Below are 1,067,552 nucleotides of genomic sequence, written 5' to 3'. Positions count from 1 at the left end.
CCAAACATGTGAAATGATCCCACTGTAATAGTAGATCCCCTCAAATTCTGATTTCATTAGAATAATTTTATGTACATAACAATGAGGTGATAAAATATATAACTTTTTTTGTAATGCTTATTTATTTTTTGAGAAAAAGAGACACAGGCAGGGAAGGGGCAGAGAGAGGGAGACACAGAATCCAAAGCAGGCTCCAGGCTCTGAGCTGTCAGCACAGAGCCTGACGTGGGATTTGAACCTACGGACCATGAGATCTTGACCTGAGCTGAAATCAGATGCTTAACCAACTGAGCCACCCAGGCGCCCCTAAAATATAAAACTTCTAATATATGGTTTTGGGGTCAAGACATTTTCAGGAAAATCTCTTATTTTTATGGTCCTAAGTCCTGGATGTTGAAAATTTATCTTTAGCATGATGACCTGAAGATCATTCTTGTGTCCTACAGAATGTTCAGTCATCATTAACAAATGTGACCAGTCATGTTCACTCTGACAGACTAAAGCAGAGAGATATACTCAAAAAATTATAATTATCAACCATAAAACCTTTGATAATTATCACCCAGTTTCCTAGCAGCTTCGTTCATTGAAGTTTCTATATTAGGCACCTCAGAAAATAACACTGGAAAGGGCTGGAAAGAATACTCATAATTGTCCATGAAAAACAGGTAACCTGTATTGCATGCTTCTGCTTACTATTTGATGGGACACTACATTAAGCATTTTACAGATGAGGAAATAAGCTCAGACCAAGGGAAAGTGGTGGCCGTGGAGTATGAACTGAGACCTGTCTGATTCCAGAACCCACACTCCTAAGCATAGGTCACACTGCCACTCAGAGGACATATTATATCATTAGTAAGGCAGAAAAACTTCCCATGGTTTGTTTCATGTCCCTCGGGAGTGAAAAAAAAAAAAAAAAGCCATCTAGCTAGCCTGTGAAAGGGCTTATTTCCATGAGATTGTAAGTGCTGATCTTTATAAAAGTTCCTCCTCCACAAGTTTATCGGTGATGTGCCCCAAGGTAGAGTCACCAGAAAGAAGGAATGTGAGTCCCTGCTCCTAACACCTGGAATAGACTGAGTCTTCCACCTCCTAGGACCTACATGAGGAGGCAGTGAGAAGAGACAGGAAGCAGAACGGCAGCAAGAGAACAGGAACAAAAGTGGTGCTAGGGCAGCAGTGGAGAGCCTGTGTCCTGTATTCTTCCAGCATATACTAATCTCCCTGGAAAGAAGAAAGTATTGCCGGTTCATCATATGTATGGTAAGGACTGCTTATGTTTGACTTGCAACTATTCATTCAATGCATACCTTATAGGTCCGGTACAATGCCAGAAAACATAACGTCACAGCATCAGTGTCTCTTAAAAAGGTAAAGATGCTTGCCCTCCTGGAGTTTACATTAAGGGGTAGGAGGAAAATGATAACAATAATTATAATAAATTACCTTACACAGTCATAAGTGCCATAGATAAAGGAAAAGGGGAACGATAAGGGGGTACTAGAAGTGCCAAGATCATATTTTGCTCATTCACTCAAGAAATAGTTATCGAACATCTGTGTGCCTGGAGGGTGTGGCAGTAAACAGGTCCCTACTCTGTAGGAGCTCATGGTTTAAATCTCCACTGAAACAAGTAAGTCAAGGGACTAGGTTAATCAATAGTGGACTAAGACAAGCCATGACAATTCAAGTGGTAGGTACCACCAGGAGTTGAACTGAAACAATTACAGTCATAGGGAATACCAGACAACACTTACCAGTGATGTTGAATTGAGTGAAAAAAAAAATTTTTTTTTCTTGAATTTGCCACCATCTGTAATTATGTATCTGTTGAAAAAGCATATTCCAGGGGTGCTTGGGTGGCTCAGTCAGTTAAGGATCTGACTGTCTTGATTTCAGCTCAGGATCTCACAGTTTGTGAGTTGGAGCCATGCTTTGGGATCTATGCTGACAGTGCAGTACAGAGCCTGCTTGGGAATCTCTCTCCTCCCTCTCTCTGCTCCTCCCTGGCTTGCTTTCTCTTTCTCTTAAGAATAAATAAACTTTAAAAATCCTGGGAGTTAAAAAAACAAAAACATATTCTGGGGCAAGTGGAAACATGCCCATGTAAGAACACCACATCCCCCTCCAATTTTAATGGAGTAATGGATTTTGTCAAAGAAAGGATAAGGTATAAAAAATATATTTTTATTCTAGTTTGCCATAGTTTGGCATAGTCGCATGCAAGTCTTTTCCACTGATTACAACTAAAAACTAGACCAAATACAAAAGAAACTATCTGAGGACCCTAGGGGGAAAAAAAAAGCATGTAGATTGTGGAAGAGTCACCTAGACAGAGGAATGAAGGTAAAATAAAATCATCCTCAGATGAAGAAAAATTAAGAGAATTTATTGTCAGCAGGCCTACTCTACAAGAAATGCTAAAGGAAGTTCCTCATAGTGAAGGAAAATGATACCAGAAGGAAAAACTTGGATCTCTGGGAACGAAGGAAGAATAACAAATGATAAAAATCTAGATAAATAAAAGACTTTTTCCCATCCTACATTCTTTAAAATATATATATATATATTTGAAAGCAAAAATTTTAACATCATCTACGGAGGGTTTTGATGTATGTAAATGCAATTCATGTGACAACTATAACAAAATTTGGGGGTCAAGGACCCATATGGTTGCCATGCTTCTACTTATTACGTGAAGCTTATACTTGTTACAAAATGAAGAATTTTGTATTCTTCTTCTAAGCAGATTATGAAAAATTAGGTATGTATATTGTAATTCCTGGAGTAACTACCAAAAACAAAAAGAAAACCTAAAGAGGCATAACAGTCCAAATTCCAATAGGTAAAATATTCAAATAATCCAAAAGAAGGCTATAAAAAGAGGAGCAAACAGAAAACATAACAGGGTCAACCTAAATCCCACCATTAGCAGGAATTACATTAAATATTAGCAGTCTACGGGGTGCCTGGGTGGCTCAGTCAGTTAAGCAGCCATCTCTTGATCTCGGCTCAGGTCATGATCTCACGGTTCATGAGTTTGAGCCTCACATTAGGCTCTGCACTGATGGAGTGGAGCCTGCTTGGGATTCTCTATGTCTCCCTCTCTCTCTGTCTCTCCCCTGCTTGTGTGTTCTCTCTCAAAATAAACTTAAAAATATATATATTAACGGTCTCTAAATAATCCAGTTAAAATTGACAGAGTGAATTTTTAAAAGGACTATATGCTATCTATAAGAGACAAACTAAATATTAAAGACACAGATAAGGTGAAACTAAATGATTGGGCCCTGGAGTCTTGTTTTTTGGAAGATTTTTGATTACCAATTCTATTTCTTTACTGGTTATGGGTCTGTTCAACTTTTCTTGTTTCAGTTTTGGCAGTTTAAATGTTTCTAGGAATTTGCCCATTCTTCCAGATTGTCATTTTATTGGTGTATAATTGCTCATAATATTCTCTTATTATTGTTTGTATTTCTGCTGTGTTGGTTGTGACCTTTCCTCTTTCATTCTTGATTTTATTTATTTGGTTCCTTTCCTTTTTCTTTTTGATCAAACTGGTGAGGGATTTATCAGTTTTGTTAATTCTTTCAAAGAACAAGCTCCTGGTTTCATTGATCTGTTCTACTGGTTTTTTGTTGTTGTTGTTTGGTTGGTTGGTTTCGATTTCTGCTCACTTTCTGCCTTTATGCTGGCTTTGTGTTTTATTTGCTGTTATTTTTCCAGTTCTTTAAGGTGTAAGGTTAGGTTGTGTATCTGAGACCTTTCTTCCTTCTTTAGGAAGGCCTGGATTGCCTTTGCTGTGTCCTAGAGGCGTCGGGCTGTGATGTTATCATTTTCATGGACTTCCATGTACTTTTTAATTTCCTCTAAAAACTGAGAGCTTTCCCCCTAAGCTCAAGAACATGACAGGGATGTTCACTCTCACCAGTTATTCAACATAGTCTTAGCCTCCAGTCAGACAACACAAAGGAATAAAAGGCATCCAAATTGGCAAGGAGGAAGTCAGACTTTCACTCTTTGCAGATGACATGATACTCTATATGGAAAACCCAAAAGATTCCACCAAAAAACTGCTAGAACTGATCCATGATTTCAGCAAAGTCGCAGGATATAAAATCAATGCACAGAAATCAGTTGCATTCCTATATACCAATAATGAAGCCACCGAAAGAGAAATCAAGGAATCAATCCCACTTACAATTGCACCAAAAACCATAAAATACCTAGGAATAAACCTAACCAAAGAGATGAAAAATCTGTACACTGAAAACTATAGAAAGCTTATGAAATAAATTGAAGAAGACACAAAAAAATAGAAAAAGATTCTCTGCTCCTGGACAGGAAGAACAAATATTGTTAAAATTACCCAAAGCAATCTACATATTCAATGCAATCCCTATCAAAATAACACCAGCATTCCTCACAGAGCTAGAACAAACAACCCTAAAATTTGTATGGAACCAGAAAAGACCCCAAATAGTTAAAGCAATCCTGAAAAAGAAAAACAAAGCTAGAGGCATCACAATCCCGGACTTCAAGATGTATTACAAAGCTATAATCATCAAGACAGTATGGTACTGGCACAAGAACAGACACTCAGATCAATGGAACAGAATAGAGAACCCAGAAATGGACCCACAAACATATGGCCAACTAATCTTTGACAAAGCAGGAAAGAATATCCAATGGAATCAAGACAGTCTCTTCAGCAAGTGGTGCTGGGAAAACTGGACATTGGCATGCAGAAGAATGAACCTGGACCACTTCCTTACACCATACACAAAAATAAACTCAAAATGGATGAAAGACCTAAATGTAAGACAGGAGGCCATCAAAATCCTAGGGGAGAAAGCAGGCAAAAACCTCTTTGACCTCGGCCACAGCAATTTCTTACTCAGCACATCTCCGGAGGAAAGGGAAACAAAAGCAAAAATGAACTATTGGGACCTCATCAAAACAAAAATCTTCTGCACAGCGAAGGAAACAATCAGTGAAACTAAAAGGCAACGGATGGAATGGGACAAGATATTTGCAAATGACATATCAGATAAAGGGTTAGTATCCAAAATCTATAGAGAACTTATGAAACTCAACACCCAAAAAACAAATAATCTAGTGAAGAAATGGGCAAAAGACATGAATAGACACTTCTCCAAAGAAGACATCCAGATGGCTGACAGACACGTTAAAAAATGCTCAACATCAGTCATCATCAGGGAAATACAAGTAAAACCACATGAGATACCACCTCACACCTGTCAGAATGGCTAACATTAACAATTCAGGCAATGACAGATGTTGGTGAGGATGCAGAGAAAGAGGATCTCTTTTGCATTGTTGGTGGGAATGCAAACTGGTGCAGCCACTCTGGAAAACAGTATGGAGGTTCCTCAAAAAATTAAAAATAGACCTACCCTATGACCCAGCAGTAGCACTGCTAGGAATTTACCCAAGGGATACAGGAGTACTGATGCCTAGGGGCACTTGTACCCCAATGTTTATAGTAGCACTCTCAACAATAGCCAAATTATGGAAAGAGCCTAAATGTCCATCAACTGATGAATGGATAAAGAAATTATGGTTTATATACACAATGGAGTACTACATGGCAATGAGAAAGAATGAAATATGGCCCTTTGTAGCAACGTGGATGGAACTGGAGAGCGTGATGCTAAGTGAAATAAGCCATACAGAGATACCATATGTTTTCACTCTTATGTGGATCCTGAGAAACTTAACAGAAACCCATGGGGGAGGGGAAGGAAAAAAAAAAAGAGGTTAGAGTGGGAGAGAGAGCCAAAGCATAAGAGACTCTTAAAAACTGAGAACAAACTGAGGGTTGATGGGGGGTGGGAGGGAGGAGAGGGTGAGTGATGGGTATTGAAGAGGGAATCTTTTGGGATGAGCACTGGGTGTTATATGGAAACCAATTTGACAATAAATTTCATATATTAAATAAAAAATAAATAAATGAAATAGAGGATAAGCAACAAAGAAACCATCCAAGCCAAAAGCTTATTCTTTGAAAAGAGCAACCAAATTGACAAATTCCTGGCTAGACTTACCAAGAAAAAACAAATTGCCAGTATCAGGGGTGAATAGGGGAGTTATCATCACAGATCCTACAGATATGAAAAGGATAATGAGAGAAAACTATGAATAACTTCATAGCAACAAATTTGACAACCTGAATGAAATACACTTATTTCTTAAAAAACCAACTTAACCAAAATTGACACAAGTAGAAATAGAAACTTAATAGCCCTATATCTTTAAATTTTTTGAATTTGTCATAAAAGTTTCTCCAAGAAAAAACTTCAATTCCAGACAGTTTCACTAGTGAATCCTATCAACATTCAAGGAAGAAGTAACACAAACCTTACACAATTTTTTTCAAGACATAAAGAAAACAGGATCACTACCCAACTTGTTGTGTGTATATGTAATATCAAAACCTGACAAAGAAGGGGAGAGGGACAGACAAAATAGGTGAAGGGGATTAAAAGGTACAAACTTCCAGTTATAAGTAAGTCATGGAGATGAAAAGTACAGCATAGGAAACACAACAGATGGTGACTACACTTGTGGTAAGCACTGAGTAATGTATAGAATTGTAGAATCACGTACACCTAAACCTAATATGACATTGTATATCAACTATACTTCAATAATAAAAAATCTGGAAAGACTTTATAAAAAAAAAGCAAAATATAAATGAATGTACCTTATAAATATGGATATAAGATTGCTTAATAAAATATTAGCAGATGGAAACTAGCAATATTTTAATTTTTTTTTAATTTTTTTTTTAACATTTATTTATTTTTGAGACAGAGAGAGACAGAGCATGAATGGGGGAGGGTCAGAGAGAGAGGGAGACACAGAATCTGAAACAGGCTCCAGGCTCTGAGCAGTCAGCACAGAGCCCGACGCGGGGCTCAAACTCACGGACCGCGAGATCATGACCTGAGCTGAAGTCGGATGCTTAACCGACGGAGCCACCCAGGCGCCCCGAAAACTAGCAATATTTTAAAAGATTTGTATTACAGGATGCCTGGGTGGCTCAGTCAGTTGAGATTCTGACTCTTGGTTTCGGCTCAGGTCATGATCTCATGGTTCATGGGTTTGAACCCTGCGTAGGGCTCCGTGCTGACAGTGCAGAGCCTGCTTTGTATTGTCTCCCCCTCTCTCTGTCCCTCCCCCACTCACGTACTCTCTCTTCCTCTCTCTCTCAAAAATAAACATTAAAAAAAAAAGGTTGGTAGTACACAATGAACAAGAAAGGTTTATCTCATAAATACAAAGTTGATTTAACACTTGAAAATCAATGTAATCACTATATTAACAAAATAAGTGGGAAATTCATGAAATCATTTCAGTAGAAGCAGAAAAAGCATTTGGAAAAAGTTCTACATCCATTCATTAAAAAGATAAAAACCAAGAACTCCTAGCAAATTAAGAATAGCAGGAGGGGCGCCTGGGTGGCTCAGTCAGGTGAGTTTCCGACTTCAGCTCATGTCATGATCACTGGTCCATGATTTAGAGCCCCACATCAGGCTCTGTGCTGACAGCTCAGAGCCTGGAGTCTGCTTCAGAATCTGTGTCTCCCTCTCTCTCTGCCCCTCCCCCACTCATGCTCTATCTCTCTCTGTCTCTTTCAAAATAAATAAATATTAAAAACAGACTGAGGGAGGCTATCCCCCTATTTCTAAGCTTATAATATCTTTTCCTATGTATTCTTTTCATGTGATCTTCTTGCGCATACACGTGACCTTCTTTGGTTGGGTTGTTGACCTTTTTCTGAATCATTTTTGAGTCTATACCTGTCCTAGACCAGGAAACTAACATACTACCATAATTCCTCATTGATTTTTCAGTCTCTATGAGTGAGAAAGTACTGTGGTTAGCAGAGAAGTCTCAAAGAAAACAGGAGTTTAGAGAGAAAAGAGTAAATTATTAAAACAAAATTTTTTAAACACTTATTTATTTTTGAGAGACTGAAAGAGACAGAGCATGAGCAGGGGAAGGGCCCAGAGAGAGGAAGACACAGAATGTGAAGCAGGCTCCAGGTTCCAAGCTGTCAGCTCAGAGTCTGACATGGGGCTTGAACCCTCAAACCGTGAAATAATGACCTGATCCGAAGTCAGACGCTTAACAGACTGAGCCACCCAGGCTCCCCTCATCTTAAATACACATAAATACCAAATTATTAAAATGTTTAAAGTTTGAGAAAATCAGTTAAGGGCACGGGGAGAAAAAGGTACTTTCATGTACCATTGACGTTGAGTATAAGCATGACATTTTTGGAGGGTGGTTTGTCAGGATCGGGACTAAAAATGTATATACCCTTTGACCTATTTATATGGTAGAAATTTACTAAATTACTTGCAAAAGCATTTATACATCTAGAAAAATGTTTGTGGACACACCGTTTATAATAGCAAACTACCAGAAATAATCTAATCACAGTAGGGGAACTGGACTGGTTCTTTACAGAACTCCCATAACAATAGAATATTTGTTCAAAATATAGATGTGAATTGTAGGCACCTTTTAACTAAAGATATACTGCACATGGGTGCATTAGTTGGGGAAGAAACAGTGCCTAACAATGTATGCTAACATGGGTAGAAAGACCCTAATTTTTAAAGAGGAGATATGTAGATATATGGCTTACCTGGAGATTTAGGTTTCTGAAGAAAGCACAAACTGCTAACTGCTCCTGAAGAACCAGGAAGGCGGAAGGCACTTCTTCCCACGCTGTGTTCCTCGTCTAACCATGGGTGTGCGTTATTTTGCATATTTATTTTTAAGGTCAACAGGATAGTTGTTTTCTTTATAGGACTTTTGTTTTGCAAATTATTTATATATTTTTTAATTTTTTAAACGTTTATTTTTGAGAGAGAGAGAGTTTGCGAGCATGAGTGGGGGAGGGGCAGAGAGAGGGAGACACAAATCTGAAGCCGGCTCCAGGTTCTGAGCCATCAGCACAGAGACCAACCCAGGGCTCAAACCAATGAACCCTAAGATTATGACCTGAGCCTAAGTTGGATGCTTAACTGACTGAGCCACCCAGGTGCCCCTTATTTATATATTTTTAAAAGCTTATTTATTTTGAGAGACGGGGGTTGTGGAAGGACAGAGAGAGAGGGAGATTGAGAATCTCAAGCAGGCTCCACACTATCAAGCACAGAGACTGCTGCGGGGCTCAAACCTACGAACCGTGAGATCATGCATGACCTGAGCCGAAACCAAGAGTTGGACACTTAATCGACTGAGCCACCTAGGTGCCCGTTTTGCAATTTAAAAATTGAATTTTAAAACCCTGAAGTTAGAAAATAATTACCTTCTTCCTTCCCCCACCCCTCCAGAGAGGACACAAAGCAGCATTTCCAAGTTTTTTCAGAGAAGGAACTGCAGCAAAAGGTGGGGGAAAGACCCAGCCTCGCTTAGCACATGCCAGGCCCAATCACAACCCCTTCTCCATCACAAACCAGGTCAGTGATGTGGACCTTCAAATATCTCCTTTCCTTTCTTTTTGGTACATTAAGTGGTGTCCAAGTACAGGTGACCCTTGAACAAATGGGTTTCAAAACTGCGTGGGTCCACTTACATGTGGACTTTTTTCAAGACGGTATGGTACCATAAATCTATTTTCTCTTCCTTATCATTTTCTTAAGGACATTCTTTTCTCTAGCTTCGTTCATTGTAATAATATGGTATATAGTGCATAGAAGACACAAAATGTGTTAAGCAATTATTTATGTTATTGGTAAGGCTTCCAGTCAACAGCGGACTATTAGTAGTTAAGGTTATGGAGACTGAAAAGTTATACACAGATTTTTAACCACGGGGTGGGGTGGGGTGCTGCAAACCCTGAATTGTTCAAGGGTCAACTGTAACCACCCCCCAACCCACCCTCCCACCTTTTGGGTACAGATTCCGTATGGATCACAAGTCAGAACAGTGAGAGGTGTAGCCTATTTTTTGGTCATTGTTCCTGTGCCCAACAGTAACAAGGGAGAAGGTGTGCCACTGGTTTCACTCAGGTGGAGAGAAGTCCTTTTGAAAAACAAAGGTACTTTTTGGGCAAGAGTTGGCCTAAAGCTTTGTGATTTATTTTTTTTTAAACCCTCAAGTTGGAATGGTTATTTTTTTTTTTAATGTTTATTTATTTTTGAGAGGAAGAGACAGTGTGAGCAGGGGAGGGGCAGAGAGAGGGGGGAGACACTGAATCCGAAGCAGGCTCCAGGCTCTGAGCTGTCAGCACAGAGCCCGATGTGGGGCTCGAACTCACAAACCGTGAGATCATGACCTGAGCCAAAGTTCGACACTTAACCAACTGAGCCACCCAGGAGCCCATGCCCATGGAATGGTTACTTCTGCTGTAGTCTGATGGCACATATACAGCGTGGATTCTCTGTATGGTCCCTGAATCAAGTTCCGGTCATCATTGCTGGTGAGGGAAAGGGGCTGTCTCTTGACTTCCCACATTTATGAAACCCCATACCCAAAAGGGCAAAATATCTAGAGACCTGATTCATCCACACAATGTTTTTACTTTTATTCAACTATAAGCAAACAGCATAATTAACACAATAGTCCGCAACCCCAGATCGGCTTTTCTTACACAGACGAAGAGTGACCAGTTCAACAGGTAGACAACTTAGGGATTTTTGACAAACTCACTCAGCCCTGTAGTTCATCTAAATGGCAGTGCCTTAACCGCAAAGCAACTCTGCCTATTGCTTTTTCCAATACTGCTATTTCAAGGAGGCAGAGCAGGACACTTACTCCTAGTAAATAGTCTGAGATGTTGGGGGTTAGTGGACACACCAGCCTCTGGCTTTCTTGGTGAGAGACATGGCCGTGGAAACATGACCCAGAAGTGCCATCATGCACAATTCCAGACTCAGCTCACAAAGGCAGAGGCAATGAATCTTTTTCTTTTTTTTTTTTAAACCTCCCTTCAAGAGTCTTTGATGCTCTGCTCTATTACTAGAAGACCTGGTCTTTTTACCTGAATTTTTTCTTTCTTAAATTCTGGGTTGCTACTCTCATATTAACAATGTGATGACCCCATCCTGGTACCAATATATCCCTCACAAAGGAGTTCAAATTTGATCAAAACATAAACTGGGATGTGACTCTCTGAAATTATAAAAGGACAGGCAGAAGGAAAAGTCACTCTAAACCACTATCTGATTGCTCAGGCCTCACCTGTGAGGATGGGACATGGGAAAGCAGAGAAATCTACATGCAACACTGAACTTGAGAACACTGCTCCAGACCTCCAGCATGCTTTCTGTCTCCTAGCATTTCCCTACTTCCCAGACAGCTGCTCATAGAGTTTGGGCACATAGTCATCCCATTCAGCCTGGTAACATGTACCGGCCACCGGGGGCCCAAGCTCGTACTTTTTGCGGAAAGATGCCACTTTGAATTTGCCACGGTGGTCTCCAGATCGGTTGCTGAGAATGGGCTCGTCACACTTCAGCGGCCCGTTCTGCTCGTAAACCAGCCAGACGTAGCGGTGAAGGCCTGGAGGGAACATGCATACACAGCTAGGCATCAAGGATGGAGAGGTCACCCATGTTCATGTTCAACATGCCAACTGGGAGGGACCCAGCCACCCCACTGACAAGAGGGACACTGAGGACCCGCAGAGGTAGGAGTCAGGACACTCACCTGCTGAAAACCCACTGCAATTGGCATGAAGTCCACAGCTGGCAGCAGGGCCTGGGCCTGGCCCTTGCTCACCCCTCCTACCACCTCTGCCCCCCACTCATCTCATTCTGGGCTCCCAGCCCATCTCCACTGGGACCCGATTGCAAGTCATCTTCCACCACCCCCATCTGAACACCCACTTCACTTCTGCCGTACTAACACTCCTCTAAGAGTCTTACTTTTCAGTTTAGTCTCCTCACTAGAAAAGAGCTCCATAAAGCTATGCTGTTTGTCTAGTTGACCGTCTTCACCGCAGGACCTACCCTAGTGCCTGGTAAAACTCACTGCAACCAACTAAGTAGCAAAGATGCTGAAAAACAACTAGTGTTCAAAGGTGCTTACAGGGTCACCTTCATCTGTCAGTCAATATTCATGGACTAAAGCAACTATGGTCTGGGCATTTTTTGCTATGCATATTGTACTTTACTAAAAGAATATTTTTTAAAAAGCAAAAGGGGAAAAAAAAGTCAGTCACTGAAGCTTTTTTTGCTAATGAGAACACAGCTCCTACTCGAGAGAATTGCTTTATTCTCCTGTGTGTACTTCCCATAATTAAACTGCCTAATTATATAACTGCCCTAGAGAACTTAATCGATCCCTGGAAAAGATGTACCTTTACTTTCCTCTTATGAATACATGAGAGGGCCTGAAGCCATCTGAAGCTTCAGGGTCTACAGATAAAGCATGAGCCTATGGCCAACTGTTCTTGTCGGGAACCTTCCTGTACCTCTTCAGACTAACATGGCTGGACAGTGTTTCCAACCACCTGACTTCCTTACTCCAGCAAATGAAAGCACCCTGTAATGCACAACAGGTGTAACATCTGACTTGGGGAAGTTTCAGTATAGTCTTCTCCCTCTCTTCGTAACACAGCACATGTAATCTGTAACATAACACCACACAACATATGTGCGTATCTTTAGTATACTTCTTGCTTCCAAGTCTTTTCAAGAGGATACCACCCTACACTTGCAACAGAAAGGAGCTATAAAGAGATAAAGAAGCCAGTTCTTTATAACAAATTTGGAAACTATGGTAACTTCTGAGGTCTTCCATGGGAACCGGCGAAGGCTGAATGTAGAACTCAGATGGGTTAACTGTGTTCCATCCACGTGCAGCGGCATGGCACTGCCACCCCCACCGCCCACCCCCGGAAACTGTTCCAAGCTTTCTGCAACACTGCTTCCTCGGAATGCTCTCACCAACTTCTCTGCATATGATGGCCTAGTGGCTGAGAGGCAATCATTAACAGAGGTGCCATCTGACCAGAACCCAAGGTTCTAGCCACCTGACGTCACTGCAGGTCTCAATGTCCCTGGCAGGCAACTGCCTTGGAGGTTGAACTGCACTGCCTGAAAGCCCCACTAGGCTAAGGGATCTCTGAGAACCAAACTAAAACTTGCAGCCCTTTGGGCCACTCCTAATGTGCACCCACTACCCCCGCCTGCCTCACCCCCCAAAGCAGCTTTTACTGACCTGTGCCCTTGGGAGGCCCAGAGCCGACGTAATCAGAGAGGACTGTGCCACTGCTAATGTCGTTGCCCTTCATGTTGACCACCAGAAAATGGTGCCATTCCCTATAATGAGGAACACAGGACAGTCAACACACAGGAAATTAGTACACACTCACTGCACAGTCAGCAAGTGTGCACGAAGCACAGGCTCTGGGCCAGGATGCAGCGATGACACAGACAGACAGTCCTGCTTTCTTGGCCAGCACAAACCTCACCACTCTGCACAAGAGAGGGCCCAATACCTCCCTCTGAGATTTTCTAGGCAGTATCTGCAAACACTTTCTGGAAAGGGCCAGACAGTAAATGTTTAGGCTTTGCCGTTCATACTGTCTCTGTCACTATCCAATTCTGTGGCGATAGTGTGAAAGCTGCCATTAACAAGACATAAATAAGTTATCGTGGCCGTGTCCCAACAAAACTTACTATGTGAACACTGAAATTTGAATTTCTTGTAGCTTTCACATGTTACAAAGCATTATTCTTTCAATTTCAATCACTTAAAAATGTAAAAACCATTCTTGGCTCATGGGGCTATACAAAAATACGTATGAGACAGATGTGGCTCTGGGCTACAGTTTCTAGACTGCTGCACTAGGGACTGAGAGGTAGGAAATGCACACTCTGGCTTAAGCATGGGTGTGGACATCCCAAACTGGGTCTATTCTCCTGGCACAGCATGCCAGAAAGCACTAGGTCATATTTGGATGACCTGGTGTTCCTGGTGTTCCCCGTCTTTCCCCAACTTGCCTGTATTTGGGGTCCTTCCTGCTGGGAGCATCTGGGTCTGTCATGACCAAGGTGTAGAGTTTACCTGGATCAAGGCCATCCCATGCAATACTGGTGGGCCGGTTTTTAACCTGCAGGAAGGAAGCAGTGTGGAATTAAAAAGTCAGAAATGCAGAAGCCAACACTCTTTGATTTCAGGTTCCTCAAAGGTAACACACAGTAGATTATTAATAAAATCTAAAGTTTTTTGATTCTGCTGAGAGCCAGGAGCTTACTAATATACATTATTTATTTTAGTCCCAACCACACTACAGGGCTGTTACCCTAGCATGTTATTAACAGAAAGAGGTGGGGTCTGAATTTAAACCCTGCCGCTGACTGAGTCCTCTAAACTGCAACCTCACATGGTCTGGAATGACAGGTCCTCTAGATTCTGTGACCAGGAGCTTAGCTGGGGCTTACTAAAGTGCAATCTGAATTAACTGGACACTTAAAAGTGCACAGAAAATGAGAAAGTCCAGGTGGCCCAACTGCATAGTGAGTCTGGGAAAACGTGGGCTGCAGAGAGGCACTTTATTTAAAACAATAAGCTCTGTAAACATCCAACACAGTTCGCTGTCAAAACAGTTTATTCACACCATTGCCCCGGAGCTTCATGACCGATAACTAGCAAGTGTCTGGCACTCGTTTCTCCGCTTGCAGCAGCCAGGGCCTGGTCGGGTCTCAGGCCGGGGCGTTGGAGGCCAAACGGTAGAACACTGCATGCTGTTGCCCTCGAGCATTCCAGATGCAGAACGAACTTAGAACTTACCTTCGGGTGGCTTCTTGCTCTTGCCCACTAAGACAAACGGAGGAATCCGGGGGCGATACCGGTCACCGGTTACATAATGCGTCACATGGCCTCGGGTGGGGCCTCTGCCACCCAAACTGTGGCCTAAAATTCTGGGACCCGAGGGGAGGCTCTGGGGCGGCCGGGGCGACCTCGGCCATCACTTCCCGGGCACCGCCCCCTCCCCGCCCCTGCCCCCAAGGCCCAAGCAATTTCTGGGCCTAGGCCCGGGCCAACACCACGAAGTAAGTCCCTGCAAAGTAGATCACTTTCTCCTGCAGGCGGAGCCCCGCCCGCCACGTGCTGCGGTCCTGGGGCCCGCAGGTGTCTGCAGGCCTGCAGCGTGGGCACCGCGACCCCCTTCCCTCTGAGGATCCGGCGCACAGAGGCCGGAACATCCTTCCCATCTCCGCCGGGTCCCCTCCCCGGAGGCCTCCAGGCCTGGAGCAGAGACACGCCCGCCGCCCTCGGGTACCTGGGTGGGCGTCAGCACTTTGCCCAGCTCGTCGACCTCCGCCCCCGTGTATTTGACCTGCAGCGGATGCTGCGGCCGCTCGTCCACTTCCTGCAGGCTCAAAGGCCCGGACCACTTGCTGAGGTCAACCGGCATCGCTGAGCCGAGGTGGGCAGACGGCGGAGAAGAGTCGCGGGAGGTAAGGGCACAGGCCTACAACAGCAACTCCCAGCAGTCGGCGAGCTGGCGGGAGGAGGCGCGGGACCAGCAGCCGTGGAGACGCATGCGTCGGAGCCACAGCCTTGCCCTTCCCCTATCCTCCAATCACAGGCGAGGCCCGGCCTACTCTGCTCTCTAATTGGTCAAAACCGGTAGCACGGGGCGTCTCGCAGTCCCAGGTCAATGCAGTAGGTTTTGCATTTCTTTTTGCACTGAGGGTAGTTGCTAACCCGCTGCAGTAGCAGATTTCCAAGTTGCTGTGCCTCGATTTGCAAGACTGTTGTATCAAGAAATGCAATTAAACTAGCTTATATATATACATATATATACATATATATACGTATATATATGTATATATATATGTATATATATGTATATATATGTATATATATATTTTTTTACCATTTTGCATGATTCTTGCTCTATTTTTTAAATACAGAAATGATAAGTCCTTGCTTCTTTTCCCACTTCTTACAGCAAACCTGGTTGCCCTCACCGCCCTGTACTTTTTGCGCATGCTCACGTTTTGGTGACTGCCAAGTGAGAGGGCCTGAGATCGAACTAATGTGCATTTCTCTAAACGGACAAATATATTTGCACATGTATTTGATTCCCCTGTACCCACTTGGTGCAAACAAGATTCCTGGGAAGTGATTTTCTTTTTTAACTTTTTAAACCATAATGATTCCTGTGTTGCTGACAATGGGCTCTGCCTCTGCCAGAACTGCTTTCATGGTGGCCACCAAATGCTTTCTTTTTACTAAATGTAATGGGCACTATTTAACAGTCCTTAACCAATTTGACCTTAGGACAGTTTTTTACATTGATTACCACCTCTCTCCTCGCCCCCAGGTAATTAAAAATTGTCTGTTGTTTTCTTAATGGTGAGAATACAAGTTCATTGTAGAAAATTCGGAGGAAAAAAACCCTAATGAATTAAATTAAAATCATTTCTATTACACTACATGGATATAAGCATCAGTTAACAATAATTTCGTTCTGTTTATTCATTAATATAAAAATTGCATTAACCTCCAACATTATGGAATATATCAAAAAGGTATCAAAGTATATATCAAAAATATCAAATCAAAAATAAATCATTATTTAATGGCTTATTTGGTTCTAGATGCACCATAATTATTCAACAATCCTCTTGATGTTGGACATTTATGTTTTTTGTTGTTTTTTCCTTTTACAAACATCAAGGAAATGAACATCTTTATACACATATATTAATGAGGGGCGCCTGGGTGGCTTAGTTGGTTAAGCGTTGGACTTCGGCTCAGGTCATGATCTCACTGCTCGTGAGTTTGAGCCCCACATCGGTCTCTGTGCTGACAGCTCAGAGCCTGGAGCCTGCTTTGGCTTCTGTGTACCCCTCTGTCTCTCTGCCCCTCCCCTGCTCAAATTCTGTGTGGCTCTCAAAAATAAACATTAAAAAAAAAAAACTTGGTAGGTAGTTTCAGGAAAATTTTATTAGGGATGTACTAGGCCAAAGAGTACTCCAATGAGGACTGTCATTTACTGACGGTCAGCACTACCCTATGCCAGGCCCTAACTGAAGGGAGGCCTTGAAACTCAGAGTCTCATTACATCATCACACCAAACCAAAGTGGAAGGCACTGCTGTTACCCCATTCCATAGATAAATAAACTGAGGCTTGGAAAGGTGTAAGCCTGCCTGGCTACAAAAGCCAGACACAAAGCCCTTAGGCACACCCTAGCTGGGAGTGCAAGGGTCAGGGGGGAGGGGGGTTGTAGAGGTGAGGCGGTCATGATCTGGCCTCCAGAAAGCTTCCTCTAGGAAAGGTGTCACCACGAAGAGCCCACTTGGCAACCATGAGAATGCGCCTCTTAGATCTGACTGGTAGGAGAGAATTTGGGTCCCAGCTGCTATGCTCTCTCTGCTTTTAAGCCAAGGCCGGGCTTTGGCAGACTTCCCCCACTGGCAATGACCGAGCTCTGCAGAGATACTATGGCAGAGCCTGGAGATGGGCTCCTCTGTAGTCAGGATGGACTTGCCTGCTTTCTTTGAAACTGCACCTCAGGTAGACGCTTCCTGCACAGGTCAGACAGCTCTCCCAGCCTCTTCACTCCCTCCCACTTATTTGCACAGCCATTTCCCCTAATAAGTTTTTTGCACAGCTTCTCAGATGACCAAGAGTGACACTCCCAAGTTTAAAAGACAGTATGAGGACAACCTGAAGTGGAAGTGAACTTGGAGTGTTAGGTCTTGGAACAGTGGGCAGATGGATTTTGCTGGAATGGGGCATTTGGGTAGGGGCAGGTGGATGGCATAGCAATAAGGCTGAATAAGGCTGAAGAGACACAAAAAGGAATATCCTTTTATTTTTTAACCTAGGAAAAGTTTAAAATTTTCTTCAGTACACAAATACCCAGCCACATAGCATAATCTAAGAGCATGGGTATAGGAAACAGAATGAGTTCATATTCCAAATCACTCACCCAATACCTATGAAACCTTGTGCATGTGTGACAGGCAGAAAAATGGCCTGTCAAAGATGTCCACATCCTAACCTCAGAATCTGTGAATATTGCATGGCAAAGGGGAATTATGGTTGCAAATGGAATTAAGGTTGCTAATCAGATGCCCTTAAAATCAGGAGATTATCCTGGATTATCTGGGTGGGCCCAAGGTAATTTCAAAGGTCCTTAAATCGGAGGGGGAAGGCAGGATTGTCAAAACCAGAGTGATGCCATGTGAGAAAGACTCAACCAGCCATTGCTGGCCTTGAAGATGGAGGAAGGGACCATGAGAAAAGAGTGCCGGTAACCTCTAGAAGCTAGAGAAGACAAGGAAACCGATTCTCCCCTAGAGCCTCCAGAGTGTACATAGCTGTGCTGACACTTTTGATTTTTAGCTCGGTGAGACTTCAGACTTCTAGCATCCAGAACTATAAGATAATACATCTGTGTTGTCTTAAGCCACTAAGTTTGTGGTCATTTGAGTAGCAACAGGAAACTCATACAGCATGTGACTTATCCTCACGAGGCCTTAGTTTCTCCCTCTCTAAACTGGGTTTACCAACACCCCTGAAATGATCATTGTGAGGATTCCATGCAACTCATCTGATGTGCTTCACACACAGCCTGGCACCTCCAAGTAGGAAGCTATTACTTTATTAGACATTCACTGCATAAAATTCATATATAAAAATAAGCAAACATAAAATTAATTAGTTAAGTAATGTCCTTTAGTAATCCTACCACCCAAGTCAATGAACATGTTGCTGTATTTCCTTCCAGACTTCTTTCTATGCATATAAATGTGAATATGCATATATGAAAATATGATTTCAATATGACATACATGCTGTTGTGTAATTTGCCTCTTTTTGGCTTTCTCCGGTCATGTCTATAAATAAATACAGCCACACTTTTTTTAACCTGGCTTTATTTTATTTTATTTTATTTTATTTTATTTTATTTTATTTTATTTTATTTTTTGAGAGAGACAGAGAGCATAAGTGAGCAAGGGGCAGACTCACCCAGGGCTTTAGTGGGACTCGAGCTCACCTGATGTGGGACTGGAACTCACAAACTGTAAGATCATGACCTGAGCCAAAGTCAGAGACTTAACCGACTGAGCCACCCAGGTGCCCCTACAGCAACATTTTTAATAGCTGCACAAGATTCCATTGTATGGATTGTCACTTGTTTATAAACACAACCCCCCCCTTTGGAAACATGGAAGGCATTCTCACTATTATGCTCTAGAAACATCTCTGCAATACTTACCCTTTTGCATGAGGCCCTTATTAGGTTGGTTGTTTTCTCTTGAGGATAAAAAAAATGCTAAAAGTGGGTCAAAGAAAATTTACATTTTAAGTTTGAGATACTATGTTCCAGATTGGGTTGGGCCTCTGTGGTCAATTTTTAAGTGAAAAGGGTACCTAACGCTTTTATTACCCTGTCATTTATTTCAAATGTTTCAACCTCCACGAAGTTCTATATTCATGCTTTTAACAATATATGCAGAGTATGTGATCCACATAAGAATACATACATAATTCTGCATTAGCCCTCTTTTAATATTTTATTTTGAACATTTCCTGATGTTAAATACATTTCCAAAAATGTTTTCTTTAAAATGGCTGACACAGGGGCGCCTGGGTGGCTCAGTTGGTTGGGCGTCCGACTTCGGCTCAGGTCATGATCTCGCGGTCCGTGAGTTCGAGCCCCGCGTCGGGCTCTGTGCTGACAGCTCAGAGCCTGGAGCCTGTTTCGGATTCTGTGTCTCCCTCTCTCTCTCTGACCCTCCCCCATTCATGCTCTATCTCTCTCTGTCTCAAAAATAAACGTTAAAAAATTTTTTTTAATAAAATAAAATAAAATAAAATAAAATGGCTAACACAATGGGGTCATGAATTACTTAATCATGCAATCATGGCTTTTCATTTTCTCCCTTGTCAGACAACTGAGGAAAGTGGAAGTTCAGAAATTTCAGGGACTTGCTGAAGGCTGACAACCAGCTGAGAAGAAAGCCACTTCATCTGTGCTAAGTGGTCTGCAGAGTCCAAAGCAGGTCTGGGCAGAGAGGCAGTTCTGCCAGCCAGAGCGGAAGGAGCCAAGCACTCCTGCAAATGTCCACAGTAAGTGTTTGTTTTCACCCAGAAACCAAGAAGTGCCCCAGAAATCCAGGTTAAAACCCCAGCCCTGGAGAAGTACAGAGGCTCCTGGCATACAGCAGAGGTGCTCAATATTTACTGATTACTCAGAGCACTGTTCACGTATTAAAGGAGGTGGGGAAAGCAATTTTTAAAAAGGAAGAAAAGAAAAACAAATGTTATATTTATTGACACACATCCGCTATATACTTGCCTTTCTGGATTGTAGTGTGTGTGTGTGTGTGTGTGTGTGTGTGTGTGTGTGTGCGTGCGTCTGTGTGTGTGTGTCTGTGTGAGTGTGTGTGTGTGTCTGTGTGTGTGTGTCTATGTGTGTGTGTGTGTCTATGTTTGTGTGTGTGTGTGTGTGTCTAGGCAGGGAGTTTCCGTAGGTGCTGTCCTTGGGTAGCCTCAAATGAATGAGTCTGAGAAACTGCAGGTTGTTTTTGTTTGTTGAGTGAGGGGAGGAAATTCACTGATGTGGTTATTTGGTGGAGTGGCTTCATTCCAGTTTACTCATTGTGCTTCTGCTAGAGAAAGAGTTTCACCAGGCAGGCCTAAGGCAAAAAAAAACAAAAAACAACCCTCTGTCCTGTGGCCGTGATTCAGAAACTGTTGTTGAGGCCATGCTTGATTTGGGATTGTGACATCAGAGGATCCAGGCACAGGCTGTTGGCCATGGAAGCTGGGCTGAGACATTGTTCTGGAAGTTGACCGAGATCTTGGTCTCCAGCATGCCACTTGTTAGGTTTTTTATACTGAGATTTTTGCTTTTCTGCTATGAGAATTTCAAAGCATTTTATTTTATTTTTAAAGATTTTGTTTTGAAGTAATCTCTACACCCAACATGGAGCTCGACCTTAAAACCCCGAGATCAAGAGTCAAGTCACCTGCTTTACCAACTGAGCCAGCCAGGTGTCTCAAAGCATTTTAAGATACTCTTTACGTTCACGCTGTCATCTTCTACGTAAAATATCTTTAGGAAAAAATTAGACAGAAAATTAATTTTAAAAACGAGCAAGTCTTGGGGCTCATGGGTGGCTCAGTCAGTTAAGCATCTGACTTCAGCTCAGGTCATGATCTCACGGTTTGTGAGTTCGAGCCCCGCATCGGGCTCTCTGCTGACAGCTCGGAGCCTGGAGCCTGCTTGAGATTCTGTGTCTCCCTCTCTCTGCCCCTCCCCTGCTCATACTTTGTCTCTCTCTGTTGCAAACATAAATAAAAACATTTAAAAAAAATTTTTTAAATAAAAAAAAGCAAGTCTATTTCCTCTAAAAATTGAAAGTAGGCTTACTATATGACCCAGCAATCCTACTTTTGAGTCTGTATCCAAAAGAACTGAAAGCAGGATCTTGAAGAGATATTTGCACATCATTTTCACAGCAGCATTATTCACAGTAGCCAAGAGGTGGAAACAACCCCAAATGTGCACTCATGAATGAATGGATAAGCAAAATGTGGTGTATCCCTACCTGCAATATTATTCAGCCTTTAAAAAGGAGGAAGCCTTTGGTGCCTGAGTGGCTTAGTCGGTTGAGCATCTAAGTTCAGCTCAGGTCATGATCTCATGGTTTATGAGTTCAAGCCCTGCGTAGGGCTCTGTGCTGACAGCTCAGAGCCTGGAGTCTGCTTCACATTCTGTGTCTCCCTCTCTCTCTGCCCCTCCCCTGATCAAGCTCTGTCTCTCTTTCTCAAAAATAAACAAACATTTAAAAAAATTTTTTTAAGTTAAAAAAAAAGAAGGAAACCCTGTCACAAGCTATAACATGGATGATCTCAAGCACATCATGCCAAATGAAATAAGTCAGTCTCAAAAGGACAACTACTGTATGATGCCATTTACATGAAGTATCTAAAGAAGTCAGATTCCTAGAGACGGGAACTAGAATGGTGCTGCCAGGGCCAGGGGAGGGGGCAGGGGAGAGAATGAGGAAAGTTCTAGAGATGGATGATGGCAGTGGTTACCCAACAGTGCAAATGTATTTAATGCCACATAGCTGTGCTTAAAAATGGTTAAGATGGCAAATTTTATGTGATGTGTGTTTTACCACAATTAAGCATAAAAAAATAAGATAAAATAAGAACTAAGCAAATTCTGGATATACACACAATGGAATATTACTCAGCCCATAAAAAGGAGTGAAGCACCCATACTTTGCTACAATGTAGATGAACCTTGAAAACATTATGCTCAGGGCATTGGGTGTGTGTCAGTCGGTTAAGCATCCAACTCTCGATTTCAGCTCAGGTCATGATCTCGTGGTTTGTGAGATCAAGCCCTGCGTCAGGCTCTGTGCTGACAGCACGGACCTTGCTTAGGATTCTCTCTCTCCTTCTCTCTGCCTCTCTCAAAATAAATAAAAAACATTATTTAAAAAAAAATCTTTGAAAACATTATGCTAAGTGAAAGAAGCCACACACCAAACAAAGGCCATATATTTTATGACTCCATTTATACGAAACACCCAGAATAGGTAGACACAGAATGCAGACTGGTGGTCACCAGGAGTGCAAGGAGGAAGGACTGAGGAGCAACTGTTTAATGGGCATGGGGCTTTATTTTGAGAGGATGAAAAATGTTCTGGAACTAGACAGAGGTGGTAGTTGCACACTGAGTGCCACCACTTTGTTGACTCTAAAATGGTAAATTTTAGGTTATGTGAAGCTCACTTCAATTAAAAAAAGAAAGAGCAAGTTCTAGAAGTCACCTGCAAACATGTTGGTAGGCTCAGAGGATGTTAGCAGGATCCGTTCACAAACAACACACGCTTTTAAAGACTGGGAGGCAGAAACAGATTATCAGGTGTAGACACTAGTGTTGTTTTTGCTAGCATTCATTTCTCTTTCAAGTACTACTAACAGCCCACTCCTATGTCACTCTCATTGCTTACGGTTTAGGTGGCAGGCACAGGGATGGTCATGTGACCAGAGACTGGCCAATCAAAGCATTGCATCCCTCTCCTCTAGCCATTGGTTCTGGGATGCACAGGTGACCAAGCCAGGCCAATGAGACTCTATTTGGGAACCTTGGGTAGGACCACTGGGAAGAAGGAATCTCTCTTCCAGCCAGTGCTGCCGAGGAGAGAGGATGTCAGCCTGGGGCTGCTGGGGATCATCTTGTCCCCAAGACAAAAGAGGCTGCTTGAGAATGAGCCAACACAGAGGAAGGTAGCTCCTAGAGAGAGAGAGAGAGAGACATCATGGACATGATGACATTGACACTGTTTGACCTCTGGATGGCACGAAGCCTGAAGTAAGAACTACCCTTGGACTTTGCAGATACATGAGCCAGCAAATTCCATGTTGGATCTGTGCCTGTTTAAATTGGATGTTGTTCATTTGCAACAGAAAGAGTCCTTAGTTAATGCAGATAATCTCCTTATTAAAAAGGAGCTAGAAATAGAAACCAGTTCTCCCAAATCATGCTAAAACTCAGTGAAGCCTCATTCATTCAGGTTTTAGTGCTATCAAATTAGTGATTATTCAAACTGGAACCTCGACCATCTTCATGAAAAACAGCTTGCTTTGTGTCTTTGTGCCTGCCATGCCCACAGATCCTAGGAAGCCCCAGGAGTCCAACCCAACCCACCTGACCACCAGTCCACAAACTTGTCAAACAAATCACCTATGGAACAGACTTGCTCCACAGGATGACCTGGACCAATCAGATTTGACCTCTTAAATCTGCACTGGTATATAAGGAGAAACAGGCAGGTGTAAATGGCAGAGCTAATACAGAAAGAAGCTGTACAGAGGGTGTAAAGGGGCCATTGAGAGTCTTGCACAGGCTGAAAATCAGAGGCAGCAGGGAGTTTGGGTAAAAACATACAGAGAATAGAGGAGAAATGGCTCATCACCAGTGCAAAAACAACAGATTCACAGAGAGAAAGAGGCACCTGGAGAGACAGAGACCTCTGAGCTCCAAAACTGACCTACTCCACAACAGGGCTCCAGGTGGGTGCCGGACCACCAGCATCCCTTCAGCAAACACTTTGTCCTTGACGTGACCTCAGCACATCTCTATCCCAAGACACCCAAAGAATCTGGCCGACTTATTTTTATGTTAATCAGGAAAACATAAAACTGAAAAGTCTTTTCAAGTCTCAAGACTCAAGCGACTAAAACTGGAATCAAGTGCAAACTGGAATCTTTAGGGGCGCCTGGGTGGCTCAGTCGGTTAAGCGTCAGACGCGGCTCAGGTCATGACCTCATAGTTGGTGAATCCGAGCCCCACATCGGGCTCTCTGCTGTCAGCACAGAGCCCACTTCAGATCCTCTGTCCCCCTCACCAATAGGTGCTTGGCTTCGGAAGTGTCTGGATCCAGGGGCTTAAGTGATGCCATAAGTACCTGTCTCCCTCCTATTTCTCAGCTTTGTTTGCCTCTGGGCTTGTTTCAATCTCAAGTAGACTCTCCCTTTATGTTGCCAGAAAGCCATTGTGATGGCAGCTTCTAAGAAGGCCCTGGAGAGTCCCACCTCCTGGTATTCATGGCCTTGTATAGTCCCTTCCCCTTGAGTAACCCAAGCTTAACCAATAGCATACAGCAATGTTAATGGAATGGCACTTCTGTGATCAGGTTACATGAGATTGTGACTTACGGCTTGCTAGCACACTTTCTATATTGCCTTCTCAGCTTGCAGGCTTTCATGAAATAAACTGCCACATGGAAAGGCATATGGCAAGGAACTGAAGGCAGCCTCTGGCCAACAGCCAGCGAGGAGCTGAGGTCCTCTGTCCAACAGCCCACAAGGAACTGACTCCTACCAACAACCACCAAGAGAGATTGGATGCCAATGATTCTCCAGTCAAGGCTTCTGATGAATAGGGTGTCCAGCTCCTGGTTAAAAACCTACGTGTGACTTCTCAGGCCTGCCCAGAGGCAGTGACAAAGGCTTCACCTGGCAGGTCTCACAGGGGAAAGCTGCCCTCCCCACACCAGCCCTGGTGCACAGCAGGCACACGGCAGTCTCTGAAGGGAGACGCATCAAGGACCACACCCCTCTGACCAGTCATGCTCTTGCACATGTCTGCAGTCATTCCTAGGCCTGGTGCCTTCATTCCTAGGTCTCTTCATCTGAGTTCTTGGGCAGAGGTCCTTTTCAGATACCTGTGCCAAGACCTCCTTCTGGAGGGAGGACAGGACCTTGCAGACACTTCCTCCGCCGTGAGTCAGTACCAGTAATTTTCCACCTCCAGCCCTGCTCTCTCACCCTCTGCACTCCCACCTCCCAATCTCTAAGATCCATAAAACAACTGGAGCGTTTCATTCAGGTTCTTTCAACAGCAAGATGACCCCCACGTCTGTGCTGATCCCCCTGTGGCATTCCATGGGGGAAAATGCAACAGGGAGACAAGGTACTTTCGCCAGGTTCAGCCTCTTGCTTACACCATCACGCCAAGAGTAGCGGCTTGATGCTTTCGTTTTTGGCCTGACACTTCAGCGCTTGACTGAGCTCCTGAAAACGAGACCCAGCCTTGTCTGACACCTTGAGACACCCTGATTCACAGTTCCCAGCTCAGTCACACCCAAGCCCCTAATCCACAGAAATTGCGAGATAATAAATGTACGTTGTTTTATTTATTTTTCTTTTTTAAATGTGTATTTATTTGGGGAGGTAAGGGGCAGAGAGAGAGGGAGACGCAGAATCTGAAACAGGTTCCAGGCTCCGAGCTGTCAGCACAGAGCCTGATGCGGGGCTTGAACTCATGAACCATGAGATCATGACCTGAGCTAAAGCCGGACGGTTAACCGACTGAGCCACCCAGGCGCCCCTATGTATACTGTTTTATGCCACAAAGTTAGTGGCCATTTGTTCTGCAGGAATGGATAACCAGTAATAGCCACAAACAGCTTCAGGCTCACACTGACTCGGGTTAGCAACCCCAGCAGAAAGGAGGCTTCCATTGCTCAGCACCTCTAGCAATATCCAGGGACTGCTTCTCACCAATCCAGACAAGGTTGTGCACCCAACCCTCATCAACTCAACTCCCACCATGCCTGGGTTCTCACCCATATCCATAGCTCGATCCCAATCATGCTTTCTTAGGGTTAGGGCAGCTCTCCAAAGGAAAACAATTGTGCTGATACCAGCAAGAAGAGAAATAGAGACAAGAAAAGCAAAAGCAAGAGACATCCTCTATGAGGAGCAAATGAGTATTGTTCACACCTGCACAGAGATTTTGGTCACCAGGTCAACAGAGCCACAGAAGGCCCTGTGTTAGCAAGTGCCTTGCATGAATACACGTCTAATACTAATTACATATAATTTTGGTCACTTTAGTCGACTCCATCCCTACTTACTGACATCTTATGAGCTTACTAGAACTTTCTGCCTGCTCCAGAAATGAATACATTTATTATCACACACGAGCCTAGAATTTATTTTGACTTCCTCAACCCATTTGAATTAGTTTTTGCTGTCTAGAGGTCCAAGGAAAGTGAACAGAGAGAATAGATAACAAAAGGGTCCTAAACCACTTCCCTGTGGTTGAGTCAAAGTCCCAGAAGGGCAAATGCCACATGCATAGAAATGTATCTGTGTATCTATCTTTCATCGTCATCTGTTTTACCATTAGATGAATCCAGTCAGGGACACTAGCTGCTTTGAACACTAGGGTGTTGATGACTTGGGAGTTTATTTGCACTTTTTGTGGTGGGAGGGGTTGAGTGTGAGAAATGGAAGACATTTCAGTGAAATATAGCATCTTACTTGCCTTTGTAGTGACTTGAGATATAAATTCACAGTCAAGGGGGGGCGCCTGGGTGGCTCAGTCAGTTAAGCGTCCAACTTTGGCTCGGGTCAGGATCTCAAGGTTCATGAGTTCAAGCCCCATGTTGGGCTCTGTGCTGACAGCTCGGAGCCTGGTGCCTGCTTCTGGTTTTGTCTCTCCCTCTCTCTGCTCCTCCCCCACTCGCACATGCATTCTCTCGCTCTCTCTCCCAAAAATAAATAAACATTTAAAAAATTAAGTAAAAGCACAGTCACGGAATCTCATAGGCATCTGAGAACAGTGCACCGTATCTTACATAGAAGTTAGGATCCAATGTCCGTGCATAAGGCCAATAGCAGGTGGAGCTCCCCTAACCTGTTTAAATTGTAGTCAATGTACATTTGAAAAGCACATTTCTGTTTAAGTAAACTTAAATTTCTCTCTCTTTTCTAAGTGAATATAGTGGAATTCACCTAAGTTATATATGTAGATGATGTATCTCCATTGCACAGTAAACAGTACCCAAAATAGGGGCACCGGCTGGCTCAGTCGGCAGAGCGTGTGACTTTTGATCTCGGGGGTTGTGAGTTCGAGCCCCATGATGGGTGTGGAGATTACTTAAAAATAGTAACAAATCTTTAAAAACTATCGAAAATAGACTGCAGATGGGATAGGGTTAGCATATGGAACATTTCTCAGGCAAAGAAAGGTCTCTCTAGTTTCAAAACTCAGAGGGGCACCTGGGTGGCTCAGCTGGTTAAGCAGCTGACTCTTGATTTCAGCTTAGGTCATGATCTCACGGTTCATGGGTTTGAGCCCCACATCGGGCTCTGCACTCACTGCGTGGAGCCTGCTTCAGATCCTCTGTCTCCCTCTCTTCACCTCTCCTCTGCATACTGTCTCTCAAAAATAAATAAAAAACATTAAAAAATAAAAATAAAACTCAGATATCTCAGATATTAAAAATCCAATTTAGAATCATATCAGTCACATGGGCATACTGAACTAATGCAGGCCTTCTCCTGCTTCAAACACATAGAAATAGTAAAAAATTAATTAATTAATCAATTAACAGAAAATAATTAAATTAACTGTGGTAAAAAACATATAACACCATCTTAACTGTTTCAACTGTACAGTTCAGGAGTGTTAAGTATATTCACATTGTGGGTGCCTGGCTGGCTCAGTCAAAGGAGCATGCAGCCCTTGGTCTTGGGGTCGTGAGTTCAAGACCCATGTTGGGTGTAGAGATTACTAAAAACACAAATAAATAAAAACTTTCAAAAATGTATATTCCCATTGTTCAACCAATCTCTGTGGAACTTTTTCATTCTTGCAGAACTAAAACTCTATACCCATTAAACACTAACTCCCGTCTCCCTCTCCCTGCAGCCCCTGGTGACCACCACCATTCTACATTCTGTTCCTGTGAGTTTGACTACTTTATTTTATTTTATTTAAAAAAAAATTTTTTAACATTTATTTATTATTGAGAGACAGAGCATGAGCATGGGAGGGGCAGAGAGAGGAGGAGACAGAATCGGAAGCAGACTCCAGGCTTGGAGCTGTCAGCACAGAGCTCGACAGGGGGCTCGAACTCACAAACCATGAGATCATGACCTGAGCCAAAGTCAGATGTTTAACTGACTGAGCCACGCAGGCGCTCCGAGTTTGACTACTTTAGATACCTCTTGGAAGTGGAAGCATACAGTATTCGTCTTTTTATGACTAGCATATTTTACTTAGCATAATGTCCTCCAGGCTCACTCACGTGGTAGCATGTGACAGAACTTCCTTCCTTTCTAAAGCTGAATACTAGTCCACTGTATGTATATACTGCATTGTCAGTGGACATTTGGGGGGGTTTCCCACCTCTTGGCTACTGTGAATAACCCTTCTATGGACATGGGTGTGCAAATATCTTCTCGAGACCATGCTTTCAATTGTTGTGGATATATACCCAGAAGTAGGGTTACTGGTTCACATGGTAGTTCTACTATTTTTTTTGTTAAGTAGGCTCCATGCCCAACATGGGGCTTGAACACATGACCCTGGGATCAAGGGTCTGATGCTCTACCAGCTGAGCCAGCCAGGATCCCCAATAGTTCTACTATTTTTAATTGCTGGATGAACTGCCAAATTGTTTTTCATAGCAATGTTATACAGTTCCAGCAACACTGTATGGGGGTTTCAATTTCTCCACAGCATCACCACTACTTGGCTATTTTTGGTGGGGGGGGGGGGGTTGGAATAGCCATCCTAATGGGCGAGGTGATACCGCATTGTGATTTTGATTTGCATTTCCCTGATGATTTGTGATGGTAAGCTTCTTTTAGTGTGCATGACAATGTGAATATGCCTAACTACTACTGAACCATGCACTTAAAAAACAGTTAAAATGGTAAATTTTATATGTTTTTTACTACAATTAAAAAATATTTTAGGGGCACCTGGGTGGCCCAGGCAGTTGAGTGTGTGACTTTGGCTCAGGTCATGATCTCACAGCTCATGGGTTCGAGCCCCACATCAGACTCTGTGCTGACGGCTCAGAGCCTGGAGCCTGCTTCAGATTCTGTGTCTCCCTCTCTCTGTCCCTCCCCCACTCACACTCTGTCTCTCTCTCAAAAATAAATACACATTAAAAATTTTTTAAAATATTTTTACATGAACAACAAAAAAAGGAATGAGGTACTGATACATGCTACGAGGTGGATGAATCTTGAAAATGTTAAGGGAAAGAAGCCAGATGCAAAAGGCCAATGCTGTATGATTCCACGTATATGACACGTCCAGAAGAGGCAGATCCATAGAGACAGGAAATGGTTGCTAGGGGTTGGGGTGTATGAGGAGGGGAATTGGGAGGTGACTATCAATGGGTATGGGGTTCTTCTTGAGGGGATAAAAATAATCTGGAATTGGCTAGTGGTGATGAGTGCACAATATACCAAAACCCTCTGTGAATATACCAAAACCCACTGAACTGTACAGTTTATGCAAAAGCATTTTTTTAAGCAAGTAACTTAAAAATATATAGTGTTAAAAATACATAGCTTTTTTAAAGTTGTATCTTTATATGCCGTCTATAATGCATACGTATGTAAATGCATAGCTGAAAGGATAAACAACAAATGGTTTACTGTGGTTTTCTTTAGGGAGGAATACAGAATTTAAGAAGACTTGTTACAGGGACTTTCACTTCCCACAAATGGACTCAATTGTTTTAAATTATATTTTCACAAATATTCCTTTGAAAACAACGAACTTAACTTCTTCTAACTTGACTAGCAGAAAGGGTTTTAAAAGGTAGGAGACTAGGGGCACCTGGTGGCTCAGTTGGTTAAGCATCTCACTCTTGCTCAGGTCACGATCTCATGGTTGTGAGACCGAGCCTGGTATCAGGCTCCTCACAGAACATGGAGACTGCTTGGCATCCTCTCTCTCTCTCTTTCTTTGTCTCTGCCCCTTCTTCATTCACACACACTCTCTCTCTCAAAATAAATAACAATAAAAGCTAGGAGACTAAAGTAAGCCAGATAATTAGCATGGCTAATTGATTATTTGATATATCAAGTGTAGAGAAATTATAATTTTTATAATTATAATCATAAAAGACTATACATTATAACGAGCTATAATATAATTTATATAATATAATTAGTACATTATATTGTATTAATATATTTTCATATGATTATAATATAATAAATCATAAAATAAAATAATATGGATACATATTCTGCATTTCCAGATGGCATGATGGTATTTATCCGGTTTTCTTCTTTGCCAGCTTCCATGCTAAGAGGTAAGGGCAACAGTTATTCCCATTTAAAAATGGAGGAAACTGAGGCTCAGAGAGATCTTGTAGCTTAGAAGCAGTGGGCTAGCTATAAATCCAAGTGCGTTTGATACGAGAACCCAGGGCTTTCTCCTGTAGTCAGTCAGAAAAGAGTGGAATGTGGTGTGGGAAACAGAGAGCATGAGAAAATGAAGATGTCACTAAGGAGGTAGATGTTGAGGACAAGAGCAGTGAAATTGGTGACTTGATATATACTTAGGTGAAGATGCCCAGGAAAGATGGCCGCTGGGGCGCCTGGGTGGCTGGCTCAGTTGGTTAAGCTTTCGACTTTGGCTCAGGTCATGGTCTCTCACTGTTCATGAGTTCGAGCCCCATGATGGGCTCTGTGCTGACAGCTCAGAGCCTGGAGCCCGCTTCGGATTCTGTGTCTCCCTCTCTCTCTGCCCCTCTCCCAGTTGCACTCTGTCTCTCTCTCTCTCTCTCTCTCTCTCTCTCTCTCTCTCTCTTTCTCTCCAAAATAAATAAACATTAAAAAAAAGATGGCTCCCAAAAGACAGAGTGTACCCTGAAGTAGAGAAGATAAGCAACTGAAGGGAGACCAGATGTCCCCTGGAAAGAGAAAGTAAATTGATTACCAAGAAGATAGTTTCTCTCAAATAAGAACCATCTGCAAGATTCGAGAGTTGTTTTGTTTTTTTACATTTATTTATTTTTGAGAGACAAAGTGAGACAGAGCACGAGCGGAAGAGGGGCAGAGAGAGAAGGAGACACAGAATCTGAAACAAGCTCCAGGCTCTGAGCAAGCATTCAGCACAGAGCCGGATGTGGGGCTCAAACCCATGAACCGTGAGATCATGACCTGAGCCGAAGCCAGTCACTTAGCCGACTGAGCCACCCAGGTGCCCCAAGATTCGAGAGTTTTGTGAGCAAGAGTTGCCAAAACAAATCCTCTCCCAGTACTACATTCCGTGTCCTCTTGGGCTGGGGCCAGCTTTCAATTTGTTCACTTGCCATTTACTGACCATCTATTATGTGCCAAGTCTTGTGCTAGATTCTGGGGATGCAGGAATAGATGAGACACTGTCCATACCTTCAAGGAAGCCTCAGGCTGGAGCAGGAAGACAGACATGGAAAGCAATGATTACAATTCAGATATAAATTTCTGCAGGGTGCTAGGGGAATGCAGGGGAAGGGTACCTGCCTCTCCTGTATACACCACGGAACACTTCCAGGAAGAGGTGACCCTGTGAGCTTGAAGAATTGCTGGTAACTATCCAGATGAAGAAGGGAGCAAAGGGCATCCCTTGTAGTGGATAGAGCAAGAACAAGGTCGGGGGCTAGGGAGATGAGAGAAAACATGGTTTGGTTGAAACAGCTGTTGTCTGATGTGGCTGGAGTTTGGGGATAAGGAGGAGCTCCGCGAAACAGAGGCCACGCTGTGTTTGTTCCCCAGTATCCAGCACAGTGCCTGGTATCCGGTCAAGGTCAGAATTCCAGTAAAGACAGGGAACAGAGGGGAGGGGATGGCCTCCAGGGCTGGAGTGTGTGTCCCTGAAGGGCATGCATCTCTAAAAGAACGAACAAATCTGCTGAAAGGTGAAATGTCACATTCCTTGGGGTTTTGCCTTTTGGTGGTCTCATTTTATTTTTTTATTTTGTTAAGTTTATTTATTTATTTTCAGAGATAGAGAGAGGTGGGGAGAGCTGGGGAAGGGCAGAGAGAGAAGGAGAGAGAGAGAATCCCAAGCAGGCTCCACACTGTCAGCAGAGAGCCCCATGAGGGGATAGAACTCACAAACCATGAAATCATGACCTGAGTTGAAACCAAGAGTCAGGAGCTTAAACGACTGAGCCACCCAGGCACCCCGGAGGTTTCATATTTGTAAAAATACAATGTCACTACTATTTTACCGTTGGAACGGGCAGAAATACATGTTGAAAAGAAAAAGGGGATCTAGGGATATTGAACCTCAGGGCAACTTACTTTTCCAAGAGTCTAATGTTCCATCTCCCTTCTGTTTCCACAAATGCCCTCTATCCTTTGAAAGCACCCAGCTGGCACCCTGCCTCTCCAGAACCCAGCTGAGAGCCAGGACTGCCAAGTCACAGAACCACTGTCCCAGAGCCCATGAAGGGATGGGCACTTTTCTCTTTCAGTGCCTATGTGTTCTGGTTTTACAGAGTGTTGTAACAAATTTAGTCATCTGGGTTCCAAGGAAGATTGTACATAAGTAGCAATTAAAGTAGCATATTGACTGGAGAAAGAAGCACGATCATATTAATAGTTACCAATAATCGGATATCTACTACATGCTGGGGGCTTTACATGCCTCATGAAATCCGCCCAGTAACTTCCGGAAACTGAGGCTCAGAAAGGAGAGGATAGGGACACATAGAAACATCAGCAAATCTGATGCATAGGAAGACTGAAATCTGTATTCAGTGCCTCACCCACAAGCAGCATAAACAGAGAAACAGCAGTCTGGTGGGGTGCATTGGGTGGCTCAGTCAGTTAAACGTCCGGCTCTTGATTACGGCTCAGGTCATTATCTCACAGTTTGTGAGTTCGAGCTCCGAGTGTGCTGTCAGCACAGAGCCTGCTTGGGACTTTTTCTCTCTCTCTCCGCCCCTCCCGTGCTCACATGCTCTCTCTCAAAATAAATAAATACACATTTAAAAAAAAAAAAAAAAAGCAAGCAATCTGGGGCCATTTTGGTGGGTGATAAGTCCCTCTAGTTTTTACAGATAGCACAGGACAGGACCCAGTGTTCAGAATGTCCACACACACAAAAGCTCATTGCTTGAACCATCATGAGAAAATACTGCATTGTGTCCACTGGGCCCTGTTCAGAGTAAGGGAACTATGTGATACATTTCAGAAATATGTGAACTTGGATAAGTGGGTGAGTCCTGGCTTTGTCCATGAGCTGTGACCTTGAGCAAGCTCCTTGACAACGCTGGGCCTCCTCTCCTCCTCTAGATGGTGAGGGTTATTGTTGGAACCAATAATCTCTGAAATTCTTTGAGTTCCACGCAGCTTGGACCTACTCTTATCTTTTAGAAGACGTTGGCTGTGGGACCCAAAGTCCATTCAGGGCTGAGAGCGCCACCTGGTGATTCAAGTTCCTAAGTGAGATTTTCCCCTTCCTCCTGGCCCAGCCAACAATTCCAGGTTAAAACTAAGAGATATTGTGTTTTGCTCTTTTCCTAACCCCTTGCATTTGCTTTTAAATGTTGGAAACATGTGCATTTTCCTAGGAAGAAGGTACAAAGTATTCACCACAAGGTTCTTTTTGTTCTTTTTTTAAAAAGATTTTATTTTGGGGGCACCTGGATGGCTCAGTTGTTTGAACATCCGACTTCGGCTCAGGTCATGATCTCGCGGTCCATGAGTTCGAGCCCAGCGTCGGGCTCTGAGCTGTCAGAGCCTGTTTCAGATTCTGTGTCTCCCTCTCTCTCTGACCCTCCCCCGTTCATGCTCTGTCTCTCTCTGTCTCAAATATAAATAAACGTTTAAAAAATTTAAAAAAAAAAGATTTTATTTTTAAATAATCTCTACACCCAGTGTGGGGCTCGAACTCACAACCCCAATGTCAAAAGTTGCATGCTCTTCTGACTGAGCCAGCCAGGCACCCCTCATCACAAATTTCTTAATCCTTGAAGCATTCCCCCCCACCCAATCCAAGTTTTTACTACTCTGAGTAAATGTGAGGCCCAGAACAGAAGTGATTCATTTTATAAATATGGGTTTGAGGCCGTGACTTTATTTGGAAAGTTATTTCACCTCTCCGAGCCTTAGCTTGCTCACTAGTAAAATGTAGGTAAGAATAGTACCCACTTCAGAAGTCTGTGCAGAGGATGGAAGGAGACATTCCAATGAAGATTGGGCATGGCAGGAGCAAATAGTATATATTATGAGGGAACTTTCTGGAAATCTGACAGGAAGTCAGCCATCCACTGGGAAAGAAAGGATGTGAGAGGTGACCATGTATTTACCAGTTTAGCAAGACTAAGTTCTCCTGGACATGGAATGCAAGAATCTTAAGGTTGAATTAAGGTTAACATATTTGGTGTCGAGAAATGGGATGGGACGTTTGCAGGTTGGGGAGACAGACCTGACACAAACAATACTCAGATGCTGGAACCCTAAAAAGTTGGGAATTTCTGCTTCTATACCCCCAAAGGAGTTTGACTGAAATCTTAAGGAAAAGGAAAAATAATGGCATGAAATTCTGCCTGATCGAATTCGCATTCAGGTGCTTTGGCAAATGCAGAGACCAAACTAAGTAAAGAGACACAGGCTTTTGTAAAGGCCAGTCTGCTCACAGTAGAGCAGCGAGGGAAGGAAGAACATTTTCTTTCCAGAAGACATACATGGAGTGATGGATAAGTAAGATAGAGAAGAAACTAGGAAAGAGGTGCCCCGAGTTCTCTGAGTCACTTAGTAGCTTAAATGTTTATTGAATGTCCAACACCTGTTGAATGGATAAATAAAAATGTGGTATCTCCACACTTCTCACGGGAAGGAGACTGGGAACGGGGGAAGGTGGGCAGCAGACTTACTCTTAAGATACAATTTCACTATAAAATTGTTTGGATTTTTTGGGTAATTCACAAATAACCAATGAAATATCTCTGTTCTCTATCCCATGTGTATATTATTTTTTTCTTATCGTTCTCCCACTTTCCCATTTTTTCCTGCATTAAATTTCTTTTATGTTTGTTTATTGAGAGACAGAGAGAGAGAGAGAGAGAGAGAGAGCAAGCAGGGGTGGGGCAGACAGAGAGGGAGACAGGATCTGAAGGGGGCTCCGAGTTGTCAGCGCAGAGCCTGATGCTGGGCTTGAATTCACGAACTCCGAGATCATGATCTGAGCTGAAGTCAGATGCTTAACTGACTGAGCCACCCTGCATTTAAACATTTTTTAAATTGTGGTACAATATACATAACATAAAACTTACCATCTTAACCTATTTAAGTATGCAGTTCACTGGCATTAAGTACATTTCACCCTGTCAGGCAACCATCACCACCATCTGTCTCCAGAATGCTTTTCATCTTGCAAAACTGAAACCCATACCCAGTGAACACTAACCCCCACTTCCTTCCCCAACCCCTGGCAACCACCTTTCTAACTCTTTCTTAGGAATGTGAGTGCACTAGGCACCTCAGGTAAGTGGAAACAGTATTTGTTTTTTTGTGACTGGCTTATTTCATTTAGCACAATGTCAGCAAGGTTCATTTGAATTTTCTTTTTTGTACCATTAATGTTTTATTACTTTTCCAGTTAAAAAGACTACTAATTACTTGTCAAAAAAAATCACAATGTCGACTTATAAGACTAAAGGAAAAAGCAGAAATCAAAACTTAGTGTAAAATGTCATCACAGCTTTGTGGGGGAAAAAAAATCACACACGTTGGAACTCAGCAGAAACAACTGGACGTTTCTAGTGACGTTAGTGACTATTTATAGATGGGTCATAGTTACATTTTATTTCCTATTTTTCTGTTTTTCATTGTTCCATGATGAGACCGACAGGCTTATAATCAGGAAAAAGCAAATGCCTTCTAAGAAACAGGTATGTCAACTTTGGAAAAATGTTTCGTCCAAGTTTTCTCAGGAAACCCTGAATTTACTAAGTTCTTCTATTGCCACAAATTAAATATACTTGCAGCCATGAATCTACATGTCCCAATTGGAAGTTAGGAACATCACATTGATTTTGGCCAACAAATGGCATTCAATCGGTGAGTGTGAGATCAAAGAACAAGAGACCAATCAGAGAGTCTTTTCTACACGAGTCATCTGTTTGGCTCCTGGGAAATCCAGCCAGAAGTCTGACGTTGTGTCACTGGGGGAAAGTGGCGTCTTCCAGGGGTACTGGCTCTCGGCAGAGCTGATTGTAGATACAGTGTAGTGACGTCACAGTGACAGCCTGGAATTGGTTACGGCAGAGGTATTTGCATCATGGAAACTGGCAAACACTACAAGTCAACCCTCGCCCCTGCCCCGGCCTCCCCTCCCCAAGTGACTACCAGCTAGAGAATCTGTGGTGAAATATTTGCCAGGTACTGCTAGGTGCAAACACACCTGTCTCAGGTGGGTGAGCCATTCCCCTTCCCTTCAGTCCCTGGCTGCTTGTTTCTCAGGGCACCAGATGGCCATTTCCTTGATCCGTCTGTTAGCACCATTTTGCTTTCTGTGTTTGGATCAGGCTTCCACGTTCTGTGGTTCTTTGCCTCTCAGAGACACCAAGCTTCACCCTCCTGTCTCGAGTCCAGAGAGGAGAGGCTGGGCTCCGTCAAAAATAGTACACTCTAGGGCGCCAGGGGGACTCAGTCGGTTAAGTGTCTGACTTCGGCTCGGGTCAGGATCACACAGTCCATGGGTTCGAGCCCCGCGTCGGGCTCTGTGCTGACAGCTCAGAGCCTGGAGCCTGCTCTGCTTTGGATTCTGTGTCTCCCTCTCTCTCTGCCCCTCCCTGACTCACACTCTGTCTCTCTCTTTCTGTCTCTGTCTCTCTGTCTCTGTCTCTCTCAAAAATAAACATTAAAAAAAAATAGACTCATCAGGGTGCTTGGGTGGCTCAGTCAGTTAAAGGGGCTAACTCTTGATTTCAGCTCAGGTCATGATGTCACAGTTTGTGAGTTCGAGCCCCGTGTCGGGCTCCACACTGACAGTGCAGAGTCAGCTTGGGATTCTCTCTCTCTCTCTCTCTCTCTCTCTCTCTCTCTCCCTTTCTCTCTGCCCCTCCCCTACTCATGCTCTCTCTCCCTCTCTCTCTCAAAATAAATAAACTGGAAAAAAAAAAAAAAACCATAGTAGACTCATTTGACGCCATGTTTTCATTTTCTCATTTCATCCTGCCAGCCTCTTCTTAGAACTTCTCCAGGTTTCAGGAACTTTCTTGCTACTTCAGGCTCTGTGTTCCAGTTCTTTTCTTCTGGGCAGAAGGCAAGAGGGGGAATGGGAGGAGGGAGTGTCTGGGGAAGGTTTATCAGGCTTTCTGTCCCGGAGAACAAGCCGGGTTGCTTTTGTTGTTCCTTTTCCCCTGAGGTGCCAGCCTGTGGGTCCCAGGCCCATCCAAGTGGGTGTGGGTGGGATTCTGTCATCCACCTGTTTCTACCTGTTGAAGTGAGGGGTGCCCAGCTGACTGAAGGGCCAGGCTGCTGAGCTGCTCCCTCCCGACTGGCCTGCCCTCTCTGAAGCCCCCAGGAGAATATGTCGAGGTGGAGCAGAGAAGCAGATTGTTGCTAAGAAACCTTTCAGCATTGCCTCCAGGGAGAGGACAGAGGAGGAGTACTGAGGCAGAAATAATAGGTAACCTGATGGCTTCAGAGACCCAGGCTGCAGGAGGGCTGGCTATGGAGTCAGGCATCCTGTCTGTCCCTCAGACACCAAACAAGACAACTGTGCCTCAGACCCGGGTTCAAATCAGCCCCCCTCCATTCATTTGTTAGGCTACCTGGCCTCGCTGAGCCTTCTGTGTAAATCCTGAGTGAGAATGCCTACCTCTCAGCGTTGTGCTAAGGAGTCAATGAATTAACGTAAGTAAAGCGCTTAGCCACAGTAACTTTTCAATTCACAGGAGGTGAAAAGGAAACGAAACAAAACCAGCCATGTGTAGCAGCCTGAGCAGAGAGGTGTTTGAGTCTCATGTTTAATATGTGATTGTGGGATTTAGGATTAACCTGTGACTGTAGATGGGGGTCGGTGCCTTAACGACACTTCATTGAGTCCCTTCCTACAAGTCGACTCTATCTTTCCAATGACCCACGAGATGCAGATCATAAAACTAAGGCTCTGAAAGGTCCCTACCTTGTTAAGGACCCCACAGTGAACCCCCACGTCACTGGTCACTGTTCTAGACAGGGAGCTTTCTCCCGTCCAGAGCCACCTGAAATGCTATGGGACACCAGGGCAGGGCATTTCCTGACAGCTCCTGTCTCAGGGTTGGCCACAACCTGTACCCAGACCAGGGAGGGTGGGGGGTTTCCTGGGCTACAGAGCTGTCTTGAGACCCGTTCAGGGACGTGCCCATGTCGGCTGGCCCGGTAACACCCAAAGCATCTGGACCATGGCAGCTCATGCATAAGTGACAAAATTGAATTTTGCTTGGCAGGACTTGGTGTGGGACAAAGATGGGCTCCAGTCCTGGCTTTGCCACCAACCAGCTTTGTGACTTGGAGCTTACCCTCCTGGATCTCTAGGTATCTCATCTATTAAGTGGGATTGCTTGTACAAGGGTTGTAGGGAGGGCCCAATGAGATTAAGTTTCTAAAGTAGCTTTGGAAAAAGTCCCCAGCCATGCAAACTACTCAGCATTGTCAACCATCCTGAAGGAAGTTGATCCTTGTGGGGGTGGAGAACTAACTGGTCAGGAGAACCTCACCTTCGACTCAGCAAATATATCAGGAGGGCCGGCTCTGTGCAATTCCTCTCTTGAGGTACCACCAGGGTCACCGAAAATTCCAGAGCCTCAGCTGGAAACTTGCCAGCTATTGATTTTACCTCTATCTTGTTAGCTTCAGGTCGGGAATGTGAGGTCAGGAGTTTGTCCGAAAAGCCTGCAGAGCTCCAAGACCAAAACCAATGAACCTCTCCTTTGTTTATTTAACAAATACGTAGTGGGTGGTTAAGAGGTGCCAGGCACTGAGGAAACAGGAAGAGGTCAATGAGGATGAAATTTACTTTCCATCACAAGGTAGAAGATGAACCAACAAAACGGAAGGGAAAGGAAGAAAACTGTCAGGAGCTGGCTGAAGAGTTAAATCACTGCGGGGAAAGAGGGGAAAGGGAAGAGCCATACAACTTTATGGCTCAGTTCATCAGGCAAAGCACACGTTTCATTAGTTTCAAGAGGATTTCATCATGGAAGAAGTATTTCAGTAAGGGGCCTTTGGGCAACAGAACAAATGATTTTTGTCAATAGGAACTCGTGGGTTTTGTCCCAATATTTTATGATGAACATTTTCAAACACAGAAAAGTTGCAGGAAGGCAGGCACCCATATACCCCCCTCCTAGAGTCTAGAGTAATATTTTACTGTACTAATTGCAATTAAAAAAAATTGTGTTTATTTAGAAAGAGAGAGAGCAAGCCAGGGAGGGGCAGAGAAAGAGGGGGAGAGAAATCCCATGTAGGCTCAGAGCTGTCAGTGCAGAGCCCCAGGCGGGGCTGGAACTCACCAACTGTGAGATCATGACCTGAGCCAGAACCAAGAGTCCACGCTTAACCCATTGAGCCACCCAGGCACCCCACAATTTTTTTTAAAGGGGCTTCCTCCTAGGGCAGTTTCAAGTGTCAGCTCTTCCTGAGGATATAGAAACCTTGGTTTTCCTAGGACGGGATGGGATGAGGATGTGGCAGGGAAGAGGGATTTCAGCTCTCTGGGAATCACACTGGATGCGGTTGAGCGTGGTGGGGGGCGGAGGGCAGGGGGGCAGAAAGCTTCCGAGAACAAGTTCTGCTGACCCCAGCTCTCGCTGTGTGGTCTCAGCTAGTTAAGAGGAGAACAGGAGTCTCGTGGCCGCTTTTGGCTGGAGGTCTAAGGGATCATCTTTCTCCTGCTGTAGACTTGCCTTCGTTCTGCAAAGGGTAGGCGGGGACAGCCATGGCGGTCCTGGCGTCCGCCCGGAGCACAGGAGAGCACGGGAGCACCCTGGAAGAGCTAAGCTGGGACGCCGAGGGGACCCTGAATCCTGCAGCCGGGCGGCCCGCCTCTCCGGGTGCTGCAGCCGGAGCGCCCGGCGGGCCGGGGGCCGGAGACCGGGGTGCCGTCCTGCGGCAGCCGCAGGGCTCTGCACGGCCCAGCGGTCCCCGCGACTCCAGGCTGCCGTCCCGGGCGCAGTGGGCTCGGGGAGGGACCGGCCTCCGCGCTCCACCCCCGACCGGGCCGGACTCGGCTCGGCGCGCCCGGGCGCGCGCCCTTTGCATAAAGCCCTCCTCCCCGGCCAAGGTAGAGGAAGTTGGGCTCCCGCCTGGAAGGGAGGCGGGAGGGAGTCCGGCTCCTGTTGTTTTCCGCGAGCGGGAGTGGGTGGCGGGCGCAGAGGGCGGGGTGCGCCCTCCCACCCCGGGCCGGGCGCTCCGGGGCCAGAACCGCGCCGGGAGCCCGGCGCAGCTCCCAGCCCCGGACTTCGGGCTCAGCCCAAGCATCCTTCCTGGGGGCTGCGGAAAGCGGAGCTACTCGGTCGTTCCGAGGACTCGGGAGGAGCGCTGAGTACCCCGGGGGCCGGGGCCCTAGGGGCGGGGGCGCACGTCCACCCAGCCGGCGCCTGCGCTTCCTGAGGAGCCCCCGGCCGGCATCGGGGGCGAGATGGCCGCGGGCGTCCGGGCGTCCCGGCCGCAGGTCCTCGTCTGCCTCGGGGTGCTGCTGGCCCGCTGGGTCGCCGCAGGTAAGGGGCCGCGATCCCGAGGGAGAAGTTGAGCTTCGCCGGGCCACGGGAGGGGAGGGGAAGGGAGAGCCGGAGACCCAATTCCCTCCGACTCCGCGGGAGCCCGTTGTGGCCGCGGCCCCGCAGCCGCCCCGGGAGGGTCTTGAGTTTCCTGCTCGCTGCTCGGCTCTCTTTGCAGGAAGGAATTTTCCCGGGCGCCTGATGGAGGGCAAGATAGCCCCAGTCCCTTGGAGTAGGCAGCCAGCGAGGCTGCGGAGGGCCTGCGGAGAGGTGATGGGAAAATTGGGGAATTTGAAGAGGGAAATTTTGAAGATAGGAAAATTGAAGAGACACGTGTAGGGGGCAGAGTGGTGTTTTGTTTTGGGGTTTTTGTTTGTTTGTTTGTTTGTTTGTTTAAGGCGTCGGATGTAAATTTGCGTTCTGGTTTTACCTGCTGTGTTGGGGCTCAAACTCTAGGCTCCTTTATTTTTCTCTCCTTCCTCTGCCCAAGGTTGAACTCGCCTTACACTTGTAACCTGTGGCTTTCCCTACACACCCCTGCAAGCCGACCTGTGCAGACTAGCACATTCAGAACCCTGCCTTCCTCCTTCACCTAAAAAACAAACAAAACTGTTTTATTTTGACGTAATTTCGCTTACAAAAAACTTGCCCTTGCACTTGACATGACCTCTTCCACTTGACACGATTGGCAGAAAGTCTTAAATGCTCCATCTGTGCTCTCCCTTGTAATAATAAGATCAGAGTGTTGCTTGAGAAAATATATAGGGTAAAAAAACATTAAAAAAGCATTTTTGAATTAATTCACCAGTGAATGCATGTCTTTTGTGTGCAGGGCAGGGTGATGAGCAGTGAGAGTGAGGGCTCAGGTAGAGGGAAAGGAGATGGGCCCAGGAGGTGATGTAATTTGCCAGAATACTTGGAGCCTTATTTTCTGTGTTGCCCAGTGCAGCTCACACTGCTGATCTCCTCTTGTAGGTTCTTAGAGGAATTGCACTTTGAGCTTCCTAGCAGCAAGTGCCAAAAGTTCCTAATGGTCAGGCTCTCATAAGATTTTTTGTTTTGGGGCGCTTGGGTGATTCAGTCGGTTGAGCATCCAACTTCAGCTCAGGTCACAATCTCACGGTTCATGAGTTGGAGTCCTGCGTCGGGCTCTGTGCTGACAGCTCAGAGCCTGGAGCCTGCTTCAGATTCTGTGTCTCCCTCTCTCTCTGCCCCTCCCCACTCATGCTCTCACAGTCTCTCTCTCTGTCTCTCTCAAAAATAAATAAACATTTAAAAAGATTTTATTTTGTTTTGTTTTCAGCGTTCATTTAAAAGCAGTAAAATTTCCCATAGTCTAGGTTTCTGGTTTATCTGGAAAAATCAGATGATCTGGCAGCACAGGGCCTACTTTTCCACCTGGAACTGAGCAGTGGTCACCCCTTCTCTCTAGGGCATGTGACCCCAAATTTGTCCCATCTCTTGTTGTAGTTACCCCTAACCCCCTTCAGTGATGGACCTTATGTGCTGACCCCTGCAGGCTTTGGACTTAATGGCCACTGTGCTAATGGAGAAAAGGAGAGGCCAGACAGTCTCCAACTGGTTGTGTCCAGAAGTTAAAGGTGATTGTTCCCTTTTCTCTGGCTGTCTGCGGTGTTTACTGCTCTGTGAATATCAGGGACCTGGGGACATCAGACCTCTGCGTTGATATCATCGCACTGGAATGAACCAGCTTCTAGGCTGTCTGCCGCTCACCACACAGGGACACTTTCTCTACCGCCATGCCCAGTCATTTTGATACCCAGGCTACGTTCACCTTCGTGTGTAGTGCTAGGAGGGCTTCCGTAGCTTGGTGTATTTTTGTTGTTTATCTTTCAAATCGGGAGTTATCTTAGGGGGAAAAAAAAACCAACTTTCTCCTGTCACCTAACTCTAGACAGTCTTCATGCCTGCACTGTCACCTGAGCTTATCAATCCCAGGTCATTCTTGGGGAGAAGTTGGTAGGAAAATAAGTGGGTACAATCCCCCAACTCTGTAAAGGATGATAATATGAGGGCAGCACTGGGAAGTGGTTGCTCATGTTGCTTTTGGGTCCATATTCTGAATTTAAGGTTGGTGGCCTGGGGCGGGGAGGGGGGGCATTCGAGGACCCTCTAGATACCGTGGGGACAGCTTCTAGTGACACAAACAGTTGTCTCATTGTCTCATCTTGTCTGGTTGGGTGACCAGACGTATGAAGACCTCAGTGGCAGTCCCAGCTCTCCCAGTGACTTGTGTGGGCCCTTAAGTAAATCACAGAAGCTTTGTGAACCTCAGTTTTCTCATCTGTAAAATGAGGACTTGGCCCGCCTCATCTTGACCCCAGCACTCAGGACTGCCGCATGTCAGGATTGAGATGACCTCCAAGGTCACCTTCAGCTTCAGTGGTTAAAAAGAACGGAGTGAGCGAAGCCAGGAGAAGGGGAATGCTTCCAAATGGTCTCTTTTGTGATTGTGTCATTCTGCTCCTTGGAGGAGAAGACCATGTTAGCTCAAGTTCCGAGATTCAAGTTTTGCCGGGGTTTTTCCAAGTTCTTTCTTTCTTCCTTTGCCAGGGAGCCCAGGAAGGGGCAGGTCTGCAGATCTCATGAACACCTACTGCGTCTGTAATGCTACAGCCCGTCTTCTCTCCTCTGTGGGGATTGCCACTGAGGACCTGGGTCCTCAGGCCTAATCACTTAAACTAATTCTTACCTGCCTTTCCAAGTGATCTTTCAGAAAGATTTCTTGCTGTTTTGGCACCTCTATCATTAGACGACATTCTCCGCCTTCCAGCGACTGCCTTAGAGTTTTTTTTGTTTTGTTTTGTTTATTTTTTCCGTGCTGTCCCGGCATGTGGGAGTGGTGCAGCTAGGATGAGGGAGAGTTGGAACGTCCCGTGGCTCCAGGCTGGCTTCCAGTCTTTCAAAGGGAGCCCCTTCTAACCATACAAAGGGCCAAAGACAAATCACTGTTACTCTTTCTTTTATAATCGGGAAGGGTTGTCAGAGGCAGGTGGCAGTTTATTTATTTTTCTACCACTTTATTGAGATATAACTTACCTATGATAAAATGCACCCTTTTAAACTATGTCAGTCAGTGGTTTTGAGTATATTCACAAGATTATGCAACCATCACCACTAATTAAGTCCAGAATGTTTTCATCACTCTAAGAAGAAGTGTCAGGCTTGAGTGTTAGCAGTTAACGCCTCACTACCTCCTTCTTCCCCCCACTCCCCCACCCCCGCCAGGCCACTTTCCTCAGCCCTAGACACCTGCTACCCTACTTTTTATCTTTGTAGACTTGCTCATTTCAGACATTTCATATAAACGGACTCACGATATGTAGTCTTTTATGACTGCGTTCTTTCACTTACTATAATGTTTTCAGGATCCATCCATGCCATTCATTCATCCCTTTTTATGGCCAAATAATGTTCCCACCATATGGATATACCATTTATCTACTCATCAGCTGATGGGCATTTGATGGACATTTCCATCTTTTGGCCATTATGAATAATACTGCTGTGAACGTACGTGTGAAGTCTTTGTGTGGACACGTATTCCCAGGAGTCGCATTGCTGAGTCATCCTGTTACTTTAACCTTGTCAGGAAATGCCAACCTGTTTTCCAAAGTCGCCACACCGTTTAAGAACCCTACCGACATTGCAGAAGGGTTCCAGTCGCTGCATCTTTTCCAGTATTTGTTAATTTGCTATTCTCTTTGATTCCAGCCATTCTAGTAGGTATACCGTGGTAGGTCCCTTACTGTGGTTCTGATTTGCATTTCTTTAGTGACTTATGATGAGCATCTTCTCATGTGCTTACTGGCCTTTTGTAGATCTTTTTGGAGACATGTGTTCAGATCCTTTGCCCATTTTTAAGCTGTATTATTTATCTTTTTATTGTTGAATTCTGAGAGTTCTTTATATGTTCTGGGTACAAACCCCTCATCAGATAAGTGATTTGCAGGTATTTTCTCCCAGTCTGTACATTGTCTTTTCACTTTCTTGATGGTGTCATTGGATGCACAGAAGTGTTTAATTCTGACAAAGTCCAACTTATCTGTTTTTCTTTCCTCGCTTGTGCTTTTGGTGTCCTGAGAAACCATTGCTTAACCCAAAGTGACAAAGATTTATTCTTTTATTTTTTTTCCTAAGCACTGTATAGTTTTAGCTCTTACATTTAGATCTGTGGTCCAGTTGAGTTAATTTCTCACATATGGTGTGAGGTAAGGGGTCCACCTTCATTCAGTTGTCCCAGTACTGTTGTCAAAGGCAATTTATTTTGTGATGAAATACCACCTTTCGCAAATCCCGTAGATTCACATACTTTGGAAGCTTCTGAGGTGGCGGAAAGAGAACGTGCTGGAGGATGGCAAGAAGTCTAGCTTCTGGTCCCACCCTGCTGCCTTCTCACTGCAGGACTTGGAGTTAGCCCACTCTCCTTCTTGCCATCACACTTTTCTCCTCTACTGAGTGTGACAGCATGAGTCAAAGACTCCTCACAGGTTCTGCCGATTATTCCTGTGCCTGTGGCCTCTTTGTATTTGGTTGTTGACTGTGGGGGGCAGGCCGGGGCGGGGGGGGGCTGGAAAATTTCCACACTTCTCAGCAAAATGGGCTGCGTTTGCTTCTTGTTACCTGGTGACAGTCTGTGCCAGATCAGTGGCCCTTAGCCAACTGTCAGTGGTGAGTGAGCATCAGAATCACCTGGAGGGTTTGTTAAAATGCAGCCTACCTTCCACTGCCACGCCCAGATGGGTGATTTATCTGATTTAAATGTTCTGGGGTGGGACCTGATCATTTGCATTTCTAACAGAGCCACCGCCCTGCGGCTGCTGCTGCTGGTCTGGGTTTATGAACTTGCTGTTCCCTCTACCTGGCTAATTCCTACTTGTCCATCAGATCTCAGTGTGGCCTCCTGGAGGAAACCTTCCCTGGCGGTCACCCCAGCTGGACCTTAGGAGCCTCTTCTCGGAGGCCCTGTCATAGTACTTATCACACTGTATTGTAATTGCCAGTTTATTGTCTGTTTTCCCCACTAGCCTGGGAGATCCCAGACGTCTCCCTCTGTATTGCTTATCCTTGGCTCCCCCTGTTTTGCCCATCCTTGGCTCCCCAGTACCTAGCATAGGGCATGCCCAAAGTCGGAGCTGCAAGAGAGCTTTGACTCCAGGATCATTCGCACCTCAGATGGAGAAAGGACTGTGGGAACAAAGCCCAGGCCCTCTTCCTTTCATCCCTTCTGGATTTCTAGGCAAATAAAACCACTTGGGTTCTGTATCGGTTATTTATTGCCACAAAGGTGCTGCATAATAATCACAAAATGACAGTAAGTGCTTATTGCTTAAGGGCTGGGGTTAATCAGCTCTGCTGATCTTGCCTGGGCTCACTGGCATGTTGGGGCATCGACTCAGCAGCTGAAGGCTGATCTGGAATGGCCTCAGCTCAGGTGATTGGGACCACTGGGGTCTGCACACCTAGCTTCCATCTTCCTCCTGGGATCTAACCTGGGCACCTCCTTCTCAAGGTGACGGCAGGAGTGACAGTGAGCAAGCCCAATTACACAAGTGCTTTTTAAGCCTGTGTTTGCATCACATTTGCTAACATCTTATTGGCCAGAGCAAGCGTCAGGGTGGGAGGGCAGTGCGGTCAGGCAGTGAAGGGCGGGAAGGGGCCTGGGTAGTGGGGGAGGGGGACATTGGGGCTGTCTCTGCAATTGCCATTTACCACACGTTCATTAAAATCAGCACTGGCCAGTAATCCCCCCCCAGAGTGGAGGCTCTTAAAAACACACACCTGATTTTTTAAAAATCCTAATGCAGAGACATTGTGCACAAGGGAGGGTGTTCCGAGATGAAGAAATGTAGTAACGGCCTGACCTTTCCTTGTGCAGGATTAGAGGCTCCAGTCATCGGAGAGGTTCACGAGAACGTTACTCTGCACTGTGGCAACATCTCGGGACCAAGGGGCCTCGTGACCTGGTACCGGAATGACTCGGAGCCTGTCTTCCTCCTGTCCTCCAATTCCAGCTTCCGGCCGGATGAGCCGCGCTTCTCTCTGGCCAATGCCAGCTCGCTGCACATCAAGGCACTGAGGCTGCAGGATGAGGGGAACTACACCTGCCGGGAGGTCCTGAATGAGACGCGGTGGTTCCGAGTGTGGCTGCGGGTGGCCCGTAAGTGCGGTGGCGGGACACTGGGGTCGGCTGGCCAGGCGCTCGGAGCCTTGGACTGGAGGGAGGAGGGCTTTGGAGTTGATGCCTGGGTTTCATCCCTGGCTCTGCTTCCTGCTCACCGAGTGACCTCTCACACCTGAATTTCCTTATCCATAAAATGGGGACAGAAGGAATTCTTGCGTCCTAGAATTCCTGTGAAAACTAGATTCTGGTTTATCTAGATAAATTGCCATTAATGGCTCTTGGCAGAGTAGTTAGCGATTACTTTCGGCTAGTTAGTATCATCCTTGCTGTTTAATATCGTTTGATTGTGCATCAGAGTCAGAGTGTAACATGATGGAGTCAGTCTTGCCTGAGTTCCAATCCTAAAGTTATGTCACCTTGAGGAAGTAGCTTAATATCTCTGAGCATTAGTTTTTCTTTGTTAATTGGGGATAATGCATTACGTACCTTGTAAGGCCTGGTGCTCTTATGCTATAGTGCTGACCACGGGGCTTGACATGAGCTGCTATTATATTACATAGTGCACGTTCCAAAAACACCGTCTTACCTGTTGATATACACGCATGAATTTAGAATGGGGGTGGCAAACTATAGCCATATCTGTGGGCCATATCTGGCCTGTAGGCTGTGAATATTTTTTACGTTTTTCAATGGTTGGGGAAAACAAAACCAAAAGAAGAATATTTGTGACATGTAAAAATTATATGAAATTCCAGTGGCCATAAATGGAGTTTTATTTGAACACAGCCACACTCATCCATGTACATCTTATCTCTGACTGCCTCTGGTGCTGCCACGGCAGACTTGAGTGGCAGCGATGCAGACCGTATGGTCTGCAGAGCCTGAAATACGTGCTCGATAGCCCTTTACAAAGACAGTGTGCTGCTTACTGGTTTCGACTGGTATCCGTGTAGAAATATACGTGTGATCACTGCTCCCTCGTTTCCTCATCTGTAAAATGATTTACTTATTTCTTTAGTCAACACAGATTGATTGAAAGCCCAATGCCAGGTACTGTTCAAGGCCCCGGCCACAGGAGTGAATAGGACAGACAAGGCCCCTGCCCTCGTGGAGCTGACACTCTGGTGGGGGAAGAAAGGTAGACAATAAGCAAGTACATAAATGCATCAGGAGATATCACAGTGATGAGGGCTATGCAGAGCATTGAGTCTGGGTGATTCTCCAAAACATTTTATTTTTATCTATCTACTTATTTTTTAATGTTTATTTTTTTGAGAGAGGAGAGAGAGAGACAGAGTGCGAGTGGGAGAGGGGCAGAGAGAGGGGGAGACACAGATCCCGAAGCAGGATCCAGGCTCTGAGCTGTCAGCACAAAGGGGCTTGAACTTGTGAACCGCAAAATCATGACCTGAGCTGAAGCTGGCCGCTTAACTGACTGAGCCACTCAGGCACCCCCGAAACACTTTAAATTAGGGGGTCAGGGCTCTAGGGTGGCTCAGTTGGTTAAGCGACCAACTTCGGCTCAGGTCATGATCTTGCAGATCATGGGTTCGAGCTCCACGTCGGGCGCTGTGCTGACAGCTCGGGGCCTGGAGCCCGCTTCAGATTCTGTGTCTCCCCCTCTCTGTGCCCCTCCCCCACTCACACTGCATCTCTCTGTGTCTGTCTCTCTCTCAAAAATAAACAAAACATTAAAAAAAAATTAGGGGGGTCAGAGAGAACCTTTTAGAGGAAATGACATTTAAGCTGAATGATAAGTAGGAACCAGTCATGCAAAGATAAGAGCGATCCAGGCAGAACGATATCCAGTGCAAGGTGAGTTGAGTGTGGTGTGTGTGCTCACGAGACAAGGCGGTGTGGTGCGAGCCCAGTGTGTGAGGGCGTGGGACGTGTGAGGTAGGGCCCAGTAGGACTTGTGTTATGGGTTGAATTATATCCTTGTCCTTCCCCCCTTGCCACCCCCCCCCCCCCATATTGAAGTCCTAACTCCTGGTATCTGTGAACATGGTCTTATTTGGAAATAGGGTCTTTGCAGACGAAATCGTGTTGAGATGAAGTCATTGGGGTGGGCCCTAATCCAAACTGACTGGTATCATCCTAAGGAGAGGAAAATGCTGGGGCGCCTGGGTGGCCGAGTTGGTTAAGTGTCCAACTTCCGCTCAGGTCATGATCTCACTGTTTGTAAGTTCAAGCCCCATGTCGGGCTCTGTGCTGACAGCTCAGAGCCTGGAGCCTGCTTTGGATTCTGTGCCTCCCTCTTTCTCTGCTCTTCCCCCACTTGTGCCCTGTCTCAAAAATAAATAGATGTAAAAAAAAGTTGTTGTTTTTTTTAAAGAGGAAAATGCAGAGACACACAAGGAGAACATCATCTGATGACAGAGGCAGGAAGTGGGGGATGCAGCTGGAAGGAATGCCAGGGACCCATGGTCAGCTCCCTGGAAAAAAGCAAGGAAGGAGTCTCTCTTGGTCCCCTGGGCCCTTTGGAGCAAGAGTTGCCCTCCTGACTCCTCAATTTCAGACTTCTGTGAGAGAACTCACTTGTATGGTTTTAAGCCACCAAGTTCATGGCACTTGGTAAGGCGGCCCCAAGAAACTAATATACCTGGCAAGGAATTGAGATTTTTGTTGTTGTGGTTGTTCTGGATGCCAGAGGAAACTCCTGGAACTTTAAGCATGTGTGTGGCATTATTTCACTAACACATGCAGAATGTCTGTGTGTGATCTCAAGAAGGACTGATGCAAATAGGGAAGCCACTTGGAGGCACACAAGATGTTGGTGGCCAGAACCACGGTGGTGGCAGTGTCCTTGTTGACAATGCACAGCTTCAGACTATTTTGGAGGTAGGCCAGTAAGACCTGTTGGGGGGGATTGGAAGTGGAGGATGAGGAAAAGCAAGGCTTCAAGGACACTTCTAGGTTTTTCGATGGTCTCCAAGGTTGCCCCCAACCCTTGAGGCTTATAGGATTTTGGAGTACAGTGTTTTCGTGTCTGGAGATGCCATAGTTGAACTGCTGAATTGCCTGGGATGAATGTGGGTGTATTAAAAATGTCGCCCACCTTGGCCCAGCTCTATTCAGTGCTCACTGTGCTCCCATGGGCAGGTCACTCCAACTGCCGGTCATTAATAACTCCTCATGTCAGTCTGCTCAATACATATCTTCTCTTCTGACCCCCGAGTAAGATGGCAATACAGCTTGTTACTTTTTAAAAAATTATCATCACTCCCTCCAGTTTATGATGACTTTATCTGACATTGATTAATCATTGGCTAAGTTTACTGGAGGGTGGATTAGTTTCATTATTGCCCTGTAGGGAGATAAACGCAAGGCCTTTTTATGATGAATGTGAACTTAATTTTAAAAGAATCCCTAAAGGCGCGCCTGGGTGGCTCAGTCGGTTAAGCATCTGACTTCAGCTCAGGTCATGATCTCAGTGTTCGTGAGTTCGAGCCCTGCGTCTGGGCTGCTGACAGAGCCTGGAGGCTGCTTCGGATTCTGTGTCTCCCTCTCTCTCTGTCCCTCCCCTGTTTGCGCTGTGTCTCTGTCTCTAAAACCTGAATAAAAATTAAAAAAAAAAAAAAAAAAGAATCCCTAAATGCAAATAGCTTTTGGGGCTTCCTGAGTTACTGTGATGTGATTCATAGTATGGACACTTATTCAGTGTCCTCAACTGGTGTAGGCTCGTTTGTGAAAACAGGACACCGACTGTCTTAGTTTGGGCTGCTGTAACAAAAGTAACCTAGGCTGGATGGTTTCAACAACAAATACTTCTGGCAATTCCGGAGGCTGGGAATCGAAGATCAAGGTGCCGGCAGACCCAGTGTCCGGTGAGGCTTGCTTCTTGGTTTGTAGATAAAGTCTTCTCATTGTGTCCTCACTTGGCAGAGGGTAGAGAGAGAGGAAGCAATCTCTCCGGGGTCTCTCCTCAGAAGGCGCCAGTCCCATTCATGAGGACTTGACTCTTAGGGCCTTATCACCTCCCCCAAAGGCCCCACCTCCAAAAACCATCATACTGAGGATTAGGTTTCAGCATGAATCTTGGAAGGGTTACAAACATTCGGTCTGTAGCACAGATGTCCTCTGGTTCCACGTATACCGGAGCCCTCCAGAATCTCAGGTCTTGCTCCTGTTCTAGGAGAAGCCCAGACAAACACCAGACCCCTCCGGGCATCAGGGAGCCTCTCCCTGCTCCTCCTCAGACAGTGGCTGAAGGAGAAGCCTTGACATCTCAGATTGGACTCAGCCCTCATTCTGCATGGAAGATTTTGGAATATGGATTAGGTCTGATCCAATCACTATTTCTGGGAGGGCCATGGTATTGCTGAGTGGCTACGAGCATACACTGAGGTCCAGCTGCCTAAGTTCAAATCCAGGTGCTGCTGGCTATTGTCCTTGTGACCTTGGGGAAATCACTTGAACATCTTTCACTTCAGTTTTGTCATGTGTGAATCAGGGATAACGGTGGAACCGAGGCACAGATTCACTGCGCACATTCGCGACATTAACATGCACAGCCCTCAGCACAGAACTGGGCACGCTATACGCACTTGGTTTATGTTATCTTGACCAACTGGTCAAGCAGGTGATGGGATTCCTGTGGGAAAACTGCATCTCAGGTTCCCTGGAATCCGTTCATATCGAAGCCTTTTGAACAGGACCTTCTGTGGGTCAGGGACTCCGTGTGTCCAGATCTTGCTTTTCCCGTCTTTTCACTGACATGGCTGATAACTTAGTCTCTTAAGAGAGAAGTTTGGAAACATTTCAACATGGCCTTGGAAGCTAGGAAAACAAATTCTGAGATGTGACAAGTTGTTATCTGTGAGTTTGAGTGCGTGAACGGACAGAGATGCTGTAGAGACATAAGCTGACTATGAAGCCAGTAGCCTCTCCCTCCTTACTGTTGGGACGTCTGTCTATTGATCAGGGGCGTTTTGTACCTCTGCCTTCCAGGGAGTCAGGTTTTTTACAAGCCTGGAGTGATTTAATGTGCCAGGAATGGGGATTGCAACGTGATTTTGTCGTTTGCTTCAGAATGAAAGACTGTACTATTACTTGTTAATTTAATGGTGCAGTTGAAAAGCCTTGCCCTCCAGATTGGGACTGGCGCTCCCGAAAATACAGAAATCCCTTAGTCCGGAGTAGTTCAGGGCTGCCAAGGCTGTTTATTTCATTGACTTACCCATCCTCTTCTGCCTCCAAATTGGGGTGGGTATGAGGGTAGAACTCCTGTGTGTTCCCTGCTGGAGGGATGGGCAAGGTAGCAGAGACCTTAACACATTCCACTAGACTGTTCTTCTTTAAAGATATCATCTCTCACGCACGGGGGAGCTGAGCAATCAGATAAGCCCATGAAAGCCACAGTCAGATCTCATGGCACATGGTGCCAAACTCCCTGTGTCTGTTTTTCTCAGGCCAAGCAAGTGTTGAGGGAACATTTGAGCCGGATGGCACACGGACAGCGAGGAAGCTGGTTTGTATCAACCTCCAAGACTCTCTTTGGAATCAGCTGGGGTTTGGGAGATGGGGAGCACTTTTGTCTAGCAAGTGATATGGCCACCATTCCAGACTTCCAGGAAAGGGGCCTCAGGAAAGTCCCATGTTCCCTGGCTAATTGAGCTAATCTATTTGCACTCATTCTATGATGCTGGCGGTGACACTCTGCCTCATGATAACATAAGGTCCTAGGGAAAGAGTGTGTTGGGCAAGTTGACGAAGCATTGTTGGCCCCTTTCAGAAAATGGAGGATCCTTGCCCAGAGCGCGATTAATTTGAGTCTCGCCAAACTCATCTGAAGCAGAGATGCGTCCCTATAAGAAGCTGAAGATCTCTGGGTTCCGGCTTTGTGGATGGGATTGGCTATCACTAGGGAAATCGGGAGGCAGTGGGGTTGTCACATATGTCTCTATATTCAGTCTCTAAAAGTGGTATCAGAACAGTTTCTGTGAATTTTCCCAAGGATTTTATCTCACTCTAGAATCATAGGTATGCCCACTGATTAGCAGAGACTACCTGATATATTCTTAGGTCATTTTTTTTTAATGTTTTTTATTATTTTTGAGAGAGAGAGAGAGAGAGAGAGAAAGAGACCGAGAGGGAGCAGGGGAGGGGCAGAGACAGGGAGACACAGAATCCGAAGTAGGCTCCAGGCTCTGAGCTGTCAGTACAGAGCCTGACGCAGGGCTCGAACCCACAAACTGTGAGATCATGACCTGAGCTGGAGTCAGTTGCTTAGCCAACTGAGCCACCAAGGCGCCCCTATTCTTAGGTCATTTTTAAATCAAAATGCTGGTATAAAGAGAAATCCCTAAAGATAACTCTTCTAATTGGCAGGGAACCCAAGATACTGAGGTGGAAATCTCCCATTTTGTGGGTCCCTGAGTCGTAAGGGACTGGCCAAACTATGGTTATAGGGGTCGGGGGGTGGGGAAGGAAAGAAGTGAGTTCCAACATCAAGAATGTTGGCAGAGGGGCATCTGGGTGGCTCAGTTAGTTGAGCGTCCGACTTCGGCTCGGGTCATGATCTCACGGTTCGTGAGTTTGAGCCCCACGTCAGGCTCACTGCTATCAGTGCAGAGCCCACGACAGATCCTCTGTCCCCTTTTCTCTGACCCTCCCCCACTCACACTCTTTCGCTCTCTCTCTCTCAAAAATAAACATTAAAAAAAAATGGGTGTTAGCAGAGAAGAGGAAGGCAGTGGCACTGGTACGTTGTTCTAGAACAGGAATCGAACTTTTTCTGTAGAGGGCCAGATGATAAATATTTCCGATGTTCTGGCCCAACTGATAAGGTTAAAAACGTCCAAAACAAGAGTGTAAACGCATTACCACATTTTTTTAATTGACAAAATTCAAAGTATAATAATAAATGAATACTTTTTTTTTTTAACCTTTATTTATTTTTGAGACAGAGAGAGACAGAGCATGAACGGGGGAGGGTCAGAGAGAGAGGGAGACACAGAATCCGAAACAGGCTCCAGGCTCTGAGCCATCAGCACAGAGCCCGACGCAGGGCTTGAACTCACGAACCGCGAGATCATGACCTGAGCCGAAGTCGGACGCTCAACCGACTGAGCCACCCAGGCGCCCCGAATACTTTTTTTATAGTATAGTGTAATGAGAAAAATAGAATTCCTTTTTTGGGGGGATAACATTTCACTTAATTGTGATTCAAAGTTAGCGTTCTCTCTCATCAAATCGATTGCGAATATTCATCTGTGAAAACCATTTTTAGCCTGTGAGCTGTACAAAAACAGATAGTAGGCCACGGTTTGCTGATGCCTATTGAATCAATCAACAAGGATACTACCGATAATAATGTCAGGTAACATTTATAGAACATTGACCAAGGTCAAACACCAGGCTAAGTGTGCTGCTTGTATTTTCTCATTGGGTCCTTCAATAACCTGGTGATAGATGTTTTTACTGTTCTTTTCGTTTCTTAGGAAAGGCAGGAGAGAATGAGAAGGATGGGCACTTACCCAAGGTTGTCTATCTGTAAGTGGCAGTAGGATTTACACCCAGGTCTCTGAATTCAGAGGACAAGCTCATGGCCCCCAGGCAAAGGCACCCATCCAAGATAGAGCTGAGAACTCAAACTCCAATAACCAAGGCCTCAGTAAGACGCCAAGCCTTTGTAACCACTTTATATTTTTTATTTATTGGCTGTTTTATTTTTGTTCCCCATCTCTCTTTCTCTTTGAGTGATTGTCACCATCACCCTGCAGGCAAAAAGGGCTGGTAGTTTCTGTTTGGGAATAAATTATCAAGCGGGTGGAGAGAGCAGTGGAAGGGAAGGAAGTGGGCACCTTCTCCTGTGTAGTAAAGTCAGAGCAAGGGAAGAACCCCAAGGACTCAAGATGGCGTCAGCTTTAATTAAGAAAGCAGACTCGGGGCACCTGGGTGGCTCAGTGGGTTGAGTGTCCAACTTCGGCTTAGGTCATGATCTCATGGTTTTGGGTTCGAGCCCCGTGTTGGGCTCTGTGCTGACAGCTTGGAGCCTGGAGCCTGCTTCGGATTCTGTGTCTCCCTCTCTCTCTGCCCCTCCCCTGCCCACGCTTTGTCTCTCTCTCTCTCTCTCTCTCTCTCTCCTTCAAAAATAAATAAACATTAAAAAATTTAAAAAAAAAAGAAAGCAGACTCAACCCAAGGGCTTTATAGATGAGATGTAACCTCTGAACACTTCATTCAGGAGGCCTCTCAGGTTCTTTCATTTGATTTCTTTTTCTAATCCTTCCACCTGTTCCTTCTCATCCATTCCCTGTATCCAACCCTGTTTCTTGATGAGAATTGTACTGGTCAGAAGCCCCTCCCACCCAGTTTCTGGGGGTCCACAGTATCCATTCTAGGCCACTAATGGCCCTCCAGACCACAAGTCGGAAGACTCAGGCTGGCCAATCTAACACACTACCTCTTTGCTGGCCTGGGCTTTGGCTGTCAGTGCTGCAGAGGTACCCTCTGTTTAACTGGATACCCGCCAACTGTGGGCATGCCCTATTACCTGTTGGTCTGCATACCTAACCAGCTAGCCAGCAACAGTAAGTGGTACCTCCCATACTAATGGCATCATTTTAAAAACAGACCCTCTATGGCAGGTGACATGGTTCCAGCAGATCAATGCAACTGTTGGGAACCAGCCCCAACCTGAGAAGGATATGTCAAGAATTCTGACCTGGGAAATGCACAATTTCTTTTTTTTTTTTCTTTCTTTTTTAAAATGTTTATTTTTGAGAGAGATAGAGCGTGAGTGGGGAGGGACAGAGAGAGAGAGAGAGAGAGGGAGACACAGAATCTGAAGCAGGCTCCAGGCTCTGAGCTGTCAGCACAGAGTTCAACACGGGGCTCAAACCTGCGATCTGCGAGATCATGACCTGAGCCGAAGTCGGACACCCAAAAGAGCGAGCCACCCAGGTGCCCCGGAAACGCACAATTTCTAGAGTCCTACAAATAGCTTCAGACATAGGTGAAATAGATGCTGTACTTTGAGGGGCTCTGGGAAAGCCTTTTCCTCCCCGGAATAATTTTTCCCACTGGCCTATTTCTGTTCAAATTCTACAGTCACAGATTTATTCCTTTGGCTAAGTGTTGCCCTTCCCGGATTCTTCTTTCTGAAAGGGCAGAGGTAACACACTAAATGACTTTGGTATAAATAGGTGTTAAATATATTCTTTTCATCAAAAGAGATGCCTCAGCTTGGATGCACTGGCCACCAGCCATGGGATGGCATTCCTGGGGATAAGAAAGAAGTTCAGAAACGTAAGGGGGATCCGGAGAAGACCCAGCACTTACCATGCTTCCAACCTGACCAGCACTGTTCTGCTGTACTACTTGAGTATCACCATAGCTCCTTGCAATGGGTTCTAGCTTTGCCCCCATTTTACAGATGTGGAAGTGGAGGCTAAGAGAGGTTAAGTAATTTTCCCAAGGTCACACAGCTAGTGAATAGAGGCCATAGTTGGGCCTGGAACCAATGTTTCTTGTGTTTCAGTGTGAAGTTGTGCTAGGAGTCCCCCAGCCCACCCCCAGGCTCAGTGATTTCTCTGGGAGAACTCACAGGACTCAGCATTTGTAATTTGATTTCTTACAGCGAAAGGATACAAAGCAAAATCAGCAAAGGGCAAAAGGCACATGGGGTTAAGTCCGAGGAAAACCAGGAGCAAGCCTCCAAGACTCCTTTTCCAGGGGAGTCCCATGGAACACTCTTAATTCCTCCAGAAACGAGTTGTGGCAACATGGGTGAAATGTGTCAGGAAGCCCACGAGACACCCAGCACCCTGGATTTTTACTGGGGGCTAATCATGTGGGCACCCTCGCCTAGCACGTACCCAAATTCTAGACTCTCAGGGGAAGCAGCTGTACCGCGTAAACCACACTGTTTGTGCAAATGGTTCAGGCCCATGAGCCTCCCTCTTGTCAGGTCTAGAAATGGCGAAACCCTCCTGAAATCCAAGTTCCAGTCGCCAGCCAAGGCCAACCTTACAAGCAGGCCTTTTTAAGGAAAGCACTTGGGCCTGCCATGTTAGCTCTAATGCACAGGTAGCCTATCCCCTCACCAGTGTTTCTGAAAAGGAGCGGTTTGCAGTTTCCCCTTTCCTATAAGGATTGAACCCCTCCCCCAATAAATCAACGTTTATCTCAGGATTAGAACGCATAAGGGCATTTAAGCATAGCATTTGTCATATAGTAAGTATTCGATAGATACTGACATCCTCATTGTTGCTTCCTGATCGTTTCTGCGTCTGTTAGATCTGGTAAGGAGCTCAAGTTAACTCTTAAGTAATGAAGAGTTTCCCCATTCCCCCTGTCATTCTCAGGCGGTCCCTATGAGGTTGAGGTCAACATCTCCAGCACCGGCACGCTCCCCAATGGCACCCTCTATGCAGCCAAAGGCTCCCAGGTGGACTTCAGCTGCAGCAGTCGCTCTTGGCCTCCGCCAGTGGTTGAGTGGCAGTTCCGGGCCCCCGATTCCAGCACTGAGCCCTTCGGAAACAACCTGACGGTCAGCAGCTTCATTCTGCTGCTCATGTCACAAAACCTCCAAGGGAACTACACGTGTTTGGCCACGAACACGCTCAGTGGGAGACAGCGGAAGGTGACCACCGAGCTCCTGGTCTACTGTGCGTAAGAGGCGCTCCCCTCCCCCGTGTCCTCACCTCGACCCTTCGTGAGCTGCATGTTTGTGCCTCTTCCTCCTGTCTACAAAGGCATGCCTGCTGCACGGGCCCGAACGTGCTTCTGCGGTTCCCTCAACACACGTACACACCCAGGGCTCTGTGTCAGGGAGGAGTCACTTCTAGGAGCTTGCTGCTAAGTGGGGGACACAGGAGAGTCCCTGTGAGCCACAGAAGGAAATTAATGCCGAGCCTAATGCTTGCTTTTCTTTTTTTTAATTGAGGTGAAAGTACAGAACAGCCATTTAAAGATGTACAACTCCGTGGCATTTGATACATTCACAGCGTTGTGCGACCATCACATCACCTCTGTATAGTTTCAAACATTTTCATCACCCCAAATGGAAATCCCATCCCCATCGAGCAGTCACTACCTCCTGTCTTCTCCACCCCCTGGCAACCACCAGTCTGTGTTCTATCTCTATGCACTTGCTTATTCTGGATGTGTCCTATCAATGGACTCCTACCAATGTGGCCTTTCATGACCAGCTTCTTCTGCTGGGCATTACGTTTTCAAGGTTCCTCCATTTTGTGATGGAGTTAATATCCCACTGCATGGAAAGACCAAAATTTGTGTATGCATTTGACCATCTGCATTCTATGCATGAACTTGGGCCCTTTAGCACCATTAGAAACCAGCAGTTTGTGAACCTTTCTTGCAGGAGTGAGAAAACAAATTCCTTGGGTGAAAACCACTGTAGACACATAGAGTGTGCTCATAACCCATGCTAACGACAGGAGGCATCCGAACAGCAAATTACTGAACAGGATAATAACACCTTACTTAATTCATACGTTATTCAGAGCCTTTATAAGTCTCTGTGTTCTCTCATAAAATGGCATTTATTGTAGACGAAGTCATATGTGCTTATTAGAGGAAACATGAGTGGAAAGAAAAGAATATTCTCACCGTCATTTTGGCATATTATTGATAATTTTTCTTGTAGATGACTTGTACCTACCCATCCATGTAAGATCCAAATTCTATTTGTGTGTATTATATAAAATCTATAAAGCATGTACAATACGTTTAATACATACATAATATACATATAGAACATATGCACAATATACATATGTATGTGAATTTTCACATATAGCTGTTAACACATGGGTTACATAGGATTTACAGGTTTGTAACTTGTTAAATGTCTGTGTGTTCTTAGTAATGCCTGCACAGAGTAAAAAGGAAGTATATGTTAAGGGTGGGGGCGAATCCCACCTGTCACCCCCCCTGGGGACCAGCACTGTCCAGTAGAGCTTTTAATGATGATCGAAATGTTCTATTCTTTGTGGTCCAATACAGTAGCCACCCACCGCATATAGTCACTGAGCCCTTAAATAGCCACATGTAAAGGTCATCGTGGCTAGTGAGAATTGCAAAGACGAATGAGGCCCACGTCCTTGGAGACTGGACACTCCGCAGAGGAAACCCGGACTACTGTCATGCACTAATTTGTGCTAAGGAGCTATTTCAGGGCACACTAACTGAGCATGACTGTTTCTCTGATACACTGGTTCTGTAATCCTTAGGGCCAGCTCAGTGGCTGATTTTGGAGTCTCTGATTAAGCCCGCATCCTCTGTTGTTTTGCAGCACCCCCTCCGTCAGCCCCTCAGTGCCGGGCAGAGATGTCACAAGGACAGCTCACACTGCAGCTCACCTGTCGCTGGGATGGGGGATACCCAGACCCGGACTTCCTATGGACAGAAGAGCCAGGAGGTGTGGCCGTGGGGACGTCCAAGCTGGGGGTGGAGATGCTGAACCAGTCCCAGCTGTCAGATGGCAAGAAGTTCAAGTGTGTCGGGAGCCACATAGTGGGACCGGAGTTGGGAGCCAGCTGTGTGGTGCAGATCAGTGAGTCTGGCCTGCCTTGTCCCGGGTTGGGGTCCACCCATCTTCCTTTATTCCAAGAGCACCTTCTGCAAGAAGGTCTGGGAAAGAAATCCCAAGATGTCGTAGTGAACCGAGTTCTGTTTCTTCCTTTCTTTTGCTTTGTATCTCCTTCCTTTCAAACTTTAAAGATGCTTCACCAACCTTCTTGGTTCTCATCCAAACCGTTTTCTACTTGATGCATCCTAACTAAGCACCTGTTGTGTGCCAGGCACAGTTTCTAGGTACTGGAGGTGGAACAGTGAACAAGAAGTACGTGGTTCATTTATTAGCTATCTCCTGTTATGTAACAAACACCCCCCGACTTAATGGCTTAAAACAACAAATCATTTATTTATCTTATGATTTCTGTGGGCCAGGAATTCGGACAGGGCACGGTGGGGGTGGTCTGTCTTGGCTCCGTGATACCTGGGTCTCAGCTGCAAGACTTCGTTGGGAGGGCTGAATTGTCTGAAGAATCTACTTCCAAGGTGCTCACCCATATGCTTGGCAGGTTTGCTTCCTCTCCATGGGGGCCTCTCTACAGAGCCCCTTGACTGTCTTTGCAACATGGCACTGGCTTTCCCCAGAGCAAGTGATGCAAGAGGGAGCAAGCCAGACAATTGCAATCCTTCCTCTGACCTACCTAGCCTCAGAAGTCGCACGGCATCCCTTCTGCCATATTCTGTTCATTAGAAGTGAGTCACTCAGTCTGGCTCCACTTTCACGGGGGGAGTGGGTGGAATTAGGTTCCACTTTTTGAAGGGAAGAGTGTCAAATGATTTCTGGTAACATCTTTGAAATCACGACCATTCCTCTTTCCTAGGGCTTAAATTTTTCTGTGTGGGGGTGGGGGTCAGAGAAAGATAGAAAACCCAAAAACAAGTAAGATAGGTTCAGATAGGGATAATAATAATTTTTTTTTTAATGTTTGTATTTTAATTTTGAGAGAGAGTACGCATGCGCTCATGAGCAGGGGAGAGGCAGAGAGAGGGAAACACAGAATCTGAAGCGGCTCCAGGCTCTGAGCTGTCAGTACGAGCCTGACGCAGGGCTCGAACCCACACACTGCGAGATCATGACCTGAGTTGAAGTCGGATGCTTAATCAACTGAGCCACCCAAGCACCCCAGTGATAATAGCTATGAAGAGAATAAAATAGCTATGAAGAGAATAGCTATGAAGAGAATAAAAGAGACTTTTAAAGAGTCTATCATAGGAAGAAGGCTACTCTTCCTAGGAAGTAGGGAGGTCTCCTGTGGTAGTAGTATTTTGAGCAAAGACCTGTAGGATGAGGAGCTAGCTAGGTGGGCTGAGTATTCCTGGCAGAGGGAATAGCAAATGCTAAGGCCCTGAGGTGGAAACTTATCTGGCACTTGAGGAACTGAGAGTAGACCACTGTGCGTGAGGCAGTGACTAGGCTAGATGGCTATTGTGGGTTGAATTGTGTCTCCCAAAAAAGATATGTTCAAGTCCTAATCCTGGGTCCCAGTGGATGTGACCATATTTGGGCTAAGAGCCTTTGTGGGTGTGATTAAGTTAAGATAAGGCCATGCTGGAGTAGGGCGGGCTCTATTCCAGTGACCAGTATCCTTACAAGAAGAGGGACATTTGGACACAGACACGCGAGGAGAATGTCACGTGATGATGGAGGCAGGGACTGTAGTGGTCCATCTACAAGCTGAGAATGTCCATGGTTGCCGGTGACCGCCAGAAGCTAAGAGAGAGGCACGGGATGGTTTCTCCCTGGGGATCCTCCAGAGGCCTCAAGCCTGCTGACACCTGAATTTCAGACCTCTGAGTTTCTACACTGTGAGAGAAAGGATCTCTGTTGTTTTAGGCTACCCACTTTGTGGTACTTTGTGAGAGCAGCCCCAGGAAACGAATACCACTGGAAGCAAGGACCTGAGGGTGTTGGGCTTTGTTGGCCATGGTGAGGATTTTCCTCCTAGTGTGTCAGGACGATCCTCAGAGGTGCGGCCACGGAGGGCTGACCTGCTGAGAAGTGAGCGCTGTTATGCCAGGAGATGCGTGTTTTCCCAGGCAAGTGGCATTCCCATGGTTGACCCTTCCCCAGTGACTCATTCAGCAAACATGCCCCGAGTGGCTCATCTGTGTCCGGTACCTGGCTGGCCCCGGGCAACAGAAGGGACCAAGACTCACTTTCTACATTAGAACAGGGGTTGGCAAACGATGGCCCGTGGGATACACCCGGCCCCACTGGTTTTTTGCAATTTTATTAAAAAAAATTTTTTTTTAGTGTTTATTTATTTTTGAGAGAGACAGAGCATGAGCAGGGGAGGGGCAGAGAGAGAGGGAGACACAGAATCAGAAGCAGGCTCCAGGCTCTGAGCTGTCAGCACAGAGCCTGTCGCCTGGCTTGAACCCACAGACCGTGGGATCATGACCTGAGCCGAAGTCGGACACTCAACTGACTAAGCCACCTAGGCGCCTCACAATTTTATTTTTAATGAGATATAATTCACACAGCATAAACTTCATTATTTTAAAGCGTATAATGGTGGTTTTTAGTATATTCACAATGTTGTACTATCATCAGCACTGTCTACTTCCAGAACATTTCCATCGTTCCACAAAGAAACCCTGTACCCACTGGCAAGTCCCCTCTAGGAAGACTGTGCCACTGACATTGAGTGTTATCTTTAATTTTTTAGACTTTTCCTATTTGTTAAGACATGGCGTAATTTTTAATTTGAGTTTCTTTGATCCTAGGAGAGTTGACAATTTTTATATACTAATTGGTACATAATACTATGTACTAATTGGTTCCTATATATTTTCTGCGAATTGTCTGTTCATATCTTGTCCATTTGTCTTTCTTTTTTTTTGTTAATACGAAATTTATTGTCAAATTTGTTTCCATACGACACCCACTGTCTTGTCCATTTTTCTGCTGGGTTCATCTTTTCTTATTATTCCCTGAGAGTATGTTATATTCACCTAGTCAGTTAATTTCAGAGAACTGTCATTGCATGCCATGGATATTTCTCTGTCCTACTTGGCTCCTAAACTGCATTTGTGCTTCATTTCTGCTAGTTATCAGCAGTTTCTGATTGTGAAGGGGTCACCTACCTGTGTCAGCCCTGTACTTTTAGGTTTCTGGGCTCAGAAGTTCTTTTCCTGTTTCCAAATTGCTGACACGACGTTTGAACCCTCACAGTAGCCCGCAGATTAGACACGACAGTTTGTAAGTTGCAGAGGGGACATCGTGTGAACTAACTTACCCACGATCACCCAGCTCGTAAGTGACTGAGCTGGCACCTGGCCCAGGCTGATCTGACTCCAGAACCCTTGCCTCCCTCAGGAACCCCTTCCGCACTTAACCCAGCAAGTCCTTTCGGGGAAGAGTTACATACTCAGCATGGTATCAGGCACTGTAGGAGTACCGAGTCCTTAACCTTCAAAGGACTTAAAATTTCCTCGGAAAAGATAAGTCATAGAAACGTGAAGTAGGGAACTGGCAATATCGCAGTAGTGACCTCGATATTTGTTGAGCGCAAACCGTGTACAAGGTGCTGTGCTGGGTGTTTTCCACACAGTACCTTGCTTAGTGCTCACGATCACCCTGGGAGCTAGGTGTTCATGTTATCCTCATACATTCATTTCTTGGGGCTGCCATAACAAAGCACCTCAAACTTGGTGTTTTAAAGCAACAGATATTGGGGCGCCTGGGTGGTTCAGTCGGTTGAGCGTTCGACTTTGGCTCAGGTCCTGAACTCGCAGTTTGTGAGTTCGAGCCCCGCGTCGGGCTCTGTGCTGACAGCTCAGAGCCTGGGGCCTGCTTCCGATTCTGTGTCCCCCCCTCTCTCTGCCCCTCACCTTTTCGCGCTCTGTCTCTCTCTGTCTCAAAAATAAATAAACGTTAAGAAAAACAAAAGATAAATAAATAAAACAGAAATGTATTCTCTCCTAGCTCTGGAGGCTGGAAGTTTGAAATTGAGGGATTGGTGTGTCGTGTTCCCGTCGAAGGCTCCAGGGGAGTGTCCTTCCGTGCCTCTCCCGGCTTCTAGTGCTGCCAGGCATTCCTTGGCTTGTGGCTACGTTCCTCCAGTCTCTGCCTCTGTCTTCATGTCTTCTCTGTGTCCGTGTCTCTCTGGGACCACTCCTCTTGTAAGACACCTGCTGGTGGGCTTAGGGCCCACCCTGAATCCAGGATGATTACATCTTGAGATCCTGAACTAGTTACATCTGCAAAGATCCTGTTTCCAAATAAGGTCACGTTCTGGGGTCCCACGTGAATTTTGGGCGGATGCTATTCAATCCACTGCACTCCCCGTTATGGATGATAAAGCAGAAGCAATGGGCTTGACCCGATTCCTACAGCCGGAAGCAGGGCACGCCTTCCGAATGGCGGGTAATGAAGACTCCCAAAGTGTGCCGTGGACGGCAACTCCCAGGAAGTGGCTAAATTATGGACTGACCCTGAGACAGGGTGAAAATGGCAGAGGCAGCTGACAGGTTTGGTGTTGTTTTTCCCCCACCCCTTCGTATTTTTCCTGCAGATCTTGTCTGACTCATCATTCTTGTGGCCCCTGAGTCCTGGCCAGTAATTTGAGTCTAAATATGTGCTCAGGATTAAGAAATGTGTCTGGAGAAGAGAACTGGGTGGACGTTTTCCCAATTCCAGGAGCATAGGGAAGCAGGCACAAGGACCTAGAACCTTCCTGACTGACTCTGACATTGTCCAATTCTCCCCTCTTTCCTCTTGGTCATTTGAGCCCAGAGCTTCTCAGCCTTGATGTCCTTACAGGTCACCTGCGGGTCTGGTTAAAAGGCAAATTCTGTCTCTCTGGGCTTGGGGTGGGCCCAAGACTCTGCATTTCTAACCAGATCCTAGAAAGTGCTGTTGCTGCTGGTCCTGAGAACATACTTTGAATAGCAGTGCCCTTGGGGGAGAAGAAGTCTCTGGATCATTGCCCTTGGGAGGACTAGTAAGTCATTGAAAAGTAATGTTAATGCTCACCTTTTGGGTACAGAACAGCATAGCTCCCCAAATGATGAAAAGTGATACTTTTGGGGATTCCTGCTGCCCACATCTCTTTAAATTGCTTGTAGGCCCCTACACGGAAGAAATCCACTCAAATCGTGATAAGCTGAAGCACTAACCAGCCCATTATGTGAAGGCCCTGGTGTCTATTCCATCTCTCGCAGATCTCTGAGGGCCCTGCATCCCCTCACCCCCACCCCTGACCCCACCCCTGCACACAGCATCCTCTTAGGTGAAAAAAACTCTGAATTTATAGGTGCCACACTCACTGTTTGGGTGGCTCAGCTTTTTGAGGGGCAAATGCTGTTTGGCAGAAGCGGATTTACGTACATGACCTCTGTTTGCTGGGGAAAGGGGCACTAGGGGGACTGTTTGCTTTGCTTTTTATGCAGGATGAGGAGGCTGTGTCTCAACTTAGGTTTGGGGGCCCCTGAATTGCAACATACAGATGAGGCATGTCACTGCTGCTGGCTTTGTGACCCCAAAGGACACAGGAGTTAACCACAGAGAAGGGGAAGGCACAATTTGGCAACATGGCAGGAACCTGACAATTGATCCAGAAGGGGGTGGAGCACCTGAGTTTCCTGAGGAAACCTACGTTTGGGTCTCTTTTGCTGACCTAATTTAGAGGGAGAGCCTTTGGGCTGCTCTATACCCCCACCCTGTCCCCCGTGTACATTGCCCCTTCCATCTCCCCAGGGCGCCAGCACTGAAGCCCTAGATTCTCTCTTGGGACAACCGCCTGTGGGAAGCATGTGGTTTCACTCTCCCAGGCAGGAACCCAGTGTGCCAGGCTGTGCCCTTCAGCTGCTGAAAATAAGGGCTTAATATATCACCCAAGATGAATTTGCCACCCTTTCCAGGATAGTGTGCATTTTGGGAAAGGCTTTCTGCTGCAAAGAAAATAAATGGATCGGGGGCACCTGGGTGGCTCAATCAGTTAAGACTTCGGCTCAGGTCATGGTCTCGCAGTCCGTGAGTTTGAGCCCTGCGTCGGGTTCTGTGCTGACAGATCAATGCCTGGAGCCCGCTTCGGATTCTGTGTCTCCCTCTCTTTCTGCCCCTCCCCTGCTCACACTGTGTCTCTCTGTCTCAAAAAAATTTTACAAAAGGAAAGAAATGGATTGCTAGGGTGCACCTTAGAGTTCCCCATGGCCCACTCAAGTCAGACCCTGAGGCCACAGGGACGCCACATTCTGAGTTGTCTACGACACACTTGTGATAGACTGATGCTCCCCCCAAGATGTCCGTGTCCTCATCCCTGTGACTGTTACCTTACATGGCAAGAGAGACTTTGAAGCTGTGATTTAAGATCTTGGGATGGGGAGATTATCCTGGATTATCGGGGTGGGGCCGTTGTGATGACACGGACCTTCTGAAAAGGAGACAAGGAGGGTCAGAGTCAGCAGCAGGAGATGTGACGACAGGTGTAAGAGCGGGTCAAGGAGGGGCCACGAGCCACGGAATGCAGATGGCTTCAAAAAGCTGAAAAGGACGTGGATTTGGCCCCCAGAGCCTCCAGAAGGAATGTGCTCAGCCAACGGCTTGATTTGAACCTCATAAGATCATTTCCAACTTCTGGCCTCCAGAACTATAAAAGAACCAATTTGTGGTGTTTTAAACCATGCAGTTTGTAGCAATTTGTTAACCGCGGCAATAGGAAATGACAGCTGCTTTACCGTCCCCTCAAACACTCTTGGCAGGCTGCGTGCCCATTTTTCATATGAGCAATCTGGTTATTACGCATAGAAGCCTATAGCATAGACATAAGGAGCATGGGCTACAAAAGCCTGGCAACTTGGCTGGTTTGCCCAACTCATCCTGGTTTGCCCAAGACTTTCCCCTTTTTCTCCCTGAAAGCCCCATGTCCTAGGAACCCCCTCAGTCGAGCAAACCAGGACTCTTGTTCATCCTAATCCTAGCTGCACCACTTAACTCATTGTGTGACTTTGAGCAAGTTACTTAACCTTCTCTGGGCCTCCATTTCCTCATCTGCAAAATGGGGATAAGGACAGGGTTTTTGTGAGAACTAATTGGGTTAATAAGCGTAACCGTGCCTATCCCATAGTAGATGCTAAATAAATGTTAGCTTTTATTATCACACGAGACCAAGTGTGGTACAGAACTTCCTGTAGTTGTTTCATTAGGAAGGTAATAATATTCTTGAAAATCTCAGGCCACTGCTTGAGTCTCCTTGAACATTTGTCTTTTTTCTTTACCTTCTGTTCGCCAGGGAGTGCCTCCCTTGTCTCTGAGCCCATGAAGACTTGCTTCGTGGGGGGCAATGTGACGCTCACCTGCCAAGTGTCTGGAGCCTACCCCCCTGCCAAGATCCTGTGGCTGAGGAACCTCACCCAGCCCGAGGTGGTCATCCAGCCCAATGGCCACTATCTCATCACCCAGAATGGCCAGAGCTCCACACTCACCATCCGCAACTGCTCCCAGGTCCTGGATGAGGGCTACTACGTCTGTCAGGCCAAGAACCCCGTGGGGGTGCGGGAGGTGGACATCTGGCTGAGTGTGAAAGGTGAGTGGCCCCAAAGGAGGATGGTTGAGAGCTTCAGAGGACCTTCCACTAGCATGAGGACAGTTCGGTGCTTCCATATATGACCAGGTGGTCACTGCCATCTGGGAGAAGGCCTATCTGCTTGCCTACGACTTGACAAGGTGGAAAAATTATTATCCAGTCCTACATTTCCAACATTGCATGGGGAGAAAAAAGTAATTTATGTTGAGGCACGTGGCAGGCTCATTTGGAAGAGCACGTGACTCTTGATCTCGGGGTTGTGAGTTCAAGCCCCACGTTGGCATAGAGATTAGTAAAGAAAATATAAAATAAAGCTTAAAAAAATAATCTGTTACATCCCTAAGAATATATATTATAAAATATATTTTAAAAATACAAAAAGTGTAAGTTGTGACGCATAAGAGCAAAATGAACACCCAAGAAACTACCAGCCTGTTTAAGATACAGCGCCAACAATGCGGAAGTTACTTGTAGGTAGTGTGGCTAGATTTAGGAAATTAGAACAAAGCTAAAAAACCTAGGATGCCCTCTTAAATTTGCATGTCAGAAAAACAGAATTTTTTTAGCGTAAGCGTGTCCCACATTTTGCATGGGAGATGCCTATTCTAAAACATGATTCATTTTTTACCTGAAATCCAAATTTAAGTGGGCATGCTGTATTTTATCAGGCGACTCTACCTGTAGACTCCTTTCCAGTCTCATCCTGGGCCTCCTGAAAAATGTAATCACTATTCAAGAAAAATTTTACTGCATACGTGAAACGCCTGCTTTTTTCACTCCACATTTTTGTTCCTAGGATTTATTCATGCCAATATGTGTAATTATACTTCATACCTCCTCACTGCTGTAGGATTTTCTGTTGTGTCACAATTACACAACTAAGTCACTAATTTTCCTGCGATGGACCTTTGTATTGTTTCTGATTTTTTGTTGTTGTGATGAACAGAAGTGTTACTATGACAATCTTTTACCCAGTTTCTCCTGTACTTTTACAGCAGGTACCCAGGCAAATACTTCTCTGGGATATATGTAGAAGGAATAGAAATGAAGGGTTATAGGGCATGTGCATTTGTATCTTTATTGGATAATACCAAATTATTTTCCAAAGTGGTTGTACTGATTTCCATTCACAACAGCAGTATGTAGGAGTATTGAGTTGTTCTACATTTTCGCTATCAGGCTTTGTGATTTTTGCCCATCAAGTATGTGTGGGGTGGAATCTCACTGTTATTCTAATTTGCCTTTCTCTGGTTTCTAAGAAGATTGAGCATTATTTCATATGTTTATTTGCTATTTGTGTTTCTTCTGCGAAATACATGTGTGTCTTTTGACATTTCCTCCTTTCTTATAGATATGTACAAGTTCTTTAGAAATTCTGTTTACTAATCCTTATTAGTTTTACATGTTACAAATATCTCCTTTTAGTTTGTCTTTTTTTTTCTTTCTTTATGCTATCCTTTCATGAGCGTTCTTTTAGTAGTTAATTTTATGAGTCTTGTATCATTAGCAATTTTTTATGTCTTAAGACATCCTGTCTCCTCCATGGCTGCAAAAGTCCTATCCTATATTTTCTTCTAAAAAGTTTTAATGTTTTGCCTTTCACAGTTAAATATTTAATCCATCTAGAATTGATTTTTGTGAATGGTGTGAGGTAAGGGTCCAGTTTCTCCCCCACCCAACACCACCCAAATTTGGATAGCCATTTATTCCAGCACCATTCTTGAATAATTCCTCTTTTACCCACTAATCTGTCATAAATCAAATTTTCTTTTATGTGTAGGTCTGTTCTTAGATTCTTGATTCTGTTCCATTCATCACTGTTTATGACAGCACTAATAACTCATACTCTTAATTTCTGTGACGTTATAAACAGTCTTGATGTCTGGTAGACGGAGATGTTAACTTTCCAGTGTTTGTTTTTTTTTTTTTTTTTTTAATGTTTATTTATTTTTGAGGGAGAAAGAGCACGAGTGGGTAAGGGTCAGACAGACAGGGAGACACAGAATCCAAAGCAGGCTTCAGGCTCTAAGCTGTCAGCATGGAGCCCGACACAGGGCTCAAACTCATGAAACTCGAGATCATGACCTGAGTCGAAGTTGGACGCCTAACTGACTGAGCCACCCAGGCGCCCCAACTTTCCAGTGTTCTTTTGTATCACGTGCTTCATTTGATTCCCACAAATTGAGGAAATGAGATATTTATCTTGCCTTATGGAGAGGTCACATGCTTTGCCCAAGCTTATGGAACCAAAGGAAGACTAGGACCCAGGCAGAGGAAGGGCGATGTCGCTCTTTCACCTGCCTGTGTATCAATTTTAATACATGCTGCCCAAGCGAGCACTACCTACGGGTGTATCCAGTGGAAGACTCAACAGTGTGATTTGTCTTTGTAGAACCTTGGAATATTGGTGGGATTGTGGGCACCATCGTGAGCCTCCTTCTGCTGGGACTGGCCATTATCTCAGGGCTTATGTTGTATTATAGCCCTGTGTTCTGCTGGAAAGGTAAGGATTTCTTGGGTCTTTTTGCTTACCTTTTAGGCTTCTCGAAAGGGTGTGGGTGGTGGTCACCTGGGTGGCTCAGTTGGTTAAACATCTGACTCTTGGTATCTGCTCGGGTCATGATCTCATGGCTTGCCAGGAACAGCTCTGCCCTGACAGCGTGAAGCCTACCTGGGATTCTCTCTCTCCCTCCCTCTCTTCCCACTCTCCTGCTTACGTGCATGCATTCTCTCTCTCTCTCTGTCTCTCTCTCTTTCTCTCAAAATAAAGAAACTTAAAAAAAAAAAAAAAAGGGTGTGGGTGGGGGAAGGAGGCCCTAACTGTGCTCCCACCTGAGGTCCCATTCTATAGGCTTCTTCCTTGGGTCCAGATGATGTGCAATAATGAATATCCTAAGTACCATTCCTGAATACCCTGTCACCTCTCACGTTGGGTCAGTCTTCTCATTTCTCTGTCCTTTGGTAAATGTTAGATCAAAAACATTTTTTGAAAGACAGATACCATATGTTTTCAATCTTATGCGGATCCTGAGAAACTTAACAGAAGACCATGGGGGAGGGGAAGGAAAAAAAAGTTAGAGAGGGAGAGAGCCAAAGCATAAGAGACTCTTAAAAACTGAGAACAAACTGAGGGTTGATGGGGGGTGGGAGGGAGGGGAGGGTGGGTGATGGGTATTGAGGAGGGCATCTTTTGGGATGAGCACTCGGTGTTGTATGGAAACCAATTTGACAATAAATTTCATATTAAAAAAAGATTATACAAATATTTTTAAAAAAACGTTTTTTGAGGCCGAAGTAGATGTTATTGGATATTAATTTTTTTCCTTTCTCCCTTCAGTAGGAAACACTTTCAGGTGAGTGTTCCTAGCATTGAATCAAAAAGCCATTTCTGTGATCTGTCTTCACTGCAGTTTTTGTTTTCTCTCGTAAGAGCAATAATAGCAGCCACGGTTGAGGACCCGCCATGTGCCGGACACTGGGTGAGGGGCTTCATTAGGCGTGATTATAAACTCTGTCGTAAACTCTTCTGGATGGTGGTGGCATCGCCATCGTCCAGATAAGGAGATGGACCCTCGGTGAAGTAATGTCTGCAAGCTCATCCAGGAAACGGAGGGCTGCGCCTGCATTCAGATCCCGGTCTGACCGATTCCAAAGTCTGTGCTCGTTTTACAAGGCCCGGTCTCAGGGTGGGGCACATTGCTGGGCTGTTACTGAAGCGTAAAGATGGTGTGTATGCATGAAGCCCGGCCGTTTGTGCATTTATTTCATGTCATTTTCTAAAAAGAGCTAAAAGGAAGCCTAAGTCCTGGTCTTACAGCATGTTTTGGGAGACTGGTCTGAGCTTGCCCAGAAGCCCCTCCCAAAAGGAAACCTCATTCGGGACAAAGCAACTAAATGGAACTTGGGTATTTCATTTCCTAAGGAGATTCTGGGTGGGAGCAAAGAACTCTTCTCTTTGTTCCTCTCAACTGGTGGTATTACTGTTCTGGGGTGATCTTTCCTGGGGAAACGTCACCTTTACTGCCCTATATCTGAGGGCCGTGAAAGACTCACTTTCATTCCCTGGGCTTATTTTCTCATAGGAGGAGACAGCAAGGCATAGCGGCAAAACGCTTTGGAATTAGTGGGCCTGGGTTCAAATTGCAACTCTGCCGTTCTCAATCCCTGTGCTCATGGAAAATCCTTGACCTTCTCTGAGCCTCTGTCTCCTCATCTGTTTCCCAGAGGGAGACTGAAAAGATCGGATGACAATGTAATGCTCCTAGCACTGTGACTGGCCCATGGCACGAATGAGAAACATAGAGTCCAGCTGGGTAGGCAGAGTCAGTAACGAATCAGACAATAAGACAATAATTAAATGCCAAACCGCTGGGCATTCCCAAGTGCAGTCGTGGTTCAGGGCTTCCAGGGAGGAAGAGGACTTTACCTGGGCCTTGAATAACGAGTAGGAGGAGAAATTTCAGGAAGTAGAGCAGAAATAAAGGGCATTTCAGGAAAGGAACGTAGTAGCATTCGTGTATGTGCTGTGAGAGGTACTTGGATGGTAGGTTCCTGGGACAAAGAGTCACCTACCCAAGGAGCAGGGGGAGATAATAAAACCCACCCAGGAATATGTGATTGTCTGTAGGAATCTATGGCAGCATCGCTTTGAGAGATTCGTGTGTGGAACGCACAAAGATTTTTCCACATTACAAAAGAGGTTGCGATAAATCTAGTGTTTTGTATTTGGTAAGGGCTGATATTGGAAAAAGGTATCTTCTTGATTATTTCTCCCCCTTTGGAAATTAGGGGGCAAGACATGGGTGATGTCATGGTTTTGGTGGATTCAGAAGAAGAGGAAGCAGAGGAGGAAGATGTGGCCGAAGAGGAGGAAGAAGAGGAGGAGGAAGCAGATGAGAGGGAGGAGTCGCCAAAAGAAATACATAAGCATGGCCACATCCATAGAGTGACCGCACTGGTGAATGGGAACGTAGACTGGATGGGGAATGGACTCCAGGCTCTGCAAGGTAAGCTCTTTTTCCTTAAAACCACCCTGCTAGGTTGCAGTGAGATTCCCAGTAAGAATCTTTGAGTGTGGGTTTTTCCAAGGGTGGGGAAGACAGTTAAAGTTTAATCTAGCATCTGCTATCAACTCCTGACACCACAATTAAACTGCCAAACATTTATCAAAGACCTACTCTGGGGAGGGTGCGATATCGGCCCTGTTTAGAGGAATACAAAGCACCGATGATAACTGTAAGCTGGGAGCTTTGCAAGACCAGTTAGGGTGCACAGAGTGAAAGCTGGGGAAGATTTAAAATGGAAGCAAGATTTTTTTTTTTTTTTTAACATTGATTTATTCTGAGAGAGAGAAAGAGAGCATGCACAATTGGGGGAAAGGCAGAGAGAGAGGGAGAGAGAATCCCAAGCAGGCTCTGAGCTGTCAGCACAGAGTCTGACATGGGGCTCGATCTTACGAACTGTGAGATCATGATCTGAGCCCCAATCGAGAGTCAGTTGCTTAACTGACTGAGCCACCCCAGGCACCCAAAAATGGAAGCAAGATTTAACCATCATTTTGAGAGAGTAGCAGAGGAGGAATTGGGTTAATTTTGCCAGATGGATGATAGGTTTAAAAATAACAGGACCTCAGAGAGAGTTGAGTGCCTTGAGCGGCACATTAGTTAGGAAGAGCTTAATGGCACAAGTAGGATATGAGGCAAGTCTTTCAGGGCAGTGTTTGAATAAGCAGAAAGGAGAGAGTATTCCGGGTGAAGAGAACAAGTTTATGCAGGTTAGACAGCATACCCAAGTTTATGCAGGGTAGACAGTGAAAAGAACGGGAGAGGGCGCCTGGGTGGCTCAGTTGGTTGAGCGTCTGACTCTTGATGTTGACTCAGGTCATGATCTCACGGTTCGTGAGATCAAGCCCCACATCAAGAGAGATTCTCTCTCTCTCCTCTCTCTCTGCCCCTCCTCAGGATTCTTTCTCTCCTCTCTCTCTGCCCCTCCTCTCTTCTCTAAATACATAAATAAAAGCATTTAAAAAAACAAAAGAACAGGAGAAAAAGGGGAACATATACCCTGCCCCACCTGCTCCCCCATGAAATCCAGTTCTGAGGCTCTCCAGTAAAGGACTAGAAATTGCAATGACTGAAACCTGATGGTGGAAATGGAGTCCCCTCTTGTCGACCTCACTCAGACTCAGATTGGCTTTTCCCTCCTGTACAGATGACAGCAGCGAGGAGCAGAGTGACATCGTTCAAGAAGATAGGCCAGTTTGAAGAAGAGAACTGTCCTTCATTATCCTGTCTTGAAAGCTTTGACTTGACTCACACCCCTGCCTGAGGACTTAAAATGGTTTGGGACTCTCAGCAAAAAAGAAAAACACACACACATATATTTCCTGCCCCCCTCCCTTTTTTTCCCTAAATCGGTTGACTTGCTGTAAGTTTTCTCATTGATGTTAAAAAGTATCAGGAACGGGCAGTATGGGGGGGAAAGTTGCATTCGGCATCTGAGGTGCCCCTTTTCACTGTGACTTCTGGCTTTATCCAGCTTGACTGATGCTGATCTGGGGGGAGGCACTTGAGCTCTGTGCTCAGGGCTCTCAGTGCACCATGAAAGGTCAGTGATCAGCTTGCCCCAACACACAAGGGAATAATGTGGGGTCATGTCCCAGGTAAGCTGGAGATCCAGGTGGACGTCACCTCCCTGGAAAAGGTGAGGAGATGTCAGTTGCCGATGCTAGTCAGAGGGAGGCAGTTTGGCTCAGGTTTTGGAGGCTTGAATCTGGGCCCTGTTTCTTGTTTCATGGGCTCGGGCACGTTGCTTTACCTCTCCCCGGGACCTCAGTTTTCCTCATCTACCAAATAGGTGGAATCATACCGGCCGTACAGGGTACGGTGGGTCCTAAATGAGGTACTTGTGGGTGTGAAAGTGCCCAGGAGGTGTTCAGTAGATGTTGGTTATCTTCTCTTTTGCCCTCCCTGGTGGAAGAAACAAGGTCAACTGTAAATTACAAGCTGCCACCTTGGCCTCCCGTTCTTTGTTGAATGGTTTCAGATGAGAGCTCTCCTGATGGTATTTGCTTCCCCGGAGGTATAGTTCTTTTCAAAAGAGGTAGGGGCCCATAAGAGGAAGTGCCTTTCACTAGAACCTCTCATTTTGCAGAGCTTCATATTTATACAAAAGCCTCTTAGGTGACACCCTATTGGTTTTCAGAATTTCCCATTCTTCCTTTCTCCTGTGGCTTTGAAAGAAGGCAGGAGAAATGTTTTGCAGGGGAGTATCTGGTGAGAAGTACTCCTTGGGCACACAAGTTCATCCGGCCTCAGTTTCTAGATCTTGGAAATGGGAATGAGAAAACTTGCTTCCTTCCCACTTCCTAAGGAAATAGATTATGAGGCTACGTTGATCAATAATGCGAAGTTTGGACTGAAAATAACATATGATGAGTTTAAGCTGCTGTTTCCAGATCCCTGGACAGTTCAGAGATTTTTGTTTCTCTGGTTTCATCCAAATCTCTTAAACATCAGGGACCTACTAAGGGTGCAAAAGATGTGTGCTAAACCTGAAAATCTGATGACTTGAGTTTGCACTCTTTACTGTTCATATCCTGCCTAATGGGCAAGACATGGGGCTTCATGGAGAACTTCCTTTCTCCAGCAATAGGGACTGGGACTCCTGTGAGACGAGAAGCTGGTTATCTGCAGGATTACCCTGGAGGTGTGGTTGGGACAGGTCTACTTTCTTGGATGAAAAGACTGAACTGAGAAAATCACTAGAAGTGAGCCCTGTTCCCAGCTCAGAGCCCTGGCAATCACAGGAGCTGGCTGCAATTTCTACCCCTCAGGAATAGCTGCGACCTGCTAACAGTTCTTGTGTGCTGGGTCTTTTGCTGCATTGTATTTCAGTACTTAACCACTCTGGCCAGCCTGAGTTAGCATGGTTTCAGAACAGGAGACTTGAGTTGCCACTAAAGTCACTGAACACTGAGCTTGTCTCCCTTTAGAGTCTTCCGTCATTAAATTCCTGAGGAGCCCACTCTGCAGAGGCAACCATGTTTAACAAGAGAATAAGAAAAGAAACAGGAAAAAAAAATCCTTAGGTAGGAACACAGAGAATGATTTGTAAGATCACTGAGATGCTTTCCAGAACTTCCCTCTTCTCTTGCACACGCACTTGATGATCGAAAATCTTCGGGGAGGGGTTGTTCCACTATCAATAGGGGGCTTCAAACACTATAAAGCCTAGATTAGCTGACCCATGACTTCTGTCACTTATATCTGAGCCCTATGTGCACATTAATATAGCTGGGTCAATTAAGAGCGCAGGTACTGGGGTTCTTCAAGCTTTAAGGATTTTTACAGAATTAGGGCTTGCTTTTATTTTAAGTCGACCCCCACCCCCCAAATTACAAGCATGTTAACAGTGGGTTACAAAATCTGTGTGGCAAAGTCCAAGTTGTTACGTTGCGCTGTTACACAATCTTAACTGAATGTATTGTGAACTCCAAGATCTCCTTATCAGAAGCAGGAAGATAAAAACTGAAGGGCTATCACAACTGACATTTCAGCAGGGGACACTGGGGAAGGGCTCTGGCAATCCTGTGGCTTTGATATTAGTCCTAATTCTCACAAGTACACGCAGGCCCTATTACTGCAGAAAGCCCGTGATGGAAAACTCCAGAACCCATGCACCAACACCTGGAAAATCATTCCTGCCGGGTAAAGTCTATCCTGATGCAGTAAGTGCCATGGGACTGACCAGGAACTGCTGCAAAGAAAAATTAGCAGATCCCTCTGCGCTATTTACATTTTAATATTTGGTGTGTGGGGGGGGGAGGAATGGGTAAGAGAAATTTATTCTGAGGTTATAATGTGGATTTTTTAAAAAAGATTATGGAATAAAGTTATTTTTAAATAAATATTTTAATGGTCTTGATTTAGACCTGATTAATAAAACTGAGAGATTTGGAGGAATGGGTTTAACCTCCCCCAGTTTTTTTGTTTTATTTATTTATTTTTTTACTAGCTTTCCCATATTGGTAACAATAGCGGTCTCTTTGCCATTTTATTCCTTTCCTTATAGGTATTCTCTTATGCTTACTGAGACACCATCACCTTTCCCACCCTCCCTGAGAAACTTGTTCTTCCATTATTTTTTTTTTTTTCTCCCTGCATACACCTCTGTTTCGGTCAGACTGCATGCACCCTAACATGAGCGGAGCAATCATCGTGGAGACCACAGATCTGCTGGACTGTCTGAAAAGATGACTTGTATCAGCTGTCCCTGTAGTTGTGGCTGGTCTTGGGTTTCTTCACCAGGCTCAGCTCACTGGAGCCCCCATAGTGTCTCACTTTACCTCACACTTGAGGTGGCACCACTCACACCCCTTTCCTATTCTAGGCCCAGACTACCCCCCCCCCCCCCCCCCCCCCCCCGCAGTTCTTAGAGGAAGCTTCAGGTCAGTCTCCTTCTTAGGTCCCCTCCTCCAACCCCTCACACTCCCTTTCTTCACTGCCCCCCAGGCTCCCTCCCCATTGGCCAGCTCTTTATCACAGCTGTCCCACCTTAACTTCCTTCCTTGCTAACCCAACCCATGCTTCCTACCTTAACCCCAGTATCCCCATGTTCCTTCCAACCCAGCCCCTCCCCCCCTTTTTTTTTTTTTTTTTTTTAACGTTTACTTGTTTTTGAGAGAGAGAACACAAGCAGAGAGGCAGAGCGCAGGGAGACAGAATTTGAAACAGGTCCCAGGCTCTGAGCTGTCAGCACAGCCCAATGTGGGGCTCGGGGCTCGATCTCACCAACTTACATCATGACCTGAGCCAAAGTCGCATGCTTCACTAATGGACTGAGCCACCCAGGCATCCCCAGCCACTCCATTTTAATATGTATGGGTTTAATCAGAGCTGATTTCTGAGCCCCCCACTTGGACTTCTGGCTGTTTGACTTCTCTCCTGCTGCTCCTGAGCACCCCCTTTCATGACCTTCAGTCCTCCTAGGTCACAGCCATTTTTACCCAGCTTGTCCATTTTCGGACCCCCACTCTTCTTGGATCCCCCCTTTTTTTCTGGCCGGCTGTCCCTTTCTCACCGCCCATTTTAATCTTGACCTGGTCGTTTTCACACACACACCCCGCCCCAACTGTCCACTGGGCTTGTCTTTGATTCCCATTTTTAAAAACCTGCGGCTTACGCCTTCCTCTGGCCCTCGGCTTTCCTCCCGCCCCCTGGGCTCAGCTCCTCTACCTGGGCTCTCATTTAAGCTTTGAGCTCCGGGCCTCAGCGCCCCCACTTTATTCTCCAGGCTCGTTCCTTCCCTGCCACCTTCTTAACCGCCCGGGAGTTCCCGGACCCCCTCCCCCAATTCTGTCCTAGGCCTTCGCTTTTTGTCTCCCTTCCCCCCAGTATCCCTGATCCCCGGTGTCTTCAGGTCCTCGTTTTCACGCGACAGTCTCCTGTCCATTCGCTCCCCCTTCCTCTTCACCTGGTTCCCACCCCCTCCGGTTTTCTTCCCGCCCCATCTCCTTGCCGCACCCCCTTTTCTACCCACACCTCCTGTAACCCCTTCACTATCCCCCCGCCCTCCCCCCCCCCATTGTCACCAGCCACATTCCTTCCGCTCCCGGTTTCCCTTCCGCCCCATTCCTTCCCACTCCGTTCCTACCCCTCCCTCTCTTCTCTTCATCCCCGCTGCCCCCCCGGTTTTAGCCTGCTCCGCTCACCTGCCCCCCCCAACTTTCCCTCAACCCCGCCCCCCGGTTTGTATCCGGTCAGCGTTCACCTGCCCGGTCCCCCCTCCCCGCTTTCCCTCAGGCCCCGCCCCCCCCGTTTTGTCCTGTCTGCGCCCCACCTCGCTTTCCTCTCAGCCGCGTAACCCTCCCCTCTGTTTTATCTTGCACCCTGGTTTCCTTTAGGTCCCCCTTCGGTTTTATCTTGCCCCCACTCCACAGTTTTCCCCCAGGCCCCGCCTCCCGTCGCCCCGCCCCCCGCGCGTCCCCGCCCGCGCCCGCCGCCATGTGACGGGAAGCAGCTGATGGCCTCTCCGGGCGGCGGCGGCGGCGGGCGCGGCGGCGGCGGCGGCGGCGGCGGCGGGGCCGGGGCCGGGGCCGGGGCCGGGGCCGGGGCGGGCGGCGTGGGGGCGGTATGAGGGCCGGCGGCCCGGGGGGCTGAGGCGCCCGCCGCCTGCCGCGGGGCCGCACGCGTCCTCCATGGAGGCCGGAGGTGAGCGGGATTGGGGTGCGCGGCTTCCCGCCGGGCGGGGCCGGGGCCGTTCTCCCCGGGGGCGGGCGGGGGCGCGGGCTCGGCCGTGGGAGGGGCGCGGCGGGGGGCGCGGGGCCTGGGCGGTCCGCGCGGGCAGGCGGCTGGGGGCGCGCCCGTCTTCCAGCTTTGTTTCACTTTCGCTGTCAGCGGCCGCCACCCGGTCTCCCGCCCGCCGCCGAAGCGACCCGAGGAGCACGGGCCATTGCGTGCCGGGGATCCCCGTTCCCCAGGACAGAGGCCCGACGCCTACGCCCAGGGAGAACGCGGGGGTTCGCCAGGCCCTGGGGGGGGGTTGATACCCAGGGGGGGTGGGTGCCCAGGTGCCAGGTGACGCAGGTCTGGATGGGAGTCCGCTCTGCCCCTTACTACGAGCAGTGTGCTCTTGGACGGACCGCATAACTCGAGTCTGTTTTGTATCTGCAAAATGGGGTAATAATAGCACGTGCCCCAGCGGGTGGTTGGGAGCTTCCCAAACTTGCATAGTCATAAGAATGGGGTCTGGGGTCCCTATTAAGAAAATTTATTGCGAGCCTCTCCCGGTGGAGACTGATTGGTAGAGGTGGGGTGGGGCTGGGGATGTTGATCCTTGCTGGCGTGTTTAATAGGGCAAGTGTAGGAAATACTGATGGGTGAGGTTCATGCTTCTACCCTTGTTAACAGCTGTCATCAGAAGACGGTGTGGAAGTCTGAGAATATCAGATACACTTGGAGAGTCAGTCCAAATGAACATGTAATCTCGGAGTGCTTGTTATGTGTGCTTGTTACGCGAAGGCAAAACCTCCAGGTTATCCCTCCATCTCCTCCCTTCCACCCACCTTGCCTTTAAACCCCACCTGTACAGAAATTTGGGGTGGGCTTGGGGTTTATTCTGGGACTTCCAACTCTTGAATATATACCCCCGTGCTTAAAGGCAGTGTCTTTAGAGAAAATTCTCAGAAGGGGTCAAGGCCTAGGGTTCAGAATTTGTTCCAGAACCTCTTGGTATTCTTCCAGTGAAGTTCACACTTCTTGGTCTGGAGAATTCTGATTGTTGATGTTTGTGTTTCCCAGGCTTGTTTGATGGAGCCAGGGATTGTGGGTGGGTAGGTTCAAATCAGGGTATTCCCTGGGGTGGTGTAACTTTTTTTAATTTGGGAAATGACATTTCTTTGTTTGCCGCAGTCAGGCATTCAGTAAAAGGTGTAGAGGCAGCTCTCTCTGCCTTCCCATCCAGATAAGGGCTTTCTTTTCAGTGAGTGTGTTACCACTTTTTAAATGGCCCCTACTGTTTGTCTGAATCTTATGTGAATCTTTTTATAGCTTCCGCTGTTGTTTCCATTGACTCCTTATACTTAAAACTGAAAGCGATCTGTAGTTAGTCTCCCTTTTTAGCTGGAATCTGTTTCCAGTTCTGAGTTTTTCCTGATGATTGACGACTGTGTTTTGGGGTGTGGGCAGAGCTGTTGAGAGCTGCCAAGTTACTGTTAAAAAAAAAAAAAAAGGCCAGAGAGTTTTATGTTCTTTTGAAACTGAATAAAGCCCATTGTAATGGGATTACAATGGACAACAGTAGATATCTTCAGAGCAGTGGTTAGAATTCACTTATTCTTTCGACAAATATTTATTGAGTATCTACTGTGTGCCAGGCATTCTCTAGGCCAGCCCTGACCGATAGAAATATAATGCCACATCTGTAATTTAGAATGTTCTAGTAGCTGCGTGAAAAAAAAGTGAAACCAATTTTAAAATTGTATGTGTCAATCCAGCATATCTAAAATATATCATGTCAACATGATTATTGATTTAGTTTAGGTTTTTTTTTTTTTTTTTTGGTACTAAGTTCAAAATCTGGTGTATGTTATATACTTAACAGCCCATCTTAATTCGGACTTGGCATATTTCAGATGGTCAGTGGTCAACTGTGGCTAGTAGTTACTGTATTGGACAGTACGGCTCAATAGTGAGCAGATAGGCAAGTTTGGGGTGTGGGTGGGGAAGAGAGAGGCAGTGAATACATGAAAACAAGTAAACAATCAAGAAAAGATGAGTGAGTGGTGCCCATAAAATTAAATGGGGTGAACGGAAAGAGACTGACCGATAGTAAGACCAGGAAGGTCTCAGAATGTGACATTGACACTGAGCCCCTGAATGGTAGGATGCAGCAAGCAAAGATCTGGGGCCTGCCAGGCTTTTTCCAGGCCCAGGGAACAGCTAATGTCAAGATCGCAAGGCTGGACAAACCAGCAAGCTTCCCGCTGGCTGGAGTCCTAGCTTTCTTGTCTGTGCTCAGGTGAATCTCCTTGCACAGAAGCAGCCCATAATAAGCATCTTTCCATTCAGTCTGTTTGTCCAAGTACATCCCAATGATGGGATGTACAAAAACCCTGATCCGTGGGCCTTTTCACTAAGAAGGGCCACGGCAGGTGCAATCCCGGATGAGAGCTGGATCCTCTCGGCTCTGTTTTTTGTTTTTGTGGGGGTCTTTTTGTTTTGTTTTGCTTTTTAAGTTCTCCACTAATTATGGCTTTTTCCCCCCAGCAGCCAAGTTTAGTTTGGGTTCAGACTCCCCTTCAGAATTTCTTTAACTCTAGAAACGAAGAGATAGGAGTCAGTGAGTTCTTTTCTTCTTTTGGCTCCTGGATTCCTGAGCCTGAAATAGCAGGAGATTAAATCTCCATATCACAGAAATAGAGTGTGAAATCTGGGTATGGCTCATGTTTAAGAAGCATTTCGTATGAAATGTTTGGCATAAGCGTCATAATACTTTAAGGGGCTTCATTTTGTTTATATTTAAAGAGGTATACCACATATATTTTTTTCAGCAAATACTGACTGCCTGCTCTCTGCCAGGAACTCCGCTACGCACTGAAGAGAAAGATACAAGGTCCCTTTTAGCATGGAGTTGGTGTCCTGGTTGAGGGGAGACAGATACTCCTCATCGTGGTGATTGTGCTATAAAGAACGCGATGTTGAGGAGTTGTGAAGGAGATTGACTTGGGGCAGAGAAGAGCACTCTAAGGAGTTGTTATTTGAGCCAAGACTGAATGAAGAGAAGGGCCAGTCATGGAAGGGCATTCCAGGCGAAGAGACCAGCTGGTGCAAAGGCCCTGAGTTCGGAACTAATTGGGCACTGTGAAGGGGTGAGTGAAGGCTGGAGTCAGGGGCAGGGAGAGGAGAGTCATAAGCCCAGGTGGGGTTGAAGGCAAGGGGCCAGGTTATGTAGGACTTTAAGGGCACAGTAAGGAGTTTGAATTTTTAAGAGTGGCTAAAACTGATCACTCTAGGAAGTGAGGAGAATGGATGGCGGGGGCCAGAGTGGAAGCTAGGAGAGCAGTTGGAAGACTGCTCGGAGAGAGGTGATGTTGATGAAATGGTTTGCATAGATTAGAATAGTAGCCATGGAGATAGAGAAGTTAGGTTTGCCAAGTGTTTTGGAAACAGCCCTGATAAAACTAGTTAATGGATTTGGTTTGGGAAGGAAAGAAAAGGAGTCAAGGGGGACCCCTTTTTATATCGTGCAAAGCCTCCACAGTGCAGGTTGTGGGAGAAGTGACCCAAGTGTGAATATTATCAGGGTGGGATAGAGACGTTTCCGTCTAACAGGAAAGAATGTGCCTCCGCATCAGTCGATGACATCCAAGTTGCTCCACCTTCGCTCTCCCGACGTTTTAAGCGAGATAGTCCTTAGTTGTGGGGCTGTCTTGTGCACCGTAGGATGCTTGGCAGCCTCCGCAGCTTCTGTTCATTAGATACCAGTAGCACCACCCCCAATCATGACAGCCAAAATGTCTCCAGACAGCGCCACGTGTCCCCAGGGGGCAAAATCCGTCGAGAACCACTGGATTACGGGAAGGAAGCATTGACAGAGATTAGGGCCAGGCCACCACAAGAAAATATCCAGGAATAACGAGAATGAAGACAACACCACAGGGGGTGGCTGGGTAACATTGAGAGACTGGTTTTGGATTTAAAATATAAAGTAACTTCTTACCATGCAGATAGTCCCATCCAAGGGAATATGCTCCCGTAGACCAGTACTTGTGTAGATGAAAAGATCTCACGTACAGATTTCTAGGAGGAATTACCTATACAAATAACAGTTTAGACAGACCCAATGTATTAAAACCTAGATTTATACATAGAACCTCAGGAAATGACTATTCTCTTTGCAAAGGAAACTTCTTAAATTTTCTTTAAATAGCAAAGCCACCAAAGGCTTGATATGATTAAAATGCTATTTAAAGAGAGAATCTTCAGCAGCACATTTATTTTATAACACAAGATCATACCCACATCTATAATGCATATACCAGGAGATATTCTATGTATACAGACATGCATCTCTCTATGTATACGTTTACCACCCGTTTCATTGAACACAAGATACCAAGGTTCATATGTATCACTGAGAAAAAATGCTGCCTATTTAGCTATAAAAATTCACCGTTTGTAGGATATATCCTGATTTCAGTGGTCATATATGTGAAAAGACCTATAAAGATGTCTCCTAAAATATATGAAATAGGGGCGGTTTAAATCAGTATCTATCTGGTAACAGGTATAAAAAGGGTCAAGGTCTTGAAACTAGTGAAGTGGAACATAGACATCAGGAAATGACCTCATTCGGAGTGGAAGCCAGTTTTTATATTAGTGTATATCATAATCATAATTAGTAGTCAGAAAATCAATTCTGAATGCCTTTAGCTTACGAGCTTCCATTGAGAACCTTCCTCTGGAGTAGAGGCTTGAACTAGGAAATGCCCTTCAGGTGGAGGAAGAAACACCAGCGCAGCATGTGCTGTTCACAAGGCACTGTGCTGGGGCCCTGAGAGAAATGAAAATGAACTTCTTTTGGTGTTTGAACAAGGGTGCTTAAATCCTGGTGGAGGGTGGACCAGAAGGAAATTAGTAAACTATAGGAGAGAATGAAGTCGGCAGGGTGGGACTCACTTCCTCTTTAGTAGAGATCATAGAGATAGGGATGTGTGCTAGGGATTCTCAGAAGCTCAGGTGTGCATACCAGTGAGCTGTGTGGGGCCTGGCCAGGTGAGACTCGTGTGGCCAGAGGTCATGGAAAGGAGGCGGGGCCGGTGGTCTGGGGTTCAAGGCCCAGGCTCCACTGCTGTTCTGTGTACACAGGTGGGAGCCTGGAATGTGTTTGAGAGAAATGTCCTGATGTGATGTGTGTTTCAGCTTTAGCTGAGTTCCCTGGGGCGGGGAGGAAAATCAGGAGAGTCTTGTAAAAGATCTGGGCAAGATGGGATGAAGGTTTAAAACCAGAACAGACTGGAGATGGAAATGGAAGGCCAGATCAAGAGGTCTGAGCGGCAGGAAGCTGGACAAGCGCTGAACATTTTAGCCTCTGCGATGGGGAGGATGCTGGTGAATGAGAGGGAACCTTCTCGTGTCGGATATTCCTTCTTTCACCTGCTTCCCAGTGGCAGGTTCTTTTAAGGAGACTTTAAATAAATACATTTGAAGGCCTCCTGATCTGCACTGTCTAGCTAGCGTGGTCCAGCCTGGTCCATCTCTCCTCTTTCTTCCTCTTCGAGCATTCATAGGAAAACGAGGCCTCCATTCACTGGGTTCACTGGCACAAAGGTTACTGTGAGTCACGGTTAACCAGCGGTGGCCAGTGCCAGAACTGAGTAACCGCACTGGAATGTGGCCTGTGGCTACTGCTGTTGCCACAGGTCATTTAAATGACAACTCCCTCCCGGAATCCAGAATATCACCCATTGCCTTGGGGAGACCGCGGCTTTCCTGGGTCTGAGTCAGCGGGACGGTCCGGAGCCCGGCTCCCCACTTTCCTGGGGAAGTGAGGGTGTTTGTCTGAAGCATGCTGTCTCCCGTCTCAGAGGAACCGCTGCTGCTGGCTGAGCTCAAGCCCGGGCGTCCCCACCAGTTCGATTGGAAGTCGAGCTGCGAAACCTGGAGCGTGGCCTTCTCCCCAGATGGTTCGTGGTTCGCGTGGTCTCAAGGACACTGCATCGTCAAGCTGATCCCCTGGCCGCTGGAGGAGCACTTGTAAGTTCTGTCGTACCCAGACCCAGAGGAGCGAAGGAGTCCTCACGGTGGGGAACTTGAGAGTGCTTTCCCAGATGACTCCCTACCCTTTGTGGGTCTCCCTGCCCAGGAGCAGGAGAGAGGGAGTGGCTGAAAACCAGGAATTGATCACTGGGGTTTCTGGAGCCCCCTCACGTTTGGTATGTGTGAAAATCAATCCAGTGGAGATGATGTTATCCATACTGTCATTTTTTAACAGCTTTAGTGAGCTGTAATTTACCCAGCATACAATCTGCCCATCTAAAGAGTACAGTTCAGTGGCTTCCAGTAGATTGACGGAGTTGTGCAACCATCACCACTATCAATCTCAAAACCACTGTCCTTGCCCCAGAGAGAGAGCCCACATCCCTTAGTTGTCGTCCTCCAGTCTCACTCTGTTCTCCAGCCCCGAGCAGCCGCTAATCCACTTTCTGTCTTTACACGTTTGCTTCTCCTGGACATCTCACATAAATTGAATTGTACACCGTGTAGTCTTTTCTGACTGCTTTCTCGCATTTAGGATCTTGTTTTCAGTTATCCGTGTTACAGCACGTATCCGTACTTCCTTTCCTTTTATTGCCAGATAAATGGCATAAAGATAAATGCCACATTTATTGCCAGATAAATGGCATAATGTGGAGACGGCACATTTTGTGTATAATCTGTCCATTGGTAGACACTTAGGTGGCTTTCGCTTTCTGGCTATTAGGAATGATGCTGCTGTGAACATTTATGTGTAGGTTTTGGCGTGGACGTATCTTTCAGTGTTTCGCTGCATGAGAAACAGTCAGACTGTTGAGCAGGGGGGCTGTAGCATTCTGCAGTCCCACCAGCAATGTGTTATTTCCCCATCCTCACCAACACTTGTTGTCTGTCTTTCTGATTGTGGCATAGCCGTCCTGGCGGGGCAGGAAGTGGCAACTCATTGTTTGGATTTGCAGTTCCCGATGGCTTCTGACGCCACGCACCTTTACTTATGCTTTTTTTTTTTTTTTTCCTTATGCTTCTTGATCCATCGCAAATCTTCTTTGGAGAAATGTCCATACACATTCTTTGCCCATTTTGCTTTGAGATGTTTGTTTATTTTTGAGAGAGTGCAAGTGGGGGAGGGGCAGACAAAGGGGGACAGAGAATCTGAAGCAGGCTTTGTGCCGACAGCAGTGAGCCCGATGTGGGGCTCGAACTCATGACTCTGGGATCATGACTTGAGCTGAAGTCTGTTGCTCAAGCGAGTGAGCCACCCAGGTGCCCCTGCCCATTTTTAAATTGGGTGTTTGGTTTTTTTCCTGATGTTAACTAGTTTCTTTCTGTGGGGTTGGACAGGTCCCAGCATCCGAATGCTGTGAGCGCCTGGTCAAAGGGCCCAGCATCTGCATTTTCTCATTTGTGGCAGGGCAGTTCCATGTCTGCCTTTATTTATTCAGCCAGTATTGTTGGAAATCTTTTTTGGCCTCACACCGAGCCAGGGTCTGAGAATCCTGAAAGAAACCCAGCAAGGCCCCTGCCCTTGAGGGTCTCATTTGTTTTGTATAAGGCGTTTCTTCACATCACGCATTTGATTTAACGTTTAATGTTTCCTAAGTGGAGTCTGAAGCTCCTTGCCTTGATGACAGGCACCGCCGAAGAGAACTCGCTGAGATGGTCCTCTGCACGCTGCTGGGTTTGAGGGATGTCCATTTGGCTGTTTGACAGGATGCATCAAGGACCTTAAAACTGTTCTCCAGCTACCAGGGATCTGGGATATGGGGTCATCTATTTTTATTTACATACGCTGATTTTTGTCACGGAGTTGGTTCTGTAGTAGTGACAAAACAGAAATCCCTTAAAATCCAGTGATGAGAGGATGGTACAGGAACTTACGGCATTGCTATAGGGTATTTTTTGCAGCCATGAGAGATTTTCTTGCTTTAATCATGATATTCGGTTTCTTCTGTGTAGTCAGTTTCATGAGAATGCCAAAGCCATTCTTTTTTCTTATTGAGCTCCTACTGTAAATGTAAGAGACTCCACTGTATATCCAGTCTGGTACGAATTTAGTCAGAAAAAGAATTTTTAAAAAAAACATAAAAATGGAAACTTTTTCCAAAAATCACTCCTATCCAAACATCTACATTACCACAGGTAAATATATCCTTCTAGTATGAACTTAGGAAAACGGAAATCGGAGTATTAATCCTTCTTGTGTCTCTGTTCTTTAAATATAATGAGAGAAATGTTATTATTTAGTATGTTAAATGAGAAGTTACTTGTTTTAGGGAAAAATCACACATTGTGAAGAATAGTAACTTATGATAATGCTTAATAATATAAGGAAGGTTTACTGAAAAAAGTAAGCTATAAAACCATATATGTAATATGGTCCCAAATTTGTCTTTAAAAAATGTGGGGGTGCCTGGGTGGCTCAGTCGGTTAAGCGGCCAACTTCGGCTCAGGTCGTGATCTCGCAGTTTGTGAGTTCGAGCCCCGTGTCGGGCTCTGTGCTGACAGCTCAGAGCCGGAGCCTGCTTTGGATTCCGTGTCTCCCTCTCCCTCTCTCTGTCCCTCCCCCCACTCACACTCTGTCTCTCTCTGTCAAAAATGAATAAACGTTAAAGAAAAAAAAATTTTTTAATGTATGTACATACACGTAAATAAACACTGATCTGAAATGTTTACTCTGGTTAGAGTGGTGTTAGGATTATAGGTAATTTTTATTTTATTTGTCTCCCTTCCAAATTTTTCCCATAGTTCTCTATTATTTTTATAATTTAAAATAATTGATATTCTTAAAGTCCTTTAAAAGGGGAACTCTGAGGTCTTTATATTCTTGTTTGGATTGTTACACATTAAAAAAAATTAATAGCACCTTTGGTATTGAGCAAATAATCGATACTAACCAGAGAATTGTATTTTAATAATTTTAGAAATAAAGTTTTTAGAAGCTTAAATTGCAGTGAAGTTAAATTCCCCCTATGACCCTCCCTTGCCGCTAGCCATCCCCTCCCTATGCATGCACCACCTCCACCCCCCCCACCCCCCCCCCATGTAACTCAAGGGAGTTGATTCAGTGGCAAACTCCAAAGTCCAGGGGATCTGTTGAGTAGTAGGCTTGGATACCCAAGACTTAAGTTCTAGTTCTGCCCCAGATTTTGTGACCCCATGATAGAGGTCTTAGTATCTCTTTCTAATTTTTTTTTTTAACATTTTATTTTTTTATTTAAAAAAAAATTTTTTTTTAACGTTTATTTATTTTTGAGACAGAGAGAGACAGAGCATGAACGGGGGAGGGTCAGAGAGAGGGAGACACAGAATCTGAAACAGGCTCCAGGCTCTGAGCTGTCAGCACAGAGCCCGACGCGGGGCTCGAACTCACCGACTGCGAGATCATGACCTGAGCCGAAGTCGGCCGCTTAACCAACTGAGCCACCCAGGTACCCCAACATTTTATTTATTATTAAGAGACAGAGCATGAGCATCGGAGAGGCAGAGAGAGGAAGAGACACAGAATCTGAAGCAGGCTCCAGGCTCTGAGCTGTCAGCACAGAGCCTGATGCGGGGCTCGAACTCACAAACTGCACAATCATGACCTGGGCCAAAGTCGGTCGCCCAACTGACTAAGCCACCCAGGCACCCCGAGTGTCCAACTCTTAATTTCAGCTCAGGTCATGAGCCAAGGGTTGTAGGATATTGCCCCGTGTCGATCTCAGTGCTGACCATGGAGCCTGCTTAAGATTCCCTCCCTCTCTCTTTCCCCCTCCCTCCTTCTGCCACTCACCCATGTGCATGTGCTCTCTTAAAAAAATTTTTTTTTGAATGATAAAGCTCTAAGCCAGGCCCGGTTTAGGACTTTTTAGCTCTGTTTCCTGTCTCCCCCATCCCTGAGGGTACTTCCTCCTTGTTCCTGACTTTAGCCTCTGCCCATACCCAGGATTAAGCCCCCTTTTATTTACTCAGCAATTCATTCTTCTATCCTGGCCTTTTTCTCTTGTACCTCTCAAAATCTGACATATGCCGTATGTGTGCGTGTGTGTATGTATGTGTGTATACATACACATGCACACACACATATATACACACATACATGTGTATATACATAATTTTTTTTTCATTCTCTCTCAACTAAAATGTCAGGTCCTTGAGGGCATGGTTCCCTGCTGTTCCCACGGGACTCCAGAACAGGTCTGGCAGATGAATGGTCTCTCCCTGTCTTCAGCTCTCCTCCTCCATTCTTCTCAAACACAGGTCTGATTAGGTCCCGTAGCTGCTTACACAATTCCAGTGGGTCCTCATGGTAGTGGGATGAGAGTCAAACAATGCGGCCAGGCACTGACAGGGATGCACAGGAGAGTGCTTGCTCTCCACTGTGCGGCCCACCTCTCAGCACCACTGTGTTCCTTCCTGTTCTCCACAGAAGGCCCTGTCCCAAGCTCCTTTACCTGGAAAATCTATCCTCATTCTTTTTTTAATGTAAAAAAAATTTTTTTAACGTTTTATTTATTATTGAGAGACAGAGACAGAGCATGAGCATGGGAGAGGGAGAGAGAGGAGGAGACACAGAATCCGAAGCAAGCTCCAGGCTCCGAGCTGTTAGCACAAAGCCTGAGGTGGGGTTCGAACACACAAACTGCGATATCATGACCTGAGCCAAGTCAGACGCTTAACCAACTGAGCCATCCAAGCGCCCCAGTATCTCTTTCTAGAGAAAGTACATTTAAAAAAAAAGAGAGAGAAAGTAAATTTATGATACTTAAATGAATTAATCTGTAGATATGCCTTGGGGCGCCTGGGTGACTCAGTCAGTTAAGTGTCCGACTTCGGCTCAGGTTATGATCTCATGGTCCTGAGTTTGAGCCCTGGATCCGCTTTGGATTTTATGTCTCCCTCTCTCTCTGACCCTCCCCTGTTCACACTCTGTTTTCCTCTCTCTCAAAAAATAAACATTTTTTTAAAAATGTGCAGATATGCCTTAATTCCTTTGGAATAAAATAGCTACTACAGATTATTCCTTAATTCAAAGGCAAAAATTAGGATTCTGTAAAAAAATAAAACAAATGGAACTTCGGAGGTTCCCGGGTGTCCTATAAAGCTTTTTCTGCGTCTTGCCTTTTCTGTGCTTCTTCCCTGGATGGCAGACTCAGGCTCCTGTGCCTGGGCCAGGCAGGTCTACAAAGCGTGTGGGTTGAGCAGGGTCAGTCGAAAAGACATTATCACATTCAGATGTTTGTCAGGACGACAGGTTTTCAAACTGCATTGGCCATTGAGACCTGGGGTCAGCAGACGTTTACTGTGAAGGCGCGGATGTTAAATATTTTTGGCTTTGGGGGCCATACGGACTCTGTCGAGACCACTCAGCTCTGCCGTTAACAGCGGAAAGCAGCCATTGATGCTATGTGAAGGAATGAATGTGGTGGTTTCCGATAAAACTTCGTCTCTGAAAGCAGATTGCTGGCCTGGACAGTTTGCCAACCTCTGATTTCAACTAATAGAGTTTTAGAGCTGGAGGAGCCTATGTTTGCCTCAATTCCATCTCCTCCCTTCTAATTTTACAGGTGAGCTTAGTGAAAATTTTGTAATAGATTTCAACCACACACTTGGCAAAAATATGATTTGCTTACAGCTCTGGGGGAACAAATCTAATACATAAAGACGTCCTGTTATGTATACGCTGAGTATGGGATTTTTCATGGAATGGAGTTCCAGCTTCCTCATCTCCATTTCCCCCAGTTTGGTATGCCCGGAGTATGGTCAGGGCCACCCAGAAAGGTAGGACTTAACACTTGCACTGATAAAGTATACTGCAGATGGGAAACTTTGATGTTGGGGGCTGAACCCCCAGGGCTGTCCAACTTCTCAAGCCCGTGAGGTGGTGTCTACTGGGGGGAATGGTGGGTGGGGCCTGCATCTTCTGTGACTCATCTGGGCCTGTGTTTTACCGTCAAGTAGAAGGTAAAAGCAGGGGGTCCGGCCACGGGATCTTTGAGGTCAGTGCAGTTCTGCACAATTCGGTGGGCTCTTTCTCTCTTTGATCACCTCACTGGTCGGTTCCTGTGCTGGACATACCGTCAGAGAGGTAAGCGAAAGAGCCTCACTGATTGGTTGGAACACAAAGCGAGTGAAGGTGGAAATCAGCGTGTACCAAGCAAACCGTGTTGGTCGAAGAGGGTTTATTTTCCCGCTCCTTGGGGCTTTCTAAGCTCGAGATAAAGGGGCTCATCAGGCAGGGGAGCAGCAGATGGGTATTCAAGTTCTAAGATCTGTCCTAGTTCCAAAGCTATGGCATGCCTTCTTCCTCATGGGAAACACTGAGTGCATCTTTCCTTCCATGCACCAAACCCGAGAGAACTTTCTGAGGAAGCATATGGCTCCCTGGGGCTTCTGTGATCTAGTTATCCCACAAGGCGGGTCACCCCGTTGCAGGGTTATCACAAATGGGATGAACCAAGGCTAATGACGTCTCTGTTACATGGATTCTAAAAAGAAATGAAAAGTCATGCCAGAATTCACGGAAGGCCAATTTGTTTCTAGAACTTTAATGTCTCAGATACCCTAAAATGAGAAGTTGGTTGGTTGCCTTGGTGACAATTTTAGACTCATGAAGGGATCTCTGCTTCCTCCAGCATCCCTAAAGGGTTTGAAGCCAAAAGCCGGAGCAGCAAAAATGACACAAAAGGGCGAGGCAGCCCAAAGGAGAAGACTCTGGACTGTGGGCAGATTGTCTGGGGTTTGGCCTTCAGCCCGTGGCCTTCTCCACCCAGCAGGAAGCTCTGGGCACGCCACCATCCCCAGGTGCCAGACATCTCTTGCCTGATCCTCGCTACAGGACTCAATGATGGGCAGATCAAGATTTGGGAGGTGCAGACAGGTAGGTCATTTCTGCCTGCGACAGGGGGCAGGGTCTGCCCAGACAGGGTCCGGGTGTGCATGTTCTCATCAGGGATCACAGGGGCCGCCAGGCCCCCAGCCGGCTGAGGGGTGTGGCTGTGACCAGCAGACCGGGGCCTCCTCTTTCCCACTGACTGACTACTCCTGCTCCCACGCCAGGGCTCCTGCTTTTGAATCTTTCCGGCCACCAAGATGTTGTGAGAGATCTAAGCTTCACGCCCAGCGGCAGTTTGATTTTGGTGTCAGCATCTCGGGATAAGACTCTTCGCATCTGGGACCTGAACAAACATGGTATGGAGGTGATGGCACCACCGAGCGGCTCCACAGATAACCATATTTGCTCCTTTCTCCACGTGACCCATGTCACCTTTATCTAGAACAGTGTTTCTCAACCAGTTTTCCTAAGGGGTCTTTTAAGACATTTTTTCCTAACCTTCCTCATCCCCATGAAATACTAGTATTGAGAATATACCATTTACTTAGGCACTGAGTGCGTACCTGTGCACATAAAAAAAGTAAGACTCCACCCCTATTGAAAATACATGATAGAGCATAGGTTTTCTCAACCATGGCATCGTTGACATTTTGGGCACAGTAATTCTTTCGTTTTTGTTTTTTTTTTTAATGTTTATTTCTGAGAGAGAGAGAGAGAGAGAGCACAAGCAGGAGAGGGGCAGAGAGGAAGAGAGAGAGGGAGACACAGAATCCAAAGCAGGCTGCAGGCTCCAGGCTCTGAGCTGTCAGCACAGAGCCTGACTTAGGGCTTGAACCCATGAACTGCGAGATCATGACCTGAGCCTAAGTTGGACGCTTAACTGACTTAGCCACCCAGGCGCCCCTGTGCATGATAATTCTTTGTTCCAGGCCGTCCTGTGCATTCTGGGAGTTGAGCAGCACCCCTGACCCCTACCCATTAGATACCAGGTGCACCTTTTCTTGTTCTGACAACCAAAATGTCTCCAGACACCACGCCCTGTCCATGTGAAGGGCAGAGTCTCCCCAGGTTAGGAACCACAGATCTAGAAGTCCTCCGTGTAGGATACTTCCTGTCAGAAATCATGTTTCTCTGTGAAGCAGAATCTTTGCCTAGAAGAAATCTCTTAGACTTGAGAGGGTCAACTTTTGTGGAATTTTGCTGTGAGCAGAACCGCATACAGAGGTGGCCCAGCAAAGAATTCCATACATCTCCAGTATTGAGCTTTAACTGGAAAGGTGACATAGGGAAGGGGAATTTATCTCCAGGCCACTTCTTCCCCACATGGGCAGGGACTCGGGGGCTGGAGGGAGGAAATGGCGATGTGGACAGTTGATGAAGAGGGCGTTCATCCCTGATAACGCAGAGGGACCGGTATTCCTGCCTCAGCCGTGACGGGGCCAGCTCCCCACAACCATGAGCTACTCCTGCCCTCTTAGAAACAAGCCTGCTGGGGGCGCCTCGGTGGCTTAGTCGGTTGAGCGTCCGACTTCAGCTCAGATCATGATCTCGCAGTCTGTGAGTTCGAGCCCCGCGGAGCTTGTTTCAGATTCTGTGTCTCCCTCTCTCTCTGCCCCTCCCCTGCTCATGCTCTGTTTCTCTCTCTCTGTCAAAAATAAATAAAAACATTAAAGAAAAGAAACGAGCCCACTGACTTGTCAAACAGCCAAGGAGGTGCTTGTGGTGTCCTTATCCAGGGGCATCTGGTCACCAAGAGAACTCTGGCAGTTTCTGCCCTTGGCTGTGGAACGTGAAGTCATAAGATAGGTCTGCTGCCTGGGAAGGCTCCTCCAAGTTGGCGCCATTTTTAGTGCATCCTGAGGCAGCTTGTTGCCACCATGTAAGGAAGGTTCTTGAAGCGACTTGAAAGTCTTTCGGTGGTTAGGGGCTCCTGGGTGGCTTTGTGGGTTGAGCATCCGACTTCGGCTCAGGTCATGATCTCGCAGTTTGTGAGTTCGAGCCCCGCCTCGGGCTCTGTGCTCAGAGCCTGGAGCCTGCTTCGGATTCTGTGTCTCCCTCTCTTTCTCTGCCCCTCCCCTGCTCACATTCTGTCTCTCTCTCTCAAAAATAAAAAAAAATTAGAAAAAGAATTTCTTTTAAATAATAAAACCTTTCAGTGGTTGGAAGGCAGGACTAGCTGAAGGGGACTGGGAGCAGGCCAGTGCACTAGGGCATTCCCAGGAGGGGAGGGGATGAAGTCGTGTTCCCAGGTCTGGGCCTGGCCCTACCCTTATGCCTGAATTTGTTCAACACTCACAGCCACCCTGGGGATAGGTGCTGCTCTGATATGACAGCTGAAGAAACCATGACTTACCTAAAAAAAAAAAATTGTATGGACCCACATACATATATGTAAACTCTTCAATGCATGACTCTATGTGTTCATGTAAACTTTTTTTCCCCCTTTTCCCCCTTTCAAACCCAAGTTCGTCTTGGTACCTCCTCCTACCCCGTCTCTTTCCCTGTCTCATCCTCCCCTCCCATTGCATCCTTCCCTGTATTCCCCCAGCAACCTCCTGGCCCATGCTCGCAGCCTTCCGCATTCCCCTGTATACTTACTTGCATATTCCTGCTTGGAATCAGGGGTCAGTTATGGATTTGGGAGTCATCGTTCCACAAAAAGATTCATGTTATTCGCATATTTTCTGCAAAATAGTACTCCATGGAAATTCTAATTTTTTTCTTAACGTTTGTCTTTGAGAGAGAAACAGAGCGTGAGCAGGGGAGGGGTAGAGGGAGAGGGACACACAGAATCCGAAGCAGGCTTCAGGCCCTGAGCTGCCAGCACAGAGCCTGACATGGGGCTCGAATTCATGAACCGCAAGATCATGTGACCTGAGCCGAAGTCAGACGCTCAACTGACTGAGCCACCCAGGCACCCCTTCCGTGGAAATTCTAGGTCCCTAATGCCATCTGAATTAACGGGGTAGATGTATTCCATATATTTACCCATTCTCTTATGCTTATGGATGGACATTTTAGTTTTTCCCCAAAACAGAACTGGAGGGGTTATGTAAGTGGCCCTTATGTGCTGAGGAAACCGTGGAGTCAGGGTTCAGACCCAAGTTCACCTGACAGCAGAGCACGTGGCCCTCATTACTCTGCACCATTGCTCATCCAGACACTCTGGGGAGGGTGAGAGAGCAGGAGAGGGGGAAGCCATTACAGAGTGTAAATGACAGAAGTACAGATAAAACAGTCTCAAATTTGGGAGGATGCTTCAAAGTTCTAGAGGTGGTTGAGGGACCTAAAAAGAATGTTCTCTCATGTCAAAGGGATCTGTCAGATCTGATCTATGTATATAGCCTTTCTCCCATTGATCTGGTGGGTTTTGGTGAAACAGAAAGTAGTGATTTCCTTGGGGATCAGAATATCGTATGAATCGGTTTCAGTGTTTAATGACAAATCCTGTCTTCTTCCTCTGCGTGAAAAAAGTGGGCCTTTGGGCTCAGCTGACAGAGAACCAGATGGGTGTACTGGGCAGGTGGGTGACCACCAGCTCTCCGGTCTTCTGACTTTGTGGTTTCGGGAACTGGCTCACCATTCGCTCCTTTTCTGTGCCAGGTAAACAGATCCAGGTGTTATCGGGCCACCTGCAGTGGGTTTACTGCTGCTCTGTCTCCCCGGACTGCAGCATGCTGTGCTCTGCAGCTGGAGAGAAGTCGGTAAGTCTCAAACGTTGGGTACCATTTTCTCTGCTGCCTGAGTTCTGCGAGACCTGGAGGTCTGAATGGGCCTCGCGTGAGAGGGAAAGTAGGCCCAGTGCCTCAAGATTCATGTGCAAACCAGCCCCAACAGAAGGCATGCTTGTGGGCCGTGACCTCCTCTTGCACACCTCTCTTCTGATACGCACTTTGACACAAACCAGAAGAGAGGAGATGCTTGAAGTGGGTGGTTGCTCTCACCACTGGATGAGGGCTGTCTGCCTTCACAAAATGGTAAAGGTGTGCTTTTTAAATTTCTTTCCCCTCCCCAGAGTCTTAAGAATTTAAAAGTTGCAGCCCGTGTATGGGTCTAATTTCCTTTGAACCATTTAACTTGAATCTACAGAATTGGGAATGCCATTTCAAGTCAGAATGGACAGTTACATGTGGAACTTTGTCCTGAAATCCTGTCCGTTATTTCAGAAAGTATTAGAAACCCAAGAACAGTTTGGGAACATTTTGTTTGAAGTTTAGATCTGTATTGAGCTATTTGCTATGATCAACCAAAAGTTAAGAGTTTACTATATGGTACAGCCCAGGTGGTTAATCATTCGTTTGGGGTTTGGAACTACGTGAAACCGAGTTTTCTTAAAGGGAAGAAAATAAAATCCCATTTTTAACGATTGAAGGTTTAAAGTGATGAACTGTGTCAGACGTACGCACGATTGTGGGGCAGATTTCCACCATTCTGTGAACTCATGGTGTAAAATGGCTCGACAGGGTCCGATCGCTTTGTTGGGAGCCCTGGCGTTCACCTCGGACCCTGCTGTTTGGTTTTAAGTGAAAGGACAAGATAATTCTTGGCTTAGGTCTGCATTAGCATATACTGTGATCTTGCAGACAGGGTTCAGAAGCAGAACTCAGAGAACATTTAGCTAGTGGTCTTCCTGAGCTTGGCTGGGTTTATTCTCCCTTACAGTAAGCTCCTCGAACATGTACGTTGGTTGAGTGCCTCCAGAATTCAGACCTGTTTCTTTACTTAAACCTTTACGATGCGTTCTGGAAGAGCTGTACAAAGCGGGAGTGGAGAGCTTGGCTTCACCTGGCCACGGGGCCTGACGTGGGCATCGCTGTGTCGCTCGCTCACCGTTCACATTCTAAGCAGTTTGCTGCCACCCCTGACCAGGCACCTGTTCCTTTCCACAGGTCTTTCTGTGGAGCATGCGGTCCTACACGTTAATCCGGAAGCTAGAGGGCCACCAAAGCAGTGTTGTCTCTTGTGACTTCTCACCTGACTCCGCCTTGCTCGTCACGGCTTCTTACGATACCAACGTGATCATGTGGGACCCCTATACTGGCGAGAGGCTGAGGTCACTCCAGTAAGGACGGACTCCCTGCTTAGGACTTTCTTGGCGGGGGTGGTGACTGATGAGAAAGCTGCCTTGGGTTAGGCATGTCCCTCGCAGAGTCCAGGGCATGGGAGGGGACAGTCTGGGTAAAAGGCACAGTGGGTTCGGTGTTTCTCAGGCGTTGGCTTGCAGGGGCACCTCGCCGTCAGTTACGTTCTCAAATTAGACCCGAGGGCTTCAGGGCTCCTGATACAGGAGGCGGTGTGTACTCTGGATTCAGCGTTAACGAAACCTCAAAATGACTCTTTCTTTCCATTTACTAATAACTGTAGTAGCAAATTCGGAACAGTCTTCTTACTGAAACTGGTATTTCCAAAATGAATTTTCATGTTCTCACAAACTTGGTCTTTTTCTCTTTGTCTCTGTTGTTTTCTGAAGCAAATAATAGGCAGTCCTATAATTATCATGTATCTTAACCTAAAAAAGGCTTTCAGTTTGTACTGTGGTATTAAAGTGAGGGCTGACCTACTTTGCATAAGGAAATCAGCGCAGGGAGCGCGACTAACCCTTCAGCCCCTTCCACAAGGCACCTGGAGCCTTAGGAAATGCGCTTTTTCCCCCCAGTCTGCTTATCCTGAGGTTTTCCAGATGGGGTACAAGATGGGTCTTGAGCCTTTCCTAGTCGCACCATTTTGGCCTCCTGCCTGGGAAAGAAGATGAAGGGTGGAGAGTGGCCCATCACTCCAGGCCTGTCATCCTGTTCCTTTCTCCTCAGCCACACCCAGCTTGACCCCCCCATGGACGACAGCGATGTCCACATTAGCTCCCTGAGGTCCGTGTGCTTCTCTCCCGAAGGCTTGTACCTCGCCACGGTGGCGGATGACAGGTAACGAAGAGACACCTCTGCACGGGGCCTCGGAGCAAGTCCCTGCGAGTAATTGTAGCATTACCCTCTGGCCTGGCCTCAGGTCTGCTGATGCGCAAACGTGTCTTTTCTCTCTCCGTCCAGACTCCTCAGGATCTGGGCCCTGGAACTGAAAACTCCAATCGCATTTGCTCCTATGACCAATGGTCTTTGCTGCACATTTTTTCCACATGGTGGAGTTATTGCCACAGGGTATGTATCTGATAGCTGAACAGATGGGTAGCAGTTTCTGCTGAGTGTACTATGCAGCTTTTTAAGGGAAGAAAGCCTCTAGAATTTTCTTGCCTACGGTGAAGCCTTTAAAGAAATCCAAGAGGACACAAAATTCTAATATTCTGTTCTGCCAATACAGGTTATCATTTACTCTTAATGTTCAATTTAAATGTAATTAAAGAGCTGTGATTCATGCCACTTAATGGGCCAAGTTCACAAGGAAGCAGAAATTGAGATGATGCAGAAATTTATATGGGAAACCATTTAGGGCAGAGACCACCTTACAGGGAACGTCCATAATTCAGGAGGTGGCGCTCTTCCCTTCGTTACATTTGAACTCACCGTGTGATCTAGAAGGGCTGTGCTCCCAGATAGCCCTTTGGTACCCCACCTTTGGTACCAAAGGTACCAAAGGTACCCCTTTGGTAGCTCACCTTTGGTACCAAAGGTGTCTTGAGTTCTTCTAATCCTCCCCGAAGCCTTAATTATTCAGCATTACAGCCTTCACATCGATTCCAACCATCAGGGTTGCACTTAAGCGTTGCAGTTCACTTTCTGGGTGTCTCCTGCTGATGCAAGTCAGAGTAGGAAGGTGAATACCCGTCACAGTGAAAACATATATTTCTGAGGTCGGCCTTAAAGCGTCCGTCTCTGTTTTGTTTCAGGACAAGAGATGGCCACGTCCAGTTCTGGACAGCTCCGAGGGTCCTGTCCTCACTGAAGCACTTATGCCGGAAAGCCCTTCGAAGTTTCCTAACCACCTACCAAGTGCTAGCACTGCCGATCCCCAAGAAAATGAAAGAGTTCCTCACATACAGGACTTTTTAAGCCACGCCCCATAGTCTTATACTTGTTTTCTTGGTAGCAGGATAAACCTCCCTGGCAGGGGAGCAGCTGGAACCAGGGGCCAGTTATCAGGTCTTGGCTCCGAAGATCATTTCTTTTTGGGACTGTGAACAGAATGTAGGGAAACCAGATACCAGTGGACTAGTCACCAGGGATTTTCTCCGTGACATGGGGAGGTCAGTCACAGAGGGGGACTCCGGCTCCGCAACAGCTGAGCCTTCCCTTAAACCCTGAGTCCACTTACAGACGGCAGTGCCCAACACCTTTTAAAGTCATGGTTTTGATTCAAGCGCAGTTACTCATGTTGATTCGTTAAGAAGGGTCAGCAGGCCTCAGGAGCCTCTGTGTCGGGCGGAGTTGGGTCCCTCGACTGGCAAGCGTGGCTTCTGCCCCGCACTTAAGCGTTGTCGTGTTTCACACACAGTGGTGACACTGTTCTGAAGTTCTCTCCTGCTGTGTCAGAGTGGCTTTGATGTTGGCAAGTGCCGTCCTTCCTCTGGCTCCCCTCTGACCGGCAGGACAAAATGCAGGACAAAGTTTTCACGGAGCCATGTGCCATGAGGTATTGACTAAACTGCAGCTGACTCAGAGGCCGTGCTCCCGACTGATACACTATAAATGGCTTTCTTTTTTTTTTTTTTATAAACAGTGGTGTGCATGTGCAGGCGATGACAGATGTGTATGTCCGGTCCCACACAGATGTCCCCCTAAACTGCATGACTGTTCAGATGGCCACCGCGTTGGCAGGTGTTTGCCATTTGTAGCATATTTATTTGTATTTTCTCAGCAGATGTTAAGGTACAACTGTGTTTCCCTCCACAGTATCTAAAAACCATAGTTGTTAAGCCGACCAGTTGTGAAGATGTCTCTTCTTGATTGTGTAGAGAATTGGTGTGGCCGCCCCTTCGGCTGATTCTCGTGTACGCGGTCTTCCTCTGCTGCGTCACCTCATCGGACTCCTCAGCCGGTGTCACCTCCGCCCCTTCACAGAAATAGCTCCTTGAAAGTACTGTTCTCCTTCCTTCAGTGGCGTGTCATTATCTGATCAAGACACCTCATTCCAATGAAATCTGCCTTTGGAAAATTTAATATATTTTAAATTATTTTAAAAGAAACACAACACCTTATCCTTTGGCTTTCTTACTAGGTGCTTTTTGGAGGCCAGTGTAACATTATAAAACTTGTTGCAAAAGTACGAGAATCCCCCCTACCACCTTTGTTGCCGAAGAAAAACATTTCTTTTCAAGATGAGAGGCTTCCATCGAAGGGAAAGTTAAAAAGCTTTTGGCTCACCGTTTCATTTTTTCCACTAAGAAAAAAATACCACCTCTCAAACCAAGTGAGTACAGCAGGACAGCGGGGAATGGCTGGGGCCAATTTTCAATTTTGTGGTTATCTTGAAATGTCACAGCGTAGTCTGAGAGGCTCTGGGCGGCTTCCCCGAGGCCCCACTTTGCCATTAGCTGCAAACTTTGCTTGGTGTCCTCGGGGAGTGGGTTGAACGCGAGTGATGGAAGTAACCAACTTCTCCCTTTTGAATAGTATAAGAACCTGACACCTTTGTAAAGAATAGCCTCCGAGGAGAGCTTATTCTGTGATACCAGAGATGGGGGAGGCTTTTCACATAGGTGCAAGTTGAATGACCGCGTGTTTATAATCGGCGAAGGAGTCACTCGTAACACAGCCAACATGCAAGCTGCTTTATTTTTATTGAGAAGAACACTATCATAAATGCAGCCTGTTTGCTCTAAAATAAACTGCCACACTGCACAGGGCCTCGTCCTTGCGGCTTCGAGTCCAGCCCACGTTTGCCTGCCCTCCTTGCATTAAGGAGGGAGTCCTAGGCCTGGCCCCCATGGGCACAAAGTGACTCTTCACTGTCCACACCGCAGTTAGGAACCTACTTTAAGAGGAGAAATAGACACTTTTCAAGTAAGGGAACCTGAGGCCCTGTGCCTCAGGTTAATGGGCCAGAAATCCATTAACACCTATTTTTTTCTTCATTAACACCTTTATAAAGTAGATATGGAGATGGTGCCACAGATTAGATTTACACACTTGATTCTGGAGATGTTCAGTTTACCTTGAGTAATCAAAGACACTGGTACCACATGAGATTTGGAAGCCTTTTGTTCTAGACCAAAATGGGGTAGGCCAATTTCCTGCCATCTAAGCAATCGAATGGTAAAAAGCCTTAAGGCTAAAAGAAAGCATTTTACTCTTTTCCTGTAAAACAAATGGGCAGTGCAATAAGAGAGCTGTATATTAAAACTGTTTGGTATATACCTGCTCCAAACACAAACATGGTACTTTTTAAACCTTTGCCCACCCGTGTCTGGAACAGTTTTCCAAAATGTGGGGTGACTGTGGCTTCATCCCCCAGCCCGCACAGCAGTTCATCCTGTGTCAGAGTCCCCTCTTCTCCAGTCACTGTGGGGCCCGCGAGTGGTGGCGAATGGTCCTCAGCATTTAGGCCTCTGTGACGATCAGGTCCCTGGTGACCTGGAAAGCGGCTATGAGGGAACTCAGCTGAATCTTCTCGTTGGTGCCAACAGAAAGTCTGTACCTAAAAGAAATCAAACAAGGTAAGAATAGAGAATATCACGGACAGCTACCTTTTGACAAGAGAACAGTAGAGATCAAAGACGGAACATCTGCTGAAGGAGGAAAGGAGGCAGTAAAACTTCATCGTGAACAGTCCTCTTGAATGTGTCCCCTAACATTTTCTTCTCTGCCCTGAACACTCATTTATAATTCGATCCAAACTGGTGAGGAAAAGTTAAATAAAAAAATTGTTAGTTGTCAACAGCAGCGTCCTGAACTTAACTTTGTTCTAGCTGTACAGGGGTATGCAGAATTTACATGACTAAGGATTACTTCTTCACTCGCAAAATGAATTGAGAGAAATTATCATTCAGATTCCCTTCCTCTTAATTCACTGGGAAGTATGGCTGACTGTGGTTCTGTGCTCTAGTAAAAGGTAAAGCAGGACACCGGTAGTCTATCTTGCCACCTTTCAGGCGCCCAGCCAGCGAGGGCAAAAATCACGACATTCACAGCATGGGGCTAAGGGACCTAAAGTGCGCATGTGGAAAGCCAGAGATAGCAAATTAGAGCTGGCCCTGTGTTGGCCTCTGTTTTGAACCCAATGCTTTTGTCTACTTAAATGATAGCTGCCAGCTTCACTGGGGGCTAATAACTGTGTTTATGGAGCCAGGCAAAGTGGAAAATTGAGTTTATGTTTACTTTTCCCCCCAATATGCTTTGCTATGCCAAAGTGCTTTAATAACAGCTGGATAGCCGCTTGTCCCCAAGTGACCTGGATGTCAGAACCGAAGCAGGCCTTCCAAATAACAGCATTTCTAGAACCGACGTGGACCAGGCCTCTGAGGCCTAAGGAGAAGCCTTTATCTCAAATATGTAACTGAGCTGAACCTGTCCTTATGTTTATTCATATGTTCTTTAGATACGCAAATCATGCCCTTCCCCATGTTTCTTTCAGCAATCTCACCACAAACGAGATTGTGCTATTTATGAATGATGTAGACAAAATTGCAACCACGCAGGTAGGAGGGAAAAAAAACACTACAGGGTAAAAAAAAGGAAAAGAAAATTGGGAAATACTCACTCAATGTCTGCCATTTTGGTCAATAAATGTACTCGAACTGAAGATGGAAAGTCAACTGGGGGAAAAAACAAAATCAACTGAGTGAGGTCTGCCACTCGCTGCTACCAAAAAAAAAAAAAAAAAAATCACACCATGATTAGGAATTTAAACATCAGGGGACACTAAACTTGTCTGGAGGCCTCAGATCACCAGGGACCGCACTTCTGAAGAAGTGAACACTACAGGTTTTCAGTTTTTACCCATTTTGTGAGCAGGTTCCAAAGTGGTCACAAGGACACAAGATCAGCAGCACTGCTTTAGCAAGGGGGCAGCTCTAGAAGGGAACTGGAAAGCCCACTTCTCACTTGCTGTCCCAGTTTTACAAACAAATGTAAATCAACTGAATTTTAAACGTCTATTCACACTCATTTCCCACAAAGTGCAGAGCTGGGCTTGAGTGGACCATGTTCTCGGGCAGCGGTCGTACCGGTTGGCCCGGTGAGGCCTGGAGAGGCCCCGGCAGGACGATGGCGGACCGGCAGGACGAGTGTCTGTAGTTGGCTGTCGCGGAAGGAAGGGTTTGCCCGCAAAGGCCACACAGCAGATCGCCTGGAGCGCCTGAGAAAATCCTGATGCCCAGCCCCCTCCAAAAGGCCAACTGAATTGGTCTGGGGGGCTTCCTATACACTGCCAAGGAGGAGAACCACTTCTCTGTACAGAAGTTACGACCAAGTGTGGAACTTCGCGTGGTTCGCTTCAGACTGCTTTGGTTTACACTGAAGACAGATGTTCCTCCTCCTCTCCTTTTGGGGGAAGATACCCTTAGAAATGACAGCGTGAATTACAGCATACTATTTGCTGCTATAAAGTACAAACCCTTGGAGGAATGAAAGTTGGCCCTCAAGAGTTTCTTTCCCCAGCAGTTTTAGAGGTTGAGAGAGTAGCTGGGGAACAAAGTTTCAAATAGCAACAAGACAAAACTAAAACTGAGGGGTCAGGTTCATACTTCATTCCTGTTTCTTCGCTTCCAAAGTGGAGCCTCGTGTTCCCTCCCCACCACCCTTAAAGCCCGCCACACGCCTCCCCCTCAGCTTCTCAGCTAGGAAGAGCCTGACTTACCTCTGTGCACAAACAAGTGTATCTCTGTCAGGATGTCCTGTAACGCCAACCCCTTCAGCGTTTTCAACTCTGTAATATCTAGAGAGGAATGGTTACGGCAAAAGGCACAAATTCCAGTAGAAACCCGCTGCACGCAATTTTGAAGCCAGACTCTGGTCAGAGTGACTGGGAAGTAGGGTTTTTAATCCTGACACGGCTGTTTCTTTCGATTTGAACCTGCATGCGTTGGACCCCAATTCTTATCTTTATTTTATTGTAGAGTGAGAGTGTGTAAAGGAGAAGGGCAGAAGGAGACGGAGAGAGAATCCCAAGCAGGCCACCTGCTCAGCTCAGAGCCTGACACGGGGCTTGATCCCATGACCCTGGAGTCATGACCTGAACCGAAATCAAGAGTCAGACGCTCCAGCGACTGAGCCACCCAGATGCCCCTCCCCCCCTTCTAAAAAATTGTTTTTATCTTCAACAAGAGCTTCCTTCTGTCTCGTAGAGAACAGAGCTAAATGCATCTCCCAGAGGGCTACCCCTAGCTTTCCATTTCACCGCAAAATGAGAATAACAGTGGCCACTTGAAAATGATCACATCTGCCACCCCAAAGTCTAACTGCTTCTCTCATCCGTGAGGAAAGTGGCTTCAAGCCATACCCAGGTCAGAGCCCTTCAGGAGGAAGGGCTTTAAAGGCAGGGAGCCACTCCACCCAGAGACCTGTTGTTCCCACTGAAAGCTGACCAGATACATACACAGCCAACTGCCTTTTGCCAGTAGGGTGTAGACACCGACTGCAGCCTGGGCTCCTGGGCCAAGTTCTGGCCTGAGGTACCTAATGTGCCATCGGCAGGACGTGAGAAAGGATACTTCTGTAGGCTGTCGTGAAGTCTTGATTCAACATCCAGTCCAGAATGTTGGCGATGTCTGACTTGAGTGGGTGCCCAGTGCAGGTGTAGACGGTCTCCTCTGTCACCTTCCCAAAGGCCATATTGGTGCTCTGTGCAGATAGACGGGAAGAATCATGGTGCCCGTCACCGCGGCGGGTCAGGAGGACACCGGAGGCAGCAATACAGGTAGGCAGTAATGTTATGTGGGTGCAGGGCAGCTCGAACCCCGCACGGTGTACCCTGGGAAGACCTGGCCTCGTGAGAGGATGCCACTGTGGTGTTACAGCTGCAGCGTCCTTCCCTAGCTTTCCCTTGTCTCCAGCAAATTATTCTTGCAATTTTTCAAAACACAAAGGTCAGGGGGAAATCTTTGGTACGTTGTGAGACAGAGATCTTACCAGGTGTGGATTTCTGAATTTCTAGGTTGGCTGTGCTGCTGCTTCTTTCTTGAGAAACTATTCCAAAGCAGTGCCTAAAGATTTGCTAGGAGTAGTACCATACCTGCAGAATGTTCAGAGCCCTTCGCATATCTCCGCTGGAAAGAGTCACAAGTGCTTTCATCCCGTCCTCACTTATGTCCACCCTGAAAGGAGAGAGGCGGGAGGACCTCAGGGGCCTGGACAGCGCCAAGCGTTCACCAAGGGAATGAGATGGCCTGGAATGATTAAGGCTTTGAAGTAACGAAAGAAAGGGAAGGACGGAGGGAGCAGAACTCTCCTGATCTATAGGACCCAGAATTCACTCTGGTTTTAAGGAGTGTGGGCTTCGCATTAGCAGTCACAGCCCACTCAGAGTCTAGAAAGACCCTTATTTAGGACCAGGCATCGCCATGCTGAGCGACGGGCTTTGAGTTCTGTTCTGAGAGGAAAGAGCACTGGCGAGGCCCGGAGCACGAAGCCAGAGCACCCCCTTCAACAGGCAGCAGCTGGGGTTGGCTACTTGGCAACCGATTGATTCTACAGAAGGCAAAGTCTCGGTACCTTCCCTTCTAGTCAAAAAAGGCTAGAGGCATCTTAGCAGAAGGGACCTGGCAGCATGCAGTCTCCAATGACAAAAGGAGAGTAGGAGGAAATCGGGACAGCTTCCACGGGGGAGGAGGATGGAATCAGGAGAAGAACCAAGTGCCGTTTACGAAGAAAGTCCAGGAGATACCAGAGAGGATGACGACAGCTGACAGCCCGATGCTTCCTCTGTGCCCGGCACCCTACTTCGTTGTCTACACACATGATCACCTGTAAATGTCAACCGGCCAGCCATCCCAGAACCCGGCCTACGCTGCTCAGTCCCCAGGGCCCTCACATTTCCTGCTTTCCGATGTACTTACTTCTCTTCTTCTACAACATGTTCCAGGCGGGGAACCATGAGTTCAGGAGTCAGAGGACCGAATCGGAACCTCGTACAGCGGGACTGCAAGGCGGGGATGATCTTTGACAGATAGTTACAGATGAGGCAAAAGCGGGTATTTTCGGTAAATTTCTCAATCACTGGCAGGGGAAAAGAAAACAACCTCATGTCCATTCGGATTCTTCAAAAGACCTGGAAACCCTGAACTCTTCCATGGTCACGTGAAGGGTACAGAAAACGAGGTGCAGATTGCAAGCATGGAGGGGATGCTACTGTAACAAGAGAGGCGGTCCCTGTGGTCCGGATGGGGGCACCGGCCACTCTCTTCCCAAAAGCTGGTGAACCGGTCATCTCTACAGGATTTTATAAAATGCTTCCTTTTTGATGACTTGCCCTGATTCTGGCACCCCCCCATCCCCCTCCATAGCACCCCTGCCCCTGCCACCCCCCTCCATAGCACCCTGCACCTGCCATCGCCCTCCCCAGCACCCCTGCCATCCCCCTCTATAGCAACCCCGTCCCTGCCATCCCCCTCCATAGCACCCTGCCCCTGCCATCCCCCTCCATAGCACCCCTGTCCTTTTGCATAAAATTCTATGGCAGGTTGGTGATGCCCCACCTTCTAATGGCGGGGCCGGGGGTACCTCCATGTGGACTGTCCGGTGCACTTTGTCTCGAAGCCTTAGAGCATTCGAGAGAGTGATGAATTCAGAGAAGCTTATGAAACACCAGTTTCACTCTGCCGTTTCCCAGTGCTCTCGCATGGGGATCTGCCCAGACTGACAGCCATTCCACGGAGCAAATGCTGAAGAAAGGCTGCCAAGGCTTTTAAGATCAGAAGATACTCTAACTGTCCTCCTCCTCCTCCCAAACATGGCTGCAATCCACTCCTTCTCCCCCAGAACTCCAAAAGATTGTTCTTCTCTCCTAGTTGGTTACCTCAGAATCTTTTTTTTTTTTTTACATTTATTTATTTTTGAGAGACAGAGTGAGACAGAGAGGGAGAAGGGGAAGGGCAGAGAGGGAAGGAGACACAGAATCTGAAGCAGCCTCCAGGCTCTGAGCAAACAGTCAACACAGAGCCTGATGTGGGGCTCGAACCCACGAACCGGGAGATCATGACCTGAGCCGAAGCCAGACACTCAACAGACTGAGCCATCCAGGTGCCCCAGTTACCTCAGAATCTTAATGCCAGAGATTACCAATGTCCTTTCAGAGAAATCAACTGCACCAGGCCCCTTAAGACAGACAACTAGCGTGATACTCTCCTTCCCTGCCAAATCATTCCCTTGGCAAGTAGGTAAGTCACGTCAGCTTTCTGAGTGCGACATTTCCAGTATTATTTTCTTGTCTACTGTGTATCTCGGGGTATTGAGAGCAGAAAGGTCTACCTAGCAGCTGAGGAATACACGACGTTCCGTACCCCCTCTCCTCATCAAAGAATGCAAATTCTCAGCCCCAAAATGAACCCAGTGGAAAAGGAGGATGCAACACCTGTGTCTGGTCGGACTTGAAAGTCCCAACAGGGCTTCTCCCTTTAAGCTGCTGCAAGGGGAAACCCCCAATACAGGGAGATTTTGTTCTAGACCGTCGGGTGGGATACACAGAGAAAGGGAAACCGATTTCTCTGGGCCAGAAGATGAACAAAAATTGTCAACAGCCCATGTCATTATCTCATGTCCAAAGTGCCTAATTCTCCTTCTAACGCACTCATGAGCCAACACACTATACCCGACAGGTCTTCCTACCTCTCCTCAAGGCGTTCTGGGCGTCTTGAGTCATGGCGTCAGCTTCATCCAAGATCACTAGTTTGAAGCCTTTCCTAGGAAAACAAATGGTACCATATGAAGATTTATTATTATTTTTTTATTTTAGACAGAGACTGTGTGCACCTGTGCAAGTGGAGGAGGGGGTGGAGGGAGAGAGAGAATCCCAGGCAGGCTCCACACTCGGCACTGAGCCCGACACGGGGCTCGACCCCACGACTCTGGGATCATGATCTGAGCAAAAATGAAGAATCAGACGCTCAACCAACAGAACCACCCAGGCGCCCCCGAAGATGTCTTTAATCTCCCTTCAATCTCCAGGCCGAAACCTACATGTTCACATTTGTGCCATCAGGCCGGGCCTCAGAGAGTCCACTCCTCCTTGACCTCTGAGTGAAGCAAACAAGTGTGGCTGTGCAGAGGACATGCCCATCACTCTTTCAACTCTTAAAGGGAACTGAGGTCTGACTTTTGCATTTTTTGTTACGCTGCTGCCTCTGGCACCTTCACCTTTGTCTCCACTCCGTGTCCTGTTGCTCTGGCCTTGCTTTTTTCCACCACCTCCACTCCTGCCTGCCTTCACCTTTCCCTTTTTATCCATCCTTATCACAATTTATTTTTGTTTAAATTCAAACTAGCTTAGGGGCACCTGGGTGGCTTAGTCGGGTAAGCATCTGACTTCGGCTCAGGTCATGATCTCACGGTTCGTGAGTTCAAGCCCCACGTCGGGCTCTGTGCTGACAGCTCGGAGCCTGGAGCCTGCTTCGGATTCTGTGTCTCCCCCTCTCTCTCTGACCCTCCCCTGCTTGTCCTCTCTCTCTCAAAAAGAAATAAATTAAATAAAAAAATAATAATAAATTCGAACTAGCTCACCTGGTCCTAGGATGTAATCAGTCTTCAGTTAACTACTAAAACAAAGGTAACGCTTCCCCAAGGAACTTGCTAATGTAGCAAGTTCTGAGATGATGTTTTATTTTCACATTTGCATTATATCTTACCACCATCCTTGTACTTTATCTCTTTTTAATGGCTACTTTTGACAAAGGCATTGTTTACCTTTATAGACTGGCAAAGGGGGAGGATTTAAAACATTAAGCTCTGTCATCTCACTGATCAAAACCTCTAGGGAGAGAAATTATACAAATAATTCTTACTTAAATATTGTCCTTGTGCTGGCAAAGCTCAGGATTGGTCCCCGAACGATATCTATTCCTCGGTCGTCTGAAGCATTCAGCTGAATGTGGAAGAGAGAAGCCGAAATAAATTAGACACATGTTGGTGAATTATCTATGAATTAATTTATCTTTTCATCAGTCCAGCTCGGCAAGCTAGGTCTCTAGGTCTAACAACAGCTAAGAGATAAACACTATTAAAAAACCCAAGATCACAATTGTATGTAAAACTCACAACTCACTAGATTGGTACATTACATTCTGAAAGGCCAACAACTGTGTTTCCTCCCCCTTTTGAGGACAATCACCGACATACTCTGGAGGAATAACTACTTGGCCTGGTCACAGTGAACACCTCTCGCATGAGCAGAATCGTGTTCAGTTTTAGCTACCGCAATCCAGAGCAACCCCGAAGTTACCAAGTCTTTAATGCATGGAATTAAGAACACTGGTGGCAGCAAGGTTCTAAGATCTCTGACAACAAAAAAAGTTAAACATTTTTTTTTTTGGAATAGACAATATTTAGAATTCTGTGATCTAAGTCTATCAGTCAAATCTCAGCAGCAGACAGATGGCAGACTCAAAACTCAGTGGTTTGAAGAGAATTCCGTGAAGAGAGATTTTAAAAGGTATTGGTGGGGTGTGGGGAAACCACGAGGGCTACGCAATCTCTCTGGGACTATCAGGGCCCGTTACCAGCCCCGGGTCCTCAGAAATGAGTTGGGGTGTGGTGTTGGCATCTGGAGAAAGCCGTGTGACTTGCTCTGTGGTTCAGGATGCTGTCAGCCTGTGGTGGCCCCCAGGGCAGAACCAGGCATCGTTCTCCTCTGACTCCAGCCAGGACCCCTATCAGCCAAACCTAACCAGAAGCCCGAGGACCAGGCAGCCTGCAGTCAATATAGCTTGGCCTTCCAGGGCAAGAACAGGGTGGAACAACATGAAGAACAAATCTGGACAGCAAGCTACTGAGCGACCACTCCCTGAGTGACCACTGAGTGTTTGAGTAGAAGTTGGCAATGGCAGAGATATTTATCTAGCCCTACAGCTGCCCCTATCTAATGACAATCCAGACCGAAACATCAATTCCAGGAAAAGTGACTCGAAATATTTTATGTCCAGCAAAGCAACTTACTTGTAAAGTAAAACAAATCTAAGAGAAAAACAAACAAACAACAAATCTAAGAGAAGTAAGAGACTCTCCTTTGTAGACTAAGAATAATCCTATTTACCTCCAAGACCATGGAGCCAAATTCCTTATCTTTGTATAGCTGTTTAGCACAGGCTAGGATGGTAGAGGTCTTTCCTGTCCCTGGAGGACCATAGAGAAGCAGGTGCGGCAGTCGGTCTTCGCTAATAAATTTCTGAACTGAGGATTGGGAGGAAAGAGAGACCCCATCAGTTTCCGGGAGTTGCCTCATTCGCTGTGGGCCCTTGAGTTGGGCTGAATGCACATCAACCTCACATCCAACTCAGAGGCAGATGCAGGAATGAAAAATGGGAAGGACTCAGCTCTTAGAGCAACACTCCATAAAGCTCAATCAGATCTTTCAAGGTTATTACTCAGCAGAGACATCACCAAGAAATTCATACAGGTCCTCCAACCAGACTAACAGCAAATGACACATGGATGCTTACTGGTACTCAAAATGTCCTGATGAGAAATCAGATCATTCAGTGTCTGTGGCCGGTATTTTTCAACCCTGAAATACAATTTAGCATGGATTATAACATATACAAATGCAAGGACATGCTGTTACGTGCAAAAGAATCCTTTCATATCCTAACAAAAAGAGGAAGAGAAGCAAAATCCTTTAAGTTTGAATACAGACCCCTGGTTCTCAACCAGGGGCAATTTTGTCCTCCAGGAAACACTCGGTGATATCTGGAGACATTTTCAGTTGTCACAACTGCGTAGAGGGTGCTACGGGCCTCCAATGGACAGGCCCCGGGGATGTCACTAAACATCCTACGATGCACAGGATAGTCACCATGCGCACACCCACCAAATATCTAGCCCAAAATACCAATAGTGCTGAGGTTGATAAACCCTGCTCTGATTTCCCCTCTCCAGCTGTCTGCCTATAAATAATCTCAACCTGGATGGGCACCTATCATTTCAAAGTAAATTAAAAACTGAACTCGTTCCCAAATACACATCAAAGATGAATGGATAGATAAATGGCGGTCTATCCATACAAGGGAAGGCTATTCAGCCATAAAAACGACTGATGCACTGATACCTGCGACAACATGGATGAACCTTGAAAACGTGCTAAGGGAAAGCAGCCAGTCACAAAAGGCCACAGATTGAGTCTATTTATATGAATATCCACAATAAGCAAATTCAGAGAGAGAAAGTGGATCAGTGGCTGCCAGGGGTGCAAGGGGATGGGGTGGTAATGGGGGAGTCACTGCCAACAGGTATGGAGTTTCCATTTGGGGTGATGAAAAGTTTTGGAACCAGGCAGTGAGATGGTAGCACGACATCCTCAGTGTACTTAATGTCACTGAACTATACACTTTAAAATGTTCACAACTGCAAACTGTATGTTGTGTGTTTTTTCCACGATAGAAACAAACTGAACTCCTTACTAGACAAGACCAACTTGGAGCTTTCCGAAATCAAGCCAAATCCTATCAGTTTCTAAACCATCATTCAGATGCAGCTGTGAAAGTAAGACGGTTTGGAGTGCAAGCTCTGAATTTACCTGGGTTCAAATCCAAACCTATTTTCAAGCTCTAGACCTTAGGCAAGTCATTTAACCTTGCAGTATTACAACTGGAATAATAACAGTACATACCTCCTAGGGTCCTTGTAAAGATCAAACATCTAACAGGGTCCTTGGTGATCTAACAGGAAGCCATTTAAATACCACTTAACTGGGGAGCGTTATCCGTTATCATCATCATCATTTCAGTTTAGAATTCGAACAATAACTGCACTGAAGATTACGCAAGAGTAGAGGGCATTTTGGCACGGAAGCCGATGCAAAGTCGGAAGGGACTGAACCGCTACGCTGTCACCCACCGCCTAAAAGGGATGGGGGCGGTGGGATTAGGGCAGCGGAAGACATGACAAAAGTCCTAAAAGAACGGAGGGGGCCGGGGAGTTGCGGATGCCAAGGCGAACTTCTGGGGCTCCGTTCGGCTGCAGGTCGGGGGCGGTGGAGCGAAGTCGGGCTGCGGCCGCTCCACTTGACCACCCAAGCCACCGATCCCCTTCCCCGCGGCAGCCGGGCCTCCTCCTACCAGGGCAGGTTTCTGATCTTGGCCTCCGCGGGCTGCTGCTGCTCCTTCTTCGCTGAGGTCTCCATGGCGGGGTGAAGAAGGTGTCCGGGTCCGCTGGAGTCGTCGCGTCCCCCGGGGGCCTGCACAGCCACTAGCCACAAGCGGACCCCGGGACCCTGGGACTTAGAGTTCGCGCGCAAAAGCAACTCTCGCGAGATTTAGCCGCCAGCTTCCGACTTCCTCCGTGAGTCCCGCCCCCTCTCCGTTGCCAAGGCGCCGGTTACCACGTTACCGGTAGGCGCCGGCTGCCAGCCTCCCTCCGGGTCCGCCCTTTTAGACCCGCGCTGCCCTCTAGCCGGTGCGGCTGGGCTTCCTGAGCCCCGGGATGTGGGGGAGCTGGAGAGGCAGGGCCACCCCTTGCAGCCGCCAGTCATCGTTTCAAACTAAAGTCTCACGGTCAGTGCCAATTCCAGCCACCACCAAAGTTCAAACACCTACCGTTCAAAGGAACAGAAAGCCGCCAGCGCTAAAAAAAAAAAAAAAAAAAAAAAAAATCCGGAGGAAAAAACGACCCCAAATGATGGGGCCAGTTCTTGAATATAGATGCTCTAGGAAAAAAGGCTTGAAATACCTTTTGGCCCCCAAACTGGGAGGTGAGTACTTTGAATTGATAAACGATTCCAAACACATACATTTCCAATCTACCGCCCAAATCCATGTCCCTCGCCCAACAAAATCTAGAGAACCAAGCTCCAGAAACAAGTCCACAGTGAAAACAAAAAATAAACTTCCAGCTAGGTGAATATGTGTAACTGGAAAGGGCTAGTTATTAAGCACAGAGGGCAGGGTCCCTGATCTGAAGATCAGAGAATCAGTACTAAAATTTTAGTTGGGGGGGGAGGGTGTTTGTTTTTTTGTTTTTGTTTTTTCTGAGATGAGGTGATTATAGATCACTTTTATTTTCTTCTCTCCTGCTGATCTGTATTTCCCAGCAATGAGTATGTATTACATCCATAATAAAGTGGTTTTGTTTGTTTGTTTTATTAACGTTTGAGAAAGACAATATGGAGACAAGATGAGGCTGGTCTGGAGTCAGAAGTGTTCTTTTTTTTTTTTTTTAATTTATTTATTTTTATTGTTTATTCTTGAGAGAGAGTGAGAGCGTGAGCGGGGGAGGGCCAGAAAGAGGGAGACACAGAATCAGAAGCAGCCTCCAGGCTCTGAGCTGTCAGCCCAGAGCCCACCAGGGGCTTGAACCACGAATCACGAATCGTAAGAACATGACCTGAGCGGAAGCGGAACGCCCAACCGACTGAGCGACTCAGGGGCCCCAGAAGTGTTCTGATTCAGAAGTAGCCACTCCTTCCACCTTATTACATCACTGACACCTGCTCTAGGAACACAGTAGAGGGACACTGGGGCAAATACATGATGGCAGTTATGCTTTACTCTAGCGCCTGCCTGGGGATTCATCTGAATCTGGTCAGATGTGGCTTGTGATATGGCAGTGCCCATATTCTCTGCTTCGTCCCCAGCCAACTCTTAACTTTGTTCAGTTCCTTCGTGTTCACTCCGCCACTGAGCTTTGGCCAGCTTGCTTCTCTCCTTGTCCAATAATCTCTACTCCAAAGGTGTGTGTGAGGATTAAGGAACACATGTAAAGCATCCAGTACATTGCCACCTTACTCTCTCCTTCCCTTCTAGCACACTCTCCACCCACCCTGTTCTTGTTTCAAAAGCTTCCTCTCAAGCCAAACCTCCTCAAGAATTGGCTGGTCTGAGTATGCCTGTGAGGGTTCATTTTATGGGTTACGTGACTGGAGTCTGGATGCCCAGAAAGGTGGTAAAATACTATTTTGGGGGGTGTGTCTCTGAGGGCATTTCTGAAAGACATTGGCATTTGAACGGGTGGACTGAGTAAAGAAGATCACCTCACCAGTGGGGGTGGGTATCCTGCAATCCAGTGGGGCCCTGAATGGAACAAAAAGGCAGAGGAAGGGTGAATTTGCTCTCTTTTGAGCTGAGACATCCATCTTCTCTAGCCCTCAGACATCGGCGCTCTTGATTCTCAGGCCTTTGGATTCAGACTGAATTATACCACCAGCTTTCCTGGGTTTTCAGCTGGAAGACAGCAGATCGTGGGACTTCTTGGCCTCCAGAATCACGTAAGCCTATCCCTGTGGTATATAAAATATAAATAGGAATATAAAAATATGAAACATAAAAACATAAAAATATATAATATTGACTCAATAAATGTTATCGATGTAATATATAATATATAAATAGTACCTATGATGTCATATGTTTTTTAAATCTACATAAATATAGATATAAATTACACATAGATAGCCATTCTGCTAAGGGGCCTTTGCATTAGAAACATGATGCTACCATCTCCTTGAGCTGGAAGACATGAATGAGACTGGACCGAGTTCTCATAAAACGCTGTGTGCACTGTTGTTCAGTTTGCTTGGAATGCAGAGTTCTTCTGAGTAATATTATATAGTTATGAGGTCAAGTATTGTGTGCCTCCCCGGTGGATCGTAAGCTCATTGGGAGGCAACACTTTGATTTATTCAGCACTGTATTCCTGGTGCCTAGAATTGTGCATGGCTCAAAGGAAGCACTCAATCATTGTTCCATGAATGAATGAATGAATGAATGATAATAGCTACTATTCATTAGACAGTTACTATGGGCCAGACAGTGTTATAAGTGCTTTACATTTATCATACCCACTCAGTTGTTGTGATAAGCCAAAGCAACTACCGTTGGCCCCATTTCATAGACGTGTTGAGTCACTTGCCCAAAAGTTTAGTAGGTTTTGTGGCTCGGTATAAGGGGCACAACTGGATCTTGCCAGGACAGTGTGATTCTATAGCCCGAACTCTTAGCTGCTAAGCTTGTATGGTCCTGGGACCAGCAGCAGCATCCCCCTGGGAACTTGTTAGAAATGGTAATTATTCTTCTCCCCACCCAAACCCACTGAATGTGCAACTCTGGGGGTGGGCCCAGCCATCTGTGTTGTAACAGGCCCTCCAGGGAATTCTGATGCACTCAAGTTTGAGAACCACTGCCCTACCCTCTACTGCTTTTCAGTTCCTGAACATCTGATCACTTCACTTTCTAAGAAAGAGAATGCCACTCACGTGCGTACGCTGGAAGAACAAAGGTGTCCATTTAATGCTGTGAGTGTGTTTGTGTTTGTTTTTGTTATTAATTGAACTTTGGGCAAGTTACTTAATGCCTTTGGACCTCAGTCTTGGCATTTGTAAAATGGGCAGGGGTAGGGGGCTGGACTAGAGACAAGGATGGCATTAAAAGCATCTGAAGATTTTACAAAATTCCAGTACCTGAAGTCCAGCCAGACCCATTAAAGTTGGCCTCGGGGTGGGGTGGGACCAGGGACTGGCATTTTAAAAAGCTTCCGAGGTGGTTCTAACAGCCAAAGTTGAACTAGGGCCTATCCTAAACCAATCACAGCAATCTTCGTCCCCTGATTGGCGTAAAGGTGAGCATGTGACCCAGTTCTGCCCAATGAGATGTAAGGGAAAATGGCAGGGTGGCAGGGGGTGGGGGTGGGAAGAGGTCCCTGTGGGAAAATTTTCCCCGTTTGAACCCTGTGGATCCTTGCCCTGGGTGATCTTTAGCTTTAAAGAGAAAGAGATAAAGACCAAAATTACAAACTCACATGTCTCTAAGCAGCCTGGGAGTTACCTACGGCCTGCGTCTAGGGTGGCGGAGTTTGTAGATGAAAGATTTAAGCAGGAAAGGACTGTAGGAAGGAAGTACTCACCATCAGTCACAAGACTGGAGACCCCGACTTCGCAAATGGGGCAAAGACGGCCCAAGGAACTGAAACCAAGGTCAAAAGTAGGCCACGGAACCAAGCCAGTAAGGAAAGTGCAGCTACTGCGGACCTTCGGAGGCTACTACCCCCGCTGCCGCTAGAAACTGGATGTCGCTTTCACCAATTCTGCTGTCAGGGAGAATTCACCAATTGTCTCCTGCACTGGATGCTAACTAAAGCTAGCGCCCCATTAAAAGCCTGGGGGAGACATGCGTAATTGTCCAGGCCCAGGTCACATGCTAGTGAATCTCTGGTATGTAGCTTGAATGTCGGGAAATGACCCCGCCTCCCACCAGGACTTGTAAACTGAGGACATCCTTGAATGTAGGGGAAGGGTGCAGATACCGGTGGCCAAAAGATCATAAACGTCCACACAAACGTCCACTCTGCCAGTATTTGGCCACGAGGGACGGCCTCCAAATGTTGCCAGCACTTCTGATTTTTTAAAGGAAATCAGAAATTTAGATGTTTATGTGAAATTACTGTAAACATGGGCAACTAATTAAATTTCTTTTTTTTTTTTTAACGTTTATTTATTATTGAGAGACAAGAGAGACAGAGCATGGGCATGGGAGGGGCAGAAAGAGAGGGACACACAGAATCGGAAGCAGGCTCCAGGCTCTGAGCTGTCAGCACAGAGCGGGTCGCGGGGCTCCCACTCACAAATGGGGAGATCATGACCTGAGCCGAAGTCGGACGCTTAACGGCTTAACCAACTGAGCCACCCAGGCGCCCAGGCAACTAATTAAAAAAAAAAAAAAAAAAGACACCTGGTCAAGCAAAAATGTTGGATTACTTTATGACTTTTTATTTCCTGTGGACAGATGATCAGGCAAAAGATGCAGTCACTCCTTACGCTATGCCTAGATTGTAGACGTTCTGGGAGGATTAAGGGTAAGTCATACTGGTATCTCCTTGTGAATTATGACATTGATGAGCATAGCCACAAACTTTTCTTAGGTAGGGACACCTGGGTGGCTCAGTCAGTTGCGTGTCCGACTTCGGCTCAGGTCATGATCTTGAGGTTGGTGCGTTCGGTCGAGCCCCTGGTGGGGCTCTGTGCTGCCAGCTGGGAGCCTGGAGCCTGCTTCTGATACTGTGTCTATCTCTCTCTGCCCCTCCCCCGCTTGTGCTCTGTCTGTCTCTGTCTCTGTCTCTCTCCCTCTCAAAAATAAATAAGTATTTAAAAAATAAAAGACAAAACAAACAACAACAACAGAACCCTTTTCTTATGTAATCAGAACCAGATGTGGGAGTGCTTTGTAAAAGAGCAGCTCCTCGAGATGGCAGGATCAGAAGTTACAAACAAAATTAGCAACGAAAGGCATTTGCTCTTAAAATTGAATTAGGGAAAGGGAGCCCTGGATTTTATGACTCTCAGCTTTGGAACAAACTTGGCTTTGGGCACAGTACTTACTGCCTTAGTTTATTTTTAAGATTTGTTCTTATGAGAGAATGGGCTGCGAGGCTATCTTTGGAAGATGCTGGCAGAAGAAAATCAAACTGGGTCTTTCTTCTGAACATGTTTATACTGGTGAAATCATGTTTAAATGAAGAGCAAGGACTTGAAGGAGGGAAAGATCTCCCAAGGGCTATTGAAGAGTGTGTGTAGAGGAAGGGCCATCTTCTTTGGTGACCACGGCAAAATCATCGACTGATAAGGAATGTGAATCCTCAGATCTTTTGGGGCACTTGTTCCCTTCAATGAGTTTCTCTTGTCAGAAGCCCCCAAACGCCCCACATCAGGGTTTAGGAAAACCACTCATCACCCCCTAACGTGTTAATTGAGTAACTAAGGAATGGTTATTTATCGATTCCTAAATCTGATTCTCTTTGAGATTGAAAGGGTGATTCATATGAGTTTGCTCCATGGGCTCAAAAAATTTCACGTTTCTGAATTTTTTCTAAATTAAATATAACCTGGCACAAGTTCCTCCACTGTTTCTGCCTCAAGTCAAGGGAGTTTGGAAACGCATTCGGTTGGAGTTGTTGGGTACCTTGACTTTCCTGGGATCATTCTAAAAGCCTAGGAGGTTGTGGGGGAAAGAGGCCAGGAAATTTGAGTGAGGGCTTTCTAGTGTTTATTTTTTTCTGCAGTCTATCGGAATAGATGCTCCTTGCCACAGATTTGAGGTTCAGGCTTCCCTGTACCCCTCCTTCAAAATTCTTCCACCTTCTCCTCCTCGCCTACTAACTCAAAGCGAGGTCCCGGAACCAACAGTAGCAACACTCTTTGGGAATTTGTTAGAAATGCAGGGTCTCTGGACCCACTCCAGAGCTCCTGAATCAGAGTTGCATTTTAACCAGGTCTCCAAGCAGCTGGTGTGCAGATTTTCGCCGAGAAGCCCCAGATACCACATAATGTATCTCTGTCCCACCATTGTGCTCCTCACTGCCACCGTTCTGCATCTCTAGCGTGGAATTCAGGGAGTCAGACCTCTGCTCTCTCAAGTAATACTCCCACCTCCTCACATTTTGATAATTCAACTCCCAATCCCAAAGTTCCTAGGCATCCAAGCTCCCCTGAGCCAGGCAAACCCAAAACCTAACCCCCAGGACTCTGAGGCTTAACTGCTCGGGGGGGGGGGGGGGGGGGGGGGGGGGAAGAAAAAAACAAAAACAAAAACGCTTAGTCTTCTGTGATGAGTCTACAGTAGAAAGTTAAGTCCAGTTAATTTCTCAGTCACATTATTTTGTCACATACATTATTCTGTAACAGGCCCTCCAGGCTGGTGAAGTTTTAAAAATATTTCTTCTTCTGGAGTCTTTCCTGATTCTCTCGAGTTTGAGACCCGCCTAATTGCCCTGGGCTAGAATCTCTGGGGTCATCATGATTACAAAAAGAGGAACAGGCGTTAGTTAATAAGGAGGGGCTGGCAGTGTAGTTACATTATGCTGGCTCTGTTTGGTGCTGGTCCGCCCATGGACCACACCGCCTTTGGGTCTATGAGATGGAAACGCAGAGGCCAAAAGCAGTTGGTGCGTACCTGTCGCACAATCTGTGTGCAGAATGAGGGGACTGTTTATCTCCCCTCTCTCGTCATAGCAGGGACCCTGGGGGATGTAAGGATGTGAGAAATAGACCTTAATATTGGCAAAAGACCGTAGATTCAATTCGAGGATGAATAATAATAAGAAAATGCAAATTACTATCATTACTTACGTTGCATGGCAGAGTTACACAACACTTTATTATACAGTAGATGCTACACAAAGAACTGCTATTTATAGACATTTTGTCCTGTTCCTCCAATCCCCCTAAACCCACTCTTTCAAAGCATTTGGCCCAAGTTCAATGGCAATGTGATAAGACAAATGCATTTACTTCAAATACATGCAGTGCCGAAAAATCAAACGAGAGAGCAGTACTGAAAATTGAAGAGCCAGGCTTGCCCCAAGTCAACGTGGAGAAGTTTTAAGCCTGAAGATATTTTAAGTGTTTCGAAGATAGAGGTTCAAAATATATTTTAAAAACTTCTTTCAACTTAAGAGAAAGTGTATTTTTTTTAAAGGGAGGCACCTTAGAATTCAGTCGTGTTCCAAACTGAAAATACTTGGCAGATGTGCAGGAAATTAAAATATCTGCATGTTCATTAATATGAGGATTGGACAGTCGTGTCTTGAAAAAGTCATAACATTTAAAGGCCATTTAAAGGTACAGATTTTAAAAAAATTTAAGGAAAGCAAATTTCTTTCTTAAATGGGGTATCTAATTAAATTTTCATGAATCTCATGGGAGTAAATGATTTTGTGCCCTCTGCTTTAATTTTGTTCTTAAATTTAAGGGATGTTGGACAAAAACAACATGCTCGGTATGTCATATTTTGGCAAATGTCAACCAGAACTGGCTTGTTAAACATGGGTTATCTTCAGTTTGTGCCAATTAATTAATTTAAAATGTTTTCTTAATGCTAAATTCAAATAAGTTCTTGGTTTTGATACAACGTCTAATTTTCTTCTGTTTCTCAGGTGATTTAAAATTATAATTGAGAATAAATTTCACAAAATTAACACATAAAAGGGCATCACTGGAAACATTTTCCATTGCATAATTCCAAATGCCATGGAAATGGTTGGCGTATTTGGATAGTCATGGAACTTAATTCCATACGTACATATTTCAAAATTATCCATCTGCTCAACACCAGGAAGGGTTTCAATGGTAAGATCTTGGTGTACCCAATTGTGGAGAACTTGGTGTGATAAAATTTGCAAAATCAAAATCGTGTTATTTCTTTAAAAAACAATTAGTGGGATTAGAAAGTTGGTCCAAGCCTGCAATATGGTGTTATGAGAACAAGAAAACAAGATCCTTTATTCACGTCTCCCTGTACTCCTGTGTGACCGCCAGGGAGAAGGTGCACACAGAAGTTATGAACTAAAGGTAACCCCCCAGATTCTGAGGACTAGGTGACGTTAGCTTAAGTTTTACTGCTAACCAAATGAGACCTTCTCACCTGAAATTGTAAGCGCTGAAAAAATAACAGTGACATTCACACCGTGCCCTAAGTATATTTATATTGGAAAAATACCTTGACATCTTTAGTCCAAGTACTATAAGCTATCCCAATACTAGTATTGAGCTATAGTTAATTCACTTCTCCTTTGATTTGTAGCAACTGTATAAACAGAATGGGTGCCAATTATTTATAAACACATAAATAAAGTGACCGTGGTAGATTGTCTGCAAAGATGGTTGCTGGCCATTCCTCCCATCCCTATGGGTGCATGAAGCTCCTCCTCTCAAGAGATGGAGTCTATTTCCTCACTTCTCGAAGACTGGCCTTTGACTTGCTTTGACCACGAGAACATGGTGGCAATACTATCCCGGAACTTCCAAGCTGAGGCCTGGAAGTTTACACTTTAGCTAGAGGGAATACCATCTGCTGTGTCAAGAAGTCCAGGGATTCCTGCTGGAGAAAGAAGCCAATGGGAGGGGACTCCAGGAACTCAGCTGACAGCCAGAAGGCCCCGGAGACATGAGGGAGTCCAGCCAACACCACAAGAAAAGAGGCCCAGCTGTCCTATGCAGTCCCCAGTTGTTCAAGCCATTTCGGCTAAAGCACCAGCCCTGTGAGTGAGGCCATCGTGGGTCTTTCAGCCCCTCGTGAACCCACCCCAGCTAACACCACATGGAACACGGAAGAACTGTCCCTCTGTGCCCGGCCCTAATTCCTGACCCACACACTCATGAGCAAATAAAATGGTTGTTATTTTAAGCCATCACATTTAGATGTGGTCTGTCTGTTACATCCCAGTAGATAACCTCACAGCGACAATTTCTAAATCCTTAAAATTGGGGTTTACTAAATCTTAAAACATTTCGGAGGCTGAAAGGAAAAGGCTAGTAGAATATTCATTAGCCAAAGCTGTCATAACTAAGGGAATTTTTTAAAAGTCCTTTTGAAAAAGTTTGTGGCTGTGTTTATAAACTATCTCAGTTGCTAATATTTCTGTCACCGAGAGGGATTTGTTTGTAAGTTAGCTAATGTGTAACCTTGACCATAGCAATGACAAGAGTAGTTACTTCGATACTCACTTCACTTTCACTTGGTGTTATGTAAATGCAAAATTCCAAGGAAGGTGGGAATAATGAAAAACAGCATTACAAACTGGGCCCTCTGCTAAGCACTCTGAGGCTGCAAATGTTATCTCTATAGAGCACACCCGACACACACGTATATTAATAGAAATACTTGTGTGCATGTATACCTGGACCTAAGACCAAAAGCAATTTATCTAGGGCTAGAACATGCTTTTAGCGAGTCAGAATTGTTATTCAAATTATAAATATGACTTGCAATACTAGTACTGAATTTTTAAAAACTTGGCCACCTCACGTTACCAAATTTGCCAGCCTTTTGACAATGGTGTGTGTGGAAACATTGCTAGCAGTTTTGTCGACCTCGAGATTTTTTTTTTATCTGCAAAATTGGGATAGATTTTTTTTTTTAAGAAAAGAACATTTAAATTAGCAGGTGACATATGGATCAGATACTAGCTATATTTGGTGCCTGTTCACTAGAAAATTACATAAAAGGATAGTTAGGAAAGGAGGTGAAAAAGAACCAGTAAAAGGAGCCAAATACTAAAGGGAAGAAAAGTCTAGTTTATACATAAGACATTATTAGCATAAGGCATTTTGTTCTGTAATGTAACTGTTGTAAATGTAGGAAGAGGATAGGAGAAAAGTGGTAAATATACAGAAAATAAGAGAACAAAGTGAGTTTTTAGAAAACCAGACACATGCACACAGAATGAAGGAAAGATCTATAAACTAGTCTACTGGGTTTCCATTTTTGGTTAATATTTTGGATTAGATCATGTAAAAACTTTTCCCACATTTGATAGTCGTCTAGATAATGCTGGATAAAATATAATGACACCAGAAAAAAGGGGATAATCTTTAGGAGTCAGCAAAACAGAGGGTGAAAACCAAACTGGTAAGGATTATCTTCATGGAGCTGGGGAGGGGTTTCAGTTGTAAAAGTCCCAAAGGACAGGGGACAAGACTGGGGGGATGGAACTGTGGCCTCCACATAGACAAGGACCCTCAAAGAGCTACACCTTTAGGGAAAGGGTGGAGGGACTAGAAAAACTCATCCAGCCAACATAGATAATAAGGAAGCTTATCTCTTTTTTTTCTGGACCCTGAGTAGGAAAGAAATGCCCCCTCTGAATTCGTCACAACAGGACTATACTAACATAGGTTTAGAGTTCAAATTTATACAAGGGGGAAATGAGCTAAACAAACTCTGAAAGGACAAACCTTCAGCCTAGATGTACCAGATGCCCACAAACAAAGATCTATTTGTTCAAAAGTACAAAACACACAAGGAAACAGTCCACCATGAGCGAGAGTCAACAGAAACAACCAACAACAAGATCAGATCCCAAACAGTTCAGATAATTGGTTTATTAAAGACCCATTTAAAATACATTGGTTGACAATGATTAAAGCCACAAATAAATGAATAAACACAAGAAAAGAACGACTCTTACAGTAGTTTTGAAAAAGAAACTAGGGTGCATTCACCTTGGTAAGCGATTTTTCCCTTTATCATTGTCAGTGGAACCAAATATTCAACATGAGACTGCACCTACGCATTGTATATTAACCAGAAGCAGTAAAGTTTCCCCATGAGTCATCATTGTCACTCATTTAGCAAACATTTATCAATATCTGCAATGTGCCACCAATTGTGCAGGGCCTGGAATGGGGGCGTGGGGAGTGTTCAGCAGGTGAAGGAGACAGACTCTCCGGAGGGGCAGAGAGAATTGCAGGCAAAACAGACATTTAAATTAATTCCTAGCGTGATGCATGTACCCAGGATGAAGGGAAGAAAACAAAGCCCAGGCTAGGAGGGGCCTAGGAAAACCCTAAGGAAATGATGCTTCAGCAGAAATCCAAAGGATGAGTAGAATTTATCCTGATGGAGGGAGTAGAGGAAGCTGTCCAAGCAGAGAGGAGAGGATGTTGGAAGGCCTGGATTCAAGATAGGCTGGTGCCTTTGAGAGTCTGCAAGAAGGCCACTAAGGTGGAATGAAAAAACCAGTGGGGGCGTAAGGTGTATGTGTAGAGTCACCATGTGAGGCTGAATAGCTCTAGGGGCCATATTCTGAATATCATTATATGCTAGGCCAACCAGTTCAGATTTGGATTTATCCTGCAGGCACTGGGGAAATTTGGGAGAGAAAAGACCCGTCAAATTTAGGCTTTGGAAAAGACCTTTCTGGGGATGAGGGGCTAGATGGTTTAGAAAAAGGTAGACCCGTCATTCCTCAAGGTTGTTGTAACCACAACAAAAGGAAGTTCTTATCCTCCAAGTTTTGGGGGAAAATACTTGAACTATTTTGATAAGCATCAGTGGGGGAATAAAACAGTTAAGAGGATGTAAGCTTGGAAATACATCCACTGTGCATTCCTAAATGCAAAGACAAGCATAAGAATAATATATAGAACACACTTCCATTTTTACAAAGAGAAATAAAACCTAAAGTCATCCTTGCATACATGTGTGTGCACAGTAAAAAATATATATTAATATGAAAGAAAAGCTCAAAAACTTCCAGCCCCCTCTTCTTATTCTTCAGGCTCCTATTGTGGATAGGTGTTGAAAACAATAACAATGATGCTTCCTGTTTTCAAATTCACTGCTGATTGTCTAAAGGAATGAAAAAGGAGAAAAACTCAAAATTGCTCCAAGGTCAAAATCATGACTCCCTCACTAGAAAGTGAGCTTCCCGGAAATAAGCCACATGTTTTATTCATCTTTGAATTTCCCCAGTCCCTGGCATGTAAATGCCCAATAAAAGTTTATTGGATGTGAGAATAAGAATATGGGAATTTGGGAATGCCCTAAAGGTTATGCAGAAACTGGCCAGAGATTACATTTTGGGGAGTTCATTTCAACACATATTTATCAAGCCTTTGTCGTGTGCCACCCTGAGCTGGCATGTAGGGTGAGGGGAGGCGGTTGTGTCTAGCAGCTTAAAGTCCTAACCTTAGCATCAAGCAAAGGAGGATTAGAAAGACATGGTCAAGGGTACCTACCAGCTTTGGAGTTAGGCAGACTGGGGTTTAAATTAGGATTCTTCCACTGACCAGCAGTTTGACCAAACATAAACAGCTTAACCTCTTTGGTCCTCCACTTCCTTATCTGCAAAATAAAGATTATGATAATAGTGCCCACCTCAGAATGTTGAGAGACAGAAATGAGATATTCATGTTGTGCACTTAGCACAGTCCTTGGGACAGAGTAAGCTCTCGGTTCACATGAGATATTACTGTAGACAAATGTAGGGCTCAGATGAGTGTATCTGCTTGGTGCTACTCTTGCCAGTTACTCTAGAATATCTCTTTGGTAACTTTGGTAGGGAGAATAATGGTCCCCCAAAGATGTTCATAGCCTAATCCCTGGATCCTAAGAATATGTTACTTTCCATGGCAAAAGAGTCTTTGCAGATGGGATTAAGTTAAGGATCTTGAGATGCAGAGATTATCCTGGGTTATCCAGTGGGTCCTGTGTCATCATGAGAGTCTTTATAAGTGAAAGAGGGAGGCAGGGAAATCAGAGAAAGGTATGGCGGTGGAAGCAGAGGTTGGAGTGCTGTGTTGCTGGCCGGAGGTCACAGGTCAAGAATTGTGAACAGTCTTTAGAAGATGGGAAAGGCAAAGCAATGGATTCTCCCCTAGAGCCTATACCTTGACTTTAGCCCAACAAGATGATTTTGGACTCCTGATCTCCAGAATTGTAAGATAATAAATTTGTGTTGCTTTGAGCCACTATCTTTATGCTAATTTGTTACAGCAGCCATAGGAGACTCATACAGTAATGATGGACAAAGAGATGGGCTGCCCAGACCGTATTCAAGGAAAGACTTACTGTCCTGTTGCCGGGAACACAATCAACAGATGGCCTCTGCTGTCGGCTCCTTTGGCTTCCGCCTTAGCTGCGGAGAGCTGTTCATCCAAGGTCATGTCCTTTTTGGGGCAGCTCACACCGGGTGACTGAGGGAGGCAAGAGTGGGATGGGGCTGTGCAAGCCTGTTACTTTGGCTCAACTCAGAAACTCTGACAGGCAATCATTGCCACAGAGCTTCCTGTGGGTTTGGCGGAGGCTTTGTTGGACGTGCACCATGGTTGGGCTTTTCTCTCTGCCCAGTTCTGCTTTGTTTAGAAAAAAAAAAAAAAAAAACCAGTTCTCCCTCCTGTGTTTCTCCTTTATTCTCATACTACCACACTCACAACACTTCTGACACCAGATACATGGGGGTTTTCCCCGCACCAAGCAATTCTGCAACACCAGCTGGGTGTCCTACAATTCAACTCAATTCTGACACTATATGCAGATAGCATCACATCCCACGGGTTCAGCGCTCAGTCTTGCCAGACTGCCCCCTCAACCGCCACCCAAGATGCCTGCTACAAGTCCAGCTCATCACCTATACTTCTGACTGACTGGCTATAAATCAGAGTTCTTGCAGTCCCCTTCTCAGGTTCAATTAATTTGCTAGAGCATCTCACAGAACTCAGGAAAATAGTTACTTACATTTACCAGCTTATGAAAGGACGTGATAAAGGATACAGATGAGCAGGCAGATGGAGAGATACATAGGGCGAGGTCTGGGAGTGTCCTGAGTGCAGGAGCTTCTGTCCTTGAGGAGCTGGGGTGTGTCAGCCTCCCAGCATGTGGATGTGCACACCAAGCTGTAAGCTTTCCAAACCCCAGAATAGTGGGATTTTATGGACGCTTCCTCATGTAGCATGCTTAATTATTAACTCCATTTCTAGCCCCTCTGCCCTCTCTAGAGAACAGGGAGTGGGGCTGAAAATTCCAAGCTTCTAATCCTGGCTTGGTCTTTCTAGTGACCAGCCCCCATCCAGGAACCCATCCGGGAGGCTACACAGAGTCACCTCTTTGGATCAAAAGATGCTCCCGGAGCTCTTATAGCTTAGGAATTTACAAGGGTTTCAGGAGCCCTGTGTCAGGAGCTAGGGAAGAGACCAGCTTTTATATTTCCAATTATCCCACATGCTTCCTTCCTCTTGTTTTCACAGATGTTGAGTCCTAACTGTTGTACTTCAAACTCTGTTTCGGTATTCTACTTCCAGGAAAATCAACCTGTATCAGAAACCCATCTGACAGGGAAGAACTATATCTTTGAGATTGTAGGTCACTATTTAACTGTCTGGATTTTTTAAAACTTTTAAATTTCTTTAAAAATAGAGAATAGTAGTATTTTATCCATAATTCTTTCACCAGTGTGTTTCACTGCTCTTCTGTCCCTTTCTTAAAACATAAAATAACATAACGTAGCATAATGTAACATAACATAACATAACATAACATAACATAACATAACATGACATGACATAACATGACATAACATAACATAAGGTAATGTAACATAACATAAATAAAATAGAAATAAAAGCAAAAATCTGATTTAGAGGGGCACCTGGGTGGTTCAGTTAAGTGTCTGACTTTGGCTCAGGTCATGATCTTGCAGTTTGTTAGTTCAAGTCCCATGTCAGACTCTGTGCTGACAGCTCAGAGCCTGGAACCTGCTTCGGATTCTGTGTTTCCCTCTCTCTGCTCCTCCCTGACTTGGACTCTCTCTCTTTCTCTCTCTCTCTCTCTCTCTCTCTCTCAAAAATAAGTAAACATTAAAAAAATTTTATTTAGATCTGGGGATAACATAACCTGCTCATGTTGTAAATAGGAAAGCCAAGTATAATTGCATTTGTAATTTTATGTGTGCAGGAAGTAATTTGCAGTGTTTAGGTGCTAGCCAAGTTGAGCTGAGGAGTAGAGATCTCATAGGAAAGTATAAAGTGGTCTTGTCTCCTCAGATGCAAAAGAGGGCACAAAATTCATCCTTTGGAGGGCTCACCCTCTGTTCATATGTATGGATATTTTATTACCTGATTCAAGACATTTGAGTTTTATTTAATAAACCATTGTGAAATTTCCAATTAAAGCCAGTATATTGGGAGACACCTTTATTTCCTCTTCCTCCCAAAATCTGACTGAAAGACAATAAAGGGATGAGAAAGTACTAACTCACAAGGACAAAGAGAGTGGGAGAAGAGACAATAGTGGATAAGAGATTTCAACAAATACTGGAAGACAAAAAGTTGTTGGGGGGATTTCTGGTAAACATGGTAAACTAATACTCTACATTTGTCTTTGCTTCTTCCAGAAACCCCACTAAAATAACAAGAAGGAGGGGCACTTTGCTGGCTCAGTCAGTTGAGCACATTGCTCTTGATCTTGGGGTCATGAGTTCAGGCTCCACATTGGGCATAGAACTTACTTAAAAAATATATTGGGGCATCTTGCCAGCCCCATCAGTAGAACATACAACTCTTGATCTCAAGGTTGTAAGTTTGAGTCCCACATTGGGTGTAGAGATTACTTAAAAAAATTTTTTTTAATTAAAAAAAATAAAACAACATAAAGGAATAAAAAATCTATGTATTAGATATAGATGTGCCACACCTGAGGGGAGAGCAGTCATCAGCTTTCCATCTAGAATTTTATACCCAGCCAAGCTGTCACCAGAGTAACAGAGCAAAGATATTTTCAGACATGCAAGGACGTAAAAAAACTATCTCCCATTTACCCTCTTTCAATAAACTTTTGGAAATGTACTCCAACAAAATGTGAGTAAAATAAGAAAGAGTGAGATAAGACTCTAAGGAAGAAGAGATTCAAAGTGAGGAAGAGGCAAAGGAAATTCAGAGGACAATGGCAAAGGGATGATTCAAAATGACAGCTGTGCAGTAGGCCCTAGAGAATAACGTGTCCTGATTGGAGTAAGAAAACAAAATCTGAGAGATCTTGGAAAAACACGGAACTGATTCTTTGAATGTAGAGAACATATTGTTGATAAACCTATGACAGAAATGTTGGAGCCCTTGGAAAATTACTTAGAAACAATACTTAGAAAACCAGAGAAATAAAAAAACCAAGTCAATAATTAACTCTAGGAAAAGCAAAGGGTTTTATAAGAGAGGAAGCATGGTCATAGAGCATCTACTTGGTTTGGTAGAAAACAATATTTATATGGTCATAATATAAACATTTCCTACCCCCAAATTGCTGTGTAATGATGTTGGAGAGATAGGAGAGGCCAAGTAAGGAGTGGTGTTAGTGTGGGGGAAATGAACGAATAGACATTCTAAAGTTGATAAATCAAGAAATAGTAGTTTAAGTTTCTTATTTAGAAGGATGGTAATAAGTACCAGGGAAAAATGTATAAGGTTTGGGGATGGTTGCCTCTGGAGAATAGGACATGAAAACTAAGATGGGGAAGGGTAGGATAGAGGGGTTCTTTTAAATTATGTGCTTTTCAACTATATTATTTTGAATAAATCATTAGATATTGAAGATAGCAATATATACTATATTAGACTATAATAATAAGTCAGTCAGAGAAAGACAGATATATGTTTTCACTCACATTTGGAACTTGAGAAACTTAACAGAAGACCATGGGGGAAGGGAAGGGGAAAAATAGTTTCAAACAGAGAGGGAGGCAAACCATAAGAGACTCTTTAAATATAGAGAACAAACTGAGGGTTGATGGGTGGCGGGGGGGTGGGGGGGGGAGAGGGGAAGATGGGCATTGAGGAGGGTACTTGATGGGATGAGCACTGAGTGTTGTATATAAGTGATGAATCACGGGAATCTACCCCCAAAACCAAGAGCACACTGTATACACTGTATGTTAGCCAACTTGACAATAAGTTATATTAAAAAAAAAGATCTTTTGAAATTTAAAACATTAATTAAAACTTGCTTTGGTGCACTTTTAGAAACAGAATCTTCTCATGAAAATGAAGACTTGAGAAAATATTCTCAGAATAGTGGTCAAGAACATAGACTTTGGGGTCTGACAGTTTGCTTTTTAACCTTAACTCTGCCATGTGCTATGTGACCTTAGATAAATCACTTAACTTCTCTGAACCTTGATTTTTATTGCCATACAATGTGGTTATCAATAATACCTATGTCATAGGAATGATTTGAGAATTAAATGAGATAAAAATCAGAACAATAACAATTAAGGAACTGTGCTGAGCATTTTGTACATATTATCTTACTGAATCTTCATAATCTGTAAATTTTGTGAAGAGTAGACATCACAATGCCTAATTGTTTAATTACTAATTATTTAATAAACATCAGCGGTTTTCTATTAGTATTTTTATGGGCATGAAGATGAATAGGAGAAAGAGAATGAAAAAAGAAAAGACAAACTCAGTAACATTCTGCTTACTTTGAGGCCAGATCTGTGATATCCTCTGTCCCCCTATTACACATAGTCTTGAATGTGAAATAAGAAGAAGGAAGTCGCCAGGACATCAAAGTTCTGTTCACAAGTGACACTTTTTTTGTTTAGCTCTGCATTGTTTCATTTAACCGTGGTAGGTGTGTCTGACTTGCTCAGTCAGTAGAGCATGGGACTCTTGATCTCAGGGTTGGGAGTTTGAGCCCCAGGTTGGATATAGAGATTACTTACAAAAAATAAAATTGTGGTAAAATATACTTAACATAAGATTTACCATTTTAACCATGTTTAGTTGAGTAGCATGTAGCACATTCCCATTGCTGTGTGACCATCACCATCCTTCTCCAGAACTTTTCATCTTCCCACACTGAGACTCCATCCCCCTTAAACACTAACTCCCCATGGCCCACTCCCCCAGCCATGGGCAGCCACAATTCTACTTTCTGCTTCTATGAATTTGACTGTGATGGGTATATCATATAAGTGGTGTTTGTCATTTTATGTCTAAGTTCAATAAACTTAGCATGTTTTCACCCATGTTGTAGCATCTCTCCAAACTTTATTCTTTTTCACGGCCGAATAACACTTCATCGCACTATACGCCACATTTTGTTATTCGTCCATCAGCGGACACTTGGGTTATTTCCCCTCTTGGCTATCATGCATAATGTTGCTATGATACATGCAGGTACAGATGTCTGTTTGAGTCCTTGCTTTCAATTCTTTTGGGTGTATAACCAAAAGTGAAATTGCTGGATTGCGTGGTAATTCTACGTTTAATTTTTTGAGGAGCCGCAATACTGTTTTCTGCAGCAGTGCACCGGGGTTATAACTTCTCCCCATCCTCACCACCACTAGGGGTTTTGCACATCCAATCCTGGGTCCATAAGGAAGAGATTCTGTTGCACAGATTTTTAGAAATAGAATTGCCAGGCCAAAGAATGTATGCCCTCCAGAAGAGTTGTAACCATTGACATCACCACTCTTGGTATATGAAAGTGCTTATCTGCCATATTCTCACCAACCTTAGATAACTGCACTCTTAAAATTTGTTATGCTGATGGACCAAAAATATCTCGTTGCATAAATTTGTATTTTTCTGATTACCATTAGAGTATCTTTTTTGCATTTTTATTGGCTACCCATGTAATTTCGCTGTGTTTTAATCAGGTCTCTGTCTGAGGACCTTTGGCTTGTCAACCCACCGCATATGTGGAATGGCCATACAAGAAGATGAATATGGGAAAGTGTTAGAAATGCATCCAATGACAATAAAATGACTGCAGAGACATTCAAGATGATCACCTTGAGTCATCAAGTTACACTGCATTTAGGAAGTAGAATAGTGTTCTACAAAGAGTTCTATCAAAAATGGTTAAAAATATGAAGTCTTAGTAATTTTTAAAAGCTGCCATTTATTGAACATCAACCATGTGTCATCCTCTGTGTTAAGGCTTTTCAAACATCATTTTATTTCATCTTGGCTCGAACAAGTATCGTGTCATTTTATGTTGTAGAAAGGAAGGTTTCTGGAGACTTGCCCAAGGTCACAAACCGCAGTGAGTGGGTAGTTGGGTCCTAATCCAAATTGGTGACACCCTCACCCTTTGAGAGTGACATCTGAGGGAGGTCCTGGAGACTCATGGACCACGTGTACTATGCTTACCAGTGTCCCAAATAGTACAGGCCTTTGCTTTTGTTTTTGTTCTTGTGTGTGTTTGTTTTTTTGTTTTGTTTTGTTTTTGCAAATCCAGAGTCAGTAGACTTTCGGGAGAGGACTTTATTGCAGTTCTGCTAAAGTGTGTGCCGTGATTCACTGGGAAATGACTTTAGGTGGTGCTTAGGCAACATTCAATGGGATTGAATCACTCAGTGAGGAAGTTATTCTCCGTTCCGTCCCTCTCAATCATCTCATCAAGGAGAGAGTCTCCACGTGGTGCTTCCAAGTCTGTAACACCTCTTTGGCATTTGCTGATGTTGTCTTTTCACCAAATGCTGCCACAGATTCAGTGCTTCAGCAGGTACTAATGTCTAGGTAGAATTTCATAGCATTTTTTAAAAAATGATATTTACTTTTACATTCATCATCTCATTGTGGCAAGATGTCTGTTTCTCATTTGAACTAATAAAGCAAATTTCTCTTTTATTTATTTATTTATTTTTAATTTTTTTTTTCAACGTTTATTTATTTTTGGGACAGAGAGAGACAGAGCATGAACGGGGGAGGGGCAGAGAGAGAGGGAGACACAGAACCGGAAACAGGCTCCAGGCTCTGAGCCATCAGCCCAGAGCCCGACGCGGGGCTCGAACTCACGGACCGCGAGATCGTGACCTGGCTGAAGTCGGACGCTTAACCGACTGCACCACCCAGGCGCCCCAGCAAATTTCTCTTTTAAAATGAATTTACTTTTGTAAAGATAGTGACTCACTTTACAGAAAATTGTAAGCATACACTGTTACCAATTATGAAATAACTGGACAAAATTGTGAATAAAGGTAACACTTGAGTGAAGTTTTGGAGACACTGCTCCCTGGGTTCATAAGGGCAATATCTAAGCTCCATGGGTGTCACTATTTGTTAACTCTATTCATACTTGCCTGACTGGATACATTATATCACATGGGATGCTTGTTATAAACTTTTTTTTTTAAGTTTTTTAATGTTTATTTATTTTTAAGAGAGAGAGAAAGAGATAGAGCATGAGCAGAGGAGGGACAGAGAGAGAGAGAGAGAGAGGGGGAGACAGAGAATCTGAAGCAGGCTCCAGGCTCTGAGCTGTCAGCACAGAGCCTGACGCGTGGCTTGAACCACGAACTGTGAGATCATGACCTGAGCCGAAGTCAGATGCTCAACCGACTGAGCCACCCAGGTGCTCCTGGGACGCTTGCTATAAATGCGGATTCCCAGGACTTTAACGAAGGAGCCTTGGTAGGTAGATCTGAGATGGGCTGAGGACTACTGTCATTCCAGCTCAGTTGAAATGGTGGACTAGGCCTGTCTTCAAAAACTAAAAGCCAACCTCTGTACTTCCTATGATGAAAATAAAAAGTGTTCTCAATTTACCAGGTAAACTAAACTGGTACTGATTTATCTGATTCTGTGCACAGAAGCACAAGACAGGGGAAAACCTGTGATCTGTCCCACTCAGCATTTCTAATTTTTTCCCCATTTCTTCAAAGGAAAGGAAAGTCTTAAAAATTACAGAAGAGACTTGTAAAGGACCATCCGTTCCATCTTTCAGACTCAAATGCAAAAAGAGGTTCAATAACCTCAGGGTCTGGCCTTTCAGAAGGCAATCAAATTGTGGATGATTTGAGGCTCATCCGGGACAACGTGGGCAATTTTGCTCACTCACCACATGAATTTCTTTTTTCTTTTTCTTTTCTTCCTCCCCCTCCTCGCCAAGTCACAGATGGGTGCTGGAAGCCGAGCCAACACCGTGCCCTGAGGTGCAGACAGCTGTGGTGGGGTATGGAGAGGAGGCACAGAATGTGCCTGATGAAACTGACCAGACAGACGTTCCGATCGTGAGCCGGAAGGCAGGTGTGGGCTTCGTTTCTGACCTGGGCTGTCTGTGGGGAAGGTATGCGCCAGGGTATGATAGCGTGCCTTGAATATGCCCCGGACTGTGGAACAGGTTTTGTTTTTTCTGCCAGCAGATGCTTTTTTGTAGTGTTGAAGGGCTTGGTGGAAGAACCAGCACATAGGAGCACATGGAAAATACACGGCCAGGATGTCAGCAATCACGTCACGGTTGCACTCTGGAAAGGGGTGATCACTTTGAACAACGCACATGCATTCACATGACAATCCATTAAGACTCCAGCCTGGGTAAACAGCGGGTGTTCTTTATCAGATGGCCTCCTTAGTGTATGGCATGCTACAGGCTAGGGCCCTTCACGCCAATTGAACAAACACGGGGTTAACTTTTCAGTTTTCTATGAGGTGCTTTCGATGCTGTTTTTGGTAATGAAGCAGTGGACTCCCCTACAAAAAACAGATTTTTTATTCCTGTGTTTCTTGTATCTGTCAAGATACCTGTTGAGCAGCTGAAGATAGCATATGTTTGTAGGGATAGTTACCAAGAACAACAAAAGATATTGACTTTAAAAACTTTAAAGATTCTCAACGTGTGTGCAGTTTGATCTGTGTGACATCTGAGGCCAGAAGAAGGCATGTCTCTAAAGGGAAAATGTAAAGCAGGAGTTCTCAACTTTGGCTCCACACCAGAATTACCCAGGGGGCCACACTCCAGACCAAACAAATCAGAATCTCCAAGGTGGGGGGTAGGACCTAGGCAGCAATAGTTCTAAAAGTTTCCCAGCAGATTCTCATGAGCAGTTGAGGTTATGAATCATTGCTTTAAGGGGACATTTCCTTACTGTTTTGAAAGTGGAGTAACACTTTTGGGGAAAACAGTATCCATTGACATCTCATTTACAAGGGAATGAAAACAGAAATCACCATACCATTTGCCTAATTTCCGCATTTTATTTTCTGCCTCGGTTCTAATTGTTTTATGCGAGTATTGGAAATCCTGCACTTTAGTGCCAATGGGGAGCAAACAGAGCAGATGAAGATCCCAAGGGAAGATTGGGGGAAAGGGGACTGGAGGGGATCAGACAGTGTGAGCCCCAAAGTTGAGTAGCAGCCCTGCTCTCCTCCTGACGTGGGGGGGGGGCGGGGTGGGGGGGGGCAGACACAGCTCAAGTGGGGCCAGGGTTTTTGATTTCCAAATAAATTGCTCATCAGAATTTTTGTATGTGAAATATCCCATTTTAGATATGTTAGCCACAGATTAAAAAAATTTTTTTTTAAACTCCATGCAGCCCAATAAAACTCATGTACAAGCCAAATTTGGCTGCCTTCCAATTCACCTGGTTTATACGCCTTTTAGGGAGCCGGGATTCTTCTTCTTTATATTACTGTGGTAAAATACACTTGCCATCAGATTTAACGTCTTAACCATTTTATTTTATTTTATTATTTATTATTATTTTTTTTAACGTTTATTTTATTTTGAAAGACAGAGAGAGACAGAGCATGAAAGGGGGAGTGTCAGAGAGAGGGAGACACAGAATCCGAAACAGGCTCCAGGCTCCGAGCTGTCAGCACAGAGCCCAACGCGGGGCTTGAACCCACGGACCGCGAGGTCATGACCTGAGCCAAAGTCGGACGCCCAACCGACTGAGCTACCCAGGCGCCCCTTATTTTATTATTTTTTAATGTTTATTTTTATTTTTGAGAGAGAGAGAGAGAGGGAGGGAGAGACCATGAGCGGGGGAGGGGCAGAGAGAGAGAGAGGGACCGAGGGTCAGAAGCGGACTTTGTGCTGATAGAAAGACCCCTACTCGGGCTCAAACCCACGAACCGTGAGATCATGACCTGAGCTGAAGTCGGACACCTAACCGACCGAGCCGCCCAGGCACCCCTATTTTAAACCATTTTCACGTGTACAATTCATTGGCAGTAAGTACATTCATGGTGTTTTGCACCCGTCACCTCTGTCTAGTTCTAGAACTTTTCCATTACCCCAGTTGGAAACCCCACACGTATTAATCCCCTCCTCTGGCCCCCTGGCAACCACCAATCTGCTTTCCATCTCTATGGATTTGCCTATTCTGGATATTTCTTATCGATGGAATCCTACAGACCATGGCCTTTTATGTCTGGCTTCTTTCCTTTGCATAATGTTTTCAAGCTCATCCATGTCGGAGCCGGAGCGGGAGCACGCCTCAGTGCTTCATTCCTTTTTAAGGCTGAATACAATTCCATTGTATGGATATGCCACATTTTGTTTATCCACTCATTAGATGATGGGTAGTTGGGTGGTTTCCACCTTTTGGCTGTTGTGAATAGTGCTGCTGTGAACCTTTTTGTGGGCACAGTTTTGTTTCAACAGAGGGATCATCCTTACATAACAGATGCCCCCATACCACTTGTCCCAACTCTGTGCACACTAAAAGGTACTCACGAGTCGGGGACTTAACTATAGGGGGACCGAATTGTCCCGCTTTGCCTTAGATTGTCCCGGTTTTGGCACTGAAAGCCTCACATCCAGTAAATCAGTAGAGGGAGGTCTGGCAGTGCCTCAAATTGTCCACCAGTAAAAGTCTTCTCAAGGCAAGGCCTAATGGTTTTCATATTTTGACTGTGACTTCAGAAATCATTGTGACAAGTATGGGTTTCTTGCAGGTGTCTGCAATCACAATGATTTCAGGACGCTGTGCTTTGGTACAAGCCAGTTCCTTTACGTGCACCTGGAGGATTCCATTCCTTTAGTCTCAGCTTCAGAATTACGTCCTCAGTAGAGCCTTCCCAGAGCCCCTTCCCTTGCACGGGAGTGAAGAACTCCTCTTCTTTACTCCCAGAGCATAGTTATAGTTACCGGATGCATGTGCATGGGTCTCCCCATTAGACCAGGACTCCCTCAAGGATGGTGGAATGTTGCTGATGGTTTGGTCGGCCCAACATCCAACTCCTCTTCTGACAACAGCATTCCCCCTTTCCTTTGGGAGTTCCCAAAGGAATTCCCCTTCCCGAGGGGAAAGCCCTCCCCTAATCTCCTACAACACAGTTTGGGTAGAGTTGATACCACTTCCCCACAACCTAGACCTCGCCTGTCCTCATATTCCATCCCCTTGGCTCACACAACTGGCTCAGGAACAGGCGGCCTACACCAGGTTAGTGCGAAACCAACTCTGCAGCTTATGCTGGAGCTGGTCGGAACTACATTGGAACTAAGCAGGAAGGAACTCTATTTGTGATAGGGTTGCTAAAGCTCTCTGTGGCCACCTTTGCCACATCCTAGGGGAAAGCCACCTAAAAGTGCAGCCAGCACAGAAGAAAGCAGAACAGAGGGACAGAGAGAGAAAGGGATGGTGCCGGGCTGCTGTGAGTTTCCTCCCTTGGGCTTCCTGGCTTTATGAATCACTTTTTTTGCTTAAACTGGCTTGCTGTGGGTTTTCATCTCTCGCAGTGAAAAGAAAACTGAAGAATGCACTGTGTTGTATTAATGTTTAAGTCCCATACTATAGCATCGTCCTAGCACATCATAGGCACTCAAGAAATGTGCGTGTCAATGCAGACTTTCGGAAGTATACCGTCACTAGGTTGTTTTCGTAATGAAATAATATCGATGCAAGAAGAGTCAGGAAGGGGGGTCGTGGAGAAGGTGGAGGCCTCCCACATGGCTGGCGGGAACATTAAATGGGGCAAACAGCTATGGAAAGCAGTTTGGCAGTTTCTCGAAAAGTTAAACAGAATTATCGTATGATCCTTGAATCCCACTCCCGGATGTACAGGCATACCTCGTTTTATTGCACTTCCCTTTACCGAGCTTTGCAGATACTGTGTTTTTAACAAATTGATGGTTTGTGGCAACCCTACATCAAGCAAGTCTGCGGGTGCCATTTTTCCAACGTTTGCTCACTTTGTGTCTCTGTGTCACATCTGGGTAATTCTTGCAATATTTTCGACTCTTTCATTATTATTATATTTGTCATGGGGAATGTGATCAGTGATTACACCACACTGAAAGCTCAGATGATGGCTGGCATGTTTTAGCAAGAAAGTAGTTTTTAATTAAAGTATGTCCATTGCTTTTTTTTAAGACACAATGCTATTGCACACTTAATACACCACAGTATTGTGTAAACATAACTTTTATATGCACTGGGAAACCACAAAATTCATTTGACTTGCTTTATTGCAATACTTGCTGGTCTGGAACCAAAACTGCAATGCCCCCAAGGTACACTTGTATGCCTTAAAGAATAGATAACAGGTGTTGAAACAACCCATCATACACAAATGTCCACAGCAGCACTATTCCCAATAGCCAAGCATATTTGGGTGGAAAAACTCAAATATGTACCAGCAGATGAACGGGTAACCAATGCGGTTTATCTACACAATGGAATATTACTCAGCCATAAAAAGGAATGAAGAACTGACACCTGCTATGACATGGACGACCCTCAAACACATTATGCTACAGCGAAAGAAGCCAGACACAGAAGGGCAGGTACTGTAAGGTTCCACTTGTATGGAACATCCAGAACAGGTAAATCTGTAGAGACAAAAAGTAGATTAGTGGTCGTGAGAGGCTGGGAGAAGGAGGGAATGTGGAGTAGTTGCTAAATATGTACGGGACTTCCCTCTGGGGTGATGAAAAAATTCTGGGACTCTATAGAGCGGTGATGATCCCATGGCGCTGTGAGTGTAATAGATGTCACTTAGTGGTCAACCTTATGTGCATTGTACTGCAGTCAAAACAAAACAGAAGAATCAGGACCTTCATCCAGGCTGCCACAGATGAATGCCATGTGGGGTGTGTCCTTTATCAGGTGCCCAGACTGTGCTCTGCCCCACGAGCCATGACCCCTGGGACCTGTGCAGGGCAGATGCCTTTCTTCTCCTTACCATTCAGCCTAATGCAGAGCTTCCTAGACCAGATGGTATAAGAAGGAAGCCAGTTTGGTTGATGGCACGACTTCACTGCAATTTTTGACGCTGCTCCTTCACCGTGCCCGAAGTAGTCAGTGCGTGCCACAGCACACATCCTCTCCCATCCTGAGGGTGCTGCTGTAACTGAAAATTCACAGTGCGGCGTTGAGTGCTTACTGTGTAAAGCTGGCATAAATCACTGGACTAAAATGTCCGTTATCGTGAGCCGAAGTTATCTTGCCATCACAAGAGTGATCTGGTTGCTTCGCTTGCAGTGGAAAATTAAGAGACAAAGAGGCAAAAGGCCAAAAGGAGAACTCTAGAAAAGTCAGTTTTCTGATGTTGGAAAAACTTCACAAGGTTAAAGCTAGGAGAGTTCTGCCTGTACTCATAAAAGGTATTTTTTTTAAAGCCATTTATGTTTTGGGGATCAATGAGAACAGAACAGTAATACTCCTCTCACAACTAGAAGATTTGGTTGTGTCCTGGGGGCTCGCATTCTGAGATTTCTTCCCCACCTCAGAATCAGTAGGAAAAAGAAAAAAGAAAAAAAAAAAAAAGCAATGCCCTGGGAACACAGTGTGTTGAGCTCTTCAAGAAGTCAGTGTTAGTTTTGTTCAGTGCCAGGGGTATCGGTCACCCCTCTACTTTCCAGTTTGGGTCCCTATTCACAAGGCAACTTAGAAAATATTGGGGACAGCTTATCATCAATATAACAAGATGTGGAACAAGACTTTTCCTGTTGACCCAGAACTTCAGCTAAAGCTTCAAAGCTAAGGGCAGTGGGTAACAATACTTCCTCCTGTCAAAAGGTGGCCAGACTGGTCCCCTGACCATCAATAACCATCAGCCTCCAGCCAATATAAAACAAGGTCAGATTTTATCCAGGGCAGATTTTATCCAGGTTTCTCTGACAGGTCTTTGTAGGGGGTTTTCTTCTCCCCTCTGATCTCTAAGCCAAGAGAGAAGAGCTCAAAGAATCACTTGTGAGACTGGGGGCAGCAAGCAGGGGGTGGCTGGCATCTCACTGCCAGCTGAAGGCTGCCTGGGGCTGTCCATGACAGCAGGGCGAGGAGCGAGGGCAAAGGGCAAAGGTGTATCCTATTTCCCATGGGCCAGGGTGTATGTCTGGAGGTCTGAGTCATCCTGAAAAGACTCACCCAAGAGGGTGGCCTCCAGGACCTCAAAAGAGAATGTGGGGTACTTCCTGGGGTATGAATGAAAAAGAGGGTGTGCAAGAGGTCACCCAGTATGCACACTGAGTCCCCACAAGGTCCCCACAGAGGTCTCCAGTGATCCCCCAGTGTGCCTGAGTAAAAGAACCATGTGAGTGCTTGCCAGGACATGGTGGTGGTGGTGGTGGTGGTGGGGTCATCTAACACCAGAGCGAACTATCCCTGAAGTCACCTGTTCTCAGCAGAGAATGCTTTCCCTTTTCCACACGCTCCCCTGCTCCCATACTCCGGCAGAGCCAGGAAAGGGCAGGAGAGGACACACCTGCCCTAGTCCCTGTTGCAGATTCCCGAGCCATCTTTGGGTCAGACCAGGGCAGGTGGGGAAGAGGTATTAAACTGGATATGAGAATAGAGTTTTGATTGGACTGGACTTCTAATATGAGACTATTCTTACAGTTGAAACTAGTTGGAATTGGTGGGATTCCTATGGATCCAAGGTGCAAACTACCTTAAGCTATCCCAGGGGCAGCACATGCAAATGCCTTCAGGGGCTAGGCAAGAAATATAAATAATGAATGAAGGGGCTTAGTGGAGGTCATGGTGAACTGGAGTGAGCTGTGTCCCATCTGAAAGGGGTTGCTGTCTCTCACATCCAGCCAGTTGTTGCCCAATGAGGCCAGATCTTCCTGATTTCCTAGAAATGCCAGAAATCTCCATTTTTGGTAGTGTCTCCTGATTTTGGAATTTTTGGTAAGATTATCAGTCAAGGTTCTTTGTGACAATGATACAATTTACTCCAGGTAGTTCAAGCAAAAGTGCTTTAACAGAGTGGTGCTATGGACTGAATTGCATCCCCACCCCCCACCACGCCCAAATTCATGTTTCAGCTCTTCTCCTTAATGTGCCTTTGCGATGTTTAGGAGGTAATCAGGGCTAGGGGAAGCCAAAGGGTGAGGTCCTAATTCAAAAGGGGGATAGCCTAATAAGAAGAGAAAGCCATGTGAACCATGCCTGTATGTGAGGACACAGCAAGAAGACGCCCTCTGAATCCAGGAAGAGGTCTCTCACCAGAACCTGAACATGCTGGCACTGTGATCTCCAGCCTCCAGAACTGTGAGAAAAACACATATCTGTGTTTTTTAAAAGGTTTTTTAAATTACTTATTTTGAGAGAGAGAGAGAGAGAGAGAGAGAGAGAGAGAGAATGCATGACAGCGGAGGGAGGGGCAGAAAAAGAAGGAGAGAGGGGATCCAAAGCAGGCTCCGTGCTGTCAGCACAGAGCCCGACACAGGGCTCGAAACCACGAACTGAGAGATCATGACCTGAGCCGAAATCAAGAGTCGAATGCTCAATCGACTGAGTCACCCAGAAGCCCCAATTTATTTTGTTGAAGCCACCCATCAGTGGAATTTTGTTATGTCAGCCAAGACAGACTAAGACAGGTAGAAAGCCTGTAGAATCTCCAGAAGGACAAGAGTTGTAGGCTCGGGCTGCACAGCTAGGAATGATGCCCAAACCACCCCTGTGAATACCGTGCCGTGCCTTTCAGCACAGACCCCAAGCTTACACAGGGGCAGGACACCTGGAAGCAAGGTGCACTGGCTGTCATGCTTATATCAGATAGACTCCTCTTTGTTGCTCATTTCCAAGTATAAATCTCATGTGACATGTTTAATAGAAGTGCTTAGGTCACATGAAACTCAGTTGCAAAGAAGGTTCTGGAAAAGTGCTTTGGTTTCTCTTGAGAAGGGCTGGATGGATGCAAAGTATAACAAATGTCCACTATAACAATTAATTGCAAAGGAGGGGTGGTGGTTGTGTGTGGGGGGATGTCAAACAACGCATTTGTGTGCTGCTTACAGCCCTGCCAGTGGATGACTTCTGAACTATGGGCTACTTTCATTTTTTGCAATTTCTACTTGCTCTGAGAACAACTAGAAAAGCCAAATCAAATCATCATCATCATCATCATCATCATCATCACCTATTTAAAGGCATTCACATTGCTGCTGCAGCCACCGGGACTAGAGGGGCCAAGATTCTGAAACAATGTTGAGGTGAGCTGATGTATACTGCAGCCACTTTTCCCCTTGCGGAATTTGCAAATTGGGGGACTTGGAATCTAGACTTTTCCCAGGTAAGGCTGCTGCTGCTGGGGGACAGAGAAACCAGCAGAATTTTGGCAGTGTCCTAGGGCTGGAGAGACAAAATTAGGGACTATCCTAGAGCAAAGGGAAGGGTAGTAAAGTGAGCTTGATAGATGGTGGTTTTCCCCTTAAGACATTTGGCAAATTCTGAAACTGTGCAGGCCAAGAGGCTAGAAGCCAAACAGAAAGCCCCTGAAAAACAGAGGAGAGTGTCCAGCAGTCTTGCCATGTTATGGCTATAAGGTTAGAACACAGGGCTGGGGGGGGGGGGCGGGAAGGGCCTCGGTGAACACCTAAAGACCTTAGTTGGAATCTCTAAAAGGCAAAGCCTTAGACGCAGGAGCCAAAGTTAGATGATATCTTATCAAAACCACAACTCAGCCTCCACCCAGCTTAGCTAAGATGCTTAGTCCCCTTGCCATCTGCTTCCAGAGGGTGGGGAGCCCTCTCCAGAGTTAGATATTACCTGCAGACTTTATATATATATTTTTCATACACAGATGTTGTATGGCATTCAACAAAAATTACAAGGCCTGACAAGAGACAGGACCAAATGACTGAAAACAAATAGAAAAACAGGCAATAGAAACAGACTCTGCAGGTGACTAAAGTACTGGAAGTAAACCAGGGCTTTAAAATAACCATGATTAATATATTTAAGAGAAACAAAGCAAGAGAAGGAGAAAATAGATGAAAAGAGAATTTTACTAGAGAATTGGAATCCATGAACTTCATAGTCCAAGAGACTGAGAATATAGAGAACGCATTTGAGCTCCTCACCAGCAGAGGGATTTTGAAAATGCTGATTCAGATCTGTATGAGCTGGAAAACCTTATGGCCCAGAGTCTGAGGGCAAAAAAAAAAGTCTGCCATCACTGGCTGTCATTCTCTGTACCTCTCAAGTGGCTTCCTTTAAGGGACACGTATTGTACAATGTGTTCTGAGTCACTCTGCTCCATAAACTCAGTTGACTGGCAGGGAGCTCTGTTTACCTGGAGAAAGAGGAGCCTTTTGCTAATTATCCTAAATACATCCTTCGAGCAATGTGTGTTGGGAATACTAGTAGTTAAGATGTTCAAGAAGTTGAAGCCTCTCTGGGATGACATTTGAGTTGACACCAAGTGACAAGGAACCAACCAGGAGAGAACTAGGAAATGTGGTCTGGGCAGAGCTGACAGAGAGAGTAAAGAACTCTGAGGCAAGAATATGTTTGGTGATCAATCAGGGGTGGACAAGCTTTTCTGGAAAGGGCCAGATAGCACGTATTTTAGGCTTTCAAGTCACACAGTTCCTCCTGCAACTACTCACTTTTGCTGTTACAACAGTAAACACCGACATGAAAGGAATGGGTGGCAGTTGTCCAATAAAACTTTATGGGCACTGAAATGTAGAATTTCTTCTAATTTTCACATGTCACAAAACCTTCTTTTGATTTTTTTCCCCCAACCATTTAAAAATATAAAAACCATTCTTAGCTCTGGGGCCATAGTTTGCTGGTATAAGGTCGTTTAGGTAGGCTGGTATCAGATCGTGGAGGACATTTCAGACATGGTAACAATCAGGTTAACGCCAAGCCCCTTTCCCCCTCCAAATGGAAAGCCACTCGTCAGGGTAACTGCAGGCCAGGGTACCAAAGCGGGGATGCAGCTTCCTACAGCTCATGGAAGATGATCAGGTTTGTTTTATTTTTTCCCATTAACGAGAAAGAACAAACGAACAAAAAGACAGGCAGACAGACGCACACAAGGCTCAAGGACGACAATCAGTTTGTTTCAACACACACACACACACACACACACACACACACACACACACACACACACACACACACATCCCGAGCCAGAAAGCCAGAGAGGACGTGAACAGGTTCACGCTGACGTTTCTCCGGCACGCACTAAAGGTTTCAAAGTTGGGTGCACACCTGCTCCCAGCCCCAGCGCACCTGCTGAGCGGTACTCCGGCCTCGTCTCGCGAGAGCGTGCCGTAGTAGTGGCCTCCACCCCCGCCCCTCCCCCTCCCCCTCCCGCCCCGCGCCCAGCCCCCGAGGCCGGGGGCACTCCCCGCCGGCTCCCCCGCCGCGCGCTCCTCCCCCGCGTCCCCGCCCGCCGGCCCGCACGCACGCACGTACGGTAGTAATTTCCACGCGAGCTCCGCAGCCCCGCGAAGTCCGCCCCCAGCCCCACCGCGCCCCGGCCCGCGCCGGGAGCCGGCCCCTCCGCGGGCAGGTGCGCGAGCCTGCGCGCGCCGCGGCCGCCTCCTCCCGCGGGTCCCTGGCGCGCCGGGCCGGGGCGGCTGCGCGCACGGCGCCGCTCCACCAACCCGCTCCCCGCAGGTCCCTCGCTCGCTCTCCATCCCTCGCCGGCGCTCGCTCCCCCCCCCCCCCCCGCCCTTTGATTGACAGGCAAGATGTCGGTGTGGAGCGAGGCAGGAGCGAATGCAGCAGCCGTCACCCCCGGAGCCCGGCGGCGGCAGCAGCAGCAGCAGCAGCAGCAGCAGCAGCAGCAGCAGCGCGAGGAGGAGACAGCAGCCAGCCGCAGTCGCCGCCGCAGCCGCGGGAGCAATGCAGACAGCATCTTGAGGACGCGCTAAAGCACCCCAAACGGTGGACAATGCCGTGTCACTGCAACTGGGAGGGGGGCAAAGCAGATTTTTTTTGACATAAAAGCCAGCCAGCCAAAAATATATAAATTTGCCCTTCACGGAGCCGGTGTGTAAAGAGTGAGCGCTGTTTTCCTTCGCCTCCTCCTCTCCTCCTCCTCTCCTCCCCCCCCTTCTCCTCTTTTTCCTCCTCCTCCTCCTCCTCCCCCTCCTCCCTAAGTGTACAGACAGCATCACATCACCTGGTTTGCTTCTGAGAAACAGCATCTCTCCTTTTCAGGGACCAGAGACTCAGAGAGAGGAGACATTCTAATGGAGTCTGCTTGATACCCCAAAATAAAATAATAAATTTTGGCTCTTGTCCCCTCCTCCCACCCCACCCCCTCAGCCCTGTGTGAGATGTTGGGTTTCTTCTTCATGAGACACTGTTGAGAAGTCGCAGTGGTTGGAGAGCGTAGGGGGTAGACTACCTCTACTCCCCCCCCCCTCTTTTTTCTCTCTGGGAGGAGGAGGAGGGGAAGGGGGCTTGCCGAGCAAGCGATGGATGAGGAAAACATGACGAAAAGCGAGGAGCAGCAGCCTCTGAGTTTGCAAAAAGCCTTACAGCAGTGCGAGTTGGTCCAAAACATGATAGACCTGAGCATCTCCAACCTGGAAGGGCTTAGGACCAAATGTGCCACCTCCAACGACCTCACACAAAAAGAGATCCGGACCCTGGAGGTAGGTGTCGCCTATGGGGGGAAAAGGCAATCTTTCCTTCCCGTTCCTTGCTCCCCACCACCCCCTTTCCTTTGATTCTGTTTGTTTGGTGGGGGGGAGGGTGTGGGAGGGTGGCAGGGCGGCACGATTTGGTTTTCTGTGATTTATCTTTTTTGCAAAGCCTGCACTGGATGTCCCTTGACTGTGCCGCTGTCATCTACGCTTGGCTGGATGTTGGTAGTAGTAGTAGTAATTGTTATTCTTTATGTATTATTATTCCTGCGGCTGTTATTATCATTTGTTTCCTCTCCGAGGAGTGAGTTCTCTCTTTTTTTCCGCTTGTGGATTTGTTTATATGCCACGGGGGCTTGTGTGCTGGGTAAGACATTAAGGCGCTGCAGAGAACCCACGTGACCTTGCGCATTCTGCAGGTGGTCAAAAGGTGCTTTTTGCTCCCAGAACGGGGCTGCCTATAAATATAGACCTCTTCTGCTCTGGGCCTCCTTCACAACTCCGCGATTGCTCCTTGGAATTTGTTTTTGTTTTTGTTTTATTTCAGTGATATACATGTCAGGAGGCAAGATGCATTAAAAAAAAAAAAAATCCCCTTTGAGCTACCCGTTTCCAAATCAAATCGTTTGATGCAGGGAGCTGTTGCAGGCCTGAAACGTGTAAAAAGATAACAAAAAAATATGCCTGGATCAGCACACACAAGTGGTGTAGGAAAATACTCTTGAATCTCCATAGGATGGTGAGGAGAGGGGTCGGAGGAGGAGTCATCGCTGGCGAGTTGTAACATTGTCTCCAACAGAACTTGAGGGGGAGTTTGAAGCAGTTTGGGGGGTGGGGTTCGATGCAAAGTTACTCAGAAAGAAGATGGCAGAATTTATTTCTTCCGAAGGCCATTTGGTCAAAGGAGGAAGGTTTCAAGAGCCGTAGAAAATGTCTGGTGTGCACGTAATCACTGGGCATCCACGTTTGTTGGAAACATCCGAAGGGTTCCACTCACTTCTCCTTCAAACCAGCTGTACACATGGCTTGATTAAATTTGGGAACTCCTATTAGCCGGCATTTGCTGAGGGTGGTGGCTGTGGGGCTGGAAGCAAAGTAAAGGGGTTCTCCCTCTGGCGAAGCAGGCATGTGCAGTGCTGGGGAGGTTCCCTGTTTCCAGCCCAGGAGTTTCCAAGGCCTGAACTCTTCAGCCCCTACTGAATCTTGGAGCCCTGTGCCTGGGTTCCAGCACGGATGAGCACCGCTGTCTGATTTACTTTTAAGTCTTTTTTTTTTTCCTCCATGATTTTAACTTTGGTTGTCAGCACACAGAAAGGTCATCAGTTTGAAAGTGGAGTGTGTGTGTGTGTGTGTGTGTGTGTGTAATATGCTGTTTGCTACCCTAGAATGCATGTCTGTGTGCCCCTGTCATCTGGGAAAATTTATGTCTTGGTGTGAGCAGTGCCCAGGATATGATTCTGTTCAGAACTGCGGGTGGTGAGTAACTAAATAACTCAAAAGGGCCACCTGAGTTCTCTTCTGGCCCTTGGCGTCAGGAGTCCCAGGTGCTAGTTCAGGTATTACTGTGCGCGTTTCTCCTGTTTTCTTTTCCTCTTTTCAACATGCCCCATTCTCTGATTACTCCTTGATGATGGTGATGGTTACAGCGTATCCTGGACTCCATGGCTTCTTTTCTGCATAGAGGTTTTCTTTGCAAACTGGGGGACGGAGTTGCCGGAGGTTAGAGTTATTGGGAGTGCATCTGGGTGTCAGTTTCCTGGTTCCGGGATGCCACAGATCCCTGGTTTCCAGATTGCTCAGGGAAGGGTCTTCAGCAGTCAGGCCAGCTTCTTGCTCCTCAGGTCTCTGGCGCCGGGGTGGGGACACTGAGGAGGGGCTGAAGATCCCAGGTGCAGCCAAGTCCTGCCAAACCTCATCTAGGCTTTGGACCCGAGGGGTTTTTTTTTATCCCCCAAACTGTCACATTTTGCATGTTAAAACCATCTGAGGGAGCTCATTGAAAATGCACATTCTCAGCCTCTAACCCCAGAGACTCTAATTCAGGTGGGACTGGCAGGAGGCCCAGGAATCTGCATTTCATAAACAGTCCAGGTGTTTCTGATGCATGTTTTCACATCGACACTTTGAAAAATACGAACATAATAGGAGATAGGTGGCATATTTCTGCTCTTTGATGGTAAGGACTCCCTGCTCACAAACACTGGAGTAAGTAGTGAATTGAACAGACCATGCTGAAAACCGTGATAATCAAAATTTAGTAGCGTGCATATCACCCCATATACAGCATGGACTTAGCCTTCAAGATGTGTACTGCATGGTTAGGGAGACAAGGCTAATAATAATATATGTGTGAAATAATGATGAAATCCAAACAGCAAATAATATGGGAGACAGCATGTAGGTCCATTAGGAATGTGTTCAAGCTACACGAAATGGAAAATCCAAGCGCAGTTTTAAAGCAAATGATGGCTTCTTTTTCTTGTATCGCAAGAGGTATGGAGGTATATGGCTGCTTGAGTTGGGTCAGCAAGTTAGTAAGCTCGGGACCGTTGTCTCTTTGAGTTCTCAATGGCCTCTTCCTTTTGGTTGCAAGATGTCTTCTAAAGCTTTAGCTGTCTCACTCAGGTTCAAGGCAGGGAGGAGGGGGACTGGGCGAGGAGCAAGCAGGGATAAAGGGTTCATGTCTTTGTTTCGCTACCTACCCCACAGATGATGTTGAATTATGTCTTCTTGGCCAAAACTTGGTCAGATGGCCAGTCCTTGCCTCAATGCTGGGAGGTGGGGACGTGGGGACACCATGGTAAGTGGTTTAGATGAGTCATGGTCCATTGCCTGGGTTGACTGGTTGCCACCCCATACATGCTGGCATGGAAGAAAGCATGAAGGGATATTGGGTGGATAGCCAACAACAAGGGCCATGGCATGTTATCAGGAGGTAGTCTAGCAGAGAAGAAAGACCATGACCTTTGGAGTTACACAAGTAAAGTTGTAAACTGTAGCTTTTCTACTTACTTTATCTTGGGCTAGTGATTTAAATTTTCTGACCCATGGTTTAATTTTTGGCAAAGTGGCAATAAAAGAATAACATTACCTATTTCAGTAGTTATGAAGATCGAAAGGGAGGACATTTTCAAGGGCCTGGTGCCATTTGTAACACAGCTGCAGGAGCTGAATAATTGATAGTCATGATGATGATGGTGGTATGATTAACATTACGTGGTGTGGAATAGATGACATGGAAGGGAACAGCTCAGATCAGGGGTAGAAAGGGAAGAGTTTGAACAGCGTTTCCGAAGTGTGTTCTGTGGGTCCTTTGGTCTGAAAAATTAGCATTTTTCATTCTTGCGGAGAGTACTGAAATCCGGGCCCTGTACTACATGCTGGTGGTCAACAAGTACTCTGTAGACAAAACGAATTCCTTGGAGAATTTGGCAAAGGTTGAGCTAAACAAAGGGAAACAGGCATCTTGACTGCAGAGACTTCTCAGAGCCGTTAACGATATCATCTATGTGCACGGTGACTCCGAGAGAGCGTGGAGTCTGCGGTGTTTCCTTTTTCCAAGGATATCCCTTGGGATTGATGTTCCATAGAATACACCCAGGGAAACATTTGGCAAAGCAGTTAGGGTAGCTCTCTTGGTTGGGGAGCTGGGGACCCTGAGCGCAGAGAAGGATTGGGAGAGCTGGCAGGTGGAGAGAGCTCGCTCAGCAAGAACAGCTAACCAGATAAAGGTATTTCATACCAGTTCATGCCTTCGTGGGGCAGCTGAGAGACCAGTTGGTCTAGAATGGAGAGTACCTGATAGAATGCCATAGGAAATGAATTTAGGTCACAGACTCTTGAGATCTGACTAAGGACAAGGGAGCCAGACTGACAAAGTTTCACTCCTTTGAGGAAGGAGATAGAAGTCTTCAAAGGTTTTGGAGTGAACACAATAAAAAGTTGTTTAAAGGTTAGCCTGCCAGCAGCCTGCAGCAAGGGCCAGCAAACTCTTTCTGTAAAGGGACAGGTAGTAAATAGTTTAGGCTTTGTGGGTCATACAGACTCCATCACAGCCTCTCAGCTCTGCCGTTGTAGCACGTAGCAGCCGCAGATGGACAGTTTTCCACTGCAGCTTCATTTATGGCCCCTGAAATTGAAATGCGATGTAATTTTCACATGTCACGAAATACTATTACCCCCCCACCCCCCTTTTTTTACGTTTAAAAATGTAAAAACTATTCTTAGGTTGTGGGGCCTTATGAAAACAGGTGGTGGGTCAGATTTGGCCCAAGGGCTAGCTTCCTGATCTCTGACCTCTAGGGTGGATGATGCGGTTCTGCTGATCTTGCCCACATCACTCATGTGGTTGTGTGATCATCAGATGGCTCAGCTGGGCTGGATGGCCCAAGGTGGCCTAGCTCACATGGCTAGTGGTTGGTGGGGGGATGTCAGTTTTTCTGTACATGGCTTTCCAACAGGACAGCTGGATTCCTTACCTCGTGGAAGCAGCCATGTTCCAAGAGAACAATCCCCTTTGCACAGCCCCTCTGAGGCCTCTGCTTCTGTAACCTTTGCCAGTGTCCCATATGCCAAAGCACATTAAGTGGATAAGCCCAAAATCAATGTGGAAATGACTGTCTGAGGGTATGGATTCTAGGAGGTGTGGTTCATCGGAAGCCAATGAACAATCTTCTATAATAATGTAACAGCTATGGAAGAAAAAAAAACCCCAAACCCCAAAATAAAACCAAAAGAGCATGGAAAAGAAGGAGGGTCATGGGATGGTCAGCAGAGGCCCCCTTGAGGTTTTACTGACTTGAGGAAGCAAACCAAGACGTATCTGGGGAAGGGACCAGGCAGAGGGAAGAGCAAATTTCTTGGGTGGGAACGTCCTTGGAGTGTCGTTAGAACAGCAAGCAGACCACTGTGGTTGGAGTTGAGTGGGTGGACGGGCAAGGGGTGAGGGACACAGTGGGAGACAGAATCAGGGCCCTGGTGATAGAGAGCTTTGATAAGATACTTGGATTTTGTCCTGAGTGTGAACGGGGAGGTGACTGACTTAGATTTTTAAAAGATCCTTCTGATTGCTTCAGGGAAAATAGACTGCAGGGATTAAGAATGGGGGCAGGGAGACAGTTTGGGAGATTGGTGTGGAAACCAAAACCAGGAGTCACTGTGCTTGGGACTATTAAGGTGGTTGGCGGGATGGGGCCGGCGGCTGGATTCAGAAGGTCAGGTGTGCACGAGGCGTTCATGAATCAGATATGGGGAAAATAAAGAAGGGAGGGTTATCCCTGGGTGTTTGGCTTAAGAACTGAGCGAATGGTGGTGCCTTTATTTGAAACATGAGGACTAGAAGTGGGATAGGTTGGGCTTGATGGTCAGGTCCTGTTTGGACATGTTCCATTTGTCAAGTAGGCAGTTGGATATTCCATCCTACAACTCTTGAGGAATGCTGGAGATACAAAATGCACTTAAAATGTCAGGAACAGCATTTCATATTATTAAATATTATTAGTGGCTGCATGCTATTCTATGGACGTACCATAATTTAACAAATTCTATTGTCAGATCGTGTACATTTACAACTTTCTGTCATTATAAATAATGCCACAGTAGATATCCTTGTGGTTTGTAGCGGTCCTTTGATTCCAGCCCAATTGCTGAATCCAAGGCTATGCCAAATTTCAGGACTTTTGGTAGGTGTTGCCAAATTACCTTCCCCAGCCGTGTGAAAAGGGCCTGTTCCCCCCCGCCCCATCCTCAGTATGGGTTTATGCTTTCTTTTTTTGGTTGCCTATGTTTTGATGACTGAGAGCTCAGGGTTTAAGGAGGCAGTTGCTTCAGGTTAGAATCTCATTCTTCCTGTTTCTAGTTGGGGAGGAGCTGGGGACCTGTGGACATAAGAGGAATTCTTGGTTTTCCATACAAAGTGGCCCAGCCTTACCCCCTTCTGCCTTGTTCTCATAAAGATATGGCAGGAGGTGGTCTCACAGCTCCGAGTTAGTGGCAGAAGTTATTTCGGAAGGGTTCACTATCCCATCTGGGTTTTTGGAACGGATCCCGTTAGGGAGCTTGTGATTTTTTGTCCTCGAATGGGCAGAATACTGAGGAGTCTTCCTCCTCCCTCCAGAGAATCGGTCATTTTCTGGGCTCCCGCCCTCTGGGCCCCAAGTCTTGGGACCTGGCCTTCCTCCTTGCCCTCAGAGTGCTGCTTTGGAGCTGGGGAATGGGGAGGTGTCCAGAAGCTGAGGAAGACAAGGGACACAGGGCAGCTGCGACAGAGGATGGAGAAGCTGAGGGATGGGGAGGAGAAAGTCAAAGCAGGGACCCATTGTCTGCAGGGTTTCTGTGACCCTTGCAACATCTCTCCAGTGGGCAGTGACTGCAACAGTGGTTGTTCCTGTTTTACAAGTGAGTTTACTGAGGTTTAGAGTCACTGATGTGACCCAGGGTGACCCAGTGTGGAGGTTAAGACAGCCCCAGATACAGGAAGAGGTTTACTGCTCTACTGTGGACTCCCCAAAGGTGGCATGGCCTGGAAGGGAAGACGAGAGCAAACAGAGGGCCAAGGGGAAGTGCTGGTGATCGAGTTAATGAGAATCATCATGGTGGCTCCCTCTGCTGCTCATATACTTTGAGTTCATGGGTGACTTTATAGATGAAAACTATTGGAGAGAAACATAGAACCAATGGAGACAGAGTAGGGCATCCACAGAGACAAGGAGGAATGAGAAAAAGAGAGGGAAACAGACCTGAGATGTCCAGTACAGTAGCCACTTGCCACTTGGCTTTTGACCAGTTGAAATGTGGTGACTTCTGACTGAAATGGTATAAATGGTGTGATTATATTGGTATAAAATACACACCAAGTTCTGACCTCTTAGTAGGAAGAAAAGAGTGTGGAAGATCTCATTAATAATGTTTTTAAGTTTCTTTATTAATTTTGAGAGAGACAGAGAGAGTGAGCAGGGGAGGGGCAGAGAGAGAGGGGGGGGAGAGAGGATCTGAAGCAGGCTCCGTGCCCAGAGCAGAGAGCCTGATGTGGGGCTTGAACTCGTGAACTGCAAGAGCATGACCTGAGCTGAAGTTGGATGTTCCACTGACTGAGCCACTCAGGAGCTTCACCATTAATAATTTTTTATATTGACGACATGTTGCCATGATATTATTTCAGAGAGATTGGGTTAAGTAAAATTTCTTAAAATGAATTTCGACTGTATCTTATCCCTCTTTTTTCCCCTGAGGCTACTACAAAATTTTAAATTACACAGGTGGCTCACTGTATATTTCAGCTGGACAGTGCTGCTTTTGGCCATTGAGGTGGTTTCTCTGTTTTGCTGTAGTAGAAATCTTGTTCTTGATAAAGACTGAGAACATGGCCTCCCCCCCCCCCCCCAGGGTTACTAGTCAGCCATTGATTAGAGCGTGGATGCATTCCAAAGACACATGCCCTGAGTTTCCCTGGATCAGTAGGAAAGTGATATGAAGGCTCAGAAATAATAACTTAATTGAGTCTCTAGAAATTTTCATGGATTCTTGAAGTAGTATAACTTATCGGTTAGGACGGCTTGGGATCCACAGTAAGATTGTTTGGATTCCAGCCTGAGTTCAAGGTACACTAGCTAAGTAACCTTGGGCAAATGAGCTCTCCTTTCTGAGCTTCAGTTTCCTGGCTTATAAAATTGGGATCACTTTGCATAGGATTGTTCTGATTACATGGGATCTTGCATTAAGGAGTTGAGCGGAGCGCCTGGCACAAGGCAAATGCTTAAAGGTTGTTAACTTTGATGGGTTTCATGATCATCCCCCCATCCCCGCCAATAGATTGGCTTGGGGAGGTTAGGGGATCTCAGGTATCCAGGGAGGTGCCACCCTTGAGTGTATCCTTCATTTATTCAGTGGATCTAACTGAACTCCCAATGTGTGAGAGCAAGGAGTGAGAAGAAACCCGTAGAAGCCTTCCATCCTTCCATGGGATGACGGCACACCTGCTGGGCTGCAGGTGACGTAAGGGAACAACATTCTGATACTAGGTATGGATCTTTGAATTCGCCCACAGATGACTCACTCCCCATCAGTGCCTGGCAGGCTTTAGTCTTTAAACCGTGTGCTCAGCTCACCTCCAAGCTGGATAACAGTTACGGGGTTGGGCCTTGTAGCTCCTGAACTTCTCTTAAGCTTATGAGGTGAAGAGAACGATGGTATCCAATTGCTCAAAAAATCATATTCTCTATATTCTCTCAAGATAGAAGGATGCTTAAGGGGTTGGCTAGGCTTACCTTTTGGCCAGTGTCCAGCGTGGTGATTTGGGGTGAGCACTACCTCCTACGGTGGCCTCTTAACTAATTTTTTAATGGCGGTAAAATATACATAGCATAAAATTTACCATCGTAACCATTTTAAAGTGTGCAACTTGGTGGCACAAAATACATTTACAGTGTCGTGCAACCATCATCGCTATTTATCTGCAGAACCTTTTCATCATCGCAGATAGAAATCCTGTGCCACTGAGCAATGAATGACTCTCCCCAGCTGCATGGTAACCCTGCTTTCCTGTCTGTACGAATTTGACTATTGGGTATCTCGTGTGAGTTGAATCGTATGCCCTGTACCTTTTGTGTCTGGCTTCTTTCCCCTGGCATTATGTTTCTAAGGTTCATCCACATTGTAGTAGGTGTCAGTTCTTCATTTCTTTATATGGTTGACTAATATTCCATTGTATGTATAGTCCATATTCTGTTTATCCAGTCATCTGTTGATAGACACTTTTGAGTTGCTTTCACCTTTTGACTATTGTGAATAATGCTGCTTAGAAACTTTGATGTACAAGTATCTGTTTGAGTCCCCGCTTTGAATTCTTTTGGGTCTATATCTAGGAGTGGAATTGTTGGGTCATACGGTGAATCTCTGTTTCATTTTTTGAGGAACTGCCGTACTATTTTCCACAGTGGCTACACCATTTTACATTTCCATTGGCAAGGTACCAGGGTTCCAATTTCCCTACATCGTTGCCAACACCTCCTATTTCTGATTATTTTTTCATTAATTTTTTAAAAATTATAGCTTTCCTACTGGGTATGAAGTGGTATCTCATTGTGGTTTTGATTTATAGTTTCCTGATGACTAATGATGTTAGGCATCTTTTCATGTGCATATTGGCCATTTGTATGTCTTCTTGGGAAAAATTCAAATTCTTTCACAAGGGCAGCCTTTTGATTGGGGTGAGTTATAGTGGTTAGAATTATTCTCCGTCTTTTGAGTTGAGTCTGCTCTCTGATGACTTAGATCCTTTGGCTCTAGTCTCTGGAGCAGAGAGAATGAGGCCACTCCTTCTTTTCGCTGAGAAAACAGCCTCAAGAAGAGTCTGCATCTAAGATCTGGAACCCACCAGGTAGAGACAAGAGATAGCTGTGCGCACAGACTCCTGACAAGTCTCTGGCCCAAATTCTGCAGCCACCACCTCTCTGCTGTATCCTCTGTTAGTTCCATTACAAAATTCCAGAATCTGGAGTCATTGACAATGGCGAATTTCCCCCTTTGCGTGTGCACCTCTCCTAGCCAGAGAATCATGCTTCTAGGAAGTAGTTGTGAATGTTTCTCTGTGTGCTCATCCTCAAAGGCACTGGCGTGGTGCTTGGGCGGGGTTGGGTGGCTTGGACTCCAGCAGTAAGGGAAATAGGTATAGAAAAGAACTCATCAATCAAGTGAGGGCATTCTGGGACTTTATTAGTTAGGAGGCAGAGCACATTTAGATGCCCCTTTTTGTATTTTTACCTTTATCTGGCTTGGAGAAACAGAGCTTTGTGATAAACCCTAAAAGCAATATTACTCTTTTAATATGTTGCTGGATTTAAGCCATTAATATTTTGTTGAGGGTTTTTGTGTCCATGTTTATGAAGGATGTTGCTGTGGTTTCCTTTTTTTGTACCATGTTTGTTTAGTTTCTGTATCGGGTAACACTGGCCTCATAAAATGAATTGGGAAGCGTTCCCTATACTTTTGTCTTCTGGAAGACATTGTGTACAATTGGTTTTATTTCATCTTAACATATTTTAAATGCTGGTAGAATTCAGCAGTGAAACGATATGGACCTAGAGATTATCCTCGCTATTTTGGGGGGTGTGGAAGTTTTTGAACTATAAATTAAATTAAAAAAATTTATTCTTGGGGCGCCTGGGTGGCTCAGTCGGTTAAGCATTTGACTTTCGCTCAGGTTATGATCTCATGGTTCGTGGGTTTGAACCCCATGCTGGGCTCTGTGCTGACAGCTCGGAGCCTGGAGCCTGCATCGGATTCTGTTGCCTCCCTCTCTCTCTGCCCCTCCCCCACTTGCGCTCTGTCTCTCTGTCTCTGTCAAAAATAAATAAACATGAAACATTTAAAAAAAAATTTCCAATTTCCCTACATTTATTCTTGGGTGAATTTCAGAAGTTTGTGGCTCTTAAGGAATTGGCACATTTTATCTAAATTGGTGAATTTACATGCCTAGAGTTGCTCCTAGTATTCCCTTATTATCCTTTTAGTGTCTGTGGGATCTTTCATTGCTGATGTCAGTAATGTGTGTTTTTTCTCTTTTATTCTTTGCCAGTCTGGTTTATCAGTTTTAGTCACCTTTTCAGAAAACCAGGTTTTGGCTTTATTTATTGTCTCTGTTGTTCTGCATTCAATTTGATTAATTTTTGTTTTCATTATTATTGCCTTCTGCCTGTTTTGGCTTTATTTTGCTTTTCTTTTTCTGTTTTCCTGAGATGCTTAGACTGTTGATGTGAGACCTTTCTCCTTCTCTGAGTATTTATTGCCACCACTTTCCCTTGAAGGACTGCTTTAACCACATCCCACAAATTTTGATACGTTATGTTTTCATTTCTTCCTCTCCGATGCATGTATATTTTTCAGACGCGTGTTGTTCAGTTTTCAAGGGTTGTGGATATTTTCTGTTCTTGACTTCTGGTGTTTAATTCACTTACGGTCCATGAGGACATTTTATGTGGTTTCAGTTATTTTAAAATGCTTAGGGTTTATTTTATGGCCCAGAATATCTTCTGTCTTGGTGAATGTAACGTGTGCCCTTGCAAAGAATGTGCATCCTGCTGTTGAGGGGTTTAGTGTTGTAGAACCACCAATTGGATCCAGTTGGTTGATGGTATTGTTGAGATCCTCTATATCCTTGTTGATTTTCTCTCAAGTTGTTTTACCGATTACACTGAGAGGAGAGTTGATGGCTCCTCCCGTCATGGTGGATTTGTCCTAATTCTTCTTGCAGATCCATCAGTTTTCGCTTCATGTATTTTGAGCTGTTTTGTTCAGTGTATACACTTGTTTTCTTAGTGACTTGCCCCTTTTCATTGTGTAAAGTTACATTTATTCCTAGTACTTTTTCTTGCTCTGGAAACTATTTTCTCTGATAATAATATAACCACCCTAGCTTTTATTTTTTTAGGTTTTTAAAAATTGAGGGAAGGGGTGCCTGGGTGGCTCAGTCGGTTGAGCATTTGACTCTTGATCTCGGCTCAGGTCATGATCTCACGGTTTGTGGGTTCGAGTCCTGCATCGGGCTCTGTGCCGACAGCATTGCGCCTGCTTGGAATTCTCTCTGTCGCCCTCTCTCTCTGCCTCTCCCCAGCTCATGCGCGCTCTCTCTCTCTCTCTCTCTCTCTCTGAAAATAAATACATAAATAAATAAACAAACTTTAAAAATTAAAAAAAATAAAAATTAATGTAAAATTCATATAACATCAAATTCAACATGTTAACTACTTTATGGTATACAATGGAATGTTTTTTAGTATATGCTAACTGTTGTACAGCCATCACCCCTAATTAATTCTAGGACATTTCCATCACCACATACACACACACTCCTTACCTTATACAGGTACACCTCAGACATATTGTGGGTTTCAGTTCCAGACCACTGCAATAAAGTGAATATTGCAATAAAGTGGGTCAAATGATTTTTTGGGTTTTCCAGTGCACATAAAAGTTATGTTTACACTACACTACAGTTTAAGCATGCAATAGCATTATGTCTAAGCGAGCAATGTATATGCCCCTTAATTAAAAAATAGTTTATTGTCCGGGCACCTGAGTGGCTCAGTCGGTTGAGTGTCCGACTGTTGATTTCGGCTCAGGTCATGATCTCGAGGTTCATGAGCTCAAGCCCCACATCGGGCTCTGTGCTGAAGGTGTGGGGCCTGCTTTAGATCCTTTGTCCCCCCCACACCCCCTGCTCCTCCCCAGCTAATGCCCTCTCTCTCTCACTGTCTGTCTCTCTCTCAAAATAAATCAACTTAAAAAAATCAAAATAAAGAGTTTATTGCTAAAAAATGCTGATGCTCATCTGAGCTTTCGGCAGCCTCTTTGCTGGAGGAGGGTCTTGCCTCGATGGTGGTGGCTGCTGACTGATCGGGGTGGGGGTCGCTGAAGGTTGGCATGGCTGTGGCAGTTTCTTAAAACAAGACAACACATCGTGTGCCACATCAATTGACTCTCCCTTTCATGAGCAGTTTCTCTGCAGCAGGTGATGCTGCTTGATAGCATTTTAGCCACAGTGGAACCTCTTTCAGAATTGGAGTCCGTGCTCCCAAACCCCACCGCTGCTTTCTCACTTCAGTGTACAGAACGTTCTGAGTGCTTCGTTGTCATGTCAGCAGTCTTCACGGCACCTTCACCAGGAGCAGATTCCATCTCCAGGAGCCACTCTCTTTCCATGAGAAGCAACTCCTCCTCTGCTCAAATTTACCACGAGTTTCTAGCAATTCAGTCCCATCTTCAGGCTCCACGTCCAATCCCAGCTCACCCGCTGTCTCCACCCCATCTGCAGCTCCTTCCCCCACTCGAGTCTAGAACCCTCCCCACTCCTCCATGAAGGTTGGAATCCGCTTTTCCCACACTCCTGTTTACGTCACTATCTTGACCTCTCCCGTGAATCAGGAATGTTCTCAGTGTTCTCTAGAATGGTGAAGGTTTCCAGTTGACTTGGCCCAGATCCATCCGACGACTCCCTGTCTACGGCAGCTCATCTAGCCAGATGTATTTCTTCAATAATAAGACCTGAATGTGGAAATGACTCCTTGGTCCACGGGCTGCAGAGTGGACGTTATGAAAACAGCATTCCTCTCGTCGTACATCTCCACGCCATCAGAGCTCTTGGGTGACCAGGTGCACTGCCAGTGAGCACTAATGTTTTGAAAGGGATCTTTTTTTTCTGAGCAGTGGGTCTCCACAGCTGGCTTCAGATATTCAACAAACCATGTTGTAAACAGATGTGCTGTCATCCAGGCTTTGTTGTTCCATCTGCAGAGCACGGGCAGAGTAGGCTTAGCATAACTCCTAGGGACCCTCGGATTTTCAGAACAGTAAATGAGCAGTGGCTTCCACTCAAAGACACCAGCTGCACTAGCCCCTAACAAGGGAGTCAGCCTGTCCCTTGAAGCTTCGAGGTCAGGCACTGACTTCTCCTCTCTGGCTACCAAAGCCCTACACGGCATCTTCCCCCGACCGGCGCTTCCACCTGGACTGAACATCTGCGGTTTAGTGTAGCCACCTTCATGAATGACCTGAGCTAGATCTTCTGGATAACTTGCTGCAGCTTCTACACGAGCACCTGCCGCTTCACCCTGCACTTCTGTGTTATGGACATGGCTTCTTTCCTTCAGCCCCGTGAACCAACCTCTGCTAGTGCCACACGTTTCTTCTGCGGCTTCCTCACCTCTCTCAGCCTTCACGGAACTGAAGACAGTTCGGGCCTTGCTCTGGATTAGCTTTGGCTTAAGGGAGTGTTGTGCCAGGTGTGTTCTGCCATCCAGACCGCTGAAACTTTCTCCAGATCAGCAATAAGGCCGTTTCTTTCCTTATCATTCGTGTGTTCACTGGAGTCGCACTTGTCATTTCCTTCAAGATCTCTTCCTCTGAATCCACCCCTTGGCTGATGGTTGGTGCAAGAGGCCTAGCTTTTGGCCTTGTTCAGCTTTTGATGTGCCTTCCTGACTACGCTTAATCATTTCTAGCTTTTGATTTAAAGTGAGAGATGTGCAGCTCTTCCTTTTACTTGAACACTTAGAGGCCACTGTAGGGTTATTAATTGGCCTAATTTCAGTATTGTGGTGTCTCAGGGAATAGGCAGGCCTGAGGAGAGGGAGAGAGACGGGGGGAATGGCCATCAGTGGGGCAGTCAGAACATACTCATTTACCAATTATTTTGCCATCTTATGTGGGTACGTTTTGTGGCACACCAAAACAATTACACTAGTAACATCAAAGATCACTGAGCACAGATCATCATAACAAATATAATAATCATGAAAAACTTTGAAATATCGTGAGAGTTTCCAAAATGTGACACAGAGACACCAAGTGGGCAAATGCTGTTGGAAAAATGGCGCCGATAGACTTCCTCAGTACAGGATGGCTACACCTTTAATTTGTAACAAACAAACAAACAAACACAACTACATACAACATCTGTGGAGCGCAACAAAATGAAGTGTGCTCATACCTATTTGTTAGCAATCAACCACAGTTTCCTTGCCCTCCATCCCCTGGCAACCATTCATCTATTTTCTGTCGCTACATTTTTCTTCTTTTCTGGGTATTTCACATATATGGAATTATACAATATGTGACCTTCTCTGTCTGGCTTTTTTTCACTTAGCATAATATCTTCGTAGTTCATCCATTTGAATCGTGTATTGGTACTTCATCCCTTTTTGTGGCTGAATAAAATCCCATTGTATGGGTTTATCCACCCATCAGTGGACATTTGGGTTGTTTCCATCTTGTAGCTAATGTGAATAGTGGTGCTGTGAACATTTGTTTGGCCAGGGGCATGGGGCACTTTGGGAGTGAACTGTTTTGCCTCTGCCAGAAATTAAAGAAATGTTCCCAGGTTCAGGCTGGAATGCAGGAAGGAACTCCAGAGTCAGAAGTTCCTACTTTTTTGTGATTGTACGACACTTTCCTGGACACTTTATAGGTTCTTGGTTGGCTATTTAGGTTCTATATACCAGGTTATGAATTGTTTACATAGACTTCAGAAAAAGAAGTCATTAAACAAAAATGTCATTTTAAAGACTTTTATAGACATGAAAGCAAATCATGTTCATTATAGGAAAAATAGAATCTGTGCTTAATTAAAAAGAAAAATGAACTCGCTCCTCCCACCACCCATAGATGAACATTTGTTAACATCTTGTTATGGAGTCTTATAGACTTTACCTCACACAAACTTGTGTTTTTATGTTTTAGTTAAGAATAACTATACTTTACATATTTCATAGTCTCCTCTTTTCATCTTAAAGTGGGTTTAAGACATGAACGTCTTTCCCTGTCAAAAGCATTTCAAGTGACTCGTAATATTCCAGCATAAAGATAGAGCATAATTGAGTTGACTGCCCACCTTTGGTGACTTATTTGGGGATTTTGTTTGTTTGTTTGTTTGTTTGTTTTTACTGTCATAAACACAGCCTTAATGACTACTTTTGAAATGAAATCTTTGTGAAGCTCTTTCATTGGTTTCCCTAACAAGTATACGTAAGGTAGAATTACTGTGTGCTTATAAGGCTTTTTTTTCCTCTTGGGCCCAATGGTCCTTTAGAAGGATACCTGTTTATATAGCCTACTTATAAGAGTTGAGGAGAGTAGCCTGTAGCTTTGTATCTTCAGGGATGACAACGGCGAGAGGGAAGTGTTTCCAGCAAATCTTCAACTTAATAAAACACATATAAAGTCACTTTACTGCATCTGTGAGTCAACTTGTAATGAGCCGAGAGGCTTGAGGTGGGCCTGGTTTTTAAAAATGCACACTTTCCTTTGAAATAAATACGGTTAGAATCATGTCAATGACAAGGAAGCCTCATGCAAGATGAGATTTTTCTGGAACGACATCATGAAGGGATGCAGGTTTTATAGAGGAGACTTCTGATTTCCAGGGATCACACAGTCGGTCAGTTTCTGGGACCGGGCAGGAAAGGAAAATAGGCCGGGGGTAGGATATTTGGGAGGTGACATATAAGGGCCATGGTTAACTGGAGAGCCTGTGTCACATCTACATATGTCAACATTGCCAATGGATAGTATTTAGACCTAATATTTTGGGGTGTTTCCATTTTCCTATGGAACCCCAGAATCAAAACTATGAATAAAAAGCAGACATTGCCTCGTTGTTACCTGATCGAGACCGTCACCATTCCCGTCTTTAATTCACATGTGTGTGTATACGTTTAAATAATAGTGAGGAAGAGGGAGGTACAGATAATCAACACTACTGAAATAATTTGTGAACACCAATGGTTTGTTAATTGCTATTTCAGATGTTTTTCTCCCAGTCCCACCCATTCATGGTTTGAAAAAAATTAAGGTTATACCGCTTAGCCTGGAGAAGGTGGGATGACCAGTTACCTGTTGATTTGATGATGTTTGCTTATTTTCAGTCTATAATGATGGCAGAGTAAGAGAGGTGACTGGGGCCACACATACACACACTTCACACCTGTACAAAAGTAGGGAGAAGAGCATAATGGACCCTTATGTACGCATCACACAAACTCAATAATATCAAATTATAGCCAATAACTCCTCCCCCCATCATGCCTAGATTACTTTGAAGCAATTCCTAAACCATCACAGCATTGCATCCTCAAATATTTCAATGTGTATTTCTTTTTCTTTTAAGCCTATTTATTCATTTTGAGAGAGAGAGGGTGTAGGAGGGGCAGAGAGAGAGATTGAGAGAGAGAATCCCAAGCAGACTCTGCACCATCAGCACAGAGCCTAATGCAGGGCTTGAACTCACAAACCATGAGATATGACCTGAGCTGAAACCAAGAGTCAGCCGCTGAACTGACTGAGCCTCCAGGCACCCTCGATGTATATTTCTAATAAATACCAAGTACTCTGTTTTAAACATAACCGTATAACTATTATTGCATTAATAATTCCTTAGTCACTTATTTTCCTAAGCCACAGATCAAAATACTTATACACAAAAGAGAGGTGTACTTTAAAAAAAATTTTGTTAATCTTTATTCATTTTTTGAGAGAGAGAGAGAGAGAGCACACGCACAAGTGGGAGAGGGGTGAGAGAGAGGGAGACATAGAATCTGAAGCAGGCTCCAGGCTGTCAGCACAGAACATGATGTGGGGCTCGAACCCACGAACCGTGAGATCATGACTTGAGCCAAAGTTGGACGCTTAACCCACTGAGCCACCCAAGTGCCCCAAGAGGGCTGCACTTTTGAAGCAGACACAGTGGAAGGCATTGCCTTGTCCTAATTCTGCTGGCATTCCTTAAAGACATCCTTGAAAGTCATCTTTCGAGTCACTTTACAAGAAAGCAAGTCTCTTGATTTTTTCTTTATCCCCAGTAGTGGCCTTGATGGTGGCTGTTTGATTCCCAATGACTTTTGTGTGTTTAAAACATGAAAATATTCAAACCTGCTCTCCACGAACAAGATGTGTTGCCATGGCATCTGCAGTCATGACAATGTCCTGGGCACGGTGTCTGAAGGGAAACTCCAAGAGGAGAGTCATGGCTTTGGCCCTGGGGTACGTCTTCAGCCATTTCTAGTGTCTGCTCCAAAAGGGCACCTGGTCGGTTAGCTCCAGCACACATCCACTCTCGTCTTCAATCATCCCGCTTTGCGTTACATGTGTTAGACCTACAAAGCCATCCTGCCCACGTGGGGCTTACAATGTACAAATACGTGTTTCGCGTGTCAGGCGCTGTGCTAGGTGCTGAGTACTAGGTACTGTGCTAGGTACGGGGACACAGCATTTGCTCAAGGTTCCAGGGATGTGAGAGTAAAGATAAGACTTGAAGGATGATGGAATTAACTGGAGATGAGGACAGGCTGTTCCAGGCAGAAGGATGGTGTGTGCAAAAGCCAAGGGGTAGAAAGATCACGGGGTGCTTGAAGGACCACGTAAGTCCAGCGTGGCTGGATTATAGAGTAATTCAGGCCCATTTGTAGGCGAGGGAATGGGACAGCTCTGCTTCCTTTCTCTAAACTGGGTTCCTTTGCATCCTTTCCCTGCCTCCTCTCCTCCTCATTATAGAAAAATGAGGCGGTCTCATTTGCCAAATTGAATAAAAGTCTAATCTATGATCTCCATTTCTGAAATACGATTTGAAAGCATAACATGAATTTATTGGTCCCCCAAGGTGGAGGCAGGTCCTTGAACACCGCAACAACACAAGCCATCCCTTAATAATGGTACATGGGCAAGACCTCCAGCCGGGCAGGGGGGAGGGGGAGGGAGCATACAGCCGGGAGGAAAGAGGTGGCGAAATGGAAATACGTTTAAAACCCCATGCTTTGTGGTTTATTATTAACAGCGGGGCAGAAAATGTCTCTACAGAGTTATGAAAAATTCATTAGTAGCATGCTACAGGTCTGAGATGCTGGTCATTATTTGATCAGATTAACGCTAATGAGAGCAGTCTTAAATTAACTCAGATTAAGAGGAGGACTCTCCCCCTTACTGTTCAGTCATATGTGTATAATCACATTTTCTCACAGCCAGTTGCCCCTAGTTGTCTGCTAAGATGGGAACGAGGGGCTTTTTGCAAAGGTGGAACCGGGCCGGCCAAGGGTGCGCTGAGCCCAGATACCATCTTGAAACCAGGGTCCGATGGAGCAAGAGTCCCTGGGCTCCAGCTTTTGCCTCGTCTCCCTGACACTGCTCTTCTCTTTTCCAGACCCCTTTCCTTCTTCCTGGGTCTGCTTCATCCCAAGTACAATATCCCAGCGCTGAGTACCCACAGCGTGCCATACAGCTTTCTAGGTGCAGGGGATACATCCTTTGAGTAAAACAGGCAGAGTCCTGCTGTTGTGCCTACTCAGGGGAGACAGACAATAAATAGACATAAGAATAAGAAAAACTAATCGAAGGTGGTCAGTCTTATAGCAAAAAAACCCCAAACAAAATAGAGCAGGCTTCATGGAAAAGGTGACATTTGAGCAAAGATTGAAAGGAAGTGAGCAAGCGAAGATATCCAGGGCAGGCAGAAGAACATTCAGAGTAAGGCAACAGCTCATGCAAAGGTCCTGAGGTCTTGGAGGAACAGCCAGGAAGCTTGTGTGACCAGAGTGGAGCATTGAAGATCAGGTCAGAGCAGCGAAGTAAGACCAGCATAGAGAGTTTTACTAAGTGAAATGAGGTGCGTTGAAGGTCTTTGCACAGAGGATAACATGATCTGACTTGAGTTTTAATGTTATCCTTCTAGGGGCGCCTGGATGACTCCGTCGGTTAAACATCTGACTCTTGATTTAGGTTCAGACCATGATCTCACGGTTCGTGGGATCGAGCGCTATGTTGGACTCTGTGCTGACAGTGCAGAGCCTGCTTAGGATTTTCTCTGTCCTTCTTTCTCTGCCACTCCCCTGCTTGTGTGCACGTGAGCTCTCTCTCTCTCTCTCTCTCTCTCTCAAAATAAATAAACTTAAACAAATATTACTTATTTAGCTCATGGTTGAGAATAGATTGTGTAGTAGAAGCAGACAGAGGAGTTAGAAGACTATGTATGTGAGAGATGAAGGTGTCTCACACCAAACTGGTGAGCCATGGTTGGATTTTGGATATATTTCAAAATTACAGCCAACAGGATTTCCAGATTAAAAAAAAATTATATTTGTGTATAGTCGACACCCGACATTACACTAGTTTCAGGTACACAGCACAGCGATTCGTCATTTCTTTATACTTGTCATGTCTTTATACTTGTGCCAACCACAAGTATAGCTGCTGTCTGTCCGCATACGATGCTATTACAATACATTGACTATATTCCCCCTGCTGTAAGGATTTCCAGATGCTTCTTTCACCTTGCCCGTTGATCGATGTGAAAAATGATGGTATTTACTGGTTGCATGAACCCAAACTCTTGGTCGCAAGTAACAGAAACGTACCTCAGATTGCTTTTGCAAAAAGAAGGAATTCTCCTTCCTTATACAATTGAGAAGTTTATGGGTAGCACTCACTTCCACATGGCTGGATCCAGGTACTTAAAGACAGGGATGCTTCTCTCTGTCCCTGAGCTCAGCTCTCTTGCTGTGCTACTTTCATTCGGGTGGTCTTTCCTGGTGGTAGCAGGATGGCCACTGGAAATGTGACTCCTACATCTTATCACCTTAGCTGCTGTGGAGGAAGAGCATGACTATTTTCCTTTTTTGTGTTTAAAATAAATTTTTTTAATGTTTATTTTTGAGAGAGAGAGACAGAGCATGAGCAGGGGAGGGGCAGAGAAAGAGGGAGACACGGTATCCAAAGCAGGCTCCAGGCTCCGAGCTGTCAGCACAGAGCCCGACGCGGGGCTCGAACTCAAGAACTGTGAGATCATGACCTGAGCCCAAGTCAGACGCTTTAACCGACTGAGCCACCCAGGTGCCCTGAGCATGACTATTTTCTGGTGACTCTGATAGATGTCCTTTTTGTCGGTCATGCGTGGTTCATTTCTCTACTCCTGTAGTCAGGAGGGCACTGTGTTCTCCAGTTCAGTTCTGGAGGGAGATCAGCTCTTCCCAAGCTCCTGTGGACTGAGCAGGGAGGTTCTCCAAATAAAAGCTGGGATGTTGTATCCACAAAGTAATCAGCTTGGTCGGAGGAAACAATAATTTTGTCATCCCAGCATAGCTGGAATTCTTCACCCAGAATTCCAGCAAATGCAGGAAAGTCGAAGCAGGGTGTAAGGATCGAAAGTGTAAAGCATATCCCAGGGATGTCTGGAAGTTCAAAGTGGGGGTATTTCGGAGACCTTTCAACTCAGCATTCACAAAGTCAGCTGGATTTACATAATAGACTCACACCACTAGTCCATGCCAGGAGCAAGAAACCTTTGCTTCCAGCGTGTTCTCCTGTCTGGCCTCCCAAGATGGGCCATGTGTCTTTGTTGGGATAGTAATTGGCTGGAGGACTGGGACATGGTGCCCGAGTCCCAGCTCCACCAGCCTCTCGCCACTATCTGGCTTTGCAAGTCACATAACTTTACTGAGTCATAGAGGATACTGGGAGAATCTAGGGAAAGAAGGATTTTTGTTTTTGTTTGTTTAGTTTTGAGAGAGAGAGAGAGAGAGAGAGAGAGAGCGAGCACATGAGTGGTGGAGGAGCAGAGAGAGAGGGAGACACAGAATCCAAAGCAGTCTCCAGGCCCTGAGCTGGCAGCACAGAGCCTGACGGGGGCTCAAACCCATGAACTGTGAGATCATGACCTGAGCCCAAGTCAGAAGCTTAACCAACTGAGCCACACAGGTGCCTGGAAAAAAGTTTTTTTTTTTTTTTTTTTTTTTTAAAAAGCATTTTTAAAAAGTGCTGTGCTTGGGAGGGGCTCCTGGATGGCCCAGCCGGTTAAGCATCGGGTTAAACGTTCAGCTCAGGTCATGATCTCACAGTTCGTGAGTTTGAGCCCCACATCGGGCTCTGTGCTGATGGCTCAGAGCCTGAAGCCTGCTTCAGATTCTGTGTCACCCTCTCTCTGCCCCTCCCTGCTCGTGCTCTTTCTCTCTCAAAAATAAATAAATAAACAAATGTTTTAAGAAAAAAAAAGTGCTTGGGAGACCGTGGACCCACAAGGCAGGGCCTGACTGCGTTGCTTCTGGTTAATGAATGCTTAACATTCGCTAACCAGAGTTAGGGTTTCCAGAGGAGATACAGGATGCTCAGTTAAACTTGAAAACCAGGTAAATAATGAATACTATTTCAATATAGGTATACCCAAATATTGCATAGGACATACTTACACGAAAATATTATTTTTATTTATCTGAAACTCAGATCTACATGAATGCCCTTTATTTCCCAAATCTGGTGGCACAAGATGATCATACCAAGGGAGATGTGTTATTGTTACCAATCACTCATGACTGCTCCGTGATAACCACTTCATGCTAGGTAGGACCAGGAACGATGGGACTCCAGAGTGTAGACATCATTAATGTTTTTTTTTTTAATTTTTTAATGTTTTTTAATTTATTTTTGAGAGAGAGAGACAGAACATGAATGAGGGAGGGGCAGAGAGAGAAGGAGACATAGAATCTGAAGCAGGCTCCAGGCTCTGAGCTGTCAGCACAGAGCCCAACGCGGGGCTCAAACTCACGGACTGTGAGATCATGACCTGAGCCGAAGTCGGATGTTTAACTGACTGAGCCACCCAGGCGCCTGCATCATTAATGTTTTTATATTGGATGTGAATGAATGTCTTGTACTGTCTTTTGACTACAGGTTTATGGCCAAGTCTGGATTCTCAAATTTGGCTGTATACATATGTCAGTCCTATAATATCACATTTAAAAATTTTCCTTTTGAGGGACACGTTGGTGGCTCTCGGTGGCTCAGTCAATTAAGCATCCAACTTGGGCACAGGTCATGATCTCACAGTTGGTGAGTTCGAACACTGCATCAGGCTCTCTCTGCTGTCAGTGCAGAGCCCGCTTCAGATCGTCTATCCCTCTCTCTTTCTCTGCCCCTCCCCTGTGTTCTCTCTCTTTCTCAAAAATAAATAAACATTAAAGAATTTCTTCATTTTGAGATAGGTTTAAGTTTTGGGTAACAGTGTTGGGTCTTCCAGGTTTTTTTTCTTTTATTTTTTCTTTGAATGTTATTTATTTTTGTAGGAGAGAGAGATAGAGTGTGAGCAGGGGAGGAGCAGAGAGAGAGGGAGACACAGAATCCGAAGCAGGCTCCAGGTTCTGAGCTTTCAGCACAGAGCCCGACACGGGGCTCAAAGTCACAAACGGCGAGATCATGACCTGGGCCAAAGTGAGACTCTTAACTGACTGAGCCACCCAGGCACCCCTTGGCTCTTCCAGTTTCGAGCCATAACTTTGGTCTTACTCCTCTCAGCATCTCAGTTTCCCCATCTGTACACATAGGATAATGACAGTGCCTACCTCATAATGTGGTCATGAGGGTTAGCTAATATGTGTAGAGTGCTTAGCTCAGCATCTGGCATATGACTGTGCTCTTAAGTGTTAGCTGCTGCAGGTATAGTAAACCTGTAGAGATGAATCTGGCTGCTCTATAATCGGTGTTCCAAATTAACTTCTCAGCTCTCTTTGGAAGTTTCCTGGTTGAATCGTTCCTATGGTTTGGGCTTGTGCTTAGCAGGTTGAACCCCTAAAGCAGAATAACAGGATGCAGTGTTGAACTTGACACGTATGGGAAACTTTCAGCTCCAGACTTTCAGCACCAAACCTCTAGGTTTGGTGGGCATGATTTTGTCGGTCTTGACTGTACATTCTGCCCCAGGTCCAAACAGGCATGTGGTGGTTAGCAAGGGGGATGGACATCGAAGCCTGCCTTTAAGCCGAGCCATGGACACGTGTCCCCTTTTGAGCCAATGTCTTCAGCCCTGGTCCCTAACTATTTCCATCTATTCCTCCGCACTTGGAGGCCCTGAGCAGATGCTGGGGATAGGTAAAAATGAATGATGTCTAGGGGTTGTCCAAGAACAGGGGTAGACGGGGCTAGCCCAAGGTTCACCCTGTGTGTTACATATGCTTCCTTTTGCTTGAGATCATTTAAAATGGAAATGTTTTTCAAGCTTGGTGTTTTTATCCGGATGCTGCTTAGAGAGAAATGTTTTTAGAGGACTGTGGGAGACATAGCCGCTGAAGTCTCTGTTCTGCAAGACTCTCATAGCTTCTGTAAAAAGAAGGTGCTTGGGGGTTATGAAATTTCAAGAGGCAGGTCAAAATGTGCTGCTTTTTTCTTGAAATGAGCATTTTACCAGTGAAAGACCAAGTTGTTTGAAAAGTCTGAATTGACTTCAGTGTTAATCTTGTAACCATAGCTAGCATTTGCTTGGCTCCTACTGAATCCTGGGCACTTGCCTGCCCTTTCTGTGCATGGCTGCCCAAAGTGTGGTCCGTGAGGGCGTGGCACTGGTGCCACCGGGAGCTGGTGACACACAGAGCCTCAGAACCTGGCTCAGACTCATCGAATCGCATCTTAATACAGCCAGGTGATTTGTGTGCACAGTAAAGTTTGAGGAACACTGATTGAACCCTCCGAACAGCCCAGTGTTACACATTGCATTAAAATTTTTATTTTTATTTATTTTTATTAAAAAAATTGTTTTAATGTTTATTTTTGAGAGAGAGAGACAGAGTGTGAGTGGGGGAGGGGCAGAGAGAGAGGGAGACACAGAATCCGAAGGGGGCTCCAGGCTCTGAGCTGTCGGCACAGAGCCCGACATGGAGCTCGAACTCACAAACCGCGAGATTGTGACCTGAGCTGAAGTCAGACACTTAACTGACTGAGCCACACAGGCGCCTCTCCATTAAAATTTTTATTGTGGTAAAACATACATACTATTTATCATTTTAACCATCGGTAAGTATATGATTCAGTGATGTTAAGTACATTGACAGTGTGGTATAATCATTATCACTGGCTGTAACCAAAGTGTTTTTTAAAATAAATGTTTATTTATTGATTTTGAGAGAGAGCAAGAGAGCGAGAGGGAGAGAGCAGGGTAGGGGCAGAGAGAGAGGGAGAGAGACAGACAGAGAGAATTCTAAGCAGGTTCCATGTTGTCAGCAGTGAGCCCAGTGTGGGGCTCGATCTCACAAACCATGAGATCATGAACTCAGCTGAAATCAATAGTTGGATGCTCAACCGACTGAACCACCCAGGCGCCCCTATACCCAAAACATTTTTATCATCCCCCGCACAAACTCTGTACCTGTGAAATAGCACCCTTCTCCTTCTTCCCCCAGTGCCTGGTGACCTGTACTTTCTGTCTTTATGCGCTTGTATATTCTAGGTACCTTGTATAAGTAGAATCATACAATATTTGTCCTTTCATCTGGCATATTAAACATAGCATGCTGTTTTTTTTTTAAATTTTAATGCTTATTTATTTTTGAGAGAGACAGAGATAGAGTATGAGCCAGGGAGGGGCAGAGAGAAAGGGAGACAGAATCTGGAGCAGGCTCCAGGCTCTGAGCTGTCAGCACAGAGCCCAACGCGGGGCTTGAACTTACCAACCACGAGATCATGACCTGAGCCGAAGTCAGACGCTTCACCGACTGAGCCACCCAGGCGCCCCCGTAACATGCTGTTTTCAAAGTTCAGCTGTGTGGTTCTAGCGTTTATCATCACCTTATTCCCTTTTATGGCTGAATAACATTCCATTGTACGAACAGACCACATTTTGTTTATCCACTCATCTGTTGATGGACATTTGGGTTGGTTCCACTTTCTTGATTTGGGAATAATGCTGTTATGAACATGAGTGTACATGTATCTGTTGAGTCCTTGATTTCAGTTCTTTTGGGTGCACTCCTAGGAGTATTAACTCCCTTTGCCTATGAAGAGATTGAGATGCAAAATGACAAGGACTTGTCTGGAATAACACAGCGGTTTGGTAGCGAGGCTGAGTTTCTGTATTTCCGCGGTCCCTCTTCTTGACCCCCAAGGCCCCAGGCACGTGCACTTTAAAGAGAAGGTTGGATGTTTTTCTTCCTTTCTAGTGGTGACAGCACAGCCTTCTGGGAAATCTTGGGCTTCAGAGTCTTCCAGATCTGAGTTCAGATCCCAGCACTTGCCCTGGCTAAGTTTGGTATCATGCACACATTACCTACCCAATTTCAGGTAGGTCCTGAGGTCCATTTTCTCATCTATAAAATTGAGATAATGTGCCTACGGCAATTTCTGTGAGGATTAAATGAGGGGAAAAATAATCCAAGTGCCTGACTTATAAGTATTCAGCAAGTAGAATAATTCTGCATGTTAGTAGAAATAAGGAAGTTCCTAAAAAAAAAAAAAACAGTTATACACAGAGGTACCATATGATCCAGCAGCTTCACTTCTGGGTATATACCCAAAAGAATTGAAAGCAGGGACTTGAACAGATATTTGTACACAACTGTTTATAGCAGCATTATTTCCAGGAGCCAAAGTGTGAAAACAACCCAAATGTCCATTGATGGACAAATGGATAAATAAAATGTGATACATACACACAGTGGAGTAGTATTCAGCCACGAACAGGAGGAGGCTACAACATGATGACCCAAGAAAATATTAAGCTAAGTTAAATAAGTCAGACACCAAAAGACAAATACGATAGATCCTTGAACAACACAGAGGTTAGGGAAACTGACCCCTCCCCCCCTGCCACGCATTTCAAAACTCACATACAACTTTTGACTCCCCCCAGACTTAACTACTAATAGCCTACTGTTGACCAGAAGCCGTATCGGTAACATAAAAAGTCAATTAATAATATTTTATGTTTTGTGTATTGTATACCACATTCTTATAACAAAGGCTAGAAAAAAACGCTACTGAGAAAATCACAAGGAAGAGAAAATACATTGACAGTACTGTATTTATTGCAAAAAAATCCATGTATCAGCGGACCCACACAGTTCAAAGCCATGTTGTTTTAGGGGCAGCTGTACTATCTTATTCTGCTTACATGAGAAAGCTAGCGTGATCAAAGTCATAGAGGCAACACTGTGGTTTCCCCGGGGCTGCCGGAGGGGGCGATGAGGAGTCCGCGTTTTCCTGGGGACAGAGTTTCAGGTTGGGAAGATGGAAATTTCTGGAGATGCATGGTGGTGATGGTCACGCAACGATGTGAATGTACGTAATGCCACTGAACGGTCCACTTACAAATGGTCAAAACTGTACATTTTATGTTAGGTATCTTTTACTACAGCACAAAAATAAGGAGACTGAAAGAAGGGAAGAATGACTTTTTTCCAGGTACTTATTTTGCATGGGACTGCATTGATTACCTTGCCTTTACTACCAGTGTTTGGTGCCTGAGAAAGGCCTGGTTCTTTTTTTTTTTTTAATAATATAATGGTGACAAAATCATCACCCATAAGTGATCAGTGTTGTTATTTGATGCTGACCATGTGTCGGAGACTGGGTAAAACGCTTCCCGTATGTTACCCTGTTTTCCTCCACACAGTAGCCCGTGAGCTAGGTGCCATCGTGAGCTAGGTGCCACAGTTGAGAGACGAAGTACGTTTTCTGGGTAGTCATTGGTAGGAGCAGGATTTTAGAGCCTTGGGATGTGCTCTCCTGCAGGCCACCCTGTGGTCCCTCCTGGGATGCCTGCCCATGGGCGATTTACCAGGGGCACTCTTTGATCTTAATTATGCCTCCACATTGCCGGGGAAGGGTGGGTGGTGAAGGTCACTGGGCCACCTCTGCCAAAAGCAAGGCCATCTGTGGCTTTCACTGCCAGTGGCTGCTAAGCGATTTTTCTCCTCTGGGTTGGTATAAACACATGATGAAGAGAACGGATGTTCAGGGAAACTTCCTCAGTGCCAGAAAGTGCTCTTGGAAATGGCACCAGTAGGGTCCCTTCTGGGAGAGACCCACCCGTTTCCTCCATCGAAAGCAGCCCTGACATATGCAAATCAAACTCGTAATTCACCTCCAAAGCAGCAGCTTCCAGACTCCTAATTGAGAGATGCTAATTAGGAATTATGGAGTGCTCGTCATCCTTGGGCATGCACTGCACACGATGTTCGGTGCTTATAACACCCCTGTCAACAAGTTATCAAGACTCCTGTTTTTGTTCCAGAAAATATGATGGGCCGGTGAAGCTTTGCGTGGTTCCCTAAGTACGAAACCAAGGCGAGAATGGGGAGAGAGCTGGTTTTTCTTCCCTTTTCTCTGTTGTTCGATTCCACACACACACGAGAAAGATCACCAGGCGGCCATTACTTCGTTTCTGAAAAGGCTGCGTTGGCCCACGTCGCACGGTAGATCAGCGCACACTTTGGAATCGGGCCTGCGTCCGGATCTCAGATTTGTTCTTTATTTGTTGTGTGTCTATGAACAGCCCCGTGTCTCAGTTTTTCCATCTGTAGAATGCAGATAATCACAGGACCTACCTCTGAGGGTTAGGATTTAATGAGATAATACATATAAAATGCTTAGCCCTCTACCAGGCATGGAGGAAGCAATGATATGAATAGCTTATGGCTGCTGCCAGTATTATGTAGTTATTATGTAATATGCCGCTACATTAAAAATTATTAGCATGAACTCTCTTCCCCTTTAAGGAGTAAGGTCAATAGACTATTATTATTATTATTTTAATATTTATTTAAAAATTTTAAAATGTTTATTTTTGAGAGAGAGAGAGAGAGAGAGAGAGAGAGAGAGAGAGAGAGAAAGATACAGAATCCAAAGCAGGCTCCAGGCTCTGAGCTGTCAGCACAGAACCCAATGCGGGGCTTGAACTCACAAACGGGGAGATCATGACCTGAGCCAAAGTTGGACGCTTAACTGACTGAGCCACCCAGGCGCCCCTGTTTATTTGTTTATTTTGAGAGAGAGAGCATGAGCAGGGGGAGGGGCAGAGAGAGAGTGAGACAGAGAATCCCAAGCAGGCTCCACACTATCAGCCCCACGTGGGGATCAGTCTCATGAACTGGGAGATCATGACCTGAGCTGAAATCCAGAGTTGGAGCTTAATGGACTGAGCTACCCAGGCACCCCTACAATTTATTAGTTTTGAAGTCCTTTTTAACAGAAAATTTTAACATAAAAGGAAAAAATAGTAGAATGAGCTTTTGTGTACCACCCAGATTTAACAATACTTAATAGCTGGCAATCTTGTTTCACTTGTCTCCATCGCACTCTGTGTGTGTGTGTGTGTGTGTGTGTGTGTGTGTGTGAGAGAGAGAGAGAGAGAGAGAGAGAGAGAGAGAGGGAGAGAATTTTATTTTTTTTATTTTTGTTTTATTTTTTAAATGTATGTTTATATTTGAGAGAGGTGGGGGAAGGGGCAGAGAGAGACTGAGACAGAATCTGAAGCAGGCTCCAGGCTCTGAGCTGTCAGCACAGAGTCCAACACGGGGCTTGAACTCACGAGCCATGAGATCATGGCCTGAGCCAAAGTGAGATGCTTAACTGACTGAGCCATCAGGCACCCCTATTTTATTTATAAACATATTTTTTAAGTGTATTTATTTTGAGAGAAAGAGAGAGCAAGTGAGTGTGAGAGGGGCAGAGAGAGAGGGAGAGAGAGAAAATCCCAAGCAGGCTCTGCACTGTCAGAGTAGAGCCTGATGCAGGGCTCGGACTCATGAGCCGTGAGATCATGACCTGAGCAGAAACCAAGAGTCAGTCGCTTAACCAACTGAACCACCCAGGCGCCCTAAGAGAGAATTTTAAAGCAAATCCCTACGATTATAGACTTTTATCTGTAAATACTTCAGCCTGCATCTCAGATAAGGACTTTTATATAAACACAAAGCTGTTACCCCAGCTTACAAAATAAAAAAGCCTAACTTCTTAATATAATTTAATACACAACCCATGTCCAAATTTCTCCAGAGATTTTTAAAATGTCTTTTGCAGGTGATTGGTTTAGATGAGGATCCATAAGAGGAGGTCACATTGCATTTGGTTGATATGTCTCTTAAATTCTTAATCTTCACATGTCCCATCTATTTTCCCCACGTCACTTATTTGTTGAAGAAACGGGATCATTTGTCCCACAGCATTTCCATGCCTCCTTGGTCTATGGTTCACCTTGTTCCTGTATCCCCATATTTCCTGCCAAACAATAGCTAAATCTAGAGACGGTTGATTAGGTTCGGGCATATTTATTTATTTTTCTTTTGCAAGAATCCTGGGATTTGTAATGCTTACACCAGAAGGCACACAGATTGCACTTTTGGTGATGCTGAGATTGATCCTACGGGATCAGGTATTGTCAGCCCGATCTACCCATTATAACGTGTCCCTATAGGCTTTTACCCAATGACTGCATCCACTGACAACTGTATCTAAATCTCTTATTCCATTAGGGGTTGCGGTATGATGCTTTCCAAATTCTATCTTTCCTTCTGTATTTTAAGCTATAATTACTTTATAAATAACTTTTGTTTATCACCTTCGTGGTTACCTGTGATTACCCTGAAATCCAGTTTATATGTAAAGGCAGGATACATGCCTATTCTTTCCCTTTACCTACCAAAATTTCAAATATAGAGTTGGTACACCAGCAACATCCAAAGATGACCAGTGATTCTTAAGAGTATTATTATAAGTTAATGGATTGAAAAAAATTGACTTGATATGTTTCGACCCATTACAGACATTACTCTCTTTGAAGCTCAAAATATACATTTTTGGCTACTGGGAACCACTTTAAGTTGCCTCCAAAGTTCTTTGGATATCATCTCAGTTGTCTTGAATGGTTTCCATGCCTTTGGGTACAATAAGTTGTCCCAGGATTATTTTGTTCCCCTTACCTCTGGAATCAGCTGTTTCTTGAAGAAGCCCTGATTCTTTTTAGAGAGAATGGTATTTAGAAACCACAGTTGGGCATCAGTGGTGCTCATTGCTAGTGGGTTATCATTCCAGTAGATAGATAGATATGTAGATAGTAGTAGATATGTCTTTTCCAGACATATTTTTTTAGAAAGAGAAAATTGAATCATAATGATATTTTCAACTTAAATGTAAGATTATTATGATTTTACTTAACTTTTGATTTTATATTTGTATCTCATTTCTCTTAAGCTAAGCATCTTGGTTTCTGACTACATTGACCTGGATACTTACATATGTTTCAAAATAGTAATATTTATACTGTTACTATTTAAATAGGAATACTTAGTAATACCTAATAGAATTAATAATTTTGCAATTTTGTTGGTCATTAGGATACTTCCTGCTAGATACCTGTACACTCAAAACACTGTTTTAAAAGAACACCTTTTTTTCCTCTCTTTAGCTGTGTCACCAACTTGTCATACAGATAGGTTCATTTGCTGAGGTTTTAAATTTTAGTTTTAGCCTTTGTCAACAAAACAAATATATATATTAAAACGTATTAATAGTACCTCTTTCTTACACGAAAACTAGAGTCCATTATGCACTACATACTCTAATAATCTAAAGTAGGGCACCCCTTGCTTACTTCTACTTCACCTTAGTTATTTGCATCATTGCATTTATAGATTTGGGTTGCAGTCGATTCTCGTTATTCATAGTCGTTATGTTCTATAAAGTCATCACTGAATTAATGAGCACTGAACCATTGCTCCAGGGGGTCCAGGGGTGGGTTCCTGCAACAATCTGGTCACGTTTTCACCAACTGATCAACACACAGCGTTGTTTTATGTGTGTTTCTGCTTAAAGACACCTTATTTAATGTACATTAATGTTGAACTCATGGCCAACACTACTGTTACTCATGCTTGAACGAAGCTTCTGTAACACAAGTTTTCTCTGTAAGGCACATCACAGCCTTCTTGTGCTTAGGAACACTAGACAGCACGTCACCACTATGCTTGGGGACCATTTTTAACAGTGAAATCACAAAAAAAGCACAAAAATGTGTCTCTAAATAGACCGTAGAAAGAGAGCTGAAACGGGAGGCCAGATCGTCACTTTCTCTGACCTCAGTGAGCAACTCAAATTGTTTATTTGCTCCGCGTATGTCCCCAAATGACTGAAAACACCACGTGCATTGATTTAGGGGTTACAAACACATTTTAGCAAGTGGGAAAATCTGCAATAGGAAATCCATGAATAACAAGGATGAATTGTATTTTATTTGTTGATCTTCACTTTTTTTTCCCCCCTCCCTCTCCAAAAAATTGTAAGCCCCATGAGGGGAAAGACCATGCTTGTGTGTGTCTGGTAGACGGGGGAGGCTTAATAATGACGGATGAATGACTCCCCAAGTGAGAATGGATATTTTCTACTCTTATAGCTCTAAATACTTGTGTTTAATTTGTGTTTCCATGCTTCTGAAATAGTAGTTCTTTGTCAATAAGACACTGGTCGGGCACAACAGTCATCACATCTATGAACTCTGTTAATTCTGGGTCTTTAGAAATGACGTACACAAAATCAAACTCATGTAAAATTCCCCCAAGTTCTTTATTTGGGACTGTTGTTCACCCTACCACATGATCTGCTTGGATTTTTTTTAACTAGGGAACTCTACTAGTCTGTGCAAACTGTGCTTTCATTCACCCGAAGGTGACTGACGTGTCCTCCTTCAGCCACAGAGACTCTGACCAACAGGCTCGTTCCATCGTCCTCATAGCTGATATTGAGCCATGAACTTTAGCCGGTTCGGGAGAATTTCTCACAGAATTTCTCTGAGCAGAAGTTAAAGCATTTGCATTAGATTGGCTGATGAGATTTTGTAGGATGTTGCTAATTTGAGACTCGCTGGGTTTGCCCTGTCTTCAGATAGGTGGGAACATTTCTGGGTGTGATTAACAGCCTAAATATACCACATCAACATGCCTGCAGAGGAGCTAAGCTTCCAAGGAGCTTGGGAAGGAGCCCTGGCTGCTGTCTGGGGAGTGCTTCTATTAGAGTCTCCATCATACTTTGTTTACATTTAGTGCATCAAATTCTAGGCAAATAAAAGTATACAGCCTCCATAAATAGCTGTCACACAAACATACATTTGCTAAACTCTTCAGGGATTTGCATTCGTATATGTAAGAAGAGCATCTACTATTTACTGATTACTTCTTATTTTCAAAGGTTCAAACTACTTTACTAGCTGTGCATTCCTCTGTGGATGCCGTTACAACATTATTTGTGATGGAAAGGCATAGGGTCAAGTGAGTCCAGTGTATTGACTTAGTGATTGATAATAATTACTGTCACTTAATGAGTATGTGCCACGTGCTAGGCATGGTGCAAACAGCTTAACATTGATTGAATTTAGCCCTCACAGCAGTTCTGAGCAGATCGTATCAACATCTCCATTTTGCAGATGAGTAAGCTGAGGTTCAGAGAGGTGAAGCAACCTACCCAGAGGCACACAGCCTGTTAGTGGCAGAGTCTAGGACTTCCTGACTCTAAAGCCTGTGCGCTAACTGCCTTGGTTAGAAGTGCCTCTAAAAGTTTCTTTGTGATAAGGTCTCACTGTGTGGCCTCAACGACAGCCTCATTCAACTTGCTTAATATTTCTGAGCATTTATCATGTGCCAGACATCACGGGTGGCATTTGTGCAATTGAGAATAGCGGTGGCAGCAGCCAGCACTTAGTATTTAATGTGCCCAGTGCTGTTCTGAAGATTTTACACATATTGGCTCATGTAATCATCACAACCACCATTTGAGGGAGGCCTGATTGTCATACTCATTTTACAGAGGAGGAAACTGAGGCCCAGAGAGGTTAAATCAGAAGTTAAAGTCACACAGTGAATGAATAGCAGCCAGGATTCATACTCAGGCACCGGGGTCTCTGAGCTAGACCACTCCACTGTTAACTGCCTCTCAAAGAGAAATAAAACAGTGGCATCAGGAGTAAGGACAGGACCTAAGTAGCTGTAATTAAATGAGAAGGGTTGTTGTGTGTCTCCCTGCGGTGCATCCACAGTTTCATAAGTTTGCCCTCCTGGCACTTTGCTACCTGTTGTCTGAGAATCCGTTTTGAAGCCAGGTCGGCCCTAAATTCAGAAACTCTGCTTCTATTTTTTTTCCCTCTTTAATATTTAATTTTGGGGGGAATGCAAGTGGGGGAGGGGGAGAGAGATGTGGGACAGAGGATCTGAAGCAGGCTCTGCACTGACAGGCTCACAGCAGCGAGCCCAGTGTGGGGCTTGAACTCATGAACCGTGACATCGTGACCTGAGCCGAAGTCGGACGCTCCCCGGCTGAGCCACCCAGGCTCCCCAGAAACACTGCTGCTCTGTGCTCCAGTCCTTCCTCCCCTCCACCCCGTTCTGTGCTGTGAGCAGCCCCTCTGGGAACTTGCCATGCCCACCCTAAGCACCGAGTTTATTTACTAAAGTTAAGAGACTGCATTATAGGATGTAAGTGTAGGAAAGGCGTTTCACCTCCCTGAGATGCTCTTCCTTTATTTAAAAATTGAAAATCATAACTGCACCTGTCTCAGGAGGCTCTTGTGAGGTTTCAAGTTAAACGCATATGAAGTAGTTGGTTTAGTGCCTGGCCTATAGTAAGTGCTCAGTAAATGGCACCAATGCATTACTATTATTGATCTGTTCTATTTCAGTATAGGCAATGCTCTTATTATTATTATTATTTAATGTTTATTTTTGACAGAGAGAGAGAGACAGAGCATGAGTAGGGGAGGGGCAGAGAGAGAGGGAGACACAGAATCGGAAGCAGGTTCCAGGCTCTGAGCTGTCGGCACAGAGCCTGATGCGGGGCTAGAACTTACAGACCGCGAGATCATGAGCTGAAGTCGGCCGCTCAACCGACTGAGCCACCCAGGCGCCCGTTATTATTCTTGATTCCAGGTCAAATCCACCGTCATAGAACCTCCTTTATTATTTTTTATCATTTAAGTCGTTAAAAAGTACTGATAGAATGCATGACTCATTCTCCTGGTTGAAAATTAGAATATTACAGAAAGCAAGCACTAAAATATCCTTGACCACCCTTCCAATTCTGGGGGCTTACTCTCTGCTCCCCCAAATTAACCAGCATTGCCAGTTTGCTGTGTATCCTTCTAGACTTTCTGTGTATTTGCATATACATCGTTTTGTGTAAAAATACATATTTTACACATTTACTATGTACGTCATTCTGTAATTCTTTTTTCACTTAGTAATATTCCCTATCATTCCTTCTTTTTCAAGAATCTCTGTTTTTGCTGATTTTGTGTATTTTGCTATTGTTTATTGAGAGTGGAATATTAAAGTATTATTAAATATTTAGAGTATAAAGAGTATTCAACTAGTGGGGTGCCTGGGTGGTTCAGTTGGTTGAGCGTCCGACTTCGGCTCAGGTCATGATCTCACGGTTGACGAGTCAAGCCCCGCATCGGGCTCTATGCTGACAGCTCAGAACCTGGAGACTGCTTTGGATTCTGTGACTCCCTCTCTCTCTCTCCCCCTCCCCTGGTCATGTTCTGTCTCTCTCTGTCTCAAAAATACATAAACATAAAGAAAAAGGGCTTTCAACTACTATTATTAAATTGTTTCTCCCACCAGTTATGAGAGTTTTTTATTTCATGTATTTTGGGGCTTTGTTGTTAGGCACGTATATGTTTATAGGTGTTAGTCCCATCTTTAGAGTGCTGCATTATACTCTGTGGAATGTATACCAGTCAGCAGGGGTGAGGGTATGCAGTAACAAACAACCCTCAAGTTTCAGTAGCCTAACACAATAACAGTGTGTTTTCCTCTCATGGTGTATGTTCAGTGCAGGTCAGCAGGGGTCTCTGGTAACAAGAGCTCGTGGGCTTAGGCTGGTGGGGGCTTCAGCCTCTCAGTCACTGAGGCAGAAACTCCCACACTGACTCTTGAAAGCTTCTATTTGGATGTGTTATCTGTCATTTCTACTCTTGTTTCATTGGCTAGAGCAGGTCATATGGCCGTGCCTTACTTTAAAGGACATGGAGAGGTGTATAGTCTTTTATGAGAAATGAACAAGGAATTAGTGAGTAGCACTAATGGCAACCATCATATGGATGTTCAATAGCTTATTTAACCATTTTCCTATTAAAAGTCATTTACGAGGTTTATTTATTTATTTGTTTTTAAGTAGGCTCCACACCCACTGTGAGCCCAATGTGAGGCTTGAACTCACAACCCCGAGATCAAGATCTGAGATCAAGAGTTGGGCACTTAACTGACCGAGCCACCCAGGCGCCCCCATTTAGGACATTTCTAATTGTTTTGTTATTGTACACAGTGCTGCAACAGGTAGCCTGGTACATGCCTACCTGAGGATTTGCCTTCCGCCACATTGCGTTTAAAGCTGATGGGTACCCTGACCCATTCCTTGGAATGTTCCTCTCACCTATTACTCTGTTCAAGGCAGTTGATAGCCAGAAAGAGACACAAAGGCCCTGCAAAGCAATTCTGTGCCTAGGACCAAGGTAGCAATCCCAAATCTCTCTTCACTGTTGGGGGCTGAGCAGCCTGGGCCTCCGGGACTTGTTTACCAATAAGCTACAGTTAGAGCACAGGGGTTGTTCAATGCAGGGGCAGGAGCATGCCTGGTTTGAAGGACCAGAGAAGGTTTATAAGAAACAGTATTTGAAATGCGTATTGAAAGGTCGTTAGGAGATGATAAGGGGGAAGGAATAGAGGTCGCAAACAAGAAACAGGGCAAGGGAGCACAGGGTTTGTAGCTGGATTGCGTGGGAGTTGATCGTCAAGACTGGGGCCCCATTGTCAAGCGCTTTAAATACTTAGTGGGATGGGCATGGGGAGCCACTGAAAGTTCATGAACAGGAGATTGGCATGATCACAAGTGTGTCTTAGGATGCTGCCCAAGGCACCACGTAGGGCTTCTGTTTGCAAAGTCAAATGCTTAGAGGTGCCAAAGAGGCCATGATGATGAACGGGGCAGTGTTGCTGGAGATAAACCTACAGTCTGAATAACAGTAGCTTGCCTGCTAGGCCAGGGCAGCACCAGTCAATTGTCAGTCCTCCTGTTTCAGTCAGGAAGCCATTCCTAATGGAGTTGCCCTGGACTGGGTGTAAGGTGATAAGGAGTGAGGGTGTGGGGAGGAGATGGGACACGCTGGGAGAGGAGGACAGCCACTACCATGTGCCCACTGAGGTTTCTGTGCAGAAATGCAGGCTCCGAATTGCCAGATCTTCTGTTGTCTCTCAAGAGAGGCCAAACGTTCAGATTTTAGGGGATTCCTGCTAATTTTTGTAAGTTTACTTATTTATTTTGAGAGAGAGAGAGAGCATGAGCAGGAGAAGGGCAGAGAGGGAGAGAGATAGAGGGAGAGAGAGAGTCCTAAGCAGGCTCCATGCTCCGTGCAGAGCCTGACACGGGGCTTGAACTCCCCAACCGGGATTCGAACTCTGGAGTGGTGAGATCATGGCCTGAGCCAAAATCAAGAGTCAGGTGCTTAACCGACTGGGCCACCCAGGCACCCCAATTTCTCCCAATTTTTAAAGGTTGCAAACCAATGCAAAATTGAAAGAACACTTTTGTGGGCTGGATGTGGCCTGTGAATGGTCCATTTTCATTCTCTGCTGCTGGGGAGAGAAGGACACAGGCCATATAAGGATATAAGGATTCAGTGTATTGATTATATTTCGGTAGACCCACAGATATGTTCATCCGTGGGTGCTGCTACCGTGTCAGTTGGGGTTTCTCAAACCCAAAGAATATTCCTCTTATAAAGGAAAAAAAAAGACTTTTAGATATGTTATATAGACTTAATTATTTTAGTGCTACTTAAATCTCTTCCAACATCAGACTGGTTCTCAACCAGCAATGAATCTGCTCCTGCTCCCTCCCAGAGGTCATTTGGCAATGTCTGGAGACATTTTTGGTTGTTATGATTTTGGGGACCATGTTGTGCCACCAGCATCTAGAGAGTAAAGGCCAGGGGATGCTGACCAACATCCTGTAATGCATAGGATGGCCCCCACAACGAAGAATTGTCTGGCCCAGGGGCGTGTGGGCGTGTGGGTCAGTTGATGAATGTCTGACTTCGGCTCAGGTCATGATCTTGTGGTTGGTGAGTTCCAGCCCCACATTGGGCTCTGTGCTGACAGCTCAGAGCCTGGAGCCTGCTTTGGATTCTGTGTCTCCTCCTCTCTCTCTCTCTCTGCCCCTCCCCCAATCTCTCTCTCTCTCTCTCAAAAATAAATAAACATTAAAAAATTAAAAAAAAAAAAAAAGAATTGTCTGGCCCCAAATATCAGTAGTGCCCATATGGAGAATCCCTACAGAAACTTATGTATAAAAGCCTTTTGTTTATAGATGTTAAACAGTTATTAAGGCAAAAGAAATTTGCAAAAGTTAAATGCAAACTATTTTGCAAGCCCAGTACATTCCAATGGATAACGTCAGTGATATTTTACTGAAAGTCAGTCGCTCAGTAAAACTTGCACAAGACATCACCTACCCTCACACAGGTTGTTTTGTCTTTGGTGAGCCTTGTGTGTGTGCCCTTGGTGGCTTTGTGCTCCTGTAGTACAAGGAAGGAGGAGCAGTAGGCATGACCTCATTTGGCTTTTACTGGTGGGGGCGGGGGGGGGGGACTCATTATCTGTTTTCGTTAGCTTGTAATAATTAAAGTAAAACAACCCGGCACCAAAGGCTCATAAATTACAGGCATTAAACTTGCCGGGAGGACTGGTTTATAAAGTGGGCCTCCAGATCATCCAGCAGGTGTATATTCTATGTTCCGTTTTTAAAAATTACCTTTGAAGTGAAAACTCAAAAACTTCTTGTATGGAACTTACGGAGAATTCTGAGAACTCACCCGAGGACCCTCAAGTTTCCACGTATCCTAGGTTGAGCAGCACTAACGTGGACAGTATCAGGATACGTGGGGTTGGGGAAAAAAGAAGTGGTAGTGGAATTACTTGCTAATCATTCACCTGGCAAAGTCATAAATTGGCCATTTCCTCAAAGTCTGCTTAGTGATAGGGAAGGTTTTGGTAATTCTGCGGGGGTGGGGGGCGTTTAGATGGTGGGAGGGTGTTCCGGGTGTGTAGGCAAGAGATCGTTGATCTTCTTCAAGTCTTGGAGAAGCTTCAAGGAGGAAGAGATCTTTGAATCAGGTCTCGAAAATAAAAACAGGAAAACTTTTACGGATATATCGCAGGCCAGAGCTTCTAAATTTGTCAGGATCCGTGAACACGCAGATATGACAGTTTTCCTCGGATTCCCTGGGGAAAGTTTAGCCTGTGAGGTCAGCCTCACAGCAGTGGTCACATCAGTGTTGGTTACCACTATTTCCCCCCTGCCTGGCAGGTATGCATACACAATACATGCAAGCAGGTCATTGCATATTGCTTAGAAGAATGAATGTGTGGTCATCTTGGCTCAAAGTTCCCTGCCCTCATGTCTCCTTGAGGGGCTTGTCAGACCCGGAATCTTGGTTCTGGGGGAGGAAAAAATTCACTGCAGACACAGACTATTCCTGGGACAGTAGTGGTTTTGTATGACCTTGTAGCCCAGCTGACATGGGATGTCGCCGATTCTCACCGCATGGTCTTGTCTCTCTGAGATGTTGTGCTGACCCACAGCCCTGCACATGTGGGTCCATCCCTAACTCCACACTGTATTTAGCTTACGCGTATGAACGTGGCTCACCTGCCACTTTCATCGAAGCAGTGTCAGAGCACGACTACTAAATAGCAAAGCACTTGGTATTGCCAGCCACGGAGACAGGCGCAGGGATGGAAGGGGAGAGAAATCAGAGATCTTATAATCTCTTTGTGATATTACAAATCCGACTTGCAAGAAAGCAGAGGAATGGCCATAAACGTTAGTTGAGCGTGAATTCAACAATCTGAGCTTCTGTTTTCTTTATCCATGCGACGGGGGTGAAGGCTTCTACTCCACGAAGTCATGACGAGAATCAAGCAGATCACACAGAGTGGAAGTGGTTTGCAAACTCTAACGTGGGTAACATCTCTGGGATTTGGCATTTAGTACCCGTGAATTTCTCTACATCCTTCCGGGGAGCCCAGAATCCTTCACTGTTCTCTTGGTTCTGCTTTTGTCCACGGCTGTGCAGATGGACCCAGGAGGGAGTGCCGATAAAAGGGCCATAAGCAGCTGAGGAAAAGCACTGCAGATTCCCACAGGTAAAGTCAGTTGAGTGTTTCCCAAGTGTCCAGTGTGCCGAAGTGCTTTGCATGGATTACTTCTTTGACTCCCCGACCCCCCTGCCCGCTCCCCCCCAGTGACAGTGAATGCCAGTATCCCATTCATCCCAGTTTGCAGATGGGACATCTGATGCACCGAGAGTCTGACGTCCAGAGCCACACGGCCAGTAAGTGGCAGGACCGGCTCAGGACCTTTTTGGAGCCGGTGGCCCCACTGAGAGTAAAAAGAGGGACAAAGAAGAAAAGTCACAGGAGATGGTCACAGGTGGTTAAGAGCCAGTTTCAAGAGGCAGGGGCGGAGAACATGGGTGAAGGTAGGTGCATTAGTTTCCTGGGGCTGCCAAAACAAAATTCCACAGGCCAGGTGGTGAATACAATGGAAATGTGTCCTCTCACGGTTCTGGAGGCCAGAAGGCTGATGCCAGCTGTCAGCAGGGCCCGCCTCCTTCCAGAAGCTGTAGAGGGAGGATCCTTCCTTGCCCCTTCCGGCTCCTGGTGGCTCCCGTGGTTGGTGGCCGCATCCCTGTAGTCTCCCTCCCCTCCCCCCTTCCATCTTCATATGGCCTTCTTCCCTCTGTGTGTCCTAGTTTTGTCTTTTATAAGGACACTCTCATCGGATTTAGGGCCCACTCCAATTTAATATGACCTCCTGTCAAGTCTTACCTTAGTTACGTCTGCAGAGATCCTATTTCCAAAGAAGGTCACATCCTGAGGTCCCAGGGGGACGTGAATTTTGGGGAGACACTATTCAACCCACTGCAGTAGGACAGACAGATTTAAGTGGAAGACCCGTGGGGGGCGGCGTGGCACTTGGTGGTGGTGACTGCTTCCTTGGGGGGATTTCGAAGCTCCCCCAACCCCCTGACATGTGAGCGGCTCACAGCAGAAAGAAACCAGGTCCCTGCGTCCTGGTCTAGAAACTCACTGTACGAATCCCAGGGATGTTTCTCCTTTCGGGCCCCCTGGGGATCAAGCACTCTGCTTCTGAAGCTGCCTCAGCGAGGGGTCAAGAGATGCCATTCATTGTCTAGTCAAAGATGTCACAGGCACCCCATCTTTATTCCCGGGCTCGGCTCCCCTGCCCCGGGTAGGGCCTCTCACCTCTGGGCCCGCTGGAGACTCTCATCAAAAGGTTAATTTGGAACAAACTGTTTTCAGAACTGCTGGAAACAGTGTCTGCCCTGAGGGGACGGACTGCCAATGAATTTTTTTTAACTAGGTAAGCCTCCCTAGCTGTCATTTCACTATCTTTACAGGCCCCCGATTGCTCTCTTCCTGAAACACAACATTCAAAGAGCCGTGATCAGAGAAAATTCTGTCCTCTGGAGTGTTGAGCTTTTCTCTCTACTTTGTGTTTTAAAATCTGGCTCCTTGTCGAACATTTAGACAGTATGCAAACGTGTTAAGAAGTACAAAACAGTTCCATAATCCCACCACCCAAAAGCCTTCACTGAACCAGGTTTCGTATTTGTTTTTTCCTCTTTATGTATCGGGGTCATCTACATTCAATGCTTTGTATCTGGTTTTTCTGGCTTGACCTTACCTTATTAGCATTTCTGTATCATCTCAAAACTCTCAGACAGTGGGGCGCCTGGGTGGCTTGGTCAGTTAAGCGTCCTGCTTCGGCTCAGGTCATGATGTCACAGTTCATGGATTTGAGCCCCACGTCGGGCTCTGCGCTGACAGCTCAGAGCCTGGAGCCTGCTTCCGATTCTGTTTCCCTCTCTCTCTGCCCGCCCCTCACTTGTGCTCTCTCTCTGTCTCAAAAATAAATCAACATTAAAAAAACCCTCTCAGACAACTTTAAATCCCTGTGGACAAACGGAACGACAGTTTTCCATAAGGGCATTCATTAGAACGCAATCCTTCTATACTGACAAGGTTTTGCCGTAAGTGTCCAGGGTTCCAAATGGTCTGAAGGCCACAGGTATATTTTTTTGTTTCCCAGAACAATATAATGTACCATCATTTGAATAATATTAATCTCTACTTTTATTTTAACGAGGAAGCCAAGGTACAGGACCAAGCAAGGTTCAAGATCCAAACAGCTAAATACCAGCAAAGTAGCTTTTCCCACTCAACGTGGCTGCTTAATTAGATCTTGGGAGAAGTTAATTTTCATATTCAGTACATAACGGCATCAGAAATCTAAGAGTGTTGTTCATTGCGTCACCTCCCAGGGGTTGAGAGAGGCCTAGCCCACTTCTGTTCTTTTCGTTAGGAAAGGCCCAAACAGAATTATGCAAATTGGATGTATATTTTAAATGTTTTCACTTAGAAAAGCAACATGTTTATCACATACGATACAGTGACTAACGATTCACACGGCCTTTTGAGATGGCATCAGATGTCTGAGCTCATCATTTCTGGCTTCAAGGCTCTGGACAGTTGGTCCTCTTGGTCTAAGAAGCATAAGCCCTAGCTTTTTTTTTTTTTTTTTTTAATGTTTATTTATTTTTGAGGGAGAGACAGAGAGAGAGAGAGAGCAAGCGGGGGAGGGGCAGAAGGAGAGGGAGAGAGGGAATCCCCAGCAGACTCCACGCTGCCCGTGCAGAGCCCAATGTGGGGCTTGAACTTACTAACTGTGGGATCATGACCTGAGCCAAAATCAAGAGTCAGATGCTTAACTGACTGAGCCACCCAGGTGCCCCAAGCCCTGGCTTCTTGCCAAGCAATATGGTGGGTTTTAAAATTTCCTGTGTGCGCTACTTATGGTTGTAGTGATGGAGAGTTTGCGATCGCTGTGAATCGTATTTGTCTGGTCGGTACTACAATGTATTCGGCAAGTGTATTGAATAGCGTATTTCTGGAAGAGCTATGGTTCCTGTCTTCAAGGAATTAACTAGCTCATGAGGACATGGACTTGTAAAGAAAAAAATTTAAAGTGTGATAAGAAGTCCTTGGTTCTCCAACCACGTTCTTGAGAGTTCTACATTCAAGAACTGTGATAAGCAGAGGAGGGAGGTCTTGCTTGGAGAATGTATTAGTTAGCTTTTGCTGCAGAAACAAACAGTCTGCAGTTTCAGCGATTACTGCAACAGACACTCTCATTTCTTGCTCATTAGTCTGTGAGTCAGTACAGCAGCCGTGCTGGAAGGCTGTGGCTTGGGTTCAAGTCCGCTTCATGGGACTCTCCTTCTGGGACCCAGGTTGTATGAACAGCAGCTACCTGGGCATCTTCTCATGACGGATCACAGGGGTACAAGAGGCTGAACCGAGCTAGGTATATGCTCAGTGTGGCAAACATCGTATCAATTCACATTCCATTGGCCAGAGCAAGTCACGTGACCAAGCCCGTCATTCATGGGGTAGGGGGATTGTTCTCGTTTGTGTGTGTAAAAGAGAGAGAGAGTGGAGACAGAGAGAGAGAGAGAGAGAGAATGTCTGCCAATCAGTAATCTACCATAGAGAAGATTTAACAGAGGAGATAGCCTTCAACTGGGTTTTGAAGGGTGCACAGAAGTCCATCAGGCATGACTGATTCATGGAAGTGTAGAAACACATGGCATGTTAAAGACAAAGTCGTGACTGCTACAACCGCTTCGTCTGGTGGGGCCTCTGTGGCAGGAGTGTCGGTAGTCAATTTCAAGCCTGCTCAGTCGTAGGAGGCAGGGTGCCCTCTGGTCTTTGTGAATGATATCCTTCCCTTTGCTAGGGACGAAGCAGCAGAGATGAGCATACAGGTGCCCACCTGTGTTCTTGGGATCACACTGTGGTGTGCTTCCTGCTCAACTCATGCCTGCCTTTTAAACTGACATTTGAAGAAGAAAGATTTCCCAAAGATACACACTTCAGAGCCTCCTTTCAAGAATCCCATGGTGCTATATAACACTGTGTCCCATAATAAGAGGATACAGGCGAAGCTTTGGCCCTGCCCGTGGCACTCAGAGCATTCCTCTAGTTGTCTCTAAGGGATCTTGTAAAATCTTGAAGCTTTCCTAAAAGCGACGGAAGTTTAAATTGTGATAACGTAGAAAATATTGCCATGGCTGGGGTATGCCCTCTGAGGGCAGGAGCATTATTCAAACCTGCCTTCCTGAGCCTTTTGCAGGAATAAGTACAAAGCAACCACTGGGGAGTTGTTAAGGGTATAATAGCACTAAACTGAGGCTTTCTTGGTATAAACTTGATGGAAGGGCAAAAGAATTAGAAAAGGGAGTAACTTTCACACCACGTGATTCGGGATTATTTAATGCCATGTGCACATTCCAGCAACAGTATTCCCTGATATTAACAGGTGCACACATACTACACTTTGGGAAATGGCATCTCAGGTAATTGTGCTGGAGGATAAAGCCAGTTAAAAAAACATAGGAGCCGGGTTTGGGGGCAGTGGAAGGGGACCTGGAGAGGCTTTGCCACTGTCCTTTTGGTAAACGAGGTCAGGTAACTTAGATCTGGTAGGGGGGAAATTTGTTTGATAAATGACAACAGTAGGGGTAGTGATGTCCAGATCTTGTTCAGGCGGTGAAGTCCCTCTTTCTAAGTGAGATCTCACAAAGATTCGAACATAGAAAGTAGGTAAAGTACCACTACTAGGATACTGGAATCCTGCCTTTTAGACTCTGCATGGAACCCCTGAGGGGTCCATGGAACCCAGTTTGAAAACCATGAGTAGAAGGCCGTGCTTCTTGGTCTTGGGAGTCAAAACCACGTTTGAGCCTTGATGCTGAGACTAACTTGCTCCTTGGCTTTGCACGTCATGCCCCTCCTCCACGTCTTACTTTCCTCACCTGCAAAATTGGGTTGGCTCACTTTTCGTTTCGATATTCTAAATATCGAAGGCCACAGTGAATTACATACTGGAATTGAGACGTTTCATTGCTCAACTGCCTCATTGCCTGAACAGCTCGAATGAATAGCCTGCAACTTGGTGTGGAAACCCGAGTGTGACCTATTCAGAGTAGATAGCTTTTCTCTGGGTGGTGTTGGAAGGTTTGTTTGTGTATGGTAGTGTATGACTTAAGACAGTAGGATCCTCCGTTCCTGTGTGAATCAGAGCAGACATCGAAGTCTCTTTGGCCTCAGAATTCTATGAATTCTCTATTCAGATCCCAGAGATTGAGCCTGTCTTTATGTATTTGCGTCATAGTGATACTTAAGAGCTACACCGTAGACATCCTCCAGGTAGGGCAAATTTCATGAATCGTGCTTCCGTTTACGGTTCTACTACTGAGGCTGGGTGCTTGGGAATATTTTGCCTTGATGATTTCCCTTAAAGGTGAAGGTGGGTGTGTATTTCTCATTTGTTCAGATTTTAGAAGCCTTGTTTTTCTCACAAAGCAGCCTCGCTCAGAAAACCTGCCAGTGCATTCGAAAATGTAATCCAGAAGAAAGCTCAACTCGGTAGATAATGAGTCTCGCAAACAAGCGTGAACAGAGCCAAAGTTCACGAGTCTTCTAGTTATTTGTTCCCGATGTTTATTTGGAAATGTGTGTAAATGGATATACGACAAGCTCACGGAAATCTGTTCTGTGCTTCGCTTTTCCATTGATGAATTGCTTTCATTTCCACACGTAATAGAATTGAAGGTTTTGAAGACACGCTGTAGATTGATTGCTGTCAGCCACTGTCTTGCAAATACCCACCCCCGATGTCTTGCTTTTTGTTTTTTTTCTTATTACCTTCTTCTTTCTTGGGAACTAATTGTCACTTCACTTTTACCCAACCTGAATCTTCAGTGTTTTCGGGGTCTCACCAGGAGCTTCCACCTGATTCTTTCTCTCTAGAAGACAAGTAGTATGATTATATTGAATACCTTCTCAGTAAGCCATCAGCTCCCAAAGAGGGTCAGTGAAAGGATGATTATAATGCCAGCGTTATATCGCTTTATAGGAAGACAAAAGGAAACATGCTTTTTTTTTTTTTTTTTAATGCAGGAAAGATGTGGCTAAAATCCGCCCTCCAGATACTTCTGGAAAGCTATCACATTAATTTCTCTTCCTTTGAATTTCATGACGAAACCCTGTGAGGTCAACTTACTTTAACCTTGCCCTCTTAGAGGTAGCTGGTTTGCTTGCAGATTTTTCCATTCACTTTTTCTGATATTTTCTCTCTCTCTCTGTGTTCTGTGTTCTCTTAATCTCTAAACAGGTCAGGGCAGGAGAGCAGTTTCCATTGGGGCTGACGTCAGTCCAGCCCTGCAGATTAGTTAGCAGAGGGTGTTGGGAGAGAGGTGCAGCTGTTGTGCATTTACCTGGAGACCAGATCTCACCTGAGGTGCCTGGCGAGCGCCGTCTTGAGCTCCCAGATCTGGCACATCCAGCTTCACAGGGCGGAGGACTCATTTCTTTGAATTTTAGAAATTCTGGCTAAAGAAAGCACACCTGTTCAGTCTCTGCTGCATCAGTGTGGCAGGGCTCCCCATCCTGAACAAAGACAAATCATGGTGGCTAATCTCATAGATGGAGTCAGAAAGAACCAAGCATGAATCTTGGTGTGGTCACTTCCTGTGTTAAGCTGAGCGGGTAATTTAACCTCTCTGAGCCTCAGTTTCCCTATCTGCCCAACGAGGAAAATAAAAGTACCTGCCTCATAGAATTGTGGAAGGGCAGCGGCTCTCTGAGGGAGGTCCCCGGCCAGCAGCGTGAATTAGTATCAGCTGGGCACTTGTTAGAAACACAGATTTTTCAGATCCCACCCCAGACTTACTGAATCAGCAACTCTAGAGTGGGGCCCGGCGATCCGTGTTTTAACCAGTCCTCCAAGGGATTTGGTCTGCCCTAACCTTTGAGAACCACTGCTGTAAGAGTCAGTGAGATGATCGTGGACACACCCAAAGCTTATCCCTGCCCAACGTAGAAGCTGTGTGAAGGCAAGTGATTTTTAAAAAGTTTAATTCCAGTATAATTAACATACAGTGTTATATTAGTTTCCGGTGGGCGATACAATGATTCAATAATTCTGTAAGTTGAAGGCAATTGATTTTTAAATGTGTATCATCCTGGAACAGTGCCTGGCACATTGTAGGTACTCAGTAAATATTTGTGGAATGAATGAATGAATGTTAATTATGATCATGGTCACCCTATTGCTTTTTTATTACTAATTATGACATACTATCTTCCTACTTTTTAAATCATGGGATCAGATCAGAAAAAGGGAAACTTGGTGTAATTTAGTCCAAATCTCTTCAGAAAGACAAGGGTGTATGGTTTGTCCTTTGTGGTTATTTTATTTAGTATTTTCCTTTCATTATGGCTCCGTGTCTCGTCCCCAGGCATAAGGCAGCGCTGTGATTCCGACCCTTGTCACCTGGCTCTTCCGCATAATGTGTTTTTCTGCTACAAGGTGCTGTCCTTTTTGGGAGGAGAATACATTCACAGTAGTTCTCGGTTCTGCCTAATTTTCCATTGCTCGTGTACCGTAGCTATGGTACGTAGCCTGTGAAGAAGCCTTTTCTCCTTCCTCCTCTGAACACCTGCCCTCCTGCATCGCTCTTGCTGCTTCTGGAGTTCTGAGCGTCCCAGAGTAAGTTGCATTGACCACTGGTGCGCACACGGTGATTTGGGGCTGCGTGTGGCATGTGAGCAAAACATTTTGCATTTTAATAGCTACGTGTTCCATTTTATTTGTGTTAGAAAATACATAACTAGCACATCAAAATTATGGCTCTTCAGATGTAGGATAGCGCTAACATGAGTCGCGATAGCAGGTCTTCATTAGCTTGAATACAAATTTGACAGACGTAAAAATCACTGATTTTATTTATTTAATTTTTTAAAGTTTGTTTATTTATCGGAGAGAGAGAGAGAGAGAGCACAAGCAGGGGAGGGCAGAGAGCGGGAGAGGGAGACACAGAATCTGAAGCAAGCTCCAGGCTCTGTGTGACAGCTCAGAGCCTGAAGTGGGGCTCCAACTCACAAACCATGAGATCATGACCTGAGCTGAAATCGAACACAACCGACTGAGCCACCCAGGCACGCCGAAAATCACTGATTTTAAATAAACAGCAGTGGCTGGGGCAAAGGTCAGAAAGGTGGTAAGCAGGTAGCAAGGTTGGAAAAAACACCGGTCCAGGGCCTGGGAGCATTAATCTTTAGGGTTCAACACAGCTGGGTTTGAGTTCAGGATCTGCCATTTACCAGCTCTGTGACCTTGGCTAAGCCATTTGACATCCTTAAACAACTGTTTTCTCGTTCATAAAATGTGACTAATAATTTTTCCCTCCTCCCAGTATATGGAAGCTCTGTATGTTTAGTAGAGGGAGGGGATTATGATGCCACTAGAGTCTGTTTTCTGTTTTTTAAAAGACAGTCTACAGTTTTTTTTTTTTTTGTAATTCTTTTTAAAAAAAAATTTTTTTTTAACGTTTATTTATTTTTGGGACAGAGAGAGACAGAGCATGAACGGGGGAGGGGCAGAGGGAGGGGGAGACACAGAATCAGAAACAGGCTCCAGGCTCTGAGCCATCAGCCCAGAGCCTGACGCGGGGCTCGAACTCACGGACCGCGAGATCGTGACCCGAGCTGAAGTTGGACGCTTAACCGACTGCGCCACCCAGGCGCCCCTAAAAATTTTTTTTAAATGTTTATTTTTGAGAGAAAGAGAGAGCGTGGCAGAGGGGGACAGAGAGGGAGACAGAGTGCAAGCAGGGGAGGGGCAGAGAGAGGGAGACACAGAATCTGAAGCAGGCTCCAGGCTCTGAGCTGTCCGCACAGAGCCCGACGTGGGGCTCAAACTCACGAGATGTGAGATCATGACCTGAGCCAAAGTCAGACGTTTAACCAACTGAGCCACCCAGGCACCCCTAATTTTTTTTTAAGGTTTATTTATTTATTTTGAGAGCGAGAGAGTGAGAACGAGCAGGGGAGGGGCAGAGAAAGAGGAAGAGAATCCCAAGCAGGTGCTCTGATGTCGTCGTGGGGCTTGACTTGGGGCTCAAACTCACAAACAGTGAGATCACGACCTGAGCCGAAACCAAGAGTTTGACGCTCAACTGACTGAGCCACCCAGGTGCCATGATGAATGATATTTTCTAGTTTAAGGATGTCCCATGCAATATTTGGGACATATGCTAAAAAAAAAAAAAAAAAAAAAACCCGATTCATTTATCCAAAACTCATATTTGACTAGATGTCCTCTATTTTGATTTGCTGTATCTGGCAACTCTGTAGCCCTACAATATTTGCCACTGTGCTTTTGGATAGAAAGCCCACTTTCCTGTACTTTAGCTATCTAAACCAGGGTCAGCTGCTGGCCAGCCTGTTTTATGACCCCAGAGAATCGTAAGATGTAAGTCAAACCCTTATTTTTAGAGATGCTTTATTTATAAATTGTAGCCTTTCTCAACCGTGATTTTGTCCAAAGTGGTGACAAATGTAACTGAAAAGAAAGTCAAAGGGAAAAGTCTTTCTAAATATGTGTTAAGTATGAAGACCAAACTCTTGCCCTTGTCAACACAGCTCACATTTGTCAGGGGCTCGCTCTGTGTTGGGCTCTGTCCTGAGTGCTTCAAGCCTATCTGTTCATTGGGTCCTCCTCATGACAACACTGTGAAGTAGAGATGATGATCATCCTCTGTTTCTCAGCCCAGAAAAGTTAAGGCACTTGCCCAAGGTCACACAGCTCATACGTGGTAGTCAGGGTTTGAATCCAAGCGTTCTGACTGCAGAGACAGTTTTGACCTCTCCGCATTGTTCAGTATATATGTGTGATGAACTTGTAAATAAAACGTGTGGAAACTTTGGAGGAACTTTTTTTTTTTTTTTAATCGGGGCTGGCTTAACAGAGACATTTTATAATGGGAATTTGTTGACCTTTATACTGAAAATCCCCTTTTTCCTTTCCTGGTACATTTCCTGGTACATTACCTTTAGCAAAGTGTAGACATTTGTTACATTGCAGAATTTTCAAATTTTCAAACCAAGCTCAAAATTATGTTCATTATGTTTGGCCATTCAGTGTTTATGAAGATAGAAATTAAAAAAATTTTTTTTCAATGTTTATTTTTGAGAGAGAGAAAGATGGAGTACAAGCAGGGGAGGGGCAGAGAGAGAGAGGGAGACACAGAATTGGAAGCAGGCTCCAGGCTCTGAACTGTCTGCACAGAGCCCGACATGGGGCTCGAACTCACAGACAGCAAGATCATGACCTGAGCCAAAGTCGGATGCTCAACTGACTGAGCCACCCAGGCACCTGGAAGATAGAAGTCTTTGATCACAAATGACATACTGGCCTGGGGAAAAGGTAGTTGTGACAGTTTCTCTTTGCGAGGATCAGAGCCATATCGGAAAAAGGAAAAATGTGTGCCCCTATATGCCCTTCTCAAACTATCTTCCCATATCCTGAGCCAAGTGGGAGACTTAGTAAAAGCTCTGCATTGTCCAGTCTGTTTGCAGGCCATCGTCAACCCTCATTAACCAGCCCGCTGGGGGACGTGATGACCCTGTGGGTGTAGGAACTGCGGGCTGACCAGGAGGGATAATTCCTATTGCACAGTGACACAGGGTCTCGAAATGAACAATCAACCACAGCTTGTTTGTTTTTTTTTTTTTTAATTTGAGTATTTTGTTTACCATGAATTTTTTCACATTGATTTTGGAAAGCATTGCATTAAAATACCGTAATTTTATTTATGTTTTTTGTATATGTTATTGCATTGAATATTTAATGTGTATTTTATTTATGTTTTATTACTTATCTATTCTAGTCCTAAATTTTTTGGCACCCCTTAAACTTTGCACCCAAGGTAACTGCCTCACTTACCTTACCCCAGCCCTGGTACCCCACTTAGCGACCCCCTCACGCGCTCTCTCCTTCTTGAACATTTGTCACAATGATGATCTCCTCAGAAGCTGACTTTTTTGGAAGAGCCCTTCATGTTTCTGAATTTATTATGCCAATAGGTTCTTTGCTGGGAAAGATGAAACCACCTTTTGGTCTCAGTGATTTGATGTGTTGCCATGCTGTTCTAAGCACTTTGAAGAGAAAAGGTGCCTTTGCCAGAATCACTGGTGGTTTGCAGGCATGTGAATTTGTGGTGTCACGTTAGGCATCCGTGCAGCTCAGAGCTCATCCTCCTCTCTGGCCCGTCACATTTGTTTTTCACAGTTAATAGTAGGGTCTAATACCAGTTGACTGAACACCTTATCAGTGTTGGGTGCATTCTTAAATATGAGTTTCAGTCATGATGCCGATGTTCTAATGATATGAAAGATAATAAAATGCAGTGGGTTACAGGGGTGCCTGGGTGGCTCAGTTGGTTAAATATCTGACTTTGGCTCAGGTCACAATCTCATAGTTCGTGGGTTTGAGCCCTGTGGTGGGTTCTGTGCTGACCACTCGGAGTCTGGAGCAGAATCCGCTTTGGATTCTGTGACTCCTTGTCTCTGCCCCTCCCCTGCTCATGCTCTGGCTCTCTCTGTCTCAAAAGTAAATAAACATTAAAAAAAAAAAAGCAGTGGGTTACAAGTTGTAGGTTGGGCTTGCCTATCTGTGATATCTCAAAAACCCAATCAATAATAATGAAAATAACCAGCTTGTTATACCTATAGTGAAGAGGAAACATACATGTATATAAACTCCCTAGCACTGTGCCTGGTGCATGCTGAGTTTTCAATAATGGTAGTCACTATTATTTTGAATTTTATATGTATTTTCTGTTTTTCTCACCTTTTTTTGATGCATCCATTAAATGTTCTTTGAGTACCCACCGTGTGTCAAAGACTAATTATAGCACCTTGCCTACAGGCAGAATCTCTTTCATAGAGGGTCTGTTCTTAATGGGTATGTCTTTTTAGTACTACGTTTCTTACTCGTTGTGTTCCAGAAAAATATACACACAAATTTAGGTATTGAATAAGAACTAATAAGCCTCTGTATTGGATATTAGGTAAGAGTCAGTAAACCTCTGAATAAGTAGTGAAGGACTTTTGTATTACTTTTATATTGCTGCCTACAAATTGTCACAAACTTAGTGGCTTAAAACAATACACATTTACTATCTCAGTTTCCATGGGCTGTAAGTCCAGGCACAGTTTGGCCGAGTTCTGTGCTCAGAATCTCGCGGGGCTGCAGTTACGGTGTTGACTGGGCTGCATTCTCCTCTGAAGGTTGGACTGGAGAAGATTCTGGTCCCGAGCTCATTCACATTGTTGGCAGAATGGATTGCCTTGCATCTTTGGGATGGAGGGCCCCACCTTCTTGCTGACTGTTGCCTGAAGGCCACCCTCACATCCTAGAAGTTGCTCATTGTTCCCTGACCATATGGCTATCTCTGTAGGCAGTTTACAGTATGGCTATTTGCTTCTTCAAGACCAGCAGGGAAGCCTTTCTCTCCAATCTGCTAAGATGCAGATTTATATAATGAGTCCTAATTATGGCAATGACATTCCATCACTTTTGCCCTATTCTTTTGATTAGAAAGCAAGTCACGTGTTCTGCCACCATGTCAACCCATGAAGGGCAAGGCTTGTACCAGATCATAACAGATCATGAGGCCACCTTAGAATTCTGCTTACCATGGCCTCCTTGGAGAAAACACTTTGATGTTAGTGTGTTGGCTTTCTTTAACCTCTCATAAGACTTTATTTACAATTTATTTTGTGATTGTGTCTCAGAGGGGTGGGGAGTTGATGGAAGTGTAGCCTTGGGATAAGTAGAGATCTGTGTTTTTATCACATGCTGAGTGTTCATGATGTACCAATTGCATTCGTGAAATTGTTGAGATAGTCTGTGCTTGCAAGATGCTGGGGATCAATAGTGTCGAGGTCCTGTAAAAGGGAAGGACTTTTTTTTTTAAGTTTTAATTTAAATTCCAGTTAGTTAACCTACAGTGTAATATTAGTTTCAGGTATACAATATAGTGATTCAGCACTCTGTCACATCCAGTGCTCATCAAGACAGGTGCACTCCTTAATCCCCATCAGCTATTTCCCCTGTACCCCCAACCACCTCCCTCGTAACCATCAGTTTATTCTCTGTAGTTGAGTCTGTTTCTTGGTTTGCCCCACTGTCTCTCTTTTTCCCCCTTTGCTCATTTGTTTTGTTTCTTAAATTCCACATACGAGTGTAATCATATGGTTTTTGTCTTTCTCTGACTGACTGACTGCGCTTAGCATTATACTCTTTAGTTCCATCCATGTCATTGCAAATGGCAAGGTTTCATTATTTCTTATGGCTGAGTAATACTCCATTGTGAATATATATCTTCTTTATCCATCCCTCTATTGATGGGCACTTGGGCTGCTTCCATAGTTTGGCTACTGCAAATAATGCTGCTATAAACATAGAGGTACATGTATCCCTTTGAATTCGTGTTTTGGATTCTTTGGGTAAATACCCAGTAGTACAGTTGCTGGATGGTAGGGTAGTTCTGTTCTTAGCTTTCTGAGGAACCTGAAAGGAAGGACTTTTGTAACAAGAGTTTACATAGCCTGGGGTCATCTGATCCTGCTTTCTGCCTCCTAGCGGGGATTTACTTTAGATGGAACTTACCCTTCCCAAACAAAAAGAATCCAGGAGACCAAACAGCCCCTTAAAAACCGCCTACTGTTTTCTTCAAGAAAGGGGAAAAAGAAAAGCTTCACTAACCCCTTCTCAAGCTGGAGGACTTTTGAAGTGTGATTGCATTTGGCTCTCTGCTAAGACAGTTGTGGAGAGGTGGGAGTTTGGCCATCATTGTCTGTGTTCACAATCCGTCACCCTTTTGAAGTGCATTTGAGTCTCCCAACCCTCAAGATGCGGGTGGGGGTGTGGGGGAACAGGTTGCAAGCGGCTGATGTGCAGAAGGGAGGATCCGCAGGAAGCGACCCGGGAGAGGTGTCAGGTTGCTGAGTGGAGTGTAATATATGAGTGTTTGCAAGCGTGAGCGCGCGCGCGCACACACACACACACACACACACACGGTGTGCACAACAGACCGCCAACCTTTTTGTGTGGGTGGACATAGTCTCAAGCCAACTGAAACTTCTGCAGGGGTGTTTTCATAGGAGACTGCAAAATAAAACAGTATTCCCAACAATTTGGGGACTTGAGCCCATTATATTTGTAGGGCATCTGCTTGGTGGTTTCTGCTGCATCAATGATCTGGCATCACTGGGTATCTTTGCACTGCACAAAGCTAGCACCCAAGTCACCTAGCTCGTGTTAAAAAAAAAAATAGGAAAATTGCCAACCGAGGGCTTATTTTTGTACCAAAGGGGATTTCCACGGGGGGAGAATTTTCCTCCCCTCTGAAGGCCGTTCTACCTCAAAGGCATGTCTGTTCAGCCAGGTAATGGGGACGGCATGAAGACAGAAGGAAACCAGAGTGCAGCCCCTTGTATGGGACTCGCAGGAGGTGCCAGCAAGGCTTCGATTGTATTTTTGGACACTGCAAAGCTGGTGTGGTTTCCTGGTCAACCTTTCATGCCAGCTGATAATGGAAACTGCTGGACGGACTGGAGCGCTTTCTTTTTCTCCTAAAAGAAGCCGAGATCCCAGACTTGCTGGGTCAGGGAGAGCAACCGCCTCCCCTTTCTTCTGCGCAGCATGCTGAGTGCCAGAGCTATTCTTAGTTCATGTGTACTTCCTTGGCACCCATACCTTGGTATCTTTTTTTCCCTCCAGATCGTTCCTGCTGTGCATCATGTGGCTTGAAACTGGCATTTGCCACAGCTCGGGAGGTCGATACTAATGAGGCGTTAATTCCTGATAACGAAAGCGTGGGTGCTGGATGCCTTCCGAGCTGAGCACCAATCTCTGTTGACCTGGGCAAAGAGGAACAGGGCAGAGGGGAGGAAACCGCTCCCCTGTGGCACCTCATGGTTCTCTGGGGGAGGTGTCTCAGCCCTGCTTGGCACTGCACCTGCCTTGTCAAGCTCTCTGCGTCTGAACCCTAGCAGAGCCTTGACCTTGCTGACAGGAAGCCAGCTACCAGAGTACCCATTTTGTAGAGATGGAGACCAAATGCCTCGGCTGTGTGTTTGAGTCACGCCTGAGCTTTGTTTTAATTGAGGTAGAATTTGGGACACCTGGGTGGCTCAGTGGGTTAAGTGTCTCTTCCTCTCTTTTTTTTAAGTGTATTTATCTTGAAAGAGAGAGAGAGAGAGAGAGAGAGAGAGAGAGAGAGAGAGAGAACACCCCAAGCAGGCTCTTTGCTGTCAGCATGGAGCCTGACTCAGGGCTCTGACCCATGAACTGTGAGATCATGACCTGAGCCGAGATCAAGAGTTGGTTGCTTAACCGACTGAGCCACTGAGGCACCCCTCAGTGTCTGACTCTTGATCTCAGCTCAGGTCTTGATCTCGAGGTCACGAGTTCAAGCCCCGCATTGGGCTCCACACTGGGTGTCACGCCTACTTTAAGAAAAAATAAATTGAGGTATAGTTTACATCCTATAAAATCCCCCCTTTAAAAGCGTACAGTTCAATGGTTTTAGTATATTCACAGGGTTGTATAACCATCACCGCTATCCAATTCCAGAACTTCCCTCACCCCAGAAGAAACACGCTGCCCATTGGCAGTCGCTCCCCTACCTCCCTCTCACCAGCCCTTGGCAGCCACGAATCAACTTTCTGGCCCTCTCTATTTGCCTATTCTGGATGTCTCGTAAAATGGAATCATATAGTATGTGGCTTTTTGCCTCTGACTCCTCTCACTTGGCATGACATTTTCAAGGTTCATCCATGTGGTAGCACGTATCAGTGCTTCAGTCCTATTTCATGAGCAAATAATACTCCATTGTATGGATGTGCACATTTCATTCATACATTTCGCGGTGGACGGACATTTTGGCTCTTTCTGCTTTTTGGTGATTGCGAGTAGTGCTGCTGTCTGTGTTCATTTGTGTATGAGTTTCTGTATGCACATGCGTTTTCAATTTTCTTAGCATATACCTACGAGTGGCGTTTCTGGGTTGTGCGGTAACTCTATGTTTAGCTTTGGAGGGACTGCCAAGCTGTGTTCTGCCGTGGCTGGTGCCCTATTACTTTCCCGCCGGGAGGGTACGAGGGTTCCGGTTCACCACGTCCTTGCCAGAACTTGTGACTGTCTCTCTTTTTGATTATAGACAACCTAGTGGGTGTGAAGTAGTTTGGAGAACTTTTTAAAAATACCACCATCTCTCTACTTCTGATTAACTGGTTTGGGGATAGGTTGTAGGCATTGCTTTTGTTATTACTATGTTTTTAATTCCCCTGGTTAAGTCTTATGTACAGCCAGGTCTGAGAACCACTGGGCCAATGAGATAGTTAGTAGGCCTCTACCCAGGGCCGGGACTAGGCACCACCCTTGGGTGCAAAGTGTAAGGGGCAGAGGGAAAAAAAAAAAAAGTGAGTGATCAAGGCATATCCTTTTTTAATGCAATATTTAAAAATCAAAATTGGGGCGTCTGGGTAGCCGACTTGGTTAAGCGTCCAACTCTTGATTTTGGCTCAGGTCACGATCTCACAGATGTGAGATCGAGCCCTGCATCGGGCTGCGTGCTGGGCACGGAGCCTGCTTAAGATTCTCTTTCTCTCTGCCCCTCCTTCGCTTGTGCTTGTTGTCTCAAAATTTTTTTAAAAAATTATTGCAAGAAGTCATGATAAATAAGATAACATTTTCTATAAAGACAGCCACGACCCAGCATTTGTATGATTTAATGTCTCTCTCCTTACCCTAGACCTGGCACAGTTTGATCCTGCCTTTATTTAAAATTGTGAAAGTTTGTTCTCCATGGATTTTTGGGGGGAGTATTAATTAAAAAAGGTTTTTTAATGTTTGTTTATTTTTGAGAGAGAGAGAGAGAGAGAGAGAGAGAGAGTGGGGGAGGGGCAGAGAGAGAGAAACACAGAATCCAAAGCAGCTCCAGGCTGTGAGCTGTCACAGGGCTCGAACCCATGAACCGTGAGATCATGACCTGAGCCAAAGCAGGACACTTAACCGACTGAGCCACCCGGGCACCCCAGAGGGGAATATTAATTTTGATTTACAAAATTAATTGCATTAAAATAGAATTCATCTTGATTATTGGTTGATTTTGTGTGTGTGTGTGTGTGTGCTTCGTTCAGTTTTGCACCTGGGGGTGAATTCCTCATTGTTGTCACCTCTTCTACTGGCCCTGCCTTTTCCTGCTTCCAGATACTTAATTAAACACCCACTATGGTTTGGGCACTTTTAGTTATTGTCTGTGATCTCATTGTATTACACCTAATTCTTGTAACAATCCATTTGAATGTAGATGGTAGAATCCTCAGTTTATAGATGAAGATACAAGGTTCAGAGACACCATGTGACATAACCCAAGTCACTCAGCTAGTATGTGGTGAACCTAGATTTGGACCCAGATTTTGAGCCCAGAGATGATGCTTTTCGCACATTATGGGACATGTTCAAGTTCACAAGCCTCAACCAACCCTTCCAAAGGACAAAGATGAGAACACTGAGCCTGAGTCCCTAATTCATTGGACACTTGCTCACTATTTTTGAAAAGGCTTTTTGGTTTACATAGAATCTCATTCCAGTTTTTCCTTAAATTTCATTAGTAATTCATTGACTTGGCTCAGCAAATAATTATTGAGCCCAGCTGTGTGTCCTGTCTTATGTTGATTCTGGGGCAGGGACCAGATAGCCACAGTCCTGCATGTGGAGTTGAGATGTAGTACTATTTGTTAAAATTCACTTTATAAGCAACTTCTCATAAAATTGATGTTTTTTTTTTTGTATGTAGAGCAGGGGTCCCCAAATTCTTCTTCTTTTTTTTTTTTTTTTAGTTTATTTTTTTATTTTGAGAGAGAGAGAGTGTGCACAAGCCAGAGAGGGGCAGAGAGAGGGAGGGAGAGAGAATCCCAAGCAGGCTCTGCACTGTTAGTGTGGAGCCCAGCACAGGGCTTGATCTCATGAACTGTGAGATCATGACCTGAGCTAGAGTCAAGAGTTGGATGTTTAACTGACTGAGCTATCCGGGCGACCCCCTTGCAAACTTTTCTATAAAAAACCAGGTAGTAAATATTTTGAGCTTACCAGGTAGCGCAGTCTCTTATAGCTACTCAACTCTGCAGTTGTAACACAAAAGCAGCCATAGACAGTATGTAAACTAATAGGTGTGCCTGTGTTCCAATAAAACTTTATTTGTAAAAACAGGCTGAGGTCTGAATTTGGCTTTTGGGCAGTAGTTTGCTATCTGTAGAGGAAGATGTATCTTTGAATAGAAGCTAGTGTGGGAGAAAATGCTTGGAAGAGCCTGAAATTGGCCGATGAAGAAGACAGAATCTTGAAAGACAGGAAACAAGATAGGAAAGAAATGGGAGAAGTGGGAATATTGTGTTGTGAGAGTCCTCAGTCTGGGAGGCATGCGGAGGAATGAGAAATCAAAAAAAAAAAAACCCAGCCAATTAAAAAAAATTTTTTGGGGGGGGGTTGTTTTAATTTATTCTTGAATTTTAAATAGAAAAAAAAAACCTGAGTTAGAACAGATATGTTTAGAAGGACATATAGGCTGCTACTTTTCCCCCTTTGACTCTCATCTTCCTTTTTTAATTATTATTTTTAAATTTCACTGTGGTGAGAACATTTGACATGAGATCCACCCTTTTAACAGATATTAAGGGCACAACACAGTGCTGTTAGATATCTGTAGGCACAAGGGTGTGTGTCAGATTCTGGGATGTATTCGTTTTGCATAACTGAAATCTTATGCCTGTTGATTAGCAACTTCTCATTTCCTCATTCCCCCCGACCAATGTTTTAAAGATCGCTTTTGAACAAGACATTGCTAATTTAAAAAGTGAGCTATAGTGATTGAGACCGTAGGGCTGAGAATGTAGGAATCTCCTGTTCCCCTGCTCTACACACTTCTCGTGTGACTTTTGAATGATTTCGCTTTTCTCAAGTGAGAGATGACCGTGCTCAACCACGTAGCAAGGTGACCCAGTGGTAATTCCTCATCAACAAGGGAATCCAGTAGCCCTTCGAGGTAGAAGTTGGGATGTTGCAATATTCCACTTTGAGACCTCCTTTTCCCATCTGTTGGAACTCAAGTCTCCTGGCTCCCGGTCCAGCATTATTTCCATTACACCATTCAAGTGTGATGCAAGGTTTGGCAGAAAAATGTCCCAGGGTGGATCCAAGTGGGAAGAGAAAAAAAAAAAACACAACTATGGTTTATGGGTATATACACAACTTCAAATGCAGTGAAATGGATCTGAATGAAGCACGAGGGGGCGGGGTCTCCATATAAAGTAAATCAGTGAAACCATGGATAAAATATTTTTTATATAAAAAGTTTCTAGAACCTGCAAAGGGCTTTAAGACAGAGAGGACCTTTTTAAATGGTGATCTTACTTGAAAATACTAGATTTATAAGCACTGTTTCCAGGAGAACTAACTCTATTGTGGAATTCTGAAGTTGAGCTCCTTAGCCTGAAACTTACAAGTTCCGTTGACAGGGGATGATCATGGTTGGAGGAAACACATAGCAAAGGTACCATCCTGGGCTCCTAGGACACTTGGCTGAACACTGAAGCCTGTGGGCACCCAAAATGGCTGGATGTTGTACCGATCTGGGTTTGAATACTGGTTCTGCCAGTAACAGCTGGAGTGACTTTGGACAACACTTGTCCCCCTTTGAAGGCTTAGGGACTCGCATCTCTAAGGGAGGATAGGAAGGATAGTGCCAATGCCTCACAACAGACTGTTGTGAGGATAACCCAAGACCTTGTTTCTCACACTGTAGTCCCTGGACCAGGAGCATCAGCATCACCTGGGAACTTGTCAGAAATGTAAAGTTGGGCATCTCCCCAGACCTGCTGAATGACAATTCTGGGGCTGAGGTCGGCAATCTAGTTTTTTTATTATTTTATTTGAGAGAGAGAGAGAGGAGGGGAAGAGAGAGAGAGAGAGAGAGAGAGAGAGAGAGAGAGCCAGAGAATCTTAAGCAGGCTCCATACTCAGCATGGAGCCTGATGCAGGGTTGGATCCCACAACCCTGGGATCATGACCTGAGCTGAAATCAAGAGTAGCTCAACTGACTGAACCACCCAGACACCCCAGTTTTTTTTTTTGAGGGGAAAGATTTTTTTTAAATTTAAGTATAGTTGACACACAATGTTACATTAGCTTCATAGTGTACAACATAGTGATTGGACAGGTGCATCACATGTGTGTCACCAGCTGTCACCACATGACGCTATTAAAATACCATTGACTATATTCTCTATGCTGTACCTCTCATCCCCGTGATGTGTTCATTCCATGGCTGAAAGTCTGTGTCTCCCACTCCCGTTCCCCCGTGTTGTCTGTGCCCCCACCTCCACAGTCTGTATCTTACCAGGCCCTCCAGGGGATTCTAATACACGCTCCAGTTGGAGAACCATTGGCCTAGGAGTGGACTTCTCACCTCAACACCACGGATATTTGGGGCTGGGTAATTCTTTGTTGCAGGGGAAGAGATGCCGTCCTGTGAGCAGCGTGTCGGGCCTCTACTCACCAGATGCCAGTAACAACCTCTCCCCACCAAGCTGTGACAACCAAAAATGTCTCCAGACATGGCCCATTGTCTCCTGGGGACCCAAATCACCCCTAGTCGAGAGCCACAAGTTTAGGATAAAGTGAGTTCCTGGCCTCCGGTAGGCTCAAAGCATTAATTATCTTTACTTTCTTTGGCAGTTTGGCCATTTGAATCGTGATAGGAAAAAAAGAAAAAAAAAAAAGAGGCGAGATGCCAGCCTTCCTACTTCTGTGCGCTGCTGACACGGTGGCCTGATGTCTCATTTAAAAATAGTCACACCCTTTAAACTTTCTAACAACATTTTCCTCTGGGTTGAAGCTAACCACGGAAAATCTCAGCCCTGGGGACTCGTGTTAATTCTCCCCCAAGAGCTAAGTAGCTGCGCGTGGGGATTTTGGTGGAAAGTTTTAGGCCTCCGTGACCACAGGGCTTGCTGCCCAGATGCGCGGGCACACGGTCCATCCACTTCACCTTGGGCTCCTCTCCCATGGAAACCACACAGCTGGTGCCCTCCACAGCCGGCTGCCTCACCTCACTAATAATAACCAGGAGAGATCCGTCTTCCTGTGCCGGTGAACTGTCTCTCGTGCCTGGATTCTCCTTCCACACGAGACCCGGGTTTGAACAGGCATCTGAGGCTGGGAAAGGAGGCAGTGTCCCCGTGGCGTGCCTTGGAGTTGGGTGAGCCGGGTTCTGCTTCTTCCTCTGCTGCCCAAGTTGCACAGGAGATGCCGGCCAAGTCTCTGTGCTTCTGTGTCTACATCTATAAAATGGGCACTGTGACATATCTTTTTTTTTTATTACGGCAAACTATTCTGTTACATACAGTAGCATAAAATTTGCCATTTTAACCATCTTAAGTGCACAGTCCTGTGGCCTTAAGAAGGTTCACAGTGTTGCACAGCGATCACCATCATCCATGTCTAGAACTGTTGCAACATCCTGATCTGAAACTCTGCACCCGACCAACAATCACTCCCCGTCAGCTCAGGCTGCCTTAAAATACCACAGGCTGGGGGTGGGAGGGGTTCAAGCAACAGAAATTTATTCTGTCACGGTTCTGGAGACTGGAAATCTGAGATCAGGGAGCCAGCAGGGCAGGGTTGTGGTGAGAGCCCTCTTCCTGGCTTGCAGAGAATCCCAAGCAGGCTCTTCACTGTCAGCGCAGAGCCTGATGCGGGGCTGATCCCACAGACCATGAGATCATGACCCGAGCCAAAATCAAGAGTCGGATACTCGTCCGACCGAGCCACCCAGGCACGCCTCCTGCTTTAGTTTTATTGAGATAGAATTGACACACAGACCGTATAAATTTAATCTGTACAGCATAATGACTTGTACACAATAAGTTAACATCCATCATCTCATGTAGATACAACAAACAAAAGAAGAAAATGGTTTTTCTTTGTGGTAAGAGCATGTAGGGTTTCCTTCTCGACTCCCCCCTGCCCTTAACCTCTGGTGACCACAAATCAGATCTTTTTTTTCTATGAGTTTTGTTTTGTTTTAAGATTCCACGTATAGGGACGCCTGGGTGGCTCAGTGGGTTAAGTGTCTGACTTCGGCTCCGATCATGATCTTGCAGTTCATGGGTCCGAGTCCCGCGTCTGGCTCTGTGCTAACAACTCGGACCCTGGAGCCTATTTCAGATTCTGTGTCTCCCTCTTCTCTCTGCCCTCCCCAGCTCACACTCTGTCTCCCTCTGTCTCAAAAATAAATAAACGTTAAAAGAAAAAAGATTCCACATTTGAGTGAGATCATATAGTATTTGACTTATTTCACTTGGTATAACACCCTCGAGATCCATCCATGTTGTTGCAAATGGCAGGGTTTCCTTCTTTTTTATGGCTGAATCATATTCCATTTATCCTTATAAGGATGCTTATATCCTTATGTCCTTGTGCTGATCCCATCATGGAGGCCTGGCTCTTGTGACCTCATCTGAATCTAATTACTTCCCAAAGGGCCGCCCTCCAAATAGCATCACACTGAGGATTAGGGCATCAACATATGAATTTAGGGGAGATATAGGCTGTCCATAATACTCCCTACCCCCACCCTCCCCTGGCACTCTCTAAACTACTTTCTGCCTCTGGGAATTTGACTACTCTAGGTACCTTATATTAAGTGGAATCATACAATATCTGTTCTTTTGGGGAGCGTAATTTTGATATGGTGGAAGCTTTTATTTGTAGTATTTGACTCCCTTTGAGTCTTCCCAGGAACCTCCAGGGCTGAGTCTGGCCTGCGGAAAGTTTGGAAGTGATGCACCCTGGGGGAAAAGCCAAAGGTCACATATCTGAATGAAAACTGAAAAAGAGAAAAACAATGCTGGTGTTTTATAATCATCCTCAATAGGGGTTTAGGGCAGAAGTTCTTTGGGGCTGGAACGAGGCTGCAAATGATTCAAAATTTTGGTCCCAAAGATTCAGCCTTCCTTGAGTCAAGCGCTGAGCGGGGCAGACAGTCTTGTTTGCTTTTCCAAAGCCATGCACCTTCCTTCTTGCTTCCCGAATCCTAATCTGATTTTGTTCCTGCTGTCTGAGTAGCATGCCCTAAAACAGCTCACTCAGGAATGGTCTAAGCCAATGATGTCTTCCTTGCAGTGATTGGTTGACCATCTGATGCACAACCAATAGAAATAAAAAGTTGTGTGTTTCCTTGGTCTTGAGGCAGCTTTTTTGATGACATCTCCTCTTCTTTTTTTTTTTTTTTAAGTTTACTTATTTTGATGGGGCACCTGGGTGGCTCAGTTGGTTGAGCACCCAACTTTGGCTCAGGTCATGATCTCACAGTTCGTGGGTTCGAGCCCCACGTCAGGCTCTGTGCTGACAGCGCAGAGCCTGGAGCCTGATTCTGATTCTGTCTCTCCCTCTCTCTCTTCCCCTCCCCTGCTTGCATCTGCCTCTGTCTCTCAAAAATAAACATTAAAAAAATTAAAGTTTGTTTTTGAGAGGGGGGAAGAGAGAGAGGGAGAGAGAATCTCCAGCAGGTTCCAAGCTGTCAGTGCAGTGCCTGATGTGGGGCTCAAACTCACGAACCATGAAATCGTGACCTGAGCTGCCGAAATCCAGAGTCATATGCTTAACCGACTGAGCCAGACATCTCTTCCAATTATCACCTTTTGGTGGAAACCAAATATGTGGGCCTGGCTGGCCATCAGGATTCTGGGATGACTCCTTCCACCCACCAATTCCAAGGTATGGAATTTCAGAAATTTCCCTTTGAGAAGACCATTTTCAGTTCTGGCGGTAGCTGGCATCGTCGAGGGTTTTGCCTCTCTGATACGGAGCTGAAAATGTCCATCCCAGGTCAACAGGCATTTGTTAATGAATGTTGTGCAGAGGCCTTGCTGGAGACAGGATTTCTCCTCCTCCTTGGTCTCAGGCCTTCTTTTCTTCTCTCTTTTGTCATGTTGTTCTGCTGTGGGATTGGGGATTGGGCCGAGGTGTAATCTCTTGGAAGGGCTTCACCATTTAGAGGTGGGAGGAGACCCAGAGGGCCAGCTGGGTGGATTACAGAATTATAGGTCTTGTGAAGGTGGGTCAACTGGTGCTTCTCTCTCTCCCTTTGTAAAATGGGTATGATGACATTGGCCGAGAGCATCTCTCACAAAGTTGCTTTTCAGGACAGATGAGGTTTTTTACTCGTTTTATCAAATATTGTCACTCCACACTTAACAAGGCTTCTGCAGTTCCCCACAGCATAGGCATGAAATCTGCCTCCTTGCCATGACTATAATAGGACCTCCATGATCTAGCCCCTGCTTGTATCTTTGACCTCATCTCCTTTTTCCTTCACCCATGATATTCCAGCCCTTAGTTCTTGAAACATGCCAAGTGCTTTCCCACCTCAGGACCTTTGTACATGCTGTGCTTGGCCTCCAGCCCTCTCTGTAAGGAGATTTCTTTGCCTGGTTCGGGTCACAAACCATCCTTCCCTGTTATGTGCTCGAAGCTCTTTGTTGAAACCATTGCATTTATCACAATCTGTGGTTATCTTTTTTGTTTACTTGTCATCACTTTTTCTCACAAAAATAGAAGTTCCATAAGGACAGGGATCAAGTCGACCTTGTTATCCTAGGGCTTAGCACAGTGGTTGGCAGTTGTGGGAAATCAACTATTATTCATTGTTGTCTATATGACAGTTATTATGAGAAGCACTTGAAAACATTATCTTATTCCACTATGTGTTTGGTTATAAACTAACCTTATTATTAAGAGTAGTAGTGGAAATTTATATCAGTTAGATGTAATAACTACACATAGCCTGATATACCCATTATGATGTCATTGGCTTTTTAAAAAATTTTTAATGTTTATTTATTTTTGAGAGATACAGTCAGAGTGCAAGGGGGGTAGGACAGAGAGAAGGAGACACAAAATCCAAAGTAGGCTTCAGGCTCTGAGCTCTTAGCACAGAGCCTGATGTGGGGCTTGAACCCACAAACCATGAGATCATGACCTGAGCCAAAGTTGGATGCTTAACCGACTGAGCCACCCATGCGCCCCAATGTCATTCGCTTTCAAGATAGGAGTCAATCCTGGCTTACTTGTATATTCACTTTTTGGTGCTAGGCAGGTACCATGCATGAAATGCATATGTGATGGATAGATGGTTGCACGGATGGGTGGATGGACAGATAGTGGGTGGATGGTTGCATGGATGGATGGGTCTGTGGGTAGATGGTGGATGGATTGTTGCGTGGATAGATGGATGGGTGGATGGACAAATGGTGGGTGGATGGTTCCATGGATGGATAGGTGGATAGAAGATAGGTTAGGCCCCAGATGTCTGAAATCATAGGATTCCAGGGTTGAAAGGAACATCAAGACTCATCTAATTCAACCTCCCACCTACACGTGATTCCTGTCTGCTCAAGTAGAAAGAAGCCAGTATGGGTGTGTTCATGGGTGTGTAGGGGGCAATGAATGGTAATTTGGAACACAGGAAATTATAAGTATCTGTCAAGACCTGTTTGGATGTCACTTCCTCCAGGGAATTAGCTCAGATTGTCCCTCCCAGACATCATCTCTCTATCCTTAGAGTACTTTGTGCCTCTACTGCAGTGCCCACTGCCCTCTATAATCAGGTGAAGGAGCTGTGTACGTACCTATTCGCTTCTCTAGGTTCTGAACTCCTTGAGAGGGGGATCTTGTTCGGAGCTGCAAGCTTCTTTCCTCCTTAGGTGGTCTGGCCTCTTACAGCTGCACAGTGTTTTCCTGCTGAGGCCTGTAGCTGCCTTTGAGATTTCAGGGAAACATGTGTCCTCTGTAAACATGCACAGGACACCATGGCATCTTCTTAGAGGGTCCCTGAATAGGATTGTGGTACAGAGGGTGGGGACCCCTAAGCTATTCAGTCTCCTGTTCCCTCTGTTCTCACGAGCTTGAGTGATATGACTTGTTCTAAGATACATAGTCACTAATGGACCATGCTGGACTTGAATCACAACCTTGGCCTCTGGCTCCCTCTTTTACCAGCTCAGCTGGCTGCCATGGCTCATGAAAGGGCTGCAGCTTCGGAGCCAGATGGCCCCGGGGTCAGCTGTGCCACTGTCCGGCCAGACTCGTGCCAAGCAAGTCAGTTGACCTCTTGCTTTTGTCATGTTGACAGTGAGGCCAACCTGGTAGGTTCAAGAGAGTATACACGAAGAGCCTGAAACATGGAGCCTGCTGTTGCCATATTTTAGTTGCTGAGACAGTTGGGAGGCACGGTCCAAGGAGGGGCTGTGGGACGGCAATGTGGTAGCACAGTTACCATATGAAAGGGGGTCACAAGAAGAAAACAACTTCTTTCTCTCTCTCTTTCTCTCTCTCTCTTTCTCTGTGGAAAGTAGCTTTTCACTTCTCTTTGCTGTCAACAACCTCATCGCTAGGTTGGTAGCAGATGGTTGGAGTTGCCAATCTGTTATGTTTGTATCTCTTTTTCACCAAACCCCCGCCGCATCCCCCCAAACAAGCCAAAACAAACAAAACAAAAAAAGTACTCCAGAGTCCAGGCTGGGAATCCAAACCCAGGACCGATTGGGCGGCTGCGGGTTTTGTGCATGGAGAAGGCCTTTCATTCGTTCATTTGGTCATATCCTTCATTCATTCGTGGATCCATTCTGTAGATTAATGGCTTCCCAGCAGGGGGAAACCACTGTGCTCAGAGTGGGGAGAATGCAGAGATGAAAAAAGACAAGGCCCCCTGCCCTTCGATATGTAAAATCTGGTGGAGGAATTAAGACGTGAATATAAATAACTCTAATACAAGGGAATATGTTTTAGGGGGCAGGCGTAAACATTGTGCGTTAGGAGTTGAGGGTGGTAAGATGAGGATTATAGTTCTGGGTAGGGAAGAAAGAGAGCTTCTGGGGAGAGTGAGCATTTGAGCTAGAACTTGAAGGATGAGCAGAAGGTCAAAGGACAGGGACGTCATTTCAGAAGCACAGAAAGTTCTAGAGCAGGACCTCTCAAACCAGCATGTGCATCAGAATCACCTTGTAGAAGACACACTGCTGTGTCACCATCAGAGTTTCATTCAGTGGGTCTTCTTGGGGACTTGGAGTGAGAGGCTGTGGGGTTCATGATGGGGGAGAAGTGGGCAGGGCCCCGCTGGCCAAGGTAAGGCATTGGGATGGTCATCAGCATGCGTTGGGGATCTATGGAATGCATCTTTTGGGGAGAAAGGGAAAGCATGTAGGCCACCGGAAAGCTTCCTTGGGTGACATCCTCAGGACCTTGGGCCTCTGTCCACCACCACAGCAAGTGGGAGAATGCCCCCAGCTTGGCTCGACGGCACCACACTTCTGAAGGGACCTTCTCTCAGCAAATCCTCAGCCCTCTGTAGTCATCCCTTTGTTCAACCCCCAAACACACCTGGAAAGTGGAAAGGAACAGGAACGGCTTTTCGCTGAGGGGGAAGAAACGGGGGTTGGGGGAAGAAATACCTTGGAGAAAGGCTTGCATCTTGCTGTCCAAGATGGTCGCCACTGATTAGTTGCACATGGCTGTTGAAAGCTAAATTAATTAATAGTCAATACAACTTTGAATTCAGCTTCTCAGTTACACACAAAAGCCACATTTCAAGTATTCAACAGCCACATGGGGCCACTGGCTACCATCTTGGACAGCGCAGATACAGAACATTGCCCTCAGCAGAAAAAGTTCTATTGGATGGTGCTGGCTTAAGTGATTTGCTGAGTGAAGTTCTGTCAGCTTGTTCAGGAGAGAGCCAGCTGGGAACCTGGTCTTTGGAACAGCTCTCGGCGTGGCGCTCTTTGTACTCCGACTTCACTTTGCTGATCCGTGGTAGCCACGTGTGTCCAAGTCTCCCTGCTTGGAGCTTTGTGTGCTTGTAGAACAAAACCGGGGGGTCACGCTCCAACCCTGCGCCCCACCCGCCTGGCAAGTATTCTCCTCTGAACACTGACCCTGTTGCCAAGGTCCCAGGTGCAACACAGAGACACAGAAAAATGCTTTTCCTTGCCCAGCAGAGCCGAGACTAGTGTAAACCTACATGGGATACTTTTGCCCTTGCCCCATTGGTGTCACCTATGGGAATGATCGTGGAATTTTTGAACTTGGAGTTACTCTGGAGAGCAGCCATTTTTTAACCTCTCATTTAATAGAAAAACGAGTCCATGAGACGTCCCACAGCCACTTAATTGAAGGACAGGGAGTTGAATTGGGGGGGAGGGGCTGTCTTTTATGTTAGTCTTTTGTCACCTGTGTGTTCAAAAAGCCTAGTGAGGGGTGCCTGGGTGGCTCAGTCCATTAAGCATTGGACTCTTGATTTCAGCTCAGGTCATGATCTCACACTTTGTGGGTTCAAACCCCACATCGGGCTCTGAGCTGGCAGTGCAGAGCCTGCTTGGGATTCTCTCTCCCTCTCTCTCTGCCCCTCCTGTGCTCTCTCTCTCTGTCTCAAAATAAATAAAAAACCTCTTAAAAAACCCCAAAAAGCATAGTGATGTTGTATGGTTCATCTTGGCTGGACCATTTTCTGGCTTATTTGAACATTTCCAGCTGTATTTTGAGGTCAGAATCCTTTTGTGTGTGTGTGAAATTTACCAAGTGGGGAAAAAACATAAAACTCACTTAAACCACTCCCTGATTTCCCATCCAGAGCTGCTCAGTATAAAGCAAGGGTCAGGGTGACAGTAATATTGAGAGTTTGGCAAAAATCCTTATAAAATAAAATGGGAACGAGGTTAGTGGATGCGTTTATAGCCTTTGTGCTTCCTCCTGAGGGATTTCACAGATTCCCCTCATTCTGGGGTAAATTGCACAGCCCCTGCTCTGTTCTCCACCTCTCCCACTCAGATCTGCTCCATGCCTATGCCCCATTTCCTTCAGGAGCCTGCGTTTGCCATAGGGATAATCCTGCAAATCTTGGAAAGAGTTATATTGTGTGTTCAAGGGAAAGGGCTTTGGGGTGTTCATTTCCTAAGAGATCTGCTAAAATTGGGTGTGTGGTTTAGAAGAATCCTCCCCCCTCCCCACCATGAGATGATGGACATATTTTGTATCTGTGGGGTCCAACGCAATAGCCACAGGCCATGTGTGGCTACTGAGTGCTTGAAATGTGGTTAAGGCAGCTGAAGAACTGAATGTTCACTTTTATGTAATTCTTTTCTGGTTTTAAAATTAACAGTTTATTAAAGCCGTACCCTTTATGGAAAAGTTCCATACTCTCACTGTCCTTATGCTTTTAGTTCAGCTTCTATATAGTATTACCCTGTTTGTGTTAAGTCTAGCAAATTCGGTGGTCCTATAGAGGGGATTTTGCATCATCTTTGCTTCCGCTGATAACTGTAGTGAATTTAAGCATTGTCAAACAATTTAAACCATATTTGTAAATTTAATATACAGGATTTGTTTTTTGTTTTTTTTTTTAAACATACTCTAGGGGCACCTGGGTGGCTCAGTTGGTTAAGCATCCCACCTTGGCTCAGGTCATGATCTCATGGTTCGTGAGATTGAGCCCCGCATTGGGCTCTGTGCTGACAGTGTGGAGCCTGCTTGGGAGCCTACATTCAGGTCATGATCTCACGGTTTGTGAGTTCGAGGCCTGGAGCCTGCCTCAGATTCTGTCTCCCTTTCTCTCTGCCCCTCCCTGGCTCATACTCTGTCTCTCTCTCTCTCAAAAATAAAGAAACATTTAAAAAAGAATAAATAATAAAAAAAAAAGCCATGCTCTAATTGTTGACAAACAAGCCTTCCCAACTATTTACATAGCACGTATAAATCTTGAAATATCAAGCTTATAAAAATGTGCTGGGCCTTACTTAAGCCCCTTCCCAATAGTGTACATAAATTGGACACAATTTCAATGTAAAATGCACGTCTAAGTCAGTTATTCAGTTACACATTTCAAACCAGAAAGGTGAAGTCTTATTCTAACTGGCCAAATTATTTAAAACTTAAAGGGAATAGAAAATAAATACTCCAAAGGCTCGAACTCTTTAATTCAAATATTAATACTATGGGTTTAATTATCTCATATGTCTGTTATTCATCCTAGATTTTCCCAGAACTTAAAGATGCCAACCCATTCTGGAAAGTAGTTTATCTCACACAATTCTAAGCTCAAATTCTAAGGACGTTCTTCGGGAATTGAATTCTCTGATTGCCTGATGTCACATAATGACTAGGAGAGGTGCTTTCTGGATTTTTTTTTCTCACTTTCTGGATTTTTGGTCAGGGGTGCCCATAAACTGCCCTGACACTGTTTATTCACTGTGCTAAATATTTATCTACTTTTGTTCATTTTAATTTCCTTGTGTGTAGCCACATATGTTGAGTCGCTGGCTGGACTACTGAGCAGTGCAGCTGTGGACAGAACAGGCTTCCATGGTCAAAGTTAAGCTGTTGCCTAAAAGAGACTACCTTTTAGTGCCCGTGTGTTTTGTGTTTTTCCCCTGATGCCTCTGGTCTTCATTTCTGGGATCTTATTTCTACTTTTCCCGTAGTTTAAGCAGCGGGTAATAAGGCAACATATTGCTTAGGGCAACCCCTCCACGGATATTTTTGGCTACTGATTGCATCTACCTTTGTCTCCCGGCTGTCCATTGATGACAGATATGGCATCTAGAACTTCTGCCTGATTCCTCCCCACCCATGCTTCCTCTAGTGCAATACCTGCTCCTTCCTTCCTTCCTTTCCTTCTTTCTTTCTTTTACATCTATCTTTGTTACCCGGAAGTCTCATGGTTCAAAATGTAGGTGCAGGGGCGCCTGGGTGGCTCGTCGGTTAAGCTTTTGACTTCGGCTCAGGTCATGATCTCACGGTTTGTGAGTTCGAGCCCTGCGTTGGGCCTTTGCTCTCAACATAGAGACTGCTTTGGATCCTCTGTCCCCGCTCTTTTCTCTGTCCCTCCCCTGCTTGCACCATCTCTCTCTCAAAATAAACAATTTTTTAAAAATGTTCCGAGGGTGGGCCCCCACCTTAAGAGCTTATGTTTCTCTGCCCAGCTTGGTCCCTGGTGAATGATTGCAGAGGGCAGAGGGGTGGGCAGTGGGAGGTGATTTAGATGGCTGGCTTTTTGCTCCCCTAAAAAGTCAGCCCTGGACAAAATGTGTGTTATTACTTATCACTCTTCACCCAGGCCCTCCTCGTTCCAGAAAGGTTGGGAGCATTTCCACCTGTCGCCAGCCTAAGATTGCCTTAGGGGGCACTGCACTCCCTTCTTCTTCTCCTTTTTAGGATTGTAGGTACTCCATACATCACTCGAAACTGTCCTCTCTGGAATTTCAGCCCCTCAAGACTCATTAATTTAATCAGATCACCTAATTGGCACTGCAGTGGTAATGAGTGATTTAAAAAAAAAAAAAAGAAACACCCAACAACACAAAAACCCCCGAAGGCAGTGGTTCTAGACTTTTTGCCTTTGTCGGAACTATCTGGGGATCTTGTTTAAAAGAAATGAGAAGCCCCCTGTGGCCCCGAGTGTATTTGATCCTGCATGTGTGGGTCGGGGCAAGCAGGGGCTCAGCATGTGTATTTCTAACACTGTCCCCAGGGGGTTCCACTGGAAGTAAAGCGGGACCATTTTCAAGTGTGTTGTGAAAATCAGGAATGGGATAGGAGGCATGGGGGCCGCTGCGGCCTCTGCTTGTTTGCCAGGGGATTTTTAGGCAAGTTACATTGACACTTTGTGCCTTCAGTTTCTATTTTCATGATGGGAAAAACTGGGCTCTTAGCCCTTAGTGTGTGAATGCAAGAAAATATTAATGAAGCACTTAGTACAATGCCTGGCACATAATAAGTGCTCAGTAAAACTTAGCTATGGTTACGTTTGGGATTTGGGACTCTGTTGTATAGAATAGTGTATTGATAACAGCATCACTATTCGCATAATGATGTAGCAGAACAGTAGGCTCAGGCTGGCATATAAGAAGTATCAGCAAATGTCAGTTTTATCATTCGAAATACATCCTATAAATACTGTTATATTTCTAATTATATATTATAGGTCTATGAATTCCTATCTATGATTTATATACAAATATATATTATATAGTATGTATACTACTGTATTCTGTATTTTAGCATGTTTTGTTATAGCATAAATATTAAAAAAAATTTTTAATGTTTATTTTTGAGGGAGAGAGAGACAGTACAAACGGGGGAGGGGCAGAGAGAGAGGGAGACACAGAATGGAAGCAGGCTCCAGGCTCTAAGCTGTCGGCATAGAGCCTGAGGTGGGGCTCAAACCCACCAACCACGAGATCGTGGCCTGAGCCAAAGTGGGATGCTCAATGACTGAGCCACCCAGGCATCCCGAGTTATAGCATAAATGTTAAAATTATAATAATGATTATGTGAGAAAGTTACCAGTGGGCCTGGCATCTAGTAAGTGCTCATTAAATCCGTGAGCTCTCTTTTCCTCCTATTGTTATAATGTTTGTTAGCAATAATAATGTAAAGAAAAGGAAAAGCCACCAGCAGCAATGAGGGTTTTGACTCCAAGCGGGCATGCAGCGGACATTTTCCGGCAGAAGGAGGTGGCCTGGTCAGCATCCCTGGCCTGGTGGACAGCCTGGACTGGGGGGTCCTGTGTGCTCTGCCTGAGGGATGCTGCCCTCACTGGGAACTGGGGTGGAGAGAGGAGGAAGGGCGCATCCCCCAGGCCTCCAGCCCTCAGCAGGGAATTTGCCTGCGGATGCATATTGGGCGGGTTACTTGAGATGTTATCCAGTGGAATAATTCTCTCCCCTGTCAGCTGGCCCCACCACCGAGAGAGAGCGCTGGGGATGTTATGACAATGGTCGCCCTGGCAACCGCAGGAAGGCGTCGGGTGGCTGAGCCTGCTGCGGGGGCCCTGGGAACCCACAGCCTTGGCCTTAGAGCCAGGGCCGTGGTTCTGAACGTGCAGCGCCCGCTGGAAGAGGGGTTGGGGCTCACTGGGAGAGGCCTGGCCCTCACTCGCAATGAACCACCAAGAAAAATGTCTTGAGTACTGACTGTGTGCCAGGTGTTGCTCTGCCTGCTGGGGGGGATGGGGGGGGGCAAAGCCTGTGGTGCTCTTTTGAGCTGGCATTCTGATGGGTGTGTGTGATGGGGCTGATGGGGGGGCGTAACCATGGAAACCAATCAACAGGATCATTTGTGGGCTAACGATAAGTGCTACCGAGGAAAAAAGCAGGGTGGTGTGATGGTGACATTCGCGGGGGGGGGGGGGGGGAAGGGGTGGCACCCGAAGGGTAGGAAAGTGCCATTTGTGCCTGCAGCTGGAGGAGCTCCGGGCAGCAGGAAGAAGTGCAGAGGTGGGGCGCTGTGGGTTCATGGCTCCAGTGTTCTGCTGCTGGCAGGTGCCTGGTAGCCAGAAGGCAGGAATAGTGGGGTGCTTGCCGACAGGCAGCCCTGAGGGGTGCAGAGCATTCTGGAGCCTGCCTCTCCCTCCGTGTGATTTTAAGGCCTGGGATGCCACATTTCTGAGCCTCAGTTTCCTCGTGTGTAAAATGGGTAGGAGATGAGACCCTTCCCTTGGTGTTGCCGTGAGGTTTATGTGAAGGTGATTTGTGAAAGGTCACTAGAAGATGCTCAATCTTCCCTGCCCTCCCTTCCAGCTTTCACATACTCTGCTTTTGTTATTTTATTTAAAAATTTTTTAAGCATTTATTTATTTTTGAGAGAGGGAGAGAGAGAGAGAGAGAGAGAGCGAGCATGAGTGAGGGAGGGGCAGAGAGATTGGGAGACACAGAGTCTGAAGCAGGCTCCAGGCTCTGAGCTGTCAGCACAAAGCCCAAGGCAGGGCTCGAACCCATGAACTGTGAGATCATGACCAGAGCCGAAGTCTGATGCTTAACCGACTGAGCCACCCAGGGACCCTTGCTTCAGTTATTTTCCAAAAAAAAAAAAAAGAGCCCCTAAGGGGCACCTGGCTGGCTCAGTTGGCAGAGCATGTAACTCTTGATCTCTGGGCTGTGAGTTCAAACCCCACATTGGGTGTAGAGATTACTTAAAAAAATAATAAAACAAAACAAAATAGTACCTAAGCAGTGATGGTTTTGGGCCCCAGCAAACCAAACCCCAGGGGCTTGTCCATGGGTGGTAGTGTTTATCTTGTTTGAGATTCTAAGTGAAAAGTTCCCCATTTCACATTAGAGATTTCAGACATGATTATTTATAGCTCTGTCACATGTCTTGACTTTAAACAATTTTTTTTTTGTTTATGCGGCTAAATTTCCCATCATGCTAATACAGAGTACAGTAATAAGGCACTGACGATGCTCAGATCCAGGAGGGTCTGAAAAAAATTTTTCCATCTGCAGTGGAAGGTGCCAGGCTGCCCCCTGGTGTGCAGATAGAGAACTACATCTCTGCATTCTTCTCTCTTGAGACTCCCCAGGATCCTTAGGACCCCAAGGCCCAGAGACCTTATTTTGCACCCTCCCTGCAAAGGCAGGTGGTGGGCTCGGCATGGATGTGCTATTTCCAGGAGTGCTGTGTTTCTTCACTTGCAGGTGGAATCTTTGGACCTTTTACAGTTCAGCTCTGCATGGACTTGAATTGAGGGTGACCTAAAAATAAATTAGGGCACCTGGCAGGGTGAGGACATACAAAGACCATTTCCTGTTGCGCGTCTCAAACTTGACCTCTAGGCTGTTCGGACCCTCTGCTTCAACACAGAGTTCTTGTGAAGAAGGCACATGACTGGTAATCAGACCCTGAGTTTAAATTCTGACGTGGTGCTTCTTCAGTTGTGTGATCTCGGCAGGATTCCAATGTCTCTGAGCCTCAGTTCCCCATCTGTAGCATGTTAATAACAATCTAACACCTACTTCAGCATTGTTGTGGTGCTCTTATAAGGGAGAATTCTCGAAACCATTGTGGAAAGTAATTTATTTACTGACGTAGAGGGATGAAGCTTTATCACTGAAATCCCCCCTCCCCAACCCCCACTGCCCCCCTCTCATCCCCGAGTGTGGAGGTCAGTGCCCCTCACACCCTCTGGGGCACTGTTTTCCCGATACTTTGTAGCCAACGCTTTTGTAAAATATAAAATGACTTAGGAGAGATGAAAGGGACCGAAATACCCAAACAAAGTACGAGCCTCACTTTGAAAATATTAGATTCAACAGACATAAAAGCACTCTGTCAAATAGCTATCGAAGTAACTAAATGCTCTCAATTTCTGTATTTATCGGCAGGCGGCTGGCCTTGGGGCAGGAGTCCTCAGGCCACAGCTAGAATAGCTGGTGTAGCCTTGCCTTAGGGCAGGGAAGATGTATAATTGATTTTGTATCCCTAGCTCTTGGTATTTAGAAAGCACCTTAAAAAAAAAAAAACACCACCACATACACACACACTGTAAATGAATGAATGACAAGCCTTGCTTCTAGACTAAACATAGAACTCTCATAATTATCATCCTGTGATCGTGGCACGTTGGTCTCTTAATTTTGCTGTTCTCTTAATTTTGCATCCTTGGTACCTAGGCTAAACCCTGGCTGCTCTTCTGTTCTGGCTCCTCTTAGCTGGCCTCAGGATTTGTGTTTGCACATCTGTCTCATCTGCCCCACTGGGAGCTCCTTCAGACCTGCATTGGTCCAGGCTGCTCCTGGGATACCCGGGGCCCTGGACAGGGTCGTGTGCCTCAGTGCTGCTCTGTAAATGCCTGCTGCTCACAGGAACCCACAGCTCTGGAAGGGAACTGCATGGCTAGGGTGCTGCACCGTCTTCCAGAACTCAGTTTGTGCCCTGGTTTTATTGCCTAAGGATCCGGATGCTTAAGCGTATCAGGGAAACAAACTGCTTTCATTACATAATGCAGACGGTAGATGGATGTCTCTTATGCTTGCCTGACCCTCAGAGTCATTGGGATGCTTGTGTTTTTTATGAATTCTTGGCCCTTCCCCAGATTCACTGAATCAGACTTTCTAGGAAATGGGTCTGGAAGGTTGATTTTTGAACAGACACCTCCAGATGATTCTTATGGTCAGGAACTTGGGGAAGGAGGAAGCTAATATGTAAAATCATCTGATACCTTGGAGAGCTGCAGAAACTCTATGGCCCTCAGTCTCCTCATCTGTAAAATGGGATATCACTTTGTAAAGATTCAATGAAATAATGTCTATGAAATGCTTAGTAGATATGTAACCATATATGTTATATATAGTTCTATAGTTACATCTATAGTTCTACATAGTATAAATTATTACATGTATAACAGTTATATATATGAATTTAAAAAAAATTTTTTTTAACGTTTATTTATTTTTGAGACAGAGAGAGAGACAGAGCATGAACGGGGGAGGGTCAGAGAGAAGGAGACACAGAATCTGAAACAGGCTCCAGGCTGTGAGCCGTCAGCACAGAGCCCAACGTGGGGCTCGAACTCACAGACTGTGAGATCATGACCTGAGCCGAAGTCGGCTGCTTAACCGACTGAGCCACCCAGGCGCCCCTATATATGAATTTTTATATATAAATTTTTTTAATGTTTATTTTGAGAGAGGGAGCAAGTGGGGTGGAGCAGAGAGACAGAGAGAGAGAGAATCCCAAGCAGGCTCTGTGTGTCAGCACAGAGCCCGACATGGGGCTCAGTCCCATGAACCGTGAGATCATGACCTGAGCCCAAATCCAGAGTCAGATGCTTAAGTGACTAAGCCACCCAGGCACCCCATAAACGTTTATATGCAAACTTATTTAATGAAATGGTTGACATTTTACCTATCATATATCTATATCTATATCTATATCTATATCTATAGATAGATATCAAGTATTGATACACGTGATTTCATGTAATCTTCAGAAATACAGTAAAAATATAAAACTTAATGAAATGGCTGACAATGCCCGTGTCTCTCTTGTTGGTAAATGTCTGAGTTTCATGAGGTATGCAGCCACTTATCATATAATTAATTCAAGCTTATGGAAAAATTGTAAGATATACATGCACAGAAATAAGCAAATAAATCTCACCTGCGATAACCCAGAGATGCAACGTAACCATTTCTCAACTTTAAACGGGGCATCAATTGGACCTGTATGGCCGTGTCACTGTGAAAATTAAATAGACAATTCATAAGGAGTGTTTATCGCAGCATTTGGCTCGGGGAGAACCCCTGTTGGCTGATCGCTGCTGTTATTCTAACCACCAATCTTGGGGACCTGGTGGGGGCAGCTGCTGATTCCCAGGGTACCCATTTGGGAAGTGTTGTTTGCTCTCTGCCTAGTCCAGCTTCACGCTTAGGGTGGGTTTCTGGGATTTCCCCCTGCTTGGATGAGCTGCACTCTTGCCCTGAAAGGACAAGGAATTCTTGTTCCTCTTTGCCTCAAGGGGAAGCCCTGGTCCTGTGGCTGCCCTCCCTGCCCTTCTTCCCTACTCCGTCTGCTTCCTAAACCCATCTCTCTGCCTCGTTCCTAATGCATCAGAGTGAGGGATGCCCCTGGATTCTTGGTCCTGGGCAGGTGTGGGTCTGGTCTCTGGGTGACTCTGGAAGTACCTCCCAGAATTCAAACATTCCTTCGACAGAGAGTTAGGGCACGGTATTTGTGTCGGGGGAGGGCTCAGCCTGCCTTCTGCACAGACAGTATCTCACGTGATGTCTTGGCAGGCCTGGGAGGAATATGTCCATCTTACCAATGAGAAAGTAGGGGCTCAGGGAGCTGACATGACCTGCCAAAGTCTCGGAACTGGAATTTAGAAACTCACTTCTCCCACAATACGTGGGGACCTTCCCGAGATGCATGAAGGGTCCATGCCCGACTTTGGATTTCCACTTCTGTGGGAAGGACCCATGAGCAACCCCTAGTGCAGCATCCTCGTTCAGGGAGGGAGCTCTAGATCATGCCGTGGCTCCCTTACTTAAATTGTTGTGTGGATCTGGGTAAGTCGTTTAACCTGTGGACACCTCAGTTTTCTTGTTCACACAATGGGCTCAGAACCCCAGCCTCACCGCTAACATTGTTGCATGGGATTAAAAATGAACAAACACACTCAAAGCACTTACCCCACTGCGCCAGGCTCACCGCAACTATTTAGTAAATGGTGGCTGCTCTCCCGGCTATTATTCCTGAAAATGCTTTGTCATAGCCGACAAAGATGCCCCCAGCAGACATCACAGAACTGCTCCCATCATGGGCTTTTGACCCTGCTATCAAAGGAATCCTTCATGCAGAAGATTAAAAAAGAATGAGATAGATCTGTATGAACTAACAGGGAAAGATTCTCGAGGCTTGCTACTGAGAACAAAAAATAAGGTACAATTTACATGAAAAAAAAGAAAAAACAACCCTACACATCCAGTTCTGCTGCAGAGTTTACACACACACACATACACACACACACATGAATGTACATAGAAAAAGGGCTGGACAAACTAGTCTCAGTAGTTACCTCCATTACCTCCAGGGAGAAGACAGCCAGCCTTAGCTGAGTGAGCAAAGGGAGCCTGGCTTGGCCTTACCTGAAATGGTCTAGCTTTTTTTTTTTTAAACAAAAAAATGCTTGTTAAGTAATTAAAGTTAAAATAAAGTTATCCTTTCTGCAATATTGCGGCTTTGGAATCAGACTTGGGTTTGAATCTCAGCTCTCTACTTACTAGCTGTGCGATTATAAACGGATGACTTAACTTCTCTGTGCCTAATTTCTCCACCTGTAAATTGTAGATCTTCACAACATCCACTTCTGGGAATGGGTGGATATCCTGCTAGGGTGCATGTTAGCCCTTCAGCCAGGGCTTGGCACGTGAAAGTGCACAATAATGGGCCTTTTATTTCCACACTCATGCTCATTTGATTTACACTTCCAGATCTAGAAAGGGCTCCTTCACCCTTTAAGATATCCAATGTCTTCATTATTAACCAGTTATTTTTTTAATGCTTATTAATTTATTTTGAGAGAGAGAGAGAGAGAGACAGCACATGAATGGGGAAGGGGCAGAGAGAGAGAATCCCGCACAGGGTCCACACTCACTGTGGCTCAATCTCAGAACAACTGTGAGATCATGACCTGAGCCAAAATTAAGAGTTAGATGCTTAACCGACTGAGCCGCCCAGGTACCCCCATTATCAACTGGTTAAAATGCAAGAGAAACTGGGATAAATTTTATGACAGAATAGGTAAAAGTAAAATGCCAGGGAAGATTTGATAAGGGTTTGCTGAAGAAGGTGACATTTGAGATGGACTCTGGAGAAAAAGTCAGATTTCTATGAGTGGATGGAGCGGTGTCTCAGTTAGCTGTGTATCCCACTAATGCTGTGTAACAAACAACCACAAAGCCTTAGTTGCATACAACGTACACATTCACTGACCATGCTTCAGGGGGTCAACTGCAGACTCCCAGTTCTTCTGATCTTGGCTGCGCTCGCTCACAGCCAACAGCCAGGCAACAGTTGACTGTTGCCTGAGCTGAGATGGCTTTGTCTGGGATGTTTGGGCAGACTTGACTTGGCTCTATGTAGTATCTCCTCCTTCAGCTGGTTCACCGATTAGCCTGGACGCATTCTCTTGGAGATGGCAGGTCTAAGACAGCAAGTAGAACCATGCAACGCCTTTTTCTACCTGCTGAGGCAAGAAGCGTTGCCAACTGATGGAAGAGTTGTGGGCGCAGACTCTGCCTGTCTTGTGAGCTAACTGTAAGGCACATTGCAAAGGTACGGAGGCAGGAGGCATAGAGGAATTGGGGCATCTGTATAATCTTCCACAGGGAGGCATAGAAAGGACTTCCAGATGGGGGAGCCTGAGCAAAATCATAGAGAGGCGACATTTGAGGTGCTATGTTGGGGAATTGGATGGAAATGAAAGAGGTGAGGAAGGAGAAATGGACTGCAGTTGAGCCCCGGATAATGTCTGAATTTGAATGTTACTCTATAGAACAGTATTTCCCAAACTCATTAGTTGGATGCCACCATTGTGCTTTTTGCCATATCTTCGTATGGACTTTAAGCCAACTCAATTTTATTTTACTTTTTGTTAAAAGAAATTTAAGTTTATTTATTTTGAGAGAGAGAAAGAGAGAGAGAGAGAGAGAGAGAGAGAGAGAGAGAGAGAATCGCAAGCGGGCTCCATGCTCATTGTGGTGCCGGATGCGGGGCTCGAGCTCAGGAACCGCGAGATCACGACCTGAGCCAAAACCAGGAGTCGAACGCTTAACTGACCAAGCCACCCAGGCACCCCAAGCCAACTCAATTTTTAAAAACATATATATATTTAAAAATAAAACATTATGCAACTAGCATAATGGAAAACTGGTACCACTTGCCCTAAATGGAAGGCAGTCAAGAAAATAAGCACAATGAAAACAAAAGTGTCATTACTTTGTGCTCACTAGTTACCTGCCCAAGGCAGTGTCCTGCCTGTTCTCTATTGTAAAGAGAGATTAGCAAATGTTAGAGATGCAGTGTCACCGAGTAGAGAATGCTTCCTGGATATATGGTCAGAGGGGTGAGGAGAGATTTGGATAGAGACGGACACTCTTACTATGGGATCCATTGTTACTTAAAGTCACGCCTGGGGAACTCCTCAAGTTATCAGTGGTACCCGCACTTGGGAGGTGCCGCTATTCAAGAATGGGTATTTGAGCAGGGTATTGACATGCCCCCCCCCCCCCCCAGCTCCTGCCATTCAACATCAGGGCTTAGTCTGGTTTTTCAATCTTCTGTGACACTGAATGCTTAATTAAAGGTATAAGAAACCTGGGGCATCTGGCTGTCTCAGAAGAGCGCGCGACTCTTGATCTTGGGGTTGTGATACCGAGCCCCGTGTCGGGCTCTGTGCTGACCATGCAGAGCCTGCTTGGGGTTCTCTCTGTCTCTGTCTTCCCTGTTCATGTGTGTGTGCACTCTCTCCCTCTCTCAAAATAAATAAATAAACTTAAAAAAAAGAAGTTGAGATAGCATTGTTTTTATTTATGTCAAGAAGCCACATTCTTATTTCTTTTGCCATATTTGAAATCCAACACGGGCATATATAGGCATAGAATAATAAACACTAAAACTCTTTATTTAGGAGAAAAGCCTGAGGAAGGCCAGTTAGCAAAAATCCCAACTTTATAGATATTGTTAACAAAGTAAGCATGTATTACTTTTAAGCAATTTCTGTAAGTTGGGTGGACTTAAATCGTATGAATTTCAGAATCAAGATTTAAATGATGAATTAGGAAGGCAGCTTTTTCTTTTTTTAAATGCAACCAAAAGCACATTTTCTTACAGTATAACTTTGTATGTTTTAAGCTTTGGAGAAAGGATACATTTGATCTTTAAAGAATATACATTTTGAAAGGTGCCTGGGTGGCTTAGGTTAAGCATCTGACTTCAGCTCAGGTCACAATCTCACGGCTCAAGCTCTGCATTGGGCTCTGTGCTATCAGCACGGAACCCCTGTCCCCTGCCCTTCTCTGCCCCTCCCCACTCTCTCTCTCTCTCAAATAAATAAACATTAAAAAAAATCTTTTAAAAAAAGAATATACCTTTGAAACAGATTAATTTTAACTTTTTGGAAATGCTTTTGGGGATGGTCGTAGTTAGTAAATTTGGGGCATAACCCCTCCAAGGTAACTGTGGAAGATGCTTGTGACTTATGTAGCACAAAACCAGCACCACAGCTATGATTCGGAGTGGTTCTTCAGTGCCACTTTGCACGAAAAATCCCTTTTAACCCTCCCCACAATCCTGTGAAGTAGGTGCCCTTTAATCTTCATTTTTCAGGTGAAAAAAAACGAGGTTTAGAGCAGTTTTGAAACGTATGTGAGGTTGTGAGCAGTGCAGCAGGGATTGGAGCTCAGGGTAGCCTGGTTCTGGTGCCGAAGGTTCTGGCTCTTCCCTGGAGTAAGACACTGCCTCTTACTCCAACACACTAGCATGAAATGAAAAATGAAAGACTGCACAGGAGCGTCATCTTCCTCTGGTTCTATATTGTGCTCTTCTGGTTTTTCAGTTATTAATGAGCCCTCAAATCAGTGCAAAGGAAGCAAGTCTGCAAGGTGCACTTACTGCCAGTAAAAGCGTGATCTCAGGGTCTGAGAGATCTGCTGTGCTCTTTCTTCTCTCTCTCTGTTTTTTTTAATGTTTATTTTTGAGAGAGAGAGAGAGAGAGAGAGAGAGAGAGAGAGAGACAAGAGTGCAAGCTGGGAAGGGGCAGAGAGAGAAGGAGACACAGAATCCCAAGCAGGCTCCAGGGTCCGAGCTGTCAGCACAGAGCCTGACGCGGGGCTCGAACTCATGAACCGCGAGATCATGACCTGAGTCGAAGTTGGACGTTTAACTGACTGAGCCACCCAGGCACCCCTGTACCTTTTTAAAAAAATGTTTATTTAATTAGAGAGAGAGAGAATGCACGTGCACAAGCCAGGCAGGGGCAGAGAGAGAGAGAGGGAGAGAGAATCCCAAGCAGGCTCTGTGCTGTCAATGTGGAGCCCGACGTGGGGTTCCATCTCACAATCGTGGGATCATGACCTGAGCCAAGATCAAGAGTTGGACGCTTAACCAACCGAGCCACCCAGGCGCACCAATGTACTTTTTAAAACACTGTTTTCAAGTTTTAAAATGACTAACTCTGCTTCAGTAACAAGCCAGCCGTTACCCCATGTGTGCATGTGTAAGTATTTCTGTAGGGTGCATTCCTAGAAGTGCAATCCCTGAATCAAAGTGAGTGACTATTAAAACTGAGACTAAAATCAAATTGCCTTCTTGTGGCATTCTCAATGGTTTGTCCCCCTCTTGCTGGAACTAGATAGCATAGGTGCTAAAAAAACCATTGCTCATTTTAAACATTTTCCCATTAATAAGCAGGTAATACATATACATTGTGTTTTCTTTTTTAGTATTGTCTCATATGACACCAGTTCCTTTGTGTTTTTGTGAATGTTTATTTTTGAAAGAGAGGGAAACACAGAGCATGAGCAAGGGTGGGCAAGGGGCAGAGAGAGAGGGAGACACAGAACCCAAAGCAGGCTCCAGCTCAGCTGTGCTGACAGCTCAGAGCCTGATGTGGGGCTCGAACTCATGAACTGTGAGATCTTGACAAGAGCTGAAGTCGGCTGCTTAACCGACTGAGCCACTCAGGCCCCCCTATACATTGTATTTTCTAATTTTGCTATAGAGAAGCAAATAGAAATCTCTATCAATAATCTTAGAAAAACTTTTTAAATATTTATGTACTTTTGAGAGAGAGACAGACAGACAGAATGTGAGTGGGGGAGGGGCAGAGAGAGCGGGAGACACAGAATCCGAAGCAGGCTCCAGGCTCCGAGCTGTCAGCACAGAGCCCGATGCGGGGCTTGAACTCTGAATGTCAAGATCATGACCTGAGCTGAAGTTGGACACCTAACTGACTGAGCCACCCAGGTGCCCCTCAATCAATAATCTTAATATTTATTAATCTCATTGTTAATAATCTTTACTAATCTTAATTATAATAATTTTACTGATCTTAATACTTATTAGTAATCTCATTATTAATAATCTTGATCTTAATCATAATTGTTATTAATCTTAGTAATCTTAGTCACCTGTCTTTTTCTATTCACCTGTACATGTATAGTTTTATAAAATTCATGCATTATTTATACATTATAAATATTATACATATTTTATATATTGTTTTTAATGATATGCGATCATATGGACACATTGTAATTTATTTACATCATCCCCTATTGTTGAAGAGTTGGATTGTTTCCAGTCTTCCAAGGCTATTATCAACTTAGAGCAAAGCTTCATGAATATACTTACTTATTTCTTTAGTATAAAACCCTACAGCAACACTGTCGTTTAGAAATACATTGAGAGTGCCAGGTGTGTGCCAAGTGTATAATTTTAAATTTCCTAGTAGCCACATTAACAAAGAAACAGATGAGGGGAGCCTGGATGGCTCAATAGGTTAAGCGTCTACTTCGGCTCAGGTCATGACCTCTTGGTCCATGAGTTCGAGCCCCGCGTCGGGCTCTGTGCTGACAGCTCGGACCCTGGAGCCTGCTTCAGATTCTGTGTCTCCCTCTCTCTTTGTCCCTCACCCATTCATGCTTTGTCTCTTTCTCTCTCTCTCTCAAACATAAACATTAAAAAGAAACAGATGAAGTTCATTTTAATAATGTGTTGTATTTAATCTGGTATATGGAAAATACTATCATTTAAACATGTAATCAGTATAAAAATATTAATGGGATATTTTACATTATTTTTTTTTCCTACTAAGTCTTTGAAATGTGGTATGGATTTTACACTTTTGGCACATCTCAATTCAGGTGCTAAAATTTCAATTGTATTTATTTATTTACTTTGTTTTTTGAGAGAGAGCATGTGTGAGCATGTGAGTGGGGGAGGGGTAGAGGGAGAGACACAGAGAGAGAATCCCAAGCAGGCTCCATGCTAACCACGGAGCCTGACACAGGGCTCAATTCCATCATCCTGGGATCATGACCTGAGCCGAAATCAAGAGTTAGACACTCCCCAACTGAGCCACCCAGGCACCCCTAAAATTTCATTTTAAAGTAAAGTGTAGGTCTATTAAAATAGCAGTTATATTTAGCAGAAAAATATTTTATATGGCTTCCATTTTTTTATTAGAAAAAAAAATTTTAATGTTTATTTTTGAGAGAGCACAAGCAGGGAGGGGCAGAGAGAGAGAGAGAGGGAGACACAGAATCCAAATCAGGCTCCAGGCTCTGAGCTGTCAGCACAGAGCCCGATGCGAGGCTTGAACTCACAAACCATGAGATCATGAGCTGAGCCAAAGTCGGACGCTTAACCGACTGAGCCACCCAGGTGCCCCTGGCCTCCATTTTTTAATTTCAGTGAAATAAAATTTAAAATACCATTTTGGACATTTCACACAGACATTAGATCAATTTAATTTTTATAAACCAAAGCAGAGATGGGAGTATGTCTGGGTTTAGGATCTGAGAATCCACTGACATGGGTCAGGATCTGAAAAAACAACTTAATCTCAAAAATGAGGTGACAGAACTCAGGAAAGGATGAGGAAAAAAGGAAATTCTATTCATTAGGGTAAATAGGCAAAAAGTAAGAAAACTTTGTACAAATCAGACATATGTGAAAATCTCCACAAGACAGGCAGTGATGCTTGAGTAAGAAGTCAGTCCAGCAGGAACAGAGGCTTGGATGGGAGCATCCAAGCAGGACAATGGTCCAATGCACTGGGAAGTTAAATTCAGCAGATTGAGCAAATAAATAAAAATACTGAGGATTGTTTTTCTCACTGCCTGAGAAGAGCGATACAGATGTGGGAAGAAAAAAGGATAGAATAAACCCTATGGTGTTGGATTGTGATTGGAGGTATTGATTATCGATGCATATAGATGAAAAAATAAATATAGGCATAAGCTTGTGCATCGACATATACATAGATGCATTTCACATGCACACATCTATTGCCTAGGTTGTCCACTGAGGGGATTGGAGACGATGATACCCCAACATCAGTAAGCACACCAAGCACCCAAATCTTGGCTTCTAAATACCATTTCCCACTTAGAGGAACCAGTCAGTGCTCCCCCTTGGAGAGAGGGCTGATTCCATAGCTGGGGCTGGAAAATTTTTGTGTTGGAAATCAAAGAATGATTGTGTATCCATCAAAATATATTTCTTTCAAGTGTTTTTGGTTTTGTTTTTTTGTACCTGGGTAAAGAAAATGGTTAAAACAAGTCAGAAAATAAAAAGACAGACGGGAGAGTTCTGTAGATATCTTAGTCGAAAGCCTTGCTCTGATGTACTGATAGATCAGACCCTATTCATTCAGAAGTAAGTTAGAGAAAAAACATTCTTTTTGGCATTTTTGATTCTAAAGCTCTAGATTGAGAGGCATCTGGGTGGCTCAGTCAGTTAAATGTTCGACTCTTGATTTTGGCTCAGGTCATGATCTGATGGTTCGTGAGATTAAGCCCCACCTTGAACTCTGTGCTGACAGTGTGGAGCCTGCTTGGGATTCTCTCTCTCCCCCCGCCCCCTCTGTCCCTCCCCTGCTTGTGCACACACTCTCTTTCAAAATAAGTAAACTTAACTCCCAAAACTCTAGATTGAGATCTCAAATGAGACTTGGAACATTGATACATTAGCTTGATGTAACTTTGTGCCACGGTTGCAATGGAACGTAGACTTATCAAGAAGAAGGCAACTTTCATTTTATTAGTAAGATGAATAAAATTAATATTAACTTAAAAATGAGTTTTCAGGGGGCACCTGGGTGACTTACTCGGTTGAGTGTCTGACTTCGGGTCAGGTCATGATCTTGTGGTTTGTGAGTTCTAGCCCCACGTCGGGCTCGCTGCTGGTCAGCCTGTCAGCACAGAGCCCACTTCAGATTCTCTGTCCCCTTCTCTCTGCCCCTTCCCAGCTTGTGCTGTCCCCAAGATAAATAAAAGACTCTTGAAGAAAAATGAGTTTTCTGGTTTCTTCCAATGGGCTTCAGTCTCAGGCAAGCTCTCCCATATGGCAGCAGGGCTGGCCCTGGGCACCTTCTGCTCTGATGATATCCCTTCCCCACCCCCAACTGAAAAGGGAAGTGAGGGCTGTCTCCTGAGCACTTGGGAAGGGTAGCTGGGGAGGGTCCTTGGGGGACCCAGTCTGGCTCACTCGTTATCCTTGATCCGAATGCCGTGGCCAGGCCTGGGTCACTTGCCCACCCTGCAACCCAGGTGAAGTAGGTTGGTGAAACCAGCCTTATGGGAACCATATGGACTGGGATCCCAAGAAGGAAGGTTCCCCCAAAAAAGTTGAAATACTCTTTTCAGCAAGAGGGGAACGCAGACTAGCCGAACAGAAGCAACGGATGCCCACTCCCATCATCCCCCGCTCCGAATTTTGTGGTCTTAGAATTCCAGGATTGCCTCCCTGATAAATGTTGGCTGACAGTGCTTTGAAATGCCAAAGGCATTTACACACCTACGGATTTCATTTTTGTTTCATTTAATGATCTTTATTAAACTTATTTTATTTTTAAATGTTTATTTATCTTGACAGAGAGAGAGAGAGGGAGAGAGCGCACGTGTGCTCACGTGCAGGGGAGGGGCAGAGAGAGAGGGATTGAGAGTTGCTGGGCTGTGCCTCACCAACCGTGAGATCATGACTTGAGCCGAAATCAAGAGTCGGATGCTTAACTGAGCCACCCAGGAGCCTGCAAATATATTTTAAGTTATAAAGATGACAGTAGGCTTTGGGTAACGAGTGAAACCAAGCAAAAATATATTTACGCTTAACCACTTTTCCTCACCCCATCCACAGAGTCTCCTGTGGCTCGTTAGCAGCCGGGGGCGTGTCTTCCGTACCGTTCTCTGCTCACGCGCACGTGGATTGCCTTTCTTTTGTTAATGTTGTTAGTTTTTATATAACTAGTTTTCCTTTCTTGTGTCAAGGCATCTCTCTATAAGCGTGGGTTCACGTCCATCCATTTCTAAAAGAATTTGTGAATTTGTGAATATTTGCATGTGAATTAAGATTCACATAGTGCAAGAGGGTTTAAATGAAACGTTTCTCTGCTGTACTTTTCATCTCCGTGGCTTATTTATTTTATACCTGGAAGTTTGTACCTCTTAATCCCATGAAAAATGCAGCATTGGGAATATAGTTAATAATATTGTGATCACCTTGTATGGTGACAGATGTCACTGCCCTTCCCCACTTATGATAGTGCATAATACATAGAATTGTTGAATCACTGGGTTGTACACTGAAACGAATCCAATACTGTATGTTGATTATACTTCAGTTAAAAACTAAAAAAAAAAAAAAACTAAAAAAAAAAAAAGCAAAAAAATGTTTCTCCCACCCTTCTTTCCCACTCCTCACTCTTCCCTTCCCTGGAATATTAGGAATCCTCCCAGAGAGTGTCTGCAGGTATAAAGGTACGTAGGGACGCCTGGGTGGCTCAGTCGGTTAAGCGTCTGACTTTGGCTCAGGTCATGATCTCACGGTTCGTGGGTTTGAGCCCTGCGTCGGGCGCTGTGCTGACAGCTCAGAGCCTGGAGCCTGCTTCGGATTCTGTGTCTCCCTCTCTGTCTGCCACTTTCCCACTCATGCTCTGTCTCTCTCTCTCTCAAAAATAAATAAACATTAAAAAAGTTTAAAAAAAGATTTAAAGATATGTAAATGTAAACATTTCCCACATGCATGGGAAACTATTTTTATTTATCAATGTATCTCAGAGACTGCTCTGTATGAGTAGGTAGCACGCTTCCTCACTTTATTTTATAGCTGCATAGTTTCCTTGTGTGCATATACCTGCATTTATGAATCTCCTGCTGATGGACCCAGGGTGTTTTCCATCTTTTCCCATTGCAAGTAGAACCGTAAGAAATATTCTTTTTACAGTCACTTTGCACAGGATGGCATCTCTAGGTGAGTTCTTAGAAGTGGAATTGTTGGGTCCCAGGATTTGTGCAGTGGAAATGTGGAAGATTGCAGCCAAAAGGCTCCCCTCAATAAAGTGCTACCAGTGTGTGTCCCTCCTCACTGCTGTGACACCAGTCTTTAAAATAGGAGTTGCAGGGGAGCAGTGTGTGGGTGGCTCAGTGGGTCAAGCAACTGACTCTTGATTTCGACTCAGGTCATGATCTCGCTGTTGGTGAGTTCGAGCCCCACGTAGGACTATGTGCTGACAGTGTGGAGCCCGCTTGGGATTCTCTCTGTCTCTGTCTCTCTTTTTCTGCCCTTCCCCCTGCTTGCTCTCTTTCTCTGTCTGTCAAAGTAAATAAACTAAAAAAAATAGAATGGGAGTTGGATGGGTTTTGGGCAGGGTGAAGGCAATGGGAAGATTCTTGCTTGTTCTCCTATGTGTCCTGAGATGTGTCCTCTGTTCTCCTCTGTCTCCCCAGAGCAAGCTGGTGAAATACTTCAGCCGACAGCTGTCCTGCAAGAAGAAGGTGGCCCTGCAGGAACGCAACGCCGAGCTGGATGGCTTCCCCCAGCTCCGGCACTGGTTCCGGATCGTCGATGTGCGCAAAGAAGTCCTAGAGGTGACTAGAGACCGTCCCCTGCCCCCTGCCCCTTACCGGCTGATGCTGGTCCCTTGGAGAGATGGTTTTTGCCTGTGCCTGGCACACGGTAGGCCCTCCATAAATATGTGTTGGGTGAAGGCACAGAGGATCTTCAATGCTGTCCAGATGGTTAAGAGTGTGGTTCTCCGTTCAACTGGGTCCTCTTCCAGCCCTGCTACTCATTAGCTCAGTCACCATGGCCAAATCACGTTACCTCTTAGACCAGTGCTGCCCAGAAGAACCTTCTGCTATGGTGGAAATGTTTTGTACCTGTGCTGTCCGATATGGTAGCCACGGCCACGTGTTTGCTCTTGAACACTTGAATTGTGATTAGTGCGTGTGTCATTAGTGTGGCCAGTGGCCACCATATTGGGCACCCCAGACTGAGGGCCTTACTTTTCTCATCTGTTAAGTGGGGTAATGATGGTCTCCTCTTCTGAAGTAGCTCGTATGACAAAATGAGATGATCCATCTAAAATGTTACATTCACTCTCTGGCACCTAGTAGCATTCAGCAAGTATCAGCTTGTTGAAAACTTTGATAGTAATAGGAGTGGACCACGTCCTGAAAATCTCGAGGATGGTGAGATTTTGTCCTACCCTCTTGGATCCCAGGTCACGGCTGTTTCCAGTAGCCAGTCCAGCCCGTCCCAGTGAAACCCACTTACATTCGTTGAACACATGGGGCCAGGCATTGTCCTAAGGGTTTTACACCCAGGACCTCAACTGTTGAGGCTGTTCAGACCCTCACAATGACCTTTTGAGGTGGGGACCATTATCCCCATCGTGCCGATCTGGAATCTGAGGCTCAGAGATGAAGCGGCTTCCCTTGCTAGTGGGTGGATGGGTCTGGAAGCTTGGGAGGACTCTGGAGCATGTGGGAGGCACTGTGATTTCTCTCCCTCTTCCTCTGGCCTGGGACTCTCTGAGCTGGGTAGGAGTGAGGGTGCTGGGGGCCCCTGGGTGGCTCAGTCAGTTAAGCTTCTAACTTGGGAAGTTTGGGAAGCTGACTGCTGTCAGCTCAGAGCTGGCTTCAGATCCTCTGTCCCCCTCTCTCTGCCCCTCCCCCTCTCAAAAATGAATAAACATGAATAAAAAGGAGAGCCCTCCTCCCGCCCCCCGCAGGACCAAATGCCATTTCTCTCAGTGCACACTTCTTGCTTGAAACGGCCTTTGTTTTTTCCAGACCTTGACCTCTGTGACAGCTCACCTGAACCCACCGGATCCTGAGCTAGACAGAGGACCCGCACATTGCCCCATCCTTGCCCCCCATTTCACGCATGCGCGCTAGATGGTGTTTGATTCTATGTTATTTCATTCCCAGGATGGAGGTTTCATGTGAATACTCTTTTTTTTTTCTTTTCCAACGTTTTATTATTTATTTTTGGGACAGAGAGAGACAGAGCATGAACGGGGGAGGGGCAGAGAGACAGGGAGACACAGAATCGGAAACAGGCTCCAGGCTCCGAGCCATCAGCCCAGAGCCTGACGCGGGGCTCGAACTCACGGACCGCGAGATCGTGACCCGGCTGAAGTCGGACGCTTAACCGACTGCGCCACCCAGGCGCCCCTCATGTGAATATTCTTAAAATTAAAGGTCACATACAACTACAGGCAGAGCATCTTGTTTTATTTTAAGTTTATTTATTTATTTTGAGAGAGACAAAGCACGAATGGGGGCGGTGGGTGAGAGAGGGAGAGAAGGAGAATCTTAAGCGGGCTCTACGCTGTCCTCAGAGCCGGAGGCGGGGCTTGAACCCATGAAGCCGCGAGATCATGACGCCAGCGAAACCAAGAGTCAGGCGCTTAACCGACTGACTCCCCCCCACCAGGCACCCCCAGATAGTACATCTTACTTGCACGAGCCAGTTCACTTTTGGGAGGCTTTTGGGACCATGTATTTATCAAGTGGGATCAATACAGAAACAGTGTTCTCGTCCAGGGGTTGAAAACTGGTGGCCCCTAAGCTGTATGCGATACACAGACATTTTTTGTTTGTCTGATACAGCATTCTCAAAATTTTTTTTTGAGCTAATATTTAACAGCTAAAGAGTTTGCATTAAAAAACCCAGATCTCTGACTTCTCCTGAAAAAATCCGAATTGCTGAACACACCAACCTAAATTCCCGTCTGGTGGCAATGAGCTGAATTCTGCTGTCCCGTGGATCTTACAGGTCCCTGCTAGTTAGCAGTTTTGCTCATGTACATTTACCTGGCGTGCAGGTGCCCCAGCTCTGGCTCCTACAGTAGTCTGTTCCCGTCCTGGGTCCAAGGCCACTAACCGGGGGGATAGGGAGGGAGCTGGGCTTCCAGCCCTCTGACTGCAGCTCCTGTGTGAGTCCCCCCCTCCCCCACCCAGGTCCCCTTTCTGAGGAGGAACCAGCAGTATGGAAAAGGCTCCCAGGCACCTGCCTGAGTTCCTTTCTTCCTGTGTGACCCTGGGCAAGTGGACTAACCTCTCTGAATTTTAGCATCCTAATTACAGACTAATGGTGATGATCAAAGTACTTACTTTATGTGGTCTTTGTGACAAAAGAAAATCCAGGAAAAGCACTTAAAACGGTGCTCCATCCACTTCATTTTCATTTATTATTATTCTTTTATCAAACAGACGTGCATCTTTGCTTTTAGTCTGGGTTGTTAAGGCTTTGTCCATTTTTGATGTCATTATTATTTCTGTGATTTTTTTCTGTGGCCCCAACTTTTCAGTGAAAATTGGATATTTGGGGGGTAAATTATGGGGTTACAGTGCACAAGTGAGTCCTGCAGCGAAGAGGAGAATTCTTTAATGTTGTGAATGAGTTCTTCTAAATATGACTCATTTTGTACCTTCAGATCCTGGACTATCACTTTTCTTAAGGTGGGGTTTATGTGCACTGCGTCCCTATATGAGAAACCCCAATTACCGTTCTCTCCTGCTCCCTGACCTAGTGCGCTGGAAGGGCACTGATTGGGCTTCGTGGCTTTTGCCCTGCCTCTGTTTTGTTGGGGGGGGGGTGGATTTTTTTTTACTAATGCGGTTTTCCCCCTTCTGGCTGCCAGTTTATGTGTGTGCATTGGGGATGTGTGTGGGGGGGGGGGGGGAAGGGGGGGGCGGGGTAGGTGTCCGATTTTGTTGTAATACACAGGTATGGCCACAAGAGGGCAGAAGTAATCCACAATGTTGTCCTGGAGTCTCTGTCTTTAGGTATTTAAAATTCTTATTTAAATAATAATATATGTAAAAACATTGCATACCATTAACTGCTATAAAACGAAGGCTCTCCATTTGATACACATGTATAGATGTCAATGCATAAATATGCATAAATTCATGAAGATGCATAAGTATTGAAGTTTGACAAATTTAAAGGTATATCTATCTATCTTATGGTGTCCAGGGACACATCATTTTGGGAAAGGGGGTGTGGGAAGGGACACCTGCCCAAGACATTTATAGCTGGCAATCCTACTGGTTCTGTTCCCAGCTGATCTCTCCAGAGGTGTCCCTGTCCCCACCCCGTGCTATACCCCAGCCTTACCATTTTGTCTTAGAATATAGACCCATGCCCTGGGGGGCTCAGTCACCAGTCCAGTTTCATTTCCAGCACATACCCACAGTGTTCCAGATTACTGCCCCTTAGGGTTCCTAAAGCCCCAGTCTGGAATCTCGAATGGGTGGCTGGGGAGGACAGCCACCAAGAGACTTGGGCTATCCAGTTTGCTCTGCTCCAAGTTTGCCCTGCACTGGGGACAAGCCAAGCTGAACAGGAGACACAGAGGGCCATCCAAAGACAAGGAAAGTGGAGCCCTGCCCATAAAGAAGCTACCGAGGGGGACAGATAATTAACTATCACCATCTATGGAGCGCTAGCTATGTGCTAAAGATAGGCGCTACCTTACAAAGTACAAGCACTTAAGACACCCATTGTACAGGTGAGTAAAGTGAGGTTCAGAGAGGGTAAGTGACTTGCCCGAGGCAATGAGTGGCAAAGCTGAGATTCAAACCTCAAACGGAGGCCTGTTGGACTCAGGAGTCAGAGACCCAACCTTCCGCACAGGGCCGGGTGTTCCGCTGGGTACCACTAGAGGGCAGCACGGAGGCTCAGCCCACTTTCCTTCCCTCTGGGTGCTTGAGGTCCCTTCACGTTCACAGAGCTCCTTACTTCCCTCCTGCAGGAAATCACCCCTGGCCAGCTGAGTCTGGAGGACCTCTTGGAGATGACAGATGAGCAGGTGTGTGAGACCGTGGAGAAATACGGAGCCAACCGGGAGGAGTGTGCCCGCCTCAATGCCTCCCTCTCCTGCCTCCGCAACGTCCACATGTCAGGTGAGCGGGCCTTGGGGATGGAGACCCCTCCCCAGCACATCTGCCTCGGTTCCTCCAGATTTCTGTGCCCACTCTGCAGGCCAGGATGAGACGGAGTCAGCTTTGGATGGTAAATTCCACTCATGAGCAGAGGAGAGAGGAGCAGTGGTGGGGTCAACTCTTGGAAGCTCTTGCTCAAGGAAGAGCTGAGGTCAGAGAGCATTTGGATCTGGATAATAAGGGCCCAGATGTGGAAATACAGGGTGTGCATAGGTGATCAGGGTCTTTTTACCAGAGACATTCTTAAATGCCTTTGTATTTGGGTCTGTATCCATCTAGCTTCTTATCTTATTATAATTATTTTTTACCTAAACCATATACATTCATTGTAAAACAAAACAGAAAATAGATCAAAAGAAAATGACTGCCCAAGCTCTACCCCCTAGGGAGCTTACTGTTGTCATTTTGGTAAGTGTTTTGGTGTAATCGTTACAGACAAGTGGGTATGTGCATAACTATTTAAAAATTTTTTTTAATGTTTATTTATTATTAAGAGACAGAGAGAGACAGAGCATGAGCATGGGAGGGGCAGAGAGAGAGGGGGAGACACAGAATCGGAAGCAGGCTCCAGGCTCTGAGCTGTCAGGACAGAGCCTGGTGTGGGGCTCGAGCTCATGATCCGCGAGATCATGATCTGAGTCGAAGTTGGACTCTCAACCGACTGAGCCACCCAGGTGCCCCACATAACTATTTAAAAAAATTTTTTTTAATGCTTTATTTATTTTTGAGAGAAAGAGAGACAGAGCATGAGGGAGGGAGGGGCACAGCGAGAGAGGGACACAGAAAACGAAGCGGGATCCAGGCTCTGAGCTATCAGCACAGAGCCCGATGCGGGGCTCCAACTCACGAGCCGTGAGATCATGACCCGAGCCGAAGTTGGACGCTTAACCAACTGAGCCACCCAGGCGCCCCACATAACTATTTTTAAACAATAGAATTAGGATTATCCATGCACATTTTGAAACCTGTTTTTTTTTTTTTTTTCACCTCATGAAATAACTTCTGTGACTTGTTTCATCCGTTTGGGGTCCAAATTGTTAAGAAATAAAATTCAACTGGAGATCAGTTGCGAATCAGGCGGCATCCTTTCCAGCAAGTAGAGAAGTTGTACAAAATGGAAGGTTTTTATAGGCAGGAGGGAGGGACAACAGAGTTCTTAACAAAACAAAAAGGAAGATTGTTTCAGGAGAGGTTAAAACTAATTAAGTCCGGGTTTGCTATCTTGGTAGAATGACTCAATTTTGGGCGTGTTTTTTTCTTTCTTAACATCCTCTTTCTTTGATCTTTCCCATTAATTGCTCAGACCCCTGTTTGCCTTCATTAGCAGGACATCAGATATCATCCTCTTGAGGCCTCCTGCTTCTCCCTAACCTCATGATTTCCCCACAAATTCTGGGGCCTTTGCAGTCCTAAGGGGTCAGCTGGGCAAACACCAGCCAAAGGGTTATTGGTCCGTCTGCCTGCTTGTTTCTGTTTCGGCCACAAGGTGTCACTGTAGAACTTTAGTCTGGGGCAGTCAGGCAGGTGCTTATTCACAGATGCCTTTGCTGGACTCAACGTGGAGCATTCAACAAGTATTTACTGACTATTCTGTTCCAGCAGGGCTGGAATACAGCAGTGAAGGAAAGAGAACATATATGACACAGGTTATTGGCCCAGATCCCCACGCATGCCCTTTTGTATTCTTTCTTCCTAGCAGATCCTTATCCAAGCTACAGTCAAAGGGACCCTGAGTTGGGGGCTGTCCTGTCATTGAAGGATATGGTAGCATCCCTCGCCTCTACCTGCTAGATACCAGGAACACCCTCTCTTCCCCCAGTCCCGGTCATGACAAACAAAAATGCCTCCAGATAGTCTGGTGAACACTGCCACGTAGCTTTCCAGAAAGTTCGTCTCAATTTATGCCCCTCCCCTGTCCTTCCTCCTTGCCCCCTACAATGCAGGAGAGTGAGGACTGAGGTTAGGTTCTTAATTGCTTCTCAGAGTTCAGTTTGCATCTTCTCACAGAGTTGTGCTACTGAGTTTGGAGAAGCCCTTGTAAGTGGAGCTGCCCTCCGTGGGTTGAACACTCAGCCTTTGTGACATCCTGGGCTGGGTGAAACCTTGAGAGGGCCTCTAATCTGCTGTTTTTCAGTTTTGATCTAGATGCACAGAAATGAGGGGTGCCTGGATGGCTCAGTTGGTTGAGCATCCGACTCGTGATTTTGGCCCAGGTCACGATCCCAGGGTTGTAGGATCGAGCCCTGCGTCGGGCTCTGCACTGAGCGTGGAACCTACTTAAGATTCTCTCTCTTTAAAATAATAATAATAGGGGCACCTGGGTGGTCAGTCGGTTGAGCGTCCAACTTCGGCTCAGGTCATGATCTTGCAGTCTGTGAGTTCGAGCCCCGCCTCAGGCTCTGTGCTGACAGCTTGGAGCCTGGAGCCTGTTTCAGGTTCTGTGTCTCCCTCTCTCTCTCTGCCCGCCCCCCTCGTGTTCTGTCTCTGTCTCAAAAATAAATAGAAAACATTAACGATTAAAAAAGATGATCAGCCTAAAATAACCCTTATGCCGAAGAGACATGCTTTGGGGTGGCTGGTTCAGTTCCCCTTCACCCTCCATGCCTCTACCAACTCTTTCCCAGGCGGCTCAGATTCCGTCTACGGGTCCTGCCTCTGATGCCGGCCTTACGGCCACTGGGGGCCTTGACGGCAGTGGCCAGGTGCTGCGCGTTTGCCCAAACCCTGTGGCGCTTAGCACACAGGTTGGCATGAGGGGCGGCTCCACTCAGTACTGCATGGGGTGCGTCACATTGAATACAACCCAAAGAACTCTTTATTACTTGTTACAAGTAAGGGGAGCCCTCGGAGCATCGCCTCTCCCAACAACAAAACCGGGGGAGTTTGGAGCCGCGGGCACGTGCGTATTCATGGAGGAGCTTGGCAAAGGACATTTCGGTCTAGAATTGGGGCGAAAGACAGAGTCCAGGTCCTGGTTGATGGAAGTCACGGGGCCGGTCGGGGTCGGCATCCTCCGTACTCTGGCTCCAGTGAGTCCCATGTCTGCGTGCTCACAGGGACTGGAATCCTGCAAAAACAACACAAGAGTGGGCATTAGGTCAGTGTTTACTTTCGAAACAGCACTGGGAGTTCTACCACTGATTTATTGTCTCTGCAGCGACTGGACTCTGTCGCAGCTTGGTAGTGGCTGTTTGTTTTGTACATTCTTTCGTTCCCTTAAAGTCATTAACTACTGAGGTATGTTTTTCTGCAATCTTTATGTATCGCAGGGGGTTCTGCAAGAAAGTGCTTGTGCGAAGAGGTGCCTGTCAGGCGTCGATCACAAAATGGCCGGGGTCCTAACCTGGCTTCTCTGATAGTAAGAAAGCTGTATCTCGTCTTCTCTGGGGACCCCTCACTCTGTCTTGTCGACACACTCAACTCCAAGTTCCCTTAATGTCATACTTTATTTCTCCTCTTCCTGTACACAGCAGGGATGCTTGTCACATTTTAATTTAAATTTCAGCCTTTTGGGGGGAGTGAGTTTTTTGAATTTTCTAATTTTTGTAATTTTATCTGTGAGAGAGAAGCAGAGCACAAGTGGGGGCGGGACAGAGAGAGAGGGAGACACAGAATCCGAAGCCGGTTCCAGACTCCGAGCTGTCAGCACAGAGCCCAACGCGGGGCTTGAACCCACGAATCGCGAGATCGTGACCCGAGCCGCAGTCAGACACTTAACCCACTGAGCCACCCAGGTGCCCCGGTTTGTTTTTAATTAAAAAAATGTTTGTTTACTTTTGAGAGAGCACAAGCAGTGGCCTCTGTGCTGACAGGCTGACAGCAGCGAGCCCGATGTGGGGCTTGAACTCAGGAACTGTGAGATCATGACCTGAGCTGAAGTTGGAGGCTCAACCAGGGTGTCCGGGGATGCCTGTCTCCCTCTCCACAGGACAGGGATCGTACCTCTTCTTGGGAACCATTTTACTCCCGGCCAGACGTCAATATCTGTAGGGACTTAGTAAATATTTCTGAATTGCTACCTGAAACCCATGCAGATCACCAGTGGCTTAAAGTGCATGGTCTTTTGCACGGTTTGCAAAGTAGCTCCGGACTTGGCTTCTGTTTGGAGCCCCACCATTCCCATTTCCCCCTCAAGCCTTAAATGTATTGGACAAGTCTACTGGTAACTTAGCGTTTCCCAGGTCATGCACGGATTTCACACCTTGGCACAGGCACCACTACCTGGAATCCCCTTTCTCTTTGTTCTCCCAGTTAATCCCTCCTCAGACCTGACTCCTGCCTCAAAGCCTCTGCACTTTGTTGAATGGGTGAATGAATGAATACTTCTGTCACCAGCTGACCGTGTCTTACGGCGATTGTCAGTCTCCTCTCCTTACTCCCGCATGTGACCGTGATCTTCCCTAGGGCAGGCACCCTGCTAGTCACCCTTTGAATGGGTGTATCAAATCTGAGCCTTGCTCCCGGCTCAGATTGCCCAGGTAGAGGAAAGATCCAGGAAGCTGCTTGATGTGCTTGCTACCGCTGTCCACCAGGGGGAAGCAGTGAGCCATCCTCGACCAGTTCTTTTAAATATTCTCTCAGAGACGATCATCATTCCTTAGAAACTTCTAATGATCTCAGGAGCTGTGTGGTTCCACCATTCCCTGCCCTTCACTTTAACCAAAAATGTTGTCCCAAGTTAGGGAAGAAGCTAGTATCTTTCTCACCAGACTTTTAGACTTAAGCGTCACACCGTATTTATTGGCCTTGGTGGCCCCAGCTCTCAGCCAGAGGACTGGGGTCCTTCACAGTGGTGAAGTCAGATATCTTACATTCTGGTGGGTAGTGGTGACTCAATGCATGTTTGTTAAATGACTGAAGGAATACAGGTCGTATTGAGAAAGTCGTGGAATCCTATGGAAAGCGGGAAGCCTGGCAAAGTGTATAATCTTGGCCCGTCTCTCTCTTAGAGGATCGAGCATCTTTTATTTTAGACTTGGGACTCTAATCTTAGTTTCCTCCTTGGGTGTTGGGGGTTTCTTTATTTCCCAGTGTCCAAGAAGCCTCCAAGTTAGGAAAAAAACTACCCCTTCCTCCCATCTGTGAGCGTGTTAGATCAGCCTGAGCCTGAAACCAAAGAATACCCAATTGTTCTTTCAACAGGTTCAGGGGACCCCAAAGCCATAATGCCTTAATCTTTTCTTGTCATATCAGATGTGGCCTGAAACCAAAAAAACCATCCATAAATCCATTCAAAACGTATTGAATGCCTGCAATATGTCAGGCACTGTTCCGATCTCTGACAGTGCACGCTTCGTGTCTGTCCTCAAGGGGTTTACATGCTACGGGGGGGGGGGGGGGGAGACAGATGACACATTATAATCGTAATGAGAAGTACATTATCAAGTATGTTTGGATGAGTGCTGCGGGGGAAAGAAAAAGTGGAACAGTGTCGGGGGGGTGGCCGTGCCCTCCAGGAACAGGAAGGGGACAGGTTGTCCTATGAAATAGCATGATGAGGGCAAGCCTCCTTCCTCTTCCGTTTTCCTTTCTGCTTCCCCTTCTCAGTCCTTCAGTGTCTGCCAGCAGAATGGAGTCTGGAATCAGACGAACCCGGGTTCTGCTACATTCTGGGTCAGCCCCCTATTAGCTGTACGATTTTGAGTATGGTATCTCGCGGTTCGGAGCTTAGTTTTCTCGGTATGAGGATAAACATGATGAGCATTTTCACCCATGGGTCGTTAGTAGGATTGCATGAGGCGATACGGGCAAAGCGCAGGGCCTGGCTTGGATTCGATACACGGTAAGTCTTACTGTCACCGTTACTGTCATTGTCATACCATCACCCCTGCCCCCGCCCCGCGACTGCCATCACTTCTACCTGTACTGCATTTCCACCAACATGATCGCTGTCCCCATCCGCATCCCCACCACCATCACCAGGGTCCTCTGGCCTTTTTCTGCCTCCAGCTCGTTTCCCTCGACCTTCTTTCCGTCCTTCTCTCTTTTTTTCTCCAAAGGGCCCCTGGCCTTCGGTTTTCTCTAATTCTTTGTTTCTCTGATTTCCCTTCCCTCTGAGCCACTGTCTCCCTCCACATTGCTGCTTCTTTAGAACCTGTTTACCCCCTCTGTTTGACTTGATTGCTCTCTAGAGGTGACCCACCTTTCCCTGGCCAAAAACATTAAACAGAGAAGCCCAAGCAATTTTTTCATGGCACACAGCCCCGTTTTCTCCATCATGGTCGCCACAGAGCTAAGGTCCTAGGGTGAAATTGATTTGTTTCTGGAACAGTGTGTTCCTGCCCTTTGCTCCCCCTGCCCCCTCCAGCCCCAGACCGGAGACCTCAGGCCTGAAGACAACAGGCTCCCTCCTTTCCTTTCTGGGTCACACACACAGCTGCGTATCAAAGAAGGGCCTGGAAGGGACAAGGCTCAGATATCAGAATACAGATGCTGTGCATTTTCTCTCTCTTGTTTCCTCTTTGCCCTTATTCTTCTTGGTCTTTGGGCTGCTTTCAGGCCAATAATGGGCAGTCATTTGCATGTTTGCTTTCCCAAGGAAAAAACCCCAGGTTCCAGATGATGGAAGACCTTGCTTTTCTCCTTCCTTTCTTCCACACTTCCTTATCAAGCACTCAGTGTCTGTCAGGCACTGTGCTAGTTTCCAGCGCTTGGGGACTTTCTCAGGCTTCAGGGTGGAGCTGAGACCCAAAAGCAGGAGGAGGAATTCTCCTGATGACTTGGTGGGGGGGGGGGGGGGCAGTGGGAGCACGCAGAAGTGCCTTGGGGCAGGAGGGAGCAGGTGGCATCCTAGGCTCAGAGAGCCCAGTGGGACAGCACGGAGCTTGCACTGCAGGGTTTTGAGCCGAAGATGCATGATCACCGTCCAGTTCACAGACCAGCACTCTGGCTGCAGAGTAGGTGGGTGGCCTAGACTGAGTTTTTGGGAAGTGCAGGAGGAGGCTGGGGGTGGGGCGTGCTGGTGTTGCAGCATTGTGGTGCGCAAAGGTCAGGAAGGAATTCTTGAGAGGTTGTATGGTGCAACTTTGTAAGCTTATTTGAGTAGCTCGCGGACAGGACCCGTGGGCCGAAAGGGCTGCACTTTTGCTGTACGAAGCTGGTGATTATACGCTTAGTGCTCGAAGGGATTATATGCTGCGTGCAGGGAATAGTAGATCATACATGTCTTCGAATCTCTACTCATAAAACCGCTTTCACAAGATTTTCCCCGTGCTTCTCATTGAGCTTGACGTTAATTATGGGTGAGATGTGCAGGCAGTCACGAGACCCTTGAAGAATGTAGCCACCGGCACGTATCTGATCCTTATCGGAACTGTGCAGGCTGAAGTTCAGCCTGCTGAGCTAAGGGTGAATGTTTTTCTGCTTCTGCCCCTCATCACAGGGAGAGAGAAGAGGCCAGGGTACCCCCATACCCCTGCAGCCTCTCGGAGCTCCCTTTTGTCAGCTCCCCTCCCTGCCAGCTCCTCCTCGGGCACGTCCGGAGGGAGAACTGGCAGCCAGGAGGAAAACAGGATGCAAATGGCCCTGAAATAGGACAGCCTCAGATGCTCTCTTGTTTCTTCCCAGTTCGGGCTTTGAACGGAGGCCACTAGAACCCTGCCTTCACTACAGCCTTCCTTAGACTGGAACAAAGAGCCGTCCTGATTGCCCCATTGTTGCACTTGCTTCTGACTTTGGGCTGGCCCGGCAGCCCAGGGAGAGGGCCCCTCCCGAAGCCTGAAGCGGCTGGTGTGTACCAGACCTGAGTTCCTCTCTTTCCCTCATTGTGCGCTCCCCAGCCCTGATCCGTAGGTTCTCAGGGGCTGCTTACACAGACGTAGCACCGCGCTGGGTCTCTCCACGGCAAGGGAGAGGCACCGAATGCCACCTTACGTGCAAATGGCTCATTCGCTCCCAGGATGCATCCCAGTCTAACTTCCTGTCTGAGTCGCTGTCGGGGACGAGGACATAGTGGTGGCTAAAACCCACCGGCTTCCCGCTCTCATGGACCTCATATTCTAGGCTAGCTAGATTCATGTGATGAGTGAAACTTACATTCATGAAATTGAAATGAAATTAATTTTGTACAGTCAATAAGAAGTGAAAAAAGTTTTCACTTAATAAAAATTTTCACTCAATTTTTCACTTAATCCAAAGTGAACAGATTCACTTTTTCCGTCTCACCAGCCACCTTAAAAATTCTTTTTAATGTCTATTTATTTTTGAGAGAGACACAGAGCATGAGTGGGGGAGGGGCAGAGAGAGAGAGAGAGACAGAATCTGAAGCAGGCTCCAGGCTCTGTGCTGTCCGCACAGAGCACAACGTGGAGCTCGAACTCATGAACCATGAGATCGTGACCTGAGCCCAAGTTGGATGCTTAACCGACTGAGTCACCCAAGCGCCCCTCATCAGCCACCTTTCTAGAGATCCATGGAGCAGCACGGATGTCAGGCATTCCCATCACTGCAGAAGGTTCTACTGGACAGGGCCGCTCTAGAATGTATTGAGAGAAATGATAAAATAGGAAAAATGACAAATGGTGACCAGTTTCACGTGGGGAATTAAAGTGGGGTGATATCATGGGGACCAGGGGCCTGGCTTCGACGGGGTGGTCACAGTGGCTGTGTCAGAACAAACCAGCGAGGCCGAAGCAGTAAGATAAGTACAACGAAGAGATTATCGCAAAGGCTTGGCTTAGGGGATTGTTAGGGCTGGTAGGTTAGACTCTCAGGAAGGACTGGCTGGCATCCACATTGCTGTCCCCCTGTGTTCCCCTCCTTGCGAAGGACTGATTCAGGCCTATCCAGATTATTGAGGATAATCCCCCTTACTTAATAAAGTCAGCTGGCTGCTGACTTTCATCACATCTACAAAACACCTGCACAGCCTCACCCACATTGATGTTGGGCTGAATAAGTGGGGACTACAGCCACGTCGACACAGAGGACTGACCGTCACAGCGAGCCTCTCTGAGAAGGTGCCATTGAAACGAAGTCTCGAATGACCAGAAGTTACCAGGTATGAAAAGCTGGGGAGAAGAGCATTTTGAGAAGAGCGAATGAGTCATGCCAACCTCCAAAGCATTTTTTTTTTTTAACGTTTATTTATTTTTGAGACAGAGAGAGACAGAGCATGAACGGGGGAGGGTCAGAGAGAGGGAGACACAGAATCCGAAACAGGCTCCAGGCTCTGAGCCCTCAGCACAGAGCCCGACGCGGGGCTCGAACCCACAGACCGGGAGATCATGACCTGAGCCGAAGTCGGACGCTCAACCGGCGGAGCCACCCAGGCGTCCCCCAAAGCATTTTTAAGAGGCAGAAAAGAGGCCCTCGTGGCTGAACCATAGGCTGTGCTCCGGTGACTTGTTGCTGTGTGACCGTCGACCCCCAAACTTAGTGACTTAGAACAACACGTGCATTGTTATCTCTTCACGATTCTCTGGGTTGCCTGGGCTCAGCTGGGTAGTTCTGTGGTTCCACGTTTTCTGTTGGCTGGGCTGGAACATTCAAGACGGCTCACGCCCATGGATGGCAGCTGGCAGTGGTAGCTGGTGGGAGTGGAGTTTGGGCTGCCTGCTGGGGCACCCACATGTTGCCTTTCCGCGTGGCTTGGGCTGCTTATAGCGGGAGTAAGCGTTCCAAGAGGGGGCAAGTGGAAGCTGCCAGGTATCTTAGAAGCTAGTTCTGGAACAGGTACGGTGTTGCTTCTGTTGGTAACTGTATCAGTGGGGGGCAGTGGGAGAGCAGGAACGCTGCGAGTGTAATGGAAAAAGGAATTTATCGTGGGACTCCAGACGTCGTACAACTGTAGGAAGAGCTCAGGAAGTAAAAGTTCAGGAGGGGAGACTGAAGATTCAGAGAAAGGTCTCTAACCTGTCCTGATGCGGGTAAGCCCGCCTGGGGACATCTGGAGGGAAACCAAGAAGACGACTGGTGTAGACGCCTCTGGAAGTTTCTTAGCTCTTTGGAGCTGGTGCCTCTGTGAGTTTGCAGGCCAGTGTCTGGTGTTGGATTTGAGGTCACTGTTGGTCCCCAGGGCCCAGTGTCAGGATGAAGAGAGCTGGCCGTGGAGCAGGAAGAAGAGAGGATAAACCAGACCAGCACCCCTGCATCTGTCTCCTGCTGTCCCTGACCCGCACATCAGAGCATCACAGCTTTACTTCACTTCCCAAATTCTGTGCAACTTTGGCCAATTTTAACCCGGAACCATACAGAGAAGGGGAATCTGGAAACGAGAGTGCCAGCATAGCCAAGCTGACAACACGCTAGACTAGTGCAGGGAGCAGGGGCGGCTGGAGAGAAGGTGCGGGGGAGAGACAGGCAGGGACCAGCTCAGGAGCCTCGGAGCCGTGGCAAAAAGCTTGGGTTTCTTCAGAACAGAATGGGAAGCTGTTGGAGAGGTTTTAAGAAGGGGATTGTCTTGGGTGCCTGGGTGGCTCAGTCGGTTACGTGACCGACTTCAGCTCAAGTCGTGATCTCATGGTTCGTGAGTTCAAGCCCTGCGTCGGGCTCTGTGCGGGCAGCTCAGAGCCTGGAGCCTGCTTCGGATTCTGTGTCTCCCTCTCTCTCTGCCCCTCCCCCTCTCATGCTCTCTCTCTCTCTCTCTCTCTCTCTCTGTCAAAAATAAACATTAAAAAAAAAAAAAAGGGAATTGTCTTGACTTGATTCCATTCAACTCCTAAGTCAAGGGCGGATGGAACTTAGGTACGTTTTGTCCATTGGCCAATCTCCCTTTCTCCTCCTTCGTCCCTTAGTTCTGCTTCCCTTGGGCTTGGCCTCAACTTGCCCTGTTTATTTGACTCTACCTTACCTTCCTTATCTGTAAAATGGAGGCGCTGGTTGTATCTTCCATAATTAAGACACTATTGCCAGAAAAGAAACGAGTTAACGTAAATAAACACATAGCCAGATGTCTGGCAAATTGCGTGCTTACTACATAGTTGGCTATGATTATCTCTATTATTATTTTGAAAGTCAGAGTCCCCACCCTGCCCGCCAGCCTTTGTCTTACAGCCAGGGAAGCAGACCCCTCTCTGAGAAACCTGGTCCAGGGCTTAACCTGCCCTTCCCGATATAGCTGCTACTCTCACTTTCTTGCAGGCCACCTTTGACCCTTCTCTTTAGCCCCCTGCCACTTCATGCGGTCTGCTCTGGCTTTTGTGGGAACCCCCCAGTGGGAACAAAGAGGGCCTGGCTCCCGGCTATCATCTCTGATCTGAGCCATGGTCCTCCTTCTCTGTATTCCTTGCACCTGGGAGGTAAAAGAGCGGAAGCATTGGGCACAGAACTTGTACTGTGTAGTCTGCAGGGGCCGAAACGTTTGAGGATCGTGGGTCCCGCGTCCACTAAACCAGATGAACTGAATCAGACCCAAACTGTTAAATCTTAGAATCAGACCCCAGCTCCTTCCCCCAGGCTCCTGGTTGGTCCATCTCCAGATGTCTTCATTAGCTCCTCACACCAGCTACCCTGACCCAATTGCATTTCCTTGAAAAGCCTGCCGCAGGGCCTTTGCACAGGTCATCCTTTCTGCCTGAAGTGTTCTCCCCTCATCTTTCCGTGGCTGGTTCCTTGTCATTTTGTTCTCAGCTCAAATGCCACCTTGCCAGAGAGTCCCACATCCGTCTCAGTCACTCACAGTCCCATTACTCTGTTTTGTTTTCTTCACGGTTCCTATCACATCTGAAACGATTTTGTTTATTTGTTTGTTTCTCTACTCCTCACCAGAGCAGTGGTGCTCAGACCTGAATGTGCATCAGAATCCCCGGTAGGTCTCCCGGGCTTTCTGTTTCAGCTGGTCTGGAGAAGCACCCAGACACCTGCGTTTTGTAACGAGTTCCCTGGGCGCTGCTAGTTTGTGGATGCCACTTTGGGAGCTGCTGTGCCAGAATTGTTCCAGAGCCTGGCTCAGAACTGTCGAGCAAAAAGTAGTCAGTGAGTGATCAGAATGGAGACCCATGAAAATAGTTAAGAGCAGATATTGGTTGGGTCCTTACAGAGACAAGTGATGTGCCAGATAATTGACATGCAGCACGGGCTCATTTAATCCTTTCAACTTTTTAAAATATTTATTTAATTTTGAGAGGCAGAGAGAGACAGAGCGCGAGCAGGGGAGGGGCAGAGAGAGAGAGGGAGACACCGAATCCGAGGCAGGCTCCAGGCTCCGAGCTGGCAGCACAGAGCCCGACGTAGGGCTCGAACTCATGAACCACGGGATCATGTCCCAGGCCGAAGTCGGACGCTCAGCCGACTGAGCCACCCACCCCGGCGCCCCCTCATTTAATCCTTTCAGCAACCTCATGAGGTTCATATGATTATTCTTTCTGTTTACTGGTAAGGAAACTGAGGACCAGAGAGGTAGCCTCCTTGGCCCGGGTCACGTAGCAACTGAGTGAGTGTCAGAGCCCAGGTTGGAGCCCAGGTAGGTCTGGCTGCTGTTAAGCCAAGTCTCCTCCTGTAAGAAAGCCATTAAGAGATGGCTTCTCCTTAACCCTGCGGGCGGGGTTGGTCCGTATATTTCCATTTGCTCAGTTTGAGTGTGCATCCCCCTGGTGGTTATGCAGGGTAAAGCAGCTTAAACCAGAAATGAGATAAAAAGGCCTTATTAGAGCCCCCGTATACATACTGAATAACAATGGCATTGCCCGTCCACAGAACCCTTCAGTTTTAGGAAGCCCCTGCCTGCCGGTGATCTTATTTGATGCTCACAGATGTACCAGTGGTGGGTAGACCAGGATGAGCACCCATTTCACAGGTGGGAAAACTGAGGCCAGCAGAGGGACACTTTGACTTGCTGCAGAGCAGGGGTTGGAACTGCGGAACCCGTTCCTGCTTCTCCGTGCAGAGCCCTTTCTGCTGTGGGCTGTTTGGGGATGCTGGCCGGGACCTCGTTGCCCCTCCAGGTTGAATCCCAGAGCTGCCCAGCTGGGACACTGCCCTGTGGTGGGTGTGGCTGGGAAGGGTCCGACGTCCCTTGAGACTCCTCAGAGCCCTGCGAGGCTCCCCTTTCTCCCAGCAAGGGTCAGTCTCCCTCGGTGAGTATTTCTGCCCTGTTCTTAGCAATGGTTCTGAGAGAGAGTGGGTATGTGATCCTTGGGCATGCGATTATATTTGAAAAGCTGAGTCAATATGCAGGAGGAAGCAGGGAGGGCAGGGAGGATGGAGAGAAGCATTATCGGGTGTTATTTTTAGGAACCATATTCCCTACCCACCCCCACCTCACGCCCCCAGTGTCCCAATATTGGGATGGCATTGCTGGAAATGAGATGGTCTCAGTTTGTTATGGTCAGGCTTTTCACTCAGGTGGCCTTTTAGGGCGTTGTTTAATTATTTCCCTGATTACCGATTTAACAATCTTGCACGAGAAGTAACCCAAAGCTATTGTTTGGGGGAGGGGGAAGACAAGGCAACGTTTGGACCCAGCTCGCGTGTTACTTATTATTTTCAAAACGGATACATAGAAAACAGTTCCAGAAGGAGATACGCTTGGATATTTTAGCATCTTGGATATTGTAGCATCGTTGTTTTGGATTAGGGGTCGTTATGATTTCTCTTCAGGTTGTCTGCATTTTCTATCTTTCTGGGCACGAAGCAACCAGTTGTATAGCTTCCTAGAAAAAAAAAATTTGAAGGAAAAAACTCCTCCTTGAACCCAGTTTGTTTACCTTGTTCTGTCCCCCTTGTCATATGTGCCTCCCCCGGCTGCTGGTGCCTGTTGGGGCTGTTTGCCCAGACCCTGTAGAGTTCAGTGATATTATCTATTCATCAAACATCTCCTCTTTGTGTCTGTTCAAAAGAAAAACTTCCTGGCTGCATGTTCCTGAAGCAAACCTTCCCATGGCTTAGACAACTCCTGATGACGCCTCAAGGTGCCACTTAAATGCCACCGCTGCCAGGAAGCCCGCCTTGATTGCCCCTGCTCTTCTCTTGTTATCAAGTTATCCTGTAGTTGTTTTGATATATAAGTATATAAGTCTCCCATGTCAGATTATAAATTCCCAGACAGCAGGTACCCTCTCTTGGCCACAACAAAAATAATAACAGGAAATGAGTGAGTGCATAGTATGTGTCCGGGATTATCCTGCGCTGATTTTAAGGAAAACTCCACTTACTCTTCCGAACTTCCCCACGAGAGAGGGACTTTTGTTTTGTTTTCCGATGATCGAACGGAGGCACAGTGGGTGAACGAAGGGGTCCAAGGTCACGTGGCCAGTAAACTGCAGGGGCCAGGACTTGAGCTCTGCTGACCACACACTTGAAACACAAACACGGTGCTTCTTTTGTTTTCTAGAAAGTCTTCCTCACGGCAGCAAAGTAGCATTGAATGAATTAACAAGCAAATGAACCGTCACGATTTAATCATGGAAATGATGCCCTTGGAGCAGAAGGTTGAAGCATTTTTAGATTTGCCCCAGGAGAGAGTAGTGAGCGGAAGACAGTTTCTGTCTAGATGTCAGCGGTGGGCTCCCTCAGTAGAGATGAGGAACAGATAATGAGAGAGAATTCTCTCTAAAATAGACGTTGGCAAACAGTCCACCGCCACGTTCTCCCTCTACTTTTGTAAATAAAGCTTTATTGGGACACCACCACACCCACTTGTTGACAACATCTATGGCTGTTTTCACACTATAGCAGCAGAGCTGAGCTATGTGGCAGGGGTGGTAGGGCCCAGAAAACCTGAAACACTGTCTGACTTCTTACAGAAAAAAGTGTGGTACCCTTTGCGATGAAAGGCTAGGCAGGAGAGGACTGTCGGCTCAAACAAATACACACAGGCTTGAAACCGGGAGAGGTCTCGGTCTGATGTAAAGAGGATCTGCCTTTGGGAATAGGGGAGTCAGTAAGCAAAGCGGTCCCCAGGCTAGAGGAGGGACATTGTCCCTGGAGAGCTCTACGGTGAGGATAAATTACGGCTTGCACCGTGGTTCAGCCTTTACGTGGAGCTATCCTTTCTGAATGCCTTACAGTGCTATGTGCTCAGGGGAGGGAAGAAAGGGCGTGAAGGATGGGCATGCTCAGAGAGGTTAAGTAACTTGCCCAGGGTCACACAGCTAGGACCTGTTAGAGCCTGCCTGCACTCGCACTCATGCCAGTCTCACCCAAAGCATGCACTGTCATCACGCAGAGTTTTAAATGCCAACTTTTCTTTCTTTAAAGAAAAAATTTTTAATGTTTATTTATTTTTGAGAGAGAGAGCACGAGCGGGGGAGGAGCAGAGAGGGAGACACAGAATCGGAAGCAGGCTCCAGGCTCCGAGCTGTCAGCACAGAGCCCGAGGTGGGGCTCAAACCCACGAACTGTGAGATCATAACCTGAGCTGAAGTCGGACGCTCAACCGACTGAGCCCCCCAGGCGCCCCAAATGCTGACTTTTCTTGCCTGTCTCTGCCAGACTGTGGGTTCTCTGGGGGTGGGGACCACGGCTCGTTATCTCTGGAGCACCTTCAGACCAGTGCCCCGCGAGGCATCCTGCTGGCCCAATGGGATTCTGAGTGTGGGGCGCCTCACGCTCCAGATCTCCCTCCTGACCTTACCCCTCACTTGGAAGAGGAAGTGCGAAACGGCCTCCCTTCCCGCAGCCACACAGAGGGCGTGTCGACACCTGCACGTCAGCCCCGTCCTTGGGAACAAGCTCAGTTTAGCTCTATCATCTGATCGTTTGCTTTCTTTAGCGCTTTTGTTTTCTCCTCTGTCTGGTGCTTTGTGGAGGAGAAATGAGGCGGGCGGGCTGTGTCACCGGATACAGGGATGCCCTCCAGAAGTGAGGCTGACACTGGTCTTCGAGCTCTCCCTTCTGAGGACCTTCTGCCTTTATTGTCACAGAGGTTGGAGGGCTTGAGACGCACGTGGCTGTGGTTTTGCTTTAAGCCCTAGACTCCTTGCTTGAAAAAGTGAGGGTCAAATAGCTGCTCAGCTGCAGACACTTGGATGCTTTTTCCTCCCAGTGTTTATTGCCCTGGAAACACCATCCCACCCGGACCACCTTGTGATGATTCCCGACGGCCACCAGGGGGTGGTGCCCGCTAATCTTCCTTTTGCCGAGCCGCCAAAGAATTGGCTCAAGTGCCTCTGAAAAGATCTACACTGATGTGCCAACGACGAGGAACCTCGGTCTGATCCTCTCAACTTTCAAATAGGGAAAAACCGAGTCCCCGAGAGGAGAAAGGCGTGGCCCAGCCACGGCAGGGAACAAGTGTGGGCTTAATTCTGTGAATTCTGTGCTACCCACAGAGCATTCTGGGCAGGCTGAACACAGGTGGGTGGGGGACCTTTAGTCTGGACTCGAGAGAGCTGCCCGGTCTCAGCACAGGCTGCTGGTTCCTTCCTGCCTCCCATCGGCTCAGCAGGGGTCTTGCTCCCGCTAACCTTCCTGCAGGGCTCATGTCACTGTCGCTTGTGCTCGCTCTCTCTCTCTCTCTCTCTCTCTCTCTCTCTCTCGTCAGTCTCCCTGCCATGCTGTAAGACCAATTAAGACAAGAAAATGAGCTGTAAAAGAAGAAACCTTGAAAAGCAGGCTCCAAATCATAGCTGCTGGAGATGCAAAGGGAGTTCAAAGAGACAATGGCTTCATTTCCTTGGGAGACATCTCAAAAGAGCTTGGGGCCAGATGTGGGGTGACTCCTGCCGCAGGAAGCTTCCTGGAGACTGTCCATAGAATGGCTATGAAGAGGAACAGTCTGACTTTCACTTTTGCGCGTGCCTGGCCCTGGGGCACATAGATCAAAAAAGACACAGCCATAGTTGGTGTGGGAGACCCCCCGGGCTGTAGTGAACCTGGGCCTGCCCCCTCCCCCCTCCCAGCTTGTCTTTGAAACAGGTGTAAAAATGCTTAACCATTTGGTGTTGTCAGTAGGGGTGAGATGAGGTACACTTTTCCCTGTCTGGGCCTGCCTCCCCGTTCCCCCCCCCCCCCCCCCCCCCCGCCGTGTTTCAGCAGGACCTTACTTTGGGTCTTTTGGCTCGAGTGAATTGGAAATCATATGACCTAAATGAATGGGCTAAGTCAAAGATTTCTCTCCCTGTTCTGTCACCAGCCTGCTTCTGGAAGACAGGTTCCTCAGGAGCTGACTGGCCACGGGGCCCAGGAGCTGGAGCCCTCCTGCTCTGTGATGGGTGTGGGCAGCTGAGGGTTTTGCCAAGACTTTGTTGGGTTAAGCCCCTGAATTTGACAGAGCTGGTGCCCCTTGGGTGGGGGGCATTGTGACCTTCTTAGTATTTTGGAGCAGACAAAAGGTAACGACCAATCACAATCTTCTCTTAACATATTTGGGAGGTTGGAAAAGTTCCCAGAGTCTTTTATAGAACCATGGGACTATATTTATTCCCCCCAAGTGAGCAAGCTTTTAGACTAAGGGGCTTTTAGGCAGGAGATCAGTGGCCATGTGAGGGGTGGGGGAGCCATGCTTAGGAATATGATCCTTGTCTGTTAATGCCATCGGACGTCACCAGATCTCAGGGCCCAGGTAGGAGATCTTGGGGAGCACAGCATGTAAAGGGATAGCACAGGGTTTCTCAGCCTCGGCACCATTGATGCCCTGGGATGGTTAATCCTTTGTGGTGGGGCTGTCCTGTGCATTATAGGGTGTTTGGTGGCATTCCTGGCCTCTACCGCTAGATGTCAGTAGCACCCCCCCCCCCCCCCCCCCCCCCCGGAGTCTTAAGCTGCAAAATCAAAAATGCCTCTAGAAATTGTCAAATGCTCCTGGTTGAGAGCCACTGCCTGGATGATGCTCCGGGTCTGATGATGACAACGTAAGTATTCTGAGGCCAAACGAAAGCCAGGAGATTTTTGTGGACTGAGGTTCTATAAAAGCACAGAAAACCATAATTGAGTTGGGAGCATGATTTTCCCAGGGGTCTTTAGTCACATTTACAGGAACCAGATGAAAGCTAGGAGCTTTGATGTGCCACCCCCACACACACACACACACACACACACACTTACACAATCTCCCCCTCTCTTCCTAGGGACCTTGTTACAACTTCAGTGTTGCAGGTAAACAGCTCCCAAGCATCCTTTTCCTTGAAGAGAGATTCCGTGAAGGGGGACGATTGTGGACATTGCTCAGGGCTGGAGCCCAGATGCTTGGATCAGCCCTGCCCTGCTTTCTCTGGATAGGGGAGTCTGGACGAGCCACATGGCCTAGCTGAGCCTGGTGTCCTGGTCTGTAAAATGCCCCGGGGAGAGGAAGGATGGTCAATGAATCTTTCCCCAGTGACTCCTTCTCTGCGGTTTGACCTTCATGCCAGGCCAGTGAACCGACAGCAGTAACTATGTCCCCATGCTCATAGACAGCTCTCCAGCTCACACTGTGGCCTCCAACTGATATTAGCATTATATTGACCCCTCATATCAACTCCATGGTGCCTCCTTTGGGGCCTTTGAACATAAGAAATTATGTTGCGTTGTTTCTTCTGGGCCCTTTGAACATAAGAAATTATGTTGCATTGTTTCTTCTGCCTGCAACAGAGGCTGTGGGCTGCCCCCTTTCTCACTAGTCTCAGCTCCAATGCCTTAGGAAACGTTCAACACACAGTATGATTACCTTTGCCATCATTATTTGTCATAGACGGGGAAGCATGGGGGCCGAGAGAGCCCAGGGGAAGGCCTGAATGCAGCCAGGTGAGTCCAGGGGACACTTTCTAGAAGAAGGACCCACTACATGTGATGCCAAGGTTGACAGGCTGTTTGGGCTTCCTTCCTTGCTTCCTGCGTTATTTTGATTTACTGCCCACCAGATGCCAAATCTCAAATCTGCCAAGGGTGGATTTGTTTTCTTTCAAATCATCATGGCTCAAAAACTCTTTCTTTACCCCCTGCAATATCTTTTTGTTATTTATTTATCTTTTTGCAATACCTTTTTGGACCATTTTGTGTTGTAAAATCTATCTGCAGACTTTCAGTGCTGAAGTCCTTAACGTGCATGTTCTATGGAAAATGTGCCTTCTTTTCTTTTTTCTTTACTTTTCTTTTCTTTTCTTTTCTTTTCTTTTCCTTTCTTTTCTTTTCCCTTCCCTTCCCTTCTTTTCTTTTCTCTTCTCTTCTCTTCTTTTCTTTTTCTCCCCTTCCCTCCTTTCTCCTTCCCTTCCTTTCCCTTTTCTGGAAAGAAGAAGGTAGTATGTAGGGAAAATGCCAAAAGCTTACCCAACTTGCACTTGATCCTTGTAGCAAAGACCAGAAGGTGAATGAGGAATTCTAAATGGAATCCCTTGTCACCCTGACCATGGGCTTTATTCAGCAGGACGTTTCAGGTTCTTGCTAATTCTATGACAAGACACTGAGCTTTTGGCAAAGGGGCATTATGTCATCATGGTGGGGCCAAGAACGTTGGAGTGGAGGAGATTAGAGGTTTCTTTCTGAAGGAGGGGCTTGGTGTCCAGTGGATTTTTCTAGATATTCATGGCGCCAGTGCACGTGGAAAGAAGGATCTACCCCCTCGTGGTGTCCGCCTTTTGCGAGTCTCTCCCTGTGCCGAAGTCTGGCATTCCTGCTTCGTGCAGGGCATCACTCCATGTTTGCGATGCGCTAGACGTGAGGTGTGCAAGGGCTTTGCACGGGTGGCCCTCCTTCATTCTTTTCACAACTTTGTAAGGTCGGAGCTGCCCTTTAAAAAGGGATGAGGTGGCCCTCGGAGAGGTGGATGAATTTGCCCAGGGCTGCACAGCTTTGACAAGTCGCGAAGCTGGCATCGCATTTGGCACGTGACCGCTGCTTTGCAGCATACCCCGAGGCTCTGAAGGAGAGCTCGGAAGAGGGCGGCATTTATTGAGAACCCAGGGGCTCTACAGAAGTCACCCGAGTGGATTCCGCCAGGTCTGCTGAAAGAAAACCCAGGACTTGGGGAAGAGGCACCATGGCGTAGCAGTGACCTGCTGGCTCACATCCAGGCTAATCCCGGCGGGTAATTTGATGCCCTACGAGTAGACTGGACCAGAGCAGCTCAGCAGTTAGGCCTGGAGGGAGAGGGAGGTGAGGAGCAGGGAGAGGCGAGGTGATGCCAGGAGGAGGTGGGGACAAAGCCTGGAGTCTGAAGGAGAGCCCTGTTCTGCGATTTCAGGCAGCTTCTGGCCTGGGCGTGGCTCTCTGATAGAAACAGAATCAGGGTGCCTGTGTATCTCCCGTAAAAGGCTGATACCGTGAGGTGGTGCATGTGAGAACTTGCGGCTCTGCACCTGTGTGTAGTATGTGCTCAATAAATGATAGATGCCACCTTCACTGTATTACTTCTAGGGCTCCGGCTCAAACAGAAGTTTCCCAGGGGCAGGTATGAGTGGCCACTGCCTGGGAACGTTCCTTTAAATGAAGCATCCGGTGAAGGGAAGACCTGGGGTCCATGCAGCGAGGGGGCATCACCCTTGTCTGCCTGATTGTGACATTTTCCTTTCCCAGTGGGCTGAGTCCAACTTTCAGCCAGTTTTGAGGCCCGAGGGCTCTGTGCCTCAGTGCTGGCAAGCCGATGGGAGCCCAGGTACATGCGGGGGTCTAGGGTGGGCGCCGCTGAGGGGGAGAGCAAAAGGAAGAAGTGTCAGGCGGTCCCATGAGACGGGCAGCACCAACTCTGCCATCACGTGGTCCTGGTCTCAGTGTCTGGGCTCCTGCGAGGGACTTGCTTGTTACCTCGGGGAGTCAGTTTGTCCCTTCAGGCCTCGGTGTCCCCACCTGCACGGTGGGGATGAGGCTGGGCACTTGGGGGAGGCCGTGGAGGAGGGACTGTGTGAGCAGGCGGCACCTGGTGGCTTTGCAAGCTGGAGAGGGCCCAGCAAAGCAGGCAGGGGACACGGGTAACAGTGCCACAAGGTCACGGTGCACAGGGACAAAGGTCAGCATGGATGCCACTCGCCACCTGCTTGCATCTTGTGGCCGCACTGTGGGTTTGACGGCTTCTCGGGGCCACAGAATATCCCTGGATTCTCTGACCACCAGCTGCTTCTCTCTCTGACTCACTGGCGTCCTCTCAGACTTGGGCTGTGGGCAACGGCTTCCCGTGGTGGAAAAACAGCTCCGGGCAGGGCAGAGAACCCTGGATTTGGACCCCAAACCTACCTTGAATCCCTTGTGCCCACTTCCCGGGTCAGGAAAGGAAGTCATGTCACTGTCTTTAAAAAAGAGAACTGGAATTCTCGTTCTCTTTTCCTGCTGGGACCTTGGCGAGGACTAAACAAGGTGAGGTCCCAAAAGTGCTTTGCAAGCTGTCAAGGGCAGGGAGTCGGGAGGCACCGTGCCGAGATGGCTGCTTCTGAAGCCTCAGTGTTCTCCGGGGCCGTTAGTGATGAAGAGGCGGAATCTCTCTGTTGGAATAAAGTCCTTGGACCGCTAGTTGCCGACCCCAAAACATGTGCATGCAGACACGATACAGATTTTATAGACACACACTTGAGTGTCTTTAACGGCATGCCCTTGAAAAGAGCCAGGTTAGCTGTCTACAGAGGTCTTGGCAGTCAAGAGACAATGGTATTTTATTTATTTATTATTTATTTATTTATTTATTTATTTATTTATTCATTCATTTATTTTACTTGTTATTTATTTAAGTACTGTCTACACCCCACCTGGGGCTCGAACTCAAGACCCTGAGATCAAGAGTTGCTTGCCCTCAGGGTGCCTGGGTGGCTCAGTCGGTCGAGTGTCCGACTTCGGCTCAGGTCATGATCTTGCAGTTCGTGGGTTCAAGCCCCGCGTCGGGCTCTGTGCCGACGGCTCAGAGCCTGGAGCCTGCTTCGGATTCTGTGCCTCCCTGTCTCTGTCTGCCCCTCCCCCGCTCATGCTCTGTTTTTTTTTGTCTGTCAAAAATAAACCTAAAAAAAAAAATTAAAAAATAAAAAGAGTCGTACACCCTTCTGACTGAGCCAGCCAGGTGCCCCAAGATACAACGATACTTAAGAGTCAGTTCACTCGCACACTTGGCCGTATCCAGAATTTATTAGATACCTACTGTGTTCCCAGCCATGTGGCCCTGGGTGAGTCATTTCATCTCTTTGAGACATCATTCCTGGCGTGAAAATTCGGCAGTGGTTGTTCCTACTTCTCTGCTCGTTGTGGCGGTGAAATGAGATCAAATATGCACAGCGCAGAGCCTGGCATAGAGTTACAGTAACTGGTCCTTGCTGTTATTATCACGGAGCTCTAATTGTTACCGTTAGGTTTCCGCACCCGTCTGATCTCACTTAGTGCTTCCGGCAGTCCTCCAAGGATGCTCTGACTTCTCTTCCGATGCCACTTCGTTTTCGCACACTGTCTTCTGTGTGAATTAAGTGCCTGGCGTTCACGGCCCCAGTTTATAGACGAAGAGAGAAGGAGAGCTGTCAAAGCAACACCGCCTGATCTCGGAGAGGCAGAGAAGAGGGGTCCCTCGCCTGCCTCTAGGGACACGCACCGGGTTGGAGGATTCTGCCAGTGTGATGCTGGCACAAAACTTATCATCTAAGGAAAGAGACGGCCAAGTGTTGGTGGAGAGAGATTATCAGCCAAAAAGTAGGATAGAAGAGGAAGGAGCTGAGAAATAAACCCAAGCTTTCTTTTCAAGTGTATTTATTGGGAAGGGAAAGAAAGAGCGAAAGAAAACAGGTTCTGTCTGAATGGACGTGATTGAATGCGGCCGGGGAGTATTGACAATACTATCAAGGAGTTTCTTGCTCTGGGGCAAGTATTTGGATTTCTCATGCTCCGCCAGTTCCCCTGGAAACAGGGGCATGGGAGGAAGTCAGATTTGGGGACATGTCACATCTCTTTTCTTTTACAGTCAAGAAATCTATTTATTTAATTAAATTTCCTTTGAGTTTGGTTTTTCCCTGGAGCTAATTTTCTCTTCTGTTTTGTTTCTTTCCTAAGACATCGGTCAGGGCAGAATTTATCAATAGAAATGACAGTATTAGTAATAATAGAAAAAAATGGTAATAAAACCCAAACAGCACCCACATCCTCTGTTACCTTAAGTCTGTGAAGTCGCCTCTGTCTCTTCAGAGGAATTGGTCGTTAGCTCGTAGCTCACTTAGATTTTATTTTCATGTCTGCCTCAAGGGTTTGAAGCTTGAGATCTAAGAGAGTTCTAAGAAAATCTTTTTAATCATCCAGGAATTATTCAGGCTTTCTTAGGAGCTGGCATATCCTCCTTCCTTCCCTCCTCCTTCCTTCCCTTCTTTCTTCCCTCTTCCCTTCCGTCCCTCCTTCTTTCCCTCTTTCCTTCCCTCCCTCTTTCCTTCCCTCCTTCCTTTCCTCCCTCCTTCTTTCCCTCCCTCCAACCTTCCTTCTCTCCCCTTCCTTCCCTCCAACCTTCCTTCCCTCCCTCCAACCTTCCTTCCCTCCATCCCTCCTTCCCTCCATTCCTCCTTCCCTCCATTCCTCCTTTCTTCCCTCCTTCCTTCCTTCCCTCCCTCCCTCTTTCCTTCCCTCTTTCCTTCCCTCCCTCCTTCCTTCCCTCCCTCTCTCCTTCCTTCCCTCCCTCTTTCCTTCCCACCCTCTTTCCTTCCCTCCCCCAACCTTCCTTCCCCCCCTTCCTTCCCTTCAACCTTCCTTCCCTCTAGCCTTCCTTCCTTCCCTCCCTCCAACCTTCCTTCCCTCCCTCCAACCTTCCTTCCCTCCCTCCAACCTTCCTTCCTTCCCTTCTTCCTTCCTTCCTTCCTTCCTTCCTTCCTTCCTTCCTTCCTTCCTTCCCTCTTTCCTTCCTTCCTTCCTTCCCCTATTCTAGCCTGACCAGCTCTCTCTGGGGGGAAATGGAGAATGATTTGGTAAGGATGAGCCTGTCTCCTTTATGCCACTTCGAGATGTATTAAATCATCTAATCCAGGTATTGGCAGACTGTGCCCTGCAGGTCAAATCTGGTCAGCTTCCCACTTTTTAAAATCAAATTTTGTTGGAATACAGCTATACCTATTCATTAATGTATGGTCAGAGGGTGCTTTTGCTCTATAACGGCAGAGTTGAGTTATAACAGAGGCCATGTGGCTCACAAGGTGAAATGATTATTGTCTTGTCCTTTATAGAGAAAGTTTACCAGCCTCTGTTCTAGTCCTTGACTGTTCTAGTCCTTGACTATTGTTTTCCTGCTATGTATGCTTGTAAACAAGTAGGCTCTTTCACTTATTCATTCATCAAGCATTTAGGAAACTCTTTGTGCCAAGCTCCATGTTAGATACAGGGGTTTCTTTTCTTTGAAGAATTATTGCAATGCAGTAGGGCACAGAGGACCATATGGTTGCAGTGGTGACACAAAGGAGGAAACAGGGAATGTTTTGGAGGCTGAGTGCCAGAGAAAGCTGGGAAAGCCTTCATAGAAGAGAGGAGATATTTGAGTTGGGTATAAAAATGGGAAGTTACCAAAAGGCTGGGGGACTATGACCTCCCAGGTATGGGAGTAGCCTGTAGTGAGGCATGTAGTTGTGATAAAATGAGACCAGCTCAGGAAGTGGAGGTCAACCTGGAGGAAGGTTTGGGGGATGAGAAAAGAGATGAGGTTAGTGACATAGGTGAGGAGCCACATGAGGAGCACTCTGTGGACAGGAATGATGACTTCTGTGTAGTTCCATGATGTTTAGCTCTAAGCCACAGCTCATGGGCAATGTGTAGTTGATGGGATTCCTTAGACTGGGGGGCACCCCAAGGTCACTTCATCTGCGGGTAACTGTGTTGCTGACTGATCTGGATCCAGGTTGGCTTTCCACTTTTATACCCATCTCAGATGTCTCAAAGGTCTCCCAGACCTTCAGAATGACTTCATCTTTTTGGAATTTACTCCTCGCCTTCTAAGGCCAATGGAAATGTTAGCACCAGAATTATCCAAGGCACGGTTCCTGTTTTCACAATGGAGTGCAGATGGCAGTTGGGAGACTGGCCAGGGGACAAGGACCTGCAGTCTGGTGTGTTCCATAGAATGTCTGAGCAAGTCCCAGAGGGTCAGCCATGTGTCTGGATACTGGATGCCCTTTGAGGGCCTGAGGTCAGGGCTGAGAGGTCCCAGAGTTGGCAAGATTCAGATTAGTTGACCTCAGATGCTGGCTGCCCTTGTAACTCAGGACAGCTTGGCCACAAGGGCAGGTCCATGGTTTGTACATTTGCTTTGATACTGAGGTTTGGAGATCTGTGCTTCTTCATCTGTGAAATGAGGACAATTAGAATACTCCCTTCTTGTGATTATTGTAAGAATTTAATGAGTTGCAATATATAAACCAAGTGCATGGTATATAGTAAGCTCTTGATAACACGACTAAGTAAATAAATACTGTCCAGGGAAGCATTTTCTAAATGATATTAGGATTTTCACTTAAAAAAAAAAACAAAGCAAACTGGTTTCTTCTCTGCAGGACTCCTTGGTGTCATTTGTATGTTGTTGTGCATGTGATTTTACTTACAACATCATGATTCCACCTGAACTTGGCTACCTAGTATCTCGTGAAGCAGGCTTTGGGAAATGCTGTTTAAGGAAACAGTGGGTATTGGGGTGATATCTACTGAGGATTTCCTCTCTGCCAGGCACCGTGCTGGGCTCTGGGGACACAAGAGTGAACAAAAAGTACACAGTTCTGGCCTCACGGACTTGGGGGATAGTTCCTAGAGCTAACACGAGAGTCCTGAACTGCTCTGCTCCTCAGTGTTAGGGTCTGTAAAATGGGAACAGTAGGAACCCCTGCTGCATTTTATCTCACTAGGGAGTTTGGAAGATCGTATGAGATACTGGCTTGGGAAGGGGGTTAATGAAACTGAACTGTGGAGGGGGCATACATAAGCATCATGCAGGAACTAAGAGCACAGACTCTGGAATCAGTTGGCTGAGGTTGGGGACTGCCATGTGTGACCTTGTGCAAGTACCTTAACCTCGCTGCATCTCTGTCTTTTCTTCTACCAAACGAGGGGCGAATTATGACTACCTCATAGGATTGTTATGAGGGTTCAATGAGTTGTAAGGCACTGACATATACAAAGTGCTTTGTAAGAATTACAATAATATTAATAATGGCCAACACTGACCCACTCTTTACTCTGTGCCAGGCACTTAACATGGATTGTCTAATTTATTCCTCACAATGACTTTATGTGGTATTATTATTATCCCCATTTAACAGATGAGAAAACTGAGGCTTACAGTTAAGCCACTGACAAGGGTATGTAACTAAGAAACAACTAAATGTTAAATCTGGTTAATGTACACTGCCCCGGTTATTTTGGAGGCAGGACATGGCCACCAGGCAGAGGTCACCTTCCAGGTGGGCATGGAGAGGGGAGCCCAGAACTGGTGAGGGGGCTTGCTGCATTCGGTTTAGCATTTATGAGGCCACCCAGGTCCAGCGTTCAGACTTCTGGGAACAGGTACACCTTCTCCTTTCTCTTTTTCAAAGACGCAGACTTGATTCTCTTTCTTCCTCCTTTAGCCTTTGGGATGGCTTTCTGAAGGCAGAAGCAGAGTTCAGGGCTCCTGAGAACAGATCTGTAAAAGAGAGAGCTACTTTCCACAAGAAAATGTGAGCCCAGATGCTTTAATCATTTCCGTGTGTGTGTGTGTGTGTGTGTGTGTGTGTGTGTGTGTGTGTGTGTATCTTTAAAAAGATCTTGCCAAGTACTAATACCTGCCTCTGCTAATGTCAGGCAGTGATTTATCGAGGTCCCTTTACAGTTCATGTGTCTCATGCTTGTCATCTTCTGAATATTTTGAGTGTGGGGTGCCCGACCCTTTCCCCAAGAAACAGCATATTTTAAAAATGCTTCGTTGTTGTTGTTTGCCTGCCTATTAGAGTGTTTTTTTCCTCCTTGTCTCTTAAAAACTCCCTTTCTCCTCCTTCCCAGTGCCTGGTAGCCTGACCCTGCCTTGCTTATCTCAGATAGTAAAACAGGAGCAAGCTAATGTCAACCCCCCAGGGACAGGATGTTGCCGCAGCTGTGGCTGAGTGGCCTTTGCAGAGAGAGAATTTGGTATTTTAGCACCTGGAAGGGTTGTGCCTCTTCTCAGGTGGCTGAACACAGGTTCAGGGTGAGACTAGGTCAAGGGGGTGGTTGTCCTGAGCATAGGTTGTTAGGGAGTGGGGTACATTCATTCATTTATCCATTCACCCATCCATTCTTCCTCCCTCCCCCTCCAACATTCTTTCTTTCTATCCTCTTCTTTGCTCCTTCCATCCATCCATCCATCCATCCATCCATCCACCCATCCATCTGTCCATCCATCTTTCCATCCATATATCCAGCCATTCATTTATCCATCCATCCGTCCATCCATCCATCCATCCCTCCATCTACCACCCATCCATATATCCATCCATCCATATATCCCCCACTCATTCACTCAGCCCACCCACGTATCCATCCAAACATTCATCTATCTATCCATCCATTCCTCCACCTATCAATTCCCTCACCCACCCATCTTCCATCCAGCCACTTATCTGTCTATTACTCACCTATACATTCACTTCCTCCTCCATCCGCCCATCCCTCATCTATTTTATGGGCACAGAGTCCCTCACAGTCCCTTCTATGCACCAGGTGCTCTGCTGAGTGCTGGAGATTTAGAAATTATGAACAAGTCCCTGCTCTTGTGGACCAAACTGTCTAATGAGGGAGACAGACCTTTAAACAAAGAAAGGAGATGATTTGAAAATTTGATAAACACTTTGAAGAAAGTAGTGAGAGAGCCATGTTAGCTAGAGTAGTCAGAGATGGTCTCTCTGAGTAAGCAACACTTGAACTGAGCTTTGGAGAAGGTGAAGGGGAGAGGAAATGGCATAAAAGAATTTTCTAGACTAAGGGAATGGTTGCATGAAGGGGAGAAGTGGTTCCTGCTTGAGGAGCTAACTAGAGTTCTCTGTGGGTGAGGCTATTACATCCATGCTCCATCCATGTACCCATCCAGCCATATGCACATCCGTGGATGTGTGCATCCATACGTTTACCTATACATGTATCCAAGCATGTACCTGGCCATCTGTTCATCTGTCCATTCATCTGTGTGCACAGCCACGCACCCATGCATCCATCCATCGAGTCATCTATCCATCTATGCCCCATCCACCCATGCACAGATCCATGTACCCGCGTACCCATTCATGTATGCATCTGTCCATCCATGTACTCATCCGCCTGTCTATACATCTAACGGACATTCATTGACAACCTATTATATGTCAGACACATCCGTTTTCTCTTACTTGATCTCCTACCAGCATGAACAACTGACCACTTTTCCCTTTTGGAAACATTCTCTTCTCTTGGCTACCAACAACACACTCTCTCCTGGTTTTACTCTTACCTTATCTGTCCCTTACTTCCGTGCCTAACACTGAATGGACTCCTCTTCCCCCAGAATTGCTCTTCCATTCGAGTTTTTTCTTCTTAGTAAGAAGGAGATGGCAGGTCCATCTTTCTAGTTGCTTAAGCTGCAAGTCTGGGCGCCATTGTGATTCCAGCCCTATCCTCCCTCCTCACATGCTTTATGGCCCCAGGTCACGTTAGTTTTGTCCTTAAAATGTGTGTCAAGTCTTTCTGCTTTTCCCCACCAGTACCCTAGTCTTGCTTGAATGACTGTAGCAGCCTCCTCTCTGGTTTCCTTACTTTCAGACTTGCTCCCCTCAGTGCCTTCTCCATGACTCCCCTGCTTAAAACCCTCCGTCTCCCTGTCTACCTCAATGGCCTCATCTCTTTCTATTTTCTCTCTTACTCAAAACTGTTCAGTCACACTGAGATTTTTTTCCCAGTCCTTGGAATGCTTTTCTCACGTCAGGACCTTTGCATATGCTGTGCCCTCTGTCTGGAGCCTTCTCTCCCTTCTTTTTCCCTAGCTGACTCCTAGGGAGTTACATTCTGGCTTAAAACTTTTTCCTCTGGGGGCACCTGGGTGGCTCAGTCGGTTGAGCATCCGACTTTGGCTCAGGTCATGATCTTGTGGTTCGTGGGTTTGAGCCCCACAGCGGGCTCTATGCTGACAGCCCAGAGCCTGGAGTCTGCTTTGGATTCTGTGTCTCTCTCTCTGTCTGCCCCTATCACACTTGCACTCTCTTTCTGTCTCTTTCTCTCTCTCAAAAATAAATAAGGCTTAAAAAAAATTAAAGAAAGTATTTCCTCTGGAGAGTCTTCCTGTCCCCGCCCCCTCCCAGCTCAAAAGAGCACCCCTCTGTTTTCCCTTGGACTACCCCATTCCTTTTCTTTGTAGCACATGCCCCAGTTTTTAATTACATATATATTTGGATGCTTATTTGTTTAAGATCATAGTACTGTAGAACTCCCTGAGGCCAAAAACCATCTCTGTTTTGTTCACCATTGTGTCCCTATCACTTCTTCCAGAGACTGGCTCTCGGTTAACATTTATTAAAATAAGATGAAAATGTTCTCACAGAGCTTATGTCACATAAGGATATGATAAGTTTGCATAAAAATATACTAGGTAGGAAATTCTATAAAGGTAATTCAGACAATAATAGTATCTAACTTGGATTAATTACTCTGTATCTGGTGTTGTGCTAAGCGCTTTGTATGTATTATCTCATTTAATCCCATAGCACTCACTCTGAGATAGGTGCTCATTTTACAGATGAAGAGACTGAGGCACAGGAAGGCTGAGCCTGTTCTGGTCTCACACGCAGTTCATGGCCGAGCTGGGATCTGGACCAGATCTGTCTGAATCTAGAGTTCTTGCCCCTCGGTCTCCGCTTTCTAGGGCTTTAACATAACAGAAGCTCAGTACAGGTTTCCAGACCAGAAACAGGGCGAGGCTCTGTAGGTGGTCTTGGCGGAGAACTTGAGAGCTCTTTTGCTTCAAGACAGGGAGGTAGACCAGATGAACCACACCTGGAAGTCCAGCACTGGCCTTCCTCGGAAGGTCCTACCGAGGCAGGTAGTGCCCAGGTAGATGTGTTTTCCCACCTACTGTGGCTTCTGCCAACTTTGGTCGCAAAATTGAGGGCGGTGTGCAGCTGTTGAACATCTGGTTGGGCCGGGGCGGTGGTAGCATGCTTCTCTGCCCTTGGTGTTGGGTGACCTTGTTCTCCGCCCCAAGCCCTTCCGTTTCTTCCTACTCGTCCTGCCCCCGGGATCTGGAACCAGAGCCTGGTTTTCAAATTGCAAGATAACGATTTGATTTAGCGATTTATCCGATTAGACTTAAATGTATTTATTACATGCTTCAACATATTCCAGTGAGCTCTGAAAATGAACCACAGGACTGTCCTGGGGTGAATTTCCGGGACCCACTGGCGCAAGTTCAAGAAAAGCGTAATCTACTTAGAGGAAAACAGAAGCAGGCCCTAATCCAATCGGCATCTGTTTCAGGCAGCACATCCCCTGCCTCCTGCCCACAACCGCGGTGCTCCCTAGACCTCTGTCTGGAGGTTGGAGAGGATTATAGGGGTTGGTCTTTGGGACATTAGCGGTCCTCTGGATTCTCCCTCCTTGAGAACTGCAGAGAAGACCTTACTTACCCTTTATTTATTGTTTTAAAGTAATATTGATTTCCCTTTTTGATACTGAAATCATTTTTATTCGTAAAAATTCTGGAAAAGAAAAAGTATAAAAAAAACCCAAATCACTCATCATCTTGTCCAGATTCACATTTTATGGTGGGTCCTTTCAGTATTCAAAAATGATTTCAAAATGACCTAAGTAACACAGGATTCCATTTTAATTGCTTTTTTTTTTAAAATGCATTTTTAGGGGCACCTGGGTGGCTCAGTTGGTTAAGCATCCGGCTTTGGCTCAGGTCATGATCTCGCGGTTCGTGGGTGCAAGCCCCGTGTCAGGCTCTGTGCTGACAGCTCGGAGCCTGGAGCCTGCTTCCAATTCTGTGTGTCTCTCTCTCTGCCCCTCCCGGCTCACACACTCTCTCTCTCTCTCTCTCTCTCTCAAAAATAAACATAAAAATTTTTAAATGCATTTTTAACAAAATAGGAACAATATCAAATTATATAGATTCTCCTATATCCTTTTTTCTCCTCCCCCCCTTTTTTTTTTGATGAAGGAGGGTCATGTCATTATTTAGCTTTTGAAAACATCACATTTAATAGCTACACCCTATTTCTTCCTGTGGATGTAGTGAATTTACATAACCATTGGCTTTTGGTTATGGTGTGCTTTGTGGTGATGTTCACCGCCCTGAACATCTTTGTGTCATTTGCTGCTATTCCACTTTTTAAAAAGATAGTCTATTTTGGGGGACGCCTGGATGGCTCAGTCAGTTGAGCATCTGACATTGGCTCAGGTCATGATCTCACAGTTCATGAGTTTGAGCCCCACATTGGACTCTGTGCTGACAGCTCGGAGCCTGGAGCTTGCTTTGGATTCTGTGTCTCCCTCTCTGTCTCTGACCCTCTCCAGCTCGTGCTCTCTCTCTCTCTCAAAAAGAAATAAACTTAAAAAAAGAGATGGTCTATTTTTTTAAGTTTTATTTATTTTTTTTAGTAATCTCTACACCCCAGTCTCACGACTCTGAGATCAAGAGTCGCATGCTCTACTGGCTGAGTCAGCCAGCCATAAAAGATGGTCTTTTTTTAAGAGCTGATATAATCAGCATATAATGAACTGCACAAAGTATACAATTTAATGAGTTTTGACATATGATCCACATGGGGAACCATCATCATGAATCAAGACAGTGAATGCACCTGCCATCTCCAAATTGTCTATGAGTAGTACCTTTGTTCTCGCTGCACTTTAAATGACCTCCTGTGGTCTAGAATGTTCTCGGCAACTCTGGATCCCCCCCAAGGGGCCTGCAACACACCCTAGGGCATGTCCTGCACGTGGAAGATGTCTTGGCGGATGCTTTCTTGGTGAATGTAAGTTAAACTCCTGCTTGGTGTAGGCAGCTGCTGGCCATGAATGCCTTCAGTGACAGGGAGCTCACTCCCACATAAGTCAGCCAGCCCCTTTCTGTGGCTGTGTGCCTGGCCCACCGCTGAGCAGTCTCAAAGTGGTCTCCCAGCACATCTTACGCCCTCTGGAAATTCTGGCCCCCAGAGCCCACGGGGTGTACCCCTGGCCTCCCTCCTGACCACTGCTGCTTTCCTTTTCATCTTTCCCTGGGGCCGATGTGAGTTTGACCAAGGTGATGAGTGGGACACACCCAGTAGAGCTCAGTTTGGTAGGAGGAAAGACATTCAGCAACTAATTATGTAAATAATGATTTAACCCCTGGAGTGAGCTATGAGAGCTTGTAATAGGGATCTGGCCTTTCTTGGGGGGTGGGGTGGGAAATGCCACGGTAGGGAGGACCTCCATGGAAAGTGATGGTTAACTTGCCTTTTGCTTGTTGGAAGATAGCATCGTATATGGTTCTTTTCAGTTCTCTTCTCTGGACGAAACATTTTCAGTTCCTTTGGCCATTTCTCAGTGGGCTGGACCTTCAGACCTCTCAATCCCCTGCCTGTTCTTCATGGTCTTTGTGCCACATGACCGGAGGGCATGGAGAGCCCAGCCTCCAGGGACAAGATTTGCCTAATCATGCGGCCAGTCCTTGCTTTAATGGTTCCTGTTCCAGCCCCAGGACATCTTCAGCAGGATCAAAGGCTAGCTTAGAAGCAACAGTAACCACAAGGAAACAACAACACTCTGGAGTATTTATCACATGCTTCTCTTCCCTGTACTGAGCATTTCCATGCACATGTTCCGATAACACTCCCAATGACCATATAATAAACGCCAGCCCTTTACAGCACGTGCTGTGTGAAGGCTCTGTTGTGAGTGGTTTATGCATCTTCGCTCACTTAATTCTTATAGCAACCTTACGAGGTAGGTATTTTTATTATCCCCTCTTTACAGATGAGGAAGCTGAGGCAGACAGGTTAAGCAACTTGCCCCAGGCCACACAGCTGGGATCAGACCCTCCGGGTCAGTGGTTGGAGCCACTGATGCTCTAGATGGCCTTTGCTGTGGCTCCAGGTGAGGAAATTAAGGCTCGGTGGGGTCCGGAAGCCTCCCAAGGCCAAATGATGACATTGGGAGTTGGCCCCAGCAGTGTGACTCCAGAGGTCACCCTTAATCCCTGTTCTGTTTTACCTCCTCTTTGAAGGAACATTTGGAGGAAAAGGAGGTTGGGTGAGTGAGGTCCCAGCCTCTGTAGGGAGAAGGGAGTCTTTGTTTATCCGTTGCCACAGTCCCCAGGGTCCACTCTGGGCGTCGTGCGCAGCCTCAGTGTTAGCACCCAGACAAGGAAGATTGCGAGAGAGCCATTAGTGAGAACCCCAGTTCAGATCTGGAATGGGGCGCCTTGAAAGAGCAGTGAGCCTGCTGTGGGAAGGGAACTCAGCAGGGGCCAAAATGCGTATTGATGATCTGGAGTGAGTGTTGTGCCAACTTTTCCCCCTTTTCTCTGTTTATTGAGTCATTAATTAGAGCTGTCTAATTTCCCGTGCTGTTCTTATTTGGGAACGCGAGGAGGGTGTTTGAAGGAGATAGAAATCAGATCATTATCTCCCATGCCACGCTCCGAGCCTAATGAAGTTTTGCTAGAATGGTTTAGAAATTCAGATGTGAACGGACAGTTAGGTCTTAAGGGACTTCTCTTTGTCAGCAGACTTTCTTTTCCACAGCAATAGAAACTTCTATGGAAAGACCAAAAGTTCTTCAATGGTTTGTTAAAACTTCCACGAATAGGAACTGAACGTGGTTGAAAGCCGAGTTGGGGGATTCCTGGCAACATTTGGCAAAAGGGCATTCTGCCCTGTGACCCGCCCATTGCGGGAATTTGGCCAGAGCTGTTTGGCCATTCGTTTTTCCCGAGGCTTCCTTGTGCCACGTTGTGCAATGGTTCAGAGTGCGGGGAAATGAGGATGTGAGAAGGTCTGTGATATGAACATTACTTTGAAAAAAAACCAAACATGTTTATTTATGGGGTGCGTGGGTGGCTCAGTTGGTTGAGTGTCGACTTTGGCTCAGGTCATGATCTCGCAGTTTGTGGGTTCGAACCCCGCATCAGGCTCTGTGCTGACAGCTCAGAGCCTGAAACCTGTTTTGGATTCTGTGTCTCCCTCTCTCTCTCTTTGCCTCTCCTCCACTTGTACTCTGTCTCTCTCTCTCTCTCTCTCTCAAAAATAAAATAAAATAAAATTTTTTTTAAATGTTTGTTTATTTTGAGGGGAGGGAGGGGCAGAGAGAGGGAGAGAGAGAATCCCAAGCAGGCTCTGTATTGTTAGTGCAGAGCCCGATGTGAGGCTTGATCTCATGAGCCGTGAGATCATGACCTGAGCCAAAATCAAGAGTTGGATGCTTAACTGTCTGAGCCACCCAGGTGCCCCCTGGACCTTACTTTTAAGGAACACACAGGTTTCTGTAGGAGACATATGTGTATACTATTAAATAGAATGAAGAGTTACACCTGCTGTGGTCCAGGACTTGCCCCCTCAACCATCATGATCTACCAGAGGTCCCATGATGACTAAGAAAAGACAAAGCCAGTTCACAGATCCTTGGAAAATGTAACTGCTCCTTCTGTGTAACAAATCACTCCAAATGTGGTGCAAAACCCTTTTATTGTGTGGATGGATTTTGAGGGTCAGGAACTGGGAGAGGGTACAGTGAGGATGGCTTGTCTCTGCCCCATGATGTCTAGGGGCTGGAAACATCCAAAAGCTGACCCACAGTCGCATGTCTGGAGATTGTTGCTGGCTGTTGACTGAAAGAAAGCTCAGCTCGCTCCTCTGTGGTGTTCCTTATGGCATGCCCACAAACACAGTTCTGCATTTTCTGGTCATCACATTAAAAAAGAATAAAGAAAGAGGCAACAGTTTTTTCTCCCAGCGTTATTGACCTAGAATCGGCATATGACATTGCGTAAGTTTGGGGTGTATGATGTGATGATTTAATCTGCACATGTCTTGCGAAATGATGACCACAGCAAGGTTAGTTAGCACCTCCTTCACCTCACATAGTCACCATTTTGTTGTTGCTGTTGCCATGGTGAGTAAACCACAGCTCTGCTCTCATAGCAACTGGAGGATATAATGGAGTGCTGTAAGCCATAGTCACCAGGCTGTCCGTTAGATGTCAGAAACGTATTCATTTGTAACTGAAAGTTTATACCCTGACCGACGTCTCCCCACTGCCCCCACGTCTCGAGTCCCTGGCAACCACCATTTTTGACTCTCTGTTCCTGAGTCTGATGTGTCCAGATTCCACATAAAAGTGAGCTCATGCAGTATTTAGTGTTAGTCTTTCTCTGACTGGCTTATTTCACTTAGCATAAGGCCCTCAAGGTTCATCCGTGTTGTTGCAAATGACAGGATTTCCTTCCTTTTTTGTGGGTGAATAATATTCCATTTATCTCTATGTCGTCTATCTATCTATCTATCTATCAATCATCAATCACATTTTCTTTATACATTCATTGATGAACACTGAGGTTAACTTGGCTATTACGAATAATGCTGTGGTGCAGGTGGAGGTACAGATACCTGTTTGAGGAAGTGATTTCATCTCCTTTGGATGTACACCTAAAAGTGAGATTGTTGGCTCACGGGGTGGTTCTCTCTTTAATTTTTTGGAGGAACCTTCATACTGTTTTCCATAGTGGCTGCACCAGTTTGCATTCCCACCAACAGTGCACGAGGGCTCCCTTTTCTCCACATGCTCGTTAATACTTGTTATCTCTCTTTTTTGTTTTGTTTTTGTTTTTTTGTTTGTTTTGTTGTTGTTGTTGTTTTTGGTAATATCCACTCTAATAGGTGGGAGGTAATACCTTCATGCAGTTTTGATTTGCAGTTCCCAGATGATGGGTGATGTTGAAACACCCTTTCTTGTACTTATTGGCCCGTTGTACGACTTCTTTGGAAAAATGTCTGAGTCCTCTGCCCATTTTTTAATCAGATTTTTTCCTTTTTGGCCATCAAGTTCATAGGAGTTCCTTACACATTTCGGTTTGGAAATATTTTCTCCTGTTCCATAGCTTGCCTTTTCATTTTGTTGATTGTTTCTTTTGCTGTCTAGAAGATTTTTAGTTTGGTGTCATCCTATTGATTTTTGCCTTTGTTGCTTGTGATTTTGGTGCCATGTCAAAAAAAAATCATTCCCAAGACCAATGTCAAGGGACTTTTTCCTTTATATTTTCTTCTAAGAGTTTTATTGTTTCACATTTTACATTGAGATTTTTTAATGTATATTTATTTTTGAGAGAGAGAGAGAGAGAGAGCGAGCATGAGCAGGAGAGGGGCAGAGAGAGAGGGAGACACAGAATGTGAAGCAGGTTCCAGGCTCTGAGCTGTCAGCACAGAGCCCGACGCGGGGTTCGAACTCATGAACCTTGAGATCATGACCTGAGCCAAAGTTGGACGCTTAACTGACTGAGCCACCCAGGCACCCCTCACATTTTACACTTAAATCCTTTATCCATTTAGTGTTAATTTTTGTGATAGGTGTGAGTTAGGAACTCAATTTCATTCCTTTGTACCATGTATTGAAGAGACTGTTCTTTTTCCGTTGTGTATTCTTGGCTCCCTTGTCAAATATTAGTTGACCACACACGCATGGGTTTATTTCTGGGCTCTCGCTTCTGTTCCATTGGTCTATGTATCTGTTTTTAATGCCATTTTGTAGTATAATTTGAAATCGGGAGACATGATGCCTCCAGCTTTGTTCTTTCTCAAGACTGCTTTGGCTCTTTGGGATCTTTTGTGGTTTCAGATACATTTTAAGATTGTTTTCTTTTTTGTTTCTATTTCTGTGGAAAATGCATTTGAATTTTGATAGGGATTGCGATGGAATCTATGGACAGGTAACATTAATATGTTTTATTTAACCAAAGTTACCTGCAAGATATACTTGTATTATGTCACGAAGACAAAAAATTATTGAGATATTTTACATTCTTTTATTTCTTGCTAAGTCTTTGCAGTCTGGTGTCGATTTATACTTACAGCCCATCTCAGTTCAAGTAGCCACATGTCAAGTCCTCCGTAGTCGTGTGTGGCTGGTGGTTTCCCTAATGGACAGGGAGACTTCAGAGCTTCCAAAGATAAGTAGTTTGTGAAAATGAACAAGAAATTTGTCACGCTGGGGACTTTAACCTATTTCATGCAGAACTCAGTGGTCTGGCCCCCAGCGGCCTGCTGAAGGAGATGAGAATAATGAAGGCCTTTTCCAAGTTCCAGGCGGGGCTGTGAACTGTCCAAGAGATGCTCTCAATTCCCGCAGAATCGCCAAAGCCTCTCCTCTTCTAAACAGGCAAACCTAAGACGCCCTCCGCCACTTTAGGACCCCTCCTCTCTGTGGCTGCTCAGCCTTAGCAAACAGCTGGCGACAATAGCAGTCACGAGAAGCACCTTTTACAGACCTTCTAACCAGGCGCCAGGCGCGGTGTTAACCCCATCATACATACCTTATCACACGGATACTCCCACCACCCTGTGACGTGGATCCTTCTAAGATCCCCATTTCATAGAGAGGAAACTGAGGCAGAGAGAGGTTAAAGTAGCTTGCTAAGAGCTGTCCCGATGTGAAGCAGTGGTTTTCAAACTTGAGCCGCGGGGACGCCTGGATGGCTCAGTCGGTTGAGCATCTGACTCTTGGTTTCAGCTCCGGTCACGATCTCACAGTTCGTGAGTTCGAGCCCCACATCAGGCTCTGCGCTGACAGCACGGAGCCTGCTTGGGATTCTTTCTCTCTCTGTCTCTCTCTGCCTCTTCTCCTCCCCTGCTTGTGCTTTCTCTCTCTCTCTCTCAAAATAAATGAATAAACTTAAAGAAAAAAAAAAAGGAATTCCCAGGAGGGCCTGTAAAAAAACAGACTGCTGGGCTCTACCACAAGAATTCCTGATTCGCTAGTTCTGGGGTGGGGCCTGGGAGCTTGCATTGTTAATGAGTTCCCACATGATGCCGATGCTGCCGGTTTGGGAGCCCCAGTTTGAGAAGCACTGAGCTAAAGTTACCCCTTCCCCCAAGTTGCTTCGCTTGCAGGATGGTTGAAGGAACTCAAGGGCTTTATTCTGAAGCAGAGGTGGGGACACACTCATACTCCATTGTCACAGAGAAGAGGGGCTGTCACAGGGCAGAGGGGGCTGTGCGGTGTGCGTGTAGAGGGCAGAGCAGGGGCAGGAGGGTGGCAGTCACCTTACCTGGAGTTGGGCTTCGTACAGGGAAGAACTTTCTCTTAGCCAGGCCTGCCCTCCACGCGAGGGACCTCTAAAGTACCTGGGGCCAAGAGGGTTTGAGCTGAGACCTGGCATCAGTTGGAGAGCAGGAGAAAAATCCCTTCTTTGGTGGATTCTGTGAGGACTCATCAATTTCTTGAGCTTGACACTCTTTAAAAAAACATCCCAGCGCATCTTAATTTTGATTTAATTTTATTTTGTTTCACAACATTATTTTTTCACCTATTTTTAGCTTCGTTTTTATAAGCTCATTAACTCTGCTTGTTTTGTTTTTTCTTTCTGTTTTCTCTTTTCTAAAAGCAACCAAAAATAATTCCCCACAACCGAAACAAAATGAGGACTTTGCCGAAGGTCTGGGATGATTAAGTGTGGTGTGACCATCCCCATAATGCTGTGACTGCCCTTCCTTCCTTCCATCTGCCCTTCCTTCCTTCCTTCCTTCCTTCCTTCCTTCCTTCCTTCCTTCCTTCTGCCCTTCCTTCCTTCCTTCCTTCCTTCCTTCCTTCCTTCTGCATACTAGCTGGGAATGTTCAGGTGGGTGGGGGGGAAGCTGTGATCGTTGGATTGCCAGTCAGGTATCTCCTCCAAAAAGAGAAATGATTCATTTTATATTAAACCGGTGTTGGGTCGAGACGCTGCAGAGTCTGGATTAATGGAGTCCTAGCTCATGAATGACGTGGACTTTGCTGTTTGACAGGGAGGTTGAAAACCAGGACAGCTGGTTGGGTCCCCTTGGCTAGCCACTCACCGGTGCTCAGTCCCCGAGGGGTCGTGGCCTTGATGGAGAGGCAGTCTGGACACCTTTTCCTTCCAGCGGCTGTGGATAGAGCCACAGGGATTGAACCTCACAAATGCTCCATGGCTGACAAATCAGTGATGCTGATTCTTGCTTCCCAATGACCTGAGTCAACTTGTGCTTCGTGAATCATTGCGTTAACTGGGGTCAAACCATGGGATCTTTCCCCTGAGTTCCAGCCCTGCCGTCCCAGCCCACTGGCCACCTTGACCTCCATTCACCTGTCGTTCCTTCAGCAGATATGTATTGAGTCCCCCCACTGGGTACGGGGTGCTGAGCTAGCGGGAGGGACAAAGTGCAGAACAGGATGGGCAGGGCTCGCACGGGACTCATGTTGGAGCAGGGCAGAGAGTCCACAGACAAGTAAACTAACGAATAGCCTGGTGCCACCCACTGGCACGTTTTATGGACGAACGACAACCAACAGGCAGGGTGAGGGGACGGAGGGGGTGTGGATGAGCTGAGCGGATCACGTTTAGGTTGGGCAGCCAGGGAAGTGCTTTCCTAGAAGTCAGCAGTGCCTCAACTTGGCAATCTCGGGACCCAGTTTTGGTTGTCACAGCTCGGGGATGGGAGAGTTCCCGGTCTCTGGTGGGTACAGGCCCGGGGTGCTGCTGTGCACAGGACAGCCCCCCTCACAAAGCATCACCCAGCCCCAGATGTCAACGGTACTGTAGTTGTATGTTGATGTAGACATGCAACATCTACAGAATCCTGGAAGAAACTTCTGGAAAAGGGAAGAACAACTATAAACCTCTAAGGTGATGTATTAAGGCAATGCTGGCTCTCGGTGAAGGTAAGTCTCAGCAGCTAAACAGAGTAGGAGTTAATTTCTTTATAACGTTTATTTATTTTTGAAAGAGCATGAGCGGGGGAGGGGCAGAGAGAGAGGGAGACACAGAATCCGAAGCAGGCTGCAGGCTCCAGGTTGTCAGCACAGAGCCCGACATGGGACTCAAACCCATGAACTGTGAGATCATGACCTAAGCCGAAGTCGGACGTGTAACCACATGAGCCACCCAGGCGCCCCTTAATTTCTAAGTCATGTAAAATCCAAAATGGTTGCTTGTGCTTTGGAGGTAGGGCCAGTGCCCGGGACCCGGGAGCCACTGTCTTCAACATGTAGCTACCAGGCTGCCCTGGATATTGGCACCCAGAGGGAAGGTGGGCGATGGGGTGGGAGTTGGAGGTTGCAGTGGATGTTTTGAGGGACCAGGTCTCAGTTCTGTCCCTGTTCTGTTGGCCAGAGCGTTAACTGCAAAGGAGTCTGGGAAATGATGTGTAATGTTGGCGTCGGAGGAGAGAGAGGAGTTTTTCTGTGTTTGGCCAGCCAGGGTGGGGATGAGCTGGTGTGTTGGAGGCTCAGCAAGTTGTTCCCCGGAATGGGGGTGGGGGAGAGGGGAGATGGTCAGGGGCCTCAGTTCGAGATGCAATTAGACAGACATGCCCTGTTTTCTTAGTAATAATACTGGCCAGTGAGATCTAGCTGGGATTGGGCCTCAGCTGTGTATCCAGCCCTGGGCTAAGCCTCTTTCAGTGAAAAGCTCACCTGATCCTCATACCAGCCCTCTGAGATTGGTACTATTTGTATCCCCATTTCAGAGATGAGGAAAACTGAGGTTTAGCGACGTTGTTGAACTTGCTCATGGTCACACAACGAATGAAGGTTGGATCCGGGATTTGACCCCAGTCTCTAAGAGGCCATGGTGGAGACCTTAGGCTAGTGGTTCCTGAACTTGAGTGTGCCTCAGAATCATCTGGAAGGCCGGCTAAAATGCAGACGGTGGGGCCCCAGCTCTGTGGTTCTGCAGTGGTAGATCTGAGGGCCCTAGGAGAGGGCCGTATATGTCCTATAGATTCATCATACTCCACGCAGAGAGACTTCCAGAACACCTTCTTTGGACTGCACACAGTGGGGGTCAGGAGGGTGCAAGCAGAGACTACTTTCCTTCCCCAAAAGGAGTTTACAGTGTGACAGAGAAAACAAGACATAAAACAGGGAAACTTAATAACCCGAGAGATTATGAAATCTCAGCATAATTATTAGGGTGCTGTCACAGGCAGAGCACAATTAATTACCTTCTGAATGGTGCAGATCGCAAACATTGTGGGAGATAAAAGAGGGAGGCGTTACCCCTGATTGGAGGAGGCAGGGAAGGTTTGAATAGAGATCTTTCTTTCCCACTGAAAGAGTGGATTTCAGGATTTTCTGGTTTATTGATTTACTTTTTTATTATCCATTTCCACCTACTAGAATGGAAGCTCTTTGGGTGCAGGATTGTAACTACCTTTTCTACCACCACACCCTTAATCCCTCGAATCGTGCCTGGCATATAGTAGCTTCTCAAGAAACATTTGTTGAACAAAGGATTCATTCTGTGTAGGGACTCCTAAGATGCATTTATAGATGAGGGTTCCCTCACGCAGAGAAATATTTCCTTGATCAGATGCATTAAATAAAATGAGTATAATTTCCTTTCTTGCAGGACTTGTCAGAGCCTTTAATTTGCAAACTTGCTTGGAGACTCTCCAGAGTGAGTTGCTGACATACAGTGATACCCAAACTTGTTAGAGCATCGGATCTCTCTTTCCCATGGCACCTGTCGATGCATTGTGGAGGAGTTTTATTTGGCGGAGTCCAGTTTGGGGAATGTTCTACAGTGAGAGTGGTTTTATTGTGCATCTTCTCCCCCGTCTCTCTTTTGTCTACATCACACTCAAGTCCCCACTCTGTGGTTTTCAGGTGGCAAGGGGACATCCTGGTGGTCAGGTGGAATTGGGAGGAGGGTTTCTAAGATACAATGCAGCCGTGAGTTTCCCTGAGAAGCCCAGGAAACATCTGCTTCATTTTCTCCTCCCTTTGTTTCTGGAGCAGGCATGTGAGAATGATCAGCTGTCGGCTTTCATCAGGGCCTCGAAGCCTCCTTGTGGCACTGCGCATTCCCCACCATGAAAAGGAAGTGTCACAGTTGCTCTGTCTGAGTCTGAGTGGGGCTGAGTGGAACAGGTTTGCGTGACCCACATCCCTCTTGTAATGGATCCTGACCGGGGGGGGGGGGGAAGGTAGGTGACAGGAGTGGGGGCACAGTCACTCTGGAAAGCAAGATGCCTGTTCTTGAGGTCCAGCTGATGTCTTGAAGCCTCCACAGGGATTAATTTGAGTTTTGATTCACAGAACACTAGAGTCTGAATGTGATTTAAAAGGAGTGGTGTTTCGACACCTGTTAAAATGTGGGTGAACCTCAAAAACATTAGGCTGAGTGACTGAAGCCAGTCACGAAAGGCCACATATTGTATGATTCCATTTCTGCGAAAAGCCCAGAACAGATAAACCCATAGAGGCAGAAAGCAGATGGTTGCCAGGGGCTGGTTGCCAGGGGCTGGGGAAGGGGGGTTGGGGAGTGACTGCTAATGGGTATGGTCTCTCCTTTGGGGGTGATGGAAATGTTCTGGATCTAGATAGAGGTGTTGGTTGCACAGCATTGTGAATGTAAATACTGCTGAAGTGTGCACGTTAAAATGGTGAATTTTATGTTATGTGAATTTCACCTCAATTTAAAAAAGTCCTTAGTCTGACTCTGTCAGTGTGGACAGCGGGACATAGAACTGAACGGATTTGGGGATCCATTCTGGACTGGAACAGGGAGTCTCACCCCAGGCTACGTTTGCAACGACCTGGGGATCTTTTAAAACCCTGGCTGCCTGAGCTCCACCCCCCAGAGCTGATATAATTGGTCTTCGGTGGGGTCAGGGCAGCAGGAAGCAGGGGTTTAGAACATGTCGGCAGGTGAGCAGCAAAACCAGGGCCAGAGCAAGTGTCTCCTGAATCCCGCCCTCCCATCCCGTGTTCCTTCTTTATACCCACATCTCTCCTGAGTTTCAACGGTCAGGAAATGCCAGACTTTAAAACAGCGCTCATGGGGCGCCTGGGTGGCGCAGTCGGTTAAGCGTCCGACTTCAGCCAGGTCACAATCTCGCGGTCCATGAGTTCGAGCCCCGCGTCGGGCTCTGGGCTGATGGCTCGGAGCCTGGAGCCTGTTTCCGATTCTGTGTCTCCCTCTCTCTCTGCCCCTCCCCCGTTCATGCTCTGTCTCTCTCTGTCCCAAAAATAAATAAAAAACGTTGAAAAAAAAATTAAAAAAAAAAATAAAACAGCGCTCATGTTCTATTGTGCACGTGAATCACTCAGGGAGCATGTTCCAGGGAAGGGGCGGGTTCAGCAGGTTCTGGATGGGGTGTGAGAATTTGCACGCTTAACCAGCTCCTGTGTGATGCTGCTGCCACTGGTCCCGGGACCACATTTAGCTGGGGCCTGAAATGCAAATAAATCAACATAGACACAAATTCGGGTGCAGAGATCTTTTTTAAGCCCACCTAGCGCAAGGTACTGATTGAGAATCAAGCTCTCTTGTATGTCCTCTGGTCATTTTAACTCATTTAATCCTGACACCAGTTCTATGAAATAAGTATTTTGATTGACCCTGTTTTGCAGAGGAGGGCTCTGGGGCTCAGAGGCAGGAGTAACTTGCCCACACTCGTTCAACTAGCAAGTGGAAGTGGTGGGGGGGAGAAGGGGGTTCTGTACTTTCAACTCTTCCCTGTCTCTGCTCCCAGAGTGACGGGGAGGGCCAGACCTGCTCCTCTTGGCCCAAAATGGCTCAGAGGGGGCCCATTGATATTCAGAATTCAAATTGAGCACAGCCCTGCCAGTTCTTACAAAGGTGTGTCTTTGGGGGGGCGGGGAGCAGGGGTGGGGGGGTTTAGGATTCAACAAGTGGGTCCCTTAAATTAAGAGTTTATAATTGGCTTCATTAGAACTTCCAATCTTTCCTCCTTCCTTCCTTCCTTTCTTTTTTTTTTTTTGTTATTTTTGAGAGAGATCAAGAGAGAGCATAAGTGAGGGAGGGGCAGAGAGGGAGAGAGAGGATCCTAAGCAGGTTATGCACTGTCAGCACAGAGCCCAACTTGGGGCTCAAACTCACGAACCATGAGATCATGACCTGAGCTGAAATCAAGAGTTGGACGCTTAACCAACTGAGCCCCCACCTCCACTCCCGCCCCCGCCCCCGCCATGCACCCCAGGGCTTCCCATCTGTTGAGGGTGAGCTCCTGATGTCTCGGGCAGTGGATGACCAACTCCTCCTGGTTTGCCTGGGACTTTCCTGGTTTGAGCAGAGAGAATCCCGCATCCCTAGAGATCATCCCCCAAGTCCTTGACTCCCCGGGATGATCCATCCCCCAGCTCAGGATTCAAGAGTTCTTTCCCAGCTTCCAAGGTGGCTAGGTTGGCCAAGGCCAGCAAGGCAGGACGTCTGAAGATGCCCCTACACTGAGCCATTCCCACCTATGGCCTGCCCCAGTGACTAGCTTTCACCTTTTCTAACTATGTGCCTTTGGGCACCCCTGGCATTGGTCTGCGATGGGAAGGAGAGCCCTGCTCACGCTTTCGGAAGAGCCTCTTGAAGGCCACAGCTGTGGTTTCGATTCCTAGTAAGGACCCAGAAGCAGTGAGCGACTTAAACTATTGCTAACTATGTTGAAGGATCTTCTGATTTACTGCAGGAAACACAACACTTATTATCTTGAAGGCTGGTTACGTGATGGGACGGTCGGAAAGATTTGTCTTCCCCGAGGAGGTAAAGCTAGTGAGAGCAGCACGATGATGACCATGATGACAAAACCACAAAATGGGTAATAACGACAGTGATTATTCTGGCTACTATTTGCTGAGCGGGGGGTGCTCCAAATGGACTGTCCGCGTGCTGGCAGGTGGTATCCCGGCAGGGGTCAGCACGCTTTTCCTTAAAGGACTGGACAGTGATACTGTAGGTTTTCAAAGCCGTGTGGTCTCGGTCGCAGCTCCTCACCTCTGCCGTTGCAGCTTGGTGAAGCCGGCCATACGCAATATGTAAATGAACCAACGTGGCCGTGTTCCGGAAACATCCCCCCCACGAAAATAGGTAGCCTGGTCTCAGGCTGCAGTTTGCCAAACTGCCAGTGTAGTGGAAGGAGCACTGTCTTGGGGAGTCAAACTTGGGTTCCCCCGTACAGCTCTGCTGCTTTCTAGCAGTGGAACCTTGGCTTCCCTGAGCCTCAGTATGCGCATCTGTAAAATGGGGACAGTGATGGGCCCAGTCTCACAGATTAAGCAGTGAGGGTGAATGCGTGTCCAGAAGACCTGCGTCGCAGCAGGTGCTTGTGTATAAGCTCCCCAGGGTGGCACGGGGTACACGGGAGGTAACTGGTACCTCCTTCAGAAGCCGCGGCGACAGGATGATGATCTGTGTTGTCCAAACCGTCTCCCCAACCTGCAGACTCTACCTTTCTGTGCAATGGACGCACCCCCCCCCCCCCCCCGGGAAGGAACGCGGTGTTCCTTCCCCCAGGTTTTGCTTAATGAAGGAGAAGCTCAAGTCCTTCCCTCCTTGTTTTCATGCCCAATAAATCACCCTGACAAGGGTGTGTTATTACTCAACTCTGTACCTTGTTTCGGCAGTTGCTGTAGGAGTGGGAGGGGGAGGCGGGCGGAGAAAAGCATCCTTGGGCCCTGAATTGCTTCGGGAATGGAAATATTTCTTTTTCGTGAATTAATATTCATCAGATAGATCAGGTAAACATCCAGTAATGACAACGCACAGGCGATTTATCAATTCCGGTTTCAGATTGCAATTATCAGTCGAACGGCACCGGGACACTGCAATGAAGGCTGCCTAGAAAATCCCATTTGCTCCCAGATTGGAGGGTGTGAAATCCATTTTTCAGTTTTATATGAAGAATGATACCCTCTTGTCAGAGCTGGGGCTGGGAGTCAGCTGGAACTCCTTCCTGAGCCTCAGACCTGGACAAGAAGGTTGGCAAACGCTGATCTCAGACATGCGACAAGACTCCTGGGGTTTTCTGGTAAAGAGTAGGGGAGGGGGGAGAAAAGAGGAGAGGGACCCCAACTCCCCCCCCCCCCCCATATCTCGTGTTTCAGCTGCTGTGCTCAGAGATCATATCATTCCTGCTGTCCTCACACAAACCCAGACATTGGTGCTATTTATTACTATTATTCGTCGTATCATCCCCATTTTACAGGTGAGAAAACGGAGGCTCAGTGTGGAGAAGGTAGCTGCGTGCTGTGGTAGCAGAACATTGCCCCCCACCCCCACCTCCCAGAGATGTCCACACCCTAATCTCTGGACCCTGAGAATATGTTATCTTCCATGGCCAAAGGGACCTTGCAGACGGGATTAAGTTAAGGATCTTGAGATGCAGAGATTATCCTGGCTCATCCGGTGGGCCCCGTGTCATCTCAAGGGTCCCTACAAGAGGAAGGGGAAGGCAGGAGGGTAAGAGAGAGCCGGCTTGCAAGATGGACGCGGTTGGTTTAGAAGGTGGAGGGGGGTGTGTGGGCGTGAGTCAAGGAACGCAGGGGCCTGCAGAAGCTGGAAACAGCAAGGAAATATTCTTCCCTAGGACCTCCACTCTGGCGACACTTTGACTTTAGGCCAGGAAGACCCAGTCTGGACTTGTGCTGTCCGGAACTCTTAAGATAATGGATGTGTGCTCCGCTGAGCCCCTGAGTCTATGGTGATGTGTTACAGCAGCCGCTGGGGACGGACATGCCTGTCCGAGGTTACCCGGCCGGCAGGTGGCTCTGCTCAGCACCCCTTCTGCAAGCATATCTCATACCCCTTCTGTACTTCTCAGTTACCTTCCTCCAGGGCAATTTCCGTGGTAAGAAACGCAGATTGTGTAACATTCCTCAGCCCCAGGGCCCCTCAGGGGTCCCATGCAGGTGCTTCATGGCCTTTCCTCAGCTGTAGGCACTTCCTGCTCCCCAGACCCTTCCCACCTCTTCTCCATCCAGCTGGATCTGCTTTTGTCCAACTGAGTGGCCAGCGAGGCTTGGCCTCCCCAGCTCCGCAAAGAACATGCACCCAGGCCTCTGTGACTCTTGGGGGTTTATGGTTTGCTAATTAGGAATAGCAGGTGAGGAGGCACCAACAGGAACTCCTTCCTCAGAGGTCCCTGCTCCCCCAGGGCTGGGCACAGGTGAGGGCCCAGTAATGCTTATAGGAGAGCCATCTTGGTTCCTCGTTCTTGTGACCATCTGACGTGGTGTCCAGAAGGCCACTGGAGCCTCTGTTCCCCCCTCCCCTGCTTTTTAATGTTTGCTTATTTTAAGAGAGAGAGATTGAGACAAGAGAGCACACACATGCACGAGCAAGTGAGGGGCAGAGAGAGAGAGGATCCCAAGCAGGCTCCGGGCCGTCAGCACAGAGCCAGACGCGGGTCTCGATCCCACGAACCCCGAAATCACGACCTGAGCCTAAATCAAAAGTTGGATGCTTAGCCGACTGAGCCACCCAGGCACCCCATGGAGCACGTGACTCTTGATCTCAGGGTTGTGAGTTCGAGCCCCACGTTGGGTGTCGAGATGACTTCAAAAGAATGGAATCTAAAAAAAAAATAAATGAACAATAACTGAAGTGAACAATTCAGTGGTATTTAGTACATTCGCGATACTGTGCCACTGCCGCCTCCCTCTAATTCCAGAACATTTTCATTAATCCCAAACAAAACGCCACACCCATTAAGCAGCCGCTCCCCATTTCCTCCCCCACCCAGTCCCTGACAGCTACCAATCTGCTTTCTGTCTCTAGATTTGTCTGTTCTGGATGTTTTGCACAAGTGGAATCCTACAATATTTTCCCTTTTGGGTCTGGCTTCTTTTACTTCGTGTGTTTTCAAGGTACATCCACGTTGTAGCATGAATCAGTGTTTCAGTCCTGTTTATGGCTGAATAAAACCCCATTGTGTGGACGGAGACACATTTGATTTATCCATTCGTCCATCGATGGACATTTGGGTGGTTCCCCCCTTTTAACGACCGTGAACATTGGTGCATAAGGCGTCGTGCGAATACCTGCTTTCAATTTTTGGTGTTTATACCTCACGGCGAAATTGCTGAGGCGTGTGGTAACCCTATGTTTAACTTTCCGAGGAACCCAAATCCAGTCTTTGTGTGACGATTTCTTTCACGATGGCAGTTTGTCCCGCGAGAAGCAGGGGCTGTCTTGTGTCTGCTCTCTAGTGTGTTCCCAGCTTCTGGTTCTGAACTTGACACAGAGACAGCGTTTCGCAAATGCTTGTCCGGTGAGTGAGTGGTGAATAAAGGGACCGTAGGCTGAGCCTCCTGTGCAGAGGGATCCCGGGCACTTCGGGGGCTGAGCAGTGGATCTGTGACCTGTTAGCTCTATTGGCAAATGGGTTGGATTGGAGATCTGTGGAGGGGGTCAAGTTGAGCGAAGGGGGGGGTCATTCCTGGCTCCATTTTACTACTGAGGAAACTGAGGCTTGGAATTAAGGGCACATGCCTGGTAAATGGCAGGGCTTGGATTTGAACTTACATCTGTTTGACTCTGAAGAGCGTGCTGCTTGTCCAACAAAATGTGCTCTTGTGGGTAAACAGCTTCACTGGGCCCTTTCAGGAGTGTAATACGAGTCTGGAAATATGTGGGACAGCTTGTATCTCTTCCACGTTTCGTCGGGAATGATGACGATGGCACCTCGCTCCTTACTATGTGATCCTAGGTGATTTCCTTGCATTATGTCCTTGAGTCCTCACTCACCACCTTACTGGGTAGATATCATTTGCCCTGACTTACAGACAAGTAAACTGAGGCTCACGCGATCTCTTGCTCACAAAAGCTTAACTAGCAAGAAACAGAGCTGGTATTTAAACATGGGCTTTGTGGGGCGCCTGGGTGGCTCAGTCAGTTAAGCATCCCAGTTCAGCTCAGGTCATGATCTCGTAGTTCGTGAGTTCGAGCCCTGCATTGGGCTCTGTGCTGATGGCTCAGAGCCTGGAGCCTGTTTTGGATTCTGTGTCTGCCTCTCTCTCAGCCCCTCCCCGGCTCACATTCTGTCTCTCTTTCTCTCAAAAATAAACATTAAGAAAAAAAAAGCAAGTTGAAGTAAAAATAATATTAAAAAAATAAACACAGGCTTCTGACCCTGACCTCCACTCCTCCTAAACTCATGTTCTCCTGCCAGCAGGCTGGTGTGGCCTCTTCCATGCGTCTTGGAGACTGGTGATTTTCTCTAGGTGCCAGAGGGGATCTGGATCTTTCTGGATCACTCCCAGAAAGTCTCAGTGTCCTGGAAATGCAAACCTTGTCACGTCTCCCCCGTGTTCTAGCCTGTTCCACTTGGCGTGCAGATCTCTGTGTGAAAAGGTGGCAGCGTTTTCCAGAGTGGGTGTTGTAAGGAGGCCAGGAGGGTGGGGGGTGTTGCTGGAAAGATGCCACCCCGACAAGCCGGGCCTCGTCTATTTTCCAGAAAATACTAGAGATTTTACAACTCTGTGCCCATAGCCTCTGCAGTGTGTGGGAGAGAAGCACACAGTCCTGGTTTTCCAGGCTCTTCCAACAGCAAGGGACGGATTTCCAGTGGCTGAAGGATGATGAGTCGGTATCCCTTTGCAGTGCAGGCCAGAAGGATATGTCTGGGGGGCATTTCTCTGCTAAAGCAAGGAAGCCTGACACCAGCTCAGAACAAGGGGCTCTCTTGTGGCAGATGATGTCCAGGGAGGCTGGTAGAGTGGAAGTCAGTGCTTCGCCGCGGCTGGGGGACAGCTGTTTGCCAGCGGTGTTCTCTGATCCCCAGTTAGTTGGGCTGCCTCATTCTGTCCCCGTCCGGCTGCCTTCTGACAAGAGCCCTCTAGTAGAACATCACCATTGTCGACCCAGCGAGCTTGATAAAGGAGGAGAGGACCTTCTGCCCCTTGGTTTCAGTTGGTGTGCCTTCCCAGCCCATTTAGAGCGACCGTTGTGTGTGTGGAGATGTGAGAATTGATGTGTGTGTTATTGACGTGTGTGTTGATGTGAGTGTTATGAGTATGTGTGTGTGTGTGTGTGTGTTGATGTGTGTGTGTGTGTGTGTGTGTGCCTGATGCAACCCAGTGTTTGCCGTGGCGCCTTCACTTCCAGGACACCCGGTTATTTTTAGGGATGACGCGTCCACCATCAAAATAACTGGCTATTTTTACTATTGGGCGCGTCAATCACATCATGACATATCCCGGCTCTGGAGAAATAGCGGCCAACAGCAGTGAAGACAGGGGAAGGACGCGGTGTGAGTCAGACACGGGGGCAAGGGGAGAGGGCGAGGGGCCGCAGGGCCGCGAGTGGCTGTTGATCTGACTCGAGTGACCGGGACCCCTGCTAAGAGCCCCCTTGCTCAAGGGCTTGCTCTGCACCAGGCCCAGCGCCTCACACGCGGCACGTGGGGTCCCAGGGACTCGGCACAAACATCTTCGAGGTAGGGACTCCCATGATCTCTGTTGCGAGTACGGCCACTGGGGCACAGAGTCCGGCAGCCTGCCGACGTGTCGCCTGGAGTGTCACGGGCCGCGTCTGAGCCCAGAGCCTCACTTCTGAAGCATCGCGTCTGCTCACAGGTGTATTGCGGAAACGCCACGTCCTTCCCCTTTGTCAACATCCGCCTGGTTACGAAGCAGTCGCTCGCTGTGGACACCGGGCCGGGCAGCTCATCTCCTGGGGGTGGAGAGAAGTACAGACAGGGACACGGAAAAGGCGTGTCTGGTTCGTCAATAAGGAACAGTTGAGCTAGGACCCAAAGAGCCCACGCCTGGACACGGCGTCCCCATCTGGGCGGTGCGGTGGGATGGCCCGCGGGCCTTCTGATTGGTGAGGCTCCCTTCCCTGCCTCGTCCACGCCCATCCGTCACGCGTTCTGTCCAGATGTCTCTCGAGTTGACGTGCGTCCCTCCTCCCCCACACCCGCGGCTAGTCTGGCCGCCCTCGTCTCTCTGCTGGCTTCCCTGCCAGTCTCCAGAAGGCTCTCCCTGCCATCAAGGGCACCCGCCTTCCACCAGCAGCCCGTTCGACGGGAGATAAGCGTAGATCCGTGTTCCCAGAACTGTGTGCCATAGAATAGGGGTCCGGAAAATACATTTGAGAAAGATGCGTGCTGTACCTCTCCCTCCATTATCAAACAGAGTCCCAGTGTCCCATCAAACAGAGGTGTTTTGTTTTGTTTTTTGTTTTTTTGGCCACTCACTCATTCAGTAGCTGTTTGAGGACCTATTATGTGCCAAGTTCAGTTCTAGGTGGGAGAACAGTAAACAAGATAAAGTTCCTGTTTTTATGGAGCTTATATTCCAGCTGGGGGAGACAGACAGTAAATGAACAAACTAGAAAAAATCAGCGAATGACTCAGTACTTTGAAACAATACAGCTTTGATATAATGGGGGGGGGGGAGTGGGAGGAGAGGGGAGGCCGTCCGGAGAAGGTGACATGGAAGCTAATGAGCTCCAGGACAGGGAGCCAGTTCTTGAAGGATCTGGGGGGAAGAGCTTTCCAGATAGGGATGAGCAAGTGCAAAGGCCCTGAGGTGAGTCAGTATATTGGAAGGAGAGAAAGAAGGCCAGTGTGGCAGGAGGCAAGAGGGTGGGGGAGGAGGCAGGGAGGAGCGGGGAGAGATGCAGACGAGAGAGAAGCTTGTAGGTGCCAGAAGGAACTTGAATTCTAAGCGTAATAGGGAGCCATTGAGGTTTACGGTAGAGGAGTGAGGGAGGGCCTGTTATATGACCCATGCCTGATCAGTTGTTGGACAGTGTGTTGGAGGGGCGTTGGGGGGGAGGCAAGGAGGCCAGCCAGGAGGCATGAGCTGATGGTGCTTTGGACCAGGCAGTGGCAACACTAATGAAGAGAGCAGGATTCAGGATGTGTATGGAGGTAGCATGGACAGGCGTTCTGAGGGATGAGAGGGACAGAGATGCGTCCGGAAGGCTCTCAGATTTTGGCCGCAAGCAGCTGAGTGGATGGCGGTGCTGTGTATGGGGTTGGAGAGTTGTGGGGGAGTTGCAGGGGGCCAGGGGTGACGGTGGAGGGGTCCACCCAGAGCTCCACTGGGAGAGTGAACCCCCGGCTGACTGTCCCTCCCCTCCAAGATTCAGCTGACGCCATCTTCTCTCGGAAACACCGCCTGAGCTGCCAGACAGGCCACGTGTCTGTGCGTGGATGAGGCGTTGCACGCTTTGTGACAGTCGTCTGTCCGCGTGACTTTGCTCTGACCCCAGCGGGGACGGGTGCCTCGTCTGTCTTTCTCACAGCTGTGTCTCCGGGTACCTGACGCTTAGTAACTTTTTGTGGAAGTGAGCAGAACTGATTATGGGAGAAGTCAGTGGAAGGGAGGGGCTTCCCTCAAGAATGCATTCCCGACATAAAGACAGGGATTGGAGCGTAGCCAAGAGGGGGGCATCCTATTGGTGAGAAGAGAGTCAGGTAGTAGCAAGAGTCCCAAACACGGTCTCAAATAGTCTGGGTTCAAACCCCAGTTCCTCATCTTTGTACTGTGTGACCTTAGTCAACCACTCTACCTCCTGAACCTTAGTTTCGCCACTGGCAGGAAGAGAATCATTGCAGCTGTTGGCGTAAATGAGGCAGCGTGAGTGAAAGCATCTACACAGAGTCTGGGGGAACGAGGAAGTATATGACGGCAGTAGAACCTGAGAGGTCTGAGCACAGGCTGGCAGTGATCGGCCTCCCCCTGGGTTTTCTTTTGCCTTCCTTCATGACCTCCCGTATTTGGAATGAATTGTAGGGCTTGGAGTCTAACTGTGAGATGTATGAAGCTTTCTGACTTCAGGTTGGTTGGGACACTAAAAGGTCTTAATCTCGACATCTGGATAAATGATTTCCAAATGGAAGTCCCTGGACCAGCAGCACGGGTACCATCTGGGGACACTCGCTGGAGGTGCAAAATCTCAGACCCTGCCTCAGGCCCAAGGCATCGGGACCTTGGGCGTGGACCCCGTGATAAGTATTTCAACAACCCTCCAGGGAATCCAGATGCACACTCAGGTTTGAGACCCACTGGCCTCGAGCTTCCAGCCTGCAGTATGTCTTTGTCTTTCATGGGGAGAGGATCAGAATGTTCAGGTTGAGGTCAGAGTTATCTTCTAGTCCAGGTTATTTGAAAGTGCTCTGTAGAACATTAGTTTCCCCCACATGTGGTGGAAACTCGGTGACTCGAGTTCCATGATCAAATAAGTTTGAAAGATGCAAAGTGTCACAGAGCTCAAGTCCTCCTCTGTAGGACTTATCAGAGCCTTTAAGATGCTTATATGCTTTCTGAATCTCCAGTGGGAAGGTAGAGCACACGTTCTTTCTCAAACTTACTTTCAAGACTTGTGTTCCATGGCGCACAGTTTGGGAAACGTGGATCTAGCCCAATCTCCCATCCAATGGACAATCTTATCTCTAAATTTATGATTCTGCAAAACCCACAAATAACGCCTTTTGAATTTGTGCTAAGTGGGAAGGCAGGGATGGAGAGTAACAAGGGGTGGAGACCAGCCCCGGTGAGGTGGTCAGGGAAGGATACTTGATGTCGGAACTGAGGGCTGATGGAGCTATAACCCATTGCTTTTGGCTTCTTGATTCTGTTTGATTGTTTGTATCATTATAATCAGACTTAGATTATTAGGACCCAGAGGGTGGGAACCAGTTTTTCATATTGTGCTTAGTATAAAGACATAGGCATCGTGGTTTTTGCTCTCCTTTCTTCATATTATAGCTGTCATATGTATCATATGAATACACATTGGAGTAGTTTTTGGAGTATCTCCTGGGCATTTGGAATATCTGTTGTGAGATTCTGAGTCTCCTTTGGAGAACATTGATTTTTTTAAAATATAATTTATTGTCAAGTTGGCTTACATGCAACACCCGGTGCTCATCCCAACAAGTGCCCTCCTCCATGCCCATCACCCACTTCCCCTCTCCCCCGCCCTCCGATCAACCCTCAGTTTGTTCTCTGTACCTAAGAGTCTCTTAATGGTTTGTAACTATTTTTCTGTAACTATTTTTCCCACTTCCCCTCCCCCATGGTCTTCTGTTAAGTTTCTCAAGACCCACATATGAGTGAAAACATACGGTGTCTGTCTTTCTCTGACTGACTTATTTCACTTAGCACAATACCCTCCAGTTCCATCCACGTTGCTGCAAATGGCCAGATTTCATTCTTTCTCATTGCCAAGTAGTATTCCATTGTATCTATAAACCACAACTTCTTTATCCATTTATCATTTGATAGACATTTGGGCTCTTTCCATAATCTGGCTACTGTTGAAAGTGCTGCCATAAACATTGGGGTACATGTGCCCCTATGCATCGGCACTCCTGTGTCCTTTGGATAAATTCCTAGCCGTGCTATTGCTGGGTCGTAGGGTCGTTCTATTTTTAATTTTTTGAGGAACCTCCACACTGTTTTCCAGAGCGTGGAGAACACTGATTTTTGTTTGTTTGTTTTGTTTTGATTTTCTTAAGTAGTCATTCTGTTAGGTTCAGGCTGCACATTCTGTCTTGCCTTCTGTGGGTGGTGGTCCAATGCCAGATCATTTCTCGAAGTTTTTGCGAGGCTTCTTTGGGTTGGTTCTAAGCACATGGAGTGTTTCTCATACAGAGTCAGGGAGTGCCTTCTCCAGCTCTTGCCTTTTGGGGATCCTTCTTCTGGCCAAAAGCTTTCGCCTCCTGCCCTGTTGCCTGGTTCTAAGAGGCTGACTCTGTCCTTGCGGTGAAGTGTTGAGACAAAAGAGGGCGAGAAAAGCCCTGTGGATTCTCCCTCCCATTATTGGCCCCTATTCCCAGTTCCTCTGTCCAGAGGAATGGGTTTTCTCTTGGGGGCATAGGTGTCTGAGTTGTTTCTGTTTCATGTGGGTGCAGTTTTATGGCTAAGCCGACATGGGGGCAGGGCTGAGAGAGAGGGAATCAAAAAAAAAAAAAGAAGATTCTCTTCACATTCTTCTGCATGCAGGGACTCGTTTTGGGGTACTCTGCGTGGAAGGCAGGGCTGCCCTGGAACATTGACTCCCCACCCCACCCTCGTGCACAGTTCTGCCCGCTTTCAAGGCAGGGGTGACAATTGAAAGGAACGCATCATTTGCCATATAATTGTCATTCTTCACGTTTTTATCTCTGTCCCCTATCACCCTGCTGTTAACTTACATTCTTTGAACCTTCAGGCAGCTGCCTTTGTGTTTTTCCCAGAGTTTTGGGGAGCCCCAGTGGGGACGACAGGGTGCCACCATGGACACACTCCATCAGTGCCAAAACCAGAACCGGGGTGGGTATTTTCTACGTGTTCGCTCACTAGACCCTCATAACAATCCCGTGAGGTAGGTGATGCTATCCCCAGTGTAGAGGTGAGAAAACAGAGGCGCAGAGAGGTGAAGTCAGGATCTAAACCCTCACCTGAGCATCATCACGCTACCTGGGGTCTTGTCTAAAGCATGTACATGGTGTCGAAGCTGCTTCCCTGGGTCCCTTGCCTCCCTCTCCTGCTAGGGGACTCTTGGGTCAGGGGCCACATGCCCCCTGTCCTTCATCTATAGCATGGGGGAAATCTTAGCATCTCCCTTGTGGCACCATTGCAAGGACTGGGTTAGGAAACATAAGCAAGTGTTGAGAGTCGTGTTTGGCATGCAGTGGGAAGCTGTCAGTGAAGGGTGGCTGTGGTCCTTGTCACTGTTATCATTTGTTCCTTGTATACCGAGCGCTGAGCAACACAGCAATCCGCATACAGAAGGCTCTGTAAGTATTTGTTGAAATATTTATGGAGTTCAGTCATTTGTGAGACCATTTTACCCTTTCTTTGAAAGTTTATTTACTTATTTTGAGAGAGACAGAGACAGTGCGAGCAGGGGGGGGGGCAGAGAGAGACGGAGAGACGGAGAATCCCAAGCAGGCTCTGTGCTGTCAGTGCTGAGCCCGATGGGGGGCTCGAGCTCACAAACTGTGAGATCATGACCTGAGCCAAAATGAAGAGTCGGATGAGGTACCCAGGCACCCTGAGAACATTTTACCCTTAAAACACAGTGCATTTTACATTGTCGTTTCTTTTTTCAGAAATATGTTGGCATTTTTTGGCCATTACCCTGTTTCTTTGCCCAGCTGTTGAACTATCCTTGGGTGGCCCTGAGGAGGCTTGCACTGGGGGGCTTGTTCCCATCCATGCTTTTTCCCTGTTTTTATCTTTTTTTTTTTTAATTTTTTGTCAGTTGAACTACTTCTGTGTCCCTCCACCACAAGAGGGATAAGGAGCAGCTCTGGGTTCCTATTTTGGCTTTTTAATTTAGTAGCTGTATAGCTTAGACAAGTAAAACTTAGGACCCCCTCCCCCCCATCTCACCTGTACCTTGTGAATGAATTTCTACCTCATAATGCTATGAGGAGTAAAATGAGATAGTACAGGCAAGGTGTCTGCATAGCTCCTGGTGCATAGTGGGCCCTGAAAAAATGTTTGTTTGTTTCTTTCTTTCTCTCTTTTCTAAATGTTTATTTATTTTTAATGTTTATTTTTAAGAGACAGAGAAAGAGACCGGGGGGGGGGGAGGGGCAGAGAGAGATGGAGACACAGAATCCGAAGCAGGCTCCAGGCTCTGAGCTGTCAGCACAGAGCCCAAGGTGGGGCTTGAACTCCTGAACCATGAGATCATGACCTGAGCTGAAGTCGGATGCTCAACTGACTGAGCCACCCAGGCGCCCCTAAATGTTTATTTATTTATTTTTGAGAGGCAGGTTGGGGGAGAGTACAAGCGGGAGAGGGGCAGACAGAGAAGGAGACACAGAATCCGAAGCAGGCTCCAGGCTCTGGGCTGTCAGCACAGAGCCTGATGCGGGGCTCGAACCCACGAACTTGGAGATCATGACCTGAGCCGAAGTCGGATGCTCAAACGACTGAGCCACCCAGGCGCCCCTGTTAGCGTCTTTATTTACCCTTGATAATATGATAGCCAGGAGTTCCTGCTGCAACGAAAGAGCAGTTACTCCAGATCTGAGCCGGGGGTTCTGGTCTAGATAGAGCTGGCAGGAAGCTGGCTGAGCAAGACCTCAGCACCTGCCCAGTCCTCACTCCCTGGTAAGTGCCCTGCAAATGTTTGTGGGATGAAGTGCCTGGACGGCTCAGACTTGATGCCTTATCTGTCAGCATCAGACTGCCCCCCTGGGGTTAGTAACTGGGGCAGAGCACCCCCATTGCTAATATCTAGACTCGCTTGTTTTCATCTTGGTCTGTGATTTTTATCAATGTAGATGGTTTAATTATTGTTGAGACCTGGGGGGACATCTTTAGTTTTCGCATTTGTTCCTTACCCCTGGGCTTGGCAGCTTCTGGTTTCAGAGATTCCTGTGGAATCATCCTCGACAGGGTGTTTGGGCTCCAGTGACAGGCGGGGTGAGGGGCAAGGTTAGGTGTTAGGGGGATGGGCCCACTTGTGTGGGCCTCTTCCAGATTGAGCCAGCAAATATTTATTGGTGCCAGTGTTGTGCCACAGGCTGAGATGGAGAATGCCAAGACGTGGCCTCCAGGAGTTCACGGTCGAGCTACAGACGTGGACAGATCCGCTACTCAAGTGCAGCGGGTGGTCTGCAGGGTCATGGGAACATCTGTGGTTGTCCTCTGGATAAATCCTCAAATCCCCACCTTGGCCTGTAGGTCCCTGCTGCCCTCTCCTGCCTCAGTTTCCACCCACCCCGGCCCCACTGGCCCCTTGCATTTCCTCCTGTGGGTCCCCTCCTTGCACATGCCGGTTCTGGCTGGGACACCTGCTCTCGTCCTTTACCTGGTTCACGTGACCCCAGCTCAAAGGTTACTCCTTAGGAACCTCTCCCCAGCCCTCAGCTTCTTCTGTTCTCTCGTAACTAAGTAACTGAAGTATGATTCTGCATTTAGTGCCTATGTCCTCTTCTAGACCCGCGCGGGACACTGTATGTCTGAGGGGAAGATAATACCAACCATGTATGTAACTTAAAATTTTCTAGTTAACCACATTTAAAAAACACACAAAGAAATAGGTGACATTAATTTTTTTTTTACTGTGGTAAATGTACACAGCATAAAACTTACCATTTTAACTTATTGTTAAGTGTGCATTCAGTGGCATTAAGTAAGTTCACTGCCCCTCCCCAGATCTTTTCCATCATCTCAAACTGGAACTCTACCCATTCAGCAACCCCAGCCCCTGGTAACCTCTATTCTGCTTCCGTCCGTGAAGTTGTCTGCTGTGGGTACCACGTTTAAGTGGAAAACATAACAATATGTGTCCTTTTTGTTTCTGGCTTATCTCAGCATAATGTTCAATGTTCGTGAATGTCAAGGTTCATCCATGTGGTAGCGTGTATGAAAACGCCCTTCCTTTTATGGCTGAATAATAGTCCACCGTATGGATATATTATGTTTTGTTTATCCGTGCATCGGTCGATGGACACTTGGGTTGTGTCTTTTAGATATTGTGATGAGTGCTGTTTTGAACATGGGTGTACAGGTATCTGTTTGAGTCCCAGCTTTCTATTTTTGTGGAGTATATACCTAGGGATTGCTGGATCATGGGGGTAATTCTGTGTTTAGCCTTTTGAGGAACGAGGCTAAATTTTACGTTATATTTTCTGTAACCCAGTATTTCCAGAAAGGTATCATTTCAATGCGTAATCAATCTAAAAATTATTGATGAGCAATTTTGCTTCATTTTCACGCGAAGTCTTTATGATGTGGTGTGCAGAGGGCGTAAGCTCTGTGTGGCTGGGGAAGCCATCCATCTTGTGGACCCGAGTGCCTTGTACACAGTGGGTGTCTAACCCAAAGATGTATACACATAGCTACCTGCAGGGGGAACTGAATGACGGCTAAACAGCAGCAGCCGTGATAGTAACAAAATGATGGCCTACTGTGTGCAAGGCTCTTTATTTTCATAAATTCTCAAAACAAGCCTATAAAGCAGATACTTTTTTTTTTTTTTAACATTTATTCATCTTTGAGACACAGAAGGAGACAGAGCAGGAGCGGGGGAGGGGCAGAGAGAGAGAGAGAGAGAGAGGGAGACACAGAATCCGAAGCAGGCTCCAGGCTCGGAGCTGTCAGCACAGAGCCCGACGTGGGGCTCGAACCCACGAATCGCGAGATCGTGACCTGAGCCGAAGTCAGACACTTAATCGTCTGAGCCCCCCGGGCGTCTCTAAAGTGCGTACGGTTATTATTCAGTTGTAGATGCGCAAACTGCCGCTCAGAGACATCAAGCGACGTACCTCAGGTCACACAGCTGGGATTCAAAGCTGGCTGGGTTCTGTTGTCCTGGGGCAAGGAGTTATCTCAGGAGGCACTAAATCTAGATGTCTTGGAGAAGCCCCATGGTGCCCATGGGTGGTGTCCGCCTTTGTTAACAGCGGTGGAGGAGGAAACGAAGGTTTACCCAACACCCGTTTCCTGGAGGCATCCGCATTTCTCTTTGCCTCTGGGTCAAGACGGTGAAGGTGACCTCAAAAGATATACCTCCCATCGCGCCAGGCTGCAAAGCCCTCACAAGCACTGTCCCTGTAGAGCGAAATTGGGAGAGAGAGGAAGGCAGCTGCCCGCCCCGCTGGATCCACGTGGCGAGGGAGAAGACGGAAGGATTGGGGAAAGCTGTTCTCCAAGTCAGTTGCCCGGAGATAAAAATAAGGTGCTTTGCAGCGTGCAAGGTGATCTAATGTTGCTTTGAGCTTTCTCGAATTTGCCAACACAGGAGGTTATGGAGTTAACATCATGCCTGTCAATCAAAGGCGGGCCGAGCGCTGGAATTCGAGGAACCTCAGAGGTTATCTTTTCGAATGTGGCCTCTCCTGGTGTGGACGCTCGCTTTCTTTGGTCCCACCAGACCTTTATTTCTTAAGACTTTGTCCACCCAGGGCAACCCCAGGCTTGAAAGGAATTTCGGCTCTGGCAAGGCATTTCCCACCTCCTTTGTTTCCTGCATTCAGGATGGGTGATACCAATAATAGTATCCGTCATGGCTGTTAGGATTTATGGGTGTTCAGCAATTGATTCATGTCACAAATATTCATTGAGGCAACATGTCATTTATGCATCATGACAAAATATCTATATTTATTAATTTTTCCCCAGATTCGTGGAGATGTAATTGACCAATAACAGTGTATAGGTTTAAAGTGTACGATGTGAGGATTTGATATACACATGTGTCGTAAAAAAAAAAATCTGTGTTTGTTTATTGCCAGGCACTGTGTTAGATGCTGGGCAGTACAGTGGTAAGAAAGTCTGGGCCTCTGCCTTCTGAGAACGTGTATTTTAGCAGGGAAGACAGATGGTAAGCAAATAAACAGATAATTCCCATCAATCCTCATCATTCTCGGAGTCCATATTTGCAGATTCTCCTTGTTGCAAATACAATGTATTTGTATCTCCCAAATGCATATTTGTGTGGTGAAAAATTTGAGTCCCGTGCTGCTCACATCCTCAGCTGAGGTCCAAGGAGGCAACACTGTCTGCTTTGCTCTTACAGTGGTTTGCAAACAAGAGTCCTTTCTGAGGTCTTAAATTTAGCACCACTTTTCCCACAGTTCTTGTGGTTTTTTTCTGTTGGGGTTTTCAGTGTTTAAAATGACCCCTGAGCAGAGGACTGATGTGCTGTCTCATGTTCCTGAGCACAAGAAAGCTGCGAAGTGCCTTATGGAGAAAAATACGTTGTTACAGAAGCTTTGCTCAAGCTCCCTATCACAAGCCATGGTGCTGTTGGCCATGAGTTCAGTGTTAACGAATCAACTATCTATACTTAATAAGGTGTCTTTAAACAGAAACCCACATAAAAGGAGATGACATATGGATCAGGTGACAAAAGTGGGGCAGAGGCTTGTGGGAACCTAATCGTGTGTTTCCATGAGGAACAACGGTTCAGTGTTTGCAGCATCCCTGTAGAATAACGAAATTTGACTGTATAACTGCGAATAATGTAAATTGACTGTATAACAAAATAATTTCACTGAGTGGTGAGGGTTTGAGGAAATGGAGGAGGAGGACGACGACGACGACAGACAAGGAGGGTGGAGGTGGTGAATAATGATGATAAGGGCTCAGCACAGTGGGAAGGCAGGCAGGGCCATGCCCGAGGCCGCATGGATCCCAGCAGTCGTGGTGTTGGTCTAGCGCACTGTGCAATCTATTCCGCTCACTGTCCACGTTGGGCTGTTGCGGGCTGCAGTGTGATGCTGACAGTCACTGGGGATCAGAACCATGGTTCCAACAAGACTGCAGTACCCAATGTCAGACCCCATTACTACCAACAGCGTGGATGTTAAAGATGGTGCCCTGAGTGCTGCTTCTATCCTTGAGCCCCTAGATCTGGACTCGTGTGAATTTGGGCTTCTGTCAGTTCTTCCAGGGCTTGCTGCTCATGGCTCTATCAAACGTCCTAACCGCGAGATGCTCTGGGATGTGTTTTATTGCAAAATTCCCTGTATAGATGCTAACTGTGAAATTAACCAGGAAGCCTCGCTTTCAGTTTCAAATGTCCAACAGGTGGTCGCAGTTGTTCTCTTCAATCTGGAGACAGGAAGCAGCCCGGTCACAATTTTAATTGTTCTTGACAATTAAAACACTTAAATATTGTCAAAGAGTATTTACACAGTGGAGGCGAAACACCGTGGGGTTTGGAGCAGGACAGACCTGAAACTTTTTAAATGGGTGGACACGGGGAAGGTCCCTGCTCTTCTCCAAGACTCAGTTTCAACTTCTGAAAAATGGGGCTGGTAACCTGTATCCGCCCAGGGGGCTGTGAGGATCAATTCAGAAACGCCGTATATCATTGTCATGGAGCAGCCAAGGTAACATACTCTGGGGTCAGACTGCCAGAGTTTAGATCTTGGCCTTGGGCAAGCGTTTCAACTTTTCCAAGCTCTGATCTCCTCACCAGCCTCACAGGGTTGTTAACGAGAATTAAATGTAACGAGGCATGAGGTTAAGAGGGTGTGTGGCCACAGTGAGCACTCAGTGAACGTTAGCTATGGGGTCATTATGAAAAGTGCTTTCTTAAATGCTCACTGGGATGGCAATCGTCACCACCATCGTCATCATCATTGAAGACAAATCACAAGTCGGCTAGGATGTGTAGAAGTCAGAACCCTTGGGGCGCCTGGGTGGCTCAGTGGGTTGAGCATCCGACTTCAGCTCAGGTCATGATCTCACAGTTCGTGGGTTCGAGCCCCGCAATGGGCTCTGTGCTGACAGCTCAGAGCCTGGAGTCTGCTTCCGATTCTCTCTTTCTTTCTCTCTCTCTCTCTGTCCCTCCCCTGTTTGTGTGCAGGCTCGCTCGCTCTCAAAAATAAGTAAACATAAAGAAAAAGAAATCAGAACCTTGTAATTGCCGGTGGGAATGTGAAATGGTGCTTGCTGCTATAGAAAAAGTTCAGTGGTTTCTCAGAAGGTTAAAACGTCAAAATACGACAGGACCCAGTAGTTCCACTCCTGGATATATACCCCCAAAGAGTTAAAAACTAGGTGTTTGAACAAATAACTTGTATGCAAACATTCATAGCAGCACTGTTCATAATAGCCACAGGTGGAAACAGCTTAAGTGTCCGTCTGCTGATGACCGGATAAACAGTATGTGGTATAGCCAGACAATGGAGTATTATTCAGCCACGAGAACGAATGGAGATTCTGAGACACCTGCTACACCATGGATGAAAACATTTATTCAAAGTGAAAGAAGCCAGTTACCTAAGACCGCATATTATAGGATTCCATTTACACGAAACATCCAGAATAGGTAAATCCAGAGAGACAGAAAACAGATGGGTGGTGGCCAGGGGCTGGGAAGAGGTGGGGGAAGGAGGAGTGGCTGCTTCATAGGTATGGGAGTCTCTTTTGGGGCGATGAAAATTTTTTTGGAATCGATAGAGGCAACATTGCAAATGTACCAGATGCCGCTGGATTCTACACTTTGAAATGGTTGATGTGAGTTGCACCTCTGTGTTTAAAATTTAGCAAATAGAGAAGAAACTTCATTAGAACGGGAAAGCTTCCCTGAAGTTAGTAACTGAAAGGCTCATCTGTCTGGATGTTTCAGTGGGTAATCAAGTCGCAAATGCTGTATCGAGCAGGGTGTGAGAGGCATTACTGGGTCAGAGTCCAAGCTCCCTGCCCCGTCTGTTCTCCCAGATAACTTGCCCAGACTGGGGTCCGTGCATTTGTTTGCTCCTACGTGGGGACACTGGGGTGCGGGGGTGGGGGGAGGCAAGAGTGCCCAGTGGGACCCACGGCTTGGCTAGACACCGAGCTCTTTAATGAGATCTTAGATTAAGATTCTTGCCAGTGTTGAATTGCTTTGGCAACTGTGTGTTTTTCATTTGTCCTTATTTGCTTCTTTTTGCAATTGCTTCCAGAAACGCAAACATTCTTCCTGGGTTTCAGGTTTCGCTTTTTCAGAAATTGTGGCTAACACGGGTGTCATCTTTGACTTTTGGAGGGTCAGACAGCATTGCTTCTGGTGCTGATCTAGAAGGTGTGTGTAAAACGGTTCAGCCTTTCCAGGGCCTTCTGGATAGTTCTCTCATTTCCAGAGGGTGTCAGGAGGCTCCCTGGAAGGTTGTGATGGTGACGGGTATAGACCTGGACTGGAAACCACACTCCATCACTTACTAGCTGTGTGATCTTGGGTAACTCAGCCTCTCAGATAATTGCCACTTCCTTCACTGTGAAATGGAGACAGTGGCAGAAGTTTCCTCCCAGGGTCTTACGAGGATGATGTGAAGGTATGCATATAAAATACTTAGAACACTATCTGACACATAGCGTTCAATAAATAGTAACTGTCATCAGTGTCAGTAACAACTGTTGTTACTTTTTCTCTTTACCAATGACTCCAGTGAAATATTCTCTTTTTTTAACTTTTTAAAGTATACTTATTTATTTTGAAAGAGACAGAGACAGCGTGAGCAGGGAAGGGGCAGAGAGAGAGGGAGAAAGAGAGAATCCCAAGCAGTCTCCACGCTGTCAGTGACGAGCCCGACGCAGGGCTTGAACTCATGAAACCACGAGATCATGACCTGAGCTGAAACCAAGAGTTGATTGCTTAACCGACTGAGCCACCCAGGCAGCGCCCCTCCAGTGAAACATTTTCAACTACTTCTAAAAGTTCTGTTTCTTGCTGCAAAGTTATGAGGATTAAAGTAAAAACTTTTTTGTTGTTCCTCCAGTGACTTCAATCTAATATTTTCAGCCAACATCTGAAAGCTGTGTTTCTTGTTAGGAAGTTGTAAGGATTAAACTAACAAGTGCTTTGAAATAGTCATGAAAATTACAAGTAGTGTTGAGGCTGGAATAGCAGACTTTTTCCAGTTCTGCTTCTGAAGGGCTAAAGCACATATGCATTCTGATGCCGGCTCTGAAATTCAGACAAGTTCTAAGTCACACGTTTGCCTGTTTATAAAATTTTAATGGGAAGGGACAAAGAAGTTAGACACTTGCCTAGACCTTCTGAAATCATTTTCTCCCTTGAGAATGGCTTTTATTTCTGTTAGTCCCTTATCGGAGAATGTCAAAAGAAAAACCCTTACACCTTGAAATGTCTTTAATCAATCCTCAGACCTTTCATTTCTTAAAACCTATTCCCTTCTCCCCGCCCATTTCAAGACTTGAAATAAAACGATTTTCCAGAAACGGATGACAAGATAGCAAGAGCCACGATTAATAACCCCCGGAGCACCTTGGTACCACACCTTCCCTATTTAAAATGAAAAATTACCTTTTTCCCTCAGACTTTATTAAAAAGAGGATCAAAGGAGAGAGGGGAAGAGCTGATATAATACAGCCCATCAGTGAACACACTTCTGAAGCTGCAGCAGAGAGAAGCTGCATCCCTGTCAATCGAGCAGCTGGCAATTTGGATAATGAAATGAGGCACTTGGCTTCTTCATTCCCAAACTTCTGATTTTGAAATGCAGGGGTGGAGAGGAAGAGTAATTGATGGAGAGGAGAATTTGGTAGGGGTAAAGCTTGCTTGCTCTCTTCTCATCTTTCTGACTTAAAACAACTTTAGGGCAGGGATTCTTGGGGGCAACTCGGTGCTTTCTTGAACCTGGTGAAGTGTGTGTGTGTGTGTGTGTGTGTGTGTGTGTGTGTGTGTGTGTGTTTGGAGGAACTCTTAAGCTTCGGGGGAAGGTGGGTCCCAGCACAATTGCAGGATGCCATGTGACAAAGAGGGAAGAGAAGGTGTAGGTTTATTATCCACTATGGGACATTAGCCACATCCTAGCACTCATCCAGAGCTCATTTATTTTCTTTTCAATTTTTTTTTATTTTTTTATGTTTATTTTTATTTGTGGGGGGGGGGGGAGACAGAACACAAGTGGGGGAGGGGAGACCGAGAGGGAGACACAGAATCTGAGGAAGCAGGCTCCAGGCTCTGAGCTGTCAGCACAGGGCCCGATGCGGGGCTCAGACTCACGAACTGCGAGATCGTGACCTGAGCCAAAGTCAGACGTTTAACCAACTGAGCCCCCCAGGTGCCCCCCGGAGCTCATTTATAAAATGGGTCAATAACACCTACCTTACAGGGCAGGTAAGATGAGCACTGAACCCCCTGAGTCTGGCCGGTGCCCTCCAAATGCTAACTTTGATATCCTAACTCCCCAGCCTATAGTCAGTGAATGTCCCTGGCTCCTGGCTGAGGACTGTATTCATTTCTTAGGGCTGCCATAACAAAGCCACCCAAAGTAGGTGCTTGAAAACAGCAGAAACAAGGGTGCCCTGGTGGCTCAGTCAGTTAAGCATCCGACTCTTAGGTTTGGCTCAAGTCGTGATCTCACCCTTTGTGAGTTCGAGCCCCGCACCAGGCATGGACACTGACAGTGTGGAGCCTGTTTGGGATCCTCTGTCTCCCTCTCTTTCTGCCCCTCCCCCTGCTCATGCTATCTCTGTCTCTCTCAAAATAAATAAATAAGTAACACCAGCAGAAATATATTTCCTCACAGTTCTGGGGGCTCCAAGTTTAAAATCAGGGTATGGGCAGGGTCATGCCCCCTCGGAAGTCTCTGGGGGGAGAATCTGCTCCCCACCCCTCTCCTAGCTTCTGGGGGTTGCTGGTAATCTTTGGCGTTCCTTGGTTTGTATCTTCACCTCTTTAATCTGTGCCTCTGTCTTCACATGGTGTCTCCTTTGTGTCGTTTTCTTTTAAAAAAATTTTTTTTAACGTTTATTTATTTTTGAGAAGAGAGAGAGCATGAGCAGGGGAGGAGGGAGAAAGAGAGAGACACATAATCTGAAGCAGGCTCCAGGCTCCAAGCTGTCAGCACAGAGCCTGATGCAGGGCTCGAACTCACAGACTGTGAGATCATGACCTGAGCTCAAGTCGGACGCTTAACCGACTGAGCCACCCAGGTACCCCTGTGTCCTTTTCGTATAAGGCCAGCAATCATTGCCTTTATGGACCCCCAAGCCAGTGTTACTTCATCTTAACTTAGTTACATCTGCAGAGAACTTATTATCAAAGAAGGTCACACCCACGGGTACTGAGGGTTAGGGCTTCAACGTGTCTTTTTGGTGGCTACAGTTTAACTACCATAAGGACTCATTGGCTTTGGCTTCATGGATTTGTTTTCTGTAGGGCAGGGTCAGGGATATAGTCACCGGATGCAAGTTTATTTATATGCTTATTTTATTTAATCCTCTCCAGCGGCGTCTTGTGAAATGTATGGTTTTACTCCCATTTTACATAAACATTTATGCAACATTGGCTGGGTGCCAGAGATTACGCTGAATGGTCTACTTCGTTGTCTTTATCGTCTTCAGAGCAAGCCTAGGGGAAAAGCTCCGCCGTTATTCCTCTTGTACAGTTGAAGAAGCAGAGTCATGGCAAGGCAAGGTCAGAGCAAGTTAACTTCTAAGCATCGTGTTGCAAAGTTGAGGTGTTCTGCTTCCTTGCTTGGTGTTTGTTTAGAATTAATTCTTGTTCTTTCCGTTCCGAAAGCCAGTCTTCCAAACACAGAGCTGTCTCTCTGTCTTCTGAGGGAGCCACGGAGTGGGGCGATGTGCTCATTACCTCCTGTCCCTGATCTGTAATTCAGGGCCATGGAATGTCTGCTCTGGAGACTCGGGGATCCGGTGGGAGAGGAGACAGAGGGAGAACATGATTCAATCATATCATGTCTTTGTTAAAAAAAAAAATCTAAGATGAGCCTGACTTCTGGACAGACCCAGGAGGTTTTACAATCTCATGATCCATTTTTCTCAGTCTAGAAAAATAACTTCTTCCTGAGGAGCGGTCTTAGGACTCCTAGGGAGCAGAAGCGGTGGCAGGAAGTTCTGTAACATCCCAGGCATCTCCCCTTGATGTCCTGCAGGAACCTTAGGCTCCGCCTGTGTGACCCTGAGCTCGCCACCTCCTTTTTGCAGTTTCCCTCTCCTTTACCTCCTGTCGCTGTGATCAGTGCCACCAGCCATCATGTGTCCCAGGCTGGAAATCAGGAGGCCAGCCTTGATGTAGTGACATGTTTAAAGATGTGGACTCCAACCCCAGCTGTCTTCCTTCTAGCTGTGTGGTCTTGAACAAGTCACTTAACCTCTCTGTGCCTCAGTTTTCTCACCTATAAAATGGAGTGATCTTTGCTTACTACCTAGAGTTGTTGTGTAGCTATATAATTCTTTTACATGTAAATTACACAACAGTGTCAAAAACGCAGTATGTTTCCAATAAAGGTTAGCTATGTTTTTCTCCTCTGCTTGTGCCCATTCAATCCATGTCTCTTCTTCTCCCAACCCTGCCCCAGGTCCTTATCATCTCCCATCTAGATAGATGTCTTCAGTGGCCTCAGGCTGGGCTTGCTGCTACCTCTGATCTGTCCAGTGCTTTCTCCATACTCTGGCCCATATAGCTTTCCTAACGCTCATCTGGTCGTGTCCCTTCCCTCCCCTTCCCCGATCATGTCCTGTTGAGCCGCCAGAATGGATGCCTACACATGAAAAGATGCTCATCATCACTCATCATCAGGGAAATGCAAATCGAAACCACAACGGGATATCACCTCACACTTGTCAGGATGGCTAAAATCAACACACGCAAGAAACAACAGCTGGATGGCGAGGATGTGAAGAAAGGGGAACACTCATGCACTGTTGGTAGGAATGCAAACTGGTGCAGCCACTTTGGAAAACAGTACGGAGGTTCCTCAAAAAGTTAAAAATAGAACTGCCCTACAATGCCGCAGTCACACTACTGGGTATTTATCCAAAGAACACAAAAACACGAATTCAGAGGAATTATATGCGCCCCTCTGTTTATAACAGCATTATTTACAATAGCCAAGATATGGAAGCAGCCCAAGTGTCCAAGGATTGATGAATGGATGAGGGAGATGTGGTATATATACAACGAAATACTCAGCCATAAAAAAAGAATGAAAGCTTGCCATTTGCAGCAACATGGATGGAGCTAGAGAGTATAATGCTAAGTGACATAAGAGAAAGACAAGTACCATGTGATTTCACTCATATGTGGAATTGAAGAAACAAAATAAATGAACAAGGGAAACAGAGAGAGAGAAGCCAAGTAAGAGACTCTAAATTATCTAGAACAAACTGATGGTTACCAGAGGGGAGGTGGGTGGGGGGATGGGGGAACTAGGTGATGGGATTAAGAAGCACACTTGTCATGATGAGCACAGGGTGACGTAGGAACTGCTGAATCACTGTATTGTACACCTGAGCCTAATACAACACCGTGTGTTAACTATACTGGAATTAGAGAAACAAACAATGGATGGCCACACAGCCGTGCCCCCGGGTCTCTGGGACAGCTTTAATCACAGAGGGACAGGACCATCCCACTGGGCTCCAGCAGGACTTGATGGCAAATGGACCCCATTGGGCTATGTGATTTTTAAGCCACATGATCGGGGAAGCACCAGCCCCTGCCGGGGTGTGATCAGGGGCTGGGATAGAACAGTGATATGATGGGCAGAACTTTGACTTCCAGCCCCAGACTACTTCTCAACATGTGTCTGTTGGGAAAGCCAGCCCTTCCCTTGGCATGAGCAGGGATTTGGGGGCCCAGGTCTTGTGGATCTAGCCGAATGGCCAGGAAGGAACTTGGCTTCGATCGTTTATGGCTGGGGGAAGTTCCAGCCCCTCCCTTGGCATGAGCATAGGGCTGAAGTCCGGGCCTTGGGCTCACAGCTGCGTGGTGTGGCGGACCAGAGCGTTAGCCTCCTCTGTTCCCCCAGTTTGACGGCTGCTGCAGGTCTGAAGGAGCTCTGCAGGAGACCACCTTCCTTTGGGAGGCTAGCCGCAGGGGATCCCGTCATGTTGACCCCTCCTTCTCAATAGCCCCCTGCACTTAGGAGAGCAAGTCCCTGCATGGTCCTCCTTAGTCGTTATTTCCAGTCTTGGCTTGAGTTTCTTCCTCCCTCCAGAGAGCTCCAGCCACACTGAGCTGCTTTTCCTCCAAACCCATCATGTTTGACCATCTCCTGGCCTTGACCCTGCTGTTCTGTCTTGACCTTCCTTCCTCCACCCTGAACTCCATTCCTTTCCTAGCAAGTTCTCTTTCAACCTCAAGGTTTGGGTGTAGGTACCACGTCCTCTGGGATGCCTATCTCTACCCTTCCACCAGGAGCTGGGTCGCTCACCTGTGCTCCCACCTGCACTTCCTCTGACGTCAGATTCTCTGCCACATTGTGGGTACTTACTTATGTAATCGAGGTGAAGCTCACAGAACAATGGCCAGTCATAACCTGAGCTGAAGTCAGACGCTTAACTGAGCCACCTAGGCACCCTGAACAATGGCCATTGTAACGTGAATAATTCCATGGCATTTCATGCATTCAACCACCACCTCTCTCCAGTTCCCAAACATTTTTGTCACCCCAGGAGAAACCCTGGACCCATTAAACACTAGCTCCCCATTCCGCCTTCCCTCCAGCCCCTGGCAGCCACCAATCTGCTTTCTGTCTCTATAGATCTATCTGTTCTGGAGACTTCATAAACGGGATCGTATGTAATGTGGCTTCTTACACATAGCATAATGTGTTTGAGGTCCATCCAAACTGTAGCACCTGCCAGTACTTTATTTTTCACGGCTGAATAGCATTCCATTGCATGGGCATACCACATTTTGTGTATCCTTTTGTCAGATCAGTGGACATTTGGGTTGTTTCTACCTTTTTTGCCTGTTGCGCTTCATGCTGCTGTGAACATTCACATACAAGCGTTCAGGTGTCTGCTTTCACTGCCTTTGGGTCTGTACCTGGGCGTGGAATTACAGCGATTATTTCATTATCGGTCTTCCTGCCAGACCATGAGCATCCTGAGGGCAGGGGAAAGACAGACCCCCCACCCCAGGGGCTGGCACAGTGAGTACCCGAGGAGCAAATCGGATGAGTCGTAGGCATCCAGAATAGACGTCTCCAGCACCCTCAACCATCTGCCCATTGGCCTGCCTCATGTGGTGGTCCAGGCTCTGTGCTGATGACGCGACTCATTTTATCTCGTTAACTCACTCCTCACTCACTCTGATACTTGCTTGTGTCCACTGTCCCTCCTCACCCTGGTCTGTCTGAAGTAGTCCCCCAGCACATTTTTGTGGCCGCGCCCACTTTCTTTTCCTCCATAGCACTTATTACCACTGGCTTACAGATGAGATATTTTATATGACATCTTATAGACAATGTATTATATATGTCATTTGTTTGTTCATCCCCCCTTTAATCTGTTTCCCCACTAAGAACATGTGCTCTGTTAGAGGACAGGGATCTTGGTCTTTTTAAATTCATCGGCCTATCACAGTGCCTAGAACAGTGGCTGGTATACGAGAGGCATTCCAATATTTATGAAATAGGGGCGCCTGGGTGGCTCAGTCAGTTAAGCTTCTGACTTTGGCTCAGGTCATGATCTTGTGGTCCATGGGTTCGAGCCCCGCATCAGGCTCTGTGCTGACAGCTCAGAGCCTGGAGCCTGCTTCAGATTCTGTGTCTCCCTCTCTTTCTCTCTCTGCTTCTCCCCCGCTCATACTCTGTCTCTCTCTCAAAAACAAAAATTTAAAAATAAACTTAAAAAAATATTTGTGAAATACTCAGATGAATGAATGCATTTAATCCTTACTGTACAAGGGAACCATGATCATTCTCATTTTACAGACCCCAACACTGAGGCTCAAGGAGGTCACAGAGCTGGTCCTTGGTGGCACCAGAGTTCTAAACCAGATCTCTCAGAGTCCCAGTCCCATATTTTTGTCCATTTCCCTGGAGGCGGGGGAAAGAGCTCTAGCAAGAATGCCCACGGTACTTTTCTGTGGCCTTAGAATGCAGTGTATGATTCAGACAATTTAAAAAATAGATTTATTCTCTTAAACATATTTTATTTAGGTGAATAGGACAATGAGTTTATATTTTCTGAGCAAATACATCAAGCCAGAGCTTTCCGGGTAACAGAGAAGCTGGTCTGGGCTTGACTCTGTCTGCCTCCAGCGCTCAGAGTTCTTCAGCCTCTCTGAGCGTCAGCTTCTGGAAGGTGCACAGGATGGTGGTAACATCTGTGGCACAACACGTCTCCACACAAGTGCACACTCTTTAAAGGGGAGGTAACAACTTAGCACCACGGTGTTGAGAATCACAATACGAGTAGCTGACATTTATGGAGTTCCTGCCATGTGTCAGGTGCTGTCCTGTGCTATCGCATATGTCCTCATACTATTCTCTGGAGGCAGGTCCTACTGTCCCATTTCGCAGGTGATAAAGCTGACTCAGAGAGGTTAGGCGAGTGCCCCAGGGCCGCACAGCCAGACATAGGGCCAAGTCGTAAGACTCCAGAGCTGGCTGTCTTAGTCACTGGGCTAATAGTATTTATGTCTGAATTTCGAGATTTACGCACCACCATAGTGTTGGTGACTTTGGTAGAATGTTCTGGCAAAGTCTGGGAGAAGGGAAAAGGGAGAGCCATGTCAGAAATGAGTCCTTGCTCTGGTATCTATTCCCATCTGGCTCATCCATGATGGCCTAGGGCCTTCGGTGAATGCGGATCCCAGCCCTCTGTGTCGATGCCCCAGGGTCCTGGTTGTTGAGGTGGCCCAGGCCCTGGGTTTGAGTCCCAGCTGCCAGTCCCCATCTCTGGTGTGACCTCGGTACATCTTCGTCTCTGCACATCCATGACCTTATCTACAAAGTAGAGATCAAAATGGCCCTCTGCCCACAGAGTTACGAATATTAAATAAGATGTAAAGCAGTCCTAATATTACAAGTGAAGAAAGCAGAGACGAACCATTAAACAAGATCTTACAGCACTTCTTAAAAAAATATGCACAGCAAACCATCTGGCAGGCTCCACAGCCAAACGTTAATAGGGATGATGGCTGGGCTGTAGACCAACATTGCCTTTTTCCTTATCTGAATTTTCTAATTTTTCTATAATGAATATATAATAACAAAATGGGTAGTTTTAATTAAAAATGGGGCAGTGAGTCAGTCTTCACGAAAGCACTTTGCAAACTGTCAAATGTTCTATAAATCAGCTCTTGTTATGGTCCTTATAGTAATTATTCTCGTTATTGCTAGTTGGCCACGAGCTGGAATTTATTTCTGCCCCTCATCTCTTCCTTGGCCCGTGATGGGGGGCCACTCGATCGCCTTCTGCCAGGTCCTGCTTTTGCATGCAGCGGTCCCCACTGGTTTCTCTTTTTGCAGCCACCACCACCCACGTGGGGACCAGCGACACCTCTCGCCTGGAGCCCTGCAAAACCTTTCATGGGCTCTCCTTGTCCAAGCAGGATCTTCGAGAAAGGAACCTCCCATCAGAACTCTCAATGGCTTCCCACTGAACTTGGCATATAACCCACACTGCATTTTGGTGCACGGTCCTGGTGGTCTGTCCCTCACCTGTCCCTTCAGCCTCTCCTTGAGCCACCCACCCTATTGTTGCCACACCTTGGGCACACTGCCTTCGAGAAGGCACCCCAAAAAGGGACCTAGGAAAGTGCCCGCCCTAACGTAGATAGGAGTCCACTTAGCATGGAGTCTGTGCATATAGACCACATTGATATTTACCCTTTCAGTATGGCGGAGGAGTGAGAAAATGTTAATGCACAATTGGAATTTTTATTTTTATTTATTTATTTAAAAAAATTTTTTTTTCAACGTTTATTTATTTTTGGGACAGAGAGAGACAGAGCATGAATGGGGGAGGAGCAGAGAGAGAGGGAGACACAGAATCGGAGCCATCAGCCCAGAGCCCGATGCGGGGCTCGAACCCACGGACCGCGAGATCGTGACCTGGCTGAAGTCGGATGCTTAACCGACTGCGCCACCCAGGCGCCCCTATTTTTATTTTTTGGTTTAACTTATACCAGGGCTGAAAATCCCAAGCTGCATTCAGACAGTGGGGATTTTTTTTAACGCCTCCATTCTTTCCCTAATAAACGGCTGTAGGACTTAAAAACAAAAAGCTCCTTCCTACCTGTATGCTCTTTTCCTTGGCTGTTGGTGATCCCCTTCTTGTCCTCGATGCCAGCTTAAATGCGGCTTCCTCAGGGAACTGAATGCTCTACCTAAAGCAAGCCCCACCCCCAACCCTTTTACTGTTAGTTTTTTTCAGTTGAAATTTGTATTGAGCTAATTGTAGATTGCCATGCAGTTGTAAAAAATAACACAGAGTGATCCTGATGCTAAAACAAATACCACAGACTGGGTGGCTTAACCAACAGACATTATTTCTTACCGTTCTAGAGGCTGGACGTCCAAGATCGAGGTGCTGGCAGATGTTTTCTTGTGGAGGGTCTTCTTCCTGGCTGATAGACAGCCACTTTTGTGGTCTCACACAGCCCTTCCTTCCTCGGACTTCCTGTCTCTCCATGTCCTTATAAGGGTTCCACCTTCACCACCTCTCTTAACCCAGTTACCTCCCAAAGGCCCCACCTCCAAAGGCCATCACTGTAGGGGGTTAGGATGTCAATGTCAGGGTTTTGGAGGGACACAAACATTCAGCCCGCAACAGATCCCTTGTCGAGTTTGCTCAATTTCTCCCAATTGGTAACTTTTGGTAAAATTGTAGTGCCGTGTCACAGCCAGGTTATTGACATTGATGCAACCTCCTGATCTTGTCCGGGTCTCCCCAGTTTTATGTGTACTCGTGTGTGTGTGTGTGTGTGTGTGTGTGTGTGTGTGTGTGTATTTAGTTCTATGCAACTTTATCACCTGTGTGGGATCACGTGTCCTTCACCACGGTGAAGATACTGGACAGTTCCAATGCTCTAAGGGTCCCTTGTGTGTGTCCCTCCTGCCTGTGTCCTCCAGCCCTAAACCCTGGCAACCACCAGTCTATCCTCCATTTCTAAAATGTGGTCATTTCAAAAATGCAATATGAATGGGATCTTCTGGGATTGGCTTTCTCTGCTCAGCGCAGTTGTCTGGAAAGTCACCCAGGTTGCTGCATGCTCAGTAGTTCATTCCGTTTTGTGGCTGAGTCGTGTTCTGCAGTGGGCAGGAACCACAGCTTGGTAACCATTCGCCATTACTAATTCTCTTATCACATCCATTCTGGTTGTCCCCGCTCCCGGCACTCATCACCCTCTGAAATCCTCTCATGACTGTGTTTTCTGGTCTATTGTGTCTCTCCTTAAGTGGAATATTAAACCTAGGGTACCAGAGAGCCTGGACTGGGTGTGGTCTGCTATGCCTTTCTGGAGCATAGTGCCTGGTGCATTCACAAAGCGTTGGATGATGGGACACCTGGGTGGCTCAGTGGTTAAACGTCCGACTTTGGCTCAGGTCATGATCTCATGGTTTGTGGGTTCGAGCCCTACATCAGGCTCTCTGCTGTCAGCACAGAGCCTGGAGTGTGCTTCAGATTCTGGGTCTCCGTCCCTCTCTGCCCCTCCTCTGCTTGTGCTCTGTGTCTGTCTCTCAAAAATAAACATAAGAAAGGAAGGAAGGAAGGAAGGAAGGAAGGAAGGAAGGAAGGAAGAAAGAAAGTGTTGGATGAGGGTTTGACCGAGCACACAGCCACAGCAGATCTGGGAGAAGTTGGTGCAGTGTCTGAGAAAGAGGTCAGGGCAAATTTGACTTCTGCAGAATTCCTGTATCTCATATAGGGGCTAGCTGTTAAAATTGCTACGTAAGGGAAAGGTTATCCTCGAAAATCCTATCAACCTGAAACTGCTGGAATTAAGATCCTTGGAAATTCAAAAGCGGGAATTCACTCCTTTGCTTTTCTGGATATTTGACTTGTGGGCTCCACAACTACAGGAGAGCAGGTGGGCAAGGCTGTTGAGTGGGGGTTATAGTGAGAGAGTCAGCAAAGGGATTTCATTCTCTGGAGGAGCCAAAGGGGGATGGATTTATGTAAATGGTGTGTGCAGTATAGTATGAACACGGTGTGGTGTTCATACACAGCGCAGTGTATATACGATGTAATGTGCATAGGCTGTAAGGTCTATAAGGCGTAGCATGCACGCACAGTATGGATAGAGCGTGACGCGCACATGGTGTAAAGTGCATTCGCTGTAACGTGCATACGCTGTAACGTGAATACGCCGTATGATATGTTCACGGTAACGTGCATGTGTAAAGTACGTTCTTTGTAACGTGCATACGCCGTAAGGTACGTTCACTGGAACGTGCATACGCTGGAACGTGCATACGCCGGAACGTGCACGTGCTGTAACTTGCCAGGCTTTGTCAAGGCTTATCTGTTGTCTCTCTGCTCCTTTATTCCAACTCAGGAGGCAACCTTTCCAAACAAGACTGGACCATCCAGTGGCCCACCACGGAGACGGGGAAGGAGAACAACCCCGTGTGCCCCCCGGAGCCCACGCCGTGGATCCGCACCCACCTCTCCCAGAGCCCCAGGGTCCAGACCAAGTGCGTCCAGCACTACTGTCACGCCAGCCCCTCGCCCGGGGCCCCCGTGTACACCCATGTGGACAGGCTTACCGTGGACCCCTACCCGGGCCTGTGCCCGCCACCGCCGCTGGAGTCAGGCCACCGTTCCCTGCCCCCGTCGCCCCGGCAGCGGCACGCAGTCCGCACCCCGCCGCGCACCCCTAATATCGTCACCACCGTGACCCCTCCCGGCACACCACCCATGAGGAGGAAGAACAAGCTGAAGCCCCCGGGGACCCCGCCGCCCTCCTCCCGGAAACTGATCCACTTGATTCCAGGTTTCACCGCCCTGCATCGGAGCAAGTCCCACGAATTCCAGCTGGGTCACCGTGTAGACGAGGCCCACACGCCCAAGTAAGTGTGTTTGGTGGGTGCCCTGGGGCTGCTGAGCCCCGGGGCTTCTGGGGCTGCTTCATGGCCCCAGGACCGTGCCAGGTTAGGGGAGCCTCGAATGCGCTTGTGTTTCTCTTCTTCACTTGAATGAAAGGTGGCTTTTCATGGAGGGCCCGTGAGAAGATGAATAGCATTTCCCAGAAGTGACCCTTTAAAAACTTTTTATTTTCATTTAAGGTTTTATTTTGTTTTTGAGAGAGAGCTACGTGGTGGTGCAGGCAGAGGAGGGGTGGGGGGGGGGGGAGAGTCTTAGGCTCCACGCTTGGTGCAGAGCCGGATTCAGGGCTCCATTTCATGACCCTGAGATCATGACCTGGACTGAAATCAAGAGTCTGGGGCTTAACCGACTGAGCCGCCCCGGTGCCCCAGAAATGACCCTTTTTACAGTATGGGTCCTCCTCAGTTGGGGTCAGCAAACTACAGCCTGGGGGCCAAATCTGCATTGATGGCAACACAGCCAGGACCGTTCCGGTGTGTGTGGTCTGTGGCTGGTTTGTGCTGCAAGGCTGAGTTGAGTGTGGTCTGCAAAGCGGAAACTGCCATCTGGCCCTTGACAGGGAAAGCTGGCCGGCCCCTGCGGAGTCTATCCCAATGATGCTCCTAGAAATAGGCTGTGAGCTGCACACCTACCCTTCCATTTTCTAGTATTGCATTAAAAAGAGTAAAAAGAAACAAGTGATGTTTTTTAAAAAAAATTTTTTTTTAAATATTTATTTTTGAGACAGGAAGAGACAGCATGAACGGGGGAGGGTCAGAGAGAGAGGGAGACACAGAATCTGAAACAGGCTCCAGGCTCTGAGCTGTCAGCACAGAGCCCGACACGGGGCTCGACCTCACAGACTGCGAGATCACGATCTGAGCCGAAGTCGGACGCTCAACCGACGGAGCCACCCAGGCGCCCCCAAAGCAAGTGATGTTTTTATAATAGGTGTCATTTAACTCAATATATCAAAATATTACCACGTCAACATAGAATCACTGTAAGATGATAACACGGAAATGTTTTGCATTCTCTTTTCCATGCAAAGTCTTCGACATCCAGTGTGTGTTTTGCACCCACAGCTCCTCTCAGTCCAGACTCCCTGCATTCTAAGTGTGCAATGGCCCCTTAGGGCAAGTGGCTGCCGTGCTGGGCAGCATGTGTACGGGACGCGCTCGGTGCTTATAATGAAAAGGCACGTCCAGGTCGGGGTGGGTCAGAGAGTAGAACCAGACTATCGGAGCAGAGGTCCTGGTACAGAAGCTTAGGGTCAGCCTACAGGCAACCAGGGGAGAAAATCATGAAAGTGGGTACCGTGTGCACCCGGCTCTGGTTTGGGGAGGATCTTGCTGCTGGCAGGGTGACATGGTGTCTATAGCTACATACTGGCTGCTAGGAGGGGATGGGAAGCTCTCTGCAGGGCCCCTCAGAGGCTGACTGTGGCCAGGTGCCTTGCAGTCTTTGGAGGTTCTCAGTGTCTTTTTTTTTTTTTTTTTTTTTAATATTTTTAATGTTTATTTATTTTTGACAAAGAGACAGAATGCGAGTAGGTTAGGTGCAGAGAGAGAGGGAGACACAGAATTGGAAGCAGGCTCCAGGCTCCGAGCTGTCAGCACAGAGCCTGACGCGGGACTCGAACCCACAAACCGTGAGATCATGACCTGAGCCGAAGTCAGACGCTCAACCGACTGAGCCACCCAGGCGCCCCGGTTCTCAGTGTCTTAAAAATGGGAAAACATGCTAAGCAGGCTTACGAAAGTGGGTAGCATGTTTTAAAAATTTACACTGGACAAAATCGCCATGAAGGCATAGAAGATAAAATGATAGTTTGTGATCTTGCCGGGAGATACCATAAGGAGTCTGAATCTGGCACCTGGTGTATGTAAGAGCCCCGCATCCCTGCTCCGGGATCCCTGCAGCTAGGATGTGGGGGGGCAGTGGGGAGAGTTTCCTCGCATTCCTAGTATGTGGAGGCCCATGTGAGGGCTGAGACCAGCCACAGACACTATAGAGTGTCCTGGGAGGAGCCAAAGTCAAGCAGGGCTGGCCCGGACTTCTGTAGGAAGCAAAGTGCAGAGGCCCTGACTGAATCTGACCTTCACTTTGGCTTCTTGTGACATTGCAAGGGCTCTCAGGGATTTCCTGACCCCCACTCCCTAGCTGTGCCCGTTTGCCTTTGACTCAGGCATTTATCCAGGGCTGGCTCTCCAGCCTGGGCAGGTATGCAGAAGGACTCAGGGGGCCTGTCCCAATCTCAGACCCTCTCCCTTCCTCCTGTCTTAAGCAATAGAGAACCCACATGGCTGTGAAGTGTTACTTTTTTGACATGGTCCCAGGACTCTCTTGGACTCCCACCTGACCACTTCTGTTGCCCTCAGCCACCCCTTTGGGGGTTCAGAGCGGCACCTGCCTCTGAGCGTCTTCACCGATTGAGCCAGTGTTTTGTGAGTGCTCATCACCGTATGCAGGTGGATGTAAGACATTGGTTATCAGTTGTATCCTGCTATAAATGTAAAAATACGTGTCTCTTAGAATTAATGAAATGTGGTTTGTTCTAGGCTCTGGGCTAGTCGGTGGGGGTATAATGGGAAGCAAAAAAAAAAACATAGCCTTGGCCTCTTGAAGTCTGACATTAATCAAATAACCGCACAGAAGTATTATGAAATTGTATCCAGTGCTTATGCACAGTGTTACGGGCTATAAAGGTGCAGGGTAGGACACCATCAGAGCTCATGACCAGATAGAGCTGATCGAGTTTGAACTGGCAGGGAGGTGGAGGGGGAGAGGACTAGGGAGGGTCTGGTCAGGGCGAGTTCCCAGAAGTGATAATTTAGACTGAAGGCTAAGACGCAGCTAAGATGGTGAAGGGGTAGAGGTGGAGGGTATTCTAACCGAGAGGCGGGAGGGGGCACGATACATTTGAGGAATTGACAGAAGGTGACAGAAGGCGTCTGTGGCCACGGGACCGAGGCATGTGATGAAGGAGGCGACTCGAGTTAGGCAGGAGGCAGCACTATTCACAACAGCCCCAAGGTGGCAGCAGCCTAGGTGCCCATGGGCGGATGAGTGGAGAAACAAAATGTGGCCTCTCTACCCGGTGGAATATTATTCAGCCGTCAAAAGGAATGAAATTCTGACACATGCTTCGATGTGGATGCATCTCAAACACGGTATGCTAAGTAGGAGAAGCCAGTCACAAAAGGAAAAGTAGAAAGGTGGGTGCCGGGGGCTGGGGGGAGGGGAACAGGGAGTTCGTGTTTACTGGGAGTTTGTGTTTACTGGGAGTTTGTGTTTACTGGGTACAGAGTTGCAGTTTCGGAAATGGAAAGGTTCTGGAGATGGATGGTGATGATGGTCACACAAAATGTGAGTGTACCTAATGCCGCTGAAACTGTAGCCTTAGAAATGGCCAAAATGGTAAATTTTATGTTATATATATTTTACAGTAACAACGACAAAAAATTAGGCAGGAAGCATGCTCTGTCTCTTTCTCTCAATGTAAATAAACATTAAACAAAGTTAAAAAAAAGTCGGGGGGAGGTGCCTGGGTGGTTCAGCCGGTCAACCGTCTGACTTCAGCTGAGGTCATGATCTTACAGCTCGTGGGTTTGAGCCCCTCATTGGGCTGTGTGCTGACAGCTCAGAGCCGGGAGCCTGCTTCGGATTCTGTGTCTCCCTCTCTCTCTGCCCCTCTCCCACTCACGCTCTGTCTGTCTCTCTCTAAAATATAAATAAACATTAAAAAATTAAAATTAGGCAGGAAAGCTAGAGGTTGGCACACTTTTTCTGTAAGGGGCCAGATAGTGAATATTTCAGGCCGTGCGGGCCATGTGGTATGGTGGCAAAAGCAGCCATAGGCAATAGGTAAATACATGGACATGGTGATGTTTCAATAAAACTTTGTCAAAATAGCCGCCTGGCTGGGTTTGGCATCACAGGCTATAGTTTGCCCTGTCAGAAGCCATGCTGTAGACAGTGATTCTTCTCCCTTGATAAGGCACTGGAAGGTCTTTAAGTGATTTTGGTGGAAGGCACGATCATATATGACGGTCACTCGTAGTCTGAAGCTGTGGTTTCTCCCAACTGTGCATCTTCCTCCCCTCTCCCTGTGCTCTTTGGACACGTGATCTTTGCTCTACGTTGATCATGTGTTCCGACACATGATCTTTGCTCTACGTTGAACAGGTGAAGTGAGAGAGGCTGACCTTTGGGGGTTTTCTCCAGCTGTCTTGAGCTTTAGTTGACATATAACATTATGTACATTTAAGGTGTGCAAGGTGATGATCTAACACACATAGGTATTGTGAAATGATACCACAATTAGGTTTTGTTAACACATCCATCACCTCACCTCACATAATTTTTTTTTTGTGATGAGAACATTTAAGATTTGTTCTCTCAACAACTTTCAAGTATATACTACGGTGTTGCTAACTACAGTCACTAGGCTGTGCACTAGGTCCCCAGAACTTACTTACCTTCCAATGAGAAGTTTTTATCCTTTGGCCAGTGTTTCCCCATTTCCGTCACCCCTAACTTCTGGCAGCCACATTCAACTCTGTTTCTATGTTTGATGGTTTTAGATTCTACATGTAAGTGGTATCATGCAGTATTTGTCTTTCTCTGACTTATTTCACTCAGCATAATGCCCCCTCAAGGTCCATCCATGTTGTAATGGCAGGATTTCCTTCCTTCTTCAGGGCTTAATAATATTCCATTGTGCACACACACATGTGGGTATCATTTTCTTTATCCATTCATCTATTGATAGGCACTGAGGTTGCATCCGTGTCTTGGCTCCTGTGAATAATGCTGCTACAAACATGGGGGTGCAGGTATCTTTTCAAGATGGGAATTTCATTTCCTTTGGATACACACCTAGAAGTAGAATTACTGGATCATACTGGTAATTCCATTTTAATTATTTTGAGGAATCTCCATACTGTTTTCCATAGTGGTTGCAACAACTTACATTCCAACCAGCAGTGCATGAGGGTTCCCTTTTCTCCGTATCCCTACCAGAACTTACCATCTCTTGTCTTTTTTGATAATAGCCATTCTAATGGGTGTGAGGGGATGTCTCATTGCAGTTTTGATCTGCATTTCGCTGATGATTACTGACATTGTTGAGCACTTTTCATTAACCTGGTGGCCATTTGTATATCTTCTTTGGAAAAAAAATGTCTATTCAGGTTCTCTGCCCATTTAAAAATCAGGTGATGATGATGATGATGATGATGATTTTTTGCTATTGAGTTGTAAGAGTTTCTTCTTTTATTTATTTTTATTTATTTTTTAAATATGAAACTTATTGTGAAATTGGTTTCCATTCAACACCCATACCCAGTGCTCATCCCAACAGATGCCCTCCTCAATGCCCATCACCCACTTTCCCCTCCCTCCTACCCCCCATCAACCCTAAGTTTATTCTCAGTTTTTAAGAGTCTCTTATGGTTTGCCTCCTTTCCTCTCTGTAACTTTTTTCCCCCTTCCCTTCCCCCATGGTCTTCTGTTAAGTTTCTCAGGATCCACGTAAGACTGAAAACATATGATGAAAAACCACTAGCCAGTTTGATCAAAAAGAAAAAGGAAAGGACCCAAACAAATAAAATCAAGAATGAAAGAGGAAAGATCACAACCAACACAGCAGAAATAAAAACAATAATAAGAGAATATCATGAGCAATTATATGCCAATGAAATGGGCAATCTGGAAGAAATGGACAAATTCCTAGAAACATATACACTACCAAAACTGGGACAGGAAGAAATAAAAAAATTGAACAGACCCATAACCAGTAAGGAAATCGAATTAGTAATCAAAAATCTGCCAAAAAACAATAGTCCAGGGCCACGTGGCTTTCCAGGGGAATTCTACCAAACATTTAAGGAAGAGTTAACACCTATTCTCTTTAAGGTGTTCCAAAAAATAGAAATGGAATGAAAACTTCCAAACTCTTTCTGTGAAGCCAGCATTACCTTGATTCCAAAACCAGACAGAGACCCCACTAGAAAGGAGAACTATAGACCAGTTTCCCTGATGAACATGGATGCAAAAATCCTCAACAAGGTATTAGCCAACTGGATCCAACAATACATTAAAAAAATTATTCACCAGGAGCAAGTGGGATTTATACCTGGGATGCAGGGCTGGTTCAATATCTGCAAAACAACGTGATTTATCACATCAATAAAAGAAAGGACAAGAACCATATGATACTCTCAATAGATGCAGAGAAAGCATTTGACAAAATACAGCATCCTTTCTTGATAAAAACCCTTAAGAAAGTAGGGATAGAAGGAGCATACCTCGAGATCATAAAAGCCATGTATGAATGACCAAACGCTAATATCATCCTCAATGGGGAAAAACTGAGAGCTTTCCCCCTATGGTCAGGAACAAGACAGGGAGGTCCACTCTCACCACTGTTATTCAACATAGTATTGGAAGTCTTAGCCTCTGCAATTAGACAACACAAAGAAATAAAAGGCATCCAAATTGGCCAGGAGAGGTCAAACTTTCACTCTTTGCAGATGACATGATACTCTATATGGAAAACCCAAAAGATTCCACCAAAAAACTTCTAGAATTGATTCATGAATTCAACAAAGTTGCAGGATATAAAATCAATACACAGAAATTGGTTGCATTCCTATACACCAACAATGAAGAGACAGAGAAATCAAGGAATCGATCCCATTTACAGTTGCACCAAAAACCATAAAATACCTAGGAATAAATCTAACCAAAGAGGTGAAAAATCTATACACTGAAGACTATAGAAAGCTTATGAAAGAAATTGAAGGAGACACAAAAAAATGGAAAAAGATTCCATGCCCCTGGATAGGAAGAACAAATATTGTTAACATGTCGATACTACCCAAAGCAGTCTACATATTCAATGCAATCCCTATCAAGATAACACCAGCATTCTTCACAGATCTAGAACAAATAATCCTAAAAATTGTATGGAACCAGAAAAGACCCCGAATAGTGAAAACCAAAGCAGGAGGCATCACAATCCCAGACTTCAACCTATACTACAAAGTTGTAATCATCAAGACAGTATGGTACTGGCACAAGAACAGACACTCAGATCAATGGAACAGAACAGAGAATCCAGAAATGGACCCACAAACATATGGCCAACTAATCTTTGACAAAGCAGGAAAGAATATCCAATGGAATCAAGACAGTCTCTTCAGCAAGTAGTGCTGGGAAAACTGGACAGCGACATGCAGAAGAATGAACCTGGACCACTTTCTTGCACCATACACAAAAATAAACTCAAAATGGGTGAAAGACCTAAATGTAAGACATGAAGCCATCAAAATCCTAGAGAACAAAGCATGCAAAAACCTCTTTGATCTTGGCTGCAGCAACTTCTTACTCAACACGTCTCCAGAGGCAAGGGAAACAAAAGCAGAAATGAACTCCTGGGACCTCATCAAAATAAAAAGCTTCTGCACAGTGAAGGAAACAATCAGCAAAACTAAAAGGCAACTGACAGAATGGGAGGAGATATTTGCAAATGATATATTAGATAAAGGGTTAGTGTCCAAAATCTATAAAGAACTTAGCAAACTCAACAACCAAAAACCAAATAATCCAGTGAAGAAATGGGTAAAAGACATGAATAGACACTTCTCCAAAGAAGACATCCAGATGGCCAACCGACACATGAAAAAGTGCTCAACATCACTCATCATCTGGGAAATACAAACCAAAACCACAATGAGATACCACCTTACACCTGTCAGAATGGCTAACATTAACAACTCAGACAACAACAGATGTTGGCAAGGATGTGGAGAAAGAGGATCTCTTTTGCATTGTTGGTGGGAATGCAAGCTGGTACAGCCAGTCTGGAAAACAGTATGGAGGTTCCTCAAAAAACTAAAAATAGAACTACCCTACAACCCAGCAACTGCACTACTAGGCATTTATCCCACAGGATACAGGTGTGCTGTTTTAAAGGGACACATGCACCCACATGTTTATAGCAGCACTATCAACAATAGCCAAAGTATGGAAAGAGCCCAAATGTCCATCGATGGATGAATGGATAAAGAAGATGTGGTATATATACACAATGGAGTATTACTCGGCAATCAAAAAGAATGAAATCTTTCCATTTGCAACTATGTGGATGGAACTGGAGGGTATTATGCTAAGTGAAATTAGAGAAAGACAAAAATCATATGACTTCACTCCTTTGAGGACTTTAAGAGACAAAACAGATGAACATAAGGGAAGGGAAACAAAAATAATATAAAAACAGGGAGGGGGACAAAACAGAAGAGACTCATAAATATGGAGAACAAACTGAGTGTTGCTGGAGGGGTTGTGGGAGGGGGGATGGGCTAAATGGGTAAGGGGCACTAAGGAATCTACTCCTGAAATCATTGTTGCACTATATGCTAACTAATTTGGATGTAAATTAAAAAAATAAAAAGTGAAAACATATGGTATCTGTCTTTCTCTGTATAACTTATCTCACTTAGCATAACACTCTCAAGTTCCATCCACGTTGCTACAATAGGCCATATTTCATTCTTTCTCATTGCCAAGTAGTATTCCATTGTATATATAAACCACAACTTCTTTATCCATTCATCGGTTGATGGACATTTGGGCTCTTTCCATAATTTGGCTATTGTTGAAAGTGCTGCTATAAACATTGGGGTATAAATGCCCCTGTGCATCAGCACTCCTGTGTCCCTTGGGTAAATTCCTAGCAGTGCTATTCCTGGGTCATAGGGTAGATCTATTTTTAATTTTTTGAGGAACCTCCACACTGTTTTGCAGAGTGGCTGCACCAGTTTGCATTCCCACCAACAGTGCAAGAGGGTTCCCGTTTGTCCACATCCTCTCCAGCATCTATAGCAAAGACATTCCAAACCCAGCAGAAGAAGAGAAATAATAAAGATCAGAGCAGAAATAAACAATATAGAGTCTAAAAAAACAGTAGAGCAGATCAGTTATACCAAGAGTTGTTTTTTTGAAAAAAATAAACAAAATTGATAAACCTTTAGCCAGGCTTCTCAAAAAGAAAAGGGAGAGGACCCAAATAGATAAAATTATGAATGAAAATGGAATTATTACAACCGATCCCTCAGAAATACAATTATCAGGGAATACTATGAAAAATTATATGCCAACAAACTGGACAACCTGGAAGAAATGGGCAAATTCCTAAGCACCCACACACTTCGAAAACTCAAACAGGAAGAAATAGAAAATTTGAACACACCCATAACCAGCAAAGAAATCGAATCAGTTATCAAAAAACTCCCAACAAATAAGAGTCCAGGATGAGTTTTAAGAGTTTCTTACAGGGGCGCCTGGGGGGCTCAGTCGATTGAGTGTCCGACTTCGGCTCAGGTCATGATCTCACGGTCTGTGGGTTCGAGTCCCGCGTCGGGCTCTGTGCTGAGGCTCAGAGCCTGTGCTCAGAGCCTGGAGCCTGGTTCGGATTCTGTGTCTCCCTCTCTCTCTGACCCTCCCCCGTTCATGCTCTGTCTCTCTCTGTCTCAAAAATAAATAAACATAAAAAAAAATTAAAAAAAAAAAAGAGTTTCTTACATAATTTGGATGTTAATGCCTTACCAGATTTGCAAATATTTTCTCCCATTTTTTAGGTTACTTTTTCATTTTTTTAATTGTTTCTTTTGCTGTGCAGAAGCTTTTTAGTTTGATATAATTCCATTTGTTGATTTTTGCTTTTGTTGTTTGTACTTTCGGTATCATATCTAAAGAAGTCAACCAAGGGCTCTTTCCCTATGTTTTCTTCTAGGATTTATAGTTTCAGGTCTTCCATTTAAGTCTTTAATCGATTTCAAGTTAATTTTTTGTGAGCGGTGTAAAATAGGGATCCAGTTTCATTCTACTGCGTGTGAATATTCCATTTCCCCAGGGCCATTTATTGAAGAGATTATCCTTCCTCATTGAGTGTTCTTGGCTCCTTTGTCAAATATTAGTTGACCACATATACTTGGGTTTATTTCTGGACTTTTGATTCTGTTCCATTGGCCTTTGTGTCTATTTTTACGCCAGTACCACACTTTAAATGTGAGCGTTTCCCCAGACTCCTGAGGGATTTACTTTGGATAGAGTTGAATCACCAACTTTTTCGAGACCTTCCAAACCGACTCATCCACCGTTAGTTGTTTTGGAAATTGTCTATCAGGATTCAGGCCAAGTTTAGCCTTGTTCATCAGGGTTCTTTTATCCAGTTTAGCAAGCTCAACACTTGTTGCTGGTGGCTCACCTCAGGAGATTCTGAGATTCATGGTGTGAAGGTGCAGGGTGACCACTTGGCCCGGGACCCTACTATGAAATCTACAGGGATATTAGGGCACTTGGCCTTTGGGAGTTTAAAAAAAAAAATCCAAGCCAGAGACATGGTACCTTGGACTATGTAGGGAGAGGGAATAGGGGAAGAGATTAAATCTAATCAGTGAGATTTAGGAAGAGATTTTAGAGAGACTCTAATTAGTTGAGTTGAGTTCCCCTAAGTAGACTTAACAGCCAAAATTTGCTTTGGTCTCAGCTCCTCCTGGTTCTGCAAGGGAGTAGCCTTGTGACTTTGGATTTAACCTGAGTCTTAGTTTTCTCATCTGTGAACCAAAGGGTTTGGAATATGTGTGTGCTATTTAATCTGTGGTCATGACCCATTTGTGGATGGTGGCACTATTTTAATGGGCTGTGACCAGCATTGAAGTACTGAAATAGGGTAGCCTTAGGTATCAGGACGTATTGCATATGGTGAGCCTAATTATTAGTGTTGTTTTGTGAAACACACATGTATGTATATATGAATATTATACGTACTCTGGGAGCTCTTTCTACTCTGGGCAGCTTTGATTCTAGAATAAACCCCATCAGTGATTAGGTGAGAAGGTTTGAGAAGCCAGCCCTTCATCCTGAATTACTGGGCTCATTCTGGTTTCCATTGTCTGTCTCATATCTGGTTTCTTCTCTCCTTCAACCCTGTACCTCCTGCTGGGCATGGTTTTTTGTTACCAACTTGGCCATCCTAAGTCTACCTTTATTTCTCCTTAATGGGTAAAGAAGAGCTTCAGAAGTGACAGGTCTTTCTTAACAGATCTGAGTCTTTCAAGGCTGTTGATTCTTGTTAAGTTTTCAAGCCCCAGCACCCTGGCAGGTTTCAGTTTGGAGGAAGGCTGGGTTTTAGACACTTTATCCTTGGCACACCCCTGGTGGTGAGTATCAGATGGTCTGTTTGGGTTTGAATCCTGCCCCCAGTAGTATACCATGGGCATTTTTAGAAAAAAGCATAGCAAGAAAAGAAAATATATTTTTTAAGTATTTGTTTATTTTTGAGACAGAGAGAGAGCATGAATGGGGGAGGGGCAGAGAGAGAGGGAGACACAAAATCCGAAGCAGGTTCCAGGCTCTGAGCTGTCAGCACAGAGCCCGATGCGGGGCTTGAACTCATGGACTGTGAGATCATCACCTGAGCCGAAGTCGGACACTCAACCGACTGAGGCACCCAGGCGCCTCAGGGAAAGAAAATATTATCCATAACACATCTCTCACCTCTATTGGGAGCCTTGGTATGTTGGAAAATATCAGAATTGCTGTGATTGGCTTTAATCAAAACCATTTTTCTTACTTAGTATTCATTCTCAAAGTCCTGTTTGCTTTCTTCTTTTCCTTTTTTTTTTTTTTTTTGCATTTAAGTGTGTGGTTTTACTTATGTGGCATTACTAAAACTCACGCATGTACACACGTATGTACATGCAGGGACAAAGAACTACTCTGTTTTTTCCTCCCCTGCTAAAATCAGTACTTGATTATTGTGGAAATTGAGACAACACAGGACGTGTGATGAAGAAAGTGGAAAGTACATGCTGGCCCTTTGTTTTCTATATATGTGTATATGTGTTTATAGAATGTATACACACATACACACACAGAGTGTGTTTTATCAACAGGGCTCAATCGTCCCCAAGGGAGCAAAAATTGTTTCTTGGTGGAGGAAGACAAAATAAAACCCTTGATATTACAATAGATTGTGGCCCTCCAAAGAGCCACTTATGTAAACAGATATATTGTATATCTGTGGTATTACAATTTTCATTGGAGTTAGGGATGACAGTTAGAACAAAAATCCAAAATGTTTCCTTGAAGGTTCATAATGTCAAAAAGATCGAAAAAGACTGACATGGCTCTATGGATGTAATCCTGTAGACACAGTTAGGCTTATACATTGGGAGTTATCAAGGGTCCCCCGTATTCTTATCAGTCTTTTCTCTCTCTGGTTTTGTGGCCACACTTACATGGGTCAGCTGGCATCGATTCCTTATCAGCCGTTTGGAAAATTAAATCCGTGCAATCTCAGGGATTCTTCTGGTCATCTGACCTTCAGCCCAGAGGTGGCATGGCATTGGTGTTGGAAGAAGGAAAAACGTAACAGTTCTTATGTGTGGAATGAGTTGTATGTCTTCACATTCCTCCGTTTGCCCATGATACAAAGGCTTGCTTTCTCTTGTCAGAGCATCTGAAAGGATCAATTGGATTCCTGAAAACTGATCACATTTTAAATGCATGAGAGAAGCTCCGTGTTCCATAGGAATTCTGTTGTGAACCCCTTCCCTTTTTGGCAGATCTTTTTTAAAGGTAATTTTCTTTCTTTGAAAAAAATTTTTGAAATGTTTATTTTTTTGAGAGAGAGAGAGAGAGAGAGAGCAAGCGTGTGAGCAGGGTGGGGGTAGGGCAGAAAGAGAGAGGGAGACACAGGATGTGAAGCCGCCTCCAGGCTCTGAGCTGTCAGACGCGGGGCTCGAATTCACGAACCATGACCTGAACCATAAGTCAGACACTTAGCCAACTGAGCCACCTAGGCACCCCTTTAAAGGTAATTTTCAATGACAATTTTGTTTTAACGACAGAAGTGACTCCCAGATACATCTTTATTTTGAAAATACAAGCAATCGAAGTGTAAGCCATACAAGGCCAAAGTCCCCCTTTCCCTTGCCATAGAGAGAGGCTCCAACTGTTAATACTTTGATAGGAATCCTTGCATAAACACATATATTTGTATTGCATATATAATATATTTAGTTTACTTTCTTCATAATCCGAACCACACTCTATGCAAAACCGTGTGACTTATCTTTGTCAGCCCTGCATGAATATGAATATTCCATTTATGACTTTCTCATGCTTGATCCCTTTGAGAAATTCTGTTTTCCCCCAGGCACATCTGGGAGGTGCCATTGTGCAGGTCTCTGCTCTGAGGCCTCTGTACTGTTTATGGGTGACACATTCCACCGCTGCCCTTCTGAAAACCCTCAGCTGGCCAGTGAGCAAAGGAACCAGGCTGGATGAGACTGACCTTCATCCTCACGCTCCTGGTTGTCGCAAATTCAGATTCTGTGTGTGGCCTGGGCTGGATCATTTATAGCCAGTAAGAGCAGGCTTTGCTCAACAAGTTAATTATGTGCATAGGATTTCAGGAGGGATCTTTTTGTTTATCTTAGAAAACTAATTACATGCAAGCACTCAAACTCCCTGACACGCATCTATAGATCATTGTGCTAATTATTTATTTTTCAGGTTTTTTTTAACTTTATTTATTTATTGAGAGAGAGGAGAAAGAGAGAGAGAGAGAGAGAGAGAGAGAGAGAGAGAGAGGGAGGGGCAGAGAGAGAGAATCCTAAGCAGGCTCCCCGCTGTCAGTGAAGAGTCAGATGTGGGGCTTGGTCCCACAAGCCATGAGATCATGACCTGAGCCAAAATCAAGAGTCAGATGCTTAACTGAGTGAGCCATCCAGGCGCCCCCATCGTAAGGGCAAGAGTGGAGTGATTATTTGTACATAATAGTATATTCCTTTAAAAGGAAGGTTCTGGGGGCACCTGGGTGGCTCGGTCGGTTGGGCGTCTGACTTTGGCTCAGGTCATGATCTTACAGCTTGTGGGTTCGAGCTCCGCGTTGGGCTCTGTGCTGACAGCTCAGAGCATGGAGCCTGCTTCAGATTCTGTGTCCCTCTCTCACTCTGCCCTTCCCCCACTCATGCTCTGTCTCTCTGTCTCTAAGAATAAATAAAACTTAAAAAAAAAAAAGGAAGGTTCTGCCATGCTCCTGCAAAGGGTCCTTTTAGGTCTAATTAAGCATTCAGACAAACGAGATTAATATAAGTCACGAGATTGACCTGGGAAGGTGCAGGGTAGCATCAGGTGTCTCTTCTGTGGGTCCTCAGGGGCTACTCTTCCATGCCTCCCCCTCAAGGGCAAGGTGATGAGACCTACGTTTAAGGAGGTATGGGAGCCATCCCGACTTAGGGGGCAGTAGCTCTTGTAACAGCTCCATCTATGTGGCTTCCAGGGGTCCTGCAGGAGATGTGCCCAGTCGTAACAGTCATGCAGCTCGGAGTCCCTGAGGCTGTGGAGCCCTCCTTAGGTATTTCAAGTTCATGGTGAGAGCTCCCAGGGCACATGCAATCTGCCAACAAGAGGCGATTCTACCGCGAGCAGTGTGGTGTCTTAAAACAGTTGACATTTCCCTTTTAGGGATGTTCAGAGGATCAGAGCTAGAGAATCAGCTCAAGGTCAAATGTCCATTTACAGAAGACAAAGAGGTTACGTTCGCTCTTTTCCGTAGCTTCTCTTTAAAAGTCTTGTAGGGTGTACTTGTCACCAATTCACACTGAATTTCTTCTCGTTTTGAATCAGGGAGGTCTTTAACAAGATCTTTTACAATTTATATACTACCATATGATATAGATATATATATATATGTATTTATTTATATTTATATATTATATAATTATATACAATTTATATTATTAACTTATAATACATTAATTAATATATCAATAAATTATATATTAAATTATATAATATAGATTATAAATATATATGTATATTATATAATTTATAAATATCTCTAGTAAAATCTATGCTTATCAATTTTTTAAAGTGTCGCTATTACTTTGCATAAGAAAGTGACATCCGCAGCCCCGTCTTCCTAATCAGCATTGACACAGGGCCCCCTCTCCCAGAGAGGGAGAGAGAGGATCCTAAGCAGGTTCCGCACTGTCAGCACAGAGCCCAGTGTGGGTCTCGAACCCACGAACCGTGAGATCATGACCTGAGCTAAAATCAAGAGTTGGGCACTCAACCAACCGAGTCACCCAGGTGCCCTTGCCCCCGAGGCTTATGAAAGCACCAGCGAGGCATCATTCATGGCCACATTCCCACTGACGTCGCAGCTCTCAAGTTCCGTCATGAAAAATCAGCTTAGCCGTGTGCTTAGTGTATCGGAAATTATTGTGGTCATGTGTGCTGTGAGCTGGGTAACCTGGCGTTTTGTCGGAAGTACCTGGTTATTTACAAGGAAGATGCTCTTCTGGTGAGATTTGATCCTGTTAAGTTAAGAAGTTTTACTTATCTGGCCCCTGCCTCAGTCTTGTGTTCTACACGCTCTCTTGGAGGGTGTCCAGAGGGACCGAGCCCCAGTTGCCCGTGATGGTACAGCCTGCACCCCCACCCCACCCTCCACGTCACGTCCTTTATGGGCTTTCCTTCCTTCCCTGCCTCACGTCTCGACTTTATCATGCTTCCTGGGATCACCTTCCAAATACACCGTTTGCACCCCCAAAATTCTTCTTGGGGTCTGATTTTGGGGGGACCCAAGCGAAAACAGGTCATTATTAATATACTTGCATTAAGCTCGATACACAGCGCATTTCCACTAAATGAAAAGGTTTATTGATGGAATAATCACTATAATAATATGCATGACGGCCATCACTTATTGAACACTTCTGGCATACCAGCATTTTTTACATGGTTTATTTTATTGACTCCCATTTTGCAGGTGAGGAAATAGGCTTTAAAAGAGAACATGCGTTGTCCAAGCTCATTCAGACTAATTAAGTACTGGAGTTGGAGTTCGTTCTCCCCCAAAGTCCCTGGGGACACTGGAGGATTGGGGGGGGCGGGTAAGGGCATGGGCTCTGGAGCCAGATGGCCTGGGTTTGCATCCGGACTTTACCACTTCCCAGTTGTGTGCCTTTATTCCGATTTCAGTGTCCCAGTCATGCAAAAGAAAAATGGAGACCATGCAGTGAATCCAAATATCACCACCCCTTAGTTTCTCTTGCTGTGGAAATGTCCGTGGGATGTGCTCCATTTTATAGACCGTGTCTCAATTTGGGTTTGTCTGGTGTTTCTTTATGATTATATTCAGCTTATACAATTTTAGCAGCGATGTAGTGGCATCCTCAGTGCATCAGAGCAGGAAACGCTTGTTGATTTGACCCATTACTGGTGGTGCTAATTATGATCATTTGGTGAAGTCGCCCTCTGTGCGATTTCTGCCCTGGACGGTTACCCTTGTACCCATTGAAGTTAATACATATCTTGTGGGGCGATACTTGGAAACCATGTAAATATTTTGTTTACTCTTCAAGGTTTCACCACTGATTTTAACATCCACTGATGATTCTTGCCTGAATTAATTATTACTATGATGGTTTCCAAATGGTCATTATCTAATTCTGTCATTTCTTCCACATTTGCTGGTCAGCTTTATACCGGAAGGATAAAACTTCCCCTTTTTCCTTCCTTGTTTGTATCAGTGTGGTCTCACGGATTCTTATTTGATTCCATAGGTTATAGTCCTTTGTTATTATTATCTATTTTGACGCTCAGTTACTTATCTTCAGTGTGGCCAGTGGAAGCCCCTTTGAGCTGGTTCCTGCATCCTTTAAGACATGTTCTTCTCTTTCTTTGAGCATTGCTTTATTTTCTGGCACAAGAAGGTACGGAATTTCTACCCGAAGGTGGATGTTCTTTATTTTTTTTTCTCATGTATAAGATACTGTTTGTAAAGAGCTTGGCGCTGTGCTTGGTGCAAAGTAAGTGTTGGCTCTTATTAATATCATTACTCTTACGATGATGTGCTAGCCCTTGACAGACCCTCAGACCTCCTGATCTTTTTCTAGGAGCCATGGACGGGCAGGCTCCGCCAGAGCACAGCTGGGTGTCATGAAAACACGCAGTACTGTTTTTTTCTGGTACCCAGACCCTTACCTCACAATGATACAGTCTCCAGGGCTTGTCCCCCGAGAGGTGTAATTTTCTGAGAAATTACCAAGTACGTAGAAAAGTGCAGTGACTAATGGCATGGACCTTTGGGTCCCAACCATTGCTCAGAATGAACGCGTAGGAACATCTTGTTCTTTTTGCTCTGCCATTTCTGCCCCCTACCCTGAAACAACAATGATGAGATTTGTCTGAAATCCATCCATGTTGATACACATGTAGCTTCTTAGTCATTCGCTTTCATCTGCTGTGTAATATCCCATTGTATGAACACACAACTGAGTCCCCTGTGGTTTGCTGAGTCCCCCGTTGATGGATATCTCAGTTGCTCCCACGGCTTTACCATTGTCACCGGAGCTGCAGTGCGTGTTTCCTTGTGCCCAGGTGCAAGTGTTTCTCTAAGAGGCATCCTTCAAAGTGGAATGGCTGGGCCAATGTATTTAATACATTAAAATTGTATTTTAGGGGAGGGAGGATTGCTTTAAGATGGCAGTGCTTTCAAGAATCAAAGGGGCGGCTCCTGGGTGGCTCGGTTGAGTGTCCTACTTCGGCTCAGGTCATGATCTCGCGGGTCGTGGGTTCGAGCCCACATTGGGCTCTGTGGTGACAGCTCAGAGCCTGGAGCCTGCTTCCGATTCTGTGTCTCCCCCTGTCTCTGCCCCTCCCATGCTCATGCTCTGTCTCTCTCTGTCTCCCAATAATAAACGTTAAAAAAAATTTTTTTTTGAACGAATCAAAGGAAGGCTCAGGCACTAAGACTGGGGAGGGGGCAGGCATCTTGGTGGCAGTGGGTTTTTCTGGAGTCCATCAAATGAAATGTCTAAGAAGGCTGGTACTGCACCTGTTGCCCCTTGTTCTCGACCACCAGAGACAGAGGGGGGAAGTATTCAGAGCCAGAGGGGGAAGCGATGTGCTTCTCTCCTCACTCCTTTCTCTTTATCCTAGACGGATGACCAGACTGGAGGTGCTCCGAGAGGGGCTGCCCCAGAGGGCCCCCAGGCACAGTTACTGAGGAGGCCAAGCTTGCTGGGAGACAGTTTGCAAGGAGCTAATGTTGCCTTTCTTACCCTTACCAGTTTCATTATTAGCATCTGTCTGGAATGTGCCAGGTTCTATTAAAAATAGTCAGGAGCGCCCGGGTGGCTCAGTTGGTTGAGTGTCAGACTTCGGCTCAGGTCATGATCTCGTGGTTCATTGAGTTCGAGCCCCAGGTCAGGCTCTGTGCTGACAGCACGGAGCCTGGAGCCTGCTTCGAGTTCTGTGTCTCCCTCTCTCTCTGCCCCTCCCCTGCTCATGCTCTGTCTCTCTCTGTGTCTCAAAAATAAATAAACATTAAAAAAAAAGGCATATCTAAAATATGCCCGTCTAACCATGTGCCTCTCTCCCTCCCTGATCCTGTGTCCTGGGCAGGTTTGGGGGATTGTGTCAGCTCCCAGGTCCCCGAAGGTGGCCTCCCCCATGGCTCACCTCATCTGGTCTCCAGTCGCCCTGTACAGTTGTTTCCCATCTGGCTCATTCCCTAGATTGCCTTTGCCGCCACTCTTAGCTCTGGGAGAGCCCTGCTGGTCTTTTCTCAGCACAAGGTTCTTAGTGAGGATTCAGTAGACACTTGGTGGGCATCTGTTGAATGAATGGATGTTGATAGTAGCAATATCAGCATCAGTGATGTATTGAGTGCCAGTGAGGCCTCAGGCATTTTCTTGTTTAATTCCACAGCACCCCATGTGAGGTGGGCATTGTCATCATCCCCATATTATGCACGAAGAAACAGAGTCTCAGAGAGGGTAGAGAAACTGCTTAGTGTTGCAGCCAGTAAGTGGGAGCCGAGAGATCAGACTCAGCCCTGACTCCAGATCCCTTAACTGCTGCACCTTACTGCTTCCTGGATAGTGTTGACTTCTGCCCAAGAGAGACCTGGGTTCGAATCTCTGGTGTTGGTAGTCCGGATACAACAGGTTGCTAACTTGTATCTGTGTGTTTGTGGAACAATACTTTAGGGCAGTGATTTAGATACTCTGGGACTCCAACCGCTCAGGCGGGGGAGATGACTTCAGGAGGCCCATGGGGCAACTTGAAACCTTTCAAATTATGTCAACATTTAAGGGCTGTTCAAAAAAAGTATGGTTGGCACATCAGATCCAGGATTCGTTAGAAGCTGTTTGTTGCTTAAGATGAGGCTGGCAAGCAAGCAAGCCAATAAATAAATAAATGTCAATTTATTTTTAGTTTATTATTATTATTTTTTTAATGTTTATTTGTTTTTGAGCAAGAGACAGAGTGCAAGCGGGGAAGGGCAGAGAGAGAGGGAGAGCGAATCCCAAGAGGGCTCCACTCTGTCAGCGAGGAGCCCAACGTGGGGCTTAAACTCATGAACTGGGAGATCACAACCTGAGTCGAAATCCAGAGTTTGATGCTTAACCAACTGAGCCACCCAGGCACCCCATAAGAAGTCAGTTTAACGAACCAGTAAAAAACGGTGGTACTTCGATATGGCTTCAGAAAGCAGTTCAGACAGCGAATGAAGTTTGCGGAGCACCACCTCAAAGTTCTCTTCCGACCACAAAGGGTCAGGTTTAACTTTCTAAAGTGGATGAAACACACAAGTTCACAGAGGGAGGAGGCGGTGTCTAGAGTTGTAGATGGAAGGGTTTGGATAACGGGTGGGGGAGGTGTGCAGTTTTACCCTGTGGTTTTCCACTTTGTGTTAATTTCCCTGCTTCCCTCTCTGCTGCAGAGCCTGGTTCTTGGAGGGGGGAAGAAACCTTCCTACTCTGGAGCAAGCTTGTTGGAGTCTCCCTTTTGTGGAAATATATCTGTACCCCTTGTCAGTGTTAAAAATTCTCGGGATGAGACAAAGACGTATGGAATTTGTTCACATGGAATGTGAACCCAGGAAACATTTTCTGGGCCCCGACCGTGGACCAGGCACTAGGGTGAGAATAGGGATACAGCGATGGGTGTAGACGCAGATTCCCCTGGTCAGTGTCAGAAGTGCTGGGGTAGAGGCAGACATAGAGTTTACAGATTTGATCCCTTGTCGTGTCTGAACGATGGAGGGAGTTTATGTCCTCTGAGCAGAAGTGAGGAAGTGACATTTTAACAGGACCTTGTGCAGGTGTGTTAGAGGTGTTGGCCGGGCACGGAGATGGGGAGACATTTTGGCACCCATTTTGACCTGGCTCAGCTGTGGCCACATGTCTGGTAAGTCTAAGGCTGGCTGTTGCCCCTCCAGTTCCACGGGCAGGCATTTTTCACAGACCCTGGTATGACTTCAGAATCCTTAACACATTCCGGGAGAGCTGCTCTTGGTCAGGGGAAGGTGCAATGTTTGACTAATATCTGATTTCCATCCTTTCCCAGGGCCCTTCCATTCTGGAGGTTAGAGCAAATGGTTCTTCTCTCGATGGAGATGTGACTTAGAATGTGAAACTAAGATAGGTAAGAAAGAACTGGAGAGAGAGCGTCCTCCTTAAGCTGGTAAACATCATTTTTTAGCTACGATTTAGGACACCCTGTGGTTTTATGGCACTGTGGTTATGTGATAGATGCACTTATCCCCAAATCATCCAGAAGCATCACCCTCCAGGCCTGTTGTTTATGCAAGCCACAGGCTGCTTAACCACAAGTGAAACGATATGTTTTGCATGGCGCTGGTATCTTGAATGCATAATTATAGTTACTGTTATTATCCTGATCAAAGGAAAAGTATGAGGATTAGATTCGGTTTGAGGTGCCCAGGAATAAACGCCCGTCTCGTGGGCAGGACAGTTCAGGGTTTCCTAAGAGACTTCATTCGTCCGGTAGAATTTATGGTTTCTTTTTATCTCTCCTCGTGGCAATCATGTTGAGTTTTTGCTTCTCCAGCTTTCCTCGGCACTGGCAGGCACCAGCCTTCTGGGAAGCAATGTCATTTGGCTGCCGAATTAAATGCCCCACATCCACTCGCTCTAGAGAGTGGTGCCATTTCTGGAAAGAGAAGGCCCTGCTCTCTATCTTGATATTTGACCTAGTTGATGGAATTTGAAATGAACCTTTTAGTGTGATAAATGGGGAGACATAAAAACTCCTTCCAGGGCCAACTTCTCCACTGTGCTTTGGCTCCTGGATGGCACCTTGAGTCACAGAGGGCATCTGCCCAGCACTTTGATTTAAGATAATGGGGGCCTGGACGGAGGTATGATATCAGCATCACGTGGGGCAGTCACACCGAGGTGGGCAGTATGTGAGGCCTTTGAAAGCCAAGGCAGAGGTTAGGAGCAAGGCCGGGGATGGCTGAGACTGCAGAAATGCATCCAGAACCTGAGGGCCATGAGAGAGAAGCTGTTCAAAGCCAAGGGTGTGGCCTTAGCATGCCAGTTGGAGGGTAGCCACGAACCAGTCATGACCACCCTTACGTAGGCTCTTCTGTGTTCCTTATTGGGTCAGGGGCCAGGCCTGGATCCACCCCAGAGTGAAATCTGGCCCCAGCTGTAACTCTGTACCATTATATGCCAGATGGAAGGCTTTGATAATTGAATTTCATTCATTCATTCATTCATTCATTCATTCATTGGTCATGTATTTTTGCCCACATGTTGCAAAGTCCTGCAGGGACCCTGGTGAGCAAATGACCCCTGCTTTCCAGGAGCTGACAACTGAGCAAAAAAGAGCTATTTATCAGCAGGCTTGTAGTGTGTGTTGTGCCAGAGAAAGAGGACCAGTGGTGGAAGCAACGGTAGGATTTAGAGTTCGGGTCCCGACTTGGAATAATAGTCCAGGCCCCAGCTGTTAGTGAACCTTCCCTCTCTCTTCCTTTGTGTGCTCTGGGAACAGTTCCCCAGGAGATACTCGGGGGCTTTTTTTGTTCTTTGGACACGCGGATGCTCGGGACTTCTCTTTTCTCAGTTCATCCCAAAGAAATACCGCTGCCGTGAGGCTTCCTGATCAGGCATCAATGGTGTGCATCAGTTATACGGTCTTTAGCGGTGTCCTTGGGCTCTCCCGCACCGCATCAAAACCCTCACTCATTTGTCCATTCTTTCATTCTGCAGACTCTGTTTTCAGTGTTTATGATGTGTGAGAGATCTGGGGTGCAGAGTGGCAAAAAACCCAGCCTTCCTCTTGCAGAGCTCAGAATTTGGAGGAGAGACAGACTGGAAGCATCAATTTGTTTATTATTTATTTTTAAGTTTTTATTTAAATTCTAGTTAGTTAACGTGCAGTATGATATTAGTTTCAGGCATACAATAATGTGGCATTTCCATGTAACACCTGGGGCTTATCAGAAGTGCCCTCCTTTTTTTTTAAGTTAATTAATTAATTAATTTTGAGAGAGAGAGAGAGAGAGAGAGAGAGAATGCATGGGGGATGGGGGAGGAGCAGAGAGAGAGAGAGGAAGAGAGAGGGAATCCCAAGCAGGCTCCATACGGCCACTGTGGAGCCCAACGCAGGGCTCGAACCCAAGAAATGTGAGATCACTACCTGAGTGCCACATTTAGGCCTTTAATCCTTTTGGGATTTATTTTTGTGTGTAGTGTAAGAAAGTGGTCCAGTGTCATTCTTTTGCATGTTGCTGTCCAGTTTTCTGAACACCCTTTGTTGAAGAGACGGTCTTTTCCTCATTGGTTATTCTTTCCTGCTTCGTCAAAGATTAATTGCCCATAGAGTTGTAGGTTCATTTCTGGGTTTTCTATTCTGTTCCATTGATCTGTGTCTGTTTTTGTGCCGGTCCCATACTGTTTGATCACTACAGCCAGCTTTCTAATACAACTTGAAGTCTGGGATTGTGTTGCTGCCGGCTTTGTTTTTCTTTTTCAGATTTGCTTTGGCTATCCTGGGTCTTCTGTGGCTCCAAACACATTTGGGGATTGTTTGTTCTAGCTCTGTGAAAAATGCTGGTGATACTTTGATAGGGATTGCATGAAATGTATCAGTTGCTTTGGGTAGTATACACATTTTAACAGTATTTGTTGTTCCAATTCGTGAATGTGGAATGCCTTTCTGCTTCTTGATGTCTTCTGTTTCTTCCATCAGTGTTTTACAGTTTGCAGTGTACGGGTCTTTTACCTCGTTGGTTAGGTTTATTCCTAGGCATCTAATTGTTTTTGGTGCAGTTGTAAGACCGATTCCTTAATTTCTCTTTCTGCTGCTTCATCATTGGTGTATAGAAACGCAACAGATTCTGTGTGTGGATTTTGTATCCCGTGACTTTACTGAATTCACTTATCAGTTCTAGCAGTTTTGGGGTGGCGTCTTTTGGGTTTCCTATATATAGTATCATGTTATCCGCAAATAGTGAAAGCTTTATTTCTTCCTTGCTGATTTGGATGCCTCTTGGGGTTTTTTTTCTTGTTGTTGTTGTCTGATTGCTGTGGCTAGCATGGAAGCATCAATTTCTTTCTTTCTTTCTTTCTTTCTTTCTTTCTTTCTTTCTTTCTTTCTTTCTTTCTATTTCATTTTTTATTTTTTAAATGGAAGCATCAATTTCTAATTCAGTAAGGTAGGTCTAGGGGAGAGGAAGTAACACTAGGGCTGAGGAAGCCGCGATGAGGACCCCCTAAAACATTCGAGGGAGCCAGGGGCAGTTTCCTAGAGGAGCTGTCATCTCAGGCGAGGTGAGAAAACTGTCCCTGGAAGGGCTCAGGTAGTAAATACAGCAGGCTCTGCAGCCCTGTAGTCTGTCTTACACCCACCTAACTCTGCAGCAGTGAAGCAGAAACAGCCATAGGTGGCTTGCCAGTGGATGAGCCTGGTGGTTTTCCAATGAAACTTTGTTTACAAAAACAAGTAGGGGGCCAGATTTGGCCCTGAGGCTATAGTTTGCCAACCCCTGACCTAAGGTGAGACCTGAAGAGTCAGTGGGAGTTGGCTGGGTGAAGAGACGGAAAGTGTCCAGGCAGGACAATAGCAGGTGGAAAGGCCGGGGACTGGTTAGAGAAGTGAAAATAGTTTTGGGGCTAGACTGTGTGTGTGTGTGTGTGTGTGTGTGTGTGTGTGTGCGCGCGCGCGCGTGTATGTGCGTGTTTTTGTGTGTGTGTGCCTGTGTGGGGGGGGGGCATGGGGTAAGGAGGGAGGGGAGGTTTAAGGAAGCGCTCTTGGGCACTTTGGAGTTTGTCCTGGCGGCGTCAGTAGGAACCACTGCAAGGGCTAGGGGCGGCATGACTTGCCGTGTGTCACTTTCAGGGAGGCCCGTTTTGGCCTCAGGGCCTCAGGCCAGTTGCTCGGAGCCCCTTTCTTCCTGTTCCCCATGAATTAATTCTCTCAGGTATGCGGTGTGCCTTCCAGAACACAGGAGAGTGTGGCTCTGGTGACACGGCTGAGCAGAGGTTAACGGGAGACAGCGCCATCTGCTCTGGGTGACTGGTGGCAGATAAGGGAGCCCCTGACCCCCGTCCTAGTGCTGCTTGCTTCCCCACGTGTGTCACCTCCAGTGGCCTCCCAGCCTGTGGCTCCTGATGGGCCCTGCTGGGACTGTGTAATTCAAAATGAACATGGCCAGGGGCTGTCTGGTCGCTAGCAATGAGCTCTCCACCCCCTCCTCCTGTTCCCTTTAGGCTGGAGGTATTTATTAACTTGACTTAATAGAGGAAGAATAAAAATATTAACAACTCTCTAGGCCTCCAGCCGGGGCTCCCTCCGCCATAGCTGGGCTTCCGGAAGCTCCAAGGAGAGCAGGCCAGGTTAGTTTTCTAGAGTGGTGCTTAATGATTTTTAGGAGACAGTCACCGAGGTCGTTCCTTGCAGCCTGGCAGTGCTCCAGGATCATGACGCGTACACTGGGGAGGTGGCCCTTCTGTGTCTGTCAGCTGCATCGGTCACTGGGTTAGCCGTTGCCGCCTCACCACCTTGGGCTTTTAATCACCGAGTTGGGGTGGGATATACCTGGGGGTGAGGCGAGCTGTGTTGGATGTCATCTCATGGGACCTGGGGTTGGTACCAGCTTTGACTGGACTCTCTAAGAGGTTGTGACTTAAAATGTTTAGTTTTCAGGGAAGATGTGGAGACATAGGTAAGAGACATGTTCTTCGCTCAGGGAACGAACGGGTTCATTTCCTTATATCCTCGTGTCGCAGAAACCCTGTGTTTGAGAGCCTGACGGTTTTCCAGTCTTCAGGAAGCTTTTTGAATAGCAATCCAGCCCTGCGGCAAAGTTAGTTGGGCTTTGACCTTGTTCTGACAGGTGAACAGAGAGAGGTTCAGGGCGACACTGTTAGCTGTGGTTTCCCTCACGTCGAGCTGACCCCCCACTCCTCTTTGGCTCTGTCTGAATGCTTCTATTATCATGCAATTAATAATAATAGGAAGAGCTAACATCGATTGTATCTCTACCATGTTACGGGCACTGTGATTTACATGGAGTATCAGCTTGTATCACCCTGTGAGGTAGCTGTTATCAGTCACTCTCCTTTATTGTAAAAGAGACTGAGGTGTAGGCAGATTATAAAACTCACCTAGGATCACGCCTTCTCTCTCAGGGATTGGCAAACAACCACCTGAAGACCCAGTCTGCCCCTCTCCCCCCCGCCGCCTGTTTTTGTAAATAAAGTATTATTAGAACACGGTCACACCCATCCATCGACCTATGGTCTGTGGCTGCTTTCACAGTGCAATGGCACATTTGAGTAGTTACAACCCAGACTGTATGCTCGGCACAGCCTAAAATATATGCTATCTAGCCCTTCCAGAAAATGTTTGCAGACTCCTAGCCTTAGCTGAAGTGGCAAATGGGATATAAATCTGACCCACGGGCTGAACTCATGACGATATGTATGGCAGGCTGTCTCTATCGCTGCCGTGCCCATGCCTGTCGTCTGTTCTTCCAGCAGGTTTTAAGTCCCTGCTGTTTTCCAGACTGCTAGCCTGTGAGTTCTTTCAGTCAGACCCTGTCTTACTCATTTCTGTCACTTCTTTACTTAACACAGCATTGGGTACATAGTTAAAGGGTCAGTGAATGTGGATGGATGGGTGTGTGTATGTATGTATGAGGGAATGAGTGGATGGATGGAAGGGTGGATTGGTAAGTGGATGAATGTACCCACAGCATTGGGTACATAGTTAAAGGCTCAATGAATGTGGATGGATGGATGGGTGGATGGATGGATGGATGGATGGGTGGACGGGTGGTTGCTCACATGGGTGGGTTGGTAAGTGGATGCATGGGTGGATGGATGGACAGATGGATGGATTGGTAAGTGGAGGCATGGGTGGATGGATGGATGGATGAATGTATGAATGGATGAGTGGATGGATGGATGGATGGATGGATGAGTGAATGGGTAGATGGATGGTTGGATGATTGCCAAGTGGATGGATGGATGTGTGGATGGATGGATAGATGGATGACTTTCTCAGCACCGCCCCCCCCCCACTTCATTGGAAGTCATCCCTCCTAACTTAGTCTAGTGTTCTCTCTATTACACAGTGAATATAAGAGAAGCTGTTACAGGGTGGCCCTTTTCCAGTTATGCTCCTTTTTAAAAAAATTTTTTGGGGGCGCCTGGGTGGCTCAGTTGGTTAGATGTCTGACTTTGGCTCAGGTCATGATCTTGCAGTTTATGGGGTCAGGCCCCATGTTGGGCCCTATGCAGATAGCTTGGAGCCTGAAGCCTGCTTTGAATTTTGTGTCTTTCTCTCTGCCCCTCCCCACTCACAGTCTGTCTCTCTCTGTTGAAGATAAATAAACATTTTTTAAAAATTAAAAAAAAATTTTAAGTGTTTATTTATTTTTAAGAGAGACAGAGTGTGAGTGGGGAGGGGCAGAGAGAGAGGGAGACACAGAATCCGAGGCAGGCTCCGGGCTCCGAGCTGTCAGCACAGAGCCTGGTATAGGGCTTGAACCCACGAACCATGAGCTGAAACCAAGAGTTGGATGCTTAACCCACTAAGTCACCCAGGCGCCCCACAGAGGAAGCGTTCTTACTGTTTTTTGACACAAGCCTCTTAGAGTTGTCCTTGCCTGGAATTCAGTTTTCTGAGCATTACTAAAACACCATTGTCTCCAAGCGATACTTACCGAGTCACATGGCAAGCACAGTCCTGAGTGTGAATTCATGGGGTCCCTTCCCTAGAGCTGCTGCAAGACATCTGCACGAGAGGGCTACTCTTTTGCTAAGCCAGCCGGGAAGGAAGTCCAGAGAGAGGCAAAACAGCATCACCTTTTTGAAAGGGCTGCGACGAGCCCAGACTCGGTGATGTGCATAGACGTGTTTTTATCAAATGCCAAGCCTCCAGTAAAGCAAGTCCCCGGCAGGGTACTTTTCTATAAGTGAAGGATATAATTGGTGTGCAGTTTGCAACCTAATGTCAACCACACGACGTTCTCCCCAATTCCCAGCCGAGGAATTGATGGCATAAAGAGCCCAGGGAAGAAACAGTCTCTGCCCTTGAACTCTGAACTGTCTGGAGACAAAGTTAATGATGTTGGCCTCCCCCCACATTTGCAGCGAGCCTCTGGTGTGGTTCTGCTGTGAGTGGGACAGCATGGGAGCCTCTGGCCCCTGGCTGCTACTTCTTACCTGAGCCCTGATGTGCCAGCAGCTTGCTCTGGCCGGGTCTGCATATGCAATGAGAGCCTGGTGCTGTGGGGGGCTTGGGTGGGGCAGGGTGAGAGCTGTAGGACTGTCCTCCCCACTTGGAGTGTTTCATGGCCTGGGGGATACACATGGCACATGCGTTGCTCACCAGGCACTGCATTCCCAGTTTTTCCTCAGTTGTCCATTTAGATTTCAAAGAATACTCCTGAAGTGTGGGGCATCTAGGGGCTCTGTGGGAGCCAGAGGGGCCTCTCAGAAGTTAATGTTGCATTCCAGGTTATAATGGACAGCAGCTGGGATGTCCGCCTGGGCCAATTTGCTGTGAGCGGCTGGGCAAACTTGGCCTCCAGTGGAGAATTTGTGAGTTCATTTAGCCATGGTGGCGAGTGCAGGTGTAACAAAATGATAGAACTTGCTGGAACTGTTCAAAGTTTCCAGGGTTCTGCAATTTGTCTTTTTCTCATGTGACCCCGTGCCTTCTCCCTCTCTTTTCCTTATCTGCCCCTTCTCATTGGGAAAGGGTCACATGCTCCCCCATTTTTTTCCTCTTCTCCTTAGCTTCTTTAAAAAAAATTTTTTTTAATGTTTATTTATTTTTGAAGGAGAAAGAGACAGAGCGTGAACAGGGGAGGGGCAGAGAGAGAGGGAGACACAGAATCCGAAGCAGGCTCCAGGCTCTGAGCTGTCAAGCACAAAGCCCCACGCAGGGCTCAAGCTCACAAGCCGTGAGATCGTGACCTGAGCCAAAGTCAAATGCTTAACCAGTTGAGCCACTCAGGCACCCCTCTTCTTAGCCTCTTGATTTACAGTCTCTAAAATTGAGTATTAGTTTATATACAAATAAAAACAGGCTTTAATTTAAATGAATTTTGGTCTGTGTATATCCCCAGGGACCCACCTCCTCAGTCAACATATAGAACATTTCCTATGCACTCTGGAAAGTTCTCTCATGCCTCTCGTGTCCAGTCATCTCCCCACCTTGAAGGCAACCACCGTTCTGATTTTTATCACATAGTTTAGATCTCGTACAGAACTTCATATAAACGGAATCATGCATCACTTACGCTCTTGCGTCTGGCTTTTCTTCACTCAACAGAATCTTCCTGAGATGAATCCATCTTATTGTATATATGAGTAGTTCATTCCTTTGTATTACTTTATTACTCTATAGCAATAATGTTTCATTGTGTGAATACGCCAGGGTTTAGTTACCCATCCTCCCTGGGATAGTTTCCTGGGATCACTGTAACAACATATCACAAACTTGGTGGCTTAAAAAAACCAGAAATGTATTATCTCACAGTTCTGGAGGCCAGAAGTGCAAAATCAAAGTGTTAACCTTGCTTCTTCTGAGGGATCTGGAGACTGACTTCCTTGCCTTTTCCAGCTCCTGGGGGCTCCCAGCAGCCCTTGTTTTTTTGTTTTTTGTTTTTTTTGTTTTTGACATATAGCTATATTGTTCCAATCTCTGCCTCTTTCTACCTAGGCCTCTTCCCTCTGTACATTCTCTCTTATAAGGATGCCAGTGTTTAGATTTCATGCCCGCCCTAATCCAGGATGAGAGTCTCTTAACTTGATTAGATCTGTAAAGACCCTGTTTGCAAATAAGGTCACATTCACAGGTACTGGGGGGTTAGAACTTCAGGATATCCTTTTGAGGACACAGTTCAGCCCTGTCCACACACATTGATGGACATTTGGAGTGTTTCCAGTCTGGGAGCATTGAGAAGGAATCTGTTACAAACATTCTTTACAAGTTTGTTTGTTTTTCTTTTTTGGTCAGTATACATTTTTCATTTCTCTTGGGTAAATACCTACCGATAGAATTTCTAGGTCATAGTGTGATAATGTGTTTACCTTTATAAGAAACCGGCAAACTATTTTCCAGAGTGCTTGTACATTTTACAAACCTACCAGAGAAGTCCATGGCTCTGCATCTATGGTTCCCAGCACGGAGCAGCTTTGTCTCTCAGACATTTGGCATTGTCCAGAGATGTTTTTGGTTGTCTTAATTTGGGAGAAGGTGCTATTAGCATCTAGCACCTGGGGTAGAGACCAAGGATGCTGATAGACATCCTACAATGCACAGAACAGCCCCCACCTTCAGCCTCCAGGAAAGAATTATCCAACCCAGAGGTGCCTGGCGGGGGGGCATCCGACTTTGGCTTAGGTCATGATCTCACAGTTCATGGGTTTGAACCCCACATCGGGCTCTCTACCGTCAGCACAGAGCCCACTTTGGATTCTCTGTCCTCCGCTCTCTCTCCCCCTCCCCTGCTCATGCTCTCTCTCTCACTCTCCAAAATAAACATGAAAAGATTATCCAATCAGAAATATCAATAGAAAGGGGTATCTCATTGTATTTTAATTTGACTTAATTAATTCATTAATTTGCATTTCCCTGATGACTAAAGATGGTGAATATCTTTTTGTGGACTTACTAGCCATTTCTCTCTCTCTCTTTAATGATCTGTTCATCTTTTGCCTGTTTATAAATCAGGTTGTTTTTCTTAAAAAAAATTTTTTTATGTGTATTTATTTTTGAGAGAGAGAGAGAGAGAGAGAGAGAGAGAGAGACAGAGCGTAAGTGGGGGAGGGGCAGAGAGAGAGAGAGACACAAAATCTGAAGCAGGCTCCAGGCTCCGAGCTGTCCGCACAGAGCCCAGCACGGGGCTCAAACCCACAAACCATGAGATCATGACCTGAGCCGAAGTTGGACACTCAACCCACTGAGCCACCCAGGCCCCCCAGATTGTTTTTCTTTTTAATACCATGTTGTAGGTCCTTTGTCAGTGTATGTATTGTAGCTGTTTCCTCTCGGTCTGGAGCTTCCTTTAACACTTTCTCGTGATTATCTTTCAAAGAGGCAAAGTTTTCCATTTTAAATGGAGTCCAATTTATCACATTTTTTTCTTTTATGCTTAGTGCTTTTTATAGCCTAAGAAATCTTTGCAAATCCCAAAGACACCGAGGTACTCTCTTATTTTCTTCTAGAAGCTTTATAATTTTAGCTTTTATGATGGGCATATTATCCATATCACGTTAGCTTTTGCATATGGTGTGAGGTAAGGGTCAAGGTTCATTATTTTCCATTCAGACATCCAGTAGTTCCCATCCCGTTTGTTGAAAAGACCACCCGCTGCCCATTGAGTTACCTGACACCTTTGTCAGTTATGAATTGGTCATTTACACGTGACTCTATTTCCGGACCCTGTTCTGTTCTAACACCAGCACCACACTGTCTTGATTACTGAAGTCTGCCTGGTCTCTTCTCTCCTTGTCTACCCCTTCTGTTTCTCTCTCAACTTCCCTCCTTCCACTGGGTATTTGGGAGAGAAAAACCAAGCTAATTCCTCTTCTTTCCTGCCTCTTTGCAGTCTGTCTCCCTTTCCATCGTGTGTGTGTGTGTGTGTGTGTGTGTGTGTGTGTGTGTGTAAATTGATTAAGCCAGGAGTAACAAGCTTTAAATGACTGTACCCAGCATCCCTGTTCTTGTTAACCAGTGTTCTTATCTTTCGGTCAGCACCTTAGTTCTCATGGTCCCAAGAACCTCATATCTAAACAGATTGGCCAAGTCTTATTCTTCCCCTTGCCTTTGACTCTGTCGACTTCTTGAAATCTCGTCCCCCCCCCCACCCCCACCCCCAAGTCTTCCTGGAATCAATACGAAAAGGTCAGGTTTCTTCTTTCCTAATGAGTGACTCATCAGGCCAGGGCTGGAGACTCACAGCCATCTCTGTAAGGGATCGAAAATGTTTCTTGTCTCTGTTGATTCTCCCATTTATTCCTGGCATGTCCTTGTGCATCTGGGATGATGCCATTGGCTGTGTCCTGGCATTGCAGCCCCCCTGCCTGCTTGACGTGGATCATGGAGCATCTAGCAGCCCAAAACTGCATGGAGGGGAAGTGGGGGGCCAAGACTATTTTTTTGCTAATGATCCAGAGAAATGATGCTTGTTGGGTAGCTATCAGCAGCAAAACCACCTAAAGTCTCATGACTCTTCAGGACCGAATGGAAAAGTTCTAGTGCTCATCACATCACAATTTAGGAAAAGTCCAGTTTTTGTATATACAAATGATAGATCAGAGCCTGTAGTGATTCCTCGGTATCTGAGGGGTGTTGCTGCTTATGTCCAGGTATAGTTTAAAAGATATACGTTAAATCCTATCCCCAAAACATGCTCTGTTTTAAAGAATACATTGAAACCAATAGTCAGAGCAGGCTTTAGAGACAGCTTACATAGTAAAAATTTAGGATTTCATGGATCTTCAAATGATTAGCTTCCTTAAAGCATATACTAGTATTTCTATGCCAGAAATACGTAATAACCATTCTCTCGTATAACCAGGGAATGAGATAACAGTTGTTCTTTCTTGCAGGCACTCCTGGGGAGCAGGAATGGGCTCTCTTTGCGAATCCTATGCCCTCACAAAGTGGAGACCAAAACCTGACCCATCCCCCTGCCTCTTCTTATATAGACTGGGGAGGAGGGGACCATGAGAGGTGGGGTATAGGGCTGACTCTGCCCCCTCTTATTACCCTTGTGGGAAGGAGTCTGGTCCCAACTCTGGCTCATTGACAGCTCTCTTTAAGAAAGCGGAGTTATTTAGGGGCACCTGTGTGACTCAGCTGGTTAAGTGTCCGTCTTCAACTCAGGTTATGATCTCTCCGTTCCTGAGTTTGAGCCCCGTGTCAGGCTCTGTGGTGACAGCTCAGAGCCTGGAACCTGTTTCAGATTCTGTGTCTCCCTCTCTCTCTCTGTCTCTCTGCCCGTCCCCAACTCATGTTCTGTCTCTCTCTCTCAAAAATAAATAAACATTAAAAATACAATTGACAATAAAAAATAAGTGGAGTTATTTACATCTTTTATTCTTAACTTTGGGCCATACCCATAATTCTGGGATAATAGGAGAAATCCTATCTGCTATCATACTGTTACTAGGAACAGTATCATGCTGACCATATAACCTTTTAGACTTAACCTATATGTATGGAAGGATATTACCTAGTGTTTCTTGTCTGCGTTCATATATAGCCCTCATTTATCATAAACATTTCCCCAAGATGTCTACTTTGACTATAATTTCCATTTATTATTATTATTCTTTTCTAATTATTTAATGCTTATTTATTTTTGAGAGAGAGAGAGAGAGAGAGAGAGAGAGAGAGAGAGAGAGAGACACAGTGTGTTGGGGGGGGAGGGGCAGAGAGAGAGGGAGACACAGAATCCGAAGCAGGCTCCAGGTTCCGAGCTGTCAGCACAGAGCCCAACGCGGGGCTCGAATCCACAGACCGCGAGATCATGACCTGAGCTGAAGTCGGGTGCTTAGTTGACTGAGCCACCCAGGGGCCCCTTTAGTTTCCATTTTTTAGATTGGCACATAGCATTGCATCGTGTGGAGACCCGTGGTTCTCAAATGATTCATCTTTTACTTGGGGGTTTCCACTGATTTCCAGAACTTTAATGTTACATGCAGATAGCAGGTAGCACCGCTGTGAACATCTTGGGCTCATGCATGTAACTCCTTGCTCTCAATGACTTCTTCCCTTTGGAGAAGATTTCCTGGAAGTGGGAGGTGGGGTTGAGTTTGCAAACCTCTTCAGTCTCTGTCAGAGCTTAAATTAGCACCCTCTCGCCCCGCACCCCCTCCCCCTATGAAACGCAGCCAACTTGCAGCTGTGATGGCTCATGGGGACCTATGGGGGGCTATCTGGTCAACACTGCTACATGTCATCTGCACTACATACACCTCTTCTCTTTCCAGCTGCATATCCTGCCCCTCTCCTTCCCCGCCTGTCTGCTCAGGGACTTTTGCCCACATCCTTCCCTCTGTCTGGATGCCTCTTCTCTGTGCCTTTCCCCCTCTTTCGTTCATTCCTGTTTATTCCTTAGATCTCAGATCTGGGTGGAAGTGTCACTTTCTTCGTGAAATCTCTCCTTTCTTCACCACCTTCAAATGTCAGGCTCCCTTATCACGAACAGTTTTTTCCCTGATAGCTTTCATCATGATGTGTGCTCAGACATTTATTTGTGTAATAAGCGGCTGATGTTCGAGTCCCTGGTTAGGACTGACGGTGGAGCTCATCACGGCATGCCCAGTGAGCCTCTGGCACCTGGGCGTTTAGAGTTTGCTGTATGAAGAATTCCATGTGAGGCTGCAGAGCAGGGAGGATGCCAGTCAGGACGTCGGGGATTTTTATCAGTCTTGCCTCTGTCTTGTCTCGCTTTGACTCCTCCTTGGGGATGGAAACAAAATCAGGGCTTTCAAAGTCTGACTTCAACAGTCTCTAAACACCTTGATATTAGATACAGAAGTGTGGTGTGGATAGGGGTGTTCAGGAGGGGGAGGCAGTAGAGGGTCCACAGCCTTCACCAGATTTTATAAAGGGTAATGAACCCTCCAAGTGATAATGACCGTCAGCCTGGATGCTTGTTGGCGTCTTTGGGACACTCACCCTCTAGCGCTCCTTTCCCCACTCTCTGCCTGAGCTCTGAGTTAGTTGAGAAATAGGACTAAAGGGTGATGGAGATGGGGATCGGGCTCAAAATATACCCTTTGCTACTCGGAGAGATTGGACAGTGTGACTTTCGTCTGTGGATGAACAACCTGAGGAGAGGTCACTGCCCGCCCCCCAGAGTGATCAGAGCCACCCAGTCCCTGGCACTGCCCGATCAGGGAAGGCCTCCCTCGGCAGGGGCGAAGCCCGTACTTGTAGAACTTCAGGCCTGGAGGGGGACATGGGCACCTGTATTTCCTGCAGGTGGTTTGCTCCCAATCCGAGCAACGTGGAAGGAGAGGGGTTACGTGTTGCCAGCTCCTCTGCCAGACGTCCAGACTCCATGTCACTCAGTCACCCTCCCTCCGTGGAAGGACTGATTGGGGGTGCAGAGGGACCCCCTTTCACATGGGAAGAAACGTTAAGGGCGGGAGACACCTGTTCCCTGCACACCCCTCAATAGTGGCCTCAGAAGCCCTTATACTTCTTCTATTCTGAATCTGCCTCTTCCTATAATCACACAAGGCTAAAGCTAGAAAGGACCTTAGAAACATCTTCTTAAAAAATTTTTGTTTTACGTTTATTTATTTTTGAGAGGCAGAGACAGAGTGTGAGCAGGGGAGGGGCAGAGAGAGAGGGAGACACAGAATCCGAAGCAGGCTCCAGGCTCCGAGCTGTCAGCACAGAGCCCGACGCGGGACTCAAACTCATGAACCGCGAGATCATGACCTGAACCGAAGTCGGACGCTTAACCGACTGAGCCACCCAGGCACCCCTGGATTTTACTTAGACAGTGTACCATGCAATAAATTCATGTGCGTTTTGCAGAGCTTGCAAACTCCAGCACTTTGTAGGACCAGTCAGGAACCTCAGATGGATGAAGAGGCTCTGGTGTAAGGTGATGAATGGCACTTGACATCCTGCTTCGACTCAAGGAGTCACAATAGGGCACGGTAGAGAGTGGGGCAAATGGGCAAGTTCATGCCCCACCTACAGAAGGCGGTCACTCCTTATCTCCAGTTCACCGTTGCCCTGTAGAATGCAGGTCCTGATTTACTTCCACTTATCACGAGAAGCCAGATTATGGAATTTCTAATGTGGAATTTCTCTATTTGAAAAAAAAATGCTGCCAACAAATCCATACGTAAGCCTCACTAGAGCCAGATAAAATCTGTCTGCTGTCCAGATGTTGACTCTGCAGTTCACCCCTTTGCATACTGCATTCGAGCCCCCACAAACCCATTTAATAAGTGCTTTCCATGAAGTCCACCAAAATACAAAGCCCGCTGGGTCCGTTGTTGGGCCATTGGTCAGGAGGTTAGAAGTCCTCTCTTTTAGGGAGATGGTGACACTGTGTCATTACCTTGGACCTTGTCAGTGTCTCCATATTCAAATTATATATGGCAGAGGGAATACAGCAGAGATCAGCACACACCTGAAAGGCCACGCTTTGCCAAGGCTGCTGTTGACATATGTATTCAAGCCCCATGCCAAAGAGGCTAAAAATAGTCTCAGGAGTATGGGTGGCTGTTTTGTTTTAACTGCCTCCAGGCCCTTGACGACTGCCACCTCATTAATCTTCATGATGGGGAGTCTGGCTTGGAGGGCAAAGTTGGGCTTCGAAGTTCACACACTTAATTCTGCCTGGGCCCGAGTGACCCTTAGTCTCCCCACCTACTCATGAGCCAGCCACTCACTAACCTCGTGGACTGGCTGACCAGGTGACCTGGGGCCAGGATTTCAAGGTAAAGGTGGAGGTTTTCTGGGGAGTTTGCTGACCGGAGGTTTCTCTCAAGTAATAAGAGTAAAACCCTGAAGGCCACATTAATTTAAAGTTTGGTTTGGCCAAGCACGGTGTTTCTTCCATGGACAGCGAATAATCAGATTTTAGTAAAATAGTCCCGGAGAAAGTGCCCTTCTCAAGGACCTCTGTGCATTTCCAGTGACCTGAGAAGAGCCTCTTTATACTTAATTCATAATCTAGTTATAAAAGATTCTTAGCAGCTCCTCCAGACAACACTCTGTTAACCCAGAGGGAGTTACTACCTTAATTAAAAGTCATGAAAGTAAATTTATTTTAAAATGCATTATACTTGAACTCTCTTTGCATTAGACAGGCTTCTTTTGGTCGTAAGTGATTAAGTCTCCGACTGGCTTTCCCCACAGAATGAATTTGTAGGCTTTTGTGACTGCGAACTTCAGAGGGATGACCAGCTTCAGGTATAGTTGGATCTAGGTGCTTAAACAATGTGGAAAGGACTCTGTCTTGATAATTTCTCCGTGAAAGCTTTGCTTTCCTGTGGTGGTCGGCTTCCCCCAGCTCCAGGCCTCAAATAGTTCCAGGCTTCCAGGCTCAGTGGTAAAAGCAAGGTTTTTGAAGGTTCCTACAAAGTCCTGGGATTGGCCTTCACTAAATCAGCTTGGGTTTCATGTCCATCCTTGAAACCACTCCTGTGTCCAGGCAGGTGGAACAAGCTGATTGGTACAGGTACACACACACCTGTCTGCTCCATACAAACCATGTGGGTGGAGACCCAGGAAGGAGTGGGTCCTCAAAAGTGAAATGACCCTGCTTTATGGGAGCCAAAGGAGAGGAGATGGATGGTAGGCAGACTAGACCAATATAGCTTATCTACATTTTTAAAATAATTAAAACCTCAACCCCAGGTCAGCCTAAACTGTAAAAGGCTCTCTTGAAGGCATAGTTGGCAATGTGCAGCTGTAAGATAAGAAGTTGTCTGAATTATCGAGTTTTCCGTGGTGCCATCGTTACTTGAATGATCACCTGAAGTAGAGCGGGAAAGTGGACAATGACTTTGGTCAACTTGAGGAGTCTGACAGTGGGCACGTCTTGCTGAACTCTTCCGTTCTGAAATCCCATCCCGAGGGCTGGGCAGGGAGGGGCAGCGTGTCACTTGAGAGGAAGAACCAATCTTGACTCCAGAAGTCGGACCATGAGGATCCGAAGGCGGGAAAGATAGGAGTTAGGTCCTATCCAAGAGGCAGTGAGGGAGGGGAGAACACACTAGGGGAGGTGGAGACAGAGTCAGAAAATCTCATTACAGAAGAGCTTGTGTTAGTGTAGATTTTTTCCTCTGGGCACTTTCATACCCATTATCTTACTTGAGCTGTACCACAACCCGTGTGGTTGGCAGGTCAGAAATCCTTGTACTCGTTTATTGCATAAAGAAACCAAGACCTATTGAGGTTAATTGACTGGATCAGCGTCAGAGAGCTAATTGGTAAGAAGTCTGGGAATAGAATCCGAGAGGTTCGAGACCAGTGACACTCAACAGACCTATCACGCAAACCACATACACAACTGCGAATACTGTAGTAGCCGCATTAAAAAAAGGAAAAAGAAACAGCTGAAATTGATTTTAGTAATTTCTTTCATTTTACCCATTAAATCCAAAACTTCATTTCAACATATAACCAATATAAAAGCTTGAGGTATTTTATATATATATATTTTTTTCAGATTTCAAAATCTGGCGTGGGTTGTATATTTCTGGCACATCTCAATTCAGAGTAGCCACGTTTTAAGTGCTCACTAGCCACATGTGGCCGACGGCTGCCATATTGGATGATGCAGCCTGAGCTGTGTTAGGTTGAATGGGAGGAAGCCATACTTTGGAACCCGGCCGTTCTGGGTTCAAACTCACTACTTCGGTTTAGTGACTACCTGAGGAACATATGTTTTGTGCCAGCTGCTGAGGTTATAATGACAAATGAGAAAGACTTGGTCTCCACCTTCATGGAATTCATATTCTAATGAGGGAGGCTGCCACAAGACAAATTCAAAATGAAAGACATAAAATGTTTCAAATTGTCCCCAGCGCTAGGAAAGACACACACAGCGTACTGAGACTGAGAACGATAGGGGGGGTCAGGAAGGTCTCTCTGTGCTACTGAAGCTGAGATCAGAAGGATCACAGGAGTGGCCATACAAAGAGTTAGGGGCGGGGAAGATAGAAGAGGGTATTTTAGGGGCATCTGGGTTTTTCCATCATTTGAGCTTCTGACTTTGGCTCGGGTCAGGATCTCATGGTTGGCGAGTTCCAGCCCCACATCGGCTCACTGCTGTCAGCGCGAAGCTCACTTTGGATCCTCTGTTCCCCTCTCTCTGCCTCTCCGCTGCTTGTTTATATAAAAATATATAAACATTAAAAAAAAGAAGAGGGTGTTTTAGTGGGAGAAAAGATATGTGCAAAGGCCCTGAGGCAGGAAAGCAGCTGCATGTTCCGGGAGCTGAATGAAGACCAGTGTGGCCAAAGCTATCTGGAGAATGGCTTGGAGGAGACTCATTTGCCCTGATATCCAGAGTGCTTGACACTTGGTAGATTGTCCATGAATATTTGTTGGTTGGACGGATAGATGGATGGATGAATGGATGGACAGAGGGTACATTCCTTATACGTTGTCTCTGGTTGCTTTGGTGCTAAAATGGCAGAGCTGAGTGGTTGAGTAGAGATTCTATAGCTTACAAAGCCAAAAATATATATCTGGCCCTTTGCTGAAAAAAAGCGTGTTGACTTCTTATAAAATGGGGACAACAGTAAGATTAACTTCTTTTAAGAGTTGTGGGTTTTAAATTAGAGGAGGATGTGCCTTGTCTGCCCCAGAGACTAGTCTCTGTATACTCTCAACAGAGCTGAGTTTTCTTCCCTGAATTCCCCCAAAATCCTTCTCCGAGCTCCTGGTCCAGTGCTCCTGCGGACCTTTCGTGTTTCTAGGCAGCTGAAATGGGAGATCAAGTTTCCCCTTCGGATACCTCAGTTCTTCCTGCATGTTACATTTTACTTGCGCGGGGCGGGTAGGATGGGGTGGCTGTGGCTTGTAGACCCTGCTGCGGTGACCCTCTTTCGTTGGCACGTGGGCCGACTTAGGGGTTTCGTTAATATTAATTTCGGCCACGCTTCACTTCCGAGGAGCCCAAATTCTTACTGCTCTCAGTGGAGAGAAACTTAGACCAGGCCCCTTAATGAGAACGTTGTGCCTCTCTTGCCACCGTGAAGTTGTGAGCGTGAACACGAATTTAGATGAGAATTTATGTATCCAGGGGCAACGCAGAGAGGCAAGAATCCCCCAAATACCTGCTCGCCACCAGGTGAGTGTTGTCCTGGGCGCTGGGCAAAAAGCTGAGTGCTGGGGAGAGTTTCTAGGTTCTCAGGGTGAAAGCCGGAAGCCTGGGATTCATGAGGGTGATGGTAAGTGCCCTCCACACCACTGGCGTTTGGGGACTACATCGTTCTTCTGTGGTGGGTGTTTAACAGCTTCCCCACCGGCTACCCACCAGATGCCAGTACCACGCCCCTCCCCAGGCTGTGACAACAAAAGAGGTCTCCTGACATTGCCCATTGTCCCCCGGAGGGCAAAATCATCCCTTGTTGAGAAGTACCGGTGACGAGGGACCCGTCGGATGTCTGTGTGAGTCCGGAGACAGCTGCTGTAGGGCACGGGGCTTAGAGGTCCCCTTGACCGGGGTGTGCTCAGCCAGCTGTGCGACGTTGGGCAGGTCCCTTAACCGCTCAGAGCATAACTCCCGCCTCAGAGGTTGTTGCAGAGATGAAGTGGGATGGGGTCCGTGAAGTGTGCCCACAAGGTAGATTTGTCTGCAGGTGTCGATTTCCTTCTCTCCTGGCTGCCCTCCTCCCCTCCTCCTCCTTTTCCCCTTCCTCCCTTCTCCCCGTACTCTGAGAATCCTTCACCCTCTGAGCTGGTCGCTAGGGGCCAGTGGGCACACGCCAGCCTCCAGGTTTCTCCCTGCTCCTTCTCTTGCCTTTCTTCATGAGAGTCAGCGTTGGAGGTCACGTGTCAGGGTGAAGAAAAACTTGAGTTTGATTACTTAAAGTTCCCTTCAGAGAATGGCGCGGTCTTATAATTTGCAGCTGCATGAAAGAGTCCCACCTGGGGCTCCAAAAAGAATAATAGATCAGTGAGATCCGAACCTTAAATCCGCTCGTCCTCCTGGATGGGTGACAGGTATGTGGATGAATATTTAACAATACTGGCTTTGATAATGAAGAGCTGCTACTCCCTCCCCCCCCCCCCCCCCCCCCCCGCCAGCCCTGTCCCCAAATCAGGAAAAAGAATTCCTCTTCTTCATTCTGGCCCCGTGGATGAATGCGAGAAGCATCAAGTAAAAGATTGGGGAATAATTTGCCCTCCCCAGCCCCCAAACATCACAAGTAATGCTGTGCCGAACTCATTTAGTTCTGCCTCAGAAGCAGTGGGTTGCTGGCTTCCAAGGAGCTCAGGCACTTGAAATGAAGTCAGCCTCCGGGAGTAATTTGTGTTTTTGCCTCATTCCCTGGGGAGCAGCCCCATCTCGCCCCACTCTAGAAGCCCTTTCTCTGGTACCTGCTCCTCAGGGCTTGCAGAAGATGGGAAGGAAGAGAGAGCAAAGAGTATAAGTGCGGAGGCTGGACGTGCTTCCCTTCCCTTGTCCTGCCCTGTCCTCCTGTTCCTGTCCCTCACCTTCCCCTCTTTTATCTTTTTAAGTTTATTTATTTTGAGAGAGAGCGAGAGAGTGCGTGTGTGCACGTGGGGGAGGGGCAGAGAGAGGAGAGAGAGAATCCCAGGCAGGTTCCTCACTGTCCGTGCAGAGCCCAACGCGGGGCTCGAACTCACGAACCGCGAGATCATGACCTGAGCCAAAGTGGGACGCTTAAGCCTCACTGACTGAGCCACCCTATCAGACGCCCCACCTTCCCCTATTTTAACATAATGTATTTAAATGTAATGAATCTGTGCTGGTGTAACACGTACAAATTATACGAAATGAAAGCCTCCCTTTCCTCCTGCCCTAATTGTAGTCCCTGAGCAACTGCTTTTAACCCTCTGCGGTGCATTTGGAGGGTAACAGGGAACATGCCGAAGTCTGTCAGGGTCCCCTGGAGGAACACACCCAGAGGATGTGTGTGTGTAAATCTCTCGATCCCTGTCTCTCTGTCTTTATTATCGTTATCTCCATCCGAGAGATTTTAGGGAATTGACTCATGCAGTCGTTCAGGCTGGCGAGTCCCAAATCTGCACGGCAAGGCAGCAGGCCGACAGTCTCAGCAGGAGCCGATGTTGCAATCTTGGGTCGGGAGGGAGTCTGGAGGCCGAATTCCCTCCCACGTGGCAGGTGCTGTGTTAAGCCCTTTGCCAGCATTGTATCGCTTACTCTCAAGGGTAGAGGTTAAGCTCATTGCCTCATTTTACGGGTGGAAGGAAGGAAGCCCAGGTGGGAGCCGCTTCTGCCGATTCCAGCCAGTGGTGTCTCTGAGGGTGTCTGCTGTGGAGCCCCTGTCTTGTTCCTGGTGGTGGCCTTTGTGGGCACCTTTGTGGCCCTCCCCCCCTTCCCCCCTCCCCAGTCTCACTCTGAGACCCTGTCCCACAGACTTCATCCTTTCTTAGAAGGAAAAGTTGCCCTCACTTCCCAAGGCCTGTCCCCTGGAGAGGAGCTTGGGAGTCTCTCGTGAGTGGAGACGAGATTTTTTTTTTTTTTTTTTTTTTTTGCCGCCGGGAATGTAAGGAAGGTTTGGGATTCTTCCCCACCGGCTGCCTCTGCCGAGAAGGAGGAGGATCGAGAGCCCTGGTCACTGCCGATGTGGGGATAAGACACTCACAAACCCAACGGCAGCCTTCTTGTGAGCCTGAGAGGGTTAGTGTGGGTGACTTACACCCCGGCAAGCCTCATGGAAAGGGAGGTATGCAGCCTGCATGGAAAGGGAGGTGGGTGGTGGGCTGAGCTCTGCCTGCTCCGTGCCGGGCAGGTGCTGGGAGGAGCAGAGAAAGGGTGTGGGTCAGCCGTCAGTGTCCCTCATCCCCCTGCCCCCTCGCCACAAGGGGCTCCTCGGGCTTTCTTCCTCACCACAGGATTGCCCACTGGTTTGTATATGACGGGAGGCAGCAAAGGGCATCCCTGTAAGAGCTTAAGGTCATGACAAAGCCAACATCTGTCTTGATTCCATCCACCCGTCAGGTGGCTATTCCCGTTGGCTCACTGACTGCCTCCCAGTCATGATTGTCCTCCTCCACGCCATTCTCCAGAGAGTTCCTGGAGCATTAAGTGCTTCCTGCCTCAGGGCCTTTGCACATGCCTTCTCTCTCCCTGGAGTGCCTTCTCCGTCTCTGCCCCCACTCTTTGCAGGGCTGACTCCTTCTAATCCTTCAGCTGCTTAGGTCTTTCTGACCACCTGATCATCCTCAATCAGCACCCTGGGTGCTTCCTTTATAGCACTTGGAAATGATTTTATGTATTTGATTGTCAGCCTGTCGGCCAACCCATATCCCAGCTCTCGCAGAGCACAGAGGCAGCAATAGTCTGTAAACAGGTGATTGCTCATAGAATTCTATAAATCCTAAAATAGTGATATGGGATAGGAAGGGAAATAAAGGGCCCCAGAGGTCAGGAGGATCTGGCTTAGGCGGGAAGTTGAAGAAAGTGTTACAATTGAATGACATTTAAGACAAGCTCTCAAGGACGTGTAGACATTGGCTAAGTACCAGGTGGAGTGGCCTGCCCTACCCAGAGGGGACAGCAGGTGCAGAGGTCTGGAGGCAGGAACAGTGTTCGTGTGTTCATGGAAGGAGGGTTGGCATGAATGAAGCATGGTGAGGGGGGAGATGGGTCATGGCGCTAGGGAGGTAGGCCAGGGACAAATCTTGCGTTTGTTAAAAAATGACCAGTGTGATGGTACATCCCATTTTTTCCGCCCTGTTACGTGTTAGGCCCTGAGCTAAAAGCTCCGTACAGCTCCTCTTCTTACAACCACGGGTATGATTATTCTCAGGGTTGAGATGAAGGAACGGAGTCCTCCAGAGGTTAAGGTAACATGCCCAAAGCCCCACCCTGCCACCTGCAGGGGCAGATCAGTTTTGAACTTGGGACTCCAAGTTCATTTTAAACTTGCTTCTGTCTACGCTGTGTTCCTGTATCAGGTTCCTGTGCCCCAGTCTCCAGGGCCACCTGGGGTACAGGGAAGTGTGAGCACCCCCAGGCTCCCCCGTAATCCACCCCAGGAACCCAGCATCCCGCCCCCCCCACCGCCCCAAAGCCTTCATACATAAGCTTCTTTGTCATGCGCTTGAATGCTCCATTATTTCCATCCCCCCAAATGCTTGGAAACATTCCCATTGCTTGTTAAATAAAAGATGAGAGGCAGATAATGAAATCCAGATGCCCCCGAGGCCCTTGATGTCACCTGCCAGTTTTTCTGTTGGTCATTTTTTTTTTTCTTTAAACAAAACAGAAGCGAGGTTTGATGGTTCGGAGCAAGAGGCCGTATTCAAATGGCATCATTATCTGTCCGGTCTGGCTCTGGTTTATTCTCTTGTTTCTCTCCTTGGATGCGGGGCTGGGATTCAATATTCCACGTGCCTTGCAGATGATTTTTCAGATACCTTTTGGATGCCAAGGTCCTATCCAAACCTGCCCCCTTGAGAGGTGGGAGCAAACCTACTCTGTGACCTTTTATTTTCCCCTGAGGGTGAGAACTTGGTATGAACCTAGACTCTCTACGGTCAGATGAATTTAGTGTCTGTCTCTGCGCCAGGCCAGTGGGCTCTTCATCTGGGTGGTTTGCTCCCAGGAGTCACTGGGCAGTGCCTGCAGTCAATTTTGGTTGTCACGATCGGGAAGGGAAATGCTACCAGCATCTCACGGGTAGAGACCAGAGATGCTGCTTGATGTCCTGTAATGCACAGGACAGCCCTTCACAGCAGACAGTTGTCTGGCCCCAAATGTCAACAGCGCCGAGTCTGAAAGACCGTCAGATCATGATGCCTGTCGGAAGCTGTCCCGTCTGCTGCCTTGTCCCCAGTCTGGTGCCTGCACTCTGTAGAAACTCCATAAAAGTTGGTCGAGTCAGTGATCTCATTTGGCTGCTCTCAGCCAGGAGTTTGGGGATAGCTACATCTGCTTCTGCATCTGTGTGTCCCTTCCTTCCCCATTCCTCTCCAGCAACCCTCAACCACGTGTAATTCCTCGACTTGCTCCTTTCTCTGTGCTCACTCTTGTCCTTTTCCCCTGGCTAACTCCCATTTTATTCTTTAACACTCAAGCCAGATGTCACCTCCTCCGGGAAGCCTTCCTTGACTTCCCTAGGTGTGCTGGCATCCCTCCTCCGAACCCTATCACACTTTCTGCCCACCCAGTCGTAGTGCTCGTCACCATGTGAAATCCATCAGGTTGTGGATAGATGCAGCCCCGTGCCTCCCCAGTGGCCCATCTGTATCGTAACCTGACCCGGCTTCCTATTCCTGATGACCGTCGTCCCCTGACATTCCCTCAGAGTTCTTCCTCAGGGGAAAAAAAAATCACAAAGAGATTCAGAACGGACATTTTAGGAGTTGGGAGCTGTGTTGGCTGCCATAACAAATGCCCACAAAGTGCATGGTTTAAATAACAGACATTGATTCTCTCACAGTTCAGGAGGTTGGGAGTCCAAAAGCAAGATGGCTTCAAGGTTACTTCCTTCTGCAGGCCCTGAGTGAGAATCCATCACATGCCTGTCTCCTGGCTTCTGGTGGTTGCTGGCAATCCTTGACGGCCCTCGGCTTGTAAACACATCACTCACATCTTTCCCTCCACTTTCCCCTGGCTGTGTCCCCTCTGTGTATCTCAGATCTTCCTCTTTATTTTTAACATTTTTAAAAAGTTTATTTATTTTGAAGGAGAGAGAGAGAGAGAGCACGTATGCGCACACGCAAACAGGGGAGGGGCAGAGAGAGAGAGAGGGAGAGAGAGAATCCCAAACAGGCTCTGTCTCAGGGCACAGAGCTTGATGTGGGGGCTCGATCCCATGAACCATGAGATCATGACCTGAGCCGAAATCAAGAGTCAGATACTTAACCGACTGAGCCACCCAGGCACCTCTCTTCCTCTTTAAAGACACCAGTCAGTCATTGGATTTGGGGCCCACCCTAAATCCAGAGTGATCTCCTCTTGAGATCCTTAACTTAATCATATCTGCAAAAAGCTTATTTCCAAATCAGGTCCCATTCACAGGTACTGGGGGTTGGGACCCAGACATATCTTTTTGAGGGACACAGTTCAACCCACTATAGATGCTTGAGGTCAAGTCAACTTGCTACCAACTAGCCTGATGATCTTAGACAAAGTACTTGACCCCTTGGAGTCCCCACTGGGTCACAAGCCGATAAAACATAACGAGCATGTAGCCGAACGATCATTAGATGGGCAGGGGAGGTTCCTTGAGAAACAGCCTCTGAGATGGAAAATAGGGAACATGACATTTATTAGGAAGTGCTCTTGGGATCAACACCTGGGGAAGAAAAGGTTGGAAAGCAAGATGGATGGGGGAGGCAGAATAATGCCCCCGCAAAGATGTCCACATCCTGGAGGGTGTGAATAGGCTACTCTTATGTGGTCAGAGGACTTGGTCAGATGTGATTGAGACTCTTGTGATGGGGAGACTATAAGGACATGGGTCCTTGTAAGAGGAAGGTAGGGGGAGGAGAGTCATAAGTGTGACCACAGAAGCAGAGGCCGGAGCGATGCACTCTGAGGGTGGAGGGAGGGGTCATGAGCCAAGAGACACAGGCAGCCTCTAGAAGCCGGAATTGATTTTAGTCCTGCGAGACCTAAAGCAGACGTCTGACTTCCAGGACTGCACAATAGCACATCTGTGTTGTTTAAAGCCATTAAGGTTGTGGTCATTGTTACAGCAGCAACAGAAACGGGGTGGTGGTGGACAGGAGCGGACAGGAGCCTCAGCAGAGGTCGTAGGCAGCCCTACAGGGAGGTTGGTGCTGGAGTGCACTCCACGTTGGAGCGATCGATCGTCTTCAGGTGTGGCCTGACCCCTGAAGGAGGTTCAAGTTTTAGCACAGCTACTCAGCAGCTGAGCAAGCCCCCTGATCCATAGAAAGGAGGGGAAATCCCAGCCCCTACTTCCCTGTTCTCGAGAGGATCCCGTGAGAGAAGGCACAGAGAGCCGGGCATTGGAATCAATGGGAGAATGGAGTCCTGGCTTGAGTTTTCAATTGCTATTGATTTAACACCCGACAGTAGGTTCACGGAGGTTTGACTGAAGCCGTAGATCACTGTTTCCTAAAGGAATGTTTTGTTTTGTTTTGTTTTGCCAAGGTGTAGTACCACCAGAAGTTCTCAAAATTGGTTTGTGGCCAAGTTAGTTTTGAAAATTCTGGGGGCCATCTCCTTGTGTAACGATTTGGTGCACAAATATGTGGATTAAAGGCCCTGATGAGGCCTGCAAGTAAAGAGGCCCATTTCACTGCACTTAAACTAGGAAGTTCTCAGACTAATTTGCCTTGGGGACCTTTTTATTCATATAATAGCTATCCAGATCTATTGGAACTAGTGTTCTGAGGAGCCTCCTGGGGGAAATACTGCCGGAGATCATTGATCCGGAGTGACTTGGGCTTAGGAACATTTGTGGCCTGTTACCAACCCTCCCCAGATGGTCACTCCTTGTTGCTGGTTTTAGAGCCAGAATCCCAGTTGCAGTTGGTGGGTGACTGTGGGACCAGTCAGGTGACTCTGCTGTCCTCACCTCTTATTATTCATACCATGCTTTTTGTATACGATGCAACCAGGGCTCAGAGAGGCCAAGGCACTAACTAGCTCAGGGTCACATAGCTAGGAGGGGGTACGGCTCAGCTTTGAACCGTGGCTGTCCAAGATTACAAATAACCCTCCTATTCACTTTATTTTATGTTTTTAACAACTTTATTGAAATAATACTCTCATGCCATCCAGTTCACCTGTTTATAAACTGTGCAATTCAGTAGTTTTTGGCATCGTCACAGTGTTGTGTAACCATCGTCACCATCTGATATTAGGACATTTGTGTCACCCTGAAAATAAACTCTGTGCCCGTGAGCAGTTGCTCCTTACCATAGGAGTCCCTGCAGGCTCCCGGCCACCTCCCCAGTGCTGCCCCTGACAACCATTAATCTCCTTTCTGTGTCTATAGATTTGCCTGTTCTGGTCATTTTGTATAAACCAGATCATACACTGTGTGACCCTTGTCTGGCTGCTTTCATTTAGAAAAGTGTTTTGGAGGTTCATCTGCCTAGCAGGTAGTCAGTACTTTTTTTTTTATGGCTAAATAATATTCCAGTGTATGGATAGACCACATTTTGTTTATCCATTCATCAGTAGATAGGCATTTGGGTTGTTTCTACTTTTTGGCGGCTGTCAATAGTGCTGCTCTGGGGGCGCCTGGGTGGCTCAGTCGGTTGAGCGTCCGACTTCAGCTCAGGTCATGATCTTGCAGTTCGTGGGATCGAGCCCCGCGTCGGGCTCTGTGCTGATAGCTCGGAGCCTGGAGCCTGCTTCGGATTCTGTGTTTCCTCCTCTCTCTGTCCCTCCCCTGTTCATGCTCTGTCTCTCTCTCTCTCTCAATAATAAATAAGCATTAAAAAAATTTTTTTTTAAATAGTGCTGCTGTAAACACTGATACACAAGGTTTTGTGTGGTTTTCGTATGCATTTTATTGATTACAATGTCTGTTTCATATCTACAGCCATGACATTGGACCAGGCTGCTTTTTAAAAGCATAATCATATTTGTTTATGTGTTAATTTGCATACAGTGAAATTCACCCATTTTTTAAAATGTTTATTTACTTTTGAGAGAGAGAGAGAGTGCAAATGGGGGAGAGGCAGAGAGAAAGGGAGATACAGAATCTGAAACAGGCTCCAGGCTCTGAGCTGTCAGCACAGAGCCTGACATGGGACTCAAACCCACGAACAGTGAGATCATGACCTGAGCTGAAGTTGGACACTTAACTGACTGAGCCATGCTGGTGCCCCTAAATTCACCCATTTTAAGTACACCTCAAGGCATTTTAGTAAATTTATGGAATATGTACCCTTCGCCATACCCCAGTTTTAGAACATGTCCACCATCCTAAAAAGACCTCTTGTGCCTCTTTGCCATTAATCTCTGCTCCTGTCCCCCTTCCATACGACCACTGATCTGCTTTCTGTCTCTACATATGCAACTGAGACACTTTTAAATCTGTTTTCCAAGCAGAGTGACCACTAGAAGACGTTCCACTTTCTATCTATCCCTTATGGGAATGTGGAGAATGTGGACGAGTGAGCTCACCTCTTTGAGTCTTGTCTCCTTATCTGTGCAGTGGGGTTGATCATTGCAGATGGTTTTACAGGATTAGAAGTCGTAATTGGTGAACGCACTTGAAACACTCACCTTAATGCTGTGCACACGGCGGACGCTCAGTGAATTTTAGACACTGCGGTCACGTTGCAGCAGCTCTGGGAGGCAGGTGTCATCACCCGATTTTATAGATGAATACACTGAGGCTCAGAGCAGCGGGGGGAGGTGCTGGGAATGAATTCCAGATGGGTGGATTCCCCCTGGGCCTGGGCCCTCTCACCTCACCAGCAGCCTAGATTTCCCAGCAAGAGTTCCTGCAAAGGAGGGCAATCCCTGGCCCCAACCTCGCCTGGCGGGGTCTAAGTGCTTTGTTATGGCCCAGTCTATCAGGAACCAATTAGGGCTGAGAGCACTTAGCTGCAAGTGTGGTTTCTGGGGCTGATGGTAATGAAGCAGATGGGAACTGTCACCCAGCAGCAAAAGGCCACATGCAGCTGTTTGCCACAAGCTGAGGCCACACTTGAGGCTGGGGCTTTAGGACCTGAAGTTATCAGGATAAAGACTGGGTTAGGAACCTCTGCTTGGTGTCTCTGGGACCCCATCAGAGCACCTGCCACTGTGCCCAGAGGAGCTAAGAAATGGTTTCCCAGAATCACAGTGTCCTGCGTCCGTGTCCCTAATTCTTGATACAGAAATGGGTTTATTGCCTAACTGGAAAAGCATTGGAATAGATAGACAAAGCTGACGTTTTTCAGTGCAGGGGAGAAATGGCACGTGCGTCTCCCCCTCTAGGGGAGTGTCCTTTGCCCGACTGGTCTCTGCTCCCCCCGCTGGTCTTACCTTCCTCAGGGAGCCTTCATTCTTCCTTCACTGGGGTTCATGGCCCAGACCAGCTCCCACAGCACCCAGGACTGCCCTTCCGTAGGACTTTCTGTAGTTGGAATTAAACATCCTTGAATGAACTCGAAGCCCCTCGAGGGCAGTGCCTGGCTGGTCCGGTTCACAGTCCTCTCGCCAGCATCTGGCCCCAGGTCTGGCACAGACAGAGGAGGCCCATAGGGAGAATCTGTGGGGCTCATCACTAAACAAAAGCCCAGATGCATGAGCCCTTCTGACCATGCCCTACTCTCTAATCTTAGGCTTGGTAGCTTCTGACTAAAATCATTCGAGCTTGGGATTCTTTTCCATTGTGTCCCGAGCTTGGTGTAATGCAGAGGCCGGCAAACTTGTTCTGTGAAGGGCCAGGTAGTAAGTATTTTAGGCTTTGCAAGTCATACGGTCTCTGTTGCAACAAATTCCAGCCTCACCGTGTGAGAGCAGTCCTGGACAATAGGTCAGTGAGCAAATGTGGCTGTGTTCCAAGAGATCTTTATTTATAAAAACAAGTGGTGGCCACATTTGGCGGGAAGCCCACAGTTTGCTGACCTCAGGTGTGGAAGACTGCTGTTGAAAAATTTCAAGATCTGGCATTGCAGAGCCTGGGCTCGGGAAAGGAAGGTGATCCAGGTTGTGTGTGTGGGCTTGGAAAGGGGTTGCTGTGTGTGTGTGTGTGTGTGTGTGTGTGTTTTCAACATAGCAGACCTATCCAGTGACTTCCATCGTTGAGGCCAGAACAAGTGAAATATACCCAGGTTAGATGGCCTCTGGTTAGAAATAAAGAATTCAAGGCTGTAAGGGAATAAGGGCTTAGAGAGCGTTGTGTCTCAGGCAGAGCTCTAATTCATGCAAGGAGCAGAAATCCCGTTGTCAAGAAAATTCATAATTGTGCAAAAAAAAAAAAAAAAAAAAAGGTGAGGTTTGTTGGAATAAGGGAACCTGAGGCTGGAGTTGCACCAGGAACTAAGTAGGGCCAGGAATCCAGGAGACTGTTGCCTCTCTGTGCCTCTTTCTACCCGCTTGCCCCTCTGCAGGTCGGCCTGCCCGGCTCTGCACACAGCAGGAGGAGGGCGCCAGTGTGGCAGCCTCAGCCCCCAAGTTCACACACCTTCGTAGCACAGGGTTTGCAGCCAGCCAACCAGACGCGCTGGGTCCCAGCTCCGGAATCCCAAGAGAGAGACTCTGATTGGCCCATCCTAGGTCAGGCGTCCGCCCTCATCCAATCACCTCTTGCCGAGGGGGCGGGTCCGTTTCGGGCAAGCTCCATTGCAGGTGGTGGATGTCTTCGGACGCCAGAGGATGGGGGCTGTGTAGACGTCTTGAAAGGTGTCTGCTAAACGGAGGTGCCGGGGTCTTCTTCCCGGTGACTGTCAGGATTAGGGAGAGCATGAGTGGTGAGTGGGTTGAGTAGTATCGCCCCACAGCGATGCCCACCCCGAACCTCAGAATATGACCACATTTGGAATACAAGACTTTGCATGTAATCAAGTTAAGAGGAGGTCATTCTGGATTAGGGTCAGCCCTAAATCTGCTGACGGGTGTTTTTAGAAAACAAAGAGAGGTCTTGCACTGTTCGTGGGAATGCAAACTGATGCAGCCGCCCGGGAAAACAGGGTGGAGGGTCCTCAAAAAATTAAAAATAGAACTACCCTACCACCCAGCAATAACACTACTAGGAATTTATCCCAAGGATGCAGGAGTGCTGATTCATAGGGGGGCACATGTACCCCAATGTTCAAGCAGTGCTTTCAACAATAGCCAAATTATGGAAAGAGCCTAAATGTCCATCAACTCATGAATGGATGAAGATGTGGTTTATATATACAATGGAATACTACTTGGCAATGAGAAGGAATGAAATCCTGCCATTTGCAGCAACGTGGATGGAAGTGGAGGGTATTATGCTGAGTGAAATAAGTCAGAGAAAGACAGATACCATATGTTTTCACTCATATGTGGATCTTGAGAAACTTAACAGAAGAGCCTGGGGGAGGGGAAGGGGAAAAAATAGTTACAAACCGAGAGGGAGGGAGGCAAACCATAAGAGACTCTTCAATACAGAGAACAAACTGAGGGTTGATAGAGGGGAGAGGGGAAAATGGGTGATGGGCATTGAGGAGGGCACTTGTTGGGATGAGCACTGGGTGTCATATGTAAGCAACGAATCACGAGAATCTGCCCCCAAAACCAAGAGCACACTTTACACACTGTGTGTTAGCCAATTTGACAATAAATCATATTTAAAAAAATAAGAGACAAGAAAAAAGCGAGGAGAGGGACACTCAGACACAGATGCACCGAGGAGGAGGCTGTGTGAAGACAGAGACAGACACTGGAGTGAGCCGCTACAAGCTGAGAAACACCAGGGATCGCCAGGAGCCATTGGGAGATGCTGGAGGCCAGGAAGGGTTCTTTGGAAGGAGGGTGGCCCCTGTCAACACCTGGATTTTAAGCTTTCAGCCTGCAAAAATGTGAGAAAATAAATACGTGTTGTTTTAAGCCACGTGATTTGTGGGAGTTGGTTACGGTACCCCAAGGAAACTAACAGAGGGGGTTAGGCTATCTGCCGTGCTCAGGAATATCATTAGCTAACGTGGCCGATACACTCAGAGGCACTGAGGGCTTTCCATGCATTATCTCATGTGATCATCACATTGGCCCTGTGACGTGGATACCATTTTCATTCCCATCCTACAGATGCGGAAATCGAGGTCTAGAGAGACTATCTTGTTTAAGTTAGTAAAGAGTGGACCAGGGGTTTGGACCCAAGCATGTGATTCGGGAACCCATGCTTTTTGACAGTCTTGCTTCTTGGCCTTCCAGGGACCCAATTTAGTGTTCCTCGGGGATTCCTTCTCTCCCCAGTGGTCTGGTTGCAAGCAGGGGCCCCATTGTTGAAGAGACACTGAAGTCAGATCCGAGATCGGGGGCAGTTGGATTCTTTTGGCTTTCCCCGTGACCAGTTTCCCCATCCATGCTGGAAATGTGGTTTTCCACTTGACCACTTGGCTGGAGGAAGTGGTGGGTGGGATAGGGTTTTAGTGGCCGTAGTTGTGTGGAAAGCTGAGTTTCCATAACTGAAAACAATTGACACAAAAAGATCGTTCCAGGGGCACCTGCAGCTCAGGAACCATTCACCGTGAAGGTTCGAATGTGAATTTCCTCCACTCAGGAATGTGAACTATCCTCCTCGACATCCAGATAATCCCAAAGATCCTAGGTCTTCTGTTGGAACACCCCCATATGAAGCAGTGCGCAGATCAAATCATACCCCGAAACGAGACTCGGCTTTTACCCAGAAATTGCCCAAACGCCTTCTGTTTATGTGAATACATCCCGGTTGTAGCAATGTGCTGTTTTGTCCTTTTTCTCCACGGTTTCTTTGCAAAGTAAGGAGACTAGCTGATTTCAGCCCGTTTTATTTACACCGCATGGAGTGGAGGTAATTTCAGTGCTCTGCAGTCTAGACCCACCCTCCCCCGCCTTGTGGTTGGAGTGCACCGCGCTCAGATTGGGAGGACGTCCACCCCGGCAGAGCAGATCTGGGAGAGATTGATCTTCATGGGGTCTGTTTGTGTTCATTTCCTTTGGCCTCTAATCCCGCTCTCTGGGAAGATTGCTGGGTAGCTGTGTGTGTTTAATAAATTCAGCCTAGCCTGAGACACACGAGTGGTTTTTCAGCGGGAGGTGGGCCTTTTAAGAACTTCAAGGTGCAGTTTCTTTGCTGTCGTTGTGGCCAGGGGATCAGTGTCACGAGGGGCAGGCAAGTGTCCTCCCATTCGGCTCCGTGGACTTTGTGCAGAACAGCCAAATGGCCTTGTTGGTGGCCGTTGGCGACCCCCAGCAGCTAGCCACCAGGACCAGGGCAAGGTACATGGGAGCATGGAGAGCATGATTCAAGGTGTTCGCTTTGGGGCTGGGCACGTGACTGAGGTTCGTGGTGCCTTCATTCTGTGCTGCAGGCATCCACTGACCTCACCTGGGTCCCGGCCCCACCTGGCACACTGCTGGTACTCCATAAGTATTTGCAGTACTTATGCATTAAACCCTGCTCTATGGGTGAGAGAACGAGAATAAAACAGGTTAAATAACTTGCTCAGGACTTGGCACATGGCAGATCTTGAGTTTGGGACTTGACATAGGCCTGACTCCTGAACCATGTGTGTCTCTCTCTCTCTCTCTCTCTCTCTTCCTGACCTCAGCTCGATCCTGGCTTTCTTCTGTGCCCCTTCGTTTCTGGGTTGGCTTTTTGTAGGGGATTGATGAGTTTGAGCGTGAAGAGAATGCGAAGGAGACAAGGAATGGCTGGAAAACTGCCCTTCCTCCCTGCTTCTCCCCGAGTGCCCCAGCGAGCTGGCTGGTTTCCCTTCCAGTCTATTGTCCAGCTGCGAGCAGAGAAAAATGGCCCCAAACGCGTGCTAATGTAGCTGTGGAAGATCTCCTTTTGAGCTGAACATCCCATTAGCCAGAGAGGAGCTTTTCAAAGGGCCACGGTGTGCTGGCCGCCCACTTCACTGAATGTTTCCATCTTTCTGCAAGTGGCTGAAGCCTTTGACTTGTTCTCTGGGAATATTCCAGTTCGGGGAGGGGAGGGGGGGCGTGCCGGGCAGGGCTGAAAATGATCCTTAATGAGGAAATTAGTTCTGCCAACCCTGGGGAATCTGGAAGACAAGGAGTCTTGGTTTGACGCCATCCATAGGCTCCGGAAGTTGTTTTTGAAAACTGATGTGGTTTTGGGAGAACAAGTTGGGCTAACTTGCCCGCTCACCCCAGAGACCTTTTTTGTTTGTTTGTCTTTCCCTTTTTAGTTTGATGGGTTTATTTGAGATCTGCGTATAGCACCTGTTTTTGAGATTCTCTAAATCACTCTTCCCTTCACTCATTCACGTGTGTGGGTATCCATTATGTGTCAGGCATTGTGTGCATAGCTCTGGAGATAGGAATGAAGGAAGTGAACGTGATCCCCACCCTTGCAGAGCAGTTCTGAAGAGGGAGATGACTGAGTCCCGCGCCTTTGCAACGGCAGCTGGCAGGAGCTACTTGGTATTTGGAGGATCTTTAATGGGGTCTGTAATGGGGAATCCGATGGGGAACGTTTGGCCATTGACATCAGGAAGGGCTTCCTCAGGGGAATGGTAATTGCACTGCTATCTGAAAGTGTAGAAGAAATTAACTGGGAGCGGGTGGGGGCAACAGCATGTGCAGAGGTCCTGGGGTGTGTGGGAAGCATGTCGCATTTGAGTGACTGGAGACGGGCAGTGTGGCAGAGGAGAGAGCAAGTGTGAGGGGCCAGATCACGTGGAGACTTTGGAGGCTGTGTCACCTTCCTGCAGCTGCTGTACCAAACTGGGTGACTTCAAACAATAGAAGTTCGTTCTGGAGAGCAAAAGTCTGCATAAGGCATCACCAAGGCCGTGCTCCCTCCAAAGGCTCTAGGGGAGCATCCTTCCTGGTTTCCCCCAACTTTTGGTGGCTCCAGTGCATTCTCGGCTTGTGGCTACATCACCCCAGTCTCTCCTCCTGTTCTCACAGCCTTCCCCTCTGTGTCTTCTCCTCTTCTGTGTCAAATCTCCCTCTACCTTTCTCTTCTAAGGACAGTTATCATTAGATATAGGGCCCAGCTGGATAATCCAGGATAATTTCACTTAAAGATTCTTAACGTAATTACATCTACACAGACCTTTCCCCTCCCCGCCCCCCCCAATAGGGCAACATTCACAGGTCCTGGCAGATACATATTTGGAGGAAGGTATGTATACCATTCAACCCACCACAGAGACAGTGGTGAAGAATTTGATATTTATCTTTTTTTTTAACATTTATTTATTATTGAGAGACAGAGACAGAGCATGAGCATGGGAGGGGCAGAGAGAGGGGGGCAGACACAGAATCCGAAGCAGGCTCCAGGTTCTGAGCTGTCAGCACAGAGCCCGATGTGGGGACTCGAACTCACAAACCGCGAGATCGTGACCCGAGCCGAAGTCGGACGCGTTACCGACTGAGCCACCCAGGCGCCCCAGAATTTGATATTTATCTTATGAGCCTTGGGAAGGCACTGAGGGGTTTTAAGCAGACATGTGGTGTGATGAGATTTAAACTTTTCAGAAGTCTTCTTAGTGCGGAGAGAGGGTCGGTGAGCAATTCAGGTGCAGCAAAGAGGTGTTTTTCTCAATCACCTGGTGAGAGGTGATGGGGGCTCATCCTGGAGCGGTGGAGGAGATGATGTTGAGGAGTGGATGGAAATAACTGGAAGCTCGTTTTTACCGGCTTGAATCATTTGTTCAGTGTCCCCCTGCGTGATGGCCCCGAGGTTGAGAATCGTACAAAGACCTGGTAAGAGGACGCCTCTGCTGTTTGAACGAGCCATTGTCCCTTATCTGGGAGATGCCGACATTTGCTCCCATGTTGACAATTCCCTCATTATGTGGCTTTCTTGTGAATAAATGTTTTCTTCAGTGCAGTTAATAGCATTCTCATCCACTTAAGTGCACACAGTGACAGGAAGCCAATTAAAGCTCGGGCAGGCTTTCTATATCTCCATATATCTCCATGGCATCCGTGCAGCATCATTATTTTTCAGTGGCTTGTTATTATTATTATTATTATTATTATTATTATTTTTACAACAATCAGGACAGTTCTGTGCAGGAAAAAAGAAACGAGAAGGGCAATCTGGTGCTTGTTGGTTGCATTTAAGGTTTGCATTGCATTCAGGACCTCACTCTCCTCTGATGCTGAGGTCAGATCGCAGCTGGGGAGGCAGGGTGGTAGATGGACAATGGTCACTGTCATGTGGAATGCACAGGAGGTGAGCAGAGAGCAAGGCGTATGGTCTAGCCCACGGGCTTTGGGATGTGACGTCTCGTGGTCGACCCCTAGCACCCCCAGCCTGTAGCTGCATGGCTGGGGGTAGGTCACTTAGCCACTCTGTATCCCACCTGTGGAATGGGAGACGCGTACCTACTTTACTGGGCTCCTGGGACAATTAAACAGGATAACGCATCAACAATACTCAGGAAAAGGGTAGTGATAATTATCGCTGGCGTTTTACGTAGAAGCTACACGCATAACGTTGGGTGGTGCTAACTGCCATAAAGGAAATGAGACCCAAGGTGAGGAGGCCGAGAACTCGGGGAGCAGACTGCCATTTTAGATGCGGTGGTCGGGACGGGCTCTCTGATGAGGGCACACTGGGGCACAGAACTGTGTGAAATAATGGAACAAGCCGTATGGATTTCTGTAGGAAGAATATTTGAGGCTACGGGAATCGTATGTGCAAAGGCCCTGAGGTAGCCAGGAAGGACTGTGATGGCCCCAGTCAGGAGCCAGGTGGAGATCAATAAACAAGAAGTAACATAATGTCAGGTGGTGGTAGGAGAAAACAAGGAGCAAAATAAGGTGGGTGAGGGGACAGGACGTAAGCATGGGTGGCCCCTGGAGGCTTTTGTGGGTGGTGGTCAAGAAAAGGTCTCTCTGAGGATCTTGATATCAAGCTGTGCACATTCTAGACAGCTGGCTATCGGAAACTGCTGTGTGGAGCCCTTCCCGCTCTTCGGTGTTGATGGTGGCTGTGATCTCAGCTCAGGGGTAGGGGAGTGGCTGCTCTCAGCTGTGGGTTGCTGCCCCAGAGGCCCCCGCCAGGGTCCATTCTGTGCAAGGGGGCCCAGAGCTCTGAATCCAGGTGTGCATAACGTCTCACAGCCAACTGTGGACAAAGCTAAGAAGGGGTGACAGACGCACCCAGTGATGAAAACAAACGACACAGGAGGTCATTACAGTGGGGATCTCTCGGGAACTGGACCGAGGATCCGAGGAAGGGACGGGGGAGCGTATTAGTGTCTTTGGGCTGAAACAGGGCAGCGTCAGGGATAGAGATCGGTAGTCCCACAGTTCCAGAGCCAGAAGCCCCCAGTCAGGGCATCTGCAGGTCTGTGTTCCTTCTGAGGGCGCTGCGGGAACCACGCCTCTCGCCTAGCCTCTCGTGGCTTGCTGGCCATCTTTGGTGTTCCTCGGCCTGTGGAAGCATCACCCTGATCTCTGCCTTATCTTCATGTGGCTTCTCCCTGTGTCTCCTCACATCATCTTCCCTCTGTGTGTCTGTGTCCAAGTTTTCCTTTTTCATAAGAGCCGCAAGTCCTGTTAGATTAGGGGCCCACCTACCCTAGCATGACCGCATCTAAATGTAACGAATTACATTTGCAATGACTCTCTTTCCAAAAAAGGTCACATTCTGGGGTGCCTGGGTGGCTCAGTCGGTTAAGCGTCTGACTTTGGCTCAGGTCATGATCTCATGGTTCGTGAGTTCGAGCTCTGCATTGGGCTCTGTGCTGACGGTGTGGAGCCTGCCTGGGATTCTCTCTCTCTCTCCTTCTCTCTCTGCCCCTCCTGAGCTCTCTGTCTCAAAATAAATAAATAAACTTAAAAAAAAAAGAGAGCACAGTGTGTTTAAAAAAAAATAAAGAGTCTTAGCCTGTGGACATCCAGGGAGAAAGAGCTGATACGGATCCCTCCATCACCCGGGAAGGAGAGCTGCTTCCTTTGGTCTCCGTGCTGGGTGCTTTTCAGGGAAGCTTCCCAAGCAGTGTCCCGCAGAGTGGTGAAAGGTACATCCAAGTATCGATCAGCTCAGTCCCCTGGCTGCCCAGGGCAGTTGGAACCCCCTCATCTATTACCCCGGTGCACGCCTTGTATCACTTTCCGTGTCTGGAGGTTTAAAACGGTTGAGGAGTCCAGCCTGACATGGACTATCTCAGGAAACCTTCTCAGCCACCCAGGGGAGCAGGGGTGAAGGCTGAGGCTCTGCAAGGTGACCTCCCAGGTCCAGTTGCTTAGGGGTTGTCTCGGCCATCATCTGGATGGGGCAAGGGGAGGTCACGGATGTCTTTGGATCATCTGGAATCACTCAGTAGTTGACATACTAGTTAGTCGTAGGGAGGATTGGGGCGAGAAGGGTCCTTTTTGGGAAAGGCACTGTCTAACCCAAGCCAGTCTCTTTACAAGAGAGATTAAGCAACCTTGCTACGCTACCATAGCTGGTCTGCTGCAGAGGTGGGTTCTGATTCCCATCCCGACCCCTGAGCCCACACCCCAGATGACTTCGTCAGCTGCCTCCAACAGTGTTAGGATGTAAGTCCTCCCTTCTTGCGGAAGGGAAACCCAGGGTGCAAAGGAGCAAATCCCAGATCTGTCTGAGGCCAAATCCACATTTTTCTTGGCGTCCACCGTGCAACTTGGCTGTAAGGACAACTCAGGTTACGCGAGGACCGTTATCGCCATGATCACTTCTGAAAGTCTGTACAAGTTGTGAGTCTGAGAAATCCACTCTCATTTGGGATTCACTGTCCACTGGTTTTCTTATGATGCAGATAATGTGTTGATCATGGGTGCGGTGGGACCCCAAAGAAGCCCACGCTGGGGCTTGGCAACCTGTCCAGGGTGGCAGGTGGCCCTGCTCTGCACTCAGCCAGCCTGGCTTTTACGGCTCCTTTGTTAATGGTCATAAACTTGGCATTCGCTCTGGTACTCGGGGAGCCCTGACCCTCTAATTAAATTGGATCTGAGCAGGTGGAGAGAGCACTCAGCTGCAGAAGATATTTAACAGCTGCAGGGAAGGTGGAAGGGAACCAGACTCAGCCAGCTGGGCTGGCTGTCAGCATCCTCTCGCACAGGCTTGGCCTCCTTTTCCCAAGGGAGGGCGCCCTGTCCGTACTGGGAGCCTCGTGGCCTTCCTGTGGGTCTTCTCAGAGAAAAGCAGTTACCTCTCCAAGTCTCTCTGTCTCTCTGTCTGTCTGTCTCTCTCTCTCTCTGTCTCCCCCCTCAGGACTCTCCACCCCCGTATCAGCTCTCCATTATCAGAAGATGGGTTAGACACTTATCAACACGTGTTTTTAAATTGTGATAAAATATACATAATGTGGAAGTTGTTTTTAGGTGTTAGTTAGTTTAGTTCAGTGGCATTAGGCACATTCAGCCATCACCACCGTCCGTCCCCAGAACTGTTTGGTCTTCTCAGATTGAAACACTGTAGCCATTACACGCCAGCTCCTCACCCCCTTTGCCTCTCCAGCCCCTGCCAACCATGATTCCACTCTCTGTCCCTATGATTTGGACTGGTCTACGAGCCTCATGTAAGTGGCCTCATAACGAGATTTGTCCTTTTGTGACTTTCTTATTTCACTTGACCTGATACCTTGAAGGCTCATCCATGCTGGGTCAGGTGTCAGAATCCCCTTCCTTTTTTAAGGCTCAGTAATATTCCACGGTGTGGATAGAGCATATTTTGTTTATCTATTCCCCTGTGGGCGAACACTTGGGTGGCTGCTTCTACTTTTCCGCCATTGTGAATAATGCTGATGTGAACGCAGGGGTATAAATATCTTTTTGAGATCTTGCTTTCAGTTCTTTTGGGGTGTATATCTAGAGTCGCATTGCTGGGTCTCATGGCAATTTTGCATTTAATTTTTTGAGAAACTGCCTTAGCTACGTTCTCCAGCAGCTACAGCGCTTACATTTCCACCATCCGTGGGCCAAGGCTCCAATTTCTGCATACCTTCCATGCATTTTTAGGCCCCTTGGTTACCTTTTAATTCCTCCTCTCAGACAAAGTCAAGGGCCGAGTGATGACCCTTCGGCCAGCGGAGCTCAGGGAACATGGAATTGGGGAAAGTAAATAATTCGAGAAGGAAGAGCAGAGTGGTTCAGCCCGAAGGCATCGGAGTCAGAGATGGTGTAGCTGAAGCCTGCATTTATTGCTCACGGGGCAGATGACTTGAACAAATGGCTGTCCTCTGTGAGCCTCAGGTGTCACTTGTCAATGGGGACACTAAGCAGGACCTGCTTCCTGGAGTAGGGAGGACGTGAGGTTGTACCTCTAAAGCATCTAGCCTGGGGCCTCACAGGAGATAAGCGCTCTGCGAATGTCACTGAAGACGGGAGGTATTTATCTACGCAGGATTTATCGGCCACCTGCTTATCACAGGGGCACGGATTGTCTGTTGTGACCTTGCTTCTCAAGACCTGGTCCTTAACGTGCAAGGGTTCTTAGAAGCAGCTACTCATCTTCAGTGACCTGAGCAGAGATGGGGTTGAGGAAGGAAATCTAACTTATTTTTATTAAAAATTAAAAAAAAATTTTTTTTTTGTTTAAGAGAGAAACAGAGCACGAGGGGGGGAGGGGCAGAGAGAGAGGGAGACACAGGATCCAAAGCAGGCTCCAAGCTCTGAGCTGTCAGCACAGAGCCTGACCTGGGGCTCAAACCCATGAACTGTGAGATCATAACCCCAGCTGAAGTCAGATGCTCAACTGACTAAGCCACTCAGGTGCCCCTTAAAAAAATTTGTTTATTTATTTTTGAGAGATAGAGCGTGAGCAGGGGAGGGGCAGAGAGAGAGGGAGACACAGGATCTGAAGCAGGCTCCAGGCTCCGAGCTGTCAGCACAGAGACCAAAACAGGGCTCGAACTCTTGAACCGTGAGATCATGACTTGAGCCGAAGTCAGACGCTTAACCGACTGAGCCACCCAGGTGCCCCCGTTCTGTGTAACTTCTTTGCGGTGGCGGTAGGGGGGACTTTGTCTTGGCTCCTTAACTAGACTGTAAGCAGCTTGAGGGCAGATGTCTTGACATATGTTACTCCATGCCCCTGGACATGTTATTCTGCCCTATCTTTCAGTAAATATTTGCTCAGAGAATGAATAGAAGACTGGATACTGCCTCAGTTTCCTTATCTGTAAAATGGGTTCAACAGCAATAGTACCTACCTTACAGGGTGTTTGGGAGAATTAATTAAGAGCGCACAGTAAATTCTTTTAAGGACAGTGCCAGGCACATAGGAAACCCTGAGTCAGTGTTATTTTCGAGGGCTTACGGTGCTGTCTGCAATATAATATGGGGCTCCGGGGACTGGGGATGGTTTGTAGATAGGGAGGACTTGAAACACTTACAAAGTGCCAGGCACATGCTCTTTACGCACATCCCCAGTTTTACTCCTTAGCCTCGGAGACAGGCGCTATTTCCATCCCCAGTGTAGAGACGAGGAAGTGGAGGGTCGGTGCACTTGGAGTGACTCACCGGAGCCCACCGCTTAGTAAGCGGCAGAGCGGCACCTGGCTGCCTCCCGCATCTGGTAGTGGCTCGCCTTCCCCTTCCCCTTTCCTTTCTCAGCCTTCCCCATCTTCCTCTCCCCGCCGCTTCCTGTCCCCCTGCACTGCGAATCCGAATCCGGAATCCCGTTGGCTCAACTAACGCTTTGCCCTGAAGCCACTTGGGGGGGTGGGGGGAGGCTGCGTGAAGTTGCTTCCTGCCTGCCCGAGGCCCGGACCAGTGGTTATTTGCAGGGATTTCTGACGCAGCTGGTCTCCTTTGGCAGAGTAAAGCCCCAAGAGCCTCCGGACGCAGGCAGAGGAATAGTAAACGGTGTCCCTGCTCCCGGAATCACCTGGGACTGAATGCAGTTCGGCAGGAGCCGTGACCCTCGTGCATGTGGGTCCCCTTCCGGGGCCAGGTCCCTTTGCGGGTCAGGGGCGCCATCCAGCCCGCTGTGCCCATTGGCTTAATCAGAATCAACTCATATGCCTGTTCTCGCTTTTCTCCACATCCTCATTGACACTTGTTTTCTTCCATTTATTTTATTTTATTTTTTATTTTATTTTATTCTATTTATTTTATTTTATTTTATTTTATTTTTTTAAATCCTTTTATCACTTTTGAGAGACAGAGAGTGGGGGGTGGGGGGGGGAGTGGAAAATTCCCCAGTAGGCTCCGCATCCAGAAACCGTGAGATCATGACCTGAACTGAAAGTGAGTTGGACGCTTAACCAACTGAGCCACCCGGGAACCCCTCTTTTCCATTTTTTAAAAAAATGTATAGCTATCCTAGTGGGTGTGAAGGGTTATGTCTGTGGTTTTCATTTGCATTTCACTAAGGATGTGTAACGTCTTTTCGTGGGCTTGTTGGCCACTGTTTGTATATCTTCTTTGAAGAAATGCCCATTCAGGTCTTCTGTACATTAAAAAAATTTTTTTTAATGTTTATTTATTTTTTTGAGAGAGAGAGAGAGAGAGAGAGAGAGAGACAGAGCAGAGTGGGGGGAAGGAGCAAAGAGAGAGGGAGACACAGAATCCGAAGCAGGCTCCAGCCTCTGAGCTGTCAGCACAGAGGCCAACGTGTGAGGCTTGAACTCATGAACCGCAAGATCACGACCTGAACTGAAGTCGGACACTCAACTGACTAAGCCACCCAGGCACCCCAGGTCTTTTGTGCATTTATGTTCATTGGGTAGTTTGTCTGTTTCACATTCATCATCTCTCCTTCCCTTGAACTCCACCAGCCTGATCGTCGCGGTGACATCTGCAGAGGGGAAGAAGTACAGACTCTGGGTAGAATGCCACCTCTGTGTGCCCTTGGGCAAGCCGCTTCCATTCTCTGTGCCTCATTTTCCTAGTCTGTACAATGGGGACATGGTCCTTTACCTCCCACGTTGGAGGAAGATTAGACCTCTGAAGATTGGAGGTCATGTAGGAGACGTGTGTCCTTGCGTTCAGCATGGGGAGGCCCCCAGGAGACAGTAAAGCTTCTTAGTAGCTTGGTTTTTTCGTCCTGCTTCTCAATTTTATTTGTGCTTCATGGCTTGGCCCGTGACGCATCCTGCCTTCCTGGATGCTTTTGGGTCCACAAGAGATCTGGTGTGGACCCGAGAGTGTGAGGGAGAGCCGCACAGCATGGGGATTCTGCACCCCAGCAAACAAGGGGCAGGCAAGGGCCTCCTGGAACACCTCGATGTGATGGCTGTGTCTGCACCCAGCATGGCCTTTGGTGGGCAGCCGTCTGTCTCTGTCAACCTGCGGAACCTCTCTGATGCATAATGCATCTTGATGCTGAAGTCACGCTGAAGGCAGTTAGCACCGGGAGGGCAGGCACATTCAGGGGCAAGACGGGAGCCTCCTGTCCAGCTCCCCAGGTCCCTGTGGCTCAAGGTGAGGACCAGTGACTCGGTGTCCACTGCCGTAGTCTTTCTTTGCAGGCAGTAGGACTCCAGGTTGTATCATCTCCCAACGACTTAAAGACTGCCTTTGACGTTGCTCCTCCGGTCCGCCAGTGGAGACACCAGTTGCCCTTGATTCCCATGAAACAGTGTCCCAAAGTGCAGTGGTTTTCTTTCTACTCTAAAAACCCACTTGCACAGCGTCGCGTTTTTCCTCCCATGCCCTCAAGAATACAGCCCTGATTTCTTTTGAAAGTCTTCTGCAGCATCACCGAGCCATGTCAGGTCCCCCCCGAAGCCCTGTTCCTATTTTCGCGAGAAGGTTTGCAGCTTTTCCTCCGAATCAGAATCTGTTTGCCTGTGGTTGGAAAACACTGCGTGGCATTTCGAGATGTGGTTTCCTTGGAGATGGGAACATCTGCCCCGCAGATCTGGGAACCTGCACGACCACAGACCAGCTTTCGTGCCTGGCGGGATCTAGAAAACAGATCTCTAGGTGCAGAGCAGAAGCCATCAGCCCTCTTCTTCTTGTTTAAGCCTGCCAAGTGCCACAGAATGAGGCCCCTTTGATGCGATAATGTGAGAATGAGAACCGAATTTTTTTTTTGAGATCACTGCCGTTTAATTAACCTGTGTGCTGGCAGCAATTAGTTCAAGATGCTTAAATAAGCAACACACAGCCAAATTCTCTTTATACATGCTTGTGTCAAAAGCATAAGGTAGTAGATGGATTGTGCGTTTTCCAGGTTAGCAGGGAGAGATGAACAAAACTGCCATGACCCTGCCCTCTTGAAGTTGATAGTCTAGATCAGGGATCAGAAACGAGGGCCCGTGGGCCAGGTGTGGCCCCTTGCCTGTTTTGCAAATAAAGTTTTATTGGAACACAGCCTTCCTTCTTCCTTTCCCTCCCTCCCTCCTTCCTGCTTCTCTCCATTCATTCTTCTCTCTCTCCTTTTTGCCTTCCTTCCAAGTTACACACGCATTACACTGATGGTAGGCATTTTATTGTAAAAGGATCACACATAGTCAAATGTGGAAGTTTCCCCAACGCCCTTCCTCCCACTGTTTTTCTCAGTGGAAACCCTTCCAGTTCTTTTTCTGTGGCCTCGTGGAACAAGAAAAGAGGCAGAACTGAAATAAAAGCATTTATGTGAGGTCTTAGAATTGCAATTTGGGGAGCAAGGGATTCAGGTAGCAACCCCAGTTGTGTCCCACTAGGGAACACGAGTCAGGGGTTTTTAAAGGCAGCAAGGAATGCTTGGATGCATTGTTTACAAAGAATTTTGATTCGTGTTGGTGGCAGAAAACTAATTTTGGCTGAACATAATTGGTTGCTAAGGCTTCCACTGAGCGAAGTCTCTTACTGTAGCAAGTTGCAGGTTGTAGCCGAGTCCTTGGACTACTTGCCATTTGGTCCAGTTCACAAGTTCATGGTTCTGCCTGATGATGATGGACCTACGACCCACCTTCTTAATGGCCTCCCGGCTTCGTGTTAAAACCCCTTGCCATTACTGACTCCCATTTATGTCACCTTCCACACCTTAGATACATCATGTGAATATATAGGAAGTACATCCAAACATTTTGTAAGTATATTTATACATATTTATGCTTACGTATTTATGTAAATGAGATCATACTATATGTGTTGCCTGGCAGTTTTCTTCACAAGTCCGTGTGTTGTAGAGTTTTACGTGTCTGCTTGTGGAGAGCAGGAGCTGGCAAACCATGGCCCTTGGGCCAAAGCTGGCCCGCCCCTTGTTTTTGTAAATAAAGTTTTATTGAGCCATAGCCACGCCCACACGTTTATATATTGCCTGGGATGGCTTTGTGCTTCAGTGGCAGAACTGAGTAGTTGTGGTGGAGACTGTACAGACTACAAAGTCCACAATGTTGACCATCTGGCTTTTTTTCAGAAGTTTGCAGTCTCCAGCTGTTGAACCACCTCATACTTTTTAACGACTGCATCATATTCTAAAGTATGGATCCATCGTGTTTTATTCAATCCCTCCCTTTTTAAGATGTCTCCCGCCTTGCTCTCTCTACATATTCCTCTGGGGACCTGCTAGGTGGGACTGGCTCTGGGGCGCCTGGGATTATCATAAACACTACACACTTCTCTGATGCAGAGCGGGGTGGAGCTTGGGTTTCCAGAGCTGGGGGCGGTGATGGATTTCACAGCATATGTGATCGTGTGCCTGTGGCTGTTTCAGAGAATATCCTTTGCTGCTACATTTCCTTTCTGCTTCTGGCGTGCTCCAGCCCTGATTTAGCCTAAGCGCTCAGCCCTGATATCTGGTTTGTGGGGACCCCGAGGAGAGGCTAGCAAAGGGAGGGGTATTTTGTTCCAGAGCATCAGTCTGTGCCAGAGCCGCTGGTAACAGTGCAGGCAGGCGTCATGCATGTAGACTTGCCGAACAGAGCAGTGGTTCTCAGGAGTGGGGAGGCATTTCTGGGGAGCTCGTTAAAGTGCAGATGTCAGGTCCCTGCCCCCAAAGGATTTGAGAGACTCTGGGGCTGAGGGTACTTAGTCTGACCTAGAGAAAAATTGAGCTGTAGACTTTTTGAAAGAGAAATTCAGCTTTAGTGGCCTCGGTGGCCTCAAGGCTGCATTAGGGGTCTTTGGTTGCAAACTGGTTGCTTTAAGCAGAGAATGAATTTCTGTGGAAGATTCCGGGGTAACTCTTGGGAGAGACAGGAAAGTTCAGAAAGGAGCAGGATCCAGAACATCCTAGGGAGTCCAGGTAGCAGGAGTGGCTTGACAAGTTTTGGGGGGAGCCACCAGGAGATGAACTGAGCGTCAGAGATGTTTTCCATCATTGTTACGCCAGTCAGGATTCCTGTTCTTCAGACAGAGTCTGACTGGTCTGACTTGGCACCTGGTGGCTTGGGGATGGTAACCTCTGTCCCTTGGTCGATTCCCCTAACAAGACTGTGCTCAGAGGGGAGAAAATTCCCTCAAAGGGAGGGGCGTGAATGCTGGACGGTCGAATAACCTACTGCAAAGAAACAGGACAGGTCATTGGCCAAGACATTAAATACACGAGCCCTTGGGGCAGGGAGAAGCCCCGGGATTAGAAGGTCAAGTAACAGTTCCCAACGGGGCCCCTCCCCTGTATTACTTCATCCCAAATGAACAAATTTTGCATCATAACGAGTCACTGCTGGGCGCGAAAGTTGAAAGCAGGTCAAAGGCCTTGGTTTGTAAAAGAAAAAAAAAAAACACCCACTGATTTCAGGCAATAATTCTTCAAACTCCTATGGAAAAAAGAGTTTCAGACTTACTTCTTGGAGTCACGGTAGGACAGTCACGAATGACTTATTGGAAATTCCACACTGCTGGGATCACGCTAGCTGAAGTTTTTGTTCAGCTCATGCTGACTCATTTGCCCCCTGCAGCAGCTAGGGGCAGACGGAGGGTCTGGAGAGGTTGTACCCCACTGGATAAACAAGAAGGCTGAAAACCTCACAGATTCTGACCTGCCCAAGGTCACGCTCTAAGTCTGGAGGAGAGGGAGTCGCAAAACAGAATCGTCACAGTGAGGATGGATGAGATTTGGGGGCTGGTCTGCTCTAGGCCCTCATTTTACAAGGAAGGAAGCCGAGATCACAGCAGCTTAAGTGGCTGGCCCGGAGCCCCCAGCTGACCCCTGGTATGGCGCGTCCTTCCCGAGCCATCAGCAGCTGCTGTCGTCTGTGTGTCAGGCTGTGATGGAAGCATTTCAGCGCGGATCTCCTAGAACAACCAGGTTGAACTCTGGGCCTCTTCAGGCCTGTCCATAAAGACTCACTGTCAGTTCGCTTTCCTCGGGGTAAAGGAAGCGTCTTTGAAGTATTCCGTAGGTGGCAAAATACTCAGTTCCCCTGAATAAATATTTCTAGCCGACTCCAGCTTGCCGAGAGAGAAGGCCCTTTGCTGGCTCAACATTTGAGCAGACAGTTGTGAATTCTGCATTTGCTTAGGATGCTGACCCTGGATGACTTTATATGGAGATGGCTGGGGCGTTGAGGATCCAAATGACAGCATGCTTCCTTGCCGAAGCGTCCCAAGCAAATCCAGGTCCTACGGAGGCTGCCTTATGTTTTAGGACTCAGAGCATTGGGGTCAGACAGAACCAAGTTCAGTTCCTGGCTCTGCCTTTTAGATGCTGTGTGACCTTGGGTAAGTTGCTTAGCCTTTCTGACTCTCTGTTTCTTCACCTGGAGATGATCCGCATCTTAAAACATAAAAGGAGCTAATGCATAGAAAATGCTTAGCACATGACCAGGTACAAAGTAAGGGCTCAATGAACGGCAGCTATCACGATCGGAACCAAGATACCATTATACCTAGATTAGAGAATCCTTGTTTTATTTATTTTTTTAATGTTTATTCATTTTTGAGAGGCAGAGATAGAGCGCAAGTAAGGGAGGAACAGAGAGAAAGGAGACACGGAATCTGAAGCCAGCTCCATGCTCCTAGCTGTCAGCACAGAGCCCGATGTTGGGCTCGAACCCACAAACCGTGAGATCATGACCTGCGCCGAAGTCGGAAGCCCAACCAACTGAGCCACCCAGGCGCCCTGAGGATCCTTGCTTTAGCCAAGAGGGGAAACCAGCATCAAAACCCCCCGTGACTTGCTAAGTAACAACAGAGCCAGGTCAGGAACTCAGCCTCCTGCTTTCCTCATCCAGTCATCTTATCAACCCAACACATGGCCTCCCTCGGGGTCACTCAGTAGGGCGGGTGTTACGGGCAGAGGGTAGTGGTGCTGCTGATTCACCCTTCCTGGCCCCTCCCCTCTCAGTCTCCTTTAGGGTTTCTGATTTTAGGGGATGTTTATGAGTCAAACGACTCCCTGCCCATGGGGAGGCCGAGCAAAGGGGGCAGAAGCCAATGTTGGTCATCACTTATTGGGCTGATGGAAGCTGCCCATGTCCCCCTGGCCCCAGGGAGACAGCAAGAGCAGACCTCTCTGCCAATTTGTCTCGGAAATTGTCTTTCTTCAGGCAAGGGGAGGGGGAAGGAAGCCTAAAAGAAAACATCCAGCCACATGCTTGTGAAATCTCTGCCCAAAATCAGTCATCCTTTTTAATAATGAGGGCTGTCAGAGCCCTGGTTCAGTCGGAAATGATGGCCTGTGTAAATATTTGGTCTGTAACTGATTTATGGGTTGGGGAACAAAAAAATAAGATTAGTCGCTAATCACAGGGATGCAGGAAAATCAACGGGCCTGGAAGGCAGAATTGAGGTTGGCTGTCTGGGTGAGCTCAGATGGGGTTAGGGGGAGGCTGGGCCAGGCTGTGCAGTGGTATTCACTTGGAGAGGGGGCTGCGGGCTTCTGGATTATTCCATCATAATGGGCAGAGAGAGGCAGCATTGTCCATGGGCAGGTCAAGAACTGGGTGGGACCAGCTTTGTGGCAAGATGCCCAGTTTGCAAGCCCAAGACTGGCTCTTGCCAGTGAGCCCTCAAGTCAGCCACCCAAACAACCCTAAGCGTGCACAGACATCCCTGTAAGATGGGAATGTATGCAGTCAGCCGTTATAGTGGAATTAATAGAGCAATTCGGAACAGGCTTTGAAGTTGGTGAAATCTGTATTCGCACCCCAGGACTTCATGGAGTTGTGACCTGGGTACTTGATAGAGAACACCGGTTACCTCAACTGCAAAAGGGAGGTTATCCTTGCTCCTACCCCAGATGAGATAGCATGTCCCAGGCAGGTCACCTGCTCCCGGCGTCTCGGCCAGACCCATTGTGTGCTGACATCAGCGGTCCTGCGATTACTGGCATTCACAGCCCCAGGTGGGCTAATACAGGCGCTTCACCTTCAGGTGAACTCCACCTGCAGGTGGACTCCCACTCCCGCCTCAGCCACTGGAGGCAGCACACGCCTCCTATTAGCCCCGATAGCATGGAGGCAAAGCGGATGCGTGGGAGGGCCACCCTCTCCCCAACTCACCTCCTCCAGAAGGCCGCCAGCGTTCATGTGCCGGTGCGATGGAAGCACACGGACTTTTCATGCATTCGTTTACTTAAGTCAACTCCCGCTCTTTGCTGGGTCCTGTCGTGGACTCTGGGGATCCACAGGGAGCAAGTTGCACAGGATCCCTCCGTGGGTGGGAGGGACTCACGCTCATCGAATCATCAGAAAAACGAGGGTGTACTCCAGAATGTGGCCAGACCTTGAAGGAACGTAGAAGGGCCATGGCAGGACCCGGTCTAACCCAGGAGAGGTCGGGATGAGGAAAGGAAAGACCCGGGGTGATGGGACTAGCAGCTCTCGGGGTGAGCCACATGATGGGGAATGGGATTCAGGGGTTGCTTTGGGTGGTTTGCTTTACTTTTCCTGACTTTCAGGTAAGTCCAGGCCCTACTAGAACAGGGCTAGCGGGCTGGAGCCCGCGGGCCAAATTCAGCCCACTGCCTATTTCTGTAGGTAGTTTTGTTGGAACAAGTCACATCCGTTCATCCACACGTGGTCTCGGACTGACTGCATGCTGCGTCGGCAGGACTGAGGCGTTGTGACAGAGAACGTAGGGCTTGCAGAGGCCTTTTACAGAAAAGAATTCACCAACCTCTGCACTAGAATATCTTTCCTTTCCTCTCTCATTCCTTCTTCCTCTCTTGTACTCGTCCTGGCTCTGAAGAAGTGAAGTGGTGTCTTAGTGTGTGTGTATACACACACACACACACACACACACACACACACACACGCACGCTCTTTTCCCAATCAGGTCTCGGTAGATGATCTGTTTGATATTGAGAACTGATCTGTTACTGAGCAAGATTTAATCTTAAAAAAAAAGACATGGGGCACCTGGGTGGCTCAGTCGGTTAAGCATCCGACTTCGACTCAGGTCATGATCTCATGGCTTGTGAGTTCGAGCCCCGCGTCGGGCTCTGCGCTGACAGCTCAGAGCCTGGACCCTGCTTCGGATTCTGTGTCTCCCTCTCTCTCTGCCACTCATGTTCTGTCTCTCTCTCTCAAAAATAAATATTAAAAAAAATAAAATACTGTGTATCTATTTTTAAGAAAACAGTTTTTAAGTATGCATGTGTATATATAACATGTTTAACCACATACTATAATACATATATAAATGTATATATAAATATATATTTTACTATACTGTATATTATACTATTATATGGTATATATATAAATTTGTACGCATAAATATAGTATATACTACATTCTACATTATACATGGATATATAAATTTACATACGTATATGTAGTACTCATACTGTGATATAGTGTATTATATATATTATGTACATGTATTATATGCCATGTACTATAAATATGTAAGTTAATATATAATACGTATTATATATACAATGACACACATATACATATGTTTAATTTCTAGGAATCTATAAACAACCACATTTTTATATCTGTCAACTAAATCTGAGATACCAGTTACTAAGTGACTGATAGAAGCCATTTAGGAAACAAAATCCATCTCAAATTTGATCTTCAATTTAAAACTTATTGAAAAAATAATGAAACATCATTGAAATATTAAATAATGTTTGACCACATTATTCCATGTTTGTTCCTCTGTCTTCTAGAGTTTTTTTTAATAAAACAAAGAGAAAAATTCAAGCCAAAAATACTGTATGCCATTTTACAGTTATGTTTTTTTAATTATTATCAAAGAATACTCTTGTTGCTAAGTTCAAATGGCTACTAAGTTCAAAGCCTCAAAGTAACAAAGTACCTACTCCCCAAATCAGCCTGCCTCCCCTCGCCAGCCTGCCCACACCCTCTTGTAAATTCTTCCAGGAAATGTTTCTCTACATGGGAGACTGTCCAGCTAAGACCGGGCATTCACACGGCACAACTGATTTAGGAGACGTCAGAGGTCTCTTTCTCTCACCCCGCCACACTCTTGGCTGGCAAGTCCCAGAAGAGCTGTGTTCCAGATGCTTCCCTTTCCTCCCCCTCCGATGCCCAGACCTCGGTCCGTGCCGTCATCATCTTTTGCCTGGGTGACTGCCACAGCCTCCCCTCGGGATCCCGTAATCCCATTCTTGCCCACACCACAGTCAACTCTCTACACACTGACAGAGTGGTCTTCCCAGAACAGAATTAGGTTTTGTCCTCTTCCTTCTTAAAACCTGCTGGCAGGTGCCCATTGCTCTCAAATAAACCCCACCTCCCTACAGTGGCAAGCACCCACGTGGCACCCACCGATCGCAGTGATCTGGCCCCATGGCCCCTGCTTGTGCCTTCTGCCTCTCTACTCCTTGCTCACAACGAGTTGACCTGCCCTGGCCTTAGACTCCCCAGCATCGACTTTGCCTCACTGCCTGGTCCCCTCTCCCTCAAGATCTTTGCATCCTGGCTTCTTTTTGACATTCAGTTCTCAGCCTAAATACTGTGTCCCCAGGAAGGCCTTTGGAAACCTTGTTGTAGCTTTCCCTCTTTCAGGAATGTTTCATGTCTGCTCAATCTGGTCATCGCTGAATCCCAGTGATGGGCAGCCTCCCTCCTCAGTCCGTGTGGTCCACAGACCATCGTGTGTTTCCCCTGAGGAAAGAAGTCCAGGGTAAAGAGGAATTCTTTGGTCCTCTTCATGGATGCTTGTCCATTTTCTCTTGATTTTGAGCCTGACTTTCACATCATCTTTGCCCATAAAGAGCCTCAGTCTGTCTAGAGGGAAGGAGGCATCTTGGCCAGGGACCAGTGCAGGAAAGAGGATTTACCTAGCAGGTGCCACACACTCTCTCAGACACTCCAAGCACGTTCTTTCATTAGACCTTCATACAATCTTGTGAAATAGAGGAATTGTTATGCATTTTTACAGGTGAGGACATTGAGGTTCAGAGAGGTTAAATGACTTCTTGAAGGTCACACAGCTAGTAAGAGGGAGAGATCTAGGTCCCGCATTACTATTATACATTTTTCTAACTGTAGGAAAATACTTAGAGCATAAAATTTACCATTTTAACCAGTTTATTTTATTTATTTTTTTGTAACTTTTTAAAAAATGTTTATTTCTTTTTGAGAGAGAAAGAGAGAGACAGAGCATGAGCAGGGGAGGGGCAGAGAGAGAGAGAGAGAGACACACACACACACACACACACACACACACACACACACACACAGAATCTGAAGCAGGCTCCAGGCTCTGAGCTATCAGCGCAGAGCCTGACGTGGGGCTCGAACCCACGAACTGCGAGTTCATGACCTGAGCTGAAGTCGGACGCTTAACCGACTGAGCCACCCAGGCACCCCATTTTAACCAGTTTAAACTGTACAGTTCAGCTGGATCACCACCGTCCAGCTCTAGAACTTCCTCGTCACCCCAAGCGGAAACCCCAAGCCCATTAACCAGTTACTTTTTAAGTCCCCCTCCTGCCCCCTGGACAACCACTAATCTGCTTTCTGTCTCTGTGGATTTGCCTTTTCTGGAGATTTCATATACATGGAGTCATAACGTGTGGTCTTTGGTGTGCATGTGTGTTGCACTAGCTAATGTTTTTGAGGTTTCCCCACAATGTAGCGCGAATCAGTACTTTGCAATACTGGATACTTCCTTCGCATGGGTCGACCACAACTTGAATGTTTATCCATTCATTTGTTGATGGACTTTTGGGTGGTTTATACCTTCTGACTCTTGTGAATGATGGTGCTCTAAACATCGTGCACAGTTTTTTGTTTGAACCTCTGGTTTTGGTTCTCCGGGGTCTGTATCTAGGAGTGGAATTGCCCCATCATATGGTGTTTTTCCCACAGTGGCTGCCCCTCTGGACAATCCCACCAGCAAGGTGCAAGGATTCTGGTTTCGATTCTGGTTTCTTCATATTCTAGGGCACCTGGTGGCTCAGTCGATTAAGTAAGTGTCTGACTTTGGCTCGGGTCGTGATGTCACGGTTTGTGGATTCAAGCCCCACGTCGGGGTCTGCACTGACAGCTTGGAGCCTGGAGCCTGCTGCAGATTCTATGTCTTTCTCTCTCTCTCTCTGCCCCTCCCCCTGCTACCCCCCCCACCCGCCTCAAAAATAAATGAATAAACATTAGAGAATTTTGAAAAATCAACTCTTCTAGCCTCTCCAGCATTGATTAATTTGGCCTGTTCTCGAACATCATGTAAATAGAATCATCATGGAGTCATAATGCAAGCGTTTCTGTGGGTGGTTTTCTTTGCCCGACACTCTATCATTGAGATTCAGCCACGTTATAGTATAAGGTGTAGTTTTCTCTTTTTCATTGCAATGCGGTGATCAATTGTATGAGCACACTGTACTTTGTCCTTTCTGTTATTGATGGACATGGAGACTGTTTCCAGTGTTTGGCCACATGAATATTGTTGCCATGGGCATTCTTTTGTGGACGTGGGCACTCATTTTGGTTGGGTGCATACCCAGGGGGTAAATCTTTTGCTTAGAGGGTATGTTCACTTTAGTTGATAGGTTTTCAAAATGGTTGTACCACGTTACAGTTTTACCAGAATTGGCGGGGGAGGGGGGGGAAAGGGGGGTGGGGGGAGGGGACTTCTGGTTGCTCTCTATCCTGGCCCACTTTTGGTACCGCAGACTCTCTCTTTAGCCATTCTGGCGGGACCCGTTCTGGAATGTACTTCACATGCTTTCCAATCAATGTCTCTTCCTCTCCCTCTTCTCTGCCCCTTTCTCCTTTCTCCTTCTGTTTCACCTGCTTTTTCTTCTTAGTACATTTTACATAAAGCTGTCTACCAGGAAATCATTACTGTGAGATTATGCAGTTGATGTGCAAGTTCATTTTTAAAATTTTAACTGTTAAAAGACAAAAATTTCACTCTTGCCTCGTCTGAAGGCATTTCATATTCATCCACACCTGGGGAAATGCAGCTTACGGTGTTTGATTGACTTACTCATGCTTCCTTTTTCTGAGTGCTCTCGTAGATCAATGTCATGCTTGGGGTGTGTTCGAGCCAGAATTGAGAGTTGTAGTCTGTGGTCAAGAGCATATGCTACCAAACATTCTCCTGGTGTTAGACTTACAGGCCTTTGCTTTTCCAAACTCTCTCCTTCCCTGGGCTCTGTGCACTGCCCCACCCCCTTCCCACCCAAGAACTTGGTGCTATTATTTGGTTTTGAAAAGGGTCTTGCTGGGGCACCTGGGTGGCTCAGTCGGTTAAGCATCTGACTTCGGCTCAGGTCATGATCTCGCAGTCTGTGAGTTTGAGCCCCGAGTCAGGCTCTGAGCTGACAGCTCAGAGCCTGGAGCCTGTTTCAGATTCTGTGTCTCCCTCTCTCTCTCTGACCCTCCCCCATTCATGCTCTGTCTCTCTCTGTCTCAAAAATAAATAAAGGTAAAAAAAAAATTTTTTTTTTTTAAAAAAAGAAAAGGGTCTTGCCTGGAGGCCTCATTTTTGGGTAATCAGATCATGTCAGCTGCAGACGACTTAAATGGCCCCGTCTGGGAAGAAGGGACAGTTCGTGCAGCCCCGTGTAAGACCAGCGGGCATTGTTTTCCTCTCTGGGAAAACGGTTATGGGCAAGTGCTTTGCTGCACAGAGCGGGGTGTGAGAATGTGTGCTGTGCCTGTCCTCCAGCCATGCTTGCGAGGAGCTCGTCCGCCCCCAGCTCGCTCATTTCCTACCAACTGGCCGAGCCGGATGCTCCAGACACCGTTAATGAGACGCCGACGTTTGTAGCTGGGTGAAGGCATCCGAGTTCAAGCGGACACAACCCCACATTCGAGGAAGTGAGGGTAAAGAGACCACAGGAGCCAGCAGCTCTGCTTGACTTGGCACCCATCAAACTTTGGGAATAGAAGGTAGTGCAGAGGCACCTGGGGGGCTCCATCGGTTGGGCGCCCGACTCTTGATTTCGGCTCAGGTCATGATCCCAGAGCTGTAGGATCAAGCCCCTGCATCGGTCGGGCTCTGTGCTGAGTGTGGAGCCTGCTTGGGATTCTCCCTCCCTCGCTCTCTGCCCCTCTCCCCTGCTTGTGTGCTCTCTCCCTCTAATATTAAAAAAAAAAAAAATTTAAACTACCCAAAGCTATCTACACATTCAATGCGATCCCAATCAAAATTGCACCAGCATTCTTCTCGAAACCGGAACAAGCAATCCTAAAATTCATATGGAACCACAAAAGGCCCCGAATAGCCAAAGTAATTTTGAAGAAGAAGACCAAAGCAGGAGGCATCACAATCCCAGACTTTTGCCTCTACTACAAAGCTGTCATCATCAACATAGCCTGGTATTGGCACAAAAACAGACACATAGACCAATGGAATAGAATAGAAACCCCAGAACTAGACCCACAAACGTATGGCCAACTGATCTTTGACAAAGCAGGAAAGAATATCCAATGGAAAAAAAAATTAAAAAAAGTGGACAGACTAATCATCAGTTTGGGACCCCCTCCGTGATCTTTGCAGCCAAGGCTCTGAGGTACTGGCTGACCAGTGGGCACTGATGAAGAGCCTTTGGAGTACAGGGCCGGACCTAGGCCAGGGGTGGCACAAGAAATCAGGTGTGCCTCTGCCCTCAAGGAGCCCACAGCTGGAGTTAATGGAGAAGATGCTGGCAGCGCAGGGCTCCTGACTTGTAGATCGAAACCGGGCTGCATTCCTTTAGAATCCTCCCAAGACAGAAGGTGCCAGGTTGTCTTTGCTCGAGTTGAGGCACGTGAGCTTGGGTGAGAGTCCATAGGCCTGGCTTCTGGTCTTAGCTCTGCAACCGTGGGTTGCCTGCTTTGTGTAAGGTGCTGGGCAACAGGTCCATCCCGTGTTTGGTGGGCACAAACTCGGGGGGGAGGGGGGGGAGACGCACATCCACTCAGTAACCACCTAAGCAGCAGCAGAACTGCAACCGGGATGCACTGTGTGAAGGAAAAGCATTTAGTGCTAGGAGCACATGTGACCTGGAGATCTGACTAGTTCTGAGGGTTGAGGACTGTGTCTCTAAGGAAGGGATGCCTAAAGTGGATCTCCACTGACAGGATGGTCCAGAGGGTGATCCCTGAGGGTCTCTTGAAGCTTTTTGTAAGGAAACCTTTGGAAGTTTTTAAGTACGGGGGCGGGGGTGGGGGTGGGGGCACGGAGGAGTGACATGTTACAATGCGGGCTCTTTAAAACCTCGCTTTGGTGCCTGGGTGGAGAATAGATTATAAAGAATCAAAAGTGGGATAGGATTATTCAACCATGGAAAGGAATGAAGTTTTGATACATTGTTACCACATGGATGAATCTCAGAAACGTTAGGTTCAGTGAAAGAAGCCAGACGCAGAAGTTCACATCTTGTGTAAATCCATTTATACGAAATACCCTGAATCAACAAATCTAAAGGGATAGCAAGCAGGTCGGTAGTTGTCGTGGGCTGGAGGGCAGGGCGCGGAGAGAAACTGCTTAGTGGGTACAGGGTTTTGTTTGGGGGCGATGAAACTATTTTGGAACTGGATAGGGATGGTTGTTGCACAACATTGTGAGTGTGCTTTATGCCACCGGATTGCTCACTTTAAAGTGGTTACTATATATGATGTGAATTTCGCCTCAATATAAATAAAAGGTAAAGACCATAAAAAATAAAATAAAATAAAAAACCAAAACCAGTGGGATTCAGGGTCTGATTCCGACGCAGCAGCAGCAGCTGAGTTGAGGGAGGAGAGTGGCTTGGCCCAGAGCTGTGTGGCCGCAGATGGAGACTAATGAACCAATTCGAAGAGGGAGAGTTTTCTCAGGATCTTTTCGTTTAGTCCATGCAAATTAGGCTCCAGGAAGATCAGAAGAACTTTGCTCGATTCCAGCGCTGGAATGAATAATCCTTTGCGGTACCTGGTGAAACCAGTGCATTTTCCCTAAGCACAGATTATGGCCCCTGAGCTGAATGAGACATGCAGCTTTTGCTCCACCCGGCTCTGGGGCTGCTGTCAGGACAGCCTGCCATGTCAGGGAGCTCTGACTTGCCCGCCTGTGTAGACAGCAGCATGGTCCACCCGGGGCTCATACAGCCCCAAAGGATGGAGCTGCCCTCGCCGAGGCTTTGTGCCATCCCATTTTGCTGCTTTCTCCCAAACTGGCCCTGAGTCCAGGGAAGACATTTATGCAATAGCATATCCTGAGATCTTGGAGAGGATGTTCTTTTTAATTACACCTGCAGGATATACTGCAAAATATGCACTGAATCTTACACAGTCACAGTCATTGGACACAGTCATTTGTGTCTGTTTTCTCCTCTGAGTGTGCTGGGTAATGAGGGCAAATGGTAAAGGTGAGTCCCATATTCTGTCCATGAAGGCTTCCTCGGTGGGTGGGAAGTGATATGTGATTTCCTTCTACCTACTTCGATCAAGTAGCCATTCATTCTCCACGTTCTCTTCCTCCTCCCCTCTCTTCCTCCTGTCTTTCCATCCTCCCATCCTCTCTTCCTTCATTACATCCACCTTTCCATCCATCCATAATCCTTCTGTTCTTCAGCCTTTTCATCCATCCACCTGTCCATCCATCCATCCATCCATCCATCCATCCACCCACGCATCCATCCATCCATCCATCCATCCACCCACCCACCCACCCACCCACCCACCCACGCATCCACCCACCCACCCACCCATCCACCCATCCATCCACCCATCCACCCATCCACCCATCCATCCATCCATCCACGCATCCATCCATCCATCCATCCATCCATCCATCCACCCATCCATCCACCCATCCATCCATCCACCCATGCATCCACCCATCCATCCACCATCCATCCATCCATCCACCCATCCACCCATCCACCCATCTACCCATCCATCCACCCATCCACCCATCCATCCATCCACCCATCCACCCATCCACCAATCCATCCACCCATCCACCATTCCATCCATCCATCCACGCATCCACCCATCCATCCATCCACCCATCCACCCATCCACCCATCCACCCATCCACCCATCCACCCATCCACCCATCCATCCATCCATCCATCCACCCACCCATCCACCCATCCATCCATCCACCCACCCATCCACCCATCCATCCATCCACCCACCCATCCACCCATCCAACCATCCACCCATCCACCCATCCATCCATCCATCCATCCACCCATCCATCCATCCACCCACGCATCCATCCATCCATCCACCCACGCATCCATCCATCCATCCATCCATCCATCCACCCATCCACCCATCCACCCATCCACCCATCCATCCATCCATCCACCCATCCACCCATCCACCCATCCACCCATCCACCCATCCACCCATCCACCCATCCACCCATCCACCATCCACCATCCATCCACCCATCCACCGTTCCATCCACCCATCCACGCATCCACCCATCCATCCATCCACCCATCCACCCATCCACCCATCCACCCATCCACCCATCCATCCATCCATCCACCCATCCATCCACCCATCCACCCATCCATCCATCCACCCATCCACCCATCCATCCATCCACCCACCCATCCACCCATCCACCCATCCACCCATCCACCCATCCACCCATCCACCCATCCACCAATCCATCCACCCATCCACCATTCCATCCATCCATCCACGCATCCACCCACCCACCCACCCACCCATCCACCCATCCACGCATCCACCCATCCACCCATCCACCCATCCACCCATCCACCCATCCATCCATCCACCCATCCACCCATCCACCCATCCACCAATCCACCCATCCACCCACGCATCCATCCATCCATCCATCCATCCATCCATCCATCCACCCATCCACCCATCCACCCATCCACCCATCCACCCATCCATCCACCCATCCATCCACCCATCCACCCATCCACCCATCCACCCATCCACCCATCCACCCATCCACCAATCCATCCACCCATCCATCCATCCACCCATCCACCCATCCACCCATCCACCCATCCACCAATCCATCCACCCATCCACCATTCCATCCATCCATCCACGCATCCACCCATCCACCCACCCACCCACCCACCCACCCACCCACCCATCCACCCATCCACGCATCCACCCATCCACCCATCCACCCATCCACCCATCCACCCATCCATCCATCCACCCATCCACCCATCCACCCATCCACCAATCCATCCATCCACCCACGCATCCATCCATCCATCCACCCATCCACCCATCCATCCATCCACCCATCCATCCATCCACCCATCCATCTATCCACCCATCCACCCATCCATCCATCCACCCATCCACCCATCCACCCATCCACCAATCCATCCATCCACCCACGCATCCATCCATCCATCCATCCATCCATCCACCCATCCACCCATCCACCCATCCACCCATCCATCCATCCACCCATGCATCCATCCATCCATCCATCCATCCATCCACCAATCCATCCATCCACCCATCCACCCATCCACCAATCCATCCATCCATCCACGCATCCATCCATCCATCCACGCATCCATCCATCCATCCATCCATCCATCCATCCATCCATCCACGCATCCATCCATCCATCCATCCATCCATCCATCCACCCACCCACCCATCCATCCATCCACCCATCCATCCATCCACCCATCCACCCATCCACCCATCCATCCATCCATCCACCCATCCACCCATCCACCCATCCATCCATCCATCCACCCATCCATCCATCCACCCATCCTTCTTACATCCCTTCCTTCCTTCCATCTATCCATCTCTTCATCCATCCATCCACCTTTTTATCCATCCATCTACCCAACTAACATTTATTTATATATACCCCTTCTCTGCTCCATCTGTGGCCCTGAGTTGGTAAAGCAAATTGACTCTCTGCAGTCACTGAACTACTGTTAAACTTGGGCTTAGACTTGGTTCTCCTTATACAAGGGATCTGGCTTGTCATTTGGTGGCCCAGTGCCTCAAGGCTCCTGTCAGTGTTTTGTAACTAATGATGGGATCTCTTGCCAGAGGATATGACTGTATCCTATTCACCTGCCAAGAGTAGCGGTGGGCTGAGAGTTGCTGGATGTTTCAGGTGAAAAACACGGCTTGGCTTCAACTTTTGGCTTCTTCAAGGTTAATTCCATGCTATATAGACACCCAGTTTAACATGGTCACAGTGAGGTTCCCAACAGGTAACCTTGCTCTGTGCAGGGCCCTGTGCCAAGCACGTCATCTCGTAGAATTGTCACGACATCCTTCTTAGGTAGGTGCTATTGATTTCCCCATTGTCCAGGTAGGGAAACTGAGGCACAAAAAGAGGAGATCACTTTCCTGAGGTCACGATCAGGACCTGAGCCCCGGTCTCACTGATCCCGAAGCTTGCCGAGTTTAACTCCAAAATTAGATTGCCTCGGTGTAGATGCCTACTCTGTGAATCTCCCCCATTTGGAGACTCTTGGGGAATGAAATGCCTTGTTTCCCTCTCTGGCAGGGAGAGCCAGCTAATGTGTGCTGCTGTAACAGGAAGTACTTCCTGGGCCTTGCTTCAGACCCCCAGGGAGATAATAAGTGGGGCTGCCAGCCCAACGCAGTGAGGGAGAAACTTTGCAGGCGCACTTAGATTCCTTAAAGCTGATGAGCAGCAGACCTCCTGGAGAGGGTGACTTTTAGGCTGCCCATGTGTGGGAGGCCTCCAGCCTTTAATTAAGGCACCTTCCTGGGCTCTCCACCTACAAACAGAGAAAATTTGCAAGGAGGTTTCACTTTGGCCACAAGATGGCGCCCAGCTCTGGGCCCGACCTGAATGGGGCCGTGGGGCGGGGGTGGGGGGAAGGGGAAGGATGGGGGTGGGGGGAGGGCAGAGTGGTTTGTTCCGGATGCTGTGCCAAATCACACCCTCTCAAACTGCTCCTTGGGAAGGGGAGAAATTTTCCAAACCAACCCCAGAGGTTCATTCCATTCAGCTGGTGCCGAGCCAGGGTCTGAGAGATCCAGCAACGAAAACGACAGGGTCCCTGCCTTCAAGGAATTAGAAGGCAGCATGCTCAGTGCCAGTCATAATCCAGATTGGTCATTTCATAAGCTTTAATGAGCACCTACCGTGTGCCAGGTTCTGTGCTAGTTGCCAAGGACAGAGAAACAAACACTACAGAGTCATTGCCCTCAAAGACCCACAGTTCACTTGGGAGACAGACACTAAAAGAACAAATTTGGGAAAATAGGCAAGTACAGCCACAGGGATACATATAGAATATCGTAGAAGAATGGAAGAGGAACACCCGACCCAGGCAAGAAGGGAAGGGGAGTATCAGGGAAGGCTTCCTGGAGGAGAGGACACCAGAGCAGAGTCAGAGAAGACAGATGGGGATTAGCCAGGCAGGGACGGGGAGGGTATTCTGGGCAGTGCGGACAGCACCAGCCAAGGGTGACGGGAGAAACAGCACCCAGCTGGTGACTGGAGCTCAGTGAAGTCTGGATAGGACAGCATCAGGGCCAGGTCAACATGGGAGGTGGACATTGGTACCAGCTGAACAACATGGGGGCCTCTCAGTTCGTGTGCAATGACGGACACATTGCCCTCTCATCTGCTTCTGTCTCCCTTTCAGAGCCAAGAAGAAAAGCAAGCCCTTGAACCTCAAGATTCACAGCAGCGTGGGCAGCTGCGAGAACATTCCATCTCAGCAGCGCTCGCCGCTCCTGTCGGAGCGCTCTCTCCGCTCTTTCTTTGTGGGACATGCACCTTTCCTGCCCTCCACCCCTCCCGTCCACACCGAGGCCAACTTCTCTGCAAGTAAGTCACCCGCCCGCCCGCCGGGGCTGCTGAACCCTCTTGTCTGCCAGGTGTATGCTCCCCGTTCTGAGAAGATGCTCGTAAGATGCTTGGAACTCGAGGCTCATCTCCCTCCCACCTGCACCGTTCACGCCCCTTGGGATGGTTTGAAGGGAAGGGGCGTAATTAGCACTTGGGGGGTTGACTGGCTGTTGTCGTTGGTCCCCCTGTTCCTACTCTTTCTGTCTGCACGTGTGGAGGGATAACAGAGGGAAGCAAGCATGCAGGGCATTAAAGGAGACATCAGCTTTTTCTCTCTGCTTCTCCGCTGCCCGGTCACAGGATTTCTCTTGGGTCACTGTGGATAAGGCATCTATGATTGAATTTTGTAATTTTTTTTTTCCTCCCGCTCGGGTCAACACGTATAACCTTTCATCTCAAAGACGTATTTGGGTTCAAACTAGGCTGAGCACGGCCTGGGGTGTTTTACATTCTGCTCCCACGAATTTCTGCCAGAGACAAAATTGTTATTACTCAGAGTGGAAATGGAACTTTCTGGTGATCAAGGGTGGAGGTTTCAGAAGGCGTTTAATCTTCTCTGCCCAGAGGCCCGTTTTGCTGAACAGGCACAGATGTAGTCAGAGGGGAGCCCCTGAAAAAAGCCCAGCCAGTCCTCCAGCCAAGACATCAACTTTTATTGGCTGGGAGCTGAGGAGGAGGAGAGGGCTGCCAGACTGTGAGGGAAATAAGCCCCCGGCCCCCAGCACAACCACAGGGTGATCGTGTTGCTGGTCTGATAAATGAGCAGCAGTGTTTACTGAGTGCCTGTGCGTCCTTGTCACCCACGTGCCTGACCTCATTTAGTTCTCGCGACAAGCCATGGTGCAGACGAGTTATTCCCATTGTACAAATGAGGAAACTGAGGCTCAGGGGCCTCAAAGAACTTGGCGAAAGCCACACAGCTATTGAGTAGTGGAGCCAGGGTTTGAACCTGGTTCCTTCTTGCTCCAGAGCGGATACGCTTCACCATCACACACGATTTGATCCGGGATCCCCCAAATATTCAGCGGGGGGCCTTTCTCTAAATGTGGGGTTCTATCCTTTACCTTTGCCAGAAGGGTTTTCGGACTTTTTTTAGGGGGGCTATGGACCTCCTGAGAATTTCACGCAATCTGTTGTTTCTCTCCCTGGAAAGTGGCACACGTAACCTCCAACACGGTGCCTTGAGGTCAAGACTTAACACAGTCAACGTAGCACCGCTAGATGGTGGGCCTGGGCAGAACGGTGAGCTCAGTTTACCGTCTGCACATGTGCATCATGCGTCCGCCGCAGGAATCCACTGAGGGTCCAGAGCCAGAAGAGGCCCATGTGGACGTCAGTTAGAAGTTCCAGAACCTGGCTTATTTCAGTGCCCAGGGGTAACAGGCCCTGAATCAGGCAAACTAAAATAGCACCCATGACACATATCAACGCCAGAAGGCCAATTTATTAATTTGTCGAGAGAAATCACGGTCAGAGAGACCGTAAATGCTCCATGGGGGTGAGCCTGTGTGCAGTCAGAGGGTGGCTTGGGAGCTCAGATGAGGAAAAGGGGGTGATGATGTATCAAATGTGTCCTAGCAACAGGGTGAGAGGCCCTGGAGGGAGGCGCCTGGGTGCCAGTCCCAGCTCTGTTTCCTTTTTTTTTTTTAATTTTTTTTTTTAACGTTTATTTATTTTTGAGACAGAGAGAGACAGAGCATGGACGGGGGAGGGGCAGAGAGACAGGGAGACACAGAATCGGAAGCAGGCTCCAGGCTCTGAGCCATCAGCCCAGAGCCCGACGCAGGGCTCGAACTCACAGACCGCGAGATCGTGACCTGAGCTGAAGTCGGAGGCTCAACCGACTGAGCCACCCAGACGCCCCAGCTCTGTTTCCTTTTGAGCAGCGTGCCTGACCTCGAGCAGGGCAGAGCCTTTCTGAGCCTCAGTGTCTCCGTCTGTAAAATGGAAATAATAATAGATTCCCTAGATCAGCTGCTGCATGTCAGGTCATCTGCACGGTGCCTGGCACCCAGTAAGTGCTTAATAAGTGGTAGCTCTCATCATGATGTTTGTTAGCTCCTTTTTCCAGGCAGTGTTGACATCCTCTGGCTTGATGGTTAATCTGAAGGCTGTGGGTAAATGCCTTTCAGTTCCCCCCCCCCCACTTCCCTATGGCCCTAAGAGTGCTTGGAATTTACCTTGGCATGACGCCGGGTGGTTGCATCTGTCTCCGGGCATCGCCATCCCACGAGTGATGTTAGCATGGCCATCTCTGGGGGTTTGACCACAACTCTGCACTTGAGTTCTTTCCAGAATAGAAACATCTTCAGCGTGCTTAAATAACCACAGACTTGCACATTTAGATCCCTCCTCTCCTGCTGGAAAGTTTTGTGAGGATTCCCCATGACTCCCAACTTTTCATGCCTGCCCTGGTCTCCACGTGAGAAGACAGACTTCTCTCCTCTGTGGGCATGAGCAAAGTCCCTAATTAAAATCAGCCCTTAGCACCGAGACCCTAGAAGCACAGTTGCCTGTTTGGACAGTCCTGGTCCTTGTATGCAGAGAGGTCACCCTCTGATCTTCCATAAAGGAAGAAAGTAGCATCTGAGTCTCAGCAGGAGAAGGAGTATGTAACTCAAATATTAGCTGGAATCCCATGGACTGGTCCCATTTCCACTGATGCTAACACATGACAGAGACAGGCAGCCCGGTGGAACAGGCTCCAGGTTAGGAAACACAGTCTCTAGGATGCCACCGGGTGCTCGTGCAACCTCTGTCCCTCCCTGGTTAAGGCTCACCACAAACTTTGAGGCAGGCATTAGAATTCCCATTCTGTAGATAAGGAAATAGAGGCTCAGAAGGGTGAATGGTCTTGCCCATGTCATAGGTTTTGAATCCAGATCCAACCTAAGCCTGTATCCCTGCACTTTGGTAAAGCAAATTCCTCTCTGTCTGGGTCTCAGATTCCCCAGTTGTACAACAAAAGACTCCGTAAGGGTCCATTCCAGAGCTTAGAAACTCTGTGTTTCTGAGGCTTACCCAGTGAGCTTTTCCTGGGCAAATCTTTTGACTCACAATGCTGGTTTGGGGACTCTGGGCTGGGACGGTTGAGAGGACACATTGGTCAGGCACTGGTTCCCCCGGGCTTGTAATAGTCCTGTTCTCCTCCTACTGTGAACTTCAGAAAAGACCTCTCTGCCTTTGGGCCCCAGTGCCAGCCCAACCCCCCTCTGACCCAGCAGAGGGAGCCCCTAGAGCTGCATCTTGTCACTGTCAGTTCTGTCTGTGGCCGCACGGTGAAGGTGACCGTGAAGATGGTGATCCGCCATCTTGTCACCCCTACTGGTGATGCCTGGGGACAGCATTAGGCAGATCTGGCTATAGAGTGGCCGAGACCCAGACCCTCAGAGTGCCCAGCTTCCTCCCGTGGCCTGCGAGGAGGACTTCACCTCCTTGGGGCTTACCCTCCATTTCTGGTTTGGGAGTGACGAGCAGGGGGAGGGAGGGGAACGGCAGGAGCCCCAGCTTGCAGAGGAACCTTTCTCTAAGGCTGACTATGGACAAAACACGAGTTATTAAGCCCTACTGCTCAAAGTGGAAGATGGTGACTCAGGAGTGAATCTACTTCCCAAAGGAGTAGAGAGCAGTGGACTTACCTCTCCGTCCTTGCTGCGTTTATTCGGCATTTCATTTGGGCATGCCATGTTGCCCAGATGGTGTCTGATCGGATGCCCTCCACCCATGGACCAGTTTTGGTCCAACAAGCTGGGTGCTGCTGGCTCCTAGTAGGGTATCTCTGATTCGGGCCGAACTGGGTCAGGCTGCCGCTCTCATCCCCAGTAAAGCATCTTCTTCAGAATGAAAAAATACCGGCTAGATGGGAAGGAGTAATTACTCATCATCGGTCATTACCGGCTGGTGGGAGTGACTTGGGGAGTATAGCCACTAAAGTGGTTGCTGACATATTGTTGGGCAAATCACCGAACCCCCAGTGTCTGTTTCAACCTGGCAAGGATGTAGTGAGGACAAAATGAGGAATGAGTATAGATTTCCCAGCGCAGTCGGGGTGGGGAAGTGCTTAGAGCACTGAGTCTCCACAAAGGGTAGCTTTGGCAGCTATCGGGGCTCGTTAGACGATGGCATAACTTGTAACAATGATGGAAATGGTGATGATAATAGCAGTTGGCATTTATTGTGTGTTGACAGTGGTACAGGCAGCTTCAATTCAGGCAAAGCAGTTTACTTGTACTGTTTCGCCTGAGCCTCACAGTGCTCCATCAGGTAGTTTCTCTTCTTATCCCCATTTGGCAGATGAAGAAACCGAGGCTGAGAGCATTTGAGTAGCTGGCCCAAGATCACAAGGGCAAGCAGGAAGTGGAGTTTGCACCCATTCTGAATGCCTCGTTCTGTAATGCAGAGGAAATGCGGTTGTGACGCCCTTCGCCGAGACCTGTTTGCTCATCAGACAGAGACCTTAACTCGTTCCAGTTCCCTCTCTGGCACCCCCGCCTCCTGGGGGGATTGTGGTGTTGGGGGTCTGCCTTGCTCCAAGGATCATCATGTTTGTGAGCATGCTGTGCTCACTCAGAGAGCAGCACCCACGCTGGCTGACAAACCACTGCCCTGCCAGACTCCGGTGTTGATACTCAGGGGATCCATTGTCCCAGGTGGTAGCTGTCCCTGTGGGGGCCAGGCAGCTGCAGAAAGCGGCCAGGGCATCTCCGGTAGAAGATGAGGAATAACAGGCAACTTTTACCACCTGCAGTTTTCTGGGTGTTTCTTTATTAGCTGTCTGTGGGGGTCTAGCCCTTGAGGGCAGCAGTTACCAAAGGGAACAAGTGACTGATGATTCCCACACTTCCCCCTCTTGGTCCTAATGGCACCAGCTGGAGTTTTACACCGGGTCCCCGTCTTACAAAGTGCTGCCCCGCGCGAGGTGCCTTGAAAGACGGTGTGGCCCTCACCTTGCCCTGTCTCACTGCCCTGTCTCTCCTCCTCTTTTCGCCAAATATCTCCTGCGCTTTTTCTTAGACACAAGGCGGCAGATAGTTGACCCTCCGTTGAGGGCCTGGCCTCATGTGCCTCGAGGCTGAGTCAGAAGCTGATTTGTTGAGGGAGGCAGCAGGTACAAACCGATGAAGCTGAACTGCGTGCTCCCAAGAAACCAGCCTCTGGAAGGGTTGCAAAGAGACTCGGGACGGGGGTGATTATATAATGGGGTTTAATGAGGCTTGAGGCCAAGGTTCATTCCCCCCGGAAGAGGACGAGGGGGAGCTGCGTGTCTTGACACAACTTTGCAGCCTGAACCACGTTCTTGTCTCAGAATCAGGAGAGATTTTTGAGGTATTTGTGCCTGACCTGACTCTGTGGTGGCGGTCTGAAGGGGGGACCCCCGTAGGTCGCATTGGGGCACCCCAAAGGATGTGTCTCCCCCACACTGAGCAGGTCAAAGTGCTGTTCCTTATCCCTTCTTCCCCCCTCCCCAGCAGGTACAGGAAGCACCCCTATTGCCTGGCATCTTTGCTGTATTTTAGAAACTCAAATACCAGCGGGTCCCTGACATGTACTGACCACCTGCTGCTTGCCAGGCAGGTCTTGGTCCGGGTACTTTATAGGCATGAAGCAGTGTATTCCTGGAAACAAAGAAAATGATCCAAAAAGGCTCATGATGGAAAACACTAGTCCCCTGTACCATCCCTCTGTCTATCCTGCCTTTTAAAAACTCCTTCTGTGTTTTGACGGTCACTTTCACCGTTTAAACTAGTGTCCCAGGGCTTCTCAAAGTGTGTCCAAGGCCAGTAGCGTGTGTATCACACGCGAGCGTATTAGAAATGCACATTCTTACTTTCCCCCTTCAGACCTACTGTATCGGAAGCTCTGGGGAGGGGCGCCTGGGTGGCTCAGTCGGTTGCATCCGACTCTTGGTTTCAGCTCAGGTTGTGGGATCAAGCCCTGCGTTGGGCTCAGCGCTGAGTGTGGAGCCTACATGGGATTCTGTCTCTGCCCCTCCCCCCCTCAATAATAAAGAAATAAACATTAAAAAAAGAAGAAGCAGCCGCCCTGAGGGAGGTTCAGCAATCTGAATTTTCACCAAACCTCCAGGGGATTCCGCACACTAACATTTGAGAATTGCTTGGTTATATGACAGTCTTTAAAAAAAAAACAACTTTTAATTTTGAAATAATTTCAAACTTACAGAAAAGTTACAGAACACTGCAAAGGACTCCTGTACCCCCCTTTACTCAGATTCGTCCATTTGTATTTTTATTTACTTACTTTTTAAAATGTTTATTTATTTTTGAAAGAGAGAGAGACAGAGCACGAGTGGGGGAGGGGCAGAGAGGGGGGGAGACACAGAATCCGAAGCAGGCTCCAGGCTCTGAGCCATCAGCACAGAGCCTGATGCGGGGCTCAAACCCATGAACCGTGAGATCATGACCTGAGCCAAAGTCAGACGCATAACTGACTGAGCCTCCCAGGTGCCCCCAGATTCATTCATTTTTAACATCTCCGTGCATTCACTTCCTCTCTTTCATTCTTGTGAGCCATTTGGGAGTGGGTTGCATAACCACACAGAGGTACCAGATTCAGTAAACTTGACATTGACTCGAGACTTTCATCTACCCATATTCCTGTTTCAACAATTGTCTCAATAGTATATTTCATAGCAATTTATTTTTCTGGTGCGGATGCGATCCAGGATCACATATTGCATTAAGTTCTTGTGTCAGGCTTGAATAGTTCATCAGCCTTTCTTCCTTGTTTGCGACTTTGACGCCTTTGAAGAATGGGGGCCGGCTTCTCCACAGAACGCTTCTCAATTGGGGCTTGTCTGTGTGTGTTTCTTTGTGTTAGACCCAGGCTGTGTGGTTTGGGCACAACTGTTACTTATATGCTGGTGTGTCTTTTTCAGTGCATCCGAGCTGCCAGGTGTTTGAATTTTTCTAAAGAAGTCAGCAACTGTGACTTTTATGAGAAATCTCCCAGTTGTAAAATGCTAGCATCCAATGAAAAATCTCTTAACACTGAGTGAGGTGGTATTAAATAATCCCACCGGGTTGTGGGTTGTATTTGGTCTTAGAGCTCCCAGTTTTTAACTTCTGTCCTGAAATCATAGAGGTCAAAAGGCACCTGAGTGGCTCAGTCTGTTAAACTTCTGACTCTTGGTTTCAGCTCAGGTCATGACCTCGTGGTTCATGGGATCAGAACCCCTGCATCAGGCTCCGTGCTGTCCAGCGAGGAGCCAGATTAGAATTCTCTCTCCCCGCCCTTTCTCTGCCCCTTCCCCTCTCATTCTCTCTCTCAAAATAAATAAATAAACTTAAAAAAATTTAAAAACATAAATAAAAGCGTAGAGGTCAGAACTGATAGGGAGCTCAGAAATCACAGAATCCAAGCCCTTATTTTAAAGATGGAGAAACTGAGGCCAGAAAGTAGAAGGAACTTGCCCAGGGTTTCAGAGCTGGGATTTGAACTTGGATCTCCTGATGCCCAGCTGATAGCTCTCTCTGTTATGCCAGGATGGTTGCAAAGTTAGCCCTTCTGCTGCTACTGAACGTGCTCTAGGGGAAGGAAACAGTGCCTTCCTTGAAACGGTGACACCTTTTGTGTGCAAGGAGTGCTGGTGGTGTGTGTGTGTGTGATGCATGTAGTTATGAATGTTGTAGAGGAGGCAGCTTCTGGGTTTTTATCATCAACCCTTTCTTCTCTGTAATTTTGCAGTCCTTGCCTGAGCACAAACAGTTTGGGCTCAGCATGCAATAGACAACCTTAGACCTTTCGTTATGATTGCTCCCACCAGGAATTGTAGCAGCAAAAATTGGTCGGTAAGTGGTTGGCATTAGCAGCCAGGGGGTCATTTATATCTATTGGAGTGAGTCCTGATCCTTGGGCAGGTACACACTGTTGGCGTGGGCAGTCCCGTTCCCTGTCAGAGGACCTGTGTCTGACTGTACCTTTGTCCCAGTAACATCCCCCGCCCCCCAACCCGCCGCCATCCCTGGTGAGTACTTCAACTGATTTCATAGCAACAAGACCAGAAGTAACAAGCAGAGTTGCCCTCGAACGGTGCAGGATACACCAGGCATTCATATTCCTTCCTCGTACCTCTGTATCCCCATTCTGCGGATGAAGAAACTGATGTTCCAGGAGGAGAAATCCATGCATGGCTGCAAGTTACACAACACATCAGAGCTAAGACTAGAACCTTCAGACTCCATCCAGGTTGCATGTGCACTCTGCATATGATTTGGCCAGACTTCATTTCCATTAGGTAGCAGGGACACGGTGGGTTGTTTTCATCAAAGTTGTTTCTTTCCCTGATAAAGCTAATTCGTCTCTAGTGACCCCATCTTGCACATCTCCTCAGTTGAGCAAGCCTGTATTTTATCTAGGTGTGATCTTTGGCCCTTCCTCTCCACGATGCCCCATTTCCAAGTCTTATTGAGTTGATCTTCTAAATCATTCTCCATCGCAACTACTCAGTTCTGCCGGGTAGCATGTAGAGCCATAGACTTTCTTCCAATAGAATGGGTGTGGCTGTGTTCCAATAAAACTTTATTTACAAAAACTGTCAAGGGGGCAGATTTGGCTCATAGGTTGTAGACTGTGAGTTCTCTTCTTCCGGGTTTTTTTTCCATATCCTCCTCCATCACCAACACCCTGGTCCAAACTATTCAGTAGTCTCCACTTGGATCTTTCCATATTCATTTCAGTCTCATATCCAGTCCACCAGAGTGATCTGCTGCAAATGAGAATCTGGCTCCCAAACCAGGGTTAAGATTCTACCACGACCTTAAGTGAACTGTGTTCTCTCCTGCTTTGAACCCGTGGGCTCCTGGACACCCTGCCATTGTCGTCACTTTATCTGAACTTCTACTTCCTTGGGAAAGAATTTCCTAACTCCCCAAGTGGGTGTCAGTGCATCTCGTCTCATCTCTTGCACTTTCCTTCTGAAGCACTTCCCGCAATCCACAGCCATCTGTTTATTTCTATGAGTATTTGCCTAACGCCCTGTTCCCCCATTATCAGTTCCACAAGGGCTGTGAGCGCATTTCTCTTGCTCATTACTCTTTCCACTGTGCCTTGCATGGAGCTGGCACACATCAATATTTTTAAAAGGACAGTAACATTTTTGAGCGTTCACTTTGCAGCCAGCACTGTGAGCCTTCAGCTACTCAGAATCTAGAGGACAAAGGAGAAAGGATTTTGCTTGTTGTCCTCCAGAGCTGCAGAGCCGGCTGAATTTGGCATCGTCGAGGCAGGAACTGAAGTTGCTGGACTTTGATGCAGTCTTTGGGATGTCATGGGTGGTCTGCTACCTTAACTGGCCAAGGAAACAGGCACTCAAACAAAACTCTCAAAAACGATTTTGTTGATTAGAAGCAAGCAGGTCTTTGTCACTGCCTGGTGGTGGCAGGACTAACATAGAACTTGACACAAGTGACAAACAACCCAAGTTGAGTTGTTGTTTTTAGTATGAAGGTCATTTATTAGCACATGTAACTGAAAGGTCCAGGGGCTACTAAAGTAGGCTTCAGGTATGGCTGGATCAGGGGGCTCAGTTCATGTCAAGCCTCAGTCTCTCTGTATGTCTTGACTTTGTTCTTCTCCGGGATGGCTACGCTTTTAGGCTCCATGTGGCAGTAAGATGATCCCAGAAGTCCCTTCCCTGCTCTGCTCCAGAATGGAAGAGTGAGAATGGCTAGGTCTGAGATTCACTGATTCAACCAGCATGACCGTATGCTCGCCTCTAAACCAATCAGTGGGGTCAAACATGTGGGATGCTAACTTACTGGCTTAATGCTAGACTGTGAGCTTTACCTTTGGGCTTAGAAACGGAGGGGTGTGCCTAAGAATGGAGAATGAATGCCAGGGAAGCTGATAACCAGTGTCCTAAAGTAACAGTGAGTAACGGGGGTCTGTCCTCAGGGGCTTTGAGGAGCATCCCCCTGGCCAGATTAGTTCATGAGCCAAATTAGTGGGGACTCATCTCCACATGGTACACAAAGCGCTTGTGGTTCGCCAGACATCTCCCTTGGACTGCATTTCTCTATGATCCCTGGCAAGCAGTTGCTTTGCTATCCCTCCGACATTCCTTGCGAGTCTCTAGGCAGCACACAGCCTGGCAGAGGAGGTTAACCCATGGTACCAGGTAGAGGCTCAGTGCCATTCCCAAGGCAGATAGCATCCCACCATTGGCCAAGCGCCAAGGTGAGAATTGGATAAGCTTGGGTTTGAAATCTTATCTCTGCCATTTTATTACCTAACATCTGTAGCCTCAGTTTTCCCATCTTTAAGATGGGCATAATGTGGCAGTCATCACGATGGTGACCACCATTGTTGTGGCCATCAATACTACTGTATGATGTATGGTGTTTGGGTTTGGGTCAGTTTTGATCTTCATCCGTTTCTGCTGGACATCACCACACCTGCCCCCATATCTGAATGGAGTAATCAGTACCGAGTGAGTTCCTGATATGTAAAGTGTCTTGGTCCACTGGGGCTGCCATAACAGAATTCCACAGACTGGGTGGCTGTGTAAACAACAGACATTTATTTCTCTTAGTTCTGGAGGCTGGGAAGTCCAAGATCAAGGTGCCTCTGTGGCCATCTGGTGAGGACCCTCTCCTGGTTCTTGCTGTATCTTGCATGGTGGAAGAGGGCAAGCAAGCTCTCTGGGTCCCCTTTTGTGTGCACACAATTCCTTCATGAAGGTCTGTCCTCGTGACCCAAGTACCTCCCAAAGACCCCACCTCCTAAGACCACCACACTGGGGGTTAGGATTTCAACATATGAATTGTGGAGGGACACAAACACGCAGACCATAGCACTGAGTATCATGAAAGCATCAAGGAAATGTCTGCTACAGCCCCTGACCTCGGAGAATTTGTAGTCTGGTTGGCTAGGAGCCACATAAGACACAGCCAGAAACTCTGGGCCAGGAGTTGGGAGATCTGGCTTCTTCCCTGAGGGTTGCTACCCCTGGTAACGTGCCCCTTGTCAGATTTTGCTCAACAGTTCGGAGCCCTGGTTTCTTTATCTGGCAAATGGGCATGTCAGTGATATCTGCTCATCTCACAGGAATGTTGATTGTTGGGAGGTCAGTGACCACCGTCTGAAAACTAGGAATTGTTCGGATGGACAAAATGTCATAATCCCTGCCCAGTACAAAGCAATACAGACAGGCAGCTGTTACGCATTTGTAACACTATTTAATCTGATTGTCTGGGCTTCTGCTCTGATTGGTTGGGTGCATGTTCTGATTGGCTGAGCCTGTCTCCTGATTGGCCGGGCCTGTGTTCTGATTGGTTGGACAAGTGCTCTGATTGGCCAGTGCCCATCCCATAACGATTGTTAAATAGTCTCAGACTGCCCCCCCCCACCCCTCCAAACAGAAGCGCCTACTTCACTAAGCATAAGAAAATCCTCAAGCCTCAGTTTCCTGATATGTAAAGCGAGTAGAACCATATTGTCCTCGCAAGGTTGTTGTGAAGGCTATAGGAGATGAAGTGCTGTTGCACTGAGGTCACCTTCCTCCAGCAGGTTGTGTGCTCCATAAAGGCAGTGACTTGTCCATCTTGTTCACCGCTGTATCCTCAAGGTCTGGCACATCGTAGATGCTGAAAAAGTGTGTTTTGAGTGAATAAATTAAGCCCTGTGCCTCATGCTAGGGGCATGGTTGTTACTCAGTAAATCTCGATTGAGGACATCAGGGGTGAAGGATGCACTTGCCGTCAGGCAGTAGAGAGAGGTGAGGACTGTGGAAAAACACAGAGCACCGACCCCTTCTAAAGAAGGCAGCCACCAGTCACTTCCAGCCCCTCTATAAGAAGGGGACAGGGTACCACCAGATTATCCACATTTTCCAAGAGAGGCCAGACACGTGGATTTTCGTGGGCAGTTCCACAGTTTTTAGCCTAGTGGCAACAGAGAAAACGCCTTAACAATTCCGTCATATGTTAAGCAACATTTATACGGGATGCCACCAACTTGTGACCATACCTGCCATACGTGGCATGTCCTTTGCCATTTCTTGTGACAGGAAGTTTTCAAAGAGGTGGGGTCAGGGGCGCCTGGGTGGCTCAGTCGGTTGAGCGTCGGACTTTGGCTCAGGTCATGATCTCGTGGTTTGTGGGTTCAAGCCCCACATCGGGCTCTGTGCTGAAAGCTCAGAACCTGGAGCCTGCTTCGGATTCTGTGTCTCCCTCTCTCTGCCCCTCCCATGCTCATGCTCTGTCTGTTTCTCTCTCTTTCTCAAAAATAAAAATTAAAAAAAAAAAAAGAGGTGGGGTCAGCCTTTCTTTCCACCCTCAGGACTGTGCTCCTGGGCTCCCCTCCTGACCTCCTCTGTCACCCACATGCCACAAATTCTGTCCTCCTCGCCACACCTCTGCTCCTAGGGTGTAGCTTTGGAAACTGATTTTCATGCTGGGCCTTTTACTTATTTGTTTCTCCTTTTGAACGGGGAGAGTCCTCTTCCTGCAAATAACAGGCTGCTTCCCAGCCCTCAGATAGCCTTGTCCCAGCCCCCCACCGATGGTGTCCGGGGTCTGGGCTGATTACCAGCACAGACCCTTGCTCTGAGGCCCGGGCCCCGCCAGCTGCTGGGCAAGATCAGAGAACCTGCTTTTCGTCTCAGGCCGCATTCTCCTTGGCTGGGGATAAAAGTGGCAAGCGTCTCACCAGGCCCCATGCTGCTGTGTTCGGGGCCGGTAAAGCAGTCCTTCCCCCTGTTGAAAGTCAGGGCATCGCCGAGCAGGTGCGGGTGGGCACTTGGCGCCCGCATCCCCCTCCCCCTCCCGTTCTCTCCCCTGTTTATTCTCCCCTGCCCTCCTCCTCTGTCAGTCTTCATGTGTGTCTGCCCCTCCTCTCTGTCTCTCCTTTTGCCTGTCACCATCCCTTTCTCTCTCTCTTCTCCCTCCTGCCTCCAGTGACCCAACTTGCCCAGCCTCCTGAGCTCAGCCAGCCACTGTGAGTGCCACGTTCCTTGGTAGAGAGAATCTGGACAGGTGAAGGGGGGCTGGAGGGAGGGAGGACCACCCCCTGCCCCACCCAGAAACCAGAGCTGTGGGAGGAAGGCCTAGCCTTTAGTGTTAAGTGCTGAACAGAGGGACTGAGGAGCAGGTGGCAAAAGTGTCCTGTCTGTGGCAGGAGCTGGCATGCTCGTTCGGATGAATGCCCTTGCTGATCCCCTCACGACAGTCCCTCGTCATGGGCCCTTAGGTGTTCATCGGCACACCCAGCCTTGCTGCCAGCAGTCTTTATTTTCTGTTTCCCTAGGCCTTCCCAGCAGCCTTTGGGCTCCCTGTTCTCTGGAAGCTCCGGGAGCCGCTGTGAGGGGCACCAGTGCCTCAAGGCCCTGACCTTGCCTCCCACAGTGGCTCTCTCTGGGGCGGGGCGGGGGGGGGGGGGTGGGCGGCTAAGCCGTGTCAGGACCTTCTGGGTTTGGGGGCAGTGTGCTGCAGCCTGGCCCTGAGCAGCCAGGCCACCTTAGGCCGCCACCTCCCCTGTTTTCCTGTCTATGAAATGGGCTAATGACGGTGTAAGTCTCCCTGACCTCACAGATCTGCAGTGGGGATCCAATAAGCCATGGATACGCGTGAGCTGTTCCAGGCCGTAAAACGCTGTGTGAACGTTTAGGCTGGTGCCAGAGGTTGGCTGCTTTTTCTCTAAAGGGCAGCCTTACATAATCGAGTGGGCAGGGCTGTGTTTCAGTAAAGCTTTATTTACAAATACGGGTGGCAGGCCGGATTTGGCTCAGACTTCAGAGCTAAACAAGGCCTGGTTTCAGGTCCCAGTTCTGCCCCCTACAGGCCGTGGGGCCTTGGGTAGGTGATGTCTCTGAGCCTCGGTTTCTCACCTGCAAAGCTAGGAGGATAGTCAGACTTGCCTCGTGGGGTGATTGCAAGATTAAACGAGAGGACGCGGGTACATTTCTAGCGCAATGCCAGGCACGTGGTGAGTCGGGACTGAATCCAGCATTTGTCGTTCACATAACGTTACTAACACACGTGTATGTCAGGTGCATTATACACGTATACACACACAGACGTGTTCATTCAAGGAGATGTGACTGTTTTCAGTGCTGGATGTGGAATTGCAAGAACGGAGGTAGGATGGTTTTTGGCGAGGCTTCTCGTCCCGCCTTATTTAACGCGCCCGCTTCACCGATGGCCCTCGTGAGAAGGTATTCATCCGAGGGCCTGTTTCTTCTGTTAGGGCCACCATGCCCACGGCTCAGCTTATCCGCAGTGGGGTGACTGCTCCATCACAGCCCCTTCCAAATAGTCTGGGATTCTGTTTTTAGGGACAGTGGTTGGAACTATGAAATAGAGGTTTGCTCGAGAAACAGTATAGCCTCTGCACGTGTGTAAACTTAATTCTGAAAGTAGACATACAGTGTGGGGGATCCAGGGGTCTAGAGAGAGGAGGCAGTCTGTCCTTACGCAGTTTCTCTCCCTCTTGGAAACCCCACAGAACCTGGATGGGGAGTGGGGGGGCAGTTATTGGCAAGAAAGGGGTGCCTGGCTTAGAGATCTTCAAGATTGCATTTGTCAGGACTTTTTCTGGTGCAAGTAATAGATACCCATCACATACTGGCTTCAGCAGTAGTGAAGTGGTGAAGTAGGAAGTTGCTAGTTTGCGTACTGAAAAAAAGCAATCTAGATATAAACAAGAGCTTCAGGAATGGCTGGATCCAGGAGCTCAGTATCATCAGGGCATGTTCTTTCTCTGTCTCACAGTCCTGCTTTCTTCCTTGTGGGTTTCGTTCTCAGTTAGGCTCCCCATTCGTGGTGGCCTTTGGTTGTTCCAGATTTCCATCGTTACAGACCTGAGTGCATCAGGAAAAGGAGTTTCACCATTAGATCTGATTGGTCTGATGGGGGCACATACATGTGTGTCCTGAACTGATCCCTCTAGTCAGTTGGAGAGAATACACTTGTGTGGCCTGAATCCATGGAGTGGAATCCAGTTAGGTTGCAATTAAAGGGAATGGATCTTCAAGAAACACCAGGGGGATGGAAGTCCCAGCGTAGGGATATTGCGCAGGCAAGATCAACGACTAACCCTTACAAGAACCCGCTGTGGGCAGCGCACCTGTGATTCATGCTGCTGTCTGCTCCTCTTTGCATTGAGTAGCCAGAGGGAAATGTGAATGATTATTTATTCAGAAGCGGAGTGGGAACCTATGTGATGAGTAGTACCCTTTCTGCTTATTTGAGATTTCTATTTCAGAGAGTGTCAGGAATCTCTTTTTGCCCTTTCCCTGTCGGTTTTCAGCTGGCATGAAAGAAGGAACTGCTTCTAGCCTGGTGGTTCCATTAGTTAGCATTCAGGTCACCTGGGTTGGGGGTGGTAGCTTTTCCAAATTCTGATTCCCAGGCTGCCCCCCCCCCAGTCCAATGATATGAAACCTGCTGGAGGGTGGGGCCCAGGCATCAGTACATTTAACTTATTTATTTATTTTTAATCTTTTTTTAAGTTTGTTTTTTTGAGAGAGAGAATGAGCAGGGGAGGAGCGGGGGGTGGGGGGGGGGGGACAGAGAATCCCAAGCGGGCTCCACGCTGTCAGCACAGAGCCCGACGTGGGGCTCCAACTCACGGACCGTGAGATCACAACCTGAGCTGAAACCAGGAGTCAGAGGCTTAACCGACCGAGCCACCCAGGCGCCCCACCATCAGTACTTTTTAAAGATCCCTGGGTGATTGGAACGTGCAGCCAGGGTCAAGATCCAGCTGAAGTAGCCAGTGTGTTCAGAGCTATCCTAAATGGGTAAAGCCAGGCTCTCGCAGGATTTTCTGAACACCTACGACCTCCGTGCAGGGGATGCAAACTTTCTTTTTCTCACCTCAAGCCCCAGAAATAAGTAGGAGACAGGCTTTGCGCTGAGATGTGATCCCATGTGATTTACAGATGCTGGGGCCCCACAGGGGCCCTATTTCACCGGCACTTGTTTGTGCTTACTGAAACACTGATGGCTGTCAGATTATCTGGTCCCCTTGCTGCCCTCTCCACCCAGCCTGGCATCAGAGCATCTGCTCAAGCCCCAGAAGGCACATTTGCAGAGGTAGAGGAAGCGGGTGGGCGGGCAGGTGTGAGATCCAGACGGAGCTGTGGTTCCTGTGGATGACACACGGATCGGGCCGTGGGGACAGGGCCAATGAGGAGCCTTCAGTAGGCGTCCAGAGGGCCTAGCCTACCTGCCCCTCTCCCCCCAGGGGTCATTCATTCATCGATCAGGTGCTTGTGGAGGACCTACAAAGTCAGGGGCTGTGTGGCAGTGTCCGAATAAAATTGCTGACCCCATACCTAAGGTTTAAAAAAAATTTTTTTTAACGTTTATTTATTTTTGAAAGAGACAGAGCATGAGCAGGGGAAGGGCAGAGAGAGAGAGAGAGGGAGACACAGAATCCCAAGCAGGCTTCTGTGCTGACAGCTCAGAGGCTGACACGGGGCTCAAAGGGGCTCAAATCCACAAACCGTGAGATCATGACCTGAGTTAAAGTCAGACGTTTAACAGACTGAGCCACCCAGGCGCCCCTCCCGTTCCTAAGGTTTAGGACTAGAGAAGGCCCTGCCAGTTCTAAGTGCTGGCTGTATGGGTTATCTGCATCTGAATCCCCGTTCCCACCCCATTCTCTGAGGGTGGGGATTTAACAAAAGCTCCCTTGGAATTAGGACCAGAGACCAGCCCCCAGACCAGGCTGGGGACCTGCTGATGTTTTCAACCAGCTGCCAGCCAGGTGAAAATAAAAAACAGGAAGCAGTGTTTCCATCACGTGTGTTTATGAACTTAAAAAGCCCTTTGGTTGGAGATAATATCCTTCATATCTTTTTGGTGTTAAATGTTCTTTTTAAAATGAAATGACGGGTAATTATATAGATGGTGATTTTTTTTTTTTAATGTAGTTTCTTTCTTTGGAAGTAAACATTGCCAACTTTAGTCCCCTATTTATTACATTTTCTGGTCCATTAAATGCAAGTCAGGAACCTTTTCTCGGGATTGGAGTTCTAGAGGTGGATGATTAATATTATTTAGAAACAAACCCCTTCAAAAGGGATCGTACATAAACCCCCAGTATATGAATCAGCAGATAATAACAGTAGTGTTGTTATGCCCCTGTGCGCAGCAGGGGGCGTGATGTCCTGTCCCTGTCCCTTCATCCTGTCCCCTGACGGTGGGGGCCCTGAAACACTTCCTTGAAACTCAGTTTGGAAACTGCTACCCTAGGCATTTCTGTAAATGTTATGAATGAATGGGGAACCCGGGGCCCTGAGGAGACAGAGTATTTTCCCAAAGTCCTGATTCCTAAGTGGGTTCAATCATTCCGAGGCTGATGTGTCATTGACGAATTAAAGAGACCCATTTCTAACCCCAATATGGATTTAGCACCTGTAGGTGCCAAGGGGTGCAAATCTCCTTGTAACAGCCCTCAGAGGAGGCAGGGTCTGATTTTCTTACTTTGAGAAAGGAGAACATGGTCCAGGGGAGTCATGTGGCTCTCTCAGGGTCACCGAGAGAGAGGAAGGGCTTGGGGTCACATATGTCTACCTTGAGATCCAGGGCTTCTGCACTCTTTTCATTCTGCTACAGGGCCAGCTCTCAAGTCTCGGAGGGAGCTTTGGAAATACAGGCTCTCCTGCTATCCGAAAGTAAAGTGTTCCTGTGACACCTTTCGGGAGCCAAAAGGGTGTAAAGCAAAGAAGCAATGACGATCTTGTAAAAGCAAAAATCCTGTTGGGATTTCTTTTGCCTAGAGCTTTCGGGTAGCAGGAAAATCGGTGTCCAGGAACTCCGGCTCTCCTTACAGTGTCTTGAGTTGATGTCTTCAAGAATCGTCCCTCCATCTATCCATCCAACCGGAAATATTCTTGAGTGCGTACTCCCTGTGTGGGCTCCAAGGGTATGGGGATGACTAGACATTCAAGATCTCCGTCCTCGTGGAACATCCAGCCTGCTAGGGAGACAGATAGAACTGAGCCAGTTATGGTGGTGGTGAGTGCATGTCTGGGATGCTACGAACATTAAAACGGGAGCAGTGATGGTGGGGGAGCTGGGACACCCAACCCCGCCACTCACACTGAGACTCGAAGGGTTGGCCAGATGACAACAGGGGTGGATGTGCATTTAAGGCAGAAGGAACCCCTGTGCTGAAGGCATTGGACAGGTTTGGGGCGCACAAGAGTCTGGATGGAGCAGGGAAGAGAGGGAGAGGGGAGCAGGAGCCAGATCTGGGGATTTAGTTTGGTATCTGGGGGTTAATCGCAGTGCTGGGGGAAACTTCCAAGCCTCAGGCTCAGGTGCTGTACCTTGCCTGTGCGATTCCTGCATTTCCCTCCAGTGGCAAGTTCTACCTGACAGGTGCATCTGTTTCCAGTTGGAATGAGTTCCCCCAACAGATAGGTTGAGTTCCTGACTCCTAGCACCATAGGATGTTCCTATTTGGAAACAGGGTTGTTGCAAATGTAATTGGTGAAGTTAATACGAGGTCATACGGGGATGCCTAGGTGGCTCAGTCAGTTAAAGGTCCGAGTTTTGTTTTCAGCTCAGGTCATGATCTCATGGTTCGTGAGTTCGAGCCCCATGTTGGGTTCAGAGCTGACAGCGTGCAACCTGCTTGGGATTCTCTCTCTCCCTCTCTCTCTGCCCTTCTCCCCGCCCCTCTCTCTACAGAAATAAATAAACTTAAAAGAATTTAAAGATGAGATCATAGAGGAGTAATGTGGGCCCCTGATTATGACTGGTGTCCTTATAAGTACAGGGAAATCTGGACATAGAGACAGAAACACACAAGGAGAATGCCCCGTGATCATGCAGGTGAAGATTGGAGGGATGACGCTGCAAGCCAAGGAACGCCGAGGGCTGACCGGCAGCCAGCGCCAGACCCTGGAAGGGGCGAGGGAGGATTCCACGGAGTCTCCGAGGGAGCCGGCACCTGGATTCCAGACTCCCGACCTCTGTAACAGCGAGAATGCATTTCTGCCGTTTGGAGCCACCTAGATTGTGTTCTGGCGGCCGTAGGAAACTAACAAGCGTCTACACGGGGTACGTCTTCAGCCCCGAAGTGTGCGGCTGCCATGCTGATGAGTCAGTCTCCTGGTGACTGCGTAATCAGTCTGGGAGTAAACTGGGTGCTTTTGTGAAAATGCCATGAGCTCTTCTCAGCTGTGAAATTGCTCATCAGTCATGCGTTCGAGTGATCGCCTCGCAGATGGCCTCCTAGTGACCATAAAGAGTTAAGTGCTGCTTCCCAAAATGCCCCACTGGCTCCCTGGATGGCTGTTTGCCTTGGAAGAGAATCTCGACAGGCAGCCCATGGGGGCTCTTGGTGGAGGAGAGGGTGGGAGGCCATTAGACACAGCTGTTGTCACCCATCCTCAGACACGCGGGTCTATACTGCCTGCCACACTGTGGTAACAGGCTCTGCAGATGAAACCATTTTCCCAGCCTAAAGAGCTTCACCGGCATCCCCTTTGCTACTGTTGTCACCCTGCTTTCTGATTTAATAGTGAACTAGGCAAGGCACTTCTTGATTCAGAAAGGCCACCAGTCAGTTGGCATTTGACGGGATGAGCGTTGAATGGATTCAAAACCCCCAGTATGAGCCAAGGTCTGCCATACCTTGTGTAATGTTTGGCTGGACTAGTTAACGTCTCCGAGACTCAGTTTCCCCATCTGGAAACTGAGGATTCTTCTGCCTCCCTCACAGCAGTAAGATAAAGATTAAATTAAAAAATGGATGGCAAGGGCTGGCTCAGTCGGTTAAGCATCCGACTTCGGCTCAGGTCACGATCTCACGGTTTGTGGGTTCGAGCCCCGCGTCGGGCTCTGCACTGACAGGACAGAGCCTGCTTCAGATCCTCTGTCTCCCTCTCTCTCTGACCCTCCCCTGCTCATGCCCGCGCTCTGTCTCTCAAAAATAAATAAACATTTTTTTTTCAACTTTTATTTATTTTTGGGACAGAGAGAGACAGAGCATGAACGGGGGAGGGGCAGAGAGAGAGGGAGACACAGAATCGGAAACAGGCTCCAGGCTCTGAGCCATCAGCCCAGAGCCTGACGCGGGGCTCGAACTCACGGACCACGAGATCGTGACCTGGCTGAAGTCGGACGCTTAACTGACTGCGCCACCTAGGCGCCCCTTAAATAAACATTTTTTAAAAATGAGTGGCCAAAGGGCTTCTAAACTAGAGTGCTGTCCCAGTGGGGGAGGCTGACTGAGAAGGTTCCTAGGCCAGGCGGGCAGAAAGAAGCTTGAAGCAGGCTCCAGGCCCCCAGCTGTCAGCTCAGAGTCTGGCGGGCCTTGAACTCACAAACCGTGAGATCATGACCTGAGCGGAAGTCGGATACTTAACTGACTTAGCCACCCAGGCGCCCCTCTGCAAAAATTTTTAAAGAAATATATATCAAAAATAAAAAATGGTGTATTTGCATATGTATATGTATGTATATGTGCTGTTATGTGCATGTTTATAATCAACAGCACTTTACCAAATAATAAAATTTTAATGCAATATTTAAAAAAATCCAATGGCAACTATGGCCTGTGGGATGGCTACCTGTTTTTGTTAATAAAGTTTTATTTGTGGTGCCTGGGTGGCTCAGTCAGTTAAGCATCCGACTTCGGCTCAGGTCACGATCTCACGGTCGTGAGTTTGAACCCCGCGTCGGGCTCTGTGCTGACAGCTCAGAGCCTGGAGCCTGCTTCAGATTCTGTGTCTCCCTCTCTCTCTCTGACCTTCCCCCGTTCATGCTCTGTCTCTCTCTGTCCTATAAACGTTTGATATTTTGTTCATCATGGACTTTTTGCATTGATTTAAAAAACAATTGCATTAAAATATTTTTACCTTGATACCTGAGTGTTTGGCCACTCCCTTAACTACCCCAACCCCAGGCTAGCCCCTCCCCTTAGTCCTGGCCCTGATAAAAATACTCAGAAACTGACCTTCGACTTGAGAAATAGAATATCGCAAGTTTCTGAAAGCCCTTTATGTGCACTCCTGATTGCATTTCTTCCTTTCCCCCCCAGAGATGGAGCTGTCCAGTATTTGTTTGACCACGTCTTACTTTTCTTTGTGGGACACCTCCTGTGTCTGTCTGGAAACAATGCATGGTTTAGTTCTGCATGTTTTTGAACTTCATAAAGGTGGGATCATACTGCACGTGGTCTGCTTTTTTAAGTGAATATTCTGGTTGTGAGATTCATTCAAGTCTATGGGAATAATTGCAGTTCATTCATTTTTATGCTGTCTCATGCCGTTTTACCAACTCTGCAACGCATAGATCTCCCCACAGATGAGCCTCTCTGCAGTCGGCTTGTGGATATTTGCAATCTACGGCACCTTACAGTCGCTGTCTGTCTGGCAGGGTCAGGCCATAGCTGTCACTGCTTTTGCCCTTCCAGTGCACACGGATGTGACTTTGGTTATGTCGTCACTTCTGAGCCATGGTGCATTATTGATCTTGTGTGAGTTGAATTTAATTGACGTTTGAAGGGTCTTCAAAAATATTGCACTCTACCTTGGCCTTGAGACAAAAAAAACCCTCTTCTATGTGTATTATCTACACAGAAAGTCATGGGCACGGAGCAGTGTGATACATGATCCAGTATGTCTAAATCAGTCTAAAAGAGATTGGAAAATAACACTAAATTTAAAGATTTAACTGTAAAAAAAGCACCACCTGATAGATTAATTGGCAGCCTCTTTCTTTCTTAGTGGCTCATAAATTGATGACCTTACATTCAATGGCATCTTAAAAGTCCATGAAATATGGTAATATTCCATTGTGGGAAGAGACCACAACTCACGCATGCATTCCTTCGGCTGATGGACATTTGGATTCTTTCCCAGTTTTTTTACCTTGAAGTATTTGCTTTTGGATATTCTCCTGGTGTGCTTGAGCATCTAGGACAGTTTCCCAAACTTCTCTGGGGGTATCGTTTATTTGTGGAGGGTTTATTAAAAAACACTGACTTGTGGGTCTCATCCTGAGTCATCTGAATCTCTCTGGGGAGAAGTCTGGGACTTAGTCCTCGGTACAAGTGCCCTCCTTCATGCTTATCAGGAAAGTGCTGGAAAGTCTGATCAAGGAGACATTCTTGGGAGAACATCTGCTAGGTCAGAGTCTGTATGTCTTCCCTAGACGAGATCAGAGTTTCTCAACGTCAGCACGGTTGGCATTTAGGGCTGATTAATTCTTTGTGGTGGGGACCGTCGTGTGCAATGGAGGATGTGTAGCAGCATCCGTGGCCTCTACCCCTGAGATGCCAGCAGCCTCTCCCTCAACCCCAGAGAAGTCGGAGTATCTCCAGATATGGCCACGTGGTCCCCTGCGGAACGGTATCAGCCCTGGCTGAGAACCACTGGACTAGATGATGCATAATCAGTTGTCAAAATGGTTGCATCAATTTATATGTTCACCAGCAGTACGTAGGTGTCCCAGTTGCTCTATATTTTTGCCAGCTTTCCTATGGCCAGAACTGTTTAACTATTTTGCCCGTCTGGTGAGAAGAAAATGGTGTCTTAGCTCAGGTTCGGTTAGTATTTCCCCGATGGTTGATGAGGTTATAGATTTTGTCCCAAGTATATTGGTGTCTCGTGTTTCATCCTCTGTGAAATGTCCATGTCTTGGCTTTTTTTTTTTTCCTGTTGAGTTGTCTTTCTTTTTTCTTATTGATATGTAGGAACTCAAAAACATTCTGGATTCTAAATCTTCGTTATGTGTGTGGCAAATCTTCTTGTGATGTGTGGCAAATCTTCTCCTTAATGTCTCTTTTGATGAATAGAAGTTTTTAGCATTCATGTAGTCACATATATCATTTCTTCCCTTTATGGTTTTGCTTTAAAAAAATCGTATTTAATCAATTCTTTCTGCCCTGAGGTCATAAACATATTGTCCTAGATATTCCTCTAAAAGTTGTGAAGTCTTGCGTTTCCCATTTAAGTCCTTAATCCACCTGGAATTGATTTTGGTATTCGGTGTAAGGTAGGGCATTATTTTTTTTTCCCCTCTAAACGGATAGCCAGTTTCCCAACACCATTTATCAAACAACCTTCCGTTGCCCGCACTGATCTGCCGCGCCAGCTGATCATTGATCAGGTCGTCTGAGTTCATCAGGACCGTTCTCTGCTTTTTACTCTGTTCCACTGGTTGTCGTTCATGTATGTCCTTTGCTTTTCCTTTTCCATAGATATCTGGGTCGTTTTTTAAATTTTGCATTAATTTTCTTCTAAAAATCGTTTTCTCTTGGCACGCCTGAGCGGCTCAGTCGGTTAAGCGTCCGACTCTTGATTCTGGCTCAGGCCATGTATCTTATGGGTTGTGAGTTTGAGCCCCACGTTGGGCTCCTTGCTGACAGTGTGGAGCCTTCTTGGGATTCTCTGTTTCCCTCTCTCTCTGCCCTCCCACCCCCCAAAATAAATAAATAAACATTAAAAAAACTTTAAAAATACTTCTCTTTTAAATCCGCTGTGGTATCCCAGAACAGAAAAAGGACATTGGTGAAAAACACTAGTGAAATCCAGATAAAATCTGATGTTGGCTTAATGGTCACGTACTAACACTGGGTTCTTGGCTTTGACAGATGCACTGTGTATATGGAAGATGCCCCAGGTGCAGGCACTGGGTGCAAGGTAGATGGGAACTCTCTGGGCTCTGTTTGTGGCTTTTCCATCAATCGAAAAATATTCCCAAGTAAAACCTTGATGTAAAAAGATTTCTCTCGTTTCTTTAAAAAAAAAAAAAAAACTTTTTTGCCTTTTCTGTAATTAACACCTTCTCTTAAATCCTTAAAATTCATCACTTACTTTTACATTGTTAATTTATCATCCCTGGGGTTTAAATCATTTACATTTTATTTCTTTGGCCCATCTTTTACATTTTTGCATCTGCTTGGCAATTTGTAAATAATCTCCTTTCTTTTATCTCACTGTTCAAGGTAAAAATTCTTAATGTCTTCTATGTATTGGAATTCTAACTCATTTTTTAATACATTAAAAATTTTTTTTAACGTTTGTTTATTTTTGAGAGAGAGAGAGAGAGAGAGAGCACAAGTGGGAAAGGGGCAGAGAGAGAGGGAGACACAGAATCCGAAACAGGCTCCAGGCTCTGAGCTGTCAGCACAGAGCCTGATGCGGGGCTTGAACCCACGAACTGTGAGACCGTGACCTGAGCCGAAGTTGGACGCTTAACTGACTGAGCCACCTGGGCGCCCGGGGATTCTAACTCATTTTTAAGTTTTTTTTTAATTATTCATCTTTCATTTGCTCTCAGCTTTATAATGTCTTCATGATCACCTACCCTCCATTATTTAAGATCTGTCATAAGTCATGGAGCTGTAATTTATAGCCTAGGGGACACACTCAATGGTAGTGTAATAACTCCACATGGCAACAGATGCTAACTAGACTTATCATGAGGCTCGTTTCCTAATATATAAAAATATCAAACCACTATGATATATACCTGAAACTAATAGGCTGTCGTATGTCAGGTATACTTTAAAAAAAAAGATATATGATTCTTCCCTCCTCTGCTTCTTTATGAATACATTTTTACGTTTTTGGTCCTGTCTGTAGCAGCAGTAAAAGCTCGGCCATGGGGAGACACTAAGGAGCGATCGCATGAAGGGGGGAGACAGGAGGCTTGCTTCCTTCCAGCCTTGGGTTTTAGCAACCCAGCCTTGGGTTCTGGTGAAGGAGGAGGTCCTGTACCCCTAGAGGATAGGCTGTGGGTTAACTGTCTGCAGACTGAGATGTTTGTTTTGCTGGAGTAGCCACGTCCGTAATGGCGTGGGCAGGCTCTGTGTGTGGCATCCCCTCCTGCAAATCCATGGCCTGGGTGCCTGGAGCTGTTGTATTTGGGCCTCCCTTACCTCCCTCGGATGGGCTCAAGCTCACTGCTCTCACATCCCCTACTTCAGGATGGCCAGAGAATCTGCTTCTGGGCCCCACACCGGTTTTCCAGGAAGATAGGTATCATTTGTCTCCACACTGACAAATGCCATCTACTCAGAGGTAACCCTGGCTGATCGATCACAGATTTCTCAGGGCAGAGGCAGATCATTTCTGGGGTGATGGGTGCTAGGCATGGCTGGTCTCAGGGGACACAGCCCTGAGTTCCTTCCTTCCCTGTGGGCAGTTCACAGGGCAACAGCCGTTTGACTTGAAATAGAAATTCCTCCTTGCTGATGCGTTTGAACGGTAGCCTGTGGGAGAGGTAACTCCCTTGTGACTTTATCGTGAGGGCATCTCCATCTAGCCCCTTTCTCCCTGGAAGGAACTTTCTCCTCCTTTTAATCTTGGCCTGGCAACTCTCTGCATTCATGTTAGGCCTGTGCCGATTTGGTGCCCAAGGAGCACCTGGTGGGAGCAGGGACTCTCAGACTCTACAGGGGCCCTGAGCCTTGTGGGGGCCTTTAAAGCCCCATCTTGCACATCCTGCCTTTCTCCTTCCATCAGAATAAATAAATGTTTTATGAGGGCTTTAATGACTTCCTTTTTTACTTTGGAATTTTGTTTAATGAGCGATAATAACAGCTCACATTTTGTATAGTGCTTTTTGGCTTAAAAGTACTTTTTTTTGTGTATTATCTCATCCGATAAATAATGATAATTATCCCCATCCTACCCCCAAGTAACTTGATTCATTTTCTTCACGAGTACATAGAAAACACTGAGGTTTCATTTGGATTCCGGGTGTTAATAAACACTTAGTATGCTTAGAAAAGGAGCCAGCCAAAGATTATCTAGATTTATTATCACAATATTTAGCATATTGGAATATAGATGAAGAAAAATAATCAAGCATGAAAAATGTAGATAAAAGTCAAGTCTTTTTTTTTCCGATAGAGAAAAACAGGCCTAGATTAATAGTAATCACAAAGCAAAATCTCAAAGTTGTGTTTTGAACATAAAGTTAAGAGTCTAAAATATTTTTCAAACACAAAAATAGAGATAGGAGGTCAGGCTGTAGCATAGGCTTACAGGTTTTGTTTGCTTTTTGTTTTAAAATTTTTTTAATGTTTATTTTTGAGAGCATGCACACGAGAGAGAGAGAGAGAGAGAGAGACACACACACACACACACACACACACACACACACACACAGACTCCGAAGCAGGCTCTAGGCTCCGAGCTGCCAGCTCAGAGCCCGACACAGGGCTCGAACCCACGAACCATGAGATCGTGGCCTGAGCTGAAGTCGGACACTTAACCGACTGAGCCACACGGTGCCCCTAGGCTTACGGTTTTAAAGTGGCATCTCTTGGGCAGCCCCAGGCTCAGCTGTTCTTTCATTCAACAAACATTTACTTGGAGTCTTGTTCTACTGTCAGTCTCCTGTCAGCCCAGGAAGTAATTTTACTTCTCCTGGAGGCCATTGGCTTGGGTTGTAAGTCCCCAGGTCTTAGAATTGACACCAACGGGAAATAGTTCCTTGTCCTTTATCGCAGGATTCCTGCTTTTTGCGGAAGACGCGGTCTCGACCTTCCCTTTCTGCAGCCTGTGGGTACCACCCATCAATACCACCCTCCTCCACCCATTCAGTGACCGCAACTCCCAGAAAACCTTATGTCCCCAACTCCTGCCGATTTCCACTTCCCAGCTAGTCCCCAAATTGCTTCTCTCCAGCCACGTTCCCATTGCTGGGGCAAGGCCATGACTACCACGGCCCCAGCCTCCCGGCTTGCCTTCTCCCAGTTCATTCCCCACACTGCCGCCAAAGGGATCTGTGCAGAAAGGCAGATCTGATCAGTTACTCCCTGCCTGTAACCCTCCTGTGACTCCCCAGAGACAACACTCCTCAGTGTGGCCTCTGAGCTCTGTATGCTCTGGGTTTCATTTCACTCTGTACCTCCCCCAGCCCACCACCTCCTCCCCCTACGCACACAGGCACATATGTTGTCTCTCCCTCCCTTTCTCTTTCTCTTCCAGCGACACTGATTTTCTTTCAGCCCCTCATGCCACCATATTCTCTCCTACCCCAGGACTTTTGAGCATGCTCTTCACTCAGCCTGGAATCAGGTGAACACCCAGAATACGTGTCACCCCTCAGCCTGAAATATGGCAGATTAGTGTTTCCGTAAGGGGATACTGAGAGGTATTACTCATGGGGGTACATTAGGCCTATGTAACACCACTGGCTTAGAATTGTGTAGGTGTTATTTCTGTTCTCCTTCTTAGTTCCACATTTGTTTCCTTCTCCTGTTTCCTTCTGGCCCAGCTTTTTTTTGTTTGTTTGTTAGTTTGTTCAAAAAACTTTATTTCTGGGGCGCCTGGGTGGCTCAGTCAGTTGAATATGCAGCTTCAGCTCAGGTGATGATCTCGTAGTTCATGAGTTCGAGCCCCACATCAGACTCATTGCTGTCCGCATAGAGCCCACTTCGGATCCTCTGCGCCCCCCTCTCTGACTCCCCCGCTTGCGCTCTCTCAAAAGTAAGCATTAAAAAACCCCAACTTTGGGGTGCCTGCGTGGCTCAGTCGGTTGAGCATCCAACTTCGGCTCAGGTCACAATCTCGTGGTCTGTGAGTTCGAGCCCCATGTTGGGCTCTGTGCTGACAGCTCAGAGCCTAGAACCTGCTTCAGATTCTGTGTCTCCCTCTCTCTCTGCCCCTCTCTTCCCCCGTCAAAAATAAATAAACATGAAAAGAATAAAAAAAAAAAGAAAACCAACTTTCTTTCCTCTATAATGTATGAACATAAGTAGTTTTTAATCCTTTTCAGACTAAAGGAAGACATAAATGTACAGGCAAGTGTTAGGTTTCATTACGTGATTCAACCGCGGTTCACCCCTGAGGGCCACTGGGGTGTCTGCTATGTGCCAGGCACTGGGCTACTTGGCCACACTGACACTATGAAATTTTAAAAAAAGGAAAAGGAGGCACGAAGAGGTGGCTTGCCCAGCGTCACAGACCAGCAATTGGCAGAGTCTAGTTTTTTTTTATTGTTTTCAAATAAGGTATATCTTTATTTTTTTATTTTAAATCCAAGTTAGTTAACATATAGCATAATAATGATTTCGGGAATAGAATTCGGTGATCCATCACTTCCATATAATACCCAGGGCTCATCCCTTAATGCCCACCACCCAGTTAGCCCATCCCCCCCACTCAGCACCCCTCCAGCACCCCTCAGTTTGTTCTGTGTATTTAAGAGTCTCTTAGGCTTTGTCTCTCTCTCTCTCTGTCTCTGTTTTTTTTCCTTATTTTTGCTTCCCTTCCCCTATGTTCATCTGTTTTGTGTCTTAAATCCCACACGTGAATAAAATCCTAGGATATTTGTCTTTCTCTGGCTTACCTTGCTTAGCATAATACCCTCCAGTTCCATCCATGTAGTTGCAAATGGCCAGATTTCATTCTTTTTGATTGCCGAGTAATACTCCATCGTATACAGATACCGCATCTTCTCTATCCGTTCATCCATCGATGGACATTTGGGCTCTTTCCATACGTTGGCTACTGTGGATAGTGCTGCTGTAAACGTGGGGGTGCATGTGCTCCTTCGAATCAGCAGTTTTGTATCCTTTGGATAAATACCTAGTAGTGCAATTGCTGGGTCGTAGAGTAGTTCTAATTTTAATTTTTTGAGGAACCTCCACACTGTTTTCCAGAGCGGCTGCACCAGTTTGCCTTCCCACCAGCAGTGCAAGGGGGTTCCCCTCTCTCCGCATCCTTGCCAGCATCTGTTGTTGCACAGAGTCGAGTTTTAATGTCAGCTCTGTTCTTTAAAACCTGTGCTTTGAACCACTGCCTTAAGCTTCCTCTGGAGCACTGGCCTACCTCAGGGCCCTGTAATTATTTGCCGGCTTGGCTTTCTCTGAGACCAGCCTGTGAATTCCGGGAGGGCAGTATCCCTGGCTTGCCTCTTGTATTTCTGGCATGTGGCATGATATTTGAAATATAAAAGAGGTCCCATAAATATTTGTTGAGTGGGTATCAGCTTGGGCTGGGTTTGAGGGCACAGTTTTCTCTTATCCCAAAAAGTGGAGTGAAGAACATTTCTAAACAATTCAGGATTCTGAGAGTTCTATCTAATGGAAGCTTTTCCCAGTATGTAACGTGCTGGACATTTTCTGTGGCGGTGAGAAAACCTCTCCAGCCAGCGTGAGTTCGGCATGCTGTTACCTTTGTCTGAGGCAGGGAAGGGTATTAACATGAGTTTAATTCTGCTTGACCTTTTCTCTCAGGGACAGGGAGAAAAGAATCTTGATAACTAAATTGTACAACCCTCAAATTGCACAAATAGGCTCATTCCGAAGGAGCTGCTAGTTGAATAAAGTAACTTTTGTTGTCTTATCAAAGAGGCTCTCTGCAAGAGAATCTTTCTTTTGCTTCGCAGATGTTTTGGGTGCAGAGGCTGGGAAGGCTGATTGTAACATGTAAAATTAGATGCAGGAAATGATGATTTAATCTTGAGTAAATCACATCCCAAATCCTGGATTCCCAGAGGATTGGGTTCTTTTTCCATCCCCCCCAACCCCACTTTTAAATCAGAAGTGCAGAGAGGTATGGGGACATGCCCAAGGTTGTTGGTGGGAATGGTCTCAGACTCTCCCATCAAATGGTTGAGTTTGGCCCCTGGCATCATCTTGCTTGTGAGGCCAGAGCTGTTATATAACTTTCATGTGCTGAATGAGATCATCCCTGAGTTCCCTAAATTGATAGAATAGGATGCAGATACATCCCCAGGATGTGTGTGGCGTGTCTGTGGTCCCTCATCTGTCTCCCTTTGCAAACTTGTGTTGTGGAGGCTGAAACATAGAGGTATAGGTGACGGGGGAGGGGGCAGTCAGAGGCAGAGGCTGACGAGTGGGGAGAAGGTCCGTATTATGATTATTCTTTTATATTTGGCTGTGGAATTTTAGAAGAAAGCTTTTTCTAAATGTCGACGTACCTTTAGACTCATGGGAAGATGCAAAAACGGTACGGGGTTCCATGGATCCTTCACCCAGCTTCTCCCAGTGACGTAATCTCACATAACCATAGTACATCACTGAAACCAGGAAAATGACACCGGCGTGATACAATGAACCCAGCCACCAGGGAAGGTCTCTGTGTTTACATGCTCATATATGTGGATGCAATAACTGAATTCTTGATCTGTGCCAACCGCTTTACACACTGATATCATTCAAACCCTTTTAACAGTGCTTTTTAGGTGGGTGATGGGCATTGAAGAGGGCATCTTTTGGGATGAGCACTGGGTGTTGTATGGAAACCAATTTGACAATAAATTTCATATATTAAAAATAAAAAATAAAATAAAATAAAATGAAGGTTCCATGAGGGAAAAAAAAGTGCTTTTAGGTGGATACTGTCTTTATCCCCATTCTAGAGATGGGGAGACTGAGGCACAGACAGGGTACATAATCTGCCTAAGTGCATGCAGCTAGGAGGTGGTGCAGCTGTGAGACAAACCTGGAATCTGACTCCAGGGCCTGCGCTCAGAATTTTGTTCTTCTGTGCTGCCTCCTGGAAGCGGGGACTTAGATTGCATTTTCCTAATTTTGCTGCAGTGGTTTGCAGATGGTAGGGACTCACTGTGTGCTTAGGTTTGGCTTGGAAACATAGGTAAGGATGGTGCAGGATGACAAGATCGGCTCCCCCTGCTCTCTCAGAACTTGCTGGTGAGTCTAAGTCACACGAACTAGGAAGGAAGGAGCCTGAAAAGAAGGAGAAGGATGGGAAATACCTACACGTTGTCATGGCCCAGAGAAGTGCCTTGACATGATGCCAGCGTCCTAAGGCTTGTAGGCAGAGAACGGGTCCACCTTTCTGGCCTTTGCTGCTCATATTGGAGCCGGCATCCCATAATGGACCTAACTTATCTCCATCAAGACACAGATACCTGCTCGCCAGGAGCTCTAGAGGGCATAAGCTTCAGCAGTAGTTAATTCACAAGTGCTTTCCACTGTGTGTACCTCAATAATGTCCTCATTTTTTCCCCCTTTGTTTTCCTTTGAGCAGCCATCGCACAAATGCGTGGTCCCTGGGTAAATATCAGTGAATGACAGGTGACCCGAAGTCACACAAAATGGTACCTGGAGGTAGTGAATATGAGTGGGGGCAGAAACCAAGTAGGACAGATTGATTCCAGTTCAACAAATAATGACTGTGCACCCATGATAGGCGAGATATTGCGCGCACCGCTCAGGGTCTAGGGGACCTTAGCTCTGACTCCAGAGCACCTTGCATGTGATGGCTGCAGTTTTGTAAAGGGACAGAGCTCTGAGACGTGGGTTCGAATCCCAGTGCCTATGTCACTGACCAGCTGATCAACTTTGGGCAAGTCTCTTAAGCTCCCTGACCCTCAATTTTCTCATCTGTAAAGTGACGACAATACTTTCATTGAAGATCAGCTGTGATAAATGAAAGAAGACAGACGTAAAAGACCACATAGTATACAGTTTCATTTGTATGAAATGCTCGGAAAAGGTAAATATATAGAGACGGGAAGTAGTAGATTAGCTGTCGCCTGCGGCTGGGGATAGGAGCAGGGAGTGACTGCAAGTGGGCATAAGGTGTCTTCCAGTATGATGGAAATGTTCTAAAACTGGATCGTGACGATGATCCCAGCTCCCAATTTACCAAAAGGCACCGAACTGTACGTTTAAAATGAGTGACTTTTACAATATGTAAATTCTACCTCAATAAAGCTGTTTTAAAAAAGTCTCAATTGTGAGCCTCCAGCGAGATGATGAATTGGCATCACTTAAGACATCATGACATGCTGTCCACACGTGCATTATCATTAGCATTTTCAAAATTGGAAGTAGACTGTTCTCCGCAGCTGACAGCACACAGGAAACGTTTCTGGGAGAGAGCAATTGCACCAGCTTGGTAGCCTGGCAGTCTAGCATACATCACTGTAGTGGGTCAATGAAAATTGAAAGTTGTGAATTTCTTTTTTTTTTAATATGAAATTTATTGTCAAGTTGGTTTCCATACAACACCCAGTGCTCGTCCCAACAGGTGCCCTCCTCCATGCCCATCACCCACTTTCCCCTCCCTCCCACCCCTCGTCAAGAAAGTTGTAAGTTTCTTGAAGGCAGGGGCTGGTTTGGGATCTGTGTCTCCCCAGGGTCGAGCAGAAATTTCTGTGTTCAGCAGTGGTGCCCTGTTCTTTCATGGACCAACCCTCCTCACAAGAATAACTAGAAAAGTTTGACAAAACAGTTTTTAAGATTTGGTTGAAGGCATCAGCATGCTACTCAAGTAGTGAGGGTTCCAGAAAGAAAAGAAGCACAGAGAAGTGAGCCCAACATTTGGCATTGCTTTTCCCCTCCAAGTATGACTGATTTCCAAAATGGCAGCTGAAAGACTGAGAAGCTGAGAACTTCCTGCATCTCATGAAGCCGGGGAGCAAACGTTGGAGCTCAAGATAAGCAGAAGGGGGTGCTGGTAAATACCAGTGTGTCCAGTAGGCATCCTGAGGGGCTGCACTCTAGGAGGAAGGGGAAACTAGAAATGGAAATAGGCCAGTGCTTATAAAAATGAAGCTGAGCTTCAACTCTGCTCGGTCCCTGATTGGATTAATGTGATTTGCCCTCTCTTAACTGCCCGCCAAAAGCAAAATTTCAACCCTCTCTGGAGAAAAATAACATCATCCAGAGACTCAAGTTATCTCAATTTTCATACACAATTTTAGGAATTCAATAAAAGTATAAATTACCAGGCATATTAGGAGGCAAAACCACATGACTTAAAACCAGGAGCAAAAGGCAGACCCAGAGGAGATCCAGATATATGAGTTATCAAACATGGGCTTTATCTTTTAGTTTGCATGAGTTAATTTCTTCATTCATTTTTTACGGGATTTGCTGGAATTAGGAGCTGTCTCCCTAAATGGTCTAGGTCTAATTTAGGTTTTCTAAAGCCAACACTATGGAGGTATAATAATTTGCCCCCATTTAAATTTACCATTGGATGAGTTTTGACAAGTGTATGCACACCTGTGTAAGCACCACCACAATGAAGAAACAGAACATCTTCATCGCCCCAAAAAGTTCTCTCATATACCTTTGCAGTTAGTCCCTCCTTTCCCCATGTCCCATCAACCACTTCTCTTCCCTTTGTTGCCGTACATTATTTTATGTGTTTGAGTTTCATATACATTGACTTATACAGTATGTACTCTTTAGTGTCGGGCTTCTTTTCTTTCGCTCCGCATAATGTTTTGGAAATTCATCTATGTCATTGTAGTTATCAGCTCGTATTTCCTGGTAAGACATGGACTTTAAATAGCTATGATTAAGATACATAAGAAATTCAATGACAAGGTGCAGAATTTCAGCAGAGATCTAGAAACTGTAAACAAATCAAATGGACATTCTAGCACTCAAAAATATTGTGACTGAAATTAATAATTCAACATGGCAGATTTGACAAGTCAGACACACTGGAAGAGAGAATTAATGAACTGGAAGATGAGTCTGAAGAAAATATCCAGACTGAGCCACAAAGGGAACATTAAGATAGAAGATACTGAAGAGAATGCATATGAGATTTATGGACATGTCAGAATTGTCTAACATATTTATAATTGGGATTCCAGAGGGAAAGGAGATGAAGACTGGGACAAAAAGTTTGAAGAACTAATAATGGAGAATTTTCCTAAAATGACAAAAGACATCCAGTTACAGCTTCACGAAGTGCCTTGAATCCCAAGCAGAATGAATACAAAGAAAACTATACCCAAGGACATCTTGCAAAACTGCTAGGCCCGGTGGGCTACATAACCAAATCTTGGTTCATGGAGGGCTCTCAGCCATTGCTCATTACAAGTATGCATGTGGGAGGGGAGGGTAGAGGAGGGGAGGAAGGAAGAAGGAAGGAAAGGAAGGAAAGGAAAGAAGGAAGGAAGAGAAAAAAGAAAGGGAGATGAGTCATGGAGCCTAGCTTTCTTTCCCTGATTTGCCATGTGTTATAGATTGTTCCCTGGGAAGCAGAATCTGAGATGGGAATTAGCATGTAGGAAGTTTCTTAAGGGGCACTCTTGGAATCAGCAGCAGTGAGGGAGTGAAGGATGCAAAATTGGACAGAAGTTGGGCTATGATACAGTCTTGGTAAGGACCGCATTGGATTCACAGAATAGTCAGAGGTTGGGCTGGCAATGCAGACTTGTTCTGAATTGGGCTGAAGAACCCCTTTATGTGACATCACTATGTGACCAGCTTTTAGTGGGCTGTTTCCAGGGATGGAGTATGATTTTGGGCAAGGCTGCTTTCTTTAGCTAAGGGCAGTTGCTGGGAATGGGTATCTGAGTGCTACATCATAGTACTCATTAGCTCACTGGTACCCCTTCCATTCCTTATTCTCATAGACAAAGGCAGGCCTGAGAACCCAGCACCCTAACTTCTTTTTCTTTTTAATGTTTATTTATTTTTGAGACAGAGAGAGACAGAGCATGAACGCGGGAGGGGCAGAGAGAGAGGGAGACACAGAATCAGAAGCAGGTTCTAGACTCTGAGCTGTCAACACATGGGGGGTGGAGGGCCACTTACCTATCTGGATTTTGGTGACTATTTTCTTCCCTTTTTTTTTTCTTGAAATTCACTCATTTAATGATTCATCATTATTGAAATACTTATAAAAATACTTTTGAAGCACTGTACCAGGCCCTGAATTCTTTCTCCTTAAAATCTGTATGTGTTATCTGTTGCATGACACATTATCTCGAAACTTAGTAGCTTGAAACAGCATGGGTTTATTACCTCCCAGTTCTGTAAGGAATTTTGGAGCAGCTGAGCTGAGCAGTCTTGGATAAAGGTCTTTCATGAAAGCGCATTCAAGGTGTTGTTGGGGCTGTGGTCTCACCTGAGTCTTGACCAAAAACAGTCTTCCTCCACTGGGGCTGCCGTCACCAAATGACACAGACTAGGTAGTCTGTAGACAGCAGATACTTACTTCTCCCAGTTTTAGAGGCTGGAAGTCCTGGATCATGGTGTCAGCATAGACAGGTGAAGACCTTCTTCTTGGTTCATAGCCAGCACCTTCTTGCTATGTCCTCACATGGTGGAAGGAGCTAGGGAGCTTCCCAGAGCCTCTTTTTATAAGGCATGAATCCCATTCATCGGTAATACCATCACCTTTGGAAGCTGGGATCTCAACATGTGACCATAGATAGCAGAGGCTGGTAGGCCCGCCTCCAAGATGGTGCACTCATATGGCTGGCAAGCTGGTGCTGGCTTTTGGCAGGACAGCTTTGGTCCTCCCACAGGAATCTTCCATTATGGCTGCTTGAGTGTCCTCGTGCCATGGCGGCTCTAGTTTCACACAAGCTCGTCTCAACCTCTGTACATCGCATTGGTCTTTCCAGTCTGCTTTCTCGAGGTGGACATGGTCATAAGCTGGTGTTTTCCTGAAGACTGGAGGCTTTGGTGGTGGGCAGGTAGTGGAGGAAGAGTAGCAAAGAAGAGCAATGCATTTAATATTGGTTAACAGATACCACTGGGTCATTGAGCAGGATGCAACCCCTGTCCCTGAGCTGCTACAATGTCTTGAAGGCACAGGTTCTTTTAGACCAAAATGGGATATGATGCCTGTGTGGGTGTGTGTAACTGGAGAGAAGGGAACATGCTTCTCTCCTGTTCTCATGCACTCTGGGTGTGTTGCACCAGGAGAAAACAGAGTGGGTGGTCACCTCTGCTGTTACCCCAAGATTCATCCACCTGCCCCCCCCCCATTGCAGGTGGACTGGCGTAGGGAACACCGCAGGAGCCAGCGGTACCCTGGACATCCCCAGTGTGTATTTGGGGTGGGAGGAGAAGAGAACTAAACAGATTTTCTTTTAAGATAAATTGTATCTCACCTGCCACCACTGCTATCAAATTCAGGCCGAGTCTTAGCACATCAAAAAAGATGTCAGGACAGGAGGCAGAGAACAAGTCTATCCATACTCACCTATTAATAGAGAGATAACACTCAGAGAATATCAAAGTAAATTTCAGAGGCAGTGGTGACATTTCCAGAATAAACATTAGTTAAACACTTATGAGCGACCGTCAAAATTATTTCATGGGTGTAAATGAAAAGCCAGCCCTATAATGTTGATTCATTTTCCTCTCCCCAAGTTCCCACAGTTGAACGCACAAAAGGACGGCACAAGATATTAAGAGGCCCTTCTCGCATGGAGATGTCAACAGCTTCCCCTTTTATCTTCTGGTAGCTTCCCTACCAGGATCAATTATTTGCTCCTAATAGCGAGATTAAATTCACATTTTATTAGATAAGGAATCACTGTTCTGAGCAGCCCACCGAGGGAGCTGTGTTCCAGAGTTGCAGAGCATTTTTTGTCGAGCCTGGACAAGTGCAGTCAATTCTCAGTTACCCATTTGTGGTGCTTCCTTCTGTGTGTCTCCTTCTTAGAACAAGTTTGCTCTAGATTTTTAAAGCTTACTTACTTCAGCTGCAAAAGATCATTTATGCTTATTGCAAGAAATTTAAACAATAAACAAGAGTATCAAGTAAAACAATCAAATTCCAATCCCAGAATATGTCCAGTTAAACCAGTTTGAGTGAATTCTGCCTGATTGTTTTTCTATACATGGGTGTTCTACTTTTAAGATTGAGTTAAACATGTGTTATCCTACACCGTGTATATTTTCACTTAATCTATGGAGGACATCTTTTAATATCCATACATATATGTTTATGGCATTAACATACAGTATTTCATACTTTGGATGCATCATAACTTGTTTGCTCCCCTCTTCTACTCGGCTTTTCACTGTGTCAGTGCCACGATGTTTTGTGTCTAGGTCTCTGAGCACAATCCTACTTGTTTTAACCTGCCTCTGAACACAGAGCCTGAGGCAAGGATTAAGTGCTCATGCTTTATTTGGGAGGTACAGTTCCAGGGCATTGAGAGTGAGGGATATGGAAAATGAGGCAGGGCAGAAGGAGAGGCAGTGCAAGGTGATGCATTACCTACCCCCACGCCAGCCACTGATGCATTGTGAGCCACAAAGGGGCATGGCCGTCATTCAGCAGGTGCATCTGTTCTTCCATATGGGATGTCCTAGGACAGGTGTCGCAGAGCAACCATGCCTCCAGAACAGTCCACTAAGAAGGGAAGGGAGAGAAAATGGATCTGCCTAGCTGCTTCTCACCATCCATCTTCAGGGGTCATGGTTCACTCACAGTGCATTAATCTCCTTGTACTTTTAGGTTGTATCATCCAGCCCATTTAACAGGTGCTCATAGAGGCCAGGCCCCGTGCTTTGTGGCTTGGTGTCTCCTCTCTATCCAGAGTGGGAGACTCCAGAGGCTCTGGATGTGCAGTTAATCAGCCTGATGTGGCTAAACCATACCTGACGTGTGGAATCAGCTTGCAGGGTAGCCACTGGGGCAGAGAGAGCAGCTGAGGGTCTGGGAGGCATTGGAGTTGGGAGAATCTGGCCAGTGATGCGTCTGACAAACAACAGTCTCTACTGAAGTAGAACTGTTAAGCCAGAGGGTGTGTGCATATGGAATTTTGATAGATTCCAACAAATTGCTTTCCAATAAGGTCATACTGATTTACAGCCCCACCAAGAAAGCATGAGAGAGTCCTTTCCTATCCCTCCACCAGCCCTGGGAACTATCAGTCTCCATCAACATTTTCCAGCTTGATAGGTGGAAACAGTTTGGTGTTAATGGGCAATTATTTAAGGATTAGTAAGAAGTTAAGCATTTTTTTCATAAACAGATTGGCTGTTGGATTTTCTTCTGTGACTTCCCATTTGTATATCTTAGAACAAATTAAAATTTCTGTTTTCTAGAGAGCTTCTAGAATGCTTTTACTGTGAAGTACAGAGGCATTTAAGTAGTTTCCTGATTGAGCCTAAAGAAAGACAACTTTCTACCAAAAGAATGGTATCATTCCTTCCGATGTCAAACACATTTGTGACCTTTTTAAAAAAATTTTTACCGTGGTAAATTATATATAACACGAAATGTACCATTTTAACCATTTTTAAGTGTGTGGTCCTGTGGTACTGAATGCATTCACATTGTTGTGCAGCTATTATCACTATCTGTCTTGAGAACTTTCTCACCTTCCCCAACTGAAACTCTGTCGCCATTAAATGACTAAGACCACTTTCCCCTCCCTCAGCCCCTGGCAACCACCGTCATAGCTTCTGTCTCTAAGAACGTGGCTACTCTAAATACTTCATATCCGTGGAATCATGTAAGATTTATCCTTTTGTGACTGGCTTCTTTCAGCATAATGTCCTCAAGGTCCACCCATGTTGTAGCCCGTGTCAGAATTTCTTTCCTTTTTAAGGCTGGATACACATGTGATTTTGAATTATTACTGGTTGGAATTACCCATGGTTCTCCAGTAGACCAGGGGTTTAGGAAGTGATTATTAGAAGACATTCCAGCATGTTCTTTGAGCACCGGTTCACCTGTGACTTCTGCTCAGCACCTGCTGCTGGCCAGAGAGTGTCCCTTTCCCTTCTGCTTCCCCCTGAACATAAGCTTTGCGGACGCCTACCCATGCCATGACCCAGCCTCTCGCCAACCTGCTTGCTGATAGCAGGGACCTGCAGTGGATGCACATTGTGTGAGTGTGTGTGTGTGTGTGTAATTTTTCTGATTGCGATACATTTTAATGACCGCATAGTGTCATATCAAAATATGTCCTGTGTTGTATTTACCCATTTCCTTATTGTTTGACGTTTGGATTGTGTTCTATTTGGGGGCATTCGAACTAGTTCTGCAATTTCAAAAGAATCTGCATAGCTCCAGAGCTTGGTATACATCCACGATTATTTCCTTAGGAGGCATTTTTTAGTAGAATAATTTCTGTGTCACAGAGTGTGCCTGTTTATAAAGCTATTGAATTATATTGCCAAATTACCCTATGAAAATTGTATTGATTTATACTCTCTGAAAGCTAAAAATCTTCCTACCCAGGAGGCTGGGTAACACAGTAGAGAGAATGCTCAGAAAAACATACAAAAAGAAGAAAACCACTAAAGCCATCCTGGGTCTCCCACTGTCCAGCTGGGTATGTCTGGGCATGTCTGTACCCGCTCCCCACCCCAGTCACCGTGACTCTTTTCTCCTTTGTGCAACCAGGAAGCTGGGTTAGCTCCAGCTGGCAGACTTTTTCCATAAAGGGCCAGATAGTGAATAGCTTAGGTTTTGCCGGCCGTACGCAGTAGTCTTCAACTGGGGTGATTTTTCTATGTCTTTGGTTATCACAAGTGGGGAAGAAATGCCACAGAGCATCTCATGGGTACAGACCGACATCCTACGATGCACAGGGTGGCTGTCACCACCAAGATTTACCCAGCCCCAGATGTCAGTGGTGCCACAGTTGAGAAACGCTGCCATATGGTTTCTGTCACTACAGTGCAAAGGCAGCCGCAGACGAGGCAGAAGGGAACAGGTGTGACTGTGTTCCAATAAAACTTTATTCGTGGGCACTGAAATTTGGATTTCGTATAATTTTTGCAGGTCACAAAACCTTTAAAAAGTTTGGTTTTTAATTGTTTTTAATGTTTATTTTTGAGAGCGGGAGAGAGCGTGAGCAGGGTTGGGGCAGAGAGAGGAGGAGACACAGAGAGGAAAAAGAGGCTCCAGGCTCCGAGCTGTCAGCCCAGAGCCCGACGCGGGGCTCGAACTGGTGACGTCAGACACTTAACCGACTGAGCCACCCAGGCGTCCCTAAAAGGTTTGCTTTTAACCATGTAAAAGTGTAAGGACTATTCTTAGAAGAAGGCCTTCCAGCCAGGTTGCCAACTGCTGGGTTTGAAGATTGCTCGAAGATTCTTGTCAGACAGAGGGAACAGATACTATGTATTGAACGTTTATTAAATGCCAGCCACTGTACCTGGATTGTCATCTTGTTTAGTCTCGTATCACCCCTGTAGAATGTTCTTATCCCCATTTAATTAATTAATTAATTAGTTTGTTTAAGAGAGAGAGAGAGAGCACAAGCTCAAGCTGGAGAGGGGCAGAAGGAGAGAATCTCAAGCAGGCTTCACGCCCTGTGTGGAGCATGACACGGGGCTCAGTCTCCCGAGTGTGAGATCATGACTTGAACTGACATAAAGAGTCAGACACTTAACCGACTGAGCCACCCAGGCACCCCTTTATACCCATTTTAAAGATGAGCAGCTTGAGGCAGGGGAAGATGAAGTCATTTGCCCGGGCTCTCCCAGTTACAGAGTAGCAGAGCTGGGATTTGAACCCAGGTGCAGCCTCTTCGGGAGCCAGTGCATGAAATCAATAGGCCCCTTGGCTCCAAAATCACATGCCTCTTCCCCAGGCCTAGAGGTGTCTGTTTGAAGTCAGGACCAACGTGAGAAGTGGGGAAAAGAGGGAGAGGGGTGGGGGGTACGGAGTAGTGGGGAAATGCAGGGTGTGGGGGAAATGTCCGGGAAGGCTCTGCTTCCTGCTGTTGGAAGGTAAGAAAGAGGCTCCTAGAATCCCCTGTGCACCTCAGTCCGAGCTATTGGCCCCCAGCCGTGTCCATCCCAGGCCTCACAGTGCTTAGCTCTATGCTCTTTCTCACGGGGGTGTCCCCGCAGAGATCCACACTGTCCAGGGTGGGCCCGAGGCACATTTACTTTCATGAACACTGTCCTCCATTAAAATTGTTTTTTTCTAACTCTAAATTCATTTCTAACTCTAAAAGTGTTTTTTTTGTGACTTTGTTGGCTTCAAGACAGCTGTGATCCATGCTGGATTCATTATTATAGACTCATTATTAGTATACTCCTCTTTCTTCTAATTTAGATGAAAAAGCATTTTTGTGGGTCCCTGACACTGTCCTTCCTGTGCCGACTGGAGTAGCAGCCCTGATGCTATTTTCTCAGAGTTCTGGGATCAGGTCACACCTGCCAGGCTTGCATTCTTGAGCGAGTATCTCTGTTCTCTGAGCTGAGACATCCTTGTCTTGAACATTGTAATTGTGACACCTCATATGTCTGCATCAGGAGGTGACAAAAAAATGACCCAAGGTTTCATTCATTTGTTTGCTCATTCCTTTATTCGGTGGGCATTTTTCCCTTAATTGAGCAGCTACTATGTGCCGGATACCTCTAGGCATGGAGTAAGACACAGCCACGTCTTTGAGGAGCCTGTGGTCCAGGAGAGCTTGTAATGCAACACTGGCAAGCGTGAGCCATCATTAGGCACTTGGTAGGCCCTTAACGAGGCCAGGAAGTAGGCACTGTTTTCAGCTCCATTGTACAGATGAAGAAACTGAGGCTCAGGGAGGTTAGATAATATTCCCTGGGGGGGGGTGCTCCCCTTGCAGGGTTGAGCTGGCCCCACGCGGTGCTGTCCCTGTGGGCTGGGCACCCAGGCTGAGGAACCATTGCTCACGCTTCAAGGGCCTTAGCGACAACCCACAGTGGCAGCCACTGTGCCCAGACTCTGCCCTGCTCTCTCCAGAGGGGCACCAGTGGTGTCAGAAGCCCTGTACCCATCTGTCATACCTGTCGTTTGGCCTCAGATCCACAGAACCCGTGGGTTAGTCTCCTGTCAGCCGAACGCCCGATACTGTCACCCTCTGCCCATCAAGCCTGCCCTTTGCTTCTTTGAAGTTTCCTTTCCAGGGAGGTCTGCTGATGCAAGATGGGTGGTGGAGCATGAGGCCAGGCAGCTCTGAGCTTTGCCTGATCCCCCCGGAGATCCCCTCCACCGGGGGAGAGATCAGGGGGCTCAGAGAGGTGAGCAGAGCCCAGGGCTCTCAGTCCTCACACCAGGAGGGGGCATAAACCCCTCGAGGCTGCCACAGACCCTGCAGTTTGGAACCTTCTGGAAGGGTTCCACCCTGAGTCTCATGCTGGCTCTGCCTTCCGCCAGCTGTGCACCTCTCTGAGCTCAGTTTTGTTGTCTGCAGAAGGGGGATATCCGTGCCCCTTCCCCACGGCCATTGGGAAGACCGAATGGGGTCATACGTACTAAGCTGTTAGTATACTGAGCACATCTCAGTTGTGGTCGTTAGTTAATATTAGAGGGATTTCCTCTGTGCAAACTAACCTAACCCCTACCTTAGTTTAATGCAAATAGACCTTCAGCAGTGACCAGTCTGAGCTACACAGATCCTGGGCCAGCATCTGGGAGGCTGAGGTGAAACAGATACATCTCTCGTTCTTGAGGAGAGTGTGGTCATTGAGCCCGGTGACACAGGACCCATCAGCCTGCAGGTGCCGCCCTGGGACAGGCCTGGCTGCTGCCCAGGGTCCCGTCACCTACACAAGTGCTCGTGGACTCCAGGCTGGTCAGAAGTCTGGGAGGCAAGCAGGGAAGCCGAGTGGGTAGAGAGGGACCTTCTCCCTCCCCAGCTGGGGACTCTGTCTTCCCCTGTCCCCTGTGTTGTTCATTCATCACTACTACATCAGTTTCCCCTTGCTTCCTGGTGGCGAAGACACACGTTCGGAAGGGACTGTTTGCTTCTTAAGGAAAGAGACCTCATATTCCCAGATCCAAGCCCAGTGGCTTAATGGGAATGGGTGGCTTAAATGACATAAATCCATCACTCACGGTTCTGGAGTCTGAGGGTTCAAGATTAAGATGCTGGCAGACATGAGAACTGATGAGAACATGCTTCCTGGTTTACAGATGACCGGCTTCTCCTTGTATCCTCACCTGGCAGAGAGCAGAGAGACAAAGCACCGTCTCGTGTCGTTCTGTAAAGACACTAATCCCATTCGTGACGGCCCCACCCTCACCACCTTGTTGCCTCCCAAAGGCCCTGTCTCCTAAACCCATCACATTCTGGGTTAGGGTTTCAACATATGAATTTAGGGGTGGGGTTGGGGGGGAAGCACATATTCAGCCCATAGCAGAGACCATTGATGTTTTGCTTGGGTACCAAGGATTTGCTGCTTTATTTAAATATTTAACTGTTCAACTTTTATCTGTTCAGCTCTCCTGGGTGCTAGGCTCTGTCCTGACCATTTGCACACATAGTTACCTCGCGGCATCCCACCCCAGCCAGGGCCACCACCCTGGGATGCAGACATTACCATCCACAACAAGGAGACAGAACAAGAGAGAGAAGTAACTTGCTCATCATGCCCCAGCGACATGTGAGCTCTTGCTGTCACCCTTATTAGTGGGTCCATTTGGGGGACTTTTCCCATCCTGCCCTTCCCTAGAGGGAGCCTCTCTGACCCTTCCTCCTTTTCCAGAGATGAGGGTTATGGCTGGAGGGGGGAGCCAGGAGCTGGGGACTAAAGGCAACGCAGGGCAAATGAAAGCTGACTAGAAGCTTCCGGTGGTCACAGGCCAAGTGGACCAGCCACATCCAAGGAGTGGTACTCCTGAGCGTCCCTTGTGTTTGTTGAAGAGTAGTTACATGGGATGTTCATAGGCATCATGGGGAGAAGAGAGAATTCCAGGCTCAAACAAGTTTGAAGATCCTGAGTTCTAAAAAAAATTCCGGGTTTGAACAAGTTAAATGCGGTCTCTTTTCCTACAAGGCTTTACAAAGCTTGTAATATTCTTAACATCCACTATGACTTTTCACAACTTAATGATCATGGATTCACCGTCTTCTTCATGGAGCATCTCTCGGGTCATTGTGGTGTATGTGATAAGTACCAGAAGAAGCTGAATTATATCTCACAACCCCAGATGCTTTCAACTTGCAGTCAGAGAAGCAAGAAGAATGCTTACCATGGTCTCCATTTAACGGCTGAGGAAACTGAGGCACAGGGAGGTGATGTGACTGGCTCTAGTTAGTAGCAGAGCACCCCTAAAGCCCAGCCTGATCCCCAGCCCTGGGCTCTCGCCAACAGGCAAAGCTTCTTTGCAGATGTCCCAATGCCCTCCCTTAACATTTCAGAGCCCTTCTTCCTTTTATGGATGAACCCTCCTCACTTCAGCCTCACTGTTCCTTCTTTGGCTTCTTTTGCTTATTTCTGGAATCTATGTGAGACATAAAATAAACCCACTGTAATTTAGTCCGGTGGACTCCCTGCCTCCAAGCGATGGGGTAAGAAGTTTGAGATCCTTGTCGGCAACACTGGAAGGACCTTGTGGACGTAGGAACCCTGTTGGCTTGCTGAGAGTGTCCTTCAAACGCAAATCAACCAGGTTGCCGTGATAACACGCACTCTAAGTTAGGGTGCATGTGTCTGTCCGCCAACAGACTCTTGGGAGAACCTCGGAACATGCAGAGCCACTGAAATCCCCGCGAATGTGTTTGACTCCTTCTTTAGAAGAAGCCACCAACAATATTAGAAGAAAACACGAGAGATCGGAAGTCTTGAACGTGGCCTGCAGATATGTTTTGCTTGGTCCCTGCAAACGAGTTAGTTTTTCCCTGAATTAATGGTCAGCATTTAAAAGTTAGGAAATTTCATATAAAAGTCTGAATTTCCGGTTTCTCTTGGAAGAATCCAGAAAATCCAGCAAGCAGGACGCATGTTCCTGCTTGGCCACAAAGGACCAGAGGTCAGTGGTTGTCACCCCCCTTTACATTGGCACATGGTCTCCAACTTGCTACAGTTCCTCCCATTCCTGGTGTCTCCCCATTAACGAGGCAGAATGTCAGCTGCCACTTAATACTATATACATACCGTTGTAATATATATTCTGTTCTATTCTATTCTATTCTATTCTAATTCTATTCTATATGATTTTATATTATACATACTGATAATATGTAGCATTAATGTTCATGAACAATTTCCTGCATCCATATCCCTATAAAAATTAGGAAAACGATCGAAAAACCGAGAGGGCCCATGTTTTTTTTCTAACTTGTCTGTCTCACTTGTCTGACTTGCAGACACTGAGATTTCATATCCTTGCTCTAGATGGAGGACTGGCAAACCATGTTTGGCTTGCGGGTCGGATCTGGCCCATCGACAGCAACACAGTGTGCAGCCACCGTGCAAAACGGTTCCTCGGAAGGCGAGACCTTAGAATGACCACACAACCCACTGCTACATATACACCCAGAAGAACTGAAAGCAGGCTTTTGTTTTATTTTTATTGATTTATTTTTTAAGTTTATTTATTTTTGAGACAGAGAGCATGGGCATGAGCAGGGGAGGAGCAGAGACAGAGAGGGAGAGAGAGAGAGAATCCCGAACAGGCTCCACAATGTCAGCACAGGGCCCGACATGGGGCTCGAACCCACGAACCATGAGATCATGACCTGAGCTGAAACCAGGGCCAGGGTCGGATGCTTAACGAACGGAATCACCCAGGCACCCCTGAACACAGGTTTTTAAACAAATACTTGTACACAAATGTTCATAACAGCATTATTCACAGTAGTCGAAAGGTGGAAGCCACTCGTACCCATCAGTGGGTGAACGAATGAATGAAATGCGGTCTTTCCCTACAATGGACTGTTATTCAGTCATCAAAAGGAACGGAGCCCAGACACCTGAAACAACATGGATGTGCTTCAAAAACACCATGCTAGGGGAGACATCTGGGGGGCCCAGTCGGTTAGGCGGCCAACTCTTGATTTCAGCTCAGGTCATGATCTCGCGGTTCGTGAGTTTGAGCCCCACATCAGGCTCTGTGCTGACAAGTGTGGAGCCTGTTTGGGATTCTCTCTCTCTCTCTCTCTCTCTCTCTCTCTCTCTCTCTCTCTCTCCCTCTCTGTGTCCTTCCCCTGCTCTCTCTCTCTCTCTCTCAAAATAAATAAACCTAAAAAAAATGACAACAACACTATTCTAAGAAGCCAGACAAAAATCTACCCAGAGAATGATTCCATTCATATGAAGTGTCCTGAAAATGTGAATCGGTAGAGACAGAAAGCAGATTGGTGGTTGCCAGGGGCTGGGGAAGAAAATGGGGAGCGGCTGCTTGACCAGTCTCCTTTGGGGGTTCTGATTACTGTTTGGACATAGACAGAGCGTGGCGTTTGCACAACACTGTCGAGATACTAAATGCCGCTGAACCGTACACATTAAAATCATTTTCTGTTGTGCTCGCTTCGGCAGCACATATAATAAAATCATTTTCTGTTAACGTGAATTTCACCTCCATTGAAAAACAAAGTCCGGCCCCCTGCCTGTGTTTGCATGGCTGAAAAGCTAAGAATGTAGTTTTACACTTTTAAATACGTGTAAAAATCAAAAGAATAATAATATTTAATGACATGTGAACATTATATGAAATTAATTTTAGCGTCCATAAACAGTTTTATGGGAAAACGGCCAGGCGTATGGTCCGTGGATGCTTCTGCACCACAGCGGTAGAGTTAAGTAGTTGCAACAGAGACTGAACGGCCTACAAAGTCTGAAATATTTCTTTCTGGTGCTTTACTGACCAAGTTTGCTGACCGCTGCTCTAGGTCCCTCTCAACCAGGTGGCTGAAGTAGATGTAAGAATCGAGAGGTGGGCGTGGCCGGTGGGCGTGGTCAGCGGGCTCCCGTGGGCCTGGAGGTACAGGGATGCACAAACGGGCTTCCCTTGGTATTAGGTGTTGCGGTTTCCCGAGGCTGCTGCAACAAAGTGCCACAAACTGGGGCGCTGAAAACAAAAGACATTTATTTATTCTGGTTCCGAGGCTAAAGGTCTGAAGTCAGGTTACCGGCAAGGCGGTGCCCTCTCTCTGATGCGTCTGGAGCAGGATCCTTCCTTGACTCTTCCTATAGCTTTTGGTGCTTGACAGCCCTCTGTGGCATTCCCTGGTTTGTAGATAACACCACTTCAATCTCTGCCTGTCCTTCCAGGCGTTCTCCGTGCCTGTGATACCATGTCCCGCTTCTTCTGTGTATCTCTGTGTTCTGGGTGGACACACATTTACTTGCTGGGGCGGGGAGGGGGGGCACCTCAACCCAGTACAGTTAGACACCCCCAAGACTTTTGATTCCAAATAATGAGCACAGACTATTCATGCCTTATCTGCTGTACTCTGAGGCTGAATGGAATAAGCGGAGAGGGATATTAATTAAGTACTAAATTAAATATTAATTAAGCACCTTCTAAGTGCTAAGCATCATTCTAAGTGCTTGGTTAAGCCTCTGAGGAACCGGTGAGGCACAAAGAGACACAGCAAGAATTTGCCCAAAGTTTTACAGCTGACATGTAGCCGAGCCAGGATGGTAACCAGGCACAGCACAACGGACTCAGGAGCTTTTATTAACTCTGACAGCCCACCTTGCAGGGCTGCTGTTTAAATTCTCATATTGGAAGTAAATAAGGGAACGATCTCAGAGAGGGTAAGAGACTGGCCAGGGGCAAAGCGGAGATGGGAACTCGGGAAGCAGAACCTTGCTCTTTCCCGTGCGTGCCCCTCCCCGCAACCCCCATGCCTTTAACATCCCATTTCTTCCTTACGCAGGTGGAGAAAGTCTTTTTTCCCCTGCCCTCACCGGAGGGTGGTATCTAGAGATGAAAAGAGCCCAACAGATGCAAAAGAAGTCACCTGGAGGCTTTGAGCGGGGACTCTAAAAACCCTGAGCTGGCTCGGAGCGCTCACCCATGAAAACCCCTTTCAGCCTTTAGAGAATCAAGGTCCTATTGACACAAATGCCAAAGATGTTGACATGCGCTTGGAGGCTGTGCTGCCTGCTCCAAGGTAAAAGGCGTAGATCAGGCCAGTGAATGTGCTTCCCCGGAGTTCATCAATCTTGCTTTTGTTTGGTGCATAAGCGAGGATGATCACATTGAACACATCCATCATGAGGCTGTGTTCCTTCCCGCAAGAATAGGAGCACCAGGTAGAGGAGATGAGGGTGTGGTCCAGGGGTGCGTTTGGAGCCCGGCTCCGTGGAGAATGAGGGCAGGTGTCGGAGGGAAGAGGCTCTGAAAATGCATCTGATTGCATCCCCACCCACCCATCAGGCTCAGAGTTTTCAGCACCTCGTCCCTTCCGCACTGACTATCAATCACGTGGCTTTTGAAAAGCCTGAGAAGATTGCACCTTTGGATTTGGTTTGCTGAGCTTGAGAACCGGTGATGGGGGGCCGCCTTTTGAATTTCTGTTTTCCTCTTTGAGATTTGCAGTTAGACCGACTTTGAGCGTTGGCCCTGAGCACCTTCACCGGTTCAGGCTCATTCTTCGGTGATTGGCCAAGATTGGCCTTTCTGTCCTTAATCACTGGGCTGCGTCACTCACCTGGGCGCGGTGGCTTCTCTGAGAACTTGGGGAAACTTTGGGAAGACGGAGAGCCATTTGGCTGGTAGAACATGCGGGTGCCTGACTGACCGCGCACGATGCCTGCAGCAGTGACAGGTGTAGGCAGCCTGTCCCAACCCCCTGCTCACCAGTCAGCCCACATCCTTGATAAATAGTTGGCACTGTGGTCAAGAGCCCTAAGATGTTTGGGGGTCACATTCAGTGACTCTCTTCCTCTTGTGTATTGTTGACATCTCTGATGTGGAGCGGGACATGTGGCATCTCTAATCCAGAGGAGGCACACACCCCCTTGTGGTCCCCAGAGCAGGGGGCCTGGTCCTACAGCCTTGCATCACCTGGGAACTTGTTAAAATGCAGATCCTCAGGTTTCACTGAATCTGACTCCCCGGCAGCAGAGAGCCCAGAAATCTGTATTTTCACAAACTCTAGGTGAATCTGATACACGCTTCAAGTTTTAAAAATAAAGCTGTTATTTTTAAAAAGCTCCAGCAGGCATCAGAGTCCCTGGAGCTTGTTCGTATACTGTAAAACTCACCCTTTTAAAGAATTTTAAACCCTTTTAAAACAATTCACTGGTTTTTAGTATATTCACAGTGTTGTGCAGCCATCCCCCCCTGTCTAACTCCAGAATGTTTTTATCACTCCCCTAAAAAGAAAACCCACACCTATGGGCTGTCACTGCCTATTGTCCCTCCCTCAAGCCCCTGGCAACCACTAATCTACTTTCTGTCTCTTATGGATTTACCTATTCTGGACATCTCATCTAAATGGAATCCTACAGGAGTGGCCTTTTGTGTCTGGCTTCTTTCACTTAACACAATGATTTCAGGACTCATCCGTGTTGCAGCATGAATTGGTACTTCATTCTTTTTTTTTGGCCAAATAATATTCCATTGCAGGGACATGCTACATTTTGTTTCTCCATTCATCAACTGATGGACATTTGGGTCATTTCTACTTTGGGGCTCTTCTAAATAATGCTGCCGTGAATACTCAAGTTTGAGAAACCGCTACAGGGGATTCATCAGCATCCAGACATGTGGGTCTTGCTCTGCCCGTTCAGAAGACAGATTCTCTTAGAGTCCGATTCACATGAACCCGACTTTGGAGACTGATGTATGAAGCTGGAATGTCTGTTTATTAATGTACAGTGAGAACTTGCTATCATGGGTACTGCATTTCCCAAGGACCCGGTGATTGTCCCATTTCGTCTGTAGCCCACCCTTCCTGAACACCAGCTTTTCTTCAGGAGGCTCCCTGGGGAGCATGGAACAGGGAGAAGGGAAGTTTGTTGTAGGGAATATCTGAAGGCCTCAGGCTGGGACTGCCGGCTGTCTCTGGGTGGGCCAACTGAGAGTTCAGGCAAAGGGACCCAAGTTTAGATCCTGGGTTCAACACTTGCTAGCTATGTGACCTAAAGCAGGTTGCTCAGCCTCTCTGAACTGCTTCCCTTTTTGAGATGACGATAACGAAGATGTCGTAGGACTACTGTGCGGAAAAAGCGGGACAATACCTGCAAAGTGTTTGGTACTCTTGCCCAGTACATGGCCCATAAATGGTGGGTACCACCACTGTTAACGATGATTAGCCATCTCATGATCGGGTTGCCTTGGGGACTGTAGATATCAAAAATCTGCTAGTTCCATCTGCCTTCATGACCTTGCATGAGGTCAACATTCTCCTGCTTGTAAGTGAAACAACTTTAAATATTGAAAAATGAGGATCTGATAATGACTGGAGTAGCTCCCGGGGCTCAGATGACAGGGGCTTTGGTTTCTCGCCATCTTTCTACTCTGCTTTTTAAGTGTGTTGGCCTCCCTCTCAGGGAGCCCTTCCCATAGGTGGCCCCTGGACCTCAGGTGTGCAACCCACCAGCTTAGCTACTGCGGACAATAGAGCGTGTCTTAACAGAAAAAGGTGGGGTGGGGGGGGGAGGAGCTGGGAAACCCCCCCAGGGCATTTCACGGTCTCTGATTGGCCCATTTTGGGTCACATACTGACCCCTGAACCAATCGCAGTGCTTTAGATTTACCACGCGCTTGGATTAAGTAAATGCACACTCTCCCAGGAACGGAAGGGACATTCAGCCTGCCCTGCCCTGAGACGCCAGAAAGGGAGTTTCCCACTGGAAAACCAGGCTGCTGTTACTAGAAGGAACGACTCCAGTGCAAGACCCCCGTCTCCCAGATGGGCTGGGAGGGTCAAGCCAACCCCTGCGACTCCCTTTGCTGGTCCTTTCATAGTACACTGAAAGGAGTAGACCCTCCTTCAGTCTGTCCATATATTTACTCCATTTGTATCAGGCTCTGGATCTGGGTTCCTTCTAACTCTTTGGTCAGGGATTCTCAACTGCAAAATGATTGCCATTTGCGGCTGGATAATTCTTGTGGTGGGGGCTATCCTGTACATGGCAGGACGTTTTACAGCATCCCTGGCACCCACCCATTAGATCCCCCCTGAGAAGTTACCGCCCACAATGTCTCCGGATTTTGCCAAATGTCCCCTGGAGGCAACATCACCCACTGTTGAGAACCACAGTTAGTGTTGTTTCTAGGTCCTTCGATCCGTTAGGAGTTAGGCTAGTTTCACTCTCCGAGGTCCAGCTTCTTTCCTTACCTTCAAGTTCTCTCTACCCCCTCTACTGACAGCACTTCTCATTGGTAAACCACAGCCCCCTCTCTCACAACTGCCACATCCGGACCAGGACCTGTCACGTCTCTGGCATTTCAGTCCCATCTAGGGATGCTTTGGACAGTGGGTACCCATCTTGACCTTGGAATGTGATCTGTTACGGGGCTGGCTCCCCCATAGTCTGCCAACCACAGTGTGACACGACTCTGAATGGTGCTTTGAGCGTCAGGGGACTGAGAGAGGGAGGCTGTCTGTTGCCTGGAGTTGAGACCAAAGATGCCTGGTGTTTTGGGTTTCTTGAGGCCGGACTGGGGTCTTTCGCAGCAAGCTCGCCTGGTCTGTCCCTGCTGAGCCCACTCAGGCAGTAAATTCCATGAAATGGCTCTGTGTGGGGAACTTCTCAGCGGCCCTTTGTTCTATGGACAATTAACTTCCACTGAACATTAACTACCGGGCGACTGCATAATTAAAAAACATCACATTTCCACTGGGGGAGAACTTCAGCTCAAGCAACTCAGAATGGCTCTGATTTAAGATCCATAAACTCAGTTCAAGGCAATAAATATGTAAGTAATTGATGATGTAGTGTGCGAGGAACTTAAGACCCATCCATCACACTCGGGCACGCAAGGGCTATGGACACGCTTGGAGAACAGGACGAGAGGAAAGGAATAAATGGCCAGAGGGACCTAGACAGTTCTGCCCTCCCCATAACTCATCGCTGTTCTCCGCAGAGTCATGGCCTCGTTCCCTAAAGAGTCTTGTCCCCGGGTTTTGTCTTCTCAGGCCAAGGGAAAGAGCTGCTAAGCAAAGCTGCAAACAGGCACCTGGGTTGCTCAAGGGGAAAGCCACCTTTTATTGCACACCTACTGTGTGCCAGGCACTTGCTTCGTATCCATGGGTGGCCCTTAGGGAAACTCTACAGGATGGGTTTTATCACTCCCATTTTTCAGAGGAGGAAGTCCGAAGAGGGGAAGACAAAGAATCATAAGGGCAGAATTAGGAATTCGAATCAGGTCTGCCCCTGTAAATTTCATTCCATTTTGTCCCTCTGCCTCGAAGGCAGAAAGAGGGGGTTTGGGCCCCGGGGTTGCCTGCACTGCGGTCCACAAACGTGTCCTGTCATCCGTGTCTGGGTCCGGATGTTAAGCCCAACTTGTAGATTCCAGCCTGTGATCTGCATGTCCCCCGCTTCTCCCCGCCCCACGCCTGTCACTGATCTGCCGTTTCTGTTGGTTTATTTCAACGTGAGACCATTTACAATTGAAATTGATGGAGCACAGGGCTGGCTGTTTTTCTCCCTTCACAGGGACATTTGTGGTGATGGCAGCGTGGGGGCCTCTGTCTGTCAACTCTTGTTTTGTTTCTACTTCTCATTTAAGCCTGAGCCGGGCACAGTAAGCCAGCCTCTTCCAATTAGCATTTTCCTTCAGGTCAAGGAGACAGGTCCTGTATCTGTGTGGTCCGAGCTGGGTTTGGATTGCTAGCCGGGCCCCTAAGCTTCTCCGGGTCTCCAGGCTGTCTGTCCTCATGCTGGGGGCTTCTCTCCCAGGAAGGGTACAGAAGAAGACCCCTTACCAACTTTGCTAGTGGTCTCTCTTCCCGATTGTCTGAAGAGAGACCATGAGGCTCCCAAGTGGGGCTCCGCAGTTAAGGAGATCTAGGTTCAGCTGCTAGAAGAACATTTTTCCTTAGGTGACCCCCAGCCTCAGTTTTCCTGTTTGCAAAATGAGGTCATTGGTACTTAACTCACAGGGCAGGTTGGTCATTCATTCGTTCTTTTATTTAATAAATATTTGTGGAAGTGCCACTCTGTGCCTACCATTGTGCTAGTTAACGAGGCAGGAGGGCATGAAAGAGACCCTGGACACATAAACATGAATCATTGGTGGCTCCCACTCCCATGGTCAAGGGCTGTGGGGAGGACAGATTCGTAAGCAGGGCTCTCCATGTGATGAGGCAGCTGGCCTGGAGGGGTGAGCACGGGATGCTCCGAGAGGGTCACGGCAGGGACGTTGCCCACCTGTGCATTCAGGGAGGGCTTCCTGGAGAAGCCATGCCTGAGCTGGATCTTGGACGGGGAGTTGGCATGAGTCTGGCTAAGAGGAGTGGGGAGGAGAAGCATGTTCTGGGACGAGAGAACAGCATCTTTAAAGGTGGGAGGTACAGAGCTGATCCGTGGTGTGAATGTGACTGGGGGAGGGCTGGGGCGGGGGCTGGGGACAGCCATGGGGCTAAGGGCAATTTGGAGCCCACAACGGGCCCTCACCTTCTGCTGCCTTCCAGGTGCATGGGGCATTTTTGTCCCCTTGGCCACGATCAGCAGATTCTTCCTCTCCATCGGGCCTTTCTCTGTCACTTGAGTGGTAGATATGACCTATGACAAAGGTCCTTGAGGCAGTGATTGTGGATACCCCAAGCCTACTCTCAGGATCATATTTAAGGAACCCACACACACCCCCCCCCCCCAGCACCCACCAAACTCCCACCGCATGCATTTCCTTATTGAAAATTTATTTCCCAAATAAACCAAGGTGGATCCATTATCCTAATGAGACTCTTCTGGATTTCTAGATAAGATTTTATTCCCTTTTTGTATTTTAATTTTATTACCTTTTTCTATAAGCTGCTTTTGACATTTCAGGATGATCCCCCTCTGCCTCTTTCCACACCATAGCAGTAAAATTATATCAAGGGGAAATTCGAGGGGAGAGTTTCGGGTAGGGATACTGGAAGAAGAAAGCTTTCCCAATACATCTTTTTAGAGTTGAGGGAAGATTGATCATTAATGCCACCCCCCCCCCACTCCAATCTGTGGGGTGGTAGCTCACGGAATTAGAGCCCCATTGCCTCACTTTCCCTGTCCTGCCCCCCACGAGCCCCTGCCCCTCCTCCACCCCGCATGCATCCCCGTCCTACTTTTAACATCTTGGGTTCTCCATCCATCATCCCCACAAGGAAGATAATTACTCGTGTGGCACGGGGTCTCCCATTGTTTGGTTACGAGGTTAAAAATCCCTGATACACTTTAATAAATTCAGCAGTGAGCACATTATAAAATGTAATTAAATGCCTCAGCCATTCTCTCTTCCTTTACCGGCAGTGAAATTTAATTGAGGCCACCTGAGGGGCTGGAATAAATCACAGGTGATGACTCCGGGATTCATGTTGCTCCCCGGGAGAGGGAGTGAGGGCATCACCGTCAACTTGTGGGGAATTCAGGGGATCCCCGCTCAGCAGGGACCTGCCAGGACTCAGATACAAGGTGGCAATGGCTTCTTCAAAGGGGGAGAATGATTTTAGTGGGTCCACTGGATCTTGAAGGTGCTTCTGGTTTGGCTTCAATATTTAAAAAAAAAAAAAATCTGTAACCTGGGGCCAGGAGGAATGGGTGTGGAGAACTTTGTGATTCCCTGTCTGCCCCTGTCACCCTGTGTCTGCACTTTCCTGCCTCTTGCCCCGCATATGAGCCCTCTGTCCGCTGTGCTACCATTTGCTCGGTGCCCTGACTGCTCATCTGTCCTGCCAAGGTCGACTTCTACCTGGAGACCCTCTCAAGAAGGCACTTTCTCTGTCTCCTCCCTTTGGCCAAGACTGGCACCACCATGCCTCCAATTATAACTTATGGATCCTCATGGTCTTCTCTCTGTGTTGATGAAGTGACAGCTGGGTAATCTGATTAATTAGCCCAGTCCGAAGCAGTGAGAGGAGAGAGTTAATTTTCCTTCCCCTCTGCTTTCAAGAGCTGACATGGATTTCAGCAGTGGCAGGTAATCAGAGACATTGCCTCCTCATGGATTATTCTACCAGGAGACAGGGAGGGCCAGGAAGAACACAGGCTCAGGGTGAGACCCGAATGGGTTAGATTCTTAGCTGGACTGCTTACTGGTCCTCCTGTGCCTTGCTCCGCTCTTCTGTAAAATGAAACAACCCACAGGATGCTGGGATCAGGTGAGCAGAGGGACGACACCAAGTGGCCATGCACATTTTGGCCTGGAGAATGCAGGTCATTTGTCCAAGGATCCACACCATGTAAGTGGCAGACGTGTGTCTACAATCCAGGTCTTCTGACTTCGGAGTGGGGGGTGAGGGAACCCTCCACAATGGATATGGATATCAAATAATCACATTATATACTTTGGATATCTCACCACTTTACTTGTCAGGTATACCTCAATAAGACTAGAAGGGAAAAAGGGGGGGAAAATCTCTCTGCTAATCAGCTAAGGAAATGAGTTGCACAGCCCTAAAAAAGGGGTTGACACACTTTTTCTGTAAAGGGCCAGGTAATGATTATTTTCGGCTTTGTGGGCCATACCATCTCTGTCACAGCGACTTAACTCTGCTGTCGTAGCGAGGAAGCAGTCACAGACGATGTATTAGATGAGTGGGTGAGGCTGTATGCCAATCAAGCTTTGTGTACAAGAGCAGGTGATGGGCTGGTTTTGGCCTGAGGGTCACAGTTTGCCAAGCCAGGCACTCAGTCATGGTCCTTGGATAGCTTTGTCATGTTCTAACTGGTGCATAAATCCTTGAGGCAGAGCGATGATGACAATGACAAAAACAATAATAACCATAATGTGTCAGGCACTCAGCTCAGGCCTTTTCCAACTACATTACCCCATTCGTCCTCCTAACAAGCCTGGGAGGGAGATATTATGACTCCTTTTCCCCACGAGACAAAACTGAGACCTAGAGGTCGAAGTGCCCCAAATCTCCTAGCTAGTAGTTGGCAGACCGGACCTCTGCAGTGAACCCTTGCCCACTCTCCATGGGGCAACTTGATGACCTAGAGGCCCTTTCCATTCGGAAATGAAGTATGCCACTCTGTCTCCTTGGGAAGCCCACGTTCAGGGCCTTGTCCCTAGTTTAAACCCCAAATACATGTGAATTGATTTGACCCTGATGCCTCCATTCCATCCCAGTCCTCTTATTAGTTCTAAACAGGTAGCTTTGCCATTGCTCTTTGTTTTGAGTCAATGCCATGGGAATCCCTGACTCTCCCCTGAATGGTCTCTTCCATCAGGAACAAATAGCACTCTCCTTGCTCATCCCTCCCATCTCTTACCAATGTCAGCCCCCTCTGTCTTGTTTCTTCCCCTGCGACAAGGCACCCAGGCAGTCTTATGTATATACTGACCAGCACCAGGTGGTTCCCTGGATGCCTCTGTAGCTATCAAGGGCCCTAAGCAATGAAATTTGGACCTTAGGAAATGGGTTGTAGCTGTCTCAGGGAGAAAATAATGCCCAAATACACAAATTAACTCAACTTGGCCTCGAAACACCATGGAACTGTAACCTTTAGAGACAGCACATAATTTAAAAAAAACAACAACAAACTTTTAGATCTCGTATATTTGAATTGTATATTAAAGCAAATAGAGTTGTTCCCTCCTATGTGAATAATAACATGAGCAGCTTTAGCCAAGGATTGGTTGGCCCCTTGGATAAATCAGGAGGATTTTAGCCGGCGACTGGCCTGTGACCCCACAAGAAAAGTTGAACTGCCTCAGTTTTATTAGTTGCTGGTATCTTGGAGCTCAAAGAATTTGCGACTTGATTTGAGCGCAGTGCTGTTGCTAAGAACTCACTCAGTCTGTCGTGTCCCTGGGCTGGAAGCTTAAAGGCAGCTTGGAGCTTCCATTTCATTTGTGGTGGTTTCTGAGGATGTGCTCTCGGATTTGGTGCCCCTGCTCAAGCCCCAGCTGTACCACCCAGAATGGAGTTATGACGAGTAAATGAAATAATACATCTAAAGCACTTAATCTGAGTCCTGCCATGCAGTAGGTGCTCAATAAATGTTAGCCATGATTATTACTAGTTTTCTGTGCCCAGAGGTCTTTATCTCCATGGAAACATTTAAGGATAGTGTAGCTTGCGTCTGAAAGGGTAGAGAGCTTAGAGGCTGCAACAGACAGCTTCTTGTGGTCTTTTCCAGTTCTAGGACTGCATCGCTTAAACAATTTTTACATTTGGCTCAGAAGGAGACACATTATCAGGGATGGATAGCAAGGCTTTAATTTTTTTGGAAACTGAGTTCAATCCTGAAGTACACCAGATACTGGTTGTGGGACTTTGAACAATGAAGTTTTCATTTTCCTTACTTCTAAACTAGGAATACAGCCTCATAGGATTGTTTGGATTAAGTGAAGAAATGGCTCCAAGAGCCATATCCCCACTTGGGATTCATACCAAGCCCGAGCATTACTCCTCTGTGGACTGATTATTCTGCGATGTGGATTTTTTTTTTATTGGGGGCTGCAAGTGGGATCACGACAGCTCAAGTGGGAAAGGCCTGGGCTGGGGAAAAAAATGGCCTTGTAAGGGTCAGGGCTGATGTTTTGAGCCTCGGTGGGGTGGAGAGTTGGAGGAGGGGGGAGGAGAAATTGGAGGGAGTGCCTATTTTTGTCCCAGCCGGACTGGGCTATTCTCCCCTTGGCCACCAGAGGGAGCTCTTAAATGCATGAGACCCGCCCCCCCCCCCCCCTTCCCCCCAGCACAGCATCCGGACTCTGTTCTAATGAACTTCAGGGTTCCTTCCCCTTGCTTTAAAGCAAATCCCAAAGCCCCCACTGCTTTACTTCCCTCATGAAATGCATCGCTGTCTGAAATTACCTTGGGCTTTTATTTATTTACTCACTATCTGACTCCCCCTCTGGACTCCAGGCTCAGATGCTGTATTGGTTTCCTATGGCTGCCGTAACAAATTTCCAGAAACTCAGTGGCTTCGAACAACACCTGTTTATTACCTTACAGTTCTGGGGATTAGACGTCCAAAATCAGACTCACAGGGCTGAAGTCGAGGTGTGTCGGCAGGGCTGGCTCCTTCTGGAAGCTCTAGGGAAGAATCTGTTCTCTTGCCTTTTCTAGCTTCCTTGGCTGTTGTCCTTTCTATCCCCAAAGACAGCAACTGTCACATCTCCTTCTCTAACTTGGGCCCTCCTGCCTCCTCCTTCCATATATAACGACTCTTATGATTACATTGGGCTCACCTGGATAAGCTTTAATTTAATCAATCTGCAAAATCTCTTTTGCTTGTTAGGTGACATACTTACGGGTTCCAGGGATTAGGACATCTTGGGGGAGGGATGTGGGCATAATTCTACTCAACAAAATATTGTTGAAAAACTGCAGGAGTGACGGCTGAAATGAACAACATACTGTTACACCACCTCCCAAGACTCTGCAGCTCTTCCCTGAGCTTATAAGGGTCAGTGTTCACCATTTCCTTTGCTCTTTCCAGACAGAGGGAGGAGGCATGGACATACAGGGTGGGTTGAATTCCGTGTATCTGGAGAGCAGTCTGGACTAGAAACATCCAGTTTGTTCTGTCTGTGGTTCAAATCCTAACTCAGTGACTTCTTAGTTACAGACAATTGCTTATTGCTTCTAAGCCTCAGTGTTCCCGTCTATGAAATGGGGATGAAATTGGCTGTCATTTATCGAACCCAAGCTATGTGACCTGAATTAAAAACCCCAGCCCTGGCCTTTATTTGCTATGTGACCTTGGGCAAATGGCATAGCTTCCTGATTTACTTGGTGAAATGAGGCTAATCATAACAGCTGCTGCATTCTTGCGCGTCATATATCGTAGATGGATTACATGAGATAATATATGTCAAGGGATTATTTGACAATAGTGCTTGGCGTATGATAATGCCCAACAAATAGCATACTTATTTTTATTTTTCTTATTTCTTTTCTTCTTCGTCTTCGTCTCCAGCATGTTTTTCTCCTCCTCTTGCTTTGCTATATCATCACCTGTTTTTACCTGTTAAATGTTTTTAAGTTCTTTTTGTTTCTTTTTAAAGTTTTTAATGTATTTATTTTGAGAGAGAGAGGGAGTGCGAGCAGGGAAGAGGCAGAGAGAGAGGGGGAGAGAGAATCCCAAGCTGGCTCCGCACTGTCAGCACAGAGCCCGACGTGGGGCTCGATCTCTACCTGTTAAATGTTTATGGATGTTTTTTGAACACCTGGCTCTTCTGTTAGCCTGAGTTCCTTCCCACCAGGTCAGAGCCCGAGTTTCTCATTTTAAAGCTCTTCATAATGCGAGTGCTTTATTAATGTCTGTTCCTTGTGTCGAGGCTTCTGTATGTCCGTCTGGCTCCTGAGGGGGTTTCAAAGACTAGGGCTCCTGGTTTATCCCCTTTCTGTATGGAGGAACTTCTGAGAGAGCATAGACAGGTACTTGTAGGAGAGAAGAACCCTCCTTCCCTGCGATACTCCCATTCTGTACGCTAGAAATGGAAACATCTGAGAAGACATTTCTATTATTCTACCCCTGGGACTGAAGGCACCAGGAACGCACACAATTCTGCCTCCACGTCTGCATGGCTTGTTATCAGAAAATTAGAGTAGAAAAGAAGCTTTGTTCAGCTATGGAGACATCTTAATAGGCGCTTTGATTGTTAAACAGAAGTTTCTGTATCAGTTTAATTGCTGTAAATGCTGTTTGCCTTCTCTGTTATGATAAGGCCTGGATTTTCATAGATTTCTCCCCCCTTCCCTTTAAACAGTTTCTCTTTGCTTTAAGGCTTGAGTTGGCAAGTTTAATGAAATCCACACGAAGAAAGGAAAGAGGGGATCTCAAAGTTCACATCTGCACACCCACGGACGAAACCACACGGAGATTATTATTGCTTGAGACTAATGATGCTGTAGCTGCGTAATGTAATTGACAGAATTCACCCCTTCCATCAGATACTGGGAAATGAAACCAAACAACTAAACTTAATTACTTCTACTTCTTGAGAAGGTGCTATAATTGAGAATAACAGCCTAACTGGGATATGAATCTAAAAGTGAGATGTGCTTATAATAGAGGATTTGTTCTCTGCAGACTTGAGCCTCAGAAGTACCGTTTTGGTTTCTTTCGGGGCAGGGGTGGGGGGGCGCGAGGTGGCTAGAGTTGTGGAAGACATCCAGATCAGGGATTCTCAACCTTGGCATTTGCAACACTTGGGGATGGTTGATTCTTTGGTGTAGGGACTGGCTTGTACGTTGCAGGATGTTGGGCAGCATCCCTGGCTGCTATCCACTGGATGTCAATAGCACCTCCCAACCCCAGTGTGACAGCCAGAATTATTTCCAGATATTGCCACTTGTCCCCTGGGTGGGGCAGAAGTCACCTTGGTGGAAGACACTGGTGTAGGGCCTTTGGAGGACTTAGGAGCCATTACAGAATTACTCCTTGAGGTTCTGCTGGTACTGAGCTGTGCGACCTTTAGCAAAGTCACTGCATTTCTCCGAGCCCTTGTGTCTTCCTTGTAGGGAATAACGCAAACACTGACTGCACAGGGGCATGGTTTCCAGGGATAAACTGCACAGCATAATGCCTGATGTATATTGAGCGATCAGCTAACTCAGCACTTCGTTATAATACTCTTGAACTCAGCAAACACATCTGAAGTATTTACTTTGGCTCTGTGATGCAGAGGTGAAGGTGTGGTGCCTGTCCTTGTGGGAGAGACAGATGCACAGAGACTCCTTGGTGCTCCCTTATTCTGCACCCATGGCAGACATTGCTAATCAATCGTGGTGTTCTTTCCTACTGGGCCTCAGGATCTTTCTTAACACGGTTTTCTAGACAGCCACTACCACTGTCCCATGAGATGAAGCCCATTTGGCACCCCTAGTTTTCTAGACTCCCCACGAGGAGGCTGGGTATCTGTGCGCACTACCACTCTCTCTTCAGCACAGCTGTCCCATCTGTACCTGCCCCGGTGCAGGAGAACGCATTTTAGAGAGTTAGCAAGGAGCGTCTGTCTTTCCAGATCAGAGTGAAGTCTCCAAAGGAGGTAGCAATGGGAAGAAAGCTCTCTTTCGCTCTTTTTTAAAATTCATTTTTCTTTCTTGTCTTTTTCGTTTCCCTCAGAAATTGAAACAAATGGTCAAATGGCTCGGACTTGGTGACATTTAATAGTTAGCCCAACTAGAGGAGATTCCACTGGCGATGATGCTGATTGATATATCATGCTGTCTCTCTCGTGGGTTTTCTCTGCCCTTTGGGCTTGGAAAATCATCAGCTCTCCTAGAAATGGTCCCAGTTTCACAAGGGTGGAATTGGGGTTTCTGGGAACAGCTTTCAGAGGACTGTGGGCAGTGTCATTAGACAGAGGAGGGGAGTGAGTGGGTTGGGGTTAAATGCTCCCTGATCGGTTCAGACATGCCGGACTCCCAGCGAGCACACTGCTCCATAGCAATCGCTGTGAAAAATGAGGTGTGTGTTTGCAGCTCTGAAAATAAGAAATGGGCTCCATCTATCTGGCTTGAGAAATGAGAGCTGGTGTGTGGGCCAGCCGGTCATTCCCTATCTTCCTAGCTGGCAAAGATTCCATGGGCAGAATTGCTTCATTTCTGCTTCGTTTCACACCTTCGTGGGGCCTTTGAGGTCTGGGAGGAGGGATGCCAGGGCAGCCAGGTCATGGAGTCAAGGTGGGGGCTGGTGCTCAGCATCTGCGAAAGAAGTCTCAGAACATAGTCAGAGGTGAGGGGATAATAGAGGTTGCTGGGATTTCACCTAAAGCATGAAAGGGAAGACCAGATGAGGGCAAGCACCCAGTCTGAAGTCTGTATGATTTATTGTTTCTTCCTCATTCCCATTCATCCATCAGCCTGTCTATCCATTCATTTATCCATCCATCCATCCATCCATCCATCCATCCACCCACCTACCTATACATACATACATACATACATACATACATACATACATACATCTACCTATCCATCCATCCATTCATCCATCCATCCATCCATCCATCCACCCACCTACCTATCCATCCATCCATCCATCCATCCATCCATCCATCCATCTACCTATCCATCCATCCATCCATCCATACATACATACATACATACATACATCTACCCACCTACCTATCCATCCATCCATCCATCCATCCATCCATCCATCCACCCACCCACCCACTGACTATTCTACCCACCCATCTACCCACCTGTCCATCTACACACTCATCTGTCTGTCCACCTGCCTGTCCAACCATTCATCCACCCAGCTATCCAGATATTCAGCCAGCCAGCCAGCCATTCATTTAGCCAACCACCCACCTACCCATCTGTCCATCTACCCACTCATCTGACCATCCACCCACGTATCCAACCATTCATCCATCCACTCACTTACCAACCCCTCTATCCATCCATCTGTCCATCCACCCCCTCATCCATCCACTCCTCATCAGTCCATCTACCTATTTTAACATGAGTTTATTTAGATGGTACATGTTTGGACATGTTTTAAATAGTTACTGACAATATACAGCAAGTGATACTAGTTTTCTATATAGAGTGTGCTTTTAACATAAGTGTGTTTAAACAAAAAGAGCTAACTTAAAATAGTAATAAAATAATTTTGTGGCTGGACAGGACACGACAAGACTGGGAAAGTGGGACGTGCATGCCTGGCATTTGGAAATCTGCACCGGAACTTTGCACACAAGGGCATATGATCTAGAGTCCCTCAAATCTGGACCCGCATTGCTGTGCAGCCTCCAACATGTATGATCTTGCACAAATGACGTCCTTTCTCCAAGCCTCGGTTTCATTGTCTGGAAGGTGGGGATGCTAACAACCCCCTGTCTTTGGGGTGGTTTTGAGGACGTAACGAACTAAAGCCTGTGAGTCACTTAACACATGCCTGGCACAATCTAAGCACTCTGTAAATGGAAGCAGAGCTCATTTTTATTCTTTCCACAGCTGATTTCTTTCAAGGCATTCCCTGGTTGCCCTGCCCAGGGGACCTTGCTGAAGTCAAGGTGACACGTGTTAAACCAGTGTTCCATTTGGCTTTGGTTTAGCAAGTGATGGTGGTAGGTCACTGTCCTTCCTGAAGCTGGAGAGCCTCCCTCTTCCTTCTCGGGCTTGTCCGGAGCCCGCCCCACTCTGATCCTCTGTGTAACAGGCTCTTCTCCTCTCTTCTCTCCCTGCAGACACACTGTCCGTGCCGCGCTGGTCCCCGCAGATCCCTCGTAGAGACCTCGGCAACTCCATTAAGCACAGGTAGGCTGGATTCCTGTGGGCACCGGTACCCACCTCCGGTAGGTATCTGGCCCCCAGAGTGGGGGAAGGCCAGGCAGATATTTTGCTTCAGTTCCTATGTCATCATGCCTCTCTCTCCTCTGCCAAGCGAGACCTCAGTGTGCCCCCTGGGGACTGAGATGTCGGCTTCTTATTAACCTGGCCCTTATAAAACCAGCACATAATGGTTAAAAACCAGGGATTTGGAGTCAGACTGTCCTGTGTTCGCATCCTGGCTAATAAAGCTTTGCAACCAGAAGGAAGTTACTTAACCTCTCTGAGGCTCGGTTTTCTCATCAGATAATTCTGCCTACCCTTAGGGTGTCATAAGGATCAATGACATAATATATGTAAAGTGCTAAGCAAAGGGCTCATAATAACCACTCGGTAAACGGTATCATTGTCAAGAGAAATGTTGTACAGCCTAATTTTGGGTCTCCCCACCCAGAAGACAGGATTGAATTCTGAACTCAGAGGTACTCTCTGGTGAGCTGTAGGTCAGCCCAGAGCTCCAGCCCTGTTGGGTCCGTGGAATAACCTCACCAGGGGTACACCTGTCCTGTCAGGAAGGACACTTGTATCTACTAGACATCCCTTCTAAGCAGTTCTTTGACTTTCCAGATTTAACTTTCTACGTTTTATGTAATTACCCTCACAGTCTCTTCACAAACTCATTGGGGTAAGTAGCACAAGTGTGATCATATCCATTTGACAGATAGGGAAACTGAGGCCCTGCACGATTGAGGGATGGGTCTACAAGCTAATTGACCTCGGCACTCTGTATTCTTTGGGCACTGCTGCTCAGAGTTTTCTTTCTCTGTACCCAGAGGCGTCTGGGAACTAGCCGAGGGACCCGTTCACTCATTCATGGATTCTTTGCACTAGTATTTGTAGAGAATTTACATGCCTTGGTTTCAGCACTGAGCAAGGCGTCGGGAGCCCTTGGGGAGCTCGCGGTGCAGTCGAGGACTAGATGCTTAACAGACCATGACAGTGTGTGGCATTGGGGCTATAAGGTGGGGGGTGGGGGGGGGCGGTACCAGGGGCAGACATATCGCCATGGGCGGGTGGGCCCGAGGTAGGAATGAGCACACTGTCTCCCGGAATGGCACCTTGTCAACAGGTTTTCAAAGAAATATGTTGACAGAATAGTTGTTAAGACCCAAATGAGAAAACGATGGAAGAAGCAGTGAGAAATACGTGATAGACGCGTCCGTGGTCGGGCCGTGAGCCGCAGAGAAAGGCATCAAAAAGAAGGGCCTTTTTTGTGTGCTTCCCAATACCCCGGGCTCAGTTCTACCCCTGGATCGGTCCCACCCCTGGCTCAGCTCCGCCCCTGGATCGGTCACGCCCCTGGCTCAGCCCCGCCCCTGGACCGGCCACGCCCCCTGCTCAGCTCCGCACCTGGATTGACACCACTTCTGGTTCAGCTCTATGCTGGGTTGGCCACACCCCTGGCTCAGCTCCACCCCTGAATTGGCCTCACCCCTGACTCAGCTCCCCCTCTGGATTGGCTTCACTCCTGATCAGCTCCACCTCCGGATTGGCCACACCCCTGACGAAGCTTCTTCCCTGGATTGACCCTGCCCCTAGCTCCGTCTTGCCCTGGTGGCGCAGCCCCATCCCCCAGCTTTAGCAATTTAGATCTGGTGGTACCTCATATTCCAATGCTGATTCTCAGAGGAAGGATGATGGTCTTGGGCATCAGGAATGTCTTCTTAGTGGAGCCAGGACTGGGGATGCCCTGTTACTCTTTAGTGTGACCCCGGGCCCCATGCCAGGACGGGAGACCTAGACTCACCCCAGCCTTGGTGAAGAAATGAAATTGAAATCCCATTCCATCCACTGTCCTCAGAGTCACCTCAGGCAGAGCTCAGAGAGAGAGCTGGTCCCAGAGATGGGAGAGGACTGGAAAGGAAAGAGAACTCCCGGCTACAAAGCTCACGCCGCCTCCCCTCCATGCCCACACTGCTGGCCAGGGGGGTGGACCACAAGCCCAGTCACCATTCCTAAGAGCTGCCAAATCCCATAAAGTAGACCCTGCCAAACTCACTGGCCCCGTGGAAGGGGCAGAAAAAGGCTTAACCAACCCCCAGTCCAGAACTGGAGAGGGAGTCTTCTTAGCCACAAGAGTCTCCGTTCAGAATGTTGCTATTTGCCTCCATATGGAGGCTTTGAGCTGCGCCTCATTCGGCTTGGAGAGTGACTGACCCAAATCAAGCAAGTCGGTGCAGCAGAGGGCTGCAACCTTGCCCTCAAAATTCTCAAGCACCAAGTTACATAATCACTTCTGATTTTCATTTTGACACTCGGAGGCAGCGGAGATTAGCTACAACTCCTGCTGAAAGTGGCAAAAATTGAAAATGAAAATTAACTCTGACCCGGCAACCTGCAATACTTTTCTCGGGCAGCCCGGCCACTGCCTGGTATCTCTTGGGGGAAGAAAGCGCCCCAGCGGCCGCGGGAGCCCCTGGAAGTTAATCGGAGGCACCTCTGTTCCTGGCTGGCAGCTGTATATCAGGCGCGTCCAAACTGCCTTCTGTTGGCAACAAGTGATGGGGGGGGGGGGCGGGGGGCGGGGAGAGAAGATGAGCCCACGGTCTGAAAAGAGTTTTCACTTTAGAGACTCTTCTGCTACTCACGTTTGAGGCCTCGGCTCTTCGGGGCAGGGGGGAGGCTCCAGCAAAGCTCCCCAGATGGTTTGATTGGCAGGGAGGGGGCACCGGTCTGCCAGCCTCCCAGGAGGCTCCACCTCGCCTTGTGGTCCTCTGAGGGCACTTCTAGCCCCCCACCCGTCACTCTGTCCCAGAACTGAAGTTGGCGTACAGCAGACCACTGGGCAATACCTGTTGAACGAATGCAGGATTGTCATGAATGTCCAGGGGACAGTAGAGTCCCAGCCCAATCGAGTGAGCACTGACTACGTGCCAGGTGCTGTGAAGCCCCTTGACGTGCATAACCTGTTTCGTCCTCCCAGCACCTGTGAGGCTGGTACTGCTTACCATCCCCACTTTACAGAGCGGGAGACTGAGGCTCCAGCGGCCCAAACAACCTGATGAAGTCACGCTCCTCGGAAGAAGCCAGGCTGGACCCCGGGGCCTGTGCACTCACCCTTCACGTGGTTCATCCTAGAGACAGCCGGGAGTCACCGTCACCTTGGCCCTGAACGTTTTCTGTCTCTTTTCCGCAGGTTTTCCACCAAGTACTGGATGTCTCAGACGTGCACAGTCTGTGGAAAAGGAATGCTTTTTGGCCTCAAGTGTAAAAATTGCAAGTAAGTGGCTGCACCAGGAAGTGTTTTCAGGGTGCCTGACGTCAGCTAGAGCCACGCTAGCCTTTGAACTAGCTTGCGGAAGCTTGGTTTCCTAGCTTTCGGGAGAGTCGCTTGCCCTACGTTTCAGAACCGCGTCCTAAGTGAACCTCTGCCTTTGGGCAAGGGGTCAAGCAGCACAATTGTGAATGAAAACCAGAGCTGACGGATGGTGCCGGAGATGTTTACCGGGGTGTGTGGAGCCACGGCGGTACTCTGCATATTCGCAGCATTTAACATGAGGGGTTGGCACAGTTTTTTTCTCTAGGTGACCGCATAGTAAGTATTTTAGACTTGGTGGGCCCAGGGGTCTCTGTTACAGCCACTCAGCCAGGCCTTGTAGCTCAAAAGCAACCGGAGACAATATGTAAACAAACGGGTGTGACCAATGTATTTGTTCTAGTAAAACCTTATTTCCATAACTGCGCGGCCGGCTGGCTTTGGCTTCTCAGCTGTAGTTAGTTTCCCAGTTCCTGAGTTAGAGTTTGTGAAGTCCTTTTCCTCTTTATTTTTTCTCCTCTGCGTTGTTGGGGCGGGGGGGGGGGGGTGGGGGGTGGGCCGTGTTCTGATGCTCCCCATTTTACAGATGTGAACGCTGAGTCTCCGCAAGGGGAAGTCACCTGCCTGCGGGCACACGGCCCCGACCCCGTAACTCCCCTTCCTTCTGTGGCATCATGTCGCTCTCGAGCTCTCACAACCCTCCCCTACTCCACGCACGCATTCCAGGTCACAGCTGGCAAAAGGCAGGGAGGTGACAGAATAAAGCTGATGTCCAGTATGGGCTCTGGAGTCAGAGTAAGATAGGTTCAAATCCCGGCTCTGTGATGCTCTTGCTGTGTGACCTTGGGCAGTTCACCTCACCTTTCTGTTCCTGCCTCTGTGTGTGTGTGTGTGTGTGTGTGTGTGTGTGTGTGCGCGCGCGCGCGCGCGCTTTATCTGCACGAAAGGAATAATTGTCACACCTGGCCGATCCGGTGTAAGCATTCAGTAAATCACGAAAGGACACAGCACGGTGCCAGCCTCTGAGCTCTGTCCTCTGTCAGAGGTCACAAGTGCCTTTTTGCCTGGCCTCCCTCTCTCTCTCCCTAAGCCTGTGTGAAATACCTCCCTGGTCCAATCCCTAGAAAATTGTCAGTAATATTCAGTGCATCTTTCCGTCTGCTTTATAGGAGCCATTTAGTTTCAGAGAATGTAGGAGTCCCTCTGTCCTTGTCCAGCCCAGGCTGGGAACTCCCATTCGGGCTCCTTCAGGCCCCCCAACATCCTGTCCCTTGAGGGAGGGGGGAGGGGACAGCAGCAGCGGCATAAGGTGAGGTGGGAAGACTATTACCATCTGGAGGCCCATGTCCCCACCTTGGTCTTCCTTAGACCCTGGTTCTCAGGTGAGCCCTCAGGATGGTGGCCTCTGGGCTTTCTGACTCCAAGGCCAGGCGGTGGGGTCCAACTTGAAGGCTGTCTGATGCGTCCCATACCCCAGCTGCTCGGGGCGGGGGGGGGGGGGGCTGTCTCATCCATGCGTAGTCACACCGTGTTCTGAGGGGAAGCGGCAGCCCCCCTCACATCCTCACACCTGCGGAGTGGAGGCTTTGAAGTCGGGTAATTAGGTGACAGGGACGCAGCCAGGAGTCCGTGAGGCTGAACACCTCCTGAGCCATTTAATTTTCAGCCCTAGAGGCAGAACTCTGAGGTGGCCTTTGCTCCTGTTCTCTGTTCCAGAAGTAATGAACAAAGACTCAGACCCTGCCAAGGGTTGGGGGAGGCCTCTGGGGAAGGGGTGGCGGCAGTAGGGGGGGGATACCTGGGGGAGAAGCACAGGCTTTGGAAGCAGCCAGACCTGAGTTTGAGCCCCAGCTCAACTGCTGCATTCTCTGTATGAGCTTGAGCGAGAGGCTTGTTGTCCTGTCGCGACTCAGTTTTCTGGTCTGCAAAGTGGGTTGACGCTGGTGCCCTCAATAGAGCTACTGGAAGGAGCCAGTGGAATGTTCTTGCCCTCGATCACGGTGTTTCGTCAGAGAACGTTCTTCCTCACTCCACCTTGCGCAGAGATGGCTAGATAAGAGGCAGCATCCCAGCCACGTTTGGATTTTACCGTCGATCTCACCACTTTGCTCAGCTCTCAGAAAAGCTGCCGGAGCAGTGAAAGCAGAGTCCGGAGTTGCTATGAAGTTCCGACATGCTTCCGGTGTTTTTTTTGACACTTGTGTAACGACAACCATTTTGAACTTGTGTTAACTACAACAGAGCTTAGAGCTATCTCTAGTACGTAATTATGAGCTGGCTTTATTTTTACTGCTGTCACCAGCTGAAGTTTGGATTCACTCTTCCATGAACCAAATCCTGCAGTTTTTGCGTGGTTTTGAAGATGGGCAAAATTTGGGACACACTGATGGGCTGACAGAAGGGTTGGACGGGGGACAGAAACGGGGAACGCACAGACGCCGTCGTCAAGGGGTTTAGGGAAAGACGCACCTACAGAGAAGTGGATTTCGGGGGGACTGAAGTGCATGCATAAAGAGAGTGACAGATGGCATTGCACCGAGGGGGCACGGAGAATGGGGAGGCAGCTTTTTAGAAAAAAATGGGCAGAACTGCTTGTTCGTTTACTCAGCTGTTTATGAGCAGCTACTCCATAAATGTGCCAGGAGCTCTTCTAGGCAGCAGGGAGATCACAGTGAATAAAACGCACAAAATCCCTGCCCTCCTGGACCTTACGTGCTAGGGGAGGGGAGGGACAGTAAGCAACCCAGTAAAATAGATCATCTGTGCAGAGGGTGCCAGAAACTAAAGAGAAGAAGGAAGCAGTGAAGGAAGAGGGGAAGGGCCGGGCTTAGGGCTAAGATTTTAATTAAAGTGCTCAGGGAAGACTTTATACTTGAACCGGAACTTTGGAAAAGCAGTGATCTGTGGCACTGGACATTTCCTGTTCTCCGGAAGCATTCCAGAGCCGTGGATTTGAATCTGCCCTGAAGGCAATGACTTTTTTAGTTTGCTTGTTCTTTTTGTTGTTGTTGTTGTTGTTTGTTTTTTAAACCTAAAGCAATGTTGGTTCTGTTGTTGCTAGAAACTCCCTGGGTGAAAAGGATTGGATTGGACCCTGGTGACTCTACAGTGGTCCCTGGGCCAGCAGCAGCAGCACCTGGGGGCTGTTTAGAAATGCAGACTCTCAGACCGTGCCCAGACCTGCTGCACCAGACTCTGCAATTTAAGAGACTCTGCAATTTAATCACTGTCCTGGTGATTCTTGCACACATTAAGGTCTGAGAAGCACTCCTCTGGGTGATCTCCAAATTCCCTGTTAGAGCTGATTTTCTTTGTCTAGATAACGGGTCTCAAACTCGGGTGTGCATCAGAATCCCCTAGAGGGTGTGTTAAAACACAGATTCCCGGGCCCGCCCCAGAGTCTCCGATGCAGCAGGTCTGGGGTGGAGCCCCAGGATTTGCATTTCGGTAAGTTCCCTGGTGCAGCTGATGCTGCTGGTCCTGGGACCACTGCTCTACAAAAAAGTGGTAGTTTGCCAACATCAAGCTTTCTTTTCCAGCCTGACATTTCAGCACATGAGGTTTGTGTTTGGGGCTTTTGTTGTTTTTTTTGTTTTTTGTTTTTACAGACTGGTCGATCTTTGCTCACTATTTTTCAGGCTTTTGTGCCGTGTTTCATCTCTTGGCCTCAGTCCTATAAACTTGATTCTTCTTCATCATCGTCTCTCCTGTAATATTTGTGTGATAAGCCAAACAGATAAGGCATGACTGGAACCCAGGCTGTAGGTCAGACACACACGCCTGCATTTGAATCCTGACTCTTCCACGAATAGCTGTGTGACCACTTCTGAGCCCCATTTCTTCTCCTGTCCAAAAAATATCTACCTCACTCGACTGTTTAAAAAAACAACAAAAATACAAACAAATAAACAAAACAAAAATTAAGTGAGCTAATACGTAAGGTAAAATGCTCAGTCTGTACCTGGCACGTTATAAGAACTTCATAAACGAAAGCTAATACTGTTACTAACTTTACGGATTAATTTTGGGGTACCCCCCCCCACCCAGGAAGCCAGGATACTTGTGAACGTCTAACCCCCTTTCCTCCTGCCTCGGCTTAATGGCCACTTCCTCCGGAATTATCATCAGCTGTCTTGTTGGCGTTCTGAATAGAGAGATTAGCGAACTAATAGGAAATTATGCTCAGAAAGCAATTTGCAGTTATCTGAATTGAGGACTTTTCATCTAATAGGTTCATGAGCGCGGAATGGAGTTTCGTTCTAAGTGGTCGGATGTCAGCACCATCCACGTATTGTCTGCTGACTACAGATTCAGCTGCAGGAACGTGCTGATGGGTTTCCCAGCCCTCGTTCATGCCTTGTCTGCATCTTTCCTCCTCGGGGTCCTTCCACAGGTTTCCGCAGAGCTGAGTTCTGGTTCCTTGGAAACCCGTCCACCCCTATCTGCGTTTCTTACGGGATAGTGCACAGCGGTGAATTCCGTGGCTTGTGCTCTAGGCAGGGAGAGTTTGAACCGAGGTATTTTTGTGCATATGTGTGTTTTTTGTTTTTTTGTTTTGTTTGCTTTTACTGCATGCGCTGAGTATGGAAGGGAGGGGGACGTCTTTCAAAACTGTCGGTGGAGAAGTAGCATTTGAATTATCTGTCTCTCCTGCGTGTTTTAGCCTCCCCTCTCCCCACTCCTTCTTTTGGGTTGGGTTCAGTTCAGTCAGCATCTCTGGTTCGGTGTGTGCTGTGAGGAGCGTTTCTGTGCTACCTCTTGGGGTTCAAAGGTGAAAGAGACACCGTTGCTGTCCTCCAGATGCTCACGGTCACTGCTAGTGGCTTAAAACTTATAATCATCACATCTGAGTCCCTCCCAAGACTTCTTGGCCCAGACTCTGGCCATAGGGCGTAGAAACCTGCATATTTTTTTTTATTTGTTTATTTATTGACAGAGAGAGAGAGGGAGAGAGCAGGGGAGGAGCAGAGAGAGAGGGAGAGAGAAAATCCCAAGCAGGCTCCACACTGTCACTGCAGAGCCCGATGTGGGGCTCAAACCTATGAACCACGAGGTTGTGACCTGAGTCGAAATCAAGAAGTCAGATTCTTGACTGACTGAGACACCCAGGTGCCCCGAAACCTGCATTTTTAATAAGCTTCCCAGAGGATTCAGATTTGCACTGGGGTGTGAGTGAGGAACATGGTTCTAGAAGGAGGGGTGAAGCAGGTAGGTAATTATTACTGTAGGGGGATGTGCCCAGGCTGCACCAGGCTGGGAAAGGGTGCATACATGATGCACATCAGGGGGGCTGTCCCGGAGGCCTTTGAAGTCTTGAGGGAGGAGGGACACCTGGGTGGCTCAGTGGGTTGAGTGTCTGACTTTGGCTCAGGTCATGATCTCACGGTTTGTGAGTTCGAGCCCCATGTCGGGCTCTGCTGACAGCTCAGAGCCGGAAGCCTGCTTTGGATTCTGTCTCTGTCTCTGTCTCTGTCTCTCTCTCTCTCTCTCTCTCTCTCAAAAATAAATAAACATTAAGAAAACAAAAAAAGAAGCCCTTGAAGTCTTGAGGAAGGAGTGGGAAGTAGCCAGGTGGAGCAGGGGGAAGGGTGTTCTGGGTGAGGTCACAGGCAAGGACACAGGCACGGGCAAAGTCTGGATCAGGACTTAGAAGGACTCGAGCATATTTTTCAGTTGTTTGTCCTGGGCGGGGCCTGGGGGCCGGGGAATACCGATTCTTCTGTGCAGACAGGGCACCAGGCCATGCCGCTGTGACTCGTGGGTGCTACTCCCTGTGGCTCCCAGCCTGGGTAGGGACCGCTCGCTCCCCATCCAGCCCCGTTCCTTGAACCCTGGAGCTGTCATCTTGCTGGAGTGGGTCACTTGCCAAGGGCAAGGCCTTGGGGAGGACAGTGCTGGTATCAGGGTGGCCTTTGCTTCTTGCGGGAAAGTAGGAGCAGGCAGAAGCCAGGAGTTCAGATGCCCGGTCACCTGCTCTTATGGCCTGAGACGCGAGGGGTTTGGGAATCAGAATGTCTGGCAGGTGCTAAGTCTCCTTTTTCTCTAAGACCAGGGAGCAGTCGCTCCTCTGCTTTGAAGACAGAATGATGAAGTTAGCGGTCCCAGAGCACAGTCTTCCCTCACCCACATGTGACTCGATGGTCTGCTTACCTTCCTGGCGACCTCATTTACCGGTTGCTGTGGAGCTGCTGCAAACAGTTCATACCTGAGACCTCCCCGGGGCGGGGGGCGGGGGGGGGGTTGCCCTTGGGTGATTGTGGCTGCCTCACCCCAAGGTGCCCAGGAAGAAGCCTCCCCCTGCTCCGGGTGGCTCAGAGCCAGGTGCAGGGTACAGAAGGCCAGCCTGCTTGCCTCAAGGCAGACACGCTCTGTGGTGCAGTTCGCAGCCCAGAGCCCCGGGGGGGATCAGGCTGAGACTAGAGTCACCTGAAGCCACATCTTTGCTTAGCTTCTCCCCCATTCCTTATCCAGCTTCCCCCGCAAAGGAAACAGCCTCTCTTGGAGAACTCTCTCCACTCACAAGAACACCCATCTCAGGATCTGCTTCTAAGGAACCCAACTTAGCATAATAAAACAACAGCAGGGGGCAGAGAGAGAGCTGTTTAGGTCCTGGCTCTGCCCTATCCTGGCTGTGTGATTCTGGGGAAGTTTCTAAACCTCTCTGAATTGGATGTCATAGGACCTGTGAGTGCACCAATGGCATTAATGACTTGAGGATTCCCTCAAATCAGAATCTTTCAATAAGTTGGTCAGCATGTATTAAGTTGCAGAAACGGCTTTTCTGTTAATGCAAAGAAGGAAGAGAACCCTACTCACTAAATCGCCTGCGTGGGTTGAAGTGAGGGAAAGTTCTGGAAAATGTAGCACATTTCTTCCTTTTCCATAGTTCTTGTTCCCCATTTGTCTTTTAGGATATTCTGAACCATCCTTCTTGGGAGACATGTTCAAGCATTTATAATCGGGTTTCTCAACCTCAGAACCATTGAAATTGGGGGCCTGATAATTCCTTGTTTGGGCAACTGCCCTGTGCATTGCAGGATAATTAGCAGCGTCACTGGCCTCCACCCCCAAATGCCAGGAGCACCCCCAACACACACAGACACACACACACACACACGCACACAGACACATACTCCATCCCAAGTTGTGACAACCAAAAATGTTTCCAGACATTGCCAGATCTTCCCAGGGGGAGCAGAATTGCCCTTGATGGAATTGCCTCTGGTTTATGTAGTGAAACAGTCATTGCCAACCAACGGGACTGTGGTATACTTGTAATTCAGTTCTAGAGTGCCGCTTTAATATTTATTTATTTTTGAGAGAGAGAGTGCATGCATGGGAGAGGGGCAGAGAGAGAGGGAGACACAGAATCCGAAACATGCTCCAGGCTCTGAGCTGTCAGTACAGAGCCCGATGCAGGGCTCGAACCCACAAACCGCAAGATCATGACCTGAGCTGAAGTCAGACGCTCAACCGACTGAGCCACGCAGGCGCCCCTGGAGTGCCAACTTTAGAGTGCCATTACAATATTCAATAATGTGATCAAACATCTCGGTTTGCCTGGGACTTTCCTGGGTTTAGCACTGGAAGTCCCATGTCCCAGGTGACCCATGTTGGTTGGGGCATGTCTGTGCAAATAGAAACATTTCCTGTGTTCTGATTTAGGTCACTGCCCACTTCTGTAGGGGTGAGACCCATAATCCTTTCCCTGGGAAGGTAAAAAGTGAGTTTAGAAAACTGAGTTAACTAGCCCAAGACTTCCAATTTATTCCAGTGTTTGAATGCCCTTTAAACACGTTCCTTCTCCTTCTGCCTTCGGTAGCTTGGCTGGATGTGCTCGCACTTATTTCTTTCCACATAAGCTGGTACTTCACTAATTTTCATTAAAAAAACTTTTTTTTTTTTAATTTTTTTTTTCAACGTTTTTATTTATTTTTGGGACAGAGAGAGACAGAGCATGAACGGGGGAGGGGCAGAGAGAGAGGGAGACACAGAATCGGAAACAGGCTCCAGGCTCCGAGCCATCAGCCCAGAGCCCAACGGACGCGGGGCTCGAACTCACGGACCGCGAGATCGTGACCTGGCTGAAGTCGGACGCTTAACCGACTGCGCCACCCAGGCGCCCCAAAAAAACTTTTTTTTAATGTTCTTATTTATTTTTGAGAGACAGACAGAGCATGAGCAGGGGAGGGGCGAAGAGGGAGGGGGAGACACAGAATCTGAAGCAGTCTCCAGGCTCTGAGCCGTCAGCACAGAGCCCGACATGGGGCTCAAACCTGCGAATCGTGAGATTATGACCTGAGCTGAAGTCGGATGCTCAACCGACTGAGCCACCCCGGCGCCTCTACTGATTTTCATTTCAATGAGCCGTGGCTCTGTTATTGGATCTTTCTATTTGGATTTTGTGTACTTATTGGTTCTTCTCTGGGGCTGTATGTTCTCCTAACCTGTGTTTTTGCATCAAAATACCGTGTTTTATCTGAAAATTTCCTGGTTTTGCACAGTGACTCCAGCCACAGGCGATGAGGTGGAAGTGTGGAGTAAGCCTTGGTTGGTTTGAGCAACGGGGTGCACTCATTTTCCTGGCCCTGGAAAGACTGAGGAGTTGATGAACACGATGCTGCAGCTGCCGTGAAGTTCCTGGAAGCTTCGGGAATTTATACCCCACACAGGATATTGGCAGGATATAATTATAAGCATGCATTTCAGAGATCACCAGCTTGAAGCCTGAACTTACTTTTCCATTAATAGAAACATTTCTGGTTTTGCAACAATCAGAATGGGAATTCACGGTCCCTTATGGGAGTTTTTGCCTAGTACGTGCAAAACTTTGGGTCCAATCACAGTTGTATGTGGAGGATGATTATTTTACTGGAGGGGCACCTGGGTGGCCCAGTAGGTAAGCATCCGACTCTCGATTTCGTCTCAGGTCATGATTTCACGGTTCATGAGATCAAGCCCTGCTTCGGGCTCCGTGCTGACAGTGCAGAGTCTGTTTGGGATTCTCTCTCTCCCTCTCTCTCTGCCCCCACCCCACTCTCTCAAAAAAAAAAAAAAGTAAAGAAAACAACTTAAAAAATAATAATTCTGCTAGACGCTGAGGTGGGCATTGAGTGTGATGGATGGTGCTGATGGGATCATGTATTGAGGGCTTACTAAGTGCTGGACATTTTGCTGAACAGCTCGCATGCATGATCTCATGTAATCCTTGCAACAACCCTGGAAGGTAGGGTCTGTTCCTCCCCGTTTTACAGATGAAGAAACGGAGGCCTTCAGGAGTAAATCCAAAGTCTCCCAGTAGGTAGATCTGCTCACCAAACCACCGGTCTCTCTGACTCAGCATCCCAGACTCTTAGCCACTTTACGTGGGTAAAGGGCCAGCCACACAGTAGGCCAGCAACAAATGCTAGCCCCCTCTCTGCTTCTCCTTGACTGAAACAGGCAGAATGGAAGATGCAAATCTGATCTCAACCTGACCTCAGACCAGAGCTAGTAATCTTTTTCCTCCTCATTCCCCGAGCCTGCTACCCTCTCCTCTATTTCTTGCATTGAAAGATGGCGAAGGTGGGGGGCCGTTCCCGGGGGGGCTCGGTCGGTTAAGCGTCCGACTTCATCTCAGGTCATGATCTCGCAGTTCACGGGTTCGAGCCCTGCGTCGGGCTCTGTGCTGACAGCTCAGAGCGTGGAGCCTGTTTCGGATTCTGTGTCTCCCTTCCTTTCTGCCCCTCCCCCGCTCACGCTCTGTCTTCCTCTCTCTCTCTCTCTCTCTCTGAAAAATAAATAAAAACATTAAAATATATATTAAAAAAAGGAAGATAGCAAACGGGTCTTTGTGTTCTGATGAACACCTGCGGGTCCTAGGAACCAAGAAAACTCTGTGGTCACTCTCTCCTCTCTTGGGGAAGTTGCAGGATGGGGAGGGGGGGGACATCTCCAACAGCTAATAAGTCCACAGCTTTCCTGCAGTATATCCTCTTATGGAGAGAAGTGCTGGGTTTTCCTGATCATGTTTCATTATTTTTTGGAGTCTGCGGTATGATTTATATGTTAACACTCCCCACCAACCTTGTTCATCTCTGTTGTTGGGGTTTTTTGTTGTTGTTGTTGTTGTGGTTGTCGTTTTTTTTGTTTCTTACCCAGTCGCGGGCCAAAGAGCTCAGCCTCACTGAGTTGTCAGCGGGAAGGGGAAGAAGTGTTTTGATATCCTCCGCTGAGAGCATATGGGGCATTTCTCGAAGCATTGGCTTAAATGAGAGACCACAGGGGAACCAAGATGAGACAGAACTGCTCAGCTGGGGGAGTCAGTGAAACAAGCCCCACTATAAAGGGGGCAATGATTTGGTTTTGTGATTTTGCAAGAAGCCTTGAGGAGCACTTAGTGCGGTGACCTGGGAGAAGGAGAGCAGAAAGCAGGAAGTCAGGAATATAATGCGTGAGGGAGCTTTGTGCCCTTTAATTGTACATATTCTGCCCGTAGAAGTGGGCGGGGCGGGGAGGGGGGAAGGGGGTCTTTGCAAAATGCATATCCAGCCTTTGCCTCCCCGCTTAAAATCCTTCCTTGGTTCTCCCTTGCTGTCAGGGTAAATCCAGGCTCCCAGTGATACGCTGTGCCGTCCCTTACTGAGCTGTCCTTTCGCCCCTCTCACTGCCTCCAGCATCACTGAAGTCTCAACCCCTGCAGTAGGCCACCTGCCCACCAATCAACACATGCTCGCACCGCCTTGTGTGGCTTCTGCCTGGATCTCCCTTGCACACTTCGGCCAGCTCCCATTTATCTTTCAGGCTCAGCTCGGTCACCTCTTCCTGCAGGACGCCCTCCTGGACTCCCCTCAGGTCCAAAGTGCCACGCCCGGTCCTTCACCGTCATCCCACGTAATGTAACTACGTTGTCTTCACCCGTGTACCTGCCTGTCTCTCTGACCGGACTTCAAACTAGTTGAGGGTAGGGCTCTGCCCGTGTCCTTCACTCTCTGTGCCCCCAGGGCCGGCACGGCACTTGGCACGTAGAAAGCGCTCAGGAAATGTTTGGTAGTGGAGTAGATCTCAAAAGGAGCTTCTGGAGGGAAAGTGGCTCTTGCCAACCCAAGCCCCCGAGAACCTAGTTCCGATCCACAGGGGATCCTTTCTAGAAAAGGGGCAACTCTGAGGCAGTGGGATGGATGGAAAGATGTTCGTGATCGGAATAGTAAGAGATGGGTTTACATACCTGGATGGCGAGCGGTGTGCTGGATCTTGGCAAGAGAGATGATTAAAGAGAGAATTCTTGCCGTTTTATTACACACACCCTGGGGCCTCACCCCGCACCTGGCACAGAGGAGGAAGGCAATCACATCTTTATGTGCATGAATGAATGAATGACCCTGACTCTGCTCTTTACTGTCTGTGTGAGTGGCCTGCTTCCTGAGCCTCAGTCTTCCTGACTTTGAAATGGGCACGGTGGTTTCCACCCTTCATGGCTGTGTTGTTCAGAATAAACAGGTTACATAAGAGGTAGGCGTTTCTTTAACGTTCCCTCATTCAGATGCTGGGAGCCAGGTTTTCAAAACATTGCTTGTTCTCTGTAAGGAAGGGCTGTGCCCTGCTCATATGGATTGCAAAGCAAGCTGGGGTGGACGAGACAAAGTCAGGGTCAGGGAGTTGGGCTGCAGACTTTGTAAATTGGTTACAACTGCCCAGTGAACCATTTGAAATGGACATGACTGTGTTCACCAGCAGGAATTTTGCCCGCCCCCCTTCGGGGAAGGCTAGCCTTCTGATCCCAGTGCCACACGGGTCTCTGGGCTCTCGTCTGCCCCACAGGAAGGCTGGGGGCCATGACAGATCCATTAAGGAAACAGCAAAGCTGCTCATTTGTCCCCCACCATTCCCGGGCAAGGTCCATGCAAGTCCATGTGCTTCTGGCCCGACCCCTGTCCTGACCTCACTGTGGGGAAGAGGGGACCTCGAGAGAAGAATGCGGAGACGGACACACCTGCATTTCACAAACTGTGAGAGATTCCTTTTATAAGAAATAGGAATCATTTTTCAAGAAGCCTTTTGATAGAGACCATTCACGCCCGCACACCGGGGCGGTCAGTGGCATTCGATGGCTTTCCCTTCTGCCCTTCCTTCCTTGTCTTTCCTTTTCTCTCCTTCTGTGTCTGTAGTGTTTATGCAGCATGGATTATGCACCAGCCCCCAGGCCAGGCACTGAAAGGGGGGAAGGAAGGGGAGGCTACAGGGATGAGGAAGACCCAGATCTTGCCCTCAAGATAAATTCACACATTTAACTGTCAGACGGAGAGGATGTCTCATTTAGCCAGCAGCTCCTTTGGGGAACAAGATATCCCACGAAAGCAACTTTTCTCCTTTCTCTGTAACTGAAGCTTATCCTATTAGCTTTGAAAGTTAAAAAAAAAAAAAAAAAATTAACCTTCTTCAATGAAAAGTCTTAAATAAATCCTTTCCAAGTTTCCAGGCTGCGTGAGGTTCGCGTGGCATTCCCTGTGTCCACTCAAGTTGTTTCAGCCTGTCTAAGGAAACCTTGACCTGTGTGCTGCCTTGGTGGACCCCACTCGGGCATTTTTTGGTGAGATCCTCACTACGGTTTTGCAGACGAGGAACCTGGATCTCAGCAAGGCGGACGGATGTCCCCTTGGTGTGGGGAGGGCAGAACTGTGGTTCAGGCTCATGTTGGCTTGACTCGGAAACCCAAGCTTCTAACTGCTTCGGGATCCCCATATGACCTTTCCCTGGTGCCTGGCGTTGTTCAGAGCCACGATGCTAACTCATGGTGCTCCTCTGGGCCAAGTTTGATAGGGAGCTTTGTCCTGTCAGCTGTGTGGCCCCCCCAGCCCTCCCTTTTCTCTACGTGGAACGAAGCACCTGGAGAAACAAATTCATTAAGGACCGTGGGCCGCAGACCCACAAGGGACAGGGAGTAGAGGCTCGGCTTTGGTGTGAGAGCTTTGGAATGGCTGCATTGGGTTTTGAGCCTCCTTTCATGATCATGGTGTCCTGTTTGGGCTCGCCTCTTTCTCAAGGCCTCAAAACAAGGATTCGAGGGCAAGTGTATTGAAGAGGTGATCCAGACCATGCCAGCGGGGGAGCGGGGGAGTGAGACCAGGAAGGGAAGGAAGGAAGCCAGCACTGGGTGCTTCGCTGGGCAGGTAATGGCTCTGGGTAGCTGGCGTCCAGTCTCACCTCTGACACCTCTGAGCCGTCCCACCCAAGGGGGAGGAGACTGGGATCGTCACCAGCCAGGTCCCACCCGTGGGTGTTTCAAAGCTCCAGGCATTGCAGTCAGCCCACAATTCAGCAAGACAAAGTCCTCCACTGTCTCAGGGGCTTGGGACACAAACTAGCAATAATAAGAATGACTATAACAAAAACAGCAGCACCTGCTACTTCAAGTAATCGTCCTGGGCACCCGCATGTGTCATATCGTTAGTTTTCTCTGCGGCTACGCAACTGCGGATACTACGTTTCTTTGCAGCTACAGATACTATGATTGTCTCCATTTTACAGATGACGAGACTGTGGCTCAGAGCGGGTCGGCGACCTACTCAAGTTGTCACAGCCAGGAAGTGATAATGCCGGACCTTGAACCCAGATCCCTGCTTCATATTTTCCTGACCCCATTTCGCCTTTTTGGAGGGGAGGGTGCTGTATTCTGGAAGATCTAGGCTTCTGGACAGCCCTTGTTTGGGAAGTAGAATGTGTCTTCCTCATTCAGTGGTTTTGGCATTCACTCACTGAACACCCACGTTCCCGGCAAAGACCGAATCAGAGCCTTGGAGGTTGAGCCTTGGGGGTCTGATTTGGAAGCAGGCGGTCGGCCTTAGTTTTCCCTTCTATGGGCAGTGAAAGGAAAAGTCTCATCTGGGTGGAATCCTGTGCATTTCCTTCTCTGGCTCCTTCCTCCCCTGCCCTTGAGGGTCTGTATCATTTCAGCGCTAGGCTAGTCGGCCCACTCAGTTGGTAGATGCCAGTGCTCCACCTACCTCTGTGCAAAGGGTTAAGTGTCTCAGCGTGAAAGTTCTCTGGGCTTTTCTGCAAGAGCAGTGGCTGTGCCCCCCTTGCTAGGGCCGCCCTTTGAAGCGCTGGCCAGAGGGACAAGCGTTCCATCTCCCCTTTTGGCCAGAGATGAAGGAAGGCTTTTCTCTAACTGCAAAAGACAAGCAAGGAGGGATACCGGAGGGGATAGTGCCTGGGGGAGGCAGGGCACGGGCTGAGGTCACAGGAGGCTCTGCCTGCCCGTCCTGGTTCGGGCGCGGTCCAGCGGTGGCATGAGACTGCTCCTGCTTCAGAGTGCTGCCCACAACAGCGACCTGGCTTCTCCACACCTGCACATCACCATTCCAGCTGCGCTCGTTAGAGAAGACTCGTAGGCGGGAGAGGCAGAAAGGAAAAATTTCTTTCTGGAAGCTTCCAGGGCAGAATCAAGCGATTTCAAACAGCAGTGAGTGCAGAAACTTCTCGGTTCCACTCTCATTTGGCATCAGCAGATTCCCCAGCTCAGGGCTTCCCAAGCATCAGTCTGACCTATCCCGGCTGTGATGGCCTCCAGTGGCTTCCCGGGGCCTGCAGAATCAAATACAGACACCTCGCCAGGGTTGCGGGGGGCCCTGTCCGTGTCTTCCTCCCCTTCCTTGTGTCTTTATCGCTTTGTGGTTCTCTTCGGCCTCATCGGCCTTTAACCTCTGACCCCTGAACCCACCAGCTTGTTCCTGCCCCCCACTTCTGCACCAGCCGGAAGCCCTTCCTTCTCACTTCCATACCCTCCATCCGGTTTCCCTGAATGATTTTTTTCTTCCATCTCAACACACCTGCAATGATCTGATATTTGTTTACGTGGTTTTTATCCCTCCCCGTAAGCATAGCGGCTTCATCTGCCCTGTTCCCGGCATGTCCCCAGGACCTGGGGCCCAGTAGGCCCCGTTAAGTGTTTGCAGAATGAATGAAGGGCTAGTTGCACATTCCCTGGAGCTTCGAACTAGGGTTTGGATGCAATACCAATGACCTCCAGGGGAAATGGGACTTGAGAGTCCAGGGAGCTTTAGAAAAGAAAAAGACATGGGGTGCCTGGGGGGCTCAGTCGGTTAAGCATCCAACTTCGGCTCAGGTCATGATCTCGCGGTTTGTGAGTTCGAGCCCCGCGTCGGGCTCTGTGCTGATGGCTCGGAGCCTGGAGCCTGCTTTGGATTCTGTGTCTTCCTCTCTCTGCCCCTCCCCTGCTCATGCTCTTCCTCTTCCTCAAAAATAAACATTCAAAAAATTTAAAAAAAGGAAAGAAAAGAAAAAGACAAATTTGCAGTAAGGTGGGATTTTTATTATCCTTGTGAGGTCAGGCAACTGTAGGGGAAGAGCAAAGTGACATCTTAGGCTTGTCTCAAAGGAGGACATTTTGATTGTGCTGGTTAGAGATCCTAGGGAACTTCCCACTTATTCACCCCACCCCAAGATGTAAAGGAAGAAGAATGAAGGTTTTACAGGCATCTGTGTGGTGGTTAGAGCTGGGCTCGGGACTTCTGTCTGTTACTGGCTATTTGACCTTCAGCAAGTTATCCAAGTTTGCCAAGCCTCAGTTTTTCACTCTGTAAAATGGGGATAACAATAGTTCCTACTTTTTATTCTTTTTTTTTTTTTTTTTTTTTGAGGTGGGGAAGGGCAGAGAGAGAAAGGGAGAGAGAGAATCCCAACCAGGCTCCGTGCATGGAACCCAGTGCAGGGCTCTCTCCCAGGACTGTGAGATCAGGACCTGAGCCAAAATCAAGAGTCAGATGCTTAACTGACTGAGCCACCCTGGTGCCCCTAGTTCCTACTTTTTAGGATTGATATGAGGATTAAATAAATTGCGTAAAGCCCGGGGGCATTTCGTGGCTCATCACAAGCACTTGTTCTCAGAGCTTGTACCTCTTTTTTTCTTTTTTAGTATTTTTTTGGGGGGAGAGCACAGGTTGGGGAGGGGCAGAGGGGGTGGGGACAGAGGAGCTGAAGCAGGCTCTGTACTGACAGTCTGACAGCAGTGAGCCCAACGTGGGGCTCGAACCAGTGAACCGCGAGATCGCGAGATCATGACCTGAGCTGAAGTCAGACACTCAACTGACCGAGCCATCCAGGTGCCCCCCAGTAGCACCTCTTAATGCTTTTCAATCATCTTAGACTTTTAGGGGCCAAGAGCTGCCACTTTTTTTTGACAGTTCTCAATTGTCTAAGCTAATTTGTCCTGAATTGATTCAGTCATTCGCTCACGACCCTGTCGTGATTTTGTCATATGTATGTAGCAGCTTTCCTTTTATTTATTTACTATTTATGGCCTTTTAAATTTCAATACATTTATTTAAGGATGGAAATGTGTCTTATTACCATGGGTGGAAAATCAGCATCACTTCCATTAATATAAGGCAACCAGGAAAAAAAAAACGGACAAATGGCAAAATAAATTTATTTATTTTTTTAATGTTTATTTATTTTTGAGAGAGAAAGAGAGAGAGAGACAGAGCACAAGCAGGGGAGGGGCAGAGAGAGAGACATACACAGAATCCGAAGCAGGCTCCAGGCTCTGAGCTGTCAGCAACAGAGCCTGACGCGGGGCTCGAACTCACAGACCACAAGATCATGACCTCTGAGCCGAAGTCGGACACTTAACTGACTGAGCCACGCAGGCGCCCCAGAAAAATAAATGTATTACATTTCCTGTGGATACTGTCGCCTGTCCAAATCTGGGACTGGGCTTAGCATGTGGTAGAGAGATAGAAAGATGTGTTAGCACCAGAGAGTTCCCCGATGCAGTCAGAGAGGAGATTTGGAGACGGACTAATGTTCTTACGACGTGATCTGGCATTGTTCCATGCTGCCTGCATTCCCCCCCCCCCACCCCCCACCCCCCGCTCCACTTCATCCCTGCACTCCTGGAGGCCTCAGGGCTACCCTTTCCATATGAGAGAGGAATTCAGTGCCCTATTAGGGCCCAAAAGACTGAAGACAAAAAAATAATTGGGCAAATGTGCGTAGACGTTCCAAAACAATCAACTAGACCAGTGGTTCTCACATATGAGCACATATCACGCTCAGGTGGAGGGCTTGTTCCAAACATGTTAACTGCATTTCAGCTCTGGAGTCTCAGATCCATCAATCCGGGGTGGTGGTGGGGGGGGGGGTCCCAGAAATTGGCATTTCTGAAAAGTTCCCGGATGGTGCCGATGTGACTGGTCTCAGGACTCCACTTTGAGAACCACTGAGCTAGACTAATTGGGGGAGTCAAAGTTGAGTCTATGACTGGGTGTTGAGACCATTCTGTTAAAGAGAACTGTCAAATCCCTAGAGAGGAAGAAGGTCGAGGGCAAATCTAAAGCTCCTGTGCCTCTCTGTGTATTTTAATATTAAACCTCTGAGCAGGCTAAGGGTGTCTTCTGGCAAAGATGTTGGCTGTTGGAAGTTAGGCTGGCGTGCACAGAAATGATAAAGGAACCCAAAAGGATGCAGGTGGGGTACCCACAGCATCTGCCACAGCGTATATCTTTCCTACTGACATAAAACTCTAAACGGAAAAGACAAAGCCAGGTCAAAATTACTTGGGGTTTCTATTATCTATTATCCTTTTGAAGTCTGGTAACTCTTTGGGGGAGAGGAAGGTGACATTGTCTCAAAGTAGGACATTTTGACTCTAAACTCTTCATACGTCTAAAACCGAATAGCTGTTACTGATCTCATCCTAAGGGGAAGCCATGGTTAGCTGTGTCCTGTTGCTTGAGGCTTTAAGAAAAACGAGAAACCACCTTTGGCACCACTGACCTGAGGTTTCTGCCAGGAAAGCTCAGTTAATCTGTTTTTCCATCTGTAAAATGGGAACGATAATAATATCCATTGTGTAAGGTTGTTATAAAGGTCCAGTGACATAGTGTATGTAATATGTTTAGTGCCATGGTTGTCAGATGAATTTACAAGAAAACAGTGGAAGATTATTAGGATTGGATGATGACGATGACAGTAAAGATTAAAAATACAGACCAAAAGTGGAAATATCTTTCAAAGCATAAAGTCCAAGTGGACATGGTTGGTGAAAGAGTTGCTACCCACTCTGAACCACCCAGGACTGACCTGTGAGGGGAATGGCAACAGACTCTCTTCAGAGTTGATTTCCTAGGTGCCAAGGAGATACTTTAGCTGCCCTATTTCATCTCAGATTTTTGTATCCACAGCTTCTAGAGATTTCTAAACCACCAAGGCATCACATCCATCTATTCATCCATCTACCTACCCACCCACCCATTCATCCATCCATTCATCTATCCATCCATCCATCCAACCACCATGTGTCCATCCACTCATCCATCTATCCATCCTTCCATCCGTCCATCCACCCACCCATCCATCCACCCATCCACCCACTCACCCAGCCTCCCAGCCACCCATCTTTCCATCCTTCTCTGTCTTTCTCTCTCTCAGGTTAAAGTGCCACAACAAATGCACCAAAGAAGCCCCACCCTGTCATCTCCTGATCATCCACAGAGGAGGTAAGTATTTAACACTTGGTGCCCTAGGGGTAGGGTGGCGCAGGGACTCCTGCAGGCCCTCTGAGATAGCTGTCCCATCCAGGCCATTTCTGTGTACCTCTTAATCCCCCAATGTGTGCCAATTTTTTTTCCTTTCTGATGCTCTTCTTCCTGCCATCTGTCCCCTTCATCCATTCCCTGTGCCTGTTCTCCCTGTTCCTTGCCCCGCTCCTGGTCTCTCTGATACTTTAGCCCCCAGATTCATCTCCCCCTTCCTAACTCTTTTTCTCTCATTCTTGTCTGCTCTCCTAATTTCCACTCTCCTCTCTTTCCCTCCTAATCTCATTGCTTTTCCTTCCCACTTAAAAAGAGTGCTGGCTGAGTGTTTCCTCTCACATGCTCTCCAGACTCGGTCATTTGGCCCTGCAGAGGTGGGCATGGGGAGGGGTCGGGCTTGGGTCTGTTGGTTTTGGGCCATCTGTGTTCTGTCCCCTGGGGCTCTGGGAGTGTCCTGGCCAACCTGTCCAAGCAGCGAGGTAACAGCTGCCCTTGGGAGAGCCGTGGCCAGCCTTGTATCTTGCGCAAAAAGCAAGACCAATTTAGTGCGAAGGAAAGACTAGAAGGAAAGGCTTTTCCCTACCTGCCAGGGACTCAACTGGGGAAACCTTGTAGTCCAGCTTTCAAAATAGTTCCCCTGATTCTTGTCTCATGGGGGAGTTATCTCTGGCTTCTGTTATCTACGTTACAATTCATTCACCAGGGGACTCTCTGGGTCTGTGCTGTTCAATACAGTAGCTGCTAACCACACCTGGCTATTTACATTTAGATTAATTTAAATGAAATAAAAATAAAAATTCCATTATTCTGTCACACCAGCCACGTTTTAAGGGCTCAGTAGCCACAGGTGGTGGCTACCATATTGGATAGTGCAGACAACCAACACTTTCATCATAGAAAGTTCTGTTGGATATCACTGGTTCTGACCTCTGCTATTCAATGTACAGGAGACCTACTGAATCAAAATCTGCATTTTTAACTGAATCTGTGGGCAGTTCCTCTGCCCCTTAAGAGGCAAGACTCTAGGGTACAAGTTGCAAACTCAGGTACCTTCCAGGGCCAAACCAGGATCCTAAATAAGAGAAGGTGGCCAGGTGGGGCCATGCACAGTGGAAGGGGAGCCCAGGAACCATCTAGAGAGGACAGCCACTCCAGCAATGATAGAAACAACGTGGACCTGAATTTTTCTCATGTTTCAAAGAAAAGCCCAAATAGTTGTATTATTTTCAGATATTAGCGACTTATTACAGTTCTAAAATTCTTGCTGGCCAATTCCCTGCCCTCCCACCCTCCCATCTATAGGTTGGCTAGAGCCTTGGAGCCGCTGTTGAGGTACACAACCTGCTGATGTGAGACGAAGTCCCTCCTTGTCCCTGCTATGCCCCTCCCAGCTCCCCTGGCCTTGGTCAATGCACGCTCCAGGGAATCTGCCCCGATTTAGAATGAGCCCAAGGGAAACTCAAAGAAGGAAGCAAATTGCTGCCGAAAGCCTTGGGATGTGTTCCAAAGCCATTGGGCCGTTGGTTTTCGATGATCTTTGCATTGCTTACCTCCACGAGGGGGGGGAAATTGCACGGGAAGGAAAAGTCTTCAGCCCTCCTGCCCCTTCCCACCCATCCTTAATTAAGAACCATCTGTTCCTTGCACAACTGTATATGCTCAGTGGGGCTATTTTTTAAAGCTGAATTCTCACAGCTCTTGACCCCTTGTCTTGCTTGGGTCAGCTTCACTGGGGAAACCACCTCCTAGTGGTCTTTGCCGGAGTCCAACTCCCATGCAGAGACCAGAACCAGCCTGCTGCAAGGTGACCCGCTTCCAGAAACCGACACCTGAAGAAAGGCTCCCTACGTGCTGCCTTCATGGCCGTGCCCCCCTTTGCTCAGAGGCAGCAGGTGCCTGTACATGCAAAGCCAGTGGAACTTGCCAGAAGTCCTCCAGCTTCTTGCTTTCCCCCCATCCCCCACCCTTGTTGGTAGGAAGTTTAAAATATAGTTGGTTTCCATGGAGATGGCAGCTCAGGCTAAGCAGAAAAATTAAATTCCTGGGTCAGTCCAAAGCTTTAACTTCTCCACCAACACCGCCCCCCCTCCCACCGCAACACAAAACAGCTGGCAAGTCACACTGCCAGGCATCAGATTTGAATTTGAGCTCCTCAATTTGCCCCTCCCTGTGGTCCCTATAAGAAGTGATAATACGAGAGGGGTGACGGGAAGAGAAGCTTGGATGACGTCGTTTGGATTTATTTAGCATCAGCTGTGTGCCCAGCTTTTTGTGCGGCTTCAGGGAGGACATTGAGGGGAGGTCTGCAGATACTAAGCCTTCCTTTCAGGGATCCCTGTGGCCTTGTTTAGGACAAACGTGTTTTGACATGCAGCAGGCTGCCCGGGCCTGAGAAATCCCACAAATGACGAAAGAGGATCCCGACACAAAGGTTAGATGGAGGCAAGGACGGGTGGTCATTCTGAGCTTATCCATTGATTGTAGATCTTAAGGAATCAGGAACCTCTTGTATTTCAAAGGAGGGTCACTTCTGAAATGATGCCCACGTGAAACAATTATGGTATCGAAAACAAATGGATAGCTTCGGCTTCATTATCAAGATGTACAGTTGTCAAGTCATTTCTTAACACCATAAACATTCTAGAAAGCACAGAGGACACCCGATCTTAACGCCATGACCTGACAACTATCGTTTTTGGAGGATTCCCTTCCCATCCTGGGGGCAGGCCTTCGAGATGGGGTCTGAGCTAGGCTTTCCTGGCAGAACGGTTTAACACGAAGCGGTACTTAAACTCCCAAATTGCTGTTTTTACCCCTACGGATCCAGCAAGGTTGGTCCGGACAGAGTCCGTCCCGTGTGACATCAACAACCCTCTACGAAAGCCACCCCGGTATTCGGACCTGCACATCAGCCAGACGCTCCCCAAAACCAACAAGATCAGCAAGGTGAGGGCGGGGTCCTGCTGGGTCGGGGTCTGCTGGGGCTGCCCCTGCCTGGGAGGGGCGGGGAGGGGGGCTTGAGCGAATTGCTCTGGAAACCCTCACCTCCCAGCCCACCTGGGCTCTCCTCGCTCCATGTGGTTTGTGTAAGGAAAGCGTAGGGGGCATCCAGCCCTCCGTGGAGAGTGAGTGTGCCAGAAATCTGTCTTAATTTAGAGAGAGGGCACACGGAAATGAGAATGAATGAATGTGTCGAGGAGGGAGCAGTAGGGATTGCGGGAGAGTCTAAGCAGGGTTCCTGAGTGATCCAGACCCAGCTCCCTTTGCTCTGTGAGACGTTTTGCCAACCTGCCGGGATTAACCTTGCAGATGGCTGGGTTGACATATCTGTTGAATCGGACCACCGAGGGACGGAAGACTGTTTTTTGAGCTCCTGCTAGAGACTAGATAGATGGATATGTGGGGGGCGGGGGGGGGGGGAGGCAAGCTCTGAGCCTCAGTCAGTTTGATTGACTTCTGGCTGGTCCTCAGATGGTCAGCCTCTCTATGCACCTGTCCACTGTGGCATGGAAATTTCCAGCGTGATTTCCATGTGTTTGGTCTGTTGGTTGGACGGCACCAGAACCTTCCCAGGGACACTTGCAGCCTTATGGTGGGAGGCAAAGCCTGCACGTGCCAACAGGTGATTTCTCAAACTCCCCAGTGCTTCTGTGCAGTGTGTTGAAGGTGGGTAAAGTGCAAATCAATCCAAGCGTGTGGGAAGTCACCACCTGTGTTCAGGACCCAGATGAGCGTCACGATGGCTCGGGGACCTCTCACTGGCAAGGCTCTGTCTCGCTTCTCTGCATAAGGCTGGAGAGAGTATTGCTTCTCCCCAGTCCATCCTCCAGACAGCAGCCAGAGTGATTCCTAATGAATGCAATTTGAATCCTGCTCCCCTCTGCCTCAAAACCACCCAGTGGCTCTTTACTGCATTGAGAAAACAAATCAAGCTCCTTCTGCAGCCTGCAGGACTGTGCCTAATTTGGTCCCTCGCTCCGTCTCTGACCTCCCCTTGTACGTCTCCCCACCAAAGCCCATATGTTCTTTCTCTCACACACTATCACCCACCGTTTTTACTACTAGCTCTCAGCCGTTCACCATCTGGCTCCTTGTGGCGTCATCTAAGCAGTTGAGAGCTTGGCCTCTGAAGGCAGGCGAACCTTGCAGTCAGCCCTGGCTTCTCCCACTTACTAGCGGTGAGCCTCAGGGCAGGCCACTAATTTCTCTTGGCCTCAGTTTTCCTGTATATGAAATGGGTACGTTCCAGTTATCTACCGCTGCACAGCAAAGCCCCTCAAACTTAGTGGAGCACGACAGCCTTTTAATTATGTTCATGGAAACTGTGGGGACTGAACTGGGAAAACTTACACAGCTAGGGGCTGGAATCTTCTAGAGCAGAGATTGGCACACTATGGCTCACAGGCCAAACCAGCCCAGCACCTGCACCTGTTTTTGTGAATAAAGTTATATTGGCATGAGCTACACCCATATTGTCCACGGCTGCTTTCACACTATGATTGAGAATTGAGTGGTTCCAACGGGGACCACATGGTTCACAAAGCCTAAAATATTTGCTATTTGGCCATGTTAAGAAAAAGCATGCCAGCCTCTGAGCTAGAGTCGTCATCAGTCACCTGTCTAGTGTCTGCCTGTGGTGCATCAGAGACCGGGTTCAGCAGAGACCCAGCGGAAGCATCTACATGCGGACTTGCCTTATGGTTTGGGCTTCCTCACAATATGGCGGCTTCAGGGTGGTTGGGCTTCTCACCTGGCAGCTCAGGGCTTGACGAGCAACTGAGCAACAAGGCAGAAGTTGCCTGGGCTTTTGTAACTTAGCATTACCTTGGTGTGTTGTCTTCACTTGTCACTAGCCAATGATCGGTAGTATCAGTTCTGCTCTGTCATACTGACGGGGGCTGTCGCGTTCCTGCTCAGATTCAAGGGGAAGAGGCATAGAAACCACCTGCCGATGGGAGGAGTCCAAGGAATTTGAGGCCACGTTTTAAAATGTCCATGGTGGCTATAATAAGAGCACCAGCCTCAGAGAGTTGTCTTGGGGATGAAATGAAGTAATCCACATACAAGCATCTAGTATGGTTCATGGCACATGTTAAGCATCCAGAAAATTCTAGATACTGTTTTCAGCTTAAATCTTGGGTTTCCAATCCAGATCTTAGGTCGGGTCCACTTTTTCTTTGTTATTTGCATAAGATACGTATAGGTCTCTAGAAGAAGGGATCCCCACCTCTGGGGGTGCTTAGGAGGCTCAAATGGTACGGTTCCTAAGAAGTAACTGTGCATGTCTAGAGAACCCATCCTTTTCTTTGTGACATCTTAGGGGGCGAGCTGCTGAGAGCATCTCGAGACCTTCCTCTCTGGCTTTGCCAGCATACTGAGCCTCTTGATCAGATGGGACAGAAACACAGGTCAGCTAGATCAGTGACTGTGACATTGTTCTGCTTGTCTGCCAGCGGGAGAATTTGATAAGAGAAATAAATTAACCTCTATTTAGAAAGCAGCTTTGACTTGAAGGTGGACAGGATCTATCACAGGGCCGGGTTATTTTTTCCCCTCTTTCTCTTCTCACTGGCTTCACACAGATTCTTTTTGTCAGGCAATGATGTGGTTAGTGCAATAGATTTCTGAGCCAATTTGGTCTGAAGGCTTCCTTTTCATTGCTCTGTCTCCTCTCCTGTCTGGTTCAGTCAATCCAAGTTCACAAAAGCCCGGCTTTTTCTCCCGACGTAATGGTTAGTTAGAGTGTGCATTTTGGAGTCAGAAGGCCCAGCCTTCGAACTTCGTTCCTTCACTGACTGTGTGGTTATAGCAAGCTCTCTCTACCTTGGTTCCTTCCCCTCCTCCCCCATTAAAGGGGCAGCACAATAGCAGCTATGACTGGGATTGTGGAAAGGAGTAGATGCAGTGATAGGCGTCAAGGATTTAGTCTGACCCTGGATGGTCAGGGCAGGGAATGGCTTGATGGGGTAAAGAGGAACGGAAGGAGGAAGAGAAGGCAGAAAGAGCAAGAGGGAGGAGGGGGAGGGGGAGGAGGCAGAGGAGAAGAAGAAACGGCAGTATCTGCCAGCTCCTTGGGGGACCAGGCTATAGCCCTTGTCCCTCCAGGTCAAGGCATCAGAACCCCATCTGCAGTGGTGTCCAAGGCCGAAGATGCACCTACTGTAGTGACGCTATTCAAAATGGCTGCGTGCCGGCTTGCCCTTTCCAGTTGGCCTTGCACTCGGGCCAGCTCCATGGACCTCCAGCAGGACCGTGGATCACTGTCCTGTTCTTCCATCATGATTGTGACTCAGCTGCTCTTCTTGGGTCTGCTCCAGTCTGTTACTGCTGACTGGTCTTGTCCTCTACCTTCCCCTCTTCTCCATGTCATTGCTTCTGCCTCCATGTATTTCTCATAACCTTGGCTTCTTTGTTTTCTGGCCTGTCGTGGCTCTTCTGTTCTCTTTGAACCTCATCTCGTCTCTGCCTGTGCGCCTGATGCTGTCGGCCAGCTCATCTTTTCATTCCATATCATGGTCATGGGCCAGCTGCCATCTTGTTTGGACCTGTGGTCCTGTGTTGGGGGTGGGCCGTGGAGGTCACAAGACAAGTGTGGTTGTTTAGGACTGTCTGTTCACCACAGTCTATTGGGTTGGAGGGTAGGGACAGTTTCCTTAGGAAAAGTCCATGACAGAGGCCATTACTGTCACCACCATGTCCAGATCAGTGCTCAACTGGGTGGAATGGAATGGGAACATGGGAGATAAGCATGCTTTTGTTCAATTCACAGAGTCAGATGTGAGTTTCTTGTGACTTGGGACAACCTTGTGCTTCTGCTGCTGGGCTGGGGGTAAGGACCCAGGCCACTAACTCTCTGTATGACACCAGTAAGTCACTCCCCCTCTCCGAGTCCCAGTGTCCCCATCTACAGAATAAGGATTTGGACTGGGAGGTCTCTGAAGGATGTTTCTGTATCTTAGCTGTGCTCTGAAAGAGGAATTATGCCACTAGCCCTTCCTGGAATGATCTGATTTGAGTTTGAGTTTCCCTCGATGGAATGCAACCTCCCGTTGCTGGTCCCATTGGGCCATAGATCTCGGTCTGACCCAAAGAAGGAATTTCCCCTCCTGTTGTAGCAATTTGGCCAAGGAATATGGGCACCATATGCAGCTGTCTCTTGAAATGATTCTGTTTATTCACATCAGCCCTGAGCTACAGAGATGAGAAAGACCTAAATCCTTCCCTCAAGGAGGTAGAGATAATTCCTTGCTCCATAAATGCAATTCCTCATTCCAACCCTCCTTCTTTTCTGTTAATTCACTCATTCATATAACACTTATCACTACCTTTTATGTTTTTGTTTCTGTGCTAAGTTCTGCAGATTCCAATATGAATAAGACACCATCTAGTAGGAAGAGATAGACCTTTCCCTCTCTCTCTCCTTCTCTCCATCCCTCCAAGCCTCCCTCCCTTCATTTCTTTCTTGTTTTCCTTCATTTAGCACCCATCTATTTAAGGACCACACTGTGGCTGGGAATAGGGAGCTCCCAGCCTAGAGGGCAAAACAGACAAGTAGGCTGAGAAGCGACTGGGTAGAAGCAACAGCTGAAACTGAGTGAGTGGGAAGAGCCAGCACCAGGAGCGAACGATGTGCTTGACCTGGTGGAGCACGGGGTCAGGGGAACTTCCCAGAGGAGGGGAGCTGTGAACTGTGTCTTCCAGGCAGACTAGGGATGGACAGATATTCCAAGTCAAAATAACAGCATGTCCCAAGCCTTGTAGATGTGAAGTGGCCTGGTTGGTGTTGGGGACTGTGAGCCCCCTCATCCAGCAATAATGTAGCACCCCTACCTGTTGAGGTAGGGTCAGTGGAAGCCTAGTGGAGAGTCAGAACTTTTACCACCACCCAAATAATGAGGCTACTCTGTTGTGCTTGGTGTCAGTGAAAGCTACATGGGGAATGGTAATAGTACCTCTTAGTAGAAATAGTATCTCTCCCAGAAAGTGCGTATCAGTGGAGGCCTAGGAAGGGGCTGGAATTCCCACCCCACCCAGCAATAATTAGGAGCCCCTCCTGTCCTCAGGTGCCGACAGAGGCAGAGGGCCTAGGCATCTGGCCCTACCTGGGAATAACAAGACAGCACACGCCCTCTTCCCTGCTAGGGCAGGGTCACGGGAAGCCAGCTAAAGCCAAAGGTTTAAGTAAGACCCAGAGTCTCACAACTTAATACCCAGATGTCCAGGCTTCAGTGAAAAATCACTTGTCACACCAAGAGCCAGAAAGATCTCAAACTGAATGAAAAAAGACAACCCATAGATGCCAACACTGAGACAAGTGAGATTTCAGAATTATCTGACAGAGATTGTTAGAGCAGTCATAAAACTATTTCAGCAAGCAATTACAAACACTCTTGAAACACACGAAAAAGGTAGGAAATCACTGCAAAGAAATACAAAGTCTCAGCAAATGAATAGAAGATATAAAGAGGAACCATATGAAAATTTCAGAACATATAACTAGGAAATGCAACAATTAAAAGTAAAAACTCAGTGGGGAGACTCGGTGACAGAATGGAGGGACAGAGGAAGGAATATGTGAGCTTGAAGATACAACAGTATAAATTACACGGTCTGGATAACAGAAAGACAATTGACTAAAAAAAAATATGAGTAGGGCCTCAGGGACCCTTGGGACAATAATAAAAGGTCCAACATTGGTGTCATCAGAGTGCTGAAGGAAAGAATAAAGAGGGCAGGGCTGAAAAAATTCTCCCAAGAAATAATGGGCAAAAACTTCTCAAAATGGGCAAAAGACATAAACCCCTGTTCCCGTTTTTCTGATTTAGAAGCTGATACGCATACCATGTTCATGGATTGGAAGATGCAACATAGTTAGGATGTCAGTTCTCCTCAAAATTGATGCCCAATTCCTATCAAAATCCCAGCAAAATATTTTTTTTGTAGATGAAGACAAAATTATTCTAAATGTTATATGAAAAGGCAAAGGAACTTGAATAACTAAAAACAGTTTTGAAAAAGAATAACGTGGGAGGAATCAGTCTGCCCAAATTCAAAGCTTATTATATAGTTAACAGTAATCAAGACCAAAGAGGATATACAGATGGCAAGTAAACTTAACATGAAAAGATGTTCAATATCATTAGCCATTAAAATGCAAATTAAAACTACTGTGAAATGTCACTGTACTATCAGAATGGCTAAAATAAAAAATAGTGACAATACCAAACATTGGCTCGGATGCAGAGAAAATCAGTCACTCATACATTGTTGGTGTAAAATAGTGTACCCATTCTGGAGAATGGTTTTCGCATCTTCTTTAAAAACTAAACATGACTGGGGTGCCTGGGTGGCTTAGTCAGTTGGGCAGTCAACTTCGGCTCAGGTCATGATCTCGCAGTTCATGAGTTCAAGCCTCCTGTCCGGCTCTGTGCTGACAGCTTGGAGCCTGGAGCCTGTTTCGGATTCTGCGTCTCCTCTTCTCTGCCTCTCCCCCCACTCACTCTCTGTCTCTCTCTCAGAAATACATAAACATTAAAATATAAAAATACAAAAATACAAAACTGAAACTAAGCATAGCAGTTAATGTGCTGTCAAGAAATTGCACTCCTGGGCATTTATCCCAGAGAAATAAACATTTGTTCATACAAAACCTATACCTGAATGTTCATAGAAGCTTTATCCACAGTAGCCACAGAGGGGAAACAACCCAGCTGTCCTTCAATGGGCGAATGGTCACACACACTGTGGTACATCCATGTGATGAAATACTACTCAGCCATCAAAAGGAACAAACTATTGATATATTCAACAACTTAGATGCATCTCCAGATAGTTTTTCTGAGTGGGGAAAAAAAAGCGCCAATCCAAAAAGGTTCCATACTGGATGATTCCATGCACAGAGCATTCTTGAAATGACAAAATTATAGAAATGGGGAACAGATTAGTGGTGCCATGGGTTAAAGATGGGAGGGAGGCATGTGAGGAGACAGAGAAGGAAGTGGGGTGGCTATAAAAGCACAACATGAGGGGTCCCTGGGGTGGTGGAAATGTTCTGTATGTGGACTGTATCCGCTCGCCATCTGTGTTGTGATATTGTGCTATCATTTTGCAAGATGCAAACATCAGAGAAAGCTGGTGAAGTCTGCATGAGATCTCCGTTACTTCTTTTTTTGAAAAACAATTTATTTTTTTTTTTAATTTTTTTTTTCAACGTTTTATTTATTTTTGGGACAGAGAGAGACAGAGCATGAACGGGGGAGGGGCAGAGAGAGAGGGAGACACAGAATAGGAAACAGGCTCCAGGCTCTGAGCCACCAACCCAGAGCCTGACGCGGGGCTCGAACTCACGGACCGCGAGATCGTGACCTGGCTGAAGTAGGACGCTTAACCGACTGCGCCACCCAGGCGCCCCAACAATTTATTTATTTTTGAGGGAGACAGAATGCAAGTGGGGGAGAGGCAGAGAGAGGGAGACACAGAATCCAAAGCAGATTCCAGGCTCTGAGCTGTCAGCACAGAGACTGATGCGGGACTCAAACTCACAAACCCCAAGATCAGGACCTGAACTGAAGTTGGACGCTCAACTGACTGAGCCACCCAGGCACCCCAGATCTCTACTACTTCTTAAAACTGCGTATGGGGGCACCTGAGTGGCTCAGTCAAGCGTCCAACTCTTGGTTTTGGCTCAGGTCATGATCTCACGGTTCATGAGATCGAGCCCCACGTTGGGCTCTGTGCTGACAGTGCAGAGGTGGCTTGGGATTCTCTCTCTACCCACCCACCCCCAATAAATAAACTTTAAAGAAACTGCATGTGAATCCACAATTATCCCAAATAAAAAGCTCGATTGCAAATTATGTCGTCAACGTAATCACAACCATTGGTTGACAACAAAGTGCCTCAGCCCAGTGGGAGGGGTGTAGGTACATTCATAACCTCATTGAAACTTCACAGCGGACCCAGCAGGTGGGTGTTCTTACCCCGTGTGAGGGACAAGGAGAGACCGAAATTCCCAGAAGTGAAGTCACTTACTTGGAGGCAGGGGGAGTGAGTGGGCTCTGGGAGGGTGACATCACAGCATAGGCACCCATTGGGCATCTGATGGAGAATGCCCGTTTCCTGTCCCCCTTCTTGCCCTCCTATGCTGGTTGGTGTTTCTCACACTGACTCTGGAGTTTGGCAGGTAAACGTACCTGTTGTAAAATAACCAGGTCCTACAAAACCATCCCCAGGCACCCGGAACCAGTCAGAGTGATGGACCTCTGAGTAATAGAGGGACCAAGTGACCACTGTCTTGTGAGTGGACAGATTAAGGTTCCAGTGATGCTGGGATTGAGAGGCAGGAATCCCTTTTATATGATATTGAGGTTTGCTGGCATTATTCCCACTTTACAGGAGGCAAAACTGAGGGATGGAGAGGTTAAGCGTTTTGTCCAGAATGTATGGGGAAGGGGTGGCTATGGGATTTGAATCTGGGTTTGCCTGACTCGGGCTCCTGCTGGTTTTAGTTTCCTGGGGCTGCCTTAACAAATGACCACAAACTGGGCAGCTTAAACAACAGGCCTTTTTTCCCCCTCGCAGTTCTGGAGGCCGGAAGTCCGAAATCAAGGTGTTAGTGTGGGATTGGTTCCTTTTGGAGGCTCTGAGCGAGGATCCATTCCATGCCTCTTCCCTAACCTCTGGTGGCTCTGGCAATCCTAAGTGTTCCTTGGCTTATAGATGCGACAATCCAGTCTCTATCTCTGTCTTCATGGGGTCTTTTCCTCTGTGTGTGTCTCTCATTTTCCATTTCTTATAAGGGCACCTGGAATGGGATTCAGGACCCACCTGAATCCAGAATGATCTCCTCTTGAGATCTGTACCTTAATGACATCTGCAAAGACCTTTTTTCCCAGATAGGCTCACGTTCTGAGTTTCCCAGGGGGCAGGTCTTTTGAGGGACACCATTCAAGCCACTACCCGGCTCCCGATCCCACCGCCGCCAGGGCCCTTCTGAGGGTGTATGCGGGGGTTCCGTCTTCGGGTTTGCTTAGAGCAGGTTCGGGGCCCAGCAGAGGCCACGCCGGCTCCGCCTGACACGTGAGGGAAGATGCTTTCGCGTTCTCTCTGGAGCGGCCAGGCTGTCGATTCTTTAATAAACACTTGGGAGGAGAGGTGTTAGGATGGAAAGAGCACTCTGGGCACCTCGGCGTGGGACTTTCCAAAATCAAAAAGGCACAGGGAGCTTGGCTGTCACCTCCGTGGCTTTCATTATGTGGTAACCTTTCAGTCCGGAGTCCAAACAGCGGACAGGAAATTGATGCCAGAAACTGTTCCTTCCACAGCTGGATGCAACGCAGCTTGCAGGTGGGGATGATGAAGCAGGTGGGACTTTGGAAGGTTCTGGTGGCTGAGGAAAGGGGGGGACTAAGGATGCCGGGGTGGGGTTCCTTCCTGCTTGCTCACTCTCACTCACGTGTCTCTGCATCTGTGCCTGTCCCTGTCCCCTGCCCTGTTTTCTTTCCGCAGGACCACATCCCTGTCCCTTACCAGCCGGACTCGAGCAGCAACCCCTCATCCACGACATCCTCCACGCCTTCCTCGCCAGCACCCCCCCTCCCTCCCAGTGCCACGCCGCCTTCTCCCCTGCACCCTTCCCCACAGTGCACAAGGCAGAAGAACTTCAACCTGCCAGGTACCTTTGCACTTGGGGAGTCGCGGGGGCCGCGGGAGGGGGAGGTTGGGTTCGAACCAGAGCCATGTCCAGCCGGTCCACGCTTAAAGGTGATGGGTTGAAGAGATGCGGGTGAGTCTTACTATGTTCAGGTCAGTCACCACATATTACTTTATCTGATCTCAGAGGATGAGATGGATGAGAGGATCCAGAAGGTTCTCCCAGCTCATAAATTCCAGAGTACCTAGCTGTGGATCTGAGACTGTGCACCGGGCTATGAGATGCTGGAGAAGCCACTCATGTTTTGGCTTCTTGGCCTCCTTTGTCATTCGACTTAAGAAAGAGATCTTTCTCTGCTCAGGTGCGCCAGACCTAAGAGTCTTCCTACCTCTTCTGAGGTCCTGCCCAGCCCACTTCCTCTTCTAGGGCCCTAAGGATTTTCTAGCTCAGCCATATTTGCAGCACCACAGCTGATGTCAGGAAAGAGGCCGGTGGGATGAGGTCTGACTTGGCCGTGGAACCAGAGTCTAGAACGGCGTTGTTCCCTCTGGTACTCTCTAGCCACCTGTGGCCATTTAAATTGAAATGAATTAAAATTAAATATGGTTAAAATTTTAATTCCTCAGCCACGGTAGCCACATTTTAATTACCCATTAGCCACTGGTGGCTGGTGGCTGCCATATTGGACAGTGCAAGCATAGAACATTTTTATCATCGCTGAAAGTTCCACTGGACAGTGCTGATCTAGGGACTGATTTCCACCTAAGCCTGCAGGTTTCATGCAGAGGGAAAAATCCCCGGTCCTGTGGTCACGGGTCACACTTCCAAGCCTCATCAGCCATGACGGAGTGACCAGTAGGCAGATGAAGGCCCAAACCCACACCTGGCCAAACCCAGATACAACTACCCGTTTCAGGACAAGCTGTCACCTACCCGCACTGTTTTGATCTGGGCTATGTCCATAGGAGGAGGGCACATTTTGAAGTCTTGCAAGATTGGGATTTTTTGGTTACGTTCAAGCCTGAGGAAGTCTTGTATCTGTCTGGTATGAGGACCACTCACTCACTGGGCAGCCAGCAAGGACCATAATGTGAGTCACCAGCTGGAATCATTCCAGCGAGTGCCTCCCAGAGTCAATTAGGCAAAAACCGCCTGCTGTGTCCACGGACTGGGTGCTCCCCCTGCCACCTGCAGGATGGTCCATTTCTGCTTCACTGGAAGGGGGCAAATGCAAGAAGGGCGCTTTGACACTCCATGACCGTCCCTCCGCCCCAAACCTGGGGGGAAGCGGGTCTGGGCACTTTCTTACCCCTGCTCCGTCCCATTCCCAGACACTGACTTCAGGGAATTTCCCCGGAAACTGCTGCACTGCTTCCTTATGGGCCAGGGGCTGGGAGGGGACCTCTGAGGGGAGACCTGTATGTCAGAGTGCCACAGCTCTTTCTGTCCCTAGAGGACTCTGCTGGTGAGAGACCTGGCTAACCCAGGGTGATCACTGTTTCCCTTAGCTCCCTCACTCTTTGGGGCAGGGTCCCCAAGGACGGGTCCTTGCCCGTTTGCTGCTAGCCTGCCAGTGATCCGCACCTACTCCAGAGCATCTCATGACAGTGACGTCATTTGGGGTGTGGGCTGAGGGGTCCTCCGAGGGCAGGGACTTTAGAACAGCAGTTAGGAGTATGGGCTCTGGAGCTGGGCTGCTTGGGTTGAAATCCCAGCTCTACTGCTCAATCTCGGCGTCGTGCTGGAGCAAACCAGTTACCTCTCTGTGCCTCTGTTTCCTCATCTGTAAAATGGGAATAATGATAAAAGCATCTACTCCATAGAATCGTGGAAGGACCACACCTCATCATACATGTACCGAGTTGAGCAGAGCGAGTGTCTCGCTGAAGGTCTTGACACATGCCAGCTGGTTCCATTATTACATAAACATAAGAATAACAAGTTGCCATGGCTACCATTTCTGGCGTTTCTCATCATCACTGCTAATTAATAGGGGCGTAATCCGAATTGTGGAAATCAAGATGAAATCCTCCCATACCCTGGCATTCAGAGCAGGGATCGAATTAATCCTTTTTGAGGAGGTAATTTCACATTGTCCGTCAAAGTTTTATAGGTACATTCCGTGGACCAGTGATATGACTTCTAAGACTTTATATACAGATATGCTCGCATAGGGTACAGGGATCTGTGCGTAAGGATTTCATTGTGATAGTGAAAACTTTGGACTCAACCCAAGTGGGGAATGGTTAAATACAATCAAGAGAGGAATGGTTGAATACACTGTAATATATCTACATAACCAAATATTCAGCCACCCTTAAAAAGAATGGGGTGGTTCTTTGTGGATATCCTGACATGCAAGGTATCTACAATGTCTTGTAAGTGGGAAAACAAGTGATTTGCAAAGCAGTTGGTATAATAAAATCCTATTTATTCTAAAATAATTATATATAGTCGTATGTTTATACGCATGTGTATATATACTTGTCTATTTGTATATGCACAAAAAAGCCTGCAAGAACTTCCTGGCAGCTGTTTCTAAGAAGAAAAATTTTATTTTATGCATTGCTACAGTGTATAGAGTACCAAGGAACGCACCCGTTTTATAATTGAACAATAATCACAAAATGCAATATTGAAGTGGAAAACAAAATGGGACCTTCCAGAAGAGCAGCCAGACCTTCTCCCTTGACTTAGGAGGTTTTAGCAAAATTCCCTCAGAATGACAAGTGCCTGTCTTATTCACACAAGGTCCTAGTCACCCGTCACACCCTTGACTACAAGCCTCTGTTGATGGGAAAGGCAGCTGTGGTTATGGTTCCCTGCCAAATGTTGGGTTTTTGAAGACTATTCTGGCTAATACCTAGGCATCATAATGTTCTCAGCATTGACTGGTACCTAGAACATTCTTTTCCAGAAGGGTCTATGGGGTTAACAGGCATCTGGCTCACATGTTGACCTCAGGACATACAGAAGAAGGGTTTTTAGTTGGAAAACAAAGGTACAGGCTTGGTAGGATTTATGATTGACCTCCTTGTTCTCCGCCACTTGCTTCTGAATCCTGGGGCCATGTTTGACATGGCAGGTGGCTTATGGGTGTGCTTCCTCCCTTTCAGCACCCCCTGCCTCCCTTCACTCTGCCCTGATTCCGTCTTTATGCTCCACAGTGCTCCTTCCCTACCATGATTTTGTTCATTTATTAACTTATTTAGTGTCCGTGTCCTCTGTGACAATCAGAATTATCAGCTTCGTGAGACTGGGAAACATGTCTGCTTCATTCACGCTTCTACACCTGAAGGCCAACACATTGCCTACAGCTTAAGGCACTAATTAAATGGGGTTTTTTTCGAATGAATGAATGAATGAGTGAGTGAGTGAATGACTTGAAATTCATGCACTGCCCAAGGCTGCAGATTTTTCTCTTCAAGTCATTTTCTGGCCCTCAGACTGCATCCATCATAAGACATGTTTATTGAACATCTACTATGTACCCATGGTATACAAGGCACTAGGTATAGAGCCGTATGCACACCAGACGTGCCCTGTTTGAGTTTCCAGTGGCCGCCGTAACAAATCATCACAAGTTTGGTGGCTTAAAAGAGCCCAGAAGTATCTTTTGGGATGAGCACTGGCTGTTGTATGGAAAACAATTTGACAATACATTTCATATATTAAAAAGAAAACCAGCCCAGAAGTGCTGTCTTACAGTGATGGAGGTCCCAAGTCCAAAATCCGTTTCACTGGTGTCCACAGGGCTGGTTGCTCCTGAGGTGCTAGGGGGGAATCCACTTCCTTGCCTTTCCTGAGCCTCCAGTGGCTGCCTGCGTTCCTTTGCACACGGCCCCACCGCACTCCCACCTCTGTTTCCGTGATCGCATCTCTGACTCTAACTCCGACCCGTCTGCCTCCCTCTTGGAAGGACCCTTGTCATGGAAGCGGATGTAGTCGCAGTCTCCAGGGATCAGGTTGTGGACGTCTTGGGCAGAGCGGCCTCACTCGGCCTGCCACAGCCCCTGTTCTCGTGGAGTCTATAGCTTCGCGGGAGAGACGGGTTAACCACACAGATGCACACCTGAAATGAGTTGCACCAAGTGCCATGAAGGGAAAGAACGGCGGTACAGCAGCCATACAGCAAGTTCAAGAGGAGAGCAAGTTGAGGTTGAAGGGTCCGAGGTGTCTGAGTTCTGAAGATGGGGGAGAGTTGGCTGGGCAGAGGGAGGGGAGCATGCGCAAAGGCCCTGCCCCTGGAAAGAGCTGCAAAAATGTCCCCGTGGCCCGAATGCCGTGAATAAGGGAAAAGTGGCACCAGGTAGGACTCAGAGCTACAGGGATGAGGCTTGGCCGGGCCTTGCAGGGCCACGGCAGGAATCCAGATTTTATTTAAAGGGTGTAGGCAGAAGATGACTTACCCTCCATCCTTCCTTCTAGAAGACGATCCAGGCTGCTTTGGGGGGAGGCCTTAGGGAAGGAAGGAGGGAAGGAGGGTTTCGGGGTAGAAGTGAAGTGCCTTCAGAGTGGCCTGTGTATCTCTCTGGCCTCCAGCCACCTGAGGACTCCCAGTTCCCAAGACCTCGTCAATGCCAGGGAGTCAGGAGCCACTCAGATTCATCATCAGGAACGAGCTGTTCTCTGGCACACGGAGGGGTTGAGGAGGGAGGGGGCTGGCTCTGTGCGTGGAGACCTTCGCCAGTGTCCCTGTGCCTGACCCCTGTCCCTTGTCAGAGCGGTTTTTGCTGTCCCTCGCCCAGCTGCCGCTCCATAAAAGAATGTCACTGCTGGCTATCCTTTGCTGCAGACACCGAATCCCCCGTCCCCGCTGGGGAGGGAAGAGATCAGCTAAGCTTCTTGAGAACCCTGGGTAGTTTTCTCTTTTTTAATTTTAGCCTCTTGTTGACTGCGTGCGATGAAAAAACAAAAAACAAAACCTAAGTTATCTAACAGAAGAAAGAAAGGTCCTTGAAGTCCTGGAGGTTGGTTTTGTTTTAAAGCTTTGCTCTGTGACCTTGACTGAGTTGCTTCTCACCCTGGGCACCTCATTTTCCAGAATCAGGAAATGCATCCGTTTGGATCCCAACTATCTGGGATATTTGGGGATCGCTGTGCTAGGAGAGAGTTGATTAATTCAATAAACACGAGTTGTGCACCCACTGGTACCAGGCCCCTCTCTGTCCTGGGGAGTTAATAAATCAGTTCCAGCCTCGGGGGCAGCTAATGACTTCGCTCTTTGAAACCGATTTTCTCTTAATTATAAATCATTCTTGTCTGTTTATTAAGAGAGCTTAGAAAGATATTGGCTTATTCGCTGCAGCGAATGCTTATTCAGCACCACTATGCACTCTTACCTCATGGAATGATGATCTCAGCCCTGCGAGGGAAAGACTGTGATTATCCCGTGGAAACTGAGACTCGGAGAGAGCTGCCCAAGCTTTTACAAACAGCCAAAGGAAGAGTGAGGATTCAGCCCTACAGGATCAGCCTCCTACTCCTGCTGTCCAGCTCATCTTTGCTTTAAACCGGAAGTCAACAAACTTTTTCTATCACGGGCCAGATGGTAATATTTTAGATGTTGTGGGCCATATAGTCTCTGTTGTTGCAAATATTCAGCTCTGACGTCATAGCATGTCGGCAGCCAGAGACAGCATGCAAATGAATGAATGTGACTGTGTTCCAGTAAAACTTTATGGACAAAAGCAGGTGATGGTCCAGATTTGGCCCCTGGGCCATGGCTTGTCAACCCCTGGCCCCAGCCTCTGAACCACTGCAGTAATGCTTGGTGAGTCAGCTTGGTGAGTCCTGTCCCTGCAGGTAATAAAATTGTTTCTGGAAGCACGTTCACCAATTTGGACTCCTATCTGACCCCATTCCTGCTCAGTGTGGCCTCTCCACTGCCCACGATACCCTTGTCCCCCACCCCTGCTCCAGGCCCTCCACCCCACAGGAGTAAGGGGGGGTAACATGAGGAACCTCGGGGATGTCCGGAACTGGGACTGGGAGTAAAATGAATTGTGGGTGAATCAGCAGTGAAGTTGAGGAAATTTCTTTTTTCCCTAAATACAGAAATTAACCCATGCTTGTGGTAGACAGAATAATGGTACCCCCAAACTCACCACGCTCTAACCCCAGAATCTGTGGATATGTGACTTTATAGGTGACTTGACTTTGCAGGGATGATTAAGTTATGGATCCTGAGGTGGGAAGATTACCCTGGATTATCCAGATGGATCCTAAATGTAACCACAAGCGTCCTTATAAGAGGGAGACAAGAAGGTCAGAGACGGTAGGAGGTGATGTCAGGACAAGGGGAGCAGAGACTAGAGTCGGCTCAGAGCCAAGAAGTGCAGGCAGGCTCTAACAGCTGGAAGAGGCAAGGCACGGATTCTCCTCTGGAGCTTCTGGAAAGAACCAGCCCTGGCAACACCTTGCTTTTAGCCCCTTACGACTTATTCCAGCACCTCCGACCTCCAGAACTATAAGAAGATAAATGTGCTATTTTAAGCCACCAAGTGTGTCATAATTTGTTACAGCAGCAACAGGAAAACTAATACAATGCTCAATGTAGAAAATTTGAAAAACACAGGAAATGCATAGTTTCCCAATTTTGTGGAGATGTAATTGACATATAACATTGTATATGCTTAAGGCGCACAAGGTAATGATTTGGTACATATGTGTGCTGGGAAATGATCACCACAGTCCAAGTTTCTATCCGTCACCACCCACAGTTACAAATTTTCCTCCTTGTGATGAGAACTTTTAAGATCTACCCTCAGCAACTTTCAAAGATACAGAACAGTAATTGTGAACTGTAGTCACTATGATGTGCGTTACCTCGCCAGGACTTCATTTGTCTTCTGACTGGAAGTCTGTACCTTTTGACCAGCTTCAGCCTGTTCCCTAACCCATCTGGTTGTTTCTATGAATTTTTTTGTTTTCAAATTCCGCATGTTACGTGATCTCATACAGTATCTTTCTCTGTCTGACTTAATTCACTTAGCACGGTGCCCTCGAGGTCCATCCATGTTGCAAATGGCAGGATTTCCTTCTTTTCTTTAAGACTGAATAGCATTCCATTGTATGTACATGTGTACATGTATTGTGTGTGTGTGTGTGTGTGTGTGTGTGTGTGTGTACGTGTACCATTTGCTTTATCCGTTCACCCATCAGTGGACCCTTGAGTTGCTTCCATGTCTTGGCTCTTGTAAATAATGCTGCAGTGAACACGGGGGTGCAGATTATCGTTCCAGGAATAGTGATTTCATTTCCTTCGGATATATTCCCAGAAGCTGGATCACGTGGTAGTGCTATTTTTTTTGTGGCACCCCCATGCTGTTTTCCCCAATGGCTGTGCCAGTTTGCATTCCTACCCACAGCACCCCACTCTTTCCCCTTTCTCCTTCCCCTCACCACACTTCTCTTTTCTCTTTTTGATAGTAGACATCTTAACAGGTGTGAGATGATATCTCATTGTGTCCTAAAGGATTTTTTGAAAGCGTCTGTAATCAAAGAGGGGAAAAAATGACTATTTTAGATTATGGTTTCACAGACTTTTCTCTGTGTGTATGTATCCCTGTGCAGTTAACAAAAATGGGATTGTGCTCTGGGTGACTCTCTGTTCTCCGGGAGCTGCCCGTGGGAGGGTTGGCTTGGATGTCCAGAGCTCTGCTTCCTTTATACATGCTCTCAGCCCCTTGTCATTCAGAAGGTCTGCAGAAATCTGGAACCCCTCGAGGGTGGGCAGGGAACCCATGTGGTGGCTGTGGGAACCCAATCTGTTACTTGCAGGGACAGCTCGGGGCAGTGCTCACGTTGGTATTTTCATTCTTTTGCCAGCGTCCCACTACTACAAGTACAAACAGCAGTTCATCTTCCCAGGTGAGTCCGTGCACGCTCAGGCCCTTCTGAACGAGCCTGCTGAGTGCGTGGGTTGCTGGAATGGATGAAGGCGGAGGTTGTTGGGATGGGCAAGCTCAAAGAGGATGGCGGTGGGACCAATAGACCCCAGGATAATGGTGGGACGTAGAGTTGGAAAAGGAAAGACTGAGAGGCCCCAAGGGCACAGTGGTACCAAGGAGATCCCAAGGCTCAAGGGCAAGGCCTGAGGAGGTGGTCTGCAATAGAAGGACAGGCCAGGGTAAGGAGGGGTCCAGAGCCCACGTGGCAGGGGAGAGGTGGTCAGAGGTGAGTTGGGCACTGGGAGACGTGAAACCAAGTGGCCTCCCCATCCCAAAGAGAACTCAGGAGTTGGGGGGTGATTTGGAGGTGACCAGTGGATGCTTCGGGTCAGAGGCTTGGAGTTCTGGCAGCCCCTAGTCAAGAGTGGGGCATTTGGTTCAGGATGTCATCTTAGAACACTGGTGCTTCTGAGCAGGAAAAGCGCAAGTGGTTGAGGAAGGGACAGAGGGGACTGGCCAGCCCCAGGGGCACCATGATCTGGTGAGACGTTACTCGCTGCCCCATCTCCCAGCAATTAGGTCTTTGCGGGGAGACTGTGGACTCTATGTTGGATTTCTGACTCTCACGTCTGCCTCTCAGATGTAGTGCCAGTGCCAGAGACGCCGACCCGGGCGCCCCAGGTCATCCTGCATCCGGTGACCTCGAATCCAATGTAAGTGGAACAGAGACCTCCTTCTCCTGTCCTGGGTCTTCAGTCTGCTCAGGGTCACTGTCTTCTGTCTTCCTGGTCCTGGAATTGATGGGGCGGGATACTGAGGGAGAGAGAGACACGGGAATGACTCAAGGAGAGGGACAGGATGACAGCCTCCCTCAGCCTAGGCCCAACAAGTCGTCTGTGCTTTGTGCCCTGACCCTGCTTGTCAAGTGTGATTTCCAGGGGCTGGACCGTTTCTTCAGGGTCCCCAGACTTTTCTATGATCAGAAAGCTACCTTTCTGTAATAGCTAGAACTTAATGAAAGAACGGTTATTCTACGTCATTGTCCCTCCCTTTAAAAAGAATAATTTAGGCTGATACCAGGGGTCAGCAAACTACAGTCTATGGGACAAATCCTGTTTGCCCCTTGTTTTTATAAATAAGGTTTTATTGGGTGGCTCAGTCGGTTGAGTATCTGTCTTCGGCTCAGGTCATGATCTCATGGTGAATTTGAGCCCCGCGTCGGGCTCTGTGCTGACAGCTCGGAGCCTGGAGCCTGCTTCAGATTCTGGGTCTCCCTCTCTCTCTCTGCCCCTCCCTCACTCACACTCTGTCTCTCTCTCTCTCAGAAATAAATAAACATTAAAAAAAATTATAAATAAAGTTTTATCGCAACACAACCATGCCCATTTGTTTACGACATACTGTCTCTGGTGGCTCTCAGACTACAACAGCAGAGTTGAATCGCTCCCAACAGAGACCATACGGCCTGCAAAGTCTAAAAGATTTACTCTCTGGCCCTTTACAGACCAAGTTTTCTGGCCCCTGGTTTATACCATTATAAAAATAATACAAACTAATTTTGGGAAATGTGGACTGTTCTGTAAAAATAAAAAAAAAAAAAAACCAGGGAAACTAATCACTCATAATCATATCACCCTTAGAATTTTGATGTGTGCTCAGAATTTTGATGTGTGCTCTGTCTCTTGTGTTTTTATATACTTGTGACTCATGATATATGCCCTTTCCAGCCTGCTTTGTTATCCCTTTAAAAAGCTATAGCATTGCATTTTTCATATGATCTCAGACTCTTCATAGACCTTGGTCTCCATGGCTGTAAAATACTATTATCGATGTAGAACAATGGCCCTAACCATTTCCCTCTTGCCAGATCTCCTATCTTCCCATAGTTCACTGTTGTAAACAGCACTGCAGTGACTGTCTCTGTACGTGGCACCTTTGGCGTCCTTGGGACACACACTCTCTTTCTAGGTGGGGTATTGTTTGTGCAGCCGCAGTGAAACCACCTTCCTTGACTTAACTTCTTCGGCCGGTGGCCCAAGCGTAGGGCATGCTGGAGACCTAATTTTGATCCGACCGGTTTCCCAACTCACACTTTTGCCCATTTGGTTGTTCCTCTGCCTCCCCGCTAACTGCTGCGCCCTTCCTGCCCCATGTTACGGACTTTGTTAAAGACCCAGGTGGTACATCCGTGAAATCAAGGGGGCAGCAGTTTGCCAGGGAGATGGTGCTGACTTCCAGCTCCGGGTCGTTCCTCTGCTGCACATAAGCCAATTCCACAATGTGTGCAAGACGAACTCCGGGTTATTAACTGGCAGTCGGGGAGCGCCCGCGAAATACGGCGTCGGTAGCTGCTTGCGGTCTGCTTAAAAGTGCATGGAGTGACGGCCACTAACACTTCACAGGAAGAAGTAATTTAATCGCCCAGTGACTGTAATCACGCCTTGATGCAGGCAGAGGAAGGCTCCTGGTTTGTTGTTGGGTGAGGAGGGACTCCAGCTGCCTTGTTCCACCCGGATCTCCCCAAAATGCCAAGTTCCCGGCAGATGTTCCCGGGGCTGGCCGGGCCGTAAATGATTGGTTGATAGGAAGGCAGAGGGCACTTTGTGACCCACCCTTCTCTCCCCCTTTCGTTCTTGCAGCCTCTCAGACTCCCTCTGGCCAAGAGCCCCTCCCGGAAGTGGGTTGGCTCTGTCTGCAGGGTCAGCAGCCTCTTGGGGTCTCAGGGTTAGGAGAGCGGTGGCCCCTCAAGTGAGGGGGTGGGTAGGGGCCCCTGCTAAGCTTCCAGAGGTGTTCATTGTGATTCCTTCCTGCCGCCGGTTCTGTGCCTTCAGCAGCCCAGTTACAGTCTCCCCACTGCACTCCGTAAACACATACACCTCCTCTACTCCGAAAACACACCCCCAGAAACACCTCTAACACACACTGTCCCCCACGTCCCCGTCACATGCCATGTGCTCCAACACTCCCCTCACACCCCAGTACGTACCCAGCTGTCAACACACGGTGAGCCCCCCACATCCCCCACGGGGTACACCCAGCTCACGTGTGCCCAGAACAACCCCTGCACAGAGCACATCCCATAATACCCACGCAGTACCCAGTCTATACTTAGTACTCACACACGCAAACACACTGATCCCTCCCCAGCCCTGCACTCAGCCTGCGCCCACGCTCAGAACAGCTGCAGCTCACGAGCTCAAGACTGCATCACACTCGCGCACGGACCCAAGCATACGCGCGTGCGTGCTCCCACCTGTGTCTTCCAGTCCTTCCAGATACGGTTTTGTTCGTTCTCACTCCACGCATCCCGGTTCACCGTGATTGGCAACATCCAGCCAACTCAAACACTGCGAGTTTTCAAACCACATCCCATAATCTCTCCGGGGAATTTCCATCATGCTCCGTCTATTCAGTTCATGCCTGACTTTTGGCCCGTGTCACTTTCAGCCTTCCTGCACGATATCTCCGTACTTGCTGTCGTCCCTTCGGTAGTAACATAATAGTCCCCAAAGTCAGGAGCCACGCAGGTTTCGACTCTGTATCCCTCGGAGGGCCTTGCCCCGTTCCTGACACATGCAGGTTTCCCCCACTATCCGAAAGTAGAGCATTCCTACAAAACCTTTCATAGGCCAACATGGTGTCATGCGAAGACGCGATTATCATTCATTTATAATGCAAAAATTGGCGGGTGTCCCCAGACCTGAGAACTTTCTCCCTTAGGCTTCTCTGATACCTTAGGACGCATCTTGCTAACGGATGCACAAAATAAATCGAGATAAAGCACAGATGCTCATGGATACTGCTCAAAGGTGTGGAGGCTTGAGGCTGAGATGCTGAGGGTAGTGCCCAGGGAAGGAGCTTGGAGGCATCACTCACACTGCTCAGGGTGCCCGCTGCCTCCGTAATGGCTTGCGGCAAAGCAAAAGCTGAAGGCAACTTTCGCTTGTCACCCTTTTCCACAAAAGCAAAAGTCTTGGAATTTCTTTTGGTCAGCAAAACAGACACCAGTGTAGATCTTTCATAAAAGCAAAGTGGCATGGCGCCGACTTTCAAAAAGCAGGGGGCGTGGGGGGGGGGGGTACCTGTAATCCCTAACGCTAAGGTTCTTCCAGAAGATTCCGAACCCGAGTGAACGTTAGAGGTCTCGTTCATTCTTTCCTAGCACACACCCAGAGTTCTGAGGATTCTTCCACCTGTGGCATTAGGCCAGTTTATAAGGAAGCTGCTAGATTAGTGGAAACCAAAGCAAGAAAGAAAAATGAGCCCTGAGCAGCCCAGAAAGTCTGTTGAAAACAGTGTCCTTGTCCTCGCTTCTTCATGGGGAGGTTATGGATTAGTTTCGACGCAAGTGTTGAAGTGGATTTTGAGATGAAGGCTTGATGGCCAGGGCTTCTCGTTCAAGGACTCTTGATACGCGGCTAAACAATACACAGACCTACCTTTTCACGCGAGGGTCACATCTATTTTTCTTTTCTTTAAAGCTTGGAAGGAAATCCATTACTTCAAATTGAACTGGAGCCAACCTCAGAGGTGAGATTTGGAGAGAGGATGCACCTGTTTCCCTGGAGTTGCCCAGCGCTTGGCAGAGCCGATGGATGTCTTTAGTGACGCGGAGGGCTTGGGGCGGCGGGCGGTGGGGTGGCCCTGTTTTTGATGGACGTTCTAACAAGCGGGGGCCCCTCCCAGCACCAAGCCTAATAGGCCGTTATACAGTGTGCATCACGGAAAAGCTAGCTGTGCAGACGTTGGCAAGAGATTTACATTCTTAGCGGAAAAATCGGCCTAGGGCCAGGTGAGTACCAAGGGGGATGTGCCCCACTGCCTTCCAAAGAACACGTGGGAGGAGGCAGAGTCCTGGGGACACCGAGCCTGGCAGGCTTTTGAGAATGGTCTGGGGCTTCTTCTCATCCGCCAGAACTTCTGGAGGAATAAACGAAGTGTCCTGGGTAAGAACCATGGACTCCTTAGCCCTGCGGGTGTGCCCCGAACTGAAAGGAATAGAGCCAGGGTTTCCAGAGAAAACCAGGTCCTTTCGGCAGGTGTTGTGGTCGTTGAAAAATTATCCCTGGGGAAGCCAGTGTTTCCTGTGTTGTTTCTCCTGAGTGGGCCGCGAGGGGCAAGTTTGCTCAGGTTTGGGCTCAGGAAGACCAGCGGCCAGCCAAAGGGCCACTGCCTCAGGCTGCTTAATCAGCCCCCAAGCCTCTGGGAATCCCCACTGGCTGGGGTGCCTGCTGCTCCCTCACTGGAGCTAAAGAAGCCGTGGGGCAGGACACTCCCAGCCCCCATGCTGGGAAGGTGGGTCCCTGGCCCTTGAGCGGCTAATGACCGTGGTGCTCACGCCTAAGTGTCCGGGGGCCCTGTGGGTGTGCTGGATAAAAATGCGAATTTCTGGCCCTGGCCTGCTGCTTTCTGATTGAGCAGCTCTGGGTGGGGCCCAGGAATCTGCATTTTCCCAGGAAGCCCAGTCGCTGTCGCATACAGGTGGTCAGGTCTGTGCAAGGAACTTAACAGCCTTTCGTGTCATTGGAAACCTCACACCATCCGCAGGGGCAGATTTTATCAGCTCCGCTTTATGACGGGGAAAAAGGAAGTCTCAGAGAAGTCCCGTGGCTTGCCCAAAGTCACACAGAGGCCAGATTTCCACTCATTTCTTCTGATTGTTAAGCCCATCCTATCGGCCAGCCTCTCTGCCCTCGCGGCTGCATAGGAAGCCCAGGTGTCTGGCCTGTGCAGAGTAGCTGTGACCTCTCCCTTTTTCTGACTCATCCATTCCAAATTCCCCGGGGGAAATAAAAAAGGCACTCTCCACTGAGGATCGTCACATGTTGTGTGCAGACAGCTGAGGCACACGTAGTTTAGCCTGTTGCCTTTATCACACACACGTAAGGAGACAAGCCAAAACATCACGGTAGAATAGGAGGGCGTTGGATATTAGGAGTTGAGACACCTGAGGTTTAACCCTAGCTCTGCCTGGCTGTGTGATAGAGAGCCGGGCATCTCCCAGGGTGACCAGTCAACTCTGTTTGCTGGGACTGAAGGACTTCCCAAGGGGACTTTAAGTAATCTCTGCACCCAGTGTGGGGCTCCAGCTTACAACCTTGAGATCAAGAATCACATGCTGTACTGACTGAGCCTGTCAGGTGCCCCCACCAAGGGGACTTTCAGTGCCCAGACCAGGGAAGTCCCAGCAAGCCGGAATGGGTGGCCCCCTAGCATTTCTCTTCCATGAACCTCAGTGTCCCCCTTAGCACAGGAGCGTGGGATTACCACGATCTCCCTTTCAGCCCCTTCATTGTATACGATTCTAGACGAGAGTGGCCTGCACTAATAGGTCTGTGTGCACACCAGCCGAAAATGCACATAGAGACGTGTCCCAGTGGGACCCAGTGGGACCTCGTGGGAAGGCGGGGCAGCGTCAGGAGCCACTCTGACCGCTCTCCCCTTTCCGCCCACAGAATGAAGAGGGCCACGACGAGGCCGAGGAGTCAGAGGACGATTTTGAGGAGATGAACCTGTCCCTGCTCTCAGCCCGGAGCTTCCCACGCAAGGCCAGCCAGACCAGCATCTTCCTGCAGGAGTGGGACATCCCTTTTGAGCAGCTGGAGATTGGCGAGCTCATTGGAAAGGGCCGCTTCGGGCAGGTGTATCACGGCCGCTGGCATGGCGAGGTGGCCATCCGGCTGATCGACATCGAGAGGGATAATGAGGAACAGCTCAAGGCCTTCAAGCGGGAGGTGATGGCCTACAGGCAGACGCGGCATGAGAACGTGGTGCTCTTCATGGGTGCCTGCATGAGCCCACCCCACCTGGCCATCATCACCAGGTCAGTCCTGCCGGGGATCCCCACCCGTGGGTCCGTCCCCAGAGCTGTGCCTCTGGCAGAGTTGAGAAGTGGGGGTTTCCGGTTGACTCGTCGTTCCGGTGAATGGAGCGTCTCCAGCTCTACCGATTCATAATTGTGTGGTTCTAAGACTTGAGAGTCCAGGAAGTGCTTTTGATGGTAAAACTCTTTGGCAGAGCAGGGCCACGGGGAGAGCACTGAATGGAAGTTAGGAAAGTTGGTTCTAGATCCCCCCCCTCCACCCCCGCCGTGCCCCGAGTGTTTGTGAAACGATACCGCCGAGACTCACTGTCTCCACGTGTAAATTGAACGGATTGGGCTAAATCGGAAGTTGGCAGGCTTTTTCTGTAAAGGGCCCAGTAGAGAATAGTTGTGGCTTTATGGGCCAGACCGTTTCTGTAGCAACTGCTCCACTCTGCCACTGTGGTGGGAAAGGAGCCCCAGACAAGATGTAAGTGGATGTACGTGGCCGGGTGCCAATAAAACTTTACTTATAAAAGCTGGATTTGGCCCTCGGTCCCTGCTGTGCCGATTCTGGACTAAGATTCTGACAGCTGTTACTCTGGCTTTCGTTAAGGCAGCAGATGACATGTGGAGAGCTTTACCATTGCTATCTTAAATATCCAGGGTCCGCGGTCGATACCTGCACAGAAGGGGTAATTAACAGAGAACGGACATTAAGAAAACGTCAAATGATAGCAACTTTCCTGAACTTGCTCTCTAACCTCACCCAGTGACATGGGGCATTGGAAAAAAAAAAATAGCTTTGGTTTCAGTCGAACAGTTGTGAAACTATCCTTTGGTGTGTGTTTCACCTCTGGCTTCCGTTCTCCCGTTGCATCAGGACTGGCCTGTGATGCCAGGAGTCACTTAGGAGCTGTCTGCTTCCCATTCTCAGCTCAAGCGATACGATCTCAAACACGCAAGCCTCTCCTCTCGGCAGGTGCGTAGCAGGAGCTGTGAGCTCAGGGAAGAGCTGGTGTGTTTCGGGTCTGTTCCCTTGTGATACAGAGCATCCTTGAGTCCATTTATAAGACCTCAGTGGTCAGAAGAAAATGGGTTATTGTCTGTCATCATTGGTTATGCAGATGATGGATTGACTGGAACCCATGTGTCAGATGGTAAATGTTTTCAAAGGATTGGATTTCAGGAGATGGCTCTTCAGTCCTTAGACCAGGGTAAAAATGGTCGTCCTCCACTCTAAAAAGGACAGAAGAGGCTCTCAAATAACCAGCTCAGATCAGATGTAGGGGCTGAGCTGTTCCCATGAAGTGAGTGCATCAGTAAGCTTTTGCTGAGTAACAAATTACCCCCAACACTCAGAGTTTTCCTCTCTTCTATGGACAGTTCTGTGCTGAGCCAGGCCCAGTAGCTGGGCTCTTGGATATGTCTGTGGTCAGCAGGCAGGTCAGACAGGGGGCTGGTCCTTCTTGGATGGCCTCATTCACATGGCTGCAGGTTGACAGGTTATCAGCCGGCATGCCCCGATTCTCTTCCTGATGGTCTCTTATCCCCCAACAGCTTAGCTTGGGCTCATTCCCATCGTGGTCTCAGGGTTCCAAGTGAAGGAAGAGGTCAGGCCCTGATGGGCAAGGGCCTTTCCCTCCTCTGTCTGTGTTGCATTGGCTGACGCACATTGGCCAAACCAAGTTGCGTGGTCAACCTAGATTCCCAGCACAAAGAAACAGACTCTGCCTCTGCATGGGAGGATTTGCAGTGTCACGTTACAGGGACATAGATGCAGGGAGGGGGACAGTTTGTGGCCACTTCTAAAACCTGTCACCACTCCTTTCCTCCTCTGTGATCTAGAATGTATCATTCTCGTGCAGAGCCCTTTACTTGGGGTGCATGCCGCTGGCCTTCTGCCCCACTGCTCCCACCAGTCCATCACCCCAAATTTCTCTCTGGTCAGCTCCTCACCTTCTGGCTTGTTAACTCCTCTTTTTTACATCCCCAAACGAAAAATTTGAAATCCACTCTCTCCTCTCCTTACCTGGCTCTTCTGAGAACCTGTCGCCTCCCGCCCTCTGACTTGCTTGGTGTTATTGGTGGATCCCAGTTCCCCGAGCCTCCCTCACCCCTTTCCCAGGGGCTGGCTAATTGGAAGTGGACAGATTCAGTTAGCAGCCATCCTTGAAGAACGAGTGGTCATTATGCAAATGTGTCACTCATCCCGTAAGCCAGCTGCGTTTCTGGCCCTTTTCTGTTATGTACAAACTCTGTGCCCCCCCTCCCCCCCTCCCCGAGCGCATAACTGCCTGCAGGTTTCGCAAATAGCGCAGCCTTTTCCTGGCCCCGTGATAAAGACTCTGCAGCTTTGGGACATGTAATTGGTCTCTGAAGTGTTTTGGTATTTTGCGTGAAGAAGCCAGATGAGCCCCCGAGTGGCATTTATACCATATTATTGTGTCATTACATATTTATCTTAGGGAGGGGCCCTGTGCATCCCTCTCTCCCATTTAGTACCGTCCACTTGTTGACCATCAGGTCTCTTCTCTGAACGTTCAGTGTGAAACCTGGTATTCGAGTAATTGGATTAATCACCTGCATCCGCATGATTGGCTGGCGGAGGTTGATGGTTGGACAATAGCCAACCAACTGGAACAATTTTTGGACCCTGGATTTATTTTACAGAGAACATAAGACCAGATAATTACCTGGCATATTCCGGCTAAATTCACAATGGCGTGTTCTAGCCAATTACTTAGTAATTATCATCGAAGTTAACAAGTATTTCTAAGATTAGCTTCCTTGTAATGCGATGTGTATGGCTCTTGGGGAATGAGTAATAACCAACTAGTTACCCAATTGCTATACCCACAAATACAATTAGCCGCAGGATTGCTAAATCGTTCCACGATTGGGTCATTATGAGATTATTGCTAAAGCTATTGGCAGTCTGCGCCATCCCTCATTTTAAAAACTCCAAATGGAATTTGAAAGCCGACAGAGTTGAATGAAGACACCTCCCATCGTTCTGCCTTGCTGCAGCGTTCCCTGGGCCTCAGTGTCCCCATCTGCTAATGAGGAGGTAGACATCGACGCTCGTGGCAGGGTCCCTCCGACTCTGACAAAATGCTTTGGTTCTCGGGGGATGGGCTGGTTTGAGAAGCAGCCTGGAACAGCTCTGGAGCAGGGCTTCTGGAAGTATGGTCCCCCCGGGTCCCCTGCGTCAGAGCCAGCAAAGGGAAGAAGGTCTTTTAAATGCAGAGGCCTGAGTGCTACACCTGTATTAGTTTCCCAGGGACATTGTGATTAGCACATACTTGGTGGCTTAAAATGACACACGTTTAGGGATGCCTGGGTGGCTCAGTGGGTTAAGCATCCTACTCTTGATTTCAGCTGAGGTCATGATCTCACTTTGTGAGTTTGAGCCCCACATTGGACTCTGTGCTGAGCCTGGAGTCTGCTTGGGATTTTCTCTCTCCCTCTGTCTCTGCTCCTCTCTCTTTCTTTCTCTCTCTCTCAAAATCAAATAGGCATTTTTAAAACAACACACACTTATTGTTCTGCAGTTCTGAGATTGGAAATCCAGAGTGGGTCTCTAAAGTGAAGGGCTGTTCTCCTTTCTGGAGGCTCTGGAGTAGAACGTTTCCTTGTCTTTTGCAGCTTCTAGAAACATTCTTTGCATTCTTTGGCTTGTGGCCCCTTCCTCCATCTTCAAAGGCAGCATCGTAGCCTCTTGCTTCCATGGTCACATAGCCTTCTTCATGGTCACAGGTCTCACTCTTACAAGGACACTTGTGATTGCATTTAGGACACAGCCACCCAGAAACACCTCTCATTTCAAGACTCTCAGCTTAAAATTTTGTTAATGTTTATTTATTTTTGAGAAAGAGACCGTGTGTGAGCTGGGGAAGGGACAGAGAGAGAGGGAGACACAGAATCCGAAGCAGGCTCCAGGCTCCCAGCTGTCAGCACAGAGCCTGACGCAGGGCTCAAACCCATGGACCGCGAGATCACGACCTGACCCGAAGTCGGACGCTTAACCAACAGAGCCACTCAGGCACCCCTCAAGACCCTCAATTAAAATCACATCTACAAAGTTCCTTCTGCAATATTGAGGTCACAGTTTCCAGGGATTAGAACCTGGATATCCTCAGGCTCCAGTTTTCAGTCTATCACATCACCTTGGACCTAGTGAATCAAGTCTGTTTGTAGGTTAAGACTTTCTAACCAAGCCCCCCAGCCCATTCTAATCTGACTAATATTTGGGAACCACACCTTAGGGAGTATTACCAGGGAGTACCTACTGTGTACCCAGCATAGTGCAGAGGGAAATGGAAACAGGGAAGTTTTTGAAAAAAAAAACAAAACAAAAATAGACCAGACAAAATTACAAAATAATCAGGATCTCAGTGGGAAGAAATTTATTTATCCGGTGGTGACAGGAACATGGACCAACCTACCTCAGTTGGGTGCCATGGAGACAAAACCAAAGCAAAACGCTACAATTGACGTCGCCGGGAGGGCCTCATTAGGGGGGGCCTGATCCCACTGAACCATCGGGGCCATGTTACAGATGTGGAAACTGAGGCCAAGAGAGGAAAGTGGGACCAGGACAAGAGCACAGGTCTCTGTGAATGCACTGCACTGTCTGACAGCTTGCAAACCCCATTGTCCCCCAAAGCTTGTCCATTCGGTCATTCTTTCATTCACCAGATATTTAGTAAACGCATTACGTAGCAGACACTTCTCTGGATGCGAGGGGATGATGGTGAGCAAGACAGATGTGGCCCTTGTTCTCAGAGTCCTGTCATTCTAGTGGGGGAGACAGACTACTGCTAAGTAGTAATGAGATCGTTTGAGTAGGATCATTTGAGTGTGTTGAAGGAAATAAACCAGAGCTGTGCCGCAGAGGGACGGGGGGACTGGAGTTATCTTAGGCGTGCATTGTGTGTGGGAGGATCCAGGCAGCCTCTCTGAAGAAGTGACATTTGGGCAGGCACCGGAGTGTGAGGAGCCAGCTGTGCAGACAGGGCAGGGCACACCCAGTGGAGGGAACAGCACGTGCAAAGGCCCGGGGGTAGAATGAGCAGGATGAGCTTCAGACTGGAAGCAAGACTGTGGTGGCAGAACATGGTAGAGAAGGACGAGAGGGTAGCTGGTGAGGAAGGAAGCTGGCGGGAGCCAGCCTGGGGCCAGGAGGGGTGCTCAGGCCTGGTTGAGGCGGGCACTTTTTAAAATAATACCAATGCCTGCAACAGTCCCTCAGCCTCAGCTCTGTGACATTTATAGGGGTCTGGCCTGTGCGCTGTAGAATGGTTAGCAGGATCCCTGCCCCCTGCCCATGAGATACAATGGTACCAAGTCCCTAGTTGTGAGAACCGAAAATGTCTTCAGATATTGCCAGGTGTCCCCTGGGGCAAAGTCAGCCCCCAGTTGACAACCAGTGCCTGAGAGTCTCTGATTTAATTAGTCCATATAGGCCTGGGGTTTCTGTACAAAACCTCCCCACATGACTCTTTCTGGCAGCTGGGAGACCCCCCCGAGACCCTCTCCTGTAACGGCCTGGAACATTGGCGAGAGGTCTGGATTTTATGCTCAGGGAACCAGGCGGGTGGTGGGCCGGGGAAGGGGGAGGGGTGGGCAGGAACTGGTGTCTTCAAGGACAAATAAAACCTGAGAAACTCCCAGAATAGAGGGCGGGGGCCCAAGGGGAGTATTTTGACAGCCGCCGAGGCAACAAAAGCTCAAGGAAATGTCAGTGTATCGCCCCGGCTTCCCGCTACGGTCAGAGCAGATGACTTCACCAGGCGCCAGCATTCTTTCCCCGCAGCCCAGCCCGCTGCTGCCGGAGGCCAGACCAGACTGGGAAGCGTTGGGTTGTGAGAAGCCCCGCGTGCATGGTTGCTGTTTTGAAGGTATGCACCAGCAGCGGGGGGAAGCCACCGCTAGGGAGGGAGAAGCCGCCCCCTTCTTCCCAGAAAGGTATCACAACGTCCCAAGGCCCTCATTAGCTCCCGCTGCAGCCCCTCCAGCCCCGTCTCTGGAAAGGAAGAGACGGTGAGCTTCGGGGGGCCGGGCAGAGACTACAGCTCCATCACATGGTTCCTTCCCTTGCACCTGCAGGAGGCACAGCTGATGCTCATGTCTGAAACCATTTCCCTGCTTGAGGGGCATTTATATTTAATGTGGATAAATGCAGAGCACCCAGAGTAAACCAAAAAAAAAAAAAAAAGCAGCAGATTCCACCAGCCTTCAGCAAGCGCTTCGCTTCAGGCCAGGCGCGGCGATCTTCTCCCATTTATGATTGTGCCCACTTAACAAGTGGGAAAACTGAGGTCAGACGGGCACAGGGAGCCCCCTGCCCGGGTCATAGAACAAATAACTGAGAGACCTTGGAACGGAGCAAACGTGTATCTAAACATCAGGCCAGCGTGTTGCTTCTTTGCCCTGCCCTGCATCAGCCAGGGCAAAGGGAGTAGGCAAGAATCTATCGCGGGAGTTCGCCACCGCTGATCACATCACACTTACCTGGGGGACTTGGTAACCGTACGAGAGCGAGGCCCCATCTTAGTTCAACGAGCCAAAGCCTCTGTCTTTTTGATTACGTTCCGGAGGACGAGATACACCACAGTTTGAGAGCCACTGGAGTTTTAAACTGGTTTCATTTCTTGTGGCTTTGATTCTGTGTATGTACTGAAATGTCCTGTAAGTGCTGTGGGGCCAGCACACACACACGCGCACGTCTTGCATATACACTCCATGTTACATACTTTCCCTCTCTTGCTCTTCATCTTACAAAACACAGTTACTCACTTGCTCATTCCCTTCAAAAGACTCATTTTATTAACATCAGCAGTTCACTAAGTTCCCATAGCCCATAAGCCCCCCATCGCCCTCCTCCAATCTTTTTCTAGAATCCCCAAATTGTTTAAAGCCATGCTTCATAGTGTGTGGACCCCTGGCTAGCATCACCTGGGGACTTTTTAGAAAAGCAAATGTAAGGGGCGCCGGGGTGGCTAATGGTTAAGTGTCCCACTCTTGATTTCGGCTCAGGGCACGATCTCATGTTCAAGCCCGGCTTCGGGCTCCTCGCGGAGTATGGAGCTTGCTTGGGATTCTCTCTCTCTCTCTCTCTCTCTCTCTCTCTCTCTCTCTCTCTGCCCCTTTCCTCTGCTTGCTATCTTACTCTGCAAGGGGGGGAAATTTGTTTAAAAAAAAAAGAGAAAGAAAGGCAAATGTAAGATAAAGAATCCCCTCCCTCCCAACCGGAAGCTCTGGGGGTGGGTCCAGCTCTCTGGGTATTAGGAAACCCTTCAGGACCCCCTTCCGTGCACTCGAGCTCAGAGCCATTGCTCTAAAGAAACAGGTTTCCACCTCCTACCCTGAGTGAGCAGACTTTTCTGCTGCCGAGAGCTGCATACCCCGATACCTCCTGCACCCTCACCGAGCGATTCTGCCAGGCGACACTGAGAGGTGAGCAGCTGGGTCCAGAAGAGGTGAGGGCCGGGAATGTCCCAAGGTGAAGACCAGCAGGGGCCTGACAGCCACCGATTAGCTTCAGTGCTAACATGAGTTCACCGCCTTCCGCAGACACGTATGGGACCCTGGCTGAGTGCCAGACCACGTGCTGGGTGCTCAGAACATAGTTCCTAGAGTTCATGCAGAGACTTTCCATTCCAGCTAAGGAGACTGTCAGTAACAAGTGAAACAGACAATGAAGTAAAATAATAAAGCATTGCATTAAGTGCTATGAGGGCCACAAACAGGGAAGGTTCAGAGTGACAGGAGGGGGTCAGAAGAGGTGTCTTAGAGGAGGTGACATTTAACTGAGACCTAATGGTGAGCAGCAGAGAAAGAGCAGTCCAGGCAGTGGTACAGCAGGTGCAAAGGTCCTGAGGTGGGAATGAGATGGGCACGTTTGTGGGCCAGAAGGAAGCAGGATGGTAGGAAAGGGGCTGCGGGGCCTCAAAAGTACGGATAAAGGTGTGGAGTTTATTCTGTTGCATCTGGAAGCCAATGAAAGATTTTAAACCAGAGTCACTCACACCCCCCACCCCCCCTGGAAGTTTCCTGATGGCCTGGCTGCTTGCTGCCTCCTCTTGCACTGAGCAAGTTGGTTGGGTGTATCAGACTCATTTGCTTGAGAGCAGTGACAGCATCAGCCCAGCCCTGAAGGACACACACAGAGGAAACAGGACTCTGGGGTGTCCTGACCGTCAGTGTGGTGTTCCCACCTGTGTGGGACTTCAGGAAAGACGCCTGAGCGGTTGCTCTGCATTTGTGAAGTTGAAGATGCTTTCTCCGGGATGCGAGTAGGAGGGAGCAGGACAACAGGGGCATTACGTAAACATCTTATTGGGATACAGGGCTTGGGATGTGCGCCCCAGGAAAGAGAAGGAAGGACAGGATTCCCCCACTGCTTTCAGGAAGATTTTTTTGTTTTAGTTTCTCATTGGGCTAGTGTCCTCTGTCCCACCCAGTCGCCGGGTGCCCAGAATCTGAGTACAGTTTTGCGGTCACGTGAGGCTGACTGTATCCCCCATACGCACGCGATAACCAGCCGCACCCGTCTCTCGGGGACAAGGTAGTAATGAAATCCCGTGGGGCCTCATTTGCACATCATTCCAAATCTGGTCAATATCAGGAGCTATTTAATAGATGATGTTCAACTCTAGATCAGTTCTTGTTTTTCATGCCTTCAAACCTAATAGCTCCAAGCTGCAGTATTTAACAGACAAATGAAGGGCTCTGCCTTCTGCTAAGACACTAGCCGCTCCGTGCCCGAATGAGATCTTGACTTGCTTTTCCTGTAACTCTGTACTTGTGGGCTTTCTGATGTTTTTTTTCCCTCCAGGCCAGTTTGATTGTCCTAAATATAACATACAGGAGTGGGGGAGGGGGCGCTGAGCACATGGAGACTCTGTCCCCCCTCATCTACTAGAATCGGCTTCCTTTCATGTTCAAAGAGCTGAATTGCTTTCCCTTTATAAAGCACAGCTGAAAAGGTTTTTTGTCTGTGGCTGCCTTTAATTGTGCTAGAATGTAGAGCACCCCGGGACTTTTGTGAAGGAAGCGCTATAAATGCACTGCATCATTATCATTATTATTATTAGCATCATCGCATGTACATTGCATACGCCTGTTGGTAAATGATCACATGACCAGCAGAGGACTTGCCTGGGTGAAGACTTTGCCACTGGCCACCATGTTCCTCGAGTCTCAAAGATCCTAAATTAGCGTGCGTGCCATCTGTCATCACTTAACAAGTAACTTGTGTGTCTTACCGCCCAAGTGAAAACTCGTTTGTTAGTGAGAATGCGGATCAGCAAAAAGAACATGAAATTCACCTGTAATGTCTGCAGCCGGAGGCAGTCACATTAGCATTTCAGTGTATATCCTTCCAGGCAGTTCCCTCAGTGTGCGTGCAAACTCAGTTTGTATTTGTCAGAGTAATGGTAGCTGCTGTAACAAATAAGCCTTAAAGCATTAGGCGGCTTTACACAATAGAAGTCCATTTCTTGCTCACAGAATAGTCCAAGGTGGGTGTTCCTGGGCGGGAGGTGGCTTTTCCTTGTGTGTGGGGGGGATCCAAGACCAATTCCATCTTTTGGACCCATCCTTAAGGCTCAGGGACCTCTGCCTCAGCTGAGGAAAGAAGAAAATACATAGAGGTCACATGCATCCTACCCATGCGTCACGGGCTGGTACCGTCCCTTGACCACACCTGGCTGCAGGGGAGGCTGAGGAAGAGCCAGCCAGCTGTATTCCCAGTAGGAAAATGACATGGGTTTTGGTGACGAGCCAGCAGCTCTGTGACACACATTTGTGGATAGTTCTTCTACCCACTGAAGACAGACTCACCCTGCAGCACTGGTCTATGACTTGCTTGTTTCACCAAATAGATGTATGAACACTCCCTTTTGGGGGGACTTGAGTCTACAGCAAATTTCTTCACCTTTATGGACCTCTGTTTGTTCACCTGTAAAATGGGATGACCTTTTTCTCTCTTGCAAGGGAGTGATAAGAATCAGAGATCAGGCTATAGCCCAATGCCTCCTATAAGCAGAGGTGCTCAATACCTTGTGTCTCCCAGCTGCCATCGTAATAATGATGATATTCTAACAATGATGATGGCGATAAGGATAGCGGCAGAAGCAAGTAAGAGTAGCAGTATTTTTTCTCCTTGGCATCCTACAAGCCCCAGGTGTTTTGCGTTGATTATAATATCAGATGATACGAGGTGATGGCTGTAGTCTGACCTCTGGGCCTCGTAGCCCAGCTCTGCTCCTGGCTTGTACGTTGGCCATGTTACCTAACTTCTGTAAGCTTCGAGCCATCCGTAAGGAGATGTTGAGAAAGGAGCTGGATATACTGCTCTCCAGCTCAGATGGAAGGTTGCGGCTGGAAATAACCGTGTGTGAGTCATCTGCATAGAAGTGGTGATTGAAGCCGTAAGCTCCTGTGGAAGCTGAGGCCATCCAGGGAGGAGCAGGAGGTCGCCCAAGGACGGAGCCTGGAGCATTCCAGCGCTGCGTGTCTTGGTGGGGAAGGGTCCCCGTGCACAGGGGACTGAGGAGGAGCAGGCAGGGCTACAGGAAACCAGAAGAGCCTGGGGTCCTGAAGCCAGTCCCAAGCGGTGCCCCACTGCCCACCCCCACCCCCGACAATCCCCTCGTATGACATCACTGTGTTTTATTTTCATTAGAGCGCTTCTCACCATAAGATGACGTTTTGTTCCTCGGTTTGCCTGCTTGCCTTTCATCTGTTTTCCCTACACCCCTTCGCCCAACTTAGAACATACGCCCCAGGAAAGCAGAATCTCAGCTGTTTGACTCACCTCTGTATCCCCAGCCTCTAAAACACGAGCTCCTCCTTAAATACTTGTTGGATGAATGGATAACTGTTTCCAAAAATACATTCACACATATTATCGCAGCCTGATCCTCTAGGCAAGTATAGCGGCAGACAATGAGTGGTACTATTTATTCAGAATCACCGAGAAATGAGTGGGACATAAGTGAAATGTAGTACAGACCGGGTGGGGGGGTGTGCCTATAGGACGTGGGAGAATTAACAGGGATGAAAAGAAAGAGATGCCAATTATGCGATGTGAATTATAACAATGCAGTACAGAGACTGAGTGATTAGGGGGTATTGGCCCCAAACATTCATCATATACGAGGTCCTTCCTGGGTGTGATGGTGGGAGTAAGGAAGGGAAGGTGCGACCTCTCCCGTGGAGCTCACAGGTCACTGGATGATTCCCAAACAGTGTCATAATCTCTGCAAATGTACCTAGGGGGTTATGGGGACCCAGAGCTGGCCCCATACCCAACCAAGGAACTGGCCAGATGGACAAGAAGGTATTGGCATTCTTGGGGCACCCAGGTGGCTCAGTGGGTTAAGCATCCGACTCTTGATTGTGGCTCAGGTCATGATCTCACGGTTTGTGGGTTCGAACCCCGCGTCGGTCTCCATGCTGGCAGTGCGGAGTCTGTTTGGGATTCCCTCTCTCCCTCTCTCTCAGCCCTTCCCCCACTTGTGTGTACTCACTCTCTCCCTCAAAATAAATGAATAAACTTAAGGATGCCAATACTTTTTTTTTAAACGGTAGGAACCATAATGCAAAGGGCTGGATGTGGGAGGGAACAAGACAGGGAAGGGACAGAGGAGTCAGGAGCTGGGGTATAGGGTCCATACGGGTGCTAGCAAGAGATAAGAAGCTAGAGACAGTCTGAAAGGACCTTGTGAGCCAAACTAAGGAATCCGGACTTTTCTCCCAGAGGCAAGGGGAGCCACCCAGAGTTTTAGCCAGAGGAGGGACACAATCTGGTTTGCATTTCAGAAAGACCACTTTGGGGTAATCCCTTTTCTTAGAGGAGCTTCCGGAAGGATTGTTCTTCTATCCCCCACCCCCACTCCCCTCCAAGAATGGTGTGGACAGTTCGTGTTGATTCTCATCAGGCATCAGTGGGAACAAATGCGTGTTTGAATGCCCTAGGTTCTGAAAGATACTTGGCAGGACTCCCTTAGGGGACAGCAACAGCAAGCTGGCGGTCCTTTGGAAACAAAGGCATTTTCAACAGCTTTCACTATTTACCCAAGTTAAAAATAGCCAGCTGCACTCCCATGTTTTGAAGGCAAGTGTGGGCAACATCAGGTCCTTAACATGTGTTCCAGAAACCAGAGGGACGGTTTGCTCAGCATTGCTGGCAGGCCGTGGTTAAACAGAGATTTGGGAGCACGGGGGTAGCTTCATGGAGGGAGGCGAGGTTGCAATTAAAAGCTAGTTCCCTGCAATCTGATCAGCCTGCGTGCAGATACTGGTTTTTCTGTCTTTTGAATGAGTTTAACAACCCTCTGAAGGAGGAACTCTTCAACTCCTCCGATTATGGACAAGGAAGCAGATGAAGTAGTGTGCCTAAGGTTATAAAGCGGCAGAGAGGCAGGATTTGAACTCAGGACTGTCTGATGCAGACCAAAGTCCATATCGAACCACCCTCTCCTTTTCTTTCCCTTCCCAGCTGTGCCTAAGTCCATCACTCTTTTTTTTTTTTTTTTAAGTTTATTTATTTACTTTGACAGAGAGCGAGCGAGCTGGGGCGTGGCAGAGAGAGGAGAGGAGAGGAGAGAGAGGATATCCCAAGTAGGTTCCACTTCCAGCATGGAGCCCAATGCAGGGCTCAAACTCATGACCCATGAGCTCATGATCTGAGCTGAAATTCAGAGTTGGACGCTTAACTGACTGAGCCACCCAGGAGCCCCTTCATCCTTCTTTTTAATGCCCCACGGTTCCCTTAGAACCCTCCCCTGATGGTCCTCTCCCCCTAGGTGGGGGAAAACGCTGACCACCCTCTGGGCCAGGTTCATTTTCCAAACCACCAAACACGCCTGGCCTATGACTTGTTGAGTTGGCAGGTGCAAATCGAAACCCTGGCATGTGTCCCTTCCCTCTCCTCGTGGCGGCCTCCAGGCTGGCGTGGGTGGGCAGGGAGCGCTAAGTGTCAGACCAGTACGTGTCCACTGCTCTGGGAACTCGCCGGACCCTGGCTTTTGGTCTGATGTATTTCCAAACCGGCCACGGTTGCTTGAGCACTGCTCAGCTTCTGCTTTGTCCCTGCCTGGTTGTGTTTAAGATAATTAAGCCCATAAATCAAATAATAAATAGCTATTGACTCTTTGTCATGGAGTCTATCGGGATTGATTGACCACTGGGAATACTGCTTTCCTCAATCAATGGGGAGCCAGGGGGATGAATAAATCTTGATAATGACTGGCAAGAGGAAAATCAATAGGTAATATTAAAGTACGCATTGGGAGCCTATATCTTTGAATGCAAAATAACAGTTTGTTTTGGCAGAAGAGGGGAAGCAGAGAGGCAGGGAGCACAGACACAGCCAGGGTCCCTGGATACAGCAAGGTACCTGGCACACCTTAGGTGCCCATTCATTTTTTTTTTTAATTTTCTTATTTATTTTTTGGTGAACTGCAGAAATCCAGTGAAAGGTCTGCTTTAAAGGGAAACCGTGTTTAGTGTTTACTTGTTTCCATTCTCTGCATGGCGAGTGCCCGGCAATCCCGTCTGCCTGTGGGCTGCCTTGCTCTGTTCTGGAAGGAAAGGGAGGAGGGAAGGACCGCACGTGATAGAGAACAGAGACCAGGCTGCTTCAAGGCAGGCGGCACCTGTTGAGAAAGAGATGGCCGAACTCCATCAGGGACAGGGAGCAAAATCCCAAGAGTTTGGTCAGCACGTCTGGTGGGAGGTGCCTCTGAGCCTTTTAAGAGGTGATGTCAAGGTGGCAGTTAGATAGATGGCTGTTCAGGGTGCCGTTCTGGACAGGAGATACAGCACTGGCGGCCACCTGTGCTGGGAGAAATGAGGAGCCTTGGGCCTGGGGAGATGGTCTGGGGCAGCGCTTCCCAAAGTGGACCTCCTGGGCGGGGCCTGAATTTGCATGTTTAACTCGTTCCCAGGTGATGCTGATGCTGCAGGTGTGGGAACCCCACTTGGAGAGCCAGTGGTCCCCTGGGGGACAGATGTACGTGCGAAGAAGGCAGAGTGTTCCTGTAAGGAAGCCTGGGAGGGGCCAGGGGTCGAGGAAAACCAGGAGGGGGTGTGATCGTGGAAGCCTAGGGTTCAGCAAGGGAGACTGGTCAGCAGTTTCAGAAGCCGTTATGGAAAGAACAGGCAAGATGCAGCTGGAAAAGTGTCCCCTGGAGCTCTTGTAGCCTTCACATTTCATCGGCCTGGGGTTTTACACTATTTGCAGACTTCCCTGATAACCTGCCGGTGATGTTTGCCAACCCCACCTGTGCTCTTAGGTGTATACCATGTGAGTTTCCAGCTTAGGGCTAGGGTTCAGGTGGAATGGATCTCTTCGCCCTCTGAACCCGGAGGATGGTGACATTTCAGTGATGCCAGTGACAGTCTCAGAGGGGGCTGGGGCACAGCTGGAAGATCCAGTCCCTGGAAGAGTTGCCAGCAGGAAAGAGCTGCCATTCATCAGAATGGCGGTATGGATTTGCTGAGGCTGGAAATGAATCCACTCCTGGGAGGTGTTCTCTCTGGGCACGGCTTAGTATTGTTTTCAGAACCAGTCATTGATGTTCAGCCATTACGGTCCTTTAAAAGGAAGGAAGGGAAGTCGGTTGCTTGGTTGAATCCTTGTTAATAGGAAAGAGGGCTTTGCTATGAAACGGCACTCTCAGAATTAAGGGTAACATACGTGTTAAGCGACTACTGCATGCAGAGTTCTAGGGACTTTAGAGATACTGCTTCATTAAATTCTTGTCCCCATCTTACAGACGAGGAGGCTAGGACTTAGGGAGATGAGATGGCTCATCCAGCTAGTGTGAAGCTGAATCTGGCTATAAAGTTGACCTGTCTGATCCCAGAGCTTGAGCCTTAACCCCACCAGGCTGTACTGTGTCCTCTTAAGAACTGAATTAATTTGTTGTTCGAATATTCTTTGTGGCTGTCTTCCAGGGCTCTCTGGATGAGTTTCATAGATCACTGTCATGGTCTGGTCACTTCTCTTATCCTTGAGTACAGAATAAATTTCATGAGAATTTTTCCTATATAGAAATTTTAAACTGGAAAAACAAAGTTCTTGCATGTCAAAGCCAAGCTTCTGTGTATCTCCCAGGGCCTGGCCTTGTGGCTCATGCGCAAATACAAGCTGGGGGCGCCTGGGTGGGTCAGTCGGTTGAGCATCAGACTCCTGGTTTTGGCTCAGGTCATGATCCTGGGGTCATGGATTTGAGCCCTACATCAGGCTCCGTGTTGAGTGTGGAGCCTGCTTGGGACTCACTCTCCCTCCCTCTGTCCCTCTCCCCTGCTCACTTAGTCTCTCTCTCTCTCTCTCTTAAGAAAAGAAAAGAAGAGAAAAGAAAATACGATAGCTGATGCTCATCAAAATAGCCTCTAGAAAAATTGTTGGTTTACCAGTTGTCTGGATCTGAGTAGTTCTACTTTCATACAGGTTTGTTGATACAAGTTTTTCTTTTGTATTGGTAATTATTTAAAGCCTTTATGAGCCTGGGTTTCTACATCTATACAATGGAGAGAATAATAGTCCCTACCTTGTGGGATTATTGTAAGGATTAAGTAAGTTTCTACATAGGAGGCACTGAGGCTGTTACACATTGTGAAAATTGATAAAGGAAAGCCTCACTAAAGTGGACGCAGGATGCTGGCAGGGGAGGCTGGAAGGGGGAGCTGTACCACTCCATGTCAATGACAGGAAGAATTGTCAATTACCGACCCCTAACAGAAGTATCTCAGCAGGAAAGAATCCTCAATTCCAGGCAGGGAAAAGATGTACATTGCTTCTCCTACAAGATCCACTACCCCTGGAACTCAGCTGATGAGAAACTGTCATCACCCTGAGCTTTTTTTTTCCTGTGAACTTTCCTTTCCAAACAGTCCCTCCCAACTTCCTCTTCCTTCTCCATAAAATAATGTGCCCCTCTCTTGTTTGTTGGACTTGGCCTATGATTTTACCATCGATGCTTATATGGGATTGCAATTCTCTGCTGTTCTCAGATAAACCTGTGTCTGCTCGTAAAATAACATTTTTATTTTTAAGGTTAACATCAAGTGCTATGTAAGTACTGGCAATTCTTGTCATTGTAGTGACTGTTGCTAGTAGCCCAGTATCGTGGGTACCCAAGGGAGGTGATGTAAATACAGTGCTATCCTGTGCTGCAGTAGGAAGAACATTGGATATGGAGTGAGGAGTCCTGGATGAATATTCTAGCTTGGTCACATGCTGGCTGTGTGACTTTGGACAAATCACTTCACCTCTCTGAGCCTCTGTGTCTTCATCTATAAAGTGGGGATAACAGTGTATGTGTCCCTGGGTGGCTAGGAGGAGGAAATGGAATGGCAAGACTGAAAACCCATCATAAAATGACCAGGACTAGAGACATGTGGGATAACTTTTAAAAAAATCACATAATAATAATAGCAGTTTACAAAGCATTGACAGCATGTGTGGCGTTATTCTAAGCACTTTGACCTTTTCCCAGCTACCGGGTGAGGTTGCTACTTTTGAACTGGTGGAGCTGGGATCTGAGCTCCTGTCTGCTGTTGTCAAAGCAGGTATACATAAACACTTTATTGGTGAGGAGAATTTTCTTGTTGAATTGGCAGGTGGCAGGGACCCGAGTTTAAAGTTGGGACTGCAGCTGAGGGATGCGGCAAACAGTTTCCCCTTCTTGGGGCTCCAGCCCTTCAGTGGTCTCCTGGGCAGTGACCGTCCCTGTGCCGTGACCGACTGATGAGAAGCAGGGCCACCTCTCCCCAGCTGTCATCTCCTTTAGGCAAAAACAGAGAGTCTTGTAGCTGAGAAGTTGTTCTTGCCTTTAATCAAAAGGTCTGTCTCCCAGTCCTCTTCAAAAGAGGATTCTGTTTCTTCTAGGTGTTCAAAAGACCCAAAGGAGTGCACCGAGCAGGGAACAGACCAAGTATCTTCAAAGGCAAGGAAGGGGTCCCAGCCATCTTCAGAATTTCCGCAGCTGAGGCCCGTCCCTCCAAGGTAGTTATTAGAGCAGCCTTTCGGGACTTTCCGGGCACAGATCAAGGATTCTCGGTGGACTTGTCTGGAGTGTCTGTAGACCACTGAGACCTGCCCTGGCATCTCAGTCACTGGGTCTGATCTCTCTCTGTGCAACAAGGGCTCCCTTTGACAGGCTCTCAGCACCAGAGATGCTGTGCCTTCACCCAGTGGATTATCATTCTTTCTTGTTAATAAACCTCTGTTTCTCAGGCTCAGCTGGCCTTACAGCCCTTCCTCCTGTAGGAACTCTGCCTTCTGTGGCTGCCCTGCCCTGCTCTTCCTCTCCAGCTTTCAGCTTGGGTGCTGAAAAATCCCTGGAGCTTATCTCTCTGGCTGCAGAATATAGAGGTGGAAAATGGGTGCTGTTTACAGGGCGTCTGGAGGGACGGGCCTTCTATCATCACATGCTGAATGTGACATCGAAAGGACATGGGAAGGAAGGGGCCAGGAGTTCAAGTACTACTTCTGCTGTGACCTTAGACAACCCTTTAATCTGTTTGGCTCTCAGTTTAGTTGTTTGTGGATGATTATAACATTACCTACTTCATCATGATCTGGGTCATTTACTTCCTTGACAGCCTGGTTGGCCTAAACTGAACCCTTAGGAGTGAATGACCACTCGCCCATCCATTTGTTCGTCCATCCACCCACCCATCCATCCATCGTCCATCCATCTTCTCATCAATTCATCATCCATAGCCTACGTCCTACCCCACTTTACAGATGTACCCACACAACATCCACCACCCCACCTTCTCCCCACTCATCTCACGTTCACCTGTCTTTCCCATCCATCCATCCAACATCCACCAGCACAAGTACCCCTCCTCCTACTAACTCATCCTCCCACCTGCCACCCACCCATGTGCCCATCCACCCAGTCACATAAAGATCTAGCCGTCTAGACATTTGGCAAATAGTTGAGACCCCATTAGGCGCTGATAGGTGCTGGAAATGAGCAATGTGGAGCTTTCCTTCTGAGACCTGATGGAGTCAGACAGCGTGTCATAATTAAAGCCAGCTCCTTGCAGCAAAGCGAGATGACAGAGCCGGGTGGGGAAACATCCCTAGATGGGAATTGCCGAAGACTGGACTTCCACGGTGTCACATTCCCAGATATGAAAAGAAAATGGACCGCCCAAACAAACAAACAAACAAACAAAAACAGGCAGCAAGCCTAGAAGTCTCAGAATCATCTCTGCCTCCTGTTTTCTTGCCTTTGGTGCTAATTTTTATGGAATTCTATGCTGATGAGCATGGAAGCTGAGACCCTAGAAATACATGGAGGAAGAGAGGGCGATTTAGGGCAGCGGGGGTTGGGGGAGAAGGTGCCAATTTAGTAGGCTCGGAGGTGGCTTAGTACATTTTCCAAAGGTTGGCGGTGGTGAAGGGAACCAAATGCAGGGCCGTTCCCTGCCTACTTTACACCCCATTAACTCTCAACTTGTAATAATTTATCAGTGGCAGGCTGGAGTTTACTTATTCATTATTTATAGAGAAAGAGTTTGCGAAGCAAATCAGTTCAAACAAGATCACAGGGGGGTAGATTTAACCCACTCAAGAAAACCAACCAGAGGAAATGCCTCAGCACAATCATTGTCTCCAGGCGGAGCTGCTGGGGACAGACGGGTACCCGCTGGCCTTAATGGTTCCTGCCTTGCAATTCCAGAAACGTTCACTTTATCTCTAAGTGGCCTCTCTCTAAGGAACCTATCTCCCCGCGCCTTCCCTGCCCCATCCAGTCCAGATTTGACAGTTGGCTCTGTGTTGCCCTTTCAGTCTGGCAGTAAAAGCCTTCAGTCAACCCTAGTAAGAGAATATCTTTGGGGTCAAGTGTCAAAACCAGGTCCCTTGAGCTCCTTCCCCTTGTGACATGAATGGCCATAGCTCTCTTTAAATGTCTTAAAGATCTCTGGTCCTTTCGTTTAAGGACGGCCTCTTAGACTTGATGTCGGGACACCTGGTTTCCCAGCTGGATGCTGGATGGTGCTGGACCCTCTGCTTCCTCATCTGTAGAATGGGCACGCTGATCCCTATCCCACAGAGATGTTTCACGCAGTCGATTACGCTAGAAAGATGAGAGTGTTTTGTAAACAAAAAAAATTCAAAACAGATGTGAAGGGACAGATAGTTTTTCAGATGGATGTCAGTGACAGTGAGGGTTTTTTTTCCTTTATTGAGTCAAAATGAGGGGTTTCAGTTTTCCTCATAATTCTGAACCTTGGTTAACATTAGGATTACGTGGGAGCTTTATAAAAATTTTTTTTAATGTTTGTTTATTTTGAGAGAGAGAGAGCAAACACACGGGAGTGGGGGAGGGACAGAGAGAGAGAGAGAGAGGAAGAGAGAGAATCCCAAGCAAGCCCCATGCTCTGAGCAGAGCCCAGCATAGGGCTTGATCTCTTGACGGTGAGATCATGACCTGAGCCGAGATCAAAAGTCAGACGTTCAACCGACTAAGCCACCCAGGAGCCCCAAATTGGGGAGCTTTTTTAAATCTAAGTTTTAATGAGTGATGGCAGGACTCCACCCCCAAAAGGTCCTGATCCAAATTTTCTGTGGCGTCATTTCATTCAACCTCTCCAGGTAATTCTGTCATGGACCAGGATTAGGAAGCACTGTACAATTCCCAGATGAGCCACGTCAGACTTCTCCCCCTGTCCCTAAATCAGGAGAGCGTCATGACAGGGACCTTGGAGTCTTGACTTCCTGGCTGCTGTATTCGTTCTCTCAAAAGGGCAGACTATGTCTTAGTTATCAGAGTCACCGAGAAGAATAAATGTGCCAGCACAGGTAAAGTACATTTCTTTGATGGCTACAGCATAGTTTGGGCTTGATAATTGGTAGCTAACATCACTGTTGTTACTTGTTAGGGGTTGGCTAATAAAGTGCCAGCTGCAAGTGGCATTTGGGGTTCCCTGAGACGAAGTTAAGGGACAAAATTCAGTTTCCAAAGAGCAGCCGAAGCTTCTTCCCAGAAGACTGGGGAGAACAATAGTAACGAGAGTTACAATTGGTTGAGCGCTTACTGGGTACCAGAGCTCCTGCTAAACCCTTTACTTGAACGGATGATTTGGGGCCATCTTATAGCTCCCCTGCTGACGTAGGTGTGACTGTCAGTCCCATTTTACAGATGAAAGACCCAAGATGAAGACATCTAAGGAGGAGGCAGGAAGGCTGGGAGTCAAGCGCGCAGCCCGTGCACTGTGAGTTGGGGAGGAGACAGGCAGTGAGCATGGCAGTCCTATGCTGGATGGTTCGGCATGTGCCTGGGATCCTTCAGGTTCTGCCGAAGCAAAGAGACCATTCTCACGCCTTGTCTTTTCAAGAGCATCTGTAGAGACCTGGGTTCTAGTCCAGGCTCCCCGACTTAGTGCCGAATGTGCTCAGGCAGTCTCTTCCCTTCTCTGAGCCTCAGTCTCCTCCCTGTAAAATGGGGCTGATGAGAATACATAGGATCATGCGGAAGATCCAAGGTGGTGATGCCAGTGAAGGTTGTAGAACAGTGCGCGTGGGGAGTGCTAATGAAAGCTGGTGATTATTTCAGCCATACTGTTTTTCGTGGGGATTGCACAGACCCGGAACATCTCTCTACCACTTAGCTGTGCATCCTTGGGCAACTTACCTGCCCTCTCTGTGCCTGTACTTTTCTTCGTCTGTACAACGAAGACAGTATAGGACCCACCTCATCAGACGGCTGTTGAGAATTAAAACATGCAAAATATTCAGATGCTCAGAATGTCATAGGGTGTATCTAGGTTGCCATTGTTGTTCTCGTTAATATATTCCTAATTCATCTGTCTGTTTTTATTTTACACACTGTACTAAAATGTAAGTTCCACGAGGGCAGAGGTGTTGCCTTTTAACCTCTCTACTCCCTAAAACAGCAGCCGACATCATAGTAGGTGCTCAGTAAATACTCGAGTGAATGATTGAATGAATGAATGAATGAATGAATGAATGAATATTAGCTTTCAGGTAGCACACGTATCCCTTAGAATATCCTGGGGGCGCCTGGGTGGCGCCGTCGGTTAAGCATCCGACTTCAGCCAGGTCACGATCTCGCGGTCCGTGAGTTCGAGCCCCGCGTCAGGCTCTGGGCTGATGGCTCAGAGCCTGGAGCCTGTTTCCGATTCTGTGTCTCCCTCTCTCTCTGCCCCTCCCCCGTTCATGCTCTGTCTCTCTCTGTCCCAAAAATAAATAAAAACATTGAAAAAAAAATTTTTTTTTTAAATTGAAAAAAAAAATTTTTTTTTAATTAAAAAAAAAAAATAAAAAAATAAATGGAAAAAAAAGAATATCCTGGGTTTTAGCTGTTCCACCACAGCATCTGTCTGACGGCTTTGACATGGTGTGATGTGACTTTTGGGAACGCAGCACTGGCCGAGACTTTGCCCACCTGTCTGTCTGCCTGTCTTAAGACACAGAGACCTTACTCCCTCCTTTAGAAGAGTTCGCCATTCCCTGAGTCATCCAGATGTGAAATCTGGCAGTTATTTTCCCCTGGATTTAGGCACTGCCCTGGTCATCACTTACCTGTCACTCAGATGATTGCCTCTATGAAGGTGATTGCCTATTTGGGCTCCAGAAGTACCCAAGACGAGTAACTGCCTCATTGCCCCCCTCCCTGCCCCGCCATCTTGGGCTCACTTCCACTGGCGACAAGGGACGAGCGTCGCATTACGAGGCCAGAGTAGCAGTAGGTTGGAGCCAAGTCCCATGGGACAAGGTTTCCTCATTCCGCTATGGATGACTCTAGAAGGACATTTATCGGGACGGTGGCTGGGGCTCATAATGTGATTTCCCTTTTGAATCGGTCACAAAGCTCATTTCACTGCTGTGTGCAGAACAGATTAGAAGGAGGGAAGTGGGGAAGGAGGGAGCCAGTGAGAGAGCGTTGGGGTTCATCATACAAGAAGGACTCTTAGAGCTTCCTGACAGCAGCGGGAGGAGGGGGGTGACTCTCCCTGGGCCCCAACGTCCAGATGATATTGGGACGATGCCCGAATGATGGCTGATGCATTCTCCCTTTGCCTTCTCTACACCTCTTCTGGAAACCCTCTTCCACAGCCGCCCCTTGCCCCACGCAGCAGGCCCTGCTTCCTCCTCTGTGCCCGTCCTCCCATGTGTGGTCTGAGCTTGGGATGGAGGGTGTTTTCACATCTGCCTCCTCCATTAGACCACGAGTTCCAGGAGGTCCTGGATTGTCTCCTTGAGCCCTGTGACCAACCCCAGAGTCTAGCACTCAGCCTGGGACCCAGGAGACCGTCACCCATCTGTTGTATGAATGCATGCCTTGGGTGGTTATCACTTAAAGGGAGAAAGGAAATGAACGTGCCGTTATTGTGTTTAATCCTTATGAGGAAGAGCTGCGTTTTTGTGGGGACTCTCTCTGTGCCAGGCACAGCAGTAAGCTCTTTAGATGAATTGTTTAATTTTCAACACAGTGAGTTCAGTTCATCAAATCCAGCTTAGGGATGAAATAAACGGAGGCTCAGAAAGATAAAGCCACATGTAGTGCTAGAGGCAGGGTTCACATCTGGGCATTTCTTTGACAGCTCATGAGGAAGGTACCATCACCCTTACTTTGCAGATAAGGAAGCAGAGGCTCAGAGAGGTTAAATAATGTGCCTCTGTTATTCAACTGAGAAGCGCCCGAGCCCATCCGTTCCCTCTGAAGTCCGTGAGCTGTCTCTGGGCCTCTGTCCAGCTGCTCCCCTTGCAAGAGAGAACCTGAGGTCTGCTTGTCTGCTTTTCTCCTGGAAGGGCCCCCATACCGGGCTCTCTTCTCCCACCTCCTATGTGGTTTTTGAAGATGCATCAGGAGGTGATAGATAGGCTTGTGGACAACACGGATCTCTTCCGACACCAAGAGAATAGTGTTTCTGAATCTCTGAAGCAAACAGCTCGTGGTAGGCATGCACCAAACAGGGATAGAAATTGCAACCTGAAACTGACAAGTCAGGGAAAACAAACAATGTTTGCTAAGGAGAGGATATTGGCTGAAAAGAGAAATGTCATTTTCAGGCTTCCAAAAAGGTATTAACCTATGATATAGAGAACCAATAAAATCCATAGTCTATTTCTTCTGGGCTGCCTGGTTGAAATAATTCATGAAATTACATCTGAGAGCCTTGACATTTAGTTTCTAATTTTGATAGAGATGATGTCTTGTTGGCCCAATATGGTGGGGTATGTGTGTCAACTTTGAAGGCGCCTTCCCAGTCATAGACATTCAAAACCTATGTCCCCAGTCGAAATTTTCAAAAAGGGCTTTCTTTGTCAATAATTCACGTGTGTGTTCATTCACTCACCTGTCCATCCAGCCGGCCGTCCGGCACAGACAAGAAACTCAGCATTGTTCCAGGAAGGAGCAGTGGAAACACCGGTGTGGGCAGGGTGTGATGAGAGCCTGTGGAGAGGGGAGCTGGACTATTTCCTGATGAGTAAGACGTTTTGGAAGTGGGAGATGGAGGAGAGGGGTGTTCTTGGTGGAGAGGAAGTAGAGGCAAAGGACGGAAAGTAGGAGAGGGAAGATGCCACATTTGGACAAATACCAGTTGTTCAGTTGGATTGGAATGAATGGTGCCCAACAGGGTAGGGGGTGTATGGAACGTCCCAAAGCATACGTATCTTGACCCTCAGGGGTGAGTAAACGTAATAATAAGAGTAGATCGTTACTGAGCCTTAGTGTGTGCCAGGCGGTGTTCCGAACGGATCATCAAATACTACTTTGGGTTAGTGAAGGCTCACAGCCGTCCGTGGAGGTGACTATGATTATTCATCACCTTTTTACGCATCAGGCTCGGTCTTTGTCCATTCGGGCTGCTGTAACAAAATACCGTAGAATGAGTGCCTGGTAAACAGACAGTTATTTCCCACCGTTCTGGAGGCTGGGAAGTCCAAGATCAAAGTGCTGGCAGATTCAGTGTTTAGTGAGAGCCTGCTTCTTGGCTCATAGATGTCTGTCTTACCACTGCTACCCCATACCGTGGAAGAGGCAAGGTCACTCTCTGGGGTCTCTTTTACAAGGGCACCAATTCCATTCACGAGGGCGCCACCATTATAACCTAATCACCTCCCAAAGCTCCTGCCTCCTGCAAATATCATCACCTTGGGGACTAGGTTTCCACAGGAATTTGGGGTGAACACAGACATTCAGTCTGTAAGCAGGCTCCGGGAAGTTTCGTTCTTGTCTGGGGGCTCCCCCAGGGGCAGGGTGGGGTAAGCAACAGAAGCACAACTCTGCTTAAGCAGAAGTCTGGGGAGGGCAGATGAAACTCACAAAGACATGGGCGTAGAATGTCTGGTCTCTGGTTTTAGGGGAAGGGGGCGGCATCACCACGTGCTGGCTCCAGGTTTGAGTTAAACCCTGGACCTCCATTTCCTCACCGTTCGATGGGGCCGGCTATACCCACCCACTCTTGGTGTGTTTACAGTGATGTGATTGATGCCTCCTTCACAAGACGGTGTAGAGACTGGCATGATATCTGAGCTCTGGCCCTGAGCTGTGGAGAGTGAGTGGCCTCGCTGGTCCTTTTTGTATCCATCCCAGCCCCGCCCCCGCCCGGACATCCCCTCCCAACAGCCTCCCCAGAGCTTCCCCAAGTTGAGGTGGCTGGGGGCCCTGGTGCGTTAAAGATCTCTGCCTCTTTGCCCTGGAAGCTTTGTGGATAGAAGCTAGAGATTTAAGCCAGCCTGAGAGGGCAAGATTACCCGGTGAACATTGGGAAGGACTTCTCTTGGTGCCCTGGAGTTAAGAGCTTAAGGGGCGGGGGGGAGGAACCCCAAATGAACTCGAGTGATGATTTTTGCCCATCCCTGAGAAATTGGCACAGACTTACATTTTGTTCGGGCACCTCCTGAACTGGGTTTTGGGGGAACGACAGGACTTTGAATTGAAACAGATTACCAAGGCGAGGCTTGGTGACTAATGGAAATACTGGTAATAGGATTACATGGACTTTTCATCTTTCCCAAGAAGTTGCAACACTGTCACACGGCAGCCTTTTCAGGGCACGGAACCTGTGTTTTTAATCTCTCTGGACATTTATTTTCTGTTCTTAAATGATTGAGAGGTAAGGTCACATCCCGGGGCGACTTGTTTTCTATCTGTGAGAAGCAGGAGAAAAAGCTATTAACAAAAACCTGAAATTGAATCTCCCCGAGCACAGGTTCCCCTTCGCCTCTGCTTCTTTGAAACCACTGCGCTGCCCAGTTACATACAAATGGAGGCGTCTGCGGGCACGTGGAAGAGAGCCATGCTGCTTCAGCACCAAAGGAGACACGGCTCACATCCCAGAGACCGGTTTCCCCAGTGATGTTTACCGTGGAAGCGTGACCCCGGGCAGAGTATCTCATTTTCACGTTGCTATTATCTTCCTCTTTCCTGCGTTTCTTGTGCCCGTACTCGTGGTGTTAGGATGTGATTCCGTGCTATTTGGGGCTGGTGGTACCTACCCTGCGTTCTGGGAAACCCTGATTCATTTAATCCCCACACCTGCACACCTTCCCCTTCTTCCAGTTGTGTATTAACCAGGAGCTGTAGTCAGGAGAGGATAGGCTTGTGCAGCAATCCTGAAATCTTCATGGCTTATTCAGAAAATTTACTGGGGCGCTGCCTGGGCGGCTCAGTCGGTGGAGCGTCCAGCTTCAGCTCACGTCATGAACTCGCAGCCTGTGAGTTCGAGCCCCGCGTCGGGCTCTGTGCTGACGGCTCGGAGACTGGAGCCCGCTTCCGATTCTGTGTCTCCCTCTCTCTCTGTTCCTCCCCCACTAGCACTCTGTCTCTCTGTCCCTCTCAAAAATAAAGATTGAAAAAAATTAGAAAAAAAAGAAAATTTACTTCTCACCACATAGATTTGCTGTAGGCTGGGCAGTGTTCCAGGAGGGCTATCTTCCATTCAGTCACTCAGGGATCCAGGATATTCCAATCTGTGGCTCTGTCCTATTTAAACAGAGATAGGGACACCTGGGTGGCTCAGTTGGTTAAATGTCCAACTCTTGAATTTGGCTCAGGTCATCATCCCAGGGTCATGGGATCCAGCCTTGGGTCGGGCTCTATGCTGAGCATGGGGGCTGCTTGAGATTCTCTCTCTCTCTCTCTCTCTCTCTCTCTCTCTCTCTCTCTCCCTCTCCTCTGCCCCTCTGCACCCCGCCCCCACCCCCTGCTGCTGAGCACACACTCACTCTCCTCTCTCTCTCTCTTTCTCTCTCTCAAAATAAAATATCTTAAAGAGACATTACAGATGGGCTTCTCAGTATCCCAACCGGAAAGTGACAGAGATTACCTGTCATTGGCCGGAGCCAGTCGCCTGGTGCTGTGTAACTGCAAAGAACCTGGGCGGTGTGGTCTCCGGTGGGTCCTAGAGGGAGCAACACGGAACAGAATTGAGTGAACACATGGCTGTTGGCTCTTCCATGCACATTTTCTAACTTAATCCCCCCAGACCCACGAGGCAGATTCTGGTTCGCCCATCTGCATTTATTTTAAGCAACCTGCCGAAAAGCTTAAGGGTACCCGGACTGGATGTGAAACTCAGTTCTGCCCAGCTGCAAGTTCTGAGCTCCTAACCACAGGGTTACTGCTCCTGCCTTTCTGCTACATTCTCTGTCCCCTCCATTCTCTTTTTCTGTCGCCACATGTAAAAGGAACACTTCCTCCCAGTACATCCCCCATCTCTAGTTCTGTCCCCATCCCTCTTGGGGTGACGAAATGGTAGTTCGTTTCCATCCAATGCTGCCCATCCAGCCTGCCCTAGATCCCCTCGGTGTTCTGGATTTATCTAAAAAGCTTCCAATGCAAAGGACACATCTGGCTGGCAGAGGCCTATGGGTTGTGGAAACTGGGCAAAGTTCCTTCCCTGATTGATTGACAAGCCTGAGAAATCAAGGGATTTTCCTGCTTCCCACACCAGGGCTCCTCTGTGCCCTGCAGCAGGAAGAAATGAGTGGGGACTTTTGTAAACTCCCCATTTTCTTCCTTTTGTAAACAACTGTATTGATTTTATTTATATTCTCTCCTAAAGCTTGCTCATTTAAAGTATCCATACAGTTCTGTGGTTTTTAGTATATTTACAAAATTGTGCAACTCTCACCAAATCTAATTGTAGCACCTTTTATCACCTCAAAACAAACAAACAAACAAACAAACCCTGGGGCGCCTGGGTGGATCAGTCGGCTGAGCGTCTGACTCCGGCTCAGGTCATGATCTCACGGTACATGGGTTCGAGCCCCGCATCGGGCTCTGTGCTGACAGCTTAGAGCCTGGGGCCTGCTTCGGATTTTGTGTCTCCCTCTCTCTCTGCCCCTCCCCCACTCATGCTCTGTCTGTCTCTCTCAAAAATGAATAAATATTTTAAAAAACACGAAAAGAAAGAAAACCCCTGTCTCCATTAACCCTGTCACTCCCTACCCCCACTCTTACCAACCCCCAGCCCCTGGCAACTGAGCTTGCCGTTTTCAGACCGAGAAGCCATGTTTCTGTTGGAATGTGTCAAAGGCCAAGGGAATTGCAGACAGAGTGCTTTCTGAGAGGGGAGAGGCTGTGGTCAGTTCTGCAGGGCTCTCCCCACGCCAGTCACAAAAACATACCCAGAGATGGGCATAGACGTGCACACAGATGCAAAGACGCCCCGGACACATGTATGCAAACACAAATGTACACAAACATAAATACGTGCACACGCGTGTACCACCTGCACGCACCCATGCGCACAGATTCACTACGTATGCACACACGTGTTCATGTACACAGAAACATACGCACGCGGAGGGGGCGCTGGCACCCGCAGAAACAAGAGTGTGCACGCACATACGGGTACGCACAGACCTGTGTCGTGCCTGAGGCTTTGGATTCAGCTACGGTGACCCATTGCATGGTGTCAGAGGCTCAGGAATCTCCCCCGTGGTGGCCCTGCGTGAGCCACGGGTCTGTAAGGGAGGTGTTCTGAAGCAATTTGGGATTTGCCTTGCTTGGATGAACATTCTTCCTGCCAGTCTCGTGCCCGGGGGGCTGCCTGGGAAGGCTCTGGTGGGGTGCAGTAGGAGGTTTCGGGCAGGGACTGTGGAGAGGAGGATGCAGGCTTGACGTGGGTGCCCGTGTTTGAGTCACGGCATGGCTGACCCGGGCGTGTCTCTCCCTGGCTCAGTCCGTCACCACTGTTGTGTAACAGAGGCTCGCAGATAAATTCCCGGCTTGCGTTCGTGCTGACCCAGTTCCTCCTCCCTCATCGGCCCAAGTGAAGCCCAAACAGAGCCCTGTCCCTGCACCTGTGACCCCGGCTGACGCTCCTGTGTCGTGTCTGCCTTGCCCTCCAGACTCCGACAGCCCCACACCTGGCTGGGAGCCTCGGCTCACACGCGTGGATGGACGAATGGTTGAACAAGTGGGAGATCCACTTGGCCTTGACCACACCCAGTTCCCAAGGCAAAGGAGAAGGGTTCAAATTCGTTAAGCTCTGTCTAGTTCTGATAGCCCAACTTCTGTTGCCCCACCCCAGTTTCTTAGAACAAGGGTGAGCAAATGTTTTCTGCAAAGAGCCAGACCGTAAATATTTTTAGCTTTGCCATACAATCTGTATCACGAGTACCCAACTCTGCCATTATAGCGCGATGCGTCTATAGAGAATGAGGCTGTGGCTGTGTTCTAATAAAACAGGATTGACTAGGTATTTACTAGGCTGTTGTACCTATGCTCTTCCAAATCCTCGGTGAACCCTGGAACAATGAGCTAGCTGGGTGTATGCTGGGGTGCCCCAGTATCACGGGCTTTGTCAAGAAAGGGAGAGGCTGGGGCGCCGGGGCCGCTCAGTGGGTTGAGTGTCCTGCTTCAGCTGTAATCATGATCACATGGTTTGTGAGTTCCAGCCCCGTGTCGGGCTCCCTGCTGTCAGCCCAGAGCCCGCCTCGGATCCTCTGTCCCTCTCGCTCTCTGCCCGTCCCCTGCTCACGTGCTCTCGCTCAAAACTGAGTAAACATTATCTTTTAAGTGCAAAGAAAGAAAGAAAAGAAAAGAGAGGCAGTGAAAAGGCCAGGGGGTTGGGGCAAACTGGATCCACAACCTGGCCAGGAAGGGTCTTGGGGAAGTCGTTCATTTCCTGGAACCTTTGCTTCCTCATCAGAAAAGTGGGGAGGTGAACAGTTCCCCCACGGAGCTCCAGTGAGCTGAAGTGAGCACACGCTTGTCTCAGGAGCTTGGAAAATGTTGGTGCCCTCAGCCCTCAGCCCTCAGCCCTGTTCTTTGTATTTCCCAAAGAGGCCATGTAGCGTAGTGGTTAAGAGCAAGGGGCTGGTGTCAGACTGGGGGTAGGCAGTTCCGCTTCGTAGGTCTCCTCTGCAGGGGCTTAGCGGATGACTTGACCTCCCTGAGTCTCAGTTTTTCCCACCTGTGAAATAGGAATTCTGCTTTCCTAACAAGGTTGAGGTTGGGAACGCAACTATGGTTGACCCTTGATCAGCACCGGTTTGAACTGCACAGGTTCACTTATATACAGAGGTTTTTTTTCCTTTGGAGAAATACAGTACAGCAAATGTGTTTTCTTTATAATTTTCTTAACATTGTTTCTCTCTAGCTTACCTTTTTGTGAGAATACATATATGGGACACTTAACATAGAAAACATGTGTCCATCGACCGTTTATATTATCAGGAAGGCTTCCAGGCAGCAAGAGGCTGTTAGCAGCTAAGCTTTCAGGGAGTCGGAAGTTATACGCGGATTTTCAACCGTGTGTGGAGTATGTGCAACCCCCACGTTGTTCAAGGGTCAGTGGTAAATAAGATCATTCATGTAAAACCCTTAGCAGGGTGTCATGGGAAGGGTCAGTGAATCGTATTGATGATTCTTAGGAGGCAGCATGGCTCTGTGGCTGCAGACAGAACAGAGCCTCAGGCAGATCTGGGGTTCGAGTCTGGCTGTGGGAAATTCTGTTTCCCTCTGTGTTTTGGCATCCCCATCTCTTCTATGAAGGAGGTGGCCCCAGTGATCTGTAACACCGGTCTACAGCCTGAATTCTAGAAGTTGCTATACATGTTCTCTTACATCATGGCCAGGTAGGTGCCACACTGAGATCCATCTCCTGGGAGGCTAGAATTCTCCCATCCCCCTTCTGTGTCCCCCTCCCCACCTCACCAAGTCCCTCCACCTGCTCGGGACCTGGACCCTGTGGGCAGAAAGGACACGGCCATTTGTTGGGTTATGCACACCACTCATTGTCTTCCCCTCCTTCTCTAACCAGGCACAGTTATTTAAAAAAAAAAAAAAAATCAGATTGTTAACTCTGCCTTCTTCATTAGGGATTGAACTTTTCCAGGGCGAGAATGCTACTGGGGCTTCCAGATAAGAACAGGTCGCTCGCTGTGTGCCCACAACATGCTAAACCCTGTGCAGAAGACAAGGCACAAAAACAGACAAACAAACAAAAAACACCAAGAAAAACAAAACACACACACACACACAACAAAACAAAACAAAACGCTTCCTGCCTTGAAAGAGTCACAGCCAGAGAGGCTTATGGATGTGGTTCACACTGTACTTCATTCCAGTTTGTTACCCGTCCAGTATTTTCCAAACTGTCTATACAATAAACGTGCGTCTGGTTTCATTTCACTCTGACTCAGGGGCGCCTTTTTTTTCCCCCTTTTTCTCTCATTTAACAAAAGTCAATGTGTTTATTGGGAGAAAAATTAGAAAAGAGAGATAAGCAGCAAGGAAAAAAACTTGTAAAGCTCTTAATCCCACTACCTGCAAATAACCCTGCTGACACCTTGGAGCCTGTCCTCTGTGGGTTTTTAATGCATATAAATTAGGGGCTATGCATATACATTTTTAAAATGGTAATTCAGTTTACTGTTCAGCCTTAAAAAAGAAAAATGTGGTTCTGGTCAGGGAGCAACAAGAACTGATACGTTTCGGCATCCAGCCCTGGAAGGGAGGACCGGTGTGGTCTTTCGGTACTCTGCACAGACAGGGAAGAGGCTGAACGCTTTGTCGCTAACTTGCTCTGGCTCGGCTCCTGGTCTGTTTTGCGTGCTAGGCCAGGAAGAAGGATCTGCCTTGGCACAAAACACCGCTATTCCAGCCGCAGTGGATGATGGGAAGAAGGAAGGTGATAGGAGTCGCGTGTTCATTTGCTTGCTCCGGGAGCATTTCTGGAGCCCCTCCCCTGGGCCTGGCCAGCCGTGTGCCTCGAGGGTGCATCCAGAAGCTCTGAGGACCCCTTCACATGGCTGAATCCTCTTCAGCCTGCCCAGCATATCTCTGGGTGGCAGCTGGGAATTCCCAAACAGAAGCGGCAAATGGACAGTGAGGCCAGATATGGGCTGGCCCTGAATTTGGCCTTGAGTTGGGGGGAAGGGTATCTCAGCGGAGCTCAGCGGACAAACTTTTCCAGAAGTCAGGCCATCTTCAGTGGGTTCAGTTCGCTCCTCTTTGCCACACCATCTTTTCCCAAGGGATTTTATAAAATCCTGGAAGGATGTGGTGTTTCAGAGCTGGCCTCAAATCCGGAGCCTGTCACCTACTGAACCGTGGGACCCTGGGCAGGTCACATAACCTTCCTGCACGTGAATTGCCTCATTTGTAGCCTAGTGCCTGCCCTCCTGGGAAGGATGGCCTGAGAAGTGCTCAGCTCAGTGCCTTGTCAGAGGAAGCTCCATAAACGGAGACCGTTGTCCCACCTGGCCCCATTACAAGCGGTGCTGAGTAGTGAGTACTCAAACTGGACACAGAGGCCACATACATATATTGCCAACTCCCTTCCCTCCTCACCCCACCTCACAGATCACAAAGCACTGCGAGTTCCAGAAGTTTCCAATAGCTTGCCTGAGATCACACAGCCAGAAAGGAGCAGAACTTTATCCCAAGTGGTTCTGATTCTGAAGTGTGCTCTATCCAGGCTGACTCACTGCCTCAGTTTCCCATCTGTACGATGGGAATAACCATACCCACTTTAGAGAGAGCTTTGAAGCACTGAATGAGATGATCCCTGGAAACCTTTGCTTCTGCCCTGGTCCCCTGCTCTGCCTTCCAGAGATGGTCATCATCCTGAACAAGACATGCCTGCCCTTCTTGGAGAGATGAGACAAGAGGCACGTGGTGAGAAGTTGCCAGAAATCAATGCAGAGTCTTCGCCCTAAGACAGCATGATGTGGTGGGAAGGGGGCCCCTGGTGTCCCCTCCTGAGAGGACAGCCTGACAATTATTATCGGAGGCACCCACCCCTCTCCCCTTAGTCGCTACCTAACCCATGTTAGTTTCTCCACTGTCCTGCTTGTTACTTGAACTTAGTCTATTTGCTGTTAACTGGTCCTCCACGAGAATGTCAGTTCCATCAGAGTGAGGAAATGGCCCTTTCACTGCACAAACCTGGCCTGTAGTGCTCGGTTGTTGCATAATTGGCAGGAGGGGAGGGTTTGCAGCTTGGAGGGATTACTTGACAGGTTTCCCACAGGGTGGGACAGGTTCCGCTGGCCCCAGATAGCATTGAATTACATAGGGGGCGACCATTCTTTTTTTTCTTCAATCCTTTTTCCCTCCTTCCAGTGACCTTAAGGAGAAAGTCTCCATCCAGTGCTGGTATCTGACACCTTCTTAACCCTGACTTGCTAAATTTTTTTTTAAGTTTATTTATTTTTGAGAGAGAGAGAGAGAGAGAGAGAGAGAGAGAGAGAGCGAGCGAGCATGCAGGTGCAAGTGGAGGAGACAGAGGATCCGGAGCAAGCTCTGTGCTAACATCAGACAGCACAAGGCAGGGCTTGAACTAACGAACTGTGAGATCACGACCTGAGCTGAAACCAGGAGTTGGATGCTTAACCAACTGAGCCACCTAGAAGTTTACCCCTCAACTTCTTTTTTATTAATTAGTTAATTAATTAATTTTTAATGTACATCCAAGTTAGTGAGCATATAGTGCAACAATGATTTCAGGAGTAGATTCCTTTGTGCCCCTTGCCCATTTAGCCCATCCCCCCTCCCACCGCCCCTCCAGTAACCCTGTGTTTGTTCTCCATATTTAAGAGTCTCTTCTGTTTTGTCCCCCTCCCTGTTTTTATACGACTTTTGTTTCCCTTCCCTTGTGTTCATCTGTTCTGTGTCTTAAAGTGCTTATATGAGTGAACTCATATGATTTTTGTCTTTCTCTGACTAATTTCACTTAGCATAATACCCTCCAGTTCCATCCATGTTGCAAATGGCAAGATTTCAGTCTTTTCCATTGCCGAGTAATATTCCATTGTATATATATATACACCACATCTTCTTTATCCATTCATTCATCGATGGACATTTGGGCTCTTTCCATACTTTGGCTATTGTCGATAGCACTGCTGTAAACATTGGGGTGCATGTGCCCCTTCGAAACAGCACACCTGTATCCATTAGATAAATACCTACTAGTGCAATTGCTGGGTCGTAGGGTACTTCTATTTTTAGTTTTTTGAGGAACCTCCATACTGTTTTCCGGAGTGGCTGCACCAGCTTGCATTCCCACCAACAATGCAAAAGAGATCCTTTTTCTCCGCATCCTCGCCAACATCTGTTGTTGCCTGAGTTGTTAATGTTAACCATTCTGACAGGTGTGAGGTGGTATCTCATTGTGGTTTTGATTTGTATTTCCCAGATGATGAGTGGTGTTGAGCTTTTTTCATGTGTAGGTTGGCCATCTGGATGTCTTCTTTGGAGAAGTGTCTATTCATGTCTTTTGCCCATTTCTTCACTGCATTATTTGTTTTTTGGGTGTGGAGTTTGCTAAGTTCTTTATAGATTTTGGATACTAACCCTTTATGTGATATGTCGTTTGTGAATATCTTCTCCCATTCTGTCGATTGCCTTTTAGTTTTGCTGATTGTTTCCTTCACTGTGCAGAAGCTTTTTATTTTGATGAGGTCCCAGGAGTTCATTTTTGCTTTTGTTTCCCTTCCCTCTGGAGACGTGTTGAGTAAGAAGTTGCTGCAACCAAGATCAAAGAGGTTTTTTCCTGCTTTCTCCTTGAGGATTTTGATGGCTTCCTGTCTTACACTTAGGTCTTTCACCCATTTTGAGTTTATTTTTGTGTATGGTGTAAGAAAGTGGGCCAGGTTCATTCTTCTGCATGTCACTCACCAGTTTTCCCAGCACCACTTGCTGAAGAGACTGTCTTGATTCCATTGGATATTCTTTCCTGCTTTGTCAAAGATTAGTTGGCCATATGTTTGTGGGTCCATTTCTGGGTTCTCTATTCTGTTCCATTGATCTGAGTGTCTGTTCTTGTGCCAGTACCATACTGTCTTGATGATTACAGCTTTGTAGTATAGCTTGAAGTCTGGGATTGTGATGCCTCCTGTTTTGGTTTTCTTTTTCAAGATTGCTTTGGCTATTCGGGGTCTTTTCTGGTTCCATACAAATTTTAGGATTATTCTAGCTCTGTAAAGAAAGCTGGTGTTATTTTGATAGGGATTGCATTGAATATGTGGATTGCTTTGGGGAGTGTCAACACTTTAACAATATTTGTTCTTTCAATCCAGGAGCATGGACTATTTTTCTATTCTTTTGTGTCTCCTTCAATTTCTTTAACAAGCTTTCTATAGTTTTCAGTGTATAGATTTTCACCTCTTTGGTTAGGATTATTCCTAGGTACTTTATGGTTTTTGGTGCACTTCTAAATGGGATCGGTTCCTTGATTTCTCTTTGTGTTGTTTCATTATTGGTGGATAGGAATGCAACCGATTTCTGTGCCTTGATTTTATATCTTGTGACTTTGCTGAATTCATGGATCAGTTCTAGCAGTTTTTTGGTGGAATCTTCTGGGTTTTCCATATAGAGTATCATGTCATTTGCAAAGAGTGAAAGTTTGACTTCCTCCTTGCCAATTTGGATGGTTTTTTTTTTCCTTTGTGTTGTCTGATTGCTGAGGCTAGGACCTCCAGTACTATGTTGAATAACAGTGGCGAGAGTGGACATCCCTGTTGTGTTCCTGACCTTAGGGGGAAAGCTCTCAGTTTTTCCCCATTGAGGATTATATTAGTGGTGGGTCTTTCATGTATGGCTTTTATGATCTTGAAGTATGATCCTTCTATCCCTACTTTCTTGAGGGTTTTTATCAAGAAAGGATGCTGTATTTTGTCACATGCTTTCTCTGCATATTAGAGGATCATATTGTTCTTGTCCTTTCTTTTATTGATGAGGTGAATCACATTGATTGTTTTACAGATACTGAACCAGCCCTGAATCCCAGGTATAAATCCCACTTTGTTGTGGTGAATAATTCTTTTAATGTATTGTTGGATCTGGTTGGCTAGTATCTTGTGGAGGATTTTAATATCCATGTTCATCAGGGAAATTGGTCTATAGTTCTCCTTTTTAGTGGGGTCTTTGTCTGGTTTTGGAATCAAGGTGATGCTGGCTTCATAGAATAAGTTTGGAAGTTTTCCTCACATTTCTATTTTTTTGAACAGTTTCAAAAGAATAGGTGTTAACTCTTCTTTAAATGTTTGGTGGAATTCCCCCGGAAAGCCATCCAGCCCTGGACTCTTTGTTGGGAGATTTTTGATTCCTAATTCAATTTCTTTACTGGTTATGGGTCTGTCCAAATTTTCTATTTCTTCCTGTTCCAGTTTTGGTAGTTTATAGGTTTCTAGGAATTTGTCCATTTCTTCCAGATTGCCCATTTTATTGGCGTGTAATTGCTCCTGATATTCTCTTATTATTGTTTTTATTTCTGCGGTGTTGGTTGTGATCTCTCCTCTGTCGTTCTTGATTTTATTTGTTTGGGTCCTTTCCTTTTTCTTTTTGACCAGACTGTCTAGGGGTTTATCCCTTTTGTTAATTCTTTCAAAGAACCAGCTCCTAGTTTCATTGATCTGTTCTACTGGTTTTTTGTTTTTTATTTTTTTTTTTTTTTTGGTTTTGATAACATTGATTTCCGCTCTAATCTTTATTATCTCCCGTCTCCTGCTGGTTTGGGGTTTTATTTGCTGTTCTTTTTCCAGCTCCTTAAGGTGTAAGGTTAGGTTGTGTATCTGAGATCTTTCTTCCTTCTTTAGGAAGGCCTGGACTGCTATATGCTTCCCTCTTATGACTGCCTTTGCTGCGTCCCAGAGGCTTTGGGCTGTGGTGTTACCATTTTCATTGGTTTCCATGTACTTTTTAATTTCCTCTTTAACTTGCATGGTTAGCCCATTCATTCTTTAGTAGGATGTTCTTTAGCCTCCAAGTATTTGTTATCTCTCCAAAGTTTTTCTTGTGGTTGATTTCGAGTTTCATAGCATTGTGGTCTGAAAATATGCATGGTATGATCTCGATCTTTTTGTACTTGTTGAGGGCTGATTTGTCCTAAACTTCTCTTTTAAAACAAAGAGGAGGCCTCAAGATCAGAGCATTTGGCCACAAATGCCAAGCTAGGATTTCATTTTGCTTGACATATGGGCTTTCACTGTACTTATTTTTTACATTTATTTGGGGCTAGAGATTCAGGCTTTCTACCTGGCAATGATAGAAAGTAATGATACAGATTTTTTTTAATACACTCATTTTTGGGGGGAATGCAAGCTGGTGCAGCCACTCTGGAAAAAAGTAGGGAGGTTCCTCAAAAAACTAAAAATAGAACTACCCTACAACCCAGCAATTGCACTACTCGGTATTTACCCAAGGGATACAGGTGTGCTGTTTCTTTTTTTTTTTTTTTTAATGTTTTTTTAATTTATTTTTGACAGAGAGAGAAACAGAGCATGAGCAGGGGAGGGGCAGAGAGAGAGGGAGACACAGAATCCGAAGCAGGCTCCAGGCTCTGAGCTGTCAACACAGAGCCTGACGTGGGGCTCGAACTCACAGACTATGAGATCATGACCTGAGCCGAAGTCGGTCACTTAACCGACTGAGCCACCCAGGTGCCCCAACAGGTGTGCTGTTTCGAAGGGACACATGCACCCCCATGTTTATAGCAGCACTGTCGACAATAGGCAAAGTATGGAAAGAGCCCAAATGTCCATCGACGGATGAATGGATAAAGAAGATGTGTTATACATATACAATGGAGTATTACTCAGCAATCAAAAAGAATGAAATCTTGCCATTTGCAACTATGTGGATGGAACTGGAGGGTATTATGCTAAGTGAAATTAGAGAAAGACAAAAATCATAACTTCACTCATATGAGGACTTTAAGAGACAAAAGAGATGAACATAGGGAAGGGAAACAAAAATAATATAAAACCAGGGAGGGGGACAAAACAGAAGAGACTCATAAATATGGAGAACAAACTGAGGGTTATTGGAGGGGCTGTGGGAGGGGGGACAGGCTAAATGGGTAAGGGGCACAAAGGAATCTATTCCTGAAATCATCGTTGCACTATATGCTAACTAATTTGCATGTAAATTTTTAAAAATTAAAAATAAAATTAAAAAAAATAAACAGAGCCAGAAATTTGACACCGGAGGAATGATCGATGACACAGAGAAGAAGTAAAGTGCCATCTGATGGGTTTAAGGAAGAAATCAAAGGTAGAACCATTGCTTGGAGGCAGTAAATTATCTTAAGTTTTCTCACAGCCCACAAAATAAGCTTCTCCATGTTTAAGACTATACTCTGAATAAATTTCAGAGTATAAATTTCAGTATACTCTGAAATAAATTTTCTTTATGTGGTTAAAAAAATACACTTATTTTTTCAAGGCAATGCATCTAAAGAAAAAGTATTAGTAAGTGATAAATAATGCCAATCTGGCAAAAATCTTAAGGTGATTCTGGAATGATTGCAGTGAGATACACAGTCTGACCCTTAGGAAATGATAACACACATACACAATATACATGATTACATATATATACATATATGTATACATGATTACATATATGTATACATGTATATGTGTATTTATATATGGTGTAGAGTGAGGGAGGAGCATGTCCTGGCATGTCTTTGCACAAGGTCAAGAACAGGTCTCAGATGGCGACCAGACCACACAATGTGACCAGAGGCAGAGGACCAGCCAGGCTACCATTTCCTGGAAGTTCTTCCTGTGGTGAGCTAGAGGCTCCTGCTTCCCTAGCTGATTGCCTGCACCCTTGGAGCATCCTACCTTTGTAAAGCCCAGACCACGGAGGGCAGATGCCCACCAGATGCCCCAAAGCCTGAGGTCACAGTCAGGGACAGAAGCACTCACTGATTATCACAGCCCCATCTCAGAACTTAAAGGGCCCAGAGGAGCCAACCTTTGGCCTCTGGTCTTAGCAAAACTGGATCCAGCCCTGGAGAGAAGAAGCCAGTAAGACAGAGTCTAAGCTTCCTCTTCCCCCCCACCCCCGACTTCTCTGAGCTTTGCAGCAATATCAAAGGCTGGAGGAGGGCAGGAGTGTGCGTTGGGGAAAAGTAAGTCCTGCTCTCGTGGGCAGCTAGGCTCCTGCTTTGCATATTCCGGTGTCTGGCAGGCCACCGTCTTCTTTCTCGTCTGGCTGGGACATGAGCCTTCTGCCACCAACCTCCTACTAAATGGAACTCTATAACTCTTCATTTCCTGGACGCACATCAGGTTAAGCAGGTGGCGAGCAGCTGGCATTTCTCACTTGCTTTCTGGCATTTCCCATTTTTAATAGGAAGCTAACCTGGCATTTTTTATTAGAAAGCCCCAGAGTCCCAAGGTTTAATATCTTCAGTGTTAGATTCATGAACGACTTGGAAGTTAAGAGATTGCCTGCGGCTGGAGTTTGATGGAGTACGCAACTTGTCGCTTGAAGCATGATTTATTTGCTCAAGGGAAGGGGGAAAGAGAGGGGCACTTAAGTGGGTTTTGAGTTTTGAGAGGTGGAGAATGCTTAGAAGTGAGTGAACAACCAAAGAGTTATAAATCCCGTCTGACAGAATAGAGTGTTTTAAAACAACAGCTGACTTTGAAACCAACTGCCTTGGGAACACAAATCAGCCAGAGCTAAGGACTGTTTCCACCCAGCTGTTTCTTTTCTTTGGAAGATCAGCACTTGAGGAAAGCAGGCCCTGGGAGATGTTCTCTAGAGCCCAGCCATATGGCCTTTGCTGTGTTACTCAAGTGTACCAGCCTGGTCCTACCCCAGGGCCTTTGCACTGGCTGGTCCTTCAGCCTGGAACTCTCTTCCTTCAGATTTTCATGTGGCTGCCTTCATTCTTCAGCTCTTGGCATAAGGGTCACCTCCCCTGAGGGACTTACCCTGACTATCCTAGTGAAAGAAGCCCCCAGCCCCACCACTCTCTGTCCAGTAAATCTGTTTATTCTCTTCTTAGCACTTATGCTTCTCCGAACATCTTTCTATTTGCTTAGTTACTTATTTATTGGCTGACATCTCCCCTGGCCGGTCAGCCCCATGAGATTAAGGACTGGGCCTGTCTTGCACACACCTGGAACAGAATACTGCCCTGCCCACAGTGCCACTCTCACTAAATCGATTGTGAACTTAACTGATGATCTCTGGGCCTCAGTAAAATGAGAGTGGTCTTGAGTGGTGCTTCACAGAGTGGGAGTCTCTGGACCACCAGCATTAGCATTACCTGGGAACTTACTAGAAATGCAAATTCTCACAGGCGCCCGTGTGGGTTAGATTAAGCGTTCGACTTGGGCTCAGGTCATGATCTCGCAGTCCATGAGTTCGAGCCCCGCGTCGGGCTCTGTGCTGACAGCTCGGAGCCTGGAGCCTGCTTCGGATTCTGTGTCTCCCTCTCTCTCTCTCTGCCCCTTCTCCGCTCATGCTCCTGTCTCTCTCTGAAAAATAAACATTAAAAAAAAAAAAAAAGAAATGCAAATTCTCTGGACCCAATCCAGACCCTCAGAATCAGAATTTCTTGGGGTAGGACCAGCCATCTTTGTTTTAACAGGCTCTTCCAAGGGACTGTGGTGCCCATGCAGGTTCATCAGCCACTGGACTTGTGCTTGAACACCTCTGAGGTCTAGGCAGGGAGGAGATTATACATGCCCGGTCTAAAGACCTTCCCGTTTAAGACCAGGCTTCCATCACCAAGGGACCATCTGTTACCCTCAGAGAGCCCCAAAATAAAGCCCCCAAGCAAACAAGCCAAGAAAGGTGAAGGCAGACCCCTGAGAGGCAGTTTCTGTTTTATTGGATGTGGAGTTGCAGTGGGGATCTCACTCCCTCTTCTGTATGTTGGGAGCGCAGCTGTGGCCAGGAGCACCTAGACCCAGCCTTCACGGAGAGTAGACTGGAGGAGATAATCTGTCATCAAAGATTCCAGCCAGTGTGTGTACAATTCCAACCAGGACAAGTGCTGCAGGGATGAGGTCCGTGGTGCTGCAGGGACTTACAGGGCACGAGGGAACTAGTTGGGGAGGCCAGGGAAGGCTTTTGAGGACAAATGGGGAGAGTGTTCCAGGCTGAGGAAACAGCACAAGCAAAGGCCCTGAGGTAGGTGTGTGGGACTGGAACTCAGTGAACAAAGGGGAGAGTCCCAACAAGAAGGGGGTGGAACAGCCTGTCGGGACCAGTCTGTATCACACCTATGGGCCCTGGAGGAGTTGGGTCTGTGTCCAGAGACTCCGGGGTGGGGGTGGGAGAGAGGTAGAGGGGGGGCTGTAGCATTTTGAAGTGGCCGCTAGGAGTGCTGGATAGAGACCAAATTAGGGAAGCTGGAGAGGCCGTGAAGGGCACTTGTGGTCACCTAAGCAGGAAAGCATGAGTATCAGCAACGATATCAGCAGTAATATTATTAGCAGTGATATGAGCTGCTGTTGAAGGAGTATAGGTTCTGGCCAGACGCTGGGCCAAGCTGTGCCTGTGCGATCTCATTGCCTCCTCACACCCTCCTGCGATGCAGTACGTCCTGTCCCGCTGGGTTAGTTTCCCAGGGCTGCCGAAACAAAGGACCGCAGACTTCGTGGCCCGAAACAACACAAATGTATCTTAGGATTCTAGAGGTCGGAAGTCTAAAATGCGTCTCACAGGGCTAAAATCAAGGTGTCCACTGCGTTCATCCTGGCTGCTGTAGGGGACAAATCTGTTCTTGCCTTTTCTGGCTTCTAGAAGCTGCCTGCACCCCTTGGCTCATGACGCCCTCCTCATCTTCAAAGCCAGCAAGGGCTGGTTGAGTCTTTTACTCACATCTCCCTCTGCCTCTCTCTTCTGTCTCTCCCTTCACCTTGAGGACCCTTGTGATGACAGCGGACCCACTGAGATAAGCCAGGACAGTCTCCCCACGTCAAAAACCGTAGTTGCCTCTGCAAAGTTCCACGTGCCATATAAGGGGAATAGTCACCGTTTCTGAGGATGAGGACGTGGACAGCTTTGGGGGACCGTTGTTCAGCTGGCCACGCCCACAGTAGCAGATGGGGACCCTGTGCCCCTGATGAGTCTCCAAAGCCATGTGGGCTGAAAGGTGCCAGAACTGAGCTGGGGGCCTGTCTGACAGTCTTCGGAGGAGGGGGCCCCCAGCCCACACTCCCCACCATTCATTCACACTGGCCTGGGTCCCCGGGCTTGTTGCTGAGGGGTTTGGAGGAGGGAAGGGAAGTGGCCACCCCAGGCATCTAGATTTCTCTCCTAGTCACTGTTCTGGCAGAATTAGCCAGTTTGGACGGAGGCCCTTGGAGATGAGCCTTCTAGATGGTTTTATCTCATTGTTTCTGACAATCCTCTTTGGGGCTGGTTTACAACAAGGATCTTCCGCTTACAGTGTCATCCTGGCCAGAAGGCTCACTGTGTCACGCGGGACATGGGGTCAAAGGTCAGAACTGTATGAATGACCTGTCTGGGGTCAGGGCTGAAGAGACCTCTGTATCGGCCTGCAGACAAAGTGAGACATTTCTGGGCCTTGTTCTTCTTGGAGAAATGTGATCTTTTAGCAGAGAGAGATACGGAGGTGTGTGTGTGTGTGTGTGTGTGTGTGTGTGTGTGTGTGCGCGTGTGTGTGCGCGCGTACTGCCCCAGGAGCTAGAGAAGTACTCACTATATCCTGAAGCCACTGAAACACCTCCTGACCTCCAGACTGACTCTGCTACCAAGGCCAGCGGGCCTCATTAATCTTCGTTGCCATAGCAATGACATTATGGCTACCATTTACTGAGGGCATGTGACGTGCTGGGGTCTGAAAGTTATGGAGCCAAAGATGGGGGTCAGGAGCATCAGCTCTGAAGCCAGGCTGCCTGCGTTCAAATCCCAGCCCTACTTAACCTCTCTGAGCCTCAGTTTCCTTATCTGTAAAATGTGGCTGAGCCAAGACTTGATTAAATCCAAGATGCTGTCAGTTACAATATGCACGTTGTATTCACGTACTACAAAGAGAGAAATACAGTGCCAACAGAACTGTTACCTGTCCATCAATCAGACACATTCTGATTTCGGAGATGTTAAACTTCAAGGAAATATGCATCTTGGAATCCATGGAATACAGCAAGGGTACCCACCATTTGGGGGGGGGGCTCTCGTGCTTAGTACCTGTACCTGTGCTTAGTACCCCGGTACCTGGCACATAACAAGGGCTCAGACACATTAACTGGAATTATTACTATTACTCCCATTTTACAGATGAGGAAACTGAGGTTGGAGTCCCTTCCCGAGGTCACCCCGTAAGTAGTAAATGGGAGAGTCGGATTTGGATTCACTTGGCTGCGTGTCTCTTAAATGGCCCCCAAATCATGTCCAGCACCCACACCAAAGAGGAGATGAGAGAAAGATCAGGACTGGGCTGATCCCATGTCTGTGTGTCCGTGAGCAGGTCCTCTGCCCCTCTGGGTCTCCATATCCTCGTCTGTAGAAATGGGGCCACAATATGGCTCCTGCAAGTTGCTGTGAGGGTTGTAACCCTTCATCCTCTCCTTTCCCTTTCCCACCTCCCATGCTGCAAATGGCTTTTGGGCACCAGTGTTAGCCACAGAAGCCCCAAGCTCAGAACAGTTGCCAAAGACACTTGGACTGACTTGTCTGGAGTATCTAAGCCTCTTCCGCCCTGGATACCTGCCTGATGCCTGCTCCTGCTTCGAGCTCAGCCTTCGCCCTGCACCTGCTCTCCAGCTCAGCCCCGGATAAATACCTAATTCCTCTGTAGACTCTGCCCCTTGGGACTGCGTGAAGCGCTTAGAAATGGATACCTGGGGTATCAGTGTTGGTTTAGATTTTCTTTTAAATTTCAACACCATGACAATTTGTTTCCAGCAGACTTTTTTGAGTATAACATCTGGCCAAGTGTCCAGATCCTGAGAGCACAACCTGATGAATTTCCACTCAATTCACACTCATGTGCCAGCCAGCACCCAAATCAAAACATTGCCTGCACCCCGCCCCCCCCCCCTGCCACATTGGACCCCTCACGCCCTTTCCAGCCTCCCCGGCCCCCAAGGGTCACCACTACACTGACTTCTAGCACATGGGTCAGTTTTGTCTGGTTTTGCACTTTGTGTAAATAGAGTCATTCGGTGCGAGTCTTGAGTCGTCTTTGTTTAACACTGTGTTTATGAACGTCACGTTTTTTGCAGTTAGCAGTAATTCGCTGATTATTATCCAGTACGATATGAATATATGCTGTTATCTGGCTCTGTCGCAATCAATCCATCTTTCTGTTGATGAACATTTGGATTGGTTCCAGTGCGGGGCTATTATGAATGGGCTGCTATTAACGTTCTCGTACCTTCTGGCATGTCTGTGGGTGAATGTGAGTACGCATGCCTGTTGGATATATATACTTAGGGAAGGAACCGCTGATCGTGGGGTGTTTGTATATTTCACTTTGGTAGACGTGCCAGGCTGTGGTCGTGCGAATTTACATCCCACCAGTCGATGGATGTACTCCAGCAGCCCCAGAAACCACAGGGTAGCGAGAGAAGCAAAGATTTTCGCAGCTGCTCCCAGAAAGGAAGTTGGGAGCAGGGAAGGAAATGGAATGGGTGTTTGAAGCCTGCGACTTGCACACAGTTACCCCGGGAAGGAGAGTCTGGGAGTCTTGAAGCCTGTTGCAATTATTTGCTCTGCCGTCTGCAGCAGGAACAGTATTTTCTGGGCTCTGGCCTGTAATGAGTGTAGGTGGCTGTTCAAGAACCGAGTATCCAGGGGAGGGGGTCCACCCACGGTCTCCGCCAATCCCCCATATTTAAATGTCAGTGTGACTTAATTGGCTGCACAGCCCGCCTCTCTCCCCCTCTCCTGCAGTAGCCACAGCAAACGTACCCCCCCAGGACAGCAACAACAGGGGACAGACTTGAGTCACCGTGGCTGCCTCCCACCAGCTTACGGGGCGACCTCGGACGGATGAATCAGACCCCCTGGGCGTCAGCTACGCTGAGAATCTCACTAAGAAATGAGTCTTAGTGAAAGGTCACAGGTAGCGTTTTGGACGGGTATGTGGGTGGATGGGTAGATACGTGGCCAGGTAGACAGGTAGGAATACAATGGATGGACAAGCAGATGTCGTATGCGTATGAATATAGAACACATATTTACACAAGTGTGCGTACACATTTGGCATTTTATTGATCACTTACTACCTCGCATAACAGCCAGCGTTTCATGAGTAGGGTACTTACTATGCACTGGGCATGGAGAAATGCCCACACCTTTACACACCTGATTTCATGGGGTTCTCCTAACCACCTCGTAAGGCCGGAACTATTGACTCCATTTTACAGATAGTGAAAGTGAGGCTCAGAGAGGTTAACTCACCTGCCCAGGGTCACACAGCTACTCACTGATGCCACCAGGATTCTAACCCACAAATTCTCACCACGATGCTATACTTCCCACCAGGTGCCAGGCACGGCACTCAGTTCCTTCTCTCAGTCCTCGTAGTGATGCTACAAGGTAGGTATCACTCATTCTCTTTGCTAGTTGAGGAATCCGAGGCCCAGAGGGGTTAAGTAACCCACCCAAAGACACACAGTAAGGAGCAGAGCTGGGATGTAGCTTCCACTGCACAATCTCAGCCAAGTGTAGCACATAACAAGGGCTCAAAAAATACTGAAGGAAGGGCTGAGAGTATTTTAGCAATGAAATCATAGATTAAAAGAAAAATGCAAGCCATCAGTTTTGACAGAAGATGGAACATGAACTTCCCTAATGCCATTCCTTCCTTTTCCAGCTGACACTTGCTCCTCTGAGCTAGATTTGGCGCTAGAGGCAGGGAATGCTGTGGTAAATATAGACTTCATTCATTTATTCATTCACTCATTCATTCTTTCCCTCATTCGGTGAGCACGTATTGAGTGCCTGCTGTGTGTGTGCCGGGAACGGAGCTTACCATAGAAGGGACGGATGGATGAGCAAGCAGGCAACTCAATGAGAAGGTGTCACTGTCGCTGCATTAACGTCCTTTTCTGTCTTGTCATTTATCTTAAACCACTGGTCCTCAATATGAACTCAGTGAGTCTGAACATAGTTTAAAAAACCCTCTAGATGGGCGTCTGGTTTGGGGGACAGGGTATCCGTGTTTACACACAACCGTCTAAGGGCTTGAATGCATCATTGGCTGATGGTCCTTGGTGGATATGAGCCACCATCTTGCTGGTGTTTCATCACTGCCCCCACCGCCCACCTCAGCAGCTTCTGGCGAGTGGGAGCAGCTGGGACAGGTGGCTGGCAGAGTGCTGTCTGAGTGGCGTCTCAGGACCCCAGAAGTTATTGGTTCATGCACAGCTTTCCTTCTATGCAACCCTGGGACGGAGGGAACGTGGCAAGCCTGCCTCTGGACTGGGTTAGGTTCTGCGGGCGTCCTGAGATGCTGGCAGTGGGGGTGTCGGTGAAGACCCCAAAGAACCCCAAAGAACGTGCTCCCAGATCTGCATCCCAGAGCCAGATCTGAGGTCCATTCACAGGCTTGTTCTCCAACAGGCGTCCTAGTGGCACATCCACTATTATTTGTCACATCGGACAACTGCCATGGGTCACTCTCATCTGAACAAGTGCCAATAATGTGTCCTCTCCTTTTGCTTTTCAGCCTGTGTAAGGGACGGACTCTCTACTCTGTGGTGAGGGACGCCAAAATCGTCTTGGATGTCAACAAAACGAGGCAGATTGCCCAAGAAATTGTGAAGGTACCACAGGGAGGGACTCCCTCCCGAGAGATGCAGGGTCTGGCTTCAGACCAGCAGTCTGGATTTAAAAAAAAAAATTAGACTTGCCCTGAAAAATACCACGCTGTGTGTAAGAGTTTTGCCCAGATACCACCATTAGGGATGGTCTCCCGACGTCTGGCTTCTGTCTGGTGCCTCATCATCATGATAATTGGGCACGTAGGGTACCAGGAGAAGCCTGTGTTGTTAGAATCCCTTACCCCTCGGATGCTTGAATTCCCATGAGTGGAAGCCCTCTGTCTCTGTCTCTCTCTGACTCTCTCTCTCTCTGCAGCTGCCGGGGAAACATCCAATTGTTGGGACTTTAGTTTGGGCTTAAAACAAACTGGAACATCCTGTGTTTTCTGGCAGGTGCCTCGTTAGTCAGTTGACTGGGACTTTCATTTCCCATTGGAAGTGTTAGGACTGAGCTGTTAGAAGAGATAAAATGTGACTGCTCATAAAGGCAAAACAAAACACACACACACACACACACACACACACACACACACACACACACACACACACACACACACAAACAAGAATCTCGACACTTACCCTTGAGCTAGCTTCTCCTCCATGGTCTTGATCACTGGATCATGATCTGTCCCTTGAGGAATGTGGTGCCTTCAGCGCTGATATGGGTTAAGTAGCTATAAAACAAATGTCCTGCCGAGGGGTTATTTTTTTCAAAGAGGAAGTGCGGGGAGGTGGTTGATGGCATCCCTCAGCTTACTCTGGGGACCACCTCTCTGGTTCGTCTTCAGTTTTTCTCCCGCTAGGGATGTCTTCCTCTGGGGCTTCTTCCGGAAGCTTCAGAGCCAGGTGGGAACAGTTTGGCCGTAGTCTGAGGGCAGTGGCAGAGGCGTGCCTTGAGGACCCTGCCCAGTCCCGCACAGCCCCACCTGCAAGCCTGTGCGTTTGGGCCCCAAGCAGTGCAGCTGTTCAGGGTGCTCTTGAACCCGAGCCAGGGTAGCGGCGAGCGCTCCGTGTTCCCTGACGACATCCCGTTTCCTGGCTCCTTCCAGGGCATGGGCTACCTGCACGCAAAGGGGATCCTTCACAAGGACCTCAAGTCAAAGAATGTCTTCTACGACAACGGGAAAGTGGTGATCACAGACTTCGGGCTCTTCAGCATTTCCGGGGTGCTGCAGGCCGGCAGGTGAGCGGCGGTGGAAGGGCACAGAGGGGTCCTTGACGGATGACAGTCGGGGAGTGAGAAGTCACCCGAATGGCTTCAGGGGACCTAGACCGGGTGTTGGGCCTGAGGTCGCTTGGCTGAGCGGCGAGGCTGTTGCTAATGCCAGGTCACATTGTGATTCCCTTGGGACCTGTCTTGCGAGCGGTGCCTTTAAGTGCACGTGGGTTACTGGGCACGGAGCACCCCCAAGCCCTGAAAGCCCTTGCCCTTGAGCTTAAAAGGGAGACTCCCCCTTTGCCTGGAAGACCCGCCTGGCAGGCGGCCTCACCCAAGAGCCCTTGCTGCACGTTTTCTTGGGCATTCCTACATGTTAGGACAACATGAGTGTCAGTTAAGGGATTTAGAGTGAGACCCACCTGTGGCCCCACTTGATCGTGACTTCGGTTCCCTGAACTTGAGTTTCCTTGTCTGCAAGAAAAATGATGGGTCTGATCATGCCTACCTCATAGGACTCTTGTGTGGATGAACTAACACAATCAAGCGTCCTGCACCTTGCGGGAGCACAGAAAACACTACGGAGTAGCTGCTGCTGAGCTGTTGTAATTACGATTAATTTGCATATACCTCCCCCCAGGGTCACCCAGGAGAATCATTAACCATCCTTAAGTAATTAACTCTCAGGAGCCACTCACCCGCCCGAGGGCAAGCTGCCTCCAGTTGACCGGGAGAAACAGCTTGATTCCAAATAAACAACCCATGATTCAGAAGGTCTGCCCTCTGTGACTTTTCATTTGGAGCCTGAGCCACACGCTCGCAAACTTAAAAACCCTGTGGTTCTCTCTAATCACCCCTCTTCTATGCAGCTTCACTCACACTCTCCTTTTACTTCCGTTTCGGTGGCTTTGGAGAACCACTGATCTCTTTGAGGGTGACACCCCAGCCCCCCCCCCACGCCCAAAGTGAATTTCGTTCATGCTATATAATACCTATAATATCGAAGAGCATCCCCAAATCAGCAAAACTTGATCTGCCTGCTTCTGTGTGATCTAGAAACAGAGCGCAACAGAAGCCGAAGTTGCTCTTTAGATTTTACTCCGCCCAAAAAGATTCCGTGCAGTCTCCAGAACTATCTATAGCACCTGAGCTAAGAAAAGAAGTAGGTAAATGAGCAAATAGATCAATGGGTAGATAAATGGAGAGTGTCCCTCAAGTTAGAACCCAAGAAGCCAGGAGGGCTGATTCGTGCAAATTCCTTCTTCCCTCTGTCTCCCCAGCAGCGCTCACTTGCGCATTTGCTGGTGGAGGGATTGCATGCACACACACACATATATTCATCCATCACTCCAGGCTGAGGGGCTGAGAAAGCAATTGGTAACATCACTATGCACTCAGGTATTTGTGTCCAGACAAAAAGAGGCCCAGCAGATGTTTTCCTTATCTGACTTCAAGGCTCTTTAAAACCCAGTGCCTGGGGCACCTGGGTGGCTCAGTCGGTTAAGCGCCCAACTTGGGCTCAGGTCATGATCTCGTGGTTTGTGAGTTCGAGCCCCACATCGGGCTCTGTGTTGACAGTGCAGTGCCCATTTCGGATCCCCTCTCTCTCTCTCTCTCTCTCTCTCTCTCTCTCTGCCCCTCCCTCCCCCTCCCTCCTGCTCTCAAAAATAAATAAACATTAAAACAAGAAAACAATTCCTCCCTCCTGGAGGCATGTCCACACTGTCTCTCTTTCTCCTTGCCTGTGTATTCTCTCACCGGTGGAGGAAAAGGGGACAGGGCCTCTGATTTTCTTCCTTTTAATTCTTGGTCTGCTGAAGCCCCAGGGTAACAAGGAAGAAAGGAAATGGAATGACGTGGGCCTCCTTTCCTTTCCCTCATCCTTAGAGGCCCCCTGTCAACCAGGAGGCAAGTTCAAGTCAAGGGCAAGGCGGCGGCTGGCCTGATTGTGTCAACACAAACTGGGTAGTGTTGCGAGAGGCCAGGGGGCCCCCAGCGACCTCTCCCAGAGGAAATCCACATTTCACAGCTGCCCACCTGTCACCACAGGGTTTCTCCTGTGCTTATCTCCCCGTTCCAGTTGTGTGCAGGGCTTAGTTTAGTGCAGGGCTTCAGTTTGCTCCGTAAGGGTGCTATTTCTCCAAGAATTACTGTAAAATTGTGGTTGGGAGTCTCTGGAGTGACTGCGTCCACGGCTTTGGGCAGGTCACTGAAGTGCTTGGAAGCTCTGTGCTCTCATCCACAGAGCAGGGATTTTATTCATCCTGTCGTGGGTTTGCGGGGATTAAGTGGGATGGACAGCCTGGCACACAGTAGGCACTCAGCGGGGTTACTTGCTGTCCCGCCCTCCCTTCAGAGCTTGGGTCGATCACAATGCTGGCTTCCCAGCAGGGGGAGATCTGCCGGGCCTGGGCAGGGGTGGGGGTCACCCAGGGAAGTGAGCATGTCCTGAACATCCAGCCAGACCCCAGGGCTTCCCCCAGACCCGTCCCCAGCGTTGCATGCTTACAGCTGTTCTGCCATCATTGAGAAAAGGTGTCATTTTCGGTGCCAGCCACGATCATGCCGGCCACGTGCAGACAATTATTAATCACTAATAACCATCATGGAGATGACCTGAGTTTGTCACCCGGTGGGCACATCCCCATGGGAACAGGACAGCCTGGAGTGGCTGGGCCAGACCTGGGGTCCAGCCCCCTTCCAGGTGTGTGCCCACGCCCACCCCAAGCTGAGGGTTAGGGAGTGGCCAGCACCCCTCCTCCTGACCCTGCTCGCAGTTCCAAACCTGCACTGAGCCAGTGAGTCTAGAATAGGCAGCAGGGACTGTGGGAAAGAGATCAGAACGGAGACGCTCTCCCTTCTGGAAGCAGCAGCCCACCCCCCCCCCCCCGCACCCCCAGTGGCCTGGTCCTACCTGGAGAGTGTCGGCTGGCCCGGGCCACCGCCCTTCCTTCAAGGGTGATGTTCTTTGTGCTCTAGTCTCAACCCCGTCTCTGAGTCCTCAAGATGGACAAGTTCATTACTTTGAAATGATGTGCCCATTGTGCAGATGGGAGAGTGGAGACTCAGGCCTGCTCAGGGTCACATGGCTAGTCAGCAGCAGGTAGGTCCTTCAGTTACCGCAGGCATCCCCATTTCTGGAAGCAAGAACTCACTGGGACCTGCCAACTCGAGGGCTTGCCAGTGTGTTTCAGTCTTGCTTTCCAGCAGAGGATGTGTTCTAATAGGTCTGCTGTGCAGAGTAAGTCCTGTGTTACTGATGCCAAAAGACTGGAATTTGGACCATCTCCTTATTTTATGTATAAATTAGAGCGGTGACTCTCAACCTGGGGCTCTCCCGCCCCCCTGGGATATTTGTGATGTCTGGAGACATTTTTAGTTATCACAACAGGGGAAGAGATGTACTGGGGAGCGGCCAGGGATCCTCCAGTGCACAGGATAGCCTCCACCACAAAGAATTATCCAGCCCCCAAACTCCTGGAGCCTTGCTTGTCAGGGGTCCTTGTGGACCCCAGTGTGTGGTCCACAAGATAGCTTTAAGGAGGACGTGAATAAGCCTTTTTCATCTTAATTTTCATGCGTACTAAAAAAAAGTGCTAGTCTCCATTTATGGTCATGTTAAGCAGTAAATGAAAACAAAAAACCCATTTGTAGTAAATAATAGTCTAGAGCAGCACTGTCCAATACCCCCCCGGGCCATGTAGAGCAATGGAATTTTAACTTTAATTAAAATTAAATAAAATTAAATGTTCAGTTATTTAGCGTCACTAGCTGAATTTCAAGTGCCCAGTAGCCATGATGGCTAGTGGCTGCCATATTGGATAGCACAGACAGAGAACATTTCCATCATCGTGGAAAGCTCTATTGGGTATGGCTGCTAATAGAAGGTGTTCAGGTAGGGCAAGAATCATGATCATGGGATATGAATGAGTGCAGTCCAGGGAAGTACATCACGCCTGACATAGCTCAGAAGCCACCCTAGAGAACTGTAGAATCCAGCCGGCCCCAGGTCCCCACATCTGGAGGCTCTGGACCGTCACAACCTCACTCTTGATGGTTGGAGACATCCATGCGCCTCTCCCTTCGCTGTCCACTGGCCCTTCCCTGGGAGTCTTGAATCAGTGGAAATCTTGCAGGAGGTCTGTTCAGATTTCAGTCCCAAATGGAAAGGTCTGTACCTACTTACAATGTGAAGAAGGCAGCCAGCATATTTCCTCCTCCAGGAATTTATCTTAAGGAATAATCATAGATCTGAGTGGGAATATATTCACAGTACCTACCTAAAGAGGTTCCTCACAGCATTGCTCATAATGATGGAAGGGGCAGGAGCTACCTAAGGCCCATCAACCAGGGGTTGGCTGTATACATTTTAAGAAACACATAGGATAGCACGATAACGTGCCAGTTACACACACCTTCTTTAAGTTTCTAGAACACCCCAAACAGGGCTTTCCTTACACCTTTGTCCTAACTTCCCCTTCTGCCTAGAATATTCTTCTCCTTATTCATATGGCTGGATCCTTTATGTCCTATCTTAGCTCACATTTTACCTAAAGTAAGTTCCCTCTTATCTTTAACACATTCCCGTTTAATTTTTTTTTTTTTTTTTGCATAATGCTTATCACTATCTGTGTTTTTCCTATTTATTTAATTCATCTGCCATCACCTTCTCCTACCAAAGCGGAGGCTCCAGGAGGGCAGGGACCTTGCTGGACTCCCTCACCGTTATGCTCCCAGTGCCACAAACACAGAATTTAGGCATAGTGGGTTCTCCATAAATACAGTCAATCCTCATCATTTGTGGATTCCAGATTTGCAAATCTGCCCACTCACATCTGTTTGCACCCCAAAAATCAATCTGCACATTTGCAATCATTCATGGGCATGCACAGGGTGGTGAAAATTTGAGTCACCTGATGCATGTGTTCCCAGCTGAGGTCAAACAAGGGGACATTCTGCGATCTCGCCTCAGCTCCCTTACAGAGATGACCAGGGGACAGAGATGGGAGGGGGCTGTGCAGTGCAGGGCAGGAAGCCCCGCCCCCCCCCGGGCCAGTTGGACAGAGCTTTGCAACTCTGGCATCTCCTTGTGGGGCAGCCTCAAACACATCACTCAACGCTTCTGAGCCTTGTTTTCCTCTTCTGTAAGATAATGAAAATTGAACGTACTAGGATGAGTTGCTTTTAGGATTAAAGATTACAATCTGTGTGAGCTGTGCGTGTGAAGACATATTTCCTCTAGGAGCAATGATTCCATATTTGCTAACTCACTATTTGCAGAGACTTTATAAAACATAACTGCCATGGATAACAAGACTCAGCTGTCGTTGTTGAATGAATATGTAGAAGGGGGTGCCTCAGAAGTAGAGGGACCCGATGATGGTTTGGGTGTTGGGTGTCTCTCTCCAGACCAGTCTTCCCTGCCCCTTCCACTGGGTCTCAGCCTCAAGTACAAGGTCGGACAGTGCCCAGCAGTGTGTGGCGGGGGTGGGGGCCAGGACAGAGATGGTCCAGAGACCCAGGGTCAGTGCTGGGGGGCTGGTCCTCCCTGGGCTGTGAAACGGGGCTGACTCTGTGTTTTGCTTCTCCAGGCGAGAGGATAAACTCCGCATCCAGAATGGCTGGCTGTGCCACCTGGCACCAGAGATCATCCGCCAGCTGTCCCCCGACACAGAGGAGGACAAGCTCCCCTTCTCCAAGCACTCAGATGTCTTTGCACTCGGGTAGGTGGCCCACCCAGGCAGAGGGACATTTCCCAAGCCTTTCTTCCATGGCTCTTGGAAGAGACGGGGTACTTATCTTCTGGGGCCAAGGTGGTCAGGTTTCTGGGTGAGTTTGGGGGTATCCAAGTGGGGTGTGGCAGAGGGATGACCCTAGCAAACCTTCATGCCTGGTTTCTAACCATGTGACCGTGGCAAGTTGCTTGACCCATTCATTCATTCGCTGAAGCAATAAATACAGAATATCTACGGAATGCCTACTGTTAACAATTATTCAAAACTTAGGGAATTAAAGAAGTATTTATCATCTCAAGTTTCTGGGGTCAGGATTTAGAGGTGAATTGGTGAATGAAGGAGGTGAATGAAGCTCTACTTTTTTAGAAGGAGGTGAATGAAGCTCTACTTTTTTAGAAAGGGATATCTAAGAATTTGTAGACATAGTTTTAGACCACCAAAGACGACTCCTCTGTCTTATCTAGTAGAAGACTGACAAGGAGGTCGTCGATTTTAGCAGAGTATGATAAATGCTATGCTGAGGATAAACACAGCAGTCCCACAGGACTGTGGAAATAAAAGAGGAACTAAATTCAGCCTGGGAGATCAGAGAGGGCTTCCCAGAGGAGGTGACTCCTGAGCCTAAGTGAGAGGTTGAATATAAGTAGGCCAGATGAGGGTAGGGCAAGATGTCTAGACAGAAGGAACATGTGAACAGGCCCAGAGTAACAGAAAACAACTTGTCCACAATGGAGGAACATGTGGGGAGTGAGAGGGGAGGGAACTGAGAGATAGAGAATCAGGAAAAAAAAAATGAGCTGGGGGTGGTGACACGAGAGACTAGAGAGGGAATCGGGGTCGATCCTGCAGGGACTGAGAGGCTGGGCTGAGGAGTTTTCATCTTCATAGCACTGGGGAGCCATTGATGGTTATTAAGCAGGGGGAGTGACGTAATCATACTTTGAGTTTTGGAACAATCACTCTGCTATGCAGAGAATGGAGAGGAGAAGGACAAGACTGAGGGGCTGGGAGACCAGTTCAGGGGGGATGCTGGCAATCTCTACCAAATCACTTCCAGTGGGTTTGGATGCTGGAAATGGACATAAGAAGCAATGGGGGGGGGGGGGCGGGTGGATGGGATAGGGTTTGATGATGGGTAGAATGTGGGTGGTGCCCAGATCCCTACCTTAGGCAGCTGGGTGGAGACTAATGTCTTTCACCAAGAGAGAGACCCTGGAGGGGAGGCCTGGCCTATGCTGGGAAGGCAAAGAATGCAGATTTGGACACAGTGAGCCTGGGCTACCTTGGAAATGGCCAGTGGAACCAACTAGAAGGCAGCTGTACTACACATCTAGAATTTGGGAAAGAGGGGTGTAGGGCATCTGAGCAAGGAGAGAGAAACCACACCCATGAAAGAGAATGGGATGTCTTTGGAAGCACAGAGAAGGATAGAAGGTGCAGGACAGAGCGCCCTAAGAAGGTGCATCCAGGGAGGCTTCCAGGCTCCCCTCCCTCCAACGGCCATGCTAGTTCTCGCCTTACCTTGTCCACCAAGGTGGTTGCAAAGATTGCTGGTTACAAGCAGAGACGGCACTGGGGAAGCTGTTTGGGAAAGTTGCAGCCCTGCAGATGTGTGCAATTAGACTTAGCAACACCACGAGCTGTCAGACTGTCTTCTGCGGAAAAGCACCCCTACTCTGTCCTCTCTGTACATCTCGGTGGTGGGGGATGGGGGAGGCATTTGCTGGCCCATCAGGATTCTCGACATCTATCACTTGGACCCCTTTAGACGTTGTCATTTGCCCTGATGAGTTTATGCCCAAATCTTTACCTCGTTAGAGACTGTAATCTGAAACCAAACTGCAATAATAAAGTTGGTATATTTTAGTATAAATTTAGCGAAAGGAAAAAGAATGTAATTAACAAAATGTACCAAAGTGGGTAATTGGTTTTCCACTGGAGTTTTAATCTTTAGCAGTTTATTTTTTTCTTCGTGTGAGTTTCTCTTGAAAGTTGGGTTTGAAAGGAAGTTTTAATGAGGCTTTTATTCCTGACACTGCTGAATTCTAAGGGACCTGGTGCTCTTGGTTTCCTGCCAATTAGGTGCTTCTTGTTGCTTGGGAACATCATGCTCAGGCAGGACTTAGAACAAAACTGGACTTTTAAAAGCATATTGAGCATCATGCTAAGGTTCTTGTGGGTGCTGTCTCATGGAATCTTCACAAGCATCCTTTCTGGCAGGGACCATTGCTGTTCCCAAATGACCGGCGAGGAAACAGGCTCCAGGTGGCTCAGTGACTTGCCATGTGGTCAGGGGTGGATCCGGAGTCCAACTTGGGACATCCCAACTTCAGAGTTGGAGCTTTTAGCCACGGGGATTTCAGAGTCATTTTACCATGAAAAGCCCTATTTCCCTTAACTGTGAATCAAAGAGAATAAAACCGGGGAAGCTTTCTGAGGATTGAGCGAGAAAACACCTGTAAGGCATGCAGCACGGGGTCAAGCTCCTAATAGGCTCCCTTCCCCCTTGCACGTGAGCCCTTGCCTGCAATCTGCCTGTGCCTCCTTCCCCAGACCCCAACCATCAGCTGGAGGATTGCCCCCCGCCCACCCTGAATCCTTCACTGCCCCAATCAGGAAAGACTCTGGAACAGGATGGAGGGCAGGTTTCTCATAGCATAATGGCCAATGGTGCAATTCTACAGTCAGATCGACTAGATTCAGCTTCTGGCTTGTACCTCTTATTTGCTGTGTGACCCTGAGTAAGATATATATCCTTCCTGAGTCTCTGTCTCCTCTTCTGTGAAATGGGGATAATGACAGTGCTTCCTGTTTGAACACGTAGGTCTTATTTTTGTTCAGGTGTGTTGATGGCAATAGATGGGGGAAACAACTGTCATTGAAGAGATGGCTTGTTATTCATGGTTTCCAAAGGAGGGGGCACATCAGATCAAGCAGGGCCACACAGGGAAGCACCAGGGTCAGTGAGGAGGAAGATGTGGGCAAGAGCCTTTATTATGATTTACTTGGGGAGGAACTGGTGAGGCAAGGTAAGCAGGCTAGAATTGGCTAGTGTGACTAATTTAGCGGGCCCTGGAGTGCAAGATTGTCCCAGTAGGGCAGGGGAATATTGGCCCTGAGTGGAAGCCTGATGGGGGGGGGGGGGCTTTGGATTGGCTAGTTTGCATATGAAAGGCATACTCACGGGAGAGTCCCTTACCATCTTTAGGAATAAGCTTGCCCTTCCAAGAGCGGCAGTCCCTCCAGGGTCAGGGAGGCCCCCAGATGTCCCATCAGCAAAAGGAAAAGGCATGCTTCCTATACGTCCCCCATAATCATTACAAATGTAGAGGGCTTCGCATAGTGTCTTAACACAAAGTCAAAACTCAGTCAGTGTTATCGATTATTACGACAACAACAGTAATCATCTAGCACCTTAACGTGGCAACTTCCTGACCATCTAACGCAACACCCCAACACCCGGACATCACCGCTCCTTGCCCCGGAGGGATGAGGCTGGCAGGGGGAGAATATGCTGAGAAGTGGGACCCTAGAAATAGCTGGTTTGACACAGTCCTCTGATCAGTAAAGAGGATAGCAGAGTGCTTCGTGTTCTTTAAAGCAAATTTGCATAAATTATCTTAGATTAGAGGAAAGATCATTTCCTAGGATTGTTTCAGATATTTCCTGAGTTGGGAATTTTGTTCCCAGTGAGCTGAGACCTATTCCTATGATACAACTCAGCAATTCCCCAGCACCCAGTGAGTACCCCATGGCATCCGCCAATGTCCTCACTGCCACCCACACCCCCCCCAGCAATTTTTCCCCACTATTCCATGAGCTAGTTTATATTTAGAAAACAAAACTATAAAAAAAAATCCTATCCTATCACCCAGAGTTAGCCGTCGTTAACATTTTACTATTTCTTTTTTTCCTGTCTATACATATATAATTTTTTAAGAGTAGGTACTACCTTATATACAGTCTTGTGTCCTGCTTTTTTTACTTAGAATTATATGTTAAGCATTTTTTTCATGTGAGCAAAATTTCTTTGAAATGTTTTAATAATATCATATTCCATGTTGTTTTATGGAGTTACCATAATACATGCAACCTATTCCTTTTGTTGAACGTTTGTGTCGTTTCTCCTTGATTTGATATTACATATGATGCTATAGAGAATATCTTTGTAAGGGGATTTTTGTATACCTAAGTATTTCCTTACAGTGGTTTCCTGGAAGTGTAAGTCTAGGGTCAGAAATCCTAGCCATGTTCCATTAAACTTCAAGGTGCTAGGTTTTGACTCGTTTTAATTCAGGCACCAGGGAAGGTATCCTGGGATAAGCATGACTTCTAAGACATCAAGGAAGCTTTAGGTGTATCTCTGCTACCAAAACACAAGCCCTGTGAGGAAGAAACTAGGAAATAGAGGGCTGGGTGTGTGTGTGTGTGTGTGTGTGTGTGTGTGTGTGTGTGTGTGTGTGTGTTGAGATACAGGGTCAAGAGCGACATAGCATATCAACACCCCTTAACAACATCTGCCAACAGCACAATTTGGTATGAACTCCACGCCAGGGAGTGGCCTTTCAAGACCCAACCAGCAGAGGCAATCATCTGGCAAATGGGCACCGGCATGAAACCCAACCTCAGCCAGATCGGCATGGGAAAAGAAATCTCGGTAAGTCCTGGGTCAGTGCCAGCTCTTGGGAACAAAGAGAAAGGTAGATACGGTTCTGGACCTTCTTTTTCCTGTGTGTTAAGGTTATGAATGCTTCCCCAGAGGGTGACACAATAGCATGCCCACAGCCTTGTCAGATAGTGGTTTGGAGCTTAGGAAGTGTAGTTTCTGAACTATGCCTGCAATTCAGGTTCCTGCCTCAAGGGTGCAGTAGCACTTGGCCAGATTTTTCCTAGCAGTGAATTGCTGAATCAAGTAGAACCAGTGAATTCCTCTTTTACTGTTACTTTTAAAAGATATCCATTAAAATGCTACCCATATTAATGATTCTAATTTTATTTGTACCTACATAAAAAATTTTAAGGCATTATCCGACTCAGAACACTATACACAGAATCAGAGAAGCCTGAGTATAAATTCATAATCACCCTCTAAAACACAGCAGGAAGAGTCCTGTCTTTTGATCAGAAGGCAGATAAGTCAGGGGAGGAATAATAATCTGGTATGTTTCTAAGGATTACCTGTATCTAGGTTTCTTTTCTGAGGTGAGGTGATTATTAAAAGTAACTTCCTACTCTTTGACTTTGAAGAGCACTTATGGTATGGGGATGTGGATAGAGACCTCAGGATTCACTTTTCTCCCTTCCTTTGAGGAAATAAAAATGCCCAAGAAACTCCTCGGGGAGTATTATTGATTTTAGCATATTCTAGATCTCCTAGAATAGAAAGGACCTGCCTAATTTGCTATATGGGTCATGAGTTGGATGAGTGGAAGAATGGATGGATAAAGAGTTGGATGGATGGAAAGATAGATAGATAGATAGATAGATAGATAGATAGATAGATAGATAGAAAGAAGAAAGAAATGCATGAATTGGGATGAGTGGTCGGATGGATAGATGAGTAGGTGAATGGATGGGTGGATGGTGATGGACGAATATGCAAGTGGGGCAAATGGGTAAACAAATGGACAGACCCAATGAGATGCCAAAGACATCATCGTTTATGTTAAATCACCACATGTTGGTTTCTTTTAGGACATTCTTCTCTTTTGCTGGGCCTTTGAACAAGAAGAAAGACCTACCTTCACTAAGCTCATGGACATGCTGGAGAAACTGCCAAAGCGAAACCGCCGCCTGTCTCACCCCGGACATTTCTGGAAGTCTGCAGAGTAAGTGTTCTCGCTTAGCATCTCTCCCCACTGCCTTTGTCCTCTGGCTTTTGCCACCTTTTTGCTTCTGCCTGCCATCTCCTTCCCATATACCCACCTCCCTCCCCCAGCCAGCACCCTTCCCTACCAGGTTTCCATTCAGGGGAGTCTGCTCTGGGATTCAGGTCCTGGAGGCTGCCCTCCAGGGTCTTGGTCTTTGTGGCTACGTGGCTGCCTCGTTGTCTATGTCCTCCTAATGAAGGTTGATGCCCCAGTGAGTCTGAACATCATGTACAAGGCAATACCCTGAACCCACCCAGCCCCCTGTGTCAGGTACTCAAACATGCTACTCTGGGGGGCCTGGCTTTCAGGAAATCTCCCCCCTGGGCCAGCAGCCGCTCCCCATCACGGCATCTCTCAGCTTCCAGAACTTTCTGTTGCATGAAGACAAGGGTTCTCAGCTTCTCCTTGCTGTAAGTGTCTCTCCGGCTTCCTCATTCGAGGCTCTGTGCCCCTCCCCCTACATGTTCATGGATGGAGATCAGTGGTTCTGAATGAGGCATCTCTCTGGGGGCCTCCTTCCCAGGCCCCAGCCTCAGCGATTTCTCCAGAAGGTGAGGGTGAGGCTGGCCCAGATGAGGCTGCCGAGGGGTCCCTGCTCCCCACTGCCCTGCCGTTCCAGGCACACGTGGTTGCACACACACATACATAGAAACTGAACCTGGAAACACGCCTCCGCACGTGTGCATGCGCACGGGAGCACTCAGGTACACACACACGCCCGACACAGGAACATTACGTGAAAACACACCCAAACACACCCGGTACGCAAGCCCACACATGTGGGCGGACGCAGGCATACACGCATACACGGGTACGTTACGTGACACACGCATGCACACAGCAGCACTTCGCCACCACACGCCTCCGCACCGACGTGCGAATGGAGGTACACGCGTCCCCAAACCCCCAGCTGCGGGCACAGGCACACCAGAGCGCTTGTCGGCATCTCAGCACGGGACTCCACGAGTATCCCCAAGGCAGCAAGCATCCTGTGGAACAGAGGCCCCGGGGGGGGGGGGGCCTCCCCCCACCATTTGAGCCTGCTGTACCTGGAGGACAGGATCTCTTCTTCCCCCAGGGGCTCAGCCTTTTCCCAGACAATGAAGGCAGCACAGACTTGCCATGTCGGACAGACATGGATTGGAACCCTCGCTCCCCCACCTCATCGCTGTGTGGCCTTGGGCATGTTCCTTGGCCTCTCTGAGCTGCAGCGTCAGCCTCCAAAGAAGGAGGGCGGTAAACGGCCTTAGCGGGGGCGCCGTGGCAATGCCGTCAGGTCGTGCGCTGGGGCGTTTGGTGCGGTGCCGCCCACGTTAGCAGGTGTTCTGTATACTTGAGCCGCCTTTGTCTGCCAGGAGCAAGAACAAGCAGCATTCTGCTGGCCTTGCAGGATTGAGTACAGGTTGAACATGAAAACGGAGGGAGGGAGGCTCTAACAAGTGAGGACTCTCTCCAGCTAACGGAGCTCAGGCAAGTCGGAGAACGAATGGCAGAGCTCTGGGTGGGTCCCAGGAGTGACCGGGTGTTACAGAACCCGAGTGTCGTTTGGGCCATCACCAGTGGCCTCTGCTTTCCGGGGGTCAAGGAGGAGAGGGCAGGAGTTAGCTGAACAGAGGGGCTTAAAGCTCCCTGGTTGGAGGGAGAGCAGAGGGCCTTCTTTTCTGTATTTTTCCATGCCGTTGGGCTGAGAAAACAGAGACCCTAGAGACCATGTGGTCTGGCAGGATGGGATTCTAGGATCAGTGAAATTTTCTCTTCACTCGCTTTTTTACTCAGTCTGGGTGTATTGAATACCTACTATGTGCTAGGCTCTATTGTAGAATGCAAATACAGTGGTGAACAAAACTAATAAGCCCCTGGCCTCATAGGGTTTACGTTCTAGAGCAGGCACAAGAAGCAGGTAAACATGTTTTAAAAAGGGTCATCATTTCAGATTGAGTTGTGTTGAAGGGTGGAAGGGAAGGGTCAGGGAATGCCTCTCAGAGGAGGTCCTATTAAAACAAAGCCCATGGGGCGCCTGGGTGGCTCAGTCAGTTGAGGGTCCGACTTCAGCTCAAGTCATGATCTCACGGTTTGTGAGTTTGAGCCCTGCGTCGGGCTCTGTGCTGACAGCTCGGAGCCTGGAGCCTGCTTCGGATTCTGTGTCTCCCTCTCTCTCTGCCCCTCCTCCACTCATGCTCGCTCGCTCTCTCTCTCTCTCTCTCTCTGTCAAAAATAAACATTAAAAAAAAATAATAATAAAAAATAAAGCCCTTGAGGGGAAGCCAGGGCTCCATGTGGAAAATCTGAGCCCTCCAGGCGGGAGTGAGCGTGCAGTGCTGGTAGAACAGAGAGGAAGTGGGTACGACCAGGCCGTGGTGAGTCGGAGGGAGAGAAATAGGAGGTGAGGTCCCAGGAGTGGTCAGAGGCCAGATCGGCATGGTAGGAGCTGGGTTTTTTTTTCAGAGGATGACAGAGCATTCTAGAAACTTCCTCAGAACCAGAAGACCCCCCCCCCCCAAGAGGCCATGTGGTCCCACACCTGCTCCCCCTAGGGTCATCCACTGAGTGAAGGTTGTCGGGGCGGGGGGAGGGGGGATGTGGAGGGCTTTTCCTTTGTGGAATAGCTGGCATTGGGTTTGGGGGTCCAGAGATCTGAGGGCAATTCCCACCTCTGTCCCTACTGACTTTGCTACTCTGTTTATTGCCTAGCGTGGCCATTTTCTTGGCCACATCATAACCCCTCAGGGAGAGGGAATATAAAAAGACACTATGAATCGAGACCTGAAAGGAACAGAAGTCCTCTTTGCTTCTCGCTGTCAAAGTAGAAAAGTCCTGGGGATTACCTCCCCGGTGGATGCAAATGTGTGTGGTGTCTGTGCCCTATTCCTGCACCCGTGGCAGACATGGCTAATCTATCACAGCACAACCACCATCACTCAGCCCTTCTGCTAGCCACTTACTCAGAATCAATGCACGGGATGCTTTCCTTGGCCATTCCAGATTGATCCAACCTACTTTTACGTATGGAGGAACTATGAATCATGAAACTCAACCACATCCGCAGGGGGTGTTGTTAACAAAGTTGGGAACACAAGTCAGGCTCCAGCTCCCTAATCCGGAATTTTCTCTCCCCACAACATCAGCCCTTATGGTTCCCTTGGTCACACTCATCTGGCTTTGAGATGGTCACCCTGGTGGTGTAGTCAATGCTGGAGTCCTTCTAGAAGCCTCCTGGGTCAGCGTCAGATCGGCAGAGGGTTTGGCCAAAGGAGACTCAGGATCTGGGTTCTTTCCAGGCCTTTGTAATCCGTGGAGGGTACCAACCAGGAGGTCCCAGCTGCAGCCAGCATGTTGCGGATACGAGCGGCTAACTCCAGGCTTACCTCTGGGGTCTTGGGTTTGCCCCTCCAGTGGGTCACACTTGAGGAGCGGGGGCTTCCAGAATCCCAGTGTGCATTAGCACATGGGGAACTAGAGGAAAGGCTGGGGACAAGCCTGCATTCCAGAGCGGTGCATCTCGAAATTTAATATGCGTCCACAACATCCAGGGAATTTCTTAAAATGCAGATTCCCATTCTGTATGTCCGCAGTGAGGCCCAAGATCTTGTATTTTCAGCAAGCCCCAAGGTGATGCCGGTGTGGCTGGTCTGCGGACCCACCCTTTGAGTAGCGAGGGTCCAGACCTTTGCTGCGCAATAGTGGCCACTCCCCTCATGTGGCCCTTGAACACTCATAATGTGGCAAGACGGGATGTCCTGTGAGTGTGTAAAATCCACACGAAATCTTGAAGACTCGGGATTAAAAAAAAAAAAGTGTAATTTGTCCCATTACACATACAGGACTGGTGATAACATTGAAATTACAGTGTTTGGGGTATAGTGGGTTCAATAAAATACACTATTAAGTTCACCTTTTTTTTTTAACCTTTTAAAATATGACTAGAAAATTTACAACGACTTGGATGGTATTTCTTTTTTAAAAAACAGCTTTGTTGAGGTAGAGTCCACACATCGTATAATCCTCTCCCCTTAAAATATACAACTCAGTGCGTTTGGGTATATTACATTACTCATTTTTAAAATTGTGGTAGGGTATATATCACATGGATTTGCCATTTTAGCCACTTTTAAGTGTACGATTCAGTGACATTGATTACATCCACAGCGTTGGGTAGCCGCCGCCACCATCCCCAAAACCTTTTGTCCCCCTCCAAGCAGAAACTGTACCCCGTAAACAGTAACCCCCGATCCCTCTTCCTCCCGGCCCCCAGTAACCTCTCCCCTGCACCCTGTGCCTATGAACTCGCCTGCCCTAGGTCGTTCAGACAGGTGGAATCATACAATATTTGTCCTTTTGTGTCTGGGGTCTTCCCTTAGCAATGTCTCCAAGGTTCGTCCACAGTGTGGCGTGTATTGGAACGTCACTCCTTGTTACAGCTCAGCACCGTTCTGTTGGATGCACGGCCCGCGTGTTGTTTCTCTGTTCATCTGTTGGCGGGGACTCGTTTGTTTGCACCCTGGCTACTGTGAATAATGTTGCGGTAACAGTGGCGTGCATGTATCTGTTGGAGTCCCGGCTTCCGATTCTTTTCAGTAATGTTGTAGGTCCATCGCACATCATTGGTCTGGGTCATCACCTTGACCGCCAGCGTGATCTCCATCACCGGGTACCGCTTATAAAACATTAGTAACAGGTACTGTGTTAGGCATTCTGTCTGCCTTATCTTGCTGACTCCTCAGAGCCCCCACCTAGGAGGCAAGCACTGTTACTGTTTTCCTCGTAAGACAACCGAAGCACAGAGAGGCCGAGTGCCTTCCCAGTGGTCACACAGCTAGTAAGGAGGAAAGCAGGCCTTGGAATCCAAGTTGGTCTGAACCCTAAACCCATGATATTAACTCCTCTGCTGCCTTCTAGGCGCAGATTACCTGAGTACCTTCAGGGTCCCTTTCCAGAATCGTGCTGGGAGAGCAGGCATAAACATCTGCCGTGCCTGCCCAGATCCTGGCTCGACAGTGGTCAGCAAAGCCTCTGCCCGTAGCAGAAGTCTGTGGTGTGGATCCTGGTCTCCCCTCCGCTTCCTGGATTTCCAGTCCTTCCCGAGCATGCTACACGTGCCACGAATGCGGGTGTTCCAGCACCACGTGCCCTCAGCCCAGCCCCCACGCTGGTGACCCTCCCTAGTCCAGAGGCTACCTGATCAAGTGGGAAGAGTTCTAGGTTCAAATCCTGACCCTGCGGCTTCCTGGCTGTGCACCCCTGGGCAAAACACTTAGCCTCTCTGGGCCTCCATTGTCTCATCTGTAAGGAGGGTACAAGGCGTGTATCTTGCAGGCTGTTCTCGGGTTTAAATGAGATCAGGTATTTGTGGCGCTTGGCACAGAACCCAGTACATAGTAGGACCTCGGTACAAATGGGTGTCCCTTCAGCTCTTCTTGCAGGGGACAGGAACAGCTCATCTCAGACCCCCTAGCCCGCCGAGAGGGTGCTCATCTACCAAAGATGACACTACTGTGTCCATGTGACCTCTTGCCTCTCTCTCTTCTTCTCTCCCCACTCCAGGCTGTGACCGTTGGACAAAGGGACAGCACTCAGCTGCCTCAGCCCCCGAGCCACCTCTCCTTCCCCGCTCTGCCCTCTGCCAGCTCAGGAGGCCAGAGGCTCACCATCAGAGGGTACCGACCCCGGCCGGCCTGGGAGCAGTGCATGACCGAGGTCGGCAGCTTCCCCACTCCCCAGACCCATGCCCTTTTGCCCGGGCAGGGTCGGGGACCCCTGAGCTAGGACTTACCAGGACCAGCCAGGGAGACGTGGAATTGATCCGTGAGGCCCCAGGGGCCACGTGGAGAAGAGAACTGGAGGCTGAATGCAGAGCGCCCCTGGGCCACGGAGACGAGGGCACGAGGCCTACGCGGGCAGGCTCGCAGGACCGGTCTGTGTGTACATGTGCGTCCCCGTGCACGATGCCGTTCGCTCTAGGTCCCCTGGGACAAGCGAGAGCCAGGCCGCCCCGGCTCTGGAGCGCCCCTCTGCTGACTTGGTCCCTGGGTGGTGGGTTCCAGCTGTGCTGTCTGGAAAGATGGGGTGGGGTGGGGAGCTAAGCACCAGCTTCGTGGAGGCCTTGGGGCCCAGACCTGGGCAGGGGGGCTAAACTGCTCCTGTGTAAACATCTGTTCCCCCAGGCCTGTCATGGGTTTCGGCCTCTTTGCATATAGCTCCGAAGTACACAGAACAGTCTTGTATGTCTTTTGAGCTCTGGGTCTCTCTGGGGTGTGGTTCCCATTTCTGCCGCCTTCGCCTGTTCTGGGAGAGCACCGTCCCTTTTGGCCTCCTTGCCCCCATGCTTCCCCCTGCCATTTGAAAAGCACAGTGGCTTCCTGGCCGAGATGACTTCTGGGGACTCCTTGCAGCTTGCCTTCGCCCACGACACCCCCCTGAAGCCTGGGCCCTGAGAACTGGGGGTCTGGGGAGGAAGTTCTAGGACATTCCTTCTCCCTCCTCCTGTTCTGGCATCTACACCAGCTAAGTTTGTCCACCACGGCGATGGACGTGGGTCCCTAATATATGTATGTTGGATTTCATGGCATATGCATGGCATCCTGTTTGCAAAGGATCCCCCCTTTTCACCCTTAATAAGTCCTGTTGGGGAGGCGGGGAAGGAGGCGGACGTTCATTCTCAGCTCCAGCCTGGTGTGGAGCCCTGAGTGGTTTCCCCATGAGAGGTCTGCCTGCGCTCTCTCAGGGCCCATGCCTTCTATCCCTCTCTGTTGCTCCCTCCTGGGCTGGTGGCTTTTCCCAGCCACTCGGGACCACGTGTTCTATAGGAAGGATCCAGGAAGCAGGTCGGGTGTGCAGAGTCCTGCTGGGGGCCTCGGTCCTATGTTCTTATGTTCCATCCCTTACGAGGGTATGTCTCCTGTTCCCAAAGACCCTCTGACCTGGCACCAAAAGGACATCTGTCCCCCAGCAGGGCAGTGGCAGGGCAGCTGGCCAGCAGGCAGGATACCCAGGGTCAGCCCATAGCCTCTCCACACTCCCCGGGCACTTCCCAGGCTTGGTTTTCTTCTGGTCACTACCTTATCCCGATGGCCCCCTCTCAGAGAGGGGACCAAAGACTTCAAAAACCTTGCCTGAGTATAGATTCAACATCCCACCTGATGTAAGGGGTATGTGCGGGTCTTCCCCACCTTGGGTGATTTCCAGACTGGTTCATGCTTGAGGGGCCAAGCCTGCTTCCAAACTGGGAAAAATGATGAGCTAGCCATGCTTCCCGAGACCCTGGCCAAGGGGAAAACCATGAGCCTCCCAGGGGGCCTTCCTGAATGGACTCCCACCTGCAAAAGACCGGAGACTAAAGGCCCCCGTGTGGGCTGTTCCTAAGTGGATGGTCCTCTTCTTGGGGCTTCTGTATGTAACTCTGTGGCTCTTGGCTCAACATTTGTGTATCTTAGGGTCGTTTTATACACACTGGCACAAATCCCAGCAAGCCACTCGGCAGACCAACCCCAGACATGGGTGTGAACCTGCCTGGGCTCTGCCCAGCGGCCCCTCCAAGGCCTGAAGTCCAACCCTGGCTTCTGTTTAATCCAACCAGGACTTTGGGGTCTGTGCACCCCAGTCTTTGTCATGGACCTGAGCGCAGGAAAGGAAATGAGGAAGGGAGGAAGCGGGCAGGACGCATCTACCCCGAAGCCAAAATGCTCACCAGGACAGCAACTGGCTCCTTCTTTCTGCTCTCATTTCCAGAATTCATTAACATGGTCACCCAGAGCCTTTGGCAAGACCCTGCAGGGTCTCCAAAGACTGCTCTTTCCGTCTGTTCGTGACCACCAGCTTAAGATTGAGGACAATGTGTGAGGAATCCAGGCAGAGACCCCAGCCTTCCCGGTTCCCTAGGACCTTCTCTGCTTAGCGAAACAGGGTTCCCTGGGCCTGTCCTGGGCCCCAAGTCACCTGATCTTGATTTCTCCCTCTTCTCCCACAGTCTTACCTTGCCCCCACCTTCCTCAGTCTCCACAGCAGCCAGGCTGCCCCAGGTTTCCAGCCCCTTCCTGCCGCCCCCCACCCCTCCTCCTGGCGACCACCTTGAATTGTTTAGAGGGCAGTTTTAATTTGCAGACATTTCAATTCAGTGGGAACCAAACCTCTGCTTTCCCTGCTGACCTCAATCTTATTCATGAGTCAAGTATTGGGAGGAGGTCATATTCATTAATCTTTTGCGAGGAAAGAAAAAGGGAGGTGTGTGTATTTTTACATCGTAATTGCTTGACTCGTTCTGTAGAATCCACACAACCAAGAGTTGTGTGTGTGCACCTGTGCTGGTCACAGCTGTGTGCAGGTGTCCCATGCCCAGCCGTGAGCTGTTTATCTCTGTGCCCTGCTTTGAGCAAACCGTGGTACCCACCAGCTTCCCAAGTACATCGGTCCACAGAGTGAAGATTCACAGGGAAGCCTTGACTTTGCCTTCTTTGAAGGGCTTCTGGATTTGCACACTAAATTCCATCCAACTCCCCGGGCCATGTGTATTTCCTAAAATGGGGACTCCTTTCTGGGGGAACCCCCTTGGCCATATGTGGGGATATCCCCATGTCACCTTCCACAGCATGAACTTGAAGACTCGAAGTCTTTACTTAATTCTGTTTTGCCCTGGTTTTCCTTTTGCTGGTCAAAGAGAAAAAAAATCCCATCTTGCCACAAACCATCCCCCTCTTTCTGGATTCTTGATCCATAGAAACCTTGGACTGATCTCTGATGACTAGACTCTTGTATCTAGGATACCTGGTTCTGCCTCTTTCCCACCCCACCCCCTCAAAACCAGACTTTATCACCTCCCATGATTATTGTCCCCCCCACCGCCAGTGGCTGATCATCTCAGGAACGTGAACAAGGTGGCATATGCTCAGCCCAGGCCCAATCCCTGTCTTGAGAAATCTAGAACCAGGGTTGGCAAATTATGGCCCCGGGCCAACCCACCAAATAGTTTTCACCTTCTCTAATTGGGGAAAAACCAGAAGAAGATTTCATGATGCATCAAAACCCCATAGAATGCAAATGTCAATGACAGTCAACAAAATTGTATTGGCACGGGGCCACAGCCATTCATTTACATATGAACCATGGTTTCTTCTGTGCTACAGCGCCACAGTTGACTACTGGTAACGGACACAGTGTGGCCCATAAAGCTGAAAATATTTATAACCTTGACCTTTACAGAAGACTTTTGCCAACCTCTGCCCTAGGGGACTGTCTTCCCGAAGAAGCAGCCAACTTGCATATGGCGCCCAAGAGAAGAACGGGAACCCGGCTGGGAGTTACAGGGGCAGAGAACCTGTTCCAGTGAGGGAAGAACTTTCTAACAGCTTGCCCCAAGATGTAGTGGGCCGCCTGGGGAGGTAGAAAGCTCCCTGTCCCTGGAGAGGGATGCGCAGACATTGAGGCCACTTGGTATACACGATAAAGAGGGAATTCAGGCTTTGGAGGATAGAGGGACAGGTTCTAAGACTGTATTGGGCCCAGCCTGCCATAACAAAATATCTTAGATGGGTGACTTCGGCAACAGAAAGTTCTCTCTCGCAGTTCTGGGGGCTGGAAGTCCAAGACCAAGGTATCAGCAGGAATGGTTTCTCCTAAGACCACCCTCCTTGGCTTTCAGCCTCTAGCTGTGTGCTCATGTGGCCTTTTCTCTGAGCACGCACATCCCCAGTGTGTCTCTCTTCTAGGACACCGGTCTGATTGGGTGGGAGCCCATCCTTACGACTTTTTCATCTTAATCACCTCTTTCAAGGCCGTACCTCCAAGCACAACCACCTTGGTGGTTAGGGCTTCGACATATGAATTCAGGAACATACGGTGAGGTGTGTGCTACGGTGGGGGGAGCGGTTCAGTCCCTAACAAAGACCCTTGATATTGCTAAGACCGTGATGGTAGGGACCTTCTGGGCAATGCTCCTATTCCTGGCTCTCATTCCCATGCTGTTCTCAACCTGGAGTCCCCAGATTTGCCCTCCCTGTCCTCACCCCCGCCAGCCTTCACCCAGCTGCCCCCCAAGGACTGGTCTCGTTCCAAATATTCCACCACCCAGGCCCCTCCTGACTGGGGCCGCCATAACAAAGCCCACACACCAGGCAGCTTAAAATGACTGTCATGGATTCTCTCACGGCTCTGGAGGCTGGAACCCTAAAATCGAGGTGTCAGCAGGACCGCGCTCTGATCCCCCCGCCCTGCAAGGGTGTCCCTTCCTGCCCTCCTCTTGTTAACTTCCGGTGGTTTGCTGGTCGACTTTAGCATTCCTTGGCCCGCAGCTGGATCCCTCCATCGTCTGACTCCACCATCACATGGCCTTGCTGCGCATCTGTCTCGCGTGGCTGTGTCGTAGAAGGACACCATCCCGCTCAAGTTTGACCTCACCTTAACTCATGATACCCTCAACCACCCTGTTTCCAAGGAAGCTCACATTCTGAGGTAACCAGGGCCTAGGACCTCAGCATATCTTTTTTTTTCTTTTTTTGGTGGCAGGGACACGATTCAACCCTAACACCCTCTAAGGAGCTTTCTCCCATGCCTTGACTGGTCACCTTGGTCCCTCCATAGCAGACCCCCTAGGACAAAGGTCCCAGAATCCCTGGGCCATGAGGGTCAGGACACCGAGGTGGCTCTTCTCAAACCCGACACCTTCCTCCCTGGGTCCTGTAGTCCCGGACTTCGTCTCCACAGCTGAGGCCGGGTAGCGTGTCTGTTGTGGGGTGGTCACTTGACCACCGAATGCACTCGTTTCAGCCCAGTCTGAAGGGGTTGCCGGCACGACAACCCCTTTAGTGGATGCTCTTGCCCAGTGGCAAAGGAACAGACTGTGGCGAGCTGTGCACCTGCTGCGGCCTTTTTTGGCCATGCCTGTGAAGGGAGGATGTTTCGAGCAGGCTCAGGCGGATGTGCCCCCTGGGCCCCAGTCGCCCCTAACCCCCCCACTGCGGCCTGCACCTACGCGCACCCACGAGGGAGTAGTCCTGACCTCGGAGGGGAAGGAGAGGCAAATGCAGTCTGGGCTTCAGAACACGGGGACCCGGGGGCTTGAAGATTCTCGTTCTTCCTGACTCTCCCCGCGTCGTGCCAGCTGGACCATGAGCCTCTCCAGTCACTGCTCCTGACGATCAACCCGAATGATTGGCTTCTGTCTTGAGGTCCTACCAGCCACGCCATTCTCTAATGAGGCAGAGCGTCAGTGGGAGGCCTTCACCCTGAGCGCCTCGACTCGCCTATGTGCTAGCACCTGGCCTACTGCCTGGCACATAGTAGACGCTACGGGATGCAGAGAGGGAGAGTTGCTGGGTGAGAGCGAGGCACGGGCACAAGGAGCTAGATGCCCTTCCTTGCAGGGACGGCAGAGCGGATCCACAGACAGGGCCCGGCGCCGATGGGATTCCCACAGCCAGGCCCGTGCTGTGGATCCCACATCATCCCAAGTGGATCTGCCAGGTTCAATGCACTTGACTCCTAGAGACCCATTGATCGGGTGTCCCAGGGCATCTGGGCCCTGAGAGGCAAGAGTGGTGATCCGTCTCTTGGAGCCTCAGTTCACTGAGTACTTACTATGTCCCAGGCCACCTGAATCCCCAAGACGGGACAGTCCTGGGAGCGAGGTACCATTACCCACATTCTGCAGGTGAAGAAACTGTGGGAAATAGATGGAAGCCAGCCTATGAAGTGGTAGAGCCAACATGTTAAACAGGAGTCTTTGGACTCATGCGCGCCCAGCCTAACCCCATCACCATTGTGAGTGGCTTATGCCCAGCTGCCCATCGGGATATTACTGTACCAGCCTCTGACGTCATGTGCAGCTTGTAACCGGGAGAGAGGGAGGGAAAACAGGAAGCGATTGAAGGAAGGTACGGGAGAGGGTGGGGACCCTCGGGGGAGTTTGCACAGAATCTCTCACTTGTGCTCCCAGAATGACAGGCTGCCAGCGGCTGGGTCCCTGGGTCCCTGGGTTCCTGGGTTCCTGGGTCCCTCCAGCTTCCCTGCTGCGAGCAGCCTGTGCCATCAGCCCGGCCCTCTGCCTCTCTTATACTGGACAGTTTTGTGATCCCCTGTCCCAAGAAACTCACCAGTGAGTGCCCCTCCCTCTCAGGGGTGGGAAAAGGTTCTCTTCCTGCTCATTGGGATCACACAGTCCCTTTCCTTAATACCAAGAATACGAAGGATTCATCTCTGTGGGGCTGAGATGGCTGCTGTCCCACTGAGGACTGAGCTGGAGGAAATGGGTTCTACCTGAAGTTTGCCTCATCTAGGTTATGGCCTAGCTTACCAAACATGTTCCATAGACCTTTGATTTCACAGCAAACTAGATGGAAATAATGCTGCATTATCAGAAGGGTCCCGGGACAAATTTGCATTGGAAATGCTTGCGTAAAACAAGATCAAATTTATTTCTTGGTTGCAGGACTTACCAGAGCATTTAACCACACTACTGTATGCTTGAAATCTTTAAAAGGCTGATAGCAGGCTGCTCTTCCCAAGCTCTCCCAGACTGGTTTCTGAATCCAACAGGACTAACCTCTGTGAATTTGCCTTGATTACTTGCATGGTACTTTGAGGGCGAAGGCCAGTGTGCTGGCCCACAGAAAAGAGCACCAGGATTTACCAAGCACCTGTCTAAGAGTTGGCCTCCCCAGGGGCTGGTACTGTGAATGATGAACTGGAAGGTGAATGAGATGTATCTGGGCAGAGAGACGAGGCTGGGGATGGCCACTGGCCACCAGATGTTCCTGTATTTCCCTTCAATGCTGGTGGGAAACGCTGAGTCCCAGAAAACTTTGCCCCTGTCACCTCACATGCTCTGCCCAGGCCTGCTGAGGGCAGACCTCCATTCCATGCATGTGGACGGCGGTTTCATGCACAAGGATGCACGGAGTAGAAAACTCTAGCTGATTGTGTCTTTCACTGGAGGGGGCCGAATTTGCTGTGTGCTGGGGACTGTCCCAACATACCGTGGCTCGGAAACCAATGTGGAAATATTAGAGGATGTCCTGCCTTCAGCAAGGGGAGGAGGAGTGTCAGCTGGGTCTTCAGCAGAATTTTTATCTTCAACTAGGTTATTGGGATGAATGTCTAGAATGATCTAGAAGGGTGATCTAGCCCAAGGAGGGCAAACATGTGCCATTCCTGCCACTGCTGCTCCCTCCTATACCCTTGGCAGACATTACTAATCAATCACGGCATGCCTTTCTGCTGAGCACAGATACAGCCTTAGAGCATCAGAGTAACCATCCCTGATCTCCTGCCACCTCTCCTTTTAGAGACAGAGCTCAGGCCCCGGGAAGAAGGTAAAGCCTCCCAGCCTTGGTCCTTTCTTAGACGCAGAGGTGGGTTTAGTACCGAGGCCTTGGAAGCTTCCAGAAGGGCAATCATTTGAAGTTTTGGCTGTAGCTGGTGACAGTCTGTAAGGCCCTTGCGGACGTTCATTTTTGGTCAGGAAATTTAGGAAATGCAGAAAGAAAGATTCTGTCATTAAGACCCTGTAGTATGATCCTATTGGGTGACCTGCCTGCTTGCGGAGAAATCATTTATCTTCCAGGGAACTGCTTCTCCTCAAGGCCTGAATGTTACCACCTACCACATAACAGCTGGGCTGGAAGGCCCGGGGACCTTAAGGAAATATGGGGTGTGTGTGTGTGTGTGTGTGTGTGTGTGTGTGTGTGTGTGTGCATGGTGCTAGGCAGGGGAGCAGGAAGTGCTGTGCTTGGAGCGGTTTGTCAAAGTTTCTGTGGTTCCATACAGACATCTCTGAAGTTAAGAGATGTTGCATATAGAGGGGAGGAAGAGGAACCGACTCCAATTGCTTTTGGTTTCTTCCCTGCAAGGAAGGCTCAAAATCAAATTGTCACCCCAGTGAAATTCCCTGAGGTCCTAGTGGACCACCAGCTCTACTCCTGAGCTCCTGAAACGGCTGCGATGGCTCGGTGGCTTGAGAGTGCTTTCCGCCCGCTCCCTCTTCATTCCCTTCCTCCTCTTATCCTCCACCACCACCACCCCCTGCTTGATAGCATCTCCCCCCGGACCGTGAGCCGAGGAGAAAGTTACACAATAGTAGAGACGAGAAAATAGCTGCCATGTATTTAGCTTAAATTAGCTCAGAAGAAAGCCTCCCTCCCTCCATTGAGCGGGCAGCAATTGTTTATGCCAACGTGCTATTTGCATCGTGCCTTCTTAGATTTGAAAGTCTAATGATCAAAAACAAATCTTAGTTTTTCTTTTCTCGACACTTAAAAAAAAAAAAAACAAAAAGCAACCCACCAGCTTGGCGAGTTCTTCTCGTTTAAAAATACCCTGACTTCCAGAGCTGGAGTGAGGATTTTGGAAAGCCTGGTGCTAGAATGGCAGGAAGAAACACAGGCAGGCAATAGACAGAGAGGCCTTTTTGGAGTGGTGAGTGATGATCTGGTGAAGGTCAGAGAGGGGTCTTCGCATCTTCACACACATGCCGACGTCCGGGCCAGTTGGGAGTGCCACAGGCCTGTTTCTTCAGCAGTGGGTTCATTGGGTTATTTATTGAGCATCACTACATCTTGGGCCCTGGGCATTCAGTCGTGAGTGAAACAAAGTCATTCTTTTTTTTTTTTTTTATGTTTTTTATTTATTTTTGAGAGAGAGACAGAGTGTGAGCAGGGGAGGGGCAGAGAGAGGGAGACACAGAATCGGAAGCAGGCTCCAGGCTCCGAGCTGTCAGCACAGGGCCCGACGCGGGCCTCGAACCCACGGAGCATGAGATCATGACCTGAGCTGAAGTCAGACACTTAAGTGACTGAGCCACCCGGGCACCCCAAGAGCCACCGTTCTAGACAGAAGAAGCCGCAAGCACGAAGACCACTGGGGCAGGGGGCGGGGGGGACGGAGGCCAGGGCTGGCGAGCGGGGTGGACAGCAGATGAGTGGCACCGGGGACGTGGGGGCCGGAGAGTTGGAACATCCAGGCTGGGGAGGGTCTCCGAAGTCTTCTGAGGGCAGTGGCAAAGCACCGGGGGGGTTTCCGGAACACCGTGTCGCCATCTGATCTTCGCTGGTCTGAGCCGCGGCTGTGCGTCTCCTTGGCCAAATCACTAGGGTCCAGATCAGGCGGCTGCCATCTGCAGCCTCACGGGAGAGAGAAAAGGAACCCTGACAGAGGGAGACGGGAAAACCGGAGGAGGAAGCTCCTTGAGTGACCAAGGCACAGGAGACAAGGCAGGAAAGTGGGTGGTATGGTCGAGAGGCGGCGGCTGGACCCGTCCCCCGTGGCTGACGTGGGCGTGGGCAGGCGGTGGGCGTGGACGAGCCCGGTAGGGCCTGGGGCTCCACCCTAGAAGCGGATCTCACAGACGCCAGCAGACCCGGGACCGGGCAGTGGGGCTGTGGGGCAGCTGGGCGTCACAAAGGACCAGGGCTGGGAAAGCTGCTCTGGGAGCTGGGGATACTCAGCCAAGCACCTTCCAAGAAGGATGCTGAGTCGACTGGGGTCCCGTTCCCAGTCTTGGACAATTAATGCAATGCATTGGTCATCCAAGATTGTAGCCATTTTCCTTTGTTTATTTTTCTATCTGTGTTGCTAAGAATAATAATAATAATAATAATAATAATAATAATTATCAAATGGGTACATATGAACTCGTGTAAGTTCAAGTAACTGCTACGTAGCTACAGTGTAGACACCAGGCTACCCTCATGTACTGGTCCAGCCCCAGCGAGGCTCCCACCCTGGCCCACTGGCCTCCCAACCAGCCTCCTACGGAGCGCTGGCCAGCACCCTGCAAACCCTGGGCAGCCAGCTGGGCCGCGCCTGGCTGGACCGGGCACTAAGGGAGGGGCGGGGCCACCGTGGGCTACCTTGGGCCAGGCCTGAGCACAGCTGTGAGACGCCCAGAGTCTTTTCTGGCTCCTTCCTCCCCCTTCCTAAGCAGCCCTCCCCTGGGTGGGGGGAGGGGGGCCTCTGTGTTCCCTGACCCAGAGAGTGCTTTTCCTCTCCCAGCCCACACGTACCTCCCGACCTTGCTGTCAGGAATAAACCCTCGGAAGGCCCCAGGCCTTGGCACACAGAGGCCGGAAGCCCAAATGGCAGGATGGCGGTCAGGCATTCGGTCACTGAGAGCCTCCGACCCCCCACTGCCAAGCTGTGGTCCAACTGGGAGCTTTTGTTCCCCATGGGCTCCCCCTGTCAGTCCCACATTCCAGAAGGCACTGCCGCCGTGTCCCTCTAGCACCACTGGAGCTCCAACTTTTTGGCCTATTGGTGGATTGTAAATGCCACCATTTGAGCTTCTGAAGGGTTCTAGAACAGTCTTCCCCATATATGCAAGGCTTGTGTCCCCAGCCACACTCATTACACCCTCCACTGACCCCTAGCATCCAGCAACCCTTTTCCCATCAGTCCCTAAGACTGCATGTCATGTACTTGTTCAGTAAATATTTAGTCAGTGCCTCCTGTGTTCCTGGAAAAATGGGGAAGAACAGTGGTAAGAGTGGTAGCTGCCTTCAGGGAACCTGAGTCCAGAGGAGCAGGTAGACAAGTCCTGAGAGATGTCCCGAGGCCCCAGAGGAGCACCCAACCCCAACAAGGGCCCTCAAGGAAGTCTTCTCAAAAGGAGACGACTTCTGAACCTTGCCTTGAGGGTGGGTGTGGGAGGCAGGGAACAGTGTGCCAGATAGAAGGAACAGCCCGTGTGCAGAGGGAAGATGGTGAATTTGTTGAAAGCCTGACCCTGAGCACTTGTTCTGTTCTCACCTGCTTTCCCCCAAGCATGGCATCGGGTCCTGGGAGACCCCATCCCTGAACAGAAGGCGCCCTGGCTCAGACATAGAGACCTCGACTTCTCCCATGTCCTGGTCCCAGCAATTGGCCTTAGCATCCCGGAGAAGACAATGTCCTGGGAGGGTTTTGTACTCGCTAGAGTCAGGCCATACTTAGGCTGCCTCACATTCTCTCTGCGTCTCTCTCTGGCCCCGTGGGCCTCCCTCTGTGTTCCTATCTGCCCACACACGTTGTCTCTGTTTCTTATCGCTCCTTTATTGGGCTCTTCAGACCCTAGGCCTCTCTGCTGTGGATGGGTTGGTGATCAGCCCTTCCTCTAAAGCATTTCCTTCCCTGTCTTTGCTTCCTCTTCATAGTCCTTCTACCTCTTCTTGTGACCTGTGTCTCTGATCTCTCTGAGCCCCGCACATCTGTCTTGCCACACCAGAAAGCTGTCTCACCATGGCCTCTTTTCTGGAGGGTTTATATCACTCTGTGCATAGGCCACTGGTGTGTTGAGGTCAAGGACATGCATGAACGTGGAAATTTACTGATGGAAAGACCCTACCCTAAGGTTTTCCAACTGAACATTACAGGTATGATGGGCAAAATACTGGTTTGTTACAGAGTGGCTGAAGACGACCTGGGGATCATAGTGGCCACAGGCCAGATCAGAAAGTATGGGAGAGAATGTATCAACCCTCTTGGTGGGATGTTGTGTCTTACTGTCCTTATAAATGTATGTCAGGGCTTGAAGGATAGGAAACATAGCTTCTTTGCTGACCATAGGACCTCCCACGGCATGTGTGTGTGGTTGCTGTAAATTTTCAGGGCTTGCTTATCTGCTTCAACTTGACTCAACATGCATTTCTTAAGCAACTCCCTGTTGTGGATAATGACCTCACCGTCAATTTTTCAATGCCAGCACTTCCCCCCAAATATTCCTTGGAGTTTTCTAAGCTCCATGCAGCCTGCTAGTACTTAGAGTATCCCTAACCCTCAAGGCTGTTGGAGGGAGTAAATGAAATAATGGATGTCAATCGCATTGCACAGTACCTGGCACACAGTAGGTGCTCAGTAAATGTGATTTCTCTTCTCAGTATCCCAACTGAAATGTCCCCAGGAGCTGCACCTCTAGGGAAATGTTCCTGATAAAAAAACAACTGAGGAATGGAATGGCGAGGTGGTGGGTGTCATCCATTTTCTTAAGCACTGGTGCACTGGTGGACATGGGGAGGGGTGGCCAAGTCTCATACAACACCTTCCAGCTGCTGTGGGGTCAGCAAGACCAGTCCCCTCCAAGGCCCCAAGATGGAGGCCAAGGGCATTCACTGGGGGCCAGATGAGTCTGGTCACACGCAGTGAGCACCCTTGCCCATGACAGGGCCAAGGCTGAGGACGTCCCAAACTTGGGCCATCAAGTCCCACCCTGAGCTCCTCGTTTCTCTCTCCCTGTGCTTTGACCTTGCACCAGGGTCCTCTCCGTGAACTTTACCGCATGATTCGTTTGGTTGATTACTATCAAAGTTATTGACCTTAGGAAAATTCTCAGTTGTAAAAAGGCTTTCTCTCTATGTAAACTATGCTGTTACCTTTTCTACACAAAAAGTATATATACCTATAAATATTATACATATATATTATATATATTATATATATATGTGTGTGTGTATATATATATATATATATATATATATATATATATGAAGATGAATTCTTGTACAGACCAACACGGACCAATGGCCCATATTGTTTTCTCCATGTTTGTGCGGACTGTTGTTGAATGGGTTAATGTAAGAAGTTGGTTTCATGTTTTCCTTTTGGGGCCACTTCTTTTCTTCCCTTTCTATCTTTGTCTGTCTCAGTCTCTGTCTCTCTCTTACTCATTGCCAACATCTCGTTGCTGGGAAAGAACAGTCAATTCAGATGCCATCCAGGAAAGGGAGGCCAGATGGATGGAGGGTCCACTGTGTATATTTGTACAGAATCATTTATAAAGTTTTCTACACTTCTCAAAAAAGTATTTCTAATTTGGGCTGTTGGACAAGTTGTGAGCCTCTGCACCGGCAAGCCTATTGTTTCTTGTGTTTAGTGCAATGTTTAGTGAGAATCCAATTGTCTGAATTATTTATGCCAATAAAGAATTTGAGAATCTGCATCACACTGCCGCTAAAACAGATATGAATTCTGTTGTTGTTTGTTGTACAGAAGGAATCTTGAGACGTGACACAGTATATTAGTCAGCTATTGCCACAGTGATGGTATGTAACAAATTTCCCCAAAACTCCATGGCTTACAACAACTAGCATTTATTCTCATGCTCCTGGGTCTGTAGGTCTTGGAAGGCTTAACTAAGTCTCCTCTGTAGGCTTCTGGTCAACTTCAAGTGTGCTTCACCTGTCTCCCAGTTTCAGGACCCAGGCTGAAGGAGAAGTTTCCTGGGGCATGTTCATCCTACAGCAGAACACCAGCGCAGAAAAGCACAAGCAAGTCCTAATACCCAGCTTCTCAACAGGGTGGGGCGGCGAACTTCACCCAGAGGAGGAGGGGAGGGGGGAGGGAAGTGAATGTTTGCTGGGCCGTAATGCAAATTATCGTAGCCTGGCCCAGTATTGTTCCAGCCAGACAGACAGAGATGAGTTTTCTCCCCCAGGGTGAATATGGTGGGATTAATAAACAGATCCACACGTACACGCGCACACATGTACACGTATGCGTAGGCACATACAACTAGGGCTCTGCGTATTGAGCTCTGTGCCCAAGCCAGAAAGTACTTAGCTATGTCTCACCGATCCCTACAACGTCCCAATTCCATTTGCGAGATGAGGAAGCTGGGTGCCAGGGGCTGAACTAATTGGCCCAGCCCAAGGTGAGAACCCAAAGCTTATGCTGTGTCGCACACACGCACAGCACAGCAGCCTCTCGGTACCTTGGACTGCTAAAGCACACTTGACAAAGCGCTTTTGCGAAACAAGATCTCTTCTGAGTGGGGCAGGGAATATTCAACTCCTGCAGCAGCAGAAGGAATTGAGAGCCGGGGATACAAGCTGTGGGACAACTCTGGTTTGAATTCCCAGCTGCCTCCCTGGGGGCCCCTGCTGCCAAGAGAGGGACAGCAGAGCTGGCCTCATCCAACCTAGAAAGTTCTTCCAGGAACACGCTCCAGGAGTGAGAGCACGTCGACGGACCCGGAGTCAAGTTCTAGCTACCACGTGCAAGCTGTGAGGCTACAGGCAGGCCGCTTAACTTCTCTGAACCTCCACTTCCCCAGCTGTAGAAGAAGTACGATGATCGTCCCTCTAGCACCTGCCTCCCAGCGTTGTGAGGCTTATGTGAGTTAACACAAGTATTTGGAGCAGAGCCGACCCCTAGTAAGTACTTCCAGGTTTTAGTACTTGTTACTAGTCTGGCTATGCTGTGGGGGACCAGCCGTAGTGACTGCAGAGCAAACCCTACCCCGAGTCTCTGCCCTCCAGAATGCCCAATCTCTGCTGAGCATTGTCCCGGGTTCCAGCCGACCCCCACCCCCCCCGGCCACGCCCCAAGATCTTTCTCAGAGAACCGCAACTGGGATCTGACGCGCGAACCTTGTCGGCACACCTTCAAAGCGTGACTTCTTCCCACTCACCACCCTCGAAGAGGGTGGTGGGTCTGGGGTGCCCCATTTTTACAGATGGGGAAACTGAGGCTCCACAAAGTGAAAACCTCACGCAGCCTCTGAACTTCAGTCCTGGGCTGTACTGCTCAGACAGGCTGTGTGGCCTGGCTGCCCAGGGATGCCGATTCTCGGAGCCCAGGTTTATTTGTGAAATTGGATGATAATTCTGCTCTCACTTCAGAGATTGAACTGAAAGCAGGTAAAACATTGAACACCGTTCCCGGCATAAACAACCAATAGACCTTAGTTATTTCAAGCCCAGTTCTGACATTTAGCCTGGGACAGTGTTGACGTGGGGAGGAGGTGTGGGACAAGACCAGAACCTTCCATCCCCACCGCTCCTATTTCAAGCAGAAGAGAAGGAGCCAGAGTCTTCCGGGGACCTGGAACTAATTGATTGTCCCGGTTCTGGCTTGTGGTCCTCTGTGGCCGCAGGGCCACCATTAATCAGGCACAGCAGGTGTTGAACTGAGTGAAGGAGGCCTTTCAAGTCAACGGAACTGAACAGCCCATTAACCTCCGTGCACAAGCTGCGGGGCAAGTACCTGGGAGCCAGAAACAAGGCACAGAGGAGGGCCACCCGGCTGCCCAGGTGGCAAGGACAAGGGCTCTCACGCCCTTCTGGCCCCTGGGTTCCTCCTCACCTTCACCCACATGAAGACCCTCCAGAGCGCCCCCTCTTCTCCCATCTGCCATCAGCTTGTTCCCAGACAACGACGCTAAGCAAGTTACATTTGTCACCTGATATCATGGTCACCGTCGTCCTATGAAGCAAACACTTCCCTGCCCCCCTCCTACAGATGGAGCAGCTGAGGCTCAGCGCGGTTCAGCGACTTGCCCTCAATTGTACAGTGGTGAGTGTGGAGCCAGGTTCCGAACCTAGACAGTTTGAGTCTGGGGCCCGTGTTCTGAACTGCAGTGGTGGATGGCCTCCAGCAAAGACAGATTGCAATGCGTTCAAGCAATTGCAACGAGTCACTGGTTCTCAGCCCGGGCCAATGTGGCCCCCTGGGGACATCTGGCAGTGGCCCGCTGGAGGATGCTAGTGGTATGTAATGGCTAGAGGCCAGAGATGGTGGCCAGCATCCTGCAGGGCACACGACAGAAACCCCGCCCACGACATAGAATTATCGGCAATGTCAAGGTTAGGAAACCCTGCTCTCAATGTTGTCACGAATAGGGCAGCGAAGGGTGTGCTGGCTGGGTCTAAGGCAGAGCATTTGAGAAAACTTTCCTAGGGGCGCCTGGGTGGCTCGGTCAGTGAAGCGTCCGACTTCGGCTCAGGTCCTGATCTCAGGGTTCAAGCCTCGCGTAGGGCTCTGTGCTGACACTTCAGAGCCTGAAGCCTGCTTCGGATTCTGTGTCTCTCTCCCTCTCTCTCTCTGCCCCTCCCCGACTCGTGCTCTCTCTGTCCTTCAAAAATAAATAAATGTTTAAAAAATTAAAAAAAAAAAAACTTTTCTGGAAAAAGGCAATTCACCCACTTTCATTTCCAAGCTATATAAATTATTAAAAGACTTGCATTATCAAATGCAAGTTGTAGTTACTAAACACCTTCCGTGTGGCCGGCCTAGTTCCGGGGCTGCCCCCAACGTGTGCTAACAGTCGTTCACTCAGACATCAACTTGCCACCTCACAGTCCTTGGAAGTGGGAGTCGTCACCCCCATTCCCTAGTTGTGGAAGCTGGTTCAGGAAGGGGGAAAGTTACTCAAGGCTGCACAGCCAGAAGGGCCCCCGGTAAGCCCGGAACCTGGTTCTCCAGTCACAACCACACTTCCAGAACAACAAACTGAAGCCAGCCACTCAGGGAGCCTGCCACGCCCACGCACGGCCGCCCCAGCCAGGAGCATCTGGATGCAGAGGCAGGTGGGGAACCCCTGGATTTGCGCTGGAGTCTGGGCTGTAAACCGCTTAGCAGCCCTGCGGCCTCGGGTAAGGCACTTTGCCTCTCCGAGGCTCCTTGTGCTCCTCTGCGAAATGGAGATCGTGACCGTGCCTCTTGAGATCCTTATGAACACTCCCCGACTCGGCGTGAAACCCTTAAAGTGTTTAGCACAGGGTGAGCCCTTGGGGCATGTTTTAGTTTGGGACATTCTGGGAAATAGGGCTGGGACTTGGAAGGGGGGACATTTGTGGAGGGCCTCGATTGCCAGGGTGAGGTCTGGGGGCTGGGCCTGATGAGGGGTGGGGATCTGGGGGTCGCCAGTCTGTTGGATGTGATCATGAATCCCACACAGCCCTGGGGTGAGCCTCCCTCCCTCCTGAAACAAGCCCTGTGCGGGGAGGACGCCCCCTGGGCCTTTCCTACATCTTCCGAGATGCTCCAGGAGGTAGATGCTCAGGGAGGTAGAGGCAGCGCCAAGTTGGGGATGGAGCAGATATGGCCTGTGCAGGTGGCTCGAGCTCCAGAAGGGGTGGAAGTGGGCAGAGGCAGGGCTCTGGCCCCTGGCTCAGACCGTCTTCTCACTGGCCTACAGATTCCAGGAGCGGTCCCCCTCTCAAGCCCCTGCTTTACCTTGCAGAGCTGACTCCCGCGTGCTCACAGGAAAACGTGTGCGCATAAGCACCCACAAGGCGCGCACACACGCACACAGGCGCGCGCGCGTGGGCGTGCACGCGCGTCCGCTCGCCCACTTTTAGAATACCCAAATTCCCACTGCTTATCCCACGTGCCCACACAACCCTTGATCCCCACACACTCACTCACCCGCGCTCCCTCCCCCCACCCCTTCCCTCCACTTGGGACTGGATACGGGCAAGCCTTATCTGACTTCTGCATGTGTGTTACCAAGATGTGCCTGAAGGTCGCTGCTTGTCTGAACAATCCAGGATCATTGCTTCTGGAGTGGGCGGCTGGTTCTGGGGCTGCAGGCAGGCAGGCAGGCTGGGACTTGCCAGCACCCAGCTCTATGCCATGTCATAAATGTTCTCGCCCTTCCAAGGGCTCTAAATTACCACGTCTGACAATTGGGTCATTGTTTTCCCTACACCATTTATAACTCAGGAAGCTCTCCTGGGGGGTTACGTACATATGAAATGCCACTTCAGCAAGTCAAACAAGGAAAAACACATTCTTAGGCTCCAGGAACAGTGGCTTTAGCTGGTATATGGAATTTTCCTGAAATATGTTCATGGCAGGCTAGTGTAATCAAAAAGCAAAAGGGCACTGGGTGAAACAATGTTAAGTACATTTCTTTAATGCAGGACTTGTCAGAAACTTTAATATGTTCATGTACCTTATAAACTCTCCCAGGGGGTACTAGAGGATGTAGGTTTCTCAACTGATCTATCCCCAGAACATTTTGTTCACTGTATCTTTTTTTTTTTTAATGTTTGTTTATTTTTGAGAGAGAGACAGAGACAGAGTGGGAGCAGGAGAGGGGCAGAGACGGAGGGAGACACAGAATCCAAAGCAGGCTCCAGGCTCCGAGCTGTCGGCACAGAGCCTGACGCGGGGCTCGAACTCACAAACTGCAAGATCATGACCTGAGCCAAAGTCGGACACTCAACCGCTGAGCCACCCAGGTGCCTCTGTTCACTGTATCTTAGAGGATTCATGGAATGAGAAACATTGCTCTCACCCATGGAAAAAGTTCACAGTATATTCTTAGACCCTTTACAGACCATATAGCCTACTGGCTTATATTTCCTGGACCATGAAATGAAAAGGAAAAAAAAAATCTTTAGGGAAATGGATACATTGTCTCAGCTTTTTATTTTACCAAGTAAATACATCAAAAAAGAAGCAGAAAGAAAGAAGGAAGGAAAAGAAAAAAGAAAAGAAAACAGCAAAATCCAAAACACCTGCAGTTTACTGCCACCATTGTTTTTAAAAAGAAAGGCTAGCTTATTACCTGAATAAATAAATAAATAGGGTGACCATAATGTGAGGAATAAAAATTCAAACGCCCTCGTTTTTTTCTCATTTCTCCAAAGCCCAGTGAACACTTTGACACAGACCAGCAGGATTCCACATACAATGTCCAGGGGCACCACCAGCTTAGTGTCACAGTTCCAGGCTCTGGAGTTGGAAGCCAGGGCTTTGAACCAGCTCTCCCGCTCAGGGACCTGGGCCCTGAGTGGTTGCCGCTTATGCGCGCCCCTCCCCCTCCTCCGTGTGCCTTGCTTCTAAGGCTGCTCCTGTGACTTGGGAAGACCGTCCTCAGGGTGCAGGAGGTGCTTCCGCCTCCCCCACCCCGGGGGCAGCCCTTAGCAGTGACTGAAGTCAGTGGGAACCCTTGAAAGAGGACGACTTCCGAGGTGCAGCTTACACAACAGCGACAGGCTGAGGCTGGGACCTCCCCTAAAACGGCTCCTCGATTGCGCCCTCTGTTGCCCATCCCCGCTGGGAACACTTCCTTAATAAATGGTTTGCGTGAGTCTCCCCATCTCAGGTTCTGGGAGAACCCAGACGAAGACCTTATGCAAATTCTGAGCTTCAGTTTCCTTAGGCGTCATACAGGGACATGCACCCTAAGAATCGCACCCACCTTACTAGCTGCAAGCCAAGACGACAGGGAGAGATCCATGTGAGCCATTTAGCAGGGAGCCTAGCTCCCAATCCAAGAAAGGCTGGTAATAGCCATTGTTCTTACACCGTCCTTGGAACCTATGTGTGTTAGGAGTTTGTGCTGACTCTCCCCAGTCCTCAAACCCAAGAGATCAGTTTCGTACAAGAAAGACGGGCTATGGAGTCCCAGCCCACTTTGGGATCCCGGCCGGAACCGGCTCTGCCCTGGTTCTTTGTTCTCTGCGACATTTTCCAATCCCAATGAAATTCTTTTAAAGAAGGAAAGTCAGATCCCACTTCAGAAACGACGGCTAGAAGTTCTTCAGGAAACCAGAAATTGCTAATTGCTGACGCCACTTTGACAAGGAGGCAGATGTGAAGCACGGTGTCCCCTGGACGCTGACCGGGGGGAAGAGGTAGATCGATCAGTATCACTCACTGATGCCATTGGCAATTACTTTATTACATTTTAAATTAAGTCCTTTTAAAAGGCTGCTTTCGTTTTCACTTGCCACATATTCGAAATATTTGGCTCTGTTACTGATTTCTGTGTCTCAAGGTAAAAATTTAGATCGAAAGACCTAGTGTTGTTTTTCACTACAACAGGAGTTGGCCAACTACAGCCCCCACCCAAGCCCCGTCTGGCCTGCCACTGATTTCTGTACAGACTGATTCTTATGTTTTATTTTTTTTCCAGGCTGATTCTTGTATTTTATTTTATTTATTTATTTTATTTTTTTAATGTTTATTTATTTTTGAGAGAGAGAGACAGAGAGAGACAGAGCATGAGTGGGGAAGGGCAGAGAGAGAAGGAGACACAGAATCCAAAGCAGGCTCCAGGCTCTGAGCTGTCAGCACAGAGCCCAACGCGGGGCTCGACCCCACAAACCACAAGATCGTGACCTGAGCCAAAGTCGGACACCCAACCAACTGAGCCACCCAGGAGTCCCTGATTCTTGTATTTTAAATGGTTGGGAGGAAAAAAAAGTAGAAGAATATTCATTCCATGACATATGGAAGTTTTATGGAATTCAAATTTCAGTCTCTATAAATAATGTTTTATTGGAATATAGCCATGGCCAAGGTATGGTCTGTGAAGCCAAAAATATTTACTATCTGGCCCTTTACAGAAATTGTTTGCTGACTCCTGCATTACAGAATTGTCAGCCCTCTCTAGGGAAGGAGAAGACAAGTCTGTTCAAGATGGGACAGTGAGAGGACATCAAGCCACAAAGGAATGTGTTTGGGAAGAAGATTCTTTCCCTGACGTCAGTCCCTCTCTTGAGGCTGCCTACCTTGTCTCCTCCTTGCAGGTGTATGCAAACGGTTCTGCCCACCCGTGGTCGCTGATTGGTTTAGGGGTAAACACGTGACCCATGCTGGACCAATCAGATTTATTTTCCTGAGAATTTAGAATTCTGACCTGGGACTTGCAGGGGTGATTGGGTAGTATTAGGAGCTAAATCTTTCACTCAAAGAAGTTCAGGGAATTTCTGCTGCTGACATCCCCAGATGTCATTTCCTTGATTCCTGGGACTGTCCAGATGCTCTGTATTCTAACCAATTCTCCCCCTTCCTCTTTTTTTCTTCCAAAGCTCAAAATCACTCTGGTCGCTTACAAACTAAACAAACCTGAGCGACCTGGTCTCTAGCCCAGAACTCTGCTCAAAATCCATGCGATGTCAAGTCAGGTCTTAATGCCATTTTGCCTCATAAGGAGGTATTTATTGCAAAACATCCAGAACCATGAAGATGGAGACAATTACCTTCTAAGTAAATTAGAAAGCTCTGAACAGAGCAAAATATGACTCAGGGCTTATTTTTAAATATAAAAGAAAATTGTACAAAATGATTTCTGAGTCAATTTTATTAAAAAGATGCCCTTAAACTACTATTTTATTAAGTAACTTGTTGAGCCTATTGGCGGCCCAGTTTTTTTCATCGTTGCCAGATAGGGATATGACATGACCTTATAGGATGAAAGTCAAGACTGATGCAAAGTTACTGAGAAGCTGTAGAGACATTTCGAGGGTTGGACAGAGAATGGTGTTACGCTATGGAGAACGAGCAAGGGCTTCATAGACTTAACATTGGAATCCCAGCTCTGTGGCTCACTGGCTGTGTGACTTTGGGCAGGCAGCATGACCTCTGTGAGCCTCAGTTTCACCATTCATGTCATTGGAGACAATACCAGTCTCCATGCCATGGAGACTGTAGGGTTGCTGTGACTATTACATGAGATAATACATGTAAACCACTTACACAGGAAGCAATTTTAGGATGAGCCACACAGACAAATGTCAATGCTCCTTCTAGGTGGGAGGCATCTCTCTGTCTCCGTTTGTCACAGTGTAAGCAACCCTACAGTCTCCCAATATGTCAGGAGAGTAGGCTCTTCTGAGAGTTGAGGGGTTTTTGCCCCCTTTGCATCCTTACCCCCCTCAGATGCTTCTTTCCCGGCCTTGGATGATTTCCTTACACTCACTATCGGAATGTGCGGTTACTCAAGAGGGGCCTCCACAGTCTTTATAGACACACTAGACAGATAAACTAGGCACCAGGTGGGGGAAATCTTGGTCTACACTTGGGGCTTTATAGTCAATCAATCCTCCCGTGACACTGGGGAAGCTGTGCTCTCTGATGTGGTAGCCAGCAGCCACATATAGCTATTTAAATTCAAATGTAATTAATCAGGTAAAATCCAAAGGTCGATTCCTCTGGCACACCAGCCACATTTCAAGTGCTTGATAGCCACATGTGGATAGACGCTACCACCTTAGGGTCGACATGTCCGTCATGGCAGAAAGTCCTTCTGAACAGTGATGACACGTCGTCTAAAAGTGGTATCGGCCCCACTTTACAGATGAGGAAACTGAGGCTCAGGGTCATGCAACTATGTGACCGAGCCAGGATTGGCACTCAGCCCCCTGAGTTCAAACCACCAGACCACACCACCTCTTCTACTGGGAGACCCAGTGTCAGAAGTAAAGAGAATATTCTAGTAAGAAGCAGTAAGAAATCACCGAGTGGACTGCCTCGTGAGTGAATGAGTTCCCTGTCAAAGTGTTCTAGCTGGATGTTGTAAAGGGGAGTCCGTCCAGAAATTGGGAGAGAGTTCTGGAAAAGCTGGTTCATTTTCAGCTCAACACGGAGCTGGGCTTGAAGGACAGAAAGACAGGACACAGAGAACTGCCCAGCAAAGCAAAAGAGAGAGATGAGTAAAAACAAAACAAAACAAAACAAAAAAAGAATAACATGGCAACCCATAGGGACACCTTACCCACTAAGCTAAGAATATCCTCCCTCCTATCTTCATTCTCTCAGCAAAACTTTCCAGATCTGCCCAAGGCAGGAACAGCCGGCCACATGTGGCCCTTGAACCCTTGAAATGTGGCAAGTCTGAATTGAGATGACCCACCAGATTTCTAAGATGTTCAAAAAATCAGGAAGAACGTGCACTATCTCATCCGTACTTTTTTATGTTCATTACACATTGACACGATCCTTTTTGACCTTCCTGGGCTAAAGTACGTTATAATTCATTCACCTGTTTCTGTTTACCTCTTGAATGTGGCTACCAGAGAATTGACAGCTAGGTCTGTGGCTCACAGTGTATTTGTGCTGATTGGTGCTGCTCTACAGACCTACTGTGTGCCCGTCCCTGCCTTGCAGCCCGCAAGAGGGCGCAGCATGGGGGGGGGGGGGGGCTGGGACCAGAAGTCACCGTGAGATCCCAGACAGGGGACGGCTGATGGGTGCATCGGCGGCACTGGGTGGGTAACAGAGTGGACAGAGGTGGAGCTCAGACTTGTGGCTTAATTGGGCAAGTGAACAGGCAATTCTGGCGCCGTGGGCTTGCACAGGGGGAATCCCAGGGCACGAGAACTCAGGCAAAGCGCCTGCCTGGCCGGGGGGCGGGGGGGGGGGGGTTGGTGGGGTGGAGATGGTCTCAGAAAAAGCTTCCAGGAGAAAGTGATGTCCAAAATTAGGTCTGAAGAAGGTGTAGAAATCACCTAGCTTTCCCAGAACCCTCTCCCAATTTCTGGAGTCCCCTTTACATCTCGCTGGAGATGACTTTCACTGACGGGGAGCTCATTCACTCACAAGGCAGTCCGTTCCATGATTTCTCACTGCTTCTTAACAAAATATTCTCTTTACTAGTGACACACGCCACCCAGGGTCAGGGTGAAGTCACCTGAGCCTGGAGCCCCTCCCTTGCCATCCTGAAGCCCCAGTCTGTACCCTGGGCACCTGCCCCACGTCTGGCTCATGACGGCCCCATGGCTCACAACCCAGCCAGCTGCCTGCTGCCTTGTCACTTGACAAGCCAGGCAGGCTGAGTCATGGGCTCAGCTTCTCCCAACCCACATGGGGTCTGGGTCTGGGCCAGGGGGATGAGCTGCCTGCCAGGGTGTCCATAAGTCAGACCAAAAGGAGCCCATGAGCCTCACTGAAGATTAGACCTAGGAATGTTCTGGAATCCCACACTGCACCTCGGAGCTCCCCAAGGGGCAGACCCAGCAGACAGGCATGTTATTCTACCAGTGAGGAAATCAAGGCACACAGGGCGGGGGGGTATCCTATTATAATATATAATAATATTAATTATTACATGATAATAGTATAATAATCATAATTATATATTATATGTTATTATAATTGTAATAATTGTTATTGCTACACATGGTCATGGTTAATTGTTGGAACATGCCAGCTTCCTGTGTACCGGGACCTGTCCTCACGGCTCACTGCTACATGCCCAGTGCCCATAACAGTACCTGGCACATAGTAGGTATGTGAGTTCTTTTCCTGAGTAAGTGTGTGAACAACAATAACCACTTCTGTTTCTCAAGGATGTACGAGGAGTTACATATTGATTTGTGTGTTCTCTTAACTATTATCTGTCTCCACCACCGGGGCACGGACTGACTCTGTTTTGCCCACCATTATGTCCCCAGCACGGTGACCCACACATAGTAGGTGCTCAATGAGTGGTGTTGAATGAAAAGATGGATGCTGGGTCATTCGTCGCTGATCCTCCCTCAGCCCAGGCAGGGAGGCAGGGCTCTTTAGCACGTTTCAGAGATGAGAAATTGAGACCGGAGAACGGAAGTGACCTCTGAAGGTCATGTGGTTGATGAGGCACAGAACCAGGATCTGGACCCAGGTCTGTTACTACAGAGACTGTGTGTGCCCTTCACTGCTGGGTCTTTCAGCTCCGGGTGGTAATGGGAGAAAATACGGGTGGGGGGGGGCCGGGGGGGGGGCTGGGAAAGACTACTGAGGCAGAATCACCCCAGCATCCCCAGCCTTGCCCAGGGAGTCCCAGTCACAAAGCCCTGTCCACATGGTGTCCTATTTGGTGCTCCCAGCTCCCAGCTGCAGCAAAGCCCAGAGAGGTAGAGTAACTTGCTCAAATTCACACAGCAGGTTCGACACAGGTCTTCTGACTCTACATCCAATGTTCCTTCCCCTAAACCCCAGCTGTGACTAACTTGGAGCCCTCATATAAGCAGGGATACCTGTCGGTCAGGAGAGGAAGCTTGTTTCATGACTGGACTTGACTGTTCCGGGCAGCCCGGCCCAACATATCTGGTGACAGATCCAAATTCCATACTTTGCTGTGTGACCTTGAGAAGTGGCCTCCTCAATTACTTTATCTGGAAAATGGGGACCTACTTTACAGGTGGTGGTTAAAATCCCTGACTAGGTGTCTGTCCCGCTGTGTGACTTCGGGAAGAAGCTTAGCTTCTCTGAGCCTCAGCTCCTTCATCTACAGAGTGGAATTACTATAGGCCCACCTCCCACAGCACAAGGTGGGCACCGTTCAGGGCCTGGCATGTAGTAAGTGTTCAATAAAAGATGGTCTGGGGGATGGTCCGCGACGCCCACGGGTGTCCCTCCTGAGGAGCCAGCCGACAGGGCCTGGCCGCTGTGGACCCAGTGCATCACTCCTGGCTGCCCCCAGCCAGTCAGGGGGGAAACCTGAGCCACCCTCCTCCTGGGCAGATGCTGTCACTGTCCCTGCTGCCTCTGAAATGAAAGAAAGGTCAGAGCCTAGGAAAGCAGGGCTGGAGTGTGCTACGGAGACGGCCAGTGGGAGAGGAGGGGAGGGGTGGCCCACAGCTGCCTGACTGCCCTGCTCTCCCCAGGGGAGGCCTGAACCGGCCAGGCCTGGGTGCCGGGGCCCCCCTGCCCGGGGCTTGGCCTCCCTGCCGGGCAGAGCCGCCTCCCAGCCTGCCCCTGGGGAGGGGCCACCTGGTGTCAATTAAACCCCAGCCACTCGGCCGCACCACGCCAGGCGGCTGATTAGTGCCGCGGCCTCTCCAGATGGGGAGCACTGCCTGAGAGGGGGCGGCTGCCACCACGCGAGGGTGAGGCCTCTGCGGAGCAGGGTGAGTACCAGGCGGGGGCCCGGCCCCCCGGGGCAGGCGGGCGTGGCGAACCCAGCTTGGGCATCTCGGGAAGGGGGCTCCCCTTGTGGTTTGCTCTCCTGGGGCATTGCGGGGCCTCCCAGCATCCCTGACCTGCTCCGCTTCCGCCCTACCTGGAGGGTACCCAAGGGGACCAAATGCCAGCCCGGCGTCTTCCCCGGGCCATGCAGCTGCAGGGGCCAACCCCAGACCGTGGCTAAAGGGAACCTGACGGGGGAAGGAAGGATCAGTCGGCACAGATTGAGGCCTTAGGGTCCCAGCTGCCTCCTAGTCACCCCACGTGGAGCTGGTTCCTTGCGCCGGCCTGTCTGGGCATCGAAGGCCGCGTTCCTCCGACTCGCCGGCTCGTGCTGTAGGGTGGCCCCATGCGCTTGGCTGGCCCGAGACCCCACAGGCAGCAGGCATGGGCAAGCGGCTGCGCCGCAAACCGGAGTCGGGAGGAGGCCTCTGGCTTGCACGGCTGGGGGCCAAGTAGGGCCCCGGCCTAGGATCCAGATACTTCTGGGGACAGCGTTCCAGCCTGCAGGCCAGGCAACTCTAAGGGGCCGGGCCACTTCCTGGTTCCACTGGGTTGGGGTGGGGTGGGGGGCGGGGGGAGTCAATCCCAGCGGTGGCGAAGGATGGAGCAGCTGCCCGTCGGTGGCACAGAACGCGGGGTTAGGGAGGGACTCCCGTAACTCCAGGCAATGAGGGGACCCGTGACTTGTCTCTGGTTCTGCGCTGTGAACTCTGAGCCGCAGCTCCTGGCTAATCGGGCTTCTCTAATCCAAGGAAGGGGTCCCGTATGACAGGTGGTGTTGTCTCTTGGTGGTGCCACAGGGCGGTGTGTGGCCACTGTGTGCTCGGGGCAGAGGCAAGGTGCGTTTGGATGGGATGGCAGAGGGGGGAGGCTGGGCAAGGCCGAGTGCACGGCCACATGCCTGTGCCCCCGGGGATGCACTGGGAAGATGAACAGACAAGATCACTCGTGTGGATCTCGGGAGCCTGTTCTGGACAGTGGCTCCCACGTGTAGACAGGGGAGGAAGGAAGGGTCACTGTAGAGAGCTCTGTGCCCAGTGGGGCGTGGCCACATGTCCCCATCAATGTGTGTGCGCCCGTGTAAGGATGCCAACGCCGTGCCGATGAGGGCTCCTTGGTGGCATCCCTGGGTCACTGTGCTCCGCTCCTTCCAGCACAGTCCATCTGGGGGGGTGAGTGTTCCCCAAGGGCATCCCCTCCAAGCTTACTGGCAAGCCAGCCAGTCAGTCTCCCGGGTGTGCCCGGAGGAAGGTAAATAGCTCTGTTTTCTAGACCCCATTCCACCCGGCTGAGGCCAAGCTGGGCTGGTGACTGGACTCGAGGACTCTGTCCCTGGAACCCATGTCTGTGACTCTGGGGCAAGTGGGGAGGTAGAGGGCAACCGCAGCTGAAGCCCAGTTATTACCCAGGGAAATACTGGATCTGGTTCATTTCCTCCATAAATATTCATCACCCACCTCCTCGGTGCTGGGACTCGGGCTCAGAACTGAGAACAGGGCAGTGAACCTAGAATTCATTCATTCACTCCGAAACATTTATTGAAAGACACCTATCCTAGATGCTGAAATTACATGGCAGACAGAGCTCCAATTCACTCGTCCCTCTATGCCTGCATTCACCCCACAATTTTTATTGAGCACGCCCTGTGCACAACCTTTGTATAAGCCGCTGCAGATACACCAACAAATCTAGGCAATGAGAAACCATATTCTCTTCCAACTTCCCCTGCTGTCTAAGCACAGCGAGCCTGGATCTGGGAGAAAGCCAGATGCTTAAGAAGCAGAGGAACATTGGGGTTCCTTCTCTAGTCCTTTTGCAGCAAGGGACGAGGGCTCTATTTAGCCGTGCAGCTGCCACTTGGAATGTCCCCAGCGTCCTCCTGGGATTGGTGGCTTTCACTAGAGCCCCGTGGTCATGGCCATGATACGTGGTGTTGGGTCCCTGGGAAATAGCTATGCCAGGACAGGATGAGCTTCACGCATATCCACGGTTTAGTTCCCTTGGCCGAAGGAGTTTGATTACTTTGGCAGTTAATTTCCAAGTATGCCCAAAGCACTGCCTGGGGAATTAAAAAATACTAGAAGGCACCTTTTATTATTTTTCCAGGAGTCAGGCACTTGCTTAGCACATGACCCATCTTACTGAATTCTTGCCCGGCCCTCAGGTGGTAGCTCTGTGACTTTCCCATTTTACAGCTACAGAAACTGAGGCTAGGAGAGACTAAATTAACTGGCCCAGGGCCTTTCTGACTCCAAAGCCTATGCTTTTAACCTTAAACTAGAATCCTCAGGGAGTTCCTGATTAGATGGGGACATAAGAGGATGTCTACACACAGAATTTGGATGGGGCAGCATGAAGGGCGTTGTGCCCCACTTCAAGAGGGTACAGGGGGGTAGATAAGAAATGCAGGATGGGGCGGCTGGGGGGCTCAGTCATTTGGGCATCCAGCTCTTGATTTCTGCTCAGGTCATGATCCCAGGGTGGTGGGATGGGAGCCCTGTACTGGGCTCTGCTCTGGGCATGGAGCCTGCTTAAGACTGTCTCTCAAAAGAGAGGAAGGGAGGGAGGGAGGGAGGGAGAGAAAGGGAGGGAGGAAGGAAGGAAGAGAAATGGAGGGAGGAAGGAAGGAAGGGAGGGAGGAAGGAAGGAAGAGAAAGGGAGGAAGGGAGGAAGGAAGAAAGGAAGAGAAAGGGAGGGAGGAAGGAAGGAAGGAAGGGAGGGAGGGAGGAAGAGAGAGAGAGAAAGAAAATGCAAGACAGCAGAGGGGCAAGGGGCTTCTCAGTCTTTGCAGCCACAGAGCGCTTTTGTCCAAACAAAACCTCATGGAAATAGGTCAAACAGAGCTATTCTGCATGAAACTCTGATCCCATGCCCTTGGGGGACCCCTGAGGACCCTCGGTGAACTTCTGAGGTGTGCAGACAGCTGGAAGGTGCTTTGGTATGAAGTCAAAGCCAGCCCGGGTGAACATGGCAGGTGAGGATACCTGGCAGGTGATGGCAGAGGTGGCCTTGAGGGGTTGGGGGGGATATAAACAGGAATGGAGAAAAGCAGACAGTCACTCATTGAAATATTCACTCACTGGGGCGCCTGCGTGGCACAGGCAGTTAAGCATCTGACTTCAGCTCAGGTCATGACCTTGCGAGTTCGGGAGTTTGAGCTGAGCCCCACGAGGGGCTCTGCCCTGGTGGTGCGGAGCCTGCATGGGATTCTCTCTCTCTCCCTCTCTCTGCCCTTTCCCCACTTGTGCTCTCGCTGTTTCTCTCTCTCTCTCTTAAAACAAACAAATAAATAATCACTCATTTGACAAATGCTCACTAAGCTCCTACTATGTGCTCCATATCTAGGCACCAGGAATGGAGTGGTGCCCACAGAAAACCAAGCTCCTCCCTTTGAACAAGAACTGATTCTCTGTACGGCCTGACTGAGGAGGCCCATGGATTGGAGCAGAAGCTTTGCACAGAGGGCAGGAGAAATGCCTCGTTCCTTCAATAAATGCCCATGAAGTTCCTGCCATCCGCTTGGCCTTGACACTGGGGTCTCAGTGATTGTCAGGCTGTCCCTGCCTGTCTCGGGTCAGGTTCTCTAGAAGTAGAGCCTGAGACATGACATCCTGCGCACATGGGTTCTGGAAGGAGAGCTTTCTAGAAAGAGCGAGTGAGGAAAGCAGGAGAGGGCAGAAGGCGCTTAGCAAGGCTGGGATCTCAGCTGGCTCCCGCAAGGGATTCTAGAGCATGACTTGTGCCGCAGAGTTGATCCCGCCTCCCCTTGCCCGCCAGTCACTGGTTCCAGTTGGGGTCAGCTGGGGTGAGGGGTGTCATAACCCCCCCAGCAAGTGAGTTTTCCTACGTAAGGCAACGCTCCAGAAAAAAGGTCAGCGGCTGCCGAACAGGCACGTTGGCCTGGCCAAGGGGACCCAGACAAGGCATCAGACTGGTCTAGCTTGCTGCCCCTGAGTCGTTCCTGGCCCAGCGTAGGAGCTGAGGACGATACAGAGGGCGTGTTGCCCCAGTGGAGAAGACAGAAGCCGAGGGAGCCCCGGACAGGGTGCCGGACCCAGTGTGGGCAGTCAGGCAAATGCAGCAGTGAAGAATTTGGGGCCCGGGTTCAACTCCTAGGACTGCCGCCTGCCGGCTTCTGACCTCGGGCCGATCACTTCACTGCTGGAGCCCGCGTTTGCTCGGCTTTGGGATGTGGGGTTTATGTGAGAATCGCACAGCCCCGTTCCAGCACGTGGTGACCTACTGGGACCTGGCAGGAGGCGGTGCTGCCGTGCAGAGGGCGGGTGGGATTGCAGGGCACCCGCGTTCCCGAGGAACCCCATCCTTTCCCGCAAACTCCGGAGGCACCTTGGGGGCCGTGGGAGATGAGCCAGAAACAGCTACCAGTGGCAGGTCCCGGATATCACCAGCGCTTTGGGTCCCTCAGGAGGCGGCGAAGGGAGGACGTGCGTGGATGGAGCAGAGTCGGCTCCGGAGGGGCCCGGGGCTTGACTGAGCGCTGGAGAGGGCAGGGCACTGGCACTGGCCCAGGTGCAGGCCCCCTTCTTCTCCCCATGCCGACTCCAGAGTCCAGAGCCCTGGGCTGAGCAGACCATGTCCCTCCGTAGGGCTCATTCATCCGTTCGTTCATTCAACTGGCACTTCTTGAATACCCACTAAGCGCCACGCTCCGACGATGCATTCATGAACAAGGCAGAAAGGATCCCTACAGGGGCGCCTGGGTGGCTCCGTCAGCTAAGCCTCCGACTTCGGCTCAGGTCATGATCTCACAGTTCGTGGGGTCAGGCTCTGTGCTGACACCTCAGAGCCCGGAGCCCGCTTCGGATTCCATGTCTCCCTCTCTTTCTCTCTGCCCCTCCCCTGCTCGACTCTGTCTCTTTCTCTCTCAAAAATATATAAACATTTTTATAAAATTAAAAACAAATACACAACAAAGACAGGATCATGAAGCTCGTGAAGCTCAAAGCTCACAGTGGGGGTCACCAAATGCCAAGGACAGGGGACAGAGAGAGGGACATTGCCCGGGAGACGACAGCATTGAGCGGTTTCTGGGCACCATGGGCAGAGCCTGGGGGCGGGGCTGTGAGGACGTGGGCTCCGCTCGGGGAGTGGACGGAGCATAAGGCTCTACTTTGGAGCCGTGTTCAGCTGGGCAGAGGAGACGCGGGGCTCCAGTGGGGACTGTGTCCTTTGAAGAACGTGGGGTGTGTCTGAGGGCGTGTGCGTGTATCTGTGTGTGACTATGTATCTGCATCGTGTGTCCGTGTCTGTACCTGTGAACAAACATGCGCACCTGTGAGTGTGTGCGTCAATGTCTACACCTGTGACCACATGCGTGTACCTGTGCGTCAGTGCGTTTTCATCAAAATCTGGATTTTTGGGGCTAGAAAGAGTCTTGAAGCTTATTCAGTACAACCTTCCCCCTGGCCCCACTGCGCAAATAACAATCCTCCCTCCGTGTGCCCCACACCCTACAGCCTGCATGTTCCCATTCACTGTTCCCTGAGGCCCTCCCAGCAGCCCCGCGAAGATGGCTTCATCCCATTCCACAGGTGGGGAAACTGAGGCCAGGAGGCCCAGCGTGAGATGGCAGTGCCTCTAAGTCACAGGACCTGGTCTTTGGCCAGATGTCAGCTCTGACCACTCATTGCTGTGTCTCCTCAAACCCAAGAGCTTATGCACATCACGAGACGCCTATTCAAAGCCCACGTGCATTCATTATATTATTTCTTTTCTCCTTTCATTCTATCACTTTCTTTTTTTATCCGATTTCTCCCTGGGGTTCCACTTCCCTTCCACTTCACGAAGAATAAATGAGACTGTAACTTTACCGTCCCTTGCCCCAGCCCCCTCCCCCCTTGCCAAATGCATTTTGAAAAATCACTTTTCCATTAAGAGGGAACTTCTCATAAAAATGTTTAAATCAAGTAGAGTTCGTTATTCAAGAAAATGCGGTTAGGAAAAAAAAAATTGGTTTGCAATGCTCCCCATGATTCCCCGAGAACAGTGCATTATAAAGAGACACTTAATGCTTACAAAGAAAAACAAACGATCTCAAATAAGACCAAATATTTTCACAGAGTCAAGCCCCAAAGCAGAAAAAACAAATTTAGTCTTAAGCAAGCTGGCAGTTACTGTTAGCCAGCAATTCGCACAGATTCGGGGGAATCTCCTCTCTCTCTCTCTCTCTCTCTCTCTCTCTCTCTCTCTCTCTCCTCCCTCCCTCCCCCCCCCCCCCCCCCCCCCGGCCTTCCCATCCCTCACTGGCTCCTGACTATGTCTTCCACTTTGCCTTGCTGCTGTCACTCTTGCAACAATAATGGCAGCCCTTCATGTTGTCACTGACACCCTCCGTATCCTGACCTCATTGGTCCTCCCACCTGCTCCATGAAGTGGGCAAGGCTGGGATGATCCTTTGTCCTCATTAACATATTGGGAGCCCGAGGCTCAGGGAGACATTACAACTTGTCCCTGGTCACACAGAGCTGGGCCTTACCCCCACGGTGTGTTTTCCAGTCCAGAATGTTCCTCCCCAAGGCATCACAGAGCCTCCCGTGTCTCCTTCCCAGGCTCCACACCTTTATGTCAATTTTCCTTCTATTTTCTTGACTGGGATATAAGATATGGAGACAGGAACATCAGGAGAGGGTATTTACTTTTTATTTTTTTTAATGTTTATTTATTTTGAGAGAGAGAGTGCGCAAGCAGGGAAGGGGCAAACGGAGAGGGAGAAAGAGAATCCCAAGCAAGCTCCACGCTGTCGGCACAGAGCCTGATGCGGGGCTCGAACTCATGGACTGTGAGATCATGACCTGAGCCAAAACCAGAGTCAGATGCGTAAGTGACAGTGCCACCCAGGCGCCCCGGGGGAAGGTATTTTTATACCTTTAGATATCTCTTCCCAAGCCCCATGAAGTAAGAGTAATAGTAGTATTCGAAGTGGTTACCATTTATCAGGCCCTGACCAGTGTTTAGGCGCTGGTGTGAGCCCCTAAAACACCCCGGCCTTACCTACCATTGCTGGAAACTGGCACAAGCTAGTTGAAGAATATTAAACTGACCTGGTAGCTGGTGTGGAGGGCCTGTCCATGGTGACCAGCAGGGTACCGGGATGAGGCTAAGCTTTCGGAATATTAACTCTAAGTGGGCGATAGTTTTTGAGCCACGGGGATGGTCTGCAAAATGGTATGTGGCTCTGTGTCTTTCAAACATAGAATACTTTTTTCTTTAACTTTTTTAATGTTTATTTTTGAGAGGGGGGGGGGAGTGCGGAGGAGGAGCAGAGAGAGAGGGAGACACAGAATCCGAAGCAGGTTCCAGGCTCCGAGCTGTCAACACAGAGCGATGTGGGGCTCGAACCCACGAACTTTGAGATCATGACCTGAGCCAAAGTCGGACGCTTAACCGACCGAGCCACCCAGACGCCCCAAACATAGAATACTTTTAAAGGGCACATGTTCTCTCAGATGCTTCCCTCTCAACATTACCATAAAATATTTTTCTTGTGATGCTGCTTAAAAGATGCTGCTTCATCACCCTAATAATGCGATGACACCAAAACAAATCCACAAATTAAATGTGATCACAATTGCAAAACAAATCCAATTTGAATTCAAAGCCTGTATGCAATGGGCAGAGTGATGTTTTGCTCACCATGTGAGCGTAGGACAGGCCGCCCAGAGGGCTTTTTGAATATCCCCCCGCCCCGGCCTGGAGTGGGTTCTCCACTGACTCAATTTTCTGCCATTTCTCCCCCCGCCACCCCCCTGCCCCATACACTGCTATGGAGCCTCTGTTTGTACAGCGTGGCATTCTGGCCTCATTTCTGCATTACATCCACAGCCTTTCCTTATTATTGTGCTGGGATTAAAGCAGGGCAGCTCAGCCCAGTGGCCATCATAACAGAACAGTCACTGGAACCACGTGGCAATCCTCAGCGATAAGATGGTTATCAGGGAATCCGGGAAAGGCCGATGATCATGTCCTACAAATGGCCACACAGTTACAACTCTTATAACACAAGCATAGTGTGGTATGTGACCCCACCCCCACCCCAGAGGACCCTAATTTCAGGCACTCAGGTGCAGGTGCATCTAGCAGTCACAGGGTAGCATGCATCAAAGTTGGGGGCCTAATTAGGAGGCTATGGTGGCATTAAGGAGTCATACCAGGAGGACTCCGGAGGCTAACACAGGAAGGCAGATTTGAACAATGAGCTAACGGAAGGTGGGCAGGATGTGAGCCTTGATGGTGATGCCCAGGGAACTGGCACGGGTTCCCTGAGCTTTCCAGAGCCCTAGGGAGCCACGAGGGACGAGGAAGGAATCAGCAGGCAGCTGGGCAAGGGCAAACCTCAGCTGGGTTGTTTCCAAGCACGCTGGGATCCTGGGCTTGGCTGCACTTGATTGGTCTGATCCTTGATTTCTTTATCCGTTACATGCAAACAAGACTTTCCTTTATACCCGGCAGCATAGGGGAGCACTTAAGGGCGCAAGCTGGATTCTACCCTATGACTTACCACCTATGGGGCTTCAGGCTAGTCCATAAATATGGCTGGGGATGTGTAACCCAGACCGTAAAAGGGAAATCGCATTCATACCTTCCTACAGCTGTTGTCATGGTTGATCTCAATAATATTTGCCAAGGGCTCGGGACGGCGTCTGGACCCTGTGAGCTCAGAAGAATATAGGCTGCTGATGTTTTTACCATGATTGTACCATTGTGCTATCACCAGAATGCCTTCACGCACCTGTTACCCACCTCTCCGTTGGTCTGGGTCCTAGCTTCTCTCAACATATGGATACTGCTCTCTGTCTCCAAAACTTTATCAAACCCACCCCCTCCCCCCCCCCCCCCCCCCCGCCCACCACACCCAAGCTGTTCTTTCACTAAAGCAGGTTCTCAACCTATTTCATGCCATACACCCTTTGGCAGTCTGGTGAAGCCTACAGAGAGCCCTTCTCAGAGGAAATGTCTTTTAGTGCAAAACAAAACAAAACCAAAAAACAAAAAGCGCACAGGATTGCCAAGGAACTAATTACAGTAAAACCTTGGATCGCGAGTAACTTGTGCTGCAAATGTTCTGCAAAGCGAGCAAACATTTCTAATAAATTTTAAATTTTTTTATTTTTTTAAGTTTATTTATTTGAGAGAGAGAGAGTGAGCAGGGGAAGGACAGAGAGAGAGAGAGAGAGAGAGAGAGAGGGAGAGAGAATCCCAAGCAGGCACCAGCCACACTGTCAGCACAGAGCCTGATACGGGGGCCCGAACCCGTGAACCATGAGACCATGACCTGAGCTAAAGCCAAGAGTCGGACGCTTAACAGACTGAGCCACTCAGGCGCCCCTCTATAAATTTTAACTTGATAAGTGAGCGATGTCTCTCAATCCGAGTCGTCTGTAATGCCAAACATCACATGATCACAACTGAGCCAATGGTTCTTGAAATTCGCTTTGATATACAAGCGCTTTGGGTTACAAGCATGTTCCCAGAACGAATTCTGTTTGCAACCCAAGGTTTTATTGTATATTGAAATACCATTGTCAAAAAGGTACGTTAAAGAAACAAATGTGATACGTGCTTCTCCACTGAATCGTTAACAAGAGAAGCTGTGAGTCCAACAAAGACTCTTATTCTGAAGTAGTGATGAGTGTAAATATCTCGAGATGATCTGCAACGATTCTAAGGTGACAGGAAATCCAATGATTTTCATTGGTGATAAAGTCACAGGTCTGGTAAGACCACTGTGGCTTTTTGCCTATGTTTGTAATGAAAGCAAGTGCTGAATTTCAGTTAGGGGACAGTAAAATTAGGATGGGATTATTTTTCCCACCCAAGTTCATAGTCTCCCTGAATTGTCTCCATAGACCCCCTTGCTCCAAATCCAGCCGTGTTAACTGTCTGTGCCAATGCATTTGGCTTTTGACTGCTGAGTTTGTTAAGCTGTGACTTACCTCTATTCAAATGTTCAAAATATTTTATCCAAGCACATGCGCGTGGCTAAAAAATAATTAAGTAGGGGCTCCTGGGTGGCTCAGTCAGGTAAGCGTCTGACTTCAGCTCAGGTCATGGGCTCATGGTTCGTGGGCTCAAGCCCCGCGTGGGGCTCTGTGCCGACACTTCAGACCTGGAGCCTGCTTCGGATTCTGTGTCTCCCTCTCTCTCTGCCCCTCCCTCACTTGCACTCTGTCTCTGTCTCTCAAAATAAATAAACATTAAAAGAAATAATTGAGTAAAAGAGAAAGCCTTACATTAAGAAGCAGATGTCCACCCCACCCCCTCCTACTGAATCTGCTTCCCAGGAGTGATTGTTCTTATGTTTCCTGGCTGTCCCCTCTGTGGTTAACTACAAATCTCTGAAAACTGTGCTTACGTTTGATATTTACTGGTTTGCAGACCTTAGACCTTATCCATTGACATTTCCCGCCCTGTCCTCCTAATATAGGTGTGCCATTATTTTTAGGCTCACACTAGTTACTTCAGCAGCTTTAAGAAATGCCTTCACTCTCTTACTTCTTATTCCATCAACTACAGGCAGTGTATCTTGACTCCACACTACTTCAGATGAGATGCTGGTGTTCTGCCTTCCTTTCGCCTCCCCTTTTCCCTGCATTGGCATCATTGATAACCCACTCTCTTTAATATTAGGTCCCGCAGGGATCTGGTTTGATTTCTCCTGTATCCCGGCACAGTACGTGGGACACAGTGGGGGGGCAGTAAGTCTGTGTCCTGTGCGCTGCCTCTCGGCTGTCTTATGTACCCCCTAACCTGGTTGCCTGCTTGGGCAATGAGCCCCCAGCCAACGCCATGACCAGGGAATGGAGCAGGACTAATGCTAGGCAAGCTTCTCCCTCCCGATTGGCCAAAGGACATCATTGCCCATAATTATGCACTACAGGAATCCTCTCCTGGTCTTGGCTCTGAATTTCCCGCTAGAGCTTCAAGGAAGCTTCTTCAGGGAGAATATTAATGACTGTCTGAATCATTAGCATCCCTCCTGCCAGCATCACTAGGTGTTCAGCCAGGCAGAAAATGGCTCTGGGAAAGGAGACAGCAAGACCAAATTTCAGAAGGAAGGAGCCTCTTCAGGATCGTTTCCAAGTATGACAACTTGCCTCCCACATAGTGTTCCTGTTCAAGAAGGGAATCTATTTCCTGTGAGAAAGACCTTTCTAGAGCCCGCTCTCTTCACTCAGGCCTCTCTAACATGCATCCAAGGCTTCCCAGTCTCTTGGGACAAAGTCCAAACTCAAATTCAGCCTGAGGCTGTGGACTCCAGCCAGCCCTCTCATTCCTTCCAGCTTCACTACCTACGATCTGGCCAGACGGAGCCCCCCACAGTTCCCCAGGCCAGCACTTTCTCTTGCCTTTGCCTGTGATCATGTGGTTCCTTCTGCCTGGAAGGCCCTTGTCCCCACACAGCGACCCCTCCTGGGCCTTCCTGCCTCAGCTGAGATGTCACCTCTGCCAACAAGTTTGTCTGATCCTCCCCGGTCTTGTGCTCTCCCACAGCCCCTCTATGCATCCCTATCGTAACTCATATCCTACCGAATCAAGATTGCCTATTTGCTCGTTTGCCTCCCCCTCTAGAATATAAATCCCTTGAAGGTGGAATCCATATGTCATTTATTGTCAGGTCACAACAGTGCCTAGCACAGTGCCTGTAAGGTAGAAAGTGTCCACTGCATATGTTTGTGATAGGCTATGAGTGGATAGATGTTCTAACAGATGTGCAAATGAGTAGATGAATAGATAGATGGATGGAGGAATAGATGGACAGAGAGATGAATGTTTGGATGGATATCTGGATGGATGGATGGAAGGATGGATGGATGGAAGGATGGATGGATGGATGGATGGATGGATGGATGGATATATGGATGGATGGATATTTGGATGGATGGATGGATATTTGGATGGATGGATGGATATTTGGATGGATGGATGGATGGATGGATGGATGGATGAATATATGGATGGATGGATATTTGGATGGATGGATGGATGGATATATGGTTGGATGGATGGATGGATGAATGGATATGCAAGTGAGTGAAAAGGTTAGTGGTTGGAATGGTAGACATTAGATGACCTTTTGGTCCCTGATAAAGATGTATATAATAAGAAATGCCACAGGGAACAAACTTCACATTTCTGTCATCCTACACTCTGTCATTGATGGAGATATCAAAGCATGTGCCCTATTGATTGACCCTATTTCATGTAGCCCTGAGTTTAAGTTCATGTTCCAACTTTCCCCAGCTCTGCCAGTAACACATGAGGGATATTTCATTCAAAAACGTCTCTTGGGGCGCGTGGGTGGCTCCGTCAACTGGGCGTCCAACTTCAGCTCAGGTCATGATTTCGCAGTTCGTGAGTTTGAGCCCCGCGTCAGGCTCTGTGCTGACAGCTCAGAGCCTGGACCTTGCTTCAGATTCTGTGTCTCCCTCTCTCTGCCCCTCCCCTGCTCATGCTCTGTCTCTCTCAAAAATAAACAAACAAAAAATTAAAAAAAAAAGTCTCTCACCCTGGGATGCCTGTAAGCATCCAACTCTTGACATTGGCTCAGTTGGTGATCTCGCAGTTGTGGGATCAAGCCCCACGTGGAGCTCCCCAGTGGGCATGGAACCTGCTTGGAATTCTCCAGTAGGAGAATAGGACATAGATGGAGAGAGAGAGTGAGGGTGTCCCTGATAGGAGAAGGCACAAGAAAAAGGTAATACTCTCTCATGTGAAATAGGTGCTCTTAGCTTCACTGTAGAAATGTAGAAAGTGAGGCACAGAGGGGTTCACAGAATAATTCAAGGTCACGTAGCTGATAAGTGGCAGAGTCAGAATTCTCCCTGCTTCCAGGACCCAGGCTTTTAACAACTGCATGGCCTCTGGCACGGCATGCTGCGAGCACGAGAGAGGGACCGAGAGTGGTCTAAGCCGGGTGCCAGGTACTTTCTGGAGAAGAGGTGGACACTTCACTCAGGGCTGTGGATTCTCTGTGGACCTGAAGGGAGGTCGTTCACAGAATTGGAGAGGGGCTGTCCCGTGGTCCCTGATACGTCAGTGGTAAACTCCGTGGGGTGAAGCTCGAGCTGAGATCTGACCAGGGGCAGGGCATGCACTTCCCGGCTAGGGTACCTTGCTCCATTTCCCAGAGGGAGCTCAGTGCCGATGATGGAGCCCAGCTTGGCATCAGAGAGGCCTGTGCCAGCCGTGGGACAGGCAAGAGACCAAGGCCAGTGTCTATCCCCCAGTTTGAGCACCTGGAACCTCTGTTTCCTCAACTGGAAAGTGAGAGTGATAGGGTCTACTTTACCCAGTTGTTAGTACAGGGATGATGTTATGTCAGCCTGGCACATAGTAGGGCTTGGTAAACGGTGGGTCCCTTCTCCGGTCCCTTAGGCACAAGCAACCTGCTCAGACCATTTCCAGAGATGATCCCTTGGGAGACATAGAACCCCTTTGAGAATCTGATAACAGCCAGAAACTTTCTCAAAGAAAAAAAAAATGTATCTGCACCTTGAATTGAGTATACCTTTTTAAGAGGCTTGTACACCAGTTCAGATGCAAGGTCAGACCTTCTGGTCTTAGGGCCAAGGTGTAAGTCATATAATTGCTCACATTAGCATTTTGGTGATTTTGGATTTTGGAAACCCAAGGGACCACAGATGATCCAGTTTGAAAGTCTCTCTATGGATAAGCAAGAAAATGCTCTAAAGGGTCTGTGAATTGATAAAAACAACCACCACCACCCTTGCTTGGACATTTTCTGTGTTCTGAGCAATGCACATAGCCTCTGATATGTATTAGCATTTCTGTTTTTTAAGTTTATTTATTTTGAGAGAGAGAGAGAGAGAGAGAGAATCCTAAGCCGGCTCTGGGAGCACAGAGCTCGGAGCCCCATGCAGGGCTTGATCTCATGGCTCTAAGATCATGACCTGAGCCGAACACAGGAATCAGGACACTTAACTGACCCAGCCACCCAGGCGCCCTGCATTAGCATTTTCTAAACAAACAAAGCCATCTCAGCTATGATCCCCATTTTCCAGATGAAGACACTGAGGCTCAAAGATGTGGTGTCATCCTCACCGGGGATCATTCAGGAAGTGGCAGAGCCAGGATTTGAATCTGAGTCTGTGTACTTCTGACAGTTGTGTCTCTAACGAGAAAGGATTAACGTGACTGAAGGCCAGTTGTGGCTCATAAAGATCAATGTAGTGGGACAGTGCCCTTATAGGACCCGAGCTCACGGGGCTAGATCGGAAGCAGAGTGAATGCGGTACGAACCCCTACTCCTCTAGTAAGACCTCAGGGGTGGCCAAAGTGAGCCTCCCTGAAGTGGGCTGTGCTCCCTGCCTCGGGACACGCTGTGTGGACCGCACACTGACCTGAGGCTCCCTCAGCCCCTTGCTGCCAAAGCTCTCGGAGGTTCCCAGGCCGGCAATACGTGGCCTGCTCTTTTAGCAGGGGCAGAGAACAGCGGACAACATTTTATTGACAGCACAAGGACACCCTTGAATCATTCCTCGAATTCTGAGACTGGCTGGTAACAGGAGAAAGCCATCGGAAATCGGTTGTCCAGGGTCCTCGTCTCCTGGGAGGGATGCGGGAGTGGCTTTTTCTCCCCCGTGACTTTGACAGGCCGAGAGGCGCTGGCTGACAGCCTGATGGCGGTGTCCTCCCACACGCAAGGCTGAAAGACACACCCAAGTGGGCGGCTTCAGCCCCTGAATGGGCTCAGCCACCCTCCACGGCGGCTGCGACTGAACAACCAGATCGTGTCAGTTAGAGCCGTGGTCGGTGGACACGTTGGCTCCCTCTGTCACCTCCACCCACGAGATGTGGGAGATGCATCACAGCAGAAAGGAAGAAAGAGGCTGCCTGGAGGAAAGAGACTGTTCCAAGTCTCAGCCTTGTCAGGACCGGACGTGCTGGGGGCCACCAAGCATATTATTGACACTTCTGGGCGCCATGGCCCCACTTTTGAAATGAGAGGGGCCGTATCTCTTTTGGGATTGGGCTGCGGGCTATTGACCGTCTTGAAGAAGAGAGATACTAGTTTGCTACGACCGCCACGGACTGGGAGGCATAAACCACATAATTCTACCATCTCACAGTTCCAGAGGCTGGAAGTCCAAGATCAAGGTGCTGGCAAGGGGCCGTCCTTCCAAGGGCTGTGGAAAAGAATCTGCCCCCCACCCCTTTCCTGGTTCTGGCGGCCTCGGGCGTCCCTGGACTTAGAAGCAGCTAAGGCCCTAACTCTCCTGTGCATCATCTTTCTCTGTGTGTGTCTCGCTCTTCGTATGTGCTCTGTTTTAAGGACACCAGTCATATCGCACTGACCCCCACACCCCGGTTGGACCTCTTAACTAATTACATCTGCAATGATTTTATTTCCAAACAAAGTCACGTTATCAGTTACAGGGGTGAGGACTTCAGTGCCTGAATCAGAGGCCGGGGGAGCACAACTCAGCCCACGAGACAGGACTGCATCGCAACTTAGGAAGAATGGTTTGGAAGTAGTGATCCCTTCTGTAAGTGGTCAACGGAGAAGAGGAGGAGGAGGAAGAAAATGGCAGGAGGAGAAGGGAGAGGGCACGTGGTTACGAATGAGTGTCCCAAACCCAAGTGTAAAGGACACACGCCTGTCACCAGAACTGGGTTGTGGTTCTTCCCCTCCCTACCTCTCCCCCCCCACTCCTCCTCCCCTCCCTCGTACTCTCCCTTGTCCAGATAAGTGAAGAGTACAGTACCTGGGCATTTTGAGACTGATTCCGTAGACGAAAGAAGACACCCCTACAGACAAGCGGATTGAGTGGCCAAGGACAGGCGGGCAAGCCGTTGGGGGTTTGGAAAAGAAACAGTGTTCAATGCATTTTGCCTTCTTAAGCGAGAGGATTCAGAAACTTCCCCCACCTTTGCGCTCTCATACTTTAGAATCCCTAGAGGGTCAGCTCATAAACTTGAGCGTAAATCTGACCCCCCCAAGGACCAGGCTAAAAAAAGAAAAAGGAGATTCCCAGGCCCCACTTCCAGAGATTCTAACCAGGGCTGGCTCTACGAGTTGTGGGGCTCAGAAATTAATGAGCATTCAAGATGGCGGCAGGGAATCTCAGCAGAAGCCTGGGGCCCTTCTGAGTGTGAGGTTCTGTGTGGCTGTCCAGGTTGCTTGGTCATGAGTCTGACTCAGAAAGGCTGGGGTGGGGCCCTGGAATCTGCATTTTACCAGGTCCTTGTGTGATTGTGGTGCCAGTGGCTGCAGACCATCCTCAGAGACACCTGGCCCAGAGCGGGAGCCACAGGAGATTCTGGACATGCAGATTTGGGCCGCAGCTGCCTGACCGTCCCACTCCTCACCAATCTCTTAAAGATGGTCTGGAAAGATGTCAGAGCAACTTTCAAGAGTCCTGAAGGGCTGCCTTGTGGAAGAAGGTCCCTGCTCCAACACTCCCTGGCAGCAGTTGGAGAAGAGGTAACCTCTAGGGCTTGGCCCCCCTGCCTGTCCCACCTCTGGAGAGGACTTTGGCAGAGTCCAAAGGACAAATGTGTGGGTCCTGGGCTCTCAGCCCCTCGTGACTCTCAGCCCCGACCCAGTTTGTGGGTGGCTTTGGCCGAGCCTCACCCCAAAGGGATGTTCGGGAGTCTGGGCTTGACTGTGCAATGTAACTAACTTCCCTGGGCTAGACAGAAGGCAACAGCTGGAACCCCCCACGAAGTCAGGGCGAGCAGCGTTTCAGTGGCAGGTGGCCTCCCCAGCACCATATTTAAGGGACCCACACCAGAGAGCTCCAAAGACAATGCTCCCTGGGATTTCAAGAGAAGCAGTGCCTGAGACAGGGTCTGACATTGCCTTTGCCTCCTCTCTCTAAGCCTGGGACTGGGGTCAGCTCTACCCCAGCGCCCGGCATGTTGAGGGGGTGAATAATTGGTTCACATGCAACACGAAAGAATAAAGAAAAAGTAAAGGCGGACGCTCATGTGATCTTAACCTTCCAGTGCTAAAAGTAGCCAGCGTGTCCTCACCTCGTACCAAAAGATGAGGGGCTTTTCTCAGGTCTATGACCCCTGGGATCCTGCAGTCCAGTCGGTGATTTTAGGTTCTGTAGGAAAATACTACGTTCTGTAGAATGAGGCAGTGTCATCAGTACTGAGGGGTCAGGAAGGGAGAGGGGGGACCCATCGTCAGGGGGGTGAACTGGACCCATCGTCGGGGGGTGGGGGGGGATCGTCAGTGGGGGGTGGGGAGGAGTGGGTTCCTGCAGAAGGTGGGGGTCGATTTGGGCATCTCCAGCCACAACCCACTACAGTAGTGAATCTATGGGGTTCAGTATCCAGTTGGAGGCTTTTCATTCCCATTCCTATCTTTACCTCTTGCTGAGGGTTAAACAGAGTCCCCCAAAAAAGATATATCCAAGTCGTAGCTCCCCCATACCTGTGAATGGGACCTTATTTGGAAATAGGGTCTTTGCCAATGTGATCATGTTAAGGACTTCTTGATGAGGTCACCCTGGCTTTAGGGTGGGCCCAAGTCTAATGATGGGGGTCCTTCGTGGAGGAAGGAAGCCAGGGAATACCAAGGATCACTAGCAACACCAAGAGGGTGAGAGTACCTAGCTAGGACCGCCCCTCCCCCTTTCCCATACAATTGTTGCAACTTCCTGTGACTCTGTAATTATTTCAAAACAAAAAGTTTGTTAAAAGAAAAAAATAAGAAAATAAATGTGATCTGCAAGAAAGAAGAAGAAACTGAGAGGCAGTCCTCTAGAAGCTTGAGAGGACATGTGGCCCTGCAGGTACCTTGACTAAGGATTTCCAGCTTCCAGAGCTATAGGACAATAAGTGGCTGTTATTTTAAGCCTTGTTACAGCAGCTGCAGGAAACCAGCACAGGTGTAACTGACACAGGCCTGCCTGGCTGGATTTGACACATAGTAAGTGCTCAATAAATACGTGTTGGTTTCAGGGAGTTGCTTTTCCTTACACAGACTTTTTTTTTAATGTTTTTAATATTTATTTTGTGAGAGAGAGAGAGAGCACCAACGTGTGCAAGCAGGGGAGGGGCAGAGGGAGAGGGAGACAGAATCCGAAGCAGTCTCCAGGCTCCCACCAGTCAGCACAGAGCCTGACACGGGGCTCCAACCCACGAACCGTGAGATGGCGACCTGAGCTGAAGTCCGACACTTAACCGACAGAGCCACCTGGGTGCCCCCTCCTTACACAGACTTTTAAACTTTCTACCACGGATCTGGAGGTCAGCATAACTCAGACATTCCTCAGGGATGTAGGGCACAAGACTGCATTTGAAAAAGGGGGGTTGTTGTTATATTTGAAAGGCACCTTATCAAATAGCGTGGTTGCCCAAAATGTGGTCCACCTGAGAGCTGGTTAGAAATATAGCACTCGCGATTAGAGTCAACAGGACTGTATTATAAACTTCAAAGTTGCTAAGAGACAAGATCCTGATTGTTCCCACCACAAAAAAGAGATAATAATTATGTGACGTCATAGAGATGTTGACTAATCGTAGGGCGATATATGAATGCGTCGCATCAATGCATTGCGTACCTTAAACTTACACAGTGTTGCATGTCAATTACAGTTCAATGGTCATAAATAAATAAGAAAGAACTGCAGAATTTCAGGCTCTGCCCCAGTTGTGCAGAATCAGAATCAACAGTTCAGCAAGACCCCCCCAGGTGACCCATGTGTACATCAGAATTCAAGGAACCTCAGCCAGGGCACTTTTGCCCCACTCCCAATTCGTGTTTTTTGTCTTTTTTTTTTTTTTTTAAACAGAAGTTACTTTAATTTTTAAGAAGCAGGGCAGATTTCTTATGTTAATAAAAATTGGTGGAAGCAAATCTCATAATAGAGTTGAAAGACAAAACGTATTAAAAATCCCAGTTTACAGTGGTTTTTTCAAAAATACTTTTTTAAAAAGTTAGGTATAACTTATACCATTTCTGGAAATAAAGATCCATCACCCCTAGAATCTAGAGTCCAGATAAATATACATCAACAGTGTGACATGGGCTGAGTGCAGGGGCCAGAAGCTCTGAGAGGTGGGAGCCTACCTGGGGTAGATCTCTTGCGGACCCCAGGCAGGGGCCCCTGAGGACTCTCCTGCGTGGCTGCTGGGGCTTGGAGCCAGAGTCCCAGAGGGCCAGCTGCACTGGGCGACTGGGCAGCCGCTGGTCCCCACTGCCCACTGGATGCCCACAGAGCGAGGCAAGGTGATAGGGGCTGGGTTCGCCACCAGACTCCTCACGCGGCCGCGGTAGGCTGGAGATCAAGGGCGCATCTGGGTGAGAGGCCCAGCCCGTGTGTCTGTGGGCTCGGGCAGGTCCCTGAGGTGTAGACGCGCTACGGCATCCACTGAGGCTGCCGGCGCGGGGCCCGGGGTGTGGATGCCCTGTGTATCCACCTCCAGCTGGAGCATGTTCTCACCCTTGGTCACTGCCAGGCAGGGCCACTGCCTGTCACACAGGGCACGTCACCCACGTGAGGAGCGGGCGCACCATGATCTTCCCGCAGCAAGACGCGCTTCTCTGACACCTGCAGCTGCAGGCGGGAGGGGGTGGGGGGCCCCCGGCCCCGGCCCAGACATAAGATGAGGCCAGTGGCCGTCTGAGGCCACACCTCCAGCTCAGGCGTGCATCGCAGAGCGGCCCCCAGGCTGTCTAGAATGACAACTCCCCCCTGCCTGCGAAGAACAGGCCCTTCTCCAGGGGACCTGAGAAGCATGGTGTGACCCCCCACCACCCACATGAGGGTGCCCAGGGGCCACCTGTCCAGCCTCAGTCTCCTCGCACAGCCACTGATCCCAGAATCGCCCATGGCCGCCGGGATCCTGGCGCTGAAGCCGCAGACAGGGAGGCCCCCCACAAGGAGAGTCTGGGCCCAGGGGCTCCCTGTCCCCTGGTGCTGCTGGCCAGGCCCCTCCTGGCCCTGGGCCCAGACCCCGTCTGTCCCCAGCTGGATCCCATCACAAGGGCACCATGTGCCACCGACCAGCCCACGATGGCAGCTGGGCCTTCTGAGTGACAAAGGGTCTGTGGTCCGGGAGGAGAGCCAGGTGGCCATGAGGATGCCCCACTCCCATTTTTTCTTAAGTGGGCTCGTGCCTCTCAACAATCTTTTCCTATTTCCGGAGCCCCTAACGCTTCATCTATAAAATGGGACCAAGACTGCTGAACTCATTGGGCTGTTCTGAAGACTGAAGATCAAATGGAACAAGTCCTGGACTGGACATGCTGTCCCCTGCCTGGTCCTCCCCCTGTCCCTCTTGTGGACATCATTCTCCCAGCATCTGCAAAAAAAACAAAAACAAAAACAAAAACAAAAAAACACTGGCTTTTTCTCCCTTCCAGGGCAGTTCTTGAGGGAGGTCCTTCCATGCAGGCACAGAAGAAATCACAGTGTCCGTGCGATGGGGTCCAGCCTCACGGCCAGGGCAACCTTGGCCGCCAGTCGTGGCTTTCTCCCCACTCCTCTGCCACTGCTGCTATATGTCCCCATGGCTGAGATTAGTCCCTGGGGCTGAGTCAGGTGATCCCAAACCCCAGATCAGGGCTGCAGCTTGATAACAAGGGCCAGACTTTTCTTCCAATGAGAATCCCGGCAGCTTTCAAGGGACGGATCTGAAGGTTGAGTCCGCAGAGGGAGGGAGAGAGAGGGGAAAGTGCTCCAGGTGGCGGAAGCGGCATGTGCAAAGTCCCTGGGGTGAGGAAGAGGGAGGGGCAACCAACCACAGAACTGAAGGCAGCCAGGTGTGGCTGGAACATGGAGCTGGGGTGGTGAGTGATCAAGAGAGGTGAGCCTGGGACACAGGCAGGTCTGGGTCAAGGAAGAGCTGCCAGACAGCTTATGGAACTTGGGTAGTGGGGAGTCAAGGAAGAAGGCAGATAAATTCAGATTGACACCCAGCTGGATGGGGATGAAGAGAAGGCAAGAGACCTACAGTTAGCAGGTGTTCACAGCAATCCTGGTGAGAGAGGGTGGGAACCTAAGGCTTTCTAATATGGCTAAGGAATTGAGGATGCAAATGGTGCCTGTCTCACCTCTGAACTCCCAAACTTGACCTATTCAGATGGCAGGAGCTAGAGAGTATCCCCAGCGGAGGTCAGGCACATCTTGGTTCAGATCCTGCTCATGGAGGAACTTGCTGTGTGGCCTCAGGCAACATGCTCCAGCTCTCTGAGCCTTGGTTTTCTCAACCATAAAATAAGGCTAATTACCTACCTCACAGGAGACATAAGAGCATCTACTCTACTACTGTGTGAGGATTAAATGAGAAAATGTGCGTAAAGAATGGTGCCCAACAGAGTCGCTGTAATTATTTCATTTATCACTTGTTAACTCTCCAGTGTACCAACACCTATTTTGTGCCACGTTCTGGGGACCCAGTGAACAAGACACTGTCCCTACTCTCAAGGATATCACAGGCTAGCTTGGGAGGCAGGCATGTATATAAAAGGGAGAGGAGAGTTAATCATGCCTACTGTACCTCGCAGGTATGGGCCATGGACGGCCAGGGGAATGTTTGAGAGAGAAGCTTTGAGTGTAGACAGGCAATGAGAACAGCCCCTGGGATCCCCAGTGCCAGCTGCCAGCCTGGGAAATCAGAGCAGGGGAACATGATCAGGCCTGGAAATCTCTCATTGGCATGGACTGACCAAGGGATGGTGCATGTGTGTGTGTGTGTGTGTGTGTGTGTGTGTGTGTGTGTGTGTGTTAGGGTGGGCGAGGTTGCCTAAATAGCCCAGATCACAAGGCTCGTGGTGCAGGGTTTGTGACAGCCACTGGATCACGGGATCCATGGAAGAGATGCCACCTGAGATGAGAAAGGCATCCTGAGCCTCGCCTGGCCCTGGGCTGTCTGGAGAAAGGGCAAGGGTGAAAATAGCCCTGGACTGTCAGAAGCTACAGGCTGGAACAGCCTTCAGGATGGCACCTGACAGGACCTATTAACCGGAGAACTCAGCCTGCCTCTGACCTTGCCATGTCTAGAGCAGCTGCCGCCAAGGGGCACGTTGTTTATAATAGTAAAAAACTGGAAACAGCCTAAATGCCCATTAGGAGGGGAGTGAATAAGTAAAATGTGGTTTCTTTAACCAATACAGCAATTTAAAAAGAAAGAGGTAGATCTGTGAGCCTTCATGTAACAAGATCTCACACATCCTGTAGAGGAAGAAAAGAAAGTTGTTATAGGGCAAAGTGTAAAAGGGGATAATATTCATGTCTATTTCAACATCTGTACATATACAAAATAACACTCTGTATGTTTTACTGATACCTGTATTTGTATGTATCCATGGAAAGCAAGGTTGGAAACATACACAAGTAATTCACAGCACAGAGTACCTCTGGGAAGCAGTTAACCTTAGAGGATATTTGATACCTAGAACAGATCAATTTTTAACACTCCTCTAGATGACAAGACTACTTGCAATAACAATTCTATAATAAAAATTATTATTCTCATGGTTTGGTCTTTGGTTTTAAAGAATGAATTTCAATGTTAAAGATGCATTCAAATTCACCAAAATAGATCGTGAATGAGTGAAACATCTGTGCCTTACAAAACAGAGAACAAAAAATATTATACCTAGCGATTTGTTCTCCATTTCACTCAGGTTTTAAACACAGATAAGTTTTAAATGCCACTCCAGGTAGTGACAAAGAGTGACTGGAATAATTTGTTTCTGTTGTTTCTCCGTGTCTATAATCACTGTTTATTTTGAACCTACTGCTTAAATGTAGGAATATATATTATCCCAGAGGTTGGAGACACAAACCGAGCCCAAAGGTGACTTTGAACAATTCCAAACTGTGAGGAACTTTTGAAATGTAGCTGAGTCTACCTGTGTCGGGATCCAGTGTATAACCAGGGGGTTCTCTGAATTAGCTTCCAGGTATAATACCATCTTCACTAAAAGTAATAAAAATGGGCTGATTTGAAACTTATTCTCAAAACTTAACAGTAATGCAGCAGTGGTTTACAACTTAGACAAACAAAATACTTTCTCAGGGAGGAGTATTTATTTGATCACTGACTTTGGTTAAAAGAGACACTGCTCAGTGATAATAAAAAGCAGACTGACTTCAGTGGGTTTTATTATTGCTGCAAACTTTTCTACAGACCTCTCATTGTTGCTTGCTTTCAGGGCGGGCCACCCCCCTCAGCCCCGCCCTTGGGACCTCATTGCTAGGGAAAGCTAGGGTCTAGGCTAGGGGGTCAAAGGGGACTTTGGCTTTACCTGTCATTTTCTAATTTTTTCCAGCATAGTTGGCTAAGAGTCTGACTCCAAAGTCAGACTTCCGAGGTTCAAATCTTGGCCCCATGAGTGTGTGACCCTGGACTAGTTACTTAATCTCTTCTGGCCTTGCTTTCCTTATCTGTAACATGGGGCTAATGATGCCTTTGTCAAAGAGTGTTTGTGCTGATGACGTGCGATACTTTGTTTAAAATGCAGAGAAACATCTGGCATACGGTAGGTGCTCAATAATGTCAGCCACGTTTTTAGGGGGACAATGTATTCATATATTAAGCACGTTGTTTTTAAACATACATGCCTAAATAAATAAATAAATAAAAATAAAAATAAAAATATATGCCTAAACATACTCCTACCTTTCAATCCAGGCAATCGCATTCCTTGGTATTTACTCAAAGGAGTGGAAATCTTTTGTCCACACAAAACCCTGCAGACAGATGTTTGCAGCAGCCTTACTTATAATTACTAAGATTTGGAAGCAACCAAAATACCCTTCAGTAGGTGAGTGGATAAAGTGTGGCCCACCCACGCAATGCAATGTTATTTAGAGAAATGAGCTAGCAAGCCATGAAAAACGTGAAGGAACATTAAATGTCTATTACTAAGTGAAGGAGGCCAATCTGAAAAGGCTACGTTCTGTACGATTCCAACTATAGGACATTCTGGAAAGGGCAACACTAGGGGGAAGAAAAAAATCAGTGGTTGCCAGGAGGTACTGGAGAGGGAGGGATATATAGGCAGAGCAAGGGGGTTTCTAGAGCAGGGAAAGTATTCTATCTGATGCTGTGATGGTGGATACATGTCATTATACATTTGTCCAAACCCATAGAATGCGCACCACCAAGAGTGAACTTGAATGTAAACTATGGACTCTGGGTGATAACCATGTATCAACACAGCTTCACCAATAGTAACAAACCTCCCACCCTGTGCAGGATGTTGACTGTGGGGGAGGTTGGGAGGGTGGGCAGAAGGATATAGGAACTCTGTGTACTTTCCGTTCAATTTTGCTGCGAACCTAAAACCGCCCTAAAAATTAAAATTTATTTTTTTAAAAAGCATATGCCTAGGGGCGCCTGGGTGGCTCAGTCAGTTAAGTGTCCAACTTCGGCTCAGATCTTGATTTTGCGGTCCATTGGTTCAAGCCCTATGTCGGGCTCTGTGCTGACAGCTCAGAGCCTGGAGCCTGCTTCGGATTCTGCGTCTTCCTCTCTCTCCGCCCACCCCCCCCCCCCCCGCTTGCGCTTTGTCTCTGTCTCTCCCCAAAAATAAACATTTAAAAACAATTTTTTTAAGCCTATGTCTAGAAAAAGGCTAGAATGCCAAAATGTTAATCAGGGTTAATGCAGGGTAGTAGAAATATGTGAAGTGGTTATTTTATTATGTGTGGTTCTTACAAAGTATGACACCTCCCTCCATCTCGAGGCTGGAAGGCAGGAAGGTAGTCTCCTGGGGCCTCAGCTGCCGAATCAGAGCCCTGCCCTCAGCACACCCTTCAGCTTTGGGTCTGAGGCTTCGAGATCTATTCAGGACAGCTATGACCTGGCCTATGGAACTCCCTGGCATGACCCAGGAGGCACCTTCTCTCTCTGGGTAGATTTCCTTTGTCTGGAGTGGACTCAGGGAGAACCCAAGCTGCTGAGGAGGTAGGAGGGCTTGGGCCAGGCTGGCAAAGAAAATGGGGGCTGCTTCAAGGTTTAGAAGGATTCTTAGGGTGGAGAAATAGGGCAGGGGACTGGGCAGGAGCCTGCCTGGACACCAGACCTGGTGCTTGTCCATACACCTGTCCACTCACCTTTCTATCTCTTTGGCCTGTCTGTCTGTCCATCCATCCATCCATCCATCCATCTGCCTATCTGCCTGTCTGCCTGTCTGCCAGTCCCTGCTCTCATGCATCCATTTAATTCGTTCATTTAGTCCACAAATATTTATTGAGCACCTACTATGCGCCAGGAACTAGGCTGGGCCTGGGACGTTGCTGTGTGTGAACTGGGCGGACACAGTCCCTGCCCTCCTAGGGCTAACACTCTAGTGCGGGACACAGCAAGAACAAGTAAACAAACAGATAAGTATATAATCACAAGTCGGGCAAAGACTCAGGGGGAGACGACCAGGCTGCTGCCTGTCTCCTTCCGGCTGGCCCTCCATCCGCGAACGCTGGTACCTCTCCTGACGTTGCTCGCTCTGTCCTGCTAATGAGGGGGTCTGCGCCGCCGAACTTGCCTTCGCTCTTGCCCCAACTCGCCCATTTGTGAGCATTTCTGGGGCACCTGTTAAAGATACAGATTTCTGGAGACACCCACGCGGGTGCCCTGAGTGTTTTAACAAGCTCCCTGTTGTGAAAGGCTGCTGTGCACTGCCCTGGGAGGGAGGGGGGAGCCTGGAGCTCCACCTTCTCCCCCTCCCTTCAGCTGCACCCCTGTCATCTCAGGTACAGTCCCAGGATCATGGGGACATCTGGGTCCAGGTCACAGGGCCCCAGAGGACTCACCTGGGCTGGTTCTCACGGCCTGGGGCCCTGTGAGGGAGGGCTTGCCGGGGCTGGGGGGCAGACCTGCTCAGTGCCAGGCTGCCAGGAGCTCAAGGAGGCCAGGCCTCTGGGAAAGCAAGGAGAAAGGCGCCCATGGGATCCGGATCCACCCGCCCAGCTCCGAAGCAGAAGGAGGAGGAAGAGGAGGAGCCTTGAAGGGTCTCCCCAGGTAGGAGGCCTGGGCAGGGAGGAGCACAGCCCTTCTGCCTGGTGGGGAGGGGCCTCTTCTGCCAAGACTTGGTAAAGAGCCCTCAGTGAGGCCCAGCCCAGGTACCGCCCACCTGACCATCCTGGGCAGGGTCTGAATTTGGTTAAGGAAATTGTCCCGCTGAAGGCACTGGAAGGGTCAGGGCAAGTTTGCCCCGGGGAAGAGGGGAATTAGTAAGGCGTTCCTAGGGGTGGCAACAGTGGGAGCCAAGAACAGGGCTTTTCAGCATTCGAGAGAGATCCACACCATCCCCATTTCCTGAAGCTCCCGGTATACAGGAAAAGGAGGAAATTTCTAAACTGAGTGTTAAAAACTTGCTGCTGTATTTTAAATGCTTGCAATGAGCTAATGGGACCGCATTTAACACCCAGCCCACAACAGGGCAATACAAGTGTGCTGGTCCTAGGAAAATGAAGGGACTTGTTTTAAATATTGATTCATGGCGCATGGCAGGTGCCATAGCCTGGGGCTGGCCAGAAGTTAAAAGCTGTCCGATGAACTCCCTGCTGGGGACCCTATCACTGCATCTTGGTGACTGTGTGAGCGACCCCACAGTCATTCGATTCAGAGATAACGGGTATCTGCCTTTGAAGTTCCTGCTCCGGGCAGAAGGAGGCCTGCGGGCACTAGGGAGACATGTAGGACTTCAGTGAGGGGACCTGGGGGTGTGGTTGTGTTGCAGGGTCACGGAGCACAACGGCCAAGGAAGAATTCTGGACACGTATGGTGCCACTCAGTAAGTTTATTTGAGTAGCACAGAGACAGGACCCGTGGGCAGAAAGGGCTTGCCCTTTTGCTGTACGAGGCTGGTGATAAGACGAGGGGTGTTCGAGGGGAAGGGGACGTGCGGGGAACAGCAGATTATCAGTGTCTTCTTCGAAATTCTACTCGTAAAATTACTTCTGCAAGCTTTCCCTGGTGCTTATCGTCCAGTTCGCTATGGACTGTCCTGCAGATGTGCAGGCAGCCATGAGACCCTTGGGGAACGTAGCCACCGGCACGAATCTGATCCTTATCGGAACTGTGCAGGCTGAAGTTCAGCCTGCCGAGCTAAGGGTGAACGTTTTTCTGCTTCTGTCCCTCATCAGTGGGATGAGGCAGGCCACCGTGGGAGCGTGAAGAAAGCATCTCACCCAACCCGGGAGAGCCAGGGGGACTTCCTAGAAGAGGCGGGTCTCACCTGGGACCTGGAAGATGAGCAAGCACGAGCCATGTAAGGAAGGGCACAAAGGGGGCTCCCAGAGGAAGGAATAGCGGGGGCTGGACAGAGGAGGCTGGAGCCCTTGGTAGGACTACTGAGAACAGACAGGTGCGTCGGCAGATACAGAGAAGGATGTCCTCTCGGTGTATTCAGGAGCTCGGCTTTTAATTCCTGAAGTCGGTCCAGCCAGACTTGCTTTGCTTATGGATATTGCCAGTGCGGATTTTTGCATACATTTGGGTTCTTTGCTGACACATCGGAAAATACAGAAAAGCAAAAACAGTTGGGGTGTTTGTCATGATTGGGAAATGCACGGGCAGCCTGTGGCTTTCTATTTCCCACCCAAGCCAGTAACGTGAAAATAATGGCTTCCGTTCCTGGAGAGCCCAGTGGGTGGGTGTCTGGCCTCAGGACTGTATAGACAAGAGATAGATAGAAAGATAGAGGAGTAAGTGACATATGATGTATATGTTAACTGTTAAAAACTTAGCTATTATATATAATTATTAAATATATAAGATATATTTCTTATCTGTTGCCACGTAAACTAGTCACCACAAACTTAGTGGCTTAAAACAACACACAGCTATGGTCGCAGTTTCCCTGGATCAGGAAGCTGGGTTTGGCCCAGCTGGTTCCTCTGTTTCATGATCTCTGATGAGACTGCAGTCAGGGTATCAGCCCGGAGTGAAGTCTCCTCCGAAGGCTCAGCTGAGGACAGCTCTATTTCCAAGCTCCCGTGCCAAGCGCTTCAGAATAACAACACGTTTGTGGGGTACCCACCCCCGTCCTCTCAGCATCATACCTATGCCTCTGGCACCCCTGACTGCTTCCTTGTCCCATCTCCTCCCTATCTCTGACGCAGGGCCGTTTCTGAACGTTCTGGGGGCTTCAGTTCCCAAGGGAGAGATCTGACTGCCTGGCTGGATTTTGAGGGCCAGCCTTCACCGTAAGACTCAGGCTTTCCCGGGATTGTGGTTGTTCCCACGTGAGTCCCTGACCACATGACATGGAAATAAACCCTTGCTGGGGCGCCTGGGTGGCTCAGTTGGTTAAGCATCTGACTTCGGCTCAGGTCGTACATCTCATAGCTCGTGAGTTTGAGCCACACGCCAGGCCCTCTGCTGTCAGCGCGGAGGCTGCTTTCAGATCGTCTGTCTCCCTCTTTCTCTGCCCCTCCCCCACTAGCACATGGAGCGCACAAACCCTGACCTTGACCCTTGTTAGCGTGTGAATCTCCTCGAGGCCAGTCCGCCACACCCAAGGGGGAATGTAGTCTCATACACTCATTTATTCTCTCACTCATTCATTCACTCCACACTTTGTGTTCACACCTACTGTACGGGCAGGCACTGTGTTGCTCAAAAAATGTATCACTCCTCCCCTCCTAGAGTTAAGTATGGGTATAAATCAAGTACACGTTTACAAAAACGGGAGTTATGTTCTGTATTAGAGGTGTGGGGGGCTGGCCTGGCTCTGCTTTGTGTAAGTCTAGAGAAATTAGCAACGAGTTGCCTCTCTTGGAAGGAGTAGAAGCTGAGCCAGAAGGGAAGCCGTGAGGAAGGGGCACTTCAGACACAGGGAACTGTATGTGCGAAAGCACCGAGGCACAAAATGGCAATGATATATTTGAGGCAAGCTGGAAAGTCCATCATGTGTAACTTTTTGGCGAAAGGGGGTAACAGGAATGGGGAATGGACAGAACAAAATTGGAAGAGAGAAAGAGAGACCTTTTTTAAAAAGGGTGGGATCCCATACAGTAAGATGTAGCATTATGGTCTCGCCATTCCATGGTCCTTCTGTCCTGACCTGAGAAGCCAGCTGTCACATGCAAACAGCTCTGAGGCGGGCACATTCTGTTCAGCCTGCACTGCTATATCTTGTTGGGTTTGCTCTGGGGGTGAGTTGCCTGATTTAAAATTCAGGAGATTTTACATTAAAAGAACAAAGCTCAGGGTGCCTGGGTGGCTCAGTCGGTTGAGCATCTGACTTCAGCTTAGGTCACCATCTCGCGGTCCGTGAGTTCGAGCCCCACATCGGGCTCTGTGCTGACAGCTCGGAGCCTGGAGCCTGCTTCGGATTCTGTGTCTCCCTCTCTCTTTGCCCCTCCCCCGCTCATGCTCTGTCTGTCTCTCTCTCTGTCAAAAATAAATAAACATTTAAAAAATTTTTAGATCAGATCATCTGGCCACCCTGGAACTTCCACATTCCCACCTGGAATGATCAGCCGGAGCTGAGGGGCAGGCGTGTGTTCAGCATCCCCTGGCTGCAACAGGGCGCCTAGGGTGGTCGCAAGGAGGGTCCTAAGCTCTCCGCTACACTTTCCAGCCCCGGCACCTAAAGGGCCTGATCTGGGCTGTTCTCCAGAGGTCAAGCTGGCTGAGTCGGCTTCAAGGCAGCTCTAATCTGCCCAGACAGAGGGAAGCAAGGGAAAGAGGGCTGGGAAATGGAGAGAGAAGAGCCCAGCAAGCCCCTGCATGTCTTTCTGCCTCGTCCCAGGCGATTCTCAAAGTTCTTCTTCTTCATCTGTGCCCCTCCTTATCCCCGCCCCCCACGCCCTGTAATCTCGTACTCACAGCTAAGAATCCAGTGCCAGGAAGAGTGGATTTCACCACTTCCCCTGAAGCAGGAGGAATAAAGACATCACCTCACGGGTCACTGCGGGAAGAAACGGGCTCATATCCATAAAGCGGTGGGCACAGTACCTGGCACTTTGTTCGGGAAAAAACAAATGCGTCTGTGCATTAATATTTCTTCGATCGAGTTCTTTCTCGAAGTGTCTGTAGCAGACACGGTCAGTGCCCTGAACCGATCCGTTACGATTTTTTCACCATATTTGTGCACACTGGCTCCCCGTGTGCGTTCCCTCCCAACAGCCGGAACCCGCTTTGCCTGGGAGAGAAGCCGAGTATCTGGGAACTTGCATCCTCCTGGGGGTGGTCCCTGCCCGGTGATTGAGTGGGAGGGGTGTGGCCTTCTCACACCCTAAGGGGGACAACTCTGGGGTCTTGTCTACACTGTCTGCAGCACTTCCCTACAAGACCGAGCCTCTGGGGACTTTACTGATAGCACACCCCTCTCTTGGTCACCTTCCCTCCCTGTTCCCACCTCCCTTTCTCCCCTGCCATTTCTCGTGGACACGTATCCCAATCAATCACTGCCATACAAATCCTCATCTCAGGGTCTGCTTCTGGGGAACCCAACCAAAGACGTGATCTCTTTTCATCTCAGCCTTCCAAATGCCCCTCCCTCCCAACCTGGTTCCGTTGCCTCCTTGCTCTCCCCACCTCCTCCCTGCTCTGCCTTCCCCTCCCGGCCGCCTTACCCGGGCACCTCCACCACCGACTTGGAAACAGATGGCATCATCTGGGCGAGAGAGCTCCCTTTGTGGTGATTTATGATCCTTGATTGGGCAGCCGTTATTTTTAGCTGCCTCTCTCCACCTTCTGCTGCCCTCCGCGATGGAGAAAATTCTGCCCTGGTTTGTGGGCATAAGAGGGTGTCTATGTCAGTGGTCTTCAACTGAAGACACTTTTGCCCCCCACACCCCTCCCCAGAGACATTTGGCAATGCTGGGAGACATTTTTGGCTCTCACACTCACAGCTGGGGCAGAGGGTGCTCCTTGTGTCTGGTGGGTAGACTGGGGACACGGGCAAATAACCTACAAGGCACAGGACAGCCTTCCCCCACTCACAAAGAATCATCAGGTCCCAACTGTCAGTGGTGCTGAGGTTGAGAGCCCCTGGGCTATGTGTTTCCCTACTTCCTTTATTTTGTCGCAGGATGAGGATGTCATGTTCTCCTCCTGGAAATATAGAGGGGAAAAAACCAAGATGCTGTGTGGGCTGCTGTTTGGAGCTTGCAATGAGAAAAGGCCCAGAAGTGCTAACACCTGACACATGTTGGCATTGGCTCTATGCTAGACCTGTAGCAAGAGGCTTATGCCATTAGGTTCATCCTTTCTCACGGACGCCCTATGAGATGGGGACTCTTAATACTCCCCGTTTTGCAGGTTAAAAAATTGAGGCTCGGAGAGGTAGGGAGTGTGACTGTTGATGAGCACATTTGAGACGAGACTGTCCATGCCCTTAACCACTACACTAGATTTAGTCCACTGGCAAACAGCTTATAGAGTGCTTACTCCAAACAGGATACAGCTACGTCTGTTTATTGCATAAGAAGCATCTGTGGTCCCAGCTTGAAAGCAGGCTGGGTGGGTACCCAGGAGAACTGACCGTCAGACGCAATTACCAAGGCTCTGGCCTCATGAGGGGATAAGGGCCTATCCCTACGGATGTTCCAAGTCGGACTGATGTGGGTCACTGATGGCCCTCCGAAGCCTCTCCTTGCGATGTATCAGTCAGCTTCTACTGTGTAACAATCCACCCCCAAATGCAAAGGCTTATGATTTTAAGTCACTATTTAAGTTCCTAATGCCGCAAGTTGGCACTGTAGGCTGGGTCAGGTTGAGTGGTGCTTCCGGTTTCCAGGGGGCTCGTTCATGCATCGGTGGTCAGCTAACCAGATCAACTGGGGGCTGGCTGATCTGGAAAGCTTTAAGCTAGGATGGTTTGCCCCTACCCCAGCTAGCCTCTCAGCCTCCGGCAGGCGATTCTGAACTTGTAAATGTAGTGGTACAGGATACGGGGCACTAGGAAATGTCACTTCTGCTGTATTTCGTTGGTCAAGCAAGTTACACAACCAGTGCAAATTCAAGGGGCGGTGAGATAAACTCCACCAACTTAGGCAGAGTAACAAAATGTTGCTGTCATTTTTTGTCATCTGCCATGGGGGCGTGTTCCTTCCACGCCCAGGTCCGGTATTTATGTACAGTCTTCATGGATGGTGGCGCCAACACTTAATCTGGCTCTGAGAAGCTGTCAGTTACTTAGCTATGTAGCCTTGGAAAGTTCCTTAGCTTCTCTGGACCTCGGTTTTGGTTGGTTGTTTTTTTCAGTTCCATTACAGGTAAAATATACCCCTCCTGCCTGCCTCATAAGTTGTCATAAAGCTCAAATAAGATAGTGGAGCAAGGAAGGCCTATTATTTCATAATCTGTCCTTGAGACAGAAGGAGGCCCGGCTGTTTACGCTGGGCACGTGCATCTCTCCCCCTGAGCTGAGTCTCCTGTAATTCATCAGTAGCCAAAGCTTGACAAGCCCCCAGTGGTTCTCCATCAATCCTTCTGTCTATTTTCCCAGGGAAAACCCAAGTGGCTTGGCCAGAAAAATCTCGACCTTTTTTCCCTCAAGTTCGAATATTAAGCATGGACCAAGGGCCCCTCTTGTGGCTTTGTTATTTGGTCTAAAAGCAAATTTTTGAGATCCGTGCCCTGAGCTCGTCTCAGTGAACCTCTCTCACTGGCAAAGCCTCTCTCCCAATTGACAAACAACAAACACAGCCTGTGTGCTCTGGGACATCTCCTAGGTCCTGAGAGAGCACGAAAGAGCTGGGTCCTCCCAGATGGGGCCAGGTCTGTGGAAGAGGATCAGGCTGGCTCAGTGCACGGTGGCCCTCCTGCAAAGATCATAGCAAGCCTCCCACAAGCCTGGGGAAACTGAGGCCAGAGGCATTAAAAGAGGAGCTTGATTATCCATGCTGGGATCATGGGTCTTTGGACTATTTGGAGAAGAGGAGAGAGAATGAACATTGTCATTCAGTTATTACAATGGATTCATACTATTCAGGGCTGGCTTTGTGACAGTGTCCCCTCCCTGTCAAGGCTAGGGACCATTCCTGTCCCATTCGCTGTTGTAGCCCTGTGCACGGCACTGGGTCCTGTCTACGAGATGCGGAGAGGTGTGGAATGGTCTCATTTAATGCTCCAACAACCTATCCAAGTGGGTACCATTATTACCATCCCCATTTTGCAGATGACAAAGCTGAGGCCCGGGGCAGGGAGAGGATTGAAGTCACGCAGCTGGGAGGTGGCAGAATCAAGATTCAGACCGGGTCTGTCTGGCTCCGAAGTTCATACTCTTCATGGCTGCACGGTGTCCCTTCAACTCCGCTGGCTCCATAATAGTCCAGGACCTTGGACAGGGTTCAGGAGGGTTACAGACGAGCACCTGCAAAGCAGAGAGATGACCCGGTGGGGCGGCAGGGGGCGCTCTTCCTGGGGAAGGGGAGGCAAACCACTGTTCTCTCTGGCCTCCTCCAGATCAAATGCACCCTGCCCCTGCTTCTGGTGCCAGCGTGTCATGTAGCAACAGGGACCAATTTGGACTTTTTGTACTGATTTCACACTTATTACATACTTAGTTGTAGCAGGCACTGCTCAGAGCTTGGCAGAAGTCATAGCCACAAGAGCAAAGCCCGGCAGATCCATCAGGCCTTGCAAACAGTCACAATTACAAACATAAGGGACCAAATGGACATTTAAGGTGCCTCCTCTTTTCCCACCCCTTATAACAAAAAGAATCCTGCTTTCTCCTGCGTGCACAGGAAGTAAGGTTTTAAAAAAGCATTACTGAGCATGGCTGTGTGCCAAACTCTGTGTGTTCCCCATGGTCGTTGATAATATTCTTACAGTGCCTCTACGTTTATTCTCCCACATAGAGGGATTCCATGAAAATAGGAGTCAAATGATGTCACTCCCTGTTCAAAACCTTCCGGTGACTTCCGAGAAGACTCAGAGTGAGGTCCAATGTCCTCACTGTGGTCCATAAAGCCCCCATTATCTCTAGGGTCTTTTCCTATCGCTCCCTTCTCACTGGCTGTGCTCAAACCACACTGCTGTTTCTTCAGCACACTGAGCATGCTTATACCTCAGGACCTTTGCACTGGCTGTTCCCTCCAGCTAGAAACCTATTCCCCCAAGTATCCACATGTCTCATTCCCCCACTGGCATCAGGTTTCTGATGAAATGATTCCTCACCAAAGAGGCCTTTGCTGACCACCCAGCATCCCCTTTCCCCACCATGTCCCTACCCTGTCCTATTTCTCTCCAGATTCCCATTATCCCCAGACACACCAGAACATCAGATGTTAGCTTCATGAGTGCAGATAGCTGAAGTGTCCACTCTGTGTCCCCGGGACCTAGCACAACACCTGGCACTTAGGAGGTGCTCAAAAAGCATTTGCGGAATGAATGAACAAATGATGAGTGACCCTGTCAGATTAGAGTGAATGATCCTGCTTACAGATGAGGAACCTGAGACTCTGAGGTGAAGGGACCCCCCACCCTGTAAGAAGGCACCAGATGAGCAAGAGGACATAGGTCTATGACCTTCATAATATTCCGTCCTCCGATCTTCTATTGTTAGACTCTTACATTGTTTCCTCTCTCCAGTCAGTAACTTGATGACCCTCCTTATACATTCACCTTTTGTCCTGTGTCTGTTCATTTTCTTAAGATTTTCTTACCTTGTTTTCCCTGTTTCTGCCACTGTATTCTGGAGGCTTAGATTCCAATTATTATTATTATTATCATAAAATAGTTTCACGGACTAGATCTTGCTTCAGATAATTATTTGATATTTGCATTGTCAATAACCACCGGCAAAAAAATAGATCTATCTTTTCATTTTCCTGGTTTTATCACTCAGTATCAGTGCTTAAAAACCACCATCCTCTCCACCACATTCTTGGATTATTTATCTTGATTTATTATTTGGTCAATTGGGGCTTATATCAGGGTACTTTTTTTTTAAGGACACATAGGTGGCAAACTGTGTAAGCCTGTGTGAGAATGTATTTCTGGTGCCTTCCCACATAAAGGCAATTTGAAGAATGCAGAATTCTTGGATTATGATTTGTTACCCATGACTCGGTGTGTGTGTGTGTGTGTGTGTGTGTGTGTGCGCGCACGCGTGCACGAATGCGCATGCGTGTGCACGCACACACGTGTGAAAGTACTGTGTTCAACTGTCACAAACATACAGTAAAACGCAGAAATCTTTAAGTAAAAATTTCGACAAACAAGTTACCCATGTAACCATCAACCAGGTCAAGATAGAAAATATTTCTACCACCACGGAATGTTCCCCCTGGGTTCTTTGTATTCATTCTTCCACCCATATGATGCATTCTGAGAGTACTATGGTCTCTTTTCGTCTGTTCTTGCACCCTGATTATTTTAAGAAGGCTTCATGCCCAAGAAGGGGTTGGACTCATGACCCCGAGATTGAGAGTCATAGGCTCTACCGACTGAACCAGTCAGGTGCCCCTCTTGCACTCTATATAAATGGAATCACACAGTATGACCCTTATGTCTGGCTCAGCTCAGTCAACACAACACCTTTGGGATTCATCCACCCTGTTACACGTAGCACTGGTTTATTCCTTGTATTGTTTCCATCTGAGTAGGATTCCACTGAATTAATATACCAGTTTGCTTTTCCATTCTCCCCCAGATGGACCCTGGGGTGGTTTCCAGTTTGGGACTACCATTCTCATGCAGGTCTTTTTTCGGACATCGGGTATGTGTGTGGGAGAAGAATTGCCAGATCATAGAGACAGTCAATGTTTACCTTTGTGAGAACCCGTCAAACAGTTTTCCAATGTGACTGGACCAATGCGTACTAGTTCCACATCCTGAACAGCTCTTGAAATTGCCAGGGTTTCAAACAATTATTGTGTTTTTGTTTTTGTTTTGTTTTTGCTTTTGCCTTGCTCCAGCCATTCTGATGGGTGTGGAGGGAGGGTGTGTGGTTTTAATTTGTGTTTCTCTGATGACCGGTATTATCCATCTTTTCATGCGCTCATTGATTGTCCTCCAGTCTCTGGTTTAGTTTTAATCTTCCGTTTCCTGTTTCCACTGTAGCTTTTAATTCAGCAGTCATGCTCGCCTCTCTTCAGTCTTCCCTAATCTCAGCTATGCCTCTTTCGTGAATGCTTCCTATGGTTTCTTAGAGGTGGCATTCCTTAGAGTCGTCTCAAGAACACAGATTAGAAATTTGATAGTTGACCCTGATTCCTTTATGATCTTCCCATTACATGAGGATACACCGTGCCATTCTTTCCGATACACCATCTCCTATTTGCTCGTTCTTTCTACGGGAGCTTTCTGCCAATACAGTGCAGGCAACTGAACCACGTTTTTCTAAGATTAGGCATCCTGTTGATCCTTCCGGGCCCAGTAGAAGTCAGAAGGGGAAAATTGAAGTTGTTACAGTGAAACATGTCTCGTTTGGGATTCCAGCCCCCTGGGGGAGCGGGCTGGAGACTTGCGCCATGGGCAACCTCATCAGGAAGTTCAGCTTTAGGTCAAATAGTATCCTTTCTCTGGTAATCGTGGAAGCAGGGGGAAGTTGAGGTAGTGTCCTTAGTCCCTCGCCAAGCCTGTCTTTCCTCAGTGGCAGTCGGCCGTGGCAGTCAGCCATGGCAGCACCATGGGGTTCCCTATAACATGGCGGCCCCTACTGCATCCTTCCCATAGGCACCAGCTGGATTAATTGAGCTGCTTGTTACTCCCCATTCCTGACAGTGGTATGCTCGGGGACCTCTCCTGCTGACTTGACAGTGACTTATTCTTTCTCACATGAACTTCCACGGATCTGTTTCGACCTCCCTCCCATCTAATCCCATCTATACTCTATCTTGCATAACTTACCTGAAGTTTTGGGCAACGTGGATGCCAAGCTTCCTTAGTTTACGGCACCAATAAAGGCTTTCCCCCTGGATTTTATATTTCATTACTAGCTTCAACAGATATCCTGAAGAGGAACATAGACCCAGCTCCAAAAGCCATCAGACAGCCCAGAATTCCTTTGCTGTCCCCCGAAGCCACAGGAAGCTGGCATCTAATTAAATAGAGATCAGACCTCACCTGATAACCCACTCACTGTATTTTATTACACAACCCAGGAACCCTCTTATTAAATCTAAATTGCTCACATAACTGAGTGTACTGTAGATGTTTAATCATGGCCCAGGGCCTGTTTTTCTGCTCGAACTAAAGCACTTCCAGGTTTGGAGAAAAGGGAAGAGGAATTATTACACTAAAGCCCCTGAAGCTGTGGAAGGGCTTTTGTTTTTAAATGAGGGGCAATCTGAGGGGCACCTAGGTGGCTCAGTCGGTGTTAAGCATCCGACTTCGGCTCAGGTCGTCAAACCCCACGTCGGGCTCTGGGCTGACAGCTCAGAGCCTGGAGCCTGCTTCAGATTCTGTGTCTCCCCCTCTCTCGGCCCCTCCCCTGCTCACGCTCTGTCTCTCTGTGTCTCTCAATAATAAATAAACGTTTAAAAAAATTAAAAAATAAATAAATGAGGGGGAGTCTGGGGCCGGCCCTTCCCTCAGAAATGGTTCCCTCCTCCCCCCAACCCCCCGAGCACCTTTGAAGTTAGGCCAAGTCCACCCCAACTAAGTCAACAGCCCAGGCTTCGGCCAAGTCATAGATCAAGAGGTGGAGCCAGCAGTCATCTCCTTCCGGGCCCTGAGAAGCGCTCCCAACATCTCCACTGAGTGCATGCATTCCACATCCCATTGTACAGATGAAGAAACCCAGGCTCAGAATGGTCCAGTGGGGGGTCACACAGCCAGTGTGTGGCACAGCTGAGATTTGGATCCATATTTTATTTCCATTACTTCTCAGAGCAGACTGATGAGTTACGTATGATTATTTCCACTTTACCGGGAGGCAACTGACACCCCAGGGGATAAAACTGAGTGCCAAGCTCCCCCCGCCCCACCCCCGGTTCGGGTGTGGTGGAGCTGAGACTCAGCCCAGGCAGAAGGGTCGAGGAACCTGCTGGTAGTTCAGGACAGAGGTGTAACCTGATGGGAGAGTCTGGGGACAGGATAGCGGGTACCTGACTGACGAAGCCTCCAGAGTTGGTGGGGGAGGGAGTAGGTAGATGATGACTGAAGTCTCCAGAACGGTGGGGAGGGGTAAAAGGAACAAAGAAACCTGTATGGGATGAGACAGAAGAGGCAACCACAGGATGAAGTGGGGCCGAGACAGGGCAGCTGTGAAAATCGAAGGAAGAAGTTCTTTCGAATGACTGGGGGTCATCAAAGCCAAAGCTTCCTTGGAAGGGGCGTGGGATAGAGTAGGCTGGTCTGACACCTGATTCAGGAAGTCTGGGGCCAGCTCGGAAATGTACCTTTCTAACACCTTCCCACTTGACATCCATGCTGCTGCTCCAAGGACCATCTTGAGAACCTAGCCCATCACGGAGGTGTGGCTTCAGTGAGAGGAGGGAATATTAGCATGGCTTGGGGTTCAAGGTGCTCAGCCAGGTCCCTGAGCTTTTCCTCCTTTCTCTCCTGGCCTGGCCCTTCCTGTGGTCACCCCCGGACCCTCCATTTATTTCTCGCCCTCTCTTTTGAATGGAGGAATAGCCCACACCCAATATGGCGCACTAATCTGAAAGGCACAGGCTTGTTGGATTTTTTTAAATGTTTTTTTATTTATTTTTGACAGAGAAAGAGAGAGAGAGAGAGAGAGACAGAGCATGAGCAGGGAAGGGGCTGAGAGAGAGGGAGACCCAGAATCTGAAGCAGGCTCCAGGCTCCGAGCTGTCAGCCCAGAGCCCGATACGGAGCTTGAACTCACAAACCGCGAGATCACGACCTGAGCCGAAGTCAGACGCTTAACCGACTGAGCCACACAGGCGTCCCATTTTTCTTTTTTTTAAATGTTTTGGTGGATTTTTACAAGGATATCCACCTGCATTGCCTGGTATATATCCACACATCTGGATCAAGATGCAGAATGTTTCCAGCACACCTTGCAATCTCACTCGTGAGCTCTTGTAACCAATAACCCACCCCTAGAGGTAACTACGATTCTGGAAGGAACAGGGTCCTTCCTCTTGAACTTGCTAAGATGGAAGCACACAGAATGTTCTCTTTGTGCCATAGGCCCCTTCTTGATAGTTGGACAGTGTATTTTTATTTCTCGCTCCACAGCACTCTCTCCAGAAAGTGCGGGTTACTGTGCCCGTCGACAATTCCCCATGCCTCTTCCTCTCTACAAGTTGTGTCTCCTCAAGATCCTCCTACTGCTCATCGCTCTGGGCCCGACAGAGATTTCTGTATATCTGTTTCAATTCTTGAAACGGCCCTGTAAGGAAGGTGTTTCTTTTCCTGCCATTTTACAGATGAGGTTCAGAGAGGTGAAGACATTTGCCCCAGATCCCACAGCCTATAAGAAGCAGCCTCAGCCAGCTTGAATCCAGACCCTGCCCTTGACCACTGGATGATCCTGCCTTCCCTCCCGTTGGAGCCCTGGGACCGACTAGACATGCCATCAATGTTTGCTAACTGACTAGGTGAAGCGAACTCCCTTAAAACAGCTGTCAGTCTTACTGTTTGGTTTTTGGAGTTGCTATGTTGAAAGCGCCTAGGATTACTTCCCAGGCGGTAGGTCAAAGTCAGACCAGCTTTGCTCATGGGGTGAGCACTGGATTCACGTCCCCAGTGGTCCAGCCTCAGCTGGCCAGTCTGGGAGGCTGAGTCCAGGGGCCTGGAGGTTGGGCTCCCTGATGGACGTCTCCAGGAGCCATCAAGGGTGCAATCCAGCGGACTGTTTTTTGAGGCATCCTGGAGCCTTCCTGGACCCCCAGGTGTGATCTTTATGTGGCCAACGCACAAGGCCGCTTACGTAGGCCATGGAAGGGACCTGTGAGGATGTCAAAACAGGATCATTTTTTTCTCCCCTGGTTTTTCGAAGCAGAAGAGAGAGAGAGAGAGAGAGAGAGAGAGAGAGAGAGCTGGGGGAAATGGGCCTAATTATAAATGAGGATTGGCATGAAGTTCATGATGACTCATTTTTTAAATTGGTGTTTGACAAGAACAAGAAAGAACTGAAATCAGGACAATTAGGAACTAATGAAGAGATTAAAAAACAGAGAGAAACGCAGGTAAAAGAATGAGCCTGGAAGGCCAGGCCTGGAAATGACTAAGTGTGCCTCGGGGCCAGGCTGGGAATGGGCGTCCCACGGGGGACCTGTCTAGAGACAGAGCGACCATCATTCCCTCATTCCAGATCCTTCTGTAGCTTCTCAATGCACATCAGAGAAAATCTCCATGTCTCACCTTGACCTCCAGGTTGTAGTCTAAGTGATGAGCTCATGTCTACCTGTCCAGCCTCATCCCAAGACATGTGGACCCTCACCCGTCCACATCAGGACTCTGGCATCCTCAAACACAACTTCAGGACCTTTGCACATGCTCTCTCCTCTGCCTGGAATACCCCGTCTTCACGTGAGGGGCAACGGTACTCATTCTTGGCCTTCAAGTTTGTATTTCAAGTCAGAGTAAATGTTCCAGAACACCTAGCTGAAGTAAGCCTCCCTTATCATTCTCATTCACTGCACCCTACGGCATTTCTTCGTAGCCCTTATCGGGGCTTGCAGTTAAAGCTTTTGTTCATTTGTTTGCACCTATGCTGCCTAGTTCCTCCTCTGAGCTATGAAAACGGAGGCCATGGGTATTTTGTTTACCAATACATCACCCAGCACGATGAATTACCCCTAGTAGAGTGAGAAAAGCAGCCACCTAATGCTGTGCTTCCAATGCCAGCTTCAGGCACAGTTGGATCCAGGTGGCTTCGTCATCAGGGGATCTTTCTCCGTTCACTTAGATCTGCTCTCCTCCGGCTGTCTTCATTCTCAGGCCTTTGCTCTACCAGAATAGCAGCTCCAGTGGGAAAAGAGGCTCTCTTAATCACTTCAGACAGAGTTGAGCCACTATTTATCCATTGGACAGGCCTTCACACTTATCACTCGGCACCTACAATGTTCTAAGCACTGCTCTAAGAACTGGGGAGCCATCACTACACGAAAGGGACAGTGTTCTTGTCCTCTTAGAGCTTATGTTCTAGCAGTGGATGCAGACAACATATAAGTCAGGATAAGAAGGCCTCTAAAATAATTGTAGCTGAGAGGAGGTTGGAGAGTAATGGGCAGGAGGTAGCAGATATGTGGTACCTCTGAGTGCCCTGGCCAGAGCCACTGGCTCCTCAACCAATGTCATGGCAGTGAGAGGAAGGGGGGATTTGTTCCCCAAAGGAAGATGGGAAGGAAGATCCACCCAGAAAAGGGTGGGATGCAGGCAGTCAGGCAAACCCAGGAGATGCCTCCAGCAAGTGCACATGGCGTGTACTCCTCTGTGCCAACTATCGGGGAAAAGGCTCAGGCACTGGATGAGAGAGGTTGTTTCTGGCCCCATGGCTTAGGGTGGTGGTCCTCTCCCCCAGGGCGGGACGATAGTGTGTCAGGACCAGCCTAGAGACACTAGGGCACTCGAGTGTGTAGAGACCTGACTCGAGACAAATCAGAGCACATTATAGGAGGTCCCCACACACATATCCCTGGCAGTAAGAGAAACTTTCAGGAGCGGAAGAGAAGGACCTAGAGTCTCCCACGGGTGCATGAGCGCTGTGTGCACCATCGCCCCATTTCAGCCACACTGTGCCTGATGCAGTGAACTCACCGGTGGGAAGTGGCACTCCTGGTGGTGACCAGGACTTTATTTCTCTGTGGTAATGTTTTTGCAGCCTTAAAATCAGGCACGCCCGTGAAGGTGCATTGCCTTATCTCTTCGGTAGGTCTCAGAAGAGTGAGAGCCAAGAATTGCAATTGACTGGTACTAAACGAAAATTGGTGCCAGAAAGGGTACCTCCCAGAAATAATTGTGCTTTTGGGGAGGCAGCCAAACCTTGGGTGGGGTTTGTTTTTAGCAGGCTTAGAGGCCTTCTGGGGTTCCCTCATGTCTTTGGGAAGTCATCTGAGGCTGTGGGATTTGTGACCAAGGGCTTAGAAATGTCGTCTTGTCCTCAAGATGACCCTCTGGGACAGGAGTAACACCTGATTTTTATCTAAATGCCATCTCAGAATGTTTGGAAATGACTGCCTAGACCACCGCGTTGAACACAGGCACAGGCTCAGCAGGGAAGTGTGCTGTGATCTGCTAGTAATGTCTGCCAGGGGCAAGGGAATAGTGGGTTGTGTGCACAGGCCAGCTATTTACCAGCTATTAGCTGATGAAATGGATAATCTCGTGCATCCTGGTGAAAAATGCCCAACTAGAAATAGACGCAGAGCAGTAACAGAGGGATTGTTCTGAGGCCCCTTGTCACGATGAAGGGCAGACTGAGTTCAGACTGCTCCTGGCTCCGCCACGTATGTCCCACATGACCTTGGACAAGTTACCTGCCTCTCATAGCCTCGGTTTCCTCATCTCGTTACTACCGCAATGACATCACTCCTATCAAGTAGTATTTTTTAAAGATTAAGTGCGATCATATATGCAAAACAATTCAATACGTTCTATGTCTCTGCTTCCCGCCCTGTCCCCCTGCCTGGGGGGTGAGGCAGTGCGGGGAGGTGAGAAGTCAGGAAGGGAAGGGAGAAGAGCCTGGAATAACTGGATAAGGAATGTGTGGAGGGGCTGATCTAGACAGGAACTGAGATTGGAACAACTGGAAAGGAACAGGAAGTTTAAAAAAAAAAACAAAACCCAGAGCTTCCACTAGAGATATGAGCTCATCTGGCTGGCACACAGCTGCCTGGAAAGGCGGTTGGGAGTTGTGGCTAAGAGCATGAGCTTTGGAGCCAGACTAGGCAGAATGGAAACCCAGCTCCACCTCGTCCTGGCTGTGCACTGTCACCTCTCCGGGTCTCAGTTTTCTCATCTGCAAAATAGGAGCAAGTAAGGGAGGCTTCCTCGCAGGGGCAGGGTGTTAATTAAAAGAGACCTGAGGGACGGGGAGCTGGGGGGTGGGGAGACTGGGTGGCTCAGTCGGTTGAGCATCCGACTTCAGCTCAGGTCATGATCTCACGGTTCGTGGGTTCAAGCCCCACACTGGGCTCGCTGCTGTCAGTGCGGAGTCCACTTCGGATCCTCTGTCTCCTTTTCTCTGCCCCAACCCTCAACTCGCGTGCGCACTCTCTCTCCCTCTCAAAAATGAATAAGCATTTATTTTTTTAAATTTTTTTAATGTTTCTTTATTTCTGAGAGAGAGAGAGAGAAAGAGAGAGCATGAGCAGGGGAGAGACAGAGAGAGAAGGAGACCCAGAATCCGAAGCAGGCTGCGGGCTCCGAGCCGTCAGCCCAGAGCCCAACGCGGGGCTTGAACTTGTGACCTGTGAGATCATGATGTGAGCTGAAGTCGGACGCCCAACTGACGGAGCCACCCAGGCGCCCCAATAAACATTTAAATAAATAAGTAAATAATGAATGAATGAATGAATGAGACCTACGGAAAGCACCAGCACAGTTCCCAGCACATAGTCTATACTGCGATGATCGTAGTCGTAATTATTGTTATCATCATGGTCTAGCAACATTCGCTTCTCTGTGGCCTGGAAGTCCACCATGAGGCTCCTTCTTTCTGCCACATCATCACCGCATGAACCTGGGGAGATGGAATACCTCCCGCTGCGTCCAAGAGATGCACCGTTCCTGCGGTCTGGGGTTGGAGGGCGTCCAAGGCTGCTGGGTGACCACGCCATGCCGAGGCTTCTGAGTCCCATCCGGGCAGATGGCGTCTCCTGGGTCCTTCATTAATTATCACACAACAGAACATTGCTGCTTCCCACTCTGATGCCCTGTAATCAGCCAAGAACCCTCACAATTCGATATTTGGAAACAATCAGCCCAGTTCACGGCCTTGGCACCATCAATTAATGTGGACGTGGACATAAATTATGGGGAAGCAGGGACGCACACAGGGGGATGAGGTCACAGCAGCCACGAACCTCTGGCTCAGATGAGATTTCCCCTGGAACGGGGCTGATAGTGCAGTGCTTTGCCCCTCGATCCCACAGCGGGGCCGTTCTGCATCAGGGGCCTTCAGGGACCCAGAGCCAGAAGCCTGTGGCCAGGGCCTCAGGGCTCCGATCCAGGAGGATGTGGGAGGAGTCCAGGTCGGCCAGCGCTCATACAGGCCACCTCGGCCATTCCCCTGCCTCCACTGCAGGCTGTTCCTAAGAGGAAGAAGCCACAAAACCACTTAGGTCTTGGGACAGGTCTCAGCTTCGGATGTCCCTCTGGGCAAGACGACAACACTGATGCCCTCTTCCAGCCCAGGCACAGGCTAAGGGTCCTTCCTGGACCAAGCAAAGGGCTCCTTGGGGCCCACTTCCTGGGAGGCCCACCCTATCTGTTGGGAAGCAAAGGCTCAGAGGCCAGGCCAACTCTGTCTTGAGTCCTCAGACACGTAGCAGCTGCGTGACTGCGTACAGGTGTCTTAACCGCTCCCTGCCTCAGTTTTCACATCTGGAAAATGGGGATTTCAAAAAACCAGATGGACCGGTGGGTTTCACACAGCGCCTGGCGCACAGAGAGTACTCAGGCCGTGCCGGTTGCCCGCGTAACGGTTAACAGATGGCCTGCTAGCTAGCGTCTCAGAGGGCTTCAGAGCTTACAGAGCTCTTGAACACCACAGTCTCCGTGGATCCTCCGAAGGCCAGGAAAAGAAAGCAGACCAGAAGTCATCTCAAGGCGCTACCGGGGAGGAATCCACATCCAGGCTCGCACACAAGGCTCTTGGCAGGCCTCGGCTCCTCGCCCCGTGGGCTTCTCCGTGGGGTTGCTCACCGCTTTCCCCAGGGCGAGGGCTCCCAGGGACCCGCGAGTACTGGGTCAGCCACGTTGCAGCCATCGTCTTAATTAATCCTAAGGCAAGGGTAAGAGAAGGCAGGGAGACAGAGCTTCTGTCTTTTTGGAACCTAATCTCAGAAGAAGCGTCCGTCATTTTAGCCGTGTCATTAGAAACAAGTCACACTGAAAGGGGCGGGCCTCACAGGGATGTGGGTGTGACCACCAGGAGGCAGGGATCACTGGGGTCTCTGCGGGGGCCACCTGTCCCAGAGGGACAGTTAGCCAGGCACCAGGTTGAATGCTTTGCCGGCAGCATCCTATATAATCCCGATTTACGAGGGTGGGGTGGGAAAGTCTGCCAAACGCTGTTCCTCTCCCTGTTTTATAGGTGAGAAGGTTGAGGGTCAGAGGAGTCAGGTGACTGGCCCCGAAATCAGGAAGAGCGGCTGGAATTTGAACCGTGTTTTTGTCATTGGCATTTTGCTCCACAGAGGTCAGGCCAGTGTCCTCTGGGATGCAGCCACAGACCGTCTGGGCTGCCCTGAACTTGGGAAGTTGAATATCTGACTAATGGGGTCAGGAAGCCAGCCTCCTGGCTGGTCAGGGGAACCTTGCAAATGAACCGTAATTCGGTAATGCGATTTCCTTGACTAGGGAAGACTTAAGTCTTCTGGGCCAAGCAGGAGCAAAAGACGTGCCCTGTCTGGCTTGATCTCATGGGACGCCTGAAAGTTACTGAGGAATTGCAACCGGCCAGCACTGCCTGCTCAGGTGAAACTGGGAGGGTGAAACTGGTCCCACTGGGAGGAGGTTGCCTCGGACCCCCAGAGATGGCAACGCACAGTGGCCTAGCCAAGGAAGCAAAGGGAAAGGGCCTGTTCATTCCTGACCCCAGCAAGCCCAGGGCAGGGCAGACTTCCAGATGTGGGCAGAGCTCATACCCAGAAGGGACGGGGACCCACACCCCAGCCAGCCGGGTTCGCCATCCCACCTCCGGCACTATCTGACTGTAGGACCCTAAGCAAGCCACGGACGCCTCAAAGCCCCGGTTTCCAGAATTGCAAAATGGAAGAGGCGGTAATCTAACCTCACAGGACCACCGTGAGGGCCTGCAAAGCACCCTGCAGAAAGTAGTTGTCTAGCAAACGGTGACTCCTTTCGGCACGGGGGGGACACGCCGGGCAGAGCTGTGTCACCACCGTGCTTGTTTCCCTCGTGCCTGGCACAGACTCAGCCCTTAATCACGTTGGGCTAATCGATTAGAGAATCAAGGAAAAATGTAATTTCTGAACAGGGTGAGGGTCAGAAGCTGCACCTTCCAGACTTGGGACCTTTTCTCAGCTGCAGAGTTGACATGAAGTGGGTTGTAAGCCTATTCTATAGAGAGCTTTGGCCAAAGGCGTCAGCGACATGAACTCCCTGCTTGGCAATCACGTGTCCTTCAGCCACCTCAAGGGAACAGACTGCCCACGACACCTGAGGCGTAGCCAGGCTGGTAAGCAGCTCTTGTGCCTCCTTGAGAGGGCTCCCTGAGACCCCACGGGGATATGGATTAATCCGGGGTGCCTGCCCTATGCCAGCTCTGCCCTAGACCCTTCGGGATGATCTGTGGCCATTCGCAACATACTAGGAAACCTGAAATAGTGTACTTGCTCTGTGACCTTGGGAGAAAGACTTGACCTCTTTGAGCTTCAGAAAACGGGACTCATCTCAGCACCTACAGAGCTGTCCTAAGGCCTTGAAGGTGACACAAGAATTTCAGTGCCTGTGCCTGATAGAAATCCTCAGTTACTGGTAGCTCCCCATTGCTATTAAGAGATGTGCTTCTGTAGAGGGATTCTGCAGCCCTAAAGACCCCCTCGGGTCCCGAGGAATAAAGCTACATGTGTTTCTCTGGAAGCGGATCAAGGAGGAGCAGGACATGGGCTGGCAGCTCACAGGAGGGAGAAGGGACTGGGGCCTTTCTGAAGGCTAACGGTGGGCTGGGGACAGCCAAGAGAGATCCAGGTGTCACCTTGCACTCCTGAATGTCTGCCCTGGGTGCATCAAGTCTCCGCTCACAGAAATTTTGGTGTTGGCACAGGGGACAAAGAGACCGCCCATCACAGCTCTGTACTCTAGAGAGTAGCAGTGACAGAGGAGAGCAGGCATGGGGCAGAGAGAGGGACACTTTCAGTGCTCATCAGAGCTCCTGGCACTCAGGAGATGGAAGCCGGGTGTGTGGGCGTGTGTGTGTGTGTGTGTGTGTGAGAGAGAGAGAGAGAGCGCCCATGGCGTGGGACACTCTTCAGCAGTCAGGCCTTCCAGGACCAGCAGGGAATCCAGTGTGCAGGGCTGCTGGAAGAGACTTCTCATCCACCGGGAGGGCTGCCTGCCGAGTTCGGGGGCTGCTGGCTGCAGATGGTCAGATATTAAATTCTACTCTGCCTCCCATCTGGCGGCTGCACTGGCTGGCCTGGAGAATTCCCCGTAGGCCAGCTCTGGGTTCTGGACAAGCCACTCTGCCCCGACCCGACCCTCCAGTGACCCTCAGACAGGGCTGTGCTCAGCTAATCAGGAGAGTCCTCCCCCTCCTGCCAAGCACCCGCCTTCATCCCCCCCTCCAAGGCGGCCACCTCTGCTCTCCCCTCGGAATCTGCTCATCCAGAGCAGGGGTTTAAAAGAACACAGGGTTGAGCATCAGATTCACTGGGTTTTGATCGTGTTCTAGTTCCACTGGGCATTCACCTGGACCTCTCTGAGCCTCTGTTTCCTCCTCCATGATTCCTATGACCCAGGGCCATTGGAAGGACAAAATAGGGTCTCTCGACCTTGATGCTGCTGACTGATCCCCTGGTCTGGATCATTTTTGTGGTGAGGGGCTGTCCTGCACTTTGTAGGGTGTCCAGGACCACCGTTGGCCCATCCTTGGCCCATCCTTGACCTCAACCCACTAGATGCCGTGGCACCCCACCCCGACTTGTGACAACCAAAACTGTCTCCAGACCCTGCCAAATGTCCCTGAAGGGTCAATGTTGTCCCTGCCAAAAATCACTGCTGTGGGTGTTTTGTACTCTGCCTGGCAGGTGGGGAACACTTGATAGACAGAGACTGCCCCAGACCAGCGTCCGGGGCGCTTAGAACATTTCCTGGCACACGGTAAATGCTCAACAAATGTTAGCTCTGACTGTTCTCTTGCCAAAGGACCTTTCCAGTCCTTGGAAAGCAGGCTTCAAAGTCTGTGGTTCAACATGCATACATCATGCTTGTATGGAGAGCTGTAGGCCAGCCTGGGGTGGATACGTAGGTGGACCCGGTTTAAGTAGGTAAGAGCAATGCGACCAGAAGATTGAGGGGGGAGGGGGGACACACCTGAAACACAAGAGGAGCACCGCTCTCGTCTCCATCACCTGGTAGTTTCTATCGCCACTGTTGTCCTTACTATGATCACTTAGCATTTGTTGACCACGGACTCTGTTGCAGGCAGTGTTCTAAGTAAGCACTTGAAACATTATCTCACGGAATCATCCGGATGAGCCTAGGAGGTCACTTCTCTGATTCCATCTGTTGTGCAAAGAGAAGACGGTATTTCAGTAGCTTGCCTGAGGGCTTGTGACAGAGGGCTTTCTGCAGGGTCCCATGGGCGCCGTGCAGAGAAGGGTTACCCAGCTGGCGGGTCAGGAAAGAGGGGCTGATATCTGAGCTGGGTCCCGCGCCCTTCCCAAAATTTCAAGGAAAGGAGGGAGGGTGGGGAGGTCCAGGCAGTGGGTGCGGCCTGAATAAGGCTTTGAGGCTGGAAAGGTCAGCTTTCATTCCGCAAGACAGCCGACTTGTGGGGGAAAGAGGTGCAGAAAAAAAGACAGTAGCAGCCCTTCCTGTGCCTCTCCCCGGGCCTCTGCCCCAGCTCCAGCCGGGCCGGGTGGGCAGGACCACCCACCCACACCCCACACCCCCAGGGCCTCCAGTAGCCACATCTGTTCCCTACTCAGCCTCATTATGCACGAAAGTGTTAGGATCTGCTGGGCTACGGTGGAGACTGATGGTCCCAGGTTGCCCAGGACTGAGGGGGTTCCCAAGATGTGGAACTTTCTGTGCCCAAACCAGGATAATCCTGGTCAAACCAGCAAGGTCAGTCACCCAACCCGTGGCCCCTTTACCGGCCCTTTACACAGGCCACCCTGGGCTTCTGCGGGCGAATCAGCCCCGCTTTCCACCCAGCCAGCCTTCTGAGCACCCCCTGAAAGGGCAGGCCTGGGCCAGGCGGTCCGACAGCTGCTTCCCAGCTGCTTGGCAAAGCCCACCTTCCCCGGGGTGGGAGAATCCGAGCACAGCCGCGGAGGCCCAGAGAAGGGAAGGGACTTGCTCGGACCTGCGCCCAGAGGCCAGGTCTTCTGGGTAAGCAGGATAATTTCCCTTTAAGTTTAAAGGACAATAATGATAGTAACTGAGGTTCATCAAGCTCTTGCTACATCACCGGCCGCATCATGAATAATTCACCAGCAACATGGCGCTGAAGGCCCATCCTGACCCTAAAAGTCTTTTCTCATCAAGATCATTTTTACAGAAGGGGAAACTGAGGCACATAGAAGGCAAATGATGGGGGCAAGATTCAAACCCAGGAAGCCAGACACCCCAGCCAGAGGAGGTAACCATTGTGCCACATGGTCTCAGAGGGACAGCGTCTCACCTGGCCCCTGATCGCATTGCTGTGGACAATGAGACCCTTTCAGAGTACTACAGTGTGGAACACACATACCCCCTTCTGGGTCTTTTGTCCCATGGGACGCTTCCCTGACACTGGAAAAGTCACATGCTTAACGTAAGGCCTTGACTTGAGGATCCCCATGGCCTTTCCAGCACTGTGGTAGGTCAGAGCCATGGTGGACGGGGACAGGGTGTGCCTCCCGCAGCTTCTCCCTCCCAACCTTGTGGGAACCAGTAACTCTCTTTGCAACTACAGGGCCCTGATGGATCGTGGCAGGGGACAGGAGTCAGAAGTGAAGGAGAGATGGTATTCATTCAGAACTCTTTATTTGCAACTTTGTTAGGCGTTAGAGAGCCGGCCAGTCAGGAACATGACACAGACACAGAGAAGCAGCCAGGGAACCAAGAGGAGTGTGGTCTATGATGAGTTGGAGGTGAGCCCAGGAGACTCAGAAACACAGAGGGGGCACTCACCCCAGTCTCTGGAGGTAAGACAGGTCTCCTGGAGGGAGTGATATCCTAGCTGAGATTTGAAGGAGAAGTAGCGTTTAGCCAGGGAAAAAAGGTTAGGCAGATATTCCAGGCATAAAGAAGAGCTTGTGCAAAGGCCCAGGGGTGGAAGACAATGGCCTATACTAGCAATTGTCAGTCACTTTATTCTCTATTTGGCCAAAGTCTGGGTCATGGCGGGGACAAGGGGAGAGGAAAGGCTGGAGAGATGGGCAGGGATCAGATAGGGATCCGCAGTTCATTCTATCTTGAGGACAACAGAGGGCCACTGATGGGCTTGGAGTAAAAGCATGGCAGGATTGATTATGTTTGTGTGTCAGAATATCACTCTCACTGCTCTGAGGAGAATGAATTGGATAGATGGGGTGAAGCTAGTGTAAACGTGGGGTTGTATCTTCTTAATTCTCCATCTTCAATATTATTACAGTAGATGGATGGATGGAAGGGAAGGAAGGAAGGGAGGGAGGAGGAAGGAAGGAAATGAATGAATGAATGAATGAAACCCATAAAACAAATTAATAGGGGTACCTGGGTGGCTCAGTTGGTTGAGCGTCCGACTTCGGCTCGGGTCATGATCTCGCAGTTCATGGGTTCGAGCCCCGCATCAGCTGTGCTGACAGCTGAGAGTCTGGAGCCTGCTTCAGATTCTGTGTCTCCCTCTCTCTCTGCCCCTCCCCTGCTCATGCTCTGTCTGTCTCTGTCTCTCAACAATAAATAAATGTTAAAACAATTTTTTAAAAACAAATTAATCAAGTTCAAGAAGGAAATATTTCAACTTAGAATGGGAGAGAATTTTTTTTATAACAATAAGAATGGAAACAAAGACAGAAAGAGCTGCCTTAAGAGGCAGTGAGCACTCTGTGTGGGGGGATATTGAAGCACAGAATGAGATAGGACTCAGTCTCACGGGGGTAAACCACAGCATTGGTATCTTACTTTGTATAGGACTTCACATTTCTAAAACAGTTTCATATTCTTTGTCTCTTAATTGTCATAACACCCGTGTATCTTGACTAGCATCCTGAATATTATCTCCTTCTCACAGATGAGGAAATTCAGATTCACAGAAGTTAAGTGACGTTTCCAACTAGTAAGAAACAGAACTTGCCCTGGAAGCCTTCTCACTCCCAGTCCGCTGCTCTTTCCAGAGAGCCCCAGCTGACTTCTGAAGTTGCTGCTAACCCTGAAATGATGGATTTCTTACTAGAAGATACTTATGCTTGCGCTCACAATAGAAAATATAAGGTCAGCTCCAACTTGGAAAGCTGATTCATCAGGACGGGCAGAGTAGCACAGTGGAAACAGAACAGGTTGGGAGTCATCAAAACTGCCTCCTACTGGCTGTGTGGCTTTGGGCAAGTCTTCTCACCTCTCTGAGCCTCAATTTCATCCAGAAAATGAGGGTTATTAATACCATTTTCAAAGGGTTGTTGAGAGAGACAAGGTATATAAAGGGCTGTATCAGTCAGGATTCTTTTTTTTTTTAAGTTTATTTATTTTTGAGAGAGAGAGAGAGAGAGAGAGAGAGGGAGAGGGAGAGCGGTAGGGAGGTGGGGGAGGCAGATGATCTGAAAAAGATCTCTGTGCTGACAATAGAGAGCCCACTGTGGGGCTGGAATTCATGAATCGTGAGATCAGGACCTGAGCCGAGTTGGATGCTTAACCAACTGAGCCACCCAGGTGCCCCGGTCAGCATTCTTTTGGTTGCAAGTGACAGAAACCCAACTCCAGACAGACAAAAGGGAATGTATCGTGTCCCTCGTTCCCTCTGTTCTCTGCTTGTCTCTTCTTCTCTTAAAATGGAACCCTCAGTCTCTCCTCCCACAGATGAGCCTCTTCCAAATGGCGTGGACAGAACCACCCTCAGCAGAGAGAGAGAGCTTCCTTCACCTAGTAACAGTGTATCAGTCCCAGGGAAAGCCCTTGATTGGTCCTGCTTAGTCACATGCTCACTCTGCAGGCCAATCGCTTTGGAAGAAGGGAATGAGGTACTATGATTGGCTACACCTTAGTCCTGCACTCACCACCATGGCCAGGACACATTACAAAAGGCTACTAAAACCCATTACAAACACCTAGGACAATGTCTGGAATGTAGTGGCTGCTCATTAAATGGGAATGTGGTTGGCACCATTTCCTGGGGGTGTCAGTGACAGCTTTGTTTGTAGAGAAGTCTGGAATTGTGACTTAAAGTCTTGGGAAAATTCTAGCTGGGAGAGAAGGTCAGCTACATACGCCTTGTTAATGCTAAGTTCATGTTCACCTCCATGGAGACCATCGTAGGTTGCACCAGCATCCTATAGGTGTCCTCTGTAAAAGAATTTACATGTAGCAGAAGTAAAATGGGGGTCTTGGGAGACAGCCGGGCCACTCACCAAGGGTTCCCACACCCTGAAGCATGCAAACTTGCTTCTGTGGTTATTACTCTTTTATTCACCCAGTCCCTTTCATTCATTACTTTATTCAACAATATTTCTGTGCACCTTCTCAGGCCTGAGGATTCAGCAGTGAAGAAGACACAGCCCTCATGCTCTAAGTCTAGCTGACTCTCAGTCCTCACTCTTTTCCTCACCTGTTGATAAGCTTTCAATGTTTACCTCACCAATGAGGGGATAAAAAGTTGACACACAAATTATGGTTCACAATGTATGTGGCTGAGTCAAAGAACTTGTGTTCGTTCAGTAACAGTTCCAAAATGATTCTATCTCTTCCCCTTTGGGAAATTTCTTAGGAAGGAGGCACATACCCATTCCATAACTCCCTGAGGCTTTCAAGCTGGTTCCAAGCCCAGGGATCATATGCGCAAGGTACATGCTCTTTGGCCCACAGATCACTCTTTAGATGTAATTCATTGCCAGCGTTTAAAACTCAGTAGATTTCTAAAATCTGAATCTGAGGCTTCTCTTGGGAAGCCAGAGAGACCTAGTGATGATGGATGCATGTTCCACATAGAAATGATTGGCTGGACCCATGTTGTATCCACCCCTTAAATAAGACCTGTACTCTCCCATTCTTCAAGGTTCCCACACGATGCATTTTTCTGAGTCATGATGCATTAACTGGCTGGTTCCTGCAGGCATTTGACAAGGTTTGCTATCCTGGGAGTAGAGAGCATTGGGGGAAAGTGTCAGCTTTGCCAAGAGTCTCTGCCTAGTCAAATTGCCTCCAAGCCTGCCCAGAACCCTTTCTCTCCGCCGTGGCTCCTCCAAAGCCTCCATGGAGCAAAAGACATTTAGCCTGGGGAGAGAGACAAGTGGCCTTATCCAGAGGCAGGTGAAGCCCAGACTTGCCTTTTTCACACTCTGTTTTCAAAACCCAGCCTATTAGGTGAAGCCACTTGAGGGAATAAAAGGCAGAGATTCAAGTGGTTTTCAGTGCATCAAAGATGAGTGAGTGTTTTACCCAATGTGTCAGGAAGGCAATTTCCAACATCGTCAGAATTACCTTCATTCAGCCTTTGAATGGCTGGATTCTCAGACTTCTCTGAGCTCAGAGAGCCTCTTCAATGGGCATATGAGAGCAGTGCAAGAAATGGATGGTTCTTTGGCTCGCTCTCAGGTTGGGGAGGGGTGTTCATCACTTTTGGGTGATTTGTGCCCATGGACTTCCAAACGCTAGCTAGAAATAAAGAAGAAATGATTCACGTTCTGATTCAGAGAGGGTTTATTAAGTACCTACTATGCACTTCAGATTCTGTCTACAAGACAAATCCGTAAATTACGTCACCAGCTCAGACCTCTTTTGAATCTTTATATCTTTCTACTTGACATTGCCATTTGAATGTCTCCCAGACTGCAAACATCCGTGTTCTAAATGCAGCTCTTTACCTGCCCCCGCGACACAGAAGACTGTCTCACATCTTCCCAGCTCAGGAAATATCAACTTCATCTCCGTAGTTGCTTAAGCTAAAACTTCAAGGTTGTTCTTGACCTCCTTCTCACTCATTCACAATAGCCAATTCCTTGCCAAGTCCTGATGGTTCTTTCTCCTAACTGATCTGCTCACTGCGTAGTTAAAGTACTGCTAGCTGCTCTAACAGATAGACCCCACACTCGCGGGGGAATCCATAGAATAGAAATGTATTCTTAGATCAGGTAAAGTCTAGTTAAGGACCCAGATGATGATTCGGGGACCCAGGGAGCTCCGATCTTATGAGTCCACCAACCCTCAAGGCATTGCTTCCAACCAATGGACAGAAAAAGAGAAGGCAGGGAAGACACATCTGCTTCTAGCCACTTGAGCCCAGAAGCGATGCCATCACTTGCATTGGTGAGAACCAGTCACGTGATGCCATCTAGATGCAGGGCCCCTGGGAAACGTGGTCTCTGGCTGGGCAGCTCCTTCCTAGCCACAACATTACACTATGGAAATAGACAGCCAGCCATCTCTGCCTCAGTTCCCTGCCACTTCCCCCATCTAAGCCCCTGTCATGTGTCACTTGGGTGACTGAAACAGTCCCCTTCTGGTCTCCCTGACCTCATTCCTATTGCTTCTCTAGTCTTTTCTTCACACAGCAGCCACAGTAGTGCTTCAAACCATATATCAGACCGTCCATATCACCCCCCACACTCAGAATAAAACGCAAACCCTCACTGAGGCGTGCAAAGCTGGATTAGCCTGGTCCCTGTGACCTCTCCCACTTCGTCTTCTTCTTCCCCCATCACTCGTGCTTCCTCCAGCAACCACCCTCATCACTGACCTGTTCTGTTATCTACACTCGGATCACCTTTCCAACCGGCTGATCTTCATCTTCCAAGACTCACCTCAAACATTAGCCATTTCTTCACAGAGGACTTTTCAGTCCAAATGGGACCCTTCAGGGAAGGGCTAGTTGAGTATTTGTGTGGCTCCTTATTTATGTCCTTTTCCCCACATAGGCTATCAGTTCCCAGAGGATAAGAGCAGTTACCTGTTCTCTTTACTGCTGTGTCCCCAGCACCTAGCACATTACCAGGTACATAGTAGAGCCCAGTACATATTTGTTGAATGAATGAATGAATGAATGAATGAGTGAATGATGAATGAATGAATAACATGATGTCATTGACTCCCTGGCACAACTAATGTGGTAGGCTCTATTACCATTCCCATTTCACAGATGAGAAGATAAGGCCCAGAGACAGGCAGTGGTTTTTCCTAAAGGCACACAGCAAGGAAGTGGAGAATCTACAGCTCAAAGCTCTTTCTAGCTGGGGCTCTCCTTAGCAATCCTATTTGGAGGTACTTGGTGAGACTTCTCTTTGTCTTCTCTCAGACCTCCATTCTCTTCCCACTTCCCAAGATCCTGGGAAACTCACCACTCCTTCCGATCTCCTCTGGATCCTAGGCAGGTACAGCTCATGGCAGGCACTCCTCCTGTATCAGTCAGGGCCCTGGCAAGAGAGGGATGCACACTCAAAGTGTGTAATCAAAGAGAGACTAATGAAGAGTCTGTTTATGAAGGTGCGGTCATGGTCAAGAGAAACCAACAAGGCGCATACAGGAACCAGGACCATGGGAATCCTCACAGAGCAAGAGGAGGGAGCAGCCAGCAGAGTGAGCTGTGTGGGAAGAGCTGCCTTTAACAGAGGGACATATCCACTGTTCCCCCAGCCCACAGGGAAGGACCCAGAATGGAATAAACCCACCCTCACTGTCCTCCCAACTCCCACTGTTCTGCCCATGCTTTCCACTGGCTGATTCCAACCAGAAGCTGGAGGCAAGGGGCTCTGCTGATTGGATCAGCCTACAGGGGAACCAAACAGAGATGCTGAAGTGGGGTGAATAGACCTGAAGGAGCCAACAGCAGCCCATGAGACTTTCAGGTTGGAACATAAGAGGTAGCGCCATCCATTAGGGTCTCTTTGGTTTCAGGCACCAAATGACTCTGGCAAAACTCTAGCAAAACCAAGAATGTACTGGAGGGATTCAGGTAACTCTAAGATTTCAAGAAAAAGCTGAAAAGCTGACCCTCAGGGGTAGGAACCCACACTCCAGGACTGTACCTGAAGGGGGAGGGGAGTTCCCCAAAGAAAATTGAGGCACAATTGCCAGAAGAAAGGATGCAAGGGCCGGGCCCACACAAATGAATGAATGAATGAATGAATAAAAATAAAAACAAGAGATGTCCTCACAAGACTCACTGCTACCAAAAAGAAAATAAAACCAAGTCAGTTGAGAAGCTAATGTCTCATCAAACCTCAGAAGGATCACTCATTGGTGCTCAATCAACATTTGCAAGTTGGAAGAATAAATGAACCAAGGAATGCTAAAGATGGGCTTTACCCAGAGGGCATTGGAGATGTTGAAGTGTTTCCAGCTCAGGAGGTGGCATGGTCAGATTTGCATTTTGGAAAGGTGTCTCTGATCTGCATGGGGAGACTGGACTACAGTGGGCAGGGAAGCCGTAGATGGGATGCCCTAGATGAGCAAGATGGCAGCTCAGACTGGAGAGCGGTCATAGAGAAGGAAAGACAGAGTTTGAGGGTTGGGGCACATTCGGAGCCTTTGAGACTATAAACCTGTGACAGTTGATCAAGCTGCTAAATAAATGCAGCTTAGAGCCCCATCAATGGGCCTGGATGGGGCAGCTGCAGCCTTGGTGAGGTGATGAGGAGCGCTTGATGTGAGCAGCTACAGCTACTGATATGCTAGTAGCTTGTCAGATGCTACAGTCACCTCTAACCCCCCCCATAGCTGTGGACTCCCCAGGCCCATGCCATGAACCAATATGAATATCCCTCTATCTCCCAAGATGATGGAGACCCAGTCACTGGCCCCCAGGATCTTCTGTTCTGTTGGGCAGAGGGAGATGGGCACAAGGATAACCTTGCCACCCAAAGAAGGACTAGGGGATCACCCAGAATCATCTGGCAGGTGCCCACGCTCTGCTTACAGATTTCTGGGAAGTATGGTGCAGCCCAGAATTGAACTCTGGCTGCAGACACATGACCTGCTTCCTGCTGAATCCTGAGCCACACAAAGTTAGGCAAGGGGCTAATTCTGCATTGGACAAAATGCAGTCTCCAAGGGGTTCCAGAATGTGCCATCACTTCTGGGTCTTTGCATATTTCTGGAGTTCCTCCCCCTTCCCCTGCTCTCCTCCTCCCTTCCCTGGGCCAACTCCAATCTTCGCCAGACTTCGGCTTGGAAGTTACACCCATGGAATAGGAGTTTCTTTGTCCCAGGCTGGGTAGGCCTCCTTCCTGCTCCCACCACCACCACCTCCCATTATTGCCCACGATACCCTGCCTTGTCATTGTGTGACCTTGAGCCGTTCCTTAGCCTTCTCTGAGCCTCCCTTTCCTCCCCCCTGGAAAACAAGGTCATAATAGTAGCCTCCTAACAGAGTCTTTATGAGCCTTAAATGGTGTGGCTCTTATAATGCATCTAGGAAGGTACATAGAGCAGAGCAAGCAGTCAGTGTTAGCTGTCACTGGCCTCAGCCACTTCTCGGTCAGGAGACTTACTGCAGAATCTGCTACAGACCTTTGCTTTCCAGAGGCAGAGGATTCTCCCAAGACCTCGGATGGCCCCTCATTGATTCTGGCAAGACTCCTACTAGTATTGATCAAATATGGCTGCCTTCGTCTCAAGGGTGTTCATTGGCCCAAGAACTGTGTGCATGGGTACCTAACAGATTTCTGAACGAAATCGTGGATACCTTTCTCGTGGCATCACCTCAGAGAGGGGTTAGCAGTCCTTGAAGGGCTTGGAAAAGCCTTCTTTTATATACTGAATGATGAGGTTTCAGAGGGATGGTGGGGTCTGGAGCCAACGGCCAAGAAAGAATACTTGAGATGTCTTTGGTGCAAAAAGGGTGATTTTATTAAAGCATGGGGACAGGACCTGTGGACAGAAAGAGCTGCACTGGGGTTGTGAAAAGTGTCCTGTTATATAGTATGGAGCTGGCGGAGGTAAAGTCAAGAGGAAGTTTCTTTTAAAAAAATTTTTTTAATGTTTGTTTATTTTTGAAAGGGGGGGGAGGGAATGGGGGAGGGGCAGAGAGAGAGGGAGACACAGAATTTGAAGCAGGCTCCAGGCTCTGGGCCGGCAGCACAGAGCCTGACTCGGGGCTCGAACTCACAAACTGGGAGATCATGACCTGAGCCTGAGATCGTGACCTGAGCTGAAGTCAACTGACTGAGCCACCCAGGAGCCCCAAGAGGAAGTTTCTTAAAGGGATTTCCATATGCTAAAGAAGACTCACAGGAGGCCTAGTTATTGTCAAGCTAAGGTTGTTTTTCCCTCCAGCAAAGTATTATCATTAAGACAGTAGAGAGTTCCTGGAGATTAGGCTATTGATAAGATTGCTTTTTTTTTTTTTAATTTACTAAGATATTTGTAAACTGATGGAGACTCAGTGTCTCGAATGACTGTGATCTCTTACCAGTTAACCATTTGTTTTCCCCTTTCCTCTGTTCTTGGGGCAGCCAGGAGTGCCTGAGGGATGTCACACACCTATCCCCCTTGTTGGTGGGGGAGGGTGGCGTGTGCCTGGCAAGTATGCTTCCTTGGCCCTGAGCTTGCTTTATGCTCCCTCATCACTGAAGATGCTATCCTCTTCTATGCTATTATTCATTGGTTACATAACTAAAGGTTTTACTTCCTGTGTTCATCAGCCCTTTATTGAGCACCAACTGTATGCACATCCTCCAAGAGATCTTTTCTGCCACCTTACCTACAATTACCCCCGGCCCAGTCCCCTCCCTGCCCCTTGCCCTGTTTTTGTCATAGTATTTATCCCAGTCTGACATCGTTTTACTTGTTTCTTTGCAGATTTGTATGTCGTTTATGTCTTTACTTATTTTGTGGTCGGTCTCCCAGACCAGAGCGTCAGCTTCTTGAGGGCCAAGACTGACTCTGCTTTGCTCACTCTTATGTCCCTGCAGCCTAGAACACACAGTTAGTGCTCACTGAATATTTATCAGATGAACACATGCCAAGCACTGGGCCAGGGATTTTGCAAGGGGAAAAAAAATTTGAACAATAAGATGTGGATTCTGGCTTCAAAATGCTTATTCATGGGGTGGTCAAGAAAAAACAACTACAATTCTGGACAGAACTTGGGTGTATTCTGAGAGAGAGAGAGACAGAGAGAGACAGAGAGAGAGAGAGAGACCTTACCATTCCCCAAGGGCAAGTGAAGAGAGATGGGTAAGAGACTCCTATACTGACCACAGTTAATTCTTCACTGTCTGTTTCCTCTCCTGGCCTAACTACAGATTCTAAATGGACAGCAGGGACCATGTCTGTCTGGTTAATCATTAATCCAGGCACAGGATGGAATGTGGCACATAGTCGCTCAGTCAATGTCTTCTTTTACTTTTAGTTGGGAGATTGAGACTAGGGTTGGAGTGCAAGGGATTTCTTTGGGAGGTGATCCCAGAAAAATATGTGTTATCATGCAAGTTACCACAGTGGGAAATCAGAGCTTAATCCCGCAGGGGAGGCTTAGGAACCAGTGTAGACCACACATCTCAGAGTTACCTTACTCAAGGGGACTTATGTCCCAACTCCTGTCGGGCAGCGGTTGAAAGCACTCTAAAGCGGGCGGGAGGTGGGGAGAGTATGCTAATCCCCACCCCCCGACATTTCTTCTGCAAAAGAGGAAAGGTGCTTCAAGCTAGAGTTTGGATCAGTATGTGTGAGAATTGTAGATGCCAAGAAGATACAGGTGGGGCACTGCTGGAAGGTGCTACAGTAATTGTTTATTGAATGAATCAATAATGGACGTTGGTTGGGTGCCTACTACATGCCAGGTGCCTTGTAGCTATTTATTAATATGATTTTCAAAGCTTTTGAAAGACAGGTAGATACTGGGGCTCAGAGAGGCTAGGTAACTTGCTCAAGGTCGCACAGCAAACAAGAGGCAGAGCTTAGATTTGGCCCTGTCTTGTCTGGTTCCATGCCCATTCTCTTTCTTTCATAATGTCAGCTGGTGGGATACTCTGGGCTAGAAAATTCAAGAAGGGTCACTGTTTGTCTCATTCATCTTGTTTATCTGTCTGCTTTTTGGCTCCAGGTGTGGGTCAGCCCAGCCTTGTCCCAAGCTTCAGCCAATGAACCCCCTTGCCCTGAGGTCACTATAACCCTCCAGGGCTTCACTTCAACCAAAATTCCCCCCTTAAGATTAGTGGGCTTTGGAGTCCAATAGATCTGGGTTCAAATTCTGGAGCTGCCACTACTTAGCTATGTGTCCTTGAGTAAGTCATTCTACCTCTCTGTGCCTCTGTTTCTCCCCAAAGAAGGTCAATGATACCCAGCTGCAAGGTGGCTGTGAAGATTAAGAAGGATTAGCATGGCCCATAGTAAGTGCTCAAGAAATGGTAACCATGGCAATCTCCAAGAAGTGATGCTTACTTATTTGTCACTTGCTACCCTACCTTGCTGTACCCTGAGCTGCTTCCTTTACCCACTTCCTCCTCAGTATCAGCAACCAACATGTAGGGATTTCATTGCACAGACCCTGGAGCCAGTCTTTCTGGGTTCAAATCCTGGCTCCTCCACTTAGCAAGTGAGCAAGAGGTAAGGTGTAGGAAGTGCCTGCCATGTTATGAGTGCTCACATGCTACTACGTGTCTATCCAAGTATTTACCACCATCATACTTCTTGTTATTGTCATCATTAATATTATCTAAAAGTCCTGTGAGTCAGCAAAATACTATTAAACACCTACTGTGTGCCAAACACTAGGTGGAGCGCTGGGGCCCAAGACATGAAAAAAACAGGATCCCTGCCCCCAAGGAGCACTGGATCGGATGGAGACGCAGAGCCAGAGGACAATGAATACAGAGCAAACTGATCAGCACTGGGACAGTGGGAGGGCCAGAAGAGCATTGACATCACATCCAGTGAAAGGCCAAAGCGTCCAGACCCTTCCCTGTGGACCCCCAGACACAGCTTTCTCTGAACACCCTGCTATCCCCTCTGTCCATACTTCTCACTCGGCTCCAAAGCTCCCACTTCCTGCCCTACAGCATGGCTAAAGCTCTTGATGAGTCTTTATGCTTCTCCTTGGCAACCCAGCCGTAAGCCTTTCAAGGCCAGGGCAGTATCTTAAGTTTCTTTTCTATGCCATGAAGTAGCCAACACACAACGCTGCCACGGTTTTATGGATGCTGGCAGGAGACATGAGACTCCTGGGTCAGAGACATGGGATTTCATTACTCCTAGCAATAGTAGTAACCAGGGTATCAGCATTTGTGTCAGTAGCCCAAACCCCAGTTCCCACAGGGCAACACAAAGAGGACCAGGTGTTGTGGTTTGGACAACAGGAGAGGAATCTCACATTTAGAGAAACTGAATTATTTATAATGGGAGTAAGCAAACCTGCCCTTTGCTCTTGAGGAAGTCAGTGTCTTTTTTTTTTTTTTTTTTTTAATGTTTATTTTTGAGGGAGGAGGGTCAGAGACAGAGGGAGACATAGAATCGGAAGCAGGTTCCAGGCTCTGAGCTGTCAGTACAGAGCCCGACATGGGGCTCAAACCCATGAACCATGAGATCATGACCTTTGCCAAAGTCAGAAGCTCAACTGACTGAGCCACCCAGGCACCCTGGGAGTCAGTATCTTTATTATACAGGACAGTAGGCATGCCTGCCTTTTGCTCTGAAGGGAGATACTATTTCCATTTTTCAAAACTGTTATACAAACATCTTGAAAAGAGAGTCTGGAAAAAAGGCAATCAGTGCCTCTTCTGGCAAGACTTGCAGAAATGAATAAGATAGGTGGTCTTCCAACAGATATAGATGGATGGATGGATGGATGGATGGATGGATGGATGGATTGGAGGATGGATGGATAGATGGATGGATCAGTGGATGGATGGATGGATGGATGGATGGATGGATGGATGGAAGAATGGATGGATGGGTAGATGGATGGATGGATGGACGGATGGACAGATGGGTAGATAGATGGGTGGATGGATTGGTGGATGAGGATGGGTGGGTGGGTAAGTGGGTGGATGGATGGGCATGAGGATTAAAAATTGTGATGCTTTTTAAGCTTTATTCCTAGAAGTCATAAGCACTTCAGGGCTTCCTTGGAGGAGGATACAGCAGTCAGGGATCTTGCCTCCTCCCCAGTGATTTCTCAGGAATTCCTCCTTCACTTATTTTATATATTGGCTTCTGCCTACAATTCCATTTGGAAATTTAAAATATATGTATTACCACAGCTAAAACAAGTTTGGAAATCATTGGTGTAGAAAAGTAATTCTCAAACTTAAAAATGTGTCGGGATCACTGCAGGTTTGTTGAGACTCAGATTGCCAGACCCCACCCCCAGAGCTGCTGATTGAGGACCACTTTTGCAGAGAAACTGTCCTGATTCTTCCATGCAAGAGAATTCAGTTTTTGAGTGCCTGGGATGTACTAGCAAACTGCGAGGCATATTGAAGTCTATACAAATGGATTCAGGCATGGCTCATACTTCTCAGAGATCTTCTAGTCTCGAAACAGAGACAAGAACCCCCTACATATTAATAATAACAATAACAATAATAATAATAATAATAATAGGAGAAGGAGCTCTCACTGTCCGAGCATGTTCTATGTGCCAAAGACCATGCAAAGGGCTTCACATGCATTATCTCAGTTAATCAGCACAATTCTGGGAGGTAGGGACTGTCATCACCCCCATTTTGACAGATGAGAAAGCTGAGGTACGGAAAGGGTAATTAACTTGCCTAAGGTCACACAGCTAGGAAGTGGCAAATCCCAGGACTAACTCCAAAGCTTTTAAATCACACCATATCCTTGCACACTCCCCTCTTCCACACAATTAGAGTATAAGACAGTTCGCTTGAGTGTCAGATTAAATAAATCAAATGCCAAAATATATGAAGCTAATGGAGCTCTAGGCTGTCAGGCTGAGAGAAAGAAAGTGGGTTCTCTCATTAAGGCTTTAAAAGACAGGGTAAGGCCAGCAGAATCGCTTTCTGGGGTTCAGGGCGGTGTAGACTGCAAAGCATGGCAGGCTAGCAGGCTGGACTGTGAACTTGTCTGACTTCCTCGTTGTACAAAGTCCTTCAGGAGCCAGGAATCCTGCCTGGGGGTTTTGGTTGCCCCAGCCCCTGACATAGTGCCTGGTATGTAGCCCACCAAAAAAGAGGAGACAGCAGATGATTAAATGGACACTAGAAGACGCCATGAGAGTTCCCACACCAGTCGTTCTCGAGTTTGTTTTTCGAATGAAACCTGGTCTCTCAGATTGACAGACAAAGAACAGACCAGCTCAGAATGGAGGGGGAGATAACGGGGTTCAGGGCACCCTTCCCCACCCTTCTTCCTCCACCTACACAAGACACTGCTGCAGGAGCCAAGGGAGTCCTAGAACAGAGAAGGAAGCTATGCTCCAGTCCTACCCCCTTAATTTTATAGATGGGAAAACTGAGACCCAGAGAGGGGAGGGGCCTTGCCCAAGGTCGCACAGTGAATGGAGGACAGAGTCAGATGAGAAGTCAAACACGTTGGCCTCAGGTTGGTAGTTTCCAGAACACTGAGCTGGCATTTCCATCTGCTCCTGTCTCTACCACCTCCCCATTACCCTTCCCCAGGGATTGGTCTCAGAAGTTTCCTAACTCTTAGAAATAAGTCCAAGTGTGTCATCTTTTCTATGCATGTCTCTGGTATGGGGGGGGGGGGACAGAATTGCTAGATCGCTGCTCTGATGGGGGGAGGGAGCCGTCATTGTTGCTGAGAAGCTGTGCCATTGAACTCCAAGTATTTGCAAGTGGAGGTTGAGGATCCAGCCCAGGTCACTGGGGTGGCCTCGCTGGCATGGAGTAGCCAACCTGGGACCAGAAGACCGCCTGCCTCAGTTTCCCCTGAGGAGTTTGCTAAAAATTTAGCCTCTTGAATCCTCTTCTCCCCCCTCCAAGACCTACAGATCCGATATCTATGGAGGCGCAGTCCAGGAACGGGTGGTCTTCTCAGGTAAATCTCATGCCCCTGGCAGTTTAAGGACCACTGCTTTATGTTCCTTTTTTTTTTTAAGTTTGTTTCTTTATTTTGAGAGAGAGAGAGAGCATGCAAGCAGGGGAGGGGCAGAGAGAGAGGGAGAGAGGGAAGTCCATACAGGTCCCATGCTGTCAGCACGGAGCCTGATGTGGGGCTTGAACTCAAACCGTGAGATCATGACTTGAGCCGATACGTAGAGTCGGATGCTTCACTGACTGAGTCACCCGGATGCCCCTGGGACCACTGCTTTATGTTCTGATTAAGACCTGCCTTGCATTCAAACATCGACACCGCCAGGTGCTGAAATCCATTCCCTTGGTCAGAATTCTTACACTGATGGCTGACTTTGAATGTGAATGCCTTTAGGTGGACCCTGCACTCCAGTTAGCCACAGGTCTTACCGCTCCCTGATGTCTCACGGCCAGCCCACCTCATCTGTTCCCTGGAGGCACTGGCTTCCCCAGGTCTTTGCCTTCAAAATGCAAATACTTTGATTCCCATTCACACCCCCGTGTGACAGGCTATCAAACACTCCAGGGTTTGGAGGAGCCTGAGATGTGGCACCTCGGGTTGAGATGGGGGAGTACAGGAGGGGGTCCTGTATTGGGGGTGCAGGGGAGAACAAAAGGACTAAATAAGGCTCCTTTTGAGTTTTCAGTTCATATTCTGGGGTGCTCAAGACGCCCACACTCTAATGCCCCCACCTTCACATCCTTTTTGGTGTCTCCTCTATGGACAGACACTGCAAGACTGAGTGGCAGCCAGAAGATACAGACAGCCCCCAGGATGACCCAACAGTCTCATGCCATTCAGGTCAGCTCAGCGTAAAGGGGACCCAGGCCCGGAGGTCCCCAAAGCTGAGTGAACAGGAGCAGAAGGTACCTGAAGAGTCTCAGGAAAACAGGAAGGCTATAGTGAAGGTTTAGCGCCATCTGTCGGTCATCCGGGGAACTGCCTCTGCCGAAACGGCTGCGTAGAGCAAAGGGCAGCTGCAAACTTGCCGGGTTTCCCTGGGCAAGAAGTTGCCTCCATTTTGCCCATTAGAGCACCTGAAAGACCATTGGTTCAGTTTCTCCTGGCCTTTCCAAGGTTTTAGACTCTTTTAAAAAAGCTACTCAATACTGAAAACCCTCTACCCCAGAAAAGCGCACTTGGGCTTGATTTTGTGTATACTTCCAGGAACCATCTTCTGGTTCAGATCACTCTTCTGAGACTGAGAGATTCCAAGGGGTTTGTCCAAGCGCCCACAGCCCATTAGTGACAGAACCAGGCCTGGAAGCCAGGTGTTCCAGCTTCAAATCCAGTGTTTCCTAGTCCCAGGCAGCCTCTTTAAGCCTTAAAGGGCTCCTCCCTCTTTCTTCTCTGCAGGAGTCCTATGAATGAATGTCTACGGGGGGTGTTTGACCAGTCAGTAGCCATCCTGGGGACTGTGGCTCCCCCACCCCTCGCAGGAGTTCTAGGCCCTCAAACAACCTCTTTCCCTGCTCCCTGGCCCTGCTGGCCTGCCCTCCCACAGATGCCCCAGTGCCACTATGGTGACCCACCCCTCTTAGGGGCACCAGAACCAGCATCTCGAGCTGGGAGCCAGGACAAGGATCTTATAGGCCACTAACAGGCTGTTGCCCTTGGATCAATCACCAAACCTCCCTGGACTTTGGCCTCCCCCTGTGTAAAATGCCACGGCTGGGGACAGCCATCTCTAGGGCCCTTCCGCGGGCTGCCCCTCCCACTCTGTGCAAGACTGACCCACAGGCATGATCCTTCATAAGCATATCTAAGTGACTTCCCAAGCCAGGCACCCAGGGACAGGGTCTAATTCTTTTCCAGAATTAGAGGACCTGCGTGGGTGGGCGGGGGGGAGGACAACTTAAGGGAAGGGGCATCTGTGTGCAGTGGGAGCAGAGGGAGGACACAGAGGAGGCACCCCCCCCCCCGGGTCTTTCAATACTCCCTGTGGGTCTCCACCTCAGGACAGAGAGGCCAACCAAGGGGCATTGCTGGCGAATGGAGGGGTGGTGGAGGACAGGGAGTGGCTGGGAGGGGCACAGCCTTTGGTATACAGTTGGTGGCTAATTAGGGAGCTATTGCCATTTCATGGCTGGACCCCAGGAAGCTCTTCATTCATTGATTCAACAAACATTAATTTGGTTTCTGTTTGGAGCACAAGCTTTCCAACTTGAGCGTGGACCAGCCTCTCCTGGAGAACCTGCATGAAACACAGCTCGCTCGGCCCCCACCTCGGTGTCTGCTTCAGCAGGTGTGGGGGCAGGGCCCAGGAACTGGTAACTAAGTTCTAAGGGGATGCTGAGGCCTCTGGCCCAGGGAACATGCTTTGAGAAGCACTGACTTTGAGTGACGGATGAGACAGACCCTTGCTACCCTTGTGGGGCTCTTAGCAGCCCAGCAGGAACCCAGCAAATATCCTAAAGTGGGTTTCCTCAAGAAAAGGCAAGCGCAGGGCATTAGGGGGGCCCAGAGCAGGAGCCTCCCCGGAAGAGGGGGTGTTAATGCTGAATCCCGAAGGCTAACTAGAAGTGGCTCAGCAAAGCAGCAGAAGGGGGAAGTTTTTGTTAAACACTTACTTAGAATGTGCCAGAACCCCTCTCATATTCCTCATCTAGTCTTCCCAGTCAATGGGAGGGAGGCAGGATGGACCCCACTTTACAGATGAGGAGGCCGAGGCTCAGAGAAGCAGAGGACTGGCCCAAGATCACGCAGTGAGAAAGCAGTCCCAGTCGGCCTGTGCATAGGACACCTCCCCAGCTGCTGCACCCCTCCCCGTGCTGCTTCCCACCCCCCTCCCTTCCCCTGGGGGGAGCTGCCACCCACATGCAGCTGCTGCCCGGCCTGCCGCTGACCAGCCGCGCTCTGCCGCTCTCCCCACCCCCACCCAAGCCCTTCAAGTGTTTTCGCTGCTGGGTGAATTCAACAGATGCCTTTCGATCGCAGCCTATTAAATTAGCCCCTCTCTGCAGCCAAAAGAAGATAATTATGTTTTCATTAGCCCTGGATAATGTATTACCCCCTCAGTGGCAGCCACATCAGCCAACCTCCTCCTTCCCCCTCCTCCCCTTGGTCCTGCTGGAGCACTGCGCTCCCCTGGGCTCACCTCTAAGCTGCTGGGTGGGGACTGGTTCGGGCCCAGGGTGGCAGAGAGGGGGGGACAGGCGGCAGCCTCCTTTCGGCCCGGCCCGCAGAGGCCTTTTACACACCCACCATCCACACGGGGATTGAGGGTGTGGGCCCCAGAGAAGCTCCAAGAATAATTGTTCTCATGGTGACCATTTATGGAGAGCTTGCTCTGAGCTGACCCCTGGATGTGTCATAGCTGCTTGACTCCTACAGCAGTTGGGGAGAAGGGTGGCTTTACCGACATCCCCCCCCCCACCGCCCCATTTTAAACACCACGGGGGTCCTGTTGGAATCAGCTTAGAGTGAATGCCCAAGCAGCCTCGGAGAGGAAGAGACATCAGGGGGCACCACGCATGAGCAGCTTTCGGGGACCGCCACTCCACATAGTCCCGGGACGGCCACATGGCTGTGAGTCTCTGGTCCCAGCGCCAGTTGTTGAAGCCCTCCGGGGTCCATGCCTGGCACAAGCGAGGGGAGCCCCCCAATGTCAGACACGCCCCCGCCATCCTGAAAGAAGGTCTATGACTTAGTCACTCTCTTTCTCCACGAGGTGGCGGGGGCAGGGAGGGCAGGCAGGGAGGGCCCCACTTCGGGATCAGCAGGACCTGAGTTCTCATAGTTGCTTTTCCACCAATGAACTGGGTGACCTGGAGCAAGCCTCTGTGCCTCTCGGAACCTCTGCTTCTCCGCCCCCTCCCCAAATGTACGATGGGACTAAGAAAAGGAATCATCTCTTAATTTTTATGATGAGCCCATGAGATCTACCTATAAAATGCTTGGTTCACGCTGACAGCCATTATTCTTTCTACTGTGAGGACTATATTGTCCGAGTCCCCTAAGCTGATGGCAATAAACACAGTAAAGGAAGGGGAGTCTCTGCCTAAACTCCGCCCCCCCCCATCTCTCTCTCCTTCTCTTTTTCTCTTTTGCTCTCATACCCGCACGCAGGACCCCTCAGGACGACAAGCTCCCACCCTGGGCTCCAAGGCTCCGTCTCCCCACACCTCTGTCTGGAGAGCCATATTCGGGGGACTTTGCTGTCAATTGCACCAGGACACCTGGCGGTGAGGACAGACCTGAAGGAGCAGGGTTTCTGTCTCCCTCTCCCCAAACCCAGGCCACCTCTGCCTTTTGCAGACATAGCTCAGCCTGGGCCCTGACCCCACCATCTCGTGGCTGCCCATTCCCCACCAGCCACCGCTCTCCCCAGATCGGGGCAACTGGTTCTCCAGGAGAGAAGGTGCCCCGCCTTAGGCCTATTTTGGGCCCAACCCTGCACGCAGGCGAGGTAGCTGCTTTGAGCAGGTGAACGGCCAGCCCAGCGGAAAAGTGGCTTCCCTTCCCCTGGCTTCCTGATTTTCCCCAGTTGCCATGGTAATTGAGGGGAGCAGCATTCTGAGTCTGACACCACTGAGAGCCTGTGCTCAACTTTGAAATGGTTCAGGCCGGGGAAGCTGGAAGGACTCAGCTGCAGCCCCACGACGTCCCCGGGGTGCCCCATCCAACGTTTACATACACTATTAGTCTCGGCATTGTTACTATCTTTTCTGGCTACTGTTTACTGAGCATTTACTATATGCCAGGCATTTTTGCCAAGAGCTTCACCAGCATCAGCTCATCGTACACATGTTCCCGACGACCTCAGGCCCATTTCACCACTAGGGAAACTGAGGCTCTGGAACTTGGCCCATGTGGCACAGTCAGGAAGTGGCAGCAGAGCCCTGGGGCCCAGAGGGAATTTCTGGCGTCTTCTTTCCAGGACGAAGCAAACAGCTCCGTGTACCTGCCAGCTTACTCCTTATTCCTTCCTCCCCTCCTCATCCCCCCCATACCTCTCTTTCTGGCCCCAAAGTCACACCCCCCTCTCCGGAGCGTCATATGCAAGAGGATCTGAAAAGCATTTCTTAGTGACAAGGGGGGGGCGGGGTTCTTTGCCTCATCTCTGCAGAACTCAGAACCTGAAGAGGCTTGTTTCTCTCAGCAAGGCTGGTGGGGGAAGTCAGATCAAGCCACCTGGAGCCAGGTGGTGTGTGTGTGTGTGTGTGTGTGTGTGTGTGTGTGTGTGTGTGAAGTCTCCTCTCTTTCCTTGATTTGCTGTTTCCCCAAGAGTGTGTGAGCAGCAGTAACAGTGAAATGCAAAATCCTTTGCAATCTGCCCAGGAAAAGACAGCTTTTGAGACGGGTTTATATGGTTACCCATATGTTAGAGCCCCTAAGAAAGGGAGGAAAGCTTGGATCTCGATCTTCTCCTCCCACAGCCCAGCCCCGGCCCTCTCCCCACCTGCAGGCCCACTGGGCCACAGGTGAGCCAGGCCCCTCCCCAGCTGCCAGGCCTAAGTGCTGCTCCGGAGAAGACCAGAACAAGGCAACGTTTCCAGAACTGGCTGCTTCTGTCCCAGTCTGCCCACCCAAGAGCCAGGGCCGGTACCCAAGCTGCGACCTCCTGCGGGCTCCTGGGGGCTTCCGGCCACGCCCCGCGTGGGGGAACCGCGGGGCCCACTGTCCCGTTAAGGAATCCTATCCAACACTGATGCAGAGACCGAAAGAACCATCCCCGCCTCCCATGGGGCCTTGTCTGCCCCCCGAGAGCTGCCCTGTGGCCACTGCATTCAGCCCCCTCCAGGCTCCCAGAAATCGTCGTGGTGTGTGTGTGTGTGTGTGTGTGTGTGTGTGTGTGTGTTTCCTGATGGGGGAAAAAAATGGAAATTAGGTTATATAAAAGATGTATGCTTTGGAGCCCAGAGCGGCTCTTTTAATGAGGGTTGCGACGTCTCCCGCCCCACACCCATAAACCAGCCGGGTTGGACGTCACCGCTAATTCGTTTCAGCGATGATAGGATAAAGGAGGGACATTAAGAAATAAATTCCCCCTCACGACCCTCGCTGAGCTCACGGCTCAGTCCCTACATATTTATGCCGCGTTTCCAGCCGCTGGGCGAGGAGCCACTTAGCGCGGCGGCTCCTCCGAGGGGCGGCCAGGCGGCGAGCGGCAGCCGGGCGGCCGGGGTGAGCCAGGGGCGCACGCGGGGAAGCCCGCAGCCTCCGTCCCGAACTTGGGTTCGCTGGGGCGGAGGGAGGGGAGGGGACTCGGGAGGGGTGGGGGCTTGGCGAGAGGGGGCGGGGAGGGATCAGAGAGGCACAAAGCGGAGGGGAAGGGGGAGGGACGCGCGCGGCTCCCATCGGGAGGTGAGTGGGTGCCACTGGCGCCCTCCAGCCGCGCGGGGCGGCGGACCGGGAGGATTCGGAACCGCGAGCGCGGCGGCCGCGGGCGCCCGGGAGGAGGAGGTGGAGAAGGAGGAGGAGGAAGAGGAGGAGGAGAAGGGCAGGCAAGCGGACCCGCGGCCGGGCGTGCGGGCGGGCGCGCAGCGCGAAGAGGCAGCCTCGGCGCTGCCCGGCTCGGCGGCAGGTGAGTTCTCGGCCCAGCCGTCCCGCGTCCCCTCCCGGTGCCCTAGGGCTCCCCGCCCCGGCGCCAGCCCCGGGAGTGCACGGGAGGCGCGGGGTTTGCCGCGCGTCCCAACTTGGTTTGGGCGACCCTGTTTTCTCCTCCCAGCGGGCGGCCCCAGGCCGGGGGCGCCGGGCCGGGGGTCGACGCGCCCGCCGCGCTCCAACTTTGCAGGGACCCGCGTCCCTCTCGAGCCGCGCGCTCGGCTGCGAGCTGCGCGCCCGCGGTAATGGCGGACCCCTTGGCACCGCTCGCTGTCCCCGGCGGGCAGCCCGCGGCTGGGGGACGCCGCTCCCCGCGGATCGCTGCACCTGCCCGGCCTCAACTTTAAGCTTTGCTGCGCGCCCGGCCCTCCGGAGGTATGGCACCTGCGCGCCCGCGGTAATGGCGGACTCCGCATCGCTGGCCTCCTCCGGCGGGGGCCCGGAGGCTGGGAGGGCTCCGCTCTCGGGAAACGTCCCTCCTGCCTGGCTTCCAACTTTGCGAGGATCCTCGTCGCGCGCCCGCGGTCATGGTGGGGCCGCCTGCACCTCTTACTTCTCCAGCCCGGGCGGGATTGGGGTGTAAGAGCGCCGGCTCCCAGAACCTAGGAAAGTTGTGCCTCTCGCTGGAAAAGAGGCTCTGGGGCTCCCGGCGCGCGCGTCCCCCGGACGGACGAGGGGCGCGCTCCGCGGTTGGGATTTGGGACCGGGCAGTGCACTGCGAGCAACGGCTTTGCTTCCAGGTGATCAAGGGTCAGGGCAGGGTCCCCGTGAGATCCAGCTTCCAGGACCACCCGAAGGTCCCTTGGGCCCGAGGGTCCCGACAGGGCTGTCTGGATTGCGCCCTAGAAATCCTGAGACCCTCGCCTCCATCCCGGGGTGGGGGACGGCACTGCGGCCGGAGCGCCCCGGGCTCTCTGCGGGCTGGAGACCGTGCTGCCTGCGGTGGGCACCCGGAGGGAAGAGGTGCACGCTGACAAGGCGTAGAGTGAGGACTGGGAGCTTCCGAGGGCACCCCTGGGCTCCAGTCCTAGATTTACCTTTTACCGGGTGTATGGCCTCAGTTCTCTTGTCTGTAAAATGGGAAAAGCAATTCCTTTCTCGTGGGGCTGTGGTGAGGATGTTAAAAAATTATGAATGTGAATAAAGTGCTCAGTGTTTCTGATAGTTTATTGTTATAACGCCCCTGGGCCAGATCCGGGAGACTCAGGGTCAGGTGTTTCCTGCCAGTAGGACCTACAGATCCGCCCCTCAAGGCCCCCAGGCTGGGGTCGGAGGCACCTACCTCTAGTGGAACCCGAGTAGTCCAGGAGAAGATGCATAGGGTTCTTCCTGGCAGATGAGATCCCATTCTAATTCCATAGTTTAGTTCAAACCGTGCACACAGACCCCAGAAGAATCTACAAGTGGCCAGTGATGGAGCACCCCCAAGGGGGTCCCTGAGCATAGATGTGGTGCTGGTGAGCCTGCCCAGGGCACATGGTCTGGCCTCCGGTGGCCCACGACCTTGACAGAGAGGAAAAAGGAACTAATCCCTCAAGCCAGCCCCCCTGAGGAAGGAGAAAAACCTTCTCCCTCTCTTCTACCCCTTTCTCTAATTGGGGTTGGGGCAAATGCTGCCAGTTCAGACTCAGGGAAGCACTGATTTTCCCCATTGTTATTTTGAACTTGAAGCCGGCAAGGGGCCTTTGTGCCCCAGCTGGCAGGGGTGGTGTCAATTCTTCTCTGCCCCCAGGCACCTCAGCAGACAGATCTGAGAAGCCTGGGCAAGAATCCTAAGGGAGACATTCTACACCACCACTTTCACTACCACCACCCCAGTCCTTACGAAGAATCCAATTTCCAGAACCCCTGAAAGAGTGCACGGCTTTGTGCCATCGCCAAGGGGAGGTCACATAATAAGGTATCCCTGGAATACCCCAGAATACTCCCCTGAACTCCCCCAGGTTACCAGTGCAGTGATCTGAATCCCATTTTGCAGATGCAAAAGCTGAGGCAGATTAAACCCAGCAACCTGCCCACAGTCGCCTAGGTGGTACGTACACAGCTGGAGAATTTAGTCTCAGGTTTTAGCTCTTTAATTTGCGGGAGGGGGCGCGCACATCTGGACACCTAAGTGGTCTAACAAGTCCATGTGGGTGCCCTTGCGCCCACAGCCTCATTTCCTGATACATCTGCTCAGCAAGAGACTACCCCAGTGGTCAGGGGCACGACTGTGCCTCCAGAAATTATAATTTCCCCAAAGTCCTTGACCATGTAGAGAAAGAGCTATCAGCATAGTAGAGAGATCTGGTGAAGATCTTTGCTTGAGACCAAGCCACTTAATCTCTCTGAGATTCAGTTTCATTATCTGCAAAATGAGAACGTAACTCCCACAGGGTTGTGTTGTAGATTTTCTTCATAATGTATGTGAAAGGTGTTCTGGAAACAATAGGTTTATGCCAAGATTGGTGATTCCAGAGGAAGTCTTCTGTCGCACTCTTTGGGGCCAGTAGTGTGGCTGTGGTTTCCAGACCGGTCTGCCCTATGCTTTTCCTGTCCCTTCTTTATTTTCCCCAGATGGCCAACGCAAGCCATCTAGGAGGCTGTCATCCACAGAGAAGTACCTTGCAGGAAAGGGTGAGAGTCTAGGAGTGGTGAAGTGGGGTGCTTTTCTTCCTGAGGGCCTCTACCTCTGAGGCCCAAGATGCTGTCCAAGGTACCAACTGGACAACTGTCCCAAAACTTTCCTACTGGTGGGGTGCCAGTTTCCTAGGACATAGGAAGACTTGGGGGGGGGGCGGGGTCAGTTCACCAGGGTATTGTGAGAATGCACAGATCCGGCTGTGGTGCCTTCTTGGCTGTATGTTTTGGGGTGTCTTATGACAAGACTCAGTATATTGCCCGTCATTCTGGTTTTGTGGGTCTGTGCGTGCCTTGGTAAGCTTTGGAGCTTTTGGCAACAGTCTGTGCCCATTAGAACCGGGGCTTTTCCTAATTAGAAACTGGAATGCGCAGAAGTTGAATTTGGCATTTTAGGACCAATTTTCACCTGGCCCGTTTGAACAAAGGGGCACACGTCCCATTACAGGTCATTGTGGGTTGTGTGTTTAACAACACAGTGGCTACAATGACTGTAGATATGACCGTTTTTTTCATCCTCATACATGATAGCATTTAGACCTCACTAATCCAGCAGCTTCTGAACGGCAGCCCAGTAGACTGTCGCCATCAGAACCCAAAAGCACAGATGCCAGATTCTGACGCCCAGGTCTAACGAATCCGCGTTTCCGAGGGAGACCTGAAGTTTCTGTGTTTTTAACATGACTTCTGCAGCAGATTCTAATCCCCTCAGCTCTTGTCCACCACCTCATCTTCCAGAGGGGGAAACGAAACTCAGAAAAGGTATGTGACTTGCCAAAGGTCACACAGCACTGTATTGACAAACCTCTGTGTCTTGACTCTTTGCCAGTGCTCAATCTGATAACATCATGTTTACTCCAGGATAGAGAAGCCCCATAGTTTCCAAACTTAAAGGAATTTGGTTACGTCTCTCTCTCTCTCCCTCTCTCTCTCTGTAGCTCTCTCTCTCTCTCTCTCTCTCTCTCTCTCTCTGTCTCCCCCAGTTGTTGTCAGATTGTTCAGGAGAGACTGATCAGGATTCCTTCCAGTCTGACCTTGTGGCGCATCAGCCCTATGACCCTGTGTCTTGTTGGGCATTAGCTCCATTGGTGGACCCATCTGTCCTTGCAGAGAGGATTTCATTTAAAAGTGATCTATTGGGTAAAATTTTAGGAGCCGAGTAATCACAGATGCTGATAAACCCTGTCTAACTACCATTGATTTCACCAAAACCATTGGTTTGAGCTCTTCGACAGCCGCGTCAGCCCCCGACCCAACCTTTCCAAGTCCTGCAGGTTTATATCACTCACAGGCCTGTTCCTATGAACAGCACCCAGCAATGCTGGAAGATTGAGTCTACTTGAATCTGTTAAAATAAAAATGATCGATCAACAGAAAAGGTCCCTAAGTCCCCCATAAAAGTGTAGCTAACAGGGTACAGCAGGCATGGATCTTGGCATAGGCGTGTTTCGTGACGATCGGCCGAAGATGAGTAGCAGTTATCTGTGGCTCTGCGGCAGACGTCAGCACATTTGTCAAATGTGTAATGATGAGTGCTAAACGGCAGGCTCGGTGCCGGACCCCAAGGGCAGATGCTCAGATTAAGGTGGGGTGAGCTCCTCTCCGACGAAGCCTGTGGTCTGGTCGGGCAGTGGGCTCCAAACAAGCCTTGTGGCACGTGTGACGGTTCTGCGGGAGAGGCTGCAGTGAAATGTTGCAGCAGGCATCCTGGATGGATGACTGGGGGTATCCACGTAGGACTGCTCAGAGGAGGCAGCATCAGCCTTACTGATTTGTAGCATCCTGCCAGTGACAGGGTCTCCGGTGCCAAACTGGGTCAAGTGCAGCCAGGTTGAAAGGCAGAGACCACACGGAACATCGAGAAGGGATGTCATCTGGGGAGGCACCTGACACCAGGCCCTAGCACTTGTGGGTTCTGTGCCTCGGGGTGAGTGAGTTAACCTCTCTGAACCTCAGGTATGTCATCCATAAAATGGGGGTTGTGGCTAGCGCATGGAGCTGTTAGGAAGATTCAGTGAGATAGTATATGTGGAACTCTGGAACGGGAAACAGCTTCAGGCCCGTGTTAGTGATCAGAACAAAGCAAAGAAATGGAAACAAGAGAGACCCCTTTAGTTAGCCCTCTGATGTGGACCATGCCTGTTCTCACTCAGCGCCGATTTTCTCATCTGTGAAATGATGTTTAGCATTCAAGGGCAATGCCATTCGGAAACCTGCAGGAATGTTCTGGCTGCCTGCTACGGGCTTTGCATTTTGGTCTGGTCTGGTTTAGTTTTCTTTTCTTTGCACCTTTAGGTCAGAAACCCCACCATTAAATATTGTTTATGTCACTTGCGTGGCCCTTGAAGACATTTTCCATTTACAACCCCTCAAAGACCTTTTCCACTTTAACGTTCTGGGGCTCGCCGGAGACCAACATTTGCCCAATTCTCGTCTGTCAGTGGCATTCGTGATTTCTGCTGGCAGTTCCTGAAGGAAGACTGGTCTGTTAGCACTAGAAACACAGGGGCCCTTGGCAGGGGTGAAGTTCTCATTTCCAGCCCGGGCAACGTTTTCTCTTTCCTCACCTCTGATTTGTGATGTTCTGCCCCCGACCATCATAAGGTCACCTCTTGTCAGTTGGGGTTCCCAGAAAACACAGGTCTTCTTTGTTTATTTGTTTGTTTGTTTTTTGGCCACTCAAGCTGCTTTAGGCATCTTGACTAAAGGCACCTAAAAGAAATTCCACAGATTATCAGGGGTATCCCAAAAAGTGTCTCAGCTTCTGCTGGGAAACTTGGCCCACCGGTGTTAAATAATACTCTGGAATGCCCTCCTTATTCAAAACTTGACAGCTACATCATTACCATGGGGATTTAAATGGTGGGCCTTTCTGGAACCTGTTTCCAGGTTGAAATGAAGAAGGGCACATGGCAACTTCAGATGCTGTGGATGACCAGTCAGTGCTTCTGAGTTAAAGGACTTCTTGTCATGAACAAGAGTCTGGGCAGCCGTTTCTTCATCTAGCAAACGAGCCCCAAGCTCCCAGCTCTGTGACAGAGCCCCGCAGGAGAGGCTGGGGCGTAAAGAAACAGAAGACGTTCTCCCTTCCCTCAAGGGGCTCGGGTGTCCAAAAAAGCGACCAACTTGCCCATAACTAGAATGCAGTGGGGCACATGATGTGGGTAGTCCATCACCTTGGGTCATTAAAACAGCCGTGTGGATTTCATTGTGCTGTATTTCATCCCAGGAATTGTAAGCCTAAAAATGTAACCTAGGGGGATAAATCAAAATACCACCTGATAATAACTGACATATTTTGGGCATGTTTCTTTTTTTTTTTTTTCCTTTGGATTTTGAGGCAGTCTCTTAGCTGTGACTGTTCAATATCCAATAAGGAAAATGAAAACAATTACGTTCATGTAACCAGAATGCAGGTAATGAAAATAGTCAATAACATCTATGTGCTAGTTCATTAAGATAAGTCTTAGCTGGAAAAACCTTCATCTGTCATTTCTTTCCGAGTATCACTGTAGTCGCTGAAATAAAATCCTTTTATTTCTCGCCAGGCAGGGCATAAAATAATGAGACAGGATGGATGTTTGGGGTTGATATTTTTATTGGTTTTGATTATTTTTTTTTTAACAAGCATGCAAAACTCCTACGTGTAGGTAAATATTTCCTTAACTGCTGTCTTCAATGCACAGGATTTCTTGAGGGTACCTCCTTCAAGGCTTGCCTTCCGAAATTACACATTTCTTTCCGACTCTCCTGCCTAATGATGGCTTCTTGGGCTTTTGTGGGGGTGGGGGGGATTTGCATTTCAGAAATAACAAGAAGTCATTGAAAGGCACATTTTGTGTTCAAGATGGGTGATTACACGGGATGAAATCATGTGGAGATTCTGTCTTGAGGAGGGGCTCTTTTTAAAAAACAGTATGGTATAATTAGACTTGGAGGTTTGTTTTTTGTTTTTTTTTTTTTTTGGTCTGGTTCCAAATGGGTGTCTAAGTCAAGCATTGTGCTTTGTGCACTTGATCTTGCGACTCTGATGACGAGAACCAGCCCCCATGAAGCCAACAGTCTGCCTGCTCAGGAACCACTTGACAGCCTGTTTCCATGTTGCGATTGGCTTCTGTCCCCTGAGCGGTAGGGATTAGATTTAATACTCCAGTTGCCATTGTTTAAAATGTGACCTTAACTGAATATTTGGGGACCTTTTGCAAGTACAGGTAATTTTCTTAGGTGTTATAACAGCACTGTGCACCTTGTGAGACACTGTCTTTAAGATATGCGTGCTTAAGTGTTAGGGGCTGAAGCTTCATGACATTTGCAACTTATTTTCAGATGGGTCAGGAAAGATAGATGCAGACCGAAGATAATAGGGTAGGTAGATAGATGAAGTCAGCGAGAGCTGATAATAGATGGATGGGTAGGTGGGTAGATGGACAGATGGACAGACAGGTACAAGCAGGGCAAATATAGCAAATGGTAAGAGTCGTCCAATCTGGTTAGAGGTTCATAATTGCTATTGTACTATTCTTTTCAATTCTCTGTGTTTAAATATTTCATAATGAGAAGTGGGGTGGCAAGAATAGCTTTAGGCTTTCCTCTGTGTTGAATTTTCCCAAGTTTCTCACAAGAATAACATTCGGCTTCTCGTCTCTGCCCCCCCCCCCCACACACACGCGTACGCACACATGCACACACATATACACACGCTCACGAGCACCGCTTTTCCTGGAAGAAATAATCCTGCAGTTTAGCAGAATGTCACTGTTTTTCATGGAAGCCTTTCTTTACATTTTCCCCCCAGCATTTTAATTAGGGCTATGAGTCACTGTGCTTTATGAAGGCTGGTGACAATGTCATTTACGGCTGTTTAGCATCCCAATCGAGCCCTCTTCTGAGGCGCTCATTACATCAGGGGCATTGAGCAGTGAGCAGACACTTCTCTCTGTCAGCAGCAAAACAGGTTCCGGGCCTCTTGAGGAATTCAGAAACAAGGTGGAGGTTCGTCTCTGGAATATCTTCCCAAGTTGCCTTTTCCACTGCGAGGCTTGATAGCCCGGGTGTGGTATAAGTGCGTTTCAGCTCCAAAAGGTGATCCAAAATTGAGGATTTGACATCCTTCTTGGAGACAGCAGGCTCTTCTCCCAGGCACAGGGGTCTGACTTGCCCTGACATTGGCTTTTAGATGTATGAGACCCCTCTGGATATGAGGTGATGGCAGGAGGCAAGATTCTGGAGCCCATCCAAGCCAGATTCAAATCCAGCCACTGCCACTTACTCATCCTGTAACCTTGGGCAGGTTATTGAATCTCTCTCTAAACCTCATTTTCCTCTTCTGTAAGCATGGGGATGATTCCACCTCACTGGGTTATTGGGACCGTTAAATGCTCGGTGCCTATTGGGTGTTCCATGCATTTATTCGTAAGGACGAGGATCACCATTAAGGTAATCCAGTGTAGACATGCTACACCCTTGACCACTGGGGTTGCTTCTGATACTGCTCATCCCTAGACCCTGGTCAAGGTTTCTCAGCCAGGGTCCAACCAGGAAACAGAAGACACCTGTAGCTGTGATACTTTGATTCCAAGATAATGTAACGAAAGTATTATTTAAGAATGCAATTTAAGACGCCAGCAAGGGAGAGTGAAGCATTCAAGGACCAGCAACTGGGCCAGTGATGACCACCCCAGGCCCAGTGGAGCAGGGGGAGGGAGCACGTTACCGAAACCTTTGGGCCATGGAATGGGGTGTGGGGAGCTCTCAGAAGAAGCTGTGCTCAGAGAGGAATGTAGACCTCTCCAGACCACAGCACTGAGATGGCATGGATCCCCCTGTCCCTCCTCCCCATCTCCCTTTTCTCCCATTGGCCAAGCCCAATCAGAAGCCAGAGGACAAGGATCCTGTTGATATCCATAGAGGTCAGCCTCCTCCCAGGGCCCAGATAAGTTAGGAGAAGGATGGAGAATAGATCTGGGGCCAAAGGATAGAGAACAACCATCGCTGCACAGACAGAGAAAAGAGGAAGACCTTGTTGATTATCAGGAAGAAAGCCAACCCCAACTCGGCATCTTCGGGCAGAAACATGCTTCCCTCATCTGGGATGAGCTGGAGTGTCTCCAGTTTTCTGTAGGATCCCCGTGAAATTCTCAAAATGGATCCGGCATTTATTTTCATTGCAAGCACCAAAATACATCCCAAGGTACTTTGAGGAAATGGGGAGTGGGCATTATAAAGTCCAATCCATTTCAAGGCATCATGACTTAAGCAGCAAATTGTAGGGTAGCATCTTGGGTAAATAAAGCATGCGGCCTTCTGAGGAGGTAAGGCTTATTGGAGAGGCTGCTGAAATAGGCTTGGTGTTCAGTCAACAAGCAACCAGTTGGATGTCTACTCCATGATGCTCTGAGCACATAGCTGGAGGCGATGGCCAGGTATGGCGTACCTGCCAGGTACTCATGTTGTGAAGCAGGAGTTCTTAGATGCCTTCGAAGCAAGGCATTCTAGTGGTGGCATCCCAGGGACCCTGAAATTTTGTTGCTGCCTTCGAAGAGCTGTAGATCAAACATGGAGGAACTTCTTGGCCAAAGCCCCGTGATGATGTAGAAAGAATCACAGAGTAGGAGCCGGGCACCGGTGGGGGTCCAGCAATGATGTCAGCACAGGCCAGCATTCTTCGCACACATGCCGAGGGCCGGGTGCTGTGCTAAGCGCTGGGCTCGCAGAAACAGAACTTTTCCAAGTGGTAAATTATGGTAAAATTCACATAACATAAACGTATCATTTTAAACCGTATGATTTAGTGGTATTTGCATACATCCTCAGTGGTTTACAACCATCAATTCTGTCCCGCTCCAAAACGTTTCCCCACCCCAGTGGGAAACCTTATCCCCACTAAAACTTGGAAACAAGCGTTCCGACAAAAACCTGTACATGAACGCTCAGAGCAACACCATTCGTGATAGTCAGTAGGTGGAAACAACCCAAATGTCCATCAACAGGTAAACCAAAGGTGGTGTGTCCATACAATGGAGTAATATCCAGCCATAAAAAGGAATGAATTACTGACGTATGCCACAACGTGGATGAGCCTTGACAACATGGTGCTGAGTAAAACAAACCAGGCACAAAAGACCACATGTTGTAGGATTCCGTTTGTACGAAATGCCCGGAACAGGCAAATCCATAGAGACAGAAAGTAGATTGTTGCCAGGCACTCGAGGGGGACGGGCAGGGAAAGGCAGGGGAGAGAGAGAGTGCTTCACTTGTACTCATTTTTTAAAATCTTTTATTTTGAAGTAGTCTTAGACTTACAGAGATGTTGCAAAAATAGTGCACCAAGTTTCTTTATATCCCTTATCCAGCACCCCCTGATGTTAACGTCATTCAGAGCTTTGGTACAATTGTTAACTAAGCTACCAACCTCACTTGAATCTCACTTTTCCCACAAATGACCGTTTTCTGTTCCCAGATCTTATCCAGGATCCCACACACTTTTAGTGCTAATTTCTCCTTAGTTTCTTCTCCTCTGCGACAGTTTGTCACACGGGCTGCCTCTTAGGAGTTTGAAACTTCTGAAAACTACTGGTCAGTTACTGTGGAGGAAGTCCCTCAATTTGACTGTGTTCAATGCTTGTCTCACGATTGGAACACGGTGGTATCCCTTTTTTAAATTGACTCATTAAATACTTGTTTTGATCGATAATAGACAAATGTAGCTGGCATCTCTGTACCATGGTTCCGTGGATATTATTCCTTAAGATGAGGCTATAATAAGGGCGCCTGGGTGACTCAGTCGGTTGAGTGTCTGACTTTGGCTCAGGTCTAATCTCACCATTCGTGAGTTCGAGCCCCGCGTGGGGCCCTATGCTGACAGCTCAGAGCCTGGAGCCTGCTTCGGATTCTGTGTCTCCCTCTCTCTCTGACCCTCCCCCACTTGTACTCTGTGTGTGTCCCTCTCAAAAATAAATCAACATTTAAAGTTTTTTTTAAAAAAAGATGAGGCCATAATAAGTATTTAAGGTAAAAAGTGAGTCAACTGTGAGGAAGACAGATGATTGCATAGGTGAGGCGCAGGTGGTCAGGGAAACACGACATGGTTTTGTGTAATTTTCACAAGAGCCTCGCAAAGCAAATACTAGTATTTGCCATTTTACAGATGAGGAAACAGAGGCACAGAGACGCTAGATGTCTTGCCCAAGGCCACCCAGTCAGTAAATGGCAGAGTCAGGATTTGAACCCAGGGCCTACAGTCTTAACTATGACAATCCCCCGTAAGACTTCCTGCCTCTGTGATGTCAGCTTAGATGGTGCTCGTGGTGGTTTTACTTTCCAGGGGAGGTGTTCGCAGAGCTCTCTTCAGTAAGGCTGAATCAGGCGGGCATGTGTCGCTCAGGGCTGAGGGAGGGGTGTTTTCTAGGGGCTTTCCAGATGCACTGGTACAACATGGGATGAAGACCCAGCCAGTGCAGGGAACCCCAAGGTAGAGTCACCTAAGGAAAATGAATGAGATCTTGGACTGTGTGTTCCCTCTAAGTGAAGGGAAGCTGGTCTCTGTGTAGCTCTTGTCGAAACGAGTAGGCAGACTGCTTTGACGTCAAAAGCGAAAGCTCCATTTAGAGAGAAAGGTGTCACTCCAGGAAGGGTTTTGTAAACCCCTGCACCAAGTGGAGTGAAGCAGCAGCTAGGGAGTTAAAGGTGACTGCTGTGTGAAACGCTCCCCCGTTCTCGTAGCTGTAACCCAGGGAACATGAGGGCTGGATGAGCATCGGCCATGGGGCACAAGCGGGGACAGATGCAGAGGGCTGTCAAGAAGGTGGGCATCCCATTGAACACCCAGATCAACCAGGGGCACCTATGGCAGGACCCAAGTCACTAAGCACATCTGTCCTTTCATTGGGCAGCTTCTAAAGGTGACCTTCCTTGTTTCTCTTAAAAACTCCCTATGTAACAGGGGTCCCATGGTCAAATAGATACCTCCAAGGTCCTGGCAAGGAACAAATGAGTGAGGGCGGCTGCATGGGGCTGAGGGGAACTGGAGAGCCCATGCCCCATCTACAGGGGGCGCTGCTATGGGGCGCCTGGGGGGGCTCAGTTGGCCAAGCATCCAACTCTTGATTTCTGCTCAGGTCATAATCTCACAGTTCATGAGTTCAAGCCTCATGCTGGGCTCACCCTAACAGCACGGAGCCTGCTAGGGATTCTCTCTTTCCCTCTTTCTCTCTCTCTCTCTGCCCCTCCTCTGCTAATGCACATGTGCATGTGCTCTCTCTCTCTCTCTCAAAAAATAAATAAAAATAAACATTTAAAGTGGGTGCCACTACCCACCCCAGCTGTTTGCCGACATTCAGAAATGCAGATCGAGGACTAGCACACCGTCCAGCATTCCAAAAAAAACCAGAAACTTGCATTTCATGTGAAACTTCCAGGTTTTTTTACGTAGTGGTAACCAATTTGAAAAAAAAAAAATGTTTTTAGCTCTGTTGACCAAACAGAACTCATGTGTATGCCTATGGGCTGTTGTCTGTAGCATCTGACCCAAGACTTTTTGAAGCAAGTGATACCCTGGGTCTAAAAGCACTTTTGTGCAGAACGGTTTATAGTTTAGGTGGAAATGAAATTTCGCTGGCAATTGCCATTTTTGCAGGTCACAAAATAGGTGGATATCTGCAGTTTTACTCGGTTCGACCTAATATTATTCTGCCCCCTTGACTCAAGTATTCTGCTTGAAGCCTGAAGGGACTGCAAAAGGGTAACACAGGCATTTAGAGTCAAAGTGGACCAGGGTTTCTCAAGGCATAAGGGCACACCAATCGCCCGGGGTTGTCTTAAAATGCAGAGTCGGATTCCTAGGTCTGGGTTGGGGGCTGAGGTTCTGCAATTCCTAACCAGCTCTCAGGTGGTGATTGCTGGTCCGTGGACCACAGCTTCTATATAGTAGGCACTGGACCGTGTCCATCACTGGTGACTTTACAAACTTCGTTGAGAACCCCCTCCTCTTTGCCTCTCCTTTTTCTGAATCCAAGTGTTCTTACCCGAGGATGTGAGGTCTCCTTTATTTGTTCTTTGATTTGTAATGGGCCGTGTTATCACCTCCCTGTAGCTGCGTGACAGCAACAAGTGAAATGACCCCGGCCCTGCCTTCCTGTGTGGCAGCCACCAGCCAGAATAGTGCTCTGGATGTGGCACGGGGTTCTCCAGGTCCCTACGGTCCCCATCGCTCCCTCTCACCTCCCGCCTGGGCCGCCTCCTTCAATAGCTGTGGACTCAGGGATTGAGACTCTGATTTACTGAGCGCCTACCATGTGCTGGTCACCTTGCTGTGCCCCAGGGATCCAGTGGTAAACCAGAAAACTAGGGTTCCCGTCTTCAAGGAGCATATGATTTCATAATTCATTTAGGATGATAGGTTTGGGGAACAACGTAGTTACTCAGTAAAAGCTGAGTAAAGGAAGGAGTTGTGGCTGGGGTCTCTGACACTACGATCTTTCTTTTTATTTTATTTTTTATTTTTAAAACTGTGTTATTGTTTGTGGCTCCCTTCATCAATACTAGACAAGTATAATCAGCTTTTTATCCTAACAATGAATTTGATCTTTTAAACATTTTCTTTGACAAGCAATTAGTATGGGGTCTATGGAACCCTACAGAGCTCTAGGGTATCTAGGACACCTGAGAATCCTGAAATTGCATTGTGCAGCTTCTGTGATGATTTTCCCCCTGCCTTCACCTGTCATGGTTTCTTCCCACCCCCTGTTATTAACCCTGGATAGGCAGATAATAATTGGAGGTGGTTCATCAGGAAGGGTGGGGAGGGATAAGATACTTGACTGCTTGGATTTATTTTGAATAATCAAGAAACAGTAAAAACAGACATCAAGGGTATCTACTGGGGAGGCTGTGCCTCACATCCTGAGATGAGCATTAGTGTCAAATATAGGACCCCGAATACATTTCCTGATTTCATGGGGGGAGTAAGGAAAATAAGCATGGAACTTGAGGTTGAGAAGAAATCATGCAAGAGACCTGAATCCTAGTTCTGACTCTGTCTCTAAGAACCTTTGGCAAATCCTTCCCTATCTGTAAGCCTCAGACTTCTCATCTGTAAAAGGTAGGGTTAGTCCAGTGACTTCTACTCTTATTGCTTACTGGGTCATGGAGTGCTTAGACAATCATATTAGGGACTGTCTCCCCATGTAAACACACATATGCACATGGTCACAAAAGTTGTGCACACAATTCCAGAATTGTCAGGGATCCCTGAGCCCTGCTGGGGGTCCATAGACTCCATATTATGAACAATTGGAATAGAAACCCCCTACAGTCCTTTCAGCGACCAATTACTAAAATTATAGGTGGTTATCAGGCCAGCTGAAATAAAAATACACAGTATTTGGAAAGTGACAACAAAAAAGTCTTTGAACTGTCATTATTTGTAGGTGATACAATTATCTGCTTAGAAAATCTGAGACTAAAATTTACTGGAGATAATAAAAGAGTTTATCAAGTAAAAAAAAATAAAAAGCAACGACTTTGAGCTCAGACAAACTTGGTTTGAATCCCCATCATTGGCAGTGGCTGCATCAACTTCTATAATACAATTAATCTCTTTGAGCCTCAGTTTCAGCATCTATAAAATGGGAATCATAAGATCATGTCCTTCATACAGTTGTTGCAAGAATGAAATTAGGTAATTCAACAAAGTGTTTATATATACAAATGTTCAAAATATTGGGTTGAATTTGATCATTTGCAAAACTGCTAATTTAGGAGAGTTAAACCTAATTAATGAAAATTAAATTAAAGAAATTGCTGTGGATAGCTGATCATTTATTTAGTAAATATTTATTTTGTGCTTACCAAGTGCTAACATATTTTAAGAGAGTGAATGATATCTTTCAAATCAAAGCAGACCTAGGCTGCCTTTACAAATGTACATCAAACCCATACCTGCCTTGGTGAGCTATTTTTCCTCCTGTCTTTCACCCTTGTCCCCACATCCATGCTAATATAGGGCAACCAAAATGCATTTAGTTAATCTGAGAGTCTTGATCTTTTACTCAAGTTTAACCCATTTACATTTATTGTTTTTACTGATATATCTGACATATGTGGTGTTATTCTTAGCGTCGTAGTTTGCATTTTCTATTTAACATATTCTCCCTTTGCTGAAATTCATTTGTAACTGATTCAGACCTACGTGGATACTGTGATCTATTTGCAGGGAACTTTCAAGTTAAGGGAGCAGATATTATCAGTTCTTCCTTAAGATGACCACTCTTACTTCTTTTTCCTTCCGTGGGCACCTTTTGCTTGACCCAGTTTCCCTGCACCAGGGACACCTGGGCATGAGAAGAGAAACTTGGTTGAGTCTCAAGTTAATACTGAGCAGCAATTTGAAGAGTACCATTCTTGATGTTCTCCTTGAAATAAAGATGTAGCATCGCTACTACAGTTGAAATTCACAGTTTACAAAGTGCTCTTTACAGCATCTGTCTTATTTAATCTTCACAAAAACCTTGGACATGGTTGTTATTACCTTTTCAATTTGACAAAAGGAAATTGAGATTCAAAGTGTTTAATGGCTTGCCCAATACCAAATGGCTGGGGAATGAGCCAAATCAAGTGTATGTTTCCTGTAAATATACAGTGTTGATGTGTCCCAAAATTATGGAAATAATGATATCAGGAAATGTTGACTTTTGCAATATCCTAGACCAGAGTTAAATTATTTATTACTATGCAAGCAGGACAGTTCATCCAAATAAAGTTCATTCATTCTTATCCTTTCTTTTACCGTATTTTTTCCCTGCCCTCTGATGCTCTCAGCCAGGAAATAGCATCACATTCCATCTACTTGTGGAAGCCAGAAGCTGGGAAATCACCATGGACACCTCTCTCTCCTTTGTGCCCTCTACCCACTCAGTCACCACATCTTGTTGACCCAAACTCCTAAGTATCTTAAACCTACCCTAAGGAGCACCCGGGTGGCTCAGTCGATTGAGCATCTGACTTCAGCTCAGGTCATGATCTCATGGTTTGTGAGTTCGAGCCCCATGTCGGGCTCTGTGCTGACAGCTCAGAGCCTGGAGCCTGCTTCAGATTCTGTGTCTCCCTCTCTCTCTGCCCCTCCCTCACTCATGCTCTGTCTCTCTCTCTCCAAAATAAATTAACATTAAAAAGATTTTTTTTAATTATAAAAGGGGTGCCTGAGTAGCTCAGTCGGTTAAGCATCCAGCTTTGGCTCAGGTCATGATCTCATGGTTCATGGGTTCAAGCTCCACGCTGGGCTCTGTGCTGACAGATCAAAGCCTGGAGCCTGCTTCAGATTCTGTGTCCCTCTCTCTCTGCCCCTCCCTCACTCACACCCTGTCTCTCTCTCTTTCAAAAAGAAACATTAAAAACAAAATTTAAAAAAATTTAAAAAAAACCCTGCCCACTTTCCCCCTTCCTCCCTTCACTATGCTAACCACTGTCATTACTCATTTCTGGCCTGCCACAGCCTCCTAACTGGGCTCCCCGTAGCCAGCCTTGCCTTTCTGACCCATTTTCCATGCAGCAACCAGAGTGATCTTTATCAACTCTAAACCTGACCATAGAACTTCTGTCCTCAAAACTCTCCAGTGCTCGTCATTGCTGTAAGAATAAAGGCCAGAATCTTAGCTTAGCTCTCAAGAGACCTATGTGATCCAGCTTCTGAAGACCTCTCCAGATTTATAAGACATTGGCTTTCTTCTGCCACAGTGGAGAGGGCACAGTGGACTACCTCAAATGTCTGCTCTCTCCCTCTGCCTTCTCAGCACCTTCTCTCCTCCCCTCCTCCCTCTTACCATCCACCCCTTCAGTCTGGCTAACTCTGACTCTTCCACCAGGAAGCCTTCCCTGACCACCACCACCCAGACTGTTTGGTTTCCTGGCCGTGTTCCTGCTAACAGCCTGTATTTTCACTTTGTTCTGCCTGCTGCACTTGTCACTAACATCTCTTTTCCACCCCACTCTCCCCCACCCCCAGGTTGTAAGCTCTGAGGGCAGGGAGCTATCTTATCCCTCCCTGCTTTTCCACCGCCATCCTCCTTGCTGACCCAGGTGGGAGCTGTGTGCACTTTCATAATGAATGAATGGATGGTGTGAATGAAAAAAAAAAAAAAAGGAAGGAAGAGAGGAAGGGAAGGAGAGAAAAGGGGAGGAAGAAAGAGAGAAAGAGGGTAAGGTTAATTGGGGGTATGAAATATGCACTAAGTCTTTGTAATGGTTCTTAAGCAATGTTTCAGAGCCCACTGGTAGTGCTTCATTTTTACAGTAATGAGGCCATCCTCTTGGCTGTGATTATGTTCACATATCTGGCCTGAAATTGCTCATTTTCCTTGAGGTGCAGTCGAAAGCGACTCTAAAAATAGTCACGGAGCAGTGCCACACGTTTCACATAGATTATCCCATTGGATGTACTCCCACTTCATTTCTACCTGAAAGGTAGAAACCATCATTGTTCCCATCTTACAGATGACAAAGCTGAGGCTAATAGGTAGTAGAAGTGGGTCACAAACTCTCGTCTTCTGGCTCTAACGCTCGCCACTCTGACTGCTGCATGACACCACCAGCAATGGAGCATGTCTGGCGAGGGTCGCGGGCAGTGGAGGTGCATCTTTGCGGATTTTTGTGCCACTGAGGGGTGATGGAAGGAAGCTAATTACCTTAGCCCCAAACCCTGGGGTTTTCTGTCTGTATGATGGATTTAGTGCTCTACAGCTGACTGAACTCACTCATAAAAATGAGCTTTGCAAAATGAAGATGAAATGTAGGCTCCATAATTCCCCAGATCTATTCCAACATGGGGACGACAGCCCTGTAGCTCTCTACTGATGATGGACTGGACCCACGACACCCCCATCCCACCCCAGTGGTGGTGACTCATCACCAAGATCCGGGGCCTGAGTTTCTGGCTGCCTCTCTTGAGTTCCACATTCCAACACACCAAACCCTGCTCCTTTGGTGATGCGAGGACTCGGTGACAGGCACCCACTCCACTGAAAACCAAGACCAGCCTGTGTGTCCACGGCTTTTAGTTGTCCTTCGACACAAAGTACTTTAAGCCACGTATGTCCGTCCATTGACATCACAGAGGACCAAGAGCATAATGGCTGCCAGTGTGATAATTACTAGTAAAAGCAGTGGGAAGAAGATTCGTGTGATGGGCACTGACTGTAGGTATGGCATGTTGTAAGACCTCAGAAAATATTAACTATTATTCCGTCTTCACGGACACCCTGAAGAAATGCTGTTCTCGTCCCCATGTTATAGATGCAAAAACTGTGACTCAGAGAGATTAAGCAAACTGCTCACCATCACAAAGCCAAGTGGAGAAGCCAGAGTCCAGATTTAAGACAGTCTGGCTTCAAAGTCCACGCTCTTTGGTTTATATATGATACAAAAACAGAGTAAAAGATGAATAAGTAAGCATCACCAAAGAACATTTAAAAAAAAGAATATATAATAAAAAGTAAGCTTTTCTCCCACCCCACCCCTAGCCTCCCAGCCCCCTTTCCAAGAAGCAAGCATATTTACCAATATCTTGGGTGTTTTTCCAGAGATGTTCAATGCATCATCAAACTTCTATGGAATTATGGATGAATACATAGGATGGATATGTAAATATATTTATATGTCAGTGCTCTCCACCTTTTAAAATTTAATAGTGTATCTTGAAGCTGCTTCCCCATTGGTCCTTTTTTTTTTTTTTTTAGAGAGAGAGAGAGAGAGAGAGAGCAAGTGCACAAGCCAGAGAGGAGCAGAGGGAGAGGGAGGGAGAGAATTTCAAGCAGACTAGGGCTCAGCATGACCTGAGAGTATGACCTGAGCCTAAATCAAGCGTCAGATGCCCAACCGACTAAGCCACCTCCCCATCCCCATTGGTCCTTTTAGATCTATCCCCCACCCTTATTTAATGCCTACACAGGATTCCACTGCATGGATGTGCCATTGTTTATTTAATCTGTTGATACTCTGAACAACCCTGCAAGGAAGGTGCGTGTGTGTGTGTGTTAAGGATGTTCCCTCTAGTGTATCTGCAGGAGAAAGTCCTAAACATTGAATTGCCAGGCCAAAGATCTGTGTATTTTAAGTTTTAGGCTAAATCTTGCCAAACTGCCATTCAAAGAGATGGTACAGTGCAGCAGAGTGAGAGAGTGAGGGCTTCCCGAAGCCTCACGACGAGGCACGCTATCAAACTTGAAACCCCCGTGAAGCCTCATTCTGCTAACTCTGAACTACTTGTAAGATGTGGGCATCCGATCTGAGATCAGGGCCATCACCACCAGCAAGCTGTAGTCATGAAACTGGGGGAGTTACATGTCTCTGGGACCCCCAAGACACAGAACGCCAGCTCACCTCCTTGATTTGCAGAGGTTGGCGGGTTTGTAGCAATGACTTGCCAGCGTGGGAGAAAGCGTGTCAGCTTGATTCCCGGGTGGTGTTCTCTCGGGGGAAAGACTGCAAATTAGCAGTTCGGGAGATACAAGGAAGTTGGTTGTTTTGTTGTGTTTTGCTGTTGTTTTTTTAAAGAGCACGGTTGAGTTACGGTTTGGGTCTTGGTTTTGTTTTGTTTTTAAGAGATGGAGACTTGGAATTTGTTCTTAAATGAGATTGAAGGGAGATGGCAAATGGTGCCATAACTCCATCCACGATTTTGTGAGTGTGCAAGCAGAAAACACCCAGGAGTTCACAGGCTGGGTGCTGTTTCTTCGATACTGCTCACTTAAGAGGTAATATGTATGTAATTAAAAACAGCATTTAGATGATGTTCAAAGAGAAAAATAAGGTAGTCAGTGCAAAGGATGTCTCCCTCCTACTTCTGACTGCTAGTATTCCTTGTGAATTGCAACCAATTGCTACCCATTCTTTCCAGAATATTCTCTGCATTTACATGTGAAGAATTCACACATGTGCATCTTTCTTTTTGTACCTTGGAGCTCATTTTGTACCTGTGAATAGAGATCTGGCTCATTCTTTTTATTTATTTATTTATTTTGAGAGAGAGAGAGAGAGAGAGCAAGTGCATGCATACATGAGTGGGCGGAGTGGGGGAGCAGAGAGACAGAGCCGGGGAGAGAATCCCAAGCAGGCTCTGCAGCTGTCAGCACAGAGCCTGATGTGGGACTTGAGCTTACAAACCGTGAGATTATGATCTGAGCCGAGAAATCAAGAGTCAGACGTGTAACTGACTGAGCCACCCAGGTGTCCCTGTTCTTTCTCTCCTACTAGCCTTTGAAACCCAATGTGTGTTTTGCTCCTGCAGCAGATCTCAATGGAACCAGCCACAGTTAAGGAGTTCAATGGCCGCATGTGGCTAGTGGCTAGCCTCCTGGAGGGCACAGCCCTAGACCCTCCCCCCCGCCCCCCGACCTGTTGTTGATCCACGTTGAATGAGCCTCTTGCTTCTCCAGGCCTCTGTTTGCTCATTTTTGAACGGAGGTTGGGTTGGATCATCTCATTGGCTGTCCTTCACCCTAACGTCCTCTGACTTTCGGTGCTACAAATGGAAAGTCACGGACAAACCAGGACAGTCAGGTCTTCTATGGCAGCTTGATCTCCACATCTAGAAGATGGGGACAATCAAAGGTGACCCTGATCAGAGTGAGGATGAAAAAAATATGGCAGCTGATGAGGGTGTGCTTTCGGGAGGAGGATAAATGAGGCGTGTTGGTGTTAGGGGTGGTGTTAGGATTAGGACCGACCCTGGTAAGTGCTCAGAATCCACCTGCTAGATGCAAGGTTGCCACCTGGGTTCCTTGCGGTCCCTGCCAGGATCAAATAAGGCACCCGTGCCGAGGGCTCAGCGCTGTGCTTAGCACGCAGGAGACTCTCCCTTACTAGAAACTGCTGCCCTCCCCACCCTTCTGGTTGCAAAAATGCAGCCCAGAACGGGGAGCGGCTTGCCCAAGGTCGCACAATGAGATGGTACTGGCAGACGCTGGCCTATTTTGGCTCCCTCCTTCTCCCTGGCAATTGTCCCGAAAGTCAGCCGCTAATTTCCTCGCAGCCAGGTAAATGAAATAAATACCCCCGACACCACTGAACTACTCGAATGAGGCCCGGGTCCAAGTATTGTTTCCACGGTATGCACGAGGGCGTGCACGCATGTGATTTGTTTAAAGTCACTGCTCCAAAGGGTGGAGGCTGGGTCGGCAGGATACGCGGCCCGGCACCCGGCTCCTTGTGTTCAGAGCCCTGTACTGCGACCAGCGCCAGATTCCGCCGTGTGATTTCCAGCAAAGGACCCCCTCTAGATGGCACATGAACGACCTCTGGCAAAACTGCGATGGTGTAGAAAATTAAAATTAAAAGCCAGGAAGCCCAAATCGTTGCATATTATGTAACAATAACAGGAAGCCATTTCTTCTGAGCGTTTGCTGTGTGATATTGCTTGAGGACCCCGATTTCGCTATTTTATTTAATCCCCCTGGTTATCCAGGGCAGTGTAATTGCTTACCAACCCCATTTTACAGATAAGGAAATAGAAGTCCCGAGAAAGTAAAGAACTCCTCTGGAAACAGAGCCAAACACAGAGCAAAAAAGGCCCTTAAAAATCTCCCCTGTGGGGGCACCTGGGTGGCTCAGTCAGTTAAGCTCTGGACTTCGACTTAGGTCGTGATCTCATAGTTTGTGGGTTCGAGCCCCATGTCGGGCTGTGTGCTGACAGCTCAGAGCCTGGAGCCTGCTTCAGATTCTGTCTATCTGTCTGTCTCTCTCTCTTTCTGTTTCTCTCTCTCTCCCTCTCTCTCTCTCTCTCTCAAAAATAAATAAATATTTAAAATTTTTTTTTAATCTCCCCTGTGGCAGAAGAGTAGCCAACCACCCCAGCTGACCCAGGAGCCTCCTGGACACTGGACATTCACAAGCTGGGACAAATCGGTCTCCCTGTGGCAACTTAATGTATTCATCTGTTAAATGGGGATATTTGAACCTGACCCTGGTCAGAGTGAGGATAAAAATACGGCAGTAGGTGAGGATGTGCTTTGGGGAGGAAAAGGAGGGAGACAAAAGTGTTGCGGGATTGTTATTAGGATCCAGATAGATCCTGGTGAGTGCTTAGAGTCTGGTCACTGAGACACAGGGCTTGTTCTCTCTCTCTCTCTCTTTCTGTCTCAGCAGACAGTGAATATCCCTGCTCCTCCCAAGCCCAGCCTCTTTCCGGTTGTTTCCAAAGATCAAGTTGCCTTCCTAAGGCCAAAGTCTGAGAAACAGCACCCCAATTTCCCAAGTGCCAATCAGCAGCCCTCCCTGATTTGGAAACCAACTGAGAAAGAGGAAAAACTGAGCTTGGCTGGGAAGGCATGTGGATCGCTTTATTCTTTTCCTTTTCTCTTAAGCCAAGCCCAGGTTCTGTCCTTCCCAAGGTCTGGCCCAAGCCAGAAGTGACAAAAAAAAAAAAAAAAAAAAGCCCTCAGAAACCTCGCCTCCCTAGAAGCTTATGTGTGAGTCCCTTCTTTAATTAATGAACAGAGTCCACTGCCTAACTTGGACGCTCAAGAGAGATCTAGAGGTCCCGGCTGTCTCTGCTTCCACCTAAACAACGAACGTCCCGGGTTCAGTACCCAGAAGAAATGAGTGAAGGAAGCCAAGGGGTGGGGGGAGGGCCCGTCCTCCATGGTGAGGAGAGACACAGGGGCTCTGGGTGGTTTTCTCTGCAGAAAGAAGACACTCGGTTGGTCGACACACGGGCCACACGCGCTCACACACACAGCAGAGGAATGACACAGCATGAGGGCGATGCATGAATACACAGAGAGAAACACACACGCACAGCGTCGCCAGATGGAGAGCACAGCCTGGGCTGGGCCCGGGGATTCATTCTCCCCTCACCCACGCACAGGGACTGGTGGAGTTACATACTGCGAGCTGCAAAGGGGGAGGTGGACTTGCTCCCCGCCCCGCCTCGAGGGGATCCAGGAAGTGGCACCTCCTTCTTGGGGGTGTCTGCCCCCCGCCTCCTGCTCACAGAGGCAGTGGGAGCCGGTCAGCTGCCTCAGCCCCCCGATGACCCCGGGAATTCGCCAAAAGGGAAACGAGGGAGTGAGTGTCACTTTGCTGGTAGTGGCAGATGGGGGCTCCCTCCCCGCGCTGAGTGTGGGGACGATGCCCGCAGGGAAGGGTGTCGGGATAGAGCTGGAACCAGGACTTGAACCGGGGGACAGAGAAGGATGGAGGGGTCCTCTGCTGCCTCCCTCCTGCCCCCACTCCACCCACAACCCACAGACGACCTGCTCCAACCCAGACACGTAGGACTCACTAATAGCCGCCTGCTGTGTGTGCATTCCACAGGTGCACACCCCCCCCCCAGGCCATAGCATCTTCAGCGAGGTCCCCTGTTGCGCCCTGGTACCCCCAACCATACCTCGTGTCTCCAAGCCTGGGGGAGCCAGGGAGAGTGAAGAAAATAACCAGAATATGAAATTTAAAAAATCAGAGTGTAAGTTTAAAAGCTCGGGCTCAAGAGTGGGGCACACCTGAATTTAAACCTCTCTTTGCCCTCATTTCTGCATGACCTTGGACAAGTGAACTACCCTTCCCAGGCTTCTCATCTACTGAAGGGTAATTGTGAGGATCAAAGGAGAAAAAATATATACATTAGGAGCGTACATACTCAATAAGTGTCTGCTATGTTTAATCTTTTGGGATTTTTCTTCAGTCAACAAATACTCATTGAGCACGTGCTGTGCGCCTATGCTAACCCTTAGGGGGACACAGTCGCTCTTCCAAATGTTTCCGCATTAGGGTTTCGGGTTGTCTGTGGAATGCAGATGCCCTCCAGAGTTTTGCGTGAACCCATGTCTTCCGTATTTATCACACCAAATTTGGTTTATACTGGTTTGTAATGCGGCCACGTCTGTCCTTTTGAGCCTGGAACAAGTCGCTCATTACAAAAATGGTCAGAGAGGCCAATTGACATCATTGGTGGCCCTCCTCCTTCCAGTGGGTTTGTTGTGGGGACTTTGGGGGTAGCTGGGACAGAGGGCCCAAAGGTCTGTGCTGGCTGAGCTCCTGACCCGTGAGTGGAAAATGTTTGTAAAACACAGAGAGCCAAAGACCACGTGACAGGTTGACTTCACGAGGTGGGAAAGAGATAAGAGATAAGATCGTGATTCTTGCCATCTGATTTCCACAGTTATCAGTGGTTTTTCAAGGAGACCCTCGGTCTTAGAGGGCTTTGCTCATGGGAGATGAAAGCAGGCAATTTGCAGCTCACTGGGAAGGGCCCCCACTCCCCTCGAGGAGGAAGGATTTCATTTCTAGGTTGGCTTCCAAGCTCCAGCGTCTCGTGGTTGGACTTCTCAGTTGGCTGCATTTTCCATCTCGGTTTTGAAGGTGGTGTTGGGCACTCCACATCAATCTCTCTTTTGTGATTCTCTCCACCCCCTCCCTTGTTCCTCCTCTCCAGCACGGGTCTGACGGGCTGGCGGCGCCTGGAGAATAGTGTGCCGAAGCTTGCGTCACCTCTAGACACATCTAGACACATCCACCAGACACATCTCCTCCCCAGTCTGCCTGACCTGTTGCTTGGGGACACGTCCCACGGCTGGTCCTGACGTCCGCCTGATCAACCATCGCTTCCTAGAGAACGAGGAGGAAGGCAGACGCAGGAGATCATGCCACCGATGGCCGGACAGCAATGAGCGGGTGATGCCGTGTTGACGTCAGAGACGGAGAAGACAAAGCCCCAGAGCAGCTCATTCCTGAGACGCCTCAGCACCAGCCCCCTCTTCCTCCGAGCACGCCCTGAAGCCTGGCTCCTCCTGGTGAAACCATCTTGGCTTGACGCATTTTGAGGTCTTCAGACACCTGGGTAGTAGACACCATGGAGAATCAGGTGTTCAGCGTTCAGCAGATCCAACCCAACGTCATCTCCGTCCGCCTCTTCAAGCGCAAGGTGGGGGGTCTGGGGTTCCTGGTGAAGGAGCGGGTGAGCAAGCCGCCCGTGATCATCTCCGACCTGATTCGGGGGGGTGCCGCGGAGCAGAGCGGCCTCATCCAGGCCGGTGACATCATCCTTGCAGTCAACGGCCAGCCCCTGGTGGACCTGAGCTATGACAGCGCCCTGGAGGTGCTCAGGGGCATCGCCTCTGAGACCCACGTGGTCCTCATTCTGAGGGGCCCCGAGGGCTTCACCACTCACCTGGAGACCACCTTCACCGGGGACGGGACCCCCAAGACCATCCGCGTGACACGGCCTCTGGCTGCCCCCACCACCGCTGTCGATCTGTCTCACCAGTCATCAGCCAGCAGAGAGCACTCACCGGCAGTGGACAGGGCCACGGGTCCTGGCAATGGGCCGCAGCACGCCCAAGACGGTGGGCAGGAAGCCGGCTCTCTCCCCCATACCAAGAGCCGGGCTCCTGGGCCCCCAGGCCAGGACTCTGCCAAGAAGAGCATCCAGGGCAGCCAAAACAGTGATTTGCTCAAAGAGATAGAACCTGTACTGAGCCTTCTCACCAGTGGGAGCAAAGGGATCAATGGCGGGGGACTTTCCAAGGCAGAGACGAAGGATGCAGAAGTCCAGGTGGACAGGTAAGCCCTGTGTGTGTGCATGGATGTGTCGTATGCAAACGTGTGTTGCAACTCAGTCTCATAGCCCAGAAGCCGACCTGAGCCGTTCCAGACACCTGCAGAGGCACATGCACTCAACCGCTCTTGCCTCTTTCTCTCAAAACTGCAACCGTAGGAACAGAATGGGCGTAACCTCCAGCCTGTATCTCTTGCCACGAGACCCAGCTGACAGTCGCGGTGGCTGATGTCACGTCTTCCAGCAACCCCTCACTCAGCATGGGTATTTTTGCGATCTGCAATTCATGGGGCAGAAGACTGAGGCTCAGAGAGGAGGGGCCCTTCCTGAGTCGCCCCGTGAGTGAGAGCCGCGTGTCCGCGGCGGCCTCCGCATAGGGGGAATGCCAAGGTCCTGGGAAGAGAGAGGGGATGGGCTGAGGCCTGCGCAGGCCTCAGCCTAAACCAGCTCTCGCCTTGGGCAGCCGCTGGAGAGCAAGGGAGGTTCTAAGGGAAGGGAATGGAATTGAAGTAGAGGCCCTGCCCCCCCCCCCCCGCCCCAAAACAGCGCTCTTGCTCAGAGTCTGCAGGAACCGAGGTGAGAACAGGAAAACCCGGGTCCCGGCCCCTCTGTGTTTGCCAGATTGGCATTTTCTGACTGTGTGGAGGAAGAGAACAGGTGACACAGTGGGCGATTCTAGCTCCTTCTCTGGGGAGGAGTGGGCAGCTGGGCCAAGGGGTCAGAGAATAGTGGGTCCAGGGACAGAGGAGAGAGGCAAGCTTCTCTGTGCGCCCATTCTGGTCTCAGGTTAGCACAGCCCCCACTTCTTATCTAGCCCCCATGTGGGGCCACCCAGAAACCCAGGACAAGATTTCCCACCCACCCCGTCCCCAAGGACCCCTGAGTGTCCAGAGAGCACTTAGAGGTCCCCAGGGTGTCCCTCAGGAACCTGGATTAAAGCAGCTCTCTCCAGGCCCCTGCACTGGTTTCATTTAACACATGTTGGTTGAAGACAAACCCGGCACCAGGGGTGCAGGGAACACGCCGACCCTCTGACCTTGTGAGTGAATGAAATAGACAAGCCCCGTGAGCTTGGGGACCTTACAGTGTCACGGGGAAAAGGCAAAGAATCAGTGAGATAAAAATGTTAACATAAGTAGGCCGTCAGATATGTGCTAAGGAGATACACGGAATCAGACGGGGGTCAGGAGGTATTGCGGAAGGTGGATTTTAGAGAGAGAGGCTGGGAAGGTCTCAAGGAAGCAGATGTTGGAAGACCCGGAGGGGGGGGAAGAAGGGCACGTCGAAGCTTTATGGAGGAGGGGCATGCCGGGCAGAGGGATGGCAGGTGCCAAGGTCCTGAGGTGGGAGGGTGCCTGATGTGGTGGAAGGCCTGCATGGGACCCAGTCTCCCTTCCTGACGGGTCAGCCCCCCAACCACCCTTTGAGGGGGGCCCTCGGTCTATGGCACCGCACCTCAGGCCACCGTTGCATCCTGGAGCTTTTCCAACTTCTCCCACCTGAGCAAAAGCCCAGCTGATTCCAGCAATATCCCGAGCGGGAAGGTGGGGTCTCTGCCAGAAGCCCCAGGGGTTCCCTGGTGCCCTTTGAGCTCCTGTCCTCCAACCTGCTTCTTCCCTCTTCTGTGAGCTCCTGGGGGGGGGGCAGTTTGGAGTCTCCCCATACCTTTGGTCCCATCTCCACAGGAGATGGAGAGTCTTGGCCCCAGTACGCAGGACATGGTGTTACCCTCTTGGTGGGGCAAGTGGGTGGGGGCCCCTATTGTCCTGACCTTCCTTGCCAGAGCTGGGGGCTGGGACCAGTCCTCAGGGCTGTCCTGGCATACAGAGATCTGGGGCCCGTTTCACCCATGACTAAGCCTGGAGACCCTCCCCACCAGGCTAGAGCCGGGTCCTCGGGGGAGCTGCCATTTCCCAGGTGTCCCTACGACAGCATCTGCAGCAGAGATAACATATTTTTGTTTTGAGATAACATAGGTCTTGATGTAGTTTCTGGGCAGCCAGCGGCCCCCAAGTCTCATCCGGTGGGCTTAAATCCTAAAGCATCTATAGAATCCAGAATCAATCATTGGCCTGGTTTTCTAGGAGGCACCAGATGTGCCCCACCCCCCCACAACGAAGTCTTTTGAGCACAACCTCTTCGTCCCCATTCTGGATATATGTGCCTCCCTGCTCCTCAACACCCCCTTCTCCTAGGAAGAGCAATGGGTCTCTGAATGAGTGTGACAGTCCCCTCCCGGAGGCTGTACTTAGTGCTCCATATGCTTGGTTCTGATTCTCAGCTGGGCATGGGGTGGGCATGGGGTTGTGAGCATCAGAATTCCCTGGGGCTTTCCTTCAGCCCCGCCCCAGACCGAGGAGCCTGAATCTCCCTGTGTGACTAGAGAAGTCCCCCGGAGGGTCCCTCTTAGCATTGGGAGCTCGGCCCTCCTGCTCCGAGAAGCCAGTGTGACCCTCTCCCAGCTGGCAGTGGCGGGATGCAAAAACCTGATGCAGGACACTAGGCTTGGGTGAGGTTGCCAAACGTGAAGGACTTTAACGGGAGCCTGGCCTCAGGGGCCCCTCCAAACACCACCTCCGAAAAGCAGCCTTTGTTTCCCCGAGGACCGGGGCAGGACATGCTGGTCTGACGTGGGGTCTCCTCCGGCAGACCTATTTTCCCAAATTAGGAGGCTGCACCTCAGCTCTCAACCCGCCCTCATCCATCACAGTCCTCCCTCCAGTGACCAAAAGGAGCAGGAAACACTGCTTTGGAAGAAAGTGGCCTAGGGCAAGTACAGGGCTCCATGAACCCCGCTAGGGTAAACGGTTCTCAGCAGGAGTATTATCCAATAATAGTGCATGGTCCCCTAGCTCAGTGGCCCATGCCTGTGCTCAATGCTCCCCACCCCCCACATTAACAAATATTTTTAATTTTTTTAATGTTTATTTATTTTGAGGGACAGAGCATGAGCAGGGGAGAGGCAGAGAGAGAGGGGGAGGCACAGAATCTGAATCAGGCTCCAGGCTCTGAGCTGTCAGCACAGAGCCTGACCCGGGGCTCGAAACCACGAACCATGAGATCATGACCTGAGCAGAACTCAGACGCTTACCCGACTGAGCCACCCAGGCACCCCCACAAATGTTTTTAAATGCCCCCTTTCTTAACCAGGAGCTAATAATGCCCTAACTATAAACTAAAGGAGACCAGGCATAAAAGTAATTTATCATAACAGAAGCTGTAATTTCATCTATCAGCGCTCAGCTATTTGCCCCTAAACAGAGAATTGGTCCACTCACGACCGTGTCAAATGCAGGTGGAACCAGGTGTATTGTTTTGGCCACTCAGATGCCACCAGCGGTGTCTCTTTGGTGATGTGATCTTCCGAAATGGTGACAGACTCCCAATGAAATGATGTCCTGTCTTTTCCCAATGGTTGCATGCATGGAAAACTGAGTGTATTTTTAAGCCATGTTTTAGCGTAAGACTGAATCGGGGTCTTGACTCAGAAGTTTAAGCTTGCTTTTCATCTTGGTTGATGTGCTAAGGTCGCATGGCAGGCAGGACCCTTCTTCCTTGTGTGGGTTTGCCCCTGGACCATCCCCAATGCCACCTCCTTTCCACCGTGATGCCAGGGACCCTCACCATCATTGGAAAAACCAAAAGTGCCCTCAGAAATCACCAAACTAGGTGACAGGAATAAGAGCCTTGTTAAGTGTCAGCGTCCCCAAGTCAGGAAATGCAAGCCCAGAGACAGAAGGGTCTTCAACGTCACTCTCCGGGCTTGGCGGGCTGGGGAGGATTCCAGCCCCTTGGAGCACGTGGCTGCCTGGAAATTACTCAGCCTTCCAGTGGCTTCCCCATCCAGGCTGCTTTTTGGGGTGGGGGTCAGAGCTGGCAGCCTGGATTCTGGATGCCCAGTGAGGCCGGCTGCCTACCAGGCCTGGAGCCCCACATCCGGGTCACAGCCAGCAGGCTGTGGCTTCTGGGGGCCAAGCAGAGGCTGGGGCTGTCCCTGGTTCTCAGCAGTGCCCTTGACTCTCCTGCTCTCTTGGCCTCATTTCCTTCCTTCCGTCTTTCCTCTTGGACGCGGACCTATTCACCTGCTTCATCTAACTCCTTGCCCTCACGGGGCGTCCCTAGTCCTGTTGTTTGGGAATGCTGGCCCTCCGTTGGGGAGAGAAGCGATGTTTAGTCTAGACACAGTCTCACCCTTGATCCCAGGGGGAAGGTGGGCCCGGCAGGTGGTGGCAGTGTGCGGGGACCGTAAGGAAGGGAAATCTGGGGGCTTCTGGGACCTTCGGCACTTGGGAACGGTCACTTTAAAATGCTGCGTGTCAGAGGATATCCAGGTTGTTCAGATTGCTGCCCTGAAGGAGGGTTCTAAAGAGGCCAAGGTCCCTGGTCCAGCATCCATCTGGACCAGCCGGTCAGCCTCGCCCTGCGTTCTGATGACTTCTCCACTCGCAGGGCACTCGGTTACTTACAGAGAACCTTCATAATAGCCATCTCTTCAGAGCTTGGGTGAATTCAGCCCTGCTTCCTAAGTAGGCTGTATGGTTTGGGCCGCCTTATCGGCAAGGAAACTGACGCTCAGAAAGGTGGGGCAATTTGCCCAGAGTCACACAGCCCTGGCCACAGGAGTGCTCATCTTGGTTCTGCTAGAAATCTCATGGTGGGTGGCTACAGTTGACACGAAACCGGGCGAGAAGAGGTGGCTGGAGGCTCAGAAGTCAGTTTCGATCCTAGAGAATGAGCTTAACTGGGGAGAGGAGGTCTCCTGTGACAAGCCTCTGTTTTATGACCAACATACTAATCAAGCTGTACTGAGCCCTCCAGGGGGCCTGGCCGCACACTAAGGTCTTTACATCAGTTACCTCATTTGCTCCTCGTAGCACCCCATTTTCCTAGTAAGCAAGCCAAGGCTCAGAGAGGCACAGTCACATGTCCCAGCTCACAGAGCCAGCAAATGACAGAGCCAGGACTTGACCCCAGGCCCATGCTCTTGGCCTCCACTAACATAGATTACACTGTTGGCCACAGTGCACTTGACCGCTAGCCATCAAGTTTCTGAGGACTTGGGGTATTTTCTCAGTCTGGAAGGGAAACTGAAGTGCCCTCCACGCAAGATAGCACCCCAGGAGAACTGACCTCAGACCAACCAATGACACCACTGATTCCAGGACTGTCTGCAATAGAGGGTCTCCTCTGTGACTGCACTTGACATGTCTTATGACTTTGAATCAGTCCGTTGGCATTGACTCCAATGACTGCCTTCACACTGAACCTCAGTGCAAGTTTTCATTCTCACCTTAACCATGTGAACATAAGGGGCTTCCCCAGTCCGTCGTTTCCTGGGGAGGGGAGAGAAGTCCTGGTTATAGAGCTATTACTCTTACTTTGCACTCTCTCCTATCTGTGTCCCCGCCATCTTGTCAAGTGGCACCCAGCCCCTCATTCTGAGGAGGAGCTATGGAATGAGCCCACGCAGCCACCCATTCATCCCCAGATTGTGTGCAAGGAAGGGGAGCTTCTCACCATCTTTCATTCAGCAAATATTCACGGAGCATCTTTTCTGCCCCAGATACTGTCCTTGGAACTGGGGATCCACTGATGAGCCTCTGCCATTATGGAGTCACAGACAAGAAATGAATGATAAACAGATAGACTCAGGCTCTCAGGCAATCATGTTAGATAGTGACACATGCTATAAAAGAAATGAAATGGTGATTTGAAGAAATATGGCTTGGGGTTGGGAAAAAAAAAAACTAGATCAGAGGGTCAGAGAAGGCCTCCCTGAAGAGGTAACATTTATACTGAGGCCAGAAGGTATGAACCATGTGAAATCTAGGGAAGGGCGTTCCTGGCAGAAGGTACAGCAGGAGCAAAGGCCCTGAGGCAGGAACAAGGTTGAGATGTTCAAGGAACGGAAAGAAGGTCTGTGGGACGTGAGTGTAGTGAGTAGGAAGAGAGAGCTGGGCGCGCATACCCATACACACACACACACACACACACACACACACACACAGCCCAAGCCATCCCTGCCCCTGCCACCAAATATTTATTGTATCCATTTCCCTTTGCAGTCGTAACAAATGACCACAAATGTGGTGGCTTGAAACAGTATACATTTATTCTCTTACAGCTCTGGAGATCTTACATCTGGAGGCTCTAGGGGCAAATCTGTTTCCTTACCTTTTCCAGCTTCTAGAGCTGCATTCCTTGCCTTTCTTGGCTGGGGCCCCTGCCTGCCCCTTCCAGCATTAGCATCTTGCTTCTGGAGTCTCATGGCCTTTGTCTTCCATGGCAGAACTCCCTCTGCTTCCTTCTCATAAGGACACATGTGATGGCATCCTTACGGCCATTATAGTTAATGGCCCATCCAAGATGATCTCCCCAATTTCAAGATCCTTAACTTCATCACCCCTGTAAAGACCCTCTTTCCATATAAGGTAACATATGTGGGTTCTGGGGATTAGGATTTGATGTCTTTGGGGGCCATTTTCAGCCCCCCACCCCCATCCAACAAGCCCTACTGAGCAATTCTGTGGCCAGACCCTGGACTGGCCATTACTATGAGGTCTCATTGGACTGGGCTCAGTGTCCTTCCTTCTAGACCCCCCTTTGCCATCATTAGCTACATATTTTAGGAAAGCCCCTTGACCTCTCTGGGCCTCGGTTTCCCCATGTGTAAAAGTAGCATGTGGGCCAGATGAGCCCTAAGATTCCTTCCAGAACTACCATTCAGGGTCCTCCTGAAGGTCAATGGTGGGCACGCTCATCACAGGCCAAGCAACTTACCGGTCCACCTGCTGTCAAACCCACCTGGAAGGTTCACTGCTCCATTCGACCTCCCCAGACCATCACTCCAGGGAGAGGCACTCAAACACCCCTTTAGGTCAGAGGTCACAAACTGGGGATCGAGGGTCACACTCAGATCTCCCTCGAGTTTTATTGGGCCTGCAGAGTTTTCTGAAAAAGCGATTTCGTGGCAAAACAGAGAAATCAAGAGGTTTCACATTAAACCTGATTTCCAGCCTCTCAAAAATAAAGAGAGCATCGGAAGAGCTATTAGGACCAAGTCTCTATTGTGGGGAGACAACCAGCCTCAGGAGCCGTGCGGGAGCTGGCATGGGCTCTCCAGTGGCCCAGGATCCAAAACCAGCCAATCTGCTCAGCCCAGACGCTGCAAACACTGGAGGTTGAGGATCCTGCCCAGCATTTGTGATGTGAGCAATTACAGTCGTGATTGCTGCTGAGCCCAGAGGCCCTCACCTCACTTCTCAGCTAGAGGATTGCGGTAAAATTCCAGCTCTCAAGAGCATACTTTTCTCTCTCACAACCTTCCCCCACCCCAGCACGAAGAGCTCTAGAACAAAGCTTTGCAGAGACCCCAGATTCATTTTCCAGAGCCCTCAAGTCCTCCTGTTTTAACTTAGCTCCCAGCATCCACAGCCAGGTGGAGGGGGGGTGGGCGAGAAGGGGGGTGGTCAGGGAATAGTGTGGTGTCTGTGGAGAGATGCAGCAGCCTCCTTGCCCGGTTGGGCCAGAGCAGGTGGCCCCCACTTCCAGACTGTGCCCTGCACACAGGCTTGGCCCTCCTGCTCCCCATCCTGGATACTTGGGGTTGGTTGGTGGTCAGCACTGGGCTGATCAACACATGTGCCAACTTCCTGTGGAGTTGAGCCCAACCCCTGTGTGAGAGTCCGAGGCCTGGCCCCCAGGAAGCCCCCCAGTTGGAAGGATTTGCCAAAGGTTCTTAGAAGGTCTAGAGATGCCAGACTGACTGTTGGCTTGGGTATGATTGTCTAGCTAGCAAAGTGGAGGAAAAGGAGCTTTAGTTTAGTCCTTGCCAGAAAGCATAGAAGATGCTTGCCAAGTGGGAGTTAGACTTCCATGCCTGGTTTTATGGGGGGAAAGAAGAGAGGGAGATTGGGGGATGTTGATATTTCTGACCAGGAGGGCGCCTTGCTGTTCACAGCCAAGAGTCAGGCCCAGAGCCCTCCCAGGAAGGTGGGTCTTCAAGGAGGTCTGTGAACCATGTGGGGTGCTTTTGACAATGCAGGTTCCAGGGTTCCCTGGGGACCCAGACTCTCCAAAGGGCGAGTTCAGGAGAGTTTTAACAGTTGATACTGATGCACTCTGAAATGAGAAATGCCAAACATGATGGCATGATGGCTCTGGGGTTACTGGTCCACCTAGAATGCAAGCCCACTGGAGGATGGCCTTTCCAGAGGGCTAAGGACACCTGAGAGGAGATAAAAGCCACTTAGTGAAGACAGTCTCTTCAATCCCATCTGGGAACAAGGGACAACTGGTAAATAAAGGCTTGTAGACACAGAGATGGGATGGGTATAGAACAAGGAAGGGAAGGAGTGGGAAGCATGAGATCGGGGTCCTCAGCCACACCCAAGCCAGTGCTTCTCAATAAGGAGGAGTACATTTGGTTTCCTCCCCAAAGGGACATTGGGCAATGTCTGGAGAGATTTTGGATTGTCACAACTGGGAGGGACTGTGGAAAGGGAAGGAGTGCTACTGGCATCTAATGGGTAGAGACCCCCTAGAGAACGCTGCTAGACATCCTACAAGGAACAGGACAGCCCCCCACAACAAAGAATTACCCAGCCCCCCAAATATCAATAGTTCTAGTTTGAGAAACCCTGATCTAAACTGAGACCACTCCAGGCAGCTGGAAGGACCCACACTCATGAGTATGGCAAAGGAAAGTCACCATCCTGGCTTCTAAGAAGTCAAAACAGTCCCCATCCACCTCCACCTATGGACTCCCAGTATATTTATTTAAATGAAGAAATGAGGGGCGCCTGGGTGGCGCAGTCAGTTAAGCGTCCAACTTCAGCCAGGTCACGATCTCGCGGTCCGGGAGTTCGAGCCCCGCGTCGGGCTCCGGGCTGATGGCTCGGAGCCTGGAGCCTGTTTCCGAGTCTGTGTCTCCCTCTCTCTCTGCCCCTCCCCCGTTCATGCTCTGTCTCTCTCTGTCCCAAAAATAAATAAAAAATGTTGAAAAAAAAATTAAATAAAAAATTAAATAAAATAAAGATACGTGTCGGGGCGCCTGGGTGGCTCAGTCGGTTGAGCCTCCGACTTCAGCTCAGGTCGCGATCTCGCGGTCCGGGAGTTCGAGCCCCGCGTCAGGCTCTGGGCTGACGGCTCAGAGCCTGGAGCCTGCTTCCGGTTCTGTGTCTCCCTCTCTCTCTGCCCCTCCCCCGTTCATGCTCTGTCTCTCTCTGTCCCAAAAATAAATAAAAAATGTTGAAAAAAAAATTTAAAAAAAAATTAAATAAAATAAAGATACGTGTCGGGGCGCCTGGGTGGCTCAGTCGGTTGAGCCTCCGACTTCAGCTCAGGTCGCGATCTCGCGGTCCGTGAGTTCGAGCCCTGCGTCGGGCTCTGTGCTGATGGCTCGGAGCCTGGAGCCTGCTTCAGATTCTGTGTCTCCCTCTCTCTCTGCCCCTCCCCCATTCATGCTCTGTCTCTCTCTGTCCCAAAAATAAATAAACGTTGAAAAAAATAAGGAAAGAAAGAAAGAAAGAAAGAAATGATGCATTAAAGTTACGAAAATCTCATTCAACAGATAAAAACATTCAACACCCCTACTTCATTTGGAAGGAAAAATCAATACCTAAATTTGAAGTTCTTCAAAAGTATGAGGTTCAACCAAGTAGCCCCTCTGCTACCCTCTTAATCCCTGTTCTCAGTGATTCTCAGCCAGCACAACAGCAAGAAGGAACCACCTGACTTTCAGGCTTTCTCCACTGCTCATTGGTGCTGTGACCTTTGACAAGTTACCTAATCTCTCTGAGCTTCAGTTTCCTTAGTTGTCAATGAAGATGCACATGTTTAGTTAGTTCTGACTATGTGTTAGGCATCTTACATGCATGACTTCATTTAACCCCCAGGAGAGGAAGAGTGTGAAGTGGGTGTTGAAGGTTGAGTAGGAGTTGGTTCCTGGCAGAGGGAAGATGAAAGGGCATCCCGGGGACGGCAAGTATAAAGGTAGGAGTGGACAACAGTGCTCCTCGGGAAGAGGGGAGAGTGGAGATCAGGACTGAGAATAATGGAAGTTGGGAATCTAGAATGGAAGCAGAGAATTCCCAAAGTCCTGTGCTCTGTGAACAGCTTAGAAAGGGTCTGGGTATCTCTGTCTGTGCCTCCCAACCCCCAGGGAATGTGCCCTTCTTGGCTAAGAGCTACGTGCGTCCATTCCCCAGTGTTGAGGGACGTTAGGCTTTGAGGGATGCTCACTGCTATAACCAATATGTCCAGTGCTACAACCACCAGCTACATTTGGCTACTTAAACATGATGAAAGTTAGGTAACATTTAGATTCAGTTTCTCAGTGACCATAGGCACATTTCAAGTATTCAATTGCCACATGTGACCAGTGGCTATATAAAACTGGACAACATAGACGTAGGATGTTCCTCTCATCACAGAAAGTTCTACTAGACCGTGCTTGCTTAGAGGAATCTTTTTTGTTATTATTATCTCAGAAAGAGAGAGAGCGCATGAGTGCGGTGGAGGGGCAGAGGGAGAGAGAGAGAGAATGAGAATCACAAGCAGGCTCCACACTCAGCATGGGGCCCGATGTGGGGTTCAATCCCACAAGTCTAGAATCATGACCCGAGCCAAAATCAAGAGTCAGACACTGAACCAACCAACATACCCAGGTGCCCCTTAACTGTTTCATAGAGAACTAGCATTTCCCTTTTTCTGTTTCTGTCTGATGATCCCATACATTAGCAGTAAGAGCAACCACCAGTATGTACCACACAGCTAAGGGCTGTAAGCTTTACCTTATTTAACCTTTGCAGCAATCCCATGAGCAAGGTATTATTAACCCTATTTTAGAGATGAATAAATGGAGAATTCGAAAGTGTGAGTATCCAAAGTTGCACAGCTTATAGCCAGCAAAGCCAAGAGTTGAACCCAGTGCTACCCAACCCATAGCCCATGCTCTTAACCAGCAAACTACCCTGCCTGTACGAACCCCATCAAGCAGCTAGATCCCAGGGTGAGCAAATTTGCAGCAATAAGCCAGATATTTCCCTCAGACCTGGTTATCACTGTCAGACTGAGAGTTGGGAAATACTGACATGTACTTCTGTTTTTGCTCCTGGGTGAATGGAAACAAAATAGTTCAACCCGGATGTTCCCTCTGGTCCCATATTAAAAATATGCTTCCCCTGCTCCTCGCACAGGACTCTTAAATAAGTTTGTTGTTGACAAAACACTTCAAATGCATTCTTTAAACAGAGGTGTTAAAGGCTTTTTACAAAGGGGGGACTGCAACGCAGAAGTAGCTCTCCCTGAAAATTCACACAAGACAAGCCATTTTGGAGTTGCTTAGGTGATTGTTGCCTGTTTAATTCTTGCAAATTGGCCTCATTCAGCAAGAGATGTTGCATTACTTGCTCCTTAGCCTCTGGCTTAGAGTAACTAGTTTTTCCTGTCTCTGTTTTAAAAAAGGAAGGATCTGGGCCAAACATTATTCAGACCTAGTTTCAAATCCCAGCCCTTCTTTGTCTTACTGTGGGAACTCGGGAAACTTACATGACCTTTCCAGGCTCAGTTTTTGCATCTGTAAAATAGGGCTTTTGTTGTCTGTTGGGATAAAATGAAGTAACATCTGTGCAAGCACCTGGTATGTTACACATGCTCCAACAATGCTAACCTCTCTTCTCCACGAAATCGCCACTTATAGTCATGTGGTATCATGGGATCAGGACTTTCAGAGCTGAGAGGGAGCAGAGTGACATTTAGAGCAGCCCTCTCAACAGACAATTTCTCTGTTTATCACCATGTAGGTGAGCCGTTGACTTGTGAAATGTCTGTAATCAAGAACCACTCCCCGTGTGTTTTGGTGACATTTTTAAAGAGGGTAAAACAGAATGTTCCCTCTGACAATTGCAGACCTCTCTGACTAGAAGAGTCAAAGTGGCTCTGACGCAGGCCACCAGGACTTTTGGAACATTGTGAGGAGGAGAGGTCTGGATGGCCCCGAGTGAGCAGCCAGAGGGCTTGAGCCCTGGCTTCCGATTGACCCCAAATGACTGTCAGCGCCAGACTAGAGGTTGGGGGAAATTACAGAACCAGGATTCTAAGTCCCCAAAGCTGGGAATGTAGAACAAAGGGCTAGGTAACAGCTTCCACACCTGGGACCAAAACCAAGAGGGGCTCCAGAGTAAGCCACAGACAGATGCTATAATCAGAGTAAAAGTGGACGGGCAAGTTCAAAAGAAGCCAGTTGTCAGGAAGCAGGGGGGCAGCGCCTGGAGAGAGAAAGAGGTGAGGGATGGTCAGGAGGTCTGGATTTTGAGGCAAAGTCAGTCCCATCTCAGCCATGACTTCTCTCCTTCTTAGAGGATGACCAGGCTGTGGAAACTAGCTAAGATAGTCTCCCCCTGAATCTGAGTTCAAGAACAGAGAGCCAGGAAAACTTTGCTGTTAAGAAGCCAGCCTTTTGAGTCAGGAACCAGTCTGGGTTTGAATCCCAACTCCATCATCCCTGGCTGTGTGACTTAGGCTAGTGTTTTAACCTCTCTGAGCCTCAGTTTCCTGATCTTAGGAAGATTCTGAGGATTATGATTATAGTAATGAAGATGCTAATGACGGTGATGATGGAGGAGGTTGGTGATGCTGGTAATGATGGTGATGATGGTGAGTATTATGATGTAATGAAGGTGATGATAGTAATGATGACATTGATTATGGCAATGGTGATAGCGATAATGGTTATGCATGAGGAGAAGTTGGATGAGGAAGATGGTGGTGGTGATCATGGTGGTAGTGATGGTGGTAACAATGGAAGTTTGGATGGTGATGATGGTGGTGATGGTGATGATGGCCATGGTGATGGCAGTAATGATGGTGGTGATGGTGATGATGATAGTGATGTTGGTGATGGTGGTGATGGTGGTGATGGTGGTGATGGTGGTTGATGGTGGCAGTGGTGGTCATGGTGATGATGCAATCATGATGGTGATGATGATGATGATGGTGATGATGGTGGTGGTGATGGTGGTGATGATGCAATCGTGATGGTGATGATGGTGGTGATGGTAGTGGTGATGGTGATGGTGGTGATAGTGATGGTGGTAGTGATAATGGTGGTGATGGTGGCAGTGGTGGTCATGGTGATGATGCAATCGTGGTATTGATGATGGTGGTGATGATGCAATTGTGATGGTGATGATGGTGATGATGATGGTAATGATGGTGGTGATGGTGAGGGTGGTGGTGATGATGATGGTGATGATGGTGATGGTGGTGATGGTGGTGGTGATGGTGGTGATGATGCAATCGTGATGGTGATGATGGTGATGATGATGATGATGGTGAGGGTGGTGGTAGTGATGATGGTGATGATGGTGATGGTGATGATGGTAGTGGTGATGGTGGTGATGATGATAATGGTGGTGATGACGATGGTGGTGATGATGGTGGTGGTGATGGTGGTGATGATGCAGTCGTGATGGTGATGATGGTAATGGTGATGGTGATGATGATGGTGATGATAGTGGGGGTGGTGATGATGGTGATGATGGTGGTGGTGGTGATGATGGTGATGGTGGTGATGGTGGTGATGATGATGGTGACAGGAGTGGTGGTAATGATAATGATGCTGATGGATGGTAATAATGAAAGCCCCCACTTCAGAACGGGTGTGAAGAGTGGGCGGAAAAACTGTGACCTTGAGCATCTTAGCCTTTGTCTCACTTACACCGTCTATAAAATGGTGGTTAATATTCACACTCACCTCACAGAGTTGTCATGAGGATTAAATTAAAACATTTGTAAAGTGCTTGACACACAATACGTGCTCAATAGACACTAGCTATCATTCTTAATGGTATTTTATTTTTTTGCTCTGTTCCCCTCATTTTCAGAATCATTTCTGTTTCTCTTGGGCTGGTATCATTCGCCTTATTATCCGTGTTTATTCAGCACTGAGATAACTTATCACCCTGGACCCCAGGACTTGTTATCTTATCTGTGGGTATTAAGTTGTCCAGGGGGGTCTGCCAGGAGATGAGCTTTCTGCGTTCCTAGGTCTTTGAAATGGGGAGGGAGGAGCAAAAGCCCTGTCATGGTCATTCTGAAGGGATGTCCACACGGTGGGTGCACGCCACCCATCGGTGCCGATGTCAGTGCGCTTTGTGCTTGACGACGGGGCTGCCTTCCCACGTGTTGCTGGCGATACTACCGAGGGGCACGCTGGGTACCCACAGCTTGCTGGCTCTACATAGAGTCACGTGGGTGAACCATGGAGGTTCTGTACAGACTCGGAACTTTGAGGGCAGGGCAACCGGCCTGTCGTTCCTGATGTCTCGCCTTTCTCACTTCCCCTGCTTTGCCTTTCAGAGGTATGGATGGCAAGTCACACAAGCCACTGCCCCTGGGCGTGGAGAATGACCGAGTCTTCAGTGACCTGTGGGGGAAGGGCCACATGCCTGTCGTCCTCAACAACCCGTATTCAGAGAAGGAGCAGGTAAGTGGCTCTCACACTCTACCCGCGGTCCGTGGCCCTTCTCCGGTGTGAAGATGGGGGGAGGGATGCCAAATGGCCAGCCATGTGGGGATGGAAATGAGCCACCATGGCTGAGGGGCGTTGAGGCCAGGAGTGTGTATCCTGGGATATGGATTTTGCCTTTGTTTTGTTTTGTTTGTAATCTTGCTGTACCTCAAATGTAATTCTGTTTCCACCAAGAAAGGCACTCACATGCCATTTGCACTCCAAATTTAGAAGGTAAAGACACATGGTAAAAAGTTTTCTTCTCTTCCCTAATCCCAGCCACACGGTTTCCCTCCACCGAGGCAAGCAATAGTCATCATTTCTGTGGTCCTTTTAGTAATACTTTATGCATAGACTGACGAAGACACACACATATTATTTTCACACAAGTGAGAGCACATTATACATGTTGCTTTGCACTTTGCTTTTTTCACTTACCGCCGTATCTTGGTGATGAGTCCTCATTAGTGGGCAAAGAGAGTCCTGGTTCTTTTTCATGGCTGTATAATATTCCATCGCATGGCTCCGCCGTACTTACTGAGCTCATCCTCCATAATGGACACTTCAGTCACTGCCAGTATTTTGCTGTGACATCCCATAAATGCCTTGCTGTGGCACATGGACAGACTTTTCAATAGAATAAATTCCTAGAAGTGGAATTTCTGGGTCCAACATTACATACATTTGTGGTTTTGGCAGACATTGAGAAATTGCTCACTGTAAGATTGTCCCAAACCTACCAGCCAAGCAGGAGAGTGGTGGTTTCCCCACAGCCCTGCCAACCTAACGTATTACCGAATTTTTTGGTCTTTGCCAGTTTGCGGAGATGTGTTTTGACAGCTGAGTCAATACTGTTTCTGAGCACGGATAGATTTGGCCACAGATCAGCAGTGCCTTTTTGTTACCTTCTCAGGTAGCTAACGGACCAGGCCAGTGAACCCCATTAAAGCATATGAATTTCCCACCCAGCCTCTGCACTGCAATAAAGTATAGGCCAGAATGACAAATGCGAGGTCAGAACCGGGAGATGGCCCAGGTCACTCAGCAGGCCACCTTCTTCTCTCCATCTGTCTCAAGCCCTGGACAGCATAGGGCAGGTTGCCAAATTCTGTCTTCTGATGCATGTATGTGGATGGCACCTTTCACTACCACCAGTTCACCTGAGCAACGACCCAGAGCCTCTCTGTGTAGCCTCAGGGGAGGATGGGACATTCCAGAGCCTCGGTGGGGATTGCTTTCCTCAGCTGCTGATAGCTGGCCAGGAAGATAAGGATGTCACGGGTCTGCGGTAGGTCAGAGCCGTGCTCCCACCGGCCAGTTCCTCTCACTCTTGCAGTGACCTCTGAATGCTTGGAAGATGAACAGCATCATAGACTTCTGCTATGCTGTCCTCAAAAGTCAGGGCCACTCTGTGAGCACGAGGGGACTACTTTCCATTCATGATTAAATGAACAAAAAAGTTAGCATTTTTCCTTATATTCTCTTTAACTTACAATAAAGGGGTATTGGCATAATTCAGACCCTCCCAAGACAAATAAAAAGGATGGAAAGAGGCAGCCTCAGGCTAGATCCAGGCTATGGACATGAAGTGTTAGGTCTGCACTCTAGCGTCCTAAGAGAAATTTATATCTGTACTTTGAATCTACTGCCGGTGTTTTGCAATTTTATATAAATATCATAATCACAGCTTCTCTTAACAAAATGTGGACAATCTGACCACCTCAAGCCTGTGTTCTAACGGGACGATAATCTGCATGGACTGAGCAGCAGCTGTCCCTCTAGACAGAGCAAGGACTCCCTAGTTTGTCTCAATCCCCGCTACTCCATATCACATCCCTCTTGTTAAGGCTGTTGTCTGTTGTCACCTTTTGTAACATCAATGCTGTTGATTTTCTTAGGACGAAAGGGAAATATTTTCACATCCATGACTTGGTGATAAGCGGCACAAAGTGATAAGTGGTTAGAGTTAGACCAAGAGATTTATATGTTTCAGGAAACACGAGGAAGATTTCGTGTCTTACAACAATGAAGAATATTCTTTCATGCTTACTATACATCCGTCTTGAAGTTAGCCAGGCTGCCTTGCTGATTTACCTTAGCTTCCTACCTGTCCCCTCCAGGTATCGGAGTTTATAATCGCTGGTCTGCAGTAACTACCCCCGAGATCTGACTCACAGAGACAAAGCAGAGGAAGCCTTGACCCCACTAGAAAGACCCTTAAAGTCACTGCCGAAATCGGGGCAGTGGCAAGACGAGAGCCATCTCCTTTTATGCTGTCCACCTCGGTTAGAGAGTCACAGCTTGAAAGCCATAACCTCGAACGCCAAGCCTGAGTAGTGGGGTTTTCAATGTTGGGAACAAGGCAAGAGTGATTAATAGGACCGCTGACCACCTCCGTTTTTGGAGCTTTGTGATGAAATGATCAAATGTCTTAGGTCAGGCAGGCTGCTTTATTTCCAGAATTCCATAAACTGGGTGGCTTACGAACAACAGGTATTTATTTCTCACAGCTCCAGAGGCTGGGAAGTCCCAGATCAAGGCACAGGCAATTCAGTGTCTGATGAGAGCCCACTTCCTGGTTTCTGGCAGGTGTCTTCTCGCTGTGTCTTCACAAGGCAAAGGGGCATCTCTCTGGGGTCTCTTTTATAAGACATTAATCCTCTCCATAGGGGCTCCACCCCTGTGATCGAATCCTGTCCCCGAGGCCCCACCTCCCAATACCATCGACCTGGGGGTTAGCTTTCAACATATGAATTTGGGTGGGGGACTCAAGTGCTCAGTGCGTAGCCATCAGGGAGAGGTGCTGTGAGACCTTGTCTCAGGGCCCCCTCGAAATGGCAATTCCCTTTGCTTAGAGAAGTAGAGAAGGTGCTAAAGAGAGAAGAAAAGACTGCATCTTCCTGAGATGAAGGCAGCCAGGCAGTTTTAGAATTTGGGAGCCCCTGGACGCATGGGATACAGACCAGCAGTGGTTAGGATGTACATTCACTCCTTTATCATGAGCAAATCCTTGGTGTCGTCCGTGATCCCAAAACCACTGGCCAGCGAGATCATCCTGGCTCAGTTGTCTGAGACTCAGTGTTCGTATGCCTCTCAGAAATACAGCTGGAAGGGGACAGAGATCCAAGCATCTGGTTAAATTGGAATCCAGCCCCAGAGCTAAAGGAAGCAGCCCTGTTACCTCCTGCTAGACATCTCCATAGGCACAGTGCTGAGAAATGTTTCCCAGGCTGAGCAAATTAATAGAAAAACGTAACGTTCTTCGTTCTGTCCTAAAAGATCGGCGTATGTGCTTAGTCTCTTCTCTACCTGCTCAAAGCCCCTTTACCTGGAGCTCCTGGGATCGGCTTCCTTCCTCCCAGTTGTAACCCACATTTGCTGCTTTTTTAGGCATCTGTGGGGCATTGTTAATAACACAAAGAGAGACCCGGCTGCTACCTGCCTTCGTGAGTCAGGAATAGACAGCAGAAAGTGGAAGCATAGCTGGTCCGCATCTTCCCCAGGGGCCCGGCAAAAGGCAACAGAGTCCAAGTGAAGCAGGGCAGATGCCGGTTAGACAAGAGAAAGAACTTCCTGATTCAGAAGGCTATTAGCTCCTCAAAGGAATAGTGAGGTCTGCTTCATCCTTCTTGATGCTCTCCTTTGTCCGAATTCAAGTAAAATCAGCCACAGAAGCATCTTCTCTTAAACCAGTCTCAGGAGGCTGAAATGTCAATCTGTATCTAATGGTTATTTCTCTTGCTAACAGTCTGGTTCAGCAGTGGGCATAGCCAGTGAGACCCAAGTCCCTGGAACACTGGGTGTGATTCTAATTCTCATCTTTAATTGTATCTGGCATGTGCTGGTGGATTAAAATGATCAGTTTACCCATCACCAAACATTCACCCCATGCCTGCCATGTGCACAGCTCTGGTAGAAGCAAAGATGAGTAGACATGGCCCTCCCTGCCCTTAAGACCTTCGCAGACAAATGTGGGGAGACAGACACAGATACAGCGCAATTAATCTAAAACACAAAGGGACACAAAACACTTGGGGAACATAAATACCTCAGCAGGTATCAGGAAAGGTTTACCTAAAGAAGGGACATTTGAACCGGGTTTTGAAGATCATGTAGGAGTTTGCCTAGTAGGAAGTAGGAAAAGGTATTCTAGTAAAAGGAATAGCAGTGGCTCATACACTGCCTTTTTTTTTTTTTTTTCTTGCTAAGGATCATTATTGAACCTCTGAGGTTGTCTTTAGCGTTAATACCAGCGGGGACACATATTGAATTTTGACACCATTCTAAAGGCCCTTTTACGTAATAACCCTCTTAAGTGCAAATGCCATCCTGGGAAAGTGACTTGAGAAACTGCCATTGGTCTATTCTCCCTGCAAAACCTCAGGATTTGAATCAAGCCCTTCTCAGCTTCCCTTCTTATTTTTTTTAATTAAAAAAAATTGAATGTTTATTTATTTTTGAGAGAGAGAGAGAGAGAGAGAGAGAGAGAATCCAAAGCGGCCTCCAGGCTCTGAGCTGTTAGCACAGAGCCCGACACAGGGCTTGAACTCACAAACTGTGAGATCCTGGCCTGAGCTGAAGTCAGACTGAGCCACCCAGGTGCCCCTCAGCTTCCCTTTCATTAAGCACCTTACCTGCCTGGTTTGCTTTCCTAAAGGGGGAAAGGGTGTCCGCCTTAAGGGCAGAATGTCTATTTTCAGATGCTAATTAAGCATTGGTTGTCCAGTCCTTAGTAGATGTGAGGGAGGGTCTTGAGCCTGGGGGAGGTGGGATGTCCACTGCCACCCTCCCCCCATCTTATTCAGCCTGCTGCCTGTCTCTCCAGCCTCTTGCTGACAGAGATGATCAGGTAATCAGAGAGATGACTGTTTTATCGAACAGTCCCCCCTCCCCCTGCCCGTACTACATCCGGAGCCTGGCATTTCCTCACCCCTGGGGACCTGGGGCTGGCTGGCTGCTTTCAAAATGTCAAAATCTGTTGAGAAGCTCTTCTCTACTATGAGGTACGCGTCGGCATCATCCCAGTCTCTCTGGGGAGCCCCAAATTATGAGGCATGTGGGGAGTGTTTGCGGATCCCCAGTCCTGAGACGATCAGAGGAGGTCTGGGCCCCTCTCCACTCAGGCACAAGCCCCAGCTGGCCAGCAGGTGCTGGCTTTGCTGAAAACCGAAAGGCGAAAGGCGGCAGCCAGCCCCACCCCGGCTGCATCCGAATGAAGGCAAACCAGCAGAACTGTCTGCCTCTCGATGACAACCCAGCCTGCCACAGGGAAAGCTAAGTCAGCCCTGACTCACCGCGCGTTCACGATGTCAGGACAAAAATAACAATAATGAGGATTCCGACACCACCCTGTGCGGTGTGGCCATTGGAACCCTCAGACTCCCCACCCTCAGCACGGGGCCAAGAGCTCAGCTCTGGGGTCCGCTGGGTTTGGGCCTCATCCCACTGGTGACCTTGGACAGAGAACAAATTCGCACCTGCACCGAGGCTCTGTTTCCTAACAGATTCATCCAGTCGTGGGGAGGTGAGGTGTGGAATGGCAGAATCTGTGGCAATAGTCGCTGGTATTTGCTGAGCAACCTCAGGCACGGTGCTGGGCGCTTCGGGTCCGTGGTCTCCGTTAACCCCCAGCCCAATTCAGTGAAGTTCTATCGCCCCCATCTGACAGATAACTAAACTGCGGCACACAGGGTTAGCTGGATGAAGGTCACGTGACTAGTGGGTGATGGAAATGGGCCTTGAACCCAAGCCACGGAGCCCACTCTTAATTCTTAAAGGTCCGGCGCAGAATAAGCATTCCAAAAATGTGCATGATTATTATCGCTGCTTTTGCTGGCATTTCATCTGGCTAATTCTCATGTTGCTGATTCAGATGTAGATTTACTGCTAATTGTTATATTGCTAACGGGAGGCACGTAGGGCAGGAAGCACGATCCCCCTTATACAGATGACACCCATGGGGCTTAGAAAGGGAAGGTAAGTGGCCACGGAGTCACCGAGTGACACAGCTGGACCTGTCTCCCTCTGTGACTCCGTCGTCGTTCTCGTCGATCGTTGATCGAGGCCGTGTGTGTATCTTTCTGCCACTGCTTGAGGCCAGGCTCTGGGAGGATACACTGCAAGCAGCCTGTCTGCAGTGGGAAGGCGGGGGCTTTGCGGGCCCAGCTCTGTTGCCTGTCAGCTGTTAATTTGAAGCTTGCCATTGCACCTCTCAGAGCCTCTGTTTTCTCCTCTGAAAAATGGGTTTACCATGAGGATTCCGTGAGCCCCTGGATGCGCAATGGCCTGGCCCCAGCCGGGCACCTAATAGGTATTCACGGACCGCCGCTCACGATGGAAGGAGATGGGACACGATCACTGCCCTGGAGAAGTTCACCGCCTGGGCGTCGTCTTTTCATCAAATAGTTGCCTCGACCTCCGGAAACTTCCATGTCCGGGACAAGCTACAGACATCACATACACGCACACATGGCAGTTATTATACCGTGATAGTTGGAATCTCGTAGAATCACACTCAGACGTTCCCCGCAGACCTGCCTGGCGGGCGTTAGCCAGAGACACTGGCTCCATCGGGCTGCCGGTGGATTCTTCCCTTCCCTAAGCCTCTCCGAGCACTTAAGGAAACTCCTGTGTTTGGAGATTAATCTCTCTGTGGGAGGGTGCCCAAATCGCAAGCGATAAACTGTTACTGAACTCATTATCGCCCCCAGCTCAATCGGACTAGCTATCCCTTGGTTGGTTCCAGCTCGTGACCAGGATAAGACCATCTAGGCTGGATTTCCCCAAAGTGCCTTCAGTACCCCCCTCTGTTACGTTACCCAGTGTTCCAGGGACGCCCTCAAACAGGGGCCAAAAACAGCCTCAACAAAGATACTTCTGGGAATTATGTGGGGCAGAGTCTTCGTCAGGCCCCAGGGCAGCCAAATCCAAACCTTGTTTCCCTCCACCCTGCTGGTGACCCTCAGGGTCTTTATAGGTCATTTAGCCATGAGACCAGCCTTCCTATCCTGCTGCCCCAGGTGTTCAGAGCCGGGGAGGAGCCAGGAAGCGGGGCCTGAATTGATGGGGGTTTGGGTTCAGCCCTGCAGGAATTTCCACGTCTTTTGCTAACTGCTTGTTTTAATAGTGAGTATGTTCAAAGCAAGCCGTCCTGGTGCTTTCCAGTGCGACAATGATGTCTGGTTCAGGAATCCGTGACAGCACGCCGTGTGCTTATTCATCGCATCAAACCGCATGCCTATTCTTTTCCCACATAAGCCAAGTTCGGTCAAAGTCACTTTTCCTCCTCTTTGTGGAAACTGGTAGTTCTCCAAGCGGATCCTTCGAGGTCATTTTCCGAGGGTCCTGGGATATTTTAAAAGGTAAAAAGGACAAAACATAATCACCAAGCTTGTTGTGCATTTTAAACATTTACCTGTAGCAAGTTAATGCTCTCATTTAAACACGCACACGGTGCCAACGTAGCAGAAGGGGGTTAGGCCACAAGGTAATTCCAAGATTTCTTTTAAAGTGAATTCGGGGCGCCTGGGTGGCTCAGTTGGTTAAGTGTCCAACTTCAGCTCAGGTTATGATCTTGCAGTTTGTGGGTTCGAATCCCGAGTCGGGATCTGTGCTGACAGCTTGGAGCCTGGAACCTGCTTCGGATTCTGTGTCTCCCTCTCGCTTTCTACCCCTCCCCGACTCGTGCTCTCTCTCCCTCCCTCTCAAAAATAATAAAATAAACATTAAAATTAATTCATAATGCACAGATACATTTTGGTCTGGTAATGGGACCAAATTTAGAGTTGTCTAATAACATTTAGTTGCCTCACGACATCAGTGCAACTTTAAGCATCTACTCAACAAAATAACATAAAGACCCCTTATCTGCAGAGGCCCTTGTCTGTGGATCCAAACTGTGATGGTCTGACTCTGGAGTACCTCCTTTCTTTAATCATCCTCTACAGAAAATGGACTGTTGAATCGGGGGGAGGGGGGTAGAGAATAAACGATTTCAAGCTTCGGTGGACTTATTATAAAGAATGAATCACTTTAGAAATAACGCTTTGAATACACTACAAGGAAATTATACTCCAAGGTATGAAACACAGTTGGTTAAGTTTTTCTTTTTTTTTAATGTTTATTTATTTTTGAGAGAGAGAGAGTGCACCTGCACAGGATAGGCAGAGAGAGAGGGAGACAGGATCCCAAGTGGGCTCTGTGCTAACAGCAGAGCCCGATGCGGGACTCAAACCCACGAACCGTGAGATCGTGCCCTGAACCGAAGCTGGACGCTTAGCCAACTGAGCCACCGAGGTGCCCCAGTTCAGTTTTAGAAGCAGCAATTTTTTTCACGGCACAGATGGGCACATACCTGCTGGTTTGCGGGTCTGTGGTCCTGGCCCCTGAGCTGCCACAGCTCACAACCGGGTTACACTTGCTGCCTTGGGGAGGCGGTGCCCACAGGCTGCAACAGTGCTGCCTGAGGCTGTAGCTGAGGGCACGGCGTGCGGCATCTGGCCCCCCAGGGTGGCTGGCCTGACGCCCGGCTCAGCCCCAGGATGCTGCCCTCGTTTTGGGACAAGCCAAGTGCCGCGGGTTGCTGCAGGCCCAGGAGGGAGAAGCTGTCCCTGGTGCTGACGGTCAGAGTAAGAAGTTACTTGCCTCATACAGGTTTGGGCTTTAGCTGCTGGGTTCGTTCCCGGGGCTGTTCTAACAAAGCATGACAAACTGGGTGGTTTAAACAACAGAAGATGTATTGTCTCACGGTTCTGGAGGCTGGAGAGCTCCTGGAATCAAGGTGTTGGCAGGTTGCTTCCTTCTGAGGGCTGCGAGTGAGAATCTTCCTCAGGCCTGTCTCGTTGGCTTGGGGATGCTCACACGGCTTCTCCCTCTGTGTGTGTGTGTGTGTGTGTGTGTGTGTGTGTGTGTGCCTCGAAATTCCCTCCCTACTTCTTTTTAAAAGTTTATGTATTTTTGAGAGGGAGAGAGAGCAGGGGAGGGGCAGAGAGAGAGGGGGAGACACAGAATCCGAAGCAGGCTCCAGGCTCCGAGCTGTCAGCACAGAGCCCGACACGGGGCTTAAACTCATGAACTGTGAGATCATGACCTGAGCTAAAATCAGATGCTTAACCGACTAGGCACTCAGGTGCCCCCAAATTTCTCCTTTTTATAAAGGCACTGGCCATATTGGATTAGGGCCCACCTGAATGACCTCATTTTAATTTAATTGCCTTGTTTAGGACTCCACATAAGGCCGTATTCTTTTTTTTTCTTTTAATTTTTTTAATGTTTATTTATTTTGAGAGAAAGAGAGAGTATGAGCAGGGGAGAGAGAGGGAGAGAGAATCCCAAGCAAACTCCACACTGTCAGCACAGAGCCCAACGCAGGGCTTAGTCTCATGAACCGCAAGAACATGACCTGAGCCGAAATCTAGAGTCAGACCCTTAACTGACTAAGCCACCCAGGTGCCCCAAGGCCATATTCTGAGGTGCTGGAGGGTTAGGACACCAGCATATGAATATGGGAGAGACACAGTTCAGCCCATTAATGGTTCCTAAGATGTTGTGTCTCCCAGGGGCTTCCCTCCCTGCTGTCAAGCTCTTGGCCCCATCCCACTGGGAGGCCCCTGACTGTGACAGCCCACAGTTGGGGGAGGGCAAGGTGCTTAGCCTCTATTTCTAGATCTCCCAGATTCTGATGTCTCGTGTCTGTCTTCCTGCCTTCAAATCCCCCCTCCCTCCACCTTGCCATCTCTTCTGCTCCTTACTCCCTAATCTCTGCTAGAAAGCTCCAGAGGGTTCCAGAAGGCTCGCCATACTCCCACTCACGAAGAACCTGCGAGTCCGTGTTGACTTGGTCCCTTGCCCTCCCACCCTCTCACACCCCCAGGCTGTCTTTGCTGCTGCTGGCACCCCAATCTCCAGCTCCTCCCACCCCCCTGCAGCTGCAGCTGTGTTCCGCCTTCCCACCTGCACGTGGGTCTCTCTGCCCTCACCCTCTCCCCACTGCAGCCCTTGCAGTCATGTGTCCTGAACTAGAGCTTTGATAAGCTCCCCCCTGCATCAGGCAGCTTCCAGGGTCCCTCCCTTCTCTACTAAGTCAAGACAAAAGCCTTTGGCTTAGCCTTCGAGGGGCTCTATAATTTTGAAATGCATTTAGACCTGGCATCCATCAGCACGGGCTACCATCACAAAATACCACAGGCTCTGGGGCTTAAATGTAGAAAGTTATCTCTCATAGCTCTGGAGGCTGGAAGTCAGAGGTCAGGATGCCGGCACAGTCACATTGGGTGAGGGCTCCCTGCTTGGCTTGCAGACGGCCGCCTCACTGTGCCCTACCTCTGCCTTTCTGTGCGTGTGCTGAGAGAGAAAAAGAGAAAGAGAGAGGTGTCTCTTCCTCTTCTTATAAGGCCACCAGTCCTATCAGCTTAGGTCCCACTCTCATGGCCTCTTTTAACCTTAATTACTTCCTAAAGGTCCCGTCTCCTAACAGAGTCATATGGGGAGTTAGGGCTTTAACGTATGAATTCAGGAGGGACACAGTTCAGTCCATCGCAGACCTCAAGTGTTTGTAGCATATGCAGATAGAGCTAAGTGGACAGCGGGTAGAGAGAAAACTGTATCTATATCCAATTATCTGTATAAGACATAGAGACATAGATACGTATGCATTCACCTACAGAAACGTATATACTCATAAATTGCAGGCAGGGATAAGGGCCTTGAAGAAAAATAAAGCATGATAAGGGAACAGGGAATATCAGTGGTGGGGTGCTGTTTTAAAAGATGATCGGGAGAGATTGCTAATGCAGTTGGAGACATAAGTAACATAAACTGAAGCATTCAGCCACTGGAATTTGATTCTTTGGATCAAGAGTCCACAGACTTTTCTGTAAAGGGAGAGGTAGGAAATATTTTTGGCTTTTGTGGGCTGTGTGATCTTGGTCTCCATTACAACTACCCTGCTCTGTTGCTGTATCACAAAAGCCTCCACAGACAATATAGAAACAAATGCGTATGGCCATGTGCCAATAAAACTTTATTTATGAACACTGAAATTTGAACTTCATATACCTTGTATGTGTCATGAAACATTACTCTCTTTTTTTTGATATTTTTATTCAACAGGCTAAAAATTGGAAAATCAATCTTAGCTATGGGCTGTATAAAAATGTGCAGGGGATCAGGTTTGGCCCCCAGGCTGCAGTTTGCAAACCTCTGCACGCAACCATATGAAGCTTCTCCCAGTTGTGGGATGAGAGTGGGGACCACTGTAGGGCCAAGAACACAAGTCGCTGGCACACAACAGGTGTTCGATACGTATTTATTTTTTTGTTGTTGTTGTTCTTAAGTAGGCTTCATGCCCAGCGTGGAGCCCAATGTGGGGCTTGAACCCATAACCCTGAGATCAAGACCTGAGCTGAGCCAAAGAGTCTGATGCTCAACCGACTGAGACACCCAGGCACCCCTCAATACGTATTTTTTTTTAATTTTTTAAATGTTTATTTATTTTTTAGGAGACAGAGACAGAGCATGAGTGGGGGGAGGGACAGAGAGAGAAGGAGACATAGAGTCTGAAGCAGGTTCCAGACTCCGAGCTGTCAGCACAGAGCCCGACGCGGGGCTCGAACTCACAGGCTGCGAGATCATGACCTGAGCCGAAGTCGGATGCTTAACCGACTGAGCCACCCAGGCGCCCCCCTCAATATGTACTTTTTGGAGAAGAGAGAGGAGGGAGGGGGCAGAACGAAACAGGGCGCAGTCAGTTAAGTGTTCAGAGCCTCCTGTCTGTTTTTAGGGGCAAGCATCTGGGCACCCCCCCCCCCCAGAGCCCACCAAGACCTAGCCCGTGTCTTCTGCCACCTGAAAACTTCCACTGGCTACCCCAGACACGAATCTAGAGAGGACACCCGTAGCCACAGCCCAAAGCCTGCGTGTGCCCTGTCCCCAGCTTAATAACTCACAAGTGCCACTAATGTGCATTTTTAGCGAGAACCTTTCAGTCCCCGCTCAGAAAAGTCATTTGCATCCCCCATGCAGGGCCCCTGACTGCTATATTAATCTCCCCATTTGTCCCCTCCTGAGTCATCTAATATGACTGCTGGCTAATTAAAACATCAACGCCCCAAGTACAACAGCCCCGCCAGAGGCCTCCTAATGCTTGCTTTCAGGGGTGCCGTTCCGCGCAGCCCAGGGTGGAGCGGGGCAAGGCCCACGCCCGGGGCCCCCAGGTTCTGGGCTCGAAATGACCACCCCTCGCACATGTGGAGCCTCCACAGATGGCCCTTTTCATTATGCCTGTTACCTCGCTACTTCCACACCCTGCCGATGAGGGCTGCTCGCTGTCCCCCCCCCCTCCACCAGCCGCACCCCACGCCTCTTCCTCCCGCCTCACTGTGCTCCCCACCGTCTGCCCTCGCACCCCCTCTCTGGGTCCTAGGCCTGACCCCAATGCCACCAAGGCGCCTCTTATCCCCCATCTGGGATTCCAGCTACTCCTCAGCCTCTGGAACATCCTTAGGGATGGTCCAGAGAGTTTGTAACCTGGCTGAGTGATGCCCAGTATTTAGGGAGAGTGGCCGGGGTGTTCCCACATGGGCAAGATCAGATTTTTTTTTTTTTTTTTTTTTTTTTTTGGTTCTCATGGATGCTGAGGACTTTGTTACCGCAGAGTCTTGGCTAAAGATGTGACTTCTGTCACCTGCGTGTCTGCTGGGAGAGACAGTCACGGAGACAGAATCTTAAAGAAGTGCGGAGGCTGTCTCGCCAGGCCTCCAAAGGAAATGGAGCTGTTTGTATGTGGCCTCACAAGGGGACAGAAGTAAAATAACTTGGAGCTGAGCAAGCAGAAAATGTGAACGGGAGTGAAGGGAAGAAGGATCTCCTGCCCCCAGGGTGGCAAGACTGTAGTGATGCTTGCGGCAATGACCCCAATGACCGCACTGGCAGGTGCCCTAAGGGTAGCAGATTCTCATGCCAGCAGCAAGAAGTGATGGCTGACCCTCAGGAGGCGATTGCATTCATCCAGGTGAAAGATGATGTTGGCCTGGCCAGGGGGCTCGCCAGTTCGGTGGGAAGTGAGAGGAGGCGGTGGGTTCTAGAGCTGTGGAGAAGCTAAAATGGTGGGACCTGAGGAGGCACTCGCTGCGGGGGATGAAGAGGATGATGTCCAGGACAGGCCCCAACTGTGGCTTGCACAGGTGGTTGGATGGTGATGCCCAGCCCTGAGACGGGAATCACTGGGGATGACCGGATCTGGCCACAGCAGGGAGGTGTGGAAGATGAGGAGTCATGGCACCTTCTCTGCTAAGAGTTCTCTGCTAGCTCTTGCATGGTTCTGGAGAGGTCTTTAGTATGCTGTTCACCTACCCTCTGGGCCCCAGGTTCCAACATGGCGGCACAGACGCTTTAGCACAGAGCTTCTCTATTCCGCTGGCCAGAAAGGTGGCTGTGGTATGCCTCTCACCTCAGGACCTTTGCGTAAGCTGTTCCTTCTGCCCACAAGACCTTGCTCTTCTCTCTCTGCCGGATTAATACCTACTTGTACTTAGAAGCCAAATGCTCTGGGTTAGGTGCCCCTTCTGTGGGCTTCCACAGTGCCCTGTACACAGCCGACTTCTCACGTTAGGGCAGCCATTGCACCTGGTTTTAATGACTCGTAAACTGTCATCCGTCCCCTGACCCCCATCTTGCACAATGAACTCCATGAGGGCAGACATCACATCTGTCTAGTTTGTCACTGTAGGCCTGGCCCTTGCTACCTTGCTTAGAACATAGGAGATACTCAATAAACACATGTTGAATGAATGAATGAATGAGTGATGCATAATGGCCAAGAGGCAGGAGAGTCAGCAGTTCAGGACATGGTTTGAAAGACAGACTGCTAGGATTTGACTCCTGGTTCCAGTTTACTAACTTTGTGACCTTGGACGACTTAGTTAACCTCTCTGTGTGCCGCAGTTTCCTCATCTGTAAAATGGGCATGATAAGATTTTGCTTGGCACATAGTGAGTGCTTATTGAATGCCAGTTTCCAGTAGCAGTCCTTCAGTGTGCTCCGTGATTTCTTTCCCGGACTTCGTCCAGTTCATTGGAATTCACAGCTTCCTCACCATCCTGAGCCCCTCAAGCTGATGAGATGACGATTCGGCCTCCTTTCTGACTTCATCTCCTTGAACTAACCGTACTCACACACTCTAGCCACACTGGCCTCCTCACTGGCCCTTTGAACTTAACAAGCTCATCTGTACCTCAGGGCCTTTGCACTTGCCTTTCTCTCCTCCACTTAGTCATCAATATATACCCTTACAACCAACTGATATTCTATCATTTGGGTGTTGGTTTACTTATAATTTATCCCCATTTCTCTGACAGTAATGTCCCAGAAGGGCGAGGGCACTCTCTGTCTTGCTCATTACAGTGTCCCCAGTGCCTAACAGTGTCTAGCCCATAATAGGTCCTCAATAAATACTAGTTGAGCGTGAGCATGCCCTGACACAAGGTCACTACCCAGTGCTCCGATCTTTGGTATGAATGTCACTCCACATTGGCTTGTCTTCTCCCTTCTCTCACTCAGCTGTCATGTCAAGGTGTGCCTGCTGCCTCTCCCTGACAGCCGCTGACTGACTGATGCTTGTCTGGTGCAAAAGCAGGAAGACAGTTCCTCAGAAACACCCAAGACAGAATGTGATCCTTAGTAATGAGGTCTCAAGCGGATGGGCCACGATGGTCAGCCCAGGACTTATCCCCCACCACCTACTGGGCAATTTGTTTATAGAAGTGAAGACAAATGGGGGACTGAAGGTGCTCAAGACAGAGGAGCAGTCAGTGCAAAGGCCCTGAGGCAGGAACGCACTGGGCATTTTTGAGAGGCAGAAACCTGAAGTTTGGGGAAATATTCATGCTTCAAAACTATCCAATTAAATCTTTTCTGTTTCCCCAGTACTCGCGGAAATAGTGAGTTTGGGCTGTAGCAGGAAAGCCCGGAAATCCAAGTAACCTGACCGAGCTTCGGGTGTGATTCCTCAGGCCTGAAAGCCAGTACCGTTCAGAGAGGCTGATGGTGTCCCTTGCTCATTTGCTCATTCAACAAACATTCATTGAGTCCCTGGTGTATGCTAAGACCTGTGTTAGACACCAGAGAGACCACCTTTGAGTTCCTGACCCCTCTCCCCAGAACGGAGCCCAAAAGGCTTTTCCATGGTGCCTCCTTCTTCGTTGGCAGAGGGACCAGGTTCCCAGCCACCTTGCACGTGTCACCCCGGGAGAATCGAGTCCTCTCTCTGCAGACCCTTGGTAACTCTGGCAGATTCCAGGAAGAATCCCAGAGGACGGTTTTCGAGTGCCCCCCGAGCCCCGTCTCATGTTCCACCTCCAATCTCTCCTCCAGCCCCCTGTCTCGGGAAAACAGTCTCCTACAAAGAACGGCAGCCCCTCCAAGTGCCCCCGCTTCCTCAAGGTCAAGAACTGGGAGACCGACGTGGTCCTCACTGACACCCTTCACCTTAAGAGCACACTGGTGAGTACCCCAGCAGGGCGTGGCCCAGCCTCACAATTAACCACATTTGGCCTTGGCTAAGCCTTTGTTGTGGGGACCGCCCCATGCACTGTAGGATGTTTAGCATCACCCCGACCTGTACACGTGAGATGTCAGTAGCCCCCCTGAAGTTGTGACCGCACCAAAAATGTCTCGAGATATTACTTACTGTCCCCTGGGTGGGAAGTCCCCTCCCATTTGAGAATCACTGGCAGATACTTACTCACTCATGGAAACACTTTCTTTTTTAATTTTTTTAATGTTTTTATTTATTTTCGAGAAAGAGAGAGAGACAAGGTGCGAGAGAGACAAGGTGTGAGAGACAAGGCGGGGCAGAGAGAGAGGGAGACACAGAATATGAAGTAGGCTCCAGGCTGTGAGCTGTCAGCATGGAGCCTGACGTGGGGCTCGAACTCATGAATCGCAAAATCATGACCTGATCCGAAGTCGGACGCTTAACCAACTGAGCCACCCAGCTGCCCTAGAAATGCTTTGTATTTGTGTACCTTGAACCTGAAAGAATTCAAGAAGAATTTCTGCTTCTGAATGCATTTTCTTCATCTCTCACAGTCTGACCGCTGATGGAGCCTTGAGCAAGCCCTTCCTTTGCTTTCATCGTGTTTCTGCTAAACTTTTATATCATTTTTTTAACATTTTATTGTATTTTTTAAGAGACAGAGGGGCACAGAGCACAAGCAGAGGAGGGGCAGAGAGAGAGGGAGACACAGAATCCGAAGCAGGCTCCAGGCTCTAGGCTGTCAGCACAGAGCCCGACGCGGGGCTTGAACTTATGAACTGTGAGATCCTGACCTGAGCCGAAGTCAGACGCTTAACCGACTGAGCCACCCAGGTGCCCCTATCATATTTTTAACAGTCAGCAAATCACCATATTGCTTTACATTTTTGTTGAAATTGAGCTTCTTAGAAGAACATTGTATCGGTGAGTTATAGCCGTGTAACAAATTTCCCTGACACGCAGTGGCTTGAAACAGCCACCACTCATTTTTCAAAAGTCCACAGACTGCCTCGGTGGTCCTGCTGGTCTCAGTTGATCTCAAGCATCTGCAGTCATCTGAGGGGTCAGCTCTGGGTGGGCTGGCTAGGATGTCCTTGGCCGTGATCGCTCACCTGTTTCATGTGGTTTCTCTCATCCTCCAGCAAGCTAGCGCGGCCTGGTTCCCGTGGTGGTTGCGAGGTTTTCAGAGGAAATGAGCAAAAGCATGCTTGATCTCTTGAGGCCTAGTCATGGGATGGGCACAGTGTCACCTCTGCCATTTTCTATTGGCCAAAACCAGCTCACATTCAAAGGGAGAGGGGAGAGGTTCCGCTTCTCAATGACAGTTGCTGCAAAGTCACATTGCAAAGGGTGTGGATGCAGGGAAGGGAGGCATTGGGATGGCCTTTTTTGCAGTCAATGTGCCATAGACGTGTTCAGCCATAGTAGTTCTTCCTTGATGAACACGGGCTCAGAAAATACTCGAGGATTCGGTAGGAATGAGTCTGATTCCCAGGGAGTGCCAGTCAGAAAGCCCCTCTTCCCCTCGTTGGGTAGAGCAAACACTTTGGGGACCTTCGAATGCTGCCCATCATTCCTTACCATGCCTGATGACCACACCCTACAATGACTTGAAGCTGAATTAAAGTTCAAGTCAACTCCACCACAAAGGTCAGATCCATGGCCCCAGCCCCCCACGTGCCTCCAAGTGGTAGCCCAAATCTCTCTTTTCCCTCCAGGAAATGGGCTGCACCGAGCACATCTGTATGGGCTCCATCATGCTCCCCTCTCAGCAGATACGAAGGCCTGAAGACGTCCGCACAAAAGAACAGCTCTTCCCTCTCGCCAAAGAGTTCATTGACCAGTACTACTCATCAATTAAAAGGCAAGTGTATGTTGACTCCGGGGACCCAGGGCGAGTTCCTGAGTACCAGGGACAAAGACTTCGGCTCCAACAATGCGGACAGTTGAACCAAGAGTAAGGGCTCCGCCCACCATACACACACAGGTTGAAAACTCGCGGCCCAAGGGCCAAATCTGGCCCCCAGGAAGGTCTTTGTCTGGCCTGCAAAGTGTTGCTTCAATTTGAAATATTTCAAGCAACTCCATGCCTAGGTATACGTGCCCGAAAGAAACTCTCACATGTGTTCGCCAGAAGGTATGCGTAAAAATGTGCACCGAAACATTGTTATAATAGGGGAAAAAATTAAAAAGAGAGAGCCAACCAGAAACCACCTCGACTCCCTCAACGGGAGGATGCATGGGTAAGTGATGGTATTTTCTGAGTCAGGGAATATTACACAGCTGTAAAAAGGTGAACGAGTTAGCGCTCGGCACATTTGTGGGAATGAAGCTCGCAAACAAACTGTGCAAAAGGAAGGAAGGATAAGTTTGTGCAAGAATGCATTCAGGGTAGCATCATTTATGTAAGCTTTTTAAACATACAGAACAATATTGCATGTGATTTAGGGAATATATACACGTGTGACAAACATATGAAGAAAAGCGTGAGACACTTCCAGGAAGAAAGTGGGTTATGATGGGAAAATAGTCCCCAAGGAATTATAAAATCATTTCTCTTCTATTATTTTTTTAAGTTGTATTTATTTACGTACTCTCTCCACCCACCATGGGGCTCAAACTCACAACCCCGAGATTAAAAGTCATACGCTCCTCTGACTGAACCAGCCAGGCGCCCCTCATTTATTATTTCTTGGGCTTGAGTATTCATCATATTGTTTTTGATACCTTTTTGTAAGCCCCAAATTTTTTACAATAATTTTTTCAGCTTTCTAAACTTGAATTCCTTGTCATCATTTAAAAATTAGGAGAGTCACCTTTACAAATCAGATTTCCAGGGGTGCCTGGCTGGCTGAGTCAGTGGAGAGAGTGACTCTTAATCTTGGGGTTGTGAGTTTGAACCCCGTATTGGGTGGAGAGATTACTTTAAAATACAAATCTTTAAAAATAAATAAATAAAGGGGCACCTGGGTGGCTCAGTCGGTTAAGTGTCTGACTTCGGCTCAGGTAATGATCTCACGGTCCGTGAGTTCGAGCCCCGCGTCGGGCTCTGTGCTGACAGCTCAGAGCCTGGAGCCTGCTTCGGATTCTGTGTCTCCCTCTCTCTCTGCCCCTCCCCTGCTCATGTTCTGTCTCTCTCTGTCTCAAAAATAAAAAAATAAACACTATATATATATATATATATATATATATATATATATATATAGAAACCGATATATATATATATAGAAACCCGGTTTCTCTTGAAAGGAGACCTTTGGTTTTATTTGTTTGTTTTGTTTTTTTTAATCAAATTTTAATCAAATTTGTTTGTTTGTTTAGAATAGAATTTAGTGATTCATCACTTACATATAACACCCAGTGCTCGTCCCATGAAAGGAGGCCTTTGAGCCAGACACAGGCTCGCCTGTTGGCCACAGTCTCCACCCAGCCAGTTTAGTCCCTGCTGGGCCTTTGTGGACATTGGAGTTTGCAGTTTGCTTATGCTTGAACTACTGTCTCCACATATGGACCCAGACTCGCTGCAGCTTCTGGCCTCCCGGAATGGCTCACTCCTTCCACTGACCCGTAACTCGGGAGCAGAGGTGACACCCCCATGTCCCTTCCCTCCTCGCTCAGGTTTGGCTCCAAAGCCCACACGGAGAGGCTGGAAGAGGTGAACAAAGAGATCGAAACCACCGGCACCTACCAGCTCAAAGACACGGAGCTCATCTACGGGGCCAAGCATGCCTGGCGGAACGCCTCCCGCTGCGTGGGCAGGATCCAGTGGTCCAAGCTGCAGGTAGGCGGTGAGGCTCTTCGGTGGGTGGGGAGGGAGGGAGGGATGGAGCTGTATAAAGGGTCTGCTCTCTCCAAGGCCACCTGGAGGGTATGGCGAAGTCCCAGATGGTAGGCGTGGGGTCCCAGATTCTCAGATCGGGACTCAATCTGCTTCATAGTCGTGTCTCACTTAGCCGACATGCTGGGGATTTTTTTAATGTTCACTTATTTTTATTTTGAGAGAGAGTATGAGTGGGGGAGGGGCAGAGAGAGAGGGAGAGAGCAGGCTCTCTGTCCCAAGCAGGCTCTACACTGTTAGCACATGGAGCCCCCTGCGGGGCTCGATCTCACGAACCGTGAGATCGTGCCCTGAGCCGAAATCAAGAGTCAGACGCTCAACCGACTGAGCCACCCAGGTGCCCCAACACGGTTTTTTTTTTTTTTTTAAAAAAAGCAACTTGTGGGGCGCCTGCGTGGCTCAGTCAGTTGGGCGTCCGACTTCGGCTCAGGTCATGATCTTGCGGTCCGTGAGTTCGAGCCCCACGTCAGGCTCTGTGCTGGCAGCTCAGAGCCTGGAGCCTGTTTCAGATTCTGTGTCTCCCTCTCTCTCTGACCCTCCCCTGTTCATGCTCTGTCTCTCTCTGTCTCAAAAATAAACGTTAAAAAATTAAAAAAAAAAAAAAAGCAACTTGCTCGTCTCTTGGTAAGGCTTATGCTCTCCAGTTTACCACAGACCCCACCACTCTCTTTTGTATTCCACCTACTCTCTGCATATTTATATTATCCACCTACTCCCTGACAGCATTGGATTCTGTGTCCCCGATACGATTTCTGCCCCCCTGGGGAATAGTTTGAAGTCAGACGTAGAATAGTTATCAAGGTCAGCGGGGTTCTGTTTGATTTTTCTTTGTTTTGTTTTGTTTTGAAATCCCTCATCCCTAGTAACCTAGCAGGAAATACATGCAGCCCACTCAGGTCTCCCCTTTGCTCATCACCCCTTAACCACGTTCATGTACACACCAGGCCTGCCTTCAGGGGATTCTTCCTGGTTTGACTGACCGTGGTTATTAGGATGGGAAAAAGAAACCTTAAAACCCAGCCCTGATCACATTAGGGGAGTGCTCCCTACTCTGGCGGGACAGCAGGTGGCACGGGCTCCGGGTTCTCATCCCGTGGGAAGGCTGCACCGGGGGAGCCGGGGAGGGAAGGAGGAAGCACCCGTTCTCACCGTGCATCCTTCGCAGGTGTTCGATGCCCGCGACTGCACCACGGCTCACGGGATGTTCAACTACATCTGCAACCACATCAAGTATGCCACCAACAAGGGGAACCTCAGGTGAGCCCGCCAGTCCCCAAAGCGTCGACCCTTGGGTGTGGAGTTGGCTCACCGGCCGAGGAAATGCTCTCCCTCTCCTCTCGGGGAGACGTGCCAAGCCGCGAGAGGGGGCCTGGCTTCTTGTCCCACCTGCCGTGTCCTGTCTCTTCCGGGAGACACAGACTCTTGCGTGGCTTGCAAAGCTACAGCAACCCAAATCACGTTCAACCCTCACAGTTCAGTATCACCTGTGGAGGGGGCAGGAAGGGGTGTTTCCCTTTCCAGGACTCGGAAAGTCCCATTGCCAATAGTGACCTGCTTTTACCAGCTCTCGGTCTTTTGCCTGCATTTCAAAGGCAGTTTCTCTTCCTGCCGCTGGGGGCACTGTTCCTTCAGGTTCGGCCAAGCCAAGCCACACCTTGGGTTCCTCTTGCCCCAAAGAACAAAGCCCCAGGGAGGAAGCGAAGGCAGGGAGGCACCATGTGAGCTGGTGGCTTCCACACTGGCAAGTTGCAGCTGGAAGGCGACAGCTGGGGCCCCGCAGCCCGATGGTTAGACTTGTTAATCCCGTGCAATCAGTCCTTGTCCCAGCTGCTGAGGACCAGCCCCACGGTGGGGCCACGTGGGCCACTGCAGGGATATTCCCACAAGCCCCAGGCTGCACTGCATCACCCCCATAGTGGCTTGTTTGTATGAAGCATGGGTTTTCCTGGATGTGTCCCTTCCTTGAGAAGGAAACAGTGTCCCAGCTGAGCCTACCAGTAGGAAAAGGGCCTGTAATATAAGCCCAGAGCCTGCTCGGGGAATTAGTATTTAGATCTTTTCCTGAAAGACCTCACCCCTCAGAGAACATCTTCTTGAGATCTTCTATTTAAGAAATATTCAGCTGATTCCTTTTTTTTACACTTTTTTTTAAATTTTATTTGAGAGAGAGAGAGAGAGAGAGAAAGAATGCCAAGCAGACTCCATTCTCAGCATGGAGCCTGATGGAGGGCTCAATCCAACAACCATGAAACAGTGACCTGAGCTGAAATCAAGATTCAGACACTCAAGTGACTGAGCGATCCAGGCACCCCATTTTTTTTCACAAGTTTTTAAAAATGTTTTCGGTATTTATTTTTGAGAGCGAGAGAGAGAATGAATCTGCGAGGCGAGGGAGGGGCAGAGAGAGAGGGAGACAGAGGATCTCTGCACTGACTTCCCGAGAGCCCCCACGCGGGGCTCAAACACACGAACCACAAGATCATGACCTGAGCCAAAGTCAGACGCTTAACCGATGGAGCCACCCCAGGTGCCCCCACAAGTTTTAAACCACAAATCTGGACGGAAGAGGGTCTTAAGGGAATGTGTACCATCTATAGAAATTATCAAAACATAACAGAGGAAGGCAGGCAAGGGAGAAGAAGGGAGGGAAAGAGGGATGTAATTTAAACGGAGCAGGCACTCGATCTGCCGTTCAGTGAAATAATGTTCAGGAGGCATAAGTGTGTTCTATTTCTTCCGTTGGTCTCCGTTCCCGCACAGAGAGTAAGCATTCCACACGCTCTGTGTGAGTCTGGTGTTTCTGAACATGCTTTTTAAATACATATATTACACAAACACCCTGTATTTGGTGCTCAACCAAAGAAACGGCAATGTGTTTTGCTGCTGGAGGGAACACTGACCGTTTGACTCGTTCTGTGTTCATCTCCAATATGGTGCCTTTGCTACAAGATTGTTAAGAGCCCTGTTGGCCCTATACGACGTCTACCTTCAGCCCCCGTTGTAGACTCAGCCCCAGGTACAGCGTCCCATCCCTGCAGCATTAAATGCAATACTGTAATGTGCACACGGCAAGACCTACATGGGCTCAGAAGGAAGGTAGTCCTGGGAACAGACGAGACAGGAGATGCTTTGTGGACGAGGTGAATCTGACTCTGGCCTTGAACTTGGGTACATGACAGCAGAGATGGATTCCAGCCAAGATGGGTAGCAGAGCAAAGTTCCAGGGGCAGGGTGTGTACAGAAGGTCTGCAAGCAATGGGTTGGACCTACCATGTGACCCTCATGTTGACCCGAGCCAGGGTGGTGTCTCCCATAGCCTGGGATTGAGTCCCCTGATGAGACTGTTGAGCCGGGATGGCAGGAACTCCTGGGATGAAATAACATTGAAATCACGTTGTAAAGAAGTCATTCTTTCAGTTGCTTTCAGTCCTTCTGATGATCCCCAAATCCCAGTTTGATGATGAGACATCATTAACACCTAACACTCCCGATCTCCCCCTTAGGGGAGCCAGCTGGGCGCCAGCTCGGTGCCTTCCACAAATGACAACTCTTCCTGCAACATAATAACAGTGTATGGTCTCACAGTTGCCAGTTTAGGTAGGTGAGGCCAGTGGCGATCTCCAGTTTTCCTTTAGAGTAAATGAATGTGAGTACAAGGGAAGTTGATTTCTTCTTAGTCCTATGTCTGTAGACTTTGGTATGGTACAGGGAGGGGTGGGGGTGGGGCAAGTAGGGGAGAAGTAAGGATGGCGGTAAGAGCAAGAGTGGAAGTTGGGGGGCGCCTGGGTGGCTCAGTCGGTTAAGCGTCCAACTTCGGCTCAGGTCATGATCTCGCAGTTCGTGGGTTCGAGCCCCGCGTCGGGCTCTGTGCTGACAGCTCAGAGCCTGGAGCCTGCTTTCGATTCTATGTCTCCCTCTCTCTCTGTTCCTCCCCTACTCTCTCTCTCTCTCTCTCTCTCTCTCTCTCTCTCTCTCTCAAAAATAAATAGAGATTTAAAAAAAAGTTTTTTAAAAAGAGTGGAATTTGGAATCAGTGGTATTCACTCTTTGTGGGGAAAGAGGGCCCCCCGTTGTTTCCCTGGAGCTTACCGGCTGCCCAAGAACTCCTGGAAAGCTGGCCCAGGTCAAGGGTGTTTCAGAGTCTCCAGTTAGAGCAGCATTCTCCACTCTTAAGCGAGCTAGCGTGGGGCCTCCCATATTCCACCCTTCCTCAGACCAATGGTCCAGTGGAGGGACAGGGCACGGTCCCTCCCTTGCAACAGCGGCTCCGTGGGCCCTCGGGGACCTTGGCACAGAGGTGATCCACCCTGAGCCTCTGTTGGTGGCCTGGATGGCGCCCTTTGCAGTACGCCCACAAGGTGCCGGCCCTGCCCCGATACCACGTCTCCCTCTCTCCACCACAGATCCGCCATCACCATATTCCCCCAGAGGACGGACGGCAAGCACGATTTCCGAGTCTGGAACTCTCAGCTCATCCGCTATGCCGGCTACAAGCAGCCTGATGGCTCCATCCTGGGGGACCCAGCCAATGTGGAATTCACAGAGGTGTGTGCCTCCCACCCCGCCCAGTCCCCCAAACTGCCTTCAATAGGCTTTTCTTCGTTTCCTGTTATCATCATAGGGAAAGCAGCCAGTGGGGTACCGTTTACTCCTCTGGAGACCTCCTGCTCCTTCGGGCGGCCCCCAGTCCAGCTGGATCCCTTACAGCTGGTCATTTGGTCGTTTCCATCCATTACCTCACCCGACCCTCATGATAGGAGCTGTTGTCACCACCACCTCCCCATTCGGTGGCGACGCAGACGGGTAGCACAGGTTAGCCACGGTAGCTTCCGGCGTCTGTGCCCAAGGGAGACGCCACGGGCAGACCCCTGCCTAGAATGATCTCAGGCACACAGCCCGGCACCCCTTTTCCTGATCGCTCGCTCATCCCTGGCCGAGGTTCTTCTCTGTTCTTTCCTCAAACGCCACCCCAGGACCTTCTTCAGGACTGAGCTGGCCAGACCAAGCCCCGCTCCACTCCCTGGCTGGCGACTTCATTTGCATGCGGCTTTTCTTATTAAAATGTTATTACCGAGAAGAAGGGGCTGTAACCAGGGCGACCAGGAGTTGCACCTGTGCGGGTTTAGACTCAGCCAGACTCGAGGCTCCACTTGGCTGAGCGCTAACTGCATAGTTGGCTGACCTTGTCTTCATGGCCACCAGAACATAAATGCCACAGCCCCTTCCTTCCCTTCTGTCTCCAGAAACCTCGCTGACTGCACATGTTTGCCTAAGCCCCTGATTTCGAGCTTCCTCTTTCTACTAACACAGCAGAAAGAATCACCCCAAACATAACCGCATGACCGTATCTTTCGAAACCCTCTCACTCTGCCCTGGCCAGTGTGGCAGCCGCTGGCCACATGTGGCTAGTGAGCCCTGGAACTGTGGTGAGTCCAAATGGAGGTGTGTCCTAAGTGCAAACCACACACCGGGTCTCAAAGACTGAGAACAAAACAGAGAGTAGGAACCACCTCATTAATAATTTTTATCTCAGTTACCTATTGAAATAATATTATAGATAACGGGAGGCTAATCTATTATAGTTATTAATAGTTAATACGCCTATTGAGTTAATAAATATATTAAACTTTATGTTAATGTTAAATATCTTTATTACGGTTATATTAATAACGTATTTAATCATTTATCATTAACAAATTAATGAGGATTAATACACTTAATTGTATGTTACACAGTATATATTTGACACATTTGTTGGATAAATATATTTCATATTTAACTTTAATGTCAAATATATTCATATATGGATAGCAATACTTTAATTCAATACTAATAAGTTGATATTATTAATCTAATATTATAATTATGATGATTAGTAACTAACAATCAAATAGTGTTGAAACTTTGAAATTGTTGAAATATTATTAAGATGAATATACTATTTAAATTATTTCACCTGATTTCTGTTTGGACCTTTGTTTACTTTTTCTAATGTGGCTCCTAGAAGAATGTGTTAATTCCCTCTGTGGCTTGCTTTATATTTTGATTGGACAGCTGCTCTAACAGATGCATTTATGCACAAATTCTGATCATTCTGCCCTCCTCAAATATGATAGGCTTTCTTTATCTCCCAGGGTGCTCAATGCAAACAGTTCCAGAGCGAGTTTCCAGTTTCCGTAGGACATGCCAGACCCTGTGCTCGAGGGCGTTACAGACACAACAATCAGATTCAGCTCTTATGCTCCGGGAGTCCCCGGGCCACAAGAAAAACTCAGAAAACATAACAAAGCACAGGGCAGGAGGACAGATTTGCCTTCTGTCCTGTGGACCGGGAGACGTCGCACAGACGTGTGATGTCAGAACTTTGTAGAGGAGATGGCGGGGCCCAGAGCCTCCAGAGAAAGGTGCTGTCGGCGGGCTTGCGTTGGGATCTCTGCCCCTCCCCCCATTGCCATAGCACCTGGAGGGGCTGGGGACGGGTCGGCGGTGGCCGTGGTGTGACCTGGCCATTTCCGGTCGCAGATCTGTGTGCAGCAGGGCTGGAAACCCCCAAGAGGCCGCTTCGATACCCTGCCGCTCCTGCTCCAGGCCAACGGCAACGATCCCGAGCTCTTCCAGATCCCCCCAGAGCTGGTGCTGGAAGTGCCCATCAGGCACCCCAGGTAAGAGGGACTGGCATGGGGTGGGTGAGGGTGGGAGGATTCACCCAGTGCCTCCCCCGGCCCCCTAACCCCCTGACTCTCCCTCCAGCCCAGACAGAGGCTGAAAGGGGGCCTTGGTTCCTTCCTGGGCCTGGGCAGAGGGGGCCTCCCCAGGAATGAGCAAATCCTCCTGGACCAGCCAGGGGGCCACCATCCCTTCGGAATCAGAATCTTGCTCCTCCCCCTGCTCCTAAGCAATCAACCAGAACTTGCCCTTTTTCCAGCCGTATGGGTAGAAAAGCAGAAACACCTCTTGTCTTGTTGTGAGCACTGGAACTGTATGACCTGATGTGGGTCAAGTCCAAAAGGAATTTGGAGCCAGGAAGGAACTACAAGGGCTGCGCCAGCCGCACCAGCAAAACTCACACTTTGCAGGGCCCCTGGGTGGCTCCGTCGGTTAAGCGTCCGACTTCGGCTCAGGTCATGATCTCACGGTTCGTGGGTTCGAGCCCCGCGTCGGGCTCTGTGCTGACGGCTCGGAGCCCGGAGCCCGCTTCGGATTCTGTGTCTCCCTCTCTCTCTGCCCCTCCCCCTCTCATGCTCTGTTTCTGTCTCTCAGAAATGAATAAATGTTAAAAAAAAATTAAAAACAAAACACGCTTTGAGAGTGAAGGAGATCCTTAGTGAGACACTATCGTTGGAGGCAAAATCGAGGGGCAGGGTAAGGGAGCGGTGCCCCAAAGCTCAATAATCAAGATAAATATTATTTTAATGTAATATACTTATCAAAATCAATATCTATATCAAAAATTGGATCCAAATGATCCAAATTTAAATTTTTTTATCTGAAAATTTCAAATAAAGACAGGATCCAGTTCAGGGCTGAGATTCAGGTGAAGCAAGCAAGGTAAGTTATGCATGTGCAAGGTGAGACCCGTCTTTATTTAAATTTGGGATATTTTGTTCGCTATGGATTTTTTTTAACGTTTATTTATTTTTGAGGGAGAGAAAGACAGTGTGTGAGCAGGGGAGGGGCAGAGAGAGAGGGAGGCACAGAATCCGAAGCAGGCTCCAGGCTCCGAGCCGTCAGCACGGAGCCCGACATGGGGCTCGAACTCACGAGCCATGAGATCATGACCTGAGCCGAAGTCAGACGCCCATCCAACTGAGCCACCCAGGCATCCCTCATGATGGCTTTTTTTCCATATAATTTTGATTTTTTGAAAAACGTTGAGTTAATTTAGAATATAATGTGAGTAAAAAGTAGCATTAGACTCAATTCCTCGTTTTGTTGGTGCACCCTTAAATTTTGCATCCAGGGCTAGTGCCTTATTTATTTCACCCTAGCCCCAGCCCTGGAGAGGAACCAAGTGTCCTGAGGCTCATGACACTGCCCAATATCTGGGAACTCACCCAGTCTCCCTGGTGAAGCCTGGCCTACATTCATTAATGCATTCACTTACTCATTCGCTCATTCAACACGGTTTATTATTCCTGCTCTGGGCCGGCCATTGTAGCTGACTTCGTTTCTGCCTCCATGACGCTTTTGATCTCAAGGAGAAGAATTTGCACGTACTGTTACCCAGATAACCACTTAATTCCAATAAAGTGCTGCAAAAGAAATTTTATGATGCCCAGAGGGACAAAGTTGCCCGACCCAATCTAAACTGGGCATCAGAGAAGGGCTTCCAAGAGTAAGCAACATTTTAGCTGACAATTTAAGTCTGGGTAAGGGCTGGACAGACACAGAAGGAAGAGAGAAGATCCCAGAAGAAGGGACTGCCATGCAAAGGCCCTGAGGTAGGAAGGAATTCGGCAAGACTCCCTTTTCTCCTGGATTAACTTTCAGGGTGGGTTTGGGAGAGAAACAGCAGCCTGGCGCACTGGTTCCCAGGCCCGGATGTTCACCCAAATCACCTGGGAAACATGTTTAAAATGCATATTATCAGACCCAGCCATGGAGACTGGGATCCCACAGGTCTAAAGCAGAGCCCAGGAGTCCGGTTCTGACACAGCAAGTCCCGGGAGGTTGCTGGCATTTCCGCATCCCCAGACCAAGGCTGTCCTGCCCACATGTCCGCCTGAGAGACTCCTGCCCCATGGTGAGCGGGGCTGTGTCGCTCTCCACAGGTTTGAGTGGTTCAAGGATCTGGGCCTGAAGTGGTATGGCCTCCCCGCTGTGTCCAACATGCTGCTGGAGATTGGCGGCCTGGAGTTCACCGCCTGTCCCTTCAGCGGCTGGTACATGGGCACAGAGATTGGCGTCCGTGACTATTGTGACAACTCTCGATACAACATCCTGGAGGTGAGGTCCCTCCCCCGCCGTCGCGATGGGCCAGCAGAGGGCAGAGGGCGTGGGCCCCACAGTCCTTCCCCCACAGCTGAGCTTTGGGGCTTGGAAACGTGGAAACTTCTGCAACCTCGGTGGAGCCCCTGGCAGTTCCAGGGCATCCGCAGCGTGAACAGCGCATGTCCTGTGGGCTAAACACTGTTCCAGGCACCTTGTGTGTGTGTACTCAGTTAACCTCAGCACAACCTCCAGGTATGATAACCCCCATTTCGCAGATGAGGACGCTGAGGCCTTTGGGAGGGTTACAGTGACAAGCTCAAAGTCACACGGTGGCAGAGCTGAGAAATGAACCCCGTCGGGCTTTAAGGTCCAAGTTCATAACCACCCGGCTACACGGCCTCTTGTTAGAAGGGTTTGAAAACGACCCACGAACCTGGGACATTTCTTGCCTCTTTTCTGAAACACAAGGGAAGGGGGTTGGCAGTGGTTGCCCAGCATCCGCATTTCTGGCTGGAGGATCTGATTCCCTCCTGGCTGAATCATCCTCATCTGCTGAAGGCTGCTGGGGTGGAGTCCGGAGCTCAGATCTGGAGAATGCATCGGGATAGCTGTGGTCTTGCCAGCAGCCGTTGTCCCTAACAACTGTCTGCTGTGGTGGGTCTTGTTTCGAAAGGAGGCACTGAGAAACAGAGAGGTTAAGCACTGGGCCTATGTCACACAGTAAATAAGGCAAGATTAGAACTCAGAATCAAGGGGCGCCTGGGTGGCTCGGTCGGTTGGGCATCTGACTTCGGCTCAGGTCATGATCTCATGGTTCGTGAATTCGAACCCTGTGTCGGGCTCAGAGCCTGGAGCCTGTTTCGGATTCTGTGTCTCCCTCTGCCCCTCCCCCGCTCACGCTGTGTCTCTCAAAAATGAATACACGTTAAAACGTTTTTTTTAAAAGAACTCGGAATCAAGCCTTAATTAGGTTTATGTGGTTAAAATCCACGGGCGTTCATGTGGATGGACCTTGAAGACATTACGCTAAAGTGGGTTAAGTCAGACAGAGACAAATACTATATGATACATACCGCTCATATGTGGAATCTAAAAAAGCCAGACTCATAAAAAAAAAAGAGAATTGAACGCTGGTCACCAGGAGCTGGTGGGGCGGGGGGGGGAGTTAGGGAGGAGGTGTTTAAGAGTACAAACTTGCAGCGTAAAGATAAGTAAATTCTGGAAATCTAAGGCACAGAAGGGTAATTATAATCCACAATCCACTGAATTGCACACTTCAAAGTTGCTAAGAGACTAGATCTTAATTGTTCCCACCACAGAAAAAGAAATAATAATTATGTGACATGACAGAGGTGTTAGCTCGCAGTGGTAATCATATTGCAACACATAAATGTATCAAACCAACACCTCGAATTTGCACCCCTTAAACTCACACAACGTTGTGTGCCAACTGTGTCTCAACGTTTTTTAAAAATTCCATAGGTATTAGCTTGGAAATCGAAGCCCGGGGTCCTCAGCCTTGCCACACACCGGAGTCACCTAGGGAACTTCATTATTGCCACATTCCCACTCACCGGGATTCAGATATCGTTGCTCAAGGATGGGGCCTCGATACCAGCATTTTTCAGAGCTCCCCAGAAGATTCTAGAGGGCAGCCACTGATCTGTACAAACTTCTGGCAGGAAAGGAAGAGACATTTCAGGCAATTTCCATAGATGTGCCTCAAGTCACATTTGGGGATTTTTAAAAATCACATAATCTTTTTTTTTTTTTTTCCTGCAAATGCGTTCCATTCTTTTAAGCAAAAGAATGCTGTAGGAGTAACAGTCTCAGCATAATGGCTACACATGCTTTCCTCTCTCACAAAATTACTCGAGTTTTTTATGTATTTATGTAAAGCAGCGAATTTCGTTCTTTCTGTGTGTGTGTGTGTGTGTGTGTGTGTGTGTGTCACTATCCAAGGACCACAGAGGAACCCAACGCCTCGGCCTCAAAGAATGAATTAATATGAGATCTGCTTTCATGATTCCTGCTTATGTTTTGATTGCAGAGAGTTGTTCCCGAGTAACTCAGATGAGATCCTCTCCCACTCCAGCCCTCCAGGCCCGACGGCTGTTATGTACGAATGTTGAGAGCAGGGCTGGGAAGCAGTTTACCCAGACCTGAGAAACTGTCGTGTGCTAGCCCCATAATGAGACCTGGGCTCCACAAGTGACTGGAATTGACAGAGCAAGGAACAGCAAGGCTCTAATTAATGAATTTGCTGTTGGGTGTTTCCCACTCCTGACATCAGCTCCTGAGTTGTAACATAAATGTCAGGAGGTTTTTGTTTTGTTTTTTTCCGATAGTTTTGCCAAAGGAGTCGGCCGGCTATGGCGGCAGCTCTCGGGTCCTTGGACGTTATGCGTCTGCCTGGGCTCCGGCTCTGAGGCCAGCTGGCTCTCTGGACCTCTCTGAGCCTCAGTTTCCTCATCTGTTAGATGGAGTCAGACAGGTGTCCGCCTGAGGTCAAAGCGCCCGTGATCTGGATCCCAAGTGTGGCTACCCCAGGTGTGGAGCAGGATCAGTGGAAAGCTTTTCCGTCTAGAAGGCAGATGATGTCACTCTCAGACCCACTCTTCTGCTTAAAACCCTCCGAAGACTCTTTCCACACTACAGTATTGGGAATAAAATCTTGACTCCTGGGCTCATCCCAGATCCTGCATGATCCAGTCCTGCCTTTATCTCCCACCAACTCCCCTGGCTCACTACCCACCCCTCAATACACCAGCCTTCTTTCTGTATCTCAGATGGTGGAAGACTGATCCCACCACAGGGTCTTTGCACATACTGTCCTCTCTGTCTACAACCTTCCTCCGTAGATCTGAAGATGTCTTGCTTCTCATTATTTTGGTCCCACCTGGTATGCCACCTCCACAGTCGGTCCTCCCTGACCATCCTGGCTAAATCCGGCCCCCATATTCCTCTTCATCTCATATCCTTGTCTTATTTTCTCCCTAAATAGTAAATGTCTGCCTCCCCAACTAGAAAGTAAACTCAGAGGGGTGGCTGGGTGGCTCAGTCAAGCGTCCCACTTCGGCTCAGGTCACGATTTCGCGGTTCATGAGTTCGAGTCCCACGTTGGGCTCTGTGCTGCCAGCTCGGAGCCTGGAGCCTGCTTTGGATGCTGTGTCTCCCCCTCTCTCTCTGCCCCTCCTCCACTTACATTATGTCTGTCTCTCTCTCTCTCTCAAAAATAAACATTAAAAAAGTTCAAATAAAATAAAGTAATAAATACATAAAAAAGAAAGAAAGGAAACTCAGAAATAAAAGGGCCGTCCACATCTCTCTAGTTTCCTGCTACCAGTCGGTCCTCCATTAAAAAAAAAAAAAATCTTTTGAATGAGTTCATCAGTCCGGCAATGAGTTGACTAATTCGTTAAGAAATTCATCAGTGACCACTAGCTAGCCCTGTCTCTCCACGGGTGCCCCGGCCTGTGAGTCTGTGTTTCCTTCCTCTTCCAGGAAGTGGCCAAGAACATGAACTTGGACATGAGGAAGACGTCCTCCCTGTGGAAGGACCAAGCACTGGTGGAAATCAACATTGCTGTTCTCTACAGCTTCCAGGTAGCACAGCACACACGTCCCGGAGGGGAACTAAAACGCCTCCAAGGTGTAGAGCAAACAGTCGTGAGACCTGGCTCCTGGGTGGGGGGGGGGGGGCACCAACGAGGTCCATTTCCCATCACGTACACCTAATCTCCATTTTGGATCTTGGGTGGGGACCATTGGAGGAAGCGGTAATAGGTGGGGGAGGGGAGCTGTGACCTGTTGCTTATGATCGATGACAGTTGGGCTGGCAGGCCGCCTCCTTTGTGTCCTGCCCACCTCTTCGGGGTTCAGACTATCACACAACAGACACAAGTACTCATCCTCATTAACCAGACACGCACAGGCTTCTCAATGCGTGGTGCTGTGGTAAATGATATTTTGTAGGATGAGTTTAGAATTTATCATCTAAACCATGATACTCGTTTTTAAGTTTATTTATTTTGAGAGAGAGAGAGAGAGAGAGAGCATGCATGCAAGCAGGGGAGGGGCAGAGAGGGAGAGAGGGAGAGAGAGAGAAACCCAACGCAGGGCCCGAACTCATGAACCGTGAGATCATGATCTGAGCCGTAATCAAGAGTTGGACGCTTAGTTGACTGACCGCCCGCGTGCCCCAAACCATGATCCTTTGGAGGGCAAAAGGAAGACACTGCTGATAATAATGCCAGGGTGATGGGCGTAAGCTGGCGTTCTCCTGGGCAAACCTGTCGACTGCAGAGTAGAGCTCATGCTCTGTTAACAGAGCTCAGCTCTATCCTCTGGGGGCTGAGTCTGGGAAGCTAGACCCTCCCAGACACGCACGGAGGGCACGCAGAGAATGAACGCGTCACGTCATCGGTGGACACGAATGTGAACTGCAGGCCCCCAGGTCAGGAGCAGGGAGAATGGATACGCTGAGGAATATCCCAGGGAAGAGACAGGCTGAGATGGCCTGAGACGGAAGCAAGCCCCCTCTTCTCTCTCTCGGCCATGGGCGAGTGAGGCCTCGGGAGACGTTGAAGAGGATGGAGTGTGGTTCAGTGGGCTTGAGACAGCAGGGATGTGAGCAGGATGAGTGGCTGAGGACGGGAAGTGGGCAGAGAGGGGAAGCACTGTTTACACACGGTGGGAATCCAGACCGGCCCACCAGAGGGGGCCCCGGGGCCGGTTATCCAGATCTGCAGTCCACCCACCTCTATTGCGATTTCTGCCTCGCGGTGTTAATAAACCCACCCTTGGGGCGCCTGGGTGGCTCAGTCGTTAAGGCATCTGACTTCGGCTCAGGTTATGATCTCACGGTTAGTGAGTTCGAGTCCCACATCGGGCGAACACGAGCCCCACTTCAGGTGAGCCCTTCTCTCTCTCTCTCTCTCTCTCTCTCTCTCTCTCTCTCTCTCTCTTCCCCTCCCCTCCCTCCCTCCCTCCCTTCATCCCTCCATCTCTCTCTCTCTTCCTCTGCCCCTTCTGGGATTCTCTCTCTCTCTCTCTGTCTTCCCCCTTGCTCACTTGCGCCCCCTCTCTCTCTCTCTCTCTCTCAAAAACTAAATAAATGGATAATAAACCCATCCTTAATACTTAAAATTCTTTACTTTAAGAGGATTCTGTATCACTGCCATAAATGGAGAGTATCGGTTGCCATAAATAGAAGGTAATTATAATATTAAATTAATCAGCAAATAAGCAGAAGGAAAACAGCACAGAGTTGTCAAATTCTAGCTAAATGCTGCCTGAGGGTCCTCTCTCTTATTTAAAAAAAAAAAAAAGGGAGGGAGGGAGAAAGGAGAGAGGAAAATTGGCAAGAGAGGTATTAAAAGATGTATTAGCGTCAAAAGGAGACTCTTCCCTGGATGTGAGTGAGAGAGAGATGCAGAGAATCAGCTCACGAGGCCTCGCAGCATCTCCAGGACCACCCTTTGGGAAGCGCTCCCCGTGGACAAGGGAGTCCCGGAAACACCCCAGCTCCCCTCCCGCCTGACTGTGCCCCCTCTCCTCCCGCAGAGTGACAAAGTGACCATCGTTGACCACCACTCTGCCACTGAGTCCTTCATCAAGCACATGGAGAATGAATACCGCTGCCGGGGGGGCTGCCCCGCCGACTGGGTGTGGATTGTGCCCCCCATGTCTGGCAGTGTCACCCCTGTCTTCCACCAGGAGATGCTCAACTACCGACTCACCCCATCCTTCGAATACCAGGTCCCGCCCCTTCCGGCCTCTTTTGTGCTAAGTCTCCAATGCCTGGTATATGCATGTTTGGCTCCAAGCATGTCTCAACTCAGACTTCCTCTGCGGACGCCCAAGTGCTCCATAGTCCACGTGGCTAGCGGCTCCCATATTGGACAGCGCGGCCCTAGCCAGAACACTAATGGAGACAAAGGGAGTGGTCAAGGGTCCCCAGGAGAGGGCTTCAGAGGGACCAAGGGCTGAGTGAGAAGGTCTAGCAGGACAACACAGGCAGACTGGACCGGCCACTCGGGGCAAGGACTGCTGTGGTCACCGCCGGCAGATCTCCTCCCTTCAGGGGCTGAGGGTTGGGCATAGCTGGGCAGCCACAAGTACCCAGGGAGTCCCGAGCCTCTCCCAAGAGGAGCCAGATTTGCTCACTGCAGTGACCATGGTCCTCTCTTCCCAGCCTGAGCCTTGGAACACCCACGTCTGGAAAGGCACCAATGGAACCCCCACAAAGCGGCGAGCCATCGGCTTCAAGAAGCTGGCAGAGTAAGTCTCCTGGAAATAGGTGGGGACTAGAGGTGCCTCCGAACTCGGAGAGCGCCAGAGAAGGAGGCTGGGCAGATGCCTATGCCTCTGACCTCTTGTGTGATGCGAGTTCTCCATTTTCTCTGACCACCTCGTGCCTTCTGTGCCTGAGGGCCTGAGATATGGATGTTGGGCCAACCTTTTTTCCTTCCCAACCTCACTTTCCTCACCTCTGTTTCCTAAATTCTTGTCTTGGAGGCAATGACGTTTTGATAAACCAGCTGTTCTAATAATAATAATAATAATTGGGGCGACTGGGTGGCTCAGTCGGTTGAGCGTCCGACTTCAGCTCAGGTCACGATCTCACAGTTCGTGAGTTCGAGCCCCGCGTCGGGCTCTGGGCTGATGGCTCAGAGCCCGGAGCCTGCTTCCGATCCTGTGTCTCCCTCTCTCTCTGCCCCTCCCCCATTCATGCTCTGTCTCTGTCTCAAAAATAAATAAACATTAAAAAAATTTAAAAAAATAATAATAATAACAACAACAACAACAACAACAGATGTGTAACATTTGTCCATTTCCAGGGTGTAAATACTCCCCCCATGGCCAATTTCAAGCTGCTAACAGGAAGTCACTGAACCCAGAGGAGGGAGGAGCTGGTACAAGCCAACCCGGGAGGGCTCTCTCTCACTCAGGGCTGAACTCTAACATCGCTCCTTCAGTCGTTCATTCATTCATTTGGCCAACAAGTGAATACCGAGTGCCTGTTCTGTGCCAGGCACTGTGCTAGGCTCCAGCAATGCCTGATCAGCCAGTTAAATGATGTTCTTGTCAAAGCTCAAAGCCATTCACTTGTCCAAGAATCACACAAATACAGTGCACCATCGAGGAATGGTCTCGCGGTGCCGTAAATAGACCGAACCCAGTTTGCGAGGTCAGAGAGGGCTTCCTTCAGAAGATGACAATTGGGCTGAAGAATGAGATGAATAGAGTAAGCTGAGCAAAGGAGAAGAGGGAAGGGGCTTATGGGCCAAGGCCACTGAAGAGTAATAGGCCTGAAGAATGTGTGGCCAGCCAAAGGACCCGCTGACAAGTGAGGTGGGGCTGACCGAGATGATCGAATGGGGATGCCAGCCTTCTCCTAAAAAAAGCGAATTCCACTGGCCCCTTCAGCAGAGACCCCTGTTTGGAGGTAAAGTGCTGGCACAGAAGCTAGGCATGCACTGAGCTGCTCCTCCATTGGCCCTCTTGGGTCCAGAACTCTCTGGATACAATCCCTAGATGCACAACAGGTGCCACGCAGGCCACAGACCCCAGAAGCGAGGGCTGTGGATCCCACAGGGACTCAAACCCAGGTCCTGGCTCCATTCCCATGGCCCAGAGCACCTGTCTCCCTCTCTCCCTCCTTTCTCTCTCCTTCTACCTAACCCCATCTCCCAGCCAAAAGAGAACACATCAGCAGCCATTCTTTCCTAACAAGAGAATCACAGATATTCTCAGGGAGAGCAGCCTTTGGCTCCAGTTCGGTTCAACTGTTTCTGGGAGAAGGGAGGAAGAAATCTAAAACATTAATTGCACTATTAAGTGAGGGGTAGAAACAATGGGAGTTAATTATAGATGCTTTTTTATGCTCCAGTCATTCAAAGGGAATCCTCCAGGCACCTTTTATTCTTTTCTGTTTCTCCCCCTTGGCTCAGAATGCTCCTGCAATGTGGGTGGTTTCCCTGATTCTAAAAAATGATGAATTTACCATCAATAATCCCCAGGTGGGGGTAATTAGCGATTTGTCTACTCCGAGGTTCCTAATAGAGCCGGGATGCTGGCTCAGAAGGTGAGCCCAGCCATTCCCGAGCCACTGCCTGTCTGCCACCCCCGTGCCCTGGTAGATGGGAAGAAAGGAACACTGGCTCTGAATTCTCCATTTAGCAAGAAAGAGCCTCGACTTGATATTTCAACTCCCCAGGGCTCCGGTGGTAGCAGCATCTTTAAAAATCATCCCTTCTTTTGATATTTATTTAGCACCTATTAGATATCAGACTCTGTGCGAGACTCTGAATATGCAAGCCTGACTAAACCAGACTAGTCCTTCCTTTGTGGATCTATAAACCTCTAAATTTCCTTCTAATTCAATGCCTGGTGATTTATTAGTGATTCTTTCTCTCTCTCTCTCTCTCTCTCTCTCTCTCACACACACACACACACACACAAATGTAAGCCCCGTGACACCTACTTTTTTATGTTCCTTAGCTCCTATAACTATACCTAGCAGATGTTCTGCACTCAACAAATGTTTAATTAATGAACGAATGAATGAATGAATGAATGATTGTCTTCGGGGGCAATGCTTGGCAAACCAAGGTTCTCAAGACTAGGTTTGGACAACCAAGCAACAAACTAACAAAACCAACCATGGTTTTAAACTTGGGCTTCTAATGTCCCTAAAACCATCAGAGATCAAGAGAGTAAGTTCTCTCTCGTTACATTTCGAGGATCATGGTTCTGGCCCCAAAGTCCCAGCCTAGCATCTTCCCTTTTTTCTACATTTCCCATTTTCCTCTCCATTCTTTTCTCTCCAGAGCCGTCAAGTTCTCAGCCAAGCTTATGGGGCAGGCAATGGCCAAGAGGGTCAAGGCGACCATCCTTTATGCCACAGAGACGGGCAAGTCGCAGGCCTATGCTAAAACCTTGTGTGAGATCTTCAAACATGCCTTTGATGCCAAGGTGAGTAGGGGGAAGCGCCAGCTCCCAGGCCCCCGTGGTATGTATAGTTGGAAGGGGAGAGAGTGGAGTCAACAGAGAAGAACCTTTGAGAATGGATGATAACACATCCCGAGGTAGCCATCAACACGCATATGCACATCCACCTAAATTTCAGGGGACTTTGATGTCCTCTCTTCCCATGACCTTCTAGGAGTCTAGGAGTCCACAAAATGAAACCCCATCTCAGAGCAAAATCTTAGAGGGTTTATGAAAAAAAAAACATTCTGGGGTCAGCTTGGGAAGCTCTGCATTAAACACAGTTCAGTGGGTTTCTTTGCTGAATGACTTCTTGGAGGCTTGAATTTGCAAGTCTGTACGGCTGACCCTTGAAAAACATCGGGGTTAGGGGCACTGAAAATCCACATGCATCTTTTGACTCCCAAAAACTCAACTACCAATAGCCTATTGTTGACCAGAAGCCTTACTGATAACATGAACAGTTGATTGACATGTTTTGTATGTTACATGTATCATTACCATATTCTTACAATGAAGTAAGCTAGAGAAAGGAAAATGTTATTAAAAAACCATAAGGAAGAGAAAATGCATTGACAGTACTGTATTTATTGGAAAAAATCCACGTATAAGTGGACACACACAATTCAAACCCATGTTGTTTTAGGTCAGCTGTATTCTAATCTCCCAATGAGAAGGGGATAGAATATAAACATGTTTGTGCATGGCTCACTTATTTTCAAGGAGCCTCTCGGAAGTCTGGGCTTCCCTAGAACCTACTTGGAGAAATGTGGCCCAAGAGATGCTAAGATAGAGGGCAATAATCTTCCTTAAGGCAGGGATCTCGGACTTACTTGGCCCAGGCCCCATACTGCTGGAGGGAGGATTAGCAAGGAGACTGAGCAGACCTGGTCAGATCCAGCCAGGCCATTCCCAGCCTAAAAGTGGTCAAGAAGATTCCCGGATCAGTTGGTTATAAGAAGCCCAACGATCTCAATCAAGATCTGTCTCTATTAGCGGCCAACCCCTTCCACCATTGCCCCAGGTTCTTTGTGGTCCTTCAGGCCACTGTGACTTTAGAAAGGTCCCACACTACCAAAAAGCTTTTAGTGCTACCCACTTGAGCCCATTGAATAGTGACACCCAGAACTTTTGGTTCTTCTTCCAAAGGAGATGGCTCAAGATGACTCATCTTTTTCCTCTCTCTTCTTCTCCTTCACTTTTTGTTCTCTCTTACCTCTTCTCCTTGTCACCACCTCACTTCCTCTCCCCCCACCATCCCTTCCCCCTCACCCACCTAGGTGATGTCCATGGAAGAATATGACATTGTACACCTGGAACATGAAACTCTGGTCCTAGTGGTTACCAGCACTTTTGGCAATGGCGACCCCCCAGAGAATGGGGAGGTAAGACGAGCTTTCACCTGTTCTAGCATGTTCCCCATCAGGGAGAAGAAGGAGGGGCCTCAGTTACACCTGCTGTTCAGTTAGCAAATCCTCCCAGAGCCTCAAAGCCCACGACTTGGATTTGGATCCAAGTTCACAAAGATTTGGGACAGTTCCAAGACCTCAGCCTATTGGTGCCCACTGATGAGCCAATCTTTAGTGACAATGCTGTCGCCTTAGTGAGCCACTTCTTTTGGAATGGATGCTCCAATTAAGAGCTTGGCATCCCCTGCTCCAGATGAGAGAAGTAAAGTCAATACTACTTGGCAATGAGAAAGAATGAAATACGGCCTTTTGTAGCAACATGGATGGAACTGGAGAGTGTTATGCTAAGTGAAATAAGTCATACAGAGAAAGACAGATACCATATGTTTTCACTCGTATGTGGATCCTGAGAAACTTAACAGAAGACCATGGGGGAGGGGAAGGGGGAGAAAAAGTTAGAGAGGGAGGGAGGCAAACCATAAGACTCAAAAAATGAGAATAAACTGAGGGCTGATGGGGGGGGTGGGAGGGAGGGGAGGGTGGGTGATGGGCATTGAGGAGGGCACCTGTTGGGATGAGCACTGGGTGTTGTATGGAAACCAATTAGACAATAAATTTCACATTAAAAAAATTTTGTAAAGAGAAAGCCACAATGGGGATTTGTGTGCTGGGAATTGGGGGTCCACACACTGTAGCCCTTTTATCAGCTGGCCCTTTCACACACATCTGCTGCCCAGCCTGAACCCCTAACCATCTCTAACATCCTGGCCCCCAGAGGCATCAGGCTCCTCTTTTACCAGCCAGGACCCCAGATGCTCAGTGCCCTACCCTATTCTGGGTTCTTAGACCCATGCTTCACATTTTACTCCTCTCTTGGCTTCCAGAAATTCGGCTGTGCTTTGATGGAAATGAGGCACCCCAACTCCGTGCAGGAGGAAAGGAAGTAAGTGAATGACCCTCCAGGGTCACATGACATACTCTGTGGGTAACTGAAGATCGTCTTTTGGCCTCTGGGGTTCACATTTGGGTTCTGGCTGGGTTTTGTGACGTAAAGCCCCTTTGTGAGCAATTTTAGCTGGGGGGTGTCTGGAGTCCACTGGGGCTGATATATTCGCTTCTCTGGTAACTTCACAGCCCCATGTCTCAGTTTCCTTGTCCATACAAATGCCTGCCTTAACTTCTTGTAAGAATCAAAGGAGGAAATAGATATAATAGCTCTAAGCGTCTTATGAAAACTTAGAAGCCCTATGTAAATACCAATTCTTATGATCTTTCCCCTTCGGAAACCTACATTCAAAAACAGCAAAAGTGAGCTCCTTTCCCTAAAACGTTTCCATCAGACGCTCATGGTGGAGTTGTAGCTAATGTAGAGGTTGAGTTCAGTAGATAAGATACCTCACAAGGCAAAAATGAAACAAACCAAAAAAACCTGTAGCCAAAAGACATTCATGCTGAAATCGCATCCCAATGTCAGGTTGGGTTCTAAAGATATTTCCTAAGGTGACAAATACCTGTAATGATGACCACCCTTGCGAAGCCTGTAAGTCCCCCCTAAAGTAGACAACATATGGCGTGTGCATGTTGAGCTGTCTTTCCATTAGGCCAACACGGCGTCTCCTCCAGCGTGGAGCAGAGCAGACGCCACAGCTGACTGGTGTTTGGAGACGGCGGTCTGCGGAAAACCTCTCCTGGGTTTCTCTTAGCCAAGCACCTGTTGCCAAACTCACATACATTCGTTCCACATCCAAGGGGTAGCTGAGTCCCTCGTGATCGGTCATCTTTGACCATGAGCACCTGAGTCCTCGCTCTCCCTGCCCTTCTTTCCCAGGTGGCCATCACAGGCTCCCCCTCACCCCTCCTTCAGGGAGAGAGAGGGCACCATCCATTCTCCCCTCTAGGTACCCGGAACCCTTGCGTTTCTTTCCCCGTAAAGGGCCTCCCCTCCCCCAAGGTGACACAGAAGTCCATGGTCTGGCTGCAGCCCGTGACAGCCAGCAGAGGTAGAGTGCGTGTGTGCATGTGTGTATGTGTGTGCATGCGTGCATGTGTGCGCAGGCGTGCGTGTGTGTGCACATGCATATGTGTGCATGTGCATATGCGTGCGTATGTGTGCAGGCATGCATTATGTGCACGTGTGCGTGCATGTGTGTGTACATGTGCGTGTGTGCACATGCGTTCGTGCACATGTATATAGCGCGTTCATATGTGCATGCAGGCGTGTGTGCGCAAGGCATGTGTGATTGTGCACATGTGCACGCATGTCCGATGCCCAAGCATCCAAAGCCACCTCTGGGTATCAAGGAGACCTGCCCTCTAACCCGGGCTGTGCCACTAACTCACTAAGCAGGCTTGAGCAAGGCGTTTGACCTCTCTGGACCTCAGTCTTTCTCATCTGCCAAATGGGGAGAACCCATCTCTGCCCTGACCACCTCTGGGACTTGTTGAGAGGATCAAAGGATAAAAACAAAGAGGAAAGCATTTGGAAAAACCTCAAACCTCATACAAATACATGTGCTGTTATTTTTAACCCACAACCATCAACCATCCCTCCCACACTAACAACACAGCCACCCCCTGATATGTTGCATGACTTATTTGGAGAAGTGACTCAGTGTGAGACTATTTTAAGGCAGAAAATACACTTACATATATTTAGAACTTTCCTGATGCTGGAACAAAAACTTTGAAGAACATCCAGCTTAGAAACCCTGCTGCCAGAATGCACAGTGTCTTTTTTTTTTTTTTCTTTCGTCTTCTGCACTCATATTTGTTAAGCTGTTGTGTTTTGGTTTTGGTCTCTTGTTTTGGGGGGAGTTGTTCTGTTTCGTTTTTTTGGTCTGGGGATTTTGTTTTTGTTTTTATTTTGTTTTTGCCTTGTCTGAGAACAAACCTTACCACTTTTAGAGGAAAACGGGGAAACTGGATCTTTTTTTGAAGTCTCAAAGCTCCTGAGCCTCTCGTGCTGAGGTCTGAGTTCCAGTGACCTCTTCCTTCCCCTTCAAAATCGTCTAATAAGAAATTCAATCTCTTTTTATGCCATGTCTCAGTGCGGAACGTTTTCCACATTGACTTGAAATGGGAAATGTGACAGATCCTTGAAACATCCAAGGACCATAACTTGATGAAGAGAGAGTATTGAATGGGAATTGTCCAGCACGATCCAATGAAACTTTCTAAATGCTCTATGTCTGTGCCATCTGATAGGGCAGCCACTAGCCACACGTGGCCCTTGAGCACTTGACATGTGGCCAGTGCAAGTGAGGAACAGAATTTTTAACTGTATTTATTTTGAATCAATTTAACTTTACTTTTAAATAGCCACATGTACGGGCGCCTGGTGGCTCAGTTGCTTAAGCGTCCGACTTCGGCTCAGGTCATGATCTCACAGTTTGTGGGTTCGAGCCCCACCTTGGGCTCTGTGTTGTCGGCGCGGAGCCTAGAACCTGCTTCGGATTCTGTGTCTCCCTCTCTGCCCCTCCCCTACTCTCTCTCTCAAAAAATGAGTAAACATTAAAAAAAGTTTTTTTTAAATAGCCACACAGAGATACCAGAGTGGACATCCTCAGTTAGTTCCTGGCTACTCAAAGTTAGGTCTGGGGATCAGCAGCATTGGTGCCTCTTGGATGCTTGTTAGAATGCAGAACTTTAGGCCCTGCCCAGATCTGCTGAATCAGAATCTGCACTTTCTGGGGCGCCTGGGTGGCTCAGTCATTTAAGCGTCCGACTTCGGCTCAGGTCATGATCTTACAGCACATGGGTTCGAGTCCCTCATCCGGCTCTGTGCTGACAGCTCAGAGCCTGGAGCCTGCTTCAAATTCTGTCTCCCTCTCCCTCTCTGCCCCTCCCCCGCTCATGCTCTGTCTCTTTCAAAAATAAATAAACATTAAAAAATTAAAAAAAAAAAAGAATCTGCACTTTAACAGCATCCCAAGATGATTCTTGTGCTTGTTAAAATTTGGGAAGCAACGAAGCGTTCTCTAATGGTTAGGGGGTGGTCTGATCTATTCGTGACTTTTTTGCCAATTAAATCGTTTCGGCTGTCTGGCTCTCAAGATCCCTGAGTTGAGTATGGTCGGAAACCTCTTTAAATACAAGCTGGGTCATGTGCAGATGGCTAGCTCTAGTGGTGGGTGAGTAAGTTTATCCATTCTGGAAGAGTCCATGGAAGTGTTATGGTCTCAACCAACATGCAAGAGAAGGTCCTTGAAACAGGACCTCAGGAGGAGGTTCCAAGCCAGAGCTCACAGGGTCTCTTCTGTTTTGGCAGGAGCTACAAGGTCCGATTCAATAGTGTTTCCTCGTATTCTGACTCCCATAAATCATCAGGCGACGGGCCAGACCTCAGAGACAACTTTGAGAGTGCTGGACCCCTGGCCAACGTGAGGTGAGCAGGGGTCAAGGGCCTCAGGGAAGCCATCTTGGGGAACTGGATTTAGTTGCAAAGTGGGCTTAAGGTTCCTCCCTTGTATTCCTGTCCGTCTCTTGAATAACCAGCCGCACTCTAGCTCTCTGGGGACTCCCCTCGCCCCATTAAAGCACACTACCCAGACCCCTTCCTATACACACTCTGTCAGAGCCCCATCACCCAAATCTCGCCCCGTCATCAGCACATCATTTGTGCCGAAGGATGTTAATCCCTGGAAATTACTCAGTAAGCTGCCCTTCCCAATGATATGTTACACCTAATAGAAACTTCTGGAGACACCCTGCCATGCCCCAGTGGCTCTCAACCTGGGACACACATCAAAATCATCTGGAGATGTTTGCAATATACTGATAATAAAGCCCCATTTCCAGAGATTCTGATGTAATTGGTCTAGAATTGGGCAAGTATTGCTTTTTTTTTTTTAATTTCCCCAAGTGACTCTAATGTGCAGTCTGATTCAAAAAATACTGGCCTAACCCCATGTTTACCAAAGGGCAGTGGTCACATACCAAGAGATCATTTTATATGGGATACGGGCAGATATTTTATATTTCAACAGTTGGGAATGCGGTCCAATGAGCATTTAGAAAGAAAGAAAGCTGCAGATCCCTGGTTTCACAGATGTTTGTGAAAACAAGGTTGATGCACACTGACTATCCGGGCCTGGCCACAAATCTTTCCGACCTTTGCTAACCGAACCTTTTCCTACCTGCTCAGGACAGTGCTCGGTAGATGGAACACATCACGAGGGGTCCTGGATATTGAAGTCTTATGCCCAGTAGAGCACGTTGTAATAGACTTTATTTTTTCCAAGCAGTTTTAGGTTCACAGCAAAACTTAGAGGAAGATACAGAGAATTCCCATATATCCCCTCCCCCAACAGAAACAGCCTCTTCCAACCAGCAGCGTCTCCATCCAGAGTGGTCCATTGGTACGGTTGATGAACCTACACTAACACATCATCATCACGCAAAGTGCATAGTGTACATCCGGGTTCACCCTTGGTGTTATTTTCTATGGGGTTTGACATCAGTGCGTTGTTTTAGTTTGACATTGAAACACCGGTTTTGTGCGTTGACAGCCGGACCCGGTTTTCTCTTGTTGAATCTATCACGGCTCAGAGCAGGCATTGGCAAGCTGTAGCCTGGAGACCCAATCCAGCCTGACCACTGTATGTTTTTACACAACCCATGAGCTGGGAGTGGTTTTTGCACTTGGACATTGGCAATTCACTTGAGGATAGAAACCGTTACCGTTGAACCCCAATTAAGCAAAATGCCACCCACCCCCCCAGACAAGGAACCCCAGTCTCATAGGTAGACATATGATTAAACAATCATCCTCAATAACTGTAATTAATAGTTTTTAAAATTTTTATGTCATCAATAAAAACGTGCAGGAATTTGTTTTCTCTCTGTTATGAAGGCATCCACATAACAGCTTCGATTTTGTTTCTTGGCCTAGAAACCTAAAAATATTTACTCTCCGGCCCCATGTCTAATAAGTTTGCCAATTCCTGGTTTGGAGGCTTAAAATGGGAAGTTTGAAACCCCCAGGTGAAGGTCATAATGGAAACGTGAGTCTAGGAGATGACTGGGAGGCAGGTCTTTAGGTGCATCGGGCAACGTATTAATGCGTGAATTACCCGAACCACCTGCTAGTGAACACAAGTGGTTTTGGTGAGGTGGTGAAGACAAGTTCAAAGCAAGCTAAACAGCGGTAATAAGTAAATAATCGTATCAGCAGTGGTCACATATGGTGACGTCGTGAACGTAAACATCGCATGTTTGAGGAACAACGGCTTAACCACAAAGCCATTACTCGTGCTGGGAATTTCCAGTCTCCCCTGGGCTGACGTTAAGGGGGGCGTGGCTTGGGAAAGAAGTTCCTGGCCCCCCTCCAACCAGTCCACTCCTAGTTATCAGCTCTCCTCTCACACCATCACCCTTGGAGGAAAAGGTGAGGAACCCACCTCCAGGAAGGGCATGAGCGGGCAGGTGGGGGAGGGGGGCTGAGGGGGCAAACACTGCCTAATCCCATGTACTTTCTTTAGAAAGCCTCTACAACCAGGGAAAGAAGGGCAGGAGAGGAGAAGAGGCCCAGAGAGGAAGCATGCATGTGGGATTAAAAGAAGCAGATGTTAACCCATGCTAACCTTCACCTGACCCGTGAGACCCCCGGAGCCATGTCAAGTGCATTCTCCAATGACAGAGAGAATGGGAGTCCCTTCCCAGATTCCCCTCCTCCTCTCTGTTTCCCCCATCTCAATCTTTCGCCAACCTGACCCCTTCATTCTAAACAAACGGATTGGGAGGCAGAGGCAGAGACAGTATGGAATAGCCCACACAGATCCACGCCTGGGCTTGTCTGAGATGACAGTCTCCAGCAGAAAACTCCAGGCTAGGAAAGACGTGGGGTGGGGCGTTCTCGTCCCACTTGTGTGAACCTGTCTCTTCTGTCCCAGTGACGTCGAGACCCACAGCCAGGACCAAGTGTCAGTCGGACAGCGAACTAGCAAGAGCGGCCATCTGACACACAGCCCTCCCCTTCTCATACCTCAGTCAAGGCCACCCCACCTTCACAGAGAGGAAAATCTCATTAACCTGACCCCCGCTGATTCAAGCAGCCACGTTTTCTTGGTGGTACCTATGCAGAGAGGGTTTGTGAGGCAAATTAACGTCAGAGACATTGCAAGGGGTGGAGTCAGCATCTTTATAAATCTTCCATCCCCTTGTAGAAGCACCTGTTTACACACCAACATTTGATGTGGGTTTTTTAAAGTTTTTATTTTAATTCCAGTTAGTCAACACACAGCGAACATTTGACGTGCTAATGACAAGACCTTCTGATCTCGTTAATGCAGGTCCCTGAGGACTTCTGTGTTATGGTTTTCATTACCTGTGTACTTAAAACTAATCTGCTTGTGTCCCTTGTAGAATTCAAGCCCTCCCATAAAATAGACTAATTTCTCCAGCTTAGAAAGGAGCACACAAGACACAGCCAATGGTTCTGGGTCATCGCTATCCCCAGCTCATCCTCCTTAGGACCATTGGGAATTTTCTCCTGAGGATGGTCCTACCTTGCAGAGACCAGAAGGAGAGGAGAAGAGGCCCCAAGGGCTCCCAGATTTTTAAAAATGGCCTAACCCAGGTGGGCTTGGGGCTGTCTGACCACCATGGGCTAATGGAGATGCTTCTGGAGATGCCAGATGTGTTAGTCTGCTCAAGCTACTGTAACAAAATATCAGAATGGGTGGCTTCAACAACAGAAATTTATCTGCTCACAGTTCTGGAGGCTGGAAGTCCAAGATCAAGGTGCCAGTAAGATTGGTCTCTGATGAGGCCTCTCTTCCTGGTTTGCAGACGGCTGCCTTCTTGCTGTGCCCTCACATGGCATTTCCTCTGTGCACATTCAGAGTGAGAGAATGCTATTGGGTGTTTCTTCCTCTTCTTCTAAGGACACAAGTCCCATTGGACTAGGGACCATCCTTATGACTGTATTTAACCTCAGTTACCACCTTAAAGTCCCCATCTCCAAATACAGCCATCTTAGGGGTTAGGGTTTCGATATATGAATTTAGGGGAGACATGGAGTCCAAAAAACCAGACGCCCCTCATGCCCCACAGTCCCCTAACACAGACCATCTGTTGTCTCCTTGGCAGGTTCTCCGTATTTGGCCTTGGCTCCCGGGCTTACCCTCATTTCTGCGCCTTTGGACATGCCGTGGACACCCTCCTGGAGGAGCTGGGAGGAGAGAGGATCCTGAAGATGAGGGAGGGAGACGAGCTCTGTGGGCAGGAAGAGGCTTTCAGGACCTGGGCCAAGAAGGTCTTCAAGGTAACCACCTGCCCAGATCCCAGAGACCCAGGGGGAGAAGTCATGACCCCCGAGACCTCCAAAGACAGAGTGCCTACACCATATGAAATAGAAGAAACCTGAGAGAACTTCTGGTATTTCCCCACCATGTATCCAGCCAGGATACAGCTTTAAACAACTCAGATGAGTTTGGGTGGCCTTAAAACACACATTCTTCACCCAGAATCTAACCTCCTGCATCATGGGCAAGGAGTTGGTCTATAAAACATTGTGCTCTTGGAATTTCAGAGCTGGGAGGAATCCATCCCGCGCTCACATTTGGTAGACAAGTAGACAAAAAAACCATAAAGTAGGTTAGCCACACCAGGGGGCTGTGCCTCGACCTGGAACTCAGATCTCACCGATTTGTCTACTTTGACATACTTATCCCTCTTGAGCTAGATCTTTGCTGACCAATGCAGGAGCCGCCGGCCCCATGTGCTATTTAAATGTAAATGTGAATGAATTCACATTCAGTAGGATGAATGGACAAGTGAATATAGTAGGTCTCTACAGTGACATGTTATTTAGCCATAAAAAGTATAAAGAACTTATACCTGCTACAACGTGGATGGACCTTGAAAGCATTATGCTAAGTGCAAGAAGCCAGACACAGAAGGTCTATGATTCCGTTTAAATGAAGTGTCCACAATAGACAAACCCATACAGACAGAAATTAGAGTAGTGGTTGCTAGGGGGTTGGGGCCGTGGTTGTGCAACTTTGTAAATACACTCAAACCCACTGAATTGTACATTTGAAAGTGATGAATTTTATCTTATGTGAAAAATTTCTAGGGGCGCCTGAGTGGCTTAGTCATTTAAGCATCTGACTCTTGATTTCGGCTCAGGTCATGATCTCGCGGTCATGAGATCAAGCCCCACGTTGGGCTCTGCTCTGATAGAGTGGATCCTGCTTGGGATTCTCTCTTTCTCCCTCTCTCTCTGCCCCTCCTCTCCCTTTCTCTTTCAAAATAAATAAATAAACATTTTTTTAAAAATGTGCATATATATGTACATAGAAATAATTAGGTGATTAATTATAATATATAATATTGTATATGAAGACAGAAATATTATATATTGCATAATTGCAGAAATATATTGATATTACATAAAATAATTAAATATATTTATATACTATAATAGATGTATAAAATTTTAATTTTTCATTAAATATGTAACTCTATTTAATATACACCTATTAAATAGGATTTTAAGAACTCTATTTAATATACACATATTATATAGAATTTAAAATCTCATTCCTTGGCTGTGTATTTCATATTTTCAGCAGCCACAAATAGCTATTGGTTACTATATGAGACAGCACAGAACATTCCCATCATGATGGAACCTCGTATTGCACAGGGCTATTCTAGACATGAGGTCACAGGGGAAGAAATGCATAATGGCCTTCTATCTGCATGGGGGCATGATTCGATTGGCCATCCTGGGAAAAACGGAAAGCCATGAATACGGACCTGCCACCTGTCACCTGCTCCTTCCTCCACCCTGGAATGCATTCTCTTCAGCAGCCCCAGGAGAAAGCAGATTAGGTAGCTGCCTATCGTCCAGTTGGCATTTTCCGTCCTGCGTGTAAATGCAGATGGAAATAGGGGAAACTGAGGCCCCTGAGCTAGAAGGATATTTATGGGGGGAGGCTGTGTCCATAAGCCTCTTTCTGGATTTCTTCCTAGATGAGGAGAACTGAGATAAATCGGCTCTTTTTACCTTGAGAAAACTATGGTTCTTGACTTCGTCAGCCAACTTCGATTGAACGCCCCAGAGTCAGGGTCTGTTACAAGCCCCTATACCCTTTGGTTATCACCGCCCCCCTCCCATCAAACTCCCAGTCCTGACAACCGCTAATCTACTTTCTGTCTCTGGGGAGCTGCCTGTTCTGGACATTTCATACGAATGAAATCATTTAATATGTGGTCTTTTGAAACCGGCTCATTCACTTAGCATGTTTTCAAGGTTCGTCCACATTGCAATATATATATTAGTACCTCATTGCTTTTTATGGCCAAATGATACTTTGCTGTACGTATATATCATATTTTGGTTAGCCGTTCATCAACTGATGGACATGTAGATTGTCTGAAAATCAACGCAAGGCCAAAAAAGGGTTAAATCTGCCCTTAAAAGCTTTTTAATTATCTGTGGCTTTTATTCCAAAAACCTGAATTCCAAACAGTAATTCTTAGGACTACTAAAGTCGGAGAACTTATGAACTTGGCAAAAAAAAAAAAAAAAAAAAAAAAAAGGAAAAGAAAGGAAGAAAATTTCATATGCAGGTATTCAAACATTCAGTATGTTCTGCTTTTAATGTAATTTTTTAAACCTTTAGAGGAAGATGGATGGGAAATTCTAAGGTGTTTATTTTCTTTTTTAATGTTAGGTCTCTACAAATATTGGTTTTAGGAATAAATGACGTAGAAGTTACATGTTAAGTAGAGGTTAAATCCTAAACTTATTAGTAAATATGATATGTCCAGCACATCAAAGGCGTTCAAAAAATACTGGATGGATTAGTGGATGGATTGATGGATGATTGGCTGGCAGGTATGTGGTGGGATGGAGAGATGGATGGGTAGGAGGGTAGATAGATGGAAGGAGGGAAGGAAGGAAGGAAGGGTAGATGGAGAGATGGACAGATGGATGGATGAATAGATGGAAGGAAGGGAGGGAGGGAGGAGTGAGGAAGGGAGGGCGGAAGGAAGGAAGGAAGGAAGGAAGGAAGGAAGGAGGGGGAGAGAGGAAGGAAGGAAGGAAAGTAAGAAAGAAGGGAGAGAGGGAGGAAGGGAGGAAGGAAAGGAAAGGAGGGGGGAAAGAGGAAGGAAGGAAGGAAGGACGGAAGGAAGGAAGGAAGGAAAGGAGGGGGAGAGAGGAAGGAAGGGAGGGAGGGAGGGAGGAAGGGGGGGTGGAAGGAAGGAAGGGTGGAAGGATGAATGGGCGGGTAGGTGGAGGGATGGAAGGATGAATGGACAGATGGGTGGATGAATGGATGGAAGGAAGGAAGGGAGGGAGGGAGGAGTGAGGAAGGGAGGGTGGGAGGAAGGAAGGGAGGGAGGATGAATGGGCGGGTAGGTGGAGGGATGGAAGGATGAATGGACAGATGGGTGGATGAATGGATGGAAGGAAGGAAGGGAGGGAGGGAGGAGTGAGGAAGGGAGGGTGGGAGGAAGGAAGGGAGGGAGGATGAATGGGTGGGTAGGCGGAGGGATGGAAGGATGAATGGGCAGATGGGTGGATGGATGGAAGGAAGGAAGGGACGGAGGGAGGAGGGAGGAAGGAAGGAAGGAAAGGAGGGGGAGAGAGGAAGGAAGGGAGGGAGGATGAATGCGTGGGTAGGCGGAGGGATGGAAGGATGAATGGACAGATGGGCGGATGGATGGATGGATAGAGGGATTCATGTCATGGTTTCGAGCTGTTGGTGGAGAGTCCCTCTTGGCTGAAAGAGGTCACCGGAAGCCCTGTGTGTGCCACAGGCAGCCTGCGATGTGTTCTGCGTGGGAGATGACGTCAACATTGAGAAGGCAAACAACTCCCTCATCAGCAACGACCGCAGCTGGAAAAGAAACAAGTTCCGCCTCACCTACGTGGCCGAAGCTCCGGAACTTACACAAGGTACCTCTCCCCCCCGCTCCTGGGGAGGCACGCAAGACGGGGGGGGGGGGGGGGGGTGGGCAGGAAAGACAGGAGTTCTCACCTCCACCCACTTAGAGGAGGTGGGTTTCATTGCTTACCTTTCGTGCAATCCTCTCAAAACAAGTCCACTGCCAGCGCCCCCCCCACCCCTGCTCAGCCAGGCGTGTCCTTGGATGTCCCTCCCTCCAGCAGGAGGATGTCACTCTGACCTCTTCTTCTCAACTCAGCTCGACCAGATTTGCTTTTCCTTCGCATTCTCCACAGCCGGCACCACCACCCCCCCCCCCCGAGTCTTTTCTTTCACCTCTTGGCTTCACTCTGGGGGACAGTGGAAGTGTGAAGGGAGGGTCAGTAGAAGCTGGAAGGTTTGCACCGACCACAGTTTAACCCCATCTCAGGAAGACTGTTGTTTTGCTCCCCGCAGGTCTATCCAATGTCCACAAAAAGCGGGTCTCGGCCGCTCGACTCCTCAGCCGCCAAAACCTTCAGAGCCCTAAATCCAGGTAGGAGCACCTTCGGTTGGCTCGGGGTTACCCCCCTGTGCTCCGGGGGTCACCCACGATCGGGGCGGAGAGTCCTGGTTGGCTCGGGGGACTGGCTTCCCCGTTACTATTCCAAGTGCCACGGGGACCCCCCTGCTGCCTTGCAGCATCGAGATTTTCCTGCTTTCCCTTTGCCAAGCTCGGGCCTAGAAGGTCCAGGAACGGAGATGGTGGCGACCATCGCGGAAAGCAGAAACAGGAAGGATTTATGAGGCACTTTTGATATAGACCGCACCCTTGTCAGACTGCTAATGTGCATCGCACCCCAGCATCCCGGTCAGAGAGCATTTCCTCCTTGTGGGTCCTTCTTCTCTGTGGAGTCTTGAAAACTGGCTACCCGGACTCCGTTGAAATGCCTCTGGGACGACAGGAGGTTCGTCACCTCACAAAACAGCCCACGCTGTGTTTCGAAGTGCAGGTTGTCAGATATCATCTTACTCTCGCTATGACCAGAGGGCATCTTCCTAGCACTTCCTTTTGACCCCGGTTATACTCGAGCGACACCCAAACCAGATTCAGTTCTTCCAAATGGGAGACCCACTAGGAGCCAAAGCCACCAACCAGCCTCTCCTGGGGTCTTGATTCCTTCCCGTCGTTCTTCCTAAGGCCTAGTTTCCCGAGCCTTTCGCTTTCGTCAAAGGACACGCTGTGCCCTGCCGGGGATGTCGTTCTCAGACCTGGTCACAGTGCAGTGGAGGACCTGTCGGAGCCGCCACGGGCCCCGAGGCTCTTATAACCTTATAACCACCCCCCCCCACCCCCCGCCACTTGAGCGGGACACGCTGAGGCCGCCCAAGATGTCAGGCGTTGTCCTGATTGCCACGCTGCTCTCGCACTAAGCTTGCAACCTTGCTGCTCTTAGACATCGAGTGTTTTCAGAGTGATGGAGCCAGGTCCGTCCATCACTGTCCTTGAGTAAATAGTATTTGTGGCCTTAATGAAGTCCTTTGCATTGATCCCTATTGAAAGGCATTTTTTTTTTTCACTTTCCAGTTACAGCCCACAACGCTCTTTTGAAATCTTGATTCTTTGCACATGGCATAGTACAAAGAGTAGGCTCACAAGCTGGACAGCCCTGGGTTCTGCTGCATACCAGCTGTGTGACCGTGGGCAAAGTCACTCAGGGCCTCGGAGCCCCGTCTCCTTATGTCAAAGGAGAGTGGTGGCCATAAAGATCGCTGATGGTTAGCTAGTGCTTTGTGTGTGCCGAGCACTGTGTTGAGTGCTCTCTGTGTGGGATCTCCCAGAACTCTTTGACCAGCCCAGGAAGTAGGTGCTCCTCTGATCATCAACACTTTAAACATGAAGAATGGCGATCAGAAAATGCCAGTGACTTTTCCAAGGTCACGCAGACTCGGTTCTCTGACTCCAAAGTCTGTATGCCGGATGGCTCCACGTGTGACCTCAAGAGCATTGCAAAGCCGTTGTATTAAGGACAAGGTGCACAAAGCAGCCAGCATATCATACGTTTCCCTTTTCTTCCTTGTCTGTCCCAGCATCAAACACCTGCAAATTTAGTATGCATGCTTTCTACGTGGGCTCCAAACCTCTGATAAAGTTACCAGCAGGATGAAGCCCCCAGAGCTCTCATGTTCTCTCTTAGCTCCTCAAGCATGAAAGAAATGGATTGGGAAATTAATCCCTTTGAATAATTAGTTAAATGCTACATTCGGAGCATAATGATCTCTGATACAGGGAGGGACTCTGTATCTGAAATACGCACCCTACTTCCCAGTCTGCCCTGTGGAAAGCGATGACTTTGGTAGCCCAGAGGAGAAGGGACCGAGAATCCACTGGAAATTTCCTTTAGCAACAAGCTCTGAAAAACCAGATCACAAAAATTACTCCCTAAACCATAAAAAGCAAGGTCCTTTGCAAATGTTCTGCATGCTAAGTTGGACCGAGTCCCAGAATAACCCCCACTCACCTCTGGAAAGGACAGCCGACTCTATGCTGAGGGAGAGAATACTTCAGCAGGGTTAGGACCTGGAACGTAGTATTAAAATCAGTCATGAAGGAACACAAAAAGAATCAGATTGTATACAGGTGTCTACGTCTGTAGAAGCACAATCCGTAACACTACCTCTTTTCAGGCTTTCTATCATCTCCAGCTTTATAAGTTGGGGTTTTTTTAAAAGGATGATTGAGGCAAAAAGTATGATACTCTCTCCCATTTTCCCCCTGCCCAAGTCGGCACAAAGTCACGGTTTTGGGGCCAGGAGGCCATGAGCAAGATATCACAAATCATTCCTCCGCCTCACAGACCCTTAATTGCAGGCAAAGTGACCTGCAATTTCTCTTTCTCATCGAAAGAGAAAAATGACCACGGTTACTGCCTCGCCAGGAGATACACTTTCTAGGTACACCAATTAGCAAACAATAGAGAAGCAGATATAATGGAGTGGTAATGGGTAATCGGGTTGGGTGATCTTAAGTCCCAGATGTCAGAAGGAGGAAGGAAGACACAGGGTAGGTTTTAGAAAGGAAATGAGGACAAAGGAGGAGCGTCTAGGCAGAGGCTGGCAGGAGCCAAGGTGCGGCAGGGGTCCTGAGCACTGAGGCATCGTGGAGGGTGGCAGGACATTACAACGGACAGTTCCTGGTGGGGGAGCTCTCGATTCGTGTCTCGCCTCGGATGAAATTGCTTCTCTCCAACTTTCCCACTTCGGCAGAGAACATCGACATTTGGCTTAACCCAGAAACTCAAGCGTCCATCTTGCCTCCTGGCCCTCCCTTACACTGCACATCCAGCTCACAGCCGGTCCTCTGGTCCTATGGGACTTGACTTTCAACTTCGTCTCAGACCTACAGCTGCCACCTGGAGCAAAGCCCTGTTCATCAGTGGTATTTGTCTCCTTGTGTCTTGGCTTTTCTCTCAAAGATACGTTTCCAAACAGCAGCCAGACCAATCTTTTAAAAACGTAAATTGAATCCTCTGCTGCTTCAAGCCCTTTAGTGGCTTCTCACTGGATTGAGGAGACCTTCAAACTTCTTGCCATGACAGGTCATAATGAGGCCTTTGTGATCTGGCCTCTGCCCGGCTCTCTGATCTCCTTCTCCCACCTCCAAACACTCCAGCCTTCTTTCCCTTCCCCAAACGTGCCACACCTTTTCATACCCCAGGGCCTTTGCACATGCACACTCTTCCCAAGCAGATCTTTGCATGTCGCCTTTTTCTCTTTGTTCAGGTCTCTGCTGACATGTGACATCACAGAGGGCTCCCTGACCATCCTTATCTGATGGTCACTCGGCCCGCTGCCCCCAGCCCATCACCACCCACCCATCCACATCACCAACCCCCTCTGAGACCTTTTTAAGTTGCTCCTCAATGAGAATAGAACACCTTGTTGTGCGTCCATCACTGTCTCACCAGTGCCTAGAACAGTGCCCGGCACTCAGTATAAATTTGCTAAGCGAATGAAACTTGAAACTTACAATATTTACTCTTTACACTGAAGAATGAAAGTAGCTATTTTTTTTTCCATTTAATGCTGGATGTCAGCTGACTGTTGTTTCATCTGTGAGCCCGTCAATGAGCCACCGCCAAGCACACGTGTGTGTTATGCTTCTGTGTGTGGATATAAATCACAAGCAGTGGATACTCTGGAGGAGGGGATGGTGAGGCTCCAAATGACTGCTACCTTCCCGTCCCTCCCTTTCTCCCCTTCCTCTGTACTTCTCAATGGCCCATATGTGTCCCAAGCTTAAAAAAAAAAAAAAAAAAAAAAAAAAAGCTTACAAAATCCTATACAATTCTTACAAACCCCTCCCCCCCCAGTTGAGATTTAAGACAACTGGTCTCCAGGTTAGTGCAACTGGGAAGGGGTTGGGGGGAAATCTGCTTCCCCCACAAGGTCTCAAGGACCAGCCCATCAGGGTGTCCTGGGGCCACGCAGCCATTCAGCGCTGGGCTTAGGAAGTCATGCCTGATCAGAGGCTTGCAGAGTCCCCCAGGTTAAATTCCCAGCCTGGGGCACAGCCTGGGCCCACCCAGCTAACCTGCCAGCTGCCTCCCCATTCCTGCCCTTTGGCGGCCTGACCACCTTATGTCACGTTCAGGAGGACTTGGGAGAAATGACTGTGAACGTGAGCCAGCTCAGCAAGTACGGGTCCTCCGCATTTCTATTTTGTACCGCCCAGAACGGAGGCAAATATACTTCTGAAAGAAATCGTGATGATCTAGGAGAAAGTGGGAATTGATTTGCGGGCCTTTCAAAGGCTTCCTGTGGTTGGCGCGAGAGGCTCCGAAATGAGCAGCCCCACAGCGCCCCCTGCTGGCTCTCAGCCTCTGCTAATTCCGATCGTGGAACTGGCAGGAGGTGATGATGTCTTTGCTCTCCAGGAACCAGAAATCCCTATGAACTCAGAGCAGAATCAGTCGTGCGAGTCCTTATAATTGACAAGATTAGTGTCCCAGGGATAGCAAAATCTGTCCAGGAAAAGAGAATGGGACCCCAGACCCTGACAGCACCATTCACAATTTCAGCCACCAATTTCCCCACCAGACTAAGGACGGGGGTGCCTTGCTTCAAGAAAATACTTGCAAAAGTGAATGTGCCAGCACAACTCTTTTTAATAATGGTGGCTATTTGCAGCACAAAAGGCTTCTTGGGTGTGCCAGAGACTCCTTTAAATAGCGAGTCCCATTGATCTATTCAAGTGTTGATTTACATTCTGTGGAGAATGTAGAAACTTCACATTGAATACGAAGGGTCTCTATCAACTGAGAACCAATTAGCAACGAAGAAAAGCAGGTCAAAATGCAGACTCAAAGAGTACAAAGAATCTGATTTTCAAAGTGTGATGGGGCCCCCAAGTTTCCAGGTGGATCTGTACTAAAACTTTGTAAAGGACCAGAATGATCGTAGTCTGTGAGTTCATTCTTGAAGCCTTCACCTGGCATACGCCTTCTGCCCTTAAAATTCAAAAACCAATGCAAAAGGGAAGTACCTGACAGATATAAATTTCTCTCTGCGTTTTCTCCTTGGATCTCTCAAACTTATATTGGTGGATTTGCACATAACAAAGACCAATTATGTTTCTCATTTCCATGACAATATGGGGACCCTCCACTTACAGAAGAGGGGTGGAGCTTGGGATTCCCAGGAGAGCCGGCCTTACGCAGAATGGGGACTCGGCTACCTTGGCTCCAATGGGGTAGTGGTTCCTGGGAGAACCCCAATTAATACTGAGAACAGAGTCTGTTATGGCGGCTGGTTAACCCTGGGAGTCTGAGGTCTCTTCATCTAATAAATATTTCTTGAGTACCAACGATGTGCCACGCACGGTCCTATTTGCCAGGAATAGAGCCCTGGAGAAAACAGATTCCTCGCCGTCTAGAATCTACATTGCCCTAGAGGCCGGGGGGCAGGCAGGGGGCCAGACCACAAACCACATGACGATGTAAACTCTACTAGAGGGCAGATGGCGGTAAGTGGTTTGGAGAAAGGCCGGTGAAGGAAGATAGAAAAGCAAGGAATCTGAGGACTGAACCCTGAGGTGCTCTCGTGCCCAGAGTTTGGGGAGACAAGAAGGAGCCGCCAAGGAGAGAAGATCAGGAGAGCCTGGGGTGCTGGAATCCAGGACAAAGGAGTTGAGAAGGAGGAAGTGAGCAGATATGCCCAGTGCGTCTTCCGTGACCAAGAGGAGCGCTCGGAACTTTCCACTGGATTTGCAATGCGGAGCTCATGGGTGCCAAAAGCTATGGTGTGGAATGATGGGGGCAGAGGACTTGGGGGCTCGCGGGATGGAAGGAGGGGGATTGCAGGCACAAGAAGAGGCGAAGGAGCAAGGAGAGGAGGCAGTAGCTGGTGACCCTTCTCCAACTGTTCCTCGACTTCCCCTCCAGCCGATCAACGATCTTCGTGCGTCTCCACACCAATGGGAATCAGGAGCTGCAGTACCAGCCTGGGGACCACCTGGGCGTCTTCCCTGGCAACCGCGAGGACCTCGTGAACGCCCTGGTGGAGCGGCTGGAAGACGCTCCCCCAGTCAACCAGCTGGTGAAGGTGGAACTGCTGGTGGAGCGGAACACGGCTTTGGGTAACTATGGCCAGGGCCGGGCACCCCACCCGGCTGCTCCCGAGGCTCCTCCCCTTCCCCCGGGGGCTCCAGGGGCAGTGCGTGGGCGGGGGGGGGGGGGGGGGGAGACCCGTCCTTCTTCCCCATCACCACGCCAGGTGGCAGAATGGGTCTCTGTCACCTCCAGTTTTTGAGACTGAAAACTCCTCCCGGGCTCATGGCTGAACAACCTTGGCCCAACTGGCTGAGCCCGCGTCCATGGACCAGCGTCCATGATACCAGGACATCCACAGCTCATCCCTGGGGGCGGGGCTTCTCCCTGCCTTCATCACCACCGCCTCACTGCCCACCGAATAAGTAGCAGCTGAGTGCCCCTGCCTCCTCTTAAAATGAAAAGGCACTATATGCAGCTCGATGGCCCACTAGAGGTTGAACCACGTTTCTGGCCTCATTAGATCAGGTTCCGGTCGTTTCGGTGACCATCCTTGACATTCCTGTTGAAGAACTTTCAAAGGCAAATGGGTCTCGGTGCTTCAGCTCAGTAGGCGCAGGTAAGCCTAGGGCTCAGGTGCGAGGAACCACAGTGACCTTAGGTGACAGCCCCTGATTTGGTGACCTATCACCTTTCCGAAGGAGTTAGGGTGTACCGTCAGAGCAGAATGTGGAAATAGTATGTGGTCAGAGCCCTGCTGAAAAGCCTACCGAAAGATACCACTTTGGGGGCGCCTGGGTGGCTCAGTCAATTAAGTGTCCAACTCCTGATTTCAGCTCAGGTCATGCTCTCACGGTTCGTGTTCTGTGCTGACAGCATGGAGCCTGCTTGGGATTCTCTCTCTCTCTCTCTCTCTCTCTCTCTCTCTCTGCTCCTCCCCTGCTCAAAATAAATAAATAAACATTTTTTAAAAAGAAGAAGAAAGATACCACTTTGGAGAGACAACACTTTATCTTCATAAATCCTACCCAGCCAAGTTCTTCCTTGGTGTTGGACTAGCACTTTTTTATCTTGGGTTGAACCCCTGATATAAAGTAAAGGCTTGTGTTTAGGGGCTATATCAGGTGCAAATTACACAGACGCCCTACAGTGCAGTAGTCAGAACGAGGTCTGGAGCAGTGCTGCCTGACTTGACACTTAGGAGTTGTGTGGCCTCGGGCAAATCCCTTTACCTCTCTGTGCTTCTTCCTTTTTTGTCAGTGGCAACACGGGGATGATGATAATAATAGCACCAATCACCTAGGATTGTTGTAAGGACTAAATGAATTACTGGAGAGTAGCACTTGGCCTAGAGAAAGCGCTAGGAAAGTGTTAGGTATGTTTGCAATTTTAAATACTGAAATCCCACTGAGAGGTTTGAGAGGCTGGCACCATGAGAGGGCAGACAGAGCCAAAATAGACCCATAGCTTGCGTTCAATAGGGGGGCTCACTGCGTAGAATGCCACGGGACTGTCTCATGCTATTTAAATAATGGTTTATTCTTTTTATTTTTGAACTGGTTTGCTCAATTGATTTTGGATATGCGCCTTGCATAGATGAGGTGATCGCGTGGTCCCCAGAACCGTGGGTGTAGATGTGGAACATGGAAGGTGGCAAGCCAAGGCTCACCGGCCCCGTCCTCTGTCCCAGAAGCAAATCTGGCCTTCCTGGCCTGGACCTAAGCCCTCGGAGCTCAGACTCTCCTTCCCCCGTCCACCCCTCACCTCCATAGGCGTCATCAGTAACTGGACAGATGAGCACCGCCTCCCGCCCTGCACCATCTTCCAGGCCTTCAAGTACTACCTGGACATCACCACGCCGCCCACGCCACTGCAGCTGCAGCAGTTTGCGTCCCTGGCCACCAGCGAGAAAGAGAAGCAGCGACTGCTGGTCCTCAGCAAGGTGGGTCCCTGGCCTCGTACAACCCCCAAGGGCACCTTTCACCTCCTAGTTGGCGGAGTTATAGAACTATAACCACAGCTGTCCAGCAGGTGGCAGGGTTGAGCAAGAGTTGCCAATTTTTGTTTGCAGGCGGCCGCCATATTGGCTAGTCCTGACCGTCTCCCTTCATTCTCACTAAGGTCTGACAGAACGAGGGTAACTCTTTTGAATCTCAGAGTTCTCTGGCCTGGTAGAAATTTCTGTGCTAACTCTTGTTCCTCCTTCCTTCGCAACTCTTGAGCTTCCATGAGTTCTATCTGAGCCCATACTTAGGAGGAAAAGAAATAGAGAATCCCACTTGCCCTGTTTTAGAGAGAGGCCTTTCCCAAAGCAGAGGACTTATTGATAGGACTGCAAGATATAGGAGCCCCTCTGATGGTAAAATGAATCAAACAAACCCTTCTATCACCCTTGCTTTGAAGCCTAGGGCTTCCTTGCCCCAAGCTGCTGCAAAACCTGGCTCCGTAGAATCCTACCCAGGGGGGCCACCCAGACTTCTCCCAGTGGGGGCTGCTCTCCACTAAGCAACGTTGGTTTAGCTTTCTTCCGCTGTCCAGGAGAGGGCACTGAATGATGGGCAGAGAGGAAGAGGCTAATTCAAAGAATGCATATTACAGTCGACCCTTGAACAACACCGGGGTTAAGGGTGCTAACCACCCCCCATGTAGTAGAAATCCACATATAACTTTTGACTCCCCCAGAATTGCCACAAATATAGCCTACGGTTGACTGGAAGCTTTACCAGGAATATAAACGGTCGATTAACACACATTTTGTATGTTATAGGTAGTCTATACCGTATTCTTATAATAAAGTAAGTTAGAGAAAAGAAAATGTGTTTGAGGGACCCGTGTTGTTTGAGGATCACCTGTATTTAGAAGTGAGAAAAGTAACACCAGAAGGAACATTTATAGAGAGTTGTAAGGGGTTAACTCTGGAAAGTTGGAAACAGATTGGAGAAGTCAGAGCATTAATTTTCATCATAAGCTTTGCAGAATTGTTTCACTTTTTATGCTGTGTACATGCATAACTTTAATTTAAAGGTGTAATTCATGAGTCAGGGGCTGCTATGAAGAGGGACCAGAGATCAGCACTGTTCGGACGGGATGATTTCAAGTAGAATTTGATAAACTGTATGTCTTAGCCCGTTTCTTCCAAAGAGCGCAAACTCTAAGGTGGGGTTAAATGAGTGAGGATTTTTAATAAGGGAAACACCTGTGTGAGAGAAAAATGGCAAAGACTCAGGTAAGGCTGGGAGAACCATCAGACCTCTAACAAGTCTGACCCCAAGTGAAGGAGAGGGAAGGAAGTTTGAATGGAAGCATCTAGAACGGCAGCTGCAGCCTTCGGAAGGACCAGCACCGGTGACCCATGTCTGTTTCTAGTGGGTGTCCATTTCAGACAGCAGTTCCTGAGGCTCTTGGCTAATTGCACCCTTGTAAGCTAGAGATCAGTGAGACTGGAGGTCTGGGGGGGTGCGTCCTTAAGGGTGCCATACCCTATCAATAGAGCAAGGGTCGCCTTTAGGAACATGGGGGAAAGCTTTGTTATACGATGCACTTATAATGGGCTTTATTCCTCAAAGCCTGAGCATCGTGTAAGCAATAAGGGAATGCCCAGGGCAGCTTCTGAGATGTAGGAAAAATAACTCCAGAGCCCCAGAGGGGCTGTGCTGTCCACATGCCCCTGAACATGGTCCTCCACACCCTAACCTATTCCTTTGGGGCTGTCATTCACCATCTTAAACTTGACCTATGCTCTCTGCAGATGCATCGTCTCCAGACCTGCAAACTCACAGATCACAGCTGAGTTCTGTATCAACGAGTCACAACTCCTTCCATTTCCAGGTCCTTCTCTCTTGACCTTTACATGTGGCAGGACCTATAATAGCTGGGAGCACAGATTCTGGGGCCACACAGCCTAAAGTGGGTGTCAGCAACCTTTTCCCATAGACAGCCAGGTAGGAAGTATGTTAGGCTCACGGTGCCTGAGGTCTCTATCGCAACCCCGTAAACTCTCCCGTTATAGCCCAACAGCATAGACAGCACCTAAGTGAGTGGGCGTGGCCAGGGTCCAATCAGACCTCCTTTGTGGGTGCAGAAATTTGAATTTCATATCACATTCTCGTGTCGTGAAATAGTATTCTTTTGATTTCATCCCCAGCTCCCATCTGTTCAAACACGTAAAAACAACTCTTAGCTCCTAGGCTCCTACGAAACAGGTGGTTAAGCCACATTTCCCTGTCGGGCTGAAGTCTGCCACCCCCCACCTGGATTCAAAACCCAGAATCACTGCCTTAAAGCCAAAGGGCGTCCGTATTTGTCCGTTGCCTCCTACGGTCGTAAGAATTAAAAGCTGGCACGGAGCAATTACTGCATAAATGTTAGCCATCATTTATGATGGCTCATTACCTTCCCTGGACATCCTGGTGCCCTCGTTGGAAGTGCGTACCGGGGCGGGTGCGAGTCCTGTGTCCCTCTCCTTGGCACAGGGCTTGCAGGAGTACGAGGAATGGAAATGGGGCAAGAACCCCACCATCGTGGAGGTGCTGGAAGAGTTCCCGTCCATCCAGATGCCCACCACCCTGCTCCTGACCCAGCTGTCCCTGCTGCAGCCTCGATACTATTCAATCAGTTCTTCCCCAGACATGTACCCTGACGAGGTGCACCTCACCGTGGCCGTTGTCTCCTACCACACCCGAGGTGGGCAAGGGCACTGGGAGAGCCTCCGGGTCTGCGTTTGCCCCCAGGGGCCTCTGCAGGTCTGCCAAAGCCCAAGTCCCCAGGGAGGAGACCCATCCCCAAGGCCAGGAGCTGGGAAAGAGGCCGGGCAGGTGGATCGCCCCTTCAGGCAGAGCCAACCCGGTGCAGAATCAGGAAGCGAGAAGGATGTGCGCTTGAAATTCTTCTCTACTCCCCAAGCCTGAGAGCCCTTTTACTGTCATCTCCTCATCGCCGCCCCCCGCCCCCCACCAAGGCAGCGACTCAAACAAGCCACCCCCACCCATCCCTCGGGGCGGGGAGCTCCCTGCTGCGTGATGTCCAGCTGGCTGTAGGTCAGTCAGATACCCTAGCGTTTTCCTCCTGTATTTTCCCTCCTTGATAAAGCAGTTAAAATGCACAGTGCCCGGGGGAGCTCTGAGACCGGCATCCTGGAAGGTCACCCAGAGCACGCTGACCGTGACCTCAGTCAGTGGCAGGATCTGAATCCGACCCACCCTTACCCACAGGAACCCTGGGCGGTTTCACAGCCGTGAGCTCACCCCAACCATACCATGTCCAGACAAGGAATTCCAAGGCACAGACTTGGCATGGGGCTCTGGGCCTTCTGCTCTGGAGGGAGCGGGGAAGCCGGGGACGGGGAACCTTGGGGACAGGAGGCACGCCAGACCGCCTTGGTTCCTCTGCTAGATGGAGAAGGACCAATTCACCACGGCGTGTGCTCCTCCTGGCTCAACCGGATACCGGCTGACGAAGTGGTCCCCTGTTTCGTGAGAGGGTGAGTGGCAACTGAAATCTGCATATGGATGTCCTGAGGTGGGGTAGGTGGACCAGCCCCGCGGGTTCTAGAGAAATGGCTGAGTCAGAATGGAGATCAGCAAACACTCCGAATCACTCCAAGTTGTTAAGTCAGTGGGATCATGGGAGGGCGACGCAGCAGAAACTGGGCAAGCCCTCCAGTTCAAGTCAGGTCAAGGTAACAAATATGTATCAAGTGCATGTCCTGGGCTGGATGCTGGGGCTGCAGGAGACGGCCGGGCAAACGCAATATCCGCTTTCCTGGAATCGGCAACCTTGTGGAAATTCTATCTGATGTCTCCCGGCCACCCTATCCGTTTCCCGCTTTCTTGGAGATGGGGAAGATCCAAGCCATCCCCCCACCCCCACCCCGCATCGATCAGAGCTGTTCCTCCCAAACTCACTTTGATTATTTTTTTTTATTTTTTAAGGTTTATTTATTTTTGAGAGAGAGCGAGAGAGAGAGAGACAGAGCACGAGTGGGGGAGGGGCAGAGAGAGAGAGAGGGAGACACAGAATCCGAAGCAGCGCTGGGTTCGTACCCAAAACCGCGAGATCACGGCCTTAGCCGGAGTCAGACGCTTAACCGACTGAGCCACCCGGGCGCCCCCAAACTCACTTTAAAAGGGCATTCCTGCCTACGGTGAACAGTGCTATACTGTGCACTTAAAAACTTTGTTAAGAGGGTAGGGATTCATTGAAGTGTTCCTACCACAATCAAATAAAAAATACAACTTAAAAAAGTTTTCACAATAAAGGATATACCTGAGCCCACGCTAGGTTCCTGCTTTGGCACCCAGTAATTTCTCTACCTGAGCAGTGGTCTCGACCAGTGGTTTTTCTCAGCTGCTGGGAGTAGAGTGCTCATGGGATGGTCCATATGCCATCAGTGTGAGAACCCCTGCCGTGGTGCTTCAAAAATACAGTATCCTGAGCCCAGACTTGCTGCATTGCCCAAAATTCGGCACTTTAAACACCCTCCCCCACCCCTGGTTCTCTTATACATGGCAGGCTGCTCCCTGATCTTGGGAGATCCCACGGGTGGTTAAATCGCTGCTTCTCAGAGCGGGGGATTCTCCCCCGCCCCCCATCCCTGCCCAGGGCACATTTGGCAAATTCTGTGGACACTCTTGTTTGTCACAGATAGAGGGTGCTCCTGGTGTCTAGTAGGTAGAGGCCCAGGGGGTGCTGCTCAATATCCTACCACGCACGGGACACCCCGCCCCCCCGCAGCAGAGAAGTGTGCAGCCCCAAATGTCAGGAGTGCTGAGGTTGGGAAACCCTGAGTTAAATCGATCCCACTGCCCTTTGCGGCTTAGCCCAGCAATGAGGAAAATCAGGAATTGGAGTCGTAGCCAGACTACCTCCTGTTTGGGGGATTCCCCAAATCTCTGGGACCCCCCCCCCACTCTGATCAGACCCCACATGAAGAGTGCGATCCCACTGAGTTACCAAGACGGTCAGGCATCCTTGATCAGACTTGGGCTCAGCCAGCCTTCTGATTCTCTCTTTCTTGCCCAGAGCACCCAGCTTCCACCTGCCCCGAAATCCCCAAGTGCCCTGTATCCTCATTGGCCCAGGCACTGGCATTGCCCCTTTCCGAAGCTTCTGGCAGCAGCGACAATTTGATATCCAGCACAAAGGTGGGTCAGAGTTCAGCAGCCGTGGGGTTTCCACCCCGCCTGGACCCGGGGAGACCCGCCTGTGTCCCAGCCACCCGGACGAATGATGGCGTTACCTCTCCGTTGCATCACTGCCTGGGGAAGGGCGGGGGGGGGGGGGGGGTCATAGTACTGACCGGACCCAGAGGTGAGGTCCACGGTTGTACTCCAAAGGACACATCCAAACAATTCCCCCAACCCAGTTTACCCTCGGGCCTGAAATTCCATCCCCAGAGGACATTTCTTTGACCGTTAAGATAGGACCCATCTGAAACGTCACGCGGACCTGGAAGAATAAACCTTAAGCCTTCTCAAATGCATGTGTGGGTATGGGATCGTCCCAAAGGTGGTTCCTCGAGGGCGAGCCTTGCTGTGTGAGACACACAACACATCAGCTTTGGGAGGAGAGAGAGCAAGAAACCCACAGTGGCGGTATGCATTAAACGGGGATTTATTGAGCGTGTAAGAAATGCCAAACGCTGTTGTGGGTGCCACAGGCACAACGATGAGCAAGACAGAGAAACAAGTTAAAATAATATTAATAATAATAATAATAAGCTTCCGTCCTAGACCAGTCATTCTGGTTGGAATAGCTAATACTGATAAAGGATTCGCCGCATGCTGGGCTCCCCTGTTTTACTTCTCAGTCACCCTGGAAGATAGATGCTATTTTTATTTCCATTTGCACCTGGGGAAATACACACCTAGAACATTAAGTAAGCTGCCCACCATCACACTGAGCTGGGATTTGAACCCCGGTAGTATGGCTCCACAGTCTAGGCCTCTAGCACTACCCAGTTGGGGGAGGGGGGTGCTAAATAGCCAGGGGGTGGGGGCAGAAGGAAGGATTGAGACCCTGAGCACACCGTACCTGCTTCCCTCAGTGTGTGCATGCGCGTGTGTGTATGTACCCCAGCCTGTCCCCGTGCTTGTGTGCCTGTATCCGCAAGGTACACACCAAGGCTTTCAGCACCCCACCCCTGGCATCACCACCCACAGCCCCAGGTCAGGCCTCAGAGCTGTCAGTGACACGAGATCTTCCCGGTCCCCAGGAATGAGCCCCTGCCCCATGGTCCTGGTGTTTGGGTGCCGGCAATCCAAGATAGACCACATCTACAGGGAGGAAACTCTACAGGCCAAGAACAAGGGGGTCTTCAGAGAACTCTACACGGCCTACTCGCGGGAGCCAGACAAACCAAAGGTAACATCCGGCCCGTTCACAGTCCCCACGCCCCAGCCCAACACCTGCCGACACCCCCACCTTTCCCGAATTCTCCTGCGGAACATTGCTCTGTACTTCAGGAAGCAGGAGCACAAAAATACCGATTTAAAATATTTAACAGCCCATATCCTCTGACGCCACTTCTATGAAATATCCGGAACAGCCAAATCTGTAGAAACAGAGAGCGGATTTGTTGGTTACCAGGAGCTGCGGGGACGGGGGGCTGACTGCCGATGGGCACAGAGTTTCCGTTGGGGGTCATGAATAAGTTCTAGAACTAGAGAGAGTGCTGGTGGCCCAAGATTGTGGTATACAAAATGCCACTGAATTGTCCACTTTAAGAGGGTTAAGCGGTTCATTATATGTGGTGTGTATTTTACCAGAATAAAAAAAATACTTAAAAATATGAATAATAAAAAACCGAAAAACGCATTTAACAGTCCATTAGAGGCACTACCCGTCAGAATGGTCACAGGCCACCGGACTGGAGCACGCTCCTGCTGGGTCTTGGGGAGACCCAGGGGGCGGTCCCCGGAAAGGGCCCAGGGCAGCTGGGGTGGGGTGGGCACTCAGAGGGTCCGGGCAGCGGCTGTTTGACAACCCGTGTGCTGGGTTTGTGCGGGTGTGAACTGAGAGCCCCTCGCCCCTCCCGCCTCTTGCTGTCTGGCCTGGGGCCTCCCCGGGACCCCAGCCCAGGATGCCCGCAGGCGCGAAACCCGCACCTCGCGGAGAGCAGGCGTTCCCACCCCGTGGGTGACCGCTGGCCGTTGCAGAGGGGAGCAGGTAGATAGTGCCCTGCTCTGTGCTGCTCCAGGGGGGTGGCGCTGGGGTGTGTCCTCCCCCCTAGAGGGTCCTTAGCACGGCTGAGCCCCATTCACACACCCTTGGCTTGCCTTTCGCTCTCTTACTCACTCCTCCCGGTCCCCTGGGGTCACGGGTGTCGGGCTCCGCTCCCCTGGGGGAATGAGATGCACCGGACCCCAGCTCCTCCCCATGGCTCTTCCTGCTCCCCGCAGAAGTACGTTCAGGACATCCTGCAGGAGCACTTGGCAGAACCTGTGTACCGAGCCCTGAAGGAGCAAGGGGGCCACATCTACGTCTGCGGGGACGTCACCATGGCTGCCGATGTCCTCAAAGCCATCCAGCGCATCATGACCCAGCAAGGGAAACTCTCAGCGGAGGATGCCGGCGTGTTCATCAGCAGGCTGAGGGTGAGTGACAGGCCGGCTTCCTGGGTCCCTTTTCTGGCATCCAGTTCCCGTCTCCTCTTCCTCACCCCGCCTGTCTCAGTGATCGGGGGAGCCTTGATGACATCCCCGGCTGCTCCATTTTCCCATGTGTGGCTCAAGGTGGAGGATACTGGTGGCCCCAGACCATAGCTGAGAGAGAAGGAAGGGTGACTGGGCGCTGGGTCAGTGCAGGCGCAGGTATTAAATAGGGGTGGCGGCAGTGCTGTGTGAAAATAACAAGTGAGTGGGCTGCTGGGTGGCTAGATAGAAACCGTCCACACCCAGCTTTTCCTGCCCCCAGAACCATGCTGCAGCACTGCCCTGCGTGGTGGTGCAGGTTGAACACTGCACAAAAAAAAGTTTGTCTAAGGCCAGCCACCCTATGTTTGCGCAGAGCCGTGTACCTTGGCACGGAACTGTGTCTACCCCAGGAAGAGGGGTACTTTCACCTCATTTGCACAGAGGCTAGAAGCAGCCCAGCAAGCAGAGTCCTGATTGAGTGGCCAGCTGCCCCAAATAGGAGGAACCGAGTCCCATGCCTCCACAAAGCTCCAGAGATGATCCCATCCTTCCCCCTTCTTCCCTACATGAGCATTAAACATTTTTTTGCACAAGAAGCCTTGCCCTAAATCTAATGCTAAACCCCAGGTGGTTAAAAAAAAGAAGGAGGAGGAGGAGAAGAAGAAGAAAAAGAAAAGAGCTTTCTGGTAGAAATGCCACACGGCTGTTTGACAACCCGTGTGCTGGGTTTGTGCGGGTGTGAACTGAGAGCCCCTCGCCCCTCCCGCCTCTTGCTGTCTGGCAAGACAGCCACCGATAGCCACTGGTAGAAATGCCACCGATCCAAGGGGAGCGGCAGAGAGCTCCTATCGCTCAATCTCTTTGGTATGAGCCTTGGAGACACTGTCATAGATTCCCGGACCTCTGCAAAATAAGGTTCAAAGACTACCCCAACTAAAGGTGAACCCATTCTACAAATGTGCAACTTCCTTCAGGACCGAAGGGTGCCAGAACTGAACTCTGTGCCTCGTTGTGCTTCACTGTGATTCCGCGTTGTTCCCCCAACCAGTGCCCTGCCTCAGCAGTGGGGCACACTTTCCCCTTGTTGAATCCTCAAGGACACGGCCCTGGGAGGATGTTCTTGCTGCCTGCCCCTCAGTTTGCTGAAGGAGCTCCCACATTCTCCGGAAACTCTTAGACGCCAGAAATCGGTCATCACTTGTGCTGTTTCTTGAATCCCCAGAGGAGATTCCTCTTTTTTGGTTGCTTATTTCTGCGCAAAGATGCCCGTCTTTGGATAAACTCATGTGTGCCCGCCAAGTCTCCACTCTGGTGGCTGTGCAGTGTTCCCTGAGTGCTAAACGGGCACTTTTCTCTTCTCCCATCTCTGCTGGCTTCTTCGGGCCGTGATGCCTTTTACACTCCACCCAGCCATGCCCAGAGCTGAACTTTGCAGGAACAGGAGGAGGGAGAGAAGGGGAGCGAGGTTTGTGAGTTCACTTTGACCTCCTCACTCCCTCTGTCCTCAGAATCAGCAGCTCTGTTTCTGGATGCAAAGCGAAGTGTTCTTTGCCCCCTGGGCTGGAGAGACGGCTCTGCGCTGGAGAGTCTTGTGAAACGCAGCCCTGGAGGCCAGAGATCCTCCAGGGGGCGCTGGGTTGCACCTTGTTTCTTTAGGAACCGACTTCTTTAGGGATATTCCCTTCCAGGGTGTCAGCGTTGTTTGTCCCTTTCCCGCCTTTGGCTGGCATTTGAGGGCTGTTTCTGTCCCCCAGGATGACAACCGGTACCATGAGGATATTTTCGGGGTCACCCTGCGAACATATGAAGTGACCAACCGCCTTAGATCTGAATCCATTGCCTTCATTGAGGAGAGCAAAAAAGACACTGATGAGTAAGCAGCCTCCATCCTGTGGGCAAGGGGCGGGCGGGGGTGTCAGGCTTCGTTTCACGCTGGCTTTCCCCCAGTGTGGGGGGGAGGGGAGAGGGAGGAGGGCAAATGCACATTCTCAGGCCACCCCACACCTGCTGACTCTGAAACTCTGGAGCGAGAACCTCGGTTTGTGTTTTAGAAAGCCCTCAGGGGATTCTGAGGCCCCTCCATGTGTGGGAACCCGGGCTTTGGGTGCCCAGCGTCTGCCTGGGGCGCCCCCTAGTGGAACAATGGCTCCAGCCTCTGGGAAGGCGTGTTGGAGCCACTGCTCCCCGCATTTACACCGCCTCCCACGCCCCCCAAGTCGCTCAGAACATTCTCATCCACACAAATCCCAATTGGTGTTATTATGACAAGTTTACCGGCCTTCTGGAAGTTGCTGGGAACAGTCAGAGGCGTCGCGAGACTGGATTGAGTCTCAGGATTTCAACCTTATCTGAAGGCCTTGACCTTTGAACTGCGATTGCAACGTCGCTCACCCTATTCCCGCCGCAGAGAACTTCCAGACCACCACCGGATGCCCCTTGTGTTGAATTAAGTGGGAATTCGGCTGTCTCGTTTTTGGTAGCAGAGGGAAGACACCCCGTTTCTTTTTTCCTTAAGTTTGTTTATTCTGACAGAGAGAGAGAGAGAGAGAGAGAGAGAGCGCGAGCGCCCACGCGCATGTAAGTGGGGGAGGGACAGAGAGAAAGAGGGAGAGAGAGAATCCTGAGCAGGCCCCACGCCACCAGTGCAGAGAGCCCGATGCGGGGCTTGAACTCACAAACCTCAAGATCATGACCTGAGCGGAACTCAGATGCCACCCAGGCGCCCCAAGATGCCCCATTTCTTAAGCAGCCTCCTTTCTCCCCCCTTAGGATGACATATTTCGTGTCCAGTAGGCCCACACTTGATTGCCTTTCAGATTACAACCCCTCTGGCTGTCAGAAAGCCCCTTTCATTGTCCCTCTTCCTGGCCCTTTGTGTTCTTCATTCCAGAGGAGCCCCAGCTGGGGGCGAGGACTGGGGGTGGGGGGGTGGGGGGGGCAGGCTACAGAAGAAACGGCAGAGCTTGGTGCCCTGTGCCCAGAGCTTGGTGGCTTCCCTGGGGCTCTGCAAGGAAACAGAGCAGCTCTGTTCTGTGACACTAACTCCCTCCCTCCCTGTCTTCCTACAGAGTTTTCAGCTCCTAACTGGCTCCTCTTGCCCAGATGGATGGCCGGGGGGGCTGTCCCCTGCGCTCCGGCAGGGGCGGCTGCAGGTTTTCTAAGCGTGGACACTGCTGAACCTTCCCTACGGGACCCCACGTGGCCCCCGCTGTCCCTCTCGTCCTGTCACCGTGGTTGTTCCTCTTCTGGGTCCCCACCCCTCGGTGGTTTCCTTGGCCCTCCTGGGTTTTCTCCTTGAGTTTTCCTGCTGCAATGCAATGCCTTTATAATCCACAGTGGCTCTTCCAAAACTGTGTCCCCCTCTCTCTCTCTCTTCCTGACAAGGGCAAATCACTGGTGCATGAAATCACTGGAACATGGCCGTCGCTCCTATTAGGGCTTGTTTTCTGGGGTTTCCCCTGGAGAGGCTGCAGGGACTGGTCAGGAGAGTCCCAGCCAGTCCCTCTGATGCTGAAGCCCCCCCCCCATCCTTTTTTTATGATGACGTCCTCGTTGTGTGTGTATGTGTGCACGTGTGTGCACGCATGTGACAGGCCTGGGTCCCCGTCGTCTGCCCTCTCCCCTGGACAGGCGTGTTACCGGCAGCCTCTCAGTGCCCCAAACCGTACCCTGGCCTTGTATTGGTTCCTCACGTGTCCATAACTTAAGATCTGTGCTCCGTGTTCCTGAAATTCTTATTCCTGAAGCACCTTAACAGTCCCCGGTTGCAAAGGGCAGGGAGAAGGGAGTGTGACGATTAAGGGGAAATCTCCATCAAAAAGGGGCTCACGGAATTGCATGCGTTTAGATCCCAGCACGCACCAGTGAGCAGCCCTCTCTGGGAAACTAACCCATCTCAAGGATTAAGCAAACCCCCTCCCTGATCCTACCCTGCCCGAGCCAGATAGGATCACCTGATTTGGGCCTCCCCAGATAATCCTACCCGCAAGTCTGGGAAGTAATGTTCCTGTCTTTGCCACCAGGTGACTTGGGGCAAGTCACTTGTCCTCAGTTTCCCCTTGTAATGTTATGAAGCTAAAAAAAAAAAAAAAGAAGAAGAAGAAGAAGAAGAGTATGAATAGATGAAACTTTAAGGTGGTGGAGACTGGAGAGCATCTCAAGGAAGAGTCTCATCACCGGGTTTTTTGTTTTGTTTTGTCTTCTCCAAATGGGGACTTGCCGATCTGCCCTAGGAAGGAAATCACAGAAGCCCGTCCAAAAGGGTAGTTGGAGAGGGAAGCCATAACGAGGCTTCACATAGCTTCTTGTACGGGACCACAACCCAGGGTGGCCTGTCCCACACGCTCTTGGACTTCTACAAGTGATCCCGTGGTTTCAAGCCTGATAAAATAATTTTGACACATTAACGAACTTTGACTCCAATCAAAAATGGCCAGCAGTCTTCAGTGCGAGGGGCCTGCCCTGGGTCCCCAGGGCTGGAAGGGGAGCCTTCAGACAGTGGGTGCTTCTGTTTGGTTGTGTCCTAGCATACAGAGAGACAGCTTTGCCTTTCTGTAGGGCACAGTGGGCATTTCCTGATGCTCCGCTTGGGGGGCCTGACAAAGAGAAAGTGCCCCCCGACCCTCTCTAGAAGGGACTTAGGACAGGGGGCGCCAAAGAGGCATCCCCAGGAGGGGACAACCTCCGAGATTCTTAAAGGCAAAGGGCAAACTAGACCTCGCCTTTCTCCGCCCGCCCGTCATTCAAGGAGGAATTCATCAGCGCTTCCCTCTCCAGACCAAGCTCTGCGCGTGCTTCTCCATCCCCAAATAAGTACTTGTGTGAAGTTCCTCTGTGCATCTTCTTCGTATAGCCCTGCCTTTCTAGTAGCAGGCAGGCGGCGGGAAACATCATCTCGTTGTGTCAGGGAGTCCGAAGCAGCGATTATAGAACGGGGATGCATCTTTCGTCCCCAAAAAGGAGTTTTGTTTTTAGAGTAAACGCCTTTCAACTCCCGACACAAGCTGCTTCATGATGCCCGGGGAGAAGACTGGAGATCGGTCTGATGTGTTTCTCTCCTTTGCCAGAATCCCTGTTAGGAAAAACCTCGCTGTTATGAGCCTATCGGGAGGCAGAGTGAAGTCCAGGTTCAGGGTTTAGGTCTGATCCAGGGTGGGTAAATGCTGCCCTCTTGTGGTGGTTTTTAGTTCAGTCCCAGTAGCCAAAACGAGGGGCCCAATTTGGCTTCGCAACAGGTGAGCAGAAAGTAGGATTCACTGTGCATTTGGGGGTCACCTAGGCTGCAGCCCTTTTGGTCCCTCTCCGCCTTGAACTGGCCTGCCGTGGCTCCAACCGCATTTAACAAAAGTGAGTTTGGCTAAGAGGAAGGAGACATCCCCAGCAAACAGGAAAAGGTGAAATGGTCACGCTCCCCATCTTGACGATGAATCCATAATCACGTCTTGACTATGAATCCCGCACCTCGTGTTATGAAAGAAGAGAGGTAACTCAACTCCCTGAGCGGAGGAATGTTTTCCTGATTGGTTTCCACAGAGTGAGGCAGCCCGGGACCTTTCCATTCGGGGAAATGCTTCAGACTTACCGAAATGGAGCTTTTTGGAAACGGACCCGAGTCCAAATGCTAACTCTATCACCCTCCTCCCTGTTCCCACAGACAGCCCCGGGCTGGTGACTTAACCTTTCCAAGTCCATATACAGCACCTATATAGCAAAGTGGGTTAAATGAGATAATGCCCGTAAAATAACCAGTTATGCCTCCTGGACCGCTGACGCTTTTGAATTTTTTTTTTTTCACTTCGTCAGTAACTGTATGCAGAAGGCGCAATGATGTGTACAGAACAATATACAGTTCCTGTTTGTGGAAGATTAGAATCTCGTATGTAGACACACAAGGCTTAGAATCAACATACATGTCTGGGGTTCGAGAACTGGGTGGATTGCACCTGCCGGCCTGGGGACACCAGGTTTCGAGGAAGTAGGAAAAGTGGGGACGAAAGGCACAGACTGGGAACGGTAAATCGGGGCTGGCTTCAGGCGTGGCTTTGGAAGGCTGTGGAAGCTGACGGTGGTGAGGCAGATGCCTGGCGGGTGAGCAGGGGCCAGGTGCTAGGGAGAGGCGAGGGCATGTCGAGGAATTTTGACTTCATTTGGTAGGCAGCAGGAAATCCCTAAGAACGTTTTTTTTTTTAATGGGAAAAAATAAGGCGACTGGAATTGCGCTTGGAAAAGAATATTGGGGCTGCAGCACAGAGCGTGGATGGCTGGCCTGTTGAACTATCTGTGGAGTATTGTGGTTACCAAGACTGGACTGAGGGAAGAGGCAGATGCAGTGACAAAGCCACTCCAGGGGCTGAGTCACCAGGAACTGGAGACCTATCTGTTGCGGAGAAAGTCAAGAGTCTTCCCTCTAGGCTGAGAAAGGAGCCTCATGAGGAAAAAACAAAACAAAAAACAAAAAAACCAGCCTCATGGGAAAGAAGAGTTTACACTTGTTGCCATGATTACCAGCCAATGGGGTGAATCCTTCCAGGCTCCGGCCATGCCTGCATGCACACAAAGAGAACTGACCCCAGGCCAGTAGACATTGGCCTTAGAACACAGGATTTTCTTGCCAAACACATTCTCGGCAGCCACCTGCTTTGGACTTCCAAAAGGAGGTCAGGTTTTGCCCGAAGTCCAAAACAAGTGAGATTTTTTGACCCAGATCACGGGTAAACAGTTTCTATGCCAGGATGGGCCAGCCAGATGCCTGGGCCCCTTCTCCTCTAGAACGTTGGCCATTCGTGTCATCAGGAAAACTGTGGGGTTAAGATCTTGTTTTAAGCCGGCCATTAACTGGCATATTTTCATCTCTGCTACCCTGACCTCTAATGTGTCACCATGGCCCCCTTACCCACAAAGCCTTCTGACTGAACTGGCCAGTTCATCTGAGACCACCTGCAGGTGACAAGGAGAGAGAAATATTCATCTGGGCATCCTAGAGGACTTGTCCATCCTCACTGACATCTCTCAACCCTTATAAGGCTTCCTGCATCCAAAAGTCCTGGTTAGCTCAAGAATTAAAGGCCAGGGGCTGGAATGGGGGAAGGGAGATCCGAGAGTCCCTGCCCTACCTCCCACCGTTCGGGACTCATCACAGATGGTCCCACGAACCTGAATCTGACCTTCCGGCGCTGACACGAACCTGGTCTCTCCTTTCTCTATCATACACACCCTGTCCTCGGTGCCCTGCCAATCCCTGCCCGCAAACACCGATGAGACTCGGGTGAGTCTTAGGTGAGGACCCAGGTACATGTTCACCCCTGGAACACGGGTCTTGAGTCTATTCCCTATGACTACTTGTCAAAGCCCCGTGCAAGGGCGGAGGTCAGGGGTAGATATGCCTTTGTTTGTTGAGGCGTCTGAGTTGTCCTGGAATGTCCGAACGGTTCTGGACAAGAAGGACATGTCTGCCTGGTCCAGGACAGCGACCATTCTTAACGAGGTGGCCCTGGCAGGCAGGACCGAACAAACCTGCCTTAAGATGCTGCTTTTCCGTAGTCTTCCAGAAAATGACTCCAGGACATCAAAGTGCCCCAGCTTGGCTCCCAAGCTGTCAGAGCCTCTGGTCCAGGGCCAGCCAACCTCAGCACTATTGGCATTTGGGCCCAGTTCTTTGTGGTGGGGGCTGCCCTGGGCATTGTAAAGACAGGATGTGGCATGTCATCTCTGGCCTCCACCCACTAAAAGCCAATATCAGTCCCCCTCCTGCCAAATGTGACAACCAAATATGTCTTCGGACATTGCCAGATGTCCTCTGGGAGCAAAAACATCGCTCCTGGCTGCCCCAGGCCTTTTCATCCCCGACCTACTGGAGTCAGCGGAGGACCCCTCGGCCTGATGGCTTTGTTTCCGTTATCTGCCACCAACTTGAGACTCCAAGGATTTGGTGGGGGGCCGGGGGGATAAAAAAAAGTGGTTTCACAAACTCCATCCCAAGACAGAAGGATGCTGCTTCCATCTCGGTAGGAGGCTGTGCCCTCGGCATCGCTCTGATTCTGACCCGTGAAGGCCCAATGCCGTGCCGCCCTGCCTCCACCCTGTTTTCCTTGTGTCGCGCTGTCTTGTGATCGTAGACCCACTCTGGGCTCAGCAGTGGTTTCCTGGAAGGCAGAAAGAGAGAGAGAACACGCAGTTGGCCGCCCCTCCTTGCTGTCCCAATGGGTTTCCATTCAGGGTTGAGGAGCTGGGGAGGTGGGCAGAGTGGGTGTCACATGTCACCACACACACACACACACACACACACACGCCGTCAGAAACTCGGACGTCCCCCTACCTCTGAGCTCTCGATGCTGCTAATGTCCGCCCAGTGTCCCATGCGCTCCGGCACCTTCCTTTAAGGACTGACGCCCGCCCCACGCTCCTCGCGAGGTTGTCCAAGCTGTGTTCACTGCATGCTCTCCTTCTAACTCGTCCTTGATGGAATTCAACACAAGTCTTATGCCTGTTTGCATTATGGTTACCATATTAAAAAGTGGAGTCGACTTCACTGGCTGTTGTCTGTCGTTTGATTTGCTTGGAGCTTCTCCCACCTTTGCTTGCTGTCGCTGGCCAGGTGTCCCCCCACCACCCCCACCCAGGAAGCCCACCCTGAGGGAGGTGGCAGAGATGGGTTGGGGCGTGGTCTGAGGCAGGGGAGGGGAGAGGCGGGGAGGGAGGGAGGGAGAGCAGTCCACCTGATCCGAGGGAAAGCCGGAGCTGCAATATTGTTGCAACAGAAATTTCAGCCAACGGTGCAGGGAATTCTGAAGGTGACCTTCCGGAGCTGTCCCGTGATTTGCGGCCAGAAGGCCGGGTTTCATACCCCTCTGTCAGCCAGTCCTGGACCAGCCTGCTCTCTGCAGTGGAAGCCACCCCCGAGGGGTGGATTGCTGAGGGCACTCCAGGATGCTTCCAGCAGCTGGGGAACAGTTCTAGAGCCTTGACATAGATCCAGATCCCGGTGGAGCATTCCCAGCATCCTGTCCACACTGCCCCACAACACCTTTGCCCCCGTCATGGCTGCATTCACTGGATGGGCCCCAAAGAAACTGTACCACCTTCGCCCCAGCCCTCTCTCCCTGTATACACAACCCTGAGGACCCTAAAACCTAATTCCTAGCAAGCTTCAGACCCGGTACCAGAAAGAAGGAGCCTCAAAAGCACCAAAAGGACAGATGAAGAGGAGCTTACCCCAAATGCCCCGACAGGATGGTTAGTATAAAAGGATAAACTGGGGGGGTGGGGGCCCCCAAGGCTTCGTCATGCCCTTCTGGACATGGCCATTTGGATGCCGTGACCATTTTGACATTCACGCCTATTTCCTGGCCAAAAAGCACAAACAGCTAGATAGCCTTTTAAACTACAGAATAACTTCCCCAACATCAAACATTCCCCACATACCATCCCTGCCTTCTCCACCCTATTCCTGAACCTCAGGCCCAAGTTCAAATGCGAGATGCAGGTCAGAGATGGGGGTGGGACCAGAGAAGCCCTCAGTGTCCAGCTCTACCCTGCCTCACAGAAACTAATTAAAATAATGGCTAAGAGTTATCAAATGCCAGTCTTCATGGGAATAGTTAGACGTGTATCATCACTCAACTTGGGAAACTGAGGCACAAGGAGATGAGCCAGTTTGTGCAAGGTGAACGTAGCTAGTACACGTTACAGGTAGAATTCGAACCCAGACTGTCCAGCTCTAGAATCTGCATTCTTCACCACCAGCCAGTGCTGCTGCCAGGAGACCCAGACAGTCAAGTTCAAATCCCGGCTCTTCCACTTCCCGGCTGTGCAACTTTGGATGACTTACTCAACCTCTCTGTTTCTTCCTTTCTGCATGTCTAGTAGGCTGCGGTTGTTTCAACTTCATTGCCTTGCAATGGGATTAAATGGGTTCATATATTAACATATTCAACACACATAGAACAGTATAGGATAGGATAGAATAGAATAGTCCCATATACGAATAAATAAATTAAGGTCCTAGCTTCCGATGTTCTCAGCTTTTTTTCTCCTATTGAAGCTCCATCTTTCTTCTTAATTTTCCATCTTTCTTTTAAAATTTTTTTCTAGTGTTTATTTATTTTCGAGAGAGAGTGACAGAGTGCAAGCAGGGGGAGGAGGGGCAGAGAGAGAGGAGACACAGAATGTGAAGCAGGCTCCAGGCTCTGAGCTGTCAGCACCGAGCCCGACGCGGGGCTCGAACTCACAGACCGCGAGATCATGACCTGAGCCGAAGTCGGACGCTTAACCGACTGAGCCACCCAGGCGCCTGTCACATGGCTCCTTCTTGGCATAATTCACCATTTGCTATTCAGCCCTGGGTGCCTTAGGCACCCCTTCAGACTTCTGTCATCAGAGGAGACATTTTAAAAGCCAATTTCCTGGGTTTCTCCCCCCGCCTGCCCATCAGCGCTTGCTAGGGATAAGTTCTGACTTCTGAATTTTTAACCAGCCCCCCAACCTGCACTGGAGTTTTGACAAGTCCAGCCTCAGAGGTGGCTGGGAACAATTTAACATTTCTCTGCATCCTGACTGGGGTGACTGCTGTTGCCTGGCAACCAGGTGAAAAAAAAAAATCCAAGTTTACACCAAAACAGAACCTTCCCAACCACAAATCAAAAGGAGAAGGGGGTGGGAGACAAGTGGGGGAAGGAGGAAAACGGATCTTTGAGTCATTGCAGGTCAATATAGAATATGGGCCTCACAAATAGTAAAAATGTACTTTTTTTTTTCTTCATTGGACCCTTGGCAAAATCACCGAGAGAACAAAACCAGAGAAATTATTTACAGTCGAGGGATCAGTATGGAGCTTGGAACCCACATCACTGCAAGGAAATCGCTTTAGCAATGGTCTCTGGAGGAAAATAAGATTAAGTTAATCAAACAGCAGACAATTAAAGCTGAGTAATTAGTAAAGGGTTTTTTGTTTTTTTTTTTTTTAAATCTTTTTGTACTGCTAGACTTAGGGAGGGAGGGGAACGGGCGTGTGGTCTCTTGGTCTCTCGGCAGTCTGGGTTTCCTCCGCTGGAACTCAGAGTAGATATCGGAAGCCTCTCTTAGCTTTTCCTTACAGTTCCCGGGAACGTGAGATCTTCAAGTTATGAGCCCCTCCTTCCTCTGCTCCCATTTCTGGTCTCACGGGGACGTGGTGGGGGAAAGATACTAAGCGCAGGAAAGCCTCTGAGACCCACTGTAATTTCCAGGTGTGGTATCCGCGGCCTTGGTGAAACTGTGCGGTAACTGAGTTTCATTTTGAAGGCTTTGAAAAGAGTCACTGATGGAAACGCCGTTATTAGCAGAGAGCTACAGGCCAATCTGTGGGGAGAGAGACACCTGTTCCTTTTTCCTCTAGGCTGGTGGCTTCCCCTTCTTTGAAAAACACACACTGCCCCCAGATTGCCCTTCTGAAACATCTCCTTTATCCGTCATGCCTTTTTTTACAAGGCATTCAATGCCGCCAGGGACCAGAGGATCAGGGCCATCCCCTCTGGCCAACATTCAGTGCTTGCTCTGGCCACAGGCAGGCTTTCTCAATTTTGGTTGCCCCCCTGGCTCCACACAAAGCTTCCCCGTCTGTGGGTTCACCCCAATGATTCTTTGTGTGTGTGTGTATGTGTGTGCGTGTGTGTGTGTTTTGCCTTTGTCTTTTATTTATTTATTTTGCATAGAATTTATTGCCAAGTTAGCTAACACACAGTGTGCTCTTGGCTTCGGGAGTAGATTCCCATGACTCATCACTTACATAAAACACCCAGGGCTCCTCCCGAGTGCCCCCCTCAATGCCCATCACCCATTTTCCTGGCCTCCCCGCCCACCCCCCAAGGGTTCTAAAGGCAGCTTTTCTCTCCTTCCGGCTAGCCTTTGTTTCTGCTCTTCCCCTTACCTGGAAAGCTCACCCCTCCTCTTCGCCCAACTCCAATTCCATGTCTATTGCTGAGGGCTGGATTCAAACACTGCCTTTTCAGCTTCTCTGTACCAGTCGCTTGGCGTATTGGAGAGATTGCTTTGCAATCGTTATGTGTGTCTGCGCGCGCATGTTTTATCTGCCTCTATGTATTTGTTACCTCTTGCCACTGAATGCTGAGTAACAGCCAACCACGCAATCTCCCTGGCACACTGCATTACTGCAGATTTCGGGGTCATTACTGTAGCTTCGTAAAACCCATCAGAGACCTCTGACATCCAGAGCAGTGAGATCATAAATTTGTGAGGCTTTTTTTTAAATGTTTATTTATTTTTGAAGGAGAGAGAGACAGAGTGTGAGTCTGTCACAGACAGACTCTCTCTCACAGGCAGAGAGAGAGAGAGAGAGAGAGGGAGACACAGAATCCGAAGCAGGCTCCAGGCTCTGAGCTGTCAGCACGGGGCTCGAACTCACGAGCTGTGAGATCATGACCTGAGCTGAAGTCGGCTGAGCCACCCAGGCACCCCGTGAGGTTTTTCTTATAAAGTGTGTTTATTTATTTGAGAGTGAGAGAGAGCAAGCATGAGCAGGGGAGGGGCGGAGAGAGGAGGAGAGAGACTCCCAAGCGGACTTTGCACAATCAGCACGCAGCCCTACGTGGGGCTCGATCCCACAAACCGTGAGATCATGATGGGGTCTGAAACCAAGAGCCGATGCTTCACTGACTGGGCCACCCAGGTGCCCCTAAATTTGTGTTGATTTAAGCCAGTAAATTGTGGTAATTTATTACAACAGCAATGGAAAACTCATACAAAATCTGCATTAAATCTGTGGTGGTTTCATATTCGCTACTGCTCTAGGAAAGAATCCCTTTCCTTGCCTCTTCCTGCTTCTAGAAGCTGCCCTGTGTCACATCTCCACTCTCTGCCTCTGACCCTCCTGTCTCCTTATAAGGACCTTTGTGATTACACTGGGCTCACCCAGGTTGTCTAGGAAAATTCCCCATCTCAAGAGTCCTAACCTAATTACAACTGCAAAGTCCCTTTTGCCATGTAAGGTAACTGTGAACTTGTGATTTATAATAAGAAATATATATTTGGTCTTCACCCCTGTTTCTGGCAAAGAGTTCCTAAAACCCTTGGGATTTCCTAAGTGTTAAGAGTGATAAAGTTGTCTCATTATTCCCAACAAACCCCTTTCACCCACACCTGAGTGGATGTAAATGCGGTGAGTTTGGGAAAGCATCCGGGGATGGGGGGCTGGTTGCCAGGGAAACGAACCATGTGACCAAAGGGTTGGAACTTTCAGTCCCACCCTTCCTGACCTCCGAGGAGGGGAGAGGGGTTGGAGGTTGTTGAATCAATCACCAGCGGCCAATGAGTGAATCAATCATGCCTTTGTAATGAAGCCTCCATAAAAACCCAAAAGGACAGGATTCAGAAGCACCAAGATTGGTGAACCCGGGGAGATTCATGGAGAACGGTGCCCTTTGAGAGGGCATGGAAGCTCCTAGACCTCTCCCCGTACCTTCTATCTGGCTGTTCCTGAGTTATATCCTTCTATAATAAGCCAGTGACCTGGGAAGTAAAATGTCTCTGAGTTCTGTGAGTCATTCTAGCAAACTGGTTGAAGAGATCAAGGGAACCTCCGATTTATAGCCAACCAGAACTACGGGTAACAACCTTGGCTTGTTAAGTACCAGCCACAGGGGGGCTGGGGCAGTCTTAGAGGTCTAAGCCTGAACCTGTGGGGGCTGATGCTATCTCCAGGTAGACAGTGTCAGAATTGGGTCGAGTTGTAGTGTCAGAGAATTGCTTGGTGGTGCTGGGAGAAAACACACACGTCAGAGGCTCCAGGGATTAGAATGTGAACGTGTTTGGGGGCTACCACTCAGCCTACTGTAGTCCGCCCTCTGGCCCCCGGAGACTGATGCCCACCCCCACCCCACCCCGTGCAAAATACAGCCAGCTAAACTGACTTGCATTCACAGGATTACTTATTCACCAGAAATATAATGAGGATTTACTGTGTGTTAGGCCCTTTCATAGACACTGGAGATCAACCAGGAGGGCTCACATCTGTTGGAAGGAGAGAGACCGTAATTTTTTTTTTTTTTTTTGAGGGAGTATGTTATAGTGATAGATGGTGATAAGTGATTTTGGAAAAAAAAAAACAAACAGACGGAGAGTTTAAATAAGGCAGTTTGGTGCCGGGTGGGGGGAGGTCTCATCAACCATGTGACTGAGGGAGAAAGTCAAAGGGTAAGTGAGGAGCTGGGAAGCCAGCACTCCAGGAAAAAGGAACTGAACTAGCAAAGGCCCTCGGCTGGAACAGAGTCTGGGGAAATGGCCCAGAAGAGAAAGTGTTTGTAGACATATTTTGAGAACAAGGAAAGCCATTGGGGTCGTTGAGGGGTGTGGAAATGGTCTCTCCAGTTAGATTGTAGAGATCTCTTGGGAGAGGAATATTGAAACCCTCCGGCCAAAGATAACCAGATGTACACCATATGCTGATACTCCACAAAGATGAGTTTATTCGCAGGGAGAGGGCACCCTGGAGGAGCTCTGGGGGGCTTTGTAGGATGGGGTGGGAGGGGGTTAGTCTAGCATTTAGGCTTATATTAGGTAATTTTAAGCGGGAGCTATACTGCCTCTGTGTTCAATACCTACAGTCAGCAGTTCAGTGAGAGGGAACTGTGGGATTAATTTTAACATCTAGAATCTCCCCTGTTGCCCAAAGAGAAAGAGACTCATTCCCTTCTTCCCTTCTCAGAGCATTTCCTTGAGAAACTGCGTATGTGTAAATCTTTCCTCTGTCCTTTGATATGTACGCAAATCTTTTCTGTCAGTGCTATTTTTTTTTTATTATGGTAAACTACATGTAACAGAAAATTTGCCATTGAACTATTTTTAAGCATACAATCCGATGGCATAAAGGGCATTCTTAATGGCATATAACTGTCACCCGTATCTCTTTCCAGAACGTTTTCTATCACCCTACACAGAAACTATAACCATTAAGCAATAACTCCCCATTGCCTCCTCACTCCCAGCCCTTGGTGACCACCAGTCTACATTCAGTGTCTATGTATTTGCCTCTTCTAGAAGTTTCACAGCAGTGAGATCATACGGTATCTGTCCTTCTGTGACTGGCTTCTTTCACTTAGCATAACGTCTTCAAGGTTCATCTGTGTTATAACCCATATCAGTACTCCATTCCGTTTTACAGCTGAATAATACTCCACTGCACATGTATATGACATTTTGCAAATCTTTTTGAAAGGCTAAACAAGCCGGGGCACCTGAGGGACTCAGTTGGGGCTGAGTTGGTTGGAACTCTCTCTCTCCCTTTCTCTCTCTGCCCCTCCCTGCTCACATTCCCTCTCTCTCTCTCTCTCTCTCAAGAATAAATAAATTAAAAAAAATTTTTAAAGGCTAAACAAGCCTTGTGGCAGTAGTAAAATTCAGGAATATTTTCCTTAAGGGCCTGAGAAACATCTCTTTGAAATGTAAATATCAGGGAAGATAGTGTCCCTATCTCCCTGTGACTGTGGGGGTTTAGCCTAAGCGTCTTGTTCCAAGCTGTAACCACTGGCCTGTGGTAAAGATAAGAAGTTTTCATACTTCCTTGAGCCAAAGGCAATTCGCTAGCACAATGTGTACCCCAATTATCAAATGAGCTTAGGATGAACTAGGAAATATGTGACCAGGTCCTCATCCCTGAGGACAAGTTAACATTCATCTCGAAAGCATGTATGTGACGCGATACTTGGCTGTATATCAAAAGAGTGGAATTTCTCCGTCCTCGTAATCTCATTAGCGGATTACCTGTGCTGTGCCTTAAGTCTGGTTTAATGCCTGCTCCCACTATTGAAACGACTCTTTTCTAGAATTGTGGAGAGGATTTTCTGGATTGGCGGGAGACTTTAATTTTTTCCCAATGGCGTCTTGGCCATCTTTGATCAGAACTGGGCAGGGGTGCCTGGATGGCTCAGTCAGCTAGGTGTCTGACTTCAGCTCGGGTCATGATCTCGTGGTTCGTGGGTTCGAGCCCCGTGTGGGCTCTGTGCTGTCAGCCCAGAGTCTGGAGCCTGCTCTTGATTCCGTGTCTCCCTCTCTTTCTGCCCCTCCCCTGCTCACACTCTGTCTCTCTGTCTCTCAAAAATAAATAAACATTAAAAAGATTAAAGAAGAAGAAGAAGAAGAAGAAGAAGAAGAAGAAGAAGAAGAAGAAGAAATGGGCAGAGGGAAGGCCTGGATGGCATCGATAAGAAAATAAGAGTTGTTCTTAAGAATGGCGTACCAATCACCTGTGCAGCTGTGGGGTCTGCCTTCCATCTAAGGGGCTGAACACTTTGGTTACTAAAGTCTTAGGGTCATTGGGGCTGATTTTCACATTCTTGTGGCCAGAGTGAAAGCCAGGGGAACATTTAGGAGCCACACTGGAGACATGGACCTAGACTGTGGCTGAGGAAAACGAAGAGGAGGAGACAGATTGACGACCATTAGGAGTGATCTGTTTAGACAAGAGAATTGATTCCTCGTTCCAAAAGAAGAAAAAGTTTTCTCGGAGAAACCGAGGCAGAGAGAACATACCCTCTGCTTGGGCGTTTGAATACGGATAGTGCTTCCCAGCACACTTAAGACATGATCCCAAGCCTCTTTGTAGGCCCTGTAGGACCTGACAGAGGCAAGTAAGTACGTGCCTCGGTTGACAGCATGGAATCTGGGTCCGCCACGTCATTCCAGTTTAGAGCTGCCCAGCTAAGCCTTTTCCCATTTCCTGATCCACAAAATCAAGGGTACATGGCTGTACTATGTTGTACTATGCTGTTTAAGTTGGGGTTTATTTGTCCTGCAATAGTAACTGACATATAGGCACGGTTTCATTTAATAGGAAGATCTGTTGTTGTCTTTCTTTTGCCTCAAAAAGTGACGTTTACTCAGAGAAAAACATGACAAGAGGTCCATCCCTTGGCTCTCTTCCCTCCCCCCTCCTGCTCCTCCTCAGCGCCACATGGACTGAACCCTGGTTAGGACTAGGTGGCAGGACAGCCCCTCAGATGAGGTCAGTCACATTGAGGGGCATCTCCTCAATGGAGGTGTGTAGAAGGTCTTGATGTCCCGAAGAGTCCTCTCGCCTTAGGGAGATCTGTTGTTTCTCCCACTTTATAGATGAGGAACCCAAGGCACAGTGGGTGGAGCATGTGACTCTTGATCTCAGGGCCGCAAGTTCGAGCTCCACACTGGGTGTAGCGATTACTTGAAAAAATTGCCAATAATAAGGCCACTTAAAAAAATAGGAGATCAGGGCAAGGTCTTTAAAGAGGTAATTGAGTTAAAATGAGGTCGTTAGGATGGCCCCTAATCGAACAGGACTGGTGTCCTTCTAAGAGGAGACTAGGACACAGACACACGCACAGAGAAGACCACGTGAGGACAGAGGGAAAAGACGGCCATCCCCGAGCCATGGAGACAAGCCTCAGAAGAAGGCCACCCTGCCCACACCTTGAACTCAGACTTCTGGCCTCTAGAACCATGGAAAAATACATTTCTGTGAAGCCACTCACTCTGGGGTGCTTTGTTACAGTGCTTTAGCAAACGAATACAATCAGTAACACACTTTTGAACAAATGTATTGAGGTGAAATTCACACGACATAAAATTAAACATTTTATTTTTTTTTAAGTGAGCTCTACACCCCACGTGGGGCTCTAACTCACAACCCTGAGACCAGCCAGGCAGGTGCCCCTAAAACTAAACATTTAAAAATGAACTACTCAGTGGCAGTTAGTACATTCACAATGTTCAACCACCACCTCTATCTAGTTCCAAAATATTGGAACACTTTCTCCCCATTCCTCTATAACATACTTTCATCCAGTACTTTCCCTGTGTCGGGCACTGTTCTATGCACTTTACCTCAATGTACTCATTTAATTCTGTTGACAGTCCCAGGAGGCCAGCATTCTTATTATTATCCCCATTTTACAGATAAGAAGCTGCCCCTCAGAAAGTCTGACCTGCTCGAGCTAAACAGCTCGTTAGACAATTGCAAATAATAGACAATTATTGAGGATCGACCATGTGTAGGGTCTGGGCCACGTCACTGGGCACCCACAGGTGATCAAATGTTGTCCCGATGCCGAAGTTGCTTTTGATCTAGCAGGAAAGACAAAGGTTGGATAGTTATAAATTAATGACAAGACTGAAAAATCCTGGGAAGGAATCATACCTGGGGCAGTGGGGCTGAGGTGAGGGAAGAAATGTCATCTGGAGAGGTTAAGCTAAGGCCTGGAGGAAGTAGCTCAAAGGAAGAAGTAGTAGGAGGAGTAGCTCAAAGGAAGACATTCTAGCACAAAGTATATTCTAGGCAGTGGGGCCAGCATACATGTGAAGGCCAGAAGTGGAAGGAAAGAGACCAGGCTGGCTGGGGCATGGCTAGTGAGGGAGAGAATGGCTTCAGATAGGCAAGGAGAGGTAGACAGGGGTCTATCCCTTTGCAACAATGTTAGAGATTTCAGATTCATTTCTAAGGGCAATAGGGAGCTATGGATGGCTCACCATCCACTGAGAGTTAACTTTATAACTTTATTACTTCCAGGGCATTCTGATTTCCAAATTGGGGTGGGGGCTACCTTGTTGAGCCTCTAAGTACTGACAACAAATCGTTCTATGCCTGTGTGCCCCCCCCCTCACTCACCCACCCAACTGGACTTCGAACTCCTGGGAGGCAAAGACAGCATCTTACTCACATCTGTATCTCCAGGGAACACAGCACAGGGCCTGGGTTAGTAATAGCAATAGTAATGGTAATAATAGGCACAGGCACCAAAAAAGAGTGCCCACCCACACCTGGGTGGCAATTCCTGCTTTGAGCGTTCAAACCCAGGCTCTACCATTTTTTGTGTCTGTGACTTTGAACCAGTGGCTTCCACCTTTATGAGCCTTATTTTCCTTATTCCTTATTATTTCCTTAATGATACTAGAATGGGTATCATTACAGTACGTAACACAGAGGGCTCGAATAAGGAGAAAGAACCTGTAAAATGCTTGGCACGGTACCCTCTCAAGAATATTAAATTAGCTGTTATTACGGCATACTGGTTTAGAGCACAGTCAAGCACAAGCCAAGCGGATCTGAATTAACATCTAGGACACGGGATTCTGAGTAAGTCCGTTTATCTCCCTGAAGCTCAGTTTCCCCATCTGTAACTCAAGGCGATAAAAGTTGATAGGGTTATTGGGAAGATCTGATGAGCTCATGCACAGGAAGCGCTCCGGACACATAATCAAAAAGGGAATCTGCTTTGATCGCTGGTTCGCAGCCGCAGGGCCCACAGCACAGCTGGTTTGTAAGAACGGGTTTCCCTGGGTCAGCCGCGGCCCGCGTCGCGGAGGGGGGGGAGGCGGTGGCCACGGGTGTGGGCGGGGCGACCTGGGGCCCGGCCCCTCGAGGCGGGTGGGCGGGGCGAAGCGGAGGGCCCTGGCGCGCGCGCGCGCGGCGGGCCCAGGTACGCGGACAAGATGGCGGCGGCAGCGGTCGACAGCGCGATGGAGGTGGTGCCGGCGCTGGCGGAGGAGGCCGCGCCCGAGGCGGCGGGCCTCAGCTGCCTGGTCAACCTGCCCGGCGAGGTGCTGGAGTACATCCTGTGCAGCGGCTCGCTGACGGCCGCCGACATCGGCCGCGTCTCCAGCACCTGCCGGCGGCTGCGCGAGCTGTGCCAGAGTAGCGGGAAGGTGTGGAAGGAGCAGTTCCGGGTGAGGTGAGCCGGCCGCCCCGCCGCCCGCGCCCCCGCCCTGCGCCCCCTGGGCCCGGGCCTGGCCGGCCCGCGCCGCCGCCTCCCTGCTCGCGCGCGGACCCCTCCCCGGAGGCCACCCCCGGACCCCTGCCCGCGGACCGACAGACAAAGGCCTCCAGGCCGCCGGCTCCCCGGGCCCCTCGGGTCCACGCCGCTGCCCAAATTGCGCATCGGGAAGCGCCCGGCAGCCGGGCCCGCCTTAGAGGGTCACGACGGTAGGAACCCTGCTGATCCATCCCGCGCGCTTCTTTGTGCCCGACTCCGAGTTAAAATGTTTACATGGATCCGGCGATGCAATGATCTTAACAGCCCTTGGAGGAAGCGGACGCAGCATCCCCTGCTTGCGGGCGGAGAGCACAGATTTCGATGTGGGACCGCGGATAAATCTGGCCCTGGCACACTCGCCGTGTGACCTTGCGGGGTAGCGACTTCCCTTCCTTTTGAGCCTCATGCATCGACTTTAGGCGGTGATAATTAGACCTACCTTTTGCTGTTAGTTATTAAATGAGATGATGTGTAAGGAGCATTTACGCGGGGCCCGGCTCTCGGGAGGCGCGCAGGAAATGTTAGCAGCCCTTGTCGTCACTGTTATTGTTGCTGCAACTGGCCCCATTTTATAGATGGAGAGCGGAGACACAGCATTCCTACTGCTACGCCAAGGTCACGCCGCGAGCGAGTGCGTGCGTGCCGGGTGGAGATTTGAACGGGGTCCATCGCCAGGGCCCCTAGTGCCGCTAAACCATACTGCTCGTTCCCTGTGTCTCAAGGCTGCCTTTGATTTCGCGTGTCTGCCTTTGAGTCTCTGTGAAGCTGAGGGGGTGTTTCTCTCCTTGTAGGTGGCCTTCCCTTATGAAACACTACAGCCCCACCGACTACGTCAATTGGTTGGAGGAGTATAAAGTTCGGCAGAAAGCTGGGTTAGAAGCCCGGAAGATTGTAGCCTCCTTCTCAAAGAGGTTCTTTTCAGAGCACGTAAGGATCTGTTGATGTAGCTCCCGGCTTTTGCCTACTGTGGTGCATGTGTCTGGGTCTGGAGGCTTCAGCTCCTCCAGCTCTTTTCCGTATCCGTTTTTCAGTCCTCACAATCCCTTACGCACTTAGATGGCCGCAAGAGTCATTGTGTCCTTTTCCTCCTATCCAACAACACGAAGCCATTTGTCCCTGCCAGCTTTACTTTTCTAAAGCCAGCGAGAGAATGGGGCTGGAGGGGGAGGGACGGAGCTGCAGCACAATGTAGAGGGAATCCAGATCAGCATTCTTTCCCTGCAAGGGGGTTAAACCTATTTTTCGGAGCCTCCCCTTGAGTTGGGGAATCATCAGTGATTGAACGCTGTACAGATTTCACCCAGTAGTTTTCCCGGAAGGGTTGACGAAATTAATACAGTTTTTCTTCTCTGTGGCTTTGAAGATTCTAACCCCGTGGTGAATAGCACTATTTGTTAAGGTAGCAGAGGATTAGAAGCGATCTGTAAATCAGAATTATTATTCCCTCAGCTAAATTATCTTACATTACATATCATTACCCCGAAAAGTTTTTGTGTCTTTGTTGTTTTTCTTAATATTGCTGAAATGCATGGGGTTTTGTTGTTTGTGTTTTCCCACAAAGTGTCTCAGAGTTTCTTCATCAGGTCCTGGTTCTTTTTGTAACTCTGGGAAGTAGTTCACACTAATCTTTTAAATTTATTTCTTAGTACAGGGGTTGGGGGGAGGTCTGGAAGTAGAGCCAGTCTGATTTATTTATTTTTGGGTTTTTTTTTTTGTTGTTTTTTTTTTAAGTAAACTATACGCCCAATGGGGGGCTTGAACTCATGACCCCTGAGATCAAGAGTCACATGCTCTACCAAATGAGCCAGCCAGGCACCCCTGATTTATTTTACTATCATGGTTTACCGAAGATTAATTCCTCTTTTCTTCTTTCTTTCTTTCTTTCAAGATTTTATTTTTAAGTAATCTCTACACTCTATATGGGGCTTGAATTTACAACCCCAGGATCAAGAGTTGCATGCTCTACCGACTGAGCCAGCAAAGCACCCCAATCAATTCCTGTTTTCTAATGTTAATTAATATTACTTCATAGGGTTCATACATGCAGAGTGTTTTCAAGGCTTTTCAAGTTTTGAAGGGGAAAATACGAACTTTGGACAAATTTGAACTTATTCTTCTGTGGAGAATAAAACTAGATACTCCCCAGTATAATTCATTTCTATAAATAAACGTTCGTTGATATTAGGATGGGTAGTTTATGTTCTGGATGAGCCACGTCCTGGCTGAAAGCATTCATACCATATTTTAAAAACTGGTACAAATTGTTTATGGGTGCTAGATACATTTGATGCACTTTGTCATGGGCCGCTGGTTTGCAACTCCTACTTCTAGTCCAACTGGTTTTGTGTGCATTTTTAACAGCCTGTGTGTCCAATAATGATGAATTGTTATGTTTTTTCCTTAGCTCCCTCTTTCCCTGTACCACTGCCTAATTAGAAGTATGTCAAAGACTTTGAACGTAGTAGGAATATACTTAAGATTGATCAGTGGGTGAATGATTACTTTGGCTCAGGACCTTTCTATTCCTGTGTTCTCTGCATGCACACAGGTTGACATGAAATTTCCTGGCTACGTTTAAAACCAAGTGGGGGCGCCTGGGTGGCTCAGTCAGTTAAGCGTCCGACTTCAGCCCAGGTCATGATCTCACGGCTCGGCTCGTGAGTCGGAGCTCCGCATCGGGCTCTGTGCTGACAGCTCAGAGCCTGTAGCCTGCTTCAGGTTCTGTGTCTTTCCCCTTTTCTCTGCCCCTCCCCTTCTCATGCTCTGTCTCTCAAAAAATAAAAAAGTGTTAAAAAAAAAGTGTTAAAAAAAAAAAGTGGAAGAATTAATAGAATTTTAAAGCTCATTGGTACCATCACCTAAATTTACAAAGGAGAAAATAGGCCCAGTGAGTTGAGCTACTTGCCCAAAGTACTAGACTTCTCTCTCTGGGTCTCTGCTCCTACTTGACTGCCTCATAAATTGCATGAAATCATTGTGAATTATGATACTGAAGCTACAGACTATGAAAATATAATTAATGTACAATTGACAATAAAATCTGAACAAATTCTTGATACTGGACATTACTTTCCAGCCATGGTGAGTGGTACAAGATAGCGTAGGGTAGCAGTTACCACTGCCACGAACATGAGCATCTTTGTATCTCAGATTTTTGTATGAGAGTGACAGCACTGTTGCCTGTGACTGAGGCCTGTTTGTATATGTCTTCTTCATAGGTCCCTTGTAATGGTTTTAGTGACATAGAGAATCTAGAGGGACCAGAGATATTTTTTGAGGATGAACTGGTGTGTATCCTAAATATGGAAGGAAGGTAAGTCATAGTTTTAGCAGGGATTGTTTTTTGTTTGTTTGTTCTAATAATAATGCCCAGAATTAACTGCTGTAATTTGTATGTGGCCGAGCCCTGGGACATGGGTTTCCAAATCTTTCATGTCTTGCTGTAATGATATTTTTGAAAAATTCTGTGTAAATGATATAAATACACTGAGACAATTGATATTTAAATAAACCTTACAAAAATCTTTTTGGGAAGAAAAGAGAATGTATATTTGTTCCCACTGTGGGTCACATACTGGGCTCTGGGAACTTGTATCTGTTATGCCATTTAGTAATATAAACTACCCTTCCTTTGTTATGACCTCTCCATCCACCATCACTGAATTTGTCTGTTATGGGTTGATTTTTTTTTTTTTTTTTTAATAGGCATGTCTTAATGGATGATTTCTTTTTCTTTTTTTTTTTTTTTTTTAAACAATTTCTGAATTTGGGTAAGAAGTCATCTTACTTTGGCTATGAACATTCTAGGTATCTGGTTGAGTCCTTCTTTTATGTCTCCTGATCAAGAAGAATCCATCATCTCTTGGTTGTTGCTTAAAAATTTTTATGCCTTCTATTTTCTGCTGTGAAGGTTAATTTCCAGTTTACCTAAAAAGATGACTTGGCTTCTAGTGTAACATACTTGTGAAAAAGGTTTTCTGCTCTAACAGTTTGGAAACTATTAGTGATGGAAGGTAGAAATGTAGCTTAGCATCTTCCTTAAGAGAGCTCACTGTGATATGTCTCACAAGCAAGAAGTAAGGTATTCTTGTTGTTTTTAAAGGGATTTAGGAGAGAGAAATGTCTATCAGTGGAACAACTGTAGGGGAGAGGTAAGATGTGCCACTATTCTAGGCCTTGGATGAGTTCAGATGCAGAGGTCATTTTTCCGTTTCTATTTTGGTTTATCTATAAATGAATTAAAGTATGATCTAATAGTCAGCATTGTGCAGCCTTAAAAATAAAAGCTGGCCTGTCTTTTTTACATATATATGCATATACTTTAAAATACATAAATGTAACATATATACTAAGTTTATTAGTTATTTTAGTTTTTTTTAATTTTTTTTTAAACATTTATTTGTCCTTGAGAGACAGAGAGAGGCAGAGCATGAGCAGGGGACGGGGAGAGAGAGAGACACACAGAATCCGCAGCAGGTTCCAGGCTCTGAGCTGTTTGTTAGCACAGAGCCCGACGCGGGGCTTGAACTTACGAACTGCGAGACCATGACCTGAGCCAAAGTTGGACACTCAACCGACTGAGCCACCCAGGCGCCCCAAGTTATTTTAGTTTTGATTTGATGTTGAGTGCAGACTTTGTTTCTTTTTGCTTATGCTGTTTCTCCCTTCCTCTTTACTCCCTCCATTTGTGTTGGTTTCCCGGCCCCACCCCTGTAATTAACTTAGGTTGCCAACTTAGGTTGTGTTCCTCATGCCAATATACATCGGGTAGGTGGGGATGGGAGCACATCGTTATTTCACAAAATTGTGATCATTAAATAGGTACTTTCCTGTATCTTTTTTTTCTCATTCAGCATTACCTTGTGGAAATCTAATCAACTGATTTGATTCATTTTATTAATGGCCGTTTACTGTTTTACAGTATGTACCACAGTTTATTTAACTACCCTGCTATCGATGAGTAACCACTATCTTCTCCATCTTATGTTGCTGGGGAGGGTGATGTTTTTCGTGGTGTCATTGCTAAGTAATAGGCTCGTAGGAATGAGTGTCCGAGGTCAGGCTATAGAAGGTTATTAAAAAACATAAAAGATAGTGTGTCCTTGGGTGGGGAGACTTATCACAAAAATGTCAGTTCTTCTAAAATTAACACATAACCCTAGTGCCATTCCATTTCAGTTCCAAAAGGAGTTTGGGGAGAGGAGCGTTTTTTTTGTGTGTTTTAATTGGATAATATTGGCATAAAATATATTGAGAACAATAAATTCACTAGAAAAGCCAGAAAAAAAATTTTTTAATAATCACGATGTAAGACTTGCATCACTAGATGATAAGGCATATGATAAAGCTAGCTGTATAATCAAAACAATATAATGTTTAAATGAAAGTTGAGAGCAACATCAGTGATAATAATTCAGAAACAGGTCCCAGAATAGAAGATAATCTATTTAAAGTCAGAGGGGGAAAGATGGCATATTTAATAAATAGTATTGGAGGTAACTGAATATTCATCTGGAAGAAATTAGAACATCATGTAGCAAAATTAAGTTCCTCAAGATTAAATTACCTAAATTTAAAAGTTATCACAATGAAAATCCCTCAATTAAATAGACTTCGTGTCCAATCTAGGGAGACCTACTTAACCAAGACTGATAATACAAAAGCAGTACAAGAATATAGACAAAGGGTTTTTCAATAAGAAATAAACTTCCCTATGAGCAAAGAAACTGTAAAGAAAGCCGATAGAATTCTTAAAATTTCTAAGAAGAAATTGAAAAATGTACAAAGGAGGAAGACATTCAGAAAAGAGCAAATCCAAGTAGCTGAGAATCATGTAGATCTTTAAATTCACTCTTCACAGAAATGTTAAGTAGTAACAAAATATTGCTTTTTTCACCTCTCTCATTGGCAAAAAGACTAAATAGGCACAGCCAATTAAAAAGTATACTGGTGGGGCACCTGGGTGGCTTAGTCAGTTAAGTGTCTGACCAGCTCAGGTCATGATCACAGCTCATGGGTTCGAGCCCCACATCAGGGTCTGTGCTGACAACTCAGAGCCTGAAGCCTGCTTTGGATTCTGTGTCTCCCACTGTCTTTGCCCATCCCCTGCTCACACGCTGTCTCTTTCTCCTTCAAAAATAAATATTTAAAAAGATTTTTTAAATTAAAAAAAAAGTATAGTGTTATCGTCTTTTTAGAAGTAAATGTCATAGATATGTCACCCCTTGGCCTGACATAATTTGAGCCTAAAACAGGGTTATTTTTTTTCAACTTTTTTTTTTTTTTTGAGACAGAGCATGAACGGGGGAGGGGCAGAGAGAGAGGGAGACACAGAATCGGAAACAGGGTCCAGGCTCCGAGCCATCAGCCCAGAGCCTGATGTGGGGCTCGAACTCATGGACTGCGAGATCGTGACCTGGCTGAAGTCGGACGCTTAACCGACTGCGCCACCCAGGCGCCCCTAAAACAGGGTTATTTTTAAATGACAGGGAATATGCTCACATTTGTAAATATTTTGGGATACTTTACATTTGTAAATATTTTGGGTATTCTTGAAGGAGCCTGTTTGTTTTCATTCCCAGCAAATGCTTATTGTGCAGATACGGAAAGTATAAAAAGGAAGAAGGATAGTTTTCCAAAAATGCTAAAGCATTAATCTCTGGATATTTGAAAATATTTTGCTTTTATGGTGTTCTGTGTGGTCTTTAAAAAGAGTTCATCTTCAATAAAGATTTGAAACAACATATTAAAAATGGCATACACTATGCTTGAGAAAATGACCCAGAGTGACCATCACTGAAACATTTCAGTAAACCTACTGGATTTTAAAAGAAAAGTCCTTTGGGCATCCAAGCAAAAAAGATGAAGTCACTTACAAGGGAAAGAAAATCAGAATATCATCAGACTTTTCAACAACTGCTGTGTGTCATAGGAAAAAACAATAACATATTTAAGATGCTCAAGGATCAAAAATGTCAGCCAAGGATTTTTATATCCAGCCAAACTGACTTCCAAGTATAAAGACCACAGACCCGAACTCACCAACTTGCAAGGACTCAGGGACTTTTGAGCCCTTCATGAGAAATGTTCTAGAAAATAGGACAGTGTCAGACAACCAAAACAACCAGAGAGACACTGACACAAGGACTAATGGTGACCATCAAATCCGTATTTATTTGTAGGATTACATCCAAGTGACAGTTAATAGGGTAGAAGGTATTGTATGTAATGGCCGTAAACCCTTTTAATATAGATGTAGTACAACTGTTTAAAAAGCTGAGCAGAGAATAGGGCAGAATGTAAGCAAAATAAATTTAGCTCTTTTCAGTACTCATCAAGGTGATAAATATATTGGTCTCGTTATTCTGAGGCTTGGTATATGTATGTTTCTAAGAGAGATGTGGAATAAAGCAGACGAGTAACTAGGTGGTATTCTAAGTCATCTCTGGTATCCTGGATAAGTAGAGTATTCCTGGAAGAAAGAAAGCTATAGATACAGAATAGAAAATGGTAAAAACTGTATAGTTCTGAATTTGACTTAGAAGTGTCGGTATGAATTCCTGATGTATATTTAAAAATAATGTAGGTGTATGTGTGTATATACACACATAGATACATGAGATTTATTATTTCTATCCATTGAAAAGGTTCAGAAACAACAACCAGCCTAGTAGAAATGATGATCCCTAGTAGTCAGACAGTGGTCTTAATATACCATTTCCCATCAAAAGAAGCCAGGGTTTTGGGGAAAGGGCTGATTCTAGGTCTTATACAGGAATTGTAAAAGATCAGTCTGGAGAATCTTGAAAGCCTGGAACCAGGTATCAGGAGAAGTACCAATATTTCATGTTGTAAGTGTTCAGGGACCAACGTGGAGAGGCTTCCATTGGCCAGAGATAGGATTTGAGCAGTAGCGTGGATAATAACTGGAATGGGTTGAAACACACCAACTGCGTTTAGCTCCGCTAGTTCATAATAATACTTAGCAACAACTAATTGTTCGCCTCTGGAGGGTAATAGAAATCCAAATTATTATTATTTTGAAAAACAGTAAAAGGAAAGACATGAGCATTTATCCCGCCTTTCCTATATATTGTGCCGTTGGGGGAGCCAGATAGTAGATGAGAGGAAATTATTCCTTGTAGAAATACTCTGGCTAATAAATGAAGAAGGGATGGTGGAATTAGAATATCAGCACTTTGCGACCTCTAACGAATTAACAGACCTGGGCACTGAGGAGCGGTGGCTGCTAACATCACCAGAGAGACAGCCAAGGCGTGATTGCCTCCTGATGGAAGGACTTCCTTGCCAAATAAACAGAATCTGAATCTGATCAAGCCTCTACATCCAATTTGCAGGGAATTCAGAAGACAGAAGAGCATGTGAAACTATACCTTGTGGATGCAATCAGCAGATTCCAGACTGGGAAATTCAGGTCACACAACCAGGTTTCTTCAGCAAATAAAGTGCAAGGGACAGAAAAGATGGAGGGGATCCTGTGGATTAAGAGACTTGAAAGACCTCAAAACTGGCTAGAGAGTTTAGGGCTGTACGTTTGGTGAGGCAGTGATGAGCATGGAGGTGTGGGTTGTGATTGCTGTGGGTGGGAGGAGAAGGTCTTGGAGTACTTCTGGGGTGTCTGCAAAGTTTCTCGGCCTGAGTGGTGGATACAGGGTTGTTTGCCTTATACTAATGCATTAAGCTGCTTACTTGTTCCGTGCACTTTTCTAGATTGACACACTTTACAACTCAAAGGTTAAAAGGCTGGTGGAACCTAGCTCTGCTGACGGTCATTTACTAACTGAAGAGTGAGAGGCCTTTCTTTCTGAAGTCACGCAGATAAAGTAATCACTGTCACCCTGTTTCCCATGATCCCCATGTACATTTGGTATGTCTGGTGAAGTATCTCATCCACTAGCAAGTATTTATTGAGCTTCTGCTGTGTGCCAGACCTATCCCAGGCACTGAGGATACAGCGGTGAACAACGCAGAAAGCACTACGTCTGTGGGGCTTACCTTCCAGTGGGGGAGAGAGTCACTAACCTAGTAAGATGATTTAGTACATTAGAAGAGGAGAAGGGGCTCTAGACAGATACTAACCAGGCAAGAGGGTGAAGCGGGGAGAGGGGAGAAGGCCTTACTCAAAATGGCATTTGAATGAAAACCTGAAAGGAGGTGAGGGTGGAGGTTGCAAATCTCCAGGGAACGAACCTTCCAGTCAAGGACCTGAGAGTGCTGAGGCCCCAGGTGAGCACCACAGAGCACGATGGCACAGCAGGGAAGCCAGTGTGGCTGGAGGCCGGGCAGAGATGGGGAATAGCAGGAATTGAGGTTAGAGAGGTCATGGGGCAAGAGTTTAAGGCACCGTCGTTAGGACTGGAGCTTTTACTTTGAGCGAGGTGGAAAACCCCTGGAGACTTGGGTACGGGATTTTTGTGCCGTGACTTAACATGTTAACTGAAGCGCTCTGGCTGCCGTGTGGAGGGGCAGGATTTGAAGCTGGAAGCCCAGTGAGGACGCAGATGAGCTAGTGAGAAGTGTTCACCTGTCCGATACACGCTGAAGATAGAACTGATAGCTCTGGTGGATGGCTGGAATGGTCTGCGAGAGCAGGCCAGCAAGGAGGGCAGGATGGCCCCAAGGTTTGCGGCCTGACTGCAGCAGCAGAGTCGCGTTCTCCCGAGACATTTCAGGAGCTCACCGGATATCCGAGCGGGGATGTGGAGTAGCAGTTGCACGTAAGGAGAAGTGTGTTCTGGGAAATAAGTTGAAGGCTGCCAGAAACAATATTTGAAACCATGAGACTGGACGAGATCACCATGGCAGTGATCGTAGACAAAGTCGGCCGCCCAGGGCCTGAGTTCCCTGAGGCAGGTGCCCAGCGGCCAGCAAAGGATTCCAGACGCCTCACCCCTAGCTCCTGAGCCTCGACCAACTCTTCAGCCCCAGCTGAAAAGCCCCAGCTTTTCAGGTTTCTCTTGGATTTCCTTTTAGTCAATCTGAAGCCACGCAGGTCAGTGTTTCTTGGATTTCAGCACTACTGATTCAGTGTTACATTACAGATGCAAAGTCCTAAATTGTGTTGTCTGCTTCTGTGATAACAAGTGCTGTGTGGTCATGAACCAATTATATTCTTGTTAAGTAGACTCTTTACATGCTGTAATTAGTGTGAAGGGAAGTAAAAAAAAAAAAAAAAGTAATCGGAGGTTTTTATAGTGTCTTGATTCTCATTGGCTTGTTTGTTTGTTTTCCAGAAAAGCTCTGACTTGGAAGTACTACGCTAAAAAAATTCTTTACTACCTACGCCAACAGAAAATTTTAAATAACCTAAAGGCATTTCTTCAGCAGCCTGATGACTATGAATCGTACCTTGAAGGTGAGATCTCAGCAATGATCTTCCAATAGGCAGCTAAGTTGTCGTTCTCAGAAGTAGTGGATACCATCCCCAAGGGTGGAGCAATGGAAACGTGGACCGGGCCAGGCCGCGTGGGCTTCTGGAGGTGGGATTGTGTGGTCTGATCACTTAGGTAGGCAGAACTGCTCACCCTAGAGCTCATTTTGCCAGAATATTTGGCCATCAGCTGAAGCAAGACAGCGCCTTCTGAAGATGCACCATCAGTTCAAAGCACGAGGCTGATATTTTAGCTAATGTTAAATTCCCTGTTTGTCTAAGCTTTCAAGCGTCATTTCCGAATCAGAAATAAATGTATCCAGTTTTGTCTCCATGGGACCTCATGCAGATCCCTTCACCTCCCTGGTTGGAGTTTAAGGAGGACGAAGTGCCCTCGCGCATCAGTGAGTCTGCTTGTCCATAATGAGAAGTGAGGAGGAACAAGTTGAGTGGATGGACGCGGTGAAGGGAATAACTTTCTGTTCCTGCTAAGTCGGGCAAGAACAAATGTGACTTAATTTTTTCTTGTAACTAATTTAAATTCCTAGCGTATCACACAAACGCTCCCATAAGTCATGGTTATGGAGTACAGATACGCCTGTCCGTTCACTTTCATTCCCTGCTCCCCACAATTTACCCAGTTCGCCGGTTTTCTTCCTTGCCAGCATTTCCATGGTCATGTCCCCGCTCTGTTACTGTTGTCGTGCGGGCTGTCACCAGCTCTCCCAGCAGCAGCTTTCTGAGTAGCACTTGCTTCCCTGAGCCTCGTGGCTTCTGACCCCCTAGTGCTAGTCCAGCCCGAAACCTGGCCTTTCCACCACTCCGAGTGGCCACCTGATTTCCTTTGTTTGTTGTTGCTTTTTGGTGCCTTCCGTAATCCGGACCTCCCCTAGCCCCAGACTTTTCCCCATTACTCTCCAAAACACACCCTTTGCTCCAGGCAGTGTTGTCCTCCCTCCTGGCTTTGTATCTTCGCTAGTGGTATCCCCCTGTCAAATCCTGCTTGCCCGCAAGAGTTCCAGGTCCTGTGTAACTTCCGTTGAGTTTCTGCTGACTACTGCAACGCGTGCAGATTTTACTTGCCTCGGGAGGGATGCAGGCAGTAGCATTGACTAGTAGACCATGGTTAATGTCTGTTTCAGGTGTGGGCATTTTTCTCCAACTGATCATTAACTTTCTTGTGTCCCTGGTCCTTTAACGTTATTATGATCCACTGCATACTCCATGGTGCCCAGTGTGGATTCTTACTGATTGTGTAAAAGTCTCATATCCAGAAGGAAGTGAAAAATCTGTTTCAGTTAATTAAAATCAAACAACCTTATCACCCTGGAATTTTCTATGTGTACTGGAGTTGAGAGTCCCCCACTCTTCTGTTCATTCCACAGTCAGGAACAGTTGAACAGGGTGTGTTTTCTGTAGCTTGTTTATAGAGACGATTGCTTCTTTTTCACCTTCCAAATACAAAGTAACATGGTTTTCCATAACTCATCCAATCAGTACTGTAGGCACTGGGTAGCCATTGAAAGTTTTTAAGTGATTGAGCAGGAAGTTGGCTCCAAGGTTTTGATTCTTGGTGACTGACAAGAATAATCTGATAACTATTAACGAAGTCTAGGAATCATAGCATTAGGATGGAATGGACTTTGGAGAAGTCCTGCAGCCAACAGGTGAGGAAACTCCATCCCGAGGAAGCCCAGGAGCCAATCCCTGGCTAGTGGCAAAATTAGCACTGGGGTCCCATCTCTTGTTCACTGCCTTCAGCTCCTTTGGGATGTTGAGTAGGGGGTCAAGATCCTAAATTGAATTTAAATGACTTGAATTTAAAATGACTTAAAAAAAAAAGCAATAACTGCAGCTTCCCAAGTGAAATTGTCTCATAACCAAATGATCAAGTTAGCCCTTTGGCATCTGGTTAGAAAATGACCTAAGGTCGGGGCGCCTGGGTGGCTCAGTCATGTAGGCGTCTGACTCTTGACTTCAGCTGGGGTCGTGATCTCACAACTTGTGGGTTCGAGCCCTGTGTGGAGCCCTTCATTGGGCTCCACGCTGCCGGGGCAGAGCCTGCCTAGTATTCTAAATACATACATACGTACGTGATTCTAAACAAATACATACATACATACAAAACAAAAGAAAACGACCCAAGGTAATAAAGAGCAGAGAGGTGATTTTCAAGACACCGTGTCTCCAGTGTACTTTGTACAAGTCTTTGGCTACAGGTCCCCTGAGTGTCACTATTTCTGTAATTCAGAAGTATAGTTCTCTCCAGAGTTCATTTACTATTTCACCTTTGAGGGGTACAGTTTGTGGAAATCTGTCATTGTGAGGGCTTTCAGCTTTTTAAATGTTCTTTTAAGTAAAGGAACTGGCTTATGCCATTAAGTGTTCAGAGTTCTTGGGAAGATCTCCTTTATAGCATTTATTCCTCTTTGTAATAGAGTATGGGAATATGCTGCATATCACATGGTTTCTTGAGTCCATGACCTTTGAGAGAGAGTTTGGTTTATTTTTATTTAAAAAAAAATATTTTTTTAATGTTTATTACTTATTTTTGAGAGAGGGAGAGACAGTGCAAGCTGGGGAGGAGCAGAGAGAGAGGGAGACACAGAACCCGAAGCAGGCTCCAGGCTCCGAGCTGTCAGCACAGAGCCTGACGTGGGGCTGGAACCCACGAACTGTGAGATCATGACCTGAGCCGAAGCCGGACGCTCAACTGACTGAGCCACCCACCCAGGCGCCCCTATTTTATTTTTTTAAAATAAAGTGTGTAAACTCCTTTGTTGTGAGAAGGTTGCTCCTTTTCCATGTATCAGCAGCAGGGTCTGGCATCTACAGATGAAGCTTATCTGGCAGGTGGTGGAACGAAGGATGGCCCCAAGTGTCTGTGCTGAGTGACCAACTAATAGGACGAGGGCAGAAATAGGAATTTATTCAGTGATTCCTGTTTATTTTCAGGCGCTGTATATATTGACCAGTACTGCAATCCTCTCTCTGACATCAGCCTCAAAGATATCCAGGCCCAGATTGACAACATCGTAGAGCTGGTCTGCAAAACCCTCCGGGGCATGAACAGTCGCCACCCCAGCTTGGCCTTCAAGGCAGGTGTGGAATTGCTTTGGATCCAACTGTATTTGTAAAAGAAAACCTAGCAGAGCTATTGGTTAATGTGAGAAATTCTGTAGTATGTTTCCATTATGTCACCAAAGAAGCAGTTAATGACACAACCACATGTTCACTTGGAAATGTGAAAGACTTGAACTTCATATTCTTTCCTCCACCCTGGACTGGCAGCACCTACTGAGTATTGTTAGGACATTGCCAGCGTCTGCGTGTGACAGGTCGTTTGGGATGCTGGTCACAGCCTTGCCAGTGCTTCTGTCCTCAGAGTAGATCTCTGTGTTTCAGGTGAATCCTCCATGATAATGGAGATAGAACTCCAGAGCCAGGTGCTGGACGCCATGAACTACGTCCTTTATGACCAGCTGAAGTTTAAGGGGAACCGAATGGATTACTATAATGCCCTAAACTTATACATGCACCAGGTAAATGTGGGTGTATTAAAACATAATCATATGTCTTTTTGAAAGCTCATTTTTGATAAATTGTATAGTTTGGGGCACAGATACATGGTCTTTTCATCTCTCAATGCCCAGTGAAACTCACTTTTGCCTCCACTGTAAGGGTATTGCTATGGATTTTTATTTCTTTATAGTGTCCTCTGTGTGAAAACCCTTGATCATTTCCTGTCTAGAAATACGCATTTCTCTGACTTTGTTTGGTTAATTTGTGTCTTATGAACACTAAACTGTGAAACTAATCGGATCTTTTTCCTACACTGGCTTCTAGAAGCCTTGGAAGAAATCTGGCCAGCCATTTTGGCCAAATTGATACTTCGTTTTTATGTGCTTCCTTCTTGACACTGTTTTCAGATTCTGTTGCTCTGTATGCTAATCTTTGTCTGTCGTGTTTCATACACTTTCCTTGAAATGACCTTAAATTCTTTTGGAAGAACAGCCTATCTGCGCTGACAGAGCGGAGCCTGCTTGGCATTGTCTCTCTTTCCCTTTCCCCCTGCCCCTCCCCTGCTCATTCTCTCTCTTTTTGTCTCAAAATAAATAAATGAAACTTAAAACAAAAAATGGAAGAACAGCCTAGATCACAGGTCTGTAGACTTTTTCTGTAAAGGGCCAAACAGGCCTTTTGGTTTGGCAAGCCAGATGCTCTGTGCCAACTGCTTAGTTCTGCCATTGTAGTTGGAAGGGGGCACAGATGTTACCAAAACAAACGGGTGCGGCTGTGTTCCAATGAAACTGTATACACGGACATAGAAATTTGAGTTTCATGTAATTTTTAATGTGTCACAAAACGGTACTCTTTTGACTTTCTTTAAACACTAAAAAATGTGAAAGCTCTTCTCATGCAGGCCGTACAGAAACAAGTGGTGGACTTGGCCCGCGGACTGCAGTTTGCAGACCCTTGATCTAAAACAAAGCAAATGTTCATCCACTTAAACCACAAAACCTAGTGTCGTTCCTGATGCACAGTGAGTGCCTAGTGAGGACTTGCTTTGAAGGAATGAGAAGGGAAGGTTCGTTTCTGTGAAGCTGAAGGATTTTTTTTCTCCTTCAGGTTTTGATTCGAAGAACAGGAATTCCGATCAGCATGTCTCTGCTCTACTTGACAATTGCCCGGCAGTTGGGGGTCCCACTGGAACCTGTCAACTTCCCCAGTCACTTCTTGTTAAGGTGGTGCCAAGGTGCAGAAGGGTGAGCCACCTATGCCATATGTTGTGATTGGTCCTCGGGATTCACTCCCACCGTGCTGAGAGGAAGTGTGGTAACGGAACAGAGGTCGACTACGGCACAGGGGGTGGGGCAGCTGTCTTGTTCCTTGGCCATCAGTGTCCGTATTCTGGTTCTGAGAGAAGGGCACTCTGGATCTTTCTGTATTACTTCTTAAAGCTGCATGTGAATTTACAGTCATCTAAAAGTAAGTATGAAGACTAGGACTAGGGGTGCCTGGGTGGCTCAGTCGATTAAGCGTCCGACTTCAGCTCAGGTCATGATCTCAAGGTTGATGAGTTTGAGCCCTGAGTCAGGCTCTGTGCTGACAGCCTGGAGCCTGCTTCCTTTCTGTGTCTCCCTCTCTCTGTGCCTCTCCCTCATTCGCACTCTGTCTCTTTCTGTCTCTCAAAATTAAATAAACGTTAAAAAAAACAAAAAGAGGAATAGAGGAGCACCTGTATGGCTCAGTTGGCTAAGGATCTGCCTCTTGATTTCCGCTCTCACAATTTCTGAGATCAAACACTGTCTGGCTCTGCACAGACCACGTGGAGTCTGCCTCCCTCGCTCTCTGCCCCACACCCGCATGCACATGCACACTCTTTCTCCAACATGAATAAACATTAAAAAACATGTTTAAGTTTGTTTATGTTGGAGAAAGAGAGTGTGTGTGAGCGGGGAGGGGCAGAGGGTGAGGGAGACACAGAATCTGAAGCAGGTTCCAGGCCCCACGCTGTCAGCACAGAGCCCCACGTGGGGCTGGAACTCACGAACCGCAAGATCCCGAACCTGAGCCGAAGTCGGACACTTAACCAGCTGAGTCACCCAGGTGCCCCAAACTAAATAAACTTTAAAAAAAAAAAAAAAAAGTAGGACTAGGAGTTCAGGATTTTAGGTGGATCTTAAAATCTTTTTGTTGCAAAGCAGATCAGATCAAAGAGTTCTTTTTGTTTACAAGGAATCTTGCTTTTTACTTTTTTTTTAAGTTTTTATTTAAATTCCAGTTAGTTGACCTATGGTGTAATGTTAGTTTCCAGCGTACAATTTAGTGATTCAGCACTTCTGTACAACACTTGGTGCCCATCACAGCACGTGCACTCCTTAATCTCCATCACCTATTTCTCCCATCCCCCCGTGCACCTCCCCCCCCCAACCATCAGTTTATTCTCTATAGTTAAGAGTCTGTTTCTTGGTTTGCCTTTTTTTTTCTTTTCCCTTTGTTTATTTGTTCTATTTCTTAAATTCCACATATGAGTGGAATCATATGGTATTTGTCTTTCTCTGATGTATTTTGCTTTGCATAATATCCTCAAGTTCCATCCACATCCTTACAGATGGTAAGATTTCATTCTTTTTTATGGCTGAGTAATATTCCACTATATATACACACATGGATATGTATCTATATGTATATGTGTATATGTATACACACACACACACACCCCACACCTTTTTTATCCATTCACCAGTTGATGGACACTTGGGCTGCTTCCATAATTTGGCTATTGTAGATAATGCTGCTATAAACATAGGGGGCATATATCCCTTTGGATTAGTATTTTTGTATTCTTTGGATAAATACCTAGTAATGTGATTGCTGGATTAACCTTTTGAGGACCTTCATACTGTTTTCCAGAATGGATGCACCAGTTTGCATTCCCACCAACAGGGTGCAAGGGTTCATTCCCCTTTCTCCACATCCTTATCCACACCTGGTGTTTCTTGTATTGTTGATATTCACCATTCTGACAGTGTCAGGTGATATGTTATTGTAGTTTTGATTTGTGTTTCCCTGATGGCGAGTGATGACGAGCATCTTTTCATGTGTCTGTTGGCTATTTGTATGTCTTCTTTGAAAAAATGTCTATTTGTGTCTTCTGCCCATTTTTAATTGGATTATTTGCTTTTGTAGTGTTGAGTTTTAATGAGTTTTTTTAATATATTTTGGATACTAACCCTTTATTGGATATGTCATTGGCAACTGTCTTTTCCCATTGTGTAGGTTGTCTTTTGGTTTTGTTGATTGTTTCCTTCGCTGTGCAGAAACTTTATTTATTTACTTTTTATTTTATTTATTTTTTAGTTTTTTATTTATTTTTGAGAGAGAGAGAGAGACAGAGCACTCTCAGGGGTGGGCAGAGAGAGAGGGGAGACACAGAAACCAAAGCAGGCTCCAGTCTTGGAGCTGTCAGCGCAGAACCTGACCCGGGGCTCGAACCCACAAACCCTGCGATCATGACCTGAGCCGAGGTCGGTCGCTTAACCGACTGAGCCACCCAAGCGCCTCAGAAACTTTTTATTTTGATGAAGTCCCATTTGTTTATTTTTGCTTTTGTTTCTCTTGCCTCTGGAGACCTATTTAGAAAGAAGATGCTACCTGTGCTCCCCTCTATGATTTTAATGGTTGCCTGTCTCGTGTTTAGGTCTTTCATCCATCTTGAATTTATTTTTATGAATGATGTAAGAAAGTGGTCCAGTTTCATTCTTTTGCGTGTAGCTGTCCAGTTTTCCCAACACCATTTGTTGAAGAGACTGTCTTTTCTCCGTTGGATATTCTTTCCTGCTTTGTCAAAGATAAATTGATCATATAGTTGTGGGTTCATTTCTGGGTTTTCTGTTCTGTTCACTGATCTATATGTCTATTTTTGTGTCAGTACCAGACTGTTTAGATCACTACAGCTTTGCACGATAGCTTGAAGTCTGGAATTGTGATGCCTCCAGCTTCGCTTTTCTTTTTCAAGGTTGCTTCGGCTATTTGGGGTCTTTTGTGGTTCCATACAAATGTTAGGATTGTTTATTATAACTCTCTGAAAAATGCTGTTGGTATTTTGAGAGGGATTGCATTAAATGTGTAAATCGCTTTGGGTAGTTTACACGTTTTAACAATATTTATTCTTATCCATGAGTATGGAGTGTTTTTCCATTTTTTTGTGTCTTCAGTTTCTTACATCAGTGTTTTATATTTTTCAGTGTACAAATCTTTGACCTCTTTGGTTAGGTTTATTCCTAGGTATCTTACAGTTTTTGGTGCAATTATAAATAGGATTGATTCCTTAATTTCTTTTTGCTGCTTCATTATTGTATAGAAATGCCGCAGATTTCTATATGTGGATTTTGTAACTAGCAACTGACTTTACTGAATTCGTGTATCAGTTTTGGCAATTTTTTGGTGGAGTCTTTTAGGGTTTCTACATAGAGTATCATGTCTTCTGCAGATAGTGAAAGTTCGACTTCCTCATTACCGATTTGGGTCCTTTTTATTTCTTTCGGTTGTCTGATTGCTTAGGCTAGGACTTCCAGTACTGTGTTAAGTAGCAGTGGTGAAAGTAAACATCTGTCTTTTTCCTGACTGTAGAGGGAAAGCTGTCAGTTTTTCCCCATTGAGGAGGATATTAGCTGTGTGTTTTTCATATATGGCCTTTATGATGTTGAGGTATTTTCCTTGAAACCTACTTTGTTGGAGGCTTTTATCATGAACGGGTGTTGTACTGTGTCAGAAACTTTTTCTGCATCCATTGAAATGTTTGTATGGTTCTTATCCTTTCTTTTATTAATGTGGTTTATCACGTTGATTGATTTGTGAATGTTGAACCACCCTGGCAGCCAGGAAGAAATCCCACTTGATCGTGGTGAATAATTCTTCTAATGAACTGTTGGATTTAATTTGCTAGTATCTTGTTGAGAATTTTTGAATCCATGTTCCTCAGGGATATTGGCCTGTAGTTTTCTTTTTGAGTGGTGTCTGTATCTGCTTTTGGTACCAGGGTAATGCTGGCTTCATAGATTGAATTTGGGAGTTTTCCTTCTTTCTCTATTCTTTGGAATAGTTTGAGAAGAATAGGTATTAACTCTTCTTTAAATGTTTGGTAAAATTCCCCTGTGAAGCCATCTGGTCCTGGACTTCTGTTTGTTGGGAGATTTTTTACTACTGATCCAATGTCTTTGCTGGTCATGGGTCTGTTCAAGTTTTCTGTTTCTTCCTGTTTTAGTTTTGGTAGTATGCTTAGTTTTAGTAATATGCTTCTCGGAATGTATCCATCACTTCCAGGATGTCCAGTTTGTTGGCTTCTAGTTTTTCATAGTGGTCTTTTAATTGTTTGTATTTCTGTTTCTCCTCTCTTACTTGTGATTTTATTTATGTGGGTCCTTACTCTTTTTTGATAAGTCTGACTAGAGGTTTATGAATTTTATTAATTTTTTTCAAAGAACTGGCTCCTGGTTTCCTGGATCTGTTCTGTGGTTGTTGTAGTTTCTGTATCATTTATTTCTGCTCTAATCTTTATTGTTTCCCTTCTTCTGCTGGCTTTAGTTTTATTTTTCTTTTTCTAGCTCCTTTAGGTACAAGTTTAGGTTGTTGATTTGAGATTTTTCTTACTTGACGTAGATGTGTATTGCTATATACTTCCCTCTTAGGACCACTTTTGCTGCATCCAGAGGTTTTAGACCATTGTGTTTTCATTTTCATTGGTTTCTGTGTATTTTTTTATTTCTTCTTTGATTTCCTGGTTGACCCATTCACGTTTGGTAGCATGTTGTTTAACCTCCTTATATTTGTTTTATTTCTAAATTATTTCTTGTGGTCGACTTCAAGTTTCATGGCATTGTGGTCAGAAAAGATGCATGGTATGATCTCAGTCATTTTGTATTTGTTGAGGCTCGATTTGTGACCTAATATGTGATCTGTTCTGGAGAATGTCACATGTGCACTTGAAAAGAACACGTATTCTGCCGTTTTAGGATGGAATGTTCTGAATATATCTGTTAAGTCCATCTAGATCAAAGAGTTCTTAAAGTCTTATTTTGCAGTCTTCCATAAAATCTCCCCTCCCTCCCTCCTCACCAGAGAGAGAGAGAGAGAGAGGGAGGATGGGGGAGGGGGAGACAGCAGGGTAGCTGAGTTCTTCACTCATGTGCACAGCAAATGCTCAGTTTCTTATCATCAGTGATGCCCCTTTTAGGTAAGGTTGGTGACTGATGTGCATTTTGTAGACCAGGTCAACAAGTTCTGTTTTGTTCTCCTTTAAGCTTGGTGTCCTATTGGACATAAAGCTTTTTTTCAGCTGTAGTCTAGCTTTTGTGAAAGAAATAGTTCATCACATAGTCAGAACTATCTTCTCATTAAATGTGCCATTTAGAGGAAAAAGAAACAAAGTTATTTAATTATTTCCTGTGCTTTGAATGACCTTGTAATATCCTCTGGCGAGTGATGAGCAGTATAGTAGTACCTGAGCTTTAGTGTTGGGCTGGGTTCAGACCTCGGCTTCCTCTGAGCCTCAGTTTCTTCCTCTGTGAAAATGGAGCATATGTTTTTCAAGCATTTGGAGGATTGAGATGGCCCAGTGCTTTATACACCTAGTAGAATTTGTGAATCATACCTGGAAGAAAGGCGTAACTCATCTCTGTATTTCTACCCCTTAGTTTAAAAAATAAGACATGAATAGTTGGAGCCTCCTGGATATTCCTCATCCCCTCCTTCTTCCTCTCCTCTGCAGAGATAACCACCAGTTACCTGCAAGTTTCTGTTATTTCCATGCAAATTTTTATAGTTCATTACATATGTATATTTCCTTAAATGGTATGCATGGGCGTCCTTTCTTTTCCAGATACCCTTTTCTACACGTATTGCGTGGCTTTGGGTAGCAGGTACCCACTTTCCTTGATTGTAAATGGGGAATATGCTCTCTCAGTCCATTCTCTCTGCCTAGGTAACCCAACCGATTTCCCCAAATATCTCAAAAATAATCTTAAATGCCCATGTAATAATCCACCAAGGATCTCTGCATGATAGAAAGCATTTAAAACTGCAGTTGCCATATTATTTGCCACAGAAACGGATTGCTGGGCACAGTTGTGCATGGTAACAATATCATTTTTTCTTCTCAGGCTACGGTGAATGTGCACTAAGGGTGCAGATGAGCAATAAAATAATTTGTCCGTACGCCAGGCACCTGGCAGAAACAAACACCGAGCCCCTGGCTGCGTCCTCAGGGCAAAGGAGTCAGGAGGCCGGTGAGAATAGTGCGGGTGCACAGCCCATGAAGCAACAGCCTGGCTGCAAGCCCTCTCCTTACCTGGACCCACGTTCATGCCCTTGGTCTCTGATCCGTCCCTGCACCAAGACCCTGTTGTCTTACTTACTGTAACTTTATCGTTTACTAGTACCTGGTAGGTCAGACCCCCCCCGCCCCCCATCGAGTTCTTCAGAATTTCCTTGGCTCTTCTTAGCCTTTTGCTCTTCTGTAGATTTAGAATCCATTTACCAGCCTCCTTCAGAAGTCCATAAGGATATTAATCGGTACCAGAGTTTACTTTGGATTGGATTCATAGATTAATGCGAGCAGTGTTTCAGTGTTTTGCTCCTGAGTCTGTCTGTGAACGGGATGCCTCCCTACACGTGTAAGTTGTCTTTAATATCCTTAAAAAGATTTTATTGTTTTCGTCATGAAGTTCTTTAACTCTTGCCAGACTTATTCGTTAAGTACCTTAAATATTTATTGCTAATGTAAATGGTAATTTTTAAAATTATGTTTTCTAAGTATTGATGATGTATAGGGATATGACTGATATTTAGATATAAATCTGATAATCATCCCCTTTGCTGAATAAATTATTGGAGCTAATTGTCAACTCTTGTGGGTTTCCAGTGTAGATGGTCATATTGCCTGTGAATCGTGACCGTTTTGGTTCTTTTCTTTCTAGCCTTTGTACATTTGTTTCTTATACTTATTCTGATGGCTGGGTATTCTCACACAGAGTTGAGTAGAACCAGTGATAGTGGGTACCCTTGTCTTGGGTATGACTTTAGGTGGAATGCTTTCAAAATTTCATCATCAGGCATGATGTTTGGAGTATTTCCTTTCATTGAGATTATCAAAGCTGCCTTCTAAATTCCTAGTTTGCTTAAGTTCTTTTTAATTATTATTATTATTATTCTTTTTTTAGAAAGAGGGTGAGAGTGAGCGACGGGCAGAAAGAGAGGGAGAGAGAATCCCACTCCGCTCCCCCACACTGTCCGTGCAGAGCCTGAAGTAGGGCTTGAGCTCACCCAATGCAGGGCTCAAACTCATGAACCAAGAGATAGAATCTGAGCCAAAGTTGGATTCTTAGCCAGCTGAGCCACCCAGCTGCCCCTGCTTAAGTTTTATTAAATAAGTAGGCATTCGATTTTTTTTTTCCAAAATCTCTTTTCTGTGTCTACTGATAAAATCGTACATTTTTCTTCATACATGCTGAAATAGGTTTTTTAACATTCAATTATCCTTTCATTCTTGGGGTACATCTGTCTTAATCATAGGATTTTTAAAAATACATTGCTGTATTTGATTTGCTCCTATTTTATTTAGGATTTTTGTCTGTAATCAATTTGTGTGTATATGTGTAGTTCTTCTAGACTCATAAAAAGAGTTGAAGAGCATCTCTTACTTTTGGAACATTGTGTCTGTCTTGCTACAGGAAGTATATTAATATGACTCTAGGAAGAAATCTGACTGGGCTTTTTAAAGCAGCCCAAGTGAGGGGAGCCTGGGTGGCTCAGTCAGTTGGGTGTCTGACTTCGGCTCAGGTCATGATCTCATGGTTCATGGGTTTGAGCCCCACATCGGGCTCTGTGCTGACAGCTCAGATTCCATCTCCGGCTTCGGATTCCATCTCCGGCTCTCTCTGCCCCTTCCCCACTTGTGCTCTGTCTCTAAAGTAAATAAAAACTTAAAGAAAGAAAGAAGGAAGGAAGGGAGGGAGGGAGGGAGGGAAGGAAGGAAGGAAGGAAGGAAGGAGCCCAAGTGAAAATCTCCTGCGTGGTTTGCAGTGGGCATAAGATCAAAGTGGAACAGCTGCTCAAAAAAAAAAAAAAAAACGCAACTGTCCCTGAAACAAAGACCCTCAGGAGTCCTCAGAGAATGTTCTTGGTAATGGTGATGAGGACTTGCTTCATGTGACCTCCTCCCGCCGCTCAGCTCAGCTCAGCTCAGGCCACCACCCTTTTTGAGAGCACGGTTCACGGGAGGCGTGGCAGGGTCAAGTGCGGGGGCTCAGCTCTCTGGTCTGGAGCCAGGTTCCCAGGCTGAGCCCTGAGTGCCCACCGGAGTGTGTCTGCAGGGTCGGGGGCAGGACTCTTGGCAGGGCTGGGTTCTGTAACTTTCCTCACAGCCCCAGGGGCCTAGGGCCCACAGACGTTAACTGTGCTAATCTGCAGAATCATAAAGTGCCTCGGGCCTTCCCACCCAACTTCTGATAGAGCGTTTTGTAGACTAAGGTCAATAAATTCTCTTCTGTTCTCTTTTAAACTTGGTTTGATCTGGCTTAATCTCCTCGCAAAACTATATTTGATGGCACGCATCGGTGCCGTTTCCTAAACATCTGTGTCCTGAAGTCTTAACACAGCAGGGAATGTCTAAAGGGTCAGATTTTGAACTTTAGACAAGGCCTTACTATTTCAAGTGAAAATGCTGCTGTGTTAATAATATTCAGTCTCTAATTTGAGCTACTTGTGGGGAGGGGGGAGGGGATGTTAGACATTGCCTTGTTCAGCTCTGACTTGAGATTTGGCTAACTGCCTGTGCTGTCTGGATAGGGCAACCCTGGACATCTTTGACTACATCTACATAGACGCTTTTGGGAAAGGGAAGCAGCTGACAGTGAAAGAGTGTGAATACCTGATCGGCCAGCACGTGACGGCAGCACTGTACGGGGTGGTCAACGTGAAGAAGGTGTTACAGCGAATGGTGGGAAACCTTTTAAGCCTGGGAAAGCGGTAAGGTTTTCGTGGTTTTCCAGCACTTCTGCAGAGTGCATGTCTTTGGAGGCTCGGATTGCATTACAGAGGATTTTATTTGATGGGCCTCCCGTCATGCGGCAAAGCTGTGGATGCCGGGAGGCACAGTTGGGCTGTCTGCGGCTGTCTACCCACCACAGAGAGAAACGCATCCTTGTGACATAATGCTGTCCTGGCTTAAGATGTACTGAGTGACTTTGACACTTTTGCAGTGGACTTGTATGCAAGTTTTCTGTAATGTTTTCAATATTTTCTTTAGTAACCAGAATATTTGAGACTGGTAAAGGTTACTTTTCAGGGCAGTATGTTCTTCGGTCCAAGTGCCTTGTCGTCGTCCTTTGGTTTATACATTTCTATCACTTAGATAAGAAAGCAAACAAAAGTATGAAACCATTCTGCCTCTGAGTCCAAGGGAATATGTCTTACAGGGAAAATAGAAGATTGTATGTTGTAGTCGTAGTTCCCTGCCTAACGGTGGAATTCTTTGTTCTTTTAAAATAGGCTGTATTTTTTAGAGCAATTTTAGGTTCACAACAAAATGGAGTGGAAAGTACAGAGAGTTCTCCTAGTACCCACTCCCCCGCACCTCCCCAACATCCCCCATCAGAGGGGGACACTAGTTACAGCCGACGAACCCCCACAGACATGTCATCCTCAGACTCTGCAGTTAACACCCAGCTTCCCTCTTGGTGGCGTACGTTCTGTGGGTTTGGATGAACACACCATGACGAACCAACCGTCGTGGTATTGTGTGTAACAGTTTTACTGCCCTAAAAGTCCTCTGTGCTCCACCTAGGCAGAAGTTATTTTTGATTATGTGCAGCGTTATTGAGGTGACTATACAGTGAAAGTGCTTACAGTTTTCATGCCCATCACCAAAGTGGGGTACAAAAGTTAACGTTTCTTCTGGGGCTTTTTTAATATTGTTACCAAGATCATTGTAACTATTTGCTGAACAGAGAGGAGGTATTGGAATCCGAAAAGGTGTGTGGCCTTTGTGTCCATTACTCATAAAACCTGGGTCTTGAAAAAGAGGGTCTCAGCTGAGAAGCAAGCAGAAAGTGAGGCCGTGATTGATTTCCCCCACCAGGGAAGGCATCGACCAGTCTTACCAACTCCTGCGAGACTCCCTGGATCTGTACCTGGCGATGTACCCGGACCAGGTGCAGCTTCTCCTCCTGCAAGCCAGGCTCTATTTCCACCTGGGCATCTGGCCAGAGAAGGTAATTATTTTACTTTGATGCTTTGCACTTGCGTTAGAGAGGAACTCTAGCTTGAAAGGCGGCTCTTGGAAGTTTATCCTATCAGCCTGGAGGATAAACGTGAATTTATTCACTCTCCCCATCTCGGCCTGTCAATTAAATGTTTTTTGTCTCCTTTAAATCTAAAAAACTTGGCTACACTGCCAGGGGTTGCCTGTTCTCTTTGTGGTCCATGCCTTAAACACCTGGAAGCACAAGGCCTCAGCTCTGCAACCCACCTGTTGGTGCCCACACGTGTTCCCCCCGGGTCACCCTGACTCAGCAAGGGGAAGCAGAACTTTAAGTGTTCACCCTCCAGCAGTGCTGGTGGTGCTCACACTGACCATGTGAGCACCCCTGTTTAACAAAGGAAAAGTAGATCTTGGCTGTGTTCTGGTCCAGCTGCTGGGTTTCACGGACTGGTTCCGTCTTTGAAAACTGTGGATTCTGATACAGTCCCACTTGGGCTCCTCCTTTTTCTAATGTCCCCTGTGGCCATCAGCAAGCCCTTTCAGAGGACCGCGGCGTCTGCGATCAGAAACGCTCCTCAGCAAGCTGTGGGTGCAGCAGGTGTCTGAGTGCGAGGGTGTGTTACAGCGTGGGAGCAGCTGCGCCTTTCCATCATGCGCTGGCTTTTCCAGGGGAATATGTTAATAATCCATTATGTCTGTTTAGAGCAGCCTGGCGAGAGAATTTTGTTCCGAGTGCTCACAGGGACATCAGCATAAAATCATCCGTTCGTGTTGTTAGAGAGGGGTGAATAGTATGACCCCACATTGCTTAGGTTTAAACCATCTCATTTATTCCCCACTTCAAAGATGTGCAATCGTTCTGAGAAAGGACCCATCGGCAGGAACATCCCTGAGCTCCTATCTTAAGAGGTCATCTGTAGTCCGAGTAGCAGATGTCCTCCTGGAACATCCTGTGGTCTGCCAGAACCAGACCCTCTACCGAAGTTACCACCTAGGTCTCCTGGGGGAAAGTGCAGGAGCTCTGGCGTCCTTACCTTTCTTTGATGATGGACTCCGTTCAGTGCTCATGCTGTGCACTGGGGAAATACCTCAGTACCCTCCGCGGATGACCAAGAGTGCCATCCTGCCAAGCAGATGTCACTAGAACAAGATCCCGGTTGCTTACATGCAGAACATTTTTCCTCATGACGACCATTCGTTTGCTTCTGGGGTTGAGCACCTTAGACAGCCCCTCATGCGGGGATCAGGAATGCAAAGTCGCTCCCCTCCATGAGAGTGCACTTGAGCTAGGCGGGCGCCACCAGAGAGAGTGGGAACACGGGGGCTTCTGATGAGGAAATTTCCAGGGGACACTGAAGCCATGAGGAAAGGCTCCTCTCCAGAGAAGGTGTTTGAGGTGGACCTTGAAGGGTGGGAAACCATTCAGAGGGCAGAAAAGGCAGCTGTTCCCGTGGGCAGGGGCAGCCTGTGCCTGGCACAGAGGTGGACGGGCCCGGCACTGTGGGCCCACCCAACAAGGCTTTGTATGCCCATACTCATATATGGGCATGGAAACGTGAGCAGCTGTGTGCATATTTTTCAGATCAGTTTCTGGAAGGCTTGGAATTAGTGTGGCCTTACTAGTTCCCAAACTGGGAAGACTGGAAAGTCAGCTTGTTTTCAGTTGAAGTAAATCAGAAAGAGCGAAGAAACACAAGCCCTCTGGGTCACTGTCGTCATAGTCCAGGGTCCTTGTGGCTGTGACGGGAAGAGACAGTGGAGGGTGGTCATGTTTTGAAAAGTCACTGGCACCAGACGCCTCCTTCCAACCCTGTGGGGTGGATGCCGGGTTTTTGTCATTCTGTAAATAGTGAAACTGAGGCAGCGGGAAGTCAGGTAACCCGCTGAGGCCACCCGTGCTGGCATCAATGGCCTTAGGAATTGCGCACAGACAGTTCGGTGCCCGAGCCCACCCGCACGCTTCACCCCTGTGGGCCAGAGGGCTACGGGGGGGATGGTGAAGCCGGCACCCGGGCCCATTCTGCTTCCTGCTGCCAGACCTCCCTCCTCAGTTTGACCCATAGCCCTCCCTCCCTTCCCTCACCCTCCTCTACGTCTCACTGGAAAAGATACCCTTCTGGTTTTCCAAGGCAACTCTCTGTGCTCCAGATCCCACTCTGTTTTCCTTTATTTCTCCTATGTCTACAACTCCCTGTTTCTGCTGTCTGCCGTTGGCATTCTGCTGACTCGGATCGATCTTTCTCATCTTTGGGGAAAAAACAAAACACGCTCCCATGACATCCCTGCGGCCGCCTCCTTATCTCTCTCCTCCCCTGCGGGGCTCCAGCCCCAGATGGCCGCATGCCTGGCCTCCCACCTGCGCCCCAGAACATGGGGATCATTTCCCCCCTCCACACGCCGCTCTTGCCAAGGAAGCCAATGACCCCTTTTGACAGAAACCGTTCTTTTTGTTGACGAATCCACAGATACTTGTCTTTCCTTATCTTTCTGGATCACTGAGGGCCATTCACTGCTCAAAACACTCTGTTCCTTTGAGTCTGGTCCATGGTTCTCAGCCTCTTGCTAGTTCTGTGTCCTAGGTTTCTTCCCCGCAGGGTAGTTTCCAGACTTCGGTGAACACCTTTCCCCGAGGTGAGGTCACCTGGCCTTGCTTCAGTTACCGTCCGCAGGCTGACCACTCCCGACGGACGCTCTGTCTGGAGCCCGGGGTCCAGACCCGCGTGCCCAGGTGTCTGCTGCATGTGTGCCCGCGGCCCCATCTCCTAGACCGCCGCCCAGGCCTCCTGCCTGCTCTCCCCCCTCCACTCTTACCCCTCGGAACCTGTTCCGTACTCTGGGGCCGGAGCAATCTCTGAAGATGTCGGCCCTGCCCCTTCAGTGCTCAGAGCCCTCCGAGTGGCTGCCTCGGTGTCGTGAAGATCAGGCTCATTCTCTTCGTCATGGCTTACTAGATTCTCGGCGGTCTGGCCCTGCCAGCCTCAGCTGCCTCGGTGCTCACGGTTGCCCCTTTTGGACGCTGTGCTGCCCGGCCGCGCCCTCCACTCGCCCGTGTTCTCTCGCCTCAGGGCTTGGTGCGCGCCCCGGCGCTGCCCCAAATGCCTTTCCTTAGGCCTCGGTCCCATTGGCTGCGCCTCCGAAACCCCTTCCCCAGCCCGTCCGCGGCAGTCCAGGTCCCCTGCTCTGCCGGCCGTGTGCTTGCGCTGCCGCAGAACGTCTTCTGAGGACACTGTGGCTGCGTGTGTACTGTGCCTTCGCCAGGGACCGGGCTCCCTGAGGGCGAGGACCGCATCTGTGTGGTTCTTCAGGGTAGCGGCCCCCCTGGCTCTCCGCCCAAGGCCCGAGACGCAGGAGGTGCTCAAAAAAATGGTTTGGACGAGTGATTAAGATCTTTGTTAGATAATGAGGGAGAGGATATCCAGATTTTCCAACAAGGGAGACTGTTTGGGCGCGTTAAAAGTGGGTATTTGGATGGGGCACCTGGGTGGCTCAGTCGGTTAAACATCCAACTCTTGATCTCTGCTCAGGTCTTGATCTCCGGGTCATGAGTTCGAGCCCCATGTTGGGCTCTGTACTGGGTGGGTATTGGGGCACCTGGGTGGCTTATTTGGTTGGGCATCCAACTCTTGATTTCGGCTCAGGTCATGATCTCACAGTGGTTCGTGAGTTCGAACCCTGCACCGAGCTCTGTGCTGATAGTGCTGAACCTGCCTGGGATTCTCTCTCTGCCCCTCGCCCCCTACCCCTCAAAAAAAATGGGTGTTTGGAGAACAGACTTGTTTCAGGGGCAGGAGAAAGTGTTCAGTTTGGGGTTTGTTGGATTGGATACGACCGGGGCCATTGAGTGCAGCTGTCTGAGGACATCTGGCAGGGGCTCCCCGTATCAGCGTCTGGTGGCTGAAGCCCCAAAAGCAGAAGAGCCCCCAGCCAAGTGGAGGTCTGCAGCATGGAGCCAGGCACTTCACAGAGAGCCACAGGGGAAACCAGTAGCCGGGACAGAACAGGGTCAGCACACTCTGCTGCCTGGATTTGTGGATATGTTTTATCAAAGGCACATTTCGAAAGAGGCCCATCTGCTTGCTTTTTTATCTCTGGCTACTCTCCAGCCACAGGGGGCAGAGGAGAGTAGTTGGGTCCGACACCATGTGGGCCACAAGGCCGCAGTTAACTCTCTGGCTCCTTACGGTAAAGGTTGCCAATCATGAGTGACAGACTCCTGTGTTCCAAGATCCCTACCCCCAAAATTGTGGGCTCTTGGGATTGTCAGCCTAGACGTGTGTTTGGAGACATCATAACGCCCCCCACCCCCCACCCCTGCCGCTGTCATCAGTACTGTCCTTCAGGAGCACACCAGGCCCCTGTCATGGTATCTTTTCTGTTTCTGCCCTTTCCCTTCACCCTGTCATCTGCACATCTGGGGACAGGGAGTGGTAATTACCCCTGAACCTTGTCTCTTCCTGATGCTACAAGGGAGTTTAAGCCTTCCCCTGTGCTTACAAGACTCCCAAGATAGGTCTGTTGCACTTATCTGCAAGGGAGTGGCTGCTAGTTAGGGAGGGAAGCTGTATCTGTAGAATGTAGCAGAAGTGTGGTCAGAAGTAACTATAATTGGGGCGCCTGGGTGGCTCAGTCGGTTAAGCGTCCAACTTCGGCTCAGGTCACGATCTCATGGTTCGTGGGTTTGAGCCCCGTGTCGGGCTCTGTGCTGACAGCTCAGAGCCTAGAGCCTGTTTCAGATTCCATGTCTCCCTCTCTCTTGTGACCTTCCCCTGTTCATGCTCTCTCTCTCTCTCTCTCAAAATAAGTAAACATTTTTTAAAAAGTAACTATAGTCAACCCTTGCACAGACGGAGCGGGGTTGGGGGGGGGAAGGTGTAGGGGTGCTGACCCCTGACACAGTCAAAACTCCATGTATAACTTTTGACTCAAAACTTAACTGATGGCCTGCTGTTGATTAGAAGCCTCTCGGATAACAACTAGCTAGTTAACATATTGTGCATGTTTTATGTGTAACATACTATATTCTCATAATAAAGTAAGCTAGAGGAAAGCAAATGTTACTGAGAAAATTACAAGAAAGAGAAAATACATTTACGGTCCCGTACTGGAAAAAATCTTCATATAGGTGGACCCATGCAGTTCAAACCCGTGTTGTTCAAGGGTCGGCTGTGGTTGGAGCTGCATATGGGAACAGGAGGAAAGCCACACGCAAGCGCCGGAAATAGAACTCACCGTTCAGATCCGATGCTTTTAGCTTCAGAGGATGAATATGATTAGTGTCCCCCAAAGTAAAGCACAGTACAAATTAAAGCAAAGGTGGGTGGTGGATGGAAATTGGCTCTCAGTTGATACTGGTTGAAGCTGAGTTTGAGGTGCTTAGGGTTATACCATTCTGTCCATTTGTGTGTGTGTGTGTGTGTGTGTGTTTTAAGCAACCTTACTGATTTTTTTTTTTTTTTTTAATTTACTTACTTTGAGAGAGAAAGGGCACTCGCACAGGAGGGGCAGAGAGTGAGGGAGAGAGAGAATCGTAAGCAACACTCGGCACTCACTATCAGCCCACAGCCTAGCATGGAGTTTGAGCTCGTGAACCGTGAGATCATGGCCTGAGCAGAAATCAAGAGTCAGATGCTTAACCGACTGAGCCATCCAGGCACCCCAGTTTTTATGGGTTTGAAAGTTTTCCTAACAATGAATTAAAATGCTCCTGCTCTTGCTCTGGTAAGAAGGTGGTTGCGACCTTAGGTTTGGAGTCAGCCCCCCCCCCCCCCCCCCCGGTCCACATTCTCCCTCCACACTTTCATACTCTGGGACCTCCAGCAAGTTCCTTAACTCGATGATGCCTGATTCCTCTTTGGAAATCAGCATTGACTATACTTCACATTGGGAGGATGAAATGAAATAAATGTGATGGGCTTGGCACGAATCAGTGATCAGTGGAGAAGAAGCATTCACAAAATACTGAGATCCTGCAAATACCAATCTGGAGGTTAGGAGTGGGTTTCATAATAACATCTTACACTGCAAAAAACTAGGTTTTGGTGTTTTCTTTATGTTTGTGTATTTGAGGGAGAGAGTGCACGTGTTTGCATGGGAGGAGCAGGGGAGTGGGGAGAGAGAATCCCAAGCAGTCTCCACACTCAGCGCGGAGCCAGACTCAGGGCTCGATCTCATGAACTGTGAGATCCTGACCTGAGCCGAAGTCAAGAGTCGGGTGCTTAACCGCCTGAGCCACCCAGGTGCCCTGCAAAAAGCTAATTTTCACAGCACTTTTGGTGGGTCAAAATACATCAGGAAATAGGACAGTTACTAGTCATCGTCTGATAACGTGAATAAACTAACTTAAAGGTAAAAACCATTTGCTGGATCTGGGACTAGAATATAGGTCACTCTGTCTGCTTACCTACTCTGTCTTAGGGCTCAGTAAATAGGAAAAGATCCTGTTGCCAAAAGAAGAACATGTCAGAGACCCTCTGCTAAATGGCATCATAGGTGCTAAGTGATTTTGTGTGTGTGCGCGCGTGTGTGTGTGTAAAACTTTATTTGAATTTGCAGGTTTCCTTAGCAGCACTGTGTACGGTAGGAAAACATAACCTTGGAGTCAGCTCTGCCGTGAGCAGCTTAGTCATTTAAATTCCACATAGATGTGGTTTCTCCTTGTCCACTTGAGTGCGTGCGGAATTGCACTGCAAGTTAAAATAGCTGAAAATGATTGGTACGTGTTCAGAACCTTGAGACCCACGGCTTCATCAGCTAAGCTCACGGGCATCACTCCGTGGCTTCTGTGTAGCCCCTTCCCCCTGGGTAGTCGAGGCAGCTCTGTCACACGTCCCCTTGATCTGGATTGAAGCAGCTGAGCAGTTACTTTTGTTCCCAGTTGGTCAGCGATGTATTAAAACCCTCTCCTTTCTGTGTATAAAGAATGGAATCCCCACACTGACCAGCAAGAGTGTTACCACCTTCTGTTGGAGTTCCCCAATCCAGACATGTCCGTGGGTGGCAGGCTCTTGCCTCCTCACCCCTCGCTTGTTCTGGCCCACCGTGTTTCTAAATAATTCCCACGTTCCCGCTGGTTGAATCTGCTGTGGGACCAGTGCCCGGCGTTAGAGGGGAGACCACCAGCTCCCAGACGTGGGGGGCATCAGCACGGCCCCTAGCTTGCCGTCTTGTGCCAGGTTAGGTAGCTCTAAATCCTGTGCCGCAAAAAAGAAAAGGCCTAAATGAAAATATTATCTCCTAGTCTTTCTGTCTTGTCTTGAAGGTGCTTGACATCCTCCAGCACATTCAAACCCTAGACCCCGGGCAGCACGGGGCGGTGGGCTATCTGGTGCAGCACACGTTAGAGCACATCGAGCGCAAGAAGGAGGAGGTGGGTGTGGAGGTGAAGCTGCGCTCCCACGAGAAGCACAGAGACGTCTGCTACTCCATTGGGCTCATTATGAAGCATAAGAGGTGAGTGCCCGTGGCGGCCATCCCCACGCGGCTGCAGAGGACACGCGTGCCTGCCAGCACGCATCCCGGGAGCCGCTGCGACGGACTGGCCACCGCGGGAGCCGCCCGAGGCCGAGCTGGTCTGAACCGCATCTACCCTTTTCGTTTTGTAAGAAGAGTCTCGCTGTCCTCGCTCAGGGTCTTCTAATGGGAGAGCTGTAAGCTGGGGGGGTTTCCGCTCATTTCCTCGTTGTCCTGAAGCTTCGTTTATCTCCATCCCTGTGAATCCGAGTTGCAGGTAGGGCTTGCCCGTCTGTAGGGCAAGCTCCTGGTCGATTGACTAGGCAAAACTCAACCGCGTCCACAGCAACAGTGCCGGTTACGATTTACGTGCCACCGGCAGGCTGGGAGCGGAGGGTCCTGTTCTCCCCTACGTGTTATTGCCAGACCTTTAAAAATGCACTTACAGAGTAAATGGCGACTGGTATTTCATTGTGGTTTTCGTTTGCATTTCCCCGGTTGACTACGCGGATGGGCTTGTGAACCTGGAAAAGAAGCTCATTCAAGTTTCCTTTTATTAAGCGCATCTTCAAGTCTTCCTGTTTTTCATTTGAGTTATTCATCTTTCTTAGGGGTTTTCAGTCCTTTATCCTGTTACTTGTGTCTGTGTGCATATACGTTGCCAATATCTTTTCCCAGTTTGGGGCTAGTATTTTTTATCCTTTTAGTGCATTCTTTTTTTTCTTCAACTTTAATATGGAAATTTCAAGCATATATGAGTAGAGACGAGGATAGTGAACCAGACGATGCTCCCATAACCAGCTTCAACAGTTGTCGTGAGGGTCTGCCTTCACTCTTTTCATCCCCCTAACCCCGCCCCTCCCTGGAAGCTGGTACCAGATGTCATTCCATCTGTGGCTCACCTGTAGCTGTTTCAGTGTGTGTACCTAAAAGGTAAGGCCTTGCTGTCTCCTTTAAAAGTACATTTACCATCCTCTTGTATCTAAGAAAAAAACAACTGCTTCACCTCCTCACTTAGGTCTAGTCAGGGTTCCTGTTTCCCCAGTTGTCCTGTAGTTTTTTAATAGTCTGCTTGAATCTGGGTCCTTTTAATACTATTAAATTGAGTACTCTTTTCCCTTATGGCTGTATTTTTCATATCTGGTTTAAGAACTCTTTTTATGTCCTGTGTCATGAAGCTAGCCTACAAATTCTGTGTTTTCTATCCAGGCCTTTGTCCCCCTAGGACACTGTGCGCTGTTCTCAGGCCTGGGTCCTGATCCCTTTTTCCATTTGGATAACCAGTTGTCCTGTGAGTCTCCGTTGAAGTCTGTTTTTTTCCACCTGAAGTGCTATCTTGATAATAAGAGGGGTTTGTAAAGGGAGCCAAGAGTGTCCTGAAAAATGCTTATTAACAGGGATAAAAGCAGGTAAATTTGTAAGAACATGAACTTAAGAGAAGCCAAGCCATCGTTTATATATTTCATAGTTGCTGTGACAGGGTCCAGGGAATTGATTTGCCCTTGCTCTTATGTTAATTAGGTATGGCTATAACTGTGTGATCTATGGCTGGGACCCTACCTGCATGATGGGACACGAATGGATCCGAAACATGAACGTCCACAGCCTGCCTCATGGCCATCATCAGCCTTTCTATAATGTTCTGGTGGAGGATGGTTCTTGTAGATATGCAGCCCAAGGTGAGTAACTAGTCCTGTCTGTACCTGTAGTGACACACAGGCACATTTTAAGCACACATTTGAGCGCTCCAATATTGTGGGCAGTCATCAGTTTATTTAGAGATGGCTAACCTCATCAGGGCCAGTATTCTGCTAAACATGGGTGGGTATGCCGTGCTGCAGCCATGCCTTGGGTTAGTCGCTGCCCCTAGATTCTTCCCTCCATCACCACCACACTCAGGACCCCGTTCCAGTGCTGTTGCCGACCTCTGCCGACTTCTGTCATTGCCTTTGCCAAATTCCCAAAAGTCTTGCTGCCCAGTGCCCTGCCCATATGGTCTGCCTGAACTGGAGGGCACCGAGTGGACAGTGTTGGAAGGATCACCCCAGCAGCCTCTGGCATCCTGAGGCGGGCGGCCTGCTCTGCTTCCCCGGGGATGCCCTCAAGTGGCCACTGTGGGAACTGCAGCCCACGGCCCTGGCTCTGAGAGCCCCTGGTAGTCAACAGGTGCTTGGTGGTGTCTGGGGCCACTGCCAGCCCTGATAGGTGCTCGTCCAGGGCACTCGTGAGGGGGGAGTGGGTGGAGTCTGGAGAGGCAGGTTAGAGGCAGATGCCTGCAGTGTGGGTCTCCTTTTTCCTTGTTCCTCCATTTAGTGGGATGAACTTACTGTATGGCTGCCTGTCAAGGCATTCACAGCTTTTGTTTTATTAATAAAAACAAACACAAACGTGGGGCACCCGGCCGGCTCAACCTGAAGAGCCTGCAACTCTTGATCTCAGGGTTGTGAGTTCAAGCCCCATGTTGGGCGTAGAGATTACTAAAAAAAATAATAACCACAAATGCTAATGTAGTGCTGGTCTGTGACAGGCAGTGTTCTGATGTATATTAACTCCACTTGAGAATAGGAATACTGTCCTCATCATACTCGTGTTGTACGTGAAGAAACTGACGCGCATGGGCTCATTCCAAGTTTAATCTAACAAAGTGTGAATTTGAACCTGACACGTTGGCCGAGAGCCATGCCCTTAACTGTCATTGCCACACCTGTTTGTGTCTGACCTAAAGCATCAGGTTTGACCTAACTCAGTATTGTGTTAGTAAATGTAATAATAGAAATTTCGGATGTATAAAAATCTCAGACTAGAAAGTTTCCTATTCATGTTAACTCCTCAGAAGCTGAGAGAGGGTTGTATACAGAATTGAGAGAGATTCTGTTCATTGAGGCTGTGCAGGAAGCTTAACCTCCATCAGTATGCTGGGACAGTTGTAGGAGAAGGGTCTGTGTGTCCCCTGTTAGATGAAGGGGCCGATGGGGATTTCATTTAACTTTTGAAGCTGTGCCATATTAAAAAAAAAAAAAAAATCATACCAACAGTGTCTAAAAACCAACAAATGATTTAGAAATTATTGGATGATTTGGTGGACTCTTGCACCCCCACTAGTCACCTGGTAAGCATTGCATGTCACATATCCCAAGAGTGAAGGGCACCGTCCCTTCCCCAGCATCGCAGGCCAGTGTCCGGGGCTCCACCGTGTGTGTGCCTTTGCTGCCCTTTACGTACGGTCGATATTAAGACATCTAGCATTTAATGTTTGAGTTTCTAGAAACATACTAACTTTAAAATGGGCTTTTCAGAGTAGGTAAAACTGGGTATGCAGTTGTAGGTGTTCCAAATTTGGTGTCTGTATTGAAGATTGGGGAATTCATCTCAAACAGATCTAGGCAAACATGCGCTGTAATGTCAGGTTTATCAGAGTTGTGGTGTAGTAACGACTTAAAAAACAAAACAAAACAACTTCCTATCTGGTTGCGATTCTGCATTCTAAAACTGAGATTGAGCTGAGTGAATGTGAGCAAGGTTCGCAGTTGCCTTTCTTAGTTTGAAATTCTGAGACTTTTAGAGGCTCTTAGAGGTGGACGGCCAGGATTCCCCTACGCACGCTGTCCATCTGCCCCGGGGCCCTGTCGGCCCTCGGTCGCTGTTTCCCAGGTGCCGGGCCGCAGGGCCAGAGAGCATCCTGGCCTGTGCACTCCGAGGGGTTCAGGGGCTCTGGGGCCACCATCTCTTCCCTGTCCTTCCCCTCATCATCTGTCCGGCCCGCGGAGGACACCAGCTGTGTCTCCTGCACGTCTGTCCTGTTTATATCCCCTGATTTCCATTCCTGCCCCCCACACTCCAGCCACACCTGCTCCTTGCCTGTATCATGCCGTCTCTCACTGGCATCCACCAGACTCCCCTGCATGGCGGTGACCTGGACCCCGTCCCACAGCCTCCTCTCTGCTCCCACCCCCGGCGCACTCCAGCCAGCCAGACCTTGTTCTTTGAGACCATCCTTCGTGCAAGTCTTTGCGCAGGTGGTTGTCCCTCACAAGCAGGCTCTTTTCTCAGGTTAACGTCACTTCCTTCCAGCAGCTTTTCTCCCCGCCTGCTGTTCCCCCACAGGGCTCAGATTGGGTCGGCTGTCCCTGCTCCGAGCTCCCTGACACCCCCCGCCCCTTCCGAGTCCTCACACCTTCATGGGAATTGCAGGATTTCCCGTTGACCATCTGGCCCTCTCTCTCCGTCGCAAGCTCTGTGCATGTAGAGCCAGACCCCAGTCTGCCCGTCTGGTGAGGAGTCCATGCCGCGGGGTGCTCCAGACCCCAGTGGGTGTTCACATCTGTCTGACAGAGAAGCTTATAGACACAGATGCAGTGGTGCTGGCGGGGTGGCTCAGTCGGTTGAGCGTCCGACTCTTGATTTCGACTCAGGTCATGATCTTGCAGTTCAGGGGTTCGAGCCCCACTTGGCCTCTGTGCTGACAGCACAGAGCCTGCTTGGGACTCTGTCTCTCCTTCTCTCTCTGCCCTTCCCTCGCTCACGCTCTCTCCCTCAAAATAAATAAGTTAATTTAAAAAAGAAGTGCAAAATAATGAGGTGAATGTAAATAGCACGTCATTAATAAGATGCTAACTGTTTTTACAACTTTGGATTAAGAGCATTTTCAAATATGCAAAACGGTCAGAAGTATACATCGAATACCCCATACACCGTCCATTAGATTCAACAGCTAGCGTTTACCACATTTGTTTTATCTGTAGGTAGAGATTTTAGGTTTCTGCTGAACTTTTTGAGAGACTATTGCAGACCTAGCGACCCGAATGCTTAATCAGGCGTCGTGTAAGAATAGGATGTTTCCATGCGTTGCCACAGTCACATCGCCGCGCGTGACAAGTAAACGTCTGCTGTCTGATGCCCGGTCAGTGGCCCCGTTTCCCACTTGCCACCAGCCCGGCTTTGATAGCCGCTTGTCGTGATCCAGCCAGGATCCTCGCACTGCATTTGGTCGCTATGTCCAACGGCAGAGCCTTTTCTCTTCCTAAGACCCGTTCATTCCTCATTCCTCATTCCTCACCTCGTTTTCTTCCTTTCTCCTGCGACTGACTTCTTGAAGAGTCCAGGCTGGTTGTCTCGCGAACGCCTAACATTCCGCGTGTGTCTCACTGTTTCCTTCTCTGCATTATCTGCAAACTGGAAGCAGAGTCTGAGGCTGGATTAGATCAGGTGCATATTTTTGGCTCGAATGCTCATTGTCAGATGCTGTGTGTGTCTCCTGCATCTCCTCCAGAGCCCGTGTGATCGATGTCCCACTGGTGGTAGGCAGAGTTTGGTCACTTAGCCAAGATCGATGTAAGACACAGTTTTCCCTTTGCAGCTAACACTGTGACGTCCCGTGAATATCCTGTTCCCGATAACTTGAACCCTTTTTTTTGTTTTAGTACCTGTTGAATCTCCTTGCCTAAATTATTGCAGAAGAGTTGCAAATGCTGCCCTTCTCTTTCATTTCTGTGAACGAGAGCTTCCCTGTCCCCTCCCCCCGCCCCCTTTTTCCTTCCTTGCTTATTTCCCTCTCACTTCTTCCCCTCTCCCGTAAATTCCTGAGTTAATTTATTTATTTATTTTTCTTTAGGGAGACAATGCCAAGTGGGGGCAGGGGCAGAGGGAGAGAGAGAACAAACACACTGGGACACCTGGCTGGCTCCATTGGTAGAGCATGTGACTTTTTTCTTTTTTTAATAAGGTTTTATTTTCATTTTTGATTGTTTTAATGTTTATTTATTTATTTTGAGAAAGAGAGAATGCAAGCAGGGGAGGAGCAGAGAGAGGGAGAGAGAGAATTCCAAGCAGGCTCCCTGCTGTCAGCACAGAGCATGGGGCTCGGTCTCACAAGCCATGAGGTCATGACCTGAGCTGGAATCAAGAGTCAGACGCCTAACCGACTGAGCCATCCAGGCTCCCCTATGTAAGATTTTTTTACAGGGGCGCCTGGGTGGCTCAGTTGGTTAGGCGTCCGACTGCAGCTCAGGTCATGATCTCAAGGTTTGTGGGTTCAAGCCCCGCTTTGGGCTCTGTGCTGACAGCTCGGAGCCTAGAGCCTGTTTCAGATTCTGTGTCTCCCTCTCTCTCCCTTCCTCCCCCGCCTGTGGTCTGTCTCTCTGTATCTCAAAAAGAAATAAACATTAACAAAAAAATGCTAATAAAAAAAAAGGTTTTTTTATATATGTGTTTTTCAGTTCATTTACTTAGAGAGAGAGAGAGAGCACCTGTGTGTGTGAGTGGGGGAGGGGTAAAGGGAGAGAGAGAATCCCAAGCAGGCTCTGCACTGTCAGCACAGAGCCTGACATGGGGCTCAAACTCAAAAACGATGAGATCATGACCTGAGTTGAAATCAAGAGTTGGATGGCTTAAGCGACTGAGCTACCCAGGCACCCCGAGCATGTAGCCTTTGATCTCGGGGGTTGTGAGTTGAAGCCCCGTGTTGGGCAGAGATTACTGAAAAATAAAATCTTTAAAAAAAAAAAACAAAAACAAACCCCACTTATCTAAGTATTCTTTGAACATTTCCAGTTTAATTTATTTGCATCAAATTATTTTGTTTTTAAACGTTTTCGTGATTTAAACGTTCATCCTTTGGCTCTGGTAATCCTGTTGTGTAGAGCCCACTGATGAATGCTTCCCTAATTCTAAGCTCTCCACAGAGAGTTGAAGAGTGAATTATAAGCCACATACATGCATGACATCCTCGAATAGTTTTAGTCTGCATAATTGAGAGAATTTTTCTCTCAATATGTGAGATTTCAGCTAAACCCAAGTGGGGTGCTGTATAGTGTCTTTTGCTCCCACTAGGGGGCACACTTCAGCACTTTCTAGACACCGGGGGAGGGGCAGCACCTCGTGCTCAGCTTCCCACCCCTCTCCTCCACACTCCCACCCCACCTCCCCCATACTTAGCTACTGCAGAAAGTGAACATCACAGATGGTCTGAACAGGAGTCAGCTGCCCATCTTGGACGGCCAGGAATTTGGCGCAGTGTGAAAATCCCATTCTGACGTGTGTTCTGTATAGAATGACAAAGCTCCCCCAGGAACACCAGGGACGTGGGGTGCCTCAGCGAGCGTCAGCTCCCGTCTCCATAATTTGTCTTACACTTTCAAGCGGGAGTGTCCACCCACGAGCCGTCCGTGGCCGTCTGCGTGTGCCGGCAGGTGCGTGAGGAGCCCCCGTGGGAGGTGGAGTGCATGTTCTCAGCCATTTCAGAGGTTGATGTGCTCACTCTCCTGTGTCCTGGCCGTTCCACCCCCATGCCTTCCACTGGAGACACACTCAGACGTGTGTCTGTGTTCTTGTCGGAATGGGACAGCAGTGTCATTCAAAGGCTTGCCAGGTGAATTGGGGGTCTGTCAGACTGCGGAATGCGAAGCTGCAACTAAACGAGTTGCAGATAAATGCTTACAGTATGTTTCACATAATAGACACAAACAATACCAAGTTCTCTTTCTATGTAGTTATGTCTAGCTACTTCAAGAGGGGAGGACTCTGCTTGGTGGTCCCATAGGTTTACAGGACTGTACTTACATATCTGGGCGGCTGAAATTTGTTTTCAGTAGGCTGCATGCCCAACATGGGACTTGAACTCATGACCCTGAGATGAAGAGTCTCATGCTCTACCAACTGAGCTGGCCAGGTGTCCCCTGGGTAGCTGAAAATAAGATACACAGACACGGGGCACCTGGGTGGCTCAGTCAATTAACCATCCAACTTCAGCTCGGGTCATGATCTCATGGTTCGTGGGTTTGAGCCCCACATTGGGCTCTCTGCTGTCAGAGCGGAGCCTGCTTCACATCCTCTGTCTCCTTCTCTCACTGCCCCTTTCCTGCTCTCGTGCCCGTGCACACGCTCTCTCCCTCCCTCCCTCCCTCCCTCTCTCTCTCTCTCTCTCTCTCTCTCTCTCTCTCTTTCAGAAATAAGCAGACATTTCTGTGAAAAATGTCAAGGGAATTGGGAAAGACTTCTTAAGATTTCCCTGGGACTTTTGGGGCACCTGGGTGCCTCAGTTGGTTAAGCGTCTGACTTCAGCTTGGGTCACGATCTTACAGTTCATGGTTCTGTGCTGACAGCCGGGAGCCTGGAGCCTGCTTCGGACTCTGTGTCTCCCTCTCTCTCTCTCTGCCCTTGCCCCATTCGCAGCTCTATCTCTCAAAAATAAATAAATGTTAAAAAAAATTGACAAAAAAATTTCTCTGGGACTTTTAGGTAGGCCCTGTTTGATATTTTACTTACTTTAGTATTGCTTAGATTTTTCATTACTCTTCAGGTAAATTTTTTTCAACTCTGTCCCTCTTTTTTTCAACTTTGTCCTACTTTTCCTCAAAAGTGTTTTCGTGTTAGTACCTTCTCTCCTGTTTCGCTAGGAGCCTGGGCAGGTAATGCACAAAATCCGGGCCCCGCCCCTCCTTACCAGCCGGGCATGGGGCTGTGAGGGTCACCGCTGCTGACCCCCCATGTGGCTCCCAGCTGGTCTGTGCTGTCCGTGCCTCTTTTTGGGCCCACACACAGGATTCTGTGCAGCCGCTGTGGGGTCACGTCTTCTCCCAGATCCATGACCATAACCTGGCCTTGACCTTTCTGTCCTCTTCCCAACCCTTAGGAGCTGCTACTTAATATCCAGAAAAAGGAAGGGGAAAAAAGGGTGAAGCGGCGCTAAAACGTACACCTGAATTGCCAGGGCAGTTGCAATTGCCATTTTGGTCCAGTCCGTCCTTTGTGGTGGGGACTGTCGTGTGCGTTTGTCGATCGGCGGCCCTGCCCTCCTCCCACCTGATGCCAGTGGCAGCCCCCTTGTGACAACCAGACCCGTCCTCACATCCTGTTGATTGTCCTGCAAGGGGCAGAACAGCCCCCGGTTGAGAACCACCGCTCTCCACAAACTGGCAATAGAGCAGTTGTTCTGAATGACCCACTTGAATTCTTTTTATTTTCAATATTTCCATCGTGCCTACCAGTGACAGGTGACTGTGGTCCCTTCAGAGCAAAACAGCTTTTTGGCCTCTCGGTGGTATCCCCAGAGTCCAGACCCTCCCCCTAATACTTGTGCGTTCCTCGGCAAGAAAACCCGAGGCCCCTCGGCAGCTGCCCTGGTTAAAACACCTTGGCCGTGGCTGCACCCAGAGGCCTGGCCAGGGAAGATGGCGGCAGGCACGGTTGCAGGAAGGGGCATTTTCTCAGCCGGTGGCATTTGTAAACATCTGAGGGGTTTTTTTACACTTGTTTTTTCTAGTTGGCAGCTCTAGAAACCTATAAAACCAGACACCTGGGTGGCTCAGTCGGTGAAGCGCCTGACCCTTGATCTCAGCTCAGATCTTGATCTCAGGGTTGTAAGTTCAAGCCCCGCGTCGGGCTGTGCCCTGGGCATGGAGCCTAGTTATAAAAATATATAAGTAAGTAAATATTAACAAGAAAGAAGAAACCTGTAAATCTAAAGAAAGAAAGTTTTCTGTAGAGGTCTAGCGTAACAGCAGCTATCCGTGTTCACAGACTACTCAGTCTCCCTTCTGGAAAACCTCGGGCCCCTGCATCCACAGAGCACCGTCAGCCAGAGCCTGCGCTGCCCTCCTGGGGCCCCAGCGGGCCGTCCAGCCAGTCCTCGCTTCTCCATCCATGAGCCCCTGCCCCCTACCCCCACCCCCCGTCGTGTGTCTCCTACTCTGACGCCCTCAGCTCTGGAGCTGGACTGTCTGGGTTTGAGTCCCAATACGTCCGGGGCCAGGTCTTGCTGTCTGTGCCACGGAGTACTCAGCTGCAGATGGGAGTTGTGACAGGGGCCCCTTGTGCAACAACGCGTGCGCACTGTCAGCTGGGGCCTGGCTGGCCGTCGTAGTGCCTGGCACACTCCCTGGCTGGGAGTGCCCACGTGGAAAAGAGAGATGCACAGTGTGCCGTGGACAGAACGGCCCTGCCGTGTGGCCTCCGGGCTCCTTCGGTGCATTCCCCTCCCCCCTGCGTCGCAGGATGTGGGAAACAGGTCACTTGTTTCCCGGCTGCCTGTCCTGTGCAGGATTAATGTGCCGTGATGGCCACCGTGAGCTGCAGTGGACCATTGGACCGCTCTCGCGCCCTCGCTAAGCAAGCTTAGGGTCACCTCACGGTGTTCACCCTCGCATACGGATTGTATGTGTTTTCCTCGGCAGCACTGAGTCTCAGACTGGTGCCCCCGAGTATGTCCTTCTAACGCAGTCTGAAGAAACACAGCCGCTGTTAGCCCAAAATTTCTTTAAATCCCTTCCTGTTTTGTTAAAAAAAAAAAAAAAAAAAGTTCCGGATTGAATCACGCAATTCCTTCCCCTTCCCAGCATCAGTTAAAGTCAGTGCTTCCAAATGATGCTCCGGTGGAGGCTGGAGACGCTGGGGATGCAGGGCCTCTGGGTGGAGGGTGCTGAATGTCCTGAATTTGCATTTCAGGATGTTTAACCAAGCTGTTTTAGGGACAGTTGGCTGCACTGTTTGTGTTAGGCCCTGGGCTAGGCTTGCACAGAGACTCGGTTGAATTAATTTGAGTGATAGGCTGTGCAGAGTGTGGCTGTCGATCAGAACTGAGACTGCCCTGGTCCCCAGTCCGAGCGGGAACATCTGCCTGGCCCAGCTCCTCTTGGTGCCGGGCCGTGGGGGGCGTGGCTCGGCTTCTCCTGGATGTGGGGGGCTCAAGACACTGTCCTTTCATTGGGCCCTCGGGGGAGCCATTTTTCAAAGTTTTTTAGGGAGAAGCGATATGAAGGGATTTCAGCCTTTTTTATTTTATTTTTTAATGTATTTATTGGGAGAGGGAGAGGGAGAGAGAATCCCACTCAGGCTTCGTGCTGTCAGTGCAGAGCCCACTGCAGGGCTTGAACTCATAAACCGTGAAATCACGAGCTGAGCCGAAATCAAGAGTCAGGCACCCAACCGACCGAGCCACCTAGGCGGCCCTAGGATTTCAGCCTTTTAAATAGCTTGTACGTGTTGTCTTCTGGTGGTTTTCGTCGTTCTGTTTTGAAGGAGTCTTTCTGTTTCTCTAGTGGCAGAATGGCGAGCAGGGAGAGGAGGTAGTGTGGTTTCCTAGGAGACCGCACAAGTAGTGATAACCCACATCCGTACAGGTTGGAGGTGCTAGCCGCTCGTCGACTCCTCCCACGGGTTCCTGACAGCCCAGAGCAGGCTCGCTGCACAAGCACCAGCCGGGATCGGAAGGCACCGGGCGGGGGGCGACGCGAAGTGAGGTCTGTGTGGAAGCTCCGGTCAGTAGAGGAGACGGGTGGCAGGTGCCGGACTTGTAGCCACGTGGTGTGGGGGCTTCACAGGGTGAACCTGTGGCAGACATCGGGCAGGCTGGGGTGCCCTGGTCCCTTACGCTTGGCTGTTTGCACGATCAAGTCAGAGGACCGTGACGCATCTGTAGTTTGCCGGTCCCGAAAGGCTGGACGTTTGCCGGGGTAGACTTCTTGCTCAGAGAATAGGAAACACTCTGTTTAGTGCGGAGCCGGTGGGGCCCATTCCTCCAGCCCCCCACTGTCCCCACCGCCCCCGCTGCCTTGGTCCTGTTACCTGCTTCAGATCCCATAAACAGGCCTCTCCTTCTCCACCTCAATCCTGCTGCGCGAAAGGGGGTGAGAGATAGGACGCTCTCTGGATAAAAGATGCTACAGAAGTGTCCGTGTTAATAGGAATGTCCATGTGCCTCTTTGCCAACAGAAAACCTGGAATATAACGTGGAGCCTCAAGAAATCTCACACCCTGACGTGGGACGCTATTTCTCAGAGTTTACCGGCACTCACTACATCCCGAACGCGGAGCTAGAAATCCGGTACCCGGAGGACCTGGAGTCTGTGTATGAAACGGTGCAGAATATTTACAGTGCAAAGAAGGAGGACATAGAGTAGCGTCCAGTAGAGGACACCGAGCCTTTGCCGCTGCCGCTGTCTCCAGGAGAACAGGATTCCGGAAGAAGACGTCTCCACGGATCCCTCTGGATTCACACCACCAGGAAAACACCTAACCAGTAGCGCTGGTTGCCTCCCACCAAGTTTAAACAACGTGTGCTCTCCTCCAGCTGCAAAGACAATGTCGCTCTCCGCCTACACTAGTGAATTCATTTGACGGCACTGTGTTCAGTGGCATGGCTTGTGTGCTTGTCCTGTGGTGACAGTTTGTGACACTCTGTCTTCATGAGGCCTCACAGTCGACACTCGTAGAATCATCCTTCCCGCCCACTTCCCGTTACGTCTGTCTACACTCGTCTCCGAGCGTTTCATTTGCCGGACGGATGGGGTTCCATGTTTGCACTGGTTCCCTTCTGGTTTCGCCGTGGAGCGTGCGCGGCCCGGAGTCGGGACCGCTTGTCTTTTCGCCCTGCGTGTAGTTGCTTCTTCAGAGGCAAGGCTGCGAGCGACAGCAGCAGCATCCGAGCGGCGGGGACGCGAACACGCGGATTGGTCATCAGAACCGTTCGGCTTTATTTGTTCCAATACGTGAAACAGATTTCAGCCGCTTTATCTCTTCCTTTATTTGAAGCGGGAGCACGGCAGAGCATTGCCCACCACGTTCCTCCCAGGTCCGTGCTCCTGTCTGCGAATCCCCAGTTTTCTGTTTCCTTACGTGAAATCTTGTGAGAAAGTGCACCGTAATGGCCTTTATGGATGGATTTTCCCACATTCGTCTACTCTCCTTCCCTTTGAAATAACTACTTTTTTCTCTCCTTTAATTTTAAAAATTATTCCAGTATCATAAATAGATCTTAAGTCAGTGATGGGTTCTCTTTATAGTAGGAAGTACAATCTGGTGTTAGAATGTTCATTTTTAGAAACCACACTCCGTGGTCTCCAAAGACCTAAAGGAGGTTTCACTTTTGTAATCAGAAAAAAAGAAATAATGAACCTTATGCATTTTTTAAAGAGGAAAGAGGAGGGTCCGTGTCCCCCGTCATCCCTTAGAATCACTCTTCGACCCTGCCGGCTGTGGCAGGGTGGACTCAGGTAAAACGTCTTTAACCTGAGGAGTGTCGATCCGTGGGGAAGGAGGCGGGAGCGCCCTGCTTTCTCGAGTCCCCGCTGCCCTGAAGGTCCCACTGGCTCCCGCCCCCCACCCTTGGTCCCTGAGCTCAGGGGCACCGAGGCCCTCACAGCCCCGAGCGCCCGCCACTCTCGACCTGCCAGTTCTCACACGAGCTAGCTAATTCGTAGTTAACCAGTAGAAGCTACCTTCGGGAGTTAGGACCTAGTTACTCTCTGAGTTGCAAAGAATCCAGTCGCTCTGGTGAGCGAGGCTTCGGGGGGCTGTGATCTGACCCCGCCTCGCCACCCTTCTGTGCATTTGCATGTGGTTCCCCACACCCTGTTTGATGACTGCCTCATTTCCCCCTTTGGAAGCCCTGGGATGACCGAGGTTTGGGGAGGCCACCTGAGACCACTTAGTCACTGACGGCTGGTGAGCAGTTATTAGAAAGAGGCGAGGGTCTGGCGGCCCCTGCCAGCCCCAGCTCGCTGTCGCCAGTCAGATCCAGAGCCTGATGGTTTCGATCGGCCTGGGAAATGTGACCACTCACGGCACCCAGCCCGCCAAGGCCAGGGGTCTTACACTACTCTCGTTTGAAGGTGGGAACTAGTTAATCCAGAGGTAATACTAACCAGATGCATTACTAAGAAACTGTGGAGCATGCTGAGTTATAATTGTTGGTTTTCTGGTTTGATTTCCTTTTTCCTTAGAGTAACTTCAAAGCCAAGAAGGATGGTTTTACCTTTACTGACCCAATGTAAATATGTATCTAGACCGTTTTTAAATGTGTTTCTTCATGAATGCTTCATTTGGCTCCAGGAAGCCTGTGTCACCTGTGTAAGTTGGTATTTGGGCACTTTATATTTTTCTAAAAACGTGTTTTGGATCTCCTGTACTCTAATAAATCATAAGTTTCTTTTTAAAAATTTTTCCAAAAGTTTTCTCCATTTTAAGAAGTCCTGTTATAACAAAGTAGGACTTTCACAATGTTAAAATACTAACTATTTGGATAGAGTGACTTCTTTTCTCTTCAAATGAATGCCAAGATTTTTTTGTACAATGATTAATAAATGGAACTTACCCAGAGAATCCACACAAGCGGCCTGCCCGGTCTCGTTTCGGAACAGAAAGCCCAGCCTTGACGGCAACAGAACGTCTCTGGCTTCTCTTCTGATCCAAACATGCAAAACTTGGCTCTACTGAATTTTTCTTAACGTTGGTGAGTGAACAGGGTACTTTGTTCTGCGGGTTCCTTGCCAAACAGCAATTTTAGAAGCTGGCTAGGAGTATTGAGGGCACCTGGTTACAATGCGAACATTGCAGCTTTTTGCTGCTGTTAGAGTACTTGTTCAAAGGGAGAAGGGCAGGTGCCCGGTGCGTTGTTAACGAGGTGACAGCTGCATGACGTTCCACGTGTCCACAACGCCCTGCAGAGCACGCACTGTCCGTGATGCCCCCGCGTGCCGTGCCGTGCGGAGTGCAGCGGTCGGGCCACACGGTCACCGGTTTCCCGCACCGCGGTGGCCCCAGACCTTTAATGTCCTGTTGTGCGTTGTGACTTCATGAGAGGACAGTGTACTGTGCTGTGTCTTCCCTGCTTAGACCCTAGAACTTTCCTCTGCCACACGGACGGACACACACGCACAGCATCCCCGAGGTCCAGGGTTTGCAGACGTGCTTTGGGAAACACTGTGTGTGTCCAAAACTAGTCCACCGTATCCTCAGGCTAGTTTGGCCAGGCGTCTCTCTCTCTCTCTCTCTCTCTCTCTCTCTCTCTCTCTCTCTCCCTCTCCCCCTCCCTCCCTCCCTCCCTCCCTCTCTCTCGTTTGAAAACTTTGGTCTAATCCGATTTTGAAAGGCTGGCTTCACGTTGCCTCCACCTGGACCTCATGGTAGCTTCTCCATCATAAGTGAATTTCCACCGCAGAGTTGTTTTTCGCCGAAACCAGCATTCGTACTGTTGCTAAATCAGTTTTGCATTTTACAATACCTACTTAAGGACTTGTTCTCATTTTAAAATGTCTCTTTCTTAACACATGAAATGGAGTCAAACGCTCACGTTCTAGGCTCTCTTCTACCGCTAGAAGGGAAAATAACTTGTTTTCCTTTCTCCATATTCCAAGTACATAAAACTGGATTACCAGCAGCTTTTTAATTTGACAAGTAACCTGTGGCCATAATAATCCAGATGTAGCTCTTTATGTGTTTCTGTCTGTTTTCTGGAGGAAAGGAGTGAATGTTCACCCAGACGAAATGCAGAATCTGGCCCTGTGACCGTTTATTTCTGGAGACGTCGATGGTTGTGGTGCATGTGTTATTTTGTATCGCAAGCTTACTTTGAGCCAGCACTGGCCTCACCTATACTCTTCACGGCAACCCTCTAAGGCAGGGCCGGGCGGTCGATTATTGTTGCGGGCCACGTAAGGTCACGTGTTCTTTGTTTTCGAAAACGTAGAAGACCTTCTCAGCTCGAGGGCTGTAAAGAAAACGGGCTTTGGGCTGGTCTGGCCCGTGGGCCACAGTCTGCCGAGCTCAGCCAAGGTGCGGGCCCCGCCAGCGTCCCACCGAGCAGACGGGGAGCCGGAGTGCACTGCGCGCAGGTGGGACAGCGGGCGGGGGACCCGGGGACCCGACCCCCGAGCGCCAGCTCTTGACTACCACACTACCGCCAACTTTAGCAACTACCTCGCACTGGTTTTATCCTTTGCAGCCACTTTAACTTCTAAACGTTTCAGTTCTGAACACTTAGAGTCTTGAGAGGAAAGGACATTCCTTCGGTGAATAAAATTCTGTGCAATTATAGAATAAATGTATTATGGCCATTTAGCGATGATTGTATTAGGGTAATGCTAGTTCTGTAATAAATAGACCCAAAAATATACCGTGGCTCGAACACAATAGACCTTTCTTGCAGGGGGATGGGGTGGGCAGGGGGCTCCGCTGTCTGCTTCGGTGTGCGGCTTCCACCTGCCCCGAAGGGCAGTGAGCACAGAGGGACACGTCCGGGTGGGGGGGGGGGGGCGGGAGGGCTGCATGCGGGGAAGCTGGAGTGGCCCTTGGTGGCACTGCCTCTCACATTCCACCGGGGGGGGGGGGGACTGGGAATGAAGACCTGGACACCGATGTGGCCTCCCCACTCTGGGTGTGCTCCCCACGGCAGGACGTGCCTCCTCCCAGGGGAGACAGCCTCTGTGCGGTCAGACTTTCGGGTGGCAGATACTGCTCTGTGCAGAAACTATTGCTTTGCTCTGGCCGCAGCAGCACAGCCACCGGGGGTGGGAGTTTAACTCCTCCGTCTACAGCAGATGACGACGGGGGTGGGGTGGGGGGGGAAGAGAGGAGGCCTCAGGACAAGCCATGTGTGTCACTTCTGCCTCAGGAGCCACACAGGTCACGGACCCACCCACAGCATAACTCCGAAGGGAACGGCCTCCCGTGCACCCGTGGAAAAGGAAAGGCTTGGGGGCCCCGCCTCATCTGTGCCGCTCACCCCAAACCTCTCCTACCCACTTCCTGTGTCCCGCCAGAGTCAGTCCGCCCTGGCTCCTTGGGGACCAGCCCCCTGAACTAGAAGTTTTGACACGCCCCTCCCCCTGGTCCCCGCTCAGTGGGGATGCAGGGGCCAGACAGCTGCAGTACAAACTGCCACCTGGAAGAAGAGCGAGACGCACAGAAGCCACCGTGCTGCCAGTGACGAGATACTCTGCTGGGCAGGTGGGCAGGTACCATGAAGCCGGCCTGCCCCCCACAGTGGGGGGAGGGGGGTGGGGAGACTGGTTGCTGCTGCCCCTCCTCCCCTCTGAGCCCAGTCCTCCCTGGTCACACCACTAGTGGGGGGAGGGGGCGCATCTTCCCTGGGAGCTGGGCAACTTGACTTGAGTACTTCCCGCCTGGTGCAGGTCTGGGGTCAGCCCCGGACGTCTTTCATTTTCCCGGCTCATGATTCCTCTGGGAACGATTCCCTCGAACCCTTAGCAGACTACTCCCCTATCTGTGCCCGTGATCATAGTTCTTTGCCAGAACTTGCCAGCTTGTTCTGTTTTCTTGCCCGTGCCTATCTCTGCCCCCACCCCCTGGCTTAACGGCGGCCACTTGAGTCTGATATTAGCCACAGCTGGGTCAAGGTGTTTAACGAGCCTGCATGGCTCAAAGTGATCCTCCTCCTCCTCTCGTGCTGGGGGTCGCACAGAAGCAGTTCCCTTTTGGGACCTAGGAAGCCCGGGATTTCTGACCCCTGGTTCTCACGTTTTCCGCTGAGCATCTTCCTCGTGATGACCTCGCTGTAAGCGGCAAAGGGCAGCGGGCACACGCTATATTCTCTCTTCGGCTGCTTCCCCTAGACCAGATGCAGCACCCCAGTGGCTCCAAACGCTGCAAACGGTAAGCAAAGCCCCAAAAGCGGCCCTCGCGCCTCCCAGCCTCCGGCAAGGTGTTCCTTGCCACCTCACTGCCAGGCTGCCGCCATGCAATTTAGGGTTTTTTTCACAGCGGATTCCCCTTTCAAGCGTTTTAGTTTTGTGGGTGATGGGGGTGCAGGGGAGGGTGGGGTTTTTTTAAGTTTAGAGTTAGGCTAATGTTCCCATAGGAAATTCTTCCCCATTCGGCTGTGCAAAAAAAAAAAGGATAATGATGGCAAGTTCTCTGGGGTTTGGAAAGACCTAAAGGCAAATCGTTCAGTGAACTTAGGAAAGGAAGTTGACAGAAAAAAAGGAAAGAAATTTGGGAGAGAACCAGCCGGGCAGCATGCATTCTAGAATCCTCAAGGGGCCAGAATTCCTAACTGCTTCCCTTAGAATGACACAGATCTTAATGGAAACTTTCATAGTCAAGCCGCAGAAGTCGGAGCACTCAATGAAAGCTCGTTGTTGTGTGTGTGTGTGTGTGTGTGTTTTCCCTGTCTCCAAAACCTGGTCCTCCCCCCAGGTTTTGGAATTCTCTAATACTGCACCACTTAACTATATGGTGATGTCCTCCCTCAGTCATGGCCCCAGGACAGAACATTGACTTCCTTCCTTCCTGCTAGGTTCTTTGGCTGGTCTCATCATTAAATTGACACAAGACAGATGAACAGGAGAAAAAATAGTAGTAAATGTAATTTCTTGCAGGAGCCCCTAGAAATAAGACACTCAGAGGAGTGCCCACGGCAGGCAGCATTCGTGCCTTCTAGACAACCAACACATCTGTGAAGAATCAAGGGCAAGGGGTTTGGGCGTGGGGCCGCAAATTAGTGGAGAAGCAGCCAGGGTGGTTTCCACAGCCTTCTCGGCCCCGAGTTCCCGCCGGTGATAAGGACGCCTCTCTTTCCCCTGGCACGGGGCGGGAGTACCGTGCGCAAGGGAGAAGGATTTCCTGCTCTCAGGGGGACAAAGGAGGGTCAAAGTGCCCTCCTTGCCCTGGCTGCACTTTAGTTCAAAATGATCAATAAGCCACAGTGGCGTCTTTGGGGGCGGCCTGCCCTGAACCCCACCTGCTGTTCCCATGCAGAGGACTTGGCCCACAGGCTCTCCTACATCCCTCCCTGTACCCCCTTCCCCGGCTCTGCTCAGCCTTTTTTCCAGTATTGCCTCCCCACCCATCCCACGAACCTCAGACGAGTTTTTCCTCGTCACCTCCCCCATGAAATTGTTTTGCTGTCTCTTTTTTTAGGTGAAATTCACATGACATAAAGTGAACCATTTTATTTTTTTTAATGTTTATTTTTGAGAAAGAGAGAGAGTCCGAGTGGGGGAGGGGCAGAGAGAGAGAGAGGGAGACGCAGAACCCGAAGCAGGCTCCAGGCTCTGTCTGAGCTGTCAGCAGAGAGTCCGACGCGGGGCTCGAACTCACAAACAGATCACGACCTGAGCCGAAATGGGATGCATAACCAACTGAGCCACGCGGGCGCCCCTGAAGTGAATCATTTAAAAATGCGCAGCTCAGTGGCAGTTAGTACCTTCACAAAGTTGTGCGACCGCCGCCTCTGTGTAGATGAAAACACTCTCGCCACCTCAAAGTAAAGCCCTTTACCCCATTAAGCGACCACTCCCCATTCCTCCCTCCCCCAAGCGCCCCATCTACTTCCTGCTCTATGGATTGGCCTGTTCCAAACAGTTCATGAAAATGGGATCAGGCAGCACGTGATCTTTGGCGACTGGCTCCTTTCACTTAGCGTTTTCACAGGCCGTCCACTCCGTAGCATGAATCAGTGTTCCAGTCCTCCTAAGGCCGAATGATGTTCCGTTGTGTGGACGCGCCACATTTTGTTTATCTGTTCAGCTATTAATGGACCTTTGGGTTGTTGCCACTTTTGGACTCTTGAGAAGAGACCTGCCATGAGCCCTGAATGTGATGTCAAGTCTGCTTATGCACCATATGGACACCTGTGCTTTATACATCCGGAGAGTAACGGCTTTTCCCCCTCCCCAACGACCATTTGCCCTTCGGGGACAGTGTCGCCCCACTGTCGTCCGTCTCTGGGAGGTGGCACTGGGAAGAGCTGCTGTCTCCGTCTTCTAGCTGGTCGGCCCCTGATGTCTTGAGTGTCTTCATGGCACCCACCTTTGTGCCAGGAGCTCTTCCCAGAGAAGCACTGTTTCTGTCACCTGTAACTGCTAACGCGTATATTCTAAGGAACGTTTGGGATCCCTGTTACCCGGTCTTTGCCCTGACTTTCCTCTTCTAAAAATGGGATGAAAACGGGGCGCGTGGGTGGCTCAGTCAGCGGTACATCAGACTCTGGATCCCAGGGCTGTGAGTTCAAGCCCTCCCTTGGGCGTAGAGCCTACTTAAAAAAAAAAAAATGAGGTGAAAGAAAGTGCAGTTGTAAGACTTTCTGGGTAATGGCTACCTTTGCATGAAACTGCTCCCAGGAAATTAGGAACTTTGAAAGCTAAAGGCCTCTGCTAGACCATGGTTCCTGACATTTTACAAAGAGAAATAATGAGGCCCGTGGAGGGTATAGGTGCCTTCGTCTGGCGGGTGGCTCAGATCAGGTACTCAAGCCTGAGCCTTTGGACTTGACTGCGGAGGTGTTTCTGCTGCCCCCAAATTGCTTCCTCTGAGGGTTTTCTTGTCCTGCAGGGAAACTTGCTAATAACATCATCCCTTACTATTTGGCATTCAAAACCTTGTTAAATTTCTCCCTTGCTAACTGCCGTGGCAACCTCCCTGCCAGCTTCAGCAGTCTCTTATTTCCCTCACATTCACTGTGACAGAGGATGAGAAAGCGTTATTTATCCCTCATTGTCTGGGAAATTTGTCCTCTTGAAGTTTAGGGAAATCTTATTCAAAACCTGCAAAGACTTTTTAAATTTTTTTAAATGTTCACTTATTTCTGAAAGAGAGACAGATAGAGAGACAGAGCATGAGCAGGGGAGGGGCAGAGAGAGAGAGGGAGACACAGAATCCAAAGCAGGCTCCAGGCTCTGAGCTGTCAGAGCCTGACGTGGGGCTCGAACCCACAGACCGCGAGATCATGACCTGAGCCAAAGTCGGACGCCTAACTGACTGAGCCACCCAGGCGCCCCAAAACCTGCAAAGACTTTTTATAGGCAGTTGCTTTTTTTCCCCTCTGGCTTTATGGAAGTGTAATTTATTTCTGGAACTTAACTCATCTTGTGTAACCGTAACCTAAAATATGATTTCTCCTCAAGCAGGGGTCGCCGACTTCTCCTGGAAAGGGCCAGAGAGTAAAAGTATTTTTGGCTGAAATTTCAGGCCACACGATTACTCAGGCCTGCCCTTGTAGCAGGAAAACAGCCATAGGCAATAGGTCAACGAGTGCGTGTGGCTTTGTGCCAATAAAACTTTATTGACAAAAACAGGCATGGGCTGGGGAAGGCCCACAGGCTGTAGGTTACTGACCCTACTGTACAATCCACTTGACTATTTTCTTTAAACGGAAGTCTAAGCAGAAGCAACATCAAAAAGTTGAAAGAGGGTCAGGGCACCTGGCTGGCTTAGTCAGAAGCATGCAACTCTTGATATTGGGGTGGTGAGTTCGAGCCCATGTTGGGTATAGAGATTACTAAAAAATAAATAAACTTTTTTAAAAAGTTGAAAAGGGGAATAGAAACCCACATACCCTGCACCAAGGTTCAACATTTACTATATTTTCTTTATTTCCCTTCTCTCTATACGTTTTCCCCCCTGACCCATGTGAAAGTGTCTCAGACAACCTGAGACTTCTCCCTAAATTCTTTGGTGCCTCTCTCCTAAGAACGAGGATGCTTTCCTCCCCAACCACAGTGCCGTACGTACGTAAGAAAGTTAACAGCAAGAAGCACATCCTCAGTATGAGACTGGGTGTTGAGGACCAACCAGTGTTCCCACAGAATCTTACACCATTTGCGATTTCTCTGGAGCACCCTGGGGAGCACCTGGCCCCCTGGGTAGAAGTTGTTCAAGAGAAGCTGTTGAAAATCGCTTGCCAGGAAGTCTGTTTGCCCGAGGTGAGCCTGTGGCATCCTGACAACAAGAGACCTGTGGTTTCAGGTAAGCTTCGGCTCTGAGATGTTCCTTGACGAGGGGCATAAAATTCAGCAGAAACAGGGTTTTGTTTTTTTTTTTAAAGCGTTTGCTAATTTAGCAGAGATGTGTGGTCCTCCCCTTCTGCCCACAAAGGGATGGGTTGCTTACATTTTCCACTCAAGGCTTAGCGGGAGCCCCCACAATTAGCACTGTCTGCCCAGAAGCTCTGCAGAACTCAAGGTAGCGGAGTTCTCTCATAAAGGCCCATACGCGACCTTGCGACTTTCTTCCTTAATTAGGTACCCTGAAGACCCTCATTCCATTGACTGCATTGGCTCTAAGAACAATGATTTGGGCCCAGGTATAAGAAAATAACCCATCTAGGGGCACCTGGGTGGCTCAGTCAGTTAAGCGTCCAGCTTCCGCTCAGGTCATGATCGCACAGTTTGTGAGTTCGAGCCCCGCGTCGGGCTCTGTGCTGACAGCTCGGAGCCTGGAGCCTGCTTCGGATTCTGTGTCTCCCTCTCTCTTTCTCTGCCCCTCCCCTGCTCACTCTCTCTTTCTCTCTCTCTCTCTCTTTCTCTCTCTTAAAAACAGAGAGTTTTATTTTAAGTTAGGGCATTGGGAGTGTGGTGCCTGGATGGCTCAGTGAAGCATCGGACTCTTGATTTCAGCTCAGGTCATGATCTCAAGGTTTGTGAGTTCGAACCCCGTGTCGGGCTCTGTGCTGACAGCTCAGAGCCTGGAGCCTGCTTCGGATTCTGTTTGTCCCTGTCTCTGCCCTTTCCTTGCTCATGCTCTGTCTTTCTCTCTCTCTCTCTCTCTCTCTCTCTCTCTCTCTCAAAAATACATAAACGTTAAAAAAAAATTTTTTTTTTTAAGAAAATAACCCATCCAAACTCAGCCTAAGAAGACCCTAATTCCGTTGACTGCATTGGCTCTAAGAACAATGATTTGGGCTGAGGTATAAGAAAATAATCCATCCAAGGTCGGTCTGGGGGCTGTGCTTTATTTCTGGGTCTGGTTCTCAGCAAACACAGAGAACCTAATGGCCTCTCTTCTGAGCCTGCCCATCGCGTGAACGAGCCAGTGATGTGCTGATGCATCGAAACGTTCGCATTCTTGCCTCTTACCCCTCCTGGGCCTTAAGCATCTACCCTTCTTGGCCCACGCAGGATGCTCAGCCGTGGGTAGGGCTCCACCAACAGCTGTTTCCAGTTACATCTTCCACGAGCCCCTGTCTTCAAATGCTTACTTAACCCAACGCCCTCCACTTCTCCCCTCCCAGGCTGGGTGGGAGGGGGTTGTTTTTCTGAGCCCTGGATGACAGAGATGTTCTTCCACAAATGCAGACTTGAAAGCATTCATCTGGAGAGGTCCAGCCCAGAGTCTTGTCAGGACTGGAGATACCACGGGCTGGGGCTCACCCAAGTCCCTTGGTCTAAGCGGATACTGTTCCCGAAACCTCCGGTTTGGCACGCTTGCAACCGGCTTCTCCGTTAGTGCTTGGCGTGGGCGGCTGGGCACAGGGCCACCGTTCTCCTCCATTTCCATCAGTCTGTTCATCTGCCTTTAGGGCCTGGACCTCATGATGTGGAAGACACAGTCAGCAGAGGTTTAGAACCAAATGGGACTCTCCTCTCACACCCGGAGTAACCTGGTTCAGTGTGGGGGTGATTTAGACTCACAGTGGCCCGAGTTGTGTGCTGCCTTGGCTGTTCAGACCACACGTGGCTCTGAGAAGCAGGGGCTCATTCACCCCAGTCTGGCTGGCATGTTTCATGCCATTGGGCCGTGAAGCCGACTTCCCTTCTGCTGGGGCAGCAGGGGCGGGGCGACACCTCAGTGGGATGTAAAACCGTGAGCTCCCGATGGCAGCATTCACACTTATTCCCATCTGTCTCCACAGCGGCTGACACTGTGGCAGGCAAATGCTTCTAGAACGTTAACTGAAGTCCCTTTACCTTCCCACGACAGATACTCTGCCCCAAAAGCACAAACATCCCATACTGTCCAAGCTCACACTCCTCGGAGCCTCGATTCTGTGCCAGGATAGAATAGAACAAGGCAACCTCTTGTATAAAAGTGCCTACAGGTGTCTGTGAAATTGTGACAAAATGTCAGAGAGTGTAGTTCGGGTGAGTTAGTTGAAGTCCCAGGGGTAGACTCAGGGCATGCCTTATGACCTGTGCCAAAGCATGACTCACTCTTGTGCACATCATCGTTTTGCCTTTCCAGGCGGGGATTAGAAGCTGCCATCCTGGGGCGCCTGGGTGGCGCAGTCGGTTAAGCGTCCGACTTCAGCCAGGTCACGATCTTGCGGTGCGTGAGTTCGAGCCCCGCGTCGGGCTCTGGGCTGATGGCTCAGAGCCTGGAACCTGTTTCCGATTCTGTGTCTCCCTCTCCCTCTGCCCCTCCCCCACTCACATTCTGTCTCTATCTCTAAAAAGTAAACAAACATTAAAAAAAAAAAAACTTGGGGCGCCTGGGTGGCGCAGTCGGTTAAGCGTCCGACTTCAGCCGGGTCACGATCTCGCGGTCCGTGAGTTCGAGCCCCGCGTCGGGCTCTGGGCTGATGGCTCGGAGCCTGGAGCCTGCTTCTGATTCTGTGTCTCCCTCTCTCTCTGCCCCTCGCCCGTTCATGCTCTGTCTCTCTCTGTCCCAAAAATAAACGTTGAAAAAAAAGAAGCTGCCATCCAAAGGCGTTCGGAGGACCACCTGTTGATCTCTTGGTTTCTCAGGATGGTAACTCATGCTCTATGTCTAAGGGTGTGTTATTTATCGTCGGCCACAATTCCCTCTACGTGTGTCAGGCCTTCCACCTTCCTTTGCTCGTAGTTTTCCACTGAAACTGTCGGGGCGTTGTTTACCACCCAGCCTGGTTTCAGCCTCCTCTGGGGGCTGGGGGTGGATGTACCCCTGCACAACAGAAGGGCTGATTCCGGGTCTCAGGGGCTCAGGTTGTGACATGTGGAGCCGCCATCCCCAGGTAAGCCACAGAGCAGGGAGGCAGAGGTCTCCTAGCAGTGTTGTGCACGTGGTAACAGAGACAAACAGATGGTTCCGTGGTGAGGGCAGGCCAGGAGATCTGGGGCACCGGCTTTATAGTTTCCTCTGGCCGTGATGGACTCTGCTACGTCACTGTCCAGGCAAGGTACATTCGGCATGAGTCACCCCCATCAGGCAGCGGCCCAAAACCATCAGCAGCACTAACCTTACCATCTCATTAGGCTCCTGGCACCCCGCGACCTGGCAAGGGAAGACTGTGCTGAGCAGGGAGCACCCAGAGAGCCAGAAAGGAGCGAGCCACCACACAAGATGGCCCCGGTGTCCTGCCAGCTGGTCTCACACCCCGGGCTACGCCGTCCCCTCCCGGGAACCCGTGTTCCCATTTGGGAAGGAGAGGGAGGGAGACTGGGAATTTTTCATTTTCCCTCCCTGGGTGACTCAGAAGAAAACCAGATCTGTTCCCAGCTTGTTTTTAACTCCTTCTGTCATTTCTCTGGCGGAGCCTCACAGATCGAAGGCCGGGAGGACTTCGTCGGGCCCCACTCCACCTCCTGACCGTAACTTCTCCCCGTGATCTGCTTCCGGATGCCTCTGCGGGGCCGCCCGCTTGCCTGGGTGTGCCATCTCTCTGTCCTCATTTCATTAAAAAAATTCTTCTTAATATTCTTATTTATTTTTGAAGGAGAGAGACAGAGTGCGAGCAGAGGAGGGCCAGAGAGAGAGGGAGACGCAGAATCCGAAGCAGGCTCCAGGCTCCGAGCTGCCAGCACAGAGCCCGACAGGTGGCTCGAACCCGGGAACAGTGAGATCATGACCTGAGTCGAAGTCGGACGCTTCACCGACTGAGCCACCTGGGGGCCCCCCCGTATCCTCATTTCATTTTAGATGAAGACACTGCCACCCCTTGGTGCCCCAGTGACACATGGGGTTCAGGAGGCCCTACTGCGAGGCTTTGGCCGCTCATTGCTGCGTCTGTTTGCGTGGATTTGGAACACACCTGGGCTGTCAGCACAGAACCCAACGCGGGGCTTGAACCCGCGAACCGTGAGATCACGACCTGAGCCGAAGTCGGACGCTCAACCCACGGAGCCACCCTGAAAAAATCCTTTGAGAAGGAAAAAGGAAGAAGCCATCCATTCCATGAGATGCCCCCACACCTTTCCAGACACATAGACTCGAGTGATGGATCACGTCTATTGTTTTCTCCTTTGGCACGTGTCATCTTCCCAGAGGGCAGGCAGTCCTCCGAATTGTCAATAATGACGGGTAGCACGGCAAGGCCCAGATTGACAAATGTCTTCTGTAAAGGAAGGGCCGGATAGTAAATAATACAGGCTTTGCAGGCGTGATGGTCTCTGTTGCAACTGCTCAGCTCTGCTGTGGTACGAGGGAAACAGCCAGAGACCTAAACAAACGGGCATGGCCGTGTTCCAATAAAACTTTATTTGCAAAACCACGGGTCAGCCATGCTTTGTCGACACCTGCAATAATGCATGCTTAGTCAGTGGGACCGCCTCTAGTCCCTTCTGTCCCCAGATTATCTTCATGTGCTTAGCACAATGCCAAGGGGGTACGAGGCACTCAGGAGATAGTTGGCGGTTGGTGAAAAGTACGTCACATGAAGCCAGGGATCTAGCAGGACCCCAGGGACAGCTTACTCCATCTTGGTTGCTGTTCGATAGCTAGTTCTTCATTCTTACAAAAAGAACCCAAACTTTGTTCTGGCAGCAATGTACCTAGCTCCCCCAGTTAGATATGAACTACCTACAAGCGGTGAAAGCCAAGTATGGTTAACCCAGTTTGCCAGCGATTGGTCTGGGAGAGGGTGTGGGACTCAGCCTGACACACAATGCATCTGCACAGAGATATTGGTAAGATTTCGCTCCCTGATGAGAGAAGCCTTTCCTTTCTGCCTCTCCTCCCATCCTGATCCGAATACCTATATTTTGAGAGGATGTGATGTCTGGAGCTGCTGCAGCCACGTTACAGCCATGAGGGGAGAGCCCAAAGGATTGCAGAAATGCCAGCCCGGGGCCCCAACTTTGCTCAGCTTCTGTACCAACCCTGGAAATGCTCATCTCCAGCTTCTTAATAAGAGAGATAATATCTGTCTGTGATGTTTACACCAAGCAAGTATTCTTTACTTAGAGCCTTAACAGGTCCTAAATAACCGAAATAACGCATCATTCTTATTATATAAATAAATGCTCATTGGTACAAAGAGAAGGCAGCTTAATATGTTTCCTCCTACTGTGGCTACACAGTCTTGAATGTCTCTCTGTTCACTTTCCAACCAAATGTGCAGAATCCCTGAGGAGAAGTTCCCTGTAGATACCAGGGAGACAGGGGCCTGAGGAGCCCCAGCTGGGGAGAGCCATCTGTCTCCTCATGTCAGTCTTAGAGAAGCCCAACTCACGTAATCCCTCTGCGTTTCGATCCAAGAACTAGCTGAACAAAGTATGGCGCGAGCCATGGGGGAGGCGGCAGAACATCCTCCCACAAGAACAACCAGGGAAGAAAACTCCAGGCCTCTCTTCTGAGGGAACTGGAGCAGGCGTGGGAATGTCCACCTCCTCATCGGGACGGCGGCCGCACCCCAAGAGCAGGAGTCCCTAATCCGACAGCCCACATTTGAAAAGTCACCAGGCGACCTTCAAAGGGACTCTTTCCTCGGACGATGAGCTGGTGGTTAGGTCTCCCGGGGTTCTCCGCGGCAGGCACTCGGCCAGGTGGGCACTCAGGCCCCGTGTCCCTGGCTCCTCAGCCGCCCCTGTGTGCGGCTGGTCTGCTCGGCACCCCCGTCCTGCCCTGGGGCTGACGCTTCCCACCAGGCCAGCAGCTCTGCTCTGCCTTTGCGTTCGCTAGGCATTCCGCGGACAGGAGGGAATCCCACGTCCCCGCAAGCCGAGGCTGGGGGAATAGCGCAGATAAGGTGGCCTCACTGTCTTCGGTCACTAGGCACCGTCACCTCCCTCACCTTCCTGGAGAAAGACCCTGAGACCAGGGGCTTCGGGCGTGGCCACTTGTGGGCAGTACGTAAGTATTGCCCTCATAGCCAGCCCTTGATCGTTCATAGTAAATGGGGGGCGCCTGGCTGGCTCAGTCCGTAGAGCACGCGACTTGATCTCACAATCATGAGTTCAAGCCCCATGATGGGCTTCGAGCTTACTTCAAAACAAAACAAAACAAAACAAAACCACCACCTGGCCTCTCTGGGTACGTTGTGTGGACCTAGCACCCTGGGTTTCAAAGTCTGGTCCCTGGGCCAGCTACATCAGCATCTCCTGGGAACTTGTTAGAAATACAGGCTCTGGGGTGCCTGGCTGGCTCATTCAGAAGAGTGTGCAACTCTTGATCTCAGGGTTGTGAGTTTGAGCCCCACGCTGGGTGTAGAGATTGCTTAAAAATAAAATCTTGAAAAAAAAGAGAAGAGAAAAAAGAAACGAAACACGGGCTCTTGGGCACCAGACCCACTGGATCAGGAACTCTGGGGCTGGAGCCCAAGATCTGTTTGCGAACAAGCCGCCCCCCAAGGGCTTGTGATGCACACTCAAGTTTGGGAACTGCTGAACAGTGAGCTCTTACGCACAAATGGTTTGAAGGCTGGGAAGCACTCTTTGTCAACTTGCTGTCTTGAAAGCCTTTTGTGAAAGGGGATTCGGGACCTCTGTGTTGTTTTTTTCCAATTAATATTCTATTTCTTACAAACACAAATTCAAAACACAGTTCTTCCCTAAGATTTTGTGTTGAATTTATGAATCCATTTTGTTTATAAAATTGACTGCATTTTACAATCACTTCTTTTAAAAAAATTTAATTCCCCTTAAATACTCTAAGTGCACTCATGAATTTAATATATTTGATTTCTTCTTAAGCACTTTTCAAAACCTTCCAAGTACTTCATGAATTAAAAAAAATTTTTTTTTTTAATTTTAGAGAGAGAAATAGAGCACAAGTCGGGGAGAGGGGCAGAGGGAGGGAGAGCGAATCCCAAGCAGGGCTCAATCCCACGACCCCGAGATCATGACCTGAGCTAGAACCAAGAGTCAGATGCTCAACTGACTTAGCCACCCAGATGGCCCTCATGAATTCTTATACATCCACTAAGTTGAACTTTTGAATGTGGCAAATCTCCGTTCTCTTCAACAGTAACATCCTCTCTGCAAACTTACAACTTTCAAATTAAAAATCTGCCCGATACAATGTGAATGTGCTTCACGCCACCAAAACGTGCGCTTAAAAGTGGTTAAGGGGGCGCCTGGGTGGCTCAGTCGGTTGGGCGGCCGACTTCGGCTCAGGTCATGATGTCGCGGTCCGTGAGTTCGAGCCCCGCGTCGCGCTCTGTGCTGACGGCTCAGAGCCTGGAGCCTGTTTCAGATTCTGTGTCTCCCTCTCTCTGACCCTCCCCCATTCATGCTCTGTCTCTCTCTGTCTCAAAAATAAATAAACGTTAAAAAAAATTTTTTTTAAAAAAGTGGTTAAGAAGGTCAGTTTTGTGTCCATGTGTATTTCGCCACATTTAGGAAAGATCTGGCCATACCGACGACTCTGTACCTTTAAAATGGGAACCACAAAGCCTTCCTGTTTGAGGATGCCAAATTCTCTTCCATGTGTTAAGCACTGAAAATACAAAATATACATAGGTTGCTTTCCATTATAAGATAGGATGAAAATAAAGACCAAGAACTATGGCTTTGCTTTAGTTTTTCGTCTCCGTACTAAATAGTACAACCCGTCTGGGGAGTAAAGTCCTAAGAAAAGCGCCGTGCAATCCCAAGCAAGCTGATGCTCCCGGGAAGTACAGAAGTCTGCAAACTGCTCTTTGGCCAGGAGGGAGGAATTGATTTTTCCAGGGACCTCAGCCGAATCTTAATTGTAGTCACTATGCCAATGGAGGATTCCGGGTCCCCTTCACTCTCCATGTGGGGCTGTGGTCTCAAAGCCTAGATTCCCTGGGTCCGATGGCAGATACCCTAATTGACCCCCCCCCCACCCTGATTCTCCAGCCCCCGTTTTTTCTTCAGAGCTGCCGAACTGTGCCGTCTGCACGGCTTCCTCCTGCACTGAATTCTTCGCACCTGCCAGGGTCACGACTCCTGCTGAGAACTTTCATCGCATCCTGCTGATGCTGCACCCTGGGGCCCTGATGATTGCACACCCCAGGCTTCTCCTGGCTCTTACTCCTGTAGATTTCCAGAGAAGGAAGTGCGTGGTGGGAGTCAGGGACAGCAGAGAAGGATTTTCCAGAAAGGGGAACTGACAACCGGTCTTTGGAGAACGAGCCTCCAAGGGAAGCAAAGCTCGAGAGGTGAGGGGAACTCATTCGAGTCTGATAAGTGAAACAGCAGCTGGCCACACTGTTTCGTGGCCCACACCTCGTGAGCAGCCTTCATCCCTGCTGAGCCCCCCTCTTCCATCGTCTGGTGGTAGCACGGGACTGGTAAGCCTCGAATGTGCAGAGCAAGGGCTCAGTGAGCCGGCCAGCCTGGAGGGGGCTGGGGAAGGGGCTGCTCCCCTCCCCTTGGGTCCTGTCACTCTGCTCCATGCCCGACTCCCTCCTGCCGCCAGCAAGAGGCACTGGCCTCTGCCGTGAATTCTACCCCGTGCGGTGCTCCATCACAAACATGGAAAAATGTGGGAAACGCCTAGATAAAGTCTCCAGATGGTGTTTCACCACGCAAAGTGAGCTAGTACGTAATGCCCCGGGGAGGGAGGGGGGTGGTGAGGGGAGGCAGCTGGGGAAGCAGCCTTGCTCCGATCCTCCTGGGCACCTGCTCCCTGGTGAGGACAACGGCAGAACCTTGGTGTCCATCGAGGGAGATATTTACGCACACAATCGACCGATGCAAGTCGCCCGGGATCGGTGCCCAGGGCTCTAGGGACGTGTGGAGGAAGACGGGAACATTCCAACCTTGGCGCATCTTGGAGGTCAGTTGGTCTTGCGGGAGGGCGGGGGTGGGGGGTGTCTGCTCTATCCAGGACGCTGAAGAGGGCGCCCCCCCCCTTTCAAAGTCCTCATGTTCCTCTGCAGAGTGGATGCTATTATTATAAACCCAGTCTATAGATGGAGAAACTGAGGCTCAGCGAGGGGCACTGAGTTGCCCAAGGTCTCAAGGGAAAAGAAACAGACGGTGGAGAGGGATGGCTCCCTCAGGTTCGGAGAGATGGGGAGTCCCCCCACCCCACCCCACCCCCACACCCTAGACTTGGTTCTGATTCCTCCTCATGCCCTAGGGGGCAACGGCACTTCATAATTGTGTGCTTCTGGCGGCAGAGACCCAGGTTCAAATTCGACTTCTGATACTAATTGAGCAAGTGTGGGCAAGTCGTTTAACCTGCAGGCCGGAGTCTCTGTTTCCTGTGGGTGAACAGAGAACAGTCCCTCCTCCGAAAGCACTTTCTCGTTCACCCCAGGAGCAACACGGGCCCTCAGAGAGCTCCCCTGTGCCACTCCAAGCGCGCTGTGTGTGTGTGCCGTGTTTTGGTTCCTGTCGCCTGCACAACAGCCCGTGTCCTGGTTTCACAGATGCAGACACGGAGGCAAAGAGCAGCAAAGTGGCTTCTCGAGATCACCTGACCTGTGAGGGGCGGGGTCCGGATTTGAACCCGGGTCCTCCGCCCACCAGAACTGCCTCCGACATCCCTCAGCGCTTACTTAGCGCCCAGCACCGTACACGACCCATTCCCTGGGTAGCTGCTGGTACTGATGAGGTCTGGTTCCAGGAGGGCTGCATGGAAGTGGAAGCCAGCCTTCCGGGTAGAGGAACAGTATTTGCAAGGTTCGCCGGGGAGGGAGCAGGTGCCCCAGCTTCCAGATTCTCTGAACATCCTGCATAAAAGAAGCAAGTGCTTAAGCCGGTGGCACACTACAAGTTTCTAAGTTATTTATAAAGAGCCTGAAGTCTAGAAACTTCTAACAGGCGGAGGTGTGTTCTCCAGACTAAGAATAGCTGACGGGAGAGGCTTTCTGGTGACATCAGAGCACAGCGGCAGCTTGGGGGCGGGGCCGTGGTTTCCTCCAGCTTTGCAACATCTGCCCAGGAGGGCTCCACCGTCCCTCCAGAGAGGGCCTGACGAAGGGACAGGAAGGGGTCTGGTGATCCCGGGACAAGCGGGGTTTCCATCGGTCTGCGAGTTCCTTTCCTTTTTTTAAAATTTTTAATGTTTATTTATTAGAGAGAGAGACAGAGAGAGACAGAGGGAATGAGTGGGGGAGGGGCAGAGAGAGAGGGAGACACAGAATCGGAAGCAGGCTCCAGGCTCCGAGCTGGCAGCGCAGAGCCCCACGTGGGGCTTGAACCCACACACCGTGAGATCATGTCCTGAGCCAAAGTCACACACTTAACCCACTGAGCCACCCAGGCGCCCCAGTCTGCGGGTTCCTAACGTGTCTCCCCTTCCTCACCATCCTGCTGTTTGACCATCCTGCTGTTGGAGCAGAAGTCAGCAGGGAGGGCACAGGGCAGGTCCTGGGATTTGGAACATAGGTGCCTTCATCCTGCTCACCCCTGCCTCTCCATCCCTCAGTGGGGGGGCTTCTAACAGGAGCAGACCCCGGTCCCCCACCCCTGCCCACCACACCAGACACTTCTCAATGCACACTGAGTTTGGAACTTGCTCAGAGCGCCAGCAGGGTGACCCCTGACTTTTTCTGAAGTCAAAATAAATTCTGGGGCTAGAGTACAGAGATGAAGTCCTCCCAAGGCTAAATTGTGGTGCCCCCCCCCCCCGCCCCCGCCAGGAGCTGTGAGCTCCTACTGGAGGCTTCCGAGGAGTTGGGAGGGCTAGGGGGAGAGAAAGGAGAAGGCAACAGTTTAAACAAAACTCAAAACACTGTTTCAAATGATGTCTTGCTGTTTTCAGGCTCTGCCCGTTTGAGTTGATTCGTTATCCGCAAAGCTCTGCGCACCATACTTGATGGCCCCTGGGGGATCTTCCAGGCTATTGGGGCTGCACGTGAGGATTCTGACCTTGCACCCTGGCTCCACACAATCTAGCCCCCAAACCTCAATTTCCCCCTTTCACCGGTGTGGTTCTGCCTTCAAACATTCAGTTGGGGCTACATAAATCATCTTTTTTAATATGAATTGTTTTAAGTTTATTCATTTATTTTTGAGACACACACACACACACACACACACACACACACACACGACACAAATGGGGGAGGGACAGAGAGAGAGGGAGAGAGAATCCCCAGCAGGTTCCCACCATCAGCACAGAGCCGGATGCAGGGCTCAAATTCAAACTGTGAGATCACGACCTGAGCCGAAATCAAGAGTTAGTTAACCGACCGAGCCACCCGGGTGCCCCGACAAATCATCTTTAAAACTCATGACACCTGACTTTCAGAGAGCCCAAAGCCTTCACCTACACATTTTGCCTTCAAGGAAGGATAAAGGCAGATTTTCTTTCTTTCGTTTCTTTCTTCTTCTTCTTCATTTTTTTTTTTTAGCAAAGGACACACTGAAGCCAGAGAAGAGAAGCTACTTACCCAAGGTCGCACTGACAGCCTCCCCCAGATTACTCACGCTCCCTTTACCAGGATTGTCCCTACCGCCCGAGGACCCACATGTACCCTGAGTGGAAAGACAGGAGGCCACCTGTGGGGCGTCCCTGGTGCCCTGGCCACGCGCCCTCGAGGCTGATAGGCCACTGGAGTCTCTGGGACACGGGGTTAATGAGCCACATCTTTCAGCACAGCTGGCGAGCAGCTGGTCCAAGGTCACACTACCAGAACTCACCAAGAGAATACTGATACGTGTGCACCCGTGCTACTGGGTGGCGGAGGAATGCCACCGCCACGTTGACGCCATTTGTGACTCTCCACCCTGGCGGCCTCTTCAAAGCCACCAACCCCGGAGCCCCCACCCCCAGAGTTTCTGATTCCTTGCGCCCAGGACACAGCCTGCCCCTGTTTGCTTTAGGAGCGCCCCAGGCGAGCCTAACTTGCAGCTTGGGGTGGAGACAGCGTTTCTCAAACTCTCCTGTGTATTGGAATCATCTGGGAGGTTAAAATACGGCCCTCCCCCACCCCAGCCTGATTTAATTGGGGCGGGGGGTGTGGCCTGGGCATTAGGGTCTTGAAATGCTCCCCCAGGTGATTCAAACATGTGGCCCGGTTGGAGAACACGGTTCTGGTTCGTTCTGCATCCGGACTCTTGGCCCCACCCCTGATCCCCTACAGACAGGGCTGCCCTGCCCTTGCAGAGTCCTCCCGAAAGAGACTTCGGTCCCGTGTTGCTGCTCATATATAGATAAGCGTCTCCAGAAAACTCTGTTCTCGGCTTCTGAATGTCAAGAAGAAGTCAATCCGAAGCAGTAAGTCTTCTGGCTGCCCCTCCCTGAACAGGAAATAAACACTCAGCATGAGTGGCATGAAAACGTGCCCCATTCTACTGTGCTTTGTGGGCAGAGACAGAGGCAAGGGGGCCTTTGCTGTAAGCCAACCGCCAGGCCTCACCACTCATCTCTGCGGGGTGCGGGGTGGGGGGGGGAGGTGCTGGTTCATCAGCCCTCAAGTGCACACTGCAGGATCTGAGCCCATCAAGGGCTGTCTCCCTTGTGCCCTTGAATCATGCCCTGGCCTGACTGAGGTCCCCAGGGAGGGATGCCTCCTTCTGGATGCCCCGGCTCCCGGGACCCTTCCCAACACGCACACTCCGTTCCTGTTGACCCGCAAGCCCACGGGGACCCACCGCAGTGCTCGATTCGTTGCTGTCTGCACCAGCCTCCCTCTCCCCGGAAATCCACAGGCCCTCTCTTCACCCTGTGACATTTGGTGTCTGGGCTTGGGGCCCAGGCTTGACAAAATCCAGGAGGCATGGCCTCTTTGGCCCTTCCTATCTTACTCCCTCCTTCTGTGGGGCTTAGCCTGGCCCCAGGGGATGAGCCCCAGCGTCCTCCTCATCACAAGCTGCACACAGCTTCTTCCCTCTGCACACTCCCCCCAGTGCACACGTGCCAGCTGGTGCAGGGAGCCTGCCCTCTGCCAACCCCCACCTAGAGGCAGCCACGACAGGCAGCTGGTTGGCTCCGAGCTGGCCCAGAGACCTGCCCGAGGCTGAGCACCCTCCATGCGCCAGCATGGTGTGAGCACTTCATGTGAAGTCTCATGTACCCATTTCACAGATGGGGACCAACGATTCCCCAGGCAAGTCGTGGCCTGAGGCCGAAACCAAGATTTGAACCGTATCTCCAACCCCACCCCAACCTCTGCAGCAGAGGCTCCCAAATTTGAGAGTACATAAAAATCAGCCCAGTAGGTCCCAGGAGCCTGCACGTCTGTACAAGAATGCAGGAGACCCTGACATAAATGGCCCAGGGACCAGCCCTCCCCTCACCCTGCTCTAAGTCTCAGGGCCTCTTCTGGGCCCAGCCAGGGTTGTCCTTGCTGCATGACCTTGACCTCTCTGAGCTTCCTGTCCTAGGAAAATGAGAGCACTGAGCTAACCAATTGCAGAGAGCTTTTCAGTTCTGCTTCGAGCCCTCCAGCTTGGCTCCCATCCAGCGTGACGCAGGGAAGAGAGAGGGGGCTCTCTTTCAGGCTTTCTCCCGGCAGGCCCCTCTGCCAGGTCAAAACGCTGAACCCTGCCCAGGATTTGCACCTGCCTCCACACCCAGTGGGACTGAGAAGCCTCCAGGCCACGTCCCTTCCCCACCTACCCACCCCCTGGAGTCTCAGGCACAGAGGAAGCCTCCCCAGCATAAAGGACCTCCTGCCTTTCCCTCACACTCACATCCTTCCTTTTCATGAGGCAGGAGAGCCGGACCTGGTTCCCATCTCTGCTCTCCGCAGCCAGCCCCAGGAGAGGTCTAAGAGACAGCCCAGAGTGGACATCTGGGAAGGGCGCCCGGTCAGCTGGAGCAGGCCCTGAGCTCTGCTGAGTCAACACGGGGAGCGGGAGGCCCTGGGCCCACCTCCGCGCCCCCCCCCCCCCCCCCCGCGCCCTCCACCGCCAGCTGCCCTAATGGTAGGTGCCTGCTGCGTCCTCTCCCAAGGAAGCCCCAAATTATTGACTGTGCCGATTCCGAACCCCAACGTGTATTTATCATCCTGCCTTCCAGGCGCTCAGCTGGGGTCTTGCTTGAACAGGCAAGCCGTCCTGGAGGGAAGGGGAGGAGGGAGGGAGAGAGGGCGGTGGAAGGTGGCCAGGTGCTAAGACGGAGCGGGTGGCAGGATCCCAGCCCGTGTCCTGCCCTGCCGGTCAGCTCGTGGTCCCCCAGATGGCTGCCCTGCCACCTACCAGCACACTGGAGGTGGGGACCTGCCTGAGGGCCAGGCAGCCGAGGGGACAGTCAGTCATAGTAGAAGGTGTACCAGAGCCCAGTTTTCTTCACTGTCCGTACCTGTTTGCAGCCACAGAGGTGGGCTTTTGGGAAGGGTCTCTCTCCCTGCACCCGAATGTGGAGTCTGTTCCCACAGGGGCCCGGGGACAGTGAGGATGTGAGAAGCCAGTGTCTCCGTCCCCAGCGCAGTCTTGGGCCCCAGCCCGCACACCTTTCCTGAAAGGATTTGGGTAAGTGCCTGAAGGGGTCTCGTGGGAGCACAGTCATGTCTGCATCCTGCCCCCGACATTTGGGGACAGTGCAAAGCTTCGTGTGTGGTCCCCAGGTGACCTGCATCAGAAACAGCTGGGGCCCTCGTTAAAAATGCAGATTCCTGGGCCACGCCCTTTATGTAATGCTGAGGCACAAAACCATTTAAGAACCACCCATGTGGCGGCCAAGAGCTTGGACTCTCCAAGCCCTGAGTTCCTCGTGCTTATAATGGGGACGGAGAGGAGTGAGGAATGCAGATCCCACGTGTTGTCATAGGATCCAGAGGTAAATACAGTAAAGTGCTTAGCCCTCGGTGAAGGGCATCGCCTGGGTCATTACTCAGTAACGCAGTGAAATTATGGCCAACTGATTCAGCAGAGGGAGGAAGTGGATTTTCCATCTTCTTCCCTCTTTTGCCAGCTCTGTCACCCGGCTGGCAGGTCACAGAAGAGTCTCAGTGGAGACCCCAGCAAGACGTGTCACTGGTTCACGGGCCAGGGTCTCGGACCCACCGGGGCCTCGCTTACAGAGCACGTGAACCTAAGCATGCGATTTGAGCCCTATGAGCCTCAGTTTCCACATCTACAAAATGGGAATGCTAGATTGCCAAACCCCCCGTCATTCGGCTGCAGTGGCTGAGTGAGATACTTTAAGGAAAGCCATGCCGTTACTCAAGTGTTCCTCGATGGATGGGTGAAGAAAGAAAATGCGGTATACCCGCACAACGCTGTATTCCCCGGCAACTCAAAGGAGTGCCATGCTGCCCCCTGCCACAAAGCGATGACCCTTGAAACCATCCCACTAAGTGAAAGAGGCCAGACACAGAAGGTCACGTATTACAGACTCCATTTACATGAAATGTCCAGAAGAGGCAAATCCATAGAGACGGGAAAGTAATTAGTGGTCGTCAGGGGTCAGAGAGAATGGGTGACCGAGGGGGGATAGGTTAAGGGTGTGGGGTGTCTTTGGGGGACGGTGCAAATGTTCTAAAATTGATTATAGTGATGGTTGCCCAACTCTTTGGAGATACCGAAAACCGCTGAATTGTATGCTCTAAACGGGGAGTTGTCTGGTAGGTGGATGACATCTCGATATAGCCAGTACCGAAAATAAAAGGCCATCGGTATCAGAATCACCTGGAGTTCTCATTTCCCATGCATTCCTCGGCCTGCTGAGTCTGGACCTGTGCAGGGGGCCCAGGAATCTGAATTTCAGCAAGAACACCAGGTGATGTGCATGCCCACAGAATCTAAAGAGCCATCCCCCTGGGAAGACAGTCTGGTCAACGCTGGTTTCCTCGGCACTGGGGTATTTGCAGGTGCAAACCCACGCTCCGGTAATTTCCTAAGGCTGTTGTAACAGATGACCCCAAACTTGACGGCTGGCAGCAACACAAATGTCTTGACCCACAGTTCTGGAGGTCAGAAGTCGGGAACGGGCCTTACTGGGCTGCCATTGCCGTCAGCAGGGCTGTGTTCCTTCCTGGAGCCTCTGGGGAAGGATCTGTTTCCTTGCATTTTCCAGCTTCCGGAGGCCGCCTGCACCCCTCTGCTTGCGGACCCTTCCTCCGATCCAAAGCTAGCGATGCCTAGTGGACTCTTTCTCACATCACGTCACTCTTGACCCTGACCCCCTCCTGCCTTCCTCTTTCACATACAAAGACCCTCGTGATTCTGTTGGGCCCACCCGCATGGTCCAGGATAACCTCCCCATCTCCGGGTCGGCTGGCGTGCTCACAGGTTCCAGGGATAAGAACGTGGACGCTTTTGGGGGCCGTTATTCTGCCTTCCATACAGTCCTGCTGCTCAGTGTGTAGGATGCCTCCCCACATAGCACAGATCCTGAGTAAATCAGAGCAGTGCCATTTGGAGCCCCCACGGGGTGGCTGCATTTGGGTCTGAGAAGTAGTCCTACCAGACGCTCCCACACACTGATGATGACTCTCTCTGCAAAGCCTGCCGCGCCGCTCGATGTGAATCGATGGTGACAGCGAAGTTAAAATAGATTCTGGGCCCCTGCCACCTCTTTCTGCTCCTCCGGTGAGCCTGTTTCTCGGACAACAGGGCCGTTTGACGCCCACCCAGGGACAGGCTTCCATCTGCCCCCTGCAAACTCCGGCAATAGGTCACTATTTATAATTATATAAGCAAGAGAAGGCCGCCCTCCCCAAAGAGCCCCTGTCTCCTATTTTTAGGCAGCCGGCCCTCCCTCCCATGGAGCTGCGTCCCTCTGTGGTCCGGGCTGTGGGCTCCAGCTACGGGTTAGGTTGGAGATGCTGGGGGCAGCCCGGGAGGGTGGGGGGCGTGAAGGATCCGGGGAACTTGGCCACCCGGAAGGATCCTTGTCCCAGGCAGTCGAGAGGACATGATTTCCCAGCTCGGGGCGGGGGGGGGGGGGGGGGGGGAAGTCTTGGCGATGAAGAGAGGAAGCAATGCTTGTAAAATGCTCTTCGAGACGGCAAAGGATTTAACAAGTGGAGGTAAGACCAAAGTTCGAGCGCGAGTCCCGTTTAATTGTCTCACGGGGTATTGCAGGGAGGAGAGCGATGGAGAGACAGGAAAGTCAGCCTGGCTACAAGGTCCTGCTCTTGTCCCCCAAGAAAGGGAATGGCCAGGTGTGGAGGCCATGTTCCGTGCCAGCCGTTCCCCTTGCTGAGCCCTCTCGAGAAAGATGGGGCTGTGGACCCCTTCTACCGATGAGGACATCAAGGTTCAGAGGGTAAAGCAGGCAACCCTTGGGGCACACAACCAGGAATGCCAGAGCCGTTGCGGGAGATCCGATGCCTGTCTGCTGGAACACGCTGTCGCCCAAGGTTCACCTAAAAGATCAGGGTGCCTCGGGCGAGAAAGGATTGTTTAAAAGATAACCAAAAGGGCAACTTTAATTCAAAAGACAGATTGGGGGTGGGGCGCCTGAGTGGTTCAGTTGATTGAGCCTCAGACTTCAGTTCAGGTCATGATCTCATGGTTCATGGGTTTGAGCCCCGCGTCAGGCTCTGTGCTGACAGCTGGGAGCCTGGACCCTGCTTCGGATTCTGTGTCTCCCTCCCTCTCTGCCCCTCCCCTGCTTGCACTCCGTCTCGTTCTCTATCTCAAAAATAAATAAACATAAGAAAAAAAGGGCAGATTGGGGATGATTCTTCTCTGATTCCATTCATGAGACCAGCGGGAGCCTTAATGAGCTTAAGAGAAAAACTACCCGTGTTAGAGACTAGACGTGGGTGTGGGCACCTGCAGGGATCCCCTCCCTTCCCGCCTCAACATATTTTATGGGAGCATCACTAATCCTTACTTGTTTGAAGTGGTTTAGATGTGCTCTTCTCTAAGTCCGAGGCTAAGCCAGGTGGCACTTGTATTCCCTGTAAATTTCTTAGAGCAGGGGCCTGAAGATCAAGGCATTTTGTTTGCTCCCAGAACATTGTGGAGCCTTGGGAGCGCCCCTAAGTGATTAGAGGGAAAAGGAATCGACACAGATGAATGATAGGAACTGCCATTTATCCAGCTTCACACCTGCATTCTGATTCTGGTTTACCATACATTCTGAATACCTTGGTTTTCCCATCAATAAAATGGGCATGTGTTAGGTGCCCCTCCTCCAGACTCCCACAGCAGCTGGTATCCATTAGCTGTACTGGGATGGTCTGTTTATACCTCTTTCCTTCCTGACTCCGGGATCCTCCAAGGTCAGGAACTGGCTCCTTTACTGTAGTATTTAAGGAGCACCTGGGTGGCTCAGTCGGTTAAGCATCTGACTCTTGGTTTCGGCTCAGGTCACGATCCCACAGTTCTTGGGTTCGAGTCCTCGTGTTGGACTCCATAGCTGGCAGCACAGAGCCTGCTTGGGATTCTCTCTCTCTTCCTCTCTCTCTCTCTCTGCCCCTCTCCACTTGAGCTGTGTCTGTCTCTCTCAAAATGAATAAACTTAAAAAAAAAAAAAATTCCTGGCACTCAAAGCAGATGAATGAGGGCCCCTGGCTGGCTCAGCCAGGATAGTGTGCGACTCTTGATCTCAGGGTCCTGGCTTCCAGCCTCATGTTGGGCGTAGAGATTACTAAATAAATAAACTTAAAAAAAAATAACGAATGAACCTATGAATAATGGTCTACCGTGTGGTGATGCTGCAGTGGGCTCAGACCGGCTTGCAAGATGGAATCGTCAGACGTTCAGGAATTTTGCAAGCCCCTTGTCAAACTATTGGTAGCTTGAAATTGATGGAATATTTACACCACGGATATGGGCAAATGCTACAAAGTAGGGCGTCCCCAGCTTTACCTGCATACCACTAGATAGCGCTTCCCCCGTCAGGCACTGTTTTAAGCCCTTTCAAATACCCACATTTCGCCCTCACGCCACCCGGAGCAAGGCATCATTATTATTGCCATTTTACAGATGGGGAAACTGAGGCCCAGGGAGGGGAAGTCACTTGCGCACATATGGTCTGGGAGCCTTCCCTAACGGGAAGGTGGGAGAGCCACAGGAATACCATCCTGGAGGTCTCTGGGCACCGCTGTCCTTTGTGGATTCACGGTTACCAGCCATTCTAATCTCGGCCACCCGTTTTAATCAGCTCCTCGGGGAGAAGGGAGGCAGTTGCCTGGTGACCGAAGTGTTTTCCAGCCCCCGGAAGGGCACGCCGTGTAAAGTGAACCTAAAGATCCCCACACGGGGTGCCCCTTTTGCAGGGCTCCAGATGCAATCAGCCGAGCCAGACCCCACGCGAGGCTCCAGACCTCCTTCCTGCTCTGACGCCACCAGAGCCACTGTTAGGATGGAATTAAAGCCGTGACGCCCTAGAACAGGCAGCAGCAGGCTTCGTGTGGGGGAGAGCCCATGCTGCGTTCGTGCATCACCGCCAGAGCAGGGGGGCAAGGCCCAGGCCCCCCACACCTCACAGATACAGCTGTCCACCCAGTGTGTGCCTCCGGCCTGCCCATTTGGGCTCGCAGCTGGGGCTAGTCCTGGATTCCCCGAAGCTCGGCTTAAGGAATGACAAGAGTCTTTCCAGGAACCATTCTGGCTTGAACATTCCGGATCTTTCCTGGCCTAAGTCAGCCCGTGCTTGACCCCTCTGCCTTGTCACCTCCTGTGTGTCTGTCTGCCCATTCCTCCAGGAGTTCCTTAGGAGCCAAAGAGTGGCTCCTGATTGTTTCTGGTTTGTGGCCCCAGGACCCAGCCAGGGGTTGCAACACGTCAGGGTTTCAATAAATGTGAAATGGATGAATGAACGAACACTTGGCCTTGGCCTCTCCACCTTCCTGCTGCCACAAGGAACTCCTGAGTATCTCCCCAAGGCTTGCAGCCAGGAATAAATACCCACCCTGGTCATCATGTCCCAGGCCTCCCCTCCTCCAGCTCCCTGCTGGCTCCTGAAGGTGGCTTGTTGGCAACAGACCCAGGAGGGCGGAGGGAGGCCTTGAGGAGGCCTCTCGGAGGAGGTGATGTTTACACTGAGATCTCAAGAGGAAGCCCCAGCTGTAGGAAGAGGGAGGGGAAGGAACAAGTGCCAGGACTCATCTAGGAGCTGACAGGAGCCAGTGGGGCTTGAGGTGACCGTGTAGACAGGTCATAGAATGAAGACAGACATCCCACACGCTGGGGCCTCTTGGTATCACTGAGGGGCAGAGCAGAGCCATGCCCCGCCCCCCGACCCCCCCAGAGCTTTCTTCCCCACCCACCTGCACTGTCTCTAGCTCTGGGAGCAGCTATGCCGAGGGGGCGGAGGTGCGGTCCTGAAAATGCTATTTTCTGTGTCTTCAGCAGAAAGCCCCATCATTTAACCCTTGGATAATTTAATATAATAAAATTCCAGGAACTGGTATTTTATTTTATTCCAAACTTTGTTTACTTATTTTAAAAAATTTTAATGTTTATTTTTGAGAGAGAGACAGGGCGTGAGTGGGGGAGGGACAGAGAGAGAGAGGGAGACACAGAATCCGAAGCAGGCTCCAGGCTCTGAGCTATCAGCACAGAGCCCAACGCAGGGCTCCAGGGCTCGAACGTACAAATCATAAGATCATGACCTGAGCCGCAGTAGGACGCTTCGCTGCTTAACCAACTGAACCACCAGGCGCCCCTAAAGTTTATTTATTTATGTTGAGAGAGAGAGAAAGAGGGAGAGCAGGGGAGGGGCAGAGAGAGAAGGAGACACAAAATCCCAAGCAGGCTCTGTGCTCCCAGCACAGAGCCTGAGGATGTGAGGCTCAGACTCACGAACCATGAGATCATGACCTGAGCGGGAATCAGGAGTCCAGTGCTCAATCGACTGAGCCACCCAGGCGCCCCAGGAACAGGCACTTTTTTTTTTTTTTTTTTTTTTTTTAGGAACGGGTATTTTAAATGAGAATAAAATTGTGTCCAGCAATTGTGGGTAATTCCGAAAGGGCCCTAGAACCCCTTTCCTGGTCCTGAGGCCAATCTGGATTTCTAGATTCCTTCTTGCCTTGAAATGCAAACTCTGGGTCCAGTTAACTCAGACCAGCTGATGCCCCACAGCCAACACTCCCCCAGCTTGGCTATCTCGGCACTGCCCAAGAGTGCTTTGGAAATGCAGATTCCAGGTACTGCTCCAGAGTGCCAACAGAGTGTAATGGGCATCTGGATCTTCACCTAGGAGGGGGGTCCCTTTCCTTCTTTCCGCAGCTCTGGCTGGTTGCAGGACACTGCCCCCTCCCCCCACCCCAGGGCTGTGACTCTCACTTTGGACCTGTGATCGGGAGGAATGGGCAGTGCCCTCCCCAGTGCCCTGTGAAACTGCTGTAGGTGGGCCCATCTAGGTCTTTGTGAGCACCTACATTGTCACAGAGCCTGGCATCCGGGACATACACCAAGTACGTGCTGAACATTGACGGCCACATCACCAAGCACTGTGGAGCGCAATGGCCTGGCCTTGAGACCTAGAAGATGTTGACTTTGAATTTCTGCCCTGGCTGTGTGACCTTTCTGAGAATAGGTTCCTCCCTTGTAAAATGGACGTGATTCCACAGCAACTGCCTTGTGCTTCGTCCCATGCCAGGCCCTTCTGATAGACCTGTCATTGACTGTCATCGTCCCCATTTTAACTAAAAGGAATCAGGGTCAAACAGGTGGCAGGACTGGCCCAGGTCATCCAGGCTGACCACAGCATCCCATTCCTTAAACCAATTTAAGGCAAAACTTCTCCCAGGAGGCTCAGGGACCGCCCTCATTACATTCTCTCTGGCATTTTGGAAATGCAGCCTCCCGGGCCCTGCCTCAGTCGGAATGGTGGGGGAAGGGGGAGTCCCCTGCCCCTCAAGTTTGAGAACCCCACCCCCCACCCCGGGCTCCTGGGCTGTGTTACTAGGATGGGCCGCTCTGGCCTGGGGTTTGTCCGCTTCATCAAGGTGCTGGGGAGGGGCCAAGGACTTTTCCTGGAACAAAGCCAAGCCAAGCACCCGGTGCGCATTTAAGTGGGATTACTATTATTATGTTACCTTCACTGCTGTTCGCCATCGAGCTAGTTAACCCTGGCTGTGTTTCTTCACTGTCCCAGGTGAGTTTCCCTCCTGAGATCTGGGAGGGTGTGGTGGAAGCGGGGTGGGGGTGAACACGGAACCTCCCAGGGGGCTGCTCCCGCCCACCTACACCCCAACTCTGTTCACACCTGCCTCTTCCCAAAGCCGGCGGCGCTGCGGAGGTGGTGCCGAGCCGCGAGGAGCCCGGCCGCTGCGTGGGGGACGGGGGAACTTTAGCTGGGGGCTCCTAGGCCCTGCACCCCCTTCCACCCCTCCCCACCGTTTCTTGCCGGGGGCAGGGCGCTCCCCCTCCTCCCCGCGGTGCTCGAAGCCGGCGCGCGCTAGGACCGCGGCGCGCCGCCCTCCGCCGCTATAAGAGGCCGCGCTCGCGCCCCACGCGGAACCCGCGGCTCAGCCCCGTCCCCGGCGTCCCGACCCGCGCTGGACCCGAGGCCGGACCCGCCGCGGCGCAGCCGACGCCAGCCCGGGGCCTGCGAGGGACGCGCGCCCCGGGGTCCCCGCCGCGGGCACCATGGGCGCTGCCCACTCCGCGTCCGAGGAGGTGCGGGAGCTCGTGGGCAAGACCGGCTGTGAGTATCCGCGGGGACGCGGGCGGGGACCGGCGGCCGGCCGGCCGGCTGGCGCGGGGCTCCCAGCCCACTGCCGCCCGGCCGGCTCCGCGCCGCCGCGCTGTGTGACCTTGGGCCGGCAGCTGGCCCTCTCTGCGCCTCAGTCTCCTCCTCCTGCAAATGGGTCCCCGCCGGCCGCTTTGCAGGCTGCGGCGAGGAGCTCCGCGGCGATGCTGAGTAAGTGCCGCGGCCGCTCAGCCTCGGCGCCCTCGGGGTTGGCAGGGAGCCCCCGGGCCTGGGGACTGCGGACCCGGGAGGGAGCAGGGCTGGGCAGGCGTCCCGGCCGGGAGGGTGAGCGCCCGGGCCGCCCAGCCGGTGTGCGCGCTCCGCACCTGAAAGTCGTTCGGGTTCGCGAGGCGCAGGGGCCGGAAAGTTTTGAAGTCGACGGGACCTGGGTGGCAGCCGGGCGTTCTCCGGCCGTGTGACCTCGGGCGGGTGAGCGCCTCCCCCTGCGCTTTTGTCCTCCCGTCTGTAAAGTGGGTTCAGGCGGGCCCACCTCCCCGCGTAGCTGGCAGAGCCTGGGGAGCACTGGGCTGGAGCCCGGCGACCTTCCTCAAGCTCGCCCGGGCTCCTGGGACCCGCAGAGGCTGCGCGCCCCGCATCCGGCCCGAGGCTGGGCGCACGGAGCGGTCTGGCCGCGGGGGCCCCCGAGCAGACCGCAGGGAAGTGACGGCGGAAGCGTTTGTCCGCCCCAGTCCAGCCCAGCTGGGAACTTGACCCTGGGCTCTGACCTCGGGGTGCCGGGTTCTGCCACCCGCCGTGAAGGGAAGCGTAGACTGAAGACCGAGGGAGGCCGGATCCCCAGTGCGAGGGGGCGCACTGGACAGGGCGATGTGAATCCTGCCGACACCGCTTTCTGGCTGTGTGACCTTGGGCTAGTCACTTCCTCTCTGTTTCCTTCTCTCTAGAACGAGAGTTCTGCTAGTACCTGCTAGATGCCCAAGATATGGGAGCTGCAGTGTTATTTCAAGGGAAGAGCTGGCACCTGCTTTGAATTTTGTGCAGCCAGGTCCATAATTGGTCACCTGGGTGGGGGTGGAGGTGACCCAGCCACTTGTGCCCAGGCTGAAAGGCGACCCCTGCTGATCCTAATCTGAACAGCTTTTTCCAGGAGAATTGGGTGAAAATTACAGAAAACACCTTAATAACTGGTCTGGGGAGGGTGTGTGTGGGGGGGTGTGTGTGTGTACGTGTGTGTGTGTACACGCATGCGTGCATACACACATTCACACACCACGTACATACATGTGTATATCTTCCCGTGGACAAATACAAAAGTATTTGCGACTGGAGCGGGGAAAAGTGTGTATATATAATATGGAACACTTTTTGGTTTAAAAATAATAATAACAGGGGCGCCTGGGTGGCTCAGTTGGTTGAGCGTCCGACTTCGGCTCAGGTCATGATCTCACGGTCTGTGAGTTCGAGCCCTGCGTCAGGCTCTGTGCTGACAGCTCGAGCCTGGAGCCTGCTTCCGATTCTGTGTCTCCCTGTCTCTCTGACCCTCCCTGTTCATGCTCTGTCTCTCTCTGTCTCAAAAATAAAATAAACATTAAAAAAAATAAGAACCTATGTTTATAATCGCTTTGTTTACATCAAGGACTCTGGAAGGATCCACAAGGAAGAATAATGAATACTTGGAGGTTTGGTGGGAGGGATGAAGGGAGAGGGAGCTTTTCATTATAGTTTTTAAAAATATTTTCATTTTTGAACAACGTATGAATGTTTTACTTCAAAAAGTTTTAAGTCCAGTTCAACCCGAAGGCTAACATGAGAGAGGAGGTAGGATTCCCCTCTTTGTTGGGTTTCCTCTGTTAGCTTCACACTCTCTTGCAGCCTTGTGTCTGGACTGGTTGAAATCAGGGTTCCCTGGAGCTGGGATTTCTGCCAGAAGGGTGGGCTGGCCACCAGCCTCCATCACTCAGGCAGCCCCCGCACAGGCGGTTGCGGGGGATTCCATCTGTTTGTGAGTTTGACAGGTGATGGGACTGCAGAGCATGATGGGAATCTTGTCAGTTTCCTGGGTCCGTCAGGTCTGGGGTAGGGGGTGGGGGGAGAAGACTGATGCTGGGTGTTCCCCCTGTAGCTTTCCTACAAATGGCTGATGTGGCTTCCCTTCTTGTTGCCCCAGGATTCTAGTTGTGTACCCCAAAGGGAGAAGAGAGATGGGGGGTAGGGTCAGGAAAGGGGTTCTGAAGTCAGAAAGGAGAATGAATGCCTTCAGTTCTCTGAATTTTCAGCAGGTGGAAAGTTCCGCCTAGTTCTCTGATAGGGGCTGGTACAGTCTGGCGCTTTTACCCGTTCAGTGAGTATTTGTTGACCAGGGACTTGGAGATTTAGAGGCTGACGTCCCTGAGGGGAGTTACACAGTGGCACGAGAGTCCGAGGGAGGGCAAGGGAACAATTCTTTAGAGAGGATCAGGAGGGCTTCTCTGCAGAGGCAAAAATGGAACAAACCTAAATAGGAAGGAACCAGCTACGTGCAGGTCAGCGAAAAGTACATTTTGGGCAGAGGGAACAGTCAGTGCAAGGGCCCTGTGGCGGGAAGACGTTGAGGACAATAAATGAGAATTGTGTGAGAGGAGGGTGCAGCCATAGTGAGGGCTCAGTTTGTGGGAGGAGCCTGATTTAAAGGGGTCTTGCTAGGTGTGTGGCTTTGGGCAAGTGTTTGGTACTATTGGCCGTGTTTTAGACCCATTTGTCCCCATCACTCTGAACCACGGCTAAGAGTTAAAGCTTGGTCCTACTTCTTCCCAGCTGCGTGACCTTAAGTCCTTTTACCTCTGAGCGTCAGGGTCCCCATCTGGATTCTGGGGCGGTTACATGAATTCAGTGACATGATGTATATATGTATGTCAAGGGCTTGGCTTGGCATGGGAAGGTCACCTCCCAGGATCCTGCTCCCACAAGAGTCTGTGGAAACATTCAGCCTAAAGGCCCAGTCAGCCAAGGAACGGGCTGTGCCCACAATGTTGCTGGGCTCCCCGGCCTCTTTGAGGACCAAGACGGTCCCTAATTTGAAGGGTCAGCCTGGCCCCTCTCTGAGGACTCCATCTGGAACTGATGAGCATGAGATGGTGACAGTGGGCATGATTCCTTGAGCACCGGGCTCTGTGCTGAACCCTCTGCGCGCATTCTGGTGGAATCTTCATAATAACCCTCCATGGAAGATGGCCATGTGGCCATTTTATGGATAAGGAAACTGAGGCTTGGAGGGGTGGGTGAAGCCTCCAAGGTGGCAGCCCCAAGGGTCATAAGTGGAGGAGCAGGGGCTCAGAGGATCCCTAAGTCCATTTCCTCTGACACTGTGCTTTCACTGTGTTGAGTTGCCTCTCTGATGTCTAGGAACGCAGAAGGGGTAGGAACAGGTTGCTCGTCTCTTTTTCTCACCTCCGGGCCGTGGTGCAAGCCATTCCCTCTGCCTGGAGCACTCTTCCCTCGACTGTGCATAATTTGGTGTTTATGTAAGGAGATGCTTCTGTAACCAGCAGCCAGGTTAAGATGGCAAACACTTCCCCTCAGGCCTGTCTTTTTGCAACCCCCTTCGTCGTGGTTCAGGGCTCCGTAGCGCCCTTCCAGAAGCCGCCCTGGTTACTCTCCATCCAGCCTTTGAGGGTTAATGTGCATCCTCGAGATGGCCACGCCCCCTGCGTCCCCTCCCGTTATAGCACACATCACACCCCGGTGGAACTGTCAGCTCTGTCACCAGCCACCCCCTCGAAGCTTGGCGCTTCTCGACCGCAAGAGACGTGGTGTCTTTCTCATTCACCTTTGTATGTGTGCGTGGTCCTCGGGCCACAAGCCGCTCGTGTTGGAGGGGCGGAGACCCTGGGGACTTTATAACCCAAGGGGTGTTGCCCGGGAGCGACCCCCAGTGCCACCCCACCGGCCGGCCTCGGCCACGCCCGCCTGGCACCGTGAGATCCAGTCTGTGGGCTTCAGCGCTGAGCCAGCCCCGCCAAAAATAGGCCTGAGCGCAAGCTCGCCCACACAGGGCATCTCTGGGTTCCACGCCCACCTCCCCTTGCCTGCGAGAGTCTCCTTGATTGATTTAAAACCTAAAAAAAGTCATCCAAACATCTCTTCTGAGCCGAGAAGGCTGACTACCTAGATTGTCAAAATTCACATTAAACCCTGAGCTGGCCTTTCTCTTTCCACAGCGGGATCAGTCCCGAGGTGTGACGGGGGCCCCCTGACGGGAAGAGAGGCCCCTTGGGAATCACTCACCGAAGGTGTCCCTCCGCTCCCCTTCACCACCTTGAGCAGGCGTGGCCCCTTCCTGCCACCCGCCTCCCCCCCCCCACCCCCCCAATCTGGTCTGCTCCTGAGGCTGCAAAGGAAATAATAAATGAAGAATTCTGGGAAAGGTGGAGGGTCTATTTTTTCCTTCAGGCTTCCAAACAGCTCCACAGGCCTATCTATGTACAAGCCAAGAAGCTGCCAGAAGGACGAAGGAAAAACAACGTCCCAGATCTAGAGTTAGACCTCGTCATGGTGACAGTGAGTGTGCACCAGGCGCCCGTCATCTGCCGAACTCGGAGCCGAGCCGTGCGGTTTACGTGCACAGCTGCTCTCGGGCCCCTCACTCCGCCCCCCCTCCCCCCAGGTACACCTTAGATTCCCGTTTGTCAGATGAGGCCCTGGAAGCTTCGGGGAGTGGGCCCCTTGCCCGAGGCCACAAGCTACTGAGAAGCAGAGCCGGGGTTCGGTTTCTGGTCTGTTCCCCAGACCTCTTCACCAGGGACGGAGGCTTGTGTGGCCCACACGGGCAGGTGTGGGTGGCACTGCGTTTTCCACTGGCCTCTGGCCGCCGGGCACTACTCTGAGGTCATAAAGGCCTCGGCCTATTTGCCCTGCGTTATGTTCCCTCTGGATAGCCAGGCCGACTGGACCCCTTCCCGGCCCTCCAGGAGCTCAGGGCCTTTGAGGGGTGCAGGCGCCCTGGCCGGTACCACTGAGTTCGTCCTGTCATCTGCCGAGGCCTGTGAAGTCAAATGACCGATAGCACCTACCCAGCCCCCTTTCTGTTTCCTGCGGGTGGATTATGGCTTTTGCCCTGGGCTCCGGGGTCACTCTGTAAGCCCCACAAAATAGGGTGCACTGCTGTGTCTGTGGGGCTCTGGCGGGGTGGGGTTGGGACCAGACCCCCAGCGCTCATCAGACTCATGTAAATCCTAAATCCTCCCATAATAAGAAAATAATTAAAAACATTTTTTAGGACAAGGCGAAAAGTGGCCTCTGGGCAAGGAGGAATAAGCACGTCTGTGGGGCCTGGGGAGGATCTGTCACCACAGGCTGAGCTCTCGGGGTGGGCTGGGGCCCGTGGTCTGGTGGTGATGTGGGCACAGTGGTCCCGGCCCTCGGGAACCCTCCAGAGCTTGGTAAGGTGGGCAGTATCCAGATTCTTCCACCCCTGCTCATCCCGGGGTGCTTGCGGTGCGGAAATGTGCAGGCTGCTTCTGGAAGCCTTTAAAAGGGCCGGGTGGGAAATGCACTTAATTCGTAAGCACCAGAAGCACCTCTACCCTCTGGCCCAGCACTGCTAATACTTTGTACTCCGGCTGGGCCGGATCCTCTCCACTTTCACGGTAGCATATGTTGCCAATTTACAGATGAGGAAACGGAGGCTCAGACACCCGAAGGGACTGCTCAAGGTCACTTAAATGCTGAGTGGGGAACCCAAATTCAAAGCTGATTCTCCCACGTGACCTAAGCCCCACACAAGCTGGACAGAGACCAAGGATCTTGTATGTCTGGGAGAGGCAACGCCATTACACCGTGACCTCGTAGACAGAGTCCCACATGCTCGTTTACTAAGTTGGCAGGGGGAGAATTGGACCTTGAGGCAGACAGGCTTGGTTTTGTGCTATGAACTGTGGGCTGTCCCCAGGGAGGACAAGCTCGGTGGGGGGCATCACGAGGGGGAATTGGGGGCTCTGAGAGCGAGAGCTGGAATGTGCTGCCCTCTCCGTTCCGTGGGATCTTACTGGGTGGCTCACGTCTGTTTCAGAGGAAGAATCTGTATTTTCCCTGCAGGAAAGTAATTGGCAGGCTGCTCAAGACTTCCTATAGCTCTGCGAATTAGGAGTAACCAGATCCCTTATGCGTCTTTCTTTCTCACCCCACCCCCACCCCCACTCTGGCAGGATCTCTTTTTGTGAGTTAATGGCCCCCCGGAATGCAGCACGGACTGTCACCAGTGCCCAGACATGCCGCAGGACCCAATCATCCAGACGGAATACCTCGAGTGTCGTGTCGATAACGTGCTTTTTACTCTCGCAGAGCCCTCCAGTATCTGCTATCTCAAGTCGCGGGAACATGGTGTTTTTGGCTCAGAGGTGCCCACTGCTTTGGGGAGATAGGGCGAGGGGCCCTCTCGTACCCACGTTGGTGGGACCAGGCGAGGGGATGGGGAGGAGGCGGCGTCTGGGCCCGTGAGCCTCCCTGCCGCCCGTGCCAACTTTATTATTAATTCATAAAGCCAGAAGGTCGAGTGGGTGATTTGTGCCGGTGGTGGCAGCCACCTTAAGCGCGAGGACAAAAAGGCCCTTTGTTGTTCCAGCAGTGTGACCTTTGCGGATGGGCAAGCTGTCAGAAGTGGGTCTTGGGCTCTTGGCACGGCTCCCTAGGAGGCGAGAAGGCACATTCGGGTCTCGGGGATCAGGTGCCTCTGGGAGGGCGGGCAGGCGGCCAGCAGGAGACCTCACTACTGGCGTGGCTGAGTCCTAGACCGTGATGGAGGGAGAAGGTGGCCACGGTCAAGGACTTTGTGGGCTGAGGTTAGAAGCGGGGGGTTCCCTTCCTTCCTCCTGAGCATTTATGCTGGGGTCCCAGTGGTCAAAGAGCCCTCAAGTGAGCACTTAGCAGTTAGGCCCAGCACACCTGATGTTCCCGGGGGTTCTCTTGTCTTGTCCTCACCTGCATCCCCCAAGACTGCAGCCGGGGTCCCACACAGGCACATGCTGGCCTCCCCCGACCTTGGCCCATAGCAGCAGATAGATGTGGCTTTGAACTGTGGCACCACCTTTCCCTGTCTGGGCGAGTTACTTTGCTTCCATGTCTTGGTTTTCTCATCTGTCAGATGGGCACGTGTTGCAGGGCTATTGGGAAGATTAAATGAGAATTTTAGCAAAGCCCTTGACACATTGTAAGTGTTCAGTAGGTGTTGGCAAGTACTAATTCCATTAGAAACCACTTGGAGGCAGGGGTGCCTGGGTCGCTCAGTCAGTTGAGCGTCCGACTTCGGCTCAGGTCGTGATCTCGCGGTCTGTGGGTTCGAGCCCCGCGTCGGGCTCTGTGCCGACAGCTCGGAGCCTAGAGCCTGTTTCAGATTCTGTGTCTCCCTGTCTCTCTTTTCCTCCCCCACTCACACTCTGTCTCTCTCTCTCTCTCAAAAATAAACAAACATTAAGGGGCGTCTGGGTGGCTCAGTCGGTTAAGCATCCCACTTCGGCTCAGGTCATGATCTCGCGGTCCGTGAGTTCGAGCCCCGCGTTGGACTCTGGGCTGACAGCTCAGAGCCTGGAGCCTGTTTCAGATTCTATGTCTCCCTCTCTCTCTGACCCTCCCCTGTTCATGCTCTGTCTCTCTCTGTCTCAAAAATAAATAAACGTTAAAAAAAATTAAAAATAAATTAAAAATAAATAAACATTAAAAAAGGAACCATTCAGGGGCTGGCTGTGTTCCTCCCTTTTTAAAATTTCATTTCATTTTTCATTTTGTGGAGAGTGGGGGAGCAGGGCAGAGGCAGAGAGAGAATCTTCAGGCTCCATGCTCAGTGTGGAACCTGATACGGGGCTTCATCCCATGACCCTGGGATGGTGACCTGAGCCCAGATCGAGAGTTGGATGCTTAACCGACGGAACCACCCAGGCGCCCCATACAATTTTTCCCTTTTAGGGCATTCTGTAACTTCACTAATTCATTTCATTTTTTGAAATGGCCGCCATTTGGCACAAGTGACATTAGTCTTTGTTTTTCCCTGTACTGATGATCAGGGACCTTAACCCGCCTTAATTTGCATCACTCTATGGTGCTTTCTCTGTTTTTGAAAGCCACTCATTGGTTTGATTATTCCTATATGCAGACCCTATTAATTCTTGGAACAGTTTCCCCCCCCAGATCTCATTTTCTTATGTGTTCCACCTTTCCATAGGTTTTCCAGTGAGTCTCTGAGTCAGCAGCTGTCTGGAAGTGACTAGATTTTGCCAGGATCCTCCTGGGATCACTGGCTGGCTATATCTTCTCTCAGCACTTTGGTTTTGGTCCCTTGTTGCTGTTGAGAAGTCAGCTCTTTGGTCTGATTCTTTTGTGTGAAATCTGCTTTTGTACCTCTGAGATTTTGGGGGTTTTGTTTTTGTTTTTAACCGTACTTTGTCTAGGTAGATTTGTTTTATTTGTCCTGCTTGAGAATGGTTTATGCTCTTTTATTCTGAAGAAGGCTTACATCTTACGGTATGAAAAATGTTCTCTCCCCAACCCTTCTCTTTATTTTCTTCTTCAGTAATTCCTATTAGAAATACATTGGACCAGGGTGCCTGGGTGGCTCGGTCGGTTAAGCGTCTCGCTTTGGCTCAGGTCATGATCTCACCATCTGTGAGTTCGAGCCCCGCGTCGGGCTCTGTGCTGACAGCTTGGAGTCTGCTTCAGATTCTGTGTCTGCTCCTCTCTCTGACCCTCCCCTGCTCATGCTCTCTCTCTGTCTCAAAAATAAATAAACATTAAAAAAAATTTAAAAAACAGAAATATGTTGGACCATGTCATTCGGTCTTGAATGCCTCTTTACTCCTCTCTGATATTTTCTATCGTTTTACTGTTTTTTGCTGTATTTGGAGTCTTTTTCTTAGGTCTCTCTTCCACTTCACTAATTCTCTCTTTAGCTATTAAAATCTTACTGCCCCAGGGTGCCTGGGTGGCTCAGTCCGTTGGGCATCCAACTTCGGCTCAGGTCATGATCTTACCATCAGTGAGTTCGAGCCCCACATGGGGCTCTGTGCTGACACCTCGGAGCCTGGAGCCTGCTTCGGATTCTGTGTCTCCCTCTCTCTCTGCCCCTCCCCGGCTTGTGCTCTGTCTCTCTCAAAAATAAAATAAACATTAAAAAATTTTAAATCTTGCTGCCCCTTAAGTTTTTAAATTCCAATGACTTAAAAAAAAAAAAAACACGGGGCACCTGGGTGGCCCAGTTAAACGACTGACTCTTGATTTCAGCTCAGGTCCTGATCTCATGGTTGTGAGATCAGGCCCACATTGGGCTCTGCACTGATGGTGTGGAGCCTGCTTGGGATTTTCTCTCTTCCTCTCTCTCTCTCTGCCCTTCCCCTGCTCCTGTGTGTGCACGCTATTTCTCAACAAAACTTAAAACATTTTTTTATGAGTTCTATATGTTTTCAAACTCACTGCTTTTGTCATAGTGCTCTTTCATTATTTGTAAAAATTTAACGCTTACTACGTGGTTTCTTCTGTTTCACCCTCTTGTGGTGCCATTCCTTGTTAAAATTAAAGAAAAAATTTAAACTCTACCCCCAACATAGGGTTCAAACTTACAACCCCAAGATCAAGAGTTAGGTGCTCTACCGACTGAGCCAGCCAGGCATGCCCCCTCCCCCGATTTAAAAAAAAATTTTTTTTAATGTTTGTTTATGTTTGAAAGACAGAGAGAGACAGAGTGTGAGCAGGTGAGGGGCAGAGAGAGGGAGACACAGACTCTGAAGCTCCAAGGCTCCAGGCTCCAAGCTGTCAGCACAGAGCCCGACGTGGGGCTTGAACTCACGAACTGTGAGATCACGACCCGCGCGAAGTCGGATGTTTAACCAATTGAGCCACCCAGGCGCCCCCCCGATTTTTTTATTGAAAAAAATTTCTTGAAGTATTATTGACATACAATGTTAGTAAGTGATCTAGTGATTTGCCAATTCTGGACATTACTCAGTGCTCAGCACAGTAAGTGTTGTCGCCGTTTATCACCGTACGGTGTCATGACGATAGTATTGTCTCTATTCTGCACGCCTGCCTTTCATCTCTGTGACCGAACGTTTGTGACCCTTAATCCCTTTCACCCATTCCTCCTCCCTCACCTTCTCTCTGGCAACTACCACCTCCTTGTATTCAAGAGTCTGTTTTGTTTTCTAGATCCTACATAGCAGTGAAATCCTATGGTATTTGTCTTTCTCCGACTTATTTCACTTCGCATAATTCCCTCCAGGGGTCCGTCCTAGATCTTGTATTGTCGGATCTTGTCGTCGGTGACACTTGGGTGCTTCCGTATTTTGGCTATTGTAAATAGTGCTGCAAGAAACATAGGGGTGCGTGTGTTTTCAAATTCGCGTTTCCATTTTCTTTGGGTAAAATACCCAGGGGTGGAATTAATGGCTCGTGTGATTTTTTTTTTTTTTTTTTTTTTTTTTAGGAAACTTCATGCTGTTTTCCACGGATGTTATGCCAATTTACATTCTTACCGGCAGTGCTCGAGAGTCCCTTTTCTCCACGCCCTCACCACCACTCATTTGTCTTTTTGATATTAACCATTCTCACTGGTGTGAGGTGATCTCTCATTGTGGTTTAAATTTGCATTTCCCTGAGGAATGATATTAAACATCTTTTCACGTCTGATGGCCGTCACTTTTCTTATATATCTTCTTAATGTTTATTTTGGAGATAGGCAGAGTACGAGTGGGGAAGGGGCAGAGAGAGGAGGGGTTAGAAGATCTTAGATGGGCTCCACGCTGAGAGCTGAGAGCTGAGTCCGACACGGGGCTCAAACTCATGAACCTTGAGACCATGACCTGAGCCGAAGTCAGACACTGAACTGATTGAACCACCCAGGCTCCCCTGGCCATCTTTTCTCTTTGCGAAAAAATGTCTATTCAGGTCCTCTGCTTGTTTTCTAAATAGAATTGTTCGGCATGGGCGGGGGGAGGGGGTTGGTGTTAAATTGTATGAGTTCTTTATATACCTTGGATATTAACCTCTTACTGCACGTGCCATTTGCAAATATCTTCTCCCATTTGGTAGGTTGCCTTTGGTTTTGTTGATGGTTTCTTTTGCTGTGCAAAAGCTTTTTAGTTTAGTTTAGTGGTCCCATTTGTTTCTAAGCTTGATGTCCAAGAGATTATTGCCTATGCTTTCTCTTGGGGCTTTTATAGTTTCAGGTCTCGTATTTAGGTCTTTAACCCATTTTGAGTTTGTTTTTTTGGGTATGGTGTGAGCAAGTAGTCCAGTTCTATTTTTTTTTGCACGTAGCTGTCCGAGTTTTCCCAACACTGCTTATTGGAAAGACTGTTTCTTCCCCATTGTGTATTCTTGCCTCCTTTGTCATAGATTAATTGACCACAGGAGCATAAGTTTATTTCTGGGCACTTGTTCCTGTTGCAGTGACGTAGGTGTCTATTTTTTTGCCAGTATTCTACTGTTTTGAGTATTAGAGCTTTGTAGTAGGTTTTGAAATCTGGAACCTGTAAGTCCATCTTTCTCAAGATTGCTTTTGCTATTTCGGGTCTTTCATGGTTCCATACAAATTTTAGGCTGATTTGTTGTAGTTCCGTGAAAAATGCTTTTTGCTGTTTTGATAGGCATTGCTTTGAATCTATAGATTACTTTGGGTAGTAGAGACATTGAACAATATTCTGCCAATCCATGAAGATGGTATATCTTCCTATCTGTGTCCTCTTGAATTTCATTTATCAGCGTCTTACGGTTTTCACAGTATATGTCTTTCCTTCCTTGGTTAAGTTTATTCTTTTTGGTGCAGTTATAAATGGGGTTGTTTTCTTAATTTCTTTATCTGCCACTTCATTATTAGTGTATAGAGTTGCAACAGATTTCTGTATATTCTGTATCCTACAACTTTACTGGAATTCATTTTGTTTCATGTCTGACTGCTGCAGCTAGGAGGACTTCCACTACTATGTTGAAGAAAAGTGGTGAGAGAGGACAACCCTGTCTTGTTCCTGATCTTAGAGTAAAAGTTCTCAGTTTTTCACCATTGACTATGATGTTAGCTGTGAGTTTTTCGGCTATGGACTTTGTTACGTTTGTTCGGGTATGTTCCCTCTAAATCCCCTTAAGAGTTTTAATCCTGAATGGATATCTTGTCAAATGCTTTTTCTGCATCTTTTGTTATGATCATAAGGCTTTTATCTTTTCTCTTGTTAGTGTGATGTATCACTTTGATTGATTTGCAAATATTGAAACACCCTTGCATCCCTGGAATAAATCCCACCAGATCGTGATGTTATTAACACATTTAAAACAAAAAGGGTGCCCTTCCTTTTGTTAATTGTGTCTGCTGATTGTCCCTTACGGTGATTCATTTGCTTGCGTGGTTTGATTTTTGATTATGAGCTCATGTTCGACTGGGCTGCCTCCCCTGGTTTTCACATCCTCTTGGAACTATCTTCAGTGCCCGATTTATGCTGAGGCCAAACCAAGTGGAGAAGGGCTTATCTAAAGTACCTCTCCCATGAGGGTCCCTCACAGTGCTTTTCATTTATTTCTAGTACCTTAGAGATGTCACTGGTCTAGAAACACTTTTTGCATTGATTGCTCAGTTTGGCTTTCCTGCACCACACGGGTTTGGATCTTGCACCTGTGCATGGCACAGACTTGGCATCTTGGTACATCACAGGCCTGCCCCCTTTCTCCTGCATCCGGTCACCTCCTTAGCCAAGTCCACTTCCTTGCTTATTGTCGGAGACAGTAGGGAATACTTTTTCTAGCCCATCTTCCATGGGGAAGCAGCCTTTTATGCTTCAGCTTCTGATAGGAGTCTCCCTTCTAGCCTCCATAGAACCACAGCCACTTCTGTCACTCAGTGGGCTGGAAGCTTCCTACCCTTAGCTGTTAGAGCCTGTAACCATTCTCACAGCCCTGGGCCACCTCAGCAGCATCTCATACTCCCACCCTGCTGGGTGTGACGTCCCTCCTTGCTTCTGGCCTTGAGAGTGTCCCTTGCTTTTGAGCTTAGTGGTGTATGTGAGGTTTTTCCTATTTTATCCAGTGCTTCGGGGATCTGTGCTGGGATGGAGGGTCTGTGTTAGTTCCACATAGCAGGAACTGGAGTTCTTTACCTAATAAGCCTTCCTGCTTTCGGTGAGCCTGTCTCCGCTCGATTTGGCCTCCATCTAATTCTGGAGTTGAAGATAGTTCTGGAAGGATGTGGGAAGCCATTTGTTTCCTTGGATGCTCTGAAACACGCCCACTCTTCAAATCTCTGCTGGTTCACTCGCATCTCCCCCCACCCGCCTTCCCCATCTTTAGTCTTCTTACTACAACGGAGACCTCTTTGTCTCTTTAGTGACATAAATGATACGTGTTCCTTGTCCCCCTCATCCTCAACTTTGGGCACAGAGCAGCTCCTGCCTCTGAGTAAATGCTACCACATGGCAGTTATTGCTGGGATCGGGCAAATGGCAAAGCGCACAGCAGTAGGAAGGTGAGCACAGATGAGCAAAGCCCAGGCTGTGTGATTCTGAGAGTCGTGCTCACCCACTCTGACCGGGTGCCAAGGTGCCTCATTGCTCTTGGGAGGAGGATAGTTTCCAAAGTCAAGCCCCTTCATTCTGTCTCAGCTTCTGCTATGGAAGATTCATTCTGCGAGGAAAGATACCCACAGAGATCCTTAGGAGACCCTCCATACTTGAGATTAAAATAAAAGCCATCCCCGTGCTGGCCGGGGCCTGGGGCAGCCCCTCCCAGGAGTTCCTTGGCTCGTAACTTAGAGACTGAGTTGAAGTTGGCATGAAAAGGGTTCGAAGGTGCTGGATAAAAGCCAGTAGCGGACCTCCTTGTTCCCACTTCTGCTTTGGAGACTAGAATTGGCTTTGATAATTTCCTTCTCAAGGCCGAGTGCGTCTTTGTGGGTTTGTTTTTTTTTTTAAGTTTGCTTATTTTTGAGAGCACGCTCATGAGCGCGGGGGGAGGCTAGTGGGCAGAGAGAGGGAGAGAGAGCATCCCAAGTGGGCTCCGTGCTGCCAGCGCAGAGCCCGATTCGGCGCTCGAACTCACGAACTGCGGGATCGTGACCTGAGCTGAGATCACGAGTTGGGACGCTTACCCAACTGAGCCACCCAGGCGCCCTGCATCGCTGGTTTATTTACAAATCCCGGCGGTGAGGCGTGGTCCCTGATGGGTACACACTGAGCGTGTGGCGCAGGGGAAGGACGCAAGCAGGGCGTCCGTGAAGCCACGCGAAGCATCTTCTGTACGATGGGCTGGTCCCTTTCCAGGCTGTGGAGGTCTCCATCCACTCTTAGCCCTCTCCCCCCACCTCCCTCCCGAGGCCCAGGATTAGTCATTGCTCTGGCTGCAGCCCCAGGCAGCGTGCAGTTGCCTCTTCCCTCCCCTGTGAGTGAGCTGGGAGACCTCGGAGGAGCAGAGTAGGTACCACAGGGTTATTACTTTAAGGGCATCGTCATAGCCCTAGTGGCAACTCTGGTGTCTCAGCTCTTCCCGCTGGGTCCGGTGCAAAATATATGTGATTTTCTTAAAATTAAAAAAAAAAAATTTGTTAATGTTTATTTATTTATTATTTTTTTAATGTTTATTTTTGAGAGAGACAGAGACAGAATGTGAGTGGGTGAGGGGCAGAGAGAGAGGGAGGCACAGAATCCGAAGTGGGCTCCGGGCTCCAAGCTGTCAGCACAGAGCCCCATGTGGGGCTTGAACTCACGAACCCCGAGATCACGAACCGAGCCGAAGTCGGACGCCCAACCCACGGAGCCACCCAGGCGCCCCTGATTTTTTTTATTTAATTGGGGAAAGACTCACACAACCTAAAACTTCCCATAGTCACCATTTTTGAACCTACAGTTCGCTGGCTTAGTTAAGCGCATCCACGGTGTTGTGCGGCCATCAGTTCCAGGGCATCCTCGCCGCCCCCCCCCCCCCAAAAAGAAACTTCGTGCCCATTAGCTGCCCCTGAAATCCCCCCGCGCACAGCCCGTGGGAACCACAAATCTACTTTCTGAACCCGTGGACTCGCCTTTTTGGATGCTCCATGTGAATGGCAGGCTACAGCGGTGGCCTTGGGTGCTTGGCATCCTGTTTTCAAGGTCGTCTGTGCTGCAGCAGGTGTCCGTGCTTCCTTCCTTTCTGTGGTAGTATGATGTCGGGCTGCATAGAGCTACCCCGTTTGGTTCATCTGTGGACCACTTGATGCACGCTTGGGTGTCCCTACCTTCCGGGGATCGCGCATGGCGTGTCTGCGACTCTGATTGTTTCCCGGGGCGTGGACAGCTTCAGGAGGGTGGTGCTCTTGTGATCTCTGTATTCCGGGGGAGGCGGGGACAGTTTAGTGGGACGGGAAGCTGGGGACCGAGCCAGCAGCTCTTGGCAGAGATGTTGTTAGCTCACCTTTCTGTCTGGCCTGGCTGACCTCTGTATTTGGGGACTTTGGCTGGTGCTTGGGTTGAGTCCTGGCCTGTCTGTCAGGACATGGCAAGCCGGAGAGCTTTGGGGGCCCTGGAAGCCACGAGACCTTCCCAGTAATGCCACTTGGTGTCCTGGGGCCTGCATCCAGGGCGGCACGGCTGGGGAGATGGGGAGGCAGGGTGGCTCTTGCAGAGCCCCTGGAGAGATCAGGTGCATAATGGCAGCCACCCTTGTCCTTGCAACTGCGTTTTGAGACCCCCCCACCCCCACCCCCACCCCCACCCCTGGACAGCTACACCTGCCGACCCCTCAGCGGGTTCCCTACATCCTGTCCTTTGCATCCACCCTGCATACTGTCACCAGGCACATGCAATCTTGTCTCTTCCCTTAGCATCCTATGTAAACTCAGGGTGAGCTCTGAATGCTTGAGTTCAGTATGTGTGACTGCCGCTACTTACCTCCTTTCTCCGCTGTCCTCAGCCTGCCTTCTGCCCGGGCTGAAGAACCCGGGGCTTCCTGAGCTCTGCCCTCCCCGGCCTGGCCCTCAGCCTTCAGGATCCCACAGGGCATCAGCTCCCTATGGGTGCTCCTTGGCAAGCTGACACCACGTTTCTTACCCTGGACCCCAGGGAGGTGACGTGCGTTTCCAGTAGATAAGGGCTCTGCTCCTGTCTGTACCCCCAGCATCTACCGGGAGCCCAGTAAATGTCTCTTAGTGAACAGCATCCCTCAGAGGGAGTCAGTCAGGTCTCCCCACACCCCTGGGAGCCAGCGTGGATTTGGGAAGGACCTAGCGCTATTTTAGGTGTCCTTTGCCCCCAGACTCGGGCCCCTGGAGATACAGGCTCAAGTGATCCTGGCCACCCCATAGTGGGTGTGGTGAAGGCTGATGCTCGATCTCCTCCAGAGTCAGATGAGGGAGGCTGGGCCTCGTGACGGATTTCATGCCCCTTTTCTGGGTCTCCTGCCTCCACCCGGGCTCCTGCCTCCACCTCCTTGAGGGTTGTCTCTGACCTCCTGGTCTATGCGACCCTCCTCCTGCCCGGTGACCCCTTGCTCAGCACAGCGAGGCTGTAAGGTGGCTCCCACAGTCCGACAGGGGAGGCCAGGACCAGGCAGAAACCCCGTGTCCGCATCACTCCACATTCCTCTCGACCCCGAACCCTGGCAACCCCTTAATCTTCTTTCTGTGGCGAGATTTGCCTACTCTGGACGTTTCACATACATGGAATCCTACGATACGTGGCTGCGTCCGGCTTCTCTCCTTGGCATTATGTATTCAGGGTTCATGGATGTTGGAGCACGTGTCCACGCTTCGTTCCACTTGTGACCGAATCCTATGCCACTGTATGGACAGACCACGTTTTGTTTATAGTTTCATCTGTCGTTGGACGTTTGCGTTGTTCCCTCTAGGCTATTGTGAATGGTGCCGCTGTGAACGCTCGTTTGTGGGTTTTTGTGTGGACGTGGTTTTCATGTATCTCGGGTACGTATTTGGGAGGAAGATTTCTGGATTACGTGGTGAATCTATCTTTAATTTATTGAGGATCCACGGAATTGTGTCCCACGGTGGCTGCACCGTGTGACATTCTCATCAGTAGCTCACGAGGATGTCAGTTTCTCCGCAGTCTCACCAGCGCTTGTTACTGTAGGTTTTATTTTTCATCCTAGCCATCAAAGTTGAAATTGAAGATTATACAAGGCATCTCTGATAATTACAGAAAAGTTAAGGGACCGATCAGCAAAGATAAGGGACAAGAGGAAGAGAGGGATGTCCTGTAAACGTGCCGCCTGGAAGCACTGTGCTATTTTGTTCATCCTTTCCTATTTTTTCTTGTGCACACAACTATATCATTACTGACTTTCATGTACGTGAGATCTTGTGGCCTGTTGGTTTTTCCCTGTAGCGATATCCCATGAAAATTCTTCTGTGTTCTAAATATTTAAAAAAAATTTTTTTTAATGTTTATTTTTGAGAGAGAGAGAGAGACAGTGTGAACGAGGGAGGAGCAGAGAGGGAGACAGAGACGGAATCCAAAGCAGTCTCCAGGCTCTGAGCTGTCTGCACAGCGGGGCTCAAACCCGGGGTCATGACTTGAGCTGAAATCGGATCCTTAACCAACTGAGCCACCCAGGCTCCCCTAAATATTTTAAAAATGTTTCTTAAGGCTCTGTAGTATACTGCCTTTCGGATGTACCAGGATTTATTTCAACCCGTTTCCTCATAGCTCACCACTTCCCCAATTTTAAAGTTTGCTTATTTACATACTTATTTATAGACTTTTTTTTAAAGTTTATTTTGAGAGAGAAAGAGCATGCAAGCAGGGGAGGGGCAGATAAAGAGCGAGAGCACACGAGAATCCATAGCAGGCTCTGCACGAAGCTTGACGCAGGGCTGGTACCCGCTAACCATGAGATCGTGACCTGAGCTGAAATCAAGAATCAGATACTTAAGCCACTGAACCACCCAGGTGTCCCATGAGTTTATTTTGAGAGAGAGAGGGAGGGAGAGAGAGAGCAGGCACGTGCACATGAGCAGGGGAGGGGGAGAGAGAGAATCCCAAGCAGGCTCCACACTGTCAGTGCAGAGCCTGACGCTGGGCTCTGTCTCCCAGTTAGATCATGAGCTGAAGTCTAGAGTCATGTGCTTAACTGACCGAGCCACCCAGGTGACCCAGTTTTTTACTGTTTTAAACAGGCCAGGATGATGACGGTTACCTGTTTATCTCTGTACAGTCGTCTCAGTTCCTCAGTATTTGTTCCTAGGGATCAAGTTGCTGGTTAAAAGCAGATACCAGCACTGTCCAGCGCAAATTATAATGCAAGGTGGAATAATTCTAAATGTTTTCAGAAGCTACATCTGTAATTCTACGTTTTCTAGTAGCCATGCTTAAAAAAATTTTTTTTTAATGTTTATTTTTGAGGGAAAGCATGAGCCGGGGGGAGGGGCAGAGAGACGGGGAGACGCAGAATCCGAAGCAGGCGCCAGGCTCTGAGCCGACAGCACAGAGCCCGACGCGGGGCTCGAACCCACGAACCGAGAGATCATGACCTAAGCCGAAGTCGGCCGCTTAATTGAGCCACCCAGGCACCGCCCCTGTAGTAGCCATGTTTAGAAAAGAAACAAGATACAGTTAATTTTAATATTTTACTTCTAAAATATTTCAACGTGTGACCAATATAAAAATTATGGAGACTGTGTGCATTCTTTTTTGTACTAAGTCTTTGGAAACTGGCCACAGATTGGGCCAGTTAAACTCCCACCAGCCTGTGGAAGGGTGTGACCTCAACCCTCAGGCTGAAATCTAAAACCAAAGATAACGAGGTCAACGTGCCAGGCACCCAAGTGACTCTGCCTCTTGTCTCCATGGCACCCGTGACCGCATGGGGACCTGGAGAAGGGCTGAGGGAGGAGCAGGGAGACTAGAAGAGCTTCCGTCCTTGGAGCCCCCGAGGGCGCTCTGCACACAGGTGTAGGTGCCCACAGGACACATCCTCTGGGGGACCCCAGGGACCTGAGAGCGCGTGAGGTCTTCGGAAGTCAGTTCGTGAGGCCTCGGATGTTCCTTCTCCCAGTCCCTGAGCCCAAGGAGGCTTCCCCGAGTTGAGCTCCGAGCTCTTGGCTCAGGGGATTTGGGTGCCGAAGACAGGGGACCAGAGATGGGAGGCTGTTTTCCTCATCCCTCTGCTTTCAGTCAGGCACGACAGGGAAGGGTGTGGGCACCCGTGCGTGCGCTTTGGATGCAATTCGCTGGAATTTCATTAGACAAACCTGGTCTCTGATTCCTGGCGTGCCCACCACCTCTTGTCTGTGTGAGCGTGGGCACGTCCCGGTGTTCCCGTCTCTAGAATGGGGGTACACACCATCCCTAGCCGATAGGATTGACGAGAGGGTGTGTGAGTAGGGCTGACACAGTGCCCTTGACACAGTCAGTGCTCAATTGACGTGGACTGCTGTGGTTCCTGGGATTAGGCACGTAATTCATTTTCCTGATGGCGCTTTTGAGACGTAACACGTTCCCTACATCTCACCCATTCAAAGTGTACTCGGGTTTTAGTATAATCACAGGGCTGGGCGTCCCTCACAATCTAACTTTGGAACATTTTCCTCCCCTCCCCCCACCCACCCCCAAGAGGCTCAGTACCTATCAGCATGACTCCCCATCCTTGCCTAGCCCCAGGCAAGCCCTGGTCTAGTTTGGATTTGCCTACCTGAGCATCTCCTATAAATGGATTCATGCAATGTTAGGAGCACACGTGTAGCTGCAATTTCTATGGTTATTTCTCGTCCGTGTGCTTTTGTTTTTTGTGTTTTTGTTTTTGGGTTTTTTTTTGACCTGCGGTTGAGAGCTGGGCTGCCTTTGATCGGTAACCCACGAGCATAAAACCGCACACGTTCTGCCAGACAAACTGAGCTTAAATCCTGGGTCTCCCTTTCAAGTTTAGGGCCTGACCTTCAAGTCACCTAACCCCTCAGATCCTCAGTTTGCTCTTCTGGAAAATGGGAGCAGTCCTTCCATTATACGGTCATGGTAAGGGTTAAATAAGACCACATGTGCCCAGGACATGGTACTCAGCTAACAGATGATTCATCAGTAGCAATATTTTCGAGATCCTTCGGCTGTCCCATGTGGTACCATATTGTGTGCCTAAAATATTCATTACATGACTAATAAATATGCATTGTGTATTAGAGGAAATTTAGAAGATATAGATGAATGAAACCAAAACAAAGCCTTTAATCCCTCTACTGAGAAAGACAATTGCTATTATTACTTTGGGGAAAGGGAGTCCGGATTTCCTTTCATTACTTCTGTACATTTGTGTATATCTACATGTTTTCCCCCAGCATGAGGTCATGCTATTTTTGTAGCAGGCGGTTGTGTTTTAAGTAAGGCCCATGCCCAGTGTGGGGCTTGACCTCACAACCCCAAGACTGAGAGGGGCAGGCTCTGCCCGCTGAGCCAGCCAGGCACCCCATAGCAAGCTGTTTTAAACATTTTTAAAGTTCAGGGGCGCCTGGGTGGCGTAGTTGGTTAAGCGTCCGACTTCAGCCAGGTCATGATCTCGCAGTCCGGGAGTTCGAGCCCCGCGTCGGCTCTGGGCTGATGGCTTAGAGCCTGGAGCCTGTTTCCGATTCTGTGTCTCCTCTCTCTCTGCCCCTCCCCCGTTCATGCTCTGTCTCTCTCTGTCCCAAAAATAAATAAACGTTGAAAAAAAAATTAAAAAAAAATTTTTAAAGTTCATTTTGAGCGACAGAGAGACACACACACACACACACACAATCCTAAGCAGGCCTTGCATTGACAGGGCTCGAACTCACAAACCATGAGATCATGACTTGAGCTGATATCAAGAGTGGGACCCTCAGCTGAGCTACCCAGGCGCCCTGACTTTTAAACATTCTCTGTGGAACGTATTTTCATGTCCGATATATAACTGTCACTTCTCAAAAGCAGCTTGCTTTTTTTTTTTTTTTTTTAATTGGCTAAGCATTCCGTAAAATATTTGACCAATCTGCTTTGGGTGAGCACTTAGGTTGAGTCCATTTTTTAAGCTGTTAAGAATCCACGGGTGGACACATTTATGTATTTGTCTTTTGTACTCGTTGGATTTATTTTTTCCTGCCAGGTAGAATCACTGAAATTTTCAGGTAAACCTTTTATCGTAATATCAGGTACAGAAAAGTACATCACCTGTGAGCATAGAGTTCCATGTCCTTGCTGAGCACACGTGTGTGTAACCTGAACCTGGATGAAGAAATAGAATATTCCCACTACCCAGAGGCGCCCCTCACGCCCCATTCAAATCACTACTCCCCGTTCGGGAGCAACTACTTCTGATTTCTCTTTTTTAAAAAAATAAGACAACATCATCATCATTTTTATTATATTTTTTAAAGTCTTTTTTTTCTTTTAGAGAGTGCATGAGTGGGGGAGGGGGGGAGAGAGAGAGAGAGAGAGAGAGAGAGAGAATCTCCAGCAGGCCCCATGCTCACCCCTATGTGGAGCCTGACGTGGGGCTTGCTCCCATGACCCTGGGATCATGACCCGAGCTGATATCAAGGGTCGGACACTCAACTCTCTGTGCTACCCAGGCACCACCTTGTCATTTCTATTATCAGACAAGTTTTAGATAGGTTCATAGCAAAATTCAGAGGAAGTTAGTTTTCGCCTATGCCCCCACCCCGACACGTGCCATAGCCTCCCGCCTTATCCGTGGCCCCCACCAGTGTGGTACGTTTGATACAGTCGATGAACCTGTATCGACACTTCATTATCACCCGGAGTCCATTGTTCACATTAGGGTTCACCTGTGGTGGTACACCTTCTGCAGGTTTGGACGTATGTTCAGCGACGTGTGTCCGTCATGATGGGACCCACAGGATAGTTTAACTGCCCCGGAAACCCTCTGTGCTCTGCCTGTTCATTCCTCATCCCCAGACTCGGACACGGAGACCTTTCTCGTGTCTTCGCGGTTTTGCCTTTTCCAGGAGGTCCTATAGTAGAATCTTACCGTGCGCAGCCTTTCCATCCCAACTTCTGACACTACAGAGGAGTTTTTACCTGTTTTCGAGCTCCATTTAAATGGAATCCTAACGTACTTGCTCTTTTGCATCTGACTTCTTTTCCTTGATTTTATGTTTCTGAAGCTCACCCAAGTTATGGCACGCACCGTCTGCTCGTTTTCCTTGCCGTATACTATTCCATTGCTTGAGTAGACTGCACCTGAACACTTGATTCTGCCGTTGTCGGGCATTTGGATAGGTTCCAGTCTAGGGCTGTTGGAACCGCACTGCTGTGAACCTCTCCTTCTTTTCTGTACCTCTTCTGATGAGCGCAAGTGTGCATTTCTGTTGGATGTGTACCCAGGACTGCAATCGCTCAGCCCTGTAGAGTATTCGCATATCCTTGCTGATACACTCATGATAGGAATGGCCATGTCCTCCTCCAGAAAGGTGGTTATTGCCCCTCACGGTCATCCCACTTTTCCAAGAGTCAGTTTCTACATCTGTAATGGGAATACAGCCCTATCCCAGGGTGCCATGGGGAACAGGTGCCCTAATGTGTGATGTGCCTCTGGTACACGGAGAACCCTTCACTGCTGTTGGCCGTCCTAAGGGGTATTTCCTCACCAACAGCTTCTAGGGAGGCTGGAGAATTCTGAGCTATAGATTCTTTTTTTAAAAAATACTTATTTACTTTGGGAAGAGCAAGCAGGGGAGGGGCAGAGAGAGGGGGACAGAGGATCTGAAGCAGGCTCTGCGAGGACAGCAGTGAGCCCGATGTGGGGCTCGAATTCACAAACCGTGAGATCATGACTTGGGCCGAAGTCAGACGCTCAACTGACTGAGCCACCCAGGAGCCCTTGAGCTACGTATTCTTAAAGTGATACAACCTGAGCCTGAGACCCCCCCCCCCAAAAAAAAGATGAGGAGGACACCTGGCTAGCTCAGTCGGTGGAGCATGTGACTCTTGATCTTGGGGTTGTAGTTTGAACCCTGCATTGGGTATAGAGATTACTTAAATTACTTAAAAAGGGGGTGCCTAGGTGGCTCAGTCGGCTGAGTGTCTGACTCTTGATTTCAGCTCAGGTCATGATCCCAGGGTCGTGGGATCGAGCTCCACGCTGAGCATGGAGACTGCTTGGGATTCTCTCTCCCTCTGCCCCTTTCCCCCCTCGTGCTCTCGCTCTCTCTCTCTCTCGCTCTCTCTCTCTCTCTCTCTCTCTCTCCCTCTCCCTCTCCCTCCCTCCCTCCCTCCCTCCCTCCCTCCCTCCCTCCCTCAAATAAAAATATTTTTTTCTTTTAATACTTGAAAAAAACCCAACAGCAAATGAGATGACCAGCTGGTCCCAGAAATTAGCTGTCTCTGGAACAAGAAAAGACATTTATAATAGGGCATGGGAAATGCCGGGAGGAGCCGGGGGGAGGGGGGATGGCTGTTTCTCAGCCCAGCCCCTGTTTGGAAAGTTTTGCCTGAACTGTGTATAGTCCCCGGGAACCGGCCCTCAAGGCCTTGGAGCACCAGGATATGTGGGCGGGCAGGCGATACCGAGTGAAGGCAGGTTGAAGGCAGGGTCAGGAGATGGACCCCACTCCACCAGTCACCGGTCGTGCAGTCTCGAGTGCTCTGGGCTGCAGTTTGCAAATTATCCCACAGAGAAAAGCACATCTGCTCCCTTATGCAGGATGTGTCGTGGATGAGGGGAGAGAATGCAGGTCTGGGTGCCATACTGTGTGCTTCATGAAACAGGCCCTCGTGGGGGCGGAGCCCTTATGAAACCCGGACGTGCAAGGCCCCGTCGTACCGGGGAACACGGCGGCGGCCCGAAATGGTAATTACGAAAAACTGTACTTAAGGTTTTCTAGAACTACTGGGAAGATCTAAATACGTCCTCCACAGCGCAATGATCAAAATTCTCTTTCTTCTCCTTCCAGTCCCCTTGCTGCACCAGATTCTCCTTCCGCGTCCTACTACGTGTCTCCCAAGTGACTTCCAGCAGCAGCCCCAACCCCTTTACCCTGCCCCTCTGTCTCTCCATACGTGACCGTATGAAGCCCCTTGCTCAGCTAGGAAAACCCCTGTCTTCGGGAGCAGGGGGGGAAGAAGTCACACGGATGTGATCCCTTTAGGGGGAAGGGGAAAATGAGCTGGTTCACTTTCGTGCTGTCCCGGCAGCTGCCGTTCGTAGCACAGGCTGTCTTGCCGGGGGATCGGAGGTAATGACCCCAGGGGTGCACTGCCAGGAAGAAAGGGACGCCCTTTGTCGGTTTCTTCGTCTGGTGCTAGTCGGTGTTGCCCGCCTGGGAAGTGTGGGAGAATGTCACCAGCCTCCTGCTGGTGGCTCAAGCTCAGCGGTCAGTGATGTCTTCTCTCTCTCTTTCTCTCCCTCCCTCCCCTGTTTCCCAGTCTCCTCAGACCAGATCGAGCAGCTCCACCGGAGGTTTAAGCAGCTGAGTGGAGACCAGCCCACCATTCGGTAAGATCTGCAGTTGGGTTTGGGCCTCGGGCAGCAACATGGCCCTGGAGGATTTCTCTTCTGTCTCTTTCCCTGAGTTCAGCATGACTCTGGAAGAGTCCCTGGGTGGCCCCATTTCCTGTGGCAAACTTGCAGTTGTCATTCTTTTGGTCCCTCTAGATAAGATGTTCTAGAGCCATACTTGTTGGGATCAGGAATGTCTGTCTAGAGTGAAGACAGGGGGCCAGTCAGCCACGTGTACCCTGCCCTGGCTTCCTCAAATGGGACATACTCCTGGCCTCTTGCTTAGAATCTCAGGTATACTTGAAGACCTCGTTGAAGGTCTCTTCACTCTGCTTCCTCTCTGTTGTTAGTTCCGGCCTCAGGCAAGGTGGCGCGCAGCAGACTGATTTCTTGACAGAAGTCCGACTGGCCATCCTACATTGCCTTTAAAAAAATTTTTTTTTAAATGTTTATTTTTGAGAGACAGAGTATGAGTGGGGGAGGGGCAGAGACAGAGGGAGACACAGAATCCGAAGCAGGCTCCAGTCTCTGAGCTGTCAGCACGGAGCCCGACTCGGGGCTTGAACTCACAAGCCGTAAGATCGTGACCTGAGCTAAAGTCAGATGCTTACCCGACTGAGCCACCCAGGTGCCCCCCTACATTGCATTTTTAATGTTAATCTTTTAGAAGCTTAGGTTCATTCTCTTTTTTTTTTTTTTTAATTTGTTTTTAAGTTTATTTTTGACAGTGTACGAGTGTGAGCTGGGGAGGGGCAGACAGAGAGGGAGACACAGAATGTGAAGCAGGCTCCAGGCTATGAGCTGTCAGCACGGAGCCCGACACGGGGCTCGAACTCACAAACTGTGAGATCATGACCTGGGCCGAAGTCAGACGCCCAACCGACTGAGCCACCCAGGCGCCCCAGGTTATTTCTTTATGAGGAGCAATGCCCTAAACTGTCCTCCTTCCCCCAAGAGAGAGTGTGTTCAGTCTTCCATGCTGGTTGAGTTCTATAGAACTAGGTTAGTGAGCGATCCTAGTTAGCATGTTTGGTCGTTGCACAGTTGGGGGGGAGGAAGCTTCGAGTTGAAGTGTAGCAAGCGGGGTCTCCGATGCACAGTAAACAGCGTTCTACCACAGACTTTCAAACAGATGGAGTTTCCTAAAACAAATATGCAAGGTCGTAAGGTTACAGTCTTTGAACTTCCAACATTTAATAGTATTTAATGATAATTTAATAATATTAAAAATATTAAAATTTAAAAATAATACTTAATAACCTTTAATAACCCAGGGAAACGTCCTTCTTCTTAGCCAACAGACTAAAATTTCACCTAAGCTTTATGGAAATTGACAGAAACAATGATCACTTTCCTTGATCTGTCTAAACAAGAGCATGTTGTCGATCCCACGCGTCATGGTTTCAAAGCATCCGTTTCCAGAGCTTAGATTCTGGTGATCTCTTGGTTCCTGTGGCCTCCTGTCTCAGTTTGATTGTATCCAAGGCAGAATTAAAGCCAGTTAGGAGTGTTGTGGTCAATTCTGTCCGTGACACCTGGGTAAGCCCCGTGAAGGAGAGGGAGCGAGCCCAGGGGAAAGTCACCTGGCTTCTCATCGGCTCTGAGAGCGTTCCATGTCTGAGTCGGAGCCGGTCACCGTGGCCAGGGCTAGAGATGCAAATTGGTTTTTCCCAGAACAGTGATGGAGCGGGGCTGGGCCATCAGCCGGGGTGCAGACTGGAGTGCTTTCCCAGGGCCGGGTGGGCACACCTTGGCCGGACACCTGGGAGTCTAATTTCCAGACTTGGAAATTAGTGTGTTTAATTTCCAGACTTGGGGGAAACAGAGGCAAAAACCCAGACTTGAGAAACCGTTTGCATCGGCCTCCTGTGTAGGAGGGGCTGTGTGTGTTTGCGTTAGTTGCTCTCTGTCTCTGAGCCTCCCTCCTCATCCGTAAAGTGATTTGGGTGCGGAAAGTAAGCAGGTGCCATGCGGGAAGATCCCACTTTGAGCCGGTTGGGCAGCCCGGCTGCCATCCTCCCCACGGTTGGTGAGGTCTCGGGGACCCACCTTGAGATGCCTGTTAGCAGATGTCTGACCATGGGGCGGAGTGGAGGCGGGAGCACAGGTGCTGTGTGGGGAGGGGGCTGTGAGGCCCTCGGAACCCCTCCCACTTCGAGGTTCTAGCATCCGAGCCCGGTGTTGCCCAGCGGCCCCTCCGGGGCCTCTGCAAGGACGAACTGAAACGCTGTGACCTGCACACATTCTTTCCCAGCTTGAGCGTGTATGTGGATCACTCGAGAATGTTCCTAATGCAGGCTCGGCCTCAGCAGGTGGGTGGGGCCTGAGACTCTGCATTTCACTGGGGGTCGCAGGGCCCCCGGGCGGCCAGCACGGTGCCCCGGGGCACAGTTAAGTGCTCACTCAGCAAATGCAGCTGCCTTTCTCTCTGCCACTGAACCGCTCTCCCGCCCCCTGGCCTCAGACGTCAGTCTGTGTGGTATTCCCAACCTCCTCCACTCCCCTCAGGCCCGTGGCCTCCCTCCCTGGCCTCACATCCCTCTGACTAAACCCGTCCCGGCTGTTGGGCCTTAGCAACGTTTCTTCAGCCAAGTCTGCCTGGACGATGCCCCCGACCCGGTCAGGGCCCCGTCAGGCTCCCTGGGCCCCGCACATCTTCTCTGTAGCCGCATGGGGTGACTCCAGTTCGCCTCCCTGTGGGACGCTGGCTGTGAATGTGCTTGTGAATCACCTGGGAGCCTGGTTCAAAGGCAGGATTTGATTCACGGGTCTGGAGCCGGGCCCGAGACCCTGCATTTCCAACAAGCATGGGTGGTCGTGGGCAGGTCGGCCTCCCCAGCACGGAGGATGGTGCCCAGTGGGCCCCCGGGTTCTATGGGTGGAGGCTGCGCCCTCTCAGGCACGGAGACTCCTACCTCCCACTCGTGGGCTAGGCCAGGGCGTGGGAATACGAGCCCTCGGCTCTGCCTGCCCACCCCCAGGACCACCGCACACCTCACCCTTTGCGCATCTGCCGAGACCCAGTGAGCAGCCCTTGCTCCAGCTTTTGGGGCTCCCCTGTGCCTTTAAGGTGACATCCGTACTCTAGCTGGGGTCCACCAAGGTCTTTAGATGCTGGCTTTTGCTTTGCTGAGGTCTCAGTGTGGACACCACGTCCTGCAGGATAACCCCCTACCTCCTGTCCTCCCATGGCCTCCTCCTGGGGGTGCCCCAACCTGCCACTTACAGAATTGCAACTGTGCCCCTAATAGACAGCTGGCCCCATGCAGGGCGGGAACTGGGGCTTTTTTTCTTGGGCCTAGTGCTCAGTTCAGGGCTGGTAACGTTCTAGATGCTCGGGGGTACAACTGGTCGGTTGAATGAATGAATGAATGAATGAATGAGACCAAAGTAATGAGGCAAAAGTGAGTATAAGAACTACCAAAATTCTTTAAAATTGTTTTTAATGTTTATTTTTGAGAGGGAGAGGGAGGGAGGGAGGGGCAGAGAGAGAGACAGACAGAATCTGAAGCAGGGTCCAGGCTCTGAGCGGTCAGCACAGAGCCCAATGTGGGGCTCAAACTAAAGATTGGAGGCTTAACCAACTGAGCCACCCAGGCACCCCAGGACTACCAAAGTTCTCTTTATACGCCATGAAGCATGGTGTACGTGAGACCCGTTGTTGTTAATACTGTTTCCCTCCAGAGGATGTACATATTCCCGGGAAAGAATTTATCTGGGGCCTGGCTCGTAGGAATTGCTCACCGATGTAAGCTGTTATCATCTGGGCACGTTTTCTGTGCTGCGTAGCTGGAGCACGTTACTTGAGCCTCATAAAAACCCCACAGGAATCAGTGGTAGGAACACCTGTTCTCCCCATTTTACAGACGGGAGGCTCAGAGAGGTCGTGTACCTGTGCCTGAGTCACACAGCTCGTAAGTAGAGGAGCTCAGTGCTGAGATGCCTCTGTAAGGAAGTTGTGGACGTTTCTTGTGAGTGGTCTCAGGACCTCAGTCACCCTCATCTGCCATCTGAGGACCCTTACCATCCACGGTGGGCATGTATAATTCCCACCACCAAAGCCCCTGCTCGCTAATTTCCTAGTCTCTGCTGGGAGGGTAGCGTCAGCTGCACATGGTGACAGCCCTGCCCAGCAGGAAGGAGGTGACAGGCCACAGTGTTCTATGCAAACAGGCCTGCCTGAAAAGCCCCTCCCAGACCCGCTTTGCCTGATCCTAATCTGTCTCTCAGGACCCGGAAAAGGATGATTGGGCAGGTTTTCGGTCCCGCGGGCTTTCCTGCCCACCCTCCTAGGGCAGAAGGATGAGCAGCCCTGGGCTGTGATCTGGTCCCTAGCACCATCCCCACACTGCCAGGGGGTTCTCGAGTGACCCTGGGGGGGGGTGCTCTCTGATACTTGGGCACACCTGGGGGGGCTGTGGGCTATGCTGGGGTTTCTGAGTAGGGAAAGGAGCTTTTGCTTCCTTAGGGTTGAGTTTGGTGAAAGGCACTGACTGGGGTCCGCTGGGCGAGGCCCCCAGCACCGCAGTCTGTGAGGGGTGTGGGAGGCAGCACCCTTTGCCCCTGCCTCTCAGAAAATGAAGGTGCCCGAGAGCCTAGGATCCCATGAGGCAGGGGTTTGGGTCGGGGGGGAGGAAATACCTCCAGTGCAAAAGGCTCCTTAAAAGTGGCCATTTAAACCTGCAGGCTTTAAACATAGACCTAATAAGTTCTGTAAGTTGCATTAAAAAATGAAGAGGGGCTCAGGTCATGATCTCCACGGTTCATGGGTTCGACTCTGCGTGGATAGTGGGGAGCCTGCTTGGGATTCTCGCTCTCCCTCTCTCTCTGCCCCTCCCCCACTTGCTCTCTTTCAAAATAAATAAACTTTAAAAAATATAAAATCTTATTAATGAAGAATTGAGTTTCTGAATTTGTGACTTTGATAAGTTGTATATAGCTTAAAAAAAAAAAAAATCAAAACCGAGTAAAAACTGCCAAAACGGATTTAATGTTAACCCACCATTTTTTCCTATCCATGTTTGGTTGGTCTCCTCTCCTTCTAAAAATTATCCTAGGATGTCCAGGGATGGCCTCACCCCTGAGGCCTCAAAGCTGATGTGTCAGGACTCCCGCTCTGTGTGTGCGTGTGTTTCTTACAAAGCCCAGCATCTGATTTAAAAAACAAAAATCCGGGGCGCCTGGGTGGCTCAGTCGGTTGGGCGTCCAACTTCGGCTCCGTTCATGATCTCAGGGTCCGTGTGTTCGAGCCCCACGTCGGGCTCTGTGCTGTCAGTTCTGAGCCTGGAGCCTGCTTTGGATTCTGTGTCTCCCTCTCTCTCTGCCCTTCCCCTACTCACATCTGTCTCTATCAAAAAATGAATAGATGTTAAAAAAATTTTAAAAACAAAAATTCATAATGCTGCATTACTTTTCTTTAAGGGCCCCCCAAAACCTGAATCCACCCTGACCACAAAGCTCCATGGCCTCTTGGAGAAATGCTTGAGTAGAAAATGGTCATGTGACACATTGAGTACCAATCCTATGCAGAGACTTCTGTCCTCAAAACGTTTTCTTCTTCCAGCAGGGAAGCCCCTCCCCAAGGAAACCCCAAGGATTGCAGGTAGTGAGGAAAATACAATAATTGCTGCTTGCACATTTTCTTTCTGAAGTCGGGCCACTCGACTGGTGAATGTCTTAAACAGCAAATTTGACTTCCTGAGAGTGCCCGCAGCAGGCTCTCGAAGCCCCAGAAATAGACGCTGTGCCATACGTCAGACATAGTGCTGCAGGCCAGTAGGAGGGCTGATTAGGTAAAGCCACACCGCAAAAATATTTGTAGATTCACCAGGCCCCCGAGTGTGGAGTGAGTCGTGGCGTGAATGGAACCATGGACATACGAGGCGAAGGCGGGGAGCGGTGTTCGTTGTTCGTCCCCAAAGCATACGGCAGTCTTCGGACAGGCTGCCCGCCAGGGCACCGACAAAGCCCTGACTCCGCGTCCTGTTTTGCATCCCCCGGCGGCACTCACCCCGGCTCTGTCGAGTTAAAGGTCTGCTCACAGTCAAGTGCGTACGTAGGAGCCCCAGCTGCTGTTAGCTGAGGGCTGGCATGTGCCGGGCACGGGGCTGAATGGCCACACGTGGGGTCCTAGGGGTCTCAGGGAGCCTGTGAAGTTCACACCATTATCCCATCTTCCAGATTGAGAAACCGAGGCTCAAGAGGATAAGGTCACCCAGCAGGGCTGGGGGGTTCAGAGGCAGAGCTGGAGGCCCCCAAATATTTTCCTATTTAAAATTTGTATCTTTTAGGGACACCTGGGTGGCTCAGTTGGTGGAGCGTCCTAGTCTTGGTTTCAGCTCAGGTCATGAGCTCACGGTTCATGGGTTCGAGCCCCGCGTCGGGCTCTGTGCTGGCAGCTCAGAGCCTGGAGTCTGCTTCCATTTCTGTGTCTCCCTCTCTCTGTTCCTCCCCCACTCGCACTCTGTCTCACTCTCTCAAAAATAAGCAAACATTAAAAAAATTTTTTTAAAGCTGCATCTTTTGATGGGTTTACTTAGGGAGGGTGTTCCCTGCTTAGAAGAAAAGCCAGAGCCTACAGTGATCACACTGCATTTGTCTAAAGTAAGTCATTTTAATCCAGTACCTTTGCTTTTAACTTGTCGAATAGCTAGAAATTTCCTTTTTTTCCCCTTTCTTTAAGTACTCACAACAGTGAAGAGTTGAGGCCCTGCCTTCATCCTCAGGCCATTTTGCTGTCAGTGTTTAACAGGTTCCGGGAGTTAACGCATCTTCCCTTTAAGGCGTCAGCTTGGATGGCGCATGTTCATCTGAAAGAGAAGAACCCACGGTTGCTTGTAAAACTCCCCAGGCCACAGTGGGCACAAGCGGGCCCGCTCTCCTGTCTGTTTAGGTGACCCGGAGAGCCGTGCAGGGGTCCCTTCAGTGTGAGGGGTGCAAGGTGTCCCTGAAACAGGACGAAGCTTTCTAAATGGACCCGAATAATTCGCAAGTACTTGAATAGAAAGTTTTTACAGAGACTCTTTCCCCCGGAAGCTGAAGGACTCAGCCCTTGCTTGCAGAAGCAGGTAGTGGGGGCTTCTGTTTGGAGTGGGGACGTGTGGGGGTGCGGGGAGGGAGGACCGGAGAGGGAACTTAGCATGCACACAAGTTCGTTACATGTATTCTTTAGTTTTTTTTAGTGTTTGTTTATTTTTGAGAGAAAAAGAGCATGAATAGGGGAGAGAGGGAGACACAATCCAAAGCAGGCTCCAGGCTCTAGGCTCTGAGCTGTCAGCACAAAACCCACCGCGGGGCTTGAACTTACAAAGAGTGAAATCATGACCTGAGCGGAAGTCGGATGCTTAACTGACTGAGCCACCCACGCGTCCCACAAGCTCATCACATGTGAGATGAGGGAAGGAAACAGGACGGGGAGGGTGCATGTCTTGGGACCGTGGTGGGAGAAGGACCTTGGGGTAGGTGGCCACGTTTGGACTAGAACAGAAGGGACAGAAGGAGCTCTGTGTGATGACAAGAGGGAAGGGGCGCTAGACAGAGGCAGTGGCAGACCCCTGTGCGATGGGCCTTCGTCCCTACCTCCCTCCTGGCCTGTCAGCCTCCTGCTCCAGTCCTAACTCCTCGTCCTGGTTTGCATCCCCCGGCAGCACTCACCCCTGCTTTGTCAAGTTAAAGGACTGCTCACAGTCAGGTGCATACATAGGAGCCCCAGCTGCCGTTAGCTGAGGGCTGGCATGTGCCGGGCACGGGGCTGTTCCTGCTGTTCCCGCCTCGGAGCTCTAGAACGCATTCATGACCTGCTTTCTAGAATGCTTTTCTCCAGAGCGGGGTTTCTATTGGCACTTGGGGCTGGAGAATGTGTGTGGGGGCAGGGGTGTTCTGTGCATGGTAGGGTGTAGAGCACATTCTGGGACCCCCCCCCCCACCGGGTGACTACCGAAAAGGTCCCCAGACACGGCCCCGTGTTCCCCGGGGGTTTGAGAACTCGCCACCCTCTGCTCTCTGCCATGTGTCACCTTTCCTGGTCACCCCACTGAGACTTTATCTGATTCTCTGGGGTCTCTGTCCTGTCTCTGCTTGGTGTGCTTGCAAAGTGCTCATTGCTGCCCGAGGCAGGTCATTTTCCCTCTGTCTCATTTCCCCTGCTGGAATCCCAGGAGGGGTGATGTCTGTCCCACTCACTGCCGAAGCCAGCACCTGGAAGCGGGCCTGGCACGTGGAAGGTCCCTGTGATCAGTACGTGGCAGGTGTTGAGAGGACAGCTGGGTATGGGCCTGGAGCAGATACAGGAGGAGTTGAGAAAGCGTGTGGTGGGGAAGGGTGACGTTGGTGACACTGTCCCAGTCACTGAAAGAGGCGTTTGCCTGGTGGCAAGGGGACCAGGGGCTTTTTGTGTGTGTGTGTGTGTGTACGCACACACACACGTATTTAGTGTTTATTTTGAGAGTAAGAATGTGTGTACACGAGCTGGGGAAGGGCAGAGAGAGAGAGAGGGTAGGAGAGGAACTCCCAAGCAGGCTGCGCAGTGTGCAGAGCCTGATGCAGGGCTCAGTCCCACGAACTGCAAGATCATGACCTGAGCCGAAGTCAAGAGTTGGACGCTTAACCGACTGAGCCACCCAGGTGCTCCTCTGCCAGAGCTTTCGTGCAAAGGCACGTGGACGGGAGAAACGCCTGGCACAGTTAGGGAATTCCTAGCGTTTCTTAAACGTTAACCTTCACGCGAGTTCCCCGGGGATCACGTTAAAATGCAGGCTCTGATTCCGGGCCAGCTAAGGGCTCTGTGTGTCACACACCAAGTGAGACTGATGCTCCTGGCCCAGGGATGACACTTTGAGCTGCTCAGCATTGCCCGGGGAGACGCACGGCTAGTGACTCTTGGTTCCTCCTTTGTGAGTCCCCATGGGTCCCCAGGTTCCCCAGGGTGGGGCCTCCAGGAGAGTCGGGCAGGCAGCCCCTGAGGTAGAGACCCTTCTCCGTTGGGCCGGTGAGAGCAGGGAGGCTGGAATTCCAGGCTGGGGGCCGTTGGGGCCTCGCTGGGTCTTCAGCTCCCGGTGGGTCAGGCCCGGCGGGGGCTGAGGATGACCAAGCCGGCAGAGGGCCTGGCAGAGAAGCTGGCCCTCAGAGCTGCCGGAAACCGGCCCCCACGACGAGGCTTGAGGAGGAGCCCCTCCTTGGTGGTTGCTCAGTCTTTCCTTCCCTTGCGGGCTGGACGCTTGTCTTGCCTTCTTTCTGGGTCCCAGATGGGGCCTCTCGGGGCTGGGTGGGGGCAGATCCCCAACCAAGATTTCAGTTGTGTGCTCTCTTTCAAGTAAAACCGTGCAACCCAGAGGAAGTAGCAAGTGTGAGGAAGCGCACAGGGCGGTTAGAGCCGGATTCAGAGCTGTCCTCCTAGCTGTGGGGCTGTGGCCTCCTCACTTGGCCTCCCTGGGCCTCCTTTTCTCACCTGCACGATGGGGACTGTGGGTGTGTGGGGCAGATCAAACGTGGCGGTGTTTGCAAAGCGCTTAGCACAGCCTGGCCCTGGGAAAGCCCTCAGGATGCGGGCGAGGGGGGTGCAGAGAATCCTTAAACCCCCGGGGGTTCGATCCCCCACCCCATCCAGAGGAGGTGTGCAAGTTGTGTGCCCCTGGGGTCTCTGTGGGGGACCCCTCCCCGCTGGTCACAGGGGCCCCATGGCCGGATCCCCGGTCACCACCTATCAGCTGTGGCCTCAGAGCCCTGGGCTTGGGTGGAGCAGAGCCCTTCCCGGGCCGCAGCCTGGGCCCGACACCTTCAGCTGAGCCGGTTCTACCGGCCCAGTGGGCACCTGGCGGTGGGGGTGGGGGAGGAAGGAAAACAAGACCGAAACTGGCGTTTATGGGACATTAAACTGCGGTCAGCCTCTCCCAGGCTCCTCTGGACCCGAGGCCTGCAATCGACTCGTTCAAAAAGGAGGTTGGCAAATATCCGGGAGTGTCCCCGAGACCGGCAGCCAGGACCCAAGTGTTGCTAGCGTCTGCTCCCTGGGGATTCTGAGTGCTGCCTGTCTCTTTTCTTTGCCACAAGACAGTTCTTTAGCTCTCTGCCTCAGTTTCCCCCATCTTTAACATGGGGATGAGTGTCTGCCTTGTAGGAGAATAAGGTAAATCTCTTAGAGCACTTACCAGACACCTTGGGAGTAATAGGTTAGTTGGTATTATTATTCTACTTTTAAATACATGCATACGTATGTGTGTGTGTGTATACATATATATTTATTTACTTTAAGTTTTTATTCATTTATTTTGAGACCGACAGAGAGCAAGTGGGGGAGGGACAGAGAGAGGGAGAGAGAATCCCAAGCAGGCTCCACACGGTCAGTGAGAAGCCTCACGCAGGGCTCGAACCCAAGAACTGCGAGATCATGACCTGAGCCGAAACCAAGAGTCGGAGGCTTGACCAACTGAGTCACCCAGGCACCCCTATTATTCTCATTTTAAAATTAAGAGCTCGCTGTGTGTCAGGCAATGTCCTAAGTACCTTATGTGTGTTTATCGGATTTAGTAATTTCGTTAACCCCATGATACTGCCTAGGCATTCCCATGATCCCCATTTCACAGAGGAGAAATTGAGGCTCTGAGATGTGGAGAGGCTCACCCAAGATGATGGGCCTGGTGAGGAGCAGATCCTGAACCAGACCCTGGGTACACTTGATTTCACATCCCCTTTGCCGTGGGCGGTGCTAGGTGTTCACCAAATTCACAGATGAAGAAACTGAGGCACGGGGCATCAGTACGGTGCCCGTGTGAGGGAGCGCTGAGATTTGAGGGGGAATCCAGCAGGCACCCATGGAGAGAGGGAGCAAGGGCAGCTGGGCTTCTGAGACACCTGCACAGACCCGCCAAAGGCTGTGATGCCAGGACCCAGGACACTGCCCTCGTCCGAGTATCTGCCTCACCTCCTCTGCTGTCAGTGGGAGGTCAGCCTTCTTTTCTTATTACCATTCTTCTGTAGACACTGGTCAGGCTCTGTGAGGTCCTTCTTCCCTCTATCCTGCCTCCTTCCAGAGTCAGCATAAGCCCGGGTTTCTCCCAACCCCCTAGAACCCGCAGTTTCCCTGTCGATGGTCTCTGTTCCCTTCCGGGGAATTAACCAGATCCATTTCCCGGGTGTGTCCCCCAGTATGCTCCTTCCAGCAGCTCTGGGGGACAGCTCCTCTGGTAGCCCATTCCCGAGCTCAGCAAGCCACAGCTGGGGGTTCATGGTCTCCAAGGATCCAAGGGGAAGTCCTGGGAGCAGCTGAAAGGTCTGGGCACCTGGGAGGGGAACTGAGTCTGGTGCCAGCCAGGTGCTCAGGACAGAATGAACCGGGAGGCGAGCCCCGCCCGTGCTCACCACCCCTTCCGCTCCGCTCCCTGAGCACCTGTGATGCCCCCAGCCATATGAGGTTGAGAATGTGGGGCTATGGAAATGAGAGTCCCTGTCCCCATGCTGCATGCTCTCGGGCGTGTGAAAGCTTCCGTCTATGGCATCTGTGCGCCTGCTTTACAGATGAGGAAACTGAGGCTGAGGAGGAATTAGCCGTGACCCTCTGGCCAACGAAAGCCAGAGGGGGCTTGGGGTCTCGTGTTCTAACTCGCCACGGGGCAGCTGGTTGCTGCTTTTCCATTCTCCCAGAATTCTCTCTCCGGCTCCACGTGGCCCCTTTGACTTGACTTGTTCCCATGCGGGGTCTCTGGGCATTCTGTCTGTTGTCTCCAGTTGGGTATGATGTGCACAGACAAAAGCAGAAATGTGTCGGGTCACAGAGAGGGACTTTCATGGATTGAACATACCCATGACCGACCCGCAGATCGAGAGCAGAACATTCTCAGCCTCAAAGCCTCCCCACGGCCCCTCCTGGTCACCCTCCCCGAAAGCAGCTGCAGGGCTTAGTGTTGGTACCTTTTGTTCTTTATGTAAATACAGTCACAGTGCAGTGGTTCTTTGCTTTTTGGTTTTTAGATGTATTTTAGGGGATTTTTTAAAAATGCAGTACTGAGATATAATGCACGTTATTGTACAGTTTACCCATTTAAAGTACGTAATTAGGAGCGCCTGGGTGGCTTGGTTGAGCTTCCAACTTTGGTTCAGGTCATGATCTCATGGTTCATGGGTTCGAGCCCTGCATCAGGCTCTGTGCTGACAGCTCGGAGCCTGGAGCCTGCCCCCGGTTCTGTGTCTCCCCTTCTCTCCCTGCCCCTCCCCTGCTCACACTCTGTCCCTCTCTAAGAATAAACATTTAAAAGAATTTTAAAAAGTATATTAAAAGAAAGTATGCAATCAATTTGAGGACATTTCTGTCACCACCCCCCAAAGAAACCCTGTACTTGGGGCGCCTGGGTGGCGCAGTCGGTTAAGCGTCCGACTTCAGCCAGGTCACCATCTCGCGGTCCGTGAGTTCGAGCCCCGCGTCGGGCTCTGGGCTGATGGCTCAGAGCCTGGAGCCTGTTTCCGCTTCTGTGTCTCCCTCTCTCTCTGCCCCTCCCCCGTTCATGCTCTGTCTCTCTCTGTCCCAAAAATAAATAAACGTTGAAAAAAAAAATTTTGAAACCCTGTACTAATTAGCCATCAACCCCTCTAGCACCCTACCCCTGGCAACCAGTCGTCTTCTTTCAGTCCCTATGGATTTATCTCTTCCAGTCACCAAGTATAAATGGGTCCTCTCATACGTGGCCCTTTTGAGCCAGGCTGCTCCTTTTTCTTTTCTTTTTTCTCCCCTCCCCTCCCTTTTTTATGTTGAATTACTTTTGAGAGAGAGAGAGAAAAAAAAACACACAAGTGAGGGAGGGGCAGAGAGAGAGGGAGACACAGAATCCGAAGCAGGCTCAGGCTCTGAGCTGTCAGCACCGAGCCGGGTGCGGGGCTCGAACTCACAAACTGCGAGATCACAGCCTGAGCCAAAATCAAGAGCCAGATGCTCAACGGCTTGCACCACCCAAGCATCCCGTGCCTGGCTTCCTTCACTTAGTGCCATGTCTTTAAGGTTGGTCTACAACCTTGGTCTACAACCAAGGTTGGTCTACATCGTAGCATGTATCCGTACTACATTCCTTGTCATGGCCAAATAGTATTCCATCCCCCAGGCGACTGTCCTGAGTGCACCCCTTCTTTGGACCTGGGATCTTAGGAATCTAAAACGCGGGCATCCACTGACACTGGCTCCTGAGTTTGGCCCGGCGCCCCACCAGCCCGCCCGGCCAGGAGCATCAGGAAAAAGACAGAAAGGAGCGTGGGGGTCGGGGTGGGCTCACGGGGGCAGGGGATTCTGAACGCCAGGACCAGGTCTCCGTTTCCCTCTGGGCCTCAGTCTCCCCATCAGTAGGGTGGGGGCGGGACAGGGGTCAGCCATGTGCTTCGGGAAGCTTCCAACTCAAACCGTGCTTAATTCTCCAGGTATGTGGCACTTCCTCCTTCCCAGCATGGCTTTGTTCTAGTTTTGAGTTCCAGATCTGATGAATATCCCACCCCTGGACATTCTCATTTTAAGTAGCTGCTATTTCCTCTTCCCTGGCCTGGGGTGCCTCCTTGCTCCCTGGGGTTACCAGCCTGTGCCTTGGGTCCCTTTCAAGGCTACTACTCCTTGAAGTCCATGGAACAGAAGAAAGAGGTGAGTAGGAAACAGGTTCTGAGAACAGAGGATGGCCTTATGTGGGAAGGTTGGACTGTGGACCCGCAGCCTGTATGACCCAGTGACAGGGTAGCTGGGTTTGAAATTCACCCTCTCCCACCCCAAGCCAGCATCGTTTTTGTTTGTTTGTTTGTTTGTTTGTTGTTTTAAACATCTTTACCAAAATACAGGTCACATACCATACGTCTTGCCCATTAAAATGTATAATTCCAGGGGCGCCTGGCTGCCTCAGTGGGTAGAGCAGGCGACTCTTGATCTCGGGGTTGTGAGTTCAAGCCCCACGTTGGGTATAGATCACTTAAAAATAAAATCTTAAAAAAGTGTATATAATTCCGTGGCTTTTAGAATCCTTGAAGGTGTGTGTCCAGCCCCACAGTCAATTTCAGAATATTTTGATCATCCTCTAAAGAAACCTTGTACCTTTGCTGTCACTTTCCATCATTCTCCCAGCCCCTGGCAACCACCGGTCTACTTCCTGTCTCTACGGATTTACCCGTTCTAGATGTTTCGTGTAGATGGAATCAACACTGTGTAGTCTTTGGCGTCTGGCTGCGTTTACTCAGCACATCTAGTGTTTTCAAGGCTCCTCTGTGTTGCAGCGTGGATCCCTACGTCTTTCCTTTTTATGGCTGGAGAATCGACCACAATTTATCCGCTCATCGGTTCACAGACACTTGGGAGATTCCCACTTTGTGGCTCTTATGAGTAAGGCTGCTGTACCACGCACGTACGAGTCTTTACGTGGATGTGTGTTTTCATTTCTCTTGGCCGTATATCTAGGAGTGGCATTGCTGGGGCACGCAGGAACTCTCCACGCCACCCACTGAGGACTCGTCAGACCATCTTCTGGTGTCCAAGCCACCATTCTGCCGCCCCAATTCCAGAATGGCCCAACCAGGGTCTCCTTACCTGGGGGTCTGTGATGGGCCTCCGGTGGTCTCTGAGTCCTTGGGGTGGGGTGCACATCTCGTGTCTGTGTTTTTCTGAGGGTGAACGTTGAGGACACGTAACATCTTTGAGCCTCCGAATCCTCCCAGCTCCTGCCAGTCAAAGGTTAGAGTGGGGGCAGATCAGTGCAGCACATTCCAGTCTCATCTCTGGACTCTTCTTGTGGGATTGGCTCAGGATTAAAAATACGGCCCGATAAGTGGTGGACCTGCCATCTGACATTTGATTTTTCCCCCCCTCTTTCTTTTCCTGGTGCTTCTCCTTCCTGGAACTCAGCAAAGAGAACTTCAACAATGTTCCTGACCTGGAGCTCAACCCGATCCGCTCCAAAATCGTCCGTGCCTTCTTCGACAACAGGTGGGCCCTTGTCCCTGAACCGGCCCAATGGCAGATGACTTTGGCCTTGAGGGAGTGTTTTCCCTTTGTACCTTCTTATGCTGTTGTGTGCTCCGAATGTCTCCTTAAGCCATTGAGCAGAGGAGGGAGTTGCTTTGAGTAGGAGTTATGAGCACAGCTTGGGGTCAGACAACTCTGGCTCGTTGACTTTGGGCAGCTCACTCAGTCCCTCTAGGCCTGTGTATTAGTTAGCTATGACTGTGTAACAAATTATGCCAGTACTTAGCAGTTTAAAACAAATACCACCTCACTGTTTCTGTACATGAGGGACCCACGGGCAAACTGTCTGAGTTCTCGGGTTCAAAGGCACTGGGGCTCCAGCAATCTGAAGGCTCGACGGGGGGCGGCTCTGTTTCCAAGCTCACACAAGTGGCTGCCGGCAGGCCCCGCTTCGGGGACCTCCCATCAGTTTTTCTGTGTCCTCTTCATGAGAAGTGAGTCACCAGGGCCTCCCACGCGAGGAGAGGGGACCACACGGGGCTGAGTGCCAGGAGGTGGGGATCGTTGAGGGTGATTTCAGAGGCTATCTCAGTTTCCTTACCTGTAAGATGGATGTAACGATAGCATCTGCCTTGCAGGATTGCTGACATGTACCAGGTTGGCTATCATTCTGCTCATTGCCCTGACTTACAGGGAAACTGAGGCCCAGGGAGGCGGTGCACCTGGGCCAGTGTCCCAGAGCTGAGGCTCCAAGCAGAGCTCGTGTCCTCAACTGTCCAGCGTTGTCGGAGTTGCGAGACTCTCGTGACTGGATGGAGGCTCGCTCTGTCTGAGGCTCTAGCAAGATTCGGGTCGGGTACGCCCTCTCCAGGCTGCCAGGGCCTGTGGGCAAACACACCAGGACCATATGCCTGACAGCCAGTGTCTGCAGAGATGGCCGAGAAACCGGGAGAACCGGCAGAAAGAGGGAGGAAGGGAACAGCCATGCTGTGGCCAGAAGATGGGCAGTGACTTCCAGACAGGTTTCAGGTTCGTGAGCCTGAGCCACTCAGCTCTGGTTCTGCCAGCTGTGCCTCCCTCTCTGGGCCTTCCCTGTTCATGGGATAGGGGTAGGAGTCCTCAGATGCCCTGGAAGATGCAGGGCAAGGCCTGAGACAGTGACCAAGAGTTAATGAGGCAAAGCAGAGAGAGGAGGTGTTCTGGGAGGACAGAACTGCATGTACAAAGGCCCTGCGGCACGAGAAAGTACAGCGAGTGTGTGTGGCAGAAAGGAGGTCTGGCTGGAGCACAGGCCACGCAAGAGGAGAGGGGTGCGGAGGGCAGAGCTGCATCGTGCGGCCTCTTGACCAGTAAGAGGGGTCTTGACCTCAACCTGAGAGCGGCGGGGGGGGGGGGGGGGGGGCGCACACTCTGGCCGCCGGCGCGTTGTAGGGGCCCGGGTCCCAGGAGGGGGCGTCCTGCGGTCCCCCAGGCTGGAGGCAGGGCTGCTGAGGGGAGCCGGAGAGCCGTGGGCAGCTTTGCGCCACTGGGGAGGGGATGCCAGAGGACGGAGCGAGAGTCCGGTCTGGGGTTGGAGGTGACGAGCCGGCGCTGAAGGAACCTTCACGGCGGATTGTCCCGTCGCCGGGGGGGGGGGGGGGGGGGGGAGGCGCATGGTCCGTGGTGGAGGTGGGGCTGGAATTCAGAGCCCCCACCTCCTTGTAACCCTGGTTCTGCGTGAAGGGTCTCGGAGGGAGGCCTCGGTGGGCAGTGAGGCTGACAGGTGGCGGGAGGGGGTGCCGGGGGAGTTGATATGGGTTGGGGGGTCTAGGGCTGGGGTCTAGGGTTGAAAGGTGTCACAGGAAGATGGCAGAGGGTGACCAGAGCCTAGTGGTGCCTGGCACGACAAGGGGTGAGGGGTGAGGATGTGTGCGCGTTGTCTGCGTGCCTGCCGCGTGTGGGTCTGTAAGGGGACGCTTGTTTCCAAAAGGCTCCGTGCGGACCTGGCCACCTGGGTAGCTGGCCCGGCACCAGGGACCCAGCCTTCCGTGGGGTGGAGCTGGAGGGGCCAGTGTCTCCTGTAGCACGAGGTCCACTCGGGTGGGGAGAGGGTGGTGGCCCTGGAGGGACCAGCAAAGCCGGCTCCCCGGGGCCTGCGGGAGCCAGCCGGGGCCGGGAACGCGCAGGCTGGTCCTTCATTCCTCCCCACTGCCCTAGCAGGGAGCGTATTCGGACGAGAGAGAGAGGGCACTCCTGGCGTGGGCGAGAATGTTTGGGGGCCTTAAATCTGACCCGAGGCTGCAGCTTGGCTTTCATCCGTCACCCGTGGGAACTGGGAGCGGCCTCAGGAGCTGGTTTTTCAGCTCTCGGGTGGCATTCAGGTGTCGGCTGAGGGGACGGGGGCGTGGGAGCGGGGCGGAGCTGAGGCCTCTGTCCGGCTCGGGGACTGGACTTCGGGGCGGTCAGTGAGAGGCAGGAGGGACAAGCACCCCCTTCCTCGGAGGGTCCGGAGTTAGGACAGCTGGCGGAGGGCTGGTGCAGACGCGGTGTTGCCACAGGAGGAAGGAAGTGATGTCAGGCGGTCGGGGGATATTGAGTGTCCAGAAGATAGACATCCGGACAAGCCTGTGGGGGCCGGAGTGCGGCAGGAAGGGTTGTCCAGGGCTGGGGTGGCTGGTGAGACCAATACCCGCCTTCCGGGCCTGAGATAGCAGGTGGGGGAGCTGGGGTTACCCTGAGAACCGAGGCCTCTGGACGGCTTCGGGCAGGGGAGCAGTGGGGTCTGATCTGCGTTTTGCAAAAGCCCATGTGGCTGCTCCTGGAGCACAGCGGGGGAGGGTCCTGCTGGGAATGGCGGGGCTGGGTGGCCATGGCAGGTAGGCGAGTGGGCAGGCAGCCTGGAAGTCTCTGAAGAGGGGACGACTGAGGAAGGGCTCCCCCAGCCTGTCCCCAGAACAGCCTGGACGCTGCAGCTAAGAGCCCGTATATCCCGTAGTTCTTCACTCCTCATCCTAGAAGTTCCGAGGGGCGTGGTGAAGAAGGACTTTGGGGGGGGGGGGGGCGCCAGAGACAGAATTTTCTTCGCACGAAATACCACGGTCAGCCTTGCCTCCCGAGACCCTTCAGGAACAGGACTGTGGACGGAGAAGCCGGTCTGGAGGGCGGTGTGAGCAGGGTCCTTCCCCACCTCGAAGGGTTCCATCTTACGGGATCCTCGGGAAGTTAAGGGTGAAAAATAGTGTCTGAACTGGGCATCTTTGCAGAAAAGAAGGGAAACTGCCCGTCTGCTGAGCACCTGCTGTATGCCTGGCACCGGGCCAGCCACGAGGCTGACCCAGCTTGAGCCTCACCTGGAACACGAACCCTTCTTGCCCCTTCTGAAAAGCAGGTCAGCGGCGACCACCTGGAGCCCGCCTTGACTTGCTAAAAAAAAAAACCCTGAAATTAAGAGTAGACTTTTCATTTTGGTAGTAAAGCGATTACTCAGCCAAGCTGACCACTGTGCTAGAGTTTGAGGCAGCTGATAGACAGCAGGAGTCGGCAAACTTTTTCTGCAAAAGGCCACAGAGTAAATATTTTAGGCTTCGTGGGCCATGCGGTGTCTGTCAGGGCTGCTCAGCTCTGCCTTGGTAGCAGGAAAGCAGCCACAGACAGCAAATGAACGGGCGTGGCTGTGTGCCAATAAAACTTTATTTATAGACGTTGACTTGCAAATTTTATGTGATTTTTACCAAAGCTTGTCATGAAGCGCTGCTACCGTTTCGGGTTTTTTCTCCCCGAAAACCTATTTGCAACCATTCGAAAACATAAAAGCCCTTCCCTCGGTTCACGGACCGTACAAAAATCGGCAGCGGGCAGGGTTTGGCCCGCGGGCCGCGGTTGCCCGCCCTGGATCTGAAGGAAAGGGTCAGTTTGGTGAGTTACTGAAGTGCTTGGTGCCTTGGTTTCCCCACCCTTGAGGGCCCCGCCCTGCACCCAGGCACACCCAGCAGCTCTCCACCCCGGCCTTCACCAACAGCAGTGCAACTGTGTGTCTCCCCCCGCCCCCCTCATGCTGAGCTCGGAGAGGGCAGCACCTCCTCCCCACCCCCCCCCGCTGCCCCGCACCCCATAAGCAGTTTGCTGGGAAACAGAACCCAAGGCTAGGACGGCCCCCGTGGGCGAGGCGTGTGCCCAGAAGGGCCGAGTTCTCCGAAGCATCGGTGCTCAAAGGGTAAGGTCCAGCGTTTAATCCGTCGCTGACTTCCCGTCTCTGCTCCCACAGGAACCTGCGCAAGGGATCCAGTGGCCTGGCCGACGAGATCAACTTTGAGGACTTCCTGACCATCATGTCCTACTTCCGGCCCATCGACACCACCATGGACGAGGAGCAGGTGCAGCTGTGCCGGAAGGAGAAGCTGAGATGTGCGTGAGCGTGGGAGCCGCGCCCCTGCGGCAGGCGGTGGGCGAGCATGGAGGGGTGGGTGGGGGGACGCCAGTCCCAGGTTATGGCACCCAGGAAGGCCCCCACTGGTGTTTCTCCTCCCAGGCCGCACCGTGGTGGCCTCCTCGTGGACACCCCCCAGCAGCTGGTGTTTTGGGGGAATGGCGGGGGGTGGAGTGGGTGACGGGAACAGAGCAAGGACCTGGGCTCCAGTCGGGCCCCTTCCACTAGGCAGACGTGTGGCCTTGAACCAGGACATGTGCTGATGGTGAACACAGCCCGTTGTGAGGCTCAGTGAGGTCACATAGGCAGAGACCCTGGCTTCCCTCGTCCTCGAGGCGCCTCAAATGCCAAGTTCATGGGACGAGCCTCTGGCTGATATGTCCTGGAGGAACCCCCCGGGCCTCTGGGCTCTGGAGCAGGGTTGGCTGTGATCTGGGCTGGCCAAGCAGCACAGGGTCCCAGGGTCCCGTGAGTCACATGTCCGTCCCCCGTGTGGACTTTCCCACGACTCCTGACATCCCACCCCCACCCCACCCGAGGCTCAGCCTCATCGGCAGGAACATGTAAACACGGGGGCTGGGCTGTATTTAGCTTTGGAATGCAGACGGGAGGGCTGCCCGGAACTTTCCCGGGCTGGGTGGCCCGAGGCCTTCCGACGGCATCCTGGACCGGGGGCAGCCTGGTGGCAGCCCAGCTGCCCACCTGCTCCAAGGGCCAGGTCAGAGGTCGTGGGGGCCCCTGGTTTCCCCTCCCTTCATGGGGCAGCCGTGGGCAAACACGTTAACTTGTCTGAGCTTCGACGGTGCAGTCTGTGAAACGGGCTCAGGGCAGCCTTGCCTCACGGGGTCACGTGTGGATGAGAAGAAATGACGCTTGCCACACGCTGCGTGGCTCAGGGCGTCTGATCCATGCGGGGTCAGGGCCGGGGACTTTGTGAGTTTGAGGGTGAGCCGCTGGGGCAGGGCTTGCCCCCCTTCGGCTCCTGGCCTCTTTGGGCTGCCGGATGCTGCGTGATGCCAGTAAAGGAACAAAGGACTGTCACCAAGTGGGATAACCAGAGGAGAGGAGGTGCTGGTGTCCTTCGGGCCCACCAGGGACCGGCTCAGACCAGCCAGGGGTCTGGAACATGGGCAGCGGGGTCCACGACCTGCCGATGGTAGCTGCCTTCTTGGGTCTTCGAGGAAGTGACATTTTGGGATCATGTTGATTTGTCTTCCCTTCGACGAGAGTGTCGCATCTGCGCTGACAGTGTGCTGGGACCGCTGGTCCCTAACCCCCCAGCTCGGTGGCTCACTGAGCCCTTGGGACGCCTCGAAGTGGACACTGTTGTTGTTGTTGCCCTCGTTTTATAGGTGGGAGAGCCGAGGCTCAGAAGTTAGGTCACTTGCCCAAGGTCACCCGCCAGGAAGTAGGCGGTCTGGACCCATGGCCTTTGCCCTTGACCCCTACGGTTGCCGTTTAGGGTTCATTATGGGTGTCTTTTGCTCATTTGGAGGTAGCTTTCTGAGCAGGAAGGTTGGGGGAGCAGGAGGACCCGGGGCTCCCCTCCTGACCAAGCCCTTCTCTCTCCCCCCCCAACGCCCCCAGTTCTGTTCCACATGTATGACTCGGACAGCGACGGCCGCATCACCCTGGAGGAATATCGAAATGTAAAGTATGCTCCTCTGCCCACGGGCCAGGGCTCCTGGCACCTCCCCGCCCCGTGGCCTGGACGGAGGCCCAAGGTCACCCTGTGTCTACTCGCCCGGCAGGTGGTAGAGGAGCTGCTGTCGGGAAACCCGCACATCGAGAAGGAGTCGGCCCGCTCCATCGCCGACGGGGCCATGATGGAGGCGGCCAGCGTGTGCGTGGGGCAGATGGTGAGCCAGGTCCCCGAGGGGGGCGGCGGGGGAGCCAGGTCCCCAGAATCTCCGGTCCCCTCCCCTGCCCCTTGGCTAACTCCCACACCTTGCCCTGCTTGTGGTCCGTGTTTCTGGAAGGCCTGGTGGTGCCTGTGCGACTCGCTGCTCTTACCCCACTGCTTTCCCGCCCCGGGGAGACCCCTGGAGTGGAGACCCCGCCAGGCAGCCCCCGCAGTGTGTAGCCTCTCCCCCACCCCCCACCCCCCGAGCCCTGCTGTCAGCGTGCCACACGCAGTTGACGAGTGGCTGGGAGGGCATTTCTGGTCTGGAGAAGGGGTCAGCAGGGCCACCTAGTCTGGGGACCCGTGTGGAGCTGGGAGTGGGGGGCATGTGTAAACGGGACAGAGGAGGGGGGTGTTGGCCTCGGGGCTGGCGACTGTGGAGGGGGAGTCCCCGGCCGGCCGGCCTCAGAAGTGATGCGGGGGCCAGAGGCAGGTAGCCGTGGAGGGGGACGTGCGGCTGCCGGGGGCCTGGGGGCAGGGCTGAGGGGGGAGGAGGACAGGCAGGCGGGAGCATTGGAGCCTCCACACACGTGCTCGTCGGGGCTGCGCTGGTAGGAAGCGGCTGGGTCATTTCTCAGAGCGCCACGCGGGACAGCCGTCCGTGGTGGGGACCGTCCTGTGTGTCGTAGGGTGTTTAGCCGCGTCCCTGGCCTTCGCCCACTAGACGTCAGTCACCCCCTCCTAGTCGTGACAACCAAGGGTGTCCCCAGACGTGGCCAGATGTCCCTGGCAGGAGGCCGGGATGGTCCCCAGTGAAGAGCTGTCAACTGGAGGGGCTCAGAAACAGACGGTGAGCCGAGCGGTCGCCACACTGGGCCCGGCGAGCGGTGGCTGTCGGGCGTGTGGGGCACCCGCAGGTAGGCTCCTCTCCCTGAGCGTGACCGCACGGCATGTGCAGACGTGCGTTGTTTCATAGGTTTTTAGTCCCATTTTACTGGTGGGGAAACTGAGGCCCGAGGATATAAGGAACTTTCTGGAATTGGGGGCAGTGATCTTTACTGTGCCCGCTGGACACACTCTCGTAGGACCGGGTCTAGCCTGGCTAGCCCGGCACAGTGGCTTTGAGCCCCGGGGGACCTTGAGGACAGGACGGGCACCTGACCGTCTCGATGACCGCGTTCCCTGAGGGTTTCGGTGGGTCCCACCGAACCGTCGACCTCCTCACACCTTGTGCTTAAAGCGGCTGTGGCTCTAGATGCCTTTACGGAGTTGGGTTCAGCACGGCCCGAGTGGAGGGGTGTGTTCCTGCCGGAACCTGCTGTCTGTGCCCCCGGCCTGCCATCGAGGGTCCTGGCACGCCCGGGGCCTGCTCCCAGAGGCAGGGGCTGTGGTCATTTTATTGGTCTGCATTTTATCGGTCTGCTTCTGGGGCCCAGGGGGAGGCGTCTGGCTTTGGTGAAACCACCCCCCACTCAGCAGATTAACTGTGGCAGAAAGGGCCGGCGACCTCCGCGCAGGGATCCCCCTGCCGTGCTGCGGAGCCAAATTCCCATTTGACTTAATTACACTCTCCTCCAAATTGCTCCCGTCTCGCTCCGGTGGCAACCGGTGACAGTTTCCTTAATTTGCTGCAGTGAAACTGTTGGCAGCTGGCAGCTGCTCATCTGCATAAAAGGCACACGACCTCAGAAGCGGGGCTATTTGAGAGCCCGTGGCTGCCTCCCAGGTGTGTGTCCCGAGCCTCTCTCTCTACTTACGGGTCCTCCGTGTGCTCTGAAAATGTTTTCTCGTGTCAACGTCAGCCGGATAAACGTGAGCCACGCACACGCACGCACAGGGCGAGGGCCGGCCGCGCGGTTCAATACCATCCAGCCTCCAGGGATGCCGAGCGTTCCAGCCTGTGCAGCCCACCGAAGCCAGCCGATCCATCGCCCCGCGTTAATGGACTTCCAGAGCCGGTTATTGATCGGAGCAGTGCTTTCTTCCCAGAGTGCTTTCTCTGGACGGTCTTGTGGCTTGAGGGTGGGGCTGCTTGGCTGGGGTCTCAGCTTGGGTTCCCCCCCTCCCCGCCCCCACCCAGGATACAGAGCCTGGTCTATAATTAGCTCCCCTCGGCTGCCCCAGGGGACCTGGGGGTTGCCTTCAGAGAGAGGGCACCCGCCTCTCCCTGCGCCCCTGGGCGGGAGGAGCAGGGAGCCCCAGGGACCTGCCCGGGGATTGGAGAACTGGTCGCATTTACAAAATTAAGACGCATATATAGATTTGTTTTCTGTGTTGAAAACAAGTGTAAAGAAACCCCAGAGGGTGAAGAATCCTATCAGACACTTGGAGTCAGCCGTGCTACTCCCACCTGGACAGGAAGGTGACCTTGCCTCTGTGCACCTCAGTGGCCTTATCTGTAAAATGGGACTGAGAACAGAACCCGAATAGCAGACACTGAGCGCCTGCTATTTAATACACATCAGAACAACTCCAGGGGCGCCTGGGGGGCTGAGTCAGTTAAGCATCCAATTTCGGCTCAGGTCATGATCTCGCGGTTCGTGAGTTCGAGCCCCGCGTCGGGCTCTGTGCTGACCGCTCAGGGCCTGGAACCTGCGTCGGATTCTGTGTCTCCCTCTCTCTCTGCCTCCCTCCACCCCGGCCGCCACCACTCATGCTCGCTTTCTCTCAAAAAGAAATAGAACATTAAAAAGGTTAAAAAAAATTGCAGGGAGGTATAGGAGGAGAGGTGAATTCTCTGTGCCCTTCTCCCCCTCAACCACTCCTCCCTAGAGGGAAGCATCCTCGCTGGAGTTTATTTTCCAACACACACTGACGTACACGTGTGTCTTTTAGTTTTGACGTGCACACAATGGAACTGACCGGACTCCTTTGCTTCTGCTGACCCCACACGTCCCCAGGGCAGATGGCGACAGTCCGGTTAGCGATACAGGAAGAAATTGGAATGCGTGCACGGATCTGCAGACCTCTTTCTGCGTGTTTGTTTTTTTTCCACTATGTATCTTGGAGCCTTTTCCCTATCTGCATGTAGGGATCGACCCCTTCTTAATGGATGCTTGGTAATCAATAGCATGGAGGACCACGATTTATTTAGCCGGTCTTCTGTTGACGGACACGGGACGGCAGCCGGACTTTCGGTCACAAAGAGTGCTGCAGGCAGGGGTGAGGTCTGGGGAGACTTAGTGTGCCAGAGCCCGAGATAGTCGTACGAGGGGCAGGAGCCCCACCTCTGGTCTCATGAGGTCATGTGTGCCCAGAGCAGGAAGGACACAGGTGGAGACTGGCACTGGCCATGACTAGGTGGGTGAGAGGCCCAGCGGGCAGGCATTATCATGGTGACTCACTGGGTGAGAGGGGTGGGCCGCACGGGCCGGCCCTTTACCCCCCTTGCCCCAGTGGTCTGTGAGCTCAGAGGGTCAGTGCGGGCATGGTGACGCAGGACCGGGAAATGGCAGCAGGGTGGCCGGGGGGAAGGGGAGCCCGTGCCTCTGTGCCCACCGCCTTCCTTTCCACCCTCACCCACCAGGTTCTGCCTGGGGGCCTTGGATGGGGCCCTGGTCAGCCCGCACCCTCCCTTCCAGTCCGAGTTGGAATTCGGAGGGACTGGCTTCCGGCTGGAAGCAGCAGGTCCGGAGGGACCCCCGCTTCTCGTGACTGAATGGGCCCGACCATCTGCGTCCCGGGGGGGGGGGATGGGGGTCTCCCGGGAGGCCGCTCACTCTGCGTGTGCTCTGTCCCCAGGAGCCTGACCAGGTGTACGAGGGGATCACCTTCGACGACTTCCTGAAGGTGGGTGTCTAGGAGCAGAGGTGGGGGCTGAGGGGGGTTCCTGCCCGCTGGGCAGGAGGACACTGGCACCTCTGTGGAGAGGGGGCATGCACGGCTGTACTTATTTTTATCGGGAGAGCAATAGTCACACGTGGTCGGAGCGACTGGAGCCATACAAAAGGGCCGCAACGATACCGCTTCTCCCCCACAAGTCCCCGGTCCCCATGTCAGAAGCGTCACTGCTGACAGTTGGAACCGGGTTCTGGAATGTTCTATGCCTGCGAGTCACATAGTGGAGTCAGCGGTGTGGGGTTTAGCCCCTCGCTTCTCCCGTGCCTTGGACATAGCTGCCCATTCTCCCAGCCCCCACGGGTGGACACCAGGCCCCTGCCGTCACAAACGTGCTCCGAGGTTGGGAACTGGGACCCCCTCACTGCTCGGACTGGCAGGTGCCCGGCGGCGGAGGGAGATGAACCCGCCTGCCCTGTGCCTGGTGCCGAGTGCCGCGACAGCGGGCCACCAGGCTCATTCTGGGATTAGGACAGGAGGTCAGGGGAACGCGACCCAGAGGTCCCAGTCCAGCCTGCCGCGCCAGCCTCTGACCCGCCTGAGGGCGCTGATGGGCCCGGGCCTGGAGCCGGGCCGGGACTTGGGCGGTCACGGCCCCGTGGAGCCCGGGGGCAGCTCGATGGGCAGTCCGCCCGGGCTGCGCTGCTAACCTGGCCAGTCAGCCGCCAGCTCTGCAGGAAGGGGGTGGGCAGCCTCTTCCACCTTGCACCCGCCGGGGCTGGGCAGGGCGAAGAGCCTGTGAGACCCAGCTTCTTCCCCGGAAGTCTCCCCCTGCCCCCCGCCCGAGGCCTCCAGTGTTCCCCAAGCCTGTCCCCACCCCGTGGGGGCCCTTCCTGACCGGCTGGCCCCTCCCCTCCCCTGGGCCTTGCCGGTGACCCTGTTCCCACCTGGCATTTAGCAGAAAGCACCCCGGTGCCCCCACTACCTTCCCCAGGAACCGGGTCTGTTTTCTCTGCCCCCTCCCGGCACCACACCAAGAACAGGTGCAGGATCCCAGGAAGCAGCTTGGGTGCCGGCAGGACTCTGACTGCAGCCTGGTGGCAGGCCCTGGAGATGCTGCAGGCGACAGCTTGAGTGTTAGAAGTTCTCACAAGTGGGGAGGCCGAGCCAGGTCTGGCCGTTTCTCCGTCTGCGGCCCTCTTGGGCCGCCACCCCCCCACCCCACCGCCGAGTGGCCAAAGAGCTGGCAAGCGCAGTCCTGGGAGTGGGGGGGCTCGTAGCGTGGCAGTTCGGGTCAGATGTCCCCCGGGGCCGTGGCCAGGGTGGACTGTCACAGCAGAACCCGTGCCAGGTACGTGCCTGTGGACTTCTTTGCCCTTCCCGGGCACGAGCTTGTCTTCGTAGAACCGAGGTGGCTTATCCCAGGGAGGCTATAAAGACCAAACTGTCGTGACCTTTTAATTAGAGAGGATGGCTTAATGAAACGGTGCGACTAACGCACAGCACTTAATAGTTTACAGAATGTTTCCACGGATGATCCCCTCTGAGCCCCCGACATCGCGTGACTTAATGTGGGCAGTGCAGGTGGTGGTCCCGGCATGGTGCCGATGAAGAGGTTTACTGGGGTTAAGGAACTTGCATGAAAATCACAGAGCCTGAAGTGTGGTGGGTGGGACGGGAATGACTTGGAGTGAAGAGCTTGGATTCAGCACTTAATAACAACTTGCTGTGACGGCATCAGAAAGGATCCACACGTCAGAGCCAGATTAACCCGCAGAAAGGCAGGTGGAAGTTTCTTTCCCTCGCTTGGCTTACAGCCTTGAAACCGGCCCTCTGGTTGTCACCTGTCCTGGTGGAGGGGAGGGCGGGGACGCGGGCGGGGACGTGGGCCCGGTGGCGGTGGCGGCAGGGACGTGCGCTCAGTGCTGCTGCTCTGTCCGTTCCAGATCTGGCAGGGAATAGACATCGAGACCAAGATGCACGTCCGCTTCCTCAATATGGAAACCATCGCCCTTTGCCACTGACCTGCAGGCATCCCCGCCCCCCCCCCCCCCGGCGGAAGCTGCACCGGGGTCCGCAGCCGCCCTCGGGGCCGGAGGCCACCGGTGTCCTGCTGCAGCTCTTGTAAATAGCCCCCCTCTGCCGTCCTGTTTTCCCGAGGGTGTGGTATGTGGGACTACTCTGTTTTTATCTCTAATAAAAAAGAAGACGGTTGGTTTGTTAATGAACATGGCTCCTGTCTGTTCCCCACGTCCACTCGGTGGCCTGGCCGCCTGGTGGCACGAGGCTGAACAGGACAGCTGATTTTCAAAGGCTGGTTTGGAAAAGGGGAGTTTTGGGTTTTTTCCCCCAGACCTTTCCTGGTGTATTTTGGGTGCAAGGTTTGCTCCTTTGCATGAGTGCCGGGCGGTAATTAGTAAGACGAGGGAGCTCCTCGTGCCGTGGTGGCCGGGACGCAGGCGGTGTGGTTTCCTTGGTATTGTGACTGAGTATCTAGGCCAGAGGAGATAAGGGGGACCTGCGGTGATGTGCCCAAGCCCGCCGACGGTACCCGGGGCACCGGACTCCGGGCCTGGCTGCCGAGGTCGGGCTGGGTGCGTCCACACCCTCCCAGGCCGGCATGTGGCAGTCCCCAGTGGTGGTGGCAGCAGGGGAGGGGACTGTCCCCGGTGAGTGGCTCCCACAGCTCCAAGGTCACCTTCTGACTCAGGGGTGAGCTGCGCTGGGGGCGGGGAGATGAAGGTTGTCCATCCGGTTGGTAGCTATGGCCGGTGGGTCAGCAGAGGCCGGCACGGGCTGAAAGCTCCCGGTTGGTGCTCGGTGGGGCCAGCACGGCCGTTGCTGTGATCGCTCATCGCTGGCGGCGTCCCGGGCCCCCTTGCGTGGCTCCTGCCGTCCACACTCCCTGGGAGGTCCCTTTCCAGACTTCCAAGAAAGTTCCGGGAACCGAGAACTGCCGTTATTGGCCTCCTCGCACTTCCGGGGCTTTGTTACTAAGCGTGTTTTAGCTAACACCTGTGCATGGGGGTTCAGAATTGAAAAGGCGCAGGAAGGCACAGCACACGGCCCTTCTCCCGTGCCGGCGGGCCCCGGCTTGCCCTTCCCCGAGGCAGTCAGGTCAGCCTGTTTCTTTGACATCTTTCCGGGGCTGTTCCTGCAGACGTAAGCAGGTATATTGCTGAGGAGGAGCTGAATGTCGGCATTTAAGTGAAAAGTTGAAACCGAGCAGTGAGGCAGGGTGGAGGGGGACTGTGTGGACGGAGCACCGTGTGCAGGGCAGGAGTCCCGAGGCTGGCACACCGTGGCGGTGGCGGTTTGGGAAGCGCGCGCATCCTTCTGGTGACGCTTAGGACCTTGGAGGTGAGAGCAGACGCCTCTTGGAGGTGAGGCAGTAAGGGCATAACTGGGCCGCCTGGGGCCCCGGACCCGGGGCCTGAGGGATGCTGGCCTGCGGTGCGAGCCGCGGCCTCCTCTCTCCTTCCCGGGCCCTGGCGGATGGCAGGGAGGCCACATGGCCCCAGCCGCGGGGAAGTAGAGAGCGGTCTGAAGTCACTTCCGGAGCTCGGCTGTTTAGACTAGCGCTTACTCAACAAGTGTTTTGACATTTCCTAAGCGGTAGGTCTGCGGGGAAGGCAGAGGCCTGGCTTCCTGCCCTCAGGGTACCAGCCACCTGGTGGGACCCTGAACTGTGTTTCCTGGAGCAGGAGTGGGACGTGAGCTGCCTCATCTCACTGCTGCCCCTAGGGACCATCTTGCTCACGTCCTTGGCTTTCCCGGCTGCCCTCGGAGACGGTCTCAAGTCCCTGGCATGGCCTGGTGTGCTGGAATCTGGCACTCTCCCGGAAGCATCTCGGCCCGGTGACCCCCTGCAGCCTCGCAGAGGCACGCACCCTCCCCTTCCCCGCCCCCCACGGTGCCTTTGAGCAGCGGGATGGCTGGCGTGGCCACCGTCGGCCTGGACTTTCTGGGGCTCCCCCAATTTGCTTCGATTTTGTGCTTCTCAACAAAGGCAGTTCGTTAATGTGAAGTGTTGTTAGAAACCGTTTCCCATCAGCCCCTGTGCCCTGAGTTTTAATTTGGGAGAGGTGGCCACTGTGGGCACACATCAAACGTTTTCATCTGTTCGGACCGCTGAGGGCCAGCCTAACGTCTTTGAAGTTTTGGGCCCCGGCTTACCTAAACAGCTAATTAAAAGGAGATTTATTCACCATGAGCCCAGTCCATGCTGCTCAAAAGGAAGCTAATTTGTTCCCAGTCACTGAGGGTGTCACGAAATTGGCGGGGTTAAGGCTTATTTCCACCAGAGCGCAGCCTGCAGAGTTTACCTGGGGCTCCCAGCGGCTCCCAGGGTGCCCGTTCGGTCATTTGGGGAGTGATCGAGGTTTCCTGGCAGTGGGTGCAAACCTGCTTCTAGAAAGGGCAGGTTAATTCCCCACAGTCTAGCAGAGGACGCAGGCGGGGGCTCCCATTCCCTCCTGTCACTCGCCGGACCGGCGAGGGTGCCCAGGAAGGGCTTTGTGGCTGCATCGCCCCTGAGCAAGTATGGCTACGTCCCTGGGTCCCTGGATTGGGCGCCTCGTCAGAAGCAAGTAGTGTGTTTGTTTTGAAATTGGTTCTAAAAGAGGCAAGTGGTCGAATCAACAGATATGCTTGTTCAACAGCCTGTCTTCTATCAAGAATTACACCAGTGACTAAAAGGAAATAGGCAGAAATCAGTGCTAAGGCAAATATTGGGAGGAAGTGAGGTCGTGCTTTGAAGGCCGCAGGAGATGGGTGGAGACCCAGCAGGGTGAGGGCCCCCTTCTGTTCTTCACCCATCTGCCCGCAGTCGGGTTGAAAGCCGGATCTAGTCCCATGCTGCCGTGTCACCAAGGGGAGAAGTTACCAGAACTCAGCTTTTGGATGTTCAGAGAATCCAGCAATTTGACACAAACGCAGGAGTCTGGTAGCTTCACAAAAGGGCTGCGTAATGGAAATCTAATAGGAGAAGCTCGGGGGAAACATCCGGCAGCCACGTTGACCGTGCATCACGGACCAGGGAATAACCCAAGATCACAACCACTTCCAAATTTGGCCAAGCACCACCTTGCTGGACTTGCGCAAAACAACTCCATTACCTTCTTGTCCGAGGGACTGGAAAGTTCTTTCTGTGCTCTGCTCAGGGGAGGCAGGTCACACATGCACCCGAGCCTGCCCCCACCTGCCTGCTGAGGCTGAACCGCAGCACCGGGACCGGCAGTGACTTCCGTGGGCTGACAGAGTTAAAAATACAAGTTGCCTTGGCGAGGGTTTTTGCAAACACCTGCTTTGCAAGCTGTCCTCCCACACGGTGACCTTGGGAAGGCCTTGGAGAGGGGGGAGCCGGAGGAGCCGGGGTTTCTGTCAGCTCTGCCTTTGTCTCTGGGCCTTTCCGGAATCAGGAGGCAAGTGCCAGCGGGGTGTTCGGCGGTGGATGAACTTGGCCCATGGTGGCTGCCGAGCCTTCTAATCCAACCAAGTCAGCAAGGGACCAGGCTCCACGTTCAGCCCCAGAGCCCCGAGCAGCAGACAGGGTGAGGGATATGTTGAGCAGCAGCGTCGGTCCCCTCGGTCTTCGAGGGACAGGGACCGTCCTGCCAGTGGGCACGGGAAGGGAAGATGTGACAGGCTCAGCTCTTGAGGCTGCGGGGAGCTGGGAGCGTTCCCGCCCTTCCTAGGGAAGAAGCGGGCCCTGGCGCTGAGCCGGTGTGCAAACCTGCGGCTGGAAACCCACGGCGAAGGTCGGAGGCCGAACGCCTGCCCTGCCCGGGGCCGCTGCAGCCCAGCGAGAGGGAACCTGCCGCCGCACATCGGAGGCGGCCCTGTCCAGACCGCCACCAGCGGGGCCCGCCGCAGCAGCCAGGTAACCGTCTGGCCTGGCTCGAGGGCGAGGCGGGCAGGTCTGCGTGGCTCACGGCGCCACGGCCCAGCTGGCCTCATAAGCTCCTGGCCGCCGCAGCGGCTGCCCAAAGCAGAGGCCCCGAGTCGGGGGGCAAGACAGCACCTGTCTAGCCCGTGGTCACGGACCTGCCGGTAATGGCAAGCCACCAGGAGGTTCTAAGGAGAAGGCTGTGCCCTCATGAGGGGAAGCCACTTCGCCTCCTCAGTGAGCAGAGTCTGTCTGCAGTAAGCTGGTGCTTGTCATTCAAACGCAGAGCGGCATGCCATCCCCTAAGTGCTGGGCCTCTAGTTTAAAAACAAAATTTGTTGTTTATGCTCGAGTAGGGGAGGGGTAGAGAGAGGGAGGGAGACACAGGATCCGAAGCAGCTCCAGGCTCTGAGCCGTCAGCACGGGGAGCCTGACGCGGGGCTCAAGCCCACAAACGGCGAGATCTTGACCCGAGCTGAAGTCGGACGCCCAACTGACTGAGCCGCCCCATCAGACGTTCCTTTCACAACAGACCCAAATCCCCATCTTGGGGAAGTCATCAGCCAGGGAGAGCGTTGTGCCTCCTGGGGGTGGTGATGCCACCCCCGGGGTAGCTTTTAAACACAAGTCACTGGCTGCGCAATGGCAGCTCGAAGGCAGCACGTGGCTTGGCTTAAAAGGCGCAATCCAGTGGCCGAGATGTGATTCTCGGCAGTCCCCTGACACGACCTGACGAAAGCCAACCTGCCTAACGCTTGTGTCCGGTTTCACACCTCATCTTGTGGGTTTCTTGGATCCTGGCCTGGGAACCCCTGTGAGTGGTGGTCGCGCTCCCGTGGCCTGCGACACCAGGCTGCCCTGCTGGCGGAGCGCGCCGGGGGTCGGGGAGAGCAGGTGCCACGGTCGGCTGGCCGGGGGCCTTGCCAGGGCAAGCGGTCATTTGAGCAAGAAACAAATTTCAAAAATGTAATATTGGGACAGTTGATAAAAGTAGAAAGCAAAAGGCAGGCGATGTTCTAGGACACAAGAGCCCTGGTGTGGGGCCCTCTGGCTCCCCAGGTGGTACAGGAGCTGCTTCTGTCTTCGGGGGAGCCAGAGGGGGTAGAGTCTGAGGAGGAGGAGAGCTACGGAGGAAGGAAAGGAGATGATCCACCTGCGAACTCAGAACCTGCAAAGAAGCTTCCTCAAAAGAGCCAACAGGGATCCAGGTAAGGTGGGCGGAGCAGAAGGGGTGGGGGGATACGGGCCAAGGCGTTTTAAGTCACTGGGTAAATGTGAACTTATGGAGGAATTCGGTCCCTTCCCCACGTTCCAGGATGTAAAGTTTGTAGCAGCAAACACAGGGTGCCGTGCCTGGGGATCAGAGTCTGGATCTGATAAACCCTCCTCCGCAAAAAACAGGCCCTTCTCCGTAAGGGGAGAGGTTATAAACAGGCTGGGGAGGTAAGAAAACCCCTGTGGTGGTGCCACTTTACGCCGGACCAGCTTTTGGCCGCGAATGACAAGAGTTTAGAACTATTTTTAGTTTTGGTATATTTTTCTGGGTCTGATTTCTTTGCAACTCCTCAACTACCTTTCACGGCTGCGAAGCTAGGAAGGGTGACTGCGTCTGCAAAATGAGAGGTAAAAATCGGATTGGAAGGGCCTGCTTCTTAGAAGAAAAATGTCTTTTACCCAGTGGTCCAGTTACATTAAGGCTATGAAAGATGAAAACCTTATAAAGTGAGGTCACTAGGGGGTCAGAGCAGCACGTGACATGAGGAGTAAATAAAATCCTTCATCTGCTAACTGCAGACCGGCTTCATTTATGAAGTAATTTGGTTGAAAGGAAGCAGAAGGCTGTCCTGATGAAGCTCCTGCCCAGGAAGGCGGTCTGAAAGCCAGCATCACCCTGCGGGTTGAGTGAGGATTCCCAGCCGGGGCTTTTCCCGGTTCCCCCGTCCTATCTAGCTGCACGTCGGTTTTTAACGTGGACCGAATTCATCTGAAAAAACTGAAACCTTCACAACTCAGAAGGGCCGGGAGTCTCTGTAATGGCACACGTGTCCCAATTTTCTCCCGTGTACAGTAGGAAAGCGTCCCTTTCTCTTGGGTCAGCGTGGGCAGGTTGTCGCCCTGAAAAGCCCCTTGTGCCTTTTTTTTTTTAAATCAAGACTTGTATATTTTGGCTTTTCAAAAAAGCTGGTCCAGTGTAAAATGGTACAAGCGTGGGGTTTCCGGTATTGTGATAAACTTTACTATTTATTGGCTTTCTGTCCCATCAATGTGTTTTTTAATCTTTGCTTAACACCCTCCTTTGAGGTCTCTATCTGAGGTGACAGCCATCCCTTTATCTTGGCCTGTTGTGTTTTCTACTCAAGCCACAGCTTCTGTCCACCCTGGCCTCGTCCTGGGGGTTTTGATGTTCAGTGCAGTCATGGTCACCCTGGTCTAGGGAGTTCATATTTCCATTTTTCTTTAAACCAATTCTGGAGTATTTGGAATTTCCAGGTGGACGTATTTCACTTTATCTAATTTTACTGCATTAGGGGTCATGGAACTTGGCCTGGATGGGATCATCCTTTGTGGTCCTCACACGGACTCAGGTGCCGTGCATGGTCTACGGGTATTTAAAGAGGCCCCAAACTACATACACGTATTGGATCACGCTTGTAAATTCCGCCAAGTAAATCCTCGGAGTCCTTATTGATCACTCGCTCTGGGGATGGACTTTCCCTTCGTGGTCCTCTCAGTTTCTGCTTTGCTGTTTTGAAGAGACATCGGGTGGTTGCTGCTGCACAGTCTCCATCCTTTGTAAGGTGACCGCTCGGCCTCCCCCTCCCTCGGAAATGGAGGCTGTTTATCATACTCGTGCCCCCCCAGGTGTTGCCCTGCTGTAGCGCCGTGGTTTAGGGTAGCGGTTTCTCCGCCAGCTCTTCCTCTTCCATCCTGCGTGGAGGATGGCTGTTTATGCAACACACATGTAGAAAATAGTCTACTTTGTATCACAGGTTGTGGACAAAAGAGCAGACCACAGAGTCCTTAATGCAATTGTATAAATATATAATTATGAATCATGGTTAAGAACTAGGAGGAAACAGGCCTGTGATCCCAAGTCTACACCGGGTGGTGGCATCACAGACCAGCCCGAGTGAGTATGTGCTCTCGGGTCCAGGGGAGGTGGGGCCGTGTCAGCTCAGGCACCTCCCCTCCCCCTGCCCCTGGAGAAAGGGCTTGAAGACCAGAACGATGGCGGCGGCAGGTGAGCAGGGCCCTGGACTGTAGTGTAAAGACATGGGGGGAGGTCCACACGGTATCCAGACAGAGGGGCCCGGATGGGGCCAGAGTGGATGTGGAGGGGCGGGGGGAGGAGGTGCAGCGTGAGTGGTAAGAAAGCCCCAGAGGAGGACCAGAGCACCCAGAAGACAGACAAGCCGCGACAGGCTCCCGCTTTCCACAGGCAGCTACAGAAAAACGAACAGGCAGCGGAGGAAGGCAAAGGCAGCCGAGGCATGTGTGGGGTCAGACGAGTGCACCCGGGGTCGTGTTCTTCCCCCCGGCAGTTTCCAAATCCGGCAGGCGTGGTTCTTCCCGCTTTTCTCCCCGCTCCGCAGGGAGGCTCGCGCCTAACTCCGGTCCTGGGGGAAGGCGAGCGCGAGGGCATAGCCGTGGCCGGCCGTGGGGTCCGCGGATGAACGGCAGACGGGCAGTGTGCTCTGCAAGGCCAGCCGGTCCACCGCGAACTCGTAGGCGTGGATCAGCCCGCGGTGCCTAGAGGAAGCACAGACAGCATGCGTCGGGACGGTCCCCGTGAATGCTCCCGTCCTTCGGGCTGAGAGCGTGGCGGACACGCAGTCCCGGGACTGGAGACAGACAGGTGAGCCGCCGCGTCTGACGGAGGGGAGGCCAACAGTCACCCGAGCCACCTGCACGGGGGTCTCTCCCTCGTTGGGAACAGAGTCCCCCAGCAGATGGAGCAGGAGGAGGGGGCTTTGCCACCGTCACCGGGAGCGGAACCACGGCGGGAGCATCACGATGCGCACACTTTGCTGCGCGGCCGCGTAAGTTCGCAGCTTCTGTGAAAACCATGGCCGTACCTGACGGGGGACGAGGTGACCCTGGGGGGACGAGGTGGCCCAGGGGTCCTAGTAACACAGTCAAGCCAAGATGCTGTGTTCTGAGCCCCGACAAAGCCAGCCCCACGCACTGACCTCCTGTGGGCCGTGAAGTCCAGGTCAGTGTTGCGCACCACCCTCTCGTAGGGCACGTTGGCCGTGATGAGGCTGTGGCTGTTGAAGGACAGGTGGCGGACGGGGTGCCTGGAACACAACGGAGAGCGCCTGGTAAAGGGAAGCCCCCCTAGACTGGGCCCCCTCTACGTTCGGAAGTTTAGAGTACAGGGGCTCTAGAACCTTCTACCAAGCTTCTCATGAACAGGGGAGGAACCCGGGCCCCCAACAGGGGCAGAGACTTGCCTTGCTTCTATACTCTGGGCACTGCTGTTAACAAGTCCGGGTGCCCCCTATGTCTCCTGGCCGGCCACCCAACTTGGTATGTTTTGACGTGAAGGATTTTAGCACGTGGTAGAGAACAGCCCCATTTCTGGCTGGCCAGCCCTGGACAGGTTCGCCAGGCTCCCCCTCTGCAGGGTGTGGGGCTGATCCATCAAAGGCCCCCTCCTCCTATGTCTGAGAGGGCTACAACTGATAATTGGACTCTGTGCTCTTGTGCTGCAAAATTTTGCAACAGTAGCTTGAAACCGACGGATGGAGAAAAGGCTTTTGTTCATTCTAAACACTTCTATCCAGTGCCTTGGTCACAGCTCCAAGCCAGGAGCCACAGGCTATAAAGGATGTCCAATGCAATCGGGAACCTGCTATCAGAGGTTTCCTAACTAGCTAAGAATGTAAGAGTGCATTCCCCCAAAATGAAACCAAGGTTTCTAGAGCATGAAAGATGTCACAAGCCCCAAGGATGGGACACAGGCTTCAGCACTGAGCCCATCAGCCAGGCCCTTGCAGAAAGGCAGAGATGAGGGAAACTCTGTGCAGGCCGAGCAGGGGCTGGCTTCTTGGCCGGAACAGAGCATTCTCTCCTTGGTATCGAAAGTCCGGGGGAATCTGAACCTGGCCCCGCCAGTCCAGGATTCGGGGCACCAACCAGAAGTAAGTATGTCTGGGAGACTTCACTAGGGGCCCGGCGAGGTGGGGCCAAGGGAGAGCGGGCTGAGTGTGGAGGGAGAGGCTCTGCTGTACCGCGGGGCCGGACCAGAGGCTCGAGAGGACCCAGACGGGCTGCACGCAAGGCAGGCGAGGACTGCGTGTACACTTACAAGTGAGTTAGGGAGGCAACTGCCGGGACAGGACACGGCTGGGGAAGACCTCACTGACTGTGGCTTTGCTTGAATGATACGTCAAAGGGAACACAGCTCTTCCGGGAGAGAAAACGAGATTTTGCTGGAGTCCAGCCCTAGTGAACAGGCGGCGCTGCTGCTGGAAAGCGGGACGGGAGGGTGGCAGGGCCCCAGCTGCAGTGAGCTGTGCTAGTAGGAGAGGCTGGCCCGGCTCGTCCAAGCAATAAAAGGGCTTCCTCCTTCTAAGGTGCCACCACGGAGGACGTTTAGTTGCCTTTCGGCACCACCTGGTGGCAACTCTCCGTATCACCACAGAAAGCAGGAAAAGGGCTTTTGCACCTGTTTGCTGGACAGAGCCAGAGCCAGACGGTGTAGTCTGATAGAAGCTGCCGGAGGGAGCAAGCACTAGCCACCCCTGTCTTTTAAGAAGCAGCCAATTCCTGTTTTAACCTTGCCACCGCTGGTACCGGGCCTGGACTGTACTGCCTTCTCTTACTAGGACTTGAAATTTCTATTTGTAGGCTCAGCGTCTGTGTGTTTCTTCCTCTTCTTCTCCCAGTCCATGTCGCAGAATGTGCCTTCACAGTGGTGCTGGGCCAGCTGGGAAGAAGGCTCTCCTCTTTCCCTGCCCCCAACTGGTGGCATGTAGGGCCAGGTGGCTGTGGCAGGGTAAGGGGGGAGGGAGAGCCCCTTCCCCAGGCAAGAGGGGGGTGGCCTCAAGTCAGCTCCAGGCACGGCTGCCTCTACCGGTTAGGCATCCTTAACGTTATCTGCCTACATCCGTGAGGCCCCCCACCTACACTTGGGATAATGAAAGGCCACGCTGCTCCCTCCTTAGCTGAAGCCTGACTACTTGCAGTCCTAGGGCCCTTCTAACCAGTGGGAAGCAAGTCCAAGAAATGGACAATCAAGGTCCCGCATGTTGGGACTCCAGAGCGGAGGATGCGGTTGGGGACTCCCAGCAGGCCTTGCCTACCCTGGCTGGGTGTAAGTCACGGCAGCTTGAATGGCGTGAGTAGAACTACCTCTCCAGTGACCAGCGCCGTCTCTGGGTCTCAGGTTCCTCGCCTGAGAAATGGAGAGAGGAACTGACCGCAGCCAGCTCCTCGGTTACGCTGAGGACGGTGTGGTGACACAAGGAACTGGCTCAGAGGTGGCCTGCTACCCCTACGGCTCCTGTTCCATTCAGTTACCTGGAATGCACCTCCCACAGCTTCTGGCTCATCCGATAGTCCCACACCGAGACCAGGCCTTCTTCGCCTCCACTGACGATTTTCCAGTCGTCCATCTGCACTGCAGAGACGCCCAGTTGGTGGGCGGAGAGCGACAGGGCGATTTTGTCAGTGCGGAAGTCATGGATCCTCACCCTGGAGGGCCCGAGAGAAGCACAGAGAAGAGAAATGGGATTCGTGTTAAGGCCCGAAATGACAGGTTCATCCTTGGTTGTGCTGGTCAATGCCCAACAATCTTGTGCCAGAACATTAAAAAACAAAACAAAAAACGTTGTGTGCCAACATCTTCATACTGATATAGAACTTTTACCTCCTTGTTAGTACATGGTCATAGGATGCTAGGGTGCGACAGAAATGAACGAGTTTACAGTACCCACAACTGTCTAATCAGAATGATTTAAAAGCCCCCGGAACAAGATAGACTCAAGACAACTCTATCAGCTGACCCGTCACACATGCTTTCTCTGCTCAACAGGGAAGACACCTGCCCTGAGCGGGAGTCCACACACAGGAAAGCTCAACTCTGACCACACCGGACTGAGGAGGCTGACCCAGTGGTAAGTCTACTGCCCAGCCCAGGAGTTTTGCTGGTACCACCAAATTCTGTTAAGGGCAGGAGGTAAACCGGCCACACTCGTCTGTAACCCAAACCCTTACCCGGTTGGGAAAATGACACTTTTCTGGGGTTGAATTTAACTTGACTTTTAAATTTTATCACCGTCTTGTCGAAATTTGGAAAGCAATGTGTCTGTAGTTGACGAAGCGTAATAAAATCACGATAAGAATAGGTGGACACTTGGCTGCCACTCATCTGAAGTCCCACAATAATTACTTGCCTTGTAATAATGTGAATTTAAGAACCTCTTTAAAAATGACTCTGCTTGGGGTGCCTGGGTGGCTCAGTCGGTTAAGCGTCCGACTCTTGATTTTGGCTCAGGTCATGATCTCACGGTTCCTGGGTTCGAGCTTGGTGTGGGCTCTATGCTGACAGCTCAGGCCTGGAGCCTGCTTCGGATTCTGTGTCTCCCTCTCTGTGCTCTTACCCTGCTAGTGTTCTGCCTCTCTCTCAAAAATAAATTTTAAAAAATGTTTAAGTATATGCTGCATTTCCACACATGGATAAACGAGACAGATCCCTTATGTGGCAAAACACCAACACGGTTCCTGAAATAAAAGCCACAGAGCAAAAATTAAAAGGGGCAAAATTTCAGTACAGGTGAACTTAACAGCCTCACTGCTACAAGTCAAAAAGTAAAAGACCCAGTGCCTAGCAGGAGGCCAGTCCCAGCTAATGCTAGCATGGTAAGTGTGGTCTAGACAACAGGTGCACAGAGAGGGTCTGAAAGCCGCTGGGTCCTCAACTCCCAGTTATGAGCATGTGCACCAGATCAATGGTATGCAGAGTTCTGAGGAACATTAGTTTGAACCAAAACTTCTATACCTCATGGACCTACCGAGTTCGAAGGCGTAATTAAGATTTTTTTTTAACAGAAAAGGACCCCAAATCTGCTACCTGTGGACCTCTCGAAAAGAAAGGGATGTGGCAAAATACTGGAAGGACTGTGAGGGGAGCACACAGAGGGATGCATGAAACTCTCCAGCGTGGCTCGAGAAGATGGCTTTGCGAAGCCACAGACTGCGTGGGGAGAACCCACCTAGGAGCAAGAAGGGCTCCTAATGGATCACCAAGTACCGACAACTCAGTATGTGCCTCGGATGAGAGGTGGACTGCGGCACGAAAAGCTTTATAATGATGGAGACAGTTTAGTAAGTGTCTGATAAAATTTGCCTGGACAGGAAAAACCTACATGGACCTAATTTTTTTTGGAGATTTTTTTTTTTTAAATAATGGTTTCTTCAGTCACTATGTACTCAGGTTTGAGCCGATTGTCTTCAATCTCCTGGGAATCACCCAAACTGACCCCCGAGGATAGAAAAAGTAACAATGAGCAGACGGGGAAAGCTCTCAAGGGAGCCAACGGTCCCTGGAACAAGCGAGCGACACAGGCACACCCTGGAGGGAAGGCCCCCTGGGGCCGCGCACGTGGCTCCCCAGCAAAAGAAGGAGCAAACCGCTTCCCCGATCTTGATGTGAGGCCGGCATCCTGTCATCACCCAGACCCTGCCGATCGGCCCAGTGTGAGAGGCGGCACTGGGTCTGGGTCAATGCCAGACCTCAAGACAGTACAGCAGGGTCCAGAGCCATGTGCTACCCACAAGCAGAACCTGTCGAGGAATCTACTGCAGTTCACCATGTGACTACAACGAATGGGGAAAGCCACACGGTCGTTTCCACAAACGCTGAAAAGAAATTCGAGGAGACGGAACACTTCCTTCTAACGAAGGCTTTAAAAAACGACAATCCGTTTTTACCAATACTTCACATTGTTTAATAACAGACACAATTAGGGGCACCTGGGTGGCTCAGGTCACGATCCCGAGGTTCGTGAGTTTGAGCCCCGCGTCAGGCTCTCTGCCGTCAAGTGCGGAGCCCACTGGGACCCTCCATCCCCCTCCCCGGCTTGCACCCTCTCAAAAATAAACATTTAAAAAAAAAAAAACCAGACACGATTAGATAAAAGACAAAATGAGAAGGGGACAAATTAGAGATGACAGCCAAAGATAATTCAGTAATAACTCAGAATCAAATGAAATTAATACGTCAAAATCAATAGCTGTCTTAAAACCAACCCCTGGTTTTAAAAATGTAATCAAAGAAAAGATCCCACTTAAGAGAGCAATTAACTCTCTCAACTTGGATCTCTACCATATACACTGCATCAAAATAAATTACAGGTGGCTCAAAGAGTTCAACATAATTAACGGCCAAGAATATTCAGAATAGGGAAGGCCCTTCTAAACACATAAACCCAGAAGTCAAAAATATTGATAAAAGTATTGAAATTTTTCCCACGGAGGGGGGAAAAATCAAAGTTGAGGCAAATGATAAACTGGGGAAAATGTATGCATCAGAGAGGAATGGCTAATTTCTTGTAAAAAAAAAAAATTCCTTCAAATTGAAAGTAAAGATGGGCAACCCGAAATTAAAATAAAAGCTAAGAAAAAACAGGAAATTACTAATGGCTTTTAAACATGTGTGAGATGTGCTCACTGGTAATGAGAGAAATTAAGAACTAGAACTACAGTTCGATACCACCGGTTACCTGTCTACCCAGCAGAGATCAAGTTTGGTAATCCACCCCGTGAGACCCTCCACGCTGGAGAGACCTGGATAGAGACACACTTACACACGACCGATGTGAGCACAGACCCCTCTTCGGGGAGTGTTCTGGCAATATCCAGCAACAATATACTTCGCTTCTGACCCAGCAGTTTTGCTGCTAGGAATTTTATCTAGGCTGTACCTAATATACGTATACAAATACACATGGCCACACAAGGCCATTAGCACGGTTTTTAGAAGATGGGGTTTCTGTTTCAGACAATTTCCTGACCCTCCCACTGAAAGTCACTTAATACTGCCGGATAAATTACACCCCTGAAAATGCACTGCTCGGTGTCTCAGTTGCCGGCATGCATGTGGGGTGGGGTGAGTCTGTTGCCAGGTGCCAACCTCAGGAACTACAGGTAGGGTTGGAGCTTCCCAAAACACAGCGGCAAGAAGGTAAGACTTGGGCCCACCCAAAGGGGGTGGGAATAGATTCCTGCTTTACACACACACAAAAAAGTCACAGTTCTATAAACGAGGGGTGCCTGGGTGGCTCAGGTAAGCATCCAACTCTTGGGTTTGGCTCAGGTCATGACCTCATGGTTCGTGGGGCTCAAACCCCTGGGCTGAAAGCACAGAGCCGGCTTGGGAGTCTTTGTCTCTTCTTCTCTCTCTGCTCTCACTCTCTCAAAATTTTTTTAATGTTTATTTTTGAGAGAGACAGGGCATGAGTGGGGGAGGGGCAGAGAAAGGGTGACACAGAATCTGAAGCAGGCTCCAGGCTGTCAGCACTGAGACTGATGCTTCACAGACTGAGCCACTCAAGCGCCCCTCGAAATAAGTAAACTTAAAAAAAATTCTTATGTAAAACTTCTGTAAATGAAAACACAGCCCCTGAAATTAAATTCATTAGATAGGCTGGAAGACTTTGTGGATTAGACGATAAATCTGAAAGATGACCTAGAATGGAGTGCACATACATAAAAAATGTGACCAACGGATTAGGAGACACAAATGATAGAAGGGGACAGTTCAGCCTGTGTCCAAAAGAAGTTCCAGATGGAGAAAACAAAGCATACTGCAAAGAGGCAATATCTGAATAGTAAGTGGCGGGCGTGTTTCTAGCATTCACGAAGGGCACGCATGCTCACGCTCGGCACTCATCAAAGTGAGAATGACATACTGAAGAGTATCTTACTAAAGTGGGCAAGTGCAGAAGACAAAAGGCCTTCAACCTGAGGGAAAGACGCATCACCTCTCGAACGCCAAGCAGGGTGGCGGGAGCCACGGGACGCCGTGGAGTAGGCACGGGTGCGAATGGACGCGGACGGCCCTCGCTCGGTCACTGCCGGTGCAGTCACGCGGTGGCCGTGCCCGGTCTCTACCATGGGAGGGGAGCTGTCACCAAGCCACTGCTACACACGGAGGGCACGGGGCCAATGGTGTGGCAGGGGGCGGGGGCGGGGGAAGAGCATCTCCGCGCATGTGCGTACAGACCCCTCCGGAGAACGCTGACCCGGGAGGACGATCAGGCTGCTCGGGAAGAGAAGGGCCCAGAAACGTCGCTTCTCCCTCTGTATCGTGCTTCTGACCGTGCAGGTTACCTGTTTAGGCGAAAGAGTGTAAGATGCTGGAAGGACGCACTTGAATGCGTAACAGCAGTTACGGCGGGGAGGAGTGGAGACAGCGGGACGAAGTAAAGGTGCCCGCTCCCTCTAGTCGCGGGCACTGTCATGCTGTTTGCAAAGCAGACTCGTTCATGACGGGGGCACTGGGTAGGCTGGGTGGTGGCCGCACAGGCACGCTGTTCCTGTTCAAACCGTGCCGTGTCTCCCACACGCTCCTGTACATAAACCTGGAGTTTAGAAATCCGTACTCCTGGCACACGGGCGAGGGCCTGGAACCACCTCACACTCTATGGCGCGCCCCGCTGGCCCCCCTCCCCGGCGCGGGGTCTGGACCCGAGATGCAGACAGCGTGGAGCAGACTTGGGAGACAAAGGTCTCCCGCCATCAGCATTTAGAGCCACTTGAGGCATCTGTGAGAAAAGGTGGACCCCCTGGAAAAGGCAGGCTGGCAGCAGGCGACAGCTGCACCGCTTACCAACCGCAACGTGAAGAGGAAGATTCTAGCCCCAGTACTTGTCAGCGGATATCTGGTTAATAGGGGTCCATTTCACCGTGGTGATTTTCATAAAGAGCTCCTCTGTTGAGTATTTATACTCCATAATTTAGAGTTTGGCTGTTAGGAAGACAAAGGCAAACACAAATTCGGTCCAGAAGTTCAAAGTTTGCCATCTGTTTTCCTATTGTATTTAGATACCAGCATGGATGGCTCCAAACAAAATAAACAAATACACCAAAAGATGCAGCATTTGCGTATTTTACATCACTAAGGAAAACAAGAACGGCCAGAACGGACTTGAACCCCCCCCCCCCCCCCCCCGCCAAGGAAAAAGGAAAAGCAGGTATAGGACATCTCTCGGGAGAGGCATCCTCTGCATTCTTGTCGACAGACAGAAATGGCAGAGTCCGCGCGAGCCATTCACGTTCCCACGGGGAGAGCGGGGTCTGCCTCGAACGCCTGACGGAGCCACCCCGCCCTGAACTGCCTGCCTTGGCAAATTCAGCGCTCCAACCAAAGACTTGATGCTGGGACACAGGTAGCACCACAAATGGGCACAACATAACGCCAAGACCACCGACGCCAGGGACAAAAAGAAGCCAACGGTAGATATTGTGAATTCCTATCCTGCGAGTATTTCATCAACTTTGCCCGTTGAAAAGAAAAATAATTGGTCCGAAAGCTGTAATTGTGTTATGTTTAATATTCATCGTTGGGTTTGGAGGGCTGTTCCAACACTCCCTCGCTCCAGCCCCTCTCTAATGAAAATCGCGCCGTAGGAGTCGGCTCTCGCCCGCCAATTAAAATAAAAGACACCAGAACCTTCCAAAGACTCCAGCAGAGGAGCATCCATCTGATGGGCAGGAAAACGTGCTGGAACGGGGAGGGAGGCCCACTCTGGTTGGTCCTGTGCTAAGAGCTCTGAATAACTTATTCTAACACTTACAGATGGAGCAAACACAACATTTACGCCCCGCTCCCCGCTCGCTGACAGCAGGGAGCAGGGCACCACAACTTCCTATTTGTCAGGGCCAGAAGTAAGCTCCGAGACTCTCTGACTGGGGCGGGGGGGCTCGCTTCCCATTGGTTCGGATTAAATAGTCCTGTATGATAATAAGGCAAGCCGTAGCTGATGGCAGAGATGAAGCCTATTCAGACTCTGGCTCAGCAGTTTCATTTAGAAGGACCTGACCTAAAGCTGGATTTCTATCCAGAAAATAGACAGGACAAATAAGAAACCTTTAAAATGGAAGTGTGTGTGTGTAATATATAAATATATATATATATATTTTTTTTTTAAAGAAATCACAGGATTCTGTTTTGTCTCACTGAACTTGGGCTATTAGAGAGGACCTTACATACAACCTTATATGCCAAAATGAATAGCTTTGTCTATATACCACTGATGGCCTCTGGTGAACGATTCACTTGAAACAGCAACTAGAAGAACACGCAGTTTTAAAGTAGAACTAGCCAGTTTAATGATCCAACTCCAGGGTCGGCTCAGAGCTCTGTGTGTTAAAAGCTGTATGTCTCTGGGGTTTAGAGACCCCCTTACGGTGTCCACGAAGAGCAGTAGGACCCGTGGAATGATCACTCAACCTTTCTGGCCCTCGTTCCTCAGCTGGGCCAGCACTGGATGGCCCTGAAGAGGTCTGTGAGCAGTAATGGTGATATACAGAATGCCCAAATAATACGGCACAAGATCCCAAACTGGAAACATGGAAACATTTAGCTTACGTTAATGTCCTTGTAGATTTTAAATTTTAATCAGATGAGTACACTCGGAATAACCTATTTTATGGTCAGTTGATTTTCAACAACGGTACTGAGACAGTTCAATGGGGGAAAGAACAGTCTTTTCAACAGATGGTGCTGGGACACCAGGGCATCCACATGTGAGAGAATGAGGCCAGACTACTCCTACCTCACAACATACGAAAATCAACTCCAAATGCATTGGAGACCTTACTGTAGCAGCCCAAACTAGAAAACCTCTTTAGAGAAAACAGAAGAGTAAATCGTGGTGATCCTGGGCTAGGAAATGGCTTCTTCAATACGACACCAACAGCACTGGTGACAGAAAAAAACAGATACACTGAACTTCACTCAAATTAAAAACGATTGTGTTTCAAAGGATGCCACTGAGAGAGTGAAGGGACAACCCACACATTAGGAGCAAATACTTACAAATCCTATCTGATAAAGGATTGGTATCTGTAATCTATGAAAGACTCTTACAACTCAATAAATAAAAAGACAACCCAGCTAAAAAATGGGCCAAGGATCTGAATGGACATTTATCCGATGAGGCCAAAAAGCAAATGAAAGGGCGTTCAACATCATCAGCCACCGGGAGAATGAGAATCAAAATGACAATGAGCTACCCCTCATACCCGTTACGCTGTAATTAGAGACCAGAGTAAGTACGGGCCAGGCGGTGGAGAAATGACAACCATCACCGACTGCCAGTGGGGATGTGAAATGGCGCAGTCACTTTCAAAAAAGGGACTAAGTTCCAAAAAGGCGTCTATGTTCCCGAGATGGGTAAACGTTGGGTTACCATATAAGCCAGGAACTCCACTCCTAAGTATATATCCAAGAAAACTGAAAACGTACGTCTACACAAAAATTTGTACCTGAATGACGACAGCAGTCTTCATAATAGTCAGAAAGTGGAAATAACCCAGATGTTCATTAACTGATGAATGAATAATGTGGCATACTCACACAATGAATACTGTCCGTCCATAAAAAGGAATAAAGTAGTGATTCATGCTACAACACACGTTTATCTCGGAAATAACTATGCCAAGTGGAAGAAGCCAGTCACGACGGGTCACATTTTATAGGATTCCATTTATAGGAAATGTCCCAAACAGATGGGGATGATGGTGATGGTCGCACAACCTTGTGGATGTTACACTCAATTGTACAGTTTAAACTGGTGAGTTGTAGGCATGTGAATTTTAGCTCAATAAAGCTGCTAAAAATTTAAATAATCTTGAGATTACAGGGAGAAAAAAGCAGTGGGAATTGTTGGTGCAGTACTGTTGCCTTGACAACCCACTACCAACCTGACCTAGGCCCTCACCACCACATCCTATTTAGATCCTCCCTGCAGAGCACTGATGAGCTGCTCTGTTCCAGATCCCCGGTTTCATGGCGGGGAATGAGCAGGTCACCGATGAGAAGACTGAGAACAACAGACAGAATGGGAAGGGGCCTCATTCAATACCGCCCTTGACTGCCAACTATTTTATTGAAATCACTGAAGAGAAGATGGGAGTTCTGGTTCTGGCCAACAGGAACTAAAGCCCATTACCACCTCTGTCTCCTGCTGAACTACAACCAAAACCTCTGGATGCAACACAAAAACCAAACACCTGAAGACTCTGGAGAGTCAACTCGAGACGCTGGGCTACGGAGGCAGTGATCACGTGGGGGTCCTCTTGCTCACAGCCATGCCCCAGGCATGAGCTCCAAGAGCAGAGCTGTACGTGCAACAGGAGCTGAAGCTCCAAAAAAATCCCACCACCTTTCTGAAGAACCACGGAAAGGGGCCCCTGCAGTCCAAACAATGTGTGTGTTGTTGGGGGGAAAGTTCTTTGTGGGGATTTCTCCCTCTTTTCTCTGTTGCTTTGCCCCAAAGGCAGACTCTAGTCACAGGGTTGCACGGTGGTAGCAAAGCAGGCCGGTAAAACTCTGAGAGAAACCCCCTCTTCCAGTGAGAGGCCCAAGGGCAAGGGGCACCTAGAAGGCTGGAGAGTGCAGGGTTGACGAGAGGAGGGCACTAAAGGAAAGCCTCTTACACATACGTGAATCCCAGGCTCATCTCTGAGCTGCGCAGGTGAGATCCAAATCAGCAGAGCAAAGGCTGTGCAATCTCAACTAAGATTTAAACTGCTGCCATCTCCAGAGGAGCTGAATAGACATTTTTTCCTGAGGACAGAGGTGACCAACAGACACATGACAAGATGCTCAACACCACTCATCATCAGGGAAATGCAAATCAAAACCACAATGAGATACGACCTCATGCCAGTTAGAATGGCTAGTATGGAAGAGAAATAACAAGGGGGGTGCCTGGGTGGCTCACTCGATTAAACACCTGACTCTTGATTTTGGGTCAGGTCATGATCTCATGGTTGTGATATCGAGCCCCACGTCGGGCTCTGTGCTGACAGCTCGGAGCCTGGAGCCTGCTTCAGATTCTGTTGTCCCCTCTCTCTCTGCCCCTCCCCCGCTCAGTGCTCTGTCTCACTCTGTCTCAAAAATTAATACAAACATTAAAACAAATATTCAAAATTCCATCACTGGTTATTTACCCAAAGAAAACAAAACCACTAATTTGAAAAGATGCATGGCATCCCCATGTTCACTGCAGCATTATTCACAAGAGCCAAGATACGGAAGCAACTTAAGTGTCTGTTGGTGGATGGATAAAGACGTAGTGTGTATATACAATGGAACACTACTCAGCCACAAAAAATGAAGTCTCTCCTCCTACAACATGCACGGACCTAGAAGGTATTATACTACCTGAAATAAGTCAAAGAGAAAAAGACAAATACCATATGATGTCACAGATATGGAACCTAAAAAACAAAACAAGAGATCAAACCAAAAACAGAAACAGACTCATAAATACGGAGAATGAACTCGTGGCTGCCGGAGCAAAGGGAGGTTGGGAGGATGAGCAAAACGGTGAAGGAGACTAAGAGGATACAGAATCCCAGTTATAAAATAAATAAGTCACAGAGATGAAAAGTACAGCAAAGGGAATACAGTCCAGAATGTTATAAAAATATTGTATGGTAATAGATGGTAACTACCCTTATTCTGCTGATAATGGATAGGTGGATAAAATGGCTGATCACCACGTTGTACACGTGAAACTAATATAACATTATATGTCAACCAATATTTCAACTTAAAAAAGTAAAAGACCACTGCCATCTCAGACTAACCCCTGGGGAGCTGGGTGGCATATGTGTGGGACAGAGCGAGAGCCGCATAAAAAAAACCTTTGAAAATTGAGCGGACACTTGAATATCCACCCACAGGAGACAGAACTTCCAGTCTGAACTTAACCAGGACGGCTGCCTATTGAAAACAAAAATCTTAACATTCTCCAGAGGATTATACAATAGGATCCAAAGCAGACACAACGTAACACTCCAAATGTCCAGGATAAAGTCCTAAATTACTTGACATACCCCCCACCCCACCCCTGCAAACACACACACACACACACACCCAGGAAAATGTGACCCACTCTCATGGGAGAAAACAACCCAGACTTGGGGAATCATCAATGACTTTCAAAGCAGCTACTGTGACTATATTCCAAGGAGTAAAGGTAAAAATGGTAAGAGAGAATGATGTTCTGAACAGAGGAAGAGATCTAAGTGGAAATTTTGAACTAAAAATATCTGAAATAAAAAATTCACTGAAGGGGCTCAGCAGGAACAATGGGATGCCAGAGGAAAGAAGGAGGCCATGAACCTGAAATTAAATGGATACTTATGCAGTCTGAAGAACAGAAAGTTTAGCGAAGAAAAGGAACATATAGCATCAGTGGCTGATGGACAGTATCCGAAGGTCTGACTTTGACATCACTGGAGTCCCAGGAGGGGAGGGGATGGGCGCAGAAAAAAAATATCTGAAGAAGTAATGACCGAAAACTTTCTAAATTTTGTAGAAGACATAAATTCACAGATTTAAATGCTCGGTGAACGCCAAACAGGTTAAACAACAACAACAACAACAACAAAGTGGCTTATTTCCTGCAGTCTTCCTCTTGGTAATCTATTCAAGCTTCTCATAAATGTTCTCATTCCCAGGCCATTAATTCATTTTTGCCTTCAGTGAACAAATACATAGTTTCATTTAATTAAAAATACCATTGATCGTAAGAAGCACCGTTACTTTGGGTAACATTTAAAAATGCTGCCAATTTTATGATGCCCTTGTAAACGGCAAGTCCTGATTTCACAGAGGTGAAAACGTAAAAGGAGAAGGGCATCTTAGAGTAAATACAAAGCTTTGTGTTGGGCACTCGCTGAGCGCTAGACTGACACTCTGGGCAGGAACGTGAGTGTCCGTGGTACTCCGCTATTCCTCACTCTTCTTACTTTGCCAGGAAAGGACAAAGAAGTCACTGATCTACAGTGTTAAAACTCTCGTGCAGAGCCACACCTCACTCTGTCCCTGCTTTATAGCCCTTCTCTGCCAGCAGGGGAGAGGCAGAGGCATGATCCAACCAGAGCTGTTTCCAGGCAATCATTCTCTTCAACTTCATCAGACTCTAACCTGCTTCTTGTGGACAGGGTGACAGGCTAGGTGAGCTTTTTCCGTGTGTGTGTGTGTGTGTGTGTTTAATGCTTATTTCTGAGGGAGAGAGCATGAGCAGGAAAGGCAGAGAGAGAGGGAGATAGAGAATCAGATGCAGGCTCTAGGCTGTCAGCATGGAGCCCAACGCGGGGCTCGAACACACAAACTGAGAGATCATGACCTGAGCTGAAGTTGGACGCTTAACCAACTGAGCCACCCAGGTGCCCTGCTATTTTTTCCTTTTTAATTTCAGCCTATCAGTCCCCCCTGCTTCCCACCCCTCCCCCAAGCTCCTTACAAAATTCTACCCATGTTTGCTGATTTCCTTATGTTAATGAAAAATTATTTTTGTCCTAACCTGGGACAGTTTCATGTATCTTCAGAGTCCACTACACTCTTAGGTTGTTGATAGAGTATGAAGAGAGTGCAGTAGGATTAAGTTTAAATATAAAAAAGGAGGTTCCAGGCTTTTACAAGTGCATTGACCATTATAGTGGCAGCCAGAACTACATATAGTTCTCTTCGTAGTATTTGACCCCTGTCTGCCTCTGTTGAAATGAAACATAAGCTGTATGAGCCTGGGTGTGCATTTCTAGAGAGATCCTACTCATAGCTCATTAAGCCTTTGGGGAAACACATGCACGCACGGCTTCCCTCTACCGATCTGAAAGCCTACATTCTTTATTCTTTTCTTTTTCCAGACATAATTTTTTAACACCCGTGTTTCAAATTCTTTGTGCTTACACTGCTTTTCTGCTTCACAGAGAATGACCTCCTATATGATGGTCACCAGCAGAGTGGTCAAACAGCTGGCATGCAGTTGTAGGACTGCCCTGATGAAATGCCACCTTGCACACCGCCTCCTGAACGCCAAACCACTAGTCTGTTCCTTTCACCCCACAGAGACAGGGGATTAAGAAACAAACAAAAAACATAACATTCATTTCCTAATAAAACAGGCTTAACATGGTCAAATCTGCACTTGAAAATGACCAGAGAGGGGTGCCTGGGCGGCTCAGTCGGTTGGGCGTCCGACTTTGGCTCAGGTCATGATCTCACGGTTCGTGCGTTTGAGCCTCACGTTGGGCTCCGTGCTGAGCCTGGAGACTCCTTCGGATTCTGTGTCTCGCTCCCTCCCTCCCTCCCTCTCTCTGCCTCTCCCCTGCTTGTGCTCTTTCAAAAATAAACAAACATTAAAAAAATTTTTTTAGAAAGAAAGAAAGAAAGAAAGAAAGAAAGAAAGAAAGAAAGAAAGAAAGAAAGAAAGAAAAAGAAAAAACGACCAGAGAGCCATTTTACACAGGGCCTTTAGCCCCTCAGACAGCCTTGCTCCAGGGGAAAAATTCAGCTTTACGGAGTCTGAAGTCTGTAGGTCTCCTAACTGACAAGGATCCTGTTCAGCCAACAAGGGTCAGGAAAACCTGGCTTTAACTGCCCTGCAACCGACTAGGCTAAGTTAGGCAGAAGGGAGCCATCTCTTCTCTGGAACACTACCATGCTGTCCTGTGAGCCGAGATGTAGCTGAACACCTACCTAAATGCTCACGCTGTAAACAAACTCTGAAGCATAAGCTACAATCCGAAACCCTTCCATGTGGACGCCCGCAGGAGCCCTCTGCATTCGCTCTCCTGGAAAGCGGTTAGTAGCTACTAGGTCCCTGGAGGGAGATCCTATCAGATAAGCCTGAAGCCTTTGTACAGCTCGGTCTACAAACTCAAACATGGGAGTAGAACTACAAACTGACTGGTTTCATTTGCTGTGCCTCACGCGGGGCCGCTTATCAAGCCTGGTTTTGTTTTGTTTTGAAATAGAAAAATGGGACCTACACTGAGGAGTTCAATTCTCGGCTCAGAAATCATCAGCCATTTTAGGAAGCCTTGAGAAAAAAATTTTCTTTCGATAGAGCACACTCACATAATCTGTTTGCTCTAAGGGAAGGGGGTAGCAGAGGGGTGAAGGTCAGGAGTTGAAAATATTATTTGACATGATAATTATTTTTGCAAGCTGCTGCAGCGGTGCGGGTGCGGCCGAGGTCTGGGACTTGGCACGCAGGAGTGCCCGCCTCGCGATCCGATCCCCCCCACCGAGCAGCCCACCACCTGCAGCCCGGGGCCGGGCCGGGGGAGGGGGGCGCCGGCAGACCCTGGCCTCTAGCCATGCTACCTCTCTTCGGGGCACCGGATCAGACAAGGCAGATAACCAGCCAAAAAAAAAGAGAAAAGAAAAAAAAAGACAAGGAAAAGAAAAGACAAGGGGGAGAGGGAATGGGCAGAGAAAAAGACCTAAAATTTGGACTCAGAGGGTCTTTTCAAACACTTTAATCCTTTCGTGCTGATGGTTCCTGGAGCGTCGTGGCTGGCACTGGACCCTGTACCAGGAAAATCCGACTCCCTAAGCCAAAGCGTTAAAGAGAAGACTGCTAATCAGCTAAAGAGAAACTGGAATCTGTTCCCATCAAGTCCCTTTCTCCCCCCATCACCAGAGGGACACCATAGTGTTCTGAAATACACTCTTGACATCATTTGGCAGGCAACCCTATTCTGTTGAACATGATTCAGCCCTTAGGTTATTGTTTTTAATATTAGAAAGTGAGCTTTTAAATGCCAAACAAATTTTGCAGCAGGGGAACAAAAGATATTCCAAGTGGTCTCACTGGACCTTCTACCAACTGTGTCCACCAAATGGCTGAAAAGACCACCTTCCCGGAGCGTTTCAGAAATGAGGCGGAGACCCAGCTCTGTCCAACTATTACCTAATGCAAGACTTTGTTCTCCACGTTCACAGGGGCGATATTTAAGGATCAGGGCTGAGCTGAGGCAGGCAAGGCTGTGGAGCGCGCACGCAGCGGTGTGAGCAGCAGAGGGAATGAGCGAGAACAGTGGCGCCGAGCCGAGGGGCAAAGCCTCAGCAGGAGCTCCCGTGGCTACGAGACGCGGCTCCTCGCTCAGACTTACCTCCTGTCCATGTTGCCACTGACCATGAGGTTGGGAGGGCTGTCTCTGAGGTTGACGCAAGTGAAATCCCCGAGCGCGTTACCCAGCTTCGAGAGGCAGCGCTCTGCCTCCAGGCTGTACACCAGGATCTGGGAAGGAAGGAAGACGCATGGGTTTGCAGCTGCACACAGGAGGCCTACGTGCAACACTTCTCACTGCAGCCTTGCTCAGGGCAGGGCCATTATTACTCCCCAGCTCCTTTTATAAGGGACAGGATCTGCCGCTTAATGTCCTTACCTTCTCCAAGGAGTGACAGTGTAGGGATATGGCTATTGGAATGACAAAAGGACACGCAAAAGAAAACAAAAGAACATCCCAAGAATTCCTCAGGCCAAGGTGCAAAATCCTAGGACACAAAAGAAAATGCCAAATGGGGATATGAGGTATCCCAATTTCCCAAGCCAGAAAAAGCAGCAGAGAAAACAAGGGTCACTGACTGCTGAGAAGCTGCTTTCTGATTTTCTGATGTCTGCAGATGAGCCAGCCTGTGTTCTCTTTATTTTTCCCCTCTCTCTGTGGATATCCCGGAAGGTAAAAACAACACTACAAGTATCCGGGAAGATGGACACTTAATCACTACATGACCAGTGATTCCTTTAGGTTAAACTGCAAACCAAAACACAAAGCCTTGTTCCCAAACATTAAAAAAAAATTTTTTTATTGATGTAATTGGTATAATCATATTGGTATAATGAACATTCCCAAACATTTCTCTCTTCAGCCACTCTCAACTTGCTAATTTTAGGAGGCTCTGTTCTATAAGGTATAGAGGCAAATAAGGTATCCTTGATCACTAGACAAGGTATTCATCATATTTGAACACTTCTGTGCTATCTCTCCAGCAAAAAGAAAAAAAAGGAGGATTTATGAGGAATCTTTCTAAAGAATATTTAAGTCTTTTACTAAACAAAAAATCTTAGTAATTCAGTGAATTAACATGAAATGCTTGCTATGCATTATTCACTGTTGTTAATACTGAAGATACAGCCCTTGCCCAAATTCACAGTTCAAAAGCCTCCTCATTCACCCACACTCACACACACACACACCCTCCCTGAACATGCATTCTATCCTGTTGGTCATGTGGTTAAATTTATTGAACTCAGAAGTTTTTATAAATTTTTTTTTCAACGTTTATTTATTTTTGGGACAGAGAGAGACAGAGCACGAACGGGGAAGGGGCAGAGAGAGAGGGAGACGCAGAATCGGAAGCAGGCTCCAGGCTCTGAGCCATCAGCCCAGAGCCCAACGCGGGGCTCGAACTCCCGGACCGCGAGATCGTGACCTGGCTGAAGTCGGACGCTTAACCGACTGCGCCACCCAGGCGCCCCGAACTCAGAAGTTTTAATGCTAATATTTTGTAGATAGATTCTCCTCCCTTCTCACACACATGAAAATGAAATGTGCTATCTTTTTCTTCTCAACCTGTACAATTACCAATTATCAGGATTCTTATTTCAGTACTGAGAGGTTGTGGGTCTCCACCTTGAAAACCACGATCTCTTCATCAACACACACTTCTAATAAGTGAACCTTTGGAAATGCTTCACAGTTTAAAAAAAAAGACTAATATTAATTAACTATTGTGAGCAGCACCTGAAAGAGGCTGAAAGAGGCAATTTCAAAACTTAAACCGCCTTCCTAATCATAAAGACTACAGAGAGCAAGCTAAATTTTATTTTTATTTTCACGCAGTTGAAAGTAAGTTTGAGAAAATTCCAACAATTTTAAATGAAAACAATTTCAACAATTCTAAAACATCCAAAAGAAGTTCTTCTTGCAAGTAATATTGATTAGAAGTAATCAAACCTATCTACAGTGAGTAACCTAAAAGTTGCATGAAATCCATTCCTGGAAGGATAAAAACAATTCAAACAGCAACATCATGGTCTCTCATAATTTCCACACTTCTGTATCATAACAGAGCTTTCAGTGGAGTTGTTAGACTCAATGTCTTTTTGTTTTTATAACAGTCCCACTTCCATCGTAGGAAGGTAGGCCTTGAAAGTGCAAAGGTCCGTGGTAAACCTAACAATTAAAATCTGGTATTGGGTCCATCTTTACTTTTTCTAGTTCATTTTTGACAAGTGGATAGGTCATCTCTGAGTGACACAGGGAACTCTGATCCCTCTCCGGAAAGACTGCAAATTCATCATAAAGGCATCAAAGTTCATGGCGAAGAGTCAAGTATTTTCTGAAATGTTTAATAATTCAATGAATCAGAATATCCAAAGAGTACCTTTACCATTAGGGTTAGTTAAAGACCACAGAGATTAGAAAACACATTACCCATCTCTGAGGCGGTTCTTTCCATGTTAAAAGTCCCTTAACGACCTTTACCATTTCTCCCTCCCTTGCTCGCTCCCTCCCACGCTCTCTCTCTTTTAATAAGGTTGAGCAAATGGGACTTCATTTTATCTGATTGCCACAGACTAGTGAGATTAATTATTCATGCTCACACTCCCCCTCTTGTTAAGACCATGCATTAGACTAATTTTTCTCTTTATTGCCCTAGTTGGGTGAGTCTCAACCCATGGCCACTTGACTCCCTCTCAGAGGTGTATGGATATGCTAGAAAGAAGGAAAATACTACCCAGAGCTAAAATCTTGGAGAAAATGTTCTGCATTCATGTGACCGCCAAATCAATAGATGCTGCTGGGGATTTTTCCTTTTAAGTACCAAGTGAATGTTGCAGAAGAGCCTACATAGTGATTACAGAGCAAATTTTTATTTTAAGAATTATCTACAATGACCAACAGCTATTTTGCAGAATTAACTATAGGATGTGCGGTGTTACAGTCGCAGGACACTGGGTGGCCCTCCCTGCTCTTTGGCTTCCAGGCAGATCGAGAGGGCACTGGATGGAAGCAAACACCATAGACAAAGAGCTTCAGCAGAAAGTTTTTTTCTGTGTTTTTTCCTCCTCTTCGTAAAAACCTTAAAATATCTTCATAAATCCTAGTCTTAGAATCCAAACTTTAAATTCTGTCAGCTATTCAGATTTCTTTGAAATTCTTTTCTTAAAAAAAATTGTTTTCTGATTTCAAACGTAATAGATCTTGTAACAAATTCTAACACAACAGAATTAAATAAGGAGCGGTAACCTTCTGTAGGTCAATCTCAGAAATAACTACACTTCAGCAGTTCGGTGTATATACCGCTAGACTTTTTCTGACACAGGTCTGCCTTGCCTTTCTACGTGTGTGTGTGTGTGTGTGTGTGTGTGTGTGTGTAAAACTGTTTTTTCCCTGAATGGGATTATTGTTTTATAACTTGTTTTTCCTACTTAAACAACAGGAGAGTCCTTTCTTCATTAGTATCTATAGGTAAATCTTGTTCTTTTTAATGCCTGCATAGAATTTCTTATGAATGTGTAATTTCGTATTGATGGCTATTTGGGCTGTTAATAAATTTTTAGACAAAATAACGTACTTCGTTACTGCAACAAATATTTATCAATCATCTTCTTTGCAGTCGGTACTGGAATGAACAGGGACGGTGGGTGACACGTGGAGGCCTCAGCCTGCTGCCAGCTGCAACAAGCCGCCTCTTCACCAGCTGGTGCACGGCCACCGGCTGTCCTGCTCCTCGATATGTGGGACCCGCCTCTCTGAGGAGGCCCACCTTACAGCCACGTCCTAGCATCTGGTGTTGTAATGGCAGGGGCGGCAGGGTAGAATCAGGAAGTGGGGGGCGGCCACGGGGCCAGCATCTGGGATACCCCGGTGCGACCCGGAACGCTCAGTGTGCCCAGGACTGGCCTTCCAACCAAAGCATGAAGGCAAGAGCTGACCAACGGCTACTGTCCCTGCAGTGGGCGAGGTCCTTCACCCACCTAGTAAGAAGTGAATATCGCACGGCAGAGGTTTCCTAAATGTGGGCACGCTGTTACCTTCATCATGAAACAGCACCCAGTTGCATACAGGAATCACTACGAAGAGATTACAGAGCCTCGCGGTCCCCGACTTTTGGTCACACACTGATGAATGAAGAAAGGAACTCCGTCTGTGTTTTGATTTTAAACTTACCAAAACAGTAAGTCCTCCTCATACACTTCCGTCAAAGGCATCACTCCAACACCCACCTGAGCAGCTGGCTGGCCTCCTCAGGACCGCAGCACTGCCTTTCCCAAAAAGTGAGGAGTGGTCAGAAGCCTTCCTTACGAGACAGTGGCATTTTCAAAAGCATGGTGAATTAAAGATCACTTGTCTGCTGCGTGGGGGAGGGGCAGAGAGAGAGGGAGACAGAGGATCCAAAGTGCGCTCCGGGCTGACAGCCCGACACGGGGCTTGAATCCACAAACTGAGATTACAACCCGAGCCGAAGTCAGATGCTTAACTGGCTGAGCCACCCAGGCACCCCCTCTGCTGCTATTTTAAGAAGGGGAAGGGACAAGGAGAGCGGAAGGTGGGCAGATGCTAGGCTGAGAGAGTCCAAGATAAAAGGCATGGGGGTGGGTATTTGACTGAAATCTTTGGAGATGACAGTCTACCTACTTTTCTCTATTGATTCCCTAATAACCCGCCCCCACCACTACCACACATACTTTGCTCTTCTGAGGGGAGAAAGTCATGGTAAGAAGCCAAATTCTAGGGCATAAAGCAAACAGTCCTCACGTCCTCTCCTCTTCCACCCCAAGGAAGCTTATTTTGTGCTCCCTCTGTGCCTTTGGCAGAGTTCATCTCCTCTTGTCGGTAATGGAAGGTATTTACTGTCTACACGCTTCAGCTGCTGTTTACGAGGTGCCGTCTCAAATGGCAAGTCAGCTGCTTTTTCTCAGACCCGTGGTTCTCAAACACCGGAAACTGGTTCGGCCAGGCCAGCTGAGGCTGTGCTACCAAGCGCCATGCCACATGCCATAGAACACTGCCTCGGACTCAGACCCTAAGTTCCTTAGGGAAGAAATCCTATCATTCATTCCTGCAGCACTGATCAAGGGCCCAGCATGTGCTTGGAGATGAACTGATTGGTACATTGGCAAATCTGGTAACCACAGTCTGGTTCACGATAAATACACAGATACACCTTTTTTTTGCTTGACGCATTCCCCCATTTCTGGATGCCTAATCCCGTTATTGGCTTATACAAAGAATTACTTCATCCTACTCAAAACAGAAGGAGGTTCCACAGATCCCTCTCCAGACCATCCAGATTCTAGAGCACTCCAACTGTAGCCAGGCTAAGGTTTTCTCTGACAGCGCAGCAGACTAGAATATGGGGAAAGCCCTCCTGTTTACAAACACTGAAAATGCTGCATAAGATTCAGTCTATTAAATATTCCTCAAACATTCTGTTTAACTCCTGAGAAATCAGAGAAATTCGGAGGAGACAAAAACGAAGAGGGCGCTAAAACCAGAAAAGGAAGGGGCGCTCATGTCAGGGGCTGCTCTGAGGATATCTGCCAATGTCAGGAGCCCAGGAGCCCAGGAGCCCCGGGAGACAGGAGGCACGGTTTCTGGCCAGCACCAAGTGGAAACACCAGAACCGAGATGTCTGCCTATTGCTGGGGCCCTCGTACGGACGGGTACGCTCAGTAAAAATCAGACCAGTGGAGAAGCCTATCCATTGGCAAATAGAGCCTCTCTGGAAACTCGTTTCTGCCTCAGGTTCAACTCAGTGTGGAAACTGTTTGCCCCGGGTCTGCCCTCACCCAGGTTCACAGTTTAAATTTATACTACCTGTAAGGCCCAAAGCACCTGGGTGGCTCAGTCAGTCAAGCGTCCAACTCTTTGATTTCAACTCAGGTCATGATCTCTCATTGGCGGGATAGAGCCCCCCCCTCCTCCCCCCACATAGGGCTCTGTGCTGACAGTCTGGAGCCTGCTTGGGATTCTCTCTCCCTTTCTCAAAAATAAATAAATAGACATTTAAACTACTTGCAAGGCCCCAAAGCCCCCTGGCCCGGTAACTGAAGTATTTTCAGGTTGGTAACATGTCTCCTGGTAGCTGGCAGGGTCTTCTCAGGAGGAAGATCCTCTCAACCCAGGCCCCTTAGGAAACCTACAAATTGCTTTCCTTTTCTCCGCCATTGTCATGTGGACAGTTGACGGTTGTCTCCGTGTCTTCTCACAAGACTTTCCGGATCAAGCAATTCATGGCCAAGGAACAAAAGCAGAATCATCCTATTCCCCAGTGGATTCAGACAAAAACCGGTAATAAAATCAGGTACAACTCCAAGAGGAGACACTGGAGAAGAACCAAGCTGCATCTATAAGGGATCGCACATGAGATGGCACACACATTAATGCTGCGTGAGGCCCCTATCACTCTGTAGTCATCCCTACGACCTTAACAATAGACCTGTTTTACCGGGGAAATGATTTTTGTCTGTTACTATGCCTCTGCACCAGTAGGTTGGCTCAGTAAGAAATATGTGAGACCTTTTGATTGGAAAAAAACAAAGAACAAAAGGAAGCCTACAAATCAAGATCAGCCAAATACAGCTCATAAAAAAAAAAAATCCCAAGGCGGGGTTGGGCAGGGGGGAGAGGAGAGAGGGAAAGAAACCACAAGAGACTCTTAAGGACAGAGAACGAACTGAGGGTTGATGGAAGGAGGTGGGTGGGGGATGGGCTAGATGGGCATTAAGGAGGCACCTGCGATGGGCACTGGGTGTTGTATGTAAGTGATGGATCACTGAATTACTCTGAAACCAATATTAGTATGTTAACTAAAATTTAAATTAAAAGTAAAAATAAATAAATAGATAGATATTTATGAGGCTCAAAAAAAAAAAAAATCCCAACTACAGAAAGGAACAACTCATCAAAAATGAGAGGTAGAAAACAAACTGATTAGACTTCCAAGGATATCAGATGTTTATTAGATGAAAAAACGTATGCTGAAAATGTTTATAGAAATAAAATGGTGAGGAGTCAAAAGCATCAAAGAAGCCTCTGCAAAAACAAAACAAACAGAATTTCTAGAAATTACAAAGGCAACGGACGAGCTAGAGAATTAAAGTCCAAGGAATTCCATGAACTGAAGACAGATTTGAAGACATCACTTAGAATGCAACATAGAGAGGCAGAGATGGAAAATGTGAGTGAGCAGCACACAGCCCAGAGAGGACAAGCTGGTCCAACACACATCTGCCCTGAGTTCCAGAGAGGAAGAACAGATAGGATGAGGGAGGGGAAAATTTCCACAATGACTGAGAATGTTCTACAACCGGAAGGAGGAAGCACAAGAGATCCAATGGGAAAAATGAAAGTGCAGGCACACCTAGAGACATCAGAGAGAAACCACAGAAAAGTAAGACTAGGAAAAGATCTTCAAAGCAGACAAAAGAGGAGGAAGAGGCTTGAGCACAATGACCGTTAGACTGACAGCCAAGCTCTCAGTGGGCCCAATGGAGTCCAAACCAATCGTCTCTCCAAAGGGCTGAGCGTAGAGGACTGTCAACCCACAGTTATAAGGGACCAGCAAAACTACCTTAGACTGAGGCCAAAAAAAAAAGAGGTTCTTGGGGAAAAATACAGAGAACTCCTGCGCCTAGGAGACCCTCACTAAAGGAACTTCTTAAGAGTATATTTTTGGAAGGTGGAAAATCATTCCACAAAAAAGGTCTGAGGTGCTGGAAGGAACGGTGAGCAAAGATTCAGGTAAATGTGCTTAAAAGTACACAAATACCGATTATCCACAATAACCCTGCCAATCTGGGTTAAATAAGTAGTTCAAACTGCACGTGGTCCTTATTCCAAACAGACAAGTGCCACGGGTCAGGGCACTGCCCCACGGCCACAAAGATGCCGGCTGCCCAGGGGACCCTCTGGCACTATGGTGTGGAGTGGACAGGTACTTCCTGGAGACCTGTGCTGTGTTTGGCACCATGGGAGGGACTGAACGCGGATCTGATGAAAGAATGAGTGAGTGCTACACATCTCGGCCTGTGTCTATCGATCCCGGGCCCACGGCACACCGGCCTACAGTAGAGATCCGCTCCGTGCATACAAATGAACACATTAAGTCCATTGGCTTTTCCACTCATGGCAACATATTTAGCTGTTTCATAAGTGGGAGGTACTGTTCGTTCAGTACGGCTCTTGAGGTACAAAACTAGTAATGCCCATTTAAAACAATACAAAAGGTACAAGAGAAAAAGACTTCTCAGTCTTTGGGGTAGAATTTACTCATGTAAATGACCCAAGCTGCTGTCCTGACCCAACATAAATATGGCCTGCAAAAAACGTGGTTAAAATTTCACTACAAAACAATGCAGGGCCAGCATATTCATACTCACATGCAAAGCTAAGTCAACAGCCTCTATAAATTCACAGATGAGCTAAGATTAAAAAAAAAAAAAAAACGAGGAGGAAGACAGACAATTGGGGAGGGAGGGGGGACCTAGTGAGAAAAGAGTAAATCATACACAAAACAGCCAATAAAAAAATAAAAAAGCAGTTAATATACATGAATAATGGATGTCTGATTTAAAAGCAGTTTACTCCGATATGATGTAATTTTTGACAATCAGCCAGAGAGACTATTTTGTAAGTCCTTGCCAGAGAGAAGTCAGAGCGTGAAGCTTGGTAACACGGCGGATCTGTGAACATGTGCAAAATGACTTTCACCACCAGCCCAAAGGTGACTGTCTGTTGGCAAACAGAAAGTTGCCTCTCAGGTGCACTTAGCAGCAGCAACCAGCAAGACGTGAAGCTTGAAGAAACGGACCCCCGACACGAGCGCAGGCCCCCGAAACGTGGCACCCCCTCCACGGTCTCCATGACATGCTCCTGGCACGGGCCACGCTCACATGCAGCACAAAGGGAGCAGCAGCCTGGGCTGCTTTCATGTTGAAGTTTTAATTGGAGTGACAAGCCCACAAGGCCAAGATATTTCAGAGATGGGACCGTGTTGCTGAGAGTCGCCAGGCGCTGGGTGGGCAAGGCCCGTGTGCGCTCCCCACCAGCACGTGCCAATGCACCTGCAACCCCCGCTGTTCCAGGACTGGACCCTGCCTGGGAAGGCACTGCCAATCACCGTGGTCTGTGCCAAACGCAGGGGCTCTGTGGCGCGGGCAGATGTCTACAAAGGACCAGAGCGAGGCCGAACCAACACCTATTATGACCTAAACCTGAAAGCAACCCAGAGAGCAAGAGTAAGCTCGGGTGAAAACGCAGGCAGATGTAACCCACATCTCTCTCTCTCAGCCCTAGGTTCATAGATGCTGGAAATAAGAAAGGCAGGTCTACTTTGTGGAGTGAGCAGAATACAGCTCCCTGCTTTGCTTCAGGGCTCTCTCTAGACCATCTCTGTCCTAGTGCTAGAATAAAGAACAGAGAGGTGGCCACAAAGAACCAGATAAGGGGCACATAAAATCAACAGGAAATGCTCCTTGTCAGAGCATTCAGCCCAATGAAGAGATTACACTGGTTATACAAACGTCTAACCCGAAGCTGAAAATCCTCCCGTCCTCCTGTTATGTCCCAACACGCCTCATGGTAACAAAGAGCACAGCCAGTTTCAAAGCCCTTCACAAATATTAGCCACATGTAACTGATCATAGCCCCCATGAGAAAGAAAGTTATTACATCTCTCTCATATAGGGAAGAAAAGGGAGGCTGCAGACTCTGAAATGAATTCTTCAAAATGATAGGCAACTGAGACGTTATTTTTTCAACAGGAAGATTACAAGTGAGACGATCATCACGTGAAGGTATCTGTAAGCCTACAGACTCCACATCGCTCCTGAAGTTCAGGCTATCACACTGGCTGTTCTCAATTTTCCTTTGACGAGCCTGGAGACTTCTCGTTTGGCCCCAGGTTAGACTTGACAAAGGCTTTGAAGGGGGCAGACAGGAAGAGTGGGGCTAAAATCAGATCACAGGACCAGGACGGCCGACGGAGGAGGCCAGCAACCGCAGTGAACAATCGGCCTTTGGCGTAGGGCAGACAGTCCACCCCGCCAGTGTGGCTCACGACTGCACCCACACGCATGAGCTTAGACGTGTTCTGTACATAAGGAATGCTATACATAGCAGCTGTTAATAATAATTCTGATATTCCTTTCATATAAATCCTTTCAGAATATTCCACGTGATTCTCACAGCCACCAAGAGGAAAACAGACAAATACTACTGCCTACGTTTTATACATGAAGAAACTAAGGCCTAGAAATGCTTGAATAGCTTGCCCCAATTACACAGGTGACGACAGTAGCCAAGGACACAGCAGGCAGAGCCCATCCTGTCCCATCCCTACATCAGTGTCTGCCACCATATCACAATGCCTTTCCGGATTCCAAGAAAAATGGTTAATAATGGCTGACGCTTACAGCGTTCTCTCAGGTTTCTCTCAGGCGCAAAAGCCCACCACGACGCAGTCTCTCACCTGATCCCCACAATCCCATATGGTGGGTATTATGACTTTACACCCTGTATACACGTGGAAGCGGAGGTGTGGAAGAGGTCAAAGCATCTACACAGTGAGGAGGTTTGGGGACCAGGATTCAAACCTTGGTGGCGGGCCTCCAAGCCGATGCTCTTTAAACCTCTGCCCCAGGATGCACAAGAGTATGGCCCCTGGACGAGTGGCATCATAGCCCTCACTAGACATGCAGATTCTCATATTCTCCCACCCCAGACCCCCGACTCAGAAGCCTTGGGGTAGGGTGCAGAGGTCCATATATTTCTGTGTCCCCTGGCACCTGAGAACCCCTGCACTAACCTATACTGCCTCCCAAGCCAAAAATGAGTCTCCACCAGGACAGAAGTGTTACTCAACTATAAATGCTCACTTCCTACCTCCCAGCTGATGCCAATCTGGTTAAGAATCGTGCTGGGCAGCGACAGTACCAAAACGTGAGATTTACACCCACGTGCCACACAAGTCAGAGAAGAAGGGTATGCACTGAAAGTCAGACATCAGTAAGGCTCCTTCTGGCAAGTGGGACTCTGGACGGACCTTCCCTGAAAGGACGTGGGGAGACAGGAGGGGAAGAGGGAACGCTACCGCTAGTCAGTAACATGGCATATTCTGGATCGAGTTGGCCTGGCTGGAGCAAGGGGCTCGTTCTGGAGGTGTGGGACGCAGGACGGAAACCCGACCCCCCCAGGTCTTGAGGGCCAGGCTGAAGGCCAGCACCAGGGCCTTACCCACAGTCCTCAGCACGCAGCCCTCACTCTGGTAAAACCAGACAGGGACCATGAGGAGGTAGGCTGATAGGTGGTGTAAGAGGCAGTGGTGGGGAGAGGGCAGAGACAAGGGAGGGGGGCCTGGGGAGCAAATACTTTCATGTCATTTTTGTGAACATGAGACAAGAGTTCACACCCCAAGGAAACACTGCAGTGCAATGGGGCCACCCAGGGGAGTAGATGGAGCCTCAGCCAGAGGTCCTAACCTAGAAAGGATCTGGATATTGAATTTGGTCCAGATCCAGCCAGTCGGTCCCTTATCAATGGACGTTTCTGGAGCAGGAGAGCTGAGCAGAGGCTGGGGCCCATGCCCCAGCAGACCTACTTTCTGCCTGCTGAACAGTTCAGAAGATTTCTGGCCTCGGGGTTTTTTTCTTTTTTCTTTTTTCTCCTTCCTTCCTTCCTTCCTTCCCTCGGGGTTTTTTTCTTTTTTCTTTTTTCCCCTTCCTTCCTTCCTTCCTTCCTTCCTTCCTTCCTTCCTTCCTTCCTTCCTTCCTCCCTCCCTCCCTCCCTCCCTCCCTTCCTTTTCTTTGAAACAAATAGTTACCATCTTATAATTCTGTAGGTTGGAAACCTACTGTGGGTCTCACTGGCTAACATCCAGGTGTCAGCTAGCTATGTTCTGTGCTGAAGCCTAGGGAAGAATCCGTTTCCTTGCCTTTTCCAGCTTCTAGAAGCTGCCCACATTCCCTGGCTCTTAGATCCCTTCCCTCCGTCTCAACCGGGGGTCGGGACCTTCTCATGTGACATTACTCCGACCTCCTCTCCTGCCTCCCTCTTCCACTTTTAAGGACCATTGCGATTACACTGGGTTCCACCAGATAATCCAGAACAATCTCCCTATTTTAAGGTCAAGAGATTGGCAACCTTACTTCCATCTACAGCCTTCATTCCCCTCTGTCATGTAACCTAACCTATTCACAGGTTCCAATAACTGTGGACGTTTGGTGAGGGGCACTCTTTTGGATTCCTGGCCTCATTTGAACACACTGTAAACCTCATAACTCATCTCAAATTCCTTAATGTGGAATACGATCAAACTTGGACTGAGCTAGAGTTTTCCTTTACCCTGCAAATTAGTAACACACAGAGAGAATGCTTAGAAGAATAACTTTGTGTCCATTAGGACTCATCTGCAACTCAATAATTTATCATTATTAACCCACTCTAACATGACGCCTTGTAGGAGACTGAAGAGCTGAGTGAATGAATAAATCATATTCCATCTACGGAATGAATAAAAAGCAAAGTTCTCTAACTTGTAATATTTTGTTAGTCTAGTCCAAGCTGCTATGCGTACTTGAAAACAGTAAAATGTCATAAGTGTTCTGAAATTCCACTCACACAGGTCATCTGTGTGCCTTCTTTTTCCTACTCTTTGCCAAGCTACCCATCAGTTTCAAATGTGTGTGTGTGTGTGTGTGTGTGTGTGTGTGTGTGTGTGTGTATCAAAAGCATGAAGCCTATTCTACGGTGTTACTGCTTTTACTTCCAGGGCAAAGACAAATATTTCCAATAGCCACCCTTGATCTTTATTAACTTAAAAAACAAGCTAATTTTTAACCTTAACAAAACCTAGTTGCTGCTTGGGCTATATTTACTTTAAGGCTGATGTGTCACAAAGAAACCAAAGCCATAACTATTTGTGAGGTGAAACAAACACAAAGGTCAACTCCAAGTTCATGCTCTTCCATGGGTGCGGAATGGTAAACCAGGACGGAAATTCCGTGTAAATGATCAGGAAAGCCATTAGAAAAATCAGGCCCTGTTAATAGATCTGTAGATCTTCTTTGGATAGGTGAAGGGGATTAAGAGGTACAAACTTCCAGTTGTAAGTTATGGGGATGAGAAACACAGCACAGGAAATGTAGTAATACTGTAAAAACATTGTATGCGGACAGACAGAATAACCGAATGTACAGACCTGTTAAATCACTATGTGGAACACCTGAAACTAATACGACACTGTATGTCGGCTATATCTCAGTTAAAAAAGAGAGAGAGAAAATTAGGCCCTAAATAAAACTCTAAGCTAATTCAAGGGGTAAAGGAGAAGAAAGGCAACGATGATTATATACATCTTGTAATCTTGCTTAGAACTTCAAGAATGCTGGTCAATGTTTTTAAAACTTCCAAAATGATACAAATGTCACTGGTGTACAAAAATCATGCAAATGTGAGCAAAGACAAAGATGTGCGAGACACAGCGCCAGCCCTCCAGCCCTCTCCGATAAGGCTTTTGACACAAAGGGACTCGGCATTCACATGAACTTACTCCAGTAGTTCTGCAAGAAGCTAAGTGGGTCCATCCCTTATCTATTCTAAATGTATTCTTCCAGAACAATTTTCGGGAAAATGAATCTCGGGAAGCACCACAAACTGCTATTACTACAAGTACGGCCCTAGCCCAGCCCTGCACCAGCCCCGCACCAGCCCCGCACCAGCCCCTGGGCCCCTGTGTTCCGGCCGGCCCGCGTCACCCCAATGCTGCTCTCCCCCCTCCCAAACTCCCTCCTCCAGGCCTGATGCCTCTGTCTGGACTTGCACCCGGCCCAGACTCTCCTGAAGAACTCCCACTTGACCTAAAGCTGGCGGGGGGGAGGGGTGGGGAGGCCAAGGAGGAAACTGACAAGTGCTGAGCACCAGCCATGTGCAAAGCCCACCACCTACCTTTGCCGGGTCTTTTCCCTTTCTAAACGGGGAGCCTGAGGCATGCAAGTGACCCGCCTAAGGTGTAACTGACTCCAGAACCCTTGCTGAGTCCCCAGTGGTTACAGAGCTTCTCGAATGGAGCTGAAAACACTTTCCCCTGTACTTCCTTTCTCCGACTTTGTCCCTCCCTCTCAGCAGTGATTCAGTACCGCTAGACACCCTCAAGCCCTCTTAGCTTCCGTGAGCAGCAGTACTCCCAAGAAATGCAGAATCACCCGCCATGGCTGCACAGGATATCAGAGGCAGTCCCGAAGGTCTCTAAAGTCAGAGGTTCTGTGCTCTGTCCTGAGAAACCCGAGGGCTAGGGAGGTGCTCCAAGGCTTTCACGACATGTGAGTGTTATTATTAACAATATAGAATAATTATATCACCTCCTGACACCATCTTAATACTAAAACGTGTCCAAAATGCATTTGGGTGCTTTTTGGTTTTTCTTTTTTTTTTTTGCATTTGAAGGTCCAATCATCATGTATTTATCTGTAGAACTTTTCATTACCCTGAAATTCAACAACATCAGGAAGAGGGCCCCCACGGGCCTCGGGTCCATTTTGATCAGGTGAAAACCATCTTTATGTTGCTAAGTTGTTGGTAAGGCCCACAAGGCTGTAACCCCCCATGTAGATGTCATGTGTGATTCATCTGTTTCCAGTGCTGATCAGAAATTCAGCTTTAAGGTATGTGTGCGATAAGCAGTCATTAACAACGGCCGCAACCGCAACAGCAAAAATGATGGTCAGCCTCACTCAGGAACCCAGAAAACTGGTCTTCAAGAGCTATTTTCTTAAATTTCTCCAAGAACAAAACATACAGATAAAGCTTTCAAGGTGAGAGTGAAAAGAAAATTAGCCATTTACTTTGTGAACTTTAAACTTTAAATCAGTCATCCTGCTTGTGAAATACCAAGCTTTTATTCTCTGCAATAGAACCTTGAGCAAAAAATGGACGTCCTATTCTGGTGTAGGTATGGGAGAGCAGCGCCCGAATCCAAAGGCGCTGTGTTTCTGATTCCGAAGGCTCTCTCAGACAGATATTTCAACTTGTGATGAGTACAAGCAACCAATCCAGAGTCTTTTCACGTCCACGTACAGGGAATGATTATCATAGGAGACGTTAGCAATTATTTTCCAGCGTGATGTAAGCTGAGGCAGCAGGGCCAAGCAAGCGTCCTTGTCAAACATATTCCAGCCTTCTGGATTACTTCACTCGCATCTCCCTGATTAGGATGCGCGCCGCATGCTGCTTAATACAATCTGCCATCGAATGCCAAGTACTTCAGAACTAAATTAGGAAATATGTCCAAATACATAGAATGACGCTAAGAGCCCTAAGTGGGTCTCTCTCTTTCCTTTATGAGGCATGAGGCTCATCATCAACATAATGCTCTTAAATGAGGCAATTCTATCTTCTAACCCTCTACCTCTGAGAGCAAAATTTAATTCAAGCAGCAAAAGAATTAATAAAGATAATATGGTATCATAAATACCATTCTCATGAAGGAAGTATTTTTGACAAGAGTCAGGAAATGTGAGACATACAAACAAATTTTAGAGGGATGTTAACAGAGGTGACACTGATTTTTACACGGCAGCATGATGGAGAGGCCAGAGTAATCACAACCACATCTTTTTTCCTTCAGTCACTTGGCAAAGGCTACCTTTCAGGTCATCGATGCCAAGAAGGCGATATCAAAACTCAGGAACCCCTAAGTCTGGGGATCCTTGCACACAGGCAAACCAAGATGTACTGGGACACTACTCTCTCTCTCTCTGAACCCTCCTACCTGAGCCGGAAATAGCTGAACAACCAGCTGTGTTTACGAGCCTTTTCTTTTTAATTTTTTAAAAAGCTTATTTATTTATTTTGAGAGAGCACGTGAGTGGCAGAGGGGCAGAGAGAGAGAGAGAGAGAGAGAGAGAGAGAGAGAGAATCCCATGCAGCAGGGCTCAATCTTATGACTGTGAGATCACGACCTGAGCCGAAATTAAGAGTTGGACACTCAACCAACTGAGCCACCCAGAGGCTCCTACAAGCCTCTTCTTAAGACTAAATACACTTCTGCTATGTTCCGTGTTTCATTTCCTTAGGAGACTATGTGTAGTAAGATGGCTAGGTTCTTGACAAGTGCCAATTTGCTGAAGTCTATGCAGAATGCCGTTGTCAAGCTCCAATGCCAGGAACACAACTGGTGTTCTGTAACTCTCTGTGCCGAACACACATCCGGCTGGCTAGCTAGATGTGTGAATGGATGGATTTGAACCATTATTACTTGATGCTCAGACAGCTGTGGTGCCTATAAAATGCTAATGTGATCATCATACGGTGCAAGGACGGTCTCCTGCTAAACAAAAATAACGCCTCTGGAATACTTCTACAGGTTAGGGAAATTCTGGTTGCTGACTCAAATTCTGTGTCAGTATTTGGACTTCACTGTCCGCTTTGATCACAGTTAATCAATAACGGATTATAACTAAACCCCAGTTCTGTATCAGTAAAAACGAAGATAAACCAAACTCTCTGTTCTCATAAAGCTTTCATCTGAATCCTAAATATACAGGCCAGAGGCACAGACCCAAACCCCCCTGTGTATATAGCTCCAGGCAAACTCTACTGGTAATGGTCTCGCATCAACCTAATAAAATGTGCTGGGCCACATGCGGCCGGGCCACAGCACAGATGTAGCCAAAACATGGTACTCACAAGCACAGTGACACCGAGCAACGCACATGAGACTGTTTGGGAATTATGATATTACGATATAGGATAGCAGGAGGACACTAAAATCTCACAGCGTCACCCATAACATGGCTTAATTCACACAGGGATATCACACGACAATTTCAATTCCTAAAAATGCAGGTTTTTCTCAGGAAGCAGACAATCCATTAAACGCAATCAGACGGAAAGTGCTGCCTCCTCAAAAATGAGGGAAGTTTCATAGGGAAAGCCTGGCTTCCCTCACGTTCCCGTGGGCGGCACTCATGTCGGAGAAACAGCTCCATGCAAAGTTATTACCAAACTACGAACAACAACCGACTCTCCACCCACACAAGTGATGGAGGGTTTGAAGCCGCACTCACAAAATATTTGGATGACTAATGCTACCGTCAGATTTTGAAGAGGTTGTTAAACACGCTCTTGTAGCAAATTTATTTCCACTCTTCATTTTAAAACCCCGATGAAAAATACCGGGTAATCACTTATTTGAGGGACTAGAAACTTTTAAAAATGGATTTTCATAAAATCAATAGATTAATCAGCTGATTCTTATAATCAATGCTCTTAACTGGGTTGAAAAACCCAAAAGGCATCCCAAACAGCACTTTCTTACATCGATGTTGAAAGGATGCTCCCGGTCTAAATTTGAGCTCAACACTCTGCCCCTTTGCTGGTTTCTCAAATATATCCACTCACGTAAGTCAAAGAGAAAGAGGGCCTGTTTATGAAAAATTTATTAAAGTATGACAAATTTAAACCAGGCTAGTGCTAAATATAACTATCATCTCACTACGCCGAGAACTTGAGAAATAAATGAGAACCAAAGCCTGAAAGTATGATGGATGAAAAGTCAGAAAGCAAACAGTCTCTCTTCTCTCAACAAATGAGCTCAGTGGGGACCAGAAAAGAAGGTGTTCTCAAAGCCCGAGAAAGGAAACTGCCTTAGGACACCAACTGTGGTCCCCTCCCCCACTTCCTAGGAAGGCACAGCACAATTCTATCATCGTCTATCTCGCCAGCTAAGCTGTGAATGTGCTCCAACAAAACAGGCCAACTTGAGCACAAAGGGAGTCCGTTGTCACAGTGAGGTTACAATAAGCCACACATATTTTCTGCCACTTTATTGCCTCTTCCTGAACGAAGAAGAGGTCCGTGGAATCCAGGATGCTTCAATTCTTTGAGCACTTACTAAGTTGCAAAACCAGTGAACATCTAAATGAATGAGATCTGACCTTACAGGGGGCTACACAAAGGGGAAACAGTATGTAAAAACCACAACCAGAGGCCAGACTTAAACTATGAGGGGAGGAAATAAAAGCGCCGTGATGGTAATGCTCGCTCGCCAGGCACCACGCTTAAAGCTTCACAGACAGGTTTTCATTTAACCCTACAATTTTACCAAGTAGCCACTGTTCTGAACTCCCTGGGGCATGAAGAGGGTTAAGCCACCTGCTTAAGGTCACACAGGGCGGTAGGTTACTACCGAGCTGGTACTGAAACTCAGACTGTGTGCATCCAGAGTCGGCTCCTCCAGCTCCTGTGCTGCTCTGTGGAGAAGGGCTTCCTTCCCGAAGGAGGAGGGTGCTGTCAGAGGAGCCGCTGGCTCAGGGAAGTTCCTTCCCAGGGACTGTACCCATAGGCAGCAGGGTCAAGAGCAGGAAAATTGGAGAAAAACAAAGCAAAACAAAATAAAAAAACTGAATCCCTTTCTCCCGATTCCACTGGAAGAGAGACAGTTCTATAAATCAAGTTTAAGACTAACTACTTGGCTTACAGTCAGGCTAGTAAAATGCTAGGTAGTGATAAAATTTAGCCATCATGCAAAGAATTTCAATTACAAACTTGTCTCCTTAATTCTGGCTCAAGGATGATCAGAAGGCACTTTTATGTACTACTGGTGAGAATGCAAGTCTTGCTGCAACCCTTACCACCACCCCGAGTGTATACCTTCTGCCCAGGCAACACAACCGCTGGGAATCTATCCCAGAGATCGACCACACAAGGACTCGCAAGAGTTGCAATATGCATCGTAGCACTGCCTGTAATCGCTGAGACAGTGAAAGTGACCTAAATGCCCACCAGCGAGGGGGCTAGATACACAGACCATGGGTTGTAAGCCTACGCCAGAATCCTAGCGAGACGGAGCATGGTATGTGGTGACGTGGAATGCCCTCCAAGGCTTATTACTGAATAAAAATGTTGGGTACAGAACAGATGTATACTACAATCGCATTTCCACAAATACGGTTTTTGGTGCATATGTACTTCTAAACACATTAAATTTTTCTTGATACCTAAAAAATGCTTAGTTTCTTCTGTGGAATGGGGCTGGGGGAAGGGAGGAGAAAGGAGACAATTACTTTCCATTTTACATCCTTTAGAAGAGCTTCAGGGTCTGTTTTTTGTTGTTTTTTGTTGTTTTTTTTACCATGCTAAATGTATATGGTCTGAATACATCTTAAAAATATATAATATCAGAAAGCCTTAATTTTTTAATTGCCTTCTAAAAAATAAAAACCGACGTTCTTTTTAGTTGATTATACACCCTACTATTTCTGTACCTTGTTTCCTTCGTATACCCATCCCAGACTCTTCACACCAAAAGCAGCCTGGTTGGCTGAGACATCCAGACACGTGACCGGCTGGCCATAGACGTAATGGAGGGTTCTGGCAGAGTCTTCAGCTTTCAGCAGGTACACCAGATCTCCAGCTGTGGCCACTGCCACAGGATACCTTCTGGTATCTGGAACGATTTCAAGGTAGTCAACCTGTGAATGGGGAAGAGTTACACAGTCTGTCAGGTCTCACCTCCAGCTCATCCTTACTTGGTCAAAAAACACACGATGCCTCCCAGAGGTCACTAAGACCAGCGACCTAACAGAAAAAGATGGGCAAAGAAACAGCTCATAGGAAAGGAGAACACAGTTCCTACACTAATAAAGAGATGCTCTTTGTAAAAGAAACACAGTATGTTCCTAATAAGAGAAATACGAAGTAAAAATTCACCGAGATACCATTTTTACCAGTCATAGCAGTAAAATCCATTAGCTTGATAGGACACCGGTCTGGAAGTAGAGGGGAGACAACCATATTTGTGGATCCCACTTACGGTTGGTGGGATGTAATCGAGTCCAACTTCTCTAGAGGGAAATCTGGCAATACTTATCACGATGTCAAACGCACATACGCACTGAACCAGCAAGTCAGTCCTAGGAATTTACTTACAAATAAACACACACACACACACACACACACACACCGCATACAAGGTTACCTGCTGTAGCACGATGCTGTCATAGCTAAAAACTGGAAACACCTACTACACACGCCTTACTAAGGGGCTAATTAACAGGAATACCATGTAGTCTCAGAAAAAAGCATGATACAAAATGGAATCATCTCCAAGATAAATTTGGGGACAAAAAGCAAGGAAGGGGAGTAGCAGGATTCATAGTGCACTAACGTGCGTGGAGGGGGGCAGAGGGAACACGGTGTGCGTGGCTTGTGCAAGCATAAATCTGCTAAGGACGGCTGCCTGCAAAGAGGGAACAGAGTTCTTTGATGGGGTGGAAGAGAGATTTCTCCCATAAACCTTACTGCCTTTTAAATTCTGAAACATGAGAGGATAAGAACTATTCAAAATATTAAGTTTCCTTGTTTTCTTTTTTTACAAGAAACTGAATCAAATCCCCTCGGTTCCCAATCAGCAAAATTCACATTTTAGCATTTGTGCAGGTACCAGAAATGTGCAGCTAAAAGGCTAAAAAGAGCGGCGTTATCCATCCCCTGCTGTTTCCAGGTCATCGAGGGTATGATACCAGCCGCCACGGTACTCTTGACCGCACTAGCGCGACCGCTGCCTCTGATCTGCACGGCAACGAGGCGCTCCCTTCAGGCATCACTTGCTTTTCTACTTCCCTAAGTGGCACATTTCTCCCGAGCACATTTCACACCAGGTTTTCACCTCCTTGAGTAAAATCTCAGCGTACAAAAGCAGGTGTGCCACACTGTGTAATCGTGAAAACCACCGCGTGAAAGGACAGCGTGGCCCTGACAAGAAGCCAAACGAGTTCAAAAACCTGAATCCTAAGGACTGTCCAGAGGAGCTGGAGGGACAGTATACATCCGGGGGCCTCTGCTGTTAATCCTCGGGCCCAAGAGTGTGAGTGTGAGTGGTGCCCCACCCTCAACCTGCCCAGCTGAGGACTCATCACAAAGGAAGGACGGAAGGGCTAGGCCAGTGCTGCAACCCAGGGAAGATGGCCATTGGGATTCGGGGAGCCCACCTGGGAAGACAAAAGTGGCTCTGATGGGCTGGGGGAACCTTTTCCAGGGAGGCACGGCAGCCCCTCATCCGAGATGAGAAATGAGGCCTATGCTGCCAAGCAGTTGTGGCTTGCTTCCTCTCCCCCCCATTCTAAAAGTCATTTCTTATTTCCCTAAAATTAACATCCTCAGCCTAGCTGTTTAGTTTCACTTTATTGTTGGACTTCTGACAGACCAAGAGGCTCAGACTGAGTGTGGTGGTGCCATTTGCCAGAAGCTGTAAACTCCTTCAAAAAGCTTCCAGTGGGTGCCAGGATGCCACTTTATTGCCAAGGCAGGATTTACCCTTTACGGAGGAACTCACATCTTAAGTAACTGTCTTCATTCGTATAATTATTGCTGGTCTAGAAGGCTCTTTAGGCAGACACCAAATAATAAGCACTACGGTAGTTTTGAGAACAAAGAAAGATGGTACTTCACATTTTTCTAGTAAAACCCCGAGAGGAGCATCAGACGGTTTGGGGGGAACACCACCCACAGGGCAGAAACTGGTCATTAAAGGGACAAGAAGCTTATGCAGGCAAAGTGCTGACATCATGGCTTTTTAGTTACTCAAGGCTAACAAGATCTCCACCAGGGGGAAAAGGCAGAAAAACAGGATCTGTTCCGGATCAGACCACCAATTCGTTATTCAACACTGGCTTTTCTGCTCACTCTACTAGTGCCAAAATCGAGTTTGTTTACATTAAATCCAAATTTAGCGCAGATTTGAGCACTTCCTTCTTACCGCAGAATCACCTCCCACCGTACAAAAGTGGAGGCTCACGTGTAACTGAGTATGGAGATGAGCTTGACGTAAAGAACGCTTCAGGTTGGCTGAGCTTCATGCATGACATCCTGGAACTCGGCTCCCCAATTAACACTGACTTAAACTTGTTTTCACTCAGGAGTTACTCTTAATTCCAGGTGAGAAAATCTGAGGCGGAAGAAAGTGTAGGACGGAAATCTTCCCTCCCATATGGACTGGGAAGGTACCACTGAATTCATTTTCATCATTTTCACTGACATGATACGCCAGAAACCGAGCTCCCATTTCCAGAGGCGAACATCTCATTTTAGGTGAAGGAGGCTGAGGACCACAGTGACGAGAAACCCCTGGCCTGGAGGTCAGCCCTGAGATCTGAATCTCAGCTCCTTAGCTCTGAGATCCGGGGCAAGCCGATACACTGCTCTCAGCCTCTACGGGCTTGTTGGTAAATGGGGAAAAAGAATACTATCTACCTATTTTGCAAGGCTGCAGTGAGATTTAGAAATGTAAGGCCCCCAGGAAGCCCCCAGGGAATGGGAGCTGCCAACGTCATTACTATCTGTTTGATCGGACCCAGAGGTTCTAAGAATGGAGAATCAAATGACTGGACTAAACAGCTCACCAGTTTCTGAACTTCGAACTCTGCCGCGATTTGCCAGTAGCCCTCGTCGTTGGGGCGCAACATTACAACATCAAAAGCGGAAGCTGTGGCAACCGTTGCATCTTCCTGGCTGAGGGCTAGTGCCTGTATTCTTGCGTCATGCTCAAAACGATGGATGGGATACTTTCCGGTCCTTAGATCCCAGATATTAAGAAACCCTACGTAGAGAAAAACAGCGCAGGTAATTTTAGATTCGCTTAAAACGCACAATTATAAAGTAATCATGCAATATAAAGAAAGTTAAAAGGTAAATGACAAATTTGCATCACATACAACACAGGGCCGATTTCCTTAACAATGAGCTTCTAAGGTCCAATAAGGAAAAAAAAAGCATTTGGAAAGTGAGCAAAGGACAAGAGCATGCTGGTCACAGTAAAAGAAATACAACTGGGGGCGCCTGGGTGGCTGGGTTGGTTAAGCGTCCGACTTCGGCTCAGGTCATGATCTCGCGGTCCATGGGTTCTAGCCCCGCGTCGGGCTCTGTGCTGACTGCTCAGAGCCTGGAGCCTTTTTCGGATTCTGTGTCTCCCTCTCTCTCTGCCCCTTCCCCGTTCATGCTCTGTGTCTCTCTGTCTCAAAAATAAATAAATGTTAAAAAAAAATTAAAAAAAAAAAAAAAGAAATACAACTGATGTACAAACGTAAGAAAAATGCAAAAATTCACTCACAATTAGAAAAATACAAAAACGGGGGCACCTGGGTGGCTCAGTCGGCTGAGCATCTGACTTCAACTCAGGTCATGATTCCATGGTTCATGCATTCCAGCCCTGCATCGGGCTCTGTGCTGACAGCTCAGAGCCTGGAGCCTGCTTCGGATTCTGTGTCCCTCTCTTGCTCTGCGCCCCCCCCCCCCCGCCCCCGTTCACAGGCAAGCGCATGCGCTAAGAAAAAAAGAAAACACTAAAAAAAAGAAAAACACAAAAACAGTAACAGAGTATTATTTTTCATCCATCAAATTGACAAAGATGAAAAATTTCATAAAACATTTTGTTGTTAAGGCTATAGGGAAATAGGCTCTATTTTTTTAAATGCTTATTTATTTTGAGGGGGGAGAGGGGCAGAGAGAGCGGGGGGGGGGGGGGGTGGAGACAGAGAGAATCCCAAGCAGGCCCCACGCTGTCAGTGCAGAGCCCGACCTGGGGCTCGATCTCACAACCAAACCATGAGATCATGACCTGAGCCAAAACTGACTGAGTCAGATGCTTCACTGACAAAGCCACCCAGGCACCCTAGGCTCTATCTTAAATTGTTGGTGGAGATATAAACTAATTCACCCAACTTGGGAGGCAATTTGATGATACGTACCAAATTACGAATGTCTATAGGATAGTCGCTGAAATGTTTTTCATTATGTCAAAAGATTAGAAGCTATCTAAATGTGCACCACAGTTTGAAATTTAAATAAAATGAGGAGTTAAAAAGACTGTGTCAGACTTATACATAAGCTATCTGAAAGATCAACAAAATATATTATTAAATGAAAAAAGTGAAGGACAGAGTAGTGGTATAGCAGGTTATACTACTTTCGTGTTTTAAAAAATTTACACACACACACACAAACGTATACACAGACTATCCTCGTGTATGGAAGGATACACAAGAAACTGTTACCAGTGCTTGGCATTGAAGGAAAGAAACCAAAGAGAAGGAACAAGAGTAGGAGGGCATTTTACTATATATCCACTTGTATATTCTGAAGATTTTCCCTAAAATTATTTTTACTAAAAAGATAAATTTTATAAAATGTTTTTATGAGACAAACTTAACAATAGCAGGACATACATCAATTGCTGAATACTTTGCACATATGGCACTCCTAATTCATTCTCTTAATTGTCCATTCATGCAACAAATAATTTTTCCCAGTTTTATTGATTATAGTTGACGTATAAGTTGTACGACACAACAATCTGATATATGCATACACTGTAAAATGATTACCATAGTACATTATTAGTTAATACCCATCACCTCACACAGTTAACAAATTTCTTTTTCCTTAGAATGAGAACTTTTAAAATCTACTCTCTTAGCAACTTTCAAATATACGGTACGGTATTAACTGTGGTCATCATGTTGTAGGTTAGATCCCCAGAACTTATCTTCTAACTGGAAGTTTGGACACCTTTTGACCACCTTTACTGATTTTTCCCACACCTCCGTCCCCAGGAATCACAAATCTGCTGTTTCTGAGGGTTTTGTTTGTTTGTTTGTTTTTAGATTCCACACATAAATGAGATCATACAGTATGTGTTTTTCCTCGGACTGATTTCACTTAGCATAACGCCCTCAAGGTTCACCCATGTTGTTGCCAATAGCGGAATTTTCATGGCTGAATAGTATTCCGTTGGACACGTATACCACAATTTCTTTATCTGTTCGACTGTCAACGGACACTCAGGCTGTTTCCACGTCTTGGCTGTCATGAATAATGCCAATGCTGCGGTGCACGTGGGGTGCGGACGGTTCTTCGGGACAGTGACTTCATCTCCTTTGGACATATACCCAGAAGTGGAATTGCTGGACCATATGAAATCTAGAGTTCTAGATTTCATTTTTTGGGGAACCTCCATACCGTTTTCCAGTGGTTGCATAAATTTACATTCCCACCGACAATGCACAAGGGCGCCTTTCTCTCCACATCCTCACCAGCATCTGTCATCCCTGGTCTTTGACGACAGCCATTCTAGCAAGCGTGAGCTATCAGGCAGAAAATTACTGAGCATGTTATATACGGGGCACAGTTCTAGATGCCAGCAAGATCTGAAAGCAGCCACTAACTTGTATTTTACATCCTTCCTCACACCACCCTCTTCCAGCCGCAGTGAGCACTGATGCTTTACTTTCCATCATTATCAAACGTGAGCTTAACTATCCTACACTTGCTAAAAACCTTGATCTACCCACACACCCTTCTCTCTCCAGCTCCCCGGATGCCGCTACCCAGATGCATTCCTCTTACACACACTGGCTGTGTGTCTCCACCTTTCTCAAATGGTCTACAGCATGATATCCAAGTTTTCCAAGTGGTCTTCAGACCAGAAGCCCCAGCAGCTGCAGCATCACCTGGGGGCTTGTTAGAAATGCAGATTTTGGGGCAACAGAAACTTGGGATATACGCTCAAGTCTGAGAACCAGTCTGTCTACAGGAACTTACACTCTTCTATCAGAAACAGAAACTTTTCTCTACCTGGGATGACTTTCTTCTTACCCAAATTCTTTTTATCATTCCCACCCACTTCTTTCCCTGCCAATATGTACCCAAGAAAATAATTACTGTCTGCATCATACTGGATAACGTCCTGCTCCAATTCCCACTGATTTTATTTTTCAAAGTTCCCTGAGAAATGATTGCACAGAAATAACAGTCTGTGGTTATTTGAGTTCAAATCCAGCTCTACCACTTGCTAGCAGAAGGTCTTGGGCAAGTTACTTTAAGCTGTGGGCCTGTCTCTTCATCTACAAAACGGAAGATAACATTACCTACTGCACAGGACTGTTGGACAGACGAAAGGGGAAAAGCCACACAAAAGGCTGGAAATAGGCCAATCATTTTTACCTTTCATGTGTTCTAGAAGGCCTGCCATGTTGTAAAGCATGTTTACAATCTACTAATAGTGCAAATTCCCTCTGTTGCTCCTCCAAAAATCTAATCCTACTTCCTACAACTTCCTGTTACCCAAAACAGATAAAGCTCTTTCACGTTTCTTCTCTCCGCAATCCAAGTGCTTTGAACTTAGGATCTTACCGTAAAGCATCATTCAGTACTAAAAAATACAGTCAGAAGAAAGTAATGCATGTGGGCTGCTTTGCAAGACTTTGAAACCGCCAGCAGGCTAGGTAGGTGATGACAAACAGAAGCGGAGCTTTCTTCAAGTTCAATGTCGCTTCAGACGTAAAACAGCGTTCTTTTCTAAGAATTACGATAAACCAAGGGGATCCGCGGGTCACACACGGCTCCACGACACATTCCCCTGGCAAATCTTTTGGCAAGTCCTCCCCACTCTCAGAAGAAACAGAGATGCTGCAGAAAACGCTGAATACACATTCAATAGGAGACAGGCATACTCCAAGATGTGCCTCCACCAAGCACTTCTGCGTTATGTGTGTTTGCCTTTGTTCAGAGACGTCACAATAAACAGTCACGAGAGAAACAAAATTTGCAATTTTCACAGAGCTTTTGAGAGTGAGACATTTTCATTTGTCTCCTCTCATTGAGTGCTCACTTCCATTTTGGGAGGAACATCATTATCCTCATTTACAAAAGAGAACAGAAGCTCCGAGTGGTTAAACAACTGGTCCAAAGCCACTTGGTATGTGATGAGGCTGGGCTGGAATTATGCTGGGAAAGTGCGGGATGTGCGGCTGCCTCTCCAAGTGCATAAAATAACCATGAGCTCCACGAGCAAATGACGTAAACTTGCCTGGATTCTGCCAAATGTGGAAGTTACTCAACCACGGCTCACTCTAAGCACACATGGAGTTTATCTATAAACACATTTTTCATTATTAATCAACTACTCGGTTTTGTCGGCATCACTATTCCAACAGAATCTTGTGCAATAAAATATCCTTTGCTGCAAGGTTGAGCTTCACAGAGCCATCCTAAGAAAGGTCTTTTTGGAAAATATATTCTAGGGTTCCCTCAATTTAATGGCCACATTCTTTTCTGGACTCCCACAGCGTCGTCATCTTTATCAACTCTCTCTACTCCCTTCAACCACTAGGCATATAAAACCTTGTCAGCCCCTTCCTTGTCGACAGCACAGTCCTCCAAGACCACTTTTACACGTGTGAACATTTAAAACTGTCATGTCCTCTGAACGAATTGACCCTTCGTTGTGTGAAATGTCCCTCTTTACCCCTGGTTGTGTTCTTTGCTCTGAGATCTTCTTTGTCTGCTATGGATATAGGCATTCCAGCTTTCTCCTGATTAGTGTTAGCACTGTATATATTTTTCTGTCCTTTCTCTTTGCCTTGTGTCTTCACATTTGAAACAAGTTTCTTGTCGACAGCATATATACTTGGTCTTGTTTTTAACTGGAGTGTGTAGACTATTTCCTTTAATGTGGTTATGGGCAGGAATGGGTTTTTCCTACCATTTTGCTATTTGTCCCATTTGTTCTGTGTTCCCTTTTTCTCTTTTTCTACCTGCTTTTAGATGGAGTATTTGCTTCAACCGAGTATGTGTTTATTCCATTTGCGTTCCCCTGTTGGCTCATTAGCCCAAACTCTTGTTGTGTTATTTTAGCCCAAATGCTTCAGCATTTTAGCATTCATCTTTAACTTACCGGTCTACCCTCCAGTGACACTGCCCCACTTCATGTGAAGAGGGCGAGCTTCACTGCCACACACTTCCATTTCCTGCCCCCCAGCCTTTGTGTCACTATGGTCAGGCTTTTCGTTTCTATGTGTGTGATGAACCCCGTGTACATTATTGCTTTTGCATCAGCAGGCAATTAATCTTTAAAAAAGGACTTAAATAGTAAGAAAAAAAAAAAGCCACGTATACTTACCCATGTAATTACCGCATCTGGGGCTCTTCCAATATCACTTTTAACATTAAATCCTGCAGCTGTTGCAAGATTTGCAATTTCACTTTGCAACTGTGCTGCTGGACACTTGACCCAAAAACACCCGGGCAAGGTGGGCAGGAAGAGACACAGCAGCGAATGGGGAGAGATGTTTGGGTGGAAGCTAGTTTTATAAATGATCAATCTATTCGTTAGTAGTTACATCATGGCTACTCTTACAACCTCAGAACTGCAGGGACTTGAACTACGAATACCTGAATTATAATAATGTCTTGTAATATTGTAGCTGACTATCACCCACGTTAACCAACATTTAGTCAAAAGGGAATCGATGTAATAGTACAATCAAGTATTTACTGAGCCCCGGCTGTGGGCCAGCCACTATTCTAGGTAGTCGGGAAACTGCGGCAAATAAGACAAAATAAAACAAAAAAGTCACTGACTGCATGCAGTGAATATTCTCATGGCATCCACCAAGCATTTCGTTTGGGGGCAGACAGAAAGGATAGGACTCCTATTCTCACAAAACCTGCACCTGAGAGAAACAAACCTTTTTTTTTTTTTTTTTTAATTTTTTTTTCAACGTTTATTTATTTTTGGGACAGAGAGAGAGACAGAGCATGAATGGGGGAGGGGCAGAGAGAGAGGGAGACACAGAATCGGAAACAGGCTCCAGGCTCTGAGCCATCAGCCCAGAGCCTGACGCGGGGCTCGAACTCACGGACCGCCAGATCGTGACCTGGCTGAAGTCGGAAGCTTAACCGACTGCGCCACCCAGGCGCCCCAAGAAACAAACCTTTTAATGACCAAAATGTAACACATAACAGAAGATACAAAGTACAATGGGAAAATGGATATGCTTTTTATCATGCCATAAAATTATTTTAATATCCCCAAAGAAGGGGCAGCTAATTTCTCTAGACACTTCAAGTTGAACTGGATGCACAACCATCACGTGACATTAAGAAGTAAGTAGCCAATGCCTGTCCGAACCAAATATAGTCACTTGTCAAACAGGTGATAATTTTTTTTTCAATATATGAAATTTATTGTCAAATTGGTTTCCATACAACACCCAGTGCTCATCCCAACAGGTGTCCTTCTCAATACCCATCACCCACCCTCCCCTCCCTCCCACCCCCCATCAGCCCTCAGTTTGTTCTCAGTTTTTAAGAGTCTCTTATGCTTTGGCTCTCTCCCACTCTAACCTCTTTTTTTTTTTCTTTTCCTTCCCCTCCCCCATGGGTTTCAAACAGGTGATAATTTTTAAAAATCTGATAGAAATTCATTCAAAAGGCCAAGTCTTATATCACAGAAACAATAATGATATGGATTTGGCTCTTGATATTGTGTGGACCTCTCAAGTGTCAGAACTGTGTCCTTTTTCTTCCATATCGCCTATGTCAGTGAATTCATAACGTCACTGACAACGTGGCTGTCAATAAAGGTTTGCCAAATGTTTGTCTTACGTTTTAGCAAGGGACGTAACAAAACAAAAGAAACAAAAATCCACCGCAACTCAAACACAAAAGGGAAATGGGCTGGGAGGGAATGGGGCTATTTCATGGAACCCAAAGGCAAGAAGTACAGCTGGAGATCATAAGGAATCTGAACCAGGGACCAGGAAGACATTCAGAACCAAGGCAGGGTATGTGGTTCTGTGTGCCTCTCTGTGCAGCTGTTTTCATTCTTCTGTCTCCCCCCACAAACCAGCCGTCGCTCTTCCCCAATCTGCAGAGTCTTCTAATCCAAGCATAGAACCCAGACTAAATGTGTGAGGCCCAAATGGCTCATCCCAATCCATGAATTAGCTGCCCCCCGGGCCTACGGTTCCCACCCTCGTCCAACCGAGGCCAGAGACTAATGCAAATACTCACTGTGAACGTGTCTACCCCTACGGGGCTAAGGAGGTTCACTGGGGTTAGGAGACACCCCAAAAGTGTCTACTACACTTATCCTGCAAGTCAGGCCAGGGGAAAACGAGAAAATGTCTTAGCAAATGCAAAGGCAGGATCTATGTAGTTAGTTCCTCAGTAGTGACTTAAAAAGCAGGTCACTGCCATCATTTCCTGAACAAGCCATGATCCCTAAGCGCCAGAGCTCACGGCCCCCATTTATTTGCCCCACACCGGGAAAACTAAAAGGAGAGCAGAGGTCTTTCTTTCTCCCTGACGAAACCTCAAGAGTTGGATGAAGGATGTTCAACTCTGAGCCAGTGCCAGCCTCACGACAACACGACTTCATCCACGAGAAATATGAAATGGATGCAGACGAAAGAAGAAAAAGGGTCTGTCAAAAAATCTGGAAGAGCACAATGAGTGAGGGCCCTCGGCCCAATCGAGGAGACGGGAGTGGGGCTCTGACAAGCGGCAGCAGGGCGGAAGCAACTCGGAGCTCACCCTAGACCGGGGAACGGTTGTTAACAATGACATGAGTAACGATGGCCAGTCTTCTGAGGAGACACAAAGCCTGCTCAGCAGCTGTGGTGGGCACCCATGCCAGTTTGCGACATGCCCCTCCCACCTCCCGGAGGAGGCCAGCCAGAGTGTGGTAATGAAACTGCACATAGTGGAAATGGGATCTAAATGAGTTTAAACTGATTTATGTGAGCTTTTGTAAAGATTACTCGATATCAGGAAAGTGCTACCACTGTGAAATAATGTCGACAATCCTTAAGACCTCCGCCTAATGGTACTTGCACAGAATATTTATATTCCTCGTCATGGGAACAAGGACCATAATGGATACCATTTTTGTTTTATTAGGGATGCATATTTAAATTAATCTGCTATTTGCCTAAACAATTAGCTGCTTCTGTTTGTGTGCACAAAGCCAAAATTGCAATTAGGCTTCCATCAAAAAGATAAGTCCCAACTAAAACTGTCCCGGTGGGGTCGTAAGAGCTCAGGGCAGAACTTTCCAAAATTACTTTTTAGCATAATGGTAATTATGTTAATTGCTTGAAAGGTAAATAACTGCTGAACTGGTTTTGGGGGGGGGGGGCGGGGAAACACACCACACACAACTGGCCCTGCCCCCTCCCCTTTGATCTTTTTCAAGCACCATTAAAATTTAAAACAGGTTGACAGTTTAGAAAGTCACAGACTAGTCACTTCTTAAACCACAGAGTGTCTTGTGGTCTTTAGTGCTTCCTTGATTAGAACTTATTGTAGCCATGAGCTCCTATCCTCTTGAGCTTGGACAGTAAACACCTGAGGCGTAGGGCAGTTTCTGACCACAGTAATCGACCCCCCATTACCTGTGGGGGATACGTTTCAAGATCCCCAGGACATGCCTGACCATGGACAGTTCCAAACCCGCTAGGTACTGTGTTTTTTCCTTTACATACATACCTTTGATAAAGTTTAATTTATAAACAAAAAAAAAGCACAGTAAGAGATCAACAATAAAATAGCACAATTATAACACTATATTGTGACAAAAGTCACGTGAATGTGGTCTCTCTCTCAAAGTATCTTATTGAACTGAACTCATCCCTCTTTTTGCGATGATGTGAGATAATAACACACCTGCGTGAAGAGATGGAACGATGTGCATGAGGTAGCATTAGACTACCACTGACCGAGGACCCCCCCCCCCAGACCACAGTGGCTGTGGGTAACTGAAGCTGCAGAAACTGAAATCACAGATAAGGGGGCACTGCTGTAGTCATGTGGGCAGGGTCATCTAACTGCAGTTCAGAGAACAGTGAATGAAACTATTTTTAAAAACAGCTTGTAACTTCAATTTCCACCCTGTAAACACTTGCCTATAAATAAACAGGAGCCAAAAAAACTCCTTGACAAGAGAAAAAGCATTTTAACAAAAATTTAAGATCTACCCATTGCATTCACTAACTGTGTACTGCCTCATTCATCAAGTCCATACAACAGCACTATGAGATAGAGGCCAGAGGTGTAAAGGTGGCATGAGTTTGAAAGGAGAAAATAAATTTTGCTTTTATGGAAGAGGTGGCCAGGGAGGTTAATATCAGTGCAAACAAGGGTCATGTTGAAGTGCTCGGTATGGAAGGTCTGGAATAAGACAAAGCGTCTACCGTGCATGTTCATCCTCAACACTGCAGCCGAACACAACTCTAAACCTGAACCCTGTGATGTGGAGAAAAACAACACATAGGAAGCATTCTGGAAGCTGTACTTTGGACTGCCGAGAATCTGAATGGGCTCATGGACCGATCAAGTGGCTGGTTAGGCACAACAGATCAGCGACCGGATGAGAGATCACCAAAGCAGAAAGAGAGTCAAGAAGAAAGCAAGATGAATATAGTTAGGAGTCTCAGGTTCAAAGCAGAAGAAAAACATTTTAAAAATAAAAAATGAGAAAAGACAGTAAGTTGAAAAGGAATCAAATAACAGATCGTAAGACAGGACAATGTGACTCCGTAGAAGAATTCAGAGTAACGGAGTCCAAGGAAAAACAGATTCATGGGGAAGCATCCGGACCAGGTCTTCCACAAGGGGAAGTGCCAAGGAGGCAGAGAATGCGAAAGAGACATCACTATGCACGCAGCCACCAACCCTGCCAGCTCCAGCCAGTGTCTTCCTACACTATAATGGAGCAATATAAACATAACCTGGAATATATTTTGAAGAGTCCATCTGACAGTGGTACTAGGTGATGCCTCCAGCGCACAAACTATGGTACTGGGCAATCGGGACAGTGGTGGTGGGTAGAGAAAGAACACTTATTCTTCACTACACATCCTTTGGGACAATTTGAATTTTTCCTACATGTTATACTATCTCAAAAATTTTATTATAATTTGTATACATACCTTTATAAATATTAACATGATTTGTGATGAGATTTTTTTCATTTTTCCCAATCACGGTCCACATAATTTTATAATCAACATTTAACTCTGATATACAAATTCTACTTCTGACTCAGTGATAGGTTAAGGTGAATTAAACTCCAAAGGAGTACGCAACACCGCCACCACTTTCCTGACCAGACAGGTGCAAGAGAGCCCAGGCCAAGAGTAGCCCAGGGTAAGTCTTTATCTCCTTGTTCTTTCTCTTTTCAAAAAGTTTATTTGTTACTAAAAGGCAAATAGGTCTATCTTCAAAAACAGTTCCACTCATGTGCTAAGTGACAGAACTATATAATATTTAGAAATGCGTGATTGAAGATAACGCTCAGGACTACTGAAGCAGAATGATGGGTACATGGGGATTCATCACCCTATTCTCCCCAATTTTGTGTATTTTGAATTTCCTACAATAAAAGGATTCTTAAAAATAATTTGAAAAGCTATCACTGACAAAAGTGAAGACACAGAACTTGTATTTTGCAAAAGTTTTCAGGAGCTACGCTCCGAACTTAGTGTAGTCTCAGAACAGATTTGCAATGGAAATTCCAGCGATGACATTTTGCAGGTTTTGGAAATCCCCTTCCAAGCCCTCGAAATATTCTGAAATCATACTATCAATGAATTCTCTTTCAATAAAAGTATTACATGGCTCAAAGGAAAAGTAGAAAAAATCAAAGATTTAGATTATGGCACCACTGTAGTCAACTCTGAGTTACGCCAAACAAGAAGGAGAAAGGGAACAGCAGATGATCTCACATTTCACTTAGGCATCTGAAACCCCCAATGCAAATCTCCCTGCATGTGGATGGGTTTTGCCAGGAGGGCCAAGAATGTTTAAGCTGGGGCGCCCCCATGTCCCTAGGTGCTCCCTGGGGGACAAGACAGGGGCAGGTGTGGATTACAACAGCCCTATACAGATTCTCCTCTGAACTCCAGACCCACGGATCCACGTGCCTTAAAGACTAGTGGTCTTCAGACTTTTTTGTTTACCCCCCCCCCAAAATTATTTTGGCAAATCAGGTCTCCCTTTCATATCTTACATATAAAACCGAAAAATCTTGTTTATCGTGTAGTGGCAAAAAAAAAAACCCAAAAACCAAAAAACACACCAAAAAAACCCCTAACTTCTGGCATACTGCTAAATACTGACATTTTAAAATAAAATGGCTATGCTTCAGATTCTGTGTCCTCCCTCTCTGTCCCTCCCCCGCTCACACACTGTCTCACTCTCTGAAATAAATAAATGTGAAAAAAAAATTTAAATAATAAAATAAAATGGCTATATCATTCTTTAAAAAGTATTCTTTGGAAATGAAATATCACTCATACCATCATGCATTAAATAAAAGGGGGAAAGAATAGCCCAAATAGCAAAATACAGACACAAAGTATGTGGAGAATCCTTAATCGTAGAATCACCACCAGAAGAACCTAGGTCCTAATCTCATCGAATATCAGGCTCCCAATTCAGCGAAAAAGAAAACGGTCAGGCACATTTTTTTTCCCTGAGTAATCAGCATATAAATACATGGCATTTTAAATTGCTATGAGAAAAATTTACCTTGTTTAATGATTTTTTAATTTTGAAATATTTGAGACTTACAAAAAAGCTCTAAAAATCATACAAGGAGTTACAGTTGACCTTGCACCCAGCTTCCCCGATGTTAACATACTACATAACCACAGTAACATGATCAAAGCCAGGAAATTAACATTGATACAAGATGTTTAACCTATAGACCTTATTTCCATTTCATGAAGTGGTTCACCAAAATCCTTCCCCCACCCCCGACCCCGTCCAGGATCCAATTCAGAATTCCATGTTGCATTTGTCATGTCTCCTTGCTCTGAGACAATTCCTCAATCTATCTTCGTCCTTCCTGTCCCTGACACTTGAAAAGTACTGACCATGTATCTTATAGAAGATCTCTCAGTTGTCTAATGTTTACTCATGGTTAAAATCAGGTTATGCATTTTTTGACATAAGTAGCACAGAAGTAACGTGCCTTTTCAGTGAATCAGGAGGTACATGATGTCAATTTCTCATTATTCACCATATCCTGTTTTTCATCATACTAATTTTAGCATCCATTGATTCTTGCCTGTAAGAATTATTCTAGCACTTGCCAAATGAGTTTCTATTTTCATCACTCCTCCATATAGAGAAATTCATTAATTGAAATGCTATTGTACAGAAGAGCTGACTCTTCTCCCTTGCTTATTTATTTAACTATTTATTTATACTGGCATGGACTCGTGGATATTTACTTTATTCTATAGGCTATAATCCATTAATATCCTATTTTGTTGCTTGAACTGCCCCTGATTTTGCCGTTGGGAAGGAGCTCCAGTTTGTTTCCAGTTTCCTATAAAGAGAACCTCCTCCTGCCATCTTACCCACTTTTTTTTTTTTTTGGTCCATCCTTACTTTCTGGTCCCACAAGATGTTCCAGACTCATCTTGTATTTGTCTCTCCTAGCACTGGTTCCACTCACTGAAGAATTAATGATATTTAGAGACCAAGATCTGGGCACTAGCTGCGCTTATTGTTACTAGGGTAGCACAATGCATGCCTGCAACTCTTAGGAATTAGAATAAAAGCCAGGTCTTTGCCTCAAAGGTCATAAGCTCTTTAAAATATGCAGAAAAGTCTTCCATGGCCTTGGAATAAAGAATTGAGGAGAGTTGCTTATCCAGGAATTTTTTTTTTTTTTTTTTGTAATATCGCATGATCCTGGGTTTTAAGTCCTATTTCAGAGCAGAGTTAAGCACAAAGAAAGAGGAACAATTCCAGGTACATATAGCCACTATTTTTGGCCATGCCTGCTACCACTATACTATGATCCCATAAATACAATATCTATTACTTTGTATTTCTTTGAAAATAGGTCCAGATTTCTTCACGAAAGATTATTGTTAAATTAAAGACACAACAAAAACTTCAATCACTAAACATGTCCTGGTGGCCATGAGCCACCAGAGGAATTATCTGCTCTCAAGCATCCACTCAACTCTAGAACCGAGATGAAAAGCACTCTTGTCCTTGGACTCTAACACATTTCAGAATCTTGACCTTTCCTGATGAGCAAAAACCAACAAAACAAAACTTCCCAAGAGTAGCACCAACTATATTGTAGAAAATCTTGAAATGGGGCTTTTTGGTCTTTTAAAAATATGTTAAAAAATCATGTAGTTCTAACCTACATGTAAAAAAAAACCTCATCAACTTTAAATGCACTATTGGATACGAACAAATATTTATGGTCCCGTAACCACCACCCAATCATAACAGAATATTTCCACCGCACTTTTGACAGTCACCTTCCCCTGGCAACTATTCACTTGCTTTCTGTCATAGTTTTGCTTCTTCTAGAATTCCACATAAACAGAATTATATAGTACGTACTCTTTTGTGGCTGGCTTCTTTTACTTAGCATTAGCGCTACTAAGATTTATCTGTATTGTTGCATGTATCTGTAGTTTGTTGTCTAAAATTGACGAGCGATGGCCTATTGTATGGATGTACTACAATACACCTACTCATTCATCGGTTAATATTGATCTACGTGGCTTCCAGTTTGGAGCTACCATGATTAAAATGTTATAGCATGTAAGCAATGAACTATAGTAATCTACCCTCAAAACCAAGAGCACACCATACACACTGTATGTCAGCCAATTTGATAAATTATATTAAAAAAATAAAATTCTATAAATATTCAAGTACAAGTTTTTGTGTGAACATAGGTTTCATTCTCTTGGATTATATAGGAGTGGGAGTGCTTGGGTCATCTGGTGAGTTTGTGTTTAGTTTTGTAAGAAACTGCCAACCTGTTTACCCATGTGGCTGCGCCATTTTGCATTCCCACCAGCAAGGAAAGAAAGTGCCAACTCCACCAGTCTCACCAACATGTGGTATTATCGGTCTTTTAAAGCCGGTGTATTATGTGCAACAGTATACTTCATAATGGTTTTAATTCACATTTCCCTAACGATTAATGGTGCTGAGCATCTTTTCATGTGTTTACTTTCCATTTATAGGTCTTCTCTGAAAGGTCTATCCAAACCTTCTCCTACTTTTAATAGGCTGTCTTCTTATATTTGAACTATAAATGTTCTTCATATATTCTAGATGTAAGTCCTACATCAGATGTGTTTTGCAAATATTTTCTGCCAATCTGTAGCTTGCCTTTTCATTTTCTTAGTATCTTCACGATCAAAGGTTTTTACTTGACGAAGTCTAACATTTTTTTTTTATTTTACAATTTGTGCTTTCTGTGTCCTAAGAAATCTTCGCCCAGCCAAGGTCTCAAAGATTTTTCTACTTTTAGTCCGAAAATTTTATATTTAAGTCTATATAATCCATTTGAGTTCACTTGTAGATAGCATGGAGTAAAAGTAGAGGTTCACAGGCAGGGATAAAAAGGAATAGAGCTATCTGCTTGTTTCGACATCATTTGTTGAAAAGACAATCATTTCTTCATTGAATGACCTTGGCACTTTTATTAAAAAATCAGTGGGGGGCGCCTGGGGGGCGCAGTCGGTTAAGCGTCCAACTTCAGCCAGGTCACGATCTCTCGGTCCGTGAGTTCAAGCCCCGCGTCAGGCTCTGGGCTGATGGCTCAGAGCCTGGAACCTGTTTCCGATTCTGTGTCTCCCTCTCTCTCTGCCCCTCCCCTGTTCATGCTCTGTCTCTCTCTGTCCCAAAAATAAATAAACGTTGAAAAAAAAAATTAAAAAAAAAAATCAGTGGGTGGGTTTTTCTGGACTTTATTCTGTTCCGGTGGCCTATGGGTCTATCCTCAGGCCAGTATTGTTACACTGTTTTGATTACTAGTTTCACAGTAAACCTTGAAATTGGATAGGGTAACTCTACCAACTTTGTACTTCTTTTTCAAAATTGTTCCTTGCTATTCTTGGTCCTATGCATTTTTAGATTTTAAATTTTAGAAAAAGCTTATCAATTTCTATCAAAAGAAAAAAAATTCTTCAGGGATTCTGATTGGGATTGAACTGAATCTCTAGGTCATTGAGGGGACAGCTGAATCTCAACAGCATTTAATCTTCCAATCCATGAATATAAGTCTCTACATTCATTTGGGCTTTAATTTCTCTCAGTATTTTGTAGTTTTCAGCTCATAGGTCTTACACATATTTTGCTGAATATTTGTTGAATTAATCCCAATTAGCTTATGTTTTTCCAACTGTCTGTTGCTAACTTGAATACGACTGGTTTTTTGCATACTGATCTCACCTCCAGTGACAGTTCTAAAGATACTTACAAGTTCTAGTGACATTTTTGTTGACTGTTTAGGATTTTATGCAAAGACAATTTATCTACAACCACTCTTACTTTTTTCTATCTGTATGCCCTTTCTTTTTCTGGCATGAGTGGACTAAGAAGGACTTCCAATACAGTGTTGGGTAACAGCAGTAAAAGTGGACATCCTTGCCATGTTTCCAATTTTGAGAAAGCCTGGCCTTTTACCATTATGTAAAAGTACCATTATGAAGTTAGCTGTAGGTCTTTCATAGAAAGGTCTTTTTTTTTTTTTTTTTTTTTTTTTTAGTTTATTTTGAGAGAGAGAGCATGCACACACAAGTGGATGACAGGAAAAGAGAGAATCCCAAGCAGGCTCCCCACTATCAGCACAGAGCCTGTCATGGGGCTCGAACCCACAAACTGTGAAATCATGAGCTGAGCTGAAATGAAATGAAGACGGACACTCAACTGATTGAGCCACCCAAGCACCCTGAAAGGTCCCTTTCTATGTCACTCAGCCAGGAGTCTTTTTGTTTTTCAATTTTTAATGTTTATTTTTGAGAGAGAGAGAGCATAAGCGGGGAAGGGGCAGAGAGAGAGGGAGCCACAGAATCCAAAGCAGGCTCCAGGCTCCAAGCCATCAACAGAGCCCAACATGGGGCTCGAACCCACAAACTACGAGATCATGACCTGAGCCAAAGTTGGATGCTTAATCGACTGAGCCACCAGGCACCCCAGTCAGCCAGGAGTTTTTAATCATCAATACTAATTGGTTCTCGTCAAATATTTTTTTCTGTTTCATTGAGTTGATCAGTTTTTCTTTTATAATCTGTTAATATAATGAAATGATTTTCAAGTGTTAAACTAACCTTAAATTCCCTGGATGAATCTTAAGTGGCTATGATGTATTATCCTTTCAATGTATTGTAGGACTCCATTTTACAGTACTTTGTTAAGCATTTTTACACTTCTATTCACGTGGAATATTGATCTGTAGTTTCCTTGTTTTCATACACCAGTTATTTTTTTCGTATCTGGTTTTGGTATGAGGGTAATGCTGATCTCATTGAAAAGTGTTCCCTCCTAGTCTATTTTATGAAAGTATACAGGATTATTACTTCCTTAGACCCTTGGTAGAATTCTCCAGTAAAGCCACTGGACTTGAATTTTATTTTAAGCTTTTTAGTTCTTAAGTGAATTTTGGTAGCTTGTGTCTTTCAAAAAGTCAATTTATCCACTTCATCTAAGAGGATGAATTTACTGGTGTAAAGTTGTTCATAATTTTTCAGTGCAGTCTTAACATCTGTAAGATCTGTGATGATGTTCCTTTTGCATTCCTGATGTTGGGTTTTTTTCCCCCTAATCATTCTGACTAGTGCTTGTCAACTTGATTTTTTTTTTTAAACAAACCAGTTTTGATTTTCCTGTATTTTTTCCCCTTCAATTTCATGGATTCCTATTATTATTGTACTTCTCCTGCTTATTTTAATTTGCTCTTTTTCTAGTTAAGGTGAAAAGTGAGATCATGGACTTGAGACTTTTTTCTAATGTAAGCATTTATTGCTTTAAATCTCCCTCTAAGCACTGCTTTGGCTACACTGCATACACTTTGATATACGGTTTTTCATTTTCATTCAAAATATTACCTGATTTATTTTTTTAATGTCTATTTTTGAGAACGAGTGAGCATGAGTGGGGGAGAAGCAGAGAGAGGCGGGAACAGAGAATCTGAAGCAGGCTCCGCGCTGACAGCAGCAAGCCCGACACAGGGCTGGAACTCATGAAATGGGAGATCATGACCTGAACCGAAGTTGGATGCTCAACCAACTGGGCCACCCAGGCGTCCCTCTTCTTTAACTTATGGGTTATTTAGAAGTGTGCTGTTCAGGGGCGCCTAGGTGGCTCAGTCGGTTAAGCATCCGACTTTGGCTCAGGTCATGAGCTCACCGTTCAGGAGTTTGAGCCCCACATGGGGCTCTGAGGGGACAGCTCGGAGCCTGGAGCCTGCTTCAGATACTGTGTCTCCCTCTCTTTCTGCCCCTCTACCATTCTCACGCTCTCTCAAAACTGAAGTAAAAAAATAAATTTTTAAGAAAGTGTGTTGTTTAATTTCCAAGGACTTGCAGGTTTTATAGCTATTTTGTTATTTTCACTTTAATTCTGTAGTTGTCCAAAAACATACTTTGTGGGAAAACACATTTTGTAGGATATCAATCGTCTTAAAGTTACTGAAACTAATTTTATGGCCCAGAACATAGACTGTCTTGATCTACCTGAAAAGAATGTGTATTTTGTAGTTGCTGCGGATAAAGTTCTATAAATGTCAATTATTGACAATGTTGTTCAATCTTGTATGACCTTACTAATTACTGATTACCTGCATCAATTACTGAAATCAAAGTGCCTGAAATTTCCACTATAATTATGAATTTGTCTATTCCCCTTTCACTGGTCAGCTTTTGTGTATTTTGAAGTTGTGTTATTAGACGCATACATATTTAGGGTTTTTATATCCACTTGATGAACTGACCCCTTTTATCACTATGAAATGTCCCTTTTTTCCCTGATAATATTCCCTGTTCTAAAATCTACTTTGTTTAGGGTGCCTGGGTGGCTTAGTTGGCTAAGCATCCAACTTCGGCTGAGGTCATGCTCTCACAGTTCGTGAGTTCAAGCCCACATTGGGCTCTGTGCTGACAGCTCGGAGCCTGGAGCCTGCTTCGGATTCTGTGTCTTCCTCTCTCTCTATTCCTTGCCCACTCACCTCTTTCTCTCTCTCTCAAAAACAAACATTAAAAAATTAAATTAAATTAAAAAAAATAAAATCTACTTTGTTTGAAATTAATTTAGCCACTCCAGCTTTCTTTTGATTTATGCTTGCATGGTATAACTGCCCATCCTTTTAACCTACTTGTATCTTCATACTTAAAACAGCTTTCTTGTAAAGCTATGGACTGAATGTTTGTCTCCCCTCAGATTCACAAGTGGAAGCTTAAAGCCCCAATGTGATGCTATATGGAGATGGGGTTTTGGGGAGGTGATTGGGATTAGATTAAGTCTTGAGAGGGGGCCCTCATGATAGGATCAATGGCCTTATAAGAAGAGAGAGCTCTTTCCCTGATGTTTGGTGGGAATGAAAACTATTCCTAACCCCATGTGAGCTTCAAAAATTGTTCTGCCTTCTCCTTTTCTGGCAGTTATTTCCCTGGTCTTGGGTATTTCTTCTCACACACGGGCACATCAGTACTCAAAGACAGAGGGGTCCCTTTAGATCTGCAGAGGTCTCCCTTTGTGCAGCTCCCTCCTCCCTGACACTCTGGCCCACAAATTCTTTCCATCTTGGCTTCCTTGACCTCTTGGTGTCTCCTCAACTCAGTGAGGTCCAGGTTCTGTTCAGGTTCCCTTTCCTTGTACTGGGTTGTTTCTAGTTGGTAAGCTGTTTCTGGTTGGTAAGCGTGTTTGAAAAACACGTAGTCCAAGACTCTGATCCCTTAAAGAAGATCAATGTCTGAAAACTGTTTAATATATTCTGTCTGGTTTTCTGGTTGTTTAAGGCAGAAGAATAAATCTACTCCCTGTTAGTTCATCTTAATCAGAAGCAAAAGTTGTTAGTTTGTTTTTTTTAAACTTACGGTGAAATAATCTGACAATTACAGAAAACTTGCAAGAACTTCTACATACCCATTATTCAGATCCCATTTCCAATTGTTCCAGTAACGTCCTTCATAGCAAAAGGATCCAATCTGGGATAACACATGGCACTCCCTTGTCTTGTCTCCTTCAACCTGGAATATTTTCTTTTTTAACACTTTCATGAGTTTGACAGCTTTTTAGGAGTCAGATCAGTCTTTCTGTGGAATGTCCTTCAATTTGGGTCTTCTAATATTTCCTCATGATTCGACCAGGCTATATCCTTTTTGACTGGAATATCACAGAAGCAATTCTGTGTTTGTCTCAATGTATTCTATTAAGTAGCACAGGATGTCAATTTGTCCCATTACTGATGTTGAATGTGACCACTTTATTAATTTGGCATCTGCCAGACTTGACTACAAAGTTACTTTTTTTCCTCACTCTGTAATTAATTAGTGTTTGGCAGGGAGCTTCTTTGAGATGTAAAATCCTATCCCTTGTCTTCTTCTCATCTCTAGTTTTAGCATCAATAGATTTTTTTTTTTTTTTGGTCTCAATTATCATCATCCTAACTGCCAATTAATGATTTTCTAATGCCATCATTCCTTCTGTATTTGTTAGGTGACACTCTACTTTAAGTGTGTAACTCAAGGATTCCTATTTTGTCTGGTAAGTTGTAATCTGTTACTAGCATTATTCTGATATTCAAATTGTCCCAGGTTTGGCCAGTGAGAACGCCTTCAAGGTAGCTTCTGTGTTCTTTTGACACGTCACCCTTATTCCTTAAGCACTTCCATATTCCCTGGTACAGTAGGATGTTCCAGCCTTATTTCATTCTTTCCCTAGCCCAGCCCTGGAGTCAACCTCTTTGCCAAGCAGCCCCGATTCCTTTCAGTGGAGACTCGTATTTTTAAGATCTGAGCACTACATGTGTTCACTGCTACCGGACTATTACTGCTCCTACACCTTCCCAGCAAACAAAGCTAGGACACACGTACTAGTGCATGTACATCTCTACTCGCTTCTCCATCTATGTTGAAAACCATGAATTCCACACGGACACCTCCTATTCCAATCCAGCACCACAGGGTTCATCTGGATCGCTCTCTTCCATGCCTGTAACTCCCTTCTCCAATAGTGAGAAAACTGGCTTCCACGATCCTTAATATACTTACCTAATTCTATCTCCCTCGATGCTGCCAACCTCCCACACCCGCCAGGCCACTGTTCAGACTCCCTCCTCCACCTGTCCCTGGCCCCACTGGGCTCCCTTCCTACTCTACTGCAGCTTGCCTAACAGCCTTTTGACTGGAATGGCAGACAAGCGGGCACATCTTGCTTTTAAAACAAAAACACGCTCCACGAGTATGTTTACTTCTGCTTTAACAGAGCCCTAGGGTTTAGTACAGAATAAACGCTACAATCAAAATTACAAGTATTGAAAGGGAAATTAAATTTTCACGCTGATCTGATTTATCAGGCTCCAAAACAACAAATTAATGTTTGGATTTCATTAGGTACATTTAAGAACTCTGACAATTTATTTCTGTAGTCTCCAACCGTCTCCCTGGAAAAATACTTTGCACTATTTTTTGTTCCTTTCTGTTTTTAATCTCAACTTTAATAAGACAGGACAAATACATGGAATTTAATGCATCATCCTGTGTGTTACTAAATATCAGGCTTCAGGGGCGCCTGTGTGGTTCAGTCAGTTGAGCACCTGTCTCTTCATTTCGGCTCAGGTCATGGTCTCCCAGTTTGTGAGATCCAGCCCCTTGTCAGGCTCTGCACTGACAGCGAAGAGCCTGCTTGGGATTCTCTCTTTCCCCCTCTCTCCCTCTCTCTGCCCCTCCCCTGCTTGTGCTCTCTCTCTCAAAAGAAATAAACATTAAAAAAAAAAATCAGTTTTCAGGAAAACCACGCAATAAATCAGATTACCACCAAATCTCCTCCCATAAATTTAATGTGCCACTTTCCGCATGAGAAAAATTGTTTCAAGTTCTTTTCATTAGTAACTTCAAAAACGTGTGGTTATCCTAGAAATTTATCATCTGCTAATCTGTGCCTATAGCATAAGAACTTCCCTCCCCAGTGTTTCTTAAATTTGAGAGATTGCAGACTTCTAAAAAGTCACCTGTGGACCCGCAGCATGACAAACAACCACAAGGTATGTAGGTCATGTGATCACTTGGTGCCAATAGGCTGGGAACACAAAATGCAAATTCAAACACTGAGATCATGCAGTATGGTTCAGTTACAAGGTCAAAGGATCCAGTTTTGTTTTTCTTTTTTTTTTTTAGATTCCTATAAAACTACAGATTTAGGGGCGCCTGGGTGGCTCAGTCGGTTAAGCGTCCGACTTCGGCTCAGGTCCCGATCTCACAGTATGTGAGTTCGAGCCCCACGTCGGGCTCTGTGCTGACTGCTCAGAGCCTGGAGCCTGTTTCAGATTCTGTGTCTCCCTCTCTCTCTGACCCTCCCCCGTTCATGCTCTCTCTCTGTCTCAAAAATAAATAAACGTTAAAAAAATTAAAAAAAAAAAAACCAAAAAAAACACTACAGATTTAAACAGAACAAACCTTTTGTAGAGATCTCACAGCTCCTGCTCAAGACTTTATCTCTAAATTCCCATTTGAGGAACAAAGCATATGTAACCCAAAGTGTGCAACTCAGCCCAAAGCATATGTAACCAAGTGTGCAATATAATGCCAAACTCTTCTCACCAAAAATGGAAAAACTTTTAAAAGATTTTTTATTTTTTTGAGAGGGAGAGAGTCAGCCAATCTTAAGCAGGCTCCACAACCCAGAGATGAGCCTGACATAGGGCTCAATCTCATGACTGTGAGATCATGACCTGAGCCCAAATTAAGAGTTGAATGTTTTAGGGGCACCTGGTGGCTCAGTCGGTCAAGCGTCCAACTTTGGCTCAGGTCATGATCTTGCGGTTTGTGAGTTCAACCCCCGCGTTGGACTCTGGGCTGACAGCTCAGAGCCTGGAGCCTGCTTGGGTTTCTGTGTCTCCCTCTCTCTGTGCCCCTCCCCCATTTGTTCTCATTCGCCCTCTCTGTCTCCCAAAAATAAGTAAACGTGAAGTTAAAAAAAAAAAAAGAAAGAAAGAAAGAAAGAGTTGGATGCTTTACTGACTGAGCCACCCAGGAGCCCCCGAAGTTTTTTTTTATTCAAAAACGTCCTGCATATGCACAGTCCCTATGGCATGTCTATGAAACACAATGTAGCACTCCAGCCCATGCCAGATGGCAGTCCACTTTCAAGTTCAATCCCCCCAGAAATACTCCCTCAACACTGAAAAGAATGACCTCAGTTCAGAACTCTGCATTTCAGGGTTTAATTCCGCTCCGAGGAACTTGACAATGTGAGCGTTCCTACTGTTCATTGTTCATGTCTATCAATGTATCCTATCTTTTAAAAGCACTATACCCAGTATTTGGGGGGCTGTCAGAAAGTGGTTGCATTTTGTTTTGTCAAATATCTGAGGAAGACTCCTAGACCCAAGGGTAGGCAGAGGTTTCAAACAAAAACTAGTTACTGAAACTGAAGAGAAAAATGAACAGCAAAGAAAGGCCTTGGCAAAAAAAAAAAAAAAAAAAAAAAATCCTCCATAATCCACAGCCAGGTGTCTGAGCCACCTCCCAAGCGATGCTCTGACATGTTAATGTTCCACTTCTAAAACTTCTATCTTGATTGGGGGGGGAGGCGGGGCCGTAATTGTATGTTACTATAGTCACAAGTTATGTCATTATATTCAAATGTCACCATCAACATACACACAAGACACATAAGCAAACCAAAGAATTCATTTTTTTGTTAAACATACAATTATAAGCAAAGCTTAAAAAGCACCCAGTCTCCATCAAAGCCGCCTAACTAAAACACGGTCCTACCGAGGCCCCGGAGAGACCCACTCCCATCCATTGTTCCTACGCCAGGAAGTGAGAAATGACAGTCACCCCAGCCCTGGGACAACGAAGCATGTATGTGTTGCGACAATTGTGCTGGGAGTGCCGCACAAGTGGAGAAGCCACTCCGCCTTGCCGGACGGTGGCACAGGACGACTGTTGGCTATCCCGGCCTGGCTTCCACACGCTAGCTAATACCCACCGGGCCGTGTCTCTCCTGTCCACTCAGGGGGCCAGACGAGAACTTCTTTGCACCTACGAAGGGTGCCATCTCATTTCTCACCCAACAGTGAGTTTTCAAGACAAACTCTGTGAACGGGGAGCGGGTTTCGAGTACACTGCCTTCCCTCGTGCTGTGGCTCGGGGCCAGAGGCAGGCAAGCATGGAGCAGATGGAGTCCTGGCAAGGTCCCCACTGTCCCCGCATTAGCAGCATCTGCTCATTACTCAGAACCTTCGCCTGCTTTATCTAATGCTCCAGGAAAAGCATTTTGATTTGATTCATTTCGGTACGGTAACGTGCAACACAATTAGTGGTAAAATCAAACTGGAGGATGGCCAGTGCTGACAATCGGAAACAAGGCAGAAGAAATATGAGGCCAGTGGGTTGGAATTCACAAAATCACAACTGTGGATCACCTTGCCAAATCTCAACACCCCAGGTGGGTGTACAGTGTTCCCACAGGGCGAGGAGGCTGAAAAGGATGTAGGGACGACTCCCTTGCACCCAAAGCGGCTTCCATCTCCCCTCTGGATCAGACCCCTTCTGTGGAGAATACGTGTGTAGACCATCAACAGGGCCTCAGTGGCTAAGAGCCTCCCTTCGGCACAGCCAAGGGTGCTGAAGTTCATGAACTCATCCTATCATCTTATTCTTCTCTTTTGCATGGCAGTTGCAAATACTACACAGCAGACCCCACAAGGTACATTGCCTTTTCACCGTGTTTTGCCTAAGAAGTGCCTGTTTGTGGCTCCTGGAAAGGAACAGTATCAAAATGTGCATTTGATTATTTCAATCTGTCTTTACCCAGAAGTAGCTACTCATGAATACGTTGGTATAAATACCACAGTGTCAATCTGTTAAACTGAAGTGAGACCAAAGACAATGCCACCTGAGGTCTGGGAAAAAAACGAAAGAGTTGTGTAGCCCATGAATAGTTAAATCCCAATCAGACTGGTAAAACCAGCTCAGAGTGAGAGGGAAATAAACACATAAGAGTTCTCACCAAAGAAATAGTCCTTATACCAACATGAATTTGAGACCAACCAAAGATTTCAACATAAACGATGGAAGTACTATAGATTGAATCTGACCTTAGAGTAGGGTTGACCGCCCCCCAAGCATGCCAGGAAACTGAGAAAGACAAACGTGAAGGTGTAAAAGTAAAACAACCAGACAGACCAACAGGAACAGAGCATAACATCCAGAAACAGACCTGGGTACTAAGAGAATCTCACACCTAAAAACATATAAAGGCAGCACCTCAAACCAGTGAGTAGGTAGGGATGGGCTTTCTAGTAAGAGATGCCAGAAAAAAAATTCTCAGATTCATATTTTATACGGTCCCAGGATGAACTCTATATTGGCCAAAATTCAAGCATGAAAAATAAGCCCCAGCTTATTAGAAAGAGGTACAAGTAACAGGTACAAAGATGAAAAAAATTCTTAGGCTAAGAGATGTAAACTGAAACTAGATTTGGGTACCATTTTTTTTTTTTTTAAGATTTTATTTTTCAGTTATCTCTACACCCAACATGGGCTGGAACTCACAATCTCGAGATCAAAAGTCACACACACGCTCCACCGACTGAGCCAGCCAGGTGCCCTTGGATACCATTTCTGATCTATCAAACCAACAAATACCTAGATGTCTGAAACACATCTTGCTGGCAAAACTGTGAGGAAATAGGGGCGCCTGGGTGGCTCAGTCATTGAGCGTCCGACTTCGGCTCAGGTCATGATCTCGTGGTTCATGGGTTCGAGCCCATCAGGCTCTGTGCTAACAAACAGCTCAGGGCCTGGAGCCCGTTTCAGATTCTGTGTCTCCCTCTTTCTCTGCCCCTTCCCCGCTCTCACTCTGTCTCCAAAATAAATAAACATTAAAAAAAAAAAAAAATGTGAGGAAACAGGCATACCTACATACCTTGCTGGTGACAGAGCAACACTGTATAAACCCCATTTGCATTTCCCCTTTGATTCGTCAGTTTTATAGGAAACTACCCTTCCTGCATGTACATGAACGTTCTTATAGGCAGGGTCTTTCGTTACAATGTTGTAATGGCAGAAGGTCAGCAACAACACAACAGTTCCTCAATAACGGACAGTGTCAGTGAACCAAGGTCCTTGTACGTATCGAATACTGTGCAGGTATGAAAAAAAGAGGAAGCTGTTTTTCTATATACAGACATGGACAAGCTTTCAAGAAAGGTCATTAAGTGAAAAAAAGCCAAGGTGTGGAATAATACAAAGTAATATGTGAGCTTTCATTTAAGAAAAAGGGGGAGAATGGGCCGCTTGAAGGGCTCAGTAGGTTGAGCATCCGACTTCGGCTCAGGTCATGATCTGGCGGTGCCTGAGTTCAAGCCCTACGTTGGGCTCTGTGCTGACAGTTCAGAGCCCGGAGCCTGTTTCGGATTCTGTGTCTCCCTCTGTTTGCCCCTCCCCTACTCTCACTCTCTCTCTCAAAAATAAACATTTAAAAAAATTTAAAAAAAAAAGGGGGGGAGAATAGGAATATTCATATTTGCTTATATTTACAATGCTGAAATACTGGAAGGACAGACAAAATCCTAAAATATATGGTTGCTTTAGAATGGAGTAGACAAAATAGGTAAAAGCAAGACTTCTCAACGTGTAACTGTTTATAGTTGTTTCATCTTATGTCCCCCAAAATGTAGTACTTATTCAAAGACGTTAAATTACAAAATGAAACCCACTTCATTTATGGATTAAAAAATTAAATTAGGGGGTGCCTGGGTGGCTCAGTCAGTTAAAGAGTCCGGCTCTTGGTTTCGACTCAGGTCACGATTCCACAGTTTGAGAGATCGAGTCCCGCGTCAGGTACTGTGCTGGGCATGGAGCCTACTCGGGATTCTCTATCTCCCCACCTCTGCCCCTCCCCCCCCTTGCACACACGTTCTCTCTCAAAAAATTAGAATTATACACATGTACAACTACCATCTTGAAAAATAAACCATAAATAAGGTCCACCGAAGAAAAACTGACGAGCTGAAAAAATATACTTGAAGTAGGCATGGCAAGGACTACATCCTTATCCCTTTCTTTCCAACCAGAAAAGAGAACCCAGAGAAAAATGGGAACAGACAGGAGGAACAAGCCATTTGCAGAACAATAGGGAAAAAGGAAGACAATGAAATTCACTGCATTCACATGAAGGCAGACAAAGACAACGGGGAAATGCCATTTCCACCCATCAGACCAGCATGAGGAAGCCGTCACTCTCATCTATTTGGTGCGACCATTAACTGGTTGAACCTTTTTGGAGGGCAATTTGGTAGTATTTATCAAAACATAAAGCATCTGTAGCCTCCAACCCGGTAATGACTAGTAATTTACCCCATAGCTGGACTCGCACGAGTCCATCGTGATATTTGTTAGAGGCTATTGCTTGCAGCGCTGTTTTTAATAACAAAAATAAACAATCCAAGTGTGTGTCATTAAGGGCTCTAATAAATAAATTATAAATACAGCCACTTCATGCCATAGTACACAGGATGAAAAAGTTTACCTATAAGTGCCAATGTGGAAGGATACCAAGATGTGTCATTATGTTATTAAAAAAATAAAATAAAATAAAATAAAATAAAATAAAATAAAATAAAATAAAATAAAATAAAATAAAATAAAATAAAGTAAAGTAAAGTAAAATAAAATAAAATAAAATAAAGTAAAATAAAATAAAGTAAAATAAAATAAAATAAAATAAAATAAAATAAAATAAAATAAAATAAAATAAAAGCAAGGTGCAGAAAAGCACATCGCATAGGACCTCTGAGTAAAACGTGAAAGGAACAGAGACAGGGGGGCAGGATGGAACACGTCAGCTTCTCTTTGGATACACTTTCTTTTCATATACTTTTGCTCTGTTTGAATTTTAACTGTATTTTTTAAAATCAAGTTTTAAAAATACATTTTGGCCATTATTTGCCAAAGGAAGTAGTCTCTCTGTGCTACCTTTGTGGCTCCCCAATGTTTCTGTGCGGCAACAGGGAAGAGGGGGACAAACACAATTGTCACCAGTGACGCAAAACCAGGAGCCCGCGTGCCTATCTCCTCAAGCTGTATTTTCAAGCTCACAAGATAGGAAACGTGGGGGTGGAAATCAATCAGGTGCCCATATTCCTCCAGGCATCTGTGTTTCAGATGACATAAATAGTGCACTACAACCCTGGCATGGCCTGGGACACATATTCACACTTCTAGATACACTCAAGCAAATCACTCAGTTGGCCTCTCTCGACCCCCATTTCCCCGTCTGAAGAAAAATGTGGATGTACATGTATGCACGTGGCGGGGGGGTGGTGGCTAGGAGAGGATTCTAAAACTGTAGGATTCTAACTATACTACAACCTTTGCATACTTGTATTTAAAAAACCCTCTAGGAACGCAAGCTGGTGCAGCCACTCTGGTAAACAGTATGGAGGTTCCTCAAAAAACTAAAAACAGAACTGCCCTACAACCCAGCAAGTGCACTACTAGGCATTTATCCACGGGATACAGGTGTGCTGTTTCGAAGGGACACATGCACCCCCATGTTTAGAGCAGCACTTTCAACAATAGCCAACGTATGGAAAGAGCCCAAATGTCCACTGATGGATGAATGGATAAAGAAGATGTGGTACGTATATACAAAGGAGTATTACTCGGCAATCAAAAAGAATGAAATCTTGCCATTTGCAACTACGTGGATGGAACTGGAGGGTATTATGCTACGTGAAATTAGTCAGTCAGAGAAAGACAAATATCATATGACTTCACTCATAGGAGCACTTTAAGACACAGAACAGATGAACACAAGGGAAGGGAAACAAAAATAATATAAAAACAGGGAGGGTGACAAAACAGAAGAGACTCATAAATATGGAGAACAAACTGAGGGTTGCTGGAGGGGTTGTGGGAGGGAGGATGGGTTAAATGGGTAAGGGGCATTAAGGAATCTACTCCTGAAATCATTGTTGCACTATATACTAGCTAATTTGGATGTAAATTTAAAAATAAATAAATAAAATTAAAAAAATTAAACCACACACACAAAAAACCTCATTGGTAATTTGGAAAGTACCAAGCACACTCAAGCTCATCTTCTGTTATCTATCCAGGATCTCAGTAAACATAGAGGAAATACTACATACTACAGAAACAGCTTAGCTGAATTTCTAGAGGCTGAAAAAAATCTACCAATGGTGTCTACGAATGTCAAACTGAAAGAACAGAGTTCATGTTGTTAAAGTAATAAATCGAAAATATTTTCAAGACTTCAGCCCTATTTTTTAAACGACATACAAATCTAAAATTGCCCATGAGCTACTTTACTATAGTTTTGTCCCTGAGCCAACCACTGACTCTGAAGATTTGCCATAGTGCCACAACATGAACACTAACATTCCAAAATATTTTGTGGTTCACCTTTCAGGCAAGTGGGGAAACAGAGCTTAGAGATTCCAAATTCACACATAATGGAAGGCAGGAACGCGGATGCCATGGCCCTCGAAATCATTATTCCTGTTAGCTACAAAACTGACCAGTGTTTCATGACTCAGGTGCATATAATTTTAGACTTTTCCTAGCTAGTTCTGTAGATCCACAGTTGTTTGTACACAAAAGGATTCTATCAATCCCAGAGAGACCACAGATCACCGTAAATTATCTTGTATGGTATGGAAGTGCCAGGAAAAGGTAGGCACTGACTTTTATTTTTCTATTTCCATATTTGTCAATAGATTATCTGTCTATCCCTCCCTTTCCCTGTTCCCTTTGGACTGAGCAGAGACTGAAGGAAAAGTAGGCCAAGTATATTTAATATTTTATACCAAACAAGCTATTTGCTTAAGATGGCTTGGCCAGCCTCGTGTCTGGCACAGAAACCCAGTCTACCAGCTCCAGTAGGAATTAAATACCAGTCTTACTGGGTGCTGTGCTCCACTGCCTACTAATGCATGGACGGTTATTGGCCAACTTCTTCACATAAAGGCAAAGAGTGGGTGTATGTGTGTGCACATGTGTGTGTGCCCACGTGTATGTATGCAGGGATTACAGGGGGGAGCCGGCCACAGCTGCTTAATTTTTGTAAAGCTTTTTTTTTTTCCTCAATAGGGAGGAGGGTGGCGGTTACTTACCATCCTCATAAGCCGCTACCGCCAGCGAGCTGTTTATCCTCACAAAGGAGACATATGGCTGCATTCCAGGCTCGTCCTCCTCATACTCTGAGTCCAGGAAAGGGGCTGTGTAGTCCCAGGTGCGGGTGTCCCACACCCTTACGTCCCCTGATGTATATCTGGAAAAGAAGGGCACACCTGGGTCCAAATGGGGACTGGAGAGCAGGGCTGTGGTGGGGAAAATGGGGAGAGCCTTAAAACAACAGAGGAAGAGGATCTGGTCGGTGTAGAACCACTCCTGCCACGTTGTTTAGATGAGTGACTCCAACAGGAGAAAATGTCAAGCAGACGACAGAAGGCTGTCAACACGGTTCGCGTTCTCACAGCACAATGGTGACGGTTCAATGAGAACGCCACACTACCACACTGGGTGTCGAGATCTCCTTTACGCTATCGTAACGAGTCTGCTACCCTGCATTCTCCCAGCAAAGGGATGGCTAGCAGGAATTTGTAGAAGTCCCAGTGTTTGTTTACACATATACACTCAAGACAGAGAGATGCTAAGGACTAATGGTCTTACAGGCTCGAGCTTTCTAATGCCTCATCCATGCATCAGATTTGACTGATTAAAGTCCCCAAAGACTAATTGATTTGCTGAAACAATTAAATCTTGCCTTTAGCAGCCAGACAATGCTGCTTTCTCATGAAAAGCTCTTGCCCGAATGCATGACGCTCCCCGGTTTTGCCCACTTAGAAAATAGGAGCACTCACTCTCTCCTATTACTACTGCCACTCCAACAAATGACTCTCTCCATCAAAGCCAAGGCAGGGCCAGAAGCTGCTCAGACATCAGGCCCCACAGATACGAGGATAACAGAGTGACCAGATGAGGTGGTGTGCCTGCCATCGAGGTATTTACACCAAGTTCCTTACATCTGCCACAGAGGGTTCGATTCATCATGTACGGCGACTGTGAGGAGGTGTGTTAGAAATGCTTTAAGAGTCTAATGATGCACCCCCGCAAACACAAAGACAGGCAGGCAAGTTTAAGCAGGTTCAGTCCTCCTGAGGCTGTAGGTCCTTCAGGGTTTCTTGGATCTGACATTAAAAGTATAAACACTCAAACAAGACAATCTCTGAGATTTACTTAACTACTGAAATCACATGATAGATCTGTGAAGTCGTTACAGATCAATTTCTCATGGGAGATTTCTCAATAAACAAACTAAGAGCACTCTGATAGAGGAGTGCTTCGTTTACTGAACGTAGCAGGATTTCCCTCAAACTACTGACAGTAAACACACATATCATGTAATTCAAAGGTGATTCTGTCACACAAAGTCCCTCCGTTGGAGATCCGGTTCTCCCCCTGCAGGACAGTGCCTGGGGAGTGTACATGTGGTGTAAAGGGCCAACAGGAGAGACGTGCTTTCTAAAATCGGACTCGGGGAACTCTGCAGGACCACTGATCCTCCAGTAAATAGGAACGTTCACTCCACGAGTGTCGTTAAGCCTGGCGATAAGCAAGCAAGGGCGGATATTGATATCCCCGCGGCCAAAGCACGGCCGCTGGCTCCCAGGTCTTCCGGGCAGTATTCCAAATCACCCCTCCTAATGAGGAACCCTACACAAGAACACACACCACTGTGCCAGATCTACCAGGCTCACCACGACATCCCTGACAACAACTCCGGCGTTCCCTGGACAGAGGCCACTCGCTTAGCTATCGCAACACTCAACAGAGATAACGTGTTTGACTGTCTAGACTGTGCATGATGAGATTCTCCAGGTTACATTCCATGTGGAAGTTAGGAGCCATTTCAGAAAAGACAGAAGGGCGGGGCACACGGGTGGCTCAGTTGGTTAAACGTCCGACTTTGGTTCAAGTCATGATCTCGTGGTTTGTGGGTTCGAGCCCCGCGTCGGGCTCTGTGCTGACAGCTTGGAGCCTGCTTCGGATTCTGTGTCTCCCTCTCTCTCTGCCCTTCCCCTGCTCATGCTCTGTCTCTCAATAATAAATAAACATTAAAAAAGATTAAAAAAAAGAAAAGAGAGAAGGGTGGTGACGCCCCCAGAAGTACAGAGAAGGGGACTGGGAGACACGGAAAGGGAACGCGGTAGTCAGAGAACGAAGGGCTTTCAGGGCGAGGTGTGCTTGGGAGGTGTGCTTCCTGTCCATTGGCGACCAGTACGCTGGCCCACACCCACAGTCTCACAGGTGCACCCCGCCAGGGGCCACAGGAGAGCTCGCTGAGTTTCAGCGGCCTGAGCTCCAGCCCCAAGGTCCCTTTACACATATAGTTTGGAGGCAAAACCACAAAACCATGAAAAACTGCTGGACCACACCCAGCAGCAAGCTGGGAAATACAACCAGATGCCCCCGCTCAGCTCCCAGGAGGAGGAGAGGGAGGGCACGCAGGGCCCCACCAAGAGCGCTCTATTAATACGTGGAGGGTCCTGATGGGCCTGTCCTCCACAAAAAATGTCCCACTCACCCTGAGATGCCATGTGTCTAGAATTAAATGCATGTGCTCCTTGAAAGGCTTCAGTTTCCCACAAACCAGCCTGTGGCTAAACTCCTTCCTTTCCTCGGTGACCACACTAGTCCCATCACTGGTGCAAAACCAGGCAGCTCCTCCATACCCTCTCTGCCGCCCACCACACACTGCCCTCTGCGTTCAGGGGCCACGTCCTCTCCCTTCCCTTCCCAGGGATGCCACTCCGGTCCAAACCTCTCGGCACCTCACAGCCCCTTAGTTTGAGCCTCCCCCAAAGTCAACCCTGCACAAGCCAAGCTCTCAAAAGTACTTGATGACATGAATACTCATTCTCCCTCCCTCCCTTCACCTCAACACTAGCCCAAGTCCCCCCGTGATCTAGCCCAGATGACAGCAACCTAGACTTTTTTCTCATGGCAAGTGTGAGTGTGTGTACGTGCGTGCATGCGTGTGTGTGTGTGTGTCTGCTCATCTCCCCAAGAACCTACAAGCCTGCTTCTCAGGGCAGGGGCTGGACCTTACTCACAGCTGTGAGTCCAACAACTAGAAGAGTCAGGCCAGAATAGCACTGGACACTGAGGAAGCTCACTAGCTCCTCAGGCCTTGACGGCTTCATCACTGGGCCTCGCACAGAGAACCCTCCCCAAACTAGCTTCCACCCAGTCTCCTGTTCTGCTCTTCCTTAGCATGAACCAGCCTCCAGCCAAGTCCGCCATTCCTGGCTTCCACATACTCTTGCCTCTGCATCTCTGTTCAACTGTCCACTTTTCTGGGGTGTTCTCCCTCCTGACAACCCAGCCCGGGGGGGTCCCAGTGCTGGCTGAACACGAGAATCACCTGGGATGCTTTCCAAACTCCTGATGCCTGAAGCACACACAGACCAGTTAAAATCAAACTCTCTCCGAGTGGAACCAGGCCATCAGTGTTTCCAATGTTTAGGCAACATGGAGAACCTCTGACCTAGCCCAAGCCTACCAACCCCTCAGTGTCCAGCAGATGCCCTCCTCCCCCAGGAAGCCTTTTCTGACTCAACTAGCACGCCCTGTACCTGAAGAAACGGCATTCACAGTTACATTCCAGGTCTCAACTTCACTGTCAAGTCCCTGAGAAGGCGAGATATCAATGCTGTTATCTCCATCACAGTGGCTTACACACGGGTAAACAGTAAACAGTGACTGAAAGAGGGTGTCCACAAGGAACAACCTGACTGGTTTGAGTGGCACCTCCTTCTACTCCTACTGCCCACCTTCTGCTGATGGTCAGTGACACACTCAGAACACACACACTGATAGGTATTAAATTCCCTGCATTTACTTCCAAACTGATTAAAGTTATCTATAAAAACACAGGATAAGCTAAATTATTTTGGTAAAGAAGAACATTTTCATAGATATCCATTTAAATCAACTTCATTCTTCATGTCCAAAGAGCATGAGAATAGATCAATGTTTTTTTCTTTTTATAACTTAATTTTAATTTCAGAGAGAGCATGTGAGCCAGGGAGAGGGTCACAGAGAGAGAGAGAGAGAGAGAGAGAGAATATATCAATCTTAAGCAGGCTCCAGCCATCTCAGAGCCCAAAGAGGGCTCAATCCCATGACCCTGAGATCATGACCTGAGCCAAAAACAAGAGTTGGACGATCGACTGACTGCACCACCCAGGTGCCCCAATAGCATAAATGTTTTGCTGCAAAATATAAAAGACCGTATGTCTCCTTTTTGAGCAGAACGAACAGAGAATAAATACCGTTTCAGGAGGTGCTGGGGGATGACTCAGAGCCAGGCTAATGCAAGTGCAAGCAGCCACAGCCAAGGAGATCAGACTCCATGCTAACGAACTCGTGCTCAAGAAACAGACAGCTTCATGAGGGTACAACACCGGTTGGAGCAGAGGGAAATGGACCAAGCCCTAAATGTGATCTAAAAGTGCTTAGCAGCATTGGCCAGGAGAAGCAAGAACAGATATCGAAGGGAGGCAGGAAAAAAAGCTGATTTTTCTCCAGAGCTCCAGATGTCTTTATCGCTGCCTAATGACAATTACACTCAACCAATTAAGACGGCACTATGACAGTTGCATTGTCGGTAAGCCTTTGGACCCCAATGTTGATGGCTCTCTAATTAGTGTCTGTGCAAAGTACAACTGCAACTAATATATTAGCTGATGTAAGAGCACTAAAGAAAAACTGAAGGAGAAGGAAGGCTTTTCAAAATAAGGGAGGATGTCCCAGCGCATGGCACGGACCAGTGACACTGTATGCTCTCTCAATCTCTTTTACGCTTGGCAAGGTTACCTCCAAATAAATAGGTCAGAGACCACAGCTGATTTTTTTGTTGAAAGAATGGGAATAGAGCCTCTCTCAAGCTCCGCTCGCCAGAGCAATTGCCAATTTTCGATGATTTACCACCGAAGAGCTTCCATTAACTAGTAAGTTTCCACCAAACGGACTACTCATTTGGACTAAGAGACCCGAAGGAAAAGAAGAAATGCTGTGCAGTTAAAAAAAAAACAAACAACAACCCAACTTTAGCCTTTCTTCTTGTATAAATATCCAAAGGGGGGGGGGGGCAGCAGAGAGGAAAGGGGGTGTTTACACTGCTTCCAGGTGCCTGGAAAGCATTTGCTAAAAACACTTTTTCCCCCAGGCTCTTCATGACAAGGGGGGGGGGGGTCGTTTTGATTTAAGAATGCTGTAAGTAAGGTTAAGTGACTCACCCAAGGTCACAAAAAACATTTTAGTGGCACAGCTGGGATCAAAACAGGTCCCCAGGCTATTCTCCAACTGCTGCTTAGCCAACGAGCCAGGCTGCCTCCTCACAGGACAGTGTCTTCAAACAAATACGGCTTTCCAGAACCATCCCCACTCAAATACAACATATGTCCTTTATCGTTTTCAGTATTGGGACTCAGGCTTGCAGGATACAGCTCCTGAACCTAAGCCACCAACCCCACCACCATCTCTAACCGGAAGGGAGGCAGCCAACAAAAAGACTCCCTGTGCTGGCAAGGAGCGTGAGGCCGGGTGGGCGCATGGAGCCTCCCACACACGCTCCACGGGGGACGTGGGAGGACGTACAGAACGGCCGACAGAACCGCACCCTCGACAGAGCCACACGCATACAACCATCCCCAAAGCGAAGTCACGGTTCTCTTCTGGTCAATACTCGTGGCAGCCAAAAGGAGCCTTGCTACGAGGCCTCAGGCCAGGAATGCAAATGTTTGCATTTGTGTGTCAAATCCGGGAAGCTGGTAGCGGCTGCCTACAGCCCGGTGTGGAGAAGGATCCTGAAGCTGAACGCCATCACAAATGCTGCGATGGATTACTAATGCCCATCGCAGGTGTGGGACTGAGGAGTGGCAACACGTAGGGAACTCATTCGCATCCCTGCCCCAGACAAAACTCTACCCCCCCGCTCCCACTCATCCTTCCAGACTCGGCTGAGAAGTCACGTCCCAGAGAAAGCCGGCCTGACTCCGGGCCCGGACGAGGTGCCTCTCCCCAGTGTACTATGGTGGGCGCCCTGCTCTCGGCCTCCCCTCACGTCTCCCTGGTTGTTCTGTGGCCGCCTGGGCCGTGTCCCTTGCCAGCCGGGGAGCAAGGGAGGTGTCTGGAGTATTCATACGTGCTTAGTAAATGTTGAATGAATCAATCTACCGACTTAAACTCAGAAGGCAGAAGTGGTTTAAAGCCTACAAAGCAATTTGGCAGAGGTCCCACATTTCAGGAAACATTTTTTCCCTTAACCTGTAGAAGCTTTAAGGACTATTCTCATGCCCCATGGTTTATTTAGTAATAACCAAAGAGTACAAATCAATGAGATCAAGAGTATTTACTGTTTTCTATGAAACATGACTGTATTGGATTATGCAATTAACAAAATGAACTCAATCCCACAGTGCAGTCTTTCCGTGGAAAAGCACTACTGTAGACATCAAGTGCAGCTTAAGACGCATCAATTGAAAAATAATGAACATCTTAATGGACCTTACGAGATACATGCTCTACACACTTAAAACTGTTTTCCATACATCTTGGTTAATCACAATCAATAGAGTCAGAGTCAATGATGGTTATGCAGAGTTATTGTAGCTGTGGCCCTTCCCATTATTCCTTGGAGAACCAGAGATGGATAAATGCAGTCATGAGTTCACCAGTATTTATTAAGGATATTCTGGAGCTCCTTCATTAAGGATATAATAAATGTAATGCTCTTCTCCAGTCTCTTATCAATACCTTACCTCAGACTTATTTACCAGAAGAGCATGTATACCTCACAGCAGAAAATAAATAAATTTAGAAGTATTTTTAAAAAAGAGGTCCCTAACGGATAATGATCGAATTCCTTATGGGAAACAGTCCAATGTCATAATGAGCCGCAGCACAAAATCTGTGTAAACCAAGGTTGAAAGGAAAACTGTCAAGAGAAAAAGTTCCTTAAGAAGGAGAAAGATAAAAAGCATGTCCTTACTAAGTATAAGCGAGGGGACATTTATCTAACACACTTTATCACCGGTCTCTACTTACAAAGCATGTTATCTCAAAAGTCTCAAAGCAATCCACAGGTATTACCTGTTTTTCACACATTCACTTGAAGCTAGCCGAGTATTAAATCCTGTCTTTGCCGTCTTTAGCTCCTGGGTAGAATATATTTTTAAAATGGGGCACACGCACGATTTCAGAGGAAAGCCATTTGTGGTATGGCACGTGGTCAACCAAAGGGCACTTTTTTAATTACTGGGAAAAAGTGGAGGAAGAGGGGCTAAAAGCAGGGTATTTCAAGTTCCCTTAGATGTGGGACTGCATTTGAATCACTATCTTCCTGTAGTTCTTAATTAGAAATAATGAGACAATTGCACTGCAAGTGCAAACTGAACCAGACAGTCAGACGTTCTATTTTACATATAGAAACTGGAAGCTCAAAGCTCAGCTTCCCCCGCGCAGAAGCCTGGAAGCCCTGGTGTCCGGGTCGTGCGGACATACAGAGCTACTAAAGGCAGAAGCCAGAGCCACAGCCAGAAGTCACTTGGCTGCTACAGACAGGTGCCGGCACTCTGGTCACACGTCTGCTCGGGCACTCTGGCCTCACAGGGAACAGGGGTGGATGAAAACGAGACCACAGGGGACAGCAACATCTTCAGGGAAGGAAGAGTGCTGGTATTTTGCCACGCCAAATGCTAGTTCGCCCCTCCAACCACTCTTGGCAGAGGCACCGATCGCGGATCACGGATCAGAGACACTGAGACGCCGTCACCGTTCCTTCCAGTACAGACAGAGACCGTACGCTAAAAAGATCACATCAGCAGAGCACGGGGCAGGAAAACATTAAGGAGTGTTGAGAAAAACCGCGACACAGAGAGGGGGCTTCATATCGGTTCAACCAAACGGGGAGGGAAAGGTCCTCGAACAGGGATGGGGAAGCATGCTCTTCCTCAAACCGCAACGCTTCTGGCTTGCGAATCGTGAGTAACAGTGAGGAGGGAGTTTGTTTCAAGACACCACTGTACACCCGGGCATCTGACAAAAGCGTCTGGGGAGCTAACAGCCTCATGGGGGGCGGCGCACAAGGCCCCCGGCGAGCCCCAGGAGGACGGTGTCCTGCGCGTCGCTCCTGGGGTTCTCTCCTTCACTAGGTGGCGGTAGAGCCAATCTCCTTCTGGCCCATCACACCTAGACCTACAGCTCAGGTTTACAACGGGGCCTCTCTCAACTCGTGAGGTCCTCTGTTTTCAACGCTCTTCCCTTCCAGAGTGCAACTGGGGACACGAAGAACAGTGGAAGCATCACAAAACAGGCCAGGGATGTTCCCCTAGGCTCATCTCTGATCCGCAGAACTTGAGAAACATTTTAAAATTCCCAGAGCTGTCATCACCAAAAGAAACACAAAGACCACACTTCCTAATCCCAGATAATCCACAAACCGTCCAGATCACATCTCTTCTTCTAAATACAAGGGAAAGCACACATGAAACCTCAGTTTCAGGAGTCGTACCCCATCCCCATCACAGAGGAAACACAGCCGGAGGATGAACTCTGACAGACAGGTGGTTTACTGCGTGGAGATTGCTGGCTTCTGAACACAAATTTCTCCTCAGGTTAAAGAAATGGGTGGGGCGCCTGGGTTAAGCATCCGACTTCGGCTCAGGTCATGATCTCGCAGTTCGGAGTTCAAGCCCCGCGTCGGGCTCTGTGCTGAGAGCCTGGAGCCTGCCTCAGAGTCTGTGTCTCCCTCTCTCTCTGCGCCCTCCCCGCCCCTGCCCTGCTCACACTCTGTCTCTCTCTCAAAAATAAACATTTTTTAAAAATTTATTAAAAAAAAAAGAAACAAGTTTTAGCTGGAAGAACAAGGTATAGGTTGTGTCTGACTAACTCAGTCACAGGTGAAGGAACTTCTACTTTTCCAATCAGCAAAGAAAACAACGGCTGCAGGTACTTTCCGGGATGCTGCACACCACTGCTAAGCGGCCAAAGAAGACCACAGAAAGGCAAGAAGGGCGGCGACAGGAGCCCGGGCAGTAAGGTACGGAAGATGCGGTCAGGAAGCACAGAAAGCACAGGGTTCCAGAAGCAGGGAGTTTTCATTCCGTACACTTTCCTCCAAGGTTCTCGGGTGCCGGGCCCGGTGTAAGGCTCTGAGGGTCCACACGCGCTCGATGCACCACCTCCAGCATGTTAAGAGGGATACAGCCAACAAGACCCAACACGGCCACCACACGGGAGGGGATGGGCCAAGAAAAGACCGCCGGCCCGTGAGCACCCATGACCGGTGACAGCGTGTGGCTCGGTGGAAGGGCAGGGATGAAGCCATGCTGCAGGAGGTTAAGACGTGAACGTGTCTGCTCGTTACTTATGCACAGACACAAACGAGGGAGGTGTATTCAGGAGGGCAGGCTTGAGGGACGGTTTGGAGACTTCAAAGCAAAAAATTAGACTGGAAAGAAGTTGAGGGTCATCAGGGCATTTCAAAAGTAGTTTCTTGGGGCACCTGGGTGGCTCAGTCGGTTACACGTCCCACTCTTGGTTTTGGCTCAGGTTATGATCTCGCAGTTTCATGGGTTCGAGCCCTCGAGCCGCTGGCGCAGAGCCTGCTTGGGATTCTCTCTCCCTCTCTCTCTGCCCCTCCCCCACTCGCACAGTCTCAGTCTCTATTCAATAAAAAAAATACAAAAAATATTTTAAAAATAATAATTTCTTAATCTGGGAAATGTGAAAATTTATTCCTCTAAATCCACCAATTCCACAAATGGGACTCTAGCCTAGGAAAACGAGGCTAGGGACGTGTCATTCTTTATTCCACACACTTCTATGGAATTCAAAGGCTCTTAATAAGCACGTGTTTTATAATTTTTAAAGAAGATTGGTAGTACGGGCCATCATAGTAGCAAATGAGGACTCGAGAAGGGAGCCCTGGCGCCCGGCTCTCCACGTGGACACTGCAGACGAACAGCAGAGCGGCCGTGCACGCACACGCCAGTCCCGGCTCGCCACACCCCTCAGCCTCGGTCAGCCACACAAAACGAGCGTGCTTTGAAACAGTTTCCTCGACAGCTCCTTCCAGGTTTAAAACTACATGATTCCAAGTTTCTTGAAAAGGCTAAGAAATCAAACAACAGACCAGAGAAATTAGGGATTTCTCCAGTTTACCATGTAACATGCGGTATACAGGTGGGATGGGGGTCCGTATATTAAATTGTAGTGCTTCTTTCGGACAAAATGATGTACAAGCACTTTAGGGCAGTTAATCAAATATCACATGCCACCCCTAGTTTTAAAAAAGATGCTTACAGGGACACCTGGGTGGCTTAGTCATTTAAGTGTCCGACTCCTGGTTTTGGCTCAGGTCATGACCTCATGGTATGTAAGTTCGAGCACCACGACGGGTTTTGACGGGTTTTGCGTTGACAGTGTGGAGCCTGCATGGAATTCTCTCTCTCTCCGCCTCACCCTGCTCTCAAATAAACTAAAAAAAAAAAAAAAATTCTTACAAATTAACTGCACAGAAAATACAAGGCTGTGAATTATTTCAAAGTAAAGCCACAGCAGAAAACAAAAATGTCAAGGCAAAGCTGTGCTAGAAGCTGCAGACAGTCACTTCCCCAGGAGTCAGGAGGTGGGCAGATATTGGGGTGGGGTTAATAGGCCAGGGGGCTAGAGATGCCCATGGGAGGAGAGAAGACTTGAGTTCGGCCTTAAAGAATGGGGACTGGGTTCTTTTTAGGGTGATGACAATGTTCTGGATGAGACAGTGGCAGAAGGTTACACAGCCTTGTGAATGTACTAGAAATTACTGACTTCTGCAACCTAAAAGGGTACATTTTATGGTGTATGATTTATATCTCAATGTTAAAAAATAAAGAAGACATGGCCAGAGGCAACTGAGGCACTGCGGGAAAAGCCAAAGTTACCCTCAGGAGAGTAATCAGGAGAAAGGTAGGTTGGAAACCAATTTCAAAGGGCTCAGAACATCAGGAAAAGGTAACTTGAAATTACCATCTGTGAGATAGTAAGGGAAGCGAAGACTCATGGAAGAAAGAGCAAAAGACCAAAAGCCCTAAGAATAACATCTGCCTACTGTGCTGGAAGACAAGTCTGAGGGAGGAGGCGTCGGCCAGGTCCTGCTCATTTGAGGTCTGGGTCTCGGGCGGGTTTGAGTGAAAGAGTATTTGAAGGTTACTCTGGTTCTGAGTGAGGCAGAGCCAGGCAGACCCAAGATGGGGTCACCTGCAAGGCTAATTGTAATGCAAATTACTCTAGGCCTTAGCAATGTGACTCCAAAGCAGGAACTTTTACACAGAGGCTTGAAAAAGATGGGAAGAAGCAGGAGGTTTCGTAACAGCCCTTGCTGTCAACTGTATGAAACAAACTTAACAGATTTCGGTTTAGCTGTAGGTGCACAAACTTAAGCCCCCGAACAAATTCTGCCTATGATCAAAAGGAGAGAAAGGAAAAGAAGCAAAATCAGAGAAACACAGGCTAAGGACGGGGGAAAGAGATGGCGAAGTGGCGTCTCTGCAGGCAAGTCCTTGGAGATGCACAGGCTGCACAAAGCCGGGCGAATACGACATTGATTGGGAATGAGGTAACCACAAACACCGCTGTCTCAAATGAAAAGGGATCCAAGATCCGACCCAGAAAACAAGCATCGTAACCACCAGATAAAATTTTAATGATAAACACAAGATGCTCTACGCACAAGCAAGACCAAAGTACCCAATGCCAGGTCGTAAACGCAAGGTTCTCTTAGGAAGAGGAGTCGGGAGGAGCCTCTCTGACCCACAGGTCCTGCTTCATCCTATCGACCCACCAAACTCTGCCACTGCTTTGCGTTGCACTGGCATCATCTGTAACGTGGAGAAGCCCTCAGGGGAACGGACAGGCAGGAAAGAAAGGGCTGGCCTCTGGACTCGTGGCCAGCCTGCCCTTGTGAGGTCCATGTCCAGATCAATTCACACTTGGCTTCTGAGATTAAAGTCCCCTTTAGCCATAATTTCTTCTATGACTCTCAGTCCAAACTCAATATTCTGTCCTCAAAGGCCTCCTGACACACCAGGAGACCCCTTTAAGCTAGAAGGACAGAGGTCCTTTCCAAGTTACCATGGAGTCTTAGAATTTGTGGGCAGAAAGGACCATATGGAGCATGAGCTCTTAGGCCCACATTTTAGCAACGAGAGACAGAAGCCAAAAGCCACACTTCCGTATTTGTGGTCCACTCATCTTTCTAAAAACAGTAGGTCTACGGCATTTACAGCAAGGGCATTAACCTCTAAATTGTGGCCAGCAAAACCAAAGCTAAGGAAAAGTGTTCCTCCTGAGCAGATCTTGTTTAAAGCAAACATACTTTTTTTAGGCCCCGCAGATCATGGAACATTTACCTGTTTGGAGTTTCAACTCAAATGGTGTCCTTCGAGGAATGCTTAAGGATCGAGTCTTCTTGGGGCACCTGGGTGGCTCAGTCAGTTAAGCGTCTGACTTTGGCTCAGGTCATGATCTCACAGTTTGTGAGTTCAAGCACCACATCTGGCTTTCTGCTGACAGCTCAGAGCCTGGAGCCTGCTCTGGACTTTGTGTCTCCCTTGGTCTCTGCCCCTCCCCTGCTTGCCCCCTGTCTTTCAAAAGTAAATAAATAAATAAACATTAAGAATGGGAAAAAAAAAAAAAAAAGGAAAGCATCCTCTTTTTTTTTTTTTTAATTTTTTTTTCAACGTTTTTTCTTTATTTTTGGGACAGAGAGAGACAGAGCATGAACGGGGGGGGGGGGGGGGGGGGGGCAGAGGGAGAGGGAGACACAGAATCGGAAACAGGCTCCAGGCTCCGAGCCATCAGCCCAGAGCCTGACGCGGGGCTCGAACTCACGGACCGCGAGATCGTGACCTGGCTGAAGTCGGACCCTTAACCGACTGCGCCACCCAGGCGCCCCGAAAGCGTCCTCTTTAAAGAAAAAGACTACCTACTACCAAGCTGTTCAGGCCAAGGTTTGTTTTTGGTTTCCTCCAAGTAGAAACCTCTCCTAAGGGACTCACCCCAAATCTAATCCAGACTCAGGGTTTTAAGTATTCTGGTCTCCACTTCAAATGTTAAGTATGCAATTTGAGACTGTAATTCAAGACGGCTTTTTTTTTTTTAATGTTTATTCATTTTTTCCTGAAAATTTGTTAGTTTTTAAATACAATGTATTGTCAAATTGGCTTACATACAACACCCAGTGCTCATCCCAACAAGTGCCCTCCTCCATGCCCATCACCCACTTTCCCCTTTCCCCCAACCCCCATCAACCCTCAGTTTGTTCTCTGTATTTAAGAGTCTCCGATGGTTTGCCTCCCTCCCTCTCTGTAACTATTTTTTCCCCTCCCCCATGGTCTTCTGTTAAGCTTCTCAAGATCCACGTACGAGTGAAAAACATGAGATCTGTCAAGATTGCTTCTCAATCCAAAGATGAAATAGGTCTCCTCACTGTACATTAAAGAAATACACAAACTGTTTCACATTTCTATAGTCAAACAGGAAGAATTCACGAAAGGGGTTTTTGGGACAGAAGCCACTGGAATTTACAGAAGCTAAAATTCAATTTCTTCGTGATGGAGATAACTAAAAAGCCTATTTCAGGACAAGTTAAGCAGCAGATACACACTATGTGGCAGGGCAGGAAGATTATGTGTGGCCGCGGCCCTTCCTCCTAACGGCCTCAGAACAAGAGTAAGAGTGGGCTCTGTTTGTGCCAACACGTATCATTCTTGCTTGACTTTTTTATGTCTTCATAAAATACTGACGGTTTGCCTTAATGAAAATCTAACCTAACACACCACAAGAGTGATTTAAAAGCCAGGAAAGACACATGGAGACAAATGGACTGTAGCTCTAGGCTACACCGCGCGCTTCTCACCACCAACTTCAGACTCCGATCCCGGACGGCAGAATCATGGAGAGTGTCCGTCTCAAACCCGGGCTGAGGCGGGAAGGTACACGCTCTCAGGGGAAGATCGCGGCACTGGGACTCAGAGGGTGGCGCGTGAGAAACGAAAGACCTTAAGATGAAGAGTTAATTACTATGTGAAAAAAGGTTTTTGCTTACCCGGCAATGACAACGCCGTCATGGGAATGCACATCACACAAAACCGCATCGGGAACGTGCTCCAGTTCGCTCACGGCACCTTTGCGATTCTGCATAAGGAGAAGGGGGATGCAGTTGGTCGTACTCTCGGGACACCCCGACGGCAGCACTCCGCGCTCAGCTATGCTCCACGGCCGTGTCTTACCACGGGTATTGTGCTCAAAGTCACCGGGGCGTTCCAAAGGACCACGAGGACAGCTAATCTGCTAAGGTATTAACATTTACGAGTTACCCCACACAAGAAGACCGTGAACCCGGGGGCACGGCCATGGGAGACGCTGCTCCCGCGCTCAGGGGGGTTACAGGCTAGAAAGGCAAGGTGTGCGCTCCACTAGGCTGGCGGGGACACGCATCTGAAGAAACACAAAGTCTGTTTCGAAAGCGCAGTTCCAAGGACAGAAGGTATTTAAGGGTGTTTTACGTGCCAACAGCCCTTACGAACACTCAGAGGATACGATGAGAGAGTACACACAGAGACAAAAGTCAGTATGGGGAAAGGAAGAAGACCACAAGGTCAGAGGTTCGTGGAATTGGTATTTTTAAAGGGAACCCTAAAGCCCAGGACACGTGTGGTTCCTGAGACTAGGCGGCAGGTAGCAGATGGGTTTTCCACCATATGGACTCTGCTGACTTTTGAGTCACTTGTACAAAGATCATCATGCCGGCCACAGGCCAGGCTGTACGGGAGGAGCATTAAACAGTCATCCTCGCCACTACCCTATGAGCAGGCTACCATCAGCCCCCACTTTAGAGAGGGGAAAACGGGGGCATCCGAAGGAAAGCAACTTGCTCTAACACCACCTTTCATGTTTCGATGGAGCTTTCTCTCTAGAATCACAGTAAGAATCCCACCATCACAGTCAGGGCAGGATTTCCCATTTCACATTTCACTTTCGCAGTCCTCACTGTTAACAGGGCCAGGAAAGGGGCTGAGCCATCTGACTCCAGTCCACTAACTCATTTATCAAGCGCTAACCAAACAAATGGCTTTATACTTGCTAAAGACAACTAGACGTTCCAGTCAACTGTATGGTTGCAGCGGTTATGGAGGGCCAGATGCCTGGAGGCAGGGCTCCGGACACCTTCACTGCTGCCACCTCCAGCGGATGAGGAGGTACCTGCCTCCCTCTGGGGCTTTCTCCACCACCAAAGAGGAAGCAGAAAACTTAGCGGCTGCACTCTCTCAGGGTCTGACGGCTCCGAATTCGAGCCGATGTACACAGACCATTGCAGCACCCACGTGCACAATTCAAAATATCCCTCCTTCCCGGAGGGAAAGGCCCCAGTTCAAGCTAACTCACCAGCTCTCCTTCAATTCCAGCCCTTCCTGCCAGGCTCGGGCCCAGCTCGTCTAAGCAGCTCTGTCAAACCCTCACAGCTGCCTCTCACCGACTTCCCTCACGCAGGCCCAGCCAAGCACATGGGCAAGAAGGCTGGGTGGGGAGGGGTCTCCACACGAGGCTATCATCTGGTGAGCACACAGCTGCGGGGCCAGGGTGGTTTTTACTCAGAGGTGTCTTAACAGCCTATGAAAGGACACCTATGCTCGTTCCCCTTGGAAAGGCAGTTCTCAGCCGGGGGCCATTGTGCCCCCGCCCCAAGGGACATCTGACACGCCTGAAGCCATCTGTGGCTGTCACGACGTGGGGTAGGTGGAGGATGCTATTGGCACCCACTGGGTAGAGGTTAAGGAAGCTGCTCAACATGCTACCACACACACAGGGCAGCCCCCACCAAAGGAGTTGTCTGGCCCCTAATGCGAGGTTGAGAAACACTGCTCCTATTCGCTTGACTAGAAACTGTGAGTTTACCCAGACCAAGAGCATCGGTCACTAATGAGGTTATGAGGTGACCGAGGACGGACCCGCACACAGGCAACGGGTCACCGTCAGTAATGAGCAAAAGCCTGTGATCTCAAAGTCCTTTAGGATCGACCTTTACAGGAGTGGAGGCAGTAGGTGTGGTTCCACCGCTGCCCTACAAGGGCGTCTCCAGCTACCAGGTAGGAAGGAGGGCCGCCACCGCACTGTGGTCTTGACAGGCCTCGAACAGCTTTACGTAACGCCGTTCTTGACAGCGATTTCCTACAGAAACACAGCACCGTGCAAATTCTTAGCTGTGATCTAATATTTCTGTAGAGATTTTGCGTGATAAATGCTATGGAAGCAAGCCAGTGGGTTATGTGAGGGGAGAGAAGACAGGACTCAGAGACATTTAACAACCTCCCTCGCAGTCACTGGAAATCACATTTGCGGCACTGCTTTCGTATTCAGGTGGTGCTTTTGCTTTGTTGATGCGTCAGGGGTCAGGGTCGGTGAAAGTGAAAGGGGACTGCACTGAGCACGAGCCATCAGAGGGGAGGGGGCGGCACCCCAACCTCACCCCTCCTCTCCTAGACAACAGGATGCTCCCCAACAGCACGGTTGCAAAGGGGGGCAGATACCCTAACGGCGAGCAAAATGGGCAACGAACCACCGGCAGCCGACAGGATGCTCATCGCACTCCTCTTTGCTTTTGGCAGTTAGTTGGCCTCAGGCCGTAATCGGAGGGCCTGCGGGGTTAATCCGGGGCCTGGATTCCCGCGTCCTGGCCGGCTATTCTTCAGTACAGGTAACGAGATTGGCCACCGCCTACCTTCCAGTTGGTTCTTAACATGTGTTCCTTGGCTCGGCACTCTTGGAAGATGAGCTTCCAGCACGAGTAATCAGAGATGCTGCTCTCGGGAAGGTGCCCTTCCTGCCGGCACAGCCGGTACCAAAGCACTTCGTCTTCGGCAATCACCTTCCACGTCTTGCTCACCTAAAACGGCACAAGTGACACAAATGTCGAATTCTGCAATTAGAGAAGCCCCTCGCCATCCAAAAATCAATCAACACCTTTATTATTACCCCGAGTTTATGGCAGTATAAAACGTCTCATTAACAAAACATTCTGAGGTGGAAAAGAAATACAAGCAAACGTTTCCAGTTTTATTTTTCGAGATTTCCAAACTGTTGTTCTATCAGTTCATACCACATGTTAGATGCCTTGGTTAAATTATTATATAACATGTAAGGAGAAAATACACAAATACATAAACAGCAAAAAATGTAAACTGCAACTGTACAGGTTTTCAGACCAGAATGTCTTCACTTTCCTTTTACCAATGGGCACTTGTGTTTCTTTCCTTTTCTTTCTTTCTTTTCCTTCTTTCTTTCTTTCTTTCTTTTTTTTTTTATATTTCTTCTTATACAAGTGGAGACTGACTGTCTCTGAAATAAAAGGCTGTAAGAAAATCAATATCCATAACTCAACACTTCTGGTCATATGAGAAATTCAAATTTATATTATGTAGAAAAACTTAGACTTTAAGTGGATAGACTAAAAAAAAAATTTTACACAAAACTCAAGCTGTTCACCAGGACCATAACGTCTGATAGAGAGAAATTAATGTTCTGTCTGGACTGAATTTCAAATCCCAACAGTATCCAGAGGAAATGGCCATTTTTGCTATTAGTATTCTGTCCTCCAAACCTAACTCAGGGGACAAAGCAGTTACTTCTTCACAGGATACCGTACAAAGTTGTACAAAAGGTGGACTCTGTTGGCAAGATGAGAGAATGATCCAGCAAATCAACATGATCTTGAGTTTGTGGGGTCAAGTGCTTAACACTTGCCGCCCATCTAAAGGTTGAGACTCATTTCTAATAAAGTGAAGGTCATGGCCACTGGTTTACAGTAACCTGTGCTCCTGAACACTCCCTTGGGGCCACTTCAAGACGTAGAATACACAGACAGAAGAGAGAACACGAGACAAAGTAGGCGAGAGTGCACACAGCATGTGTCTCATTAGGATTCCTCGTTTGAAGAAGTACCAATAGGTAGTTCACTTTTAGGATGGCAGAATAAAGAACTCCAAAAATCTGCTCCTACATTCAAGCAACAAGAATACTGCCAAAAGTTGTCAAAATCAACTTTTTCAGAACTCTGGAAATTAACTAAAGACTTTCAACATTCCGAGGAGCATTTATTCAAGAAAAATGTTTTCATCTTGGTAAGGGCAACTACCTCCATGTTGTTTTAACTTGCACTAATCCCATCCTCCTCTGCCGGCACCACAGGTAGCTCCACGGTAACCTTGAAAAACAACAGCCTCGCCACTATGGTAGCTGTGGAAACCAGCAGCCTGGAAGACACCAAAGGGGCCAGGTGGCTTCACAGGTGCCCAAAATGCCATCCCCAGGGAATGGTCACCATTTGACCTGTGTGACAGCCTGCTGGAAAGCTCTCTTCTGGAGGCTTGTCTTTATCTGACCTGACTCAAAGCTTCCTCTGCCTTATCTCCAGTGCATTTGTCCCAAACAGTAAGGGAGAACTGTTTAAGGTTGTGGCTGCCTGAGGTACCATTACCACCCTGGGGCTACAAAGAGTTGACCTAAAACTTAAAAGGGAAACCTGGGGAATGGGAGGTCCCTAAGGGGCTTTGAAAGGCTCCCACAGATTTTTGGGAGTCAGTGTCATGCACCTGTATAGGACTGTGTGTGCGCCCAAAAAAGGGATCAGAAGGCCCTGATCTCTCACTCTGGCTAAACTTGAAGCTTTGCACAGCATGATGTGAAGGCTAAAACAGAGTTGTGAACCTCTGGCACAATGAAAGCATGCCCCAACATACAGAAAGCAACTCAGCAAAAGATGGGAGATCTATTGCTTCAACATATTTAAGGAAACCTCTGTCCAATCACTAACCACTCAGCTAAATGAGCAGAGATTTCAGTGGTCACACATGATAAAAAATACAAACCAGAGTATTAGTCCAGAAAAGTCACTAAAAAATAGCAGCAATAACAAACAAAAACTAACTCTCCAGAAGAGAGTGAATCACATTTTAAAGGAGTTGTCAATTTTAAACACAAAATGTAGACACATGCAAAGAAACAGTAAAGAATGAACCATATGTGGAAAGAAAAAGCAGCCTGAGCAAGTCCAGACTTTGGACTTATTAAACTAAGACTTTAAGTCAGCTATTATAAATATGTTCAAAACACTAAAGGAGAGCATGTCTAGAAAAATAAAAGTTATACGCACAATATTTCACCAAGTAGAAAACAGTGACAAAGAAACTTTAAAAAAACACAAGTTTTAAAGTCAAAAAGCACAGTAACTGAAATAAAAAATTCAATAGAGGGGCTCAACGGATTTGAGCTAACAGAATAATCAGCAAACTCAAGGTCAATTAAGATTATCCAGTCTAGGGGCGTCTGGGTGGCTTAGTTGGTTGGGTGTCCAGCTTCGGCTCAGATCATGATCTCGTGGTTCAGGAGTTCAAGCCCTGCATTGGACTCTCTGTTGTCAGCACAGAGCCTGCTTCGGTTCCTCTGTCCCCCCTCTCTCTCTGCCCCTCGTCAGCTCGTTCTGCCTCTCTCCCTCCCCCTCTCCCCCCCCCACTTTCGGAATAAATAAACTTAAAAAAAAAAAAAGATTATCCAGTCTAAGGAAAAAAAAAAAAAAGGACAAAAGAACCCCCCTTCCCAAAATTAACAGAACCTCAGAGACCTACTGGATACCATCCAAGTGGATCAACAAAGGCATTATCGGAGTCCTATAAGGGAAGGAGAAAGGGGTAGAAGGAACATCTGAAGAAATAATGGCTAGAAACTTTCCAAACATGATGAAAAACATTGATCCACACACTAAAGCAGCTCACTGAACTCCATGAAGGATAAACTCAAAGAGATGCACACCTAAACACATCATAGTCAAATTGTTGAAAACTGAAAAGCAACAAAAGAAAAAGACACATTGTGTGTTCTTCTCATTAAAAATTGGGGAGGTCAGAAAGCAGTCGGCTGGCATATTCAAAGTGCTAAAGGAAGAGACTGCCAACCAGTAACTGCATCTAGCGAAACTACCCCCCAAAATAAGAGAGAAATTATTCCAAGATAAATAAAAATAAGATAATTCATCACTAGTAGACTTACTTGTCCTACAAGAAACACCAAGGGAGTCCTTTAGGCTAAATACAAGGACACCAGACAGGAACTCAACCCACATAAATAAAGAAAGTAAACCAGTAAAAGTCATTACAAGGGTAAATATAAAAGACAGTATAAATACAGTTTTGCTTGCAATGCTTTTCTTTTATCTAATTAAAAAGATAACTGCCTAAAGTAAAACAATAAAGACATAATTTGTATGAAATAATAGTTAAAGAAGGGAGAAGGAATGAAGTTATATCGTAGCAGCTTTGCTATACTATTGAAAGTAAGTTGGCATTAATACAAACTAGATTGTTTTAAGACGTCAGTTGTAATCCCTGGGCAATCATTAAGAAAAAAAACTTTAAAAAGAGTAGCAAAAGATAAAAGGAATTAAAATAGTATGCTAGAAAAAGGTCTACTTAAACACAAAAGGAGGCAGTAATGAAGAGAAAGAGGAACTAAAATGACATAAGACATACAGAAAACAAATAGCAAAATGGCAGATATAAATGCTTCCTTATCAATAATTATATTAAATGGAAATGGACTAAGCACTCCAAGCAAAAGACAGAGATTGGTGGTATAAATAAACATGACCTAAGGATATGCTGACTACAAGATAACTACATACTTTTTTTTTTTTAAAGTAGGCTTCACTCCCAGTGTGGGGCTTGAACTCACAGCCCTGAGATCAAGACCTGAGCTGAGATCAAGAGTCGGACACTTAACTGACTGAGCTGCCCAGATGTCCCCATACATTTTTTTTTAACTAAACTCTGCACCCAACGTGGGGCTCAAACTCACAACCCCGAGATCAAGAGTCACATGCTCTACAACAGAGACAACCAGGTGCCCTGAGACACACACACTTTAGATCCACACAAACAGTAAAAGGATAGAAAAAGGTATAACTTGTAAGCAGTACCTGAAAGAGAGCTAGAGTGCATATACCAATACCACTTAAAATAACTTTTAAGACAAAAATGATTACTAGAGACAAAAGATATTTTTATAATGAGGGTCAATCCATCACAAAAACCTAACAATTGTAAACATATATTCCTAACAACAAAGCCCCCAAACACAAGCAAAAAAATGAAAAAACTGAAGAAATGGATAATCGGACTCCAATACCCACTTTCGATAAAAGATAGAATAAGTAGAATATCTATCAACAAGAAAATAGAAGAACCCAACACTATAAACCAACTAGACATAAGAGACATCCATGAGACACTCTACTCAACAACAATTTGAGCATTATTCTCAAGTGCAATGGAACACTCTACAGGATAGACCATATACTAGGCTATAAAACAAATCTCAATAAATTCAAAAGAACCAAAATTATACAAAGTATGTTCTCTGACCACAGTGGAGTGAAAATCAGAAATTGATAAAAGGAGGAAATATGGGGAATTCACAAATGTGTGGAAATTAAACAACACACTAACAAATGCTAACATGCTAAACAACCAATGTGTCAAAGAAGAAACTGCAGAAGAAACTAGAAAATACTCTGCAGTGAGTGAAAATAACAGAACGTTCAAAACTTATGAGGCACAGTGAAGGCAGTGCTTAGAGAAAAATTTATAGCTATAAATTCCCATATTTTAAAAAAATCTAAAATCTATAACCTAGCCTTCCAGAGGCTAGGTTAGAGAAAAAGAAAACTAAACCCAAGAAGAAAATAAAAATTACAACAGAAACGGGGCGCCTGGGTGGCTCAGTTCGTTGAGCATCCGACTTCAGCTCCGAGCATGATCTCACGGTTCAGGAGTTTGAGCCCCACATCGGGCTCGCTGCTGTCAGCACAAAACCTGCTTTGGATCCTCTGCTCTGTCTCCTTCTCTCTCTGCCCCTCCCGGCTTGTGCTCACTCTCTCAAAAATAAACGTTAAAAAAAATTTACACACACACAAATTACAACAGAAATAAGTGAAACAAAAAGAAAATGAAGTAAAAACTGGTTACTTGCAAAGATCACCAAAATTTACAAACCTTTAGCTAGACTGACCAAATGGGGGCGTGGGTGTGGAGAAGGCTCAAATTCCTAAACCCAAGGAGAGGGGCCATCACTATCGACAACCACAAAAACAAAAAGCATTACAAAGGGACACTATGAACAATTTATATGCCAAAACTAGGTGATTATAGGCAAATGCTTAGAAAAAGACACGAAGTACTGAAGTTAACTCGAGAGGATGGAAAATCTGCATAGACTTACAAGAGGTTACATTAGTGATTAAAACAACAACAACTTAGCACAAAGCAAAGTCCAAGCCTAGATGACATCACTGGTAAATTCTAAATGTTTGAAAAGAATTTTAAAAATGGTTAAAACTAAGTTAAAAGAACTTTTAAAAGAATTAACTCTTACCAAATGTTTTAAAAGATTAATGAATTAACCAATCATTCACAAATTCTTCCAAAAACAAAAGAGGAGGGAACACTTCCCAACACCTTCTACGAGGCTAGTATTTCTCTGATATCCAAACCAGACAAAGACCTCACAAGAAAACTACAAACCAATAATTCCTGATGTGATGAACATACGTAAAAATCTTCAACAAAACCCCAGCAATCTGAATCCAGCTATGTACAACAAGGGTAGTACGTCATAACCCTGTGCGATTTGTCTCAGGGATGCAGAGTCAGTTTAACACACAAATATCAAGGTGATATCCTGGTACTAGGGTCAAGGACAAAAACCACATGCAGTTCTCAGATTAACAAACACTTTAAAATTAAAGGGAATTCACTATATTCAAAATAAATCTGTACTATACAAAAGAGTTCCTTTACATAATGATGTCCCTAAAGAGCCCTAAAGTGATAGGGATATAAATACAAATTTGATCAACTTTTTAGGAAGGCGCTCAAGGTCACCTGTATTATCCAAGGAGCAGCAAGATATAATAGAAAACCAGTTACACTTGGGGTGAAAAAACCCCAAACCTCAGATTCTTGTGTCCAGTCTTTCACTAACTAGCTGCGGGACTGTGACAAGGTCACTAGGCTTTTCCGCACCGCTTTCCTCCTCAGTGGTCGGGAGGAATCCGACACCTTAAAATGTCTCTTACAACACTAAACTATGACCCTGGGGCCTTGGTTTTCTCATCCTCCAAATGTGAGCCACCATATCCCACCACCCACAGAGCCGTTATGCATCTCAAAGGGTTCAAGTGTTGTGCAAGTGTAATTCTTTACACACAGGTCACACACTACGTAGGTCACCACCGATAACACTACAGGATACAGCTCCTTATTGTAAACTTACGCTGCTCCAGTTACTTTAAAGAAGCCATTAGCTTTTTATTTTTACAAATAACTTTTATTAAATCTAAATTTTTTTTTTAACGTTTATTTATTTTTGAGACAGAGAGACAGAGCATGAATGGGGGAGGGTCAGAGAGAGAGGGAGACACAGAATCTGAAACAGGCTCCAGGCTCTGAGCTGTCAGCACAGAGCCCGACGCGGGGCTCGAACTCATGGACCGCAAGATCATGACCTGAGCTGAAGTCGGCTGCTCAACCGACTGAGCCACCCAGGCGCCCCAACTTTTATTAAATCTATAGTGGGGTGCTTGCTACTTGCTCCACTGCAGCAGAAAGAGGCTAGAACTTAGAAGTAAAAGTTAGTCTGAGGGGCGCCTGGGTGGCTCAGTCAGTTAATTAAGTGTCTGACTTCGGCTCAGGTCATAATCTCACAGTTCGTGAGTTTGAGCCCATGTCAGGTTCTGTGCCAACAGCTCAGAGCCTGGGGCCTGCTTCAGATTTTGTGTGTGTGTGTGTGTGTGTGTGTGTCTGCCCCTCCCCCACTCACACTGTCTCTGTCTCTCAAAAGACAGACATTAAAAAAATAATTTAAAAAAAATAAGTAAAAATTAGTCAGAATCCAAGAACTCGGGTTGTTTCAGTGTCAAAATTTCTGATTTTCCATCTCGAGCAGACTATATTAAAAACATTCCTTAGGATACCTTACTCAACTGAAAGTACACTAAAAGTGTCAAAGTGACACTGACCCACAGAACATTCTTGTGATGGCACACTGAAATTCTGGCTTCCTTGATTACATTTTTGCTGTGTATGCGGGCATGTAAGCTCTACGTGTGACAAACAATCATGTCACCTAGGTCACCTTCCCTTTAGGCACGGGCACTCTGAGTGGAAGGCACAGCGTCAGAAATTAGACTAGGTGGCACAAAGTACTACGAGGCTCCAATCACTTTTCTGAACCAAAGTGCCACACCATGATGCAGCAGGGGTCACACTGGCTCCAGTGTTCGATTGTTTAGAAACTGAAGAAGAGAGGTCCCGGAGACCAACCGGGGCAACTCCCCACCCCAGGAAGGGCTCCTCCTGGCAGCCCTGGTTGGGGAGAGGCTTCTGCAGAGAGCTGACCCTCACATCGGGCTGATCGACCGCAAAGCAGTCTGGCTATTAGGAAGTACTTCCTCCCTTTCCTTAGTAAAGGGATTCCACTCATGGCCCTAATTTTGCCTTTCTGAAGAAATCTCTATTCCTTCTTCCACTGATAGTTCTTCAAAAGGCTGAAGATACCATAATGATTCCCCTTAGTCATCTTGTAGGTCTAACTATCGTCCATTTCTTCAACTAACTGCCCTAGGACTAGACTGGTTCATGTACCCATGATCTCTGAACGTACCCTAGTATTTATGCATATACAGTAACCCCCTTCACTTGTGGTACTCAGGATGGAACACTATCCCAAATGTGGGCTGTCAAGTGCCACAAACAGGAGGATTTTATCAGACGCTCATTTGCTGCTTCACTTGTAAATACACCATCGTGGCTACTAAACTCACAGTGCACCAAACCTTCTGGAGTCTGTTTAGTTAATTAAACATTTAAAGCAAACAACAACAAAAATACTACAAACACCTGTGGACTCACCATCCCACTTAAGATACTGATAAGTTCAAAGTCCCACGGGGCACTTGGGTGGCTCAGTCAGTTGAGCATCCGACTTCGGCTCAGGTCATGATCTCACAGCTCGTGAGTTCGAGCCCTGGGTTGGGCTCTGTGCTGATAGCTCAGAGCCTGGAGCCTGCTTCGGCTTCTGTGTCTCCCTCTCTCTCTGCCTCTAACCCACTTGCATCCTGTCTCTGTCTCTCTCAAAAATAAATAAACATTAAAAAAAATTTTTTTAATAAATAATAAATAAATAAATAAAAATAATAAAGTCCTGTACATTTCTGATGCACATACTCTCCCCTGCCTCAAGGGTAATCTGAATTTGGTGTTCATCATTCTTCAGAGTTTTTTGTTTTTTTTAAACACAAACGGCAAGTAAAGTCCCTACCTCTTACTTTCACTCTATGTTTTTTTTTAATATAATTTTAAAACCCATTTTAAACCCCAGCTCACTGTACCCACCCCCTTCCCAGCATTTTAGCGCATCTCTGAATCCCAATTCTGTCATCTGTTGCATTAGTTACTTCTCCCATACACACTCTTCTGCAAAATATGGTCTGCGGGCCTTTGTGTCTTATTTACAGAAAAAAAAAGTTAACCAGGATGGGGCTGAGGACAGAGCCCGTGGCAAACCACTATAGCCCTCCCCCCCACCAAGGCTGACATGGGTCCATTAAGCAGCCCACCCCAGGCCTGGCCACAGCATCAGTTACAAATCCACGTACCCACACTGTCAGCCCACCCTTCTCCACCTTAGCCAGGAGGGCATCAGGGAAACCAACCCTCACCTGATCACAAGTGGTCAGGCCATAAAGAATGGGAGAGCGACTCTGTAACACCGAAGCTCCGGTTCTGACGAGACAGAACACCACGGTTTTATTTTGGGCGTGTTTGGTCCACAGCTGAGCCTGCCCCTGCCACGAGCGGTGTCTGTCCATCTGTCTGTGCCAGAGTTGAGTCTGAGCACCGGGCAATCACGAAGAGCAGAGAGGGACGGACCAACGTGAGCTGTGAGGGAGCCAAGCCACAACTCCAATGGTTCCAGAGCAGAATCACCTCCCTACCAGACCTCTGGAATTCGGGGTTAAATAAAGTAGAAGATCAGGGCTAACAGCCAGCAACCCTAATGGGTCCTCAAAGGCAGCAAATGCTGACTAAACACAGGGCAGCTCCCCTCTGATCTGGGGATACGTGAGCCTTTTCGGTAAAAATTATAAAATGTAAAATGTTGTAAAAACTATGAAATGTAACTGGACAAAAGACTCAGAGTAGCTGAGACAGGATATAAACGGTAGGCATTATTGCACAGACTGGCACTTTCCAAAGCATGTCCAGTAAAACAACAGCTCCTCAGGGGGGTTAATCATGTTACTTTTAAAAAGGATTCCATGGCCGGGGCGCCCGGGTGGCTCAGTCGGTTGAGCGTCCGACTTCGGCTCGGGTCATGATCTCACCGTCTGCGGGTTCGAGCCCCGCGCCGGGCTCTGTGCGGACAGCTCGGAGCCTGGAGCTACTTCGGGTTCTGTGTCTCCCTTTCTCTCTGCCCCTTCCTCACTCATTCTCTCTCAAAAATAAACATTAAAAAAATTTTTTTCAAGGATTCCATGGTCAGAGGAGTTTGGGGAACACTGGTTTAGACAACACTAAGCAGCGCTATTCGCTGCAGAACTTCTGAGAGCTTTCAATCCGCTGACGCGTGCTGGGGCTCTCTCAGAAGGATGGGACCCGCTGCGTTCCTCGACCTTCCTTGGCTCCTGAACGCTTCCTGCAAGAACAGTCCGAAGGCTCTGGTGCCCTGCAGCAGACACTGGCGAGAACACTGGCGGCCCGACTGCGGCCTGCGCCACAAGGAGCAGCGATTCTGCATCCGCCAAGCAGACCCCCCCGCAGAACACTTCTCCCCTGTGGCGGGGAGCTGCCGGGAAAGGTTTTGGTCTCTGCCTTTACAGCCAGGCTGGATCCCAAGCCTGGACCACGCGTGGGGCAATGTTTTTAACCCTCTAGTGCAAAAACTAGCTACAGGACATTTTGTTCTTTGTTGTTATTTTTTTTTTTTTTTAACGTTTATTTATCTTTGAGACAGAGAGAGACAGAGTGCAAGCGGGGGAGGGGCAGAGAGAGAGGGAGACGCAGAATCGGAAGCGGGCTCCAGGCTCCGAGCGGTCGGCCCGGAGCCCGACGGACGCGGGGCTCGAACTCACGGACCGCGAGATCGTGACCTGAGCCGAAGTCGGACGCTTAACCGGCTGAGCCCCCCAGGCGCCCCTGTCGTTATTTTAAGTAGATGGAGCCACTGAATCAGCGGCAGCGTTTGAAGAAAACCCAAATCCGACGCTCAGTGATTACAAACTAGAAGATACCAGTTAAAATAAACATTCTGGAATAGTTTTCAGGAGATCTACTACACCATACAGTTCTCAGCCACTTTAAAATAGAGGAACTTTTTTCTCAGTGAGACTTTCAAGAAGTCCCCCATACATGAGACCTTAAAAGCACCGGAAGCAGAAAACAGGTTTTTCTCTCCCCTTCAAAGAAAATGCCAAGTCACCTTAAACAACATGACCTGAAATTTGTATAACAGGGTTTTGGGATGAAAAACGGAGAACAAAAAGCTGATGTTTTGGCACATCACTCCCACTGCTAGCCCCTAGATCACAGGGCTTATTCTGTGGAAAGTAATATTCAGGACCAAGTTTAAATCCTGGATAACCAACAATAATCTCTTTGAGGGATTTACAAAAACTAGAGGCGAGAGTTCCTTCCAAAAAGGGATCAGGACCATACCTACAGTTAGGTATTAAACACAGAAACGCGCCAACAATTTCTTTGGCAAACTGTAAAGGGAGGGTGCTTTTTCTCTCTTCTTTTAAAGGAGCACCAAAATGACAGGTTTTAAGAATTTCTTTTAATCCTGAAAGGAAAAGCAAAACAAAATAATAAGACCTAAACTTTCACAATTTTAAAGATTCTCACCAAAAAGAAAGCTAATAGTTTAAATTTCTTACATTAAATTAAATCTTGTAAGTTTATAAGCCTGAATTTTCCAAAGGCCTAATGGTCTTTAATACACTAGGACTGGAATGGCTCTGCCCAGTAAAAGCCCCACTGAGTGAGCCTCAGCTGTGAGAATTTGCTAATAAAAGTGTCTCCAGCATTTTGCTTTATAGCACCACTGTGAATTACAGCATCAAAAAAAAAAAAAAAAAGAGAAAGAAAGAAAGAAAGCAAGCAAGCAAGCAAGCAAGCAAGCCCTTGGCTCAAAAACTAGCTTTATTAACTCTGCCTGGATTAGGGTTACCAGTGAGGCCCCTGACAAGGGGAAAAGCATCATTGTTCTAGTCACATGTTCACGAATCAAGTCTATTTGGGGAAGATATACCTTGCACAGACAGTTCTACATACACTCATTCTCTCAATTTCCTTATCTCCTTTTTCCCCCATTCACTCTCAAACCTGCTCACCCTAGCCCCAGATTCACCCCGTGTGCACCATGCCACGGATTCTGGTCAAGGTTGCCAGTGACCTCCAAGGTGCTAAATCCAATGGCTACTTCTCAGTCATCCTCTTGCTTGACTAACAGTTGCACTTAACCCTCTGATCGCTGTCTCCTCCTCGAAAAGGTTATCCCTTGGTTCCAGGGGACCGTGTGCTCTGGGTTCCTCCCCACGTCACAGAGACTGCCTTCTCCAATGCCTCATCTTGGCCTCTCACCACTGTGGCGTGACAGGGCTCAATCCCTGAATCCCCCACCCCCTTCGCTCACTTCCCTGATGACCTCGTCCAGTTTCCTGGACTTAAATGCCAATGATGCGCTCACGGCTCCCCAGTTCCTATCTCCCTCCAGCCTCACATCTCACTACTGATCTTCCCCCAAAACTTGGTCATCTCACGGTCTCCCCCTGGTCAGTAACCACAATCTCGTCCGTGCGGTTGTTTAGGCCAAATAAACAGAGTCCCGGCCAACTCCTCTTTCTCTCCCCCTTCCATTGCCATTGGCAGTCCCGACTTTGCCCACATCTACTGGTACCACGCGCTCCAAGCCACCATCTTCTCTCGTCTGGGTTATTTGAGTAGCTCACTCACGGGTCTCCCTGCTGCATCCTTGTCCCCCTTCAAGTCCGGTCTCCACACAGCAACCGAGATGATCCCGCTCAGAAGGGAAGTCAGACCTTGTAACTACTCTGCTCAAAGCACTCGAACGGCTTCCCGCCTCATTCCGAATAAACGTTCAAGTTATTTTGACGGATTTAAGTGCCTTTCACATTTTGACTATTTCTTCTTCTCTTATCCCCATCTGCTCATTATACCTTCACCCCTATTAGTTTCCTGTTGGTGCTCTAACAAATTACCACAAACCTAGTATCTAAAACCAATACAAATTTATTCTGTTTGGTTCTGGAGGCCAGAAGTCCAAAATCAAAGTGTAGGAGGCAGGGCTCCATTTCTTCTGGAGGCTTTGGGGGAAATATCTGTTTCCTTCTTTCCACCTTCTATTCCTCAGCTTTGTAGTCTGTTCCTCCATTTTCACAGCCAACAACGCACCATTTTCTCTTCTCTCTGACCTCCAGCCTTCCTCCTGGAGGGAGCCCACCTGGATCATCCAAGATAACCATCCCAGCCCAAGATCCTTAACCTCCTCACATCTGCAAAGGCCCGTTACCAGACGAGGTAACATATTCATAGGTTCTGAGGATTAGGAAGGGGACATCTCGGGGAAGGGGCATTATTCTACCACCTCCTCCCGGCTCTGACCTTCCTGCTGTTCCTCTACCCTAACAGGTGCGCACCACCTCAAGGCCTCTGCACCTGCTACGGGCCTCCGCCAGAGACCTGCACAGCTTCTTTCTTCCCTCGTTCAGGTCTTTGCCCAAAGGTCACCTTCCCTGTGAAGTCTTCCCTGGCCGCTTACAAGGGCAGCCCCCACCTCTGGGGGCACAGGTTTCTCCATAGCACACATCACCATCTGGAACACACGTTACTTAACTGGGTGGGCGCTTACTAAAGGAAGGGGTAAATAACTGAAAGAGACGGAGAAACAAGTCCAACTTTTAAAAATTCAACACTTAAAAAAAAAAACTGCATTGCTTTTATTTTCAATGGCCAGCTTCTGGCACGTACTGTCCTCAAGAGGCTCTGACTTTCTTATAAATACCAGTTCTCGCTTTCTGGGGTTTTTTCCCCCCTTCTTTTAAACTTTTCAATTAGGGACAATTTCAAACACACACAAAATAAAGTGAGCAGTAGAAAGCGCCTCAGGACTCAGTCCCCAGGACTCAGTTCAAGTAATTATCAAGACCCTGTCCTTCTTTTTGCAGCCGGCTCCCCATCTTCTCCCAGAGTTGCTGTGTTTCAGTCACCCCCGTTAAAGGAGGCAGCCACGGTAACTCTGCGAATTAAAAGGAAACCCCTGAGGGGGCCTGGGCCCGGGGCATGTGTCCCTGGGAGATGGAGTCAAGTGGCAAAGGCCACTATTAAGGACGAAAGGAACCCTGCCAGCAGTTACCGGTTTTCAGAATCATTTCTGCTAAGAAAAATCAGTCTAGCAGCGCTTGGCTGTGGACTCCCAGCTTGAAAGACTCCATGAAGATCTTTAGCCATAAAACCTCAGATTTTAGGTGCTTCTGTTTGGATATCTGGGAAGATCACGAGATCACATTTTCCTTAAAGCCTGAAATATCAGGGGTGCCTGGCCGGCTCAGTCAGTAGAGTGTGCTACTCCTGATTTCAAGGTTGTGAGTTCAAGCCCCGTCTCGAGTGTAGAACCTACTTAACAACTTCAAACATCATGATCTATCTGGTGTGGTGGGCTTTAGTTCCCAATTTATCTATTTTGGTATCACCTGCTTCTTGCTTACCAATTTTATCATACATCTTAAGCTGTTAACCTCCGTCTCTTCCCTTGTTCCTTTACTGCTCTCTTCATGCACGTTTTTCTACGTCTCACTTGAAGAATGTGACATTGTTACCTATGCAGCTAGATTTCTAAAATTTTACTTTAGCAAATATACATAAATAAAATGTGATACAAATGAAAGTTTAAAAAAAGACCAAATTATAGAGATGAAAACAGATCAGGGTTGCCAGGGGTTAGGGATGGGGAGTGGCAGGGGTGGCCAGGCCAGAAAAGGTAGCACAAAAGATCCTTGTGATGAATGTTGTACACCTTTACTGTGTGGTCACACAAATCCACCACACCTGTGATAAAACTGCACAGAACTAAATTCACTCACAAGTGTACGTAAAACTGTGGAAATCTGAGTAAGCTCCGTGGACTGTACTGAGGTCAGTTTCCTGGCTTTGATAGGACTAGGTCGTTACGCAAGATATTGCCAACGAAGGAAACTGGGGAAGAGAACACAAGACCTCTCCGTACTATCTTTTGCAACTACCCATGAATTTATGATTATTTTTAAAGTTTTAAAAATGAAAGTCAGTAAATCCTAAAACTGTTACTCCTCAGAATTATTCATATTGTAATATAATAGCAGACTTACTCTTCCCATAAAAAAAAAAAACTTTCTGTAACTTTGAACTCAGTTTTGTAATTGTTATCCATTTAAAAATATTATCTTTTAAAGTGCCAGGGATCTTGTGGGCGTGCACACACACCCACATACAAAACCATAAAATTATAAGTAGCAAAACGATAAAGCCGTCCAATGAATCGCCCAGTGCATAACTTTGTTTACTACAAGTCACACTGTTCTCAAGACCTTTCGGCATGGAACACTCCCACAAGGACACTAAATCCCTCGAGGGACAACTATGGATAGCAAGGAGCTAGAAAGGTCAGCAGCAGAGGTATACAAGGATCACAGGACTTTCTTTCTGGAAGCACACTTTCTTTCTGGAAGCACAAAGCCTACAAAGCAGAAAAAGAGGGGATGCAGAAAGGAGACAAAGTCAAAGCAAAATCACTTCTCCAGCACAGTTCGTGGCATAATTAAATCTCAACAAGTCCTTCCCGATCTGGGTTCCTTACTGTTAGTCAGTTACCAATTTGGCATACAGATCTAAGCAAACAGGTTTTCTCCAAGGGCACACAAATAGTTCACAGTGCCAATTCCACTAGAACTGGCCCAATTTCACTAAAATCCCAAGGTGGCTCGATTAAAAGAGAAAAGAGACAGACAGGGACAGACAGAGCAAGCCCCCTCTAAAATCAAATCATAAAGCAGCAGGACATTCCACTCAACAGAAGGACTTTTTCCCAGTTTCAAAAATAAAAACACCCCAAGAAACAAATGAAAATGCTACTCATCTTTATTACTTTGCAGTTGTATTTTAATGCTCGAAAAAACAAAGCCAATTCTAAAAATCACTGGCCGCCCATGGTCACCTTCATGAAAAGGCACTATTTAAAAAAAAAAAAAAAAAAAAATTCTTGGCTTCATAGACCAGAGCCACCGGAAGGGTTCTGCTTAAGAATCTTTTCTATTCATATACGTGTGCTCTAAAAATTAGATTGAAAGGAAAAACAAAAAACAAATCCAACTGGCCAAAGAGAGAAGAATTCTGCTGGACAATTGGACCACTGTGTTGCAAATGAAACCGTTCACACCTGCACAATAATCTCACCAGCATAACGAATCTCTCCTGAAACGCAGCCCCCTTGTACCAAAAGGGGGATCTCTTCTTCCACCAGATCCTATCTTTCACCAATAAACTCTTTGGATGAGAAAACCAGCAGCAGACGTGAAAGCCACATGGCCCTCTACAAAGCGGGGGAGCAAAAAGCAATGTTAAAAGAAATGATTCCTTGAACAGCAGCTCCCTATCAAGAGTGAAGATTTTATCATCTAATGCGGACTTTGTGGAAAACAGCTAGCTATTAGACCCTGTTCCAAGACTTCGGCTAACAGCATCAGGCTGAAATCCAGGAGTTGGACTCATTTAGCTACACCCTTGTTTTCAACTCTCGGGAACAGGGCCAAAGTGTAAAGTTAGAATAGAACAAATCCAATTTCCAAGGGAAAGAAGAAGATGATATAGGTACTCTTGCTTAATGCGACTGATAGGCTCCGAGCATGGTTTACGTTTCAGTCCGTTTTTATTTAGTGAATTTTAGCCCTGGAATAATTCCTTCCATCATTCCTAAAGATTCCAGACTCTGCATCAAAAAAAAAAATAGTCGCGAACACCCCCACGTAATAGTGTGGCAGTCAAGAACCCTGTAAACTTTTTCAAATTCGTATCTAGGTAGAAAATTTTGATTAGGCAAACTGCTTCATAAAAAAATAGCATAAGCCAGAAACTTTTAAAATTGCCTTGTATTTTCTGTGACTTCACGGAAGTGCCAGAGTAGCAACCTCCAGAGTCTAAATCTGGTCACTAGAGTTTACACCTCTCAAGCTGCCGTAATGTTTTTAACTCCACGTTCTTGGTGCTTTGGGGTTTTTTTGTTTGTTTGTTTGTTTTTTACATTTTTTAAAGTTTATTTATTTCAGTAATCTCTACACCTAACGTGGGGCTTGAACTCACAACCCCGAGATCAAGAGTTGCATTCTCTTCCAACTGAGCCAGCCAGGCATCCCTGGATTTTTAGTACCACTCCATTTTACCTAGTTCTTTCTTTTAAAGGTGTAGACACGTATGTAAAATGCAGTCTAGAATCCAGGGGTAGGAAATGGTAGCCATTAGATAAATTAATTCTTTGGGAGTTACGGACAACAGATACTCTTTCTCCTGGGAAATACAGTTATCCATGAAAGCCAAATGGTCAGCAATCATATATTTGTCTTTGGAGAAATTATACTCTTTGCCAAAAAGAGGTGAACAAGAGACCCAATTTAATGGCATAAACCTTTGCCTCTCCAAGTGTGGCCAAAGCCACGCTGACATAACCTGGTTCGGAACGCAGAATATGAGTCCCACTCCGGACCTCCTGAGTTGGAATTTGCATCTTATCAAGATCCCCTGTGATTCACGTACACAGTGAAGCGTGGCCCGGACGGTATCTGCCACCGTGCCACCCCACGGGCATATGCCCCAGAAGGCAGGAGATGGGGACACCGATTTGCAATTCCCTCAGCGGGTGTCAGTTCTCAGGTGCCTCGCACCTCACTGAGTGGGATTCTAGTGTTTAAAGGGCAATTTGGACTCTACGCCTAAAACGCGACTTCGCGGTTTTGTCCCCAGGCTGACCCTCAGCTCCCAACCCAACGACTGGCTTGATCTGACCAAGGGCTGGCGGCATCTCTGCATTAAAAACAGCGAGGACATGCACAGCTCAGGCTAGCTCGAGAAGCAGAGCACAAAGTCGTCGGTCACGAGCACACTGCCACAGGCCAACCCTACGGAGACTGCGGGGGAACAGAGCTCTTGAGCAGACAGTCACAAAGAGACAAACACCAACTGGAGATGTGGAGCAGAAGCCTTAGGTTCAGGGTTGCTTTCCTTCAAGCAGAGTGGCTACTTGATTCCTTCCTTCTTTCAAGTCTGCAGTTCTGGGAAGTCACGTTCTGTTACCCAGGAGCTTCCTATACTTTTGTCTCGCATGGAAGTAAACCTTGAACACCAGTTTAGTGGCTGCTTACCTGTGCACACCTTCCCAGGTCTTTCCTGTCCAGATACTGAAATATGTTGATTGCCAGTTCGTAAGGCAGCTGGATGTCAAAGAAGGGCACGTCATCCATTTCATTCTGAGGAGAAGAAAAGGGAAAGAAACTTACAATTCGGAGGAATGAAAATGCTCCTTTTGATGACAAGAGATATCGTGAGGTGGGAACAAGAGAGGTGCTGTCGTCCCGGAGGGAGCCACGCATTCTCACGACTCCACGGGGCAGTCACGGAACGGACTCACAACCGGACGGCCACGAGCCCACCCTCCTCACTCTCCACTTGTGAAATCCGCAAGGCCACTTCCCATAAGGCTTCACAAAGGAGAAGCAAGGGCGCCAGCTGACAACCTGGGGTGGGAGAGGTGGACACCTCGGGCATCTGCGCACAGGCTGCGGGAAGCTCTTGGCCTCTAAGGGAAGCTGAGCGGTGTGTAGCCAAGGTGGTGAGCTTTGAAATCGGAGGGGCCACTGGTCCCCCCAGGACAACTCTTACTTCACCCCCGCCCCCCGGAGGGCAGCGAGAACCTGCAGCCAAAGAAGCGCTGACCGAGGTAGGTCACTAAGGGGCCTCCGTCAGGGGAGTAGGGCTATGAACGGGGGTGAGAAGTACACAAACGAAATGCTGCTCCTGAAGGAGGTGAGCACCGCCTCCCTTCCGCCGCTGGAGAAGCACAGGGTTTCCTAATGCACTCAGGGGCCCCCACCGGTGAACCTGAGGGAGCCAGTGCAAACAATGCAGATCTTCGGTGTCATTTATTAATGTGGAGAAATGAGAGCTCGCCCGCCTTTGGATAAGCAATTAGGGATGAGGTAACAGGCTTTATTTGAGAGATAAGGCTGTCATGACGATCCTGGTAGCACAAAGGAACGGGAGGGTGAAACACAAAGAAAGCCAAGAGTGTATGTGTTCCTCTCTGCCTGTTCCCAAATCCACCTGCTGAAGTTCACTTTTGTACATATTTCTGCAAAGCTAGGCAAAGCAGGCTGTTGGTCTCAATGGAACTTAATAAAATTCATTTTTAATAAGCTCTGGCTGACATCAGTGACTTGTAGGTTGCCAGCGAATTCGTAATTCACCGAACACAACGGTCCTATACCGCAAGCTACAGTCTGAAAGCTGAAAGTCATCTCGGCATTTTTAAGGGAACGTGAGCACTGATTTAGACCCGACCAAGATCCAGGGTAAAGATTTTTCTGGATCATGTTTCCATTCATCTAGGAGTCTCAGAGCTAAAAGATAACGTGAAGGCCTAAGAAGAAAATGTGTTGACTTTGCAACAACAGTGCAAGGCTGAGTACGAGGGCCAAAAAGGAGCTCTGGAGGGAACAGAGCAAGAGCTGACGGTTCTCTGGGGGCAAAGACAGGGCAGAATGTGAAACCGGCAGAGAGATGTTGGCCATACAGGGGGAGACAAAACGGGAAAAAATCTGCAAGTGTAATCAGCAGGCGAAGGGGTCCCGCCTAAAAACGTAACGGAAAGTCATTAGTCTGATGTCAGGCTAGGTCCCCTCTTACAGCTAGTCGGCTTCATTCGTGAGGAGAAGAGGCAGCTCTCTCTCACTTGCCCCAGATACAACTGGAGACTCCTTCACACAACCCAGTGGGGGGCAGGGGGGGTCACCCACTGCCAGCTGAGCAAAGCCACACACGAGCCAGCCTGTCATTTGTGACCCTGGAGTTCCCTCTGCTTTCTCTTGGATTACTGGACCATGATAAGGTGAAGGAGCCTACTTTACCTCCTTGGTAGAGAAACAAGGGAAAAATGCTTATCCTTCCTTAACCTCATACGAGAAGGAGGAAGGCCAACACAAGCCTGCACTCGTGCAAAGTGAACTCCTGTTGAGCTTTTCACGGTTAGAGATGCCAGGCATCACTTTCTTCCATCGGTCCCCCCTTCGGGACTATCAACTGCTTTCTGGATGTGACACTACCGTAATGAAGCAGGACAAATCGCCTTTGTTTTTAGTTATCCTAGGACAGAAAATCACACTTCTGGTGGCGGGAGGCTTCCCCCTCTTCTGCTCACTGAGATGGCCAATCCTCCCTCCTCCCGGAGAACGGCGCCTCTGCCCTAGCAGAGCCACAGCCCTGCCGCCTTCCTCCTTGATCCCAACCACGGTGACCTCTGAGATGGAGGTTCAGGACCAAGGGTCAATCTGATAACCTTGGTTCTGCCAGTTGAGTAACCACGTGACTACGCTAAATACATCCGAGCCTCGGCTTCGTCTCTAAAGCAGAATGTACCTACTTGGGAGAGTTACAAGAATAAAGCGAAATGGTACACAGGAAGGGTGTGGGCGGGCCAAGTGCCAGAGCAAAGCATAGAATACCTGATCAATACTGCCATCTTCCTTCCTGGAGTGGCACCCCAGCTCTCTTCTTCCCCTTCAACAAGTATTGGCTGATTAGGTCCACATTCCATGGGGCTACTGTACGTGCTGTTTACACAGAAAAGCGGTCTCCCCCTGTCCTACCAGAAGCAAAGGACAGTTGGCGACAGTGGAGAGGGGAAGGCACGTGGACATGAAGTATTCAGGAGTCTGAACGATGGGAGTGTCTCTACAACAGGTCTTTTTCCAGAGAAACTTTCCAAGAGAATCACCAATTTTAAAAGGTTATACCACGGTAGTAACCAAAGAAGGATCTGCTTTAGTGCACAGTGGAAGACAACAGTGTAGCCACCGCCGAGAGCAGATGACCAGTCAGGGGTGTAATGTCCCTCACGCCAACAAATTAGCTGAGATGCCATGCTGGTCTCACTGTTAATGTACCTGTGATGATGCGTCTTGAGAACTGAACTTCACAGCAATAAATTATAATTATGTAAACACAAACATTACAAAGCCACACTTCTTAAAAATCACTGTGCTCCGAGAATTACAACGTCTAAACTCCAAAATGACTGTCAACCCCCAACAGATCAGATTCCAGACTCATGTGAACAACCCTCCCTGTTGCTACCACTGGTTGGGGAATGGCAGGGAAGGAAAGAAACCGATGTGCTAAAGGAAGGTCCACCTCTCAAGACCTACGGAGACCCGCAAGGTCAGGAGATCGAAGGCTGAAGTTTCAGGCTGCACACTTGGAATCTTTTTGGCAAGATATTTTTATCACCAGTCCGTGTAGTGGATGCTGCAGGGGTCACTCAGACTCTACCTGTGGGTCCCTAACACTCATTCCCCCAGATGGGCACAATGCTTCCTGCTCATGGCTCACTGGCTCAGCCTGACAGCAGAGTCCCTTCCTAGGCGGTGCCCTTGGTCAAACAAGCTGCCTTGTCCAAGGCTACATCCCCTCCTGGAACCCACATCCAGTGACCAGTCAATACCTAGGGACAAAGGCTTGGCCCCCTTGCCTCAGTTCGGGACTTCTGGGAAAGGCCAACCTGCTCAACCGCCTGCCCACAGATCTCCAACCCAGAATCTGTTTCCCGAAAAATCCAACCTGTTTTCCCAAAGCAGCAGATGTGATCCAGGACAGTCCTGTACTGAGCACATTCCCAAAGGCTCTGCTGCACAACTGTGGAGACAGGAGCCTAGCTAACCCACTTCCCTTTCCTCCACCCGAGGAAGTGGAATGAAGTTATAGGGACATTATGACACCCAAAAGACAAAACAATCCAGAGTAGATTCAAGGTTAAATAAGTCACTCATAACTGTCGCTTTGTTATTAGTAACCCATCGCTTGAGAAACACCTTACCAAAGATTGAGAGTTAGAAGCATGTTTGACCCTGTGGTTGAAAACGCAATTCTCTTCTAGGGATCCAGGATTTGACAAGGATGTAGAGCCACATCCTGGACAGAGGTACTAGCCCACTAACTACACACAACCTACCAGGACTTAAGCACTCCCATCTGGCACTTCCCACAGTTTAGAAACAGAAGTAAAAAACACCATTTGCTACCAGTATGCAGAGAAATACCTCATAATATAAAGGATGCTAGGGGATTTCCACCTAGGCCTTTCTGAAACACACAGCCATCTGAAAAGTTATAGGCCACATGAACCAATTTTGTATCTATATGAACTTTCAAACATGGAAAGGGACAAGCTGACATTTCAGAAACAGAGATATCCCAAGAAAGAAGAGGTTAAAGACACTGGAAATATTAACGTGGAAAACTGGTCACATTACAAAAAGGGCCATAGGACTACAATGTTTAGAATCACTTCCCATTAATTTTATAGCTCAAGCAACGTGACAATGGCCAATAATGCTACAGAAAATATATCGATGTATTAACATGGTTTCAAATTTGAGGAAAAACACCATGTGGATAAAACACAACTGGGCTTTTAACTCTTTATGGCTCAAATATTGATTCTTTACCACTATGGTGACTCTTGTCCTGTATTACATATCAAGACCATCTGTGGAGTTAAAAAAAAATGCCCCAAATTGCCTATTACTCCAAAGTTCCAGGGGTGAGGCTCGAGTAGCTCTTCCTCAGGGATCCTCATGCACACTAGAAGTTGAGAACCACAACCCTAAATCATAGGTGGATTAAAAACAATCCTTTCCCACTCAAGCAAAAAAAAAAAAAAAAAAAAAAAAAGAAAGAAAAGAAAACCCACACAAACCCCACAAAGGGCTCATGTTACTTTGTTAATTCAAAGTCAGTGAACAGTAGATTTTCCCAAAGTCTACTGGACTTCCTCCAAAAATGCTAAAAGAAATTGCAAACAGATCCATCCCCGGGGAGGCTGATTTGTACTCCTATGTGCTAATGTAAGACTAATTCTGTAAATGGATTGGTTTTGTGCCTTACTGTTAGAAATTTAATCTGTCTTCTCTGGTTTAGAAGAAGGGGTAATTATTAAGAGCCAAAATCAGTAAGAAGTGAAGAAACGGACTCCACGTTTGTCCCCAGTGGACATCTCCAGGGCAAACAGAACACTCCAGATCTCTCTAGGTGGTGTCCAAAGGAACAGAGAAGAACACCTCAGACACACAACGGACATAGTAGTATTTCTGCTCTATCTGTGGCTGACAGGACACTTTTCTAAAGGAATTTCTCTCCATTCTCTGCCTCCTGCAAACATGGAGTACGGCAGGACCACACAATCCCAACCAGAACAGAGGAGTGCTGGGTTCACCCGGGTCTTCTTCCAAAAAAAGACAGGGTCTGAAACACCGTCCAGATAAATAGGCATTTGTTCACAATCCCACAGTGGTCTTGAAATACAAATTCTTATTCGTACCACAAAAAAAAAAAAAAAAAAAAAAATGCCCAAAGTACACCAAATAAATGTTAGCAGCAGTAGTCGCCTTTGAGCAACGGCATTACAGGATTTGTTTTCTTCTTCTTCTGAAATCCCCAAGTATTTTTACAATAAGTTTGTGATATTTTCGCAGACACAGCAAAGCAACACACTTTTGAAACAAGGTGCTCGGTGTTCAAAACACTATCTGGAATCAGGGCCATCCCAGGTGCTGGTGGCAAATGTGTTAAAAAAGGATGTCTACATCATATGGCTCAAATCGTTGAGAGAGAGAAGTCATCGTCCCATGGAACAGCATCAAAACAGGCGACTACAAAAGGCAACATAAACGGTCCCCGAAGGTATTCCAAAGTTCATTAGGAAGTCAGCTATTTAGAACTTGAGAAGCATTTCTCCAAAGAAGCCGGGCAAGGAGTGGTTAAGCTCCAGAACAGTCCACAAAAAGCCAAGTTATCTCTTCACATTTAACCTAATCCCCGTGCCTCTCGAGGAGAAAGGGCAAAAAATGTTTAGGTTTCTGTCGACTGCATGCGTGGCGACAGAAACGTAACACTGCACGGTCTAAGCGGCACGCTGCCTTGCACACAGCAGACACACGACTAAGGTCCGAGGGACTTTTTTTTTTTTAAAACAGGCTTTCCAACTTCAAGGACAATTCTCATTCACCACCTACTGGTAGGATTCGGCTGGGCACTCTGGCAAGGGACGGAGGCAGAAAATGCCAATCTGAAGGACCGGGAGCAAGCGCTTGGCGTCGCAGCAAAAGAAGCCGGTGGGAGGCAAGAGAGGCGGGAGCTCTGCCTTCAAAGTCGCAGTTTAAACTGGGATCTGGGGCGCCTGGGTGGCTCAGTCGGTTAAGCATCCAACTCTAGATCTCGGCTCAGGTCATGATCTCAACAGTTTGTGAATCTGAGCATCGCATCGGGCCCTGCATGCTGGGCATGGAGCCTGTTTGGGATTCTCGCTCTCTCGCCCTCTCTGCACCTCCCCTGCTCACTCTCACTCTCTTAAAATAAATACGAATTAAAAAAAAAATTAAATAAACCGGGATCAGAGCTTAAGGACCCAGAAAGGAGGTAAGACAGGTGAAGGGGCAGCTCCCTAGTCAGAAACTTGGACCAGTGTGCACATGGATTCATTTGTGAGAAGAGCAAATAGTTTCATGTCAAGTGTCCTAACCACTCCAAGGACGTTCCTACCATCAGGATTGGCTATATAATCTGTGGAGCCTCACGTAAAACAAAACAGGGGAGGCCCTTGTTGGAAAAGGATTAAAAAAATAAAAAATAACATCCTTAAAGTTTATTTAGAGAGAGAGAGAGAGAATGAGCTGGGGAAGGGCAGAGAGAGAGAGAGAGAGAGACAGAGAGAGAGGGAGATGAAGACAGAAGATCCAAAGCTGGCTCTATGTTGACAAAAGAGAGTCCGATGTGGGGCTCAAACTCATGAACCAGGAGATCATGACCTCAGCCAAAGTCAGACACTTAACCAACTGAGCCACCCAAGTGCCCCAAAAAGGATTAAGAATTTTAAATTCCATAGGTCACACAGGCCACAAGGCCAGCCGACCTTGGCCACCACAAAACCTCCACATTTGCTGTTCTCTGCCGAGAATCCCCCCCCCAGATCTCTTCACGCTTGCTTCCTCATCTCCTTCCACGAAGTGTGAGTCTTCAGGAAGGCCTTCTTGAACAGTGCTATTTAAAATTATAGCCTCTCTCCCAAAACTTACACACTCGATTCCTCCTACTTGTTTAATTTTTCTCCAGACCATTATCTGACAATTATTTGTTCATTGTCTACCTCCCTCCAGAACGTAGTTGTATAAGGTATGGATCTTTTCGGTCTTGTTCGTGGCTGTATCTTCCATGCCTAGAACAGTGCCTGGTACTAAGAAGCCACTTAATAAATATTTGTGGAATGAATGAATAAAGCCCAAGCTGCTTCCACCAGCAGAATCTTCCAATGAAGAGATGGCCTACATTACAAGTTGTTCTGGTATACACAGAGGCCATTTCAAAGGGTGCCCAAGCAGAGACCTCCTAATCCATAACGGGGAAAAAAAAAATGAATCGCATGGATAGTAAGAACTTTTCAATTGAGGGAACGAAGAAGGAAGAGAAATCTGGGCTGGAGAGATCAGAGAAGAGTTAATGCAAGAGACAGAACCCAAGGTGAACATTAAAGAGAAGACACAAGGCACCAAAGAGGAAGGGAAGCTGTCCCAGCTAAGCCATGTCAGGAGTTTACATCCGATTGTTTGCCTCAGTGCAGATTAGCAACTTTCCTCACTCATTGCTAACTTAAAAGCAGAAGGAAGCTAAGCCATCAAACTGATCTTGCTGACAGCAGAGCTGTAGGTTCTGACAAACCAAATACTGACATGGTGAACAATACAGATCAGCCAGCACTATTAAAACTTTATCAGGCCTGAAAACTCCAATCTTAACTTGAAGAACATTTGAACGTTCCCAGGGGTTCTAACAACCCTAGAGCCTCTCTGTAACACTGCTGTTGGGAGCAGGAATTCTGCCCATGTTATTTCAATGCAACAAATGTAGTTGGGGCCCCTACTGCACGGAGTACTAGAGGTGAGGGGACAGGAGTAAGACAGGAGGCCCTGCCCTCCAGGGACTCCCAATCCAAGGAGGAGGGCGGCAGGGGCTGATCGGTGAGAAGTCTTAGCAAAGAGGAAGTGAGCAGAGTGAACTCTCCTGCAATAGTAATGATATTAATAGGACCAGCTTTGGGGTGCCTGGGTGGCTCAAAGTCGGTTAAGTGTCCGACTTTGGCTCAGGTCATGATCTCGCGGTTTGTGAGTTCGAGCCCTGCATGGGGCTCTGTGCTGACATCTCAGAGCCTGGAACCTGCCTCAGACACTGTGTCTTCCTCTCTCTCTGCCCCTCCCCTGCTCATGCTCTCTCTCTCAAAAATAAACAAACATTAAAAAAATTTTTTTTAAATAACAGGACCAGCTTGAATTTGTTGGCTGCTCACTGCATGCCAGGCTTTGTGCTAGAACATTCCAGGTTTTGTTTCACAGTCTCTTCACAAGACAGGCATTAGCATCATCCTCATTTGATAAGTAAGGCAGGGTAAGTTAACCTGTCCAACGTCAAACAGGCAGTTAGCAGAGTCTGAATTTGAACTTGGGTCTGCCTGACTCCGGAGCCTAGACCCATAACCAGGCCTATAGCTTTCATTAATGCCATGCTTTCAGTTAAAAGAAGCAAGACTACGGGCTTCTCGGGTCAGAGACTCTGTCCATTGTTTAGTATTGATTCCCCAGCCCCCAGGTGATCAATAAATACGTTTGGCGATTAGAAAACACAAACATTCTCATAGTTAGGGCTGTTCCAAACCCCACCTAAGATGGATATCTGTTGTCTCTGCTGTTTCCTGCCCAATATTCACTCCCTCTTCTCTTAGGAAACCACCTGACGACCACACTCGGACTACATGGTTCAGTGAGGCTGACCCCTCCGCCCTGATCATCAGGAGTGGGCAGTGGACACAAGCCTGGCCAACTTGAGCCCGTGACCGGCCTGAGGATGAACACATGATCCAGTCTGGACCAATGGGAATTTAAGTTCGTAACTTCTGCAGAAAACAGATGCTCCCTTTCTCCTGTTAGAAGCAAACAGAAGGTAAGACTGGAGCTGCTGGTAGTCATTTTATTTCCAGGAGGGGAGAATCTTCCTGTGAATAGAGACAAAAAGAGGGGGCGCCTGGGTGACTCAGTCGGTTACGTGTATGGCTCGTGATTTCAGCTCAGGTCACGATCTCACAGTTGTGAGATGGAGCCCTGTGGAGGGCTCCACGCTCAGGGTGGAGTCTGCTTGGGATTCTCTCTCTCCCTCCCTTTCTGCCCCTCTCCCACACTCACGTACTCTTTCTCTCTAAATAAGTAAACAAACAAACAAACAAAAAAGGAAAGCAGGACCGCAGAGATTTCCAGGTGCATTATCTAAGCACCCAGACCAAGCACCACCACCTGGAATTTTCAGTTATTTGAGTCAAGAGATTCCAGTTTGGGTTTCTGAAGCCACTTTGAGTTTGGCACTGATTTCTTGTGGCTCCAAGCCGGACATATCACCTGAACAGAAACAGGACCAAGCAACTGGACATCACAGATTCCAAGAAAGAAGCATACGTGCAATTTTGCTCAAGTGCCCCATGACCATGGAGAAGTTGGAGGTAACGGAGAGAGAAATGGAAGAAAAAAAGAGTGCCTACTGCCTCTGCAATTCTGTCCAGGGCCGTAGCATTTCTTTCACCAGTTAAAAAACCCTATACTAAAAAGACAGTCCAGATGTTCCCATTCATCACCTAAAAGCACATGGCTTCTCAGGGCCGTTACTTAAAGCTTCAGAAGCGAAGATGCGGCTCAAGAGAACGCACTTCTCACTTTTTAGCCCAGCTGTGCTTGTCCCTCGAAGGTCTGGCCCGACACCCAGCCCGACACCGTCAGGCAGTGCTGTTTGCCTAATTCCTCCGAACGCAAAGACTCCCGACTGCTAACTTACTAGCTGGCTCTCACTCCAGTGAGGATACTGAGAACTCTGAAGTGAAAGAGGCTGGGTCAGGTGAGGTACGGCAGGGTGGGCTGGCACGACAGAGCGCACCAAAGGTGGCGGGGCAGTGCCCGGCGAGAGGGGGTGTGAGGAGGTGGCACCGGATTTTTCCTTCTCTTTCACGTCAACTGGATCAACCTGTCAGTTTCTGTGGCGTCTCAAACGGAACTAAATCTTCCTTTTCAGGAGTCAGGCATGGATCAAATAAGGATTCTTTGGAAAATAAAGGCAAAGATCACAAACTCCTAACCCAAGGCAGACCTGGCCCACAGGTTTCATTTAACCCACAGTGTTAGTACTTAAAATTTTTTTGTATTCCTTACCAACAATTACAAACAGGAAGAATTTGAGTGATAGAGGGCATTAATGGCCTCTGCTTCATTCATTCCTCCCTGTATCCAGGCACCGGGTGACTCCACGTGAACTCCAGACTTGGCCATATGGCTTGCTCTGGCCAACGTGACAATAACAAGGATGACCTGGCCAGAGACTTTGAAAGCACTTGGGCATTACAACGTGCCCTCCTCTTGCTCTAAGAACTCTGAGAAGGCCCGCCCAGGGCTCACCTGTTGGATGATGAGACCTATAACGAATGCACACGTACTCAACAACTAGCCAGCCCCCCAAAGCGAAGCTACCTGGCTAACCAGCAGCTAACCTTAGACATCTGAGTGAACCCACCGATGCCCGGCCCAAATTGCCACTTTGCAAAATGGTGAGCTAAATACTGGTGTGTGTTTTGGGTTTTTTTTTTTTAATGCTCTGTGATTTTTTTTAATTTTTATTTATTTTTGAGAGAGAGAGAGGAAGCAGGGGAGGAGCAGAGAGAGAGAGAGAGAGAGAGAGAGAGAGAATTCTCTCACTGTTAGCACAGAGCCCGATACGGGGCTCGCTCTCACAAACCGTGAGTCTATGACCTGAGTCAAAATCAAGAGTTGCACACTCAACCCACTGAGCCACCCAGTGCCCCAAGCTAAATACCGGTGTTTTAGGCCAAAGTCTTGGGTGTTTGTTGTGTTGCAAAAATGGACAGAGTCCACATAAAAATAAACATTCCCAATTACAAAAGTCTGAAGGCGGCCACACTGGGACCACATTCCCACAAGGAAACAACCAGTTGACATGGGCAGTGGCTCCCACCTTTAGCCCAGCTACAGTGTGTATTCCCCAAATTGTCGCTTTCTCATCCCCATCACGTGGAGGTCAAGTTCAGTTGCCATACATTATCTCAGTTAGATGCGGTTATATTTATGGCAAAGAAAAAAGTGAAATACCATAATCTACACACTTATTATCAGGTAGGAAAACCACTGTAACTACCTTGGAAAATTGTTTGCCAGTGGCTACTAAGGCTGAACATCTGCATACCTATGACCCAGCAATTCCACGATTAGGTGTGTACCCAAGAAAAATGGGTACACACATTCCAAAAGATATGCAAAGCATTCACAGCACTACTCCCAACAGCCCCAAACTGGCTGTTGAACTACTTATCAAGAATGCCCATCAACAGAATAAAACAGGACATGTTCATAGGGATGAATCTCACACATCATGCTACGTGCTAGAACCAGACACAGGAGATGTAGGATTCTACTTACAGTTCAAAAACAGACAAAATTAAAATAAAGTGTTAGAAGTCAGGTGAGAGTGAAAGAAGAGAACACGTTGGGGGTTCTGACGAGCTGATAATGCTGTTCTGAAATCTGGGTGCTGTTTACATGGATGTGTACGCCCGTGATAACTCACCAACTTGTACATTTATGATTTTATGCAGGGTTTGATTTAAAGAAAAAAACATTTAATGATTTAGAGAGAGAGCACGTATGATGGAGGGGAGGGGCAGAGAGAGAAAGTGGAGAGAGAGGATCCCAAGCAGGCTCCGCACTGTCAGCACAGAGCACGATGCTGGGCACAACCTCACGGCTATGATGAGTCAGTCGTGAGATTGAGATATCAAATGCTGAACCAACTGAGTCACCTAGGCGCCCCTGAGAAAACTTTCAAAAGAAGAAAAACAAGAACAAGACGAGGACGAGGCTTTGAAAAAAATTTAAGTATTTTTTAGGGATATCATGAAAGTCATTTCTACACGGTCATGTTTAATATTTAATGTGACAAAAAGAATGAGAGCCATCATGGGATGTCTGGCTGGTTCAGTTGGTGGAACATGTGACTCTTGGTCTTAGAGTTGTGAGTTTGAGCCCCAAGTTGGGTATACAGAGTAGATAAGTTAAAGAAAAAGAAAAAAAAAAAGCTAGCCATCATGAATCGAAGCATTACAGGTGTATGACTGGAACCTCGAAGAGATACCTAACAAGACACCCGATGAACTAGGAAAAAGGATGGAGTGAGCCATACCTAGGCTACCTCACTCCTTTGCATTATCTGCTTGACCTCTGGTCTTTGGGGCTTACAACTACTGATCTAGGAATCGAAGCCTTTTCTATAAAGGTTACCATCATTTCTCACATTAAGATAGAGTGGGTTGACTGCCCCTGAAAATCAATTACTTTCTTAATGCTCATCTGTCAAATGGGGCTAATAATAGCCACGGAAGAGGGTTGTTGGCAGAACTGAAGGTCTTTAAACCCTTAAAGCAGTACCAAGGAGAAAGCGAGTAATTTTATTTATAGTATTTTAAAGTACTTAAAAAAAAAAAAAGCGCCCTGAAGGTTGCATGTTCGTAGGATGTAGAGCCCAGCAGTACCTGATGTGGGGATTCTGGCAACAGAGGAGATCATGGGCATGCATTCCAGGGCAGGCTTTTTTTTTTTTTTTTTTTAAATAAACTCTGATGCCAGTACGCCCCTGGGATCCTACAGTAGGCAAGCCCCCTCCATTTCTAGAACACTTCATTTAGGGCTCCACTATTTTTGGTATCAATGCCTATCCCTCAGAAGTATTAGGGCTAGAAAGCCTTTAAGAGTCAAGACAGTAAACCAAAAGAAACTGTGCAGCAGAGAACAAGGTCTCAAAATTGCCTGACCATCTCAAACATCACATTTCTAGAAGCTTCCTCTGGATATTGATTAGGCAGGTCTAGGTACAGACCAGAACCTGTCTTTTAATAAAGCAAAGGGGATTCCTACATTCAGTCAGGTTTGCAAAACTCCTAGCTGGTGAAATTTAGAGTCCAAGAGACCTGGATCCAAATTTAATCCCCAGAACTTATCATCTAGGTATCCCTGGAACAGTTACACAAAACGTTTTTGAACATCCTCATTCATAAAAGGAGACTAACAACAGGTACTTCCCAGGATTCTTATGAAGCCTGAAGACACTGCCACATTCAGTAGGTTGGATTTTAACTGGCAGGCCCCCAACCGTGCCTCGGTCCTAAAAATCCACTTTCCTGTTTCTCTCTACCTCCATGAGCTGGTCTTGCCTTAGTCTACAAATCTATTTCCCAGGGAATAACTTCTGCATAGATCGGACTGGCCTGACCAACTTATCTGGTGCTAAACCACCCTACCAAGGCATTCAAAGATTATTTTTACATCTGCCAGACTTCCTTAGTGATGACCCACTTCTTATAGAAGCAGAAGTGACGCCAGCAAGAATTTTCATATATACGAGAATTGTTCACATTAAAGGAGAGCTTGTAACTCACATAACACACACACACAGCTTCTCTCAACTTAGAGACAGGCAGAGCACAGAACCAGAAACTTGGTGAAAACCCCAATAGCTATTAACGTTATTTGAACAGAACTGTTAAATAAACCATTTTTTCTCAAAATAGCTTTTGCCAATTACACAATTACTCTAAACTGGGAGGCTGTAGAAGGCTTAAGCCTAATTTAAGTTGAACCACTAAAACCTGCTGTATTGCCGTAACCCTTAACCATGGATGTGTTTCAGGTGGTCCTGACCATGCCAACTTCGTAAAGGGGGCCTTCTTTAGAGGAGAGAGGGTCCCCAGCTTCTCTGCAGATCCTCCAAAAGGATCCACGTGCACAAAACGAGAAAGAACCTCCATGCCAATGGTAGTGCCGAAAGGATTTTTCCTTTCCTGCTTTATGAATACATGTGCAATTGGGAAAAAAATGAATAATACGAATATTCTACAGAATAAAAACAATTGCTTCCTAACCGTCCTGAGACCTCTTGCCTCCCTAAAGGCAACCCTTGTTAAGTTACAGGAGTTCTTGAAGAGCAGGAGTTCGCCAGCTGATACTGACACTGTGGGCTGGATCGTTTTCTTCTGGGCGCTGTCTATACACGGCAGGATGTTCGGGAGTATCCCTGACTTCTACCCATTAGATTTACGATAGCAACGCCCCCAACCCAGTAGTGGTATCCAAAAAAGGTCTGCAGACACTGCTACCAAGATGGGAAAACAAGGTCACCCAGGGTGGAAACTACCACTTCCAGAGATACTCTATGCATGCACAGACCCCGGTTGGCACAGTTACTTTCCATTTCGTTGCAGGGGTGTGTGGCCGGGGCAGGCCCGGACCTCGGCAGGAGGCTGAAGCCACTCACCAGGTCTCGGATGAGCTGGTCCACCAGCTGCTCCCCGCCCCCCGCGGCCTCGCGGGCCGGAGGGGAGCGGGAGCGGCTCGCCGCGTCCTGCCTCTCGGCCCGGGTCGCCCGCGGAGCCGGGGGCCGCCCCGCGCCCTCCAGGAGGCCCTGGGCCAGCGCCAGGTACCCCGAGGCCTGCTCGCCGCGCCCCAGAGCCACTTCGGGCCGCCGCGGCCGCCGCTCTGCAGTCTCGGGCCGCCGCCGCTTCCTGAGCGCCTGGGCCTGCGCCAGCTCCTCCTGCCAGCGCCGGCGGAACTCGTCCAGGCTGTGGTCGTCCATCGCCGCCGCCGCCGCTCCCCGCCCTCCGCGTCGCTCTCGGCCCGCCGGCTGCCACGGGACAGTCCCTCCGCGGGAAGTGTCCGCCGCGGCCGGAAACCCGCGCCGCCGCCGCACCCGAGTTCCGGGTGGGTGGCCCCGCCCCCGGCGCGCCCCTCGAACGGTCCCCGGCGGGGGTGGCTCGCGCTGCCCCAGGCCGAGCCCAGAGGCGGGACCCGGGCGCCCAGCCTCTCCGCTTCCCGCCTGGCGCCTTTGTCAAGCACGGACTTGACCCCAAGCACCGTTTCTTCATTCATCGAACATCCAATTGAGCAACTACTAGATGCCAGGAGCTGAGGATTCGGCATTTAAATCTTAAAACCCCGCAATATCCCTCCCCTCTTGGGGTTTCAAGTTGGGGGGGTAAGAGGGGGGAGGAGACCTTCCACAAATGAACAGGAAGGTTTGAATCAGTGGTAACTGTTAAGGAAATAAAGGAAAAATGAGGCACAGGGTGGGGATGGGGGCGGTTGACTTTACAGGGATGTTCAGGGAGGGCATCTCAGAGATGTCATCTGCACTAAGAGCTAAATGAGAAGAGAAACCAGCCCTGGGAAGATCTAAGAGACATTTCCAGAAGGAACTACAAGGGAGATAGGAAAGGAAGGCACATACAATCGCATTCCATCTTCCAAATGCTTTGTAACTGCTGTTTCCTTCTCCGGGAATTTTGCTTCCCCCTTGACCTAGTTAAGGCCTATACATCTTTCATAGCTCAGCTCCCACCTGACTTAAACTCCTTCCCCCTCCACCCAAAATGGGGTCACCTGGTTATTCATTCCTATAGCATCCCATACTTCTCATAACACAGAACAGTTTGTAATTGTGTATTTGTGTAAATTTTTTTTTTTTAGTTTATATATTTATTTTGAGAGAGAACGAGAGCACGCACACTCACGCACGGTGGGGGGTGGGGGGCGGTTGGGACAGGGCGAGAGGGAGAGAATCTCAAGCGGGCTCCCAGCTGTCAGCGCTTAGAGCCTGAGGCGGGGCACCATCCCACTAACCCTGAGATGAGGACCTGAGCAGAAATCAAGTGGGCACCCGACCCACTGAGCCACCCAGGCGCCCCTGTGTAATTATAATATCTCCCTTTCCTACTGGACTGCCCATTCTTAGCTTGGAGTCTGGAGATTAGTAGGCATTCAATGAATATTTACTAACAACCCCTTTGGATGAGAACTATTGTCCTGGCTTTACAGATGAAGAAACAGAGCCAAAAAAGAAAAAAAATCACACAGCTGGTGATGTGCAGACCAAGGATTCTGATTATACATATTAAAAAAAAAAAAAAAATATATATATATATATATATATATATATATATATATGTATGTATTTTAACTCCAGACCTGACCTCTTTAAATCATAAGCCAGCTAGGAACCATTGGCTACTTTCATTACCATGATTTTTCAATGCAGGGAAATTAACAGCATGGTTATCAACAGCCTGAGCTCCAGAATCAGACAGACATCTAGGTGGGAATCCCAGCACCTCATTTACTCACATCTGCTTTCTTGCAGCAACTTCATTTCTACGAGTTTATCCTAAGAGAAGAAAATGGAGGATGAATTCAAAGAATACCTTCAAAGATGTACACCGAAGCATTGTTTTCTAATACTGAAAATCAGAAGCAATCGAAGTAACTGACAATAGGCCATTGATTAAATAAATTTTGCCCCATTAGGATGTAAGAAAGATCCTAACTAGAGTGTCAGCTCCGCGAGAGCAGAGATCTTCGTTCACTGCTAAGTCTTCAGCACTCAAAACCATGCCTGGGACATAGTAGCTGCTCTATAAATAATGCATCAATGAAATACTGTGCAGCTATTAAATATCACATGGAGAAAATTTAATCACCTGAAAATATAACCTAGCAAGTGAAAGAAAGCCAGGACAAACATAATACAGTATGATCCCAGTACTACTTACTAAGTGTAGGTGCATTTCGGGCACCTGGGTGGTTCAATCCGTTAAGCATCCTACTTTGCCTCAGGTCATGATCTCACAGTTCATGGGTTCGAGCCCCGTGTCTGGCTCTGTGCTGACAGCTCAGGGCCTGGAGCCTGAGTCAGATTCTGTGTCTCCCTCTCTATTTCTCTCTGCCTCTCCCCTGCTCACACTGTCTCTCTCTGAAAAATAAACATTAAAAAACATTTAAAGCGTGTATGCTTTTAAGAAGAATATATACTCAAAACAGAAGAGCTCTCTAAAGGGCAGGATTATGGGTTAGTGTTTTTATCTGTATATTCTAACTTCCTACAGTGAAGGTTAGCCTAGCCTGGATCCCCCTAGAAAACAGAGCCTGAGACCTGGGCTTGCAGGCAGCTAGTTGTTTGTTGAAGTGCTTCTGGAAAATAGGAGTGGGGTACCAAGAAAGGAGTAAACAGGAAGGAGGGACAGCTAATCCAAAGACCTTCTTGAGTTGGTCCTGCTGTGCACAACTTACACTCCATCCCGCTGAGATCATCCAAGCAGCCTTTTGAAGACGACCCCTCTGGATGGTCTTCCCAAGAGATCAGAAATGGAAGAAGGGAGACTAGATTCACTCAGCCATCCTCTATTAGAGGAACGTTAAGGAAAGAGTTTTTCGTAGTCTCCTGCTTCCAATGGAAAGGGAGTTTAGGAAAATGGGTTGTTACCAATGTCCCACACCAGGGAGCAGAGATGCTCTTGGGCAAAAAGCAAGAACTACCCTATGCAGCAAACAGGAGGGACTGTCCAGTGACCCTTGCACAAAGCCTATTACTAAGCAATGACGAAGCAGAAGGTGAGTCAAGAGGATGTGATGTGGGGCATATGAGTCCAGTGAGGATTCTTTTTGTAATAAAAACAAGGAGCTGTTTTCTTCAGAAACCTTAGCTTACGTCCTGCCTCATACTCCATATGAAATTCCAAGGGTCAAGTTTGTTTTGATTATCTGTTAGTGAGTCAAAACCCACATACGGCTTTTCTGATAGCTCTGGAGTTTAAAGAACATCTAATATTTAAGACAAAACAATTTTAAAACACCTAATAATGATGTTAAAAAAAATCATGGTTTCCTCTTGCCTTTTTAAAAGAATTTTTACAGGGTCGATGCAGGCAGGCTAATGGGGCCATTGGTCACCCAGAGAAAGGGGGGGGGTGGAGAAAATCTGCCCCAAAAGAAAGGAAGATACCGTGCTCCATTCAGCATGGCCGAATTCACTGACAATATGTATGTTGATTCTGTTTTTCTTTTCAACAGTAAATTCCTGGGCCTCCCATTTCCTCAAATGAAAAATAAAAATATATTCCGTTCAGAGTGACTGAAAGGTTGATAGTGGTTTATAGGACTCCTAGCGCCCGTAAGGCACACAGTAGACATTGAGTAAAGGCTGGCTACAATCCATATTATTAAGTCTTGGCCAATAGAGATTACATCCAACCTACGCTCTACAGGTCTGGTGTTCCTTGTGACCCACCTTTTCCCAGATCTAGTGTTCCTTGCAAGTTCAGTCCATTAAAATTCCTTGGTTGCAAGTCTCACTAGCTTAAGCAAAAAGCAAGGGAGCTCAGGATGGCTCACAGAGTTAAAACAAAAAAAAAAAAAAAAAACATAATCATATCCTCAGAATACCCAGAATCAGATCAGATTCAGGAGTTTCATTAGAGGAAGCCATGAACCACCCATTTTGGATGATCTCACCACCTGTCTTCTGTCTTCTAAGACTCAAATTCTGAGAGCAAGGGTTCTCAGTGTGGTCCCTCAACCCAGCATCACCTGGGAACTTGTAAGGAATGCACCCCTAGAATTACTGAGTCAGAAACTCTGGGGGTACAACCCCAACAATGCATGTTTTCACGATCCCTCTCAGTACCTTCCAGAGAACCAGTATTCATCAGAATGGCCTGGTTCCTGGCCCTTGAAGAGTTGGGGGTCGCAATGGCTCACTTTCCAGGACTCTCTGAAATGAGGAGGCAGAGTTCCCCAAAACAGAACGGGTAGGGAGGGATACTGGGCCAAGCTAAAAATCGACAAGACTATCACGGAAGGGAGACTAGGAATCCAGTCTTCATGCCTCTCATGCCATCAGAGTCTTTTACTGCCCACTGTCGATGTGCTGTGTGTCCCCCTCGAAACCCAAGCTCAGGTCTGCCAGAGCCACAGAAAGATGGTGGGGAAAATGGCCACCATCTTTCCCCCAAGTACGTCCTGTCTCATTTGCCCTCCTCAGGCCAGTCCCACACTGGACTACCAAGATGAAGTTCTAGAGGCCAGAGTCCAAAAGCAGTTTCACAGCGCTGAAACCAAGGTATGGGCAGGACCATGCTTCCTCCATTGGAAATTCTGTTTCATTGCTCTTCCCAGCTTCCAGAGCTGCATTCCTGGGCTTGTGGTTCCTGCCTCCACCTTCAAAAGCCAGCAGCATAGCATTTTTGCTTCAGCCGGTATCTACCTTCTGTCTCTGGGTTCAGGTCACCCTCTGCCTCCCTCTTATAAGGATACTTGTGATCACAGAAGGCATATCTGGATAATCCAGGACCCTCTTCTGCTCAAGAGCCTTACTTTGGACACATCTGCAAAATCTTTTTTGCCGTCCAAGATAACATTCACAGGTTCCAGGGATTAGGACCTGGCTGTCTTTGGGGGCTATCATTCAGCCTACTGCAGAAAGCCTTCAGTGACCACAGACCCAAATGCCTACAGATGACTCCAGGAAACAGAAATGAGGCAGGTGAGCCAGGTGTAGACTGTCCCAAGCTGGAGCGTGGATGCCCATCTAGACAGCACTCTGTTCCACCCACCTGCTGGATCTTAGTCCGGATCATCTGACAATGACTATCTTGATTTTTAATTATTAGCAACACGTTCCACTTTCTTAAAGAATAAAGATTTTTTGTTAAAAGCATAAATTGCATTCGGTAGGCTTCGAACCCAGACGTAGTTCGTTCTTGAGCAATCCATGACAAAACTCCCTTTAGCTTTTTTTTAAATTTTGTTTTATGTCTATTCATTTTTGAAAGACAGAGAGAGAGCACAAGCAGGGGTGGGGTGGAGAGAGGGGGGACACAGAATCTGAAGCAGGCTCTGAGCTGTCAGCACAGAGCACGACATGGGGCTCGAACTCACGAACCACGAGATCATGACCTGAGCCGACGTCAGACGCTAAGCTGACTGAGCCACCCAGGCACCCCAAAACCCCCTTTAACTTACATTAAGATACCTCCTTAGCTCTCATGAGCAGGACTGGAGAATCACACCTCATTTGGGATCATTAGTGTGTGAGGAACACCAGGAGATCAACATGAAAAGTGATACAAGGCAACAATTATGATTCAAAGTGTATTGTTTAGACACATCAACAAAAACATCAGATGCAGCCATTCTGAAAGTCAACAATGACCCTGATGTATCACTATGGGCATTATTGCCCTTTATTGCTATTTTATGCCCTTGTAATCAACAAAATATAAAATTCCGTGGGAGAAAAATAAAACTTTGGTCTTTAAAAAAAGAAAAGCGATCTGTAGCAAGAGACAATTTGCTTGTTCTTGAGAATCTCCCCACGGATAATTCCTTTCTTTAAAAGGCTGCACAGACGGGATTCAGTGTCAGCTGCTAGCTACAGACTTAGTCATTCAAAAGGAAGTTGTCCCATATGGACACCACTCCCCATCTCTCTCGCTCTCTCCTCGATCCCCTCCTGCTTTTATTGAAGCCTCCTCCAATCTGCCCCTCATCTCCCCAGCCTGGTTCCCAAGCCCCTCCCTCTGAAACGTTACCTTCTCCCGGAGAAGGAGCAGGTTCTGTCTTTGGGTCCCTTTTCTGTCTCTTGGGAATTCAGCTCATCAGAGATGCTTCGCTCAGCCATCGCTGGCACACAAGGAAGAGGTGGTGACGTTGGTCTGCGAGATGGGTGTTCTCACTCCAACTCAGACTCTGAGGTTCCAAGAGCTGATCTCCTCGTCTGCCCATTTAAGAAGCGGCGTGCTAAGACGAAGCACGAGTTTTTCCTGGCGCTGCCGCACTCTGGACGCACACGAAGATGTTCTGGTTCTTAGCCTGACTTTGACCCTGACTCCTCCAAGGAAAGGAGCACCCCAAAATTATTTTTTAATTCCAAATCGTTTCTCCCAACTTGTTTCTTCGCAACTCCAATCAAGTTTTTCCTATCTCAGCCAACTACACTGCTACCCCAGTGCTTTAGAACCAGGAACCTGGTTCTCACATTAGCAAAGCCTGACAAGTGTACCTTCACAATACACATTGAATCTATCTGCTTTTTTGCCCCATAACATACAGGACGTCCGATTCAATTGGGAGACCAGACACACAATGAATTTTTTTTGTATGATGGTGCAAAATTTGAATTTGAATTTGAGGTCAGCAAAGAACTTTTTATTATGAATATGCCCCATGCAATATTTGGGGGGGCATACTTATACTGAAAATAGTTCTTTGCTTATCTGAAATTCAAATTTAACTAGGTGTTCTGCATTGTTATTCACTAAAGCTGGCAGCCCTAAGTCCAAGACCCTGACATTGCCCCTGGACCACCGAAGTCACTCCTAACTGGTCTCCCCACTTCCATTCTTTTTACTTTTAATTCTTTTTAATGTTTATTTATTTTTGAGAGAGAGAGAGATCGAGGGAGAGAGAGCAGGAGCGGGGAAGGGGCATAGAGAGAGGGAGACACAGAATCCAAAGCAGGCTCCAGGCTCTGAGCTGTCAGCACAGAGCCCGACGCGGGGCTCGAACTCACAGACCATGAGATCGTGACCTGAGCCAAAGTTGGACGCTTAACTGACTGAGCCACTCACCCCTCTTTTTTTTTTAACATTTATTCACTTTTTGAGTGAGTGAGACAGAGAGAGAGAGAATAAGTGGGGGAGGGGCAGAGAGAGAGGAGGACAGGGGATCCAAAGCAGGCTCTATCCTGACAGCAGCCAGCCCAATGCAGGGCTCAAACTCAAGAACCATGAAATCAGGACCTGAGCCGAAGTCTGACCCTCAACTGACTAAGCCACCCAAGCGCCCTTCCCCACCTCCATTCTCGATCCTGGCAATGAATCACACAGCTGCCACTTTTGTAAAAGTGAGTCAAATCAGGACACCCTCATTTAAAACACCTTAAGGTGCCTCCGTGTTCTTAAAATAACAAATAAAAATCCTTTTTGAAAACAGCTTTATTGAGATACAATTCACATGCTGTACAATTCACCCATCTGAAGAATGCAGTTCAATGGCTTTTAGAATATTCACAGATATGTGTAACCATCACTACATTTTATTTTTTTAAGAATTTTACTTTTAAGTAATCCCTACACCCAACATGGGGCTCAAACTCACAACCTAGAGATCAAGAGTCACATGCTTTTCTGAGTCACCGAGGCACCCCATCACTACATTTTAGAACGTTTTCACCACCCCAGAAAAAAAAAAAACACTTTCTTTGGCCATCACCCCTCAGTCTTTCCTAGCCAAGCATAATTCCACTTTCTATATAGATTTCTCTCTTCTGGACATTTCACATAAATGGAATCATGATGTGTGGTCCTTTGCAACTGGTTTCATTCAGAGCATCATGTTTTCGAGGTTCAACCATGTTGTAGCGTCTATTAGCACGCCGTTCCTTTTAATGGTGGAATAATATTTCATTGTATGCATAGACCACATTTTATTTATTCATTCATCCATTCGCGGACATTTGGGTTGCTTCTACCCATTGGCGATTGTGAATATGCTGCTACGAACATTCACTCCAGGTGTTTGTGTAGGCACGTGTTTTCGTTTTTCTTGGCTATACACTTGGACTGTTAGGTTAAGTCATTAAAATTTTTTTTTTTAAGTTTTAATTTACTTATCCATTTTAAGTACTCTCTATACCCAATGTGCAGCTTGAACTCACGACCCCAAGATCAAGAGTAGCATAGAATCCTCAGGCTGAGCCAGCCAGGCGCCCTTATTGGGTTAAGTCCTTTAAAACCGTGTTTAATCATTTGAGACACTCCCATGCGGTTTTTTCAAAGTGGATGCACTATTTTACATCCCTACCTGTAGTGTACGAGGGCTTGCTGTGTATTTTACACCTTCCCATTTAAACCTGTTTGTGGTCTGAAGAAGGTAAGCCTTTTTCCACCCCCAGGGCCTTTACACATACTTGTGTCTTCTCAAATACTCTTTCCACATCACTCCTTGGTGTGGCTTTGCCCTTCAGCTCTCAGCTTAAAGGTGACCTCCTCAGACAAGCCGTCCCTGTGTGCCTCATCCAAGTAACACATCCACACACAAGTTTCTCTATCCCTGAAATTGGCCCTTACCTCAGAATATAGGCTCCCTGAGAGTGGGAACTACGTCCAGTTGTTCGTTCCTAGCACAGAGCCTGGTTCCTAGGATGTGTTCAATAATTGTTGGTTCATGGGGTGCCTGGGTGGCTCAGTCGATTAAGCATCTGACTTTAGCTCTGGTCATGATCTCCCGGTTCGTGGGTTCGGGCCCCACAATAGCTGACAGCTCAGAGCCTGGATCCTGCTTTGGATTCCGAGTCTCTGTCTCTGCCCCTCCCCCACTCATGCTCTGTTTCTCTCTCAAAAATAAAGAAACGTAGGGGCACCTGGGTGGCTCAGTCAGTTGAGCGTCCGACTTCGGCTCAGGTCATGATCTCCCGGTCTGTGGGTTCGAGCCCCGTGTCAGGCTCTGTGCTGACAGCTTGCTCAGAGCCTGGAGCCTGCTTCTGATTCTGTGTCTCCCTCTCTCTCTGCCCCTCCCCCGCTCATGCTCTGTCTGTCTGTCTCTCTCTCTGTCAAAAATAAATAAACATTAAAAAAAAATAAAAAATAATGGGGCGCCTGGGTGGCTCAGTCGGTTAAGCGTCTGACTTCAGCTCAGGTCACAATCTCACAGTCCGTGAGTTCGAGCCCCGCGTCGGGCTCTGGGCTGACGGCTCAGAGCCTGGAGCCTGCTTCCGATTCTGTGTCTCCCTCTCTCTCTGTCCCTCCCCCATTCATGCTCTGTCTCTCTCTGTCTCAAAAATAAATAAACGTTTAAAAAATTTTTTTTAAATAAATAAATAAAAAATAAACATTAAAAAAATGTTGGTTCATTGGTTGAAGGAATGAATGAATAAACAAATGAATCCATGAATGATGGAGCTAGGAGAGGGCAGAAAGTATTTCTGAGGTTTGTGACCACACATGGTAAATGCTCAATAAAAACTTGTGTTACGGATGAGGCTACAATAAAGATATGCATACACACACACACACACACACACACACACACAGCAGCAGCAGAGAGAAAGATGAATTCACTCCTATAAGAAGGAAGTGAGAGATGTCACTGTAAGCCTCATAAATCTTGCCCCAAGTGCTTGTACAGGAGATAGAAGGAGTTGCCTGGTCTATTCCACTTTCCACTCTGCTAAAGAGAGGAGCCTCCTCTCCTTTCTGTTTCAATAGAAAAATCACTCTGAGCACTTTGGTGCACGGAGCACTTTGGAACTCTAATTGCAGGTGACACACAAATGGGAAGAAAAATAGGAAATCAAACATTTGAGCCAATAAGTTACGATTTATATGAGCACTTAACAGCAGCAAAGTGCCCTAAGCGGCTGAGGATTCCTTCACAGCACTTTGCAGATGGACATCTCAGGAGCTGTCATGAGGGTGAAGTCAGGAATGTCTTTAATGTGCCTGCATTCTTTGGAGATGTGTCATTGTTGTGAATCTTAATGTCTGGTTTCACAAGATTTCTCCAAGGACAATGTCATCTAAGACCTCCTGCAATCTGACTCTAGCCCATCTCTGCAGCCCGATCTCTGGACACTTTCCCTTCCGTCTCTAAACTCTGATCATCTCAGACTCTTCTAGCCACCCACTACCTTGTGCTCTCTCTTGCCTGAAACTCTCATCCCCTGTCGCTGACACTTGCCTAACTCCTGCCAGGTTTTGTTTTACAGGACACTTCCTCCGAGAAGCCTTCCTCTCCTTCTTCCTCCTTCTCCAGACTGAGTTAGGTTCTGTATTACTTAAGATATTTTAGGTTGACTTTCACTTCTGCGTGTTAGGAGCTTGGAAGTCTCTACCCTGTCCTAACATCAAGTAAAAACCTGAACAGACTGAAAAATCATCAACTCTTCTTGGATCTGTAGCAGAGGTGAGGACGCAGAGAAAACTGACTGGCCCCAAGAATGGAAACAGACAAATACGGGGAGTCTCAGCTTACCAAAGCAGACTCACAAGTTGACACCAATGCCAGGGTAGGAAATCCTGAACTGCAATTGACAAACTGCTGGAGACTCAGCGAGGACAAGGCTGAGAGTGAAAAGCTCCAGAGGGACGTAGTCACAGAAGGGGCCCAACCTTTTTGGAGTTTTTCCTCCAGGAGCTTGAGCCAGTTCTCACAACAGATAGGTGGGGGGGGGGGGGGGGGGGGGAGTCTCCTCTCGATTCCAGCAGAGAGGAAGGAAAGAACCATCTTTTTGCAACACTATTCTGTTCTTCTTAACAAGACCTGCCCTCAGGAGAAGCTCGTTAACAAGAGCCTAACCTGCTGGAGTATTATCAGAGCCTAACTGATCTGGGAAAGGGAAATACCCAAATCCAGTTAGCTCCACCCCTCCCCACGGGAGAAGGAAATTCCAGCCCACTCCAGCCATCCTGTCCCACCGCAGGGGAAAGAAAAAACTAAGAAACACACGAAATTCGCGTTATATAGGTAGAGGTCCACTTAAAGATGGTCCTGATCACAGGACTATGGAATGCTCCTGCCTCCCACACCCACCTCACCACCGTATTACCAAAGGTCTATTTACAGCAGTTCCTTTTACTTGGTACAGTACGTGATACTATCAAGAAGACATGATCATAAAGCATACTAAATGAGACACGCACACACACAATTTGAAGAGCTGAAACAAGCATCAGGACCAGACATGGCAGAGATGCTGGAATTATCTGACCAGGAGCTTAAAACAGCAAGGGTTCATGCGCTACAAAGCCCTCGGATAAAGTAGACGGTGCACCAGAGCAGATGGGCAATGAACGCAGGGAGCTGGAAATCCTAGGAAAGAACCAAAAAGAAATGCTAGAGATTGAAAACGGAAACGGAAATGGAGAATGTCTTTGATGGGCTTATTAGTAGATGGGGCACAGCTGAGGAAAAACCCTCTGAGCTGGGGGGGGGGGGGGTCTCTCAACAGAAACTTCCAAAACTGAAAAGGAAAAAGAAAACAAAGACTGAGAAAACACAGAACAGAAGATCAAAAGACCGTGGGGCCACTACAAAAGGTGTAACATATGCATCATGGAAACACCGGGAGGAATGAAAAGAGTAAAGAACAGAAGAAATATTTGAAACAATGATGACTGAGGATGTTCCCCCAGATTAATGTCAGACATCAAACCACAGCTCCAGGAAGCTGGGAGAACTCCAAGCAGGAAAAAAAAAAAAAAAAGGCTCCAAATCTATACCTAGAGGTATCCCTTTCAAACTACAGAAAATCAAAAATAAAGGGAAAAAATCCTGAAAGAAGCCAGAGCGGGAGAAAAATATACCTTACCTAGAGAGTAACAAAGAATTACATCTGACTTCCCAGAAACCATGTAAACAAGAAGGAAGGAGACTGTATTGAGTAATAGAACAAGTGGAATATTGGATACATTGAGAGGAAAAGAATCCATCAACCTAGAATTCTGTTCCCTACAAAATTATCCTTCCAAAGTGAAGAGAAATAAAGACTTTCTCAAGCAAACAAAACTTGGGAGATTTTGTGCCAGTAAGTTTGCGCTGCAAGAAACATCGAAAGGTGTTTAGGGAGCAGGAAAATGATAACAGGTCAGAAACTGAGATCAACAGAAAAAAAGGAAGAGCATCAAAGGAGTAAGTGAAGGCAAAATAAAAACTATTTTGGGGGCATCTGGGTGACTCAGTCGGTTAAGCATCCGACTTCGGCTCAGGTCATGATCTCCCAGTCTGGGGGTTCGAGTCCCGCGTCGGGCTCTGTGCTGACAGCTTGCTCAGAGCCTGGAGCCTGGAGCCTGATTCTGTGTCTCCCTCTCTCTCTCTGCCCCTCCCCCGCTCACACCCTGTCTCTCTCTAAAATAAATAAATAATAAAAAAAATTTTAAGTAAAACAAAAAAACTATTTTTCTTATTCCTAATTGATCCAACAGATACGTTTGTTCAAAATAATACCAACAATGTATTCAATTATGTATGAATGCTTACATATATATATCTCATGTATATATACCTATGCGTGTTTATATATAGTGGAACGACAGCAATGATACAAGGATGGGAAGGAGGAATTAGGGTTACTCTGTTATGATAGGGTACTCACATCAGCACAAAGTGGTACACTGTTATCTGAAAGTGGGCTTGGATTAGTTGTGAATGTGTATTGAAAACTCTAACTCGAGCACTAAAAAAAGTTTTAAAAGGTGTGTAACTGATAGATGTGTAACTGATAGACTAAGAAAAGAGAGAAAATGGAAATATACAACAACCAGTGAAAACCACAAAAGGCGGAAAGAGTGGAAGACAAAACTAGAACAAAAAAAAAGGGCAGCCAATAGGAAATAGTAGCAAATACAGTAGCTATTAACCCAACTATATCAATAATTGCTTTGAACATCAATGGTCCAAATGCACTAATTAAAAGACAGAAATTATCATAGTGGATTTAAAAAACAAGACCCACCTATACATCATCTACAAGAAGCCCACTTTAAATATAGACACATCTAGATTAAAAGTAAATGGGTGGAGAAAAATATACCATGTTAGCACCACTCAGAAGAAAACAGGAGTAGCTATATTAATGTCAGACAGAGCAGACTTCAGAGGAAAAAAGTTATCAGGGATACAGGGGGCATTATGTATAATGATAAAGGGGTCAATTCTCCAAGAAGGTAACAATCCTTAACTTGTAGGTGCCTTGTATTTGACAGCCTCAAACTATGCATGGCAAAAATTAATAGAATTTCAAGGAGAAATAGATGAATCCACTATCATAGTTGGAGATGTCAACACCCCTCTATTAGAAACAGACAGATCAGCAGGCATAAAATCGTAAGGACATAACTGAACTCAACAACACCATCAGTCAACTGGATGTAACTGACATTTATAGACAACTTCATCCAACAACAGCAGAATATACATCCTTTTCAACCTTATCTGAAACTTTCACCAAGACAGACCACACTCTGGGCCATAAAAAAACACCTTTAGAATTGTAAAGAATAGATATCATACAATATCTGTTTTCAGACTACAATGGAATTAAAATTAAATGGAATTAAAATAAAATCAATAACAGAAAGATAGTTGGAAAATCCCCAAAATGTGTGAAGATTAAACACACTTCTAAATAGCCAATGAAGAAGAAATCTCAAGAAAAATTTTAAAATGTTTTGAACTAAATAAAAAGTCAACTTATCAAAATTTGTGGGGTGCAGGGAAAACAGTGCTGAGAGGAAAATTAATAGCATTGAATACATAGATTAGAAAAGAAAAAAGCTATAACATCCATAATCTAAGTTTCCACTTTAGGAAACTAGAAAAAGAAGAGCAAATTAAATTAAGTAAGCAGAAGAAAAATAAATAAAAAGAATTAGAACAGAATTGAGTGAAATTGAAAACAGGAAATCAATAGAGAAAATTGATGATATCCAAAGCTGATGCTTTGAAAAGATCAATAACATTGTTAAGCCTCTAACCAAGCCAACTAAGAAAAAAGAGAAGGTGTGAATTGCTAATATCAAAAATGATAGGGGATATCATTACAGATCCCATGGAGATATAAAGGAGTATTATGAACAACTTCATGCCCACAAATTTGATAATACATGAGAAGGACCAATTCCTTGAGAGGTACCATCTGCCAAAACTCATACAAGAAGAAATAGATTATCTGATAGGCCTGTGTCTATTAAAGAAATTGAATCAATAATGAATAACCTTCTAGAACAGAAAGCACCAGGCCCAGATAGGATCACTGGTGAATTCTACCATACACTTGAGGAATAAATTATACCAGTTCTCTCCAATCTATTTCAGAGGACAGAAGCAGAGGAGAGGGAATACTTTTTAATTTTTTTGTGAGGCCAGCATTACCCTAATACCAAAACCAGACAAAGTCACCACCAGAAAAGAAAACTACAGATTAATTTCTCTCTCATGAACATAGAGAAAAAAGTCCTAACAAAATGTTAGCAAATCAAATCCAACAATGTATAAAAATAATTATACACCATGACTGTGATATTGTGGTTTATTTTTTAAATGTTTATTTATTTGTGAGAGAGAGACAGAGAGACAGAGAGAGTGAGCAGGAGTGGGGGAGGGGCAGAGAGAGAGAGGAAGACACAGAATCCGAAGCAGGCTCCAGGCTCCAAGCTGTCAGCACAGAGCCTGATGTGGGGCTCGAACCCACAAACAGTGAGATCATGACCTGAGCCAAAGTCAGACGCTTAACCGACTGAGCCACCCAGGCACCACTGTGATATTGTGATTTCTGTGAAAAAATTGTATTTTGTCATTGAGATGATCAAAATAGATTTCTAATATACATTTGGTCTTCCTCCATGGTTCGTGCCTTACAGCTACCCAAACCCTTGGCATTTCTTAAGTGTTGAGAGTGATACCCAAGATTGTTTTTCAAATACATCTATCTATACATCTAGTTTGTGCATACAAGTATTCAATATCCATAAGCATGAATCTATCACATTTCATTTACCCACTCTCCTTTTGGGGATATTTTTGTTTCTTCTAAATTTTGTTTATTTCAAACAACGCTGCATGAACATATTTGAGCTCCACTGGTGGGCTTATTTAGTGCAGCAAATACCATCATTTCTTCCTTCTTCCTTGCCAATAAAGTCCTGATTTTGCTTGAATATTCTGTGCCCAGCCACAAGGAATAAATCATAATTTGTCTAAGGCAGAGTTTGGCAAAACTGTCTGGTAAAAGGCAAAAAAAGTAAATATTTTAGGCTCACAGGTCATACAGCTTCCTTCACACGTGCTTAATTCCGCTGTTAGAGTGTAAGAACAGACACGGATGATATATCAACGGTTGAGTGTGTTCCAATAAAACTTTATTGACAAAAATAGATGAAGTCACCAATGAAGATATACAAATAGCTGATAGGCATATGTAAAAATGGGTAACATCATTTGCCATTAGGCAAAAGCAAATTAAAACCACAATGCGATATCACCACACACCTGTCGGCATGGCTAAAACACAAAATAGTGACGACACCAAATGCTGGAGAGGATGCAGAGAAACTGAGATCACTCATCCATTGCTGGTGGGAATGTAAAATGGCCCCCCATGCTGGAAACAGTTTGGTAGATTCTTAGAAAACTAGATACACAACTATCACATGACCCGATAACTGGATTCCTGGGCATTTGTCCCAGGAAAATGAAAACTTATATTCACACAAACACCTGTAACATGAATGTTCATAGTAATTTTATTTCCCAGAGCCTCAAACTGGAAACAACCCAGATGTTCTTTGATGAGTGAATAATTTAACAAATTACGGCACATCCATACCTTGGAATCAGTAGCTTTACGATAACAATGGATACATGAACCTGCGCAGGTGATTAAATTGTACGGAACGTATGTGCACACATATACAAACACACAAGTGCAAGTAGAATGGGAAATCTGAATAAGATCAGTGGATCACATCAATGTCCATATCCTGGTTATGGTATTATACTAGAATGTTGCCATATATCCTTACCTTTGGCGGATACTGGGCAAAGTGTAGAAGGGATTTGCCTATATTATTTCTATAATTGCACGTGAATCTATCATTATTCAATACACATTTCATTAAAAAAAGATAAACAGATGGAAGACTGAATTTGGCCTGCAGGCCATAGGTTGCCAACCCCTGGTCTAAGGCAATGATGGCGAGGCAAAGACCTTAAGCGACCATCTGTTCTTCCCTTCCTTTTTAGTAACACAACTCATATATTAGCTAGGCACATGGCTGCCTAGCTAAAAGACTACAATTCCCAGCATCCCATGTAGCTAGATGTGGCCATGTGATTGCTATTCTGGTCAATAAAATGTATGTGAAAGTGTTAAATGGTAATTCTGGGAATGTAGAAGTGTTGTGGGAATTCAAGGGGCCATTTTGGATCATGAGACAGTACACTATGCCTCCCAAGTCTCCAGGGAAGAATCTTTCCTTGCTTGTCTCCTAGCTTCTGGTGGTTTCCAGCATTCCTTGGTATTCCTTGATTTGTGCCAGCATCACTCCACTCTCTGCCTCCATGTTTACATAGCCATTTCCCAAATTTCCATCTTTTTACAAGGAAGCCAGTCATTGGATTAGGACCTGCCCTAATTCCATACGACCTCATTTTAACTTGTTTACATTTGCAAAGAACCTATCTTCCAAGAAGGTTGAATTCGCAGCTTCTAGATGGAGATGAATTTGTGAGAACTTGTGAAGACACTATTCAACCCGGTACACGTGTGATATCTGGATCCGTGGCAGCCATCTTGCTGCCATGAGACAAATAAGCCTGAGGACTAAAACCAACATTCTAAGGGTGACGGAGCAGAAGTATAGGCAGAGCCTGATCCATAATGAAAACTTGCACTACAAACCCAACCCTGAGCTTGCCTTTCTCTGGATCAGGGGTCGACACACTTTTTCTATAAAGGGCCAGATAGATGGTAATATTTTAGACTTTGCAGGCCATACGATTTCTGTTGCAACTATTTAACTCTGCTGTTATAGCACAAAAGCAGCCAGAAATAATGCATCAATGAATGAGCATGGTTGTGTTTAAATGAAATTATTTCAGAAACAGGCAGTGAGCCGACTGGTCCACACATCATAGTTTGCCAAGCCCTGCTCTGGACTTTTGTTAAGCAAAGAATAAAAATCCTTATGATTTAAGACTCTACCAGTCAGATTTTCTGTTACTTGCAGCAAATGCATACTGATATATCTAGAGCAGGGTTTCTCACGCTCAGCACTATTGACCTTTTAGGACAGATAAGTATTTGTTGTCTGTGCATTGTTGGATGTTAAGCAGCATTCCTAGCTTTTAGGCATTGGATCCTAGTAGCACACTTTAGTTTTTTTTTTAAGTTTATTTATTTATTTTGAGAGAGAGAGAGAGAGACAGACAGAGCGAGAGAGAGGAGCGCACACAAGCGGGGGAGGGGCAGGATCCCAAGCAGGCTCCGTGCCATCAGCGCAGAGCCTGATGCAGGGCTTGAACCCACAAACCTCGAGATCATGCCCTGAGCTGAAATCGAGAGTCAGACACTTAACCGACTGAGCCACCCAGGCGCCCAACAGCACCCTTCAGTTTTGATAACCAAAATACGTCTCCAGACATTGCCAAATGTCTCCCGGGGAGCAAAATTGTTCTTAGTTGAGAAGCACTGATCTAGAAATAGTTAGAAATGGAATCACCTGGTCATAGGGCAGGTGCACGTTCAGCTCTTCCACGTTTGCCAAATTGTTCTCCAGCATTTATCCTCATTTACCCTCTCAACAGTATAATTTCAAGTCTAGCAATTCACTTGTTTAAACTAAGCTCGGTTGCCTTCAATAAAGTGATTATTGCCTGAGCAAAGGACAATATGTCTGAATTTTCACAGCAGGAATGCTGCTTTAATCAACCCTATCTTTTGTGACTCCAGTAATCAAGGCATTAGGTTTTATTTAAGTGAGGTTTACCCTTTACACCTAAAGTATTGATGAGACTATAATTATGGGCTGGTTAGTTTTTTTTTTCTCCCCTGCTGTGGACATCCGTGGCTGTTCCCTCTTCACTTACAACAAAAAGATCCTTAAGGGAGAGGTAGCAAATGAATAATTAGGAGATCCCTGGAGAAGGCGTTACCCCATCTTTTCAGGTATCAGAGGGTGAAATAGCATAAATTTGAGAGATGATAGCTGTCCTGCTCTGGGTCTATTAAGTGGAGGGAACTTTCCTGGGAATAACTGTAATGTAATTGAATATTGGACTCACTGAAATCGGAATCCTCTTATTTTCCCAATGGGTTTGGGTCAGGGTCCCAGTTCTTTTTCTTAAGTGGATGCTTAATATTCCCGATAGAATAACAAGGACCATCACTAATATTTACTGAGTGCCAAACACTTTGCTAACCACTCAATAATTCTCTCTTTCAATCCTCGCAGCAACCCAATGAGGCAGAGACTATGCTTATTCCTATTTTACAGATGGGAAAGTGGAGGCTCAAAGAGGTGAACAATATGCCCAAGGTAGCTAGCTATTGCATGGTGAGGCTAGGGTTCAAACTCGGATCTCTCTGGCTCAGAGCGTCAAGCCACTCTGCTATAACTCTGACTTTGATTCAAGAACTCCGTTGTTCACCAAGCCGACTCCTGGCATCGAATCTGGCCCTGGCATTAATACATGGCTTCAGGAAACACAGCTGTTTGGAGGAGGCAACAGCTGTTCATTCATTTACCACTTCACCAAGCCACACGAATTAAAACACCATAAGGTAAGGCTCACTCAGTCTCAAACACCAGGATAGGTAATTATTGCTTTCATCAAAAAAAAAAAAACCAAAAAAAAACCCTTCCCCTTCCTGCTCAAAACACTTGAGTATTGATTTCTGTAGGAGGTGAGGGAATGATGTGGAGCAGGACATTTTCGTATGTTATCGATGATAATTCTATATTGTGTACGTTTTGAGAGAGAGACAAATCAGGATGCTTATCATTCATTCATCCATTGAATCTCTCTTTCAACGAATGTTTACTGAATATCTATTGTGTGCTAAGCCCAGCTCTCAGCACTGGGACACCGTAGGAAACCTTCATGGACAAGAAAAATCTGTCCTATTTCTTTAGGAGAGATAGCTGGCACATCCTTGCAACTGACGGGGAAAGGTTCCTCGGTTCCTCGTCAACTGGATTTCACGAAGCATTTCTCAAATCATCCCTAAAACCTCTCCTCCCTTACACGTCTCCAACAGGACGAGGAAGAAGGGAGCGTGTACGCAGTCCTAGAACTCAGTCCTTTGCAAGAACCCGGGAACATGTGCGGCCACGGTCTGGTAAGTACCTGCTTCCACCTTCCCTTTTGGGACATTCTTTCCCTCTCGTGGTCTCTGTCTTCATTTGCTAGGGCCGCCACAACAAAGTGCTACACACTGGGTAGCTTAAACCACAGACATTTATTTTCTCAGATAATAATCAATCTCTCGAGGGGCTGGAAGGGGGATTTCTCTTGAAGCCTCTCTCCTCGGCTTGCAGATGGCCACTCCTTTGCACCCCTGGTATCTCCCCGTCTTTTTTTTTTCTTTTTTAAGTTTATTTATTTATTTTGAGAGAGAGAGAGAGCACAAGCAGGGGAGGGGCAGAGAGAGAGAGAGAAAGAGAGAGAGAGACAGAGAGAGAGAGACAGAGAGGAAGAGAGAATCCCAAGCAGCCTCGGTGCTGTTATTGTGGAAATGGACCAGGGCTCGATCTCATGAACCGTGGGATCACGACCTGAGCTGAAATCAAGAGCTGGATGCTTAACCAACAGAGCCACCCAGGTGCCCCTCTCCCTCTTTTTATAAAAGGACACTAGTCATATTGGATTAGGGCCCATCCTTATGACCTAATTTAACGTTAATTACCTCTTTAAAGACCTTGTCTCCTAATAGAATCCTTCTGAGGTCTTGAGGATTAGGGCTTCCACACAGGAATTTTGGGGAGACACAGTTCAGCCCATAATAGCCTCTCTCTCTCTCTCTCTTTCTCTCTCTCTCTCTCTCGTCCCAAGTGCCCAGTAGTGGCATAATGCTAATGAGCACAGACAGCTATGTGACCTTGGAGAAGCTCTTTAAATACCCTGCCTCCATTTGTTCATCCAAAATACAGGACCCGTCCTATGACATACGGTTGTTAGAAGGGTTCAATGAGTCAACAGGTCTAAGGACTTAGAACAGCGCCTCGTACAAAGGAAGCACTATATAAGTGTTTAGTAAACATCAAAATTAAAAACTCATTTTTACTGAACTGTGAAGAGGGTGTTATTTACTCTCCCCAAGGCTTTCCTTTTTCTGGACAACACTTAACATCAGTGATGGAACAGCCAACTCACAATAGGGGAATCATGTATCACTGAGGGTGTGGGCCCTCCAACATTCTTCAAAGCACACTGTTTAGCTTACAAGATCTACTTTAGAATATTAATAGTCAACATTTTTTCTTAAGTAGGCTTCATGCCCAGCGTGGAGTCCGACGTGGGGCTTGAACTCATGACCTGGAGGTCAAGACCTGAGCTGAGCAGGTCAAGGTCTTGAGCAAGGTCAAGACCTTGCTGAGCTGAGCTCAAGAAACTGAACCGCCCAGGCACCCCCGGTAGCCTGTATTTATTAGATGCTAACAATATGCCAGACACAGTGCTCAGGGCATTACAGTACGGT

At 48.2% G+C, this 1,067,552-nt stretch overlaps 9 protein-coding genes, 7 long non-coding RNA genes and 1 other non-coding gene across 34 annotated transcripts; 11 read left to right on the top strand and 6 right to left on the bottom strand.

The window, feature by feature from the left end:
• Window positions 1-10,545: 10,545 nt before the first annotated feature.
• PEBP1 (phosphatidylethanolamine binding protein 1) lies at window positions 10,546-15,539 on the bottom strand. Its single transcript, XM_027043918.2, has 4 exons — window positions 15,278-15,539; window positions 13,995-14,104; window positions 13,210-13,310; window positions 10,546-11,547 (listed from the first exon to the last, which is right to left on the bottom strand). The coding sequence occupies exons 1-4, from the start codon at window positions 15,410-15,412 to the stop codon at window positions 11,330-11,332; spliced, it is 564 nt and encodes a 187-aa protein (XP_026899719.1). The 5' UTR covers window positions 15,413-15,539; the 3' UTR covers window positions 10,546-11,329.
• Window positions 15,540-19,886: 4,347 nt separating this feature from the next.
• LOC113595061 (uncharacterized) lies at window positions 19,887-25,680 on the top strand. Its single transcript, XR_003415514.2, has 2 exons — window positions 19,887-20,090; window positions 24,737-25,680. It is a non-coding gene; the product is annotated as an uncharacterized LOC113595061 (long non-coding RNA).
• A 14,895-nt stretch (window positions 25,681-40,575) lies between these two features.
• Window positions 40,576-74,225, top strand: VSIG10 (V-set and immunoglobulin domain containing 10). Of its 3 annotated transcripts, none has more exons than XM_027043817.2 (9): window positions 40,576-41,005; window positions 46,905-47,186; window positions 57,461-57,763; window positions 59,413-59,673; window positions 66,929-67,222; window positions 69,615-69,725; window positions 70,560-70,575; window positions 72,011-72,228; window positions 73,433-74,225. In XM_027043817.2, the coding sequence occupies exons 1-9, from the start codon at window positions 40,927-40,929 to the stop codon at window positions 73,483-73,485; spliced, it is 1,617 nt and encodes a 538-aa protein (XP_026899618.1). In that variant the 5' UTR covers window positions 40,576-40,926; the 3' UTR covers window positions 73,486-74,225. The 3 variants fall into 3 exon arrangements, 2 of the variants coding, with proteins under 2 accessions (XP_026899618.1, XP_053061479.1); XM_053205504.1 differs by lacking the exon at window positions 40,576-41,005 and adding an exon at window positions 41,071-42,606; XR_008291394.1 differs by lacking the exon at window positions 70,560-70,575.
• Window positions 74,226-78,279: 4,054 nt separating this feature from the next.
• WSB2 (WD repeat and SOCS box containing 2) lies at window positions 78,280-101,113 on the top strand. 2 transcript variants are annotated; one of them, XM_027043816.2, is made up of 9 exons: window positions 78,280-78,432; window positions 84,309-84,477; window positions 91,092-91,336; window positions 91,516-91,647; window positions 94,895-94,995; window positions 96,181-96,353; window positions 97,099-97,209; window positions 97,333-97,440; window positions 98,127-101,113. In XM_027043816.2, the coding sequence occupies exons 1-9, from the start codon at window positions 78,420-78,422 to the stop codon at window positions 98,287-98,289; spliced, it is 1,215 nt and encodes a 404-aa protein (XP_026899617.1). In that variant the 5' UTR covers window positions 78,280-78,419; the 3' UTR covers window positions 98,290-101,113. The 2 variants fall into 2 exon arrangements, with proteins under 2 accessions (XP_026899617.1, XP_014924063.1); XM_015068577.3 differs by lacking the exon at window positions 78,280-78,432 and having other exon boundaries at window positions 84,275-84,477.
• On the bottom strand, window positions 98,931-111,639 carry RFC5 (replication factor C subunit 5). Its single transcript, XM_015068578.3, has 11 exons — window positions 111,438-111,639; window positions 109,824-109,888; window positions 109,418-109,554; window positions 108,171-108,250; window positions 106,999-107,072; window positions 105,231-105,390; window positions 104,408-104,489; window positions 103,887-104,016; window positions 103,034-103,111; window positions 101,936-101,990; window positions 98,931-100,873 (listed from the first exon to the last, which is right to left on the bottom strand). Exons 1-11 carry the CDS (start codon window positions 111,500-111,502, stop codon window positions 100,777-100,779), a joined length of 1,023 nt encoding a protein of 340 aa, XP_014924064.1. The 5' UTR covers window positions 111,503-111,639; the 3' UTR covers window positions 98,931-100,776.
• Window positions 111,640-111,664: 25 nt separating this feature from the next.
• LOC113595060 (uncharacterized) lies at window positions 111,665-120,495 on the top strand. The gene is made up of 3 exons (XR_008291381.1): window positions 111,665-112,069; window positions 113,489-113,581; window positions 119,886-120,495. It is a non-coding gene; the product is annotated as an uncharacterized LOC113595060 (long non-coding RNA).
• A 22,727-nt stretch (window positions 120,496-143,222) lies between these two features.
• On the top strand, window positions 143,223-579,362 carry KSR2 (kinase suppressor of ras 2). Of its 5 annotated transcripts, none has more exons than XM_053205478.1 (21): window positions 143,223-144,158; window positions 232,328-232,468; window positions 236,647-236,797; window positions 312,207-312,720; window positions 394,225-394,409; window positions 457,054-457,123; window positions 460,332-460,415; window positions 478,881-478,948; window positions 481,812-481,930; window positions 491,492-491,657; window positions 499,467-499,508; window positions 500,169-500,241; window positions 504,010-504,058; window positions 505,984-506,351; window positions 523,240-523,356; window positions 552,249-552,345; window positions 553,392-553,525; window positions 559,090-559,221; window positions 563,761-563,890; window positions 564,928-565,061; window positions 570,645-579,362. In XM_053205478.1, the coding sequence occupies exons 1-21, from the start codon at window positions 143,979-143,981 to the stop codon at window positions 570,649-570,651; spliced, it is 2,961 nt and encodes a 986-aa protein (XP_053061453.1). In that variant the 5' UTR covers window positions 143,223-143,978; the 3' UTR covers window positions 570,652-579,362. The 5 variants fall into 5 exon arrangements, with proteins under 5 accessions (XP_053061453.1, XP_053061452.1, XP_053061451.1 ...); XM_053205476.1 differs by having other exon boundaries at window positions 143,224-144,158; window positions 481,806-481,930; XM_053205477.1 differs by lacking the exon at window positions 570,645-579,362 and having other exon boundaries at window positions 481,806-481,930; window positions 564,928-565,065.
• A 16,692-nt stretch (window positions 579,363-596,054) lies between these two features.
• Window positions 596,055-777,419, top strand: NOS1 (nitric oxide synthase 1). Of its 2 annotated transcripts, XM_027043812.2 has the most exons (30): window positions 596,055-596,401; window positions 690,892-692,018; window positions 706,375-706,501; window positions 721,895-722,023; window positions 723,776-723,921; window positions 725,676-725,838; window positions 727,061-727,152; window positions 730,299-730,440; window positions 732,418-732,557; window positions 734,667-734,841; window positions 738,331-738,432; window positions 740,392-740,586; window positions 741,023-741,108; window positions 743,661-743,805; window positions 745,101-745,205; window positions 746,114-746,172; window positions 747,128-747,229; window positions 749,497-749,613; window positions 753,318-753,492; window positions 757,002-757,140; window positions 757,586-757,664; window positions 763,552-763,745; window positions 765,429-765,598; window positions 768,129-768,339; window positions 769,048-769,135; window positions 770,677-770,798; window positions 771,869-772,017; window positions 773,055-773,249; window positions 775,043-775,161; window positions 776,357-777,419. In XM_027043812.2, exons 2-30 carry the CDS (start codon window positions 691,309-691,311, stop codon window positions 776,370-776,372), a joined length of 4,392 nt encoding a protein of 1,463 aa, XP_026899613.1. In that variant the 5' UTR covers window positions 596,055-596,401; window positions 690,892-691,308; the 3' UTR covers window positions 776,373-777,419. The 2 variants fall into 2 exon arrangements, with proteins under 2 accessions (XP_026899613.1, XP_053061693.1); XM_053205718.1 differs by lacking the exon at window positions 747,128-747,229 and having other exon boundaries at window positions 776,357-777,418.
• LOC106971711 (uncharacterized) lies at window positions 647,812-663,511 on the bottom strand. Its single transcript, XR_003415510.2, has 4 exons — window positions 663,403-663,511; window positions 661,176-661,342; window positions 651,650-651,724; window positions 647,812-648,662 (listed from the first exon to the last, which is right to left on the bottom strand). It is a non-coding gene; the product is annotated as an uncharacterized LOC106971711 (long non-coding RNA).
• LOC128312345 (uncharacterized) lies at window positions 758,464-760,895 on the bottom strand. 2 transcript variants are annotated; one of them, XR_008291476.1, is made up of 4 exons: window positions 760,442-760,895; window positions 759,631-759,689; window positions 759,427-759,522; window positions 758,464-759,209 (listed from the first exon to the last, which is right to left on the bottom strand). It is a non-coding gene; the product is annotated as an uncharacterized LOC128312345 (long non-coding RNA). The 2 variants fall into 2 exon arrangements; XR_008291475.1 differs by having other exon boundaries at window positions 759,631-760,892.
• A 15,277-nt stretch (window positions 777,420-792,696) lies between the features above and the next one.
• Window positions 792,697-851,575, top strand: FBXO21 (F-box protein 21). Of its 8 annotated transcripts, none has more exons than XM_053206594.1 (14): window positions 792,697-792,976; window positions 793,849-793,984; window positions 796,276-796,370; window positions 803,311-803,432; window positions 806,403-806,549; window positions 806,853-806,989; window positions 808,077-808,213; window positions 816,798-816,977; window positions 818,089-818,221; window positions 825,470-825,660; window positions 827,182-827,339; window positions 846,300-846,332; window positions 846,892-847,137; window positions 850,805-851,575. In XM_053206594.1, exons 1-14 carry the CDS (start codon window positions 792,738-792,740, stop codon window positions 850,939-850,941), a joined length of 2,091 nt encoding a protein of 696 aa, XP_053062569.1. In that variant the 5' UTR covers window positions 792,697-792,737; the 3' UTR covers window positions 850,942-851,575. The 8 variants fall into 8 exon arrangements, 7 of the variants coding, with proteins under 7 accessions (XP_053062569.1, XP_053062568.1, XP_026899605.2 ...); XM_053206593.1 differs by having other exon boundaries at window positions 825,449-825,660; XM_053206595.1 differs by lacking the exon at window positions 792,697-792,976 and adding an exon at window positions 793,063-793,433 and having other exon boundaries at window positions 825,449-825,660.
• A 3,037-nt stretch (window positions 851,576-854,612) lies between these two features.
• On the top strand, window positions 854,613-859,509 carry LOC113595132 (uncharacterized). Its single transcript, XR_003415596.2, has 3 exons — window positions 854,613-856,050; window positions 856,649-856,879; window positions 858,583-859,509. It is a non-coding gene; the product is annotated as an uncharacterized LOC113595132 (long non-coding RNA).
• A 10,013-nt stretch (window positions 859,510-869,522) lies between these two features.
• On the top strand, window positions 869,523-921,284 carry TESC (tescalcin). Its single transcript, XM_027043803.2, has 8 exons — window positions 869,523-869,724; window positions 894,045-894,114; window positions 908,972-909,052; window positions 913,275-913,414; window positions 915,024-915,085; window positions 915,188-915,295; window positions 919,021-919,068; window positions 921,003-921,284. Exons 1-8 carry the CDS (start codon window positions 869,667-869,669, stop codon window positions 921,078-921,080), a joined length of 645 nt encoding a protein of 214 aa, XP_026899604.1. The 5' UTR covers window positions 869,523-869,666; the 3' UTR covers window positions 921,081-921,284.
• Window positions 921,285-927,968: 6,684 nt separating this feature from the next.
• Window positions 927,969-1,047,185, bottom strand: FBXW8 (F-box and WD repeat domain containing 8). Of its 2 annotated transcripts, XR_003415507.2 has the most exons (12): window positions 1,046,787-1,047,185; window positions 1,032,476-1,032,580; window positions 1,014,680-1,014,844; window positions 1,012,007-1,012,095; window positions 997,965-998,122; window positions 968,389-968,585; window positions 965,254-965,460; window positions 946,091-946,218; window positions 931,469-931,642; window positions 929,134-929,241; window positions 928,849-928,998; window positions 928,571-928,693 (listed from the first exon to the last, which is right to left on the bottom strand). XR_003415507.2 is itself a non-coding variant. In XM_015068585.3 (11 exons), the coding sequence occupies exons 1-11, from the start codon at window positions 1,047,102-1,047,104 to the stop codon at window positions 928,549-928,551; spliced, it is 1,794 nt and encodes a 597-aa protein (XP_014924071.3). In that variant the 5' UTR covers window positions 1,047,105-1,047,183; the 3' UTR covers window positions 927,969-928,548. The 2 variants fall into 2 exon arrangements, 1 of the variants encoding a protein (XP_014924071.3); XM_015068585.3 differs by lacking the exon at window positions 928,849-928,998 and having other exon boundaries at window positions 927,969-928,693; window positions 1,046,787-1,047,183.
• Window positions 931,638-933,348, top strand: LOC113595058 (uncharacterized). Its single transcript, XR_003415508.2, has 2 exons — window positions 931,638-932,064; window positions 932,999-933,348. It is a non-coding gene; the product is annotated as an uncharacterized LOC113595058 (long non-coding RNA).
• Window positions 973,242-997,950, bottom strand: LOC128312453 (uncharacterized). The gene is made up of 3 exons (XR_008291808.1): window positions 990,249-997,950; window positions 974,758-990,003; window positions 973,242-974,511 (listed from the first exon to the last, which is right to left on the bottom strand). It is a non-coding gene; the product is annotated as an uncharacterized LOC128312453 (long non-coding RNA).
• TRNAR-UCG (transfer RNA arginine (anticodon UCG)) lies at window positions 1,024,339-1,024,423 on the top strand. Its single transcript has one exon. It is a non-coding gene; the product is annotated as a tRNA-Arg (tRNA).
• Window positions 1,047,186-1,067,552: the final 20,367 nt, after the last annotated feature.

The sequence above is a fragment of the Acinonyx jubatus genome, chromosome D3 (genome assembly GCF_027475565.1).
Source record: "Acinonyx jubatus isolate Ajub_Pintada_27869175 chromosome D3, VMU_Ajub_asm_v1.0, whole genome shotgun sequence".
In the NCBI taxonomy this organism is placed as follows: domain Eukaryota; kingdom Metazoa; phylum Chordata; class Mammalia; order Carnivora; family Felidae; genus Acinonyx; species Acinonyx jubatus.
The sequence above is the reverse complement of the archived record's forward strand: the minus strand, read 5'-3'. Positions and strand labels throughout refer to the sequence as shown.

Excerpts from the sequence above, each read along its gene's own strand:
- PEBP1 (XM_027043918.2), bottom strand. The coding sequence starts at position 15,412 with ATGCCGGTTGACCTCAGCAAGTGGTCCGGGCCTTTGAGCCTGCAGGAA. Across the intron at positions 14,105-15,277 it reads AAGTGCTGACGCCCACCCAG|GTTAAAAACCGGCCCACCAG; the intron begins GTACCCGAGGGC and ends TCCTTCCTGCAG. Across the intron at positions 13,311-13,994 it reads AGGAAGGACCCCAAATACAG|GGAATGGCACCATTTTCTGG; the intron begins GCAAGTTGGGGA and ends TCCTCATTATAG.
- VSIG10 (XM_027043817.2), top strand. The coding sequence starts at position 40,927 with ATGGCCGCGGGCGTCCGGGCGTCCCGGCCGCAGGTCCTCGTCTGCCTC. Across the intron at positions 47,187-57,460 it reads AGTGTGGCTGCGGGTGGCCC|GCGGTCCCTATGAGGTTGAG; the intron begins GTAAGTGCGGTG and ends TGTCATTCTCAG. Across the intron at positions 57,764-59,412 it reads CACCGAGCTCCTGGTCTACT|CACCCCCTCCGTCAGCCCCT; the intron begins GTGCGTAAGAGG and ends GTTGTTTTGCAG.
- WSB2 (XM_015068577.3), top strand. The coding sequence starts at position 84,290 with ATGCTGTCTCCCGTCTCAGAGGAACCGCTGCTGCTGGCTGAGCTCAAG. Across the intron at positions 96,354-97,098 it reads GAGAGGCTGAGGTCACTCCA|CCACACCCAGCTTGACCCCC; the intron begins GTAAGGACGGAC and ends CTTTCTCCTCAG. Across the intron at positions 97,210-97,332 it reads GCCACGGTGGCGGATGACAG|ACTCCTCAGGATCTGGGCCC; the intron begins GTAACGAAGAGA and ends CTCTCCGTCCAG.
- RFC5 (XM_015068578.3), bottom strand. The coding sequence starts at position 111,502 with ATGGAGACCTCAGCGAAGAAGGAGCAGCAGCAGCCCGCGGAGGCCAAG. Across the intron at positions 108,251-109,417 it reads TTGGCTCCATGGTCTTGGAG|CTGAATGCTTCAGACGACCG; the intron begins GTAAATAGGATT and ends TTCCACATTCAG. Across the intron at positions 103,112-103,886 it reads CTTCACGACAGCCTACAGAA|ATATTACAGAGTTGAAAACG; the intron begins GTATCCTTTCTC and ends ATTCCTCTCTAG.
- KSR2 (XM_053205476.1), top strand. The coding sequence starts at position 143,979 with ATGGATGAGGAAAACATGACGAAAAGCGAGGAGCAGCAGCCTCTGAGT. Across the intron at positions 478,949-481,805 it reads CCTGATCATCCACAGAGGAG|ATCCAGCAAGGTTGGTCCGG; the intron begins GTAAGTATTTAA and ends TTACCCCTACGG. Across the intron at positions 523,357-552,248 it reads CTGAGGCCCGTCCCTCCAAG|CCTGTGTAAGGGACGGACTC; the intron begins GTAGTTATTAGA and ends TTTGCTTTTCAG.
- NOS1 (XM_027043812.2), top strand. The coding sequence starts at position 691,309 with ATGGAGAATCAGGTGTTCAGCGTTCAGCAGATCCAACCCAACGTCATC. Across the intron at positions 745,206-746,113 it reads ACCCCCCAGAGAATGGGGAG|AAATTCGGCTGTGCTTTGAT; the intron begins GTAAGACGAGCT and ends CTTGGCTTCCAG. Across the intron at positions 746,173-747,127 it reads TCCGTGCAGGAGGAAAGGAA|GTACCCGGAACCCTTGCGTT; the intron begins GTAAGTGAATGA and ends TCTCCCCTCTAG.
- FBXO21 (XM_053206593.1), top strand. The coding sequence starts at position 792,738 with ATGGCGGCGGCAGCGGTCGACAGCGCGATGGAGGTGGTGCCGGCGCTG. Across the intron at positions 818,222-825,448 it reads TGGGCATCTGGCCAGAGAAG|TCTTTCTGTCTTGTCTTGAA; the intron begins GTAATTATTTTA and ends ATTATCTCCTAG. Across the intron at positions 847,138-850,804 it reads CAAGAGACCTGTGGTTTCAG|GAGAGAGACAGAGTGCGAGC; the intron begins GTAAGCTTCGGC and ends TTATTTTTGAAG.
- TESC (XM_027043803.2), top strand. The coding sequence starts at position 869,667 with ATGGGCGCTGCCCACTCCGCGTCCGAGGAGGTGCGGGAGCTCGTGGGC. Across the intron at positions 869,725-894,044 it reads GCTCGTGGGCAAGACCGGCT|TCTCCTCAGACCAGATCGAG; the intron begins GTGAGTATCCGC and ends CCTGTTTCCCAG. Across the intron at positions 894,115-908,971 it reads GGAGACCAGCCCACCATTCG|CAAAGAGAACTTCAACAATG; the intron begins GTAAGATCTGCA and ends CCTGGAACTCAG.
- FBXW8 (XM_015068585.3), bottom strand. The coding sequence starts at position 1,047,104 with ATGGACGACCACAGCCTGGACGAGTTCCGCCGGCGCTGGCAGGAGGAG. Across the intron at positions 998,123-1,012,006 it reads GACGGCGTTGTCATTGCCGG|ATATACATCAGGGGACGTAA; the intron begins GTAAGCAAAAAC and ends CTTCTTTTCCAG. Across the intron at positions 946,219-965,253 it reads GGGTATACGAAGGAAACAAG|ATCCTGGTGTACAGCCTGGA; the intron begins GTACAGAAATAG and ends CTTCCTTCCCAG.